Below are 1153433 nucleotides of genomic sequence, written 5' to 3'. Positions count from 1 at the left end.
TCTCAGCTTACTGCAACCTCTGCCTCCTGGGTTCAAGCAATTCTTTTGTGTCATCCTCCGAAATAGCTGGGATTACAGGCGCATGTTACCACGCCCAGCTAATCTGTTTGTTTCTTTGTTTTTTAAGTAGACAAGGGGTTTCACCATGTTGGGCAGGCTGGTCTCAAACTCCTGACCTCAGATGATCCACCTGCCTCAGCCTCCCAAAGTGCTGAGATTACAGGCAGGAGCCACCGCACCTGGCTGAAATTGTGCAATTTAAAAGTAATTTCTAGTTTCACGTTCTCTCTCTTTTAAAGAAAGGTTTTGCTTACTTTTGACATGGTCTGTGTGTGGGGTTGGCAGATTTAGCAAACAAAAATACAAGATGTCAAGTTGAATTTGAATTTTGGATAAAAACGAATATTTCTTCATACAGGCAAGTCACAATTATGGCATGGAACGTATCTATACTAAAAAATTATTCAGGCTGGTCATGGTGGCTCACGCCTGTAATCCCAGCACTTTTGGAGGCCGAGGTGAGCAGATCACCTGAAGTCAGGAGTTTGAGACCAACCTGGCCAACATGGTGAAACGCCATTTCTACTAAAAATACAAAAATTTAACCGGGTGTGGTGGCACATGCCTGTAATCCCAGCTACTCAGGAGGCTGAGACAAGAGAATTGCTTGAACCCAGGAGGCAGAGGTTGCAGTGAGCTGAGATCATGCCACTGCACTCAAGCCTGAGTGACAGTGAGACTCCGTCTCAAAAACAAACAAACAAACAAAAGTATTCATTAACTGAGTGTTTTATGTGACAATTCTGTTTGATAGATTGCAAAAATGGCCAGAATCCTTCCACTGCCTCTGGATCCACTCCTTTTGCAGTGTGGCTTTGCTGTCCCCCTATTAAGAAGTGGGTTTTATTTCCCTACCCCTTTAATTTAGGCTGGTCTTGTTACTTACTTTGGCCAATAGAATGTGTAAACGTAATGATGTGTGAATTCTGAGCCTATGCCTCAAGAGCCTGGCTCACTTCTGCTTTCTCTCTTAGAACCTTGTGCAGTCTCCACACCCAGTGTACCCATTTTCAGCATGACAGACCATGTGATTAGAAACAAGCTGTCGCATTGAGACTGTCCTGAGACTGTTCTATACCAGCCAGCCCCCAGTCAATCCAGCAACTGACTATAGAGCATGAATTAGCCCAGCTAAGACCAGAAGAACCACCAGACCAGAAGAACGAGCTCAAATTGGCAACCTATAGAATCTAATAAATAATTCAGGAGCTAATAAATGATTATTTTAATTCACCACATTTTAGTTAGCAAAAGCAAATTAATGTAGTTTGACAATGAAATTAGAGCTGGGCATTTTTAAGACCAGAGGACAGCTTATAGGTTGTGCTGAGTTTTGGGGGCCACAGATAAAAGTAAAATAGAAGGTGATATTGTACTCAATTTTGAGCAAATTACACTTGGGATGGCTTCAGTGAATCAGAGGAAATTACTTGTTGAAATAAACACTTGTGCCCACAGGGTGAAAAAATTACTTCTTATAGAGATATTGTTTTCCTTCTTTAACTATTTAATATTTAAAATATGGAACCTCTGCTGAGTGGCTTCTTCCTTCTTTCTCTGCAGATCTTATCATAATACATCTCTTTTAACCAGCCTATGCTGCACTGTATTTCTGGTGATTAATTGTTGAGGTCAGACCTGGGCAGCGAGGAAAGACCTGGTAGGGGAAGAACTTTCATATATGATAAGTCTTCTCTTGACATTAACCAATTTTACCATAGGCTAATTAGTATAAATAAGAGCTAAGTTACCATGGCATATTTCTGGTCATAAAAACATCACCAAACTTCAAAATAATGACCAAGACACCTATAATATTAAACATTGAAGTAAGTGTGAGCTGTACACACATTTAAGAAAGATTAATTAAAACAAGATAATTACTTACTCAATTATTCCAGTTCAGAGTCTCAGGTGACCTGAGAATATCCAAGCAGTGAAGGACATAGGTGAGAACTGACCCTGGAAAGGATGCCATCCATCATAGGGTACCTTCACACACACCCACACACTCACACCCACACCCACACACACCCACATTCACAAACACATACACACACCCACACACACTCCCACACTCACTCTGACTGGGACCATTTAGACACAGTAGCCCACCTAACAGGCACTTCTTTGGGATATAGGAGAAAACTGGAGAAACCCACACAGTCGTAAAAAGAACATGTAAAATCCATGTAGACAGTGGCTATAGAGAGGAATCTATTTTTTTCTCATTAATATTATAACAAAACAACATTGTATGTAATTACATTACTTGAGGACCTGCTCTATCTGTAAATCAATTAATTAGTCAAATGATTAATGAACATGGATTATAAGGAGTCCAGGGAAGAGATATATGTGGATTAGCAGTAGCAGGGGAAGAAAGAAGTAGGGAAAAGCACACCCTTTATCTCTGGGGACCCCTGGATGTCTGAATTCTGACTCTTGGCCAAGATAAGGGCGGTGAGAATAATGTGGTGTTTAAAGTGCTAAACTCTGGCGACTCCAAGAGTCAATTTCTTCACTAAAGGTTTTCTAGTGATCTAATTGGTTAGGCAGCGTGCCTTTGATACGTGGAGAGTGGGGTATGTGAAGCCCACTGTTGATTTTATAGCTTTGAGCTCTCTCAGAGCCTAGTTTCCATGCAAAGATCTTGGTGGTTCAATCCCTGAGAGAGTCTGGTCGGATCCTTGTGTAACCACCTTGGGGAACTTGCTCATGGGATGATTGTCAGACTCCCACTGCTTGCCTGTGCTCTTTTTCTCTTGCTGCATCGTTTCCATGGCCTTTACATAAAAGCTCCACATGTGTATGAGTATGCTCTGTGGAGTGTGGTGAGCCCTTTCCAATATCCGGACATGGGAAATCTTTGCATTCACAGTGCCTAGGGAAAGAGATGCCTCATTTTCCTCATTGGAAAAATGATGAGGATGATAAAAATAATAATTACCTTATGGGGCTATTATGAAGATTAAGTGAGCTAATAGAGGTACAACAATTAGAGCAGTATATGGTACACAGTAAATGCTGTATAAGTCCTAGTTATTATTATTTTGAGCCTGTCTAAACCTTAGTGATATGGTTTGGCTGTGTCCCCATCCAAATCTCATTTTGAATTGTAACTCCCACAATTCCCACATATCATGACAGGAACCTGGTTGGAGGTGATTGAATCATGGGGTGGGTTTTTTCATGCTGTTCTTATGATAGTAAGTCTCAGGAGATCTGATGGTTTTAAAAACGGGAGTTTCTCTGCACAAGCTCTCTCTTTGCCTGCTGCCATCCATGTAAAATGTGACTTGCTCCTCCTTGCCTTCTGCGGTGATTGTGAGGCCTCCCCAGCCATGCGGAATTGTAAGTCCATTAAATCTCTTTTTCTTTCTAGTCTCGGGTATGTCCTTATCAGCAGCATGAAAATGGACTAATACACTTAGCATGGGGGACTTCTTTTGCCTCAACTTTGTGTGTGTGCATGTGTGTATGTTTGATAATTGCTTCCTGTCTACTTACTTATTATTAAGAAAAACATTTCGTTTTAAAATAGCTGTTTTTTTGTTTGTTTGTTTGTTTGTTTGTTTGTTTGTTTGTTTGTTTGTTTTGATGGAGTCTCACTGTATCGCCCAGGCTGGAGTGCAGTGGCATGATCTTGGCTCACTGCAACCTCCACCTCCCGGGTTCAGCCTCCCAAGTAGCTGGGACTACAGGCGCCCACCACCATACCCAGCTAATTTTTGTATTTTTAGTAGAGGCAGGGTTTCACCATGTTTGCTAGGCTAGTCTCAAACTCCTGACCTCAGGTGATCTACCCGCCTCAACTTCCCAAAGTGCTGGGATTACAGGTGTGAGCCACCTCACCCAGTGCTGTTTGAAATCTTATCAGTAAGACTGAAACATTCCATTTTTGCCTGGAGGGTCTGAGTTATTTTGACACAGAAAAGCATCCAGGTACACAACTTCAAATAAGAGAGTTTTGGACACAACGTTCCATTTCAAGGAAACAGGGCCCTGCATTTGCTTCTTAGCTCAAGCCTGATGTTAAATACTGTCTTGCTTTAATTACAGCCTATCAAAATATTACTTCATTTAAACTCCACTTAACCTCTCCCCTTCCCCAATATCCTATAGTAACCTTGTCTTTTTCTGTGTTTGGTGGGACACTCAGATTTTCTCTGTTGAATAATGTCCCTTGTTGCATCATGTTAATAAACTTGGCTTTATTGTATCATACTATAGTTTTGTTCCTGGTGGTCTTTATCAGACAAGCTTTATAGAAATATACATGCATGGTATAACTGAAGATTTCATTCTTTTTTCTTTTAAAAAAACTATACTAGTATTTTTAAAATATCTATCCTTGTTGCTTTATGTAAATCTAATTCATTACTTCTAACTGCTAGATAGAACTTCATCTCACAAATACAACCATACTCTCACACACCATATTTTTTTCCCCATTCTCCTAGAGGTAGATATTAGAGTTGCCTCCAATTCCTTTGTACTATAAACAATGCTATATATCCTCATGGATTTCCTCTTATGGAAATCCTTAAGAATTTTCTGGCATATATACACTGAAATGGTACTGCTGAGTTCTAAGGTGTGCTGCCAAAATTTTGCTAAGATTGCTAGAATAGTAGATCCAGTGTACATACTTGCCAGCACTTGGTACTATTATCTGCTTTCAAGTATTTTCCAGTTAGATGGTATAAGGTGGTATTCCATTTTTGTTCTGATTTGTATTTCTTTGAGCACAAGTGAAGTCAAGCACCTTTTCTCTGTCAATTACTTATTTGTTTTTCTTCCACGTATTACTTACTCATATTCTCTCCCCCTTTAAAAAACTGGGCTTTTTGTCATTATGCAAAGAAAGCACAAGAGCTAGTCTTTGCTGTGTTATAATTTATAATTAAGCAGAAATAATTCATAATTAAGAGGAAATTAGAGGACATGCTGTACTCTGTGGCACTTCCTGAAAGTACAAAAGATAATCCCTTGAGATAGAACCATCATAGGATGATGTTTTTAGAGGCAGCTGGGAGAGAGAAAATGTGAGCAGAGTTGGAAGTATAGGACAGAGGTAAGTGGTGGAGGAGAGACAAACTTCCAGAGTATGGCAGGCAGCAGGAACAAAGGCTAGAGGAAGAAGGGTAGGTTTGTTCCAGAAAAAGCAAGGAGACCCACTTAAGTGGAGGATATGGTTAGGGTAGTGGAAATTAAATTTGTATACATAGGATTTAACTGGTAAGAGGACTAATAGGTTCCTGTGATGATAGGTTTTATGTGCCAATTTGACAGGGCCACAGGATGCCCAGATAGCTGGTAAAACATTATTTCTGGGTATGTTTGTGGATGAGATCAGCATTTGAATTGGTGGACAGAGTAAAGAAGGTTGCCCTCCCCAATGTAGGTGGGCATAATCCAGTTTGTTGAGGCCCTGAATAGAACAAAAAGATGGAGGAAGGGACAATTTGCTCTCTTGGCCTGGTTGCTCATGCTGGGACATTAGTCTTCTCCTGCCTCAAGCTGCAACCTTCGCCATTAGCTCTCCTAATTCTCAGTCCTTTGGATTCAGACTAGAGCTACACCACCAGCTCTCTTGGGTCTCCAGCTCACAGACTGCAGATGATGGAACATCTCAGCTTTCACAATTGTGTGAGCCAATTTCTAATAATAAATCATATATATGTAAAATATATAAATAAAAACATGATAAATATCTCTATATGATATATATTAAAATATATAATAAATCACTCTATATATTTATAATATATAATATATATTTAAATATATTTATTATAAAGAATTGGCTCATGAAATTATGAAGGAAAAGAAGTCTCATGATCTGCCTTCTACAAACTGGAGTCCCTGGAAAGCCAGTTGTATCATTTTAGTCTGAGTCTGAAGGCCTCAGAACCAGAAGAACCAATGGTCTAAGTTCCAGTCTGAATCCAATGGCCTGAGATAGATATATATCCCCTATTGTTTTTTTTTTTTTTCCTCTGGAGAACTCTAATACAGCCACTGAGCAGGGAAGTAACATGGTCAAAAGTAGGGTTTTAGAAAGATTTTATTTTCCAATAGCAAAGGGACTGAGAGGGCAGACCAGTGACCAGAGAAGACTATAGGTAAAAAGTGAATGTTTATTTGCATTGAACAGAAAATATGTACTGGGTGTTAGCAATGGGATTGAAAAACAAGGGATAATTAGAAAGATTTAAAAAGAAAAAGAATTTGGTGGCACTATATCAATAATAAAAGAGTTCTTGAATTTTCTAAGATTTTAGTCTGATGGATTGGAAATATATTGATATTATCTGAAACAGGATAGCTTGGGGGGGCGGAATAACTGCCAGGGGAAGAGCATACATTGCAATGGTGTTATATTTTAATATCATTTGAATAAATTACAGGGTTTAAGGGGAAAGCATATTGCTCACAAGTTGAGGACTTTTGTCCTTTTCTTTTCCTATTATCAGACTCTTCAGCCCTATTCTACCTTTTCTTTCTGGGTTTTGAAAACACCCTTTTTGTACACAATCACTCTTTCTGCATACAAACTCCCATTTATCAAATAAATGCTATTTAACAATTTGTCTGTATTCCCTTAAATCCTGAAAAAAATCAACCATTCTTTAGTAAAACTTGTTATATTTTGTGATATTCAAACACTACATTCAAAAATGGTGACTCTATCAAATGACACAGTTTATTATAGTGATTGATTTGTACATGGTTTGTTAAATGCATCTATGTTGTAGGCTTTTTGGCTAATACGATTTGTTAAAACCCTCTCAGCAAAGTGCTGTTACAATGACCATCTTTGGGGACTTGGAAATAGCCTCGTTACACAGAACTTGATGTTATACACTAATGGCATTTATTAGAATGGAATTCTATATGTATTATTACTTCCGACATCAGCCTGGCCTTTGTAGCCTCCTCACAGCATGCAACTTTGGTAATTATGCTAATGCTAGCTAATTCATGAGGACGACTTCCTAAAGTGCACTCAATTAACTTGGAGATTTTGTAAATAGCTATACATGTAGGTTCCGGAAATTGTGGGGATATGTCAATCTGACATGTGTAGAGTCTGCCTTCCTAACTGCATCACTTTGTTTTACTAAAGCTTAATTTTAAACAACAAGAAGTTACAATCTGATTTCCTTTCCAGCAAGTGCTTGAGGAAGATTCTGATAAGTGTCACTTTAGCCTGTATCCTCCAGTCCAAGTCCCTTGAGCCAGATGAGTTAGGTAGCTTGGTGTCTTTTAAGTTGGTTAGAAGAGAAAATATTGAAGTTTATTTCTTTAGCAAAGGGTACAATTTTTCCAATATGTTCCTGCAATGTGATTTTTGCCAGTTTGCTAATTCTGCCAACCAACATTGCTCTTCAGGGGACTGTTCCAAAAATTAGACTTCTCATTCAGAAGGCTTCATGATCTCTGCTTCCCTTCAGTCCCAGCTGCTGGGGATTTTTTGATATTACAGTGACTCATCAACCTCATTTGAATGAAAATAATCTGATTTTTGACCTATTACATTAAAGGCTTATATCCCTTACATGTAAGAGGTGAAATTTATAAACCTAGAACAATTAGCCAGGCTTAAGAGTGCCATACAAGAAATTAAACACAATAAAAATTAAGAGAAAAGGTTAGTGAATCACATCACAGCCAAGAGCAAGCTAATAAAACTGGGAGGAAGAAACATTATCGGGAAAGAACCAAAGGAAAAGGAAACTTACTACATACAATTAGAAGATATAGCAATTGCATAAAGTTAATGAAAACAGAGAATAGGGATGGCTTTTAATAATCTTCTTATTACCACTGCATGAAATCACACTCTCAGATAAGTCCTAGAAACTAAGCTAGGGATTTGCCTTTCATTTCTCAAGGGTCCCAGCAGGTCATTTCCCCTCATTAATTTAAGTTACAATCCTAGGTACAATCTCTTTGGGAACTAGCTATATCACATCTAAAGATAATCAAACATTTATTGCTTAGCCTTTTCTTTGACTTCAATAGTAAGAACCTCTTCTCCACCCTCAGCAGAAGGAGCCATGCTGATGATGAGTGATTGACGGGAAGTTCCTCTGGGTAAAACTGTCCTAACTGACTGGGTCTCTTCCTCCACTGCAATAGGACTTGCTGTACATTCAGGTCTGTCCAGTGGCTTCTCTTCTGGCTGTCTTCCTTTATCTTTATCTTCATTTTCTTTTTGTTTATCTTCATTTTCTTTTCCTTTATCTTCGTTTTCTTTTTGTTTATCTTCATTTTCTTTTCCTTCTTCCTCTCCTTCAGAATTTTCTTTTTTCTGGAAAGAGCAATTACAAGTAACTGGTGTTGAAATCATAATTAAAAACATTGGATTGGATTTTGATTAGCATGCAATGGCTAAGATCACCACCAAGACAGACTGTCTGAATTAAGTGAATCCAGGAATCATGTCTGCTTTGCTTCTAACTATCATTTGACTAAGTTTCTGGTGTGTTAGAGAATAGACCTGTTGCCTCTGACTCATGACGTTAGTCTGAATTGCATTTTTTTGGTCTCTGCTAAGGAATTCTCTTCCTATTGGTCCTTATACTCTCCAAATTATTAGACTCAGTGCTCAGGACTCTGTTTTTGCTTTTTAAATATTTACTTATTCTGTAGAGATAAAAGTTTAAATATTTATTTTTAATAAAAAAGTATTAACCACTACCATATAAAAGTACTGTAGAAAGTAGGGTTTCCTCTTGCCTAAGCTCATGGGAGAAACTCAGGGAGAAACTTATCCCTTTCCTAGTATAATCTTTTCCATTTGTCCCACAGGTGCTTGACCTGTCATGTTTGAACCTATTGTGTTTAGCACTAGCTATAGAAATTTCATAGCAAAGGTACACTATGCTCTTTATTGGTAATGGTTGGTTGGGATCAATTTGAGAAACGCTTGCCCGAGATATGAATGTGCACAGATAAAGTTGAGATTCTTAACACATTTACTTATATATTTCTTTACTCCCATACATTTTTTATGTAAATTACTATTTCTATGCCGATGCAAATGAAGCATTTGATTTATATTGGATCCCTAATTTTCACCACAGTGTTTTATGTGTAGAAAGGGAAAAGGCAAGTTTTCATCTTTTGTATGTGACTGAGTTTATAATATGTGCTTTACTCATTTTCTAAAAGGTCCACAGCTACCCATTTTCTACAGTTTTAGAGATAACATAATGACTAGGTTCAGAAAACCTGAATCCCTGGTCTGTTTCTCAGTATCTGCCCTCATAGACTAATTATGAGAATGAAATAAATACAGAAACCAAAAAAAAAAAAAAAAAGAACATTGAATATTTGTGAAAATGTTGATAAAATAGGTTATTTATTTATATATCCATATGTATGTCTGTATATATACAGTTGATTCTATTATTCATGTAGTTTTGTTCTATAAAGTTTCAACAGACAGCAAGTGAGAAAGTACTGAACCATTGCTCCTGGGGGAAATACAGCATTAGGTTCCTATGAGATATTATGGTTCAAACCATAATATTTTTGTCAACTGGTCAATATATAACTTTGTTTCATGTGTGTTTTTGTTTAGAGATACCCTGTTTAATTTGATCAATTGATTAATTTGAGGTATTATTGATTCATTATATTGAACTCGTGGAAGCAGCACTGTAATGCCTGAATGAAGTTTATCTAACACACATATTTTCTCTGGAAGGCACATCACAGCACTTTGGCACTTAGAAGCACTAGACAGTATTTCAGGACTATGCTTGGGGGCTATTTTTTTTTTTTTTTTTTTTTTTTTTTTGAGACGGAGTCTCGCTCTGTCGCCCGGGCTGGAGTGCAGTGGCCGGATCTCAGCTCACTGCAAGCTCCGCCTCCGGGGTTTACGCCATTCTCCGGCCTCAGCCTCCCGAGTAGCTGGGACTACAGGCGCCCGCCATCTCGCCCGGCTAGTTTTTTGTATTTTTTAGTAGAGACGGGGTTTCACTGTGTTCGCCAGGATGGTCTCGATCTCCTGACCTCGTGATCCGCCCGTCTTGGCCTCCCAAAGTGCTGGAATTACAGGCTTGAGCCACCGCGCCCGGCCGCTTGGGGGCTATTTTAAACAGCAAATCACACACATGCAAAAAGCACAAAAATGTGGAACCCATGGCCCCAAAAGGGTCACTCTTTGTTGTTGTTGTTTGTTTGTTTGTTTGTCTGTTTGTTTGTGTGTTGAGACAGATTCCTGCTCTGTCGCCAAGACTGGAGTGCAGTGGTGTGATCTCGGCTCACTACAACCTCTGCCTCCCAGGTTCAAGCGATTCTCTTGCCTCAGCCTCCCAAGTAGCTGGGACTACAGGTGCATGCCACCATGCCCAGCTAATTTTTTGTGTTTTCAGTAGAGACAGGGTTTCACCATGTTAGCCAGAATGGTCTCGATCTCCTGATCTCGTGATTCGCCTGCCTTGGCCTCCCAAAGTGCTGGGATTACAGGCGTAAGCCACCACGCCCAGCCAAGGGTCACTCATTTATACTATGAGAGCTGAAACAAGAAAGTAGAGTGCCTCTTTGTTCAACCTCAGCTGAAAATGTATGCATTAAGCAACTTAATTTTTTTGCCACCCTGCACATGTTCTTGTCCACAAATAACCACACAAGCACCATAAGTATTGATTTTAAGTTACTAATAAATTATAGTAGGTAGATGCACCAACATAGAATCTGCAAATAATCTATGAATAATGAGGGTATACTCTTTATAAATACATGTATATTAAGGCCGTCTATAAACATCCTGTGAGGGTTAAATGTGATGATATGTGGGAATTCAGCAGTTTAAATAATAATGTGCTATATATAAAGCAGGAATTATTAGTATTATATTAGTCCAAATCATCCCATTGTCTGAAATGGAATTAGAGTAGGCGTTTGTGTGGATATACTTAGACTGGAGCCTTCTCCATGACAGCCCTCCATTCACTCCACCTTATTACCTGAGCTGCTTGTTCTTGTTTCAATTTGAGTAGTCTTGCAAGACTCGCTTTTCCTTTGCCTCCTAGGAGAGTTTTAAACAGTTTGGGTGTCTCTTCTTTTGGTGGGAAGAGGAAGGCAAGATCTTTTCTTGGAGGGGTTGCTTCTGCGGTCTTAGCCTTCTGCTTTAAAAGCACTCTGGGGGTAGCAGAGAAAAGCTGTTTTAGGTAACTCTGTGAGAGTTCTGGCAAAATCTGCCAGAAAAACTGCAATTTATCCTAACCTGTGTAGTTTCAATTGGTACCTACATTAATAGTTGTTTATTAAGCCTATCTCACTGTGATCAAGTTTATCACAATCATAATATGGTTCTTCCTATTTCAGAGTTTACAAAGTAAAACCAACTCCATTCATCTCTAACGGGGTTTTAAAGGATGTACCTGGCTTTCTTCATGAGGATCCTTTCAGAATCTGGATAATGCACTAGAATTTCTTGAAGGGTCTTTTTGTCTAGAGTTAAAAGATTGGCAAACCCATGGGCCACCACATTGGCAGTTCGACGGTTTCCTCCTCCTGCTGCTAGAAGGCTGTAAGAGAGAAAAGTGAGTCTTTGCCACCAGTTTCACTTTTCCTTCACTGAAATCTGTTTAAAAAAATAGCAACTATTGTAAGTATTTATACTGCTTCAGAAATCATTCCCTAGAGGTGAGGGTCCAGGTGACTGTGTGGAGAGTGTCAGGATGTGGGAATATAAATGGCTCAGTTTCGGATATATTTTTTCTCTAACTCTCACCTCTAAGTCCCACAAATCACAGACTTGTGGCTGTCAGTATCCTGTCAGATCCTTCATCTCAGATTCCAGAAATGCAGAATCCTTTTTGACTGGGTATCCCTCATTTGCTCCTTCAGATACACTTTTCACCTCTCCCCAGGCTCCTTTGTTTCCCAGGAAGCTGACCTCTGTAGGCTTGCCCTCTGACTTCACTTGAGCTCAGTCATTGGAAAAGACTAACAGGAAATCAGAAAGCAGGAAGAGAGTGGGTTCAGAGCGTTTATCTCCCCTGTTATTTTCCTGCCGAACCTTAGGTTAGCAGTGGCTGCAGTTCTCTACCAAAATCTACAGCTCCTGACACATGGATGTTTTCTAGAAGTGCAATTCCCATCACTCTTGATGAGTTCTGGTAACTATACTCTCTTGTTTTCCTGTTCAGGCCTCACTATAGTAACAGTTCCTTTACTGCTGCTAAGTTTGAGATGCACTGCCACCTTTTGTTGGTGTAGTAGTCCATTTTCACTCTTCAATAAGATACTACCTGAGACTGGGTAATTTATAAACAAAGGATGTTTAATTAAGTCAATTCTGCATCACTGGGGAGGCCTCAGGAAACTTACGGTAATGGTGGAAGGCAAAGGGGAAGTATGGCACATCTTACATGGCAGTAGGAGAGAGAGCGAGAGCAAGGAAGTGCCACACTTTAAAACCCTCAGCTCTCCTGGGAACTCATTCATTGTCACAAGAATAGCATGGGGGAAAATGCCTTCATGATCCAGTCACCTCCCATCAGGTCCTTCCCTCAACACGTGGGGGTTACAATTTGAGATGAGATTTGGGTGGGGACACAGAGCCAAACCATGTCAGTTGGGTGCGCTTAGACTTTTCCTCACTTCTGTCAGTAATCCCTTTATTAAAGTTTACTCAATTGCCTCACTTGAGTGTGTCTGTTTCCCACCTGGGCTCTGGCTAATACAGCTCTCAACATCAAATGTGAAAGCCAGTCCTTCATGATGCCCTGGTCACCTGAGATGAATCCAATCTCATCTCCTACTGTACTCCAAAATCATCCTGTTTCTCAATGTCATAAGCTGCTCTGTAATAGAGTCATTCACATACATCTCCCCACCTGGAATGCCAGGGAATTGTGGGCTTTATGTCTTGGAGGGATAGAGAAGAGCATTTTGCATTTGAGAAATAAGCAACAAAGAGTGGGGGAATAAATGAACACAGAAATGAATAAGATAAGTGGATAAAAAGTCTATCATTACCAATGATCTGAGAAAGAAGGGTTGGTCTGTAAAAACGAACAAGAAAAACCGCATTTCAAATGTGTAAAAAAGACACCATATGTTCTGCATTAAGAGCATAACACAATGGACTGAACCCCTTGGAGTTAATCTGTTAGAAATTGAGAAAGAAGGATCACATTAACAAAAACAGCCTCTACAGGTGGAGAAGACAGAGAAAACAGTCCGACCTTTGGAAGCGATGAGATATGAGAAGCTGCATGGGCCCTGTGCCTGAAGATTTCTGTTATACAGTGTGAACAACTTCTGTTGTTGCAGAAAAGGGGGCATTCCAGTTGGCTGTTAATTGTTAAAAATACTAATGTAGGGTTTTAGCTCTGACAGGTTAAGAGCCTGGAAGTCATTACTCCTGTCCTTACAACAAGAAAAAGCTGCACAATTGAAAAATTAATGAGTTTTCTTAGATCCGTCAGAGAACTAAAGTCACGGGGCAAACGACCACCCTCAAATCTGGAGAGAGAGGTGAATCCATAAAACTACAGCCGTGTCTGCTTATTGCAGCAGAAACCCCTGGAGTAGGAACTGGTAGGAATGCTTAAACGTTAATGTTAATAGATTGTTGGAGGCTGAATGTGGACTAGCATGAGAGTGAGAAACTCTTGGGGGCCGGGGTTATAAAGTCACTCACACTTTGGTGGGATTTACCACCAGGAACCTCATCAGGTTCTTAGGGTGAAGAGCCAACGAAGATCCCCTCTTGGCTCTGGCAGGCGTGGGGGAAGATGAATCATCATGAAATATGCCCAGAGCATATTTGTTCTCCATACCGCAGGCCTACTATTTAGAGAAAAATCCTTTACCAGAGCTTTGTGCCACGTGAGGGAAGAACATTTTTCCCAGTGCAGCCCCTTTAAGCCTTCCTGTCTTATCTAAGGGAGATGGAAAGCTAAGAAACTCCTGTGAATGTCACAGCATTGGGACATACAAAAAACTGAAAATCACAGAATTATAAATTGTTTCTCCTTCTCCATGCCTTACCCCCACACCAAGTGTCCTACATAATACTAATGAATTACAGCTGAAACAGCGGCAAGATGCAAAACCTCTCTGAGAAGCCTCTCTTAGGCTGCCCTAAGCCCAGTCAACAGTGGAAACAAAGACAGGGAACTAGAAGGAATTTGAAGCCTCTGGCACCAACAGCTATACCAAATGTTAAACACAGCCCGATTCCTAGCCAAATTCGTATAAAATGTCACACTAGAGACCTGTTTACCTCAGTCCATATTATTTGTTACATAATTTTTAGCTTTGAACCACAAAAAAACAAAAAAATTACAAGGAATGATAAAAGGGAAGAAAAAACAGTCCCAAGAAACAAGCATCAGAAATAGATTGAAATATGACACAGATATTGAAGTTATTGGACAGGAAATGTTTTAAAACTATGATTAATATGTAATCCCAGCACTTTGGGAGGCTGAGATGGGTGGATCACTTGAGCTCAGAGTTCAAGACCAGCCTGGGTTACATGCTCAAACCCCATCTCCACTAAAAATATAAAAACTTAGCCGGGCATAGTGGCATGCCCTGTGGTCCCAGCTACTTGTGAGGCTGAGGAGGGAGCATCACTTGAGCTCAGGTGGTGCAGGTTACAGTGAGCCAAGATCGCACCGCTGCACTCCAGCCTGGGCTGGAGTCTCACTCAACAGAGTGAGACCCTATCTCAAAAAAAAAGAAAAAAAAAAAAAAAGGCCTAGAACTTTTCAAAATTAATGTCAGATACAAAACCATAGATCCAGGAAGTTAGGAGAACATTAAGCAAGATAAATACCAAAAGAAACAAAACAACTGAAAAACCCCCAACTTCTGGGCATATCATATTCCAACTGCAAAAAACCAAAGACAAAACCTCGGAAGAATCCAGAGGGGGGAAGTACCTAAGATAGAGAGAAACAAGGATAAGAGTTGTAGCAGATTGGCCGGGCGCGGTGGCTCAAGCCTGTAATCCTAGCACTTTGGGAGGCCGAGACGGGCGGATCACGAGGTCAGGAGATCGAGACCATCCTGGCTAACACGGTGAAACCCCGTCTCTACAAAAAATACAAAAAATTAGCCGGGCGAGGTGGCGGGTGCCTGTAGTCCCAGCTACACGGGAGGCTGAGGCAGGAGAATGGCGTAAACCCGGGAGGCGGAGTTTGCAGTGAGCTGAGATCCGGCCACTGCACTCCAGCCCGGGCGACAGAGCGAGACTCCGTCTCAACAACAACAACAACAACAAAAAAGAGTTGTAGCAGATTTTTAAATTAGAAGCCACACAAGAAAGACAGCAGAGTACAGTATTTAAAGTGTTGCAAGAATAACTACCAACTAGAATTCTATATTTAGGGAAATGACCCTTCAAAAGTAAAGGAGAAACAAAATCATTGTCAGAAAAACAAAAACAGAGGGAATCAATTGCTAGTGGCCTCGCCCTGCAAAAAATGTTTAGAGTTCTTCAGGGAGAAGGAAAATGATATAGATCAGAAACTCAGGTCTACACAAAGAAAGGAAGGACCTTTAAAAAGGCATAAATGAAAGTAAAATATTTTGTCATTCTTTTTCCTTTTCTTTTTTTTTTTTTTGAGACGGAGTTTCGCTGTTGTCACCCAGGCTGGAGTGCAGTGGTACAATCTCGACTCACTGCAACCTCTGCCTCCTGGGTTCAAGTGATTCTCCTGCTTCAGTCTCTTGAGTAGCTGGGATTACAGGTGTCCACCACCACGCCTGGCTAATTTTTGTATTTTTAGTAGAGATGGGGTTTCACCATATTGGCCAGGCTGGTCTCCAACTCTTGACCTCAGTTGATCTGTCCGCCTTGGCTTCCCAAAGTGCTGGGACTACAGGCATGAGCCACCATGCTCGACAATTTTTCTCATTCTTAGTTGTTCTAAAAGACAACTGTTTAATAAAGTGGTAATGTGTTTGGTAATTATAACCTATTGATAAGTGAAATGAATGACAGCAATGTCATAAGGGCTGAGAGGGAAGAACTGGAAACATTCTGTTGTAAGGCACCACATGTGAAGTGGCATAGTGTTATATGAAGGTAGGTTCAGATACGTTTAAAATGCATATTGAAAACTGTAGAGTAACCATTAAACTTTAAAAAAACAAGTATAATTATTATGCTAAGAAAGAAAAAGGAAATGGAATCATATAAAATGCCCAAAGTGAGAGAAGGAAGGAAAAAAGTGGGAGGAAACTGGTGTAAGGCCAGTCATGGCTTCAAACTTGGCCACTTACCTGCACCTAGCATTAATGACAGGGTCCAGGGCTCTCCAGGCCACTTAAGAATGGACTTAGCCCTGGAAAGGTGACTCACGCATGTAATCTCAGCACTTTGGGAGGTTGAGGCGGGCAGATTGCTGGAGCCCAGGAGTTCAAGACCAGGCTGGGCAACATGGCAAAATCCCATCTCTACAAAAAATACAAAAATTAGCTGGGCGTTGTGGCACACGCCTGTAGTCTCAGCTACTTGGGAGACTGAGGTAGAAGGATCACTTGAGCCTGGGAGGTCGAGGCTGCAGCAAGCGCCATGGTCACACCAATACACTCCAGACTGGGTGACAGAGGGAGACCTTGTCTCAAAAAACAAACAAACAAACAAACAAACAAACAAAAAACAGTGGAATTCCTCCTCTAAGGCAGAAAGAGTATATTTGGAATCTTTAAACATGTGCTCAATGATTTCACATTTCAAAGTTTTTTCCTTTGTGGAAAACCACTAACTTTAGTCTTTTCCTAAGGTACTCTTAAGCTCTGCCTTTATCAGAGAAGACAAGGGAAATAAATTTTACCCCATCTGTCTATGTATGTACATATCATTCTGTCTGTCATCTGCTGTCACAACCATATCTTCACTCATTCATCTAGTCAGCTTTCTTCTGTCTACCTTCTTCCCTTTCTATGAAATTGATGTTAATATTTGAAGGACAGTGATTGGATGAGTCTATTTCATTCACATTCCCGTTGTCATGGACACAGGGTAATCCAGTAGTTATGCAAGGCTGGATGGGATTGGGGAGGTTAATTTGAACCTGAGAATATCTGTATATGTATGTTAGACTACAAGAACAGAACGGAAATAACATATTTAAATGTCAGGTTATTTTGAGATTTCTCAAGTTTTAATTAAACTTGCCTACAGGTTACACGTTTGGAGTGCTTGATGAGTTTTTAAACGGAAGAAATAGTCTGTCTGCCAGATGGATTTTGCCCAAACTCTTTCAGCAACGTTTAAAATAGCATCTTTTTTTTTTTTATCTTGTCCACAAAATGCTTCTCCAGCATTCCAGCCATGGAAAGTTTCACTCATTAAATAGCCTAAATATTCCCAGCCCCACATAGAGTTTCCGAAAGAGCCCATGCTGGAGGACAAAGAGTTGAGGTTGCTATTGTGTCCCTAGGTAAAAATAGAGTGAGCAGAGCAATGGACGAGGAAACAAAGAAATGGTTCTAATCCTAGAGCCACCTCTATTTGCTGTGACCTTAGACAATAACTCAAAGACTTTTTTGATTTTCACTCTAATCATGTATTTATTAATACTTACAGTGAAGTAGGGAAAAAGGAGAATTATTAAAGCATGGTATGGTTTTGTGGAAAGAATACATGCTTTGGAACTAGATAATCCTACCATCTATTGTGTTTCTGAACAAATTACTAATCTCTCCTGTAGGAAGCAAGGCCATATTTAGTACCTACTATAGATATCTGATTATCTTTAAGAAGAAATAGTACTAGTGTGCCAAAGTTGGGTACTAGTGTGCCAAAGTTGGGTGAATGAACAAAAGCAGGTGTGAGAATGTCATGGAGAAATGGTGTACTCAGGGACTATGTAAGATAACTTGTATATGCAAAACTCAGTAAATGTGAGGAACAAGTATACACACACATACACACATACATTTTCACATACATACATAAATAGCATATATAACAGACATACATTTGTGTGTATGTGTGTATATATATTTATATATTTTTTTTCAGACAGAACTAGAATATTAAGATAGTCCCTGCTCAGTCATCCATTCCAAGCTTTGTGCAGGGCTGCCACATGTAGGATTACAAATTGTGTGTTACATACAAAATGTAATGTGATTGGATCCCTCTGGAGGTGTGCAGTGTACAACCTGCACAGCTCTTTTTAGTTGAGCTACTGTATCCAGAAAGTACATACAAGGAAAAGTAGAATACCAAAAAGCATAAATTGAATGTAGGAGCAAAAGAAAAACAAGAATGGGGACATAAAATGGAATTCATAAAAAAAATGAACACTTTGGCACCGTGGGGCTTCAAATTTAGGTATAATCCTCTGTACCATAAAAATGGATCCAGTGTTGGTTTAAAGACAGGCAGAAATATCTCCTGAAGGGCTTAGTAAAGGGGCCATTCTGCAAAGTGGTAGAAAACTTCATATTCTTGCAATAGACACAACAATAAGCTTGCTAGGAGCATTTGTAATAGAGCCCCCAGTAAAGGCTATGAATCACTTTCAAGTAAAGTTCAGTAAGAGTAAGTTTATGGATGGAAGGAGATAGGTCAGTACAATGCATTCCAGATATCCAGCTCTCTCTTTGTTGCTCAGACGTGATCAATGGCATACATTTAGAATATTCAGAGAAACAATCTGTTTTAAACATTGTCTTTCTCAGCAAGGCTTTGATAAGTACTTTTTTGGATACATCCAAGATTGTACGGATGATTGTGCTTTGAAGGTCAATCATGCAAGGGAAGATAAAGAATTCACTGTATAAATTGAAAAGAAAAGGAAAAAGATAAGTTAGGAGTACATAGAAATAGCATACTCTATAATAGGCTAGATACTCTGCCAACTTCTGGGGCTATAAAGATGACTAACACCTGCCCTCAAGCTGTTTGTAATCTAGGCATGGGGTAAGGGTGTGTGCAGATAGTCAATTAGCAAATATTATTACTACTAAGAATATTGTAATAGTGACATTAATAGATAATATTATTGAGTGCTTACTATGAGTGAGATATTTTCCCAAGTTCTTTTTTATGTTTTTTTTTTTTTTTTTTTTTTTTTTTTTTGAGACGGAGTCTCGGTCTGTCGCCCAGGCTGGAGTGCAGTGGCCGGATCTCAGCTCACTGCAAGCTCCGCCTCCCGGGTTCACGCCATTCTCCTGCCTCAGCCTCCCGAGTAGCTGGGACTACAGGCGCCCGCCGCCTCGCCCGGCTAGTTTTTTGTATTTTTTAGTAGAGACGGGGTTTCACTGGGTTAGCCAGGATGGTCTCGATCTCCTGACCTCGTGATCCGCCGGTCTCGGCCTCCCAAAGTGCTGGGATTACAGGCTTGAGCCACCGCGCCCGGCCTCTTTTTTATGTTTTAATACATATAATACTTTTCAATCTTTTTTTTTTTTTTTTTTTTTTTTTTTTTTTTGAGACGGAGTCTCGCTCTGTAGCCCAGGCTGGAGTGCAGTGGCCGGATCTCAGCTCACTGCAAGCTCCGCCTCCCGGGTTCACGCCATTCTCCGGCCTCAGCCTCCCGAGTAGCTGGGACTACAGGCGCCCGCCACCTCGCCCGGCTAGTTTTTTGTATTTCTTAGTAGAGACGGGGTTTCACCGTGTTATCCAGGATGGTCTCGATCTCCTGACCTCGTGATCCGCCCGTCTCGGCCTCCCAAAGTGCTGGGATTACAGGCTTGAGCCACCGCGCCCGGCCTATACTTTTCAATCTTATGAGGTGGTCATGTATTAGTGTTTCTCCATTTTGACTGATGAAGAAATGAAGTCTCAGTTGAGTAACTTGCCTGGAGATACATAGCTTATAAGTTGTGGCATATGGATGCAAACCTAGTCAGGCACCCTTCTCAAGCAGATGCAATTTAGAATGATTAATGCTTTAATAATTGTAAGAAATGAAAATGTTTCCTAAAATAAAGAAGGCTCTGGTCTAAATACATTTTCTCATGTAGAATTATTTCCGCCTATATATATAAAACGAACTCTACATGCTATCAATGGAAAGAACATCACATTCAATGCTGAGTAAGGGATTAAAACTCCAAATATTTGTTCTCATTAAGCAAATTTCCAACTGGGTTTTATTTGGGAAACATGAGGTTAGATAACCTGTGTAGACTTTTTCTGAGTTATCCTTTTATCTTTGTCAACATTATTAGGAAACACTTTATTCCTTGACAACTTTAAAATTTGACTAAGCCGGGCGCGGTGGCTCACGCTTGTAATCCCAGCACTTTGGGAGGCCGAGGCAGGTGGATCACCTGAGGTCGGGAGTTCAAGACCAGCCTGACCAACATGGAGAAACCCCGTCTTTACTAAAACTACAAAATTAGCCAGGGTGGTGGCACATGCCTGTAATCCCAGCTACTCGAGAGGCTGAGGCAGGAGAATCGCTTGAACCTGGGAGGCGGAAGTTGCGGTGAGCCGAGATCGCGCCATTGCACTCCAGCCTGGGCAAAAAGAGCGAAACTCTGTCTCAAAGAGAAAAAAAAAAAAAGAAAACTTGACTAAAAATAAATTCTAGCAAAACTTTTGTGACTGAGCAAATATCAAAGGATGTTCTAAGGCCACCTCTGCCTGGGCTTTTTGCTCTTTGCAGATACTTTGATATTCATAAAACTACTGAATGGCAAACACATGTTAGCCTAGATTTTTTTTCTGTAAAACATTTTGAGGAATGTCTGCATACATAGATTTTTAACAAAATTAAGGGTTTAGATATTACAGATATAAAATGTTTAGCCCCTTCTCCCCCTAGCAGGTCTTGATTTCAGAATCGAATTGGCCTTACAGAAGTGGATGAGCGATGAAGAATCTGGGTACAACTTCTAAGGAAGGAAAGAGGAGAAAAAGGATAATGTGGATCCTTTATTCCATGCTCCGTTTATCTTCCTTCAAGTGTGGGGAAGAATACTGAGCTATAGTACTTTGGCTGGAAAATACTGCATCAAATAAGCATATCCTAATACAGTAGCCTAACTAAATGTTTCTTTGGAGTAAAAACCGGGTAACTATGTCAAATATTTGTACAAAGTTTATAGTTTTAAAGTTTTTTTTTCTTTTTTTGGCCGGGCGCGGTGGCTCAAGCCTGTAATCCCAGCACTTTGGGAGGACGAGATGGGCGGATCACGAGGTCAGGAGATCGAGACCATCCTGGCTAACACGTTGAAACCCCGTCTCTACTAAAAAAAAAAATACAAAAAACTAGCCGGGCGACGTGGCGGGTGCCTGTAGTCCCAGCTACTCCGGAGGCTGAGGCAGGAGAATGGCTAAGCCCGGGAGGCAGAGCTTGCAGTGAGCTGAGATCCGGCCAGTGCACTCCAGCCTGGGCGACAGAGCCAGACTCCGTCTCAAAAAAAAAAATAAATAAATAAATAAAATAAAAATAAAGTTTTTTTTTTTTTTTTTTTTTTTAAGTAAATCCCTTTATTTTCTTATGTAATGACCATATCACTTTGGTGAGGTAGGTTTTTTTGTTTGCTTGTTTTGTTTTGTTTTCTCTCTCTCCTTCGAGGTCTTTATTGCCACTAGGCACAAGTGGCCATGAGAGGTGGTGGCTATAAGGGGTGAGTGGGGTTCCCCACTGAGGTAGACCCTGAAGGTGGCTGTATGCCCATGGCCAGACTTTGCTAGGCATGCTGAGGGCCAGGCCTGTGGTCCAGCAGTGGTGGGGGTGGCAGGAGGGGCACCAGCACAGGATGCCAGGGCAGTACTTATCAATGAGCCCCTGGTAGTAGGGCCACAGCTTGTCCATGTCTGGCAGGTCAGGGCAGTTGGTCAAATTGAACTCCTGCACCCAGGGCAGCATGGCCAGGTCCTGCTTGCTGCACCACTGCCAGTAGTCACTGCCTGTGTGCGAGGGGAAGAAGGAGTGGAATCGGATCTTGTAGGAAGCCTCCACTGGGAGCGAGAACTTGTTGAACGTCATCAACCGGTATGTCATGCGCGTCAGTGTGAAGAGACCGCCAAACAGGCTGTGTGTGAGCAACATGGCTGTTTATTTCACCTGGGTGCCGGCGGGCTGAGTCTGAAAAGAGAGTCAGCAAAGGGAGATAAGGGTGGGGCCGTTTTATAGGATTTGGGTAGGTAAAAGAAAATTACAGTCAAAGGGGGGTTGTTCTCTGGCGGGCAGGATTGGGGGTCACAAGGTGCTCAGTGGGGGAGCTTTTTGAGCCAGGATGAGCCAGGAAAAGGAATTTCACAAGATAATATCATCGCTTAAGGCAAGGACCGGCCATTTTCATTTCTTTTGTGGTGGAATGTCATCGGTTAAGGTGAGGCAGGGCATTTGCACTTCTTTTGTGATTCTTCAGTTACTTCAGGCCATCTGGGCGTATACGTGCAAGTCACAGGGGATGCGATGGCTTGGCTTGGGCTCAGAGGCCTGACATGGAACAAGTACTCATTATGGCCCTAGGACATGAGGACCCTGCCCAGCCCACAGTGGGGCTAATACACGCCCAGTTTTGTGCTGTATCGAGGATCTTGGAGGTCGGGATTGTCCTGGAAAGTGGAGTTACAAAACCACGGAGGCCTGAGGACAGAGGCCCCCAAACATGGCCAGGACCTTCCCTACGTCATAGAAGCCCAACAAGCTGGAATCAGTCCTTGCCTGGGTGAGCTTCTGGATACCCTCTGCCATCTGGAAGGCTTGGAAGGAGGGGGGAGGTCTACACCTGGGTCCGATTCGTCCACCAGCTCATGCAGCAGGTCCACGGCCTCCATGACCTTCATTTCCTTGTAGAAAAAGCCCCCAAACCAGGCGTGCTTGCTCCTGACGAAATCCACTATCTGGTACATGTACATGAGCTTGTACGTGGTAAAGACATGGTCCAGGAGGGGACCCAACACGTAGTTCTGGAAGCCGGCCTTGTCTTTGGCAGCCTCTGGGTCCACTTCAGGTAGGTAGACCAGGGAAAGGTCTGGGTCCACTGTCACCTTCACCCTGAGAGGGATCCAAAGCGCAGGGCGGCAAGTGTGCACCTGCTGAGGGATGTCTGCAGGCCCAGCCTCCGGCTTGCCCCTGGTTTTAGACAGTTTTTTTTGTTTGTTGGTTGGTTGGTTTGCTTGTTTTTGAGATGGAGTCTCACTCTGTCGCCAGTCTGGAGTGCAGTGGCACCATCTCAGCTCACTGCAACCTCGGACTCCCTGGTTTAAGCGATTCTCCTGCCTCAGCCTCCGGAGTAGCTGGGATTACCGGCACATGCCACCATACCCAGCTAATTTTTGTACTTTTTTTTTTTTTTTAGTAGAGACAGGGTTTCACCATGTTGGCCAGGATGGTCTCAGTTTCCTGACCTCATGATTCGCCCGCTTCAGCCTCCCAAAGTACTGCGATTACAGGCGTGAGCCACCGCACCCGGCCAGTGAGGTAGGTTCTTAACCTATACTTACAGACATGGGAACTGAGGTCTAGAATCAGTTAAGTGAATTGTTCAAGAACAAATACTTAAGAATTTCATCCCTGAAATTAAAATCTAAGACCAGACCTGACTTCACGTCAAGAGGTCTTTTCTTTAACCATAACTAGTGATGCCAACGAAGTTATTGCTGTTGTTTTAATGATACAGATTTGCCCATGGACATCAGGAAAAATAAGGGAGGAACCCAAGCAGGCTGGTGTGATAAGACATGTCAAGGTATGATTCTCAGAATCTTTACTTCCTCTCTGCTGTTCCAAATGGTGGCAAAAAGCCTTGATTTAGCACTGGATAAAGTTACTTTGGGAGGAATCCTGAGGATATTTCAATGAATATTTAAGCAATGACACTGATTGTATATTTGTTCAGCGGGATATTGTGGGACTTAGATGAGGTATGCTTTTTATGCTAAGCAAAAAGGTGCAATACAAAGAGACTATATTCAAAAGGATGTAGTGAAAATGTAAATGTGTATTCTTAACACAGGTAGTGCTCACAGGTTTGAGACAGGAAAAAAATGAAAATGAAGTTTTCTCTTTCAGTATTAATCAAGTCTTATCTCTGCTCATACTTTTAATCTCCTATTGCATTGACCATTTCTGCCTTTTAGGAAAGGGGAAAAAAGGAATAACTGCCTTATTCTGATGAAGAGTAAGAATATGGAATTAAAATAGTCCAAAGACCTAAAAGTCTCCTCTGGTACCCCCATTTTAATGAGTATTCAGCAGAAATAGACAATAATGGTTTAAAGGTTAAAAGGAGTTTTAGATGATTTGTCAAAATTTTGGCCATTTCACATTGATGTAAAGTAAATATCAAAAAGAAATTCTCAGATAGGTGATTTGACTAATGTAATAGGTGAAAAGACAGAATTTAAATGTTTTGAATGAAAACCAGATATCTAAAACATACAAGAATATATCAATGCCTGAATTCTACTCAATAACTTGTTATATATGATGAAAAAAGGATGGTGAACAATGAAAGAAATGCAGAAGGTAAATGATCACATTTATGAAAATAAATAGACCCATAGGAAATTAATTCATTTAGCAAATATATATGGAGGAACTATTATTTCCAGGCACTATTTAAAGAACTTAAAATTAAAATAACCTATTAAAATGCAACAGCAATGGGGATAATAAAGTCATATCAGTAATACTGAAGGACAATAGCTATACATTGTGCTTTGTAATGCAAATTGGTTCATTTTTTCTGGAAAATAATCTGCCCATATATTATAAGAGTTACAGAAATGCTTCTACCTTTTGGCCTACTTATTCCTATTTTTGGGAATTAAACCTCAAATAAATAAAAGAAAACAAGTAATTTTACAAAGATAAATATAGCAGTGTTATTCTTATAATGAAAACTGACAAAAAGGGCACAAGGCTGAATACGCATATTCATGACAAAAATGAATGTGCATTTGTACATTCACAAAGATAGAAAGATAATTACATTCACTTATTTATTCAATAACTATTTACTAGGCACTTATGTGGACCAGCCGCTGCCCTAAGGGCTGGGGATAGAGCACAGGACAAACCACATATGGTGTCTACCAGGATCCCTGGGGGCCTGTGTAAAGTGTCTTCACGCAAACTATAAAAATGTGGCTTTTCATGCACACGTATGTTTATCGTGGCTCTATTCACAATAGCAAAGACTTGGAATCAACCCAAATGTCCATCAATAATAGACTGGATAAAATGTGGCACATATACGCCATGGAATACTATGCAGCCATAAAAAAGGATGAGTTCATGTACTTTGCAGGGACATGGATGAAGCTGGGAACCATCATTCTCAGCAAACTATCACAAGGAGAGAAAACCAGACACTGCATGTTCTCACTCATAAGTGGAGTTGAACAATGAGAACACATGGACACGGGGAGGGGAACATCACATACTGGGGCCTGTCAGGGGGTGGGGATCTGGGGGAGGGATAGCATTAGGAGAAATACCTAACGTAAATGAGTTGATGGGTGCAGCAAGCTAACATGGCACATGTATACCTATGTCACAAACCTGCATGTTGTGCACATGTACCCCAGAACGTAAAGTATAATAAAAAACAATGTGGGTTTTCTGAGCATGTGCAGTCCTGTGCTTGGCTAGAAGAATGCCTCCTTTCACAAAGTGAAAGGTAACTGTGCATGAGAGGGAGCACAACAGCCAGGGCTCATGGCTCAGAAGTGGAGTGCAAACCAGGTCCCTGCCCCCCCAGTCCCTCAGTGGACATTCTGGTGCAGAGAACATTTGGCACCGCCATAGGTGGTAGTTCTGGTGCTTGCAATTTAGGAAAGAAGAAAAACATTGAAGAAATAAATGCACGAATGCATGTAGAGTTACAAAGATAAGTGCTCCAAAAGAAAGGAACATCATTGGATGAAAGTGTATGGCAAGGAGACCTGGGAGGCCCCTATAGTGGGGAATCCAGGAAGGCCTGAAAGAAGCTGAGATCTTGGTACAAGGGTGGGGAAATCATCCAGGTAGAGGTAACAGAATGTGCAAAAAACTCCCTGTGACTGGATAGAGTGTGGTGCATTCAAGGAACGGGAAGACAATGGGTGTTTGGATTAAAGAGAGTAAGGGCAGCTAGGCACAGTGGCTTGTACCTGAAATCCCAGCACTTTGAGAGGCTGAGGCAGGTGGATCACCTGAGGTCAAGGGTTCAAGACTAGCCTGGCCAACATGATGAAACCCTGTCTCTACAAAAATACAAAAATTTGCATGATGGCAAAAACCTGTAATCCCAGTTACTTGAGAGGCTGAGGTTGGAGAATCGCTTGAACACAGGAAGTAGAGATTGCAGTGAGTTGAGATGTGCCACTGCCCCAGCCTGGGTGACAGAGTGAGACTCCATCTCAAATAAATAAAATAAAATGAAATAAAATAAAATAAAGAGAGCAAGGCAAGTCAGGTGCAACCTGAAGTAGAGAGGTAGGCAGGGGCTAGACTCTACAGGATCTCATAGATAGGGAAAATCACTTTGTTCTTATTCCTAAAAATGGCATGAAAACATTGAATGGTTTTAAGTGGGAGGGCAGTGATATGATCAGATCTGTGTTTCCAAAAGATCCCTCTGGCTGCAGAGTGGAGACTGATTGTGGAGGATATGGTTATTGGATTTGAGTGACTTGAAGTAAGCCACTACAGTTGTCCAGTGAGAGATGGATGAACTGAAGTAGTGGCAGTGGAGAACGTAAGATACAAATGATTTGAGACCTTCTTAGATGGTAGGATTAACAGGTGTTGGAGGTGGAGTGGCCATGTAGGGTGAAGGGGAGTGTCAAGCATGTTTTTGTTTATCCCCAGTAAAATTTTGAAAGTGAACAATTTAAATAATTTGGTATTGTATTCATTTCCTAGGGCTGGTATAACAAATTAGCACAAAACAAGTGACCTACAACCACAAAAATTTATTATCTCACAGTTCTGGAGGCCAGAAGTCCAAAATCAAAATATCAGCAGGGCTGTATTTCCTCTAAAGACTCCAGTGAAAATCTTTTCTTGCCTCTTTCAGCTTGTAGTGTTGCCAGGCATTTCTTGGCTATGGCTGCATTACTCCAGTTTCTGCCCTCAGTCTTCACATGGCCTTCTCCTCTTATGTCTTTTATAAAGACACTTATAAAAAGTGTCTTTAGGAAAAAGAACCCTCTTTGTCATTGAACTTGGGGCCCTTCAAGATAATTCAGGATGAACTCATCCTGAGATCCTTAACTTAATTACATCTTCAAAGACCCTGACCCTTTTTTTCAAGGTGGGTCACATACACAAGTTCCTAGGATGAGGATGTCGACTTATCTTTGTGGGAGACGCCATTCAACTCACTACAGGCATCATGTCAATTATCCTTTACATACCCCTCAGTAGGGGTTTCTAGGACTGACCTGTGTGCACACATCATTTGAGGACCACTGAAGGTTCAGCTTTTGGTTCCCAAATAACCTCTAGTAATTGCCAGATCCAAAGGACACACTGGTCCTTGTGAAAACTTTGTCCCCCACAGCATCCTGTACACACTGTCTTCCTGGGACACAATCCATACATTTAATCACCGGGTATTGAAGTCTCCTCTAAAGCCCTTGAGGACAGCGATTGTTTCTTGTTCTCCTTTGTACCCTCATGACTAACACTGTGCCTGGCCAAGAAGGAATACACGGCCTTCTTTGAGTCACTTTCACACTATGCCATAAGGGGACCCAAATATAATTTTTTTTGTTTCTATCAAATCACAGTTAAATAATTAATTAAAAATTGCTGAAGAGCTGCTGCAAATTATTTTTGAATGGAGGTAGGATATAAGTAAAAATCACCACTTAGTATATAGTGTTTATGTAGCTGCTGGTGATCTGAAGATAAATTCTAGTTCTTTTTTTTTTTTTTTTTTTTTTGGCGACGGAGTCTCGCCCTGTTGCCCAGGTGGGAGTGCAGTGGTGCGATCTCGGCTCACTGCAAGCTCTGCCTCCTGGGTTCGTGCTATTCTCCTGCCTCAGCCTCCCGAGTAGCTGGGACTACAGGCGCCCACCACCATGACTGGCTAATTTTTTTTTTTGTATTTTTAGTAGAGATGGGGTTTCACAGTGTTAGCCAGGACGGTCTCGATCTCCTGGCCTCGTGATCCGCCCACCTCAGCATCTCAAAGTGCTGGGATTACAGGTGTGAGCCACCGTACCCGGCCTCTAGTTCTTATATTTCAGTAGCTCAGTCTGTTGGAGAGACCTGTCTGAACAAATTAATTATAAATCAGTAGTAATTACTGTAATAAAGGCACGAATGAAATGCTATGGAAGCATAGAATAAAGAGCAACTAGTTGTTTTAGGGGTTAAAGATAGCTTCAAAAAGGTGGCATTTGAAGGATGAATGAAAAATTTCCTGGGGGAGGATATTCTGAAGAGAGATGAAAGCAACAGAAAATCCTATTGAAATAATAATGGCAACACAAGAAATAAAAACTCAGATGTGTTTTAAGAAAAATGTCATTTTAACAGAAACAGAATGCAGACAGGAAGTGGTTAAATACATTCAGGGAATAGGACTTGGGACTAAATGCATGTGTAAGGAAAATGATGGAGTCGGAACCACCACAGGGCCATCCCTCAGCAGACCCTGGGTCTCTCTTTCAGAAATGGGGTATCTGCACTCTTCAGATGTTAATTGGAAATGTGGTCTGGGTTTTCTCTGTGACAGGCTGTAAATCTATATTTTAGTCAGGGTTTTGCTTTTTTGGATTAATATATAATGTCCTTGAAAGCCCTTAATTTTTTTCTTCATTTTTTTTCCTGAGGAAAAAGAACTCTTTTAAAGGCTACATGATAGTGCTGGATTGAGCTCATTTTAACAAAGGTCACAGCATTTTTGAGTAGTAAACACTATTACTAGATCTTTCCAGTATCTGGATGTTTGGCAGGCATGCCTCCAGCTCTGGAATAAATGACTAGAGCTTCAGGGGTGTATGACAGCTGTGGGCCTGTGAAGCCTGTGGGTATCTGGAAAGAGGCAGATGCATCCTGTTTTCCCATAACCACAGCCAAAAAGAGAATCAAGGCAAAAAGCTCCCTTTCACTTGAATCAACCAAACTACTGAGCAGGTTTAAAGCTTGTCCATTCTACCGGCTTCAATTTGGCCTTAGAAACCAAATGGGTAATAGGAGATTTATTTGAGAAGCTGCTGTCAGGAATCTAGGATTACTTTCAGTTGCAACTCAGCTACACCTGGAATCAATTCCTAGGGTAGTTCTTCCTGTGATGATAATATCAGCAATTAACATACTTGTATTTATAAGGCTTATTCTTCAGGGAGTACTCAACCCTTGGGAAAGGTCAGCTAATTAATTTCTGCAGTGTTTCAGATTAAACTGTTGCATGTTTTATGACCTTGAAGATTACAGTGATTATTAAGTCACAAAATATTAAATCACTTTTGCAAGGACTCCCAGGAAGGAAATGATAGAAAACAGGCAAAGAACTCAGGTCTTGTACATTCTGAGAAGTGTTTCCACCACTGCCTAGGAGCAAGATCCTCAGAGGATCACCTTAACAATAATCAGTCGTTAAACAAGGAGAAAAAATTAAAGAGAGAAGCCACATTTCCAACAGAGAAATAACATGCTTCAACATTCCAAAGAAACCCTAACGATGCTCCTATGAAGTCATCTAAAATTGTCCATATTTCTGGAACACGAAGATAACTTCTTAGCAGCTATGAAATTAGAGATTGGAAATTTCTTCTGTGACGTGGTATAAAGATCACTGGACCCCGATCCGTGGAGACCCAGGTTTGAACGTTGTCCCTATAATTCATTAGCTATGGTGTCCTGGGCAAGATATAGTACTTGGCATCTTGGGATAGATGAAATAAATATATTATGAAAATATGAAATATATATTATGAAATAAATATATTAATAACTGCCTGATAGGGTACTCTTCTTTTCATTGTATGAGCCAGTATCCCAGTTCCAGACACCATCATCTTGCACTTGCGCCACCACAGTTGACTTCTAATTGGTCTCTATTCATTCTCGCTCCTCTGCTGTATCTTTTCCACATAGCTGTTGAAGTCGTCTTTTAAAATAAGAATTCAGAGTGTGTCATTCTTTTGCCTAAAACCCTCTACTGGCATTCATTCATATTTAGAAAAAGACATAAATTCCTATCATGGCCTAAAAGACCATGTGTTATCTGAGCCTTGCTCACCTATTTGGCCTCATCTCCCCAGTGTTCTTACTCACTGTACTCCAGCCATATTCACCTTTCTGCCCCTTGACCAGACAAACTTGCTTTACCTCTAGGCCTTCAGTAATCAGAGAGGCTCTTCCCCCAATTCTGAATGGCTGATCCTTTACTCTTTCAAATCTCAGCTCAAATATTATCTCCCTAGAGAGGTCATTCCTGACCACTGCATCTAAGTAGTGTCCTGTTATGTTCTAACCATTTTTTCCTTCATAGCAGTTATTACAATGTGAATTCATCTTGTCTAGCTAATTAACGATTTATTATCAGTTTTCCCCAACTGTACTGTAAGCTCTTTCAGGGGCCATATCTTGTCTAATATTTTTTATATAGTTTATTCCTAGAGTTAAGAGCAATACCTGACAATCTAGCAAGTACTAGGCACTCAATGAATATTTTTTGGTTGAATAAATGTGATAATGCATATAGAAGTGTTTAGCCCACAAAATGCTTAAATTTGCTGTCTATATTTTTCCTCTTGGGGACTTTCTTTTTCTAGGATAAACTTTTCCGGGCCAATAAGAAACAATGGTAAAAATAAGTAATATTTATTGAGCTCTTAACAGATGCCAGGCAATGTTCTAAGTGCTTTTAATGAATTAACTCATTTACCAACACTTTAAGGTACGTTCTATTATTATCCTAATTATTAAGGTGAGGAAACTGAGGAACAGCGGGGACAAGTAACAGAGGAACAAAGCCAGTAGTGGTGAAACTGGAGTTTAAACTCGGGAAATTTGGTCCCACAGCTATGATCACATCACTAGCCTACTCAAGATCCCCTTGTTAGCAAGGCATTCAAGTCTTCCAACAATCTGGTAACAATGAACCCTCCAAACCTCTTCTCTCATTAACTAATTCATTTGCACATCCATTCAACATATACTGGGAACTTGCTTTATGCCAGGCACTGCTCTAGGTCCTGGACTAACGAGCTGAATGACCCAGTTCTTTTCCTCAGGTCTTTTTGGTGAAGGGATGAATAGAAATATGAAAATCCTTATTTTACCAATGCTATCAGCACAATCAAACCTTTTATAAATCTGAGCAGGAACTTTACTTACTTTACTACCTAAGATTTTTCTTTTATGACAAATGATGGGCTTCAATGTTTATGAAGTATCTTTCAGATACCTGATTTCTCCAAACACTGACCCAGCTTTCAGAGTAACCAGAACTTTAGTACCATCAGGGCCTCCGAGAACTTGGACTTCTCCATGCTTGATGATATACATTTCCTTGCCAATTTCTCCCTACATTTTAAATATAAAGAGGAAATGGTAGTTATTTTATTCTTGACAATTATGCTGTAAATTAAGAAATATAAACTCTTTTAGAGGAGTAAATATAAATGAAGGAAGCAAAGAACATTAGTGTGAAAGTAATTGTCTTAAGACCTAAAGTATTTACAGACATTGGTTAGACATATCATGTGAAAGGAAATGATTAGGAAGATGATACTTCTCAACATGTGAGTACTGTTTGCCTCCCTTGGATACATGAAGATATTTCAGTTAGCACATTGCTTTAGGAAGGACCCTGGGTAGAAGAAGTAATTGATTTTAAGCATGGTCAAGCCTTGCTTTGATGACCACCACTATGCTTGGTAGAAGTTGCTTGGTCTAGCCAAAGAGCATAGACTGCAGTCTTTCAAGGGTCAATTCTATTCTTCTACCCATGTCATCGAGGTCTGATTTGGGGAATTGGGGCATAGGAGATCTTTGAGTTATTATTAGTATTCCATGCTGAGATGAAGTATTAATGGAGTAGGTTGTTTTACTCAGTTCTTGCCTATCTTTGGGGACCCTTGGGACCAGGGGAATGATATTTGTTCAAGCCCTAAGAATTAAACTCCTGGAATGTTCACATAGCCACTGGTTAATGGGGTTATTCTATATTCCTGAGCCAGTGTAGCAGGATGTACCAGGCTGTCAACACTATTTAATATAATCACAAAGATTTACGATGTGTACATCCTACATATTTTGAAGTCTGAATCATGTCTGGTCATGCAGCTATATGCCCCAATTAAGAACATTGGACCCAAGACTAACATGAGCTTCCCTGGGTGGAGATATTTTGCTCATGTTTCTGTGGTCCACTGGAGAGAAAAATGCATCCATGTGACCCTCACAGAAATAGGACCTAGTAAGCCTGTGTCTGATTTCTCTCGTGTTTGCCCGTGTATATCTTTTTCTTGCTATTCCTGCATTTTATTCCTTGCTATAATAAATCTCAAGCCATAAATATAACTTTATGTTGAATTGTATGAGTTCTTGTAAGTAAATCACCAAACTAGTGGGTGGTTATGAGGCCCTTGGAACACATCTTCTCGCTCTAACTTCCAAAAAGAATAAATGTCGGCCGGGCGCGGTGGCTCACGCCTGTAATCCCAGCACTTTGGGAGGCCGAGGCGGGCGGATCACAAGGTCAGGAGATCGAGACCACGGTGAAACCCCGTCTCTACTAAAAATTACAAAAAATTAGCCGGGCGCGGTTGTGGGCGCCTGTAGTCCCAGCTACTCGGGAGGCTGAGGCAGGAGAATGGCGTGAACCCGGGAGGCGGAGCTTGCAGTGAGCCGAGATCGCGCCACTGCACTCCAGCCTGGGCTGGGCGACAGAGCGAGACTCCGTCTCAAAAAAAAAAAAAAAAAAAAAGAATAAATGTCTTACAAGAGATTTAATGGCACTTAGGTCAAGAAAGGCTATTAAACTTTAAATAGACCAGATTGCATAACACTAGGCAAACTATTTGGATAGCCTACATGTCTGAATGAGTAGTGCCTTGATCACCTTTAGCTATATAAAAAAAAATCATTAATAGATAAATTCACTTACTTGGCTTAGGAGGGGACTGGGTTATTTGAGTTATTCAAATATTCTCATTAACCATACTTTGAAAGAATTAGAATACACTAAAATCAACTCAAGATTAAAAGATTTTTTAAATTTTTATTTTAAAAAGTATTTAGCCTACATCATGCTTTGGAAGAAAAAAAATATTGACTGTAGTTTACTCCCCGAGATGGCTGAGAAAATGTCAACTTTGTTACAGTGCTGAACGCAGGCTTGACATGTAGAAGACACTCATTTATGAATAAGGAAAATATAACTTAGCTATTCTCTGGGAGATTTTAAAGTCCTTCCATACCTAGGTTTATTTTCCTGAACATCAACTATTGTTGCTTTATAATTGCCGGGTTGTGTTTAAAGTTATCAGAATCCACCTTTTAGTTAATATCCAGGAAGCTGAAATTCTTATTTTATCTCCCCATTACTCTTATAAGGAAGGTAAAGTAAGTACTATTATTTCCTTTTTACAGAAATTAAAACAAAGGCACAGATTGGCTTAGCTAATTAGCTAAAGTTGTATGACCCAGTAATTAGAAGCAAAGGAAGCCTAGAACCCACATCTCCTAACTGAGCAATGCAAGAAATATGTTTAAGTTTTGCATTGTGCAAAATATTTTTTTAATTAAAATTTTTTGGTTGTTTTTGCTCTGAGACAGGGTCTTGCTCTGTTGCCCAGGCTAGAGTCCAGTGGCACGATATCAGTTCACTGCAACCTCTGCCTCCCACATTCAAGTGATCCTCCCACCTCAGCCTCCTGAGTAGCTGGGACCACAGGCATAAGCCACCATGCCTGGCTAATTTTTGTATTTTTTGTAGAGACAGGGTTTTGCCATGTTGTCCAGGCTTGTCTCAAACTCTTGGACTCATGTGATCCTGCTGCCTTGGCCTCCCAAAGTGTTGGAATTACAGGCGTGAGCCACTGCACCTTGCCTGTGCAAAATATTAAGCATATATTTATACTCAAAAACATATAAAAGTAGAAATTCCAACATAAATGGATCTTATTATATTTATTTACATACTATTAATGCTAATAACAATATCATGTCTTTGCATATTACTTTAAAAAATCATTACATTACCTGACATTTACATAGCTCCTTATTTTAATTCCTATATTTGTTCTAAGAGAACATGCTACTTTATAACTGCAAAGCATTTCATAGATATTCATTCATCTAATTCTTGCAAAAATCCCAGTAAAGTCAAGTAGGAAAGGCATCATTACTCTTGTTTAAAAATTGGTAGTCGAGGTTTAAAAAATTAAGTGTCTTGAGCAAACGTATAAGGCTCGCAGGTGACAGCGCCAGAACTAGTGGCACCTATGTCATCTGACTCCATATAATACATGAAGACAGACCATATCTAACGGTGACTCCAGTATCGGGAATGATCTCTTAAAAACCAATAAAATAGCCATGAATAATTTAAAAAATAAGGCATGATGTCTGAAAATTAGTTTTCCAAGAGACACTTTAGGAAGTAATGATGAGGACGGGGTCATATTCCTTATTCTTTGCATGAAGTAATTCTCAAGGAACTGGAATGATTTTTCAAAGGCAGTTATTACAACTGACTGGAGGTAGAAGTACATAGTGAGTACTTAAATACAGTTCAGCTCTTTTAATTATTTTTTAATGCTCATTTCAATAATTTTCCAAGGAGATCTGGCATAATCAACGAACCAAAACTTCCACTATTTCTTGCATGTTTCTAGGCTAATTTAAGCCCTTTCTGCAGTTTAATTAGCATTCAAATTAAGTAGACATTCCTCAGAGAATAAGGGCTGACAGCATGTGCAAAATAAGATTGAACCAAGCTCTGGTTGTTAGTGTGTGGACTAATTTGGAGAAAGTATGAAAACACAAGAGCTTCATGTAGAGTGAGGTAACCCCTGGAGAGAGTGCACTTCAAAATTTCAGGGTTTCTGTGTAGGAAGCTATTTCTAAGGCTCATGAGGGCTTTGTGACACTCAAGGGCACCCCAGCAGAAAAGAGCAGTGCTACTTAAAGTGTGGTTCCTGGGTCAGCAGCGGCAGCATCACTAGGAGCTTGTGTAGAGGTGCACATTCTCAGTTTACTGAGAGTTCTCACTGCAGAAATATATATCAGAGTTTTGGGGAATGAGGTCCTAGAAACTGATGCTTTAACAAGAGCTCTAGGTGATTTCTGCCCTGCCCTAGAGCATCTGAAGAAAACTCCCACTCTTTCAAGCCGCCCAAGCTACCACTCAGTCAATTCCTGGGGATTAGGTAGGTCAGCAAACTTGGCCCCAAATGCCGTCATCTCTTAAATTCAGATAACCTCAAATTGAACATATATATTTCCTTCTCTTATTTTGGAGAAATATTTTGGAGATTTTGGAGAATATCTCACAAAATATTCCTTCAATATTTTGTGACAACGATAAGCAAAACAACGCTGAATTCAGTCACCTGAAGTCTTGTCAAGTAACAGCCTTTCTTCTCTGTCAATATCTACTATCATGCAAATCCCTTCTTAAAGAAATGTGAGGCCGGGCGCGGTGGCTCAAGCCTGTAATCCCAGCACTTTGGGAGGCCGAGACGGGCGGATCACGAGGTCAGGAGATCGAGATCATCTTGGCTAACACGGTGAAACCCCGTCTCTACTAAAAAATACAAAAAACTAGCCGGGCGAGGCGGTGGGCGCCTGTAGTCCCAGCTACTCGGGAGGCTGAGGCAGGAGAATGGCCTAAACCTGGGAGGCGGAGCTTGCAGTGAGCTGAGATCCGGCCACTGCACTCCAGCCTGGGCGACAGAGCGAGACTCAGTCTCAAAAAAAAAAAAAAAAAAAAAAAAGTGACCTGTCAGTCTAACGTCTCCTCATTTCTACTTTCCACCCATTTATTCCTTTTCCTGCCTCATTTGTCTCCACTGATGTTTTTGTTATTGAGTGATGAATGTGATGTGAAGAAGAAATTAGAAATGAGAAAGTTGCATCTACTCTGCATTTCATACTTTGTTAAACAAATTTGCACTGCTTGGGGCACAGGTGCTAAAGTTTATGTGAGTTATCACAATTTTCAATCTCTGTTGCTACTGGCCCCAAATGAAAGGACATTTTTTGGTGCATTAAAGTCATGTCATTCCAGTACACCACTGCCCCCAAGGGGTTCTTGGACTGCACTGTGAATTGTATTTCCCATTTTAATAAAACTGATTTCATATCACTAATCTGCCTTATTTTAACTTGGACTAATTTGTGTGGGATTGTATATTCTTGGTTCCCATTTTATCATAATCTGTCTTCCATTTCCCCCCTTCATCTATGAAAGCTCCTTCTCAGTTGCCCTCTCTGACTCTTCTTCATTGATCTCTTCCACGAACACTGGAGTTCTTCAAAGTTAGAGCCAAGGCCCTCTTCTCCGACCTTTCCTTGAGCTTTTCTTGAAGTCTGTTTCCTTTATATTCCAATTCCCAGTAACCCCCAGTTCCATCCTCTCTCATTAGACTGATTTTCACTGTGTACTTGGCATCTCCACCTGATGCCTTGAAGTACCTCATACTCCATCTGACTTCGTCTGTTTCACCACAGCCCATCACTCACTTGCTTCTGTTCCTAGGATATGCCAACCTCCATCTTGCCTCTTGGCTCATGGTTCCAAGTCTTCATAAAAAATACCATCCTGTCCACTTCTTTTTTTGAAACTAAAGAACTATTTATCTTTAGATTTTTCGAGGGTCACTCCTGACAACCTAATAACCTCCCCATCTCCCAACCCTGGATCTAAATTAAGTGTCGTTGTCACTACATACTCTTCTGGCAACTTCTATTTTCCCTTTATACAACTTAGCACATTTTGGAATTACGCATTGACTTAATTTCACTTGTTTATTGCTTGTCTCGCCCATGAAGCCAGTGGTTCTTAGTTTTGGCTGCATTTTAGAATCATATGGGAGCTTTTAAATAATACTGGTATATGGGCTCCATCTAGACCAAATCAATCACTGAGGGGTGGAGCCCAGACATCTTCATTCAGGTGATTCTGATGTGCACTGTGAATTGAATACCATGGCACTAGAAAGGTAGGACCCTAAAGGACAAGAACCATCTTTTTTTTTTTTGCTCAGTGCCCAGCACTGTTTCTGGCTCATTGTATTGAGAAACATTTCCTGAGTTTTGTAGAATAAATCATTCTAAAATTGTTCTAACATTTGCCTTATTATAGTTCTCTGTACTCCCTCTATAGACACAGTTCCTTCCTTTTTGCCTTAGCTCACACTTCTTTCCTCTACCCAGAACGCCTATTTCCTCTTTCACTTGGTTTACTCCAATTCATTTTTCAAGACTTAGCTCAGACCTTATCTTCTCTAGGAAATCTTACCAGTAACCAGGAAGGACAGATGCCCCTCCTTTATGTCCTACAACAGTTTGTGCTTTCTTTGACCATAGCATTTAACACATTATTTTGAAATGATAAAAGTGCCTCTCATCTTTATTTGCTTGTGAACTCACCGAGGTCTTGGATCATCTTGCATTTTTTTTAACTACTCATTTTTCTTTTAAAATTTTGATTATTGAGTTTATCTTTGATTTAGTTTCTCACTATATAAATCCCAGGGTCATCATTCCTTTTCTCCCCCTTCAAGTTAGTGATCAGAAATATGCAAAAATATTTATCTGAGGGGATGTTCGTTTTATTTATGATAGCAGACATTTGAAAATTGATCCTGATACATCCCTAGACTGAAATATCATGCAGCTTTTAAAAATCATATTGTAGATTACTTAATACATAAAATGTTCATATGATATATTGTTACATGACAAAACATGTTTCAAAACATATGTACAGTATGATGCCACTTTTATAGCACGAGCTCTATCCATCAGTCAATATAAAAAGATAGGCCAAAATATATGAAGAGTGGTTATTACTGGATGGTGGAATTTATGTCCTTATGTTTTTATGTGTTTTCTATCTTAAAATAATGAACATGTATTATTTTGTAATCATAAAAAGCACAGTACAGGTTTTTAAAATGTGGCATTGATTATTCACTACTTGGGAGAGCAAAATGAAGGTAACTGATATTTTGCCGAAGACATAAAAAAGGCTGAACCACCTATCGCTTCTAGAACTTTTTCCTCCACTTTAAATATTTGAGATTAATGAGCTGTGACAATTGATAATTAACATTTATACAAAGCAGTTTTTCAGGCTACCCACACTTCTATCCTATAATATGAGTAATGAAATCCATATTGTCTTGTTCCTTTGTGAACTCTGAGGGCGCATTATTGCTGTACAGAGCTATACATCATAATAATTTCTATACTATGGAATTCACCCTGAACAAATTTTGTTTAAACAATGCTCTTGACTTATGTCTGAAATCCTCAAATTCATTTATTAGTTGTGCATTTGAAAAATAGCATGCACTCACCTTTTTGCAGACAAAGTCACCAGGCAAATAGAGAATGGATTTCAATCTTAGCAACATGTCATAAATCATCTGTGTATCACAACCCTATATAAAAAGAAAAATAATTCTTATAGAAACAACTAAAAGGCCAATATTCCAAATGAATTCAAAACTCAATGAAAATAAACAGTAATATATATTGTTTGTATTAACATAAAAATATTAACTGCCAATGGCTATGGACTTGTCATGACCCAAAATTTAGAAAAAAATACCTATAGTATAATGGCAAGGATTTAGATCTTGCTCAGATAGACTTGGGTGTGAATCCTGTCTCTGCTACATATTGCTACATAACCTCTCATGCCTCAGTTTACTAATGTGTAAAATGGGGATAAAAATGGTACTTATAACAAAAACTTAATGTACTTAATGACAGCTATTAATGGTAATATACTAATAATAGATTGTTAGTATATCAGGACCAACATAGATCAAAATCTTTGCTGCATATTTTTCTTTCTTAAAACATGTTTCATACCATCGTTAGATATTATTATTTAACATTGCAGGCTTGTCTATCTTTCTTCTTCAACTCAATTATCTTCTTAAGGCCGGGGAAAATGTACACAATAGATACAAAAGCAGTATCTGTTGAGTGAATGTTCGTATTCACTTTAATAGTGTAAGAAACACTATTTGGCTATAGGTCTATATTTGTCTTCTGTTTAAATAATTATATCTATAAGAGCTAAAGAAAAATCTTTAGGTGCTGCAAAAACTCACATAGCAGTTTTGAATCTTTTGCTTTCCATAAATATATATTTTTTCATTTTCTTGCAGAGCTGCTAACATGTAACAACTTTCCTCTTGTGGGTGGTCCTGTCCACCCCTTGAGGGAATTATGATTTTGCTGTGAACTAATTATAGAGTCAGTGGCAGAGAAAGGAGAAGCTAAGGGTCTGCTCCCATTTGTGGATCGGATAATCGTTCCTTTAGCAATCACCAGTTTTCTGTAATAGCTTTGGTAACAGACACTTGACCTAGATCCATATGAAATTTAGACTTCAGGGTTGCTTGACTGATAAGGCAAGCTAATAATTTATGATTGAAGTATCTCCAAGTAGCCATTGGTGAGAGGCATTCAGATGCATGTAGTGTTAGAATTTTTAAAAATCACTTCAGAAAGTAAAGCTTTTGGTTCTTTAGGACAGAAAAAAAGGCCAAGGCCAGAAGATATATCTTCTTTTTTTTTTTTTAAATTATTTTTTATTATTATACTTTAAGTTCTAGGGTACATGTGCATAACGTGCAGGTTTGTTACATATGTATACTTGTGCCATGTTGCTGTGCTGCACCCATCAACTCGTCAGCACCCATCAACTCGTCATTTACATCAGGTATAACTCCCAATGCAATCCCTCCCCCGGCCCCCCTCCCCATGATAGGCCCCGGTGTGTGATGTTCCCCTTCCCGAGTCCAAGTGATCTCATTGTTCAGTTTCCACCTATGAGTGAGAACATGCGGTGTTTGGTTTTCTGTTCTTGTGATAGTTTGCTAAGAATGATGGTTTCCAGCTGCATCCATGTCCCTACAAAGGACACAAACTCATCCTTTTTGATGGCTGCATAGTATTCCATGGTGTATATGTGCCACATTTTCTTAATCCAGTCTGTCACTGATGGACATTTGGGTTGATTCCAAGTCTTTGCTATTGTGAATAGTGCCGCAATGAACATACGTGTGCATGTGTCTTTATAGCAGCATGATTTATAATCCTTTGGGTATATCCCCAGTAATGGGATGGCTGGGTCATATGGTACATCTAGTTCTAGATCCTTGAGGAATCGCCATACTGTTACCTGACTTCAAACTATACTACAAGGCTACAGTAACCAAAACAGCATGGTACTGGTACCAAAACAGAGATATAGACCAATGGAACAGAACAGAGTCCTCAGAAATAATACCACACATCTATAGCCATCTGATCTTTGACAAATCTGAGAGAAACAAGAAATGGGGAAAGGATTCCCTATTTAATAAATGGTGCTGGGAAAATTGGCTAGCCATAAATAGAAAGCTGAAACTGGATCCTTTCCTTACTCCTTATACGAAAATTAATTCAAGATGGATTAGAGACTTAAATGTTAGATCTAATACCATAAAAACCCTAGAGGAAAACCTAGGTAGTACCATTCAGGACATAGGCATGGGCAAAGACTTCATGTCTAAAACACCAAAAGCAACCGCAGCAAAAGCCAAAATTGACAAATGGGATCTCATTAAACTAAAGAGCTTCTGCACTGCAAAAGAAACTACCATCAGAGTGAACAGGCAACCTACAGAATGGGAGAAAATTTTTGCAATCTACTCATCTGACAAAGGGCTAATATCCAGAACCTACAAAGAACTCAAACAAATTTACAAGAAAAAAACAAACAACCCCATCAAAAAGTGGGCAAAGGATATGAACAGACATTTCTCAAAAGAAGACATTCATACAGCCAACAGACACATGAAAAAATGCTCATCATCACTGGCCATCAGAGAAATGCAAATCAAAACCACAATGAGATACCATCTCACACCAGTTAGAATGGCAATCATTAAAAAGTCAGGAAACAACAGGTGCTGGAGAGGATGTGGAGAAATAGGAACACTTTTACACTGTTGGTGGGATTGTAAACTAGTTCAACCATTATGGAAGATATATCTTCTTAATACAGTCTAACAAATACTGATGAGAAGCTGTTTTGAGCAAGGCTTTGTATGACAACCTTGGAGGAATTAAAGATGAAAGAAAATGCTGGGCGCGGTGGCTCAAGCCTGTAATCCCAGCACTTTGGGAGGCCCAGGCGGGCGGATCACAAGGTCAGGAGATCGAGACCATCCTGGCTAACACGGTGAAACCCCGTCTCTACTAAAAAAAAATACAAAAAACTAGCCGGGCGAGGTGGCGGGCGCCTGTGGTCCCAGCTACTCCGGAGGCTGAGGCAGGAGAATGGCGTAAACCTGGGAGGCGGAGCTTGCAGTGAGCTGAGATCCGGCCACTGCACTCCAGCCTGGGCGACAGAGCCAGACTCAGTCTCAAAAAAAAAAAAAAAAAAAAAAAAAAAAAAAAAAAAAAGATGAAAGAAAATAACTCTAGTTGGGGTGATCTTGTAAGTAAGCAGAAAAGCTGTAATTGATGGTAGAAGATAATCATGTCATAAAACATTCCACAAATATACATAAAACTTGTAAGATAAAGAGAGTTAATTTTGCTTGGGAGTGGGATGGGAGAGAGGGGAGGCACCAGAAAAGTTCTAATTTGGGTAATAAAATTTGAATCATTTGAGGATGAGGATGATTTGCATTTGTAAAGATGCACAAAGGCCCTTTTAGGCAGAGGGAAATTTACCTTTTCTTTGCTTGTTATGTATTTGCTTTGCACAAAGTATACACATTTTATTTATATTTGTTTTAGTCCTAGTATGTCTGATAGGTTAGCATATTTGCTAAAGCAAATTACAAACATAACTTTTTTTTTTTTCTCTAAAAGGCATGGTTCTTTTGTTTTCAGTAAAAATTAAATAAATGGCCCAAGTGCTTAATTCCTTTAAATGCTGTCATCATTTTGGAATAATTTCACTTCAGATACTGGTATTCTGATTCATTTAAAACTCACTTAGAAAAAAGACAAACAGACTTTGGATTGATTTTTGAATCTTCTCCACTAAAGAAAGTTTGTGTCTTTGATATGGTAAAGAAAATCCACGTGAAATATGCTTGGAAGTTCTTGAACATGTACGTGTCTGGAATATTTCTGCAATGAAGGTAACTCTCAGTCACTCGTATCCGTGGAGATTTACATTGTAAATGATCAGAAATAGAAGATCTCAAAAGATCCACTTATATTTGTTTTCATATAAATAATCTGAATTTTTGGCACTAATTTTTAAGGTTTTAATTATAATTTGTAAATCAAAAATGACATTTGTATTCCTTGAACAATTTCTATCAGAATGTATTTGATGAAAATTCCCAACTATATTAAGTTGTATTCATGGGAAATATTAATGATTTTAAATGCTGTTTTCCTGTGGCAGTAATTCTGATTTTATATAAGTATATCTATAATATATATAAATTATGTATGTATGTATTATGTACATATAATATATAATGTAAAATATATATTATAAATATTATATATAATTTAAATATAATCATATATAATACATATATTTTAGATGTATAAAATTATATATATAATCAGAATTACTGCCACAGTAATCAGAATATAAGTATATATACACAGATATATATATTCTTATAATTTTATGTTGCCTTGGCACCAATTTTGAATATAAGTTTAACTTTCTCATACTGGAAGCGGGATCAGTCACTCTTGGTACAGTTTCCAGTTCTCTGCCTCTTTCCAGTTCCTCAATATGGTTGATCCAGACACCTGCTTTATACCACTGCCTCCTGGTGACCACCATTCTATGGTACAGCTGGATGCAACTGACTAGAATTGCCCCACTGACCTTCAGAGCCCACATGGATGAGCAGATATTCCACAGTGACTACCTGTCAGTCACAGCAAGACCTCATGGAACTCATGTCTGCTGTAAACCAACCTGTCAGAACTTCCCCTGGGAAACCTCCCTGGGTAACACCCTGGATCCCAAAAAGGCTTTGGCCCATTCTCTCTCTCCCCACTGGTTGAGCACGAGTGTTCCCCCTTCCCATTGGCCCTGTGAGGCGTGCTGCCCTCTTCTCTCTGAGATCTGTAATTAATAAAAATGCTTCTATTATTTCATGGGTTTTGTTGTGCTGCTTCCCCTGTGTCTCGCCTGACTGACATATCCAAACCTAACTTTTTTTCCAGTACAGGGTTTTCCTAGGGAGTGGCTATCTTATAGGAATAAACTGGACACGGATCAGATAAAAGCCACAAGAGCATCAGTCAATATAAATAAATTCCCTGTGAGAGAAATGTCTGTTCATGGTCGACCACCTAGGCATGAGGTCGTCGACTGGGATCAAGAAGTATCCCATGAAAGGCACACTGTGAACAGCCACCACCCATCCTCTGGAGCCCCGTGAGGGCAAGGCTGGAGTGTATGGCCACTCTCCCAAGACAGACCCCAACTCCAAGACTAAATGAAAGGAAATATAACAGTGTGGCAGCACAGTCGGCCTCCGTATCCATGGACTCCACCTCCATGGATTCAAACAACTGTGGATGGAGAATATTCAGGGGAAAAAAAAAAAAACCAAAATAGCAGTACCACAGTAAAAAAATACAAACAAGAAATATGGTTTAATTATTATTTACATAGCATTTACATTGTATTTGGTACTATAAGTAATCTACAGATGAGTTAAAGTATACAGGAGGATGTGGGTAGGTTATTTGCAAATACTATGCCACAGATTTTGGTTTCCTTGGGGGCCCTGGAACCAATCCCCTGTGGATACCACGGGATAGACTGTATTGTTTTCAATACTGAAAAAATTGGAAACAACATACTGTCAACCTATGGGCAGATAAAATATTGAATATTTGTAGATTGCAATATCGTAAAATGGTTAAAATAAATCACAGATCGGCTGGGTGTGGTGGCTTACACCTGTAATCCCAGATTTTGGAGGCTGAGGAGGGCGGATTGCTCGAGCTCAGGAGTTTGAGACCAGCTTGGCCAACATGGCGAAACCCCATCTCTACTAAAAATACAAAAATCAGTTGGGCGTGGTGACACATGCCTGTAATCCCAGCTGCTTGAGAGGCTCAGGTGGGAAGATCGCTAGAACCTGGGAGGCGGGGTTGCAGTGAACCGAGATTGCACCACTGCTCTCCAGCCTGGGTGACAGAGTAAGACCTTGTCTTAAAAAAATCAATAAATTAATTGGAAAAATAAAGATAAAAATAAAATAAACTATATCTATTTAAATATATGATTAAATTCAACCAATAGTGTAGTCTGAATACAGAATATATTCCGTATGATTCCAACTACAAAAATCTAAACACACTACTGCCAGTTTACGTTCATATAACTATAAAGTAAAACGATAAAGATGAGGAGTGGAGGGACATCCTCAGATGAGGGTCTTCGTGGCCACCTCTAGGGAGGAAGAAAGGAGAATGGGTCTGGGGAGAAGAACTGATGAAACTTCAACTTTCTTTTTTTTTTTTTTTTTTTTTGAGGCGGAGTCTCGCTCTGTTGCCCAGGCTGGAGTGCAGTGGCCGGATCTCAGCTCACTGCAAGCTCTGCCTCCTGGGTTCACGCCATTCTCCTGCCTCAGCCTCCCGAGTAGCTGGGACTACAGGCGCCCGCCACCTTGCCCGGCTAGTTTTTTGTATTTTTAGTAGCGACAGAGTTTCACCGTGTTAGCCAGGATGGTCTCGATCTCCTGACCTCGTGATCCACCCGTCTCGGCCTCCCAAAGTGCTGGGATTACAGGCTTGAGCCACCGCACCCAGCCTATTAATTTTAAATTTTAATAAAATATCTCTCTTTGCAGAGAAATGTGTTCAGTCTTCTTTCCCCTTTTATTCTTTAGGTGGGCTCAGGGGCAGATAGCACCAGTGAAGGAAATCGGATCAATGGGAAGTGTGAGACCAACCTAGGAGATAAGCCCGAACATAGATAAACAGGGAGCACTTTTCTCGGCAGGAACACACACAAGCATCTACATCCATAGCTTTCAGCTGACGGCTTGGATTTCCTCAGACAAAAACATTTGAACCAATCTAAATATGACTTTTTATTAACATACTCGGATAGCACATGGATCAAGTCATGCAAACTGAATCTAGCAGCTGTATATAGTAACAACTTAGAATTTAAGTTCCACCAATTAAGTGATTCTGTCCCTCAATGATTACTTTATGAAAAGACGCCACTAGCTTTGGGGCAGCTTTTGTTTAGGACTAAATCCTTCTTATTTGGATTTAGGCCTAGTGAAATAAAGTTTGCATTGTGATGTCATTATATTTTATAATGTGTTTGAGAACTATTATTATTCTCTTTCTTTCTCCAGAAAATGATTATTTTCTTGAGATATACATTGCTTCATTATTGTGTGATTTAAAAAGAATTACATCCTGGGGCAACTTTTTCTCTCGGTAACCCAGCTCCATTTTGTTTAGTTAGGAAATTTTCTGATGTATGAAAAGACAGGATTGCTTTGTAAATGTCTCTTTTTTCTATAAAGTGAGAGTTCCTAAGAAAGTATCAACATTAGCATTATACTAGTATATAACATTTGTATTATGTTTTACTGTCATATCTTTACCTGTTTAATTCTTCCAGCCTCCCACTGATGCCTGGCATTAATGAATAGATGGTCATCACTCCTGGTTTTTAGATAAAAACTGGAGTCCCAGGAAGCCTGTTGACTTTCTCTAAGGTCACATGTACGATAGGTATTGGAGGAGGAGTATCACCAGAGTGTGTGTTTTTATCTACACTTGGAGCAACTTGAGATCAAAGTGTTTGTATTATTCACTCTTGTATTCTCAGTGTCTCACCAGGGTTTAGGGCATGTTGGATGCTAAATAAAAATGGCTGACATATAGAATGAAGCTGTTAGAAATTATTCCATTTGGGCAATGAGAAATTCAGTGCTGTACAGCTGTGTTACAGATTTGAATGAGGATATTGGAGATTTGAATGGAGTTGGGAGCAATGTTACTTTGATTCACAACAGAGCCATAGGTTAGATGGTGTTTCTCGTACCCAGGAAATTCCACTTTTAATAATGGCAAGCTCTGAATACAAGTGTAAGGTTGGTAAAATTTTTCCTTGGAATGTGTACTCTCTTAGTCCTATAGAATTTCTCAATTTCTAGGCTCATTTCTGCTTTCTTTGAAACAGAACTTAAGATATCATCACTATTTTATAACTCACTGTGAATTTAAGTCACTCTCAAGTATAAGCAATGGTCTTCAGGGCTTTTTCCATCTCAGCCTGTTTATTACAAAGGGACATGCTTTGTTCTATCTTAAACCCCTTTCTCATTAAACAAGTAAATTATAGGTGATATGACTAGGGCAGGGAATTCTGAATTCAGTTCTTCATGCCACTGACTATGTGAGGCAGGATACTGATTGGTAGCTGTTGGGACCAGCAAAGTCAAATGTGATAAAAAATTTGCAAAGTGCTGTGATGTCATAATTTATTAATATTACTTAGACCTAAACTTACAGTCAATATTTGCAACACTAGTAAAAATCATCTCCGTCAAACTTTCCCTGAAAATTGGCAATAGTTTTAATTTTCTAGGAGTTTGGGTCAAAGTGGGTAGTCATGAGTTAGACAGAATCCTGAAGATGAATCTAATCCAGCAGTCCCCAGTCTTTTTGGCGCCAGGGACCAGTTTTGTGGAAGGCAATTTTTTTTCACCGATGGGCAGTTGGGGGGATGGTTTCAGGATGATTCAAGCACATTACACTTATTGTGCATTTTCTTTCTATTATTATTACTTTGTAATATGTAACAAAATAATTATACAACTCACCATAATGTAGAATCAGTGGGAGCCCTGAGCTTGTTTACTTGCAACTAGACAGTCCCATCTGGGGGTGATGGGAGACAGTGACAGATCATCAGGCATAAGATTCTCATAAGGCACATGCAACCTAGATCCCTCGCATGCTCAGTTCACAATAGGGCTCCACTCCTATGAGAATCGAATGCCACTGCTGATCTGACAGGAGGCAGAGCTTGGGTGATAATACCAGCAATGAGCAGTGGTTGTAAATACAGATGAAGCTGCTCTCACTCACCCACCACTCACCTTCTTCTTTGCTGCCTGGTTCCCAACAGGCCACGGACTGGCACTTGTCTGTGACCCTGGGGTGGGTACGCCTGATCCAGTCAATTTTTCTATGATCAGGCAGGGCCACAGGAAGAATCTGATTTTACCTGTGTAGAAACTCCCACACAGTTGCATCAGTTTTATTTCTCCATTTAATAATGACTATGTAATTTACTATGTACCAGGTCCTGATATAAGTGCCTCATGTATTTTGAGTCCCTTACAGCCAAGTATATTATCTCATTTATTTAGTGTCTTCCCTCCTATCGAAGGGCTCCAGAGGGCAGAAACAACATGGTTGCAGTAGCTGGGCAGCAGCCCTCCATGTCTGGCTCAGTGCTTTAGACAGAGCAACTGCTGAGGATGTATAGTTGAATGGAGTTCATTTAGATTATAAACTCACTATTCAAAACATTTTAAAAAAATCTAGCGACAATACTTTATTGCTGATACCATTAGGGTAAAAATAAAGTTGGTAGAAACGAAACACAAATCTCACTGTAGTCTCCCTCTCACGTTCTGATTTCAGGCCCTGTGGAGTATATATGTGATGACATATCAGATAAGTAGGATGCCACTGCTGGGGATCTGCATGTGAGTGTTAGAAAGCATGCTGCCATTCCGGTTCTATTCCTGGCTCAGTCTGTCACTCACACACAAAACACTTCCTTCTCATCCTTTCTTCCTTGGAAGTCACAGCCTTTGCAGGTTCTCTTTGCCACATAATCGCAAACAATGAGTCAAAGATCCCAGTGAGGTGTCCTGTTGGGATGGGTTCTGCATAATTACCAGAGCAGCAAATAGACACATTGTGCCTTCCTTGTCAGACTGAAGTTACCTACGTTCCAATTTTGGTATCTCTGGGTCCCTGCTTTCCTACTGACTGCGGGCTGTTTCTAAAGTATGCGCTTCTAATACCAGCCACTAGGTGGCGCAACAGAACTTACATTAAAGTTTCTCCCATTTCTGGTAACGTAGTGGTAAAGGCAAAATGTGATTTCCCTAGCATTTAATTTGATAAAATATATTTAAAAATCGAGATCGAAATAATAAATCATCAGAAATGAGGGGAAATTGCCCAATCTCATAGAAATGAATCACTCCTTATTAGCTTAATACTTATGCTTGGGCCTGGAATAACGTGAAATCTGCAAGGAAGAGGAACCATTTTTGTGAAAAATTAAAATATATATATAATTTGACTATTCATCTCTAAGCTATTTCAAATCTCCGATCACCCATGTTGAAGCAGCAAATCTTACTAATTAACCACAATTTATTGAAGCAAAATTTTAGTGAAAATCTGTGACTCTAATTCCACCTGCTTTGATTAAGAGGAGAAAAATCCTGCATGAGATTCAGAGGCTTTTCTTAGCAGGAAAGTAGAAAAGTGTGTGTGACTGTAGATATCTATCTGATGTGCCAAGTCTTAGTCTGTGAATATCGCCAAAGGATTGCCTTGGTCTTGATCTTTTTTTTTTTTTTTTTGAGACAGTCTCGCTCTGTTGCTCAGCCTGGAGTATAGAGGCACAGTCATGGCTCACTGCAGCCTCAACCTCCTGGGCTCAGGTGATCTTCTTGCCTTGGCCTCCTGAGTAGTAGGGACTACAGGCACCTGGCTAAATTTTCTATTGTTTGTAAAGATGAGGTCTCACTATGTTGCCAGGCTGGTCTTGAACTCCTGGGCTCAGGCAATCCTCTTGCCTTGACCTCCCAAAGTGCTGGGATAACAGCCATGAGCTACTGCACTGGAGCAGCTTGACTTTTGACTCTAGTGAGACTTTTCCAGTTCCTCCCCACCTTATCAGTTATCCAGATAGGGCTGGCAGAGAACTGAAGGAAAGAATGATAGAGTGGTGTAAAGAAAGCCGTGCTCAAACTGTCCCAATGCTTAGAGCTCAATGACCTCAGTCAGGTAAGTTGTTTGCTCTCTGTAAAATGGGATAGTAACAAAGCTTTCATTGGAAGTGTATTAGTTTGTTAGGGCTGCCATAACACAGTTATACAGGGTGTGTGCTTTAAACAACAGAAATTATTTTCTCACAGTTCTGGAGGCTAAACGCTTAAGATCAAGGCATCAGCAGGTCTGGTTTCTTCTGTGGCCTCTCTGCTTGGCTTGCAGATGGCCACCTTCTCACTGTGTCCTTACATGGCTTTTCCTCTGTGCACTTGCACCTGTGGTGTCTCTGTGTGTCCAAATTTCCTCTTCTTATAAGGACACCAAATTGAATTAGGACCCATCCTCCTAGCCTCATTTTAACTTCAGTGAACAGGTTAATCCTTTTCCATGCTTAGGAGTTTTCACCCAGGTGCTTCTAGTTTCTCACTCCATAGGCTCCTCCGCATCCCACACGTGGGCCATTCTCTCCTTTGTGCGGTCAGCTCCCTGGGTGCGTAGTGGCTTCCAGTGAAGATGGGAGACTGGTTCAGAAGCAGTGCGAGGACCAGTCAGGTATAAATTATGAAATGTAGGGTGGAGGATCACTATTCATCCTATTTCCTTCGTAAGAAAATAAATTTGTGTAAACTGCTAAGACCATCTCTATGAAAATAAATTTAGAAAGATTCCATACCTACGTATTTTCTACTTCACTTGGCTTTACAAAAGAAAAAAAACCTTTTCATGTAACAGAAATATAAATGTAAATGGGTTCTTTCTGGAAAGAACTGTATCTTTAACAGAAATGTCAGGAAAAAATCAATCTAAGTTATATACAACATTAGCAAGATGTGAAGATTTAACCTTTTTTCTCAATCAGTTGTTGCTGATTTGGTGGAGTACCAAAAAGTACATATAGAAAGAAAAAAACTATGAGGCAAAAAACTGATATCTTCCCAAACAGGAGATAATCCCATAAAAGTCATTGGTGTCTAATTTAAAGCATTTGTTTTCCTTTAGAAAAGGGTTAGTTACTGTCACTTATTCTCAAGTTCGTCATTCAGGTATAAAAAGTTTTATAATATTTTAAAACACTGTTAAGATAATTTAGCTTAGTGGCTTTCATACATTTCTGACCATACCCATAATAAGACATATATTTTCATTGTGCCTAGTACACACATAAATATGTATATGTGATTTTAAAAATAAAACATACAAACTTTTATAATATCTACTCTTATGTATGAGGCACTCTGCTATTTTCTTTTTAAAAATTTTTATTTAATTTCAATAGTTTTTGGGGGAACAGGTGGTTTTTGATTACATAGATAAGTTCTTTAGTGGTGATTTCTGAGATTTTGGTGCACTGGTCAACCAAGCAGTGTACACTATACCCATTGTGTAGCCTTTTATCCTTCACCCCCCTTCCCACAGTTCCCCCTGAGTCTCCAAAGTCCATTATATTATTCTTATGCCCCTGCATCCTCATAGGTTAGCTCCCACTTATAGATAAGTATATACAATATTTGATTTTCTATTCCTGAGTTACTTCACTTAGAATAATGGTCTCCTTCCAGGCGAGGTGGCTCATGCCTGTAATCCCAGCACTTTGGGAGGCTGAGATGGGCAGATCATGAGGTCAAGAGATTAAGACCATCCTGGCCAACATGGTGAAACCCTGTCTCTACTAAAAATACAAAAATTAGCTGGGCGTGGTGGCACACACCTGTAGTCCCAGCTACTCAGGAGGCTGAGGCAGGAGAATGACTTGAACCCGGGAGGCGGAGGTTGCAGTGAGCTGAGATTGTGCCGCTGCACTCCAGCCTGGGTGACAGAGCGAGACATTGTTTAAAAAACAAAAAACAGTAAAAAAAGGAGTAATGGTCTCCAACTCCATCTAAGTTGCTGCAAATGCCATTATTTTGTTCTTTTTTATGGCTGACTGGTATTCCGTGGTATACGTGTGTGTATATACAAATACATCAATATGCAGTAGAGGTGTCTGCAACTTAGAAATGGAGTTTACAGTTGAGTGTTATTTTGCAGAACAATGTAGAGTAAGTCTCATTCCTTGTTCATATAACAGACTTTAGTATATGAAACTTCCACTGCCCTTGAATTTATTTATTTTTCTCACAACTGAACATCCTTAGCATCTACTCATTTTCTTTTGGGGCCATTCTTCTTTTTTTTTTTTTTGAAAATGGAGTAATAATTTACGTAAAATGAAATATACAGATCTTAAGGGACAGTTGGATCAATTTTGATAAATGTATACACTTATGTACCTTCCCTAGCAAGACAAAAAACATTTCCATCACCATACAAAGTTCCCTCATGCTTCTTCCTAATTAATCGCCTCATCTCCATTCACCACCAGAAGCATTCATTAATCTGACTTTCACCATTACAGAATAATTTTATAAGATTACCCTTTTACTATCCTTGGTCCATAGCTCAACCCCTCCTCTTAACCCCTTAGCTGGAATATACTCTAGTTTGTTAAAATCCTTCTTAAAACTGGTTATTTGCGGCCGGGCGCGGTGGCTCAAGCCTGTAATCCCAGCACTTTGGGAGGCCCAGGCGGGCGGATCACGAGCTCAGGAGATCGAGACCATCCTGGCTAACACGGTGAAACCCCGTCTCTACTAAAAAATACAAAAAAAAAAAACTAGCCGGGTGATGTAGCGGGCACCTGTAGTCCCAGCTACTCGGGAGGCTGAGGCAGGAGAATGGTATAAACCCGGGAGGCAGAGCTTGCAGTGAGCCGAGATCCGGCCACTGCACTCCAGCCTGGGCGACAGAGTAAGACTCCGTCTCAAAAAAAAAACAAAAAAACAAAAAAACTGGTTATTTGCAATTTGATATGCTAATCCAAATGTAGTTTAAATGATTAAGAAACCGATATTATGTGAAAATGTCCGAGAATCCCACATATGGTTCTACTGACTCATGTGGAGTTGGAGATCAAGTAAAACTTCTATCTAAAAAGAAGTGTTATAAACTATTGCACTTTTGCATTTGTTATATATAGATCTCTCGTTCTCTCTCTCTCTACACACACACACACACACACATACACACACACAGACATATATATATATTTCAGTCAGGGTCTTGCTCTGTTACCCAGGCTGGGTATAGTGGTGCAATCTTGGCCCACTGTGGCCTCGAACTCCTGGGCTCAAGCAATCCTCCTGCCTCAGCCTCCCAAGTAGCTGGGATAAAAGGTGTGTACCAACATGCTCAGCTAAGTTTTTTTTTTTTTAAAGAAATGGGGTCTTGCTATGTTGCCCAGGCTAATCTTGAGCTCCTGGGCTCAAGCTATCATCCTGCCTCTACCTCCCAAAGTCCTGGGATTACTGGCATAAGCCATGGTAGCTGGCCTGTAATATTTTCCTTTTGGACCTAAGTTTAGAATTTTACTTTTATGCTTGTTGATGTTCATCTTGTTAGCTTTGCTTGTTGTTTCAAAGTATTCAGTAATTTTAAATTTTGTAATTAATATATTTTATTCTATTCCTTCTTCCTTTGTGTCATCTGCCAATTTGAAAATCACATCTTTTATATGATCATCAAAATATTGATGGAAATCTAGCACAGGACATAGCTAGGAAAAGAGTCCTAGAATACTGACCTAACTCTAATAACTTACAAAGTCATGGGTTAACCTAATGCTGGGGGTGACCATGCCTAACCATTCTACTCTACAGCTTCTGCTTCTTCATCTTGTTCCTAATATTATTGATTATATAATTTTAAGACATATCCTTCTGTTTGGATAACATTTTTTCTTCTGTCCATACTTACATCTTAAGTGATCACATTGAGTACCTTGGCTTGAAATACACCAATAAGCTGACAGGTCCAAATGTATTGCTCCAGCTTGGACCTCTCCCCCGAACTCAGATTTATAAACCAAAGTGCCTACATGACATTTTCAACTGGAATCTAACAGTCACCTCATCAAACAAACACATCTGTTTTTGTGCTGATATTAAAAGAACACCACAGACTGGGTAATTTATAAATAACAGAAATGTATTTCTCACAGTTCTGAAGACTGAGAAGTCCAAGATTAAGGCATTAGCAGGTTTGGTCTCTGGTGAGGGCTGCTCTTTCTTCCAAGATGATACCTTGTTGCCGCATCCTCCAGATGGGAGGAACATTGTGTCCTTACATAGTGGAAGACCAGGAGGGCAAGAGAGTTCTTCCTTCCCCTTGAGACCTTTTATAATGGTGCTAAACCCATTCATGAGGGTCGAACCCTCAAGACTCAATCACTTCCCAAAAGGCTACACGTCTTCATGTTGTTGCATTAGGGATTGAGTTTCCACATGATTTTTGGGGAGGACACCGTTATCCAAACCATAGAAACATCCGAAAACAAAGAGTTGATTTCCAGCCCATCCAACCTACACTTATTTTAAAGTTTCCTATTTTGCAAATGATATCTTTGTTCTTCTTGTTCCTCAGATCTAAATGCTTGGAGTCATTTTTGGTCCTTTTCTGTTTCTTACCCTCTTCATGTAATCAAACAGGAAAAACTATGGGATTTTTGGGTTTGAATACACCCAATATTTGGCCACTTCTCAAAAACTCTGCTTCAATAACCCTGGGTCTGGTCACTATCATCTCTTCCACAGATGGTTATGATAACTTCCATTTGCTTCCCTGCCTTCCATATTTGCTTCCTAAGGCCTTTTCTCCACACAGCAGGAAAGATCCTGTTCAAACTGGTCTTGAATAGGTCATTTTCCTCTCAAGAGCCTCAGTGTCTTTGCAACTCAGAGTATAATTTAAAGTCTATAGAAGGCCGGGCACAGTGGCTTATGCCTGTAATTCCAGCACTTTGGGAGGCTGGCGGGGGGGGCAGACCACTTGAAGTCAGAAGTTCAAGACCAGCCTGGCCAACATCATGAAACCCCGTCTCTACTAAAAGTACAAAAATTAGTTGGGTGTGGTGGTGCATGCCTGTAATCCCAGCTACTTGGGAGGCTGAAGCAGGAGAATCATTTGAACCCGGGAGGCAGAGGTTGCAGTGGGCTGGGATTGTGTCACTGTACTCCAGCCTGGACAACAGAGTAAGACTCTGTCTCTAACTAAATAAATAAATAAAGTCTATAGATCCTCCAAGGCCCTCCATTAACTGCTGCCTGCCTCAGCCTCCCTTTTTTTTCTCATTCTTCCCTGACTGCTCTTGCTTCCACCACTGCCTTTGCTCCAGCCACTCTGGCTTCCTTGCAGTGTGCTTCCAGCTCAGGGCATCATGTCATCCATCCTCCTGTAATATTCCCTCCTGTCCTCATTCCTTTCTGTCCTCTTCCAATATCTGCATAGCTCACTCCCTTGCTTCTTGCCGTCCTCTGCTTGGGTGCTCAAATGCATTTAATCAGAGAGGCCTTTCCTGGCCAGTGCCACGCTCATCCTCCTTTACCTGTGACATGGCTGGGATCGGTGTCTCCACCAAATCTTTTGTCGAATTGCAATCCCCAATGTTGGACGTGGAGCCTGGTGGGAGGTGATTAAATCACAGGGGCGGATTTCCTATGAATGGTTTAGCACCATCCCCTTTGATACTGTCCTCATGATAGTGAGTGAGTTCTCATAATATCTGGTTGTTTAAAAGTGTGTGACACTGACCCCACCTGCCTTGGTCCTGCTCCTGCTGTATAAGATGCCTGCCCCTGCTTTGCCCTTTGCCGTGAATAAAAGCTCCCTGAAGCCTCCCCAGAGGCAGATGCCACCATGCTTCCTGTACAGCCTGCAGAACCATGACCAAATAAACATCTTTTCTTTATAATTTACCCAGTCTCAGGTATTTTTTTTAACAGCAATGCGAGAACAACCTATACAACCTGCTTAACTTTGTTCAAGGCGTTATCACCTCCACACATGTTATGTATTTATGTTTCATTCCCTTCTTCTGGAATTTAAGCTCCACTTGAGTAAGTATTTGTTTTCAACTGTTATATTCCCAGGGGCTAAAGTGGTGCCTGAAACATGGTGGGAATTTCATAAATACTTTTTGAATGAATTAATTGAATGGATAAGTCGGTGAATGCTATACCCAGAAGGAAATATTAGGTGAGAAAAATTTATATGTGACATAATGCATAAAAAGATTAGTAATACTTAAAACATTCAAAAAGTTAAAAATTTCTTTGTTATACTTTTTTTTCCTGAAACAAAAAGCTTCTAAATTAAAATTTGGCCATTTTAAGAGTCTAAATCCAACGTATTTGTAATAGAAGACATGATTAGGTATGATTCTCCGATTTCAGGCCATTACAGAGCTAAGCTGGAGCCTGATTTGTTGTGCATTGCCAAGGCACATTTATAGATGGGAGGTGATACATGTACTAGCAAAGACATAGAGCCATATAATTTAAATTATATTTAAATTAATGCAAGAAGTGTCTGAAAAACTCTTCTTTTTTGACACCAATTAGAAGAGAAAGAGGCTTTTAAAGAATAAGCCGTCTGCTGAAGAGAGACCTGTAATTTATTTGACTCTTTAATTCCACATACATTCTCTAGGTTATTTTGACTTTGTTAAAACATAAGGCAAAAAAACCCATAAATGCTGTATAAATCAAGAGCTTAGATTCCACAGAGAAATAGATACAGTGTCTTTCTATTAATTGTAAAAAGCACTTGCCTTGAACAAGTCGACTTTGCTGATGATGCTGAAGTTCACATCAATGGCGAGGGCTAACTGGACCGTAGTTGGCAGGGTCTTAAGCAAATCGGACTCATCTTTGTAAAGATAAACACATCAAACCCCGATGCAGAATAATTAATGAAATAAGTTGCCAAGGTACAAGTAGAAAATTTTTAAAAATAAAGGAAACAAAATGCAAACACTTTTTACACATAATTATATGCATCAGATTCTATATTTTCATTACTTCTATTGGACCTCCATACCTATTACAATAACACTATTATGCTTATGCAAGAAAAGAAGTATTTTTAAGTCTGGATGACGTACTAAATGATTCCTGAACATTATGCTTGCTGAAACTTTAGATATGAAACATAATTATCATAGCACAAAGGCTAGTGAACAAGCCAGCATGGGCAAAGGATCTAGTTCTTGTTTTCTGATTCTATTGATTCCAGCCTTAGCATTCAAGGGATGGCAAATAATAATGAGCACCATGTGGCATTGGAGAGCTTACAGAGCTCTGTCACACCCATTATCTTATTTGACCCTTGTGACAACCCCAAGGGTAAGTGTTCTCATTCCTACTTTGCAGAAAGAAGAAAAACAAAAGAACTGAAGCCCCGAGAAACTGTAAGTGACTTGCGCCATTGTGCATAATTAATAGGTGGCTCAGCTGGGATGAAATCTAAAGAAAAAATGTGCTAAGAGAGTAAATTCAAATTATTGTTATTTACTTGCTTATTATCAATGAAGAATGTGAATACATTACAGATTTTTCTACATGTGAATTGAATGATGGACTTTCAGGCTGATAAAATGTTCCATAAACAAAATTGCCTATTCTTTTTTTTCCCTTTCTTAAAATCTTGTATTTGAAGTTCAGGGGTTCATGTGCAAGTTTGTTATATAGGTAAACTCGTGTCATGGAGATTTGTTGTACAGATTATTTCGTCACCCAGGTATTAAGCTTAGTACCTATTCATTGTTTTTCCTGATCCTTTCCCTCCGCCCACCCTCCACCCTCCAGTAGGCCCAGGGTCTTTCTGTTCCCCTCCAGAAAATTCCCTGTTCTTAACGTTTAGAATGCCAAGAGTTTATGAGAGTTGATTTTTTTTTTATGTTTTCTTATATTATTTAGAAAAGAGAAGAATTGCTATACTACATTCCTATTTTGATTCAAATATAGATTCTAAACATAAAAATCCGTCACATATAAACAGTTTATTGTTTCCGAGGGCTGCCTCTAGTTGCCTCCTAAGCCAAGGAGTTGAGTCATTATCTACGCTCTCTAAGGGGTGTGAGGGAAGGAGCCTGGCACCACTCCTTTTGTTGCTCTTTCTGCCCACTTCAGATGCCTTCAAGTAGCTGCAGATGTTCTAGAGAGGCATGTTGTTTTGGTCATTCAGGAAGAGATTCTAAACACGAGGCTGGAGTCTCCTAAGAGTGTTAGAAAGGTGAAGAAAAGATCCTACCATAATAACCAGTGGTTTCTGTCTACTCTTAGGAACCTTTGTGATTTGAGAATTTCATTGTAATTTGCACTCTGGAGCATTTTTGGTTTCTTAGTGGCACTAATTCCTATTTTCATATGGTGAGAACAAACTAAAAGTTGAGTTTCATTATTGTCAACTAGCAGTGCATTATCCTGAACTTATTTTATGTCCCTCAGTAACTATTATTTTTAGCTGCAGTAATATAGTGGTATAGTGGTATAGTGGTATAGTGGTAGGCACCATTAATTATTTAGCATCTCGTGGAAGCAACTGTGTGCCCTGAGGCGGGGTGGGAGTGGCCTGAAAGGTTGCTGCTTTCCATTAGCACAGGTGACCCTTGAACAACAACAACACGTGTTTGAACTACACAGGTCCACTTATGCAAGGGTTTTCTTCCACCTCTGCTACACCTGAGAGCAAAGTCAACTCCTTTTTCTCCTCCTCCTCAGCCTACTCAACAGTGAAGATGAGGAGGATGAAGACCTTTATGATGATCTACTGTCACTAAATGACTAGTAAGTAGAGTTCTTTTCCTTATAATTTTCTTAATAACATTTTGTTTTCTCTAGTTTATTGTAAGAATATGGTATATAATAGAGATAACATACAAAATGTGTGTTAATCAACTGTGTATATTATCAGTAAGTCTTCTAGTTAATAGTAGGCTATTAGTATTTCAGTTTTGGGGGAGTCAAAAGTTATATGTGGATTTCTTTCTTTTATTTTGAGGCAGAGTCTGGCTCTGTTGCCTAGGCTGGAGGGTAGTGGTGCATCACCACACTCTGCTGATTTTTGTATTCTCAGTAGAGACAGAGTTTTGCCATGTTGGCCAGCCTGGTCTTGAACTCCTGATCTCAAGTGATCTCCCTGCCTTGGCCTCCCAAAATGCTGAGATTATAGGAGTGAGCCACCACACCTGGCCTCAAAAGTTATATGTGTATTTCTGACTGTGGAGTGAGGGTTGACATTGTTAACCCCCACTTGCACTGTGTTCTGGGTAAGAGAGTAACATTGCAGTAAGAGCAAGGGTTTGGAAGATGCAGGTCTGAGTTCTAATTAGACCATGTGCTGGCTCTGTGTCTTTGGCCAAATTTCTCAGTTAGGAGCCTCCATTCTCTTCCCTTAAAAGGGATAGACAATGCCTAATTTTCCCACCTCCTTTTTTGTATGTGTGACTATATGAGACAATGTGTGTAATAGCCAGCATCCAGAAGATGCTGATTAAAATTTAGCCTTTTCTCTTCCAAGGTTTTCAAAATCAGTAAGATATGGCTTTATATTTAAGGAAAAACAAAACAAAACAAAAAAACCAAAACAAAACCCTGTAGTATTAAACGAATGACTTGAGGATCATTTAGTTGTTTTTCAACCTTTTGTTCAAATCCAATTAGTCTCTGCTACCTTACAGAATTTTCATCATATGACAAGGTTTACAGGAATTTAATTAGTAATCTGCCATGCTTACCTAGCATTCGCTGAGAGTCCCATGTATATTCATACCAAGTCCGCACTCGCTTTTGCACAAGTTTAGGAATGGAGTAATTGTTCATGTAGGCAATGGTATCATCCATGCAGGTGCGGAAGTAGTTCTGATTGGCTGTAGCTGCCCCAATCACATCTCTCATCTAAAACCACAAATACGGTTACTCCACACCCAGCAGAGGAAATGAGTTCATAAAAGTCACATTACATGTTTTCCACATGATATACTCCCTTCTAATGCCCTGATTACTTGATTTTATTCATTCATTTACTTTTATTTATTCTTGCCCAGACTTAACTTTCCAGCAGTGGATTACTTGACTTTAAATACACTGATATTGGGTCCTAATATCACCCACTTCCATAAAATATTGGGCAAATTATATTCTGTCTCTGATCCAATAAGGACAACAATAAGACCTGTAGGACAAACCAAGTGAGAATTCAGCCATGTAATGCATAGGACTGCATATAATCTTCTCTGCAAACTTGTATTTCACTGCAGAAATGTTAGTGTACATTGAAAAAATTATACAGCTGTGCTTATGCAAGGAATGTGCAATAAAAGTTGAGCAATTGTCTGGCAGAATGGCTAGTCCATTTTGGTGAGTCTTACTTTGAATGCATCCTTCATAGATTATCCAGCGTAGCTGGTTATATAGACTCAATTCATCATGAAATTGCAACCTCTGTACTTCCCTTTGTGTTGTTTAGACAGATAAAATCAAATCTCATCATGCTTAAGGCATAGTATTCAGCAGAAGTTGAAATGTGCTGAAATTACTGTAGCATCATCTACTGCTGTGACAATTCTTAAGAAACTGTCAGGTTTTAGTTCTTGGATGTTTATAACTCACCCATAAAAACCCACTCTAGGTTAAAAGCTGATCTTTAAGGTCTCAGCACAGAAAAGATATATAGCTCAACTCTTCCTCTCACATAGAGGGAGGTGAGTGGCTGTAAATATGTTTTGACTGTGGGTTTATAATAGGCAGGAAAACCAGGGCCTCACTTTCACACTCCTAAGACTTTGCTCGTTCATTTTAGTAGCTGTTGAGCCTTTCCTGTTTATGGAAAAACGACTCATTCTTGGAAGTCTAGCTCAAATGCTTCTTTTTAATTGTGATGCCCTCCTCAGTTTCCATTTTTAGAGTCATTAAACTTCTACAAATTAAAACTATCTGTTGAGGAGCTATGCAGTAGTCCAACTGTATATATCTTTTTCAGTCTCTTACTCCTCAGGGGCTCTTCCAAATATTCCTCAACAATCTCAATTCCTAGATCTCGCTTATCCATGCCGTTCTTGACTGATAACTTACATTACCTAGTCACCAAAGGCTGGGGGACTTGGTATGTTAGGAGAGGGCTTGGAGATTTAATAGAGTGTTAAGTTGGGAAGCAAGGACTATTAAAAGCATTATTGATTGCTGTTGAGGCTCCAATAATTTGTAGTGACAGTAATTTGAATGGGTTGTGTGATATCCTTCAGCAATGTTGGGTTTTGTTGTTGTAGGAGTTGAGGAGGATGTATATTCTATGATGGATTCCAGGCTAGGGAAGTATGTGAGAGTATGAGAGGAAGAAAAATGTCCGTTTCTATGAGTTGTGTCAGAAAATAGAATATTGTAGTTAAAATGTGATGATTGGCTGGGTGCAGTGGCTTATGTCTGTAATGTCAGCATTTTGGGAGATGAGGTGGGAGAATCACTTGAGGCCAGGAGATCAAGACCAGCCTGGGCAACATAGTGAGACTCTGTTTCTACAAAAAATAAATGAAGAAAAGAATTAGCCAGGCATGATGCCATGCACCTGTAGTACCAGACACCTGGGAGGCTGAGGTGAGAGGATTGCTTGAGCCCAGGATTTTGAGGCTACAGTGAGCTATGATTAAGCCACTACACCTTAGCCTGGGCAACAGAGCCAGACCCTCTCTCTTAAAGAAAAAAAAAAGTGATGGTTAGCTCCAGGGTATAGTCTCCATGTGGGAATTTTGAGTGAGTGGAGGGTTTTGTTTTTGTTTTTGTTTGTCCCAGGCTTTTAAACTTTTATTTCTATCTGTTCCCCTGCTCAGCATCTTTTATTCACTATGACAGTTCGAGGCACACATCTGTATCTCTAGCCTCAATCTTTCTCTTGTGCTCTACGACCACATTTTTAGTGACTTGGTATTCCTTCTTGTTCCTATTGGAACCTCGAATCCAATTTAAAAGCAGATGTGGTGTGGTGTATAAAACAGCGCTTCTCAAACATTCGTGTGTATATGAATCACTTGACGATTTTGTTAAAATGCAAGTTCTGACTCATTAGTCTCAGGTGGGGCCTGAACTCTGAATTTCTCAAGTGCTGCTGCTGCTGCTTGTCCAAAGATTACACTTTGAGTGGCAAGATAATGGAACTGGTGCTAGAAATAGTATTTTAGTTTTGATGTGAAAATCGCCTTGCACACAGTAAGTGCTCAATACGTGTTAAATTTTACTGTTTCTATCAGTGTTGTTATATATGGTTCTACCATATGACCATATGAACTACATGTATGAATCAGGGATGCTTCTTAATCTCTTTAAACTGTAGTTTTCTCATCTGTAAAATAGAGAAAATATTGACTGTGATATGACACCTTCACATTGATTTTATGAGAAATTTTAAAAAAATGTGATTTTTGCGATTTATATTCAAATGGATTTGAATTTAGAATCTCTCAAACCAGCTTCCTATTTTAAACATTGTTAATATAATCTCCCCAGTCATGAAGACAATGATATTTTATACTTACAATTTTTAACTCTTAGTGTTCATCTTCCTAAACCTAAATATTTTCTACATAGAGTTTCCTTTACTACCCCTCTCTGTATTCCATTAACATGTTAAGGCTGGAGCTGCCATATCCCTGTATATCTGTATTAACCTGTTTTATTTTCTATGTTTTGATATGTTAATGTCAGGGAACTTGCTGGCCGAGGCCTTGCTTGTTTCTCCCAGGGTTAGGTAATTACTAGAGATAGTGGCCAAATCTCCTGAGAGTGTGTCTTCCATATGTAAACTAACTATCTGGAACCCATATCCCAACTGCCTTCTGCATCAGGTTCTTACATGGGCTCTTACATTCAGGCCACTATCCACCTGTCCTACAAAAAAATTAGCTGGGTGTGGTGGGGTGCAACTGTAGTTGCAGCTACTTGGGAGGCTCGGGTGGGTAGATCCCTTGAGCCCAGGAGGCTGAGGCTGCAGTGAGCCATGTTTGTGCCACTACTCCCCAGCTTGGGTGCAGAGCAAGACCCTGTCTCAAAAAAAAAAAAAAAAAAAAAAAGAAAAAAAAATGTGGGCTCTATCCTTTGTCAGTGCCAACTATCTTCAATATAATTTATGTATTTAATTTTTTCTAGACTGACTTTTTTGAGAATAAGTACAAGGAGATGCTATAGTAAACATTTGTGAAACAATAACTTATTATTTTATATGGCATTTTGTAGTCTCTGGTTTAAATGACCTCTGAAGTCAATTATAACCCAGTGATTTTATAAAAATAGTTGAAATTTAAGTAAATAAAAGAGATTTTAATGGTTTTCACTGGGGTCCAAGTAAAAAGTTAACTTAGAAACAACTTTCTCTGAGAGTTCAAACCAATGCTCTTTGCTGACAGTCTTTTGATAGATTTCATGGCTTAAAAATGGAAAAGCACTGTTGATCTAATTACATCCTCCTTCAACTCATTAAAATAGAAGAAAGTTAGTTCAAAAAAAAAGAAGAACCAGACAGATTTTAATTTTTCCTCCATAAAGTTTATAAAGACTTCTTAGTCTTTCAAAAATGACAGCACTGTGTATCCAGTGATTCATACTCAACTTACCTGACCAATTAAACTGCTGAACACAAAAACCCCAGAAAAAAAATTCAAGAGTTGAAAAACAATTTCAAATAAAGTTTGTGGTTCTGGAAGGCCACCAATGGTAATTAAAGTTCGAACTGCCCAATAATAACATCTCAGATACCTGTGAAAACAGAAGATACACATTTTGCTTTTTTTCTATATCGCTGAAAGACCACTATTCTTGGGAGAATATAGTACTATTAAATTATAATAACTTTCCTTATATATATAATATAATCAAGATTTTCTTTCTATAGACAGCACTGGCAAACACCATGTGTGCTAACGTAAACTTCTTAATAAACACTGTGAAATGATGAAACAATCCCACGGAGGGTGTTTACTAGCTGTTACCAAAATTTGGTGGTTTAAATAACCACCATTTTTATTAGGCTTATAGTTTTACGGGTCAGAATTTTGTGCAAAGCCCAACAGAGATGACTCATTTATGTTCCATGATGACTGGGCCCTCAGCTGGTATGACTTGAACGGCTGGAGATACCTGGAAAGATTCAATTGAGGTCAAATGTCTGAAACTTTGATTCTGACAGTTGGCAGGGTTCCTCTGTTCCTTTCCACATTATGTCCTTTTGGAATGCCCAAGGTAGCTCCTTACCTCACGTGTCTGAGCCTCAGCTGGTAATATTGGAACAGTTGGGGGTGACTGGGTATCTTTTATCATTCAGCCTCTCAATGTGACTAGCTTGGGCTTCCTCACAGCATGGACATCTCAAGGTAGACGGATTTTTACGTGAGAGCTGGTTTCCCCCAGAGCAATAGCAGCCCAAGTGGTAGCTGCCAGGTTTCCTATAACTCAGAAGCCCTATATCATCTTATAGTTGCCACATTATATTTGTCAGGCAAGTCACTAAGGCCAAACCAGGTTCAAGGGAAGAGACATTTGAATCCACCTCTCAATGAGAGAAGCAGCAAAAAATTTGAGGCTGTTTTTAAACTACCACGCTATTGATTTGTGGGAATATTTTACAGATCAAATGTATTTATGCAGATGGGAGAACCTTCTATAGTTTAGATCCAATTGTTTTTATGAATGGAAAACAGAACAGATGAATATCTCTTCTATTTTTCACCCACATATTATTATATTATTGAATATGTAAACCATGGCAGAGACAGAGGAGAACTGAAATCCATCTTAATAGGGAAATTACTGTTGATTGTAATGGGCAACTGAACTAGAAATTTGGTATTGAAGAAAATCAAGTATGCTCAGAAATGTACTTGATAAAAATTCCATACTTGAACAATTGCAAATGAAGAGGCTGGGGTCATTACAGACCAGATAGGAAGAGGACGATAAAAGAATATGATAAAGGTTAGTAAAGAATGTATAACGTTCACTTAGCTAGCCAGAGAGTCCTTAACCTATTATGGTTTGATTTTATGATGGCATAAAAGCAATATCCATTCAGTAGAAACCATACTTTGAATACTCATACAACTATTCTGTTTTTCACTTTTAGTATGGTATTCAATAAATTATGAGATATTCAATAATTTATTAGAAACCAGGCTTTGTAGTAGATGATTTTGCCAAACTGTAGACTAACTTAAGTGTTCTGAGCACATTTAAGTTAGGCTAGGCTAAGCTATGATGTTTGGTAGGTTAGGTGTATTAATTGCATTTTTGGCTTACAATATTTTCCCACTAGGCTTATTGTGATGTAACCCCATCAGAAGTTGAAGACATTTGTATATATATTTCAGAATTCTTGTGCAGCCAGAACTATTTGGTAATTCTACATAGCTCTGACAATGTGGTCTGTATCAGGCATTTCCAGTGAATCCGTTTAAAAAGTCATTTATATAGAGAACGTCTCCAGGTTTTGTTATAGAGGGACATTTAGATTTCGTATGTTCCAACTAGCTATTTCAACATCTTGTGCAGACACAGAAAAGGAGTACTTTTTACAGAATCCTGCCCTAGCCAAGCTTTTATTTCTTATCTAGGTATGCCACATATAACATTAGCACTTTGGGTAACTGGCATTCATCTTGGAACAAGGGTGGTCTTTTCTTGTAAAAATACTTTGAGATTTTAAGATCTTCAAATAGTAAGAAGTTGAAGTTTACAAAGGAAGAAACAAACTGCAGTTGAAGTTAATATTCAAACAAAAACAGATCTAGAAAGAAATCACTCATTTTGAAATTCAATACCTTTTGAAGGACATAGGACTCTTTTTTTTTTTTTAACCTAGTTCCTTATTACAGGAACAGAAAAAATAATTAACACTTTGGTAGTGCTTGAAAATCGCTATGCCAAGAGAATAAAAATGTTACCACTGTATAATTTTTTTCTAAAAGGCTTCCTTGGACTTACTAATATTATAGTGAACTTGATGTCAAAGAGAACCACCTGGAAGAAGTATGGAATTAATTTTATGGATTGCATTTTAACTTTTCAAATTTCAATTTATAATTTCCTATTACCTGATTTATTTTGGTCACAGGTTTTGAACCTGTGGGTCTCTTTAAATTAAGGAAATTTATTAAACCTGACATTACCCAAGAGTGAAGAGAAATAAGATTCTCTCCCAACATGGTCAATTCCATGATAAGTGTTGGGATTACTGTCCCCTCCAAAGTCACTCAAAAGTTTGTCCTACTTTAAGAGGAACAAACATAAGAATTACTTTCTCCCATTTTCTTTTTTATGATGTTAAAAAATAACAATCAAGTGTGAAATTTTGGCATGGATTTTCCAAATATCAAGGGTTTGGCTTGAACTAATTTTTTTGGTATATTAAATAGTCTGCTGTGTTAACTGGAAGTTTTCTGCCCTGATGCTTTGAGATTTATTTTAGGATTCTTTTCTCAGTCACATCTTACACCTAGATATGCATAACCAAAGGTAAGATTTGTAATTTAATTAGATGGCCTCTTATTGATTTCCTAAGATTAGCTTAATTAGTCAAGTGTGTCAATCTCTAATATGTACATCCCAGTCAGATAGATCTTTTCAAAGATATTCTATCTGGCTGGATTCATACATGAACTACCTAACTATTAACTATATAATGCATCAACTATATAACACTGATATATATATATATACACACATACTTAGGCATATTTCAAGTTAAAGCAGTAAGGCAGAATTTGACATAAAGCCATAAAAAATATTTAGTATGAAAATAGAAAGTCTTCCTATGTGAAACAAACATGACATGCAATTTCCCCCAATATTTTATTATGAAACACTTTAAACAAACAGAAAAATTAAAAGAATTTTACAGTGAACACTCATTTTACAGTCAACACTCATATGCCCACTACCTAGATTCTACCATTAACATTTTACTATACCTGCTTCATCACACATTTCTCCACTTATTTATCAATAAAATCTTCTTATTTTTTGGATGTATTTCAAAATAATTTCTAGACAGCCAGAAACTTTCTCCTAAAAACAGTACTTCAGAATATATATGTTAACTTGAGTTCAGTATTTGTTTAGAGTTATGTTTTATTTTGAATATACAGTTAAAGCACTAATGAGGCCGGGCATGGCCGCTCACGCCTTAATCTCAGCACTTTTGTAGGCTGAGGTGGGTGGGTCACCTGAGCTTGGGAGTTCGAGACCAGTCTGGCCAACATGGTGAAACCCCGTATCTACTAAAAATACAAAAATTAGCCGGATATGGTGGTGGGTGCCTGTAATCCCAGCTACTCAGGAAGGTTGAGGCAGGAGAATCACTTGAACCCGGAAGGCGGAGGTTGCAGTGAGCCAAGATTGTGCCACTGCACTCCAGCCTGGGCGACAGAGTGAGACCCTGTCTCAAAAAAAAAAAAAAAAAAAAAAAAAAAGGGAAAGAAAGAAAGAAAAGAAAAGAAAAAAGAAAAAAAAAGGCACTCATGTTAAGTAGGACCATTTGGTGAATTTAAAGAAAGTATAGTATTATCTATAGGCATTATGCCATACAGTAGATTTCTAGGACTTACTCATTTTGCATAATGGAAGTTTTGTACCCTTGACTTACACTTCCCCATTATCCCTTTCCTCCAGGCCCTGGTAACCCCCATCCTACTCTCTACTGCTATGAAGTTGAGTATTTTAGATTCCACATATAAGAGAGTTCATATGAGGTCATATAGTATTTCTCTTTCTGTGTCTTGTTTATTTTGCTAGGCATAATGTCCTCCAGCTCTATCTATATTGTCACAAATGGCAGTATTTCTTTCTTTTTAAGGGCTGAATAATATTCTATTATATATGTGCATATTTACCACATTATCTTTATCCTTTCATTAGTTGAGAGAAATTTAGGTTCCTTCCATGTTTTGGCTATTGCAAATAATGTTGCAATGCTGCAATAAACATGAGAGTGCAGGTATCTCTTTGAGATACAGATTTCAATACCTTTGGGTATATTCACAGAAGTGGCATTTCTGGGTCATATGGTAGTTATTTTGTTTTTATGTTTGTGGGTATCCAATTTTCCCAGTACAATTTATTGAAGAGACTATCTTTCCTCATTGCATATCCTTAGCACCCTTGGACAGACAGTTGACCATCTATGTATACATTTATTTCTGGGCCCTCTATTCTGTTTCATTGGACCATATGTGTGTTTTTATGCCAGTTTCATACTGTTTTTATTATGGTAGCTCTGTGATATATTTTGAAATCAGAAAGTGGCATGCCTTTAGCTTTGTCCTTTTTGCTCAAAATTACTTTAGCTATTCGGAGTCTTTTGTGGTTCCATATGAATTTTTACATTTTTTTTCTGTTCCTGTGAAAAATCATTGAGATTTTGATAGGGATTGCACTGAATCTGTAGATCATTGTGAGTAGTTGGGACATTTTAACAATATTAATTATTCTAGCCCTTGAATACAGATGTCTTTGATTTATTAGTTTCTACTTTAATTTTTTTCATCAACATTTTGCAGTTTTCAGTATACAAGTCTCACACCCCTTTGGTTAAGTTTTTTCCAAATATTTTATTCTTTTTGATGCTTAATTTCCTTTTCAGATAGTTTATTGTTAGTATGTAGAAATGCTACTGATTTTTGTATCATTTAATAAATTTTGACAAATGCATATACCTGTGTAACCAAAACACATATTAAGACATACAGCCTTGCCATCACTTTAGAAAGTTCTCTCAATTCTTTTCCATCAATCCTTACTCAAATGCGCCAGAAGCAATCACCTGTTCTAATTTTTTTCTACTATGGATAAGTCTGCCTGTTTTAGAATTTCACATAAATGAAATCATACAGTATATATGGTTCTGTATAAGATGTCTTTTACTCAATATGCTTTTGAGAGTTATTCATGTTGTGTATTGGTAATTTATACCTTTGTATTTGCTGCATAGTATTCATTGTATGTTTATACCACAGTTTGTTTATTTATCCACCTACAGATTAATACCTAGGCTGCCTCAAGTTTTTGGTCTTGATGAATAGAGCTTCTATGAAAATTCTCGAACAAGTTTCATTCTGTGAACATATATTTTCATTACTCTTGGGTAAAATACCTACGTTCAAATTTTTGAGTTGTAAGGTAGGTGTGTTTAGTTGTAAAATAAACTGTCAGATCTTTTTCCAATATGGTTTTGTCATTTCACATTCCCTCTAACAATATGTGAGAGTTCCAGTAACCCCATGTTACCCTGACACCTGGCATTGTCATTATCCCAGTCTTTGGTATTGTCAGTCTTTTAAATTTTAGCCATTGTGGTGAATCTGTAGTGGGACATACAACTTTTAAAAGTACCCCTTCTATACTTATCTTACTGTGTGGACCTTCCTAGCTACCTCAATCCATCTTAGTTCCTGGTTTCTGTAAACTTATTTCTGGAAGCACTGGCTATGAGGGAGAACGGTCTTGTTAGAATGTAAGTGCTAAAAAGGTAGGTATTTATGGGCCTAGTAGCACACAATAGGAATTCACTAGTATTTGTTGAATGACTGGAATGGATGAGTGAATGCATACCTAGACTTACTGAAATGAGAATGTAGGAAGACTGTATTTGAATCGCCTTCTGAACTCTCCCCTGTCATGCTGCTCACTGCCCTTCACTTCCTTCTGATCCCCCGATTCCTTGCTCTGGGTTTTTTTTGTTCTTGTTGTTATATCCCAAGGGTGACTCTCCAGGAATTGTAATATAAATATCCACCCCACCGCGCTCTCTCCCTCTTTCCTTCTCCCTCTCCCTCTTCCCCTCCCCTTTCTGCTCCCCTCCCCCTCCCTCTCCCTTTCCTTCTCTCTCTCTGCCATTGTCTGACCTCAGCTATGAGGTATCTAGGGCATCCTGAATAAATATTTTCATCTACCTAAGTCTTATAGTCTTCATCTGTAAAGTTAAGAAGGTAGATTACCTAAATTTTTCTAGCACTATAGTATAGTAATTCTGATTCCTTCCTTACCTCAGTTAAAGTCAATAATTCCCATGGCAGCCTTGTTTGCTTTTCTTTTTTTTCGTGGAAAAGATACATTAGGGATTAGGACCATGGGTTTGTTAAAAAAAATTTGTGCGCATTGGAAAATTTATGTCAGAAAATAAATAAAATTGGGATATATGTGGACAAAAGTACATTGGCAACATTTTTAAGTATCACATAACCGTAGGTACTCACTTGTGTTCTCCTTTTGAAATAACATTTGCATTCTTTGTCAAATTTTACAGTCTAAAGAAGGATGTCATTTGCTCAATATAAATAAAAATGCCTTCTATTGAAATGAATAGAAACTGCTGTTCTGATGAGAATTAATGGAATAATAATAAAGTTGACTTATTTTAAATGTTCACAGTGTTCCATTTTTGCCCCACAGTCTGCTGCGTAATTCTAACTAGGGCAAAATTTGCAAATCCAAAGGCCTAATAAGCAACCTTCAATTTATAGGTCACCAGGACCATCACAAGGGTTAAGTTAAAAAAATACTTTAGGTAATTATTGCAAAAACTTGGCTTACAAGATCAAAGGGTAATATGAAGCAATAGAAGGATAAGTTGATGTTAAAAAAAACTGTTAGGATTAGTATATGAATAACTGACATATGCAAATTATCTAAAAAGATAAGTAAAGAAGCTACTTTTAAAAGCATTTTCATTGCAAAGGTGGCAACCTGTGTCCCTGACGGTTGGTAATAGGATTACTGGAGCTTTGTTTTGAGTGAGAATGCTTCAGTCTAAATGAGCAGAGCAGACTTGATGGGTTAATATTTATAGTCAGAGAATGTGAGTTGTATGATAACAAGGCTGTGGAATTTATTGAAACTAGTTTTGGGCCTAGAAAATGATCACTTTTAGTAGTTTTTCTGTGAGTGATTAAGAAAAATGAGCAGTTTCTTATCCCTGGGTGCAAGATTCTATTTGTACCCATGAAATCAAGCTTGTTATTTGGGTTATCAAATCTTTTATATGTTTATTGTTTTTGGTTACTTGACCTGTCAATAGTTATGTTTGGTGTCTCACACTTTGATGATATATTGGCCAATTTCTCCTCCTCCTATCAATTTTTGCTTTATGATTTTCTTTGAATGATTGTAAGTATTTTATTGGGTGTATACACATTTAAAATTGGAATATCCTGATGGTAGTAAATAAAATTTATAGGAGGCCATTGGTTTGGACTAAACTCCTGCACTAGGCCAAACAGACCAAACCCAAATGGAATGACTCATGCTGAAGTTCTATGTCACCAAACTGAAACTAAGTTGTTTATCTGCCATTCTAAGAAATCAGGAGAGAGAGAAAGAGAGATAGCTAAATCCCCAAACAAGCCAGTTTTATCCAGCATGGTAAGGAAGTCCCCTCTACTTTAACCTTTACAAGGAAAGTAACTTTGAAATGACCAATCCATTTTTGTTCTTTGTTTATGCTTTCTTCAGCCCCTTTCTGCCTATGAAGCCAACTTCTTTTGCTCAGCTCATCAGAACATTCATTCTATTTTATAGAATTGAGGTGTTGCCGGATTCTAGAATTGCAAATAAAAGCCAATTAAAATAGTTAAAATAAATTTGTTGTAATTTTGTCTTTTGACAATCGTGAATCAAAATTTTATCATTAAATGGTGACCTTTTTCTCTAAAATGTCTTTTGTTTTAAAGCTTTTTCTGACTAATTTTAATTGACAATCTCTGTTAGCATGTGAGTTTAGTTCACATTAATTTACTGCACATATTTGTCAGAGGTATTTGAACCAGAGTGACTCCATCTTGAAAAGGGGCTGGGTAAAATAAGACTGTGACCTATTGGGCTGCCTTCCCAGGAGGTTAAGCATTCTAAGTCACAGGATGAAATAGGAGGTTGGCACACGATACAGGTAACAGAGACCTTGCTGATAAATTAGGTTTCAATAAAGAAGCTGGCCCAAATCCACCACAACCAAGATGGCGATGAAAGTGAACTCTTGTCACCCTCATTGCTCATTATATGCTAATTATAATTCATTAGCATGCTAAAAGACACTCCCACCAGTACCATGACAGTTTACAAATGCCATGGCAATGTCCAGAAGTTTCCCTGTATAGTCTGAAAAGGGGAAGAACCCTCAATTCTGGGAATTGCCCAGCCCTTTCCCTGAAAACTCATGAATAATCCACTTCTTGTTTAGCATATAATCAAGAAATAATTATAGGTATTCTTAGTCAAGCGGTCCATGCCACTCCTCTGCCTATGCAGTATTTATTTTTTTATTTCTTTACTTTCTTAATAAATTTGCTTTCACTTTATTCCATGGACTTGCCCCCAATTCTTTCTTGCACAAGGTCCAAGAACCCTCTCTTGGGGTCTGGATCAGGACCCATTTCTGGTAACATACTGATCTATTTTAAATTGTCCTTATTATCTTATGTTGTGTCTTCTATTGTCCTGCCTTTCCTATACTTCTCCCCAAAACTGCCACTCCTTATCTTTGTGTCTTTTTTTGGATTGGTTTGCTTTTTAAATTTCCATATTCATTTTTTCCGCTTACCAATTTAGAAGTTATTCTCTCCATTTCTGTTCTTTAGTGGTTACTCGCACTCATTTCCTACCGTACTCCAGGTTTGGTACATACGTTTGTGTTTTAGCCTTTGGAGATACTTCTTACTTTCTAGGGAACTCAGCAATCATTGAAAACTGTTGTAATTGTATTCATCTAGAAACTTATAATAAATAATTATAATAAGTAACAACAAAATTACAACAGGTAATTTATCTTGTATTTTAGAGAGAGTATTTTGGCTATCTGGTTTATAATGTAGCTGGAATTAGAAATCTAAAACACTAGCACACTTGAAGTTTCTTATGGGCTGAAGCTGAGATTTCTTTCTTCTTGTTACAATGCAGATTTGGCCGTTCCTTTCTTTTTTCCTTACTCTCCCTCTCTCTATCTGCCTTTATATACCTAATATATTTTCTACTATTATATACTTAACACTGAGCTTGACACTGGGAACAAGATATAGTCCCTAGAAACTCCACAGAGAGGCATCTAGGTATAAAAAGCGAAACAGCTTCACTTTCTTGAAGGCATTCTTATGCAATCCTGTATTATTTTGCTAATTTGAAAAAAACAGTTATCAGTCACAGTCATCTAATGATGTTGGATTACATACTCACTTTGAGGCAATTTTAATATAGTTGGTATTTTAGTCAATTTTTATACAAATTAGTTGTTTATATCAAAGTAAATCATTCACATTCTAAAGGGAATTATTTATTTAGTAAATTTTCTGGAAATAGAGTATCTGTATATGTGTGTTTCCCAATCAGTGGTCCTTCTGACTTTAAATTCTTTAAAATTGGTTCTGGTTGTTATAATCCCTTATGCACATCCAACTCACTCTAGGTAGTGTGTAATTTTGTAAGTTATTTTCCCTCTCTTTGCTCTATCCTATAATTGCTCTCCATCCCAAGGCTGCAGTGAGTTGCCCTTCAAAGTAATGCTGCGATCTGCTTTTTTTCCAATTTGGATATTGCCTTATTATATGTTCAATGTCATTTCACTGGAGCAGAAAGTTAGTGAAGTCAACTTTATGCCAGGTCTTTGTATCTTACCAAAAGGAAATTTCACTATTAAATAACCCAGTTGCCATTCCCAAGTCCTGATTCTACTGCTCTAAATTTTTCAGATGATCTTTTTTATTTCTGGGACACTTGCATACCTAATTATCAAGTTTAATTTATGATCCTTGTTAGTCTCTAAGTGTTTAATTGAGTTAGTGGTTATAGCTGACTCATAAACCCATAAAACCCTTCACTGGTAAACTAGCCACTGCACCTGCCCTCTAAATAATTAACATTGTTCATTACTAACAATCAGCATTGGAGTTATTAAAAGTTATCTTACTGCTCAGTTGTCTAATGTAGAGGCTTTCAAACTTTTTTGATCATGATCCAGAGTAAAAAATGCATTTCACAGGTTAACTCAGGATACACACACACACACACACACACACACACACTCCCTTACTATCAGACAGATTCTGATATGTTCTATTCTATTCTCCTCTATTCTCTTTCACTTAAAAACGAACTGACTTACTAAAGAGGTTTTTCAGCTTAAAAATTTTTTTATTTGGACAAATTCATGGGGTACTGGTCCAATTTTGTTACACGTATATAATGCATAGTGATCAAGTCAGGGTGTTTAGGGTGTTTGTTAGCCGAGTACAATACAGGTTTTGAAACTATAGTCACCCTACTCTGTTGCAAACATTGAATACATTCTTACTATATGTTTGTATCCTTTAATCCACTTTTTATGTGCTCCTCTCTCCACCACCCACCCTTCCCAGTCTCTGTTATCTTTCCACTCTCTGTCTCTATGTGATCAAAATTTTTAGCTCCCACATATATGTGAGAACATGTGATATTTATCGTTTTGGATCTGGCTTATTTCACTAAGATAGTGACCTTCAGTCCCATCCATTTTGGTGCAAATGACTTGGTTTTATCCTTTTTTATGGTCAAATAGTATTTACCAGTCATTGAATGGGTTATGACAGCTTCAAAAACACTGGCTCTCATAAATTCATGCAATGAAACAGAATGTTAAAAATAATCAATAAAGGTTTTTTTCAACATTAGAACTTACTTGTTTCCTTCCCCATCATACACCCATCTAGTAGTGCCAATTCCTTCATAGTTTGAAGCCCAGTAATAAACACAGGCATTAATGTGCAGAATAAACAGCAAGTATCCGGTTGTTCGAATAACTCTGTCAGAGAGAATAGATAGAAAGTAAGAATCCATGTTTTTTCTGGAATACAGGCTATTTTAACACTTTCTTTTCCTTAAAGTCTCCAGTGAACCCCTTGCTTTGGATTTGTGAACTGTTAACTCTCATTAGTACAGTATAAAGTGATGGTACCATTGCATGTTTTCCGATGGCAATGTCTTGACTGGGATTGACAGAGTGTAGGGAAAAACACAAATAACAACAACAACAACAAACCGAAAGACATGCCTCAAGGGTCACCTCTTCAGTTTAAGTCCCATAAAATACACTATGCTGATTTAACTAGATGTCTCTGAAAAGCTCATGAGACTTTATGCTATGATGAATGGCAACTAGAGGTTTTGGTGCAAGTCAAATCTAGAACAACAAACGAATGAAATTCAGATTAGGAATGAATTATCACGAGAAAGGTTTAAAGTCAACTTGCAAAAGATTATGTTTTTCTGTACTTGTTTTGACAGAAGCAGATAATAAGTCTTATTTTCTTAGTCCAGTACTCTTCTAAAATCTGATATGATTTTCATACTTTTATTTCACTTAAAATACCCACATCTGTTCTAGAACATAGTCCTATATTTTATGTAGCCAGAGCTGAAATTATACCCTTTTTTTTTTTGAAGAGGGAGGTCATATCCCTGCCAAATTCTGTCTAAAATGCTGCACCATTGCTTTTTCCCCTTCCCCCAAGTATACTGAGTTATACTTTACCTGTAAATATATGCTTTGTCCATTATAGACTCCAGGTGATGATTAAATTCAAAAAATGAAGTATACTGTATAGAAAAGCAAAAGAAATCCAAAAGCATGTTAGTCCTAAATATATATATTTAAATAAAACTATATGAAATAGATTTTATTCATTACTGAAAATAATTTTATTCATATGTCTTTAAAAAAAAAAAAAAAAAACAAGACCCTGTTCAGTGGTATTTTCCTCTGGGCAGTACATTTTATAGCATGATATCACACTTCCAGAGCTTCTTGCTTTATGTTATAGCTACCCTCTAGTTATAGTCTTACTTTTAATGTTTGTTGAAAATGAAACTTAAAAAACATTTTTTTCCTTTTCCTTTTGTAAGCATGTAGTAGAACTCTATATTTCCCAACAATTAAAATCACACTCTCCAAAAACATACATAAAAGAGGAAAAGTGTAATGTGTTACAGTTATAAATAGATGTTAAGTCTTATTGCTCAACACTAGCATTATTTTTCAGTGAATTGCATTAAATGTGTATTTGTTTAAAGAAAATTTAAACTTCAGTAAGTATTAGCATTGGCTGTTCTTGACAGTATTCAAAGATACAATGAGTTTATGTGCATCTAATACAAGCAGAGTTACTATTTCCCTCAAGGCTTTTTCCTGCTTACTTCTACTTTTATCTCAACCTTTTCTACCTGCATGCACTCCTTCCCCCTACTTCCTCTTTTATTTCTATAGGCAGTAAAGTATGGAATCCAGAGCCAAATGCCAGTCCTATCTCTGCCACTTACTACTGTGTAACCATGGAAAAGTCTCTTGCTATTTCTCTGCCTTGGTTTTCTCATCTGTAAAATGAGGTCAATAAGAAAAGATGCCCCCCAAAAGGGTGGTGTGCATATGTAAGTTAATATATTTAATATGCTTCAAATCATAGACTCTTACAGATAGGAGGGACCACAGAGATTACTTAGTTCAAAATTTTGCCCAACGTGGATATGACTGCAATAGAACATTTAGAATTAAAAATAGTGTAGGTAATAGTAATGACTATTTAATTAGAAATATACACAAAGGATTTGTTTTTCCAGAGTTCATAAGTAGGAAAAAACGTCTTCGAACACTCAGATTATGATACTTTATATGTGTGGTAATTTGTTTATTGTGCTCTTAAAACAATTTTGCACAAAGGCATGATTTCAAATTTAGCTTAAGTGTTCACTAAAAAGAAAATGTATATTCATTTGTTTTCTCTTTTATAATTTGGAGACAGATAGATAATAAATATTTATCCTAGAGAATTGTGCATTAAGATGACACCCTTATAAATAAGTGAAATGAGTGGACTACGGGGCTTTGAAAAGAAGATTAATGTTAACTGTCAGGATCTCCTATATTTAAATATCTAATGGATAGAGAGGGCTTTTGGACATTTTAGGGTTACAGAGATGGGGAATGAAGAGTTGGCACTTTATAAGCTTTTATCATAATGCCAGATAAACTCCTAAATCTATAGAAACCTGATTATTTCTGAAAATTGGTTATCTCCAAGCAGGTACCTTCTGAAATTTCCATGTGAGATATAAAATAAAAACCAGGAGCAACTTTCACCAGTAGACATTTTGTTCTTCTTTCATTAAAAAAAACATAGCATTGATGAGGGCAGAAAGATGGAGAAGAGTTTGGGAAAAATCAAGAATATTGGTAATTTCAAGATACTTTAAATTGTTTTGAGATTTCCATTATAAGGAAATGGAAATATTTCCATTATAAGGGAAAAGACAATTAAATATAGTTATCTTACCTTTAACATCCTGTTTGCTCTAAATATTGGATTAAACCCGAAGAAGAGGTAGCAAACATCAAATGGTATTATTGATGCGACATCCAACTGTTGAAAGAACACATTCAAAAATATGTAGTGTTTACATGCCTTTCTGGGAATGGATGGATTTACATTGATGTCTGTAAAAGTTGACCAGTCACAGTGCATTATTTGTTGTTTAATCCAAAACTGCTTTCAATTAACTATGCATGGGGCTTTTTAAGGCATATTAGCACCATGAAAACTATTCTGTAGCCTCCTTCCACTATATTTCATTTCCACCACCATGCATCTGATCTCTCCTTAGGCACTGCATTTACTGGGATTTTTATTGAGCTGTCACATATACAATGGGCATAGTTGCTAATGTTAAAATACGTTTGAATAGTGTTTCTAACATGGGGCTCTTGGACTAAAAATCAAGTCCATTCTTGATTTTATTTGAAAGCATTGAACTTTCATTGCAGCATTATATTTTTATGCTTCAGCCAATTCTCCAGTGTTCAGAGTTGATTATATTGTGGTTCATTTAGGCTCTTCAATGCTTTCTACTCTTGTCTACTTTGAACCATTTTGCTACCAATAAACTGCTTTAAAAGTATCTATCAGAGCCTGTGCAGGCTGAGAGAGGAGAGAAAAGAAATCAATAATGATTGCAATTAATCAGCAGCTCTGATGGGAGGAGGTGTTGAAAGTACTATTATAGCTAAGAAATTTTTAAAAATTGTCATGTATTAAAATTATTTTGATCTTCTGTTAAACTGGTCATTATGAAATGACAATGTCATACTTCATACTTTCTTGATGGCAACAACAATACGAAATTCTTTTATGTAAAATAATTATTCATTTTTAGTAAATTTTACATGGTCTTAATAGGGTATATTTAAAAACTTTAAGACATCTTAAGACAATTAAGAGCAGTTAAGAACATATTGTAAGGCCACACGTATAAAATAGAGAGTTGAGGAAGTCCTAGCCAGAGGATAATCAAGAAAGAGAAAGAAATAAAGGGCATTCACATCAAAAAAGAGGAAATCAAACTATCACTGTTCACTGATGATATGATCGTACACCTAGAAAACCCTAAAGACATCTCCAAAAGACTCCTAGATCTCATAAACAAGTTCAATAAAGTCTCAGATTATGAAATCAATGTACACAAACCAGTAACACTGCAATACACATACAAAAATGACCAAGCTGAGAAGCAAATCAGGAACTCAATCCCTTTACAACTGTAAAACAACAACAACAACAATAACAAATCCCTAGGAATATACTTAACCAAGGAGGTGAAAGATCCCTACGAAGAGAACTACAAAACACTGCTGAGAGAAATCATAGATGACACAAAAAAACAGAAACACATCTGATGCTTATGGATTGGGAGAATCAATATTGTAAAAATGTCCATACTGCCAAAAGCAATCTACAGATTCAATGCAATTCCCACCAAAATACCAACATTATTTTTCACAGAATCAGAGAAAACAATTCTAAAATTCACATGAAACTAAAAAAGAGCCCTTACAGCCTAGGCAACCCTAAGCAAAACGAACAAATCTGAAGGCATTACACTACCAGACTTCAAGTCTATAGTTAGCAAAACAGCATAGTACTGGTATAAAAGTAGGTACATAGACCAACGGAATGGAATACAGAACCCAGAAATAAAGCCAAATACTGATAGCCAACTGGTATTGAACAAAGCACACAAAAACATAAGTTGGGGAAAGGACATCTTGTTTTTTAAGTGGTGCTAGCAAAACTGGCAAGCCACATGTAGAAGAGTGAAACTAGATCCCTATCTCTCACTTTATACAGAAATCAACTCAAGATAAATCAAAGACTTAAATATAAGATCTGAAACCATAAAAATTGTAGAAGATAACCTTGGAAAAATTCTTCTGGACATTGGCCTAGGCAAAGAATTTATGACTAAAGCCCCAAAAGCAAATGCAACGAAAATAAATAAATGGGACCTGATTAAAAATGTTTCTTCACGTAAAAAGAAATAATCATCAGAATAAACAGACAACTCATAGAATGGGAGGAAATATTTGCAAACTATGCATCAGACAAAGGACTAGTATCCAGAATCTACAAGGAACTCAAATCAGCAAGAAAAAACAAATAATCTCATCAAAAAGTAGACAAATGCCATGAATAGACATTTTTCAAAAGAAGTTATACAAATAGCCAAAAAACATGAAAAAAATGCCACCCCCAATTGCATCATATCATCAAACCTCATTGATTTTATTGTACAGGTACTGATCTTTGTAACAAGTTAAGAAGTGTACAGAACAGTACTTAAAATAATGTATTTAAAATAAAAAAGCAGGCACACTGTAGACCTGTCTAGTGCTACTATAAAACCTATAGTTTTTGGCTCGAATGATGATTTTTTTACTTGCTTTCTATTCAGTTGCTCAACTCCCCTCTCAACTCCTCTATGATGACAGTCATTAGTCATTAGCCATTTTAATATTAACACATTGGCACAGATTTGTGTAGCTCTACCATTCGATCCAGCAATCCCAGTACTGGGTATCTACACAAAGGAAAAGGAGTCAGTACATGAAAAAGACACATGCATATATAGGTTTATTTCAGCCCAATTCATAATTGCAGAAAATATGGAACTAACTGATCTTTGTAACAAGATGTCTACAGAACAGTAATTAAAATAATGTATTAAAAATAAAAAAGCAGACACACTGTTGACCTGTCTAGTGACCTGTCTAGTCAATAAGGATATGCAAATTAAAACCACAATGAGATACCACCTTATTCCTGAAAGAATGGCCATTATTAAAAAGTCAAAAAACAATAGATGTTGGCATGGATGTGGTAAAAGGGGAGCGCATATACACTGCTGCTGGGAATGTAAATTAGTAAAACTTCTGTGGAAAACACTATGGACATTCCTTAAACAACTAAAAGTAGATCTACTATTCGATCCAGCAATCCCACTACTGGGAATCTACCCAAAGGAAAAGGAGTCAGTACATGAATAAGACACATGCACGTGTAGGTTTATTTCAGCCCAATTCATAATTTCAGAAATATGAAACTAACCTAAGTGGCCATTGAACAATGAGTGGATAAAGAAAATGTGGTATATGTACACCACGGAATAATATTTAGACATCGAAAGGAATCAATGTCTTTTGCAGCAACTTGGATGGAGCTGGAGGCCATTATTCTAAGTGAAGTAATTCAGGAATGGAAAACCCAACACTAAATGTTCTCACTTATAAGTGGGAGCTAAGCTCTCAGAATGCAAAGGCATACAGAGTGATATAATGGACTTTGAAGACCAGAAGTGGGGATGGGCTTGGAGTGGGACAAAAAAAACTGCATATTAGATACAACGTACACTACTCTGGTGATGGGTGCACTGAAATCTCATAATTTACCACTATATAATTAATCCATGTAACCAAAAACCACTTGTACCCCAAAAGCATAGAGTTGAGATAATTAATTGCCTAACAATTTCAAAGCCTGCTGCTACTGAACAAGAATAGAACTTCTGGTTTGATTTAACCAGATTAGCTATTAAAAACAAATTACTTACTAAAAGTATTAGTTTAGAAATTACATCATATCCTCAAACCTCATTGATTTTACTGTATAAGTATCGATCTTTGTAACAAGTTAGGTGTACAGAACAGTAATTAAAATAATGTATTTAAAATAAAAAAGCAGGCACACGATTGACCTATCTATTGCTACTCTAAAACCTATAGTTTTTGGCTCAAATCATAACGATCTTTTTGCTTGCTTTCTATTCAATTGCTCAACTCCCCTCTCAAATTCTCTCTGCAGACAGTCATTAATCATTAGCCATTTTAATATTAACACATTGGCACAGATTTGTGTAGCCAGAGATAATTTATTTCTCATTGAACTATAGAAAATTGATTGAAGTATTGACTAACACTAAACTCTGTGCAAGACAATTTGCAAAGCATGTTGGGGTTGAAATAGGAATAAGATATTGTTTCTATTCACAAGAAGTTAACAAGCTAATAGTGGAATGACCAACTTCAAAAATACAGTCATGTGTCACTTAACAACAGGGATATATTCTGAGAAATGCATTGTTAGGTGATTTCATCGTGTGAATATCATAGTATGTACTTACAGAAACCTAGATGTATTGTCTACTACACACATAGGTGGTATGGTATAGACATATAAGCCTAAGCTTCCAGGCTACAAGCCTAGGAGCATGTTACTGTACAGCATGCTCTGTATATTACAGTATATTATTGTATGTTATTGTACAGCATGTTACTGTACTGAGTACTGTAGGGAATTATAACACAATGGTAAATATCTTTGTATCTAAACACATCTAAACATTGAAAACGTACAGTTAAAAATGTGATATGAAAGATAAAAATGGTACACTTGTATAGGATACTTACCATGAATGGAGCTTGCAGGACTGGAACTTGCTCTGGCTGAGTCAATGAGTGAGTAGCGAGTGACTGAAGGCCTAGGACATTACCGTAGACTAGTGTATACTTTATGAACACTGTAGACTTAGGCTACACTAAATTTGTTTAACAGTTTGTTCTTTAATAATAAAGTAACCTTAGCTCACTATAGCTATTTTACTTCATAAGCTTTTGAATTTTTGAAAACTTTTTACTCTTTTGTAATAACACTTAACTTAAAACACTCATTGTACAGCTGTACAAAAGAATTTTCATTATATGTTTATTATATAAGCTTTTTTCTATTTTTAAATGTTTTTATTTTTACTTTTAAGCTTTTTTGTTAAAAACTAAGACCCGAGCACACAAATTAGCCTAGGCCTACACAGAGTCAGGATCACCAATATCACTGTCTTCCACATCCATATCTGGCCCCACTGGAAGGTCTTCAGGCTCCATAACATGGGTGGAGCTGTCATCTCCTATAATAACAATGCCTTCTTCTGGAATACCTCCTGAAAGACTTGCCTGAGTCTCTTTTACAATTAACTTTAAAACAATTCATAGGAGTACAATCTAAAATAACAATAAAGAGTATGGTATAGTAAATACATAAGCTAGTAACTTAGTTGTTTATTACCATTATCCCCAATATTATGTACCATACATATTTGTATGTACTATACTTTTGTGTGACTGGCAGCCCAGTAGTTTTGTTTACACCAGCATCGCCGCAAACAGGTGAATTGCACTGTAATGTTATGATGGCTATGATGTCACTAGGCAATAGGAATTTTTCAGCTCCCTTATAATCTTATGGGACCTTCACCATATACATGGTCTGTCATTGACCAAAATGTCATTATGCTAACACAAATTAAATACATAAATTAATTTAGCCCTTATTCAAACTCCGGAAAGTAAGAGTTTGGAATAAGCTTTATGGGATTACAAAAGTATTCATCCTCTTCGCAGAATTCATCAAAGCAGCACAGAGATCTTTTATGAATATGCCTAAGTATGTGGCAATTTTTAATAAAGAAAATTAGTTGGAGATTTTTTAAAAAGCCAATTGAAAGGGATGTTAATCATTGTAGATTTCCAACAGGGATAGTTTGAGACCTAAACCCAGATTTGTATTTTTAAACAAACTGTGAGGCCACTAAAGAATTGTCTTTGAAGTGGGGGGCTAGAGTTCACTCCAATTGGGTAAACCGAAATAACCCCGACCTCTGCCTATTTCTCAGAGTTAGAGAACAAAGTACTTAGAAAACAATTATGGGCAATAAAACGTATGTTTTAGAAAAGAAGGTTCCATGTTATCTAAACAATTGCCTCTCTTCTATTAATAATTTTTATTTTGAATACATGAGAACAAGAAAGAAGCAGGAGTAGAAACAATTTTGCAAACCTTTACAACATCATGCTACATGAATTGGGGGCTAGAATTTTGCAGACAAGGCAAAGTATACAACCAACCCATATTCCTTTATTGATGTGTAAATTAGAATTCAAATGTGGGCACTAACTTATTTTGGTCTGCTTAATAAGGACTTATATGTGGAATTACCCATTTGCACATACAAGGAAATATATCAGGTAATTATTGAGAGGCAGAAACTTCAGGCTTATCTTTGTCTAATAAAACTTCATATGTATAAACTTTGTTTATAGAAATCCATAGATGGGATTTAAAGTCAAAATGGTAAGAGATTACTTGAGCAATTTTGAAATTGTTTTTGAGTCACCTACCTGAAATTTTGTAGAAGTCCTGTAGTTTTTCCTTAGCTCATTTGGATCCACCTGAAACATATTTGTATTTTCATTAATTTTCGCCAATTTCATCAATTTTTTTTCTCACTTTTAAATTTATATTTAGAACATTTCTCTTGGCTGGTTCCTTTCAATCTCAGCCAATCAATATGCTCCGTATTCTCAGGTTTTAAAACAAATAATGTTTGGTTTTAGTTTTCTTCTTCTTGCTCTATTGTTTGCCACAGTCAAGCTTCTCAAAAGAGTTGCCTACCTGCTTTACTCTATATCCTTCCCTCATATTTATCCTTAACTCATGGCAATTTGGTGGTAATTTGGCTTCTTCCCACTTCTCTCACTTCTTCAAGGCTAACAGTACAAAACCATCAATGACCTCCTAATGATGACACCCGGGGTATCCTTTATGGCACTTAGCATCCTGTTATGGCACTCATCATAATTTGAAATGACACATATATTGCTTGGCTCATTTATTTAAAATTAGTCTACTCCATTAAATGGTAATCTATCTGAGGACAGGTTTGATTTTGCTTAGCAACTATATTTAACTAGTGCCTAGAATATACTAAAAGCCCAGTGAATATTTATTAAATGAATGAAGAAAGAAATGGAGAGATGAATAAAAACCTTTGAAGCATTAAAAATTTTTTTGGACAATTTTTTTCCTTGAAACTTTTTCTTTTCAAAGAATCTGTAATGCCACTCTTAGTTTACTTTATTTCTTCACTTCCTACTTTTCAATGTTCTTCTTGGATTCTTGGGCTAGTCATTTAAAAGTCAACATTCCCCAGGATTTAGCTCTCTTCTCTTTTCTCTTCATACTTGCTTCCTGGGAAATCTCACCCACTTTTATAGTTTCAGAGATTACCGTGTGGGTTGATGCTACCAAATCTCTGCTTCCACCTAATATCACTTTCTTGAGCTGTTGGGTAAGCAACTGCCCATTGTCTTCTTCACTTAGCAGATCCACTGCACCAAAACTGAATTCATCATCATTCTACATTGCCCTTGAGCCAAACTGTGCTCCTCCTCCTGCTTCCGAGTATCCTATGAGCACCCTCAACTACACTGCTTAGTGGTCCTACCCTGCGTGGTCTCCCTCAGCCCTCATACAACCAATAGCCAAGTTCTGCTCATTCTTCTTCCGAAAATTTTCTCATGTCCATTCTCTTCTTTCTGGCACTATCTCTGACTTTAGTCTTGTTCCCCTGGAACAATTCTACAGTGGCAGCCAGATGATCTCTAAATCAGATCACTTAAAATCCTCGTTTATGTCAAATCCTGCAACTCCACATGATTTTAAGAAAAAAAAAAAAATGAAAGCACCTTTTCAGGGTATACAAAGCTCTACTTTCTGTTTCCCACTCACTTCCTGGAGCATCCCAGGAACAGAACCCACTCTGTTCAGCAGTTCCTCAAATGCATCATAGTAATGCCTTCGCCCATGCTGTCCCACAGCTCAGAACATGTTTTTCCTTTTTTCTTGTGGAGGAAAAAGGTGCAGGTAACACCAACTCATCCATCAAGATTTGGACTAAGGGTCTTCTCTGTCAGATGGTTTTCTCTGAGCCTTATAGCACCCTGGCCATGCCTTTTCATGACTCACAACATAAAATTCTACCATTTTTCTTTTGCCAGTCTGTCCTAGACACTCTGAGCTATGTAAGAGAGTAGGGTCCAATCTTTTTCCTCTATTTCCTCAGTTCCTAACACAGTGTCTAACACATAGTAGGTGTTCAATAAATGTGTGACAAGTGATAGATGACTAGAATGGCATTTGTTAATATTCAGACCTAAAAGAATTAATGTGAATATTGGACTTATATATTTCACTTATATGTAGTAAGGGATTTTCTAAGGGCTCTTAATTAGTTGACCGAAGCATTATAACTTGGACACATGGAAGTAGCATCTTCTAACAATTATCATTCAGGCTGTCTGGAAGTTTTAAACTGCTGTTTGAGCAATGTTAAAGATTGGTTAGTCAACTCCCAAGTTACTCCCCACACTACTGCCTTTTTTGGCTTTAATTTTTACTCATATACACATACTAAATTTTACATAAATATATTAGAAAATATATGACATGCTCATTTAATGATTTTTACTGTGAAACAAAATGGCCTACATAGGTAGACATAGATACAGGTTCAAATAAATAGCCTTATAAATCATGTACCATGGCCGGGCGCGGTGGCTCAAGCCTGTAATCCCAGCACTTTGGGAGGCCGAGGCAGGCGGATCACAAGGTCAGGAGATCGAGACCACAGTGAAACCCCGTCTCTACTAAAAATACAAAAAATTAGCCGGGCGCGGTGGCGGGCGCCTGTAGTCCCAGCTACTCAGGAGGCTGAGGCAGGAGAATGGCGGGAACCCGGGAGGCGGAGCTTGCAGTGAGCCGAGATCGCGCCACTGCACTCCAGCCTGGGCAACAGCGTGAGACTCCGTCTCAAAAAAAAAAAAAATAATAATAAATCATGTACCACAAAAGTAAAATCAGTCACTTCCTTCAAAGCTTATATGGGACAGCCAGATAGATATCAAGTGCCAGACAGTTAAGTTAAAATACTACTTCCACCCTGCACCCAGGAAGAATGTTCTTAGCACATTTGTCTGTTTACTTTCAAGGTTGTCAATGATTCTATGATTGAGTAAATGTAAATGCAACTAAAACTTGCTAGATTAAATTAAATGCCATGTAGTGATTTTAAATTCTATCTTCTTTAGAGCAGTAAATCAACTTGGCATCATTAGCCTTACGAGGATCAGCATGCTTACCGGTAACAATTAGGTACTTATTTTTAAAATGTCACCCCACTTAATTCTCTCTCCCTCTTTTAAGCCTCATCATTATGCCACAGACATTTCTTCAGGGGAGGCTTACTTTAGGAAGGATATGCTAATTGCACCTAAATCCTTTTCCAATGGATTCTTTTTGAAGAAGATCTACTCAAGTGTTAGTATATTTATGCAGTATTCACCTCTTCTTCCCCCACACCATGGCTAAATCCGTTTATTCCAAAATAAAAAGCAAAATAAACAGAAATTGCATCACCAGGGCACCATGACCCCATCCCTGCCTCCTTTCTCTGTCCCATGCTATCAATAAAGAAGTTTCCGAGCCCCAAATAATTACTAGAACCTCCTCTCCATGTGCCAGCTTCAACCTCCTCTATGTATAGTGCAGGGGGTGGCCCTACCCCTGGAATTACAAAATGTTGTGCAGATACAATATGTCCACTGGGGAAGGGGAGTCACCCCCAGCAGCCTGTTCTCTCGCGTGTTCTACATTTAGCCCCATTGTCCTGCCTCAGCTGCCTCTCTAAATAAGAAGATGGGAGCCCCTGTGAGGGAAAAGTTGCTTTAGTGAGAGTAAGGCCATCAGGGAGGCCACCAGGCCTCCTCCAAATAAATCAACTCTATGAGCCTCTGGCTCTTAAATAACCACAATAATCATCCAGAAATTAAGGACTCAGCCCGGGCCAAGGTGGCAAAGGGTCTGCACTTGTTTGTCTCCCCACATCACACAGGGGTCTTACCTTGCTACTCTAAAGATAATGGGGTGACTGGGAAGGGGTGGTAAGGACCTGATGGGGACCAGCTTCTGGCCCCACTTCTCCAAGCTTTGCTGACAGTGGCCGGCTTTTAGATGACGGTGATCTTCACCTCATTTCTCGTCAGCACGATAGAAAAATGGAATGCAGGGGTTGCTGCCCAAGCCTGGGTGCTCCTGGGGGTTCTGCATCTCAGGAAGCAGCTGCATAACCTGCTGTGCAGTGGGATTGTCATGGTGAGAACCCTCCCCGGCCTCTCCTTGTGCAGGTTCCACCCTGTGGACGAGGCGCATCTTGCAAAGATCACCCTGCTTGTTGGTAGTCCCAAGCTCCTGGGGGAGCTGTGGTGCCTGGAGCGGGCTCATCAGCAGGGTTCTGGGCAGCTGCCAGGAATTTGCCATGCCACTTGTTGTGGTTGCCCACAAGCCGCAACACCAGCTCCTGCAGCTCCAGCAGCTTCACTTTCATCTTCTTCTTGTCCTGGGCCAGCCTGCTCATGTATTCCTTCTGTCGCCACATCTTCAACACTGCCCTCTGGCTCTGGTACAGTGTGATGTACTTTCCTGCCGGAGGATAGGGTTCAGACACTGGGACCCCTCCGACCACAGTGCAGCTCCCCCTGCCGTGTCCTGGCCTCCCGCTCACTGATGACGTCTGTCTCTCCAGACAGCTGGATACAGTGACGTTCCAGCTTTTCCATCTGCTCCTTCAGGTCCACCTTCTCCTGCATGAGCTCCATAAAGTGGCTCTGAGGCTTTTCCATGGCCCCCTGGAGGGCCTGGTGGGCCTTCCCACACACAGAATTGTCTCCAGTCCCTGGGGCTAGGGCTGCTGCCTCTGGCTCCTTCTGGACCGAGGCCACCAGGTGAGCCAGACACTTACAGCTCACCCTTTGCTCCTTCAGCTGCCCACGTGGCTGTGCCTGCTCCTCTTCGGCACTGGCTACAGCTGAGTGTAAAAGTGCCACCATGGCCTGCTGACTCTCCAGGTCCTCCAGGATGCTCAGCATGAGTGGAGGCATCTCCTCCTTACTGTCCAGTCCATCTCCTTCCCCATGGAGAGCCATGAAGGTCAGCTGGGCCTGTAGCTGCTGCTTCTGCTGGCTGGTGGCTTCCAGGTGCTCCTGGGTCTCCTGCAACTCTTGGCAGGCCATCTCAGCCACCACTTTGCCCTGAGCTTCCTCCTGCTGCAGCTGTTCTATGAGCTGGGTCTGCAGCAGTAACTGCTTGTGGAGCTCCTTCTCAGAGGGCACCTGCTGAAAGGTGGCCGCCTGCTGCTGATAGGCCTCCATGTACTGCTGCAGGTGACCCAGGTACTGATCTCACTACTGCTGCAGACTCTGAGCCTCTTGGCTTTTCAGTTCTACCATCTCCTTCAGCTCACCCAACTTCTTGCCTAGCTCCTTCTTGATGTACTGCTCTGACTGCAGTTTGCTGGTGATCTCCATGTTCTCATTTTTCAGCTTCATGAAGCCGCTCTGCAGCTTGGCCATCTGCTCCTTGAGCTCACCATTCTGGGAGACTGCATGATTGATGGTGGCGAGGTCATTCTGCATGGTCTCCAAGGTTTGGGCCTGCGCGCCTCTGCCTGCTCCTCCCAGAGCTCAGCCTTCTGCTCCAGCTCCAGCAGTCTCTCCTCCTGCTCTTGGTTCGGGGAACTCAAACCCTCATTGTCTGGCACCTGGGCTTGGAGCTGTCCTGCCAGACCCTCCAGCTCCTCCTGCAGGTGCTCGGCCTCCACTTGTAGCTGCTGCTCCACCTCAGAGGGCCCTGCTGGGGGCTCCAGGAGCAGGGGTTCAGCCATCTGGTTCCTCAGTTCGGCCAAGCTCATCTCCAGCTCCTGTACCTGACTCATGCTGTGCCCCTTCTCCTCCCTCAACCTGTGCACCTGCTCTGACATCAGCTGCATCCTCTGCTACCACATGGTGCTCCCTCCTTTCAGATTTTCAGTATATTGATCTTTCTCTATCTGTAGCTGTTTCAGCAACTCTGTAACCTGCCCCAGGTGTGCTTCCAGTGTGCCTGATCCTCCATGGCCTGCTGTAACTGCTAGTTAGCATTAGGGGGTTCACACTGGCTTGAGGACTGTTGAAGCAGGAGCTTGGCCCTCTCCAGCTTCTTTTGCAGCTCCTCTAAGTTGAGCTGGATCCCTGACTTCTCCGATACTAGGACTCAAGTTTCTCTTCTAGTTCTGAGTTCTGCTGCTTCAGATCCTCATATAACTCCAGCCGGAGGGCATCTCTCTTTTTGGTTAACTCTTTGTTGTACTTGCCCATCATCTTCTGCTGTGTAGAGACAGCAGAGAGAGCCTGCTCCAACTCTCCCACATGCTGCCAGGAATACTGCAGGCGGCTGGCCAGATCCTTTGACTCTCCTTCAAACTACCTGGTAGCACGCTGAGTGTAATACAGGGCTGTCCATAACTCTGCTTTCTTGGACATGAGTATCCCTGTGGTCTGAATTTGAACCTGTAACTACTCCCTTTGGGCTCCCTGCTTTCAATTCCTTGCTTTCTTTTCTTCTTCCAGTTGATCCAGAATTTCCTGGTTCTGTTATTTCTCCAGATCCTTCAGGTTAGCAGATGATGCAAGGCTCTCCCCATTGACAAAGGATGTAGACTCAGAGGCAAGACCATTGAGCTGTTGGGAGAGTTGCCCTGGGCTCCCGGTCAATGAGAAAGTCTTGGTTTCATCCATGAGGTTGGGACCAATGTTAGCATCATGATTCTGAGGTGCCGCCATGTTAGTGTGACTGGCACCAGGGGAAGAGACACCACCAGCTAACATGGTGTCATGAGCAGACAGTTGTAGGGGAGAAGCGTGGTCTTTGGATGTATCATCAGGTGAATGGCAACCAACAGAAGTGGTTGTCTCAGGGTTGCTGCCATTTTTAATTTTCTCCTTTTTTTGCTCTTGTACCTACACCAGGGTATTTTCTGTGCTGATATTCTCTCAATGTTTTCTTGGCCACAGCCAATTTGCTCTGTAGGGTTTCTTCCGACATCACAGGGCAGGGTGGGAGGCGGGGTTGGGGCCACATCAGCACGATCCTGGCAACCACTGCTAAACACATCGTCATCTACCAGGCAGATGTGCAACTGAGCCAGAGGAGAAGTAACCAGGGCCACACTAGAACGCAGAATGGGGCATGGCCTCAATGCTCCAAGCCCATTGGTCGATGAGAAAGATGAAAGGGAAAGGAAGCATGGCCAGGCAGCAGTGTGTCCAGAGGGACCATTTTTCTCATGCATCTGAACAATGGAATTATAGAATTGTTGGGCTCTTGCTAGATTATATTGATTCTTATTTGCTCCAAACTGCACTCTGGCTTTGCCTCTGACTAAGATGGCATTTATTTGCATGATGACCAATTCCATTGTGTAGGCACAGCTACAGCCCTGTTTTGTGAGAAGTTCCATATACAGTGCTCCCCCACCCAATACATACCCTCCTGAGAGAACAGGTAACACCACTCGAACAAATGGAGGATCAAATGGAAAATTATCCTGCTACCCTCCAAAGTCTGTGAATTCCAATACTAAAAACTTGGCAATTCAGTTTAAGGTCCTCTTCACAAGGCCAGTTAGCTCAAGGCAATAACATTCTTCCCAGGCCTCTTAAGAAATACTCCTACCCTAGAAAAGGCCCTTCTTTCTGGTATCAGGAGGCATGGTCCAGAAACACAAATCCAATAGAATTTCAGCCATTTACCTCTCAGATCGTCCCCTCCCTGAAGTTCTACTTTCCTGTTTTGTGTGTGTGTGTGTGTGTGTGTGTATTTTGTGTTTTGTTTTCGGCTTTGGTGCTTCATTCGTTCCCCCATATGAACCAGTAGAAATGTAGCCATTAGCAACTTCGGTCAATATATAACAGATTCATACTTTAGGATGACAACCCAGTTGACAACCACAACAGTTTCTTAAAAGATATGTTAAACAAAAAATATTCTATCTTCCTTTTTCTTTTCCGATCTGAAGATCATTGTGCAAAAGACTATCAGGGTCGACCTTCTGCAGTTTAACATGCCAGTCGTGTACTGTCATTTATGAGTTCCACTGAATAAATCCTTTCCAAGCAATATTACTCATGCTTTTGTCAGAAGATAAAAATCATGTAAGAGTTAATTCTCTTTCAGGAAGAAGACAAAAAGTTCCAACAGACCTGTTTTATAACTCCGTGATCTGTATACGTCCCTGAGCTCTTTCATAAGTCTATCTGAAGCTTGCACTGACCCAAACACCACACCACATTTAAATGGTCTTGCCTTTGAGTCTTCCTAATTTTCTGTAATGTTGCCAAATTTTCTTTTTCAATTCCTTCATCCTCCGACTTTTTCCCACTAGTAAGTTCTTCTTCCTTCATCTTATAGTGATTTAAGTATTTTATATCTCCAACCATCTATTCTTCTTCTGAAGTCACTTCTGTTTTCCCATTCTGACCCATGGGTAGTGGTTGATCTAGCATCTCAAACATGCAGGTCCTTAGGAAGGTTATATAATCTGCAGAGTTCACATATCAACTACTTCAATTACTGACGAAGGTGATTGTTGTTCTTAGTATCTTCTAGACATTCCAGAACTGATGTCAGATTTGGGTTATCAGAGTCCACAAACCGTATTGGTGAAAAAGATGGATAGGATTCTCGGAATCTCTAGGCACAAGAAGAGGCTCAACCCATCATGGGACAGTCTTGGCCTCGTGGTGGCTTGTCCACAGGAGATTCGGCAATGTGTAAATATTCAGGAGACTGGCCCAGGTGCAGGGCTGCGCGGGTGCGCTGCTGTCCCTGTCCTGCCGCCGCCAACTCAGTCCGTGAGGCTGAGCATGGGGTGCTACTGCAGCAATTTGTGAGCCTGTGCCAAGCCGCACACCGCGACCAGTATTCACTTCTTCTGAAAACAATTCATAGAAACTTCATAATTTTACACAGGACAGATGGAAGAAGTATTTTAAAATAATATTACCTGAAATAGTTATAATGCAGATTAATTATTCAAGGAAATAAAATCCTTGAACTGAGATTACCATTCATTCACTCCTTCAAACATTTCTTGAGTGTACTCTAAGTTCCTAGGTTAGATAAAGAAGTGAATCGAATACTGTCCCTACTCTCAAGAAACTTATCCTCAGGTAAGAAAGAGAGATACATAGACAAATAGGAGACAAGAGGGAAAAGTAAAGTGTGTGGACATCCATTCATTTAATTCATTTAACAATCAACTGTGTATTTTCTACATGCCAGACCCCGAGCTAGGTGTCTTATTCAATCTTCATAATAGGTTTATGAGGTGGGTGCTGAGATAGCCGGGTGGGAGGGGGTTGCTGCAGAAACTCCAGCCAGCCTGCCCACTGAGGTGGAGCCTTGGAAAGTTTGCTACATTTGCAGTAGGGAGGAGCCTAGCCCCTCCTCTTCCTGCGTGGAACCTGGAATTCGAACAGTGGGCAGGAAGCACTCTAGCAGGGGGCTCTGGCCTTGTGGAGGATCCCTGTTCCCCCCCTTTTTAAACCTTTCCACCTAATAAAACCCTGCTTCGCTCACCTTTCAAACCATCTCCGAGCCTACATTTTCATGGCCATGGGACAGACAAGGACCCTGTCTTTAACTAAACTAAGGAAAAGTCCTGCAACAGTACGACTATTCCTATTTTGGGAGATGAAAAAGATTGTATTCAATGAAAGGGTAAGTTTACTTTCTTCAAGTTAATGCTATTAGCAAATTTCAGAAGTGAAATTTGACCCCGGACTGTTTGTTTCTACTACTTCATAATTAGTCTAATCGATATTTAATACAATTAAATAATAGAATTATGAGTAAAGTGTAGGAAACACAGAGAAGGGAGTGGTTTTCTTCAGATTGGTTTATAAAGAGCAATTGAGAGGTTTAAGTACCAAAAGCAGTTGACTATAAAGGAAGGCCTAATTGACATTGTAACTAGATGACAGCGAGGATTTCTGTGAATTTTGCAAAGGGTTGCGGATGTGTCTCTTACCTAAATAATCTTCACTGTCATTTCCAACTCAATTTCTGCTATCTCTAAAGGAAATTACATACAACAGACTAATGGTTCGACTGCATTTCAAAATTCTGTTATCTTTGTAGCATCACTTTTAGGAGAAAGATTTTATAAATAAATGCTGTGAAAAACTTGTAAGTCCTCCTGGTTTCTATTGTAGCTGTTAGCACCTCAATCTGTTGTCTGTTACTTGTTTGTTTTCCTTCAAAGCCTTGGGGAATTAATATTTCCATCCTCCAGTTATGGTGCAGTTATTTAATAAATGAATTAAGTAGATGTATCTACGTAGCAACTGTAGGTATTTAATAAATGTTTCTTGAATGAATGAATGAATGAATGATTCAGTGGTGTATACCAATGGTAGCATAGATAGCTAAATATAGTGAGACCTTCAGGTTGGGTACTCAATGTACATAGTCTTCTTACGAAAATGTAATCAAGTTTCAAAGGCTGCAGCTACTTACTCTAAATTAAAGAAACCATTAGTTTGGTTTCTTTAATTGAACAAACAAAGCAATTATTTCCTGCTCTATATTTGTAGCTTATGATAATGCATTTTAAATAGAGCTCGTTGCGTGTGTTTTTTACCGGTTAGTTTTCTTGGTTTTAACACTCATTGTGTGCAAAGGCCTCTTAGAAAATTCAAAATAAAAGTCTCCCTTTATGGATTTTGTCATTTTCCATTTGTCAAATATTGATTTTCTCCCCCCTTGTAAGTCTAATGGAGGTTGAAATTAGTGTTCCTTTTTTTGTTGTTGTTTACTTCTTATTTGTACACTGTCATCACCATTCATCAAGCTGCCAGGTTGCTCTGGGGATGGGTGCTGGTGAGTTAACTAGTGTTCTAAAGTCTGCACAAGGAATATTTTGAATAGACTTTTGGTATAGCTTTTGCTTTTGCCTTTAGTATTTCTTTCTAGGAAAGATTTCAAATATAGAAAACACTTCCTAGAAAATGACAATTTTTTAAGGAAGAAAAAATATTCAAAACTATTCCTTTCAGCTTTTTGATAATTTAAGACCTTCTGAAGATCCAACAGAAAATATTAAGAAGATTAAGCAACCTAACTATCTTCTTGAAAATTCTACATGAACCTAAGGTGCCATATAGTCAGTCAGTCTGCTCTTCCTATCGTGACACTGGAGGACATGTTCTGTGCAGCCCTTGCTGAGCCTTGGGAGGAGGATGGCACATTGGCCACAGTTGGAAAGGAAGCATCCTTCTAGTTAGCTGGGGAAGGGGCTTGGGCTAGTGGCTATAACACTTGGATTTGTGCTTGTGAAAACACATTTGTCTATTTCTCAGATTGATTGGATTCACAATAAACTTCCCTTAACACCGAGAGTAAATCCAGGAGAAGATAATTTATCCTAAGGGTAAGAATGCTAATTTCTTAGGAAGGGCACTGCATTTGATCATGAGAAATAGGATGTGATGAATTTGGCAGGTAAAGAATAAAAAGACAGACCCATAGATGCCATATTCATTAAAAAACAAAACACCAGTGGAGGTGTTCTATGTACTTGTGATTTGCCCATATCTGTGAGGGGTGTGGCTACCTGTCTGTGGTTTGGCTATATTGATGGAGATATGGATGGCTCATTTCTCTTTCATTCTCTTACCACACTGAATAATAGTATATTTTGCAATGGTGGAAATCTTCTATGCTGTCCACTAGACATGTGGTTGTTGAGTTCTGGAAATATGAACAATGTGGCTGAGAAATCTGAATTTTTAATGTTATTTAATTGTAATTAATTCAAATTTAAATTTGAATGGACATATTTGCCTAGTGGTCACTGTATTGGACAGTGCGGTGAATCCACATTGATTCAAATGGTCATGACCATACAATGGCCAAAAAACAAGTGAAAAAATGCTCCACATCACTAATCATCAGAGAAATGCAAATCAAAACCACAATGAGATACCATCTCATAGAAGTTAGAATGGCTATTACTAAAAATTCAAAAAACAGCTGATGCTGGCAAAGGCTGCAGAGAGAAGGGAACACTTATAAACTGTTGGTGGGAGGGCAAATTAGTTCAGCCACTGTGGAAATCAACTTGGAGATTTTTCAAAAAACTTAAAACAGAACTACCATTTGACCCAGCAATCCCATTACTGGGTATATATCCAAAAGAAGACAAATCTTTCTAACAAAAAGACACATGCACCTGCATGTTCATCGCAGCATTATTCACAATAGCAAAGACATGAAATCATTCTAGGTACCCACTAATGGTGGACTGAATAAAGAGAATGTGGTACATATACACCATGGAACAAGATCATGTCCTTTACAGGAACATGGATGCAGCTGGAGGCCCTTATCCTAAGCAAATTAATGCAGGAACAGAAAACCAAATACAGCATGTTTTCACTTATAAGTGAAACATTGGGTACTTATGGACATAAAGATCCGAACAATAGAAATTGGGGATGACTAGAGGGAGGAGGACTGCAGGGAGGAAGCGGGGAAGGGTAGTAAACCTCGTTATTGGGTACTATGTCCAGTACCTGGGTCAATCATACCCCAAACCTCAGCATCACCCAAGATACCCAGGTAACAAACCTGTATGTGTATCCCCTGAATCTAAAATAAAAATTGGAAAAAAAAAAGGGTCATGAAAGCTTTGCTTTCTAAGTTAGGTTTTCCCAAAGTGTCCGGGCCTAAAACCCTGTGCTTGATTTATCTACTACATGCAGACGCTGCACTCGGTTCCAACTGTACAATGATAGACAAGGCACAGTCTGTGTCCTAAAATCTTACAGCCTAGTACTTTCTCACAACACCAGACTGTCTCCTAAGAAGGCTGAGTAGGTTCTAATGAGTGAAATCATACCTATCTTATTTATTAAAATATTGAGGTGAACGGTAGACTGTAACATGATAAAAAACAACTGCTTCACAGACTGTTTGAGGCTTGATTACCAGAGGAATATATAATAAACAGTTTCTTCTTTTGGCATTGATAATTGATCCATTTAAAAAACATTATTGAGGTAAAATATGTGTATAGTTTCAATATTTCAGACTTGGCACTCTCTTTATATGCTCAAGTATTGTCAAATTCTGAAAAACTTGCTGACCTGAACCAGCGTGATTGTAGAGGCAAGGCCTGGGTTAGAATCCTGGCCCCTCTACTCTCTCGCTTTGGGCTTTAAGCAAATAACCTCTCTCCCTGAACCTCAGTTTCCTCATTTGTAAATAGGGCTAATTACATCTTTTTCATAGTGTCATTGAAAGGATTAAATGCGGTCTTATAAGTAAATTAACTAGAACAATAATGCTAGCTGACATTTAATACTCATTCACTATGCACCAGATACAGTCTAGGCACTTCACAGGCCTCAATTTATTTAATCTTTCAATCAATATGATGGTGCTATTGTTATTTTCACTTTAAATATGAGGAAATTAAGGTACAGGGAGATGCATGTTTTCCAGCACATTGCGAACACTCAATGGCTGTTTTGTAATTGTTTTCTTATTGTTATTGCTCATGATTTCTTGCAGTTGTCCACGCAGATAGCCAGTCAAACATTAAATAAAACAATGCTGTTATTTTTTGTAGCCCAATTAGATGTTATTCACGTTTCAGTTTCTGCCTTTTCCGAACCCCACTTACTATTATGTCTCCTCCTCTTATAAACTGGAGTCTGGGCTGGATAAATAGCATATCATAAAGGTAGATGATATCACATATGATGTCCACAATAAGCCAGTAGTGTATGTTGTCTGGGGTTTGATATGGGAAGACGAGGCGCAGTGGTATAAACCAGCAGTTCCAGTTATAGGCAAGGCTGACAATCAAGAGCCACAGGAGATAGAGTCGATCTGGAAAAACAGCAAGTGGAGCAATCCAAATGACAGAGAACAAACACAGAAAGAATTCTTTTGCTTAGTTTGGGGAGGTTGGGATACTAACCTCTAGAGAGCCGTTTGCCATAGGAGGCTCTATTAAACATTCAACACAATTCTGCCTCTGGACTGTGAGGCACCAGGCTTTACAAGAGATGTTAAATGATCTTATCACCTCTTCTGAAAGTGGATAGTTTCCTTCCAGTCTCCTGAAGAAATGGCCACTCTGAGTCTGTCCACACAGGTAACTACTATTTGGATCAGGAAAGAATTTCACGAAAAGTCGGAAGGACTTTACACAGACATCACTGCAGCCGCAGATCTTTAGTTCCTCAGTAGTTAAGTTGCAGGATTGATTGCCCAGGGCAGGTGGCAGAAAGGCCACATCCTGCCAGAAGGAGGATGGCACTAAATGGGAGGGCAGAGGGTCAGCCCATTAACGTAGTCCATGTCCCTTCACACATAGCCCTTCTCTGCCTATGGGAGGCCGCAGGAAAGGATTTGTTCAATTAGAATAATCAACAATGTGAAGCCATGGAAGAAGACTGACACTTTATAATGAATTGCAAGTGTGTCAGTGCACATATTGTGGAGTGCTTTGGGCCTTCTTTTCCGAGGTAATTAGGGGCAGGAGAGGATCTGGACTGCCTTTTAAATATAGGCAGGAATATTATATTTCTTATCTTCACCAAAGATGGGCAAATGATCCTTTGCAGGTTATATAACTTCAATTCTGCTTGCTAGTTAGATTGAGATTATGAGGTAAGGAAAATAGAAGCTATCGGTGACTTCGAGTCACAGGGTTTCTTGGTGATAGCCAGCCCTCCCACTACAATAGTTCACCCTTTGTTAATACCTGTGTATGAATCTATGCTGCTTGGAAGTTTAAGTCGCTTTAAGTACTCTGTTAAAGGCATCTTCTTGACTTTAAAACACAACAGCCTGTAGTAATGTTCTTCTGTTGGCTTATCATCGCTTTCTTTTACTGGTGGTACAGCCGTGGGCTTTGCTTCGTAGGAAAAAAAAAAAAAAAGATGAAACATTTAAAGAGGTTAAGTTAGCTTAGTTAAAAACTTGAATTTCTTAACCAAACACCGAATGTTCTCACTCATAAGTGGGAGTTGAACAATGAGAACATATGGGCACAGGGAGGGGAACATCACACACTGGGGCCTATCAGGGGTGGGGGACAAGGGGAGGGATAGCATTAGGAGAAATACCTAATGTAGACCATGGGTTGATGGGTGCAGCAAACCACCACAGCGCATGTATACCTATGTAACAAACCTGCGTGTTCTGCACATATATCTCAGAACTGAAAGTATAAAAAAACCCAAAAAACTTGAATGTCTTAAAGTCAGAACATTTAGGAATCTTCCTCTTTTGATACAGACAGATGAAACAAAACCTTCATGACATTTAAAATAGTGACATTTATTTCACTGTGTGTGTGTGTATAAAGAAAAAATATGTCAATGTAACAAATTAAAGGAAACACAATTTTTAAAATAAATAAATGTTTTTAAATTTTTCCAAAATAAAAAAAGAACAGGAAAAACTACTAAATGATGACAAAATTCAGGATAGTGATTACCTTGGCAAGGGGGCTTTGTCACCTGGGGAGACTGTAAGTCTTCTCTAGTGAGGGAAATGTCCTTTATCTTGGAGGGTGGTGATGGTGATGCAACAGGACTATTCATGTGTAAAAACTATCCAAGCATGGCGACACAGGCCTGTAGTCCCAGCTCCTTTGAAGGCTGAGGCAAGAGGATCATTTGAGCCCAAGAGTTAGAGGTGGCAGTGAGTTGTGACTGTGCCACTACACTCCAGCCTGGGTGACAGAGCAAGACCCTGCCACTAAAAGAATAAAATAAGATTAAATAAATATATAAATAAAATGTTTGTCTACACTGAAATATTTATGGATGGAATATAGTGTCTGGAATTTGCTTTAAAAATTCATTGTAACTCCAATGTTGTGGAAAATAAAATTTTAAAAAATGAAAAAAGAATATGTTAAAATAATTGAACTGTACACTTAATTGTGGATTTTACCGTTTATGTCTCAAATAAAAATGTAAAGTATAAAATAAAGGCATTCTCTAAAAAAGAAAACAAATCATGTTGTATATCCTAAAGTATACAATAAAAACAAAATAAAATAGTAACATTTATGAAAATATACAGGTAAGGAAAACACTGGAATTTGGAAATATGTAACAGGTTTAAAGCTCACAAATAAGGTGTCACAAAGGTGTTACAAATAGAATATTTTAAATACAAGCTTGATTTTCACATACTTTGGAGCATCAATAAAGTCAGAGATCAGAAACACTGCAAATGTACGTCATTCTGCAGGTTTTGGTTTGGTGCTTCTTTACCCTCACATATGTCACACACAATATTCTTTTCAATATATCTTTATAAAAGCATAATGACTATGATTTCTTTTAGCCTCTTCTGTTTAAAAAGAAACTGTTATACAATACACAGTTTATTTTGAAAACCCACATTTTCTTATACAGAACTATGAGGAAGCTCAACTCCATCCCATGTAATTATCAACTTGATTTGCTTTTATATGTTAAACAACCAAGCTTTGTTCTATTCTTTTTCTGTATATATATGTAAATATTTTACATAGATGTAATCATAGTATATATTATTTTTGTGCTCTACATATTGATTTTTTTTTTTTGGAGTCTTGCTCTGTCACCAGGCTGGAGTGCAGTGGCGCGATCTTGGCTCACTGCAACCTCTGCCTCCTGGGTTCAAGCGATCCCCCTGCCTCAGCCTCCCGAGTACCTGGGACTACAGGCACGTGCCACCATGCCCAGCTAATTTTTTGTGTTTTAGTAGAGACGGGGTTTCACCATGTTGGCCAGGATGGTCTTGATCTCCTGACCTAGTAATCCACCCACTTCGGCATCCCAAAGTGCCAGGATTACAGGCATGAGCCACTGTGCCTGCCTGATTAATTTTCATAAACACATTTTTGTAATTATTAGGGTGGTTGATAATAGTCCCTCCCTTTACGTGATTGGTTTGTTGATGTCCTTTGCTCTGTTGGATACCCAGGTAATATTCCTGTATTTTTATAATATGTACTTTGCATAATATGGGTATTTTTAATATTTACAATAAAATTTGCTATAGAAGATACTGTTTGTGTCCTACACATATACCCTGAGCCTGGAGATCACCTGTAGGAGGGTTCCCTGTGTCTGTCGGAGGATTTCCTTGAGCAGGTTTACTTAAAGTGCTGGGGAGGTAACAGTATGAAGCTCCAGCACCAATCAGTTTCCTCCTCTTCCATTCAGATAATTCTCAAGTATGATCCACACAGCTTTTCAGCTGGATAAAGCCCCAATGGCACAGTAGGCCCTCACTATGTTGCCCAGGCTGGTTTCAAACTCCTAGGCTCAAGCAGTCCTCCTGTCTTGGTCTCCCAAAGTGCTTGGATTATAGGTGTGAGCCACTGCATCTGGCCAGTGATCCTCTTACTAACCCATCTGTACATCTTAACTTTCTTCTCTGTCTCACCACTTGTACCTTCCTGGATCACTCTCAAAATAAACTGTGTGTAAATAATTTTCTCAGGATCTGCTTTTGGGAGATCCAAACTGAAACATCTGCAAAACACAGGTACCCTCATTACTTCCTTCTTCCCAGTACTTGGAGGGAGCAATGCTTACCAGTTTGTGGGCTGGCTTCGGGTGAGGAGAGATCTCCCTCTACCAACTTTTTCTTGTAGAGGGCTGTTCTTTGACGCATTCTTTTCACCAGGTTGTGTAGCTGGGCATCAGCATACTCATTTATAACAGGAGCTGCAGGCGATTTGTTTTGTGGGCTAAATGAGAAAAAAATGGCAATAGAGATGGGCCCACGAAGAGATAGATACAAGGGAAGGATTAAACTTTTCACCTTCCTTATATATTCAAGATTATTAACTTCCCCTTCTTTTGCAATTGAATAGTACAATTCAAACATTAGGTTTAATGGAAATAGTGCTGGTGGAATACAGATTTGTTATTAAAAATATTAGAATCCTTAAATAGCAAGTGGTAACTCTTGACTATATTGGATCTTGATGACGGTGATTCTGTCATTACATTGTATCACTAGGACAAGTAAAGCTACAGATGGTGGGGCAGGCAGGCGCCTAAGATGACCCTAAGATTCCCTGCCCTTGGTATATGTGCCTGCATAATCCCGGGGACAATAAATATGGTGGTTTTATCCCCATCAATAGTCCATGTTATATGGCACAGTTGATAAGGAGATTATGTAGGTAGGCCTGATCTAATCATACCAGGCCTTTTAAAGTAGACTTCCTCCCACTGCTCACACAGCAAGAAGGCAGAGATTTGAAGCATAAGGGAGATTTTACTTGAGAGAAATTCACCATGGCTGATCGTGAAGAAGAGGGTCACCTGGTTAGAATTTCATGAGGCCTCTTGGAGGTTGAGAGTGATTCCTGGCTAGCTATTCATAAGAAAACAGGGACTTCAGAGGTACAACTGCAGGGAACTGATTTTGCCAAAAACCTGAGTGAGCTTGGAAGTAGATTCTTCACCAAAACCTCCCAATGGGAGCCTGGTCTGGCCTGGCCAACACCTTGATTTCAGCCTTGTGAGACCTGAAGCCAAGAACCCAGCTGAGCCCACCCAGACTTCTGATTCAGACCCATTTGCTAATGTGGGCTTTAATTTAATTTTATTTATTTGTTTTATCTTCAACTTTTATTTTTGGGTGTTGTTTTAAATCACTTAAGTATGTGGTAATTTGTTTTGTGGCAATAGAAAAATAATGTAGCTGCTGTGCTTCAATGAACTTCCTTTTGTTTTTTTGTTTTTGTTTTTGACTGAGTCTCACACTGTCACCCAGGCTAGAGTGCAGTGGTATGATCTTGGCTCACTGCAATCGCTGCCTCCCAGGTTCAAGCAATTCTCATGCCTCAGCCTCCCAAGTAGCTAGGACTGCAGGTGTGTGCCACCACACCCAGCTAATTTTTGTATTTTTAGTAGAGACTGGGTCTTACCATGTTGGCCAGGCTGGTCTCAAACTCCTGACCTCAGGTGATCTGCCCGCTCTGGCCTCCCACAGTGCTAGGATTACAGGCATGAGCCACCGTCCCTAACCAATGAACTTCCATTCTGAGAAAATATACAAACAGCCCAGCATGGAGCGTAGAGTAGACATTAGGATACTTCATCAAGACCTGAGTTTCCTCACAGATTTTCCTCAGAGCTCTCACTGTCTATCTTCCTTCCAATGTCTGACATTGGGTCTACATGAGCCCATGTAGGCTCCATCCATTCTCATCTCCTCATATCTGCCCCTCCTATCTCACCTCCAAGTGGCAGCCCATGGGGTTCACAGTGGATCTGGGTAACTTGTAGATTCCACTTAAGAAAATCTCAGTATGAGATTTTCCCCTCTCCATGAACCCCTTCCTTATGTGGCCCACAAATATATCACATCTATAACTGTTTATAGATTCCCAGACTATCAGTGTTTTTCTCTCTTCCCTCATTATCATAGTACGATTTATGCTTCTTTCAAAGGTAGATGGTCCTGTCTCAGAATCAAGATCTCCAAGTATGTCACATTAAGACATATATAAGCTTGCGTAAGGATGGTGGAGACCAAGAGGCAATGAAAATAGTTCAGATTCATCTTAAATGGTTCAGAAATAGGTGGACACTAGGTCTGTAAAGCCAGAATAACTTTTTTTCTGGTTAAGACTTGTTGTCATAGATATAATTTCACAGATTCCTTCTTAAAATCTTGGTGTGCTTAGAAGTTTATTCATCCATCAAGCAGTTATTGAGTTTCTACTTTATGTACTGCAAATAGAAATTCAAGTTAGACAGCGGCAGGTCCGATAGTTGTTCATAGTTTAATAGGGGAAACAAGGATGTCAATCCATAGCTAATGATAAATAATAAAAACATGTGCAAAGTACTTTGCTCCACACTGAACTTAGCCTGGGGTGTCAAGGCGGGGCTTTGTGGAGGAAGTGCACTGTCTTAAGGGACTAGCATATCTTTGACAGATAAATGATAGACTGGTCTTTTAGGCATGGAGAGTGATATGTTCAAAGGCATGAAAGAACATGGCATGTTCAGCAAATTTTGGTGTGATTGGAACAGAGTATAAGTGTGTGCGTAGGGGGCCAGGTGGCAGAGGGTGGCAGGAGTGATGGTGGTTGGGTCTGGAAAGGAAAGGTGAGTGAAGCCAGGTTATGATGGTCCCATGTGATCTAGTGAGGAGTTTAGACATTAAGCAGTGGGCAAAGAGACCCAATGCAGAGTATTAAGCAGACAAAAGGCCTGAGCAGACAGCATTGAACTTTGAAAAATTAGCAATAGTGAGAGGATAGGTTAATGAGCCACACATGGAGCTTTCGGATAATTCAAAGAAATCAAGAACGACTCGAGTTTCTATTACAAGAGACTAGACTCATGAGGATGACATCAATATAAATAGGAATTCAGGAAGCAGATGTTTGTATGTAGTAGCGGCATGAAAAAATTAGTTACTTTTTGTGTATCTTCAGTTCGAGGTGTTTGTAGGACCTTGTGTGATAAAACCTTGTTTGTAATATCCGGGAGACATTCAGAAATACAGTTCTGGCAATAAGAACTTGGTATTCATCAGTGAATATGGAATATTTGAAGTGATTTATGTGTATAACATCATCATAGACTGTAAGATTCTCAAAGCAAGGAACTATGTCTTTTCTTCATTCTCCATAAGACCAGCACAAAGTAGGTTTTAAATAAATGCTTATTGAGTAAATATACCCACTACTTCTAACTATTTGTTCGACCTTAGTTGATGTGCCTGAGTGCTTTAAAATATATGTAAAAAGCTAAGTTGAAGATTGGTGAATCATTAACTATAAAGTCAGGTATTCAAACTGCCAAACTCTCTAATGTCCCAAGATCTGAGGAGAATATTTTTTCTTTCCCTGAATTATCTATAAGCCCTAATTGACCATATAATTGCCATTTAGTTATATTACTTTGTAGTGTGCAAACCCACCTCATTGTTAAAATGCTGAAATTCATATGAAAAGAATGCAAGCATATCAAATACGTATCTATATTTTAACTACTATGCGTTTTTGTCTTTATGTTAGCTGGAGCATTATGATGTCATTTTATTTCATCTTCTTGTCTTTCTCCAGCTTCTTTTCTAGGATCCTTGCCCTTCTCCTCTGCATATATACATATAGAAGCTATGAATGTATTTTTCTTTGGGTAATTTTATGATGGGACAGGAAAGGCAAATAGAAAGGAAGAAACATACATCAAGAGATAAAATCCAAAAGAGATAAAAGAAAAAACCAGTGAATTTGCCTTATATAACTATGCTTCATGTGAGCTCTGTTTGCTATTTCTTATTTATATTACTAATTTTTATGTTTTGTAAAGCATTGTTTCTCGTAATTCCATGATGAAAGTTTTGGTAAACAGTAAAAATATCCTACAATTTAACTCTATATGTGTGTGTGTGTGTGTGTGTGTGTGTGTGTGTGTGTGTGTGTGTGTGAGAGATAGGATCTTGCTCTGCCGCCCAAGCCTGAGTGCAGTGGTACAATCATAGATTGCTGCAGCCTTGACTTCCCTGAGCTCAAGCCATTCTCCCACCTCAGCCTCCTGGGTTGCTGGGACTACAGGTGTGCAACACCACACCTGGTTATTTATTGATTTATTTTTTTGAGACAGGGTCTTCCTCTGTCACCCAGGCTGGAAAGCAGTGGCAGGATCTCGGCTCACTGAAACCTCCGCCTTCCAGGTTCAAGCAATTCTGCTGCCTCAGCCTCCCGAGTAGCTGGGGTTACAAGTACACACCACCACACCTGGCTAATTTTTGTATTTTTTGAAGTAGAGACAGGATTTCATCATGTTGGTTAGGCTAGTCTAGAACTCCTGACCTCACGTGATTCACCTACCTTGGCCTCCCAGAGTGCTGGCATTTCTTTTGTGTGTGAGTGTGTGTATTTTTTGTAGAAATGAGGTTTCACCAGGTTGCTCAAGCTGGTCTCAAACTCCTGGGCTCAAGCAATCTGCCTGCCTCAGCCTCCCAAAGTACTGGGATTACTGGTGTGAGCCACTGTCCCTGACCGATTCTATAAATGTTGATAAACATAGAAGGAAACTCATATTGGATAGTTGTTATTCTATTCTATTCTATTCTATTCTATTCTATTCTATTCTATTCTATTCTATGGTTGGTGTCTCACTCTGCCACCATCATAGCTCACTGAGGCCATAAACTCCTGAGCTCAAGCAATCTTCCCACCTCAGCCTCCTGAGTAGCTGGCAACAGATGTGTGCCATCATGCCTTACTAATTTATTTATTTTTTGTAGAGATGGGGTCTTGATTTGTTGCCCAGGCTGGTCTTTAAGCCAGGAGCTCCTGGTTTGAAGTAGGTTCCTCAGCCTCCCAAAGTACTGGGATTGCAGACGTGAGTCACCAAAGATGGTCAGTAACCATCTTTTATTGAGAAGAATGAGACTAAAAATTTATTTATATCTCTCTATGAAAGAATAAAGGATTTGTTATTGTTTGAATAAAATTTGTGACTTTTTTTGATATAGGTACAAGGGAAGCTCATTTTTTAAAAAGCTGATGAAAAAGAAAAGAACAATAGCAGTTTCCTTATTTCTTTAAATTCAGTCTGAGGCACAGGCCAAAAAATTGTATAATTAACAATTAGGGTTACAGAAGTTTTTACCCTCCAGGGCAATGCTAGTAAGATTGGAATGGGTGAGGCGAGTTAAGTTTTTTATTTTTGGGGGTAAAGTGGTGGGGTTGGAGGGAAGTCCATTGTGAAAGGGAAGATACGAAAGAAAAACACGTAGTCTGCAGCTGTACTCAATATTATTAGTCTTAAGAAAGAGAACATTTATAAGATGTGGATCTTGAAATTGGTTCTTTTAAAACTATCTGTGTTAGAACTCTAAGAAAGTTTTCACATGCATGCAGGGATAACATATTCTCTAGTTTAAGATTGCTGCTTTAGTATAACATGGAGAGATGACTAATTTTGATGGGCATGGTAACATGAGTGGGTGGTGATCAGCGGTGAGTTCACAGCAGAGGTGGTATCCTAGTTGAATCATGAAGGATGGACAGCACTTTGATAACATATAGGGAAAGTATTCAAAGCAAAGGAAACAGCTTTAGAAAAATGGTGTTCATTACTGCCTAATAGAATACAATAAAGGTTCAAACATTTTAACATACGATCCCAAGTGACCTAAAATTTGGCTTGCATGATCAGTTGAGATTGATGGGGAACCAAGGCAGAATTCTAAGCAGAAGAGGGACATGATTAGCTATGCTTTGGAAAAATAATTGAAAAAAGAAAGAAGATAATTAGGTGCAGTAAGAAGGAAGTGTGACTTGAAGAATGGAGAGAGTCAACTTAAAATATGTGGGTTAATGTCAGAGTAGGGAATTCCATGTTTGGTCATTGTACTACATTGAATAATATTCTGCCAACATTCATGTTCACCTGGAACCTCAGAATGTGACCTTATTTTAAAATCGAGTCTTTATAGATATAACTATTTAAGTTAAGATGAAACCATACTGGAGTAGGGTGGGCCCTCAATCCAGTGACTGAGGTCTTTATAAGAAGCCTAAGTTCTGGAGTGGCCTATTAACTGCAATCCAGTACCCTTACACTAATGGTGCCTTTCCTATTTTTGCATCTGCTCATGAATATAGTAATTTACATATAGTTAATTTATGTTTGCCAAGTCTCTTAGGTACACGGATGATGAATAAATCAGAACAGTATGAATTTTTTTAAAAAGCCTAGTTGAAGACAGAAAACAGACACAAGGAGAATGCCATGTGACAACAGTGGCAGAAATTGGAGCACTATATCCCTAAGTCAGAAAACACAAAGGATTGCTGGTGATCACCGAAAGTTAGGAGAGAGAGCATGGAACGAATTCTCCCTCAGCTCTTTCAGAAGGACCAACCTTGAATTCAGGCTTCTGGCCTCCAGAACTGCGAGAAAATAAGTATCTGTTGTTTTAAGCCACCCAGTTTGTGGTAATTTGTTATGGCAGTCCTAGGAAACTAACAGAGTTAGCAAAGCGGATAATTATGGTACCACATGGACAACTCATATGGAAGCATAAGTTGTAAGAGAAATAGCAATACATTCAGTTTAGCAGATGTTAAACTTGAGTCGTAAGAATCAAGGTCTCTTTCAATACATTTGGTACAGCAAGCAGTTGAGAATTTGGGTCTGGAAATTGGAAGGGAGGACTGAGTAGTAGATATTGAACTAGGCTGAAATCACCTGTCTAGAGGATATGGTGGGAATGATATAGTGGATGAGATTACCAGTAAAAGCCTGCATAGAACAAGAAAAAATTGGGAAGTTGCAACCTTGGAATTTACTGACATTTACAGCATAGCATAAGAAAAGGAACTGAGAAGTAGCAATTAGAGAGATAGATCTAAAAGAGACAAATGTCACAAACAAATCAGAGAAGGTAAGAGTTTGAAAAAGGAGGTCAGTGGCATCTTATGCTGCACACAAAGTGAGTAGGATGGGGGCTAGAGGAGGGGGCAAGTAGGAGTTCACTGGTCATCTTTAAGAACATTGGTTAGGGAGATGTGTAATGCCGTCACATTTTGTCATTTTATCCCCATTTGTCTTAACAAGTATTTTGTAAAAACAGGTATGTAGAATCTTGTGTTTGTTCTCTAAATAGTATTTTGAATTTCTATTCATTATTTTCTTTTGCAAACTTTGCTAGATTCCTTTCAATTCTTAATTAAGAATTAATTCATTTTTCAGTGACTTAACTCATTTCTCAAAAATCCCAGTTGGTTCAATTTTTTAAAACCTACTGTTTCTATCTTGTTGAATAACAGGCACGAATTAGGCAAAGAGTATTGCATTCTAATTTGGGAAGTTTTTAGGGGAGAAAGAAGCAGGTCCTTTTTCTTTTGCCATATTTAGGCAATAATTAATGATAAATTCAGACAGCTGCCCTCAGAAGTTATATCTGAAAAAAATCCCACTTTAAATACATGAGTATTTTTGGTGGGAATACATTTCTGAGTGAAAGTAGTAAAAAATTATGATTTTTGCTAAAGTATGTGGCAGTCTACCATAAAGCCTATACATTTTAGGCAAATTTGGGAAAGTATGGATATAACTCAACCGAGTCTTACTTCACTCCCTTTTCACATTCACCTCTAAATGCTGTGAAGATTTTGAGTTGTTTACCACATTTCACTTGTGCATTGTGGTATTGTTGGTACACATCAGTTTGTACATATGGTAATGTACATATGGATGTTGTGATGCACAATTTCCTAACCTGACTTATTCATGATCTGTGTAGAATATGCTGCAATGCATTTATGGTTCCAACACTTGTTTCCACACCCCCTGTTAGCAGTCTACTCTCTAGAGCATTTATTTTGTTAATCTGGAAGTGCTGGAGGTGTGTCTCTGTTGTTTATTTTTGTTACTAGTGAATCATATTCTTTTGGCCCAAAAATGTAATGGTACCTAACCCTGTTTGAAGTTAGGCGACTATTTTAAGGCTAAAGTAACAACAACAACAAAAATTCATAGATTGTGAATTTATCTTATACACCCATATGTACACATACCTGCCTATATACACAAAAATCAACACACACAACCAATGGCAATCCTTCCAAAATCTAAATGCAATTGGAAAAAGAATGAATAAACATATCAGCATAAACATAGTCATAATACTAATATATTTAATTTCAATAAGCATTTAAAATTCTCCAATGGCTTCAGGTATTTTTTTGAGAGTGGGAAAGTAACAAGTAGGGTGACTGTGTTTTTACCATTTTTTCTTGTTGAGTAGCAGCCTGAAAGAGTCAAAGAATGTTTGACACAATGTCCCTGCAAATTGGTGTCTTGGTGTCTTATGAGGTGCATTTTGAACATCTCATTCATTTATTCAACTAATATTTATTGTGCACTTACTTTGCACCAAGAAAGGTCATTATATTCTGTATTCACTTTGAAGATTTTTAGTTAACATTCCTCTCTTTCATTTTACACACACTTTTACATTTATTAGTTTATACTCTTCCTTATTAGTTTGTTTATTGATGTTTTCTTTATTTAAAACCTATTTCATTAGAATGAAATTTTGTGCATTCTAAATTTTGTTCTGGGCTAAATTTTGTTCCCCCAAAATTCATATGTTGTAGTCCTAACCCCTAATGTGACTGAATTTGGAGATGCAACCTGTGGGGAGGAATTAAGGTTACATGAAGTCATAAGGATAAGGCCCTAATCTGATAGGATTGATAGGATTGGTGTCATCTTTTCTTTTCTTTCTTTTTCTTTCTTTTTTTTTTTTTTTTAGGCAGAGTCTTGCTCTGTTGCCCAGGCTGGAGTGCAGTGGCACAATCTAGGCTCACTGCAACCTTCGCCTGCTGGGTTCAAGCAATTCTCCTGTCTCAGCCTCTCAAGTAGCTGGGATTAGAGGTGCCTGCCACCACGCCTGGCTAATTTTTATTTTTGGTACAGATGGGGTTTTGCCATGTTGGTCAGTCTGGTCTTGAACACCTGACCTCAGGTGATCCACCCACCTTCGCCTCCCAAATTGCTGGGATTACAGGCATGAGCCATTGCGCTGGGCCAGGATTCGTGTCCTTATAAGAAAAGGAAGAGACACCAAAGAGCACTTTCTTTCATCTCACGCACAGTGGAAAGTCCATGTGAAAATACAGCAAGACGGAAGCCATATACTAACCATCTACAAGGAAGAGAGGCGGCTTCACCAGAACTGAACCTGACAGCACCTTGATCTTGGACTCCTAGTCTCCAAAACTGTGAGAAAATACATTTCTGTTTGTTAAGCCTGTGATATTTCAGTCTGTGGTATTTTATTATGGAAGCTCAAGTGGACTAACCTGGAATACATACATATCAAGATAAAAGGGGTAAATCTATTTTAAGAAGCAGGTGAAAAATTAGATCAAGATATTAGGCCAAATGCCATAAATCCCAAGATGACTGAAAAAAATGTTGTGAAAACTCTACGGTACTAGAAAGCAAGACATTGCCACCAGTAAGCCAGAAAATTTGAGACATTTCTGAAAGATAGAAAGCATATGGGTTCATATGTTAGCTCATTTAATGCTCACAGTTGTAAAATGCTCAGAACAGCATTGATGTTAATGAAGAAAACCATCATTCAAAACAGTCACGGTAGATGTTCATTGCAAAGTGAGAGGGTTCTGGGAGAGTTTTACCCTTGGAGGAAGTGAATACAAGGGGCCAGAAGGGGCCATAGTCAACCACTGAGGTGATTCCACACCAATTGCATTCAGAGTAATGAAGTAGGTTGTTCTCCTTTTGACCAAACCTGCATTCAGTTGATAAGTGCAGAAGCATTTTCCTCTAGGCGGTGAGAGAGAATTTGAACTAGAGAAGCAGAGCTGTATCTTAGGAGGATGGCAACAATCAAAAGGAATGGGGAACTCTATGCCCAGACAGTGAGTTGGTCTTATACTACTCTTGACAGTGGTTTTCCCTCACAGTGTAGAAAGAATACGGTCAACTGAACATCATCTACAGCAATGGCATACCAAGTTGTGGGGTGACGAGGGGAGGTGAAGTGAGAGGAGGCTGTGGGACTCATCTTCCCCAGGTGTAGTCAATAAATGGGGGACATTGTCTGTAGGAAGTTTAAAAGAACTCCTAAAACACCTAAAAGTTGGTTTGATTTTTATTATTGCCATGTGCTAATAATTCTTAAAAACACTGATAAATGCTTCTACCCCCAAGGTAAACTGCTCCCACTGTTTGCTCTGTGTCCACTACAAATCTACACAAGTTATAGGCACAATTTCTAGTACAAAGATGATCACACAAACCCCAATTACCAAGTGATTGCATGAAATCACTACTATGAGAAGCACTGAAGAAAACAAATAAAGAAACCCCAGTATCTAAAGAAACAGAATAACAAAGCTGATGACATGTTTTAAAAGCTTGATATCTTCATAAAGGTAAGAAAATATATCTATTATATGTTGATTGGGATAGTTTATTGCAAAAGGGAATAGATAAGAGACTTGAAGACAAAAAATTGATTATCCAAAAAACAAACAAAAAACAACAACAACAACAACAACAAAAAGATACGAGATTAGCTAAACTACAGAATGAACACAACAGAAGAGAGAATAAGTGAGTTGAAGAATTTTCTCAGTGTAGAACAGGACAACGGGTGTAAAAGTATGCAAAGACAGGACTGAAGTTACATCAGGTAAGAAAGGCATATGGAGAATAGATCTAGAAGTTACAACACCTGTATAAATTCCCAAAGGAGTGAATAGAGGAAAAAGAAGATAAATCAAAGAAACTGTAGAGAAACATTATGCAGAGTTGAAGAAATGTACAAATCTTCAGATGCAAAGAGGTCATGAGCGGTGAGTGAGATGAATAAGAGAAAACTCAAACTTGGCACACTGTCAGAAATCTCAGAACACTAAAATTAAAAAGAAAAATTCTAAAAGCTTCCAGAGATGGAAAAAGACAACAACCTTATAAAAACATTAAATTGGCTTCAGATTTCTCATTGACAACACTGAACACTAGAAGCTAATGGAGCAATATCTCAAAATTTCCCAGGGAAAATAAATTTTCTTTGAACTCCATGTTGCCAAACCCTAGATAAGATTATCTCTTTGTTTTGCTCAGGAAGACTTCACCTTCTCCCAAGCACAACTCTTCCTTGCTAAGAAAGCAGCAAATTCCATTTTTGTGTCAGCTATTCAGTGGTGGCTTCTTCCTTTTGCACTAGGAATATCATGTAAAAGGTAAAAATGTTTAAAAAGAGAAAGCAAATGAAGAAGTTGAAATTTTTCTTGGTGTAGCGTGTAGAGCTCTGTAAAAGTTTTATTGAGAAATTTAGTGTAGGTCTTCAGGCTAAAGTAGATCTGCTGACCTTTTCCTGAATCTAAATTTTGGAACCACATAATGAAGAGAAATATGCTATTTCCACAGGTCAGACTGTGGGCCTACTTACCCACCTACCTATCTTGAGTGAGGACTTCCTCTAAGAAGTAATTCATGCCCAGGTGGACTTACTGAATGGCAGATGGAAACACCTAGAGAAAAGTAAGTCCTGATTTCTTGCCTTTGAGGCGAAGCAATCCCAACCACGACTAAACAGTGGTGGATGAATATCTTGGCTTCTGACCAATTAGGTCAGCAACTTCTCCAGCTATGAGTAAATTGGGAATGAAACAGGGGATAGCAAGAGGCCAGTTTGACAGGGGGATTGTAGAGGTACTTCAACTCCCCAAAACAAATATCAGTACTTCTGAGGTTGATTTGTCATTGCCTCGGTAGCAGGATGTGTGGCTGGAGTCTGGAGATAAAAGCAGAAGTACGTGATGCAGAGATTGTCTTCTTTCATCGCAATGCCAGGAGAGATGTGTGAAGAGCTCCTGGAAGGGAGGGATTCCATTCAAAACAATTCAATCATCTAAATGCAAACGGAGGACATTTGTAGAAACAGGAAAACCAAGAATGTCCGAGTCAATAACGCAAAATCGCGTGTGAGCCTTAGAGAAACCAGAATGAGCACAGACGGAAGGAAATCAGAGTAGGGAAGGGGGAAGAAGTCAGGGTGTCAATAAACAGAAATGTGGAGTAAGGTCCTGCTTCTGCACATTGGGATTCAGGACTGTAAGACAGAGGTCTAAACTCTGTTGACCTGTGTGTGGTTGAGGTCAGCTGTCAGAGCCCTGGAGCACCACGATCCCAGTTTTTGGCCATCTAGAAATTAGGAGGTTCAGTGCCTGACTGGGAAAGTTCTTGGGTCGATTCTTCTTTAAGAGTGAGTGGGTAGTAAATGGTTTTCAGAATTATACTTCCTTGACTGGAAAATATTTACACAGCTTCTTTCTCTGAAAGCATAGAGAGAGACATCATTTTTATTTCAGGTAGAGAATTAACAGCACCTAATAAAGAAAGAATGGAGAATGAATATTCAGTTTGATGTTAAAATAAAGGAGAGTACAGTGCATATATTTAAGAGATACTCTGAGTGCCAAATTAATGTCTGGTTCTTTTTCTTCTTCTTCTTCTAAACAAAAAGCCAGGAAGATACATTGAGTTGGTCTGAATGCACTAAAGAGCCAAACTAAGCATATCCAAGCAGGTCCTGGATATGTGGGTGAAATTTAAATGTTTTTTGACCTTCAAACCACTAAATGAAGGATGATGGAAATGTCTATTAGAAGTAGATTAACAAAAAAGAGTAAGGTAAAATTAAACAAATTGCTGATAACTGCCGAAACTCAGCCAGAGACCTGTACTGATAGTCTGACTCTATATTGAAACTTTCCTTGAGATGAAAACAGATGGTAATAACTTTTTTTCATTTTTTAGGAATTATATTTTCACGAAGACATTTATACTGACTAGGTCACTGTCATAAGTCTTGATTGGTGTCAGTTATCTGCTGCTGGGAACAGGCCTGCAGGATATTCATGTACCATTAAAAAGCTACCAAGTGATTTTTGACAAAGATAAAAAAGCAATTCAAAGGAGAAAAGATAGCCTTTTCAATAAATGGTGCTGGAGCAACTGGACCGCCAGAAGCAAGAAAAGTAAGCTTCAACCTAAGCCTACACCTTATACAAAAAATTAACTCAAAATGGATCGTGGACTTAAGTGGAGCACATAAAATTATATTTATGTTTTAGAAAACAATAGGGATAAGTTCTGGATCTATGGCTGGCAAAGAGTTCTTAAGTTGGACACTAAAAATACAGTCCATAAAAGCAAAAATCAATGAGATTGCACTTGGTCAAAATGGGAAACTTTTGCTTTGTGAAAGATATTATTATGTTAAAAGCATGAAAAGGCAAGCTACAAGCTACAGAGTGGGAGAAAATATTCGCAGACTACCTATCTGACAAAGGTCTAGTATCTAGAGTATAAAGAATTCTCAAAATTCAACAGCAAAATACCAAAACAATATAATTATGAAGTCGGTAAAAGACATGAACAGACATTTCACAGAAAATGATATTCAGATGGAAAATAAGTACATGAAAAGGTGTCTTGCATCATTAGCTACTGGGGAATGCAAATTATAATCACAATGAGCTATAACTACACATCCATCAGAATGGCTAAAATAAAAAATAGTGACAACACCAAATGCTGGCAAGCCTGGGAAGAAACTGGATCAATCAAACACTGCTGCTTGGAATGTAAAATGGTACAGTCACTCTGGGAAACAGTTTGACAGTTTCTTATAAAGCTAAACATGCAATTATCATATGATCTCTATAATTATACTCCTGGGCATTTATCCTGGAGAAATACAAACTTTGTGTTTGCAGAAAAACTTGTGCACACATATTCATAGATTTATTCGAAATAACCCCAAACTGGAAGTAACCTGGATGTCTTTCAATAAGTGAATGGTTAAACTCTGGTACATTCATGTCATGGAATACTTAGCCAAAAAAAAAAAAAAAAAAAAAGGAATAAACTCTTGATGCACACACAGTTTGAAAAGATCTCTGGAGAATTATATTGATTAAAAGCCAGTCTCAAAATATTATGTACTGTATGATTCAATTTATATAACATTCTTGAAATAACAAAATTGTAGAGATGGAGAATAGCGATTGTCAGGGATCAGGTTTGGGTGTGGTTATAACAGTGCAACATGAGGGATCTTTGCAGCACGGAATTTTGTGGTTTGGGGATACATGAGCTTGCACAAGAAATAAAATTGCACAAAACTAAATATGCCATACACAAACACACACGCATGGATGAGTACAAGTAAAACTGCAGAAATATGAATAAGATCAGTGGATTATCATTGTCAATATCCTGGTTGTGAATTTTCATTGTCAATATCCTGGTTGTGAGATTATGGTACTATAGCTTTGCAAGATGTTACCATTGGGGAAACTGGGTAAAGGGTATATGGGATATTTCTGTATTATTTCTTACAACTGCATGCAAATCTATCCCCAAATTAAATTTGTAATTCATAGAAAAGGCCTCATTAACCCGAGGGCAGGCTGTTTGCTTAGTTAATGCTGAGCATACTTAGGCAGAACCTGGAGTTCTATAACCTTGCCACTCAGAGTGGTCCACAGACCTGTCACATTGGCATCCCCTGAGAACTTGTCTGGGCCCCATCCTAGGCCTACTGAATCAGAATCTGCATTTTCACAAGCTCCTCAGTTAATTTATATGCACATCAAAGTTTGAGAAACATTGTTTCATAAGAGTAGTCTTGCAATTTTATATTGTAAAATGTTGGCAAGAGCCACACTTCCTCCCCCCGAAAGCTTAAATATCCTTTCTCTTTTCTTGAGAGAAGGGTAAAAAGTCCTGTGTTTTCTGGAATGCTAGCTGTGTCTAGATCACTAATGATTCTCGCAAAACTCAATGGCTTTGTTAGGTCCCTTTCAGATGAATGAACCAAAGCCCGGTCTATCTTACTGAAAAGTCATATGTGCAGATAGGTGATAGAAGGTATAAACAAATTATGACTGAGTTAACAGAAGAGAGAAGTGAAAATAATTAGAACTCAATGTTTATTGAGCTTTAAATAGTGAGTATTTTGATTTTAAGAGGCAGAACTAGTCTCATAATGAATATCTTCTCTTTAAAAAAATGGAGAACATTTAGAATATATGGAACACAACTAAATAAGAATATAGTTATTAGGGTTTTATGTTAGCAGTGTGTGCCGGAAGGTGAATTTGTTAATATTTAAACTGAATGACATAAACTTAGTTTGCTTATATGTAAAGTACAGCTAATATTTTACAGAGGAGAATAATGTATTAATAATAAACTATGGGAAAACACTTTGAATCTTCAAGAGGAAAATGTAGAAAAGAAGAACACCATATGGTACTATAACATAAATTTCGAAGGCTATTCAGAGAGGCAGGCTACTCTCCTGATGAACATTGTCATCAAATTTTACGGTCTAAATTACTTACCATGTCTTGTGCAAATAATTTGTATAGTCTGTCACATACTGTATTACACTGAATATTCAATTCAAATAGCCTAGTTTCTGAAGGGCATAACAGCACATAGCTGTAAAACTTACTCATAAATCATATGGGCATGGTTAATGGAGCTCACTGTTCGATCTATTTGTAGTCAGTACAGATCTTGGATGTGCATCATAGATTTTTTTTTTTTTTTTTTTTTTTTTTGAGATGGAGTCTCGCTGTGTCGCCCAGGCTGGAGTGCAGTGGCCGGATCTCAGCTCACTGCAAGCTCTGCCTCCCGGGTTTTTACGCCATTCTCCTGCCTCAGCCTCCCGAGTAGCCGGGACTACAGGCGCCCGCCACCTCGCCCGGCTAGTTTTTTGTATTTTTTAGTAGAGACGGGGTTTCACCGTGTTAGCCAGGATGGTCTCGAACTCCTGACCTCGTGATCCGCCCGTCTCGGCCTCCCAAAGTGCTGGGATTACAGGCTTGAGCCACCGCGCCCGGCCGCATCATAGATTTTTATATAAATTGAGGACATCAACAGTCATATAAATTTGCATTTGCAACTTGATTTCTCTTAGTGAATGTGACAGAATCATCCCATTGGCTACAAGCAAACTGCAAAAGCAGTGTAAAAGATATGACATCCTTAAAATATTGCAGACACCCTACAGATCTGTTCTTTTTAATTTGATATTTGAGAAGAAGAGACAATTGTAAGCAAAACTGTGTAAGAATCCTTTTGGAAACTGAAATCTGTACTTGGCTTTCTAGCAGTAACCTGAATGCAGGGTGTTCTGCAATTGATAAGAGGCTGGGATTACTATGGTTCCTGCCATGCTATCTGTGGTACTAGGTTCTTAAACTTTTTAATCAGGGGATAAGGTGTTTGTCATAAAGGCTTTAAGTGTGACTATGGTGACATTGGAAGTAAGAGATCACAGTACCACAGCTGGAGAAAGGTATATTGCTTTTACGCTCATGAACTAGATATTTGTATTTGCTTGTATGCGGGAAAATTCAAGTTTTGTAGTGCCAGGAACTTACATAATTTTTATGTCTCTTTTAAAGAAAAAGAATAGAAAATTATAAATTCTAATTTCAATGTAGAATCTTCATTGAAAGAATCTGAAGCTTAAGCTTTATTAACTTCATAGTAAAGTCATCTCTGAAGATGTTAAAGATTGTTCAAAACACCAGAGTGTTTTAAAACCTACCATCCAGAGGTACCACTTCACACTCACTAGGATGGGCATAATAAGAAAAATGGACAATAAGTGTTGGTGAGTTTGTGGAGTAACTGGAACCCTCGTACCTTGTTGGGAATATGAGATGGTTCAGTCACTAAAGTATAAAAACCAGTTTGGCAGTTTCTCAAAAAATTAACCATAGAACATTCATAATAGCACTATTCACAGTAGCTGAAAGGTGGCCAGCAGCCAAATGTCCATCATTAGATAAACATACAATATATACACAATGAAGCATTATTCAGCCATATAAAAGAGTGAAGTACTGATACATGCTCTAACATGGGTGAACCTCAAAAACATTATGCTAAGTGAAAGAAGCTGGACACAAAAGGCCATATATGGTATGATTTCATTCATATGAATAACCAGACAAGTTCATAGAGACAAAACGCAGACTGTTGAATACCAGGAACTGGGAGGAGCAGAGAATGGGGAAAAACTGTTTAATGGGTAAAATATCTTACTTTAGAGTGATAGAGACTTTTTGGAACTAGACAGAGGTGGCGGTTGCACAACACTGTGAATGTACTAAATGCTGTTGTGAATGTATCAGTGCACTTTGGTTAATTGTGTGTTATATGAATTTCCCCTCAATCAATTACTTTGTAAAAGTCCACCACTGTTCATTCGCTCAATAAACATTTATTGATGTATTAGGCCTTTGACTGGGAGCTGGAGATATAAAGACCTTGCCCCCATGAAGCATAGCACAGTATAGGATAACCTTGTAGTGTGCTGAGTTCCAACTAAAGTGTTTATAGAGTGCCTGTTATGAAATAGATATCCAAATATGTTAAGAAGATAAATCACATTACTTATTCTTAAATAATTTAATATCAAAATGAAAAATACAATTACAGAATTGTGTGACATTCACAATGAGTAACAAAAAAGGAATTATCAGGCAACCTTCAAAAACCAAACAGGGCTTCAGATGATTGCAAAAGGTGGATGAGTTTCAGAAATGGAGGGAACTATGGGATGAAAAAGGAGTTTAGATCTTATGGGAGCTCAGAGAGGACCAGGAGAGATATGTTTTGGGTGGCATTTGTTTTCTTCTTCTCTCAACTGGGAAGATTTTTATTGTGAACCCGTACTAAGATGATACTCAATAAATTTTGTATGTTGATCCTTAATTTGTTCTCTAAAACGACATAGCACAAATCTAACCCCTCTTCCATAAAATGGACAAATATTACCTGAAGATAATCATCATTTCCTTCCAATCATAAGCTTTAATTTTTTTAGGATGCCATGTTACTGAGGATATTTGTATGTGGCATGATATTAAGACCCCTTCATTATCACTGTGGGTGCCCTTCCTGGAATCACTCCTTTTGTCGAGTCCCTTTCAAGATGCCAAGTAGCAAACAGAATACCACAGGCCTGCCTTATTTTATTTTATTTTTTTGAGACAGTTTCTTTCTGGAATTTATCAATTTCTTCTAGATTTTCCAATTTATTGGCATGTAGTTCCTCATAGTAGCCTTTAATGATCCTTTGAATTTCTGCAGTATCAGTTGTAATGCCTCCTTTTTCATGTCTCATTTTATTTATTTGGGTATTTCTTTTTTTCTTAGTCTTGCTAAAAGTTTGTTGATTTTGTCTATCTTTTTAAAAAACCCAACTTTTCATTTCATTGATCTTTTTTTAAAAAAAATTATATCTCATTTATTTCTGCTCTGACTCATTATTTGTTTTCCTGTACTGATTTTGGGTTTTACTTTCTCTTGCTTTTCTAGTTCTTTACTTGGTTTTTCTACTTTTTTATGTAGGTGCTTATTGCTATACACTTTCCTCTCAGTACTGATGATTTCACCATATGCCACAAGCCTTGGTATGTTGTGTTTCCATTATCATTTGCTTCAAGCAATTTTTAAATTCTTTTCTTTTGTTTTTCATTAACCCATGGGTCATTCAGGAGCATTTTGTGTAATTTCGATGTGTGTGTATAGTTTCTAAATTTCCTCTTGTTACTGATTGTCAGTTTTATTCCATTGTGGTCAGAGAAGATAATTGATATAATTTCATTTTTTTTTTCAATTTTTAAGGGCTTGTTTTGTGGCCTAACATATGGTCTACCCTTGAGAATGATCCATTTGCTGAGGAGAAGAATGTGTACTCTATAGCCATTGGATGAACTGTTCCATAAAAATTCATTAGTTCCATTTGGTTTGTGGTGCAGATTAAGTCCAATGTTTCTTTGTTGATTTTCTGTCTGGAAGATATATCCAATGCTGAAAGTGGGGTGTTGAAGTCTCTAGGTATTACTGTATTGGGGCCTATCTTTCTCTTTAATAATATTTGCTGTATATATCTGGGTACTCCAGTGCTGTATGCATATATATACACACACACAAACCAATTTATATATATATATATTTACATATAATTTTTTTTAACTTTTTATTTTTATTATTTGTTTTTTAAATTTCTTTTTATTTTTTCTTTTTATTTTTTAATTATACTTTAAGTTCTAGGATACCTGTGCACGATGTGCAGGATTGTTACATATGTATACATGTGCCATGTTGGTGTGCTGCACCTGTTAACTCGTCATTTACATCAGGTATATTTCCTGATGCTATCCCTCCCCACTCCCCCCACCCCATGACAGGCCCCGGTGTGTGATGTTCCCCACCCTGTGTCCAAGTGTTCTCATTGTTCAGTTCCCACCTATGAGTGAGAACATGTGGTATTTGGTTTTCTGTCCTTGTGATAGTTTGCTTATAATGATAATTTCTGGCTTCATCCATGTCCCTACAAAGGACATGAACTCATCCTTTTTTATGGCTGCATAGTATTCCATGGTGTATATGTGCTACATTTTCTTAATCCAGTCTATCATTGATGGACATTTGGGAACCTTTTATTTTCTAAGTGCTCAAAAATCACATTTAGTCATTGATTCTGGTGTTCTGCCAAAGATCTGATAAAGCTGTGTGACCTATAGTTTCCAGATTCTATATCATAACCCTCTTTGAAAATGAATTCGTTTATTTGTATACAGCAGATTCAAGTTATTTGTAAATGAAGATTCTTCTAAATGTCATTTGTTATTTAGATATTCTTTGAAAACCAAATATAAGTATAATTTTCATCAGGGCCAAATAACAGATTTGAATCTACCTTTGTATGAACATTATTATGACTTTATAGTCTAGGGTAATTAATTCTCTTTAATGAGTGGAATAAAAAGCACATTTCAAGCTTGTACTTGGTGGAGGCTTTAATTGGGGCAAGGACGTTTTTATACAAAGAAAGAGAAAACAATAACCTATGGAATTCGATTCGTTGCTCCATTCCCTTGCTAGCACCTCTCCACATGCTTGATGATATTTAAATTTCTTCATAGGGAAAAAGCTTTCATCCCACAATTAGAATCAGTCTTAACTGCTTTTTGAAGAGGTAGTATGTAATTTGTGTTAAGATATAAATTACCAAGATTTTTATATCTTGAAACAGATTTGGATGATAGAGTGAGGTAGATGGTGGTGGTTAGTGGGAAGGGGTAGTTTGTTAGAGAGGGTATTAAGAGTTGGGATTTTCAATGTGAGAGACGTGAAGGTTTGAAAATAAGTAAGAAAAGCACTTAAAGAATGAAGTCAAGGGCCTCTGAGAGCCAGGATGATAGATTCTATTTCACGTTTAACACAGGATCACCATAGACCAAAGCAAGTTTATAACTAAGGCAATGAAGGTCATCTGTCTCCTCCCTTCCCCATTAATTGTGAACTTTAGTTTTGTAAGCTCCTAAGAGGCAGTAAACAAGTCAGAGACCTGTCATCTATATGGGAGTATATGGCAAGTATTTATTGTCCTAGGTGCTGGGTTTATTTTTTTTCAGCTAATGACAGCTTTTTTACAATTATTAATCAACGATGGAGGAAGTGATCATTGGAGTACACCTTTATATTTTGAAGGTTAGTAAAGTTACTCTCACAACTTGATTTTTCTTCTGAAAGCATGTTTTCAAGATCCTTACAATTTGAACCTCTTTTTTAAACTCCATCTATTGCATCTTAGTATCATATTGGAAATTAAAACAGAATTTTAAAATCTTCATTATAATCTTATGTAATAATTAATAATTTAGATATAAATTAATTGGCCATAATTTTATAAGTAAACAATAAAATCAAGACTACTGAATGTTGGCCAGGTGCAGTGGCTCATTCCTGTAATCCCAGCACTTTGGGAGGCCAAGATGGAAGATTGCTTGAGGTGAAGAGTTTGAGACCAGCCTGGGCAACATAGTGAGAACCCATCTGTCTCTCTCTCAAAAATAATAAATAAATAAGACTATTGAATGTTAATATATTGCATATAAGTACCATTTCCAATGAGCCATGTATTGGTACTTATGGATTCTTGTTGAATATGATATATGATGATGGCTCATGACAATGTTCTGACATCCACAACAATCAATACAAGGAAAAACTGCTGAAAGCTTTCAAGTTTTTCATTGTCTGAAAACGGCAGTTAGTTTGGATAGAAATTTAATTGCCCATACTTTCAATCTCATTGTATTAGATCCCTTTTGCTAAATGTATAGGGTTGTCCAAGTATTTTATTTGAACAATGCTTATAATTTCCAATCTTTGCAGGTGGTGAATTCTTTAATCTTTCTTCTTAGCCTCCCTAAGAGGAGAGACAATTGGAACCTAAAATACAGTTTATTTCCTTTCCTACTTTTTTTCTCCTTCCCATCCTCCCCTCTTCTCCTCCCTCTGTGATCCAATCTCTCTTTCTTTCTCCTTTTGCTTTCAATTCAAATCAAGCCAAATAAAATGGCAAGACCCCCACAAAATTTTGTTTAACATGTTCAATTTCTTTTTGAGTAATACAAAGATACTAACTTGCTATAATTTTTATTGTAACTTCAAAGAAATGAGACCTAAGCATTTCCAAAACTAATTACTGCAGATTAAGAGCAACATTGTATGAGATGCAATGTTTATTCTTAATTGGTTTAATTCAGTTAACTAATACATACATCTGAAGCTCTTTATGCTTTTTTTCCTATTTGTCAGTGATAAACTTACCTCTATCTGAGGCATTTGTGTGACATCTTAGGAATTACTAAAATATGTTGCCTGCCATTTTCAATTTTTTTAATACTAATAACCATTCAACTAAATGTATGAAAATTTACCACTAGGAAATTTCCCTGAATGAATACTTTCAACTAGTTGTATTTAAGTGATAGTCGTGGTAAAAATTCTGGAAATTTTTCTTAGAGTAAGACTTCTTTTTCTAATGTTATTTTCTATTTACAAAATGTCTCTTGGTTACAATTAACAAGATTAAATTGTTTAAATTCTACTTCCTTTTCTCCTCACATCTCCAATACCCTCAGGTTATGGTATGAATCAAAACCAGTGGACTGAACTGAAAGTAGATGGACTGGTAGACCAAGGGGAAGAAATTTTTTTTTTTTTTTTTTTTTTTTGAGACAGAGTCTTGCTCTGTCACCCAGGCTGGAGTGCAGTGGCATGATCTTGGCTCACTGCAACCTCTATCTCCCGGATTCAAGCAATTCTCATGCCTCAGCCTTGTGAGTAGCTGGGATTATAGACTGTGCTGCCACGCTTGGCTAATTTTTGTATTTTTAGTAGAGATGGAGTTTTGCCATGTTGGCCAGGCTGGTCTTGAGCTCCTGGCTTCAAATGATCTGCCAGCCTCAGCTTCCCGAAGTGCTGGGATAACAGGCGTAAGCCACTGTGCCCGGCGGGAAGGAATGTTTTTGAATCATTCCCAATCTTAATAGTTTCTGGATAATTATCATGGTCAATATAGTTTAAAATATAAATAATATTGCAAATATTGAATCCCAGCTCCACTAAAATCCCTGCCTCCACAGCCTAGAATAAATGCTTTAAGTTTTTATACTTTGGGAAGGTATGCAAATGAACCTGTTATTTTCTATTTTACTAGCTGTGATCTCATAATTCCTTCAATTAAAATTTATGCACATCGTTCCTATCCCTCTCATCTTTTAGATGCAGCTGTTCCTTGGCTATAGAAAAATCTCTGGCAAGCAGAAGGGTGGAGAGTATAAACTGGAACTTCAAATTTTTAAGTTTAAATTGGCAAAATATGTCAACATTGGTAATATTACAGAATGTATGGAATTTAATTTCTTTCAGTGTTGAAGTATTTCCTGAAATAAATATGGGGCTCTAACCCCAATAATAAGCCCTAAGTTTTGTGAAGTGGGGCACAAAAGACAAGCTTTGGAGGACATCTCAGAAATCTTCTAATTCAATTGCACTTAAACAAGAATCCTCTCTACATCATATCTAGATAAATAATTACTCAGTTTTTGAAGATAGGCTGTCTGTGGACTGCTTGAAGTAATTTAAAAGATTAGAAAAACAAAGATAACTGTGCAATAATGCATTGTTTATTATTTTTAAAATTCTCTCCCAGTGAAAGCCCGAACAGTGCAATAATATATTTAAAACATAGCTCTCTTACTGGACAGTCATTATAATACTATCTCATGGTAGATTTTACTTTGTAAATAATTCAGTAGGTAACTACTGCGAAACAGTCACTTCCCCTTCAGTATTTTTATACTCATTTGTTATGAATTTTACCATTTAGAACCTTAAAAATTAGTTTTTAATGGTCAAAAATGAGTAGTTATTATTGAGGACTCAGAAAATACCAAAAACGTGAAGGAAAAGAAAAATATGAGTTTTAAGTCTACTATTCAGGGGAAATTATTATTAAAAGTTTGGTGCATATTCTTTAAGTCTTTGTTTTATGTATCAGTTTGAAAATATATATTTGAGATTAGTTGATATGGACAGCCCTGTATTCTTCTTTTTGTTACTAACAATCGAACATGTTTTTGTTAATATAACTTTTTGTAAATATTTTAATGCTTGTGTAATAAACACATTGAATATATGCTATAAAAAGTTATTTGCCTTTTCCTCACATTATAGCACATTGGAAAGTAACTATTTTTAAGACATTAAGAGGTAAACAGATGAAGCTGTTTGAGACTAGATGCAACTGTCTTGTGGCACTGGCTGCACAGATAAATCTTCTTACCATTCTTGAGGGCTCGGAAGATCGATGAATCAGTAATCTGTTCTGCAGCATGGCAGAATCCACTAGGAGGACAATTCTTCTTAAGGCTATTCTGTATTGTTCTATCATTGGGCATTTAAGCTGAATACACATTTTATATTTTTATAGGTAATGAACATATTTTGTATTAATACAGATACTGCAACAAAGATGTTTTAATTATCATCTTTGACCATGAAGATTTTATACATTTGAGATTATTTCCCTGTAATAAATTCTCCCAAATAGTAGCACTGAATATTTTTGGATATAGATATTTATAAGAATTCTGATACCTGCTCATTGGTTTTCTGAAGAAGTATCATTAACATTTGAGAATGTTTATTTTATCTCCCCTTCTCTAGCATTGAGTAGTATTTTAAAAACATTTCTGCTAATTTGGTAGCCAAAAATTGGCATGTAATTTTAATGAGCATTTTCTAGGTTACTCTCAAGGTGCATGCTTGCACATTTACTTATAAGTCACTTTTTTCTAACTTGTAAATTGTTGGTTTTGGAGTCATATTCTTTTAAAAAAAATCTCTTTGGGTAAGCTTTTAATATATATGTTAAATATTTTCTCTGTTTTTCATGTCTTGCTCTATTTTTAAAAATAGGATAGTTTTTATTTTGATGAAGTCTAATTATTCATATTTGCCTTTGTCACTTCTTCCACCTTAGAAAGTTCTTCATATATTTGATGAAGATTAATTTTTATGTAATTTTTAAAAATTGATTTTACTTTTAACTTCATCCATATGAAATCTGTTAGGCTTTTTGGCATGCCATAAGGAGCTAAATACAATTTTCTTTCTTTTACATACAGTTGTTTACCATCTAACACAATTTTAAAAATAATGTTTTATTTTCTTGTGCTTCATAATGTCATCTTCATTTTTCTTTAGTATGTTGTTCTTTTTCTATTAATTAGATTCCTACTTAAAACAAGACTAATTAGTCTTCCACATATATCTAAATATTTATAACATGAAATTCTTTATTTATAGCTTTATTATAGGGACTCTTTTCCTTCCACTTACAGGCATGGTTAAAATGAAAAAAAGAGTTTGTGTATTGTGTTGGTAAAGAAAAATATAAGTGGAAGGAGGAGAGGAAAATAAGTGCTTTATGATAATTTATTTTTCCCAGAATAGGAATTCACTGAGTGCACACAATTTAATTGTTTTTCTCATCACTTCCGTCTACCCCTTAGCCATCATTATCCTTTGATCTTTTTTAAGCTTTGCAATTGTTCTGTGTGGCTGCATGATGTCTAGTGGACTGGCACTAGAGGGCAGTGTGAGTGCATGTTTATGGGTGGAAACCTCGACACTGCTCAAAGGCCGTTCGAAACCGAGTTCAAGCTTTGTTGTAACTGATTGCTACTGTGCCTCTTCTTAACTTAATCCATGCTTTGGTTCAGCAGCCTGTACAGTAGGAGCCAGTGCTGGGGAGACTACTGCTTGTTGCCAGGGAGCTTGTACAACCAAATAAAGCCCCATTCGGGTCTTATACTGTGAATTTATTCATTCAGTGATTTGTATTTTTCAACAAAGAATCAGTAGCTATGGTGTTATATCTGAGTGATTTTAAGTCATTTTTACCTTTATTTTGTGGTATTTTTCAAATTTCCTATTGTGGACGTGTAAATTACACTATGAGAAATAATAAATATTATAAAAACTAATATTTCTTATTATTTCTAGCAGCCAAAATTTATTGCAAATTACAGTTGGTCCATAAATGATGTAAAGGTTAGGGGCGCCTGACCTCCTGTGTAGCTGAAAATTGCATATGACTTTTGACTCCCCCCAAACTTAACTACTGATAGCCTACTGTTGGTCAGAAGCCTTACTTGTTCCTATCGATGGGCACGTATTTCATGTTATATGTATTACATACCGCATTCTTAAATAAAGCAAGCCAGAGAAGAGAAAACGTTATTAAAATCATAAAGAAGAGAACACATATTTACTATTCCCTAAGTGGAAGTGGATCATCAGAAAGGTCTACGTCCTGTTGTCCTCATGTTGAGTAGGCTGAGGAGGAGCAAGAAGAGGAAAGATCATGTTACTGTCTCACAGATGGCAGAGAAGGAAGAAAATCCAGGGATAAGTGTTACCACAGTTCAAATTCTTGTTGTCCTAGGGTCAACTGAATTAAAGATTGTGTTTATGATGGGAATAGAAGGAGAAGAAAAATTCATTAGGCTGTATTTTCCTATCCTGTTAACCAGGGATGATGAAAATATGGCTGTAATGGAAATGGAAAACCTTGTCGTTTTCCCCACTTCTCTTAAGGCAATGCTCTGAAGGACTTCTGCCCAGGCTTTGGGAGCTACGTCAGGGACTTGGAGGTTTCTCTCTAACTGATTGGCACTTGGTCCACCAAGGGACGCTGAGACAATGTCAGGGACACTATAGCAGTCATGTGTTTCAAGCTGGAAGTCGAGAGTACAATTTCTCACTGATTAGTTTCATAGTTCTTTTCATACAGCACTGGTCTTAAATAAATTATAATCTAAATTGAATTCTTGAGGCTATTTTGTCATCTGACTGTCAATTTTAACTTTGTTACAATGGAAAAATGCATTAGGAGTTTCAAACAACTAGTGACTTTTAAAATATCGTTTATTTTTTTCTTTTTTTTTTGAAGAAACATCTGTGTCATCAAATGACAGAATGGTAGAAGGTCTCTTTCATTCAGAGGTCACCAGCAACCCACAAACTAGAAATGTGGTATTCGAAGCTGTAGTTAAGGACTGATTGGCACTAAAAATTAGATTTAGAATTAATGTAAATTAGCATGTCTAAGCATTTAAAGCTGACAGTCAATAAACTCCTCCCCACACCTCTCAAAATACATCTTGGGAGAAGCAAATTGCCTAGGAATTCTAATTAACTGCTGAAGTCCTTTGCCAATATTTCACTTTAAGTTGAATTCTCATATGTATTTCTGTTAGTGAGTAGGCAGCTTTCTTCTTTAGCCAATTAAACCTAAGGTCTTGGAAGTTTTCATTTTCATCATTTAAGTTTTGTTTGGTCCTTCACTGTGTTTACCAGTCCAAATTATACTATGGACCAGTAAACTATTTAAATTCTCCAGAGCAAATAAACTTCAGGTGTGAGTAAAAACAAACGGTGCTGGCAGATGACCTCCCCCACCCCCCACCTACAAATGTCTGTGCTCCCATTCCTAGAACCTCTGAATATGTTACATTACATGGCAAAAGGAATGCTGCAGGTTACAGAGTTTAAAATGGGAAGATTATCCTGGATTATCTGGGTGTGCCTAATATACTCATGTAAGCCCCTAAAAACGGAAAATATTCTCTGGCTGCAAACAGAAGAGATGCTGCAGACAAAACATTGTCACACCAAATACCAAAGACAGGCTGGATATCAGAGACACGGCCGACATGAGCGCTGGGCGTTCAGAGAGGAGTTATAGCCTGAGTTACATCCTTCTGGGGTGGAACTGCAGGTGGTTTACATATAGCAGCACAGGCTTTGGCCTTAGGTGGACAGTGAGAGAGTAAGTTGCTGGGTTTTCTAAATTTGTATTTGCACCAACGCATGGAGTTAGTTTAAATGATGTGGATTATAGTATGACACAGACTAGGAATAGTGGGTGATGCAGAACCAGATGCTCATTTGAAGAAATCAAGACAAATTTTTTGCTGCTTCTGTTACACCTGGCTAACTTTTCACCTGGTCATTGATGAGGAAGACTTGTTAACTTCAGAACCTTCTTTACTGAGGCCCTGCACTGACAGTGAGCTAAATATGGTGATTTAATTATCTTTTCTTATATAAATTACCTGTTAATAAACAAAACACAATTCATCTCATATTGTAGTTTATATCCTTTAGTGAATCTTTTTAAAAATTATATTTATAAAGTAGGGAGTGAAGTACTTTTCCAGGTCTCGTTAAAACCCAATGTGCTGATGTAAGAAGAATAGATTGATGATTGAGTAAAGACTGCTGTACCTAAGGAGGCGAACTAGGCAAACAGCCCCTCTCTTCCCCTCAGATTAATGTCTGAACAAGACCTATTTAAGTCTACATGAACCATATGTTACATTTTCAGTTCCTTTCAAAACACATGTTGGTACGGTTTAAGCAAAACATTCATTACTTTAAAAAATACCCTCTGCTTCTAATTTTAAAAGCATGTGAGTAAATGCATTGCTCATTAGTGTGAGAAAAACACTGTATTGAGCTCCAAGTAGGTAAAAGTGCAACAGCCTTGAGAGCTCTTTCATGTGGCCACCGGTTGTATCTTAATCCTGGGGGAAGTAAAACCTTTCTCCAATTAGCTTTGCCCTGAATAGAAGGCTTGCTGTGTCCCTCAGCCTGGTACTTTTGTTACGTGGACTGATGCCTACTGAAGTCCAGACTTAAACCATTGTTTTCCTTTCATTTGAGTCTTAAATCACGTCCTAGACTCTGGAGGTGAACACTTAGGGCAATCAATCCCTGATTACAGTGCTTTCTCCAAATCTGGTTATCATATGAGTCATTAGAATAATTGCAGTTGAAACCAACAATTGTAGACAGGAAGTCAAATGCATAACTTCTACTTCTTGTACTTGTGGAATCAGTTAAAGCTTGAGGGTTCAATTTTGTTCTTGACCTCAAATAGCTTAAAAGTACATTAAATTATGAATTTTCTACGAACCATTCAAAAAGACTTGGTGGTATTTTGTGATAAAATATTATAAAATCAGACATGAAGTTTGATCAAATAAATGTATTCATGGAAGAGGCTCAGAGTTACTTAAGAGATATTAACTTGATAATATTTTACATTTAATAATTTAAGGATAAAGTCACACATTTATGGGAAGAAACATTATCTTCCCTCCAAAGTTACAAGGCTCTCAACCATCCATCCATTCATTCATACATTCATTCAGAATTTATTAATCATAGGCCTATTATATGCCAGAAAGTCTTTTAGGAATTGAGAATATAGAAATAAGCTTAACAAAGTCCTATCTTTATATTTGAAGATACCTCACTTTTTAATAAAGAGAGACAGATAATATAAACTTAAAAAATATAGAATATGTCAGGTGATGATAAATGCTATGAAGAAAAACAAAGTAAGGAAGACAAAGAGTGAAAGATACTGGTATTTTCTACAGAGTGGTCAGAAAAGGCCTCTCCCGTAAAATAACATTTGAGCAGAGACTTTGAAAGGAGTGAGGGTAGAATTATGCAGATACCTGGGGTAAGATTGTTCCAGAGTGGTTGGGTCAGAGTGAGACAATGAGAGTGGTAGGAACTGAGGTTAAGGAGGCAGTGGGGGGTTACCAGGTTGAAGGCAGATAATATGGGGCTCTGTGGACCATCATGAGGACTTCAGCTTTTACCTCGGCATGAGATAGGAAACCACTGAAGAATCTAGAGGAGAAAGGGATGATCCACCCTTCAACAGGATCATCCAGGCTACTCTGGTGAATATGGAACATACAAGGGCAAAGAGCAGAAGCTAGGTGACCAGTTAGAAGGCTACTGCAATAGCTATGTGTGAGGGAGTAGCAGTGGAGATCTGAGATATGGCAAAGTCTAGATATAACACAAAGGAATAGCCGACAGAATTTGCTTTTGGATTGGCTGTATTGTAGGAGAGAGAAAATAGGGTGGATTTTTGGGTTGAGAAAAGAGAAGAATGAAGATGCCCTACACTGAGATGGGGAAAACTGCAGGAGGAGTGGGTTTGAAAAAGGTAAGGGAAATTAAGAGTTGGTTTTGGACGCATGCATTTTGCCATGTCTGATTCCACCAAGAAGAAATTTTAACTTGGCGGTTGGTAATTCAACCCAGGGTTCTGCGCAGAAATACCAACTGAAGATACAAATTTGGGAACCATCAGGGTATCAATGTTGCTTACAGCCATGGGACTGAATAAAATCACTTACTAACAGAATCTAGGTAAAGGAGGGGTCTGAGGATTGTGCTTGTGCCCTTTCAAGTTTAGAGGTTGGGGAGGTGAAGAGGAGCCATTAACGAACGGTGAGGAAGAGTGGCCAGTGAGGGAGGGCAGCAGTCAAAGGAGTGGGCTCTGGGAAGCCGGATAAAGATAGAAGGGAGAGAGAGATCAACTTCGAATAGTTGCTGGTAGGTGGAATAAAGCAGAACTGAGCAATGGCCATCAGTATACACTTGATCTTAGCCAAAAGGCTGAGAAGCAGTAGTCATCAGAGTAGAGGGCATTATTGACCTTGGGAAAAGTGAACAGAAGCCAATAAAAGCTTTTTTCTTTAGTTTCTTTCTTTCTTTCTTTTTTCTTTTCTTTTCTTTCTTTTTTTTTTTTTTTTGAGACAGGGTCTCACTCCATCACTCAGGCTGGAGTTCAGTGGCATGATCATGGCTCACTGCAGCCTCGACCTCCTGGGCTCAAGTGATCCTCTTGCCTCAGACCTCCTAGTAGTTGGGACTGCAGGCATGTGCCACCATGCCTGAAGAATTTATTTATTTATTTTTGTAAAGATGGGATCTTGCCCTGATGCCCAGGCTAGTCTCAAACTCCTGGGCTTAAGTGATCCTCTTGCGTTGGCCAATAAATGCTTTCATAACAGTAGAAGCTGTGGAATGAAGGAATAAAACCCTGGCTGAAACAGATTCAGAAGAACATGGGAGTAGAGGAAGCGGAAAAAGTGAATATAGGTAACTGTTTCGAATAAATTTGCTGTAGTGGGGAATAGAGAAATAGGGTATGGCTGGTCACTCACGAGCAGCCCAGGGAGGCATTTTGTTGCTATTGTTTAAATGTGGAAAATGCTACACGTTTACATGTTTATGGAAATGATCCAACAAAGAGAACAAGCTAGGTGTTGTGGGAGAGAAAGGGTGCAATTGCTACAGTGGTGTCTATGACTAGGCTAGAGGGGATTAGCACACTAATAAAGGAGGTGGCCTTAGATGCAAGTATGTTAGGTTCATTCATTGTTACAGAAGTAGAAGTTGATAAACTGGGTACTGACACAGACACATGTTACATTTGCTGGTGGAAGCACATGGATTTTTTTCTTCTAATTGTACCTATTTTGTCAACTTGTCCCCTGGCTACAGTTTCCTCTAGCATAGAGTAACACAGTTGTTTCTCTATTGTCTGTCAATGTCTTACAATCCCCAGTGCTTGGCTGAGCTCAGACAGCCCTGTTTCTGTGAGCCTGCTGCCCACATAAAGGGCATTGGTGAACAGTTGCAATATGAACAGCTGCAATGAAATGAATCATTAGGCTAGGTAGAAGCAATTTACCTAGCTGATTGTTGGCACGAAAACGAGTTGCTGGACTGTTACTTGTCTCAGCAGAGTTAGGGTGAATATTTATTGCTATAGAATTATTAGACATTTAAGCTCTCAGTTTTATGTTTTACTGCATTGTACCACAAACTGTCCTGATACTGTGGGATGCTGGAAAAGTAACAACAAAAAAAATGAAAACATTACCTTTCATATAAAGGAAGAATGATCAAGACATTTTATGGCTAATGAAAACAGCCATATTTGAAAAAAAAATTCCTATGTTTAAAACAAGAACAATATTTAAAGCTAAAACTATACTCAAAAAATTTCCATCAGAAATTAAAAAATTTTGTATATGTTTTCACTTTGTGATTCCTCTTCTAGGAATCTACTAGAATAAAGCACATAATGTTTTATTCACAATGTGATTACCTTCAACTGTATGTATTAAGTGCCAGACCCTGTGCTAAACAGTTGAGATAAAATGGTCAGTCCCTCTGGGAATTGCCTCACTCTGGCAAATGAGTTAACCCGCATACCTTGGTTTGCTAACTCAAAAGTCTCTTCCTTCCTTGTAAAGGAAGGAGACAGTATGGGGGTTTCTTGTAAACTGCCATTCTCCACCCTGGCCGCCACAGATTAGCTTACTTTTAGGTGGCTTGTAAATGATTTTCTCAACTTATCTACATAGTATTTACGCTGCTTCTTGAAAATCTGTGCACTGTAAATCAATGTACTACTTTTACTATTTCCCATGCCTGAAGTTATCTCCCACTAGGTGGAAATCTGTTTTCTTTTTCAAATGACTCAAATTTTTTGTCTGCTATTGCCACCAGGTAGGGAGATATCCCCCACTCTCCACCCCCATCTCTACTCTTTTCCTCTCACCTTGTTCTTGTCTCCTGCTAATTGCCAGTCCTAGGCAGAGCAATCATTTTCCTCCTCCCAAGAGGATGAAGATCTTAAGAAACACAGTAGTCATCCATTTATTCTCTCACCATGGGGAGCTTCCATTTTACTTGTTAGCCAGCTCTTCCAGCCATCATCAACCAATTAACTTGCAAATAGAATCAACTAGACCTCTTTTCTAATTGATTCATATTTGGACTACTACGAATGAATTAAAGAGGTTGGCTACAAAAACATTCTATTACCATGGAAGACTGCTTGTTAAATACTGTTGGACAAAAAAATACCTAAGATACAAACATCTACAAAAATTATAGTATAAAACAAAACCCTAATAAAAGCAACACTTATAAAAATAAGCTGGAAGGAAATGCAATAAAGTTAATTAAAATATAAAAATGATTCTTCATCTAGTTTTGATTCTTTCTTCCATAACTGCTTTATATTGGAAACAACATTAATGAATGTTTTTCCTGTTGACCACATGCCAGATTTTATAATGAAATTACATGGTTTGACAATGAACTTGTTTAGAACATTCTTTCAAGGCAGAAATGGTAAACTGGTGACCTATAGCTGTGTTTTGTTGGATCTATCATTTGAAAGAATTGTAACTTATTTTGGTAGTATTGCAAAATATGTATTTCTAGATATTGGAGGTTTTTTTTAATAAAGAAGATGATATGGTATCACTAGGCCCCCTTTTCCATATGGCAACCCTCAGCTATATGGGTTCTTTGCAAAAGGAAGGACTTCTTAAGGTGCACTTAAGTTCACCTCCGCTTCTCTTTTCTACCTCCTGTCTCTTTTGTTATCAGGTTAACTCTGTTGTTTTAATATCCCCAATGTGCTTTATTCATGGATTTTTGCCTGCCTGCATCATAGAAATGAGATTGTTCACTCTTGTAATTTTCAAAAGCTTTCAATCAACCAACCAGTCAATCATCACATGGGTCTCCTCACTTTGCTAAGAACACAAGAAGACCCATTTTTTGAAAGTCTTAATTAAAGTGCCATAAAACAATATAGGAATTGTCAAATTTCCTTCTTTCTATGCCAAAAGAAAGGAAGGAGACTCAGGAGTTCTGTCAGCTCTGGTTTTCTATAGCAATAGGCAACCGAGCTGTCATCTCTCCATGATAAATAGTGAAGCAATTTTTGATAGGACCACAAACTGCCTGTAGGCTGGTTCCTCTCTCAGGGCCACTACACACACTCATAAAATGTTTGTCTTTTGTCTGCTGACTCATGTCCAACCACCTACCTGTAAAGCACTCTTGCCGTTTCTGATCCTGGCCTGCTTCATCTTGGTACATCTAGTTTTTGGCAGCATTATTAATGACTTTTAAGAATAGAAAGCACAGATGGAAGCTCTAGCAGGTAGTTCACCACTCTATAGATATATAAGACATGTAATACATAGTATATAAATATTATATATAATATATACTTTTATATGTACTATGAGTAATTACTTTTTTTGAGGTAAGGCCAGACTTTCAGATTGTACTTGTTTTGAGTACCAGGATCACTGTTTTACTTCTGGGATTACCTGACATATTGGTTACTTTAGGCTATTGGTTAAAGTATACTATGTTTCTGATATTGAAGTTTGAAAAAAGAAAAATGAAATTGTGGTAGTAACATATGAAGGATATCAAGTTAATTAAATCATTAGCAATTTTAAAGTACCTTAATAGCAAAACAAAATTTAAATATGTTATCAATCCCAAAATAAACTTATCAGTCATCGGAGAAAGTAGCAATGAGCATTTTCATATCTGGGTATTTTGCTGATTCTTTCTTTTTTATTTTGGTTGTGATTTGTTTTGTAATGCAAAGTCTTTTTTTATTTTTTAGGTAGTAAAATTTATTAAGCTTTCTTTTAATTGCTTCTGAATTTTGAACTTTAGGACATAATGTACATTTCTAGGCTGTAGAAGAATTAGCATTTTTCCTCTAGTATTTGTATAGTTTTATTATTTTACATTTAAATCTCTGGTTCATTGGGAATTTATTCTGGTGTGTGGCACAAGGGACAAATTCAAATTTAGATTTTTCCATATGGCTACTTAGTTACTCTAGCACTACGTACTTAAATCCACCTTTTTCCTACAGATTTTAGATGTTAACCTTAATATACTATATTTTTATGTGCAATTAGATCTATTTCTGTATTTTCTATTCTGTTCTATGGTTTGAGTCATGTGCCACTACCACACTTTTTCAATTATAGAAGTTTAAATAGGTTGTAATATCTGGTAGGAATAATATTACATCTATTAGTTTTATTTTTCAGGGTTTTCCTGGCTAACTTTTTTTTAGATGAGGTCTTGCTGTGTCGCCCAGGCTGGCCTTGAACTCCTCTGCTCCGGCAATTCTCCCTCTACAGACTCCCAAGTAGCTAGGATTACAGGCATGTGATACTGCACCTGTCTTTCTGGCTATTTTTGCTCATCTGTTTTTTTTTCAAATGAACTTTATAACCAACTTAACTAGTTTAAAAAAAAAAAAAGAAAAAAAAAGGAGAGAGGAAAAAACTCCTGAAACAGAAAGGCAAAAACAAATACCTGACAGTATATTTATTATTCCTCAAGTTCGATGTTCATTATTTTCATTGTTGTATTTCCAGTTTCCCTTTGATTTATGTTTTGACCTCGGAGTTACTTAAAGGTGTTTTAAATTTTAACTAATGGAGATGTTTTCTAAATTTTAGTTTTATAAAATTAACCTCTAACTTTATTGCATAGTGGTTAGAGAATATATTCAATATGATGGGCAATCTTTAAAATTTGCTGAGACCTACTTTATGTTCTAGAAAAATGGTTCTCTAGCCTCGATTTACATTAGAATCACCTGCGAAGCTTTATGATCTGCTCATGCCTAGAACCCATTCCAGACCAATTAAATCAGTATTGCTGGGGATAGAACTCAAGCATTTGCACTTTTAAAGAGTTCCTAGGAGATTTTACAGTGCACTTTGGGCATGGTATATAGTCAACTTTTATATATACTCTATGTAAACTTGAAACAACTGTGTTCTTTAGGAACTAGCTACTGTGATATTCAAATATACTGTATCCTAAATGAATTTTTAAATCCTTGATCCATTCATAAATGAAGATAAATATTTTAAAATCATCCACCCTAAGAGTGTGGAATTACCAATTTCATTTTGTAATTGACAGAATTGCATGCTCTCTCTGTCATCTCTGATCTTATAATATTAAAACCGTGAAAGTTTAGTATTTGGAGGTTAAAAATTCTGTTTTAATCTCGTATTTTTCAAAGATATTTAACATGCACGTTTACTTAAAAAATTCTAAAATTAATCAATCTTAATTTTTTTGAATGTCAGTCACTCCTCTTTAGAAGAGATATTTTAATTCTTTCACACTTAAAAAAATATACTTCATTGTTTAGAGCAGCTTTAGGTTTACAGCAAAATTAAGTTGAAGGTATACAGATTTCTCACATACCTTTGACTCCACACTTGCATAAACTTCCCCATTGTCAACATCCCCCAAGAGAATGGTACATTTGTGACAATTGATAAACCTGCACTGACATATCATTATCACTCAAATTCCATAGTTTACATTACGGTCCACTCTTGGTGGTGAACATTCTGTGAGTTAGGACAAATTTATAATGACATGTATCCATCATCTTAGTGTCACACTGAGTTGTTTCACTGCCCTAAAACCCTCTATTTTTTGCCTATTTGTCTTCCTAACCCCCCAGTCCCAGGCAACCACTGTTTTTTCTTCTTTTTTGTCTTCACAGTTTTGCCTTCTCCAGAATAGCTGTGATCATAGAGTGTGTACAGTGTGTAGCCTTTTCAGATTGGCTTCTTTTTCTTTTGAGATGGAGTCTCACTCTGTCACCCAGGCTGGAGTGTGGTGGTGCAATCTCAGCTCATTGCAACCTCTGCCTCCTGGGTTCAAGTGATTCTAGTATTTTAAATTATATTCACCCCAAATAATATTCTACATATAGTTTGCCATATTGCTAGAAATATGTTAGCAATAATGATTAAAAATGAATTGACAGGGATTGTGGAGAAGATGGGAGATAGGAGGCAGGACAAGTTTGTAGCTCCTCCTAGGACGGACAGAACAGCATGTGGAGACTCACATCATGATCTTTTGCACCAAGAACTGCCACAGGAACATATCAGGAAAGCTGAGAGAATCCACAGACCCTTGAAGGACATCTCAGGGAGATGCCGAAAAACTGAGTCTGTTGCTTTCTCAACGAGGAGACTAGTGGTCTGGGCGAGTTCTCAGTCCTGGTCACCGGCTGCCTGGAAATAGACTCAGTGCTATTGGTGGGGCACTGTGGGAGTGAGAACGGCCTTTAGGACTGCAGGCTGTGTGGGAGCAGGGTGAGGCCTGTGACTGCTTTCCCCCTCTTCCCTGGCCACATGTATGACTTAGCAGAGGCAGCCATAATCCCCCTGGAAATATAACTCCTTTGGCCTGGGAACCACACTCCCATCCCCTACAACAGCCACAGCAAACCCCACCCGAGGCAAGTCTGAGCTCAGACACACCTACCCCTACCCCTACCTGGTGGTCTTTCTTTACCCACTCCGTTCACTGAAGACAAAAGACGTAATCTCTTGGGAGCTCTATGGCCCTGCCCACCACCTAAAAAACCTGAATACTTAACCAGGCAACCCTAGGGCAAGTTTACATCCTCCCCATACCCTATAGTACTGCAGCTGATGTGCTCTTGAAAGCACCACCTCCTGACTGGAGGCCAACCAACACAAAATTGGCACAACTGAAAAAAATACAACCAAGGACCCACACAGAGTCCGCTTCACTCCCCTGCTACCTCCACTGGAGCAGGTGCTGGTATCCATGGCTGAGAGACCTGAAGAAGGATCACATCACAGGACTCTTTTCAGACACTCCCTAGTACCAGCCTGAAGTCCTGTAAGTCCACTGGGTGGCCAGACCCAGAAGGGCAAAAACAATCACAGCAGTTCAACTCTCAAGAAGCCCCACCCCTAGGGAAAGGGAGCAATCACCACATCATGCGAGTACCCCATGGTACAAAGTAATCTGGCAGCCCTTGGGTCCCAGATCTTCCATCTGAAATAGTCTACCCAAATGAAATGCAACCAGAAAAGATCACACCAGCTCACCAGCAATGGAGCTAAACCAAGATGAAATCTGAATTGCCAGGAAATAAATTAAGAAGGTTGCATATTAAGCTAATCAAGGAGGCACCAGAGAAAGGTGAAATCCAACTTAAAGAAAGAAAAAAACATGATATAGGATATAAAAGGAAAAATAATCGGTGAAATAGATAACATAAAGATAACACATATTTTAAAAAATCACAACTTCTGAAAATCAAGGACATAGCTAGAGAAAAGCAAAATACACTAGAAAGTCTCAGCAATAGAATCGAACAAGCAGGAGAAAGAACTTCAGAGCTCAAAGACAAGGCTTTCAAATTAACCCTTCTGACAAAGGAAAAATAATACAAAAATGAACACTGCCTCCAAGAAGTCTGAGACTATGTTAAGCATCCACACCAAAGAATAATTGGTGTTCCTCGGGAAGAAGAGAAATCTGAAAGCTTGGAGAACACACTTGAGGGAATACTTCCACACGTTTCCTGAACACATTGAGGTCAGGAAAACTTCCCTGGCCTTGCTAGAGATCTCGACGTCCAAATACAAGAAGGTCAAAGAACACCTGGGAAATTCATCACAAAAAGATCATCCCCTAGCATATAGTCATCAGTTAATCTAAAGTCGAGATGAAGGAAAAAATCTTAAGAGCTCTGCGGCAAAAACATCGAGTTACTTATAAAGGAAAACCTATTAGAGTAACAGTAGATTTCTCAGCAGGAACGCTTCAAGTTAGAAGGGATTGGAATCCAATTTTTAGCCTCCTTAAACAAAACAATTAGCAGCCAAAAATTTGTATCCAGTGAAACTAAGCATCATGAAAGAAGGAAAGAGGCAGTCTTTTCCAGACAAACAAATGCTGAGGGAATTTGCCACTACCAAGCCAGTACTAAAAGAACTGCTAAAAGGGGCTCTAAATTTTGAAATAAAACCTCAAAATACACCAAAATAGAACCTCCTTAAAGCATAAATCTCATAGGGTCTATATAACAATAACAATAAAAAAAGCCAATGTATTCAGGCAACAAATAGCATGATGAATGGAATAGTACCTCACATCTCAATACTAACATTGAATGTAAATGGCCCAAATGCTCCACTTAAAATATACAGAATGGCAGAATGGATAAAAATTCACCAACAAAGTGTCTGGTATCTTGAGGAGACTCACTTAACACATAAGGACTCACGTAAACTTAAGGTAAAGGAATGGAAAAAGATATTCCAGCAAATGGACACCAAAAGTGAGCAGTAATAGCTATTCTTGTATCAGACAAAACAAACTAAAGCAACAGCAGTTAAAAAAGACAAAGAGGGGCATTATATAATGGTAAAAGGACTAGTCCAAGAGGAGAATATCACAATCATAAATATATATGCACCTAACACTGGAGCTCCTACATTTATAAAAAAATTACTACTAGACCTAAGAAATGAGATAGACAGCAACACAATAATAGTGGGGGACTTTAGACTGGGCATGGTGGCTCATGCCTGTAATCCCAGCACTTTGAGAGGCCAAGGCAGGTGGATCACTTGAGGTCAGGAGTTTGAGACCAGCTTGGCCAATATAGTGAAACTTCATCTCTACTAAAAATACCAAAAATTAGCCAGGTATGGTGGCATGTGCCTGTAATCCCAGCTGCTGTGGAAACTGAGGCTGGAGAATTTTTTGAACCCGGGAGGTGGAGGTTGCCATGAGCCAAAATTGTGCAACTGTACTCCAGTTGCTCTGTCTCAAAAAAAAAAAAAAAAATAGTGGGGGACTTTAATACTCCACTGACAGAACTAGACAGGTCATCAAGACAGAAAACCAACAAAGAAGCAATGCAGTTAAACTATACCCTACAACAAATAGACCTAATAGATATTTATAGAACATTCTACCCAATAACTGCAGAATATACATTCTATTTATCAGCACCTGGAACATTCTTCAAGATAGACCATATGATAGACCACATAACAAGTCTCAGTAAGTTTAAGAAAATTGAAATTATATTAAGTACTCTCTCAGACCACAGTGGAATAAAATTGGAAATCAACTCCAAAAGGAATCCTTTAAACCATGCAAACACATGAAAATTAAATAACCTGTTCCTGAATGATCATTGGGTCAACAATGAAATCAAGACGAAAATTTAAAAAATTCTTTGAACTGAATGATAATAGTGATACAACCTATCAAAATCCCTGGGATACAGCAAAAGTGTTGCAAAGAGGAACATTCATAGCATTAAAGGCATACATCAAAAAGTCAGAAAGAGAACAAAATGATGATCTAAGGTCACACCTCATGGACCTGGAGAAACAAGAAAAAACCAACTCCAAACCCAGCAGAAAAAATAAATAGCCATGATCAGAACAGAACTAAATGAACTTGAAACAAACAAACAAACAAACAAACAAATACAAAAGAGATGACACAAAAAGCTGGTTCTTTGAAAAGATAAATAAAATCGATAGAACATTAGTGAGATGAACCAAGAAAAGATAAGAGAAAATTCAAATAAGCTCAGTTAGAAATAAAACAGGAGATATTACTACTGATACCACAGAAATACAAAAGGTTGTTCAAAGCTGCTATGAACACCTTTACAAACATAAACTAGAAAACTTAGAGAAGATGGATAAATTCCTGGAAATATACAACCCTCCTAGATTAAACCAGGAAGAAATAGAAACTCCGAATAGACCGATAACAAGCAGTGAGATTGAAATGGTAATTTTAAAAATTGCCAACAAAAAAAGTCCAGGATCTGATGGATTTACAGCTGAACCCTATCAGACATTCAAAGAAGAGTTGGTACCAATCCTATTGACACTATTCTACAGGACAGAGATAAAGGGAATTGTCCTTAAATCATTCTATGAAGCCAATAACACTCTAACACCCAAACCAGGGAAGGACATAACAACAACAACAAAAACTACAGATCAATATCCCTGATGAACACATATGCAAAAATCCTTAACAAAATACTAGCTAAAAAAACCTAACAGCATATCAAAAAGATAATCCACCATGATCAAATGGGATTTATACCAGGGATGCAGGGATGGTTTTTCATTCATAAGTCAATAAATGTGATACATCACACAACAGGATTAAAAACAAAATTACATGATCATCTCAGTAGATGCAGAAAAACCATTTGACAAAATTCAGAATCGCTTTATGATTAAAACCCTCAGCAAAACTGGCATAGAAGGTACATACCTTAAGGTAATAAAAGCCATCTATGATAAACCCACTGCCAACATTATGATAAATGGGGAAAAGTTGAAAGCATTCCCCTTGAGAAGTGGAACAAGATAAAAATGTTGACTTTCACCACTTCTATTTAACATGGTACTGAAAGTCCTAGCCAGAGCAATCAGACAAGAGAAAGAAATCAAGGGCATCCAAATCAGTAAAGAGGAAGTCAGACTGTCACTATTTGCTGATCATATAATCTTATATGAAGAAAATCCTAAAGACTCACCCATAAAGCTCCTAGAACTGGAAAATGAATTAAGCAAAGTTTCAGGATACAAAATTAATGTACACAAATCAGTAGCTCTGCTATATACCAACAGTGACCAGGCTGAGAATCAAATCAAGAACTGAATCCCCTTCACAGTAGCTGCAAAAAGTAAAATAAAATACTTAGGAATATACTTAATAAGGAGGTGAAAGACCTCTACATGGAAAACTACAAAACACTGCTGAAAGAAATCACAAACAACACAAACATGGAAACACATCCCATTGTGTAAATGACCACACTGCCAAAAGCAATCTACAAATTCAATGTGATTCCTGTCAAAAATACCACCATCATTCTTCACAGAACTAGAAAAAACAATTCTAAAATTCATATGGAACCAAAAAAGAGCCCGCATAGCAAAAGCAAGACTAAACAAAAGAAACAAATCTGGAGGCATCACATTACCCAACTTCAAGCTATGCTATAAGATCATAGTCACCAAAACAGCATGGTATTGGTATAAAAATAGGCATATAGACCAATTGGACTGAATAAAGAACCCAGAAATGAAGTCAAATACTTACAGCCAACTGATCTTTGACAAAGCAAACAAAAATGTAAAGTGGGGAAAGGACACCCTTTTCAACAAATGGTGCTGGGATAATTGGCAAGCTACATGTAGAAGAATGAAACTGGATCCTGATCTCTCACCTTATACAAAGATCAACTCAAGATGGATCAAAGACTGAAATCTAAGAGCTGAAACCATAAAAATTCTAGATGATAACATCAGAAAAACCCTTCTAGACATTGGCCTAGGAAAATACTTCATGACCAAGAACCCAAAAGCAAATGCAACAAAACCAAAGATAAATAGGCGGGACTTATTAAACTAAAAAGCTTTTGCACAGCAAAATAAATAATCAGCAGAGGTAACAGATAACCCACAGAGTGGGAGAAAATCTTCACAATCTATATATCTGACAAAGGACTAATATCCAGAATCTACAAGGAACTCAAGCAAATCAGCAAGAAAACACAAACAAACAAAACCCTGAAACAATCCAATTAAAAAGTGGGCTAAGGACATGAATAGACAATTCTCAAAAGAAGATATACAAATGGCCAACAAGCATACGGAAAAATTCTCAACATCACTAATTATCAGGGAAATGTAAATCAAAACCACAATGCAATACCACCTCACTCCTTCCATAATGGCCGTAATCAAAAAATGAAAAAAATAATAGATGTTGGCATGGGTGTGGTGAAAAAGGAACACTTACACTGTTGGTGGGAATGTAAACTAGTACAACCACTGTGGAAAACAGTTTGGAGATTCCTTAAAGAACTAAAAGTAGATCTACCATTTGATCCAATAATCCCACTACTAGGTATCTAACCAGAGGAAAATAAGTCATTATAGGACAAAGGTACTTGCACATACATGTTTATAGTAGCACAGTTTGCTATTGCAAAAATATGCAACCAACCCAGATGCTCATCAATCAAGTGAATAAAGTGTGATATGTATCACACTTTACATATATATATTCCATGGTATATATATATGTGTGTGATTCCTGTCACACACATATGTGATTCCTGTCAAAAAAAACATATATATACACACACACACTTACACTGTTGGTGGGAATGTAAACTAGTACAACCACTGTGGAAAACAGTTTGGAGATTCCTTGAAGAACTAAAAGTAGATCTACCATTTGATCCAGCAATCCCACTACTAGGTATCTACCCAGATACCTAGTATATATAAAAAAAACATATATATACACACACGCATATACATACACACACACACACATACACGCACACCATGGAATACTACTCAGCCATGAAAAGGAACAAAATAATGGCATTTGCAGCAATGTGGATGGAATTGTAGAGTAAAATAATAATAATAATAATAATAATAATAATAATAATAATAATTTTTTGAGACAGAGTCTTGCTCTGTTGCCCAGGCTGAAGTGCAGTGGCATGATCTCGGCTCACTGCAACCTCCATCTCCTGCGTTCAAGTGATTCTCATGCCTCAGCCTCCTGAGTAGCTGGGATTAGAGATGCAAGCCACCAGCCCAGCTAATTTTTGTAGTTTTAGTAGAGACGGAGTTTCACCATGTTGGCCAGGTTGGTCTCAAACTGCTGACTTCAAGTGATCCACCTGCCTTGGCCTCCCAAAGACCAATCTCCACTGGGATTACAGGCGTGAGCCACCACATCTGGTCAGAATTGGAGACTATTATTTGAAGTGAAGTGACTCAGGAATGAAAAACCAAACATCGTACATTCTCACTTATAAGTGGGAGCTAAGTATTCTCATGCAGAAGCATAAGAATGATACAATGGACTTTGGGGACTGTGGGAAAAGAGTGGAAGGGGGTGAAGGATAAAAGTTTACACATTGGGTACAGTGTACACTGTTCAGAATGATCTCAGAAATCATCACTAAAGGACTAATTCATGTAACCAAACACCACTGTTTTCCAAAAACCTATTGAAATAAAAAATAAATAAAAAATGATTTGATGATCTGTTGTTTAAAGTGTTTGCAATGTTTAATTATAAAAGTATTGCTTACTATAGAGGAAAATTTCAATATGGGGCTAAAAGTAATAGTGCATTATTTTTATTATGCATCCCACAAAACTGGCAAGTGTGTAGCTGGTTTCCTTTTTTTAAAAAAATGCTTATAAATTATTGAAGTGTAGATTGCTTTTTATTTTTGTAAACTTGACAACTGACATTCCTTTTCTATTTCAACTATAAAGTCACATATGGATTTTTAAGCATCTTTACTGCAGTGACTCTTGCTTTTTCTAGCTACAAGACAATAAACGTCAGTGTTTATGAGTGGTGATAAGATTCTGAATTCTATTCTGCTCTCATTGTTCCTGCTGTGAAATGATTGCCTATTTTAAAACCACCCAAATAGAGACTGATTGCTATTATGAACAAAGAAGACTATTCATAGAAATAACCTTCCTTCTCAGTATTATGAGTAACAATGGCGATAAAAAGCCATATACTATAGTGTAAAAGTCAGTCTTGCAGCACACCCTAGTCACAGGCACTGAACGTTTCATTCACTTGCTTGTTCATCATTTAACCACTTAACCTATAAGCCATTCAACTCTGTCTCCTTTTTCAGACGTAGCTATTTGACATTTCCAGGCAAAACACATCTTCTTTTGCTTGCTATTCATTAGTGTCCATCAAAATGTATTTTTATATTAAAAAATAAGACTGGACTGAGATAAAGTGCCAGAAATAAGCTGTTTTTCTTGGTAATGGACAAATGGCATCAGTGGAACTTCACAGGGGTGAACCCTGTGTCTTTCAGAAGCTAAGTGTTTCATTTGACAAGATAACGAATTGTTTGCTTTTGGGGGTGAAGAGTGGGACCAATACAGTTTCAATTCCTTTATGTACATAATGGAGATGGTGTGATGATTAATATTATGTGTCAACTTGACTGAGCCACAATGTGCCCAGATATTTTGTCGATCATTATTCTGGGTGTGTCTTTGAGGATATTTTGGATGATATTAACATTTGAATCAGTAGACTGAGCAAAGCAGATTGGTTTCCCTAATTTGGGTAAACCTCATTCAGTTAGTTGAAAGCCTACATAGAGCAAAGAAGCTGACTCTCCTGAGAGAAAGAGGGCACTCCTGCCTGATTGTTTAAGCTTGGACATTGGTCTTTTTCTGACTTCAGACTCAAACTGAAACATTGTTTCCTTTTGGGTCTTATGTTTGCTGGCTCTTTGAACTGGAACTTACACCATTGGCTCTTCTGGTCCTCAGGCTTTCAGACTTGTACTAGAACTATATCATTGGCTCTCCTGGGTCTCTAGCTTACTGACTGCGTATCTTGGGACACTCAGCCTCCATAATCGCATGAGTCAGTTCCTTATAATAAATTTATTTCCCTATATGTGCATACATCCTGTTGGTTCTATATTTCTGGAGAACCCTAACTGATACAGATGGTAATCTCTGTGTCTCTGCTCCTCTAGATGTTCACTTCTGCCCATCTTCCCAACAGGGCAGAAACTAAGGGTGTAATCAATAATATCACACTGTACTTCTCACACACTGACACCAAAATCCACACTATCCCTTCTCCCCAGTACCTATTGATCAGTCCAGACATAATAATCCCTATTCAGCTCAAGGCTTACATGAGAAGATAAAGTAATTGCACTTACAATAAGAAAACTTCTTTTAAATTTTCCAAATTTAAAAAATCGAGGTGAGAACAGGTCACTCACACAGCATCTATACTGAGTTCCTGTAATCAATCAAATACTTAATTTTTTTCTAGGAGAAAGAGCTTTTCAAACCTGACCTTGCCCAAGGTTAAAGATGCTGATATTTAACAACTGAAAATACAAAGGTGATCTTTTACTCATCAAAAGCATTATGAAGTAATAATTTCAATAATTATTTTATCATTGATATTTTATTATAATGTATAAAAACTCTGTCTCTAGAAGTCTAGATATGGTAACTGTTGTTGCCCATAAGATCAGAACAGAAAACTTTGGTCAGTTCTACATGGTATTGAACTTTAAGATTCCCATTAATTTTAGTCAAAGGTGATACTGGAGCTTATAATGCCCCTTTCAAGTTGTTCCTTCAGTGCAGCTGAAGGATTTCACCCAATCCTGAGAAAACATGTGAACAACCATCTAATGACAAAGCAAGAACTTCAAGCTAACTTGGGTCTACTCAGTTTGTTAATACTTCTCAAACCACTTTGCTATCTACATTGTAGCCAGGAAGACATTAAAAAGTGTTCTGACAAGATCATGTCCTTTGCAGCAACATGGATGGAGCTTGAGGCCATTATCCTAAGTGAACTAACACAGGTACAGAAAACCAGACACCACATGTTCTCACTTACAAATGGGAGCTAAACATTGAGCACACAAGGGCATATTGAAGGAAACAATAGACACCAGAGCCTACTTGAGGATAGAGGGAGGGAGGAGGCTGAGGGTCAAAAACTACCTATTGCGTACTGTGCTTATTACCTGGCTGATGAAATAATATATACATCAAACCCTTGCAACAAGCAATTTATCTATAGTATCAACCTGTGTGTGTACCCATGAAACTAAAGTAACACTTAAAAAAAAAGTCTTCTGGATTTAACAGTTTTGCCATCTCATGGTAGTGATAGTGATGAAAAGCCGTGTTAGATGAGAAGTAAGGAATTGAGAGCTTTACAGCCTCATGTTTTTTTCTCATTATCTTTGCTATCTGCTACTGATTATTCTTGCTTTTGTCGAGAATTCTGAGCAGAAAGGAATGGGAAGACTTCGAAAGCCATTTGTGTCTTGCTGTCTCCTCCTGAAGATGCTGTACAGTTTTGAAAATCTAGAAGTTCAAGCAAATCCAGTATGTTTGGATCAATCATTTCATTTGTTAAATATTTACTGAATATTTACCATGCGCCAGACATCGATGTGGGTATTGGGGATACTAATCATCAACAAAAACAGACATGGCCCCTGCCATCATGAAGCACACAATTTAGAGGATGAGACTGATGGATTTTTCTGGCAGATAATCATATAAAATGCATCAGCAATAAATGCTGTGAAAGAGATCTTTTAATAGGGGCACATGGCCTAGTTAGGAAGGCCAGGGAAAGCCTTACAAAGGAAGTAATGGTCATGCTGTTATCTGACGAATGAATAGAAGTTAATTAGGTGATCAGGGGAGGAAAGAATAGAACAAGCAGAGGAAGTAGTATGTGCAAAAGTCTGCGACAGGAGGGAACATGACAAATACAAGAGACTGAAATAGAACAGGTGCGACTGGAGCAGAGAGTTGGGAAGGTTGTGCGTTGGGAGAGGAGAAAGTAAAAACAGGTGAGAGACAGACCAGGCAGGGCCTTAGAGGTCATGTCAAGAAGTTTTGTGTTTTTGAGCTATGCTAATTTACCCCTGGGTAACTGAAAGGTTTCCACTTCCGCATTTCAGAAGAGTATAAAAAATACTAGGAAGGAATGAAGATTAAGAAGAATTTATCCCCCAAATTGTTAGTTATGGCTTCAACTTCAGTCCTTTGAAAATCTATCAATTGCCATGGGTTATTATAAAAAATAAACATATTGAAATTAATGCTAGAAAGGGAGATTAGTTTGGAAGGCTAGGAGTGTATTGGTATGAGGAAGGTGAAAGTTCTCTTTGGGAATTCAAATCTTTTGTGGTCTAATATTAGGAGAGCTGACTCTATTACTATAGGCAAATGAATTAACCTTTCAGTATCTTGGTTGCTTATCTGTTGAGTGAAGATAATGATGATCCACTAATAGGACTGAAAATCATCCTGTAAACAACAACAGTTATAGATAAAATATAAATAATTAGTTGTTCTGTTGTTAGATTCCAGTTCTTCCCTCAGAGTTTAAACATCTCTCTGCCAAAATACTATGTCAACTTTTATTTTTGTCAAATAACATTGTGTTTATGTGCACACGTGTGTATGCGTGTGCGTGTGTGTGGTAGAGTGAGCTTGTGTTTATTTTCATATAGCCAAATTTGTATTTATCGAAAAGGCATTCTCTCTTTCTGATGCCAAGTGTTCATTCAGCAATTCTCCGGGTCCCAGATAATCACGATGACTCCTACTGACAGCAGATGGTTTAACACAGTAGAGGCACTGCTAAGAGAGAAGGCGGGGTGGGGTGGAGTGGAATGGACGAATAGGTACTTTTAACTTCTTTATAAGTGACAACTCTTTTTGTCTATTAAATAAGAATATGCTTTTATTGTTTCATAAACATATTACAATTATATCAACTATAGTTAAGCCATTTAAGCTGGATCAGCGGGTGTGTAATACCATGCCAAGGAGTGGCAAAAGGAAGGACCTCCCTGTTGGGATTTATTGCAGATTTACTGATTCACATTTCAATTGTCATCTCTTTTGTAGTATTTCCAATAATCTTATGGGAAGTACTTGTAAAGCTGTGTTCCTTCAGTGGCATAAAGATGTTCCAGTTCTGTAATTATTCCTAGTTAGTGTGTCACACTTTCTTTAGTGGATGAAAGGAAATAATAATTAATCTTTTGAAACTATAAAATATTCACAGAATTAGAATAGCTATTTATGTGTGAGCTTGGAAAATTTTCATCATTTCTTTTTAAAATTCATGCCTAGTAAATATATAGGCTGTTTCCATAATGACACAATGACTCATATATGTAACAGAAATGTTTTTGTTCTGATTTGGCCTATAGCCAAATGGCTGCCTAGAGATATTGGTTAGTGGCCATGCCTGGCCAGTGAGGTACGATGAAGTGCACAGAACCAGCCTTTTAGTTCTGACACAGTTTTCTTGTGTTATGTGACTATTGAATTTTTTCTGCCCTTATATTCAACTAAAGGGGAGAGTGGATATTTGAGCTCTTTAGGGCAGGCTGAGCGATAGCTCTAACATGTGTTGTGAGCTTTATTAAATGCTCACCTGTTTGGACCTTCTTTCTCGGGGTCCATCTCCTTCTGCTCTGGCACTGTTCCGGTTGGTTCTGCTGCAGTTTGAGGGTCAGGGTTTGTGGTCAGATCTCCAGAGGAATTTTTCTTGGAGAGTTTGTCTATGAAAAAAAATTCACATAGACAGAAGAATGTACACCACTCTTGACCCAGTTATATTTGACAACATGAACTACAAAGATGTTCCTTGTGTTTTAGAATAGTCTTCTCAAGAACACCTCCCCTGAGATTTCTGCTAAACAAAGTAGGACTTTATGCAGGAAGAATTAACCTGTAGACACCTTCAGGCCAATGAAAAAATATAGTTATGTGCTATTTAATGACAGAGATATATTCTGAAAAATGCATTGTTAGGTGACTTAGTCATTGTGCAAGCATCATAGAGTGTACTTATACAAATCCTGATGTTACAGCCTACCACACACCAAGGCTATACAGTATACCCTATTGATCCTAGGCTACAAACCTGTGCAGCATGTTACTGTAATAAATACTGTAAACCATTCTAACACAATGGTCAGTCTGTGAATGTAAACATAGAAAAGATGCAGTTTGAAATATGTTATTATAATCTTATGAGACTATCTTCTTTTATGCAGTCCGTTATTGACTAAAGCATCTTTAGGCAGCACATGATTGTAATTGAAATTGGTGTATTATGTAATAAAGAGTTCATAAAATATATTTCTTTTGATATTGGCAAAGCTGAGGATAATAATTCATTATTCAGAGGGCATTTCCAGTTTTGCTAAAGTATTCATAATTTTGGGCTGAAATTGATGCATCATAAAATTCAGAAAAGTAAAATAGGAAAAAATGTGATTGGCATTATTTAGCACTTGCATTCTACATTTTTATGAAATCAAATTTTTGTTTTTAGCTTGACCATCTTTAAGCTGTGAAATATTTTCTGAAGAAATGATACAAACTAATATGTACCAGCTTTATTTTCAGTACAGAAATTAATTTTTTCCCTTCAAGCCTACAAATACAATTTCTAATTAATATAGTTTAAATTGTAATTTACCCAGAGAATAATCAACTTACTGGTAAATATTTGGATTATAGAGAAGATTTTAATGAAAGCAAATTACTTAATATTAAAAGATAATATAGAAGCAGAAAAGAAAAATAAGAATGAATACAATTTAATGATAATTCATTATCCACAGTTTCTAACTTATTTTTAATTGGATGTCTTGTGCTTAGGATATTAAAATAGAGTCCCAAATCATCATTCTTATTTTCTTGTAATATATATAGTTTAAAGATTTAAGCAAACCCAATATTGAAAATTTAGATTTACAAAAGTGATAAATCAGGGGATGTTTGGTTTACACAAGTTTTCACCATACCAGTCCTTTAATATGAACATTTCTAAGATCCATCTAAAAATCTTTCAATGTACTGAACTTTCCAGGAACAAGTTTCAGGAATAAAGGAAATCATAAAATTGAATCACTCCTTAAAGTTTTTAAAAGTTTAAGACTAAGAAAGCTTAAATTATTGATTTCCCAAGACACTTTTATTCATTATGCATCTATCTACTTTTGTTTTGGAATTATAGTATTTTTGGCTAGAAGATAGAAAACACAGTACTAGCTATGTTTTTGTTACGTTTAAATGGAAAAAACCCCAATTCCCAATTTACTTGGGATACAAAGGTCTCAGTATAATCACATCCTTGAAGCCTGTGTGTAAAGATTATGTTTAGGTGAAATATTGAAAATTGTAGGATAGGGACCCTTCTGTACAGGCACATGTGGTAGGCTAATGAGTTTATCAGTATCCAACAGATTTCAGAGTAAAAAAATAGCACTTTCAATATGTCATTCTGTACTAACAAGCTTTTGATAAAAATAAGAGAGAAGGATCTGTTTTCCTTACGTGTTTGGGTCAAGTCATGTTTTCCATTTCTCTTTACCCAATCAAAACAAAAATCATATAGATCAGATCTCTGACAAATTGCCATTTTGCATTGCTCTCTGTGAAAGTGGCAGCCTAATCCTTTTTTGTATCTACAAACACTTGGACCATTACTGTATAATATTTAGAAGCAAAATTCTTAATCGCTGGCCATGGATGTCTAGCGCATTTTTGGTTTGAAGTCCTTGAAGCCATATGTTGTATACACCTTTTATTACATGGAGGGGATCTAGAGTTATCATGGGCTTCTCAAAGGAGTCTGGACCAAGAAAAATGTTATGGATCATTGTGTTCACATATGTTTCTAGGAGCGCTTACCCTAAAAGAAAATTAGGATTGATAAAGAACATGAAATATGAGTAAAAATCAGAAAAAAAAATCCTGAATGTAAAACAAATAGAATCTGTACTGTAAAACATTTCTTAAAGGCTTTTATTGGCTATGGGTTTTTGTTTTTGTTTTTGTTTTGAGACATGGTCTCACTCTGTCACCCAGGCTGGAGTGCAGTGGCATGATCACAGCTCATTGTAGCCTTGACCTCCTGGGCTCAAGTGATTCTCCCACCTCAGCCTCACAGATCACTGGAACTACAGGCATGAACCATCACACCCAGTTAATTTTTGTATTTTTTGTAGAGATGGGGTTTTGCCATGTTGTGCAGGCTGGTTTCAAACTCCTGGGCTCAAGAAATGTGCCTGTCTCAGCCTCTCAGAGTGCTGGGATTATTGATGTGAGCCACTGCACCTGGTGGGCTATTTCTTATAAAGCCACATGGATATAAGCTGCATCATATATCTCCTCCATCTCTCATTCAAGCTACAGCATATGTATTGCATTTTCAGTATTAACTTTTCTGCTAGTACCAGTTAAATGACCAACTGTTCTGCAGTAGTCCTTTTTGTCCATTCCTAATAATAATTTTTATTTATCACCATAACATTCGGATAAAATTAATTCTAGGTAGATCTTAGCAACTTACCAGATCTTCTCTAGCTATTACCAAGCCTTTCTAAAATAACACTGCCCCTGTTTTGACAAGCCTGGGATATTTATAAATTAATTTCAGCCTGATTTGATTTGTGGATAAGCATTTAATTACAAAATAAATCCTCATTAATAGCTTATTGATGAACATGAGAAACCAGTTATTTCCTATTCTTGGCTTCAAAGCACAACAACAACTTAAAAAACCCATAAGGACTTAAAACAAAAGAATGCCTGTCAACTATAGTTCAGTGTGGGTGTCTTTTTATCCATGCAACATGTTATTTGTTTGTGGAAACAGATGGTCAGAGTGTTTGCATCATCCTCATCATGAAAGAGAAATCTGAAATACAAGGCAAGTGTTGCTCTGGCATCTGGGTGAAGTGTTGTCAACTGCACATTGTGCTTCTTCCCAGCTTCACACATGGACAGCAGGATTCCCGATTTCAATAGCTGCCCAAATGAATAGTGTAAGCCTTTCTGCCAGTGGTGCTCTTTGAACATTGTATAGCAATCGCCAGATCTCATCAGTACACTTGGTTAAATTCTGCCCTGGAATGTGTGCCTGTGGCAGATAGTGAAATCTGGAATCAAAGTGTTGTGATATGGTTGCCTTTATTGAATATGCAAAAATAAGTAGAGTTTGCTCTCCACACACCAGGCTGATTCCATCCTGAGCCTGGCAGCGTCTCACACTGAGCCTGTGTAATATGTTTCCAGTATCCTTGGCCCCTTGTAGCAGCACAACATGGAGACCCGAGCAGGTGTGAAACATCTGCTTCTCTCTTCAGGTGAGGAAATAAGTGATGTGGAAATCCATTAACCTTCCACATTTTATCAGTGACATTACATAAATGCTGGAAAGGAGGGATTCAAAGGAAGAACCTAATATGGGAATAAGGTTGTAAATTAAAAAGACACTCAATTGGCTTGTTTTGGATGGATATAAAAAGCACAAGACTTGACAATGCCTTCATTGGTTAGAATCTTTGGTGTGGGGGATGGTACTACTTTGGTCAAATTTCTAGTTCTTAAGACCTCAAAGACATGTGGATTCTATCTCAAAAATAAATCTTTTTTTATTAGCAGCCACCAGTACCTGAGTAACTGGATGTTAGATGCATTAATAAAGACTAAGTCTGGGTACTTCAATTAGATGCCTAAATGATACTATTATTTTCATCTAAATGAACATTTGGAGTTAAGGACTAACAGTTTTAAGAAGTGTATGATTAATGATTATTTTCCGGCACCCGAGGTTGTATTTTTGACTCAGCTTGTGGTTAATTTCAGAGTTGCTGGATTATCTAGTGTACTTACAATAATTTTAACTACAATACTTTAATCACACTTGAAATTTTATTACATCTTTGTAGATTGTCAAACAACATGGAGGAAGTTGACAACATTACAGCAGTGCACATAAAATGGAATCTGAAAGAGTGTTTTAAAATGGCATTCACAAGAACAGAAAAATGACACACTTTATATTAAAAACATGTAATCTGTAAAAAATCCAGAGAAGGACTCAAAAGGGATGAGAATTCTGGAAACCATCTCATATGAGAAATGGTTTGAGGAACTTAGGCTCTTTTAGTAAAGTATTTAAGATTAACTAGTGACATAATAGTTACTTCAAATTCATAGAAATGCTGCTACATAGAAAAGAAAATAGATTTATTTCATGTGGTCTAGAAGGCAGAAGAAGGACTTACCAATGAATTAACAAAACAAACATGCAAAACCCTCAAACATTCTAGCAACTTGTTTAACCACAAAATGCACTGCTTTGTGAGGTAGTGAATGCTCTGTTGGCTGGTGGTACTCAGGAGCCTCCAGCCAATCTAAGCCTGTGCTAAGGGAGCCTGTGCTGAGGGAGGACAGGATCTTTGCATAGGGTCAAAGCTTAGGTGTCCTCTAGGCAGCCTTAAAGTCCTATAATGTCCTGAAGAGATCTTCGTATTGAGGAAGATTTTTGACTTTTGGATACATCATCACAAGTAAAGAAATGTGCAAATCACCAAATGAAAAAGAACATGGATCCATCTAAGGTCGTTTTGTTACTGTGTCAGGATGGAGGAATCCAGTGCTCTCTCAATGTCATGCTAGGTTTCAGGGACTTTTTTAAAACTGAGATTAATTCATTTAGAAAATACATTTTATATATAGCTATTAAGGAATATGATGAGTTACCAGTGCTGGGTACTGAACAGAGACCTGTAATCCCTACATAACTAATTCTCTAGGTGACTCTGGATAAGTCTCTTCTTTATAACAGTTTCCTCATCCATAAAATGAAAAAATACTTTTGTACTAGGGATTTCTGTGAGGATTAAATACTCCATTTGAGAAAAATGCAATATAAACACAAAGTGTTCCATGAGCCAGACTGGAATAAATTGCTAAAAACAAAAACAAAAAAGGTATATTAACTCTTTCAGGTCTTCATAGCACTGATGTATGCGGGGCATGATGCAAGACCTTCCGTTTACTTAACAGAGCCCAGGAACCAGAAAATCGTAATGCAATTTTCCATAAGTCAGCTATATTCTTTGGCAGAAAGAAGCCTAAAAGCACAGGGTTTAATTGAATTATGCAAATGTATTTAAATCCTGCAAACTATAACATAAAAGGCATTTTAAAGGAAAAAAAATCCATCCTATCCACATTGGTTAGGGTCTCTTAAGTTTTTAGCCTATAAAACATGTTATGACAGTAATTTTATCAGTCAGAACCTGTTCTCTGTTCAATATTTAAAACGGTAGGTTTTCTAGGCCAAACTTCGCTCTTTTCAGCGAGGGAACTTTCAGCTGTATTACATGCAGGAATGGTTACCCATCATGCACATGCTGGGCACCTAATCTCAAGAGGGTGGCCTGTCCACAGCTGGCTGGCAACCTCGATGGTGGTCTGAAGGGCTCTGCTGAATGGGAAAAATGGTTGTTATCTAAGTCAGTCAGACTACTCCCTTTGGAATTTGGACTGGAAAATGAGTAAATGGAAATGAGAGCAGTCCAGAGTAGATATGCAGAGAAAACAGCGGTCACGAGAAATGAAGCCATATTCACTGAGGGAAAAGGAGAAAATGTAATTAGCTCCTAGGCTGCCTCAGTCTGAAAGCCTCCCCTGAATGGTTTTTCAGCTCTAGTTATCCATAAGTTTTCTTACAATGAGCCCCTGCCACTGAAGGTGTCCTGATTATGTCTCTGCCTCTTGCCAAACCAGCAGTTAGGAATTTTCTTTATCATCTCAGACTAGAAAGCAGATAATATTTATCTTTTCTCTAGACTAAATTTTCAGAAATGTCATACCAACTTTATTCATTTCTCAATTCTTTTGTTTATCATCCTATCAGGTATCATTTTAAAAGAATACTTCTGATTGTTTGCTACACAAGACTATTTCTATTTGGATGAAGGAAATAAATATGCTGGAGTCTTGTTTTTTAATTTCAGTTTTTATTTTAGATTCAGGGGATGCATGTGTGGGTTTGTTACATGGGTATACTGCATGATGCTGAGGTTTGGGATGTGAATGGTCCTTTCACACAGATAGTGAGCAGAGTACCCAACAGTTAACTTTAATTTTTTGGTTATTATTTTATTTTTTATATCTCCTCTAAGGTGAAATAGTTTTTCAACTCTTTCCCCCTCTCTCCCTCCTCCCTCCAGTAACCTGCAGAGTTGATTGTGCCCATCTTTATGTCCATGAGTACTCAGTGTTTAGCTCCCACGTATAAGTGAGAACATGTGGTGTTTGGCTTTCTGTTTTTGCGTCAATTTGCTTAGGATAATGGCCTCCATCTTCATCCATATTGCTGCAAAGGATATGATGTCATTCTTTTTTATGGCTGTGTGGTATTCCATGGTATATATGTGCCAGCTTTTCTTTATCCAATTCACTGTTGATGGGCACTTAGGTTGATCTCATGTCTTTGCTATTGTGAATAGTACAGTGATGAACATACAAGAGTGCATGTGTCTTTTGAGTAGAACAATTTATTTTCTTTTGGATATATACCCAGTAATGGGATTGCTGGTGCAGAATGGTAGTTCTGTTTTAAGTTCTTTGAGAAATCTGCTTAAGTAGTTTTGATAAAAAGTTGTATACATTTTTTAGGAGGGTGTCTCTATTCCCACCTTATCCTTTGGCTGGTGAATGGGACTGAAAGTTACAGGGAGTGGACTATAGAACTAAAATTAACCATAGTAGTACTTCTTATGCATGTCAATCAAACTGGTTGGTCTTATACAGCAAAGTCTTTACTGCTTTTTGTAAACTAAATTTCAGTAGATGGCCTAGTTATTTTTCTATTACACATAGGACACATTAAATTGTATACGATAATTGTTACTACCAAGGACTGAAGAGTGGTTTCCTATTTAAACATCCACTACCTTTTCTAAAAAACTGGACTTTATTTTATATTTTTGTTTATTTATGGTTTAAGAGACAGGGTTTCTTTCAGTCACTCAGGCTGGAATGCAGTGGCATGACTATAGCTCACTGTAACCGCAAACTCCTGGGCTCAAGTAATCCTCCCACCTCATTCTCCTGAGTAGCTGGGACTACAGGCACGTGCTACTATGCCCAGCTAATTAACACAATTTTAGGGGGTAGAGGTCAGGTCTCTCTATGTTGCCCAGGCTGGTCTCAAGAAATCCTCCTGTCTTGGGCTTCCAAAGCACTGGGATTATAGGTATGAGCCACCATGCCTGGCCAGTTTTATTTTTTTTTTTTAGAGCAGTTTTAGCTCCAGAGCAGTTTTTAGCTTTAGATTGCTGCCCAAAGTGAGAGTTGGCTGAGATGCAGTCTAGATCAGTTTGGAGAGATGATAGGGACCTGGGCAAGGCTGGGGACACCTCTGTAGATCCAGAATTGTGCTAGACTTGGAACTCAGGGGTCTTGGCTGTGGAAAGTTATTTGGCAAGCAGTTCCAGGGAGGCCACCCTACTTGTAATCTGTTTACAAAACAAAGACTGAGATGGAGATTATGAGTGAAGAGGAATGGAAAAGTAAGAGGATCACTAAAAGCATTGCCAGATTCAGAATTTTGTCTAGGGATTTCACTGTTCACAAATGTAGACAACATTACATATCTACCATGTGGTTGGTTAGAGGTCACAGAATGGTCTTGTGGACTAAATTTCATAAGAATTCAGTTATGTGTTCCCAGTGATTTAAGAAAGGGAATATTTAAACATCAAAAAATCAACACTTAAAAATTGAGATCTTTCAAATTAACATTTGTGTTTGTAGTTTGTCTTGACAAGGTGTAACACCTGGCAGAGCTTGACCTGCATCCCCATGTGACAGTGACTAGCAGAGCTGAGTAGCTTCTGACCTTTTCAGACAGGGCATGAATGCTCCTCATTTATGCTATCTGGCTTCTATCAGGGTTGGGATTTACTGACCTCCGTGCTAAATGCTTTACATATATTAACTAATATAATTCTCACTCACAACCCAACACTGATAACAGTGTTGTCCTTATTTTATACATGAGCAAAATGACACTCAAAGATGTTAAATGCCTCAACTAAAGAGCTAGAAAGTAGCAGAGTTATGATTTGAATTCGGGGATGTCAAATTCTCAAATGCTCTTTTTTTTTTTTTTTGTATAGTATACTGCCTGTACTATGAATTCACATGATTGTAGGAAAACTCAATTTCATTTTAAACATGGTTGCTTTTTTTTTTTTTTGAGACGGAGCCTCACTTTGTCACCCAGGCTGAAATGCAGTGGCACAATCTTGGCTCACTGCAAGCTCTGCCTCCTGGGTTCATGCCATTCTCCTGCCTCAGCCTCCCGAGTAGCTGGGACTACAGGTGCCCACCACCACGCCCGGCTGATTTTTTGTATTTTTAATAGAGACGGGGTTTCACCGTGTTAGCCAGGAGAAAAATGGTTGCATTTTATATTTCAAGTTGGAATTATCTTAAAACAGTATGTATTATAGTTTTCCATTGCTGCTGTAATCAATCACCATAAAGTTAATGGTTTAAAACAACACAGTCAGTTGTCTTACGGTTCTGAAAGTCAGAAGTCTAAAACATGTCTGAAAGGCTGTGTTCCTCCTGGAAGCTTCAGGAGACAATCCTTTCCTTGTCTTTTCCAGCTTCTAAAGGTCATAGCATTCCTTGGGTCCTGGTCCCTTCCTCCACCTCCAGAGAGCATCAATCCACCTCTGCTTTCATTGTCCCATCTCCTGCCTTTGACTCTCCTGCTTCAACTCTTATAAGGAGCCCTTGATTACACTGGGGTTAGCTGAATAATCTGGGATAATCTTCCTATTGCAAGATCCTTAGTAACATTAGCAATTTTCTTCAATGTAAGCTAACAAATTCATAGATTTTAGAGATGATGGTGTAGATGACTTTGGATAGCCATTCATCGGCTTACCACACCATACTAGCAATGGGAACTCAACTTTGACCCATTTCTACACAAATAATATATCACTTAAAAGTACCATAAACCACTAGGTAAATTACTTACATATCCTCTACTGGGACCGAGACATTTATTTAAAGAAGCATTTAATGTAATATAAGTGAAGTAGATGCCTAAGGAAGATGATTATAATCAAAAGATGACCTTAGCAAGTTATCTTTATTTGAATCCAAAATATGTTGCATTCTTCATTTCCATGGCAGATATAAATTAAACCATGCTCTGCAGAAGATAAGAGTTCTATAATCAGAAATCAACATCTGCAGATTTTATGACATTGCACCTGCATGTTTTGAAGTGAACACAAAAATACCAAGCACATATCAGAGGCTATCTTTAAACACTAATAATTTTGCTTTTCCAAGACAAAATATCTTAAATATAACTGTTATTCCTATTAAAGTCTTTGGAGACGTGCTAAGTCTGCAGATTTAAATGAAACTACTTTTTCCTTCTACTCAAATAGCTCCTCTGTTAAATGAAACTTCCACAAAAGAGTTTTTATTACCAGCTATGAAAAATTTAAGCTTACAAATACACTTTGAAAAAAGTACAACAAAGATAAGAATAAACTTGTCTTTTCAAAGGTGTAATCCTTGGTTTTATGCCAATTAAGGTTGTATTTTTCTGTGCAAAGAACTGTAGATTTAAACCATTATTATTACAAAGTAACTCAGAAAAAAAGAATTGTAGTTTGAATTATCAGAATGTTTTTCTCTTCCTTGGTACTTCCATTTCTTAATCACATTTTGGAGTATGCCTTCAAGATTGTTGTATAATCTACAAGAGTCTTCTCCTTTTAAACAAATTTGAAGATTCAATAATCGTCTTCAATTACTGATAAAAAAAGGCAAGATTACATTTTTTACAATATCCTCTTGGTTTATGATTCTTACTATTTGTGGAAGTTTTATATATGTGAGTTTGGGTCAGACAGAGTTTTAGGCTTATTAAGTGATTTCCTCTTTCAATGACACATTATCCTAAATATTTTAAATCAGATAATCTAGCAGTTGAACAGTCTAGCTTTAGTCATCAGCTAGGAAGTATGATTATATTGCTTTCATGTTGAAAAATGTATTGTAGAACATTTATTTGTTTCCCCCTCTCTCCTCGAATAAGTCAATGCTGATTTTCTATTTGGAAGATACTGTTTTCTTATCTTTGTGGCAGAGATAAAAGTACAGAAGAAAGATAGTGGCAAAAACACCTGGTCTGTGCAAGAACATGTATTCCCTGCATTCTAATCTGCATAGTGAAAACACAGAGGTGTTTTTCAAAATAAGTAAATAAAGTCAAGAAAACTAAAGTGAATTTTCTTCCCCTTTTTTAAAAAAAATTATTACTGTAAGGTAGAGAGTAGGCTGTAACAAGTATAAATATAAATTAATTTAAGAAAAAAAATCAATATCTTTATAATATCCTCCCAAGTGGACACATATTTCTCTCCAGTTATGTAAGTTTATTCTGCATATCTCTGTAAAATTCAGTTATTTTCTTCATATAGGTTCTTTCCTTTTCTCCTAAATAGAAACAAGTAAGTATGGGAGTGGGGCCATTTGTTTACAGCAGTCCTTTTTTTTAAAATTTTTCTTTATTACACAACAGGTTTAATGTAGCATTTCCAAATTAAAGTACGATGGTACTGGAATTTCGTATTATTTAAAAATTGAAAATGTAACAAATCCTTTTAGGTTCAGGAGTACATGTGCAGGTTTATTTTTTATTTATTTATTTATTTTATTTATTTATTTTTTTGAGATGGAGTCTCGCTCTGTCACCCAGGCTGGAGAGCAGTGGCACCATCTTGGCTCCCTGCAAGCTCCGCCTCACGGGTTCACACCATTCTTCTGCCTCAGCCTCCTGAGTAGCTGGGACTACAGGTTCCTGCCATCACACCCAGCTAATTTTTGTATTTTCAGTGGAGACGGGGTTTTACTGCATTAGCCAGGATGGTCTCGATCTCCTGACCTCTTGATCCGCCCACCTCAGCCTCCCAAAGTGCTGGGATTACAGGCGTGAGCCACTGCGCCCGGCCCATGTGCAGGTTTATTACATGGGTAAATTTTGTGTCATGGGGGTTTGGTATACAGATTATTTCATCATCCAGGGAATAAGCATGATACCGTATAGGTAGTTTTTCCATCCTCACCCTCCTCCAATCCACCTTCAAGTAGATCCTGGTGTCTGCTGTTCCCATCTTTACATGTGTACTCAATGTTTAGCTCCCAAAAGTGAAAACATGAGGTATTTAGTTTTCTATTCCTATGTTAGTTTGCTTAGGATAGTGGCCTCAGTACTTTGATTGTGGGGCTATTCCTTGACAGCGATTTGTGTATTTGAAACATTTCTTGTGATTTGTTTTTAAATTTATAATCTTGCTTGTAATTTTTGTGTATTTCTTATTTTTGTTCCTTAAAGATGAGACATTTGGGCTAGTAAAAGCTCAATTGTGCTTCAGTTCAAATATTTGTTTTAGTACAAATAGGAAGTCATTAACAATCATCACACACAGACTTTGTTGAACAGATGAAAAGCAAAACATTTGTGCTAGTTTTATGGCAAAAATTTTATTTTTATTATTTAACAAAATATATTCTGTTCTAGCGATTTCCCTTTCATTTTGTATTTTTTTGTATTTTTTGGTTAGGGGGTAGTGTTCCTACTGGAAGTAGGAGAGAAGTAGGAGAGGTCTAGAGAGGGGGGCTGGGAATAGATCACATTAAGTTCTACAAAGTCAGGTGGAGGAATTTAGATTTTGTCTTGCAGGCAATATGCAAACACTTAAGCTTCTTGAGCAAAAGTTGAGATCAAAGTGGTGGTTAATGGAAAATAATCTGCTAACAGTGTTTGGGCTGGGTAACAAGGGAGAGATGGGTGAAATAGAGTTCTAAACAAAAGTAGCCACTTAGCCTGGGGGTAGTGCATACATGACCTACTAATAAGGGCCCCAGCCAAGATGGTATTGCTGAGATTGGAAAGAAAGGAAGTGGGCCAGGCGCGGTGGCTCACGCCTGTAATCCCAGCACTTTGGGAGGCCAAGGCGGGAGGATCACGAGGTCAGGAGATCGAGACCATCCTGGCTAACGTGGTGAAACCCATCTCTACTAAAAAAAAAAAAAAAAAAAAAATTAGCCGGGCGTGGTGGCATGCACCTGTAGTCCCAGCTACTTGGGAGGCTGAGGCAGGAGAATGGCCTGAACCCAGGAGGCGGAGCTTGCAGTGAGCCGAGATTGCACCACTGCACTCCAGCCTGGGCGACAGAGTGAGACCCCATCTCAAAAAAAAAAAAAGAAAAGGAAGTGGGTTTCAGGGTCCTTATGAAAGGAGATTTGGTGACTAATTTTCTTTATAGGACATCCTAGATAAAGGAATAAAACCTGAGTGAGGTTTTGAGCTTAGGAGGCTGAAAGAATGATAGTACCAGGGGTAGAAGTAAATCAGGAGAGGGAGCGTATTTGCAAGAGAACATAAGGAATTTAGTTTTAGACATGTTTTCTTTGTGATGCAGCAGAAAATACTGTCGTGTACATCTAGTGGTGAGATGAAAAATATTGACAGTCTTAAAAAAGAAATTGACCTGATATGGATTTAGAAACAAGTGTGGCAGCCTTAGAAGTATATGAGCCTTCTATTGGAGAGAGTTTAGCAGGAGGGAGCAGAGGTGTGAATGCTAAACCTTTAAATGTATTCAATCCACATTCATTTTAATGTCTTTATATTGCTTATCAGTGTCTGAAATTGCATCGTTCACAATGTGCTTACTTATCTGTGACGTGTTTCTTTAGACTACAAGCTCTATGTAACCTCAGACTCTGCTCGTGTTGCTCATCACTGCACCTCCAGCCCAGGGAACAGTGGCTGGCACATGTCAGGTAATGAAAATGCATCTATTGCGTGGACAAATGAGTTACTGATTGAGAATATAAAGTTTTTGTAAATATTCAGATCTTCAAATAACTGCAGATAACCCTAGATAATTCACCTAGTCGAGGACAAATATTTCAACAGACAATACATTTCAGATAAATACGTATTTCACTTTTTTTTTTTTTTGCAGACTGCATTCTGACCTTGTATGTTGGTGTGTGGCTCTTCAGACATGACTGGAGTCGAGTTGGTTTTGAGAGATTTCTCTTCACCTTTGTTTTGTTCCTTTGAGAAAAAACATAGAGATTGTATGTGATGAATTTACATGAAAATGAAGTTGAATGTAAAATGTAACACCATTTTCCACTCAATTGTTAATTGGATCATTAAAATTGACTGTTTATGATGTACTAAAAATGATTCATGCATTTAAAATGGGCATTCGTGGCCTACTATTGAATAATCAACCTCAGCCTCCACAGCTTGTTAGTCACAGGAGCCCTCTGGTTTTTTCAGGGTGGATTTTGTGTTTCTCTTGCTCACAGTTCTTCAATTCTGGTCTTTACTTGCCACAGGCCTAGCATTGGTCTAGGTCTTTCATGGCAGAACTTAAAATAGTGGAGAGAAGGCAGTTTGGTCCCATTCACACAAAACTCCCTTTCTTCTCTCCATGATTTCATGTGCTTCTACCTCATCATTTGTCTGATCATCTAAGCTTTCCTTTGAAATGCCGTCATGTCGCATCGGACATGGCTAGTGTGTGCCTCAGGATGTTCCTACGGGGGCAGAGTGAAACAAGATATGAGGTTAGATCATAAAGATTGAATCCTAAGCTATTCACAGTCTAGAAGGGGAAACAAACACACAAAAATGTTAAGTGCAAGAAAATGCAGGTGACAAATCAATGTCTGTAGAGGATAAGGATAGGGCATAAACAGGAAGTGGTCAATTCTATTGGAGTAGAAAGGAAAGAAAGGAAGCTATTCCAAAGATAGTGACTCTTGACTTTATAAAGATAAGATTTTTGTTTTCCACATGGAGAGGTCTTAGAAAACATTCCAGGCAGATGATGCAGGTTTAGCAAAAGCCAAAGGCGTGACTGTACATAGGTGGGGGGAGAGACTACAGTGGGAGCAGTTGGATGGGACAAAGGGTGAGTAGATGAGGCTTGAGAGTAGGCAGGGACCAGGAGGACACTGAGAGTCTTGTGTGCCTGCTATGGAGTTCTGACATTATTTATAAGCCGTGTATGTCACAGAAGCATTTTAAACTAAAAAATGAATTAATTGGCTGATTTTCGCTTAAGCCTCACAATAACTGTATATGTTAATATGGTATAATAATAGCGAGGCAGCTATTATTAAATATTATTATGTTATTGAATATGAAATTGATTGAGTGGCCAGTTTATATGAACCTAGCTAGAAAGGTATAAGTCCAGAACAATTTATAAACGGTGAAGAAGCCTTCTGACTTTAATCAAGTCCTTTTGCATCATTATGTTGTTATTCATAAACATTTCCATCATAGTCTTTATGTGTGTACAAATGTAGATTTATGTGAACAGTGTCTTCTTCTGGGGTAAGAGAGAGTTTGGGTTAGACTGATTTGCAGTTCTTAAATTACTGTTTATTGATAGGTGGTAATTACCCATGACATTTTGGTTTGTAAATTCGCTCTTTAAATGACTCCTTAAAAAAATATACATTGATATATTTATTCCTAGATATTTTCTTAGAAGACTCTGATCATTTATTCATAGTTCAGAGGTTTATTGTTTAAATGCCATTTTGAAAGGTCAAATTCCATGAAAGAAAACAGGATTTTAACTTTCTGTCATTTTTAACATTTAGCATATTTGAAATCGGAGATAAATTATTTTTTCCCATACCCACATGTTCTTGGAAAGAACAGATGCAAATAATTCCCCAGACATGACTTTTAAGATAAAAGGTGGCCAAGCGCCATGGCTCACGCGTGTAATCCCAACACTTTGCGAGTCCAAGGTGGGCAGAATTCCTGATGTCAAGAGTTTGAGACCAACCTGGCCAACGTGGTGAAACCCCATCTCTACTAAAAATACAAAAAATGAGCTGGGTGTGGTGGTATGCGCCTGTAATCCCAGCCTCGGGAAGCTGAGGGAGGAGAATCATTTTAACCCAGGACACAGAGGTTGCAGTTAGTCAAGATCGCACCACTGCACTCCAGCCTGGTCAACAAAATGAGACTCTGTCTCAAAAAAAAAAAAAAAAATCTAATGTGATGCCAGTAGACTTCATGATTAATATCCACAAATTATGGCTGTTGGAATGGTGTGGGATATACCCAATGGGTGCTCTACCTCTGCCTAATCTAAGTACTTCTCCAGTATTTCTGTTTTGAAAGGAAGGACAACTCTTTCAGAAGTTTCTGTTCTTTTTTCCCCTTCTCTCTAACATCCCTTTATCATGCAAGCAAAGTATCTTAAAGGTTGACTCAACTAATATCCCTCCTGGTTTGAAGCAGTATAGCCTAGTGATTTAGCTCTCAGGTGCTCAAGTCAGATCTGACTTGGTTCCAATCCAGGCTCTGCCATTTGCTAGCTATGTGTAAGGAGCAAATTGTAATAGGACCTGTGACTGTTGTGAGGATTAAATACAGCAGCGCTAGAAAAGGGCTTAGCACCTTGCTTGGCACATAGTAATTGCTGTTAGCTACAATGTTCTCGAAGAGAATAATATATTAGCTATAGCTGCTTTTATGTGTTCCTTTGGAAAATAATCACAGTAGGCAAGGGTTAAAGATGAATGTAGTGACTTTCCCAGAGCAAAACACAGCAAGACTAGCTGAAGGGAAGTACCAGCTCAATATTTGTGACATTATACAAGTTCTTCAACATATAAATAACTTTTAGTATGACATAAGAATTTAGTTTGACATAAGAATTAGAAAGAAGTCAAGGGCACTCTCACAAAGCAATCCTAACACAATCCTCCTCATCTCCTCTCTACTGCAAAGCAGTCAACATTAATCAGAAAAGGAAGGCGGGTTTTCCACTGCCAATATTAAATAATCTCAGTGTTGTCTATCCTCTGGGCTCATTTAAACCCGAACCATTGGACCATGCTCCCCTAGTCCCTGAGGAGCACTCCTGCTTGTACTTGACATCTCTCATCCAGCCCTTTCAGACAGGAAAATACTGCTCTAAAAATCTTCTGTAGCTCTTTTAGATAATTCTAGTGAGTAATTCATGAAAATTATTCTCTAGATAGTTCTAAGCAAATATTGCTCTTGTAATGATCACTTTGGACTTAAACCTGTCACAGAAACACAAATTCTTATTAATAATGACCACTTGCAGAGTACCTACCATGTGCTTTATATATTACTGTCTCTAGTTCTCACAACAAAGCAGAAATTATCATATACATTTTGCAGATAAATATATTTAGAACTTGTGAAAAGACTTGTTTAAAGTCAAGTTCCTCCACCTTGGCAGTATTAAAATTGTGTAGTGTATAATTCTAAGTTGTGGAGGGCTGTCCTGTACATGATAGGATGTTTAGCAGCATCTGCAGACTTTACCCACTAGATGCCAGTAACATCCCCATCCCAGAGCTATGACAACTGAAAGTGTCCCCAGATTTGCCAAATGTCCTTTGAGTGGTAAAATCGTTTTCAACTGAGAGCCAGTAGATTTCCTGTTGCTCTAGAGAATTTATTGTTAACGTGTGGTTTATGAAGACCAGGATACTTGATGTTCTTTGTTGAAACTCAATCAAGTAGCCAATTTAATATTTGAGAAGTGATTTCATTTTGGATGATGGTAGAAGTGAAAATCAGCAATAAGAAGCCTCACTTGGCTTTTTCAAATCCTAGTATAGTCTCCTAAACATTTATTATTCTTTTTATGAACAAATACATACAGAATATATAAATTAATGAAGATAAGCCTGACACAGTACATCTACCAGATGGTGCCAGGTAAAACTACTAAGCAATCATATATCGTAGCAGTGATTAAATGCTATTACTAGATAAGAAATGATGAAAATCAAGGCTCACATAGGAATGTAGAGAACATACCTGTGCTGTGGTTTGCTGAGACTGATTACTTGGATGAGAGTCTTGTTCATTCTGATGAGAACTTTGTTCATTCTCATTGTTCTCTCCTATAGGCTTTACCTTGTTGACTTTTGTCAGCGATTTAAACATCTTCTCTGAGGTAGTTCTGAAAACCCTCTGTATTTATGACTGTGCCTTAAGGTAGAGAAATGTACTTTGTTTTCCTTTTCTTTTTCTTTAGTAGACAAGCCAATTAGTTGTTTAATCAGGATTTTGTTCTGGTTAATTCCTACAGGCAACTCCTTAGCTAGTCAGGGCTTTGGCTTAAAAGCAGCAAATTACTTCTGCTTGGGTGATTTGCACTGTGTTTATGAACTTTAGAGAGTCAAAATGATCTTGTGAATAATTTAGAAGTAGAGGATTAAACACAGCTTCATAGCTGATTTGAATGATTTAACTGTGATCACACAACACATTGGTTTCTTTCTTTTTTTTCCTTCTAATTACCCACTTACCTATCTTTATCTATCTAACTTTATGCAAAGTAATATGGAAATGATTAAAAAAAACATCCACGAGGGCTTATGATATGAAGCAAATCATTCACTCCTCAAAATCTCCTTCTCTGGTCCTTCAATGTTAGGTCACTATTTTTAAGTTCTCTTCCTCTGTTCTTCTGGTGGTTGATTTCCACATGGCTAAACAAACAAACAAAAAATCTGCTTATTCTACTCTCCCTCTGTGTGTGTGTGTGTGTGTGTGTGTAAATTTGACCCCAAACTTGTGTGAGATATAGGTACAAGACTAAGAATTGTTAAAGAGAACTTTTCTTCCCTTCTACCCAGAGCCCAGACAAACTTTGTTGATGTTCTATGCTGTTGGATGAGATTTTTAGTGCACCAAAGATGCACTTTTTTTTTAAAAGGGGTTCTGTTTTTGGTTTTGTTTTTAATGAAAGCACTTATCTTCTGCAGTTTCAAATTAAAACCAAAGCCTTTATGCAACAAAGCACATACCCACACCCAGGGCATCCTAAGTCAACCCATCAAATACTTCTTGCCCTCTGTATTTTTGCAATCTGGAAATTTCCTTGAGATGCTAGTTATGTATTTTAGGATACATTTATTACAGTTAATACAGAAAAAAACCTTTACGTATTTATGAAGAAAAAAAAAAAGAAAGTATTTATGTATTTATGAAGAAAGCATTTTAATTTAGATTTCGTATTACCAAAATTGTAGTTCCCTTATGGATTTTTAAAATAAATTAGAAGTTTTAATTTTAGATTTAACCATTTTATCAAAAATAAACTTACTTAATAAATAACATAATTGAATACATCATTTGACTTATATGGCCTGGAAACACAAAGCTATTTATTTTTGTTAAAAAATGGTGGGGGGTGTTTTTGTTCCATTATTGCTTCAGAAATACTTCTGAATAGATTATCAAATATGTATGGGGCCATTTTAGGAACTTTTCAGATAATCCTGTAATCCTATAATTGATTACATTTTGAACCTCGGATATAAGCATAGAAGCTGAGCCAAAAGAAGGGAAGGTATTAACAGCCAGCCTGTGACTAATTTTTTCCCTTCCTAAGACCCGCAGAGGAAAAAATGACCTCACCAGACTTTCTTATAAATCTCATAGTATTTATCAGTGGAAAGATACCAGGGAGTCCCTATTTATGAAATGTTTTTTTAGCAGGACATTTCTGGTCTGTCTAGATTGCTTGTTGTAAGTAAGCCTGGAATTTAGCAGGCTGACTGGAGAATGGAGAGAGAGGTGCCATGTGAGCTCTGTAAGAGAATGTGGAACGAAGATGGCCCCAAACCAAACTGCCTTCCTTTTGTGAGAAATGTTTTTGCAGACAATTCTCAAAAATTACTTGTAAATGCAAAACCAAAATGTGCCGACTACAGGAGAAAATGGTCTGTTTTGGATGCTGTGTCTGAAGATTTGGGGTTTTTCCCAAAATGAATGTTTTGTTTATTCCTGATGGTGGCTTGTATTAACAAAGTTTGGTACTAGGTAAGATCTGTGGTTCTGGGTAGTCTCTTTTGACAATTTAACCCTTTAGGTTTATCACAGGTCAGAATAAATGGGATAGAGATATTTTTAAATAATTCAAGCACCTTTAAATGATTTAAAATGCCTCCAACAACCTGATTTTTGACAATAGAGTGGCATTAACATGGGCATTAAAATTGTAAATGACTACTTTCATTTTGTCTAGATCAGAGGACTTAAAGTTTGGAAAATGGACAACTAGAAAGAATTCTGGACTGAAGGACATGCATTTTGTATCATTCTTTTTCACTTTAGTAACTCTGTTGACTAAGGTAAATCTCTTGCCTTAACCTGGAAATAACTAGGTTGGGAAAAAATAATGTTTGTTTTCTTCTGATTTTAAAATCTGTGATTTGTGGTCTTCCACAGAAGAGCGCTTCTAATCAGCAAGAAGACAAGGGAAGAAGGAGAGTTACTTATTCTGGGTGAAATGGCTTATTAGAATTTCATCAATAACAATTTAATTTTTTTTGTACCAAGTTGCCATGCTGGTGAGGTAGTGTATGTCCAGCCATGTCCAGGCCTGTTTTCTCTATTGGAGCATAAGCTCCTGCAGGCAGACACTATGCTTTGGCCACCCTCAGATTCCTGTGCCCAGTTCAGTGCTTGACATAGTCTAGGTACTCGGTGAAAGTTTGTTGAAAAAATAACAAGAAGAAGATGGTGTAGACCATCTCTTAGTTCTGGATTAATGGTAAGGAGATTCTCTGTGGTAGATGCAGTAGGTAAGAAGAAGGGGAAAAAATCTTTCTGGAAGAATGCAAATGTTATAGCCTCATTGTTTTTTATTAGTAGTCATTGCAGGCTGAGGTTGGGATAGGCTAAGAGAAGCATGCATAAAATAATGGTATATTTTACAACAAATGGTGTCTTAGATACCATAGATAGTATACAAATGGCACATAGGAATATAACATATAAAATATAAGTCAGATGGTAATAAAGCCATGCTAAGACAAGAAGATTATTATCATTAGCAAACAGTTCCATATTCTTATTGTGACTAGTAATTTTATTTTCAGCAGAGCATTAGCCATCATATAGACATTGTTTTAATGTTATGGATTTTTAAGTTTTATGTTAAAATTTCAAATAAGTTTTAGCTTTATGGTTCTATAAAATTATAAACAAATGAAGATTATATCTAGTTTCAGGTTTGAACATATTTAAGTATTATTCTTATGAATTATTCAGATAGGATCTGTAATAAAGTTTTCACTTAATAGGAGTCAGTTTTGGGAAATGCGATTTTTCTTTGAGGGAATCTTTAATGATGGAATTTCAGACATTCCCACTGTGGGTAATTTTGAAGGAGGAGGACTTTCTTCTGGTAATTCTCAAATCACAGTCTCCTCTGCTTCTGGATGGGTTCACAGGTTGAAGACTTGTTTTTATCTGGCAAATTACTGGAAACAAATTAAGGTTATAAAACCAACTAAGGTTATATTTTCCCCTATGCCTACTAGAAAGAAACATTGAGGCAATTTTCCAAGATCTTTCCAAATTAAGTTCTAACAGTCTGAATATTATTTCAATAAGGGAAGAGCAACCACTGAGTATAAGGAGAATAGCTGGTTTACAGTAGATGACCTAAAACAGTAATTGAAGGGAAGCTCCCAGAAGTCTTCTCCCATCTCAGGGTCGGGGCTGTGTATTTTTAGGAGAAGATAATAACCTGGTAAGAAACCTGAACACTGACCAAGTCCTGAAAAATTACACTGAATATACTTAATAAGGCAGGAAAACAGGTGAGTAAATTATGAGCTTTTTTAAAAAAAAATTATAAGACTTTAGAGAAGAAAGTTACTAGCAATGTCTGGTTACCTGCGAACAAGGTTTAGGTGCTCATCTGCAAAATGGAAGCTAGAATAACAAGCTAGATTACACAGGCCAATGAATAAGATGACAGACAAAAATTACCTGCTATAAGTTAAATTCTCAACAAATATTTGCCAATTAATTGAATAAAACAAATTGTGTTTTTGGAAGCACTAAAACTTAAAATACTTTGTATATTAAAGCATGTAATTTTATTGGGCGGTGAACATTTGGGTTCTTAGTGTGTGTTAGGTGCTTGGCTAGCTGCTGTGGGGTATACAGAGATGACCAAAATATGGCATCTGCCTGCACACACTCACCTTTTGAGACTGAAAGATGGAAGGTTTATAGACAATCGCAAGACAACTTCCATAATGGCAGTGTGTGAGCCATGCTACCTAAGCAGAGAAGAGCAGGTGACCAAGTCTACCTTTGTGTGAATGGACTGTAAAATGGAGAGTAGCTCCGCGGAGGAGCTAATGCTCATGACAGGTTTCAAAAGATGAGAGCTATTCCGGGCAGATGTTGAAAGGTCCAGACATTAGAAACAATATCCAGTGAATTAAGGTATTATAATAGTTAGCAGTTTATGTGGCCAGCACAGTGCGCTAAATATAATAGATACATAACAAAGACTTGTTAAACTACTGTTGAATATTAACAATAAACACGAAACATATACAATTTTCTTTATATATACGATGTAGACCACATCAGTTTCAAAAGAGACTGATAGCACTGATTTTATGTTCTTTTAATTATTGTAGGATTAGCAAAACATTAACTTTGCATTCAAAAAATAAATATTCAAAGAACATTTCTGAATATATTTATTTTTCTTGAGTTGATGACATTAACTAATGATCTTACAAAGTGGAATTATAGCAACTGATACTTAGAGGAAGTTTTCCCTCATAAAATATGTATGGCATTATTTAGAGATATTTGCCAGTGTGATTTTATGTGATGACAAATTTAGAGTATTTAGGATTTTTTTCAGTCATCTGCAGGTGTAATATGACTAGATGATGCAACTTAAAAATTTCTGAAACCAAAGTGATTTTAAATATGGTATTGCAATAGGTAGAAATGTTGTTTCTTTGATTATAATATTTGCATTGCTTTTAACTTATAATTAAAATTCACGAGCAGTGAATGTAACAGATATTAAGGGTAAAAATGCCTTCAGGAAATTGTTAATAACTAGTGGCATCTGTGTCTAATGAATGCTATATTGGTTTAGTCTGTGACTAATAGAATAAATGTTTTGAAAAAAATCCTTATGTTAGTATTTTATAAACAGTAATCAGGCCATGACGAATTTGTTCTGTGAATATGGATGGGGTAACTATGAAGTTTCCTCATTCTTTTACATTTTTTTTTTTTTAACAAAGTTGATTAGCCTATTTCAGTACTTGGTTCCAATTATGGACTATCATTGCTTATTTATTTATTTTTTATTACTTAGTGAACTAACTGAAAGCACTTCAGCTAATTGAACGTCATGATCTACTGTTATGTAAGGAGATTAATCGTGCCATTTGGAAAGAAGATTATCTATATACAATTAGCTTTCTAGCTAAGCTGCTTTTAACTGCATTTTTTTTCTGTATTCTAAATTTATCAATGATCTGAATCTAATGTTGTGGGAATTTTTGAGCTATACCAGAATATTCTTAGTTCTAACAAAAAATACATCCATCTGTTATTGAAAGTGGTTGTTGGTTTATGAATAATAGCTGTTGGTTACCTCAGTAATAAAAGCCAATATATGTTTTAAATATGTTAATCCTTGACCCAACACAAAGATGTTATTCCTTTTTGACAATTTGAAATTTCAAATTTACCAATGGTAAAACTTTATTGGTGCCTTAAATTTGAGAGATGAATATAATATTTAGCAATTTAAAGATTTTGAGGGTGATTATTAGTTTTTTATTTAGAAGTCAGAATCTATTTTATCCTTGAGTTTCAGCCTTATGGTTCCTACTGGAAATTTAATTCAGAATGTCTTGTAATCACTTTAAAATCAACCTGTTTAAAAATAAATGTATCTTCCTTACTACCAATCTAGCAGCTTCTTTTTTGTTCATGACATGATCATTTGTTTAATTCTCTCCCTTACCTTTATTATATGAATTTGGTACTTGTTTCTTTGATTCTTCCTTTACAAAACTTCAGCTCCTTATCCCTTCTTCTTTATACCCATTTTCACCACCATATTTAAACACCTAGAGAATGCTGCACTATTGTAATAACTTCTGGGTTGACCAGAGGAAGCCTGAGAAATGCATATGGAATCCAGATGGCTAGCCCATATGTGTGGGAAGAGGTAGAAGCCTACCCCTGAGAGGCAATGAGGAATCCAGCAGAGCACTTATTTGAGCAATGTTGTCCATATTTTTCTGTAATGGGAGGAAGTCACTGGTTTCATTGAGTACAAGTTCTGAAATTGATGTATAAATGTCAGGTTGAACCTACTGATGCACTTGTTAGAAATTTAAAAAAAAATTGCAAGCATACCTCAGAGATACTTCAAGTTCAGTTCCAGACCACCACAATAAAGAAAACATGGCAAAAAAGTGAGTCACATGAATTTTTTAGTCCCAGTGCATATCAAAGTTATGTTTACACTATACTATAGTCTAGTAAGTGTGCAATGGCATTATGTCTAAACAAAACCAATGTACATATCTTAGTTAAAAAATACTTGGTTGACCCCGTCTCTACTAAAAATACAAAAAATTAGCTGGGTATGGTGGCATGCGCCTGCAGTCCCAGCTACTCGGGAGGCTGCGGCAGGAGAATCACTTGAACCTGGGAGGTGGAGGTTGTAGTGAGCAGAGATCGCGCCACCGCAGTCCGGGATCGCGCCACTGTACTCCACCCTGGACGACAGAACAAGACTCCATCTCAAAACAAAACAAAACAAAACAAAACAAAACAAAACAAAAAACAAAAAACTGTTGATAAAAAATGGTACCAATCACTGAGCCTTCTGCAAGTCATAATCTTTTTGCTGGTAGAGAGCAGCCTTAATGTTCATGGCTGGGGACTGACCAGGGCAGCTGTTGTTGAAGGTTGGGGGACTGTGGCAATTTCTTAAAATAAGATAGCAATGGAGTTCTCCTCATCAACTGACTCTTCCTTCCACAAAAGATTTTTCTGTAGCATGCAATGCTGTTTGATGGCATTTTACTTCATATTAGAACTTCTTTCGAAATTGGAGACAATCCTTTCACACCCTGCTGCTGCTTTCTCAACTAAATTTGTATCATATTTTTAACCCTTTGTTGTCATTTCAACAATATCCACAGCATCTTCACCAGGAGTAGTTTCCATCTCAAGTAACCATTGTTGTTATTATTATTATTATTATTATTTTCTCATCTATAAGAAGCAATTCCTTATCTGTTCAAATGTTATCATGAGATTGCAGCAATTCAGTCACATCTTCAGGATCCACTTCTAATTCTAGTTCTCTTGCTAATTCCACCCATCTGCTGTTATTTCCTGCACTGTCTTGAATTTCTTAGTCATCCGTGAGGGCTGCGATCAACTTCTTTCAAATTCCTATTATGTTGATATTTTGACCTCTCATGTTCTGATTAGCATTCAGAATGGTGAATCCTTTCCAGAAGATTTCCAATTTACTTTGCTTAGATCCATCAGAGGAATCACTATCTATGGCAGCTATAGCCTTATAAATGTATTTCTTAAATAATGAGACTTGAATGTTGAAATTACGCCTTGATCTATGCATGGACTGCAGAATGACTGCTGTGTTAGGAGACATGAAAACAATATTCATCTCCTTGTATAGCTCTGTCAGAGCTCTTAAGCGACCAGGTGCATTGTCAATGAGCAGTAATATTTTGAAAGAGATCTTTTTTTTTTTTTTTTTCCTGATCAGTAGGTCTCAATGTAAGCTTCAAATATTCAGGAAACCATGCTGTAAACAGATGTGCTGTCATTCAGGCTTTGTTGTTCCATTTGTAGATCACAGGCATAGTAGATTTAACATCATTCTTAAGGGCCCTAGGATTTTTGGAGTGGTGAATGAGCACTGGTCTCAACATAAAGTTACCAGCAGCATTAGCCCTTAATAAGAGAGTCAGCCTGTTCTTTGAAACTTTGAAGCCAGGCATTGATTTCTGCTCTTTATCTATGAAAGTCCTAGATGGCATCTTCTTCCAGTAGAAGACTGTTTTGTCATCACTGAAAATCTGTTGTTTAGTGTGGCCAATTTAATCAGTGATCTCAACTAGATCTTCTAGATAACATGACACAGCTTCTACATCAGCAATTGCAGCTGCACCTTGCATTTTTGTGGTATGGAGATGGCTTTTTTCCCTTAAACCACATGAACCAAGTTCTGTTAGCTTCAAACTTTTCTTCTGCGGCTTCCTCACCTTTCTCAGCCTTGATAGCATTGTGGAGAGTTAGGGCTTTAATCTGTATTAGACTTGGTTTAAGGGAATACTGTGACTGGTTTGATATATTCAAACCACTGAAACTTTTTTCATATCAAGAGTAAGTCTGTTTTGCTTTCTTATCATTGTGTGTTCATTAGAGTGACACTTTTAATTTCCTTCCATAATTTTTCTTTTGCATTCAGAACTTGGCAAACTGATGCAAGACACCTAGCTTTCCTCCTTTCTTGGCTTTTGATATGCCTTCCTTACAGAGCTTAATCATTTCTAGCTTTTGATTTTAAGTGAGAGACATGTGACTTTGCATTCACTTGAATATGTAGAGGCCATCACAGGGTTATTAATTCACCAATATTGTTGGTGAATTAATAGGGAATAGGGAGGCGCGAGGAAAGGGAGAGAGATGGGAAATGGCAAGTTAGCGGAACAGTCAGAACACACACATTTAACAATTAAGTTCATCATCTTATATGGGCATAGTTTGTGGCAGCCTAAAATAATTAAATTAGTTACATCAAAGATTGCTTATCATGATTACCATCACAAATATAATAACAATGAAAGTTTGAAATATTGAGAGAATTACCAAAATGTGACACAGAGACACAAAGTTAGCACATACCGTTGGAAAAACAGTGCCCATAGACTTGCTCAACACATCTTCCATTTATACACGATGTCTGTGAAGCACAATAAAATGAAGTATGCCTATCCTTTGAAGTAGTTTAAAATTTATGAGAAAGTTGCAAGAGTACTACAATCAGTATCTGCTTCATCAGGATTTTCTAGTTTGATAACATTTTACATTTTACTGTATTTGTGCACTCCCTCTCACTCTCTTTTTATATACCAATTATCATCAATCTTTTCCTGAACCATCTGAGGGCAGGTTGCAAACATGATGTCCCATCACTCTCAAGTATTCCAGTGTGATATAATCATCATTCAACCCCCAAATCAGGAAATCAACATTGATATAACACTACCATGCAATCCACAGACTTTGTTTAGATTTTGCCAACTGTCTCAAAAATGTTCCCTTTTCCTTTCTGATCTAGGATCCAATATAAGATAAGTTCTTCTGTTCCTTGGTATCCACAGGGCACTGGTTCCAGGACCCCTGCAGATACTAAAATCATGAATGCTCAAGCTTCTTATAAAAAATGCTGTATTACTTGCGTATAACCTGTGTACACTCTTCCACATACTTTAAATCACCTTTTTTTTATTAAATCATCTTTAGATTGCTTATAATACCTGCTACAATGTAAATGCTATGTAAGTAGTTGTTATACTGCATTTAAAAATGTATTATTTTTATTGTTGTATTGTTATTTTTTATTTTTATTTGTTAGAATATTTTCAATCCATGGTTGGTTGAATCTGCAGATACAGAACCCATGGATATAGAAGCATTGTATCACAAATGAAATGGAATACTGACTCTATTTTATTTGACTGCTACGCCTCTTTAGTGTCTTTCAATCTGGAATGGATCCTCTGTCTTTTCCTGTCTTTCATGACAGTTTTAAAAAGTACCAGCCTCTCTTTCCACAGGATGACATCATCTATTTTATATATTGTGTCAAAGTAATATTTCTAAAAAGATGAATTACATTTTTGAAATAGTCTCAGGTAGGTCCCACACTGGCTTTCTAATACCTACAGTTTAGTTTGGAGGCCAATAAGTTTTAAACATTGCTTCTGTTACTCCTATGACATTTATTATGTATTGCCACATATTATTCTTGTGTTTATTTGTTGATTTATGGATGCATTTATTTAGTATTAAATGATTCAGTAAACATAATAATCAATTATATTGAAGGCCAGACACATTACATATGTTATTTCACTTAATACCTTCTCAGATTTTATTATTACCCTCAATATGCAGATATAAAAATTAAAACTTAAGGGAATTAAGTAATTTGCGCAGTTACACAACGAATAAACAGCAAAGCTGAAACTCTAATGTCAAAGCTCTATTGCTTTTGAAAACCTATCTATTGAGCATCAGAGATATAAAAATTGAGACAACCTGTTTTTCATTTTTTTAATTTTAAAATTTAATGGAACGTATAATAACTTTTCTCGTGGGTTTTCTGTAAATACAGGGAGAAATCAGAATTATATAAAGAAATTTACAAATTCACTTTTGCTTTACTTCTCCAAATTGATTATGTTGGGTAATACTTTTCTTTTCTTTTCTTTTTTTTTTTTTTTTACTTTAAGTTCCAGGATACATGTGCAGAACCCGTGCAGGTTTGTTACATAGGTATACATGTGCCATGGTGGTTTGCTACACCCATCAACCCTTCATCTAGGTTTTAAGCCTTGCATGCATTAGATATTTGTCCTGATGCTCTTCCTCCCCTATCCCGCCACTTGCACAACAGGCCCTGGTGTGTGATGCTCCGCTCCCTGTGTCCATGTGTTCTCATTGTTCATCTCCCACTTACGAAAGAGAATATGTGGTGTTTGGTTTTCTGTTCCTGTGTTAGTTTGCTTAGGATGATGGTTTCCAGCTTCATCCATGTCCTTACAAAGGACATGAACTCATCTTTTTTTTATGGCTGCATAGTATTCCATGGAGACACCCTGTTTTTCAAGAGGTCACAGTTTAGCGGAGGATATAGGCATGTTGATGAACAATATAAGCATCAAGATGGAGAGAATATCATCCGTCCATTTTCAGCCCTTGCAGTCAGTGCCTTTTAATATGTAGGCAAATGATATGTCCTGTTAAATAAGTGTATTAATGAAAAGGAGTTTAAAAGCATCCTAATTAGTTACTTAATTATACCTAACATTTGCAAATGTGTTTTAACCTGAAGCATACTTTAATCTGAATATTCAGTGAAAATAGCCTCCACTTGAAACTATGTATAATTCTAAAATAATTGACATTTTTCCTATTGGTTGTAGACTGAACCTACCTAAGGAGATAAATGCAGAGAATTTTGATGATTATAGTAAATCTTTATAACAAATTTTTAAGTTAATCTTCTTGTGGGGCCTATAATACCTGAGCTCAATTACTATAATTAATTTATAATATATTTTTTAAATTTATTTACCTCATACTTTTCATAGGGTATAACCAATTATGTAATTCAATTTATGCAACGTTTCTGTTATGTCTATTTGTGATTTTACAGGCTACTGGTAACTAAGGGTTTATGACTATCAACTCGTTCATCCCTTGATCTCTAGGTAATGTCCCAGGAAGAAACTTGTGTATGTTATTATGGAAATCTATAACAATGAGCTCACTTTCTCTTCTTAGCATTTTAATACTTAATATATTTTTTATTTGGATTAAAGTTGAAACATAATATGAGTCACTAGAAGGAGAAACTTGACCTAGCAGTGAAAATAGAGGACTTCATATTAGAGAATGTTTCATAAAGAGCCAGTCTAAGCATTAATTAACTGTAAATTTGGCAACTCACAACTTATATAAACTGTAGTCTTTTCCCCTACATAAAAGAGATAGGCATGTCTCCTTTATAGTATACTCCCTCTGTAATTAAATCTCTTGATACTTAATGAAATGCTATGTTTGTGATACTGATCTACAACTTTGAAAATGCTTGATAATAGAATTTTAATCATGATTATGAATAATAGGTTAAAAACAAAAATTAGCACATATTGAACACCTTATAGCAGGAACACTAAAAATAAATTATTGTGGTCCATTTGCATGTATATAACTAACTGATTAACAAGAAGGTTGTCTTGTTAAACTTTGTTGTTATGATACATCAGGATATTATTTTAACATCATTTTCATCAAGCATTTGCTTAGTATTTATTATAGAGGAACTCAAGCTTATTCTACAAACACATATTGAAACCACGAGATATCACTAACTACCCACCAGAATTGCTATACAAATGGGAATGTAAATCTTACAGCCACTTTCAGAGACTGGCAGTTTCTAATACAGTAAAACACACGGCTATTCTGTTGCTTAGCAATCCCACTCCTAGAAACATACCCAAGATAAATGAATGCTTAGGTCCACATAAAGATGTATGTTCAGAGTAGATTTTATAAATAATTAGTTCCAAAATGGAAATAATACAAATGTTCATCATCATGAAAATAGTTAAAATTGTGGTCTATTTATACAAAGAAGTATCTTGAAACAATCAAAAGGAACAGACAACAGATACATGCAACAACAGGAATACATCTTTAAGACATTTTATTGTGAGAAAGAAGCCAGACATGATATAATATACTCTTAATGATTTCATTATATGAAGTAAAAGAATAGATAAAACTCATCTTTGCTGATAAAAATGAGAATACAAGTTGCCTTTACATGATGGGATGGAGTTGAGGCTATGGGGGGAACACTGAGCAGAAAGAAGCAGGAATGAACTTCCTGGGGTGGCGGAAATGTTCTATATGTTGATCTGAGTGATGATAAAATGGGTGTATTATGTTTGTCAAAATTCAGTGAAGTCTACATTTAAGATTTATGCATTTTGTTGCATATTAATTACAATTCAATAAAGTAGTGTGAGCACTAAAGTATTTATTTTAATTGCTTTCTACTGCTAGACATTATTCTGTGTCTGAATTAATCAGATAGAGTCCTGGACTTGAGAAGTTCACATCCCCGTGGAGATGGGGAGTGAAAGAGTAGGTATAGATACATAATTATTTTAAAACTATAAGACAGATATGTATACTGCACATGGCTAGCACAAAATATGGCACAATTTATTTATTTGTTGCATGGTGTTTCAGAAGGCTTCCAGAAACTGATTCTTGAGTGCTGAGTAGAAACTTGGGTGGAAGTCTCATATTGACAAGGGAAGTAGAGAGAAACTCACTTGTGTAGGGCTATTGGGAGCACTGCAGGCAAGAGAAAGATGACTATAAATTCTAAGAGACTGAGTTGAATTTGTATAAATCTTAGTTTATCCTCCAGAATTTGTTTTTTTGTAGAGTAAATTTTGTTTGCTTTCTGTTTGGTCAAAAAGGGAAACAGCTTAAATCTCTGAGTTATTTATTTATTTTTTTATTTTAAAAAATCACCTTAACACTTAGTACCTCAAAAGCACCATCATTTAATTTATCTAACAATTCTGTGGATCAGCTTGGCTAATCTCTGGGTTCTCTTGTGCATTCGTGGCCAGCAGGCAGGTCAGCTGGGACTGGCAGCTGGTCAGTTTAGGGCAACACTGCTCACAGATGAGTCGTTGTCAGGCTTTGGACCTGGCTTTCTGATTCTCTTTCATGTGGCCTGGCACTCTCCAGCTGGCTTGGGTTCTTTTACATGGTGGGCTCAGGGTATCACATGCAGCAAGAAATCAAGCCTCTATATCCATGTTCTTTTCATGTCTTTTACAGCACTTTTGTTAATATTTCATTTTGCCAAAGCAAGTCATGTGCTCAAATCATGTTCAAAATTAGAAAGGTAGACTCTGTCTTTGGAGGGAAGGGAAACATTTAATAAATTTTTTTGGTAACCTATATAAACATTTCCATTGAAGGATTTACTTTATGTATTTACTTTCCTAAAGGTGTTATTTTTTTTCTGAAAACACTTTTTAATAGGAACTTCTAGGCAAGGTAATTTGTAAAGAGGTAGCTAAGTAATGGCATCAAACTGTGCTATAGAATTTGTAACGGTTTTAGCTTAAAAAAAGAGAAGACTAGCTGGATTGAGTAAGTTTTCAGAAAATTTTTGCAAACTGGAGATAAACCTATTTTGGGCATATTGGAAACTTCTCCCATTCTTACGTTAATTAAGGTTCTTTTTATTTCAGATAAGATAATCCCAGTTCAAACTAGATTAACCAAAAGGGGGAATGTATTAAAGGGATATAGGAGTGACTCATGGATCCCAGGGAGAGTGCTATCTTGCCACTGGGTGACTTAAAGGCTTCTATCTTCTCTAATTCTCATCTGGTAAATTTTTCTTTCTTTCGCTTCTCAATCTACATGACAGAAATGGCTGCCAACAATACCTAGCAGATAGCATGTGTATAATTCAGATTCCTAGAGAGAGAAAAAATGTAACATGAAAACTATAAAATGATGTTATAAGATTATACCTGTATCCCATCAATTAGAGCTTTATTTTATTATGATTGAATCAATATTTGAAAAATTCTTTATACATAGTAAATAATACTGCATTTAATTTTAGCTATGAACCAAGAGCCAGAAATTTTTCTTTTTTTATCAGCATTTTATTATTATTATTATTATTATACTGTAAGTTCTAGGGTACATGTGCACAACATGCAGGTTTGTTACATATGTATACATGTGCCATGTTGGTGTGCTGCACCCATTAACTTGTCATTTACATTAGGTATATCTCCGAATGCTATCCCTCCTCCCCCACAGTAGAAATTTCAAACAATATGGAAATATAGATTGTAGATACTGAAAAGCCTCCAGGTTCTATTCTCTTCCCATTTCAATCATTTGGCACATATTTTCTCAATTCATATATATATATGTTATACATGTTATATATGTTATATATATATAGTAGGAAGAGAGGGAAGAATAATGACAGCAATATTAAAAGAAACATAAGAACTATCATTGGACAAGGTTTGACAGATGTCTAGGAAATTTTTCTACATTAGCACTGATTCTTACAAAACAACCTGTGAAGGCAGTTATTATTGTCTTTATTTTGCCTTTGAGGAAACAGACTAGGAGTGAGCGAATAACTTATTTAAAATCACAGCAAAGGAAGAGAGCCAGGAACTGAAGTTAGGTCTGTCTGATTCAAAACTTGTGCCCTTTCCACAATGATAAGAGTAATAGTCATCATTAATGAACCCTTACTATGTATCCAAACTTTAAAAGATTCTTTTTTTTTTTTTTTACAAAAACTCAGTGAGATAACAATAATCCTTCCTCTTTTAAAGAGGAGGTAAGGTTTGCTAATGAATGACAGAGCCATGATTCATACCCAGGACTTTAAGTTTCCAAAGCTTCTGCTTTATTCTCTACATTCTTATAGTGTAGTATTTTAGTAAAGTAGCATTCTGTATCTCAACACATTATTATGCATTGCATATTCTTTAAGAAATGGTTTGAATAGTCATTTAGTGGGTTTCCACTCCTGTGCTCACTCTGATAGATGGATGGTGGTTAAGAAGGATTCTGGGACAGCTCTGGTTCAGAGCAATGAGATGTGATAGACCAGTGACATCTGTCCTGTGTATGGAAGGAGAGGAGTTGTGGCCTCAGTCTCCAGATTTGCCATCCCTGCATGATTAACTTAAGGTGACATAAGATTACTAATTATTAATTAATTATACTTCTACAATGATTGTTTTTTTTCAAATGACCTAATAAAAGAACATTTAAAACTCTAGTTATAATAAAAGAAAGAATCATCTACAAAGACAAAGGAAGAGAGCCAGGATTTGAATTTAATCATATAATAATTCTCAGATAGAATTCCATATATAGCCATTTTTAATATTATAGACAAAAATCATTCAGTATAATTAGACCAACAGCTTTATTCACACAACCTGCTTCATTTCATTGTAGTGTTATGCTTTATAGAAAGATAGAAAATTGTCACCTTCTGCTCTATTAATTTTCTGCCCCTCAGTCTGATTTTTGTGCTGCCAGATTATCTTAACTGTTTGTATGTCTTTAAGTTAGGAGTTAATTTGTAGTTAAAAGACTAACTTTAATCAGTATTTCAATTGGGTAGACTATTTGATCTTGTTTTAATTTGGTTTGATCATGTTTTAATTTGGTACTTTGGCTTTGTGAGTGTAGATAGGTCTGGGAAATAGAAGGAAGTTGGCATGAATACATGAGAGGGATGACAGTCCAGTATTAAAGGCCAGGTAATTGCCTTCACACGGTCCTCTCCTTGGTATCTAGGGGGAATTGCTTTACTTGTACTATGAATTTCAATAATTGCTTCAAGCAAAACAAGGGGAAGTTAACCATGTTTTCCACTTGACTACTTTGTGCAAAATAACTGACAGGGATTGCTAGAACAAGTTTGATTTTAGGGGGAAGAATTTAATGATTTGACTTTAGGAAAAAGCACAGGAAAGAGTTTGGGAATTAGAATGCGTAGGTTATGGTCTTAGTTCAATAAGTTAATGCCATTGATCTTTGTAAGTCATTTCTATTTTCTTAGCCTCGATCTTTCTTTGTCTTCTTTAATGTAAACTGTAATATATATGTGTGTAATATATTTAAATGCATAAAACAAATTTTCAACCTGACAAATAAGTTTAAAGATCTGAAACCACTAACAAGGTCAACAAATAAATGTCAACAGCACCCCAGAAGAACTTGCTCTTATTTGTCCCTTCCAGACAACCATTTACTCCCCCACCATTTCACCCCATTTCACCAGGAGTGACCACTGTCCTGACTTTTATCATAATCCCTGTCTGACTTTTCTTGGTAGTTTTACCACTCATACATGCATTTATAAATAAGAATTTTGCTGTGTTCGAACATTATGTAAATGGAATCATATGCACTATGTAAGCAGATGTTTATTTGTTGAATACAATTATATATATATATATATATATATATATATATATATATATATGAGATCAATTTTGTTAATCATGTTGTTCAAGTCCCCCATATTCTTAGATTCGGTTATCCTGCGATTTGTTGGGTTTTGTAAATCTGTGACTTGGTGTCTGTGACAGAGAGCCTCCAAATGGTTCCCAGTGATCCCTGCCTCTTGGAGTTCACACCTTTAGGCACTTCCCTCTGCCATTTGCAAGGACTGGTTTGGGCAATCAATAGAATATGGCAGAATCACTTCTGAGATTAGGTCTTGGCTCCTCTGTTTATCTTACTCCTGCTCTCTTGGATCATTTTCTCTGGGCAAGTTGGTTGCCATGTTGTGAGCAGCCCCCCTGAGAGGCCATGTGATGATGAATTGAAACCTCCTGTCAACAGCCATGCGAGTGACCTAGGAAGCAGATCCCGCAGCCCAGTCATGCTTCAGATGACTGCAGCCCCAGCCACTATCTTGCCTGAAACCTCATAACGGGCTCTGAGCTAGAACCACCCAGCTAAGTCACCTCTGGCTTCCTGATCTTGTCTTTCCAAAATAGTAAATGTTCACTGTTTTAGTCACTGTGTTTTGTTATGCAACAATGGATAACTCATACAGTATTTTTCATAATTTCCGGAAAATTTCCAACCATATCAATTCTAGTATTGCCCCTGCTCTGTTCTATTTTCTTTTTTGGTTCTTCTCATTAAAAAAAAAAGAAAAAAAATTCTAGGCTGGGCGCAGTGGCTCACGCCTGTAATCCCAGCACTTTGGGCGGCTGAGGCAGGGGAATCGCGAGGTCAGGAGATTGAGACCATCCTGGCTAACACGGTGAAACACTGTCTCTACTAAAAATACAAAAAAATTAGCCAGGCGTGGTGGCACATGCCTGTAGTCCCAGCTACTTGGGAGGCAGAGGCAGGAGAATCGCTTGAACCCGGGAGGCAGAGGTTGCCGTGAGCCGAGATCAAGCCACTGCACTCCAGCCTGGGTGACAGAGCGAGACTCCGTTTCAAAATAAATAAATAAATAAATAAAATAAAATAAAATAAAATTATAGGTTAGTTACTTTCCTTCTTTATTTTTCACTTTGTTTTGTCCCTTTGTGCTCCATTCTATTAGTTTGGTGCAAAAGTAATTGCTATTTTTGCCATATGTTTAATAGATAATTTCTTCTGACTTACTGAACTTCATCAAATCTAAGACATCATTGAGTGTAAGAAAAATAAACTAAGACAAAATGTTTTCTTATCACATTGATGTAAAATAAAATGTATACAATTTTAAAGATATTGAGATAAAAATATTTTTAAAATCAATTACTCTGTCATTCAGTTCATAAATTTCATCTCAGCTGTGTCTTCTCTGTTTTTAAACCAAGTGCAATTTTAGTTTTTAATTTTGTTTATTAAATTTTAATTTTAAAATACTAAATTTTAAAATTTAATATTATTAAAAGTTAATATTATTCTTTTTTTCAACAATCATTGGTCGCTTTTTACATTTCCCTTTTTCCTGGAGATTTCTTCAGTTTTGTATTTTTTAAATGTTATAATTATAAGTGTAGTTGTTTTATAGTCTGTGTTGGAGTGTCCCCAGGACCACCTCCAGGTTCAGTGATTTGCTAGGAGTCACAGCATTCATTATAGAGTCATACTCATGATTAAGACTTATTACAGTAAAAGAATACACCACAAAATCAGCAAAGGGGAAAAGGTACTTGAGTAGTCTGGAGGAAAACGAGAACAAGGTTCCAAGGGTTTTCTCCCAGTGGAGAAACATGGGACACATTTCTCATAGCAATGAGTCATGACCACACATATGAACGTTGAATGTTACTAACAAGGGAATTTCTTTAGAAACTCAGTGCTCAGGATTTTAACTGGGGGTGATCATATGGGCAACCTCTGCCTGGCACATATGTGACTCTCAGAAGGAGGACAGGAGTTCAGCATAAACTATACTGTTTGCACAAACAGTTTAGGCACAATGAGCTACTCTTACCAACGAGGGATGGTGGGAACCCTCCCAAAGTACAAGTTCCCATACACCAGCTAAGAGCTAGCCTTGTAAGTAGGCCTTTCAGAGAATAGCTGTAACTGTAATAGGTTTATCACTCCATGCACACAGCAAGTCAATATTCTGAGATTCCAGGTTGAAGCAGAGAAGCAGGTTTAATTGTAGGGTCACCATATGAGGAGATGGGAGGAAACCATAAATCCATCTCCCCAAGGAATTTGAGGTTAGAGTTTTTAAGGACTTTGGAGTGAGTGGAAGTACAGAAACCATTGACTGATTAAAGAACGCAGGATGAAAACATGGGACAGACAGGTGAAGAAGCTGTATTCTCATGCTGATCCTTCTGTGTAAGTTTTCTATCCTCCTGTGTAAGTTTTCAAACTGGACGCTGAAATTCAGGGTCTGAAAAACGTCTTAAGCAATCCTTAAACAAAGGCCTTGATGATTCTAATATCAGAGGTCCTGTCTATAGGAACAATGGGAATGTAAACCAATTTTTAAACAGTCTTGTGACCCTAATGTAAGAAATTCTATCTATAGGCACACACTGGGGATGCAATTGGTCAGAATCTAGTGTTAAGTGACTTTTAGCAGCAAAGAAGTCAGCCAAGGTGCAGCCTGATTAATGCTTAATCATATCTATATTTCTGTCCAGAACCTGGCATGTAATTCTTGTCAGTCTTGTGGGGATGGCTTCATAGCAGTCAGCCCTGTTACATTAATTATTTTTGCATGTAGTCCATGTCTGAAGTCTGTGTAAGTCTGATTTTGTATGTTGTTTCTTAAATTTTATGCTAATCTTGCCCACGCAATCTAGTTTTCTGGTTATCTGTGTGTTGCTCCTGGTTATCTGTATGCTGTTAATTGTATTTGAACAATAGTTTGAAGGAATAATTTTGAAGCACAGAATAAAGTTATTTTCCCTTAGAAGGAATTTGTTTTCACGTTATTTCTGTTTTGGATCATCTTAAACTAAGTTGAGAGCTTGAAAGTCTTTGGATAACTCTGGTGATTAGAAACTAAGCTGAAATCCTGGACAAGAGCAGCCTCACTTCTGGTTCATGCTTACACCCAGGGCAAATTCTTATTGTATCCCAGTTTATTGTGGCTCCTGCTTAACTAACAATCCTCTGTGGTCCCTGGGTTCATACCTTGATTCCCTACAGAAGTCATCCAAATGGAATTGCAAGTTTTCTTGGCTAGATAAATGCCTCCAAGGCAAAAGGATCTTCTGAGCTTGTTTACTTCTCTGGATTCCCATTTTCTCTTCAGCTTTGGCCTGGCAATTTCCCACAGTTTGTCAGTTGTTTTTCAACACTTCTAAGAAAGTACTTTTAATACTTTAATCGGCAGGATTTGGTAGGGCTTGCTTGCTTACCCTCATTGTTCTCTCCTATGAAATGGAAACAAGAATTTTTTTTTTTTTTTTGAGACGGAGTCTCGCTCTGTAGCCCAGGCTGGAGTGCAGTGGCCCACAGTCTCCACTCACTGCAAGCTCCACCTCCTGGGTTCACACCATTCTCCTGCCTCAGCCTCCCAAGTAGCTGGGACTACAGGAGCCCGCCACCACACCCAGCTAATTTTTTGTATTTTTTTTAGTAGAGACGGGGTTTCACCATGTTAGCCAGGATGGTCTTGATCTCCTGACCTCATGATCCACCCGCCTCGGCCTCCCAAAGTGCTGGGATTATAGGCGTGAGCCACCGTGCCCAGCCAGAGACAATAATATTAATGGCACTTTTGCAATGATGTAATGATAATGAGTTAACGTGATAACAAAAGAAAATATTTTACAGGCTCTTAAGCTAACTCTTACTAGTGTAGACAGCCTATCCACTTCTCCTCCCCTAACTGCACCACAGGGTATTTGTTAACTTGGCTTCTGTTCAGATGCATAAAAAGATGTATAAGAAGTTTTCTTTTTTCAAATGCATAAGGAGAGACTAGAATTGTGTGTAAGAGAGAGCTCTTCTGACTTCTCTCCTCCATGATAATAGAAGGACAAGAAAAAAGTGGGAATATGGGGGCAGATGTAGGAAAGTCTCCTGATCTCGCCCTATGGAGTGAAGGTGATCATCTGTGGTTGACTAGGAGAAACAGAATCTGCTCTGTGCAAGAGGCTCTGTCTGACACTAGCACAAAAGCTATGCTGAAGCCCAGGGAACAGCGTGCCTAACTCCATATGTGAATTTTCTTTCTTGAGAATCCAGAGTCCATTTGTATTGGAGGCATGGTCAGTGTAGTGGTTACCAATTGTAATGGTGGAAATTAGGTTTCTGTAAGCACTTTTTGTAGGCAATATTTTTTGTGTGGACAAGGGAGACTCAGAGCCTGGAGGGACTTACAAGAAGGAAGAAGGCAAATTACTTCTGCAGACAGTCTTGTGTATGCTTTGGGGACAATCAGTGATCAATGAAAGACACCTCAAGAGGGGCCGAGATCCTACTATAATACTAGAGGTGCCTCTTGAGTTTCCACAGTTGAGATGATGATAATAATACCAAGTGTTTACTTGGCATTGGCCAGATACTGCTGGCTGTTTCACCCCATTGTATGAGACAGGTGCTATTATTATTTTCGTTTTACAGATGAGGCATATCTGAGGCACAGAAAGGTTGAGTTGGGGACTGAAGGGTGACTCCAGAGTCTAAACTTCTAACTGCCATGCTATGGTGAGATTAGTAAGTGCATATGAGGAACTCATGAGCCTCAAAGTTATTTATCAATGCAGCATTCCATGATGGCTTACATCCAGGTGTTGAGGTAGGCTCATCACTTTTACCCAAACTCAAAAATACTGAGTTTTTATTAAGAAAGAAGAAAGCATGAAAGATGGGCACCACCCTTCATAAATGGTCATTTAATTGGTTTGGGGTGCATCCCAGGAAATCTAATTTCAAAAGCTCCCTAGGTGATTCCAATGTGCAGTTAGTGTTAACAAACACTGTCGTAAGACTTTTTCTTTTTATATTAATTTAAATATCCCTTGAAAGATAAGAACAGTTGAAACCGCCTTTTAAAAATGATTACAGTAAGAGAAATCTGATATAGTTGGCTCCATCTTGCTTCTGACCTCCTTTGGTCATTCCTGGATGTAGGCCAAGCTAACTTTGGGAGGAATTTAGTTTATAGTTTAACTTTGAAGCAAGGATGATAATCGTCTCTCCCTAAAACTACTCCCTTCCTTATTCAGGGGCTGAAAATGCCTTTATGAAACTAATAAAAGGCCATGAGATTAGGATTATGGGAGGGGCCTGAGTTCTGCTAAAATGTGGGCATAGTTTTCATAATCCCTTTCTGCTTAGGAGTCATGTGGTCAGAGGTCACAATATTTGTGACTACCCCAATTGCTTCTGTAGATAACATCACATTGTGGAACCTAAGATTGTTCTTTTGAGATGTTTTTCAGACTGACCCCACTGGACACATGACTCATGACTCAGCTGGTTCTGTGGCCCTACCCAGAGGTGGACTCAGCACATGAGGACCATTTTCCCCACTCCTGTGATTTTATCCCCAACCATTCAGCAGTACCCTTTCCATAGCCCCTTGCCCAACAAGTTGTCCATAAAAACCCTAACTTCTGAGCCTTTGGGGAGATGGATTTGAGTAATAATTCCATCTCTTGCATGGCTGGCCTAGTGTCAATTAAACTTTTTTCTTTACTGCAATAACATGGTCTCAGTGAACTGATTTTGTTCATGCAGGAGGCAGGAAGAACCCCTTGGGTGATTACACAGTGGTTCTCAAAGTATGGACCTCCAACCAGCAGCATCAGCAGCATCTGGATACTTGCTAGAAATGCAAATTCTCTGGTCCTATCTCAGGCCTTCCAAGTTGGAAACTTTGAGACGGGGCCCCGCACTCTGTGTTTTAACAAGCCCTCTAGATAATTCTGATGCGTGTTAAGGTTTGAGAACCACTGATTTTAGACAATTACCACAACTCACTTGTATATAAGAAAGTTTTATTTTGAAGTCATTTTGTTTAATATTAGATTGCTAGCACAATTTACAGTTGCAAAGACATGGACCCACCCAAGTACCCATCAACTGGAGAGTGGATAAAGAAAATGTGGTATATATACACCATGGAATACTACTCAGCTGTAAAAAATAGTTAAGTAATGTCTTTTGCAACAACCTGGATGGACCTGGAGGCTATTATTGTAAGTGAGGTAACTCAGGAATGAAAAACCAAATACCATATGTTCTCACTTACAAGTGGGAGCTAAGCTACGAGTGCACAAAGGCATACAGAATGATAAAATGAATTTTGGAGACTCAGAAGTGGGGATGGTGGGAGACAGGTGAGGGATAAAAAACTACCTATTGTGTACAACGTACACTACTTGGTTGATGGGTGCACTAAAATCTCAAAATTCACCACTATATAATTCATTCATGTCATCAAAACCACTTGTACTCCAAAAACAATTGAAATAAAAATTAGCAGGGAAGACCACACTCTGGGGCCTACTGGAGGGTGGAGGGTGGGAGGAGGGAGAGCATCAGGAAAAATAACTAATGGATACTAGGTTTCATACCTGGGTGATGAAATAATCTGTACAACAACCCCCCATGATACAATTTTATCTACATAACAAACCTTCACGTGTACCTTTGAACTTAAATAAAAGTTAAAAAAAAGAAAAAAAGTTTTAAAAATATATATATTAAACAATAAAAAATGAAACAAAACAAAACAATATTAGATTGTCTAAATGGTTATTTTCCACCTTTGAAAGCCAGTATTGGTGTGTTTATCTTTGGTATTTATTTCTTTATTTTACCCATCTAATTTGCCTCATTTTTAGTTAATTTCTCACTTTATCCCTGGTAAGTCCATACTGATGGATTTAGTCTAAATGAGATTGTGTAGTAAACTTTATGCTGCATTTTTGCTCTATGAGACTCAAATAGAAATTATGAATAATTTATCATCTACCAATGGACTGATAATATTTTGGTTAATAAGCCAGAAATGCAGGAAAACAGAGTAGCTTTTAATTAAGAAACTACATATGCCTCTGAGGAATAAATCAAGAGTTGGAAAGTGGTATATAAAACCTAGTCTGTAACTTTTCTGAATTTTTTTTGTTATGTGAATTGTAGTAATTGTTGCATTTAGGGAGGTACACACTTGGGAAGCCAGCTGGTGACTTAGACAAGGTCAGAATTATTATTTGATAAGGTCATCACATTCCTGGATCTGGTTCTCAGCTCTCTAGGCCCAGAAATTAGTTTTTCAAGCTTGCCTTGGGGTGACATCCTCTGGGCACTCTTACCAAACCAAATCCCTAAGAGGCTGATATATTCTCCAGAGTTCTAATTTATTGACTCATCATTTTAAATATTTAACTTTCAGGGAGAGTAGAATGTGTGTATTGTGATACATGAATTCTCTTCCTTCTCAGTAAAATTACATAAAAAGACAAATTATAATCAGACGTTTTCTTGGTGAGCATGGAGTCAATCCAGGGAGAATGAATTGGATGAACAAATGTCTATTACATCCATCTTCGCTTGGGGTACATTTGTAAGAGGGATTGGATACTTATTTCTGGGGTCGGGACATGTCCTTTCCTGGGCTGTCCTGGGTTCTTTCTTCTTAGAGACTCTTTACTCTCTTTCCTCTAGATCATTCCCTTTTAGTTAATATATTCTTTCTTTATAATGAAGACAATGCAATTTATTTGATTATATGTTCTAATAGTCCTTGTCTGTTGAGGCTGTGTCTTCATAAATATAATCTAAATATTACCAAACCCCCCAGTCAACAATTTACAGGATTTTTTTAGGGTAGATGATTTCTTTATTTTTTATAGAAAACCATTCTAAGTTGCTTCCTATTGATTTCCTATACTTTTATTTACTTTCAAAGTATAATTTAAATGCTGTGTGTGTGTGTGTGTGTGTGTGTGTGTGTGTGTTGCCTGTAGGAGTGGAGGTAAGATGTTTGGCTGTCATTCTGATGTATTTTTTCAAATCTAGGACACCATTACTCATGAGAAAAAGTGTATTTTGGAACTAAGAAAATAACCTCTTCTGGTTATGATACAATGCTTTAGTACTTGGACTCTTTATTTTACACTTATAGGAAGAGCACTTTTAGACTCTCCTGCATATAGATTTTTAAAAAATCACATATCGGGGGGGGCGGAGCAAGATGGCCGAATAGGAACAGCTCCAGTCTCCAACTCCCAGCGCGAGCGACACAGAAGACCGGTGATTTCTGCATTTTCAACTGAGGTACTGTGTTCATCTCACTGGGGAGTGCCGGACGATCGGTGCTGGTCAGCTGCTGCAGCCCGACCAGCGAGAGCTGAAGCAGGGCGAGGCATTGCCTCACCTGGGAAGCGCAAGGGGGAAGGGAATCCCTTTTCCTAGCCAGGGGAACTGAGACACACAACACCTGGAAAATCGGGTAACTCCCACCCCAATACTGCGCTTTAAGCAAACAGGCACACCAGGAGATCATATCCCACGCCTGGCCGGGAGGGTCCCACACCCACGGAGCCTCCCTCATTGCTAGCACAGCAGTCTGTGATCTACCGGCACGGCAGCAGCGAGGCTGGGGGAGGGGCGCCCGCCATTGCCGAGGCTTAAGTAGGTAAACATAGCCGCTGGGAAGCTCGAACTGGGTGGAGCTCACAGCAGCTCAAGGAAACCTGCCTGTCTCTGTAGACTCCACCTCTGGGGACAGGGCACAACTGTACAACAACAAAAGCAGCAGAAAACTCTGCAGACGCAAACGACTCTGTCTGACAGCTTTGAAGAGAGCAGTGGATCTCCCAACACGGAGGTTGAGATCTGAGAAGGGACAGACTCCCTGCTCAAGTGGGTCCCTGACCCCTGAGCAGCCTAACTGGGAGACATCCCCCACTAGGGGCAGTCTGATACCCCACACCTCACAGGGTGGAGTACACCCCTGAGAGGAAGCTTCCAAAGCAAGAATCAGACAGGTACACTCGCTGTTCAGAAATATTCTATCTTCTGCAGCCTCTGCTGCTGATACCCAGGCAAACAGGGTCTGGAGTGGACCTCAAGCAATCTCCAACAGACCTACAGCTGAGGGTCCTGACTGTTAGAAGGAAAACTATCAAACAGGAAGGACACCTACACCAAAACCCCATCAGTACATCACCATCATCAAAGACCAGAGGCAGATAAAACCACAAAGATGGGGAAAAAGCAGGGCAGAAAAGCTGGAAATTCAAAAAATAAGAGCACATCTCCCCCGGCAAAGGAGCGCAGCTCATCGCCAGCAACGGATCAAAGCTGGACGGAGAATGACTTTGACGAGATGAGAGAAGAAGGCTTCAGTCCATCAAATTTCTCAGAGCTAAAGGAGGAATTACGTACCCAGCGCAAAGAAACTAAAAATCTTGAAAAAAAAGTGGAAGAATTGATGGCTAGAGTAATTAATGCAGAGAAGGTCCTAAACGAAATGAAAGAGATGAAAACCATGACACGAGAAATACGTGACAAATGCACAAGCTTCAGTAACCGACTCGATCAACTGGAAGAAAGAGTATCAGCGATTGAGGATCAAATGAATGAAATGAAGCGAGAAGAGAAACCAAAAGAAAAAAGAAGAAAAAGAAATGAACAAAGCCTGCAAGAAGTATGGGATTATGTAAAAAGACCAAATCTACGTCTGATTGGGGTGCCTGAAAGTGAGGGGGAAAATGGAACCAAGTTGGAAAACACTCTTCAGGATATCATCCAGGAGAACTTCCCCAACCTAGTAGGGCAGGCCAACATTCAAATCCAGGAAATACAGAGAACGCCACAAAGATACTCCTCGAGAAGAGCAACTCCAAGACACATAATTGCCAGATTCACCAAAGTTGAAATGAAGGAAAAAATCTTAAGGGCAGCCAGAGAGAAAGGTCGGGTTACCCACAAAGGGAAGCCCATCAGACTAACAGCAGATCTCTCGGCAGAAACTCTACAAGCCAGAAGAGAGTGGGGGCCAATATTCAACATTCTTAAAGAAAAGAATTTTAAACCCAGAATTTCATATCCAGCCAAACTAAGTTTCATAAATGAAGGAGAAATAAAATCCTTTACAGATAAGCAAATGCTTAGAGATTTTGTCACCACTAGGCCTGCCTTACAAGAGATCCTGAAGGAAGCACTAAACATGGAAAGGAACAACCGGTACCAGCCATTGCAAAAACATGCCAAAATGTAAAGACCATCGAGGCTAGGAAGAAACTGCATCAACTAATGAGCAAAATAACCAGTTAATATCATAATGGCAGGATCAAGTTCACACATAACAATCTTAACCTTAAATGTAAATGGACTAAATGCTCCAATTAAAAGACACAGACTGGCAAACTGGATAAAGAGTCAAGACCCATCAGTCTGCTGTATTCAGGAGACCCATCTCACACGCAGAGACATACATAGGCTCAAAATAAAGGGATGGAGGAAGATTTACCAAGCAAATGGAGAACAAAAAAAAGCGGGGGTTGCAATACTAGTCTCTGATAAAACAGACTTTAAACCATCAAAGATCAAAAGAGACAAAGAAGGCCATTACATAATGGTAAAGGGATCAATTCAACAGGAAGAGCTAACTATCCTAAATATATATGCACCCAATACAGGAGCACCCAGATTCATAAAGCAAGTCCTTAGAGACTTACAAAGAGACTTAGACTCCCATACAATAATAATGGGAGACTTCAACACTCCACTGTCAATATTAGACAGATCAACGAGACAGAAAGTTAACAAGGATATCCAAGAATTGAACTCATCTCTGCAGCAAGCAGACCTAATAGACATCTACAGAACTCTCCACCCCAAATCAACAGAATATACATTCTTCTCAGCACCACATCGTACTTACTCCAAAATTGACCACGTAATTGGAAGTAAAGCACTCCTCAGCAAATGTACAAGAACAGAAATTATAACAAACTGTCTCTCAGACCACAGTGCAATCAAACTAGAACTCAGGACTAAGAAACTCAATCAAAACTACTCAACTACATGGAAACTGAACAACCTGCTCCTGAATGACTACTGGGTACATAACGAAATGAAGGCAGAAATAAAGATGTTCTTTGAAACCAATGAGAACAAAGATACAACATACCAGAATCTCTGGGACACATTTAAAGCAGTGTGTAGAGGGAAATTTATAGCACTAAATGCCCACAAGAGAAAGCAGGAAAGATCTAAAATTGACACTCTAACATCACAATTAAAAGAGTTAGAGAAGCAAGAGCAAACACATTCGAAAGATAGCAGAAGGCAAGAAATAACTAAGATCAGAGCAGAACTGAAGGAGATAGAGACACAAAAAACTCTCCAAAAAATCAATGAATCTAGGAGTTGGTTTTTTGAAAAGATCAACAAAATTGACAGACCACTAGCCAGACTAATAAAGAAGAAAAGAGAGAAGAATCAAATCGACGCAATTAAAAATGATAAAGGGGATATCACCACCGACCCCACAGAAATACAAACTACCATCAGAGAATACTATAAACACCTCTACGCAAACAAACTGGAAAATCTAGAAGAAATGGATAATTTCCTGGACACTTACACTCTTCCAAGACTAAACCAGGAAGAAGTTGAATCCCTGAATAGACCAATAGTAGGCTCTGAAATTGAGGCAATAATTAATAGCCTACCAACCAAAAAAAGTCCAGGACCAGATGGATTCACAGCTGAATTCTACCAGAGGTACAAGGAGGAGTTGGTACCATTCCTTCTGAAACTATTCCAATCAATAGAAAAAGAGGGAATCCTCCCTAACTCATTTTATGAGGCCAACATCATTCTGATACCAAAGCCTGGCAGAGACACAACAAAAAAAGAGAATTTTAGACCAATATCCCTGATGAACATCGATGCAAAAATCCTCAATAAAATACTGGCAAACCGGGTTCAGCAACACATCAAAAAGCTTATCCACCATGATCAAGTGGGCTTCATCCCTGGGATGCAAGGCTGGTTCAACATTCGCAAATCAATAAACATAATCCAGCATATAAACAGAACCAAAGACAAGAACCACATGATTATCTCAATAGATGCAGAAAAGGCTTTTGACAAAATTCAACAGCCCTTCATGCTAAAAACGCTCAATAAATTCGGTATTGATGGAACGTACCTCAAAATAATAAGAGCTATCTATGACAAACCCACAGCCAATATCATACTGAATGGGCAAAAACTGGAAAAATTCCCTTTGAAAACTGGCACAAGACAGGGATGCCCTCTCTCACCACTCCTATTCAACATAGTGTTGGAAGTTCTGGCTAGGGCAATTAGGCAAGAGAAAGAAATCAAGGGTATTCAGTTAGGAAAAGAAGAAGTCAAATTGTCCCTGTTTGCGGATGACATGATTGTATATTTAGATAACCCCATTGTCTCAGCCCAAAATCTCCTTAAGCTGATAAGCAATTTCAGCAAAGTCTCAGGATACAAAATTAATGTCCAAAAATCACAAGCATTCTTATACACCAGTAACAGACAAACAGAGAGCCAAATCAGGAATGAACTTCCATTCACAATTGCTTCAAAGAGAATAAAATACCTAGGAATCCAACTTACAAGGGATGTAAAGGACCTCTTCAAGGAGAACTACAAACCACTGCTCAGTGAAATAAAAGAGGACACAAACAAATGGAAGAACATACCATGCTCATGGATAGGAAGAATCAATATCGTGAAAATGGCCATACTGCCCAAGGTTATTTATAGATTCAATGCCATCCCCATCAAGCTACCAACGAGTTTCTTCACAGAATTGGAAAAAACTGCTTTAAAGTTCATATGGAACCAAAAAAGAGCCCGCATCTCCAAGACAATCCTAAGTCAAAAGAACAAAGCTGGAGGCATCACACTACCTGACTTCAAACTATACTACAAAGCTACAGTAACCAAAACAGCATGGTACTGGTACCAAAACAGAGATATAGACCAATGGAACAGAACAGAGTCCTCAGAAATAATACCACACATCTACAGCCATCTGATCTTTGACAAACCTGAGAGAAACAAGAAATGGGGAAAGGATTCCCTATTTAATAAATGGTGCTGGGAAAATTGGCTAGCCGTAAGTAGAAAGCTGAAACTGGATCCTTTCCTTACTCCTTATACGAAAATTAATTCAAGATGGATTAGAGACTTAAATGTTAGACCTAATACCATAAAAATCCTAGAGGAAAACCTAGGTAGTACCATTCAGGACATAGGCATGGGCAAAGACTTCATGTCTAAAACACCAAAAGCAACGGCAGCAAAAGCCAAAATTGACAAATGGGATCTCATTAAACTAAAGAGCTTCTGCACAGCAAAAGAAACTACCATCAGAGTGAACAGGCAACCTACAGAATGGGAGAAAATTTTTGCAATCTACTCATCTGACAAAGGGCTAATATCCAGAACCTACAAAGAACTCAAACAAATTTACAAGAAAAAAACAAACAACCCCATCAAAAAGTGGGCAAAGGATATGAACAGACATTTCTCAAAAGAAGACATTCAGACAGCCAACAGACACATGAAAAAATGCTCATCATCACTGGCCATCAGAGAAATGCAAATCAAAACCACAATGAGATACCATCTCACACCAGTTAGAATGGCGATCATTAAAAAGTCAGGAAACAACAGGTGCTGGAGAGGATGTGGAGAAATAGGAACACTTTTACACTGTTGGTGGGATTGTAAACTAGTTCAACCATTATGGAAAACAGTATGGCGATTCCTCAAGGATTTAGAACTAGATGTACCATATGACCCAGCCATCCCATTACTGGGTATATACCCAAAGGATTATAAATTATGCTGCTATAAAGACACATGCACACGTATGTTTATTGCGGCACTATTCACAATAGCAAAGACTTGGAATCAACCCAAATGTCCATCAGTGACAGATTGGATTAAGAAAATGTGGCACATATACACCATGGAATACTATGCAGCCATCAAAAAGGATGAGTTCGTGTCCTTTGTAGGGACATGGATGCAGCTGGAAACCATCATTCTTAGCAAACTATCACAAGAACAGAAAACCAAACACCGCATGTTCTCACTCATAGGTGGGAACTGAACAATGAGATCACTCGGACTCAGGAAGGGGAACATCACACACCGGGGCCTATCATGGGGAGGGGGAGGGGGGAGGGGGAGGGGGGGAGGGGGGAGGGGGGAGGGGGGGAGGGGGGAGGGGGGAGGGATTGCATTGGGAGTTATACCTGATGTAAATGACGAGTTGATGGGTGCAGCACACCAACAAGGCACAAGTATACATATGTAACAAACCTGCACGTTATGCACATGTACCCTACAACTTAAAGTATAATAATAATAAATAAATTAAAAAAAAAAAAAAAAAAAAAAAGAAAAAAAAAAAAAAAAATCACATATCACTCCTCTTCATTCTTAAAAAGGAAATAATAAGAAACATAAATTTATTGAAGTATTTCTTAAATGTCATTATGTACAGAATCCTATTCTTCTGAATCATTTCTCGACTTAGAGTTATTGACAGGCATGTTTTCAATACAATGTCACTGTTAGTGCCATTAAAAGCATTTATGAAGCTGTGTTTATTTAGAAGTGCTCTATCACTGATAACCATTTTACAAATTTTGATGACAGTCCATTTCGATTTGACCACTCATTTTTTTTCCTCCATTGAAGCAAAGGTAGCTGAGCAGTAAGAACTTATCTTTAAAGTCATCAGGAAGTTTCTGAGTAATGGTAGTCCTATGTAAAATCTGAATTGATCACACCAGACAATTAGAGCTTTGAAATTTTTTTCCCATTTATTTTGAAAAAAATTGGCAATTTATCTCACCCTTAGCTGCATTGTTTGATGTAGAGAGGTAATTCTTCAGTGCCTTATAACATTGGCATGACCTGGGAGCCCATTAGAAATGCAGAGTCTTTGGTTCCTCCTCAAATTTACTGAATCAGAATCTGCAAATTTAGCATGATCCCCAGGTGATTCAAGTTACAAAAGCATTACTGTGCATCATGGTTTTATCCACTTGTGGGATTTTTCCTTTACTAATTGCTATAATGTTCTTGGTTTCTCCTTTGCAGGAAAATTTGGATTTGTTGTTATTTCTCCAATAATTACTATTTAATCATTTCCAGCACCCTTCTATTTCTATGTTTTTCTGCATACATAATTACTTGATTTTGATGAATCACCGTCTATTTTTTAAGACATTGTAAAAGATCGTTACATTCCTTGTGCCAACAAGTGCACATAATTCAATTGAAGTGATATAATATAAACAGTATGAACAATAGCAGTTATGATCCCTGTTAATAGTGACTGTAAAATGACGTGACTCAATTTTAAAGCTATTAAAATATAAGCAAAATATGTATGCTTTAGAATTGATGAAATATATGCCAATCATTTTGTTAAGTACTGGGCTGTTTCCTACTCTTTGCTTCAGCCCTTTTGTCCTGCAAGGAAGGAAATGTCAGTGGGGTTGGGATTTTGTTTCTAGCCCTAAGTTTAAGGAATGAGAGCTTTCAGGCTGCAGAGATGGAAATAGTGAACAGAGCTGGGAGAATCATGCAGGAGGGCAGACCAAGGCTGTGTCTGCAGAGTCAGTCATCCCCTTTTGTGAAAATATTTATTTCTTTGAGTGTTCATCCTCAACACAACAATAACAGCTTTCCTCACTGTGTACAACAAAATAGGTCTCACTTCTCCAGAATCTACATGGCTCTCTGAGTGGTCTTCTTAAATTGGATATTTGCATTACTACAAATTTAATCAGGTATAGTCAGTTGCAAGTCCCACAGAGTGGCTCAGGTATAAGGACGGGGTAAAAATCTGGTCAAATTAACTTGGCTGGTGTAAAATAGGGATATATATTCACTTTAATCCAGAATTGCTGGATTGCTCACTCCATAATTTTTCCTTGGAATATTCTCAAATGGTTCAGGGCTGTTGTGTACTCAAAGCATTAAAAAGTTGGAATATTGAGCATAGAACAATCCAAGTTTATCCACAACAAAGCTTTCAGATCTTAAATGACTCCATATTTGATTTTCATAGAGTCTTTTTTTTTCTCTTTCTGTTACCAAACATCCTCTTCGGTGACTTATATATCATGCATTGATGGGAAATGTATTCTTCTGAACTTTAGTATGTCTTTCAAGATCTTTAGGATAATGTTCACACTGAAAGACAACCCATATGATAATTACTAGATTTACTTATTTTTTATTTTTATTTTTTAATTAAAAAATAGAATCAGAGCTTACACTATTTACTAGATTTAATTTTCCTAAATAGAATGTATGATCTTTATCTGTCTCTTTAGATATTTTTATACTTGGAGTAAGTGGTTACTTGTGAGTGGTGGGAGGAGGCACATCTATTTTGTGGACAAAGTCCTATAAGCCTCTTATACATCAAAGAAAGAAAAAGAAAGTTTTGTTTTATTTTCTTTTTCCAATAGGGAATAAAAATAAGAGACTAATTACTTGGGTCTGCCTTTAGTAACCTGTAGCTTCTTGGAAAGCTAAAATGTGCCATGATATCTGTATTAGTCAGGGTTCTCTAGAGGGACAGAACTAATAGGCTAGATGTATATATGAAGGGGAGTTTACTAAGGAGAATTAACTCACACCGTCACAAGATAAGGTCCCGTAATAGGCCACCTGCAAGCTGAGAAGCAAGGAAGTCAATCCAAGTCCCAAAACCTCAAATGTAGGGAAGCTGACAGTGCAGGCTTCAATCTGTGGCCGAAGACCAGAGAGCCCCTGACAAACCACTGGTGTAGGTCTAAGAGTCCAAAAGCTGAAGAACTTGGGGTCCGATGTTTGAGGTCAGGAAGCATCCAGTACGGGAGAAAGATGAAGGCTGGAAGATTCAGCAAGTCTGTTCTTTCCAACTTCTTCTGCCTGCTTTATTCTAACTGTGCTGGCAGCTGATTAGATGGTACCCACCCAGACCGAGGGTGGGTCTGCCTCTCCCAGTCCACTGACTCAAATGTTAACCTTCTTTGGCAACACCCTCATAGACACATCCTGGAACAATACTTTGCATCCTTCAGTCCAATCAAGTTGACACTCAATATTAACCATCACAATATCAAAGAGATATATTCCTTAAAGCCCTCTTACTTTCTGCACCCCTCCAATACTTCTTTATTCTGCATTGACACTGAGACTCCTGTTCTTTTTCCATGAATATTTAAAGCTTGCGATCATAAAAATCACATTAGCTAGTTCCAATTGGAACTTCAGAGGGCAGACCTCATTATACATAAAATTCAAACTTTGAGAAGGGTGAATTTATTGTTATTACATTCATTAGGAGTTATTTAGCTTTATTTTCCAAATCATTATTCTTTCATTTGAATGAAATCTTACTTATTATGAGGACTCTATTTTGATATTATTTGCTTACTTTAATGAGTGTCTTCTTCTACTGTATTCACCTGGTTCTATTGAAAGACGTCTGTAAACTCTTTCTGTTGTACAATTACAAGGTTATAAGACACCAGACCATTCTACGATGCTGGCATAAAGCGAAGAATATATTTGTATTTCTGTTTCATCACTGTACTTTGAAACTAAATTAACATGTAAAAAACTTGATAGCTGTTTACAAAATATAAAGTGGGTAGCTTTGCAATATGGCTTTTAAAATAAATATTTAAAGTGCATTCAAAAGCATGTTTAGTGCAGACATATGTGAGAAGTATTAGAAATACAGGCAAGTAGAAAGGACTATAACTGATTCAAACTTCTTCTGTTCAGAGAGAAGCATTGTGAAAACAAGTTTTCTTATCTTCTCTCTCTCTCTTCATATGGGTAGATATGAACATAAATATCTACTGATAAATACATATAATATTTAGAATTAACTGCACATGCCGTACTGCTTTTTTATTTAATAATAACATGTCATAAACCTAGTTTCATGTCAGTAAATATTATAACGTTACTTCCAAGGTGGTATTCATGGAGTGGATTTAACATCGTTAATTAAGCAAATTCCTTAATGTTGGACAATGGAACATGAAGTGGACACTTACTAAAAGAGGTTCTGGTCACCTTGAACTTTGAGTATGAGGTTGTGCTTATATACACATGTGATTAGAAAGTGCAAAGAAAAATAGGGTTCAGGAATGAATTATATGTTACATATATGCAAGATATGCAAGAAAATAAATTGTACTCAACTTTAAAGTTAAGGAGTGGGGACAATATGCATATAAAATATAATAGGATAGAATTTTCTTTGTCATTCCTATGGACTTAAGGAAAACAACTCTGAGGACTCTTGTCACAGACTTGAAATTCTCATCTGTGCTTGGACAAGACTCTGAAACATACCAACTGTGTATTTTCCTGCCTTTGGTAAATCTGGAGTTATTAACCGATTCTAAAGAACATTAGACTTAAAAAGACTATGTAAAGCCCAAAGAATAAAGGTAAAATTTTAAAAGTTGTTCAGCCTTGAATATAATAATAGGTGATTGTCAACAAACACTTAGTTCATACCATGGCAATTATGATGTGGCATAAGTAGATACTAAAATGCTTTTTTCTTCCTGGTGTCATAATGAACTTTCATATTTACTAAAGGATAATATTTTTCTCTGAATAATTTCAACTTTTACTCAATATCCTACATATGCTATTTTAATAACACATTTTAAAATGATTAGATTTAAATATACTCTACAGTATTTCCTGACCTAAAGATGTACAGATGCTTCTTGAAAGCTCTTCATGATGATTTCACACACACACATACACATACACACATATACATGCATGCTGTCTTATTTAATGTCATATAAGACTATGCTTTTAGAAAGCTGTACTATTCCATTCAATTATCTCTCCCCGCCCCCCCACTTATGTACACATTCTTCAATTTGTTGTACTACTATAATTATAAACAAGACATAATCGTTTTCCTTCAGGGCCTTATAATTTATGTCCTAGGGTTATACTCATGTAGACATAGAAAATACTAATAAAAAGACAGTTTATATAAGGAAAAATTATTTAAAAGTACTCTGGGAATATTGGGGTGATAAATTTAGTTTCGATTAGCCAAAGTTTCTTGAAGAAATCAAGATTCAAACTACATCTTAAAGGAAGAGCAGAACTTCAATAGGAAGAGAAGTATCAGGAGGAGAGGTCTTGTAAGTGCCCATGGCCACACTCCTGTGACACTATCTTCTGTCTCCCTGATGCACCTATGGTCTCACTGGCAGCTCCATATAATCAATTGACAAGGAAGAGGAGATGACTTGTTTACAGATGATTCTCTGTATGATATGCAGGCACCACCTGAAAGTGGACAGCTGCAGTACTACAGCCCTTCTCAGGGACAGCCCTGCAGGACAATGGTGAAGGGAAATCCTGTTACCTAGAGATTTTAGTTCCAGAAGAAGGAATACTTTCCCCCAGGAGTCACAATGATTCAGTTGAAATGGAAGTTAAGACTGGCACCCTGAGCTTTGGGCTTCTCATACCTCTGAATCAATAGACAAGGAAGGGAATTATGGTGTTTGCTGGGGTATTAGATCCTGACCACCACAGTGGAGGTAAGGAAGAGTATGCCTGGCATACAGGATATCCTTTAGTGCATCTCTTAGTATTGTCTTAGTAACTAAAATTAAAGGAAAATTACAACAATCCAATCCAGGCAAAAGTGTGAATGGCCTTGAGGAATAAAGTTTCATGTTACCCCACCAGGTAAAAAACCATGATCATCTGAGGTGCTTGCTAAAGGCCAAGGGAAATCAGAATTAGTAGTAGAACAAGGTAGTGATAAATACCAGCTATGATCAGTTACAGAAAGGAGTACTGTAATCATTATGTGTATTTCCACTTTATTAATTTATGAATTCATTTCTGAGTATATCTACCTAGATCAAGCATATATCTTTGTATTCTTTCCTCTCTTATCCCCTTATCATGTAATATAAGATGTGTTGACTTTATAACAGTATTTAAATATTGCTAATTTTACATCATAGTGTCAAATTATGGGCTATCAGGAGGAGAGTAAATACCACTCAAAGCTTTTATCTCCTCTTCTCGGGAAGGGGTTAGTGTGTTTTTCGTTATATGCAGGATATTTGTATTATGGTAGGTAGATTGTTACTGTCATCATCTGAAGATCAAGTATGGCTTAAAGAGCTGCGTATGGGTGCCAAGTTGACAGGCATGGATTTGTAATGGTTAATTTTATGTGTCAATTTGACTGGATTTAGGGATGTGCAGACGGCTGGTAAAACATTATTCCTGAGTGTGTTTGTGAGTATGTTTCTGGAGGAGATTGGCATTTGAATTAATAGACTGAGTAAAGAAGATACACTTTCACAATTTGATTGAGCATTATTTAATTGGTTGAGGGCCTGAATAAAACAAAAAGACAGAGGAACAGCAAATTTGCTCTCTATGCTTGATCTGGGACATCTATCTTCCCCTTTTCTCAGACCTTAACATTACTAGTTCTCAGGCCTTTGAGCTGAGACCAGGACACTACCTGCCCTCTTGGGTCTCAGGACTATGAATTTGGACTAGGATGACATAACTGGCTTTCCTGGGCTTCCAGTTTGCAGACAGCAGATTGTGGGACTTCTCAGCCTGTATGGCTGCATGAACCAATTCCTCATAAAAATTTCTTCTATGTCTATATCTATGTATATACCTATATCCCATTGGTTCTGTTTCTCTGAAAAACTCTGACTAATACAATAGGATTAAGCATGAGGATTTCGGATTCAGACAAAATAGGCTCAAATTTAGCTTTTCTCTGTTCTGACAATGGCCTAAAATCATATGCTCTTTAAATCTATTTCTTCACATAAAGAATAGAAAAATACAATGGATACTATCTAACTCATAGCCTTTTTGAGAAGATTAGTTGGGCAACATTTGTACCAAAATAAACATTCAATTTCAATCAATTTCAATGGTGACTTGTCAAATCGAAGCTCTAGCACCTGAGACACAGGGCTGACACATAATAGTGGCTCAACTAGTATTTCTTAAATGAATGAGTTATGCTAGAAAGATCAGCTGGAGCAAAAAAATAGAGGTATACATAGGGTAAGCTAGGGGAATGGTGACAAAATTTGTATGACTGACCGTAGGGAGAGCAGTGATGATGTGGATCAGGTGAGTTTTGTTTGTATGAATAGGTGGCCTTGAGGGAGGTACTGAGGGAATGGGCCAGGTCAATGTCAGTGGAGTCAGAAGGAATCAGATATGAGACTGAACTATTTAAAGAAATTTATGATTGTTTGGATGTGGTGTGAGAGAAAGGTATAAAATGACTCTGATATTCATATGAGAAAATTTCCAAAGGGTGGAGTTGATCCATTCTGTTTAGATACCACACATTTGACGTCTTTTGGGGCAGCTTATTTACCGTAGAATAAAGGCACAAATGCTGAGATTGGAGGCAGAAACCTTAATGCTTCTTACTTCGCTCTTCCACTTAATGTATGTGCTACTTTAGGGAAGTTAATACACCTCTTTAAGCCTCATTTTCTCAGTTTCTAAAATAGGAATTATTATTGTTATGAACTGAATATTTTCCTGTCTTAAAGTTTATATGTTGGAATCTAGCTCCCAATGTGATGGTATTTGAGGTGGGCCTTCGGGAGGTAACTAGGTAATGAGGATGGAGCCATACCACAAAAGGCATTAGTGCCCCTATAAGAAGGGGCCAAAGAGGTAGTAGCCCACTCTTTTTCTGACATATGAGGTAATAACAAAAAGTCATTAGTCTGCAACTCAGAAGAGGACCTTCACCATAACTTGACCAGGCTGGCACCCTGATCTCAGGCTTCTGTCCTCCAGAATTGTGAGAAATATATTTCTGTTGTTTATAAGCCACCCAGCCTGTACTTTGTTGTGGAAGCCCAAACTGACAGAAACAATAGTATTCATAGTTTTTGTTTGTAAAGAATGAAATGTTATACAGAATTAATTGCTCTTGCTTGATTTTGGTCCAGATATTTTGAAACAAGGTAAAATAAGAGGCAGACTTTAGAATATTAGAGATAATTGATTTGGCAATAGGAATTGTTAGGAAAAAAATTTAGGTAGTTATAGCTACATTTAAGTGAAGTTGTAAACCAAATGATTAGGAGAATGTAAGCTCTGCTAGGGCAGGGCCTTTATTTTCTTTGCTGCTGTGTTTCTAGCACCAAAAAGAGTGATAAACACACACAGGTTGAGTATACCTATTCAAAATCCAAAACATTTTTTCAACCAAATTTTTTGAATTTATTATAATCTTGCTTCTCTACAACTAATGATTCTCCTGGTTTGCAAACCATGTCTGCCTTTATTTACCTACACAAATACAGAATAGCATTTCCAATAGGGGAGGCTCACACAGAAAACAAAGTATAGAGTGTGTGACCTCAATAAGGCATTCAGGAAAGGTTTAAGCCTTCTTTCCCTCAGACCAGATTTCCTTAGGATGCTCTGATATTGGTGTTGCATTCTTCTAAAAGTAGAATCAAATCTCCAATCAGGCTGTGTTCTCTGCCATGTGTCACTCTCATAATATCAGAAGAGAGTCTTCGATTCTTTATTGCTTGGGGAAACATTCTTTGAGGTAACTGCAGTTTGCCAACTTGCACATCCAGAAGCGTTTTGGATTATTTTCAGATTTTGGAATACATGCATTACATTGACCAGTTGAGTATCCCTACTTCAAAAATCTCCAATGAGTGTTTTCTTTGAATGTCATGTCAGTGTTCAAAAAGCTTAAGATTTTGGAGCATTTCAGATTCTAGACATTTAGATTGGGATGCTCAACCTGTAGGAGGCTCTCAATAAAGATTAATTATAAGAATAAACAAACAATAGCCATGGAGCTGCAGTTCTGAGGAAGCCAGGAAAGAATACTTAGTTTGGATACTAAATAGAAGCTGGAGAGTGTAGTCAATAGAATTGGAGATAAAAAATATTGGTGAAGCTTAGATATATAAATTTTTTCAGACTAAGGTGGAGGAGAGCACAAGAAAGAAAAACAGAATAAATAAGAACTAACTACTCATGAATCAGGTTTGTAGGAAAATAAAGATTAGAACTGGAAATATAAAGTGGGGGATGCAGTTAATGTTGGCCCTGTGCTCTTCTCATCTGTACACATTGGATAATATTATCTATTCCATGCCTTTAAAGCACATCTATTGGAGCATGACTCTTGAATCTCATTCTAAATCTGAAATCTCTTTTAAGGTCTCAACCTATATAACCAATGACCTGTTACTAAATACCACCATTTGGATTCCACAAAAAAACCCAGGCTCAAGTGTAAAAACCTGTACTTGTTTTCCTTCCCCAAATCACTCCTTATATATTTTCTATCCTTATGACTGGCACCTTCATCTATCTACTACCCACATCAGAAAATTAGCATTTCCCATCACATTAAAAAATTCAACCATTCACTCAGGTTATAAAGGACAGAATCCCACTCAACGAATGTAGTTCTAAAATATATGGGGCTTAAGGATATAAAGAGAGTTTTTTTACCCAAGCACAGAAAAATTAATGATAATTCAAATGTTTTCTTACAAATAAGATGTTTAGGAAAGGCCAGGTGGTACACTAGATGAGATATTATAGATTTAACACTTTGAGATAAAAAACTCTGCTTATATTTGACACTATTATTTTCCCAGTGCTTAGCACAGTGCCTGGCATATAGGAAGGGCTCAATGAACTTAACTGGGACTCAGAAGATGCTTGGTGATCACAGAATGGTAGGAAAAGAAAATAGATAATAAGCTAATGAAACATGTACTAACAAGAGGAGTTATCTTTAAAGAGCAAGGGGGCCCTATTGACCAAAATCTTAATATCCTGAAGACAAAGTTGGTATCTATATTAGTCTGTTCTCACACTGCTATAAAGAAGTATCTGAAACTGGGTAATCCATAAAGAAAAGAGGTTTAATTGGCTCACGATTATGCAGGTTGTACAGGAAGCATGGCTTCTGAGGCCTCAGGAAACTTAAAATCATGGCAAAAGGTTAAGGGGAAGCAGGCACGTCTTATATGGCTGGAGCAGGAAGAAGAGAGAGATATTAATATTACATTAATATTTGACTGTTCATCATAAGGTATGGGAGATATCTTGCATATTTTCAGACTCTGACTGGCATATTCTCTGCCCAGAAGCAAGATCCACAGGAAGATACATTATACCATATTTTTTTTTTTTTTTTTGCCTTGTAAGAGGTAGTCACAGCAGTAGTACAAAGGAAGGTAGGTGACAGTGATTTATAGCTTTAAAAAATCTTATCAGAAAATGAGAAAGATTAAAAACAAACTGGCTACACATTCAATTCACAAAGTTAGGAACAGAGAATTGAACAGACCCAAATAAGCAGGCAAGAAATAAATAATAAAAGGCATAGATCTGTGAAATACAATACAAAATAATAAGGACATGTAACTAAACTCCAGACATATTCTTGAGATGATTAATGATATAATGAGATCTCTGACAAGACTGACAAACAGAAAAAAAGAAAAATGACATGCAAATAGGCAAAATAGAATGTAAAAAGAAAAATTATCATTCACAAGAGTAATAAATAATAGACTATTAAGATAATTATACTTTAATTAATTTAAAATTTAGTATGAAACATATGCCTACTTGAAAAAACATAAAAGACCACAAAATTAAAGGAAATCAAAAATTAAAGACTAATAAATGTGTAAATAATTTGAAATCATGTTCAAAGTCTCCCTTTCTGGAACTTCTGGGCCAAAATTCTAGCAAAGTTTGAAGAAGCTGTTATTCCAAACATAAAAATTCTTCTAGAAAATGAAAACTTAGCAAAATGTGCCAACTATTTTATGTCGTTAGATTAAGCCTGATTTCAAACTAGATGGAGAGAACACAAGAGAAAATCTCTACTTACAAACACAGATGTGAATCTCCTTAATAAAATATTAATCGACAGAATTCAAAAGTGTATAAAAAATAATACATCATGAGAAATAGTTTATCTATTACAGTAAATTGATACCAGTAGAGTGGGGTGCTGCTGAAAAGATACCCAAAACTGTGGAAGCGACTTTGGAACTGGGTAACAGGCAGAGGTTGGAATAGTTTGGAGGGCTCAGAAAAAGACAAGAAAATGTGGAAAAGTTTGAAACTCCCTAGAGGCTTGTTGAATGGCTTTGACCAAAATGCTGTTAATTATACCAACAATGAAATCCAGGCTGAGGCGGTCTCAGATGGAGATGAGGAACTTGTTGGGAACTGGAGCAAAGATGACTCTTACTATGTTTTAGCAAAGAGACTGGCGACATTTTGCTCCTGCCCTAGAAATTTGTGGAACTTTGAACTTGAAAGAGATGATTTAGGGTATCTAGTGGATAAAATATCTAAGCAGCAAAGCATTCAAGAAGTGACTTGGGTGCTGTTAAAGGCATTCAGTTTCGAAAGGGAAACAGCACAAAAGCTTGGAAAATTTGCAGCCTGACAATGCAATAGAAAAGAAAATCCCATTTTCTGAGGAGAAATTCTAGATGGCTGCAGAAATTTGCATTAAGTAATGAGCTGAATGTTAATCACAAGACCATGAGGAAAATATCACCAGGGCATGTCAGAGACCTTTGATGCAGCGCCTCCCATCACAGTCCCAGAGACCTAGGAGGAAAAAGTGGTTTTGTGGGCTGAGCCCAGGGTCCCTATGCTGTGTGCAGCCTAGGAACTTGGTGCCCTGAGTCCCAGTCGCTCCAGCCATGGCTGAAAGGGGCCAATGTAGAACTCGGGCCGTGGCTTAAGAGGATGCAACTCCTAAGCCTTGGCAACTTCCATGTGGTATTGAGCCTGCAAGTGCGCAAATGTCAATAATTGAGGTTTGGAAACCTCTGCCTAGATTTCAGAGGATGGATGGAAATGCCTGGATGCCCAGGCAGAAGTTTGCTGTGGGGGCAGGGCCCTCATGGAGAACCTCTGCTAGGACAGTGCAAAAGAGAAATATGGGGTCAGAGCCCCCACACTGTGGCACTGCCTAGTGGAGCTATGAGAAGAGGGCTACCATCCTCCAGACCCCAGAATGGTAGATCCACTGACAGCTTGTACTGTGCACCTGGAAAAGCCACAGACACTCTGTGTCAACTGTGAAAGTAGCTAGGAGAGGGGCTATACCCTGCAAAGCCACAGGGGTGGAGCTTCCCAAGACTATGGGAACCTACCTCTTGCATCAGCATAACCTGAATGTGAGACATGGAATCAAAGGAGGTCATTTTGGAGCTTTAAGATTTGACTGGCCTACTGGATTTCAGACTTGCATGGGGCCTGTAGCCCCTTTGTTTTGGCCAATTTCTCCCATTTGGAAGGGCTGTATTTATCCAATGCCTGTACCCGCTTTGCATCTAGGAAGCAACTAATTTGCTTTTGATTTTATAGGCTCATAGGTGGAAGGGACTTGCCTTGTCTCAGATGAAACTTTGGACTGTGGACTTTTGAGTTTTTGCTGAAATGAGTTGAGACTTTGGGGGACTGTTGGGAAGGCATGATTCATTTTGAAATGTGAAGATACGAGATTTGGAAGGGGCCAGGGTGGAATGATATGGTTTGGCTCTGTGTCCCCACCAAAACCTTGTCTTGTAGCTCCCATAATTCCCACATGTTGTGGTAGAGACTCGGTGGCAGATGACTGAATTATGGGGGTGGGTCTTTCTCATGCTGATCTCATGATAGCGAATGGGTCTCATGAGATCTGATGGTTTTAAAACTAGGAGTTGCCTTGCACAAGCTCTTTGCCTGCTGCCATCCGCATAAAACATGACTTGCTCCTTCTTGCCTTCTACCATGATTGTGAGGCCTCCCAGCCATGTGGAACTGTAAGTCCAATACACCTCTTTCTTTTGTAAATTGCCCAATCTCAGGTGTGTTTTTATCAGCAGTGTGAAAATGGACTAATACAACAGGTATACTTAATGTAAAAATGACATATTTTCTTCAAGATCAGAAATAAGACAAGAATTTCCCCTGTCAGTGTCGATGTTTTACACAATACTGGCTGTTTTGGCAAATACCATAAGTAAAGCAAAGAATAAAAGAGGTATAAGAATTAGTAGGAGAGAGAAGTATCTGTTATTTGCAGATATTGTGAATATCTACTACAGGCTGAGTACCTCTCATCCAAAATGGTTGAGACTAGAAGTGTGTCAGATTTTAATTTTTTTTGGAATATTTGCGTATACCTAATAAGGTATCTTGGGGATGGGACCCCAAATCAAGACAAGAAATTTATTTCAGGTACACTTCATACAGATAGCCTGAAGTTGATTTTATATAATATTTTAAATAACTTTGTGCACAATACAAAGTTTTGACTGTGACCTCTCACATGAGGTCAGGTGTGGAATTTTCCACTTGTTATGTCATATTTGTGCTCAAAAGGTTTTGGATTTGGGAGCATTTCAGATTTTGGATTTTTGGATTAGGGATTCTTAACCTGTATGTCAGTTTCCTAGGAATGACATAACAAATTCCACAAATTGAGTGACTTGAAACAATAGAAATTAATTCTGTCATATTTCATGAGACTGGAAGCCCAGTGTCAAGGTGTCAGCAGGGTTCCTTCAGGAGGTTCTGAGGGGGAATCTATTCTGTGCCTCTTTCCTAGTGTTGGTGGTTTCTGGGAATTCTTGACATTCTTGGCTTGTTGACACAGCATTCCAGTCACTGTCTTCATTACCACATGGCTGAATTCTTCATCTGTGTGTCTTTACATGGCCTTCTTATAAGGACACCAGTCATTGGATTTAAGGCCCATCTTAATCCACTATGACCTCATTTTCACTAATTACATTGGCAAAGACCCCATTTCAAAAAACAATGACTGTCTTAAAGACAGGGTGGATGTAAATTTTGGGGGGACACTATTCAACCCAGTACACCTACGTAGGAAAAAATATCCAACAGAATCAAGAGAAAAATTCATAATACATATGCAAAATTGCCAGACACAACATCAACGTTTAACAATCAATAACATTTCTACACACTATAACCATCTAGAAAATACAACCAGAAATAAAGTATTTACAATAACAAAATTCATGGAGCTTATAGGAATAAACATATTAAAAATATACAAAACATCTATGAAGAAAATTGAAAGCTATATTGAAGTATGTTTTAAAATTTGAATAAAATGAAAGAATAATAAATAAATAATAAATACATTTGAATAAAAAGAAAGAATAAGCCCCAATGGGATAGCTTAATATGATAAAGATTTATATGTACATTATCTTATTAATTATAAATTCTATGCAATTCCAATCAAAACTTATCTTTTATAAGGAGCATGATCAACTTATTCTAAAATTGATATGAAAGAATAGAGAGCAATAAGTAGGAAAGACAATTTTGAAAGAGAGTAGTAGGAGAGAAAAAGCTGCATTTTTAAAAGGACACATGTAAATAAAAAGATAAGCATCAGACATATTAGAATAGATGCCTATAGGAGGTGAGGGAAATGGGAATAGAGACCAAAGGTAATAAATACACACAAAAAGGAAGGCCTTTGCTCTGACCAATGGTAGAGAGTATGAATGAACTGAAGCTTAAAATAAGTTACTCAGTGAGCACAGAATCAGAAAAATGCCATTTCTTAAATGATTTCCATCTCAGTAGATGAGATAGAACACTTAACAGCATTTCCATATATTAGAGATCTGTGTGCCAGGTCTCCATATCTCTACAATGTTATCTAACTATTGTCTATGTAGTTCAGTTTTCTAGTGCTGCCATTAACAAATGACCACAAACTTGGTGGCTTAAAACCACAATTTTTTTTTTCTCCCAGTCTGGAGGCCAAAAGCCTGAAATGAAAGTGAGGTCAGGGTTGGTTCTTTCTTAAGGCTCTGAGGGCAAAACCATTTTACACCTCTCCTAGCTTCTGGTGGGTGCCAGGAATCCTTTGTGTTTCTTGAGTAATAGACACATCACTCCAATCTCTGTCTCCATCTTCAAATTACCTTCTTACCCATGTTCCCTCTATTCTAAGAACACTTGTCACTGGACTGAAGGCATATTCTAATTTAGGACAATGTTTTGAGATCTTTATAACTTAATTACATTTGCAAAGACCCAATTTCCAAGTAACTGGAACATCCCTAAGTTCCAGTTAAACATGACTTGTGGGAAGCAACCATTCAATTCATGGAACTATCTTTATATCTTATTTAAGCACTATATCATCCTTACATGTGGGGTATTCTCTGCTTTTTTTTTTTTTTGAGACGGAGTCTCGCTGTGTCGCCCAGGCTGGAGTGCAGTGGCCGGATCTCAGCTCACTGCAAGCTCTGCCTCCCGGGTTTACGCCATTCTCCTGCCTCAGTCTCCCGAGTAGCTGGGACTACAGATGCCCGCCACCTCGCCCGGCTAGTTTTTTGTATTTTTTAGTAGAGACGGGGTTTCACCCTGTTAGCCACGATGGTCTCGATCTCCTGACCTCGTGATCCGTCCGTCTCGGCCTCCAAAAGTGCTGGGATTACAGGCTTGAACCACCGCGCCTGTCCCCCTCTGCATTTAATGGATAATTAATTGATGCCCAAGGAAATCTGTATCAGCTTGTTTGCGTTTCTTCCTCACTCCTCACTTAAATCTGATATGATTTCTGCTTCCTTTTTTTTACTGCAACTGTTGGTTGTCTTGTCCAAGTAGACAAGATTATAAGATTTTTTAAAGAATCTTAAAAACAGATTTAAATCTTAAAGAAAAAGATTTAAATCTTAAGAAAAAAATCTTAAAAGATTCTTAAAGTATCTTTACTATTAAAATCGAACAAGCATTAATAAATGCCAAAAGGAAAACATATATCACTGTCACTGATTATAATTTAATAAAATTAGAAATTAATTTTAAGAAATTTTTTTTTTTTTTAAATATGGAACGCTTCACGAATTTGCATGTCATCCTTGCGCAGGGGCCATGCTAATCTTCTCTGTATCGTTCCAATTTTAGTATATGTGCTGCCGAAGCGAGCACAATTTTAAGAAATTTAAACAAAAAATGCCAAACCATTTTGAAATTTGTAAAAGGTATACTCCTAAAGTAATCTTAAATGGAAGAGATGTGTAACAGCTGTTGAATACAACTCCAAAAAAAGTTAACTCCAATAATACACACTCAAAGCTATATTCTTAGTAACATTCCTAGTTGAAAATAATTACAATTTTGAATGAAACAACAAGGAATGGAAGCATATGGAGAATTCAGCATCAGAAGATAGACAAATAAGACAAATCTCAATAAAGCAGAAACAAAATATAACAGATAAAAATAATGAATTATATTCCTAAGTACTTTATTATTATCATGCTACTGATTTGTGTACACTGATTTTGTATCCTGAAACTTTATTGAATTTATTTATCAGATCTAGGTGCTTTTTAGGGTCTTTATGGTTTTCTAGGTATATGATCATATCATTAGCAAACAGCAACAGTTTGAATTCCTCTTTTCCAATTTGGATGCCCTTTATTTCTTTCTCTTGCCTGATTGCTCTGGAAAGAGGAAAAAGATCTCTGTAAGAAAAACTACAAAACATTGCTGATCACAGGTGACCAAACAAAGAAAAACAGCTATCATGCTCTGGATGGGTAGAATCAATATTGTGTAAATGACCATGCTGCCAAAAACAATCTACAGATTCAGTGCAATTCCAATCAAAATACTATCATCATTCTTCACAGAACTAAAAAAAAAAAAAAAAAAAAAAAAAAAAATCCTGAAATTCATATGGAACCAAAAAAGAGCCTGCATAGCCAAAACAAGAGTAAGCAAAAAGAACAAATCTGGAAGCATCATATTACCTGGCTTTGAACTATAAACTACAAGGCTATAGTTACCAAAATAGCATGGTACTGGTATAAAAATAGGCATGTAGACCAATGGAATTGAATAGAGAACCCAGAAATAAAGCCAAAAACTTACAGCCAAGTGATCTTTGATGAAGCAAACAAAAACATAAAATGGGTAAAGGGCACTCTATTCAACAAACGTTGCTGGGATAATTGCCAAGCTACATGTAGAAGAATGAAACTGGAGCCCCATCTCTCACCTTATGTAAGAATCAACTCAAGATGGATCAAAGATTTAAATCTAAGACCTGAAACCTAGAAGATAACGTCAGAACAACTCTTCTAGACATTGGCTTAGGTAAAGATTTCATGACCAAGAACCCAAAAGAAATGCAACAAAACCAAAACTAAATAAATGGGACCTAATTAAACTAAAATGTTTCTGCTCAGCAAAAGAAATAATCAGCAGAATAAATAGGCAACCCACAGAGAAGGAGAAAATATGTGCAAACTATACATGAGACAAAGGGCTAATATCCAGAATCTACGAGGAACACAAATCAGCAAGAAAAAAGCAATCCCATCAAAAAGTGGGCAAAGGACATGAATAAGCAATTCTAAAAAGAAGATAGACAAACAGTCAACAAACATATGAAAAAATGCTTAGCATAACTAATTATCAGGGAAATGCAAATTAAAACCACAATGTGGTACAACCTTACTCATGCAAGAATGGCCATTACTAAAAAGTCAGAAACAACAGATGTTGGTGTGAATGTGGTGAAAAGGGAACACTTTTACGCTGCTGGTGGGAATGTAAACCAGTGTAACCACTATGGAAAACAGTATGGAAGTTCCTTAAATAACTAAAGGTAGAACTACTATTTGAGCTAGCAATCCCACTACTGGGTATCTACCCAAAGGAAAATGATTCATTATATGGGCCAGGCATGGTGGCTTCAAGAGTTCAAGACCAGCCTGCCAACATTGTGAAACCCTGTCTCTACTGAAAAAAATACAAAAATCAGCTGGGCATGATGGCAGGCACCTGTAATTCCCACTACTTGGGAGGCTGAGGCAGGAGAATCATTTGAACCCGGGTGGCTGAGGTTGCAGTGAGCCAAGATTGCTCCACTGCTGTCCAGCCTGGGTGACAGAGTGAGAATCCATATCAAAAAAAAAAAAAAAGAATTCATTGTATGAAAAATACACATGTGCATGCATGTTTATAGCAGCACAACTGTCAACTGCAAAAATATGGAACCCACCTAAATGCCCATCAACCAATGAGTAGATAAAGAAAATATGCTATATACATATCATGGAATACTACTCAGCAACAAAATGGAACAAAATAATGGCATTTGCAGCAACTTGGATGGAGTTGGAGATTATTTTTCTAAGTGAAGTAACTCAGGAATGGAAAACCAAGTATCATATATTCTCACTTATAAGTGAGAGCTAAGCTCTCAGTGTGATATAGCTAAGCATAAGTGTGATATAATGGACTTTGGGGACTTGCGGGGAAGGATGAGAGTGGGTGAAGGATAAAAGACTACATATTGGGTACATTGTACACTGATCATATGACAAGTGCACCAAAATCTCAGAAATCACCACTAAAGAACTTATCCATGTAACCAAAAGCCACCCGTTCCCCAAAAACTATTGAAATAAAAATTTTAAAAAATGAATTTAAAAATATTTGGCCAGGTGCAGAGGCTTATGCCTATAATCCCAGCACTTTGTGAGGCTGAGGCAAGAGGAACCCTTGAGCCCAGGCAACATAGTAAGACCCTGTCTCTATAAAATTTTTTAAAATGTTAAAAAGTCAATAACAATAGTAGTCTTTATAGATAAACCCAAGAGTAATTTCTTTCTTTTTTTAAATTTTTTTTTTTTTTTTTTTGAAATAGGGTCTCACTCTGTCACACAGGCTAGCGTGCTGTGGCATGATAATTACTCACTACAGCCTCAACCTCCTGGGTTCAACCAATCCTCTCACTTCAGTTTCCCAAGTACCTGGGACTATAGGCATGGGCCACCATGCTTGGCTAATTTAATTAATTTTCTTTTTTATTTTATTTTATTTTTGGTAGAGACACAGCCTCACTATGTTACCCAGGCTGGTCTCAAACTCCCAGTTTCCTGTTGTGGCCTCACAAAGTGCTGAGATTACAGGTGTGAGCCACCATGCCCAACCTGTTTATAAAAATTTATTCATGTCTTCTAGCTTACCCTATTTGTTGTTGTATAATTGTTTATAGTAGTATCTTGTGATCCTTTTTTATTGCTGTGGCATCCGTCTAATCTCTCTTCTTTCATATCAGATTTTTGTTATTTGAATCTTTTCTCTCTTTTTCTTGGTTAATCTAGTAGGTGGTTTGTTAATTTGTTGATCTTTTAAAAATACCAACACTCAGTTTCACCGACTTTTTCTATTCTCTGTTTTATTTATTTCTGCTTTGAACATTGCTATTTCCTTCCTTCCTTTAACGTTTGATTTAGCTTGTTCTATGCTTTTCTGGTTTCTCAAGGTGTAAATTAGGTTGTTTATTTGATATTTTTCCTTTTTAATATAGGTATAATACTGCTATAAATTGTCTCTTTGTATTGCTTTTACTGCATCCTACAAGTTTTAGTATGTTGTGTTTTCATTTTCATTTGTTTGAAATTATTTTCTAATTTTTCTTGTGACTTCTTTTTTGATTCATTGGTTGTTTAAAAGTGTGCTGACTTTCACATATTTTTGAATTTTCTAGTTTTCCTTTTGCTGTTGATTTATAATTTTATTCCATCATACTTAGAGAAGACACTTCATATGACTTTTAAAATTTGTTAAGACTTGTTTTGTGGCCCAACACATGAGCTATTCTGAAGAATTTCCCCTGTGTGCTTGAGAAGAATGTGTATTCTGCTGTTGTTGGGTGGAGTGTTCTGTATATTTTTGTTAGGTACATTTGGTGTATAATATTGTTCGAATCCTATGCTTCCTTATTGATCTCCTATGTGGTTGATCTATCTATTGTTGAAAGTGAGGTATTGAAACCTCTTACTATTATTGTGTTATTGCCTATTCTTTCCTTCACTTCTGTCAATGATACTTTATATCTTAGTGTGCTCTGTTATCACATGGATATATATTTATAATTGTTATAGCTTCTTAGTGAATTGATTCTTTCATCATTATATAATGTCCTTTTTTGTGACAGTTTTGGACAGAAAGTCTATTTTGACTAATATAAATATGGCTGTTCTTGCTCTCTTTTGTTTACCATTTGCTTGGAATGTATATATTCATTCTTTTACCTTTGGCTTATGCATGTCCTTATAGCTGCAGTAAGTCTCTTGTAGACAGCATATAGTTGGATCTTGTTTTTTTTTTAAATACATTTAGCCACTCTGTTTTGATTGGGGAGTTTAATCTATTTCCACTTAAAGTAATTACTTTAGGAAAGACTTACTGATGTCATTTTATATTTTATTTATTTCTTGGTGTTATCTCACTCATTTTCCTTTCTTACTGTCTTTCTTTGTGTTTTTACTGATTGTAGTAAATTGCATTGATTGCTTTCTCATTTTCTTTGGTGCATCTTGTATAGGTTTTTTTTTGTGGTTAACACAAAGATTACATAAAAAAACTTAGTTATAACACTATAGTTTAAACTGATAACTGAATTTCAACCATATACAAAACTCTACTCCTTTACATCTTTGCTTCCCATTTTATGTTATTGCTGTCACAATTACATTTTAAACTATTTCATATCAATTAAAAGCTTTATTGTTATACTCATTTTCATGCTTTGCCTTTTAAATTCTATACTAGAATTGAAAATGATTTATGCATCTATATTATAGCATTACAAGTTTCTGTATTTTTTTTATGTTTACCTTTACCAAAGTACATTTTTGTATTTTTATTTTTATTTTGTTTTGAAATGGAGTCTTGCTCTGTCACCCAGGCTGGAATGCAGTGGCACGATCTCGGCTCACTTCAAGCTCTGCCTCCTAGGTTCATGCCATTCTCCTGCCTCAGTCTCCCGAGGAGATGGGACTGCAGGCGCCTGCCACCACGCCTGGCTGATTATTTGTATTTTTGGTAGAGACGGGGTTTCACCGTGTTAGCCAAGATGGTTTTGATCTCCTGACCTCATAATCTGCCCACCTCGGCCTCCCAAAGTGCTGGGATTACAGGCATGAGCCACTGCACCCAACCCAAAGTGTATTATATTTTTAAATGTTTTTGTGTTGCTATCTAGCATACTTTCACTTCAACTTGAAGGATTCCCTTTAGTAATTCCTTTAAGTCAGGTCTAGTGGTGATGAACTTCCTCAGCTTTTATTTATCTAGGAATGTCTTTATTTCTTTTTCATTTTTAGAAGATAGTTTTGCCAAATATTTTGTTCTTGATAGGCACTTTTTTTTTTTTTTTTAGCACTTGAGTATATAACCTCACTGCCTTCTGGCACATAATGTTTCTGCTGAGAAATCTCATAAGATTATGGGCATCCTTTTGTACAGAATAAACTGCTTTTTATTATTTCTGCTCTCAATATTCTTTTTCTTTGACTTGTGACAGTTTGATTATAATGTGCCCTGATGTGGGTCCCTTTCAGTTCATCTTAGGTGGCATTTTTTAAGCATCTTGAATTTGAATATCCATTTCCTTCTTCAGATTTGGGGACATTTTGGCTATTACTTTTTCAAATATGCTTTCTGTTCTTTATTCTTCTTCCAGAACCCTCATAATGTGTATACCAGTCTGCTTGAGAGTGTCTCGTAAGTTTCATAGACTTTGTTCACTTTTTTCTTTCCTTTTTTCATGTTCCTCTGACTTGATAATTTAAAATAAACTGTCTTCAGGTTTCTTGATTCTTTCTTCTGCTTGATCAAGTCTTCTATTAATCCCCTCTAGTGAATTTTTTAAACCAACTGTTGTTTTATTCATATCCAGAATTTTTGTTTGGTTCTTTTTCTTCTTTTCTTTGTAGTTTCTATCTCTTTGTTGATGCTCTTTGTTGTTTATGCATTGCTCCAGCGATTTTTGTTTAGTTGCTTATCTGTATTCTCTTATAGTGCAATGATCTTTGAGACAATTATTTTAAATTTTTTGGTGGTTCGTAGATCTTTGTTTCTCTGGTGCTGGTTTCTTGAGATTTATTTTGTTTCTCTGATTGGGCAATGGTTTCCTGTTTCTTTCTAAGCCTTGTTAATTTTTCATTGTGATATTTGCATTTAAAAAATACCATGCCCTCCAGTCCTTATGAACTGGCTTTATACAGGGGAAGACCTTAGCCATTCAGCATGGCTAGAGATTCTGGGGGCCTCTCAATACTTTCATGAAGATGCTTCCTTGCTGGACTTGGGAAATAGGTAATTTCCCAATTAGAGAAGTTTTCTCAGTTCTTTTTCCAGAACTTGAGTCTCTTGCTTCCTATGTTGTCTGTCTATGGTACTAACAAGCTGATGAGCTCTCTTTTGTTTTCTGAGGTTCTAGGCATCTAAAATATGCCAGTTCTGTAAGTAATCTGAATCAGTCAAGACAGAAACCAGTTTGTTGAACAGCCCTTCAGAAAGCTGGAACACTGAATACTTGTTTCACTCTTCTCTTTTGTTCCCAAGGGAGAAGCTACTAGCTGGGTAATTTCTCCTGATCTCAGTGAGCTGTTCCAGCTTCTGTCTGTGGCATTACAATTTCTCTGGTAGTGCCATAAGCTGCTGAGCTCTGTATTGATTTCAGCAGCCCCAGGCATCCCAAGTAATAACAATTCCTTGTAATTGCTGAGTCAGGCGAGACAGAAACCCCGCACCTCAAGCACCCCCTTGAAAATTTCTACTCTTCCTTCCTCTCTCAAGGAGAAGTTTCAAATTGGGATTTTATTCCCATTGCCCTGTGCTAGCTTGGGGAAGGGGCTGGCATGGCTGAAATAAAATGACTCTTCTTACCCATGTTAATGCAGCTATTCTTGACTTTGGGCTTCTCTTGGGTACTGTGACTTCCTAACTGGTTTCTGCAGTTCTCATAGAGGTTTTTTGGAGCATATATTGTTGTTAATTTAGTGTCTGTACAAAGGAATGAGGGCTTGGGTTTCTTATTCTTTCACGTTACTCACTTTGTCCTTATATTTTTTTCAGCTCAAATCTTAGTAGATTTATTTGGCTCTCTTTATGTTTCTTTTCTGAGATTCTCATTTCCTTTCTTGCTTGACACTACAAACTCCTAGGTGTCACACTTCTCTAAGAAATACTTGTTTCCCTTGTAGAATTCCCTTATCTTTTAAAATCTTAACTGTTGGTATTGTCTAACTCTTTATACTCTTCTTCTTTTGGATTTGGACATTTATGCTTGAAATCTTAGTAGTTCAGCCAGATACAGAGATTTGGTGGTTATAATTCTTCTCATAGGCTTTGTTCTTTCTCGCCATCATGACACAGTTTATTCTATCTCAGCCTGAAATGCCATTTCCCTTCAAGTCTCTCTGCTTAGTGTTCCCTCTCTTCCCTACCATATGCACTTTCCCTTTTGCCACTAGCCAAATTCTTGGCTCAAAGTAGCATTTTATAAATATGAGTCAAACGAAGAAAGGAAAGAAAAACAAGGAAAAGAAAAGAGAGAAGAAAGAAAAGCAGAGAGCACAGGTAGCAAATGGCAGAGTTCAAGTTTAAATCTAGATCTTCCAAATACAAATATTGCTCTTTCCAATATGCTATTCATTTCCTAGCCCAAATATGCCTCCCTGGGGAGTGGGTGTTACTTTGTATATTTCTAATATCATTCAATGTATGTAGTTCATTATTGACTTTAGTTTTGCAGGGAGACATTTTCTAACCTCATCCTGAAGTCTGAGATTACATCTTACCTGAATTTTTAAAATCTATCAACTAAATAGACTGCCTTAACAAATTTTGTTGACTATACCCCTTAATTATAGTAAACATTTCTTAGTAATTCTAGCCAGATCAGTTACCATATTGTGCATCAGTATAGTCAGTTAGTTCTTCTTTCTTTCATTAATTAATTCGTTCAGCTGATATTGTGTACTTTCTAAGTGATAGGGAGATAATGAACACTGAGTGTCACAGGAAATGAAACAGATCCAATGTCAACATTTAAGGACTTAAGATTGGAGTTTAGTGGAAAGTCAGGCAAGCCATTTGTAAAAATATGATATATTACCAGATGGTGGTATCTGCTATGGAGCAAAAAGACTAGAACTTGGAAATAGAGTGTGAGGTTGGAAACAGGAGGCTGCTAACTGAGATGGGAAGGGCCGAAGACCTATCTGAAGCTAACATTTGAATGAGGGTTTGCGTGAAGTGAGGGAGGGAACTCTGTGGATTTCATCATGCAGGAGAAATAGTGAATGCAGTTCATTAGTATGCTTGTTATGCCTGAAGATCTGCAAGAGACAAGGTCTTGAATGAAGTAATAAAGGACAGTGGAAGTTGAGGGGTAACCAAGAGCAGGAGCAAGCAGTAAATGGTAAGCCTCTTAAGGGCTTTGGATATTTCCAACATATCAATTTTCCCTCCCTATTGGATGATTTTTATTGGCATACAAATATCTTCCTCTTGAACAAAGAAGCAAAACAAACAAATGACTTTCCATTGATCTCACAGTTTTCTTTCTGTTTTTTTCTCATATTTTAGTTACCATTTAGTACAACTTTGTTTAATATACTTGCCACCATCTCCACTAATACGCCAGAGGTCAAGCCACCACACGTCTTACCTAGTTGGACTACTACAATAGTTTCAGTCTGGTCTTCCTGACTCCATTCTTCCCAATACATTGGCCTGAACCATCACCTTCTCCTATTCTCTACAAAGCAGCCAGATTAATCATACGCATTTTCTAGTCCTGCGGTAACGAATCAACACAAACTTAGTAGCTTGAGACAATACAAGCTTATTATCTTATAGTTCAATATTTTAGAAGTCTAAAGTGGATCTCACCAAGATGGTGAAAAGACTGTTCAATTTCTCTGCATTTTCCAGCTTCTAGAGCCCACCTGCATTCCTTGGGTTCTGGCCCCCTTTCTCCGTCTTCAAGGCTACCAATGGTGAATGAAATCCTTCTCATGTCAAATTACTTTGACCTCCTTTTCTGCCTCCTTGCAGTTTCAGCGATCCTGTAATAACACTGGACATCCCTGGATAATCCAGGATAATTTCCCTATTTTGAAGTCATCTGATTAGCAGCTTTAATTCCTTTATACCATGTAAGATAACATATTCACAGGTTGTAGGAGTTAATGTGTGGACATCTTCAGAGGCCATATTCAGCCTACCACATTAATCATATTTATTTATTTATTTTTTGTGAGACAGGGTCTTGCTCTGTTGCCCAGGCTGGCATGCAGTGACATGATCTCAGTTTACTGCAGCCTCTACCTCCTGAGCTTAGGTTATCCTCCCACCTTTGCCTCTCAAGTAGCTGGGACTACAGGTGCTACACCAGCATGCCCAGATAATTTTTGGTATTTTTTATTGAGACAGGTTTCACCATGTTGCTCAGTCTGGTGTCCAACTCCTGGACTCAAGTGATTCACCTGCCTTGTCCTCCCGAAGTGTTAGGATTACAGGCATGAGCCACTGCACCTGGCCCACATTAATTCTTTGAAATATAAGATAGATCATAACACTTCCCTGCTCAAACCCCTGAGGACTTCGTATAAACTCACAAGTCTTACAATGGTTTAGAAGGTTCAACATGACCTGGCTTCCCTGGCTGCAGGGTAGGGACTAGGGTGAGGTGAAGGAGGTATGTAGGGCACAAATTTGCAGCCAGTTCCACAGATCACCTTATGTCAGACTGGCTTCTCACCTCATCTGCTGTGTTTTCCCTCGAGCTAACTCCACTCTATCCATAGTGGCCAGTATGTTGCCCCTTGAGCAACTAAGCACACTTTTGCTTCAGTGCCTTTACATTGCTATTTCTTCAGAGCTCTGGGACATTCTGCTCCTAGGCTTTGGGCATAACTTAATTTCTCACTTCATTTAAATCTCTTGTCAAATGTCACCTTCCCCGAAAGGCCTTTTTTGACAATTCCATTTGAAGTACAGCCACATCACTTTCTAACCCCTTTCATTTTTTTTCCCTCCTAGTGCTTATCACCCTGGGTAGCATATTATTCTTTATTTGTTTTTCATTTTTTCTACTAGAACAGAAGTGCCAGGAAGACAGTCTCTGCCCTACTTACTGTTTTAAAATTACCAGAGTCTGGGACAGTGTCTGGCATATAGAAGATGTTTACTAAATATTTGTTAAATGAAAACAAAGATATGACAAATTTATTTCTGTGAACGACAATGGAAACATTCAAGTGCTTTCTGTGAGCCAGGCACTGTTCTAAAAACTCTAAGTATATTAACTGATTTTATCCTCTTAAGGTTTTCAGATGAGAAAACGGGCGTGGAAAGACCAAATAACTTGACAAACTCACACAACTGGTAGTTATGGCTGCATCTGAATCTAGATAATGTGGCTCTAGCAGCCAACGCTTGTACATGTGTATGTTCTGATTGTATTTTTACTCTTTATGATTACGTAGGATGTTAAAAATGAATACGTACTGCAGTATACATTTTACAATTTGATGACTGCTCTAAACATGTTAACAACTTATTTACTTGAATAATCTTTAATATTATCGAAAGTTTTATTAGGAATTTCTGGGTAAAAGTATGGGAGAGGGAAAATTTATTAAGCATTTATTAATTTATCTAGCTCAGGTTGTTAACACAGATTAAAAATTGCTTTCATTTGGGTGCATTAATTGGAAATGTACTTTTAAACTGTCTATTCTTTTTTCCCAATAAGTTTAGAATTAGGGAATAGTAGGAGCCACTCATGTAGATAAGCTGTGTAAGGTGGCACAGGTGGCAAACCGGGCAAGGGCTAATTTTATAAATCCTTAAAAATATGAAATAAAATTATTCTCAATAAGTAAGAGTGTTGAATTTAAAGAGGTGTGTGCCAGATGGCCTGATGGAAATTCAACACCATTTTCCTTCTCTTGTATTTTCTTGTGAATTCTTGGTAATAACATTTTCCCAAATCTGTGCCAGTAGGGTTCTGGATTAGATTCCACCTAGGAGAGGCTCTTGAGCAAGATTTGGAAGGCAGAAGAGCACCAGAAGCCATGAATTCTCCTGCAGGCAGGTTCATGGGTCTCAGCAGATGGGATATGTGATGTTCTGCCAGCAGCTTCCCAGCATCCTCTGGTGCATCTCAAACTTGGAGGCTGCAGGCAGCTGAGCTCACTGGTGGTGGTGGTCTATGAGCCTGTACGTCCTCATTTCTGGAAAATCAGTGGAGGCTTTTTCTGACTTTTGCTGTCCCAAACCTGTAACGGATTTTGTAAACCTCTGACTTACTTTATTAAATTTATTTCTGCATGAACTACCTACAGTGGCTTCTGTTTTCCTGACCTGAATGCTGATTGCTACACACACATTTTCTTAGGAAAAATATGGTATTTGACATGTGTTTTATAATTTTTCTTCCATCAAATATTAATTTTTTTCAGAAAATGAGTGGAACCATTAGTGTCGATTATAGACTTAAAATATTTCACTGGGGCTGTTAAAACAGGTAAATCAAATCAGTTATTCAATAATTAATATTTATTATTAATATTTAAACTTGTTTAGTACTCTTAGCTTGTGAAATAAAGATGAGGGAGATTTCCTTAGCAGGTAAGCATTGGCAGATTTGCAACCCAAAGAAGTGGAAGGGTCTTTCAAGTACTCTTCAGAATTATTTGGATACAAATAATCCCTTCTTCAAACACAGGTATCTGCTCTGTCTCCCAATTCTTCTGGCCACTCCTATTTTCTACCATGTTCTATGCTAGTCAACTAAGGATAGAACCACATACAGACTCATCTCTGTATAGGGCTTCAGTTTACAAGGCATGCTCCATACATTGCATCATTGGATCCCCACAAATTTAAGCTCAATTCCTGTGGGTTTCCACAATTTCCTGTGCTTTCCCTTATTATAGCACTTATGCATTACATTTAACAATTTCATGTCTCTTCTACCACCCCTAGATTTCAAACTCTTTGAGAACAGGAATTGTGTCCTTTAAATCAATTTTTAGTTTTTTGTTGTTGGTATAGATCATGTCCTAATGATCATTGTTAGCCTTATCCTAGGGCCAAGCTCCTAGCAGATCGTCAGAAAGGATATATTTAATGGATGAATGTAAGTGGCTGAGACTGAGTTGATGTGAAACATTTTGGATTCTGAAACCTATGACTTTTTAATGATGCCACTTTACTTCTCATTCAAAATATATTTACGATACCCAAAAGAATGGATAAAATAATCGAAGAAAAAAATAAACTCCGTAATGTATTTTATGTAAACTACTTGGCATAACCAATAAAAGCAGAGAGAGAAATCTGGTTTTATTATTGTTTTTAACATGCATTAACCCTAGTATACCTTTTCTGCCACATGTTCCTTACCTCCCCAAGTATTCCATGCTATCCAATCACTTAATTATAGGCAAATGAGTAACAAAAATAATTCATGTTCTGTGCCTGGAAGACTTGACACAAGCTTTGTTTTAAATGGTTTGTCTGAAAAATTCAAGGAAGCATAGAAAAAGCGGTGGCAGATGGAGTGGTTTATTTTGAGCCGAATTTTAGGCAAACTTTGTGTTGATGAATAAGAGTTATTTATTCTGGAACACTACTATGTGAAAAGAGCTATACTAGTATTGAGGAGACGAATATGCATTAGATGTGGTTTTTATCCTCAAGGAGTGCACCCCCTTGTGGAATAGTCTGTTATTCAACAGGTACAAGAAGGTGTGAAAAGTGTTGAAGAGCGAACAAAGTAAATGATGGATTTTGATATTTAAAAATGCTCTTTATACTAAGATTGTTCTGGGAGAAATATCCCCTGGATATCAGGCCAACAGAGACAGAATCAAGGAATAGAAGGGAATGATGGTCCTTTTACTAATCACCTGCTTCTAGATATAAAGTGCAGTTTACTGCGGAGGTCATTGCCTTCAGAGTTAGGCATCAATTCTGAAAATTGAAGACTCAGAGGTGAAACGGTGAAGTGATAAGCGAAAAGTCAGATATAAGTAGCAGAAAAAAGATTAAAATCCCAGTTTCCAGAGTCCCAGTTTAATGTCATTTCTGATACTTTGCACTCTTTGGACTTTTTTAGACTTCGGCCGTTAAGAATTTCAATTCCCACATCTACGTTTCCCCCAAGCAAGATTAGCAAGATTATTCCATGTACAGAGAAATTCATTACTAAGTCATCTGCCCAACTTCTTTTTAAGGTAAAGATAAATTAATGTAAATCTTCCTGTCCTTCTTATTGCAGATAAGAATGAATGTATATGAAAAGTATGTTTATTCATTTAAATGTTTAGTTTGTAGGGAGAGTGTCCAAGAACGGGCATTGGAGTGGGTGGGAAATGTGTTAAAGTAAAGGTGACTTGGATTCAGGACTAAGATTCCTTCATGAATGCAAGGCAATTTGATATTTTTCTCTTATACTGAACTGAATTAATGCAGGTGTGTATGCTAATATTACATATTTTGGTTTATATATCTAAAGTATAGAAATTTTAAAAATTAGACATCTTAATTATACCATCAAAAATTTTTGCCTAATTTAAACCAGTATATATTTTTTCCAAAGCAGAGTGACTTTTTATTTTGGTAGACGTTTCTTACCAGATAAATCACACATTCATCAAGAATTGCTGTGATTGCCTCACAGAGATGAAAAAAAAACAAAAACAAAAAAACTTGTCCTAAATTAAAAATAAAATCCATCTACTTTAATTATAAAATGGGAATGATTACTACTATTTACTGATTACTTAAATATTCATGAGAAAGAGTCTCCAAATTTAGATGGCAGTATATTTAAAGATAAGGGTGTGCTCATATTTCTTATAAGGAGATAGAGTTAATTCTTATCCCCATGGTGGAGCTCCCAGAGAGCATGGCAGATGCCTTTGTTGATTTCTGTACATTTAAAAGGTAGTGAGTAGCAGTGAGGGAGTTTCTCTCTGAGTCAAATGAGTGAATCAGGATGATTTGCCTTGGATGCACAGAAATAATTTATTCTGTTACTCCTTTTCATCGGACATGACACCTCAAATATTGAATATATGAATTCTGAAAATTGATATATCTATTTGGGCTTTTAAAAATCTCCACATAGAGAAGAATTGAACACTGCCAGACACCTGGGGGAAATTCTGGTATTACTTGGAAAATATTGGAAGGAAGGGCAGAAAGATCTTCTTCTACCTGACACACTATGGATGGCTTGTATTTTCGATGCCTGAGTGTCAGAGCTGGAGTGAACTCTAGGGATAATCAAATCCAAGCCATAATTTTACTGATAATGAATTGAAGACTCAGAGAGGTGAAGTGGTGAAGTGATAAGCAAAAAGTCAGGCATAATTAGCAGAAATAAGATCAAAATCCAGGTGTCCAGAGTCCCAGTTTAATGTCATTTCTGATACTTTGCACTCTTTGGACCGTTTTCGACTTAAGGCTTACTAATTTCAGCTCCCACATCTAGCTTTCCCCCAAGCAAGATGAAAAGATGTGTCTCTGCTCACAGAATCGCCTCCTATAACCTTTATCCCAGTCTACTTTCTGATCCTGTTGGCTTATTCCTCTTTCCCTTGGAAAAACAAAACAAAACAAAACAAAAAATCCCTGCCACCTGACTATCAATTTGCCTTAGAGATTGCCACTTAGTTTATTTACAAATAAGATGGGATGGGATGAGAGGGATGGAAAGGTGAAAAGGAGAGAAGGCCACTCATCCTCTTACTGACATGGATATTTTGTCATTTTTTGGTCAGTATTTTTTTTCTGCATATTGCTCTCACTTCTCCTGCTAGGTTTTGTGCATTTGGAGGGCAATAGTGATGGCATTTTGTCTGCTTTCTGTTTATTTGGCAGAGCACCATGAATATAGTAAGTTTCGATACATTTTGGGGGAGTTCCTTCAATTGAGGCAGCAGGCAGAAGATATAACACTGCTAAGACAAGCTCAGTATGATTCTGTGGTCTAACCAAGTCATAAAGCAAAGGACACATTTTCATTAGTCTACCTTCCAGCTGATAAAATCTGCTAACAAGACATGTGCCATCTCAGAAAATTATAGCATATATGGTCCAAAATTTGATCAGGAACACAAAAAGGTCACTCAACATATATTAAACAGAAAAGGACTCAATACAGGTAACTAGATGCTTTCAAAACCATTGGCAGGGTTAGAGGCATGAAAGAGAATGTGACCACTTACTCTCAAGTGTTCTAGTTTCCAGAAAGTCTCTGGAATCATAAGAAACTATTGATTATGTTCTGAGCTGCCTCCACAATTGAGCTAGGTGATTCTTGAAAAACCACCTAGAGACCGATGCAAAATATCCCATTTGCTGAAGCCCACAAGTTTGTGGTTGTCTTTTCTGACAGAGAAACAACAATACAGTTTCTGTTTCTTTTGCCTCTCAAACTTCATGCAAGCGCTTCTGGCTGGCACATTCTAATCTGGAACACTGGTGATTAGAATTTTGAAAAATGCTGCTTCCAGGTTTCTAGCATCTAGAAATAGAGATGAGCATTGGGAAAGGTGGGTAGAAATGGTGTCATTTCTAAAGACTGTCCAATACATAAACATTTCTTCAGCTTTTTTTTTTTTTTTTTTTTTTTTTTTGAGACAGAGTCTCGCTCTGCCGCCCAGGCTGGAGTGCAGTGGCCGGATCTCAGCTCACTGCAAGCTCCGCCTCCCGGGTTCACGCCATTCTCCAGCCTCAGCCTCCCGAGTAGTTGGGACTACAGGCGCCCGCCACCGCGCCCGGCTAGTTTTTTGTATTTTTTAGTAGAGACGGGGTTTCACCGTGTTAGCCAGGATGGTCTCGATCTCCTGACCTCGTGATCCGCCCGTCTCGGCCTCCCAAAGTGCTGGGATTACAGGCTTGAGCCACCGCGCCCGGCCTTCTTCAGCTTTTAATTCGTTTGCTTTCACCAACTTTTTAATCTACTAATTAAAAAAAATCCTTCCATGTGTGTTACTTATTTATTCATCTGATGATTTCAGTATGTAACTGACATACACATGACATAGTTCTGTTTTTTTTTTCAAGAAGAGTAGTTTGAGAAATTATTTATCAGAATACTGTGTAAGAGTGAACATGGTATTTGGGTGATAGAACAAATTCTTCAAATAAAAAAATGTTATGACTATACTCTGACAAAAACTTACCTCAGGGATATATTTTGACTTGAGATAATTTTATTTTTAAAAGGAAAGTGTGAAGAATGCAAATCATTTTTTAAGCTATTGAATTTGCTTTGGGGAGAGACTGACTTTGGGGCCAGAGTTTTGGAATAACTTAGTAGTATGCTTATAGGTGTATGATCTTTCTTTGCCTATACCAATGATAATTACCTAAACACGATCCATACCTGAAACACTTACACAGTAATAAATAACTGCTGATACTTGAGGAAAAGCAAAAGTTCTTTTTTGTAGAAATAATACTCTTTTTCACTCACTGGTCATTACCTTCCTTTGCAAATATTTAGAAATATACGTATTTCAGTATTATCAACATATGAAAGTTAAACATGTTTTATTTCCTAGAGAATATATCATTTTGGACAGAGATGGTGGCTCATGTTTGTAGTCCCAGAAATTTGGGAGGCTGAAGCAGAAGGATTGCTTGAGCCCAAGAGTTTGAGACTAGCCTGTGCAATGTAGTGAGATCTTGTCTCTACAAAAAATAAAAAATTATCCAGATATGGTGGCACATGCCTGTGGTTTCAGCTACTCAGGAAGCTGAGGTGGCTGGATCACATGAGCCTACGAGGTCTAAGCTGCAGTGAGCCATGATTGCACCATGCACTCCAGCCTGGGTAACAGAGCGAGACTACGTCTCAAAAAAATTAAAAAAAAAAAAAAAAAAAAAAAAAAGAAGACAGAATATACCATTTCATAGTGGATTTAGGAAGAGAGTCACCAAAAAAGGTGAGACTACTTTTATGAATAACAATTATCTATAAATAGGGAGGGAAATAAAAAAAATGATATCCTTCTATCATTTGTTATTCTCGGAAAAATTTTACATTTATAGGTGTGATAGGATAAAATTTATTGATATTTTACTGATCACAGTACGTCACATTGGCCTCTAATTGTCAGTAACAGGTTAGGAAGATTATATCTGTAAATACTGCATAGAAGGTCTAGATACAAGTTCAATAAATGGTGCTGGGATAACAGGCTAGCTGTATGTAGAAGATTGAAGCCGGACCCCTTCTTTATACCACATACAAAAATAATCTCAAGATGAATTAAAGACTAAAATGTAAAGCCCAAAATGATAAAAACCCTAGAAGCGACCTAGGCAATACCATCCTAGACTTAGGAACAGGCAAAGATTTCATGACAAAGACGCCAACAGCAATCACAACAAATGCAAAAATTGAAAAGTGGGATCTAATTAAACTTAAAAGCTTCTGCACAGCAAGGGAAACTATCAACAGAGTAAACAGACAACCTATAGAAAGGGAGAGAAAATTTTTGCAAACTATGCATCTGATAAGGAACTTAATCATATTTACTAGAGAAAAACAAGGAACCTTATTAAAAAGTCGGAAAAGGACATGAACAGAGGCTTCTCAAAAGAAGACATACACGGCCGGGTGCAGTGGCTCACGCCTGTAATCCCAGCACTTTGGGAGGCCAAGCTGGAAGGATCACAAGGTCAAGAGATGGAGATAATCCTGGCCAACATGGTGAAACCCCATCTCTGTTAAAAATACAAAAATTAGCTGAGCGTGGTGGCACGCTCCTGTAGTCCCAGCTACTCAGGAGGCTGAGGCAGGAGAATCGCTTGAACCCGGGAGGCGAAGGTTGCAAAACAGAGCCAAACTCCGTCTCAACAACAATCATCATCACCATCATCATCATCATCATCATCATCATGATAATGATAAACATACATGCGACCAACAAGCATATGATAAAAAGCTCAATACCACTATCATCTTCAGAGAGAAGCAAATCAAAACGACAATGAGATGTCATCTCATATTAGCCAAGTTTGCAATTATTAAAAAGTAAAAAAAAAAAAAAAAAAAAAAAAAAAAAAAAAAAAAGAGATGCTAGCAAGGTTGCAGAGAAAAGGGAACACTTATGCACTGTTGGTGGGAATGTAAATGAATTCAGACATCATGGAAAGCAGTATGGCGATTCCTCAAAGAGCTAAAAGCAGAACTATCATTGGACTCAGCAATCCCATTAGTGGGTACATACCCAGAGGAATACACATCGTTCTACCATAAAGACACTTGCATGTGAATTTTCATTGCAGCACTGTTCACAATAGCAAAGATGTGGAATCAGCCTAAATGCTGATCAATGACAGATTGGATAAAGAAATATACACCATGTAATACTATGCAGCTATACAAAAGAACAAGATTATATCTTTTGTGGGAGCATGGATGGAGCAGGAGGCTATTATCCTTAGCAAACTAACACAGGAACAGAAAACTAAATAATTCATGTTCTCACTTATAAGTGGGAGATAAATGATAAGAACTTATGAACACAAAGAAGGAAACAACAGACACTGGGGTCTACTTGAGGGAGGAGTGTGGGAAGAGAGAGAGGATCAATAAAGATAACTATTTGGTACTGGGCTTGATACCTGAGTGATGAAACAATCTGTACATGAGTTTGCCTATATAAGAAACCTACACATGTACCCCTGAACCTAAAATAAAAGTTAAAAATAAATTTAAAAAGTAAAAAGATAGCCTGTGACTATTTTAAAGATAGCAATAGTAAGTGGTACTATACAGAGGAAATATATTTAAAAGAGAATTTTCCTGGAAAGAGGCAAGAATTACCAAATGGTTATTGGAATTGGTAGTTGCAATTAGCATCGATTTCTTCATCAGATAAAAGTTTCAGTCAGTTTTCTTTTGCAAAAGGCAAAATCCCCAGTTTCATTATCTATACATTTGTAATAATAATAGCTCCACCTAACCTGTGGAGCTACTGTGAGGATTAAATGCATGTGAAGTAATGGCACATAGTGAATAAAAGCCATCATGACAGACACAGAGAGAAACAAGAAGAAAGGAAAAAGTCTTATGTTTTAGTACTTTTGCTGACACATTTTTTTTCCTGCTCTTTGAACAAGTAGCCCCACATTTCCATTTTGCACTGAGACCCACCAGTCCCGCTCATACCCACTCTTTCTCTTCCATTGCCTTTGCCACTCTCCCTGCATCCAGGTCTTTGTAGCAGGTTTCCACCCGGCCTCTCTGCTACCACATTCTTCCCTATCTCCATGGTGTACGTCACTTGTCATTTGCCATTAATATAAGTGGATATTATTAATATAACTACTAATAGGACTTTCAATAATATAACAAAATAAGTAGCATTAATAGTGTGAGTTGCCACAAATAACTATGACTTATGTGAATGACCACTATAACAAAAATAAGTTAAATATTATGATGCTGATGTGTAAATGAAGGGTTTAGAATGAATTTCTGTGTGGATTTGTAAGCATATGTAATAATGTATGAGTGAGGAGTATTCAGAATAAAAGCACTGATATGAAAAACATGACATGTGCCCACAAAGTGCTTTGGATGTTGCTTGGTTGTTAGGCCTCTTAAATCAAGATACAAACCAAGAAGATAACTTGAGGTCCAAGGAGAGCCAGTGCAATATGGTAAGAAACAGACTTCAGGATAGGAAAGGTTAGTGCTTAAATCCCCTGCTCCACCAGTACCACATGATAACCTGGGAGGAATTGCTTAATCTCTGAATGTCAATTCTTTCTTAAATTGTTTTTCCAAAAAAAAAAAAAAAAAAAAACTTCCTAAAAATTCCTACCATCTCCCTCATAGAGCTATTTTAAGTGCTGTGTTAGATAACACATGCAAATTTACAAATATGTTGCCTGGGAAAGAGAAAATGCAATAAACTCTGGTTATTGCCACAGCAACAATGATGTAAAAAATAACTGGTAAAATTTTGACATTTTCCTGGACTTTGGGATATTAAACCATCCATATAAAATCATATTTTTAAAACAGCTAAGCAAAGAAAAGGTTTTTGCAAGATGATAGATCATCTTTACATGCAAGAAGGAATGTATGTCACATCTCTGGATTATGAACAAAGATCCTGGAAATGGAATTTGTTGAGAGCATGCTATTGAAACCATAAGTGGAATTTTCTTTCCTTTCCCTTTCTAAAATACCTAGTCATTTCAGTGAATCCACCAATCTGGACAACTTATGAGTTGAATGTAGCAATGGGTATATGTAAATGAGGAAGGGGTATATATAAGTTTATGTGCGTGTTTGTGAGCAATAGTATTTCTCCAATTGGCCTTTCCACCTTCCCCTGATGATTCTCCACTCTTCTCTGTCCCATTGGGGATGCCTGAATTCAGCTCCAAGTACCATATGCCTGAGCTTCTTTCCCTTTAGTTTTCATTTGGTTCAGTCAATGGTCTCCTGTGGCAGGAGGTGGAAGAGTGGGAGAAGAGTGAGGTTGAAGTACTGATTTTCTCCCACTGTTCTCTTCCTACAGACACTCTCTTTGGTCCGTTTGGCTGTGGCTACTTTCCTTTACTTATGGACACAACTCCCATTAGCCCTATTCCTACTCTAACATATATCACCAAGTTCAAATACCACAGATTCTCATTTTGCCCCTTCAGAACTAAGGTGGTTAATGACTTTCTTCTGTTGCTGGTCCCTGGGTTCCTTATAATCTGCACTGGTAATTTGCCCCTTTGAAGACTGTTTATACCCTAAATCTGTCATCTGTTTTCTACTAGGTCCCTAACTGTTAAAGTGTTTGTGTGTGTTTATTTGCATGTATTTCAGAAAGAAAGAGAGGGGAAAAGGATGATGATTAACTTATCTGTAACCAGTCGAAGTCTGTGGCCGTTTGAGACTTTCATTAATCACTTCTTACCAATATGTCACATTGCAAAGGCTATCAGTAAAGAACAGGGAAGAAAGAAGCAGAAATATAGAAAAGAGAAATAAAACAGAAAAAGGAAGAGAAAATGTCTTAAATTTTAATTAAATAAAAAAAACCACTCACTATTTGACTTTTTTTCTTGAGTTGCAGAAATTCTTTATATGTGTTTCAGATATGTACTGGATACAAAGTCTTGGTAAGATATATGTTATGTGAATATTTTCTCCAAGTGTATAGTTTGTCTAGTCATTTACTATTTTATTTTATTTTATTCTATTCAAGGGGTACATGTGCAGGTTTGTGACATGGGTGTATTTTGTGATGCTGAGGTTTGGGCTTCTGATGATCCTGTTATCCATGTAGTGAACATAGTACCTGACAGGTAGTTTTTCAATCCTTACCCCTGCCTTCTTCCCCACTTTTGGAATCCCCAGTGTTTATTATTCCCATCTTTGTGACCATGTATACCCAAAGTTTAGCTCCTACTTATAAATGAGAACATCTGATATTTAGTTTTCTGTTCCTGTGTTCACTTAGAATAATGGCCTCCAGCTGTATCCATGTTGTGCAAAGGACATGATTTCATATTTTTATGGCTGCGTAGCATTCCATGGCATATATGCACTACATTTCTTTTATCCAGTCCATTGTTGATGGTCACCTAGGTCCATATCTTTGCTATTGTGAATAGTAATGAACACGGAGTACCTGTGTCTTTTTGGGAGAACAATTTATTTTCCTTTGGGTATATATCCAGTAATCGGATTGCTGGATCAAATGGTAATTCTATTTTTAGGTTTATGAGAACTCTCCGACGAACTGCTTTTCACAGGAGCTGAACTAATTTTTATTCCCACCAACAATGCGTAAGTGTTCCTTTTTCTCCATAACCTTGCTAACATCTGTTATTTTTTGACAGATGTTAAAAAATAATAGCCATTCTGACTGATGTGAGATGATACCTCACTGCGGTTTTGATTTGCATCTCTCTGATGATTAATGATGCTGAGCATTTTTTCATGTTTGTTGACTGCTTGTATGCCTTCTCTTGAGAAGTGACATTTCATATTCTTTCCACAATTTTGATGGAGTTATTTGAAAAAAAATTACAATTCTAATAGTGGGATCATTAAGAGTTAAAGCAACAATATAAAGATGTTAGATTGGAAAAACACTAGATCTGTTCATTGTTAGAGAAGTCTCAAGAAGAAGTTGTGAATTGCTATCTTTTTCAAGAGATTTTTCAGTAGCAAACAGCATCTTTAAAAAAAAAGTTAATCTTTCCCATGATTTCCAATCTTTCCATGATTGAAGAGTCGTGAATGAGAACAGTAGTAATCTTTAGTCATTTAACTTCTGGAAACAGCAGGAAGAATCTGGATATAACTCTTCAGGTCAAGGTGGTCTCTATTTGTTTTGAAATACATTAACTGACATAACTGAGCTCAGATTAATAAGTGATTTCTAAATAGTAGAGGCTCCATTTGTTAGAGAATCATGGAAACAAAAATATCTTTAATACATTTCACCTCTACCCTGCTGCCAGAGGCTGATTAGAAAAACCTAAATGATAATATAAATACAAATGAAGAAGTAAGCATACCTTGCCTAGCCACGTCACATCTCATGAGGGAAAATGTATATTCTGTGTAGGAATACTTTCTGAGAAGAACAGACTAAGAAAATTTATGTAAACAGAATCAGATTTTCCTTTCAGCACACTATAAAAGATGGTTGATTTACATAAAATATTTTTAGTCCAAAATAAAAAAGATATTTTAGAATACAGACTTAGAATATAGCAACAAATGCTATGCAGAGATTATTTTTCCTTAAGTCTAGATGTTTTGTATGGGTAAATGGGACTGTGGGTATGTAAGATCTTTCATTACCAAACTTCAAGTCTTTCTCTGCTCCAAGGAAATGATCCCTAGCCTTAAAATATTTCTGCTTGAAATGTTCATTTTAAGCGATATTTTCTAAGATGTGAACCCTACTTAGTCCCGGATAAGGCTATACAGTGACTACTGATTTGTTTTTGTTTCATCTTTGATAAAGACTGTTTTAGAAAAGCGGAAAATATACCATTAAAAGGAGAGATAAGTTTGTTACAAAAGATGCTTTGTTGCATAGACTCAATCTCTCTCTCTCTCAAAATGAGTAGGAAGGTAAAATTTGGTTTCAAACACCTCTTTCTCTCCTTAATAGTCCACGACGATTTAGCCTTTAAATTTTTGTTGATCAAATTTTAGCTGTACAAAATTTTTTTGGAAATGGAGTCTTCAATATGGCACTTGATTAACTACTTTTCCCAAAACTTTATCTTTCAGTCTTGGTAGAGTTTGGAGGAGGAGAGTTTACCAGTGTTGGAGTACATTAGAATTTGGAAAGTCAACAGTCACGCTACCTATCTCCTTTATGATTTTATAGATTTCTATTACATTGCTTTTGACTTTCATTTGTCTAAATTGAAAGTACTCAATTTTTAAAAAATATAAATTTTGCAGAGTAATTTTTATCATTCACTTGAATATTTTATTTGATCTTCTCTTTATTCAATTTATTAATACCCTACTTATACAGTATTATAGGGTGTTTTATGTTTCTTTCTGATTATTACAGTTTTTGAAGGCTTAGATTTCTGCTTCGTTGTCTTTTGCTGATTAGAAGAATATTTACATATGAGATATTTTTCACCATGTGTTAATTGAACATTATGTGCTATGTATATTTTTAATATATTGAAAATCTCCATAATATAATAATATATGTTTTGTATTATAATCCATTAAAAGTCAGAAAGAATTCTTATTTAGCTCTAAATATACAATTTGTGCAAGTATATATTTTTACCTACATGTTTAATAGATTTTTTTGGATGGTAATATTGTATTGTAATGTGGATATGAAAGTATATTTCTACAACTGAAAGGAACAAATTTGAAGACATTTTCTACAATGACTCAGTTAAAATTTACCTCTAGTTAGATTGTTTTAAAAAGTCTCTTGCATATTTCTTCAGTTTTGTCTGTGTAAACATAGCTTCAGATTAAGAATTTGATTTTACTTTTCCTACGCTTTTCATAATGTATATAAAAGCAGCACTGCAAAGAAGTTACAAAAATATTTTCTTCTTATGAGCCTAATAAAAAAGTAGAAATAATCCCAAGAGTCTGATTTTCAGAGCCCGTGTTACAAGGTGTTTTTTCTTATTTGAACATAAATTAGATTGTGTGTGTAAAATATTTTCTAAACCTCTATTTCATTCCCTTTTTTTTTTCACCTTGAAAATGTTTGTTTTTACAATTTCAGGTACTTTAAGCCTAGTTACCAAACGATATGAGATTTTCCTAAAATTTATTATATTTACAAAGTGCATATCTTGAAGATGTAGAAAACAGACCTTATAGGTACTTTTAAGAAGAGTTGCTTTATCACATCCTTTAAAGAAGAAACTTCTCATTTTTAAAAGATCGAGAACATAGCAAACCCTTGAAATATTTCAGTTTAATTATCTTATTTTTCATTTAATTCACATAAAATTATAATTCTAAAATTATTTTAATTTGATGTTCAGTTATATTTAACCATCTGTAGTATGTTTTAATTCATATTGGATAAATCATGTAACCTTAATTTTATTTATCTTATAACATTTTCATTAAAAATAACACTCACTAATTGTAGAAAATTTGGAAATAAAGGATACTGGGAAAAATAGATAAAAGGTTGATAACATTTAAAAGTGATTAATAAAGTGAACATTTATTTTAAAGAAAAACCTTTATGCAATGGATGATAGATGGATGCAGATCTAGGCTTTTTAAGATAAATGGACATGACCGAGTTAAGAACATAGATGACCTTTTTGATTTTCCATTTTTCTAATGTGTCTTTTAATGGCAGTTACACAAACTAAAATGTTTTAGTCTTGGTTTAATGCAACCATAATTAAGTAAACTCGATTTAAGAAAGCTTATATAATTAAAGAAAAGATCTTTTAAAAACCTTTATTATGTTGGCAAATAAATCATGGGCTTTACTGGTTCAACACCTTTGATATTCTAACTCAAGGAAAATTCTAAATTATATCATTTATAGACCATTATGCAAATGAAAGTAAATCTTTTGTAGTAGGTTCTTAGAAAGTAGATGAGGACAAGTATTAAACAGGAAAATTAAAAAAAAAAACAAATCCATTCACTTATCTAATAAAGGAAATAATAAGGCTTCTCTTATGTTGTAGATTTTTGTGGGTTTGTGCTCAAGTTTAAAGCTTCATTCAAAAACCAAAAAACTAGAAGTCAATTCTGATATGATACATAAAAATAAGAATGGCACAATGGAAGACTGCTAGGAAGACTCCCATCTATTAATATTACAAGGATAAGTTCTAATTTCTGTATATAAAAATGTGTACATAGCTAACAAGATGACTAATAACTAATTATTTTTAGTTTGTTTATGAGAATTTGCTAGAAAAAAATTAAAGTTAAACTCCAACATAAGTTCAACAAATTTTCTCTGTAATAAAGATAGTGAGCCAAAGAATAAAGCTGTGGTCAGTAATGTATTAATTAGTGGGGTGATTGTTCAGTATGGTTGTAAATGTTCAATATAATACTAAAGACAAATATGAAGGTACTAGATTCTCTTAAAAACTCAAGAAAAGCTATATAGACAGAAAGTAGTTACATTGTTACTAGTGTTGATTTCCTCTTCAGTTGTCTTCACTAGAGAGGAAAGAAATAATTTCTTGAGGAACAAAAAATAACAAGTTAAAAGAATATCTTTGGTCATTCATAATTATGGTTATCTATAAGGAATGAATATTGAATTCTTAAAAAAATTAAAAATGAATCTTTAATAATTTCCAAATATATTTTGTTGGAACATTGGATGTTCCAACAATACTTTATGAATTTTCTGTACCAGTCTCATGACTACACTATGAAATGTCAAGCCAAAGAATTACACCATAATTGTGAACATTTTCAGTAACAGCCCATCTAAGATAAGACTTGGAATCAACCCAAATGTCCATCAGTGACAGACTGGATTAAGAAAATGTGGCACATATACACCATGGAATTCTATGCAGCCATCAAAAAGGATGAGTTTGTGTCCTTTGTAGGGACATGGATGCAGCTGGAAACCATCATTCTTAGCAAACTATCACAAGAACAGAAAACCAAACACCGCATGTTCTCACTCATAGGTGGGAACTGAACAATGAGATCACTTGGACTCGGGAAGGGGAACATCACACACCGGGGCCTATCATGGGGAGGGGAGAGGGGGGAGGGATTGCATTGGGAGTTATACCTGATGTAAATGACGAGTTGATGGGTGCTGACGAGTTGATGGGTGCAGCACACCAACATGGCACAAGTATACATATGTAACAAACCTGCACGTTATGCACATGTACCCTAGAGCTTAAAGTATAATAATAATAATAATAATAATAATAATAATAATAATTTAAAAAAAAAAGAAATCCTAATGATTTTCTTCTTTTACTCTCTTTGATTAGTTTGGAGTTGGGGGAGAAAGTGGCTCTTTCTCATTGCCAATTTTAAAAAGTAAAATTCCCTATTTTGCCAATGGAGAACATTAAGAATAATTGTGTGTTTTCTTATTTTTTCTTTCACATTGTGGCTGTGATATTTTTGTTTGCTTGTTTTGATCTGTTGGTGTACTTCCAAAAGATTGGTTTTGGTCATTTGTTCTCCAGAGATTCAGGAGAGGCAAAATAATTCTTTAAAAATCTTCATAGGAAATCATATATGCATAAACTTTTGAAGCTGGATACAAACGTATTACAAAGCTCGTCACCAAGTATTTAAGTCCTCTCCAAAAGTTTCCATTAATTCATATAGTTGTTGAAAAATACTGATTAAGTATTTCGGATGACATAGGTGCTGATGAGTCAGTTAAGATACCATCCCTATTCTAAATGAGGAGTTTCCAGTCCAGTGGAAGGACAGATAGTTACTGCAAATGTAAAGATGTGCAAAAATGATTAGAATTAGTTCCAGGGTATTATGATGGCATTAAGAAAATTACCTAATCCTGTTTGTCTGGTGATGGGAGGGCTTCTGCATTCAGTTTTCAATAGAAATATTTAAGGCTGTGAATCTTCCTCTTAGCATTACTTTAGCTTTATTACATAATTTCTAAAGCAAGTTATTTTCATTGTTATTTTCTAGATGGCTTGCAGTTTATTTTTTATGTACATTTTGACTCAACAGTTTTCAAGTGGTATGTTTTTCTTTTCTAGTTTTGTTATTAATTTCTAGTTTTATTGTTTTGTGATAAAGTGTATATTGTCTTTACTATTTCTACTTTTCAGAATTTGAGCTTTTGCCTAATAAATGAACAAATTTTATAGCTATTTCATAGCTATGTAATAAGTAGGCATTGTCTCTCTTCATGATATAAAGGTTGAACATACGGGGATTCCATACTACATTTTTAATGATGTTTTTTAGGATTCCTATATTTTTACTTATTTTTGTCCACTTGATATATCAAGAATGAGAGAGGTAAATTCATATTCCTTACTAATGAGGCATTTGGCTATTTCTCTTTATATATCTTATACTTATTGTGTGTATATTGTTGCTATGTTATTTAATCACAAATGTAATTCTGAGTTGTGGATTGCACACATTTTGTTATTGAACATACTTCTTTGTATAGTTTATGCTTTTTATGTTTGTGTTTCAAATAAAAATGATCATGATAACTTCTCTTTTTGTTTTCATTTGCCTTGTATGTATCTGTTCATCTTTTTAATTTTTACCTCTCTGATTCATTTTAGAAGTCTTTGTGAACCAAACTAATAAGTCGTCTTAGCCACTGGTATAAAAGATATATTTGGTGCTATGTATTTCATCATATTATTGTAATTAAAAAATATTTTTGTCTTTTTATTTATTTTTGTAACTGTTTTTATAATTCTTGCAGTATGGCTTGAATTTGTTCTTTGCTGCTTTCTTGTTTTATGTAATTTATAACTAGTTTATAATAATTTATTTGTAATTATTATAATTTTTCTCCTAATAGTTACATTTCTAACTGTACATTTATATAATGCAATTAGTTTGCTATTTCTTAGTAGTGTCTATTGACTCCTTTCTGTGATCAATAATAACATAATAATAAAATAATAAAATTATATTTCAACATTTTCCCACCTTAGCTCTTTCCTTTCCACATTGATTTTCAGTAATAATATTACTTTTCTTTGTTTTTATATTTGTATTCCTAATTATTTTCAAACTTCAGGTGTAAGTACTGGGTTTATCTGTTTTAAATGACTCTTTCTTTCCCCACCCCAGCTACAAAAGATATGAAGATCATCTTGATATTAGCTTGGTTAGTTTAAGAAATGCCTTGGTGTTGGATGTATTGTCTTTATTTTATTTCCCCTGGGACACCTTGTGTTGTGTGACTTCATAGATTTAAGCCTTTTTAAATTTTGGGGTAATTTTCTTAAATACATTTATTTTTTGTTGTTGTTATGTTGAGTTTCTTCTTCAGTATACATTTCTTTTCCACATCAATTTTGTGTATATTGGGATAGCATTTCTCTTTCATGTGTTATGATTTTCTGTCTAATCACTTAACTGTACTTACCTTCTCATTTCGCTTCCTTTTCCTGATCCTGTTTTCCATGTCCTTTAGCGTGTTTGTGGCAGCATTTACTGCTTTTGTCTGCTTCGCACGTGGACCTCATTTCTATGATGGAATTGCCTTTTCCCCTTTCTAAGTTCTGCCATATTGTGTTTTACCTTTTACTGTTTTTTTCACAATTTGTCCCCAGAGTTCATTTCTCTGTTTTGAGTTTTTATTTATTTTTATTTATTTATTTATTTATTTATTTATTTTTGAGACAAAATCTTGCTCTGTTACCAGGCTAGAGTGCGGTGGCGCGATTTTGGCTCACTGCAGACTCCGCCTCCCGGGTTTGAGCGATTCTCCTGCCTCAGCCTCCTCTGTAGCTGGGATTACAGGCACCTGCCACCACACCTGGCTAATTTTTGTATTTTTAGTGAAGACGGAGTTTCACATGTTGGCCAGGATGGTCTCGATCTCTTGACCTAGTGATCCACCCGCCTTGGCCTCCCAAAGAGCTGGGATTAAAAGGTGTGAGTCACCGCATCTGGCCATGTTTTGATTTTTTTGGAGCTATTTATTCATTGCATTAAGAAATTCATAGTGAAACTTACAATTTTCATTTTGTTCTCATCCATATTTTCTGGTACATTACTCATTTTTCTTGTTCTTTCAGTTTTTAAATTTTCTTTTGGTATGTTAGTAAAGATCTTGTACAAAGTCCTTGCATATGACTACTCATTTATTTATAGAGGTAGGTTCTACTTGGACTACATATTTTCCAAAGGTTCATATGAGAGAGACCAAGGTAATCTTGTAGGCTGGTAGAGCTTCTCATTATAACATCACATGTGTGTGAGCAAGGTATTTTATGGTCGACTTCTTCCCAGTCATCTAAGATTGGCAGCTTCAGAGTGACTTATGATTCAGTCTCTTTTCTTTCAACCTTTCTCAGCAGGTTTTTCAACCTTTCTTTTTCAGGCAGACTCTGCCTCCTGAAAATACAGTCTGCCTGTGCAATTCCTCACTCATCTCTGCTTCCAGCCTCTCTTCAATGACAAACCATTTTGGAGACACTTCCACAGTATTCTATGTGCTCTGTTTTTGTAGCCCCCAGATTTCTCTTGCTTTCAGACAGAAGGAGTTGTCTTTCAAGATTATTTTTCCTCTTTGTTTTTGAGTAATTTCTGAGAAGAGAAGGGGTCAGCATCATTTTAAAATCAAAGTCCCATGTTCACTGTGGACCTTCCTTATCTAAACCTCCTGCTTTACTTTTCGCAAATCTGATGCCATGATTACTTGTCTACACTTATTGATCCATCAATGTATGCAGAGTGTTGTATTGTGAAGCAGTTATTAGGTTGATGCATAAGTAAACGCTGTTTTTGCCATCACTTTTAATGGCAAAACGTAAACCTTTAGAGTGTTTACAACTGTGCCTGGAATATAGTAGATATTTGACAAATATAGCTATCATCATCATCATCGTCATCATTAACATCATCATTTCACTCTTGCTATGTGTGTTTGCTTCATTAATGAGTATAAATACTAATAGGAACCTCTGTGCACTGGGAAAGCTTTTGAAGACAGTTAAGACAGGGGTGATCAAATTATAAATTCATCAAATTCTAAAAGGTTAACATTTATGAATCTTTTTAACACTATTTAAAGACCTTCACAACTCCTGAAATAACAAGATCTATGCAGTGGTCTTTGTGCTTCAGTCTTAGTCTAGTTTTACCTGGGGCTTATATCTAACTGTCAATGCTTCCTTATTGTTTTCTGTTTTTCATTTTCATTTGGAGAAAGCATAGGTACATGTGGAAATCTGAGGCCAATTGTGAGAGGTTACTGATTACTTTGATTACTTAATCAAAAGAGGAAAACAAATATGAAAGTGTGTTGCTTGGAAGAACTATTTTATAATTGCTACAGAAGTGAAGTCTAAAGTTGTCATATTGCATTTTAAAATCTAATTCTTCCTCCTAACAACTTTAGTTCCTTTAAAATAGCTAACTCATAGGAATGGTGCAAGATATAATTGAGAGGTAATTAAAATCAAGTTTTAATGTAAGGTTTTGAAGAAATGATATTGAATACTGATTTGTTATAGAATATTCTGAGCATTTAAAAGATGCTTAAGAAAGCCAAATATTTCAGATTTACCCTTGATTTTACAATGTTGAAATGGAATATATCAACAAAGAAGATTTTTAAGTAAGGAGTGACAGGGAAATTTCAAAAATAAAATGATTACTATAAAGACAATCATATTAGATGAATATCCAAGCATTTTAGAGTAGAAGTTATATTATGTATTATTTTTGAAATGATTTTATTACACATCTCCTTGCACAGGGATCATCAATGTTTATTGTGAGTTCAGGAATCACATTACCTATTGAAGAAAGTCACGGATTAACTGACTCTTAAACTTGTAAAGATCCTTAAAATCATCCAGTACAATAATTCTCCTTACAATACTCCTAGCAGGCAGTAATTTAGCCTTTGTTTAAATTTCCATCTGCAAAGCAGACCAGTCTAATTTAAGGCATTTGTAATTGTTACAGAAATTCATTGGATTAAAGTTTGTGTCCCTATTACTTAAACCTTTGCAATCAATCTTTTCCTCTTCTGCCACATTAAGTACAGTCACTTTCCCGCTGACGCAAGAGACATTACTATGTAATGAACATGAGTTCTGGGTCACTCAGTCCTGAATTAACACGTTCTATGTTCTGTTCGCTAGTGGCATAACGGTTCATTAATTTTTCTCAGTCTTCTATGACTCTGTGGCTATCTTTGATTGGAGTATGTTGTTCTTATTATGCCACAGTGGAAACATGGCTATTTTTGCTCAGAGCTATATGCAGAGTGCTGAGCATAGTACTTGGCAAAATGTAGGGTACTAATGTAATGTCTGTCCGCAGTAGATGATCAATTGATTCACTATTAGTTCATGAGAATCATTTGAAGTTATTTGATGTACAACTTGACTTCAACCTGAAATCTTTATCTAGAAATATTTGCCATGATATGCAATACAGATTCATTATGAGACAACCTTATTTTTGCCACTTTCCTTACTTGTAATAACCATCTCCTTCTCTCTACCTTCTCAGATACTGTCTTTCTTCAAGGCCCAATTCAAATTCCATTATTTTCTCAGGCCCGTCTTTAGTGCTGTCATTCTTAGAGCTCTCTTTGATAGCACTTTTCTGGATTTGTTCTCTAATTCTTAATAAACTAGCTTTTTAAATTTAATATTCTAAGTGCATTTGTTTTCTTTCATCTTTCAAGTGAGAGATTTTGTGTGATACAGCATCTTAATCTTCAACACTGGAAGGTCCTGAAGTATCATCTTATTTATTAAAGAATATTTCAAGAATATTCAATTTAGTTTTCATTTAACTATGAGTAAAGATAGCAACACTAACCACATCTCACCTTAGCAGGCTCAAGCTTGTGCACCTGAGCCCCTTCTGATGCCTGTGTAGACTTGTCTAGGTTTACAGAACAGTTGCACCTTTGGGCTTAACAGTTTTTTAGGGCATTGTGGAGGCTGATCATATGGCATGATTAGACCAGGACCAAATGAAATCTTGTTATATACAGTGCCATGCTGATGGGCAGCCAGTAACTGAGGTGCTGCCTGGAGATAGAGTGAAGTCTTCTCCAGCACTGGTGGTTGGATCACCTGGTTTTGATCCTGAGGGTGCAGGTGGTAGGAGGTTTTGGGTGAGTGAATTCCCAACAGGCAACATGTAAGAACCGAGCAACTGAAATAGGGACTGTTTCTTGGCCCACAAACTAGACTCTTTCCTAGTAGTAGGCACTTTTCCTTTTTAGGCATCTTCTCTGGAGTGAATTCTGTGGTTTACATGGCTCCTTGTGGTGAATCCCAATACTTGCACTCTCCCTCCATTCCCATTCCCTGTCATCTCAATTTTTCTCTTCTTTTATTATTTCCCCAGTAGATAATGAAGTCCCCAGTAATTATTAGCAAATGAAAACTGGGTATCAAGAAGGGCAAAATCTTCAACCTTATCAGGAGGTGAGGGGAAATAATTATGCTCTATTATTATAATGCAGTAGACAGAAGAACAACTAAAGCAATTAAGTTTTCATCTTACTGCAAACTGAATAAGATACCACCATATTTTTATATGTTTATAAATTTTAAAAAATAAATTCATGAGTGTTATATACTTGTTATCTAACTATGTATCTATGTATCTCTCTATCATCTACCTATGTATCTAAACTATTGTCTTTTAGTATCTATCCTCTGATCATCCATCATAAGAGTGTACCCTATATATTTTTGGAATATAATTTTTAGATTATTTTCACTAGCATTATTAGCTTCTGCCTGTCAAGGAAACTGGGAATTTTGGAATAGAAAAATATCTTAGAAAGCACTTTGTAACTGTTTTACATACATAATCCATATTAGTAACAACTGTTCCCAATGGCCATCTAGAATAATTTGGGTCAGTTATTTATAATTTTAATGAAACAGATGTTATTTTTTAAAGAATACAGTCTGTTTAGATATCCTTGAATCATCTTGATTTCCTAAGATTGTATATATGGGATTCAAACAATTTTTTGTTTGAGTTACTTATCTGGAGCATATCTTCAACTTGTAAATATCAGTTACTGAAGACAACACAAACCTTTGTGTTTTGACCTGGTTAATGGTGGTGGCCCCAGACTCACATCTTAAGAACCTGAGAAGATAAACTTTCTGTGATCAGGCCACAGCTTTCAGACTTTCTCTGGCTTCAATAAACTATTTCTCTATGAACTTCTGGACATAAAGGAAGATACTATATATGATATGCATATATAATATTATATATTACTTGTATATATTATATATTACTTATATAATTATACTATTTATATAGTACTATTGGCTATATAATAGTATTAATATAGTATATAGTATACTAAATATATGCTAATGCTATTTATTATACAATTACGTATTACATGATATATAATATTTTATATATTATATATTTACTTTGGAATTCAGTCATGGTTGATTAAAATTGTGTTATTTTATTTGGGATTTAGATTTCTATTTCTTTTTATATTTTCTTAAGGCTTTCATCAGTGAACAATTTAAAATAAAATTTGTATTCAAGCTTAAGCAAAGACTGATACATACTTAAAAAATTTAAATATTGGATTTGAATGATCTAACCTAATTTTTCGTTTTCCAGAAAGAGTATATGTAAAAATATAACACATAGAATAACTAAAAAAAAAAAAAACAAGTGATACCTTTTCTGAGCTCAAAGAATCTGTTTCTTTGCAAATGGATAAAGGATTTATTGTGTAAGTTTGGTGGGTTTGGGGGCAGAGAACTCAAAAAGTTTTTTTTTTGTTTTTTTGTTGTTGTTGTTGTTTTTCTAATATCAGAAGGCAATACTGTTTCTGAAAACTGTAGGAAAAGAATTTATAATGCCTTGCCAGAAAGCCTTTTCCCTGAATGTGCACTTATGTGCTTTGTTGTACAGCAAATCTCCAAGAGTGTCTCTTAATGCTCATTGACCAGTTCTCAACAGCTCAGGCATATTTATCATGTTTTTTGAGTAAAACCTTGATTTTATATCTAAAACCAAATATATGTCCTCATGATGACTTGCAGTGGCTTATCTGTAGTGATTGCATTTTTTTCTTGTAAAAAATATCATTTTGGGCTGGGCGTGGTGCCTCATGTCTGTAATCCCAGCACTTTGGGAGGCCAAGGTGGGCTGATCACCTGAGGTCAGGAGTTCGAGACCAGCCTGGCCAACACAGCAAGACCCTGTCTCTACTAAAAATACAAAAATTAGCTGGGTGTCGTGGTGGGTGCCTGTAATTTCAGCTACTCAGGAGGCTGAGGTAGGAGAATCGCCTGAAACCCGGGCAGCAGAGGTTGCAGTGAGCTGAGATAGCGCCAGTGCACTCCAGCCTGGGTGACAAAGAGAGACTCCATCTCAAAAAAAAAAAAAAAAAAGAAAAAACCTTGTGAATCTTTAATATATTTATGCTACATGTTAGTTCTTGTTTTTGAAGTATAATGCACATTTGTGAGCAAATATATTTTAAAATGCCCTTAGAATGAATGGTAAGCTCATTCCCAAAATGCCTATTTGTAAAGTTTGGTATAGTCTTTAAACTTTGTATCTATAGAAATGTGAGGATAAAAATATATTTTAATACTCTTTTCTTTATTTTTGACCTTTCAAAATTCTCAATGAATAAGCTGATGAGACATAAATTAAAGGTTTTGTTGGCATATAGCAATGAATGAACAGATGTGTAACCTAAAATAGGGAGTGACATTGTTGGGTCCATTTAGTCACCATGGAAAAACAGATTTACATGTTTAACTTCCCCAAATAGAAGAAATTCCTTCTTCTCTCACTGTAACTTTTAATTATTAGATTCCAGCTCCATTTTCACTGACATTGGGCTTCGCTTAGGGCACTGTCCCTACAAATGCCTGAGAGGATTGGAAGCTTGGGAGTTATTATAGTCATTGATCAATGTAGTCAAGAGTTTTTCCATAAAAGAGCAGCTTTTGACTGGTTTCATTATTAAACTTTGTTTCTATGTAGGGGGCAATGCCTTAATCCTTTTCTTTCATTGTCACTTTGAAACACTCACATCAACTGAAAAAAATTTTTTGGAGTCCCTCCGTGTTATACAATTTATCTATGTGGATAAGGAGCAAGGAAGGGAATGATGATATGGGGAAACCCCAAGTTGAAAAGGGTGATTTTCCTCCTTTTTATGGATCTCACAGGATGCAGGGGAGACAAAGCTAAATGAATAGTTGCCATGCACTGCAACTGATAAGTGCTATAATAATAACTCGCTACAAGTGACCTCTGCCTGAGGGAGAGAAGACAGGATCCATAGGGGGAGTTTTTCCTGGAAAAGTTTTTTATTAATAGTAATTTAAAAGTGAGTCAAAAGCAAATTGAGTCCACGAGAGAAGACACAGAATCTTCTACATAATTTAACAAGAAATGTGTTGGCAACAGTTACTAATAATAGGTGAAAAATAATAGATTGGGATATGATCTATCTCTTTTTTAAACTTTACAATGTTTTACCCATTTAATATGGTGCTTGCCTATCCCTGTGTTTTATGATTTCTGTTTGTTTTCTTTCTCTTATAGATTATAGTGCCTTGAGGACAGAGACTTTATGTTTCTAACTACCCATTCCAGCATCATCTAGTTCATTCCTATGCTGAACAGCCCCTAACACATTGTCGCAATAAATACTAACATTATATGTGTGCAATGAAGTATTCTTTTGCTTAAAGCAAAACTTTAATATGGTCTTACAATAAGCCACTTGTAAGACCAGTTTTAAGTAATTACTGATACAAATGCTGCCACTGCCCCCAAAGAAACCTGAATAAAATTATGTTAGGCCACACTAATTTCAGTGTCAAGCCATATAACTCTGCTGATAATCATTTTTTAAAAAGTCTTTTGATCTTTAAATTGAGAGAGTTGAACTAAATAATCTTTTAGATATCTTCTAGTTTAATATTCTATGATTCTAGTAAATATATTGTATTTGGCCGGGTGTGGTGGCTCATGCCTGTAATTCCAACATTTCTGGAGGCCGAGGTGGGCAGATCACTTGAGGTCAGGAGTTCAAGGCCAGCCTGGCCACCATGGTGAAACTGCGTCTCTACTAAAAATACAAAATTAGCCGGGCATGATTGTGGACGCCTGTAATCACAGCTACTAGGGAAAGTGAGTCAGGAGAATCACTTGAACTTGGGAGGCAGAGGTTGTAGTGAGCCGAGATTATGACATTGCACTCCAGCCTGGGCGAGAGAGTGAAACTCCGTCTCAAAACAAAAAACAAAAAACAAAAAAACCCAAAACAAACGCATAAAAACAAAAAAACCTTCTCTCTCTCTCTCTCTCTCTCTCTCTCTCTCTCTCTCTCTCTATCTACATCCATATATATATATGGATCTATACAGGGAGATTTTCCTAGAAAAGTTTTGTATTAATAGTAACTTAAAAGTGAGACAAAAGCAAATTGCAAAAGGTGAGTCAAAAGCAAAATACTATATATTACATATAGTATTTGCTTTGTGAAATTTAAATTATAGCTTAAAAATATAATGTGAAAATAACATACAGATTTGTATTTTCTGGTGTTTATAAGAGAAGTGTGATTGAATCATCTTAGAAACCAGTATCTATAGTATTTTTATGAATTACTTTCACAAAAGTGACTTTATTTCTCATTGACGTAGACATTGTTATTAAGTGTGACTTCATATGTTAAGTAACTCATACAAACTTTCTCTGAGAAAGCAGACAGGTTTCTTTCTGTCAAACCAATGCTGGTGCCTCAGATGACTAAACCCTAAAGATACTGTAAGTCTGCCCTTACTGTCATTGAAAGCTCTTGTTTTCCCTTAGACTTCTTTTTTCTCTTATCCAAAGTGAATATATCTGTTGTGAAGAATGTTGTAGCTCCCATGGTGATTTCTAAATGCAGTGTCTGCTGCACTGATGTGGCTGGATGCACACAGGATAGAGGATGCTATCAAGAGCTGATAAAACTCTTTCTAGAAATAGAGAAGAAATATTTATAAGCTTCTGGGGATATCATCAGGAAATTCTTCTAGGGCAGGGAATTAGGTCATTGGTGAAGAACAGATTTTGCCAAGAAACAGTTTACTGCGGGGTGGGGCACTGATAACAATATTCTGAAAGATTATAAATTATTTTCCCTAGAAAAGAACTGTATAGTTTAACAGATTGCTGGAGCAGATGGAGATATGACATTCACTACTATAATTTACATTAACATGCTACAAGACAGATTTGCCTTAATCAAAAAAAGTCTAAACCACTTCAAAGATTCAGAAACAGCTTTTCATCAGTTCATTTCATCTCATTGAAACTTGATTTAATTTAGTCAATTTTGAAAAAAAAAACACACTATAAATTTACACCAGGTACAATGATATACTGTAGCAAAATCCTTTGAAACGTTTCATCTTCTAAAAATTTAATTCATAAAAATGATGATGTCTTGTTGCCAAATGTGTCTGTTTATTTCATGATGATGTTGCCTGCTTACTGAAATAGAACAGTGAATAATGTATTGCATCTGCTTCAGGAAACAGTAACATTTAAACATCTGTCTAGTATTGTCACATATGTTTACACCTGTACTAATTTTTTAATTTAATCCTGTGTCCTTAATTTAATGGAGTTAAAATGTTTGTTTTGTATATGCTCCATCAATTAAACACAGAACTTCTATGCTTGACTTTGATTATGTATGTCTCACCTCCGAAAACCCAATCTAATTCAAGCAAATTATTTGGCCAGCATTAGTAGTCTGTTTAGACCATAATTAGTTGTTCTATATAATTGTGTTTCTTATAATACATTCTCAATACATATTAGTTGATTTTAGTTTACTTCTTATTGATCGGGCATATCACCTAAAGTTTAGCTAAATGAAGTTTCTTGGACTTTAGAGTTAATGATGGGCTAGGAATACATTTCTCAGTTTAAACTTAGAATATAGTACACACAATATTTGGGGAGTCTCAGAAATATGTAGCTGTTTCATAGTGTAGTTTTAATTGCTGTTTCACAATGACGTTAAATTAATTTGCACAATAATGAACTCTGGAATTTATTAAGTTGAAATATGAAAATCCATTTGTAGTAGTTTATTACTATCAAAAGAAAATGTATATCCAAAAATCACATGCACTTTTATTCTGTATTGCATACAAACTTATTTTTATTCAATCAGTTGAATCTTGTATATGCATTATCTTTTCTAAAACAAAGCAAGATTTGTGAACTTTGATGCAAACAATGCCATGTGGTGAGTCAGAATAAGACTAAGTAAATTAGTGTGGCCAAGTCAATTTCACATATGGTCTGAGCTTTTATGAAGCTGTGTATAGCTCCAGGATAATATGTAAAAACTTCTAGCACTTTATGTAAGGAAGCTATTAATTATCACCAACCACAGGAAAATGTTTTCATGAAACAAAGAATTAACAAGATGACAAAACTCACAATTCTTTCAAGGAGTTGGATAGAAAATGAGGTATATTCTGGATAATCTTTAGGAGATAAAGAAACATGGTTTTTCTGCCTAGAGTCATGGAATATTTCTGCTTAAGAAGTCATATTTTAAATGAGTGAAAGAGAAAAATCCCTGAAATATCAATTAGGGTAGCAACATTACTTTTTATGGCATACGCTAATAAACTATTTTTTAAGTGCATTTTTTAAGTATAACCAGGACATCAAGGATTGGAGTCAAACAAAAATCTGTTTTTCTAAGCAGTGGAACCTAGAATATGATCAAAGAAAATATGGAAGGGGATTATTTGGGGCTTTATAAGGAAATATGGACCAGTGTAAGGATGATTAAAGAAAGCTGGAAGGCAGAATCCCCAATTAAATCCCTTAATTTAAAGCAGAAAAGTCTGAGTTAATGTTATAATGTGATTGTGGTGAGACCTCGCCCCACAGACAGTGAATTAAGAAAGTCTAGAGAAAGGAGCAAAAACAATTTAGTGAATTTAGTGGTACAACCTGGTGCTTCCATTGGCTAATCCTCTCCCATCGCATTTATTAAGCACAATACAAATTGTAGCCATTATTATTGTTAAATAAAAATAACACTTCATATAGGGATTGTATGATGATTACAGATAAATGGGTAAAATTTTTGCATCCACATGTAATGTGCGTCCATATGGGTACCTGCGGTGTATGTGGGAAACAGGTGGGTTGGAAAGAAAAAGGGGTGGAGGTTTGATATGGTTTGGCTGTGTCTCCACCCACATCTCATTAACAATTGTAATCGAACCCGTAATCCCTACGTGTGGAGGGAGGGGATTGGATTATGAGGCAGTTTCCTACATGCCGTTCTCGTAATATTAAGTTCTCACGAGATTTGACGGTTTTATAAGACGCCCTTTCTCTTTCGCTTCCTCCTCTCTCTCTTGCAACGTTGTGAAGAAGGCGCTTGCTTCTCCTTCACCTCCCACCATGATTGTAAGTTTCCTCAGGTCTCCCTAGCCGTGTGAAACTGTGAGTCAATTAAACCTCTTAGACCTAATTTTATAAACTACCCAGTCTCTGGTATTTCTTTGTAGCAGTGTGAGAAAGGACTAACACAAGTTAAAGGGTGAGTACCCTGGGGCTCTATCTGCTATAATATTTGGGGTGAATGAGAGCTATGGTGGATGTTATATGATAATCATTCTCTTCCCAATGCACAATTCCTTTCTGTACAGAGCCAGAGACTGAAGATACATTTATGCTGTTGCCTCCTTATTGGCATCTCTGCAACTTCTCCATTTTTTCATTGACTCTGATGTCGGACATGATAAAAATTTTTTGTAAAATGCTTACCATTTCTTCTTCTATACTCACTTTAATGTTTGGCTAAAGGTAGTTAATTTGTTATCCCCGAAAGAGTAATACATAACTCTGAACTGGGCATGTGTCACTTAGCCAAGAATTGTTTCCAACTCATAACAAAATACAGACTGATTTAGGTATACTGTTTCTTTAAAGTGTTTGTCACAGCACATAGACTATCTAAATTGTTACTTATTTTATTGCATAAATATTCTGAATTTTTAGTTTTTGGTCTGAAATATTTGGTTTAGTCCTTCATTGTCGATTTCTCCTCCAAAGCCACTAATGCTAACATTACAATAGTAGGGTATCTAAATGGTGATAGTGATCTATCTATCTATCTACTTATCACCTACCTAATACTTAATGTGAAGGAATCCACACAAATATCACTATAAATTAATGCATGAGCTGTCCATGATAAAGAATATTAATATTGATTAATAAGAAAGCAACAGTCAAACATCCTGCATTTAACTAGTTTGTAGCTTTGTGTTCTTGGGAAAATTGCTAACCCTTTGTGGGCTTTGGTTTTAAGAATCTAAGAAGGTACAAGACAGTAGAATTATGACGGTGTGGAAGTGGGAAAAAGATGACTTAAGGAAGGTTTGGTAAATTAGATTGAGTAGGATTTAAAGATGTTAGTTAAGGAATAGTTCACGGGAGGTGTGTGTTTGTGTGTGTGTGTGTATTTCCATGTGAACATGGATAGGGTTGGGATGGAGAGAGGGCTCATGGGAATGGACATAACTCTCTTCAAATATTTGAAAAACTGATACCTGGATGAGGGATTAGATTGTTCTGTGTAGTAGGAAAAAACAACAACAACTTTTCCCAGTAGGTAGAATTTACAGAGATAACTCATTTGTTTTGTTGTTGTTCAATATAAACACTGACAGACTTATTCTTATCCTAAGATGGAATGTTCAAATATAAGCTGGACAACCACTTGAATCATTGATAGTGGGGCACTTGTGAGTATGGACTTTGGTTTAGACAGACATCAATTTGAATACTAGCTCTAATACTCACTAGTTTTGTGACTTTTGGCAAATTCTTTAGTAAACTCTCAGGTTTATTTTCCAATTTTATTACATGGGGGATAACATATATTAACCACTGGACTTTTGTGAGATTTAAAAGAGGTAATTACTCAGCAAAGCAAGTACTCAATACGTTTTTATATTTAGGAATGAGTGACTTAAGGATGGCATGGGAGGGTGTTTGGATATCATGTAAATAAATAAGAATAAAACCCAAATATGGCCAATTTCATCACCCTAAGGACTCATATCAATATTAAAAAAAGTAATTTAATGCATATTGTTAGATAACTCAAACAATATGAAAAGGTATAAAATAAAAAATAAGTTTCCTACCTCTTCGATTCTTTTGCCTATGGTACCCACTAACATGAATCCTCCCAGAAAACTTTTAGGTTTTGCATAGGAAGTTTAGGATGCTTTTGGATGCCTTTGGTTACAAACAACAGAAAGCTCAGCTGAAACTGGCTTAAATAATAAAGAAACCTTACCAATGTTTAAAACTAAAATATTTAGAAGAAGGAGAAGTTTAAGGCAAGGGTTTAAAAGTAGAGCCCTGGGTCTGAGCTTTTGGGGTTCTCAACTCTCTTCTTCACATATTGGCCCTGTTTTGGCTTTGACTTCCCTTATGGTTAAAAATTCAAACAACTGCAGCAGCTCAGAATTGTTCAGACAGAGAAAACACCTTTTACAGAGAACTCTGAGCAAAGTTTTAATATTCACCCTGATTGCTAGAGTCTGTTTTAGTTCAGATGCCCCTACATGAACTAGTCTCTGTGGCCAGGGGATTGGCATTGCTCATTGGATGACACTATATTATCTATTGCACCCATGAAGTTGGCAGACAACGCAGCTTTTCCAGAACAACATGAGCCCCACATGAACTGGGGACATTTGGAAGGTGGAAAGTAGGATGTTGAAGATGGTAAGGTGTTCTAGTTATATATTACTGCATACAAAACCGCCCCAAATTTATGTGGTTTTAAACAACCGCCACTTAATCAGACTCACTGATTCTGTGTGTCAGGAATCTGGAAAAGTCACAGTGAGAATAGCTTTTCTTTCTAACGTCTGTGGTGTCATCTGGGAATATTTAAAAGGCTGGGGGATGAAATCTTTCAAAGGTTTCTTCACTTAATGTTTCTGGAACCTGGGCTGGAGAGAAAGAATTATGAGGAACCAAGTAAAAGCTTCATGACCTTTTCTGACTGAGTCACACAAGTCACAGTCACTTCCATTGCATCATTGCAATGACTTCTGTTGGTCACTAGCAAATCACTAAGGAGCTCAGATTTAAGGGGAAGGGGATTAGACTCCACTTCTTGATGAGAGATGGCAAGGTCGTATGTCAGAAGAATAAGTAGGATGGAAGGTATCGTGAAAAATTTAGAAAATAAATCTGCCACCAGAAACAACCAACTAATGAACATTACGTGCATATGCTATTCTTTAAGAAGCTTACCAAAGCAACAATGCTGTACATTGTGCTTTTTTCCCTCTTAATGTTTAATCTTAGAAATTTCTCCCGTATTTACTCTAGATCAACCTTATTCATTCTAATGGCTTCGGGGCATTCTATTATATAAAGCTATCTTTTTTTTTTTTTTTTTTTTTTTTGAGATGGAGTCTCGTTCTGTCACCCAGGCTGGAGTGCAATGGTGTAATCTCGGCTCACTTCAACTTCTGCCTCCCTGGTTCAAGCAATTCTTCAGCCTCAACCTCCCTAGTAGCTGGGATTACAGGCACATGTCACCCCTCCTGGCTAATTTTTGTACTTTTAGTAGAGACAGGGTTTGCTATGTAGGCCAGGCTTGTTTTGAACTCCTGACCTCAGGTCATCCACCTGCCTTGGCCTCCCAAAATGCTGGGATTACAGGTGTGAACCACCGTGCCTGGCCAAATCTATCTTTTTTTAAAAAACTACTTTCACACTGAACATTTAGATTATTGTAATATTTTGCTACTGGAAACAGTGCTGCAATGAATTTTTTAAATATACTTTTATATACAGATATTTTTATATACTTCTGCAAAATTAACCTTAAGATAAATTCTTAGAAATGTAATTGTTGAGTCAAAGCATATGTGCTTTTAAATTTGTGATAGATATTGCCAAATTGCCTTTCCAAAGGCTGTGTTAATTTACATTTTCATCAACAGTGAATGAAAGTGCCTTGTCCACTTTGATCTATATTTGGTATCATCCAACCTTAACATTTTTACCAATCTTATAGATGGAAAATAGTATCTTATTGTTGTTTTGATTTAAATTTCTCTATAGTTGAGTGAGGCTGAGAATTGTTCCCTGAGTTTATTGGCCTTTAAAGTTTTCTTTTTGTTGGGCAGTGGGGAGATGATTATCTGTTCATATTACATTTTCTTCTTATTAATGTAAGAACCTTTTTCAAAAGAAAAAGAATTTAACCTTTGGTCTGTTGTATATTTCACAGTTTCATCCATTTTGTCGTCTGCTTAAGGTATTTATTTGCCATAAAATACTTTTAATATCCTATAATTTAAGTGATTAATTTTATACATTTTAATGTATAGGTTGTGTTTTAGATGTTTCTCTTATTAAAATTATAAATATATATATACTTCCATTTCTTCTCTAGAACATTAATGACTTCATTTCTATGTTTAAATTTTGATACATCTACAGTTTGTTTCTACTACTAATTCATTGATGAGGAAAACATAGCCCAATGAAGATAATTGACTACCTTTAGTTACACGGTTAGTGAGTGGCAGAGCCAGAAGAAGAACCACACATATCTAGAGTCTAGATTTTCACTAACGGGAAAGACAGAGTCCATTTTGGACAGTTTAAGTGGCAAAGGAATTTATTAATGAAGCTTGCATAGCTCACAGAATCTCTAGAAGAGACATAGAGGTGCCATGGAAATCTGGTGGTCATGATTGCCCAACCATACCTTGGGGCTTCTGTAATAATGACAACATTGCTATTGCTGCTCTTTGCAGGTGACAACCCGGGGCTGGACACCATAGGCTCTTTTACTAATGCTCCTAGGAACCAAATGCTTTTGCTACATCACCATCCAGAAGATCTGTTCCTTAGAGTGCAGCCTCTGTCTTACCTTGCTTAATTGCAAATCTAACTCCATATGGTGCATTTGATTGGCAAAACCTAGGCCACATGGTAATACATTAGGTGCAGGAGAGCCTGAAAATGCAGAAAGTTGGACTTAAAATATGGGAAAATACCAAAATGCAACAAGGGTGTTAAAAGATTTTTGGCTGTTGCCTCTAGGATGCAGATGAGACAAATAGTCCTCATGATAGACTTTTTGAGCTGAATAACTTGTCTGAGGTTATGATTTTAGAATTCAGCATAAGGAGAGTTAATTCACATATGATTTAGTTATTTTTACCCAAAGCTAAATATTTGAAACTTAGATCCAATTTAATACACCCTTGGCAAACATCTGTTATGAAGCAAGCCCTGTGATGTTCTCCACATTCACTGGAGTTGAAAGAATTCTTTTAATCCTGTAACAAAATTTTCAAGTTATGTAGTTTAGTAGTCAGGGAGAGGATGAGAAAACACAATTGTTCATATTAAAAGCATCTAATTTTGTCAATTTCCTAATGGTCCTTGGAACCAAAGTATATTTACTTGCTGCCATAAAATGATTGAAAACAGCCATAAAGAGAGAAATTACACATATAAAATGAAATAGAAATGATGAATCTCTAAAAGCACGCTACCTGTATATTGAATTATTGAATGAAAAAATTACTGATAGTGTACATAACACCTTTAAATTATACTTTGTAGAGCTTTGTAGAACTACTGAACATGAAATATTTTTGAGAATTTTTAGCTCACAGGTCTTGCTTCAGACATTCAGTTGGCATATGAGGTTTTTAACCTTATATTTATTACTTTGATTACTTTCATTTGTTACTTTGAGTACTTTTCCGTAAACATAAACAGTTCTTAAAGGGCATCACATCCAGATACATGGAAATAGAAATAGTCTTAATGCAACAAGAAGCTCTAATCACCTTTGGCTTTCCTTAATCTTCATGAAAAGCTATTTCGGAATTGAATATCTTTTGATTAAAACGATTCTAATCAACTCTATTACCAACTCTAACATAGGAGTATTTCAAAGGAGGTGAAATAAAACAAAGTAAATCTTATCTCCTTAATTTCCAGTTGTATATATTTTTATGGGGAAAGTATGCAGATGTGGGTCTGTAATGATCAGATACACAGCTGGATGTAGAGGAAGGGGAGGAGGAGAGGAAACAGAATTAAGTTACAACATGTGACTATAAAAATCACATTCTACTTTTAACATTAAATCGTTATCTTAATAAGGATTCTGGCAGGGTTCAGTGACTCATGCCTACAATCCCAGGTCTTTGGGAGGCCAAAGTGGAAGGATTGCTTGAGGTCAGGAGTTTGAGACCAGCCTGGGCAACAAAGCGAGACCTTGTCTCTAAAAAATAATTTAAAAAATATTTTAAAGCTGTCAGAGTGTCCCAGGTAGGAAGTGGATGCCACATAAGCCAAGCAGGGCTGTGTATTCATCCAACCTTGTGACTTACATTCCGGAGAGATGTGTTAGGCAAAATGGTAACTAAGGGTCCAGAATTACTAGTAAGACTGCTGAAATGGTTTTGGACCTTGTCTATAGCACAACCATTGTGGTGGTATTCCCACATAATAGCCTGTGATGAAAGTATTCCAGACACTGAGAGCACCTATTTGAAATGACTAAGGTTGGAGAAAAGGGAGGAGTGAGTCTATATGCTCAAAATACATTAATCATTCAGAAGGATAGGCTAGAATTGTATAGTTCCAATTGCATTCCACTGCATAGCTCTCAGAAGAGTGATAATACATAGTTGTAGATAAAATGGATTGGTGCTCTTTGCATTCTAGATTCCGTGGCCCATTTTTAGGTCCATCTACTCATTCAGTTCTCATAGTGACCTTATGAGAATGGTGCTTTTATTATTCTTGTTAAAGAGATGGGGAAACACATTATTCAAGAGTTTAAAAACACATGATCTTAGTTCATTCCTTCTGCTGTGACAAAACACCACAGACTGGGTAATTTAGAAATACTAAATTTATTTCTCACAGTTCTGGATGCTGGGAAGTCCAAAATCAAGGTGCTGGCAGGTTGAGTGTCTGTTAAGGTCTAAGATGCTTATTATCTCTCCTTCCAAGATGGCGCCTTAAATGCTGTGTCTTCATATGGCAGAAGGTCGAAAAGACCTTAGGGTGGCCGGGTGCGGTGGCTTACTCCTGTAATCCCAGGACTCTGGGAGGCCGAGGCAGGCAGACCACAAGGTCAAGAGATCGAGACCATCCTTGCCAATATGGTGAAACCCCGTCTCTACTAAAAATACAAAAATTAGCTGGGCATGGTGGCATGCACCTGTAGTCCCAGCTACTTGGGAGGCTGAGGCAGGAGAATTGCTTGAACCTGGGAGGTGGAGGTTGCAGTGAGCTGAGATCACGCCACTGCACTCCAGCCTGGCAACAGAGGAGTGAGACTCTGTCTCAAAAAAAAAAAAAAAAAAAAAGAAAAAAAAAAAAAAAAAGCTTAGTGTGCTCCTTCAACCTATTTTACAAGGTTGCTATCCCATTCATTAGGGCTCTGCTGGGATTTAAATCCAGCTTTATAATACTGCAGAACCCTAGCTTCAAGCTACTGAACTTCACTGCTCTTTCAAAAGCATCCTTTTATGTAATAAATATATCATTACTCTAAATCCCAAAAAGTAGCACAGAAGGAAAAAAAAAGAAGAAATAAAGTATTTCCACTTGGAAAGCTAAAAATTCAGTCCCTGGAAAGAATAGACTACTCTAAATAAACTATCTTTGGTACTGAGTAGTTATTCATTCATTCATTCATTTAATTAATATTTGCTAAACATATGCTATATGCCAGACCCTCTGCATAAATTTGATCATATTTTTTTATGGCTTAAAAATCACTAGTGGCTCTTTTTATTATAAATATTAAGATCTAAAACTCTTGGTTTTCATTGCAGGTTTATCTTTCTGTAACTCTTTTCTGTTTTTTACCTTTTAAAACAACCAGTTCCTGGATATTACAGTTCCCATAAAATTTAGTGCTCTTCCATTCCTCCACACATTTTCAGATTCAGCTTCCTCTGCCCAGTCCCTTTTCTCAAAGAGATTATAGTCTAATAGACATAAAAACAAAAAACTATGATTGAATGTCATAGATAACATAATGCAGGTCTAATCAGAGAAAAATGAAACCAAAAGTAAAAAGTAGTCATGAGTATCAGAATACGAGTAATAAGGGCTGGGGATGAGGTTGGCATTTCCTGAAAAGAAAATCTTCATGAGATAGAAGCTTGAAATGAGTCTTCAAAGGCAAATAGATCGTTCTCAGGAAGACTGACGGTGGAGAATGTGTGGAGACACTAAGTAGTGCTTCTGTGGGATATGGACAGGGCTAGGGACAAGGTCCTGGGCAGAGGAAGCTAGATTTGAAAATGTGCAGAGGCATGAAAGATCACTCAATGTTATGGGAACTGTGAAATCAAGGAACTGGTCATTTTAAAAGGTTAAAAAAAAAAAAAAAAACCAAGGAAAGACTGAAAGATAAACCTATAAAGGAAACCAAGAGTTTGGAGCTTAATCTGTATGATAAAAAGAGCCACTGCTGAGTTTTAAGCCATGAAAAAATATGATTAAATTTATCTTCCAGGAATATCACTGATATATGAAGGATGAATTTGAATTGTTGGAGAAGTAGTATGGAAATTTAGCCTAGAAAGGAGAGGACAGATGGGAGAAATATTCACTAAGCATAAAAATAAATGGACAAACTCACTCTCCCCATGCTCTTCCCTGCCAAACCAAACCAAACCATGTGACTATTTCTCACCTAACTATAATTAATTAATGCAGCACAATGCCTGGCAAATAATATATGCTCAGTTTGGCTCAGAATTATGACCTTGGGGGTAATTTGAAGGAAAAAAAAATAATTGTTTGGTGGAATGAATTTTAAAATAATTTTGAGGCACAGTGAAAACCTTAACATATTATTCTGTACAATCTTTATTACTTATTCCTGAGAAGTATACTATCAAGATGAAAGAGAACAAAATAACAAATATATTATATTGGTTTTCCAAATGTCACTATAGGTGTCCAATAGGAAGAAATAGAAAGGAACTTAAAAGTAATCAATTTGTGACTTTGTTTGCAAAAATATCCCTTTGAAAATAGCTTTTGAGTAAATAACCTTTTATAGCTAACCACTTTGGGAAATATTGTTTTCTATTACAAAATCACTTTTGGACCTGAGAGAAATAAAAGATTTAACCTATCTTAGAATCATAGTTGTAAGTCTTCATGTGGTACTAGTTGTGTTCTCGAAATGTATCCCCCAGCTATATCGAAAATTGTATTTGTTTTAAAAGTGAAAAATGCTTCTGAATTACAATGGAAAATCTAATTCCAATTCTCACTTATAAATGCCTGCATGTCTGTTATTGTACTGTTGTTTATCAGTGAGAATGATATTGCATTGTGGGAAAATAGGTCAGGGTTTTTAGTGAGTACGTAACAGCTACAAAATAATAAAGTTTACTAATTGTTATCTACATTTAAGTTATGCTAGCAAATAATCATTGCTTGGAGTGAATACATGACTCCCTCTGGACTCAAAGGGGATAGCCTTTCAACAAGTGGGAACTTGAGCTCTTAGGTCTGCTTTCATATAATGCATAATGGAACCAAGAAACAGCAGTATTCCTGCCTCAGTCCTTCCTGAAATCACCTCAAAATTCTAATAATTCATGATTTGAAAATAATTGTCGGTTCAGGATGTGACCTTTTCCCTATGTTGCAAGCAGATAAAAAAGTTCATTGTAAGAAATTAGACATATTTCCATAACAAAAAAATAAACATATTTATATAGTCACCTGACCAGGCTAAAGACATTTTCTCAGTGCTTAACAAGGTCGGGATTTTCTCTTGCTTTTCCTTTAGGACTTTATGTTAACAGATTACATTTTGAATTTTCATCTTTAATCATTCTTTCTTACCTGACCCACAGATATACTCATGTTTTTCCTATCTCAGATTTCCTTCCCCAAAGATTTTTCTTCTATTACCTCAGTTACTATTGCCCCCTCTCTCTTTTTTCCTTTATTGCCACAATTTTTCCCTCTGACTCCTTATTTCTTGGAGAAATAAGAGTTATCTGTCTTTGAAACATCAAAACTGAGTAATTTCAACTTCTTCACTTTCAAGATTTACTTCCAATCAGTCACATAGTTTATACATTTTTACGTATCAATTTTTTCATGCCTGTCCCCTTATTTTTAATCTTGCCGTCCAAGAGGCAACATTCATAATGTCAGATCTGGATTATTGTAATTGTCTCCTAACTGGTTTCTTTTCAGAAACCTTTCCCTTTAATGCTTTCTAAACAGAGCTGCAGTAATAATCCTCCTAAAGGTCTGCTTTGAGAATGTAATCTCTATGTTAATAATACTGATACTCAACAACAAATTCTAATCGATTCTTATTTAGTAAGCATTCACAACCTTTCAAATTCTGACCCAAACTACACGCACTGCTGTTTCCCCGACTTTTCTACTTTCTACTCCTATGTGCTAGTTTTCTCATGTTATTCACTCCGTCCCACACCACAGGCTTTTCCATCTCTATGCTTTTCTGTATGTTCTTTTCTTTATCAGAAATCCTATCAACTCCAGTCTTTGCCAGTAGAAATCTCATCTATTATTTAAGGCTCAAACTAAATCCCATCTTCTCTATAATTCTTTCTTTAATTCCTTGATAAGTCACCTCTCTCCTATGAAGTGAGTTTTGAAAACTGTTTTTTTGTTTGTTTTTTGTAAAGACAAGGGTATCTGAACAAAAAATTTCTTCTGGTTCAGTTATTTTCTTATGTATAAGTTCATTAACTCTTAATGTTAATGCTCATTAAAGTTCATTGATATTTATTTGTAGAGACAGGCTGATTGCATTTGGTTGGACTAAAAACATTTAGTTGCAAATGGAATTTTTTGGATGTATTATAATCATTGATCTACATAAGGTCCTGACTTGTTTTCTTTATTACTCTTCATCCTCATTTCCTTTTGCCATTTTCCTCTTCTCCTGTAATGAGTGCAAAGTATATCTTTACAAACCTTCTTTGAAGATATGTACTACTACTCATGTGCAAGTATATTTAATTTTAATAGATTTTTGCTCTACTTCTTTTCTTATGTTTTCATCTATATTGCTCTGTGAACATATAGTTCATTTGTTCTAACTAATTATTAGTACTCCATGCAGGGTTGCTTTTCAGTTGTTATGCATGCGCATGGTCGTACAAGTTGCTCAACTGTATAACTGACTTCATATGGATTGGCAAATATCTCCGCTTAGGGTCTCCTAAAGCCTCCTCCAGGAGATCTCTGGATCTCTCCACAATCCAGCATCTACAGGGTTAACACTAAACCCTCCCCCACTTTTCTTTTTGGAAGGGAGGGTGAAAGGTGTCCAGGACCCTGCTTCAGTGCCAAGGCTGGTATTCATTTCGATTGCTTTGAGCATCATCACTGACTGCTGTGAATACATCACATTTTGATGATTTGTTCTTTTAGTGACAGACAGCTAGATTGCCTCCAGCTGTATGCCACCTCAACCTTCTGCCACCACCAACTTTCTGCCCGATGAACATCTTTGTGCATATCCCTCTGGACATGTGTGAGAATTTGGGATATATCATTAGATACAGAATTTCTGGGTCATATCTTATACTTATCCTTAATTTGATCAAATAATGTCAAGTACTATGGAGGTATAAGGATGTAGGAACCCTATGTGCTACTGATGGGGATGGAGTTTAAAAGTTTATTTCTCTCTCAGCTAGCAGTCTTGTAGCTCGGCTCCCCAAGGCTCTTCAGGAATACATTTTTATTTCATTTCAGTGCTCAGTCACCAACTAGGGACAGTGTAGTTGAAACGGGATTGCTGACCTATCTGTATTCTCATGAGAATAAGGAAACGAAGGCAGCCCAGGAAAAGCAGGTTTCTTTTTAGCAGTGCAGTGGAGTTTTTACATACATTCATGCATTGCTTAATGACAGGAATAGGTTCCGAGAAATGTGTTGTTAGGCAATTTTGTCACTGTGCAAACATCATAGAGAGGACTTACCTAAACCTATATAGTATAGCCTACCACACATCTAGCCTGTATGGTATAGCCCATGGCTCCTAGGCTACAAACCTGCACAACATGCTACTGTACCAAATAATGTGGGCAATTGTAACACAATGGTAAGTATTTGTGTATCTAAGGACATCGAAACATAGAAAAGATATGGTTACAATAAAAATACAGGTTAAATAATAAGAAAAAGGTACACCTGTAGATGGCACTTACCATGAATGGAGCTTGCAGGACTGAAGGTTGCTCTGGTGAGTCAGTGAGTGAGTGGTGAGTGAATGTGAAGCCCTAGAACATTACAGTATGCTACTGTAGACTATATAAATGCTGTACACTTAAGTTACACTCACTTATTAAATTTTTTCTATAATTAACCTTCTCTTACTGTAACTTTACAAACTTTTGAATTTTTTTTAACTTTTTCACTCTTTTGTAATAACCCCTAGCTTAAAACACAAACACATTGTGTAGCTGTACAAAAGTATTTTTTCTTTCTATCCTTATTCTGTAAGCTTTTTTTCCTACTTAAACACTTTAAAATTTACCATTTGCTTTTTAAACTCTTCATTAGAAACTAAGACACAAACACAGACATTAGCCTAGGTCTCTGCAGGACCAGGATCACCAGTGTCACTGTCTTCCAGCTCCGTGTCTTGTCCCACTGGAAGGTCTTCAGGGGCAATACCCATGGAGCTGTCATCTCCTATTATAACAATGCCTTCTTCTAGAATGCCTCCTGAAGGAACTGCTTGAGGCTGTTTTACGGTTAACTCTTCTTTTAATAAGCAGTTTGACAGTTAATTCTTCTTTTAATAAGTAGAAGGAGTACACTCTGAAATAATAATATAGTATAGTAAATACAAAAACCAGTAATATAGTCACTTATTATCATTACTCCATTTATTATATACTATGCATGATTGTATGTGCTATATTTTTATATGACTGGCAGCACTGTAGGTTCGTTAACACAAGCATTACCACAAACATGAGAGTAATCCATTGCACTACAATATTATGATGGCTACAACACCACCAAGTGATAAAAATTCTTCACCTCCATTATAATCTTATGGGACCACCGTCATATGTGTGGTGCCTCATTGCTCCAATTGTTTTGCAGCTCATGACTGTATATTCTAATGGAAAGAACTTAGTCACATTGTCACAATTAACTGCAAGAGAGGATAAGAAATGTAGTCTCTAATTGTCTTGCCATGTGCCCAGCTAAAACTATACTATATTTAAAAAGGAAGTAGATTTCATATATTAATTAGAAATCTGCATGCCAATTTAAAAATTGAAGTTTCTCTTTCTTGCTGATTTTCAGAAGTTATTTGTATATTAAGTGGGTGGATACTTTATAAGATAATGCTGAATGAGCTTTGGTTGTAGAAAGTTGGTAAGTCTCTTATGAAGAAATATAGTGCAGGAAAAAGCTAACTCAGCAGGCCAGAGTGGCTCACACCTTGCACATTCCCAAGAAAAGCTGGTTTCTAGGAAAAACCTTTGGTTAGCTCTAAGGAGATGAGTTCAGAGCCCTTGGAATAAACTGCTGGATATGAGTGTTTTTGTATTCCTGAGGCCTTGGGCCATGAGATACTAGTTTGATCAGATAATTTATGCAAAAATGTGATTTATGGTGAACATTTGTGGTCACTTTGTTGGGTACTACAGTCTGAGTAGCTGAGGTCAGTTATACAAGTATTGTGTGCCTGTGTTACTGACTCCCTCTAAAAATCCTGTACACTGGTGGGGTGCAGTGGCTCATGCCTGTAATCTCAGCACTTTGGGAGGCTGAGGTGGGTGGATCACCTGAGGTTGGGAGTTCGAGACCAGCCTGACCAACATGGAGAAACCCCATCTCTACTAAAAATACAAAATTAGCTGCGAGTGGTGGCGCATGCCTGTAATCCCAGCTACTCGGGAGGCTGAGGCAGTAGAATTGCTTGAACCCGGGAGGCGGAGGTTGTAGTGAGCCAAGATTGCACCATTGCACTCCAGCTTGGGTAACAAGAGTGAAACTCTGTCTCAAAAAAAAAAAAAAAAAAAAAAAATTACTGTACACCAAGGCTTGAGCGAGCTTCCCTGATTAGAAGCAGTGGATACATGTTGTCACACATTGCTGCCAGGAGAATTAAATGCATCTGTCAACTTCACTGAGAGAAGACACTTGTAAGCTTGTGTTTTGTTTCTCCTAGAGTTTGCTTCATAAGCCTTTTTCTTTTGTTGATTTCAACTGATGTCCTTTTGCTGTAATAAAGAATAACTGAGCATGACATCCTTTCTGAATCTAGTGATCTTCCTACTGAATCATCAAGCCTAAGGGCCATCTTGGGAACACCTGACACAGACCCAGATTTCATCCCTGAAATAAAAGAAGTTCCGTACTTTAAAATACTTACAACCAAATGCATCATAAATGTATACGTTTTCAGAAAAAAACTCCGCCCCTATCCTTTCAAAAAAGTTTCTGAGAATAAATTGGGTATCTGAGAAAGTTGCATTAAGTCTTTCAAGACACAAGAATACTCTGTAACTCAGTGAATCTGTCATTGAGTCACATTTAAAATATTTACAGCATTAAATATATCAATTGATCTTGTTTAGAGTCAACTTGGTCAAGATTCAGCAACTGAGGTTGTGGGAGTTGGGGGCGTACACTGTCAAGCACCACTTTGCCATACTTGATAAGGCCCACTGTTCCCTGCTTGAGAGGGCTACCTCAAGGAAAGAATTGGAAAAATAACACCCTTTTACTATGACAAGTATAGTTGGCATGGAAACATTGTTAAAATATGTTGGCATGGTAACCATCCTCTCCATGGTCCTGAAGGACCAGAGGAGTAGGGTTTGACATTTTGGCACATTGCTTAGGAGGTTGCCGATCCCTGATTCAACCCAATACTTTTATTTTGGATTCTTATTTATTTTTCTATTTATATTATCCTGAAAAAATTCTGCTTATGGATATTACTCTAACTTGATCATCTAGTATAATCATTTTTCCATGAAAATTGCCTTAGAAGCCATTGAATTCATTTATATAGTGGTCGTAAAAAGTTTTTCTCTTGAAATAATTCCCACTGGCCAAATAGTCTACTTTCTATTATCCATGTTTATGTTTACTCCATTAAAATGTACTCATTTTAATGATATCAGATATAAAGCACACCGCACAATTATTTTGTTTTTAACTTCCAGGTACCATTGAAATTTTATTATTTAGGTAGCAGAAATAAAGCTGAATGCTTGGGTAAATAGAGGCCCATACTGACAAATACTGCACACTCAGTTTATCATAACTATTATAAATTTGGGAGGAATGGAGGGAAATAAAAACAGAATATAAGCTGCCTATTAACCTTCAAGATGATAATTTAATGATTTATTAGCTGTTTAGTCTGTTTTAGATTGAGCCACATAAAATTGCCATTTTTTATAAGTAAAAAATGAGTGATTATTAGCAATTACAAACAGTTCAAGCCAATATTTTTCTGATCCTTTTTAAAGTATAGTGATACAGTGTGATTCTGAAGCAATTAATTCATCTGAATGACAGAAATTATATCTGAGTAATCTTTGATACCTATACTATGTCTTGAATATGATGTTGCATATAATACATATTTGTGGAAAATATTTGTGATTTATCTGGCTGTCAAACATCAGTTGCCCTTTCTAATGGCACCCTGTCTTGTTTTGCAAAATCACCTCTCTCTCATCATGGGCAATCTTGATGGGAGGTAATGCTGGTGATGACTGCACACCATGAAGCTGAAGTATTGAGAATCTCCTTCTCCTTGTTAGTTAATGGGCCCATGACATAAGCCAGGTCAAATGAATGCCTGGAAAACTAAAAATCTTGATAATAATGTAGCAGTTGGAAGAGTGGTCAGGTTAGCAACAAAGTAATCACCAGACTGTTTTTATGCTCTGACTGAACCTTTGGTTTCTGCCTCTTGTTCCTCTGTAGCACCTTGGCACCTGCCCACTTCTCGGCATGACCGTCTAGCAATTCTGTGAGCTTTCTAATATACTTCCTATGAGTTACTTTTATTTTAAATTCGAATTTGTTTCAGTTGCATGTAATAAACCATACTGATGGAACATTTATTGTTTTACTCATTGACTCATATGCATAAGTCGGAAATTAAAAATGCATAAATAAATAAATCACTATGAAATGCAAAGAAAATGCTGATTATCCAATAGCCCTCCCCAAATGCCAACTTTTCCTCTAAAGCAATCCTTACAGAAAAATCTCAGAGGAATAAGCTATTACTCAGTTATTTTGAAGAATATTTTTTCTTTAGAATGTTTGCGGTTCTTTTTTGCTATTTACTTCAATCAGCTAAAAATCGACAAGAGATAGATTACAAATAATTCAAAACAGCTGAATGATTAATTTTATTCCTACTTCTTAACATTCAGTTAATCATTTATTAGACATTTATTGAGTACTTAATATGTACCCAGCATTATACTTTGCCCTGTAGAAACAAGGTTAAATAAATAATAAATGATTATTACAGTGTACCTACGCTAAGGAGAAATCAGTCCAGTCATGGAGAGAGAAATACATAGGAGGAAATAGAGTAAGTTCTGTCTTTGAGTTTTGGCCAATGCAATGAGAGCCTAATGGAGGAAAACCTACATGTCTGTGAAAGAGGAAGTTACATATATCAAAGCAGAGAAAATGATACTTGGGTTCACTATTGAAAGAGAGGAAATTTTTACAAATGGGAGGAACAAAGGGCAGGAGGATAGAGTTGATAAGTCATAAGGGTATGATAAAGTTGATTAGTCATGAGGTTATGATAAAGTTGATTAGTCATTGCATATAATAGGTATAGCATCGACACAAAATTTAGTGACAATACAGAAACTTTTAAATGGATAAGAAGATTGATAAATAAGTTGTTCAGCTTACACTGACATCTTAAATTAACTATGGTTTTTAAGGAGGCTTACTCTCCCTTTTATTAATCTACTAATCAAATTGTGAATTTAAGTCAATACATTTCTTTGGCTATGTTATACAAGAATGATGCAAACATTCCTGTAATGAAAAGAAACCCTGCAGAGTAAATAAAACTCAGAAGCTTACTGAATCTGAAAATGGAATTATCTATTATGAACAATACCAAATTTGAATATGACACATTACCTTCCTTTTCTGTTTTTATCTCAGAAGACACAGTTCTTCCCATACTTCTATCCTTTAGGCTGGCTAAATTATCAATTTTACATGGTTTGTACATCTATCCCCAGCAAACTTGAGTCAAAGAGGAGTCTTAAAATGAAGTGTGGTTCATTTGCCTGAACTCAGACTTGACTATATGCAGTTCTCGAGCAAGAGGGAGGGCACTAGGAAGCATTGATTGACAGATGTTGCTATGCTGTCATCATGATGCTTCTAATGATCCAATGCAGTATTTACTGAGCAATCAGAAAATGTCTGTCTTTCCCCTTATTTAACGTACCTGGATCAAACATGTATAAGGACTCTAAGTTATTTATTATTAACAGATACAGTCTACACTCATTTACTTTACCCTGTTCCTTTCTGCCCTCTGTGATGTAAGAGTTTTGTCTAGCCAGAATCACTTATTAACTTCAGCCTTATTTAAACAGTTGCATAAAACACAAATTATATGAAGAGACTGTAAGACTTTTGTCAGTAAGAATGGAAAGCTTTAGTTACAATAACTATATTAAGTACAGCTGTTCACCTTGGGAAAGAGGAAATTAGATGAGGCAGTGGTGAGAAGGACAGCTCATGCGAAAATGTCTCAGATAATTTTTATTTATACTCTAGTAATACAGGAGAGCTCGCCTCTTAATTATGGGATACATTGGAATAAATCCTCAGGCTTGAGCATTATGGTTACTGTTGGGATGCCAATTGTCACCCCTACTCTTAAGAGTGTTGCAGATCCTGTGCAGAACATAGTTACTGAACTACAAACATCTAGCCATGAGGGAAGAGTGGGATGATTTACTCCAACGGTCACGAGTTAAGGGAGAGAAAACCACATCAATGAATGGCCACCCTGTGATTCGTTTATTGTCCAAGAAAGAACTGAAGTTTTTTATTACACCAGTTTTATTCAGTTGAGTTTGACACTAATTGTATTAGGCTGTCCCTCTGTTCAAATGATAGAAAAGCACTAGTGACTCTAGGAAAAGAGAATTATTAGTTTCTTAATGGGGACAGAAGAGGAAAAAAAGCATTGTGAGAAAGAATTAGTCACAGTAGGGTCTTTTTGGAACAAACCATCTAAAGGTATATTTCTTAGCTTCCACATTCACCTTCATGGGGGAGCTTCATGTGTGCAATATTTACCCAAGGTTGGTGTTTGGTGAGCATGCCCTAGTGAAAGGCAGTTAGACACAGGTATACATATGTAACAAACTTGCACGTTATGCACATGTACCCTACAACTTAAAGTATAATAATAATAAATAAATTAAAAAAAAAAAAAAGAAAGGCAGTTAGAGTTTCAGTTACCCAGAGAACCAAATCTTAGGCAGAGACAATCTGGATCTATGTTTAGATAGATGTTGATAACCCAGCCAATAACAAAGACGGAGGGGATTTCCAGAGAGAGGGATATAGTCTAGACTTGATCACATATTTGGGGAATAGGAGAGATATTGCAACCTTGCCATCTTCTAATAGAGATATCTCTTCCATTTCTTTTTCTTCTGGAGCCATGGAATATATTTTCACTGATCATCTAACAGGGTTAGGTAGAAAATCTCTAAAACAGATTTTCCAAACACTTCTCTGTGAAAACTTTCAATTTGTTCTGAAACTTAGACAACCTGTCTCAATTTGTTCTAAAGTTGTTAGTATCTTCCTTTTGAATGCAAAATCAAGACAAAACAAATCTAACATTTAGTTTTTTAAAATTTCTGGTCAACGCTAGCAAGACTAATAAAGAAGAAAAGAGAGAAGAATCAAATAGATGCAATAAAAAATGATAAAGGGGATATCACCACCGACCCCACAGAAATACAAACTACCATCAGAGAATACTATAAACACCTCTACACAAATAAACTAGAAAATCTAGAAGAAATGGATAATTTCCTGGACACTTACACTCTCCCAAGACTAAACCAGGAAGAAGTTGAATCCCTGAATAGACCAATAGCAGGCTCTGAAATTGAGGCAATTAATAGCCTACCAATCAAAAAAAGTCCAGGACCAGATGGATTCACAACTGAATTCTACCAGATGTACAAGGAGGAGCTGGTACCATTCCTTCTGAAACTATTCCAATCAACAGAAAAAGAGGGAATCCTCCCTAACTCATTTTATGAGGCCAACATCATCCTGATACCAAAGCCTGGCAGAGACACAACAAAAAAAAGAATTTTAGACCAATATCCCTGATGAACATCGATGCAAAAATCCTCAATAAAATACTGGCAAACCGAATCCAGCAGCACATCAAAAAGCTTATCCACCATGATCAAGTGGGCTTCATCCCTGGGATGCAAGGCTGGTTCAACATTTGCAAATCAATAAACGTAATCCAGCATATAAACAGTACCAAAGACAAAAACCACATGATTATCTCAATAGATGCAGAAAAGGCCTTTGACAAAATTCAACAGCCCTTTATGCTAAAAACTCTCAATAAATTCGGTATTGATGGAACGTACCTCAAAATAATAAGAGCTATTTATGACAAACCCACAGCCAATATCATACTGAATGGGCAAAAACTGGAAGCATTCCCTTTGAAAACTGGCACAGGACAGGGATGCCCTCTCTCACCACTCCTATTCAACATAGTGTTGGAAGTTCTGGCTAGGGCAATTAGGCAAGACAAAGAAATAAAGGGTATTTAGTTAGGAAAAGAAGAAGTCAAATTGTCCCTGTTTGCAGATGACATGATTGTATATTTAGAAAACCCCATCATCTCAGCCCAAAATCTCTTTAAGCTGATAAGAAACTTCAGCAAAGTCTCAGGATACAAAATCAATGTGCAAAAATCACAAGCATTCTTATACACCAGTAACAGACAAACAGAGAGCCAAATCATGAATGAACTTCCATTCATCATTGCTTCAAAGAGAATAAAATACCTAGGAATCCAACTTACAAAGGATGTAAAGGGCCTCTTCAAGGAGAACTACAAACCACTGCTCAGTGAAATAAAAGAAGACACAAACCAATGGAAGAACATACCATGCTCATGGATAGGAAGAATCAATATCATGAAAATGGCCATACTGCCCAAGGTAATTTATAGATTCAGTGCCATTCTCATGAAGCTACCAATAAGTTTCTTCACAGAATTGGAAAAAACTGCTTTAAAGTTCATATGGAACCATAAAAGGGCCCGTATTGCCAAGACAATCCTAAGTCAAAAGAACAAATCTGGAGGCATCACGCTACCTGACTTCAAACTATACTACAAGGCTACAGTAACCAAAGCAGCATGGTACTGGTACCAAAACAGAGATATAGACCAATGGAACAGAACAGAGTACTCAGAAATAATATCACACATCTACAGCCATCTGATGTTTGACAGACCTGAGAGAAACAAGAAATGGGGAAAGGATTCCCTATTTAATAAATGGTGCTGGGAAAATGGCTAGCCATAAGTAGAAAGCTGAAACTGGATCCTTTCCTTACTCTTTATACAAAAATTAATTGAAGATGGATTAGAGACTCAAATGTTATACCTAATACCTTAAAAACCCTAGAAGAAAACCTAGATAGTACCATTCAGGACATAGGCATAGGCAAGGACTTCATGTCTAAAACACCAAAAGCAACGGCAACAAAAGCCAAAATTGACAAATGGGATCTAATTAAACTAAAGAGCTTCTGCACAGAAAAAGAAACTACCATCAGAGTGAACAGGCAACCTACAGAATGGGAGAAAATTTTTGCAAACTACTCATCTGACAAAGGGCTAATATCCAGAACCTACAAAGAACTCAAACAAATTTACAAGAAAAAAACAACCCCATCAAAAAGTGGGCAAGGATATGAACAGACATTTCTCAAAAGAAGACATTCATACAGTCAACAGACACATGAAAAAATGCTCGTCATCACTGGACATCAGAGAAATGCAAATCAAAACCACAATGAGATACCATCTTATGCCAGTTAGAATGGCAATTATTAAAAAGTCAGGAAACAACAGGTGCTGGAGAGGATGTGGAGAATTAGGAACACTTTTACACTGTTGGTGGGTTTGTAAACTAGTTCAACCATTATGGAAAACAGTATGGCGATTCCTCAAGGATCTAGAACTAGAAGTACCATGTGACCCAGCCATCCCATTACTGGGTATATACCCAAAGGATTATAAATCATGCTGCTATAAAGAGACATGCACACGTATGTTCATTGTGGCACTATTCACAATAGCAAAGACTTGGTATCAACCCAAATGTTCATCAGTGACAGACTGGATTAAGAAAATGTGGCATATATATACCATGGAATTCTATGCAGCCATCAAAAAGGATGAGTTTGTGTCCTTTGTAGGGACATGGATGCAGCTGGAAACCATCATTCTCAGCAAACTATCACAAGAACAGAAAACCAAACACCGCATGTTCTCACTCATAGGTGGGAACTGAACAATGAGATCACTTGGACTCGGGAAGGGGAACATCACACACTGGGGCCTATCACGGGGAGGGTGGCGGGGGGAGGGATTGCATTGGGAGTTATACCTGATGTAAATGACGAGTTGATGGGTGCTGATGAGTTGATGGGTGCAGCACACCAACATGGCACAAGTATACATATGTAACAAACCTGCACGTTATGCACATGTACCCTAGAACTTAAAGTATAATAATAATAATAAAAATCATTAAAAAAAATTTCTGGCCAAAATTGTCTTTAAAATTTTACTTACAATTTATTTCTTTGAAATAGTTATTTTTATCATTCTACTTTTGTCATGTTGTAATAAAGAGTATAATAGCAGGAAATTGAAGAGTTTTTGACAAATAGAATTTCTGTACTTTGATTTAACAAATAAATGGTTTCTTGTTTTCTTCTCTTTCACTTATTTTTTTGGAAAACACGGTGTATTAGTCTGCTTGAGCTACTATAACAAAATATCATAGACTGAGTGGTTAAACAACAGAAATTTGCTTCTTTATAGTTTAGGAGGCTAAAAGTCCCAGATCAAGGTCCAGCAGAATTGTTTTATAATGAGGGCTCTCTTCCTGACTTCTCCTTGTTTCATCAAATCAGGGGGAAAGAGAGAGATAAAGAGAGAAAGAGAGAGCAACAGAGAGCAAGGAAGAGAACTCTCTCTAGAGTCTTCTTATAAAGGCACACTGGGAGTTAGGGCTTCAACATATAAATTCATGTAGGACACATTGAGTCCATGACACATAGTATACCTTCATATCTTATTTTTATCTTAGATGAAGTTCAGGCCTTTTCTGATCCTCTTTAAAACACCTTTTCTCTTTGAATCTTTTAGCAAATGCTTGTATTCATTTAACTTTGTGCTTTCTTTTGCTAGGCCTTTCTTGTTTGTGCTTTGCATTATACTCGATGTTGGTTGGAAGACATGGTCTCTGTTTGAGAAGAAGTTGCATCAGTTGAATGATGATTATAATTAACATTTACTTCAGAACTGCTATGAAGATAGAATAGGTTAATGTTGGTGGAAGCACTTTGTAAATTGTCAGGTGTTAGATGGTTCCCAGTTTATGATGGCTTGACTTTACATGGGTTTGTTTGATCATAACCCCATTATAAGTAAAGGAACATCTGCGCATGTAAAACAGTACTGCTATATTATTGAAAAAAGGCTTGTTGATGTGAACAATGATTTTTTGGATATAAGTTCAAAAGTATAGGCAAAAAAAGTAAAAGTAGACAAGTGGGATTACATTAAACTAAAAAGCTTCTGAGTAACGTAGGAAACAATCAACAGGGCAAAAAGACAACCTATGAAGTGGGAGAGTATGTTTACAAACCATACATCTGATAAGGAGTTTATAGTCAATAAATAAGGAGCTCAGACATTTCAATAGTAAGAAACAAACAAACAAACAAAAAACAACCAAAATATGGGCAGGATGGGCAGAGCAAGATAGCCAAGTGGAAGACTCCACTGATCATCCCCCTTGAAGAAACACCAAATTTAACAACTATTTACATGCAAAAAATTACCATCATAAGAACCAAAACTCAGGTGAGCTCTCACAGTATCTGGTTTTAACTTCATATTGTTAAAAGAGGCACTGAAGAAGGTAGGAAACACAGTCTTGAATCACAAATGTCATCTCTCTCCCATTCCTTGGCAGTGGATGTGTGGCATGGAGAGAGAATCTGTGTTTCGGAGAAGGAGAGTGCGGCAATTGTGAGATGTTGCATTGAACTCAGTGCTGCCCCATCACAACAGAAAGTGAAACTGAGCTGAACTCAGTTGATGCATGTCCACAGAGGGCATATTTAAAACAGCCCTACCCAGAAGAGAATCATCCATCCCAGTGGTCAGAATGTGAGTTCCAGCAAGCCTTGCCACTTCAAGCTAAAGTACTCTGGGGCCATAAATAAACTTGAAAGGTAGTCTAGGACACAAGGCCTACAACTCCTAGGTTAGTCCTAGTACTGAACTGGGCTCAGAGCCAGTGGACCTGGGGGTGTCACATGACCTACTGAGACACCAGCTAGGCTGGCTAAGGGAGTGCTTGCAACCGCCCTCTTCCAGCCTCAGGCTGCACAGCTTGTGACTCCAAAAGAGACCCCTTCTTCCGCTGAGCAGAGGAGAGGGAGAGTAAAGAGGACTTTGTCTTGCATCTTGGATACTGGCTCCACTAGAGTAGGATACAGCACCAGTCAGAGTTGTGACGTCCCCTTCCCAGGTTCTAGTTCCAAGATGACATTTCTAGACACTCCCTGAGCCAGAAGAGAACCTGCTGCCTTAAAGGGAAGGACCTGCTCCTTGCAGGACCCAAAATCTGCTGACTAAAGAGGCCTTGGGCCCTCAATAACCAGCAGTGATACTGAAGTAGTACTCAGTGGACATTGTATGAGTCTCTGAGACTCACTGGCTTCAGGTGAGACTCAGCTGTTGTGGCTATGAGGGACTTCTTCTGCTTGAGTAAAGTAGAAGGAAAAGTAAAAGGGGATTTTGTCTTGTACTTTAGGCACCAGCTTGGCCACAGAGGTGTACAGTATCAAGCAGGCTCTTGGGGTCCCTAATTCTAGGCCTTGGCTTGTGGATGGCATTTCTGGACCTGCCCTGGGCCAGAGGGGAGCCTACTTCCCTGAAGAGTGAGTCCCAGTCAAGGCACCATTCACTATAATCGGACTGAAAAGCCATTAGGCCTCAAGTAAACTTTGACAGTAGCCTGGCAGTGTGCCCTGTGGGCTTGTGGTGGTGGTGGCCATAGATGAGGCTCCTCTGCCTGTGGAAAGGGGGAGGGAAAGACTGCATGCATCTTGTGGTTTGAATGCCAGCTCAGCTGCAGTTCAATATAGAACATGAGGTAGACTTTTAAGATTTCGACTCCAGTCTCTGGCTTCTTGAGGGCACATCTGGACCTACCCAGGGTGTGGGGGAACTTGGCTCCCTGAAAAGTAGGACACAAGCATGGCTGGCTTCACCATCTACTGATTGTAGAGACATAGTGCCCTGAGCAAACATAGGCAGTAGCCCAAGTGGTGTTCACAGCAGGCCTTAGGTGAGACTTAGTGCCATACTGGCTCAGGTCTCACACAGTAAAGTCCCAGTGTTGATGACCACAAAGATACTTCTGTATCTCTCCCCAAGCTCCAGGCAGCTCAGCACAGAAAGAGAGACTCCATACGTTTTGTAGAAAGTAAAACAAGAGAACAAGAGACTCTGACTGGTAATCCAGAGAATTCTTCCAGATGTTGTCCAAGACCACAAAGGTGGTACCTCTATGAATCTGCAAGAACCACAGCAGTACTGGGCTTGGGGTGCCCCATAAGGCATATATGGCTTAGATCACAATACTCAAGTCCTTTTTGAATACATGGAAATCCTTCTCAAGATGGACAGGTATAAAGAAACCTAGACTATGAAGACTACAATAAATACCTAATTCTTCAATGCCCAGACACAGATGAACATCCACAAGCATCAGGACCATCCGGGACTACATAACCTCACTCAATGAAGTAAATAAGCCACCAGAGGCCAATTCTAGAGAAAGAAATATGTGACACTTCCGATAAAGAATTCAAATAGCTCTGTTGAGGAAACTCAAAGAAATTGAAGATAACACAGAGAAGGATTTCAGAATTCTATCAAATAAATGTAGCAAAGAGATTGAAATAATTAAAAAGACTTAAGTAGAAATTCTTGAGTTGAAAAATGCAGTTGACATAATAAAGAATGCATCAAGAGCTTTTTAACAGCAGAATGAATACGCAGAAGAAAGAATTAGTGAGTTTGATGACAGACTATTTGAAAACACAGAGGAGACAAAAAGAAAAAAAAACAATGAAGCACGCCTATAGAATCTAGATATATTCTCAAAGGGTAAATCATTTTTTATTATTATACTTTAAGTTCTAGGGTACATGTGCACAATGTGCAGGTTTGATACATAGGTATACATGTTCCATGTTGGTGTGCTGCACCCATCAACTCATCATTTACATTAAGTATTTCTCCTAATGCTATCCCTTTCCCAGCCCCCCACCCCCTGACAGGCCCCTGGGTGTGATGTTCCCCGCCCTGTGTCCAAGTGTTCTCATTGTTCAATTCCCACCTATGAGTGAGAACATGTGGTGTTTGGTTTTCTGTCCTTATGACAGTTTGCTGAGAATGATGGTTTCCAACTTCATCCATGTCCCTGCAAAGGACATGAACTCATCCTCTTAAAGGGTGAATCTAAGAGCTATTGGCCTTAAAGAGGAGATAGAGAAAGAGATAGGGGTAGGAACTTTATTCAAAGGTATAATAACAGATAACTTCCTAAACTTAGGGAGATATATCAATATCCAAGCTCAAGAGGTTATAGAACACTAGCAGATTTAACCCAAAGAAGAGTACCTCAAGGCATTAAATAATCAAACTCCCAAAGGTCAAGGTTAAAGAAAGGATCTTAAAAGTAGCAGAGAAAAATAGATGACACACAATGGCACCCCAATATGTCTGGCAGCAGAATTTTCAGTGGAAACCTTACAGGCTGGGAGAATGTGGCATGACATATTGAAAGTGCTGAAGGAAAAAAAAAAAAACAAAAAACCTTCACCCTAGAATAGTGTATCCAGTGAAAATATCCTTCAAATATGAGGGAGAAATCAGACTTTCCCAGACAAAAGCTGAAGGATTTCATCAATACCAGACCTACCCTACAAGAAATGCTAAAGGGAGCCATTCAGTCTGAAAGAAAAGGATGTTAATGAGTGATAAATCATCTGAAGGCACAAAACTCACTGGTGATAGTGAGCACACGGAAAAACACAGGATATTATATAATTGTAACTGTAGTGTGTAAAGTCCTCTTAAGTAGAAAGACAAAAAGATGAAGCAATCAAAAATAACTACAGCAACTCTTCAATATATGTACAGTACAATAAGATATAAATAGAAACAACAAAATGTTAAAAAGCTGGGGGACGAAGTTCAGATGTAGAGTTTTAATTAGTTTTCTTTTTGCTTGTTTATGCAAACAGTATTAAGCTGTTATCAGCCTAAAATAATGGGTTATAAGATAATAGCAAGTCTCATGGGAACCTCAAATCAAAAAGTATATAATGGATACACGAAAAACAAAAAGCAAGAAATTAAATTATACCACCAGAAAAAAATCATCTTCACTAAAAGGAAGACAGGAAGAAACAAAGGAAGAACGAGAAGACCAGAAAACAAATAAGAAAATGGCAGGAGTAAACTCTTACTTATCAATAATAACGATGTAGATTGACAAACTTTCCAATAAAAAGACATTGAGTAGCTGAACGAATTAGAAAACAAGGCCTGACAATCTGTTGCCTACAAGAAACACACTTCATCTCTAAAGTCACACAGAGACTGAAAATAAAGGAATGGAAAAAGATATTCTAAGCAAATGAAAACCAAAAGAGAACAGGAGTAGCTATACTTATATCAGACAGAATAGATTTCAAAACACAGAATTTTAGAAGAGATAAAGGTTGTTATATAATGATAAGCAGGTCAATTCAGCAAGAGAATATAATTGTGAATATACATGCACCCAACACTAGATCACCCAGATATATAAAGTAAGTATTATTAGAGCTAAAGAGAAAGATAGGCTGTAATACAGTAACAGCTGGAGACTTCAACATCCCACTTTCAGCATTGGAAAGATCTTCCAGACAGAAAATCAACAAAGAAACATCAGATTTAATTTGCACTGTAGATCAAATGGACCTAATAGATATTTACAGGACATTTCATCCAATGGCTGCAGAATACACAATCTTATCCTCAGCACATGGATTATTCTCAAGGACAGACTATATGTTACATTACAAACAAGCCTTAAAACATTCAAAACATTGAAATAATATCAAGTACCTTCTCTGTCCATAATGAAATACAACTGGAAATCAACAAGAGGAATTTAAATGAGAGGAATTTGGAAACAATAGAAACACATGGAAATTAAACAATATGCTCCAAGAATAGCCAGTCAGTCAATGCAGAAATTAAGAAGGAAATTGAACAATTTCTTGAAACGAAAGATAATAGAAGCACAGCATACCAAATCCTGTGGGATACAGTGAAAGCAGTACTAAGAGGGAAGTTTATAGCTGTAAGTGTCTACATCAACAAAGAGGGAAAACTTCAAATAAACAACCTAATGATGCATCTTAAAGAACCAGAAAAGCAAGAGCAAACCAAACTCAAAATTAGAATAAAGATCAGAACAGAAATAAATGAATTTTAAATGAAGAAAACTATACCAAAGATCAATGAAACAAAAAGCTGGTTTTTTTAGAAAGGTAAACAAAATTGATAAACCTTTAGCCAGACTAAGAAAGATAGAAGACCCAAATAAATAAAATCAGGGATGAAAAAGGAGACATTACAACTGATACTGCAGGCATTCAAAGGATCATTAGTAGCTACTATGAGCAACTATATGCCAATAAATAGAAAAATCTAAAAGAAATGGACAAATTCCTAGACACATGCAACCTAAGATTGTTTCATGAAGAAACCAAAAACCTGAATAGAACAGTAATAAGTAAAGAGATTGAAGCCATAATAAAAAGTCTCCCAGCAAAGAGAAGCCTGGGAACCGATGGCTTCACTGCTGAATTTTACCAAACATTTAAAGAAGAACTAATACAAATCCTACTCAAAGTATTATGAAAAATAGAGGAGGAGGAAATACCTTCAAACTCATTCTTGAGGCCAGTAGTCTCCTGATACCAAAATGAGGCAAAGACACATAGGAAGGAAGGAAGGAAGGAAGGAAGGAAGGAAGGAAAAGTGAAAGCAAGCAAGCTTAGGCTAATAATATCTGAGAGAGAGAGAGAAGAAAGAAAGAAGGAAGGAAGGAAGAAAAGGAAGGAAAAAGGAAGGAAAAAGGAAGAAAAAGGAAGAGGAAAGGGAGGGAGGGAGGGCTAATATCTCTGATGAATATTTATTCAAAGATCTGGCTGAGTGCGTTGGCTCACTCCTGTAATCCCAGCACTTTGGGAGGCTGAGGTGGGAGGATCACCTGAGGTCAAGAGTTCGAGATTAGTCTGGCCAACATAGCGAAACCCCATCTCTACTAAAAATACAAAAATTAGCTGGGCTTGGTGGTGGGCGCCTGTAATTCCAGCTCCTCAGGAGGCTGAGGCAGGAGAATCGCTTGGCCCCGGGAAGTGGAGATTGCAGTGAGTTGAGATCACTGCCACTGTGCTCCAGCCTTGGTGACAAGAGCGAAACTCTGTCTCAATTAAAAAAAAAAAAATTGATGCAAAGATCCCCAACAAAATACTATCAAATCACAATCAACTACAAAATAAAATCATGACCAAGTGGGATTTATCCCAAGGATGCAAGAATGATTCCACATATGCAAATCAATCAATGTGATACATTACATCAAGAGAATAAAGGACAAAAACCACATGATCATTTCAATTGATGCTGAAAAAGCATTTGATAAAATTCAACATCCCTTCATAATAAAAACCCTGAAAAAACTGGGTCTACAAGGAGTACACCTCAACATAATAAAAGCCATAAATGATAGAACTGCAGCTAATATACTGAATGGGAAAAAAAATGAAAGCCTTTCCTCTAAGATCTGGAACATGACAAGGATGCCCACTGTCAATGATGCTGTCATTCAAGGTAGTACTGGAGGTCCTAGCTAGAGCAATCAGACAAGAGAAAAATATAAAGGGCATCCAAATTGGAAAGGAAGAAGTCAGATTATCCTTGTTTGCAGGTTATATGATCTTGCATTTGGAAAAAACCTAAAGACTCCACCAAAAAACTACTAGAGCTGATAAACAAATTCAGTAAAGTTATAGGATAGAAAATCAAGATACAAAAATCAGTATCATTTCTATTTGCCGACAGGGAACGATCTGAGTAGGTGGATTGGGGAGATGCTGATAAAATGATTCAAAATTTTAGTTAGAAGAAATACATTCAAGGAATCTATTATATAGCATAACTAGAGTTAATAATTATCTGCATATTTGAAAATTCCTAAGAGAGTAGATTTTATCTTCTCACCGCAAATAAATGTAAGGTAGTACATAGGTTAACTAGTTTGATTCAGCCATTCTACAATGTATGCATATTTCAAAACATTTTGTGCACCATAAATATAGATAATTTTTATTTTTCAATTAAATGAATATATAATAACAAAAAGCCAATTTTGAATAAAATTTTACAATTTTGAACCCTTGGGAGCAAAGTTATCTCTGGTCTGTAGATGCATTCTAGATGGGTTGAGAATTTTTTTTTTCATTTTAGAGACAGGGTCTCACTCTGTTGCCCAGGCTGCAGTGAAGTGGTGCAATCATGGCTTACTGAAACCTCAAATTCCTGGGTTCAAGTGATACTCCCGCCTCAGCCTTCCAAAGTGCTGGGATTAAAGGCATGAGCCACCATGCCTGGCCAAGGGAAAATATTTTTAAAGTGTCCATTATGTGTCATGCTTTGTTTTATGGACTAGAGACATAATAAGAAATAAGAAATACTTTCAAATAGTTTTAGGCAAGATGATGTGGCCCTAATTGTCTGTAACGTATTGGAAGTGATTCTCTTGTCCCATAGGAGTCCTCCACAGAGAGGGATCAGTTCAATTAGGGCCTCTGAAAATAGCGATCATAGTCTATTCTCATCATTTCAGAACAGATATTCTCCCAGAGACAAGCTAACATCCTACATTTTCCTGTGGCCTTGTTTTGTACCTAATTTGGTCTTTGGGTAGCATTGAAATTGTTCTCCTGACTGCAATACTAGCCCTTTCTCTATGCCTTATCTGCTTTTGATTCTCTCTCATGTCAGTTGGATACTTTTGTCTGCTAATTATTTGGCTGTAATTAACAACTAAGTTATTTTTTCTGATTTATGCCACAACTGACTTTCACCACATGCCTCACCCCCATCATCCCAGAGACCTAACCTTGCTCCCAGTCTTACAATAATGAGTGGATTGCAAATTCGCTATCACTTTTTCCTTGGTAGTGCTTAGGTCAGCAGTTCAATTCTTGACCCAAAGCATCAGATCACCCAAAGAACAATTGTAACTGTGGGGATAATACATACTCAGGTATTTAGGTAGTGATGGTTCCTGGAATACTTAAGCACAATTTTATTTTCTTCACTTTACTGTGTCATAAGATTATAATTTAAATAGGTACAAATATTAACAGGTAGCCAGATTATATACAGAAAAGAGTGATATTGCATCTTTTATTTAATTACGTTATTCTGAAAGTTCAGATGCCTATTTGTGTTTTGTTATGTTTATATTCACTTATGAAAATAATCATATAGTAATTGGCATAAGAAATATATTTTTTAAGAAATATATTCTTTATCAAATTCTTTGAGGACATGCGTAACCAGCTCTGAATAATAGCATTTTTACCTTAAATTTATTCCAGCCTTCTACTCCTACAAGAAGAATATTGCTTAGAATTGGAGGAAGGCTGATCTGTCTTCCAGGATCAGAATCATACATTGAAAACATAAAAGAAGAAAGAGACATATTTAAAGTGATGGGCATTGTTGATACACTTAGTTAATTAGAGCTATCATTCTCTTGGATACTTTCAGTCACTCCAACAGTAGTCATAGATGACATCATAAAATCAAATATTTTCAATAGTCCATTACACAAATGATAGGGAGTATGTCAGTGTGTGAGTTGGCCTCATTTGGACTGGCGTGTAACTACTACACAGAGAGCAGCGTGAACTTGGTTATAAGAAGTTCCTTCAGAAGTCTTGGGTTCCATTGGTGGAAACTAGTGCTAGTAATAAATCTATTTGACTTCTTTTGAGTCCTTGTGGTGCAAACTCTTGTCTGGATACCCATTCCCTTATAGCCTGCTCATCATGTGAGTTTCCTTATCTTTCTACCTCAACCCATGGAAAGAACTTGTGATGACTATTCTCCTCATTTAACAACTTGCCTGCTATAATGCTCCCTGGATTGTACTGAGAAAAATGAGACAGACTTATCGTATTTAATGTTTTTTTCCATCTGTATAATTTCAATTCAAAATTAAGTACTTCTTAGGTACATCTTTGTTATGAAGATATTCCAGTGCTGAAGAGCGCTGCAATGCCTGTTAAATCAGTTTGTCCATAAGCAGTAATTCTAAAACCATTGTCTTATAATCTCTTTTAATCTAAAATTATACATTGGTTGGGTTTTCATTTGCCTCAGATATTTGTTCTCATGCTTTCAACCCATTCTGAACCTTGCTGTTATTGTAGTGAGTGTAATACTGACAATTCACTGAAATTGTAAATGCTCTTGGGAAAGAAAAAATACACAATGGCTTCTTTTTGATAAGAACTCAAATTCAATGACCTAAGTTTATCGGTAGCTTTTTGTTTTTTAACTCTTCATGAATAGACAGATATGGCTGGAACCTAACAGCAATTCCAGACAGTTTCGACAATTTACCAGGAGACTGTAGAATGACTTTGATGCTTTTGAAAATATAGCTAAGAACAGATATCTCAACTGGGGTCATCATCAGTCAGCTGTTCAGTTTGACAGTCTTTTTCAATGTTTAGTCAAGATAGTATTGAACTAGTTTTTTTTTTTTTGAAAAATTTTTTTATTTTCCCCAGAGCACCTGCTTTTAAAACTTAAAAATATATGTGGTATTCTAAATTTGGGGCTCAAAACATGTCTTAGATTTGATTTCAGTTCAATAAGTTTAATTTAATATGAAGTAAGTGAGTATAAAATTGAGAATCTGTTTAAGATTTTAAATGATTCATATAGTAATACATTCTTAGCAATGACTGGTGCTAATACAGGCTCACTTATTTTTTCTTTGCTATGTAGCTCTCTCAGAACACTTAGCCATCCTCATCATGATCATCATCATCATCATACCCAAGAAACTTTAAGATCTAACTACATGCAGCTGTATGTAAAACTTTTAGAAGCAAGTGAGGTCAGACACAGTGGCTCATACATGTAGTCCCAGCACTTTGGGAGGCTGGGGCAGACGGATCACTTGAGGCAATTTCGAGACCAGCCTGGGCAACATGGTAAAACCCTATCTCTCCTAAAAACACAAAAATTAGCTGGGCATGGTGGTGTGTCCCTGTAGTCCCAGATACTCAGGAGGTTGAAGCACGAGAATCACTTGAACTCAGGAGGTGGAGGTTGCTGTGAGCCAAGATCACACCACTGCACTCCAGCCTGGGTGACAAGAGTGAGACTCTGTATCCAAAAAAAAAAAATAGCAAGTGATTTCTCGTTTTTTGAGCAGTTAACAATCTAAGAAAAACATTGGTGTAGGTTATTTTAATGCATCTACATTGCAATAGGACAACAGTGATGGGTGCCTAGTGTCTTCCTCCATTTCATTGTGAAGCCACAGCATGGCTAAGTGGAAGACAGCAAGTTTCAGTACACAATTCATTTTCTTTCTTCAAGAAAGAAGTGCATTCAAGTTTAAATATAAATCTCATAACCTTAGTTACTCGTTAAAAAGGCATAATAGAATATTACTTACATCCTTTGAATTTGCTAAGAAGCACATGACACAAAAGCAAATTGTGATGAAAATACATACAAAAATCATAGTTACTGTCTTTGAAAAGATAGATTTCATCAAGTATGAGAAAATAACCGCAAGAGTTCTGGTGAGATTTTGGAATCCTTAGGAAAGCTTTCTTCTTAAACAACTAATCAACCATTTGGAATGATGATATGTCATATCTCACACACATATATATGATATACATACATACATATATCCATATACAGTAGTCCCCCCTAATTCATGGAGTGGGGGGGGACTACTGTGTATGGATTCCAAGATTCCCGGTGGATCAAACCACTGGTAGTAACCAGTATATACTAAGTTTTTCCTATACATACTTACCTATGATAAAGTTAAATTTATAAACTAGGTATAGTAAGAGATTAACAACAATAAGTAATACTTACAACAGTTATACTATAATGCAAAGTTATGTCAATGTGGTCTCTCTCCCAAAGTATCTTATTATATAGTACTTACCCTTCTTCTTTTTGTGACTGTCTATCTGATAACCAAGATGGCTACTAAATGACCATTGGGTAGGTAGTTCATACAGCAGAGATATGTTGGGCAAAGGGATGATTTATGTTCCAGATGGAATGGAGCGGGATGATGTGAGATTTCATCACTCTATGCAGAAAGATATGCAATTTAAAATATATAAAATATATAAATTGTTTATTTTAGAATTCTGGAATTTTCCATTTAATATTTTCATACCACAGTTGCCCATGGATAAATGAAACCATGAAAAGTGAAACTACAGATAAGGGTGGACCACTCTGTGTGTGTGTGTGTGCGCGTGCGCACATGTGTATGTGTGTGTGTCCGCATGTGTATATGTGTGTGTCATTGGACATAAGCTTCAGGAGGACAGTGTGCCCTTGGGAAAGGCAGCATTTTTTGTCACTAGACTAAACCTGTTGCTGGAGCAACAGGTCTTCCCTTGAAGGAGGACTGCGTTTGTGCATCTTCATGTTCACAAATATAATGCTAGTGAGACAATTTAACTGATTATCTTTGGACAGTGCTGATTAGAAGAAACAAATGAGAAGGGAAGAGTTGCCGCATTAATGATGCCATATAATCACTGACCAAATTTTTTTTTAAAATACTAAAATCAGAAAGAATTATCTCAAATTAAAGAATGAATCCATTTGATAAATTCTGACAGCTGTATACACCCTAAGAGCTTCCTAAGGTACTATTGTAGCCCTGTAGTATAATGTTCTTGACAATCCTAAATCAACAAGTCAAAAACATCTATTCAGCAGAACTCCCCTCAACTAATTGATTAATTAGGTAATATTTTAGAAAGACTACCATTTAAAATTGTGAAATATTTAAAAATGTTTTGGGGATTTTAAATGTAAGTTAAACTATCTAGATAAGTTTCATATTGGAGTCTTTCTATCTCCTTATGATACTATTTTCTGAACTAGGTGTCCCAGATTTGTGGTACACAGAATCAGTGGAGAAACACAAAGTAGCCTGTCCTTAAGAAGGGAGCAAGAACCCAGGGCTAGGGTAAGATTCCAGAGCTGAGCTACTTGTGAAAGCGTCAAATTCAGACTGAGTCTAGTAAGGGGGAAAAAATAGAGAAGGAGAGAGAGAGCCATCACACAGAACTGATGAAGAAAGGGATGGGTGCTCATAGGGGCCTGTGGTGCAGTTTGCATACCAAACTTGCATAGAGTGCAGAATACATTAACAAGAGCTGGATTAAGAACATATTATAAATTATGCTATGAAATGAAGCAAATGTAGTATATTAATGTTTTAGGGCTGCTCTAACCAAGTACCAAAAGCCAGAGGGCTTAAAACAAGAGATGCTGACTGTTTTATAGTTCTGGGGATTAAAAGTCTGAAATCAAGGTGTAGACAGTGCCATGCTCTCTCTGAGAGAGAGTCTCTTTTTGCTTCTTCTGGCTTCTGGTGCTTGCTAGCAATCCTTGATGTATCTTGGCATATAGTTACATCACTCTAGCCACATGGTTAATTTTCCCCCTGTGTATCTTTTTTTTTTTTTTTTTTTTTTTTTTTTTTTTTTTGAGACAGGGTCTCACTCTGTCATTCAGGCTGGAGTGCAGTGGTGTGATCATAACTTACTGCAACCTCACACTCCTGGGCTGAAGTGAGGACTGCAGGTGTGCATTACCTTGCTTGGCTAATTTTTAAAAAAAATTGTAGAGATGGGGTCTTGCCCAGACTGATCTCAAACTCCTGGCCTCAGGCGATCCTGCCACGTTGACCTCCCAAAGTGCTGGGATTATAGGCATGAGCCACCACACCTGGCCATCCCTGTGTGTCTTCACATCATCTTTCCTCTGTGACTGTCTCTATGTCTAAATTACCCCTTTTTTTATAATGACACCAGTCATATTAGATTAGGGACCACATGACAAACCTCATTTTAACTTGAATATCTCCTTAAATACCTTATTTACAAACAGGGAGGTCATATCCTGAAGTACTAGGGATTAGGACTCAATAGGATTCTCATCAGTCCTATGCCATATGCTTTACATTTTGCACAGAATTCTCTCAGATTTTGCCATTATGTTGTCTATCACTCTCAATTTTTGATACTAAACATTTTGTCTTTTAAAATATTTTTATGATTATTTTACTGAGAATTTGGAAGAAATATACAGGAGTTGGTATTCAGATACTATTTTGAATGGTGTTATTTTTCTATTTTCCTGAATGTGTCTTGGATGGTGATTTGGTAGTTTCCCCTAATATGTTTAGGGAGTCTATTTAGAAAAAAAGTGGAAATTGGATAAGTTAAAAGATCAGCAATGGGATGATGAGATGGATTTGTATTGTGTTACCGTATAAGCTCAAATCCCTATAATAAATCCCTTATTCCATGTATCTCTTAGTGGTTTTGCTTCTCTGATCAAACCCTGCCTAATGTGGATAGAGGAGGCAGCAGTTCAAGCTCTGAAAAACAGATAGATATTTTTTTCAGAATCATGCACAATTTTGAAGGCCAATTTGTGATATCTATATCACAGAAAATAGATAAAGCATCAGAGTTGATGTGTTCCTAAGCTATGTTTCAGCCAGATTTCTCTGGGTAGCTCTTCCTCTATTTGACCTAATAAAGTCAGAGATTTGCTTCAACTAAGCCATTTGCCATTGCCTATAAATCTGTCCTATGTTTGTTGCAGATACCATCTAACAAAATGATTAGCAAAAATATTCAGGCTGGGCGCGGTGGCTCATGCCTGTAATTCCAGCACTTTGGTAGTCCAAAGCGGGCAGATCACAAGGTCAGGAGATCGAGACCATCCTGGCTAATAAGGTGAAACCCCTGTCTCTACTAAAAAATACCAAAAATTAGCCAGGTATGGTGGCAGGTGCCTTTAGTCCCAGCTACTTGGGAGACTGAGGCAGGAGAATGGCATGAACCTGGGAGGCGGAGGTTGCAGTGAGCCGAGATCGCGCCACTGTACTCCAGAATGGGTGATAGAGCGAGACTCTGTCTAAAAAAAAAAAAAAAATTAAATGATCATTAGTGATCTTTTACCACTAGTATGTGACCTATGGTTTACTAACACATAAACGCATAGGCATTTTTTTTGTTCAAAGATACTGCATCTAACAAGTACTAAAATAGAGTTTCAAACAACAGCAGTAAACAACAACAAAAAACCTGGAAAAGTATAACTGGTAACAGGCTTTTCTTCTGAACCATAAAAATGTAACTAGTAGTTCTCTGGTGAAAAAATGCACTACAATGGATATTTACCTAAGTAACATTTTATGCCAAAACAGCACAATGATTTATAACATTATAGGCCATCTCTGAAGTTGTCACAGGACATCTCGTGCAGATAGTGTACTGTGTGGTTCAAATTATAGTGATTTGTGGAAGTGTAGAGAAGAAGACTAGAGCAATAAAGAAAGAAGAATAATGTTCTTCCTTGAATCATGGGAAAAGCACAGCTCAGCACTTGTCCCCAGGCAACTTTGAGTAATAGTACAGTGCATTGAAGTTCAAGTCTCTGAAATATTGCATCTAAATGACAATGGATTACATTAGAAAAAAAAAATCAAGCTCATTTAATGTTGTGAATGGTATCCTCATAAAAGTCGCTTATGGTGTAAACTGGGAAGCACTGGAAGTGGTTGGGTGAAGAGGGAAATAATATTCACTCATGAAATAAGTGAGGAAAAGGATACTAATCAAGAGGCAGAAAAAGGATTTGTGATCAGGGCTTCAATCATGACTCCTATACTAATTTACTATTTGACTTTCAGAAAATTGAACCTTGGTTGGATGAAGTAGTGAGTCCAGTTCTGTTTGTTGCACAGGAGAAAATGAGAATTATATTCAGAAAACAGAAGGCACACAGTAGTTTCACCCAAAGAAGGAGAAAATGCCTTATGCCATTTCCAAGCTCTGCGAATGCTGCCACGTCTGTATCTTACTTCTCTGGCTACATGCTCCCACAAACTACAAAGTGAGGATCCACAAAGTGAGGATATGTAAGGAATGGGTAGGATTGTACAAAAAAAGCACGTGTCATGCACACCTGTGTGATACTTCTAAGACACATCTTTAGGCAGTTGTGAATATAGTTAAGTGCATCTTTGAGAATGTCTGTCATACTAAAGAAAATGCAAGAAAGGGAGAAATGAAAGAGAAAGGGACATTAATTTTTGTCCTTGTATGGTTCACATCCTCCCAGTTATAAAGCAGATATTGTGCTTTTAAGTTTAAATGAATTTTAGGCACTTTCAGAGCAAAATGTTGTGAATTCAAAGTAATGTATCTGCAGAAATGTTGAGGGAGAAAATAGATTGTGAATCTAAAGAATGCATGCTAGTCAGTATTCACAGCATACAAGGGCAATCAGCTAATGTACTTCTTTGTAAGAACACATACTCGCTTAAATAGGGGCTCCCTTCTAACAAGAGACAGTGACATTTAAAGTAGGTCTGAGAAAATAATTGTTGAACATGTTTTCCATTGCTTGAACTAATGCTGAACCAACAGGCTGTGGAGTCAGCCCAAGTTTGAATGCTGAAACTGCATTTCAATGCAGCCGGAAGATCTGAGAAATTATTTTAACATCACCAAGACTTTATTTCCAAATTTATAAAATGGGAATAGTATCAATTTCTGCCTCATAGACTTTCGTGAAGATTAAATTAGAAGATAATGCATGGAAATCACTTGGCTTGGCAATTAGGTTATAGTCTACAGATGTTATTGATCATTTGGTTATTACTCTTGTGAGAAGGAAAATTTGAAGAGAAATGCTATGAATGAGCTTTCTCTCAGCATGTTCTTAAGGTTAATTTTGATCAAATATACTCAAGGAGCTTCGTTATAAGTAGAGCATGAATGGGTTCGTGACTTTCTGAGTGAATTTTGAACACACATTAAAATACTAGGACACTTCAGAATCTAGTAAAATGCGTGGCTTAGTGTATTGTCATGGTTAAAATTCTTGGTAATATAAACAGTTTGTACTCTTTATTTTGTTTAGGAAAAAGCCGACTTCAATAAGGAGACTCCATCTGTTTGTGAGTGTCTATAGAGGGAAAGAATTTTAAAAGTCGGGAAGAGACGATATTTTATAAGTTTTGTGATATATTGAATATGTTTCAAATAATTTTATCCAGAAACCAGCATGGGAACTGCTAATGCCATCAAATCTGACAAAGAGTTTTTAATCTCAGTAGTTACCTCAACTACATAATTGTTATAATGTTTGATTATTCCCTTGAACAGTAGATTTCATTTGGATGTTGTTTTCATTTACAAACATCTACAGTTGATAGCATCCTGAACATTTTGAACAGCCATCCTCTGGTATTAATATACTCTTCCTTTCCTGCTGAATACATTTCTCATAGAAAGAGCTTATCAAAAGTATTATTTTGATTCAGTTGGTTAAGACTACTAAGTCACTTGAGAAAGATCGTTTATTTGCATGCTGTAAGAAAGCATTTGGTATTATCACATCTTTTGGGAAATACCCTCAGTTTTAAAAAATCACATTGCATCTGGTTACATCTTCAGGCACTTTTTATATTAAAATGACACTCTTACTTATAAATGAGACTCCAAAATTCTGGGTACTTCCTAAAGGATATACACAGGGAAAACAATTGTTGGGATTCATGGGTAAAACACAGCTTAATTATTTTGAGGAAGGAGAGATGAGCAGATATCCTATTTCTTGTCCTTTCCTAATCTACTTTCGTGAACTCCCAAGAATCCCTTTTCACATCCTCTTTTGGTCCATTTGTTACAGGTTAAAAGTAAGACTTTCTCTGCCCTTTACGATATTTTCAAGTTAATTACCTCATTGTACCTCAATTTTCTTATCTATAAAATAGGAGTAATACATTGTATCTGCTTTATAGGATTGTGAGGGCTAAATACGCGTGGGGTATCTGAATCAGTGCCTTGCAAAAATCTACCCAATAAATACTGGCTGAATTCTCATCATCATTATCATCATCATCATTAGGGTCTCTGTTTTGGTTAGTGTACCTGCAGCTATTCCAACACAGGAGGCAGCACCCAAGGAATCTTGTAACTCGTTCTTCTCCCAGCCTCTACTGTTCATCAACCATTCTCTCTTGTTCTTTCCTATTACCCAGCCCTAGTTGAGACCGTCATCATAACACCCTTGAACTATTCTAACAGCCCCTGGAAGGGTCCACTTTCTTTCTTCAATTTATGCTTCACTTTGTCCCAGAGTTCCAGCTCTGAAACACACTATATGATCCCTTCATAAGATCTGGGCAGGCACTATCTCACTGGTCACCTTCCTTTACATACATATATAAATCTTTGCATACTTTAGATAATTATTTCCCAATTGCTTAACCTGGAGTCTTTAAAATGCAGACAAATGAATTAATGCAGCTCTGATCTTCCACATGTATTCGTTACTGGGAAGACCAGATCTCACCATCTTCTGAATGTTATTTTCATTCAGAGAATTTCTGTACTATAAGGCAGGGCACACAGTGTCATTTTCAGCAACATGAGTGGAACATGAGGAACATCATCTCAGTGAAACAACTCAGAAAGACAAATACTGTATATTTTCACTTATAAATGGTAGCTAAATAATGTATATACATGGACATAGAGTGCAAACTAATAGACACTGGATACTTGGAAGGGTGGAAGGGAAGTGGATGATGAGAAATTACTTAGTGAGTACAATGTTTATAATTCAGGTGATGGAATATATATAATTAAGGTGATAGATATGCTAAAAGACCTGACTTCATACTATGCAAAATATACATGTAACAATATTACACTAGTATTCCTTAAATTTGTACAAATAAAAATGAAGATGATTGCACATCTTTAAATCATGGAATCAGTGTGACCAGGACAAACTTTGGTTCAAATTCTAGTTTTACTGCATTCCAACTCTATAGTTTTCATTTTCAGAGCCTCATTTTCCTCATCTGTAAAGTGGGATCATATTAGCTATCTTCTAAATTATTGTGAAAAGTATCTGAAAGTTTGGAATTGCATAAGCCATTAGCAAATGCAAAAATGGATTGTTAAGCAGACAGTGTCTCAGAAAATAAAGACAAAACTCCTAAACAAATCAGGAGAATTTGTAATGAGGATTTCTGTAATTTTGTAATAAGAACAAGAGGATTTTTCTAAGTATGTAATAGAAGTCAGAAGGTATGAAAGGAAAAAGTTGATAAATGTAACTACAAAATAATTTTTTAAATAACCACAAATAAAAAAGCATAGATCCAGAGGTCAAATGCAGAACTTGGAAAAACTGTCAGCAACCTACAAAGGGTTCATTTCTTTACTGTGTAAAGGCTTTACCATCAGTAAGAAAAAACTAACAATTCAAGAAAAAGTGGGCAAAAGTTATGCATGATAGTAAACAGACAAAATAGAAATGGCTCTTAAACATTTAAGGCATTCATTCTTACTCCTAACAAGACAAAATACAAATTAAAGTCACAAGTTGCTTGGGTGCAGTGGCTCATGCCTATAATCCCAACACTTTGGGAGGCCGAGAGGATCACTTGAGCCTAGTTCGAGACAAGCCTGGCCAACATGGAAAAACCCTATTTTTATAAAAAATAGAAAAATTATCCAGGTGTGGTGGCATGCACTTGTAGTCCCAGCTACTCAGGAGGCTGAGGTAGGAGGATTGCTTAAGTCTAGGAGGTCGAGGCAGCAGTGATTTGAGATCATGCCCCTGCACTCCAGCCTGGGCAACAGTTGGATCCTGCCTCCAAAAAAAAAAAGGAATGTAAGTCACAAGTTGGATACCAAGGATTAATAAGGTGGCTATTGGTCTAGTGTTGAAGATGTAGATAAAAAAAGGCACTCTCACACAATTTAACCTTTGGGATAAATTGATACACCTTATAGAGAGAAATGTGGTAATATTGATCAAAATTTACAATGCACATTTACTTTGATCCAGCAATCTCACTGCTAGAAATATGACCTATAGATATATCTATACACATACAAAGTAAAATAAATACACGGATAAATATTAACTGTCACACTATTAACAATTTGTAAACAACTTGAATATCCCTCACAATGGGATTGATACCTCATGATAGAGATAAATGTAAGTATTTTATAATAGCACTTAACTAAGAAGAGCACAAAGATGAGCATAATAGCACTTAACTAAGAGGAGCACTTAACTAAGATGAGCACAAATAAGTATAATAGGACTTAACTAAGATGAGGCAGGCCTATACATACTGCTGTGAAAAAACTGTTCAAGATATATTAGCTGTGTGTGTGTGTGTGTGTTGTGTGTGTATATATATATATATATCAATGTGTGGAATTTGTAAAAAGAGAAGTATGCAGGTTTATGGTTCTATAAGCATAGATTATATCTGAGGAATGAATTTATATAGCAGAATAATAAGAATATAAAGACTTTTTACTATGTATAAATATCATTTTTAAACTCAGATTTGTATTATATGCATGTATTGCCTATTCGAAACATAAATAACAATAATTTAAAAGCAACTTAAATGTTACAAAAACTTGTCAGCAGTCCATCTGAGGAAATGTGTATCCTGCTAGTACTTTTTGGTAAAGTTTGCTGATATAATATGTCTGCTCGTGTCTTCTGGATACTTCATAGGATAATAACATACATGTCAAAATACTGTGGAGTCTGTTATGCTCAATTAATTGTATCACATCAGTTGTTGCTGAAACCCTTAGTCAAGAATATCTAATATATTTTCTATGTCCTGGTTATTATTTTTTTGTTCCTTTTTTCTAGTTTCTGAGTCATATGCTGAGCCACTTCAGTGTTCCAAGTGAGTAGTCATCTCATTTTGATGTACGCCAGTCCTCGTTGGACTGGCTGCTTTCTTGTACCTTAGCTTGACATGCCATTGCAGAAAGAAAGGAAAGGAACTGTAATTCTTTTTGGAATGTATATTATATGTCAAGCACTGTATTAAATGTTTTGCATGTTTAATATAATGTAACATTTATAATCATCATAATTAAGTAGTCACTTTGCTTATTTACAGTTCTCTCAATAATCCTATGAAGTTACTCTCAGTCTTATAATTTTACAAACAAACAAACAAACAAACAAAAAACCAGGGCTTAGTTAAATTAAATGACTTAACCAAGGGGTCACACCAAAGAGGTTTGGCTCAATATGGCTTCAAAGCCTGTCAGCTCTGTCCTGTACTGTGCTGTCTTAAGTACTGACATACTCGAAATTCCATTTTAAAAATACAGTGACTTTCTAGTATAATATTTCAGGCTTTTATCAAATATATTTTATATAGTTAATTCTATGTAAAATTTCATGACTTTATAAAAAGCAAGGATATCAAAAAATGTAATTTTCCTTGGATGTGAATATACTCTGAAATTATTCTTTCAAAATGCCTTCTGTGTGTGAATATCTTCTCCATTAACCTCAAAGTGACCAAAACCCTCTTGCTTTTGCTAGGACTTTTTGAAGCCAGTCTTAAAATGTTCTTGTACTTCCCCCAAAACTTAAATTTAACTAACACATAATTTTTACTGAAAAAAGTCTGTATTTTTAGAGTGATGGAGACTGATTTTTTTATATTGCAAAAATCGCTAAAAATCCTCTGTAAATAATTTCTATTTCTTCCCCTAAAAGCCTGTCTATGATTACTGCCCACTTTTCCTCTCACTGTCTTCTCCTACTCCTCTTATGCTCTAGGCTGACCTGTCTTTTATATTATTTCTAAAAAGTATCTCAATTTGTCTACCCTACTTCACAAACTAAAACTGTAGTGTGTACAACTTCAGCAAACTAAAAGCCCCCATTTTATACATTTTTTTTTCTCCTGCAGTTCCTGGAATGATCTAAATTTACCTTACTCCATATGTATTGATTATATTGTGAGATTGTTTTCTATTAATAGATTTCCACAGTTTTAGGATTCTAAAATATCTTTTGGGATATGTCTCTTGAGAGCCTATCTGCCAGCGCTCAGGAGCAGTTTTGGACTTTTGCTTGTTGCTTCTTTGGACTTTGCCATTTAATCGTTACATGCATCAGCTACAGGGTTATAAAAGCACTGGAAATATGCTTAGTTAAAATTTATCCAATGAAATGACTTGGGTATAACGTATATTATACTTGCATATCGTCAGCCCAACAGACATTGTTCTGGAAAATCTTTTGAGATCTCTTAATAAAATTATGCCAGTTATCTTAATTTGACATATCTTTTCTAATAAATAGAGTTAAAATATAATAACAGAATTAAACACTCAAAACCAAAATAGGGCATATTTGATATATTAAATATGTTAATAGTGTCTAGAAATGTTAATAGACACTAGAACAGTATCTAGAAACAGTGTCATGGTAAATTTGATTATTATTGGTTTTTGCAATACAGAATGAATACTTAAGGTACATCCTGAAAAATGAACCTGTAATATACTACTGCTGACTGTGTAGCAGGAATAAATGGAACCCATATTAAATGTACTTTTAAAAAAGTATTTAAAGTATTAAAAATATTTATGTTCTGGTTTCTCTTCAGAATGACTATATCTTTTTGCCTTTTACTGAAGTATTAAAAATATTTAATCCATATGAATTTTTCAAAGTTTACTTCAGCAATAGTAATATTACTAATAAAAATGGAGTTATTACTATATCTAGGTACTGTGCTAGGACCTTTCTGCATTATTTTATTTAATATTCATAATATTTGTATGAGGCATTATCATATCATTATCCCTGCATAGATCAGGATATTGAGGCCAAGGCAGATTAAGTGACTTGTCCAAGATAATTTTGTAAGTAAGTGGTTGGGAAACAATTAGACTTTACTGTCCAGGCATTGGTAAACAATGTAATACAGCTATCTCTCAAAGACAAATTGTGTGATTATGTTATTATTCTTTGAATGAATTTCAAAAGAATTCAGAATACATTGAAAAGACTAACAAGAAACATTTAGGGGAGCTGAATTTGTGATTTGATGGATTTTCTCTGGACATATATCAGCAGATACTATCAGATGCTCACCTACAATTATGAATATTACAGAGACTTAGATAAAATTCAGTAAGCTATTCTAGTTGTTTATTTTGCTATTTACTCCATAATGTTCTTGTTTACTTGCATTGTCACTTCTCATATTTTCTTTCTTTAAAATTGTTTTCAAGCAAGGTCCAGGTTGATGTGAACTATGATATTATATGACTTTCAGTATGTAAGGTTTATTACATATGAAATACAGAAAAGAGAAAGGGGAAAATATGGAAAGGAAGGAAAATAACTAGAAAATAAACAAAAATAAGAACTGCTCACTTGGAGTCAGAGAGGAAATTGGTCATCACAAATTTAGGACCTTAGAAAACTTCCTTTCCTACATTTGTTTGATTAGAACTGTGTGTCAGAGAAAAACAGCATTTTATATAGCCCCATCTGGTTAACATCGATGAAAAATTCACGTCCTCAGTTCTTTGGGTTTTAAATGTGAGACTGGGAAGAGAATGGATCTAGAAAACCTGTAGAATTATGGCAGTAGGGATTACCAATGAAGGGACAGTTGGAATGGCAAGGAACCATTCTGAAGTGGGAGCTAGGCAGGTGGCTAGCGTGGAAAGAATGCAAGATAAAGAAGAGTGATGAGGCTGGGTGCAGTGGCTCACGCCTGTAATCCCAGCACTTTGGGATGCCGAGGTGGGCAGATCACCAGAGGTTGGGAGTTCGAGATCAGCCTGGCTAACATGGTGAAACCCCATCTCCACTAAATATACAAAATTCGCTGGGTGTGGCGGCACCTGCCTGTAATCCCAGCTAACTTGGGAGGCTGAGGCAGGATACTTGCTTGAACCTGGGAGACGGAGGTTGGAGTGAGCTGGGATTGAGCCACTGCACTGCAGCCTGGGTGACAGAGTGAGACTTGGTCTCCAAAAAAAAAAAAAAAAAAAAGAATAGTGATGAGACTCAGTGACAAAATTGAGTCTATGGTGAGTTTGGACTTTGTAAAACTGGAAGTAGGAAAATACTCAATTGAAAAGTTATACCAAAATAAATTTGTTGTACAGATATAATTTAATAGAAACTGTTGCAAAATGGATTTGTTACTTTTGTAATATAATTAATGTTTTCTATTCTAGTTATTAATGTTATCTAGATGAAGTTGCTTAAGAAATGGTTGGTTAACACTCTACCAGTCCAGCTCAGGTGTCAGAGAGCCACAGTCCTTTTGTATATTACCTGATGAAATGGGAGAGTTCCCTGATTCCCCTCACAGGATGTGTGACAGGATTGTGGTTTGCCTGCTTGATTGATAGTCGCTGCTGCTCAAACCCTGCGGGGAGGGGGAGCACACAGACGGACAGGTGCAGGAGTCCAAGTGGGCATGTGTTGCAGTGTGCCCTTGTAGCCCTGCCCTCCATGGATGGCTTGATGTTAACAAGCTCAATAGACCCTCTGCCTTTTCACAAGGGTAGAGGGCCAGTGTGACAGCTTTCTGTATCCTGAATTCTTGCCCAGCATCCCAGAAGTACTGGGTCACACATGGGCTTGAAGGAAGAACTCAGGGTTTTATTGAGTGGTGGAGGTGGCTGTCAGCAGGATGGATGGGGAGCTGGAAAGTGGATGGAGTGGGAAAATGATCTTCCCCTGGAGTTTGATCGTCCAGCGGCTGAACTCCTCTCAGTGTTCGGATGTTCCTCCTCTTCTCACTTTCTCTACCATGGCATTCTGCCGTTCATCTATTTGTCTCATCTCTTCGTCTGCTTCTGGAGCCTGGGATTCAGGCTTTATATGGGTACAGGATAGGGTGTGTGGCGGGCAAAAGGCAACTTTTTAGGTGCAAAAACAGGAATGCCTGTCCCCATCTAAGGCTGCAGGTCTCCAGGCTTGAGGGTGGGGCCTTTACCAGGGAACTACCCTCTTCTACCCAGTGTTTCCCTGTCTCCTGTCCATATGACTGTAACAGTTATGAAACCAGGAACATATTTTTAAAGGCCTTGGAAGATAATACACAGCATCAAAAGATACATTAGTTAGGAATCTAAATCCTCGCCATTGTAACTATTCTTAATTATTGTGAAGCAGCAGAAAATAACACAAAAATGTACCACACTCTAGCAGAATATGGTTAAATGTAAGCAGGGGTGGGTTTATTGGTGTATGATAATTAGAAGGGATGGTTTACCCTATATATGTAGCCATGAAGAACAGTATAAATATGTTATCCCTGTTACTGCTGGTACAAAAAGGGCCTGTGATACCCAGTGTAAACATTTGGTAGGTAGGAAAAGGGCTCTGGACTATGGAAGACCAAGGAAGTGAACACTTTCATTTCACCTAGACTCATGAGTGCTGTTGATTCTGCTGTATCGGCCTTGTCTGCTACAGTTTCCTTCTTCATTACTGCTACTCTCTATAGCTCATAAAGTCCTACTCATGATTTCCACTGGACTGAAATATAGCATAGTTCTTCCTGGTCTAGATTCTACTCTTGGAAATGCACAAACAATGGATAAGAACTGTGAACAAGAAGATTCCATAGGATTCAGCCTATCAGAGAGGACCTTGAAGTTCTGCTTTATGAGCCTGCAGGCAAAGAGTGATCACTTACCTCTAAAGCAGCCTCTGGTCCTCTGCCTTTGAGCCATCAAGATGCCTATGTCTTCTCTTCCAGCAGCTATTTTGTCTCACATGACAGCTGTTAACAACGTGCCTCCTCCTCCACTTCACAGTATACCAAGTGAGTGGGAAATACTTTGGTGTTCTCATTCATCTACCGTTGTTTTCAGTGGTTCTTACCCCAGATATGACAACTGGGGTTATTTCAGGGTTGATAGCGACATTGGCAATCTTATTGACAGTGCTAAGGAATGGAAAGAGCATAGATGTGTAAATCCTGCTTGGTCTACTTGAAGTCATTTCAGTACTCTAGGTCTTAAGTACTTTTTCTTTGTAAAATGAGGATCTTTATGAACTCTTAGAGCTTCAGATACATCGAAAGGTTTCTAAAGATGAAAGAAAACAAAGGCTCAGAGAGGCCACATGTTCCACCAGCTATCATGTTCCTTTTTCTAGCAGATCTTCTACTCCCTACCAAGAGTTGGTCCTACTACCCTTAATGGGATAATTAATACTTAATATTCTCTAGGAGAATTCTCATTTCAATTTGACGAGGAAAAAAAGATAATTCCTACTATTCTGACTGTGAAATTTATTCCTATTTAACTTTTTAATTTTCTAGTCTTTTACTTATAAGAATTAAGTATAGAACTAGATATTTTAAAGTTTATACAATTGACAGTATTTTCTCATTTCATGTAATTGGTCTAAACCTATAACATTTTCTTAAGATTGTAAACACTTCTTATGGCCATAGAATTTATAGATCTATTATTTGAGCACCATCATTCTGACTTATGTATGAGTCCCAGTGTTAGTTAAGATTTTAAAAAAATACGTGGATAACAAAGGTAATACTTGTGACCCTTTTCAACTTCAATAAAGCATTAACTCTTATTTTGTTATTCATTGGGCAGATTTATAGTATTGATTTGAAGAAGCTAAGCCATGCATCCTTTTCCCTTCCTGTGAGAGTTAATTTCTCCAAATACATTTTAAAAAATTAATGCTCATAGTCTCCAGGTTAAAAAGGTATCACAGGTGGCAGTTGATACTCCTTGAACGGGTACACTGATGTCTTGAATCGTGTTAGATAAAATCCTTATGGTAAACAAAATTAATTCCATTTGTACATTTGTATTATCATAAAAACATTCTTGCATCTGGTCAAAGTTTTCTAGTTCTACTTGAGTGGAAATAAGAATTAAGTGCAATTTTGCTGAAGAAACACAGCTTCCACTATTCAGGTTTTATTTGTGAAAAAGAAAATAAAAGTCACCATAAAATAATATTTTTAAAAAGCCCAGGAAACTCAGTAGCTGGGAGTTAAAAGATCAAATTAATTTAGAATCAATGAGATGAGATTTGTGCTACCCTCTGTAGTGCCTCCCAAGGACACTTAACTTCTGTGAAGTGATTAAAAGATGAAAAATCAGCAGCAATTTAGATCTCAGAACTGAATCGAGCATAATGGAAAGTGGTGGAGCTCCCAGTGTTCTCTTTAGAGGCTCCCACTTGATGTTTCTATGTCTGAGACTTCTCTTTGAGGATGTGCCCGGCTTGCCTTAATAACTGTGTCTTTTTGCTAACTGTAGCAAGGCCACAATTTCCCTTAGCAAACACTGATTGTCTCGCTGCTGAAACAATGATCTCATGGAAGCCAATGTGTGGTGAATGCTTTCAATTTATGAAATGACTGAATCTGCATTACAAAGGATATATAAATGAGTTTAAAAGGCAATGGGCATAAATAGGAATGCATATTTACATACCTAAAGAGGAAATCCAGCCATTGTATACATCCTCGATACTTTGTATTTGTTGAGTTAGGTTGGATTTAGTGACTAATTCACCTTCTCTGTAAGTATTTATTTATTTATTTATTTTTATTTATTTTTTGAGACGAAGTCTTGCTGTCTTGCCCAGGCTGGAGTGCACTGGTGCGATCTCTGTTCACCACAACCTCTGCCTTCCAGGTTCAAGCAATTCTCCTGCCTCAGCCTCCTGAGCAGTTGGGACTACAGGCGTGCCTGGCTAATTTTTGTATTTTTAGTAGAGATCGGGTTTCACTATGTTGGCCAGGCTGGTCTCGATCTCCTGACCTTGCGATCTGCCTGCCTCAGCCTCCCAAAGTGCTGGGATTTACAGGCGTGAGCTACCATGCCCCAGCTCTCTGTATTTATATGTGAATATTGTTAATTGACTGCTTTCTATAGTTAGTATGTAAACATGTAGCATGCTATGTTATTTCATGTATTTCTTACAATAACTCTGTGTCTTTGGTGGATAGAATAGTGGTCCCAGTGATATCCATGCCTTAATTCACAAATGAATAGGTTATACTACATGTCAGGGAGAATTGAGGCTGCACATGCAATTAAAGCAGCTAATTGGCTCACCTTGAGATGGGAGAATATTCCGGATTGTCTGGGTGCCCGCCACAGTTGTGAGAGCCTTTATAAGTGAAAGAGGAAGGCAAGAGAGTCACTCAGAATGATATGTGAGAAAGATGAGAAAGACTCGACTGGCCATTGCTGGCTTTGAAGATGGAGGGGTGACAAAAGCCAAGGCATTCAGGCAGCCTCTAAAAGAGGGAAAAGCAAATAAATGGATTCTTCCCTAGCGCCTCCAGAAGAATTGCAGTCCTGCTGATGTGATTTTAGCCCAGTGAAATCAGTTTCAGAGTTCTCATTTCCAGAACTGTTAGATAATACATTTTTATTGTTTTAAGCCACTAAGGCAGTGGCAATCTTTTACAGCAGCAATAGAAAATTAATACGTGTTCCAGTTTACACTTAAGGATAATAAGGCTTAGGTTTCACTCTAAGGTTCACACAGATATTAAGTAGCTGAGGCTCCTCATAGCGTCCTCTGTGTAAACGAACTCTCTCTACTCACAACAACAAAGCTAGCAGCATTCTGGATTGCCCCTTACCTCCTGCCCTGAATTTCTTGCCCATTTGGCTTCTTAGATGCTATTAACGTATGGGAGGCAACATGTCACACATCTTCAAACACTCCTTCACTGCTATCTTGTTGACTCTGAAATTCAGACTTAGACACTTCAAGTAGTTAATCTTCTTGAGCTAGTTTACTGCTTATGGTTCTTTCTTCTTTGAAACTTTCCAGTCTTCTCCTTTTCTGGTCTCTTTGACTTCTGTCTCAGGATTCTTCACAGTTTGCTAACCTTAGGGGAAGAATGAACGCTCTCAAAAGCAAAAGAGTTGTTCCACTTTTCGTTCTGGATGAGATTTATTTTAAAAACATTATAGCTAGCAAACTGTACAATTTTACCACATAAGTGAAATGGCATCTGGTTTAAGTACATACATGACCCATTATTATTATAAGTTGTTTCCCTGAAGAGACAGAAAAAAAGGAAAAAATAAGTCTTATTTTAAAAAATTTTTAATGGAAGGCAAGAAGCTGTTCTTCACTATTTGGTTTATGGTCCAGTTAACTTTCTTTCTTTGGGTAAATTTGCTGCTACTCTATTTTCTTCACACTAATTAGGCTTATTCTTCTGAGGAAGAATGGGTTTAAAAATATGCTTTCCATTTTGACTACTGGTTGACTTGAAAAAAAATTTCTGTGCTTTTCCAGTTCCAAAAGTGTTTCAAGTTCACCAGACATTTCTAGATACCTTTCATTTGTTCCAACATATGAGTTGGAGAAAAAAAAAAAAAAGCATTCAAGATAAGACCAGAGACATGTCAAGAAATTTAGAAACAAGATAGTACTCTTAAGCGAATGTTTTTCTTTGCTCTTTTTCATTTTATGGCTTTACATTTACTGCAAATCTGAAAAGACTGTGTCATCGTTCCTAAGAGTTCAAAGGCATTTTCTATAATTTGAGAGTTTTTCCGTTCTTTGGTAGCCAAGGATTAAAGGTATATATTTGAAAAAGTGAATATTATACCATTTAAAAGTTTTAAACCATTCAAATCCTAGGAATGCAGGTAAGAAAAAAAGGAGGCTTGCCAGTGAAGAAGAAAAACAGGGAAGTGGATTGTGTAATGTGTAAAGAAACCAAGTTTAAGAAAAAGAAAGAACTAAAATAAATAAGAATGAAAATTCCAAGAAGGAATAAAAGGTGGGAAAAAGGTTGAATGTGTCCATTTCTGTATCTGTATAATCAATGATAGTCGCAATGGGATGTGCTATCACAAAATTCAGAAGTATTGAAAAATTTTTTTCCTTGCCTTAAATTTTTAGGATAAAAGCCAAATTTTTAATCCCAAGGAGAAAAGATGGGTGTTTTATTGTAAAGCAAATATTTAGTCTTTTTTTCCTATTACTGTTATAACTATTTTGATGTACTTTGTGTCAAACCATTTCGAGTGGCCTTTAGAAATTAAGCTGTGAGAACTTAAATGTGAGCTTGATGGTACCTGGGAGTTCAGGCAGGAAACAGGAAATGGTGAAGTCAATTGCAATGCCTTGCAAATCAAATCTCTCCACTAGATGTCAGGCTAGGTCTCCCCTGCGTCTCAGGCTACTGCTCTATCAGTCTATTTCAGAAATTAGTCCTGTTATTAGTTCCATGTTACCAATCCTTCAGCCAACTGAAGATGCTGGTCCTCCAGCATCTTTCACGGAACTGATCTCTGGTCTTCCTTCCAACATATATTGTGAACTAGATTTACTTGTCTGATAGGATGATTAAACTTTTTGATCACTTTAACTCTCCATCCAAAAGCTGTCAGGGTCCTACTCTCCTTTAAAACTTAGATTCTAATCTATTTTCCACAATCTGGCATTTAAATCTTTCATGATTAGGCTAAAATCTGTCTCTTGTGTTCTAGATCTTATTCTCCATTGATGTAACTCTCCTCTACAGCTAAAACACTTTGTTATTCCTTAAGCTTATCTGCCAATACTGATTAGAGGTATAGGAAGATTTCAAAGGTTAAATTAAACATTCAGATGGACACACTTGGCACATATGTGGAGTAAAGTTACAGCCTTCCATAAGGACACTGTTAGGGGTTCCCCTTCTGTGGAAAAAGTCCCCAGATGCCTAGGCTGCAGCCCACACAGCCAGCCCTCTTTGGCTACCTACATAGTAGCTCAGGTTTAAGGCAGTGAGAGTCACATAGGGCAGATGCTGAATTGCCCTGGCTTAAAACCCTCATAAACCATCGTTTTTAATAAAAATTCCAAAGGCACTGCTTCCAAGTTTCCTGTAAGAAAACTCTCAATTACAAGAGTTAAGGTACTCAAGGGTAGCTCATTTCAGTGACTGCTCATCAGGTATTCATACATCATCTGTAGTGCTTCCTAGTCCAAATGCAAGTCATCAATCCAAGATCATTGTTATCATAAGCAATGTTGCCCAGCAACACTGTTAACTGTACCTTAATCTGGCCTATAAGGAACAGAGCTGGAGAGTTCCCATGCTGATAGGAAAACCATTCCTTTAATTACACCATCATAATCTTCACCATACTGTCATGCCTTAGCTCATGTTTCCTGAGTTTGGGGTTCCCTTTGCTCTTCCTCTGTTTGTTCTTATTTCAGTTCTTCAGAGTTTTTGTAAATTACTTTAATCTCCACAAAGACTCTGCTGACTTTTCCAGTATGAAGAAACTGTATATACTATTTTAATATAATTGTATTTGTTAATTATAATCACATTTTATATAATCACATTTTATATAATCATATTTATATAATTTTTATGAGTCACTATAGAGCCAAGAAGTAGGATTATTGGATCATATGGTAATTCTATTTTTAATATTTTTGAGGAACTTTCATACTGCTTTCCAAAATGATTGTATTAATTTACGTTCTCACCAACAGTGTATCAGGGTTCCCTTTCCTCCACTTTCTCTCTAACACTTATCTTTCGTTTTTTTGATAGTAGCCATGCTAACAGGTGTGAGGTGGTATCTTGCTATGGATTTAATTAGTATTTCCCTGATGATTAGAGATATTGACCATTTTTTTGTTGGCCATTCATAGGTCTTATTTTGAAAAATGTCTATTCAGGCCCTTTGCCCATTTTTCTTTTTTTTTTCTTTTTTTTTTTTTTTTTTTTGAGACGGAGTCTCGCTCTGTAGCCCAGGCTGGAGTGCAGTGGCCGGATCTCAGCTCACTGCAAGCTCCGCCTCCCGGGTTCACGCCATTCTCCGGCCTCAGCCTCCAGAGTAGCTGGGACTACAGGTGCCCGCCACCTCGCCCGGCTAGTTTTTTGTATTTCTTAGTAGAGACAGGGTTTCACCGTGTTAGCCAGGATGGTCTCGATCTCCTGACCTCGTGATCCGCCCGTCTCGGCCTCCCAAAGTGCTGGGATTACAGGCTTGAGCCACCGCGCCCGGCCCCCTTTGCCCATTTTTCAAGTTGGACTATGTGTTTTCTTGTTATTGAATTGTTTGAGTTCCCTATATATTTTGGATATTACCCCTTTATCATAGGTTAGTTTGCAAATATGTTCTCCATTCTGTGGGTTGTCTCTTCACTCTGTTAATTATTTCCTTTTCTGTGCAGAGGCTTTGTAGAGTTATGTAATCTAATTTATCTACATTGACTTTTGTTGCCTGTGCGTTTGAGAAAGCTGAGGCAGGAGGATCGCTTGAGCCCAGGAATTTGAGGTTTCAGTGGGCTATGATCATGCCACTGCACTCCAGCCTGAGCAACATCACAAGACTCTGTCTTTTTTTTTTTTTTTTAGATGGAGTTTCGCTCTTGTTGCCCAGACTGGAGTGCAATGGCGTGATCGCGATTCACTGTAACCTCCGCCTCCTAGGTTCAAGTGATTCATCTGCCTCAGCCTCCCAGGTAACTGGGATTACAGGCATGTACCACCACGCCTGGCTAATTTTGTATTTTTAGTAGAGATGGGGTTTCTCCATGTTGATCAGGCTGGTCTCAAACTCCCAGCCTCAGGTGATCTGCCCACCTTGGCCTCCCAAATTGCTGGGATTACAGGTGTGAGCCACCACACCTGGCCAAGACCCTGTTTTTTTTTTTTTTTTTTTTTTTTAAAGGATGAATTTGTGGAGAATTGATATATTTATAATATTCAGTCATCCTACTCAATAACTGGTATCTTTACAATGCTCAGTCTACCTCCTTCTCAGGCTCAATGGCTCACACCTGTAATCCCAGCACTTTGGGAGGCTGAGATGGGAGGATCCCTGGAGGTGAGGAGTTTGAGACTACCCTTGGCAACGTAGTGAGACCCTGTGTCTACCAAACAATAAATGCATAAATAAATACATCTTCTGCTTCAAATTTATGTAAGTGTTCTTTTCTTGTATGCCACTAAATAAAATTTATTCCTGGGTATTTTATCTTTTTTCTATTATGAATGATATCTTTTTCTAATTGTAAAGTCAGTATGTGAGAAATACTAAATTTAAATTTTTAAAATCTTTTGAAATAATCACAATCTTACAGATGTTGGAAGTTCAGATTAAAGGAACTTATTTTTCTAGAGCAATTTGACATTCCATCATCCCCATATTTTAGTGTGTATTGTTAAAAAAACATTGTTACATAATTACAATACAACTATCAAGATCAGGAAAATTAACATTGACACATTACTGTAATCTAATCTTTGGACCCCATTCAAATTTGGTCAGTTGTTCTGATAATGTCCTTTCTAGTAAAACAATCCAATTCAAAATCTTATGTTTTTCTGGTCAGTGTGTCTGTTTTATGCCAGTACCATACTATTTTGATAGCTTTATATTTTGAAATCAGACAGTGTGATACTTTTAGCTTTGTTCTTTTTTCTTGAGATTGCTTTGACTCTTCAGGATCTTGCTGTCTTATCTCTTCAATTTCTTTCAGTCTGGAATAGTTTCTCAGTTTTCCGGGAGACTACAAAGTAGTTATTTTATAGAATATCTTTTAATTTGGTTTGTGTGATATTTCCTCATGATTAGATTTGAGGTAGACATCTTTGTCAGAAATATCACAGGAGCGATTTCATGTTCTCCTTCCATCTTATCAGGGACCATATGATCTCAGTTTGTCCCACTCTTGATGATACTCACTTTAGTAATGATTAAGGTGATATATGGAGAACTTTCCACCTGTAAATGTACTCTTTTCTCTTGTTAAATTAATATGTTTTGTGAAGATGTATTTTAAGGTGTATAAATATTCCATTTCTCATGAAATATTAAATTAACATTAAATAGATACATTGACCATTTTTTATTTGGGTTAAAAAAATAAAAATTAGATATATGAACTGTGAGGTTTCTATTTTATTCAAAGAGTTTTAAGGAGTTACTTTAATTATATATTTGGATCACATTGGTCACAGTTTGGACAGTGGGAGCCACTTTAAGTTGGTTTGAGCATTTCTTTGCTTCTGACACAGTGAGATTTTTCAAACTCTTTTCATACTTTCTTTGTCTGATCCCTGGAATCAGCTATTTTCCCTAAGAGCCCTGTCTTATTTTAATGAAAATTTAAGATTTGGGTGCTCTGTGTGTCTTGATCTTAGGATGCCGTTGCTCCCAGGCCCTCTCAGTGGACAGATCTAGGGAATACAAAGTCACATTTGTATTTGTTTGTATATCAGTTTATATGTATATATATATTAAAAATTGTGAGTTTACACTGATTTCTTTAATCCTAATGCAGCACCACAGGCTCATTCTTATCTTCTCCCTTTCTGTATTTCTAACTCCCATCTCCGAAGTGATAAAGCTTTCTCCTATTAGCTTTATCATAACACCTTTGAGCAGTTTCCTTGTTTGTAATCTATCTTCCATATTCACTGCCGTCCATTCTGACATTTAGCTCTGCGACACTCCCTCTGCCTCACACCTCACAACTGCTGTCCTTACCTGGTTGTTCTGAGACTCTGCACAGGCCCACCTTAACGTGGATGCCCTCCACACCCTGGTCTTGGATGCTGTGATACCTTACCTTTCACCTCACCTACTCCTGGCATAGATGTCTACCATCTGCTGCTGTCCCATTGGTCTTAGGACTCACTGTTCAAGGAAAAGGGTAAGCTGTTGAATTAGTTACTTCTGTAATAAGCCACTTCAGCAAGTACTCTAATGGGTTTCTGGCTTATGTACTTGTTTTCTATCTATATAATTATAATAATAGCAAAAACTGATTTGTATCTTTCTTTCTAATTTCTATATCTTATGCATTTCTTTTATTAAATTGTGTCCTTTGGTACTTTCAGAAATTTGTAGCACTAGTGTATATCTTTATCTCGTTCCTGAATTTAATGCTATTGCTTCTGGTGTTTCAACATTAAACATAATTCTATCTTTTGGTTTGATCTACCTACCAGCTTCAAAAAAATAAACTTTTTTCAATTTAAGCTGCTAAGAACTATGTTGAATTTTACTGAATACTTTGTCTGTATTTGGGGAGATAATAATTTTAAAAATTTCAACTTGTGGAAAATTATATTGCTATATTCACTAATTGAATTTTCTTTGATTACTTGCATAAATCTTACTTTGTTGTATGATCTTTGTTAATATGTTGCTGGGCACTATATCCTTATATATATTTTTGGAAAATATTCATGTGTATTTGTGAGATTAATCTCTGGTTTCCTTTTTCATGTTTTGTCATATTTGAATCTAATTGTTTTGCTTGCTTCATCAAATAAATTTAAAAACTTTTCTATGTTTTGAAATATTTAACAAGCAAAAGTATTGTCTCTTCTATGAAGATCTGATGGAATCCACTGTGATAATGCCTTGTTTGATGCCTCTGTATGTGTGTATGTGTGTGTGTGTGTGTGTTTGTGGTGGAGGAAAATTGCTTTGAGATTATTCCCAGCTTTTCAAGGCAATTAATTTACTTAGGCTTTTCGCTCTCTTCTAATGTCAAATATAAGATACATTTTCCTTAAAAAATCATTTTTGTTTAGTTTCAGTTTTTTTGACCTTACATCTTTGTGTAAAAAATTTTTTTTTAAATTTCTTTTTAATGATATATACTGTTAGTTAGTTCCCAATTTTCTTATGTTGGGTACTTATGCCATTCTTTTTTAGATATGCCTGTGATTTACTTTTTTCTTTCCAAAGAACCAGCTCTTGATTTTTACTTTTCTGTATTTTTTGTTTTATAAATGTATTAATTGCTTTTCTTTGTTTTCTCCTTTCCATTTTTCTTATGTATTTTAATTTTCTTGTATTAAATACTTGAGTTAAAAGCTAATTTTTTACTTTATTCTGTCTTTCTTCTTATAATATCAATCATTTTTTTCTCCAGAGAAATACTTTAACTATACTCTGTAGGTTCATGAAAGGATTCACTATTTTTACTTTATGTTTCATAGTTTTAGTTTTAATATCCTCTTTTGATTTAAGAATAAAATTTGGTACATGATTAATATATGTAAAAATCTCCTACATCCTTAGTGATTCATTTTCTATTTGATTTTTGTTGGATGACTAATGGGTTATTGGGGTTTATTTTGCCTCCATTTATACCTTCAATTTTTGCTTTATGAATTTTGATGGTATATAATTTGGAACAAAAATGTTTAGTAGTTTGATTCTATACCTATATCAAATCTCTGTTTCTTAATTTATGAACTTTAGACAATGCATATGTGTAACCTAGTATGAAATGAGAAAAATTTCCCTCTTCACATATTGATTTTGTTACAACAAATATTTATGTCCTTGGTTGGTTATATTCATATCTTTAAATATTAAACCTTTATTATTTTTAATATTTCTTAAACTGTAACTATTATCTACTTTGTAAGGGAATATGTACAGATATATATTACATGTTCTCCTCTGCTGAAACTTCACATTTGTTACTCATTATTTATACTATCTCCATTATAACCTGTGAATAATTTATTTATGTTAATGTTTACAAAATTTGCCTACACTTTATTAGTATAGTTTGCATCCTATTTAAGTCTTAGTTGAATGGGTATGTGATTTCTTCACCCAGTGCTTACTAGGCTAAATTTGATATCCAAATAATATCTCTTAGGTTTCATATTTATTAGTTGGGGAATAATATTCATGAGTCATATTTTTTTCTTCCCTGAGGTTGCCCTACTCTTTGCAGGACACTGCTGTGGAGAAGTCTGTGGCCAAAGTTTTTCACACTTGTAGAAGGCTTCCTCTTTTGGCTTGCTGCTAAAATAATTATTTCTTTATCTTTGAAATATGGTAACAATTAGTTGCTAATCGAGTAACACCTAGAACATCTAATCTTTTTTGTAAATCATGTATCATGATTTCTCTTTGCCTTTCTGGGTCATGGTATTATATTTAATTCTCCAGATTCAAGTGTTTATATAAGTATTCTTGCATTATATCTTTGAGCATTTTTTGTCTACTCTTATTTCTGTTTTCTTATTTGGAAATCATTTTTACATATAGTATCTGCTCCCTATTTTCATTTGTTATTTTCTCCTTTGTTTATATTTTTCCTATTTATTTGAGTGTATTAGTCTGTATCTATGACTATATTTTCTTAAATCTTTGTCATTTTTGCAGTTTCCCATGTGGATTTTATTTCTGCCATAATTTTATTTTATCTTCCTCTTATTTCCTGAATATTGCCTGCTTGTAATTTCTTTCTGTTTTCTTATTTATGGTTAATGCCTTATAATTTTGTTTTTCTTTCATCAAAGCTGTGTGTGTGTGTGTATGTGTGTGTGAGAGAGAGAGAGAGAGAGAGAGAGAGAGAGAGAGAGAGAGATGGAGAAGCATGGATTTTTACTTCCTGGCATAATTATTACTCTGGTGCATACTATTTGATTTTTATTTGCTATTATAAATTAATCATTTTTACCTTATCCCTTAGAGCATATTGTGCTTAGGTTCCAGGATTATTAAATAGTGGTTATTTTTTGAAGGTAGATTACTTGTTAGAAAATAAACGGTGGTGGAGAGTGCCCTGGTTCAGCAGACAGATTGAATTTTCTTGTATGTTAATGTTGAACACTTTTCATCAACTCTGTTCTTTCTTTTCCCTAAACAACATGCCCCTAATTCGTGCTGTCATCGTTTATATTCCAAAGGTTCTGTGTAGTTATTTGGCCATAATCTATTTCTTTTCAGTGACTGAGATCAGCTGCTTCTGTGTGGATTGCCACTTACATTGTCCTCTGTATTATCACAACAACTTTATTCTGAAAAAAAAATGACTGTTGTGTGGGACCCCTGTTTAACCCCGCCTTTCATGAATGTCATTGGTTCAAGGGTATCCCTTTAGTCTGTCCATGTCGGAACATCTTCCCATTTCCAGTAAGGTTTAATGACTGCATCCTTCAGAGCTATATCAGCTTCCCCTGAAAAACTCTTCCCTTTTTCCTCAAACAAGAGAAGTATGCGTTTTCTCTTGTACCTCTTTTACAGTTTATTGATGTTTCACTATTTGGTTGATATTCTTCAGAATTCATAGTTAGAAAATATGGCTAATCCTCAGTTTTACTGTAGACCAGGCTCCTTCCCCCTACTTCTATTTTTTACTCTTTATGTTATTGAGTGGGCTGTTTGTCATGATGAATAGATTTTTAATGCCGAAAAAAATGACATTGACTTGATGTTCAATCTCATGTAGATTGGAGATGAAATAATTAAATATGATCTTCTGCAAGAAACAGGGTGGTTCTGGAGTTTTGAAAGTATTCTTTTAATAACATTTTTATTTCCACTTACCTGCCTTTGTTATTTTTCCTTGATTTGATTTTCATTGCACGGAACTGACTCTTACCTGACAAATTAGAGTCACATTATTATTACTTATTCATTATAATTTACTAAATAGTATTTAAATCCAATCATTATGATAAGTTCTAGTGTTTTGGTTCAAGATGAATAGAAAATGGACCCTGTCTTCAGGGGATCGTCATAAATCTGAAGAAATATAGATATAAATTAAAAAGTCGTAAAGAAAGATATTCTTTCTTTACGTAAAGTGCAACTATTCTTGTGGTGCTATGAGAGCACAATGGAAAATACATTTACCTTTTTCTATGGAAGACGGGTTTCAAAAATTGTCACTGGTTAACTTCTGAGATGGATCTGAAAGTATGGATGAGTTTTTTAAGTTGAGTAATGATCCAAAGAGAATATAATATCAAAAGGACAAGATATGTTCATGGAGCACCCAGAACATGCGTTGTTGAAAGATGGCGAGAATGAGGCCGGGCGCGGTGGCTCACGCCTGTAATCCCAGCACTTTGGAAGGCCAAGGTGAGCGGATCACGAGGTCAGGAGAGTGAGACCATCCTGGCTAACACGGGGAAACCCCATCTCTACTAAAAATACAAAAAATTAGCCGGGCATGGTGGCGGGTGCCTGTAGTCCCAGCTACTCGGGAGGCTGAGGCAGGAGAATGGCATTAACCCAGGAGGCAGAGGTTGCAGTGAGCTGAGATTGTGCCACTGCACTCCAGCCTGGGAGACAGAGTGAGACTCCGAAACAAAAACAAAAACAAAAACAAAACGGAGAATTGGGGAGGAACTTAAAGGGTGGTCTTCAATGAAGTCACAGAATTTAATTTAGGTACAATTATAAAAAGCATGATTACATACAAAGGGATTTAAAGTAAGAAAGTTTAACAATCACATTAGAATTTTAGAAAGTACTGTGGGAGTAGCCTGGAGGATGTGTTGGGGAGGAAGAAGCTGAAGTCAGGGACATTAGTTAGGAGATTATTGCAGTATTACAGGTGAGATTCAAAAAGAACCTGAAATAAGATATTGAACTGTGGCAAGCATGTGAATAGTACTACTTCACAACGTACACATCACATGGCCCTACTTTGTGACTTCTGATTAACGACAATCCTTATTGTCATTGGGATAAGACGAGACACACGGTCAGTCCTTTGTATCTGAGGTTTCCCTATGCAGACTCAACTTGGGATCCAACATATTAGAAAAAATAAAAAAATAATAATACTACAATGAAAATAATATAAAATACAAAACAATGCAGTATAACACTATTTAAATAGGATTTATACTGTATTAGGTATTAAAAGTAATCTAGAGAAGATTTAAACTATATGGGAAGATGTGCATAGGTTATCTGAAAATATGCCATTTTACAAGAAAGACTTGAGCACTTATGGATTTTTGTGTTGGAGGGATGAAAGAGGTGTCCTAGAACCAACACCCTGTGGATATTGATGGACAACTGTATTTTGAAAATATTTAGGATATATTTAAAAAGAGGTAGAGTTGACAGTCTTTGTAACACTTTGGTCCTGAAGAGGAAAGGGCAGAATAAGGTCTCAAGATTGGTTATAGATACAACAACAAAAAAAGAAAACCTCAGGTCAATAACCTTAATGAACATCAATGAAAAAATCCTCAACAAAATATCAGCAAACCAAATTCAGCAGCACATCAAAAGCTTATCCACCATGATCAAGTAGGCTTCATCTCTGGGATGCAAGGTTGGTTCAACATATGCAAATCAAGAAATGTGATTCATCACATAAACAGAACTAAAGACAAAAATCACATGATTATCTCAATAGATGCAGAAAAGGTTTTTGATAAAATTCAACATTCCTTCATGTTAAAAACTCTCAATAAACTAGATATCGAAGGAACATACCTCAAAATAATAAGAACCATACATGAAAAACCCACAGTCAATATCATACTGAATGAATGGGCAAAAGCTGGCAGCATTCCTCTTGAATGCCAGCACAAGACAAGGATGCCATCTCTCACCACTCCTATTCAACACAGTTTTGGAAGTTCTGGCCAGGGCAATCAGGCAAGAGAAGGAAATAAAGGGTATTCAAATAGTAACAGAGGAAGTAAAACTATCCCTGTTTGCAGATGACATGATTCCATATCTAGAAAACCCCATTTTCTCAGTTCCAAAGCTTCTCAAGATGATAAGCAACTTCAGCAAAATCTCAGGATACAGAATCAATGTGCAAAAATCGCTAGCATTCCTATACGCCAACAACAGACAAGCAGAGAACCAAATCATGAGCGAATTCCCATTCACAATTGCCACAGAAAGAATAAAATACTTAGGAATACAGCTAACAAGGGAGGTGAAAAATCTCTACAATGAGAACTATAAATGACTGCTCAAATAAATCAGATATGACACAGACAAATGGAAAACCATTCCATGCTCATGGATAGGAAGGATCAATATCATTAAAATGGCCATCTGCCCAAAGCAATTTATAAATTCAATGCTATTGCCATTAAACTGTCATTCACATTCTTCACAGTATTAGAAAAAACTATTTTAAAATTCATATGGAATCAGAAAGAGCCTCAATAGCCAGGCAATCTTAAGCAAAAAGAAAAAAGCTGGAGCCATCACGCTGCATGACTTTTAAACTACACTGCAGGGCTACAGTAACCAAAACAGCATGGTACCAGCATAAGAATAGACACATAGAATGATGGAACAGAGTAGTGAACCCCAAAATCAGTCCGCATATCTACAATTATCTGATCTTCAACAAACCTGGCAAAAATAGGTAATGGGGAAAAGATTCCCTATTCAATAAATAGTACTGGGAAAACTGGCTAGCCATAAGCAGAAAATTGAAACTGGACCCCTTTTTTTACACCATATTCAAAACTTAAGATGGGTTAAAGATTTAAATGTAAAACTCCAAACTATAAAAATCCTGGAAGACAACCTAGGCAATACTATTCAGAGGCATGGACAAAGATTTCATGATGAAGATGCCAAAAGCAATTGCAACAAAAGCAAAATTGACAAATGAGATCCAATCAAACTAGAGTTTCTTCACAGCAAAAGAAACTATCAGCAGAGTAAACACACAACCTACAGAATGGGAAAAAAAATTTTGCAAATTATGCATCTGACATAGGTCTAAGATCTAGCATCTATAAGGAACTTAAAACAAATTTACAAGAAAAAAAAACCCATTAAAAAGTGGGCAAAGGACATGAATAAGCATTTCTCAACAGAAGACATCAACATGGCCAACAATCTTATGGAAAAAAGCTCAACATCCCTGATCATTAGAGAAATGCAAATCAAACCACTAAGACACCATCTCACACCAGTCAGAATAGCTGTTATCAAAAAGTCAAAAAAGTACAGATGCTAGTGAGATTGTGGAGAAAAAAGAACACTTACACCCTGTTGTTGGGACTGTAAATCAGTTCAACCGTTGTGGAAGACAGTGTGGCAATTCTTCAAAGACCTAAACACAGAAATACCACTGAACCCAGCAATCCCATTACTGGGTATATACCCAAATGAATATAAATCGTTCTATTATAAAGACACATGCACACTTATGTTCACTGCAGCACTATTCACAATAGCAAAGACATGGACTCAACCTAAACACCCACCAATGATAGACTGGGTAAAGAAAATGTGGTACATAACACATGCAGTACTATGCAGCCATAAAAACAGAATAAGATTATGTCCTTCGGAGGGACATGGATGGTGCTGGAGGCCATCTTCCTTAGCAAACAAACTCAAGAACAGAACACCAAATACCACGTGTTCTCACTTGTAAGTGGGAGCTAAGAGATGAGAACACATGGACACATAGAAGGGAACAACATACACTGAGGCCTACTGGAGGGTGGAAGGTGGGAGGAAGGAGAGAATCAGAAAAAAATAACTAATGGATACTAGGCTTAATACCTGAGTGATGAAATAATGCATATAACAAACCACCATGACACCCGTTTACCTATATAACAAACCTGCACACCCTGCACATTCCCTGGAACTTAAAAGTTAACAAAAAATAGATTGGTGATAAAGTTATTATAAGTGGTAGGGATTTTCTTAATCCAGACAAAATTCAGGCGAGGATCATGTTTTATGTGGCAAAATAAACATAGGAGAAATATTGAGTGAAGTTATCTTGAGTTTGATTTTCCTGGGCAACATTCACGTGAATATTTAGTGGAGCACCGGTTAGAGATCTGGTCTAGAGAGTTTGATTTGAGTATCTTAAAATCAATGTGATCATTGAAGACATGAATGCAGATAAGATTATGCAAAAAGAGGATCTAAGCTGAGAAGACAGGGGTAATGAGAATGGATTCTTGGCCAACATCAATGCTTGAGGGAAGAAGATAGCATTCAGTGGAGCAGTCTAATAAGGGGAAAGCAAGAAAGGAGAGAATGGTGTTGTGTCTGGAATTGGTGGGTTCTTGGTCTCACTGACTTCAAGAATGAAGCCACGGACCCTGGCGGTGAGCATTACAGTTCTTAAAGATAGTGTGTCCTGAGTTTGTTTCTTCAGACGTTCAGATGTGTCTGGAGCTTTTTCCTTCTGGTGGGTTCGTGGTCTCGCTGTCAGGAGTGAAGCTGCAGACCTTCATGGTGAGTGTTACAGTTTTTAAAAGCAGCCTGTCTGGAGTTGTTCGTTCTTCCCAGTGGATTCGTGGTCTCATTGGCTTCAGTAGTGAAGCTGCAGACTTTCGTGGTGAGTGTTACAGCTCATAAAAGCATGGTGGACCCAAAGAGTGAGCAGCAGCAAGATTTATTGCAAAGAGCAAAAGAACAAAGCTTCCACAAAGTGGAAGGAGACCAGAGCCAGTTGCTGCTAACTGACTTGGGCAACCTGCTTTTATTCCTTTATCTGACCCCACCCACACCCTGCTGATTGGTTCATTTTACAGAGAGCTGATTGGTCCACTTTACAGAGAGCTGATTGATCCGTTTTGACAGAGTGCTGATTGGTGCATTTTCAATCCTTGAGCCAGACACAGAGTGCTAGACAGAAAAGTTCTCCAAGTCCCCACCAGGTTAGCTAGATACAGAGTACCAATTGGTATACTTACAAACCTTGAGCTGGACACAGTACTGATTGATGTATTTACAAACCTTGAGCTAGACAGAGAGTACTGATTGGTGCGTTTACAATCCTTGAGCTAGACAGAGTGCTAGACAGAAAAGTTCTCCAAGTCCCCACTAGGTTAGCTAGACACAGAGTACTGATTGGTGTATTTACAAACCCTGAGCTGGACACAGAGTACTGATTGGTGTATTTAGGATCCTCTAGCTAGACATAAAAGTTCTCCTAGTCCCTACCAGATTAGCTAGATACAGAGCGCTGATTGGTGCACATACAATCTCTGGCTAGATATAAAAGTTCTCCAAGTCCCCATCCCCCTCAGGAGCCCAGCTGGCTTCACCTAGTGGATCCCGCACTGGGGCTGCAAGCGGAACTGCCCTCGCCAGTCTAGAGTCGCGCCTGCACTCCTCAGCCCTTGGGTGGTTGATGGGACCGGGCGCCACAAAGCAAGGGCGCCCCTGGGGAAGGCTGCCCCCTGCGGGGGCCCACCACAGTGGGGGAGCTCAGACATGGTGGGCTGCAGGTCCAGAGCCCTGCCCCGTGGGGAGGCAGCTAAGACCCGGCCAGAATTTGAGTGCAGCACAGGTCGGCGGGCACTGCTGGGGGACCCGGCGCAACCTCCGCAGCTGCTGGCATGGGTGCTAAGCCCCCCACTGTCCTGGGCCATCCGGCCGGCCCCTCAGTGTGTGGGGCCCGCGGAGGCCGCGCTCGTCTGCACTCGGACTGGCCCGTGAGCGCCGTGCAGGCGCAGCCCGGGTTCCTGCCGGCACCTCTACCTCCACACCTCCCGGCAAGCAGAGGGAGGCAGCTCCGGCCTTAGCCAGCCCAGAGAGGAATCCCACGGTGCCATGGCGGGCTGAAGTGCTCCTCAAGCGCCGCCAGAGTGGACACCGAGGCCGAGGAGGCGCTGAGAATGAGGGCTGCTAGCATATTGTCACCTCTCAGTGTCACAAAAACCTAGTAAGAAGAACCTTTAGTGTCAAACATCACACAGGGTAAGATGTAGACTGAAAAGAGGTTATTTGACTAGAATCTACAAGGTCTCTGATGATCTTAATGAAAACAATTTCGAAAAATAATGAAGGCAGACAATTAATTATAGTAGATGGAGGAGTGAATTTGGGTTGGGGAAATAGAAAAGATACATGCAGATTATTTTTTCCAAAAATGCTGGGTATAAAGAAAAGTTATTTTGATAATTTGTTGTAAAACATTGCCCCTTTCCCTTTTGTGTGTTCCCCACCACTCCCCTGCTGCCCCCATTTTCTCTTCTCGGGTAATACAGTTCTATTTTAACATCTTAACCCACCCAGTCAATGAACAGAGATAATCTAGGCACACTTGGGAATTGTCCCTGTCAGTGTACCAGCATTTATTAATAGAAGACTTTGATTCAGCATTATTCTTTGGCCGCTGAAGGTTTGTTTAGTCACCCTTTTTGGGTGCCTCATTCTTATCTAATATTATGTTATTTTAAAAAAAGTTAGCTTTGAGATTTTTGAAAACAAAAACTAGTTGAAAAATGAGTAGATACACTATGAACCGTTAACATACGTATGTTTAGTGACCTCACTAGATAGGTTTAGACTTATTTTAAACATACTCCTTCCCGTAATTAAATCACTAATCCAAGTATATATGAATACTTAGTTAAGCTTATTGTCTCTGAAGGATCCTTTTCTTTATTTTCTGCCATCCAGCTTCGTTTTCAGTACTTTGGTCCTATGCTAGAATTCACCTTCTGCTTATTATTGTGTAAGGGCTGCTATTCTTACTACAAAAAGTTTGTTGCCAGTATTTCTGTTGCTATGGCTGCTGAACTGCTGCTTTGTGCTCTAAAAATCATATTAAGCAAGGTTCCATTTATCGTTGGATTAATTATTAGAGTATGTACTCTAACTACTTTGAAGGCATTTGACGCTGTGCTTTCCCGCTAACTCTGCTCTGATATTTCCACAGGATCAATGTGGTATTTTTTTCTATGGCTATACTGTCCATCTCTTTCTTGCCTCCTAGCCACTCAGATAAGCCTGGTCTCTGAGTAAATTGTGGCTATTTACAGAATTTCTAAGGCTTCACTTATTCTATTGCTTCCTCTTAGCTTTTTGTAAAGGGTAGTTATATACCTCCTAAAGGAAAGCTTGTTGGGGAAAAATAGTTTAGTTACATTTAAAACAAAAACCATTTCTAACTTCCATCACATGCATACTTAATTTACCACATGCACACATATGAAGATATATCTACCTTAAATAATCATTAACACATATAAATGATCGCCAGTATAACACATAAGACATTGCAATTTAGCTTTTCTATTCCAATAATATACAGTGGGCCTTATATCAATAAAGATAATTGGTTTTTTAATTGCACAGTGGGTTTCTAGTTAAAGATTAATATTCTAACCCTCTTTCAAATATACTCTTGTCTAAACCCTTGATTTTAACCCTATTATAGGGTTAAGTCTTCTCTGCTTCTGTCAAAAGCCAGGCTAAGGCAAATTCATCAGGGAAAAACCAGGCTGGAAAACAAATGTAAACTTTGTACTCTTTGAACCTCTTTAAACTTTATCCCTGTATTAAATTTGATCGCAAGAAAAGCTCAACATCTGCTCTTTACAAAGTTACAATTTTGTGGTGAAGCCTTTGGCTTTTTTTCTTTTTAATGAAACTGCTTTCAAAGGCAAGATCCATTATGTTGCTCAACACCCTCCGCAGAAAGAGCCTTGCGACAAATACCTCTCAGAACTGAGGATCAGCAAAGAGATGTTTTGATGAATTAAAGTGTTCTTCTACTAGGCTGTGAGTGCTATCCAGCCCATTCTATTTTTGAGTTTACTTGGCTGTTCCAAGCCTACTATGAAGCCTTGACCTCTACTGCTATAGCTTTTCTCAGGCAATGTTACTGTTAGATAAAAAGCAAAGTAGTAGTTTAATCTTTCTATTCTTTGCTAGCAGTTCTTAATCTTATTTTCTCCGTTCTATAATTCTTATTTTTTTGGTCACCTGCTTTAAATGAAGAATAAAGAATATTTACCTTTTTAAAGCCTCCCATTTTTAGTTAGAATTTCTCAAACCCTGACCTTTTTCCAAATGTTTGTGGCATCATCTCCCTTTCCTGTCCTGACACTATTCTTGAACACCATTAGAAAAATAGGCTAAAAGAATATTGTATAGAAGTTCCTTCCTAATCTGTGTATATAAAAATCTATGATTAAGATTTTATGTATCAGAAATATTAGTAGACTAAAAGGTAGTTTAGATATATTTAAGCTGATAGCTTGGTTCATTTAAAATAAATTATTCCATATGATGCTAACACACAATTTGGTAATTTTTTTTTTGTTTTTCAAGGCTTTACCTGAGTAATGTGGGTAAGAAAATGCCTAAATCATGTAATCAGTATTTCCAAGTTTATTAAATGATATGATTTATATGGATAGCAATCAGTTGTCTGCTTAAATTTGCCTTATTTCAATTTTTAATTTAGAAAAGCAGTGTTTGTTATTGGTGATTAATAACCAATTTGTTATTGGTGATTAATTTAAAGGATCACAACATTTTTAAGCGAAGTCAAATTTTATGAGTCAGAAAACTAAAAGTTTTTAAAACAGATAAATGTGGATGTCAAATTCCAATTCTTCATAATTAGAATGTGGTCAATGAATGCATTTTTTAACGTTTGAGAAATGCATTAAACCACTGATTTTCTCAATAACTTTTCACTAAAGAAAGGAGTAATATGCCTAAGTGAGTATTTATTATTGCTTTTTTTTTTTTACAACAGTTCTAACAGCACTTATTCTTCTGCAGTAAACAGAAGGCCTGTAATGTGACTGCCCATCATTGTAAAGATGCTATAATACTCAATACTCTATCTTCCTTTCCATCTAATTTGAAGGATGTCAGCCCGTTCTGGCACTGAAGAAGAATGACAATTAGTTTGCTTTTTGAGTATGATTACTATCTTTCTGCTCTTAAAGACTTCTTTATGATTTGCTTACATTTGATCTTTAGAAGGAATTGCAAACTGAATCCAGACACTGGAAGGTGCTCTGAAGAGGGGGAACCAAAGATGGGGACCTGCATAGGATTGAATAGGCCGGCATATGTAGGATTGAATCAAAGGGCAAGAGTGAAAGTGAGAGACAAATTAAGAAAACTCTTACTCAAATTGTCATGTCTGAAGTTCTGGGACCAGTTCACCTTCTAACAGTATTGGATAGGGCTTCTGCATGGCTTGCTTTAAGAGAAGTGACATTATATGAACACAGACAAACTTCAGCATTTGCTGGAAATAAAAAAAATGCCAGACTAGATTTGACATCAATAAAAAACATTAAATTCTTTCCTCACTTGAATCACCCTATTCAGTTTGACTTGTGTATCAAACAAAGACTGTTAATACCTCACTTCCATAGTCACTGAATTCTTTCACTATGATGAATGTTTGCAGTTAAACTCTATTTATATACTTGCTTAATAAGATTATGGAAAATTACTCAATTTTTTAATTGATTTTTTTTCAGACTTGAAAAAGTCTAAGCACATTAATTATGGCCAGTTGAATGCATTATGCCACATTAGAGGACAACACAGGTAAGCTATTCATGCATTTCTTTTTCTGTCATTCAAATGAATATGAGTATTTTTGTTTTAGGGATAAAGTATAGTAATAAACCATTGCTGGCTCTCACAGGTACCTGATTTATCACACAGATAAAAACAGTTGAAAACCTGGAGGTTATTTCTTCAGATTGAAGGGGCAGAATATATATGTCATACCTTAAGGAAACAATTTAGTGTGAAACAAACATAACTCATCCCTAGCTGGCCCTTTCTAGTACTTAAAAAGCAGTCATAAGGGGAAAAGCCTTAAGTGGTTGAAAACACACATACTGAGTGAAGTAAGTACCTGAGCAGTGAATAGGGAATGCCTCGTTGAAATATACTGGAACCAGAGAACTAGGAAATACCACTGTTCAAAGCTCAGGATTCCTAAGATGTGTGATACTTGAAGATTTAGTTTTAAAAGATCTATTTCGTTGACAACTCTTTTCTCCAAGTGGGATTTTCAGAATTATAAAACTGGTTATTTCCTTCCATATCCATCAGTGTCCATCCTCCCTCTTACCTTCCTTCACTCATCCTTCATGGGACTGCTGAGGAATGCCTTAGGTTTGCAGAGTTTTTTCTCTCTACTTTAAAACATCTCCAAGTCACATCCTTGTACTTTGCAATCCATTTCAAATTATTTTTATATTGTTGTCTGTCTTCTTATTTCTTCTTTCTCAGAGAGAGAGAGAAGAAGGCATTCAACTTTGATCTTGCTTGGATTTCTGTCAAGAGGGATCATTTTCCCCTGTGCATTGCTGCCTCCTCCTCGCTCCCAGTGCTTTTCGACATGGAGTAAAGAATGAAGTCCACACACTCCCGAGACCTATTGCCTGGTGTGACTCCTGTGTCAGCCTCTTACCCTCTGTGTGACTTTATACTGCTTACTACATTTCTCTGCCTTGGTTTTTTCATTTGTAACGTGGAGATAACAATAGTACTCACTTTAAAGGGTTACTAGGATGATTAAATGAGCCTAATATATGTAAATAGTGTCTGGCACGTAGGGTTCCAGAAGTGTTACTTATTTTTATTATTATTGTTATTCAGAAAAGCTCATCCAATATTTTAAGTGTCTTGAAAAATGTTACCATCCAGGCTTTGAATCTATCTTATATGTTGGTCCCTTTTCTAATGCATGAGAAGCTAGTCAAGGCTTTTGGAACTAAATGGCCTTTTTGTTTTCATTTTCCTTTTGCTTTCTGGCCCAGACTCATTTCATTTTTCAAAATACTTCTAGATTTTTTTCTCTTGGGGGATCATAATAAGAGAGATTGAATCATCTAGATCTAGTTCTGTCAAAGTATCCCCTCTAAATAAATGTGATCAGCCTTCCTCTTCCTGGATTGAATCATTCCTCTTGGGCAGTGTCCTCTCATGAGACAATTATCTCATTCAGGTCCAGTCTGGCTGTACTGCCTGACTCCCTGTAGTAAGTCTTATGTTTACTGTGTCTTCTGTTAGAAACTCAAATCCTGAAATTGTTGGATGTGTTCTTTTGGAGCACTGGTACACACTAGGGGGCTGGGGGAACAGGTTTTAAGGTATGTGCATATAGGTTTTGCATCATTCTGTTAGAAATACAATATATAGTTACAAATATAAAATCAGATGTGAAGATGAATATTTACTTGGGGTGAGAATAAAATTACAACAAATTAATAAAAGCTTAGAAGTCCGGTCCTTTTTCTCCCTTGACATTTCTTTAGACAGTTTACCAGAAATACATTCACAGGAATTATTTAAAAACTTCAGAATTCAAGTGATTTCAACAAATTGAGAAGCAATTTAGGAAAAATGTATTTATCCATATTATTAGTTCTTTATGTATTATAGATGAAAAATGACCAATAAATTACACTTTTCCCCTATAATAAAAATAGGAAGGCTGAGAATTAAATAATTCAAGGTTTTACATTTTTGTACATGAAACTCACAAAAGGCATTAGTTTTGATTCTAAAAAAGTTTCTTCTATTAGAATAAAGGCAGTAGGTTGGTATATTATCCTAGGATTTTTTTATTGAAGATAAAATAAAATAATAATAACAAAGGGAGGATGATGTCACTTTGGATTTTTAAATTTTTGAGTGCAAGATTTTTCATCCTAGTAGACTACAAACTCCATGAAGGCAGATTTGTTTTATTTATTTTAGTGCTTCCAACTCCTTGACATTTGGCATAGAGTTCAATGTTTTGCATTGGATTTTATTTTGATGTTCAATAGAAATAAATATCTTCTGATGATTCAAAAAAATGTACAAGACTTTTCTGTGTTGATTATAAATAAGTTAGGATAGATTCAGACTTACAGTTTTTCTTTTTAGTATTGTCTGGAGAGCAGATTGTTTTTAAATATTACTTTTAATCAGGAAATCTTAATTATATGCATATCTGTGGTAAAATGTTTTTGTATATGTACACAATGTGAAATAATTAAATCAAGATGATTAACATATCCATCACTTCTCTTACTTTTTTGTGATGAGACATTTGAAATTTGCTCTCCTGGCTATTATATAAACAATATATTATTATTAACTGTAGTCACCTGTTGTGCAATACATCTTAAAAACCTTTTACTCTTGTCTAATTGAATCTTTATACCCTTTCATCAACATCTCCACATTCCTCCCCAGCAACCTAGCTCCTAGTAACCACCATTCTACTCTCTGCTTCCGTGACTTTCATGTTTTCAGATTCCACCTCTATGTGAGATCATATGGTATATGTGTTTCGGTGCCTGCTTTATCTTACTTAGCATAATATCCTTGATGTTATTCATGCTGTTGCAGAAGAATTTCCTTCTTTTTAAGACTGAACAGTATTCCACTGTGCATAAGTACTACATTTTTTTAAAGCCATTTATTCATTGATGGACGTTTAGGTTGATTTCACATTTTGGCTCTTGTGAAAAGTGCTGCAATAAACATGGGAATGTAGATATCTCTTCAACATATTGATTTCAGTTTCTTTGGATAGATACCCAGAAGTGAGGTTCCTACATCATATGTTAATTCTATTTTTAGTCTTTCTGAGGAAATGCCATACTGTTTTCCATAATGGCTGAACTAATTTACATTCCCACTAACAGTGTACCTGTATGAGGGTTCCTTTTAGTTCAGGTCCTCATCAGCACTTACCTTTCTTTTTGATAACAGTCATTCTAACAGATATGAGGTAATATCTCACTGTGGCTTTAGTTTTCATTTCCCCATTGATTACTGCTATTGAGCATTTGTTATTTTTTTTCATGAACACATTGGCTATACATATGTCTTCTTTGGCAAAGTACGTGTTCAAAAACTCTGTCCATTTTTAATCATTTTTTTTTCCTTGCTACTGAGTAGTTTGAGTTCCTTGTATATTTGGATATTAATTCCTTATTAGATATATAGTTTGCAAATATTTTTCCCATTCTGTAGGTTGTTTCTTCACTTCGTTGATTGTTTCCTTGATTGTGCAGAAGCTTTTAGTTTGATGTAATCTCATTTGATTGTTTTTTCTTTTATTGCCTATGCTTTCAGATCATACTCAATAAATCTTTGCTCAGACCAATGTCATGGAGATTTTCCCCTATGTTTTATCCTAGCAGTTCTATGTTTAAGTTTTAGATCTTTTGTATTTAATCCATTTTGAGTTTATTTTTGTATATGGTGAGAGGTAAGGGTCTAATTTCATTCTCTGCTGTGGATATCTGGTGTTTTAAAGCACCACTTGTTAGAGAGACTGTCCTTTTTCCATTGTGTGTTCTTGGCAATTTTGTCAATAATCAATTTATTATAACTGTGTGTATTTATTTCCGGGTTTTCTATCCTGTTCAATTGATCAATGTGTCTGTTTTTATGCCAGCACCATACTGTTTTGATTATACTAGCTTTATAATATATTTTGAATTCAGGGAGTGAGATGCCTTTGGCTTTGCTCTTTTTGCTCGAGACTCTTTGGTTGTTTGGGGTCTTTAGTGGTTCCGTACAAATTTTAGAATTGTTTTTTCTATTTTTGTGAAGGTGACATTGGAATTGTGATACAGTTTGCCTTGAATCTGTATATCACTTTTGGTAGTATGGACATTTTAACCATATTAATGGTTCTAATCAGTGAACGTGGATATCCTTCTATTTGTGTTTTCAATTTCTTTCATTAGTGTTTCAGTATACAGATCTTTAAACTTTTTTGGTTAAATTCACACTAAGTAGTCTATTTTGTTGTTGCTATCGTAAATAGAATTATTTTTCTAGGATTTTTTTGGGTGGTTTGTATATAGAAGCATGACTAACTTTTGTACATTGATTTTGTATATCCTGCAACTTTACTATATTTATTTATTCTAATAGCTTTTGGTGGAGTCTCTAGGCTTTCATACTTATCAGATTCATTTTGTCTGCAACTAGAGACAGTTTCCCTGCTTCCTTCCCCATTGGGCTGAATTTTTTTTTTCTTTCTTTTGCCTAATTGCTCTGGCTACGACTTTCGATACTATGTTGAAAAGAAGTAGTGAAAGTGGGCATACTTGTCTTGTTCTTGATCTTAGATGAAAAAATTTCAACTTTTCACCTTTGAGTATAGTGTTAGCTGTTGGTTTATCATATATGGCCTTTATTATGTTTATGTACATTCCTTCTATTGAGAGTTTTTATTATAAAAAAGGTCAAATGCTTACAAAAACTATAACCCATGAATACTTGAATACTTATAAAAATTATCACCCATGAACAGCTTTTAGTCCAAAGTTCATTTATAAATTTACTGTCAAGCATTCAGAATTTTCCAAAGACACAATATTATAGAATCACAGAATTGTAGAACAGGAAGTCAAATCAATCCTCTAGTGGAAACTCTTTAACCTAAATATGATTGTTAATCATTGTTCTTTAAAACAAAAAAGCTAACTAACAAAGTCATAGAGTACCCAATTTTCCTTAATTTGCTCAAAATATATCGAAATGTTATGCTTTTATAATAAAGAGGAAAATAACATTTTAAAATTTATAGTAATTAATGAAAAATTTAAAAATTGAGTGTTTCTTTCTCACTGTTTCAGTACCATTAACTAGAAAAGTATTAAGAGTTTGATACCGATAATTATGATAATTTTAAGGAGGTTCCTGGAAAACCATAAGGCCTTTAGAGTATATTCATTATTAATTTTTGTTTCAAAATATCTTACTTTCCTCTTTCTTCTCTTTTTTCACTCACAGGATGTTGGTGAGAACCTTTCTTTTTCTTAATGAGAATGTTTTGATAATTCTGTTGGCTTTCCAGACATAATTAGACATGTATTTTTGTCTTAAAAAATAAAGAAATAAAGAAATAGGGGACTTTTATTTTTATGGATATAAAGTTTGAAAGAGAAAGGAAAGGTAGGAGAGCTTTAAAAAGATGGTTTATGTACACATAAAAGAAATGATCTGAGCTTTGAGCCATTAAATATTGCTTTGTCTGGAATGAAGCCATTTTTTATTTTGAGGTTTCCTCTGATGACCACTAGCTGGCACTGTCAATCCAGAACAGTCCTGTCTTTTGGGATGGCTGAAAATGTGGGCAGAGATTGGTGGGATCTTACATTTATTCAATAGGTTGTTAACATTTATTCAATAGGTTGTTAATTCAAGGCATGCCTATTAATCATATTTTACCTAACATGTACACTCTTATAGCCAATTGTTTAGGCAAGGTTTTCTACCTCGGGCGGTACCTTCACTAGGGGGCATTTGAAATGTACACATATTTATAGTTATTACCATGACTCAAAGGAAGTAGGGATTTTAAACCTTTAGTAATGTACAGTAAAATCTTGCACATTGTCCCAACCAAAATGTCAGTAGTTCTCCTTCTGCCATCCTCCCTTCTTCTTAAGGAACACTGGTTTAGACGATATTATCTTAAACTTTCTCAAATTAGAGGAGTTGCTATAGATAATTGCTAAAGATTTCATTAACCTTCAGATTTCCCTAGATCTTGATTTCAGAAACAAACTCATTCTTTCCTGAAAACTCACTTTCTTTCTCTATTTCTATACGTATCACTACAGTTAGACTGTCAACTCCTGGGGAAAAAAAGCAACACTATTTGTTTGGTGCACCTGAGAATTTTTATTGCTTATTTCAGTGCATGATACATAGGTGACATTCAAAAAATACTTGTGGAAGGCCTGCATTTACCCAGTAATTAAAGCATGAAAATCTTGCAGGCATGTTTTGTTACCTTTTCTCTTTATTTCTCCATGTGTTATAATTAGATTCTACTGCTCCATTGTATCTCTACTGTTTATCACTCATTTTTTAATCTACTACTCCACTCTAGCTTTTATTACCTGAATCCAGGACTACCAAACTTCTAAGTGGAATTACATTCTCAAATCTCTTCTCATCTTAATTCCACATTTTGTACTAGAGCAAGTTAAATCTATTTTATTCACATGTTTAACAGATTAATTTTTGAATACTTTTGGCTTTATAAAAAATTTGAGTAGAAAGTATAACTTCCACATATACCTTGACCCCTCCTTCCTAGTTTCCCATATTATCAATATCTTGCAGAAGCATGGTAAGTGTGTTGCAATTTTTAGCCAGTGTTGATATATTACTATTAACTAAAACCCATTTACATTAGGGATTACTGCTTGTGTTGAACATTGTAGGGCTTTTGACAAGTATATAATGACGTGGGTCAACCATTCCATGTAATGATGTATGTTCAACATTACAGAATAGTTTTACTACTCTAAAAATCTTCTGCTCCATCCCTTCTCCCTCCCTTCTCCCTAGCCTCAACCCCTGACAACCACTGATTTTTTCCTATGTCTCCATAATTTTGCCTTTTTTAGAATGTCATATAGTTGGAATAATACTGTATATATTATTTTCAGATTGCCTTCTGTCTTAGTCTGTTTTCTGTTGCTGTAAAACAATATCAGAGATTGGATAATTTATAAAGAAAATAAATTTATTTCTCACACCTCTGGGGGCTGGGAAGTCAAAGGGCATGAGACTGGCATCTGTCAAGGGTCATCTTATGGTATAAGGGTGGAAAGCGAAAGCAAGCTTTTGAAAGATAGAGAAGATAGAGAAAGACACCAAGGACTAGACTTGCTTTGTATCAACTCTCATGATAATTAACCTGCTAATGTGATAATGGCATTAATTCATGAGTCGTACCCTCATGACTCAATCACCTTTATTAAGCCCCACCTTACAACACTGTGGCACTGGGGATTAAGTTTCAAAAGCGTGAATTTTGGGTGGCACATTTAAACCACAGCAGCTTCCTTCACTAAACAATATGTATTTAAGTTTTTTTCTCTGTGTGTGTGTGCGTGTGTGTATTTGGCTTGATAGCTCATTCCTTTTAATGCTGAATAATATTTATTGTATGGATATACTAATCTACATATATTTGTGTTTCATGCTTAATTTTTATTTCATGAATTTATTGTATGGATCTACATATATATTGTGTGTGTGTGTGTGTGTGTATGTGTGTGTATTTGGCTTGATAGCTCATTCCTTTTATTGCTGAATAGTATTTATTGTATGGATATACCACGAGTATACCACATATTGTATTCAAATACAATATGATATATCTTTTATATACAAAGACCACACACTTAAACATAAATCTATAAATTAAATATCTACTGGTTCACTGAAACGTATATAAAGACACAAAAAAGGCTAAAATAATATTCACTGATTTAATATGGGTTTTCTCTGAGGGTGATGAAAAAATTCAGTGTTAAGCGATGGTCAGAATAGTGGTCAAAATAAAATTCAAAGTAACTTATGTTGTTTTCAATTTTACAAGAGATTTTTCTGTTGCATGTGTACTCTTTGAATTACTAATTTAAAAAGAAATGAGTACACAAATTCAAGATTTACTATAAAGCTACAGCAATCAAGACTATGTGGTATTAGCAAAATAGACAAATGGATCAATTAAACAGAATACAGAGGTTATGAATAGACCCACACGAATATGTCAACTGATCTTTAACAGAGGAGCAAGCCAATTCAATAGAGAAAGTATGGATTTTCAATAAATGATACTAAAACAACTGGATATCCATATCTAAAAACAAAAAATTATGTGTCTAGACAGAGACCTTACATTATTCACAAAATTAACTAAAAATGGATCATAGACCTAAATTTAAAATGCAAAAGTATAAAACCATATAAGATAACAAAGGAAAAAATCTAGGTAACGTTGGGTTTGGTGATGACTTCTTAGGTAATACACCAAAAGCATGACTGATGAAAAATAAAATGATTAAGCTGAACTTCCTTAAAATTCAAATCTTCTCCTCTGCTGAAGACACTGTTAGAAGAATAAAAAGGCAATGCAATTTACTTATGTAACAAACCTGCACGTGTACCCCTGAACCTAAAATAAAAGTGAAAAATAAAAATAAAAAATCTGGTTTATATACCCAATGGAATACTATTCAGCCCTAAGGAAGAATGAGATCTTGCCATTTGCCACAACATAGATGAACCCAGAGGCCCTTACGTTAAGGTAAATAAGCCAGACACAGAAAGTAAAATACTTATTGATCTCACTTATATGTGAAATTAAAAAAATTGCAAATACAGAGATAGAGAACAGTGGTTACTAGGGGCAAGGGTGAAGGGAGGAAATGGGGAAATGTAGATCAGAGGACACAAAGTAGAATATATGTAGGATGAACAAGTGAAGATATCTAATACACAATATGAGGACTATAGGCAATAACATTGCACCGTATTTGGGATTCAAACTAAATGAGTAGATTTGAGCTGTTCTTGCCACACACAATAAAAATGGGTAACTATATGAAATGATGGATATGTTAATTTGCTTCCCTATAGAAATCTTTTTATTTTCTGTGTGTATTCTATAACATCATATTGTACACTTAAATTATACAGTAAAAATAAAATTTAAAGATACTAAAAATATATGTAATTTTCAATTTGAGATTTTCCACTTAGTTCTTCACGTTTGATTGGCTATTCTTGATAGTCTCTTGTTATTAATCATCACTGTGATTCCCTCCTTTATTTTCATAAAGATCTTATATATAACTCTTTTATATTTTATATCTAACATAGGGTAATTTATAGGCTTAGGGATATAAATCTGATGTTGTTGCTGCTGGCTTGCACTTATGGCAGCTTATCTTTCCAGGTGATCTTTCTGTGAAAGATTTGCTTATTAGCATGTAGTAGTAACATGTGGCCTAAATTATGAAAAATTCTTCAACAGAAAATTTATATCTATCTCTTCCTAGACTCAGTGTGCACCATCAAGCTAAGCTACTCCATTCTCCTTCAAGAGTCCTTCCACAAAGATGGCTGGGCTCCCCTCCTTGTTCCTCGGTCATGGCTCAATTCCTCCCACCCATGCTCCTTCGTATCAATGACTGCCTTTAGAACACCGTACCCCTCCTCTCTGCCCATTGCTCACATCTCAAGTATCCACTCACTTTCCCCCTTCTTTTCTTGCAATGTGGTGGGCCTTGGAGACCTAGGTCACCTTTCATAAGACCAGTAATGCATCAGAAATTTGTTATGCAGGATATGTGCAACAACAGGGCTCTTTAGAGAATCAAGACTGCCATGCTGCAAAAAGCTTGAAGACTTTTTTTCTTTTTTTGCATTTTGGCATGTGTGCATATAAGGTGTGTTCTAAGGTGTGTTAGAAGGTGTGTTCTTCTAAGGTGTAAGATAGGTTCTACCCTACCAGTATATGAGTGCCAGATATTTCCTTTTTAATAGTTCTGTTCTAATGATCAACGTTTTTCCTGAGTCTGTGTCTAGGTACTTTTTAACAAATCTTTCTCATAACTAGATTTTTCTAGTCTTAATAGCGTTTAACATGACAGGCACTGCATTTATATGTACTGCTACAGGAAGATTTAATGGTGACTCACATTCTTGTCCTTTTTTCCATTAAAAGTGAGGCTTCTAGCCCTGTGATTTTAATAAAAATTTAAAAACTGTCTGATATCTAAATGCTGTACATTCTGTACCTGGATTTACATTAACAGTTAACATTTTTACATGCCTAATATACTATTAACAGTGGGTCTGAAGTTTTACTTTTATTATTTCTAGCTACTATAACAATCCTAAAGATAGGAAGTCCTTTTCTAAAGATAAAAAAATAAATGAAAGGTTTAAATACTTCATATAAGGTTATAGGACTTCAGTTTTATGTGCAAATCGTATATTGATTCTCAAAATAGGGAGAACTTTAGTTAGTTATTTCAGGGGAAGTAAATTTTTATGACTGATCAATATCTCTCTTAAGAGGTTTACATTCAATCTTGCAGTTAATTTTGTCAAACAGATCTTTAAATTTTCCTTTAGTACTTTATGAAAATGAAAAGTTTGAGATTAATCTTAATGTTTAATTGCGATAGCATGTGGAACTTCTTTGAAAAAATATAATTTTGAAGGCATAAAGTCATTGGCTATGAGCTTTGTCCATGAATAAGGCTAGAAACTCACATTTCCAAAAAAAATTTTAAATAAGAACAGAAGACACTGAATAGTGTGAAACTTTGTAGTGGCCTAATGTTAAATACACTGACATTTTTAAGGAATGTTTATTTTTCAACTCATATTGTAATAAAAGAATGACATGCATTATGAAAATGTGTTTATATATGCAATATACATATCGTATATATAAAATATAGAATCAGCTTAATTCTTATCAAATGTACCTGCCTCCTTTATCAGGATATCACTTGTATTTCTTTTAATTTTCATCAAATATGTGTGTAGGTGCTATGATAGTTGTAAGACAAATTCAGGAGGAAACAATCTATAAGTGATTGAATATATTCAACTTTTATGACTTGCTTTAGTTAACTTAAAATGAAAAATGTGAATTGCCTTAGGGCAAACACATAAATATAATTAATCAATAAGCATCTTATTAAAAGCTTATTATGTTTTCAGACATATGAGCAAAACTGAGATGCAGAAGAAATATTGCATTAGGGTATTTCTGGTTGCTATAGATAAACACTAAATCTCAGTAGCTTTACACAATATAATTTTCTTTCTTTCCCACGTAATGCTATAAAGGGGTGCTTTTCATTGACAGTTTGTTCTTTTAGTTTAGAAACTCAGGCCTCTACTAAACATTTGCTCTTCAGTCTTTACTGTGTGGCTTCCAAGGCCACCTTGTTCCTCTGCATCAAGCTGGAAGGGAAAAGGACCTTGAGAATCTTCTGTGGAAGAATCTTTTTTGGCACATCCTTCTGCCTTCTCTTTTATATTCCACTGGGTAGAACTCAGCCATGAGAACACCAAGTAGATTAGCCTAGAACAGGGGAAGGGTGATCACTTAAAGCCCTCAGTAGTATTCCCTGACAGTACGACGTGTTCCTTCCTTCCTTCTCTACTGGATTGTGCCTATGATGAGAAATGGAAGACCCTTAATCTTAGAGCAAGATGATTGGAATGTGTTCACTTATTTTGCTAGTTTATATAAGCATAGGCAGGTAATTTAAACTTTATATGCATCATTTCCTTATCTGTAAAATGACAAACACATTTCTAAATAATATACATCCAAATCTAATATAGTCAGTGGTTTTATATCTACTTTAAAGGCTTCCGTATGCTCCTCCAAACTTTATCTTCTTTTTCGGCACAGGGCTAGACTACATTTACCAACCTCCCTTGTAGTTAGGGAGACTGCATTTATCTTCAAATATAGTCACACTGGGTGTTAGAGCTTTAACATACGCCTTTTTGGGAGAGGGGGAACCATACAATCCATAGCAGTTATTAACATTTAAAAATAAGACATTTTTACATGAGAGTACAGATTTCTGACTTCTGTAGAAAACTACAGGATCTGAACACATTGAACTTCTATTAATACATGTGGTCTTAAGGGCGAGGTCACAGGTCCCTCCATGTGGACATGGTCTTTTCAGTTTACCACAGTTCCCACCTTATGATACTTGCTTGGATATGATAAGCATTTAATTTTGTAATCCCTGTATATAGAGAATCCTGAGAGTGCTCTAGAGTTCTGCTGTGTAAACCTATATATTTTGAATGTATTTCCCTTTCATCTGCTTGAGGAAGTTGGAGTTATTTTCTTATAGATGAGTTCATTGCAGGTAAGCTTCAATGAAGTGGCAACTTCTTTGTCCATGGGTAGTATTTACTCATAGCCTGGTAAATCACAAAAAACATCTTCAGGACAGAGTTGAAGGGTGAAATAGGTATTTAGGTCCATGATCTACTGTCCAACTCTACCATAATTCTAAACATTTCTTTGTCTCTGGCATGCTAATTATTTTATGTTTCCCCTCAGCTACTTCTATATTCCATATTTAGATACATTTATTTACAGATTTCACATGGTTTTAGACAATAATACTTTTCTACTGAACACACAGACATATGTTGTTGTTTCAACAAGAGATTCAGAAGTAGGAATATGTTCTACATTACATTTTTGGAACATAGAATATACATTATAGCATTACAGGTCATTTAGGGGCTCAATCTGAAAATCATGTCATCTCCAGCTCTAGTATTTGACTCTTCCATTTCAACCTTCCACGTATTTCACTTTTTGGACATACTACTTTTGGAGACCCAGATCCTAAACACTGAATCCATGTACATTACCAACCACATCTTGGAAATTCTCAAGAATTAGGTGAAGGAGGCAGCTAACTAAGGTTATATACATAAAGTATGTAAGTATAACTAAGGTTATACACATAAAAAATGACTTGGGTAAAAGTCTTAGTATTTGGGAATAAATTTTTTAGCCACTCCAAAGATGATCTAACCAGATCACAGATTGGAATAGGATTCCAAGTTTTGTAGTATAGGCTGCATATGTCTACACTTTTGTACTCTTTGAACCTCAGCATCTTTTTGGGAACAAAATGGATAGGAGTATCTAGTTAATACAGTCAAGTAAGATACATATACATTACTTAGAAGAGTGCCTGGCACATAGCAAGAACTAATTATGTTTTATTAATTGGGGGGTAGAATATCCCAGCAGTTAAAATAATGGGTTTTGGAGTCAATTTAGTTTTCATTTGTACCCTGTGTCCTCCACTTCTTAGTTATATGAATTAGGCAAACTATTAAAGTTGCAGTTTCTTTTTGTGCAGAAGGGTCAATAAAGTAACTCAAATAAAACATGTTGTCAGGTTATATAAATGTGCAATAATACAAAACAATGTAAAAGATCTTAGTACAATGATTCAAATATAACAAGTATCCAGTGAAAAACAGGTAGATGTGTAAAATAGATGATTGTAGAATGTGAGTTCCAAACAACAAAAAATTTTTTTCTGGGAAGCCTCCAATAAATCAGTGGTCAGATTTTAAAAAGATTTGATGCTTGGTGAATGTATCTCTACACTGTGAGAAAATGAATAAAAATGCCTAATATAGAAAATCACATCATATTGTGTTATTTGAATCAATTAAGTTACATTAAATAAGATTTTTAAAGTATGTAGAATTTGTCTTGTGTAAAGCGTCAATATGGTGTTTTAGGAACATTATCCAAGAGAAGAAAAAGCTGTTATAAATATTTTAGAATGTGTTGTTATTATTTACAATAAAAATGAAAAAGACTTTTTAAAAAAGCCTTCTCTTGAGGATTTTTGTGTTCATTGTCATGTGGCAACTATTGGCTAAGATGTTTGTCAGTGTTCAATTTGAAGTACGATAATTTTTTTATACTTATTGAAATAAGCCCTCAAGATGAATGTTTAGCATTTTTTAAAAAATTGACAAACTTTTCATGGTGTTGTCAATTTAAAATTGAATGTGGTGGATTTTCCAGAAACAAATATCATTACCTAACATTTAATGACAATTTGCTATTCTCTGGATCTTGCTTATTGGCATTTTTGGTATTTGCCATAGATCAAGCTGTAGCTGCATATAAGAGTCATCCTGAGGAATATATTTAAAAAAGAGAAACCCACCCAGGGCTCTACCGTTGGAGTTTATGATTATCAATAAATGGATCAGAAATTTTTACTTACAAAAAGCATCTTAGGTAATTTCAGTGATCTGAATTTGGAAAATGCTGATCTTTTGTTGTAACACATCTTTACCCTAGACCTAAAAAATACTGCATGAGATTTTAATACAAGATGGCAAAGATTCAGATAAATATTCTCTCTAGTAATGTAGATGTAAACTATTTTAAATAATTTTAGAGGGATTTTAATTCTGTAGTACATTATATAAAACTTTAATCAATTATAGAAATATAAGTTTTAAAAAGACAACTTCAAAAATTAAATTTTTGACATTGATATTATCATATATTATCATACATTTTGTATTTCTTAAAATGTTTCTCACTGAGATTTGGATATTTTTAAAGCACAAAATATTGATATTTTATATTTTTGTTAGTTACTTCTTAGACTAAATATTCAGTATAGAATTGATATGTATATATTGAGTTAAAAATCTTTCTCTTGGAAGCTGTTATCCTACGACACTTACAATTTAATTTCTGTCTTCTTTTTAAGCCGGAGTATAAGCAATACCTTATCACCTCACGATACATTTATGAAGCAATATCCTAAAGTATTCCTGCACCAAAAAACCAGACTTCCTAAACTTTTCAAACAGGAGGAACAAAGGTAATGATACCTTCTTTTGAAAGCAAGGTTGATGAGTGTGTATGAGTGTGCTTGTGCTCACATAAGTGGAACTCAATACTGAAAATATTTGACCAGTTTCCAGCCCTCTACACTAGGGAGCAGCCAAGGAAACAGAAATTAGTTTGTAAGGGTAAATTCATTTTTTGTTCAGCAAAAATATGTGTCCACTGCTAAGGATCATATTTATTTAAACTTTTTGTCAAAGAATTGTTACCTTTTACTAATGAATAGCAGTTTTTATGAAAGGGATTAAAATATTCTACAAAATTTCATGAGAAACTTCCCAATGGAAAGGATTAGAGTGTTTGTGGGTGGAGGATATTCGGAGGTGTGTCGTGTATCAAGGTATAAATGACAAAGTCGTGGGGCACTAAAAGGCATTTGTGAAGCCTTTTTTACTTGGCTCCTGCTTCTAGGTGGACCTGTATTTAGATGTGCTTTATGTGTTTTTAAAGTCAAACAATGAGATTACTTAAGGGTGTTGCAGAAGGTGTAACTGCCCTCTCAGTAAAGGATGAAGATGGATTGCCAGATCACATTGTGATGCAGCTTCTCTCAAATTGTCCCTGGGCCCAGTGGAACTGTAAGGTTCTTATATCAGTGCAGTACCTAGAAAGGCATTCTCACTTCTCTTTGTTGTTCCTTAAGTATCTTACAGTGGATATGGAAACCTCCTACCCCATACTATTCAAGTAGAGTTGACCTCTTGACATCCTTGGCTACCCCACTGCCGTACTCTCTAATAACTTGTATTGCCGTATCTGTAAGACTGTATTTTGCTTGTGTGTTTACTAGTCAGTATTTTTATTTCTGATATTTAACAGAGGGACTGACCCATAATTGTGAGTAGTAGATGTGTGTTGCCCCATGGGCAAACTGCTTACTGGCTGTGTAAGGGAGTTGATCAAGAATATGTTTTCATTTATTTATATCAACAATACAAATGTAAAAATTCAAACAAAATTGTTGTAACAAATATGTTTCCAGGGGTTGGAAGATATCAGCATGAGAGACATAGATCTATTTCATTATCCCATACCTTTCTTTTCTTTATAGCCATAGGGCAGTATTATGTGAAACATATCATATTAGTTGACTGGGAAGAATCTCTGGGAGATGGAGTTGCTCTGCCTTTTCAAGAACAATTCTGTTAAATTAATAAAATCTTATAAAAACAGAAATTCAAATATAACTTTTTCCAACACTGTATCTGTCATGTAGATCAAACTACATCCCTAGATAGTAAGCCTGCCTGGAATGATCATACAATGCTTATACTGTGATTTATCAAATTAACATCACTCTAGAAATATCTAATAAAAATATTTTGTACTTTTTGATTCCAAGTATACTCAATTTCTATTCTAATCTCGTTGATTAGAAAGAGACCTGTAAATATAGCTCTGTCTATAGAATAAGGGACCAAGAGCCTTTATAGATAGCTGATATGTTCATCTTGCCCCCATATTTATTCATTAATCTACCAGCAGTGGTCTGCTTCTTTAGTTAAAACATTAAACTTTGAGAGGACTACAGGGAGGCACCCAGTGGCTGTCAACATACTTGGTAATGAAATACCATCTTTATATTTTTAAGAAAAGAGACAGACCCCAAATGTGTTTTAACAGTAAAACTGTGGTTTAAATGTGAAAATAAAGAGTGGACTGCCAAATACACAAGAACTAGGAAGATACAGTATACTAATTAAGATTTGTTTAAGTGTCTGAAAAGCCAATAAAATTAGCTTAAGAATCAAGGGGAATTTTAAGAATCACACTTTAGAAATGTTTTGCTGTAGAGCTAACTTCACCATTAAATGATGACATTGGGACTCAGTTTTCTCTGTATCTCTGCCTCCTCTTTGCTGGGTTGGTTTCATCTTCACATATCATGTAATAGGTCTGGGAAGACCACATTGATTTATTTTATTATTCAGGTGAGAACAGAGGTGTTCTGAAACAGGCCCAGCAGGAGACTCATTGAAACCTCTAATTAAATTATATCATATCCCTGGATTGTCACTGTGCTGAATTTGCCAATCTTGAATTGCATGTCCACCTGAAGAGTGGGGAATATTGTTGACACTATATGAAGCACATGGGATAAGATTAGAAGAGAGAAAGTGGAGGCTCAGAAGAAAATTAGGGGCTGGGCATGGTGGCTCACACTTGTAATCCCAGCACTTTGGTAGGCCAAGGCAGGCAGATCACCTGAGGTTGGGAGTTCGAGACCATCCTGGCCAACATGGTCAAACCCTGCCTCTACTAAAATACAAAAAATTAGCCAGGCATAGTGGTGCATACCTGTAATCCCAGTTACTTGGGAGGCTGAAGCAGGGGAATCGCTTGAACCTGGGAGGAGGAGGTTGCAGTGAGCCAAGATCGTACCACCGCACTCCAGCCTGGAGACAGAGCATGACTCTATTAAAAAAACAAACAAACAAAAAACTCCAAAAAACAAAACAAAATGAAACAAAACCACAACTTAAATTGAATTAAATAGAATCTCCTAAAATATATTAAGAAAATTGTGAATTTTCTTCTTAGCTTAGTATACATGGGTCCCTCATTCAATGTGATATATCTATAGATACCCTGATGATGGAAACTGAGCTTAGGTAAATCCAAGAATCTTTTAAAGGAATAAAACTGATGAGGAAACTTGCAAGTTAGCAGACACTAAATACCTACACTGTTAACATTTACACTATTACAATTATTCATCAACAATATTTACCTATTATCATTGTCATATTTAACACTATAATTCGTTTAACACAAATATTATGTGATAGCTACAATAGCAAATAAGGTACCTGCCTGGCTGTGGGTAGCTGGTGATGCCAGGTCATTTAGTAAATATTGAAGGAAGACAGCCATGTTCAAGGAGATTAGGAGAAATGCTACATAGAAACGTTAAGTCCATATGGAGCAAGGCACACAAATGAAAATAAGCAGAAGACCTGGCTGAGACATTGAGAAACAATTCTATTTGAACAAAACTTGAAGAATAGGATAAGAAGAGGAAGTACTGCTATTTTATTCATGGATTGATAAGAAGGTAAATTTTTGGCATATTCACATATGTAGGAAATCAAATAGAGAGGAAGCTGTGTTGTTTTAAAAAGAACACTCAGTTTTGACCCAAAAGACTTGGTTTTGTGTGTTTGTTTCACTCAATAGCAGAAACATGACTTTTAAGAAAGAAGTCTGTTAACTCACACTCAGTTTTCACTCAGAAAAGGAGGACAGACAATATTGATCCCCTAATTCAGAGTTATGCATTGAAAACACTTTTAAATTGTACTTGTTTTCATTATTATCATGCACTATTGATGGCAGTGATGTTTTATGTACATTATACCATCTGTCAAGAAATCGACCATTTTTCAAATAGATTAAACAACAGCAACAAAAAGATGGAAACTTCACCTTATATAAAGTACCAGTATGTTTAAAGGGGGCTGTGAAATGAAATGATTTACCATATTCCAATGGCTAGATGAAATGAACAATGTTGTGATTATCATCCTAAGAATTCTATTTTTTTTTTTTGAGAGGGAGTCTTGCACTGTTGCCCAGGCAGGAGTGCAGTGGCCGGATCTCAGCTCACTGCAACCTCTGCCTCCCAGGTTCAAGTAATTCTCCAGCCTCAGCCTCCCAGGACTACAGGCTCCCACCACCAGCTCTCACCACCACGCCCAACTAATTTGTATTTTTAGTAGAGACGAGATTTTACCATGCTGGCCAGGACCATCTGGATCTCTTGACCTTGTGATCCGCCCACCTTGACCTCTTAAAGTGCTGGGATTACAGGCATGAGCCACCGTGCAGGACCAATAATTCTTTTTGATGATACTGTACAATAATTGACTTACCTGTTCCCAATAAACATAATGGTCATCTTTTTTAAACAATAACAACAACAAAATGTGATTGCCATTTTGAGCCATCTTTACTCATTACAGAAAGATGGAGCATAATCTCAGATTTACATCTATATCTTATGTTTAGAATACATAATTATAAATGTACTAATTTAAAAAAAATGCTAGGGAGTCCTTTTGCTTTCAACCTATTCTATGCTTATTTTAGAACTTCCTTTTTCACAAAAATTATAACTTTACTGTTTTGATATTTTCATTTACTTTTTAATGACAGTCTTGGAAGTATTATAAAGCTAGATGGCTTCCTGAGAACAGTGCTGTTAAAGTGAATTTGGTAAATAGTTTACATTTTTTAAATGTAATTGTAACTTTCTACACTTGAAAAATTCCTAAATAAATATTGCAGTGATTTTTACCCAGAATATGTAAACTACAGCTCAATCTGTTTGCCTTTGAACATTTACTCAAATTTGTACTCTCCAAACTTTATTCTCAGTACTATGATGAGAAATATTTTTAAAATCTGAGAACCCTGGCTTAAGATAGAAAGTCATGATGTTTGTGATTTAAATACATAGAAGAGAAACATTCTGGCGTCAAGAAATCTTCCGATTTTGTGTTAAATTGGACAGTATAACCACCCTTTTCTATATTGACATTCAAACTCTTTCTTTTATTAATTAATCCAATTATTTACCAAGTAGCTATTATATAGCAGGCACTGTGGTAGTGTAGAGTAAGATGAATATGGTCCTTGCTCCTCTAGAGTTTATGAGTCAGATCTTCTCAAGGGAGATAGCCTTAAGCAATAATCCTGCTAATAATTATTTAAGCACAATTTATCTTTATGAATTCATCTTTCAGTTTTTAGATTAGATCATGAATTAGTCCAGACTTTGAATTGTAATAGAAATTGGACTCAAAGGAACATAAGTTCCCTTGAGGAACATTTAAAAAAGTTGCCTATTGATTCACCTAACCTACTGGAGGATGGGAAAAGCCAGCCTTAGAGAAAAGGGTTACAAGATCTGGAGTGCTTGTCAAACCTCTACTTCTCATCCCTGCTCATATTTGTAGATTATCCCAATTCTCTCTTGGTGATTGTGACCTTTCTCCGTGTGGCGGGGAACATCGTTACCAGGAGTTTTGAACTTGTAACACCTCTAACACTGGAGATAAAAAGGAATTTTTTTCAGCCAGAATAATCCTGAAAAAGGATTGAGATTGGCTGCCCAGTGGCATAGAACCTGTTAGCAAAAGAAATGGGGGAGGGGGAGCATCCTGCACAAAGAAGATAGCCACTGTAAATAATGAATGCTTTCCTAGGTGTAAGATACATTAATACATAAAGTCACAGTGATTTAAAAAATTGCTACATTGTTTACTTCAATAAATTTAATATCTACCCTTTAAGCAATAAGAAAAGACATAGATTTTTCATCAATGTGTGTTTAGGTCAATTTATGTCAGGAGTGAAAAAGAAATGAAGTGGTCTCATTGTCTGGGGTAATAACCAAGGTTTGTTGTTCCACGGCCACGGAAAACTAGGACGTGGACACAAGAGAGTGAGGTTAAGAGCAGAGGTTTAACAGACAAAAGAAAGGGAAAAGTTCTCTCCTGCAGAGAGAAGGGGTCTCAAGTGGGTCTTCTGGTCCCCAGTAATGTGCAGGGGGTTTTATAGATGAGCTTGAGGAGGTGGTGTTTGATTTACATAGGCCACAAAAAATTGGTCAGACCAGGTATGCCATTTGCATAGCGTAAAGAACTGGTTAGGATTAGGTGTGTTGTTTGCATAGCCCGCGAAGAATCTGGCTACCTCACCCTAATCTTTTATTATGCAGAAGGGTTCTCTACCTCACCATGTTGCCTGCTTTTCTACTTAGTGTACATGTGGTGACAAAGAAAAGGGAAGATGGAGCCTCCGTGTTGAACATACCTGGTTTCCAGGTAGCCCTTTTCCATTGGCACAGCTGTTGGCATTCACCTTGCAAGCTTTTAGCTTGCTTATCTATGTTTGCAGCTGGATTTTTCAGGCTGCTCTTTGTTAGAAAAGAAATTATTTGGGGGCCGCTTTTTGTTAAAAGGCAAGCCTTGCCGAGGACTCCTTCACCCTCACTATCTGCCTAAATAATTTATTTTTAGCTCCTATATCAAAAGTTTAAGGAAACATTTGTAATTGAGGAAACAAATAATAAGCATCCAAAGCATTATGGAAACCTTTGTTAAAAATATTTTTATTCAAATGTGACTTTTTATTGATACATAATAGATGTATGCATTTTTGGACATGTGATATTTTGATAAATTTATATTATGTATAATAATCAAATCATGGTAGTTGAAATTATCTTATTATTATTATCTTAAACATTGATCTATGCTGGGAATGTTTGAATAATTATCTACTAGCTATTTTGAAATATACAATAGACTATTGTTTACTGTAGTCACAAAGAAAGAAGTGACATTATCCTTGTTCATAAATGACATGAGCTTATATTTAGAAAACCTTAAAGATTCCACCAGAAACTGTTAGAAATGATAAAAAAATTCAGTAAAATTGCAGGATACAAGAGCCACATAAAAAATCAGTAGCATTTATATATGCCAACCGCAAACAATCTGAAAAAGAAATCAAGAAAGCAATCCCATTTACAATAGACACAAAAATTGTAAAATACCTAGGAAAAAAATTTAACCAAAGAACTTAAAGGTCTCTACAAGGAAAACTATAAATTTTAATGCTGATGAAAAAAATTAAAGAGGACACAAAAAAGTAAGAAGATATTCCATGCCCCAGACTGGAAGAATAATAATATTAAAATGTCAATATTACGCAAAATGTGACATTTTTACGGGGGTGGAAATTGAAGTATTTACAAAGAAGGCTGCTTACTTGTTATAATTTTGTTTGACTTTTATAAAAATGTTACCAGATTTTGACCATTTTAGTTCCAGAAGGGGTTAGTCAGCACTAAAATATCAAAACAATTTTTAAAAATTCTGATTAAGTTTAACAATTATAGTATTTGTATTAGATTGGTAGATATTAGGCAAAATGTTTATCAATGAGGGGTACATTTTTCTAGAAGGTGTAAACCAGAAATAATGTGGCAGAAGCTAAGGGGAAACCAATGATGTATTTGAATTATTAGCTATAATACTTCTTCCAATATGCAGTCATGCACTACATGCATTTCAGTCAACAATGGATCACATATACCATGGTGGTCCCATAAAATTAAAATGGGACTGAAAAATTACCTATCACTCAGGGACTTCATAGCTGCCTGTAATGTCATACTTTAACATATTACTTATGTTTTTATGATGATGTTGATGTAAACAAATCTATTGTGCTGCCAGTTATATAAAAACACAGCACATACAATTTATGTATAGTACATAATACTTGATGATGATGATAAATGACTATGTTATTGATTATGTATTTACTATAACTTTTATTGTGATTTTAGAGTGTATTTATTCTATTTATATATAAAAAAGGGTTAATTGTAAAACAACCTCAGGCAGTCCCTTCAGGAGGGATTCCAGAAGAAGGCATTTTTATCATAGGAAGTGACAGCTCCGTGTGTGTTATTGTCCCTGAAGACCTTCCAGGGGGACAAGACATGGGTGTGGAAGACAGTAATATCGATGATCCTGACCCTATATAGGCCTAGGCTAATGTTTGTAATTGTGTATTTGTAACAAAAAAAAAAATTAAAAAGTAAAAATAAAAATAAAAAATTGTAAAAATAGAAAAATGCTATAAGATAAATATAGAAACAGAGCATATTTTTGTACAGCTGTACAATGTGTTTGTGTTTTAAGCTTAGTGTTATTGCAAGAGTAAAGACATTGAAAACAATGAAAAATCTTATAAAGTCAAAATGTTACCATAATCAAAGTGTAATTTATTATTGAAGAAAGAAAAATATTTTACAAGTAAATCTAGTGTAGCCTAAGTATACAGTGTGTATAAAGTCTATATGTGTGTACAATAATGTCCTACTCACTCACTGACTCACCCAAAGCAACTTCCAGTCCTGCAGGCTCCATTCAAGGGAAGTGCCCTCTACAGGTATACCATTTTACATCTTTAATCCTGTATTTTAATTTAACTCTACCTTTTTTGTGTTTAGATATACTTAGATACATAAATACTTACCATGTATTACAATTGCTTATAATATTTGGTACAGTAACATGCTGTACAGGTTTGTAGCCTAGAAGTCATAGGCTATACCATATTAGCTTTTTTATGTAACAGGATATACCATTTATGTTTCGTTAAGCACACTCTATGGTGTTTACCCAATGACAGAATTTCCAAATGATGCATTTCTCAGAAAGTATCTCTATCATTAATCAACATATGACTGTATTCAGATTACTCAATTAATCAAAATGAAAGTTGGTTAATTTTGAAGAAAATGTTAAACTAAAAGTCAGATATATAATATTAAGTGAAGAAGTTTCTTCTTGTAAAGAGTTCAAATGAATAAAAATGAAAAAAAAACTTGGATGGTATCTACCTAATCTACACTTTCCTTAAACTATATACTTCACAAAATCAATATTATTTTATCTAAAGTGCACTCTCAGAAAAAGGAGCAGAATAGTTGATTCATATGAATTGAATGCTTGAGCAAATGTATCAAATGGAATAGTAAAGAAGAAAGATGCTTAACTCAAAATGGCACATGTCTAGTATAGAAAAAAGATTATAATTATAGCCATCCAATGGGTTCTTCTTGCCTGTTGCCCAGATAGAGCTGATTTATCAAGGCAGGGAAATTGCAGTAGAGAGTTTAATTCATGCAGAGCCACCTGAACAGGGAACCAGAATTTTATTATTACTCAAATCAGTTTCTCAGAGAATTTGGGGGCTGGGGTTTCTCAAAGGTAGTTTGGGGGAAGGGTTATGGGTAGTTAGGAAATGAGTGCTTGCTACTTATTAATTGTGGATGCAACCATAGGAATGTGGGAAATGGTCCTCCTGCGTGCTGAATGGCTTCTGGGTGGGGCCATAGGAGCAGTTGGTGGGTCCTGGTAGAGCCATAGTGTCATTAGACATGCAAAAAACCTGAAAAGACGTATCAAAAAGCCAACTTGAGATTCTACAATAGTGATGTTAACCTTCAGGTATAATTGGAGAAGTTACATGTCTTGTGACCTCCAGCATAATGGCTGGCAATTGTTTATGTCTACACCTTAGCTGAATTCAGGCTCCTCTATCCTCCTAGGCTTGTGGTCTTCCATTAGCTTTACAAATGCAGTTGAGTTTTGGGGGAGGGCTATTATCATTTAAACTATAAGCTAAATATCTCCCAAAGGTAGCTTGTCCCATGCCCAGGGACAATTAAGGGCAACTTGAAGGCCAAAGGCAAGATGAGGGTTGGCCAGATCAAACCTCCTTCATTGCCATAAATTTCTCACTGTTACAATTTTTGCAATGGTGGTTTCATAATGATATATTCATATACAATTAACTTTCCAGACAAGATGTATAAGAACTCTTTGGAAATTCAGATGAGTAGAATCCAGCTAATAATTAAGAGTACATTGGAGTGAATGTGCATTGCCTTGACATATAGTGTCTATTTTGCCACTCAGTAACTATATGACTTTGGAGAAGTCAGTCTATCTGGACGTTAGTTACCTTATATCTAAAATAAAATGCTCAGGTAGATGACAGTCAGTTCTCCTTTTAGCTCTATTAATCTAAGGTTCCATTTTCTAGTTGATGTTACAGATACTGTAGGGAGATAAATATATGTAATGAAGATAATATTTTTGTATTAACTTTTGGTATATATTCCCTTATGACTGTTTCCTTCCTTGTATCCCATGTGCCATAGAGAATAGAGCAGGAAAAATATTACTTTAAGTAAGAGGAAGATATAAAATGGAGGTGTTACTGGTGGCAAATCTGTCTGGGTCTGCAGCAACCTCAATGCTTGTCTCCTCAGGAGAGAGAATTTAACTAAGGGGCATAAGGCAGAAGGAGAAACTGAGGCAAGTTTTAGAGCGGGAGTGAAAGTTTATTAAAAAGTTTCAGAGCAGGAATGAAAAGACATAAAGTACACCTAGAAGAGGGCAAGTGGGCAACAGGAGAGATCAAGTGTGCTGTTTGACCTTTGACTTGGAGTTTTATACGCTGGCATACTTCTGGGGTCCTGCATTCCTTCTCCCCTGGTTCTTCCCTTGGGGTGGGCTGTCTGCATCCACAGTGGCCTGCTGACACTTGGGAGGTGAGCATGCACAGTGTGTTTACTAGAGTTGTATGCATGCTCACTTGAGGCTTCCCTTACCAGTTGAATGTCCCTAGAAAGTCATATACCTGTTAAACTCTGCCATTTTACCTCATAATGTGTACGTGTAAGTCCACTTCACTCAATTACTGGAATCTTATTAGAAAACTGCTGATTACTAGTTTCAGGTGTTTTCTGTCTTTTGGGAGCCTGCCTTTCTCTGGTGCTGGCTGCGACCATTATTATTATTATTATTTTTTAAATGGAATCTCACTCTGTCACCCAAGCTGGAGTGCAGTGGTGCAAACTTGGCTCACTGCAACCTCCGCCTCCTGGGTTCAAGCCATTCTCCTGCCTCATCCTCCTGAGTAGCTGGGATTACAGGCACCCACCACCATGCCCAGCTAACTTTATTTATTTATTTATTTATTTAGAGACAAGGTCTCACTCTGTCACCCAGGCTGGAGTGCAGTGGCACGATCTTGGCTCACTGCACCCTCCACCTCCTGGGTTCTAGCGATTCTCATGCCCCAGCCTCTCAAGTAGCTGGGACTACAGGCATGCACCACCATGCCCAGATGATTGTTTTTGTATTTTTAGTAGAGACAGGGTTTCACCATGTTGGCAAGACTGGTCTTGAACTCCTGACCTTAAGTGGTCCACCTGTCTCGGCCTCCCAAAGTGCTGGGATTACAGGTGTGAGCCACCATGCCCAGCCCCAATTACAATTTTAGAGAGATAGTTAACAACTGCCTATCACCTTATGGTTACCTGACATTCTTGGGTTGGGGAGGGTCTCCTGCCCTGTTCATGCCTTACTAGCTACCTACTGCAACAGAGGCATATGAGAAAGAGGAGAGCTATAGAGATAAAGTGAGATAAACTAAACAACTGCTTATCTTTATCCACTCCCATCCTTGGTATGAATCTCACAGTCAGGAGTGTAGAATATCTAGATAGTTGGGCCAGAGGTGGTGGCTCATGCCTGTAATCCCAGCACTTTGGGAGGCCGAGGCAGGCAGATCACGAGGTCAAGAGACCAAGACCAGCCTGGTCAACATGGTGAAACCCCGTCTCTATTAAAAAAATATAAAAATTAGCTGGGCGTGGTGGCACGCACCTGTAGTCCCAGCTACTCAGGAAGTTGATGCAGGAGGATCTCTTGAACCTGGGAGGTGGAGGTTGCAGTGAGCCAAGATCGTGCCACCGTACTTCAACCTGGTGACAGAGCGAGACTCTGTTTCAAAAAAGAAAAGAAAACAAGAAAGACTATCTAGATAGTTATTGAGGAAGCTGTATCTTCTAGGAAAATGATAATCAACTTGAACTACACATTAATATCACCTTAAGAGTTTTGAAAAATACTAATGCCAGATATGTCCACTGACATTATGTAAATTGGAGTCCCTGGCTTCAGGCTAGGACCTTAGTAATTAAAAAATAACTTGTAGTTGATTCTTGAAAATTACTGCTGTACAGGAAGACCTAAATTGGGCTCAACAGAACATTCAACAGGAAGAGAGAATAGTACAGAACTGGTGGAGACAGATGTCTTGTGATCTACCTCAAGTTAGTGCCATTAGATCCCCTTGGTCTGTGTCTAGCATGCAGGGAGGGGGTCCAGAATTTCCCATGAACACTGGTAAGAGTAGAATGACTTGCCAGTAGGACTGATGGGTGGTAAGACTCTGGGAAGGGGAAAACCAAGCTGCTGAGTCAGGAATCTGATGACACGAGGGGAAGATAGTTAAGAGTGGATGCAGAAGCAGAAAAAGCCAGTCATTCCTAAGTGGATACCAATCCAGAGCCAACCTGCCGGCCACTCTGCAACAGGAACATGATGATGATCAGCTGATAGCTTCCTCTCCCCAACCAGAATCGTGTAAGCAATCCAACCCACCCCCAACACACACCCAAATCAAGTCCAGAAAAAAATATGAAATTGACAGAAAATTGTTAAAACAGCCTTATTTACCTGACAGAGACAAAGTTCTTCTAATTATACTTCTTCAAATTAATGAGACTGAGATACCATAAAATGGTATTGGAGGAAGAGGGTTTGTCAGCTCATGAGAAAGGTTTAGCTTTTTTATAGAAAATAAATTATTTTCTTTGTACATCTTAGCATTTAAGTAAATTTTCAATACCACTAATCTATTTAGCTATTAAAATACTTATTTAAACTATATCCATATAAAGGGGAATCAGAATAAAATGCCTTTTAAATATGAGAAGTTGCAGAGGATCCTGTCTCTTTAAAACATGCAATCCTAATTACTCACCTCTCAGGATATATGATGGTTGTAGCATATTCAGCATGGACTCTGTCATGACTTAAAAAAAAATTATTTGTAAACATGCTTTCTTAAAGAGGCATCATACACTCTTCTTTTAGTGAATGGAAGTGTCTGACAGAAAAACACCTGTGTAAGTAAACCTTTAGAATATGTTATTAGAACATGTTTCTTTCCTCACTGGTTCATATTACACAGGTTTACATATGCTGCTACAAAAGGTAAGTATAAGCGTGCTGATATGATTTGGTTCTGTCCCCACCCAAATCTCATCTTGAATTGTAGCTCCCACAATTCCCATGTGTTGTGGGGAGGACCTGGTGGGAGATTATTGAATCATGGGAGCCATTTCCCCCATACTGTTCTCATGGTAATGAATAAGTCTCATGAGATCTGATGGTTTTATAAGGGGTTTCCCCTTTTGCTTGGCTCTAATTCTCTCTTGTGTGCTGCCACATAAGATAAGACTTTTGCCTTCTGCCATGATTGTGAGGCCTCCCCAGGCACATGGAACTGTGAGTCCATCAAATCTCTTCTTATTTATAAATTACCCAGTCTTGGGTATATCTTTATCAGCAGTGTGAAAACGAACTATTAGACATGTTTTCTTTCTTTAAAAAAAAAAAAAGATTTAGGGAGTAAAAGTGCAATTTTGTGTAGTCATAACCCAATTAGTGTACATTGTACCTATTAAGTAGTTTCTTTTTCCTAGCCCCAACATTCTGAGTCTCCAGTGACTATTATTTCACTCTGTGTTCATACGAAGACATTATTTAGCTTCCACTTGCAGGAAATGTGGTATGTGATTTTCTGTTTCTGAAAATATCATGTTTTTTTTTTTTTTAAAAAAAAGAGAAAGGCAATTGGAACTTTAATTATGCCCCTATAAAATGAAATGTCATGAATCAACAAGACTGAAAAATAAACAATCCTCTCAGGCCCTCAGCAGTTTACCCTAACTGTAGAAGACAAAACAATGTAAACAAAGAAATACACATAGGATTCATTCACATTGGGATCCAGAAATATATATTGTGGATGATAGTGGCATACACACTCCTTATGGTGTTAAAAGGAAATCTTTAGACAAATTAAATATGTAACAGTTTATCTGAGCAAAGAAGGATTCATGAATCAGGCAGTACTCAAAACTAGAAGAGGTTTGGAGAACTCCAACCAGCCATGTGAGCAGTGAGTTCTTATAGGCCAAACAAGGGAGCAAAGTATAGAAATTATGTGACTGACCAGTAAGGTATCTGCCTTATTTGCAAATGGTGTGATAAAACATCTGCCTTATTTGAGCAGGATTCAATCAGTTGACTACCTGTGATTGGCTGAAGCTTAGCTGTTTGTGATTGGCTAAAATCTGGCTATTTGTTACAAAACATATACTCCTGAGTTGGGTTTCTGTTTGTTTACATACTAAGTTAAGTTGTGGTTTGTTGATTAGGAACTCAAAGTACTGAGACAGCCTCAGGCTAGTGGCCTCCTGCTTGTTTAATTTAACAATGGGAATTTATTATTAAAAGGTAATTATGAACTATTTACAGAGGTAGAATTACTAGGCAGTGAATGACAGAAAGCTGACTTTGCTGTCAAAGTGACTTTCAATAAACTTCAGATTAGTGTTTTTCAAACTTTAATATGTGCACAGATCTCTTGGGGAGGTTATTAAAATGCAGATTCCAATTCAGAGGGTCTTGAGTGTGGCCTGAGATTCTGTGTTTCTAACAAGCTGCCAGTTGATGCTAATGCTGCTAGTTCATGGACCACAATTTGAACAGCAAGCTTACTATTTCATGTGTTTCTTCTTCTTTGAGAAAGTGAAAAAAAAAATCCCTAAACTGTAACTTTTCTATTGGGAAAAGTTTCTACTGGGAGAATTTAGCCCACATTTTAAAGCATGAATTCATTCATCTAGGGATTTATTTATTAGATAAACTACAAAGCTGTGTATCGTCTTTGGTCATAATATACTTGATTTATTAAATTTAGCAACCAGTCGCATGTTGCACTTAATGTGAACAGCATGTCTGTTTGGAATTTTTTTGGTATATTTTAACTTAGGATCTTTTAGTGAAGTCCAACCAGTATCTATTATCTTAAAAAGTTCCATTTTAATTAGGTACTAAATCAGGTAAGAAAAAGAGAGAAAGAGGTAGCTTGCTAAGTTTAGGAGTTGCCAGGCTTATAACTTATCCAGGTAATGGTAGTATTTTATAAAATCATTTTCTCTTAGTTTGTGTTATATAACTTACAGTAATTTGGAAGGCAGCTATGGTCACCACTATACCACCAAGACACAACTTAATAATTTGAACAGGGGAGAGCAAAATAATTTTGGTTGGCACTAGCCCCAGGACTCCACTGGCTACTCTCTAATGTGCCAAAGGCAGCCTGACCCAAGGAGGTCTGTTGGGAATGTTTCTCATGGACTCAGAATGTTTCTCATGGTCGGTATGCTTGGTCAGCCAAATTGCCAGTCACACCAAAAGCTGTCAAAGTACGTTTTATGCAAAGAATTGATACATGTTTGAATTTTAGATTCTAAAGAGGCTACGATATCCCAGCTGCTTGAATTAAAGAATTTTACTGAGAATTTTACTTCTAAATCTAAAAGCAGTAAACATGTAGCTTTAATCTGGGTTAAAATGATGAAGGGCTTCTCTGTAATACTCATTTTTTTTTTCCCAAACACATTTTAAGACAATCATTGGTATAGTGTATGTATAGTCTAGATGGATTATAAATTCTCTCTAAATGTATGAGAGCAGAAAATGTTCAAAAATAAAGATGAATATTTGGAGATGAAGAAACTGAAAACCTAGAGCAAATGGATTCTGATAGACTTAAAAAAAAGGTTTCTGCAAAATTGCATTTTGAACTTGTGAGTTCCTTTTGAGTTTTTGAGTTTTTGGACTTAATTTCTTTCTCTAGCATAGCTGAAATTACCCATATGATACAGCTACATCTAAGTGTACTTATTTCATGCTAGTGTAGATCTGGTCTCAGGTTAAATAATAAATGTTTGAACCATAGGCTATTTGAAAATATGTATTTAACATTAGAATAAATGAAGTTATTCTTGTTACGACTATGAAACCCATATTTTCTCTGAATTCCAAAATCTGTTGAATGAGGTACTCTTGTTTTTTTTTTTTAAGTCAGTCCTATAGTTATTCTGTTGTACCAATTTATTATAAAAATAAAAATAAAACTTACACTATCTGAAAATAAACCTCACAGTAATACTGTATTAGTCTGTTCTCACATTGCTAATAAAGACACAACTGAGACTAGGTAATTTTTAAAGCAAAGAGTTTCCATTGACTCACAGTTCCACATGGCTGAGGAGGCCTCATGATCATGGCAGATCAAGGGATGTCTTACATGGCAGGAGGCAAGAGAGAATGAGAGCAAAGTAAAAGGGGAAATGCCTTATAAAACCATCAGATCTCCTGACACTTATTCACTATCACAAGAACAGTATGGGGGAAACTACCCCCGTGATTCAATTATCTCCCACCAGGTCTCTCCTATAACATGTGGGAATTATGGGAGCTACAATTCAAGATGAGATTTGGGTGAGGATTCAGACTGACTATGTCAAATAACTTGTCATTTGTTTATTCAGTTAGACAATATATACTGAGCACCAACTGTGTGCTAAGTGCAAGTCAGAGAGGACCTCTGTGCTCAGAGCTTCGTGGTGCTGACAGGGTCTGAGTAAGAGGTGGTAAGTGCAGTGCAGGGGGTGTCAGAGGAAGACTTCAGGGCAGGGGCGGTTGCATTGAGAGTGCTTACATTGAGGACAGATTGTGTACTGGAAGATCAGAGAAGCAGAGGAGGCTTTCTTGAGGAAGAAATGTTTAAGTTGAAGGATAAGTTGTCCAGAAGAAGAGAAAGATTATCTGAGGCAAAGAGAATCACATCTGATAATTCTTCACATTATTGATTTCTAAATGCTGTCAAAGCCATCTTAGCTGATACTCTAAGTGCCCGAGTTGGTAGTTGTCACCAGAAACTTGTTGAGAAAATTCTTTTCAAAACCTTAAATGATCTCCCCCATGGGTGTCAAGATGGGAGTGATAGCTTGAAGTGGGAGAGGAGACAAAAAGGAAGAAAGGAAGAGAAAGAGAAGAAAGAGAAATAAAAAAGGCAAGGCAAGGGAGAAGTGGACATGCCAGGCCATAGGAGCAATAGTTGGAACTTTTGGAAGTTTTATGAAGGAAGGAAGAAGAAAGTTTATATTAATAGAAATCTAACATTGTCTCTGCCATGCTTTGGTCTTGTCCTTTGTACCCCAAATCAACCCCTCTACCATGACATAAAAGGAAAGCCTGGATGGCTTGGGGAATTATTGTAGCCAAGTGATGACAATTTGTACAAATTGGCTACATGCATAAGATTTGCTTGCAGTAAAGTAGAAAGTTACAAGAAAGTTTCAAGTCTGAGTTAAAAAAAAATCCATTTATGATGATAACTGCCACTGAGTAATGGCAGATTATGCTAAAAGGAAGGTCCTTTTGTTTTATGCTTCCTTCCTGATTGCTTTGGTTTGAAGCATCTGGGTATAGGTGCTGAGAAAGGGTGAATTGCTCTGCCTGGTAGAAATGTTCTAATTTAGAGTTATGGAGCAACCAGGAATGAAGAAATTCAGAGACAAAGGGGACAGGAAAGAAGCAAGAGGAGCCAGGAAATGATTGAAGGAAGGTATGCACTAAATAAGGAGAAACTACAATGCTGGGGATGGGGGTGAGGACATTTAAGAAAAGAAATAACTATTAATGTGTTTCAAGTAGAGTGTCATATGTGATACTGTTACTGGAAGGAGGGCCTTGAGAGTGAGTTGTCCAGGTCCTTGGCGTTTTTAACAAAGAATTGCTGGACAAAACACACAAATAAGGTAACAAAGGAACAAAACACAGGAACGAAGCAGGGATTTAATTAAACAGAGAAAACACTCCACAGGATGGGAGTGGGCCCAAGCAAGCGGCTTAAAGGCCCAGTTACAAAGTTTTCCAAGTTTTAAGTACTCCTTTTGAAGTCCCTATCAGTTAACCTTGTCTCAATGAAGGTCTTGGTCTGTGGCTAATTAAAGGCTGAGGTGAATTGGAGTCTTATGCAGATGAAGGGATAGTCCCCGCTTGGCCCACAGCCATTCCAGGGCACCTTCCCTTTCTATCTGAGATGTGGTGGAAGGGAGGGTTGTAGGGAGAGCAGCCTTTGATCCTTACTACTCGGGGAGATACGGTTTTTCCCTTTGGTTTAGCTTTTGGAAGTTGGTGTTAATTGGTCTTAGGGTCCCTGCCCCTAGACCCAGGTGTTTTCCTTTTGACCCAGCTTTGGGAAATCAGCACAAATTGGATTCAGATTCCCTACCCCCAGCCTTTGGTGTTTTCTCTTTTAAGAAGTCAGCACAAATAGGCCGTGGATTCCCTGCCTCCAGACCCTATTCTCCTGCCTCAATGCAACATCTCTTTAGGATATCCTCAGTATTTGGTAAGTTCTAATTTCAAGTGCTCTGCATGGTTGCTTTCATTTAGTTCAGTTTTGTTGAGAAAATATTAGGAAAAATTGGATTCATTTCTGGGTAAACAAGCCATAGAATAAAGAGAGCATTTAAAGAAGAATCATAGAAGGAGAGGTGACATCCGAACAGAATCTTCTGGGGAACTGCTGAAATCTTAGGGAGAGCTTTACACTTTCATGGATTTCCATGGGACTGTATGAAGACCCTAAGGGACCAATGGGTCCCAGTTGGCATGACCATATGCAACATAGGGAGAAAAGCCCAACTTTGATTTAAAAGGGGTATGTTCCATTCCATTCAATTCAAAAGGATATAGTTGAAAGTTTGGGGCATTTTTCAGGTTGTGTTACTATTAGTAGCAGGAAACGTACCTCCCTATGTCCTTAAATTGGAGTTTCTATTTTACCAATTAGATGCCGCATTCATTACTTAGCACTATGGGACTAAAATCTGCTTGAGAAGGTTACAATGAAAGGAAAAATAAATTCTGAAAATTCACAGGCCACATTTTCTGTAAGTCTTGCTTGAGTGACCGTATACCTGAATGGCTAGAACGATATTTTCTCATTATTTCTCAACAATTAGTAATAATTGTAGGTAGAGAGCATTTGAACCAAGACAAGTTGTCTACAGAATGTGAAAATGGGGTTGAAAAAGGAGTTAGATGAGAGTCATCGAGATGAAGGTGTAGGAACTCCACAAACAGCTAATTTAGGAATGCTAAACAAAATCAAAGATCCGTTAAAATTAGATAATGTAGATTTGTAATTATCCAGGTGTGTGACTAATTCAGCAATGTTCTGTGGGTGGAAAAAGTAGAGTGGTTACAGCAGAAAATGGAAATGATTCATACCTGGGAGCTGAGACAGTGAAGACAATATTGTTTTTGCCTGACAGGAGTTCAACAAATGTTTCTTGAATTATAAATAGAAGGAATTTAGGCTATGAGTGAAGATGGAACATGATATTTGATGATTATTTTATAAATGCATATTAATATATTGCTATATATTAAAGCTTGTCTTAAGGTATCCCAACTTTTTAATTTGCTTCTTTAATTTGAATTTGTACTTAGGAAATAAATCTGTATAATAATAATCTCTGAACAAATTGACTTTCTTGCATGTTTCTATAGCTTCTATATATTCTGGAAAATGTATTGCTACTTTAGCCTAAAGAATACATGTAAATCCAACTGTTGATTTGTAGCTGCATATTTTTCTATTGCATTTTTAGAAATGGAAAGAGAAGACCTTGAGTTTGGCACAGACATTACTTTAGTAGAAACCAGGGAAATATTGCTTACCTCTCTCTAACCTTAAAATATTCTTTCTTATATTATAAGACATGACAGGATTCCAATATTGACTGTCAAGAGTTTATGATGGAACTTGCCTTGGACTCCTCAATTTTAACTTTGGATATGTTTGGCAATGTGTGGAACAAAGTCAGCAGTCTTGGTTAGCACAAGACAAAGCCTGGAATTTGCCAACTTCTATCCTGGAGTGAGAATTTACCCATAGTTACTTCCCTCGTTTGGTACTAGTGATAATTAAGCTAAGCTTAACAGATGGAGTTAACTTAGTGTACTTAGTGTACTGAATTTAATTAGTATTTTTATGAGTGAGGCTGACTTCAGCTTTTATTTTAAAAAATGATGGAAGAATCTTATAGCAAAAATCTTAAGAAAGAGTCTGTATATTACTCTGGCTCTAATTACTACCTAGTAAAATATATATGGGCTCACCAAAAAGTGTGTGTATGTGTGTGTGTGTGTGTGTGTGTGTGTGTGTGTCTGTCTGTCTGTGTGTGATGATAGGACTGAGGGTAAAGGCAGTCAAGAAAGATTTTGGGAACTGATAAAGGAAAAAAGTTTGTAAAAGCTATAATACAAGAATATATGCACTTTAGGAGGCCAAGGTGGGTGGATCACTTGAGGTCATGAGTTTGTGACCAGCCTTGCTAACATGGTGAAACACCATCTCTACTGAAAATATTAAAAAAAAAAAAAAAAAAAAAAAAAAAAAAAAAAGAATTAGCCAGGTGTGGTAGAGGGTGCCTATAATCCTGTGTCTGGAGTTGGTTCCTGCTGGTAGGTTTGTAGTCTCGCTGACTTCAAGAATGGAGCTGCAGACCTTCATAGTGAGTGTTACAGCTCTTAAAGATGGCATGGTAGTAAGGTTTATTGTGAAGAGTGAAAGGACAAAGCTTCCACAGGGTGGAAGGGAACCCGAGTGGGTTGCCACTGCTGGCTGGGGTGGCCAGCTTTTAGTCCCTTATTGTCCCCTCCCATGTTCCATTTCTGTCTTATTAGAGTGCGCTTTTTTCATTCTTCCCCGTGATTGGCTACTTTTAGAATCCTGCTGATTGGTGCATTTCACAGAGTGCTCATTGGTGCATTTTACAATCCTCTTGTAAGACAGGAAAGTTCTCCAAGTCCCCACTTGACCTAGGAAGTCCAGCTGGCCTCACCTCTCAATCTCCCCTCTAAACAGGACGCCAACTGCTGTTGGGAACTGGGCAATGACCGTTCTAGCTACTTCCTGCTGGATAGGGGTTAAGAAGGGGCCCTGCAGTTGTAGTGTCCTCCAGAGGGGAACTCTCTAGGCCCAAGGGCTAGTGAGTTGGTCCAAGTGTCCTCAGTGGAAGTTGTGAGTTGAGCTCATTTGGGGATCCACTTGTAAGACCATCTGTAGCTTGATGGCCTTGATCCTGGAGGAAACAAATTTGACAAGGAGGTTAAAAATATAGGGCCTAAAGGCGAGTAATAGCAAGATGGCTGTCACAGGACCTAGAAAAGGGAGAAGCCATATTGCCCAACTCCAGAGGTTGGTATAAGAGTTTGAAAGGCATTGTCTGATTTCAGAAGCCTTTTCCTGTAAACACCGGGTGGCTTCTCATACTATCCCTGACTGGTTGGTGTAAAAACAACACTCTTCCCCTAAGAAGGTGCAGAGTACTCCCCTCTCAGCAGTGAGGAAGTCCAGGCCCCAGCAGTCTTGGAGAGTCACCGCTGCCAAAGAGTCCACCTGGGATTGCAGAGTAAGGACAGACCCTGTCATTTCCCACAAACTATCCGAGAAATCCTTTGAGAGTGTGTGGGTAGTAGGATAATGAAGTAGATAAACTGGCTATTCTGGCTCCTGTAGCAGTGGTCATTCATAACCCTATAAGAAAGGATATCAGTTGTATGGCCCTCTGCTGATAGACTTGAGCTTTGAGCAGCACTGATAAGGTCTGATTTCCTGGAGCAATGTCAGTGTTGGGACTTAGGAAGACTAAGGTTCAGGTGCCTGTCCAGTTGGTGGGGAGGAAGATATAGGCTGGAGTTCCACATAAGAAGAATATGCCTTGGCTGGGTAGACAGAACTGGTTGTGTATGTTAAAAAGGTGTGTGAGTTTGTTGTTTTCATTTTCCCATACTCCTAGAGTACTTGCCAAGGTAGCTCCGGTGAGCGATTGGAAAGGGGTGTTGGGAGCAAACTGAGTGGCTCCGTGTGTTCTATTTTCCCATTGGAGAAAAAACCATTTTGTATCTACTAGGAACCATTCAAGAGAGTAACTGAAAGAGGGGATAAGAAGGCATTCATTAGTGTTGGGGGCACTGCTGCAGGGGGTCCAGGGTTGAATGGTCATACAGGGAGTATGTTTGCCATTACAAAACCCAGACTGTTAAGCAGGGAGAAGGTGATGATTTTGGGGGGCCCTGAGAAGCAGACAAGCGGTTTGAATGGACCTGTTTAGGTGACTCAGAAGTTACTATGATCAGTTGGGGCTTGAAGTTGTAGGGTATAATTACACTGATGGGATAGTAGGTGCCCCAGGGGCAGGCCTGATAACAGGTTGTGTTGGATGCATAAAGGGGCTTGGAAAGTTAAGACAGTAAAAAAGGTTGATGTGATTAGGATTTTCATCCTGGCAGGAGCTACATTATATACTCCTACTGCAAAGAGTATGGTTAGTATACTGCTTAATAATGTGATGAAACAGTAAAAGGATTCCATTAAAGGGGCAAGGAGAGGTGTTAAAGATTAAATAGGTTTTCACTTGTCTTTTTTAAGTAGGAAGGGATTTTTCCTCAGGATCAGCTGTAGGAGCCTTTTTAGTCTGGGATATTTTCTTCTGAAATAGGAGATGCAAGTCCTCCGATAATTCAAAGCTGGTCTGGCTGATCTTGAGACTCCTGAGCTGACGGTCTCGCAGGTTCCTCACAGGTGTCCAAAGTTTAACTCTGGTATGGTGAATCCAAGATTCCACTCTTGCCACCTTCACTGCAGTGGGAGTAGGGAGGATTACTCAATATGGTCCTTCCCACTAGTAATCCATAGATGGGGAGGTAGAGGGAAGGGACTTGACCAACACTAGATCTCCTTGTTGGAACAACTCTGTCCCCTTGTCTCTGACATTCTTCAGGTACGTTTTTAAGGTTTTGTTGATATCTTGCCAAAGAAGTTATATCCTTGACCAAGTTGGCCTTTTCCTGATCAAGTAGGAAGTATTTGTGAGAAAAGGTCGTCCACACAGCATTTCATATGGACTGAGCCCCATTTTGTGAGGAGAATTTCGGATTCTCAGTGAGGCCCTGGGCAAGAGAGTAGGACATGGGAAATGAGTTTCTTGTCTTTTCGACCTTCCGTGAGGATTGTGGCCTCCAGGCACAGCGAAGGTTATATTGTATCCCTAGCACCCTGGAAATTCCCTGATTTACCGTGGCTTTAAAAGCCAGACCATTGTCACTTTGTAAGCTTTGGGGAAGCCCAAATCTAGGAATTATTTCATGAATTAGGACTTTAACCACTTCCTGAGCCTTCTCTGTTTGCAGGCTTCTATCCAATTTGTGAAGGTATCAACACAGACCAACAAGTATTGAAATCCCCTTGACTTAGGCATATGGGTGAAGTCTAACTGCCAGTCATCTCTGGGATAGTGCCTTATTTTTTGTTCCCTTAGAGGGGCCTTATGATGAACCAAGCAATTATTCTCTTGACACACATCACAGGCTTTGACTACTTGTCAGACGGTCTGTAGGAGATTTGGTCCTGTAAATAGGGATTTGGCCATTTGATGAGTGTTCTCAATACCCATATGAAAAGTTTGGTGGAGGGTCTTAAGTATTTTCTACTGGCTGGCTTTGGGTATGAGTACCTTTCCCTCTTCTGTCGTTCACCACCCCCAGGGGAGAAAACTATGCCCCTGCGAAAGTCCCCATTCTGTTTCAGTCGGGGAATACTGGGGCTTAATCTCTTGGAGAGAGTTGTTCCATACCAAAGGTCCTTTCATAGGCATTTCTAATGGGAGGTTCTGCTTGGCAGCAATTGTGGCCTCAGTGTCTGCCCAACCGTTTTCTTCTGCCTTTCTCCTTCACCTTTTTGATGGCTTCGGCAGTGTAAGACTGCCACCTCTCTGGGTTTTTGCATTGCATGCAATAACTCCATGATTTCTTTGTGGTATTTAATGGGGGTTCCCCCAGAGTTTAGGAACTCCCTTTTCGTATTGCAGCATGGACATGTAGGATTATATTAGCATACTTGCTATCTGTATACACATTTATTCTTTTTTCCCTTCCCAGTTCTAAGGCTCAGGTAAGCACCACTAGTTTTGCTAACTGGGTGCTGGTCCCTGGGGGAAGAGGCTTACTTTCAAGTACTGTTACATCACTAACTATGGCATAACCTGCCCTTCATATCCCATTCTCCACAAATAAACTTCCATTGGTACATAAGTTAAGGTCAGGATTAGCTAAGGGGACTTCTAAGAGATTCTCTCAGGCAGCATAGGTCTGGGCAACAATTTGTTGGCAGTCATGCTTGATTGGTTCCCCATCCTCTGGGAGAAGAATAGGAGGGTTGAGGGCTGCACACATGTGAATTTGAAGCCCCGGTCCCTCAAGGAGTAGTGCCTGGTATCTAAGCAGGCAGTTGTCTGATAGCCATAAATTTCCTTTGGCAACTAGTATGCCATTTACATCATGAGTAGTCTAAATGGTGAGATCCTTTCCTTGAATTATTTTGATAGCCTTTGATACTAAGATGGCCACTGCTGCAACTATCAGTAAACAATGAGGCCAGCCGTTTGCTACTATATCAATTTCCTTACTTAGGTATGCAACTGGTTGTGGGGTTGTCACACGAGTCTGAGTAAGGACTCCAAGAGCTATTCCTGCTCTCTCTGTGACATAAAGGGAGATTTTGTCCTCTGGGAAGGCTTAAGGCTGGAGCTTGTACTAGGGCCTGCTTTAAGGTTTTGAAGGCTGTTTCTACCTCTGGTTCCCATTCTGCTAGATGAGTATTTGCCCTCTGGGTCTCCTTGATTAGAGTATAGAGTGGCCTGGCCATCTTGCTGTATCCAGGGATCCATAGTCAGCAAAAACCGGTGATCCCAAGGAACCCCCGCAACTGTTTTAATGTCTTAGGGCAAGGACAAGCCAGTATAGGCTGTATTCGTTCTGTGCTGAGGGCCCTGCTTCCTCTGGCTAAGATTAGGCCTAGATATTTGACTTGTTGTAGGCAGAGCTGGGCCTTCGATTTAGATGCCTTGTACCTTTTGATTAGCTAGAAAGGTCAAGAAATCTAGAGTAGCCTGCTGGCAGGAGGCTTCTGAACTGGTAGCCAAAAGTAATTCATCCACATACTGAAGGACCAGAATGCCTGGACTTGAGAAATGGCCTAGATCTTGGGCCAGTGCATGACCAAACAGATGAGGGCTATCCCTGAACCCTTGGGACAAGACCATCCACATAAGTTGGGACATGTGGTCCGTGGGATCCTCAAAGGCAAAGGGAAACTGGGAATCAGAGTGCATTCACAGAAGAAAGCATCCTTGAGGTCCAGAACAGTGGACCATTCTGCTTCCTCTGGTATTTGAGAGAGCAGGGTATAGGGGTTGGTTACATCTGGATATAGAGGAATTACTGCCTCATTGATGAGTCTAAGATTTTGCACTAGTCTCCACTGACCGTTCAGTTTTTGTACCCCTAGAATTGGGGTGTTGCAGGGACTGCTGCATTTTCTTACTAAGCCTTAAACTTTTAAATGTCTAACAATATCCTGTAATCCTTTATGAGCTTCAGGCCTTAAGGGATATTGCCTTTGATAAGGAAAAGTGGTGGGGTCTTCTAATCTGATTTGGACTGGGTGGGCATTTTTTGCCCTTCTGAATTGTCCTTCCAAGGCCTAGACTTCAGGATTGTTTCCCTCCTCAAGTAGGGGACAACAGATGGGTAACGTGTTCCCTATATTCGTGTAGATAATAGCTCCAGCTTTGGCTAATATGTCCCTCCCTAATAAGGGTGTGGGGCTTTCAGGCATAACAAGAAAGGCATGTGAAAAGAGCAAAGTCTCCTTACAACTGAGGAGGTGGGAGAAATACCTGGTTACAGGCTGTCCCAGGATTCCTCGGATGGTAACTGACCTTGAGGACAGCTGTCCAGGGCAGGAGATTAATGTTGAGAATGCCACGCCAGTGTCTAGGAAGAAGTCAATTTCCTGGCCCTTAATGGTTAAACTTACCCGGGGCTCAGTGAGGGTGATGACGTGAGCTGGCGCTTGCCCTGGGGACCCTCAGTCCTGTTGTTGGATCATCTGGTTGGGGGCTTGTGGCCCAGAGAACCTTTGTCCTTTTGGGCTGTGCACCTTCCAGTGATTGCCTCAGCATAGTGGACATGGGCGAGGGGGTGGCTTGTTTCTCATTGCACAATTTTTTTTTTAAAGTGTCCTTGCAAACCACACTGACAACAAGCTCTACCGGGTGATTGGCCTACTCCGTTTTCTGTCCTTTCTGAACCACCAAGGTTTGTTTGTCTGAGGGCCATGACTGAGGCTGTGGCCTTTCTCTGATCTCGCTTTTCCTTTTCAGCCTGTTCCTTCCTCTTGGTCCCTATTATAGAACACCAAGGCTGCCAGGTTTAGTAATGCCTCCAAATTTTGTTCAGGGCCCAGGGCTAGCTTTTGGAGCTTTCTCCTGATATCTGTGGCTGATTGGGTAATAAAATTATCTTTTAGGATCAATTGGCCCTCAAGGGAGTCGGGTGACATGGTAGTATATTTTCTGAAGGCCTCGCATAGCTGCTTAAGGAAGGCGGTAAGATTTTCTTCCTTTCCCTGAGTTATGGTGGACATCATTGAATAATTCATGGGCTTTTTCCTAATTCTCCTTAGTCCTTCTAGAACACAGGTCAACAGATGTTTGAGACTCCAGTCCCTATGATCTGAGTCGAGGTCCTGGTGGGGATCCATACTGGGGACAGCTTGCTGACTGTTAGGGAATTTGTCCCTTTCTTCGACTGTCATTCTATCATTTACTTGAGTAAGATACCAGGTATCTCCAAACTCTCGGGCTGTGGCTAAAGTCGCATTCTTTTCATTAAAGGCCAGGGTTTGATCTAATAATAGCATGACACTTCTCCAAGTGAGGTCAAAGGTTTGCCCTAGACCTTGTAGGACATCTATATACCTATCAGGATCATCTGAAAACTTCCCCAGGTCTACCTTGATCTACTTTAAGTCAGAGAGGGAGAAAGGGACATGTAGCCGGGTTGGGCCAAATTCCCCTTCCCCTGAAGCTTGAAGGGGACGTAACTGATAGCCCGGGAGGGTTTGTGGTCCCTTGTAGATTTCTTTGCTTGTTTCCTTCTCGGTGGGGAAATTAGAGGAGGCTTATCACTAATAGGAAGGGGAACTGTAGGGAGGCTAGGATATGAAGGTAAGCTGACAGGTTCTCCTGTCAGGGACATAGATTGCAAGTTGTGCATAGTTGTGGATTATCCTTCAATGAAAGGAAAGCTTGGACATAAGGTATTTCAATCCATTTGCCTTCCCTCTTACAGAAAAGGTCAAGCTGCAGGATAGTATTGTAATTTATACTTCCCTCAGGTGGCCATTTTTCCCATCAGAGAGAATAATGGGGCCAGGCCATAGTGCAGAAAAAAATAAGCAGCTTCTTTTTCAGGGTTTGAGGGTCAAATTGGTTCCAATGGCTTCATTTCAAGGGAGAGCTTGTTGAGGCCTGAGTGTTTCCCATCTGAAAGAAAAAACCATCCACGGTTTTAGTCTGTTTTATTTTTCCCCCGCCCAATAACCTGCAATGGTCCTGGGACCCTGCTGTTCGGAATAGTTGCGCTCACCGAAGCAGCAGCGGAAACACTTGTTTTCCTCTTAGACCACAAAGAGGATGGAGGAAGGTCGTATTGAGTGGCCCTTACTGACACATTCTCGAAAACCTGCACCCTTGCCTTTCCTCTTAGACTACAAAGAGGAACGAGAGAGGTCGGAGTGGAGGGCCATACCCTGAGGGAGGGATGGGATCTCCAGCGTTGGAAGAGTGATGCCTTTTGTCCTCATTTCTCATCATATGAATAGGAAGAATATCCCCCCCAATTTTGGAGTCTGTAATTTCTGAGGATCCCCATATCCTAGCTTCAGAAATAGCCTTTTACTCTTGGGCATATCTCTTGGAGAAGTCTTACTTATATAAGACTGGTAATAGTAGCCATGCTTGTATACAAAACAAAACAAACAAACAAACTTAACAAAAATCCAGTTTCCTACAGACTAGAAAAATGAAAAAACAAAACACACAAACTCCCCCCAAAGCCTTTGTGGTACATACCTATAATGAAATCTCATAAAGCAGTAAAATGAATGAATTAGTCATTGAATCTCATGTACACAATGTTGAATACAACAAGAAAAGCAAGTTACAGAATCCATAAGAATCACTTCTTTTTGCAAAGTTTAAAATATAAAAAAATTAAAATGATCTTTTTAAGTGAATACATATATCTTTGATAAATCTATAATGAAAACCAACAGAATACTAGAAACAAAATTCAGGGTAGTGGTTACTTGTCTTAGAATGAGGGACATGTCACCTAGAGAAATAGTTGTACAGTAACTGGTAAGGTTCTGTTTTTAAAAACCTGGGTGGGTACATTAAGTTTCATTTCTGTTACTCTTTAACCTGTAATATATTATGAATATTCTTTTTTATTTGTTTAATAATTAATATAAACAATACCAAAAACCTTAAAATATCAACATCAGAGAAAGGAAAAAATTGCCTTTTTAATTACTAGTTCTATACTGTAAAAATCCAGTTGTGTACATTATTTTACATATCTCTATTATTTACCTGGAATAAAAATTAATCCACAAATAATTGGATGTGATGCCAAAATGCATGAACAGATTGATAGTCTGTTCATATATTGTACAGTGACTACTTGACATCATAAAAACATTTTTAAACAAAAATTTACTATCTATAGAAGCTTATTTTACAGGAGAATGCCTGATACCTTCTCCCTGGAATATTCTTTGTCTAGCTCCTTTTCATTTTTTTATGTCTCAGCTTAAATCCTTCTATCCCTGAGAGATAATGTCTTTTCCTGGCAAGCAAAGTAGGTCCCCCATTTTTATATTGTTATAGTACCTATGATTATTTTTCACAACACATATACATTTTCATATTATTTTTAACAGCTTTAAATTACATATTTATGGAACTGATTCTTCTATCAGTGCCTTCATGCATTCCTATGTAAGGATGGCTGATTTTTGTATATTGAACTTTCATCCCAATTTTATTGTCAGTTATAATATCTGTATGTTCTTTTGCATATTCCGTGTATAAGATCATGTCATCTGCAAAAAATAACAGCTTTGCCTGTCCTTTCCAATTCTTACATTTTGTAGTTATTTTAATTTTAATGCTTAGGACCTTTTCACTAGAATGTTGAATTGATTAGAGCAATATCCATGGCATTTCTGATTCCAGGGGCAAAGTTTTCAAAATTTCACCTTCAGTATAATATTTGCTGTATTTTGTGTAAATAAATAATTTTGCATATTGTTTCATTTCTGTTTCTAGTCTGCTAATAGTTTGTGTTACAAAAGATATTGAACCATATGAGGTGTTTTTTTAGATACACATTATTTTTTCCTCCTGTATTTTGTTAATGGGTTAAATAACACCCCTGGAATAGTATTCCTGATATATTCCCAAGTAGCCTAGGCTTTGTTATCTTTTAAAATTATCCCTGGATTTAGTGTTAATATTTTGTTTAGAAATTTTGCATCTATAATCAGTGACACTGGCTTGTAATCTTCCTTTATGGTAATTTCCTTGACTGCTATTGATATCAAGGCTAGGCCAGCCTCATAAAACTTGCTGGAAACTACATATGACTTTTGTATTTTTCTGGAAGCGTTGGGTTTATTTATTAAAAGTTTGTTAGATTTCACTGATAGGACCATTTTGGCCAGTTTTCTTTGTAGGAAGGTTCTTAGTTGTATTCTTTAAAATATTTGAACAATTAAAATTTTATATTTCTACTTGTGTCAGTTTGGTAATTTGTACTTTTATAAGTATTTGTTCATCTAAATTTTCAAATTGATTGGCATGAAGTTTTCATAATATAATCTTTCTGACTTTTTCTATCTGTGGGATCTGTGATGAAGTCTCCTTTTCCATTTCTGACATAATTTATGTCTGCCTTTTCTGTTTTTGTTCTCAAAAAATTTTTTGCCAAGTTTATTAGACGTTATTTTTGCAAGTTTATTAGATTTCTAAATAAGTTTTGGTTTTATTGCTCTAACAGTTTTTCTCCTTTATTATATATTTCCTTATACTTATTTTGAGTATAACTTGCTCTTTCTTTTTCTCATTTTTTGAGATCAAACCTTAGCTCATGAATTGTGAGTTTTTCTTTTTTAAAAAACATGCATTCGAGGTCTGAGCGTAGTGATTCATGCCTATAATCGTAGCACTTTGGGAGGTTGAGGCAGGAGTGCATCACTTTGAGCTCAAGAGTTTGAGACTAGCCTGGCCAACGTGGCAAAAACTATCTCTTAAAAAAAAAGTAGCTGGGCATTGGTTTGCACCTGTAGTACCAGCTACTTGAGAGGCTGAGGTGGGAGGATCACGTGAGCTGGGAGGCAGAGGTTGCAGTAAGCCAAGATCATGCCATTGTACTCCAGCCTGGGTAACAAAGATCCCTTCTCAAAAAAAAAAAAAAAAAAAAAAAAAAAAAAGAAAGTGCATTTAAAGCAATATATTTCTTTCTACTTTGTTTTATCTGTGCCTCTTTTTATTACTACCTGAAAAATCCTTAAGATAACCAACTGAAAAGGGTGAGCTAAGTAATGTAGCTGACTACTAAAGAAAAAGGGAAAAACAGTTTTACTCTACAACTACAGTGATCATTCAAATTATAAAATTAAAAACTCCTAATTACATTAGATACAGAAATATTATCACACATATACAGGTAATATGATAATACAAATGTTATGTATTTTGTAAAAATCTTATGGAACATGTAGAATTTGTTTGGAAAAAAAATATGTAGGGATTGAGGCCAAGCGCGGTGGCTCACACCTATAATCGAAGCACTTCAGGAGGCAGAGGCAGGTGGATCATGAGGTCAGGAGAACGAAACCATCCTGGCTAACACCATGAGTCCCTGTCTCTACATAAAAATACAAAAACATTAACCAGTTGTGGTGGTGGGCTCCTGTAGTCCCAGCTACTCAGGAGGATGAGGCAGGAGAATGATGTGAACCCAGGAAGAGGAGCTTGCAGTGAGCCGAGATTGCACCACCACACTCCAGCCTGGGCAACAGGGCAAGACTCTGTCTCAGAAAAAAAAAAAAAAAAAAAAAAAAAAAAAAAAGACTATAGGGATTGAGAATAATATAAAGAAGTAGGTTACCAAATTAGACTTCTAAGAATCAGATTTTACCCAGTATCAAGCTTTATTAAAAATTCAAAGGTACAGGTAATTGTGAAAAGCAGAAGGATGAAAAAAGTCTTTCCAACTCTACTAGCTGTGAGAGTTTAGAAAATTTATATAAACTCTTTTAGTTACAGTTTCCTTATTTTATAAACTGAGGCTAATATTGCCTACTCACATGGTATATTGTGTATTCATCTGTTCTCACACTGCTAATAAAGACATACCTGAGACTGAGTAATTTATAAAGGAAAGAGGTTTAGTTGACTAACAGTTCCACATGGCTGGGGTAGGCCTCACAGTCATGGTAGAAGGTGGAGGAGAGGCAAAGTCACATCTTACATGGCAGCAGGCAAAGAGAGAGCTTGTGTAGGGAAACTCTCCTTTATAAAACCATCAGATCTCATGAGACTTACTATTGTGAGAACAGCATGGGAAAGACCTACCCCCATGATTCAATTACCTCCCACTGGGTCCCTCCCACAACATGTGGGAATTAAGGAGCTACAATTCAAGATGGGATTTGGGTGGGGGACACAGCTAAACCATATCATTCTGACCCTGGCCCCTCCAAAATCTCATGTCCTCACATTTCAAAACTAATTGTGTCTTCCCAACAGTCCCCTAAAGTCTTAACTCATTTCAGCATTAACTCAAAAGTCCACAGTCCAAAGTGTTATCTGAGCCAAGGCAGGTCTCATCTGCCTATGAGACTCTGAAATCTAGGCAGAGGTTCCCAAACCTCAATTTTTGACTTCTGTGCACCTGCAGGCTCAACACCATGTGTAGACTTGTACTCTCTGAAGCAATGGCCTGACCTCTACGTTGGCCCCTTTTAGCCATGGCTGGGACATGGGGCACTGAGTCCTGAGACTGTACAAAGCAGCAAGGCTCTGGGTGAGACCCATGAAACCATTTTTTCCTCCTAGGCCATGTGGCTTGTGATGGTAGGGGCTGCCATGAAGGTCTCTGACATGGTCTGGAGACATTTTCCCCATTGTCTTGGAGATTACCATTTGGCTCTTTGTTACTTATGCAAATTTCTGCAACCAGCTTGAATTTCTCCTCAGAAAATAGGTTTTTCTTTTCTACTCCATTGTCAGGCTGCAAATTTTCTGAACTTTTATGCTCTGCTTCCCTTTTAAACATAAGTTCCAATTCCAAACTATATCTTTCTGAATACATAAAGCTGAATGCATTTTATAGCACCCAAGTCACCTCTTGAACACTTTGCAGCTTGGAAATTTCTTCTGCTAGATACTCTAAATCATCTCCCTCAAGTTCAAAGTGCCACAGATCACTAGGGCAGGTGCAAAAGGCTGCCAGTCTCTGCTAAAACATAGCAAGAGTCACCTTTATTTAAGTTTCCAACAAGTTCATCTCCATCTGAGACCAACTCAGCCTGGACTTTTTTGCTGACATCTCTATCAGCATTTTGGTCAAAGCCATTCATCAAGTCTATCGGAAGTTACAAAATTTCCCACATCTTCCTGTCTTCTTCTGAGCCTTCCAAACTGTTGCAATCTCTGCCTGTTGCCCAGTTCCAAAGTAACTTCCACACTTTACTGGTACCAATTTTCTGTATTCATCTGTTCTCACACGGCTAATAAAGACATACCCAACACTGGGTAATTTATCAAGGAAAGAGGTTTAATAGACTCACAGTTCCACTTGACTAGGGAGACCTCACAATCATGTCGGAAGGCAAATGAGGAGCAAAGTCATGTCTTACATGGGAGCAGGCAAATAGGGAGCTTGTGTAGGAGAACTCTCCTTTATAAAACCATCAGATCTTGTGAGACTTACTTGCTATCATAAGAACAGCCCGGGAAAGATCTGCCCCCATGATTCCATTATCTCCCACTGGGTCCCTCTAGTGAGACATGGGAATTATGGGAGCTACAATTCAAGATGAGATTTGGGTGGGGACACAGCCAAACGGTATCACATGGTTAGTGTTAATGAGATGATGTGCGCATAATGTTTAGCAGAGTAGCCAGCACATTTAAGAATGCAACAAGTTGTATGTTAATGTGATAATTTACTATTGCTATTATGATTCCACATAATATCTTATATTTAATTTTTAATCTTCCTATATATACAATTAAAGGTCTGTTATCAAGATGTAATCCAGATTCATTTCTGCAACCTAACTTACTATTTTTTTTCTTAAAGATAGGCAGCACTGGTTGGATTTCTTGCCTATAAGTTTTCAATGGCCTTTTAATAGAAATGCTTGATCCTAGAAATATGAATGGGAAATAGTCATTTATTTGTACATCGCTTAGGGACTTAGGTATAGAACATACCATAGCACAAGAATAAGATATGGTGGCTATCTTCCAAGATGTTTATAGATTACCAGGGGTAAATAAAAGTTAAATAATATAATTTTATCCTTGGTGCTAAAACAACACTGAAAAACAAGTGTGTGAGTATAAAGGATGTTAGCCATTGGCTTGAAATATTTTCCTAAATTACGTAAGCCTAATATATTATTAAAGGTGTTTCATTTGCTCAGGACAGTTATAATACATGTAATCAAATTCTATACATTGAAAATACTTCATATATTCTAAGTTCTACATTTAACAGAATGACATATATAACTGTGCTATCATGATTGAAACATTCTAATGCATTTAAAAAGAATATGTTCTTAAATTGACAAATTTTCTCAAAACAGTGCATTTATACTCCTGGTAATATAGTTAAAAGTCCCTGTAAATAATTTTTGTGCAGTATACAACAGCATAAAATACTCTATTTTCTTGTTCAGGGAACTCAGTGAAGGCAAAGAGGAAAGTCAACATCAACAACCTGATGATTCTCACAATGTAGCTGTCTATGTTGAGAGAGCACATGGTGGCCATAATTTATATAGACCAAAAAGAGCCACAGAGAACTTTGAAGAATTCCTAGCTATCTTAAAGAAATTGTAAGTATTTAAATTATACTCCTTCTTTTAGTTGAGTAATTCTTTGGAATGTCTTTGTTTATTGTTGTTGGATAAGTGTACTTTAGTTATGATATAGCACTTGTGGTTGATTCAGAAGAGATGGACACACTGGAGATTTTGTTTCTATATAAATACAATCTTCATGAATTCAGTCTTCATGGTGTGTCATGGATATAATGCTAAACCTGTGACCCATTATTTTAAAATTAAGCTGCAAGCATAATACATATTATTTACTGATATTTCACAATTATGTTAAGGATGTCCTTAGCTTATGGTTATCTGAAGGTTTTTCACAGAATTTAAGCTGTCTTCCTCATCCAGGAGTCTTTAAATAAACTTACCACACATTCCTTTTTTTTTTTTTTTTTTTGAGACTAAGTCTTGCTCTTGTGCCCCAGGCTGGAGTGCAATGGCATGATCTCGGCTTACTGCAACCTCTGCCTCAATGGCATGATCTGGGCTTATTGCAACCTCCTGGGTTCAAGTGATTCTCCTGCCTCAGCTGGGATTACAGGCACCTGCCACCATACCTGGCTAATTTTTGTGTTTTTAGTAGAGATGGGGTTTCACCATGTTGGCCAGGCTGGTCTCGAACTCCTGACCTCAGGTGATCCTCGGCCTCCCACGGCCTGGGATTACAGGCGTTAGTCACTGCACCTGTCCCCATTGCCTTTAATTTCCTAGAATACTTTGTGCTCTAATAGGGACACAACTGTCTGGAGAAGGATTGGTGTGTAAGAGAAGATTAAATCTGAATGGAGGCTGATTACCAAAGATGGTGTTGGATTTGTGAATAAAATTAAAGTTAAACGAGGACCATGAAAATTATAGAAGAAAATCTTTACCACCTGTCATAGGGGAGTAAAATTAAACTTGTAAGCTGAAAAAAAGAAATTCAACTAGAATATGTGATATTGGAATTGAGATTGATAATAGGAACAAAACCAAAAGTCTCAAGACTAGAATTGTCTTCATAAAAAATTCAATAGCAGGGAATGAGTAATTAAAAATTTGACATTTATGTTCTGAAGAATGAACTTTTTCTTTGTTTAGATACACAAATACCATTATGGTATAACTGCTACAGTATACAGTGCAGTAACATGCTGTACAGGTTTGTAGCCTAGGAGCAACAGGCTAGACCAGCTGGCCTATGTGTGTAGTAGACTACACTATCTAGGTTTGTTTAAGTGTACTCTGTGATGTTTACAGAATGACAAAATCGCATCGCATGATGACAGATTTCTCAGGTATCCCCGTTGTTAAGTGACACATGACTATGATTGCAAATTTGAGGAAATATGATCAGAGCTTCCAGGAAAGTTGAGAATGGTCAGATTTTTGATACTCTTAACTTATAATAACAAAAAGGAAACAACGAATACTAGTCACGTTTCAGTAAAGCAGGTACGAAGGAATTATAGAAGGAAATCTTAACCACCTGTCATAGAAGAATAAAATTAAACTTGTAAGCTGAAAAAATTAGAAAATTCAACTAGAATATGCACAGGAAATTTGTTAAAAATATTCTTTAACTGGTAGAAAATCAATAAAACACTGAAAGTGATTGAAGATATACTATGCTGCAATCACTTTAATTCCATTAAACTCTAATGTTGATTAATATTGCATTAGATTCCAAATTTTAGTTTCCAGAAACCCATGAATCACTCTGCTGATTTCAGATTGTGCTGGACTGTAAGAGTTTTAATGGCAATGGTGATTCCTATCTTTTTTACTATAATGAGATAGCAGTTTCCAGATAACAAAGTTTCTGATCTGAGATGCAGGAGGTCAGTAACAGGGACTTCCAAGCAGCTATGATTCTGCACTGCAATGTCAGAATACTGGGAGGTAAATCCAGGTCAATGTCAGAATGGAAACTGCAAATGGGTAAGAAGCCTAGTACCTTCTTAACAGTGGACTACTGCGAAAAGCAGGAACCATGGTAGAAGGCTATCCAAGTACAGTGAAGAATAGACAAGTTACTTTGCTGCATTCTTTTGTGGACCTCCATGGATGCTATTTAATGGCCTATTTCCAAATACCTAGGACAATAGATGTTGTATCAGTGTCAGTTTCCAGAACCCACTTCCTCACTTATGTGTGAGAAAATGGATGAGTAGAGAAGGTCCTGAAGTATATACATCCCCATTTTCAGTGGCTCAGAATTGGGCAGCCAGGACTTTGACATGGCAAAACTCACTGCTGTGACAGCCACCAAATTACCATAGGAGAGTAAATGAGAAGGAAACTCACTTTTATGAGATGTTTAATATTAACACAAAGCCTTAAGCTCTATATATAACATTTCTTATTTAATCCTCACATCGATGCTTTGAAGTAGCTATGACAAGCTATTAATAGTAAGTAAAAGGGCAATGTATGCACTAAATCCACAATTTATGTTCTATAGTACATGCCTTTTCTCTCCTCTTCTCCTTGGGACACTAATGTATTAGCTTCTTATTGTTCTGTAATTAATTAACATAAACTTAGTGGCTTACAAAAACATTTATTATTTCTCAGGGTGAAGTTTAGCTGGTCCTCTGCTCAGTGTCTCACAAATCTTCATCAGAGTGTCCACTGGGCTGTGACCATTTCTGCAGCATGGAATCCTCTTCCAAGCTCAAATGGTTGTTGGTAGGATTCAACTCCTTGTGGTTGTAGGACTGACATTCCCACTTTCATGATGACATTCAGCAGGGGCCCCTCTTTGTACTAGATACTCCCTAGATCCTTGCCACATGGCACTGTCTCAAGCTCTCTCACAACACAAAAGCTTAAATTTTCAAAGCTAGCAAGGGAGAGTCTGTTTTTCTCTCTGTTATTCTGCCTAGGTGAAGTATGATATAAGCTAATCAAGGGCCTATATATCCCATCGCTTTTGTAGTATTCCCAAACCACAGATTCTGTCCCCACCCCCAACATTTAAGGAAAGGGGATTGAGTGTTCCCTTAGTCACATTTAGTAACATCATCAATCTATTTGTGATTCTGTTAATCACATTCGCAATGAGGTTGTATGCTTTATAAACACAACACTAAAGTAATTCAATTAAAATCTATTTATTGATGGATAAGTTGTCAGGTCTGTAGCCTTTTGTTTATCTCTGACTAATTCAACCATGATCAGATTGATGGGCTGCTTCAGTGATGTTATCTAATGAAATTTTGAAAATGTTACCTTCTATACTTTAAAACTTTTCACTTTGTCATCCTGACTAAAATTAAAAAAAAAAATTTGACTCACAGTAGCTTTTTAAATAAATGCAGGCTGGGTGCAGTGGCTTACACCTGTAATCCCAGCACTTTGGGAGGCCAAGGCGGGTGAATAATGAGGTCAAGAGATGGAGACCATCCTGGTCAACCTGGTGAAACTCTATCTCTATTAAAAATACAAAAATTAGCTGGGTGTGGTGGCATGTGCCTGTAGTCCCAGCTACTTGGGAGGCTGAGGCAAGATAATTGCTTGAACCTGGAAGGTTAGCCAAGATCGGGCCACTGCACTCCAGCCTGGTGACAGAGCAAGACTCCATCTCAAAAAAAAAAAAAAAATGCAAATATGTCTGATGAGATTAAGATACTATTAATTATTAATAACTCAGTGTGGTATAGCTTAATCATGTTAATTAAATCTTAACTTCCACTTCATGTTTAGCAGCTCTGAGTAAATACTGATAGATGGGAAAAATAATAATTTTGAAACATTAAAGTCATGGTGGTGGTGCCACCATAAAGGAGAGATTTGAGCAACCAGAGGATTGTTGAACAGAGAGTCAGAGGGAGAGAAGAGACAGAGTGAGAAAAAGAGAGTTGGGAGGCCCCTTTTAAAAATTTTATATTTTAAGGCATATCAGATTGAATATAAGTTTATCATGCGTATTCATTAGGATTTTGGATCATAAGCAAAAGAAACTGACTCTGGTTCATTAAAACAATCACAACAAACAAAAAGGGAAGGCGGGGATTGATGGAAGAACATCAGGTAGCTCTCAGAATGGAAGAACAACAATAAGATGCTGGAGATGATACGAACTCTAAGGCAACTCTGGAAGTCTCTTCAAGGTACAACACTGGAATCAATCAGCTATAACTACTTGCATTTGGGAGTCACTAGGCTCACAGCTTAATTTCAGGGATAAAGAGTCAGATTGTTGTTTATTTTTGTACCCACTCTTAAATAAATGCTGAGGGAGTACACTTTGACAGGCAGTTTTACTGAGTTTACATGCAATTGGCAAAGGGGCAGCGTTTCAAAAGAGAAAGTATTTCAGAAGAAGGGGGAAATGATAATAAGTAAATAATATTAAAATCTAGGAGCTGAAACATGACTTAGAATTTTAGTTTCTAAATAATTTTGACTCATTTTAGTTTTCATCCATTAATTAATGAATCCAACATACACTTTTGAACTCTTCTGTGTTTCTGTCAGTATTCCTGGTATTGGGACTGTGGGAACACACAATACCTTTGCCCTCATGGAGCTTACGTTCTAATGTAAGAGATACTAAACACATATATATTCTGTCAGTTAGTGATAAGTGCTAGCAAGAAAAGCTAATGCAGAATAAGGGGTTAGAGAATGATGGAAATGATCAGAGAAGTCAGATTTTATGAAATAGGAGAAAGAGAAGAGAGAGAGAGAGACAATTAAATACCTTGAAGAAGTGCGTTCTAGGGAAAGAACACAAGTGCAAGAGCCCAGGTATTGCAACATGGTCTGCAAATAGAAAAACAAATTAACAAAAACCACAATAATTGGCAAGAAGGTCATTGTTGTGAAAGTGCATGAGTCAGATGGGAGACCTCGTGGAAATAGGGCTTCAGAAGTAGCCAGGGACCAGATTATCATTTAGGGTCTCATGGGCCATGAAGGGATTTCAACCTTGGTATGACTGGCACGTTATGATTTACATGGCAAAAGGTCACGTGTGGATGGTAGACTGTGGATGCCAAAAGGAGATTCAGGGTGACCTGTTAGAATGCTGTGAAATTTGTCTAGGTGTGAGATGAAAGTGGCCCATATTCTGTGTTAGGGATTTAGATTTGACATGATTTGATTTTCTCTCTCTGTTTAAGACATGAGCAGGGTTGAATAGATAGTCCTTGAAGCAAATCAGGTTCATTGCTCAATTTAACCACTCATATGATGGAGAATGCTGGGCAAATCATCTGATGCTCTCACATGTTGGTATTTGACTGCAGTGCCTATAACAACAGTGGCTTTTAAAATGCAATTATAAAATACTATGGTAAAAATAATTAGTTTCTTTATAAATGACTAATTTCTGGGGAAAAAAGTTATGTTTGTGTGTATTTGTGGGAGTTGTAGAAAGGGTAGGAGAAGAGAGGGACTTATAAATGAGCTGTGAAATGCAGATTAAGATCCTCTGAGAAAACTTGGCCCGATTGTTTTTTCTTCTACTGTCTCCAGTTAACGATGTTTCCTTTGAGGGAATGAGGCAGCTGAAGATCATTATGTTTCAGTAGAGCAGTGATGCAAAGCCACTTCTCAGGAATGACTCAGAGGAATTGCTCCCTGGAAGAACATCAGGATTTTTGCCTTTTAGATTCAGGCTGTTTAAAAGCCAAATGCAATATGGTTCTTACGCTGTCGTCCTCTGGTGAAATGGCACATAAGATGAGGAATTGCAGTCTCAAACTATATTTAAGGGCTGCATGCTGATCAAAGAAAAACACTTTGTGGGGCTATTAATTTGTGAAAAAATACAGTATTTTGGAGGAAAACTGCACTGCAATGGAGTGGAAGGGGGTTCACATCTAGAAAAGAAAATTTCTCTTTGAAGTTAAAAGGTAACATAGGTTAATAAAGAATGGTGTGGTACTGAAAGGAATTTAGATTTCTGACACAAATGGTGATCATTTATGACAGAAGAATGGGAAATAAAGGAAGAGAATTATTTGTGTTAAAATGAGTTAGCAAAGGACAGAAATTAAAAACTCATTGACAGTAGATTGGTATTCTAAAAGCGTGTCACACTGCATCTTGTTTTGTCTGTGGCAGCTAGATTGAAAGTTGCATTTGGGATGTACATGTTGCAAAATGCCTGGCCTGCAGAGTCAGAAAGAACTGTGTTCTCAACTGGACTCCCCTAATCATTAGTTGTATGATATTGAGCAAATTTCTCCCTCTAAAAATTTAATGCACTAATCTATAAAATGGGCACGATTATTAATCTCATAGAGTCATCATTTTTGTGAAGCCTAAACACAGAATGTAAAGCCCCAAACATTACTTGGTCCGTTTTAGGCCCTGTGTGAATGTCAATCTCCCCTTTCCCAAAGAATGTTACATATTGTGACTGCTTTTTAACAAAAGACTTGGCTATGTTCTTGCCATAGTTGAATTATAAAGGGGTTCCTGGTGTCTCTGAATAATAATGTATTTCATTTTTAATTTCTTCAAGAAAGAATATTCAAATTTCTCCTACAACTTATGAATAAATAACAGATATTACTTATTTATCATATATTTGCATTCATTTACAAAGTTGCTGGGAAAATTTTCATACAGGAGTTTAAGAAACTACTGTTTGATCATATATTAACTAGTATTCAAAAATAATTGTATCTTGATAGCTTTGTTCTATTGTTTGGACATAAGCAAACATCTATTATAATATTTCTTATAAAAAGTTATTTTTTCACTGTATAGATGTATTATTTCAGCATAGATGTGACTATTAAAGCTGAGGCTTCTTGTTTTGGGTAACATGGTTTTGCATTTTATTTTTCCATAGAAATGTCTTAGTAAGTGTTTAGTGTAAGTTCTTTCTTATTAATATTAGGTTTATAAGTGTAACAGAAAGTGCTTGTCATGCACTGAGACATGAGAATCTTATGACTTTATTGGGAATTTTTATCATGTGTTGTATTATAGATTTAATAACATAATGGAACACAAAGTCTTTTAAGAATATTTCTCGTAACAATTATCTGTTGAACTATCGCAAAAATCCATGATTTCATTAAAAGATTTAATGTCTGACTATGCAAAAATATTACTTGCCTTCCTCATGCAGTTATTCTTATTCTTACCATGCAGACTATTAAAATCATCTTGAATATTAGTCCTACATTTATCAAAATGACTTAGTTTCACATACATGCCATTGTACTTTATATGTATGAGTAGAATGCTTTTGTACTCGAGGAGTTACCTCATGGTATGAAGAACCATTTTAGGGAAACATAGATAATTAAGTCCAGGCTGAACTCATACAATATCTAGAAAATTTTGGCAAGATTTGGTTGTTTCTAGCAGAGTGTGGGTCTGCATGGTCGCTGTTGCCAGTCAAAACCTGGGTCTATCTGCGGAGAAGTAATAAACTACTTGGCAGTCTCTAAAAACCTGCAACATAATTCCTTATTTGTCTCTCCTCTTTCATCCACTGAACGTTTAGTCTAAGAAAATGGTGGTTTAATTAGTTTAATATTCAAAGGTGATATTATAATAGGCTTGGTTTGGCTACAGAGATGAAAAATGTGGTCAGATGTCCTTAGTACGTTTGCAGTATCCATTTGTGGTTCTAAGGAGATGTGTGTGTGACTCTACCTATTTGATGGCTTACATAAAATTTGGTTTCCAAATGAGCCACTAAATTGGGCTTGTTGTACAGCAAGGTCCATCAGTGTATGGTTAAATGTTCTTTCTTCTTCATTAGATATTTGTCAGCTAGACTGATGTGAAATCTACATTGGACAAAAATTCTTCCCTGGAGCATTCATGCTCCATTTCATTTTTTTTTTTTTTGTAATCTGATAATTATGACCATATTCTTGTTAAAAATTTCCAAGCACTACTTTTCACTTTTCATTTTTTTATTTTTGTGGGTACATAGTAGATGTGTATATTTATGGGGCACACAAGATGTTTTGATACAGGCGTGCTATGAATAATAATGACATCGTGGAGAATGGGGTGTTCCTGCCCTCAGGCATTTATCCTTTGTGTTACAAACATTCCAATTATACTATTTTATGTATTTTAAAATGCACAATTAAATTATTGACTATAGTCTTCCTGTCGTGCTATCAAATAGTGGATCTTATGTATTCTATTTTTTTGGTATCCTTTAGCCATCCCTACCTCCTCCCAACCACCCTACTACCCTTCACAGCCTCTGGTAACCATACTTCTACACTCTATGTTCATGAGTTCAATTGTTTTGATTTTTATATCCCACACATAAGTGAGACCATGTGATGTTTGTCTTTCTGTGCCTGATTTCATTTACTATAATGACCTTCAGTTCCATCCATGTTGTTACAAATGACAGGAGCTCGTATGGCTGAATGGTACTCCATTGTGTATATGTACCACATTTGTTTATCCATTCTTCTGTTGATGGACATTTAGGCTGCTTCCAAATCTTGGCTAATGTGAACAGTGCTACAATAAATGTGGGAGTGGAGATATCTCTTCAATATACTGATTTCCTTTCTTTTGGGCATATACACAGCAGTGGGATTGCTGGATAATATATTTCTAATATTAGTTTTTTCAGGAACCTTAAATTGTTATTCACAGTTCTTGTACTGATTTACATTCTCACCAACACTGTACAAGTGTTCCCTTTTCTCTGCATCCTCACCAGCATTTGTTATTGCCTGTCTTTTGGGTATAAACCACTTAAACTAGGGTGAGATGATACCTTATTGTAGTTTTGATTTGCATTTCTCTGAGGATCAATGATGTTGAGCATCTTTTCATATGCCTATTTGCCATTTTTATGTCATTTTTTTGAGAAACATCTATTCATATCTTTGGCCAATTTTAAATCAGATTATTAAATTCTTTCTTACAGAGTTTTTTGAGCTTCTTATCTATGCTGGTTATTAATCCCTTGTCAGAGGGGTAGTTTGCAAATATTTTCTCCCGTTCTGTTGACTGTCTCTTCATTTTGTTGATTGTTTCCTTCACTGTGCATAAACTTTACAACCTGATGTGATCTCATTTCTCCATTTTTGCTTTGGTTGCCTGTGCTTGCGGGTTATTACTCAAGAATTTTTTGCCCAAACCAATGTCCTAGAGATGTTTTCCAGTGTTTCATAGTAATTTCATAGTTTGTGTTCTTAGATTTAAGACTTTAATCCATTTTTATTTGATTTTTTTATATGGGGAGAAATAGGGGTCTAGTCGCTCTGCATGTGAATATCCAGTTTTCCCAGCACATTTTGTTGTAGAGATTGTCCTTTCAGCAATGTATTTCTTGGTTCCTTTGTCAAAAATGAGCTCACCGTATATATATGGATTTATTTGTGGGTTCTCTATTCTGTTCCATTGGTCTATGTTTCTGTTTTTATGCCAGTAACATGCCATTTTGGTTACTATAGCTCTGTAATATAATTTAAAGTCAAGTAATATGATTCCTCTGGTTTTGTTCTTTTTGCTTAGGGTAACTTTGGCTATGCTGGGTCTTTTGTGGTTCCATATACATTTTAGTATTATGTTTTCTATTTCTGTGAAGAATGCCATTGGAATTTTGATTGGGATTGCATTGAATCTGTAGATTGCTTTGGGTAGTAAGGACATCTTAACAATATTGATTCTGCTAATACATGAACATGGAATATCTTTCCATTTTTGGTGTCCTCTTCAATTTATTTCATCAGTGTTATATAGTTTTCTTTATAGGTATATTTCACATATTAGTTAATTCCTAGGCATTTAATTGTACTTGTGGCTATTGTAAATGGTATTACTTTTTTGATTTCTCTTTCAAATTGTTGATTTTTGTATTTGGTTTTGTATCCTGCAGTTTTACTGAATTTGTTTATCAGTTCTAATCATTTTAGGAGGAAGTCTTCAGGTTTTTCCAAATATAAGATCATATTGTCTACAAATAAAAATAATTTGACTTTTTCCTCTGCACGTTTGATGCTCTTTATTTTTTTTCTTTTGTGTGATTGCTCTTGCTAGGACTTCCAGTACTATGTTGAGTAACAGTGGTGAATGTGAAGATCTTTGTCATGTTTCAGATCTTAGAGAAAAAGCTTCAGTTTTTAATCCCATTCAGTATGATTCCAGTGTGGGTCTGTCATATATAGCTAATATTATGTTGAGATATGTTTCTTTTATACCTAGGTTTTTGAGGGTTTTTATTACAAACAGATGTTATATTTTATCAAATGCTTTTTTTTTTTTTTTTTTTTTTTGAGATGGAGTCTCACTCTGTTGCCCAGGCTGGAGTGCAGTGGTGTGAGCTCAGCTCACTGAAACCTCCGTCTCCTGAGTTTAAGCAGTTCTGTGCCTCAGCCTCCCGAGTAGCTGGGATTACAGGTGCGTGCCACCACGTCCTGCTAATTTTTGTATTTTTGGTAGAGACGGGTTTCACCATCTTGGCCAAGCTGGTCTTGATCTCCTGACCTCATGATCCACCTTCCTCAGCTTCCCAAAGTGCTGGGATTATAGGCATAAATCACCGTACCCAGCCTATCAACTGCTTTTTAGGTATCAATTAAAACAATTATGTGGTTTTTGCCCTTCATTCAGTTGATATGGTGTATCACATTGATTGATTTGCATATGTTGAACTATCCTTGCATCCCTGAGATAAGTCTCACTTGGTCATGATGAATGATATTTTTAATGCATTGTTGTGTTTAGTTTGCTAGTGTTTTGTTGAGGATTTTTACAGCAATATTAAACAGTGACATTGGCCTGTAGTTTTCTTTCCTTTTTTTTTTTTTTTGAGACGGAGTCTTGCTTTGTCGCCCAGGCTAGAGTACAGTGGCGCGATCTCAGCTCACTGCAAGCTCCACCCCCCAGGTTCATGCCATTCTCCTGCCTCAGCCTCCCGAGTAGCTGGGACTACAGGCGCCTTCCACCATGCCCAGCTAATATTTTATGTATTTTTTTTTTAGTAGAGATGGGGTTTCACTGTGTTAGCCAGGAGGATCTCGATCTCCTGACCTCGTGATCCACCTGCTTCAGCCTCCCAAAGTGCTGGGATTACAGGCATGAGCTGCCACACCCAGCCAGTTTTCTTTTTTTTAAATGTGTCTTTGTCTGGTTTTGGTGTCAGAGTACTACTGGCTTTGAGAATGAGTTTGAAAGTATGCCAGTGTCCCCTGTTTTTCAGAATAGTTTGAGTAGGATTGGTACTAGTGCTTCTTTAAATGTTTAATATAATTCAGCAGTTAAGTCTGTCCTGGGCTTTTCTTTCCTGGGTGACTTTTTATTACAGGTTCTATCTTTTTACTTATTATTGATCTGTTCAGTTTTTGGATTTCTTCTTGTTTCAATCTTGGTAAGTTTTATGTGTCTAGGAATGTGTTCATTTCTCCCAGATTTTCCGATGTATTTTATGTGTTAATTTATTCTGTGTTCGTTTATTCTATATATTCCAAAGGATCATAGTAGCTACTAATGATCCTTTGAATTTCTGCATTATCAGATGCAATGTCCACCTTTTCATCTCTGATTAAACATTACTTTTCTACTGTTTGCTTTTTGATATCACAAAGTTAATAACTTTACAGTCAATTCTTGCTTTTCAGTTTTCAGCACTTAGGATTCTTATTTGAAAGCAATAGAAGCTGATTCCTAAGCTAAAAGAAAAAATATTAAATTTCTTGTTATTTAGAATGATTTTCTTAAAACAGATTCAATATCAGGTAAAAGTACAGATAATGTAACTATTCCTGATCTTTTTAGCTACATTCACTTTTGGCAAGAATATAATAGAAAGGCAGGGCATGGTGGCTCACGCCTGTAATCCCAGCACTTTGGGAGGCTGAGGCAGGAAGATCACCTGCGGTTAGGAGTTTAAGACCAGCCTGGCCAACATGGTGAAATCCCATCTCTACTAAAATTAGCTGGGTGTGGTGGTGGGCACCTGTAATCCCAGCTATTTGGGAGGCTGAGGCAGGAGAATCACTTGAACCTGGGAGGCGGAGGTTGCAGTGAGCCAAGATCGTGCCACTGCACTCCAGCCTGGGTGACTGAGCGAGACTTTGTTGCAAAAACAAAAAACAAAACAAAAAAAATTGCCCCTAGCAGTAAATATTAGCTTTTAAATTATTTTTAATTTTATAGAACAAAAAAAGACATCTTGTTTAACTTACAGTTATTTTAATTTGCCTTTCTTTGTTTCCTTGTTAAGCTAAATTTTCTTTAATCATTTATTAGCCATTTGTATTTATTCATGTTGGTGTTGTGAAAAAAAGTAAATCTTGGAATTCCCAAATCACTAAGACAAAGGAAAAATGAAGCTAGGAACTGCGCAGGGCAAACCTGCCCCATTGTATTCCTAAAAAGATAGCTACTAAGATTAAAAAGCTGCATACCTCCCTCACAATTGTTCCACAAAGAAATTCCTTGCAGACAAAGGACAAACAGAACTCAGGAGAAACCCTTTGCTCACTGAGATAAATGCATATCTAATTGCTTCCTTTGGAAAGGAATCAGAAACTCAAAATAATATAACCGTTTGTCTTCTATCTACCTATGACCTGGAAGCCCCCCCTCCCCTCTTCGAGTTGTCCCACTTTTCTGCACCAAACCAATGTACATTTTTACACATATTGATGTCTCATATCTCCCTATAGCATATAAAACCAAGCTGTTCCCTGACCACCTTGGGCATATGTTGTCAATACTTCCTGAGACTGTGCCACAGGTGCATCCTTAACCTTGGCAAAATAAACTTTCTAAATTGACTGAGACCTGTCTCAGATATTTCGGGTTCACAGTGTGAATTATCTGATAATGGATTTTGCCCATATTTTCTACTGTGCTGATATAAAGAGCTATCTATATTTTATATAGATATATGACAGTATAGACATAATACCATTTATGGAATGGAGAATAAAATTTTTTAGAAAAATATTGTACCTAATATATTTATCCAATATATATTTGCTGGTCATGTGAAAATTTAACAAACATCAAATGAAAAAGAAAGAATATATGTGTGTGTGTACATATATATCATATATAGCATATGTTATTAAATATATAAGCATTTTTATTAAAGTCTAATTTACATATAATAAAAATGTATATTTTAAACTGTGCAATGTGGTAACTTTAGACAAATGTATAAAGCTGTGATATAAACCATCACCACAATTTAGATAATGAACATATTCATTGCTCCCAAGAGTTTCCTTGCAACTTTTGTCGTTCTTTCTTCTTGTGTGTCCTTGTGCCCACCCTCTGTTCCAAGCAACCACTTATCTGCTTTCTGTCAGTAAGTTTATTTTACAGTTTGGGGTGGGGGAGAAGTTAAATAGCACTAACTGATACATGGAATTAAATAGTATTATTATTTTTTAGTCTAGCGTTTTTCACTCAGCATAATTATTTGGAGCTTGATGCATGTTGTTTTTCATAACAATAGCTATTCCTTTTTCTTTCTGAATAGCAATCTGCTGTATGAATATACCATAGTTTATCTAAGTATATGTTGATGAACATTTGTGGCTACTATGAATGAGGCTGTCATGAACATTTATTTATAAGTCTTAGTGTGAGCATGTGCCTTCATTTCTCTTGAGTAAATACTTAGAAAAGAAACAACTTAATCATAGGGTAGGAATAATTTCATCATATGTTGAACTTCTTAAGTAACTGCCAAACTATTTTTCAAAATGGTCGTATCATTTGGTATAGATAATAATTTTCTATGAATGTCAAAATGTCCTATGGTAGTCACAGTGAAAAACACAATTGACAAAGAAATTTGGTCACCTCTGTGATTTACAATAACCGAACACAATAACCCTAATTATGATTGATAACACAGTCTCAGACATCAGAACTCTGGAAATCCCATACAATTCTGGAACACATGTTAACATTTTTCACTAAAATATGGCCTGAAGATCAAACACTACCTTATTCCAACAATCCTATGCAGACTGGGCACGGTGACTCATGCCTGTAATCCCAGCACTTTGGGAGGCCGAGGTGGGCAGATCGCCTGAGGTCCAGAGTTCAAGACTAGCCTGGCCAACATAGTGAGACCCCTGTCTCTACAAAAATACAAAAATTATCCAGGCATGATGTCGGGTGCCTGTAATCCCAGCTACTTGGGAGGTTGAGGCAGAAGAATCACTTGAACCCAGGAGAGGTGGAGGTTACAGTGAACCGACATCCTGCTACTGCACTCCATCCTAGGTGACAGAGTGATACTCTGTCTCAAAAAAAAAAAAAAAAAAATCCTGTGTAACTAAACATGTTAAATAATCCTGTTTATCACTCCTTTGGACACTCCAGGGGTTCTCTTTAGCATCGAAATGCTAGGGGTTAGGAAAGACAATTTTGAAGCTGTAAAGGCTTAACACACTTAATGGAATTTCAGGTTATTTTAAGTCATCCATTTAAATCATGACTCAAAGCGAAAAACTTTATTCACTAAGAGGGAAGACCTAGTATTCCAAACAATCTGTCTCTTGTCCTTCCCTTCTTTTGTCAGTATTTTATTCACAAAGCAAACAAAAATCTTTCATTGCATGAAAATCTTGTTAAAGAGAAAGCAAAATTTCACCTTGCATTAGTCTATTAATGTCAACCCCAATTCTTTAAAAAATAAAACCTTACAGACAAATCTATTTAATCTTAATCAGTTTGGCCATGAACTGAGAGTCTTATAAATCTTTTACAACACTTCATAAATTTTTGTTAAAGAGCATATTAGTGCCTCAGGAAAACCTTGTTGTGTTTTTATTTTAATGTTCAATTTACAGAAAAACCAAATAATACTCTTTTGAATTTAGTCAATATGTTCACAAACAGATTTTCTCTTTAAAAGATTAATTTTTACAAACCTTCCATAACTTGTTTTAGCTATTAGCTTTATCTTATCTAATTTAAAACAATCCTTTAATCCTCTGAACTAGATGAAAATTTACATTCCCATACGTTCTTATATTCTTTTACTAAAGATACGTTTTACTCTCCTTACACACATTGTATTTAAATCTATTTTCAGTAGACTCCACTACATGTTATAATGGTAGCTCTTAGCAATTTTTAATTTTCAAATACCTGGTAAGTTATTTTAGTTACATACCTAGGTGCAGATAAGGCCTGACTATTTCCAGTATAGCTAGGAGCATGGTATCTATCCCCAGGCCTTACCAAACTATAAAGCAGGAAAGTTAAACAATTTGCTTTTTTTTCTTTTTTTTCTTTAATTATACTTTAAGTTCTATGGTACATGTGCACAACGTGCAGGTTTGTTACATATGTATACATGTGCCATGTTGGTGTGCTGCACCCATTAACTCGTCATTTACAGTAGGTATATCTCCTAATGCTATCCCTCCCCACTCCCCCCAACCCACGACAGGCCCCGGTGTGTGATGTTCCCCACCGTGTCCAAGTGTTCTCATTGTTCAATTCCCACCTATGAGTGAGAACATGCCATGTTTGGTTTTCTGTCCTTGAAATAGTTTGCTGAGAATGATGGTTTCCAGCTTCATCCATGTCCCTACAAAGGACATGAGCTCATCCTTATTTTATGGCCACATAGTATTCCCTGGTGAATATGTGCCACATTTTCTTAATCCAGTCTATCATTGATGGACATTTGGGTTGGTTCCAAGTCTTTGCTATTGTGAATATTGCTGCAATAAACATATGTATACATCTGTCTTTATAGCAGCATGATTTATAATCCTTCAGGTATATACCCAGTAAAGTAATGGGATGACTGGGTCAAATGGTATTTCTAGTTCTAGATCTTTGAGGAATCGCCACACTGTCTTCCACAATGGTTGGACTAGTTTACAGTCCCACCAACGGTGTAAAAGTTTTCCTATTTCTCAACATCCTCTCCAGCACCTGTTGTTTCCTGACTTTTTAATGATCGCCATTCTAACTGGTGTGAGATGGTGTCTCACTGTGGTTTTGATTTGCATTTCTCTGATGGCCAGTGATGATGAGCATTTTTTCATGTGTCTGTTGGCTGCATAAATGTCTTCTTTTGAGAAGTGTCTGTTCATATGCTTTGCCCACTTTTTGATAGGGTTGTTTGATTTTTTTCTTGTACATTTGTTTAAGTTCTATGTAGATTCTGGATATTAGCCCTTTGTCAGATGGGTAGATTGTAAAAATATTCTCCTATTCTGTAGGTTACTGTTCACGCTGATGGTAGTTTCTTTTGCTGTGCAGAAGCTCTTTAGTTTAATTAGATCTCATTTGTCAATTTTGGCTTTTGTTGGCATTGCTTTTGGTGTTTTAGTCATGAAGTCCTTTCCCGTGCCTATGTCCTGGATGGTATTGCCTAGGTTTTCTTCTAGAGTTTTTATGGTTTTAGGTCTAACATTTAAGTCTTTAATCCATCTTGAATTAATATTCATATAAGGTGTAAGGAAAGGATCCAGTTTCAGCTTTCTACCTATGGCTAGCCAGTTTTCCCAGCACCATTTATTAAAAAGGGAATCCTTTCCCTATTTCTTGTTTTTGTCAGGTTTGTGAAAGATCAGATGGTTGTAGATGTGTGGTATTATTTCTGAGGGCTCTGTTCTGTTCCATTGGTCTGTATCTCTGTTTTGGTACCAGTACCGTACTATTTTGGTTATGGTAGCCTTGTAGTACAGTTTGAAGTCAGGTAGCATGACGCCTCCAGATTTGTTCTTTTGGCTTAGGAATGTCTTGGCAATGCGGGCTCTTTTTTTGGTTCCACATGGACTTTAAAGTAGTTTTTTTCCAATTCTGTGAAGAAAGTCATTGGTAGCTTGATGGGGATGGCACTGAATCTATAAATTACCTTGGGCAGTATGGCCATTTTCACGATATTGATTCTTCCTATCCATGAGCATGGAATGTTCTTACATTTGTTTGTATCCTCTTTTATTTCACTGAGCAGTGGTTTGTAGTTCTCCTTGAAGAGGTCCTTTGCATCCCTTGTAAGTTGTATTCCTAGGTATTTTATTCTCTTTGAAGCAATTGTGAATGGAAGTTCATTCCTGATTTGGCTCTCTGTTTGTCTGTTATTGGTGTATAGGAATGCCTCTGATTTTTGCACATTGATTTTGTATCCTGAGACTTTACTGAAGTTTCTTATCAGCTTAAGGAGATTTTGGGCTGAGATGATGGGGTTTTCTAAATATACAATCATGTCATCTGCATACAGGGACAATTTGACTTCCTCTTTTCCTAATTGAATACCCTTTATTTCTTTCTCCTGCCTGATTGCCCTAGCCAGAACTTCCAACACTTTATTGAATAGGAGAGGTGAGAGAGGACATCCCTGTCTTGTGCCAGTTTTCAAAGGGAATGGTTACAGTTTTTGCCCATTCAGTATGATGTTGACTGTGAGTTTGTCATAAATAGCTCTTATTATTTTGAGATACATCCCATCAATATCTAGTTTATTGAGAGTTTTTAGAATGAAGGGCTGTTGAATTTTGTCAAAGGCTTTTTCTGCATCTATTGAGATAATCATGTGGTTTTTGTCTTTGGTTCTGTTTATATGACAGATTATGTTTATTGATTTGTGTGTGTTGAACTAGCCTTGCATCCTGGTGATTAAGCCAACTTGATCGTGGTGGATAAGCTTTTTGATATTTTGCTGGATTCTGTTTGCCAGTATTTTATTGAGGATTTTTGCATCGATGTTCATCAGGGATATTGGTCTAAAATTCTCTTTTTTTGTTGTGTCTCTGCCAGGCTTTGGTATCAGGATGATGCTGTTCTCATAAAATGAGTTAGGGAGGGTTCCCTCTTTTTCTATTCATTGGGATAGTTTCAGAAGGAATGGGACCAGCTCCTCTTTGTACCTCTGGTAGAATTCGGCTGTGAATCTGTCTGGTCCTGGACTTTTTTTTCGTTGGTAGGCTATTAATTATTGCCTCAATTTCAGAGCCTGTTATTGGTCTATTCAGGAATTCAACTTCTTGCTGTTTTAGTCTTGGGAGGGTGTATGTGTCCAGGAATTTATCTCTTCTATATTTTCTAGTTTATTTGCGTAGAGGTGTTTATAGTATTCTCTGATGGTAGTTGTATTTCTGTGGGGTCAGTGGTGATATCCCCTTTATCATTTTTTATTGCATCTATTTGATTCTTCTCTCTTTTCTTCTTTATTAGTCTTGTTAGTGGTCTATCAATTTTGTTGATCTTTTAAAAAAAAACAGCTCCTAGATTCACTGATTTTTTGAAGGGTTTTTTGTGTCTGTATCTCCTTCAGTTCTGTTCTGATTTTAGTTATTTCTTGCCTTCTGCTAGCTTTTGAATGTGTTTGCTGTTGCTTCTCTAGTTCATTTAATTGTGATGTTAGGGTGTCACTTTTAGATCTTTCCTGCTTTCTCTTGTGGGCATTTAGTGCTATAAATTTCCCTCTACACACTGCTTTAAATGTGTCCTAGAGATTCTGGTATATTGCATCTTTGTTTTCATTAGTTTCAAAGAACGTCTTTATTTCTGCCTTCATTTCGTTATGTACCCAGTAGTCATTCAGGAGCAGGTTGTTCAGTTTCCATGTAGTTGAACAATTTTGAGTGGGTTCCTTAATCCTGAGTTCTAATTTGATTGCACTGTGGTCTGAGAGACAGTTTGTTATAATTTCTGTTCTTTTACATGTGCTGAGGAGTGCTTTACTTCCAACTATGTGGTCATTTTTGGAATAAGTCTGATGTGGTGCTGAGAACAATGTGTATTCTGTTGATTTGGCATGGAGAATTCTGTAGATGTCTATTAGATCCTCTTGGTGCAGAGCTGAGTTCAATTCCTGGATATCCTTGTTAACTTTCTGTCTTGTTGCTCTGTCTAATGTTGACAGTGGGGTGTTAAAGTCTCCCATTATTATTGTGTGGGAGTCTAAGTCTCTTTGTAGGTCTCTAAGGACTTGTTTTATGAATTTGAGTTCTCCTGTATTGGGTGCATATATATTTAGCATAGTTAGCTCTTCTTGTTGAATTGATCCCTTTACCATTATGTAATGGCCTTCTTTGTCTCTTTTGATATTTGTTGATTTGAAGTCAGTTTTATCAGAGCCTAGGACTGCAACCCCTGTTTTTTTTTGTTTTCTATTTCCTTGGTAAATCTTCCTCCATCCATTTATTTTGAGCCTATGTGTGTCTCTGTACATGAGATGGGTCTCGTGAATACAGCACACTGATGGGTCTTGACTCTTTATCCAATTTGCCAGTCTGTGTCTTTTAACTGGAGCATTTAGCCCATTTACATTTAAGATTAATATTGTTATGTATGAATTTGATCCTGTCATTATGATGTTAGCTGGTTATTTTGCTCGTTGGTTGATACAGTTTCTTCCTAGCATCAATGATCTTTATAGTTTGGCATGTTTTTGCAGTGGCTGGTACTGGTTGTTCCTTTCCAAGTTTAGTTCTTCCTTCAGGAGCTCTTGTAAGGCAGGCCTGCTGGGACAAAATCTCTCAGCATTTGCTTGTCTGCAAAGGATTTTATTTCTCCTTCCCTTATGAAGCTTAGTTTGGCTGGATATGAAATTCTGAACTGAAAATGCTTTTCTTTAAGAACGTTGAATATTGGCCCCCACTCTTTTCTGGTTTGTGCAGTTTCTGCTGAGAGATCCATTGTTAGTCTGATGGGCTCCCCTTTGTTGGTAACTCAACCTTTCTCTCTGGCTGCCCTTAACATTTTTTTCTTCATTTCAGCTTTGGTGAATCTGACAATAATGTGTCTTGGAGCTGCTCTTCTCAAGGAGTATCTTTGTGGTGTTCTCTGTATTTCCTGAATTTGAATGTTGGCCTGCCTTGCTAAGTTTGGGAAGTTCTCCTGGATAATATCCTGCAGAGTGTTTTCCAACTTGGTTCCATTCTCCCTGTTACTTTCACATACACCAATCAGACGTAGATTTGGTCTTTTTGCATAGTCCCATATTTCTTGGAGGCTTTATTCATTTCTTTTTACTCGTTTTTCTCTAAACTTCTCGCTTCATTTCATTCATTTGATCTTCAATCACTGATACCCTTTCTTCCACTTGATTGAATCAGCTGCTAAAGCTTGTACATGTGTCATGTAGTTCTCATGCCATGGTTTTCAGCTCCATCGGGTCATTTAAGGTCTTCTCTACGCTGTTTATTCTTGTTAGCCATTCATGTACTCTTTTTTCAAGGTTTTTACTTTCTTTGTGATGGGTTTGAACATCCTCCTTTAGCTAGGAGAAGTTTGTTATTGCCGATCGTCTGAAGCCTTCTTCTCTCAACTTGTCAAAGTCATTCTCCGTCCAGCTTTGTTCCGTTGTTGGCAAGGCGCTGTGTTCCTTTGGAGGAGAAGATGCGCTCTGATTTTCAGAATTTTCAACTTTTCTGCTCTGGTTTCTCCCCATCTTTGTGGTTTTATCTACCTTTGGTGTTTGATGATTGTGACCTACGATGTGGCCAAATAGGAACAGCACCAGTCTACAGCTACCAGTGTAACCAATGCACAAGATGGGTGATTTCTGCATTTCCAACTGAGGTACTGGGTTCATCTCACTGGGGCTTGTTGGACAGTGGGTGCAGCCCAGAGAATGTGAGCCAAAGCAGGGCATGGCATTACCTCACCCCGGAAGCCCAAAGGGTTGGGGAATTCTCTTTCCTAGCCAAGGGAAGCCATGACAGACAGCACCTGGAAAATCGGGACACTCCCACCCTAATACTGAGCTTTTCCAATGGTCTTAGCAATCGGCACACCAGGAGGTTATATCCCGCACCTGGCTTAGAGGATCCCACGCCCACAGAGTCTTGCTCACTGCTGGCACAGCAGTCTGAGATAGAACTGTAAGGTGGCAGCAAGGCTCGGGGAGGGGCGTCCGCCATTGCTGAGGCTTGCGTAGGTAAACAAAGTGGCCCGGGAAGCTCGAACTGGGTGGAGCTCACCGCAGCTCAAGGAGGCCTCCTGTCTCTGTAGACTCCACTGCTCAGGGCAGGGCATGGCTGAACAAAAGGCAGCAGAAACTTCTGCAGACTTAAACGTCCCTGTCTGACAGCTTTGAACAAAGTAGTGGTTCTCCTAGCACAGAGTTGGAGATATGAGAATGGATAGACTGCCTACTCCAGTGGGCTGCTGACCCCTGATAGCCTAACTGGGAGACAACTCACAGTAGGGCCGACTGACACCTCATACAGTTGGGTGCCCCTCTGAGATGAAGCTTCCAGAGGAAGTATCAGGCAGCAGCATTTTACTTACGTTCTGCAATATTTGCTGTTCTGCAGCCTCTGCTGGTGATACCCGGGCAAACAGGGTCTGGAGTGGGCCTCCAGCAAACTCCAACAGACCTGCAGCTGAGGGTCCTGATTATTAGAAGGAAAACTAACAAACAGAACAATTTTCAAAAGCCAAAGCAGTTTATGACCTTAAAGCCTTTAGTCAAGCTAGTTTCTGACTTGCATAATTTAGACCATGTCTATATTTTGAAGACATTTCTACTTTTATTTTACCAATAATTTTAAAGCTAGCCTGCCTACATATAGCAATATATGTTGTTATAACATGACAGTAAGTGTACAAATAAACACATCTAGACATGTATACATACACAAATGAAGATCCAGTAGCTTGGAACCCTAGTCATAAGATAGCACTATGAGCTTACCAGTTTTACTTTGTTTGCTCCAATAGGTAATCCAATGAAGGCTGTCAAAGAAAATTTCGGGTAAAGCGGTTTCTATGACAGTTTGATTTTTAAAGGCCAAACTTCCCCAGACTCCAAAGAACACTGGGACCAAACAGCACCAAAGGAGAACATCACAAGTTAAAACAGGCCCCTGCTTAGAACAGCAGCACAGAACCCTGGATACATGCAATGCAATCTTACTTTCCTATTCAACAGCAAAACTCCAGATTCCATACAATATTGGGGCCAAACAGTAGTGTAACTGTGAGAGAAAATTCTAAGGAGGGTTTAGTACTAGACCCCAGAACCTCTGCCAAGGGCATCCCGTTTGGAGAGGTGGAGGTCCAGAGGATCCCCTGGGGTGTCCCCCTGTGGAATTCAACCTTAGAGTGTCAGATGTCTCTGACCTTAGGTAGGCACTGGTGCTGCTTTGTGTTTTCCCTCCAGAGGCAATGGCCTACTACGAGCTTTGTAAGGCCATACTTTCTCATGCTTCCCGTTCACCAGAGTGATAGCCATGAATTAAAAGGCATTGCAGCTTTATTTTTGTTTCAAAATAGTTGATCTAAGTACTTCATTTTCTTTAAGCCAATCAGAGCTCTCTTATATAAACATCATACACATAACACATGTATAACTACACAGACAGAAGGAGAATCAGTAGTTGTAAGATTTTTTATGTGCCAATCTCCTATTTGCATTGCTGGCCCTGGGGTGGAGCACTTCAAGAACAAGGGCTAGGAAAACATGCAGTTTCTATGGCCTAATAAGTAGGGATAGCTGGAAGACAAAAACAGATTTTGAGAGGGATACATCCACCTCTAATCCCTGGTGCTCCATGAGGAAAGCAGAGGTTTTTTCAAAAATGAGTCAGTGGTGCCTCCTTTGTTTTCCCAAGAAGTCCCAGGACTTCAGGGGTTATTTTGGGGCCCTTCATGTGTGCAATAGGATTGGTAAGACAAAAATGGAGACCAGTTCAGTCGACTGATAAAACCTTTTTCCAGAAAAACAAGATCCATGATGAGAAAAGACATAAAGGCCTTTTAAATATACCTATAGCTTGGATAACCATAGACATCTACTTTTAAATAAGCTAACTTTTAACTGTAGCACACCTTTTTAAAGTTATTTTAAATCTCTTATTTCCTAACTTTAGCCATGCCAAATGGCTATTTGAATTCTTGAAGGGGCAGAGAATACAGTGATTTTTATCCTTCCTGCTACCAGTTTGCATGAAGAAAGAGAAGCCAGAGGCCTGGCGCAGTGGCTCACACCTGTAATCCCAGCACTTTGGGAGGCTGAGGCGGGCAGATCACGAAGTCAGGAGATCGAGACCATCCTGGCTAACACGGTGTAACCCCGTCTCTACAAAAAATACAAAAAAAAAAAAAAAAAAAATAGCTGGGCGTGGTGGCAGGCGCCTGCAGTCCCAGCTACTCAGGAGGCTGAGGCAGGAGAATGACATGAACCCAGGAGGCAGAGCTTGCAGTGAACTGAGATTGCAGCACTGCACTCCAGCCTGGGTGACAGAGCAAGACTCCATCTCAAAACAAACAAACAAACAAACAAACAAAAAACAGAAGCCAGAAATCTGACTGGCAAGGACCTTTGCCCTTTTGTCGGCATGTCAGGCTTCTGGGTTCCCTTCCCCTGAGACGTGGAGCCCTTTGACCCTGGAGTCTGTGAAGGGGAAAAAGTTATTTTCTTTCTTCAGAGCCTGAGGGTCAAACGAGTCCAGCGATTTAGGATACACTTGAGGAGTGCAGGCTGAAAATGACTTGTTGGTTACCCATCTGGAAAGAGGGATAAAAGTCTTCCCTTTGTTCCTCTGTCTTCCTAGCAAATACCCGGGGTACATGACAGAGAGAAGAAAAGGCATCCCTCTTAATTCTTTTGACCTTATATCCCCAAGTCCGGGTGATCTGCGCAGGTGCTGACCATGGGTGTAAGGGCAACCTTCACCCATGAAGTTGGAGGCATAACTGACAGGCACTTACCTGAGCAGAGCCTATGCCTCCCACTGTCAGTCACATTCGAGTTCCTAAACCCTATCCATGCCATGAAAGTGAGCATGATCTTCCCATCCATGAAGCAGGAGGGCCTAATTGGCAGGAATTAGTCATGCTCACTTGCACTGTGCCCTTTGACTCCCACTGTCATCTGCCTCAGGTCTATTATTCCATTCCAGGGCTTCAAACTGAAGCTTTAGACCAAAAGGTGCCTCAGGGGGGTGTATGAACCCATTAAATTAGTTCCAGATAGCCCTCACCAAATTGCGGCTAGTAACTGGCAGGGGCTGCTCCACCATTGCCTCCCTATCACAAGCAGGTGAAGCTGTGGGGCCAAGTACAAGGGAGAGAGAAAGGGAGTCCCAGTAAGTGAGGACCTGGCCTAAGAAGGTGACAACTAAGAGGTTGGGTTTTTCCTGAGATGCCCTTCACGGTCATGCTAAGAGATGAAGCAGAGGTTGGAGAGAACTTAAAGGCCCACTCAAGTCCAGGAGGAGATCCAACCTCCTTCCCTTGATCCCTAGAATCACCCGGGCTCCTGGATGGCAATGACAGTCTGAACCACCAGAGTCAGCGAAAGGAACCCTGGGACCAGTCAGTCTGGCTGCACCATTTGGGAGATGGCAAGCTAGACCTTGCAACCTATGTCTCAGGGACAGTCTGCCCTCCAGTGATGTACATTTGCAACAGTCGACAGGTGTATCATGAGGACTCTGGGGCTTGTGAGCCTGCAAGGTGGCTATTAGAGGTTCTGCCTTTTTCTTGTGTCTCCTTCCCTCTCTTGGGCCTCCTGATCCCTATTTTAAAAGGCCAAGGTGGCCATTTCAGGAGGTCCTCTAAAGTACTACCTAGTCCTATGGCCTGTTTCTGCAGCTTCCTCCTGCTATCAGGTGCAGCCTGAGTAATAAACTCATCCCCTAAAACCAGCTGTTCCTCTATTGTATCTGGAGATTGAGTGGTATGTTTCACCAAGTCCCCTCTTAGATTTCCCAGGAAGGCAGTGGGACTCTCATCCAATCCCTGGTCTACCATGCATAGCCCACTGCAATCAAGAGGTCTAGTCCCAGTCCCTTGCAAGCCATCCAATATGTACACCTGTAAGGGCTTTCTTTTCCATTCTCCCATTTCATCATTGGACTCTTATTTAGGGTCCTCCAATGGTATTGCTATTCTTCCAACTGGAAAAGGTTCCTCCCCTTCCCACATCCTATATAAGATGTAAAGCTCATCCTAAAAATTCTCTGCCACTTGCAGAGTGGCCTGCTTTTTAGCAGTGGTCGGAGTTTGATCCAAAAGTAACACGACACCCTTCCACAAGAGTTCAAATACTTAGGTTAAGTTCTGGAAGGCCCATATGTGCCTGTCAGGGCCATCTGAAAACCTGCTAGGATCCCTGTTAATTTGCTGTAAGCCCTGAAGATAAAGGGGCACCTGAATCTAAATGGGACCATATTTATTACGCGTCTGTTGTAGGAGCAGGAGGGAGACTGGGACCTTCCTAAAATGACTTCTAGGATGAGGCAAGCTTGGAGGAGAACCTGGATAGGGAGGAGTGGAGGGAGTTGATTCCCCTACTGGAGGTACCACTGGGGTTTGTTTCCCCAGTTCCCTGGGATTGACCCTTGCAGCCTCTCCTGAGATGGCCACTAGGAAGGCTGAATTGCAATCCTACAATGTTGGCAAAGGTCTGGGTTACCCTAGAAGGCAAAGAAGACCTTCACATAAGGGACCTTGGACTATTTGACCCGGTGTTTATGGAAAAGTTTTCTTCTTGAGGCAATGCTTCTTTTCTGTGCCTCATGGTGCTTGGCCCTAAGTTGGCAACCAAATAAATTACAAGAACATTTTTACCACAAATTTACATACAGATACCAAGATATACTTTTCTTTGTGCTACTCTTAACCTTATATCTTATACTTTCAATGACTACGCCAAATGCTCGTTCTACACAGTAGTATCTCTGTTTGGCAACATTCTTGACATTTTAATATTGTATATAAAAGAAGAACCATGACGGCATGAAAGAAACAATGATAGGAAAGACTAAGGTCCTAGCATGGACACCCTAATGGGCAGTCAGGGACTGGAATTAGTCCAGGAAACTTTGGATAACACCGAGGTGTAGCCTTAGCCAGATACCCTTAGTTGCTCCAGGACCTCTGTCCAGTCCCATGTGACTGCGAGATCTCCATGAAGTGAAACTGGGTTGGAACAAAACCAACATTCCCAACACCAGAGAATGATGGGGGATTGACAATGTCCTCCCCAGCAAGCCTGTCCTCTTTGTCTTCAGTCTGGCAGCCATGCTAGTCACTTTTAACTGGCTGAGAGTGTTTCTTCTTCATTTTGACTATTACGGAGTTTAGAGACTCCAAAAGAAAAGGACAGAAAGCAGATTCACTTTTACTCACCCTTCCTGCAGATCCCAGATGAGCCCCCAAAATGTTATGAGATCTTTGGGGGGTGGATTTTCTGGCCAGAAACCTCTGTGGCTGTGGGTGGTTTTGCCCGACTTCTTGTCCTGTATGCAGGAAGAATGAGGTATGCAGACAAGTGAAGGGTGAACAAGATGAAGATGAGCTTTATTGAGTGTTATAACAGCTCAGAGGAGACCCACAGTCGGTAGCTCCTCTCGGTAGTCCTCCTGTCTCCTCTCTGCCTTCTTTGTCCTCTGATTGTCTTCTGCCCTGCTCTGACTGATCCCAGGGCTTTTATGGACCTTAGAGGGGAGGAAGTGCCTGCCAATTGGTCCATGGGTGGCTATGGGTTGGCCCAGAAGAGATATAATGAGTCCCCTCTCCGGTCAGCGGGATTGGTAGCCTGGCCCCCAGCCTTCAGGACCTCCCTGGCCTGAAGGTGGGTATTCACTGGGAACCTGCCCCACTCTACCCAGGAATCAATCTGCCTCCTGGGGCCAGGCCAGGAATTAATCAGCCTCCTGCTGTCAATCATGGCCTGGGGGCTCTTCCCCAACTCCCGCTCCAAGATTGGAGCAGGTGCCAGGAGTGGAGAGAGGCCAGGCAGCCAGAGCAGACACCCTTGAGTCTGCAGAAAAACTATGTGTGTGGGGTCCTTCCTGGGTCTCTCAAGGGTATAGGCTGCAGAGACACCCTGGTCCTGTGCCTGGGAGGGTGGCTGAAGCAGCACCCAGGAAGACAGATCCTGCCTACTCCTGGCCTACCCAAAGAGCACAGAAAGGCTCAGATACACAGCTGCAGTTTGGATGGCTGTAGCCCTGCCTGGGAGGGCCAGGCTCCTGCCTGCTTCATAGAGCAGGAGACTTGGGTCTGCAGCTGTGGTTTGGGTGCAACCGGGGAACTCCTGTCCCAACCCAGAAGGGGTGGGGCTCCCACCGGCTCCATGGAGTGTGCAGGCCCAGCTGAGCCCCCCTCCTGCAGCCAGTGTGATGGCCTCTGCCATCAATATCTTCTATCTCAGAGATTCTTTCCTCAGCTGTCTACTAATGAGCCCATCAAAAGCATTCTTTATTTCTGTTAGTATTTCTAAAATTTTAAAATTATTTCTCAGAATTTTTATCTCTCTCTTCTTGTATTTTCCATCTGTTCTTGCATGTTGTCTACTCTTTTTATTGAAGCCATTAGCATGTTAATCATAGTTTAAAAAAATTCCTGGTCTGATAATTCCAACATTCCTGTCATATGTGACTCTGATTCTGTTGCTTGTTCAGTTTTTTTTAACCTGCAGTTTTGCTGTTATTTTTGCCTGCTAGTAGCTCTGTAATTTTTTGTTGAAAGGTAGATATTGATATACTGAGTAAAAGAAACTGCAGTAAATAGGCCTTTGGTAATAGTGGTAAGGTGTAGGGAGAAAGAAAGTGGTTTACAGCCCTATGATTAAGTCTCAGTCTTTGGTGAGCTTGTGGGCCTGGACTATGAATGTTACATGTGCTTCTGAGTATTTTTCCCCTCCCCTTAGGTGGGACAGAATGGCTGGAGTGGGTTGAGGTTGAGCATTTGCCTTCCTCCTGGTAGGTTTGGCTCTGACAAAACCCTAGTCTGTTAGTCTTTTGTAAAATAGTTTATTTTGAGGACACACCTTGTTAAGAAAATCATATTGCTCTGTCTTATTTCAAATCTTTTTTTTTGTTTTGGTTTTTACCACTCGCCCTGTTGGAAGCTTGAGACAATTTTTCTCCTATCTTCATCATGAGGACCTCGTAAGTTTCTGGGGAAAAAAATTCACAAAAGTGTGAATTGCCCCCACCCTTCCTCAAGCATGAGTGGGTCCTCTGGAGTTTCTAACACCTAAAGAAAGAGTAAACACAGAATAAAAATGTATTTTCTCTTTTAGAGACAAGACAATCAGAATCTGAATTTTACTTTGTAAATCAAAGAAAATGACTAAGGCAAGTCTCAATCATTGTAGGAGGTTTATTTGCCAAAGTTAAGGACATGCACCAGGGAGGCACGTCTATGCCTTTCCCCAAAGATGATTTTGACGGCTTCAATGTTTAAAGGAGAAGGGCAGATATTTGGGGAAGAGAAATATTTTTTACAAGATTCAGTAGATAAAAGGACAAAATGGTTGCGTCGTTTTGAGTCTTTGATCAGCCTTTCACTTAATATACAGTTTTCCTGTGAGAGGGTGGTAGAGGAAATAGTCACTCATAATTTAGTGTGGCTCAGTGAATCTGCATTTTTTTGTAGGACAACATAGACAATAGGGCAGAGGAAGCAATCAGATATGCATTTATCTCAGGTGAGTGGAGGAATGACTTTGAGTTCTATCTTTTGTCCTGCACCTGTGAAGATAAGCTATCAATTTACATTGCTAAGGTGAAATTCAGCAGAACTCTTTGAGGGTACAGATCTTGGCACCCAGAAGGAATTTTCTTGTGGGCAAATTGTGAGAGAAGTATGTAACTTTTAATTTTTTTAGCCATCTTATTTAGGAACAAAATGGGAGATAGGTTTGTGTGATCCAGTTCCCAGCTTGAATTTTCCCTTTGGTTTAAGTGAGCTTGGGGAAAATAAGATTTATTTTCCTTTCACAACTTACTGTTTTTTTTTTTTCTCTGCATTTTCTCATTTGCTTTTAAATGTTATGTTTGCTTTATGTTAACTGAATTTATTGAGTCTTATTGTGTTTTTAAAGAATCTAATTATAAAGCTCATTTAAAAACAACTTTTCCACAGGTAAATAATACGTTAAACAAATAAGAGCACAGATATTTTGATTAAAGAGATGGAATCTGTAAACTTTTCTATTCTGTTTTTTCCCCATTATTTGCAGTGTCTTTATAAACACTCCTTCAGAACCTTCTTTGAAAACCACTGCCACTGGCAAATCCATCAATACTTTTCTTTGGGATTTTGTCCCATGTTTTAATGTTTAGGAACTTTTACTTAACAGTGAACTAATTGGTACTACTGGTAAGCTTTTCCTTATACGTCTGAATGCTTGATACTTTGAGCCTATGAAATAAACTGAGAGTGGACAGATTACCAGTAGAAAAGGCACACATATTAATTATGAGCATACACATGGAATCTCACAAACTATAAGGCTCAATATTATAGTATAATATTACATATTACAGTATGTATTTTTGAGTTATTGTCTAATGCAAATTAATAATGTGGAATACAGTCATCTAAATTTTTTCTCCTATTCAAATAAGGACTAGTGTTTTATATATATATATAGTTATATATATACACACACATATATAGTGTTATATATGTATATGTAGTTATATATATAGTTATGTATATATAGTTATATATATAGTGTTTTTTATATATACATATACTGTGTGTGTGCATACATGTGTATAAATCCTACAATCAATATCACTAGTACTTTAAACAATGATTTTTAACTTAGATTTACTCCCATTTTAAACTTGCATTTCTTTTCATTTTTTTCTGCCTGAAATATATTAATGTTTTCATTATTGTGGTCTGCTGATGGCAAATTCTTTCAGGTTTTATTCAGAAAATGCCTTTATTTCCTTTTCATTCTTGAAGAATGTTTTTGCTGAATATAGAATTCTAGACTGGCAGTCATTTTTACTTACAACTATATGGCTTTGTTTCAACTACAAACTCAGTTATCAGTCTTACTGTTATTCCATTGAAAATAATAAGACTCTTTAACCTAGCTCATTTTTAACCCAGTTGTTTTGGAAAATTCTTAACCATTTACCTACTAAATATCCCTCTAATAAGCTATCTTAGCACTTCTAATTATGTCCTACGTGTCTTATTATTTTTTCTGTTCTTATGATTTTGTCTCATCATTGTTCAGTTTGTGTTTTCTTTTGTTCTAATTTCTTGTTCACCAATTCCTCGTTTAGCTGAGATTTATCTGGGGTGTTAATCTCATTCACAGAATTCTTTTTTTCAATTTTTAGTTTAGATTCGGGGTGCATGTGCAGGTTTGTTACATGGGTATATTGTGTAGTGCTCAGGTTTGAGGTATGAATGATCTGTCACCCAGTTTTACTAAGCATAATAATCAACAGGTTTTCTTTTTTTTTTTTTTTTTTAATTTATTTATTATTATTATACTTTAAGTTGTAGGGTACATGTGCATAACGTGCAGGTTTGTTACATATGTATACTTGTGCCATGTTGCTGTGCTGCACCCATCAACTCGTCATTTACATCAGGTATAACTCCCAATGCAATCCCTCCCCCCTCCCCCCTCCCCATGATAGGCCCCGGTGTGTGATGTTCCCCTTCCTGAGTCCAAGTGATCTCATTGTTCAGTTCCCACCTATGAGTGAGAACATGCGGTGTTTGGTTTTCTGTTCTTGCGATAGTTTGCTAAGAATGATGGTTTCCAGCTGCATCCATGTCCCTACAAAGGACACAAACTCATCCTTTTTTATGGCTGCATAGTATTCCATGGTGTATATGTGCCACATTTTCTTAATCCAATCTGTCACTGATGGACATTTGGGTTGATTCCAAGTCTTTGCTATTGTGAATAGTGCTGCAATAAACATACGTGTGCATGTGTCTTTATAGCAGCATAATTTATAATCCTTTGGGTATATACCCAGTAATGGGATGGCTGGGTCATATGGTACATCTAGTTCTAGATCCTTGAGGAATCGCCATACTGTTTTCCATAATGGTTGAACTAGTTTACAATCCCACCAACAGTGTAAAAGCGTTCCTATTTCTCCACATCCTCTCCAGCACCTGTTGTTTCCTGACTTTTGAATGATCGCCATTCTAACTGGTGTGAGATGGTATCTCATTGTGGTTTTGATTTGCATTTCTCTGATGGCCAGTGATGATGAGCATTTTTTCATGTGTCTGTTGGCTGTATGAATGTCTTCTTTTGAGAAATGTCTGTTCATATCCTTTGCCCACTTTTTGATGGGGTTGTTTGTTTTTTTCTTGTAAATTTGTTTGAGTTCTTTGTAGGTTCTGGATATTAGCCCTTTGTCAGATGAGTAGATTGCAAAAATTTTCTCCCATTCTGTAGGTTGCCTGTTCACTCTGATGGTAGTGTCTTTTGCTGTGCAGAAGCTCTTTAGTTTAATGAGATCCCATTTGTCAATTTTGGCTTTTGCTGCCGTTGCTTTTGGTGTTTTAGACATGAAGTCTTTGCCCATGCCTATGTCCTGAATGGTACTACCTAGGTTTTCCTCTAGGATTTTTATGGTATTAGGTCTAACATTTAAGTCTCTAATCCATCTTGAATTAATTTTCGTATAAGGAGTAAGGAAAGGATCCAGTTTCAGCTTTCTACTTATGGCTAGCCAATTTTCCCAGCCCCATTTATTAAATAGGGAATCCTTTCCCCATTTCTTGTTTCTCTCAGGTTTGTCAAAGATCAGATGGCTGTAGATGTGTGGTATTATTTCTGAGGACTCTGTTCTGTTCCATTGGTCTATATCTCTGTTTTGGTACCAGTACCATGCTGTTTTGGTTACTGTAGCCTTGTAGTATAGTTTGAAGTCAGGTAGCGTGATGCCTCCAGCTTTGTTCTTTTGACTTAGGATTGCCTTGGAGATGCGGGCTCTTTTTTGGTTCCATAGGAACTTTAAAGCAGTTTTTTCCAATTCTGTGAAGAAACTCATTGGTAGCTTGATGGGGATGGCATTGAACCTATAAATTACCTTGGGCAGTATGGCCATTTTCACGATATTGATTCTTCCTCTCCATGAGCATGGTATGTTCTTCCATTTGTTTGTGTCCTCTTTGATTTCACTGAGCAGTGGTTTGTAGTTCTCCTTGAAGAGGTCCTTTACATCCCTTGTAAGTTGGATTCCTAGGTATTTGATTCTCTTTGAAGCAATTGTGAATGGAAGTTCATTCCTGATTTGGCTCTCTGTTTGTCTGTTACTGGTGTATAAGAATGCTTGTGATTTTTGCACATTAATTTTGTATCCTGAGAATTTGCTGAAGTTGCTTATCAGCTTAAGGAGATTTTGGGCTGAGACAATGGGGTTTTCTAAATATACAATCATGTCATCTGCAAACAGGGACAATTTGACTTCTTCTTTTCCTAACTGAATACCCTTGATTTCTTTCTCTTGCCTGATTGCCCTAGCCAGAACTTCCAACACTATGTTGAATAGGAGTGGTGAGAGAGGGCATCCCTGTCTTGTGCCAGTTTTCAAAGGGAATTTTTCCAGTTTTTGCCCATTCAGTATGATATTGGCTGTGGGTTTGTCATAAATAGCTCTTATTATTTTGAGGTACGTTCCATCAATACCGAATTTATTGAGCGTTTTTAGCATGAAGGGCTGTTGAATTTTGTCAAAAGCCTTTTCTGCATCAATTGAGATAATCATGTGGTTCTTGTCTTTGGTTCTGTTTATATGCTGGATTATGTTTATTGATTTGCGAATGTTGAACCAGCCTTGCATCCCAGGGATGAAGCCCACTTGATCATGGTGGATAAGCTTTTTGATGTGTTGCTGAATCCGGTTTGCCAGTATTTTATTGAGGATTTTTGCATCGATGTTCATCAGGGATATTGGTCTAAAATTCTCTTTTTTTGTTGTGTCTCTGCCAGGCTTTGGTATCAGGATGATGTTGGCCTCATCAAATGAGTTAGGGAGGATTCCCTCTTTTTCTATTGATTGGAATAGTTTCAGAAGGAATGGTACCAACTCCTCCTTGTACCTCTGGTAGAATTCAGCTGTGAATCCATCTGGTCCTGGACTTTTTTTGGTTGGTAGGCTATTAATTGTTGCCTCAATTTCAGAGCCTGCTATTGGTCTATTCAGGGATTCAACTTCTTCCTGGTTTAGTCTTGGAAGAGTGTAAGTGTCCAGGAAATTATCCATTTCTTCTAGATTTTCCAGTTTATTTGCGTAGAGGTGTTTATAGTATTCTCTGATGGTAGTTTGTATTTCTGTGGGGTCGGTGGTGATATCCCCTTTATCATTTTTAATTGCATCGATTTGATTCTTCTCTCTTTTCTTCTTTATTAGTCTGGCTAGTGGTCTGTCAATTTTGTTGATCTTTTCAAAAAACCAACTCCTGGATTCATTGATTTTTTGGAGGGTTTTTTGTGTCTCTATCTCCTTCAGTTCTGCTCTGATCTTAGTTATTTCTTGCCTTCTGCTAGCTTTCGAATGTGTTTGCTCTTGCTTCTCTAGTTCTTTTAATTGCGATGTTAGAGTGTCAATTTTAGATATTTCCTGCTTTCTCTTGTGGGCATTTAGTGCTATAAATTTCCCTCTACACACTGTTTTAAATGTGTCCCAGAGATTCTGGTATGTTGTATCTTTGTTCTCATTGGTTTCAAAGAACATCTTTATTTCTGCCTTCATTTCGTTATGTACCCAGTAGTCATTCAGGAGCAGGTTGTTCAGTTTCCATGTAGTTGAGCGGTTTTGATTGAGTTTCTTAGTCCTGAGTTCTAGTTTGATTGCACTGTGGTCTGAGAGACAGTTTGTTATAATTTCTGTTCTTGTACATTTGCTGAGGAGTGCTTTACTTCCAATTACATGGTCAATTTTGGAATAAGTCTGATGTGGTGCTGAGAAGAATGTATATTCTGTTGATTTGGGGTGGAGAGTTCTATAGATGTCTATTAGGTCTGCTTGCTGCAGAGATAAGTTCAATTCCTGGATATCCTTGTTAACTTTCTGTCTCGTTGATCTGTCTAATATTGACAGTGGAGTGTTGAAGTCTCCCATTATTATTGTATGGGAGTCTAAGTCTCTTTCTAAGTCTCTAAGGACTTGCTTTATGAATCTGGGTGCTCCTGTATTGGGCGCATATATATTTAGGATAGTTAGCTCTTCCTGTTGAATTGATCCCTTTACCATTATGTAATGGCCTTCTTTGTCTCTTTTGATCTTTGATGGTTTAAAGTCTGTTTTATCAGAGACTAGTATTGCAACCCCCGCTTTTTTTTGTTCTCCATTTGCTTGGTAAATCTTCCTCCATGCCTTTATTTTGAGCCTATGTATGTCTCTGCGTGTGAGATGGGTCTCCTGAATACAGCAGACTGATGGGTCTTGACTCTTTATCCAGTTTGCCAGTCTGTGTCTTTTAATTGGAGCATTTAGTCCATTTACATTTAAGGTTAAGATTGTTATGTGTGAACTTGATCCTGCCATTATGATATTAACTGGTTATTTTGCTCGTTAGTTGATGCAGTTTCTTCCTAGCCTCAATGGTCTTTACATTTTGGCATGTTTTTGCAATGGCTGGTACCGGTTGTTCCTTTCCATGTTTAGTGCTTCCTTCAGGGTCTCTTGTAAGGCAGGCCTAGTGGTGACAAAATCTCTAAGCATTTGCTTATCTGTAAAGGATTTTATTTCTCCTTCACTTATGAAACTTAGTTTGGCTGGATATGAAATTCTGGGTTGAAAATTCTTTTCTTTAAGAATGTTGAACATTGGCCCCCACTCTCTTCTGGCTTGGAGAGTTTCTGCTGAGAGATCTGCTGTTAGTCTGATGGGCTTCCCTTTGTGGGTAACCCGACCTTTCTCTCTGGCTGCCCTTAAGATTTTTTCCTTCATTTCAACTTTGGTGAATCTGGCAATTATGTGTCTTGGAGTTGCTCTTCTCGAGGAGTATCTTTGTGGCGTTCTCTGTATTTCCTGGATTTGAATGTTGGCCTGCCCTACTAGGTTGGGGAAGTTCTCCTGGATGATATCCTGAAGAGTGTTTTCCAACTTGGTTCCATTTTCCCCCTCACTTTCAGGCACCCCAATCAGACGTAGATTTGGTCTTTTTACATAATCCCATACTTCTTGCAGGCTTTGTTCATTTCTTTTTCTTCTTTTTTCTTTTGGTTTCTCTTCTCGCTTCATTTCATTCATTTGATCCTCAATCGCTGATACTCTTTCTTCCAGTTGATCGAGTCGGTTACTGAAGCTTGTGCATTTGTCACGTATTTCTCGTGTCATGGTTTTCATCTCTTTCATTTCGTTTAGGACCTTCTCTGCATTAATTACTCTAGCCATCAATTCTTCCACTTTGTTTTCAAGATTTTTAGTTTCTTTGCGCTGGGTACGTAATTCCTCCTTTAGCTCTGAGAAATTTGATGGACTGAAGCCTTCTTCTCTCATCTCGTCAAAGTCATTCTCCGTCCAGCTTTGATCCGTTGCTGGCGATGAGCTGCGCTCCTTTGCCGGGGGAGATGCACTCTTATTTTTTTAATTTCCAGCCTTTCTGCCCTGCTTTTTCCCCATCTTTGTGGTTTTATCTCCCTCTGGTCTTTGATGATGGTGATGTACTGATGGGGTTTTGGTGTAGGTGTCCTTCCTGTTTGATAGTTTTCCTTCTAACAGTCAGGACCCTCAGCTGTAGGTCTGTTGGAGATTGCTTGAGGTCCACTCCAGACCCTGTTTGCCTGGGTATCAGCAGCAGAGGCTGCAGAAGATAGAATATTTCTGAACAGCGAGTGTACCTGTCTGATTCTTGCTTTGGAAGCTTCCTCTCAGGGGTGTACTCCTCCCTGTGAGGTGTGGGGTGTCAGACTGCCCCTAGTGGGGGATGTCTCCCAGTTAGGCTACTCAGGGGTCAGGGACCCACTTGAGCAGGGAGTCTGTCCCTTCTCAGATCTCAACTTCCGTGTTGGGAGATCCACTGCTCTCTTCAAAGCTGTCAGACAGAGTCGTTTGCGTCTGCAGAGGTGTCTGCTGAGTTTGTTTAGTTTACTGTGCCCTGTCCCCAGAGGTGGAGTCTACAGAGACAGGCAGGTTTCCTTGAGCTGCTGTGAGCTCCACCCAGTTCGAGCTTCCCAGCAGCTTTGTTTACCTACTTAAGCCTCAGCAATGGCGGGCGCCCCTCCCCCAGCCTCGCTGCTGCCTTGCCGGTAGATCACAGACTGCTGCGCTAGCAATGAGGGAGGCTCCGTGGGTGTGGGACCCTCCCGGCCAGGTGTGGGATATGATCTCCTGGTGTGCCTGTTTGCTTAAAGCGCAGTATTGGGGTGGGAGCTACCCGATTTTCCAGGTGTTGTGTGTCTCAGTTCCCCTGGCTAGGAAAAGGGACTCCCTTCCCCCTTGCGCTTCCCAGGCGAGGCAATGCCTCGCCCTGCTTCAGCTCTTGCTGGTCGGGCTGCAGCAGCTGACCAGCACCGACCGTCCGGCACTCCCCAGTGAGATGAACCCAGTACCTCAGTTGAAAATGCAGAAATCACCGGTCTTCTGTGTCGCTCGCGCTGGGAGTTGGAGACTGGAGCTGCTCCTATTCGGCCATCTTGCTCCGCCCTCTAATCAACAGGTTTTCAACCCTTCCCTTCTTCTCTCCCTCCCACCTCTAGTAGTCCACAGTGTCTATTGTTGCCATCTTTAAATTCCTACGTATGCAGTGTTTAGCGTCCACTTATAATTGAGAACATGCAGCATTTCATTTTCTGTTCCTGCCTTAATTCACTTAGAATGTATGACCTCCATCTGTATCCGTGTTGCTGCAAAGGACATGGTTTCATTCTTTTTTATGGCTGTGTGGCATTTCATTGTTTACACATACCACCTTTTCCTTATCCAATCCACCACTGAAGGGCACCTAGGTTGATTCTATGTCTTGGCTATTGTTGTGCACAGAATTATTAATTTCAGTTATACATTTATCATTTCACAAGGCTTTCTATGGATTCTTTTTTACAGATTATAGTTCTTTGCTAAAAAATCTTCATGTTATCTTTTATGTCCTTGGACATTTCAATTATAATTATCAATTTGTGATACAATTTTATCGCATTTTAAACTTATATATTTTATTCTGTGTATTAGTTTGTTTTCACACTGCTATAAAGAACTATCTGAGACTGGGCTATTTATAAAGAAAATAGGTTTAATTGTCTTACACTTCCACATGGCTGGGGAGGCATCGAGAAACTTATACTCATGGCAGAAGGCGAAGGGGAAGCAAGGCACATGTTACATGGCGGTGGGTAAGGGGCCAGGGAGTGGACTGCCAAACGTTTTTATGCCATCAGATCTTGTGAGAACTCACTCACTATTATGAGAAGAGTGTGGGGAAACCGTGCTCATGATTCAATTGCCTCCCACCAGGTGCCTCAACACGTGAGGATTACAATTTGAGATGAGATTTTGGTGGAGATGCAAAGCCAAATCATATCATTCTGTTTCATTGAATTTTGTTTAGTCTTATGCTGATTTCATATTGATTTAAAAATAGCTTTTGTTTTATGGTACGCTTTTTTTTTTGAGACAGGATTTCTCGTTCTGTTGCCCAGGCTGGAATGCAGTGGCGCAATCTCGGCTCACTACAACCTCTGCCTCCTGGCTTCAAGCAATTCTTTGCCTCAGCCTTTCAAGTAACTGGGATTACAGGTGCCCGCCACCATGCCTGGCTAATTTTTGTATTTTTAGTGGAGATGAGTTTTCACCATCTTGGCCAGACTGGTCTCGAACTCCTGACCTTGTGATCCACCCACCTCGGCCTCCCAAAGTGCTGGGATTACAGGCTTGAGCCACCGCGCCTGGCCTAAATAGAACATTTTTAAACATAATATTAAATATGACAAAAGTGAGCAGTTTTTAAATGTATTTTCTTTTAATAGTATACTTCTAGTCATTTACCATATTGTGTGATGTAGGCTCTTGGTTTAAGGAAAGAAAAATGTAAGAGTAGAAGCATACTTGTCAAAAAGTCTTGAGTTGAAAATCTAACTTGCAACTTTGTAGATATAGCATCATGAATAATTTATCTAACCTAGATTTATTCATTTTTGAAAAGGTGAAACATTTAGCTAGTTCTTAGGATGCTTATGAAACTTCAGGAGATAGTGCATATGAAGTACATAAATGTACAAAATTGTGCACGTAATAGGTAAGATACACACACACATACACACACACACACATCTTCACCATTTTTCACTCTGCTTTATGCCTCAACCAGGTGACTGTTATAAACAGCATTAGCTGTACTTTCTGACCATCTAGTTTCTGGTTGGATTTATTAATACAATGGAAGACACCAGAACATATTAAGGGGTGAAAGGAGGATGAGGTCTGAGTTATTATTCCCCGGTTCCTTTCTTGCCAGTTACACAAAGTTGGCTGTTATCCTATTGCAAATGCCATAGTAATCCCTCTTCTACAACTGTAGCTCTCTCAGGACATCAAGGACCCATCTTTTCCCTTGTACCTTCAGGCTTACAGACAACTTCTTGCTGTCCCCTTGTGCCCTGGTTGACTTCCCTCACCCCTGCCTATTTACTTTTTAAAATAATTTCTACATTAAACATCCACTTAATTGTCCCTTCTGACGGTGTAATCATCTTGTTTGATGAATCTATGAAAACATATATAACATTTCCAAACAACCTAGAGTGCTAAACCAGATCCCTACTATTTGGCTCCTACCTACTCTAGAATTATATTCTAACCACTGGCCTTGACAAATCATCTGTAATTTTCTGATTGGGCTGCTGTTTCATGTGCCTGTGCTGATGCTCTTTCCTTTGCTTTGAATGTCTCTTCTATCCACTTTTCAATTTCTTCTCTGAAGCCTTTTCTGATACACTAGGTAAAAGTCTACAGTTATCTTTTAAACATCTATCTATACATGGAATTTTATATAGACTTCTATCATAGTAGTGCAGGAATTTATTTTGTTTGCATGATGAAGAGTTGTAATTTTTGTTACTAAACTGGAATCTTTGTAAAGGATGGGGCCTTGTCTTTTTATTATTGTTTATACCATGGCTTACATATAATTCCTGGCACAGTAGATACTGAAGAAATATTTACATAATAAATGAATCTAGCTATTATTATTAGGAGTTAGCTCATACAATTTATGTTAGAATTGAAATATTGTAAGAAAGGTTGTAAGGTTCATGATGCAGAAGTTGTGTTTAGTGTGAAAGTAGGCCTTATGTATTTTCAATGCTCTGACATGTTTTTGTAGCAAGTTGACACATTGCTTTTGAACTACCAGGTGGAATTCCATAGAGCTTAAACCAGACAGGGCTTAACAACAGTTTGAGCAGTCTGAGAGAGCAATTGACTGCTTTTCCAGTAGCACTGAAACCGGAAAAGGAGGGGGTAGAAGAAAATTCAATTATTGCACTATTTTAAAAGCAGTCATCTGCTGATTTCTGAGAGTGACTTGATATCATGGAATTTTTATTTTCTCCAGTGCTCACCTAGAAAAGAGTAAGGCATTAATAAATATTTATTGACTATTGTACAAATAAAAACTTAATCCTCTAGGAGGACTTTTTAAACAGTGTACAATGAAAATGTACCCCAAACAGTTACTAAGAGGATGGGGAATGTTTTGTCCTGTAATTATGATAAATGTTCAAAGACATAATTACAGTTTTATTTTATGGAAGAGGAAATAATTATGACAAATGTATATATGAGTAAATATTCAACTTCATAAGTAGTCAAGGAAATACAAATTAAAACTATCATGAAATATGATTATATGACCACCAAGTTGAAAAAATTCAAAAGTTGGAAAATACCAATTTTTCTTAAGGATGTGGTGCTATGGGTGTTCTTACATGCTAATTTTGGGAGTATAAATCCATACAATTACTTTGAAAAACAACATTGCCTAATATAGACAAACATTCCCATAGTTATAATTCACTCCTAGGCATGTAGTACTACAGAGCAACTATGTATGTAGTTGCATATATGTGCTATACAATATTTGTGCATATATGTACCAAGAGAGACAAGATTATTCACAATAGCATTGTTTGTGATAAATGGCTATTCACAATAGAATGGTTATAAATTGTAGCCTATCCACACAATAGAATGCTATTATTATGGTGAATGTACTAAGACAATAATCCATACCTATCATCATGGTTGAACCTCAGAATATTACATCTTAAATGTTAAAAGTGAGAAGCAAATTATGGTTAATAATATACAACATTCCATTTGTATCAAATTTGAAAATAAGTAATACCAAATATAATGTTATTTAGGAATATAAATACACATGATGAAATATAAAGAAAATCAAATTTCTTGGAAATGTTCTATTCTTAAGCTGGATAATGAATGTTTATGTTCAGTTTCTTTTTAGTTTATTTAAAATTTGCATGTGCATTATGTTTTGTCCATATCTTTTACATGTCATATAGGATTTTAAAAAATTATGTAAACCACCTTAAAATAAATCTATTCCCATTTACAAATGCAAACACTAAAAATCCATTAAGGCAGGGCTAATATGTTTGGAAAAAATCTATTGGGAAAACTGTAGGCACAGATAAAATGAAAATATTTTCTGTGTTCAACAAAATTACTTTAGTGTATACAGCAGATTTTCTTGTTTACATTTTTAAAAGTATTTTATTTTATTTTTAATTGACAAATAATAGTTGTATTTTGTATGGCTTATGGCATGATGTTTTGAAGCATGTATACATTGTGGAATGATTGAATTGGGCAAATTAATATATCTATCATCTCACATACTTATCATTTCTTTGTGGTGAAACATTTAAAACCACTCTTTTTAGCAATTTTAAAATGTAAAATACATTATTATTAACTATAGTCAACATGCTATGCAATAGCCCACCAGAACTTACTCTTCCTGTCTAATGAAATTTTGTACGCTTTGATCAACATCTCTTCTTTTCCTGTCTACCACTGTTTTCATCCCCTCCTTCAGCTTCCAGTGACCATCATTCTACTGTCTACTTATATGTTTGACTTTTTTAGATTTTGCATGTAAGTGAGATCATTGAGTATTTAACTTTTTGTGCCTGGTTTATTTCACTTAGCACAATGCACTCTAGATTCATCTATGTTGTTACAAATGACAGAATTTTCTTCTTTTTTAAGGCATAATAGTATTCCATTTTGTATATATACCACTTAAAAAAAATTTTATCCATTGATGAACATTTTAGTTGTTTCTATATTTTGACTATCGTGAATAATGCTGCAATGAACATGGGAGTGCAGTTATCTCTTTGACGTGCTGATTTCAATTCCTTTGGAGATATACTCAAAAGTGGGATTGCTGGATCAAATAATAATTCTACTTTTAGTTTTTTTGGAAAACCCTCATCTGTTTTCCAAAATGACTGTCATAATATTACCACCAGCAGTGTAGAAGGAGTTCTCTTTTCTCCCCATTCTTACTGACACTTGGCTATCATTTTTCTTTTTGATAATAACCATTCTAACAGGTGTGATGTGATATTTCATTGTGGTTTTAATTTGCATTTTTCTGATGATTAGGGATGCTGAACATTTTTTTTGTACCTGTTGACCATGCATATTTTTTAAAAAAATGTCTATTCCACTCCTTTGTCTGTGTTTTTTTAAATGGGGATACTTGTTTTCTTATTGAGTAGTTTAAGTTTCTTATATATTTGAATATTAGCTCCTTATCTGATTTATAATTTGCAAATATTTTAGTTTGTGGGTTGTCCTTGATTTTTTTTTTTTTTCCTGTGGAGAAGCTTTTTAGTTTGATGCAAGCTCATTTGTGTATTTTTGCTTTTGTTGTTTAGACTTTTTGGGTCACATTAAGGAAATCACTATCCAGAACAATGTTATGGAGCTTTTCTCCTATATTTTTTTCTTATAATTTTATAGTCTTAGTTCTTACATTTAAGTCTTTAATCCACTTTGAGTTCATTTTTGTATAAAGGATGAGATAAGGGTTCAATTTTATTATTCTGCTATTAGGATATCCAGTTTTCTAAAGACCATTTATTAAGACCTACCCTTCTCTAAGATTGCTTTGGCTGTTGGAGATCTTTTGTAATTCTATATAAATATTAGAATAGTTTTTTTCTATCTCTGTGAAGAATGGCATTGGAATTTTGATAGGGATTGAATTTAATCACTAGATTGCTTTGGGTAGTAAGGATACTCTCACAATATTCTTCGCATTCCTGAACATAGAACATCTTTCCATTTATTTGTGTTTTCTTCATTTTCTTTCACCAATGTTCTATAGTTTTCAGTATATAGATCTTTCATATCCTTGGTTAAATTTACTTCCAAATATTTTGTTTTATTTTCTGATGCTTTTATAAATGCTATCGCTTTCTTAAGTTCTTTTATAAAGAGTTTGTTGTTAGCAAATAGAAATGATACTGATTGCTTTATGTTGGTTTTGTGACCTACTAATTTACTAAATTTGCTTATGAGTTTTAACAACTTTTTTGTTGGAATCCTTAGGATTATCGATAAGATCATTCCATCAGCAAACAGAAACAATTTTACTTTTTCCTTTCCTATTTCAATGTCTTTCATTTCTTTCTCTTGCAAAATTGCTCTGGCTAGAATTTCCATTACTACGCTGAACAGAAGTGGTGAGAGTGGATAACCTTTTTTTATTCCTGATCTTAGGGGAAAAGTCTTCAATTGTTCACCCTTGAGAATAATATTAGCTGTTGACTTGTCACCTATGGCCTTTATTTTGTTGGGGAACATTTCTTTAAAAATCCAACAAGTTCTTTGGGCTTCCTGGATCTGAATTTCTATTTCCTTCCCCAGGCTAGTGAAGTTTTCTGCCATTATTTCTTTCAATACAATTTTTGTGTCATCCAATCTTTCTTCTCCTTCTGATACACTAATTATGCATATGTCATTCCACTTGGTGGTTTCCCATAAGTTTCTTTCCCATTTTCACTCTTTTTATTCTTTTTCTCTTCTTTGCTCCTCATATTGGAAGATTTCCAGCGCCCTGTCTTTGAATTGACTGATTATTTCTTCTGCAACTGACAAACTTTTAACTGGGTTAGCTAAGAAGCAATGAGAGAAGACTCAAATAAGTAAAATCAGAAACCGAAGAGGCGACATTACAACTGATACACAGAAGCAAAGAGAATTAATTATGAGACTAGTATAAAATTATACAACAAAAATTGGATAACCTAGAACAAAATTCATAAGATAAATTCCTGAAAAATATATAACCTTTATAGACTGAATCATGAATAAACCAGAAAACTGAACAGACCAGTAATGAGTAAGCAGATTGAAACATGAATAAAAGGTCTCCTATCAAAGAAAAACTTAGGACCAGATGGCTTCATGGCTGAATTCTATCAAACATTTGAAGAGCTAATACCAATCATTCTCATAGTCTTTCGAAAACTAAAAAGAAGTTAATACTTCCAAACCATTTTAAGAGATGGGTATTACCATGATACCAAATCCAGACAAAAACACAATAATAAAAGAAAGCTACAGGCAAATATCTCTGATGAATATAGATGCAAAAATACTCAACAATATACTAGTAAACTAAACAGTACATTAAAGAGATAATTCACTATGGCCTCTTTATATTAAAGTAATCTGTACTGCTTATGAACAACATTTTTTTTTTTTTTTTTTGAGACAGAGTCTCGCTCTGTCGCCCAGGCTGGAGTGCAGTGGCTGGATCTCAGCTCACTGCAAGCTCCGCCTCCTGGGTTTACGCCATTCTCCTGCCTCAACCTCCGGAGTAGCTGAGACTACAGGCGCCCGCCACCACTACAGGCGCCCGCCACCATGCCCGGCTAGTTTTTTGTATTTTTTAGTAGAGACGGGGTTTCACCCTGTTAGCCAGGATGGTCTCGATCTCCTGACCTCGTGATCTGCCCGTCTCGGCCTCCCAAAGTGCTAGGATTACAGGCTTGAGCCACCGCGCCCGGCCTTATGAACAACATTTTAATGTCTATTTTCAAAAGATTGGAATGTACTGTATCGTTCTCCTTATTTTCTTGCTATTTGACCTATGCTTATCACTTATGTGCTTTTTCTTATAATTCAGTAAATAATTTATAGGAAAAAATTCACTTTTCACTAAAATCTACTTCAAACCATTAATCTCGTTTACAGAAAGCCAATTTCTACGTTGACTTTTATGTGTCAATGTCGGTGAGCTTTCCATTGAGAAAACAACAACAATATTATTCAGAATAAGGAGCACTCTTTAATCTTACCCTCTAAAAACAAAGATAAAATGAGATAATTTAGGCAGTCTGTTTGAAAAAAATTTTGTCTCTAAAGTTAAGATTGACCACAGCTTTTATGTGAAATTTGATTTATAAAATATTATGGATTTGATACTCCTAATTTTTTTTACATTTGTAAAGGACATGCTATACATAAATATATATATTTATATATCTATATTTTGTTTGTTTGTTTGTTTTGAGGCAGAGTTTCACTCTTGTTGTCCAGGCTGGAGTGTAGTGGCCTGATCTCAGTTCACTGCAACCTCCACCTCCCAGGTTCAAGCAATTCTCCTGCCTCAGCCTCCTGAGTAGCTGAGATACGGGCATGCGCCACCGCACCCGGCTAATTTTTGTATTTTTAGTAGAGACAGGGTTTCTCCATGTTGGTCAGGCTGGTCTCGAACTCCTGACCTCAGGTGACCTACCTGCCTCGGCCTCCCAGAGTGCTGGGATTACAGGTGTGAACAACTGTCTCTGGCCGGACATGCTTTATATTTTAATAACTGATTATAATACTCAATGTAGCAAATTAATGATTTTTTTCCTGGAAAACAGTATAATCTATGCCACAGTCTAGGCATATTTTGAAGTTGACTGTATACAGCTGAACGTTCTAAGTAATGAGTTATACAATGTAACTTTTCATTGTAGTAATGTTAACATTATGTTGTAATGTTAAGATTATGACTTGTAATGTTAAGACTAGTAATGTTAAGATTATGACTTCAAAAAATTTACATTTTGAGTCAATCAGGGAGTTAGTCACAAAATCAAATTTTTAAAAAAGGCTATATTTTCCCTTTGTAGTCTCCATTTTTCTTATTAGTCACTGAAGAACAAGAGTATTTGTCTTCTTGTGTAGATTTATTATGGGCAATATATTTTTCCTTTTTTAAAATTAGAAAAGTCAGAATAAAGACTATAATGAATAACACTGAGGGCTGGGTTTGGTGGCTTGTGCTTGTTATCCTAGCTGTTTGGGAGGCCCAAGTGGGCAGATCACTTGAGCCCAAGTGTTTGAGACTAGCCTGGGCAACATGGAGAAAAATCATCTCTACAAAAAAAATTTAGCCTGCCATGGTGGCACTCACCAGTAGTGCCAGCTACTTGAGAGGCTGAGGTGGGAGGATCAACTTAGCCTGACAAAGTCGAGATTGTAGTGAGCTGTGATCTACTTCAGCCTAAGTGGCAGAGTAAGACCCCATCTCCAAAAAATAAAAAAATTAAAACTCACACTGAGTATGTAATTCCAAATGATTACTCCCCAAGAAATATTTCTGGATAAATAAATATTACAGACAAATTAGCTGTTCAGTATAAAAAACAGATTTTTATGTAGACATAATTTGTCCCCATATAAGAAGTCCCATAAAATATGTTCTTCTGCAAAGATTATGTCAAAGGCTACCTGTGATCTCAAAACATCAGCTTGACCACTTACCTTTTGTTTCTCAGGTTAAATGCTGTTTTATGGAGAAATGATATAAGAGCAATATGATAACATCGGGGATCCTTTCAATGTTGTTGAAAAATGTGACAATTTATGGTGCCTGACAGAAAAAAATATTTTAGATTTAATTACTTTACTTATAATAAATAATTGAACTTCTACAAATGCATATTAATCAATTTTTGCTAATTTAAGTGATTTTGTTATTTTTAAGTTTTAAAAGGCAGATTTATCAACAGCTCTCAAATACTTGCTTTTTTCTGTTATGACTACATTCTTTTGGTCATCTTCATGCATGCTTGAAGTTTTTGGATTCATAACATTTGGAAATGTATCGCTTTAAAGAATGAGGGAAGTCACACCATGTACCGTAATTCTTTTTGGTGCTTCAGTGACTAATATGGTGAGTGTTTCCCAGACCTCCAAGGTGCTCATTTCCTTGACTGGGAGAAGTATTGCTTGCTGCTGGCTTTCAGCCACCAGCTCTGAGCAAGAGTACTATCCAGCCAAGCTTATTCCCTCTCTGGCATCTAATGACAGGGTCACAGGGTGAGTGGTATTTTATGCCATATTTACTATACACGTTTCTCCACTTCCTTAGTGAATATCTGGCTCACTGCTATATATTTACACCTCAATGTGGCTTTATTTCCAGATTTTAAACGTATTTTGAGAAAGCATACAAATACACAGTTTGGTAGAGTTTATTTTAGAGATAAAGTTTATTTTGATAGCTTTGAAAATGAGTTCACTAATATACTGTAGAATCATTAAGAGTCAAAGGGATTGCTTACATTTTTTTGGTTACACTTTGCTGTGTTTTAGGAAGCAAATTATTTGCTGTAGTGGCATTAAGGGATTTGCAAAAATCTCAGGATGTAGACTAATAATAAAAGCTGACATTTATTGAGCTTTACATTTATTGCATTTAATATTCATAATCATGTAATTAGGTAGACATTATTATTTTTCCCATTTTAACAGATGAGTAAACCAGAGTTTGCTAATATTTACTTGGGACTTAGATCTGGAGCACAAACTTAGGATATTCTGGTAGCAAACACTCTTCTCTCAACCACTGCTTCTTAAATAATAGTGATCTGCAAATATTTTCTATCAGTTTGTGGCTTGTCTTTTTGTTTTCTCGTGTCTTTCGAAAAGCAAAAGGTTTTAATATGTCACAAAATTTTCTCTTATATTTTTTTCTAGAGATTTTAGGGTTTTAGCTCTTCATGTAAGCCTGTGATCCATTTTAATTTGCTATTTAATTTTTGTGTATGGTGTGGATAAGTGTTGAGGTTCCTTTATTTCCATGCAAATAGGCAGTACGATTTGTTGCAAAATCTATTTTTCCCCATTGAATTATCTTTGTAAGTTTGTCAAAAATCAATTCATAAAAGAACTATGAGTCTATTTCTGAATTTTATTTTATGTAGATCCAAATGTTGATTCCTATGCCAATGTAACATTTTGTCATGATTACAGAGGCTTTTATTAAGCCTTAAAATCAGGGAGTGTGAGTTCTGCCACCTAACCTTCTTTTCAAAATTGTTTTGCCTTTTCTAAGTCCCCTCTGTCTATGTAAGTACTAGAATCATCTTGATGATTAGTACACAACAAGCCTGCTGAGGTTTTGATTGGGATTATGTAAAATTGGGATTAATTTTTGGAGAATTGACATTCTAACAAAACTAATCCATTGGCATATTATATTTCTCCATTTATTTAGATATTATTTAATTTTGTGTTTTACAACTTTAAAAGTATGAGTTTCCTTAAAAAGTAATTTTGACATTTATTTTAGATTCAGGGAGCACATGTTCAGGTTTGTTACATGGGCATATTATATTGTGTGATGTTGAGTGATATGGTTTGGCTGTGTCCACACCCAGATCTCATCTTGAATTCCCACATGTTATGAGAGGGAACCCGTAGGGAGGTAATTGTATCATGAGGGCAGGCTTTTCCTGTACTGTTCTAATGATAGTGTATAAGTCTTACAAGATCTGATGGTTTTAAAAAGGGGAGTTTTCCTGCACAAGCTTTCTTCTCTTGTGTGCTGCCATGTCAGATGTACCTTTCACCTTCTGCCATGATTGAGGCCATGTGGAAATTTAAGTCCATAAAACCTCTTTCTTTTGTAAATTGCCCAGTCTCAGATATGTCTTTATCAGCAGCATGATGCAGTAAATTGGTACCAGTAGAGTGGGGCACTGCTGAAAAGATACCCAAAAAAGGGAAAGCAACTTTGAAACTGGGTAACAGGCAGAGGTTGAAACAGTTTGGAGGACTCAGAAGAAGACAGAAAAATGTGAGAAAGTTTGGAACGTCCTAAAGACTTGTAGAATGGCTTTTCCCAAAATGCTGATAGTGATATGGACAATAAAGTCCAGGCTAAGGTGGTCTTAGACAGAAATGAGGAACTTTTTGGGAACTAGAGCAAAGACAACTCTTGTTATGTTTTAACAAAGAGACTGGTGACATTTTGCTCCTGCCGTAGAGATCTGTGGAACTTTGAACTTGAGAGAGATGATTTTGGGTATCTGGCAGAAGAATTTCTAAGCAGCAAAGCATTCAAGAGGTGAATTGGGTGCTGTTAAAAGCATTCAGTTTTATAAGGGAAGAAGAACATAAAAGTTTGAAAAATTTGCAGCCTGACAATTTGATAGAAAATAAAATCCCATTTTCTGAGGAGAAATTCAAGCCAGTTGCAGAAATGCGTATAGTAATGAGGTTTAACATTTGTTAATCACCAAAACAGTGGGGAGAATGTTTCCAGGGCCTGTCAGAGACTTGTGTGTCAGCCCCTCCCATCACAGGCCCAGAGGACTGAGAGAAAAACATGGTTTCATGGGCTGGGCCCAGGGTCCCTCTGCTGTGTTCAGTCTAGGATCTTGGCACCCTGCATCCCAGCCTCTCCAGTCATGACTAAAAGTGGCAAACATAGAGCTTGGGCTGTAGCTTCAGAGGGTAAAAGCCCCAAGCCTGGGCAGCTTCCACGTGATGTTGAGCCTGTGAGTGTACAGAAGTCAAGAATCGAGGTTTGGAAACCTCTGCCTAGATTTCAGAGGATGTGTAGAAACATCTAGATGCCCAGGCAGAAGTTTGCCACAGTGATGGGGCCCTTATGGAGAATCTCTGCTAGGGAAGTGGAAGGGAAATGTGGGGTTGTAGCCCCAACACAGAGTCCCTACTGGGGCATAACCTAGTGGAACTGTGAGAAGAGGGCCACCGTCTTGCAGGCCCCAGAATGGTAGATCCACCAGCATCTTGCACTGTGTGTCTGGAAAAGCTGCAGACACTCAATGCCAGCCTGTGAAAGCAGCTAGGAGGGGGATTATACCCTGCAAAGCCACAGAGATGGAGCTGCCCAAGGCTGTGGGAGCCCACCTCTTGCATCAGTGTGACCTGTATGTGAGACATGGAGTCAAAGAAGATCATTTTAAAGCTTTAGGATTTGACTGCCCCACTGGACTTTGGACTTGCATGGGGCCTGCAGCACCTTTATTTTGGCCAATTTCTCCTATTTGGAATGGGTGTATTTACCCAAGGCCCGTACCCCTATTGTATCTAGGATGTAACTAACTAGATTTTGATTTTACAGGCTCATAGGCAGAAGGGATTTTCCTTGTCTCAGGTGAGACTTTGGACTGTGAACTTTTGAGTTAAAGGTGAAACTAGTTAAGACTTTGGGGGACTGTTGGGAAGGCATGATTGACTTTGAAATCATTGGTGAGGACATTAGATTTGAGAGGGGTCAAGGGTGAAATGACATGGTTTGCCTGTGTCCCCATCCAAATCTCATCTTGAATTCCCATATGTTGTGGGAGGGACCCATTGGGAAGTAATTGAATCATGGGGGCAGGTCTTTCCTATGCTGTTCTTGTGATAGTGAATAAGTCTCACAAGATCTGATAATTTTAAAAAGCGGATTTTCCCTTCCCAAGCTGTCTTGTCTGCTGCCAAGTGAGACATGACTTTCACCTTCTGCCATGATTATGAGGCCTCCTCAGCCATGTGGAACTTTAAGTCCATTAAACCTTTCTTTTGTAAACTGCCCAGTCTTGGATATGTCTTTGTCAGCAGTCTGAAAGCAGGCTAATACACTAAGGTTTGGGTTATTGATCTCATCACACAGATAGTGAGCATATTACCCAATAGCCAGTTTTTCAACCCCTGGTCCCTTCCCTTCCTCCTGCCTAGTAGTTGATAGTTGTTTTCATCTTTATGTCCATATATACTCAGTGTGTAGTTTCCACTTATAAGTGAGAATATGCAGTATTTTATTTTCTGTTCTTGCATCAATTCACTTAGGATTATGGGCTCCAGCTGCATCCATGTTGCTACAAATGACATGGTTTTATTGTTTCTTTATGGATGCATAGTATTCCATGGTGTGTGTGTGTGTACTACATTTCCTTTATCCAGTACACCATTGAATAACTGCAATGAACGTGTAAGTGCATGTGTCTTTTTGGTAGAATAATTTGTTTTCTTTTGGGTATATACTCAGAAATGGGTTTGCTAGATTGAATGGTAGCTCTCTTTTAAGTTCTTTGAGATATCTTCAAACTGCATTCAACAGTGAGTGAACTGATTTGCATTCCCACCAACAATGGTTAAGCCTTCCCCTTTTTCCACAGCATCACCAGTATCTGTTATTTTGGTACTTTTATAATAGCCATTATGACTGGTGTAAGATATCACCTCATTGTTTTTTGTTTGTTTGTTTGTTTGTTTTTTCCTGAGATGGGAGTCTTGCTCTGTCGCCCAGGCTGGAGTGTTGTGGTGCTATATTGGCTCACTGCAACCTCCGCCTCCTGAGTTCAAGCAATTCTCCTGCCTCAGCCTCCCAAGTAGCTGGGATTACAGGTGCACACCAACACGCCCAGCTAATTTTCCTAATTTTAGTAGAGACAGGGTTTCACCATGTTGGCCAGCCTGGTCTCAAACTCCTGACTTAGCGATCTGCCTGCCTCGGTCTCCCAAAGTGCTGGGATTACAGGCATGATCCACCACGCCCAGCCCTCACTGTGGTTTTGATTTGTATTTCTCTGATAATTAGTGATGACGAGCAGTTTTACATGTTTATTGGCCATTTGTATGTCTTCTTTTGAGAAGTATCTGTTCATGTCCTCTGCCCATTTTCTAATGGGGTTGTTTTTTTGCTTTTGAATTGTTTACGTTCCTTGTAGATTCTGGATATTAGAACTTTGATGGATGCATAGTTTACAAATATTTTTTCCCATTCTGTAGGTTCTGTTTACTCTTTTAGTAGTTTCTTATACTGTGCAGAAGCTCTTTAATTAGGTCCCAGTTGACAAGTTTTGTTTTTGTCGTAATTGCTTTTGGGGAGCTTATTCAAAAACTCTTTGCCAAAGCTAGTATCGAAAGGGTATTTCCTAAATTTTCTGCTAGGATTTTTATAGTTTGAGGTATTACATTTAAATCTTTAATCCATCTTGAGTTTATTTTTGTATATGGTGATTGGTAGGGGTCCAACTTTGTTCTTCTGCTTATGGATAGAGAGTTACTCTAGCACCATGTGTTGAATAGGATGTCCTTACCCATTGCTTGTTTTTGTCCACTCTGTTGAAGATCACATGGTCATAGATGTACAACTATTTTCTGAGTTCTCTATTCTGTTCCATTGGTTGATGTTTCTGTTTTTGTGTAGTACCATGCTGTTTTGGTTACTTTAGCCTTATAGTATAGTTTGAAGTTGGGTAGTATGATACCTCCAGCTTTGTTCTTTTTGCTTAGGATTGCTTTGGCTATTCCACTTTATTTTTGGTTGCATATAAATTCTAGAATAGTGTTTTTCTATTTCTATGAAAAATGACATAGGTAGTTTAAAAGGAATAGCATTGAATCTGTAAATTACTCTGGGTAGTGTGGCCATTTTAATAACATTGTTTCTTCTAATCCATGAACATGGAATGTTTTTCCATTTATTTGCTTCACCTCTGATTTCTTTCATCAGTGTTTAGTTCTCCTTGTAGAGATCTTTTACATCCTTGGTTAGCTGCATTCCCACATATTTCATTTTCTTTGTGGTAACTGTAAATGAGATTTTTTTTTTATTTTGACTCTCGGCTTGAACCTTATTGGACATAGAAATGCTACTAATTTTTGCAAATTGATTTTGTATACTGAGACTACTGAAGTTGTTTATCAGTTCTAGGGGCCTTTTGGCAGTCTTTAGCATTTTCTAGGTATAGAATCATAATGTCAATAACGAGAGACAGTTGGGCTTACTTTCCTGTTTAGGTGTATATTATTTCTTTCTCTTGTCCAATTGCTTTGACTAGGACTTCCAGTACTATGTTGAATAGGAGTGGTGAGAGTGGGCTTCCTTGTCTTGTTCCAGTTCTCAAGAGAAATGGTTTCAGTTTTTGCCAGTTCTGTATGATGTTGGCTGTGGGTTTGTCATAGATGGCTCTTATTATTTTAAGTATGTGCCTTCAATTCTTCATCTGTTGAGAGTTTGTATCATAATGGAGAATTGGATTTTATCCAAAGATTTTCTGTGTCTATTGAGAATAATTTTTGCTTTTAATTCTGTTTATATTGTGAATCACATTTATTGATTTGTGTATGTTAAACTAGCACTGTATCCCAGAAATAAAGCCTACTTACTTGATCATGGTGTATTAACTTTCTCATTTACTACTGGATTTGGTTTGCTAATATTTTGTTCAGAATTTTTGTGTCTATGTTCACCAGAGATATTGACCTGAAGTTTCCATTTGTGTTGTCAGTCTTCCCAGTTTTGGTATCAGGCTGATGCTGGCTTCATATAATGAGCTAGGAAGGAATCTCTCCTCCATTTTTTGTAGTAGTCTCAAGAATACTGGTACCAATTATTCTTTGTACATCTGGTAGAATTTGGCTGTGAATCAATCTGGCCCATGGCATTTTTGGTTGATAGTTTTTTTTTTTTTTTTATTACTGATTCAATTTTGAAATTCACTATTGGTCTACTTAGGTTTTCACTTTCTTCCTTATTCAATCTCCAGAGGTTGTATGTTTCCAGGAACTTATCTATTTCCACTAGGTTTTCTAATTCATGTGTATTAAGTTGGTCATAATAGTCTCTGAGGATCTTTTGTGTTTTTTGGGATCAGTTATAATGTCACTTTTGTCATTTCTATTAAAAATTATTTTTATTTTTTGTGGGTACGGGGTGTATATATTTATGGGGTACATGAGATATTTTGATATAGGCACAAAATGCATAATAATCATATCAGAGGTATCCATCATGTGGGGAATGCATCACCTCAAGCATTTATTCTTTCTCTGTGTTACAGACAATCCATTCCAATTACACTGTTTTAATTATTTTAAAATGCACAATAAATTTTTGTTGACTGTGGCCACCCTGTTGTGCTATGAAATACTAAATCTTATTCATTCTATCTAACTATATTTTTGTATCCTTTAACCATCCCACATCCCCTCCTTTCCCAGCCTCTGATATTCATCATTCTGCTCTCTAACTCCATGGATGCAATTGTCTTAATTTTTAGCTTCCACAAATAAGTGAGAACATGTGACATTTGTTTTTCTGTGCCTGGCTTATTTCACTGAATATAATGACTTCCAGTTCCATCCAAGTTGCAAATGACAGGATCTCATCCTTTTTTGTGGTTGAATAGTACTCCATTGTGTCCAGGTATCACATTTTCTTTATCCATTTTTCTGTTGATGGATAATTAGGCTTCTTCAAAATCTTGACTATTGTGAATAGTGCTACAATAAACATGAGATCACAGGGAATGATGGCTCATACCTGTAATCCCAGCACTTTGGGAGGCTGAGGTGGGTGGGATTGCTTGAACTAAGAATTTGAGACAAGCCCAGGCAACATAGTGAGATCGTGACTCTACTAAACATTAAAAAAATTAGCTAGGCATGGCGATATGTGCCTGTAAGTGCCAACTACTCAGGAAGCTGAAGTGAGATGATCACTTGAGACTGGGAGATCAAAGCTACAGTGATCTCAGATCAAGGCTGCAGTGAACTGTGACCATGCGACTGCACCCCAGCCTGGGAGACAGAGCAAGACAGCATCTCAAAATAAATAAATAAATACATACATACATACATAGGTATGCAGATATCTCTCTGATAGACTGACTTCCTTTATTTTGGGTATATACCTAGGTGTGGGACTGCTAGAAATAGTATGGTAGTTTCTAGTTTTAGTTTTTATTTTATTTTATTTTTTAATTTTTTTCAGATGGAGTCTTGCTCTGTTACCCAGGCTGGAGTGCAGTGGCATGATCTCAGCTCACTGCAACCTCTGCCTCCCAGGTTCAAGTGATTCTCCTGTCTCAGCCTCCCAAGTAGCTGGGATTACAGGCACATGACACCATGCCCGGCTAATTTTTGTATTTTAGTACCGATGGGGTTTCACTGTGTTGTCCAGGCTGATCTCTAACTCCTGAGCTCAGGCAATCCACCCACCTCGGCCTCCCAAAGTGTTAGGAATATAGGCATGAGCCACCATACCTGGCTAGTTTTAGTTATTATACTGTTCTTTATAGTGCTTGTACTAATTTACAATTCCCATCAACAGTGTACGAGGGCTCCCTTTTCTCCACATCCTTGCCAGCATTCAGCATTTATTATTGCCTGTCCTTTGGATAAAAGCCATTTTAACTGGGATGATAGGATAGCTCATTGTAGTTTTGATTTGCATTTCTCTGATGACCAATGATGTTGAGCATTTTTTCATACACCTATTTGCTGGTTGTATGTCTTCTTATGATAAATGTCTAATCCAATCTTTTGCCAGTTTTAAAATCAGATTATTAGATTCTTTCCTATAGAATTATTTGAGCTTCTTATATATTTTGGTTATTAATCCCATGTCAGATGGACAGTTTGCAAATATTTTATTCCATTCTGTGGGTTGTCTTTTCACTTTGCTGATTGTTTCCTTTGCTGTGCAGAAGCTTTACAACTTGACATTATTTCATTTGTCCATTTTGCTTCAGTTGCCTGTGTTTGTGGAATATCACTCAAGAAATCTTTGCCTAGACCAGTGTCCTAGATAGTTTCTCCAATGCTTTCCTATAGTAGTTCCATGGTTTATATTCTTAGATTTATGTCTTTAATTCATTTTGATTTGGTTTTTGTTTATAGTGAGAAGAGTTCAGTTTCATTCTTTTGCATATGGACACCCAATTTTCCCAATACCTTTTATTGAAGAGATTGTCCTTTCCCCAATGTATGTTTTTGGCATCTGTATCAAAAATGAGTTCAGTGTAGGTATGTGGATTTGTTTCTCAGTTGTCGATTCTGTTCCATTGGTCTATGTGTCTGCTTTTATGCCAGTACCAGGCTGTTTTGGTTACTGCAGCTCTGTAGTATAATCTGAAGTCAGGTAATGTGATTCCTTCAGTTTTGTTCTTTTCACTCAGGATGTCTTTCACTATTCTGGGTCTTTTGTTGTTTCATATAAATTTTCTGATTGCTTCTTCTATTTTTGTGAATAATTCAATATGTGTTTTGATAGAAATTACATTGAATCTATAGATTGCTTTAGGTAGTATGATATTTTAACAATAATCGTTCTTCCAATCCATGAACATGGAATATCTTTTTCATTTTTGGTGTCCTCTTCAATTTCTTTCAGCACTGTTTTATAGTTTCCATTTTAGAGATCTTTCACTTCTTTGGTTAATTTCTAAGTATTTAGTTTTATGTGTGGCTATTGTACTTCAGATTACTTTTTTGATTTCTTTTTCAGATTGTTTACTGTTGTTATATAGAAATGCTACAAAATTTTGTTCATTTTGCATCCTGCAACTTTACTGAATTTATTAGTTCTAGTAATTTGGGTGGGGGTAGTCTTTAGGTTTTTCCAAATATAAGATTATATCATCTGCAAACAATGATAATTTGACTTCTTCCTTTGCAAATTGGATGCCCTTTATTTCTTTCTCTTATGTGATTGCTCTGTCTAGGATTCCTTGTATTATGTTGAATGACAGTGGTGAAAATGGGCATCCTTGCATATTCCAGATCTTAGAGGAAAGGCTTTCAGTTTTTCCTGATTCAATATGATACCAGCTGTATGTCTGTCATATATGGTTTTTATTTTTGTTATTTATGATTGTACTTATTCTGATATTCTCTCTCTGATACACACTCTCTCTGTTTCTCTCTGTCTCTCTCTGTCTCTCTCTCTGTCTCTCTCGGTAATCTAGTTAGTGCTCTGCCAATCTTATTTATTCTGTTGAAGAACCACCCTTGGTTTCATTGATATTTGTGTGGAATTGTGTGTCTCAATATTGTTCAGTTCTTTTCCAATTTTAGTTATTTCTTTTCTTCTGCTAGCTTTGGAATTGTTCTGCTCTTTTCCCACTCCAGTTCTTCTAGGTGCATAAAGTTAGATTGTTACTTTGAAATCTTTCTAACTTCTTGATGAAGGTGTTTAGTTCTGTAAACTTCTCTTAACACTGCTTGAGCTGCATCCCAAAGATTTGGTAAGTTGTGCCTCTACTTTCATTAGATTCAACGAATTTTTTTTTATTTTTGCCTTAGTTTTTTTGTTCAGCCAGAAGTTATTCAGGAGCAATCGTTCAAGTTCAATGCATTTGTGTAGTTTTGAGAGATCTTCTTCATATTGATTCTATTCTTATTGCCCTGTTGTTCAAGAGTGTGCTTAGTATGATTTCAATTTTCTTGAATTTATTGAGACTTGCTTTATGACTGAGCATGGAGTTGATCTTAGAATATGTTCTGTGTGCAGATGAGAAGAATGTATATTATGTGATTGTTGGTGAATTATTCTGTAGATATCTATTTGGTCCAATTGATTGAGTGTAAATTTTAAGTTTAGATGCTCTTTGTTAGTTTTCTGCCTCCATGTTCTGTGTAACAGTCAGTGGAGTGTTGAAGTCTCCCACTATTATTTTGTGGCTGCCTAAGTCTTTTCATAGGTCAAGTTATCCTTGTTTCATAAGCTTCATAAGCTCAAGTTATCCTTGACCTATGAAACTTGTTTTATTACTCTGGGTGTTCCAATGTTGGGTGCATATATGTTTAGTACAGTTAAGTCTTTTTTTTTTTTTTTTTAATTATACCCCTTATCGTTATGTAATGTCCTTTTTTGTCCTTTTAATTTTTGTTGGTTGAAGATCTGTTTTATCTGATATAATAATACCAACTCCTGCTATTTTTTTTTGTTTTTGCCTGTGGGTATCATTAAATATAATATGGGCCTTTTGAAGATAGCAAACAGTTGGGTCTTGTCTTTTTATCCAGGTTGCCACTCTGTCTTAAACGAAGCGTTTAGACCATTTTCATTCATAGTATTGATATATGAAATGTTGATCCTATCACCATGTTGTTGGTGGTTTTGTAAATTTGATTGTGTAGATTTTTTAAAGTGTCTGTGGCCTGTGCTTAAGTGTGTCCTTGTGGTAGCAAGTGTCATTCTTCTGAATCCATGCTTAATATTCCCTTAAGAGCTTCTCATAAGGCTGATCTAGTTGTTAGGAATTCTCTTAGACTTTGCTTGTCTGAGAAGGATTATCTCTCCTTTGCTTATGAAACTTACTTTGGCAGGATATGAAATTCCCATTTGGAATTTCTTTTCTTTAAGGATGCTGAAAATAGGGTCACAATTTCTGGCCTGTAAGGTCTGCTGCTAGTCTGATTGGGTCCCCTTTGTATGTGCCTTGACCCTTCTCTCTAGATGCATTTAGGATTTTTATTTTCACATTTACTTTGGTGAATCTGAAAGGCACTATATGCCTTGGTGATAGTCATCTTATATAGTACCTAGCAGAGGTTCTCTGTGTTTCTTGAATTTGCATGCCAACCTCTTTAGTGAGGTTATGGAAATTTTCATGGACCATGTCTTCAAATATATTTTCCAAGTAGCTTATTCTCTCTCCTTCTCTCTTTGGAATGCCAATGAGTTGTAGGTTTGGTTTCTTTATGTAAGCCAATATTTCTTGGAGATTTTATTCATTTTTTAAAGTTCTTTTTCTTTATTTTTGTCTGAGTGCACTGATTTGAAAAACCAGTTTCAAGCTGTCAGATTTTTTTTTTTCAGCTTGGTCTATTTTTCTGTTAATGCTTTTGAATATATTATGAACATTTTTATTGAATTTTTTCAGTTCCAGAAGAGCAATTTGGTTCTTCCTTAAAACGGCTTTCTTTCATCTCTTTCATCTCATGGATTGTTTTACTAGAGTCCTTGGATTGGCTTTCAGCTTTCTCTTGAATCTCAATGGGCTTCCTTTTCTTCCTGATTCTGAATTCTATTTTTGTCATTTCAGTCATTTCAGTCTGGTTAAGAACAATTGCTGGGGAGCTAGTGAGCTGATTGGGAGATAAGGGGACATTATAACTGTTTAAATTGCCAGAGTTCTTGTGCTGCTTATTTCTCATCTGAGAAGGCTGGTGTTCTTTACTGTGGTGTAATTTGAGTAGGGTGAATTGGCTTCATTTCTGGATGCTTTCAGAGGGTCAAGGCTCTGTATAGAATCTTTATTTGTGGCTGGATTCTAGCCTTTGGTATCACAGGGGTGTGTATTAAAAGATTATTTTTGGTGTTGCAGCTTGGGCTGTGATCCAGTGGATGCTGTTTTAGAGTAGTGACCAGCAGATAGGCTGTTACTCAGCCACATGGCTCTTATATATTTCCTTGCATTAACAGCCATGCTCTTTGGTGGAGGAAGAGAGAGAAGCCCTCATCACTATGTCTGCTCCTGGACCTTGAGGGATCCCTCTCTGATCACTGGTGCTGTACCTGTGCACTTCCTGTATTAGGTGTCCTGGGCTACAGGACTCTATTGGGTAGAGGCCATGGAAGGGAGGTAGGCCACACCTTTTCCAGCCCAGCCCTGTAGAGGGAGGCCCATCCTGCTCCTGCACCAGTCCATGATCCTGCATGTTTCATCCGTCTCAGTCCTCTGACAGTGGAGGCTCCTCTCCAACTCTGGTACCAGCCACAGATCTTTGCTCAGCATTCCCAAGATGCCTGTCACAGCCCTGGGGCAATGGGATCAGGCCATAGCTCCATCCTTCAGACCCTTGGAGTTGAGCTGCAACTGTGCTAAGGAATCTGAAGTGCTCCTAGGTCACTGGTCAACTACTTACAGGAAGCAAATCACCCAGGCTGGGCAACAAAGTCTGTGATGTGCACAAAAGGCCCTAGTAGGGACTGGTGGGCAGGAGGGCCTACAGAACAGACGTGCCACAGTCCTTGGGTAAGCCAGTCCCACTGTCTCCTGGCCAGGTGGATAGTTGGGGCTAGAGCTAATTGGAGAGCGATGTGGAATCCAGGAGGATGGGGTGTCTATGGGCACAAACGCCCCTGGCTCCATCTGTCTCTGCCTACTCTCTGGGCAGATTAGCCTGCTATTTCAAATGTCCGTGATGGACACTGGTTGCCTTGTAGCTAGCATCCCAGCGGTCCACAGCAAGAGTGGGTTCTTTCTCTGTCCCTTGACCCACTCTTTTCCCAGGATCCATTCAGGGCTGGAAACTAGCTCTAACATTTGAATACCCCAGCAGAGTCCCCAGCTTCCTTTTTTCAGCCTCGGTGTGTGTGTCGCTTCTCCATCAAGTCTCAGTGCTTTCTGTCTGAAGATCTGCTCAAAATAGGTTGGTTTTGTTTATATGTTGGTCACTCTCAGTGGGCGTGGCACTTCCTGGCTTTTGTTAAGTGCCATGAATAAAACAAGCCACATGCTTTGATAGAGAATAATGATAGGAGTGGAGGATATGGGTTGTGTGCTACGTATGGGTCAAGGAAGAGGCCTTTTTGGGGCTGTGATAATTAAGCTGAAATCTGAAGGGGGACAAAGAGCCCTCCTCATGAATAGCAAAATGAAGGAACAACTTGTATGAGGATCTTTAGATGAGAATGCTTTTAGAGGCATCAAATAACTGAGAAGAGGCTTATAAAGCTTGGTGGGGATGCAGGTGGAACAAAATAAGTTTGAAGAACTAGGCAGGATTTAGGTCAAGTAGGGATTTGCAGACAATTGTAGGAAACACAATTTCTGGCTTAATGGATGAGATAAGAATACATAAATAAATATTTATGAAACAAATGGGAAGTTCTACAATGGAGGCAGAAACCATGAACCGGGGGCAGGCATGCTTTTAATTTAAATGTTGAGATAGTAAATGTCTGTTGCAACTACTCAACTCTGCATTATACTGCAGAAACAGCCATGGTAAATAAACAAATGAGAGCGACTGTGTTCCCAACAAACTAGTTACAAAAACAGTCAGCAGCTGGATTTGGCCTGTAGGCCATAGATTCCCAACCCCTGACATAAACCAAGAGTTCTTGCCTCTAATTCTGACTCAGCATAAAAATCACAGAGTTGGAAGTTCAGGTAGAGTTTTGAAGGGTAAGAAACATTAAGGGGATTGTATACCAGATAGGGCAAAGCACAAGGACATTAAAGGGAATATACTATTGCTGGGGTAGCAAAACTGGAGCATATTTGCACAGCATTGTGTGTATGGGTGGTGTGTGTATGTGAGAGAGAGAGAGACAGAGTCAAAAACACAGTGGAATGATAAAAAATGAGACTGGTGAGGCTGGCGTTCTGAGAAACATGCAAAGGCCTTGGACTTAACTGAAAAGCAGATTCCTAAAGTATTTCATTGCCATGCTTACATTTGCTTACATTTAAATGTTGAGTGACATTCATGTGAAAGATGAATTGAAATTGGACAAAAGTAGAAGTATTTTTCTTGTCAAAAATCCCCAATGGCTTTCTATTTCTTGCCATATTACTCTAAATCCCTATCAGTATTAACATCTGCTATAATTTCCACTTATACTCCCAGTCTAATTTTGTTTGCTCTCATTTTCCCAAGAGAGTAAGCCCCTTCCTGGCTGATTTCTACCTGGTAATTTGGCTTCTGTTATCTAAAGGATCACCTTCCCCTGTTTTTTATTTTATTTTTTAAAATAAATTCAGAAAGCATTTCTGGATGTTTCCTAAGGCTATTTTTTCCCACTCTGGATCTCTTTTGTTGACTGTGACTCATGTTTTGGGCACCTTGCTATGCAAGGTCTTATTTGTGCTTCTGTTGTATGTTTCATATGTCTCACCAGGATTGTAAACTTCTTGAGCAAAGAAATCATTGCTTCCTATAAAAAGGGCTTGTTTTAATGCTGAGAATGCTGAGAATTCTCAAAAACACATTAATTGATGTAAACATCAATAATGTTGAAAATTCTATCTAAGCACAAACTAATGCAAAACTAGTTTATAAACCTGATCAATGTTTTCATTAGGATTTCTAAAACATTATTCACATTGCTATTTAATATTTATATATAAATTATTTGTACCTTACAACATTATAGCAGCAGACTGAGTATTAAGTTTTACACTTTCTGTTTTCAGTTTTTGAAATTAACATATTTTTTACCTTTGGGCAGAAAGTGTTCTGTCTTAAATAGTGATGAAGTTATAGTGGGAGAGGATATTAAACAGAATAGCAAGTGTCACAAAGTTGATACAATGAAAGCACAATGAGTTCAGAGTTTAAAAGATAATGTATTTACTACTTTAGCCCATTTGGGATGCTATAAAAAAGTACTATAGATTGGGTTGCAGATAAACAATGAAAATGTATTTATTATTACAGTTCTGGAAGCTGGGAAGTCCAAGACTAAAGCACTCGCAAATTTGGTGTCTGGTGAGGACCAGCTTTATAATTCATAGATGGTACCTTTTTGGTTGTGTCCTTACATGATATAAAGGGCAAGACAGTTCTTCTATAAGAACATTAATCCCATTTATAAAGACTCTGCCCTCTGACCTAATCATCTCTAGAAAGCCCTACCTTCTAATCCCGTCACCTTGAAGATTAGGTTTCAGATTATTAATTTGGAGGGAGTCACAAACATTCAGACCATAGCAAAATTTACAGCTGACATATTTGTTCTAGGACCCTAAATTACTTGCTACCTTTAGAATGGAGTACATACTGTGTAATTAAGAGACATGAACAGTGTTGTTTCTTTTTACCTTTGTGGGGATTGCAATGCCATATTTAGAGAAGACAGATTTAAGCAGAAAATTATGAAGACTCCTTTCAGAACACTTAAAAAATTCCAAAAGTACAAGTTGAACTTCTTGAGCATCATTGCTGTTTTCATCTTGCTCTTCAGTTCTCTAGGGTGTACACTAGGAGGAAGTTGTCTTCTATCATTGCCTTGGAAAGGTAATGAGATCAATTTGTCAGTATTCACAATCCTTTGGTTTGGTATTTCAGACTTTTAGTCCTTCTTGAAAAGGATTAAGCCATTAGTCACCAATGGGTCCTCATTTATCTGAGAAATAGTGTTCAGAGAAATATCACCTCTGAGGCTGTTTACCTACTCAACACGAAATAGAGCCTGTAAAAGTGGGGGACATTCACTGACTTGATTACCTTTCCCAAGGCCCAATGTGGCAGGGCTTGCAAAAGCCACAGGAGACAGCAGATGTCTTCTGATACGGACTTTGTTGCAGTAGCCTTGAGGTTCCTAAGGAGTTACCACTAGGAGGATTAACAGTATTTTCTCAGCTTATTTGACTTCCTGAGTCACAAATTTCCTTCAGACCCAGGGGGGTGGCTGTTCTCTTAGTAGGGCCTAATATTTCTTGGTAGAAAGGTTATGCTTTCCTTACAGTATGAATTCTCCACTATAAGAAGCTCCCACTATGTGCAGCTCAGAGTAGACTGGGACAATATAGTTTAATGTTCCTTGTTAAACACATTTCTGTCCTTTAAGTGCTGAGAGCGAGCCCATAGTGTACTCGGGATTCCTTTCTTACATGCCCATGTTGTAGCACAAAGGCAAATATATTTCATAAAATACCGGTCTGTTGCAGTTGATTCTTGCTACTTGCAACCATTCTGTTCTATAAAGTCATTGGTGATACTAACCATTGCCCCTAAGGAAAATACAGGGTTAGGTCCCTTGCAAACTTTTACTCACAATGTTCTCATAACTATATAACCAGTTTTGTGTGTATTTCTGTTTTATTTTATTTAACATACACACACAGACACACACACACACACACACACACACACACACACACACACATATATATATAGCTGATGTACTAACATTGAACTCGCAGCTGGCAGCACCATAATTCATGCCTGAATTAAGTTTATGTAATGCATGTACTTTCTCCATAAGGGACATCACTGCCTTCTTGTGCTAGGGAACACTAGGTAGGACTTCAGCCCTATGCTAGGGCCATTTTAACACAGTGAAATCACCAGCAAAAAGCACAAAAATGCAAAAAACATGGCAGCAAACAGACTATGAAAAAGACACTTGTTTATGAGAACTGAAGAAGTCACAATGTTTTATTTTCAGCCTCAGTTGGGGTCCTGTACATTGGGCAATTCAAAGTTTTTCCCTTCTACCTATGTCCACAAATCACTGTGAAAACACCTTGTGTATTGATTATGGGGCTACAAATAAATTTTAGAAAATAGGCGAATTCATGAATACAGAATCTGAAAATAATGAGGATCAACTGTATATCACTGGCCCCATGTTTGATTTTAAATTTGTACACTCTAAACCTTTTGAATGATTTGTAATTATGTGTTTTTAGAATTGCTCAACCCTGAAACAGATCAACCAGATCAACCAGTGGGTCTGTCCCATCTAGTTTTTATGCCCTTCCATCCACATTTTACAGCCAGGCAGATTTACATCCACAAATGAGTCTTGCCTTATGCTGGACCCTCAAAGCATCCCACAATCCACCTCTGTGTAACTGTGTTTTATTGGAATCCGATTCAATGAATTCATTATAAAATGGGAAACAAACTCCTCATCCCAGTTTTGACCTTTATGCCCACTATCTATGTGGACTTTGGTCAATTTTAATCACAAGAGCTATCTGCTATCAATATTTAAATGTCCATGCCATTGATAACATCAACTTTCTGAACTTTCTGAGTTAAAGTCAGCTTTTGGAAGAGTGACTGAAGGGCAGGGAAGGTTGACATTCAGGACTTATTTTTGCTTTGATTTTCCAGCCCTTTTGCCTCTTCTCTCTCACCCAGTAGCTAAGGTTCTTCCCCTCTTGGGGTCCAGGAGGAGAGTGGATTAAGAGAAAAGGCAGCCTTGGGCAGATAGGATCTAGTGACCTGGACTTGTCCTCTGGTTATGGCAGCTTTCTATGTTACTTGTTTTCTTCTAGGGCCTCTGTGGGTTTCTCAGATATTGCCCTACTGGGAACCTCCATGTACAGTTACAGTAATGTGATCTATGCATCTACTAGCTGCTGTTGTTGCTTGTAAACTTCAGTCAAATTTTCCTGCCTTGCCCATCCATTCCAGACAGTTTTCTTGGCTCCTGGCTGATTTTGTCCTGAAAGAACACCCACTCGTTGGGGGGGGGGGGGGGGAGGTTATTTCAAATAGCAGCTTACTTCCCAAAGCAGTTCAATCTCTTTCCTTCCGTCCTTCCCCTGGTTGAGAGCCTACCATTTTGCCTTTAGATTTCCTAAGCTTATAGCAGACACTAATCCCTTATTTCCTCAAACTTCAGAGGATACATATAAAACTCTAAAGTTTATCTTTTGAATTCCTTTTCATTTGGCTTGAGATAAAATTGGATATTTCTTTCCTCTTTCTGCAGGGGGGAGACAGCTGAAAATACTTCAGTGATGCCTTCAAAGCATCAGTGTTATGCCTTTATTGATTACAGAGGGACATTGTCCCATGGGGCAAAACCAGGGGCCCAGTTGCTTAGCATGTTGCACCTGCATATTCTGCAACCTTGTTTTGCAGTGTGGCAACCATTATTTTGCTGGCCTTAGACCGAATTTTATCAATATTCTTTTTTGTTTTTGTCTCCTGGGAAAAGGACATGGGTTCTGTATTTATCAGATATTCTTTAAGTTCTTAATTTTTGATTTTCCGTAAGTAAAGTAGTAAGGCATTGATATGGTTTGGCTCTGTGTCCCCACCCAAATCTTGTCTTGAATTGTAATCTAATAATCACCATGTGCTGAAATCACCTCCCACCAATCGCCAGGTGGGAGGTGATTGGATCATGGGGGCATTTTTTCCCCATGATGTTCTCATGATACTGAGTTTTTATAAGATCTGATGGTTTTAGAAGGCAATTTTCCCTGTTCTTGTACACTCTTTGTAGCCTGCCACCATGTAAGATGTGCCTTTTCCCCTTCTGCTATGATTATGTTACTTGAGGCCTCCCAGCCATGTGGGACTGTGAATCAATTAAACCTATTTTCTTTATAAATTACCCAGTCTTGGGTATTACTTTATAGCAGTATGAGAACAGACTAATACAAGTATGGTCTCTGGAACCAGATAGCCTAGATGCAAATGAGACTTAGAGCAAATTATATAATCTCATTGTACCTTAGTTTTCTCATATGTAAAGTTAAGTGGATAACAGAATCTTGCTTATATTATTGTTGTGAAGATAACACTTAAAAAATCACTTAGAATAGGTTTGGCCAATGATAGCATTAAATGTTAGATAATATGCCTGGGAATATATTATGGTTGTTTGCATAATTGAGTAGCATCTTAACTAGATATGAGTTAATTCTTGGATCTCACTTTCATTCTTTTAGAACTTTTTAATGTTGTTCCATCATCTTATGGAATTTATTGTTACATTATAGATTTGATGTCACCTTGACTATTTCTCTCCTTTGGGGGTAATTTGCTTTTGCTACCTATATACTTGAAGAATTTTTATCTTTGAAGTTTATCCATATAATAGGTCTCAATATTGAGCATTTTAAAATCAAATTTTCCTGTTATCTGGTGTTTTTTTAATGTGTTGTTTTCAATCTTCATAATTAACTCTTCACTTTAGAAAGTTTTCTACATTTTATCTTTGAATATTTTTCCTCTTTCATTTATTGAATTATCCCATTGTGAACAAACAATTATCATTATACTGAACAATCCTTGCCTTCTATTATTCTCTATCTTATGTCTTCATTCTTTTTCTTTTTCTCAAGCCTTTCATGTGTCATTATTCAATTTTTACTTATGTCTGTTCTGTTATTGCTTTTATTTTATTTATAGAGATGCTGATTTGGTGATTAATTTGTTTTCTTAGGTCTGCAGTGTCTCTATCTCATTCTCTTTTTTATGGAATCTGGTGTCTTAGGTTGTATTAAAGTGTAAGTTAATAAGTAGGACTCTTCTCCAGTTCTTGGTGTTATGTGTTCTTCCTGGTTGAATTATTCATATTTATTTAAGTTTTACTTATGCTTTATTTTTTGGAAGAGGATATGTGCCTCTCCACTCTCTGGATAACTTACTGTTTCTTTTCCTTTTGACCATATATGTGCATATCAGATAAGGTAGTGTATTTGTGTTCTAATGGAGCCTCTGTGACTTTTTTTGGTCTTTTTACACTGTATTTGAGGCCAGTTCTTTCTAATGAGCTAAAGTTGAATATGTGGTTATTTAATTAATTCAATCATTCATTTATGTACTAATTCATTTTTTTACTTTTACAATAGCCTTGGGATCATGAATAATTAAGGATGAACTCAACTGAGGGAATGCTCAGTTTTTTTCTTTGAATATTTCAATGTGTTTTACCTTCTGAGATTCTTTATTAATGTCTTTAACTGGGGTGCATTTCAATGCAGTTGGGAGGATATTTCCCATTGTGACATATCACAAATGTTTTTCCCTCTCTGTATGTTTCAATCTAATGAGTATCAGTGAAGTGTTCACTACTTTAGGAAGTCAGCTTGGTCTTTCATTTCTCTGTTTAAACTTTTTGTTCTCAGTAGTGATTTCAAAATGTTCTTTCTTTAATTTTTTCATTTGTTGATACCACTCTTGGAGGCTGAAGTCAGAGGTAGGAACCTCCTATATGTGCCATTGTACTTTGCTATAGAAATGTTATTTACTTTAATGGAAATTCACATACAGATTGTTTAGGCCCCAAGTCCTTGACTCTTTTCTCTCATACCTTATATCTAACCTATTAGGAATCCCAGCTGGGAAGACCTTCAAAACAGTGTGCCCAGAATCTAATCCAGTCACTTCTATTTACCTCCACTGACAAAAATTTGGGCAGGGTCACCAGCATCTCTCTCATAGTTCATTTTCATAGGCTCCTAATTGGTCCTGGCTTTTATCCTTTATCCTCTATAGATTGTTCTTAGCATAGTGGCCAGGGTGGTTTTTTACAACAATTAATCAGATTATTATCTGTCTTCTGTTCCAAAGCCTAGGAGAATAAAAGCCAGAGTCCTTTTGATATCCCACAATGCGGAACATGTTTTTCCCTCCTACATGACTTCACACCTAATACTCTAGCAATAACCCAACCCTTCATTCTATTCCAGGTATGTGGTCTTCTTGCTGTTTCTCAAAAATGCAAAATGTACCATCTCCTTTGCACTTATTCTTACTCATGCTGAAACCTTTTATTTTTATTCAGATATCCCATGCTAAGTCCTCAATAAAGGTTTTAAACAAACATCATCCTTTCAGTAAGGCCTATTAAACTTTCAACCTGTTCTTCCAACTCTGCTTTCTTCATCCCTCTTACCTTTATCATTGTTTTCTTTTTCCTTATCACTTATTAATAACATACTTACATAATTTATTTGATTATGTTTCTTGTTTATCTGTCTCCTTTATCTAAAATGTAAATTCTGTGAGCTCAAGTCTCTATGTCTTTCTTGTTGACTGTTATATTTCTGGTGACTAGAAAAGTTTCTGGCATGTATTATTTGTGTAAAAAAAAAATTATTGACTGTTTTAAGTAATTAGTCATTTCTTCCCTAGGAAAGATAAGAAAATTATACTCAAACACCTTTTCCCTTGAAGCAGTGACTACCAGTTCATGCCCATGAAACTTGGCAGAGGGCACAGTTCTCTTTTTCTGATTTTTATTTTGAAAGAAGTCCAGATCTGTTGGAATGCTTGAAAATAAAAGGAATGCTTTTACAGCAGAGATCTGAAAAACAATATTAAAAATCTCATTGATTAATATTATCTTTTGTAGATATGAAGGGATATATTAAAAAATATTTTGTGATTGTTTCATGTTTTATGGTTCTTGGTATTTTAAAATATTTGTCTCACAGGTTTTAAAAAGGAATGATAATAAATTGATTAAAAGGACAGAATGATTCCTGATTTTGCAATATCCTAAAATACCTAGATTATTAGAATCTGTGATTACTTGTTATTTCATCATGATGATAATAAAAGGGAGACAGGGTAGCATGGAAGGAACAGTTTAGGACTTGGATAGGTCTTAGCAAAAAATGTCATCTGCTACTTAATCACTATGTGTGTTACCCTTGGCATGTTACTTAAATATTGTGAATTTTGTCAGTCCTTCTTTGTCAAGTAGGAGATAACAAAACTTTGTTAGTCAAATAGAAAAGGAGAAACCACTTTATCAAGAAAAGAGAAATCCCTTTATTTTTTTTTAAAGAGGGAGTTTAACTTAGGGCATTGAGAACACAGGTACTAGAGGATATGAGAAGACAAATAACAAAAAGTTAGCTAACCCAGAAATTACAATAAGAAAGACAAAGGGAGAAGAGGAAATAGCACAGTCTGTGAACTAGGGTCACCTGCTGGCGGTGGGCTGGATCACACGGGACTAACATCAACTAGGAGACTAACCACTGCAGGAGATGGTGCCCAAGGAAAAGTGTGGGCAGAAATACTCTGGATTCTCCTTTCTCTTGTATTCTAGTCTCCTTCCAGGACGTTTGAAAGTCCAATCCTAGTCAGAAGTCTGCTGACAGCAAGAACCACAGGAGAAGAACAAGGAATGAATCTATTAACACACAGGTCAAGAATCAGCAAAAAAAAAAAAAAAAAAAAAGAATTAAATGCGGCATACTATATATATGAAGTCTATTACTGTGCTTTTTACATAGTAAATGATCAATAAACTATTAGTGCAATGATTTATAAATTACTGGAGACCACAAAATTTATAAACAAAAGAGGTTTATTTGGCTCACAGTTCTGTACAGAAAATAGTGCCAGCATCTGCTCAGCTTCTGGGGAAGCCTCAGGAAGCTTTTATTCATGGGGGACGCTGAAGTGGGAGCAGGCACTTCTCATGGTGAAGGCAGGAGTAATATGCACTCATAGTTATAGTTTGTTGATCACTTACTATGTGAAAACCACAGTAATGTGCATTGTCTTTTCCTTTGTGTTTGCATGCATCAATTTTAAACACAATTTTAAACTTTAAAAAAGTGTAACTTATTTATAAAATTTCTCATGTGTAAATATAAACATTTTATATTACTCATTATTGCTACTCACACCCTTACTTTGTCCTAATCAATTCCGTTTTGGCAAATTAGTATTTATCTGAAAACAAAACCCTGTAATTTTACGTTAAAATCACAGAGCACAAAAATCTAAGTGCTTATTTTACCAAATATAATTAAAGACAATACCAAGAACCAATCCATATACTCTACCAACACAAGCACAGGATAGATATGCTATCTAGGAGTTGTTTCTGGCAGAAAAAAAATACCATATGCTACATGAAGGGGTAAGAAGGAACCTAAAACTAAGACCATACCAGTTTTAATTCAAACAGTATAATGAATTGTCTTACATGTTATTTAAACAAGGCTGCTCTTTGTAATTCATACCACTCTCCAGACTGCGCCTTTTGAAATTCAAACCATTCATTGTTGAACTTTGATACTTTAAAATACAACTGAAGTTAAAAAACAAAAAATGGGTGCTGATAAAATAAAAATCTGTTTTATTTGGGCAGGCATCACAAAAATTGTCTTGGATAATTGAAACCCAAGACATATTCCAAAATGCAATAGTTTGCTGCATGATTTAATTCATGTAATATGAAATACATGTTGAAGATTTTTTTTTTAAATCGTTGTCTTAAATATTGAAAAAGAAAGCTTCAGGTCACCAAATCTATATTTTGTGATAAGGAGAAGCAAGATTTGAAATAATTTAACTTAGTATTTCTCCTAGTTAAAACACAGTAGAAATCATGGTTGATAGCATATTAACTGCTATCACTCACATCAGAAATGAAACATAATTTGTTTTCATGTTTTTGCACTTCTGCTTGCCTATTTATTAAGAAATATATATATTTCTTTTGACTGAGGAATTCAGTAGGATCACCATGCCAAAAATTGTGCCAGACATGTTAAACAGGCAAGGAAGACTTTACTCAAGATTATTGCAAAAAGGGAAAGAAATTGAACCCAACTCTATTGAAACAAAAAGTGGGAGAGTTTTTAAGTTCTGGGGTGAGCTACTGGAAAAGGACTAAAGATCATTAGGGAGAAGGCCCCATATGATTATGCTATCTGTGTTTACTAATTGGTACTTATGGAAGAGCCTGGGCGATGAGGGGGCTCTATCTTTCCTGATGGATATAATTCAAAGGGATCACTCCCAGGTGTTTGAAAAATACATTTCTGGGTTATAAAACTGAAAGAGACTGGGAGAAGATTTGTATCTCAGGGGGCAGAGAAAGGATATATGGTTGCAAGTTTTCTAGAGTAAATGCTCTAAGAAAAGGGAGGAAACCTGTCTAAAGTTCAGTCATGCTGAGGAACACTGAGGCCATCTTGGTCAACAGATTCTACAGGCACCATTTTGGAGTTGAGATGTACGTTAAAGGCAAGATTGAACAAGCATCTATTTTCCCTAAATTCTGTCTGGTTTCTGATTGACCATTTTTACTTTATCACTCTAAATCAGGGTGACAAATGTGTCCTCCTCTCCTAAGATCTCTGTCTTCTCTGTCCCTTCAGCCCTTACTTTAGTTCTAGGTGACCTTTATGGAAGGTGATAATATTTCCAAAACAGAAGGCATCACTTGTCCCATTTTCCTATAATTATAACAAGTATAAAATAAATTAACCAAGAAAAGGGTGTTTTAGGCCATTTTTGCATTACTATAAAGAAATTTCTGAGACTGGGTAATTTATAAAGAAAAGAGGTTTAATTGGCTCATAGTTCTGCAGGCTATACAGGAAACATAGTGCCAGCATCTGCTCAGCTTCTGGGGAGGCCTCAGGAAGCTTTTATTTATGGGGGAAGGTGAAGTAGGTGCAGACACTCCTCATGGTTAAAGCAGGAGTAAGAGAGAGACTAGGGGGTAAGAGGTAGGTGCCACACACTTTTAAAGACCAGATATCACAAGAATTCAGCGGTTATCATGAAGACAGCACCATACCAGGCCTCACTTCCGTCAGTAGGGATTACAATGCAACGAGATTTGGGCAGGGACAGTTATTCAAACTATATCGGATGACAGCTCCTCCTCTTTAATCTCCTCCTCTTCTTGCCTTGAATGTTTCTCTCCATAATGTAAGTTAATGTTTATCTAAGGTAAGATGAAGCTATTTAAACATTATGACTTTCTTATCTCAGTACCTAATTAAACATTGTACAATATGTCTTCTTGTTGGCCGGTTGCCGTGGCTCATGCCTGTAATCCCAGCACTTTGGGAGGCTGAGGCAGGTGGATCACCTGAGGTCAGGAGTTCAAGACCAGCCTGACCAATGTCAAAACTCCGTCCCTACTAAAAATACAAAAATTAGCTGGGTGTAGTGGTGGGCACCTGTAATCCTAGCTACTCAGGAGGCTGAGGCAGAAGAATCTCTTGAACCTGGGAGGCGGAGGTTGCAGTGAGCCAAGGTCATGTGATTGCATTCCAGCCTGGGCGACATGAGTGAAACTCCTTTTTGGGGGAAAAAAAAAAATTAAAACTTATTACCGATTTTCCTAAATGTATTTTCCCCATTTATTTTCATCTTTTCATACTGTAGAGAATGCCAAAATATTAATCTCATTGGAGATTTGATCCGCAACAAACTGGAAGGTATTTACAGTACTTAAAAAATCCATAAGCTCTTATTTTTATATTTTTTAACTAGTGCATACTTTTGTATTATGCGATCCAATTTTTCATTGTTTTATATTTTATCTTTCAGATGTAAAAAGTATATTTTGAGCCCTCAGTACTATGTTTTAGCAGTTGAAGTATGAACTTTGCCCTTTTTGAAGTGGTAATTCTGTTTTTTTTCCACTAAGTAAGTTTTCTTTGTGTCTTTTCTATGTTACTGATGGTATTTCATCACCTGAATAAACGCTTCCCATCTTGATTTTAATTTTTTTCAGCGGGTGAAATTAAGTCACTTACTATACTTCAGTGGAATTAGGACATGTTTATTACAGACAAATGTATTTTAGATAACATTCTTAGTTTTCCTTAAAAATTTACAAAATAATGTTTAGATTTCTGTTGAGACGTTTGTCATACATTAGTATTTTTTTTTTACTAAATTTACTGTGTATTTATTAAATTTTCAAACATCTAGATAAGATGTTGGGCAGATTGATTTACCATTTTTTTTTCCTGTATAGGACATTGCTCACAAGATCATTAAATGACTCCAAAAACATAATTCTTGTATGGGTAATTATAAATGATACTTGAGGTGAGGGATGAAAAAATAACTGGTCCTCACAAATTAATATTTTTGTCTGCACACTCATATTGTTTTCATACAGATTTTAAAATTACTCAGGTTTGACATTTTACATTGAGGTTTTGGAATTTTATCTATACTGACTACTTCTATGAAATTGAGATATTTCTCTTACCAAATACTGGTTTGAAATCTATATCATTAATTTATTGTTTTTTCAAATGCCAATTCACGGCTAATATAATGGGTGGCTATTAAGTCCAATATGTGCTCTGAGGTTCTCCCAGTGTTTTTAACGTAATCTTTATCTGAATCTATTTACAATAGTTTCTAAGCATACGCTTTAGTGTTCTCTAAGTTTGATGAGTTCCTTGTTATATGCTTAATTTAGTTTTAGAAACACTAAATATGGGAATCTGGAGGTGAACGTCACAGTACTGATTTTCTTAGATGTTTTACACGGTAATTACTGTTCTTAACTATAACCTTTGCGTTTTTTGGCTGGGGCAGGGGCGGGGTGGGTGTTCTAATTCCACTGAAGTATAGTAAGTGACTTAGAAGTCCTTTCTGTAGAACTTATCCAGTAAAAGTTAGTTTTTGGATAGGCTGGGGTTTACTTTAATGCATGTCTGAATGCTCAGTGTTGGTAAGTCAAATATATCCTTGTATCTAAGTCCCTGCTGAGTGAAAGGTTTTGCTACAGCTAAAAGTCTGAGAAGAAAAGCAGAAATGATCAGGGAGTTAGCTTTATGCATGAAAGACCCACAGGAAACAAAACTGAGTTGATGTTACCAATAGGAGCAATTAATAAAGAATGGTTTTGTGCCAAAATGTTCCTGTAAGCTTATTTGAGGAATCTGTATTTCTTTGCTTTACCAAACAACCTTTATTCATCTTCCTTATAAATAAAACTTCCTATTCATATTGCTAAAAAAATGGTTTGCTTGGATACAAAAAAGGAGTTTTTGCTCACATTTTGAATACACTTAGATACTTTCTTATTCAGTCTGATAAGCTTTGTCTTTTCATTGTGACATTTATTCAGTTTATTATTTAATATAATTTAAGTTGAAATTTTCCATATAACTATTGTTTTTCTATTTGAACTAGCCATTATTGTTCTTTTTTACTTTACCATTTTCTTGGTTTCTTTCCTGATCATTTTCTGGCTAGCTACATATTTTTTTTATTTCCCCAGAAATTCCTACGTATCTCTTTAATTTACTAGAGTCTATGATAAATTAGTGCTTTTATATTTCTAGAAAATTATAATAAGCTTAAAATAGTTTAATGCCATTCAATTCTCTTTGCCTTCTGCTCTTTTTCTGTCATTTAATTTAATTCTACATATATTTTCATACTCCCAAAACATTGTTTTTTATTTCATTTTATTTTATTTTATTTTTTTTTTTTTTGAGATGGAGTCTCGCTCTGTCACCCAGGCTGTGTCACCCAGGCTGGAGTGCAGTGGCCAGATCTCAGCTCACTGCAAGCTCCGCCTCCCGGGTTCACGCCATTCTCCTGCCTCAGCCTCCCGAGTAGCTGGGACTACAGGCGCCTGCCACCTCGCCCGGCTAAGAGACTGAATGTCACTCTGTCACTCAGGCCAGAGTACAGTAACGTGATCTCAGCTCACTGCAACCTCTGCCTCCCGGGTTCAAGGGATTCTGCTGCCTCAGCCTCCTGAGTGGCTGAGACTACAGGCACGTGCCACCACACCCAGCTAATTTTTTGTATTTTTAGTAGAGACAGGGTTTTACAGTGTTAACCAGGATGGTCTTGATCTCCTGACCTCGTGATCCGCCTACCTTGGCCTCCCAAAGTGTGCTGGGTTTACAGGCGTGAGCCACCACACCTGACCCCCCAAAACATTATGACTATTATTTTATACAGTTGATATTCATTTAAATTCACCTATACATTTACCCTTTCTGGTACTCTTCATTTCCTCCTGCATTTCTATGACGTAATATGGGGTCAGTTTTCTTCTGCAGGAAGAACTTTTAGTATTTCTTTATGGCTCACATCTTCTGGTGACAAATTCTCTTGGCTTTTGTTTATCTTAAGCATCTGCATTTTATCTTTATTTCTGTAGTATATTAGAGAATTCTAAGATGCAATAATTTTATTAAGTTCATTAAAGATGTCAGTCTACCATCTTCAGGTGGCCTTTGCTGCTGCTTCTCTTTCTTCTCTTCCTCCTGTTCCTCATCCTTCTTTTGTCTTCTTTTTTTGAAATGTCATCTAATAGTTTTATTTGTGTATTTGAAAGGAATATCCTCTCCTATCTCTGTGGCTACTTTTAGGTTTTTCTCCTTATCTTTAATTTTTGGAATTTTTTTTTTCTAAAATTTGTTGTTTTTTGATACTTCAGGTTAATAAAATTCAATGAAGTTACAGCTTGTGGTCTTTCATTAGTTTTGCGGAAGAAAACGAGACATAGGCTGCTCTAATATTCTTCCTACCTTTCCCCCCACTTCTCTTAGTACTAGAAATGCATGAGTTAGATGTATAGACAATGGTTCATGCGTTCCTGACACAATTTTTTTTCTTATTCTTTCATCTCTCGAGCTTCAGTCTGACATTGATCTGTCTTCCAATTCTCTAATGCTCTGTTTTATATCTAATCTGTGGTTAAATCCATCTACTAGGTTCTTTTTTACTGTGCCTGTATTTTTATTTCAAGAATTTACGTTTTGCTCTTTAAAAAAATGAAATCCAGGCCAGGCGCGGTGGCTCATGCCTGTAATGCCAGCACTTTGGGAGTTCCAGGCGGGTGGATCACCTGAGGTCAGGAGTTTGAGACTAGACTAGCCAACATGGCGAAATCCTATCTCCACTAAAAATACAAAAATCCAGGCATGGTGGTACGTGCCTGTAATTCCAGCTACTTGGGAGGCTGAGGCAGGAGAATTGCTTGAACCCAGGAGGCAGAGGTTACAGTGAGCCATGATCATGCCACTGTACTGCAGCCTGGGCAGCAGAGCGAGACTCTGCTCAAAAACAAAAACAAAAAAACTCCCATTCTGTGGTGAAATTCTCCATGTTTTCACTTGTTTTCTTGAACACTGAAAACATTATTTTTTTTAATTGATGTCTGAAACTTCCAATGTCTAATTTCCTCGTAGGTGCGTTTCTAGTCTGGGTTTTTTTCTTTATATTTGATGACTTGTTTTGTTCTCCTACTAGAATTTATTTGTAAACTGGACATTGAGTGTGAAATGTTGTAGAGACTCTCGATGATGGTATCTTCTTTTGGAGAGGATTTAATTCTTTTCTGGCAAAGAGAATAGAAATGTGTCATCTTGTTGCAATCATAGTTGGAGAATCTATGGCTCATTGAGTCTTTCTAGGGGCTTGCTCTGTTTATTTTGTCTCTAAAGTGTAGTTTTGTAGGGTTTTCAGTTTAAAAACATGGATGTTTATTAGAGTCTTTTTTTTTTTTTTTGTAGTCCCTGAATTCCAATATTTATTGTTGCAGCAGTGTGCAACTAAAGAATTCTCTGCTTAGATTGTATCCTCTTAGGTTTATTTTCTGCTTGACTCTTTGGCCTCTGCCCTTGTATATAGCTTATTAATCATCAAATAGGGCTTGAGGGGAAAAGTGGCAAAGATCACTGGGGTTGCCTCTGTCAGTTTCCACTTGGCAGAATTTTGACCCATTGTCTATCTTGGTTGTGTTTGATACATTCAAAATATTGTCTTTTGTTTATTTGTTCTTGTTAAAAAATCATAAAAGTTGGATAATTTTATTTTTTCTTCATTTGGAGGTAGGGATATGGGGCTGTTACCTGAGACAGGTTACTTTATCATAACCAGGAACGGAAATACTTATTAAAATCTTCATCTAAACATTTTGTAAATAAAAATCTTTATAGATGAATTAAATCTTTATTTTATTCTCATTTGAATAATAAAAAGCATTTTAATTTAAGAAAAATGTTATGTAGCAAGAACACATTTTCTTCTTTTCTATTTTAGGAGTTTTAAGATTAGATATTGTCAGTTTGTTCCAGTACACTAATTTAAAAAACAAACATGAGACTCATTTTGTTTTTATGGAAGACTAATTGAAACTCTGGATAAGATAAACAAAAATATTAGAAGAATAGCTCAGGTAATTGACACTAAGAATAATTTTAGATGGAATAATTTGTGCTTGAAGGGGGAAAACAGATTAATTTGAAATTCAAGAGCTAAAGAACATCTGGGAACTTTGTTTTGTATTTATACAAAAGAATTTACATTATTCTACAGAACACAGCAATTCCTACTATAAATAAAGTGATGAAGGTGAAATTCTCTAGGGGACATGTAGCTCTGTTGTAGGACAGGTTCATTGTGGTCTGAATTTACAAGTTAGAAAGGACTAGAAAGTCACTAAATTAACTTTGAAATATGGCTTCTTTAAGAGCAGATAAATGAGTAGGAAATTTTTGTCCATTTGATAGTAGAGGTCATTGGTTGCAGAAATGTTGGCAATTGTGTGGGTCATTCTTGTGGTTGTTGATTTTTGTGGGAGCAGGGTTGTGACTAATACATATAACATGTTGAAGACTAAGCTCTGATTTTTTATCTTATCCAAATTCCTGCCTAAGTGGTCTAGGGAGTCATGCCTACAAACCACAAATTCTCATCAGATGGGTTTTATTTAACCATATATATTGTGACTTACTTTTCAACCTAACTCTGGCATAACATTATGAGACAAGGAAAAAATATTTAATCCAAAATATATTTCCTTACCATACCTTACATTGCCCTGGAAAGTCTCTTGTGGGAAGAATCCACATTCTATAGAGAATCCCCTATCCCTTTTGTTTTCCTTCCTTCCTTTGCAGATCCAGGAGATAACCAACTAAGAGCCAGGCGCCCTTTTAAGTCCTACAAAAAAACAATTTACGACCTGCTCTTTCTAAAGTCTGCTATCTAAGAACTTTCTCTGAACAATAAAACTTGGTCTCCACAGTCCTTTACCTTTAACCTGAACATTCATTTCTATCAATCCAAGGTCTTCAGACAACTTCAACCAATTATCAACCAGAAAATATTCAAATTTACCTATAGCCTGGAAGCCCCCACTTTGAGTTGTCTTGCCTTTCCAAACCAAACCAGTGTATTTCTTAAATGTATTTGATTGATGTCTCATGCATCCTAAAATACATAAAACCAAGGTGTACCCCAATCACCTTGGGCACATGTTCTCAGGACCTTCTGAGGGCTATGTCATAGGCCATGGACACTCATATATGGCTCAGAATAAATTCCTTCAAGTATTTTACAGAGTTTGACTATTTTTGTCAACAATATAAAGAGAGACTGGCACCCAATATGGGGCCTCAGAGAAGACCCAAGACCCCAAAAAACTTGCCTTGAAAGTGGAGCTAAGGTACCAGCAGGGGCACATTGAAGTCCCACTGAATTCAATCTCCTCCAGTAGAACTGGTAAGTCCTCCTGAGCCTAGGACCTCCCTTAGGTTAATTGTCCTTGATTTATTCTAAACTGGTTTTTCCCAGAAGTTGTTGTTAAAGGATCCTAATGCAAGTTTGGAGGTGCATTTCTAAAGGGTCTTCTCAATTGTTTTTCTCTCAGAATTAACTAAGAATAAGGACAAAACAAGTAGAATGACCCCCTTTTGAGCACTTCTCAAAAGGGGTTCTCAAAAGAGGTTTTATGGCACCTCTACTTGAAGTAATACAGTTTTTGTGCACAGTTTACTTTAAGAATAAAAAGTCCTAGGGATGACCTGCAAACTATAGAGTTTCTATTCTAAGTTCTCTTTCTCTGTTTTCTTTTCTGCTTGCTTTACATCTGCTGTTACTTTTCTATTGAGATAAAAATAACTGCTGTTTGGATCTAACAGGTTTTTTTTTTTTTTTTTTTTTTGCCAGAAAATTTATATTCATCTCATGGCTAAAGTACTAAAGTAAAGCTGTAGGATATTTGTGTTTGTATGTATATGCATGTGTATATTTAAAGGCCTTTATAAATTCTATAATGTTATGTTTAATTGGCAGTTAAATGTTTTAATTTCCTTCTGGCACACCAAACTTTTCCTCCCTATACCTTATAATGTAAATTTTGCTATCTAATCTTCACCTGAGTTATTTCCTTTAATATGCAAATTTAGGGCTATTTAGCTAACTACTGCCTAGGGTGATGCAACATATTACCAAAAATATAAAAGTCTAAAATAGAAAAAAAAAGGAAAACGAAAGTCTTTTATAAATCTATAAAATACTTGTATCAGAATGCCTAACTACATCTACATATTAAGTGTGTGTATACAATATTTTCACTACTAAAAATGTATATAGAGCTCTAATCCATTGGCTTAAAAATAGCACTCAAAATATTAAAAAAAAAAAAGACAAAAAAACAAAAACAGAAGAGCAGTCAAATGCTTTTTCAAGTTCATGTGATTTAAGTAAAATCTTTACTAAATAAGCTAGCATTAAAATTATCAGTATATAATATCAGCAATGTCTTTGGAATTGTTAGCAGTTTTTTTTTTTTTTTTGCATCTGTTGATCAAGTAGTTTCATGTTTACTCCTGTAGAATACTATAAGATTTGCCATAAGGGTTATAAACTATAAAACCCAACCCAAGACAGAATGATCTTTGCTTGTATATACTTATAAAATATTGTTGGCTTCAATGAAAACAGCTAAATACTGAGTTATTGGTACAAATATCCTAAAAACTAACCATAAGCTTTATTACTAAAGTAAATATCTGAAATTCACCACTATAAAAATGGTTTATAGAAAAATAACATAAATATTTTTGCTATCACAGTTTTGTAAATAATCTAGGTAAACTACAAGATTAATCGGGTAAGTGTAATGAAATAAATGCTTGTAAACAAACTTGTCATAATTTAGGATCTAAGGTTATTATCTGATATAAGTATCTGGGTAATTTATAATTTAAAAATTATAGGAAAACATTTTTAAACATTCTTATTACAGGTAAAATATCTTTGTCTAATCCAGACCTTATTTAAGTGTTAGGTTTAAAACAAGTTAAAAAAAAGCAGGAAATAATAGATGTAAAGAAAGTTAAAGATGTAAAAAGCTATTTTTGGTAAAGATTGTAAAAAAAAATTATTTTATATAAAAAAGAATCTCATATGGTGAATTTTTGCCCTAAAATAAAATAGCTCTGTTGTTCAAAGAAGAAAGATATTTAGGGTAAAACGAAAAGTCTAACCATCGTGAATGATCTATGTAAGTCATAATAAGGTTAGTAAAATGAATTTATAAGGGGGTTGTATAATTCAGCTGGCTATAATTAAAAATAAATCATAATCTTTCTAGAAATAAGTATTTAATACTAAAAAACATACACTAATACAAAACTAAATAATTGGTTAAAACAAGATTTTATTACAAATACTGACCTTTTTTTTTTTTTTTTTTTTTTTGAGATGGAGTCTTGCTCTGTTGCCCAGGCTTGGAGGTTGGAGTGCAGTGGCACAATCTTGGCTCACTGCAAGCTCCACCTCCCAGGTTCATGCCATTCTCTTCCATCAGCCTTCCAAGTAGCTGGGACTATAGGCACCTGCCACTACGCCCAGCTAATTTTTTTCTATTTTTAGTAGAGACAGGGTTTCATCATGTTAGCCAGGATGGTCTCCATCTCCTGACCTGGTGATCCGCCTGCCTCAGCCTCCCAAAGTGCTGGAATTACAGGCATGAGCCACCATGTGCAGTCAAATATTGACTTATTTTTAATACAAAAAGTTTTTAAGTTTTTAAATTCTATAATTTGTTTATTTGCTATTCTTCAAATTGGTATCTTTAAAATACCACTCTTTCTCTTTTAAAAAGGCCTTAAATGATGACTTTCTCCTTTACCTTTTGTTGGCTCCTGTAACTTTTACTAATCTAAGGGAAAAAAATTGTTTTTGAAAACAGGCAAATATAGCATCTTTTAAACATGCTTTTTAGCTCACGCCTATAATCCCAGCACTTTGGGAGGCTGAGGCGGGTGGATCACTTGAGGTCAAGAGTTTGTGACCAGCCTAACCAACATGGTGAAACCCCATCTCTACTAAAAGTACAAAAATTAGCCTGGTGTGGTGGCAGGCACCTATAATCCCAGCTACTTGAAAGGCTGAGGCAGGAGAATTGCTTAAACCCAGGAGGCAGAGGTTGCAGCAAGGTGAGATTGCACCACTGCACTTAGCCTGAGCAATAGAGTGAGACTCCATCTCAAAAACAAAAAACAAAAAACAAAAAAAACCGCCTTTTATTCTGTATAGCTGTTATACCTCTATTCTATCTTATATGTGATGTGTCATGTGGAAGTAATATTTCACTTTCCAACTACATAAAATAGCTCTAATCGAATAACTTAAAAATGTAAGTGATTATCAGATTGGTAAAAGCTAGCTCAGAAGCCTTGTAATTTAAATAACCTTAGTAGTCTTTAATAAAAATTAATTTGGTACATTTAATCTCAAAACTCTCTGGTAATTTAAAATTCTTAAAGTCATGTTTAAACCCTCAGGATTTTCCCCACCACTGGAAATTTGGGTTACTAAAAAGTTAAAATAGTAAAAGCATAAAAGCATAAAATAAGGTTTTGTTAAAATTTTATAAAATACAAGGATGTCAATTTTCAATAAATGTAAAGTTTTTGGTTAAGAAAACTGTTTAAAACTTGCTTTAAAATAAAGAAAATTATACAGATAAGATTAAAAAAAATATCTAGGACAACAAAACCCTAAGTCCTATGGTTACCAAGAAAATAGTCGATATAGGGAAAGGGCAAAACCAAGTAACTATTTAAAAACCAAAGGGTGTAATGTTAAGGAATTGTTTCATTTTGTAGATTAGTATCATTCAGCTTCTTTAAAAAAAAACAAACAGTGGCCGGGCGCGGTGGCTCACGCCTGTAATCCCAGCACTTTGGGAGGCCGAGGCGGGCGGATCACAAGGTCAGGAGATCGAGACCACGGTGAAACCCCGTCTCTACTAAAAATACAAAAAATTAGCCGGGCGTGGTTGTGGGCGCCTGTAGTCCCAGCTACTCGGGAGGCTGAGGCAGGAGAATGGCGTGAACCTGGGAGGCGGAGCTTGCAGTGAGCCGAGATCGCGCCACTGCACTCCAGCCTGGGCGACGGAGCAAGACTCCGTCTCAAAACAAACAAACAAACAAACAAAACAAAACAAAAAAAACCTTAGTGTGTTATAGAAATAACTACTTTAAAAACAAACTTCTTAATTTTAAATGGTACAAAATGTAAGCGCTTTGTTTAAATTAATGCAGGACCCACAGCTCATTACTAAACAATCACTGATGCACAGGGAGCTATTCCTAAAAAAGCAATCAGCCTAGTAGGCCAGATAGTGCCATTATAAGGTCTGTTTGCCCTGAGAAGGGGACTGCCCAACTCTCCCTATAAAATACCAAGTAAAGTACCCCAGATGAAGCCATTAATATGTTTCATATGCAAGCCATATTGGACTAGCTTTATGATAACTGGGATATCCTCCCACCTAATATGTCTATTACTCAGGTCATGGTAAATGTGGGGACTAAAGGGGCCCCTTTTACATAGGTACCCCTCCCACAGAATCATAGGTTTATTTAAGAAGCCTTATCAAATCTGCTATTCCTCATATGTCATGCAGATGCAACCTCCTGCTGGGAACCCAGAACCTTTTCACCAGAAAAGGTAAAACGGTCTGGAGGTAAAACGGCTTTCTGGAACCAGAACACAAAAACATACAGGTTAATAGAATTATAAAATGTAAGATGTTTAAACAAGCTTTATGTAAGCTAGCCATAACCACTTTTACTTAAATGCCTTATAAAAATAGGTACTCTATCTAGCTGGGAATGTTTTCCCTTTCTAACACTATAAAACCGAAGACATGTAAATCTGCTCATATAAATTCTCCACTGCATAGCCTTTTGTGTGGAGCATTTATTGGGGCTAATGGTAAAAACTGTAAGTATTTTTCAGTAACAATGACTGAGCTAGAGAATTTCTACTTGATGGGGCATTTACCGCTTTGCTATGGAATATTAACTAAAGCTATCCCTATATTAATGGAAGTAATGTTTCTTAAAAAGTTCCATAATAAAATCAAAATGGTTTACATGAAATCTTGAAACCTAATAAGCAAAAAGCCTCTTTTCTAAAACTAATTGTAAGGAGTTGCTAAATTCCACAGTTCCTAATAGTTCCTAGTGAGCTGTTTGGTCTGTAAATGGCATTTCCAAGGTAAACAAACATCTTGTTTCAAAAGCTGCTGCTCTGGTTAAAGAAGGACATATATATATGTGTGTGTGTGTGTGTGTGTGTGTATATATATATGTATATATATGTGTATGTGTATATATATATATTTTCTCTTTTACTTGGGGAAATATCTTTTTATAGGCAAATTTACCTAAGTCCTCCAGAATTCAGATTATAGTTTTATGGCAATATAGTTGTCTGCATAAGTTCAATAATAATTTTTTAAAAAACAAAGACACTGGTTATTTTACCAAGACTGAAACTAAAATAACCTATTTTTAGGTAAAGTTTGAGTAAAACCAACTTTAAAAAAATTCTGGCCAGGCACAGTGGCTCACACCTATAATCCCAGCACTTTGGGAGACCGAGGCAGGCAGATCACCTGAGGTCAGGAGTTCGAGACCAGCCTGACCAACATGGAGAAACCCCATCTCTACTAAAAATACAAAATTAGCCCAGTGTGGTGGCGCATGCCTGTAATCCAAGCTACTCAGGAGGCTGAGGCAGGAGAATCTCTTGAACCCGGGAAGCAGAGTTTGCAGTGAGCCAAGATAGCACCATTGCACTCTAGCCTGGGCACCAAGAGCAAAACTCTGTCTCAAAAAAAAAAAAAAAAAAAAAAAATTCTATATTGCCAATCAATTTCTGACTCCATTTTATGCAAATAATCAGGCAAACATAATAAGCCTAAAACTTACCTTGCACAAATTGGCCTTGCTATAATATTCTCTTTAATAAAAAAGGTGGCCAAAAAAAATTGTTTCAAAGGCAAAGCATAACATTTAATACTGGATTTCAATTGTTTCAAAGGCAAAGTATAACATTTAATACTGGATTTCAGCCCTGACTTTTTAAGTACAAATTAAATCATTATTTCTTGGCTATAATAATCCTCTAAAAAGTACTAAATTATAATTCTTTTTCATATTTTTATTTGGTACCCTAAAGGAGTAGCTTCCTTTTTCTTGTCTAACATACAAATTACTGTTATGTCAAACTATAAATGTTATTTGTGTCTTTTTGTTTTACTTCCACAAAAACCCCAAATCATGGTATTTTAAAGACCAGAGATATAAATCTCCCTCATTTGGCATCCCACTGGGCCCAGATCTGTTTCACTGCTAATGCTCTGCTGCTAAAACTATACAAGCTGCCTCCCTCTAGGCCCAGGGACTATTGCGGAAGAGGTAGGCACGTAAGATTTGTAAGGGCCAGTTTTAAGGGATAAAATTAAAATAAAATCAAACCCTCCAAATCAAAAAGGGGGTAGAAAAAATGCCTAAACAGCTGGAAAACAATTTGGTTGCCTTCTAAACTATTATGTGTCACTTTTGCATCCACCCTAACCATAAAAATTTTCTGCTTACTATAAAATTAAAGGAAAATATTTACTAACAGAATAAAATACCTTGTAACAAAGTCTCCTGGGTATAATACTCCCAATTATGAGTTGTAAAAATAAATCTATCTATACATATTTAATTTTTCAGAACAATGCTTATGTTTGTATGGCTAATTGCTGTAAGTCTGTAACAAAAACCAAGCTCACAAAAGCTCAACACATAAAAGTTAAAATAAGTCTGTCTCATAGCTTTTCCTTTTGGTTTTTCTATCTACCTTTTTACTTAAAACAATCATTTTAAAAAGTAACAGATGCCTGTCCATATCCGTTTTTATCTGGCCTAAAACAATTAATTGGCTGTAAGTCTTTTAACTCTTAAGGCCTCAGCTATAAGAAGTCCTTCCAAGAAAAAAATACACTGTAGATTTGTATAACTTTCCCTGTAACATAACCTTTTCTCTCCCAAATACCAGTATATGGTGAATACAAATATGGGGAGAAAAATAGATTTGTCTACTGTTAACACGTCTACAACTACAACAATTTAAACACTAAGAACCAGGCATTTCTTGCATTTAATTTATACCTTCCTCAGGATCCTATATCTATAAAGATAAATTAGCCAGAAAAAAGATTAAATTTGGCCCGGTGCAGTGGCTCACACTTGTAATCCCAGCACTTTGGGAGGCCAAGGTGGGTGGGCCACCTAACATCGAGAGTTCCAGACCAGCCTGGCCAGCATAGTGAAACCCTGTCTCTACTAAAAATACAAAATTAGCCAGACATGGTGGCAGGTGCCTGTAATCCCAGCTACTGGGGAAGCTGAAGCAGGAGAATCGCTTGAACCCAGGAGGCAGAGGTTGCAGTGAGCCAAGATTGTGCCACTGTGCTCCAGTCTGGGCAATAGAGCGAGACTCCATCTCAAAAAAAAAAAAAAGATTCTAATTTAATGTTGGTCCTACAATTCTCAAGTAAGATTTATCACAAGGTTCAAATAACCCTTAATAAGGAAGGGAAACATATTGTAAGTCTAATCAAAAATATAATAATGCATATGGGTTTTTTTTCTGGCTAATTAGTTTGTTTACTGCCCTCTATTTCTACTTGTAACCTTGGATGCCCAAACCTTCACTATCTTTATCATATTTATTACTATATTAACATGAAACATTTTCTTGTAAATGTTATGCCAAATATAGCAGAAGAAAAGGCATAATTAAAGACTCGAATCATAATAGCTCAAAAAATCTGATCTAGGATTTTTTTTTTTAAACAAACCCTAGGCCTAACTCCATCTCACCCCTTAAACAATTAGCTGTTATATCAGGTCAAACCATGTCCTCCCCCATTATCCAAATCATTAATATTTAAAACTATTGCCACCAATCAGACTACACTGGGAATAAGCATTCCTAGTGCTGTGAAACCTCGCTAAATGACCAAATCAAACACCCCTAGGAATAAGCCTCTTAGTGCTGTGGGAACTGATGATGTTTTGTTGGCCTGTAGGTGCATTCTGTGGAATGCTTTTTGGCCAAGAGTGGGGACTAAGGACTAAGCTCTGATTTTTTTATCTTACCCAAATGCCTACCTAAGGGGTCTAGGGAGTCATGTCCTACAAACTATAAATTCTCATCAAATGGGCTTTATTTAACCCTATATATTGTGACTTACTTTTTAATCTAACTCTGGCATAACATGAGACAAGGAAAAAAAGGTTTAACCCCAAAATATATTTCCTTGCCATACCTTAAAATTGCCCTGTAAAGTCTCTTGTGGGAAGAATCCATAATCTATAGAGAATCCTCTTGCCCCTTTGTTTTTTTCCCTTCCTTCCCAGATCCAGGAGGTAGTCAACTAAGATCCAGACAGGCTTTTAAGTCCAACAAAAAATCATTTACAACCTGCTCTCTCTAAAGTCTGCTCTCTAAAAAGCTTCCTCTGCACAATAAAACCTGGCCTCCACAATCCTTTATCTTGAACCTGAACATTCCTCTCTGTCAATCACAGGTCTTCAGACAACCTCAACCAATTGTCAACCAGAAAATGTTCAAATTTCCCTATAGCCTGGAAGCCCCTGCTTTGAGTTGTCCTGCCTTTCTAAACCCGTGCATTTCTTAAATGTATTTGATTGATGTCTTATGCATCCTAAAATACATAAAACCAAACTGTACCCCAATCACCTCAGGCACATGTCTCAGAACCTCCTGAGGGCTGTGTCACTGGCCATGGTCACTCATATTTGGTTCAGAATAAATCTCTTCAAATATTTTAGAGTTTCACTCTTTTCATCAACAGTGTTAATTTTTTTTTTTCTGTCCAAGTACTTGTATAAATGTTTGTTCAGTAAATTTTCTTATTGTCTGGGAATACTTTTGCATCAATTGTATTATTATCCTATTTCAGTGCATTGTTCATATTATATAGATATAAGAAATGTGTATGAATAATAAGATGTTATTTGGGAGCAATCTTTCTTCCAAATTTGAACTAATTTGAATTACCGACATACCTTTTAGTTATTTAGTATTCTGTTGGCTACATTTGCTTATCAAAGGTTAAAATTTAGATTTATTGATTTAAACCAGTAGTTCTCAGCTATTGACCAAGTGCCTCCAGGGCACATTTCACCATAAGCTGAGACACTTTTCCTTGTTTGCACAAAAGAGAAGGTCCCATTGACACCTGTAGGGTAGAGGCCAGATGCTGTTTTGTACTTCAAAGCACACAGGGGGGCCCATTACAACAAAGCTTTATCCTGCTCAGAATATCAGTTATGTCAGGGTTGAGAAACTAATCTAAAGATAAAGATAATATGAATAAAAATGTAAAGAAAATACACATAAATGCACTGTTACTCAAATTAGTAAGCATTGTATCTAATATTTACCAGATTTGTGCTTATTCAAAAGCAAATGTAGATCTATGTGAGAGATAAAACACACAAAAATACATTTTTAATAGATGAGAGTCAGTAGTTTTGTATGAAGAATAATTTATTTATATCAGAAATGACAGTAACAGGCAAGGAATTTGTACATGTAAATGGCATACCCATGTTTGAACTTACAGATTAAGCATAAAATGCATCTCATGGAATGTCATGAATGGAGATGGATAGAGGCCTGCATCATGGGTAGTAAAAGAATTTACTTAAACAGCAGTGAGTTAAACAAAACAAGTTTATTAGAAAGTACTTTGCAAGGAAGCAACCAGCAACACAGCGGAGAAGGAGATGTCTGCAAAGAGGCAGGGGCTGGAGGAAAGTTTTACAGGGTCATGGTGCTAGGACTACTTGCATGAAGTGAGGCATTTGGGAACAGGATATTGTGCCTCTTGGTTTTTTGTGGTTAGCTGTCTCAGAATAATTGTTCTCCCCGACCTGGGGTCCCTTCCTCTTTGTTGTTAACTTATCAGGACTCCACATGAAATATTTAGCAGTCATTAGTAATACAATTTACTGTGGAGAGCTGTGAAATGGGAAAGTTATATTTTTCTGTTGGTGAAAAGAGAAATAGGAGATTGCTTCAAAATGAGGTAGCCTACCATAAAGAAATGAAAATACTGGAAGCTTTATGCTTTCAAGTGTGTGCTTGACACTTCAGATGACCTTGATTACATTTTGTTTACTCTGCCCTTAAATTTATTAAATCTACAAATTTCCAATTGAGTATGCATTTATACTCTAGCTTTTCTGTAACCACTAATTCTGAAACCATGGTAATGAAATCATCTTTGTTAGAATTCTGTAGATTGTCAAATAAACTTCAGAAAAAGTGAGTTTAATTGCAAGTTGATTCTCAAAGATCACCTGACAATGGTTGCTGGAAGCCTTTTAATATTTTATTAGATGGAGACAGTTTGAAATGTAAAGACAACTTGAACTTGCTTGCTTGAAGTCACAAAATTTGCATTCCAAATTTGAAAGAATGGAGGTAAGGAAGGAGGCAGTTTAGGAAGAGAATACTATCATGAACCCAGGTGCTTTCTAATATTTATTTAAACCTTACTGTAACTATTTTAAGTGAATATTATTATCATTATGTAAAAGGAAATGAGACTAATTGTTCTCAATGTCCTTCAGCTCCTAATTAAGGAGGTAGCTTGAATTCAGTTCCTTTGAAATAAAAGGTACTGGTCTTTCCTCATATGCTCCTTCTTTTTGACAGAATTTATACTAATGTTCATGACTTCATTGAATCTATTTTGCATGAGCGATTTTGCTGAAGGTAACAGATGAAAAATACACACACATTGCTGATGAGGGGCTCCTAAAGCAAACTTGATGATTGCAGAAGATGGAACACAGTGACATATTAAGAATAAATGTAGAATACTCCATTAAAATATACCTTTAAATTTGAAATATGTAAAATAATATCCTAGTGTAATTAGATAATTTAAAATCTTTATTTTTATTTTATTTACCTTGGTGAAGCTTTTGGAATCTGAAAAATGTATCACATCCAAATAGTATTTTACATTTTGACTTTTTGCATTATTTCCTTATCTGTAGAGACCCTCAATACTATTTTTTCCAAATGTATAATTATGTCATATATTTCTTTAGGTCAAATTTTAATTCAAGTATCAAATTATCATTTTAACCAACTCTTCCTTGTGTTCCTGGATACCCATCAGGCTTAATCACACTGAGTTAGAATCCCTAACCACTGTCTTAATGAGTGAACCTGCTTTGTTCGTGTGACTGGATATCTTGGCTTGCCAGAAAACATTGGCTTTTTCATTTTAAAAGTTTGTTCTGACTTCTTAGAAAGTGTTATTTGAGTTATGTGGTTTGATTGTTCATTAAAACAGTATTATAAATGCAGTTTAGCTTCAAATTATACATTTTCTTTGTGTTAAACACCAGAATACCTCTGACTCATTTCGTATAAAAAGTGAGCTGAGCTATCCGGCCAGGCGAGGTGGCTCATGCATGTAATCCCAGCACATTGGGAGGCCAAGGTGGGTGGATCACAAGGTCTGGAGATCGAGACCATCCTAACTAACACAGTGAAACCCCATCTCTACTAAAAATAGAAAAATTAGTCGGGCGTGGTGGCAGGCGCCTGTAATCCCAGATACTCAGGAGGCTGAGGCAGGAGAATGGTGTGAACCCAGGAGGCGGTGCTTGCAGTGAGCCTAGATTGTGTCACTGCACTCCACCTGAGTGACAGAGCAAGACTCTGTCTCAAAAATAAAAAAAATAAAATAAAAAACTATCCAGGAATCATTAAAGTATACAAAATATAGGGATTTTTAAAATTTATTTTATTTATTTATGTTTTGAGAGGGAGTCTCACTCCGTCTCCCAGGCTGGAGTGCAGTGGCATGATCTTGGCTCACTGCAACCTTTGCCTCCCAGGTTCAAGCAATTCTCATGCCTCAGCCTCCTGAGTAGCTGGGATTACAGGTGTGTGCCACCATGCCCAGCTAATTTTTTATATTTTTGGTAGAGACTGGGTTTCACCATATTGGCCAGGGTGGTCTCGAACTCCTGACCTCAAATGATCCACCCACCTCGGCCTCCCAAACTGCTAGGATTATAGGCATGAGCCACCATGCCCAGCCAGGAATAACTTTTTAGAGTAAAAAAAAGTAATTTATTATTTTTGGTTTTTGTAGAAGTAATAAGACATTTTGATACTTTAAAGTTCATTTATTTTCTGTGTTGTTGTAAAGACTTATTCTCCTAGATAACAATGAGAGATAATTTTGTAACTTTGCTGATTCTGCATCAATTGCCGTGGTTTTTGAATGGTGGCTTACTACCTAAGACTGTACAAATAAGAATAATCCCAAAAAACTGTTTTATGAGAATAAAGTTTTATGAAATCCAAGTTAAAGCATTTAAAAATGATAACTTTCCTGAGTGCATAGACAATGACTGAGAAATACAAAGAGGCTAACATCTTTCTATGTTTATTAAGCCAAATTGTTGGGTGAAATGAATGAAGTTCAGAATAAAGATGATTGAGAGGTGAAGCCAGCTGGCCTTCTGGGTCGGTGGGGACTTGGAGAACTTTTGTGTCTAGCTAAAGGCTTGTATATGCACCAATCAGCATTCTGTGTTGAGCTAAAGGATTGTAAATGCACCAATCAGCACTCTGTAAAAATGCACCAATCAGCGCTCTGTAAAATGGACCAATCAACACTCTGAAAAATGGACCAATCAGCGCTCTGTAAACTGGACCAATCAGCAGGATGTGGGTGGGGCCAAATAAGGAATTAAAAGCTGGCCATGCCCAGTCAGCAGTAGCAACCCACTTTGGCCCCCTTCCCTGCTGTGGGAGGTTGCTTGTTTTGCATTTTGCAGTAAGTCTTGCTGCTCACTCATTGGATCTGCCTGACTCTTTTGAGCTGTAATACTCACTGCGAAAGTCTGTGGCTTCACTCCTGAAGTCAGTGAGACCACAAATCCACCAGAAGGAACTCTGGACACCATCTTTAAGAACTGTAATACTAGCCACTGCACTCCAGCCTGGGTGACAGAGCGAGACTCCGTCTCAAAAAACAAACAAAAAACTGTAATACTCATTGGAAGAGTCCATAGCTTCATTGTTGAACCCACCAGAAGGAACCAATTCCGGACACCGGATGAATTCATGAGGATGGAGGGAAGAAAAATAGTTAAACTCTGTGACCTCATGTTATAACTGATATGTGTTATTCCACAGGAAACATTTTCTACATTCTCTAAGAGGAATGCCCTTATGGTTTAAAATAGATTTATGGGATGTTAACTTTTTTCTTCCAAATCACTGTGTATTTAAGGTCAAATGTTTTGCTTGTCTTTTAAATTAGAGGAAATAAATGCCACAAAAGCATTCTTTTAAAAGGGTCTTTTCAGTAGCATACAAATCAAAGAGATCTACACATACTGTATAATGGAAGGACCAAATTCTGTCTTTATACTTACGACTACCTTATAATCAATAGAGCTAAAATGGTTATAACTGAAGAGTTTTTTTTCTTTTCTTCTCTCTCCCTTTCTCCCCCTTTCCTCCCTGCTCCTGTCTTCCTTCCGTTGTTGCTTCCTTCCCTTCTCCCTCCCTCCTCCTCTCCCTCCTCCTCTCCCTCCCTCCTTTCTTCCCTTTCTTTCCTATTGCTAAGAATACAAAGAACCCCTACTTGTTAACAGTTACTTTGAGGGAAAAATGCGATATTTCTATTCTTAAAAAAAGTAGGTAAGCAAAATGTATTCTAAATTCTGCCTAATCTCCAGATTATTGCTTTATATTTCAAAATAAAATATGGGACTATTTTATGATTTTTTCTTTTAAAAAAAACAATTTTACTTTAGAATAAAAAATCAAACAAGATCCTTTCTCATAAAAAAATTTCTTTTCTTTATAACCTTCCTTATCAAAAAGACATCTTCATTTTCATAACTTCCTTCAAATCTCTCTCCCCTACTTACTGGTTCCTCACTATCTTGTTTCATGAATAACCTTTTCAAGCTGATAATTTGAATTATACACAGGTATTTTTCCAGATAACTCAAGAAATTCAGCAAACAAATTAGTCTCATTTGTCAAAGAAGACACACAAACCAGGATCATTTCATTTTGGCTGGGTTTCTATGCCAAACCTTGATACCTCAAAATATCCAGCAGAGACAAACATAAAACCCAGACAAAAAAAGTATGCTGACAGTTCTGAAGAAGTTTCTATTTTTATTGTATCAATAATTTTAAAGCCAACTTGTTTGTTAAAAATTTCTTTAAGTCATGTGAACTTCAAAAATACTTTGGGCTTAACTTATGAGTGCTTTTTTTTTTTAATAAGCCAATTTGGTAGACACAATATATAACTTAATGTACATACATAAATACTTCTAGACGTGTACATACACTTAAACAAAGATCCAATAGTTTTACCCCAGAACTCTAGCCATGTGATAGTAATACAAACTCACCAGTTTAGAGGCTACATTTTGTTTGGTCAAATAGGTAATGCAATGAAGACTGTGAACCAACATTTTGAGTAAAACAGTTCCCATGGCAGTTTTATTTTTATTTTTATTTATTCATTTTTTTGAGATGGAGTCTTGCTCTGTCACCAGGCTGGAGTGCAGTGGCGTGATCTTGGCTCACTGCAACCACTGTTTCCTGGGTTCAAGCGATTTTCCTGCCTCAGTCTCCTGAGTAGCTGGGACTACAGGCAGGCTCCACCATGCCCAGTTTATATATATATATATACACATATATATATACACACACACACACACACACACACAGAGAGAGAGAGAGAGAGAAGGAGGGAGGGAGAAAGGAAGGAAGCAAGAAGGGAAGGAAGAAAGGAGCCAGGAGGAAAGGGGGAGAAAGGGAGAGAGAAGAAAAGAAAATCTATTACCAAAACACCAGGAGTTCAGTATAGGTCCTGCTGCTCACTGCACAGAAGGCCAATCACTGAGACAACGAGTATTGGCAAGGAGAAAGGCTTTAATCAGGTGCTGCAGCTGCAAAGATGGGAGAACAGTCTCAAATCCACCTCCCTAAGTGACTAAAAATAGGGGTTTATATAGCAAGTGAGAAATATAAATATAAGTATATATAAGTAAAATATATAAATATATAAACGTGAATATATATATATAATCTATACAATATGTAAATACTATATATATATATTTTTTTGAGATGGAGTCTCGCTCTATTGCCCAGGCTGGAGTGCAGTGGTGTGATCTCGGCTTACTGCAAGCTCTGCCTCCTGGGTTCCCACCATTCTCCTGCCTCAGCCTCCCGAGTAGCTGAGACTACAGGTGCCTGCCACCTTGCCTGGCTAATTTTTTGTATTTTCTTTTTTTTATAGTAGAGATGGGGTTTCACCATGTTCACCAGGTTGGTCTTGATCTCTTGACCTCATGATCCATCCACCGTGGCCTCCCAAAGTGCTGAGATTACAGGTGTGGGCCACTGTGCCTGGCCTGGCAGTTTGATTTTTAAAGGCCAAACCTCCTGAGACTCCAAAGACCACTGGGTCCAAAAAGTACCATAGAAGAACATCACCTGGAATCTATTAACCAGGCCCAACCCTGTTTAGTATAGCAACATAAAAGCCTAAATACGCAGGACTCCATCCCACTTTCTCATTCAACAGCAATCTCCAGATTCCAAAGAATATTGGTACCAAACAGTATTGCAAAGAACATCAGTTTACCAAATTCTAATTTCCCATGACCATGTCAAACATAAACAGTCATCAAAACATCCAACTGCTGCAGCAACAAACAAGCTCCAGGTGCATCCAAACTGAAACTAGTCAGTATGCTTCCTCTATCAGTTGGGCTTGATCAACTGCAAACAAAAATTCCTTAGGAATTTCTCAATTGAGAGGAGCCCATCCCAGTGTCTGGTACCCACAAAAGACATTCACTTCCCTGGACACACACACAACGCACAATTGCAAGCATGTCCCCAAGTGTATCCATACTGAAACAGCCAGGGTGCTTTCCTCTCTCAGTCAGTTAGGCTTGTTCAACTTGCAAATGGAAATTCCTTTAAAAATTTCCCAAATTGAGAGAAGCAGATCCTGCTATCTGGGGCCACAAAGGACACACAGCTATCCAGATGCAGGTGCCAAATTTTAAAGGCAGCTCTTCTGAGGCAATCAGGAATGTGGTTGGGGCCACATGCAATGGGGCCGGAGAGAGACAGAAACTTGCCTCCAGCCAAAATTGGGCAGGCATCTAGTTAGGAGGTCTTCTGAGACTCCCAGTCCATGGCAGCTGAACCATGAGCAATGCTTTTCAAGTCAGGGAATGAAAATCTATTACCAAAACACCAGGAGTTCAGTATAGGTCCTGCTGCTCACTGCACAGAAGGCCAATCACTGAGACAACGAGTATTGGCAAGGAGAAAGGCTTTAATCAGGTGCTGTAGCTGCAAAGATGGGAGAACAGTCTCAAATCCATCTCCCTAAGTGACTAAAAATAGGGGTTTATATAGCAAGTGAGAGATGTAACAATATATAAGAAAAAAGGAACTAGGGAGGGGTAAGAAAGTAATTATGATAAATGGGGGGCCTGGTATCTCATTGTCTGGAGGTGGTGATCTGATGAGTTTCAATTATTTGATACTTTTTTTTTTTTTTTGAAAAGCCAAGGGTTATTTCCTAAGGAAGGAACTCAGATAAAATGAATGTAAGTTTCAAGCTTTAAGACCAGAAGGGTCAATTTCTGTTCATCTACAAAAACTATTTATAGGACCATTGACTTGATTTCACCAATTTATTTTCTCTGCAATAAGATGTACAAGGGTTCCCTTTTCTCTACATTCTTTCTAACACTTGTTGCATTTGACTTTGATATTAGCCATCCTAACAAATGTGAGGTGATACCTCATTGCTTTGGATTGACACATTTAAAAAGAAGGCTTTTAGCATTATTTAGACTTATATTTATTCTAACTTACTACATTAGCAAAACATTTAGTCTTCAATAGAATTCTTTGTCCCGAAATTGTTTTCTTGATAATGTGTTTCTACTCCAATTTCACAATCTCCCTCATTTTTTCTCTCCATTTGAAATCTATGTGTGTTCCAATTAAAAGTATTCTTTCAGACCAATATGCATGAAAAGTGGAGCATAGTGCAGTATTATGTAGGAGAAGCCAAACAAGTAAACGACAAAGGAATCAGTCATGGTAATTTTCAACACTTAGTTGTAAGTTATATTTTTAAAGGCATGCTAATTTAAATACTGAATATAGAGTCAACCAAACTTATTCCAATTTTTATGTGGTTATTTTGTGTAGTTATGTCACATAGACACATTGGGAAATGGGGAGGTAAAGCAGTGTAGAAAAGACAAAATCCCTCATGTGCTCTCACAGAAAGGTAATAAAATCTAAAATTGAAAAATTGTAAGATAATAAATTATGTATATAATTTAGATAATTTCTGATAATGCCAGAAACCAAAGCAGATAAAACAGTAAAAAGTGGTTGCCCTATATGAGAGAGACCAGAGGAGTGAGAAAGGGCCTCACACTGTTTTGTTGAAAGACTTTAATACTATTTGAGGAAAAAATATGGATCACTGGGAGAAAAGATATTTATGGGAAATAATTTTTATGCTATTGTTTTACATCTTTATTTGTTAGATTTTTGGTGCAATTATCAATATTTATAAGCTTCTGAGGTTTTGCTTTTAATATGTATTTGTATTTTGAGGGATTCATTTCCTAAAATGCAAAGTCTAGACCCACGTTTTAAAAGCCAAATAGTTATAATCTATTGAAATATAAAGATCTTGTCTATTACATGTCCACTATTCTGTGTGCCTGTGACAGGCACATATATGTGTGTTCAGCATTTTATATAGTAATGAAGTCACAAATATAGTCAATTGAAAATAAAAATGAAATAAATTTAGATATGCTTTTTAAAAGTGAATTCTGTACTCTGTTCATTGAGTTTAATACATCTGCTGAGTTTTCAAAATTATTGTAATCACACAACATAAATGATTAGTAAAGATAAACATTTCAAAAATTTTATTTTAAAATGCTTAATGGCACTAATTTTTTTTTTTTAAAGCAGCTTGGTAAATGTTTTATGGCTGCTGGATTTAATAGGAGTCACCATGGAAACTATCTCACAATGCTTTGCAGTTGAATGAGATATAAAATATCCATTTAAAAACACAAACACTTTGACAGCTGTAAGAATATTTACATTTTCTCAAATTATGATGTAATGGTATTGCTAGGGGAATGGGAGAAATAAGCATTAAAACAAGATATTCTTGGAATTCTTATGAACTACTCAGGAACTTTGGTTTATCTTTATATGTTTTCCTTCTTTTTGAAAGATAGTAAAAGATTAGGAAAAATCATAAAATTCAAGACATCCTGTCCAAGTATATAGAAATCACTTGCTACTTTTCACTCCTTTATCTCCATACTACATATCCTTTTGCTCTTTTTAAATCTTTTCTTCCTAATCTACCTGACACTTTATATCTTCTAAAATTTTTTTAAATTAAAAATAGTGTATTTTAATGCTCTTCAGGATTTATTCGGGGATGCACTATATTATTACTGTTCTTAGTAAAAATTGACATGTTTGCTTCATTATTTGAAGCAGGATGTGCAGTGATTCAGCTAGACCTCAGGATAAGATGGAGGGAAACACAGCTCCAGCCATAACATCTGTGTTCAAGGTAGAAAGGGAAAGGGTGATGACAGCCATGCCTCCTCCTCCTCTTTCCCCTCCCCTCCCCTCTCCCCCCTCCTAACCCCCTCCTCCCCCTTCTCCCCCTCTTCTTCTCCCCTCCTTCTTTCTCCTTTTTTTGTAATCTGGAAAAAAACCATAATTTTTCCAGACGCCCTCTTCACCAAACAGATTTCCGATTATGTTCCACAGTTGGGTTTTATAGATGCTCCCAAATTAAAGAAGTTAAAAAAATTAAACATCCCCTTTTCAGCATCAATATATAATAAAAAATGACAAGGGAATAGGGAGTTAGAAATGACATTTCTATAGTCAATCCGAAGTATCTTTCTCAGGGAATTAAGGATGGAAAAGTGGTGAAGGCAGTGTGTCTTAAGCACACGTTGTAACATTTTCACAAAAAGCACTTAATTATTGCCTTGGAATATACCACATCATGGAAATGTTGCACATAACTGGTACGTGCAACATTGCCTTCATAGTAAGGCAAGTAGAGCATCAGACTGAGCTTCAGAGATATCAGTGGAGTTGTTGCTACACTTCAGCCTGTTTATCATGCCTCCTTATCAGTAGGGCTCATTTTGATTATTGGCTAGAATTGAGAAAGCCTATGCAAGCATTTTCCACTATTTTTCAGAATTATGATTTAATTCTGGATGATCTCATCTATTCCCATTGCTTTAAATTTAGCATCTGTATTTTGCAATTAAACCTGTTCCTTTTCTGGGGTTCTCTGTCTCAGTGAATGACAACATTCCTGCTCACTGGTCCCAGACAGAAAAGTTAATACACTCTTAAACTCATTCCTCCATGAATATTGACATCCAGTTAGTCACTAAACCCTTCCTTTATGTTTTTATTATTTATTTATTTATTTATTTTTGAGATGCAGTCTCGCTGTATCACCCAGGCTGGAGTTCAGTGGCGCCATCTTGGTTCACCATAGCCTCCACCTCCTGGGTTCAAGCCATTCTCTAGACTTAGCCTCCTGAGTAGCTGGAATTACAGGCATGCACCACCACATCCAGCTAATTTTTGTATTTTTAATAGAGATAGGGTTTCATCATGTTGGCCAGACTGGTCTTGATCTCCTGAAGTAAGGTGATCTTCCCCCCTCAGCCTCCCGCAGTACTGGGATTATAGGCATGAGCCACAGTGCCCAGTCTAAATCCTTCCTTTAAATATCTCTAAACAAAATTTGTTTTCAACATTGTTTGAAGGCAACATCTTTCTCTTTGAAAGAAGGTTCTTAATGGCTGCATACGTTTAATGGTATGGATCTTGCCTAATCTAATCAGTTTTTTAAAGTTTTGTTGGAATCCAAAATTATATGCCATTCACCCTTGAACAAAGTGGGGGATAGGGGCATTGACCATCTGTGCACTTGAAAATCTGCATATAACTTTTAACTTCCCTCAAACTTAATTACTAAGAGCCTATTGTTGATCAGAAGCCTTACTAATTATATAAACAGTCAACGAACACATATTTTTATGTTACATGTGTTATATTCTATATTCTTACCATAAAGTAAGCTAGAGAAAAGAAAATGCTATTAAGAAGATCATAAGGAAGAAAAAAATATATTTACTATTAAGTGGAAGTGGATCATCATAAAAGTCTTCATTCCTACTGTTTTCACACTGAATGTACTGAGGAAGAGGAGAAAGAGGAGAAAGAGGAGGGGTTTATTTTGCTGTCTCGGGTGGCACAGGCAGAAAAGGTGGAGGATGTGGAAGGGGAGGCAGAAGAGGCAGGGATGCTCTGTAACTTCACAGAAATACATTGTAATTTTTGTCTTCCTGTTTTCTCTAAAAATGTTTCTATATGGTACCAATTGTTCTTCCACCATTTGCTTTAGTTTCATCGCCCATATTGTAGAAAGATCAACGTCATAAAAGAGTAAAAATCAGTCTTGAGTAAATCAGAATCCTTCTGCCAGATTGTCTCATGTTAACTTGTTTTCTGGCACTGCTGCTTTTACATCTTCCTCATTGTCTGTCACTGATTTGGAAGCACTTATTTCCCTCTAGTCATCTTCCATTAATTCCTCTGGTGTGGTGTCTACTAGCTCTTTGTTTTCTTCAGGATTCATATCTTGAAACCCTTTATCTCACCCCCCTTTTTGCCATATTGACAATCTCTTTCACAATTTCCTTGATTGACTCTGTCATAAACCTGTGAAGTCATGCACAACATCTGTACACAGTTTTTTCCAGCAGGAATTTATTGTTTCAGCTTGATGGCCTTTGCAGGTTTTTATATAACAATGATGGCATCTTCAGTAGTGTAATTTCCCCAGACTTTCCAACATTCTTTACATCAGGGTTTTCTTCCACAGTATTGACAATTTCTTATGTAGAGTACCATGTGTAATAAGCCTTAAAGGTCCTGATGAAACCCTTGGTCTAAAGGCTGAATTAGAGACATTGTGTTTGGGGGAAGTAGACCACTTCAGTGCCTTTGGTATAGAACTCATGAAGTTCTGGGTCACCAAGGTCATTGTTCATTAAAAAAAAAAGAGCTTTAAAAAGCAATTTCTTACTGACAAAGTAATTCTTGACAAGGTATTGATGAAATCAATCCAGAAAAAGTGTTCTTGTTGTCCAGGCCTTCTTTTTGTACACCCACAACTGGTAGCTGGTGTTTATCTTTTCCCATCAGGGATCAGAGATTAGCAGCTTTATAGATAAAGGCAGTACTGATTATAAACCTAAATGCATTTGCACAAAACTGTAGAGTTAGCCTGCCCCTTTCTGCCTTAAATCATGCTGCTTGTTTATCTTCCTTACTAATAAATATCCTTTGTGACATTTTCTTCCAGCATAGGGCACTTTTGTCTTAAAACTTTTTTCAGGTATATATATCATTTCTCCTCAATGCTTTTTTAAATGGCTTCTGGGAATTTGTCTGTTGTCTCTTGGTCAACAGAAGCTGTTTCTCCTGTTATTTTGACTTTTTTAAGCCAAACCTCTTTCTAAAATATCAAACCATCCTTTGCTGGCATTACATTTATTAGTTTTTTCCTTCATCTTTCTTTTGCTTTAGGTTGTCATATAGTGACTTAGCTTTTTATTGAAGCGTATTAGAGCCTATTGGTATACTTTTCTTATGGCTGTCCTGCATCCACAAAAAAAAAAAAGCTGTGTTTTTAATATGATATAAAAACGTATTTCGTAAAAAGGGCAAGGTTTTCATGTTGTGTGGCTGCAGTGAGAGCTTCAGTAATTTTCTTTTTCCCATTTATTTTTGTATTTATTTACAATGATCCTTATGCTGTATTCATTTATCTTGAAATGTCAGGCAACTGCAGCTATAGACCTCATTTTGATTACACATTGAGCAATTCAACTTTTTATTGTAATAATTTAACTTTTCTCTGCTTCTTGGGAGTGCTCCCAAGGTATCATAATATCATTCAAGGTTTACAGTATTGCACCAAACATGAACAATGTGCAAGAACTATGAGAGATCACTTTTTACTGCGATAAGTAGCCTACTGCAGGGAACTGCTCATGAGGAGATGGTTAGCATCACCTGGTGTTTTAAGCTAATACTGGCAATTCTTGAGCTCATCTCAACAGCAACAGGAGGCAGCTACACAATTGTTACAGTAGCATGGTATGTACTACAGTTAATTTTATACAGTTAAAATTTAATACTGAATCTTTATATTTATTTACATGTCTATTAACTGTGATGGTGCCAATGTAGGTATGGTCTGTTCATGTGTGTGAATAAGTTTTGGTAAATTTCAACATTTTATAATTTGTATATATTTTGTGGTAGTAAATGACAACATAGACTAGTATCTAATATCTACATATATTATTTGCATTCGTGACATACTTAAACTTTCTTAAATTTTTTATGTTCCTAGGCTACATAGTTCAACTGCTTTTTGATTTATCACAAATCTCCAGACAAATTTAGTATATTTGTGTTTTAAAACTCATATACAAGTGGATCTGCACAGTTTAAATTCATGTTGTTCAAGGATCAACTGCATACATATGTACAGATTTGGATGTGACCTTTTTATTCAGATATGTACAATTCAAGTTCTTAGATGGTCAATGTACATCTCTGGATAATTTTTTTTTCTGGAATTTATGTGGATGGTTTAGTTTTGTTTTTTTTTTTTTTTTTTTTTTTTTTTTTTTACTTTTTTTGCTGTTGTGTTTACATTTGAACAACTTGACTGGAACAGAATTTGGGAGGGGAGTTGTAACAGTGTTTAACCAAATGTTCATTTTTTTATAGATAGTATTTTATTGTCTTTTGGCAAATTATGTTTGAAACCAGACTAATTTTTTTAAAGTTTGTGCCATCTTTATTACCTTAATTAAGTGAATTATTTAATGTTTATGTTTTTATTTTAAATGCAGGGGGTGCACATGCATGTTTGTTACATGGGTATATTGTGTAATAATGGAGATTGGGCTTCTAGTGTAACTGTAACCCAAATATTAAATGTTGGATACAGTGTTCAGTTGGATAGTTTTACATTTCCTTTCTCATTGGATACAATGTTCAATATTAGATTGGATATTTTTGGAGTCCCCAGTGATGTTAGCCTTATAAAATAAATTAGGAAGATTTTAATCATTTGCAATGCTTTAGAATAGTTTAAATAACAAACTTTCTTAAATTTTATTACATATACTTTAATTTTTATTAAAGTATACATATGCATAGCTTAAAATGAAAATAGTAGTATATGGTTCAAAGCAGATACAATCTTTTGATCATATTCCCAAGGGCAACTTCTCAGATGCCAACTCTTTTAATGCTGTCTTCTTTATATTCTGTGTTTCTAAATAAAATACTTGAATGTGTTTGTGGCAGTTATGATGAGGTTTGGCTTTAATACAGATCACAAATGACAGTAGCTTATATAAAACAGAACTTTGCTTCTCTCTCATATAAATGTCTGGAGGGTAGATAGTCCAGGTAATGTATAGCAGCCTGGCTCCACAGAGTTCTTCATGGATGTTTCTATATTGTGGCTCAGATAGAACATGTCCTTCATTGCTAATGTTACCTTATAGACCAAGTAGCTGCTTCAGCTCCAGATGTTGCATTCCAGCTAGCAGAAAGAAGAATGCGATAATTCCCTGACTGCGTTTTAAGGAAGATGCTGGGAAACTAACACCTGACATATCTACTGACCAGAACTCAGTCATGTGACTGTAAATACCTAGGAGCAAGAGCAGTAGGGAAACGCAACCATGCACCTCCATAGCCCATTACTGTGGGGAAGGGGAGAAAGCGATTAGAAGGGAGGGAGTGGTTTTTCCATTTTTATTTCTTGATTTTTCTATTCTAGATATTTTCTTTTAACATGTTATGAAAATGTAGGATTGGGATCTCTTACATCCATTAAATCCCAAGTCTTGATCTTTCTCCTCACCATTTATGTTTCTTCCTCATATTTTTAAAAATTAAATTATTGTTCACTATTATTTTTACAGAGTAAAGATTGGTCACAGATGTTCCATATAGTTTTAAATTTCCTTTCTCATACAATTTTTGTTTTTCCTGGAGATAATAAAGTACTTTTCATTTATTCACTTGTTTCTATATCTATCATTGATTTGTCTTTCAATTGTTAAATAAATTAAAACTCTAATAATAAAGTCCAGTATATCAGATAATATATCATTTTTTTTCCCTAGAAGCCACTTGGAGGCCTCAGCCTTCTTGCTTTATTTTACACTAGATGTTCTCTAGGCCTGTTACACAGCTGTCATCCTAAGATTTTATTTGCTTTCATCCTGTGAAGTCCTTTCCAGTTTTACTTGTGAAGGCAAACCTTTTCAGCAAATGCTGTCTCTTCTGGTTTCATTTACCTCTTAATATTGAGGGCAGCATTTCTCTATAAACTTCTAGGAATTTGTAAATTTTTTGAGACCTTGAATATAAAAATATGTCTTTATTTTACCTCTCACATTTAATTATTAGCTTGGCTGGTCATAGAATTCTAGAGTTCAAAATAATTTTATCTTGAAATTTTGTTTCCTTATTTTTTAGGTTTCAGTTTGCTTTTCTGGAGTTTGATGTCATTGTGACTGACAATTCTTTAAAAGTGACTATTTTTTAAAAAACAGTATTTATTCTGGAAGCTTTTAGGATTTATTTTCTAGAGTTCTGAAACTTTGCAGTGATATACTTCTATATAAACTTCTCCGTTCATTTTCTTGAACATTTGATTGTCTTCATCAGTGTTTAAGTCATATCCATGGGTATAAAAACATTATTATGTTATTTCAGTGATAATCACCTTGCTTTCCATTTTTCAGAAACTCATATTAATTACATATTAGCACTCTTCTTCTGGAACACATAATAGTTAAACATTGGCTCTCCTAAATTATCTGATTTTTTTCTTATATTTTCCAGTTTATCCTTTTCTGGTTTTCCTTTTTAAGAAGATAATTTTTTCAGCTTTGTCTTCCAACTCCTTTACTGAATTTACACTTCTTTTACCGAAATTTTAAGTTCCAATAACTTTTTGTTATTAAAGTATTTATTAGTGTCCTTTTATTATTTTAAGAATTTAATATTTTGGTTTTATCCTTTTTTGGTTTTCCTTTTTAAGATGATAATTTTTTCAGCTTTGTCTTCCAACTCCTCTACTGAATTTACACTTTTTTTTACCAAAATTTTAAGTTCCAATAACTTTTTGTTATTAAAGTATTTATTAATGTCCTTTTATTATTTTAAGAATTTAATATTTTGGTTTTTTGGGAGCTACTGATAATTAAAACTTTGTATCCTAACCCTTTATGTAACATTTCTGATTCTTCAAAAACTTTGTTTTGATGTTTGTGTTTTTGTTGCTGTCTTTCACAGTGGAAACTTTTCCAGACTGTATGCTGTCTTCATATTTAAGAGTGAGACAATAAAATGTTCATTCAAAATTGTGTTTTTAGGCCTCATATAGGATGAAATAGGTGGTTACTGAGGAATTTCAGTGTCTGTGTCATTTTCTAAAGCTTAGTATAAACTTTCAGTCTCCCATCTGATGGTGGAATGGGTCAAAGTCTCATAGCCAGCGTTCGTGGGGACTCATGATAGAGAGGTGAATGATGATCTCACAGTTTGACTTGCACTTAAATCTCTGTCTTCAGTAACATGCCTCACTTTGTCTTCTGCCATCCAGAGCCTCCACAAATTGTAAATATCATAGTGTCATCTACGATTGAAAAGGAGGTAGCCATGTTGATATGTGGGTTTGGAGAGGGACTTTAGAGATCTTATATTTAGGCTCAAGTTAATCAATATCTTTTTTATTCAGCAGACTGTAACCGCCTGGTGGCTTCTTCCTGCCCTGCACAGACAAAGCCAAATCACTGAGTTTAATTGATGCAAGACTGGCTACATTATATGGGAGACAGAGTTATTACACAAATCAATTTTTCCAAAAATTCAGAGGCTAGGGTTTTTCAAGGACACTTTGGTGAGCAAAGGGATGATGATGTGGAAAAATGATCCTCTTCTGGGTAGGGCCACAGGACAGTTGGTGGGTCTGGGTGGAGCCATCTCTCCAGACATGCAAAAACCTGCAAAAGACAGCTCAAGAGACCGATTTTAGGTTCTACAATAGTGATGTTATCTGCAGGAGTAATTGTTGGAGTTACAAATCTTGCAACCTCCAGAATCGTGGCTGGTAATTGTATTCAGGCTCCTCACATCCTCCTAATGTATTGGCCATTCATTAGCTTTATAAAGGTAGTTTAGTTTTGAGGAAGGGCTATTATTATTTAAACTATAAACTAAATGTCTTCCCAAGTTAGCTTGGCCCAAGCCCTATAGTAATTAAGAAGAGTTTGGAGGTTAAAGGCAAGATGGGGGTTGGTCAGATCAGATCTCTTTCAGTATCATAATTTTCTCACTGTTGTAATTGTTTCAAAGGTGTTTTCAAGGCCATTCCACTTTCCATTGTTGCCTTCAGTGATACCCATTGCTGCCTTCAGTGATACCCATTGTTGCCTCTGATTCTTAAGCTTCCCCGGCCCTTTGAGTTGCAAATCTCTTACTCTTGCAGGCTTCATCCCCACTACAGGCCCTTAGCAGAACTCCGAAAGCTGAAGCATTCAATTATTATTATCCATCAAAAGATGGATAATGGATAATTATCAATTTTCCAAAACTATATTGACCTATTTTGTCTGCTATTAATGTCTCTTCTATTATCTCTGTGTGTTTGGCTTAATATATATTTAAAATTTTTTGCCTTTTATTTTAGTAAATTTCAGGAGGAGTGAAGATAACACATTTCTTCAACCTATGTTTAATTGGAAATTGATTATACCTTAAATATGCAAACTTTAATACTCTGTGGTTTTTATGGGTATAAAATATTTTAGAATTTAGAAGTATATTTTCTATTCAGGTTTACTACCTCTTCCTATATTTGCCATCCTAATTTACTCAGTGGATCACATATTTATTCAATACGTTTCTACTCAAAAGTTTTGATCTTTTCCTTAGCTATCATTATAGCCTTTTTTCATTACTGTTTCTGATGATATATTATTTCTCCATGGTTTTTGGGGGGGTTGGATTTACTAGAGGTTTATCTATTTTTTTGTCCTTTTCTAAGAAACTGCTTTTTGGTTTTATTTCTCACTTCCAGTTTCTTTTGTTAGAAAAATGTACGTGTAGCCACCCAACAGTTCACCTTGCCAGCTGCTTAGATAGAGCCAATTTATTGAGATAGGGTAATTGCAATAGAGAATGAGTTATTCATGCCGGGCTGGCTGTTCTGGAGACCAGAGTTTTATAATTACTCAAATTAGTCTCCAGGAGAATTTGGGGACTGAGATTTTTAAGGACAATTTGGTGGATAGGGGCCAGTGAATTGGGAGTACTGACTGGTTGGGTTGGAAATGCCTCCCTATGGAGATGACTGGTTGGGTTGGAGATAACTCCCTATGGATATCAATCCCTATGATTTCACAGGAAGTCAATGCTGACTTCTTGCACTGAGTCAGTTCTTGGGTGGGGAGCCACAAGACCAGATAAGCCAGTTTACTGATCTGGGTGGTGACAGCTGATCCATCAAATGCATGGTCTGCAAAATATCTCAGACACTGATCTTTGGTTGCAAAATACCGATGTTATCTCCAGGAGCAATTTGGGGAAGGTCAAAATCTTGTAACTTCCAAATGCATGACTCCTAAACCATAATGTCTAATCTTGTGGGTAATTTGTTAGTTCTACAAAGGCAGTCTAGTCCCCAGGAAGAAGGGGGTTTGTTTGAGATAGACTTTTATTGTCTTTGTTTCAAGCTGTAAACTAAGTTCCTCCCGTAGTTAATTTGGGCTATGCCCAGGCATGGATGAGGACAGCTTGGAGGTTAAAAGTAAGATGGAGTTGGTTAGGTCAGATTTCTTTCACTGTAATAATTTTTTCAGTTATAATTTTGCAACGGTGAATTAATATGTATTTACAAATGCATTTACTTTTTTCTTTGTTGTAATGAATTTTTTTTTTTTTGAGATAGAGTCTTGCTCTGTTGCCCAGTCTGGAGTGCAGTGGCATAATCTTGGCTCACTGCAATCTCCGCCTCCCAGATTAATGCCATTCTCCTGCCTCAGCCTTCTTAGTAGCTGGGATTACAGGCACCTGCCACCATGCCCGGCTAATTTTTTTGTATTTTTAGTATAGATGAGGTTTTGCCATGTTATCCAGGATGGTCTCAATCTCCTGACCTCGTGATCCACCTTCCTCAGCCTCCCAAAGTGCTGGGATTACAGGCGTGAGCCACTGCATCTGGCCTGTAATGAATTCTTAACATGAATTTTCTTACGTTTATTTTGTGTGTTTTTTTAAAATTATTGAGTTGAATATTTATTTTTAATATTTATTACACAATAATAAATAATAAAACCTTTAAATTTTCTACTAGGATATGATACAATAAGTGTTTCATTAGGAAGCATTCCTCCCATTACTAATTTATATATTGTATATCATTATACTTTCTAGTTAAAATAATTGATTGCCTCAGATTACAAAAGTAATGCAAACTTGTTTTTAAAATACTTAGAGAAATGATTATATTAGTTTGGTGCAATAGTAATTGCAGTTTTTGCCATTTAAAAGTAATCGCAATAACTGCAATTACTTTTCACCAGCCTAATATATTTTTAGGGAGGTTCCAAGCAATAAAAGGTATATAAATAGAAAATAGTATAGCCTGAAGCTGTAAGAACTACTATGAAGCCAGATAAAGAAAGATAAAGGGTTAGGGAATGACAGGAGGGGTAGGGAAGATATATTTAGCTATGGTGTTCAGAAAAGACCCAGGAATGTGACATTTGAAAAGATAACTTATGGATATCCCTGAGCAATGTGAGCATTTGGGTGTAGGGGGTTGTGGGGCAGAACTAGGAATGGCTGGTGTCAAAGTCTCAGGCAGAAATTAGGTTATTTGCACAAAAGCAACCACGTCGGTGTGAAATAAGTACAGTGAGGAAAGAGAAAAATGTTCTTAGATGAGCGATAAAAGATGATTAGGGGGCAGATTATTTGACAATCCATAGAAAGCTGAACTTGAAAACCATCTATGGATATTGAGCAGGAGAGGGAATGCTCTGACCTAAGTATAGTAAGTACTGTGTTTCTTACTAGATATCATGCTGGAGGAATAAAGAAAGCAGGGACACCAGGTAGGAGAATATTCCAGTAATCTAGGAGAGTGACAACGGTGACTTTATCAAATTTGAACCTACAGTAGAGATGATGAGAAGTAGTCAGGTTTACCATCTGATTTGTAGGTAGAGAGGATTTGCTAATAAATTGAATTTGGGGCCTATGCGAAAGAGAGTTGAAGTTACTGCTCAACTTTTCGGCCTGTGCTATGGTGCTTTTGTTTACTAAGAGGAAGATGGGTTGGCCAAAGGCAGAGTTTTGGGTGTCAGATAAATCAATAAATCTGTCTTAGATACTAACTTTGAATTTGTCTGTTAAATATATCCCAGTGGAGAAATTGCTTTGACGGTGGAATATAAGCATCTGGAGCTCAGGTGAGGGCCTGAGGCAAAGATACAAATGAGCCATCAGCCCAGGGATAGTGTTTAAAACCACGGTCTTGAATAGAACTCCCTGCAGGTATTTTGTAGTGGTGTCTGCCTTTCTGTAGGTAAAAAAGGCAGAACCGGGCTAAGTAATAAACCATATACAGTGATGCTGTGAGTGTGAATTGATTGCCATTTGGGGGTTGATAATTATATTTGGAAAGATGAAGTAGTTGGTTATTTCAACAAAAGTTAAATGATGGGGAAGAAATATTGACCAGAATAGATTATAGAGAGACTGGACAATCATGAGCCAGCAAGACCCCTTTTGGAGAGTTTTCGGTGAAATCATACTTATAAATATTTTGTGGTCAACAGAGTGTGTTGTATTCATCTGTTTTAGAGCAAACAGTTGGAAGTAGATAATTGGTTATATGTTTTCACTAACAATTATGTGTTATAAATAATTATACAATAAACATGTAAATATATAAATTCAATAATGTGTAAAATAGAATGGATTGGATTATTAATATGCTTGTTATATTTTTATAAATTCCCCTAAATTTTATAGATACAATTTTAATCTTAGAAATTATATCTATATACAGAGATATAATACACATAAATACACCTATGGACACATGTGCATGTGTGCTGTGTGTGTTATTGTGGGTGGAACTAGCTGGGGCTGATGTTATGGGCAATAAAGGAATTTGCCAAGACAACTGTAGGTAAGGAAAGGCAGATTTGTTAGAGAAAGTATGAAGATATGTTGCATGTTGCAACAGGCAGCACAGCAGAGAAGGGGCTGTCTGCAGAAGCAGGGGCCAGTGGGAAATTGTACAGGGTCATGCTGGAGGGGGTTATGTGTGGAACAGGTTATTGTGCCAGTGGAATAAGGTGGTTGTACCTGTAGGTTGTTTGCAATTAGCCTTCTCTCAGAGCAATTGTTCATTGTTTTCCCCAACCTAGGACCCTCCGTGACCTGGGCTTCCTTCCTCATAGTTGCTTACTCATCAGGACTCCATGTGTGTATAACACATATCTATAAAGTCTGATATAATGAGAGAGATTAATTACAATTATTCACAATAATTTTGGTTATATTAATTTATCCTTATGTTTTGCTATATATATAGAATTCTTGATTCAACACATTTTGTCTGCAAACCATATATATGTTCCACTAATGTTTCCTAATTTTTGATATTTTAGTTCTGATATCAAATATCAGTCTCACTCCCTTTACTCAGTGGCCTTTGGGCTCTGATATTAGGTCAGTCCCCTGGAACTCAGAGCTCCTCTGTTTCCCTCAGCAGGGTGGGAAACAGCTCTGCTACATGTTCATCACATAGGAGCTGTAGCTAACCAGCAGTATCCAGAGTCGGAAGACTCATCACTGTCTCTGCCCAATCATTCCTTAATCACCCGGATAACCCAGTTGTCTGCATTCTTCCCTACTCTCTGCCAGTCCCCGGTTAATGTTCTCAGGCTCCCTCTTACCTCTCTGATGTTTCTAAAAACTCCTTATCTCTTTTGCATAGCAGCAGCGAGAAATCTGGCATTTCAGTTCTTTGCTATTTCATCCCTGCCCTGGTCATATTTCCTCCCCATCCCACTGTCAGAAAGAAGTTGGTTTCAGACTTTCCCCTTCTACTCTGTGTTATTTTACTTGTACCTTGGACACAAAATTTATTGCTTCAATGTCTTTGGTAGAAAGAGCCACACATGGTGAAATAATCTCTATGATCTGAGTCATTATTTGTGTCCTTTATATGTTAATGCAAGGTAGATAGCTTTAGAAAGGACTTTAGTTTTATTTTCAAGACTTAATATTTCTTCAAAATTTTATTTTGGTTTTCTACAAAAGCATATTTACATTGAAGCTAATGAAAATTGAGCTTCAGGGTCACTCACTTGAATGGACCTGGATAGAGCTCTAACAATCTGTTCACATGATCATATGTTTTTGTGGGTTTTTTTTCTTTTTAAGTGCATTATTTTTGTATTATTTTTATTAAAGAGAGATAATGTCATATAAGTGTCAGATTCAACAAAATCTGGATATATCCTTGAATAACTTAAATGGTTGTTTTTTCCCTCCCTCCCTCCCTCCCTCTCTTTCTCCCTCTCTTCCTCCTTTCCTTCCTTCCTTCCTTTTGAAACAGTTTAGTGTCATTGGTCATGTTGTCTGGGGTGTTATCTGAGTTCGTGGTCTCATGACTGAGAATATGAAGGAGCATGGACACTAGAGTGAGGTTAGAGCAAAAGTTTAATAAGCGAAAGTAGAGAGCTCTCCACAGCAGGGGGGTCCTGGACAAGTTGACATTTTACAGTCGAATGCAAACTTTTATAAGAAACTCCACTCATCTCTGTAGCTGTTTGAGTAACTTTTCTTATGTGAAAAGCTGTCTGTACAACTCTCCCCATCTTTACAGCCGTGGGATGTCTCTAGGTAAGCACAAGCATAACTTTTCTTGTTTATGTAATTGTGGGTTTGTTTTAGGTCACTCCCCCTCCCCTTCCTGTGCAAGCTACTACGAAGCCTGCCATATTCATGTCTGAAAAAGGGAGGAACCTTTTTCCTGGGAGCCCACTAATCACAAAAAGAACAAAAGGATTCTATGCTGGACCTTACCTGCCTGGCCTACTTATCTGTACAGCTGCAGCCTGAGTTTTCTTCAGGCTGCTGTATTTTTGCCTGTAATTGTGATTTTTCAGAACTGCTTCTCCGACTAGCCTTAGTTGTCTGCCTATCTGATTTTTCCTTTTCTTCTCCCTCATTACCCCCCTTTAGGAGAAGAGACCCTAACTGCGTTAGGAAGGTTAGGCAGTGGTCTTTCTAGATAATTCCTGATGGAGAGGGGTGATGTGTTGGGAACACCAGCTAGGGTTTCTTCTGGGCCTAGTTCAAAGGTCCGTGGAAGAATGGCATGTCCATGTGGGTTCCATTTGCAGCACCACTTGGAGTTTACTAGCCTCTAGGTGAGAGGAAACAATTCGGGTTATAGCATTGAGTATACAGGGTCCAAACTTAACACAAGACATACAAGAAAAAGAGGTCCCAGTAAAGGAGCCAACCAGGTCCAAAAAGAAGACTGGAATCTTTCAAGAAGGGATTGTAGCCACCTGGGACTGAAGCCTGCTCTTTCTCTTAATGTGTCAATGATTCTAATTTGATTCTTAAGCACCTGTAAGTTTTCTTCCAATTGGCTAGAGGTGTTGATCCAAAAGGAACATGCTTTATTTAAGAGTACACAGGTGCTGGCCAGGCATGGTGGCTCACGTGCGTCATGAGGTCAGGAGATTGAGACCATTCTGGCTAACATGGTGAAACCCTGTCTCTACTAAAAATACAAAAAATTAGCCGGGTGTGGTGGTGCATGCCTGTAGTCCCAGCTATTCTGGAAGCTCAGGCAGGGGAATCACTTGAATCCGGGAGCTGGAGGTTGCAGTGAGCCGAGGTCATGCCATTGCACTCCAGCCCGGGTGACAGAACAAGATTCCCTCTCAATAAATAAATAAATAAATAAATAAAAAAAAATAAGTGCACAGATGCCCTCTTACTTTAGGCTGTAGAAACATCTAGGACTCATCTATTTTGCCTTAGCATAGCCACTGAGGCTACAGAGTTTATGGATTGTTGTTGTGCCTCTTTGGCTCCTACTGTTGCCTTCCACCCTTGTGGCATCATAATAAATATATTAAGTACTGATCTCTCAAAAAGAGAAATACTAGCAAATCAAAATAGGCCTTTGGCTATAGCGTGTCCCATTCCTAGTTTTTCTAGTATAGGATTATTGTGTGCATGTCCTCCCCAGTCCTTTCTCTCAGTTAGATATCCATATGATGGCATGGACATAATAGACCTATGTGTTTAGTGTGCCTGATAGAGGGCACTTTCTAGAAAGGAGCCCAGATTGTGAATTCCACCAGATTATGTTGCCATGTCAGTGGAGTTTGAAAATAATAGGTCGAGGACCACAGCCACTATAGTGCATATTCCACTCCAGTGCCTAGGGAGAATTAGGTGTAACCAGGAACTACAGAGAAAATAAATCCCTGTCCCTTGAAGGGAGGATTCTAGGTTGTGATGTATGAGAGATGCAACTCGTCTGTGCCTTGGCCTCATAAAGAGGTTCCCCTTATATCTAATGGGAGCATCTTTGATATAGAGATAAAAATACAAAGTATAGTCATTTTAGGTGCCATTTGGGACTATATACACTAGGTGGGAAGGATCCTGTTGACAGATGGAACTTTGGAAGATAATATGTCCTGACCAGTATCTCAGTTGATTCTTACTGCAGGGGCTGTCAGTCCAGACATCTCCTTTTCGCCCACAAATGTGTAGGTTATTCCTAGTATCAAATATCTTACAGGGGTCTGGGATTCCCTGAGATGGCATAGTTGGGAAGGACCATGTGTTATTTGTTATTCTGATGTAATACTGGTAGGAGGAGTTACCCAGGGGCTGCCACTCAAATTTAGAATTACAGTTAGGAGGTGTGGATGGGTTTTTTAAGTTTTTCAACCTTTTATCTCACATGTTAGATTAGCTTTCTCCTTTTTTTACCCTCCATACCTCCTCACTTTTAGAGATTGTAAGTGTAATGTTGCAATATTTGAGATTTCCCAGGTATAGAACTTTTCCTCTGCTTTCAAAGCAGAGGGAGGCATTTGCTATTATTCTATCAACTCTACCTAGTCTAAGGATGTGTCTTACCCTAGGGGGATGTGTCTTCCTGGGTAGAATTAAAAGTGCTCCCATATCAAGTTCCATTTATACCTGACAAGTTCTTGATGGTTAAGGGCAAAGCTATCAAAGGGAACCCCAGGACTATGAGTTAAGGATCATCAAGAAGCCTCCAAGTTTCAGTGTTATTAAACTGAGCAAATTGCTCAGGGAAAACCCAGCAATTAGTCTTGCTGTATAGATGAGCAATGGCTGATACGGTTGGGGTCAAGGGCTAAGAAGCATTCCTGCCTCTAAAAGTGAATGCTACTAAGCTTGACAGAAACAAATTTGTCTCTTATCTGTTACTGCCATCCCTGCAATGAGGATAATAACTAAGAAAAATATTACAGCAAGTGAGACTCTCTGTCTGCTATTCCACTCAGGAGGTGCCACAGTGTGTAGCCCTGCTGCAAAAGCAAAGTAAGCAAGATAATTCCTGCAAGTATGGTGTAGTTAATGATTTCTATCTGAATTTCTACCTGTCAAAATATTGGATTTTCCTCTGTGGGGTCTATGGAGTTATGAATTTGGTCCCATGGATAATCAAAGTCCCCCTATAAATTTGCATCAAAAAAAGCTGCAACACCTGACAGCAGATCTCAAAAGGAAAAGTGGAAATAACTGAAAGAATCTGATAGGGTAAAGGTGAGATTGAGTTAGATGGGCAGTCCTCACTCATTTACTTATCTTTTGTAATCTTCACTTTAAGGTCCCTGACTTCTTCATGTTGGTACCTGGGATGCTCTTCTGGGATGTCAGAGGCTGCTTTCTCTGCTTTCCAGGCTTTGACTTGGGTGTGATAAATCCAAGAGTTGATACCTGCAACCTTAACCTTTGAGAGGGTAGAGAAGAGGACAGTGTAAGGTCTTTGCAATTGGGGTCTAGAGAAGGGGAAAGAGAGGGAAGAGCCTTCACCAACACCAAGTCTTCTGGGTTAAATAAGTGTGGTTGTATTTCTTGGGGTTTGGCTTCCAATGGTTGTTTTCATTCCTATTGGAAGTGGGCAAGGGAGGTTATATGTTTAGCTAATTCAGAAGTTTCCTTGTCGAATAGAAAATCATTGGTAAGAAAAGGTCAACCATACATTATTTCAAAAGGGCTTAAACCCAATTTGGAGGCAGGGTTTCTCACCCATAGTAAAGCCATGGGAAGAAGAGTAACCTAAGGGAGGTGAGTTTCTTGAGATAGCTTCCTCAGGTACCTCTTAATGACATCATTTGTTTTTTCTACTTTTCATAAAGACTGTGGTCTCGTATTATATGCCTGGTGCTTTTGGGTAACAGACACATTAAATGAGGGGGCCATTGTCACTTTGGAGGTACTTGAGGAGTCCAAAGCAAGAAGTTATCTCATTAATTAATACTCTTACCACCTGAGGGGACTTTTCTGTTTGACATGGAAATGTCTCCACCGTTAGTCAAGGTATCTATCTATACTAAAAGATATGGAATGCCCGTTACTTTTGGCACATGGGTGAAGTCTATCCACTAGTCTTCTGCCAGATAACTTCCTATCCTTTGAATTTGGTGGGGAAGGAGCTGCCTGTTGAGGGGATTATTTTTAAGGCAAGTTTCACAAGCATTAAGAAGCTGTTTGACCATTTTAGTAGGTTTTCCCCCCAAAACAATCTTTGAGTGCATAGATAAGTCTTATCCCTACCTAGGTGAAAGGAGTTTAAGAACTTTTCACTGACTAGAGGCTCGCAAGTGGACTTTACTGTGCTCTGAGTGTAACCATCCCGAGGGCTGAAAAGTGTATCCTCGAGAGGTGGCTTATTCTATTTCTGTAGAAGAATACTTCTTTCTTCTCTTATGGAGCTCTCCCAGATTAGAGGGGTCTGAAGTGTGTCAGATATCTTGGGTATTTTTGCTGCTGATTTGGCTGTTTGATCTGAAGCCTATTTCCCTCAGTTATGTCATCCATACCCTTCTCATGTACTCTGCAATGCATTACTGCCACTTCCTACAGAAGGAAAACTGAGGATAAAGTCCGCCTATTTCCTGATGGTATTTAATGGAGGATCCATTAGCAGTGAGGAAGTGTCTTTCCTTCCAGATAGCAGCATGGACATGGAGAACTGGGAAAGCATATTTAGAGTTAGTACAAATATTAACTGCCTTTCCTTTGCTTAATATTTGAGCATCCTTGTGAGAGCAACTAGCTCAGCTAGTTGAACAATGATGCCCAGTGAGAGATGTGTGCTCTCAATAATGACATTCAGGGTGACTACTGAATACCCTGCCTTCTGGATTTCTTGTTCTACAAAGGAACTTCCATCTGTAAAGAGAGTCCAGTCTGGATTTTCTAGGGGAGTTTCTCTGAGATCCTCCCTGATTGCATAGGTTTGTACCACTATAATTTCACAATCATGTTCAGGTTCTCTGATTTCCTCTGAGAGGAAAGTGCAGGGTTTAGGCAAGGGCAGGTTTTTAACTGAACCACAGAGCCCTCTAGCAGCAAGGCTTGATATTTGAGGAGGTGACTTTTTGTTAGCCAGAAACTCCCTTTAGAGTATAGCAGTCCTGCTGTATTATGGGGAGTATAAAGAGTTAAATTATTCTCCATGGTTAACTTGATGGCCTCTGTTACCAGCAAAGCCACTGTGGCAACTGCTGGAAGACAGGCTAGCCATCCTTTAGCCACCAAATCAAGCCCCTTGCTTAGGTAACTGACAGACTGCTGGGATAGACCTTGGGCCTGAGTTAAAACTCCCAAGGCTATTTCTTTCTTTCTGAGACATAAAGATTGAATGTTTTTCCTATGGGAAGACTATGGGTCAGTGCTTTACATAAGGCTTGCTTTAGCTGGTTAAAGGATTTTGGGGCCTCAGATTCCCAGAAAAGACAGTGACTTTTAGCGCTTGAGCATCTTTCATAAGGTGATATAAAGGATGAGCAATTTCACCATACCTGGGTATCCACAATCTTCAAAGGCTTGTAGTACCCAAAAACATTCTTAGCTGTTTGAGACTTTGGGAAAGAGTGAAGGATGTAATGGGCTTAATCTTCTCTTTGCCCAGTGTTCTGGTTCCCTCTGACAGGACGAAACCTAGGTATTTCACTGACGTTTGACAAAGCTGAGCCTTAGATTTTGAAACCTTATATCTTCTGTTAGCTAGGAAATTAAGAAGAGCTTCAGTGCCTTCCTGAGAAGTCTTCTCAGATGAGGTACAGTGGAGAATGCCATCAGCATTGTAAAATGTTAATGTGAGGATGAGATAACTAAGAGATCTCTCAAAAACTCCTTCCCAAACAAGTGAGGGCTGTTCCAGAATCCTTGAGGCAGCACTGTCCAGGTTAGCTGGGTAGTCTGGCCAGAGGGATCTTTGAAGGCAAACAGGTATTGAGAGTCAAGGTGCAACTGAATGCAGAAGAAGGCATTCTTTAGGTCTAAAGCCATGAACCATTTAGTTCCCTCAGATATTTGGGTTAGCAGAGTATAGAGATTAAGAACCACTCAATTAATTGGGACCACAGCCTCATTAATGAGATGGAAGTCCTGAACTAGCTTACATTCCCAATTGGGTTTCTGCACTCCTAATATTGCATGTTGCAGGGGCTGTTGCAGGGCCCAAGGAGGCCTTGTGCTTTTAAGTTATCAATAATGATGTCTGATCCTTTTATAGCTATGGCTGTAGGGGATATTATTTCTGCTTAGGAAAAGAAGTGGCATCCTTAAGTTGAATCTAGACTGGTATAGTGATTGTTCAGCCAATCATTCCCTGAATTGCCCATACCTCTAAGTTAATATTGGTTTCCACTAAGAGGAGATAAAGAGTTTGTTCTGAAGGCATTAGGATGGTGGCTCCCAGATGGGCTAGAATATCCCTGCCTAGCAAAAGAGTGAGACTTTCAGGCATAATTAAAAAGGCATGGATAAAAGCAGTTTCCCCCAACTACAGCTGAGGGTCTGAGAAAAATTTCAAGTTAAGGGCTTTCCTGAGATGTCCATCACAGTCATGCTATGGGAGGAGGGAATGCCTGGATTGGAGAGGAGAACCAAAACACTGGCTCCAGTGTCCAGAAGGAAGTCTACTTTCTTCCCTTCCACCTCCAGAACCACCCAGGATTCCTGGATAGTGAGGCCAATTTGAGCTTCTGGAGTCCAGGATATGTGCCAAGACCAGCTCAGTCAGGGAGACCCTAACCCAGTGGCGCTAGAGGAATTAAAGACACACACACAGAAATATAGAGGTGTGGAGTGGGAAATCAGGGGTCTCACAGCCTTCAGAGCTGAGAGCCTTGAACAGAGATTTACCCACGTACTTACTGACAGCAAGCCAGTGATAAGCATTGTTTCTATAGAACACAGATTAAAAGTATTCCTTACAGGAAACAAAGGGATGGGCCGAAATAAAGGGATGGGTTTGGCTAGTTATCTGCAGCAGGAGCATGTCCTTAAGGCACAGATCACTCATGCTATTGTTTGTGGTTTAAGAATGCCTTTCACGAAGGCCCGCGGCGGGTGTTGACGCGATGTGATTTCTGCCCAGTGCTCTGAATGTCAAAGTGAAGAAATTCAATGAAGTGCGGGTAAACGGCGGGAGTAACTATGACTCTCTTAAGGTAGCCAAATGCCTCGTCATCTAATTAGTGACGCGCATGAATGGATGAACGAGATTCCCACTGTCCCTACCTACTATCCAGCGAAACCACTGCCAAGGGAACGGGCTTGGTGGAATCAGCGGGGAAAGAAGACCCTGTTGAGCTTGACTCTAGTCTGGCACGGTGAAGAGACATGAGAGGTGTAGAATAAGTGGGAGGCCCCCGGCGCCCCTCCGTCCCCACGAGGGGGCGGGGCGGGGTCCGCCGGCCTTGCAAAGAGCTTCTGCACAGCAAAAGAAACTACCATCAGAGTGAACAGGCAACCTACAGAATGGGAGAAAATTTTTGCAATCTACTCATCTGACAAAGGGCTAATATCCAGAACCTACAAAGAACTCAAACAAATTTACAAGAAAAAAACAAACAACCCCATCAAAAAGTGGGCAAAGGATATGAACAGACATTTCTCAAAAGAAGACATTCATACAGCCAACAGACACATGAAAAAATGCTCATCATCACTGGCCATCAGAGAAATGCAAATCAAAACCACAATGAGATACCATCTCACACCAGTTAGAATGGCGATCATTAAAAAGTCAGGAAACAACAGGTGCTGGAGAGGATGTGGAGAAATAGGAACACTTTTACACTGTTGGTGGGATTGTAAACTAGTTCAACCATTATGGAAAACAGTATGGCGATTCCTCAAGGATCTAGAACTAGATGTACCATATGACCCAGCCATCCCATTACTGGGTATATACCCAAAGGATTATAAATTATGCTGCTATAAAGACACATGCACACGTATGTTTATTGCAGCACTATTCACAATAGCAAAGACTTGGAATCAACCCAAATGTCCATCAGTGACAGATTGGATTAAGAAAATGTGGCACATATACACCATGGAATACTATGCAGCCATAAAAAAGGATGAGTTTGCGTCCTTTGTAGGGACATGGATGCAGCTGGAAACCATCATTCTTAGCAAACTATCGCAAGAACAGAAAACCAAACACCGCATGTTCTCACTCATAGGTGGGAACTGAACAATGAGATCACTTGGACTCAGGAAGGGGAACATCACACACCGGGGCCTATCATGGGGAGGGGGGAGGGGGGAGGGATTGCATTGGGAGTTATACCTGATGTAAATGACGGGTTGATGGGTGCAGCACACCAACATGGCACAAGTATACATATGTAACAAACCTGCACGTTATGCACATGTACCCTACAACTTAAAGTATAATAATAATAAATAAATAGATAAATAAATAAAAATAAAAAATAAAATGGTTAAAATGAAAAAAAAAAAAAAAAAAAAGAATGCCTTTAAGTAGTTTTCCGCCCTGGGTGGACCAGGTGTTCCTTGCCCTCATTCTGGTAAACACACAGTCTTCCAGTATGGGCGTTATGGCCATCACAAACGTGTCACAGTGCTGCAGAGATTTTGTTTATGATCAGTCTTGGGGCCAGTTTATGGCCAGATTTTGGGGGCCCTGTTCCCAACAGATCTGAGCCCCAGGATCCATCAGTCCTGCTGGACCATCTGTGAGACTGGCCTTGGACCTGGTGACTTGTGCCTCCAGGGACAGTCCAATCTCCAGTAGTCCCCACCACAAACTAGATAGGGTCAAGGTGGCTTCTTTTTGTTGCCTGGGCACTCCTGTTTGAAATGTCCTGGCTTACCACACTGGTAATAATTTGCAGGCCTACCATGGGGATCCTAGACTTTATAGACCTGTAAAGCAAATGCTAGTGCCTCTGTCCCTCTCTTGTACTTCCTGTCTTTTTCCTGGGCCTCCTCCTGGTCCTTGTTGTAAAAGACCAAGGTGGCCATGCTCAGGAGATTTTCTGAGGTACTACTCAGTCCTATAGCCTGCTTCTATAGCTTCCTTCTAATATCAGGGGTTGTCTGAGCAATAAACTTGTCTTTTAAGATTAGCTACCCCTCAATTGAATCAGGAGATGGAGAGGTCTGTTTCAGTGAAGCGTACCTCATCCTTTCCATAAAGGCCAAGGAATTTTCATCTGGTTTTTGATCTATCATAGATAGCTTAGAGTGATTAAGAGGTTTGTCCCTGATCCTTTATAAGCTTTCCAGTATGCACGTTAGAAAGTGTTTTCTTTCCCACTCATGTATAGGTTCACTGGGGTTCCAATTAGTATTCTCAAGGGGTACTGCCTTACTCCCTATTGGAAATGGAGTTTCTTGTTCCTATTCTTCTTCTCTAATCCCCTCTCCAGTTTCTTCCTTCTAAGTTATTTAGTTCCCCTTCTTGGATGAGGAGGTTTTCTTTGGCTACAGGAGACATGTTTATCCCCAAACTTTTCTGCTGCCTGTAAGGTTACCTGTTTCTCCATAGCAGTCAGGGTTTGGGTTAGAAGAACATAACGTCTCTCCATGTATGATCAAATACTTGGGTTACATTTTGGAAAGCCTCTATATATCTATCAGGGTCATCAGAGAAGCTTCCCAGGTATCCTTTATTTGCCTCAGGTCTTGTAGTAAAAGGGAACTTGAACCCTAGTGGCATCACATCCACTGGACATTTCTTGCAGGCGTAATCGTGAAGTCAAGGGAGTTGGAGGCTTTGGAGTGGATGGAGCTGGAGTGGCTGATGTTGTGGCTGGAGAGGGCCCAAGATAAGGGGTCGGGGGTGAGAGGGGCTGAGGCACTCAGAAGTTTTCTTTGATGGTTTTCCAGAAATTCGTTTCTCTGATTTTGGAGAATCATTCTCTATGTGCCTGCCTGATATGACTGCTAAAAGAGCTGGATCAATTGTGCGATACTTACAAAGATTTGAGTTGTGTCACAGGACAAAGAAAGCTGGTACATAGGGAACCTCGAATCATTTGCCTTCCTGTCTGCAGACAAAATCTAATTGTTTGATAGTATTAAAATTAACAGTTCCCTCAAGAGGCCAGGCCTGTATGCTCTGTAGTTGGTAATAAGGCCACGCTCTTGTACAAAAGAATATGTGCCACTTTTTCTTCAGGGTCTGCAGATCAAAGAAATCCTAATGTCTCTGGCTGCACTTGAGAGGCATGTAGGCTGAGGATGGTTTTTTACCCATCTAGAAAGAGAAAAGAGAAGGCATCCCTTAGTCTCTTTCCTTTCTTTTGGAATGACTCAGCGTGGATAAACAGACAGAAGGGGTGTCACTCCTCTCCTCTTCTCTCCTTTGCTGTCTAGGTCCTGGTGACCTTTGTAGATGCTGCCCCTGAATGCAAGTGTGACCTTTACCCATGGATCGTGAGGAGCTAGTCAGCATGAATAGTCATGCTTATCTGCTGAAGTCCCTAGCTCTCTGCTGGTGCTTCCCCCTTAACTCCCTTGCGTGACGGGTATGGATCCCAGGTCTCCCAGCTATATGGATCCTGGGAAAAAACTGTGTAATAGTTGTACTTGGGCAAAGCCCCCTAATGGAGGGAATGTTCTGGCTCTAAATACCTATATTCAGGTATTTTGGCCCAGGCTAAAGTATTCATTCCAAGACAATGGGTCCAATTGACTTCCAAACATAAAACCCTTCTTTCTTTTAGATGCCATTGCAATTGGATGCAGAATGGATGCCTTAAAAGAATGTAGGAATTGAATGGCTGTCTTCCTTCAGATGGAGACAGCATGGAGGCTAAAATCTGCCTTTCAAGGGCAATTTCCTCCACACTGTCAAAGACAGAGTTTCTCCATTCACAGATAAGACGTGGAGCCTGATGTCTGATAGAAAAGTGCAGATGAGAGAAGAGTTGGGAAATTGTAGATTTTGGACAAAGGACCAGTAAGTCTCCCCAGGGAAAAATCCCATCCAACTAGTTGGTGTGACAGAGATTGGAACTCTGACTTCAATTACTCTCCAGACAAAAGTTAGAAAGGGAAGTTTGGGGCTGTCCCCACATCATGCCTCCCCATAAGAAAAAAATAGTCCATCTCATAGAGAGACTGTCTAGTTATGCTGCACAGTGCTGGCTTCTCACTTGGAAAAAGAGACAGCTTGATCAATAATCCCCACATCCAACCCCATTGAGTGCTACCATTGAGAGATAAATAGGACTTCAGATCCAAGTCTTGGAATCTCCCTGTTTCAAGAAAATCACAGAGACAGCAATTCCTTGAAATACATTCTTGATTACTAAGGCACCAGCTGACTTTACCCAACAGGATTATATGCCCAGATTGTAAAAACACTTGCAACATTGCATTCAAAGAAGGAATAGGAGACATGATAGCCACAAAACGAAAGGAAGAAAATGCAGCAGAAAAGTCTGGAAGTCCTGGTGCTGATACCAACAGGCTGCCGGGGACTGGAGTTAGTCCAAGAGTCTCCAGGTAACACCAAAGTGTAGCGTTGGCCAAAAACCTTTGGTTGCCCCAGGACCTCCTTCCAGCCTCATGAGATGTCTAGATCCTCCACAAAAGAGAACTAGATTGGAACACAGACAACATTCCCAACAACCAAGGGTGAGCGGGATTGATAAAGTCCTCTTAAGAAAGCCTGTCCCCTGAGTCTTGTAAGGCTGGATGCTACCCTATTGGCTTTTAACTGACTGATGGGCCCAGTGTGTTTTGTTCACTCTTGAGAGAACAAAACTGAGAATGAGAAGCCTCAAAAATGAAAGTAAAGTGTTAAGAATTTGCTCCTACTCACGCTTTTGATGGATCTCAGGCAAGCCCACACTAATAAAAAGTATAGGGTCACTGGTCACATTGTCTGGGATGTTATTCAAGCTCATGATCTCATGACTAAGAAAATTAAGAAGTGTAGACATGAACAACAGGGTGAGGTTAGAACAAAACTTTAATAAGTAAAAAAAGAAAGCTCTCCACAGCAGAGAGGGGTCCTGGACGGGTTGCCATTTTACAGTTGAATACTAAAGTTTTTATAAGAAACTTCTCTCATCTCTGTTGCTGTTTGAGTAACTTCTGTTATCTGAAAAGCTGTCTGTACAACCCTCCCTATCTGTGAAGCTGTGGGACATTCCTAGGTAAGCACAAAGCATAACTTCTCTTGTTTGTATAATTGTGGGTTTGCTTTAGGTAAGTCCCTCCCTTCCTTCCCTGTGCAAGCTCCCATGAAACTCATCGTGTTAATGTCTGAAAAGGGGAGGAAACATTTTCCTGGGAGCCCACTAATAACACAAAGAAAAAAAGGCTTCTATGCTGGACCTTGCCTGCCTGGGCTGCTTATCTGTACAGCTGCAGTCTGAGTTTTCCTCAGGCTGCTCTATTTTTGCCTGTAGCTGTGATTTTTCAGGCAAGCTGCTTCTCCGAGGACTAGCCTTAGTTGTCTACCTAACTGTTTTTTTCTTTTCTCCTCCCTCACTTCCTTCCTTCCTTCTTCTTTCTTTTCTTCCTTCCTTTTCTCCTTCCTTCTATCCTACCTTTCTCTTTTACTCTCTACTTCCCTTTCTTTTCAGCCATCCATCCCTCCCTTCCTTCCTTCCCTCCCTCCTTCCTTCCTCCCTCCCTCGCTCCTTCCTTCCTTCCCTCCTTCCCTCCTTCTCTCCTTCCCTCCTTCCCTCCTTCTCTCCTCCCCCCTTCCCCCTTCCCCCCTCCCTCCCTCCCTCCCTCCCTCCCTCCCTCCCTTCCTTCCTTCCTTCCTTCCTTCCTTCCTTCCTTCCTTCCTTCCTTCCTTCCTTCCTTCCTTCCTTCCTTCCTTCCTTTCCTTCCTTTCCTTCCTTCCTTCCTTCCTCCTGAAAACCAGGATAATAAAACAATGACAATGAGAACAACTAATAGCTAATATTTTTGGAGCACTTACTAGGAGCCAGGAACTGCTAGTTTGCAAAAATTAACAATGAATGTAGTAAGTCCTACTATTATCCCCACTTTACAGATAAAGAGTCCTAGGCACAGAGAGGTCTAACAGCTTGCCCAATAGGTCATAGAATAGGTAGATATAATGGAAGCATTGCTACCTATATAGAACATTTGGGCAGTTTACATAAAAGCATTTCTACCTCTAAGTGCAGGAATGACAAAAGGCACTCCTTTCCATGGTCACATGGCCCCACATCAGGGCACACTGCTGGGCTGGGAGATCAGGAATGGCTGCCAGGCTCCTACTACATTTTTGTCCTGGTTCCATGGGGGCAACACACAGCTGTACAGCCTTGCATTCCCTAGACTTAAGTACAAGGAATATTAAAGGGAAATTAATGTTAATGTTAATAGCATTGACACTCATATTAAAAATGTTATCTTAGAAATTCATTAGTTCACTAAAGCTATTAGAATAAAACATTTCAGGAAGGTGTAGATGATCAATATAAATACAGGTTATAAACCAACTGTATTTTCATATATGAGCAATAAATAATCACAAAATTTAATAAATACAAATCTATTTTTACTAACCATTATCATCCAGAAATAGTCTTGACCAAAAAAGTCCCTCAACTAGAATATATGTGAACTACGTGAAGATAATTATAGTATTTTAAACAGGTAAAGTTAGAATTTGATTATATTGACTGATTATATATTAATTCTAATTAGAAAGATTATATATTTTAGAGGTAGCATTTTTTCCAAATTAAAATATATAAAATTCAAACAGACTCACATCACAACTAGAAGACTTAATTTATAAAACAGCAAAAAAAAGTTTGCAAAAATATTTTAAAATTTTAAGACAAATATTTGATAGGTGGAATTCTAAGATAGCCCTCGCGATCTGTGCTTTGTGTTACGTCTGTATAACTTTCTCCCTTTGTGTGTGGATGGAACCTGTGACTTGCTTCCAACCAAAAGAATATGGCAAAGGTGATGCAATGTTACTTCTATTATTATATTTTGTAAGACTTAATCTTACCTGACTGGGGAGGAAGACCATCCACCTTGAAGTAGCAACCTGCCATGTTATAGAAAGGGCCGTGTATTAGTTCATTCTCATGCTTCTATGAAGAAATACCTGAGACTAAGTAATTTAAAAAGCAAAGAGGTTTAATTGACTTCGTTCTACAGGGCTGGGGAGGCCTCAGGAAACTTAAAATCATGGTGGAAACGGAAGCAAACATATTCTTCACATGGCAGCAGGAAGAAAAAATGCAGAATGAAGGCAGGAAAGGTCCCTTATGTTGATAAAACCATCAGATCTTGTAAGAACTCCATCACTGTCAAAAGAACAGCATGGGGGTCACCACTCCTATGATTCAATTACTTCCCACTGGGCCCCTCCCATGATATATGGAATTATACGAACTACAATTCAAGATATTTCAGTGGGACACAGCCAAACCATACCATTCTGCCCTGGCCCCTCCCAAATGTCATGTCCTCACATTTCAAAACACAATCATGGTCAGGCACGGTGGCTCATCCCTGTAATCCCAACACTTTGGGAGGCCAAAGTGGGTGGATCACTTGAGGTCAGAAGTTTGAGTCCAGCCTGGCCAACATGGTGAAACCCTATCTCTACTAATAATACAAAAATTAGCTGGGTGTGGTGGTACATACCTGTAATCCCAGCTACTCTGGAGTCTGAGGCAGGAGACTCACTTAAACCTTGGAGGCAGAGGTCGCAGTGAGCCAAGATCATGTCACTTCACTCCAGCCTGGGCAACAGCATGAGACTCCATCTAAAAAACAAACAAACACACAAACACACACACAATCATGCTTTCCCAAAAGTACCCCTAATGTCTTAACTCATTCCAGCATTAACTCAAAAGTCTAAGTCCAAAGTCTTATTTAAGACAAAGCAAATCCCTTCTGCTTATGAGCCTGTAAAACCAAAATCAAATTAGTTACTTCCTAGATATAAAGGGGATACAGGCATTGAGGAAATACACCCATTCCAAATGGGAGAAATTGACCAAAACAAAAAGGCTACAGGTCCCATGCAAGTCCAGAATCCAATAGGAAAGTCGTTAAACAATAAATTTCCAAAATGATTTCCTTTGACTCCATGTGTCACAGCCAGGTCATGCTGAGGCAATAGGTGGGCTCCCACAGCCTTGGGCAGCTCCACCCCTGTTGCTTTGCAGGCTACAGTCCTTAGCCCTAGCTGCTTTCACAGCTTGTGTTGAGTGTCTTCAGCTTTTCCAGGCATACGGTGCAAGCTGGCAGTGGATCTACCATTCTGCACTCTGGAGGACAGTGGCCCTCTTCTCACAGCTCCATTAGGCAGTGCTCCAGTTGGGACTCTGTGTGGGCATTCCAACCCCACATTTCCCTTCTGCACTGCCCCAGCAGAGGTTTTCCATGAGGGCTCATCCCCTGCAGCATACTTCTGCCTGGACCTCCAGGCATTTTCACACATCCTCTGAAATCTAGGAAGAGGTTCCCAAACCTCAATTCTTGTTTTCTGCACACCTGCAGGACCAATACTACATGAATTCTGCCAAGACTGGGGACTTGCATTCTCTGAAGCAATATCCTGAACTGTACCTTGGTCCCTTTAGCCATGGCTGGAGTGGCTGATATGCAGTCCCAAGGTTGCACACAGTAGGAGGGCCCTGGACTCAGCCCATGAAACCATTTTTCCTTCCCGGGTCTGTGATGGAAAGGACTTCTCTGTGAAGGGAAGCTCTCTGACATGCCCTGCAAACATTTTCCCTATTGTTTTGGAGATTAATATTTGACTTCTTGTTACTTATGCAAATTTCTGCAACAGGCTTGAATTTCTCCCCAGAAAATGGGGTTTTCTTTTCTATTGCATCATCAGGCTGCAAATTTTTTGATACTTTTATGTTCTATCACCTCTTGAACACTTTACTGCTTAGAAATTTCTTCCACCAGATATCCCAAATCATCTCTCTCAAGCTCAGCGTCTCTAGGGCAGGGGCAAAAAGCTGCCAGTCTCTTTGCTAAGCACAGCAAGAGTCACCTTTGCTCTAGCGCCCAACAAGTTTCTCATCTCCATCTGAGACCACCAAAGCCTTGACCTTATTGTCCATATCACTGTCAGCAGTTTGGTCAAAGTCATTTAATAAGTCTCTAGGACATTCCAAACTTCCCCACATCTTCCTGTCTTCTGAGTTTTCAAAGCCCCTAGGAAATTCCAAACATTCCAACATTTTCCTGTTTTCTTCTGAGCCCTCTAAACTATTTCAATCTCTGCCTGTTACCTATTTCCAAAGTTTATTCACATTTTCAAGCTCCTTATAGCAGCACCCTATTTCTGGTACAAATTTACTGTATTAGTTTGTTCTCATGCTGTTATGAAGAAATACCTGAAACTGGGTAATTTATAAAGGAAAGAGGATAACTGGACTCACAGTTCCGCAGAGCTGGGGAGGCCTCAGGAAACTTACAATCAAGGTGGAAGGGGAAGCAAACATCCGTCTTCACATGGTGGTAGCAAGGAGAAGTACAGAGTGAAGGAGGTGGGGGAAGCACCTTATAAAACCATCAGATCTTGTGATAACTCACTCATTTTCACAAGAATAGCATGGAGGTAGCCATTCCCATGATTCAGTTATCTCCCACTGGGTTCCTCCCATAATATGTGGCAATCATGGGAACTACAATTCAAAATTAGATTTTGGTGGGAGCATAGCCAGACTATATCGGGCCACATGGCAGTGCACTGTTGGTGACCTCTAGGTTCTGAGTACAGCCTTTACCTGAGAGCCAGTGGGAAACTGGCTTAGTTAAGGGAAGGTACCCCTTGTTCTGACCCCTATGGCCTCATTAGTTTGGCAGCCTGTGCTAACAAAGCTGAAAGCTGCTAAGAGGTCAGGACAATTCCCAGGCCTTAGAAGCCTGCCTTAGGGGGACACAGCATCTGGACCCTCTGCCCTGGGGTGACTCCTCCCAAGAACAGTTCCTGGGAAGTTGCCCAGCCCTTCACTGGCCACACAGATGCAAGAAAACAAATTTTGCTGACAACTTGAATGAATCTGGAAGTGTAGTCCTCCCTAGTTAAGCCTCCAGGTGAGAATGTAGCCCAACTGATACCTTGATGTTAGCTTTGTGAAACCATGAGCAGAGTATCCAGTTAAGCAATGCCTGGACTCTTGATTTATAGAAACTGGGGCATAATAAATACGTTATTTTAAGCTGCTATGTTTGTGGCAATTCATTATACAGCATTAGAAAAAGAATACAGAAATTATAGAAACATTAAAGTCCTATATTACAGCAACTCTTACTGAAAATAAAAGTGTTGGTGCATGGACAGATAGATCAATGGAAGAGATAATTTCAACTTTAATCTTATTATAGGTGAGAACCTAATATATTACAAAACATCACAAATTACATTTAAGAATCTACTCATGCCTGGTGTACTATTTACTCCTTTTCTCCATTTGGGAATCACGGATACATCACTGAAATAAATAACAGGCAGATTCGGTCCATTGTATTGTGAAAGATCTAATCACAGGAAAGCTAAAAGCGTTTTTCAAATCTTAGTCCATTCTAGGCTTGAGAATGATAAAAATAGGTCAGAGAGAAAAAGCGTACATGAATATTTAAAAACTAATCATCACAATTTTACACCTAAAATTTTTTTAAAATTAAGAGAATGTTTTCATTAAATATGAAAACGTTTAGTATATCTATTATGTAGGGAGCAAATCCAATAGGTAAATGAAAGTGGGTGCACACCATAACTTACAAATGATAAAATGCAACTAGTAATTTTTTTTTTTTTTTTTTTTTAGCATTTTTGCTTATGGAGGAAGAAGCTGGTCACCAATAGATATTCCTTACTTTGGTCAAAGCGTGAGGAGTATGAGTAGTGGGCAACTCAGGGCTGACCCTGAGAAAGTTAGAGTCTCTCTATCTCTTGACCCTGGCTCATCATGACAGTCCAGATTTCAATGGTAGTGAAAGTCAAATTCTTCTTTTAATATGAAATTCCTTTTAAAAAAGCCAAGTGCATGATTGTCAAGCTGGTAATCAAACTTTCTGTGGCTGTTTGCAATGAGCAATGTCCTTGCTTCTCTTGTACGATTGGAAAAAATTATTCTGCTCAACACTCACCAATCGGTGCTGGCTTGCTTGAACTATGTGTCATGCAAGTGACAAGCAGGATTCTGTGAGATAAGAAGTAACTAAATAGGATTAGTGTCCTTAATCAGGGCTAATCAATCATTTCAAGTGGAAAGTTTATTTGGAATTCGCTGACCTGAAGTGCATTGACAGCAGATTCCATAATAATACTGCAAATGGTTATATTTTTACAATGCTCTATGATCCCCATAAGGAGCTAATTTATTTTTTTCCTTCTGAATTTTTCTAATCATAAAGATTCAATCATCTGTCCCCACTGACTTCCCAGAATGGCTTTCATATTTATTTACATTCATGAAAAATGTGTGATTTGTTTTATGGCACTTCTTTTACACCTTGAAATAATTATTTTGGTTGAATTCACCATGCTTCATTATGTTGTGCTTGCCCCATTCTCAGTTTTGTTTAAGAGTATAGGGTAAGCTGATGACATTTCAAATAACTTAATTTGTCTTTGTATACTGTATGTTCCAATCAAAGATATTTCAAAGAATATGAAAATTCTGTCAGAAAATATGTTATCAATGTTAAGTGTAGAGGCACATTTCCCCCCAATATTAATAATTAATTAATAAAAGGATCTCTGGCAGAGGGTCACATGATTCTCCTAATAGCTTTCTCTGCAGGCATCTCCATAATTATTGCACCCTGTGGTATGCCCTGTCAGTACAGCTAAGTATGACAGAGCAAATGGAAGTGGTCAATGCTTTTCAAGATCTATTTTCAACTGAGCAATGAATGACTGCTAAGTGCAGATAGTTGTCCATTGGTGAGTACTCTCATTAATGACATTAAGGCTGTGACACCAGTGAATGAAAAGTGAACTGAGGTTGTTGCTAGTCAGCAAGTCAGCTCCTGGCAAGTGATATATTCTTTCAGAATTATTAGCCAACTACTGAGGTCTGCAATGACAACTAGAGTTGCTTTCAATTCCTATATAGGTTTATATTTTATTGTTCAAGGCAAAGTTAATTTCAATGAATAATTCTTGACAGTGGCAGCTTCTTTCAGTACTGTCATTTTAGGCTTGAAAAAACAAAAGGACAAATCATGCCTGAGTGCGTATGTGAGTTTGTTGTATGTTTGCATGTAAGTGAGCTTTGTCATCTTCCTAGGAGGTACCTACATTATTAAGAAAAAAATGGACATTTTTTAACAGCTAATATTTTGATTGCTACTATAAACCATGCACCCTATTAAAATGCTGTGTATGGTCAGGTGTGATGGCTCACACCTGTAATCCCAGCACTTTGGGAGGCTGGGGCAGGTGGATCACCTGAGGTCAAGAGTTTGAGACCAGCCTGACCAACATGGAGAAACCCTGTCTCTACTGAAAATACAAAATTAGCTGGGCATGGTGGCTCATGTTATACCTGTAATCCCAGCTATTAGGAAGGCTGAGGCAGGAGAATCGCTTGAACTCAGGAGGCAGCGGTTGCGATGAGCCAAGATCACATCATTGCACTCCAGCCTGGGCCACGAGAGCGAAACTCTGTCTCAAAAAAATTAAAAAAATGCTTTGTACATTATACTTTATTTTCTCCTTAAATTTAATAGGATTTAATGTGAGCCATGGGGCTTAGGTTAAAAGTATATTGAAATTCCACAATTCAAAATGGAGAAGATAGGTCTTAATAGTAATACCTATTTTTTTAAAAAGTTAGGATTTTAGCTAAATATAATCATAGTACAAGCCATCTACTGGTGTGGTTGTCAAGAAAATTAACATATACCTGCATTATTAGTATAACAACTGAAAAATAAGAACTATAGTGCAGATCAGACCCCTTCAAAGCAAGTATTCACTTTTGGTTGTGCATTTTTAATGGTACTGAGGTCTGCAGTGAAAACTACTACTGTAGCCCACTCGGATGAAAGTAACTATACGGTGAGTACTCAAGAAACCCTATCATATGATGAACAGTTCAAGTAACTTTAGAACTTAGCTACAGAAAACATATATAATTCCCAGGATAGTTATCTTCAAACACATTCACACCTGTTCAACACAGGGACTGTGTTCCTGGAAAGGAGTGTGGATTTAATCAGCATTATAAGAACTGGAACAGTATGGTCCATATGGATATCTATGGATATCCAATTGCCTCAGCACCACTTATTGAAAAGACCTTGAATTTTTCAATGCTCTGAAGTACCAACTTTGCCCTAGATAAAGCAGCGATATATTCAAGTGTTTAGTTCTGGGCTCTATTTTCTTGCCTGGTCTAGTTGTGTAGTTTTATGTTGACATTGTATCACCTCAATTACTTAACTTTTTAATTAGGCTTGATATCTGATAATGTTGTGAAACCTTGTTCTTTGACTCTTGAGAGTCATAGCTGTTCTGGACCCTTGAATCACTATATAAAGGTTAGAATGAGATAATTTTCAGAGGGGAATATTTGGGATTTTAATCAGGGTTCTATTATCTATATATTGATTTGAGGAAAATTGACATATTTTCAGTACTGAGTCTTCCATTCCAAGTTTCTTCGTCCATTTATTTAAAACTTCAAAAACTTATCTCAATACAGTTTATAATTTTCTGAAAGGAGGATGTACATATATCTTTTGTTGAATTATTTCTAGCAGTTTTATATTTTGATGCCATTATAAATGATATCTTGACAAATTTTTATTTTTTATTTACTTATTGCTACTTTATAGAAATGCAGTTGATTTTTGTATACTGACCTTATGTCTAACACTTTGCTAAACTCACTTGTTAAATCAAAATTTATCTGTCATTTTGTAGGTTTCTCTTATATGCAATCATATTATCTGTGAAACGTTAAAAGCTGTATTCCTTCTTTCCAATCTTCATACCCCTTTTCCCCTAGCGTTGTTACTACACTGGCTTCTACCTTCAGTAAAATGTTACTCTTGGCAATCAGCATAGAGCTGCGGTTCTCCCCACAACCTGAAAACAACCTTTATTACAGACGTTAGTCCACTGACATTTACCAATATTGCTAACATATCTGATTTAAATAAATTACCTCACTTGCTTTCTTTTTATATTTTGTGTATTAGATTTTTCTTCCATCTTGTTATCTTTTGCATATTTTTATTATATGATTATCCAATTTTCAGCTTAAAAATTATAGATTATTTTACTATCATTTTGTTTGTTTCTGTAGAATTCTTCTCAATTTATCAAAGTATAATGCTAACTGATACTTTTATTTTCTTTCTGAGTAAGGAAGGGCCTTAGAACACATTAAATCCATTGTCTTCTTTCTTGAATTACATGTTATTTTTCTATGCCTTTTAATTTTTTATATTTTAAAATTTAAAGGATGTTATTGTTTTATAAAGTCAGTATTACATTTTTTGTTGACCTTTGTTTCTATTCATCTCTCCAATTTTATTCGTCTGAAGGAGCACCTTTTTAATATTTCTCTTAACTCAGGTATTCTAGTAACAAACCACCCTAGTTTTTGTTTGTCTGAAACGTTATTAGTTACTTTTACGTTTAAAGGATACTTTCTCTGGCTGTAGAATTCTAGATTGTGTCCTGGTGGAGGCTTCACATTATTTATCTTATTTTGAATTTAATTGGCTTTTAAGATCTGTGACTTATTGTCTTTCATCACTTTAGTGCAACAGGCATTAATTTAAAATTCGCTTCTGTTCCATTCACTCTCTTTTCTTCTTTTAGAACAAAATTACATGTATGTTAGACCTTCTCAACTTATACCCTGTGTCTCTTATCCTCTAGATGTTTCAACAATTGTCTCTCCATATTGCAATATGGCAATATTTTTAAAAATAAGTTTTGGCTCAGAAATTTTCCATCTATGTTTATTCTGTTGTTACTTCAATCTGTTTGGTTCTTAATTTGGTGGTGTCTTTCAATCTTGTAATTTCATCTCTTCCATATGTTTCTTATAGATTTTCTAGTTCTCTGCAGAAGCTCTAATTTTGTCTTTTATATCCTTGAAACATGGTAGGTATAGTTTATTTTACAGCATATGTCTGTTTAATATTTAGAATTCTTATGAATTTGTTTCTATTGTCTGTTTTTCTGTTGTTTTGTTTATAATGTCTTTCTTCTCTTGGGCCTCATTATGTATTTATGTGACAAGTCAATGTATTTGAAAAATTCTGGAAATATTTTGAAGGCGGTGATGTTATCTTTCTCCAGAGAGGATTTTCATTGCTTCTGATGCATTTCAAATAGCACCAGGAATTTGGATTTCTTAATACAGTTTAAGGAATTGATATTATCTAATGTTGGATGTAGTCCCTCTGTGGCATTATTTCTAGTTCACCCTTGTTAGGAGAATGCAGTTCTTTGAGGAACCAAACCAATTTGTGGAAATCTTTACTAGGCACACTCTTAGCAGGCATGATTTCCAATCCTTGTTCTCCATTTTCCATTTAAAAACTTCAGAAACTGACAGATTTATAAGGGAAAGGTAACTGAATACTGGGTTTACTTTTCTTCATGGCATAGTTAGCCCTCTAATGCCTTTATGTAAATATTTTTATCTTGTTTCCAAGCCTTGAAGTTGTCCTCCAAATTTTCCACCAGTGTTAGGAGAAACTGGGACTTGCCCAAAGACACACACCTATAAATAGAGTTGGCGCTCAAGACCCAGTTCACTGTAGCCATGAAGTCCATCTTCTTAACCTATATGTGATTCTTTCCCACTCCACCGTTGTTGATAAGTTTCAAAGAACAATGCACAATGATTCCTAGATGTCACCAGAGAAGTACAGATGATTGGAGACTATGAACACCAATATTGTCTTGTAGCAACCTTTGACAGTTAATAGTAGCCAGAGTTAGACTTCATTCTTTTATGTTTAGTGACCCAGTGTTGTCAGCATGAGAGTGATTTAAATTCTCAGACATAGTCACAATACTAGGTTCATGAAAGGTATGTGCAAACCAGAATGCCTGTGTATTAATGTATAATTTTAAAAATTAAGCTATCCTGAACATAGGAAGGTTTATGTCAGTCAACTAGTGATTTCTATTACTGTTGATAAGTGATTGAAAAAAAGATGAACTGGAATCAGAAGGTTGTATATAATCAGAATTGTTAAATCAGAATAAGAATTATTCAGATGTTACATAGTTACACTACCCCAGTCTCCAGTCATGAGTTCTTAAATCCATGGACCAGACATCTTCTCCTCCACATGAGTGAGTGCTGCCACCTTATTAATTTTGAAGTTTCCCTTTTCAGTGTGCTAAGATAGCCAACCCCTTTTTAAATCAGTCTTGCCTCTATGAAGAAATATACAGAACAATTTGGAGATTTGGATATTATAAAACTTTTCAATTAAATAATGAATTACACTCTTGTTTTAGTTTTGGAGTAGTCAATTATATTGATTGTGTGGGAAGACTTTTTTTTAAACAATTATTCAGTGTGCATCTTTATATAATTCCAGATAGATGTTATACACATTGTTTTTGTCTGATATACTGAGGAAATCAAATATTTAGAATTTTCCAAATTCTGTAAAAAATGCTTCAATTAGAATATAACTTAATATTTTGAAAACTAATAGTTTCAAAAATTGTGATTAATGTCATATAGATGTATATCCTTGTGTAAGTTAAAATTATCATTAAATATTTATTTTATTTTTACTTCCTATAATCTACTAATTATTACAATCACCAATGTAATTACTTCTTTACATATTCAAGTTAGACATTTGGCCTTTCAGCATTTTGTTTGTTAAGAAGCAGCTTTGGAGTAGATGATATTGAAGATATGTTCCTGATCTAAAATTTCACAACTACTTCATTAATATAGATTAGGAAGAAAGTCATTCTACTGGCTGCGTTTTAAATTTAGGTACAATGCACATGTGTGCTGCCATCATTAGTTAAGGCTGGGTATAGAAGCATCACCTCTTCCATATCATGATGCACTTGAGAGTTGAGTTCAATTGTTTAGAGATAGAATGTTAAATATGTCTACATCTGGTGCTTATCGATTAACAAAGTTTTAAAATATTGACAATTTGACCATATTTTTTTCCAGCAAATAAGCTTGGAAAAAAGTTGGAGAAAGAATACAAAGATAAAGAACACAGATTTTTCTCATGCCTTAAAAATGCAATTCCACCCTTACAATTGTGCAGTTATTATTGTGGGATTACTTATTCTCATTGCAGCCTTTTGACTTTCCTCTTGAAATTTTAAATCCCCTGTTGCTACCAGGAAGCATTTATTATACGCAAGTATAACATTTTTCCTTTGATTTTTGAAGATGTTGTTTATAAAAATTTCATGATATACAGTGTTTCTATACACATTTTAATATTTGAAAACTTTTTAATGAACCAAATAAGGTTTCAGGGCAAAAGCCAGTTATCGTGGTCATAAATATTTCAATCTTTTTTTCACCATTTTCCAGTGTAAGTATAGGCATTTCTTTTAGAGATTTTAGAACATTCTTTGTAGTTTTCAGTCTTCACAAATTAAAATGATTGAACAATGGCCATCGGCTTTTACTCAGTACTTAATTTGTACTCTTGTATTTTAAAAACTTGCCTCTTTAAAGTGTGATTGATCTCCATTAATGTATTATTTCTCTGTGTATTTTTTTCATGTTTCATAATATACTTAGTGTTTTCACCTGAGAAGACCAAAGACTATCCTTTGATTTTCATGTGCCTCTTCAACAGGTGAAACGAGTTTGACCTAAGAGTAGTTAGCACTTGAGTTTTTCTTGAAAATAATTATCTAAAACACAATAGTCAACTTATATTCTAAAGAGGAACACTTAATCTCCTTTACAACTCTAGCAAATCAGATTTAGAAAATATGTTAAGCATTCTGAGGTGTGGGCAAGTAATCATCTGTTCTTTCAGTATTTAATTGCTTTTTTAATTGCAACTGTGATTTTGACCTCCAATATAAAGCAAGCATGACTTATTGGGTTACTCAGACAGCAGCAGAAGCGCTTGTAAATGAATGCTATCTTACCCATCAAATTCTGACAAAGTGCTTAGTTAATTTACAAACCACTTGCACAGAGACACTTAAAAATGTGTTTTCAATGAATGGATCCAATAAAATTTTAGGTAATATATAATTACAGTGGTAAAAATACTTTTGTTTTTTAATTTTGGAAGTTTTAAGGGGTAATGAAAGGAAATACCAATTGCTTTTCCACTTTAACCCAATTTAATCTTTACAACAAATCTTTGAGTTGGGTTTTATGTAAAGAAACAATACCAAGGCTCCAGGTGATTAAATAAGTCACCAGTATGTAAATGTTTCTCAGTTTGTATGTGTTTAGGCCAAGATTTGAGCCTGGGCCTGTCTTGTTAATCTTGCTTGTGTTTTGGTAAGCTAATTTTAAATATTTTCTAGAAGCAAGGGATATATAATAAATAAGCACATCAATAAAATTAACAAATCAGAGGAAAGAGAATTTGTCAGAATCTGTTTAGGATATAACTTGTTTAGGTGAGCATTATTAAAGTGCATTTGAAGAATCTACAGATAGAGTTCCTATTTTCTCTTTCCTTTCTCAACCAAGTCACCTGCCCTATATCATTCCTTTCTCCTAAAGCCTCTCTCAGCCAAGAGGGAAGGGCTCTGGAACTCTGTTGTGCCTTTGAAGGAGGTAAAGCCTCAGAGCTCTTAAGCTAATCCAAGACACTCTCATACAGAAAGAAAAATAGTAAGTACCTTTTGGTACTTCAGTGCCTATGAATACAGCAAGTTCAGAAACTATCTTGAACAAAACTGCATGCTGCATGTGACACAGGAACTAACAGAGATGTGGTTGAGGTGAGGAAAAGGGACAAGTCTTTGTTTCTATAAACTACACCTGCTAATTTGGTGCTACGATGAGGCCTTTTTTTAGGATGAATAAACAAGTCTCTGCTTTGTAAATGTACCCGTTTATACATTTTTTTTTTTGTATTACTTGATAGCTTTGGTGTTATTTCATCATTTATCTGTTGTTCTTACCCTGGCTGCCTCTGCTGTTGTTACTGTATTGAAAAGTAATTTTAATAATTATGACCAGGAAATTTTGGCAATGCCTGTGTCAAGCAGTGACAGATATAGTCACAGCTACATAACTGCATTTTGATCAATGACAGGCTGCATATATGATAGTTGTCCCATAAGATTATAACACTGTATTTTTACTGTAAACTTTCCTATGTTTAGATATGTTTAGCTACACAAATGCTAACCATTACATTACATTTGCCTACAGTATTTAGTACAGTAACATGATATACAGGTTTATAGCCCAGGAGCAATAGGCTATACCATATAGCCTAGGTGTATGGTAGGATATTCCATCTAGATTGTGTAAGGATATTCTATGATGTTCACACAATGACAAAATTGCCTAACAAGGAATTTCTCGGAAGCTATTTCCATCATTAAGCAGTGCATGACTGTATAGTGAAGAGTGAAAATTTGGAATATAAAAATGTTAGGAATCTACTGGAGTTGCCATTCTTGCTCCACCTTGTCTTTTTCTTGTAAATCTTTAGTGCTTCTGTAATTTAGCATTTTAGCTGTGGATAAATTTCATACGGGCATATAATACATTTACCTTTCTACAGTTTAATTTTTGATTTAAGTTTGTACACTGTGCTCAGATGTTCTAAATTCCTTTGTTCATGAATCCAGTTACTCATTCGGAATAGCGTGATACATACACAGCTACCCAAATCCCAATTCCCATGCGGTTCTGTTCAGTTTTATTTTGGTTGAAGGCTGAGGTTTTCATCTGGTGTCTAAACAAATGAATAAGCCTCCACTCTCATGTCAGAGAGTGTCAGATAGCTGGATAATCAAAGGTTTAATAAATGGGTGGGTATCCACATTTCTGGACATTTGGGCACAGTATCTCCTTTACTTAGTCCTGGTGAGCAAAGATCCATCTTCTGTTGTCACTTCATGGATCCTGCTCCGTTCACTTGTTCCTGTCTGGCTGAATTGTCATTCAGACAATTCTCTTCCTTTTACAACTCTAGTCCTACCCTGCATATATCTAAAATATTCTCTCTTGACTAGCATTAGTATTTTCTGAGTCTTATTTTTGTGTGGGATGGGGAAGAGGAAAAACCACCTTTGAAATTGTTGAAGGAAAAAGTGGAAGTAAGAGAAACAAACATAAAATACATTGTTAATTGCAGATAAGATCCTACACATATTTGTTCAACAAATATTTATCAAATGCCTGTTACTACTAAAAAAATCTACTTAAATGCTGAGAATGGCACACTTTTAAAAGAGACAAGCTCTCTGCTCTCTCAAAAATACTATGTATGGCTTTGAGGGAAATTATGAGAAAAAATTTTTTTTCCTAATTGTAATGGGACATTATTATAGATTTTTAAGCCACGGAATTATATGGCTTATAGTATGTTTTTGGAGGATTATTTTATGCTCTGAGGAGCAGAACTGATAGCTAGATTAGATTGGGAGGGGTGATTAAGGGAAATACAATGAAAGACAATTACTTTGCTTTTGGCATTTATTAACTCAAGCAGTAAATATTTATTAAGTAGCTACTATGTACCCCTAGGCACCAGCAGTAAATACTTATTTTAGTGGTGACCTCATTACCCAGAGCCTTGATGTTTTCACCATATTAATAATGAAGAGCACATCCCTATCTTTTGTTATGATTCCAAGGTATTAGAGAATATTATATTAAATATGTGAAATGGGATAGGATAATGTTTACTGTTCTCCTTTGAATATTGATTTTCTTCAATTGTCGATTAGTTAATTATTCTTTGGAAGACAAATTTAGGCTGATGATTAAAAAATGATTTTCTAAAAAAGGCGAAGAACTTCTGTGGAACGAAAGTGACTCTTTTCTGCGGTGGTTTTTGAATGAAAATACAGTGGTCTGAATGTTTTAGTGAATGTTTAACCTATTTTATGTATTTTTTCATATTTTCATGGTTATTCAATGTATACATTTCTCAAGGTTTATAAAATGAAAACTCAATTTTTCACCACTTTCTAAGATTTTCAAATTTTTATAGTATTTTTAATTCACACACTACTGCATACTATAGTTCTAAATGTGGCAATAGAGCCTCAACTTTGTTCATTGCGGTGATTCAGACATTTCTGAGAATCCTTAACACACTCTTGAAAAGGCTCCATTCACTAGCAGACTTTGTGTGAGACACTGAGAAATTTTCTGGTAAAAGTCAAACATACCCACACAAACACTAATTCTAAAAGTAGCGACAATTAGGCAAGACAGTCTTAATAATTGATTTCTGGTAATGGCAAAATGCATATTGTTCATTTGTGTTTTCTCATTCAGACCTTTAAAAACTCATGTAACAGATTTCAATCGAGGTGATTAGAGGTAGAGTGGTGGTAGTGGAGTGAATATATTAATCTTGAGTTCTAATTTGATTGCACTGTGGTCTGAGAGACTATTATTATTTCAGTTCTTTTGAATTTGCTGAGGAGTGTTTTACTTCTGATTACGTGATCAATTTTAGAGTAAGTGTCATGTGGCGATAACATATATTGTGTTGTTTTGGGGTGGAGAGTTATGTAGATATGTATCAAGTCCATTTGAGCTAGAGCTGAGTTCAGGTCCTGAATATCTTTGTTAATTTTCTGTCTCAATGATCTGTCTAATATTGTCAGTGGGGTATTAAAATCTCCCACTATTATTGTGTGGGAGTCTATGTCTCTTTATAGGTCTCTGAGAACTTGCTTTATGAATCTGGGTGCTCCTGTATTGGGGGCATATATATTTAGGATACTTAGTTCTTATTGTTGAATTGAAACTTTTACCATTATGTAATGCCCTTCTTTGTCTTTTTTGACCTTTATTGGTTTAAAATCTGTTTTGTCAGAAATTAGAATTGCAACCCCTGCTTTTTTGTTTTCTATTTGCTTGTTAAATTTTCCTCCATTCCTTTATTTTGAGCCTATGTGTGTCTTTGCATGTAAGATGCGTCTCTTGAAGACAGCATACTGATGTGTCTTGGCTCTTCATCCAGCTTGCCATTATGTTTCTTTTAACCAGTTAGCTTATTTACATGTAATTTTAGTATTATTATGTGTGAATTTGATTGTGTCATCATGATGATAGCTGTTTATTTTGCAGACTTGTTTATGTGGTTGCTTCATAGTGTCACTAGTTTGTTTATTTCAGTGTGTTTTGTAGTGACTGGTAACAGTTTTTCCCTTCCACTTTTAGTGCTTCCTTTAGGAGCTCTTGCAAGGCAGGCCTGGTAGTGAAGAATTTCCTTAGCATTTGCTTGACTGAAAAGTATCTTACTTCTTCTTCACTTATGAAGCTTAGTTTGGCCGGATATGAAATTTTGGATTGGAAATTCTTTTTTTCAAGAATGTTGAATACTGGCTCCCAATCTCTTCTGGCTTGTAGGGTTTCTGCTGAGAGGTCTTCCGTTAGTCTGATGGCATTCTATTTGTAGGTGATCTGGCCTTTGTTTTTGGTTGCCCTTAACATTTTTTTCATTTGACCTTGGGGAACCTGATGATTATGTGTCTTGGGGTTGATTTTCTCGTGGAGGATCTTACTGGGATTCTCTGCATTTCCTGAATTTAAATGTTGGCCTGTCTTTCTAGGTTGAGGAAGTTCTCCTGGATGATATCCTATAGTATGTTTTCCAACTTGGTTCCACTCTCTCTGTCTCTTTCAGGCACCCCAATCAGTCATAGGTTTGGTCTCTTTACATAATTCCATATTTATCAGAGGTTTTGTTCTTTTCTTTCTATTCTTTTTTTCTTTTTTATTTCTATTCTTGTCTGTGTGTCCTATTCCAGAAAGACAGTCTTCAAGTTCTGAGAGTCTTTCCTCTGCTTCTTCTACTCTGCTACTCATACTTGTGATTGAATTGTGAAGTTCTCAGGTCTGTCAGGTCAGTTATCTTCCTCTCTAAACTGGCTATTCTGGCTGTCAGCTCCTGTTTTTTTTTTAATCATGATTCTTAGCTCCTTTGCATTGGGTTACAACATGCCGCTTTAGCTCAACAAAGTTTGTTATTACCCACCTTGTGGAGCCTACTTCTGTCAATTCAGCCATCTTAGCCTTAGTCCACTTCTGTGCCCTTGCTGGAGAGGTATGGTAGTCATCTGGAGGAGAAGAGGCATTCTGGCTTTTTGAGTTTTTACATTTTTACATTGATTCTTTATCATGTGAGCTTATCCACTTTTGATCTTTGAGGTTGCTGACCTTTGAATAAGGTTTTCGTGAGATCTTTGTTATTGATGTTGTGTTGTTGTAGTTTTCTGTTTGTTTTTCTTTTAACAGGCCATTGTTCCATAGGGCTGCTGCTCTATGCTGCTGTTTCCACTCCAGACCCTAGTTGCCTTAGTTTTTCTCATACTGGATGTATCACTAGAGAAGGCTGCAAAGTAGGAAAGATGGCAGCCTGCTCCTTCCTCTGGAAGCTCTGTCCCAGTGGGGTACTAACAGTTGCCAGCCTGAACATTCCTGTAGGAGGTATCCGGAGGCCCCCATTGAGAGGGCTCACCTATTCAAGAGGAACAGGATCAGGGACCTTCCTAAAGAAGCAGTCTGGCTGCTTTTTGGTAGAGTAGGTGTGCTGCACTGGGTGGGGGAATTATTTGCTGTTGATACATTTGGGCTCTCCAAAGCTGGCAGGCTAGAACAGCTGAGTTGACCAAACCATGGAGATGGTGGCTGCCCATCCCCTCAGGAACTTCATCTCAGGGAGAGACCAGAACTCTGTCTGTATAACCCTGAAGCCCCCACAGGGATGCCCCCTCCAGTGAGGAGGAATGAATCAGGGTCTCACTTAAAGAAGCAGTCTGGCTATGATCTAGCAAAGCAGCAGTGCTGCATTGTAGGGTATCCTTCCTCATCTGGATCGTTTGGATTCTCCAAAGCTGGCAGGCTGGAATGATTGAGTTGACCAAACCACACAGATGGTGGATACTCCTTCCCCCTGGGAACTTGGTCCCATCTCAGGCAGACCCCAGTCTATTGCCATTGACTGGCTGAAATTCCAAGCCAGTGGGTCTTAACTTGTGGGGTGCTGTGGAACTGGGGCCTGCAGAATGATGCTGCTTGGCTCTCTGGATTCATCCCCATTCCTAGGAATATGTACAGACAGATCTCCCATTGTTTGGGGGATCCTGGGGCTGGAGTATGTAAAACTCCTGGATCTCTGTGTGTGCCTGAACAACTGCTCTGCTGAGACTCCACACAGCTCTATGTATTGAATCCAAGGCCCTGGTGACATGGGCTCATGAGGGGATCTCCTGATCTATGGGTTGCAAAGATTGGTGGGAGAAGTGTGGTTTCCTGGGTGAGGTTGTACAATCACCCGCTGCTTCCCTTGGCTGGGAGTCGGGGCTCTTTTGGCTCCGTTCCACTCCTGGGTGGACTATCACCCCACCCTGCTTTTCTTCATTCTCTGTCGTTCAACTTGTTTGCCTAGTCAGTCCCAAGGTGAGAATCTGGATATTTCAGGGCACTGAATTCAGTCGTCTCTTTCATTCCTCTCCATGAGTGCCACAGACTGAAGCTGCTTCTAATGAGCCATCTTGCAGAAACCACTAGTTTCATTTCTTTAGCATTAGGTATTGAACTTCAGTATAATTTAGTGGTTAGAAGCAGGGATCTTGGCTCTTTCAATTATTTAATCTGTCTTTTTGGAAAAAGCACATAGCTTCTGTCTGTTTTAGTTTGCTCATCCATATATGGGGTTAATAATACTACTTATCTCTTAGGCATATTATGAATATCAAATAAGTTATTATTTGTAAAACTCCTGGAGCACTATGGCACTTAGTGAGCATACATGAAGTTAATCACTCATTTAAAAATATTTTTTCTATGAGAAGAAAAGTCTCTTTTATTTGTATATCCTCAGTTACTAGTGAGGTAAAACATATATGATGCCCGTGCAGTTCTTTCTTAATTGCATGTATGAAACCAACCCAATAGTCCCATAGGTAGTTTTTTTCTAAACAAAGAAATTGATCCTTCTGGTCTTAAACCTTGAAACTTGCATTTGTTTTATCTGAGTTCCTTCCTTAGGAAACAACCTTCAGGTCTTTCACCAAAAAAAGTATTAAAGAATTGAAATTCTACTGATTACCACATCCAGACAGTGAGATGCTGGACTCCTCATTCATCATGATTGCTTCTTTGCCCCTCCCTAGTTCCTATCTTTTGTTTTTCCACACATTGTTAAATTTTTTTCCCCCTATATAAATCCCTAGCTTTAGTTAGTCAGGGAAGTTGATTTGAAATTGAGCTTTATCTCCTTGACCGTAGCACCTGGTTAAAGCCTTCTTCCTTGGCAATAATCATTGTGCCCCTGATTGGTTTTCTATGAGATGGGCAGCAGGACCTAGACTAAACCCCTGGTGTCTTGGTAAAATGTACATGGATATTTGGGGAGTGTTTTCTTCTTTTTATTTTTATTTTTAACAGCTCTCTGAGCTTTCTGTGAGGTGAGCAATGGGGCCTAGACTGAACCCCTGGGCTTTTGGTAAAATGTACATGGGAGTCTGGAAAATATTATTATCTTTTTATTTTTGTCTTTAATAGCTCTCTGAGGGACAGAAACTACTTTAGCCCTTGCATCTAACTTCTGTTTTCAAATTTCCATTGGCACACTAAAGAAAAATATTATACATATACTAGTTGTGTAAATCAGGATACGTTACATATGAAGCAATTTCAATATGTTTCTGAAAGAGTGCAGATGGGATAAGAGTGAGGAAGGCAGATTTACCACCTATGTAAGAAAAACTATAATATATCCAGCATGAAGTGGGTAAGAACTACAGAGGAGGTTGAGTGATAAGGCAGGAAGTAGATTTTATTAAACTTCAGAGGAATGCCCTGATTTCTAGAGTCCACACAGGGTGGTGATACTGTAATGGTAATCACAACCTATATCTGAATGATATGGTAATAGGTCCTGATATAATATAGTCTTAGGATATGGTCACTCTACAAATAGGACTTTTGACTGGTGCTACTGGTGGCCTATTTTTTTTATTACTTAAATTATTTAGGTCTCCTAATTGCAATAAAATATTATATAGTATAATGGAACTCTTAAAATTTTATTTATTTTTTATTTTTTTATTTCGAGACAGAGTCTTGCACTGTTACCCAGGCTGGAGTGCAGCGGCACGATCTTGGCTCATTGCAGCCTCTGCCTCCTAGGTTCAAGCGATTCTCCTGCCTCAGCCTCCCAGGTAGCTGGGACTACAGGTGCACACCACCACATCTGGCTAATTTTTTGTATTTTTAGTAGAGATGGGGTTTCACAGTGTTAGCCAGGATAGTCTCGATCTCCTGACCTTGTGATTCACCTGCCTTAGCCTCCCAAAGTGCTGGGATTACAGGTGTGAGCCACTGCACCCAGCTGGAACTACTACTTACATTAGTTAACCACTATCCTATTTAAACACAATAAAGCTCTCTGTGTCATATGTCAGGAAAATGTAACTGAGAGATTTGAGAAATTCAAAGGACAAGCATTCATGATAAATAATACAGAAATATGAATTGACTTCTTTGAGACAGTCTTGAATCATTGTACATGATTTAAATGAGGAATTAAACATTCTGAAATTTTTGGCTTTGTTGACATCAAAAGGCTATTTAATATGTGCTTGTTGAAAATACCACCAAAATAATCTGTTGACAAAGCAAATCCGAGTTTATTGCTTACCATGGAAAGGGAAACATTTACTTTGATAGAGTTTTAGTAGTGTTTCAGAAGAGGGAGGGCAAAGGAAGGATATTTTTGAGGCCTTGAGGGACCTGGCTTAAAGAAGGTCTTTTCAATGTTGGAACTTGCCTTAATCAGTTTGGGCTGCTATAACAAATTACCATAGATGGAGTGACTTAAACAACAAACGTGTATTGCTCACTGTTCTGAGATTTAAAGCCCTAGGTTGGGCTGTCAGCAGGGTGGGATTCTTAGTGAGGGTTCTCTTCCTGGTTTATGAATGGCTATCTTCTTGCTGTGTCCTCACATGCCAGAAAGACAGCTAACTAGCTCTTAGGCCTCTTCTTAAAAGGACCCATTCATAAGGGCTTCAATCTAATGACTTAATCACCTCCCAAAGATCTCACTTCCAAATATCATCACATTAAAATTAGACCTTCAATGTGTACATTTTTGGAGAACACAAATATCCAGTCTATTATAAGGGTTTATTAGAATTGGGCAATCTTCAGGATATAATATTTTAAAAGTGATAGACCCAGAGAGTCAATGATTTTGAGGCAAGAGTTCCTAAGTGAGCTTTGGCCAGTCCATGAGATTAGTTGGGCTATCTAGTGTTTTTAGATGAGAACTTTCAAGAGGTTCCTGAAAGAACAATTGAATATTTCTGCAATTTTAGTTTCCTGGGAAGTGGTTGCTCAAGTAATAAAATAATGTTAATGTCAGTGGAAAGCTGTATGAATGTTGCTAGTTTTATTTCTCAAAGCAGTACAGTTGTAGAAAAAATATCTATTCCAAGCAGTGTAACAAGGAACAAATGCTACGAATCTAACAGATCTAGGAGTCAATGCGGAGAACAGACTCTGGTTTTAATGTTTCCTCTACAAAAACAAATTATGATTTGTTTGAGGGGAATCATTGCATTGGATCCATTACTTCCTTATCAAAGATACTCATATGCTTGAGTTTCTCCATTTATCAGGAGTTTGCTGTAGTTGGAAATAGAGGACGAAAAGGAACTAATAGAGTCTTGATGACTTTAGCTCTTTTGTTTGTGTTTAAGAGCATCGCGGGAAAAGAAAATTAGGGAGATCTTAGTATAAAAAAGAGCTGTAACTTTTAGAAAGCTATTCAGGCATGATTTAGAGTTAATCCAGAATGTAAATAAAGTGATATCCAATGACAGCAGTCAAATAATATAATCTATAGATATATATAGTGTTTGTTCTCAGTAATTTATTAAGAATTATTTTTAATATTAACTTTATGCATAATTTATTTACAATAATTTCTTCCAATTAAAGTGAATAAATTGATACACCACCACCGTTAGACAAAACTCTGTTGCTCCCAGAAAGTTCCATTATGCCCATAGGCAGTCTATCCCCTCGCTTTTTTCTAGACCCAGGAAACTACCATTTTTTTTGGGGGGGGGCCAGTATGATTAGTTTCCAATTTTAAGGCATTTTCTATAAATTGAGTCATACACAAGAATTTCACAGTGTCTAGTTTTTTTTTCACTCAGCCTGCTGATTTTAAGATCATCCAAGTTTTGTCGTTATCTGTTACTTTTTAATAATGAGTAGTTTTTTATTGTTATAATACCACATTTTGTTCATTCATTGTGCATTTGGTTTGATTTCAATTTTGGATAGTGAATAAAGGTGCTATGAAGATTTATGTAAATGTTTTCATAGATCCATAGGGATAGAATGACTACATTGTATAGAAGAGTAATTTTTATAGATATTTTAAGAAATAATCAAATTGTTTTCTAATATGGCCATACCATTTTACATTTTCATTATCAGTATATGAGAGTCTCAGTTACCTTCATATTTTCACCAACACTTAGTATTGTCAGTCTTTTTTAATATAGTATTCTAATAAATGTGTGGTGGCATCACTTTAAAAATTTAATTTGCAGTTCCCTGATAATCCTTGATATTGAGAATCTTTTCATGGACATACTGACTTTTTTTTATTATTATTGATTTATCTTTTGTGTATCTGTACAAAACTTTGGCCCACTTTTTATATAGTTGTTTCTTTTCTTATTGGGTTAGGAGGACTTCTTATTGAACACACATATTTTGTCTGACAAATGTACTGCAAATATTTTTCCAATTCTGTGGCTTGCATTTTAATTTTTTAAAAAAGATCTTTTAAGCAGTGGGATGCTTTTATTGTAATAAAATTTAATTTTTCAGGGTCTTCTGTTATGCTTTGTGATATTTGTGTTGTAATTAAGAAATATTTGGCTAACAATAGATGCAAAGGTTTTTCTCATTTTTTCTTCAAGTTTTAAGTTTTAAATTTAGATTTCTGTTCCATTTTGGGTTAATTTTTGGATACAATATGAAGTCAATGTCAGTGTTCTTTGTTTCCATATGGATATTGATTTGTTCCAAAAATATTTGTTAAAAACTATATTCCTTTCCCTATTAACTTTTCTTGTCATCCTTGTCAAAAATCAATTGAGCCTACATTTCAGGGTCTACTTCATTTATATGTGTATCTGTCCTTTCATGAGTACCACATTGTCTTGATTGCTGTAGTTTTATAATAAGTCTGGCAATTAGATATGGTAAGTCTTCCACTTTTGTTCTTTTTCAAAATTACTTTGAATTTTCTAGGTCAGTATAATTCTTAAAAGTTGAACTTTAGTTCTGGGTATGGTGTCTCATGCCTGTAATTCCCAGCACTTTGGGAGGCTAAGGCAGGTGGATCACAAGGTCAGGAGTTTGAGACCAGCTTGGCTAACATGGAGAAACCCCATCTCTACTAATAATACAAAAATTAACTGGGTGTGGTGACCCACACCTGTAATCCCAGCTGAGGGATAGAGAATCACTTGAACCTGGGAGGCGAAGGTTGCATTGAGCCGAGATTGTGCCATTGCACTCCAGTGTGGGTGAAAGAGTGAAACTCTATCTCCAAAAAAAAAAAAAAAAAAAATTGATTTTTTATTTCCCTTTTTACTTTCTGCAAATGATTATTTAGGATTTGAATCATTTTTTAGTTAACTATGTTGTAGACTTTGCCAGTGTTGTGAAATTGTTCTGTAGTCTTCTTTGTGGGAAGATTTTGAATTATAATTTATTTCTCTTAATAGATATTGGACTATATTCTTCTCTGAGCTAAGTTAGTTTGAGTCTTTCATTAAGTTTGTCCATTTCACTAAATCTTCCAAATGTTTGTTGGTCAATGTTAATAATATTCACTTAATATTATTGTTAATATCTGTAGGATGTGTAGTGACTAATTTTTTTCTGTCTTTCTTGATATCAGTAATTTGCATCTTTTTTCCACTTGTCATTGTGTCTAAAAGTTTGCCAATTTTTAAATCTTTCACTCTTTTTTTTTTTGCTTTCATATATTTTCTCTTTTCAGTTACATTTATTTTCTTCTTTCCTCTTGTTTTGTGTTTAATTTTCTCTTCATTATTTCTTAAGGTGGAGGTTTACATTATTGATTTGAAACTTTTATTGTTTTCTAAAATAAACATTTAGTGTTCTAAATGTTTCTCTAAATGCTTATTTAGCTTCATCCTGTTGTTTTTGATATGTTGTGTTACCATTTTCATTTTTTCCATAATATTTTCTAATCTTTTCTTATTGATTCTTCTTGGGAAATGGGTTATTTAGGAGTGTTTAATTTTTACATATATGAGAATTTTCTGGCTATCTTTCTGTTATGTATTTCTAGTTGAATATCCTTGAGATAAGAGAACATACTTCAAATGATGTGTTTTTTCAGAATTTTTTTAGGCTTGTTTCATGCCTACAATATAGATTATCCTAGTAAATGTACCATGTGCATTCAAAAAAAAAAGTGCATTCTGCTGTTATTGGGTGGACTATTTTTTTTTTTTTTTTTTTTTGAGATGGAGTCTCGCTCTGTCTCCAGGCTGGAGTGCAGTGGTACGACTTCGGCTCACTGAGAACTTTGCCTCCTGGGTTCAAGCAATTCTCCTGCCTCAGCCTCCTGAGTAGCTGGGACTGCAGGTGCATACCACCACACCCAGCTATTTTTTTTGTATTTTTAGTAAAGACCAGGTTTTACTATGTTGACCGGATTGTCTCGATCTCTTGACCTTGTGATCCACCCACCTCAGCCTTTCAAAGTGCTGGGATTACAGGCATGAGCCACCACGCCTGGCCTGGGTGGACTATTTTATAAATGAAAATTAATTCAAATAGGCTGATAATGTTGTTCACGTGTCAATTTAGTCTCTAACTTTCTGTCTATGCATTACTTAGATTATTGATAGAGGAGTAATTGTAGTTTGTTTATTCCTCTTACAGTTCTATCAGTTTTTGCTTCGTGCATTTTAAAACTCTGCTTTTAGATGAATATACACGTAACATAGCAATGTCTTCTTGGTGAATTGATTGTCAGGGCTCTGAGCTCAAGCTAAGCCCTCATAACCCCTGTGACCTGCACATATACATCCAGATGACCCGGAGCAACTGAAAAACCACAAAAGATGACATTCCACCATGTGTTTTGTTCCTGCCCCACCCCAACTAATCAATCAACCTTGTGACATTTCCCCCCCCCCCACCGCCCGCCGCCCCGGACAATGAGTCACATGATCTCCCCACCCTGCACCTTGTGACCCACACCCCTGCCCACAAGAGATAACCACCTTTAACTGTAATTTTCCATTACCTACCCAAATCCTATAAAACTACTCCGCCCCATCTCCCTTTGCTGATTCTCTTTTCAGACTCAGCCCACTTGCACCCAAGTGAAATAATCAGCCTTGCTGCTCACACGAAGCCTGTTGGTGGACTCTCTTCACATGGACGCACATGACATTGATCACTTTATAGTCATGTAATGTCCTTTATCTTGATAATATTCCTTGTTTTGTTGTCTACTTCACATGCATTAACATCTACCCTAGTTTACTTTTTATTAATGTTTGAATGGTATAGTTGTTTTCTTTTCATTTTATTTTTAAGCTATTTGTGTCTTTATATTTAAGTGGGTTTCTTATACACTGCATACAACTGAACTGTGTGTGTGTGTGTGTGTGTGTGTGTGTGTGTGTGTGTGTTTTAATTCAATCAGATAATCTCCGTACTTTAATTTAGGTGTTTAGACCATATACATTTAATGTATCACTGTGGTTGAATTTAAATCTACCATCTTTTTGGTTGTTTTCTAAATGTTCCATCTGTTTATTCTTTGGTTTTCTTTTTCTCAATTTAGGTCTTCTTTTGGACTGATATTAAAATGATTCCATTTTAAATGATTCTATTGCCTCACTGGTTTATTAACTCTTTTAAAAAAATTTTTAGTGGCTACTTAGAATTGACCATATACGACTTTAATTTATTACACTCTACCTTCAAATAATATCACCTCACATGTTGTGTTTGAAAACAAAGCTCTGGCTGGGCGCAGTGGTCACGCTTGTAATCCCAGCACTTTGGGAGGCCGAGATGGGTAGATCACAAGGTCGGGAGATCGAGACCATCCTGGCTAACATGGTGAAACCCTGTCTCTACTAAAAAAATACAAAAAACTAGCCAGGTGTGGTGGCGTAGTAGCATGTAGTACCAGCTACTCGGGAGGCTGAGGCAGGAGAATGGCGTAAACCCGGAAGGTGGAGCTTGCAGTGAGTTGAGATCCGGCCACTGCACTTCAGCCTGGGTGACAGAGCGAGACTCTGTCTCAAAAAAAAAAAAAAAAAAAAAAAAAGAAAACTAAGCTCTGATTTTTTCTTACCTTGCCCAAATTCCTATCTAACCAGTCTGGGGAGTCATGCCCTATAAACCGTAAATTCTCATCAGATGGGTTTTATTTAACCCTATATATCATGACTTAATTTCCAGTCTCACCCTGGCATAACATTATGTGACAAAGAAGAAAATCAAAATATTTTATTCCCAAACATGTTTCCTTGCCATATTTTAAAATGGCCCTACAAAGCCGTCCTTCATGGGAAAAAATTTGCATCTGTATATAATCTCTATTAACATAACTACATCTTTTTCTTCCAGGCCCTCCTAATCCTGAAGAGATTAACTGAGAGTCTAGCACCTTTTAAAGGTCTGAACAGGAAATATTTGTCATCTGTTATCTCTAAGGGCAGCCACCATAAGACTTCAAAAGAGCCTTGGTCTCCACAATCTTTTATCTTAACCTGAATATTTCCTTTCTGTTGATCCCAGGTCTTTAGACAAACTCAACCAATTGTCAACCAAAAATTGTTTAAATTTACCTATAGCCTGGACGCCCCACCCCCTTCACTTGCTTTGACTTCTGGACCAAACCAATGTATTTCTTAAATGTATTTGATTGGTGTCTCATGCCACCCTAAAATGTATAAAACCAACCTGCACCCTGACCACCTTGGGCACATGTTCTCAGAACCTCCTGAGGGCTATGTCATGGCCCATCGTCATTCATATTTTGCTCAGAATGAATCTCTTCAAATATTTTACAGAATTTGACTCTTTTCATTGACATGTTAAAGGATTACAACAGTATATTTCTACTTATCTATAATTTATACCACTGTTTTAATGTTTCATTTTATATATGTTGTAAAACCCAAAATACTTTAATATTGTTTTTGCTTTAAATAGTAGTGTCATATAAAGACATTTTTAAAAAGTTTTAAAATCTGTATCTTTATTATTTTTATCATTTCCAGAACTCCTCATTTCTTTATTTAGATTCAGTTTCTGTCTGGTATTATAATCCTTCTACTGGAAAAAATTGAGTTAATATTTCTTGTAGCACAGGCATGCTGACAATGGATTCTCTCAGCCTTTATCTGAAATTATGTTTAACCTTTGTTTCTTCTTTGCTTTGAGAGATGTTCTCACTAATAAAGAAATCTGGATCAACAGGTTTTTTTCCTTCTGCACTTGAAATATGTCATCCCATTGTGTTTTGATTTGCATAATTTTTGATGAAAAGATTACTGTATTGTATGTAAAATATTCCTGTATTGTATGAAATGGGTCATTTTTTTCTGTCTACTTTCAAGATTTTCACTTTTAAAACATTTTCTTTAGTCTTCATAGTCTTCATATGATGTATTTAGTTTTCTTTTCTTTTTCTTTTTTTTTTTTTTTATGAGACAGAGTTTCACTCTTGTTGTCCAGGCTGGAGTGCAATGATGCAATCTCAGCTCACTGCAACCTCCACCTCCTGGGTTCAAGCAATTCTCCTACCTCATCCTCCCGAGTAGCTGGGATTATAGGCATGCATCACCATGCCCAGCTAATTTTGTATTTTTAGTAGAGGCGGGGTTTCTTCATGTTAGTCAGGCTGGTCTCAAACTCCCAACCTCAGGTGATCCACCTGCCTCAGCCTCCCAAAGTGCTGGGATTATAGGTGTGAGTCACCGCGCTTGGCCGTATTTAGGTTTCTTTTTAAAAAATACTTAACGTTGTTTTTTTCTAAGCCTTTTAAGTTTGTACTTTGATTCCTTTATTTTTGAAGAATTCCCAGTCATTATCTTTTCAAGTATTTCTTCTGTCCCATTCTCTTTCTCTTCCCCTTTTGAGATTTCAATTACATGTATATTTGATATGTTGCAATTCATCTACAGATCCTGCATGCCGTTGATCCCATCAAAGGCATTCTTCTTATCTGTTACCATGCTTTTTATTTCTATCATCACCGCATTTTCTATGGATCATATGTGGGCCTGGTTCTTCCTATTGCCTTGTAGCCTACTAGTGTGTTGTTTTTCCTAGCTTTGTTATGTTTCTCAAATTTTGTACTTGATAAGCTGATGGTTATGTATAAGATAAGAGAGTAAATTATATTTGTGTCTAGAAGTGGGGCTAATTTCTCTCTTTGTTCAGTTTTTATCATGAGGAATTGAGCTATTATAGTCAGAAGTTGAGCTAGTTTGATTTATTTATTTTTATTCTTATGTTTACCCCAGTGCACTGCTGATTTTCAAATTACTCTAGTGTTGTCTTTTACTTAGAGTGGCAGCTGAGCAGCAAGTTTTTCCTCAGTATTGATCTTAAAACCTCAACTTGAGGGTTTCCCCATGAGTCTGTGCCTGTGAGAGGTTCTTTTCTTTTCCCATGTTCTTGTACTTCCCTCAGCAGGAGACTTCTGTTACTTGCTTCCTGTTGCTTCTAGCCTTGTGTTGGTGGGTGCAGGGTCATTCTCTGCTACCTTGGTTCAGCCTCAGTCTTGGGCAGGTCCCTGGGCTTCAGAGATGGTACTTTCTCAGTGATTCTGGCCCTAATACAGCTAGGGTGAGGTTTTATTTGTCTCCTTGCCTTAGTTTGCAGTTGTAATGTGTCCCCACCTACACGCCTTTACCCTTGGTTGCTTAAGGTTTTGTTTCATAGTATGGATAGGGCAAAGGGATCATGCTTTCCCTCAGTGTCTGTTCCTTCCCTTTTTCAGGACTTTTAGTGAGGGAGCTTTTGTAAATTTTCTGCAACAGGTCTCTTCTAGGTTCCTGGTGAGATCCCTAGAGGAGAGTTTGTGAACTGGTGTGAACTCTTGAATCTGAAGCTCTAAAGGGTTTTGTAATCTCATTCTAGCCCACACTCATCCCCTTTTAGAAATTCAACCATACTTTTTAGCTAGGTTTTTCTTACTGGGTTATAAAGCACCCAGTGCCTCTTCCTCCCATGCTCTGCCTCAGCTTATGCTCCTCTCTCCTTGGAGACACCTGACTTTTCTTAGATATCAGACAAGATTTTTGCTGAGTAACCCCAGTCCTCTGATTTATGCAAGAAGAGATATGCTTTTGAACACTAGCTTTTTCTGATTGTTAGAGGGTGGGAGAGGCATTCTTTCCAGATTTTTACTTGCTAAGCCAAATGCAAGTAAGATTTTGAGAAGTAGAAAAAGAAAGTATATTGGCAAAAGTCTACAGGCTCAGAAAAGACATTCTATTGTAATAAATATATGAAGATATTGCTGAAGCAATGATTACTTTGTTAAGATTTTCAGATGTTTTCCCTAGAGCAATGTGAATATTATAAACCTGCTGTTAAAGGTCAAAGTACTATTTATTTTCAAAATGATAATTTTGTGAAAAATGAAAAAAACTTTAAATTATGAGATTATTTACTGAAAATACAAATGATAAAATTGATTTTAATCGATAAAACAAAATATTACGATGCTATATTTCTTATAGTAGGTATTTAATTTTTGAGTGATCCTTAAGGGATGGCTAGGTAGATCCTTTACAAGTTCATTAATTATTGCCTTCATTTGAAAGCTTCAGTTGCATATAACAGAAAATCCAACTTAAACTACCTTAAATAGAAAAGTGAATGTGCTTTCTTATAAACACAGAAACTAAAGACAGTAAGATTTTATGCAAAGATTGAACCAGAGGTTTATAATGTTTAATAGGACTCCTGTGACATTCCTCTGAAACAGTTATTGTCCCCAAGAAGATGCAGTGTACTTCTTGGATTTATTTAAATTACAGGACTCTTTCCTGGAAGTGGCAGTTAATTCAACTTCCTGAGAATAAAATATATTGTAAATGATTATCAGGAATATGTGTGAGGCAAAAAAAAAAAAATATATATATATATATATATTATAAAAATATATAAAAAAATATATATATATGATGTTAGTGAGGCACTCCCCAATATCTCTTCTACATATGTGTGTGTGTGTATATATTTATTTATTTATTTATTTATTGCCCAATAGGTATAAAGCACCAAACTAGACATATAGACATTTTGGGTGTTTGACGGGGATGAAGATAAATCACTGTTTACTTTTAAAAACTAGAGCAAAATATTAAGAACGCATTTTGTTGAAGAATGTTGTAAGAAAAAAGAATCAGAGATTCCTCTATTGGAGTACATTCTTGAGAGTCTCAGGATTTTAGAGCTTGGAATTACCTGAGAGATCACTGAGTTTACCGTTCGCATTTTACAGATGAGGTAATGGAGACCACAGATGCTAAATGACTTTCAAAGGTCATGCAGTCAGCAGGTGGTGAATCCTAGGCAAGAACACATTTTTGGCTTTGAGACTGCAGCTCTTTCCATTACTCTATATTTATTTTGAAAGAGAGAAAAAATTCTGATCACCTTATATGCACATAAAGTCATTTGTCACCATAGAATAGTCTTATTAAATACATTGATGGCAAAAGTTCCATCCTCCTTTTCAAAGGCCTAGTTTGGATGTGTGTCTGCTTATGAATGTACCTTTAGATTAAAGGGCTTATTAGTTTTTTTCCCCTTTGTTTCAAAGACATTTTTCAAATGTTTTACCTTTGACACTGCCACCTACCCACACTTATGAATATTAAATAATGTTAGAGGTTAATGCACTACTAATGATAGGTTGTTGTAACTCAATTGGCCCCTCTTGGCAAGAAATGCTTAATAAAATGCTCTTTATATAGCAAAACTAAGTAGTCCTGGTTATAACCTGTGTGATTGAGGAAAATAGGATTTTATTTTGGTATATCTGTGTGGCATATCTGTCTTTCAGGATAATATAAAAAGAGAATGTATGACTTTTATAAATGATTTATGAGTTTACCACTTTTCATAGTTATTACTCTTTTAGTAGTGCTTGTTTTTAAATATCATGCCAAGTAATTTAACTTTTAATATTTTTAAATTGAACAATTTTAAAATCACAATGAAATTAGTTTATATGTTAATTATAGTAATAGCTATATTATGATAAAGATTATTAGGGAGGATCTAAATTTTGACAGTGGTTTTACTAGTTTTCTGTTACTAAAAGATTTCATTAATCCTACTTCTCTTTATAATAAAGGTAAAAGTGTATTTTAAAAAGAATGGCCTAATAACTAAGTCTTTTTGAAAATATATCAAAATGCATAATGTAATATAACAATAGAAATTGAGCACTATTATTGCTCTTGGAATTTTGGTGTGTGAAAGTACAATTGAAAGAGAATCTCTATCTTTAAAAAACTGACAATCTGTTAGAAGAAATATGGCATGAACATATAAGTAACTATATACAGACAAATGTGATATGGGCTGTGTGAGTAATACCCACTAACTTCAGAACACAAAGGAGAAGAGATGACTTTGACTAAGAAGATTTACGGGAAGCTTCATAAAGAATAAAATAGTTGGGCTATGCTTTACAAATGCTTACTTGATAAAAAAGAGAAACAAAAGATATAAAGGCAAGAAAGATCATAGCATTTCAGGGAAAGGCAGAAAATATCGTTTGGTAGAGAGATGGATCTATGAAGTGAAGTCAATGGAATAAGAGATTTAAAAAAAGGGTACTTTGACTAGGAATAGTGGATCGCTGACGTGATTCTGTAGCTAATGGTGGTTACTAAAGTGTGAGCTTGAGAGCTCATAGTCATATAATCTAAATATACTTAAAGAATATTTTTTGCAACTAGATATAGGATGGACTTGAATATGTGTGTTAGTATAGAAGGGCATAGAAAAAAGTCTAATGATGTTATCACATATTCCAAGCAAGAGATGATAAATTTAGTTCTGGCACTAGAAAATGGAAAAGAGGTTAAATATAATTAGCTTTATAGAAATTGACTTGGCAAGACATAGTGACTAACTAATGGTTTGTCTGGATTTGTTGGGGATTAAGAGACATATTTGAGAAAAGGTGTCAGTTACTTTAAGGTTGGAAGAAGGAGGACTAAAAAAGATATTGAGTTAGTGATTTCAAGACCCTTCTTTCAATAAAGAAATTTTATCTCAATTGTATAGAGTCATAGGGGTGAGACTATATTATAAAGAATTGAGGGGTAACTGAAAGGTGAGAAAATGGCTTTGGAATTATACTTTACTATTTTCTCAAAGAATTTAATTTTTTATTTCCTTCTATTTAAATTTTTATGCTATTGAATTATTAGTATTGAAATACTACTTGTTCATACGAAATGTATTTTATTAGTGACATATAGATATTTGATAATACAGCTAATAAATTCCTGAAAGATTAGACATTCAGATACCCAGCCTTAGCTTACATATGTGAATAGGGAATTCAGGTTGGACAATATTTCTGTTTCTCCTATTTTATTGTATTTCCATGAATACAAAGGTAAAAAGAGTACAGCTTTATACCATTTTTATTTTTACTTTTTATTTATTTATTCATTTTTTGGAGACAGAGTCTCGCTCAGTCGCCCAGACTGGAGTGCAGCAGCGCCATCTCGGCTCACTGCAAGCTCTGCCTCCCAGGTTCACACCATTGTCCTGCCTCAGTCTCCCGAGTAGCTGGGACTACAGGCGCCTGCCACCACGCCCTGCTAATTTTTTGTATTTTTAGTAGAGATGGGGTTTACCATTTTTCTTTTTAATCACATGGTTCTTCTGGCACACCCTTTCAAAGAATGTAATGTTTCTATTTCACTTCATTGCTGTTTAAGTAATATGCAGTTCATAAGTGAGGATAAATATACTAATTCACAAAAGATAAGTAAGCCAAACACTGTTTGTTCATTCCTTCTGGGCTATGATTTGAGAATGTGCAGGACAATACACGTTTTATAAAGATTCAAATGAGATTATTTCCTTTGGTGATTCTCTAATATATCATCTCTTAAGAATGCTAACTTGTTTTGAATTACTGTCTTGTGTGGCAAAAATAACCTTCTAAGTTAAGAATATATAATAATTGATGACTTAATAGTACAGTGTTCACCAATATCCTATGAAGATGAGGAAGTGATTGGAAAGATATTAATCCATCTGGATATAGTTATTTTCAATATCTTACTGAATTAACAGCTGACACATTTTTAATGGAACACATTTATATTTGGATGTAGTGGATGTAAATGTCTACAGCAGCATTCTTAACTTTCTGATCTTCAAAATTAATTTTAATAGAAGACTTGGTTTTTCCAAAAGCTATCTTCATTTGTATGTAAAATCTATAGTGAATGAACTCGTGTAATAAATTTACTGATTGAATTTGATTAATTTATTTAATTTTTCTCTTCAGAAATTTTATTCTAAATCAGATAATTTAAACAATTAGATTGAGTTTGTTACATATTTTTAAAAATATTTAAATGGAAACCATAATATTATCACAATTAGTTTAATATTTAAATGATAGCTTATGACACATTAAACTTTTACTAGTACTGGAATTCTTTTTAGAAAGTTAGGCTGTGCACGGTGGCTCACACCTCTAATCCTAGCGCTTTGGGAGGCCAAGACAGGCGGATCACCTGAGGTCAAGAGTTCGAGACAAGCCTGGCCAACATGGTGAACCCCTGTCTCTACGAAAAATATAAAAATTAGCCAGGCATGGTGCCAGTCACCTTTAATCCCAACTACTCAGGAGGCTGAGGCAGGAGAATCGTTTGAACCCAGGAGGTAGAGGTTGCAGTGAGCCATGGTAGCGCCACTGCACTCCAGCCTGGGTGACAGAGTGAGACTCCATCTCAAAAAAAAAAAAAAAAAAAAAAAAGAAAGTTAATCTAGCCTCATAGAGTCTTGTGAAACCTATCTGGCTTATAATTACTTGGCAGATGTATTTTCTTTAAGCCAGTATGCCCAGTCCTGTAGTTAATTTAGACATACACCTTATGGCCTAATTCTTACATAGGTTACAACAAATTCCTTTCCTTAGGACAATTCTATAAAGTCTTCTACCACTGTCATCTCCCTTTTAATATGGCATAACTGCACACATCATGTAGCATAGCTATGGAGGAATATACTCAGTATGGTGAGAATCAGTCATCTAGTTGCTTCCATCTCTAACATCAACTCCAGAATATACACTAAACTCTTCTTGTGAATCCTTGTCATTTAACAGCCTGTGCTCATTTTGTCTCAGGAAACTGGGCTTTTTAAGTTATCTTGACTCTTGAGTCTTTTTCTATAATCCATGTTCAATAGGTCAGCAAATAAATTCTCAGAATTCCATGGATCTTAAATGTCAACCAAGACAAAAAATAAAGGGAGCTCCATTTTCTCAGGGACTGGGTGACTAAATGTAAATGATCAGAAAATACAGTCTTGAGTGTTGTTTTACTGTTTACTCTCAGAATAGTTATGACTCCAGATCCTGTATCCTTCATGCATAAAGGAGGTAGAACAATTTTACATAAAATTATTATTTTTTGCATTAAAGGTGACATTTTCTGTAAAAGCACACACATACACGTTCAGCAAGTATGAAATATATAGGACATATGTGTGTCTATAAGTATACCTATAAATATGTGTAGGAAAAAGTCCCCCCAAAATGATAATACTGGTAGAGGATTTATAGTTCATGAAGTGCTTTTCTAAATACTATGTTGTTATTATGCATCATATTAATTTAGTTCTTACATATAACAAATGCAGATGGTTATGTTTATTTCATATTAATCTGAAGAAAAAACTATGACAAAGAAAATTTAAATATGCAGGAGCAAAGACATAGCAAGAGAAATAGTCAGGATAGTAATTTAGATCTACTGATTTCACCTCTAACTCTAGTCTGCCTTCTTTCTGGGAAGAACAACTTGACTTTATCTATTCCCAGTAATAGGGAAGTTCTTGCTTGTCCCATGTCTTTAGTTCAGTTTTAGTATTTATTTCTGTGATTACTTTGTGGCTGCTGATTCCATTTACAGTAGGACATTGATGAACCCAGGGGATTCCATAATACAGGCTCAATATGTGTGTGTGTGTGTGTGTGTGTGTGTGTGTATGTGTGTATGTATGTGTGTATATATATATACACACACACACACACATATATATACACACATATGTATTTCCCCTCTCCTGTCTATTTTGCTGTTCATTTTTATCTTCGCTGCTGGCTCCTCTTCCTGTATCTGAGTGCTAAATATTGGTACTTTTCAAAGCTAATGATTTTGCTTTTTTAAAAAAAAAATTCTCTTCAGTTTTTGCTAGGCCACCAATGATTTAGATAAGAATCTACATGTCGTCACCTCACAGATTTGTAACGCCAGCTGGTACTTCTCTTCTGAATTCCAAATCCATCTATTAATTCTGAAATTGGATGTCTCACAGCCTCCCACATTCAACATCTCCAAAACTTAGCTCATGAACTCTCCAAAACCCCTTTGAATTTGAAATTGCTTCTCCCACAGTTGCAAAAGCCAGAAACCTGGGCGTTACCACTATTTCTTCTCCTTTGATATCTGCTCCTTCCAATTTATCACTAAGTTTTTGGCTTTTTCCTCCTGATTGTCTGTATCAGGGACTAAGGATTTTTAATGTATGAATAAACACAGTATTTTCTTCTCCCTCTGACTTCTAGAATAGATGTATGCTTATTTCTTTCGTGAACTCTTGGCAACTTATTTGCTGTATAGAATTTAGGAAAATGTCTAATTCCTGCAGGAAATGCATTAAAGGATCCCTGAGTCTTTCCATTCATGGGAAACTTGGGTGGTTGTTGGGAGCTAATTTTTCGGCCACCTTTGAGCAGCAACGGGGCAGATGAAAATGGAAATGCTGATGAACATTTCTTGCTAGGGGGCAATGAATAAGTAGCATGGCATTGTGTGGTGGTTAGGGAGTGGGCCGTATGACTGTGAGAGAGCTGTGGGTTGAGAGGAAAATCTGGCTGCCAATGTTGAAACTTGAGTTATAAGGCAGTTTACTGGCAGAATTTGTTCCTACCCAGAGTACCTCAATCTTTTTTTTCACTTGAGGCCTTCAGCTGATTGGATGAGGCCTACTCACATTATAGAGTATGATCTACTTTTCTCAAAGTCTACTGATATAAAAGTTAATCATATCTAAGAAATACCTTCACAGTAACATTGAGATTGCCATTTGACCAAATTACTGGTTACGTAAAATTAACCATGACGGAGGGGATCTATTCTATTTTCACCTGATTCAGTTCCAGTAATTCTTTTTTTGTATCTTATATCCTAGAGATCTCTCAGGAATTTTTCCCTCAGCCCCAGATTTTCTCCCATACTTGTAATAAGAAACCTTTTCCATTTCCTTTGTCTCAGTTTGAATGTAACTTTATCAAGGGAGCCTCTACTTTTCCAAGGATTAATTAGGTCACTTCCTCTGTTAGATGCTTCCATAGCACCCTCTGCTAATCATTTGTTTAAAATCTCTGTTCCTTTCTTTCTTTCTTTCTTTTTTTTTTTTTTTGAGACGGAGTCTTGCTCTGTCACCCAGGCTGGAGTGCAGTGGCGAGATCTCGGCTCACTGCAAGCTCCACCTCCAAGGTTCATGCCATTTTCCTGCCTCAACCTCCCGAGTAGCTGGGACCGCAGGCGCCCGCCACCATGCCCGCTTTTTTTTGTATTTTTAGTAGAGACGGGATTTCATCGTGTTAGCCAGGATGATCTCTATCTCCTGACCTTGTGATCAGCCCACCTCGGGCCTCCCAAAGTGCTGGGATTACGGATGTGAGCCACCGCGCCGGGCCAAATCTCTGTTCCTTTCTAGGAACAGAGAACACAACAGGCATGCAGTAACTATTAAAGTAATGGCTGGATGTACCTTAGAACACACTTAACCTGCACTGTTGGTTCCATAGCTTTCTGCTTTGCTGAGAGTGACATCTATGGCAGTTTTCTCTACCCTCCTCACCCCTTTATTACAATTTGAGAAGCTATGTTTGTGAATGGGGCAGGTCCACTGAATGACTGTGTTGGATATTGAGATAAGCAAACAGACTAAAGGCTTAGGTTGCCCACAACGCTAACTATATCACTTTTTAGCTTTTTCTTCTCTCTTTCCCATAGCAGCTGGTACAGTTAGAAGGAATAGAGGCTATGCCAGGTAGGAGGGGCCCAAGCTTGGCATAAATATTTGACATAAGCTCTTCCGTGAAGCTCTTCTCAGGCTTTAGGGCATGTGGTATTTTTTAATGTTTTTATTTTTGTGTTTTTTTTTTTTTTTAACTCTTACTTTCCTTGATGTTTTTTTCTTTAATACTTTTTTTTTTTTTTTTTTTTCCTGTCCAGGTTCGTGTTGGTATATAAGCTAAAAAATATCAAAAAGAAAGAAGGACTGCCGTATTGTCATGTTGGCAGATTTATTCATTTCATATTGACAATGCTAATTTGTTATACTTTTCAAACCCATCTTGCCCTCTGGGATGTTAGATGATCTAGTTCCATTGTTATCAGTATTAAATGCTTGCTCCTGTAAACTTTGTGGACATAGAGGCTGAGGGACCCCAATAATTTAATCCAGAAGTCAAATTATCATGAGCCTTGGCCCAGTGGTGTTTCTGTTAAATTCACAAAAATAATTTATGGACCAGGCACAGTGGCTCACACCTGTAATTGCAGCACTTTGGGAGGCCGAGACAGGTGGATCACCTGAGGTCAGGAGTTCAAGACCAGCCTGGCCAACATGGTGAAACCTCATCTCTACTAAAAATACAAAAAATTAGCTTGGCGTGGTGGCAGGCGCCTGTAATCCCAGCTATTTGGGAGGCTGAGGCAGGAGACTCACTTGAACCCGGGAGGTAGAGGTTGCAGTGAGCCGAGATCACGCCATGGCACCCCAGCCTGAGCAACAAGGGCAAAACTGTCTCAAAAAAAAAAAAAAAAAAAAAAGTAATAATTTATGCATTGTGAGGAGATGCCTATAACCTACTAAACATCATATTCACAATAGCATGGCCTCTTCACCTAAACCGTGAAACCTTCAGATTAAACCAAGATTAATTATGCTTTCCATGGTATCATGTTTCTACAAAGTATAAAATGCAAAGCAAAATAACCCAGAAGCTAGGAAGGATAATTAGTTATTTTTAATTCTCTTTTAGGACTAAGGCATTGTTTAGTTCTGATTTGAATTCCTGGAAAACCTAGTGCTTTCTTAAGATAATTCACTTGACAGCCTTTATTAAACTTACTAAATAGATTAGAAGATAAGTCTGTGCTTGTTTTAGATAGTTTCCTGTTTGAGTATTGTCTTTTTTCTACTATTCCTTCACTCTGACTAGATTAGATGTCTCTCTTCTCTGCTATTATAACAATCAATAAATAGCTGAGTTTTTTTACTTATGATTTTTTCCATCATATTTACGAAAGTATTTGTCTATGTCCTCTTTTAACTGCCTGTTGGCAATTGCCTGTTGCATCTTACTCACTGAGTAACTAGGCCTATGGCAAACAATCAATTATTAGCATCTGAATAATTATATATATATATATATCTGTTCTTGTCTTTTTTTTTCTTTTTTGAGACGGAGTCTCGCTCTGTTGCCCAGACTGGAGTGCAGTGGCACGATCTCGGCTCACTGTAAGCTCCGCCTCCTAGGTTCACGCCGTCTCCTGCCTCAGCCTCCTGAGTAGCTGGGACTACAAGCACGTGCCACCATGCCCAGCTAATTTTTGTTTTCTTTTTTTTTGGATTTTTAGTAGAGACGGGATTTCACCTTGTTAGCCAGGATGGTCTCGATCTCCTGACCTCGTGATCTGCCCACCTCAGCCTCCCAAAGTGCTGGGATTACAGGCGTGAGTCACTGCACCTGGTCCTGTTCTTGTCTTTAAAATATCCTGTACTTCCTTCCTTAATTGAATGTAACCTCAGAGGATGTTAGGTAACAGATGTTAGGTAGTTGGGCATTCTCTGCTCCTGGAATCACCCTTATATTCTGAGGCAGTCAGGCCTTTCCATTTTCAGGGACATTTTGTGGGAAATGAAACACGGGGGCTGTATTAGCTTGGGCTGCCACAACAAATACCATAGACTGGGCAACTTACTAGAAATTTATTTTTTTCACAATTCTGGAGACTGGAAGTTTAAGTTCAATGTGCCATCTGATTAGATGAAGGCCCTATCTGTGGCTTATAGCTGGCCTTCTCCCTATGTCATCACATAGGGGAGAGAGAAAGAAGAGTAGCTCTCTGGTGTCTTTTTTTAATAATAACACTAATTTTATCAGATTAGCACTACCCCCAACCTTATGACCTAATTTAACCTTAATTACCATGTTACTCCAAATACAGTCACATTGGTTGTTAAAAGTTTTGACCTGAATTTTAGGGTAAACGATTAGATCCATAATGGGGGAATTGAAGAATTTTTGATATAATTTCAATTTTTAATGCTGGAAAGCATGATTACATATGAAGCAAACTCAGCAAAATGGCCAGTTCATACCAGGCCACTTTCCTTCCACACATTGCCTACCTTTTAGCTGAGAAGAGGATAGGTAAAACAAAATAGGTGTTCCATCCAGTTCTACAAGTTAGATGTTGAGTTTCAGAATACAAACCAGAAAGTAGGCTCAGGGTGGGAGAAATGTTCACGGAACGGAGATGAAAGGCTTTGCTGCTTCTGACTCTGCTCATTTTTTTTTTTTTTTCCTTTTTTACCGTTTCCTCTCCATACCTTTAGTCTGCAAAGCTCTACATGGTAATATTAGCAGATTAAAAGGAAATTTGAGAGAAGACAAGTTTAAATGCCAGAAAACAGTGAAGCACTGGATGAAGTGGAAATCAAAGCAAGCAAGAAGAGGAGGCTCAGGGTATACTTGGAAGCAGACACAGCTTCCTTAACTACATAGCTTTCTCTTCATTTGACATTTTTATTTCCAGAGTATTACTTGAGCCTCAAAAGCTTGCTTTTTAGTGAGGAAAAAAAATTAAAAACTTTATTCAACTTTTTAGGGTGGAGGAAAATGTTGAGTTCTCTGAGTATTTCCTTGTGCAATGAGCCTTGCCTATCTAACCACTTTGGTTTCCTGTTTTAATCTTGGCTTTGATATCACATGGTCCTTTTTAAAAAATATATTTATATTGTTTAAAACTAATTTTTGAATTTTAATTTGGTTTCAAAAATGAATCGAAGGAGTGGAAAATTTTCTGCAATTTACCAAAGAAGAAACTGAGGTTCATAGTTTATGTAGTGTGCATGAGATCACGTGTCTCTAAGTGGTTAAAGCAATGATTCATACCCAAGAGTGACTGACTCCAAAGACTGTGTTGTCTTTTCATATGAAATACTTCGATGTGTACCAAGAAAAACATTTATGTTTCTTCACTTGACAAGCACAAGCCCTGTCTTTATAAACCATTAGAAATAATTATAGCCTTCACAGCGGGGCAGAAAGCAGTTTTCTGCTTTGATGTATGTCTTGTAGGGAAGAATAACATTTTAACTATGATTTTGACTTTGTTCTTCATTAGTCTACCTCATGTTGAGCATTTTGTCATACTGATTCCCTCTGAAGATTTTTAATGCAATGCATGCTGCCACAAATTTGATTAGAGTAACTGGCATTTGATTGTGCCTTGGCTCAAACTTTCCTCCTTAGTGCCCCAGGTGCTAGTTTTTCAGATTCCTGCAGTAATCAGGAACTCAGGAGATTTGCACTCTTGACATCCTAACAGGTAAATTAACTTCATGATCTGTCAGATTCCACTGGAGTCATCATAATTCTGACTGTTGTGACATACAACCACTTAATGTTTTTTAAGTGGTTTGAAGATGGATGGCACATAAATATGTATGTCTAAAGATGAGTATAACATTGTTATGCTTCCCTTTGCATATTGCAAAATGAAAAAACACTCATTTTGTCAAAAATTCTCAAGAATGATCAACAACTTATACTGAAAAAATAGTGTAATATTCTATATAAGTGTTACTTAAGAATTTCTAAAACAAAGTTACGTAACTCATGAATATTTTACGTGGAAGGCATATGATGCTGGAAAGACTTGGGGGCAAATACTGGCTTTTCCACATATTGGCTCTCTAGGCAAAAGTAAGTCTGAGTTTACTCACTTTTAGAAAGTTTAGGATAAAGTTTTAGGGTTTATTTTTAACAAATATTAATAGACTGCTAACTGTACCAGGCACTGTGCCAAATATTTTAAATAAAATAGTGAACAAAATAGAGAGGTAGCCCCACTATGATATGGCTTACAGTTGTAAGTTTTAGTTGAATAAACAAATAAATGTCACACACTGTGACAAGTTCTATGATGTGTAGTATGAGGTGTCCTGGAATCAAGTGAAATTAATCCCAACTGGGGTTGAAACTTAAAACATGAGCATAAATTAGCTATGGAGGGAGAGAGAGTGTATTACCAAAGACATGAAGCTCTTTAGAGGTAGTAATAAGCAAGATTATGTGGAAATTAGAATACATATTAGGAGTTTGCACTATATCCAAAGATCAAACAGAAGCCACATAGAGTTTGATTTATTCATTTATTAATTCAACAACTATTCATCAACAAATGTATTAGACACTATTTTTGTTTCTAGGAATATAGTAATAAAAAAACAAAACTCCTGGGCCAGGCACAGTGGCTCATGCTTGTAATCCCAGCATTTTGGGAGGTTGAGGCAGGTGGATCATGAGGTCAGGAGTTTGAGACCAGATTGGCCAACATGGTGAAACCCCATCTCTACTAAAAATACAAAAATTAGCTGGGTGTGGTGGCGGGTGCCTGTAATCCCAGCTACCCAGGAAGCTGAGGCAGGAGAATAGCTTGAATATGGGAGGAGGCTGCAGTGAGCTAAGATCATGCCATTGCACTCCAGCCTGGGACAGAGCAAGACTCCATGTCAAAAAAACAAAACAAAACAAAAAACCCTCCAAATTTTGAACCTTGTGCTTATATGCCAGTGTGAAAAAGACAACCTCAATATAAAAAATACATGATTATATTTGAAGGAAGAATATCAGTGCTATTGTAGAAAATGTTGTTTTAAAAATGGAGAAAGGCTAGGGGTTTGTCCAGTTTAGAAAAAAAAAAAAAAAATCCAGAATGGCTGCAGCACAGTGAGCAGGTAGGAGAGTTATAACAAAAGAGCCTGAGCTGTCACCAGAGGCCCCTGTGGGACAGATCACTATAAAGACTTATACTATAACTGTAAGTGAAGTGGAAAGTCATTGAACAATTTTTGGCAGGTAAATAATATTATCTGATTTATACTTCAAAGGAATCACTTGGCTATTGATTTAGGAACAGTAGTAGGGTGGCAATGGTAGATGTTGAAAATCAGTTAGAGGGCCGTTGTCAATGCTGAGATGAATGATGATGACCAGGATGAATTTGACTGCCTTCAAAGGCAAGTAGTGGAAATATTCTTGGATATATTTTTAGGTTAAATTATTTAATTATTTCCTAACGTGTTGAATGTGAGTGACAAAATAGAACATGCAAGGAAGATACTCCCAATTTTTATTTATCTGACAACTGCAAGTTTGAAATTCTCAATAAGATAAGAAAGAAAACAGTTTAAATATGTTTGTATGATATAAGGTTAAGAGTTCAGATTTTGACATAATCATATTTGAGATGTGTAACAGACTCTCAAGTGGAGAATTTAAATAGGCAGTTGGGTAAAGTATTCGGAATTCAGAGAAAGTAGTTATAAATTTGGAAATTTTTAAAGCAACTAGATTAGATGGCATTGCCAAGGATCATTCTGTGTCTATATGCTTGTGGATAGAGAATAGAAATGGCAAACCCTATTTGTGCCAAACTCTTAATGTTAAGAAGTCTGCAGGAAGAGGAAGAGCCAGAAAAACAGCCTAAAAAGAAGTGTCCATTTAGGTAAGAGAATACCAGGAGAGGATATTTTCTTGGAAGGCAAGTGTGATCTTAAGCAGAGTGAATATCACACTCTTCTGAAAATCTGGGTAACTTGAAGACTGAAAATTAATCACAGCGTCTAGAAATCTGGGGCCGTTGGTGATGCTAACAAAAGAAGTTTCAGTGGAGTTAGGGAGATGGCTTCTGATTCCAGAGCATTGTTGTCATGCTAGCTTATTTGTGGGTAACAAGAATAATATCTAGATAAAATATTTTACATATTTTAAAAGAAAATATTTGAAGAAACTGAATAATGACCAGAAACAGGCAAAAACTAAAGGGCAATTAACCCTTGAAAAATGAAACTATTTCAGATGAGGTGTGTGTGTTTGCTTGTGTGTGTATGTGTGTGTATTGTCTCATAGTACTTCTCAATCTGAATGGGGATAACAGAAAGCCAAGGTTTTATTTGTTTGTTTGTTTTTGGAGATGGAGTCACACGCCATTGCCAGGGCTGGAGTGCAGTGGTGCAATCTTGGCTAACTGCAGCCTCCACCTCCCAAGTTCAAGCAATTCTGTCTCAGCCTTCTGAGTAGCTGGGATTACAGGCACCTGCTACCACGCCTGGCTAATTTCTGTATTTTCAACAGAGACAGGGTTTCACCATGTTGGCCAGGCTGGTCTTGAATTCTTGACCTCAAATGATCTGCCTGCCTTGGCCTCCCAACGTGCTGGGATTACAGGTGTGAGCCACCATGCCTGGCCAGAAAGCCAAATTTTAAAGCCTTATTTTATTAGAGGACTAAGTTCAGAGCTGACAGAGTGGCTGGAAAAATTAAATGGGAAGTTTACAGAGGGAACAGTCTCTAAAATCTATATAAAAACTACCAAAATCCTTGTCTTCCTATTGAACCACCCATTTAGGGAAGATTCTAGTTTTAGTAAAACCAGCATCCAGAAAGAGAAATAAATGAAACAAAACAAAACAAAATAAAACAAAAAACTTCAGTTCCTGGCCACTGTGGGAGAAAGATTTTAGTTTGAATCTAACTGCCTGCTAGGCAAAATCTCAACACCTTTCAGATAAAAGTTTACTAAATCCAGGGAATCTACAATATTTCTAACACAATTTCAAGGATAAAATAAAGTTTATTAGGTGTAAAGTAGCTGGGAAAAGTTACTAAACAAAAATATCAGTCAGTAGAAACTCTAAGATGATCCAGATGTTGTAAGTAGTAGACAAGACCTTTTTATCAGGTATTATTAATATCTTCAAAAACTAAAAGAAAAACATAATTATAGTGAATGAACGGCTGGGAAATCTTACTTGAGAAAGTATGGGAAAGAACCAAATGGAAATTCTAGAATTAAAAACAAATATTATAGAGTAAAAACAGGCATTTCATAAAAGAGCCAATATCTGAGGAGGATACAACTATAAATATATATCTAATAATTATATACCTAATAACACAACTTGAAAATACATGAAGAAAAACTGACAGAACTAAAAGGGAGAAATAGACAAAACCATAATTGGAGACTTTACACATTTCTCAGTAAATTATGTAACAACTTGACAAAATGTCAATAATAATGTTGAAGACATGAATGGTTTTATCTACCACATTTATCATATTAACATTTATAGAACATGACAATTGCAGAATCGACAGTCTTTTAAAGTATATATAGAATTTTGTAGACATAGAATGTGTGCTAGAATATTAAGAAATCTCAGTAAAAATTCATGTTCCTTGTCCGTAATGAAATTAAATAAGAAATCAAGGTAATAATAGAAGAAGTATAAGGTAGTGCGTTGAGGGGACAATTTGCTGTTATGATGCAGCTGGAAGGTGAAGTGGGGTCAGTAGATTGAATTTTTTTTCTTGTCTTTTGAGACAGAGTCTTGCTCTGTCACCCAGGCTGGAGTGCAGTAGTGCAATCTCGGCTCACTGCAACCTCCACCTCCTTGGTTCAAGTGATTCTCCTGCCTCAGCCTCCTGAGTAGCTAGAATTACAGGCGCCCGCCACCATACCCAGCTAATTTTTGTATTTTTAGTAGAGATGGGATTTCACCATGTTAACCACGATGGTCTCAATCTCCTGACCTCGTGATCTGCCCGCCTCGGCCTTCCAAAGTGCTGGGATTACAGGCGTGAGCCACTGCGCCCAGCCCAGAATTTTTTATGTTGATGGACATAACTGATTGGTGAGAGTAAACTTGGTGTAAGAAAGAGGAGACTTGGAGGTCTTTGAGTGGGCATGGGTATAGGAGCAGACATAGTTTACTTACAGTAACATGAGAAGGAAGGCAGTTTACATGTGTAAAGATACTGGAATATAGATAGCATGGCGAGAATTTGTACGAATTCACATTTTATGTCTGCCAGATAAGTGATCCAACCATATTTGTGGTTTTAGAAGGCCATTGTAATTATAGTTTGGAGCAATTATTGTGTGGGCAAGATTGCAGGTAGCCATACCCATTAGGAGATGGCTATAAGCCAAGTAAGACAGGATGATGGCATGAAATAGGTAACAGTGTGTAAACAACTCTTACATTTGAAAGACATTTGGAATGTGGCGGCAACAGGACTTGTTTTTGTTGTTGTTGTTGTTTGTTTGTTTTTGAGACAGAGTCTCACTCTCTTGCCCAGGCTGGAGCACAGTGGCGCGATCTCAGCTCACTACGAGCTCTGCCTCCTGGGTTCATGCCATTCTCTTGCCTCAGCCTCCCGAGAAGCTGGGACTACAGGCACCTGCCACCACGCCTGGCTAATTTTTTTGTATTTTTAGTAGAGACGAGGTTTCACCGTATTAGCTAGGATGGTCTCAGTCTCCTGATCTCGTGATCCGCCCACCTCAGCCTCCCAAAGTGCTGGGATTACAGGCGTGAGCCACAGCACTCGGCCACAGGACTTGTTAAATGATAAAAGAGACAATATAGGGAGAAAGGGATTCAGATGAACTGCAGAAAATTCCCAGGAGTTTGATTCAGGCAATTAGTTTTAAGGTGGTAGCGTTTGCTAAGATAGAATGCTTAAGAAAGAGCAAAGTTGGAAAGAAGATGATGGGTCTAGTCTTGGAAATGATTGGGTAAATAGATTTCACCAATGGATCTGGGCTGAAGGTAGCATTTGCCAAACATCATCATACAGATGATAATTGCCACCAGCTATATGGTTGTTGAGACCTCCAAGAAAAGGTATTGTGAGTAGGATGGAAAGAAATGAAAAAAGAAGGGAAAGGAAGGTCCACAAAAAGCCTTGATTTATTAAATAATTATTCTGGGCCATGCACTCTTTGATAAATAGTTTTTGCATCTTAATATATTTCATCCTCACAAAAATGCTATAAGACATGTATCCTTATTCCATTTTACAAGTCAGTAAACAGAGAAAGATGATTGTATTAGTCTGTTCTCATGGTGCTAATAAAGACATACCTGGTACTTGGTAATTTATAAGGAAAGGTTTAATATGACTCACAGTTCTGCAGGGATGGAGAGGCCTCAGAAAACTTACAATCATAGCAGAAGGGGAAGCAAATATGTCCTTCCTCACATGGCAGCAGCAAGGAAAAGTTCAGCGTGAAGTTGGGGAAAAGCCCTTTATAAACCCATCAGCTCTTGTTAGAACTCACGTACTATCATGAGAATAGCATGGAGGTAACCACCCCATGATTCAGTTACCTCCTGCTGGTTCCCACCCATGACACACGGGGATTATGGGAACTACAGTTCAAAATGAGTTTTGGGTGGGGACATGGTCAAACCATAGCAATGATCTTTAAAAATGTAGACAAAATGGATCTGAAAGTAAAAGGAACATTACAAGAGTATGATGACCCTGAAGTCACAGAGAGTCTGAAGGAGACCAGGTCCTCTGCTGAGAGTAAGAGGAAATTGCTGTGATACAAGAGTCAAGGGAAATGAGATTTTAAATGTGCACTTTAATTGCTATGGGTACTAGAAGTTGAGACAGATTGATGAGACATATTATAGGCCCTGCTTATTATAGAGACCATGATGGTCATGGTCAGCCATGATCGATGTTTTCCTAAGCATGTAACCAAATGAAAAAGACACAGTGGGAATATGGACTTTGGCAAAGAATTGGATGAGGTAATAAACTATGTTGAAAGGTAAAAATAGAAAAAGCTAATAGGAATATAAAAATGTTGTCATGGACTGGAGGTCCTAGCGAGATTAAAAGGCAAGTTTAATGGCAGTTGTTGAACAAAAGAGTCAAAAATATTTGGAAGTTGGTATCTGAAGCAGGGTCTTTGCATTTAATATTTTAAAACTGGAGCACTTCTGAATGATGGCAAATTCCAAGAATGGCTATGAGAATACATGGAGGTAAAAGCAACAGGAAGTGAGGATGTCAAAGACATGTGCAGATAGTCTACTGAATTACTTGCTTCCAGGGATCAGAAATACCAGATTCTGGCAGGACTTGGTATGCAGAGAAAACTGGGAGGAGGAGAAAAATATTCAGTGATTGAGGTGGAGGCAGAATAAGCTGGTTGATGAGACCATTGAGGTGGAATAAAGATCTGTGTCCCATTTCCAAAGAAAAGAGGCTTTTATGAGAAAGTAAAGGACTGATGGTCTAGAAGTGTTAGTGTGGAGAGTACTAAGCCCACCTCCACACGTTAGTATCTGGTCCATAGTAAGAACTGAAGAAAATTGAACTATTGTTTCAGTCTGGTCTTTTCTTTGTATATATTTGTATGACTTTTCATTTATCTTGTTATAAATACAGACACTATTGTGTGCCATAAAGTGAAACAGAACTTTCTCCCAAGGGAACTAATATATGCTTGATTTACAAAATAGAAATCATTATGAATTGTATGCCTTACTAAATAATTCTGTAATTATATGTTATGAAACAACTTAAAGGTGTGATGCAAAGGAAAGAATTATCATCCCATAAATGTAGTTTAATAATTTTTAGTTCACTGTATGAAATTTTATATAGTTTTTTGTTAAAGATACAGCAGGTGAATGTAGGTTTTATTTTATTTTAAGGATGTAAACAGTTTTAATTATACAACAGAATGTCTCAGAAAACATGGCCATTTTCAAATACTTTTGATGAGGAGATTTTGTTTTTAATTTAAAGGCAAATGCACAGGGTTTTGGCTATATCAAAATTGTGAAATACCAGTTAGCGTAGGATAACTATCTTCTTTGAAAATGATGAAAGTAATTAATACACTTCTTTTTAAAACCACATGTAATTTTTGAGAATAGATGACTATTTCAAATAGTCATGTGAAACTTCTCTTAAAATAGATATTAGTGAAAGAGTCATAAATGCAGCCTTTCACTTTATTGGACAAAAAATATAGAAGACATGGAAATGAATTGGGATAATGGTATGATCTTAGGGTAGGTAGCAATGCTATAAATATGAAATTATCCCATATCTTTGTCCAAGCTTCGTAGCACTTTCTTCCATACCCTGGATGTCATACTTTTCCACCAGGGTCTTCACAGCTTTTTTAGCCCTTGATAAACCCTTCTGTTTGAAAGCAGGTGGTTGCCTCTCTGTCACCTGGAAAAGACATGGGCTTTCTCAGTCTGAAGATGCTGTTCACTGGGAAAAAAGCATGGCCTCCCACCTGACAAAGAGTGTGTGTGCTGTGCCTTCATTCTACAGATTATGTATTTAAGCTTAGTCTTTTTTTGGGATTGGATCTTGGACATTATAGATTAAGTTTCTTGGACTTATTTTAGGTGTCAGTTCTAACTCTAATGATGCTCAGGCCCAGTTTGCTTCCCGTTTTTTCCTGACCCTGAGAGGAGGTCTCAGTATCTTCACGGCCGAGCAGTCATTGTCAGTGCACATTTTGTGATTTTTGTCATTTGGGGAATTTCTTTGCCACATAGTTACAGAATTTGATTTACCAATTGGGACCACACGCAAACCATATCTTTGATAACGCTGACCCTTGACAACTCATCATCCTACAAAATCAATTACAGGGACAACAGTGCTTACTCCAGTGTTTCCTTATCAAACTCGACATCAGAGTTAGCTGTGAGTGATTTCTGCTTTTAGTATTGGAGATGAATATTAAATGTTTTTTGCTTTCTTTCCTTTCTTTTCCTCTTTCTTTTTTCTTTCTTCCTTTCCTTTCCTTTCCTTTCCTTTTTCTTTTCTTTTCTTTCTTTTCTTTCTTTGATAGTCTTACTCTGTCGCCCAGACTGGAGTGCATTGGTGTCATATCATCTCACTGCAACCTCTGCCTCCTGGGTTCAAGCGATTCTCATGTCTCAGCCACTGGGATAGCTGGTTACAGGCACCTGCCACCATGCCTGGCTAATTTTTGTATTTTTGTAGAGCTGGGATTTCACCAAGTAGGCCAGGCTGGTCTGGAACTCCTGGCTTCAAGTGATCCACCTGCCTCAGCCTCCTCAAGTGCAGGAATTACAGGCATGAGCCACTGCACTCAGCCAATATTCGATGTTTCTATAGATAATTCAGTTACTTTATAATCAAATAATTATTATTAATTTTTCTGATATTCTAGAGCCATCTTGAACTTTTCACTATTTTAATTAAGTTCTGTATCCATGTGCTTCTCTACCCTTTTTTAGTTCCCTCCTTCCTATCTTTGAGCTTTCATGATAAGGATTCAAACCACACTTAACTGTGTTTTCCCCAACCTCACTGGATGTCCTCCTCATTTTCATTGTTGGCTTTTATCTTAAACCCATACTTTTAATATAGATGTTCTCCACTACTCCATCCTGGGCTGCTTCTGTTTGTTTGTTTCTTTGTTTGTTTATTTATTTATTTTGAGACCAGGTTTCTCTCTCTCGCCCAGGCTGGAGTGCAGTGGCGTGATCTCGGCTCACTGCAACCTCCGCCTTCTGAATTCAAGCAATTCTCTGCCTCAGTCTCCCGAGTAGCTGGGATTACAGGCAACCACCACCGTGCCCGGCTAACTTTTTGTATTTTTAGTAGAGACAGAGTTTCAACATCTTGGCCAGGTTGATCTTGAACTCCTGACCTCATGATCCACCTGCCTCGGCCTCCCAGAGTGCTGGGATTACAGATGTGAGCCACTGCACCTGGCCTGTTTTAATGTTTTTAAATACTTTTCACTGATGTCTTAGGAGTAGCATGTCCAGATATAAACTCTTGGTTTTATTCCCCAAATCTAGATTGCGATTGTGCTTAGAGAGTAACACCTGCCTACCAGAAGGCACATAATGTCTCTGCTGCCACCTCTCCTGTTTCCTTCCAACCTTTCACTTGCTCTGTAGGTTCTAGTAACATTAACCTTTGCTCATTTCTTGAACATAGAAAGCACATCAATGCTTCAGGACACTGTCCATCCTGAACTCTTTGCTCACCATGCTCTTTCTTTAGGCCTCATCATAAATAAGACATCCTCAGAGAGCATATTCCAACTACTCATCTACATTTATCAACTCACACACCCATTAGTCTCTATTTCAACATCCTGTGTTTGTTAACAGTACTAATGACTGTAGTTTGCAATTATTTTGTTTTATCTATGAGAATATAAGTTTTAGAAAGGTAGAATCACATTGCTGTAGTATATCCTTGTATCCCTATTACCTAATTTAGTGCCTGGTGAATATACAATAAATATTTGAATGACTGCATCTTAAGAATTTATTTTGTTGAAATCAATTCCTTTTAGTTGTCTATATATACTGTGGCATTAGCCTCAGTGAAGTATCTGACCAATGGCACTAGTCTAGATTTAGAGCTGATCTCCTGGGAAGGCCCAAAACTCTGACTGGCAACAGCATATTTCAACCTATAACCTGCAGCATACCCATAGGGCCTAATCTGTTTGAATCTCCTTAAAGTCTGCCTGTTATCAATTCATTTTAAACTGCATGTATATCTATCTCTTCAAATAGTATACTGACCTATCCCTCTATTTGTTTGTTTCATTTAGAAATGAAATACAATCATAATCTTTATAATATTATGTACTACTCATAAATAATTAGTTTCCTAATTGGCAGAGGGATTCTCCTTCTCTTCATTAATGACATGATAGTTTTGAAAATAGATAGTTCCTGACAGCTGCATATCAAGAGTTTATTTGTGGGTAGAGTGACATTACACTCATACTTTCCCATAAAAGTTATATATTGTATGTGGTTATTAGGCTTCTCATCTAGTCCTCAAGCTAGTTCTTAAAGCCTATTGAATATTTTTAAAGTGAAATCCTAATGCTGCAATTTCAAACAATATATTATTTATAATGTCTGGTATTCTATAAAAAATAGGGATCTGAAGTCAAATTTGGATGTACAACATATTGCATTCATTCCAGCAATCAGTAGATCTCAGACAGGTATATAACAGAATCATTCATGGAACTTTTAAAGTATACAAGTTACTAGGTCCAATGTGGGAGTTTATAAATTAGTGGGTCTGCACTGTGACATGATATTTATGCATTGTTTAAAAGCTTCACAGGTGACTCTAATACACATCTCTTAAGAACCAACATTCAGGGAATTTGCTCTTGAAATTTTCCAAATCCATGTATTAAAAGGTGTGTTGGAGGAAGGGGTTAAGGCTTTTCACTATGTGAATGTCAAGGAAGTCTTAATTTAGGAAATGAGGTAGTTTTATTTTCCTATCCTACATTACATATCTGGAATTTTCAGGTTACTTAACTTTTTTTTACCTGGAATCTAGACGTATAGTCATGATAGTAGTGGCTTTCTTGTTTGTAGGAGAATGCTTTATAACTCATCTTGGTTTATAGTGGAGTGTTCTTCTTGTATTCCAGTTCCTTTAATCTCTTGGTGTATATTATGGCCAAAAAACTCTCATGGCCTCTAGTAGAACAAAATGTAGTCCTTTGTGAATAAGAAAAACAGCATTTGGTAAAAGTTATTTATACAGCTGATAAAATGTTATTCTAATTTGCCCTTTACTTTGTTCTGCTTCTATACTATTGTTTTTAACTGACTGAGAAAATTAATATATTCTGTTTATCCAAATACATAATCAGAACTAGATTTAATTGCAGCAAAATTTGGAATCTAGGAAAATATCAAAGAGGTTAAGATGAATTTTATGACATCTCACCTCCTGGAAATAATTTTATATTGTTTCTTATTGAGGGAAAAAAATAAAGGCTGAGATTAAACCCCAAGTGTATCCAGCCGGTAGGGGGCAGTTCTTCTAACTCACAGGACTATTTTGTCTTTAAATTTAGCACGTGGAGGGTCCTTTCCTTGACCTTTGACATCAGTATTTATGCACCAGATGGATAATATTTTTATGTGAGGCAGCTTTGGCACACTATATGGCTCAGATATAGAAATAATACATTATATTTATTAATACCTGATGGCATAAAAATAGTTACCATAATTCAACTCATATAACTATCATCATTATATAGAACTCTGTACTTGGAAAATTTAAAAGTCAGGGTTTTTTTTTTCTTCTTCTTCTTTCTTTCTTTCCTTTTTTTAACTTTTTAATTTTTTATTTATTTATTTTTTTGAGGCAGAGTCTTGCTCTGTCACCCAGGCTGGAGTGCAGTGGTGTGATCTCAGCTCACTGCAAGCTCTGCCTCCTGGGTTCACGTCATTCTCCTGCCTCAGCCTCCTGAGTAGCTGGGACCACAGGCATCCACCACCACGCCTGGCTAATTTTTTGTATTTTTAGTAGAGAGGGGGTTTCACCGTGTTAGCCAAGATGGTCTTGATCTCCTGACCTCGTGATCTGTCCACCTCGGCCTCCCAAAGTTGTGGGATTACAGGCGTGAGCCACCATGCCTGGACAAGTCAGGGGTTTTTTTCTACACAGAATCCTGAGTTACATAGGCTTGAAGATGATTGGTAATGGAAATGAACAAAAATATCACTGTCCTGCAATTTGTTTATAGTTTGCCTCTTCCCCAGGCCTTCTTTTTCCTGATGTTCCAATTATGCTTCTTTCAGGCATCTGAGCAAACACTCAAACCATTTGCCACTGCCAGTGAGTCTGTGCATATTCTTATCTTGGCCACTTTTCTTTCCACACACAGTGAATGACCTGATGGACTGAAGCTCAGCCCATTGGGAGGATTATCCCTCACAATTGTCCTCAGGGGCACCCTGAGTGAGGCTATGATGCAGGAACGGTGCTTTCAAAAGGTGTATCATTTCTGCTACAAATGGTATGCACTTGCTTTATAATGCTAAGTTTCCTCCCTTTGAGTGTCCTACTGGGGCTTGCAAAGATTCCACACTGAATGATACATAAGTGACCTCTACACATTGAATCTGCTGCCTAAGCATATTGGCAGCCTGGGCCTGCTACCCTACCCGTTCTTGCTCCGGACCCTACCCAAAAATGAGCTTCTGCATCACCTAATGAATGGGTCAGAGCAATAATATATGCTGCCTCCAACATCTGAAGAGGCCTACAAGATGCTGAGCTTCTTTGTGATGGGTGGCATGGGTGTAATAGCTTGTCCTTTACATTGAAGGAATTGTCTCAGCAAGCCTGAGGCCAGTGAACCTCTGAAAACTTTATGCATATGGTAAATATCCCCTGCCCTCTGGAGCATGTGACTGACCAAGGGCATCCAGAGTACATGCCACTTCTGTTCATCAAGTATAATTTACAAAATATCATCAACATAATGGACTTATTTGATGTTCTTTGGAGTATTAAGATCCTTTTAGACTATCTTGTGATAGAAGGTTAGACTGAGCCCTGGGGAAAATCAACAAATGTATTTATTATCCACCACATGTGAATGTAAACTGTTTTTTATTCCCCTTCCTAATAGATATGGAAAAGGATACATTTGTCAGATCAATAGCTTCATGTAACATACCGGAGATGATGGGAATCCATTCTAGTAAAGATACCACATCTAGTAGCTTCATATAACATACCGGAGATGATGGGAATCCATCCTAGTAAAGATATCACATCTGGTAGCTTCATGTAACATACTGGAGATGATGGGAATCCATTCTAGTAAAGATCTGGTATGTCAGCTGCATTAGGGCTACCACGTGGTTGGGTTTTCAATGGCCCATTTTCACTTGCCATGACCTATCTGTGTTTTATATATATTTTTGCAGGTGACAGACTGGTAAAATAAATTGAGATATAATGAAGACTATCACTTCTGCACCTCTGAGGCTAAAACTAATCTCTTCAATTAATCCTAGGATTTTATACTTTTTTGATTTACCAACTTGGTCTGTTTCAGGGACTTCCACTTGGCTTTTCTTGTAACAGTAACCTTTATACCACTGGACAAAGAATCAATGTGAGGGTTCTGACAGCTGTTAAGTATGTCCATCCCATCTATACATTCAGGGACTGGGGAAATGACAACCGAGTAGGCCCATGTACCCAGCAGAAAATTTAGAAAACCTCAGAACTGAGAAAAACCTAATGGAAAACCATGGCCAGCACTCTGGTTATTATCTGATCTCATAATGTCATTATCTGCTCAAATCCTGTATCCTATCCACAACCTTTAAAATATGTAGGTATTCCCCTTTTCTCAGTGTGTACTTACCTTGTTGCACAGCCTCTTTGGAAATGGACTTGGGGGGTCACTTCTGTATATACCTACCAGGGAATTGCAGAGTTACTCCTCAAATAGATCTGACCTCTCTCAGTTGGTGCAGCCTTGGTCTGAGAACTGGCTCAGGATTGAGAACTGGGAAACAGATTGACTTTCCATTGAGGAAGCTGGTCACCCTGTTGTTTATTTATTCATGATCTCTTTGGGTTATATAGTAAGCAGTACTCTCATTCAGTGCTCATGTATCCTCTCTCTAGGAACACCATAGTCTATGAGCATTTCCATGGATCCCTGTGGGTTAGGATCCCCCAGCAGGCTGCCATTAAGAACTTTGTGCTTGTTACAGTAATTACTTCCACGTTGCTGCTGACAGTTAAGTTCTGTCACATGTCTCTGATATTCAGGGAAGCCATTATCTCCATTACTACCAGGGAGCTCAGTTCTGCAACTTTATCTCCTACCTACAGAGCACATACAACTACAGAGTTTTCAAAAATGTTGGTACCTCCATCACCAAGACCTCCCTTATTGTTTTGGTAAACAGATTGTAAACATATTGTCTCTTGGACACTCCTGCAGAACTCAGTCAGGTGGAGGGTCTTTCATTCTCCTGTAATGGATTGACTCTAGCATGTCCACTTCTCTGCACTTTTGATTCTTTCTTCCATCACCTGCCTGCTCACTCTTGAATCTCTCCCATATTTAATGTGGGCCATTATCTTCTCAGCTTCTTATGGAGCATCATTTTTAGTGCATCTCTAAGCATCATTACCAGGGCATTCAATTTTGAGTCATGGGATAGTGCCCTGTTTTTGCCAACCTTTCACCTATCCAGTTCCCCTATCTAATAAGGCCTTGATTTTATCATGTGAGCATTGTCTAGGCTGTGAATACTGCCTTCTCTAATGTTCTGTAACTTTCACAATTAAGTCCCAGTCTTGGTCTTCAGCTTGATTATCCCTTCAAGTGTGGTAGATGAAGGTTTCTCTAAACCCTGATAGAGAGGCCCTCTGATTTCCACACTTTGCTTCAAATGGTTGATTAGTGATTGATTGGAGCCTGTCATTTCTCTCTCTAAAGCGTAAGTTGCTCTGAGGAATAGTCACTCAATTGCACACTAATTTTGCAGTTCCTATTTTTTCCCCTTATCTTTCAAACACCAACGATAACACATACACTGGTGCATCTGTAACCTGTATCTTGTCTCATCCATCACAGGTGAACATTTCAGCAATTGTCCTGCTACATCATGCCAGGGACTATCACATGACACCTGTGTACAGTGGTAGGGACTTTATTGCATCTGGCTACTGAGAAATTCAGTTTTAGAATCCCATCCTTAAAGAGTCTACTTCCTAAGGTACTCCTGGCACTAGCTGTCTTATGTCAGGTTTCCCAGCACTGGGGCTTGATGAAGGGATTCCTTTGTGAGGCAGGGTTCTCAGAAAACAACCTGTAAAGAAGTAAGGGAAGATCAGGATGGGGGAAGAAGCTAGGAAATGATATGGCTTCAAGAGAAGTACAGTTCAACCTGATCCCATAGGGAGTTCTGAAGTATAAATTACATTATAGAGACTGTCCTCTCCAGAAGCAAAAGGTCTGTGCATCAGTCAGTCATCAGTCAAGGGTAGTCCCCAGGTAGAGGGTGGATGCAGGATCACCTGGGCATCCCTGGGCAAGGGGCTAATGCCAGTCCAGGACAATTCTTCAGAGAAGAGTTCCAGTGTGAGCCAGTAGGTAGGGGATGCATAAACAGCCGTTAAGGGGAATTGGATGGGGATACCTATAGCATCTGCTACACGTCACCTCATGTTAGAATACTGAAAAATAAAGTACTATTAATAGCTCAGCTTTTGGAGTTTTACAGACCTTCATTGATTTGGGTAAGACAATTAACCTTTCTGTTTCCTCTACTGTAAAATAGAAATTATAGCAGTTTAAATTTAAAAGGGTTTAAGCGAGGATGAATTTGTGAAGTCTCCAGTAGAGTACTTGTTTTATAATAGGTGCTAAATTAATGTTATTATGTTGACAAAGAAAGTAGAACTTGGCTATGTACCAAGAAAATAATATGTATGTTTATCTAATTCTACTTAACACAGAAAGCTAATTGATAATATTTTACTTAACTCAAAAAGAAACGATGGGCCAGATGCAGTGGCTCACACCTGTAATCCCAGCACTTTGGGAGGCTGAGGCGGGCAGATCACGAGGACAGGAGATTGAGACCATCCTGGCTAACACGGTGAAACCACATCTCTACTGAAAATACAAAAAAAAATTAGCCAGGCATGGTGGTGGGTGCCTGTAGTCCCAGCTGCTCAGAAGGCTGAGGCAGAGAAAGGGCCTGAACCTGGGAGGTGGAGCTTGCAGTGAGCTGAGATTGCGCCACTGTACTCCAACCCGGGAGACAGCGAGACTCTGCATCAAAAAAAAATAAAAAATAAAATAAAAGAAATAGAAATGATGGCACTATGCCTCTTAGTTCATTTGCAAAATAAGTTAATAAGTCATAATAATGCAGTATTAATCTCACATGTAAGAATAAAAGAGTATAATATTTAAGATAAAGAGGTATTATATATGCATTAATCAATCTGATTAATATTCAGAGAAAGTGAGCTACTATTAGAATTTCCTTTCAACATACTACTCAGTACTTTTTGAAAAGGTTATCGATGAAATGCTATATGTGCATTAAATGAAATTGCTCACACACAAATTCTCTATACATTCAGATGTATATTGACCCAGCATTTGCTGAACATAAGTGATTCATTAAATTACATTAGCGTATACAATGATTGCTTCTTGACTATTTTTCTCTTCCTTTGTTTTCATTTCATCTCCTGAAGATTGACTTTTCTTTTTTTTTTTGAGATGGAGTCTCACTCCATTGCCCAAGCTAGAGTGTAGTGGTGCTATCTTGTCTCACTGCAACCTCTGTCTCCTGGGTTCCACTAATTCTCCTGCCTCAGCTTTCCAGGTAGCTGGGTTTATAGGCACATGCCACCACAACTGGCTAATTTTTGTATTTTTAGTAGAGATGGGGTTTTACCATGTTGGCCAGGCTGGTCTTCAACTCCTGACCTCAGGTGATCCACCCTCCGTGGCCTCCCAAATTGCTGGGATTATAGGCATGAGCCACTGCTCCCACCCACCAATGATTGACATTTTTCTGTTGATTCTTATTTACCTAGTTCCTTTTAGAAGATGAAACTTTGCAGGTACTGTATCTGCTGTCCTTGGGTTTCTTCATTTAATTCTGAGGGCGTTAGTGAATGACACTGATTTACTCAAGAGCTTTGGTATACCCTTTATAACTACTACTTGTGTCTCTTCAACACAGGAACATACATGTTCACATTCATCAGGGGCATGATTCCTATTGTTAACCACTTCCCTTTAGGAGGAGGTTGCCTTCTAGGTAAGCATATTTCTTTTATGCTTGTCAAATAGGAAATAAATATACAACCAACTCAATAGAATGTCATAGGCTAATATGGTACCACAGAACAAAGCAGTTATAAAGTTCAGCTGCAAAATTAGATTACTTTTGGAGAATATTGGTCCTTAATAGTAATTTAATCAACTTAACTTGCTTTACCAGAGATGAATGCGACAGCTAATATATTGAGCCATCAACAAACTGAATCTGTAAACATTTGCTTTGCAAAACCACATTCATCTCAGGCAAATAAACTTTTTATACTTAAACAATTACTTTAGACAATAGCAACAATTTAAACTGAGATACATGCAGTACTTATCACAACAAAATTAGTATCTATTTTTAAAACCATTTGGAATACTGTGAATTTTTTGGGAATATATGTCTAAGCTTGTCTCCATTTGCTGTATAGATTAAGGTATTTACCATATTTTATGTTAATATTAATCATTTTGCAATCATTTTCATCATGTTTGTCCTATAATTACATAAATAAGAATGAAAATGGGCAGATTTTCAAATTGCTCACTATTTATATTTTCATCCAAAAGAATAGTGCAATGAGGAGTCCATACCTGATAGAGATGTGGAAATGTAGCTGGACACATTTATGGAGTGACGATCAATGACAAGACACAAGTGGGAAATAGTTCTTAAGGTTGAAGTTCCCACTAGAGAGTTTATGTTGTAGACACTCAGAATGTAGAGTCTAATAAAGATGGTATGATAACAGCAGGTTCCACCTACTGAGTACTATCTTTTCTCACGTTTTTTGTACCTCATATCTCTCATATCTCTAAAAGGTCAAAGATACTGCAAAAGCCCTCTGGAAGCTGCCTCTTCCTAAGTCTACATATTCACACTGCTTTTGATTAATTGATTCCTTTACCTTCTCACTGTGCATCAGGCCTTCTGTCATTGTTTCCCTTTATATCCAGCTCATCATTACAAATACCTTCAATGCCAGTACAATCCTTACATCATCCTAACCTATGAAACTCAAACTCTGAGAGAATCCACCATCTCTTCTCTTGGAACACTCTCTTCACTTGCTTCTGTGCATTTTCCTAACTCACTGACCATTTCTTAAATTTTAGCCTCTTAATGACTTTGTTTTTCCTCTATTAAATCTACAGATTTTGTCCTGGTCTCCTTCTCTTCTCTCTCTATCTGTCTATATTCCTTTGCTATTTTATTCTATTCTCATGGTTTTTCTTTTTTTCTTTTTTTTTTTTTTTTTTGGAGACAGAGTCTTCCTTTGTCACCTAGGCTGGAGTGAAGGGGCATAAACATGGTTCACTGCAGCTCGACATCCTGGGTTCAAGTGATCCTTTCAGCTCATGCTCTCGACTAGCTGGGACTACAGGCATGCACCACCACACCTGGCTAATTTTTTTTTTTTTAATCTTTTTGGTAGAGATGGAGTCTTGCTGTGTTGCCCAGGCTGGTCTTGAACTCCCGGGCTCAAGTGATTCTCCTGCCTCAGCCTCCCATAGTGTTGGGATTACAGGCATAAGCCACTGCACCTGGCGCTCATGTCTTATATAATCTTTTTTTTTGGTTACCAGGGTTATGTATTTAATTGCTTTTTATTGTCACGTTGATTTGGATATCTCCCATATTTCAGAATTAACAGGTTCAATTTTATCCTCTGCCACCCAAATCTGTGTTCCTCATTTCCTTCCCACTTAGTCCTCCAGTTTCAGTAAATGACATTAATCTGAAGGCCTGAAATAGAAAACAAAGGATCATATTTGAGATTTACTTTTCTTCATGTCTAAGCTGGTTAGGCCTGAGGTCAACTGCATGTGCCAGGAGAGTTCTACTTTAACACTACTCAAAATAAGACTCTTTCAACATCTCCCACCTCAGAACAATACACACACATTCCCTTTTACCTCTTCAGGGCCCCTATTGTCTTAACAGTTCTTATAAGTCTATTATTATGTTTCTTATTTACTTACTCTTTCTGTCTTTCTTACCAGAACTTTAGAGGGCAGTCAATCTGTCTTTTGGCTGTCTTCATCCGCTACCACAGTGTGTGGCACATAGAAATCACTAAATAATAGCTTTGAATGAATGGCGAATTAACCATCTTATATCTACTTGGACATCATTTATAAGAACCAGTGGGGCCAGGCGTGGTGGCTCATGCCTGTAATCCCAGCACTTTGGGAGGCCAAAGCGGGTGGATCACGAGGTCAGGAGTTTGAGACCAGCCTGGCCAACATGGGGAAACCCCGCCTCTACTAAAAAAATACAAAAAGTTTGCTGGGTGTGGTGGCAGGTGCCTGTAATCCCAGCTACTTGGGAAGCTGAGGCAGGAGAATTGCTTAAATCCAGGAGGCAGAGATTGCAGTGAGCCAAGACTGCGCCACTGTACTCCAGCCTGGGCAACAGAGCGAGACTCCGTCTCAAAAAAAAAAAAAAAAAAAAAGAAAGAAAAGAAAAGAAAAAAGATAAAAAGAACCAGTAGAATAACTGAGAACATATCAGATATGGATAATGAACCTAGGATAGTTGGACATGATGAGAGACACTTATTAGTTATTGACTACAAAAGAGTAGCCAAGAGAAACTGAGAACAGCATCAGTCTACAGACATCTTATTTCCAAAAAGACAAGCATGACTGATCAGTTTCCTCTTTTTATTTATGGCTGGTCTTTCATTATATGCTTCACAAAGTACAGAGAAGAACAATGTTTTACTGGCAGAGTTAGAAAACAAGATAAGGAGTGAGAACTAAGATAAATTGCAAAGACTCAACTATTAGTGTAGACCTTGGACAGCTAGCTAAAAGAATACAGCCTGGTGAATTGGAGACAAAAGGTACTCCAAATATTTGGCTAAAATTTTGCAAATATATTTGGGTTACTTAATTCATTTGACGTATTTAAGTCAAATTATAAATCACATTCTATTTATTTAAAAATATTTATTGAGGACCTACCATATAATAGGAACTTAGGATATGTCATCAATGAACAAAACAAAGTGTTCTGCCCTAGTGGTATTTATATTCTGGGGTAAAGGCAATAATAAACCATAAAATGTGTTAGAATATGTTAAGCATAATTTTAAAAATAGAGCAGTACATCTGGGCACAGTGGCTCACACCTGTAATCCCAGCACTTTGGGAGGCTGAAGTGGGCGGATCATGAGGTCAGGAGATTGAGACTAGCCTGGGCAACATGGTGAAACCCCATCTCTACTAAAAATACAACAAATTAGCCAGGCATGGTGGCACGCACCTGTTGTCCCATCTACTCAGGAGGCTGAGACAGGAGAATTGCTTGAACTCAGGAGGCAGAGGTTGCAGTGAGCCAAAATCACACAACTGCCCTCCAGCCTGGGTGACATGGCGAGACTCTGTCTCAAAAAAAAATAAATAATATGGCGATTCCTCAAGGATCTAGAACTAGATGTACCATATGACCCAGCCATCCCATTACTGGGTATATACCCAAAGGATTATAAATCATGCTGCTATAAAGACACATGCACACGTATGTTTATTGCGGCACTATTCACAATAGCAAAGACTTGGAATCAACCCAAATGTCCATCAGTGACAGACTGGATTAAGAAAATGTGGCACATATACACCATGGAATACTATGCAGCCATAAAAAAGGATGAGTCTGTGTCCTTTGTAGGGACATGGATGCAGCTGGAAACCATCATTCTTAGCAAACCATCACAAGAACAGAAAACCAAACACCGCATGTTCTCACTCATAGGTGGGAACTGAATGATGAGATCACTTGGACTCGGGAAGGGGAACATCACACACTGGGGCCTATCATGGGGAGGGGGTAGGGGGGACGGATTGCACTGGGAGTTATACCTGATGTAAATGACGAGTTGATGGTTGCAGCACACCAACATGGCACAAGTATACATATGTAACAAACCTGCACGTTATGCACATGTACCCTAGAACTCAAAGTATAATAAAAAAAAAAAAACCCAAAAAACAAACAAACAAAAAAACAAAACAAAACAAAAAAGAAAAATAGAGCAGTACAACGGTATATGAGAATGCCACTGGTATTGTAGGTGGAGGTGCATGGTTCATGTATGTAAATAGGAGGGTCCGGGTGAGTTTCACTGAGAAAATATTATTTGAAAAAATTTGAAGGAGTGAACTCTGCTGATACCTGAGAAATTAATCCACCTGGCAGAAGGCACAATCAGTACAGAAGCTCAAAGGCAAGAGCAGGTTTAGTCAGTTTCTAGCAAGAGCAAAGAGGGTAGTAGGTAGCTGGAATAGAGTGAACAGCACATAGGATCATAGAGATCAGGTATTAAGTACCTTGCTTTTTATGCTGAGTGAAAGTACCTTGGCATGATTTGGGATCAAATGAACATTCGTTATATATTCTCCTCTTAGTGGTTCCACTGGATAATATTGGAAAGATCTCCTGTCACTTTTGCCTTCACATTTACACTTTATAATTTAACATACCTGGGAAAGGCACAATTACATGCTTCATTAATTTCCTGACCTTCTGTTTGGCAGAAGGCCCTATATATTTTTCTTTATGCTTTCTTTTCATCGAAATGTCTTTGAAACTTTATTCAGAGAAATAGATAAAAGCCTCATGTCTAGACTTATACACAGTTTCATTTTTATCTTTTATATCTATACTTACACAATTATCCTTAAGATCTATTATGCATTTTCATTTAACATGTATTCAGCACCTCTTGTGTGCCAAGTACTGTTAAATAGATGTGTGAGAACACAGGCATTTTTTTGGTTCCATATGAATTTTAAGATTTTTTTTTTCTAATTTCATGAAAAATGACATTGGTATTTTGATAGAGATTGAATCAAATCTGTAGATTTCTTTGAGAAATATGGTCATATTCTTCTGATCCATGAGCATGGGATATTTTTCCATTTCTTTGTGTCATCTTCAATTTCTTTCATCACTTTTCTGTAGTTTTTCTTGTAGAGATTTTTTACTCCTTGGGTTTAATTCATTCTTAGGTTTTTTTTTTTTTTTTTTTTTTTTTTTTTTTTTTTTGTAGCTATTGTAAGTGAGATAGCTTCCTTCATTTTTTCTTGTCTAGATAATTATTGGTGTGTAGAAATGGTACTGAGTTTTGTACATTTATTTTGTATACTGTAACTTTACTCAATTCACTTATCAAATCTAAGAGTTTTTTTTGGTGGGGTCTTTGGATTTTGGTAGATATAAGGTCATATCATCAGCAAAGTGGGACAATTTGATGTCCTCTTCTCCAAATTAGGATGCCTTTTATTTTTTTCTCTTGCCTGATTGCTCTTGCTAGGACTCCCAGAATTACGTCAAATAGGAATGGTGAAGGTAGACATTGTTGTCTTGTTCCAGTTCTTAGAGGAAATAATTTCAGCCCTTCTCCATTAAGCTATAGGTTTGTCATATATGACCTTTATTATTTCAAGGTATGTTCCTTCTATGTCTAGTTTGTTGAGAGTTTTTATAGTGAAAGGATGTTGAAATTTTTTGAATGCTTTTTCTGTATCTGTTGAGATCATCATATGGTTTTTGTCCATTTTGTTGATGTGATATATTTATTTATTTGAATATGTTGAACTATCCTTGCATTGCTGGCATAAATACCACCTGATTATGGTGTGTTGTATTTTTGATGTGCTGTTAGTGGTTTGCTGGTATTTCGTTGAGAATGTTTGTGTTTAAGTTCATCAGGAATATTGTCCTATAGTTTTCTTTTTTGTTGTTGTGTTCTCATCTGAATTTGGTATCAGGATAATTCTGGCCTCATAGAATGAGTTAGGAAAAATTACCTCCTTTTTGATAATTTTATAATAGTTTCAGGAGAATTAGTATTAGTTCTTTGTATATTTGTTAGAATTTGTCTGTGATTCCATCTGGTTCTGGGCTTTTCTTTTTTGAGAGGCTATTACTGATTCAATCTTCTTACTCTTTATTGGTCTGTTCAGGTTTTCTATTACTTCCTGATTCATTCATGGTAGGCTGTGTGGCTGTGTGTTTCAAGGAATCTATCCATTTCCTCAAGGTTTTCCATTTTGTCAGTGTATAGTTGTTCATGACAGTCTCTGATGATCTTTTGTATTTCGGTGGTATCAGTTGAAATGCCTCCTTTTTCCTTTCTGATATTGTTCTGATATTGTTTATTTGCATCATCTCTCTTCTCTCTTTGTTAATCTAGCTAGTGTTAATCAATGTGGTACATCTTGTTGAAGAAATAATTTTTTATTTTCTTGAATATTGACTTGTAGTCTATTTTGTTCAGTTTTGCCCTGATTTCTTTCTTTCTTTATTTCTTTTTTTTGAGACGGAGTCTGGCTCTGTCGCATAGGCTGGAGTGCAGTGGCCAGATCTCAGCTCACTGCAAGCTCCGCCTCCCGGGTTGACGCCATTCTCCTGCCTCAGCCTCCCATGTAGCTGGGACTACAGGCGCCCGCCACCTCGCCCGGCTAGTTTTTTTGTATTTTTTTGGTAGAGACGGGGTTTCACCGTGTTAGCCAGGATGGTCTCGATCTCCTGACCTCGTGATCCACCCGTCTTGGTGTCCCAAAGTGCTGGGATTACAGGCTTGAGCCACCGCGCCAGGCCACTCTGATTTCTATTATTTCTTTCCTTCTGCTAATTTTGGGTTTGGTTTGTTCTTGCTTTTCTAGTTCCTTGTGGTGCAGTGTTAGATTGTTCATTTGCCCCAATCTTTCTGCTTTTTGATATAGGTAATTATTTTTATAAACTTCCCTCTTAGCACTATTTTTCTGTATCTTACAGGTTTTGTTGTGTTGTTTTCATTTTCATTTGTTTAAAGTAATTTCTTATGTTGAATAACATTTGATGATTATTAGGAATTTGTCTGTCTATGTTAATGAGCGCTATTAGTCTCTATTTTTGTTTTTGTTTTCTAGATATTTTGTCAGGTTTTAGCATCAGATTTGTGCTGGGCACATAAATGAGTTGGCAAGTGTTTCCTCTAATTTTCTGAAAGTGCTTGTATAAGATTTCTGTTCATTGTTTCCCTTAAGTGTTGGTAATATTTTACTATCTGGGCATGTACTTTCATTGTGGGGAGGTTTTTACATAAAGAGTTATTCAGATTTTTTATTTAATCTAGTTTCAGGTTTTATTTTCCTTCAAATATTATAGTAATCTAACTGGTTGTAAAAGGCTCAACAGTTAAAAGACCAAACTTGATAGGCTAAATATTAAAAACCCAAACTGTAAGTTATTTCCATGAAATCAGTCAAATCATAAAATAAATTTTGTGTAAATACTAAGGAAATATATACATCTATATAAATATTAGAAAAAATAAAATTAGACTGCAAAATTGTATTAGGAATTAAGAATGTATGGCATAAAAGATATATTTATCATTAAAAATACTTTTATTAACATGTCATACATTTATGAAGTACAATGTGATGTTTTGATATATGTATGCAGTGTAGGATAATTAGTTCAAGCCAATTTACGTACTGATCAACTTGCAGACCTATCCTTTTTTATGGGGCAATTAAACTTGAAATTTACTCTCATAGTTATCTTGAAATATACATTATTATTGACTATTGTCACCCTGCTGTGCAGTATATCACAACCCCCCTGTGCATATAAAACTTTGTGCCCTTTGATCAGCAATTCCCCATTTGTTCCCTCCCTGTACCCTCAATCAGCCCTTGGTAACTACCATTCGATTCTCTACTTCTATGAGTTCAACTTTCTTAGATTTCACATATAAGTAAGATAATGTGGTATTTGTCTTTCTGTGCCTGGCATATTTCATTTATAATAATGTCTTCCAGATTAATTCATGTTGTCACAAATAACAGGGCCCCCCCACCCTTTTTAAGGCTGTATAGTATTTTTTTTGTGTGTGTGTATGTGTGTGTGTATATATATGATGACATATACTTTGTTGTCATATATATATGAAAATAAAGTATTTGTCATATACTTTATTTTCATATATATATGACAGATACCTTATCCTTTCATCTGCTGATGAATGCTTAGGTTCTTCCTATATCTTGGCTATTGTGAATCATTTTGCAATGAATATGGGAATGCAGGTATCTCTTTAATGTATTGATTTTGGTTCCTTTGGGTATATACTCAGAAGTAGAATTACTGGGTCATATGGTAGCCCTGTTTTTAGTTTTTTGGGGAAACTCCATACCATTTTTCATAACATTTCTACTAATTTACATTCCCACCAACAATGTTCAAGAGTTGCCTTTTCTCTGTATTCTCACCAAACCTTCTTTCACCTTATTGATAAAAGCCATTCTAAAGGTGTGAGATAATATCTCATTGTTTTTAATTTGCATTTTTCTATAGTGATGGTGAACATTTTTTCATGCATCTGGTGGACATTTGTATGTCTTCTTTGAGAAATTTCTGTTCAGGAGCTTTGCCCATTTTAAAATTGGCTTGTGTATTGATATTACGTCAAGGTTATTACATACTTTGGATATTAACTTACAAGGTATATGGTTTATAAATATTTTCTCTAATTCTGTGGGTTGTCTCTTCAGCCTGTTAATTATTTTTATTTTGTGCAGAATCTTTTTAGTTTGATGCCATCACTTTTGTCCATTTGTGCTTTCATTGCCTGTGTTTTTGGTCATATCCAGAAAAATTTTTGCCCAGATCAGTGTCATTTAGCATTCCAGACCGATGTAGTTTAGCATTCCCCCATTTTATTCTAGTAGTTTTACAATTTCAGGACCTATATTTAAGTCATTAATCCATTTTGAGTTGATTTTTATATAAGAGGTGAGATAAAGGTCCAATTTTATTCCTTTGCTTGTAGATATCCAGCTTTCCCAAGAGCATATACTGAAAACACTGTTTTTCCCCATTTTGTACTCTTGGCACCTTTGTTGAAAATCAATTAACCATAGATGTGTAGGCTTATTTCTAGGCTCACTGTCCTATTTGATTGATGATGTATCTGTGTTATGCTGTTTTGATTACTATAGCTTTGTAATTTGTTTTCAAATCCAGTAATGTGATGTTTCTAGCTTTGTTCTTTTGGGTCAAGATTGCTTTGACTTCAGGATCTTTTGTGATTCCATACAAACTTTAGGATTGCATTTTCTATTTCTATGAAGAAATACATTGAAATTTTCACAGAGAATGCATTGAATTTGTAGATCACTTTGGACAGTATGAACTTGAATTACACTTTAAACCAAATATAGCTAACCCACATATAAAGAATATTCCACTCAACAGTAGCATATTATACTTTCTTCTCAAGCTCACACAGAAAATTCTCCAGGCATATATATGTTAGGTCACAAGACAAATTTTAACAAATTTAAAAAGATTTAAATTATGTCAAGTATCCCTGTGTGTGGCAATGGTATGAAACTAGAAATCAATAACAATAAAAATCTTGGAAAATACACAAATACGTGGAAATTAAACACCATGCTCCTAAACAACCTGTATGTCACAGAAGTAATCAAAAAGGAAATAAATATCTTGAGACAAATGGAAACATAAACATGGCACACCCCAAAATTATGGAATGCAGCAAAAGCAGTCCTAATAAGGACATTTATAGCATTAAATGCTTATATCAAAAAAAGAAATATCTCAGATAAATAATCTAATGTTAAGCCTCAGGAAACTAGAAAAAGATGAAAAAACTAAGCCCATAATTAGCAAAAACAATTAAATACAAAAAAGGAAACAGTAAAAACCAGAACAGATTTAAATGAAATAGAGACTACGAAACAATAGAAAAATCAACAAAATGAAGAGTTGGTTTTTCAAAAAGATAAACAATATGGACAAATTGTTAGATTAAGTAGGGAAGAAAGATGACTCAAATAAATAAAATTAGAAATATAAGAGCACACATTATAACTGATACTACAGAAACATTTATGAACAATCATATAATAACGAATTGGATAATCTAGAAGAAAATGATAAATTTCTAGACACATGGAACCTACCAAGACTGAATCCTGAAGAAATGGAAAATCTAAGAACAAAATAAAATAAGATTGAATCAATAATAAGAAGTCTTCAATTTAAAAAAACAACAACAACAACAAAAAAACACACCCTTGACTGGATGGCTTCACTGCTAAATTCACTCAAACATTCAAAGAAGATCTGGTGCCAATTGTTGAACTTTTCCAAAAAAATGAAATGGAAGGAATACTTCTAAACTCTTTTTATGAGGCTGGAATTATGCTGACAACAAAGTCAGACAAGGACACTGCGAGAAAAATATTTACAGGTAATTATTTCTGATGAACACAGATGCAGATTTCATCAAGAAAATATTAGCAAACTGAACTGAAACACATTACTTCAAAGACTCATTTTCAAGTGCATGCAGCACATTCTCCAGGCATATGTTAGATCACAAGACAAATCTGAATACATTTAACAAGATTTAAATTCTATCAAGTATCTCTATGTGTGGCAATGATATGAAACTAGAAATTGATAACAAGAAAAATCTTGGCAAATACATAAATATGTGGAAATTAATAATTACCACCATAAAGCAGTGTTTGTCATTGGAATACAAAGATGGCTCAACATATGCAAATCAGTCAATGTGATACACAGCATTAATAAAATGAAAGATGAAAATTGTATGACCATTTAATCGTCATAGAAAAACCATTTGACAAAATTCAGCATCATTTTATGGAAAAAGTTTTCAACAGCTTAGATATAGAGGGAGTGTACCTCAACACAATAAAGGCCACATATGACAAACTTGTAGCTAGCATCATTCTCAATGGTGAGAAGTTAAAAGCTTTTCCTTCAATGTCAGAAATAAGATAAGGATGCCCACTCTCACCACCTGTGTTCATTATAGTACTGGAAGTCCTAGCCAGAGCAATTAGGAAATAGAAAGAAATACAGGCATTCTAGTAGGGAAGAAAGAAGTAAAATTGTCTGTATTTGTTGATGACATGATCTTATACATAGAAAACCCTAAAGATGCCACTAAAGAATCTGTTAGAATTAAAATTGAATTAAGTAAAGTTAAAGGATACAATATTAATATACAAATTAATAGTATTTTTATGTACTAATAACAAATTATCTGAAAAGGAAGTTAGAAAAACAGTTCCATTTACAATAGCAACAAAGATTAAATACTTAGTTCTAAATTCAACAAAGGAAGTAAAAGTCCTGTACACCAAAAACGCTGATGAAAAAGTTAAAGAAGACACAAATAAATGGAAAGATATCCTGTGTTCATGATATATAAAAATTAATATTGTGAAAATGTCTATACTACCCAAAGTGATTTATAAATTTGATACAATCTCTATCAAAATGCCAATATCATTTTTCACAGTAATAAAATCAATCTTACATTTGTATGGAATCACAAAAGACCACAAATACCCAAAACAACCTTGAGTAAAAAGAACAAAGTGGAGGCATCACACTTCTTGATTTCAAACCATATTATAAAGGACTTATAATCAAAATAGCATGGTGCCTGCATATAAACAGGCATATTGACCATAAAACAATATCCAAAACCCATAAATATGCCTATGCATTTATAGTCAAAATATTTTTGTGTCAGTTCTGATGGCTACATTTTTATTAATTTATCCATTCCATCTGAATAGTCAAACTCACTGCAAAAATGCTATTCACAAATTTCGTTTTTTAATTACTGAAGTCCCTATTTCCTGATTATTAAAAATTTGTGTTGTCTCTCATTCTTTCTTTTTAAAATAGCCTGTTGAGGTATAATAAGCAAACAATAGACTGTTCATATATTAAAAATATACAGTTTAATAAGTGTCAAGATGTATGATAAATGAACACTACAACCACATAATGAACATTCCCATCACTTCCTAATTTCCTCATATCTCTTTTTAATCCCTCCGTCCTAACTGTCCCAATACCACTCTTTTTTCTGGACAAAGCCTAATCTCATTTCTGTTGCTATAGATCAGTTTCCATTTTCTAAAATTTGTATAAAGGAATCATATATTATTATCTTATGTTTGATTTCTTTTACTCAGCAAAGTTATTATGAGATTTATATATGTTGCTGAATGTATCAATTGTTCCTTTCTTTTTATTTCTGAGTAGTATTCTATTGTATGAATACACCATCATTTGTCTATCTAACATATTGTGGGTGGGCATTTCAATTGTTTATAGTTTCTGGCTATTACATGTAACATGTTCTGAACATTCATGAACAAGTCTATTTAAAGACATGTGCTTTCATTTCTCTAGAGTAAATACCTAGTAGTGGAATAGTTTCTCATATGGCAAGTGTATGTTTAACTGTTTAAGAATTTGCCAAAGGGCTTTCCAAAGTGGTTGTACCACTTTGCATTCCCGAAGGCAGTATATAAAAGCTCTGGTTTCTCCACATCCTTAGTCTTTTAAAATATAACCATTCTTGTGATATCCCTTTGTGGTTTGAATTTGTGTTTTCCCAGTGATAACTGGTGTTGAGCATCTTTCAGTGTATTCATTTCCCATCTGAACCTTTCACTTGTACAGATCTTTGTCGGTTCAAATCTTATATCCATTTGTTTTCTAAACTTTTTTTTATTACTGAGTTCTGAGAAATTTTTATGTATTATAGCTATATCTCCTTTATCAAATATGTGATTTGCAAATATTTTCTCCCAGTACGGCCTATATGTTCATTCTCTAAATACAATCATCTTTGAAGAATAGAAGTTTTACATTTTGATGAAGTTTAACAGTTTTTTCTATGGATTGTACATTTGCATTTTATCATAGCAATTTTTGCCTAACTCAAAGACACAAGGAATTTCTCCAATGTATTATTCTAGAAATTTTATAGTTTTAGGCATTCCAGTTAGGTTTAGAATCTATTTTGAGTTAATTTTTATATTGTGTGAGCTGTGGGTTGGAGTTTATTATTTTGTGTATGGATAGCCAATGGTTCCAGCACTATTTGTTGAAAAACTATTCTTTTCTCTACTGAATTACCTTTGCATCTTGTAGAAAATTTGTTGTTCATAAATGATTGAGTCAATTTTGCAGGTCTTGTTGTGAAGACAGGGTAATAGATGAGTGAACCAAATAGTGAAGCAAACTCATCTATTCCCCTGTCTTTACAACAAGACTACACTGGCTTGCTTACCATAGCTTTATAATAAGTAAGTAGTGTTTGTCCTCCAAAATTGCTCTTATTTTTCAAAATCATTTTAGATATTCTAGGTCCTTTGAATTTCCATATGTATGTTAGAATTAGGTTGTCAATTGCCAGAAATCCTGCTGGGATTTTGATTGGAGGTGCATTCAATTTGTAGATCAATTTTGGGAGAATTAAGATATTAATACTGTGAAGGTTTCCAACATATGAACAAAATATAGCTCTCTGTTTATTTTAGGTCCTCTCTAATTTCTGCCAGCAATGTTTTTAGTTTTTAATATTTAAGTCTTGTACATCTTTTGTCAGATTTATCCATAAGTATTTCATAAATTTTATACTACTTTAAATTGTATTAAAAATTTCATTATCTGGATGTTTGTTGTCAGAGTATAGAAATAAAATAGATTTCTGTGTATTAATCTTGAATTATACAACCTTACCAAAATCACATATTAATTCCAGTGAATTTTTTTTGTAGATTTCTTTGGATTTTCTCCATGGACAATTGTGTTGTCTGTGAATAAAGACAATTGTATTTCTTCATTACCATCTCTTTATCACTTTTTCTTGACTTTATGTCTTAGCTAGAACCTCCATTGCAATGTTTAATAAGAGTGATGAGAACAGACATTTTTTTCCTATTTCCTGATATTAAGGGAAAAACACACAATCTTTTATCATTAAGTATTTCAGCTGTAGGTGATACAGAGAGGAGGCAGAGAAATACTGGGTAGAAGAGGTTGGTTCCCCAGCAAAGGCCCCACCCTGAATCCTGGAAACCCTTGGCCCTAAATGGGAACAGGCATTTGTCTTTTCATGCCCCAAAGTTGCCTTTTGGCCTGCCATGCCCCCCATCCTGTACCCATATAAACCCCAAACCCCCGGCTCCACGAGGAGACAAACAGAAGAGGAGAAAAATGGCAGAATGGCACGATAGAGAGAAGGACCGTCCGAATGTCGAGAGGAGTTTGGCTGGGGATAGTCAGGGGAAGATAATCTTCCCACTCCATTACATTTCCAGCTCCCTATCCATCCCGCTGAGAGCCACCTCCACCACTCAGTAAAACCCCTGCGTTCATCCTTCAAGTACGTGTGCGACCTGATTCTTCCTGGAAGCCGAACAAGTACCTGGGTACCAAGAAGGCACTGAGCTGGTTAACACTTAAGCCATCCCGGATGGCAAGGCTAAAACAACGTACTGTAACACAGGCCCACTTGGGTTCTGGGAGTTGCAGACACCCAACCCTGGATGCTGCCATGGGGACGGAGCTCAGGGGCACTCACCTTGGCTCCAGCACCTGCCCGATTGCATGCTCCCTCTCCTGTAGGGAGTTTGAGCAGGGCATGGTGGCTGAGCAGATGAGCCACACCCCTGTTGCAAGTTCTGTGAGGGACGTCAGGGAACTCTCCTATTTCATAGGTTTTTCACAGATCCCCTTTATCAAGTTAAGGTAGAATTTTCTTCTTTTGCTAGTTTGAGTTTGAACAGTAATGGATAATGGATTTGACAAATACCTTTTCTGTTTCTATGAAGATAATCATATAGTCTCTATTCTTTAGTTTGTTAATATGGTGAATTACACTGATTGATTTTCAAATATTAAACCACTTTGTATCCTTGGGAAAAACCCCACTTGGTCACAGTATATTGTCATGTTACATATTGTTGGATTTGCTTTCCTAATATGGTGTTAAGAATTTTGCTATGTTCAGCCAGGTGCAGTGGCTCATTCCTATGATCCTAACACTTTGGGAGGCTAAGGTGGGTGGATCATGAGGTCAGGAGATCGAGACCATCCTGGCCAAGATGGTGAAACCCCGTTTCTAACTAAAAAAACCAAAAAACAAAAAATCAAAAATTAACCAGGCTTGGTGGCGTGCACCTGTAGTCCCAGCTACTCAGGAGGCTGAAGCAGGAGAATTGCTTGAGCCTGGGATGCAGAGGTTGCAGTGAACCGAGATCGCACCACTGCACTCCAGCCTGGGCCACAGAGCAAGACTCTGCCTCAAAAAAAAAAAAAAAAAAAAAAAAAAAAAAGAATTTTGCTATCTTCAGAAGGATATGAATCTGTAATTTTCCTTTTTGGTAATATCTTTGTGGAGGTATCAGAATAATTCTGGCTTCATAGAATGTGTTGAAAATATTCCCTCCTTTTCAATTTCCTGAAATAATTTTAGTAAAATTAATACTACTTCTTCCTAAAATGTTGGTAGTGTTTACCAGAAAGCCATCTGGGCCAAAAGTCGTTTTTGTGGGAAGATTTTTAACTACAAGTTACATTTCATCTATATATCTATGTGTAGCTATCTACCTATTTATCTATCTGTCTGTTATCAATCATTATGCAGGTTATTGATTTTTTCTGGATTGAATTTTGGTACTTTGTGTCTTTTAAGAAGTTGTCTTTTTTGCTCAGTTGTCTCATTTGTTCTTGATCAGTCTGCTGAGAGATTTATTAAATTTGTTGGTCTTTTCTAAGACTCAATTTGTGGTTTTCTTAATTTTCTTTATAGGTTATCTGTTTTCTATTCTATTAGTCTTTCCTCTGATCATTTTTTTTTTCCTTTTTGTTTTTCAAGATGGAGCTTTAGGTCATTGGATTTATACTTTACTCTTTTAATGTAAGCATTTAAAGATATCTGTTTCTTTCTAAGCACTGTTTTAGCTCTATCCATAATTTAGGTTATGTTGTTATTTTTGTTCAGTCTCACATATTTAACATTTCTCTCTCTCTCTCTTTTTCTTATTTATTTATTTATTTTTTTGACCCATGGATATTTTGTGAAGGTGTGATTGTATTAGTCCATTCTCATGCTGCTGATAAAGACATACCCAAGACTGGGGAAATTTAGAAAAGAAAGAAGTTTAATTGGCCTACAGCTTCATGTGGTTAGGGAAGCCTCACACTCATGGTGGAAGGCAAGGAGGAGCAAGTCACGTCGTAAATGGTTGGTAGCAGGCAAAGACAGAGCTTGTGCAGGGGAGCTCCCCCTTATATAATCATCAGATCTCATGAGACCTATTTACTATCATGAGAACAGCAAAGGAAAGGCCTGCCCCCATGATTCAATTACCTCCCACCAGTTCCCTACCACAACACATGGGAATTCAAGATGAGATTTGGTGGGGACACAGCCAACCCATATCAGTGGTTTTTAAAAAATTGCTAAATATTTGATTTTTACCTTAGCTACATTATTATTCTTGATTTCTCAATAATCCCATTATGGTTAGAGCACGTTTTGTGCAATTCCAGTATTTCAAAATATACTGAGACTTATTTTATGGTTCATTATACAATGCATCTTGACAAATTTTCCATCTGCTCTTGAAAAGAATGTGTACTCTGAAGGCTTTGAGTATAGTGTTGTATAATTTTCAGCCAAGTCATAGTGGATAATAATGTTATTTGGCTGTTCTTTGTTCTTTCTCATTTTTTTCTGGTTGTCTTTTAAAAAATTCCTGAGAGGCTGGATGTGGTGGTTCAGACCTATAATTCTAGCACTTTGGGAGGCCAAAGTAGGTGTACTGATTGAGCCCAGGAGGTCAAGACCAACTTGGGCAACATGGTGAGACACCATCTTTACAAAAAATACAACAAAATGGCTGGGTATGGTGGTACGTACCTGTGGTCCCAGCTACTTGGGAGGCTGAGGTGGGAGGATTGCTTGAGCCTGGGAGGCAGAGGTTGAAATGAGCCAAGATGGCCTTATTGCACTGTAGCCCAAGCCACAGAGCAAGACCCTGTCTCAAAAAAAAAAAAAAAAAAAAAAAAAAAAATTCCCGAGAAAGGATAATTCAACTATCCAAATATGATTGTAAATTTGTCTAGCTCTCATTTTATTAATTTTGTCAATTTCTTGTTTATGTATTTTGGGGCTCTGTTAGATATGTGCATGTATATGATTTTATGTCTTGTGAAATCACTATTTTTTCATTATGAAATGTTCTTCCTTGCCTTGAAGTGGCTATATATTATTAATATAACCACTCTAACCTTCTTACCTGGTTTACATAATATATATCTGTCCATTCTTTTCCTTTTAATCTATCTGTATTTTAAAATTTAAAGTATACCTCTTGCAGAATAGTTATGTCTTGCTTTTCCAAATATTAAAAAAAAACCCGGCATTCCTAATTGGAATCCTTAGTTCATTTGCATTCAATGAAATTTTCACATGCTTGGATTTTTGTCTGCCACTTCACTACTTGTTTTATACTTTTACGATTTTTTTTCTTTTTTGATTTCTCTGGTATTTTGTTATCTGACTTTTTTGGGTTAATTGCATTTTTAAAAAATATTTTACTCTGATTTATCTATTCATTTTAAAATTATACTACTTTGGAACATTTAAAATGGTTGCTCCAAGGCATAAAATACACATTTCTAACTTTTCACGCTCCACTGGGAAATGTAAAACCCTTGCAATCATATAGGTCTTTTTTTCTCACTCTGCTTTGGCTATCATTGTCATATATAGTACATCTATGTATGATATAATTGTATCTGTCAGATTTACATGTTTTTACTTTTCTCATTAAGCATTTAAAGCTATTTCCTTATAAACATTGCTGTAGCTGCGTCTCATTTATAATATGCTTTTTTAAAATAATTCAATATAAAACATTTTACATCTCTCTTGAGAGTTTCTTTGATTTGTGCATCTTTTTGATCCATAGCTTTTTGTTTTTGTTTTAAAACATTGGAACACACACACACACACTATAATTTTTGTTGTAAATAGTGATGTGATATCAAATTATAAAAAAAAAGTTGTGTTTAACCACCTCCACTCAACTTCTGATGCTCTTATTTTCTCTATAAGACCTGAGATTTCATTTGGTATCACCTCTCTTCATTGAAAAAGACTTTCTTCATGATTTCTTACAGTGTTAGTCTGCTGAGGATGAATATTCTTAGTGGTAGTTTGTTTCAAGACTGACTTTGTTTCCCTTCATTCTTGTAGGGTATTTTCACTGGATTTATAATTCTTAGTTCTCAGTTTTACGTTGTAGCACTGTAAATATTTGCTACAGTTTCTTCTGACCTCTATTTTTTGTTTGCCTTGTTTTTATATGTAGGTAATGTGTCTTGGCGCACTGCTTTTAAGATTTTTATGCCATTTTGGAAGTTCAGTGGTTTAACTCTGATATGCTTGGACATAATTTTTTTTATTTACCCTGTTTGGGGCTTGCTGAGATTCTTAAAACTGTGAATTATGCCTTCCACAAAATTTTGGAAGTTTCTCACCAATATTTCTTATATATCAAGATATATATTTATGTATAATATATAATGTAATATATATAAGATATATATCTAATATATGATATATCGTTTAATTTATATATATTTGCATATTATGGAATTATATATAGATCAATTTGCATATATATGGAGAGAGAGAGAGAGAGACCCATTTCCTTTCTTCTCTCGTTTTGGGACTCAAATTACGTGCAAGATATGGTTTTGATAAAGTCCTACAAGTCACTCAGGTTCTACGAAATCATTCTCAATCTTTTTTCTGTTTTCTCTAAATTGAACAATATTTATTGAGCTCTCTTCAAGCCCACTGTTATTTTCTTCTGTAAATCTAATCGACTTCTAATCCCTAAAGGAAGTATATTTTTAAAAATAATCTTATGCTTTTTAGTTCTATAATTTTTATTTGTTTTTTATATTTTCCATTTTTCTGCTGAGATTCCTTTTTTCTTCATTAATTATAAACATGTTTTTAAATAGTTTTTGACAATGGTCATACTCGCTACTTTAAAATTCCTTTCTGCCAGTTCCATCTTCTGTGACATCTTAGTATCAATGTACATTGTCTTTTCTCTTGTGTATGAGTCATTTTTTTCTCTCTCTCACATATCTAATAACTTTGAATTGTATCCTCAACATTGTGACGTCTCTGAAGTCATTTGTCTTTCTTTTTAAAACATTAAGCTTTGTTTTAAGCCATCTGGACTCAAACTCTAAACTCCATCTTCCCTGCAGTAGCAGAAACTGAAAGCTTTGATTGATGTTTTAGTCTTAGCTATGTGTATCGGTCAGTTTGAGCTGCTACAATAAATTACCATGAGGTAGGTGTAATTATCCCCAATCATGGAAAAGTCAAAGCATGGACCACTCTCCCTGGGTTGTTCCCTTCTCTCAAGTTTTCTCTTCACTTCAGTCCCTTCTGTGGGTTCATGTTCATTTTCTACTAGGTGGGGTGCTTGCACTGATTAATAGCCTGAAATATTTGCCTTCTTATTGATTGTTATAGAACCTCTTTTAAAGTAAAAAAAAAAAAATGCATATTCCACAGAGGAGTGGATTTAATTTTTTTTTTTTTTTATGAACGAGCTATATAATTATGTTGATTCAGGCAATCAAAACTCATTGGACTTTAATTCTGATAATCAGGAAATGTTTGGTCTTGTATATTGAGAGAACGGGGAAGCTATTTGTTGTGTGTAATGTAACCTTTTGACTCATATTTTCCCTGGAGGCTTTAATGGTAGAGCACTCAGAAGTATTTGGTTTAGTTCTTATCTCAAATATGCTATCTAACAAAACACTTCAGTTTCTGCTTTATACTTCCATTGGTTGGTGTTAAAATTGGCTTAGGAATACCAAACATTAGAGTGTTTGAATTCGAAATGTATATAAACATGTTACTGGAAAGAGTATATTTACTTTTAAATGTTTTCATAAAATGTATTGGAAAAGGGCTACTAACTGTGTAGTTTAGTGTGAACTGTGTGACTAATTTGTTTAAAATGTAAATGCAAAGTATTTGAATGTAATTATTGACTGTCAAATTGATGATTACTGATTAATATTATTCATCAATGCTGCGATGGTTAACATGGATGCCAAATTAGTAATAAAATCAGGAAGCTGTGACTTTGGAAAGGGGATGAAATCAGTATAGATTGATGTTTTAGAAAAAAAATTTCCAGTTTCATAAAATGTCATTAGCAACACAAAAGAGTAAATAGTGTACACCAATACATGTTCTTTCAGCTGCTTTGTTTCTTAATATAACTTTTATTGTTAAATTCTGCATTTCTAATCTGACAGTATTCTTCAGGGAAAGAATTGAAAGGAAATTCTAAAAGAATTTCAGAAAACTTTTTTAATTGTTCAGAACTTATTGTAAATGCCTTTTAAAATTCAGATTCACCTTTGTTAATTGGATTCCTCTGTGTGTGTGTGTGTGTGTGTGTGTGTGTGTGTGTGTGTGTGATGGAATCTCGCTCTGTCGCCCAGTCGCCCAGGCTGGAGTGCAGTATCTGGGCTCACTGCAAGCTCTGCCTCCTGGGTTCACGCCATTCTCCAGCCTCCCGAGTAGCTGGGACTATAGGCACCTACCACCACGCCCCGCTAACTCTTTTTGTATTTTGTTTTAGTAGAGACAAGGTTTCACCATGCTAGCCAGGATGGTCTCCATCTCCTGACTTCGGTCTCCCAAAGTGCTGGGATTACAGGCGTGAGTCACCACGCCCGACCAGATTCCGTTTTTAATCTTGAAAACAAACTTAAAAAATTCTGCGCTATTGTTAACAGGAAATTTTGAGGCTTGTAGTGTTTATTAATGTTCACACTTAGAGTTACATCATTAAAAATACTTGATTTATACCTTCCTAAATAATTTATTTTGATGTTTATTCCAATATGTACATTTCCCATTTATAAAGAGAAACACAAAATTGAGTCTGATTTCCAGATCATTTTGGTTATTAAAACAACTCTTATACCACATGTAAATGGAAGTTACAGTATAAGGTACATCGTGAATAGGGCAATCATAAATATATTACTGTCTATTAGAACATTTAATAAAGATGGCAATGAATATATATATATATGAGATATATAAAATCAAATATACTAAGATGGAAAAGCAAATGTATTTAACAAATCAAATATATACCACTGATGTTCTATAAAATGACTACCTAGTGAAAATCTTCAAAAAAAAATCTTAAAATAATCTTTTCCTTGCTTTAGCAAATTTCATGTAGATATTGCTTTAACAAATTTCATGGTGGATATACTAAATAAGTATTAAACATGTGTTGCTAGTGTGTATTTTGATGATGCTCATCTTTACCTAATAAAGCAATACATTTAAGGAGAAAAATGTTTGTCATCCTAGATCCAAGGCATCTAATATATATAATATATATGTGCCATATATAACATATTGTATAAAAACATATATATGTGATATATATAATATATCCTATATAATATGCATATAATATATATGCAATTTAAAATGATTAGCATCCTAAAACTATGATCCAGATCTGATCCAACATATATATATAATATAATGCATATAATATATATGCAATTTAAAATGATTAGCATCCTAAAAATATTTATGATCCAGATCTGATCCAACCTTTCAGTTAAAAGTTACATAATCTTACACCTCCTATTTAGTACTAATGCATTGTATAGCTACATGTTAGTGGGTTAAGACAAGGAACACATAGCAAAGCAATTAACTAACAATCAATTAAAGTCAGTGGTATGTATGGATAAAGTTGGGAAGTGCCTGGATGGTTAGTTGTTCAAAACCTATAATAGAGTATAGACTGTTAGCTTCCAACATCTTGATGACATAGGTTTTATCTCTCACTTAAAATCTAACTTTTTTGCTTGGAGAGGATAAAATAGTTGAGAAGGTAACAATTATTACCCAAAAACAAAATCTGAAGAAGCAACTCAAAAGCAATGGAAGTATTCATAAGGGGGATACTTGATTCTTACTGAGTTATTGGTTCTCTGCTTTCCATGTCTGTCTAGGCCAGTACTTATTTTCATGGTTAATTTACATCTTAGCGACTTCATATTTTTAGAAGTAATGATAATTTAATTCCAAAGGTAAAATACTAATATGAAATGTGGTATGATTACTTGAATAACACATGCAATTACTTTTAACATCTCAATTAATGTGGAAGATGCAGCTAGTTTTTTATGGGAAATTTGTAGGCTTAGAAAACTATAATTCATTATATTAATAGAATATGTGAGCAAGAAGCATACATTTTTATTATTGATTTTTTTTACTTCCTTATTTAACAAGAAATATGAAATTAAAGCTTTATAGTGAATTGGAATGGGAAAGCATATGAATAGGAAAAGTTTGATTCAAAACAGTTATAAGGATGGGATGTAGAAGGATCTCTGCTCCAGATAGAAGCTATGAAATAGTAAGAGGGAAAACTGCCTAGGACCTGTGTGTCTTCCATGAGGGAGTGGAATGAAGAACTTTTCAGAGATTCTGCCATAATTATGGTTCTATGCTAATGAACTTATTGTTCATTTTGTTCTTGAAGCCCTTGGGGGGGAAAAAAAGGAGAAACATCTCTATTTTATTTAAAACTTAACCTCATTACAGAAAACCCCAAAATATCTAATTCAGATTATTTCCTAAAACATCAATTCTTTTCCCCTGTAGTCACCAGATTGGTTAGTTGACCCAGACAATGAGGAAAGGCACAAAAGGTCCTGTTTTTCTTGGTCTCACACCAATCCAAGAACATAGAGGGAGCAGTTGTTTTTTCTTCCTATTTATTCAATTTTTGAATCGACAACTTTAATTTAGAACTGGAGTTCCTACTATTATACTGAATATAGTGAAGGAGGTTACCAATCGAGTGCAGTACAATTTGAGAATTTTGATGCACAAGAATTCAGGAATGTGGCAGTCTAGTTGTGATCTAAGCCCTCTCCCCAGATGCCTCATTCAGTGGGCAATAGTGACCATTCGCTCTCCTCCTGCTGAATGCCTGTCAAAGACCCTCGTCAGCAACCCAGAAGAAATGGCAAATTCATTTATGGGTAACTGTGCTGTTTGTAAGCATCACTTCTTACCATCCCTGTGGTGCAGATAAACTTACTGCACAAACGCAGTGGTCTTTATCTGCTCCTGCTGTTTAGTGGAAATAGCGTTTTCTCAATCTCTTCTGAGTTAACCACTGCTCCTCCTTTAACATTTAGCAAGATGGCACATCTTTCAGGAAATCTTCCCTGACTCCTTGGTTTTGGTTAGGTGCTCCTTTCGGGTGTTCCCATGGAAACACTAACATAATGTGTTTATAACTATCTGTTACGGGGACTGTTGTCCAGTGAATTATAAATTGCATAAGGTCAGCGAATATGTCTTCACTTTTGGATTTCCATGGTCCAGGATTGATCCTGGGCAACAAAGGATTCACGATAAAGCCCTGGTGAATGAATCAACAAATGAATTCCAATAAATAATTTACTTAAAAGGCAAATTAGTGATGATATATTTTAGGAGGTTTTACTGAGTAAAAGAGATTGAACTTTCCCATGAATGCGTCATTTGAATAATAATTTTTAAATTAACAGGTTAGAGGAGATAATTTAGCAGCTATTGGTTGGCACAGTGTCCTCTTTTATCATAATTTTTCATTCAAATTCTTGTTCTTTTTGTGAAAGGATGATATTGTGAAGGTGTACACCCTTTATTTTTATAATCCCTGCAATTCCTTTATTTCTTAGTTCTTTTCAAACTAGGCCTTGGCTTTAAAGCCCTGCCATGGGAAAAGAAAGTGATAGCAGAAATTCAAAGTAAAACAGAAAAAGTCGTAGGTTTTATTATTCTTATTACATCACAAAGATAAACTCTCTCATAGGACTGGTTGAAGAAAAGATAACTAACTAGAGTAGGTGTTGTGAAAGAATCGTGTCTCAGGAAGGAATCTGTTTCTATTTCTATTACATTGAGTTCTAACCACACAAACAAATCTTCAGACTTATTTAGGGATCTGAGGGCAGGAAGAGAACCCAGGAAGCCAATGCAGTCCTCGTTTCATGTTTCCCTGTGCCATGTGAGTAAGGTTTGATAGCAGAGGAATACTGACTAATTGGCATGTATGGGCATAGAGAAGTTGGGAACAGCCACCTAGATTGCTGCTGCTTAGAGTGGTGTCAGGGAGCAGGTGAGGTTTTTAGCTGAGTTGGAAGGCTTGGCTTGAAGGTGTCTGGTGGTAGATGGAAAAGGCAGCCACAAATGATAGCACAACCAAGCTGAAGGACCAGAAGAAATGGGAAGAAAAATTAATGCCGGCAAAGACTAGGGGTCAAAGGCCTCCTCCACAAGTTGTTGATGTTGTAAGACAGCCTCTCCTCTGTAGACAGTAAATGTCAAAGCTTCGCCTGAGAAAAGATCAAGGGAACTGTGCAGCTTTAACTTGTACCTCAACTGACTGTGATGAACAGAAATACTTGATGCTATCTACCTTTATTTGGAATGGGGGCTTGAATTACAGAATAATTTTCAGAGAGATCAAAAGTTACATTTGCAGTTCTGAGTTCTTGGTGTGACATTATCTTACTTTATATTAGTTTCACTAAGATCCAGTTCTCTAAAATGAAAAGGAAAAAAAAAATTTAATAACTTCAAGATTGGGATCCATTAGTCTCACACAGAATAGTCCGTTAATGCTGACAAACATATTTCCCCATTTATTGCCAACAGCATGTTATTTCAGCACTTTCTCTATACTGTCTATATTAAATTTCTGTGTCTGCCTCTCTTTCTCTCCCTCTCCCCCGCTCTCTCTCATACTCACACACCCTATACAATATAGCTCACCTTACTGAAATAACAAACAATCTGAAGATGTTATGTATTCTATCAAATCCACAAAATAAGTTGCAGAGATAGGATATAGATTGAGGTCTGTCTCTCTTCAGTGATTTTGTACTTTTCATTTATTATTGTGACCTGCAAGAATTGATACTTCCTCAAACATAACCTTGTTACTTTTTCTTACTAATAGTTGGCAAATGATAAAACCTTCAGCTTACAGATGACTGTTCTACAAAATGTTGAATGGAAAAGTGCCTTGATGGCTTAAGTAATCTGTTAACAGTAAAAAGATTGATTTATTGTAATATTGTTATTTATTGAAGTTATGAGATGGCAGGAGAGAGTACAATAGGGTATTGAATTTTTATCTAGAGAAAGAAGGCATTGTGTTATAAATTTTTTAAGTTCAATTTTTTAAATTACAATAACATATCGATTCATGTTAGAAGTATTAAAAATTCAAAGATTCAGCCATTTCAATTGTCAAGATACCATAACATGTACAATCACAAATTTTAAAAAGAAAAAGAGTTTGTCAAAAGATGAAATGGCAAGAAACCTTAGAGTAGGTGTAACAGTATGACAGTATGTGTGGTGGTCGTTATCACATTCCTCTGCAGGATGCCACACATCCCTGTGCCTTGTCTTCCTGTCATTAAATAATACAAAGTGACTTTTTTGGGTCTCCTAAATCTTTGTTTTCTTTAACAAATATTCAGTTGTAAAAAAAGACCATAAAAGGAACATGTTTCCTAAAGTCTTTACTTCTGAACATTAATAAAATATTCTGTCAACATTGTTAATTATTTTTATTTTTAAACATGTAAAGGTTGTGTAGTTCACACATGGTATTTACTACTGGATTTTGTAGAATCAATTTACTTAGTAGAAATACCCTTAGTTTGTAAACAACTCATCTAATTTTCATTTAACTATGTAACTACCACATAAAAATTGATTATTCTATTATAAAATCCTACTGTTACTGATTTCAGCATTCTATATTTCCAGTGATATATAAATGATGGAGAAATCAATGCTGTTGTAACTAAGTTAATGGAAGTATAAGAGTCGCATTTGATGTTGATTTCTGTGTTCCATGAAGAGGAAGAGACTGTGTAAATATATATATTCGTACACTGTCAATATATATGCTGACAGAATATTATAAAATGTTAGTTCAATAACTGTGCAGACCTATATTCTAAATTATCAGCAAATCATGGCACACAGCCAATTCTCCTAACTATAGTCAATGTCCATTTAAGACAGCCGGTTTTCCAACCATTTTTAATATTTTCTAGGTTTAGAAGTTGTCCAAGTCCTCATAAGTACAGTTTATTTCAGTGGTTGATTTTTTATTGGTCTCTATGTATAATATTTTTGAATAACAATAACTCCAAAAGGTGAAGATATAAAAGATTTGTAATGATATTAAGCAAATGAAGAGCAGCAGATGTATAATTAACATAACATAGAAAATGGACAGGATCGATTAGAAAAGGTCCTATAGGGAGCACTCATAAAAGTTTTCATCTGACCTTTTGTCCAATTATATTTTATATTCTGAAAGAATGGAAACAATCTCTTTTAAAATTTTATGGCACTCAGGTCCTACACTAAATCTTTCATATGTTTTCATATTATTCATGTGCATAAATTAAATTTATACTGTAATTATTTCTTTAAAATTGGGTAGACTCCTCCAGCGGCAGTGGTTTTAAAAAGACTCCTTAACTGTGAAACAGAATTCATTGCATAAAATACACTGGAACATTCACATTCAGCTATTACACCACTAGTCTTTCACTTGAATGTGTCTATTTATTAATTTATTTATCAAGAAATTTTTGAAATCTATTTGGTGAAAGTAGAGAAGAGAGAAAAAGGATAACAAATGAGGTTATCAGGGAATGTTCTGAAAAGAAGGTTGTGTTTGAGAGAGGTGTGAAAATTTGGAAGAGTGATTATGGCAAATAAGAAAGAATGCTGTTTAGAGATGAGTAAAATTCTGTGAAGAAAAGTGAGGTTGGGAATAATCAGTAATGAAGTCCTTTGCCACAATTTTATGCATTTTTCCAAAAGCTTCAAGTAAGATCAGATAACATGAACTGCAGGTTTTCCCACAGATAACCTGTGAACGGGAGGATTGGGGACCATTTGGTTGAAATATTTAGTTATGAGATTTAAGGTGGGTATAGAATTACATGAAGACAGACTTGTTTTAACATTACAATATATAACTAAACTGTAGTGTAATTAGGCTACATACGTTTAACTCTTCATAAGTTTATGAAAATGTTTAGAAATAAAACATAAAACTTAAAAATTACATTAAATTTGTACTAAATCTTACATAGTGCCATATTTATCTACATATGTAAAAAGGTACATTGTGTCTCTCTCCTACATTCATAATTATACAGAATTAATCAGTTTGTGATATCTTACTTTTTGCTTCAGATCAATCATTAATTTTGAAGAACTTTGGACTAAAAATGAATGGGCTTCTGTAGATACACTAAAATGTCGGATTCTGGTGAACATTTTCACAATCTTGGCTGTTTGGTCAATCAGGTTTTAAAAAACCTGGAGTTTTTTTGTTGTGTTTGTTGTTCATGAAATTTTCGTGTGTCTGTATATGCATTCATTCAACAAATGTTTATTGAGCTTCTGTTAGCAGGCGTAGTTCTAGACATCCTGAATATAGTTGTGAACAAAACAAACCTAATATCTGTTCTCAATCTTAGAAGCTGATTCTAAATTAGGGGCTCTGTAACTAATTAATCACTTACAAGTCAAACCATTTTAATTATTTGGGTATCTTGCTTATTATAGTTAATAGCTGTTACTTGGCCTTTGCATCTGGAGTCATCCTAGCTCCACTAGAAACAGGCAACTCGATTGAATTACAGCATGTTCACCTGCTTTTGTAACAATGGTATAGCTAACCTTTAATTCCTAACATTAAGTCTTCGTATTCTTTTCTCTACAATATGCCAATGGATGTCTGGAACCTCAATTCTTTGAAGTGGGCATGGCATTGGTTTTAAGTTGGGGGTAACTAACCTAGCATACCATTATGAATGTAGTGAGCTTTTCAAGCCTGTAGATTGTCTGCTAAGGGCACCTACATCAACATTTAGCTCACTCAAGTCCCCTCAAACTCAATATGTACAAATATACTCTAGTGTTTGTTATTAAATGTGCACACATTTCCATTTCTATCAGTCTGATCAAAATAATTATATGTGGTTATTTTAAACATTATTTAAAGAATGTAAAGTAATCCTGAAAATGTCAAATGAGTATTACAATAACTTCAGAAGGCCATTGATTCTTTTTGATAAACATACTTATTTGTCTTATAAAATTTATATTTATTATCAAGGAATCAGAGTGCATTTAAGAAATAGATTTTTAATTATTGTACAAAGCAATTAAATATCCAAACCTGTGTTGAATCAGGACTATGAGTCATCTTAGTATGTGAAATAGTAGTGTTTTCTGATGGCCAGAACTACATCATCTCTACTGTGAGTTCACTATCTTGTTTGTTACATGGAGAATAAAGTCTTTTATATGTAATTAAAAAAAAATTATTTTAAGACAAAACTTTAGTTTTATTTTTTGTAGTGCTGCAGAATCAATTCTCCTGATAAAATAACTGTTATAGGGTCCCTGTGATGAAATAACATGCATCCTGGGTAAATTATGACAAATATAAAGTTTATTGCACTTCAAGAATTGCTAAAATAAGTTAAATCTTAAAGGTGCCTAAAATAAAATGAAATGATAAAACAAAGCAGTTTGCCCTGAAGGAAAGTGTGTACTTCAGTGGCATGATGGAAAGATAAATCCATGGGAGTCCAGCAATGTAGAGAAGCTGACATTGAAATTCCTATATTAAGCTTGGAACCTTGAAGGGACAAGAGTGTTCTCCAGTTGATAAAACCTTCTAAAACCAGAAAAGGCAAATGCAAATTCAAATTCAAGAGAAAGCATCTTTCATTTAACTCCAAATCAATCTCACAGATTATATTTTAAAGTGAGTTTACTTTAGGAAACAAAATTACTAAGCATGGCAGAGAATAAGTCACCATGGTTGAGATATAGGGAAATAACAATAGATTTATTTCCCCCAATGACTTCAGATATTAAAATGATCAAATTTAAGATATAAATTACTTTGACTGAAGCATATAAAGGGATAAAAATAAAATGGAACTGATATAATTACAGGAAACAGTCAATAATGTCTTGGTAGATTTAAAAACTATCCCAATAGAAATTTTAGATACAAAAAAAAGTAATTGTAGAATCCCAGCACTTTGGGAGGCTGAGGCAGGCAGATCACCTGAGGTCGGGATTTCAAGACCAGTTTGACCAACGTGGAGAATCACCATCTCTACTAAAAATACAAAATTAGCTGGGCGTGATGGCATGCACCTGTAATCCCAGCTACTTGGGAGGCTGAGGAAGGAGAATCGCTTGAACCCAGGAGGCAGGGGTTGCAGTGAGCTGAGATTGTGCCATTGCACTCTAGCCTGGGCAAGGAGAGCGAAACTCCATCTCAAAAACAACAACAACAACAACAACAACAACAACAAAAAACAAAAAACAAAAAAAAAACTTGAGTGAAAAAGATAGAAAAAGTTTAGTAGAGCGATACGAAACTGGATGGATAGAGTTTCGGGAGCTAACCAGAATGTAATACAAAATATAAAAGGATGTAGAGTATAAAAGAGTAGTTAAGAAATATGTATGCTAAAAGAACAGTAAAAATATCTAACTGGAGTTCTAGAGGACAGATTAAAGAAAATGGTAGAATGGCAATATTTGAAAATATAATGGGTGATGATATTCCAGAAGTAACAAAAAATTTATAGCATACACTATTAAGGTGTTGAAAGAAATTTTTATTTAGGCACTTTTTAGTGAGTTTGAAGAACAAATACAGAATGAAAATTGTCAAAGCAGCCAGTGAGAAAATACACATCAATTACAAAAGAATGACAAATAGATTGGGAGTGGATAGCTCAAGAGTAAAATGAAAACCAAAGAACAATAGATTAATGATCTTTCAAGTGTGAAGAAAAATTAATGTCAACTTTAGAATTTGTATCTGTCAAAAATATCTTCCATGGATGAAGGCAAAATAAATATATTTTTAGATATGCGATATTTAACACATGTTCACCAAAGAAACTTTTAAAATACATATTTTGGGAAGAAATGAAATGACCCCAGATCCCAGGTTTGAGATACGAAACAAAAATCATAGGCAAATAACCTAGATAAAATAATGTAAATAAAATGCTGTTTGTATAAAGTAATAATGATAAGCATGAGAACAATTATTTTTAATTAAATACAAAAGGAAAGAGAATAATGAAAAACCATAGTATATAAGATGGGGTGGATTAGATTTCAAGCGTTGGAAAATCCTTTTACTATTTGTGAGAGGGTTTATAATACTTCTTGACTTTAAACGTGATAAACCAAAATATTAACATATCTGCAACAAGAAAGAACAGAACACTATAGAGAAGGGTTGAGGATTTCTGGGTTGTCGACCTTTGGGGATCCTTTTATCCCCATTTCGGTTCTTGGTGTACCAGACTTTCCCATGTAACAGTCCCAATTTATACTTAACTGGTGAGTTCAACAGAAGTTAACAATCTTCAGGATCATATTTTACTTTCTACTTTTGGCTACCTCAGCTATATTATCATTAGTATAGAAAAATATTTGGTTGTATTTTATATCTCGGGATAAAAATTTAGAGATTTGGACTTATTTTCATTCCTTTTTTGCCTCTGCATTGGAAGGTGAAGTCCTGTCTCCAAATATTTTCAAATTCTTTTTCACAATAAATGGTGTTTAGATTCTATGTTGCTAAAACTTAATAGTGCCCAGTATCCTCTGTTCATTTTAGAATTATGTATTTTACAATTATAATTATATACTTTTCTTTCTTACAAGTGAGATAAAATGTCTTGCTAGTGCTTACTCTCCTAAAATTCTAATATATTTGCATACAAATAAAATTGTTTTAACTGTTGGAATTATTTTAAAAATATTAATCAAATTATCTATACTAGAACTGGTAACCCAGTTACATATTTATGTCTATACCTTTACTTTTTCAACTGCATGGTATGTGTTATGACACTTGCCTTGAGGACATGAATGAAATGGATATTTCTAAGTCGTTTCTCCAAAGTCTTTAGTTGTAAGTGTCAAATTATGCTCTCAACTTAATTTATTTTGTTTAGTAATTCATTGAGCCCTATGGCTTTAAATATCATCTTTAAGCTGGTAAACGTAAAAGGCTTAAACTTGAATTCTCCTCCCCTACCCATCCTGCAATCCTGACCTCTCCATTTGGTGAGCAGTGCTGAGCCATTTTCCTAATTATTCCAGCCACAGCACAAGAGTTTTCCATGGTTCCTCTTTTTCTCTTACTCCTGTCCACATTAGCAAGTCCTATTAAGTATGCATTCAAACAATGTCCTGAATCTTTTACTTTTTCCATCTTATTATGACTACCTTAGTGCAAAACACTATCATCTGTCACCTAGCTCACTGTAAAAACCTCTTGCTGATTTCTCCACTTCTACTCAGGCTTTCCTCAATCATTTATTTTTTAAACAGGGTAGCGCTCTCTCTATATATATATAATTTAAAAATACATTAAAAACACAAATCAAATTATGTTTATTATCTGCTTTAAGTCTGCTAGTGGCTTTCTATGACACTTAAAATAAAATTGGAATCAGTTGCTTGTCTGCAAAATCCTCCCTTCCATACCATTTCCTCCATCAACACTATGCCCTCAGTGCTGGCTGTTCCTTCTTGAAATTCTCTCCCTCATCTTTTTAAGACTGACCTGCTTGTCATTAAGATCTCAGACTAACGTAATTTATTAGAGGCTTTTCTGACTACTAAAGTTACCTAGTTACTCTGTACTAAATGCCTTATTTTTTTCTCTATGTGATATGTTATTAGTTATTTTTATCTCTGTATATCTCTCTATCATCTATGTAATACCCCCTAATTCCCAGAACATAACATCCATGGGAGCAGCAGCAACCTCATCACTACTTTTCACACAGGCCATTGGAATACTACCTGGGCCTTTGATGGTGCTTATTAGGTATCTGTTGTATACATGAAGGAGATACTTTTCTGCTGTTTTGAATTAATACTTTTTTTTATTTGTGTGGCAAATTTTGTTAATGTGATTGCTTATTGATAATGGCTAGTGGTCTTATCATCCAAGAATTTAAAATATATATTTCTGACTACATTTGTAAATGTCTTATTCAATATTTAAATTAACTTAAACCTCCTTGAAATAATGCTCAGAGTAATTTCTACTAAATTGGTTGAACTTTGAGAGCTTCTAAAACCTGCACATGAATAGTGATTTATTTCTGTCTAGTCCAAAATTGTTTGAATATGACATGATTTAGCCTATTTTTTAGTACATCGGATGCTTCATAACTTCAAGAATAATAAATGTTAATTTTGAGCATCCTAGCTGAAAAAAGGAAACTGTCAGCACTGATGTAATTTTTAGTGAATTCCCCTGCAATGAAGGACTGATTGGGTTGTGGTTTTAAAGTTACATTAATTCTGAGTTTCTAACTCTTTTACTTTCTATTTTTTGTGGAGTATTTCTTACAAGTTTTCATATCTTTAGTATAAATTATCTTTCTTTATGCAGAATACCTTTCTGAAAAGGGTCTCTTTAAAATTTCTAGGCAATGTATTTTTAGCATGTTAAATTAGGATTTTTTTAAAAAGTTTATGTGTTGAAGAAAATACCTCGTCAAATAGGAGATATTCATATAGGTATTCCAATAGCAATCAGTTGAACTTTTGAATAAGTACTGTAGAAAAATATTTTATTAATCTGAATGGTGCTTTTACAAATTAAATTCATATAAATGATTCAGATTTTTTACCTCCAACCTTGTCAGGATTTCAAGTATTCTCTTTTTCTGTTTCCTTTTGGTCTTATTTTAGGTAGTCGTCTTTATAGAGGCATTTACATTTTTTCAAAAACTTTCTTGCCTTAGAGATGGTGTGATTTGTCATTAAATTAATTGGAACTGCTGTATGTTGAACTTGATCATAAACATGTATACAAAACTATACTTTTAAATTTGGTAATTTCCCATGGCAAATCCTATGAAGTAGAGTTATTAATATTATTGTCATTATTTATTTTACAGAACAGAGATTCAAATGGGTTAATGACTTTTCTAACAAGATATAACTATGAAGAGGCAGAATTAGATTTGAATTCAGGCTGTTCTGTGGCAGAGAAAGGGAATACTAATCTAGAAACAGGCATAGACTAACATGCTGTGATGTTTAATTTAACTATGGAACACAGAGCTCCTGTGGAGAGCACTGACAGGCAACCCACCAAGCTTTTGTGAGTCATGTGCTGCCAAAATTCCCCAGCCCTGAAGAAGAGGGATCTGGATCTGACTCAAAATAATATGGTAGGAGCCTTAGTCACATAGGCAATATTCAGACCTGAGGATAAAGGATTAAAAACAAATAAATTTGAGCCTATATTTTCAGAAGTCTCTGCATGCTAGGTGATCCCACCCTGAAGTGGACTGTTAGGATATTACAGCTGTTACTACTCATAGGGGATTTGTTGCCAAGGGGAAAAAACAAAAAACTCAGGCAATCTCACTATCTGATGAATCTATTCATTTCACTGCAAAAGGAATGAGGTCCCAGTGTTCTCAACATTCTCACCACAGTCATGAGAATTCATATCACAGAGGTGGTGGTCTTCAGATTCTCTTACATGCTTTGAATCAATAGGGCACACAGCCTGAATACCTATGCTGAGAAATTTAGAGGTTGAAATTTCTTTTTGTTCTTTCTATACTTACGTAGGATATGTTATTTCTTTGTTATTACTACTAAATATATAGTGCGTATTGATGGTGATCACGTTTCACATTGAGTCTACTGATTTCAGAAAGGAGAAAAAGAATACCTGGGTGGTTTGTCACTGTACGAGAGGAGAGATGGGCCTCCCCTGGATTCAGGATTATAGTAGGACTATTGGCAAGATTTTTTTGAAATGGCATTATGACATTTTTTTCGAGATGAAGGGTTGCATAATTTTGTGTTGTCACTTGATTGGAAGTGGTGAAGATGCATTTATAGTGAATCCAAACAGGAGGGTGATGTTAAATAAGGGGCATCCTTGGCACTCTGTGCACAGGAAGAAATGTATATGTGTTGGAAATCCAAGGTAGAATATCCATCACAATGTCTGCCATTTTCACATGCTGCCCCCTATCCTGATTCAGTTGGTGGCTACAGATAAACAGGTTTAAATTTCATGTGTCTTGACTCCCTTGAACATATGTAATTGGACTTGGGGATGAGACCCTGCTCTAAGGTAGGCAGTTCATAGACTGACCTACGGAGCATGATGTGGACTCTTGTAAAGGGATATGATGTCTCTTTCTCTTAGCAACTCAAACTAGAAAAACAAGAAATAGTTTAAATCAGGCTGTAATGGGAATAGAAGGTGAAATGATGGAGCAGATTTATGCAATAAGGATCATTGGCCATTGGTCATCCCAAATCATGAGGAAATAGAAGATAATTAATAAGGAAAAATCATCAGGTAGAGGCCGGGCGTGGTGGCTCACGCCTGTAATCCCAGCACTTTTGGGAGGTGGAGGAGGGCAGATCATGAGGTCAGGAGATCAAGACAATCCTGGCTAACACAGTGAAACCCCGTCTCTACTAAAAATATACAAAAAATTAGCCAGGCGTGGTGGCCGGTGCCTGTAGTCCCAGCTACTTGGGAAGCTGAGGCAGGAGAATGGCGTGAACTGGGAAGGTGGAGTTTGCAGTGAGCCGAGATGGTGCCACTGCACTCCAGCCTGGGTGACAGAGCGAGACTCCATCTCAAAAAAAACAAAAAACAAAAAATAACCACAACAACAAAAATCAGGTAAAAACAGCTATGTTGAATGGAAAAGAACAAGGCAGGTATTTGGTTTACAAAGCCCATATTAATAGGAATAGAGAAACATTTAGTTATAAAAAATTACCATGAAATAGAGTGAAGGTCTATATGGTTTTTCAACGCTGTTGAAGTCTATAGAGTTCATTGAATCCTAAATAGTGTTTCAGTACCAGTTCCTGTGAAGCTAAACCATATTAGATTAATATTCTTTGTTTCTTTTCTTTTTTTTCTTTTTCTTTTTTTTTTTTTTGAGAGGGAGTCTTGCTCTGTTGCCCAGGCTGGAGTGCAGTGGCCGGATCTTGGCTCACTGCAAGCTCCGCCTTCCGGGTTCACGCCATTCTCCCGCCTCAGCCTCCAGAGTACCCGGGACTACAGGCGCCCGCCACCAATTCTGGCTAATTTTTTCTATTTTTAGTAGAGACGGGGTTTCACCATGTTAGCCAGGATGGTCTCGGTCTCCTGACCTTGTGATCAGCCTGTCTCGGCCTCCCAAAGTGCTGGGATTACAGGCGTGAGCCACCGCACCCAGCGTCTTTGTTTATTTTTGAATGAGTTAATATTCTTTTCCTCTCAAGAAAGAGAACTAAATCTGAATTGCTTAATTTAAACCCACAATTTATTTAAATATTTTGTCAAAGAAAAAAGTGCATTGGATAGACTGAAACAGGCAAGGAAGGTTTTATTCAATTGTAGTAGAGGTCAAAATTATTGCAGTAAGGGAGATTGAACTCAACTCCCTTGAAACAAAAGGCAGGTGAGTTTTTAAGCTCTGAGCTGAGCTGATGGAAAAGTACCAGAGAATGTTGTGGGAAGGTTGTCAGTGTGATTAGCCCATTCGTGTTTGCTAATTGATACTTTTTAAATTTAGGCCCCTACTCCGAAACAGAGACGAGCAGATAGGGGCTCTATCTTTCTTGATGATTATATTTCAAAGAGATAGCTCTTGGGTGCTGGAGAAGGACATTTCTGGGTTGTAAAATAGCAAAGAGACTGGGGAAAAATTACATCTCTAGAAGCGGAGAAAGAATTTACAGTTGTAAGTATTCTAAAGTGAATGCTTTAGGAAAAAGAAGGATGGGGCCTATCTTCAGGAAGAAGCCTATCCAAAGTTTGGCTAAGCCGAGGTAACTTTAAGGTTAATGCTGTCTTGTTCAATTACCAGAGTAATTCACAGATCTAAAAGGTGTTGCCAACCAAACTTCAGAATGGCAGGAAGCAGAAAGACTGTAGGTACCTTGGCAGCCAGAAGTCTGTATCTTTTCCCCAATACACAGTCATTAAGATGTTACAGTTTTCTGTCCTTTGAAAATTACCAGGAGCATCCTTTGACCCAGTTTAGATGGGGTGCACACATATTCATTCATTCATTTGACAAGTATCAAGTATCTACAGTCTACCAGATACTATTCTAAGCGCTAAGGATATGTTTGTCAGTGAACAAAATGTTCAAAGTTCTCCACACTAATGAAACTCACATTTTAGTGGGAAAGCAAGAAATAGTAACGAAAATAAGTAATACAAGTATGTAGTATGTAGATGGTGTTAAGTTTTGCAAGTAATACAAGTATATAGTATGTAGATGGTGTTAAGTTTTGCAAAGAAAATTAAAGCAAGGAAGAGGAATATACCATACCTACAACAGTTACAGTCCAATGTATGGAGCCCTAGCCACTCTGGGGCTATTCCATGCACATTCTCTGGGCAATTACTAGGTATGAGACAACACTTATGACATGGGGAAATAACCAAATTGGTGTATGTTACACCCTTTTGACGTCTATTTCTATACTATACAGTCTCATTATTTACCATAAATTTGCAAATTTACTGTCTTAATTTAGGATATTTAAATGCATATTAAAATATTTTGAAAGGCTATATTACAACCTATTAGTATTGGTTTACTAATTTAGTGTTGATTGGAAGGTTATGGGTCATATTTTGGTCTATACTTTTTCATATTTTGTACATTTTGATCAATGGGCATATTATTTTTACCTTGATAATTAGAAAATTTTTTATGCTTTAAAATTGTAGCTTCTTATATAACTTATCATCATTATTATGATAATAATCCTATTTAGTACTGAGCACTTTCTTTTTTATCATCTTATTTAAACCCTCAAAAATGAGTCTAGGGAAGTTGAGCCTAGAATATAAAAGACCTACTGTGCACATTAAAGTTTTGACAATAAGAGAAAATTGAAAGTGTTTAATGTGAAGACTGGCATCATAATATTTATTAAAAAAAAAAAAAGAAAAAAAACCTGTAAGTTACACCCAGGGTGGAATGATTTGGGGAGGACCTGGAGTTGACCATGGTGTTGATGGAGGGAGACATAACTATAGTTACAGAGGGAAAGAATATTAGGACTTTGCTAAAGAGAAAGGCTAAGGAGACCTTTTGGAAAGAGTGATAACCAATATTTCATTTAACTCACACTTTTGTAACAGGGGTGTCCAATCTTCTGGCTTCCGTGGGTCACATTGGAAGAATTGGCTTGGGCCACACATAAAATACATTAACAATAACGATAGTTGATGAGCTAAAAAAACAAAACAAAACAAAACAAAAACTCAAAAAAACTCATAACATTTTAAGAAAGTTTACAGATTTGTGTTGGGCCATAGTCAAAGTCGTCCTGGGCTGCATGTGGCCCACAGGCTGTGGGCTGGACAAGCTTGGTACAGAGCCAAACTTATATTCCTGAGTGATAAGGCTGCAGATTGAAAACTCCCAAGCCCTCTTGATACTGAGCTATCATTGCCAAATTCCAAATGCCTATATGGATGAACTCCATCATGTGTTTCACATTTTTACAGTGGGATTTCTATTATTTTTATATATTTATTTTGCAAATTATAGTAAAAATTTATGAGTTTTAAAAACAAAAGAAATGACTGAAAAACCAAGGTCTGCAAGTTGATTGAAATAGTATACATTTTTCTGTAGGGGAGCCATTGTAGTTTTAGGAAGTTGTGTTCTATTAGTTTCACCTCCGTTAAGCCTTTAACCCAGAAATATTCCTCTTTTTAAATAATATTGAAACAATTTCCAGTAAATAAACATTAAGTGCAAGGAAAATAATTAGTATGATTTCCTTCAAATTTGTTGAGAAAGGAGGCTCCATAGCCCTCCTTCTACAAATGATCAACTTTGAAAAACAGTGGTAATATGGCTGCATGCTCGCATATGTCTTTTAATTGACTAGTTAGCTATTTACTTTTCTGCTTGTTGATGACTTTCCTAATTGAATAGAAAAGCTATAGTTACCAACCACAATATAAAATATCGAAAGGTGATGGAGAAAAAGCACTTTACTAGTCTCTTGGGAAAGAAAATTGCATATTGTATCTGTAATTGTTTTGCTCTCTGAAGAAATATATCAGACTGCCATTTCTACGTTAATTTTCTGGATATCGTATGACCCGTTATTTTAATGTCAACAGAAACAAGCTCTTGTAGAGTTTCTCTGCCTTTTCTATGCTCTAGTTAACCTGAAGGACCTTTAAGCTATAATTTGTAGAGAAAGACAACAGCATGACACAAATGAGTTAGAGATTGATTTGTAAGTCATGTAAGGCATGCAGAGTAACAAATCGTGGACCAGGGCAATGCAGATCAGAAAAGAAAAGAAAAATAAAATCCACACTCATCACACTACCTCAAAATGGTCATGTAATGGGACTTTGATTTAATAAATGTCACGAAATTTCAAATAGACCAATACTTAAAGCCTGGATGAGAAACATAACGAATTGTTTATCCATTCAATGGCTACTTATTGCTCAACTATAATGGGGTCAAACCCTGTGCTGTACAGTGGAGATACATGAGTGAGCAGAGTAGATGTGGCTTCTGCACTATCCTAGGATGGAAAATGAAATAATCAATGCTGATAACATTTGTAGACTATTCTTTGAGAGCTGTGCAAGAGCATCTAATTTCCTTTTGGGAGACCCTAGAACAAACTGCATGAAAAATGGGTAAGGTGGTTAAGTAAGCAGAAGGTTTAGGGAGCATTAGAAAGAGGTAAAATTATATAGGAAGGCTAGAGAGACAAGTAGTAGCACGGAACTGAAGGAAGTTCAGGATGGCTAGAATATGGCAAGTGTTGAGACGAGTGGAGAGCCAGGCAGGTGGCAGGTGGCAGGCGGCAGGCTTTGTACGACCTGTTAAATTACAACTGACACCCAAATAAGTCCAAGTGCATTCTTCTATGATTATTTATCAAATACCTACATTTTTTCAAGCTGTTTAAGATACAAAAATAAAAAAGGACGATTTCTTAACCTATAGCAACTCCAATTTGGTGTAATAGAAAGTGAAATAAAAGAATGACAGTAATACAGAGTGAAAAGTGATATGAATGTACAAGCCAGAAGCTGCTAAAGAAACAGAAGAAGGAAAGTCAGGAGAAAGGTCTAGAGCCTGAGAAAGACTTCAGAGGTGAATCTTGGGTTGAGTCTTAAAGGCCATCGGAAGCTGGTGAAGCAGAGGAGGGAAGGACGGTTAAGGCAGTAGTACCGACATGTCCAGTGGCTTAGAAGCATGCGGAAGAAGATTTGTTCAGAACTGCAAGGGGAATGCTTTTACTACAGTAGCATTTTTCAAAGTATGCCTCAGTAAACAATCTGCAATAGGATCTGGAGACTCTACGTACTTCTTGGAAAGTTACAATGCCTATTAGCGCTGTAAGGGATTTGAAAATACCCACAGTGAGGAGTGCTGTTTCACTTTATTTCATATGGTGTTTTTCAGAACAATTTGACCACAGAATTTCCTCTACTGTCTTCTTTTAGTTTAAAACCTGTTAATATCCATTAAACACACTTTGAAATTGCTATTAGAACCTAGAGTGGGTAGTAGAGGAGGTCAGAGGATGGGGCTACAGAAGGTCAGATCATGAAGACCTTGGTCTGCCAGGCAGAGCGTTAGAGTAGAACGCACCTGTTTCCTTCCAGGTGAAAGGTACTCCATTGATGTGGCACATCCAGCCTTACTCACCTCCACACTAATGGGGTTGTGGGGGGTGACTCATATGAAAGGTAAATTTAGGAGAAGTTAAATGAGAGTATCATAGCTGTACCATTTCTCCTCTTGGAGTGTGCTGCCAGCTGGGAGCACCTGCTCCAGGTGGAGAGATTTGCTCTAGTTCAACACCACCTGGGTCTGGGAGGGCAATTTTCCTCTTTTGGGATTCAATATTAAGAGGTGCACTTGACTGCAAGAATAAACAATATTTCCAACATAGCTTCATTGGCAATAAGGGAGATGTCTTAGTTATCCATTCCTCATTCATTGTTTTATTTCTCAGTCTCTTCAAAATTTTTTATAGGCAAGGAGGTGATGTGTGTTGACCTTCATGAGATCCAGATATTGAGGATTTTGTCTTTATCCTATAGATAATTGGGAACCACTAAAATATTTTAACAGAGGAGTGACATTGCCAGATTTGCATTTGACAGCTTAGGTAGAAGTGTAGAAGATATATGAAGGAGGAATAAACAGAGTCTGAGAAACCAATCTAAAGGGACAGCAGTAATCCAGACAAGAATTAATCAGATCTTGAGCTACATCAATGGCAGTAATTCACTGGAGAAGGGGATGAATATGGAATACATATTGGAGGTTGAATGAACAGAATTAGGAGACTGATTAGTTGTATGATATTTGAGAGAGACAGCCTAGGACAACTCTCAGATTTCTGAATAGAGTTGGTTTGCTTTCATTTTGGTGGAAATGAAAAACTGCAGTTCTAGCAGACTGAGTGGGCATGGCTTAGGAATTCAACTGGTGATGTCTAGGTGTTCATTGTATATATTTGTCTGCATTCCAGAGACATTTATAGTCTAGAAATACAGACATGGCGGTTGTTCATTAATTCGTGGTACTTGAGGAACCTGATTATGTGTGGAACAATAATACTACCCAGTATCAACACTGAATACTTATTACATGCCCACTATGTACCAGCATTCCATTAAACACTTTACTCACATGGCGTCATTTAATTCTCATGAAAACTCTTTAAGGTGAGCACTATTACACTATTATCATCACTTTACAAATGAAACTTGGGAAAACAGAAGGACTAGAAATGGCATCCTAGAAAAAGTAACATTTAAGGGCCAGTTGGAGGGAAGAAATAACAATGAGAAAAGAAAAAGTGGTTGAAGAGAAAAGAACTTTTAACACAAAGCATGGTGCTGAAATAAAAAAAAAAAAACTGGTCAACAATTTCAAATACTTCCTAGAAGTGAAATAGGAGCTGAATAATTTCCACTTGATTTGGCAACTAGGAATCATATTTATTGTGTTCATAAACCTTCCCATTATATTTATATGTGTATATATACGTATATATGCATATATATGTATATATACATATATGTACATATATATGTGTTTATGTATATATGCACATATATTATACATATATGTATATACATATATATCATACACATATATGTATATACATATATATCATACACATATATGTATATACATATATATCATACACATATATGTATATATATATTTTTATTATTATTATTTTTTTGAGACAGAGTTTCACTCTGTCACCCAGGCTGGAGTGCGGTGCTGTGATCTCCACTCACTGCAACCTCTGCCTCCTGAGTTCAAATGATTCTTGTGCCTCAGCCTTCCATGTAGCTGGAAGTACAGTCACGTACCACCACACCAGGCTAATTTTTTTTATTTTTAGTAGAGACGAGTTTTGCCATGTTGGCCAGGCTGGTCTCAACCCCTGACCTCAAGTGATTCACCCACCTTGGCCTCCCAAAGTGATGGATTTACAGGCATGAGCCACCGCACTTGGCCTCCCATGATATTTTTAAAATACTTGATAAAATATACTTGTATTCAGTAACATACACAGACGGTCTTTGTGATTTGCAATTTTAATTATTTTTCACAGGGGATGTATATTCAGAGAGTTTTGCTATGCAATGCTCCTGGACAAATTTAACTTTATTCAGGGTTGGGGGTTAAGCCTGCTATGGGAATAAAGAACAGAAAACCGCAGGGCTCTCATTCTCTTATTGTTTCTTCTATTAAGGGTCAAATTCAGGAGCACAGTGCACAATAGCAGTTATTCGTCAGAAACTCAGTTTCCTGTTAGAATTCTACTCAGAAAGTAAATAGAAAGAAAGGAGAATTCTATATGCATTTAGGTGAAGAGACATAGTCGATGACCTAGAATTTGATGATAATCACCTACCTTAAAGTCAGATTGATTATTAAAGAAGTTAACACCAATCAAAACTTCTAAGGCACAGAGCTAAATGAGCTTATGACCCTGTGCATAGGGGGACTTATTAGGATGCTAAATCTTAGAACAAGTCTCTGCATGCATGAGTTTTAATGAAGCAGATGTACAAGCAGATGAGCATTATTTTAAGAAACAATTCTCTCTAAAAAACAAGATAATATTGTAGTTTTATCAGCAATTGTTTACATACCATTTGATTTCTAGATTTAAAGTTGATTAACAGTGAACTTTCTTTTATAATCCACTTTTTTATCATTGGTCTGGCTGACTGAATAATTTATGCTACAATGATTTTATGTCTGTATATTCCTTCTGAAAATAGTAGAAAAATGATATTGTTACACAAATATAGAGCTTACACAATGGGAAACAAGGAAGAGAAATCTTGAGTTAATGTAGAATTGCAGAATGTAGGCCAAAAGTAAGAGGGATAAGGTGACCATCTTGATCAGGTTAAGACATATATAGTTCCTTGCATTATGACTGTCCTGTTACTTGGAGTTGTTGACAACTGACTATACATAGGGACACATTTGGTATTCTTTTGGATTCAGCAGAATGTAGCAGAGTAAGTTTGGCAGATATAAAAATCATTTATGTTCCTCCCTCTGGCCTTCTCCATCCCCTTTTGAAGTACCTAATCTCCAGGGCTTTGCCTGGAGATTTCCCAGGGCTCCTCCTGCCAAACAAGCTCAGGCAGGAACGAGGGGTCTCAAAATCCTGAGGACTGGGTTGTGAATTTGGAGTCTGAATAATTTATCTGTTTTCATTCCTAGCATATTTGCCTTTTTTTTCTTTTATTGTTCAAAACAGTCTATTTAATTTCTGAAATGCAAAAGAATGTTTGGCATGAATAAATAGCTGTGATTTCTCTCTCTGATATATCTTACAATGTTAGAGTATAGCAAAAATAACTCATATATTCTTGCCAGTAACATGGGCTTTGGAGTCATGCTTACTAATTCTGGATCTACTGCTTATTGCTCATATGAGTATGAGCAAGTTACTGTACTACTGATTCTCTTTTTACTTTCTAAAATTAGGTTAATAATGTTTAGTATATTTTCATGAAAAATATAAGGAGTTATTGTGTACAAAGTGCATAAGACAGTGTCTAATCCTCAGAAGACACTCAATAAAGGGAGTCTGCTTTAGAGTTGAGCTGTCTTGAGTCCAACTGCCTGGAATAAAGTCTGGACTCCATACTTAGCAGCTGTGACTTTTGCTAAGTTATATAATATCTCTCTGACTCCATTTCCTTGTTTGCTAAGAGGGATTCATAATAGGGTCTACTGTGTAAGTTCATAAGAAGATTAGTGAAATAATACATAAAGCTCTTAGAACAGTGCGAGACATAGTAAAATCTTCAATGTTTTTGGTGAAATTGATTATATAAAAATTACTATCAGTATGTAGTGCTGTCAAAGATATAATGGAAAACTATAATGAAAACTTGATTTCTATTCAAGGAAGCTTGTGCTAAACAGCAAATGTGTTCATTATTGAGAGTTCACTTTCCTTTCCTCATTACTTTTGAACTCTGTTCATTACATTCGAACTTTGTCTAGTGAGTGCTTTGAAACGTGAAGATCAACATAATTTTAATGATCTCATCAACTTCATGCAGTAGATCCCCCTCTGAGCCTGGGGGAGATGGGGGTTTAAATCCAGAGGCAGACATTTCTATGGTCTTACAGCAAAGAAATGGATGCTCTGATACTGTGTTTATGGACTTTTTATACTGAGACCACTGCTTAGTTTAATTAGTTCACAGTCCTACATAAAGAATGTGAGCATGCTATCCATCCAAGGGTTTATATAAACTACAAAGAGAGCGAGCAAGAACTAAAACAGAACCATTTTTAATGCACACTTTTTATTGTTATGCAAGTGACAGCATGCAGAAAATAACATATCTCATTTTCCAAGCAATTTAATGGTCTTCCAGTTATCATTTGGCAGATCAAGCTATAAATCTGTTTTTATACAATTTTAGGAAGGCTTATGGAATCCATTATTTATTTCATTTTTTGTAAGATCTAAGTAATATTTTTTGTAGTTAATGAGCTGCCAAACATTTAATTTTCTTAGTAGAATCTGAGTATATCATTTTACTTGTTGAATTTTGATGGGTGCTTATTTGCATTAGATTATAAAAGGTTAATATTGAATTTCAAATCAGTGCAGAGTCAGTTTCTATTAGTACCTGCCATAATCCTTGCTAGTGCATAATCCTTCAGGCTATATCTTATAAACACCAGTGGCCTTTCTTGATTTAAATGAAGCAGAGAAACATTGTTTTAGTTCAGCCCTAAAACTGAATCCCTCATATAATTTCTAGGAGTTTTCATGGGATATAAAAAGAGAATGGGGCTGATTCAGAGATTCTTCTTCTAGCTCTTATGGAAAGTAGAATTAAAACAATGAAGTTATAATTATGAAATACAACATTGTGCAGTGGTGAGTAGAGCTCTTGCGATAGCTCCTTTGTCTTGGAGGGCTCTCCGTGCCTGGGGTGGGATAGGATGGGAGGGGAAGGCTCTTCCACTTGGATGTCTTTCTTTACCTTTGGGGCATGATAAATCCGTGTTCCACCTTTTAAGGTAGTGATGCTGGATGACCAGTATCTCATCTGCTATAGTTGAACTGCTGGTGTGGAAACTGCTCTTTTGGACTCAGTTTCTGATGTAATCTGAGTAGCACCTCTGCAGCCAACCTAAGGCAAGAGGTCTACCCCTGGAAAGCCTCCTGGCTGTGTCAGGGCTGCCAGATCTTGGGTCTGCATTTCTACTTCCAAAATTACTTGTGCACTTATTCCTGACTGTTGGTAGCTGCTTCTCATTAGACCACTACACTAGGTGTCATTTCAACTAATGATGTAATAGCATTTATATTTAAAGGGGGTGGATATATTTTTAATATTTTGATAGATACATACCTTTTTTTTTTTTTTTCCAAAAACAACTATACACACCAACCAATACAAACAATGACGACAAGACAGTGGTGCGGCTCTCCATTAGGATGAAGCCCCATATCTGATGTTTAAGTCCAGAAAATGTCATTCTTAGATATACACACACACACACACACACACACACACACACACACACACACACAGAGACAGATGTGTTTTTGTATGAGTAAATTATCAAGTAAGCTCTAATTTTTAAATAAATATTTGGAAGATGATTATCATATTTTGAAGTGCTTTTCACTGTAAGTTACTTTTATGGAAATAGTATTGTGAAAAAACTTACTTCTAAGTGCAACTTATAAGAACAAATTCTTATGTATTTTAATTTTATTTTAAAAAACTATGTTTTTCTGAAATATGTTATAAAATGTGTTAAAATATTATGTCTGTCACAGGTATAGATTATTAAAAAATGGAAAAACCACAGAGCTTTTATCTGCTTTTTACAATACATTTTTCTTTGGCTGTAGCCAAAGAATATCATTTTATCATAAAACAAAGCCCATCAACACTATGTAAAACTAGTACTGAAAAAGAAAAACCAGTATACAGATATCCTCTATGACTTCTTTTGTTTCAGAGTAGCACTTGACATAAAGGTCAACATTGACTAAGCTCTTGCATTATCAATATATTCTTCCAGAAAAGTATTGGCAACAACATAAAACAATAGGATGTTTTAAAATTATTAATAATTTTATGCTCTATTTTAAAGATAGTCTTTGAGGAAGACTTTCTCTAAGGAAGTACCTTTTAAAGTCAAAATAAAAATCTGTGATGCTATCTGCATGGTGGAATCAAGACACTGAGCCTGAACAAATAAGAGGGAGGGGGAGGATTCTTGAAGTAAATGAAACTTCATTTATACTAATTTTTTTAAGCAGAAAATACTGTAACCAGACACAGTACCCCATGCCAGTTACAAACTCCAGGATGTATTATAGTGGAGAACACTATTTGATGATTGGCAATGTAAAGGTGAAAATGGATTACACATTTTGGAACTACAACAGGGTGTATTTTCTGTAACACAAACATCTTGTGTTAAGGAATTGGCTTAACTGTTCTAACAAAAAGATCTTAAAATGAAGTGACATCATCAATGTTGTCTTCATTGTCGTCATCATCATCATCATTTAGATTTCATTTTTCTCTTGTGTGACAGATCAGAGAAAAGAGGTTCGGGCTGGAGGGAGCCAATTCTTCATGAGGATATTTAAGGACTAAATTTGCTTCCATTATGTTGCTCTGTCATTTCCTGGGATATAATCCTGGAGTCAAGGGAGAATGACAGGTTACCGTCACATACATTTTCTAGCCTGCAAGCAAAAGAGAAAGAGTAGAAATGAAAGGAAAACAGTTGACCATTTGTGTGTATAATATGAAAGCTACCCACATCACCTTCATTTAGTGCTTTGGCAAGAACTTACAATCATAGATGCAACCAGGTGGAAAGGAAGCAGCTATAGCACAGCTAACACTTGTAGATAGCTCTACCACAAAAGTTATGAAAGGAAGACTGATACTTTGCAATCTGTCGCACACTTCTTAATAACAAAGCAGGGTTGAAGAATATCAAAAAGGACTATCAAAATTATGAAATGTAGATAACCTGTTTAATAAAATAGAGAATATGGACAGCAAAATTATTAAACAGAACAATTAAGTGCACATAAAATCAGTCTAAAGTTTTAAAAATAGGAAAGATAGAGATCTTGAATTGTTAGAAATAATAAATTTGATGAGTTTTAGGTTGACTGAAGAATTCCCTGTGGATTTTAAACCAATTTCTACAGTACTCAGTATAACTTATTCAGACAATGTGTTTTGTCAGATATGCCTTACAAAAGTAATTCAGCTTATATAAGCACATATCCACATCTAAGTACTGAAGAAAATAATGTCATATTGTTAAAACAGAATAAACATTTCACTAGTTTATTCAACATGGTAAAGCTCTTGAACAAACAAGGTCTTTCTAAAACACAATCTTAGATTCTTATTTTTTTGCCTACTCCTCCTTTTGCATGAATTAGAAATTTAAAATCAAGAGTAAAACTAAAGATAAAAATATGATGACAGTACGATTTCATTAGATTATGAAACAATTTCAAACTTAGGTCTTGGTGTGGGAGAATTACTGTGAACAGGGGCTCTTCATGGAGTCAGAGATACTGGGAGTGTTCAAACACATGCAAAGTCTTTCTAAAACACAATCTTAGATTAATATTTTTTGCCTACTACTCCTTTTGCATGAATTAGAAATTTAAAATCAAGAAAAAACTAAATCAAGAGAGCATAGAAGAATTTTTCTAAATTTGGATAATAATGCTTAGATATAATTAATACTCGGAATATGTTGAAACAGAAAATGATAAATCATTATAAATTGCAGCTAATGGTGTTTCACCATTTAATTATTCAATTTATTAAAGCTTTGTGATGATAAAATTGTATTTAATCACTAAGGTTTATTTTCTTGCTGCTGTCACCATTTTAAATATTTGAAAATGTCTGCTTTAAGTATCTGCTTAAATTGGAGAAATATTAACTAGCATAAAGTTTACTTTTTAATTTTAAAATAATCCTGATGATAATTTTGTGGCAGTTGTTTTCCCTGTTGATCATAAATTGATAAAAGCAGAGAGATTTTGGATTTAATAAGAGACAGATGTTGTCTGGATCAATTTATGCTGTTATAACAAAATACCATAACTGGATAATTTGTAAAAAACAGAAATTAATTTTTCCACAGCTATGTAGACTGGAAAGCCCAGATTAAGGTGCTGCCTGGTGAAGGCCTGATCTCTCTGCTCCCAAAATTGTATGCCTTGATGCTGCTTCCTCTGAACAAGAGGAATGCTGTCTTCATGTAACAGAAGGCAGAAGGGCAAAAGGCAGGGAAGTGCTATGGTTTGAATGCATCCCCTCCAAAATTCAGGTGTTGCCAATGTGATGGTGGTAAGAAGTGAGATCTTTAAGATGTAATTAGGTCCCAAGGACTCTTTCCCTCCTGAATTGGATTAGGTCCCCTTATAAAAAGACTTGATAGAAAGAGTTTGTCTCATTTTTTCTTTCTGCTTTCTGCACCATGTGGGGCCCAGCATTCCTGTCCTCCAAAAGATGTAGCTTTCGAAGCACCATTTTGGGGGCGGAGAGAGCAGCCTTCGCCACACACCAAATTACGCAGTCTTGAGTATTAATTTTTTGTTATAGCAGCACAAATAAGCTAAGACAGATGTTTTCTTGATTAGAAAGATGAAAAAGTAGATTGAACTAACAAATGTATAATATTTTGGTATTAATAACATCTCATTTCTGAGATAAGCTTTGTAATATAATTTGAAATCAGGAAGTGTGATGCCCCCAGCTTTGTTTTTCTTGCTCAAGACTGCTTTGCCTATTCAGGATATTTTCTGCTTCCATATGAATTTTAGAATTGTTTTTTCCATTTCTGTAAAAAACAATACCATTAGAATTTTGATAGAGATTGCATTGAATCTGCAGATCACTTCAGGTCATATGAACAATTTAATATTAATTTCTTCAACCCATGAATACAAGGTATCTTTCCTTTTATTTGTGTCTTCTTCAATTTCCTATTCAATGTGTACAGTTTTCAGTGTACAAGCATCTCACCTCCTTGGTTAAATTTATTCCTAAGTATTTAAAATATTAAATGTTTTTTGTTGCGGTCATACATGATTTTTTTTCTTAATTTCTTTTTTCATATATTTTGTTAGTGAATGAAAATGCAACTGATATTTGTAGGTTGATTTTGTTTCCTGCAAATTTATTGCATTTGCTTATTAGTTCTAACAGTTTTTTTGTCGGAGTCTTTATGGTTTTTTAAAAATATAAGATTATGTCATCTGCAAAAAGATAATTTTACTTTTTTATTTGGATGTCTTTAATTTATTTTTCTTGTATAATTGCTCTCATTAAAACTTTTAATATTATGTTGAAGACAAGTAAGCATCCTTGTATCGTTTTTGATCTTAGAGGAAAATATTTCCACATTTTACTGCTGAGTCTAAAGTTAGCAGTGGACTTGTGATATATGACCTTTGTTGTATTGAGATACTTTCCTTCTATACCTAATTTTTTGAGAATTTTTATTTTTGAAAGAATGCTTAGTTTTGTAAAATGCTTTTGCAGCATCTATTGAGATGATCATATTATTTTTATCCTTTATTCTGTTACTGTAGTATATTACATTATTGATTTGCATATATTGAATCATCTTTGCACCTCAGGGATAAATCCCAATTATGTTTTATGATCTTTTTAATATGCTGTTGAATATGGTTTGCTGATATTTCATTGAGTTTTTTTTACATCCATGTTTATTAGTGATAATGGCCTGTAATTTTATTTTTTTATAAAGTCTTTGTCTGTCTTTGCTGTCGGGGTAATGCTGGCCTCCTCAAATAAGTTTGGAAGTGTTCTCTCTTCTTAGTTGTTTGAAAGCCGTTTACAAAGATTGGTATTAATTTTTTTTAATGGTTGGTAAAATTCACCAGTGAAGTCATTTGATCCTAGGTTTTTTTTCCTTTTTGTTTGGAGGTGTTTAATTACTGAGTCAATTTCTTTACTCGTTGATTGATCTCCTTAGATTTTCTATTTCTGCATGAATCAGTTCTGATAGGTTCTATTTTTCTAGAAATGTATTTATTCTTGTAGCTTGTACAATTTGTTGGTATATAATTGTTTACAGTAGTTTTTTATGATCATTTGTATTTCTGTGGTATCAGTTGTAATGTCTCCTCTTTAATTTATAATTTTATTTGAATCTTTTTTTTTTTTCAGTCCAGCTAAGGTTTCATGAATTTTGTTTATCTTGTTAAAAAATCTCCTACTTTCATTGCTTTTTTCTGTTGTTTTGCTAGTCTCTGTGTCACTTACATATGCTCTAATATTTATTACTTTCTTCCTTCTGCTAACTTTGGGCTCAGTTTGTTCCTTTCCACATTCCTTGAGGTAGGAAGGTAGTTTTTTTATTTGAGATCTTTTGTTTTTCTTAATGTATGCATTTATAGCTATGATTCTTTCTCTTAGAAATACTTTTGCTGCATAAGTTTGATATTTTGTGTTTCCATTGTCATATGTCACAAGATTTTTTTTGACTTCTCTTTTTTGATATTTTCTTTTACCCATTGGTTGTTCAGAAGTGTCCTGTTTATTTCCACATATTGTGAATTTTCCATTTTTTCCTATTTTCATACTATCGTGACCTGAAAAGATACTTGATTAACTTCACTCTCCTTGAATTTGTTCATAATTGTTTGTGGCCTAACATATGATTTATTCTGAACAATGCTCTATGTGCACTTAAGAAAAATGTGTATTCTGCTGCTATTAAATGGAATGTTCTGTGTATGTCTGTGACGTCCATTTGGTCTGTAATGTTCAAATCTACTGTTTCTTTATTGATTTTCTGCCTGAAAGATCTATCTAATAGTGAAAGTGGGGTATTATAGTCCCCTACTGTTGTTATATTGCTGTCTAATTCTTCTTTCAGTTGTTAATATTTGCTTTATATACTTAGGTGTTCTGATGTTGGGTGAATGTATATTTACAATTATGTCTTCTTAATGGATCGACCCTTTTGTTATTATATAATGACCTTGCTTGTCTCTTGTAACAGTTTCTGACTTAAAATCTATCTTGTCTGATACAAGCGCAGCCACCCTTGCTTTCTTTTGGTTAAGATTTGCATGGAGTAGGTTTTTCCATCCCTTCACTTTCAGCCTGTGTGTGCTTAAAGCTAAGTGATTTTCTAGTAGGCACATATAGTTAGATCTCGTGTTTTATGCATTAGCCACTCTGTGTACCAAGACTCATTCATCACTCCTTCTTTTCCCTAGCACTCACAAAGAACAAGTCACTAAATTCTGTCTAACCTTACTTTTTTTTTTTTTTTTTTTTTTGCATTACCACTTGGTTTTTATTTATGGACTTTCACCTATTGTTTATTTGCTGTTATATATAAAGCATTATTATAAACAATTTTTTTGTCTATGTCTGTGTTTTTATATCCTAAATATATCTCTCTAGAAGTAAAATTTAAAAGTCAGAGGATATGAACTTGTGGTGCAAAATACAGTTTCTCGGCATTGTGAAATTATAAAAATGAATAAACTATGACTTCTGAGATCTACATTCATGTATTGAATTGTCATTTTGAAGGCCTTATAAAGGCATCTTCTACCATATCTGAAATAAAACTCTTGGTTTCCTCTGCCAATCTGTCCCATTCATAAAGACTCTTAAACTGTTCCTTTTCCATTCCTCTCTCTCAATAAATGAGACTAGGAACTATCCAGGTGAGTAAGTGACAAACCTAAGCATCATACTTGATGCTCATACATTCTGTCCCTTTTACACCACTGTGTCAGTAACTCTTTCCAGCTCCATCTCCAGTACATATCTTGGATCTGTCTGCTTGGTTCCATCTTACTGATGTCGCTTGTCTCCAGGTCACCATAGCTTCTCACCTTGATACTGCAATAGCCTCCTGGGCAGGTTTGTATCTTCCACTACTTCTGCATGCCAGCCTAGTATTTACAAAGCTGCTGAAATGCTCTTTTCAAAACACAAACTGATTTCATTTGTTGCCCCGTTAATCTGTTTATTGACTTAGCATTGCTCTTCAAATAGAATCTAAACTCCTTAACAATGTTACATATGGCCTCAAGGATCTGGCCCAGCTCAGTTTCTCAGTGTTCATTATTTCCAAAGTCCAGCCCTTCTCACAGTTCTCTGGCTATTTCACTTTCTTGTCAGTTCCTCTTTGTTCCTTGGGTTTTCTGATATTTGCACATGTTTGTTTCTATTTGGACAGTTCTTTCCTAACTAGGCTTGTTACAAAATTTTATGACAGCCTCCTTTGCATACTTTTGTTTACCCTTGCATTTTTCTGGGAGAAGCCTGCTATGAACACCCTCTGTCAGGCATTCTGCAACCCCACCACAAACTCATAATTGTTCCATTTTCTAGTATAGTAGGTAACTATATATTTAATTTTTTTTCATTACAAAGGGAATTATATCCTATACACATTCTGTCATTTTGAACAGAGTTCTCAAAGTTATTGCTGAAGCTTAACCAACATGAATGTAGATAGCAATGTGACCATATAAAATATTTTACATTTTTGATTGTAGAAATAATATGCTTATTGCAAAAGGAAGTCAAAAATACATGGAAATATTAGGATAAAGTAATATTTACCTTAAATCCCACACCTTTGATATTATAACCATTAACACTTTTGTGCCTACCCTTTCAAATTTTTATTTTTAAATTCAATCAAGCACATTTATACTTACATAATTGAGGTTATAACAAACATTCTTTGTTTCGATAGACATTTCTTTGACACATGTATATAATGTGCAATGATCAAATCAGGGTAGTTAGTATATTGACTACCTCAAACATTCATCATTTTTTGTGTCAGAAACTTTCAAAATCTGCTTTCTAGCTATTTGAAATTATACAATAAATTGTTGTTATGATCATCCTTCAGTGCTATAGAACACTAGAACTTCTTTTTTTTTTTTTTTTTGTCTGAGCTGGAGTCTCGCTCTGTCACCCAGGCTGGAGTGCACCAAGTATCAAAATTTTAAATAGAATTTTTATGACCCTGCATTGTTTTCAGTGGGTATTATTTCCTAGCATCCCATGCTTTCTGAGCCGCCTGGTGGTCTGGTTCTCGCGAGGTGGATTTATAAAAGTTGACAGTGGTATGTGAACCAATTGGACAATGCAGGGCTTTATATATACTCATGTTTTTTTATTGTATAATTTTTATTAAAAAGTTTTATTTTCCACTTGGATCAAAATATGGGAGGATATTCGGTAAGTAAGTATAGTCATGTGTCACTTAACAGGAATAATTCTGAGAAATGCATTATTAGGTGCATTTTTATTGTACCATTTTATTGGCATTATTATTGTACCAATGTCACAGGGTATACCTTATACAAACCTGATAATATAGCCTAATACATACCTAGGCTATATAACATAGCTATTGCTCCTAGATTTCAAATCTCTCCAGTATGTTACTATAGGTTATTGTAACACGATGGTAAGTATTTATGTATCTAAACACAGAAAAGATACAGTAAAATATGGTATTATAAACTCATGGGGCCACTGCTATATGTATATCCCATCATTGACCAAAATGTTGTTATGCAGTGCATATGCACAGTTTTATTTTTGTTTCAGGTTGCCGTATGGGTCCACACTGGCACTGCTATGGATCCACATGGCACTGCTGTGTGAATAAATACATGAATGCATTTAAACATCCAGAAAGTATGATTGTGTATCTATTTAAATTAGTTTTTTATTCTTATTTTATTGGTACATAGTAAAAGTATGTATTTTGGGTTAAATGAGATATTTTGACACAGGCATGTAACGCATAATAGTCACATCAGGGTAAATAACGTATCTATCACCTCAAGCATTTATCCTTTGTGTTACGAACAATCCAACATACTCTTTTATTTTTAAATGTACCATTAAATTATTTTTGACTATAGTCACCCTGTTGTGTTATCAAATACTATGTCTTATTTATCCTTTCTATTTTTTTATACCCATTAACCATCCATACTTCCCCACCCCTGACTCCCTCTACTCCCCTTCCCAGCCTTTGGTAACCATCGTTCTATTCTCTATCTCCATAAGTTCAACTGTTTTCATTTTTAGCTCCCACAAATAAGTGATAACACGCAGCTTGTCTTTCTGTGCCTCCCTTATTCCACTTAACATAATGACCGCTAGTTCCATCCATGTTGTTGAAAATGACAGGATCTCATTCTTTTTTTATGGATAAATAGTACTCCACTGTGTATATGTGCCACATTTTAAAAATTCATCTGTTGATGGACACTTCAGTTGCTCCCTATTCTTGGCTATTGTAAATAGTACTGCAGTAAACATGGGCATGCAGATATCTGTTCAACATACTGATTTTCTTTCTTTTACGTATACACCCAGGAGTAGGATTGCTGGATTGTGTAGTAGCACCCTTTTTAGCTTTTTGAAAAACCTCCAAACTGCTCTCCGTAGTGGTTGCACTACTTTAAATTCCCATTAACAGCATACCAGGGTTCCCTTTTCTCCATGTCCTCGCCAGCATTTCTTATTGCTTTTGGATTAAAACCATTTTAACTGGGGTGAGGTGATATATCATTGTAGTTTTGATTTGCATTTCTCTGATGATCACTGATGTTGAAGGCCTTTTCATACACATTTTCCATTTGTATGTGTTCAGACGTTGAGAAATATCTATTCAGATCTTTGGCCCATTTTTATTGAGATTATTAGGTTTTTACTTACAGAGTTGTTTGAACTTATATATTCTGGTTATTGATCCTCTGCAGATATTTTCTTCCATTCTTTGGGTTGATACTTCTTTTTGTTGGTTGTTTCCTTTGCTTTGCAAAAGCTTTTTAACTTGACGTGATCCCATTTGTCCACTTTTGCTTGGTTGACTGTCCTTGTGGGGTATTACTCAATAAATCTTTGCCCACCCTAACCTTCTTGAGATTTTTCACCAATGTTTTCTTGTAGTAGTTTCATAGCTTGAGGTCTTAGAGTTAAGTCTTCAATCTATTTTGATTTTATTTTTGTATACAGTGAGATTTAGGAGTCTAGTTTCTTTCTTCTGCATATGGATATCCAGTTTTCCCAGCACCATTTATTGAAGAGACTGTCCTTTCCCTAATGTATGTTCTTGACACCTTTGTCAAATATGAGTTTACTGTAGATGCGTGGATTTCTTTTTGGGTTCTCTACTCTGTTACATTGGTCTCTGTGTCTGATTTTATGCCAGTACCATGCCATTTTGGTTACTATAACTCTATAGTATAATTTGAAATCAAGTAATGTGATTCTTCCAGTTTTTTCTTTTTGCTTAGGATAGCTTTGGCTATTGTAGGTTTTTTGTGGTTCCATATAAATTTTAGAATTATTTTTCCTGTTTCTGTGAATAATGTCATTAGTATTTTGATAGGGAATGTATTGAGTTTGTAGATGTACATTGCCTTGTGTATTTATGGATGTTTTAACAATTTTGATTCTTCTAATCCAACATGGAATATATTTCATGTTTTTGGTCCTCTTAAATTTCTTTTATCAATGTTTTATAGTTTTCATTGTAGAGAACTTTCACTTCTTTAGTTAATTCCTAGGTATATTTTAACTTTATTTGTAGCTATTGTAAATATGATTACTTACTGGATTTCTTTTTCAGATTGTTCTCTGTTAGCATATAGAAATGCTACTGATTTGTGTGTGTTGACTTTGTAACCTGAAACTTTATTAAATTTGTTTATCAGTTCTAATAGTTTTTTGGCAGAGTCTTTATATAAGATTATATATTCTAAATATAAGATTATATCATCTGCAAACAAAGATAATTTGACTTCTTCCTTTTTAATTTGGATACCCTTAATAAATTTTCTCTGATCTGATTGCTCTAGCTAGGACTTCCACAACTATATTGAAAAACAGTGGTGAAAGTGGGGATTCTTGTTGTGTTCCCAATCTTGGAGGAAAGGCTTTCAGTTTTTCCCCATTCAGTTGATACTATCTATGGGTCTGTCATACATGGCTTTCGTTATGTTGAGGCATGTTCCTTCTATACCTAGTTATTTTGTTTTTGTTATGTTGAGGCATGTTCTTTCTATACTCAGTTTCCTTGTATGCCCAGTTTTTTGAGTATACCTATCTTGAAGGGATGTTGAATTTTTTCAAATGCTTTTTCAGCATCGATTGAAATGATCATATGTTTTTTTCCCATCATTCTGTTGATATGATATATCACATTGATTTATTTGCATATGTTCAACCATCCTTGCATCCCTGGATAAATACCACTTGGTCGTGATGAATGATCTTCTTAAGGTGTTGTTGAATTTGGTTTGCTAGTATTTACTTGAGAATTTTGCACCAATATTCATCAGAGATATTGGTCTGTAGGTTTTTATGTGTATGTGATGTGTCTTTGTCTGGTTTTGGTATCTGGGTGATCCTGGCTTCACAGAATGAGTTTAGAAGTATTCCATCCTCCTCTATTTTTTGTAATAGTTTGAGTAGGATTGGTATTAGTGCTTCTTTAATTGTTTAGTATTATTAGAATTCAGCAGTGAAGATATCAGGTCTCAGGCTTTTCTTTGCTGGGAGACATTTTAACATGGCTTTGATTTCATTACTTGTTCTGCACAGCTTTTGGATTTCTTCCTGGTTCAGTCTTGGTAGGTTGTGTGTCTCTAGCAATTTTTCCATATCTTCTAGATTTTGCAATATGCTGGTGGCATATAGTTCCTCAGAGTAGCCACTACTGATGCTTTGAATTTCTGTGGTGTTGGTTGTAATATCTCCTTTTTCATCTTTGATTTTATTTGGGTCTTCTCTCTTTTTTCTTAGTCTGACCATTTTATCTTTTCAAAAAAACAGCTTTTTGTTTTGTTTATCTTTTATATTTTTCCTTGGTTCAATTTTATTTATCTCTGCTCCAATTATTTTTTTTTCTATTAATTTTGGGTTTTGTTTGTTCTTGCTTTTCTAGTTTTTTTAAGATACATCATTAGGTTATTTATTTGAAGTTTTTTTTTTTTTTTTTTTTGAGACAGAGTCTTGCTCTGTCCCCTAGGCTGGAGTGCAGTTGCATGATCTCAGCTCACTGCATCCTTCGCCTCCTGGGTTCAAGCAATTCTGTGCCTCAGCCTCCCAAGTAGCTGGGATTACAGGTGCCCGCCACCACGCCTGGCTAATTTTTGTATTTTTAGTAGAAACGGGGTTTCACCATCTTGGCCAGGCTGATCTTGAATTCCTGACCTCGTGATCCACCTGCTTTGGCCTCCCAAAGTGCTGGGATTACAGGCATGAGCCACTGTGCCCAGCCTGAAGATTTTCTTCATTTTTGACTTACAGCTGTACACTTCCCTCTTGGTACTACTTTCACTGTATCCCAAAGGTTTTGTATGTTGTGTTTCCATTATCATTTGTTTCATGAAACTCTTCAATTTTCTTCTTAATTTCTTCAATGATTCAATGGACATTAAGGAATATGTTGTTTAATTTCCATGTGTTTGTATAGTTTCCAAAATTCTTCTTGTTATTAATGTCTAGCTTTCTATCATTGCGGTCAGAGAAGATGCTTGAAATTATTTCAATTTCTCTGAATGTTTTAAGACTGGTTTTGTGACCTATATATGGTCATACATCAAGAATGATCAATGTCTTGAGGTAAAGAATGTTTATTCTATCGCCATTGGATGAAATGCTCTGTAAATATCTACTGGGTCTATTTGGTCTATAAAGCAGATTAAATCTGATCTTTCTTTGTTGATTTTCTGTCTGGAAGATCAGTTCAGTGCTGAAAGTGGGGTGTTGAAGTCTCCAAGTATTGTTGTTTGAGGTCACTCTCTTTAGCACTAATAATATTTGCTTTATATATCTTGGTGCTCCGGTGTTAGGTGTGTATATATTTACAATTATTATATATTCTTGCTGAACTCATCTGTTTATCGTTATGTAATGATCTTCTTTTTCTCTTGTATTTTTTGTCTTGAAATTTATTTTGTCTCATATAAGTATAACTACTCCTGTTCTTTTTTACATTTCCATTGGCATGGAATATCTTTTTCCATTCCTTTATTTTCAGTCTATGTATGTCTCTATAATTGAAGTGTGTTTCTTGTAGGCAACAGATTGGGCTTTTCTTTTTATTATCCATTCATACATTCTATGCATTTTTATTGGAGTATATAGTTCATTTACATTCAGTGTTATTACTGATAAGTAAGGATTTAATTCCTGCCATTTTATTATTTGTTTTCTGGTTATTTTGTGGACTTTCTCTTCCTTCTTTCTTTTCTCCCTTTTAGTGAAGGTGATTTTTCTTTGGTCATATGATTTAATTTTTTGCCTTATATTTTTGTTTATTTGTTGTATATTTTTTACTTGAGGTTACCATCAGGATTGTAAATACTGCCTTATAACCATTATTTTAAAGTGATAACATTGCTTGGATAAACATACAAATTAACTATGAAGCAAAACGAAAACTAAAAAAACACTACATTTATCTTTGTCTTCCCACTTTTTAACTTTTTGTTGTTTCTATTTATATCTCATTGTACTGTCTATGTCTTGAGAAGTTGTAGTTGTTTTTGATTGGTTCATCATTTGGTCTTACTACTTAAGATAAGAGGAGTTTACACCCCACAATTACCGTGTTATAATATTCTGTGTTTTTCTGTGTACTTACTATTGCCAGTGAGTTTTGTACCTTCAAAACTCGTATTTCTCATTGTTCATTAACATTCTTTTCTTTCTGATTGAAGTACTCCCTTTAGCATTTCTTGTAGCATAGGTCTAGCGTTGATGAAATCTCTCAGCTTTTGTTTGCGTGAGAAAGTCTTTATTTTTCTGTCATGTTTGAAGGATATTTTCGCTGAATATACTATACTAGGGTAAAAAGTTTTTTTTCCTTTGGTAGTTTCAATATGTCATACCTGTTAGATTTCCACTGAAATGTCTGCTGCCAGACCTATTGGAGCTCTATTATATGTTACTTTTTTTTTTCTCTTGTTGATTTTAGTATCCTTACTTTATCTTTGGGAGTTTGATTATTAAATGCCTTGAATTTATCTTCTTTGGGTAAAATCTGCTTGGTGTTCTATAACCTTCTTGTACCTGGATATTGATAACTTTCTCGAGGTTTGGAAAGTTTCTGTTATTATTTCTTTGAGTAAGCTTTCTGTCATTATCTCTCTCTACCTTCTCTTCAAGGCCAATAACTCTTAGATTTGTTCTTTTGATTCTATCTTATAAATCTTGTAGGCGTGCTTCTTTCGTTTTATTTATTTATTTATTTATTTATTTATTTATTTATTATTATTATTATTGACAGAGTCTCACTCTGTCACCAGGCTGGAGTGCAGTGGCATGATCTCGGCTCACTGCAACCTTTGCCTCCCAGGTTCAAGAAATTTTCCTGCCTCAGCCTCCCGAGTAGCTGGGACTACAGGTGCGCACCACCAGGCCCAGCTAATTTTTGTATTATTTAGTAGAGACGGAGTTTCACCATGCTGGCCTGGATGATCTCAATCTCTTGACCTTGTGATCTGCGTGCCTTAGCCTCCCAAAGTGTTGGGATTACAGGCGTGCCTGGCCTCTTTTTTATTCTTTTTTTTTTTTTTGTCTCCTCTGTGTATTTTCAAATAGCCTATGCTCAAGCTCACTTTCTTTCTTTGGCTTGGTCAATTCTGTTATTAATAGATTCTGATGAATTCTTCAGTATGCCAGTTGTATTGTTTAACTCTAAAATTTCTTCTTGATTCTCTTTAATTATTTCATTCTCCTTTAAATTTATCTGATAGAATTCTGAATTCCTTCTCTGTGTATCTTTAATTTCTTTAAGTTTCCTCAAATCAGCTATTTTGAATTCTTTGTCTAAAAGGTCACATATCTCTGTATTTATGAGATTGGTCCCTGTTGCCTTTTTTAGTTCTGTCAGGTCATCTTACCCTGGATGGTCTTGATGCCTGTTGATGTTTGTTGGTGTCTGGGCATTGAAAATTTGGTTGGGTATTTATTGTAGTCTTTGCAATCTAGGCTTTTTTTTTTGTTGTTGTCCTTATTGGGAAGCCTTTTCAGGTATTCAGAAGGACTTGGGTGTTATGATCTAAACCATGTCTGCATTAGGGGGAACCGAAGCCCAGTAATGCTGTGGTTCTTGCAGACTCATAAAGGTACTGCCTTGGTGGTCGTGGATAAGTTCTGGAAGAATTCTCTGGATTCCCAGGCAGAGACTCCTGTTCTCTTCCCTAATTTCTCCCAAATCAGTGAAGTCTTCCTCTCTGTGCTGAGCTGCCTGGTGCTGAGACTAGAGTGACACAAGCAACCCTGTGGCCACTAACACTAGGATTGCACTGGGTCAGGCCTGAAGCTAGCACAGTACTAGGTCTCACTCAAGAACCTCTGTAAACACACCCTGGTTACTGCCTATATTTGCTCAAGGCCCCATGTCTCTATAATCTCAGGTGGTGAAACCAACCAGGCTTGTTTCCTTCCCTTCAGAGTGTTGAGTTTTCCCAGGACTTTGGCAGGTCCAGAGATGCCATCTAGGAGCTAGGTACTGGAGTTAAAAACCTTAAAAAACTACCTAGTGTTTCATTCTATGGTGGCTGAGCTTGCCCTCAAACTATAAGACACAATCCTTCCAACTTTTCCCTCTCCTTCCACACGCAGAAGAGCCTCACCCCCTAGTCACCAGGACCACAGGTCCATGAGGAGTACATCTAGGCTACCACCAGTTCTCACATAGGGCCCAAGTGCTCTTTAATCAGCTTGTAGTGAATGCTGCCAGGCCTGGGGCTCACCCTTCAGGGCAGTGGGCTTCCCACTGTCTCAGGGCAGGTCAAGAAATGCTGTCTAAAAGCCAAGGCCTCGAACTGGGGACCACAAGTGCCTGCGTGGTGCTCTATCTCACTGTGGCCAAGCTGGTATCTAAGGTGCAAGCAAAGTCTCCTTTACGTTATCTTCTGCTTTTCTTAAGCAGAAGGAATCTCTCTTCAGCGTCACCACAGCTGGGAATATGCTGGGTCTCATCTGAAGCCAGCACATCTCAGAGTCTCACCTAAGACCCATACTTTTTGTTTATTCTTATTCTTTCTGGCTTCATATTTTATGAAAGTAAATTAAGATAACTATAAACAATAGTCATTTAATAGAATACTTAAAAAATACATTACCTTTTGTAATCTTCCTTAGAGAGAATGACAGGATTAGGAAGAAAATGATATCTAGAACCAGGTTTAACCCATGTGTGACACTCTTGGTACTATCTTGAAATCTGAGGCCCATGTTCTTTAACTAAATAATAAGAAAATACTGACTATATAGATTTACAGAGTTGTTACTAAGGTTAAATGAGGCAATATAAGTAAACTTGCACTGAAACATTTAAAGGTTATTCAAATGTTAATTATTTTTATTGTTTTATATATTCATTTTTTTCCCTTGGAGCAAATAGAGAAAATTAAAGGGATATAAAGTGGAAGAAAAATGTAAAAGGCAATATTTAGGGACCAATTGCAATTGTGTAGCTAGTTTTGCCACTTCCCAAGAATGGACTCTTGCTATATCAATGATTTTATTCCTAAGAAATCTCACAGTGTTGAAAACTAATTTATAAAATAATTATTTCAATATGGAAAAAAAATTGGGAGATGGAGAATTTCATCCTCTAAGTAATGAAAGTATTTCTCTTCAGGAATTTTAATACTGAAGATTTTTTTATTAGCACAATTGCATAGTTCTAAATTCTACACATTACTGAACAAATCCAGCATTGATAATGCGTATCAGCATCTGCTCAAAAATGTATTTTATTTTCCTAAAACCACTGACACAGAGATTAGAACAGTGCTGCTTATGAATTCTTATCTTTTTCACACATTTTTATGATAAATAAAACACAGAGCACTCAAGATAAATTTTATTTTTACCCAGAAGTTCTAACTTTTTGTTTTAATTGCATTTTTATCAGTACTTATGAGATAAATGCAATTAATAGTTCTTATTAATTGATAATGTTATATTAAATATTTTTTAAATGTTGTAGAAGATTGCATGAATTATAAAATAATCATAGTTTTCTAACATATTAGGAAGAAGAAAGCTATGAGGAGAATTTTAACAAATAGTAGGTTTGGCTTTGCCTGGAATGAGTGTGGATAGTTGTGGAAAGGTACATAGGGAAGATATATAATGTAATGTTGTATGAACAGACATTAAAGTACAATTTACTTGCTTTGAGCAAATTGTCATGAAGCTTAAAAGCAATGTGGAGGAACTTACTAGCAAGTGGAACTATCTTAAGAAAAAAGGTGAAATAATAATTCCTTCAATAAAAATTTATTGAGCACGTTCTAAATGCCAGACACTCTTCATAGTACAGAACTTAATACAGACCATCTTCATTCTGCATATATTCTAGTGGGAGGTAACTGACAATAACAAAGAGGAAAATACATAATGTATTTGAATGTGATTAGTGTTATGAATGAGTTCAGGTATGAGTCTTGATAAGAGTAGAGGTGGATAATTCAGTTGTATTTAGAAGTACTCTGAGAAAGCCTCAATGAGAAGTTGACATTTGAGCAGAAACATGAAGGAAGAGACGGGGCATGCAATGCAGATATCTGGAGAAACAACATTTGAAGGAGATGAAATTAGAACTGCAAAAATCCCAAGATGAGAGTTTGCTTGGTATATGTGAGGCACAGAAAGAAGGCCAACATGATGATTAAATGGAAATGGAAAAGTGGGAAAGCTTTAGTGAAGTCAGAGAGATAGTTTGGCCCATTGTAAAACCTTGGGCATTTTTACTTGGAGTCTGATGGAATCTAGCGACAAGCCTGACTTACATTACCTGGCATAGTACAGTATTGAGCAAAAGTATAAACGGGGAATATTTAAGGGAGTACTACATTAATACGGGTAAGCAGTGAGGATTGAACTAGGCTTGTAATAGTAGTAGGATGAAAAGTAGTCACATTCCTTTGATGCTACCTTCAAAACACCTCCAGAATACGCAGGGCTTTCACAGAACCCAAAGGCAGAGTTTCACCTTGATGGCAATAGATACCTAGAACCAAGATCTTGAACATTTCTTCTACAGAAAAGTAACTGAATCCCTGAATAGTTTTTGTTTGTTTGTTGTTTGAGACGGCGTCTCGCTTTTGTTGCCCAGGCTGGAGTGCGATGGCATGATCTTGGCTCACCACGACCTCTGCCTCCTGGGTTCAAACAATTCTCCTGCCTCAACCTCCCAAGTGGCAGCTGGGACTACAGGCACACATCACCATGCCTAGCTAATTTTTTTATTTTTAGTACAGACGGGTTTTCACCATGTTGACCAGGATAGTCTCGATCTCTTGACCTGGTGATCTACCTGCCTTGGCCTCCCCAAATAGTTTTTATAAAACAGAAGGATTTAAAGACTTCAATTGAACAGTTGAGTAAAAATATGCAGGAAACTGAAGAAACATTTTTTATCACATTTGGAGTTAATTGGAGATATAGGATATCCATAAAATAATGTACAGAATTTGCCTTAAAAACTGCAGTTTTAAAACATTAGATATTAGTATAAGTACTGTTTAAATATGATTATGACTTTAAAGAGAGAATTCTTTTGAAAACATTATTTAAAATGGCTTTTTCTCTCTTAAAGAACAGTCTAAATGTAGATCTTTTATTCAATATAAATAAAAGGAAAACATGGTTATATGCCCTCTAAAAGAAGGAATTCAGAGTATTGACTGAAATTAAGGCTGTTGAAGCAGAAATAACTTGATAAATGTTTATTGGAAGCCAAATGTAAGGATTGATCCAGGAAGGCATGGCAACAAATTTTGGCACAGCCCAGAGTTGGCTACAAGTTGGAAGGGTTTTATTAAAGTTTAAGAGAAGGAGCAGGACTCCTTATATCAGAGTTGTCCTTTTTCATTGAGGGTGCAATATAGAGTTTATAATCATTTGCTAAATATAGGCTAAAATGTCTACATACAAGACAATCAATAAAACTTCATGATGCAAAAAATCAAATCAGCATCCTTTTTAATGTCAGTATTTCATACATTAATCAGTATGTCAAAAACCTGAGGAACTCAGATAAGATTATTTACTAAGAAACAGGATGTCACCATGAATCACAAGACATTTCCTAGGAGGGCTAATTTGGAAGCTTGCCAGATGTGATCTGTAGGTTGTCAGCAGTAAATATAAAGGATTTTTTGTGTGTGTGAAGAGTGAGACATGTAAATAGAAAACTGTATAAAAGAGTTCAAAGAAGTATGAAGTGAAAACTTCAATTTCTGAATTGCTTGTCTGCAAATAGAAGTCAAGATACACATGAGACTGCCCCGGAAATGCATGTAGAAAAAAAATACCCCACGCCATGATTACTATATTTCTTGCAAATATTAGAAAAGTTAGTGTGCAGAAAAACTGAAATTATTCATTGTATTTTAAGCATGAATTGGTTGGTTGTAGAAATCATGAATAAATATATTCTATAGACACATTTTCCATGTATTTTGGAAAATATATATTGTACATTTTTATCACCTTTTACTCAATTATGATTTTGTATCATTTCTGAAAGTAGTTCCACCAAAATAAGCCTAATATGTTAATGTGAGTTGCCTTGTATTATTTTCTTACCTATTATTTGCATACTCCAGTTTTAACTTTAGGTAAAAGAATGTATCATGGCATTTCATGCTTTCACCTGTACAATGACTAAGATAAATATTTGGATGTGTCAAAAAGTAACTCCAGAGGTGATGTGAACCTGGAATTTACATAGTTTTATTATATATTAAAGAATATATAATTTAAAACAATACCTATAATTTAGCCACATATTTGATAATGTAAAGATGAACCTGTACCAATTAAAACTTAGCATTGTTTAAGCAAAGAAACTTACCCCTTATTTCACCTGGACTGAAAAAAAGAAGGAAGAAATGGGAATGAGGGAAGAGTGTGAGTTTGACTCTCAGGCAGTCCATATTTTATGTACTAGGGAATGGGGAAGGAAGTTAGGATGTAATTTTGCAGAATAGTGCACTTCAACTAGCAATATTGTTTGCAGCTCCACTCCTATTTTTTATTCATTTTATTTGCTATAAACAAGTGTCGAGGCTCTTTGGGGTTCCACAAAGCAGATGGGCCACCACTTCTGCTGCAGCTGCCTCTCCTAATCCTGCTCTGGGCTTTGAATTTCTCCACTCTGCAATCTGTCTGTGCTCTTCTATTCACTTTCATCCCCCAGAAATGTGATGCACTATTCATCAACTGATAACGTTCTCCCTTATCTCCTTGATGTTTCATCATTATTTTTATATTTCTGTCATCATTTTAAAGAGTCATTTTGAGAGGAGAGTGATTAACAGATCTATGTCTGCAGGTTGACTCAAAAGCATCTATTCCTTTTTAAAAATATATTTTCTTAACTTATGAATCTATAATAACTGCACATATATACAGTATACAACTTGATACATTTGACATGTGTACACATCTGTGAAACTGTAGTTAAAATTGAGATAGTATATAATATGCAAATAATACCTCCATCTCCTCACAAGGATTCCTTGTGCATCTCTACAATTTCAAAATTAATTTCTTTATTAGAAATATAGCCCTGAAAATTATCTGTCTTCATGGGTGAGACTCAGAAGTTTGTCAATAATTATGTCCATTTCATTCAATTTATTGAATTTATTGGTATAAAGTTGTTCACAATATTCACTGGTTAATATTTTAATATCCAAATAGTCTGTAAAGCTGTCACCTCTCTCACTCCTAATGTTAGTAATTTTGTGTTTACTACTGTATTTCTTCTTGGTGTGGCTACAGATTTTTCAAAATTATTGATCTTCAAAAAACCACCTTATGCTTTCATTATAATCTGTTGATTTTCTGAGGTTTTTTTCCTTGATTTCCACTCTGATACTTAACATTCTGTTTATTCTGTTTAATTTAGATTTAATGTTTCTTCTTTTTCTAGGGTTACAGGTGAAAACTGAGGTCCTTGATTCTTAGAACTTTCTTCTTTCTAATACAGGCATTTTGTGGTATATTTTTCCTTTTCATCTATAAATTGGCTTACATGGTATTTATTTTTTCTCAACATTTATTTCAGATTCAGGGAGTACATGTGCAGGTTTTTTCCATGGGTACATTGTGTGTTACTAGGGTTTGTTGTACACATGATTTTGTCACACAGGTAGGGAGCATAGTGTGTGCTAGGTAGTTTTTTGACCCTCACCCTGCTCCTAACATCTCACTTGAAGTACGCCCCAGTGTCTATTTTTCTCATCTTTGTGTTCATGACTACTCAATGTTTCATTCCCATTTATAAGTGAGAACATGTGGTATTTGGTTTTCTGATCCTATATTAGTTCACTTAGGATAATGGCCTTCACCTATATCCACGTTGCTGCAAAGGACATGATCTCATTCTTTTTTATGGCTGCATGGTATTCCATGGTGTATATATACCATATTTTCTTTATCCAGTTTACCATTGATGGGTATTTAGGTTGATTCCATGTCTTTGCTACTGTAAATAGCACTGTGATAGACAGATGTGTGCATGTCTTTATGGTAGAACTATTTATATTCCTTTGGGTATATATCTAATAATGGAATTACTGCGTTGAATGATAATTCTGTTTTTGTTTCTTTGAGATATTGCCAAACCATTTTACACAATAGCTGAAATAATTATATTCCCACCAACAGTGTGCAAGAATTCCCTTTTCTCCACAACCTTGCCAGCATCTGTTATTTTTTGACTTTTTAATGATAGCCATTCTGACTGATATGAGATGGTATCTCATGGTGGTTTTGATTTGTATTTCTCTAATGACTAGTGATGTTGAACATTTTTTCATATGTTTGCTGCCTGCTTATGTGCCTTCTTTTGAGAAGTGTCTGTTCATGTCCTTTGCCCATTTTTAAATGACGTTGTTTGTTTTGCTTGTTGATTGTTTAAGTACCTAATAGTTTCTGAGTATTAGACCTTTGTCTGAAGTATAGTTTGCAAATATTTTCTCCCATTTAATAGGTTTTCTGCCTATTCAGCTGATAATTTCTTTCTTTCTTTGTCCTGTGCAGAACCTCCTTAGTTTAATTAGGTCACGTTTGTGTATTTTTGTTTTGTTACAATTGCTTTTGGAGACTTTGTCATGAAATTTTTGCTAAGTCCTATGTTCAAAATGTCATTTCCTAGTTTTTGCCAGGATTCTTATAATTTGGGGTCTTACATTTAAGTCTTTAATTCATTTTGAGTTGATTTTTGAATATGGTGAAAGGACAGGGTCCAGTTTTAGTCTAACATATGGCTAGACTATTATCCCAGCACTATTTATTGAATATTGAGTCTTTTCCCTACTGCTTATTTTTGTTGACTTTGTCAAAGAGCAGATGGTTGTAGGTATACAGCTTTATGTCTGGGTTTTCTAGTCTCTTTTATAGCTATATGTATCTGTTTTTGTATCAGTAACATGCTATTTTGGTTGCTGTAGCCTTGTAGTATAGTTTGAAATCAGGTAGTGTGATACCTTCAGCTTTGTTTGTTTTTCTGTTGTTTTTTTTATTTTTTATTTTTTACTAGCGATGACTATATTATTTTTCCACTTTTGTATTGTTTTACTGCTTTCCTCGGATTGAGTTTCAGCCTCCTCTTGTATCTTGATGGATTTTCCTGCCATCCCGATTCTGAATTCTATGTCTGTTGTTCCAGCCATTTCAGTCTGATTTAGGATCATTTCTGGAGAGCTAATGTGGTCAGCTAGAGGTAAGAAGACGCTGGCTTTTAGAGTTGCTAGAATTCTTGCACTAGCTCTTTTTCATCTGTGTGGATTGATAGTCCTTTAATCTTTGAAGTTGCTGTGCTTAGGTAGGACTTTTTGCTTTTATATTCCATGATACCCTTGAGGGTTTGATTGTGGTATATGTTGAGTTTAGTTGATTGGTTTCATTTCTGGATGCTTTCAGGGGGCCAAAGCTCAGTTCAGCATTGCTGGGCTATGTGCTCTAACCCTGGGAGCACTGGGACCAGGCCTATCACTTTGTTCTCTGGCCCTTTGGGGTCAAACACTTGCTACACTAGAGAGCCTGGGGTGTTCCCAGTTCACTGGCAACAACACTCCAATAAGGGCTGCCAGCAAAACACTGCAGTAGAATGGCAGGGAGAGCCATACATGTGTGCACAGCAGCAGAAGTAATGGGTCTGTGCTCACCACTGTGGTGACAGGGGGCCACAGATGAGTGTTGCCAGGGAGGTGGCAGACGGGGCTGCACACATGTGCTCACAGACTGGAAATGCTCACAGCATTTGCAGTGTGCACCAGTGGGAGAATGCTGCAGGAAGCTTTGTGCCAGCAGGGGTTCATCTGCAAAAGTGCTCTGATAGGAGTGTAATAGTCTGTGAGCAAAAGAGCTAGCACCATGGCTGACAGCAATCTTTTCAGTGGGGCAGCTGAGGCTGCGTGGCAAATGGGTTTGGCCAGGCAGGACCTTGGGAGATACCAGCAGACAGAGGAGCATTCAGATCAGACTGACCCCTTGGGAAAGACAGCCCTGCTCTCTCCAGGCCTGGCTGGTAATAAAGGCTAAAGCCACCTAGAGGAGGAGTATGGCAAGTCTTAGAGGTGGACACCCATGACAGTGCTCCCCTGCAGCCTTTCCCATGCCAAACCCTCTAGGCTTCATGCAGACTGGAGTTCTATCTCTTCCATCTCTCCTGGCAGTTTTCCCTTCCAACTCAAATGTCCATGTGGGGGGGTCATGGGGTCACCTGCAGCTAGGATCCTGGAGGTCTACGGCTAGAGTGGATTGCTCCATGATTATTTCACTCACCCCTTCCCTAGAAACCAATGGGGGCCAGGGATGAGTCTGGTGCTTGGCAACCTGACTTTCTCCTCTTTCAGCTTCTGGGTCTACAGCCTCCCTATATCCACTCCCAACACCTTCTTTCTGAAGATCTGTTCAGAGTCTGCTGATGTACTTAATGGTATGGTCTCTCTCAGTGGCCTCTCAGTGGTAGAAGCTCTTCCCAGCTGCATCTATCAGCCATCTTGGCTATTTCCTTGTATATTTTTTTATAGCTACTATTTTAGTTGCATCTCCAAGTTTTAATATGTTGCATTTTCATTTTAATTTATTTTAAAGTATTTTAAAATTATATTTTGAGTTTTTTATTTGACTTCTGGATTTTCTTAAATATGTTATTTTTTTAATACATTTGGGGATTTTTCAGAGAACTTTCTGTTATTGATTTCTAAATTAATTATATTGTGGTCTAAGGATATACTTTGTATGATTTTTACAAATATACTGAGATTTGTTTTATGGTATATAATACAGTCTTGATAAATGTTCCACATACAATTGAAAAGAATGTATATTCTGCTCTTTTTTGAGGTGATTGTTTTATAAACATCAATGAGGTTAAATTCAAGATTTCTATAACCTTACTGTTTTTCTGTTTTTCTATCAATTCTTGAAATATGATGTGGAAATTTGACTACATTTGCATATTTTTTTTCTATTAATCTCTGCAGTTCTATTAGTATTTACTTCTTTGTATGCCTAGTAATTTTTTATTTGGTGCTAGTTATTTTAATTTTACCTTGGTGGCTGCTGAACATGTTTATATCATCATACATAGTTTGAACTTTGTTCCAAAATTAGTTAAGTTTATTGGAAACACATCGATACTTTAGAATCTTGCTTTTAGATATTGTTAGGCAGGATCAGCACAGCATTTTGTATATGGCACATTTTTTCCTAATGCATAGGCAAAACTCTCATATGTGGTCTATCCTATATCCTGTGAATTATAAGGTTTCTACTCTGCTTTTTAGAAACAAGAACTATTCCCAGGCCTATGTGAGCTCCAGACATTGTTCCCTCTAATCTTTTTAGGTGCTTCATTTTCCGGTCCATGATAGTTTTTTCACATGTGAGCAGTGATAAATACTCATTAATAATTCAACAGATTCTTTTTGAAAATCTCTGGTGCTCTCTCTCCCTCTCTGCATTTTTCTCCTCTACAATAATTTTCTCTGAGAACTCTGACCCATGTAACTTCCTTTGACTGTCTCCTCAGATATATCTCCTCAATTAAGGAAACTGTCTGGATTCCCTCATCTCATTCTCTATCATAGAAATTTTCTCTCTTCTGTATACTAGATAAATCATAAACTTTACCTTTATTTGTTCCTTGTTTCCAAGGTTTACTGTTTGTCTTTGCCTGATGTTCAATATCTGCAAAACAATTATTTTGCATATGTTGTCTCTTTTATAGATGTTTCCAGCAGGTGTTTAAATTAGTACTTGTTTATCCATATTTAACAGAAACCTACGTCAAAATGTATTTATTCTGACTTTAATTTTTTTCTGTAGTAATTTGGATTTACTTATAATTAAATACCTATTTCATATTCTTATGTGGTATGTCTCACTTTCCATATCTAAAACTGAACTAAAGTTTTTCTTCTGCAGCCTTCCTCATCTCAATAAATTCTACATAATATTTATAATTTCATAAACCATAAATTGGCAGTTTTCAAAGGTTTCTTCTCTCTTTAGCCAATCTAATCAAGTACCAAAAATATTTCTTGACCATTTTCTAAATTTACAACCATCATTCCAGTTCCATTTTCTGCCCTATTCCTAGTTATTATCCTTTTCCATATCTACTTCAGACTTCTCCAAAGTTAAAAGAAACAATAAACAAACAAACAACAAAAATAAATGAGAGAATTCTTCTAAAGACAATTGTATACACTGCTGGGAGAAACTAAATATAGGCAGTTCTTTATATCTTATTTTAATCAGTGAACCACAATATAATGTGCCTACTTCTAATTTATTAAAAAATTTAATTCCTATTTTAAATTTATTTTTGAATTTTTATTTTTATTTATTTAAATAAAAATTCCCATTTTAAATTTATTATTAAATATATAGTGTAAGTAATTTTTAAAAAATAGTTTGAGTGACTTCTACCAACATATGCATATGGCAAGGTTGTTAAAATGCAAACAAGGAAACAAAAGTTATGGAGAAGAGGAGGGGAGATATACTAATCACCTTAGCTGACCTAGCTGATCTGTCTTAGCATTAAATTTAGCTTAGAGATTTTTGGGCATCCCAAAAGCAATAGAAATGGATTAATTATCATTGATTTGATAAATCTGTGCTTCAAGTGTCAATTTTTCCTGCCAAGTAGAAAATATTCAAGTACATAATTGACAATATTATGCAACATATTTGTTTTTCTCTTTTACTCAATATCTAAGGAATTTTCCCTATATTGCCATTTTAAAAATCAATATTCAAAAAGGCAACATTTTTATATTTAAATATTAAAAGATTTATATAGCGATATCTCAATATATATCTGTACATATCTATCTATATACCAAATATTAAAACATCACTATATAAATATTTAAATTATGTATATATTTATTCCTATAACTACCTATATATCTGTCTGATCCATGTGATTTTTTGTGTGTGTTTGCTATGCAGATATTATCCCATAAATGATGGAAGAGTAAGAGTTATTGAAGTTTATCTTTGTAAATTACCATGGTTCTAACTTTATATGAGGATAGAGCATATCTTAAAAGATATGCTAAAGAGGGAATAATATATTTCTTATATCCTTCTCTTTTTTTTTGGCTAGCATTTTGACAGTAACTAAATATAGGCACCAGTTTAAGACACCAAACATAACAGATTATTTTGGACTGGAAAAATTTCAAACCAGCATTACCAGTCAGCAATCCTGACAAAGCCCCTCAAGTCATCATTGTTGGCAATAGCAATGACACCAGTGTTAACTCCTATGGAAGGACAAATTGCTTGCCTCATCTTGAATTGTACCATCTTTTTCTTGACCCTTAATTTCACTAAATATATTGCAAACTAATTTTAATAACTTGATCTGGAATTGCTAATTACATAATTCATTGTACTATCTCTCTAACTGATCCCAGAACATTAGTTTTACAATACCCTAATCTATCCAGTCTCCATAGCCAGACTGAACTTTCAAAATGTAAATCTTCCCAGTTATTCCTCTTAATAAAGTCCTTGGATGACTTTACTTTTCCTAATGACAATGTCTAAAATTCTTAACAAGGGTTATAATGCTTTCTGGGATTTCGCCCTGCCTATCATTTTAGCTTCAATTTATGCCCAGTTTCCTCATTACTCTCTCTGCTCCAACCACACTGAACTTTCTTTCCCAAGTGTTTCTTGAATACTTGACTCTGCATGTTTGTACAAGGAATTTTTTATTCCTGAAACATTGATATATCCTCTCTTTCTCCACTGCCAACTTACTCTTCACATGTCGGTTTATACACCATGATCACTGGGAAACATTTGCGAATGTCCCTGCTCCCCTAGACTAGGTTATGTCTCTCCACTACTTTCCATGACACACAGTACTCTGCCTTTTATATCACTTTCACATGCATAAGTTGTATTTAATGTCTGATTTTAAGTTGTGTGAGGCAAGGACAAGATCTGTCTTTACTTTTGTTATATGCCAGTGTTTGGATTATTACCTGAAAATTAACCATTGCACAAAACTATTGGATGAATAAATAAATGAAGGAGGCTGGGTGCAGTGGCTCACACCAGTAATCCCAGCACTTTCGGAGGCCAGGGTGGGTGGATCACCTGAGGTCAGGAATTTGAGACCAGCCTGGCCATCTCTACTAAAAATACAAAAATTAGATAGGCGTGATGGCATACACCTGTAATCCCAGCTATTTTGGAGGCCGAGGTAAGAGAATCACTTAAACTCGGGAGGTGGAGGTTGCAGTGAGCTGAGATCATGCCACTGCACTCCAGCCTGGGCAACAGAGAGAATCCATCTCAAAAAAAAGAATAATGAATATAAACAAACAAACAGACAGTAAATGGTCTTTTTTGGTTGACTTAAAAAGTCTAACATGTAGGTAGAAGCTGTTGCTTGATTTCTGAACCTGACATGTAGTTATTGTATACTTTTGAACACAAGAAAAAGATAAATAGTGTGATTATATGAAGAATAATTAAGATTTCCAACAGAATGGTGTTCATTTTTTTTCCACAGAAAAATTCATCTCATCAATTTTTTGTGTGTGGTAGAAGCAACTTCTTCAAATGTCTAAGCACAAAAGATGTAGAAAACCTTCAACAACATTAGTTCAAAGCATCTGTGTATTTCAGTAATCTGTGATTATTGTGTTTACGGCTGCTAGGTGTGTTCAGGAAGTGAGATTACAGGCAACGTTTGAAGTGTTCTGAGAACTTATGCTCTCTTTTGTGTGACTATTGTTAGCCACTCAGATCGTCTGAACTGAGTTTGTGATTGATGCTAAGGAAGTGCTCTTTGATGAGGTAACTTGCCTGAGGATTTTCATAATTTTCAAGCTTGGCATTGGAACTATAAACATGTAGATAAAGTAAGCGTGTTTTATGACCCATCCCTCCTTTAAAAAATGTGCAGTTGGCAGACAAGCTTATTATTTACTTCAATTTTCTCCTGGTGAAATGAAAGGAAATATGCTACTGTAGTATTCTGGAGGGTATACCATGTCCTTTAATTCCTCTTTCTCTACAAGAAAAAGCCCAGCCATCCTCCCCAAACAAGAAAAGGAAGCATGTAAAAAAATTAGTAATCTATTTTCTAATTATAAGAGGTTTTTTAAGCTTGAAGAGTTAAATTTGTTGGCATTAATCTTTCAATTTTCAGTGGTGTATAAGAATAGCAGAGAGAACCAAAAGCGTGCTGTGCCTCTGATGTGTGCACTCCACAAATGACCAAACCCAATTTCTGGAAAAACTGATAATGATAAGCATTTGTCATATGAATTTGGATGATCAAATAAAATCAATTGTTATTCTGTTCATTCATCCTTGACTGATTAGGGAATTCAAATGGAAAGTCAGACAGAAAGTGATGTGCATATTAATGATTAATGATTCAAGAAATACTTCAAGTACACCCTATATTCTAGGAAAAGAATTTTACAGTAGTTTGCTTGAAAACATGCAGGAAAAAGGGATATATAGAAAAAAGGGACATTTGAGGAGAAAGTCACATTTTTAATAGTTTTAAATAATTTTATAACAGCCACGGTGCTACTTCTAAAACTATTATGAAGGTCCAAGAGCTTGCCTGTGTGCGTCCTGTAATTAAAATGAACATTTTTGGTGGATTTTTCTATTCCATTAATCTGTGGCTCATAGAACATTTGGTCAAATGTTATATACTTGCTAAGGCCCAGGGTTTTAGCTGTACAATTTCTGAATATGTTCATGTACCCCCAAACATATGCCATCAAATTTCAGCAAGCTTTTTGGATCCTTGAGGAACTCACGTGGCTGGGTGTGCAGGATACATTTTCTAGGGACATATATATCCAAATGTAGGAGACTCCCAGGTATTCTGTTTCCAGCTGATGACCTAAGTTTTCATTTCTACCATTATTTTTCCAGGTTGTAAATCTGAGCTGATTCCTCCATGCCCTCTGATTCAAGCTCATAATTTTATTGTTCTCTGTGTGCCTTATTCCATGTTATTTTTTTTTCCATTACTACCCTCTTTCACTCCAGATTCAAAGTCTTGTATGTTTTTAATCCAGCTTCATTAATGGGTCTATTTTCTTACTGTTTCTTTTGTGTAATAATTTGATCTTAACTCAGAGGTAGATTTACCCTTTCCCTAAATGTAATAAAGCTTAAACTTTAGGCTTGTCATTTAATTTTCATGGGTCGCTTCAAAGGCCCTTAAAGAGGCTCTAGAAATATATTCACATGCTCATAAGTTTCTGTAATATTTGTAAAAGTAAGACATTTTCACTGTAATCATGTATTTTTCCTTTGCCTGCTGTATTAGTCAGGATTCTCCAGAAGGACAGAACCAATAGGAGATATATATTTAGATATAGATACATATAGATACATATATCTATATCTATTTAGATATAGATATAGATACACATATCTATATTTATAGATATAATAGAGTTTATTAAGGAGAATTAGCTTTCATGATTATACAGCAAAGCCCTACCATATGCCGTCTGTAAGCTGGGGAAAGAAAAAGCCAGTAGTGGCTCAGTCTAAGTCTGAAAGCCTCAAAACTAGGAAAGCCAACAGCGTAGGCGTCAGTCTATAGAAGAAGGCCCAAGCGTCCCCAGGAAGACGCTGGTGCAAGTCCCAGAGTCCAAAGGCCAAAGACAGGGAATCTGAGGTTCAAGAGCAGGAGAAGTGGAAGGAAGCATCAGGCATGGGAAGATAGAGAGAATTAGGGGAATCAGCAAGCAAACTTATCCCCATTCTTCCACCAGCTTTGTTCTAGCTGCACTGGCAGCAGATAGGATGGTGCCCACCCAAATTGAGGGTGGGTCTTCCTCTCCCATTCCACCAACTCAAATGTCAGTCTTCTCTGGTAACACCTTCACAGACACACCCAGAAACAATATGTTGCCAGCCATCTAGGCATCCCTTGATGCATTCAAGTTGACACCTAATATTAACCATCACACCTGCCAACTTTTTTTCTTACACTCACTTTTCATGGCACCTGGTGTTGGAGTTGGCTTGACCATTTTGAGAATCCAGTTTAGGGAAAGTTAAGTTAGAGATACATTTCATTTGAGTCTAGTGGGATATAATTTTTGGTTCTTAGTCATTGATGTGTGTGCAATTATTGCTAGCTGTGCTAGTGTAGAAATGCCTGTCAAGAAACACCCTGACTGCCCACTGTGTGGACCCAGCAGTTTAACATGAAGCAACAGGGTTTATAGCTACCTGGCACCAAAAGCATGTGGGCACAGAAGTGGCATATACTTTTAAAAGTGGAGAGAGAATCAAAATCTGTGGAAAACCTTTCTAAATCTCCTAGCCCATATATGAAAGAAATTCAGATAGAGATTTTCCTAAAATTGACAAGAATTCTAAAAATTTTATATAATATTACCAATAATTGGTTGTGAAGCTAAAGGAAATATTTCTATGTTATTGAGAATAATTTTTAAAATTATATCAACCAAGCTAGAGGGAAGAGTCTATTCTATCAAAATGATAAAAAATTGTTGTCATACAAAGGTGTGAAAATATTTTTAAGTGTAATTTAAGAAGTAAGAAAAATAAGTAAAATGGAGTGACACAGACAACTAATTAATAAAATTTTATATTTTTTCTAGATTTGATGATGTTTTAAATTATCCAGCTTTTCAAACTTTGTGATTTGTTGTACTTTCTTCTTTTTCTAAACAATTATTCACATTTGCACCAAATTTTTAATTTATACATTTGTATTCTTTTTAGTTTATTGTATGTCAGATGTGATAAACCTGGAACATCTCCTACCCTGATTCATTTAGCCCTAGTAACTCAAAATAAGTGAAAATCACTATAATAAAAATTTGATATAATGTAGGGGCTAAAGTGGGTGGAAATCTAGGCTCTGTAATGAGACTCCCTGAGATAAAAATCCTTGTTTCCACAAGTTATTATTCATGTGACCTTGGGCAAGTTACTTAGCATATCTAAACCTCAGCTTTCTCATTTAAAAAGCAGGAGATTGGATTAGAAAGCGTAATTCCTTGATGCTCTAACTGTGTGATAGTAACATGAAACATAGTGAGCAACCAACTAATTAAAATTAGTATGCATGTTGAGAACCTTGGATCCCCTATAATTTCACATCAGACCTATGAATTCCTAATTGTTCTTTCAGGTATGTGTAGGGTAAGAAGAGGTCTAGTGTGGCAACTGACCTACCTGTCCATTCTTTTAACTAGCATAGTGCCACTTTTATTAACTTCATTTACACTCTAAGCTTTAGTTTGAACAAGGTGCTCTGTGTCTGTATATGTGTGTTCATGTGTGTAATTGAATACAACTGCTCTTGCCCAATCCTTCTATCACAAGAATCATGTGATAACATTAGTGAAAATATTACAAATGGAAAATAAGTGGTAATCTCTTCTCTATTTGACTTCAATCTTATATGTAGGAAGGATATGTTTTTTATTTAAAATAAAACAAAATAAACTAACCACAGAAAATTCTGACTTCCAGAACAGAGATTAAGCATTCAATGAAAATAGAAAATTAACAAGAATTGATTGAGAGAAATATAAGCTTCCCCCAAATTCTCGGGGATATTAAAGGATTATCAAGTTTCCATAGCATATGGGACTGAGCCTCATGTTAATATTTGGTTATTTATATTTGACTAATATTAAAGAATGTGTAAACTCAAAACAGCAGGAGGACTTGGATAAAGAGCTAACGCTGGCATTTTATGTATAGCTCCCCAAAGACTTGCTTTATTGATTTAGTATTTTTAATTGTACTTTTTAATTAGAAAAAAATCACATTTTAATAATTTCTACTCATAATTGCCAGAAAGAATAATCTTAATCCCTCTTTAATTTGACAGCTTTTCAAATACATGAATCAGTTCTATCCCCAAATAAATTCACTTCCAATTAAAAGTTGATTGTTTTATGACAGGACATAGGGATATTTTCTTTGATTCTTTCATATCATTGAGACGTAACAATAATCAGCATCTCTGAAATTTCCTTTCACTTTTAGAGACCACAAGCCTTCTGGCAATTCTCCATGAATGAAGTCTTTTTTGTAATCAGAATATTCCTGTTTTATTAACTTTTTTCTTTTATATTTGTCTATAAAAGAACAGGGAAGTGTCTTAACAGCATTTCTAATACCTAGGTAGTCAGATATTCCTTCAAATTAAACAAATTTGATATCTTAAAGGTAAGTGTAAGTAAATAAATAATAAAGAGAATGTCCAACTCCTTTGCTAAGGTATACCAGTAATTTAGAATAAGAGTTTAACGGATAAAATAAAATAAGCAATAGTTACTATTTCATGTATATACTAGTACAGGGGTCCCTAACCCTGGGCCATTGACTGATATGGTGTCTCCTAAGGAACAGGGCCACACAGTAGGAGATAAGTACCAGCAAGGGAGGGAAGCTGAACTCCACTTCCTGTCAGATCAGTGCATTAGATTTTCATGGGAGCATGAACCTTATTGTAAACTGTTTACATAAGGGATCTAGGTTGTGCGCTCCCTATGAGAATTTAATGATAAATGTAATGTGCTTGAATCATCCCAAAAAATGGTCTCCACTAAACCAGTCGCTGGTACCAAAAAGGTTGTGGAACCATGGCCTAGTGTACAGTTATCTTGTTTTGAAGGAAAAAGAAACCAGGCAATAGAAATAAGTGGTATGATAAATTGACAGTTGAAAAACACATAGTTAAGGGGAACAATGTTTAAGAAGGTAGTGAGTTTTGAATCATTAATACTCTTAAAACTAGTGTCTAAAGTAAACATTTTAATTATGGCGTTTTTCAATTATAAAAATAGATCATTAAGAATCACTTATAATCTTGTCCCTAGGATAGGTATTTTGGATATATTCTTAATTATGTAACCAAATGCCTAATAATGTGTCACCAATATTGTAGATTTCTGTTGCCACCTAAAATTCTGCATTATATGCCTGATTCTACAATAAGCTAGCTAATATCCCCTTTGAAAAATGTAAGGCTTTAACCATTCCTTTATTACTGAATACTTATTTTTAATGTTTAATATTTTGACTAATGTTAATATGTGTATCTTTCTACATAGAATATTTTGATTCCATTTTAAATGAGTAAATTGTATGTTTCCCCTAGTTCCGTAGTTTATTAATTTATCCTGAGAGACTAGAGTTATTTTATTTACATTCAGGTTTTGTGTATGTGTGTTTTGTGTGTATATGTATGTGTGTGCATTTGTAACATGATTTGTTCTTCATGTAGTTTTTTTTTTTTTTTGAGACAGAGTCTCACCCTGTCATCCAGGCTGGAGTGCAATAGCGTGATCTCGACTCACGGCAACCTCCGCCTCCTGGGTTCAAGCAATTCTTTTGTCTCAGCCTCCTGAGTAGCTGGGATTACAGGCACCCACCACCATGCCCAGCTGATTTTTTATATCTTTAGTAGAGACGGGGGTTTCACCATGTTGGCTGGGTTGGTTTCGAACTCCTGAACTCATGATCCATCCACCTCAGCATCCCAAAGTGCTGGGATTACAGGCGTGAGCCACCATGCCCACCCCATTTAGTAATTTTTTAGTGTTTTAATTTCTTTGAGAAAATTGACTTTTTTTTTTTTTTTTTTTTTTTTTTCCCTGAGATGGAGTCTCGCTCTGTCACACAGGCTGGAGGGCAGTGGCACAATCTTGACTCTCTGCAACCTCTACCTCCCACATTCGAGTGATTCTTCTGCCTCAGCCTCCCAAATAATGGATTACAGGTGCATGCCATCACATCCGGTTAATTTTAGTAGAGACACGGTTTCACCATGTTGGCCAGGCTGGTCTTGAACTCCTGACTTCAAGTGATCCACCCGCCTTGGCCTCCCAAAGTGCTGGGATTACAGGTGTTAGTCACCATGCCCGGCCGAAAATTGACTTTTTGATCCTCAGTTTATATATTGCTTCTTTTTTAAAAATTTTTATTTTTGAGACAGAATCTTGCTCTGCTGCCCAGGCTAGAGCGCAATGGTGCAATCTTGGCTCACTGCGACCTCTGCCTCCTGGGTTCCAGTAATTCTCCTCCCTTAGCCTCCTGAGTAGCTGGGACTACAGGTATGCACCACCACACCTGCTAATTTTTGTATTTTTAGTAGTGATGGGGTTTCACCATGTTGGCCACACTGGTCTTGAACTGCTGACCTCAGGTGATCTGCCTACTTCAGCCTCCCAAAATGCTGGGATTACCGCATGAGCTACCATGCCTGATTTAAATATTGCTTCTTATAGCATATTTCTTCACTGATTTCTTCCCTTGCTTGTACCTGAGTGTTCTGATTTACTGTTTTGTTTTTTGTTTGTTTGTTTGTTTTTGGCAAGCATCCTATCTAAGTTAATGGCTTTTTTTATGTGTTCAGTAATATAAGTTGACTATGTTACTTCAGAATTTCGAGCATATTCAAATCAGTTATTCCTCTACCCACAGCCACAGGACAGAATCAATGCTTTTGAACACTTATACTCCCTCACAGGTAGAAAAATTTGGGGTGGAGTAACGCTGGAAGGCTAAGCATCTTTACTAAGAGTCTAAGCCCTCTAAGGAAGGCCGTGTAAATCAGCTAGGAGGGGGACTTAAACTTTGTGTTAGTCTCAACATTTAAATTGAACAGAAATTGTTTATATCAGAAGATGTGATATTTTTAAGAGACAAGTGCAAGGCTTTTTTGGTTTTGTTTTGGGTTACTCTTCAACTGAGCAGATTTGAGATTGTTAGAAAGATTAGATAAGTTGCAGACAAATGCAAAAGCTCCTTTTCCTTTGTACAACTGAGTAAATATAATTAGTATTAGGAGTATAGAAACCTTAAGAGAGTCCTAAGCAATTTTTCATGGCCTCACAGATGTTCACAAAAGTAGTCAAAGTCTCTTCTTATCAGCAAGAAGTGCGAAGAATTGCCTGAGAGTGAAAAGTCAACAGATTTGCAAGAGCTTTAGAACACCAAGGTCATAAGTACCTACAACTGGGAACACTGAGCGATTCAGTGGATGTCAGCACGGATGCCGAAGGCTATACATGATAATTACAGCTCAGCAGATGCCACCCCACATGAATACTAATGATCAGAAGCCAGATACCCATGACTATAAGCCCCTAGGTTTGAGGTGATCACTGAGAGAGGAAAGAGAAGAAACAACAACATGAAATTATTTGTTTCCCACTGAAATGCCTGAAATCTCTGAAATACACTAAAATTTTGCTTTTGGCCCTCAGCTGGAATTGGGTCTAGAAGTATATAGAAAGTTGAATTAATGAAAATATAAGGGAATAGTATTTTTTATACACCACTCTATGTGGTCTGATAACTAATAATGATAATAACAACACAATTAAAGAGCTACTACTAATAATACTTTGGGGATTTCAGTTTATGAAACACCTCTCAATGTATGACTTTTTGTTAATCTAGTTTTATTCACCGAAGTATTTCCTATTAAGAATGTGCCAGGAAGCACTGGCAAGAAAGGAATGGGTACAATGTGTGTAAAAGGTGTTCCTGACAATTTAGAAGACTAGAGGTTAAGAGAGAGACGTGAAGGCCAAATTTAGAGAAGTGAAAGCCAACTTTTCATACCTGAATGTCTTTATTTATCCTCGCAAGGATGATACACACAGGGGTGTATGTTAGATTCAAGAGGTTTAATTTCAGAGTTGCAGAGTATGCTGCTGATCATTTGCCAGAGTGTAGCCTGGGAAGGCCTTAAGACCAGTGCAAAAATAGGTTAATACAAACAAGGAAGAAAGGTGGTAACAGGAGGTGAAATGGGTGTTTCTAGCACTTCTGTTTCTCCATGGCCCAAATCAAGTATTCTAAATACATTCTTGGATACTCATGTAGAAGGTCAGAAGGAAGGTGAAAAATAGAAATTGATCAGGAATGATATTTCCAGAAAAAGATTATAGTAGTTATATAAAATCATATTTTTAATTTTTGAGTTAGAATATGTAAATTACAAGGACATTCATTTAGCAAAATGATAAAAAGCTGTAACTTTTGAGTGACTTTAATCTTTTCTGTTAGTCAACAGTGTTTATCAAATATTTTTATTTTCCCTCCCTCAGGTTTCATGTGCACTCCCCTAACCCTTGTCATTAGGTGCTTGCAATACAGGTCGGCCTTCATCTGTGGGAGGAAATTGTAGGTATTGCTGTAGATTAGAGAGATTCAAGAGTCAATGTTGAGTGTAGGACTTTGAGAATGGTGGAGTGAAAACCTCTGTGAAACTGTTCCTTTATGAAAACAATGAAATGCTAGAAAAAAACTGTCAAAATAAGCTTTTCAAAAACCTGGAAATTAGTCAAATGTTTGCAACAATATACATTTATTCAACAAAAATAGTAGAGCCTAGGTAAGAAAAGCAGAGTTTGTAGCATTTTTATATTGACTTGTTTTAATCTTCCTTTTTCCAATTATGTGATAACCTTGAATCACAGCAGCTATGAAAACCAGCAGGCTTGCAGCCACTGGAGGAGACAGCTGGTGAGGAACTCCTCACAAAGCTCCGCTCCCAGAAGATACCACAATGTGACTTGTCTACCAACTCCATGGAAAAACCCCATTCACAGGGCATTGTTGTTATTTGACCCTGGGAAGGAGGGAAGAGCTTATTTCCAGAGTTCCCATATTGTGTTATTCAAAATGTTTAGTTTTCAACAAAAATTATGAGACATGCAAAGAAACAGCAAAGGTATCCCATATACAGGAATGAAAAATGCAGTTAACAGCAAAAGATATCCTGAGGGCATTCAAATGCTAAACTTAGCAGACAAAGATTTTAAATCAACTATTATGATTAGAATAAAGTAAATAAAGGAAACCAAATCCAAAGAGTTCAAGAAAATCATGACAACATACAACTTTTGCCTATCAGCAAACGTTTTTTAGAAAGATTTGAAGGATTTACAGAAATAGTTGAACAATTGTGAGATGACAAGTGAGATAAATTAGTAGATATTTCTGTGGCGATACACGGCAGGGAATATAGACTTTACAGAATCAGAGGAAACTATGACTGTATTAGGCCATTCTTGCGTTGCCATAAATAAATACCTGAGACTGGATAATTTATAAAGAAAAGGGGTTTAATTGGCTCACAGTTGTGCAGGCTTTACAGGAAGCCTGGTGCTGGCATCTGCTCAGCTGCTAGGGAAGCCTCAGAAAGGTTACAATCATCGTGGAAGATGAAAGGTCAATAGGCATGTCACAGGGTGAAAGCAGGAGCAAGCGAAAATGTAGTGGGGGGAGGTGCCACACACTCTTAAATGACCAGATCTCATGTGAACTCAGAAGGAAAGCTCACTTATCACTGAGAGCATGGCCCAAGCCATTTGTGAGGAATCCACGCCCAGGATCCAAACACCTCATGGGGATGACATTTCAACATGAGATTTGGGCAGGGACAAATATCCAAACTACATCAATGGCAATGGAGTCTCAACACATACAGAATGAGAGAAAGTGCCACAAAATTAAAAAGCGACAAACAGAGATTCTGGAATTGAAAAGTAAGTAACTAAAATTAAAAAACAAAACAAAACAAAACAAAAAAACTGCTAGTGGAGTTCAACAACAGATTTGAGCTGCCAAAAGGAAGATTCAGTAAGCTCGAAGATACATCTTCACTGATTATCTAGTCAGAAGAATAGAAAGAAAAACAATACAAAATGTGAATACAACCTCAGAGACCTGTGGGCTACCATCCACTGTACCAGCACAAAGATAAAGGGAATCCCAGAAGAATAGGAGAGAAAAAGAGCAGAGAATATTTAAAGAAAGAATGGCTCAAAACCTCCCAACCTGAGGGAAAATGTTAATCTACTCACAGAAGAAGTCAACGAACTCTGAGTAGTAGAAACACAAAAAGCTCCACACCTAAAAACATCACAGTCAGTGTTCAAATTAGAAGAAACAGAATACTGGAAGCAGTGAGAGAAAATAATTTATGCTGTGAAATGAATGCTCACAAAAATGGAATGAATTTTCATAACGTATTTGAAGTGCTAAAAGAAATAAATGAAATAGAGAATAAAAAATGAATACGAAAAAACAATTAGTTCTTTAGAAAGATCAACAAAATAGAAAATTTTACCTAGGCTAACTAAGAAAAAACAAAGAGAAGACTCAAATGACTAAAATGATTAATGAAAGAGAGGACATCTCTACTGATACTGCAGAAATAAAAAAGATGATACAGGAATCCTGTCATAAACTGTATGCTAACAATGATGTAACTTAGAATTAAAGGAAACATTTCTAGAAATAAACAAATTGCCAAAATTGACTCAAGAATAAAAATGAACTCCAAAGTCACCTATAACAAAGACTAAATTGCTAGGTAAAGAACACTTCTCACAAAGCAAATGCCAGTCCTAGATGGTTTTACTGGTAATTTCTGCCAAACTCTTAAGGAACTAAAAACAATTCTTCACAAAATCTTTCAAAAAATAGAAAAGGGAGAAACACATCCCAACTTGTTCTATGAAGCTAGCCTGATACCAAAACCAAATAAAGGGATCACAAGAAAACAAAACTACAAACCAATGTCCCTTATGAATGTTGATGCAAATATTCTCAACAAAATAGTAGCAAACTAAATCCAGCAACATATAAAAAACATTCCATCAGGACCAAATTGCATTTATTCCAGTAATGCAAGATCACTCTAACATCTAATAATCAACAAATGTAATATACCATATTATTAGAATAAAAAAAAAACCCATGATTTTCTTTATTAGCATGAAAAAATTGACAAAATCCAACACCCATTCATGATGAAAAAAGTACTCAACATAATAAGAACAGAAGAGAACTTCTTTAATCTAATAAACAGCATCAGTGGAACTCACAGCTAACCTGAAGAAAGACTAAATGATTTCTCTCGAATATCAGGAAAAGACAAAGATACCTACTCTGGCCACTTTTATATAACATTATAGTGAACATTCTAGTTAAGATAGTCATTCATGAGAAAGAAATAAAAGTCATCAGATTGGAAAAGAAAACTAAAACTATCTCTGTTTGCAAATGATATGATCTTGCATATAGAAAATCCGAAGGAATCTAGTGGATTCAATTTAAATAATAAATACATTCAGCAATGTTTCAGGATACAAGATCAATATACAAATATCAAATCTACACACCATCAGTGAAAAATCCAAAAATGAAATGTAGAAAACAAAACCATTTAGAATACCCTCAAAGACCTAAAATACTTAGAAATGAATTTAAGAAAAAACGTGCAAGACTTGTACACTAATAAAACATTGTTGAAGGTAAAGATGGTCTAAGTAAATGAAAAGATATGTTCAGAGATTGAAAAACTTAATTAAAAAATTATTTATTTATTGTTTGAGATGGAGTCTTATTGTGTTGCCCAGGCTGTAGTGCAGTGACACAATCTTGGCTCACAGCAACCCCTGTCTCCCAGGTTCAAGCCATTCTCCTGCCTTAGCCTCCTGAGTAGCTGGGTTTACAGGAGCCTGCCACCACACCTAGCTAGCTTTTGTATTTTTAATAGAGAAGGGGAAAAAACTTAATATTGGTAACAGATATCCCACATAGTTTGTTTGACAGAAGTTCAGTGTTTAAAATACAAAATATACATCATCTTGAAAATGAAATAACAAATATATGTAGGCAAATATATAGGCCAAGAGAAGCTGAAATATGCAAACCCTGTAGCTGACAAGATAAAATTGAAGGAAAAATTTCAAAAGGAATAAAGACAGACTTTATGTACTGATAAAAGCAATGATTGTTTTCATCAAATAACATCAGTTTAAAATACGTTAACACAGTGACTGAATTCTGGGGAGCAACAGATAAATCCATAATTGCAGTATTAACCCAAATACCTCAGAAATATATAGACCAAATTGATAGAAAACATATAATACAAGGAAAGATACAGAAGATTAGAATAATAACCAGTAATAAGTTATAATGTAGATCGTGGTTAAAAACATTTTCAGGAACTCAGAAGAGCTGGAGAGAGAGAATGTGAAACAGCAAGTATCAGAATAGCTGATAAAACAACAAGCCCAAATGCAAGTAATAGTCAAGTCTTTAATCACTAACTGTGAAGGAATAAGCAAGAATCTCAAACTGGAGGTAGCACTGACCTCATGTTAAATCCACCGTGCCCCGTGAGCATATGCACCAATTACGGGTCAGGTAGATTATTACTAACGTAATGGCTATCTCACTGTTGAGGAAGCTCTGAGCAAAGACTTTTGCAGTTTTATAGACCTGAGGGTTGGGGTGATGTCTGGGGAAAGGTTAGAAGTGGAAAATGCCTGAGTGCTGAATGAGTCCGAATGCAGAAAAGTGTCTTCAAGATCCTCCAACAAGGAGAATTCCAAATGGAGGGCCTGGACTAGGAATGCAGATGAGCATGAGAGCATGGCTGGCCAGGGAGCCGAGTTCTTGAATGCAACTCCCTTCAGAGACTGCAGTGCACTGACCCTGAAGCCAGTCTGGTGTGGGGAGGGCAGCTTTCCCTCAGGAGGCCTGCCAGCTAAAGCCTTTATAATGGCTTGTGGTTGTTCCTGAAAAATCACAAAAAATTTTTGACCATGGGCTGAAACTCTTGAACATACAATTCAAGGCCAAACTGAACCCTGCCACTTAGTTCTGTCACTGACTAGACATGAGACCTTGAGCAAGTTATTTAACAATTCTATGCATGAGTTTTTCTGTTTGTTGAATGGCAATACGCTTGGTAAAGGAAGTATACTGATATATTTTATCTACAGAAAGAATATCAGACACATAGTGTTATAAATTTGTTAGCACTTGTTTAGATGTATACATAAGCACAAACACACATGTATCCATGCATATATATATTATGAATATATCTGATGTACATATATATTATTATACATTTTTATTGTATATGTGTTTTTATATATACACTCTTACACAAACAAATGATTTCTGTACCCAACAAATGCACATATACATTCTTTCAGATTTAAATGAAATATTTACAAAATTTGGCCCTTTGATATGCTGCACTTCATCTCTGTGTCAGTTCACTTCCTATTGGCTAGAATTCAGTCACATGGTGACAACAGAATGATTTTGAAGTGCATTCTAGCTGTGTAACTAGAGATAGAAGGAACCCATTTTTGAACAGCTAGCATCTCTTCTGTAGTCTGCCTCTTTCTAGTTACCAACTACTATGCATACCTTTTTTCAACACATACATTTACTCTTTCACCAAAAGAAAAAATAGAAAGTTTCACTAGTTACGCGTTTCAAAGTCCAGAATTTTAGAGGACATACCCTCCTCCCCATCAAGAATGAGTATGTATATTTCTGGTCTGCTAACATAAAAACCAGAAATATGGTTATTTGTTGCTATCCTCTTACACGATACACAATAGCAGAGCCAGGAATAGGCTATTACAATAAAAACTCATACTAAGAAAAAAGGAAGAAATGGAAACATTATAGCCATTGATTAAGAGCAACACTGCTGTTTTGCTGGGCTAGTATTATAAAAACCTCCACCCTAACAGTACTGGAAGTTTTAAAAATTAGATCTTAGATCTGTTTTTTGGGAGGAACACCTGGCTCCACTATCTGGGAGGTTTTCTCTTATCTTTTGACCTGGTGGACAAATGTAAGAACACTGGAGATTATATTCCCTTTGAAGGGTGAGGAGTGTGGCACAATTTCTTTTGGTTTGAGAGTTCAATAAGCCAAAACTGTTTTTAGAGCATAGTATTAGGTATTTCAGTGGTATAGATGCTTCAAAAACATAACAGAATTTTTATCTATTTGTTTTCAGTGTCTTCTATGAGGCAGCAACCAAAGCCAAGGTTATGTTGTAGACGTTGTTTTTAAGTCATTTATTATTTCTGTGCTTATTCCTTGTGCCCATCTCTCTCTTCATGGAGGCTACTTTAAGGCCTTCTAAAAAAGTAGGCTTGGATGAGGAGGCCAAACTTTTCATCAGACCTTTGCCATAGGGTTAAGCGCCTTTATTTACTGAGATGACTTTCAAGTCCTTTCTTGCTATATGGGATGAGGAAGTACTGGGCTTTTTATAACCATGTCCCACTTTTCTAGAGCCTCTCTATTCCCTTTCTTTTATACTTGAAAACTGATCAACCTGAATCAGTTAATAATATATTGCTACAAACAAGCAGCACTAAGCAAACAAAACACAATAACGTTCTGGCTCTTTCCAGCTACTTTCTATGAAGTAGCAAGTTTTCTAGGCACTTGATCTGCCTTATAAATTATTGCAGGCAACTAATAAATGTATTACCACTAAAATAAACAAAAAAAGAAAACCCTCTATCTTTACAGCCTGTGATAGTATTTCCTTGCCACCTCCTGTTTGGCTGCTAAGTCAATGGCACATATTTTAGGTTTTGGTTATGATATCATGCCATTTCTAATACGAATTATTTGTTATTGCATCTGAAGAACAAATTTGTAAATGACATTGTGTAGGGAGCCAGTTTTCTCAAAACTATTTCTCAAGACTGTATACTAAGCTAGTATTTTTAAACTTTTTTTTTGCTACAACCCAAAACAAAAAACACAATTTATATCATTCAATAAACAGATACAGACATAAACCTGTATGCATACAAATGGATACCAGATGGGCCAACACTATGTCATATCTAAACTGGGACTATTACTGTCAAACCCATATGTGTGGTATGGGTATCTGAAATTCCCTTTATGAGGCTAAATTGATTTTTCACATGAATTTTTAAAAATTTGCTTGAAAACTGCTGAGTATTTTGTATTTTGGTATTTTTAGTAGAGACAGGGTTTCACCATGTTGGCCAGGATGGTCTTGATCTCCTGACCTCTTGATCCACCTGCCTCAGCCTCCCAAAGTGCTGGGATTACAGGCGTGAGCCACCACGCCCAGCTAACTGCTGAGTATTTTGAAATGGTATTTATGACAGCTAGGTTAGTCCTTTGAGACATTAGATTGATAGGAATTTTTATATCCTGATTTAGTGTTACATTTATTAAAGAGTTTTAACGATTAAAAATAAATAATAAATACCATGTATTATATGATAATCATGTTTCATTTAAAAGTACATATGTATCTTTTCACTTATGATTTATCCCCTTTAGTGTTAAAGTATATTTCCATTTGATCTAACTTTAATAGTACTTAAAAGAATTAAGAATAAACAGTGAAAACAACATTAATCTTTTTAATATCTGAAAGAGGTCTTTATTATTATAATAATAACTACTGATAAGAGATGCAACTTTACAATTGGAGTACTGAGTTTTCTTTTTAAAAAGAATGATAAAGGCATTGTGTAATTTCCTAAAGTTTAAAGTACTGTGAAAGTGCATCTTAATGTTGGAAGGGTAACAAATCCTGAAGTTGATTAGTAAGACAAAATATAATAGCATCACAGTTCTTTTTTAAAAACCCCTAACTACAAAGAAAATACAAATTTGGAAATTTAAAAAATAAGAATCTGTTTGTTTCTTTGCATTTCTGCCATACTCTCTGAATTTGTAATTTTTTTTTTTTTTGAGGCCCATTCACAGGACGCCATATGAACATAAAACTGTGTGGAAGTACCTGAAAACAATTCCAAATTTAACCTCTCAGCTAAATGAGAAGCATCTGAAAACACTTAGTAAGACCGTCTTTTCCGAAACCTGGTTGAAAGGCAGCACAGGTAATAGACTAATGTGGGAAAAATTTGTCGAGATAAAATGCAGGCCACTATTTTGAGTTCTTTATCATTATTATGCTTAAAATTTCACTTGACAATTTCAGTTGACGTGGTAAAAATATACTATTTGGGTGTATTTCATTTGTAAGTTTATAAGTAGTGAAATGAATAACATCTCACATTTTAGTACTTAGAGTTTAAGATATACACTAGTGTTTCTCTGCCTGGAGAATGAATCAGAATTACTCAGTGATCACACTGAGACCCATATTGTTAGGTTTAAACATCAGAATTTCTGGTTCAGTAGGTATAGGATGAGACCTCAATTTCGTTTATAATACCTCAGGTAATGCCACTAGTGCAGGCACCACACTTTTGGAACCAATATCTGAGATACACATTTAGTAACAATATAGTGTTGATTTTCATAGGTGAGACAGCAGACAGTCAATATGATTATTTGACTGAGTCAGGTACTAATCCAGATATAGAGAAAAAAGCCTCTCTGGATAGATTTTCATTTCCCAATTTTAGTTTTTGGTCCCTTCACGAAGGACTTAGTGGATATATTAATAGACTTGTTATATTTTAATTATGGGGGTAGGCATATAATTTAATACATTCTTTGTGTCAGAAGCATCCCTTTTTGTTCCTCAGAAAAACAAATGAAGGAAGATATTGCTATTATTATTCTCCACAGATGAGGACCCCTGAGGCACAACACAAATATCACACAGAGTATTCTTGCTTAGAATCGAGTTTCAGACACACTTCAACCAATTCTAAACTTGTTCTCTGTGTATTATGTCACTGTTAGTACAACCTGGTTTATCAAGATCATGACATTTAAAACCTAACTGGAATTTTAAAGAATATATGTCTATTGAAATAATTTACATATTTCTAGCATTTTCCCTCAATGATCTTCTCTCATAATTAGTTCTATTTAATCTGTGATTAAGCAATGAAAAATAAATCAAAGGAATTTTAAAGGGGATGAAATAATTTTGAAAGGGAATAAAGGACAAACATTCAACATCACTTTGCCATTAGATTGAGGATAGTAATTAAAAATTAATTTGTTTTATAAATCACTGAAAACATACTTATAATGGTAAAAAATATGGGAACAACCTAAATGTCCTTGAATAGAAGATTGGCTACACATATTTTGATATATCTATTCTATAGAATTCTAAACAGTGATTAAAAAGAATAAGCTAGATTTATATATATTGCTATAGAAACATTAAAGACAGTAAATAGAATAATTGCAAATTATATATATATATATATATATATATATATATATATATTTTTTTTTTTTTTTTTTTTTTTTTTTTTTTTGAGACGGAGTCTCGCTCTGTCGCCCAGCCCAGGCTGGAGTGCAGTGGCGCGATCTCGGCTCACTGCAAGCTCCACCTCCCGGGTTCACGCCATTCTCCTGCCTCAGCCTCCCGAGTAGCTGGGACTACAGGCGCCCACAACCGCGCCCGGCTAATTTTTTGTATTTTTAGTAGAGACGGGGTTTCACCGTGGTCTCGATCTCCTGACCTTGTGATCCGCCTGCCTCGGCCTCCCAAAGTGCTGGGATTACAGGCGTGAGCCACCGCGCCCGGCCGCAAATTATATTAACACATTTATGAAAAAGTCTAAATTTATACACACACACACATATATACATATATCTTTTTTAAACTATACAAGTGGGTCCAGAAGGACATTCCAAAAATACATATTTTTAAAAATTGTTGCCTTAGTAGAGGGGAGTGAAATTGAGGGGTGATAAAGGGCTAAAATTAACTTTCTCCTACATATATTTGAGTTCGTTTTATTCTCTCACAGTAAATGTTCATTTGTTAATATTTGTAATTATACATTTTTTTCAAACATTTTCTAAAATTAAAATTAGAAACGTTTAATTCTGATGACACCTTAACTCAGGTGATTGATGATTAAAATATGAATTTTCAATCTTTCACAAGTGTCAGGCATTCCAACTTGCATTTCAATAGGGTGTACTTTCAACACTTAAAAATTAGGAGTCTCTGTGTTTACACCTACCTGTGTCAAAATCCCTCTCAAGTTTTTAAAGCATTTAGTTCCGACAGCTCAGATCTGTTTCACTACCAAAGAAGTCAACTCATTAAATATCTGCCCTTTGTAGATTTCTTTGTTCATCCAATTTAATAAAAAGGCCCAACTAGGTGTCTGTCTCTCTCCTTTTTCTTTATTCATGTATGTGTTTCCCTCCCTCTGCTGTTATTTAAACTATTCCCTCTAGTAGCCCCTCATCACCAGGCTGCTGACTTTCAATCTGCTACTGGGGCTTCCATTTCTCTGGTGCAATTCCACACAGCTGTTTGTACCTTCTGGTCTCTTTTCTGGCCACTAGTTCTTAAAGCCTCATTAAGAAAGCTTCCTAAACTTACCATTATTCACTAAACCTCTTGCTCATTCAGTTTTTATAAACAATCAAACAGTAACAGGAAAACAATATTATACTTCTAAGTAGTGAATAAAACACATTATGTGTCTCTAAGTTAAAATGCTACAAAAACATGATTACTATATTATTATTTACTGACTATATTAATATTACTATATATGAGTACTTATATTAAAATTACTGCATGTAATATATTTTACAGATAGTCATCTCTCCATATACATGTGTAGGTAGATATAGTTTACTGAAGTCAAATGGAAGAATTTTTCATTAGATTACATTTTTATGGCCTGAACTAGGGACATTTTTATGATTGATAACCTAAAGCTCATGAAAACTAAAAGAACTGCCTGTTTAGTTACAACCTGTAACAATATCCCAGATCAAACTTTTATTATCTAGCTTTATGTTAATATTAAAACACATTTCTATAAAATATGTTTTTCTCTTTTATATCTATGTCACCTTTACTGTTTTCTTTGTGTAGTCCTTTGTCTTACAGTATTATTTCCCTTCTATTTCTTTCATTTTATTTCATTCTGAACCCACTTTGGTGAGGTTGTATCTCAAAAACTCCAAAAGTCCTCATTTTCATTAAGTTTTATATTTATTTTTAATGCTGAAAATATTTTTATGTTACTAAACTTCTAACATTTCTTTAACCTGCATATATTTTATTTTCTGTTGTGGTTTATATTTTATTTAACAACTAAAAATATGGTAGCTAAATCTCATGAAATATGTAGTGGGCGTCTTTTCTAGACATAAATTAACCATAATTCAAATAATTTATTCTTATAATAGAAGAAATAAAATCTTTAGCTGAGATTTAGTATAAATCTAGTCTTTATGTAGACTGATCAAGAAAAAAAGGAGATCCAAGAGAAACCCAGGAAAGGAAGGCTTCACTGCTGAATTTTACCAAACATTTTAAAAAGAATTAATATCGATTATTCTTACATTCTTCCAAAAATTGAATAGGAGGGTATACTCCCAGACTAATTTTATGAGGCCAGCATTACCCTGACACTAAAGGCAGACAAGATAAATGAATTCAGTAAAATTGCAGGATACAAAATCAACATACAAAAATTAGTAGTGTTTCTCTAGTAATAAAATATTCAAAGAGGAAAATAAGCAAACAATTCCATTTACCAATAACAACAAAAAATCTAACCAAGGAAGTGAAAGACCTGCAAACTGTAAAGTAGAAAATATTGATAAAAGAAATTGAGAAAAATAGTAATAAATAGAAAGCTGTCCTTTCTATGCTCATGGGTTGAAAAAATTAATATTGTTAAAATGCTCATACTATTCAAAGCGATCTATAGATTCAATGCATTCCCTATCAAAATTTCATGACATTTTTCACAGAAATAGAAAAACAATTCTTAAATTCATATGGAACCACAAAAAAACCCAAATGGCCAAAACAATTTTGAGCAAAAAGAACAAAGCTAGAGGCATCACACTCTCTGATTTCAAAATACATTGAAAAGTGATTATAATAAAAACGCAAGGCAATGGCATAAAAACAAATATGTTGATATGGTTAGGCTTTGTGTCCCCATCCAAATCTTATCTTGAATTGTATTGCCCATAATCCCCCCAAAACCCACATGCTCAGGGAGAAACCGAGTGGAAGTAGCTGAATCATGAGGGCAGTCACTCCCATGCAGTTCTCATGATACTGAGTGAGTTCTCATAGGATCTGATGGTTTTATAAGGCACTGTTCCCACTTTGCTTGATTTTTGACAAAGGTGCTAAAAACACTCAGTGGAGAAAGGACAGTCTCTTTAATAAGTGGTGTGGTGTAGGAGATAAATGGTGTTTGAATTTATAAGTGATGACTTACAGTATCTGTAGAAGAAATTTCTAAGCAACAAAGTGATCAAGACATGGCCTGGCTATTTCTAACAACCTCGCTAGACTTCAGATTTGCTTGAGGCCTGCAGCCTCTTTCTTTTGGTCAATTTCTCCCTTTTGGAATGGGAATGTTTTTCCAATGCCTTTTTCCCCATTGTATCTTGGAAGTAAATAGTATGTTTTGATTTTATAGGCTCATAGGTGGGAGGAATATGGATTCAAACTCAGATAAGACCTTGGACTTGGGACTTTTGAGTTAATGCTGGAGCAAGTTAAGACTTTTGGGAATTATTGAGATGGGATAATTGTATTTTAGAATGTGAGAAGGATATGAGATTTGGGGGCCAGGGGCAGAATGATATAATTTGGACATCCCCTCCAAATCTCATGTTGAGATATAATTCCTAGTGTTGGAGATGTGGCCTGGTGCAAGGTTTCTGGTTCTTGGGGGTGGATCCCTTGTAACTTGGTACTGTCCTCATGATAGTGAGTGAATTCTCACAAGATCTGGTTGTTTAAATGTGTATGACACCCTCCCTTATTCTCTCTCCTGCTCCTTCTCTCTCCATGTGATACGTCTGCTTCCATTTTACCTTCTACTATGAGTAAAAGCTCCTTGAGGCTTTCCCTGAAGCTGAGAGGATGCCAGCACCCACCATGCTCATGCAGCCTTTTTTTTTTTTTTTTTTTTTTTTTTGAGACGGAGTCTCGCTCTGTCGCCCAGGCTGGAGTGGTGCAGTGGCACGATCTCGGCTCACTGCAAGCTCCGCCTCCTGGGTTCCCGCCATTTTCCTGCCTCAGCCTCCCTAGTAGCTGGGACTACAGGTGCCCGCCACCTCGCCCGGCTAATTTTTTTGTATTTTTTTAGTAGAGACGGGGTTTCACCGTGTTAGCCAGGATGGTCTTGATCTCCTGACCTCATGATCCACCCGTCTCGGCCTCCCAAAGTGCTGGGATTACAGGCTTGAGCCACCGCGCCCGGCCTAAACATCTTTTCTTTACAAATGACCCAGTATCATGTGTTTCTTTATAGCAATGCATGAATGACCTAACACATGCTGCATTATAGAAACTCATAACTTAGATATAATGAACAAGTTCAGATACAAACTATCATAGTTGACTCAAAAGAAGGATAACTTGAAGGATAACTAAAATAATGTATTAAATTGGTAATTTAAATTATTCTCACAAAGAAAATCCCTGACCCACATGGATTCATAATGAAGTCTGTCAAGTATTTAAAGGAGACTCTATAGCACACGTATTGAACAGTTAAGAATAAAAGTTAATTTATAAAAATACAATTAAGAAATTCAATTCAATTTGCCAGTAACATCAAAAATATAACCTGCTTAGGAATAAATTTTATAAATGAAGTGCAAGACTTGTACATTGAAAAGTATAAAACTGTTGAAATAAATTAGTAAATAAATAGAAGGTAATTCAATGTTCATAGATCTACATAATTAATATTGATAAGATAATACTATTTATATTGATCTACAGATTCAACACAATCCCTAACAAAATACCAATTGCCTTTTTTTTTTGCAGAAATTAATAAGCTGATCTTAAAATTCATATAGAAATTTAGGGGATGCAAAACAGTCAAAACTTTTTTGAAAACAAATGATAAAGTTGAAGGACTCACACTTCTCTATTTCAAAACTACTACAAACCTATAGTAACATAACAGTGTGATATTGGCATAGATATATATAGAGAGAGATAGATCAATGGAACAGACTGAGTCCAGAAATAATGTTTTAACTTGATGGTCTATTGGTTTTAGACAAGGTTGCCAAGATGGAAAGAAAACTCTTTTCAACAAATTATGCTTGAGGAACTAAGATGCTAGATAATGAAGATAGACCATACACACTTATTTACTTACACCATACACAAATATTTACCAAACGTGAATCGAGAATATAAATGTAATAATTAAAACTATAAAACTTTTAGAAGAAAAGAATCTTCATAATCACAGGTTAAGCCATGCGTTTTTACACATAACACTGACAGTACAAGACACAAAGAAAATATTGAATAATTTGGACCTTATAAAAATTAAAATATTTTGAGCTTCAAAGAATAGAATCAACAAGGTAAAAATGCAGCCCTTGAAATGGAACACAGTACTTGCAAATCATATATCTAATAAGGGTCTCATGTCCAGAATGTGAAGAACTTGTAAACCTCAATAACAAGAAGACAATTAACCGAATTTAAAAATGAGTATATTAGCTGAATAGATACATTTTCAGAGAAGATATAGCCAATAAGCATGTGAAAATGTCCAATGTTATTGTCATTAAGCAATTCCAAATAAAAACCACAATGGCATACTACTCCATCTCCACTATCATGATTAAAATATAAAAGAAAGTATTAAGTGTTGGTATGGATGTAGAGAAGTTGAAGCTCATACATTTCTCTTGGGATTGTAAGTTGAAGCCACTTTGTAAAACAGTTTGGCAGTTCCTCAAATATTAACCATAATGTTACATTTGCCCCGTGTAGTAGTTTGTTCTCACGTTGCTAATAAAGACATACCTAAGACTGGATAATTTATAAAGGAAAGAAGTTTAATGGACTCACAATTCCACAGGGTCAGGGAAGCCTCAAAATCATGGCAGAGGGTGAAGGGGAAGCAAGACACATCTTACATAGTGGCAGACAAGAGACGATGAGAGCCAAGTGAAAGGGGAAACCCCTTATGAAACCATCAGATCTCATGAGACTTATTCACTACCATGCAATAGTATGGAGGAAACCGCCCCACAATTCAATTATCTCACACTGGCTCCCTCCTATAGCACATGGGAATTATGGGAGCTACAGTTCAAGACGTGATATAGGTGGGGACACAGCCAAACCATTTCACTTCTGGCCCCTCCCAAATCTCATGTCCTCACTTTTCAAAACCAATCATGTCTTCCCAACTATCTCCCAAAGTCTTAATTCATTTTAGCATTAACTGAAAAGTCCACAGTCCAAAGTCTAATCTGAGACAAGGCAAGTCCCATCTACTTGTGAGCCTGTAAAATCAAAAGCAAATTCCTTACTTACTAGATACAATCAGGGTACAGGCATTGGGTAAATACAGCTGTTCCAAATGGGAGAAATTGGCCAAAACCAAGGCGCTAAAGGCCCCATGCAAGTCCAAAATGCAGCTGGGCAGTCAAATCTTAAAGCTTCAAAATGATCTCCTTTAACTCCATGTCTCACATCCAGGTCACACTGATACAAGAGATGGGTTCCCATATGTTGGGCGGCTCCACCCCTGTGGCTTTGCAGGATATAGCCTCACTCCCAGCTACTTTCATGGGCTAGTGCTGAGGGTCTGCAGTTGTTCTTTTCTATCACATCATCAGGCTGCAAATTTTTTGAATTGTTATACTGTTTTCCTTTTAAAACTGAATGCTTTTAACAGCACCCAAGTCACCTCTTGAATGCTTTGCTGATACCCTAAATCATCTTCCTCAAGTTCAAAGTTCCACAGTCCTCTAGGGCAGGGGCAAAATGCTACCAGTCTCTTTGCTAAAACATAGCAGCAGTCACCTTTTCTCCAGTTCCCAACAAGTTCTTTATCTCCATCTGAGACCACCTTAGCCTGGATTTTACTGTCCATATCACTCTGAACATTTTGGTCAAAGCCATTCAACTAGTCTCTAGGAAGTTCCAAACTTTTCCACATTTTCCTGTCTTCTTCTGAGCCCTCCAAACTGTTCCAACCTCTGCCTGTTACCCAGTTTCCAAATCATTTCCACATTTTTGGGTATGTTTACAGCAGCACCTCACTCTACCAGTATCAATTGACCTTATTAGCCTGTTTTCAAGCTGCTAATAAAGACATGATTGAGACTGGGTAATTTATAAAAGAAAGAGATTTAATAAACTTACAGTTCCGTGTGACTAGGGAGGCCTCACAATCATGGCAGAGGGCAAGGGGGAAGCAAGACACATCATACATGACAGCGGGCAAGAGAGAATGAGAGCCAAGAGAAAGTGGAAACCCCTTCCAAAACCATCAGCTCTTGAGAGACTTATTCACTACCCCAAGAACAGTATGGGGGAAACTGCCCCCATGATTCAGTTGTCTCCCACCAGGTCCCTCCCACAACATGTGGGAATTATGGGAGCTACAATTCAAGATGAGATTTGGGTGAGGACACAGTTAAACCATATCACCCCAGAATTCCACTCCTAAATACACACCTAAGAAATGAAAATGTACATTAATGCAAAACTTATATACAAATGTTTATAGCAGTATTATTCACAGTAGCCATAATGTGGAAAAAGACCGAATTTCCATCAATGAGTGAAGGAACTTTTAAAAAGTATGTACATATCATTATAATAGAAAACTTTTTGGTGAAAAAAGTGGTGAAGTACTGATATATGCCACAATTTGTGTAAACCTTGAAACCATTATGATAAATAAAAGAAGCCAGTCACAAAAGGCCACATGTTTATGATTGCTTTTATATGAAATCTCCAGAATAGGCCAATTCATCTGGACATCAAGTAACATAATGGTTGCCACCTTTGGGACGTGGGGTAAGGGACATTATTGCTGATGCGTAAGAGTTTCTTTTGGGAATGATAAAAATATTCTACTATTAGATTGTGATGAGATTCAACATATCTTTACATATACTAAAAATCAACAGAATTGTACATTTTAAAAGGGTGAATTTCATTGAATTGCATCTTAATAAGCCTTTTTAAAAATTGAGGTAAAATTCATATAATGGGAATCTTTTAGAGTGTACAACACAGTGACATTTAACACATTCAAAATATTTTGGAACCATCACAGCATCCAGTTCCCCCAAATTTCTACCATCCCAAAACGGAACCCCTTGCCCATTAAGCAATCACTCACCATTCCCCTAGACCCTGGTAGCCACTAGCCTGTTCTCTGTTTCTATGGTTTTATTTATTCTGAACATTTTGTATGAATGGAATCATACAATATGTGACCTTTTGTGTTGAGTTCTTTCACTTAACGTAGTGTTTTCATGGTTTATCTGCATTGCATTATGTACTTCATTGTACCTTATAAGCTGTTAATTGTTCCTTTAATAGCTGAATAATATTCTCTTATGTAAGCTATTTTTAAAAATGCTTTCAAAAACTCAATAGGAGTCCAATGGACACCACTAATGCAAGCCAGCTCCTAGAGATCTCTGTGACTGAAGTCAATTTCTTTTAATAAATTTGTTTAATATGAAAAGAGAAATACAAAAGATATTTTAAAAGTCCACTAGCAATGGGTTAGCTGAGACAAACCCTTTTATGAATTGATTTAAACAAAGTTAAGTAAAATGAAAAATTAGCATATCAGAGATATCAGTATGCCACCATTGAATATATCATACACGTACACTAAACTACTTCAGAAATATGATTTACCTGTGTTTTCCCACTCCCTTCAGAAAGCACCTTTGCATAATATACTGTGTGGAATTCTGTCATATGAGAAATAAATTTATTTCTTATAGATTTTCTATAATCTCTTATATTAGAGTAACAGTATTTTATGATGTATACATTCCTTTTATTACCATTAATCCTTTGATAGACAGTCCTCTCAGCTGTGCAGGACAGAGCTCACTGTCCCTTTCTTATGTTTGAGGACTCCAAGTTTCAAAATCTTACTAGTTCTACATAGTGAAGGGTAGGACCAAGCCTTTTGAGTCTGGGTCTTCTGAAGCCAACCTTCAGCTTTATTTTACCCTTTTCCATGAATAACATTTTCCAATGAATAAAATTTAACTACAATGTCAAGGAACCATGTTTATTAACATGCATCATCAAACAGCCTTCACTAGAATAATACGTGATGTTAATTGATACAGGTTTTGATAGGTAATCTAAAATATCTTTGCTGAAATGCTGGTTTATGGAAATCAGTGCTATTACTTTTATGATCTTTTCTACTGTGAGAACAGTCTTGCATGGTGATGCTAATTCTCTCCCTGTTATCTGTTATCAGTAGAATGGCTCTTGATGTAATATGTCCTTTTTATGGCACTGGTCTGAATTTAATGTTCAATGTATATTTTAATCTTTTAAATATCTGCAAAATATACTCTTTTTATAAAAGTGGAACCAATAAGAGAGTTAAGATTTTTTTTTAATGACAAAGGAAAATAATAAATATGTGTTTATTTTAAAACTTAAAATAGAGCATTGAAAAATGTGACTTATATGGCACATTATAAATAGACCAAAAGTCAAAAGAAGATGTAAAATAAACTAATAAGATGTATTGGCTAAAAATCTTGTATTTTATGGGAAAATGAATCAAATCATCACTCAGTTTTACACCCATAAGGTGATACAGTTTTATCCCCATGAAATTGGAGATTTAGTAAAATTGATACATTTAGGATTAAACTGTGGTATGACTTAATATTACAATCACAGCAAGATTTCAGAAAAATATTTTGAGTACATTTATTATGTACTTCAATCAAAATCTAAGCTAGACAACAAACATGGAAGAAATAAGATTGCATAAAATGTGTTGGTGTATTTTAAGGCAGATATTTTTTAACAAGTTTTTTTTTTTCTAAGTAGCCACAGGGACTGTTAAATGTTAATGTCTGAAGTAAGTTAAAATAACCTTTTCACTGGAGAGAACAAAAGGTTTGACTTTAATAGTCAATGATTCATATTTATTATCAGAAAGAATGACTGAAGTAACCAACAATTTGAAACCTCATATTATTGTTTGTGTAGATTATTATAAAGATTAACTGGCTTATACTAGAAATCTTGAAAAGCCAATTCATCTGGTTATCCAGGTATATATTTTATTTTATTTATTTATTTATTTATTTTTTTTTTGAGACGGAGTTTTGCTCTGTAGCCCGGGCTGGAGTGCAGTGGCCGGATCTCAGCTCACTGCAAGCTCCGCCTCCCGGGTTCCCGCCATTCTCCTGCCTCAGCCTCCGGAGTAGCTGGGACTACAGGCGCCCGCCACCTCGCCCGGCTAGTTTTTTGTATTTTTAGTAGAGACGGGGTTTCACCGTGTTAGCCAGGATGGTCTCGATCTCCTGACCTCGTGATCCACCCGTCTCGGCCTCCCAAAGTGCTGGGATTACAGGCTTGAGCCACTGCGCCCGGCCCCAGGTATATATTTTAAAATCAGTAAAAAGTGCAGAAACTACCTGGACTTTATGTGTCTTAAGAATTGATATTTTAAAAAAAATTTTAAAGACCTCTCTGAGATTTTTGTTTGTTTTAGTAGAAGGGCTTTTCATAGCAAATTTTAAAAGCTTAATGGTATACAACTTGGAGCCAGAAAAAACACCTTCTTTTGGTGTTGTAAGTGCTTCGATTTATTTTCAGAGGTAAAAAATTCTTAGCTCTTCCACCCGAATACCTATGAGTGTAAGAACCATAATGCTTTTTTCAGGCATATGGGGACTTCTTCAACATCCCAAAGCTGTTTGTTCCTCCCCGCTCCTAGCAGGGCTAACTCTAACACACACATGCTCTTGATCTGAAACATAACTTAATCTGCAGTGGTCAGACATAATAGTTACTCAAAAAATAATTGATACATGAATCTATGCATTAACTAGTATTGGAAGTAATTTCCAACAATGTAACCTTTAATACCCAGTACTGATCTAAAGTTCGTTCAAGAACAATGTATTTATTGCTAGATGATAATCTGAAATAGATGTAGTTCTTGCATTCTTCCAGATAAACTAATGATTATCATTCAATTATAATGCTGAATTCTAAGGCCATATATCAAGGTGCCATTCTTTTGATCTTCCCATGTAAAAGTGATTTTTAAATTCTTAGAAATAGTCTATTATGCTTGGTAAAGGGTATTCTATTAATTAGTTTTGTGAAAATCCTAGTTATGTTTATATTAAAGTGTAAACTTTTGGGAGAAATATATTCAGTATTATTGAGCCTTTTTGTAGTTACTAAATCCTGTAACTGATCATATTTCCTCCCTTTAAAAACTGTTTGATTTAAAATATATATGACATTGTTTTGATAAATGATTTTTGATAAAATGGAGCTGAAATTGTCCCCATATCCAGTATTACCTCTTTGCAAAGATATAGAATTTCACACAATATATTTTGTAATTTAATGTTATTCTTGTCTTTATCAGTTTTTCCTATAATATTTATCTTCATTATATTTCATTAATTTTTTGAACAATATTGTCTGTATTTTTGAATGCTCACAAAATAAATCCTTGTAGATAACAAATGAGATCCTTCACTGAAAAAATTCAAAGGCTTTGATTTTATGTATTATTACACATAATAAGAAACTGTTTTCCTTCTCTGGAAATTTTTAATATAAATGTAAAATATTTGAAGAAATTATAAAAAATAAATAAATTTGTATATATTTTTGAATCTGACTTCAAAATCATACACGAGGCTTAGACATACACGTGTCATTTGATAACTGTCTTAAGTAAATATAAATAAAAAAGCATTTTCATTATTACTTCAACTATAAAAACACAAATTCAGTAAGTACTTCAAATCTTGGAAGAATAACTTGAAAACTACAATAAGTATTGCAAAAGGTGAGGATGAATGTGACTGAACTTGAAGAAACTGTGGGACATAAATGAAAACAGATTCTTATCAGCACATAGGTCCTCTACATGTGGACATGATTACACAGAGATGTGTAAAGTCTTAGTGATATCAGTGTGGTCTTGAAATACTTAAATACCCTTCAAGACAAATTATACCTTCAACTTAACCACAAATCAATGAATACATCCTATGATGGGATGTCTAAAGACCATATATATGTATATATAGCCAGAATATATATGCATATATATAGCCAGAATACTCCCATAGTAACTCTTAAGTACACAGTGATGGTCAGCAAGTGATAAAATACTAAATACTGACTTGGAGCCTAGCCGAACAGTTGGATGGACAAGTCATGAACAACTGAAATTCATAATCATATTAAATAAGAAACACAGTTTCAAAACTGTTCAATATTTATTATTCATGCATACTGTTTGGAATCAGGCATATCTACATTAGTTTTGAACCAAACAATGTTAAAATAGTCACATGCTTATACAATTACTTACAGGAATAACAAGAGTTAACTATATTTTAGGTACCTTCATATACTTCTTTAATATTTTGACTAACTAGTACCTTAATAGATGTCCATTCACTAGGTCATATATTTTACAAGTCTAAAAAATTCATATTATTATCCTAAAAACAACAGGCAATAAAAAGGTTTAATTATCATAAATTCCTATAAACTTTGGGAATAAACTTTTAAAGTTAAGCTCAACATTCACCTAATTGAACTGCTAATATTTCTGTAAACACCACTTTTTTTTGGTCATACAGATATGTTATACTTGATCAATCTTTTTAAAAAGGTAGTACATATTTTCCTATCATGAATACTGTGGTCCTGAATATATATTTACAGTAACTTTTACTTGCATTTTGGATTATTTATTTGTGACAGATTTCTAAAGGTAAAAGTAGTGAATAAAAATGTGGGAATATTTTAATATCTCTTGATACTTGTCTACAAATGATAGGAAATGTATCATCCCACTGTTAACATGAGAATGTTAACATGTTAACATGAGAATGCCATTATTGCTGCATTATAAATTTTAAGGCTTTGGTAATTCAAATGTTGAAAATCACCCTCTCCCTATATTTGAGAGTCACTGCTGGCTCTGACTGTCCCTGCCAAGCAGGCTGCCCCTTTTCTTTCTCTGTCCTTATTTTTGGTGTTTCCTGCCACTTTTCTCTTGAACTCCAGTGTTCTCTCTTGGATAATGTATTTGAGGTATGGTTTTCTGATACATTATTTTTGTTCTCATAAGTGGATAAGGTATCTATGAGATGCCTCTAGTCAGTCATTTTGAACCAGTCATACCTCATTTTAAAAATTAGTATTCCTTTTATTCTAATTGAACACTCTGTAATTGGTTATTTAAAAGATAATTCCAATTTTAAGTGCTCTCCTAAGTATGTCCTAGCCTGCTTTTAAGTGAATTCTTTAAGATACTTTTTCCTGTACTCTGCTTCTGGCAAACTGGGTAATTCACTGTTCTTTATCAACCTTCCCAGCTTGACTGAAGACCATGAAGTACTCCATGTTACCTGCTTCTGTGTCTTGTTCATTTGATTTCCTATTATACAAATATTTTTCCTTCCATTGTCTGTCAATCAAAATTGTATCTACATTTCAAGATCCATCATAAATGCTTCTTTTTCATGAAGTCATTCCATATCTTTCCCATCAGGCACAATTTATTTCTTCTTCAGACCTTCATATCATTTTAGGTACTCATTTAGGGATGTTTGCCTTGTGATGCTTCTTATAATTATATACTTTGTAATTTCCACAGTACCAGAAGAGTATTTGTTTTTATTTTGGAACAAAGAGTATCAATATTTGAAGGCAGTTTCAATAGAAACTCTGAGCTCGAAATAGAATAAAATAAATTTCTTTACATCCCTTCCAGTTAGCTGTATAATATTTACATATTTGCTTTTTTATTCTCAAAATAAATACCCACTTTTATTTGCATATTGTCTTCTACAAGTTATTGCATTATTCTAAGCAAGGTTATTGGACTTGTGTCTTAAAATAACTACTCCTGGTACCTTAGAAGAGGAAAAATTGGACCTATGTGAAATAATCCCATTTCCAAAGATTATTTAATATAATAAAAGCTATGAAGAGGCCATTTATTGCTTTGTTATCTTATCTCTGCAATCATTTAGACCTTATAAAGAGATTCCATAAATTAATCCATCTGGCTTAAAATTTATATAACTTTCCTATATTTTTCCTAGGCTTCCATATAAGGGCCTGAGAAGAAAATTGACTATCAAAGAGTTTTATCTTATTCCTCAGTAGACAGAATTCTAAGGGAAAAAAAAAAAAAAGAGTTGATCTTCAAATATTTTATAAAATTCTTTGGAGAGAAATACTATAGGGGATCATTAATTAAACTTTCATTTATTCGACGAGTGTTTTTGCTAAATGTTTAAAATTATCCAGGCTGTGTGATATGAGCTGGAGATACAGAGAGCAGTCAGAGTTTCTTCTCTCAAGAGGTTACAGTCTATTGACAGAGACTGAAAACAAAGAGTGCCATGGCAAAAATTCTGTGAAGAAAGATAGCAGAGGAGGCCTGTTAATTAGACTGGAGGAGGGCAGGGCTGAGGTCAGAAAAGGCTACCCTGGTAGATAGATAACACTTAAACTCAATTTTATAGGGCAAGGAGGGATTTGCTGCTGACAATATGACCTTATTCATCCAATTACAGTTCCTTGAAACTTTTAAGTCCTTCTAGAATGGCTGATTTTAGCTGAAGGTCTTTGTACCAGAGAGTGGGAAATCTTTAGCAAGATTCACAATCATGCTTGCTTTAATCAAACTTTGTAATTGGCCTTTAACTTTTCAAAAAGTCACTATCAAAATGATTAAAGTTTCCCTAGTATTTTTAATTCTTTTGTAATGCCTTTTGTTCATTAATAAAAGTATAGTTAAGAGCTATTTTCAAATATGGGGTCCTGCACTAGGAGATTTCTCAAGTCCTTATGAGAATAGTTCTTTGACTTTTCATGTAATAGAAGCTAGGTATATAAATACTTTTATGAAACTTATTCCTAACCAACTTGATTTTGATAAATTCCTTTACTTTTGCAGAGTCTGGGAATCATTATTTAATGGGCTGGAAATCAGTATTATTTCCTTATTGTCTGATTTTTCTTAAATGCTTGTATTTTTCTTAAAAAATACATGAAATCATTTTATGTATTTTGAATATTTGAATAAGGAATCCATGCTGTTTGTTTCTTCTCACTGGTTAAAAATTTCGAATGCTTATATTTATCTTGCATTATTAACAAATGTCTTTTTTCTCACAGTTCCTACAGTTAACATCACTTTGTGCTCTGTTAGTAATATTTTAATTGTTCTTTGAGAGCTTAACTAGATAGTAATCTTTTTTAGACAGTTTTTATAGTATTTAAATAATTTTTCTATAAATTTGAGGATTTATGACAAATATTCTTTGAATTCTATTTTGAGAAGCTTTTGTAAATTCAGTTTCTGCTAAATTTTGTACTTTTATCTGAACTCTTCATTTTAACTCCATTTATATTGTTAAATTTTTTGTTTGAATAAGGATCCTTTTCCTTTTTTATTCTCCTCTAGTACATCTATACAGAACTCACCTAAAATTTCATCTCACTCTGCATATATGTCTGAAATAAAAAAAAAACTTTTATTTTCAAATTCTAAAATAATTTTGATAGATTTATGAATACACCAACTATGTTAATTTAAGGAAATAATTGAGGGTCAGTTTCTGAACTCTGTTACAAATAATGTATGAGTCCATTTTCACACTGCTATAAAGGAATACCTGAGACTGGGTAATTATTTATAAAGAAAAGAGGTTTAATTGGCTCATGGTTCCACAGTCTGTATAGAAGCCATGATGCTGGCATCTGCTCAACTTATGGGGAGGCCTCAGGAAACTAACAATCATGGCAGAAGTGAAATGGGAGCCAGCACTTTATATAGCTGAGAGCAGGAGGAACAGAGAGAGGAGGGAGATGCCACAGAGTTTTAACAACGGGATTTCATGAGAAATCTATCGCTAGAACCGCATCGAGAGGATGGTGCTAAACCATTCATGAACAATTCACCCCCATGATCCAGTCACTTCCCACCAAGGCCCCATCTCCAACATTAGGGATTACAATTCAACACGAGATTTGGGCAGGGACACAGATCCAAACCATATCGAATGGTAAGAATTCTTTTAATTCTCATTGAGGTTGTTTATAAGATCTATAAAACTAACATGCATTTGTACATATATATTTATATATACATTTTATATCTAGACATAACTACATAAATACACACGCGCAAATTACACACACAGAGCACTCCTATGTGTGTATGTATGTTTGTATGTATGTGTGTATCCTTCAGATGTTAGAATACATTTGAAAACTTCCAGAAATTAACGTACTTTGTAACTTTTGATGAGTTACTTTATCATTCTGAGCCTTGGTTTCTTCATCTGAAATATGCAGTAACAATGTATGATTTTCTGAGTTATTGGAAGAATTAGTGTTAGAACACGTAGCACAGTGCATGACAAACATTTCATGCTTGGTATGTGATATTTACTCTTCATGGCATGTTTGGTATATATGAATAACAGTAATAGCTGTTTCTAGATTTAAGAAATCCAGATTAAAATGTTGCTTCTTAATGAGTCATTTATTTAGGAATAGCCCATCAACCCATTTGTCATTAAGATCTGAAAACATTAACCTCTATTTTATGGAGACCATCTAGTGAAAGGTATACTTACAGTTCTAATCAAGCACTATTATTTTGCTCAATAATTAACAATGTCTTTTTTACAAGTCTCTTTAAAAAGAGACTTATTTTTAACGTCTCAGAAAACTTACAATCATGGAAGAAGGCAAAATGGGAGCCAGTACTTCATATGGTTGAGAGCTGAAGGAAGAGAGAGTATGGGAGGGTGACACATAAGTTGTTCTCTTAGGAACAAGTAACTCATACTACCAAATCTCTTTCTAGACTTGTTTTTGTATTATAATGTTTGTATCTTAAACATGCATTCATAGGCAGACATATATTTACTTTTATTTTAAACTGTTTAAATGAACATATATTACTTTGTAATATATTTTTTAACTGAAAATGACACATACTAAATAACACATTGTAGTCTTATTTTATCATAATTGAAACAATATCCCTAAGCAATATATTTCAAGAATGAGACAGAGAGGGGAGGGGAGGGGAAGAAAGAGAGAATCTATGTCAAATTACAAAGACTAGTATCGTCATGTGGAACTGCCACTGGTTGTCTTCAAATACTGGCTCAACCACTACTGGCTCATAAAGCCTGGGAAGGATGTTTTATTTTTCACTGCTTTCAGTTTCTGCAGTTGTAAAGTTGAAGCAATTATAGTGCCTGATTCATAGGGTTATAATATGTTTAGTGTAGTGTCTGGCATATAATAAAGTGTTCAAAACCAAGAAAGAGTCAAACAATATTTGCTGTCATCTTGTGAACACTAATTTTTTTTCTCTAGTTTTTTTTTCTCTGTTATATTTGCATAAGCTTCCATTTAATTGATATATCATAGCATCAGGACATTTCACCCCTAAACACTTCAGAGTGTATCTAGGATTCAATATTTGTTTCTGACACTTTATTTTTTAAGGCAAAATTTATATGCAGTGATGTGCATATATATATATATATACCTTAAATATATCACTTGATGAGTTTAGACAAATACTGTATCCCAGATCCGTAGCAAGCTATCAAACTTTACCATCACCTCAAAAGTTCTGTTTATACTTCTTCCCAGTCAGTCTCTTGTCTATCCCATAGGGGCAATGGCTCTCTTTTTTTTTTTTTTTTAATTCTCACTATGAATTAGATTCACATGAATAATTTAAAACTTTATAATGAAATCAGACAGCATGTACCCTTTTGTGAAAACTTTATTCCAATTAACATAATGCTTCTGAGATTTATCAATGTTGTATGAATCAATAGTTCATTCCTTTTCATGGCTGAGTAGTATTCCATTGCAGGGACATACCAAAACTTCTTTACATATTTTCTTCCAGATGGACACCTGAGCTTTTTATAGCATTCAACTATTATGATAAAGCTGCTAGTAACATCCTTGTACCAGTCCTTTTTGGACATCTACTTTTATTCCCCCTGAGCAAATACCTAAGAGCTGAATTACTGGGACATAGTTTAGAAGTATGTTTCATTTAAAAAAAAAAAAAACTACCAGATATTTTTGCAGAGTAATTGTATAATTTATACTCCCACCAACAATGTGTGAGAATTCTAGATGTCTCACATCCATGCCAATATCTGATTCTTTCAGTTTTCAAACCTTTGGTTATTGCAGTCTCCCTCTTCTGTTTCCAAATAAATGCACTTGTTCAAAAATTCTGATTTGTATAAGTATGGGTGATTCTTATTTTTTCTTGTGCCTTTTCAGTAAGTTTAATTTTGTAAAAGCATTTTTAGCAATAAATTCAGCATTTTACAAAATTAAAAAATCAATTTAGCTAAAACCAGTTATGTATGTACTTGTTGTGCAAGTCATTACAGTACTTGTAGCTTGCGATACAATTTCAGGGACTTCTTTACATTGAAATGCAAATATACTGTATCCCAAACCAACTGGAGTAGAGATAATGGTTTCAGAGAAATGTGTTGGATGATGAAATAAATAATCTGAATTATGCTGAATAAACTACAAAAGAGATTCATGTGAGATATTTGAATATTTATGCTTTTCATATTAAACACAGTTTTTTCTGAAGTGATATTATGTAATATGAGGTTTTTAACATTATTGTTAACTAATTTAATTACTATTATTAGATACAGTCTTTTCATCTACATCTTTAACATTTCACTAATTTAAATTGGCCAAAACTTTTAAGATAATCTTTGCATTGGTAAAATTTGGTTATGTATATTAGTTTCAAAATTCATTTAAACCCTATAGTAGTAACTACAACAACATAAAATTATTACATTCAGTGAATAATTGACAAAATAACACATTTAAAATACATGTAGATAACTTAGCATGACAATCTTTGATCTGGACATTGATTCTAGGAATATATTACACAATGAATGCAACACTGGGACTAAAAATCAGTCCTCCTCCTGCCTCCTAGACTAGCACTTGATCCATTTATACAGGCATTCCTCAGAGAAATTTCAGGTTTAGTTCCAAAGCACTGCAACACAATGAATATCATGATAACATGAGTCACACACATTTTTTGGTTTCCCAGTGCATATAAAAGTTATGTTTGCATTATCATGTAGTCTATTAAGCATGTGATTGCATTATGTTTAAAAATATATATACCTTAATTTATAATACTTCATTGCTTAAAAAAATAGTAATGACCATGTGAACCTTCAGTGAGTCCTAATCTTTTTCTGGTGGAGGGTCTTGCCTCAATGTTGATGGCTACTGGCTGTTCAGGCTGGAGGTTGCTGAAGATTGGGGTGGCTGCAGCAATTTCTCTCTCTCTCTCTCTCTCTCTCTCTCTCTCTCTCTCTCAATGGAGTCTTGTTGTTTTCGCCAAGGTTGAACTTGAACTCCTGGGCTCAAGTGATTCACCCACCTCAGTCTCCCAAGTAGCTGGGACTTCAGGCATGCAGCACCATGCCCAGTTTGACTGTGGTAATGTCCTAAGAATATGGCAATGAAGTTTTCTGCATCAATTGACTCTTCCTTTTACAAAAGATTTATCTGTAGCATGTAATGCTGTTTGATAGCATTTTACCCATAAAACATTTCAAAATTTGAGTCAATTCTCTCAAACCCTGCCCAACTGCTTTATCAACTAAGTTTATGTTACATTCTAAATCTTTTTTAACATTCACTGTTCACAACCTACTCATCAGAAGTAGATTTCATCTAAAGAAACTGCTTTCTTTGTTCACTCATAAGAAGCAACTCCTTGTTTTGTTTAAGTTTTATCATGAGAGTGCAGCAATTCAGTCACATCCGTAAGTAAGCTCCACTTTTAATTCTAGTCATCTTGCTGTTTCCACCACATCTGCAGTTTCCTCCTCCACCAAAGCCTTGAACCTATCAAAGTCATCCTTGAGGGTTGGAATCAACTTTTCCAAACTCCTGTTAGTGTTGATATTTTGACCCCTTCTCATGAATCACAAATATTCTTAATGGCATCTAGAATAATGAATCTTTTCCAGAAGGTTTTCAGTTTGCTTTGCCCAGATCCATCAGAATAATTATGTCCATGGTAGCTATAGACTTATGAAATGCATTTCTTAAATAATAAAACTTAGAAGTTGAAATTACCTCTTGATTGATAGGTTGCAGAATGAATGTTGTGTTAGCAGGCAGGTAAACAATATTCAACTACTTACACAATTCCATCAGAGTTCTTGGGTAACCAGATGCACTGTCAATGAGCAGTAGTATTTTGAAAGGAGTCTTTTTCTGAGTAGTTGATCTCAACAGTGGGCTTCAAATATTCATTATAGAATGCTATAAAAAGATATGCTGTCATCTAGGCTTGGTTGTTCCATTTATAGAACACAGGCAGAGTAGATTTAGCATAATTGTTCAGGGCCCTAGAATTTTTGGAATGGTAAATGAGTAGTGGCTTCAGCTTAATGTCACCAGCTGCATGTCACAGTCAGCTGACCTATGTGTCACCATCACCAGCTGTATGTCATCATCAACCTCTCCTTTGAAACTCTGAAGCCAGGATTTGACTTCTTCTCTCTTTTAACTATAAAGTACTAGATAGCATCTTCTTACAATAGAAGGCTGTTTCATCTACATTGAAAATCTGTTTAGTGTAGCCATCTTTATCAGTGACCTCAGCTCATCTTCTGGATAACTTGATGCAACTTCTGCATCAGCACTTGCTGTTTCACCTTGCACTTCTATGTTATACATATGGCTTCTGTCTTTAAACCTCATGAACCAAACTCTGCCAGCTCTCAGCTTTTCGTCTGGAGCTTCCTCACCCTCTCTTAGCTTACCTGAAATTGAATGAAAATAGGGCCTTGCTCTGGATTAGGTTTGGTTTAAGAGAATGCCGTGGCTGGTTTCATCTATCCAGACCCCTTAAACTTTCTCAGTATTGCAGTGAGGCTGTTTTGCTTCCTTATCATTCGTGTGTTCACTGTCATAGCACTTTTAAACTTCTACAAGAACTATTCCTTTGCATTCACAGCGTGGCTTACTATATAGTGTAAAAGGCCTAGTATTCAGCATATCTCATCTTCCAACAAGCGTCCCTTACTGAGGTTAATCATTTCTAGCTGTTGATTCAAAGTAAGAGACACATGACTCTTCCTTTCACTTGAACACTTAGAGGCCATTTTAGAGCTATTAATTGGCCTAATTTTAACATTGTTGTGTTTCATGGAGTATAAAGGCCTGAGGAGAGGGAGAGAGATGGGGAAACAGTCATTGAGTAGGGCAGTCCAAACATGCATAACATTTACTAATTAAGTTCATTGTCTTATATGTGCATAGTTTGCCGTGCCCAAAACAATTACATCAATGGTAACGTCAATGATCACTGATCACAGACCACCACAACAGATACAGTAATAATGAAAAAGTTTGAAATATTGTGAGAATTACCAAAATGTGACACAGAAACACAAAGTGATCACATGCTATTGGAAAAATGGTGCTGATAAACTTGCTAGATGCAAGGTTGCACAAATCTTTGATGTGTAAAAAAATGCCGTATCTGTGAAGCACTGAAAAGCAAAGCACAGTAAAATGAGATATGCTTGTATTGTGTTGCCTGGAAGGAGGTCTAGTTTAACCTCAGACATCCAAGCAAGAACAACCTTTGCTTTAAAGAAGCATGTGAATCACTCCCCCATGGTCCCTGTGTATGAATTGTGACTAAGAAAGTCACACTAATTAGCACTCAGGTTAGAAAAAAAGCAGACATGGCAAGCATTTGATGACTTTTGGGACATTTTAAAAAAATGATTGTCCCTGAAAATGAAATTTGTAAAGTTTCTATTTCTAGCAAGTTAATAAGCAAAGTGTACGAAAATATCTCCTGACAGCACTTGAGTAATTTGCTTCAATCTTAGGAAGTAATGTAAATAAGAAATGGAGAAAGACACCATCCTATTCTTACCCCCTTCCAGGCTTCAGAAGAACTGGAATTAATTTAAGGTACATTAGAAATATTCACAAATGAGTATGTCTTTCAGACCTACAGGCATACAGTTTAACTTTAGGAATTGGGGTTAGATGACAGACTTTAGAGATTTATGTTATGGAGTAGGATATATTTGGGAAAACTCTTCTTTCTAGTAATAATCAGCCACCTTCTCCAGACTCTCTCCATTATTAAGTTCTATAAGTGATTGTCATCATGTCCAGAGCAAAGATAAATTAAAATTAAGGGTAGATATATATTGTTATTTATATAAAATAGGAAAAATGGCATTTTGTGTATTGGAGGGTTATAAACATTAAAAAGCATTCAATGGCTTTTCTGGTCCCATTTTTCTCACAATGTCTCAAATCTATTAATATTTATATGTTATGTTTTCTTCCCCTAGAACCTATCAGGCTTTTCTGGACCCATTTTTCTCACAGTGTCTCACCTCTATTAATAATTATATGTAATCATGTTTTATTCCCCTAGAACCCATCAGTTCTATGAGAGGATAGCAACTATATGTAATTGTCTGAAAAGAATAATCCAATGTACAAACATGCTTTTGTTATTCTTGTTATTTGAATACACTATTTGAAAATGCCTATTACATTAAATTCATTGTTATAGAATACACTGAAAGAAATGTGTTGAAAGTACCGTAAGTGCAATATATGTATTAGTCATATCTATATCAAGGAGCCTGAGCAATGGTATACATTTTTTGGCTTTATTTTTTTCAGTGATTGCAAATGATGGATTTTATGTAATACTGAAAGGCCTAGCTCGACCTCAAACAAATGTGTATAAAAATCTGATTGAAGGAAGTGATTCACCAGTCTCGTTCATACCTCAGAGTTTCCACAGCTTCATTTTGAGTGAAAAATTCAAAAACTCTACACTTGCTAAGATGTACCTACATTCACATGACTCAATGGTGAGAGATGAGTATTTGCTTTTTCTACAAGTAACAAGATAACATGCTTTTGTAAAACTTTATCTCTTCCAGACATTAAGATCCAGTATCTTTAGAGTCCTGAAATATTTAAGATAATATAGCCTTTAAAATATAAATGATATTATTAATATTGACATTTGACTAAACATTTTTGATAAAGGATGCCTTCAACAGCATCGTGACAACTGGCAAGGTTTATATGGTATATTTGATAACAGACAAGGTTGATGTGGCTGGATCCCTGAAAGAAGGATAATAGTAGTTTCAGATAAGGGAGAGAGAATAGGTGATTTGAGGAGAGACAGGAAGACTAATTGATTATGAAGGACCTTTAATTCAAGTCAAGAAATGTGTGTTTATTATGTTTGTCACAAGAGCAATGCTACGATAGTCAAGTAGTTAATTTCATTACATTCAGAAATTCTTAATTGAGGAAAATATTTTGCCTCTATATAATATTTCAAGACTATTAGCTGGTCAAAATTGAAAAGTTCCATATCTTTGTAAATCTCTGGATACTCCACATAGGATAGAGGTCTGAATTGACTAGAATTGTGGCTGATAGTCAGTTCTCAATTTAGGGTAATCAAGATGTCCACAGTAGAAAAGAGTCAAATAACCAATTAAAACCAAATTATTTGGCATTATGGGGTACAATCAGAAAAATCCAGAACTAATATCACATTCAAGAGAAATAAGCATGGATCATACCCAGAAAGAAAGACAAGGATAAAAATAAACAAGCCTATAAAAGTGTATTATTCATTTCACATGAATGAATGATGTTTCTTCTTGTTAGAGATGGAAAAAAAATGCATTTGCCATGTCAGTGGCCACATATAACGGATCTAATGCTATTTTAATCTGCTCTAGCAAATATGCCACGTTTAGCACAACAGCTATAATTAGGGCTGTTTCCTGATTTAATTTCTAGTAGTTGAATTCAGACTTCAAAGACCCTTTTTTTTTTTTAATGTTCAAACTCATATATTAAATGGGGATATGATGGGAATCACCAGATCTGTATTCTGCTTTAGGTCTTTAGGAGCAGTACTAATTTCTGGCATTCCACCTGAGATGTGATATTGTTTTCAATTTCCTATCTTGACCAGAGTGAAGAAAAGGGTAGAGAGAAGTTTCAGAGGCTTCCACTTAATCTTTACTGTGATAGCTCTTACTGCACAGGCCAAGAAACCAATGTGGAAACTCTACCCACTACCATGTATCCATTTAAATTATGCTTTTAGGGACCACGGATATTGCCCATGGGGTAGGCTTATGGACCCAGTGAAGCCACTGGGAACCAGACCTGAACCAAAACTCTACTTTTTAGAAATTCTGCCTATTTATTCTCTGTAACAGGTGACCATGATCACATTTTATGTATCAAGGCTTTAATGTCACTATCTCAAATTTTAGAGCTCCACTTCTCCATCTGGGCCCCAGCCTTAGAATAAAATAATTTAAAAAAAAAAGCTTGCCAAGGTTGAGACTGCTATAGCGGAGCTCCAGAGAGCATAGATATGAATATATTTCTATCTATGTGCATATCTATCTAGCTCTCTATCATCTATGTATCTGTCTACCTACCTACCTACCAATTATCTATCTACCTACCTGTCTATTTATATTCCAAGTCAGATTCTCAGATTTTTCTGCCCTCTAACTGTTGAAAATGAGATTTTCTTTATATGCAGTCAAAGAACCCTTGGATTAGATAATTCATCTTAAATGGGTGATTAATTTTCCTCTTCCTTTTATTGTATTCCTTTAGTGCACTGAGAGCTCCAGGCAGCAATCATCCTATGCCATGGTCCTTATAAATACTCATTCTACAATAATCTCAAACATCTGAGATATTGTACCTTCCAGTGCATTCCCTTCTATTAGTACCTAATGCCTGCTTAACATCATTAAAATTTTATCGGTGGTACTGATACAGCGTGTCAGAGACTAGCAGTACTCCAGTGATAGATTTGTATTGCTACCTGGCTGGCAGGCAGTTAAGCTCTACAATATTTTTTCTACTTTAGTAAAATATTTTGAAACAAATGAAAAGATAGAAATCAAGGCAGACAATTTTAACTTGCATCAGCTCTGTGGTTTTTGTTGTTAAGTTTGCAGAAGGACAAGTGTATGACTATTGATAAATTTATTTCACATTGCTAAAAACTTAAAAGTATCCTTGCTAACCCTGTCCCCTGTAGAAATTATGAGTTTAGCTGGTGTTATGAACCATGCTGCTCTTTCCCTATTTTAAAAATTTCCCTTTTTATCTATTTACTTAGCGGTCCTTTTTCAAATAAAAATATTACTATTTCCAAAGATTTGTGTCTAGAAGAGTTTTGTAGTTTTGCACACGTAAAGGGCTATATTTTTCTTTCTCCCTATTTTTGGCTTTTTTTTTAAAAACCATTATTTGCTTTTTTATTGCATTGTAACAGAGAACCAAACAACTAAGAAGAAGAAAAAAGTTATAACATTTTCATGCTTCAATTTCACCCTCCAACAGTTTGATATACAAATGGGGATCATTTAAGTATAACAAACATAAGGTGAAATACATCTAATCCAAGGATCAAATTTATTTCTCATGAGATAATATATAGTTCTGAATAAAAATTGTTAAAGCTCCAAGCATCTGCTGTTCTTCCTCTTTACTACACACTGGATGAAAAATGAGTGTGGTATAAATGTACAGTGAAACAATTTTTTTGCTTTTCTCAACGTAGATTTACACATTGAAGCTGAAAACTTTTTCATTAGAGTTAATTATGTAAGGAAAGAGATAAAAAATTACACAAAATCTTTCATTAATTTTATTTTTTCTAATTAGTCTTACAACTTTTAAAATTATAATAATAAATGCATTCAAATTTCTTAGAGACATCTCAGCATAGATATAGTATGGTCTGTGCCAAAACACACACACACATACACACACACAGGCACTTCTATATTTTATATTTATATACTTCTATATTTAACATATGTTGCTATCTGCAATAAAACATATTTTACTAAAATCTATTTTTGCTGTGATTAAATTCAGCAAAATTATAAAAGCAAATTATTAAGTTGAAGATTCTCAATAATTATTAAAATAACTTTCTAGTTTGTTAGTAGTAATTTTCTTTGAAATACATTTGGAACTATGTGGAAAAAACTGATAAAAATATTTAATATATTCAACAAGCAGGGCCCAGTAAGGGTAAAATTATAAAATAGTAATTTGTTTTTTTTTTTTTTATACCAAAGTTTTCAAACAAGTGGTGTAGTATTACTCTTCCATGATACCTGGATCCTAGCACCTCAGTCAGATCCTAGGTATTAATGAATAACCTCACTCTTTTTGGTCTTACAAATTCCAATCCTGTTTTTATATCAAATTTTCAAACTTTCATGTTTGATACTCAGCTTGTGCCTTATTGTGCCATAGAATCCAGCAGCAGAAAGCATAAGTTAAATTGGTCCATCCCCGCTTCTTACTTCTCATGCTCTTTACTCACTAGCTTGGCTTTCTGGTTCTTTCCAGTGAGGAAGGGAAGGAGGCTGGGAATTAAAGGCAAAATGGTAACAGGACCTTCTGTGATTGGATGTCCAAATGTAGGCTGGTTTTCTCAGGGTGTTGCTCCTCCTGCAGTCCCCTGGAGCAGGTGTTGCCTCCCAGAGGGCTTTTTAATACCGTACCCTTGATCCCTGGCTTCAGGCCGTGACCCCTTTGAATCTCTTTTTAGGGTCAATTCTTCCCTCCAGGAGGTTCTCCAGGGTTCTTCCCTTTTCATACAGTTTAGCTAGATACTTTTTGTGTGTCCCCTCAGTTGATGGGCTAGGGAAAGTTTCAAGTTTACTCCACTACATTTCTGTGTCCTCAATCTGAGCCCAGAGGTCACTGGGAATAGAGGAGAAAGAAAACTTCAGTACTCTAAAAATTGTCATGAAGCAGGTATCTTTCGATCTTTGCTGTCAACTTCCTGATCTCATTTCTCAAGAGGATCTGGAATTTACAGTTGAAGGAGTTTGTGCTCATTTGAGACACTACTTGAAATTATGGACTTTGAATCTTATACTTACAATAGCATTCAGCACAAACATCTGTACATGGAAGTTTTTTTTATTTTTTATTTTTATTACTTATTTATTTTTTTGAGACGCACTCTCGCTCTGTTGCCCAGGCTGGAGTGCAGTGGCACGATCTCAGCTCACTGCAAGCTCCGCCTCCTGGGTTCACGCCATTCTCCTGCCTCAGTCTCCCGAGTAGCGGGACTACAGGTGCCCGCCACTACGCTGGGCAATTTTTTTTTTTTTTTTTTTTTGTATTTTTAGTAGAGACGGGGTTTCACCATGTTAACCAGGATGGTCTTGATCTCCTAACCTCGTGATCCACCCTCCGCGGCCTCCGAAAGTGCTGGGATTACAGGCGTGAGCCACAGCGCCCGGCCCATGGAAGATTTTTGAATGGATAACAATGAAAGTGTCTAGCAGGGTGTCTCATACTAAGCCTGGAAAAATAATTACAGGCTCGGTACTTTGGTCTAGGAATGAGATTACAAGGGCATGAAATACACAGTGATTCAATTCTTAGTTTTTGCCTATGTAAAAAAATAGTTTAAGCAATAGCGTATCAATACCAGTGCATTAAAAAAAACAAAGTGATACTTATTTGTGATCATTTTGGAAGCTATAATAACACCATTTATTTTCTTGGTAAGATAGGAAAAGGCAATGGTTCTACCTCTCTTTGCAACTGTGTAAGTTGGGGAACCAGAGATAATAAGCATATGTAGAGAATGTAAGTCAAAAATAAAATTCTAAGGCCCCAGCCAACTGAATAGACCCCTCCTCGCAGCCAAGAACATTACAAAGTTAACCTGAAAAAGTAGTTGAGGACATAATTGCCAGGGGGGTCAGACATTCCTCATTATACCCTCTTGCTTTTGGTATTCAGGCACAACTGACCAGCATTAATGTTAAAACAGAGACCTTAAGACTGACAAAACACTCTTTGTAGCGGTAAAATACCAACATGACAGATGGCAGGCCCTGGAAGATATTGAAGTATTTTACCCCAAAATATATTTCTCTGACATATTGTGAAATGGCCCTGCAAAGCTGACTCCTGTGGGGAAAATCTACATTCTGTAGAAAATTGCCTTCCCTTTCCAGGTCTTTTTCCTGATACAAGAGAAAATTAGCTAAGAATCTGGCCCCTTTTTAAGTCTGATAAGAAACATTTATAATCTATTATGTCTGAAGCCTGCTGCCTGGAGGCTTCATCTGCATAATAAGAACCTTGGTAGCTACAACCCTTTATATTAATGCAGATGCTTTATATTAACCCTTTATATTAATTAACCCTCTTCTATTGATTCAAGGTCTTTAAATAATAGCTTAACTCTTTCAACCGATTGCCACTCAGAATGTCTTTGAATCCACCTGTGACCTAGAAGGCCCCTCTTGGAGTTGTCCTGCCTTTTCAGATAGAACCAATGCACATCTTACATGTATTGATTGAGGTTTTATGTCTCCTTAAAATGTATAAAACCAAGCTGGAGTTCAACCACCTTGGGCACATGTTCTTAAGACCTCTTGAGACTTTGCCTTGTGCCACAGTCACTTACATTTGGCTCAGAATAAATCTCTTCAAATATCTCAGAGTTTAACTTTTTTCATAGACAATAATTTAATTGCTCATGGCATAAACTTAATTGTTGATATTTATATTAATCTTAATGGGAATAAATCCCAACTCAAAAGTATTCCTTATTTTCTTGTATCAATTACTAGCTAGTGAGTCAATAACAAAAAATCTGAAAAAGGACAGGGTGGAGGGAGGAAATGTGGTGAAATCAACCTTCTGCCAGTATGTATATTTCCTTAATTTACAATAAAGATATTTTGAGCAAATTAATCATTAAACCATCAAATCCTAACTTTTCCATTTCCCAAATACAAAATATTTCTAACCTGTGTTATCAGCACAACCTGTATTATTCAAGCTGAGGATAATGGAGCCATGAGTATTTTATGCATACTGCCCAGTACATCTGAGGTTTTATCAGGTATCTAGAGTAAATTCAGAAGGCATTGATAAATGGTGGATCCAACTAAAGAAAGAATATCTCATTTCATAAAGCAGTTGAATAGCAATTTCATCTTCACATCCCGGATAAAACTCAACCAATTATTTTCAAACAAGACCATATTCCAATTAATTTTAAGTTCTGTGTCAAGCAGACTATTGGGATATCTTGGAAGAGTAAAGGCAAAGTCATGTTGGATAAGGACAAGGAATTTAAGATATTTAATTCTGCTGCCTCCAGATTTCTGATAATGGGTGCTGCCTGACCTTCTGTGTACACCATTCCCTGTGGTCAGTGCTCCATATTCTTTTACTTGCCTCTTCATTATCCAACATTCTTCACAGATTCATTCCCAGTGTGGTCTTACCTTGGTTCCCTACATCTTTTACCTCATTTATTCATGGGCATTTTTAAAAATGGTGTTTTATACAGCGTATTTTTCATATGCAACACAACTCCATTAAAAACCAAAATGAAAGGCAACTAGAAAAAGAAACTAAAGTTTCCAATTTAAGAAACACGTATATATTATTCATGACGCAAAACAGGAGTCACAATAAAAAATCAAAACTATTTCAATTAAACAAAAACATAAATATCACATATCAAAACAAAAATACCATGAATCAAAACTTGTAACATATATATGCAGTGAAAAAAGATACAGAATGTGATTTGCTATTTAGTATTGATCTACATGTGATCAGAGTATAAAGTTTACATTTTGTTTTTTAATTTAAAAAAAAATTGAACAAATTTATGGGGAATATGAAACCCAAAAATCTGAGGCAGGTCTCAGTTAATTTAGAAAGTTTATTTTGCCAAGGTTAAACACACATGCCCATGACACAGCCTCAGAAGGTCCTGATGACATCTGCCCAAGGTGTTCAGGGCATAGATTGGTTTTATACATTTTAGGGAGAGATGAGACATCAATCAATATATGTAAGAAGTACATTGGTTCCATCCAGAAAGGTGGGGACAACCTGAAGTAGGGAGGGGGCTTCCAGGTCAGGGGTAGGTGAAGGACAAATGGTTGCATCCTGTTTCTGATAAACCTTTCCAAAGGAGGCAATCAGATATGCATCTATCTCAGTGAGCAGAAGGATGACTTTGAATAGAATGGAAGGCAGGTTTGGCCCTGACAAGTTGCCTGCTTGACTTTTTCCTTTAGCTTAGCAATTCTGGGGCCCCAAGACTTTCCTTTCACAGTCCCATGTGCAATTTTGTTGTAAGTATATAATTGATAGTGATCAAGTCAGGGTATTTAGGGTGCCTAGCTCCTGAGTGTAATACATTTTTGTTTAACAATATCACCCTCCTTGCTTATCAGACGTTGAATTTATTCCTTGTAACTGTTTTTATACCCTTTAACCCAATTCTCTTCATCTGCCCCTCCTCCACTTACTCATAGCCATTTAAATGGTTCTTTGCTGCTTCTAGGTGTCCCCTGACTCATATCCCAGCTCCCAGTGTTAAGATGACTTCCTTTAAGTCAGGGATCTTATTTTTCTCTAATGCGTAGTATAGTACGCTAGGAGCTTTTAAGGTGTTCAATAAGAATAAATTAAATTAAATCCAGTTAAATTTAATTAGACAGAGCCTTCAAAATGTCAAAGATGATCTGTGAAATGAGCTTTGATTCAACTAAATTGCAACTGATAGAGGATTTAATCTATATTGATTAAAGTTCAGTTATATTACATTTATTTTATCTAAATTGATGTTTAAAATATATATGATTATTTTATTCTTAAAATGAAATGTAAATGTTAGAATATTCAGATGTTCAAAACTAAAATGTCAATCAGGAAATATTTTTACTATAATAATGGCATTGGAACTTAACATCTAATTATCTCTCTGATCATTAAAATATTTAATACAGATAGCTTGTAATATATTTATAACATGAATATATTTCTTAATCATCCCAACATATAGTTGCCTTTTGTTTTCATCAAGAGTTAAAATGTGTGGTGTAACTAAAAATAAACATTAGATCATAGTAAATTTACTACTGTTTAAAAATAAATAAGAGAAAAAGTAAAAATTATACTTTGTATAAGATTTTTACAACTCTTCTATTATAAAAGCAATAAAAGGGTTATGTTTATTGGTACATATTAAGTCTGTTTACCAATGCTTTTTTAATAACATCATAAAATAAGAAGACTTCACATATAAACATTAACTCAGATATTTCATTTCAAATACATACACTTAAATAAAATTAAAGTTTTCATTTCTTTAATCTTCCCCCCATTTTTTTTAATACAATTGTTTGTTATTTGACTACATTTATGAAGACATCAAAATATAATCAAGCTTGCTGTTGTTTATCTCATTATATTAAGTATTGTATTCAAAGATTAAATAATTTCAACTTTATGTAAATTAAAAATAAGTATTAAATTTGAAGGTAGGAAAATAAGTATAGTTTCTGGTTTATGGATGTTTTCATGCCTTCTGTGAAATGCCAGATATTGTGTACTCATTTTACTTTTGTCTTCTTTGTCTTTTTATCTATTAATTTATAAGCCTTTTGAGTATAGTAGTGATATAAGTTTTTAATATACATGTGTTACAAATATGATTTTTTAAATATATTGTTGATATTCTCACTTTATTGTTCTTTTATTATTATGGATATATTAATCGTTTTTTTCTTTGTTAATGTTTGCTTTCCCATTATTGGCAGTATTTATGATAAGAAAACTAATAATAATTGAGTACTTACTATATGCCCATTTCATTTAAAGGTACCACAGGTTCTTGAACTAATATCTCATATCCATTGGTTTATTTTGCTTTAGTGCCTATTTTATCTTCATACAATTTTGCAGAACTACTGCCTTAAGCCCAGTGTTTTCAGTTTTCTGTTTTGTTGTTTTTTTGTAATTGCCTTGGGATTCTTTGCTCCTCTAATTTTTAAATTTTTCTGGCAAACACAAAATGATGAAAAGATGAGGCAAGCTTGGTCTATAATTTTTATTCTGGCAAACCTGTTCTGTAATTTTTCCATTACTTCTGAAAAAAGCTTATTTATATTCATTTTCCATGTCATAATTTCCATTATCTCTTTCTGTCATTAATTAGACTGGGAATGAGAAGCTTTTGGGTTTGCAGAACCCATAATGGATGATGCCAGTAACTATCAGAATTGTTGACAACAACATAAGCTTTGAGTATAGTCTGTAACTTTTAAATATAGATTTTATTTCTTTTTGAGGCTGAAAATCATTTCATGAAAGTTGTTTGAGAATTTGGTCTTAATCTCTGTATCAGTTAAGAGAGGTTTGGTTTATGTTATCTAAATTATTACTAATGACTTAAACAATAAGAATATTTTTTATCTCATAGAAAGTCTTCGAGATAGATGACTTTAGGGATTAGTTAATTTAGAACCACAACAAAGTCACCTGGACACAGAGGCTCCCCTATCTTTCCATCCTGTCATTTTTAGAATGCTGAATTTCTTCCTCAGATTTGCACCTTAATTGTTAGCACTCCTCCAGGCATGGGAGAGCAGCATTCCCCGATCTTTTTGGTACCAGGGATCAGTTTTATAGAAGACAATTTTTTACGGACTGGGGGTGGGGGATGGTTTTGGGATGATTCAAGAGCATTACACTTATTGTGAACCTTATTTCTATTATTATTATATTGTAATATATAAATAAATAATTATACAACTTCTTATAATGTAGAATCTGTGGGAGCCCTGAGCCTGTTTTCCTGGAAGTAGATGGTCCCATCTGGGGGTAATTGGAGACAGTGACACCGGAATTATGTTGCCTATGTCCAGTCTACTCCATAATCTTGTTTTGGTTACTGTCACTACAAAGAAAACCCTGCTTCACAAAGATAAGATATTGGAAACAGGAGCAGGCTTTTCACTGCTTTTGTGGCAATCTCAGGATAATCTCCAGCTTGACTTTAATCCAGAACATATGGAGATTTGAAATTGTCTCAAACATACTTTTAAGGCCACCATCATTTGTGATCTCAAGCAGTTGATTCTCTTCTAGCATGGACAAAGTCCATTCATCTGACTTATTCTCAAATGAGTTGCAGATCCATTCCTTCCCAGTTCAGTGCTCTTTTCTAGTTTGGAAGTAATGGTGAAACTCTTTTGAAAGTTGAGAGAGGTGATCATGGACCAGCTCGGAGTAAGAAGGCCCTGGCTGAGTCTCTTTCAAAATCTCTACTAATGTTTGAAACATGTCAGAAATTCCAGTCTTCCCTCATTGCCCCATAATTCCAGTTTGGCTTTGAATGCAACTACTTTATCTGATGGCTTGAACACAGTTGTCAGTCTTCCCTGAAGTGACAGATTGAGTTCCTTGACCAGGTTGAATGTGCCACACAAGTAAGCAAGTTTTGCGATCCATTCTGCCTCACTGAAGTATGCTGCCAGGGGTGACTTTTTCTATAAGAAGTCTCTGGAGTGGCTCTCATAACTCAAAAACTCTGACTAGTGATCTACCTTTAGAAAGCCCTCTCATTTCTGAGTATAAGAGAAGACGTGTTTGCTCTGCATCCATCTCCTCATAGAGTTGCGCAAACAGATGTGAGTTAAGGGTATTTAATGTGGTTGATAATTTTAATCACATCCTGCAAAATGTTGTTAAGTTCAGGTGACATTTTCAGTTGTGAAGTTCAGGTGACATGGCATTTTTCAGCTAGCCATCATTTCTCTATGGGTGACATGGTGCATAGACTCATATTCAGAAGTGACCTCGTTGACCAGAGTGGTGAAACCAGAAAACTGTACAGTCATGGCAACCACTTCATCCATGCATACTTACACAAAATGAACAATTTTCCTGATATGTAATCATTCAAAGACTTGAATAGTTCTGCAGCTGTGGTGTTGTTGGTTGGCCAAAAATTTGCCCATAACATATTCTCATGTACATCCTCCTGAAAAATATATCACACAAAACCAAGAATTGTAGCCCTGTTGTCAACATTGGTAGACTCATCAATCTGGGTTGTGTACCATGGTGACTCATTAATCCTCTCTAACAATTGTGCTTCAATATCTTCTGCTGTTTCATCAATTCATCTAGTTATAGTGCTAACTGAAAAGGGAACACATGTCACCTTTTAAACTGCAGCCTTTCCTAAATGTTCACAATGGATGTTTTCAGTAGCAGGTAGGATCAACCTTCACCAGCAGTAAAAGACTTCTTAGCATTAGCAATGCAGTTAGCCACTAAGGGTGATGCTGTCAGTGCAGACACATTTGTTAAAGTGGTGTCCTTCAATAATTGCTTCTATTCTTTGTGTTCACATTTTTTTTCTTTTGAAAAACTGCATAGCTTGTCTTTTAATACAGGGTACTTGATCGCCATGTGGAGAAGCAGCTTTGAAGATTTCATAGCTTCGTTGAATAGCCTGTTGCCATGTGTTATATAAAGCAGGATTGGAGTATGTGAATCACCTGTTGCAGTGAATCTGCAATTTAAATAGGACTCTTGGTATTTTCTTTTGAATACAATTTTCTTTTGTTGGCAGTCATAGAGTCTTCTGTTGGCCCCTCATTGAGTCTTTACCCCTTTTCAAAGAAATATTCCAGTGACATTTGGTTTTTACTATTTTGGCTAGGGTTAGCTTGTGGACTTACCAAAACTGTGACTGAGACAAGTATACAGTGCAGGAAAGAGGGGTAAACAGAAGTGGTAAATAAAATAATGAGTGGGCCTCGTGTGGACTAAAATAAGTGTCAGATTCTGACTTAAAGCCTGCCACCAGAAGCAACTATACAGTTGAAATATATCAACTCACTTACTACTATAATGCCTGCCACCAGGTGCAGCTTATTTGTCACTTGCCACTCACTGATAGGGTTTTGTTATGAGTCTGCAAGCAATTGATTTATTATGGTCTCTGTGCATTCAAGCCTCTCTGCTAATGTTAATCTGTATTTGCAGCTGCTCCCCAGTACTAGCATCACTACCTCAGCTCCAAGTCAGATCATCAGGCATTAGATTCTCATAAGGAGCACACAACCTAGATCCCTCCCATGCCCAGTTCACAATAGGGTTCATGCTCCTATGAGAATCTAATGACACTGCTGATCTGACAGGAGGCAGACCTCGGAAGGTAATACAAGTGATGGGGAATGGCTGTAAACATAGATGAAGCTTTTCTTGCTTGCCCATTACTGTGTGGCCTGATTCTTAACAGGCTACAGACCAGTATAAATCTGTAGCCCAGGAGTCATGGACCTCTAGGGTAGAGGATGTTTCTTCATTGTGTTTGTACCCCTTTATCTGTGAAGAAAACATTTCCATAAAATGCACAGAAGGCACAGACTCACATTTCCATCCCATTGGCCAGACTAGGTTATAGGTCTACCTTTCAATCCCAAATTGATAAAAGTGAATATAACCACCATTATTAGTTTAGAGCAGTTAATTAAGACTCAGTCCCAATAACTAGGTTCTTGATCTATGTGCACTTTGCAGCCTAATGCCTAACCAAATCAGGCTTCTGTTAGCAAGCAAAACAGGAGTGAAGTGCTATTGACTAGATGAATATGTTTCTGATGCAAAATTATCAGGAGTTAGTTTGACAGTATGCAAGATAACTTAATCATCCAGTAGATTAGAAAGGTTCATAAAAACAGGACCGTTGAACTTAAATATAAAACTTCAAACTATTAGAATAAATCATTGGAGAAACTCTTTGGGACATTGATCTGAGCAAAGATTTCTTGAGTAATATCCCAAAAGGATAGGCAACCAAAGCATAAATAGAGAAACGGGATCACATCTAACTGAAAAGTTTCTGCCCAGCAAATGAAACAATCAACAAAGTGGATAGAAAACCCACCAAATGAGAGAAAATATTTGCAAACCACCCATTTTAAAAGGGATTAATAACCAGAATTTATAAGGAGCTTAAACAACTCAATAGCAAAAAATGAAATAATCTAATTACAAAATAGACAAAAGATCTGAATAGCCATTTCCAAAACAAGGCATACTAATGGCCAACAGATATATGAAAGAATGCTCAACATAATTAATCATCAAAGAAATGCAAATCAAAACTACAATGAGATATTATCTCACTCCAATTAAAATGGCTGTTATCCAAGACAGGTAATCACAAATGTTGGCCAGGATATGGAAAAAGGGGAACCCTTCTACACTGTTGGTTGGAATGCAAATTAGTATAGGCACTATGGAGAACAGTATGGGGATTCCTTAAAAATCTAAAAACAGAACTACCATGTGATCCAGAAGTCTCACTACAGAGTATATATCCAAAAGGAAGGAAATCAGTATATCAAAGATATATCTGCACTCCTATGTTTATCGCAGCACCATTCACAATAGCCAAGATATGGAAGCAATATAAGTGTCCATAAACCAGTGAATGAATAAAGAAATGTGTTATATATACATAGTGGGATATTATTTAGCCATAAAAAGAATAAAATCCTATCATTTGCAACAACATAGATTGAACTGGAGGACATTATGTCGAGTGAAATAAGCCAGGCACAGAAAGAGAAATATTACATGTTAGCACTCAAATGTGGGAGCTTAAGGAAAAAACTGAACTCATGGACATAGAGAGTGGAATGATGTTTGTCAGAGGCAGAGTGTTGCGGAAGTCAGGGACCCCAAATAGAGGGACCAGCTGGAGCCATGGCAGAGGAATATAAATTTTGAAGATTTCATGGGCATTTATCAGTTCCCATATAATACTTTTATAATTTCTTATACCTGTCTTTAATCTCTTAATCCTGTTATCTTCATAAGCTGAGGATGTACTTCACCTCAAGACCACTGTGATAATTGTGTTAACTATACAAATTGATTGTAAAACATGTGTGTTTGAATAATATGAAATCAGTGCACCTTGAAAAAGAACCAAATAACAGCAATTTTTAGGGAACAAGGGAAGACAACCATAAGGTCTGCCTGCCTACAGGGTTGGGCAAAAAGAGCCATATTTTTCTTCTTGCAGAGAGCCTATAAATGGATGTGCAAGTAGGAGAGATATCGCTAAATTCTTTTCCTAGCAAGGAATATTAATATTAATACCCTGAGAAAGGAATGCATTACTGGGGAGAAGTCTATAAATGGCCGCTCTGGGAATGTCTGTCTTATGTGGTTGAGATAAGGACTGAGATATGCCCCTGGTCTCCTGCAGTACCCTCAGGCTTACTAGGGTGGGAGAAATACTCCACCCTGGTAAATTTGTGATCAGGCCTTGTATAAATTTGTGGTTCTCTGCTCTCAAACTCTGTTTTCTGTTGTTTAAAATGTTATCAAGACAATACATGCACCGCTGAACACAGACCCTTATCAGTAGTTCTGCTTTTGCCGTTTGCCTTGTGATTTTTGTTGGACCCTTATTAGTAGTTCTGCTTTTGCCCTTTGTCCTGTTCCCTCAGAAGCATGTGATCTTTGCTCTGCTTTTTGCCCTTTGAAACATGTGATCTTTGTACCTGCTCTCTGTTATTACACCCCCTCTCCTTTTGAAACCCTTAATAAAAAACTTTCTGGTTTGAGGCTCAGGTGGGCATCACAGTCCTACCGATATGTGATGCCACCCCCAGCAGCCCAGCTGTAAAATTCCTCTCTTTGTACTCTTTCTCTTTATTTCTCAGTTGTCCAGTACTTATGGAAAATAGAAACAGCCTACATTGAAATATTGGGAGTGGGTTTCCCTGATAGAAGAGAAAGGTAGCAGGGGCTGGGGGATGAAGTGGGAGGGCTAATGGTTACAAAATTACAATTGGATAGAGGAAGTAAGGTGTTGTATTTGGTAGCACAATAGGGTGACTATAATCAGTAATAGTTTATTGCATATTTTCAGATAACCAAAATAATGGAATTTCAATGTTCCTAACACAAAAAATGATAAAAGCTTGAGGTGATAGATACCCCAATTACCCTTATTTGATCTCTGTACATTGTATTCTCCTATCAAAACATCACATGCACCCATAAATATATGTTACTGTTATGTACTCTTAATCATTAAAATATTAAAATTAGAAAAATAAAAATTATAAATTATAAATACATATAGAACCCTTGAGATCATTAGTAAAATTTCAGGGCCCTAGTTCTTGTGATGTTTTAGGGCCCTAGTTCTTCCTAATGTTCTGAATGTTGGGCATGACTGATATGTTAGTAATACAACAGTCTTTCTTAGAAATTGGATTGAGGCCTGGGCGCATTGGCTCATGCCTATAATATCAACACTTTGGGAGGTCAAGCCAAGTGGATTGCCTCAGGTCAGGAGCTTGAGACCAGTCTGGCCAACAAAGTGAAACCCCGCCTTTACTAAAAATACAAAAAATTAGCTGGGCCTGGTGGCAGGCACCTGTAATCTTAGCTACTCGAGAGGTTGAGGCAGGAGAATCCCTTGAACCCAGGAGGTGGAGTTTGCAGTGAGCCAAGATTGCACCATTGCACTCCAGCCAGGGCAATAAGAGCAAAACTCTGTCTCAAAAAAGAAAAAAAAATTGGATTGACTACTTTTGTCTAGATAACATTTAGGATTTATTCCTTCCAAATGCTGTGGTACCATTCAGAGTCACATGACCATAAATATATTTCATCACACTATTTTTCTAATTGTATTCTTTATTCGTTTTAGGGCCATAACGGACAATAGGAAGTTTAGGTAGAACATTTCATTCTTCTTACACTGGCTGGGTCTCAGACACTCATCTGTTATATGAAGAATTCTTCTGTATTTATCTTTTTTTAAAAAAAATACATATATACTTCCAAGCAAACTTTCTTTGAAGAAAGTATTTTTTTTCTGACATGATGGATATAGGTAGATTTGAAACCCATCATTGTGGAATCCATCTTGATTACTGTATCTGATGGGCAGACTCATGTATTCCCACATAAATTGATAAGAATTTGAGTGTTTTTGAAGAAACAACAAACACATAAAAACATTTAAATTAGATTTAGTCCCTGGTGACATTTCTGACATTCATTTTTATTTTTCCATTCTGTTATAATCAGAATTATATTCATTATTATGATAAATATGGTTTGACAGTGGTCCAAGATATACTAAATCTTTTCCATTTTTAGGTTTACTTAAATGAGAAACAAAGTGCACTTTCCCTTCATATCTAAGTATATAAAATTTGTTGACTATTGAATATCAAACAATGATAATTGACTTTCAATATTTTCTTATTGCAGTGAGAGTTTTAACATTCAAAATAAATTATGTTTTTAATTCAATAATTACTTTTGCATGAAGAAAGACAATTTCATATCTACACTCTGTAAACTTCTGTATAATCAGAGGAGCAATTAGTTATTTTACTTAGGGAATAAATTAATTAAAAGACATAATTTATTTTTCCACTGGTATTTTAGTATGGTTAACTTAACCTTAAGTAAGCACTTGAGCTTACTTAATTGACTGCTGAGTACTGGAAAAGCGAAAATGAATGCAACCTTTTTCCTGTTTTCAAATTTAAAATCTAGTATGCATTGTTAGTAAAGCTCTGATAGATGTCATGGAGAATCCAAAACTCAGAGGGATTTTTTTCTTGCTTCTAAAGAGTTTACAGTCTAGTTGGGGGTTTAAAACATGAAAACATACACAGTAAGTAGCAAGATGAGTTAGTCTCAGTTGAGGGATAGATGCTACAGGATGTCAGGTGTGAGATGAGCTGTGTGGCCAAATAATGCCTACTGAGAATGGGAAGCTTGTGATGCACTGTAAAGGAAAAGTAGGACTTGGCTAAGTAGAAAGGAGAAAGGGCACATACGTTTACTGCAAAGAATCATGTTTTAAACAATGATTTAGAAATGAGCAAATGCGTGGTACGTGAAAAGTTTGGACAATTCAGTGGACGATGAATAATAGGCAGGTCCAGAGAGGAAGGAGAAGAGAGAAAGCAGAGGTCAGGCTAGGCCAGATTCCCAAGGGTAGTTTAAAAAATAAGCTAAACAGCTAAGCCAATGTAAAGTTTGAATATCTTCTCTTTTTCCCTTTACTCACTTATCAGGGCCACTCCCTACCCTTCTCTGCCTTGCCCTTTACCCCAAGACTGGCCTGCAGGATTACATCTAAGGGCTCTTCTGACTTCTGGCTTGTAGTTAGAGTCAGCCTTGGGAGAGAAGCAGCAGCAGACCAGAAAGAAGTAGCAGAGTGGAGATCATAGTGTTTCTTCCCTAGAATCCTCTGCAGAATTTCTGGCTGAATCTAAGGCTGAAGGTTGCAGCTCCTGTCAGATGGCCCTCTCCACACAGTCCTCTAAGTTGTCAGGTTCTAGAAAACACATCCACCTCTCATTATTTAGGCCTACAGGAGGTGCCTGTGCCCTGCCCTTTGCCGCAGGATATTCCATCTGATTTGCCTACATCCTTAATAGCTAGTTTCTTCATTTCGTTCTCATAGTAACCAAATGCCATGTGGTATCTCTTTTCTGGTAGGTTCCTGACTGGTAGAGAGGGAAATAATGAAGGAATTGTTTTAAGAATGTTAATATTGTGGCAGAAATAGACAGATTGACAAATTAGAACTAGGGAGAAAATTAACAAATAGAAATGAGCATTTAAGGGCCAAATCAAGGTAAAGAAGGTACAATTGCCATTGAGAGATTAGTGACCAAAAGTGAACAACAAAAACAGCAACAAAACATTAAACATAAACTAAATAGTCATGAGGATATCAAGAATATGAGAATTGGATGGGAATTGGAATTTATTACATAAAAATATCAACAAGTAAAGGACGAAGTTTGAGTCACTAGTAAAATTCTAGTATCATACACAAAATAGAGGATAAAGATCTCTAAATTAGAGGAGAGAAACAGAATTTTAGATTACAAGTTTTAGATTACATTCCTATGTTCATGGAGAAATGTCCAGTAGAACTTTGAGATGTGACTGGCATTATAGAAATAGGTCAGAAATGGAGAACAGTTTAGGAATATTCCAAATGGTAGTGACACCAGGTCATCAGAGTTGATGAGTTCTCAGGCAACGCAGCCACCTACAGTGAAGAACAGAGACCTGAAGACGAAATCCTTGGAAGAGACTCCCACTAAGCAAGCCTGAGAAGAAAAAGAGGGCAGTAAGAGAAACTGAGAAAAAAATTCCAGAGAGATGGTTGAAAAAGGACTCATAGGGTAACGATTAATAAAGAGCCTATTTCAGTGCTGTGTAGCTTATCATGTGGTTCAATTGAAGTATTTCTGTTTGATTAATAGTCAATAATTTGTGATATAATTTTTGTCATCATAAATATTACAACATGATTAAAATAGGAAAAGGAATATTATTTCTTTGGATGTCCCAATACATCCAAATGGTGTCAACTGCTCTTCCCTCTCTGGGTTTTGGTTTCAATGTAGAGGATTCACATCAACTAAATATTTTTCTCAGTATAGATATGCATGTAGAGGGATGATGCTAATGACTTCACTGTAACAAAGATATAGATAATTTGGAACCCTCATCCTTTATTGTTTTTCAAGTTCTTCTGGGGAAATTAAGTCAGGTGGGTTTCCAAGCATCACCTGTTCAAGCAATATGTGAAGTACAATAGCACCCAGATCCCCGCCCCATCCTTAACTGACACTGGACCTTTTAAAAGTATTTTTCAGCGCTCCCTTTATTTAGCATCAGGTCAGTTCCTTGCTTTTATTCTGTTTTGAGGCTACTGTAATAGAAAATGGGGCAAGAAGAATGTCATTGAAATATTTAGCTTGCTAAATTAAAAAGAAAGTAAAAGCAAAATGCTTTTTTTTTTTTCCTGGTTGTATTTCAGTGACTAGTTTTAAAGAAAAACTCTATTGCATTGATTTTTTTTTTTTTATTTTACTACCTGATCTTTAATGCATTCAGTATGGCTATGTGCCAAAGAAGGGGTTTGATTATGGAATAAAATGATGTAATGATATTCTGTAGAGGACAAATCTGTCTACATGCAAAATTACTTAATGCAAAGTTACTTAAGACCCTTTGCATTTCACTTGGATTATGTTATCTACCTCATGGATTTGCAAAAATGTCGATAGAGACAACTTGTGGAAACTTGTGGAATCAAGGGATAATTGGTGCTCAGGGAAGGGAGTGGCATGGAAGATTGAGAAAGAACCACAGGAAACAAGATGTAGATGGTCCAGTAAATAAATTCTCTGCATGTAAAAAATGTACTGAGTAGTTATAATTTATACTTACTGTTAATAGCCTGATAAAATAATGCCTGTGCAAGAAAGTAGAGCTAAGGTGTCAAAGGAGAAGAAATGATTATAGTTTTTTGAGAAAAGAGATCAGAGAAATAACAATATAACAATTTAATCTATACCTGCCATTTAATATACAGATTTGATAATCTTAAATATTTGAAAAATCTATATAAATATAATGTTTTTAAAAAATAATACCAAAAATAAATATCTGTTGTTATAGCTTTTTAGCATTTAATAGCTATCTTTTCCTCAGTGATTCTGTATGTGACTCTAAGCACACACAGTTAGCAAAGGGCAGGAATTGAGTCAGCTGACAAATTAGAGCCAAACTGAGTGATTCTGTATGTGACTCTAAGCACACACAGTTAGCAAAGGGCAGGAATTGAGTCAGCTGACAAATTAGAGCCAAACTGCCTGACTTCCAACATTGACCCTGCCACTTACCATCTGTGTGGCATTAAGAACGTGCCTTAGCCTTCTGGGTCTCGTTTTTCTCATTTTCTAAAATGACTATTTTAACAAACAACTTCATAGGGTAATTATGAGAATTCAGTGAGTCTTGAGCATGGCACCTAATACATAGGAAGCATTTTATGCCTTAAATAAATAAAATAAGACAAAAAAGACTGATGTTGCAAGATTCATGTATATATAAAATACTCATATGATTTTTAGCTATATATATATATATATATATATATATATATATATATATATATATTTTTTTTTTTTTTTTTTTTTTTTTTTTTGAGACAGGGTCTCACTCTGTCACCCAGGCTGGAGTGCAGTGGTGTGACTTCAGCTCACTACAACCTCCACCTCCTGGGTTCAAGGGATTCTCCTGCCTCAGCCTCCCCAGTAGCTGGGATTACAGGCACACACCACCATGCCCAGCAAAATTTTGTATTTTTAGTAGAGACGGGGTTTCACCATGTTGGCCAGGCTGGTCTTGAGCTCTTGGCCTCAGTGATCCACCTGCCTCAGCCTCCCAGAGTGCTGGTATTACAGGCGCGAGCCATTGTGCTCGGCCCAAAAATATACATTTAAATTAAGAGAACTGTACTCATATCAAGGTGAAAAAAAAATAAACAATTATTTGAACAGTTACATTATTTTTTAGAATGTATTTTAGAAGTATTGAATCCAGGTGTCCTGGTTGGCTCTCCTATTGCCTAGCTATGGGAACTTGAGCAGTGAAGAGCTTCACTCAGTCCCAGGTTGCTGTGAAGACTGTTACAGATGAAGTGCTTGGCTGCAGAAGGTTTTGCACAATTGCCAGTAGTTTATTTCTTCTTCAACAAATCCATCCCTCTCTGCTCTCTTGGGCCATGAGTTCTGAGTACCAAAATTCTCTCTCCCCATATCTAAAGATCAGTGATTTGGGGGAATTTTTTAAAAAATTTGATTCTATACAGCTTTTTTTTCTTTGCTAGTGCCATAAATATTTAAAGATTTCTTCTGAAATTCTTTACAGCTTCTGAAAATACACGATAATAAATGCTTTGAAGGTAGCTTAATCTTTACTAGTGGTTCCTCTATCAACATGCCTTTCACATTGTGTTGTTTTCCTTTGGAGTTGTTTGGTTTGTTCTACTTGTTCAGGCAACAAACAACCTCAATGTTTTATTCGAATGCACTCTGACATTTCAATTTGTCCCCAAGTTCTGTGGAGTAATGCTTTCTGACCATACCATTTCTTACTTTAGAAGCATTTGGAATTACACTACCAATTATTTGAGATATGTACTGATATACTCTGTGAATATCTGTGTATAGATTTACTATATTCAGACACAGAGTATCTCTCTGAGTATAGATATTCTATGAATAGGTCTATAATCTGTATAGATATTCAACAAAGACCAAATGCCTAGGTTTGACTATGAAAAAAGTTCCCTGGATTACTGAAGTGTTCCTTATGGATTAATCACTGCTAGTGAAGTGTTCCTTATGGATTAGTTACTGCTACAGGTTTGAAGTTAATCACAGGGGCCTATGCTTCTTCCTGACTTGTTGATGGCAGAAAATCTAAGTACATTTAGCAATAGTTCAAGAACCATGGTTTGTTCTGATAAAAGAAAAACTTCAGCCGAATTAAATTTAAAAGAGTTAAACTGAGTGATGAACCATTGATGAATCAGGCAGCCCCCAGAATCACAGCAGATTCACAGAGACTCCGGCGCAGCCACATGGTGACAGAAGATTTATAGACCATAAAAGGGAAGTGATGTACAGAAATCAGCAGTGAGGTAAAGAAACAGCTGGATTGGTTACAGATTGGCATTTGCCTTATTTGACACAGTTTGAACACTTAGCAGTCTATGAGTGGTTAAAGTATGGCTACTGGGATTGGCCAAGGCTCAGTTATCATTAGAAGCACATACTACTATGTTAGGTTTTCAGTCCAGTCTGAACGTTAAGCTAGGTTAAAGTTCATTCACAGGACCCAAACATAGAAGTACAGAGTCCTTCTCAGGCCATATTTAGTCTGCTTTAACAATTCCCCTCTTTGGTCATTTTCTCAATTTTGAGAGCTTGACCCAAACTTTAGTCATTGATGTCACCATCACCATCATAAACATACCTATATGGTCTTGAAACCCACTGACAAACAGTAAAACAGTAGGTTTTGCAAGCAGGGAACAAGAACTGAGTAGAGGGTATCTCTTTATGCTAGATCATTCTGTTTACAGGAGAAAAAACCTGGCCTATTCTAGGATCTATGTGTTTCCTTAAAGTCTTAGTTTGATTATGTCACATTTAGTATGAGTGACTCCATTTTAATTTGATTTGGTCTGTTGGGGCCTAGTGCATGAGCTCAGTCCAAAATTATAGTCTCCCATCATTTTGTTTAAAAAAAAAAAAAAATTCCCCCTTTTGGCCAGGTTCTCACTTAGTTGAGAGTGTGACCAAAACTTAGGGCCTTAGCACCACTCTCAGTTACCATCATTTTGGGTTTCCTTTTTTCAGCACATTATCTATTGTTTACGGTGTCCTCATGGTTGCACATTTCTTTCAGCTTTTGTGATTCCAGTTGAAGAGAGACCATTTGACTTTCTAGAGATGGCTGCATGCAAACATTTAAAACCTATGAGAGAATACAGTGCACCAGGGAGACCATTATTATGACTATTGGGAGGATAATACCAAGAGTGTGGAGTGTCCTCCTTATACAGGGTTCCCATAAACCAAACCACCTAAAATTAAATAGATTAAAGAATGAGCTACATGAAGAGTCTACTTGCTTAACTAAGTGATCTTTTCATTAATCCCCTACAAGTGAAATTTTATAATCTACATTTGATGTATTTCTCCATAGGCCACAAGTGTCAGCAGCTGCACAGGTATATTTGTGTTTAGACAATTGTATTATTTAGCATAACTTTCACAAACAAATTTAAAGTCCGTTATGTAACCATAGCCTTTACCGTAGAATCTGCTATGGAGCCTATCATGAAGGATACATTTCTAATTATTGCCTCTTTTCTTCTAAACCATGGAAACGGACCTAACAAATGATGTTAGAAGAGTTAAGGCCTTCTGGCAATGTTCTCTTTAACCCATAATTTGGGTTAAGAGGAGTTTTGACCGATGATGAGGCAATGTATGTACCATTAAAATTTCTCACTTACATTGGGCCTTCATGTTTTATCTATCAAAGTATAAGGTAATTAATGTATGAGATTGGCTGCAAAATCCTTCGCAAATAAAAGTATTCCCTATAAGTGCACATTTTCAACTCCCATTGTTCATAGAAGATAAACAAGAAAAAAATATTCAAAGATAAGGGTCTCATGATAATAGAAGTCTTGATCCATGATCTTGGGAAAAGCTGTTCACATCAAGGATGCCATCTTTTCTAGGGAGAAGCCTTCCTGGTTAGTTTAACCTTAAGGGTTCCAGTGGGTGTATAGTTCCAAGACTGTAAAGAGACCCTTGTCAGTTGTGAGATTGTAAACCCAAGGTTCAAGGTTCTAAAGTTTTGCTGTAGTGTGAATAGCAAGGACAGTCTTTCTATGATGTCCTCATAAGATCCAGTCTTTGGGTTCTAGATTGTGAAGGGGTTGTCCTCAGTGAACCATATAAAGCTTTCTTTACCTGGTGAAAATATACTGCAGTATAATAATCTACTGTTATAACATCAACCCTCTTTCATGGGAAAGTTTTTATGCAATCAGAAAACATTCATTGAAAATGACAATTGGGCTGGGCATAGTGGCTCATGCCTGTAATCCCAGCACTTTGGGAGACTGAGGTGGGTGGATCACCTGAGGTCAGGAGTTTGAGACCAGCCTGGCCAACATGGTGAAACCCATCTCTACTGAAAATACAAATTAGCCAGGTGGTGGCAGGCACCTGTAATCCCAGCCACTGGGGAGGCTGATACAGGAGAATTTTCATGAACCTAGGAGGCGGAGGTTGCAGGGAGCTGAGATTGTGCCATTGCACTCCAACCTGGGCAACAAGAACAAAACTCTATCTCAAAAAAAAAAAAAAAAAAAAAAAAGGGAAATGACAATTGAACGAAATTTCTTTGTAAATGTTTAAGTGGCCCATCAGGTAGCTAAATGTACCTGAAGCTTTGATTGTCTTCTCAGGAATATGGAATCAAACATTGGTTTTAAACTATTTCTGCAATTTATAAGTCACCTCATCAATATATTCAAATTGGATCATTTTATATTTTCCATGATAAGTCATGGAATGCAGAACCTTTAATAGCAGAAGCTTTAAGGACTCAGGAAGGACAAGGCAGCCATCCTGGTTCTCCATGAGTCCATGCTTAACATTAGACTTATATCCTCTTGAATACTAGTTGATTTTCCAATTTAGTTGATTTTCCAGCACTGATAACTAAAGGGTTATCACAAGTAATTTGACTTAGACTGTGGAGTTCAAATTGTGTACCTAAACAATTTCAGTATCGGCTAGTTTAACATGAATGTCTGGAAAAGCATTTTCTCCATATTTAATTTTTTTTGTTCTACTTGGGTTAGCAGTTTTATACAAAGAAATTTGGTTACTTCTGTGGTATACAATAACTTAGCATAATAACCTTAATTATGATTGACAACATATACTCAGACATATTCAAATTTTAGAAATCCCATACAATTTTGAAACATGTATTAATAACATTTGCTAAAATATAACCTGAAGATTAAACATTATTTTCATTTTGACAGTGATTCCCATGTAACTTAGCATGTTAAAGAATTCTGTTTACCTGTCTTTTGGATGCTTTAAACGCCCTCTATAGCCTCCCAAAGTTAGAGATCAGAAAAGACCATTTTGAAGCTTAAATTTGATTTTGGGAAGCCTATTAAATATCTTAAATGTTTAAAACACTTGATATTATAAACTAGAATTCCAGGTCACCATAAGTCATTCATTTAGCCAAAATGATGACTCAAACAATTTTTAAAAGGCAAAAACCTTTACTCATTGATAAAGGGAAGACTTATGTTTCCAAAGAATCTGTCTTTTGTCTTCCCTAAAGAAATTGTTTGTATAGTATATTTAAAAGGCAAACAAAAATTTTTCTTTTATTTATTTATTTATTTATTTATTTATTTATTTATTTTTAGATGGAGTCTTGTTCTCTTGCCCAGGCTGGAATGCAAAAGCATGATCTTGACTTACCGCAACCACTGCAACTCCTAATCTCAAGTGATATGCCCTCCTCAGCCTCCCAAAGTGCTGGGATTACAGGCATGAACCACCATGCCAGGCCAACATTTTTCATTATCTTTTAATATTACATGAAAATTTTGTTCAAGAGAGAAAGCCAAATTTCACCCTTGCACTAGTGGACTATTAAGGTCAACCCCAATTTTCAATAAAACCTTATATACAAATCTATCCAATCTTAAGTCAGTTTGACCACAAGGCAAGATTTTTATAAACCTTTTATAACCCTTTACAAATTTTTGTTAAAGAGAAAATTAGTGCTTTAAGAAAACCCTGTTGCACTTTTATTTTGATGTTCAATTTACCAAAAAACAAATAACATCCCTTTAAATGTAGTGAATATTTTCACACATAGAGTTTTTTTATGAGGTTAATTTTTATATACCTTCCACAACTTGTTTAAACCTTTAGCTTTATTTAATTTAAAACAATCCTTTAACCTTCTAAACTAGGTAAAAATTTACATTCCCATACCTTCTTATAATGTCTTACCAAAAACATATTTCATTCTCCTTACATCCTTTGTATGTAAACCTATTTTTTTCAGTAGTCTCAATTACATGTTATAGTGGTAATTTTTAACAATTTCACTTTTGGTGCATAAATTTTCTTTTATAAAGCCTTTCACAACTTATGTAGGCTATCTATGACATCCTTGGACTTTCTGACTTGTCCTAAACATCCCTGTTTTTAAACAACCAGTCACTTTACTTTGGGACAAGAATTTACCATGAATTATGTGAATTATCTTTCTTTATAACTTTCTTTGCATAGCAAGGAACCATGGCTAATTCCACATATCCCTAGGCCTTATTTAGAATTTAATGTTTCCAAAATAAATTGAACAATTTTCAAAAGTCAAAGCAGTTTATGACCTTAAAGCACTTAGCAAACCTAATATCTGACCTGCATAAGTTAGATGAAATGTTTTTATTTTGCTAATACTCTTTAAAGCTGTTCTTATTTCCCAAAGATTACTAAAGTTATGTGAACTAAAAGGCATTACTGTTTTTATTTCACTTTCAAAATATTTAAGTGCTTATTTTTGTTTAAGCCAATTAGCGCTTTTTTATATAAACATCACACACACAAGACATATATAACTACACAGACAGAAAGAGAAGATTACTACAGTAGTTGTAAGATTTTTCATTTGCCTTTTTTTAGGTTTCTTAATTGGTTACTGGCTTTGGGGTGGAGTCCTTGGAAGAACAGAGGCAGGAAAGGCTCTCTGGTGCCTCCTGTTTTTCCGAAGGAGTCCAGACTGTTAGAGTTTGAATAACTGCTTTTAATTAAGCTGAGTTTTAACTATAGGACTGTTTAATAAAGTCATTTTAAATTTAATATTACCTGACTTTAGATAGGCCAAATGGCTGATATTTCTCACTTTTGAACTTTACCAAAGGTAACCTTCCAGATACTCAGATAAAGGAAAATTTAAGACAGTCCATGGAGAAAAAGAGAATTGACAAGGTTACACACACATCAAACCAGAAGAGACTCATTTCTTAAGCTGAGAATCAAACCTGGACTGCCACTGTGAAAGGGCAAAACTCGTAGCTACTGAGCTACAGCAGAGGCTCCAGTATGGTCTCCATTGCCATTGCCAGTAGGAGTCTATAGCAGTTAATTTTGAGATTGCAAAGGCTTTTAACTACTCAAAATAATTTTTAGAGCTAATTATGACCTGAACCCTAAAATTCCTGTATCCTGGAAGGCAGAGACCAAGAGAAAGCACCCCCCTGTGGTTATAAGGTTAAGCTCTCAAATACATAAAACAAGATAGAGACCTCATCCAGTTTTTTTGTTTATTTCAGGGACCTGCAGCAATGTTTGTTACTGACCATCTTGCTGGGTCATCTTGAGCAGCGAGCTTATGGGGGCCTAAGCCCATGTTTTATCCTAAGGCACTTTTTGACACAGAAAAACAAATTCATAGCACAAAATGCACCAGATTTACTATAGCTTAAGACTAGCCTCAGAATTCTTTTTTTGCATTAATCAAAACTTTACAGGGGAGATAAAGTGATTTTTACCATTCATTCAACTGGTTTGCACAGAGAGAGAAAAGCCAGAAATCTGACTGGTAAGAAACCCTTACCCTTTTGCCAGCATGCCAGGTTTCTGGGTTTTATTTCCTTGAGCAACCCTAGTGACAAAGCTTATCATACCATAGCCATGGAGGCCAACCCCAACACAGAAGAAAATCTTTTTCTTTTTTTTTCACTGTATTGTTGTTCATTTGGAACGTTCTACTGTAAGTTATCTTTAGTAAGATTTTGCCATTTCTGTAAGACTTTACTGCCTCCCAGGCCTAATGTATAAGTCAGAAGGAACTCAGTTTTCCAAAAATTAAGGATCCAATTTTTTTACCTAAAATTGGCTTTACTCTCAGGTTCTCTTGATTAACTTAGTCAATGATTTTTCCTACCTAAGCGTGCAAGAAAAATGACACAAAGGGATAGAACACAAAAATCCCTGTGAATTTTTTAAAGCCAAATTGTATAACCCCTGCAATGTTACTGCTTACTACCAGTCCCTTTCTGACCCAGTCAGATGTAAGAGGCCTCGAACTAAATTCAAGACAGTTAATTCCCAGATACAGTTTGTTCCCGGACCCATTCCTATTTCTGTAATGACTTGCACACCCAGTTTGGATCAGAAATGTGCTCAAAGAATCTCAGAGAGCTCAAAACACAAATCTGTGGAGCTCCGAAATCCGAAAGGGAGCTTACCCACGATCCCCAGCTGCTCTGAGAGATCAATGGACACAATCTGGTCCTGCAGGTACCTTCCGGTTCAGTGCTCCTGGGGATTGCTAGAAGCTCTACTTTGGATCCCACTTCTGACAACATCTGATAAAAGAAAAACTTCAGCTGAATTAAATTTAAAGGAGTTTAATTGAGCAATGAACCATTCACGAATCAGACAGCCCCAGAGTCACAGTAGATTCACAGAGACTCCAGCACAGCCACATGGTGGAAAAAGTTTTATTTATAGACCAAAAAAAAAAAAAAAAAAAAAGGGAAATGACATACATAAATTGGCAATGAGGTGCAGAAACAGCTGGATTGGTTACAGGTTGGCATTTGCCTTATTTAAACAAAATTTGAACACTTAGCAGTCTATGGATGGTTAAAGTATGGCCGTTGGGATTGGCCAAGACTCAGTTATTGTTACAGGCATCTACTTCTGAGTTAGGTTTTCAGTCTTGTCTGACTATTAAGCTAGGTTACAGTTCATCCACAGGGACTCAAATTTAGGAGTACAGAGTCCTTCACGGGTCATATTTAGTTTGCTTTAACGGTTTCCAGTAAGTTTCTTATTAAAATGCAACATAGGCCAGGTGCAGTGGCTCACACCTATAATCCTAGCACTTTGGGAGGCTGAAGTAGGGAGATCGCTTGAGCTCAGAAGTTCAAGACTAGTCTTGCCAACATGGCAGAACTCTGTCTTTACACACACACACACAATACAAAAATTAGCCCCACGTCATGGTGCATGCCTGTAGTCCCAGCTACTTTGAGGGCTGAGGCAGGAGGATCACTTGAACCCAGGAAGTTGGGGCTGCAGTGAGCCTGGATTATGCCACTGCACTCTAGCCTTGGTGACAGACTGAGACCCTGTCTCAAACACAAACAAAACAAAACAAAAAACACAATATAAGTAATGGCTGAATGCTATGTTTTTATTAGATGTCATAGTGTAAAAACTAGAAGCAGAATGTCAAAAACATAAGATTAAGTTTCAGGATAAGCTTTCCTCCTTTGGTAGAATTACTTTTTAATTACATGTTTGTTTTTCTTTTCTGATATGATGGTTAATTTTACGTGTCAGTTTGACTGAACTAAGGGATGCAGAGATAGCTGGTGAATTGTTCTTTCTAGGTGTGTCTGTAAGGGTGATTTCAGAAGAGATTAGCATTTAAATAAATAGACTGAGTAAAGAAGATCGCCTTCACTAATGTGGGCAACCAACATCCAATCTACTGATAATCTGAATAAAACAAAAAGATAGAGAGAGAAAAGGTAAATTTACTCTCTCTGTTTGAGCTAAGACATACATCTCCCACACTTCAGACATCGGTGCTCCTGGTTCTGTTTCTCTGGGGGATCCCTGACTAATATGCCTGCTTTGAAGAATTCCTAGTCTAAGGCAGGAATTATAAACTTTTAGCTTGGTTCTGCTACTTGAGATAAATTATTATGAAAATTTACCACTTAGGCATCCAGAACATGTAAACACTTTAAAAGATCCTTATCTGTTCTATTAAGTGATTGTATTCTGGCATCTTCCTTATGATCAGTTCACTTTTATAGACAGTTTGAACATCTAGTATGTGTTCATTCTTTGATTAATACAAAATAGTCTTGGAGATAATGATGATGGAGTTGGAATGGGTGGAAATGCATCTGATAGCTTCAGTTTAATGCTGTGCATAGAGTGACTAAAGTAAGCACAGTTCATTGTGGGAGCAAGAAGTCGGAGCAGCAGACCCAGATTAGAGAGCTGGGGAGAGACTTCGTAGGGTTAGTGGAGCTCCTTTTGTGTGTGTTCCTTGTAAGACATCAACTGGAAAAACTGATCAAAATCATGATGATATTATATATAGCAGTTTCAACCTTGATGATCATTCTTCCAATTAAAAATAATATTTATATTTACTTTAGTGTCCTTGTCAACTATGATGACTACAATTTATTTCTCCTTATAAGCTTGTCATTTGTGTGAAAACCATGCATGTTTGTGTATAATAACACTGACAATTGAAACATTTTTTCAATTTTTAAGCTTTTTTTCAGATAATTTTTAAAGGAATTGTTTTTGCCCATCTTTAGAAGTCACTATGCATAATTTGAACTGGGCAACATGTACAGCTAGTTGAATACATTATTGAAAATCAGTACATACTGGCTGACTTTGGTTGTTTAAAGAGGTGACTAAGATGTTGCTCAGCCAACATAGAAATAAATACACACAATCACAAACAAAATTGTTTTCAGTAAACTTAGGTAAGTAATAATTTTTTAAAGCATTTATATTATATTCATGTAGAGTAGTATGTCATCCAACAAACAAAGGTCTGTTATTCTTCTATTATTAGTAGAGCAATAAACCAAAAATTATTTAGAGCAGGACCATGAAATTTTACCAAGGCAAACAAAATTCCTAACCTTTGGTACTTTACTCCTAAAAGAGCTTAATGGATAATATATTTTACTCATACTCAACATATAAATATAACAATCCTGGAAATGGAATTTCCAAGGCCAACGAAAATTAAGTGTAAAACATTAGCAGGAAACAGAGACAATACAACAAGAGGAAATTAATCACATTTAAAAAATCTAATACTATAATTTTTAAGGTACTTTACACTTCACAAATATGAAATCTTAGTGTACTCTTTTATACCACATATTACATAAAATATCACTGTTATTTTATGATAAGTGTTAAAAGGTATTTTTCACACAAGATAATGGCATAATAATTTTATGCTTTTAAAAAATTAAAGTAAATATAAGGAATAATCTGGGGACTTGATCAAATGAATGAAGCTCTAGATTCAAGGGTGGCAGTTCTAATCTTTGAGCTAAATCTAGGCTACAGTCTCTTTTTCTTAATAAAGTTTTTATGGAACACAGCCATCCCCGTTTATTATACATCATTTATGAGTGCTTTCTGCTAAAACTGCAGAGTAGAGTAATTGTGACAGAAACTATATGGTCTGCAAAATTGAAAATATGTACTATATTGTCTATTACAATAAAAGTTTGCCAGTCACCTCTCTAAATGGAAACAACTGAAGAAATGAGTAAAATATTAGAAAACACACTTGTAAACACATTGTTGATTTGGCAGTAAAACAAAAAATTCACAGAAACATAGGTAATAATCAGTTGGATACTATCAATAATTAAAAGAGTCTATTTAAATAGCTATATAAAAGATTGAACACTTAAGAAAAATATAGTAAACCATATGCCAATACTTTTGGAAGAACATTACACATTTTCTTTGAAAGATATTACAGAAGGCTTAAATTTAGGTAAATTACATTCATGGACAGAAACATTCAATATCGTAAAAATCAGTGTCCCCTAATTATTTATAAGTTTCATGCAATTCCAGTGGAAAAAAAAAATCCAAACAGACTCCTTGCGGAACTTGAAAAGGTAATTTTAAAAAACTATACCAAAGAGTAAAAGGCTAAAAATACACTAGATATTCCTAAAGAAGATACTTTGGGAAGAGGAACTTTTCCTATTAGGTGTGAAAACATAAAATAAAGCTACAACAATTAATATAGGGCACTAGCGACTGACAGGTTAGCAGACTGACATCTAAGCAATTCCAAAAATGAGGTCCACATACAAAAAACTCTTTTTTTTTTTTTTTTTTTTTTTTTGAGACGGAGTTTCCCTCTTGTTGCCCAGGCTGGAGTGCAATGACACGATCTCAGCTCACTGCAACCTCCACCTCCCGAGTTCAAGTCATTCTCCTGCCTCAGCCTCCTGAGTAGCTGGGATTTCAGGCATGCGCCACCATACCAGCTAATTTGTATTTTTAGTAGAGACGGGGTTTCTCCATGTTGGTGAGGCTGGTCTTGCCTCAGATGATCCACCCGCCTTGGCCTCCCAAAGTGCTGGGATTACAGGTGTGAGCCACCATGCCCCACCACAAAAGAACTCTTGATGTAAAACAACGAGGTGAAGAGCAGTGAGGAATGTGGCTTCATTCACTTGGGTAAGGGCAGTTGGTTATTTACATGGACAGAAAAGATAAAACTGCATGCCTATTTTACACCATTCATAAAACTTAATTTGGGATCACAAGCCTAATGGCAAAAGGAAAGAGTTCGAATATAATAGGTGCTCTTTTCTTCATGGTATAACAGAAAAACACCTTTTAAATAAGAGACTTATAGAAGGAAACTATATTTGATACTTGTTTAAAATCAGCAGCCATTTGTTCATCCAGAGATATTCTAAGTAAATGAAAAGTCAAGGCATACACTGGGCGAAGATATTTGTAACATACACAAATGGCAAAGGATTAATACCTGGAATGTGTAATGATCAACAAATCAAAAAGGACAATATGATGAAAATTACAAAATATATTAATACATCAAAGAAATGTCCATACTCCTATGCTTATTGCATCTTGGCTACTATTCACAGTAGCCAAAATATAGACGCAACCTAAGTGTCCATCAATGGATGAATGCATAAAGAAAATGTGGTACATATACACAATGGAATGTTGATCAGCCATAAAAAAATGAAATCGTGTCAAGTACATCATTATGGTTGGAAATGGAGGTGATTGTGTAATGTAAAGTAATCCAAGCACAGAAACACAAGTATCACATGTTCTTATTCACATGTGGGAGCTGAAAGAGTGAATCTCATAAAGATAAAATGTAGGCTGGTGGTTACCAGAGGCCAAGAAGGGTGGAGGTGATGTGTGGTGAAGAGAGGTTGATTAATGGGTACAAATACACACTTAGAAGAAATAAGACCTGGTGTTTGATCAGTAAGATGATTATAGTTAACATTAATAGATTGCACATTTCAAAATAGTTAGCAGGGAATAATTAGAATGATTCTAGATAAAAAATATTTAAAGTGATGGATATCCCAATTACTCTGATTTGATTATATAAATGTATGAAATCATCACATGTATCTGAAAAATATGTACATCTAATATGTATCAATAAATAAATAAATGTCACGTTGAAAAATTTAAAATTTTTCACATTGAAGTTAGGCTGACACAGTTATTTCAATTTATATCTCAGCTTACTCAACTGAGTCTTCTTTATAAGACTATATTAAATTCAGAGTAAATGAAAATATGAGCAATTTAATTTAGTGTTATGTGGGGGAAATGTTTTCTTTTGAATAAGACAGGAGCAATGTTTCTAGTTTATTATTATAAGAAAAAGTCTGTGATATTAAGTTCCCAAAATGTATCATGTTTTATATAAAATTCAGATCATATCAGAGCAGTCAATTTATACATGGATAAAACACATAACAAATGAATGATGGTAATCCATTAAGCCAAAGGGTTTTATAACTTCAATAGCTAGTGAACATGTGGTGAGCACTTGTGTATGAATACATATAAAGTATGTATTTAAATGTACACTCCATTAATTTTTTAATAAACCTTATGTGCTAACTTAAAAAAATTTATGATTATTTAAATTAGACACTAACAACTTCTTTAATTAACACTAAATTTCACATTATAACGCAGGAATATTTTTAGCTCTTAGTGCTCACTCTTCCAAAAATTGTTAATATGCTTATATTTTTTCCAGTGTAACATCCAAATATGGAGGGACAATTCTACTAAATGGTATGCTGAAATAATTCTTTCTAGTGACTGAATGATGTTACTCTTATATATCAGACAGATCAATTTTCCCTAATAATAGGAAAATTTTAAAATATCAAATAACAGTAGTACTAAAAATCAGTTTCTCATATATTAGTCAGCAATACTGAGAACCAATAATGTTTAGAAAATTATGAAATACAGCTCAAATTATTATATTATTAATTGGTTTAATTTGTAAAATATGTATCTGGTTGAATTAAGTATTCAATAATTCCTACTTACATTCATGAAAGTGCTGAATCATGATGGGTGACTATGTTAGAGTTTAGTTAATAACTAACTGGGCACATAGGAAAAAGAAAGGCTGTGCCTCTTTATAATAAAATAAGAAGAAGCCCAAATCTACCTGAACAGAAAAGGGAGACTGTTGTTCCAGTCAATGCTGAAGATTTTGTTTCTCTGAAACAAATTCAAAATAACAACAAACCAATGCAAATGGGAGTACATGAGATCCACTTGAGATTCAGTTCATGGTTATCAGCCAAGCTGTGCTCATGGACTAATAGGATGCAGTCTGGGCTGTTCAGGAGATTTTATGTTGTCAGTAATGTGACACTCATTCCAGTAACTTGTTTTCTATAAGTTCTCCAGTTACTTTACCATGAATATCGTTATTCTTTGCTGATCCACCCCTTTTCTTGCGCTCTCATATTTTTATAAAGTAGTAAGTGTGTATCTCTTTAAAAAACTTTTGAAATAATGTAATTGACAAATAAATTTTAAAAATGACACACACATATGACAAATAAAACCTACAAAGTAGGAATCAGTGGTAAATACATTACTCTCATTGCTATCTAATATGTGTAAATAATATAGGCATTGGAGAGTCTGTTACTAATACATTGATATTAGTTGGCTTACTTATCACCTACAATTAATGTCTACATATCTATATGTAGAAATTCTTTTTCCTAGGATGTTACTAATGCCTTCCTTCTATTAAGATGCTGTAATCTTGATCCCTCTTTCAGGTTTTATTTATTTTTTTAAGGGAGAAAATATCAAAATGAGAATCAGGCTCTTCGGAACATTGTTTCCTATTACAAGCAGTAATTTATGTAGAAATTTTTGGTTTACTTTACCAGAATTTCCACCTTTATAAGAAAAGACTTGGATGTCATGGTCTGATTGCTTGTTCCGAATAATTTTGTTACTCACTTCATAATGGGTTGATAAGGGCAAGCAAGAAAAAAAAAGAGTCCAAACAACAGAAATGGAGAAACAGAAGTAGATCTTGTTTAAAAGAAGGTCAGTTGCTTCAATCTACTGAATGTCAGTCTGCTTTATACCATGGTGAAGTAGCTTGCATCAGACCGATCCCCTTGCTGAGAACAACTAAAAAAGCTGAATAACACCAAATTAATAACAGTTTGAAGGTTTTGGAGAGCAATCAAGGGAACCAAGATTAGAATGGCTATAATTCAAGAAAGAAGGGAAATATGTTATTTTGAGTCAGACATTTCCTGCTGCTTTTCCTTAGAGACATCCAACAACTTGCAAGGATCATAAGGATGAACAAATGAGCAGAAAATTGTGAATAGAACTTACAGGAACCTTAGAATGCCAGAGCACCATGAATCTGAGTTTAGTCTACCCAGGCAGTCAGGCTTTGAGGGGTCAGGATACTGAGAAAAGGGAACCAGAGAAAAGGGAGCTTGAATAATATTATTTTTTTTTTTTGGAAATACACATCTGGTTGAATTAACTATTCAATAATTCCTTCTTGCATTTATGAAAATGCTGAATCATGATGAGTCATTTATATATATACACATATGTATATGTATATGTATAGATGTATTATAAGGAATTCGCTCATGTAATTATGGAGGCTGGCAAGTCCAAAATCTGCAGAGGTGATGTCCAAGTTTGAGTATGATGGCTGAAAACTGCTATAGAGTCAAAAAGAGCTAATGTCCCTGTTCTCAAGTTGTCAAGGAGGATAATTCTGTCTTATTTAGGGGAAGGTCAGCCTTTCATTCTACACAGGCCTTTAATTTTTTGGATAAGACCCACCCACATTATGGAGGGCAATCTGATTTACTCAGTCTAGTATCTAAATGTTAATCTTTACCAATTTAAATCAGAACTCATCCAAAGACATCTCCAGAGAAACACCCGGAAATATGTTTGACCAAATATCTGGACACCCCATGATCCAGTCAAATTGAAACATAAAATGAACCATCACAGAATTTGAGTAATATGTACCTACAAATTTAAGAAGTAGAACTTTCACCAGTCTCATGTATTTTATAGACAGAAATTAGGAGTCCTGGGTCTGTCAAATATAAGAGATTCTGAAAAATGTATCAGTCTATCAGTTGAAACCCAGAACCAAAACACTGCCCTAAAGATTGAAAACCAGTCTCAAAAGACCTCAATTATTGATTGGGGCCATTTAGTCTGCTCCTATACTAATTGACTGTGAGGAAAATAAAGCACCTCAGAGAAAGACGACATATCTAGAACAACCATGTGTTTTCATACACAATGTCCAACATTGACTAAAAAGTTACCAGGAATGTCAAAATACAAGAAGACATTTTTAACAAACAATAAAAAATCAGTAGAAACACACACACAAGGTAATTTAGATATTGGAGTTACTAGTTCATGATAACAATAATAATATTTTCAAAATCTGACAATGAAATAAACTAGAATTGTGAGCAATAAATTAAAAAATGGAAGCTTCATAACTTAAAAATATAAAATGAAATTAATAACTCAATAAATGTAGTTATTAGCAGATTAGACACTGCAGAAGAGAGTTACTGAAATGGAAAATTGATTAATAGAACATATCATAACTATGAAGAAGAAAAAAGATGAATGATAGAAAAGACTATAAGTTAGATATGAGAAATGAAAAATTCTGATAAGTATGCAATTAAAAATCCAACAAAAGGATAAATAAGAAATAGAGTAGAAACAATATTTAGTCCTGCCTGAAGCAGTACTGATTGAAATTTTTTTCTATGGAAAGACATCTAATAACAGATTTAAGTTGCTGTATGAATTACAAGTGAGACAACCACAACTAGACTAATGTAAACCAAATATAAAGTCATAGTAGGAAAAAAAAGAAACACACTCCAAGGTAAGTTTTAATGAACTCTTAACAAATAATGAATGCCAGAGAACAATAACATATATTTTTAAAGCATTCAGGAAAAAAATACCTTCCAACCTAGACTTTTATGACCAGTAAAACCATCTTTTTAAATGTAGGCAAGATAATGTTGTATTCAGACAAATAGTAAAGAGAGATGTCATTGCAAGCAAAGTTACAGTAAAAGGAATGGCAAGGGGACAAACTCTGGCAAAAACAAAGTTATCCAAAATTGAAGTACAGAAATGTAGAAAGAACTGAAGAACAAAGAAACTTCTTGGTGAATATGTGGATTAATCTAAATATTAGCTGACTGTATAAATCAATATTATTCCTTGTGAAGTTTCTACACATATGTAGAAATAAAATGCATCAGAAGTAGCAATAACAGTAAGAGAATAGTGTAAAATAATTTTTTCAATCCTTGTCTTTCTGAAAAGTGGAAAAGGTAAGATAGCACTTCCTTCTTCTCTGTGGTTTCACTTTCCAGTTTCAGTATCCCAAGGTCAACTTTGCTCTGAAAATTCAATTATTATGTTAATTTTTTTTCCTAAATTTATAATTTTTCTATTTAATTAATAGTTGTTTTTGTTAATATCTTATTGTGCCTAATTTCTAAAGTAAACTTTATCATATACACATATGTAAAGAAAAAAACACATAGGATTTGATATTATCTGCAATTTCTGTATGCAATAACGGTCTGGAAAGTATCTTCCATGCATAATGGGAGACACTGTTATTTAGGATACACTTTAATAAGATAAGGATGCATTAGTAATAACTAGATCAACAAAATGATAATAAAAGAATATATAAGTTAAAAGAACATAAAATATAGGAAAAAATATTTGATTAGTTCAGAATTTAGCAATAAGTAAGAAATGACACAAAAAATAGAAAAATAGCAAATATTGAGATGACAGATTTAAAAGCAAATATACATTAAATATAAACAGACTAAATACTTTCATTAAAAAACAAAGATTGTCATATTGCATAAAGCAATACCCTGTATGATTACCGACCTTATTGGAAGGATACAGAAAGTTGCAAAGTGAAATAACAGATAAACCAGATTATACTAACCAAAAGAAGGCCAAAGTAGCTGTAGAAGAAGCTGTAGCCAAAGAAGGCAAAGTAGATTTTATTGCAAGAGCATCATTAAAAATAAAGATATTTCATAATGAGTATGAAATGTATATGCACTAAAAATTATTACCTCAAAATATATAAGTAAATATGTTTGTTTTATATATATTTTATATATATTTATATAAATATATTTATATACACTATATAATATATAAATATATATTTATAAATATATAATATATAACTAATTTATAAATGTATAACTATATCTGTGTAGTGAAACCACAGATAAAGAGGAAATGCCTTATATTACCTTTTCCACTTTTCAGAAAGGCAAGGATTGAAAAATAATATATATATATATGTATAAATATATGTATGAGGGACATACTAGGAAGCCATGATTAGCCAACTTTTAAAGAGAAATGTATTCGCTCCATTTGCAAACTGATTTGATTTGTAGGTTTTACTTAGAAAGTGCATATTCATATTATCCTAAAATATTTTTTTCTATAATTGAAAAGGTATTCCTCTTTGATTCAACATACAGGTTTAGAATAAATTTATTCAGAAAATTTCTATTTAAGCATACAAATCCATCCCTCAGTCAATAGAATGCATAAGGTCCCAATCAGATTGTCCTCACATCAAGTTAGTTCCTGTTTTACCTTCCAGATATCAATATATAGTCCTATTATGGCCCATATTCTTGGAGAATATAATTAAAGCTATAGAAACTCATTCAAGAAAAATTGATGTACAAATAATCACAAACTGTGGGATAATATATTAGAAGTTCAAGAAGAAGTTCATCTATTGACTAGATTATGAATGCCTGATCTTTGTGTGTGTTTTTTTTAATCCATTTCTTCAGCCCCTTAGGAAAGAAAAAACATGTTATGCAAAGTTTAGAGCAAGACCTTTCCTTGGTTTAAAAATAGTAGCCCTAATTTTACTTACAAATCTTATTTAATGTGTAAATGCCTGGAAGCTAAAAGCAATGGAAAAAAATAAGAACAAAAATTATACCTATGAAATACTTCTGTTTTTCAGGAAATTTTATTTTTATAAAATGCAGTTTAGAACAGATCTCAACATTATGACTTTATTCAAAAGAAAAATTAATAAATTTACCAATTCTTATTCAGAGGGAGATTGTTCGGGTTATGTATTATTATAAAAGTTAAAAAAAAATAAGCATGGGAATACATAACTTCTCAATAAAGTTAGTTATCAATTAATTTTTCAGTAAAATAACATGAGCATTTACAAGTACAAGAAACTGTTCCTTCTGTGCAACTTGGCCAACTATCCTCATCAGAATAAGATTATCTATATAGCCTTAAAAAAATGATATTTTCAAAAAAGTTGAGAGAGACTGAGCTATGAAGTAAATAGCTTTACAGTGTTGTCTGATTTAAAAATTGCAATATTTATTAAAAATTCAGAAATACAGAATTAAAGTAGACCATAATTAATATCTGCAGTTTTCAGATATAACAACTGTAATCATCTGTTGTATATCATTTAGATGTTTTATGTATATTTTTAAAGATATCAAAACAAATAACACATGTATGGAAGATAGCTCAGCATTCTGTTTCAAAGTCACATTTTACACTTTAAATTTCTTTAATAAGTGTCTAAAATTTACAAATGTACTACATAGTTTTTATGGCCACTGAAACAAATACAAGGAAGTTGGAGGAAATGTTAATAAATATTCTGCCATTTCAGCTCCATCACTATCCCCTGGACATATGAATAATATCAGCCTGACAGGTACGCTTGCACATCTTCCTCTGAATTGACACTGGCATTTAAATAGTTACATACACATATGAATTACTGTTTTTGTAACTGTTCATTTTGTAAAAAACCTTTTTAATATACTATCTATTATTTGTTTTTTTCCATCAGAATTCTTCCAGGCTAAGATATATAGACATAACTAATTTTTACCAGTATATTAAAACTTAGACTTGGTTCAATTCCTTAAAATGTATTTATTTCTACAAGGTAGATTCTTAGGAGATGGGTTTCTGGGTAAGACATTGCATACATTTTTTGGTTTATTTTAATAGATATTGCCAGATAATTTCTCATTTTTGAAGGTTTTTACAGTTTTCAGAGTTATAAATGAAAGTTATCTTCCTAAACCCATAGGTTAGAGGACTTTAATTTTTTCAATCTGGTGGATAAAAACCATGTGGCATTATGACATTAATTACAATTTTCTGTCTCCTACTGAGATTGAGCAGGTTTCTTTTGTGTGTGAGTCATTTGGTTCATCTCTTCTAGGAATAGTTTTTCTTCTAAAAATATTTTTGCTATTTTTCAATAACTGTTTGTTTTGGTTATTTTCTCTTCTTTAAGTCAAATTATAGATGTATATTAGATATTTGAGGTATTATTCTTTATATTTACCATTGTTATAGGAAATATCCCATACTTCATCACTTTACTTTTTTGTCATTGTACTTTTTTTAACTTGTATATAATTAAATTTGTAATTTGAAAGAAACCTATACAATATTTTTCTTTCCTAGCCCAAGAATATAAAGATTCTCAAATATTTTAATTCTAACTTTCTGCTTGTCTCTTCTGAGTTAGTATTTGAAAGCAGTTTAAATCTCTCTTATTTTAAAAGCATACCATATTAGTCATTTTAAAATTATTATATATCAATAATGCTATTTACATTTACCAATGTTTTTAGCTAATTATTTGTGCTCCATTTTGGATTCAGTATTGTTCTAGCTGAAATTCGTCTTGTAGTCATTTGTTTCATATAATGTCTAAAATTATTATCTTGTTTCTTTACTCTTACTCTAAATTGCTATTTCAAGTAAATAAAAAATTCTAGGTTGAAAGTTATTTTTTCCTGAGCACTTTAAGATAACCATATTTACAGAACAAAATTGAAAATTATAAATATTAATTATTTTAATATTTGAAATTTTAAAATTTAAGCTTTGAAGAAAGTAGTGGTTCTCCCAGCGAGGAGTTTGAGATCTGAGAATGGACAGACTGCCTGCTCAAGTTGGTCCCTGACTCCCACGTAGCCTAACTGGGAGACATCCCCCACTAGGGGCAGACTGACACCGCACACCTCACATGGCCGGGTGCACCTCTGAAATGAAGCTTACAGAGGAATGATCAGACAGCAACATTTGCTGTTCAGCAATATTCACTCTTCTGAAGCCCTGGCTGCTGATACCCAGGCAAACAGGGTCTGGAGTGGACCTCAAGAAAATTCCAACAGACCTGCAGCTGAGGGTCGTGACCGTTAGAAGGAAAACTAACAAACAGAAAGGACATCCACACCAAAACCCCATCTGTACATCACCATCATCAAAGACTAAAGGTAGATAAAACCACAAAGATGGGGAAAAAGCAGTGCAAAAAAGTTAGAAATTCTAAAAATCAGAGTGCCTCTCCCCCTCCAAAGAAACGCAAATCCTCGCCATCAAAGGAACAAAGCTGGATGGAGAATGACTATGACGAGTCAAGAGAAGAAGGCGTCAGACAATCAAACTTTTCCGAGCTAGAGGAGGAAGTACGAACCCAGCGCAAAGAAGCTAAAAACCTTGAACAAAGATTTCACAAATGGCTAACTAGAATAACCAATGTAGAGAAGTCCTTAAATGACCTGATAGAGATTAAAACCATGACATGAGAACAATGTGAGAAATGCACAAGCTTCAGTGAGTGACTCAATCAACTGGAAGAAAGGGTATCAGTGATTGAAGATCCAATGAATGAAATGAAGCAAGAAGAAAAGTTTAGAGAACAAAGAGCAAAAAGAAATGAACAAAGCCTCCAAGAAATATGGGACTATATGGAAAGACCAAATCTACGTCTGATTGGTGTGCCTGAAAGTGACGGGGAGACTGGAACCAAGTAGGAAAACACTTTTCAGGATATTATCCAGGAGAACTTCCCCAACCTAGCAAGGCAGGCCAACATTCAAATTCAGGAAATACAGAGAATGCCACAAAGATACTCCTCGAGAAGAGCAACTCCAAGACACATAATGGTCAGATTCACCAAAGTTGAAGTGAAGGAAAAAATGTTAAGGGCAGCCAGAGAGAAAGGTCAGGTTGCCCACAAAGGGAAGCCCATCAGACTAACAGTGAATCTCCCAGCAGAAACTCTCCAAGCCAGAAGAGAGTGGGGGCCAATATTCAACATTCTTAAAGAAAAGAATTTTCAACCCAGAATTTTATATCCAGCCAAACTATGTTTCATAAGTGAAGGAGAAATAAAACCATTTACAGACAAGCAAAAGTTGAGAGATTTTGTCACCACCAGGCCTGCCCTACAAGAGCTGCTGCAGGAATCACTAAACATAGAAAGGAACAACCAGTACCAGCCACTGCAAAAACATGCCAAAATGTAAAGATCATCGATGCTAGGAAGAAACTGCATTGACTAATGAGCAAAATAACCAGCTAACATCATAATGACAGGATCAAATTCACACATAACAATATTAACCTTGAATGCAAATGTAAATGGGCTAAATGCTCCAGTTAAAAGCCACAGACTGGCAAATTGGATGAAGAGTCAAGACCTATCAGTTTGCTGTATTCAGGAGACCCATCTCACGTACAGAGATACACATAGGCTCAAAATAAAGGGATGGAGGAAGACCTACCAAGTAAATGGAAAACAAAAAAGGCAGGGGTTGCAATCCTGGTCTCTGATAAAACAGACTTTAAACCAACAAAGATCAAAAGAGACAAAGAAGGCCATTACATAATGGTAAAGGGATCAATCCAACAAGAAGAGCTAACTATTCTAAATGTATATGCACCCAATACAGGAGCACCCAGATTCATAAAGCAAGTCCTTAGAGACTTACAAAGAGACTTAGACTCCCATACAATAATAATGGGAGACTCTAATACCCAACTGTCAACATTAGATCAACGATACAGAAAGTTCACAAGTATATCCAGGGATTGAACTCAACTCTGTACCAAGTGGACCTAATAGACATCTACAGAACTCTCCACCCCAAATCAACAAAATATACATTCTTTTCAGCACCACATCACACTTATTCCAAAATTGATCACATAGTTGGAAGTAAAGCACTCCTCAGCAAATATAAAACAACAGAAATTATAACAAACTGTCTCTCAGACCACAGTGCAATCACACTAGAACTCAGGGTTAAGAAACTCACTCAAAACCACTCAACTACATGGAAACTGAACAACCTGCTCCTGAATGACGACTGGGTACATAATGAAATGAAGGCAGAAATAAAGATGTTCTTTGAAACAATGAGAACAAAGACACAACATACCAGAATCTCTGGGATACATTTAAAGCAGTGTGTAGAGGGAAATTTATAGCACTAAATGCCCACAAGAGAAAGCAGGAAAGATATAAAAGTGACACCCTAACATCACAATTAAAGGAACTAGGGAAGCAACAGCAAACACATCCAAAAGCTAGCAGAAGGCAAGAAATAACTAAGATCAGAGCAGAACTGAAGGAGATACAGACACAAAAACCCTTCAAAAAAATCAATGAATCCAGGAGCTGGTTTTTTTGAAAAGATCAACAAAATTGATAGACCGCTAGCAAGACTAATAAAGAAGAAAAGAGAGAAGAATCAAATAGATGCAATAAAAAATGATAAAGGTGATATCATCACTGACCCCACAAAATACAAACTACCATCAGAGAATACTATAAACATCTCTATGCAAATAAACTAGAAAATCTAGAAGAAATGGATAAATTCCTGGAAACATACACTCTCCCAAGATGAAACCAGGAAGAAGTTGAATCCCTGAAAAGACCAATAACAGGCTATGAAATTGAGGCAATAATTAATAGCCTACCAACGAAAAAAAAAGTCCAGGACCAGATGGATTCACAGCCAAATTCTTCCAGAGGTACAAGGAGGAACTGGTACCATACCTTCTGAAATTATTCCAATCAATAGAAAAACAGGGAAGCCTCCCTAACTCATTTTATGAGGCCAACATCATCCTGATACTAAAACCTGGCAGAAACACAACAATAAGAGAATTTTAGACCAATATCCCTGATGAACATTGATGCAAAAATTCTCAATAAAATATTGGCAAACCAAATCCAGCAACACATCAAAAAGCTTATCCATCATAATCAAGTGGGCTTTATCCCTGGGATTCAAGGCTGGTTCAACATATACAAATCAATAAATGTAATCCAGCATATAAACAGAACCACAGACAAAAACCACATGATTATCTCAATAGATGCAGAAAAGACCTTTGACAAAATTCAACAGCCCTTCATGCTAAAAACTCTCAATAAATTCAGTATTGATGGAACATATCTCAAAATAATAAGAGCTATTTATGACAAACCCACAGCCAATATCATACTGAATGGGCAAAAACTGGAAGCATTCCCCTTGAAAACTGGCACAAGACAGGGATGCCCTCTCTCACCACTCCAATTCAACATAGTGTTGGAAGTTCTGGCTAGGGCAATCAGGCAAGAGAAAGGAATAAAGGGTATTCAGTTAGGAAAAGAGGAAGTCAAATTGTCCCTGTTTGCAGATGACGTGATTATATATTTAGAAAACCCCATTATCTCAGCCCAAAATCTCCTTAAGCTGATAAGCAACTTCAGCAAAGTCTCAGGATACAAAATCAATGTGCAAAAATCACAACCATTCTTATACACCAATAACAGACAAACAGAGAGCCAAGTCATGAGTGAAATCCCATTCACAATAGCTTCGAAGAGAATAAAATACCTAGGAATACAACTTACAAGGGATGTGAAGGACCTCTTCAAGGAGAACTACAAACCACTGCTCAGTGAAATAAGAGGACAAAAACAAATGGAAGAACATTCCATGCTCATGGATATGCTACAAGGCTACAGTAACCAAAACAGCATGGTACTGGTACCAAAACAGAGATATAGAACAATGGAACAGAACAGAGCCCTCAGAAATAGTACCATACATCTACAACCATCTGATCTTTGACAAACCTGACAAAAACAAGAAATGGTGCAAGGATTCCATATTTAATAAATGGTGCTAAAAAAACTGACTAGTCATATGTAGTAAGCTGAAACTGGATCCCTTCCTTACACCTTATACAAAAATTAATTCAAGATGGATTAGAGACTTAAATGTTAGACCTAAAACCATAAAAACCCTAGGCAATACCATTCAGGTCATAGGCATGGGCAAGGGCTTCATGACTGAAACATCAAAAGCAATGGCAACAAAAGCCAAAATTGACAAATGGGATCCAATTAAACTGAAGAGCTTCTGCACAGCAAAAGAAACTACCATCAGAGTGAACAGGCAGTCTACAAAATGGGAGAAAATTTTTGCAATCTACTCATCTTACAAAGGGCTAATATCCAGAACCTACAAAGAACTTAAACAAATTTACAAGAAAAAGACAACCCCATCAAAAAGTGGGCAAAGGGTATGAACAGACACTTCTCAAAAGAAGACATTTATGTAGCCAACAGACACATGAAAAATTGCTCATCATCACTGGCCATCAGAGAAATGCAAATCAAAACCACAATGAGATACCATCTCACACCAGTTAGAATGGCGATCATTAAAAAGTCAGCAAACAACCAGTGCTGGAGAGGATGTGGAGAAATAGGAACACTTTTCCACTGTTGGTGGGACTGTAAACTAGTTCAACCATTGTGGAAGACATTGTGGCGATTCCTCAAGGATCTAGAACTAGAAATACCATTTGACCCAGCCATCCCATTACTACGTATATACCCAAAGGATTATAAATCATGCTGCTGTAAAGACACATGCACATGTATGTTTATTGTGGCACTATTCACAATAGCAAAGACTTGGAACCAACCCAAATGTCCATCAATGACAGACTGGATTAAGAAAATGTGGCACATATACACCATGGAATACAATGCAGCCTTAAAAAAGGATAAGTTCATGTCCTTTGTAGGGACATGGATGCAGCTGAAAACCATCATTCTCAGCAAACTATCGCAAGAACAGAAAACTGAACACCGCATGTTGTCACTCATAGGTGGGAATTGAACAATGAGAACACTTGGACACAGAAAGGGGAACATCACACACTGGGGCCTGTTGTGGGGTTGGGGGAGGGGGGAGGGATAGCATTAGGAGATATACCTAATGTAATTGACATATTTATGGGTGCAGCACACCAACATGGCACAGGTATACATATGTAAAAAACCTGCACATTGTTCACATGTACCCTAGAACTTAAAGTATAATAAAAAATAAATAAAATAAAATATTGAAATCATAAAACAATTATAAGTATTAATACTTTAAAAAATAATTTGACTAAAATAAGTGGGTATGTAAGGGGCATTGGAAGTTTTATAATTTCCTAATTATTAATATTAGGGACTCTGATGATATATTTTAATTAATTGAGAAAGAAATCCTTAAGAATATTGTTCAAAGTCATGGAATAGTTTTGCTTTTATAATGATTTATTAGGTAATTCCAACCAATGCCCTAAAACAATAGATAAATTGAAAAATATGTAAGTGGACAATATCTGCTTGAAATTATTGAGAGCTAATGTGATTGTAACTAGGAGATCAAGTAGAGGAGAAAGATTAGGAGAATATGCCAAATCCTCAGCAGGAATACAAAAGCAAATTCATCTTTCAGTTTTGTGTGTTGCTTGCTTTGGACGACTCACTTATTCTCTCAGCTCTGGAAAACTTGCAGCCATTATCACTTATGCATCACCGTTTTCCCATTCTTTTCAGTTTCTTCTAGAATTTCTATTAGATATATGCTAAATGGTCTCCATCTATCTTCTATAGCTATTACAACCCCCTTCTTATTTCCATTTCTTCTATATTTTATTCCAGATTATTTTCTTATATATTATCTATGTAATGAATTCTTTTGAAAATTATCTTTAATCTACAAATTTTTGTGACCATTATTTACAGAAGTTTTATTTTGTTCTTTTCCAAAATACCTCTTTTTGCTTCCATCATGTCATGTTCTGATTTTTATAGTTTACATAATTTTAAATGTTTGTAGTTTCTTTTAGGTTGTTCAACTTTTTTCTCCTTCATGGACTTCCCTTTTTAGGGGTTTATTTATTTGTGTGTCTTGTAATTATTTTTATTATGATTTTGTCATCAGCAAGTCTTGCTCTCTGTGGGAGTTCCTTTCTCTCTGAATTTGTACATAAGGCTAAGTTTTTATAATACCTTCCTGGATCCTAGGAGTTTTACTAGTTGTGTACTAGGCGTTTTATTCATTTTTCAGCTTTGGGTCTTCTACTGTGCATAAGTGTATGCTCTGTACTCATTCAAGCTGCAAACCTAGGTTCTTGATTTTCTAACAATTCTGTCCAGTTTCACGGCTAGATAGCCAGCTTTTATGTGACTTTCATAAAATACTGGATGTAGTTCTTCCTGTCCCCACTTCACAACTGGGGTAATCCTCCAAGTTCCTAGACTTTAGGCAAGAAGGCACAATTCCAGTCTCTCGCCTTTCATGGATCTGAGTCCCATCTCCTGTTCCTACATGTACAACAAGCCTCAGAACTCAGTTCTTTGGGACCTTATTCTGGTTTGATAGGACTGTGGCCCACTTTGGCCTCAGCTGTGACTGTTTGACATTTTAAATTTCCTCTATGAATTTGGACTTGCAGATTCAAGCTCAGATATGCATTTAGTTAAAAAGAAAAATAGTCTATGGTTTTGAAGTAGAAAAATGGAAGTTTTCCCATATCATCTTAGATAGGCATATTGACGTGATGTTTTCCCTAAGAAGCTCCTTAGCCTCTCATAAAAAATATGCTCCTTATCCTTTACATGCCCTCCACTTTTCCTGGGTAAATATAAATATAGGTTCTCTATGTAACTATATGTAATATCATTATAACCTAATAACTCATGACATGTATTCTAGTAGTAACATTTTTCCATGCCTAATATTTATCATTTACATATTAAATTAAGCAATCATCCATAAATATATATTAATGGTTTATATACTGTTTAACATTTTATTCATTTTTGTTATTACTGAATACTACCAACATGTGATAATAAAACAAACAGAAGATCATATATATAAGTGTACAATATTTCTTCATTCTTTCAACTACTATGAATGGCTGCTATATTCCAAGCACTGTAATAGGCACTTTAAATCACTGAATAAAACAGAAGATTTTTAATGTTATTTTCTTCATATCGGTGAAAAGAATGACCATTTCTCTTGCCTTGGGAAGTGACATTGAGCAGAAGTAGTAGGGGCCATCCATGCAAAGACAGTTTAGAATCTCCTCTTTCATTGAATGAAAGCTTGACCTACAATCCAGTCCTTCACTGGCATTTTTATGTTGGTGAGTGGTAATAAACATTAAATTGTCTCTGGTATTTTTACAGCTTAGCAAATGGAGTACCTTTGGAACTCTGGAAGTTATACCTCAGACTGAATCGGGAACACAGATGTTCTCAGTGGTGACAGAAGACGATTGTGAAATTCTTAAAATCCCAGCAAAGGGATATGCAAAGATAAAGGAGGTATGATATCTAATATTATATATAAACAGAAATTGGGCATAAACTCAAGCTGTATTTTGCTTCTGTAGACAAAGATATCCATTATCTGTTTTATTTTTAACTTTAACTTAAGCTAGAGACATTAAAAAGGTGGTTTATTTGACGAAAATCACTTAAGAGTGCTGGTGATAGGTAAAGTGTAAACAAAGGTCTCAATGAATATATTTTAGGTAATTTTAGAATACCCTTTGGCTTTTCATTAATTTCAAACGCATTCATTCAGTCAACAAATATGTGTTTTGCATGTTCACAACATGTCATATGCTAAGAATACTAGAATAATAAGATGGATAATAGTACTGCTGCTTTCCCAGTCTCTATAGTCTACTTAAGGAGGAAAAATACTTGAATGGGATTGGCATGATATTTCATAATTATACAACAAACATCAAACTCAGAGCTGGATGAATAAGTGATAACAACTTATTCTGATTCCTTAATTCTGCAGCTTTAAGATACTCATTTACCTAAAGTTTAATAATTTATTCTCTTCTAATCAAATACAAATTTTTTCTTGACTCCTATTTCTCCTACTTTGGATAGCAGAGGAAGTTTGTATAAATAATGGAATTGAGGCTGGGGGCGGTGGCTCACGCCTGTAATCCCAGTACTTTGGGAGGCCGAGGCAGGTAGATCACCTGAGGTAGAGAGCTCGAGACCAGCCTGACTGACATGGAGAAACCCCATCTCTACTAAAAAGACAAAATTAGCTGGGTGTGGTGGCACATCCCTGTAATCCCAGCACTTCAGGAGACCAAGGCAGGCAGATCACCTGAGGTAGGGATTGGAGACCAGCCTGACCAACATGGGGAAACCCTGTCTCTACTAAAAATACAAAATTAGCCGGATGTGGTGGTGCATGCCTGTAATACCAGCAACTGAGGAGGCTGAGGCAGAAGAATTGCTTGAATCCGGGAAGTGGAGTTTGCGGTGAGGTGAGATCGCACCATTGCACTCCAGCCTGGGCAACAAGAGTGAAACTCCATCTCAAAAATAAATAAACAAAAAATAATGGGATTGAAAGGTTTCCATGATCCTGCTGTTTCATCTTTTTAAAAATGAGCTTAAGCCAGATGCAGGTCCTGCAGAAAGCTGGTGTAAGCCATGGTTCAGTGCTCATGTGGAGTGGAGTTGAGAAGACACCCATCTTCTTGGGTCTCCAATGGTGGGGATTTCTTGTGATTTAGTGGTCCCAGTGTCAGTAGTACAGGTAATTCTCTCAGAATTCAACATTATTCTAAATCCTTAATGTTCATTTGTTTTGATTTTCAGAGTGGCTGGCTTTAACAAAAAATTCTGTATGTTTTGTTTTTATTTCCCAAATATCAGTACCAGTTACTTGATTTTATCAAACACAACTTTTCAGTTTAATCTTGACTATGACAGGGTTTTAAAAAACTCCTAAAACATTTATAGAAGTATAATATATAATGAAAGGTGAGCAAATATAATTTTAGTAAGTAGATCTGAAGATTAACATTTTAATATGTCTATATGGCCACAGAGTGATGCTCTGATAAAATTCAAATGTATCTTATACTAACTTTTATTCATATGGCCTTTATTTTACTTCTCTCACCATTTATCTATTTGCTATTTCTTTGATTTTAAATGGCCTATTATTAAAAATTTGATAATGACATTCTATTTCAGGAAAAAATAAAAATTGAAAATATGCAAAAGTTGAAATTAATCCATATGTGTCCTTATTATGAGGAATGGCCTACTTTATCCATATATGAGCTAATTGCACTCCTTAAATGGAAAAAATTTCCTCCAGGTCATGGTGAGTTTAATGCAATTTTGGATCATTTTGTTTGCATTCTGTTATATTATTGGAATTGAAATTCTTCATAGTTGTAACATTTTATACAATATTTCTTCATATAAATATTCTCTAATTTATTTGATAATAACATTTGAATTGGACATTTAGATTATTTCTTGCTTTTCATTAAAAGTGATACTGTACTGGCTTGAAGAGTGGCCTCAGGACTAACCTTACTTTAACATCTCTCTCTACTCCCTATAACTGTTCCCCTCTTGCCCCACCCTGACGGTTACTATAAGGGCCAAACTGAAAAGGAGAAATACTAGAGGGTATAGCCACTCACACGAGAGAAAAGGGAAAAAAAACCATTTTTTCTTTTCCTTTTTCCTGGGTGGATAACTATTTAAGCAGCAAGTTTGCTAATCTGTACTTGTGCTACACATATTAGCCATGGAAAAAAATAATTATGGAGAATGAGTGAGGCCTAGATAAGAGAAAGTAGCAGTGAAGCACCTACATTTTCAACATTCAGCCTAGCAAGGATGCACGGATTTCCTGCATTATGTGTACACAAAAAGTGTAGGTGGTATTGAGCCATTTTGCATGATTTGTCCATCTATGAAAGCCAATTTAACAAGGGTTGCCAACCCAAGAGGAGCTGTGGTAGGATGGGCCAGAGCTTTAGGTCTCTTTTGGTAACGAAACACAATTGCTTCATGAGAGACAGCCACAGATAACAGAGAGAGGATGGTAACCTCGCCTCTCTTTCCTCACAGCCAGTGAAGGAGCCAGAACTTAACATTATAATGGAAGAAGAAGTGTTTGAAAGAAATATTTCTACCCCAAGTCTGCAAAGCCACAATTATAGTGAGGGACATTTTTAATTTAAGTTTGAGATTAAAATTCTAAAACAAATGAATCTAATTGGTAAATTCTGGGCAGCAACTATAAAAACATGGCAGAGTATTTATGAAATCTGGCTAAGGTATCCTTTGAAGGAAACACTGTAACATAGGAAAATGAGGTTCAGCACACCAGGAGTTCTTTTATTGAAAAAAAGTAAATATAATTAGGGGAAGTTTATCCTTCAAAAACAGGAATACTCTAATAAACCACTTAAATTTGGTGAGAATCTAAAACATTTCTCATATTTGTTCCAAATTTCCTTCTACTGCTTGCATTTATATTTTATTTATCATGTTTTTGAGATGTAGCATTTAATCCATGTTTAGTCAAATAACTATTTTTGCTCATAAATTTGAATATTTGTAATATGATGCTTTTGTTTATGACGTATTTTTCCTGATTAGTTATAAATGGCATTTTTTTTAACCAAAAGTACAAATGGAAGGCAAGTAGTAAACTGACTTGTAAAAAATCGAGAATTGAATATTTCTAAATTCCCCATGTTCATTACATAGAAACAGATGAGCATCTCAGAACCAGTTTGATACCTCGAGGTGCCAGTGATTCAAGTACCTGTGATGGTGATGCCTTTTTGTTCCTTCATTCATCCTTCACTGCTCTCTTTTGTTTTGGACAATATTTTCTAACGTAGCATATTAATTCTGTTAATATTTTTTCACCATATTTGTTATTTTTCATGGTTGCTTTATTTTTTATGGTTGTTTTGGATTTGTCACGGTTTTGTCACAGGTTTTCCACTTTGTATCAGAAATATCAAATTTTGATCCTTGCCTCTCTTCCAGGCTTTTAATAAAAATATAATATCCAATCCTTGCCAATCTATCATTATATTAATATTTTTGAGTTGATTAAAAAGGAGGAAAGAGACCATCATAAAGATATTTTAAATTAGGTGATCCAAAAGAATATGAAATTTGGAAAGGGGAGAATGATTATGTGTTTTAATATATTTGATTACTAATGATAATAATCTCTCTTTTGATCTAAAATATCAATCAAAAATACTAAAATTTTGCATCAAAGAGCTAAAAAGATACTGAGAAAGTTAACATACTGTTTCTTAGACTAATATTGAATTCAAGTTCTTTTTGGTAAGTATCTTGAAAAATAAATGGTGGTGTTTGTTAAACTACCAATTGCATTGGACAGTCTGTGAGTCTATTGAATAAGTCAAAATAATATTGTTTTCTCACCTATTCCCAAACATATAAATGTGTGGTACTTTCATAGTTTTAGAAAATATTTATCTTCCTTAGAGAAGATTGACAGTTTCATCTGATAATCATCAAAGCCCTATGGGTTCTGAAAGACTGTAGTTTTTATAAATAAATATACCTATGTGAAGAATAAACCCTGTCAAATTCATCTAATTTTCTTTTATGGTAGTGACAAACTTGATATATCAAAGAGAAGAATTGGATTATAATACTTCCTGACTGTTTACTCAAGATTTAGTTTGAATTTTTATCAGAGAATGTAGAGAATGTAGCTCAAATTACACTTTTATTATCTGGGTTGAAAATTAGCAGTAGTATGATTTCCAAAGCATAATTATGTGTGTTTTGATCTTATTTTAAATATGTATAGTAGATAGAGTTTCAGAGGGATTTAGTTAATTATTCGAAAGCTTGACAGAGTTTAGGATTAATCCTTGGCAATCAATGAAATAAGTAAAGCTTGTATCTGACTCTATTTGCTTTGTTAACTTCTTAAGTCTTCCTACTTTTGCTTCATATGCTAAGGGAACCTTATTGTAGTGAATATGTACAGTGTTGCTTATCATTTGGGTGTGTCTAGTTTATAACAAGTCTTCCCAGTTGTTATTCTTTCAAGATGTGGCTGACTTGAAAGTGACAACCAGCTTAGGTCACTAATCAGCTCGTTCCCACGTGTATCATGAATATAATAAAAAATGGTAAACTGACTTGGCAAACATTTAACTATTTATGCATATTTTGTTGTTTTCTTGCTAATGTCAGTATGCCCCCATCTTTCTCCAGGTAGGATTTGATATAGCAAACATGATAATTGGAAAAACTAAAAAAATTACATCAACAAATTTAGTGCAGAAAGATAAAACATGTGAAAATCATAATAGTAACAATAATAATAGTCAAAATTATATCTAGTTATCTGAAACCAAAAGTGGAGTATTTCAGTCACAAAATACATAGGCTCTACATCCCTTCAACCTTTTGACATCAGTCTCTTCCAGTTTAATTTACTCTACAGGGAATCAAAAGTCTTAGTCCCATGAGGCACTCTTTGAGCATCCCAGAACCAGTTTGATACCTGGAGGTGCCAGTGATTCAAGTACGTGTGATGCTGATGCCTTTTTGTTCCTTCATTCATCCTTCACTGGTCTCTTTTCTGTTGGACAATATTTTCTAGTGTAGCATTCTTTTAATAATTTTTCACCATATTTGTTATTTTTTATGGTTGCTTTAGGGCTTACCATATACATTTCAATTCAGCAGAATCTACTTCAGATTTTTACTAACTTTATTCCAGTTTTAAATATGACTCTTATATAGCTCTATTTCCATTTCCTCCTTTATATGTTATTGTTATTATACAGATTGCAGCTATGTATGTTACAAATTCAACAATATATAAAGTTATGTCTCAAAAACAGAGAAAAAAGAAATCAAATATATATTTATAGTGTTCATTATATTAGACATCTTATTTACCATTTCTAGTCCTTTTTATTTGTTCCTGTGGACTCAAGTTGCCATCTGATATGCTTTCCTTAGTTCAGTATCAGTTTTCTCCCACCTGCTTTCTTATGCTGCTATTGGCAAATATATAATATTTCTATATGTTATATATCCAACAACATTATACACATATTATTTCACACAGTCACTCTTTATGAGTAAGGGAAGAATGGATAAGAACTATGTATTTATCTTACCTTTTATAATTGCACATTTACCTTTAGTGGTATGTTTTGATTTTTCATGTGGATTCAAATTTTATGTGAGGATGCTTGTTTGCAGACTGAAGAACTTTTTTTAGTATTTCTTTGAGGGAGTATATGCTAGTAACAAATACTGCCAGGTTTTCTTTTACTGAGAATTTCTTCATTTCTCCTTTACTTTTGAAAGACAGCTTTGCAGGGTATAGGATTTGAAGTTGAAATTGGGTTATTTTGTATATTTTAAAAATGCAATCCCACTTTATTCTGGCTTCTATTATTGTTTCTGATGAGAAGACAGCTGTTAATCTTTTTGGGATTCACTTATAAGTGACAAGGCTTTTGCTTGCTGGTTTCAATATTTTCTCCTTGTCTTTCGCTTAAAGAAGTTTTAGTATAATGTGTCTGTTTGCTTATTTTCTTACCTAATACTAGAATTTTCTGTCACATACTTTAAAGCCCTGTTTGCTACTAATCTCTTCTGTTTCTGACTCCCTTTCTCTGATATTGTTAGCTATGATAATCAGTTTTAAAGTTTTTCTTGTTATTCACCCACTTAGAAATAGTTAATGTCCTCTCATTGTTATTCAGGTAAAATGCAAAATCCTTAATATAGTTTGAAAGGCCATTTATATCTAGGTCATACCTATATCTCAAAGTTTTAATTTTAATAATTCTTCTCCTTTTTCGTTCGTGTTTCTGCCAACCTGGACTTTTATTAGTTCTTCTATGTCACTATCGCCATTGAGGCCTTTTACATATATTGTTCCCTCTTCCTGGAGAAGTTACTTGCCCCTCATTTCAGGACATTTACTATTGTTAAGATAATGTTTTCTGGACCAGTTGAGATTCTATTGCTCTTTGTTTGCTTGCAGAGATGCCTCTTTGTCTCTATGAGGGTCAATGAACTTTTTCTGCTAAAGAGCAGATACTAAATATGAGCTTTGTAGGTCATATAGTGCCTCTGTTACATATCCACCCGCTTCTTCTTTTTAAAGCCTTTAACAATGTAAGAATCATCCTTAGTTGTAGTGTTATTAAAAAAAAAAAAAAAATGGGCCTTGGGTCAGATTTGGTCCATGGTGTAAAGTTTTCTAACTCCTGCCCTATCTTATTTTGTTAATCACCTTTTTTTTTTTTGGTGGGGGACGGGGGGCGGGGGGACAAGGTCTTATTATATTGCCCAGGCTGGACTCAAACTCGTGGGCTCAAGTGATCATTCCACCTCAGCCATTCGAGTAGCTGAGACTAAAGGCACATGCCACCATGCCTGGCTTTCCTTGTACTATCTTAACACTCATTGTGCTATGTCATAATTAATAGTTTAAGGGTCAGTTTTTCCACTAGACTTACAGTTTCTTTGGAATAAGACCATCTTATTTTTTAGTACCCAACAAGTATCTAGAATTTACAAGCCCTTGAAAATATTGTTGATGAGTTAATGAATATTTTGATGTCAGTGTTTACCCTTAGACCAAAGTTATGACTTTTTTCTTCCAAAAGAAAATTTAACTCTTTGCTGGTCAGTACATATGGGTTGTATTAACACTTAGCATTAATTTTCTCTGTTTGAGGAAAATGCTATCATTAATTCAATCTTAAAATATCTTAATACATTTATTGATAAATCTCCTGATTAAAACACAGTGTGTTGCTTTGCTTTGCTATCTTTGAGACATTTTACAGAATTGCATCATTGCAATAAATCAACCATTGATAATGCTGAAAGGTTATACTGTCTTAAACTCACAATCCAGGAAGAATAAAGGCAATTTGGATTTAAGGTGAGGTTAAATAAGGAAAACATTAGCACGGCATTAAGGACAACAATAGTTAAAGGAAGTCTATTCTCTTCAGTGAATCACCAGGAGTAAAATATTTGTAGAATCTATCAACTAATTTTCATTTTTGGTCATCATGTTTAATTCTCACTATGCATGCAGCAAGCTTTCTACTACATGGGGTATGAGAAATGGAATGATCACTGATAAATGTAATTGAAGTATAATCTCCCTCCTTCTTAAGTTTTTCATCATGCATATTGTTCTTATTAATACAACTGTAAGAAAAAATTTTGGCGAATGATGAATACTGTACATTATATGGCTGAATGCCCCTTCCAAACACTTCTAACCAACCTGTGAAAGCTAAAAACAACTAAAGACTACATATTCTAGAATCCTTTGTAAAAGTTTTAATTTTGATTGTGGCCTCCATTCTGCCCAGTGTGTATTTCTCTACAGTATTTGGAAGAAGTCAGGAGCCACTCTCCTTGCAAGCATGGTGATGAGCATGGTGGTTCCAAAGTTCATCCCCTGTATCACACATGATGAGTGACACACAGCCGCAGGAGTGAGGTTTCCTTTAGAAGAGCTCTGTGTTGTGAGTGGGCATTTCTGCTAGCTACTGTATTTTCTTGCCCTATATTATTGAATTCTAGTTTTATGGCCCTACTAGAGTTTCCTAACACCCTCTGATAAACCATTTTTTATTGAAATTAGATAGCAAGAGTCTGCTGTCTGTACCTAGGAACAAAGGACTGTGCACTGGGTGTTCATTCTACCAATGATCTCCTTTGTGAATAACTACTTTTTTCAAAAATTTTTCATTTGAGAAAATAATTTTTTTCATAAGAAATATGAAGTTTGTCTCTTCATATTTTTAACATCTGTGTACAGAACACCTTGCTAATTGCTTTTGTCATGGCAATGAAAAGAAATACATTTTAAAATCACTTAAAGTCATGCCGGGCACAGTGGCTCACACCCATAATCCCAGCACTTTGGGAGGCCAAGGCGGGCGGACCACCTGAGGTCAGGAGCTCGAGACTAGCCTGGACAACATGGCAAAACCCTGTCTCTACTAAAAGTACAAAAATTAGCCTGGCCCTGTGGCAGGAGCCTGTAATCCCAGCTACTTAGGAGGTTGAGGCAGGAGAATCTCTTGAACCAGGAGGCGGAGATTGCAGTGAGCTGAGATCATGCTGCAGCACTCCAGCCTGGGTGACAGAGCAAGATTCCGTCTCAAAAATAAAATAAAATAAAATAAAATCACTTAAATGCTTGAGTAGCTACACTGTAGTCCTTACTATGTAGGACAGTTTGAGCTTTCCTTTTTTATCTCAAAGATTTAATAATTAGAAAAATACAAAAAGTGTGATTGTTAAACAAGTGAGATAGATCAAAATATCATGTCTTAAAATGATTTTCACTACCTCATGGACATATATATTATATAACATAATAAATATCACAGACACAGTAGAAACTGAATGGGAGAGAGGATTTTTTGGATGTGGTTGAACTGAAAGTAGGAGTGATAATGCTAGGCAGGAAAAATAGCATAAGCCAATATATGTTTTTTGCAGATCTTGCTTTAGAAAAGTTGATCAAACAGTCCAATTTAATCAGATGAATATTCATGAGCATTGGGAGATCAGTAAGACTTTCTGTAGTCTCAGGCATTTTAAATACCATATTCATATTCTTGGGCTTTAACTTACAGATAATTTGACATCATTAAAGGTTTTGAATAACAGAAGAGACCTGAAAAAGTCAAAGTTTAGGGGAACAGCAGAGCAATATGAGTGATAGTTGAAAGGAGAGAGGTACTAGAAAACCAGAACAATTAGGAGTCAATTTTGGTAGTACCAGAGGCAAAGAGATGAGAGGCAATGGAGATAAGAGGCAGTAGTGACAGTAATAATGGAAATAAATTAATATGAGGAATATTTTCATTATTCAGGAGTATTGTACAGAATAGATCTTTTCAAATACATTTCCTCTTCTTCTTTGCAATGCTGACAGTCTATGCATGTTGGGGATGTTTTGTTTTTTCAGATCTCTACCAGAGTACTCTGTTGCTGCACAGATGCATATGTCTGTGGATATCAGTTTAAACACACATCTGACACTGAGAAGGGATTCTCAAGCATGGGTTTAAATGAACCTGTGCTCTCACCCACCACCTGCAGCATTAGAATACACATTTCCTGGTATTTCTCACTGTCTCCAAAGTCTTTTGTGAGTACAGGCCACTATTTATCAATGTTCAGAAGAGAGTTGCTTTTATTTTCCTACCCAAAGCCCAAGGATAAAGATAGTTTCCTGAATGACTCACTTCATGTGTAGAAAGATATTTATATTCATGTTTTCATTGACAGTCTTAATTAACGTTATTTTCCCTTTACTCTTACTTTTATCATTAAAACTCAAGCACTTTGGCTATTGCCATTTTGCAAATGCTCCCAAGGCTTCTTATGAGCCTGTTTACCATTTTTTCAGCTTTATCTGTAATATATATATATTTTTACTATGAAAGGATTTATGGTGATATTGATCATCTAAAGGTACAAATTCAGCATATATGGATTTTTTTGTTTTCTAAATAATATTTATCAAGATTAATTAAATATAATCCAGTATCTCAACATTGACTTTTCTGTTAGATTTTTTTTTTTTTAACAATTCAAGAACCTTCAATTTATTTTCCATGAAGCTTCTTTTTTAAATAACTGTTTTCTTATGATTTCGTAGTATACCTTTTTGGTAGAGTAATAATTAGTAATAGAAATGTGTAATGACTATGTAAAATTTAATAATTTCATTAACATTCTCTGGAAAGAGCTTCTACTATTATTACCATAGAAGCTTTAATAATTTACCTCAAAAGTATTATGTCTAGAAATATCATTAAAATATAATGTTATAGTACAACAATGCACAACAGAATCACTGATTTTGTTTTCAATCAGTTTTGAATTTGGCAAACATATTTATATCTATAGAATACTTCAAACATACTTTGTAGAAAGTATATAGTTTAATTTCTTACTCAGAATTTAGCCTTCTGATTTTATTAATAATATGATAAAGGTGAACAGTATATTAGTTATGTAAAGTTAAAAAAGTACTGCTTATTTAAATAATTATCCAGCTGCTATGTAATAATTAAATTAAAATAAATTAAAAATTTATTTAATTAATTCAAATCCCTCAGAAGTAGATAAGATAAAATTAAACACCTTTTAATAATGGAACACTCATCTATTCAAATTCCCCATGAGCAGATAGAGCTTTTCATCAGTAACCCAGGCAACTCCTGAAGCTCTTTATAGAGCTCTTTTTTCGACCTCTTTCTACTTCCGGCAATTGACCATTGCTTCTTTATTTTGTCATGACATAAACTATATTTCCTATTATTACAATTAACTTTTAGTACTGTATCTTCTGACATTTAGAAGGAAAGCTGCATTTCTCTTCACCTAAAAAATAAAACTGCATAATTTCATTTTCTCACATTTGAAGCAAACTATTTAAAAATAAATTTGAAACTTTTTTTCTCTAAGCAAAACAAATATGTGAACATTTAAATCTAGAGAAATGCTAAATTACAAATACCATTCATTTTAATAAAAGTGATTTCTACTAAAATTTCCAAAGTAGAACTTTTTAAAATGTGAACTCTTATGTTTCACTATGAATATTGTGTATAAGCAAACTGTTAACAATGATTATTGCTGCTTGGTGCTATTGATTGCCTTTTTTCCTGCTTTCCTGTATATTCTAGACATTCTATAATAAGTATATATGTTTATAATGAAATAAATAAATAGGTACAATTATAATACAATTTGATTTCTAAAAACCTAAAACAATCTTTTTAATAAAGAAGCAATTCGTATTGGATGTTGTGATCCACCATTCCTGTCTTCTGCCCATTGGAGTGCATTAGCATAAGTCTTTGCCATCTTAGGTTTGACCGTTTTTATGAACTTTGGCAATACAAGTGTTGGGGAATGCCTTCTGCATGGAAAATTTCTTAACATTTGGAGGAATAAAAATGAATAAAGATAGAGCCCCAGATAATAGAAGTAGTCAGTTAGGTATGTAGAGGAGGGAGAAAGGGGGAAGAAGTGAAAATGGAAAAGAAGTTCTTACTTGCTTCCAAATTCTAAGGACAGGTCATTAGGGTGTAAAAGTAAATAAGGCTAAAAGGTGTCTTTGTGAATGGTGACATCCTGAGTATGTTTAACAAGAGGACATAAAGAAGCAAGATTGACTGTTGCAAAAGTAATTAGTGTCTATATATATATATATATATATATGTCTATATAATTTGGTGTGTGTGTATATATATGTCTATATACTTTGGTAATGCTGTCATGACCAATGATCACTGAATTCATTTCCTTTGTATATCTGATGTCTATAAAAAGAGAAATAAGGCTTTAAATCATAAAACAGGCTACAATTCATAAAGTATCATAATGTAATAATATATGGTTTGAGGAAGTATCTTAGGCCAATAAGTACAGAAATATAATGCAAGCCACATATATCATTTTAAATTTTCTAGCAGCTACATTTAAAAAGTAAAAAAGTCGGCTGGCGCAGTGGCTCACGCCTGTAATCCCAGCACTTTGGGTGGCCGAGGTGGGCTAATCACGAGGTCAGGAGATCAAGACCATCCTGGCTAACATGGTGAAACCCTGTCTCTACTAAAAATACACACACACTCACACACAAAAATATTAGCCAGGAGTGGTGGTGGCCACCTGTAGTCCCAGCTACTTGGGAGGCTGAGGCAGGAGAATGGCCTGAACCCAGGAGGCAGAGCTTGCAGTGAGCTGAGATCATGCCGCTGCACTCCAGCCCGGGTGACTGAGGAAGACTCCGTCTCAAAAAAAAAAAAAAAAAAGTAAAAAATTAAATAATATATTTTATGTAACACATACACATATCTAATATGTGACCAACATAAAAATTACTAATTAGACACTTTGTACATTTTTCATATTTTGTTTTCATATTAAGTCTTCAAAATCCAGTGTTATTTTACACTTACAGTGTATCTCTATTTGACCTTGCCACATTTTAAATGCTCAATAGCTACATGTGGCTAGCAGCTACCATATGGGATAGCACAGTCTTAGAATATACAATACTCTTTCTGAAACTGTAAAACAGAAAAAGAGGCAAAAATATTGGCATAACAGATACATAGATATCAATTTTTAAATATATCAGTAAAGATTAACTATGATTTCTTTTTAAAAAATCTTATAAATCATTTTAATAATAACTTCCTAAAAAGTAACTAGAGCTAAGAGAGTGAACCATGTCAATATAGGTTTTTTTTCTTACTCTGATATTTGAATGTCCCTAATTTGTTTGTAATCACACATTTAAGGATGCATTTGTGAGAATGTGGGGTGTGTGTGTGTGAAGATTATCTCAAGAAAATGAAAACATATTTACCTATAATATTTTAATTTTCATTTTAAAATAAACTATGTTGTACTAATAAATCTGTCAAGATACCAGGATTATGAATTAAATATCTTAGATCTTTATGGATGCTAATGGGCTTCATGAAGTTATGTTTATATCTCTATATTCTATCTAGAATTCTTTATTTTATCTAGAATTATATATTCTATATATTCTCTCTACATTATCTATATTAATAAGAGCCCTATTAATATAGACATTATTAACATATTAATAAGAGCTTTATTATTAATATAAATTTGTATGAGCTGAACTGTATTTTAAATACATTGGGAAACAATATTTACAGGCATCTTATAACAATTATTTGAGAAAGCAATTTTCAAATTTTTTGTAAATCTGCTTTTATTATTGTTATTGTAACTACATTGCTATATTTTTTATTATAAAGGTAATTTTATATTCCACAAAGTTTTACCCTACTTGCAAATAGATTATGCATGTTTATAGTTTAAAAATTATATAGATTTGTGGTGTCATAAATTTGAAATCTATAGTATTCCCCTCCCCTCAAGAAAATAGTATTGACTGCTTAGGTTCCCAGGACAAGGCACAAGACCTTGTTAAATCACGGTACCTGTAAGCGCAGTGGAGGACTTAAAGTATCCTTCTCTGCTTCTGAAAATGAGGGGCTACTCCTCTCCCCATGACCACTACACCTTGATCCATTGAACAACATAAATGGATATTCCTTTGGCTTCAAATGTGCCGTGGTTTCTTTTCTCTTTTTCTTTTCTTTTTTCTTTTCTTTTCTTTTTTTTTTCTTTTTGAGACAGAGCCTCTCATTGTCGCTCGGACTGGAGTACAGTGGCACAATCTTGGCTTACTGCAACTTTCCCCTCCAGGATTCAAGTGATTCTCCTGCTTCAGCCTCCTGAGTAGCCAGGATTACAGGTGCCTGCCATGAGGCCCAGCTAACTTTTTGTAGTTTTAGTAGAGATGAGGTTTCACCATGTTGGCCAGGCTGGTCTCGAACTCCTGACCTTTTGATTCACCCACCTCGGCCGCCCAAAGTGCTGGGATTACAGATGTGAGCCATCATGCCTGGCCCAAATGTGCCTTGGTTTCTTTGCTTTGTCCAAAAGATTGGGTATGGGAAAAATCAGCCATTTATTGAACATCTACTCTGTGTCAGCTACTTTCTAGTTACTTTCACACACATTGTCTCATTTACTTCTCAAAACCGCTATCAGAAAAGTATATTTGCTTTATTAATAGAGAAACTCAATCTCAAACGTTTACCATTCCAAGGTTAGACTTTTGGTAAATGTCATGTTTGAAATCCAGAACTGATAAATGTGAAAATAAATCTTCTTTCTGTTACATTATGTGATTTCTTCAAGAGGTTTTCTAGTGTTTGGAAAAGTCTGAAGCAACTGCCTATGGGTTTGCAGAGGTAAGAGTATCACGACTCCAGTCAGTACAAAAATCTGGGGTTTATTTATGCATTTGTAAACTCAAGCCAGTTCTCTATTCCACTTTTTCCAAATATTTGCTTTTGTGAGTCTCAGGATTAACCTTCCTTCCTCTCCTTCAACATTTTCTCCCCTGTCCCGTCTCCTGGCCGTGTTTCTCTAGTCCCGATGGTCGTGTTTGATCACAATACAGTTTGTAGATTTTCCTTCACTCTCTCTTTCAGAAAGAAATGCCAAAGTAGTGTTTTAAGAAGCTTTTATTGCTATAATAAACAGAAAGAAATAGCCATATGGTTAAAAAGCACCTCACAGCATTCCATCTTCTCCTACTGTTCACATAGACTTTCCTTAGTTTTCATGTAAATGAAATACGTCTTTGGGAACTTGCAGTCCTGAATTAGATCCAAATGCATTTCCCAGAAAATCATAGATTAAAAGGATTTTGGATTGTTAATTTGATAAGTTAATTGCGTTCCTCGTTTGTTGGAGAAGACCAGAATGAGGGCTGAAAATTCAGTCCAAATATGAGACAAAGTAAGCAATAGCTATAAAAATTGTCCCAGATCATTTGTCACCTGGGTGTATGTTAGAAAAAGGTACTACTTTCTTGTGGCAGATGTGGCCCTATGCTAGGGAACACATAGTGGTAAGATCATCAGCTGGATTTCAGCCACACCACACCCTGCAGCCAGGTGTCCTTGTGCAGTGAACAACCAGCAAAACTATGTATATGCAGTGATCGTCCATCTCTCTGTTCCCTTCTCCATCCACATATAACATTCTGAAATCATATACTCGAGCTTGGATTATAAATAGGGCCAATGGCCTAGAAATATGGAGAAAAAAATGAAAAATATAGTGAAAGGGAAACAGGAAGAGTTTTCTTAGCCCATGGGACACTTGGTTTAACCAGGCAAATGTTAATATGTGGAGAACATATGCAAATCAGTTATCCATGAGTCAGCATTACTTGCAGTTTAAAAAATGTAAATATGATATCAAAAATCAATATTACAGTTTTATGAATTATAAAGTATTTTTAAATATTTTCAAATTGATTTTATTAATGTTATTCTCAGAAATGGAAATTTTTTAACAAAGTATTTATTTTGTGTCCATATATATAGCCACAGATATTAGACATGGACACAGCATGTTATAATGACAATGAATTATATCTACATCAATAAGTATTTACAATATATAAAACCCCAAAACTCTAGAGAATCACCAAAATGAGTGCCTGTTATCACTGAGTTTAAAATCCATATTGAAAAACTTAAAAAAAAAATCTAAAGTTATACATTGTTCCGTTGGAAACTAGACACATTAACTTCTAAGAAGCTAAAATTTTGTAGCTATACTGGTATGTTAGGGCCACTAGTTGGTCACTTAATTGATGGCATTACAAAATCATATAAAATGACATATATAGCTTAAGCGTTTTATTTTAATTAAAAGTGTTTATCATGGAGTCAAACACAATGGATAGTGATCATAGTCCCAGCTACTCAAGAGGACAAGGTGGAAGATTGTTAGATGTATATGTGTGTGTGTGTATATTATGTATTTACATGTATATATTTCCATATATATATGTACACACACACACACACACACACATTCTATTTCTAATGTTTGGAGTGTGAAGTCCTCTTATTTTAGTATGGTTCCACTGATTGGAGATCTGAATTTTTTTGTGTCCTTAGAATTTTAGCATCAATTCATTTAAAGAGGGTCAACAAATAAAATCTTTTGTGAAGACTAAAAATTTCTTTTGTACAATGCAAAAGATGAAACAAAATGTTGGTTATTTGAAAAAATAAATAAAATTGATAGACTATTGGCATGATTAACCAAGAGAAGAAGAGAGAACATCCAAATAACCTTACTAAGAAACAAAACAGGAAATATTACAACTGACACCACTGAAATACAGAAGATCACTCAAGGCTACTGTGAGCACCTTTACATACATAAACTAGAAGACCTAGAAGAGATGGATAAATTCCTGGAAAAAATACAACCCTCCTAGCTTAAATCAGGAAGAATTAGATAACCTGAACAGACTAATAACAAGCAGCAAGATTGAAATGATAAGTTAAAAATTACCAACAAAAAAAGTCTAGCACCAGATGGATTCACAGCAGAATTCTACCAAACATTCAAAGAATTGGTACTAATCCTTTTGAAACTATTCCTCAAGATAGAGAAAGAAAGAAACCTTCTTAATTTATTTTATGAAGCCAGCATCCCCCTAATACCAAAGCCAGGAAAGAACATAACCAAAAAAGAAAACTACAGACCAATATCCTTGATGAACACAGATGCTAAAATCCTTAATAAAATACTTGCTAACTAAATCCAACAACATATCAAAAACATAATCCATCATGATCACGTGGGTTTCATACCAGGGATGCAGGGATAGTTTAACATATGTAAGTCAATAAATGTGATACACCACATAAACAGAATTAAAAACAAAAATCACATAATCATTTCAATAGATGCAGAAAAAGCATTCAACAAAATCCAGCATCACTTTATGATTAAAACTCTCAGCAATATCGGCATACAAGGGACAGACCTTAATGTAATAAAAGCCATGTATGACAAACCCACAGCCAACAAAATACTGAATGGGAAAAAGTTGAAAACATTCCTTCTGAGAACTGGAACAAGACAAGGATGCCCACTCTCACCACTCCTCTTCAACATAGTACTGGAAATCCTAACCAGAGCAATCAAACAATAGAAAGAAATAAAAGACATCCAAATTGGTAAAGAGGAAGTCAAACTGCCACTGTTTGCTGACGAGATGATCGTTTACCTTGCAAACCCTAAGGATTCCTCCAGAAATCTCCTAGAACTGATATAAGAATTCATCAAAGTTTCTGAATGCAAGATTGATGTGCACAAATCAGTAGCTCTTCTATACACCAACAATGAATAAATGAAGAATCAAATCAAGAACTCAACCCCTTTTACAACAGCTTCAAAAAATATATATATGATGGAATACTACACAGCCATTAAAAGGAATGAGTTAACAGCATTTGTAGTGACCTGGATGAGACTGAAGACTGTTATTCTAAGTGAGGTAACACAGGATGGAAAACCAAACATCATATGTTCTCACTGATATGTGGGAACTAAGCTATGAGGACACAAAGGCATAAGAATGATGCAATGAACTTTGGGGACATGGGGGAAGAGTGGGAGTGGGGTGAGGGATGGAAGACTACAAATATGGTGCAGTATTTACTGCTTGGATCATGGGTGTACCAAAATCTCACAAATCACCACTAAAGAACTTAATCATATAACCAAATACCACCTGTACCTAAATAACTTACATAAAATAAAATAAAAGTCAATTTACCCCAGGATATGGGGGAACAGAAAAAAATGTACTCAATAACTGTATCTGGAATAAATAAATGACCTAACCTCAAAAATAAAATGATAGAAAAAAATAAAATAAGATAAACATAAAAATTTGTTTTGTTTTACTCAGACTCTTATCTACATCTAAATAGAAGATATTATTTTGCAACTCAATGTTTAGGTCTTTCTAACAGATTCGCCCTAGATTTCATAAAAACATGAGCTCTCTTGAACATAAAATAATCGTTGGTTTAACATTTGATTAAATATATACTTACAATGCAAATGAAAATTGTATAAACAGAATTTGGAACAAACACAACTATTGTGAAGAATACAATTTAACTGGCATTAATTGAAGTACATGAGGATATTAAAGTGTAGTACACTAGCTGCAGGTATTTAATGGGACATAGGTATGGGTCATGCTTTGTAAAGTCAGGTTATTTGGTAGATTTGTAAAATGGAATCTGGTTAGGAAATTTTTGCTGAAAACTTAAGTGATCGGAACTTAGCAAGGGCCGGGTGCAGTGACTCATGCCTATAATCCCAGCATGTAATCCCAGGAGGCTGAGGCAGGTGGATCAGCTGAGCCCAGGACTTCAAGACCAGCCTGGCCAACATGGCCAAGTCTCATCTCTACTAAAAATACAAAAATTAGCTGGGCATGGGGGCACATGCCTGTAATCTCAGCTACTTGGGAAGCTGAGGCAGGAGAATTGCTTGAACCTGGGAGGCGGAGGTTACAGTGAGCCAAGATTGTGCCATTGCATTCCGGCCTGGGCAAAAGAATGAAACTCCATCTCAAAAAAAAAAAAAAAAAAAAAAAAAAAAAGAACTTAGCAAGGATATTGCAAGAAGGCTTCATGGATTCTAAACTAATATCTTTCCATTTTAAGTGATGGCAGTCAAACTCAATGAAGCAAGAGAAAATAACAATAAACACAATAATTTATTGGTTTATACAACTAGGAAGTTCAGGCATTTATCTTTCACTAATGCCTGTATCCACAAGTTAAACTAATTTCACTAGGATTGTATTTTCCAATCCTTTGTTCTTTTTTCACTTTGCATTATCTTCCTTCTCCAGGAAGTTTCCCCACGTTATGGCAAAAGTAGCTGCATTGTCTTTACAGCCAACAAGCGACATTGTCATTTTTTTTTTTTTTAATTTATTTATTATTATTATACTTTAAGTTGTAGGGTACATGTGCATAACGTGCAGGTTTGTTACATATGTATACTTGTGCCTTGTTGGTGTGTTGCACCCATCAACTCGTCATTTACATCAGGTATAACTCCCAATGCAATCCCTCCCCCCTCCCCCCTCCCCATGATAGGCCCCGGTGTGTGATGTTCCCCTTCCTGAGTCCGAGTGATCTCATTGTTCAGTTCCCACCTATGAGTGAGAACATGCGGTGTTTGGTTTTCTGTTCTTGTGAGGACATTGTCTTTATAGCCCTGTGAAAAAGTCCCTTTTCCTGATTGTTCTAGGAAAAATCTGTTATGACTTACTGGCTGGAGTTGGGTCACATGCACACAGTGAACAATTTACTTGGGCCAGGGGATGGAATCTGTTGTTCAGTTATTGCTTGGCAACAGACCTGCCCCCAGGAATTGGTGAAGTCCTTCTTGAAACCCTAGATTACCAAGGGGATGGGTGTGTCTCTTGCAATTTTTACAAAAAAAAAAAAAAAAATCATGTTTCATCCAGCTGGGAGTCAGACATTTCATAATCTTTAAAATATTCCTGCAGTAGTCAGAATTAGTTAATAGGATTGTCTCCTTTTGAGCTTGGATATGCTTTGTCTTTTTTTGTATGATTCTATTTCTTCTTTCTTGTAATAATTGTACATATTTACGGGGTAAATGTGATATTTTGACAATGAATATAATGTGTCATGATCAAATCAGGGTATTTAAATATCCATAATCTCAAACTTTTGTTATTTCTTTGTGTTAGAAACATTTCAAATCTTTTCTTACAGCTATTTTGAAATATCCAGTATATTGTTGTTAACTATAGTCCCCCTACTGTGATTTGGAACACTAGAATTTGTTCCTTTTATGTAACTATAATTTCGTACCCATTAACCAATCTCTCTTCAACCTCTCCCCAACCCTTCCTAGCCTCTCATATTGATCATTCTACTCTGTACCTCCGTGAGATCCACCTTTTTAGCTCCCACAAATGAGTGAGAACATGCAATATTTGTCTTTATGTGCCTGGCTTATTTCATTTAATATAATGATTTCTAATTTTATCCACATTGCTGCATATGACAGCATTTAGTTATTTTTTTTTATAGCTCAATAGTATTCTATTATGTATGCATACCACGTTTTCTTTATCCATTTATTTCTTGATGGGCACTTACATTGATTCCAGAACTTGACTATTGTGAATAGTGCTGTCTTAAGTACCAGGGTGTAGGTATCCCTTCGAAATGCTGATTCTCTTTCTTTTGGGTAAATAGTAGTGGGGTTGCTGGATCATGTGATAGTTCTAATTTCAGTTTTGAGGAACCTCCATATATTTGTAAATAATGGCTTTATTTATATTCCTACCAACAATGTATAAGACTTCTCCTTTTTCTGCATTCTCATCAGTATTTGTTAATTATTGTCTTTTTGTAATAGCCATTAAAACTGGGATAATATAATCGATTTCCTCTTATTACCAAATCATCTCTGCTTCTCTTTGCTACTGTATCCCCAATTATACCTGTCATTTCTTGCATTTCTTGGTACTTAACATTTTAGCTGTCTTCTATTAGGGTCAGCATTTAAATTACAGATTTTCCTCCAAATTTCTCAGAGGCAGTAATGTTTCTAGTGCTATTGCTTTGTGTATTTCTATTTATAACTGCCTTCATATGATTTCAGGAAATATAATTCCCTGTGTGAATTTTCTAGAATTCCTAAATTGACTCCTGCTGAAGACTGACATGATGAGAAAAGTTTTTGTAGACTTCCATAAACAAAACTCATATCTGCATAATTATATCTGTATCGGTGTGTCTGTATCTATATCTTTGTCACTTATACCTATGAATAACTATATCTACATATAAATCTGTATTTATGTCTACATATAAATCAATCATCTCCTGGATAGAGTGATACCTGTAAGTCATCTCCATTTTTCAAAAGCAAGTCATACTTTTGTTACCCTCTTTCTTCTAAAAGCACCATATTGGAAGTCCTAGCCAGGGCAATCAGGCAAGAAATAAATAAATAAATAAAAGGTGTCCAAATAGGAAAGAAGAAGTCAAAGCGTTTCTCTTCATGGATGAAATGATTCTGTACCTAGAAACCCTTAACAACTTTGCCACAAGCCCCTGATAAACGACTTAGTGTTTCAAGATACAAAATCAGTGTACAAAAATCAGTAGCATTTCCATATACCAGTAATGTTCAAACTGAGAATCAAATCAAGAATGCAATCCCAGATAGATATGGTGGCTCATGCCTATAATTCCAGCATTTTGGGAGGCCAAAGTGGGAGGATCACTTGAGCCCAGGAGTTTATGACAAGTCCTGGCAACATAGTGAGATTTCATCTCCACAAAAAAGTTTAAAAAGCTGGCTTGGTGTGATGGCACATGCTATAGTCCCAGCACTCAGGAAATGGAGGAGGGAAGCTCATTTGACCCCAGGAGGTAGAGGGCGCAGTGAGTTGTGATCATGCCACTGTACTCCAGCCTAGGTGATAGAGTACAACACTGTCTATAAAAAATGCAATCCCATTTATAATATCCACACAAAAAAATAAATATGTAGGAAGACATCTAGCCAAGGAGGTGAAAGAAAGACATCTATACAGAAAACTAGAAAACACTGCTTCAGAAAATCACAAATGACACAAACAAATGGAAAAACACTCCATCCTCATAGATTGGAAGAATCAATATTGTTAAAAATGGTCACATTGCCCAAAACAATCTTCAGTTTCAACACTATTTCTATCAAATGACCAATGTCATTTTCCCCAGAATTTGAAATAACCGATTCTAAAATGTATAGGGAGCAAAAAAAAAGGGGCCAAATAGCCAATGCAATTTTAAGCAAAAAGAACAAGGCCAGAGGCATCACACTACCAGACTTCAAACTATACTATAAGGCTATAGAAACTAAAACAGCATAAAACTTTACAAAAACAGACACATGGACCAATGCAACAGAATAGGGAACCTAGAAAATAAGCTGCACATCTGCAACTGTCAGTCTTTGACAAAGTTGACAAAAATAAGCAATGATATTGGAATAGCTGGCTAGTCATAAGCAGACAAAACTGGACCCCTTCTTTTCACCATATATAAAAATTAAGTTGAGATGCAGAGAAGACTTAAGCCTAAGACCTCAAACTATAAGAACCCTAGGAGAAAACCTAGGAAACAATGTTCTGGACATTGGCCTTGGGAAATAATTTATGGGTAAGTCCTCAAAAGCAATTGCAACAAAAACAAAAATTGACAAGTGGGACCTAATTAAACTAAAAAGCTTCTGCACAACAAAAGAAACTATCAACAGAATAAGCAGACAACCTACAGAATGGGAGAAAATGTTCACAAACAATATATCCAACAAAGGTCTGATACCTAGAATCGATAAGAAAATTCAACAAGCAAAAAACAAAAAACTCACCTAAAAAGTAGACAAAAGACATAAACAGAGGCTTCTTAAAGAAGACATAAATGAAGCTAACAAACATGTAAAAATGTTCAACATCACTAATTATCAGAGAAATGCAAATCAAAACAACTATGAGATACCATCTCCCACTAGTCAGAATGGCTATTATTAAAAAGTCAAAAAACAATAGATGCTGGTGAGGCTTCAGAGAAAAGGAAATGCCTGTCCACAGTTGATGGGGATGCAAATTAGTTCAGCCACTGTGGAAAGCAGTTTGCAGAATTTTCAAAGAAAAAATGGAACTACTAATAAATCCAACAATCCCATTCTTGAGTATATATCTAAAATAAAATAAATCTTTCTACCAAAATGACTCATGCACTTGTATGTTCATTGCGGTACTATTCACAATAGCAAAGACATGAAATCAACGTAGTTACCCATCAACAATGTATTCGATAAAGAAAATGTGACACATATATACCATGAAATAGTATGCAGCTATATAAAAGAGCAAAATCATGTCCTTTGCAACAATATGAATGCAGCAGGGGGCCATTACCCTATGCAAATTAACACAGGAACTGAAAACAAAATACTGCATGTACTTACTTATAAGTGGAAGCTAAACATTGGATACTCATGGACATAAAGGTGCCAACAGTAGACATTGGGGACTACCAGAGTGGGGAGGGAGAGAAGGGAACAAGGACTGAAAAACTAACTATTGGATAGTATGCTCGTTACCTAGCTGACAGGATCAATTGTACCCCAAACCACAGCTTCATGCAATATACCTTTGTAACAAACCTGCATATAGTACCCCTGAATCTAAAATGAGAGTTGAAATTATGAAAAAGAAAATCTCCAATTTAGGCATTTTTCCTCTGAAAGGTGCAAATTGTAATTTTCCCAATAACACATATATTCCCCTCCCTCCCAAAATAAAACTACTGTATCAGTATTTTGACATAAACTATTTTTAACAAAATGAGTCCTTATTGCAAGGTTGCAATGCTTTCATTTTAACCATTTCTAAGTATTGTGTGTGACTTACATGTGCACACATTCTCTGTTCTCTTGGGGCAATAGCTGCATGATTAGTTTGATCACTGAATATTGCCACTCTTGAATTTATGTCAGTGGCATTTCTATACATTTTGGATCCCAAACACATGTTAATTCAAGGCTTCCCAGGCTACGAGTTAATGATAAAAATGAGCTAATCTTCAGATCCTGTGAAATATAGTAGGGTTTGACATTGCTTTTATAAAGAGAGAAAACTAAGACTCTGCTAGAGACAATCTATCTTTTCTGACTACAGCATTCTTATTTCCTATTTTAACTTTTTTGAACTTCTATATGTAAGTAAGAAACATATGAGGAATTAATTTTCCATAATGTCATATATGATTTTTTTTAGCTTTAATGAAAGTAGTGTTTGGGGGTGTTTTCTGGAAAAACAAATCTAGCATTTTAGAAGACTCAGAAATTTCACCTAGGAATATTTCATAAAAGTTTTTTTCTAAAAGCAAGACAAATATTGGGTCAGTAGAGGGCAGCCATGTCAAAGACCTGCGTTTCCCTTTTGGTCTTCTTAGATTGCCAAACTTTACAGGAGTTTTTAGGAAGATAGAGCTATGAGATGTGTATTTGCTCCCAGAAAAGTTGGGCATTTACATGCAGTTAGTATTCAATAATATATTGTTCTGCCTAAAATTTCTCAAACGACATACTTTAAGTGTTTTGAATTATTTTCATCATGTAATTTTGGCTGCTTTGTGAGGGTAGTAACATTTTCTGATGTTATTTAACATTAATCCACTCTTCACTCAGAAAGATGGGCAAGGCTTTTTACTAAAATACCATGTCTCCAACTTCTACTTTAGAAAGGACAAAGTGATAATGAACTTGAAAAGGCTTGATGCTTTTTGCACATACTACATTAATATTTATCCATTTGTGTTTGTTGGACAAATGTTGTTTTAGAAAATATTGCAGGGACTTATTTGGAGAAAATATTTGTCATAGAATGTAAAATGTAAATCAAATTTGAATTATTATCCAAGAAGAAACGACATGTGTCTGAATAATGTAATGAGAGTTATTCAAGTATTTTACACAGAACAATTTTATGTACTTAAGCAGTTATACTCAAGAAGTACTGTGGTCCCATATTTATTCATACCATTTCTCAAATATTTAAGATAGTTTCAAAGAGAAGAAATATAATGTATGTTGCTTGAACAAATTCTTCAATAATGAAGGAACTATCAGTAGTTTTTAATGCATGGAACCATAGAATATCACTTAGCAAACTGTCTCAGCCACTCATTCACTGTCCTGCATAACAAGGGAAGTCTTTGAGAAGAAAGTGATGTTTTTTCTTCTTCTCAGGAAGATCAGCTATGTTACACTGTGTTCTTATGTTCACTTTACTAGATAGAAAAGTAACATGCAGCCTTTTACAATTACTTGTTCTTAAATAGAAAGATATAGAAAATAAGATTAAATGGTTATATACATTTAATGTTTTTAACATTTTACCTATTCTTTTTATATAATGACAGTAGGGAAAACATGTCAGCAACAAAAATAATTTTAATAATAGTATACCAAGGCAAAAAATTGTGTTTACCCCAATTTTGTACCTTTCATTTTCTAGTCTAAACTATTTTTACTTTGTGTGTTCATCTTAGAAGACTGTTCATAGCAGCCTCTTCTGGAATATTGGAGAGATCCTTCCTGAGTACCAAAGCACATGTAATAATAGCATGAATGTTTTAATATGCATAAGTTAGTTGATTTGATCACATTTTCAAGAAGTAGATGATACCAATGCATTTTTTTCTAATTCAGTATAATATGGGAGCTAAAACTGACAAAGATAATATTTAAAAAGATTATTTATGGATCTAAAATGTGAATATACATATAAAAATCTTAAAAATTCTATTTGGAAATATAATCTAGCAGCACTTTAAAGAATAACACACCCAAAACAAAGTTCATTTATTCTAGGAATTCACTAAAACATCTCATTTTTTTAAAAAAGATATTACTATATTTCACTTAAATATAAGTCAAGGGAGGAAAATCATATCCTTATCTTTATAACAGCTAAAAAGGATTTGAGGATAGTTTCATCAATTTTTTGACACATATTCCTAATAAAATAAGAAGAGATGAAAACTTTCATGATATGATAAAATGATCTAAGAAGTCAGCTACATTCTTATAGTAAACACCAGAACCATTGCCATGAAAGTGATGAGCGTGCTAACATTTTTAACTAAAATAGTAAGTATGAAATTGTTAAAAGGGGAGGCAGTATTACTATTTTTTCTCATGATATTATCAGATTTGAATATCTATAGAAAGTCAATGAGAAAATTTTTAAGAAATATAAAATTAAGTGAGGTAAAGTCTTGCAAGATGAATATGTACACATTTATTTTATAATAGCTGTTTGTCAAATTTAAAGGAAGAAGAGGTTGCATATATGATAGCACCCCAAATACTAAATATCTAGAAAAAAGTTACCAAGAAATGTAAAGGTGCTATATGAAACAAACAAGCAAAAAACCCTCAAATAATGTAAAATAAGACAACAATTCAGACAGAAGTTGTTCTTGGATAGGAATATGCTTTGATGCAAAGATGTCTTTTATCAGTAAATTTGTTAGCCCAATGTAAACGTTAAAAAATAGTAGGATTTTTTGGTTGTTATATTGATTCTGATGTCTACACGGAAAATTTAACAAGCAAAAGTACTTAGAGAATACCTTTAAAGTACTGAAAGAATGGAACATAAATTAAATATTTTAATGGACAGATTAATTGAAGGACTAAGGAAGAAAGAAAAAATGAGAATTTGGCATAAAATAAAAGTATTATTTAAAGAGAGTAGGGAAAAATAGTTTAACAAATATTCTGTTTTGGACAAATAGTGAATAGAGGTGAATACATTCCAGCTGGATCACAAAGCTCTATACAAGCTATGATAACATAGCTATAAAAAATTGATAGATTTATTTTCTTACCTCTGGTATCTTAGTTTGTTTGTGTTGCTAAAAAAGAATAATTGAAGCTAGGTAATTTATTTTAAAAATAGAGATTTTTTTGGCTTATGGTTCTTCAGGCCATACAAGAAGCATGGTGCAGGCATCTATTTGGCTTCTGGTGAGGACCTCAGATTGTTTCCACTCATGACTGAAGGCAAAAGGGAACCAGAGATCACATGGTAAGAGACAAAGCCAAAGAGTAGGGAGGTGCCAAGCTCATGTGGAAAGTAACAGAGTGAGAACTCACGCCTTACCCCCAGGGATGGCATTAATCTATTCATGAGGGATCAGCCCTCATGACCCAAAAACTTCCCATTAGGCTCAACCTTCAACATTGGAGATCAAATTTTAACATGAGTTTTGGAGGGGTAAAATATCCATAGCATCTGGGAAGTGTAGTTTGGTTAATGGTTTCAAAATATAGTTAGATTGAAGGAATATCTCAGCGTTTGATAGCACAGTAGGGTGATAATAATTTATAATTTACTGTATATTTTAAAGTAGGTAGAAGAGAAGATTTAGAATGTTCCAATCACACACACACACAAATTAAATGTTTGAGGTGATGGATTTCCTAATTACCTCGATTTCATCATTACACAATTTATGTATGTATCTTATCACATGATGTGCCCCATAAATATATACAATTATGTATTCATAAAACATTTAAAAACTATAAAATAGGTAAAAACCATAAATTGAAATATTCATCTCAGAGTAATATACTTGGTCTTAGCCAAAAGGCTGAGAAGTGATTCATCTCAGAATAATAAAAAATTAGTATTCTACATGGCAAAAGGTTTAATAAAGTCATAATCCACAACAGCAAGCTGATAATATTGTTGCATACATAAGAAAGAAACTTTTTCTTTATATACAAATGACTCTTACTAACAAATAGTAAAATCTCAAGGAGGTGAAGAGAAATAGAGAAGAGAATGAAAAGATGGTTTCTAAAAGGAACAAAAATCCCTGCCTAAGTCAATTTAACTTATAATTTTGAAAATATTTAGTTACCATTTTTCACTTATCAAAATGGCAATTTTTTTGTATTTAAATATTTTAATATATTTGCTGATTATCTTAAGAAGGTACATATGTCAAATTTTAATACATTATATCTTATTTGGAAATAACAGGAATCTTGGCCTTGCAGTATTGCTAGACCTATAAAATAAAGTATGATCTCATGAGAAATGGGGGCAAGTGTAGATGGCAATTTTTTGTAATTTTATTAATGTATGAAATTTTCCTACAAGTTGGAAAACAAGAATCTTATGTAATTTAGGTAGGTGCGTCAATTGATGCAACATGTTTCAGGACTGAGTTAACCAAACCTATAAAAAGTAAAAAATTTGAATACTAAAAAAGTGTGTGTCTAAAAGTTTATACTACCAATATAACCACACTTGTTTTTCAAAGGTTCAAAGATAGAAGTACAATAATTTTTATTACACTTTTTTTTTGTAGTAGGAAACAAGAGGCCATCAAGGCACAGGTTAAATAACTTATGAAACATTCACACAGTGGGAGATTGTAGTCAATAAAGAAGAATGAGGAAGATCAGATGCAAACGTACAAGGATTTCCAATATATACTGAAAAATAAAAAAGTGCCAGAATGTTTGTAGAGATTGATTTTAGTTGTGTTATCTACCTTGTATCTATTTATAACTCCTATTTATATACAAGTATTAATCTATATGAATTTATTATATAAATGTTCATTATATGATGGAATGCATTTTAGAATGTGACTTAAGAAGTCACAAGTGCTTAAGTTTGAAGTCTAGTTGTATTATGTCCTATTTGTGAGGCCTTAGATGAATTACATAACTTCTCTAGGCCTCATTTTTCTTCTTTGTAAAATGGGGATAATAATGGTACTTACCTCAGAAGGTTATTATAAGAAATTTGGTGGGGGGGTGAACTGTCTAGCTAGAAAATATCAATTGTATTTATCTTCTCAAAGAAATAGCCTTGGTTTCATTAATTTTCTCCATTGATTTCTCTTTTCTCTTTCATTGATTTCTCCTGTTTTTTTTTATTATTTAAATTCCTCTGTTTGGGGTTTAATTCACTCTTATAGTAGCTTAAGGAAGTAGCTCAAGTTGTTGATTTGAGACCTTTTTTAATTTTTTAATCTAGCCATTTAACACTGTTCTAAGTACTGCTTTTGATGATACACACATTTTGATATATTATCTTTTTGTTTTCATCTCACTCAAAATGCCTTCTAATTTTCCTGTAGATTTCTCCTTGGCCCATGGTTTACTTGAAAATATTAATTTTCAAGTAAATTTTTAAATTTTATTGTTATTTGAAAATATTTAGTTATCATTTTTTTGCTATGTTATTATAAATTTTGTAAGTATTTTGTATTTTTACACATATTTTTTCATTTAATGGCTTTGAACTTAATGCCATTTTGGTGGAAGATCATGTTTTGTATTATTTGAATTGCCTTATTTAGACTTGTTTTATGGCTCAGAATAGGGTTTGTGTTGATAAGGGTTCCATTACACTTATAAAAGTGTGTATTCTGGTACTATTGGATGAAGTATTAGTTTTTATCAAATACTGGGTGGAAAAATTTTGGAAATTACATCTTCAAATGCCTACTTCCTCTTTTCTGGGTATACTCTAAATACGTAAGATTAGGTCCACTGAATTTGTTCCATGTTTCACTATTTCTCTGTTCTAATATGTATATGTGCATGTGTATATACTTGATTTTTTTAATTCTCTTTGTCTTATTTTAGGTGAATTTGTATTGGTATGTCTTAAAGGTCACCAATATTTTCTTCTGCAGTGTCTAATCTACTATACATCAGAGCCATTATATTTTTTAATCAGACATTTTAGTTTCCATCTCTAGAAATTTAATTTGAATCTTTATTATGTTTTTACTTAAAATGCTATTTTTTCACTAACTTCATAAACATTATGGGCTATGTGTTCGGTAATGATTTTAATGCAATTGTCTTCTGATTCTAATCTCTCTCTTATTTCTGGTTTTGTTTCCGTTAATTAATTTTTCTCTTTATTATGGGTTATATACTCATGTTTCTTTGCATGCTTTGTAATTTTGCATTGGATTCCAAGCATTTAAATTTTACTTTGTTAGGTGCTGGATTAAATATGTGTAAGTTTTCTTGAGCTTTGTTCTGGGACACTGTTAAGTACTCAGCAACAATTTTATATGTTCTTGTCTTGCTTTTAATCTTTCTCAGGCAGGATCAGAACAGTGTTTAGTTTAGGTCTAATTTTCCCCACTACTGAGGAAAAACTGTTCTCCTAACTCTGTCCAATACACCATACATTTTGAAGGAGCCCTGTGTGCACATCAGAGGTTGTTCCCTCTAATAACGCTGGATGACTATTCTCAGTTTTGGGTGCTTTCCTCACATGTAAGGATGCTCACTCAATACAGCTTCCCGGAAACGCTGGAGGCAGTCAGTAAAGGAATTAGATAGAATTAAAGAGAATGATACTGAAATAAAACCTGGAAGACTCTCAGAGGAAGGAAGGAGAATGGGCAGAGGGGACATTGGAAAATTGCAATAAATATAGAAATTGACACGATTTCAAAAATATATATTGTACCAGGCTGATGAGGCAGACCCCCAGTCAGCTTTCACAGAGAAGAAGGATATTCATGGTAAGTGATCTGAATCACACCTTAGCATACTCTTTCTTTGGAAGTAGCACCTTCACACTACATTTCATGTAAGACTGACAGCCAAACTTGTAAGAGTTTTGGGAGAGCTAAGGCTCATCAGAGAAAAGAATGAGCATAATGAAATAAACTTGGAGCAAGAAATTTTTAAGCAACTAAAAGAACAGTAAATAAAATCATGGGTTCATTAAAATGAGATCAACATAATAGTGTGTGTTTAATGCAATACTAGTATAAATCAAGGAAGAAGAGGATATTAGGAGAGAGGTGGCCCCTCAATGCTGAGAGAACATGGAGGATATTGATAATGTAGCACTTGATTTCCCATTTAGAATGAAGCTAGTTACCTTCACCAGAGAAGTTTCATGAGGATAGTATTAGAGCAGGAAGCAAGGCAGGGGTAATAATTCAATGCTTGATGTGGAAGTAGAGCTGGCCAATATGGACGATAAAACTGGGGCCCAATAAAAGGCAATGAGCCTGATGTTCCCATAGGTATTTTTACATTGTTCTAAATGCCTTGCCTATAGCAGTAATAAAACCAACAGGTAATGAATACAATTCTCTTCTCCTTTGGCAATACTTGCAGAAATTTTACCTCACATAAGTGGAGTTTAGATGAGTACTCATAGAATAACCTATATGAACTTTGAAGAATAAAAAATGAGCAAGCAAAAGGTAATTTTACCTCATTGGAAAATTTCTACTCTACAAAAAGGTTACAGGATAAAAGAACAAAACTATTACTAGAATTGTGTAGCGACAGGGGAAATATACTTTCAGTAACTAAATGCAATGCTACAGAAAAGTAACATATTTTTACCTCAATTTAATTTTTTCCTCTTTAACATATGTTGATTGAAAAATAATAATGCTCTATAAGAATAAAATTAACAGTGAAAGTAGTAGGGTTTGAGTTAAACATTCAAAAAAAGAGTTTCCATATAGCTCATAAATGTTCATTTTATGCTTAGATAAGTGATAAAAGTAATGTGTATGAGCCTACATCATTTATTTGATACCCTTGCATTGGATTTTGTCTTAAGTTCTTGATCTCTTAACAACAAAATTTTATCTTTTCCCTTCTCTTTTTGAGAATGGCACTATTTTAAAATGATCTGAATTTCAAAAAGTATGTCCCCTAGCTTGGAAACTTCTCAGAATAATGAATTCCAAAATCAAGTCCAGACTTCACACCATCTGAACAAAAATATATTGAGTGTCTGCTGTTTGCATTGCATGACATTGTGATAGATGTTCTTTTAACTCCAAAAGAGAAAAATTAAAAACTGACTTGAAATGAGTACCTTTTAACTCTCTTATACTAGCTTAACTTTTTATTGTTTGTCTTGTCAAGTTCACTATATTTCAGGCTTTGTTAAGGACGTGATAGGAGGTTCATCCTAGTCACTTAATTACATTAAGTGATTTACTTTTGTTTCTACAGTTTAGTTAAAAAGAACAATAAGATACAATCTTTAAGCTTGAAAAATAACTTATATTTTCATTACCTTTATAAAAATTGGCTGAAAACTTTACTGAGACTATCTTCAATGATTTCTGGAAACACATTTTATGTGATCATAATTCTGGAGTTTCTGACAGAGGGAAATTATTTTGCCAAGAGTTAAAATTATGTGCCACCTCCGTTAGGTCAGTCACTGATTAACAGGATTTCTTGTAATTCAGTGGTCTTATTTTTCAAAAGAGAGAGAGTGTGTGTGTGTATGCATGTGTGTGTGTGTGTATGTATGTGTGACTGAGGGTACATTTAGATGAAGAAGACATCAAAAGTTATACCTTAAAACCTATGTTTATTTTTCACCATGATAAAAAAACTTGAGATCTATCCTAACAAATTTTATGTGCACATTACAGTATTATTAACTGCAATCACAATGTTGTTCAGCATATCTCTCTAATATTTTCACCTTGCATAACTGAAATTTTATATTCATTGCACAACAATTTCCCATTTCACCTTCCCCACAGCCCCTGGCAAACACCATTCTATTTTCTGCTATCAGTATGGTTACTTTAGGGACCTCATAGTAGTGAAATCATGCAGTATTTGTCCTTCTGTGACTGACTTATTTCACTTAGAATAATGTTCTCAAACTTCATCCATGTTGTAGAATATGAGAGTATTTCCTTCTTATTTATAGATGAATTACTACATTTTATTTACCCATTCTTTTGTCAATATCACTTAGTTTTCAACACCTGGCCATTGTGAATAATGCTGCAACAGACATAGTAGTGCAAATATATATTTTTTGAGATCCTGATTTCAATTCTTTTGAATAAATATCCAGAAGTAAGATTGCTGAATCACATGATAGTTCTATTTTTAATTTTTTGAAGAATCTTCATACTATTTTCCATAATAGCTGCAACATTTCGCATTATCACCAACAGTATACAAGAGTTTCACTTTCAACATGTCCTTACCGATTTGAAGTTTTCTGGTTTGCATTTGTTTGCTTGTTTGTTTGATTGGGGCCATCCCAACATCTGTAATGCAGTATCTCTTTGTGATTTTGATTTGTGTTTCTGTAATAATTAGTGATATTGAACATCTTTTCTTATACCTGTTCTACATTTGGATTTCTTTGGAGAAATAAATTCAAATCCCTTGCCCATTTTTTTAAAGGATTGTTTGATTTTTGCTATTGAGTTATAGATGTTCCTTATATATTTTGGATATTAACCCTTTATCAGGTATAAAGTTTGCAAATATTTTCTCTCATTCCATAGGCTGCCTTTTTCTCTGTTGATTATTTCCTTTGCTACACAACAACTTTTTAATTTGATATAATCTCATTTGTCTATTTTTGCCTTTTTGTTACCTGTGCTTTTGGTGTCGTATCCAAGAAATCATTGCTAAGACCAATGTCATTGGGCTTTTTTCTTGTGTTTTCTTCTAGGAGTTTTGCAGTTTAAAGTTTTATGTTACTATCTTTAATCCATTTTTGAGTTTATTTTTGTGTATTGTATAAGAATCCATGTGATTTTTTTTGCATGTTGATATCCAGTTTTTCTTTTCTATTTTTTAGATTTTACTTTAATTTATGGGATACATGTGCAGAAAATGCAGGTTTGTTCCATAGGTATGTATATACCATAGTGGTTTGCTGTACCTATCAACCCATCATCTAGGTTTTAAGCCTCGCATGCATTAGGTGTTTGGCCTGATGCTCTCCCTCCCCTTGCTTCCAAACCCCCAACAGGCCCTGGTGTGTGATGCTCTCTCCCTGTGTCCATGTGTTCTCATTGTTCGATATCCAGTTTTTCTAAAACCATTTACTGAAGAGGTTATCTTTCCCTCATTGTTTATTTTTGGCACCCTTGTCAAGATCAGTTGACAACATATGTGTGAATTTTTTCTGGGCTTTTTATGTTTAATATTTTAAATATAATTATTATGTTTAATATTTTAACTAATTATTTAATATTTAATACTTTATGTTTAATTTTTAAAATTATGTTTATTTTTTTCATAATTTGTTTTTTTTTATGCTTCATTTTTTTTCTGGGCTTTTCATTATATTTAATTGGTCTTTGTGCTAGTAACATACTGCTTTGATTACTGTAGTTCTGCAATATGTTTTGAATCAGAAACTATGAGGCCTTGTTCTTCTTTATCAAGATTGTTTTGACTACTTGGAGTCCTTTGTGATTCGATATCAATTTTAGGATTATTTTGTCTATTTATCTATAAAATGCCATTGGGTTTTATATACAAATTGCATCAAATCTTTAGATCACTTTGGGTATTGTGGACATTTTAACAAGACTAAGTCTTCTATTTCATAAACATAGTTTATCTTTTTATTTATTTATGCCCTCTTTAATTTTTTAACAATGTATTATATTTTTCAGCATGCAAGCCTTTCACTTTCATGGTAACTTTATTCATAAATATTTTATTCTTTTTGATGCTACTGTAGGTTAGAACATTTTCTTAATTCCCTTTATTAATTAATTAAAATCTTATCAATTATTTCTTGCATGGATCATGCTTTTGTTTTTGTATAGTCATTACCAAACCCAAGGCCATCTAGATTTTCTATCTTCTAGGAGTTAATCCTTCCTAGGAGTTTTGTAGTTTCCTCATAAGAGTTTTATATATTTTTTATTTTAAATTTAGGTCTGTTATCTATTTTGATTTAATTTTTTTGAAAAGTGTATGGTCTTTATCTAGATTTGCTCTTTTGCATGTGGATGTGCAGTGCTCAGCACTGTTCTTTGGAAAGACTATCTACTGTACTGCCTTTGTTCCTTTTTCAAGGATCAGCTGACTATTTTTATGTGAGTTCATTTCTGGGCTCACATTGATCTATTTGTCTATATCTTTTTGTTACTATCACATTGTCTCTATTATTGCAGCTCTGTCATAACTCTTAAAGTTGGCTGTGTCAGTCCTTCAACTTTGTTCTTCAATATTATGTTGGCTATTCTAGGTATTTTACCTCTCCATGTACAGTTTTGAATTAGTTTTTCTATGTCTACAACGTAGCTTATGGGAATTTTAATTGATATTGCATATCATCTGTATATTATTTTGGGAGTCTAACATCTTAAAATATTGAAGCTTTGTATTCATGAAATGTAATATCTCTCCAGTTATTTAGTACTTCTTTGATATATTTTATCAGAACTTTGTAGTTTTATTCATACAGAAATACATTTTGTTAGATTTGTAACTATTTCATTGGTGGGAAGTGCTAATTTATAATTAAATAATATGTTTTTAATTTGAAATTCCATTTGTTTGTTGCTAGTATATAGGAAAGAATTGACTTGTGTATATTAACCTTGTATCTGCAACCCTATGTATTATCCCTTATTAGTTCCAGGAATTTTCTCTCTATTATTTTAGATTTTCTATGTAGCTGATTATGTCATCAGCAAAGACAGTTTTAGTTCTTACTTCCAAATCCATATATATTTTTCTCCTTTCTTGTTTTACTGTATTAGCTAGGACTTCCAGTATAATATTAAAAGGAGTAGTGAGAAGAGATATCCTTACCTTGTTCTTTATTTTAGTAGAAATACTCCTAGTTTCTTACCATTAAATATTATTTTAACTCTTGGGGTTTTGTAGATACTCTGTATCAAGTTGACGAAGGTCTACTGAGAGTTTTTAATGTAGGCTTTTAGTCTAGTTTTTAATTTAGGTTGTCATATTTGTGGGCATAATTATTCATAGTATCCCATTATTTATTATTTTAATGTTCATAAGATCTGTAGTGATGTCCCCTATTTTATTTCCCATACTGGTAATTTGTGTTCCCTCTCTCTTTTTTTTAGTTAGCCTGGCTAGAGGCTTATCAATTGTATTGATCTTTTTGGAAACCAGATTTTAGTTTTGTAGAGTTTCTCTATTGATTTTCTGGTTTCAATTTTATTAATTTTGGCTCTGATTTTGCTAGTTCTTTTCTTTTCTTTTTTTTTTCTGAGACGGAGCTCACCTCCCGGGTTCACACCATTCTCCTGCCTCAGTCTCCCGAGTAGCTAGGACTAGAGGCACCCGCTACCATGCCCGGCTAATTTTTTTGTATTTTTAGTAAAGACAGGGTTTCACCATGTTAGCCAGGATGGTCTTGATCTCCTGACCTCGTGATCCACCTACCTCAGCCTCCCAAAGTGCTGGGATCACAGGCGTGAGCCACCATGCCCAGTCTACTAGTTCCATTTTTTTTATGTTTACTTGGATTAATTTCTTCTTCCTTTCCTGATTTCTTTTTTTTTTTTTTTTTTTTGAGGCGGAGTCTCACTCTGTCGCCCAGGCTGGAGTGCAGTGGCGCGATCTCGGCTCACTGCAAGCTCCGCCTCCCGGGTTCCCGCCATTCTCCTGCCTCAGCCTCCCGAGTAGCTGGGACTACAGGCGCCGCCACCACGCCCGGCTAATTTTTTTGTATTTTTAGTGGAGACGGGGTTTCATTGTGTTAGCCAGGATGGTCTCGATCTCCTGACCTCGTGATCCGCCCGTCTCGGCCTCCCAAAGTGCTGGGATTACAGGCTTGAGCCACCACGCCCGGCCAACCTTTCCTGATTTCTTAATGTGATTCCCCTCTAAGCATGGATTTTGCTGCATCTCATAAATTTTCATAAGTTGTTTTCCTTTCAGTTAGTTCAACATATTTGAAAATTTCTCTTGAGAGTTTATCTTTGACCCATGTGTTGTTTAGCAGTGTGTTGTTTAAATGTCAAGATATTTTCAGTTGTTCTGGCTATCTCTTAGCTACAGAAGTCTAGATTAATTCCATTCTATTCAGAGAGAAGAAATTGTATGATTTCTTTTCTTTCACATTTTTAAGCTTCGTTTTATGGACCCAGATGTGATGTATCTTTGTGAATGTTCTATGTTTGCATAAGAATATATATGCTGTTGTTAATGGATTAAGTCGTTCATAAATGTCAATTATACCAAATAATTGATGGTGATGTTGACTTAAAATATGAATTAGAATTTAACTATGAAATACATATATATAAAATGTACATAATAGATTTATATTAAACATAAATTAGGTTTCTCATAGACAACGTATAATTGGGTCTTGATTCTTTGATTCAGTCTGACAATGTCTGTCTTTTAATTGGTGCATTTAGATCATTGATATTCAAAGTGATTATTGATATAGTTGGGCTAATATTTACCATATTTGTTAGTTTTCTTTTTTTATTCTTTATTTTTTTACTTTAAGTTTGAGGATACATGTGCAGAACATGCAGGTTTGTTACACAGGTATACATGTGTCACTGTGGTTTGCTGCACCTATCAACCCCTCATTTAGGTTTTAAGTCCTGCATGCATTAGCTGTATGTCCTGAGACTTTCCCACCCCTTGCACCCCACTGACAGGCCCAGGTGTGTGTTGTTCCCCTACCTGTGTCCATGTGTTCTAATTGTTCAACTTCCACTTATGAGTGAGAATATGCAGTGTTTGGTTTTCTGTACTTGTGTGAGTTTGCTGAGGATGATGTCTTCCAGTTTCATTGAAGTCCCTGCAAAGGACATGATCTCATTCCTTTCTGTAGCTGCATATTATTCCATGGTGTATACATACCACATTTTCTTTATTCAGTCCATCATTGATGGGCATTTGGGTTGGTTCCATTTGTTTGCTATTGTGAATAATGCTGCATTAAACATGCATATGTGTGTATCTTTATAATAGAATGATTTATGTTCCTCTGGTTATATACCCAATAATGGGATTACTGGGTCAAATGTTATTTCTAGTTCTATATCCTTGAGGAATCACCACACTGTCTTCCACAATTGTTGAATTAATTTACATTCCTACCAACAATGTAAAAGCATTTCTTTTTCTCCACAGCCTCACCAGTATCTGTTGTTTCTTGACATTTTAATAATCACCATTCTGACTGGCATGAAATGGTATCTCATTGTAGTTTTGATTTGCATTTCTCTAATGATCAGTAATATCGAACTTTTTTTCATATGTCTGTTGGTAGCATAAATGTCTTGAGAAGTGTCTGTTCATATCATTTACCCACTTTTTGATGGGATTGCTTTATTCTTGTAAATTTGTTTAAATTCCCTGTAAATTCTGGATATTAGACATTTGTCAGATGGGTAGATTGCAAAAATTTTCTCCCATTCTGTAGGTTGCATGTTCACTCTGATTATAGTTTCTTTTGCTGTACAGAAGCTCTTTAGTTTAAGGCCAGGCATTGTGGCTCATACCTGTAATCCCAGCACTTTGGAAGTCTGAGGCAGGTGGATTGCTTGAAGTTAGGAGTTCAAGTTCAGCCCAGCCAATATGGTGAAACCCTGTCTCTACTAAAAATACAAAAATTAGCTGGGCATGGTTGTGGGCACCTGTCATCCCACTTATTTGGGAGGCTGAGGCAGGAGAATTGCTTGAACCCAGGAGGCGGAGGTTGCACCAAGCTGAGATTGTGCCACTGCCCTCCAGCTGGGAGGACAAGGGAAACTCTGTCTAAAGAGAAAAAAAAAAAAAAAAAGGAAACTCTTTAGTTTAATTAGATCTCATTTGTCAGTTTTAGCTTCTGTTGTAATTGCTTTTGGTAATTTCATAATAAAATATTTACCCTGCCTATTTCCTGAATGGTACTGCCTAGGTTTTCTCCTAGGGTTTTTATGGTTTGAAGTTTTACATTTAAGTCTTTAATCCATCTTGAGTTAATTTTTGTATAAGGTGTAAGGAAGGGATCCAGTTTCAGTTTTCTGCATATGCCTAGCCAGTTTTTGCAGCACTGTTTATTATAGGGAATCCTTTCTGCTTTGCTTGGTTTTATTAGGTTTGTTGAAGATCAGATGGTTGTAGATGTGTGGTCTTATTTCTGAGGTCTCTGTTTCATTGGTCTATATGTCTGTTTTGGTACATGTACCATGCTGTTTTGGTTACTGTAGATTTGTGGTGTAGTTTGACGTCAGGAGATGCCTTCAGCTTTGTTCTTTTTGCTTAGGATTGTCTTTGCAAAGAGGGCCCTTTTTTGGTTCCACTTGAATTTTAAAGTAGTTTTTTCTAATTATTGAAGAATGTAAATGGTAGTTTGCTGGGAATAATATTGAATGTATAAATTACTTTGGGCAGTATGACCATTTTCACGATCTTGATTCTTCCCGTCCATGAGGATGGAATGTTTTTCCATTTGTTTGTGTCCTCTCTTATTTCCTTGAGCAGTGGTTTGCGGTTCTCCTTGAAGAGGTCCTTCACATCCCTTGTTAGCTGTATTTCTAGATATTTTATTCTCTTCATAGCAATTGTGAATGGAGTTCATTCATGATTTGGCTCTCTGCTTGTCGATTGTTGGTGTATAGGAATGCTTGTCATTTTTGCACGTCAATTTTTTTATCCTGAGACTTTACTGAAGTTGCTTATCAACTTAAGGAGTTTTGGGGATGAGACGATTGGGTTTTTTCTAAATATACTATAATGTCATCTGCAAATACAGATGATTTTACTTCATCTCTTTCTATTTGAATACCCTTTATTTCTTTCTCTTGCCTAATTACCGTAGCCAGAACTACCAATACTATGTTGAATAAGAGTGGTGAGAGAGGGCATCCTTGTCTTGTGCCAGTTTTCAGTGGAAATACTACAAACTTTTGTCCACTCAGTATGATATTGGCTGTGGGTTTGTCATAAATAGCTCTTATTATTTTAGGATATGTTCCATCAATAAATAGTTTATTGAGAGTTTTTAACTTGAAGGATGGTGAATTTTATTGAAGGCTTTTTCTGCACCTATTGAGATAATCAAGTGGTTTTTGTTATTGGTTATGTTTATGTGATGGATTATGTTTATTGATGTTAAAGAAGCCTTACATCTCAGGGATGAAACCAACTTGATCATGGTGGATAAGCTTTTGATGTGCTTCTGGATTTGGTTTGCCAGCATTTTATTGAGGATTTTTGTATTGATGTTCATCAGGGATGTTGGTCTGAAGTTTTCTTTTTTTTTGTCATGTTCTGCCAGGTTTTGGTATCAGGATGATCCTGGCCTCATAAAATGTGTTAGGGAGGAGTCCCTCCTTTTCAATTGTTTGGAATAGTTACTGAAAGAATGGTACCAGCTCCTCTTTCTACGTCTGGTTGAATTTGGCTGTGAATCTATCTGGTCCTTGGCTTTTTTTTTTTTTTTTTTTTTTTGGTTGGTAGTCTATTTATTACTGCCTCAAATTCAGTAACAAATTAGGAGGGTATATGTGTCCAGGAATATATTAATTTCTTCTAGATTTTCTAGATTATTTGCATAGAGGTGTTTATACTATTCTCTGATGGTAGCTTGTACTTCTGTGGGGTCAGTGTTGATATCCCCTTTATCAGTTTTTATTGTGTCTATTTGATTCTTCTTTCTTTTCTTCTTTATTAGTCTAGCTAGCAGTCTATTTTCTAATTTTTTCAAAAAACCAGCTCCTGGATTCATTGATTTCTTTGAAGATTTTTCATATCTCTATCTCCTTCAGTTCCACTCTCATCTCAGTGATTTCTTGTCTCCTGCTAGCTTTTGGATGTGTTTGCTCTTGCTTCTCTAGTTCTTTTCATTATGATGTTAGGGTGTTGATTTGAGATATTTCCAGTTTTCCAATGTGGGCATTTAGTGCTATAAATTTCCCCCTTAATAGTGCATTAGCTGCATCTCAGAGATTCTGGTATGTTTTTCTTTTTTTTTTTCTTTTTTTTTTTTGAATGCTAAAGACTTTTTATTCTCAAAATTCAATTGCCATAGTTTTAAGAATCAAAAATATACTGAATTAGTTTAAAACGAATGATGTCTGCTTTGCAAATTATCAAAGGTAAAATTCAATAAAACAAATTCCAAATATTAAAGGATAAATAAAAAATTGAAGAAATAAAAATTGAAAGATAAAAAGTTAAAGGATTAACAAATACATATAAGAAGATGTATAAACTATATATTAATATAAAAAAGTAAGAGTGGCTAGAGAAATACTGGGCAAGATGGAATTTACAAGGAAAAATATTAAGTGGGATAAATAAGATCATTTTATAGTGGCAAAATGCACAAAAGAGTTTCAAAGGCAATACAAAATTAATGAAATGGAATTGCTTAACATTTGACTCAATCTTATTAGTCAGCTTATGATAGAATAAGAGGTGACATAAATGACTTAATAAAGATATAGAAAATCTTTAAAACTTATGTACTCCAACATTAATATAAAATATGTATCAAACATTATAAATTGAAAAAAGAAAGTATACTATCTTCCTCACTATTGCTTTAACATTTACAATCAAGCTCGTATTTTGAGCAACCAAAAAATAATTCCTAAAAGGGAGAAATTTGTACTCTATATTTTCTCTTTTTCTTTCCTTCCAACTTTTATTTTCGGTTCATGTGGTACATATGCAGGTTGTTACATGGGTAAATTGCGTGTCACATGGGTTTGGTGTACAGGTTATTTTGTCACCCAAGTAATGCACATAGTACTTGATAGGTAGTTTTTTATCCTCACCCTCCTCCTGCCCTCTACTCTCAAGTAGGCCCTAGTGTCTACCGTTCCCTTGTGTGCTCCCACTTATGAGAACTTACACTTAGTTCTCCATTCCTATATTAATTCACTTAGAATAATGGCCTCCAGCTGTATCCATATTGCTGCAAAGGACAAGATTTCACTGTTTATTATGGCTGCGTGATAGTTATACCTGATGTAAATGACGAGTTGATGGGTGCTGACGAGTTGATGGGTCCAGCATGCCAACATGGCACAGGTATACATATGTAACAAACCTGCACGTTATCCACATGTACCCTAGAACTTAAAGTATAATAATAATTAAAAAAAAAGAAAAGAAAAGAAAATGTGGTACATATACAATCTGGTATGTTTTTCTTTCTTTTCATTGGTTTCAAAGAACTTCTTGATTTCTGCCTTAATTTTGTTATTTACCCAGTAGTCATTCAGGAGCAGGTTGTTCAATTTCCATGTAGTTGTATGGTTTTGGGTGAGTTTCTTTCTTTCTTTCTTTCTTCTTTTTTTTTTTTTTTTTTTTTTTTTTTTGAGATGGAGTCTTTTTCTGTTGCCAGGCTGGAGTGCAGTGCAGTGGCACAACATCGGATCACTGCAACCTCCGCCTCCTGGGTTCAAGTGATTCTCCTTCCTCAGCATCTCGAGTAGCTGGGACTACAGGTGCCCACCACCATGCCCAGCTATTTTTTTTGTATTTTTAGTAGAGAGGGGGTTTCACCATTTTGGTCAGGATGGTCTTGGTCCCTTGACCTCATGATCCACCCACCTTGGCCTCCCAAAGTGCTGGGATTACAGGCGTGAGCCACTGCACCTGGCCAAGTTTCTTGATCCTGAGTTCTAATTTGATTGCACTGTGGTATGAGAGACTGTTATTATTTCAGTTCTTTTGCATTTGCTGAGGAGTATTTTACTTCCAATTATGTGGTAGTTTTGAGAGTAGTGCCATGTGGCACTGAGAAGAATGTATATTCTGTTGTTTTGAGATGGAGAATTCTGTAGGTATCTATTAGGTTCACTTGATACAGAGCTGAGTTTGAATCCTGATTATCCTTGTTAATTTTCTGTCTTGTTGATCTGTCTAATATTGACAGTGGAGTGTTAAAGTTTCCCACTGTTATTGCATGGGAGACTAAGTCTCTTTGTAGTTCTCTAAGAACTTGTTTTATGAATCTTGGTGCTCCTGTATTGGGTGTATATATATTTAGAATACTTAGGTCTTCTTGTTGAATTGATCCCTTTACCATTATGTAATGCCCTTCTTTGTCTTTTTTTATCTTTATTGATTAAAAGTCTGTTTTATCAGAGACTAGGATTGCCACCTTTGCTTTTTTCTGCTTTCCATTTGTTTGGTAAATTTTCCTCCATCCCTTTATTTTTAGCCTATGTGTGTCTTTGCACGTAAGAGGGGTCTTTTGAATACAGCACACCAATGGGTCTTGACTCTTTATCCAATTTGTCAGTCTGTGTCTTTTAATTGAGGCATTTAGCTTATTTACATTTAAGGTTACTATTGTTGTGTGTGAATTTGATCCTGTCATCATGATGCTGGCTGGTTATATTGCACACTAGTTAATGCAGTTTGTTCATAGTGTCATTGATGTTTATATTTTTGTGTGTTTTACAGTGACTAGTACTGGTTTTTCCTTTCCATATTTAGTGCTTCCTTCAGGATGTCTTGCAAGGCAGGTCTGGTGGTGATGAATTCCCTCAGCATTTGCTTGTCTGAAAAGGATTTTATTTCTCCTTTGCTTCTGAAGTTTAGTTTGATTGGATATGAAATTCTGGGTTGAAAATTCTTTTGTTTAAGAATGTTGAATATTAGCCCCACTCTCTTCTGACTTGTAGGGTTTTTGCTGATAAATCCACTATTAGTCTGATGGCCTTCCCTTTGTAGGTGACCTGACCTTTCTCTCTGGCTACCCTTAACATTTTTTCATTCATTTCAACCTTGGAGAATCTGATGATTATGTGTCTTGGGGTTGATCTTCTCATGGAGTATCTTAGTGGGATTCTGTTTATTTCCTGAATTTGAATGTTGGCTTGTCTTCCTGGGTTGGGGAAGCTCTCCTGGATGATAACCCAAAGTGTGCTTTACAACTTGGTTCCATTCTCCTTGTCCCTTTCAGGTACTCTAATCAGTTGTAGGTATTCAGTCTTTTGACATAGTTTCATGTTTCTCGGAGGTGTTGTTCATTTCTTTTTCCCTTTTTTTCTCTAATCTTGTCTGCCTGCCTTATTTCAGCAATATGGTCTTACATCTCTGATATTCTTTCTTCCGATTGATTGATTCGGCTATTGATCCTTGTGTACGCTTCACGAAGTTGTGCTGTGGTTTTCAGCTCCATCAGGTCATTTATGTTTCTCTCTAAACTGGTAATTCCAGTTAGGAGCTCCTCTAACGTTTTGTCAAGGTTCTCAGCTTTTTTGCATAGGGTTAGAACATGCTCCTTTACCTCAGTGAAGTTTGTTTTTACCCACCTTCTGAAACCTACTTCTATCAATTCAACCATCTCATCCTCTGTCCAGTTCTGCACCCTTGCTTGAGAGGTGTTATGATCATTTAAAGGAGAAGAGCCATTCTGGCCTTTTGGATTTTCAGCGTTTTTCATTGATTCTTTCTCATCTTTATGAGTTTCTCTAGTTTCAATCTTTGAAGCTACTAACCCTTGGATGAGGTGTTTTTGGTGACTTTTTTGTTGATGCTATTGTCATTGCTTTCTGATTGATTGTTTTTCTTTCAATAGTCAGGTCCCTATTCTGTAGGGCTGCTGCAGTTTGCTGGGGGTTCACTTCAGGCCCTATTCATCTGGTTTACTCCCACACCTGGAGATGTCACTCAGGGAGGCTGGAGAACAGAAAAGATGGGTGCCTGCTCCTTCCTCTGAGAACTCTGACCTTGAAGGGTACTAACCTGATGCCAGTAGGAGTGCTCCTGTTTAGGATGTCTGACAATCCCTGTTGTGGGATTTCACCCAGCTTGGTGGCATGGGAAGCAAGACCCATTTAACGAGGCACTTTGACTGTCCCTTGGTGGAGGGTGTTTGCTCTGCTAGAGGGAAACACAGTCATCTGAGCTCCTCGGAGTTATCAGAGCTAGAAGGAGGAAAGATTAAGTCTGCTGGTTTGTGGGGACTTCTGCTACCCCTCCAACTAGGGCCCCAGGCCCAGGGACATCAGAGGTCTGTCCCTGAGCTTCTGGCTGGAGTTGGAGTTCCCGCAGGGAGGCCCTGCAGCCACAGTGTTGGCTGCCACCCCTCCCCAAAGGAACTCAGATGGCTTAGACTGCAGGCAGCTTCAGCAGTGGTGATGGCCATTCCCTCCCCCTGGCTTAGGTTGATTCTAGCTGAGTGGCTGTTGAGAATCTGTGTGGCTCCATGTTTGTGACTCAAGGCCCCAGGAGCATGGGCTCCTGAATGTGATCTTCCAATCTGTGGGTTGCACACTTTTGTGGAAAAATTACAGTTTTCCAGGATGGGCAGCACACTCACTCACTACCTCCCTTGGCTGGGGGTGGCGGCTCCCCTGCCCCGTGTGGCTTTCAGGTAGGCCACTGCACCACAGTGCTCTTTCTTCCTCTTCCTGGGTCATGCCAGCCACCTAGTCAGTTCTAATGCCAGAACCTGAATACCTCCGTTGCTGGGTGCAGGATTTGCCTGCTGCTTTGTATCTTTCTGATGGGAGCCTTTGATTGTTGCTGCTTCTAGTCAGTCATCTTGGCCCCACCCCCCAATATTTGTTAGTTTTCTATCTGTCACCCTTGTTTTTCTATTTTTGTCTTCCACACTGTCTTTGGCTTTCCTAATTTTATTATTTTATATGATTCTATTTTTTATGTCCTCATTGAACATATCAGGTGTACTTAAAAGAAATTGGAGGTTGCCTTAAAGTTTGCAACATATACTTAAACCTAATCTGATTCTAATTTCAGATAACACTACCACTTGACAGGAAGTGGGAGTACCTTCCAGTAACCTTATAAGAACAAAATAATCTATTTATTCCCTCTCTTCCTTTACATCATTGCCATAGCTAATTTTACTTATACATAAGCATAAATATCTGTTTTCTGATGCTCTTCCTTTCATTATGTAGATATGAGTTTCTGTTTTATATCTTTTCTCTAAACATTTCTTTTAATATTTCTTGCAAGGCAGGTCTTCTGGCAACAAATTCTCTCATTTGTTGAAAAATTATTGTTTCTTCTTTACTTTTGAACAATAATTTTTCAGGTTACAGAATTCAAGGTTGGTGGGGTTTTTTGTTGTTGTTTTGTTTTGTTTTGCAACATGTTAAATATTTTACTCCAACCTCTTCTTGTTTGCGTGATTTCTGAGAAGTCAGATGTAATTTTCCTCTGTAGGTATTTTTTATTCTCTGCTCTCTTTTATATTTTTCTTTGATTTTTTTTCTAGTTTAAAAAGTATATAGCTAGATATGTTTTGTTGTTGTTTGGTGGGTTGGGTTTTCATTTTTGTAGCTATCTTGTTTGGTGTTTTTTGAGCTTCCTGGATATGTGGTTTGATCTTTGACATTCATTTGGAGAAATTTTCAGTCATGTTAATATGTCTTGTAATTTTTCTTCAGAGCCTGACATGATGTACTGGATAGAAGACACTAGTATAAATAGACCTTTAGTAATGTGGTGATAAGGTGTGTGGGTGAGGGAAAGTGCTCTTAATCCTATACTTAGACCTCAGTGTTTTAGTAAGCCCATGTCTCTGAACTGTGAACTTCACATGTGCTTCACAGTTTTCTCTTCCTTTAGGTGGGACCAGACGCCTAAAATGGGCTATAGTTTGGTATTTCCTTTCCTCCAAGTAAGAAGCTAGAGTTAGAGTTGAATATTTTTCTTCCCTCAGGTCAAGCAGATTAGACTTTGATTAAACCATTTCTCTTAAGAGAAGATCTTGTTAAGGAGAATGAAATGCTCTGAAGTATTTCAAATTGTTCTTCCCCTCCCCTCACTGGAAGAACCAAGTGATTAGTATCTGATATTTACTATAAGTACATGGTAAAAGTCCAGGATGTAAAACCTCATAAAAATGTGAGCATCATAGTGATGGGGTCTCCCTGGAGTTTTTATGTCTCAGGCTGGCCCACACCAAGCTCCAACAATTGGTCAGTTACAATTCAGATTTCCCTATCCTCACATAGTTTCCCATGGAAATTTCAGCTTATGGGTTTCTGCTCTGTTAAGTTTTGATTCTCCGTTTTGTCTATCAGTCTCTCCAATTTCTTGGGCAATGGTTTGCTCTATGACCTCACTTCTTTAAAGGATGTATGGATAGTTGCCAATATTTCAGTTGGTTCAGCATTTTGCTTGTTATTAAGATAAAGTGGTGACTTCCAAGCTTCTTATACACTGGGTCAGAAACCATAAATCTCATTTTGTTAATTTTTTTAAAGTGATGTGCTTTGATTTCTTTCTAGTTTTCTTTTCTATATTTTTAATATATATTTCTTTTTTCCCTTTGGTTACTGTGGTGCTTATATAAAACACCTTATAGTTATAACTGTCTATTTAAAACTGACAACAAATTAAGTGCCATTACGTACAATGAGTCTACACTCTTACTCCTCTCCCTTCTCATATTTTATGTTACTGATACTGTTTATTTATTAACATATTTATATAATTATAATTTTTATTCATTTTGCTTTTAACTTCTTTATCAAAATTAATAGTGATTTATGCATCAGTGTTATAGTATTACAGTATTCTATTTTTGTCTTTATATTAATCTTTACTTGTGACTTTTATAATTTCATATGCTTTCATGTTGTGGTTTAGCATCTTTTCAGTTTAACTTGAAGGACTCCCTTTAGCATATTTTTGCTAAGGCAGGTCTGGTTATAATGAACTCGCTCAGCTTTGTCTGGAAACATCCCTCTCTGTTTCATTTTTGAAGAATAGTTTTGCTGCATCTAATAATCTTTGTTGACAGCACTTTTCTTTCAACACTGAATATGTTATATCTTCTTCTGACCTTCAATGTTTCTGCTGAGAAATCTGCTGATGGTCATATGGAGGTTTCCTAGTCCGTGATAATTCACATTTCTCTTGCTGCTTTCAAAATTAACTCTGTCTTTGACTTTTGACAATTTGCCTATCAAAATCAAATTGTCTTTGATTCTGTATCTGTCTGGCTGTGGACTTCTTTTGATTTATTTTATTTGGGAGGCATTGGGCTTCCTGAATCTGGATGTCCACTTCTTTCCTCAGGTTCAGAAAGTTTTCAACCTTTATGTCTTTAGATAAACTTTCTGTTTCTTTCTCTCTCTTCTCCTTCGAGAACTCTCATAATGCAAATGTTGGTCACCTTGATGACATCCATAAATCATTTTATTTTTCTTCAGTCTTTTACTCTTTTTCTGTGTTTTTTTGTTTTGTTTTGTTTTGTTTTGTTTTCTATTGCTTTTTTTTACCTTTTGCTTATTATTAAGCTCTTCTGTCAGGACAATTTCCAATTAACTATCTTCCAGTTCACTGATTACTTTGCTTGATAGAGTCTGCAGTTAATCCCCTCTAGTGAATTTTTAATTCAGTTATTCTATTCCTGAGTTATAATGTTTGATTCTTTTTTATATTTTCTCTTTATCAAAATTTTTATTTTGTTCACATATTGTTTTTCTTAAGTTGCTTATGATTATTTTGAATTTTTTGTTGGGTAACTCCTATACCTCCATTTCTTTAGCCTCAGCTTCTGAAGTTTTATTTATTAATTTATATTTTGATTCATTGGTTTTCCCATTTTTTTTCATGTTTCTTATAAATATATGTTACTGTCTGCATATTTGAAAATACAATTATCTCTCTCTTTAATTTTTCATACATATGTTCATACGGGAAAGGACTTTTTATCACTTAGCCTGGCAAGAGATTCTTTGGGCTTCTCAAGCCTTTTCTGTAGATGTGTCTTCTTGGACTTGTGCTTGTAAATTTCTAATTTGAGATATTTTCTATTTTTGGTTTTTCCTCTTAGGCACTCATAACCTCTTGCTCTCCCTAGTGTCTGCTTGTTGTCTCACTGGTCCTCTAGAGAAGCAGAATGCTTCCCAGCTCTTTTTTTCTCAGTGACACCCAGATATCTAGAGTATGCTGAATCTCAACAGTGCTCTGAGAGAGATAAGACCATGTCTGTTCTTCTGGCAGCTCCTATCTTCTTTAAAAGTGTGAACATTGAATGTATGTTCCAGTCTTTTTTTCCATCCCTAGGGAGAAATTGGTTGCTGGGAGTTTTCTCTTAATCACATAGGGCTGTGCTGGGGGTAGAAGCACTATGGCAAGAGGGTAGGGTAAACTCTTCTAACAGTCTTCTGCTATGGTTTGAATCTTTGCATTCTACAAAACTCATGTTAAAATTTTATTGCCATTGTAATAGTATTAAGAGGTGGAATCTTTAAGAAGTAATTGAATCAAGAGGGGCTCCAACCTCTTGGATGGGATCGGTGCAATTATAAAAGGGCAAGTCCAATCCCTCTTGTTCTCTTCCTTTTGCTCTAATCTCTTGTGAAGAAAAGTGTTTCCTGTCCTCTGGAGGATGTAGCAACAAGACATAATCTTGGAAGTAGAGAGCAAGCCCTTACCAGACAAAATATCTTCTGGTGCATTGATATTGGTCTTATCAGCTTCCAGAATTGTGAAAAAAAAATATGTATCTGCTCTTTGTCAATTAGCCAGTCTTAGATATTCTATTATAGTAGCATGAAACAGACTAAGACAGAATCTACGTGGTGGTTTCATGCTCACCCAGGTACAGAAGCCTCTTAATTGGTTTTTGGGTTTCTTACAAAGAAAACTCATCTGGGCTGAGTGTGGTGACTCATGCCTCTAATCCCAGCATTTTGGGAGACCGAGGCAGGCAGATCACAAGGTCAGGAGATCCAGACCATCCTGGCTAACACAGTGAAACCCCGTCTCTACTAAAAATACAAAAAATTAGCCTGGAGAGGTGGTGGGTGCCTGTAGTCCCAGCTACTCAGGAGGCTGAGGCAGGAGAATGGCCAGAACCCAGGAGGCAGAGCTTGCAGTGAGCTGAGATCATGCCACTGCACTGCAGCCTAAGCAACAGAGTGAGACTCCATCTCAAAAAAAAAAAAAAAAAAAGAAAGATAGAAAGAAAAAAAGAAAGCTCATCTGTGTACTCTTGTTGAATTAGTGTCTCCATGGGAAGAGTAAGAGTCTGGGGCTTCCTATTCCACTGTCTTGTTCACAACCAATTTATTTGTATTCTTTAATTAGAATGTATTTCTCTCAGATACTACATTATGAATCAGTTATTTTAAAATTATTTTAGAAAATGTAATTATGTTATCCAATTATGAAAATAATGTAAATTTTATGTATACATTTGAGAAAAACAGAAGATTATAAAACATATGTAACTTATACTCTTGTCAATATCTCCTGTCAACCTTTCCTATGTGTTGTTTAGGTTTTCAATTAAGAAGCAGAGAGCTTTTGTACATTTTAACAAAACTGAATACTATAAAGTTACTGGAACACATTTTCATTGCACGTTGAAAAGTGAGCATATTTCTATCAGTAATTGTTTTAAAAATTATTAATTTATTGGCAGTATAATATATTCTATGGGCTTTCATAACTTAATAATTTACATTTTGATTACCATTTACATTTCCTAAAATGGCTGAAATACAGTTTTGTATATTTAATATATAAATATGTAGATATTTACCTGATTTTTTTCTTAAGAAAATTTTGTAGAATTAGTGGTATTTCCTCAATGTGTATAAATATATCATTCTTGACACATATTATAAATTACTTCTGGGATGGTTCCAAGATGGCCAAATAGGAACAGCTCCAGTCTACAACTCCCAGCGTGAGTGACACAGAAGACAGGTGATTTCTGCATTTATAACTGAGGTACCAGGTTCATCTCACAGGGGCTTGTCTGACAGTGCATGCAGGATAGTGGGTGCAGCGCACTAAGCATGAGCTGAAGCACGGCGAAGCATCGCCTCACCCGGGAAGCACAAGGGGTCAGGGAATTCCCTTTCCTAGCCAAGGGAAGCTGTGACAGACAGCACCTGGAAAATCAGGTCACTCCCACCCTAATACTATGCTTTTCCAAGGGTCTTAGCAAATGGCACACCAGGAGATTATATCCCGCGCCTGTCTTGGAGGGTCCCACACGCTCATTGCTAGCACAGCAGTCTGAGATCGAACTGCAAGGCAGCAGCGAGGCTGGGGGAGGGGTGCCCACCATTACTGAGGCTTGAGTAGGTAAACAAAGTAGCTAGGAAGCTCAAACTGGGTAGAGCCCACCACAGCTCAAGGAGGCCTGCCTGCCTCTGTAGACTCCACCTCTGGGGGCAGGGCATAGCCAAACAAAAGGCAGGGAAACCTCTGCAGACTTAAATGTACCTGTCTGACAGCTTTGAAGAGTAGTGGTTCTCCCAGGATGGAGTTTAAGATCTGAGAACAAACAGAGTGCCTCCTCAAATGGGCCCCTGACCACCGAGTAGCCTAACTGGGAGACACCCTCCAGTAGGGGCAGACTGACACCTCACATGGCCGGGTACCTCTCTGAGATGAAACTTTCAGAGGAACAATCAGGCAGCGACATTTGCTGTTCAGCAATATTCATTGTTCTGCAGCCTCTGCTGCTGATATCCAGGCAAACAGGGTCTGGAGTGGACCTCCAGCAAACTCCAACAGTTCTGTAGCTGAGGGTCCTGACTATTAGAAGGAAAACTAACAAACAGAAAAGACATCCACACCAAAACCCCATCTGTATGTGACCATCATCAAAGATCGAAGGTAGGTAAAACCACAAAGATGGGAAAGAAACAGCAGAAAAGCTGAAAATTCTAAAAATCAGAGTGCCTCTCCCCCTCCAAAGGAACGCAGCTCCTCGCCAGCAATGGGACAAAGCTGGACAGAGAATGACTTTGGTGAGTTGAGAGAAGAAGACTTCAAATGATCAAACTACGCCAAGCTAAAGGAGGAAGTTCGAACCCATCACAAAGAAGCTAAAAACCTTGAAAAAAGATTAAACAAATGGCTAACTAGAATGACCAGGGTAGAGAAGTCCTTAAATGACCTGATGGAGCTGAAAACCATGGTACAAGAACTACGTGACAAACGCACAAGCTTCAGTAGCTGATTAGAACAACTGGAAGAAAGGGTTTCAGTGATTGAAGATCAAATGAATGAAATGAAGTGAGAAGAGAAGTTTAGAGAAAAAAGTGTAAAAGGGAACAAACAAAGCCAACAGGAAACATGGGACTATGTGAAAAGACCAAATCTACATCTGATTGGTGTCCCTGAAAGTGACAGGGAGAATGGAACCAATTTGGAAAACACTCTGCAGGATATTGTCCAGGAGAAATTTCCCAACCTAGGAAGGCAGGCCAACATTCAAATTCAGGAAATACAGAGAACGCCACAAAGATACTCCTTGAGAAGAACAACTCCAAGACACATAACTGTCAGATTCACCAAACTTGAAATGAAGGAAAAAATGTTAAGGGCAACAAGAGAGAAAGGTTGGGTTGCCCACAAAGGGAAGCGCATCAGACTAACAATGGATCTCTCAGCAGAAACTTACAAGCCAGAAGAGAGTGGGGACTAATATTCAATGTTCTTAAAGAACAGAATTTTCAACCCAGAATTTTATATCCAGCCAAACTAAGCTTCATAAGTGAAGGAGAAATAAAATCCTTTACAGACAAGCAAATGCTGAGAGATTTTGTCACCACCAGGCCTGACATACAAGAGTTCCTGAAGGAAGCATTAAACATAGAAAGGAACAACCAGTACCAGCCACTGAAAAAACATGTTAAATTGTAAAGATCATTGATGCTAGGAAGAAACTGCACCAACTAATGAGCAAAATAACCAATTAATATCATAACGACAGGATCAAAATCACACATAACAATATAAACCTTAAATGTAAATGGGCTAAATGCTCCAATTAAAAGACACAACCAGCAAATTGGATAAAGAGTCAAGACCCATCAGTTACTGTATTCAGCATACCATCTCAAGTGCAGAGACACACATAAGCTCAAAATAAAGGGACAGAGGAAGATCTACCAAGCAAATGGAAAACAAAAAAAGCAGGGATTGCAATCCTAGTCTCTGATAAAACAGACTTTAAACCAACAAATATCAAAAGAGACAAAGAAGGCCATTACTTAATGGTAAAGGAATCGATTCCACAAGAAGAGCTAACTATCCTAAATATATATGCACCCAATACAGCAGCATCCAAATTCATAAAGCAAGTCCTTAGAGACCTACAGATAGACATAGACTCCCAAACAATAAAAATGGGAGATTTTAACACCCCACTGTCAACATTAGACAGATCAACAAGACAGAGAGTTAACAAGGATATCCAAGAATTGAACTCACCTCTGCACCAAGCAGACCTAATAGACATTTAAAGAACTCTCCACGCCAAATCAACAGAATATACATTCTTCTCAGCACCACATCACACTTATTCCAAAATTGATCACATAGTTGGAAGTAAAGTGCTCCTCAGCAAATGTACAAGAACAGAAATTATAACAAACTGTCTCTTAGACCACAGTGCAATCAAAGTAGAACTCAGGAATAAGAAACTCACTCAAAACCACTCAACTACATGGAGACTGAACAACCTGCTCCTGAAGGACTACTGGGTACATAACGAAATGAAGGCAGAGATAAAGATGTTCTTTGAAACCAATGAGAACAAAGACACAACATACCAGAATCTCCGGGACATATTTAAAGCAGTGTGTAGAGGGAAATTTATAGCACTGAATACCCACAAGAGAAAGCAGGAAAGATCTAAAATTGACAACTTAACATCACAATTAAAAGAACTAGAGAAGCAAGAGTAAACACTTCCAAAAGCTAGCAGAAGGCAAGAAATAACTAAGATCAGAGCAGAACTGAAGGAGATAGAGACACAAAAAGCCCTTCAAAAACTCAATGAATCCAGGAGCTGGTTTTTTGAAATGATCAACAAAATTGATAGACCACTAGCAAGACTAATAAAGAAATAAAGAGAGAAGAATCAAATAGATGCAATAAAAAAAGATAAAGATATCACCATTGGTCCCACAGAAATTCAAACTCCCATCAAAGAATACTATAAACAGCTCTATGAAAATAAACTCGAAAATCTAGAAGAAATGGAAAAATTCCTGGACACATACAGCCTCCCAAGACTAAACCAGGAAGAAGTTGAATCTCTGAATAGACCAATAACAGGCTCTGAAATTGAGGCAATAATTAATAGCTTACAACCAAAAGAAGTCCAGGACCAGATGGATTCACAGCCAAATTCTACCAGAGGTACAAGGAGGAGCTGGTTCCATTCCTTCTGAAACTATTCCAATCAGTAGAAAAAGAGCGAATCCTTCCTAACTCATTTTATGAGCATCATCCTGATACCAAAGCCTGGCAGAGACACAACAACAAAAAAAGAGAATTTTAGACCAATATCCCTGATGAACATCGATGCAAAAATCCTCAATAAAATATTGACAAATGGAATCCAGCAGCACATCAAAAAGCTTATCCACCATGATCAAGTGGGCTTCCTCCCTGGGATGCAAGGCTGTTTCAACAAATGGAAATCAATAAATGTAATCCAGCATATAAACAGAACCAAAGACAAAAACCACATGATTATCTCAATAAATGCAGAAAAGGTCTTTGACAAAATTCAACAGCCCTTCATGCTAAAAACTCTCAAAAGTTAGGTATTGATGGGATGTATCTCAAAATAATAAGTGCTATTGATAACAAACCTGCAGCCAATATCATACTGAATGGAAAAAACTGGAAGCATTCCCCTTGAAAACTGGCACAAGTCAGGGATGCCCTCTCTCACCACTCCTATTCAACATAGTGTTGGAAGTTCCGACCAGGGCAATCAGGCAGGAGAAAGAAATAAAGGTATTCAAGTAGGAAAAGAGTAAGTCAAATCATCCCTGTTTGCACATGACATGATTGTATATTTAGAATACCCTATTGTCTCAGCCCAAAATCTCCTTAAGCTGATAAACAACTTCAGCAAAGTCTCAGTACACAAAATCAATGTGCAAAAATCACAAGCATTCTTATACACCAATAACAGACAGAGAGCCAAATCCTGATTGAACTTCCCATTCACAATTGCTTCAAAGAGAATAAAATATCTAGGAATCCAACTTACAAGGGATGTAAAGGACCTCTTCAAGGAGAACTACAAACCACTGCTCAATGAAATCAAAGAGGACACAAACAAATGGAAGAACATTCCATGCCCATGGATAGGAAGAATCAATATTGTGAAAATGGCCATACTGCCCAAGGTAATTTATAGATTCAATGCCATCCCCATCAAGCAACCAATGACTTTCTTCACAGAATTAGAAAAACTACTTTAAACTTCATATGGAACCAAAAGAGAGCCCACATTGCCAAGTCAATCATAAGCCAAAAGAACAAATCTGCAGGCATCACGCTACCTGACTTCAAACTATACTACAAGGCTACAGTAACCAAAACAGCATGGTACTGCTACCAAAACAGAGATATAGACCAGTGGAACAGAACAGAGCCCTCAGAAATAATACCACACATCTACAACCATCTGATCTTTGACAAACCTGACAAAAACAAGAAATGGGGCAAGGATTCCCTATTTAATAAATGGTGCTGGGAAAACTCACTAGCCATATGTAGTAAGCTGAAACTGGATCCCTTCCTTACACCTTATACAAAAATTGTTTCAAGATGGATTAAAGACTTAAATGTTAGACCTAAAACCATAAAAACCCTAGAAAAAAACCTGGGCAATACCTTTCAGGACATAGGCATGGTCAAGTTCTTCATGTCTAAAGCACCAAATCAATGGCAACAAAAGCCAATATTGACAAATGGGATCTAATTAAACTGAAGAGCTTCTGCACAGCAAAAGAAACTACCATCAGAGTGAACAGGCAACCTACAGAATGGGAGAAAATGTTTGCAATCTACTCATCTGACAAAGGGCTAATATCCAGAATCTACAAAGAACTCAAACAAATTTACAAGAAAAAGACAACCCCATCAAAAAATGGGCAAAGGATATGAACAGACACTTCTCAAAAGAAGACATTTATGCAGCCAACAGACACATGAAAAAATGCTCATCATCACTGGCCATCAGAGAAATGCAAATCAAAACCACAATGAGATACCATCTCACACCAGTTAGAATGGCAACCATTAAAAAGTCAGGAAACAACAGGTGCTGGAGAGGATGTGGAGAAATAGGAACACTTTTACACTGTTGGTGGGACTGTAAACTAGTTCAACCATTGTGGAAGACTGTGTGGCGATTCCTCAAGGATCTAGAACTAGAAATACCATTTGACCCAGCCATCCCATTACTGGGTATATACCCAAAGGATTATAAATCATGCTGCTATAAAGACACATGCACATGTATGTTTATTGTGGCACTATTCACAATAGTAAAGACTTGGAACCAACCCAAATGTCCATCAGTGACAGACTGGATTAAGAAAATGTGGCACATATACACTATGGAATACTATGCAGTCATAAAAAAGGATGAGTTCATGTCCTTTGTAGGGACATGGATGAAGGAGGAAACCATCATTCTCAGCAAACCATTGCAAGGACAAAAAACCAAATATCGCATGTTCTCACTCATAGGTGGGGATTGAACAATGAGATCACTTGGACACAGGAAGGGGAACGTCGCACACCAGGGCCTGTTGTGAGGTGTGAGGAGGGGAGGGGGATAGAATTAGGAGATATACCTAATGTAAATGACCAGTTAATGGGTGCAGCACACCAACATGGCACATGTATACATATGTAACAAACCTGCACTTTGTCCACATGTAGCCCAGAACTTTAAGTATAATAAAAAAAAAAAATACAATCAACAAAATAAATAAATAAATTACTTCCTATAAAGGCTCTAACAACTTTTTCATGCTCTTTGCTTAGGTTTTGATTTGAGTGCTAGATATTCAATATTCTAATGTATAGAGTGGTATGCAGTTTGTAACAGAGGAAGTGTCACAAATCAGTGGGAAAAGGCTAGTAATTTTTAAAATAAAATGTGTTAGAAAATTATCTATAGAAACAGGGAAAATAATCAAGTTATTTAACCCAACATAATGTTGTCAAAAATTATTTCAAATGAACTAGTTATTAATGAAATATCAATAAGAAGAAAATATGGGTAAGAAATTTTTACTGAGTTGTTCTACATACAAAATAATGAGATTAACGGGAAAATAATAGTTTCAGAATAATCAAAAATACTATTACAAGAGAGATGTATTAAGAAGTTTATGAAGCCTAATAAGAGAAACATGAATATTTCAATTTTAAAATAGAAATGGGTTTTATCGTATCATTTTGAGATTTTGAAAAATAGTTTTTTAAAAATTTCACTTTTTTTTATTTTTTATTTTTATTTATTTTATTTTATTTTTTATTTTTTTAAAATTTATTTATTATTATTATACTTTAAGTTGTAGGGTACATGTGCATAACGTGCAGGTTTGTTACATATGTATACTTGTGCCATGTTGGTGTGCTGCACCCATCAACTCGTCATTTACATCAGGTATAACTCCCAATGCAATCCCTCCCCCCTCCCCCCTTCCCCCTCCCCATGATAGGCCCCGGTGTGTGATGTTCCCCTTCCTGAGTCCAAGTGATCTCATTGTTCAGTTCCCACCTATGAGTGAGAACATGCGGTGTTTGGTTTTCTGTTCTTGTGATAGTTTGCTAAGAATGATGGTTTCCAGCTGCATCAATGTCCCTACAAAGGACGCAAACTCATCCTTTTTGATGGCTGCATAGTATTCCATGGTGTAGATGTGCCACATTTTCTTAATCCAATCTGTCACTGATGGACATTTGGGTTGATTCCAACTCTTTCCTATTGTGAATAGTGCTGCAATAAACATACATGTGCATGTGTCTTTATAGCAGCATAATTTATAATCCTTTGGGTATATCCCCAGTAATGGGATGGCTGGGTCATATGGTACATCTAGTTCTAGATCCTTGAGGAATCGCCATACTGTTTTCCATAATGGTTGAACTAGTTTACAATCCCACCAACAGTGTAAAAGTGTTCCTATTTCTCCACATCCTCTCCAGCACCTGTTGTTTCCTGACTTTTGAATGATCGCCATTCTAACTGGTGTGAGATGGTATCTCATTGTGGTTTTGATTTGCATTTCTCTGATGGCCAGTGATGACGAGCATTTTTTCATGTGTCTGTTGGCTGTATGAATGTCTTCTTTTGAGAAATGTCTGTTCATATCCTTTGCCCACTTTTTGATGGGGTTGTTTGTTTTTTTCTTGTAAATTTGTTTGAGTTCTTTGTAGGTTCTGGATATTAGCCCTTTGTCAGATGAGTAGATTGCAAAAATTTTCTCCCATTCTGTAGGTTGTCTGTTTACTCTGATGGTAGTTTCTTTTGCTGTGCAGAAGCTCTTTAGTTTAATGAGATCCCATTTGTCAATTTTGGCTTTTGCTGCCGTTGCTTTTGGTGTTTTAGACAGGAAGTCTTTGCCCATGCCTATGTCCTGAATGGTACTACCTAGGTTTTCCTCTAGGATTTTTATGGTATTAGGTCTAACATTTAAGTCTCTAATCCATCTTGAATTAATTTTCGTATAAGGAGTAAGGAAAGGATCCAGTTCCAGCTTTCTACTTATGGCTAGCCAATTTTCCCAGCACCATTTATTAAATAGGGAATCCTTTCCCCATTTCTTGTTTCTCTCAGGTTTGTCAAATATCAGATGGCTGTAGATGTGTGGTATTATTTCTGAGGACTCTGTTCTGTTCCATTGGTCTATATCTCTGTTTTGGTACCAGTACCATGCTGTTTTGGTTACTGTAGCCTTGTAGTATAGTTTGAAGTCAGGTAGCGTGATGCCTCCAGCTTTGTTCTTTTGACTTAGGATTGTCTTGGAGATGCGGGCTCTTTTTTGATTCCATATGAACTTTAAAGCAGTTTTTTCCAATTCTGTGAAGAAACTCATTGGTAGCTTGATGGGGATGGCATTGAATCTATAAATTACCTTGGGCAGTATGGCCATTTTCACGATATTGATTCTTCCTATCCATGAGTGTGGTATGTTCTTCCATTTGTTTGTGTCCTCTTTTATTTCACTGAACAGTGGTTTGTAGTTCTCCTTGAAGAGGTCCTTTACATCCCTTGTAAGTTGGATTCCTAGGTATTTTATTCTCTTTGAAGCAATTGTGAATGGAAGTTCATTCCTGATTTGGCTCTCTGTTTGTCTGTTACTGGTGTATAAGAATGCTTGTGATTTTTGCACATTAATTTTGTATCCTGAGACTTTGCTGAAGTTGCTTATCAGCTTAAGGAGATTTTGGGCTGAGACAATGGGGTTTTCTAAATATACAATCATGTCATCTGCAAACAGGGACAATTTGACTTCTTCTTTTCCTAACTGAATACCCTTGATTTCTTTCTCTTGCCTAATTGCCCTAGCCAGAACTTCCAACACTATGTTGAATAGGAGTGGTGAGAGAAGGCATCCCTGTCTTGTGCCAGTTTTCAAAGGGAATTTTTCCAGTTTTTGCCCATTCAGTATGATATTGGCTGTGGGTTTGTCATAAATAGCTCTTATTATTTTGAGGTACGTTCCATCAATACCGAATTTATTGAGCGTTTTTAGCATGAAGGGCTGTTGAATTTTGTCAAAAGCCTTTTCTGCATCTATTGAGATAATCATGTGGTTCTTGTCTTTGGTTCTGTTTATATGCTGGATTACGTTTATTGATTTGCGAATGTTGAACCAGCCTTGCATCCCAGGGATGAAGCCCACTTGATCATGGTGGATAAGCTTTTTGATGTGTTGCTGAATCCGGTTTGCCAGTATTTTATTGAGGATTTTTGCATCGATGTTCATCAGGGATATTGGTCTAAAATTCTCTTTTTTTGTTGTGTCTCTGCCAGGCTTTGGTATCAGGATGATGTTGGCCTCATAAAATGAGTTCGGGAGTATTCCCTCTTTTTCTATTGATTAGAATAGTTTCAGAAGGAATGGTACCAACTCCTCCTTATACCTCTGGTAGAATTCACCTGTGAATCCATCTGGTCCTGGACTTTTTTTGGTTGGTAGGCTATTAATTATTGCCTCAATTTCAGAGCCTGCTATTGGTCTATTCAGGGATTCAACTTCTTCCTGGTTTAGTCTTGGAAGAGTGTAAGTGTCCAGGAAATTATCCATTTCTTCTAGATTTTCCAGTTTATTTGCGTAGAGGTGTTTATAGTATTCTCTGATGGTAGTTTGTATTTCTGTGGGGTCGGTGGTGATATCCCCTTTATCATTTTTAATTGCGTCGATTTGATTCTTCTCTCTTTTCTTCTTTATTAGTCTTGCTAGTGGTCTGTCAATTTTGTTGATCTTTTCAAAAACCAACTCCTGGATTCATTGATTTTTTTGGAGAGTTTTTTGTGTCTCTATCTCCTTCAGTTCTGCTCTGATCTTAGTTATTTCTAGCCTTCTGCTAGCTTTCGAATGTGTTTGCTCTTGCTTCTCTAGTTCTTTTAATTGCGATGCTAGAGTGTCAATTTTAGATCTTTCCTGCTTTCTCTTGTGGGCATTTAGTGCTATAAATTTCCCTCTACACACTGCTTTAAATGTGTCCCAGAGATTCTGGTATGTTGTATCTTTGTTCTCATTGGTTTCAAAGAACATCTTTATTTCTGCCTTCATTTCGTTATGTACCCTGTAGTCATTCAGGAGCAGGTTGTTCAGTTTCCATGTAGTTGAGCGGTTTGGATTGAGTTTCTTAGTCCTGAGTTCTAGTTTGATTGCACTGTGGTCTGAGAGACAGTTTGTTATAATTTCTGTTCTTGTACATTTGCTGAGGAGTGCTTTACTTCCAATTACGTGGTCGATTTTGGAGTAAGTACGATGTGGTGCTGAGAAGAATGTATATTCTGTTGATTTGGGGTGGAGAGTTCTATAGATGTCTATTAGGTCTGCTTGCTGCAGAGATGAGTTCAATTCCTGGATATCCTTGTTAACTTTCTGTCTCGTTGATCTGTCTAATGTTGACAGTGGAGTGTTGAAGTCTCCCATTATTATTGTATGGGAGTCTAAGTCTCTTTGTAAGTCTCTAAGGACTTGCTTTATGAATCTGGGTGCTCCTGTATTGGGTGCATATATATTTAGGATAGTTAGCTCTTCCTGTTGAATTGATCCCTTTACCATTATGTAATGGCCTTCTTTGTCTCTTTTGATCTTTGATGGTTTAAAGTCTGTTTTATCAGAGACTAGTATTGCAACCCCTGCTTTTTTTTGTTCTCCATTTGCTTGGTAAATCTTCCTCCATCCCTTTATTTTGAGCCTGTGTATGTCACTGCGTGTGAGATGGGTCTCCTGAATACAGCAGACTGATGGGTCTTGACTCTTTATCCAGTTTGCCAATCTGTGTCTTTTAATTGGAGCATTTAGTCCATTTACATTTAAGGTTAAGATTGTTATGTGTGAACTTGATCCTGCCATTATGATATTAACTGGTTATTTTGCTCATTAGTTGATGCAGTTTCTTCCTAGCCTCGATGGTCTTTACATTTTGGCATGTTTTTGCAATGGCTGGTACCGGTTGTTCCTTTCCATGTTTAGTGCTTCCTTCAGGGTCTCTTGTAAGGCAGGTCTAGTGGTGACAAAATCTCTAAGCATTTGCTTATCTGTAAAGGATTTTATTTCTCCTTCACTTATGAAACTTAGTTTGGCTGGATATGAAATTCTGGGTTTAAAATTCTTTTCTTTAAGAATGTTGAATATTGGCCCCCACTCTCTTCTGGCTTGGAGAGTTTCTGCCGAGAGATCTGCTGTTAGTCTGATGGGCTTCCCTTTGTGGGTAACCCGACCTTTCTCTCTGGCTGCCCTTAAGATATTTTCCTTCATTTCAACTTTGGTGAATCTGGCAATTATGTGTCTTGGAGTTGCTCTTCTCGAGGAGTATCTTTGTGGCGTTCTCTGTATTTCCTGGATTTGAATGTTGGCCTGCCCTACTAGGTTGGGGAAGTTCTCCTGGATGATATCCTGAAGAGTGTTTTCCAACTTGGTTCCATTTTCCCCCTCACTTTCAGGCACCCCAATCAGACGTAGATTTGGTCTTTTTACATAATCCCATACTTCTTGCAGGCTTTGTTCATTTCTCTTTCTTCTGTTTTCTTTTGGTTTCTCTTCTTGCTTCATTTCATTCATTTGATCCTCAATTGCAGATACTCTTTCTCCCAGTTGATCGAGTGGGTTACTGAAGCTTGTGCATTTGTCATGTATTTCTCGTGTCATGGTTTTCATCTCTTTCATTTCGTTTATGACCTTCTCTGCATTAATTACTCTAGCCATCAATTCTTCCACTTTTTTTTCAAGATTTTTAATTTCTTTGCACTGGGTACGTAATTCCTCCTTTAGCTCTAAGAAATTTGATGGACTGAAGCCTTCTTCTCTCATCTCGTCAAAGTCATTCTCCGTCCAGCTTTGATCCGTTGCAGGCGATGAGCTGCACTCCTTTGCCGGGGGAGATGCGCTCTTATTTTTTGAATTTCCAGCTTTTCTGCCCTGCTTTTTCCCCATCTTTGTGGTTTTATCTGCCTCTGGTCTTTGATGATGGTGATGTACTCATGGGGTTTTGGTGTAGGTGTCCTTCCTGTTTGATAGTTTTCCTTCTAACAGTCAGGACCCTCAGCTGTAGGTCTGTTGGAGATTGCTTGAGGTCCACTCCAGATCCTGTTTGCCTGGGTATCAGCCGCAGAGGCTGCAGAAGATAGAATATTTCTGAACAGCGAGTGTACCTGTCTGATTCTTGCTTTGGAAGCTTCCTCTCAGGGGTGTACTCCACCCTGTGAGGTGTGGGGTGTCAGACTGCCCCTAGTGGGGGATGTCTCCCAGTTAGGCTACTCAGGGGTCAGGGACCCACTTGAGCAGGGAGTCTGTCCCTTCTCAGATCTCAACCTCTGTGTTGGGAGATCCACTGCTCTCTTCAAAGCTGTCAGACAGAGTCGTTTTCGTCTGCAGAGGTTTTGGCTGCGTTTGTTATTGCCCTGTCCCCAGAGGTGGAGTCTACAGAGACAGGCAGGTTTCCTTGAGCTGCTGTGAGCTCCACCCACTTCGAGCTTCCCAGCAGCTTTGTTTACCTACTTAAGCCTCAGCAATGGGCACCGTTCCCCCAGCCTCGCTGTTGCCTTGCAGGTAGATCACAGACTGCTGTGCTAGCAATGAGGGAGGCTCCGTGGGTGTGGCACCCTCCCGGCCAGGTGTGGGATATGATCTCCTGGTGTGCCTGTTTGCTTAAAGCGCAGTATTGGGGTGGGAGTTACCCGATTTTCCAGGTGTTGTGTGTCTCAGTTCCCCTGGCTAGGAAAAGGGATTCCCTTTCCCCTTGCACTTCCCAGGTGAGGCAATGCCTCGCCCTGCTTCAGCTCTCGCTGGTCGGGCTGCAGCAGCTGACCAGCACCGATCATCCGGCACTCCCCAGTGAGATGAACCCAGTACCTCAGTTGAAAATGCAGAAATCACAGGTCTTCTGTGTCGCTCGCTCTGGGAGTTGGAGACTGGAGCTGTTCCTATTCGGCCATCTTCCTCTGCCCCTGTTCTTCTTTCTTTTTTTACTGTCACTTTTTTTTTTACTGTCACTGTTGTATACAAAAATGAAGGTTAGATGACGACTATCTGTATGAAATATGATTTTACATATAGTGATCGAATTCATTTGAGTTTAACTAAGGTGTAATAAAATAAATCTCTTTACTACAAATGGTTTCCCTGCCCCTGTATAGACTACTTTAATATAAACCAAGCAGAATATTTCTTGAATCTAAATTAATTATTGTGAAATTAATCAGGTAAGTCATTATTTCGCATAACAAAAAAAAAATCATATTGTACACTTGGTACAAATGAGTGAATGTATTGTATAGTACCATCATGTACTTCCTTTGACCAGTTCAATTAATAGTGGTTATTCATTTCTGAAACAATGCTGCTTAAATAATTAAACTGAAATTACTATAGGTAGTTAGGCAGTGCTAGGATGAGGTAACTAATCAGTGTATAATATTTACATGGACAGTTACCCTGATTAACTAGAATGTATGACTAAATATGATTACCAAAACTGAAAACTTAGAAACTTCTTTTTTTGACACAAATGTGAAAATATTTTCCTTCTATTGATTTTGCACTAGTTATAATGCACTGGGCCTTACACATTAAGTTAGATCATCTCTTTTGATACTCTAACAAACCCTGTGACACAAAGTCATTTAACTACTTCAGCTAAAATAGAATTTTGATTCACAGTGTCAGGATTAACATACTCACTTTCCCTAACACACAATATCTTATTGAAATGAAGTCAGGCTTAACATACTCACTTTCCCTAACACACAATATCTTATTGAAATGAAGTATATACACTTATCTATTTAAGTACATCATTCCATGTGTATTTAGATTCAACATAGTGCTAGAAAAACTGAAGGGTTATATTAGTGAATCAGACATATTTTTGGAACTTGGTAATCATACAATTCTTATGTTATTTGAAACATTTCCCTTTTAATTTTCTATTTGCTTAGCATCTAATCAGTCATTTGTTACTGCCATCTAAATTCTTTTTTAATGCTCTACCCCTTCTGCATAGCCAGAAGTCCCGCATGTATCTGTCACTTGACTTCATTTATTTTGACTGTGGTACCTAATGTAAATGACTTTGGGTCAAATATCAGTCTTTTCCTCAAAACCTTCCCTCTGACTACATCAACAAGAATCAGTTTTCATTTCAGGCAATCAATAAGTCATAATTTATATAATCAACAATAATTGTTCAAAATAATGAGAAATATCATTTAAATAGTATCAGAATTTTAGAGATTCGAAACTGAACTAAGCAAGAAAAGTAATGAAAGTACAAGCCTGTTATGAAGCAAACATAAAAAAGACTTACAAATAAAAATTAAATTGGAATATCAAAAACATAAAATTCCACCAAAACTAGTGATTTCAACAGAGTATCAATAAAAATCTTGATGAGTATACCCAGAGTAATTAAGTCTCTTGGCTACTGAAAATAAAAAGCAGTTAAGGAGTATTTCTACCTTGCATAAAGAGGTGACTATTTAATTTCTAAATTTTGATTAAAATAAACTGATATTCAAATGCATAGTGCTTTGAAATAGAAATGTATTCGTTGTGTTACAGTTTCATGGCCCCGATTATAATATAAAAAGTCATATTATACTTAATTTTCTTTCTTTTTTTTTTTCCTTCTTTTATTTGTTGGGGGACGGAGTTTCACTCTTGTTGCCCAGGCTGGAGTGCAATGGCGAGATCTCGGCTCACCACAACCTCTGCCTCCTGGTTTAAGTGATTCTCCTGCCTGAGCCTCTCAAGTAGCTGGGATTACAGGCATGAGCCACCAGGCTTGGAAAATTTTGTGTTTTTAGTGGAGATGGTGTTTCTCCATGTTGGCTGGTCTTGAACTCCTGACCTCCAGGTGATCCGTCCGCCCAGCTTCCCAAAGTGCTGGGATTACAGGCGTGAGTCACCGTGTCCGCCGTTATGCTTGATTTTCTTCGTAAAATTTGAGAATCTAGGTTTGATATTTCTGTTTAATATTTAATTCATTTAATATTTTTATTAATTATATATTTTTTTTAAAATTTCTATACAGTTATTTTTTGTAATCCAGTTGGCCAATTATGAGTCTCTTTTTCTTCCATAAGTATAGTCTTATATTTGCTATTTGATCATTGTGATGTCTTTATATATGTGTATATTTGCTACACATAGAAAGTATACATATATACACACACAAACATGTATAATAGTGTGTCTGCATATATGTGTGTGTGTGTATATATATATGTAGACAAGTTTTTAAGAGTGTAGTGACTATGTGTTGATATACTAGTATATTTGCTATACAGCATCTATTTCATTGAGAGTTTATATTCCCTAAAATAGCATCTTATATATAGAGAGTCTTTGAAGCTTGGGATAAGGTTAATTCATTCAGAAAGAATTTATTTTCCTTTATTCCAAGCATTTAGAGTCACTAAAACCCAGTATGGTTTGAAAATAAATGTTTAATTAAAGGATTTTATTGCCTCACAGGTGGCATGGATTCTAGCCCCAATATCATGAGTGAGAATTACAGAGACTTGTTACCTTTTTCTTCTTTCATTTAATTCAGAGCCAGGACCAAGAGAGGAAAATATCTCCAGGAGCTCTTTTTCTGAGGTGGGCTTTTTCTAGTTCACCCACTGAGAGTATTGCTCTTTGGGAGTTTCCGTAGGAGGATTTCCACATTTGATCTTTCACACATACTTTACCATTGCCTCCAGGGCTTTTTTACCCACCCCCAGACAGATCTAACTGTACACTTTCTTTTTATTCATGTTTTTTGATAAATTCTGTTGCTGTTCTGCTACCTCATATAGTTTTAAATATATTATTCAGAAGTTTTAGTAGGGCTACTTGAGGAAGGATTTCAGAAATATCTAAACCATCATATTCTGAGCTTTCTCTTATGCTCAAGAAAACCTTTGTTTAATATTGATATTCTTGAGAATATGCATTCATCCAACAAATGTTTGTTGAGTGACTATATGTAGATACATGAGTGAACAAAAGATAAATATCTTTGCCTTGATGGAGCTTGCATCCCAATGGATAGAAAACATAATATACAATAAGTGCAATAAACAAATCAATAACTTAGATGGCAACACAAACCTTGGAGATAGCTACAGAGAAGGATGAAAAAGCTAGAAGGAGCAGATTAAACCATTGCATAGAGTAGTCACGGTGATCTCATTAGGATTGTGAGATTTGGGCAAAGATTTAAAGTTAGTAAGAAAGATGAGATAAATGTATGGTTTCCTTGGTTATTGGGCTGGACATGAAATCTGGATAATCTCTTCTTCCTTGATCTGTGGATGGCTTCATAGCCCTAGCATTTGTCCTATGTTGCCTGCAGAGAAGGGGAGGATGGGGTAAATGTGGGAGCAATAGATAGTAAGAGGGGATCTCTGACACCAAATATTGCCCTCCTTCATCTTCCCTGTTTTGCAGTGAGTAACCATATTCTGATAATTTCCATGACTAATTTTATAAATATATTATTTTAGTAAGTTCTTTGATTGGAAGTCTCTGAGGCATATTCAAAATGTAATTTTTTAATTCATATTTCTCTAGATTTCCTCAGATTTGTCTATAACTATTTTCCAAATCACATATTTGTAACATTAGAATAAATGTGGCCGGGCGCGGTGGCTCAAGCCTGTAATCCCAGCACTTTGGGAGGCCGAGACGGGTGGATCACGAGGTCAGGAGATCAAGACCATTCTGGCTAACACGGTGAAACCCCGTCTCTACTAAAAAATACAAAACAACAACAACAACAACAACAACAAAAAACTAGCCGGGCGAGGTGGCGGGCGCCTGTAGTCCCAGCTACTCGGGAGGCTGAGGCAGGAGAATGGCGTGAACCCGGGAGGCCGAGCTTGCAGTGAGCTAAGATCCGGCCACTGCACTCCAGCCTGGGTGACAGAGCGAGACTCTGTCTCAAAAAAAATAAAATAAAATGAAATAAAATAAAATAGAATACATTTACATTTATTTTTTCTTATGCCAAGTGACAGGTAGTTAATATACAGAGGGTATTTTATGTATAGTATTCATTCTTTAGGAGAACAACCTCTTTAAATGTGCCATAGAATTCAGAAGGCATTGTATAATTGGAAATTAATCAAACTTGATTCTTCTCAGATGCCCTTATATTTAAGAATTTGCTTTACAGGGCTATAAATGCTATCTATATTTATCTGCGAATAAATATACATTTTTACTAATAAAGAGATAGTGTTTAATATTGGGTAAAGTATTGATGTTTACACAGTATTCGCACTGGTATGGACCATTACAGAGATAGTAAATGTAAAGCCCTTTCTAACCAAGTTCTTTCTTAACATTTTTAAAGCAAAATATATATATTTGGAAGGAGAATATATTCAGAAAAAATTCTCAAAAGGGAAAATAAAGTTCAAACATAAAATTAATTGGTACTATTATTTTATACTTTTCTTCCTCTAGTAGTCTATCTTTACAAGGAGAGGCATTCACTCAGCTAATGGATGTCATGCTCAAAGCTGCCTCACGTTTGTCCATCCTGAGATATATTCCTGTTCCAAACCTGTTTTGGTATGTTAGGCTAGTAGACTGAGGTTTATCTTAAAATAAGAGAACGTCCTTTAATAACCTCTCTAATCATTAGTTTCTATTTAAACTGAGACCTTCACTATCCCAGTGCTGATGCTAATAGCCAGTAGGGAATTATTATTCTTTTCATAACTTCTTCTGTCTGACTTTAGAATTAGAACAAAATGGTTTTATTAGACTTGGGACTATTTCTGGGCATATGATAAACAATAGAAAGAAAAGGAACAATGCCTGATTGTTTAATTTCTGTGAATCCTTCTGATGTTCTTCTTTTCATTTGCCTTAATATAATATCAAGTTTGTTCTTTTCATAATGATCTAATGCTTTCAGGTCTTTCGAGTCTGAGTCTTGATAAGGGTCTTTAAAATATTACTTTTAACTACAAATTCCACTACATTTTGTAAACATAAATGAATATGACTTTGAGATAATAATAAATAAAATTTGGTCTATGTAGTTCATGATTAAATCTTTTCGTTTAAAAATGTGTTATAATTCTGCAGATCATCGTAGGTTATTTGTCATTTTCTATATAAGGGAGGAGGAAAGGGTATGCAAATAACATTTATCTTGACAGCATAAGTTCTTCAAAATGGAAAACATGATCAGAGGCTGAATGAGTAAAATTAGGAACAACAATGAGGGTGGCGAGTAATTGCATGATTCTGTTTCTAGTCCAAAATAGTAATATTAATATTTAAATGTTCTTATTTAAGTGTGAAGATACAATTTTTTTTGAGGCAGAGTCTCGTTGTGTCGCTCAGGTGGGAGTGCAGTGGCACGAGCTCAGCTCACTGCAACCTCCGCCTCCTGGGTTCAAGCTATTCTGCCTCAGCCTGCCAATTAGCTGGGATTGCAGGTGCCCACCGTCAAGCCCAACTAGTTTTTGTACTTTTAGTAGAGACGGGGTTTCGCCATGTTGGCCAGGTGGTCTCAAACTCCTGACGCAGGTGATCCGCCCGCCTGGGCCTCCCAAAGTGCTGGGATTACAGGCGTGAGCCACTGTGCCTGACCAGAAGATACAATTTTTATATGTATTTAAATTCAACCTCTTTACCTAGGTCAGAAAGGTTTGCTTTATTGTCTTCATTGAGATAAACATTTGCTATGATTATCATAAAGACCAGAGACAATGATTCAAGTAGCCAATTCCCCCTCTAGGGAATGAGACTGCGTCATAGATGTTGCAGCAATGGTTTGGCTTTTCCAATTTTGGCTTGACTTCAACACAAAGAAAAATTCCTGGGGCCTTCTTCCTCTTTGTTGTTATATATACATCTCTGTGATCTACAAAGGGTTTGACTTTCAAGAATTAGAGTAGTACAGGTCTGATAGTTAAAAATAATGGATTTCTTTAGTACATGTTTAAGTGCATTATTTCCTTATCTATAACAATTGCTAGCAGCTTCTATGCCTTTCTTTATATCCTTGAGGATTGACTAAAAGAAGTTACATAGTTTCTACTATCATATGTTTTGATAGAGGAGTTCCTCTTACTTTTAAGAGAAAAATCTGTGAGAAAATGTTTCACATAATTCTACACATACATTATACTTTTACATTGTAAGATAATTTTAATATCATTTTCTGCTGTAAAAAAAGAATTACCATAAATTTTTATTTCAACAAAATAAATGATTGACAACAGTAGAATAACCTTTAAATTTTTTACTATAAACTTCGAAGTACCTATGACATGAGGAGAAAAAAATAGGCTATCCTCATAATTATGCCAGCAAAATTATTGAATCCCACTTCATTTATCTTGAAGTACTTTTTCCATTGTATGTTGATGTTTATTTTTTGCTAGTGGTAAATTATATTTAACAATTGTTACCATGTTCTTATTTTAGCCATAATTTTAAAGAATTATGCTATGCTCTAGTTTCTTTATTATTTTGGTAACATCAGTAATCTTTATTATGTTGATATATGGTCTTTTATGCCAGAAAACAAACAGGAATGCCTTCAAGTGATCTAAAAACTTGTTTTTAATAGTTTATATACTTTATAAAATTATGAGAAAGTTATATATGTGTCTTTATATTTAGGTTACTACTGCTGTGTTTAAAGTTTTCAGAATTAAATATTGATATGTTTCAGAATTCGTACAGTAGAAAATAATTTGAAATACTAATTTTAATTTATATATTGCCAATTGATTTAAGTATTTACATCATGTTGATAATTTAAAATGTTATGTAGATCAAGGGATTTTTATTTTAATACATCGATAGTTATAAAGTTATAATAGAGTTCACCTTCAAATGTATCTCGGCCTTAGAGTGACTTTACAAGTTTGAAAGACTAATGATAGTAACATTGTTTATTGTAATAATATGATATTGTGTTGTACTATGTACCAGGCAACATGCTAAATACTTTATATGCCCCATGTGGTTTATATAAGGCTTAAAGTAAGGACTCTTAATTAATTTTTCCATTTTAAAGATGAAAAATTTGAAGCTCAGAGGGATTATGTCATTTATCTAAGGTGGCATAGAAAGTAGTGGACTAGGTTCAAAGTGGGCCAATGTGTCCTCAAAGCCCTTGCTTTTAACTCCTACTGTAATTGTAATCAGTAGAGTGTTGGTACAGCCCAAGATACAGGTTCTGGAGAGCCAATTTTCAAATATTTATCAATATTGTGAGTTTGTTATTAAACTGTCAGAAATTTGAAATGAGCTATGGTGGAAATATTTAAACCTTGGAACTCAGCAAATGCTACAGACCAAGGTTTCTTCCATATTCCCCTTTCCTTCCTGCCTCGTATAGTATGCTAGCATATCAGTGCCTTTACTGCCAAAGTCTTGTGTTTGCAATGTTACATGTATTATGTTAAAGATATAAATAATGGGCGTAATTTTTTAAATATTGTGTTAAGTACTGTCTATAAACTGGAATCTATTAAGAAACTTACCATTAATAGTTATTGAATTAAATAACATTAACTTTTGTTGATAAAATATCTAAGATAATTTATTAAAGACAAGAATGTGTGAAATGAACTATCTCTCTTCTTTTCAGTGATAGTGGAAAGTGGAAATATAATTTCTTTTGTGGGTTATATTAATTCTGGATGTTGTAACATTTATAGAAGTATTATAGGATTTGTGAAACTACAATCAAATAAAGTGGTAAGTTTTCAACTTATATATTCTTTTTAATCAATTAATCTACTCTAAAGAATAAAGAGTGTTGGACACCTTTTCATGTACTTACTAGACATTTATTTGTGTTAGTTTGTGAAATTTCTGTTCAATTTTTTGAAATTGTTTACTTTTGGTTTATTTAGTCTTAAGATATAAGAATATAAGTTGTAAGATATATTGATTTGTAAGATATACAAATGATCAATGAACACGGTAAAATATGCTTTACATTCTTATTCATCAGAGAAATGCAAATTAAAACCACAGCCAAGTACTATGACAAACATATCAGATTAGCTAAGATGCACTTAATCATTTGACTTAATTCCACTCTAGATAGTTTCTCCAGAAAAGTGAAAACATATGTCTACACAAAGACTTACATGAATTCTAGGGCTGGGCATAGTGGCTCACACCTGTAATCCCAGCACTTTGGGAGGCCGAGGTGGGTAGATTAAGAGGTCAAGACATCGAGATCATCCTGGTCAACATGGTAAAACCCCATCTTTACTTAAAAATACAAAAATTATCTGGGCATGGTGATGCATGCCTGTAGTCCCAGCTGCTCGGAAGGCTGAGGCAGGAGAATCACTGAACCTGGGAGGTGGAGGTTGCAGTGAGCTGAGATTGTGCCACTACATTCCAGCCTGGCAACAGAGCAAGACTGTGTCTCAAAACAACAACAACAACAACAACAACAACAACAACAAACTTGTATGAATTCTTACAAACTAAAAACTGGAAGTAATCCACATGTCCACTGACAGTTGAATGAATAGAGATGTTACACTGTATTTATACTATAAAATGCCACATAGCAGTAAAAATAATCATGGATACTTGTAAGAATCTCAAACATTACGTTGGGCCAAAATGCCAAACCTGAATGAGTACATTCTATATAATTTCATTTTTATGAAGTTCTAGAAGAGGCACAAATATGTAATGTGTGATAGAAAAATCAGAACTAATCATTAGTTGTTCAGGGAGTCTTCAAAGGAATTCAATTAAATATGTAAACTAACTTGGATTCTGCTGCACTGGTCATATTCAGTGTAAAGATTTGCCATGTATATAGGTGTAAATATTCAAGTTATATTGGATTTGAGTCCAGGATACTTAGTAAAGGCTTTTGCCTCTTCCAAGTTCTTGTCACTCTTCTACCTGAGGACGACATTCTCTTTTATATATCTTAGTGGTCATCAACTCCTAGCAAATCTCCCGGCAAAGGTAATTTGAGGTCTCAACATTTTCTCCAGAACCATTCATATTGAACATCCTGTAGGCCCTTCTCCACAAGGTCTCTTATTTGAATCAAAATTCTAGTTCCCTGAGTCAAACTCATTTTCCATGTTTCTTTTGTACTTAAACAGAAAAGACAGGGAATAATCCCTCCTTTTTCACTTAATACCATCAGTTCTGGCCCTGAAATTTTCTGCTTATTTTACTTCTCCCCTGTGGGTTCAACAAGAGTGCCTTGTGACTAGGGCTGATGTAACAAATGGTAGTTAACAAAACATCTTAAATGAAACTATGAAACATCTTAAATGAAACTATCATAAAATGATATCCTAGATCCTTGAAAAGTGGAATTAGTTCATTATTTCCTAAACATCTTTGTGGATTCTAAATGACAGTGCTTTCAATTACCTTAGATATGCCTACGTTATCTATGAGTTTACTATTTCTCTAATATAATTGAAACACCTATGTAAGTAAATTTTTATCTAATTTGAATACAGTTGCTAATTTATTTTAAATATCATATCGTTAAATGGTTTAGAGTGAGTTTCTGATAAAACCAATACTGATTCATTGTATGGTTAAGCATCAATAATATATTTTTTTTTAACAGAAAAGATCTCACAAACTTGTTTATATGGGTCAACTTAAGGAGAAGGAGTCCTTTGGTGAGATTAGCGTCCTTCTTCAAGTTCCTTTCACATGCACAATCATTACTGAAAAAGAGGTGGAGATGGCAATCATTGAAGATAAGGACCTATTTGGTAAGTGCATAAATATCTTTTAACTGTTATACCATTTTATTGGATGAGTTTTTTAAAAGAGTAGAGATATTTCACAGACAAATTGGGATACTCAAGTCTGTGTGTTTTTATGTTATGTATAAAGACAACATACAGTAGCTATACTATAATATATTCTGAATTAATTGTGTGGTGTTAGAATATATTAGCAATATTTCAAAAGACTTTGTTTTTAAATTACTAAAATCTCTCTGCCAATTCCCAGGTTATCATTAATAGCAACGCTCCCTTTTCTGGGACATCTTCTGGCTTTCGTCTCTAAGGTTATTGCTTTTATGTTTTTGGTTCAGGTCAAGTCTGTAACATCCTCAATGTTTAATTAAGATCAAGCATATATGAAAATCTAAGACTGTTAGTGTATAAGACTTTATCTAAAATTTTAGAGTTCTACTAATAATAACAGAATAATAATGAAGCCACCTGTGTTCGGCCCTCCAAATACTATAAATACTCAAATTGGAAATGCAATTGAATATGAAGGAGAAATTAATAGAAGCTAATAAGTTATAACATAATAGAATATTAAAGAAAATTGTAGGTATGTACAATAAAACTGGGAATAAAGGATGAAGAAGAGAAATGTGTAGACATTACCATGGGTGAGAGATAAGCTTCAACAAGCTAAATTGAAAGATGTTCATGATAAACCATATAAGATTTGACTGAATACTGCTATCCTGAATTTCAATTATGTTTTATGTCTCTGACATGATTTGGATGTTTGTCCTTTCCAAATTTCATGTTGAAACGTCATCCTCAATGTTGGAGCTGCAGCCTAATGGGAGGTTTTTGTATCACGGGGATGGATCCCTTATGAATGGCTTAATGTCCTCCCTGGGTAATGAGTTAGTTCATGAAAGAGCTGCCTCTTTAAAAGAGTCTGGCATCTTTCTCTTGCTCATTCTCTCACCATGTGACACACCTGCTCCTCTTCCATCTTCCACCATGAATAAAATCTTCCTGAGTCCTCACCAGAAGCCAAGCAGATGTTGTTGCCATACTTGTAGACCCTGTCAAATTTTGAGCCAAATAAACGTATTTTCTTTATAAATTACCAGACTCAGGTATTCATTAACAATGACACAAAACTGACTAATGCAGACATGGGACATTGCTATAAAGATACATGAAAATGGGAAGCAGCTTTGGAACTGGGTAGCAAGCAGAGATTAGAAGAGTTTGAAAGTCTCAGAAGAAGACAGCAGATGAATGAAAGTTTAAAACTTCTTAGCACTTGCTAAATGGTTGTGAACAAAATACTGATAGAAATCTGGATGGTGAAGGCCAGGCTTATGAGGCCTTAGATGGAAATGAGGAATCTATTGGAAAATGGAATAAAGTGTATCTTTGTTATGCCCTAGCAAAAATCTTGGCTGCATTGTGTCCATGCCCTAAAGATTTGTGGCAGGTTAAACTTAAGAGTGGTGACCTAGGGTATCTGGTGAAAGAAATATCTAAGCAGCAAAACATTCAAGAAGTAGTGTGGCTGCATCCAACAACCTGCAATCATATACGAGCATAAAAGATGACTTAACGTTGGAACTTATAATTAAAAAGGAAACAGAGCATAAAAATTGAAAAATTCACACCCTAGCTATGTGGAAGAGAAGGAAAGTGCATTTTCTAGAGAGGAATTTAAATGCACTATGGAGCAGCAACTTGCTAGAGAGATTAGCTGGACTAAAAGGGAGAGAAGTGCCAATAGTCAAGATAATGGGAGAAAGTCATCAAAGGCATTTCAGAAATCTTGAAGACAGCTCCTCCCATCACAGTAGTAGGAAAGAATGGTTTGGGGAGCCAGGCCAAGGATACTGCTGCCCTATGCCACCTCAGGATACTGCTCTCAGAATTCAAGCAGATCCAGCCTGGGCTCTTTGTCCTAGATACAGCATGGGCTACTGCTCCAGAGAGTGTAAGCTGTAAGCCTTTTGTGGCTTCCACATGGAGTTGGGTCTGCAGGTATACAAAATGCAAGAGTGAAGGATGCTTGCTATATTCTACCTAGATTACAGAGAATGTATCAGAAAGCCTACGTACCCAGAGAGAACGTCCCTGCAGGGGCAGAGGCCTCACAGAGAGCCTCTACAAGAGAAGTGCCAAAAGGAAATTTGGGATTGGAGCTACCACACAAAGTCCCCCATCAGGGCACTGCCTAGTGAGTTGTAAGCAGTGGGCTGCCACCCTCCAGACCTGAGAATGGTAGAGCCATGGGCAGCTTGCACTGTGAGCCTGGAAAAGCTACAGGCATTTAACTCCAACCCATGAAAGAAGCCACGTGGGCTGCATCCAGCAAAGCTGCAGGGGTGGAGCTGCCCAAGGCCTTGGAAACTCACCCCTTGCACCAGTGTACCCAGAATTAGAGTCAACAGAGATGATTTTGGAGGTTTAAAATTTTAATACCTGCTTTTCTGGGTTTCAGACATGCATGGGGAATGTTCCCTCTATCTTTTGTCTTATTTCTGTCTTGGAATAGGAATGTTTACCTGATTCCTTTAGCACCATTGTATCTTGGAAATTAATAACTTGTTTTCAGTCTTACAGGCTCATAGGTGGAAAGAATGTGTCTTGAGTCTCACATGGAACTTTGGACTTTGGACTTTTGAGCTGATGCTAGAATGAGTTAAGACCAGGGGACTGTTGGGAAAGGGTGATTTTATATTGCAAAGTGAGAAGAACATGAGATATTGGAGGCCAGGAACAGAATGATATAGTTTAGATGTCTGTCCCCTCCAAATCTCAGGTTGAAGGGTGATCCTCAATGTTAGAGATGGGGACTGGTGACGGGTGTTTTTGTTATTGGAGCAGATCCCTAATAAAGGGCTTGGCATCATCTTCATGGTAAAGAGTGAATTGTTGTTCTATGAGTTCACATGAGAGCTGGTTGTTTAAAGAGGACTAGCAGCTCCTTTTCTCTCTCTTGCTCCCTCTCTTGCCCTGTAACATGCCTGCTCCTTCTCTACCTTCCGCCATGAACAAGATTCCTGAGGCCTCATCAGTAGCCAAGAAGATACTGGTGCTGCCATGCTTGTATAACTTGCAGAACTATCAGCCAAATAAACCTCTTTCCTCATTCCATTATAGCAATGCAAAGGAATACCCAGCCTTGGGTATTCCTTTATAGCAGTGCAAAACTTACTAATACAGTCTCTTACAGAATGTGTTACCAGTACTTGCATAACACTAACTCAAAATGAAAAAAAAAATTCAAATTCATATATCTAATTTTAAAAGTTGTAAATCTGAAGTGGCGTTTGTTAATTTTATTTTCTTCTGTGGCATTCAAATACAACCTCCCTCAAGATAAACATTGCTTAAAAATAATTACTAACCATCAATTAAAATTATAATATTCTCACTTAATATAAGCTGTTTTTCTTTTCCTATATTAATGATGTTAACTGGTGCAAGGCAAATACACTGTGGACTCTTATGTAAATCAACATTTCACACATTGTATTTTTCAAATTTCTTCAGAAAAACAGAGCCAATAGGATATATATAAATATACAAGAGGAAATCTATTATGGGGATTGGGTAATATGATTGTAGAGGACACAAAGTCCTATGATATGCTTTCAGCAAGCTGGAGAATCAGGAAAGCCAGTGTTATAATTTGGGTTGTGTCTGAAAGTCTGAGAACCAAGGGAACTGAGGGTGTGAGGCTTGAAAACTGGAGAGGGCAGACAGGAGGCAGTTGTATTAAGTCCTGGACTCTGAAGGCCAGAGAACCAGGAATGCTAGTATTCAAGAACTGGAGAAGATGGCCATCTTAGCTCAAGAAGAGATAGACAGAATTCCTCTGCCTTTTTAAACTGTTCAGGCTCGCAATGGATTAGGTGTTATCTGTCTGCATTGGTGTTGGTGGATTTTCCTTACTTCGTCTCTACTGATTCAAATGCTAATCTGTCTAAAAAACACCCTCAAAAACACATCTGGAAATGTTTTACCAGCTATCTGGGCATCCCTTATCCCAGTCAAGGTGGCACATAAAATTAATTGTCACATACAAAAGTGTTTCAGTCACTTAATAGAATCTCCTTTGTCATCTGGCAGCCTAACATTCAAACACTTGGTATTGTATGGAATTTAGTAATGTTTGTGTGTGTACTATTTATATTTTAAATTCATTCCATAGTCTGTTCATTTGAGAGTGATGTTCTAAAGCTGCTGACATGGTGGGTACCTAATTAAACATTCTCTAAATAGAAATGTGCTTGAGGACTAGATTTTGCTTTCTTTTCAAAATTTACAAGGAAATAAAATACTGTGTTTATTTCAAAAAACATTTTATTTCTACATTCTAATATTTCATATTCTATTTCAAGATAGTTAAAGGTATGCTTTAAGGGCTAGATAATTCTAATGAAAAATTAATGGTTAATTTTGCTGAAATAATTTTCACACATGAAGAACAATGATATTAATATGCATTTAATCTGCTATATCCTGTCTGCATCTGCTTTGTTTATTTTTTGACATATAGATCCACCTCTATGAAATAGCATAGGATAGGACTCAAGAAAAAGTAAAATGAGTGTTAAAAATATCAAGTTGAAGACAAATGAAAATGCTGTGCTAGAAAACTCAGCGTGAGCAAACTCCATGTTACGTCATCTTGCTATCAAGTGTCATTATTAGCTGTTATATTACATAGGTGTTAGGAATAATCTAAATTTGAGAAGGTCCACTAAAAATAAACAAAAATAAATAAAATCATTATGTTCCAATAGAATCCTGCATTATAAGTTGGTTATGTTGCCTTCACTTTCTAATTTTTCAAGAATTATTAATTATAGCATGTGTTTAGAACTATAAAGGTATTACTGTCCGTTGGGTTTCCGTACTGAAAAAATAAATTAATGCTATCTTTCTCTAGGCATATGGGTCATACTCTCTATTTGATCTCATATAAATCATGTAAAGATCCAGTTCCCCTAGAATGAATCAACAATATTTCGTAAATACCCAAAGAGAACAATTCGCTCACTATACCTGTACTTCAGGATAGGTAGAATAGAATCTAGAGAATATTAAAGACTTCATAAATGTTAAATGCTCTACCAAGGAATTACATATGTAACTGTCTATATATAAAATACAGTAAGACGTATGCAGTAGTTAGTTTTGTAATATTTACAAGGACTTGAGGAGTGATATCAAAATTATATCAAAATTTTAAAATTTTGTTCATTTTGGTGGTTAACTTTTGGAAGTTAGGAAATATCTTTTTTTAATCTATATGCATACTTCTCAGACATTGCCTTGAACATCTAAATAAGAATGAGAATAGCATTATTAAGCTTAAGAAAATATAAATTTACTCTGTTTTTCACATGCTACTGAGAATGTAGTTTTTATCTGATTGTTATTTTTATAAAGTTAACATATCTTTGTCCAGATGCAGAGCTTATTACTCAAGTCATTCAAGGTAAAGATAATTGCAAGGCAATATAACTATTTTAATTTTACTGATGTCTGAAATTCTCATTCCACCATTAAAACAAGTGTACTACTTTTGTAACGAGAAAAAATTGCTTTTTATCTATAAAATGAATTACTGCTGTTTTTCATTATATCTCATTCAACAACTTATGATTGAAAAATATGGGATAGCTAATGTACTTAACTTGCCGTACCCAAAAGGAAAATTTCAATTCCAAGGTGTTATTGGTATAAACTATCTGAAAGTTTCTGCTTGTTTTTAAAAAGGAAGAATGCCCAAAGACTATCTCTCATAATGCTTAATACAAAGCATAGGAGGTCAGATTTTTTACTGCAGATATATCTGTTAAGCATTTCAGGGGCAATAAATATATTCGGATTCAAAAACTTCTTCCCAACACATCAGTGTTTCACCTTAATGACAAGAAAAGTTATAGCCAAGATTCTCCTTGTTAAATTAACAAAGCTAATCAAAAGGATTTAAGCTCTTGAACATTTTGCCACAGGGAATACACTACTCTTTCCCCTTTTGCATTTTTGCATTGTGATTTAAAATTTTGATATATGCAATTCCAAGTTCAAAATAAGATGGGACACTTATTTTTAAATCAGATAAAAATACTTAAAAGTATCTACTCCTCTTATACTTTTATTAATTACTAATACATATTAAATTTTAAAAGTGCAAGTTACAAATTTGAGTGAAATGTTTTTTAGGAAAAAAAATAATATTTTATTTGCAAAGCAGAATGAAATGTTAATATCTTTAATGATACTTGAGCTCTTAGAAATCAGTAACAAGGAGACTAACATTACAAGGGAAGTGAAAATAAAATCAGAGGAAAATGAAATAATGCAAATGATTTACAAGGCTATGTGAAGATAATATAGCTTACCAGTAATAGATGAAAAAACAATTTCACTATAAATTACATTATCAATGCTTACAAATATTGATATCTAATGTTCGTATAGTTTTGGGAAGTGGGAAATCCTCAAATACTGGGAAAATTTACTCCAAATGCTCCAAAATTCTCATTCACTACATAGGAAATCTTTAGCTAATATGTCATCCCCCAAGAAACTACTTATGTATCAATTGGTTTATAAAGTAATAGATGGCAGGGGGGTAGAATTAGAAAGAAAAAAAAAGACACAAGTAAAAATACAAGATTTCACAAAATTCTGTGTTCCTTGAATTCTTGAAAAAGAACATTATTTAAATGAATCAGTTTTATATTTACCCTGTGATAAGTGAACATTATAAATGTATGCACTTCATACTTGTGGAAGCACTGAGATGAAACCCTTTTAATTCCACTATCCTGGCTTCTTTGTTTAAGAATGTCTCTCATTCCATTTCCTGAGATTGAGTCCAGTGACAACCATGAAAACAATTATATGCTTACTTAAAATCTACTTCAATGACACTCTTTAGGTTGCTTTTCAAAAATGAGCTTTCTCAGTCAGGGTTTTCTGATCTACAAGGAATGTTCACTGCAATGCATGTGAGGAGTCTCCACACATCATGAAGACCATATTTTGGTTTTGGTGAAGATGATGGTAGAAACAGTGGCACAGGCTCCCTCTTTCAGTCATTACAATCATATTGCCAAGGGACTGAAGAATGCTTGAATGAGAATACTGCAAGAGGTCATTCAGTGACAATGAGGTTTTGCAATACCAGATGTGTTTATCCAAGTTCAGGAAGAAGTGTTAGCTATTGTACACACTGCCCCTTGTTCATCCAACAGGCAGTCCAAGGCAACTTGATTATCTACAAAAAAAATTAGCAAGCGAGTTTAGAAAAGTTTGTTGGGCACCTATAGCCTTTGCAGTAAACTTAGCTATAGTAGCTAATGCTTGAGATAGAGTTTTAATCATAACCTTATTTCCATTTGTGCCAAGCCAATAAAGTTACATTCTACCAAAGATGCCCATTTAGAGGAATTTACACCATTTTGTCTACTCCATGGTATGTCATGGATGGCAGTTTTTAGTAAAGGAATCTTTAAGGACTCAGAAAAGACCAGGCAGCCATCCAAACCCTCTGTGAGTCCATGCCTAACATTAAATTTGTATCCTTTTAGATACCAATTTTGTTTTTCCAAGTCAGATACACATAACATTGCTTATTAAATAGGTTATTATAGGTGATTTGACTTGCATCAATCTTATGGAGTTCATTCAAATTGCATGTTCTAACATTTTCTTTTTTTATTGTACTTTAAGTTCTGGGGTACATATACAGAACGTGCACGTTTGTTACATACATAGACACGTCCCATGGTGGTGTGCTGCACCCATCAACCCATCATTTATATTAGGTATTTCTCCTAATGCTATCCCTCCTCTATCTCCCAACCCCGCAACAGGCCCTGGTGTGTGATGTGCCCCTCCCTGTGTCCATGTGTTCTCATTGTTCAACTCCCACTTCTGAGTGAGAACATGAAGTGTCTGGTTTTCTGTTCTTGTGTTAGTTTACTGAGAATGATGGTTTCCAGCGTCATCCATGTCCCTGCAAAGGACATGAACTCATCTTTTTTATGGCCACATAGTATTCCATGGTGTATGTGCCACATTTTCTTTATCAAGTCTATCAATTGGGTTGGTTCCCAGTCTTTGCTATTGTGAACCGTGCCACAATAAACATACACATGCATGTGTCTTTATAGTAGAATGATTTATCATCCTTTGGGTATATACCCAGTAATGGAATTGCTGGGTCAAATGGTATTTCTGGTTACAGATCCTTGAGGAATCACCACACTGTCTCCCACAATGGTTGAACTAATTTACACTCCCACCTACAGTGTAAAAGTGTTCGTATTTCTCCAGATCCTCTCCAGCATCTGTTGCTTCCTAACTTTTTAATGATCACCATTCTAACTGGAATGAGATGGTATCTTATTGTGCTTTTGATTTGCATTTCTCTAATGACCAGTGATGATGAGATTTTTTTCATATGTTTGTTGGCTGCATAAATGTCTTCTTTTGTGAAGTGTCTGTTCATACTTTTCACCCACTTTTTGATGGGGTTGTTTTTTTTTTTTTTTTTTTCTTGTGAATTTGTTTAAGTTCCTTGTGGATTTCTGTATATTAGCCCTTTGTCAGATGGATAGATTGCAAAAATTTTTTCCCATTCTGTAGGTTGCCTGTTCACTCTGATGATAGTTTGTTTTGCTGTTCAGAAGCTCTTTAATTTAATTAGATCCCATTTGTCAATTTTGGCTTTTGTTGCCATTGCTTTTCATGTTTTATTCATGAAGTCTTTGCCCATGCCTATGTCCTGAATGGTATTGCCTAGGAAATTTGGGGGTTGTGTGTTTTTTTAAACAAATGAAAAGTTTTGGACAAATCTTTGACAACCATTTGCTGGCTCAAATGCTTTTGTTGTTTTCTAAGCTGTTTCTCAACATATTGTTTTATTCCATTAGTTATTTTATAGATGTATTAGACTCTTTTGTTAATGAGAAAACTAGCTAAACACTTTGAATGTCTTGCTGACATTTAAAATTAATTTTTACTTGGAGAGATTATCTCATAAAATATTGTATATCACATATATTTATAAGTTTCTATATGTGTGTGTTATATATATGTATATACACACACACCTAATGTGTGGAAAAGATAACATTACTCAGAATATAATGTTGACCTTGATATTTTAGCCTGACGGTATGTATTTGACCACTCATAAACTTTGTAAAGTTTTTGTTTGTTTTGTAAGAAGAAGTTAATGTTTTTGCTTGAGTTAGGCTTTTAGATATTTTTTTTCTCTAACAAAGGTATTAAACTGTTTTACTTTTTAATTCTTTCAAATCAAATTATCTTTTTATTTTAATTTTTAAAATATTTTAGCTTTTATGTTCAGGAGTACATATGCAAGTTTGTTTTATAGGTAAACAAATGACTCAGGTGTTTGGTGTACAGATTATTTTGTCACCTAGGTATCAAGCCTAGTTCCCATTAGTTATTTTTCCTGATCCTCTCTCCCTTCCCACCCTCCTCCTCTCTGATAGGTCCCAGTGTGTGTTGTTCTCCCTTAAGTGTTCATGTGTTCTTATTATTTAGCTCCCATTTACAAGTGAAAACATGCTGTATTTGGTTTTCTGTTCCTGCATTAGTTTGTAAGGATAATGTCCTCTAGTTCCATCCACATTCCTGCAAAGGACATGAGCTCATTCTCTTTTATGGCTCCATAGTATTCCATGGTATATATGTATCACATTTTCTTTATCCAGTCTATTGTTGATGGGCATTTAGGTTGATTCCATGTCTTTGCTACTATGAACACTGTTGCAATGAACATCGCTGTGCATGTGTCTGTATAATAGAACTATTTATATTCTTCTCGGTATATACCCAGTGTTGAGATTGCTGGATCAAATGGTAGTTCTTGTTTTAAGTCTTTGAGGGATTGCCACACTGCTTTCTATAATGGTTGAACCTAATTTATACTTGCACCAACAGTGTAAAAGTGTTCCTTTTTCTCCACAACCTCACCAGCATCTGTTATTTTTTTACTTTCTAGTAATTCAGTCAAAATGCTATTCTGACTGGTGTGAGATGACATCTTATTGAGGTTTTGATTTTCTTTTCTCTAATTATTAGTGATATTGTGCTTTTTATCGTATTCTTGTTGACCGTGTGTATGTTAAAGTGTCTGTTTATGTCTTTTGCTCAGTTTTTGATGGTGTTGTTTGTTTTTTGCTTGTACATTTGTTTAAGTTACTTATAGATTCTAGATATTAGACCTTTGTCAGATGTGTAGTTAAACCATTTTAACTTGAAGATGGCAGAGTTGATTTTAGCCCATAAAAAAATCAGTAAAATGTTGAATATCATGTTTTCATTTTCAGATTTGCTATACTTGAAACCACTTGTTCCACTGTAAAATGTGATCCTTTGTGAATTTTATATTCATTGATTCAAAGGTTCTATGTTTACATTGCCATGCCATGTCTAACAATAAGGTCCACTTGTAAGTAGGGTTATTTGTTATTGGTAACAATAATCTCACACAATTTTGATGTATTTAGATTAAAAATTTCAATATAGTAACTTTGTTTTCCTGTCGTAGATTTTAAAATTAACATTAATATGGGTTTGTGCATGCCTCTATTAAAATATAACCAGAAGCAATTATTAGATTTCCAATAAATAATTGGTTTGCTGAACAATTACAACTCACAGGAAGCATTTACAAAGGAATTTTATAATGTCTCCCACATTCTTTATTATTTGTTCAGTTGGAGAAGTTCTTTTCCTGCCCTTTGAAAACTCGATGTAATGATTTTATGATCACTCTTAAGTTATAAAATGCCCTATAAATCATTTTTAGTTGCCAAATATTCTCAGTTGGGATAATAATAAATCTAGCCTGGTAAGAAGCCAGTATCCAGACTTCATTGTAGGTTGATAGGCCAGCTATATGTGTGTATTAATTTCCTTTTGCTACATAACAAATTACCATAAATTTAGCAGCTTTAAACAATACTCATTTATCATCTCACAGTTTTGTAGGTCAGATGTCTGGGCTGGTTCAACTGGGTTCTATTCTTAGAGTTTCACATGGCTAAAATCAAAGTGTTGGCCAAGCTGTGATCTAATTTTAGGGCTGTGGAGAAGAGTTCACCTCCAAGTCCATTCAAATTGGTAGATTTCATTTCCTTGCAGCTGCAGAACTGAAATCCCTGTTTTCTTGCTGGTTGTTACTTGAGGGTCACTCTCAGCCATCAGAGGCTGCTCCATCCATCTGGCCCTCTGCATCTCAGCAATGAAGAATTCCTTCTGTTCACCTTCTCTCTCATTTTGAATCTTTCTCTTCCCTGCCAGCTGAAGAAAACTCTTTGTGTTTAAAGAATTCATGTGATTGGGCTAGGCCCACCCAGATAACCTGCCCATTGTAAGGTTAACTGGTTAGAATCCTTAATTGCATCTGCAAAATCCCTGTACTGTATAATATAACATAATCACAAGAATAACACCATGGGCTGAAGGTCATGGGGGCCACTTTAGAACTCTGCTACCACAGTGCTGGAGGTCAGCAGTGGGTACGGAGAGCATGACAGGTATCTCTGCTTTCCACTGCCTTTCTATTTATGGTTCTGATTTCTGATTTCTCTGCTATGAGGCAGCATGGGATACTGGGGAGAAGAGAATGGCAAACAAATAAGAAAGGAAGGGAAAATGTTCTTATCGTTACTGTTATAAACTGTTTTTTCACTATGTATTTGACAGTTGTTTCAAGCTAAGCCTTTTTAGTGAGCACCTTCAAAGAGTTTTGGATATCCCTTAATGTTGGGGAATATTCGCCTGTAATTCCTTAATAAGGTAGTACATTTTCCTCCCTGGGAATCCAGAGATAATTTCAGATTTCCTCTGCTGAGGGCACTTCACTCTCAGCCTCCTCTCTCACGAATATAATACCAGTGGGACTTTATCCTGGCTGTATTTTACACATGAGATTATATGTGGCCTACATCGGAAAGTCTACATAGGAAGACACTCCTATATTCTTTGTCTTCACAAACTTTGAGAGGACAGTCCAATTTCTGGGCAGCCACTTATGTAGCTTGTTTGTCAACTGTCAACTAGCTTGTCTCTTACCTTTACAAGGTCTAGTCAGACAATAGTGTACTCTACCGTGGTTTTTAACTTCTCAGAATGTATATAAAGCTCTTCAGGTGGGCTTTTTGAAGATCCCCTCTTTCAGTTGAGGTGATGAAAAGATATTTCTCATTATATCCCCTTGCAGATGGTAGACTTAGAACAGACTCTTCAGAGAAATCTGCTTCAAAAATCTTCTATTAATCTCTATTCTCAACATTTTTATACCTTCAATGTGCATTTCTGCTTCTCCACATCTGTTAAAAAAAATTGGTACCTTGTTATGAGATGTACTGCCTTGGATTCTGAGCTGATTCTCCCACTTTTTAATTACCTTGGAGTATTCACTGTGTTCCACACATTATTCTACATACTTTATATGTTTTATCTAATCAAATGTTCACAACAACCCATTGAGAAATGTGCATTTAATGGCCCTACTTTGTAGATCAGGAGAATAAAGTATAGAAAGGTTAAGTGATATCAATGCTGTCTATCCAAAGGTCATGAGGGATACTTCTGTGGTTGACTGAATTGGGTTTGTTACTCACTGGGATGAGAGAGAACATACACTATGGGGAACCATAGATTGTCTCAGCAAAAGGACATTAAAAGAATATGTTGGCCGGACGTGGTGGCTCACACCTATAACCCCGCACTTTGGGAGGCAGAGGCAGGCAGATCATGAGGTCAGGAGTTTGATTGCCAACATAGTGAAACCCCATCTCAACTAAAAAGACAAAAATTAGCTGGGCATGGTGGCATGCACCTGTAGTCCCGGCTACTCAGGAGGCTGAGGCAGGAGAATCACTTGAACCCAGGAGGCGGAGGTTGCAGTGAGCCTAGATTACACCATTGCACCCCAGCCTGGGTGACAGAGCGAGACTCCATCTAAAAAAACAAAAAACAAAAAAACAAAAACAAGAGCATGTTATAGAATTTGGGTTTTAGTTGGGTGACTTGGGGAGTAGTCTAAGAAAGTAGAAATTTGTTCTCGATTGAATGCTGTCAAAAAGCAATATATCTCAATAAATCTTAAGTTTTGAAAGGGCAGACTAGAGTGAAGATAAGTATGTAATTAATAAAGAAGTAGATTGGGCATGGCAGCTCATACCTGTAATTCCAACATTTTAGGAGGCTGAGGTGAGAATTGTTTGAGGCCACGAGATGGAGAGCAGACTGGGCAACATAGTGAGACCCTGTCTCTAAAAAAATAGTAAAAAGTTAGCTGGGCATGCTGCCTCACACCTGCAGTCCCGGCTACTTGGTGGACTAAGGCAGGAGGATCCCTTGAACCAGGAGTTTGAGGCTGCACTGAGCTATGATTCAGCCACTTCACTCCAGCCTGGGTGACAGAACATAAACCTATCTCAAAAAGAGAGGGAGACAGAGACAGAGAGATAGAGAGAGCGAGAGAGAGAGAGAGATAGCACCTCTATATTAGCCAAAAGATGGATATTTAGTATTTTTGTAGGTGTCAAGCTGACTTTGCTTTTGTCTGTGCTTAGACAAAATTATGAAATGACTTGCTTGTCTCATTTTGTGCTTATGGACAACATATCGGAGGGTTACATTCTGTGCAAATCTGCCATAGGAGAATTATGTGGCCAACTGAACATGCCAGGCCAGCTTCCAAATGACAGATTCGGCTTCCCTCCCCTCCCTCTTTTCCTTCTCATGACTTGCTTAATATTACAGGGCTATTAAGAGTTGCAACCAGGAATCAAACCCTAACACTCTGTCTCCAGGATCCATATTACAATGGCTATACTTTACTAATAGTTTAGCTGATAACTCAATCATCTTTCTAATCCATTACCCTCAGGTAGTTATTTTATTCCATATATTTTAGCCATAATTGTATAAATTTTGGCTAGATTTTTGGCTAAATAATATTTAATAATGGGCTTCAATGTTCACATGTATTTAGGAAGGAACCATATTTTTCTTTGACTAGGATTCATTACATTGATATAGCTAAGAATCCTTGAACTCAAGTGTAAGATTTGGTTTCCTAGGTCAATTCTACCATTCCCCACATGCTGTTGGAGTCACCTATGTTCTTTCTTGAGATTGAAAAGAGTTACAATATACAGTTATACTGTGTTTTATACTTACCCATGTAATTACCTCTGCTCATGCTCTTTATTTTTCATGTGGAACTGAATTACCACATACTGTCCTTCAGTTTCAGTCTGAAGATCTTATTTCTCGTACAGCAACTCTGCAGGTGACAAGTTCTCTCAGTCTTTATTAATGTGGAAACTTCTTTATTTCTTTTTCATGTTTGAAGATTAGTTTTGTTAGATTTAGAATTCTTGGCTGATAGTCTTTTTCTTTCAGCACTTTGAGCATGTTATTCCTCCTCCTTCTGGCCACTATAGTTTCTAATGAGAAATTGCTGTTAATACCATTGAGTATCATTTGTGGATGATTTGTCACTTTTCTAGTGCTGCTTTCAAGATTTTGTTTTTGTTTTTTGACAATTTGTGATGGGACCTGTTGTAGATATCTTTTAGTTTATCCTACTTGTCATTTTTCTGAGGTTCTTAAATCTATACGCTGATGTTTCCCATCAAATGCTAGTTTTCTGTCATTATTTCTGGTTCCTCACTTGATAAATAGTAAATATTTTATAATATTTGTTCACAATCCACTGATTTCCAAATTTCTTCAGAAACTCTGGGTTGATTTTCTGTTTTAGAGTCACCATAAACACTGTCTTCAAGATTGAGTTCTTAGAAGATTATGATAGGTAGAAAAGAATCTATGCTATTATAAACAATGATGACATTGAAAATCAGTCAATCTAGTAATAGCTTTTTTGTTACATAGTACTTTATTTGTCCACAAATAAGTGATCTTTTTTCTTTTTTTTAATTTATTTTTTATTATTATTATACTTTAAGTTCTAGGGTACATGTGCATAACGTGCAGGTTTGTTACATATGTATACTTGTGCCATGTTGCTGTGCTGCACCCATCAACTCGTCAGCACCCATCAACTCGTCATTTACATCAGGTATAACTCCCAATGCAATCCCTCCCCCCTCCCCCCTCCCCCCTCCCCATGATAGGCCCCGGTGTGTGATGTTCCCCTTCCCGAGTCCAAGTGATCTCATTGTTCAGTTTCCACCTATGAGTGAGAACATGCAGTGTTTGGTTTTCTGTTCTTGTGATAGTTTGCTAAGAATGATGGTTTCCAGCTGCATCCATATCCCTACAAAGGACACAAACTCATCCTTTTTTATAGCTGCATAGTATTCCATGGTGTATATGTGCCACATTTTCTTAATCCAATCTGTCACTGATGGACATTTGGGTTGATTCCAAGTCTTTGCTATTGTGAATAGAATAGTGCTGCAATAAACATACGTGTGCATGTGTCTTTAAGTGACCTTTTTTCTGATGCTCTTACCTATCAATGATTATTAAAATTCTCAAACTTTTATGTGGCAAAATTATTAATAATTTAGGTTCAATCACCTCATATATGCCAAATTTTCACTAGATATCTAGAACAAATTTATTTCTGTATGTAAATTATGTTTCCTTTTTATAGATGGTATAAGCCATGGTATTTTCCACTTTTTTTGGGTCCCAGGATGAGCAATGTCAACTTTGCATATAACTGTGGTAGCTTCCTTTACCTGAGTAAACTCATGTGATTATTTTCTTCCTTTTTCTGCCTACCTTACATTTGTTACTTTAATTAGTTTTAATTAATACTTAAGTGATATTGTTTATTACAGTAGTTAGATTATAACTTTTTATTCTACATACTTTATGTGTACTTTTAAAAATTACGACTGTATCAAGTATTCGGATGGATGAATTCTTCCAGTAATAAATAAAGGCTGAACTTACATATTTTTAAATTGGAAGTTGTGGGTTTAATTATTGGCTCATATTTTTCTCTCAAGAAAAAAAGCAAATGTTATTGAAAAGTGGACTTTTCTGAAAATGATGTTTAATGACCAATGATACTTCAACTGACCCAGAATTATAGAAGTATTAGTTTAATGGTGATGCCACTGATCACTTAGGCAATATTGAAATGTGTTGTTGACCCTAACTGCAAGTAACATGTTTTGGAGTGCTGCTAGGCAGAATTTTTTTAAGGCATTATCACAAGCCCTTGATGCATCTCTCACTTACCTAAACATGAAACATTTTGAGACCAATAATTAGTTCGGTTTTAATTCTTAACATTCACAGATTTTGATTTTACACTCTTGTAATTATGATGCCTTAAATGTAATTGGTTTTTCAGCAAGAACTTTAGATGACAGCTATATAAAGTTATAGGTTGTGTATCTTCACTTAGCAAATACTTTGTATGCTCCAAAATTCTAATTATCTGTAGATGAAAGAAAATTACAATAAATGTTAGCTTATAGGAAATTGCCAATTCAGGCCAGAAAGCCTAACTGGTTTAGCAAACAATATTAGTCAGATATCAAGTTCAAAACAACCAAATGTTATATTTAAAAAATATGTGTATTTTTAGGATACGTTTATATGAAATTTCCGGCCAACTTTCTGTGTAAACCTTAAACTTCAATATTTTTAGATAGAACCCAAGTCTATGCCTATACAAATGTAATTTTATAAACTTGTTATCACATATTTCCTGATGAATTTTCATATTTGTATTGCAAAACGTTGCTTAATTGTTAGAAACTACAACAGTTTGCATCTGATGAATTCAGTGTTGCAGCTACTGGTAATTCCAACTAGGCTTTTATAGTATATACATTTCTCTCTTTTGGTTGATTATATTATTTGGCAAAACTAATCCCCTAAAAAATTCCTTACAAAATAATTCATAAAAAAAGAAAATCAGAATGTAGGCAATAATGTGCCCCGTCAACATGTACATGACAGCTATTTCCAATATGAAGCATAACCACTGGAATATAATCATAACGGTGAATATTTACTGTGCACTTCATCTGTCTGTTACTGTGCAATAGTGTTTTTCTTGGGTATTTCTGATATCAAATCGTGGTGGATTGCTAAATTTTGATTTTTACTCAATTTTTAGGATGGCTGTAATAAAATAAAATGTGTTTCCTAAGAAATTTGATAAAATTCACAGAGTTATGCACAAATGATAAAAAAATACCACATTTAAGATACAGTTCCTTAAACCAAGATCCTAATAAGGATAACTTTAGTATAACAAACTATTACTGAGGATTTTCATTTTCATTGCCAATTTTTACATGCTCAAAAGGGTTCTAGACTGGTACACCTTGTATGGAAAAGATTAGGGACTGAACAACTCCCACTTTTGTCTTCATCAGTACCGAGGCACGTTAAACTTCCCAGCCTCTCTTGCAGTTAGATTGGAGCCATGTAACTGGCTCTGGTTAACAGAATAGAGGGAACATATTATTGCCTGGCCATGAAATATATGATTTTTCTATGATCTCACTCACTGTCTGGAAATGAAGTACTCCAAAATAGCAGAATCATATGATGATGACAACCTAGACCTTGGAATTCTTTTCTTGGATTGAATTGCTCAGAAAAATAGCTTAGCTAGAAACATCTGTATTGGACTTTGTGTAAGTGACAAATAAACATTTGTTGAATTAAGCAACCAAGATTTTAGTTTGTTATAGCAACTACCAAGTGCTACACTGAGTCATAAAACTGGCACAAACTCAAGGTTTTCTGAGGAGTTCTCAAAAAAAGTAATGATTTCTGGATTAGAACATAAAATAAATATGCTTTTTGTGATTATTCGTTTGTTCTTAACATTTAGAAATCTTCCACTCAAAAATAATTATACAGTACATTTAGAAATGAAAATATATGTGCATAAAGAAGGTATATACTATTGCATCTAAGTTTTAATATGGTTTTTGAATGGTATTATAAGGACATATGTACATGAATTCAGCTCTTAGTTTTTTAATTAATGCACTTTCACAATCCTCTGACAACGTTGTTTTTAAAAACAGCTGATAGTTTAGTTACAAATTTCCAGGAACTTAACAAATGTCATAGGGTAAGCTGTGTGCTGTCTGTTAACACATAGGGAGGTAAGTAGAATTTAGCACATTTCAAAGATAAAGCAAAAAGTTAGACAAACCGATAATCAAAATTAACTTTTGTAAACTATATTAGATAAATGCCCACCAAGACTTAATAGAACAAGGCTTAGAAATATCTGTAGATAAATGTATCAGTGAATTTACTGAGAAACTTTACAATGACCATCTTTTCCAAAAGCATAGCATTCCTTATAAGTTTGTATATCTAGTTTGGGTATCACACAGATTCTATTTTCTTAGGCTATCATAGGAACTGAATCAAAGTTATTAGATTGGAATATTGGTATAGAAACCATTCCAAAGCTTCAAAGAAATGAATGAAATTCCTTATGTCTTGCAAGATAAAACTTTCATCTATTATTTTTAAAATGTCTGCATAAATGAAATCCTCAAAAATTACTTATAGTTACATTATATGAGAAGTTAAATTTGAGTTGAAGTTTTCAATTTCTCTTGCAAAGGAACACTGAATTCTGTCACTAAATACTTTCCTGATATGCTTTTGGAAAATATATTCAAGATCCCATGTCTGTATTTTTTCAGGCCTTGGATTTACTCAGACTATGTTGATAAAAGAGAAATAGATTTCTTGCAGGAAGAATTGTACTTTCTGTGATAAAAATTTAATAGGCTAATATTTAATTATGTTGATTAGCAAATTTAAAAATTATGCAATATGAAGGATTATAACATCAAATAAAAGCAGAGATGAACTTTTTAGTTCAAAGATTCAGCAGCGTGTTCTATCACTTACTGTAGATTGTGACTATAAAGGAAATATAGTTTAGATGAGCTCTCAGTTCACACTGCTTCAGTGCATTACCATGGGCTGGGTGGCTTAAACAACAAACGTTTATTTTCCCATAGTTTTGGAGGGTAAGAAGTCCAAGATCAAGTCCCTGGCTGATCTGGTGTCTAGTGAGGGTACATCCCTGGTTTGCAAAAATAGCTGTCTTCTCCTTGTATTCTCACATGGCTGAGAATAGAGAGCAAGCTCTTATAAGGGTACTAATTTGTGAGAGCTCGACCTTCAGCACCTAATTACTTGCCAAAAGAAACCTACTAATACCGTCACATTGGAGGTTAGGATTTCAACCTATGAATTTTTGAGGGACATAATCATTCAGCCCATGACACATACTAACTTTTTAGACAGTAAAAACTGGCCTAAAATTAATTATCTTCTAAAAATATCCTGACAGATGTGAAACCACATAGTAATATGCTTGGAACACATTTGGACATATGTATTCATAGAGTTCTATATTTGGGTACTTTCATAGAAATCTTTACCTTAATTTAATAGCTAAAGCAGCGATTATTTACTATATTAAAGTGTTTTTCTGCATCATTTCATTTCATCTTAATGAAAATTTTAGTTAAGTTTACTAAACCCATTTTATAGGTAAGGCAACAAAAGCTTATAAAGCATAAGTAACTTGCACAAATACATAGAAATTTGTAAGTGTCGGAGCCAGAATTCAGACCCAATTCTGCCAAGATCCCATGCTGTTACTCAAGCTTCCTATTTTATAGATTAAAAATCAGAACCTTAGAAAGAAGAAATAATTTACTTGAGGACACATGTCTAACCACTATTAGAGCACATCTTGTAACCCAACTATTCTGGCTCATATGCAATACTAAGTGTTGATTTTTGTATGTTTAATTTACATAAAAATATCCATGAGAAATAGATATTGATGACTAGAGAATTGCATTCATTTTTGATGAAAAAATAAAAGAGAAACATTAGTAAATAATATAATGGTCATAAAAGTGCAAATTAAATTAATAATGAAACATTATTGCACTGTCAGATACCAACAAAGTTTTTTTTAAAGAAGCACATTTATAATATTTGTAAAATTACATTGATTGAATCTGTTTTATATATAAAGAATGAAATAATTTTCTAAAAAAATAATGGAGGTGAAGTAGAATTATAGAAACACAGGTGTAATACATTATCTAGAGCTTAGTAGCAAATCCTCAGAAAAATTCTGAGTAAAAGGAAAATACACAAAAAATACTTAAATGTGACCAAATGATTTACCAGAAACAAATTAGAAACATCTACTAAGTGGTAAAATCTAGATTAGGACAAAAATGTCTGACCTCATCCACTGGTACCACTTGGGAGATTTTAGATAATGCAAGACAATAATATAAACTAGTAAGGATAAACTTAGAAAAAAGAACCAAATATCTGTATTTGCTTATTATAATTACATACACAAACAAGAATATTTATTACTAGCTAAATGATTAATATAATTTAATAACTTGTACTAATAATATTAAAATGTCAAATGTCAAGATAGAAATGCAAAATGTAATAGCTTCTCTAGCTCAATAGTATTACAGTTGGAAATGTATATCTAATTACAGTTAGAAATGTATGTAGAAATAGTATATACAGTTAGAAATGGAAATGATAATAGTTGAAAATAAGAGTGTTCATGGCACCTTTGTTGAATATCAGTTGATCATATATACATGGATTTATTTCTGTATTTTATATTGTGTTCTATTAGTCTGTATGATTGCCTTTATGCAATACCATACTGTTTTGATTACTGTAGCTTTGTAAGGTATTTTGAAAGCAGGTGGTATGATGTTTCCAACTTCATCCTTCTTTCTCCAGATTGATTTGGTTATTTGTAATCTTTTATGGTTCCATATGAAATATAAAATTGTTTTGTCTATTTCTGAAAAAAAAAAAACCTTTAGGATTTTAATAGAAATTTTATTGACTCTATAGGTCTCATTGGGTAATAGGGACATTTTTATAATATTATCTTCCAATCTGTGAACATGAGATGTCTTTGCATTTGTTTGTGTTCTTTAATTTCTTTATTTGGTGTTTTGTAGTTTTCAGTAAACAAGTCTTTTACCTTCTTAGATATGTTTATTCTAAGTATTTTATTTTATTTTATTTTATTTTATTTTAGTGCTGTTGTAGATGGAGTTGTTTTACTAATTTAATCTCTACAAAAATAGCATTGAAAAATTGGATATCCACATTCAAGAATAAAATTGGACCCTTATCTTGCACTGCACTTAATAATCAACTAAAAATGGACTAAAGAAATAAATGTAAGAATTGTAATGTAAAACTCTTAGAAGAATACATACAGAAAAATATTTTCGCATTTGTCTTGGCAATGACTTCATAGATGTGACACCAAAAGCACAGGCAACAAAAACAAAAATAAACCAGTGGGACTACATCAAACTAGAAAACGTTTGCACAGCAAAGGAACCAATCACCAGTGCAAAGGCAACCTATAGAATGGGAGAAAATATTGGAAACTGTGCATCTGATAAAAGGTTAATCTCCAAAATATATAAAAAAATATTCCAATTCAATAGCTAAAAATAATAGCCCAATTTAAAAATAGGATAAAGACTTGAATATACATTTCTCTAAAAAAGACATACAAATGGCCAACACGTGTATTTTTAAAATGTCCAATGCCACTAATCATCAGGAAAATGCAAATCAAAACCACAATGAAATATTACCTCATACCTATTAGCATTGCTTATATTTAAAAAACACAAAAGAAAAGTGTTGACAAGGATGTGGAGAAACTGGACTTTTTGCACCCTGTTGTTGGGAGCACAAATTGGTGTAGCCACTATGGAAAACAGTATGGACGTCCCTTAAACAATTAACAGTAGACCATTTGATCTAGCGTCCCACTTCTAGATATTTTCTACAGGAATTTTAATTGGGATCTCAAAGAGATATTAGCAGTACCATGTTAATTGCAGCATTATGCATAATAGCTAATATCTGGGAAATTATTTATAGATAAATAAATTAAAATATGTACATAAAATGGAATGCTATTCAGCCTTAAAAAGGAAATTCTGCAATGTGTAATAGGATAGATGAGCCTTAGAACATTATGCTACATGAAATAAGCCTGTCACAGAATACCCAAACCTGACCACTCATACGAGGTATCTAAAATGGTCAAATTTATAGAATTCAAAAGTGGAATGGTGGTTACAAGGGGTTGAGGCATGGGAAATGGGAACCTACTAATCCATGGGCATAAAGTTTCAGTTATACAAGATAAATAAGTTCTATAGATCTGCTGTACAACATTCTACCTATAGTCATCAATATTGTATTGTATACTTAAAAATTTGTGTTGAGGGTATATCTCATGTTAAGTGTTCTTATCATGATAATATAACATTTTAAAAAATAAGTAGAAGAGTGACTCAACCACAGTCAGTCTATATTAAAACAACTATAAAAATTGTATTAAATAATATAAAACAAATAAATATAGACATATAATTTATCCTTTGATTAACAAAATGTCACCTTTTCCAAAATGTTCGTGGAATTTAATACAGCTCTGTTCAGCATTTTGGCACTTCCTATAGACTTCCAGCTAACTGGTTAGATACAAAATAGGTAAGATGATTTTGCATTCATATGAAACAATGAATACCAGCAATTTAGAAAAAATAATTACCAATTTAAAATATCAGCAAGAAACATAATATTACTACAAAAAAACATAATTTGATTAGAAGAAAGGATCAAATCAATCCATATAATTATAGGATTTTCCTTGTGGACAAATGATCACTCTTACATGTCATTAGAGGGGGTGTAAAGTGTTACATTCTTTCTAGAATAAGCTCTGACAATATTATTTTTTTATTGTAAAGCATAATACCCTCTGATTCAGCAATGTAATTTTAGGGTTCTATTCTGTAGGAAAATAATTACCAAAAAATGAGTATTTATTTCATAACTTCTTTTGTTTGCCTTTTGAAGTGGCCTAGATCTAGAAACAACCTCAGTGAGCATCAGTTAAGAAAGTATTGACTAAATAATGGAATAATTGCATTCTGGAAAGCTATCAAACTACCATCAATGAGTTTGGTCTATTGTGACTACATATCCTGGATTCCCTGGGAAAGTCCCAGTTTAGAATTTCCTTTCAAACACAATTTTTATTAGCAGTCTTTCTTGGTTTGGATACTAAAATATAGTTATCATTGTTAGATTCACCTCTGTTGATACGAAGGTTTTTTTCCAAGTGTTTCCATACATATATAAAGTAGTTGTAAACAAAAAATTAAAAGTTATATGTAAATGTTTATATGACCATGGACGAAAGGATGGAAACATACTCCTCGGTTTGTCATTTTTGATTGTCAGGATTTGGATTGAGGACCACATATGTCTTTGGGATTTAAAAATAATCTATAAAGAATATGTAAAGGGCAAAAAGATATTGAATAGCTGTCTTGGTTCTAAATTTATTTGAGACCTTCAAAGACCTTGTGCTTTTTTCATCTTTCAAAATATTCCATTTTGTAATAAAGTCTTCATTTCCTTGATGTAATTATATTATGGAGAATATCAGTTAATTTAAAAAATAACAATGGAAATGCTACTAATTTCAGAATTTAGAACACATGCTTCATATTGTAACATAGTTTCAGCGTATCTTTTCGTTAGACCCATGATCTTATACCTGTTGCCATGCCCATTTGATAGTCCTTAGTAAGGGGAAAAAACACATTTATTCAATACCTACCATGTGTCTGACACAGTATTAGGTGCTCTAAAAATGTTCGATATTATTTTACAGATAAAGAACTAAGGCTTTATGCAGTTTAATTTTTCTATCATTCCTACATGGAGGAAATATAGAGTCAATGTTAAAACTGAGGTCTGTCTGCTTTCCAATCATGTCCACTTTAACATACTGCTGCCCGTGCATTTACATATCTGTTAGTTTTCATTCTTACACTATTAATGTGTTTCTTTCTACTAGCATTGAAAGCTTTCCCCCCACAGGAATTGTTTTCATTGGAGTGGCAATTCTCAAGTAAAAAATGAACCTGTGTTTAGAATTATGTCACCTTTCCCAACACTGCCAAATGCACAAGAAACTATACATAGCACCAAGTTGTATTAGCTTTGTTTTAAGGAAACACAACCTAAGGTTAGAAAAGATAAATGACTTGTCCAGCGGCACGTTCCACATCACTCAGAGTTAAAAATAGAATTGTGAACAAGTTAAATCCTTTTTGGCTTTTTAGTTTAAAATGCTATTTATAAGATGTCAGTGATTATCTCATTTTAGATCATGGCTATCTAAATTTTATTGCTTGCCAGGACTGGTAATGATTACAAGACATTAGTATTTTTGACTTGTTGAAAATAAGATTTTAAAAAGGGTCATTCAATTAAGAATGAGTTATGTTAGTCTGCCTCCAAAATCATTTGGCATGTCCTTTATAGTATACATACTGATTGAATAATATGAAATATTGAACATAAAAGGACAAGAAAAGTTTTAATTATGTGTTATTTGCATGTACCATTATCTAATGGATAATTTGGCTAAATTTGGCCATTTTATCTGTAGCCATTAGATATTTTAAGATATATGCTTAATCTTTCAACAGACATTTATTGAATATTTCATATGTGACAGGCACTCTTCTAAGAACTGAGAATAAAATACTGAACATAACCAAATTCTTGTTTTCATGAAACTTACATTATATTGGGAGAAGATTATACTTAGAAAATATATATAATATTATATGGTATATATGATACATTAGGCAGTGGTAAGTGCTCTGAAGAGAAAGATCAGAAATTAAAGTTGATGGAGAAATTATCTTTTAAATTAGGAGATCAAGGCAGATCTCAGTTTGAATGTTCACTCTATATTTCCTCCATGTAGGAATGACAGAAAAATTAAATTGCATAAAGCCTTAATTATTTATCTCTGAAAGATTAACAAACACTTTTAGAGTACCTAACATTGTATCAGACACATGGTAGGTATTAAGTAAATGTATGGTTTTTTCCACTTACTAAGGACTATCAAATGGGTATGCCTCTATGTATAAGATCATGGGTCCAATAATATGACATTATACCTGAGACCTGGAGGAAGTGAAAGGTCTATAGATAGAACAATATAGGTAGAGTGAACAAAGAGAGTATAACATTATCTGAAGTGGATCATGCATGGGATGATTGATGATAAGTTATGTGTAGTTGAAATGAGTGAGTGAAAGGGGACATTGTAAAATATGGAATCAGAGTAATAGCAGGGGAAAAGTAAATGTGAGACCATAGAACCTTGGTAAGGACTTTAGATTTAATTCTGAATGAAACAGAAAGGCATTGGAGATTTGTAAGCAGAGGAGTGAGATGATGAGATGATCTGACTTAAGTTTTCAAATAATCACTTGGGTTCTATGTGCAAAAGAGATTTGGGGGACAAGGACTGAAGTGAGATCATTTGGGAGGGCATTAAAAAGTCCATGTAAAAGATAATGATGGCAGATCCCAAATTGACCCACAGATTCAATGCAGTCCCTATAAAAACCCCAGCTTGATTATTTTCAGAAAGCCACAGGCTAATCCTAAAATTCGTATGGAAACACAAGAGTTTCAAAGTTGCCAGAATAATCTTGAAAGAAAACAAAGCAGACAGACCTACACTTCCCCATTTCAAAACTTACTAAAAAAGCTGTATGGTATTGGCAAAAAAAGGGTAGACATATGTAACAATGGAATGTAATTGAATGTCCAGAAGTAAAACTTATTTTTATGGCTAGTTGATTTTTTTTGACATGTTGCTGAGATAATTCAATGGGGGAAAGAATAATCTTTTCAACAAACGATGCTGAGATAATGGGATAGTTGAATCCCATTTTGAAGGATCCAACTTTGTATCCACACTTTGCACAAAAATTAACTCTAAATGGGTCATAGAGATTATAGACTTAATTGTAAGAACTAAAACTGTACAACTCTTAGAAGAAAATTTAGAAGTAAATCTTCGTGACCTTGGGTGAAGCAAACCCTTTACAGACAGAAAAGCCCAACCAAAAAATGAAACGAAATAAAATAATTTGGCCTCCATAAAAATAAAAAACTTTTGTGCTGCAAATGGCACTGTCAAGAAAGTGATGTGAATCCACAGAATGTAAGAAAATTGCAGATAATTTCTTTGACAAAGACTTTATACCCAGCATGTAAAAAGAAAAACAACCGTGTAATTAAAAATTAATGAAGGACTGGAACAGGCCTTTCTCCAAAGAAGAATGGCTGATAAGCACAGAAAAAGGTACTCACTATCACTAGTTATTAGGAAGATGAAAATCAGAACAGCAGTGAGATAAGATTTCATACCTGCTATGGTGAAAAAAATATAAAATATAGACAATAATAAGTGTTGTCAAAGATGTGAAAAAAATGGTGCTCTCATACATAGCTTATGGAAATGTGAAGTGGTACAGCCACTTTGAAAACAACGTGGCAGTTTCCCAATAAGTTCAACATATATTTACTATGTTACTGAGCATTTCTACCCCTAGGTCTATATCCAAGACAAATGAAAATATATGTACATGCAAAATCTTGTACATGAATTAAAGTTTGTACGAACATTACTCATAATAGCCAAAAGGCAGAAACAACTAAAAAGTTCATTAACCAATGAAGGGATAAATTAAAATGGTATATGCATATTCTTGAATATTCAGCAATAAAAAGGAATGAAGTTCTGATACATGAAATAACCTAGATGAACCTTGAAAACTTTTTGCTAAGTGAAAGAAGCTAGAAACAAAAGATCACATATTGTATGATTTCATTGATATGAAGTGCACAGAATAGGCAAATCTGTAGCAGAAAGTAGATTAGTGGTTGCTAGGCATGAGGAAGAGGGTGGAGAGGAATGAAGAGTGACCAGTAAATTGTATGTGTTTCTTTTGGGGGTGACAAAAACATTCCAAATTAGATTCCAGTGATGATTGCCCAACTCTGTGAATATAATGAAAAACAATAAATTGTTTACTTCCAAATGGGTAAACAGTGTTGTACATGAATTATATCCCAATAAAGCAGTTAATATTTTTTTCTAAGAGATGATGATGTCTGGGACTATCTTGGGAATATTGAAGGTGATGGGAAGTCTGATTCTAGATGCATCAGGGTAAACCATGACATGGCTAGCATTTAACTATTTTTTATTTATAAAAAGAGAATTTCAAGTGGTTCTACTTAACATTTTGAAGATTTATTTAGAGGTTTTTGATGTTAGGACTGTGTGATGACTCCTAAGGCTTAGGACCGAGGAATTATAAATATGAGCATGTCATTTACTGGAATCTAAAAGATTGAAAGTGGAGTAATTTGTGACTGGGATCAAGAGATTATTTTTAGGCATGTTAGCTCTACAGAGAGTAGAATATTACCAAGTGGATGTTCCAGTAAGCAGGGAGACAGCAGTTCCCTATTTAGGAGAAAGCGAGGGAAATAATTTGCTCTGACTGGACTCAAACATAGGTCATACTGTGACTAGGTAATGTTTTTTGCTCTTTTGGTAATGTTCTTCCTCCAGAAACAGTCCATCTGTGCTGCCAATTAGATAAGATGTGACCAAGTCATCTTAATTCCTTACTAGAGAAATAAAGATCACGATTTGAAAGTAGACATATGCCCTAAATTATTATTAGTCATTATATTTTATTCAACATGAGTATACTTTTTTTAATAAAGCACCTACTCCGTAATCAGGAGTAGGCTTTGGGAATTGCAAAACAACTATAAACCATGGTTGATTTCCCCAAAGAAATTGTGGTTTGGACAGAATAATAGTCTGGCCAGTGACAACCAAATGACAGAAATATAAAAGTACTAAGGGACCAATATAGGATGTGCAATAGACTAGTGAAACTTATATGCCAAGATGAGTGGTTAAAATCTTAAGAACTATGCCTGAGAAGAGAGAGAGAAAACCACCCTGAACAGGCACAGTCAGAGAATGTTTATGAAATGACACTTCTTCTAGGCTTCAAAACAGAGCAGATTTGAATACATTAGTGGAAAAGAGGCAGATAATCAAAATTGGAGAAAACAAATGTGAATATTAGTGGAAAGACTGAATTGCACATTGGCTATTTAGAAAACAGTGAATAAAAAAAACACTATCCAAAGGCCAGTATCCCAGGAGCACAATATGTAATACACTTGCTTGCGTAAATGACCAGTCTGAATGGAGAAGAGAGTCCAATCAACTTCTAGTTTAAAAATAAAATAATAGTAACAATAATTTATAAGGTACATGCTTGTTTTTATGGACATGATCACAGGCTATATTTTACCATTTGTTGATAGGGCGTAACAATCATCCACATTGAATATTTTATGAGCACGCTATACTACGGACTATTTAAAATCAGAATTACCTTAAAGCATTACAAACTGCTTAGTGAAATAAAATAAGATTCCTGACAATACAAAACATTGCTAAATATCAAGTAATTGGCTTCAGTTCTTATCATAATACATGTATAGATGAGGGGACTGGGGAATAAAAAGAGGCAGGATAGTTCAACTTGACATATAGTCAGGTCTATCCGCAATTTAAATTCAGAAATTTGAATCCCAAACGTAAACCATCTTATCCTGACACTTTTCTATTTTTATCTTGTTTGTCATGATTTGCATTCTACCCTTATTCTCTCTCTCTGCCTTCCTCAAATATACCACACGCAACCCTTCCCCCACATAAAAGAATAAGGGGTGAGAAAAGTTAGCACAATTATTACTGTTCTTTTATCTGCTTTTAACTGTACAGTCAATGCCTTGATGATAAACATCTACCTTCTTCATAGATGTGTGTTTTGTTTTCAGAATAGTTAAGATTGCAAAATACCTGTGTTTTATTTTTCTAGTTAGAGGGCAATTATCCATACACAAAAAGAAAACATGAATTCTTATTTTTTAACAAATCGTTTTAAGATAATTAAACTCATCTGTTTGGTTAAGTTTTATAAATTTTTAAATTTTATGTCTCTTTTTCTGCTGGTTTTTAAAAGAAAATGGGTATTTTACACTATTTTTCACTCTGGACAAAGAAAAGTCTCTGTTATTTTTATTACTACCAAAATAAAGCAAAGCAAGGTGAGACATTATTTCCATTAAGTAAAGTCACTAAAGCACCAAATTAAGTAATTGAATTAAAGTAAAATGATATTGTTTTAACATTGTGTCCCCACTTTGCCTGCTAAGCATAGATTGACAGCTCAAAAGCACTTTGCTTAATGTTTTTTTACTCAAAATACAAAAACATAAAATTAAATATATGCTTTGAACTAGGCAAATATGACTATAGAGTCCTTTTAACATGATAATAAGTAATCTTAGGTGAGCACCATTCTGCTCTCTACTTTCATTAGTACAACTTTTGCATTATGTATTTTAAAGTTGAAAAAACAAGTAATCATAGATGAATTGAAATGTTACGCAGATACATAGCTGCCTGTATGCTTGTGATATTGGCACAGTATATATTTTTTGCCAGTAGTGAAAATAATAGTCTTGCTGCTACTCTGGATTTTAGAACACAAGTTCTGGAGAAGAGGAAAGGGAACAATATTTGAGGAATATGCCATATGTAATATAATATATTGAAATGTTCATTTAAGAAACATGCCAAGTAATGTGAAAATGCTATAATAAAGGTTTTATAAAGTTATTTCTGAGTATAATAGAAGTATAAAAATATTAAAAGTATTGCTATCTTTAAAACAGTGGTACTTTGTGTTAACTCTTCTGAGAATATTAGGAAGGCTAATGATCATTCTCTCTAAAAGCAGTAGAGGGGGTGGTATCATAGGCATAAAAACACAGTATTTCCCATGCATTTTAGAAGTTCATAGAGGTTAATGCAACACAGAAGATATGATTTGGTATCCCCACCCAAATCTCATCTTGAATCATAGTTCCCCTAATCCCCACGTGTCTTGGGAGGGACCTGGTGAGAGATAATTGAATCATGGGGGTGGTTACCTTCATACTGTCCTCATTATAGTGAGTGAGTTCTCACAGGATCTGATGGTTTTATAAGGGACGTTGCACCTCCTTCACTCAGCACCTCTCCTTACTGCCACCATGTGAAGAAGGACATGTTTACTTCCCCTTCTGCCATAATTGTAAGTTTCCTGGGGCCTCCCCAGCCCTGAAGAACTGTGAGTCAATTAAGCCTCATTCTTTTATAAATTACTCAGGCTCAGGTATGTCTTTATGAGCAGAATGAGAAATGACTAATACAACAGATAAAGATACCACTACCTAATGAATGACTATGTATAGAAGAGGAAATATTTGTGGAGCTTTGAATATAGCCCTTTAATGTGTTTTCCTCAATCTCATTCCTTCCTTAGGACCATTTTGACATATGAGATACAACAATCTTCTTCAGATCTTTGGGGGTGTTTGTCTATAGTTTCATATAACAATCTATGCAGTTATAGCAATTAACTTTTCCCCAAACACCTTTTCATTGTTATTTAGGACTATAGAATTGCCCTTAAATCATTCTCACTTAAAATGTTACCTCCTTTTACTGCAATATACATGCCTAACTTAGAATCAGCTGCTTTTGCTGGTGGTTCCTTAAACATGTGTTATTTATAATACTATGTATGCCTGTGTTCCTTACTTCATTGTTAAGTCTTCCATGGCTTAGATATTTACCAGGAATAAGAAGAATTGACTTTTATATTTGTGTTTATATATCATTTTAATTTGCATTTTCTTATTATTGTTGAATATCTCATATATTTATTTGATATTTTCATTTCCAATTCTACTATGACCTATTATAGCTCTTATCTATTTGTTTTCATTTATTTGTCCTTTTTTAATCAATTCATATTAATTTTATCATGTCAGTTGTATTAAAAGTTTTCCTTTTATATATATTGGAAATAATTTCTTCAGTCCATCTATTGTCTGTTTTGTAATATTTTCAAATACCACACCCTCGTTTAAAGTATTTAGAGCTGGCTGGGCGCAGTGGCTCAAGCCTGTAATCCCAGCACTTTGGGAGGCCAAGATGGGTGGATCACGAGGTCAGGAGATCGAGACCATCCTGGCTAACGCGGTGAAACCCCGTCTCTACTAAAAAATACAAAAAAAAGAAAAAACTAGCCGGGCGAGGTGGCAGGTGCCTGTAGTCCCAGCTACTCGGGAGGCTGAGGCAGGAGAATGGCGTGAACCCGGGAGGCGGAGCTTGCAGTGAGCTGAGATCCGGCCACTGCACTCCAGCCTGGGTGACAGAGCGAGACTCCGTCTCAAAAAAATAAATAAATAAAAAAATAAAGTGTTTAGAGCTATCATTCTCCTTTCCTCTTTGTGACTTCTTGGTTTTCTTTATAATGTGTTATAGTTTGTTTTCTTTTTTTTCTTTTTTTTTTTTTTTTTTTTTTTTTTTGAGACGGAGTCTTGCTCTGCCGCCCAGGCTGGGGTGCAGTGGCCGGATCTCAGCTCATTGCAAGCTCCACCTCCCAGGTTTACGCCATTCTCCTGCCTCAGCCTCCCGAGTAGCTGGGACTACAGGCGCCCGCCACCTCACCCGGCTAGTTTTTTGTATTTTTTAGTAGAGACGGGGTTTCACCGTGTTAGCCAGGATGGTCTCGATCTCCTGACCTCGTGATCCGCCCGTCTCGGCCTCCCAAAGTGCTGGGATTACAGGCTTGAGCCACCGCGCCCGGCCTCTTTTTTTTCAAGTAGTTATTTAAATCATCTGAAACTTCTCTTCATATAATTCATGGATTAATCCCTCCTTCAACAAATCATGTATAACTAATTTCCCAAATATTATGTATTTTAAAATCTATTATTTAACCTTTGGTTTTAGATGCAAGCTTCTAAAATACAATTTTTGGTCTGTCTCTAGACTCTTGATGATTTGACTGTTGCTCATTTTACAGTGCCAGCTTTGTATTCGTTAGAGCCACTCTTGCCTTATTTATTTATTTTCCATATATTTGGGTTATTTTATGCACTATTTCTTTCAGAGCTGCAAAGTTTATTTACACTGGAATTAGGCAAGTGATAATATTATTTATATTATTAGGAGAAATGAACAGCCTCCCATGACTAGAAATGTTTGCATCACTTGTTCAGAATACCCACTTTCCTAGTTAGTGTGCTTCATCCATCATCTTGAGCCAGTCCTCTAATAAGGCAATATTGATAAACCAAATTATCATTTGTTTTGTAAGAGTGAAATCAGTGCAAGACATGATATTCAAGCATGTTTTGCCTAAGTGCTGGGAAATATTGATGAAATATAACTTTGCCACAAAACTAAATTTACCTCTACTAATGCCAGATAGTTCATGACAAGAGACAGACATTATATCTTTCTTGGAGAGTGCTAGAAATATAGTGAAATATATATATTTTTAATTCACAGTATTCAGAATTCAGGTAGATTATCTTTCTTTTAGTGCAGGATAAAATAACCACATATATGCAATTGTGGTCATGGCTTTAATTTTGCTGTTATCACAAATTGATTATTAAGTTATTATCATCCGATATAGTCTGCTCTTGTTCCCACCCAAATCTCATTTTTTAGCTCCCATAATTCCCTTGTGTTGTGGGAGGGAACCAGTAGGAGATGACTGAATCATGGGGGCGGGTCTTTCCCATGCTGTTCTCATGATAGTGAATGGGTCTCACAAGATCTGACGCATTCAAAAACGAGAGTTTCTCTGCACAAACTCTCTCTTTGCCTGCTGCCGTCCATGTAAGATGTGACTTGCTCCTCCTTGCCTTCTGCCATGATTATGAGGCCTCCCCAGCCATGTGGAACCATAAGTCCAATAAACCTCTTTCTTTTGTAAATTGCTGAGTCTCGGGTATATCTTTATCAGTGAAACACTTTTCTCTAAGTTTTTAGATATCAGCATATTTATAATATGGGCTGGTTTATACTGGTGTTATCAGCAAACACTACATTTTTGCAAGGATTCTCATGTTATATTAATGGATTTGAAATATTTTCTTATTTTCTTATAAATCTATTTTCTGGAGATATTTAAGCATTCATGTATAGATTTTGGTAAGCTTTAAAAATTAGACATTTTTCCATTTCTGGAACCATCCAATTGTATTCCTATTTGTTGCCAAATACAGGGCCCTCTTTTTCAGAGAAAATGGACTTCCAGAGAAAATAGAAATTCTGTAGTTCTACATGAGCCTATATGTGAACCAGTTTGTTGATATGTACTAAAAAATATAATAAACATTTTCTGTGTGTGCCTGTTTGAGTGGCATATGTTTAACCTGCATAAAAATATACATTCTGGTGATCCCTCTCAATTTTTCCAAATGCTTTTCAGCATATTTTGACTCTCAGTTGCCTACATTTCTATAAAACCTTGGATTGCTTTACATAATCCTTCTTTGAAAAACCTGATTCATCCTCCTTTTATTATATTCCATGCATGCCTTTCATCACCCCAAGTCTCAGGGAGGCCTATATGGTTGGATATAATTCCTCTGTCTTAGAAGTTTAAATTCACCATGTCTCCTATGCTCAGTACATTAAGAAGTAAACATATTTTGCCTTAAGCTTCTACATGCCATTTTTAAAGTTTCTCCTATGACGTATTGGGCTTTAACTCTATTGTTAATATTCTTTTCAGACCAAGGGAGGCAGTAAATCTAAAACAACTATCAGACCCACCTATTCTCCTGTGAAGAAAATTATCCCGTTAGTGGGATACTTTTTCTGCTTGTCAGAGAGATTGTTATTCTTCACTGCTAATTCTTTATTTGAATCAAGGAGATCCCCTCCCTACCCTACCCAACTCCTAGAAATTAAAGATGCAAAAAGAAAACTATTTATTTTATTTATTGATTTCATTATAATGGAACAGTATATTTCTGTTTTATTTTCATGTCTTAATTTGCAGGTACTCCACTAGTTTAAACTGAGATGATTCAATAACTGATGGTTATTTTTGTTACTATTGATTTGTTTCTTTTATATTCAAATATGAAACATGGAACTCAATAAGTAAGAATTTTAAAACAGCTGCCAAATGTGTGCTTGTCCTGAGGATACCCAGTCGTGGCAGGGTCAGCCTTGGACACTGCATGTGCACAATAGGATTGATTTAGGGTCACTAGGACCCTTCCTGAGTCCTTTCTCTGTTCTCCCCAACACCACCCACCTCTTCATTTGGGAACATTATGAAGGAAATCACTTAATTGGAGGTAAACTTGTCTGAAATAAATCAAAACAATTTTAAGGGCTTTGCCTCTGGAATGAGACTGCTAGATTTCAAATCCTGGGCCAGCACTTACAGTCTGAGTTATCCTGGATAATTTATGAACCTAATATAAAGCCCTTAATGCCAAAAGTTCAATCAAATGAGAGCAGGAGTATTATTCAAAATATTTATCCCTTGGTAAAGCCTAAGCTCTGATCCTTTCAAAGGAATGCTTTTCAGAACAGGATCCTAAGGATCCCTGACCAGTGAACCATCATGTATTTAGCAGTGGGGCGTTATGGGATCTGGAGCAGCTTAGGCGCTGGTAGGATAGTTAGGGTGCTTGGACAGTGATTATTTAACTCAACTGGTGAAAAAGTATTTCAATGTTTTAACTGGTACAGCTGAAGTAGAGTAACCCAGAACCATCACTGCAATTAATTATTTACAGCAGATCTTTCCCAGACACTTTTTTTTTTTTCCTAAGGAGAAAGAAGGGCAATGACATCAGAAAATGTTAAAGGCAGGACATAACCGGGACCACTGGAAAGGGAAACAAGAATTGGAAACCCCCAAATACATGTTGCCTAATTCACAGATAATCAGTGGTCATGGCACCAGCAATATCACATTCCATAGGTTGTTCCAGGGGCAAGATCCTTCTTGAGCCTCGCCTTCTTTTGTGCCTGTCTGACGGCAACTCCCCAGGATTCTCATACATTTTGTGAACTACCAATTATCCATCTACTAAAAACCTTTTCTACCTAAGTTAACCAGATTTATGTTTGGTGCAAAGGTAATTGCATTTTTCCCATTACTTTTAATGGCAATTACTTTTGCACCAAACTAATAATTTTTCTGATTTACAACTGAGAGGATTATTTAAAAATCTCGTACCAGGACTGGATTCTGGTGTTGATACACCTTAATGTGTAGAGTTGAATTCCTGAAAGGCTACCGTTCTTGGGTAGAAAACTGAAAAGAAAAAAATCAATATTTGGTTAAATTATGACATTCTACATTTGAAATAAGAGCAATATCTTAAAGAACTTGTTAGAAAAATATCAGCATGTAGCAGTGTGTTGATTAATTCTAATGGCCGTCAATAAAATTTTTCAAGATAGACCCAAGTTCAGGACACAAGGAACCAACAAAAGGATGGTTTTAATAATAGATGACATTTCTCCCTGTCACTGCTATCCAAATTGACTACAAGATTGATAATTTGATTGTTTGCATTGTGGAAAATAGTCTGTAATACACATTTAAGATCTGATAATTCTGAGGTGGAAATATAGAAGAATTCTCAAAGGAAAAATTACTTATCCTCTGAGATAAGTAAAAGATAAATCTAAACTCTTAAACCGCTTGCAATACCTCTGGTTAACACAGTGATTTCAACTTTGGCTGCTTATTGCTTTTTAAAGTATAATTATGCTTTGTTGCCAGCCCCTGAAATTCTTTTTTATTTATTTATTTATTTATTTATTTTAATTTATTTATTATTATTGTACTTTAAGTTGTAGGGTACATGTGCATAACGTGCAGGTTTGTTACATATGTATACTTGTGCCATGTTGCTGTGCTGCACCCATCAACTCATCATTTACATCAGGTATAACTCCCAATGCAATCCCTCCCCCCTCCCCCCTCCCCATGATAGGCCCCTGTGTGTGATGTTCCCCTTCCTGAGTCCAAGTGATCTCATTGTTCAGTTCCCACCTATGAGTGAGAACATGCGGTGTTTGGTTTTCTGTCCTTGTGATAGTTTGCTAAGAATGATGGTTTCCAGCTGCATCCATGTCCCTACAAAGGACGCAAACTCATCCTTTTTGATGGCTGCATAGTATTCCATGGTGTATATGTGCCACATTTTCTTAATCCAATCTGTCACTGATGGACATTTGGGTTGATTCCAAGTCTTTGCTATTGTGAATAGTGCTGCAATAAACATACGTGTGTATGTGTCTTTATAGCAGCATAATTTATAATCCTTTGGGTATATCCCCAGTAATGGGATGGCTGGGTCATATGGTACATCTAGTTCTAGATGCTTGAAGAATCGCCATACTGTTTTCCATAATGGTTGAACTAGTTTACAATCCCACCAACAGTGTAAAAGTGTTCCTATTTCTCCACATCCTCTCCAGCACCTGTTGTTTCCTGACTTTTGAATGATCGCCATTCTAACTGGTGTGAGATGGTATCTCATTGTGGTTTTGATTTGCATTTCTCTGATGGCCAGTGATGATGAGCATTTTTTCATGTGTCTGTTGGCTGTATGAATGTCTTCTTTTGAGAAATGTCTGTTCATATCCTTTGCCCACTTTTTGATGGGGTTGTTTGTTTTTTTCTTGTAAATTTGTTTGAGTTCTTTGTAGGTTCTGGATATTAGCCCTTTGTCAGATGAGTAGATTGCAAAAATTTTCTCCCACTCTGTAGGTTGCCTGTTCACTCTGATGGTAGTTTCTTTTGCTGTGCAGAAGCTCTTTAATTTAATGAGATCCCATTTGTCAATTTTGGCTTTTGCTGCCATTGCTTTTGGTGTTTTAGACATGAAGTCTTTGCCCATGACTATGTCCTGAATGGTACTACCTAGGTTTTCCTCTAGGATTTTTATGGTATTAGGTCTAACATTTAAGTCTCTGATCCATCTTGAATTAATTTTCATATAAGGAGTAAGGAAAGGATCCAGTTTCAGCTTTCTACTTATGGCTAGCCAATTTTCCCAGCACCATTTATTAAATAGGGAATCCTTTCCCCATTTCTTGTTTCTCTCAGGTTTGTCAAAGATCAGATGGCTGTAGATGTGTGGTATTATTTCTGAGGACTCTGTTCTGTTCCATTGGTCTATATCTCTGTTTTGGTACCAGTACCATGCTGTTTTGGTTACTGTAGCCTTGTAGTATAGTTTGAAGTCAGGTAGCGTGATGCCTCCAGCTTTGTTCTTTTGACTTAGGATTGTCTTGGAGATGCGGGCTCTTTTTTGGTTCCATATGAACTTTAAAGCAGTTTTTTCCAATTCTGTGAAGAAACTCATTGGTAGCTTGATGGGGATGGCATTGAATCTATAAATTACCTTTGGCAGTATGGCCATTTTCACGATATTGATTCTTCCTATCCATGAGCATGGTATGTTCTTCCATTTGTTTGTGTCCTCTTTGATTTCACTGAGCAGTGGTTTGTAGTTCTCCTTGAAGAGGTCCTTTACATCCCTTGTAAGTTGGATTCCTAGGTCTTTTATTCTCTTTGAAGCAATTGTGAATGGAAGTTCATTCCTGATTTGGCTCTTTGTTTGTCTGTTACTGGTGTATAAGAATGCTTGTGATTTTTGCACATTAATTTTGTATCCTGAGACTTTGCTGAAGTTTCTTATCAGCTTAAGGAGATTTTGGGCTGAGACAATGGGGTTTTCTAAATATACAATCATGTCATCTGCAAACAGGGACAATTTGACTTCTTCTTTTCCTAACTGAATACCCTTGATTTCTTTCTCTTGCCTAATTGCCCTAGCCAGAACTTCCAACACTATGTTGAATAGGAGTGGTGAGAGAGGGCATCCCTGTCTTGTGCCAGTTTTCAAAGGGAATTTTTCCAGTTTTTGCCCATTCAGTATGATATTGGCTGTGGGTTTGTCATAAATAGCTCTTATTATTTTGAGGTACGTTCCATCAATACCGAATTTATTGAGCGTTTTTAGCATGAAGGGCTGTTGAATTTTGTCAAAAGCCTTTTCTGCATCTATTGAGATAATCATGTGGTTCTTGTCTTTGGTTCTGTTTATATGCTGGATTATGTTTATTGATTTGCGAATGTTGAACCAGCCTTGCATCCCAGCGATGAAGCCCACTTGATCATGGTGGATAAGCTTTTTGATGTGTTGCTGAATCCGGTTTGCCAGTATTTTATTGAGGATTTTTGCATCGATGTTCATCAGAGATATTGGTCTAAAATGCTCTTTTTTTGTTGTGTCTCTGCCAGGCTTTGGTATCAGGATGATGTTGGCCTCATAAAATGAGTTAGGGAGGATTCCCTCTTTTTCTATTGATTGGAATAGTTTCAGAAGGAATGGTACCAACTCCTCTTTGTACCTCTGGTAGAATTCAGCTGTGAATCCATCTGGTCCTGGACTTTTTTTGGTTGGTAGGCTATTAATTATTGCCTCAATTTCAGAGCCTGCTATTGGTCTATTCAGGGATTCAACTTCTTCCTGGTTTAGTCTTGGAAGAGTGTAAGTGTCCAGGAAATTATCCATTTCTTCTAGATTTTCTAGTTTATTTGTGTAGAGGTGTTTATAGTATTCTCTGATGGTAGTTTGTATTTCTGTGGGGTCGGTGGTGATATCCCCTTTATCATTTTTAATTGCGTCGATTTGATTCTTCTCTCTTTTCTTCTTTATTAGTCTTGCTAGTGGTCTGTCAATTTTGTTGATCTTTTCAAAAAACCAACTCCTGGATTCATTGATTTTTTGGAGAGTTTTTTGTGTCTCTATCTCCTTCAGTTCTGCTCTGATCTTAGTTATTTCTAGCCTTCTGCTAGCTTTCGAATGTGTTTGCTCTTGCTTCTCTAGTTCTTTTAATTGTGATGTTAGAGTGTCAATTTTAGATCTTTCCTGCTTTCTCTTGTGGGCATTTAGTGCTATAAATTTCCCTCTACACACTGCTTTAAATGTGTCCCAGAGATTCTGGTATGTTGTAGCTTTGTTCTCATTGGTTTCAAAGAACATCTTTATTTCTGCCTTCATTTCGTTATGTACCCTGTAGTAATTCAGGAGCAGGTTGTTCAGTTTCCATGTAGTTGAGCGGTTTTGATTGAGTTTCTTAGTCCTGAGTTCTAGTTTGATTGCACTGTGGTCTGAGAGACAGTTTGTTATAATTTCTGTTCTTGTACATTTGCTGAGGAGTGCTTTACTTCCAATTACGTGGTCGATTTTGGAGTAAGTACGATGTGGTGCTGAGAAGAATGTATATTCTGTTGATTTGGGGTGGAGAGTTCTATAGATGTCTATTAGGTCTGCTTGCTGCAGAGATGAGTTCAATTCCTGGATATCCTTGTTAACTTTCTGTCTCGTTGATCTGTCTAATGTTGACAGTGGAGTGTTGAAGTCTCCCATTATTATTGTATGGGAGTCTAAGTCTCTTTGTAAGTCTCTAAAGACTTGCTTTATGAATCTGGGTGCTCCTGTATTGGGTGCATATATATTTAGGATAGTTAGCTCTTCCTGTTGAATTGATCCCTTTACCATTATGTAATGGCCTTCTTTATCTCTTTTGATCTTTGATGGTTTAAAGTCTGTTTTATCAGAGACTAGTATTGCAACCCCTGCTTTTTTTTGTTCTCCATTTTCTTGGTAAATCTTCCTCCATCCCTTTATTTTGAGCCTATGTATGTCTCTGCGTGTGAGATGGGTCTCGTGAATACAGCAGACTGATGGGTCTTGACTCTTTATCCAGTTTGCCAGTCTGTGTCTTTTAATTGGAGCATTTAGTCCATTTACATTTAAGGTTAAGATTGTTATGTGTGAACTTGATCCTGCCATTATGATATTAACTGGTTATTTTGCTCGTTAGTTGATGCAGTTTCTTCCTAGCCTCGATGGTCTTTACATTTTGGCATGTTTTTGCAATGGCTGGTACCGGTTGTTCCTTTCCATGTTTAGTGCTTCCTTCAGGGTCTCTTGTAAGGCAGGCCTAGTGGTGACAAAATCTCTAAGCATTTGCTTATCTGTAAAGGATTTTATTTCCCCTTCACTTATGAAACTTAGTTTGGCTGGATATGAAATTCTGGGTTGAAAATTCTTTTCTTTAAGAATGTTGAATATTGGCCCCCACTCTCTTCTGGCTTGGAGAGTTTCTGCCGAGAGATCTGCTGTTAGCCTGATGGGCTTCCCTTTGTGGGTAACCCGACCTTTCTCTCTGGCTGCCCTTAAGATTTTTTCCTTCTTTTCAACTTTGGTGAATCTGGCAATTATGTGTCTTGGAGTTGCTCTTCTCGAGGAGTATCTTTGTGGCGTTCTCTGTATTTCCTGGATTTGAATGTTGGCCTGCCCTACTAGGTTGGGGAAGTTCTCCTGGATGATATCCTGTAGAGTGTTTTCCAACTTGGTTCCATTTTCCCCCTCACTTTCAGGCACCCCAATCAGACGTAGATTTGGTCTTTTTACATAATCCCATACTTCTTGCAGGCTTTGTTCATTTCTTTTTCTTCTTTTTTCTTTTGATTTCTCTTCTCGCTTCATTTCATTCATTTGATCCTCAATCGCAGATACTCTTTCTTCCAGTTGATCGAGTTGGTTACTGAAGCTTGTGCATTTGTCACGTATTTCTCGTGTCATGGTTTTCATCTCTTTCATTTCGTTTAGGACCTTCTCTGCATTAATTACTCTAGCCATCAATTCTTCCACTTTTTTTTCAAGATTTTTAGTTTCTTTGCGCTGGGTACGTAATTCCTCCTTTAGCTCTGAGAAATTTGATGGACTGAAGCCTTCTTCTCTCATCTCGTCAAAGTCATTCTCCGTCCAGCTTTGATCCGTTGCTGGTGATGAGCTGCGCTCCTTTGCCGGGGGAGATGCGCTCTTATTTTTTGAATTTCCAGCTTTTCTGCCCTGCTTTTTCCCCATCTTTGTGGTTTTATCTGCCTCTGGTCTTTGATGATGGTGATGTACTGATGGGGTTTTGGTGTAGGTGTCCTTCCTGTTTGATAGTTTTCCTTCTAACAGTCAGGACCCTCAGCTGTAGGTCTGTTGGAGATTGCTTGAGGTCCACTCCAGACCCTGTTTGCCTGGGTATCAGCAGCAGAGGCTGCAGAAGATAGAATATTTCTGAACAGCGAGTGTACCTGTCTGATTCTTGCTTTGGAAGCTTCCTCTCAGGGGTGTACTCCACCCTGTGAGGTGTGGGGTGTCAGACTGCCCCTAGTGGGGGATGTCTCCCAGTTAGGCTACTCGGGGGTCAGGGACCCACTTGAGCAGGGAGTCTGTCCCTTCTCAGATCTCAACCTCCGTGTTGGGAGATCCACTGCTCTCTTCAAAGCTGTCAGACAGAGTCGTTTGCGTCTGCAGAGGTTTCGGCTATGTTTGTTATTGCCCTGTCCCCAGAGGTGGAGTCTACAGAGACAGGCAGGTTTCCTTGAGCTGCTGTGAGCTCCACCCAGTTCGAGCTTCCCAGCAGCTTTGTTTACCTACTTAAGCCTCAGCAATGGCGGGCCCCCCTCCCCCAGCCTCGCTGCTGCCTTGCCGGTAGATCACAGACTGCTGTGCTAGCAATGAGGGAGGCTCCGTGGGTGTGGGACCCTCCCGGCCAGGTGTGGGATATGATCTCCTGGTGTGCCTGTTTGCTTAAAGCGCAGTATTGGGGTGGGAGTTACCCGATTTTCCAGGTGTTGTGTGTCTCAGTTCCCCTGGCTAGGAAAAGGGATTCCCTTTCCCCTTGGGCTTCCCAGGTGAGGCAATGCCTCGCCCTGCTTCAGCTCTGGCTGGTCGGGCTGCAGCAGCTGACCAGCACCGATCGTCCGGCACTCCCCAGTGAGATGAACCCAGTACCTCAGTTGAAAATGCATAAATCACCGGTCTTCTGTGTCGCTTGCACTGGGAGTTGGAGACTGGAGCTGTTCCTATTCGGCCATCTTGCTCCGCCCTCTGAAATTCTTATTTAATTAATTTATTTCGGAAAGTGGATTAGGCATTGTTTCTTAAAAACATCTCTAGGTAATTTTTGAGAAATGATTTCTACTGAAGAAGTCTCTGGGATTCAGGCTAAAGGACAGAATCATATTCCAGGTTTTAATTTATCTCAGTTTAAAGCCATCGCTTTGTGAACTAGAGAGTGATTAGTGTACAAAAGCTTGCTGTGAGGCAACAGAAATTCCTACACTTCAAAGCTACATATAAATATAATCTTTGGATGGATTTCTAGCCAACCAAATAAACCCAAAGCAAATATATTGGAAGCCTATTGAGGTTTTTAAGATAACCACATTGAAATGAATAAATCTAAATATCACAGACTAGAACCTGAGATATTTAATTCCTAAGGCAATCTCCTATTCCCTAAATTTACCTCAAAATCAAAGAGAATGCTAACACTTTGATTCCTTTGGAAGGGGAAGGTGTCATAATGCCCCTCCCAGATATGGCCACAAAGGAAAAATGGACCAAAGTTAACCACAGATGCTAGAAGCTTGGACTGCTCTATTGGGTGACCAAGGAACCCCCTTCAGTGCTGAGAGAGACTTTTCACTGTGCCTTTGGATCCAACAGGATATGTGTTCTATACTACTGAACATTATGCATTGTTTCTCATTCTTGTTTTTTATTTATGTTATTTTTTGTTGTTGTTGACCCTTTTATCAATGATGCATATTTCAGTCAGAGGTTGCTGGGCCATGAGGATCTGCATCCATGCTTAACAGAAATGTCAAAACAATATCTACCTAACCTTTGAGCTAGATGCAAATCTCAATTAGTTTTATTTGTTAAGATGTTAATGATTTTCATAGAGGAATGGATTTAAAAAAAATTTTAAACAAGTAAAGCTATGCATAAATATTGAGTTCCTGATATCAATTATGCTTTTCCACATTAAAGAACACCAATATCATTTGATAATTAAACACAGAGTAACAGGTAGGCCTGAATGATGTAAGGGCCCTGTCTTCCTTGTGAACAATTGGCTTAGAAGAGGACATGTAACCTAATTCTGACTAAATAATTTCAAGGAAAGTGTATTAGTTCATTTTCATACTGTTATGAAGAAATATCCAAGACCTGGTAATTGATAAAGAAAAAGAGGTATAAAGTACTTACAGTTCCACATGGCTAGGGAGGACTCACAATCATGATGGAAGGTGAAGGAGGAACAAAGGCACATCTTACATGGTGGCAGGCAGGAGAGCATGTGCAGGGGAACTGCCCTTTATAAAACCGTCAGATCTCATGAGATGTTTCCACTATCATGAGAATAGCACAGGAAAAAACCACCTCCATGATTCAGTTACCTCCCACTGGGTCCCCCCTAGAACATGTGGGGATTATGGGAACTAAAATTCAAGATGAGATTTGGGTGGGGATACAGTCAAACCATATCAGAAGGTTTGCATGAGCCTTTCAGGAAGCATTCTTTTTCACTCTCACAAAAGAGCAGTCATGAGCAATCAACTTAAGAAAGTGCTCTGCCTCTGGATTAATGTACATAAATTAATTTCCTATTATTTAAAGCATAAATATTAATAATTTAGATTAGACAATTTGGGCTTGGTGTTTTTGAATAGGTTTTCTTTTAACTGTAGCTGAGATGGACATAAGGACCGAACATGAGCAAAGGAACAGAAGCAAAATATCAATTGTGTGGGAGTCCAAACTTTATCCATTGTTTCCTCTTATAGTCTCTGATATGTATTATATCATGGTGCATGAAACTGGAAAAGCTGGCCAGGGCCTAATCTCAGGGGATTTTTTATGCTATGTTAAGGAGTTGTAATCATCCAGTTGGAAATCCAGTGCCATTAAAGTGTTTTAGGGAAGTGAAATGGAAAGACTGGTACTCAGATATATGTGGAGTAGAACAAAAGGTGAAAATGAGAGCAGAAAATAGAATGGAAGCAAAGTCGTCTAATGAAGACTATTGCAATAGTTAAATGTAGTTTGGGGAATAAATACTGAAGAATGGAGTTATTGCTGTACAAGCACACAAGCATACTTGGTGATATAATGTTTATATCATGCAATTGTGTTGTCTCTCCAAGGAAAGTATTTATTTATACATTTTATCAAATTCAATTAAGGAGGAATTCAAATTGACTAGTTAAATTGAATTTATTGCTTTCTTAATAAATGACTTTTCAGGTTTCCTCATAAAGATGCTTAAAAATGATGTAATTAGAAGCACTAACATAGAAAATTAAAAAAAATGATTTAACTTTTTAAAACATCACTACAGCTGATGTTTTGTCAATGTGCCTTTCAAAAATATAGTTTGAGACCCATTATTAAACACTTCTGCTGGTGAGCAAGAGGTTGGGCTGTACATCTTGTTTGCATCAGCAGTTAGTTTAATCTATTTTGGGGCACAGCATCAAGCACTACAGGGAATGGCAAGAGCATTCTCCTGAAATATATGGCACTTGCTGTAGATAGACCGAAAATGGAATATGGTCAATAGAGAGAAGAGTTACCTCCACCTATTACTTAGTTACCCTGGTTTCAATTACCCTAGTTTCAATTTCCACCCATTACTCCATCCCTTAACTATTTGTTCATTATCATCATAGAATAATTAAGACAGTTTATGAACCAGATACATTTAGGCTTTCTTTGAGATTTTCTGAATGTTGCTTTACTTCTCTCACACTGGGTTTTCTCATATACAAAATGTGGCTTAATTATCTGTATTCTTATTCTTGCACAAGGTAGGCACTCATTAAAGGGAAGTAGCTTTTTAAAAAAAATTACCATTATTATTATATTTATGTTTACATCAACAATTACTACTACTACCGAGAGCTAGAGATCAGGTATTTTCTAAGCAAATCAATAAATGACCAAAATTTCAAGATTGTTTCTTATATGCTTCAACACAAATAATTTGAGTTTTAGCAATTCTTTTGGATTCCTGGATGCATTTCACGTAAGGAAAAATTATGATCAGGGCACCAGACCCAATCTATGAAAGCCACTCTCCCCCGTGATGTGATTTACTTACAAATAGTGCTATCTGAGCAGTAAATAACCATGATTTATTGGTAAGATGTTTCTTTTAATTTACACGAGGGCACTATTAGAGAGAGGTTTGCTGCATGCATACTGGTGAGGAATCCAGCTGAGAACTATCTGACAAAAGGCCGGATTCAGGGAAGGTATTAGATCAAGAGGGAAGAAGGAGACAGCAGGGGAGCAACTCAGATGGAAGGTTTTATGTCAGCAAGTATAAGAGATCCAGTGTGGGCAGTGGCAGGGTTAGGGAAGCAGGGGTTTGTTCAAAAGTTGGAACAGCTTGTTTATGGCTCATACAATATTGAATTAGTAGTTTTGTGATATCTAACAAACGAACAATTCCAAAAGTGATTGGTCATCACTTTTCATCATTGCCATGTTACCTCAGTTGGTGAAATTGTTATGTACATTTAAGTGGCAATATCCTGCCCTTTTTCTTATTCTTGACAAAATTTGATACTGAGTTTCATTTCCCGAACTTTCCCTCTAATTTTCACAGAACAAGATTTATGGTGTCAAAATCATTTGCAAGGACTGGTTATTTTCTTGCTGCAAGTTCCTTGAGTTAATTAATACAACAAATGCTGATCAAATTAGTGCTAAATTTCTTGCATATAAAAGTGGTTCTTCTTGTTCGTTTATGTCCTGTTTGGAAAAATGGATCTGTATACCCACAATATATACATCTGTGTTTAAATTTGAGTTTAGCTGCTTATATATTTGATTGAAAGTGGAAATCCTCATGTCCTCTTCCCAGTATGTAAGAATATTAGCAAATAACTATCATTTAATTTACTATCCGCATCCTCTGTTACTAGTCTAGTCATTCATCCTTCTTATTTAATGCTTTTCTGTAGGCAACAATGTTTTTGCAAAACTTTCTGAAAATTGATGGAGCTGCATTTTAAAATGGCATCTTTGCTTCTGTATATGTATTTCTCTATATGTACGTACCTAAGCCTCCACCAACTCACTTTTGGCAATTGCTTTGATTATAACCGGATTGAGTTTTAACTGGGAAGCAGCAAGAAATATTTTTGAGTCATAAAACTGCTATCTTACATATCAGTACTGAGTTGAAGAAAAAGTAAATCATTTTCATTCATTTGGAAAGAAAAGAAATGATTCTGTTGAAAGTTGTACTTGCAGGACTTAATATACTCAACCATTGTTACAAAAAGGTGAGGGAATAGATGTAATAAAATAAATTTAGGCTTTGGACTGAGAGATTTGAATGTAATTCCAATCTCAAGCACTTAGAAGTTATATAATTTTTTAAGGCCAGTACTTAATTTATATACTTTTAAAAATCAATAATATGGTAAACTTTAATATTTCATCCTGTGGATTAGAAATGATGCATGTAAAGTGTTTGGCAAATAGTGGCCTTATTATTGTAAGTATTATTTACAAACAGATGATTAAGTAAGAAAATAATGCTCCTTAGAGAGTAATATTCCTAAGAGAAACACTACTATAAGATTATGTAATGCAAGCATATTTTTTTATTTTGTTACAAAATCACACATGTTTACAGCATATACTTAGCAATAATTCATAAGTGGTTTATTATTGCCTAAGACAAAGTTACCACTTTTCTTAATCTTTGAGTTTTTGAAGTATTCAGATGAGTAAAAGACTACAAGTGTGATGGTCTGCAAGAGTAACACGTGGAAGGAATAAAGTATGCTATAGGCATTATCATATTATGTGCTCTTGAAAATTCCTTGCCTAGGATATGAGCATTTCTTTGGCATGAAATGTGACTAACAATGCCAATAGCACAAGGAAAGGCTATATTCAGTATTCTGTGGCTAATACACCCTGGTCACTATTTCAGAGATTCTGAAACCAGCACAGATTCTATTGTGAGCCACATAAGAAATATTAGAATTATTGATATCTATTTCACCAGTTAACAATTTAGCTCTGTCAAACACTAAACATCTGTTATCTGATAACACTTAAATAGTATTCAGGGAGATTGATCATCCAGTGACAAGTTGAAATCCCTGCACTTTTGCATCTTATTCTCAATATATTTCTCTGTGGATATTGAAGCAGAGCCTGTTTTTAAAGATTTATCAACCTAAAACATGTTGATTGCTTATGTCATTTGAAATATGTATTTTCTTAATTAGATAATCATACAAACAAAAGGAAATTTAAAAGATCATTAGTTTAGAGATCTATATCCAAATACATTATCTAAGCCATTGATTCCAATCTTTGTTCATGTATGGGGAAACTTTTTTAAAGTGAAAATCATTCATAAACATCTGTAGTATGATATTATTTTTGGTAACTATTGATTGACAAAATACGTAATAGAAAAAAGCTACTATAAATTTAAACATTTTAAGTAAGTTTACATTAATCGCAGTAAATTCTCAATGCATTAAAAAATAACATGAATTAAATATATTCATTCACTAGAGGTAATACTCCGTATACATTTTTTTTTTTTTTTTGAGGTGGAATCTGGCTCTGTCACCTAGGCTGGAGTGCAGTGGCACGATCTCAGCTTACTGCAACTTCTGCCTCCCGGGTTCAAGTGATTCTCCCGCCTCAGCCTCCCAAGTAGCTGAGACTACAAGCACACGCCACCACGCCCAGCTAATTTTTGTATTTTTAGTAGAGATGGGGTTTCGCCATGTTAGTCAGGCTGGTCTCAAACTGCTGACCTCGTGATCCGCCCGCCTCGGCCTCCCAAAGTGCTGGGATTACAGGGGTGAGCCACCGTGCCCTCCATTTACATATTAATTCACATGTCACAGGTATTAATATCTCCATGACTGCCCATAACCCACAGCCCCAGATTGAGAACTAGGGTATAAACCAGACTTTTAAAATGAGTATCAGTAGAGTTTGAATAATCTTGTTATTTCAAAATATTTTGTAATTTACTCTGGAGGAAGTTATCCTTTATGGTTCTAATTATGAAATCAAGGAATAACATTTTTTTCTCATAATAAACTTTGTTTTTACCTGAAGGCTATCATACATACATACATACAAAAGTACACAGCTCATAAATAAATTTTAATAAAATGAACCCATCAGTTAATCACCATACTGATCACAAATTAGCAACACCCTAGAAGCCCTTCCTTAACCTCTTTCAGTTACTTAATTACTGCACCTATCTGTATCTTCAAAGTTAATCACCTTTCTCACTGGTAATATTATGAGTAAGTTTTACTTGTTTTAAAATTAGTATAAGAAACACAGTATATCATTTAGTATATGACCTCCTTTGTTCACTTTTGTGTTTTCAAGATTCATCCATGTTGCTATGTCAGTAGTCAGTACTTAGTTTATTATTGTATAATATACTTTTGTATGAATGTACTATATGATATTATTGATGGATATTGGTTGTTTCTAGTTTGTGTCTATTATGAATAAATACTGTGACGCACATTCTTGCATTCTAGTTAATACTTTTATTGCATATATTTCAAGTAGGTCTGTATCTCAGAATGGAATTTCTAGATTATAGTTATTATATATGTTCAGCTTTAGTATATACTGAGAAACAATTTTTCAAATTGATTTGTATGGACTTTCACTTCAACCAACTGTCTATAAAAATTCCTGTTGCTTTCAATCCTTGTCAACTATTGGTTTTTTCCTTTTTCTTTTATTTTAGTAATTTGGATAAGTAGATAACCCTATCTCACAGTTTCAATTTGTATTACCTTGCAGAATAATAAGGCTAAACAATTTAAAAATACATGTATTTGTAATATGGATATCCTCTTGAATAAGGGCCTACTTAAGTTATTTACTCATTTGAATAATGACTGCTTTCTATTTTTTATTGATTTGTAGATCTTTAATTATTTATACACACGAGTTAGATTGAGCAAATATCCTCTCCCTTTTGAATTGGCTTTTCTGTTGTCTTCATGTTGTCATTAGGTGAGATATTCTTAATTTTAATACAGTCCAACTTACAATTCTTTTTGTTTTATGAATAACATCTGTTTTGTCCCTTTAGAAATTTCTGTTCACTCCATTGTTTTCAAGATAACTTTCTGTATTATCTTCTAGATACTCTTCTTCGTTGATTATCTTTCCCCTTTAGTTCCATAATCTGCCTTAACATTACTTTCTATGGTTTGAATTCTTGGTAATTACCTTCTCAAACATTGCTTCTGCTTCATTATCTCCTTTCTTCATGGGACTATGCTTCTATGTTTGTCAGACCTTTTCTTACATTGTTTTCTCAGTGTTTTTCAACCTATTTTCTTCCTATGCTTCAAACTGAGCATTTTCTCATGTGCTATCTCCATTTCACCTTCTTGTTAATCCCACCTATCAAGTTCTTCATTTCTGTTGCTTTATTTTTAAATACATGTATATGTGTGTGTGAGGATGGATAGATAGATAGATAATATTTAATTTTTTAAACTAACAAGTGAAATAACAGAATTCCAACTCACATTACTTAAACTTGATATTCTATTTAATTAAGTCATCTTTATGAATTATTTTCAAGGACTTTGGGCTGCTTTTCTCTTTGCATCTCTCAGTATGAATGATAGTGTAGGCATACCTGTACTCATTCCTCCTTTTATTGTGCTTCACCATATCATGTTTCACAGATGTTGCATTTTTAAAACAGATTAGAGGTTGGTGACAGCCCTGCATCAAGGAAGTCTATCAGTGCAAGTTTTCCAAAGTATGTGCTAATTTTGTGTCTCTGTGTCACATTTTAGTAATTCTCTCAATAGCTCAAACTTCTCATTATTATTACATCTTTTATTGTGATCTGGGATTAGTGATCTTTGATGTTACTATTGTAATTGCTTTGGGGTGCAATGACCTGCATCCATATAAGACTGCAAACCTGATCAATAAATGTATGTGTTTTGACTCTTTCACCAATTTGTCATTCGCCCATCTCCGTCTCTCTCTCCTCAGACTTACCTGTACCCTAAGGCCCAAGAAAATTCAAATTAGGCCAATTAATAACCATACAGTGGCCTCTAAGTGTTCAAGTGAAAGGAAGGGTTGCATTGCTTTTACTTTAAATCAAACTGTAGAAATGATTAAGCTTAATGAGGAAGGCATGTCGAAAGCTGAGAAAGGCTGGAAGTTTTTAGCTAAATAGTAGCCATGTTTTGAATGCAAAGGAAAAGTTCTTGAAGAAAATTAAAAAGTTTTACTCTGGTAAACATGCAAATGATAAGAAAGCAACAGTCTTACTGCTGATACAGAGAAAGCTTTAATGATCTGAATAGAAGATCAAATCAGCCACAACATTCCCTTAAGTCACAGCATGTAGAGCAAGGTCCTAACTGTTCAATTCTATAAAGACTGAAAGAGGTGAGGAAGCTGCAGAAATTTGAAAGCCAACAGAGGTTTGTTCATGAGGTTTAAGGAAAGAAGTCATGTTCATAACATAAAAGTTTAAGGTGAAGCAGCAAGAGCTGATGTAGAAACTCCTGCAAATTATCCAGTTTACTATTATTATACAGTAAACAATAGACAAAACAGTCCAATTTTGGAAGCATATGCCATCTTCAACTTTCATAGCAGGTGAAGAGAAGTCAATGCCTGGTTTGAAAACTTCAAATAATAGACTGATTCTCCTGTTAGGGCCTAATAAAGCTGATGACTTCAAGTTGAAGCCAATCCTCATTTGCCAGTCTGAAAACCCAGGGGCTTAAGAATTAAGCTAAGGAATTAAGTTGTCTGGGCGTGGTGGCTCATGCCTGTAATCCTAGTACTTAGGGAGACTGAAGCAGGAGGATTGCCAGAGCTCAGGAGTTTGAGACCAGCCTGCGCAACACAGTGAAACCCCGTCTCTACTAAAATAGAAAAAATTAGCTGGGTGTGGTGGTATGCACCTGTAGTCCCAGCTACTCAGGAGGCTGAGGTAGGAGAATCATTTGAACCCAGGAGAGGGAGGTTGCAGTGAGCCGATATCATGCCACCACACTCCAGCCTGGGTGACAGAGTGAGACTCTGTCTCAAAAAAAAAAAAAAAAAAGAATTAAGTTAAATTTACTCTTTTACTCTTCCTGTACTACATAAATGAAACATAAAAGTCTGGATGACAGCCCATCTGTTTACAGCATGGTTCACTGAATATTTTAAGCCCAGAATTGAGACCTACTAGTCAGAAGAAAAGATTCATTTAAAATGCACATAATCAACCAAGAGCGCTGATGGAGGTCTACATGCCTGCTACCACAACATTTATTCTACAGCCCAAGGATCAAAAAGTAATTTTGACTTTCAAGTCATATTATTTAAAAAATACATTTCATTATGCTATAGCTCCCATAGATAGTGATTTCTCTGATGGTTCTGGGCAAAGCAAATGAAAATCTTCTGTAAAGAATTTACTATTCTAGATGCTGTTAAGAATGTGGTGATTCATGGGAGGAGGCCAATACATCAATATTAACATGAATAACTAAATTGCTGCAATCTCATAATAAAATTTGAATACATGAGGTGATGCTTATAAATAAGCAAGGAAAGTGGTTTCTTGAGATAGATCAACTCCTAGTGAAGATGATGTGAACATTGTTGAAATCACAATGAAAAATTTAGAATATTACATAAACTTAGTTAGTGAAGCAATGACAGGATTTGAGAGGATTGACTGCAGTTTTGAAAGAAGTTCTACTGTGAGTAAAATGCCAGGAAAGAGCATTGCTGCTACAGAGGAATCTTTTGTGAAAGGAAGAGTCAACTGATGAGCAAATTGCATTGTTTCATTGTCGTGTTTTGAGAAACTGCCACAGCCACCTCAACTATTAGCAACTACCACCCTGATCAATCTGCAGCTGTCCACATCAAGAAAAGACCCTCCATCTGCAAAAAGATTATGACTTACTGAAAGCTCAGATGATTGTTAAGCTTTTTTTAAGCAAGAAAGTATTTTTAAATTGGTGTATGCACATTTTTTAGACATACTGCTATTGCACTTAATAGACTATACACTACAGTATGGTTTAAACAAAACTTTTATATGCTCTGGGAAACCAAAATTTGTGTGACTCATTTTATTATGATAGTTGGTGGTCTGGAACAAAACCTGCAATAACTCCGGAAATACAGGTATGCTTGCATTTGTCATATTTTATTTCATTATTGCTTTACTTACTTGTCTCTACCAATAGAGTGTATAGCCATCCAAGGTCAGAGGCTATGTTTTATTTATCCTCATTTCTGGCATATGGTTGAGGCTGAACACATTTACAGAGTGAATAAACAACAGAATTTCTTACAACCCTATGTTTAACTTGTGATTCAATACAAAATTCCACTTTTTTCCTTTCTATAGCTTTGCCCAAGCATTTCACAGGCAGGATTAGCCTAGCTATGTCATATATATATATATACACACACACATACACACACACACACAGTTAATATGTTAATATATAGTTAATATATAGTTTATAGTTTATATATATACAGTTAATAATGTCACTTATTAAAATTAAATGTACTGAAGTTTTATGTATATCCACTTATTGACAGTTTTTTAGCCTTTCCTGACATAAGACATGCATTGGGCTTTTGTAGATTTTTTTTTTTACATCCATTACTATAATAATTGTATTACACCCATTGATGTTTTCTAAATTTTCACCACCAAGTTATGTACTGAAAAGGTTCCTGTAAGTTAGTTGTATTTTTTCATTAGGGCAACAATAATAGTGATATGATAAATGCCATCTTAGTGATATTCTAATATCATTTTTCAATAATAATATAATGAGTGACCATGAAGGGCATAGAAACCTAAACAATATTATTGTTTAAACATGAGCAATTTTTTAAAAATAGTTTTGCTTGTATAGGAGAAGTGTTTGACATAACATTTTTTGTTGTTCTTATAATTACAACTGAATGAAATTTTCTGGGGATTCCCTTGACATTCATTAGTGCTTCTGGGGCACAAATACCCTTTTATGATAATCAGGAATTACTTAGTATCTTAGATTTATAATGCTAAAATGTTTTAAAAAAATTAAGGAACCTAAGTTTTTTTCATTTTTTACTTCAAATTAAGATACTGTTCTCCTTCATTTTGTCTGCTTAAGGCAAACTTGGAAAATGCTGTTTGTTTGTATATAATCGCCATCATCATCTAACATCCAAATCCTTGATATATCATGTGTTTTGGTATGTGTGTTCCTTCTAAATATTGAAACTAAGATGAAATGACATCTGTATTCAAAGCAAAATATAAAATTAACAAAAACAGATCAGTAATACTATGTCAATATATCACTTCTGGTTACTCAATATGGCCAGGATTTGCTTCTCAAATGTCAGAATAAAAGTAATGTGCCTATCATGCGCAAGTGATTTCATGAAAACATGCCTATGTGTTCATGCTTTGAAAGACACTCACCCACATGGTCCCTGTTCTAATAATTACTTCCCGAGTGCACATGAGGCTAGACTTCACCAAGAAAAATCACCAAGAGAAATAGGAACTTCAGTGTGCTAATAGACACCATGTTTTCACATTTGTGTTTCTTGTGTTAAGCGAAGAGTGACTGAGACAGGTGTCTCAATTGATAGACGTTTATTTAGCCAAAGTTTGAGGACTCATCCAGGAAAAACACAGTCACAGGAGTGTCTGTGACATGTGCTTTTCCGAAGAAGATTTGGGGGAACTTCAGTATTTAAAAGGGAAACAAGAAGAAGAAGAAGAGAAAAGAGGGAGGTAGGTTAGGCAGTGACACAAATTGTTACATTTTTGTGAGGCTCTTAGATAAGGTAAAAATGCAAAAAGAAGGAATAGAGAAAAAGTCAATTATGAATTTGTCTCAGGGTAGGTGGAGGGATGATTTCTGGTCCTGTCCTTGTCCTGTACCTGTGAAGATAAGCTAGTAATGGTGAGATACAACAGAACTCCGGTTTATGTCTAGTTTATAGGGGGGTATGTATTCTAAAAGATTTAGGGGCTCACAAGGGGCTCTCAATTATTCCTAGTGAATGATTTGTGAGAGAGACTATGTGGGGAGATACGTGGCCTTATATCCTTGTGGGAACCCGGCTTGTGGATGAGGCTATGACACAGGGTTGTGAAATTACAGCTGTCTGGGAACAAAAGGAAGGCAGTATTGTGTGACTCATTTTCCAAGCTTAACTTTCCCTTTTATATGGTGAGTTTTGGGGCCCCAAGGTTCTATTTTTTTCACACTCACTACTTATAAATTTCTGTAGCTGTGTTTTAAAATGATTCAAGTCTTCATCCACTTAAAAGATTGTTTAACTTTTAACACCTAGTGTCATTTTGTTTCAGGTATTTACCTTGGTAGATTTTATACTGTGATTCAATTAAAACCCTTCAATTATTGGTGACTCCAAACAGCTTAGCCACTGAAAGCATAAATGCTTAAGATATTATTATATTTGCCAAGTGGTCAGAATTCTTCTGTTTTGTTTGTTTGCTTTTGTTTTTGCTGTTCTATCTTAATGCATCTACAATGTACACACTTAGAAATTAATATGTACTGTGGTGGAAGGTTAAGAAGGTAGGGGTTGGTTGGCATATGCTAATACTACAACTTATATAATGTAACTCATATAATAATAATATATCTTCTTGTACTATTACCACAACTGTTCATTAATTAAACATTACTCATTATCATTGTTATGCATTTTTCTTTATAACTTTAGCTTGTTTCAAAATTACTAGTGTGACTTGAAAACTAAAGTAAAAAATGTGTTATTTAAAAAGGATTTTTTTTACAATTTAGTATACATTATTTTTATCCTATTTTGCAAGCTGCTTGAGGTATGTTTTTTGAATGGAGAATCCATCATATGATAAACACAGAGCTTCACAGGCAGAATTTCCTTAAATGACTTATAGGTCTGACCTGGAACTGTTATTCCCCTTCGCCCTCAGAGAAGTGGGTGGCTGGATGCTGGCAGATATGTTTCTTCTGGCAGCAAGATAAACAAAATGAAGAGGGACCTTCTCAGTGCCATTTCTGCAGATGGCAAGAAATGTGAGCAATAGCTGGAACTCATTGCTATATTACAAGGATCTGAGTGTAGCCTCAAAGGTGCTCTCCCACATGGACATTGATTTCCACAGTCTGCACCTGCTTTGGTGTATGTGGCATTAGTTTTCCCTGTAGTCGTTGTTCTCTCCAGGAGCACTAAAGGAATTCTGTGAGAATATCAATTACTGGTACCCATACTCAGACTGTCTAATTCAGTAAGTCTAGGTTGAGTTCCAAGAATCTGTATTATTAACAGAGTCCTAAGGTACTGCTGCTGCTGGTCTGAGCACATTAGAACCACTGCCTCACAGAATGTTTTGAGGTCATAGGTTATTTCTGAAGATTGTCATAAATTGCTCTGTGTTAGGCTCCTGAAATTTTATGTACTGGTGAAATTTCAAGTGTTCCTATCAAAGGAGCACTCTCACAACACATATATGCATCCTTGCAATACTTTGAGTCTCACCGTGACACTACAGTATTGTTTACTCTTCTCTGTATTGAATGACTAGTTGCGATTCCTGAAACTTTTCCTAGAAATCTAACTACACACTGGTTAAGCTTTCTTCTTGTCTTTCTATTTACTTCTTTTCAAGACAGCATTAATGAGCATTCTAGATTCCTGTCCAAACTTCAAGAAATGAGAATTGTTTCCTTTCATAAAGAGCTATGTTATTTAGAATAACCTCCTGCTTAAAAAGCTGTAAAAAGCTATATAAATTACCGAATGGAATAATAAAAAGATGCAATATAAGACAAATAGGGAAAATAGAAGTATATAACCTAAAGTGGAAAAATTGAAACCAAATAAGAAGCAAAACAAATTTCAACCATATATCATATGGACAGTGACAAAAAATTACGTCCACACACACATACAAACCCAAAAATAGATTTCAAGGGGGGAAAAATGCTTTACTATAAATAAGTTGGAACACTTTCTCAATATAACAATGTTCTCAGAATTATATAACAATTTCATATTTGTATATTTTAAACAATATGTCTTCAAACCACATAAAGCAAAATTTGACCAAAAAACCCCACAATTCTAATCAGGAATGTAATAAACCTCTTGCAATATATAATAGAATAAGAAGATAAAAATAAGTAGGAAGCTACCATCCCCAAAAGTGACAAAATAAGAACCTTCAAACATTCTATTTTCTATGAAAGTGTGGTAAGAACCAATGTTTTCAGTTATTTGCAAATTAACCAAGGCTTGCAGCAATCTGGAGAGCATTTATCAAGAAGAATGGATGAATGTCAATGAGACCAATGAACTTTGTGGCATTTTAGCTTGTCCTATAACCACATTCCCTATCTAGCTCTGGGGAAGCCTTGAAAAGCAACAGCCCCCAGTAAATGGAGAAAACTAGAAGTATGACAGTCACTGAAGAGACGAGAACAGGTTGGGAACCTTTCAATGCCTCACTCCAAAACAAGCATCGTTCTCTGACATGTGTGGTCATTCTCTGGAAGACTCAACTTGAAAGGTTGTTGTTATATGACTCAGTCCACCCAGTACAAAGCCTTTTTCCCAGGGGTGTTTGTTGAAAACAGTGAGAGGCAATTGTTTACACTGGGAGCTCCTGAAGGCTGTGGATACAAATTGAGGCAGATAATAGGCTAACTAAAAAAGTGAACATTTTCCAATGCATTCTATGAGTATTACCAAAAACAGATGAAGATGTCACAAGATAAGAAAACTACAGATCAACATTTTATAAATACAGATGTAAAAATTCTCAACAAACTTAATTCTGCACCATGTAAAAAAAGATTATAAACCATGTTCATATAGAATTTAAGCCAGAAATGCAGTCTGTATCTGAAATTCAACATAATACATGAATGTAATATCAACTATTATCTCATTGTAATATGAATCATTGTAATACACTATACTCATGGGATAAAGAACAAAACCCACTGTATTAGTCAGTTCTCATGCTTCTAATAAAGACGTATCCAAGACATAATTTATAAAGAAAAAGAAGTTTAATGGACTCACAGTTCCACATGGCTAGGGAGTTCTCGTAATCATGGTGGAAGGTGAAGGAAGAGCAAAGGCACATCTTACATAGCTGCAGGCAAGAGTGAATGTGGAGGGTAACTGCCCTTCAGAAAACCATCAGATTTCATGAGGCTCATTCACTATTACAAGAACAGCATGGGAAAAGCCAGCCTCCACTGGATCCCTCTCATGACATGCAGGGATTATGGGAGCTACAATTCAAGATGAGATTTGGGTGGGGACACAGCCAAACCATATTACCCACATGATCTCTTTGATAATAAAAAGTACTGAAAGAACTGGCAATAAAGAGAATTTCCTCAACCTGGTAAAAATCGCCTCCTGGGAAATTCAGCAAGTAAATGGAAGAAAAGATATCCAGATTGGAATAGAAGTAACATTACCTCTCACCTCTCTTTGCTGACGATATAATTGTGTTTATAGAAAAATCCTAAAAAATTTACACACACACACAAAGCCAGCTAATGAGTTTGCCAATATTGCAGTATTCATGATCAACATATAATAATTCTATTTCTATACACTAGCAAAGAACAGTCTAAAAATGAAATTAATAAAATTAATAGTATCAAAATGACAATATACTTAGAAATATATTTAAAAATAAATGTTTAACTTGGATATGGAAAACTACAGAATATTATTGAAATAAATTAGAGAAAACCTAAATAAATAGAAAGACATTGTGTGTTTATGAATTGGAAGATTTACTATTGTTAAGATGGCAATATTTCCTAAATTGATCTACAGATTTGCCATAATTCCTATTAAAATTTCTGCTCTCCTTTTTTGCAGAAATTGATAAACTGATCTAAAAATCAATATGGAAATACTAAGGACCCAGAACAGTCAACCATCTTGCAAAAGAATATGAAACTAAGAGCACACACACTTTCAGGGTGTGAGTTTGCATTAGTCAAATTTGTGTGGTGCTGGTATAAGGATAGACATATAGACTAATAGAATATAACTGAGAGTCCAGAAATAAACCCACAAATTTATGGTCAATTGACTTTCAACAAGAACACCAAGACAATTTCAACAAATGGTGCTGAGACAACCGAATATTTACATGCAAAAAATGAATTAGGACCCCAATCTTATATGATGTAAAAATTTAAATAAAATGCATCAAAACTGTAAATTTAACAAGTCTATAAAACTCTTAGAAGGAAGCATAGATGTAAATGTTTATAACTTTGCACTAGGCAATGGTTTCCAGGATATAACACTTAAAGCACAAGCAACCAAAGAAATATTAGATAAACTGGACTTTATACAAATGAAAAACTTTTATGTTTCAAAGGACACTATCAAGAAAGTGAAAAGACAACCTACAAAATAGGAAAAAATATTCACAAATCACATATATGAATAGGATCTAGTTTCTGGAATATACTCGAAACTATTATACTTCAATAATAAAACAAAAATACCTTATTTAAAAATAGGCAAATGATTTAAATACAAAGTTCTTCAAATTGCGAGAAAAGCAAATCATAAAACATTGTGATACGACTTTACATCCAATAGGATATCAAAATATAAAATACAGACAGTAATAAAAGTTGTGCGTATGTGAAGAAATTGAAACCCTTATACATAGCTGATGAAAATGTAAAATGATGCAGCTGTTTTGGAAAATACTTTGGCAGTCCTCGAAAAGCAAACCATTGACTTTTTATATGACCCAGCAATTCCACTTCTATGTATACACCAAAGAGAATTGAAAACATACGTTTGCATAAAAACTTTTACATGAATATTCATAGCAGCATTATTCATAACAGTGCCAAAGTGTAAACAACCTGAATGTTCACCAACCTTTGAATGAAGAAAATATGACATGTCCATATTATATGTATATATATAATTATTCATTCATAAAAATTAATGAAGTACTGATATATGCTACAAACCATAGATGAATCTTAACAAAGTCAGACACAAAAAGCTACATATTATATGACTGCATTTATATAACATGTCTAGAATAGGCAAATCATAGACACAGAAAGATTAGTGTTTGCTAGGATCTAAAGAGAAGTAGGGATGGACAGTGAATGATAATAGATACAGTATTTTTCTTCAGTATGAAAATGATCTGGAATTAGATATGGTTCTACAGTTGTATGAATACACTGAAAACCACTAAATTGTACTGTTTAAAGGTGTAAATTTTATTATGTGTATATCTTTTTTTTGGGGGGGGGATGGAGTCTCGCTCTGTCACACAGGCTGGGGTGCAGTGGCCAGATCTCAGCTCACTGCAAGCTCCGCCTCCCGGGTTTACGCCATTCTCCTGCCTCAGCCTCCCGAGTAGCTGGGACTACAGGCGCCCGCCACCTCACCCGGCTAGTTTTTTGTATTTTTTAGTAGAGACGGGGTTTCACCGTGTTAGCCAGGATGGTCTCGATCTCCTGACCTCGTGATCCGCCCATCTCGGCCTCCCATATTGTATGTATATCTTAATAAACAATAAGAACGCATAAGATTTGGACATGTTGTCCATGTTGTTACATATTTACAGAAATTGATCCTATGCCATAAAACTCATTTCAAAAAATTCAGAATGTGTTATATAGACCAACAGTGGAGATCATCAGCAAAATCACAAGATAGCTCTGAAAAGAGTAGTGAAATTGATACAGTAATCCCAGGAAGTCTTCACAATATGAAACAGACTATGCGACTAAGTTTGTCTATTAAATAGACTGAATATGTAATTTAAAATATTCCCACAAATGCCCATTCACCTTAAAAGTATGAATTCCTGTGAATTCTATGAAAAATTTAAGGAAGACATGTCAACTCTACACAAACCCTTCTAAAGGACAAGGGAGAAAATGGTCCTAAATTATTTAATTCACCCATGATAAACTTTATATTGAAACCTGATAAGGGCTTTACAAAATAAGAAATTATTGGCCAACCTCATTAATTAAAAATATATATAATATATTATTTTTAATATATAATATATTTAATATATATTAATAAAAATATATATTTTATTATATGTAATATAGCAATATGTAAGTATATTGAATCCAGAAATATATAGAAAACACTATACATCATGACCGAGTTTGATTTATTACAAAATTTAAGATTCATTTAACAATAACAAAGTGTTAATATATTTTACCATTTTTACAGAATAAATGATAGACATCATTTGATCATCACTTTTCAGACTCTTAGTTTTACATTTTTTTGCTCAATGAACTCAGATACAGTGTTATTTCTATCGCTATAATTGAGGTTTCACAGCTTTCTGTAAGTATTGTAATGAAAATATGTCAACTCTTGAGGGCATTCTTCTTTAGGAAAACCTGGTAACAGCAGGATCTTTTAAATTACATCCTGTAGATCAATTTGACATTAGTTTTTCAGCTGTCCCTCCTGAGGTCTCTCTGAAGGTACAAAGAAAAGGAAACAGTCATTCTTTTATGGCTATCATAATTGCTGAAATGGAATCACATGGTATTTCTGCACCCTCTTTGCTAAAGTATGCCTCTTTGTTTGTTGAAATGTTGTGAGAAAAAAAGAGAAAAGTTTTATTATGTGTCAAAGTTTGCTGATAATCGGAGATGACATCTTCCCACTTTGGATTCCTGTCTCTTACAGTTACTTGAGATAGAGAGAGACAACCCCATTTCAAATAAAATCTACCTACTTAATGACCACTCTCTTTCATGCTGCTATTATGGTTTTGCTATTTAAATATAATGTTATAATAATGCTTTAGGCACAACTGATTCCTAATTTTGTTTTACCTACATATTACTTTCCCTACTATAAATTGTTTGCTTGATTTTCTAAATTATTAAATGCAACATCATGATCTGAGTAAGGTAAGGTTGATATAAAAACTTGAATAATAATGCTAACATTTATTATGACAAAATGATGTTCCTATAGTTTCACATCCATAAAATTGAGAGAAGTTTTGCACAATTCTGGGTTGTGCCCTATGTCAATTAAAACCAATACCCGAAACTTATAATGAGATAATTATCCGCTTTTACTTTTTTATCAAGCTAGACAGAACTTAGCTAAAATCCTAGCAATGCCAATTGCTTAATTTTCCTGAGACATCAATTTCTCATTTGTAAAATTGTTGCAAGGCTACCTATCTGGTACCAATTTCTGTGAGGACTGCATGAAATGATGGCAATTGCAGATTCTGTGATCTGGCACCTAGCACTTAGTATGGATAATCAAATTTGAGTTTCCTTGGCTCACTTCTTGTACCAAAAAAATTCATTTATGTATCCCACTGACAGACCCAAAGGGTACAGTTCCTTAATTGATTTAATTTGGCCAGGGATATACCCTTAATCTAATACAAACAAATTTATAGGTGTGGAAAACCAATCATCCTTTCTCAATAAATAATATAAACTTTGTCAACTAATGGAGCCAACTGTTAGCTTCTTGAATAAAATCATGTAAACTTGGACTTGGGGCTCCCATATTTACTAGGCGTTATACAAGATGAGATTATGGAAGCATTGAGCAGATAATGGAAGGGAAAACAAAGTCAACAGCATGACAAGGACCTCACAGTTCCCCCTGTAAAGAGCGAACACCCTTCGTTCCTGATACATGTGGTTTCAGACTCAATTCCCATTACGCCATACCCTGAGAGTCTACTACCTTATTTTGTATGTCCTTTGGAACACACATCTTTTGTATGTTAGCTGGCTTGAATGTGTTCTACTCATTACAATCAAATGAGTTTGGACTATAAAGTTGTTCCACTGCTTTTAAAGTTATGTCATTTAGAGCAGCATATATTAGTTTTCAAAATATTAAGTTGCACCATGGCTTTTTATGAATATTGATTATTCGGTAGACTGTGTAAGATTGGCTAATAGGGTTACCGATACGTAGTCTGGCTTAAAACTACATCTTTACCTTAAAAGTGTTAGTGCTTTCATCTATGTCTTGAATATTGAAGAAAAAAAATGTAACATGGAGATTACATAAGCCTAGGGAAGAAAAATGACCAAAACAGTTTGCCCAACTGTTTGAGTTGTGCACAAAACACCATGGTCCTAAATTGTGTTACATGTTAATATTTATGTTTATATATATAATTTAAAATGTTTTTATCACAAGTAAAAAGTGAAGTAAAGAATAAAGTTATTTTTGATTTCATGTAAGAATAAACAAACTCTTCATTATGTCAGCAAAGATTTTGGCTCTTTCTGTATTTTCACTCGTCTGTCTTCTGTGTGTTGGCTGTAGTCCTTGGTCTTGTTTTTCATGCTTTCAAGATGCTGCTGCATGCTTTAAAATTTAACACAACCTTGTCCAAAACATAAAGGGCAGTTGATCATCATAGGTTGTTTTTGTCTCCTGGATCACTGACCTTCCCCAAAGCACCCCCCCCCCAACATACTTCCTCCTAAATCCTATTGGTTTGATTTGGGTAGGGTAGCCAGGTATACTCTGTTGTGCAAGCAGAATTATGAATGCTTCATTTTTATTCTCAAACATGCCCATACTTCAATAAGAAATTATCCACCTGCTCTTGGTTTGGGTAACATGCCTATATCTTAGGAGCATAAGATCCCCCTGCAAAAAAGGCGCCCCCCAAAAAGAAACCTTCAAAAAACAAAAACAAAAAACCTCAGATATCTAGTGTTTCAACCTCTGTCATGGAAAGTGAATCTGCCAGCGGATAAATGAATGGCTTTGAGGTAGACAACCACTAATGTCTGCCACATGTTAGGTACTAAACAATTTCCAATTTCTAAATAAAAAGTGGGACATTGTGTAAATTAGTCTAAATTATTGATACTAAAATTTTATGGGAAGATCTTGTTGTATGTGAATGTGAACTTAGAAAGAAGTACTAATGAATCAATTTAATTATTAGGGGAAATTTAATTTTGTCTACTATTTTGAAATATTGATTAAAATAGGATTAGCAGCTGCTCTTTTTATTTATAAAAATTATCTTTTGATGGTATTCTAAGTGTTTTCTTTTGTTTTCATCTAGAATTAGATCCAGTGACCAAGCAACTTATGCTCCAAACAGCGAAACCAACTTTTGGCCATCTGACAGATGTAAGTAAAATGTTCAAGTTATAATAAATGTCACTCTTCATAGTAATTAAATGCAAACATTTATTATTTATTGTTTTTTAATGTCTAGTAGCCTTCATATTAAGATAAGTGTAATGTTATCTGCTCTAGAAAATAATGACATAAGACATTTGTAAAAGTTCTTATAATGAACCATCCACCTACTTATGTGTTTTAATTTTACTCTAAGATACTATTTTTGGTAAAATATTTATAACATCCTTAAAAAACTTTCAGTCTGTCTCAACAAAATTATTCTTGTAATAATCCTTACCTCAAAGAGTTTTACATTTTTAGAGAGGAATATAAACATTTAAATAGATATTTCAAAGGTCAGGGGTCACTCTTTTTTTTTTTTTTGGTTTTATTGTGTCCATTTTATGTGAATAAAATATTGTAGTTTGAACAAATACACCTCATGCCAATCTCTATAAAATTAATATTATAATATGCCCATAGAATGCATAAAGAACCACTATGCATTAGTTCATTCTAGAATATTTAATAACCTATACAAGAAATGTGATTAAAACTTTGAACAAGTTGTTAATATAATGAATATGAACAACATTCAAGACAATAGCTTCCGTAGGAGTCTGGAGAAGTCCAGATGGCCTGATGGTATTGCTCCTCATGAAAAGACTGCAAAACCCAAATGACCTCAGCCCTCACGGCCATATATATAGAGTGGTTGTCTGTAAAAGGTGGCAGACTGTGATGTGTGATATAAGGATGTTAAAAGAAGCCAAAGGGAGAAGGAAATGGATTGGCAGTTTACCCAAGTAAGATCTGGGAGGAACAGAAATACCTAAAGGAGTTTTTAAAAGATTAAATTGTTTATAGTGTGGTGCTAAATGTCTCTGTCTCCTAACAAAATCCTTAGTGAAATCCATCTGACTCATTCTGATGTTTTCAGTGTTTCCTTATGGTTGAATTTGAACACATGCTGTGTCTTCCTTTTTGACTAAAGTATAATGAGAACAGTAGTTCCCCCAAAGAGGGCAACATTGGGGTTAAAATTTGAGAGCTCATCTGCTATTTGTGAATTAGGGTGCAACTTTCAGTTGTCTTTTGGATTAAATCATGTTGATGAAAGTGCAATGAGTGTTTCCTTGCCATGGTTACCAAATGACTCAAATGATGGTAGTTGGTGTGTGACCACAAGGAGAAGGACATTATGAGGTGAGCATTTGCTAGTTTGTACCAACAAAAATTGCATATTCCCTGAATTTAAGTTCTAACTACTGACTCTGCTGATACAAGTGGAGCTTTGCCTGAGTCAGCTAAGCAGGACAAGTTTGGAGTTGAGGGAAGATACTTTCTTTATAGCTAAGCCTTCAGACTGGGATAGGAAACAATAGTCCAAAAAGTATGTAGAAAAGAGTCTCCTCAATTCCTTAGTTGGGACAGGAGCTTAAATCTTTGTAAATCTTGGATGTTGTCTTCCCCTTAAGATTTTTTTTTTTTTTTTTTTTTTTCCTGGTAGGGAGGAAAAGAGAGGAAAACATCTTTTTCTGTAGGAAATACAGCAGTGATAGATGTTACTCAGCAGGATTAGTGGGGATAGGAAATGCTGAAAAGGACTGACTAACTGGCCAGAACTGCCACCCTCCTAAGAAACCTGGATTATGCCTTCCAGGGATCCAGGCATAGTGAGAGTGTGATGTATCAGGATAGCAGACATTTGAAAGGCAGTGGGAAAAGCAAAATGAAGCAAGGAGAAACTCCTAGGTTGGAAGTGTGTCTAGAGATATGTAGAAGAAAACAGACATTTCTAATTAAATTCTTTTAAGCAGTTTGAAGTGTCAGTTTTACAGTAAACCTTCTGTCTTCCTTCAGAGTCTTCAATTGCTCACTAATGATTTTGATGTAAATAGATTTATTTTTAAATTCTGAGTAGAAAAATGTGCCAACTGAAATTTTCAGTTTCCTGGAGGCAAGAACAGATGCCACATATTAAGCCAGCCACATCTGTTAAACCATGTAGCACAGGAAAAATAAAAGGAAACTTACTTTATTCTGGCAATATGTTAGTGATTGTTCAAGTGTTCAATTTTAATTGTGCATTTGTCACTATGTGGCTTGTGACAGTTCTCAGGCTACTTTGAACTTTGCTTTTTTTCCCAGCAGGAGCATCTATTTCAGTACTTTGCACAAGCTAGCATTATTTTAACTAATTCCAGCAGGGTCAAAATTAAATGAGTAGGTTATATATCTCTATAAAACACCCACCTGCATATGTTATGCACTTGCTTCATACTGATCAGCATTTTTCCACAGACATGGTGATATGGTTTGGCTGTGTCCCCACCCAAATTTCATCCTCAATTCCCACATGTTGTGGGAGGGACTCAGTGGGAGGTAATTATTCAATTACCATGGAGGCAGATCTTTCCCTTGCTGCTCTTGTGATAGCTAATAAGTCTCACAAGATCTGATGGTTTTAAAAAAGGGAGTTTTCCTGCACAAGCGCTCTTCTCTTGTCTGCTGCTATGTGAAACGTGCCTTTCACCTTCTGCCATGATTGTGAGGCCTCCCCACCCACATGGAACTGTGAGTCTAATAAACCTCTTTCTTTTGTATATTGCCCAGTCTTGGGTATGTCTTCATCAGCAGCATGAAAACAGACTAATATACATGGAATTACTTTGACTAGTTTATTAAATGGGGAGTTTCAGACATAGCTCAGTTTTGTCTGAATAATGATTGGATGATTAAACAAAGTCAAATTTTTATGTATGGTGCCACAAAGAGAACCTTTCCCAATAGGACCTCACTCCTGCCCACCTGTTCAAATAATATTTAATTCTCCTGTGTTTACTTCTAAAAACATCATTATTTACATTTTACAGTTAACCTACAATTAATCTGGAATTGACAATTGTCTATAGAGTGAATTTAAGTTGAAGAGTTTTATTATCCATATGAATATTCAGTTTTCTCAGTCACATGTGTAAAAAAGACCATTATCTACTCACTAAACTACATTGTCACCATTGTTATAAATTAGGTGACTGTATATATGTTATTATATTCTATATTTTACAAAATAGTTGCATTTGTCCATCCCCATCTCGATGCCACAGTTATTTAATTTGGGGGTTTTTATATAAATTTTGATATATTTAGTGGAGTAAATCCTCCTACTTTGTTCTTTCTCATGGCTGTCTTATCAATTCCCCTCTCTTTTGGATTTACATTTAAGTTTTGGAAACAAATTGGCTTGTCAATATCTACAAAAATAACCTACTGTAATTTTAAGGTTTTATTTTTATCTTTGCTTTTCACTGGTTTTACTTTGGTGTGCTTACATATGGTTTTGGTTTTATTCCTACTTCTTCTGTTTAGGTTTTACAGGTTTTACAGGTTTTTTGAATGTATGCATTTGTCTTTCATTAGCTTGAGAAAATTTTCAGCCAGAATTTTATCAAATAATTCTCTGCCTCATTCTTTTTTCTCTCCTTTTGGGGCTCCATTTAAACATACATGAGAAATTTTGCCTGTATGTGTCTTTCCTCCTACATATTTTTTGGGTATTTCTTAATCTTTTAATCTCTATTTCAGTTCTCATATTTTAATTGCTCTTCCTTCCTGTTTATTAATTCTATTTTCTGCTCTTTTTAATTTGGGGTTGATCTATCTATTGAATTCTTCATTTCCAATTATATAGATCCCAATTATCAGGTGATATTCTATATTTTTTATCCTTTTAGTCCAACTTTTCTACTATTTCTTGAACATATCAAAGTTATTTTAAACTTCTTGTCTGCTAATGTTAATATCTGAATCTTTGGTGCATCAAGATATCTAATTGTATTTTTTTTCCTGGTTCTCTGTCACATAGTCTTGCTCTTCTTATACTTGGTAATTTTCAGTGGAATGCTGGATATTTTGTACAAAACTTTTATAGACTTCAAATAATAACTTCTTCATGATAGGATTATTAATTTCTTTGTAGGCAATTGGAATGGAGGATTGATCACTTTAAGCAATCAGGGAAAATTGAGCCCACGTCCCAAGAGTGGCAAGCCTCAGTCTACTTCTTCATCCCTGTTACTCTTCAGGGTTTTCAATGGGATTGGAAAATATCACTTGGGCCTCACCCCTGTCAGGTCCTAAACTCTAATTTTGTTTCTTTAAGGAAGACTGATGAAATCTCAGCATTTTTCCAACAGCTTTTGGCTTAGCTTTTGAGCCTCTTGTCCTGCACAGACATCTTGATGGAATAATCATGTGTTTGAGTCCCTTAAAGTCCCTTAAAGTCTCTAATTTTGTCATTGTGGACACGCGAGACTACCCAAAGCTCAGCTGGTTTCTCTGTTCTCTAGCAATGTACCTCCTCTGCCGAGGCAAATTCCTTGAGCAGCATCAGTAACAGACCCCAAAATAGTAGTCAGTTCCACGTTGATACTTCAGCTTCTCTAGATTACCATACCTTTATGACTTCATGAAATTAGCACATCTCTGAAGACTTTAGGGACATAATTATTCCCCCAGCTCAGCAGGAGCATAATTGGTGCTCAGCGGGAGCAATGGTCTATCACAAACTAACCTACTCTGTACAGAAGCAGAAATTCTGAATACATTTTACTGAAAAAGATCAAGTGAAACCTGATCTCTAGGTTAGTTTTAATATTCTCTTTGGTCCTACCACTTCATTATGGATTTTTATCTGAAGGATGTGCCTAATTCAAAGTACATTTTGAAGAAAATGGTTGACATTGTTTTTCCCCAAAAATGATCCAAGACTACCTGTTAGCTCACCAGTATCTGAAACATTGAAATAGAATCTCCTCTGCACCCACATGTCTTTCACCACAGGAATAATTTTATGTAAGACAATTAGTTTAACTATTCTGTCTTTTAAACTTGTATATTCTAAGATTTTGCCAGGGGCAAGAAGTAGCAAAACTGTTTTCTCTCAATTGATACTGTGTAGAATAAATTGAGTTATTTCAAGGAAGGTAATTGGTGCCCATGATTTGGTAAATAAATGAGGTTCAGGGAAAGCAACAGAAATAACATAAGAGTAATTGTTGACAGAATGTGGAAAAAAAAGTTATAGAGAGATTAAAGACCACACGTTGAATTAGGGATGACTCACTAAGTTGAAAAAAGGAGCAGAGTGAATAAGAAAAAAGCATTTAAAACATAGTAAGTCAAGTTTAATATAATTGTCTACCAAAATAATAATGAATTTTACCCTAGGCATAGAATAAAACTTATTGGAAGAATAGTAATTTTAAAAGTGTGAAAAGATAGTTGGGACACTTTGTAGCTGGTGAAAAGTCATTCTGTGATTACTCTTGAACTAAATCAGATTTGTAATAGAGCAGAACAATTTGATTTAGTTTTTAAAGATAAATGTCAAAAGTTTACCCTAGTTATTTAAGAAATATGTAGTAAATGGGAAGGCAGATGGAAAATTAAGAAGTTTCTTCTTATTCGGGCCTTCCCTAGTCCTGAGTTTCATCTGCCAGTGAATATGTTGCTTGCTGAAATTTTCTGAAAAGTCTCCATTAAAACATATGTGTTGCATACAAAAAAAGGAATGGTTAAATTCTCTCTGAAAAAGTCTGTTTATGATAAATGTTCCAATGTCTCCCATTTCACATGACAGAAGTCAGGAGCACAGCAATAGTGAAGAGGGCAACACACAGCTAGGAGAACACATGCAGCCTGGAGACTGTGCTCTTGGCATTTCCCGCTTACTTGAGTTGTTGACATTTAAAGACAGAAAAGAACATGGGCTAGCAAAACGGAAGAAGCTTGTAGGCGTAATGTTTCTTCACCCCACAATGCCTGTGGTATGTGTATCTTTTCCAGCTTCTTTTTTGGCACATGATGGGTGACAAGTTACAGAGCAGACTGAACTTTCAAAATAAAGAAAGGGATTATTTTTGTTTTCTCATATTTTTTCCTATTTAGCTTATTCAAAACAAATTCATGAGTTTCAACATGGAATACATGACAGGCTCCCCTCTGGGGCTTTCTGAGGTTATATTTTTTCTCCCATGACCCTCTGAAGTTTCTAACCCAGGATATTTCAAATGGATGTCAGACACTTACATTTTTAAAAATTTCATAAGAGATTATGTGAAAACTGCTTTCAAACTTGGGAACATTTTCCTGGCATCAATTCTAAACTTAAATAAATAAACTCTTGTTGTTTGGTCCTGAAATAAAAGCCAAACTAATTTTTAAGACCCTTAGACAAATCCAGGTTGCCCGTTTAAGTCTGTATACTTTTCTTATTGTAGCCCTTATCTTTCAAAAGATGAAGATAATCCTATTTTAGTTCCACTAGCTCTTAAAACAGTTGGTTTTGTACTGGATAAGAAAAAATAAAAGAGTAATGTTAGAAAAAGTCAGGAAGGATAACCCAGAAATAACTGTCACTTATTTTCACTCGGTTAAGAATCGGTGGTTGAAAAGTTTTGAAAACATGCCATTTAGCCCTTTGCTTAGATATAAAACTTTTAAAATTCTCCTTTAAAAAACCCTTTTAAAATGTACATATTATGGAAAATATACAAAAATAAAGATGGATATAATAAATGACTAAATTTTTGTTGAAAGTGATATTGTATCTCCTTTTATCGAGGTATCCATATCAACACATGAGCACACATGCATGCAGACAAACAGCCTCTAAGACAAGATGAAAATATGCACACCACAGTGTATTGCTTGGTGAAGCCATGTTATCTGATGGCTCTGTCCATCCATATTAGATTGCTTTGGCTTTTGCCGAATTGTGTTCTGTGTGATAGCACAGCCTAATGTGAGGACATTATTACCAGAAATGTCAGAGCTCTTCTGACAGTACTATAAGGATGTAGGTGCAGATGAAATTTCCAATATTCTTTTTATTAAGAAATATGGGACATGTTTTTCTGGTTTTAGTGCCAGGAATAGGTCTTCTCCTGAATGACTACTTTGTTTTTATTTCAAGGATACTATGACCCATTAAATGAATCACTGATCCTTCTAGATCAATCCTACTAGAAAGCTTTGGCCTAAATTTGTGACCCATCTCCATCAGATGTACAGGAACACTAGTAATGTGCTCAGTATACTCATCTCACTTCTGACATCAGCTCATTTTCCTATCCTCATTTTCCCTCTGTCCCAATTTTTTTCAGTCAGCATATATTTTATTTTGAAGTTGTATATATATATGTAATGTGTTGCTATATATATACACACATATATGTATATATACAATAAGAAGCTCTTTTTTTAAAATTTATTTATTATTATTATACTTTAAGTTGTAGGGTACATGTGCATAACGTGCAGGTTTGTTACATATGTATACTTGTGCCATGTTGGTGTGCTGCACCCATCAACTCGTCATTTACATCAGGTATAACTCCCAATGCAATCCCTCCCCCCTCCCCCCTCCCCATGATAGGCCCCGGTGTGTGATGTTCCCCTTCCTGAGTCCAAGTGATCTCATTGTTCAGTTCCCACCTATGAGTGAGAACATGCGGTGTTTGGTTTTCTGTTCTTGTGATAGTTTGCTAAGAATGATGGTTTCCAGCTGCATCCATGTCCCTACAAAGGACACAAACTCATCCTTTTTTATGGCTGCATAGTATTCCATGGTGTATATGTGCCACATTTTCTTAATCCAATCTGTCACTGATGGACATTTGGGTTGATTCCAAGTCTTTGCTATTGTGAATAGTGCTGCAATAAACATACGTGTGCATGTGTCTTTATAGCAGCATAATTTATAATCCTTTGGGTATATACCCAGTAATGGGATGGCTGGGTCATATGGTACATCTAGTTCTAGATCCTTAAGGAATTGCCATACTGTTTTCCATAATGGTTGAACTAGTTTACAATCCCACCAACAGTGTAAAAGTGTTCCTATTTCTCCACATCCTCTCCAGCACCTGTTGTTTCTTGACTTTTTAATGATCGCCATTCTAACTGGTGTGAGATGGTATCTCATTGTGGTTTTGATTTGCATTTCTCTGATGGCCAGTGATGATGAGCATTTTTTCATGTGTCTGTTGGCTGTATGAATGTCTTCTTTTGAGAAATGTCTGTTCATATCCTTTGCCCACTTTTTGATGGGGTTGTTTGTTTTTTTCTTGTAAATTTGTTTGAGTTCTTTGTAGGTTCTGGATATTAGCCCTTTGTCAGATGAGTAGATTGCAAAAATTTTCTCCCATTCTGTAGGTTGCCTGTTCACTCTGATGGTAGTTTCTTTTGCTGTGCAGAAGCTCTTTAGTTTAATGAGATCCCATTTGTCAATTTTGGCTTTTGCTGCCGGAACGTGCCTCAAAATAATAAGAGCTATTTATGACAAACCCACAGCCAATATCATACTGAATGGGCAAAAACTGGAAAAATTCCCTTTGAAAACTGGCACAAGACAGGGATGCCCTCTCTCACCACTCCTATTCAACATGGTGTTGGAAGTTCTGGCTAGGGCAATTAGGCAAGAGAAAGAAATCAAGGGTATTCAGTTAGGAAAAGAAGAAGTCAAATTGTCCCTGTTTGCAGATGACATGATTGTATATTTAGAAAACCCCATTGTCTCAGCCCAAAATCTCCTTAAGCTGATAAGAAACTTCAGCAAAGTCTCAGGATACAAAATTAATGTGCAAAAATCACAAGCATTCTTATACACCAGTAACAGACAAACAGAGAGCCAAATCAGGAATGAGCTTCCATTCACAATTGCTTCAAAGAGAATAAAAGACCTAGGAATCCAACTTACAAGGGATGTAAAGGACCTCTTCAAGGAGAACTACAAACCACTGCTCAGTGAAATAAGAGGACACAAACAAATGGAAGAACATAACATGCTCATGGATGGGAAGAATCAATATCGTGAAAATGGCCATACTGCCCAAGGTAATTTATAGATTCAATGCCATCCCCATCAAGCTACCAATGAGTTTCTTCACAGAATTGGAAAAAACTGCTTTAAAGTTCATATAGAACCAAAAAAGAGCCCGCATCTCCAAGACAATCCTAAGTCAAAAGAACAAAGCTGGAGGCATCACGCTACCTGACTTCAAACTATACTACAAGGCTACAGTAACCAAAACAGCATGGTACTGGTACCAAAACAGAGATATAGACCAATGGAACAGAACAGAGTCCTCAGAAATAATACCACACATCTACAGCCATCTGATCTTTGACAAACCTGAGAGAAACAAGAAATGGGGAAAGGATTCCCTATTTAATAAATGGTGCTGGGAAAATTGGCTAGCCATAAGTAGAAAGCTGAAACTGGATCCTTTCCTTACTCCTTACACGAAAATTAATTCAAGATGGATTAGAGACTTAAATGTTAGACCTAATACCATAAAAATCCTAGAGGAAAACCTAGGTAGTACCATTCAGGACATAGGCATGGGCAAATAAGAAGCTCTTTAAAGATACATCTTTTAACACAAACAATAAATAAACTGAATCCAGATTTATTACCTAGTGCCAACTATCTAATTTAAATCATTTTAATTGTAATCAAGATAACCAAAATGATATAATTTTGTGATAATATTCTTTTGATTACTAGTGGTTTATTTAATTTATGGTTTCTATAATAAATAAAGAAATATAAAAATAAGATTATTACCAGATAATTTTAGAAACAGTATTTTTTTTGTTCATTTGCTTAATAATAATGTATAATAAAGGAGAATGGACTGAAGAAATAATTATACTATTAATATAATTCATAAAATATTTTAATTAAGTAGATAAAATAGACTGTTATTTTTAGGTATCTTTTAAATAATCTCAATAGACCAGCACTTAATTTTTTAATATAGTCAATTTATTCTATTACATATCCAGTCATAAACATTATAATTACAATAGATTGTTCAAACTGTATGATACATGATTTTTAAATTGCAAACTGAAGTTTTCTTCAAGAGAAATGTAGATAAAAGCTAGAAACACAGAAGAATTTTCCAACACTCTAGCATGACTGTGTTACTTTATATTTCTACCATATCAATTATAAAGTTTAAGAAGTGAAAAACAAGTATTAAGTTCCATTTGAAAAGTACTCTGATTCTAATTTGAACAAATATCTTTTAAAAGTATTCTTGATTTAATATTCTTTTCATGCATAATTATTGTGAGAAATTATCTTTTAATTACAGTTTTCCAGAAGACAAAATAATCTAAAGCAAATTTCCAGAATGTGGCAATGATTTATGCTTTTAAAAACAGGTTTTCAAGACATTTCCCTTATTGGAACAATCATTTTTGCATAAATAATTTAAAAACAATAAAAAGATTCTCTATTGTTTTAACAGAAGTTGTAGTTTTGAAAAAAAACAAGGCAGCCATGCTTTTGAATTTACAATGAAACTATCATTTTTGCCATTTACTTGTGTATGTAGGATACAATATATTATTACTCACGAAATGCACAAAGTATAGATAGTGAACGCAAATTGGTGAATTTATGCCTGTTATTCGATGTATAATTAATGTTGTTAGGCTTTTCTTATTGTAAATTTATAAGAAATACTGATAAATGTATTTATCCATAAATAAATCATGTCATATGATAAAATCTGTATTTAACAAAATGACAGAGGAGTTTACCAAAGCTCTACTACTTAACTGTGTTGACAACCCCCAGAGACCTAATGACCCAAAAGTTTCCATCGTAATTGTCTAAACTCAATTTCGTAGGAAATTCAGGTCACCATATGAAATATTTATTTTTTATTCCATAGACAAATATTGACAGTCTAATATAGGACAGGTTCTATTGTTAGTCACACTGACTTAATTCAGCGCTTATCACTTCCACATATGTAGTGACTTTCTAATGGCCATGAATTTATTCTCAGGACCAAAGGCTGCAATTCTAAGGAAAAATATAATTTCCTACTTTAGAATTGGATTTTTTTTTCATATCTTAGAAGATTAGTGTTCTTCACATTTAGAGGGTTTACTAAAAATCTAAAGTCACTTATTCATGTTTTTTTCCACATACTTTCACATAGTGATAAATATTTAGCTATGTTTAGATCTGTCTTTAAAATGATTCAGGATTTAATTGCCTAAGAACTCTACGTATATGTATATGAGAGAGAAAAAAGGTGAGAATGGAAAAGACAGGAAGTAAAGAGAATTTGAGTGATGGGCTGGTAGACATAGAAATTTGCAAAATTGAACTTATAACAATGATATACATGAACTGAATAGCAATTACAGTAATCCTGGAAATTTGTAACATAAAAATCAAAATATCAATGTGATATGACCAGTGTTTGTGGCATTCCATTCTTAAAATATACTTGTAAACTTTTAGATTAAATTATCATATGCATATAATAAAATCATACAGTTCTTAAGTGTACTGGACAATGAATTTGTATTAAGTGGCAGCACTCACGTAACCACTTCAAAGTTCCTAATATAGAATACTACTAGCACTCAAAAAAACCTCCTTCATTTCTACTCCCAATCATTCATCTTCCCCAAAGTTAACAATCTGTCTAATTTTCTGATAAGATTAGTTTTACCTGTTCTTGAACTTTATATAAATGGTACTACGTACTGTGCATTATTTTGCCACTGGCTTTGCCTTGCTAGTGCTGTCTATGTAATCTATCAATCAGCACTGATGTGTATAGCAGCTGTTGGTTCTTTTACACTGACAAATTATAATTCATGATGTAAACATGCTACTATTTCATGGTACAATTATATACAATTGATTCCACCATTTATAAGCAGTTTTTTTTTTTTAAGTTTTTAGTTATTAAGAATACTGCTGTGAATTCTAGTTCCAGGAAAGAACTACCTGGACTCTTCCCTAACTCTCTTTCTAAATGCAGCTATAGAATCTGAACAGAAAGCATATCATAACTATTGACCATTCTGAAAGGTAAACAATGACGTTTAAATTGGGGAAGAAGATCAGAATTCAAAATTATACCAAACCGGCATGAGTTTACCGTTTTTCTCCTTTGTTATTCACGTTGCTTGGCCCAGTAGGTGGGCACAGCCTCAGAATTACAAAGCAGAGTGAGGTAACTAATGCCTAAGCTTTCTGGCCAAAGACATGGGAAGAAGAACCACAGGGAACTGGAAAATAACAGAGAGATAAATGAAAGCACTCATGAAAGTGACCCCATAAATTTGAGAATTCCTAAGCTCACACTAGAGCCACACATGCAAAGATTTGTTCTTCATAGGCATTAAAAAAGACTGAAGCTGAGTCAGCAGATAGACCACCACCCTTGCTGGCCACTGGATTGCCACACATCAAGGAGCACGTCAAAGACTGAAAACTGAACAGACTATGAACCATAGCCCACACAGGGCGTGTTGGAACTTGCAACGTAAATCTAATCAGGCTATTGCCCGTTTAAACACAATGTCATCATTCTCAAAGGGATTGAAATAAGACCTATATATTACAATTATATAAAATACAGAATAAGTTTTACTATAAAATATAAAATTAACTACACATATCCAAAATAAAATATATGTATATGGGTATATGTGTGTATGTGTTTATATAAATGTGTGTGTATTTGTGTTGGTGAATACAATCATGCCTTATTTGGATATGTAAAATGACATATTTATTCATTCTTTTTATCCCTTATGTTTTAAAATGTATTTTTCTGACTCATTACACTGGTTTGTACATCCAAACAAACCGGTGATAAATGAATGAAGTGATGACAAAAGAGTTTCAATCTTTCACTATGTTTGCTACATGTTTGTATGTATGTACCCTGTCAGATCAAGAGAATTCTCTAAATTTTTGGTTTGCTGAGGGCTTTTATTAAATGAATGTTAAATTATAGAAACTGTTCTGCATTTATTATTCTGAAAGAATAATAAAATTTATCTTTGTTATTTTAAAATAAGATTCTGATGCCTTTTCACATGTTAAAGTAACATTAGCTTATGTAATAAAATCAATTTGGTATTGTTTTATTATAAATCTGAATTGAATATAATAATTCCTTATTTAAAATTTTGGGATCTAAATAAGTGTGATGGCGGTGTAATTTTTCTTTCCTTAAATATTTTCAATTTTTATTTTTAGAGATAGGGTCTCACTGTCACCCAGGCTAAAGTACAGTGGCATAATCACAGCTCACTACAGACTCAAACTTCTGTACTCAAGCAATCCTTCTGCCTCAGCATCCTGAGCAGCTAGGACTACTAGTGTGTACCACCATGACTGGCTAATTTTATTTTTGTTGAGACAAGGGTCTTGCTATATTGCCCAGGCTAGCCTCTAACTCCTGGGCTCAAGCAATGATCCTTTCTTGGCTTCCTAAAGTGCTGGTATTTCAGGTAGGAGCCAGCATGCCCGGCCTCTTTCTTTTAACATATTTGTCCATTTTGTACAAATGTTATGCTGGGTTTTTAAAATATTTTCAGAAGCTTTTAAACAATTCTATGAAAGAGTTATTCTAAAATGGCATTATTTCTTTTTTAGATTTTTATAAAATTTAATTGAGTAGCCAAGTGGGCCCTGGGTCATAGATTAAATCCTTTAATATAAAGTTATTTATATTTTAAAATGTCTTTTAATGTTGCTTCTAGTAAATTGTATTTTTCAAGAAATCTGTCCATTTACTTTCATTATTTTGTGCCTTCTACATTGTAGTTGAGAAGACAGTGTAAGTCTTGTTCCTTTTTGAAGGTAATGTTTATTCTTTGACTAGTTGTAGATATTTTATTTATTTTAATTGATTTATTATACTTGTACATATTTTGGGAGTACATATGATATTTTGATACCTGTTTACAATGAGTAATGATAAAATCAGGTAATTTGGAGTATTCATTACCCTAAATGTTTATCTTTTCTTTGTGTTGGCAACATTGCAATTTTTCTCTTCTAGTTGTTTTTAAACCGACGATCTTTAGTCACTATTATTTCTCTACTATACTACCAAATACTAGAACTCATAGCTTCTATTTATCTGTATTTTTGTACCCCTTAACCAACTTCTGTTTATCCCTTTCTTTCCACTTCCCTTCCCAGCCTCAGGTAGTCACCTTTCTACTCTCCACCACCATGAGATCCACTGTTTTAGCTCCCACACATGAGGGAAAACATATCATATTTGTCTTTCTGTTTCTGGCTTATTTTATTTAACATTATGGAACCTCCCCTTCCATCCAGGTTGCTGCAAATGACAGGATTTAATTTTGTATGATGGAATAATATTCCATTGGGTGGATATAGCACATTTTCTTTATCCATTCATCTGCTGATGGACACAAGTTGCTTGCATATGTTGTATTATAAATAGTGCTGCAGGAAACATGGGAGTTCAGATAGTTCTTCAAAATATATATATTTTTTCTTTTGGATATATACTCGTCAGTGGAATTGCTGGATTACACGGTAGATACACTTTTAGATTTTTTAGGAACTTCCATAATATTTTCTGTAGTGTCTGTACTAATTTACATTTCTACCAACAGTGTACTAGCATTCTCCTCTCTCTCCATCCTCTTCAGCACTTGTTATCTTCACTGATAAACGTCATTCTACCAAATGTGAGGTGATATCACATTGTTGTTTTGATCTGAATTTCCCTGATGATTACTGATGTTAAGCTTTTTTTTTTTCATATGCTTGTTGGCTGTTTGTATGTCTTTGCTTGATAAATACCTATTCATTTCCTTTTACCATTTTAAAACGTGATTATTTATTTATTTATTTATTTATTTATTTATTTGCTGTTGGGTTGTTTGAGTTCCTTGTATATTCTGGATATTAGTCCCTTATTGGATGAATGGTTTACAAATATTTTCTCCCATTCTGTAAGCTGTCTCTTCACTGTATTGACCGTTTTCTTTGTTAGGCAGAGGATTTTTAGCTTGATATAATCAAATTTCTCCATTTCTGCTTCTGTTGCCTATACTTTTGAAGTCTTACCCAAAAGAGTTTTGACCAGATCAATGTCCTGTAGTGTTTCCCCAGTGTTTTCTTTTCATAGTTTCAGTCATACATTTAAGTCTTCAATCCATTTTGAGTTGGTTTTTATACATGATGAAAGATTGGGCACTAGTTTTATTCTTGTGCATATGAATATTCAGTTTTCCCAGCACTATTATTAGAGTCTGTCATTTCCCCAATGTATGCTCTTGGTGTCTTTGTCAATAATGAATTGGCTGTAAGTACATGGGTTTGTTTCTGAGTTCTTTATTCTGTTCCATTGATCTATGTGTCTGTTTTTAATGACAGTGTCATGCTGTTTTGGTTATAAAAGCTTTGTAGTATAATTTGTAGTATAATCAGGTAATGTGATACGTCTAGCTTTGCTCTTTTTGTTCAAAGTTGCTTTAACAATTTGGGGTTGTCTGTAGTTCCATATGAATTTAAGGATTTTTTTTCTGTCTCTGTGAAGAATGGTTCTTGGTATTTTGATAGGAAATGCATTGAATCTCACTTTAGGTAGTATAGACTTTTTTATAATATTCTTACAATCTATAAGCATGGGATATCTTTCATTTCCTTGTGTCCTCTTTAATTGCTTTCATCAGTGTTTTTTTTGTTTTCCTTGTAGAGATCTTTTGCTTCTTTGGTTAAATCTATTTCTAGGTAGGGCTTTTTGTAGCTATGGTAAATGGTGTTTTTTTTGACATTTTTTTCAGATTGATTGCTGTTAGTGTATATAAACACTACTGATTTTTGTATGTTTATTTTGTATTCTGTAAATTTACTTAATTCGTTTATTCCTTCTAACAGTTTTCTGTGGAGTAATTAGGTTTTTCTAAATATAAAATTATGTCACCTCCAAACAAGGATAATTTGACTTCTTCCTTTACAATATGGATGCCCTTTTTTTCTCATGCCTAATTGATCTGGCTAGGGTTCCAGTACTACGTTGAATAGAAGTGGTGAAAATGGATGTTCTTGTCTTGTTCCAGAGTTTAGTGGAAAGGCTTTCATTTTTTCCCCATTCAATGTGATATTAGCTGTGAGTTTGTCATATATGACCTTTATTGTGTTGAGGTATGTTCTTCTATACCTAATTTGTTAAGAGTTTTTGTCATAAAGGAATGTTGAATTTTTTTTCATTTCTTTTTCAGCATCTATTAAAATGATCACATGGTTATAGTTCTTGATTCCTTTGATGTGATATATCTTGTTTATTAATTTGCATATGTTAAAATCATCTTTGCATCTCTGAATGAATCCACTTGATCATGGTGAATGATGTTTTTAATGTGTGTTCAATTCAGTCTTCTAGTATTTTGTTGAGGATTTCTGCATCTATGTTCATCAAGGATATTGCCCAGCAGTCTTCTGTTTTTAAATGTCCTTATCTGGATTTGGTGACAGTGTAATGCTATGTTAGTAGTATAAATTAGGAAGAATTTCCTCCTTTTAAATTTTTTGATATAGTTTGCATAGAATTGGTGTTATTTCTTCTTTAAATGTTTGGTAGAATTCAGCAGTGAAGCCATCAAGTCCTTGGCTTTTCTTTGATGGGAGACTTATTACTACTCCAGTTTTGGTTCTCATCATTTTTCTGCTCAGATTTTCTATTTCTTTATGGTTCAATTTTGGTAGATTTTAGTCTTAGGTTTTCAAACTATTATGTATCTAGATGTGAATTTCTTTAGATATCTATCTATCTATCTATCTATCTATCTATCTATCTATCTATAATCAGTCTTTCTTTATCCGTAGATGTATCTATCTAGAGATAGATCTTTATTAAGGTTAAGAGAGATTTTTGAGCCCATAACTTAATATTATTGTTAGTTTTTGGAAATCTCTACCAATAATTCTTCAAATACTTCTTCTGCTTTAGTATTTTTCTTTTCTATTCCTGGGACTTTGATGTCAAGTACATTAGGCCTATTTAATATGTTTCTATAATGTATATCCTCTTTTGTGTATTTTTTATGCTAGTTTTTCTATCTGTGGTAACTTAGATGTTTTCTGTTGATACATCTTCCAGTTTACTAATCTATACTTTTTCTAATTTTCTTTTAAATTTATATATTTATTTCTATGATATTTATTTTTATAATTCCAGTTTTCTGGAGTATTCATTATATTTTTATCTATTAATATCATAGTTATTTAAAAATTCATTCCATTATCTGGACCTTCCAGTGGGCCCTGTGTATGCAGTGTATACTTATAAGAGGATAAAGGGAGATTTGAAGACAGAAGAGGAAATGAAAGATGATGATGTGGTGATGCAAGGAGAGGGAGAAAAGGCAATGTGATGTGGGGCCACAAACTAAGGAAATAGTAGAGCTTCCAGAATCTGGAAAAAGTAAGTACATGGATGCGCTCCTAGAGCCTCTGGAGAGAGTTCATCCCTACTGACAACATGATTTCAGTCCAATGAAACTTATTTTAAGAGAATAATTTACCAGTAAGTTAGTGGTTATTTGTTACAGCAATAATAGGAAATTAATATGGATACATTTAGATGAATGTTGGACTTTGTATATAAAATACTTACAAAACCTCTGAATAATGTTATTTTGTTTCAGAGAGAGTATCATCTTTTTTTTCTAGTTGGCAGAAAAGTGATGGGAAGATTACTTTGATTTAATCAAGACTAGTCTATTTTCAGATCTCCCTCTTCTAGTATATAGCCCTCTAGTGTCTCATTCAAAGCCAGGGGTTTTAACAAGGACATCTTCTCCTTCTTGGCACTATCAATTTATGAAACAGAGTTTGAAAATGCTCTTGACATCAGGGATGAAATTATTAAAGTAATGGCCCTTTTCTTCAAGGGACTCGAAATTAGACACAGACTCTAACACACCTGTGATCCAATAGCAAAGCTGTTCAATTTTATGGCAGTTTGGGAGATAGTTTGAAGTCCCTCACATCCCCATGTTTTCAGTCTTTTCTCCAGATTCTGAAATTTAAAAATATTTATATTCTCAGACTCTTTTGCTGGTAGTGATGATCATGTGGCCTAGTTCCAACCAATGAAGTATTTAAAGGTATTCTCTGTAGAGGGCTTGGCTTTTACAGAAATAGACAATATCTCGGTAGAAAAAGGTTTTTGGCTCTTCCCATTCTTTCTGCTAGAACACAGGCTGTAACTATATTGTGACCATGTAGCACAAAAAGAGATGTTGTACCATAAAGACAGCAAGAGCCCATTTCTTAACTACATTGATGAATTGGACCAGTTACCTACAGACTTTATATACATATATTGAATGAACCTTGAATTTCTTTAAGCCATGAACGTATAAGCCTTCAATGCATTATTTCCCAGAACAGGGGGCTAGGAGGAAGGAACAAATAGTTTTGGTGGTGGAAATTATAAGGAAGTGTAGAGGGAGTGAATCTACATGAAAAATGTAGTATATTATCTAAGTATAGAAGAATAAGCAGGCCTTTTTATATGGTGATGGTAGGAAGTGGGGTGATAATCTAAATTTGGAGCACCACATTGAAGCATTAACTTAGTAACGAAAACACAAGGTTGAAATGGAGAGAATGTGATAGATTTATATGAGACAGGAGGCTGGGAAGTTATCTGGTGTCACATTTTGCAAGAGGCTTGATTTTTATTCATCAGAATCTCCTCCTAGCATCACTAGAATGCCATAGGGATTTTTAAGTAGGAATTTATATAGTCCATGTTTCACGCAAATAACTTGTGAAAATGGATTGGTGGTACGAGTATAGGAAGGGTTTGATGTTGGTGACTTATGCCAGGTATGCTTAGTTCAGTGGCTTCAGAACTTGTATATTGAAATGATATAACATAAATGTAACTCTTCAGTAATACAATTTTAATATATTCTATAAACTTCCATATGGCATGAGCCTTTGATATTTTTAGAGGGATATCTATATCTATGTACAAGCACAGAGGGTAAAATCAACAAGAGTCCTCCTGTTTAGAGTCTCAAGGCCTTTAGTCAGTTGCACTGTTTCATTTTTCTCTTGACCTTATAGAACTCCAGTTCATTGAACTTCTGGGCACAAAACTAGAGACATCTGTTCTGTTGAACTTTTCACAATTGATATGTTAATGAAAAATGATTTTTGGCTTTTAACATTTTGTTTATTTTTCATAATATATATACCCTATGGCATTTCACAATGGGTGTTGTCTTATAAATATCAAATATAAATAAACAAAGCAAGCAATTCATTATTACTTCCGGACTAAAATTTGTACATGATGTAACTCTAAGCTTTTTCTTTCACCTCTATCTGGCCAGAATATTCTGGGATTTCCTCCAGAATAAAGATCAGCTCAGTGGGATTCATGCATCTGTCACATCTGGACTATCTCAATGCAGCCTAGTCAGTGTGCACAGAGGCCACGTGAAGGTTGTAGATTGCATAAAGTGTGACAGCCTGCCTATATTTTGCAGCCAAAAGCACAAGCATATTATCCAATTTCCTACTTTCGAATGCAGGATTCTTTTTATTACACCAACACCAACCACAAAACAATCAGGACAAATTTAGGCCAAGCTAGAAACCATTCAACAACCCTGTGGAAGGCAGGAGAAAGTAGACACCTAGCTCTTCCTTTGGAATCATGGCTTTTAAACAAAGATGATACATAGCTTGTGAGAAAAAATAGTAGCGCTATACATAATAATAGAATAACATTGCAGAACAACAAAAACTATAATGAACTTGCCTGAGTATGTGGATGACCTGCTCGGAGGTTTTCTTCTATTTTTTTTTTCATATCTAGACTCTGAAAGGGGCTATCCCGTTCTAAAAATGCTGAAGTTGGAGGAAGGGAGATCTGAGAAATAGTTGCTGTATATATAATAGAATATTGGAAAAATGAGGGTTGGTTATATTTTATAGACATAGATAGATATAGATGTAGATACAGATATATAGCGTGTTCCTAAAGAGCCACTTTTCAGACCTCAAGATTAAACATGATGCTTTATATTTCAAGATAGACACATATATACTACAGACTGTCTGATAATACGTATTTATAGATAACATTGTATATCAAGCTGAAAAATAATAAAATTTAACATTATTAGGGGAACCAAAATGATGTTTTATGCATACTTCTGTCATAATTCTGACAATGAAAGAAAGCAAATCTGAATTTACTGATTCATTTATTCTCACCACAATAGCAAAACTACTGAATTACAAAAGTAACTTGTTACAAAATAAATGATGCTTATGAGATTTAATTATTCTAAATTTAATAAAACATAATAAAAGGATATTTGTAAAAAGGTTATAGTTTACAAAAGATGAATATCAAGCAAATATGACAAGTTACTTGTTCGTAAATGTTAGATTAAAATGTCAAAAGTAGCCATTTATGTGTCTAAGATTTTATCTGTAGTCTTTAACAGACTTTTATAGAACACTTACATTTAGAAAAGCTTTTTTTAAATTCTTGGGAATACGAGAATTAAATAAGAAAATCCCATCGCTTTAGCGGATTTCATAATCTATTTGAGGATAAAGTTATGTAATACCTTAATGGAGGTAAAATTTGGGCCACACTGATGTATACTTTAGTTGTTTTCTTACGTGTGGGAGTAATGTTCTTTATCATCCACAAAACTGCTAGAAAGTGTACTAAACGGTTTACATCTATTTTTTTTTAACTCCATGACTATCCTATGAAACACAGAGAATTATGATTCCCATTTTGAAGATGATGAAACTGAGACTCAGAAAGATGAAGGATTTATCCAAAGCTGCACAGCTGACAGGGCTGGAAATGACACTTAAAGCGATGCTTGTCTGTCTGATTTTAGACACAATGCTTTTAACCTCTACTAATTATTCTCTGTACTGTTTCCAGAGAAAACTGTCTAAATAAACACCTCTGATTATGACACGTTATATGTTTTACATTTTTTCCAGTGACTGCTCTTTACTTATAGAACCAAAACTAAATTTCTTAACATGGTATAAAAACAGATAAGCTCCTGCCCATTTCTCTTGCCCCTTATCTCTCTTTATTGAGCACTTTGAAACTCTTTTATCCTACCACACTGAATTCCTTTTGGTTGTAAGTGTGCCGACTTGTGTATCTGTGTCTGTACTTACGCTGCTTGCTCTGCCTTCAATATCCTTTTTTTCTTTTTGTGTTTTTTTTTCTTTTTGAAAAAAATCTTGCTCTTTCATCCAGACTGGAGTGCAGTGGCATGATCTTGGCTCACTCCAGCCTCCACTTCCCAGGCTCAAGTGATTTTTCCCACCTCAGCCTCCCAACTAGTTAGGATGAAAGTTGTGCACCCCCATGCCCTGCTAAATATTTTTTTGTATTTTTTATAAAGATGGGGTTTCATCACCTTGCCCAGGCTGGTTTCAAATTCTTGGGCTCAAGCAATCCACCCACCTCATCCTCCCAAAGTGCTGGGACCATCAGCCACTGCCCTTGGCCATGAATATTCTTTTTTTAATTTCATAACTTGTGAGATAGACTTATCCTTCAGAATAAGCTCCAGTGTCACTTGCATTCATGAAACTTTGCTGATCCTTGAAGTTACTGACCACTGATCACCTTCCCCATTTGCTTCTACATCATCTACATCATATGATGTAAATATTTATTGGGATGTTTTAATTTGTATATTTTCCCCTACAATCACCAGACTTTAAACTCTCTGAGAGGATGGTTTTACATGTTTAGTTATGTTACTCTTGTATATGGCACATAATAAAATACATAGTAAACATTTCTAAATGAATAAATTAATGATTTACTTTATAGATGAAAAAATTATTACCCATGGGTCTGGGTTACATATAGTGAGATATGTAAGAGAAGCTCATATTGCTTACACAGCACATTCAATACATGATTATAGATGATTTAGAAAGTCTTATATAGACTTGCATATTATTAAATGCCTATCACGTCTAAAACCCATTCATTCATATCCATAGCTCATATGTGAAAGTCCAAGTGACTTAGTTACTAAAAGCCCCTGCCGATTTCTCCAGCATTTTCTCCTGCTATTTATTCTTTATGTTTGTATTAGTCTGTTTTCACACTGATATAAAGAAATGCCCAAGACTGGATAATCTTTAAAGGAAAGAGATTTAATTGACTCACAGTTCCACATGGCTGGGGAGGCCTCAGGAAAATTACAATCATGGCGGAAAGGGAAGCAAAGGTATTCTTCACAAAGCAGCAGGAGAGAGAAGTGCAGAGAAAAGGGGAAACAGCCCTTTATAAAACCATCAGAGCTCATGAGAACTCACTCACTATCATGAGAGCAGCATGGGGAAACTGCCCCCATGATCCAATTACCTCCTACAAGGTCCCTCCCCTAACACATGGGGCTTACCATTCAGATTACAATTCAAGATGAGATTTGGGTGGGGACACAGAGCCAGACCATATCAATGCTCTACTCATGCTAAATTGCTTGAAATTTCCTAAATACACCATCTTATTTCACACGTCTGTGCCTTGTCTATGTTGCATTCTCTCATTAGCCTAAGTTCACCTTTGAAATCCTGCCTATATGAAACTTTCTCTCTGAAGTCTTTCTTTTCCAATGTCCTCAGCACTCTTTGCACCATGACAGCCACTTGCTGTGAAGGTTTTGCTGTCTCTTACGTGTTATATTCTGCTTTTGTCCCTGACATATAATTTAAATTTATGTATAACTTGTATGTAACCATTTCTTTCTACTAAAATATAAGCTGCTTGGAGAAATATCTTAAGACATTGTTCTGGGCAATGGATTTTCGGGCAAGACCTCAAAAACACAGGCAACAAAAGCAAAAATAGACCGATAGGATGACTTCAAACTAAAAAGCTTCTGGACAGCAAAGAAAATACTCAACAGAGTGAAGAGACAACCTATAGTATGGGAGAAATTATTAGCAAGCTACTCAACAGGGAATTAATAATCAGAATATATAAGGAACTCAAATAACTCCATGGCAAAAAACAAAACAAAACAAAACAAACAAAAAAAACCAAATAATTAAAAAAACCGCAGATGATCTGAATGGATATTTCATGAAAGAAGACATATGAATGGCTAACAAGTACATGAAAAAATTATCACCATCACTAATAATCAGTGAAATGCAAATAAAAATCACAATGAGGCATCGTCTTCTATTTGGTAGGTTAGCCTTTATCAAAAAGTCAAAGGAGACTGAGCACCGTGACACACAACTGTAGCCTCATGACTTGGGAGACTGAGGCAGGAGGATGATGTGAGCCCAGGAGTTAGAGTCCAGCCGGGCTAATATGAGACACCATTTCTTAATTTAAAAAAGTCAGATGATAACAAGTAGTGTTGGAGAGAATGCAGAGAAAGGGGAATGCTAATATACTGTTAATGGAAATATAAATTAGTACAACCACTATGGAAAACAGTGGTTTCATCACTGTTTAGTAGTGGTTGTACTACTTTAAAAAAAAAATTAAAAATAGATCCACTATGTAATCCAGCAATCTCACTACTGGATGTATAATCAAAGGAAAGGGACTCAGTATGTCAAACATATACCTGGGCTGCCATGTTTATAGCAGCAATATTCATAATAGCTATGATATGGAAGAAAACTAAGTGTCTATTAGTGGATGAATGGATAAAGAAACTATTATATATAAAATTTTATTTTATTCCTTTTTATATCTGAATAATATTCTATTGTATATTATTCTATTGTATATTATTCAGATATAAAAAGGAATACAATCCTGTCATTTGCAGCAACATAGATGGAACTGGAGGTCATTATGTTAAGTGAGATAAGCCTGGCATAAAAAGACAAATATTCGCTATTTTCATTCATGTGTGGGAGCTAAAGTAGTTGCACTCATGGAGCTAGAAAGTAGAATAGTGGTTACCAAAGGCTGGGAAGGGTGGAGGGAGAATGAAGAGAGATTGGTTAACAGGTATAAAAATATACTTAGATAGAAAGAATAAGTTCTAGTGTTTCACAGCACAGTAGGGTGACAACAGTTAAGAATAATTTACTGTATATTTCAAAATAGCTAGGAGAGAAGATTTAGAATGTTCCCAACACAAAGAAATTGTAAGTATAATCTTTGAAATTGTGGCTTTGAAATATTTAAATTAAGAAATTATTGATAAAAGGGAGTCAAGATTGAAGAAATTACTAGTAGGTAATTGCCCTGATTGGATCATTACACATTGTATGCATGTATTAAAATACTACATGTACCCCATAAATATGAACAATTCTTACGCATCAATAAAATTTTTTAAAAATGAAAAAACATAAACTGCTTAAGTACAGGAAAAGTATCTTCCTCTTTATATCTCTAACTTCTACTAATGTGTTAGCATGAGGTAAATGTAAAAGTCAACCTGGTACACCTGTCATATTTTGTAAGTAGGGATAATTGCTATAAATTTAAGACTGTTATTTTAACATAGAAACTAAGTTGATTTCATTTAGAATTATCAAAGTACAAACCAGCAACATTTCTTCTAGTAATGCATTTATGTATCAGTTATGCATTAGACAATTAAACCTCATCTCTACTAAAAATACAAAAATTAGCTGTGCATGGTGGCACATGCATGTAGTCCCAGCCACTTGGGAGGCTGAGGCAGGAGATGTTGCAGTGAGGAGAGGTTGCAGTGAGCCAAGATTGTGCCACTGCACTCCAGCCTGGAGACAGAGCGAGATTCTGTCTCAAATAAAAATAAAATAAAATAAAAAGTACACAATCTGAGGATACATGTTCTCAGCACAATTAGCATTGAGTTGGTTTGGTTTCCTGTCTTGAACAAGAAAATCACATAATTCGCTCAAGAAATCTTTTTGGTGTCCTTATGAGCAATTTATTTGACAGTATGTCTTTAGGAAACTGTATTTTCGTTATCAAACTTTCAAGTTGCATGTTCCTAGAACTTGTCAAGTCTGTCAACTGGTCCTTATAAAGTGGAAGTGGGACTGGAAGGTGTTAGAAGGTAGGAATTTTTATTTTAATTGCATTTATTTTTATATTTTTGAAACCATTATAATAATATATACTTTTATTATTTTGGTAAATATAGAAAATAAATAGTATATCTGACTGAACATGGTTCAATAGCTGTTTTCAAAGTGAATCCCTTAAAAACTATTTTGTTACAAAAAAATATGTTTTGACATAATTTGGGGTTGAAAAAAGTTTTCTTTGTAGATTGTCCTTAATACTCTTGTCTATAGAGATACAGTAACTTTTTCCAAAACCATGACTTTTATGTTTCAATGATAAAATACACAGACACAACTTAATTAAAATCTAAGGCCCTCCTGGCTCCCTAATATTTCCCCTCCAATGCAAAATAAAGTAAAATGTTTCTACTAGAAACATCTGTGTACAGAAATCACAATAAGCATATAGTTCAATGGTTCAGACATATATTTCTTTTTCCACATTCACAATGAATGTTGAAATATTAACAGATATTATCTGAATAAAGTACATTACTGTTTTGCCTACCATTTCGTGTATGGTTCTTATTTAAGTTATGTGGAAAATTAGTACAGGAATACTAGTAATTTCTTCAATCCTGACTCTCTTTTATCAGTAATTTCTTAATTTAAATATTTCAAAGCCACATTTCCAATGATTGATAATTATTTATTTATTAGTAATAAATAATATTTATTTTTAGCCTTGAATTTATTTCTTATACCTCTATTTCTTAGGTCTTTCAACGTTCTATTTTCTCACTTTGATTTTTTTAATGGTTTTCTTTTTTTACAGTTTTTATGTGCCTAAATTTTTTATTTTCAATTTATAATGCCAGTTAAGTTGGGTAAATAGCCTTCAATATTACATTAATGCATCATTGCTCATTGTTACAGATAAATGATCTGAAGCCAGATTGATTTTATTTCTTATATTTTATTTGTCTATTTTCTGTTTTTTCCGTCCTTTAGTATTGAGGTAATTGGTTTAACAAAATAAATATATATATTTGAGATGGAGTTTTGCTCTTGTTGCCCAGACTGGAGCAGAATGGAACAATCTCGGCTCACTGCAACCTCCACCTCCCGGGTTCAATCAATTCTCCTGCCTCAGCCTCCTGAGTAGCTAGGATTACACCATGCCCAACTAATTGTTTGTATTTTTAGTAGAGACAGGTTTTCTCCATGTTGATCAGGCATTGTGGGTTCTTTGATGATAAAAGTTGAACTGTTTTTTCTCATCACTAAGATGTGTTCCAAATCCATAGTTCCACAGTTCCATCCTAAGTTTCAAAGCTTGGGAACATTTCTTTGGTGCCTATCATTAATTCATTTATTTAACAAATAAGTTCCTACTGTGTTCCAGTCAATGCTCTGATTACAGAGAACATAGTAGGTAGCAAAACAGAGGAAGTGCCTGCAGTCTGGTGAAGGAAACTGACAATAAACACTTAACTAAATGGTTTGGTTATTTATGCATTTCCCATTGTGGGGATAAATATAGTGGAGACCCAGGATGGAGTGCCCAGCACTGGAGGGTGTTTGTTTATAAAATGTAGGTGGGGAAGGTCTTATGGATATGCTGACATTGAATAGAATCCTGAAGGAATTGAGTGAATGAGCCAAACATTTTAGGGAAAAGTGTTTCAGAAAGAGGGAACAGCCACATGCAAAGATTCACCTTTTGTGTGACTTGAGAACATGGTAAACAAGTTTAAAGAAGAGAATAAGCCAGTGTGGCTGGCATAGAATGAGCATAGATTAAAACGGAAGGAGATTAATTCAGAAACGTAGTGGTGGCATGTGAACACTTAGTCGTCATACTTTAACGGCTCTAATCTCTCTGTTATCTCTGTTTGGCACATGTGAAATGAATCTTGAAAATCCCTGATTTACTCTTCACATTTCTAACTTTACTCTCATTCTTTTCATTTTGTTTTCTTTGCACTTTTTAATGTGTTGAGGTAAAACTTCAGTTCAATCTTACAGTTTACCAGGGTGAATCATCAATAATATCAATTCTACTAATCATCCAGTGTATAACATTGAAAATTTACCTAGTTGTGTTTTTAATATCTAAGAATAATATGTTGTGAAGTATATCTATCATGCTCATGGTTTTTTTTTTTTTTATTTTTGGTTCCTGAATTTATATCCATCATTGTAGATAAGACTCCAGCTTGGTAGCTGAAGTGCTTATTTTCAACTCGATGTTAACTTTGTAGAAAATCAAGAAATGCCAATTCTGCTTATGGGAGCCTTAGCCCTGCTGGCATGTATAAAAAGTGGGTGACAGGGGGATTTTGCAGAGTTTACCCTTGTCATATAGCCTGGTTCTTGAGATTTCTGGGAGACATTTATGCAGAGTGGTGGTGACATGGTGGTTTAAGTTCTGATATGCTACACTGTGTCTCTGACACAAAACCTATTCTGGGCTTATTCTGAATTAAAACTCATTTATAATTCCAATTGTGGAATTATTTAACTTTATTCTGAAGATTCATACTGAAGTCAGCACTTGGAGCATGAAGAAATATTTGCAGATGCCACCTAATGTATTCATTAACTAGCTGATCTCCCAAGCAAATATTTCTTCTCTAGGAAAAGTATTATTTTTCCTATCTAAAATTACAAAATGAAATTATCATTATCTTTATCATATTTCATGTGTTTTCTGTCTTATACAACATCTTACTGGTCTGTTCTCCCCTCCTTACCAACATGCTATCATTTTGATCTTATATTAGTACGCTTTCATCCATTTCAATGAAATATGGTCATTGTATTCTGCTAGCCATGTCAAATTGGAGGTATCTCAATGAATGTTTTCCCTCAATGAATGGAGGGAATCTCAATGAATGTTCATAAGAATTATGAACCCTCTCCAGCTTAGGGTTCATGAACAATAGATGTCAAGGACTAATTAAGCAGGAACACTTACATACTTGAGGAAGCTTTCCTCTGGATATGGTTCTGAGTGGAAATGTACACTTGGCATTTCTTTAAGAGTAAGTAGGTGTATCAATTCAAATGGCAAAGGTTGACATCTAACTTTTTCTTTGTTGTTCACAGGTACTCACTTTTCCCATTTTCATTCAGAGTTTCTAATATAAATAAGCAAATCAATTTATTTTTATTCACAGCAACAAAACATTGGTTAAACATGTTAGTCTGAATACTGATGGAATTTAATACTAGGTTTTGCAAATACATACAATGATTTACTTAAAATGGTATGTTTTTTTGAAACTACAAGAATGTTTTCCAAAGTTTATTCCACATCATCAAATGATAAGTAGGAACAGTTTTTAGAGAAGCAAAGTTCTTGGATCATAGAACTTAGAGAATTTTATCTATTACTTTCACTATCTTTACTGTGAAAAAGAAGTTTAAAATAATTTACTGCACATAAAATGCCTGGTAATCCAAATCCTAATAACTCTATGTCATATATATATATATGTGTGTGTGTGTGTGTGTACATGTATATATTACTGAGAAACTAAGGTTGCCAAATTCCATGAGATAACAATGTCATCATTCTTTCGAAAAATATATGTAATGAATATGAACAAAAGATATGTTTATTCAGAATTCTATGAGAGATCTGAGGTTCACAGATTTCAGTATTGTTGTATGTTATTTTTACTGCATTATTTCTATGTTAAACATGATATCATAAATGCCAAGTAGGTAGTTTCTCATTCCACATGTATTTTTCTGGTTAGAAATAGCACAAGCATTTTAGAGGGATGAACCAGTAATTTAATTGGAAATATCAGAGTATTGATTGAAACATAGAAAGATGCTCAGAATAGAGAAAATAAGATGGATTACATTATATCCAACATTCATATTTTAAAATCTCTCATGCAGAAAGTATCAATGTATTCATTTTCCTAGATCACAGAATAAGGACTAATGGTTAAAAGTTCTGTGATGTTTGATTTCAAGTAACTATAGACAGCATTTTATAGAACCTATCTATCCAGGACTGGCCCATACTCACCTGTGAAGTAGTAATACCCTATCCTTTGGAAGTGTTCAAGCAGGCACCGTAATGCCATATGTCAGGACTATTATAGAGGGAATTCAAATAATGTAGAGCTAGAGTTAGTGGTATCTAAGAGTTGGTTTCAAATATTCTATTTTCCTACATTTTTCTTCTGTACAAATACTGGGGTCAAAAGTCATGTTTCTTTGTTTCAGATTAGAGTAATTATTTTAAAAGCTACTTGATGTTTCGCTTTTGCTGAATGAAAGATTCTACTGTATTTTTTTTTAAGTAACTTCTCTCTTTTTCGTCTCTGTGTGTCTGCCTTTTTGTCTGTCTTATTCATTAATTATACTCTAAATGGAGATTCTTTATAAAATCAAAGAAACAGTACAATACAATTTTATTATTATTTATGACTTTTTAATCTGTCAGATAATGCAACAGCTTTGTTAGAACATGAATGCTATGCTTAGATGATCAGAATCTATCCTTTCGTTATTATATTTCACTCACAATTACTGTATATTTTTTAAAGTGTATATGCAATTACCATTTTATTTATTTTCCTCCAGGTGCTTCATGTTTTTCAGAGACCATATTTTGTGAGAGACTTGGAATTATAGGTGATGATTGGGCTACTTTAAATAGGAATAAAATTATTTAACTAACATTTGCTACCTGAGAGTAGAATCAATATCATCAGTTCTAGATTATTTTATAGTTCCTGTATTTATAACTGTACTAAAATCATCTAATTTTATTTAAATAAGAATTGGAGAAAAAGCATTTTGTATGAAAATGCCTTATGTAGAGAACTTCATATAACAAAATTTGAACAAAGCTATTACAACATGTCATCTGCCAAAAAAAGACATTTGTTACTTTAAAATATCAATGTTGATTAGAATTTCCCCATTTTTTAATGACTTTTTGTTTTTGTTTTGTAAAAACAACCCATTGTTTAACATGAACTTGGCAAAAATTTATTTATCTCTACTTTTATATGATCAACCATAAACTATTATTGTGTGGGAGTCTAAGTCTCTTTGTATGTCTCTAAGAACTTGCTTTATGAATCTGGGTTCTCCTGTATTGGTTGGATAGTTAGCTCCTCTGTTGCATTGATCCCTTTACCATTATGCAATGTCCTTGTTTGTGTTTTTTGATCTTTGCTTGTTTAAAGTCTGTTTTATCAGAGACTAGGATTGCAACCCCTGCTTGCTTGCTTGCTTGCTTTTCTTTTCTTTCTTTCTTTCTTTTTTTTTTTTTTTTTTGCTTTCCATTTGCTTGGTAAATATTCCTCCATCCCTTTATTTTGAGCCTATGTGTGTCTTTGCATGTGAGATGGGTCTCCTGAATACAGCACACCACAGCCAAAAAACATATGAAAAATTCTCATCATTGCTGGTCAATAGAGAAATGCAAATCAAAACCACAATGAGATACCATCTCACACCAGTTAGAATGATGATCATTGAAAAGTCAAGAAGCAACAGATGCTGGAGAGGATGTGGAGAAATAGGAACGCCTTTACACTGTTGGTGGGAGTGTAAATTAGTTCAACCATTGTGGAAGACAGTGTGGCAATTCTTCAAGGATCTAGAATCAGAAATACCATTTGACCCAGCAATCCCATTACTGGGTATATGCCTAAACGATTATAAATCATTCTACTATAAAGACATATGCACATGTATGTTTATTGCAGCACTGTTCACAATACCAAAGACTTGGAACCAACCCAAACACTCATCAATGATAAACTGGACAAAAATGTGGCATATATACACCATGGAATACTATGCAGCCATAAAAAGGATGAGTTAATATCTTTTGCAGGGACATGGATAAAGGTGGAAACCATCATTCTCAGCAAACTAACACAGGAACAAAAACCAAACACCGCATATTCTCACTCATAAGTGGGAGTTGAACAATGAGAACACATGGACACAGGGAGGGGCATATCACACACCAGGGCCTGTCTGAGGGTGGAAGGCTAGGGGAGGGATAGCATTAGGAGAAATACCTAATGTAGATGACGGGTTGATGGATGCAGCAAACCACTATGGCATGTGTATACCTATGTAACAAAACTGCACATTCTGCATATGTATCCCAGAACTTAAAGTATAATGAAAAAATGTTATATTAAAAAAAGAGCTAATTATACCCAAAACCAGACAAAAAATCCTAAGTGATATTACATCTATTATAGAAATTAAACTTGTAATAATAATAATAAAAAACTTTCCCACAATGTAAACTATAGGCCCAGATGTCTTCAATAATGAATTTCATCACATATTCAAAGAAAACATAATATCAGTAATGTACACTCTTTCAGAAAATATAGTGTATGGGGATATATCACACACTTCATGAAGTTAGCATTACCCTTATTCATACCTAACAATAGCATTACAAGAAAAGAAAATTAGAAATGTCCCTCTTGAAGATACATAAAAACATTTAACAAGATATTAGCAAGTCAAATCTAGCCATGTATAAAAAGGATGATATATAATTAACGTGTCATTTTATCAGAAGTACAAGGTTGTTGTAACATTTAAAACAATCAATATAATTCACTACACTAACAGAATACAAGATAAAAACATATGAACATCTCAGTAGATTGCAGAAAAAATAAGCAATCTTTAGACAAAAACTCTCAGGAAACTTAGAAGTGAAAGGAACTTTTCAATCCAATAAATGTTAGTAGAAACTTTAACCTAACATTACACTTAATGTTGAAACTCATTTCACCTAAGAGAAGGCAAGACTGTTACCATTTCTATTCAACATTGCACTGGAAGCCAATACAGCACAAAAAGACAAGAAAAAAATAAATTAAAAACATAAAGTTGGGAAAGGAAGAAGTAAAACTGCCTGTTTCCAGACAACACAATTGTATATGTAGAATACCCTACTCAAATGATACTATGACATCCATATACAAAAAGCAGTTGTATTTTGATGTAATAACAAAGAACAATTGGGAAAAAAGATAACATTTAGAGTAGTATCAGAAAACGTAAAACATTTAGGATTAAATCTAAAACAATATGTGCAAAACTTCACAATAAATATAAAGAAAAGGTATATAATTGCTACACTGACAACTAGAAAACATTATTACATGAACTTAAAGGCACTGAAGTAAATGAAAATTAATACCATGTTCATGGATTAACAGACTTAATATGTTTAAGATGTTCATTCTTCCAAGTTTATTTATGAACACAAAGGAATCGCTCTCTATGTTTATTTTGAAGAAACCATCAAGCTGTTCTAAAATTCAAGGGAAAAGACAAATGATGCATAATAATCAAATAAATAATGAAAAAGAACAAAACTGGAGGAATCGCCCTTTATTTCAAGACTTACAATAAAGTTGCAGTGATCAACAAAATTTCATATTGACATACACAGAGACAAGTAAAATAATGGAACAAATATAGTACGACACTAGACTCACTTGTGTTCTTAATAGATTTTTTACAAAACTCCAGTCAATTCAAAGAGAAAAAGATAATCTTTATAACAAAACATTTCTATGGAAAATAAATGGACTTAAACCTCTATCTTTATAAAAAGGAAGAAAAATTCAAGACTTATCAAACAAGCATAAATCCCAGAAACTTAAAGATTCTAGAATAAAACATAGGAGAATATATTTATGAATTTGGTGTGGGGAAATATGCCTTTGGCAGGGCAAAAAAAAGCCACTGATATAAAATTTTCTTAAGTTATAATGTGGGCTTCATCAATATCTACTCATAAGAAGACAGGATTAATATAATCAGCAGAAAGGTCTTAGAAAATATTCACAGTACATAAATATGAATAAGGATGTGTATGCAGAATGTGTAAAGTACTATTATGCACCAACAGTAGTAAGAAAAATACCCAATTATAAAATGGGCAAAACACCTGACTGACACTTTGCAGAAGAAGATATGAAAATGTCCAGTAAACACATAAAGTAGTGTACAACAACATTAATTATTAGGGAAATTTGATTTAAAACCACAGGTAGATATTATTTTATATTTTCCAATATGGCTAAAATTTAAATATGGTAGAGGTAAGATACAAATAAATATTTTTGCATGGGAAAAATGAACAATAATCATTAGCTTCACTTTAAGAAAAAAAGAATAATATAATAGTAATTCAAGACAGATCAAACACATTGCACATAAAGTGCAGACCCATAAAGATTCCAGAACTAAACATAGGCAATTATAACTTTGGTGTCATAAGTTGGCATGTGACAGGGTGAGGTGATGAGCAATTGGAACTACTCTACATTGCTGATGTTAGTGTAAAATTACACAAGTTTGGAGAAATCTTTGACTATTTCCTTTAAAGTTAGACCTACATCTACCCTATGGCTCAGCATCTCCATTCCTAAGTATTTAACGGAAGTGTCAAAAAGAAACACAAAAGATTTTTACAAGAATGTTCATAGCAGTCTAAGTCTTAATAATAGAACAATTGAAAAACAGAAATATTCCTCAACAGAAAAATGAATCAACAAAGTGAAGTTCATGAGGATACTGGAATACTACTCATTTGTAAAAAATAACAAACTGTTACATGTAAGAACATGGAAAAACCTTAGAGACATTATTTAAAGTACTGTGGCACTGATTGGTGAGGAATGACCTCCCATAAACTCCCAAAATAAAGTAATAGAAAAAGGGAGGAGGCAATAATGACTGTTTATATCTTCTTCCAAATAATCAACAAGTAATTTGTTGAGTATCTACCACCTCCTCTATTCTAGGCACTGGAAATAGAATCATAAATCAGATGACTCCTTGCCTTCACAAAGCTTCCAGTGGGGAGAAAAATAGATAGTTCAATTCAGAGATTCTGCCTGAATTGAACAAGGGAAGTCTACACTGAGAAGATGGCATTTGAGTAGGCTCAAAGTGAATAATGGTGGAAGCCACTTGGAATTTAAGGAAAATAGATAAATTTAAGAATTTATTTTGATAGTGCAGAAAAATTATTTTTGTATATTATAGTTCTTTGCTTATTTTGTTCTTTTATGTAGACATAATACAAAAATAAGAAAACTGTGGTCTAAAATTTCTAGTAGATCATTACACTTTGTTGAAAAAAATAGATTTGGCACATGAAAGACATTGGAATGTGGGAGCATCTCATTATCTAATACATGAATGAAATTCTATTCTTACAAAACCAAGCGATGGTGCTTGGAAATCCTCCATGCACTGGTCAGCATTTCTCACACATGTGAGTGGAGCTAGGATTTCCACTCCCTGCATATGTTTAGTGTGTCACCCTGGACATCTGCTAATGTTGAACATCTGTTTTTTGTTTTCATTGAAAGATGTTTAATTTGGAGTGCCAAAAAGAGATGGGGTCATTAGTTATTCTACAATGTGAAGCTATCCAGTAAATTGTCCTTGTTTGAGGAATAATAATGTCAAAAAAGCTATTTCCACTATAATTAATCCTAAAGTTTCCTTCACATTGAGAATTATTACAGACATAATTTTAAAAGAAAATGCCAACCTATGATGAGTCTCTGAGAAAAAACAAAAGTGATTTCATTCAGTATTTATCATACAGGAATTACTGTAAACTGGTTTTCAAACACTAAAAAACATATGTAAGTTGTGAACACAGGCAGATACTTATGTATCTGTAGAATTAGCTAATATTTAAATTATGCATAGTGTTGTTTGAATTCATTCATATTTTGTTGAAATGAATAGTCCGTGTTGCTTACCCTCTATTAATTTGTTTGATTTTTAAAAAATTAACTGTGACAAGTTATTGTCATGTTGAGCTGAAAACTTACCATGTTAAGTGACAGACCATATTCAAGAAGAGAAATAAGCTGTTGTACATTGTATGCCTTTTATATTTGTATTATATGTGACAGTGTATGAAATCAGATTCACTATCATTTGACTTATTTTGATCATCAATAGGCCATAAGGTACTATTGCAGGTTTTTATATGAATAGTTGGAATGTTAAGTAGTGTACTCCTTTTTCTGCTTAAGAAATCTGTTTTTACATTTATATATTTAATTGAGTCCTTCTAAAATATGTAAAATGTAGTAGAAGCATAATCACATCCTTCTAAAATGTAAAAATGCCCTTTTTCATTTGAGAACTAAAGCTCTGTGTTAGATTATTGGTAAGAAAGTTGTGGGTTTGAAATTTTGTATGTATAGTATATAAACATTTATTCAACTTATGTGTAGATTTATATTCACTCATGTTTGCAATTTGAATTTTAAAACAGCAAAACAAAAAGGATGATATACACAGAAGAAATGGAATAATGATCTTAGTGTCACATAGCAATATAGAGACCATGTTGGTCAAATCTTTAATTTTAAAATGGGAAACAAATCTTAAAAAATCTCACTTCTCTGTTTTTTACTTGTTTCCATTTTATAAAATGGTAGTGTTATTAAGATGCAAGAATACCTGGGAAAACTTGTATGTACTTGGAGTGGGGAGGGTATGGGTGTGTCTTGCTTTATATAAACATAGCTAAATTCTTTATATATGATAATTTGTCATATAAGTACCAATACAGCTATTTTTTTATATTGTTTTTCTGAAAGTTTCACTTTATTCTTCACATTTTTGGGTTGTTCCAATAAGTTATCCTATTTCTTTTTACTATGTGCCTATTCAATGCCTCTGCTGTTATTTTCCAGCTGCCCACAATTAAACATGTCAAGGTTTGCTTTAATTATAAATTTAGTGGAAGAATCCATGGTATAGAATACTAAATAATTGGAAAAAGGGCTCATTTATTCAATCTAATCTTGTATTCCTTTGTAGGAGGATGTCAAAAATGAATATTTGAAAAAGGAACAACAAAAAGAATGGAAAGATTACAAGGTATAATAATATATACCAACAAAATAAATAGTATAATTAATTATTCTTATAACAGAATATATTAAATTAGTGATAAATATAAATATTAAGGGAAATTAAACTTTTATAATGAATGAATGTTAAAGAATATATTTCTACTGAAAACATATTCTTTAGTCCTTTATATCTGAAAAGAGCATGTAAAATAAATTTGTAGTAAGTCCACATTTTTTCCTCCAAATTTAGAGGGAAGAAAATGCATTAAGTACCTACAATATGCTAAGCAGTTTATGTATGTTGTCTCATTCAGCGCCTTTAACTATAGTTGTTCCTTTTCTTGTTTTATGGGAGAGGCTGCTAAGGACTGGAGAAATTAAGGAACTTGTCTGAGTAACATAAGTAGTTACTAAAACTGCCAGTAATCTGACTCAGGTTTACCCAATTGAAAGTATGAGCTCTTCACAATTTTATAGTGCTTTCTGCTATAGAATGCAGTTGGCAAGCGAGAATAATGAACTATTTTGTAATGTGCATGTCAAGGGAAAAAAATAGTGACTATGGTGATTTTAATACTGATATGGGATTAATCCACATTTTTTGCACTTTGAAAATTTGACTACCAGAATCATCATCACCACTGTCATTATGTCTCATGTCTTCATTGCTTATCCAACACCTTCTGTAAGATACACACGGTGGGTGGAACTCTTTAAAGATCTCAGTTAAGTACATCTTTGAATATATTGAGAAAAAAAATAAAGATAACTTGGAGAGTTTTAAGCAGCTGAGAAATACAGTCTCTCATGTAGTAGAAAATACAAAAGGAATACAACATAAAGAGCTAAGATAATATGTTGTCTTTTAAAGAAACAGCTTCTCTTTAATTTTTTGGCTAACACAGTAGCTTAATATCTATGAGATACCACACCATCAACCGAAATTAAAAATGGCAGGCAGAGATTTTAAGTAGGGCATTCTTTTAAACAAATATCCTCCAGTGGACTCCTCAGATAAATAGAAGGGTAATCGTTTTTCAAACAGCTCCACCTTGGGCTCTGAGCCTGGAACACTATAGGTAAGTGCTGCACATCTTCAATGTGGCTTTAAGTTTCTTCCTCTCTTTGTGTCATGGGCGTGCAGAAAAGTGTAGGGACACTCACCGACTTAGTATGAAAAAGTAGGGCAGGAAAACTTTCCAGATATTTGTTTCTGTTAAGAGGCAGACAATGAAGCAAAAAGTGGGATGAATTCCCATGTTAAAACACCACCTTACATAACCATCTGCAATGATGCAATCTTTGGCAGAAGGGCAGTTTGCTCTTGCCTTGACAAATTTCTAATTTTCTGTTCCTGGTAAGCTAATTCTTATGAGTTTACACATATTATTGTCAGTCTAGAGGACTTATTTAGTTCCCATCAGGGATCTGCATTTTTCCAAATATATTAATTTACTAAAATATGAAGCCTAAGCCTATTGTTGAAATATACACATATTGTTCCTTTTACATTCTAGTTCCTTCTAAAATAAAATGTCATTTCTTTACTCCTATATGTCATATTAAATAAAGAAAACATTTTATACTTTCCTATTTTTCTTAAGAAAACATACCAATTTCCTTTTTTGAATTACATGCAGTTTGGTAATTAATTGTGCCCCTAACAACATCTCCTGCCCTACTGAATTTCTTTCAATTCCCTAAAAGGACATTCTCTCTCTTGTCTGAAACACCTTTACCTTGAACTGATTTGTAACTGCTAATTGTCTTTTTCACTAATAGACTATAATTTCAATAGGCGACAGATAGTGACAGGTGCATTCCCTGCCACATAATAAGAACTTAATTTGTATGTTGAGTAAATGAATGAATGATATGCCTATCATCTGTAGATGCTATTACTTCTGAAGTGGCACAGAAAAAAATGGGCAATAACTTTGTTGCTGTCACCCCCAATCTATATGGAAGTAAGTTTCCTGGCAAATCTGGGAGCTCAAGTTTCTTCCTTTATTCAAGCAGTTGTTTCTTTAATGATACCCTGCTGTCAGTCACAGTGTCATCATATGTTTACAGAAGGATTCAGTGATCTCCTAGCTGGATATATCAGCATCTCAGATTTATTAAAGTTATTGTGAAAGCAATTTATGAAGAGTGATTTGCAGAGATTTGTCTGAAGATTGTTGCTCTTATCCCAAGTCCTAAAATCTGGATGATTTGCCCACTGTGTAAATTTACCTGAAACAGGAATTCTTGTTAAAGATGTATTGTTACCTGGTATTTGATGATTGCTTCTTGCAGGATATCCGTTCTAGCACCAGAGATTTATCATGGAAGTCAATCTTGATTTTTTTTCTTCACATAGTGTATCCATCAGGGAATATTGGAAAAACTAGGCATTTAGAAAACATTTTTATGAGAGTAACTCCATCAGATTTCATAGTCTGTGGACATTACATTCCACTAACAAGAATAGATTATGAGCTTTCATGTTCATGTTTTCTAGTCTACTAGCCTTAAGCAGTATAAATATTCTATAACCATTTTTCTTATTGGTTCGTAAAAACTAAGAAGCTGAGAACCAAAATTGTAACTAAGAAAAAATTGAAAAGAATATGGTAAAATACATAGTTGTGCACAGTGGTGTGTTAATCAATGTTTTCAAAACTGTTTCCCTTTACTCTGCCAAAACTCTTGATTTGTAGCATTTTCCAGTTTTCATGTTGTAAATAATCCCGTTATAGCCACTTACATGCAGCTGGGAAGAGATGCAAGGTGTCAGCCCTAACAGTACTGCGAGCCCACTCCAACCCACCAGGGCTTCCTGTGAGATTGTGCACCTGTGGTGGGGGTGGAGTTAGGAGAGGTGGGGCAACCACTTAGACCTACTGTGGAAGATTAAGTAAAAGGTAGAAATTTGGAGAAAAAAATATCATTAATGAGATTAGTATTACTAGCAACAATATCTTCTGTATTGCTAACAGCAACACAAACATATCTTGGATTTGCCAGTATAATCTTTCTATATTTTCTTGCTGGTTCTCCTAAATTAACTTTTCCAGTGAACAGTATTTGATGCCTATGCTTCTTGTTTATTTTTTCATTTAGAGAATATATACCATGCAGTCTTGCTACCCGATGTCCCTGCATTCGTGTCTGTAATCAACTCTTTGGCTCTTCTGAGCAAGTTTGAACTCTTCAATGAACCATTCAGGTTTTTGCACTTAATTTTCCCAAAGTTTTGCCTTTATGACCATCCTATTGAGTTTAGTTTTCTCTTGTTTTGAGACGGAGTCTCGCTCTGTCACCAGGCTGGAGTGCAGTGGCGCGATCTCAGCTCACTGCATCCTCCGCCTCCCAGCTTCAAGCGATTCTCCTGCCTCAGCCTCCCAAGTAGAGTAGGTGGGATTACAGGCACGCGCCACCACACCCAGCTAATTTTGGTACTTTTAGTAGAGACAAGTTTCACCATGTTGGCCAGGCTAGTCTTGAACTCCTGACCTTGTAATCCACCTGCCTTGGCCCTCCCAAAGTTCTGGGATTACAGGCGTGAGCCACCCACACCCAGCCTTGAGTTTAGTTTTCTTACTCTTTCAGCACAAATTCTGAGTCTGTTATTTGTATTTTCCTTGACTTCTCTGAACCAATTTCAGTCTTTCTTCAACCAATTCCAGTCTTCTTTCAAGCTACAATATCCTCCATATTTTATAAAACATTCCCTGATTGCCCCTCACTAGCACTAATAGTCCTCTCTTAGTGAACAAATATAGTCTATAATATACAATTAGGCACTTGGTTATGTATTGAACTAATATTGCCTAATGTTTTATATAGATGCCTCCCATTATCTTTTAAAATATACTTTAAGGTACTTGTGAACAGAGACCATAGAATATCAAATAACCATGAACACACAGGGAAACCTAATAACGACTCATCGTTGACTATAGAACTGGAAAAAAATTACTTTGAGAAATAAATTGTTTAATGCTTTTATCACGTTTTGGTTTCATAATCTTAAAATAGTTGAGTCATTTTAGCAGGTTGAACTAAAATTGATAGGATGATAACAGTAACATCTATCTATTTTACTCATTTGTATTCAGAATAAGTTTTTTTGTTTTTTTGTTAATCTAATCATCTTTGAATGAAATATTAAAGTAGTATGAATCAGAGTAGAATTGTGAGTCAGAGAATAAATCGTTTTAGTGTTAAGAAACTAAAGCATATAAAACCACTAGAAAAAAATGAGCATGAAATTACTTTTCAAAATATCTGAAGTAATCACTCCGCGTTAGCTTACAAACTGTATTCAGAAATTTTTAATGTAAATATTCAATAGGTTGCAGAAATAAAAGTACAAATCATGGACTCAGCTCTGGTATTTAGCTATGAATTTTTCATGCATTAAATGGTTTTGTGAATTTAGGAAAAGGAGTCCAGTGAGAAAAATTGGTAGTCTAATTTTTAGTGGGCATACTAAATGATTAATGGTGTCTGTTGCAGTTTATTAGGCTTATTTTAACCTATTTAAAGTATTTATGGATACTTCTTTTCAAGAAGAGACAGCATGGTCACGATTTATTGCACATCTCCAATCTGTGCTACAAAAGCACAACTCAAGTAACCCCACAAAAATACCCTCACAACCAGGTGGTGGAGCACCCCAGAGTCCTAACTCCTTGGGAGGCTGAGATAGGAGGATCACATGACCAGGATTCAAGACTGTAATGAGCTGTGAGCATGCCACTGCACTCCAGCCTAGGTGACAGAGTAGACTCCATCTCTGTAAAATAAATAAATAAATAAATACTAATCACAGAGAAAACAAAGCACTTTCTATTCATTTATGTTATAGCCTATGGTTAATTATTTCTTGTCCATAACTCCAGAGCAAAAATCACATAATATTATGGAAAAAATGTCAATAAATATAAAATACCCAAATTCCCTAGTTGCACATTTTTTATTAGCACACTTGTATTAACATTCATACCAGTTATTTGGCCCTAATATCATACCTCTTCTATATTCTTTCAAGTGTTAGAAAAAAATGAAATTAAACATCTCTTAGCCTTCCTTTTCTGGGCTATATTGCAGTAGTTCCTTCAGTTAACCTCATAAATTCTATTTTCCTTTTCTTTAATTATGTTGTTGCTGTCTTCTGAACCCTTGATGATTAGCATGAGACCACTAAATTAAATTTTACTTGTTATGGCTAAGTCTCTATGTACCAAGTTATTACATTAATTGACCTGATGCCTCAGGCTAGTCTTCATGACTGAAATGAAATATATTACTGTACAGTGAAAATTTTGTTTTGCTTATTGTACCAACTATTGGTTGATCTTTTTATCATAAAATTTACATTTGCTTATTCCCATTGAGAATATTATGAAAAGAAATATTCATCATTAATTACTTAAGCTATATCTATAGCTTTTAAATTGAGAATTGATGCTTTTTTTTTCATTCCTCTCATCTTTTTGTGAACGTTGTCTCAGGGCCAAACTTGTCCTTCAGTTTGTCTCTTCCTCTGAATGTTAGGAATTTAGGCTCCTTGAAGAGAAGGTATCTTGTTTATAGAGGCAGGTACAGTATAAAAAACAGAAATGATACATAGGCAGGCCTTCAGTAAACATGAGTTAAATGATGAAAATGAATAAATCCTTGGATAATTCAAAACACATAGAAAATAGAAGAGTCCATGGGTGGGGCTAGGGGTATAGCAAACAGAGATTTGGCCAAGGACACAAAGTAGCAGATACGTAGAATGAACAAGTCTATAAAGCTAATGTATAACAGGAGGACTATAGGCAAAAAAATTGGGAGATACTTGAGATTTTTGTTAAATAGTGGACTTTAGCTGCTCTTGTCACAAAAGTAAAAGTAACTATGTGATATGATAGATATTTTAATTTGCTTCCATATAGTAACCACTTTATTGTCTATATGTATTTTATAACATCATGTTGTTAAACCTTAAATATACACAACAACATTTATTTAAAAACAGATGAGTTATTATTTCCTGAAATGTAAAAAAGAAGAAAAACTTTCATACAATTTACTGGTATTTTTTGAGCACTACTCTGTGTCTGGCTAAGTAATCAGCAGTAAATAAAAATGAAACACTTCCTGTTTATATAGATTTTCAGGGTCTATCTAATGGGGAACATAAAAATTACAAAAATTATGTATCCCCAAATAAGTGTATATATAGCATTGTGAGATGTGCTCTAAAGGGTGCTGTAAAGGAAAAGAACTAGGAATATGAGGCAAAATAATGGGTTCATCTGACAGTTTTTCCTTTGAATTATCTGAGTTTCCTTCACTATCTTAAGAATAAACCTATAGTCAATGGCTATTTTAAAATAACTTATTTTTTTTATTCTATTTGCTTAACACTTCTGATAATCCTTTTTCCCCTCTTTTCTTTCATGTATGTGAATAGACATATATATCAGACCCACTAAATTATTTGTAGAGATATTTGGGCATATAAGCTCTACACAGACACAGATAATTCTAAATTCTCACATTCACCACTTTTCTATCAGATTAAAATGTGTTTCAATTCAATACTACATTTAAGATATGCCCACTAAAAGCAAACTATATATGAGGTGTTTTATTTTTGTAGCTTTATTGCTTCTTGTTTTATACCACAACCCATCTTAAATGTGGACGTTTCTATTGTACAGCTTTTTCTTTCAGAGCTTAGAATTTTTTAGATTTTAATATATGATGTGGAAGTTGTAGAGTGGTAACATTATATAATCAAGGAACTGCATTCTACGGGGAGAATTTGTAATTCCCTTATTTTTCTGTTTGTGAAAGAAACCTTAATGTTGATGTTGTGCATTATGAATAGTACTGTCTTATCTTGAATATATATAGTTCTGTGATTCTTCCTTCAATGTAAAACCCCAAACAACTTTCATGATTCCTAATATAAGGATGTAAGTATTTCCTCAGTTCAACTGTAATTCAAGAGTTATTTAACACAGTGTTTAATGATATAACACATCTGTCTGCATTGTACATAGGCCAATTCATTATATGCAAAGGGCTTGTTTTGGTTTATCACTGGTAGGAGGATGAAAAATTCAGGGATATAAATCAGGGCACTGAGGAAGAACAGCTTAATCAGTGATAGTTAGAAAGTCACTTCATATGAAATAGAGAGTGCATTATTACCACAAATATTGAGGAGAGAAGCCAGGATATTAAGCCCCAGTGGAAGAAAAGGCTTAAAGGCCTTGTAAGGAGACAATGCTCTAGGGTTTATTGTTTGTCTGGTTGAATATTTTGAACTTAGAAAATCAAGTCTGACATACATATGAAGGAAAAAAATGACAAATGGTTTTATATAGCATGATTCAGCATGGAAAAGGCAAAGCCAGGCCACAAATGAAATATTTTGATAGGCACAAATTGCAATTTAGAAGTCACCACGTACACCCCAAGCAAAGGGTGGCAATGCTGTTTGGCCCCTGAGACTCAATGTAATTTCTTAAGTATCAAAACAGGCAGGTGGGTTTACAAAACAGCAATCACAGGGTAGGCTCATCAACAAGAAAAAGGCTTTCTGATCTCATCCTCATGGTGGGACGAGATACCTATGTAGCCAATAAAAATTATGAAGTTGACAAGTGCTGCTTTCCAGAGTTAGGGCTGCATGGACTGGTCATTGCAGCAGGGGGCTACATCTGCTGGGTAATCTTTAAATTTCCAATAAGTTTATCTGTATATGCAAGAAAGTTATAAGAAGGATTCACAAATACCTATTAAAATATATATATATTATGGGCCTATAGGTAGAGACACATCTATAGCTATACCAATATTATGCACACATTTAGAGTACTTTATTTTTGTCCTGAGTACTATGCATTTATTGATACATTTGCCTTATATATTTTAAAGACAAAAAACATAAACTAAGATTGCAAATACGCTGTTTATTTCCAGAATAAGAAAATCATTTGTGATCTGATAAGCACTGCCTTTTCCCATCTTTGAGCACCCAAACCCAGCAACTGCCTTGCTCTCTAGCCCTTACCATTACTGGCCTGCAGGTGAAACTCGTCCTCAGGGCTGGACTACTTTTCTGATGCTGAGCTTTCCTGTTCTTCAACTTCTGCTTTTGATAAAAGCCATAATCATCTGGGAAATATGAATGCAGTTTCTGGAGAGAGCTGAGCCCTTCTGAGGATGAACTGCCTGGTGGGCCAAGTTTTGTCATAAGAAACTCACAGGCAATTCACACTGGAATAAGTGTCTAAGGGTGTGGGAACATGTGGACAGATTTTTCACCCTTTGTGTTTAACTTGGCAGTCTTTGTCCTCACCACTCACTATATTGTTTTATAACAATGACATCTTCTTACAGGATTCACATGACTAGGTTTTTAATAGAAAAACCTGCTGGTTTTCACAAGATTTGGAAAAGAGAGGATGGATAGGGAGGCTGTTATAAAGTTTTTGTCCATTTTCAAACCAAGCAATAAATCTAAAAAGCTCTGTGTCCAATGTAAACCACGAATGAAGAAGTGCTGAAAAGTGTTCAAATTAATTTTCCAGTGCAATGGAAAAAAATACAAGTACTATAATATCAGCTTCTGCAGTTTCCCTGTCTGCTCCCCAGGCCATTTCTCTTTCTCTCCCTCTCTGTCTCTCTCAAAAGATATGCTTTAATTTGCTGTTCACTAAGCTCATTAATTCTAATTCCTTTCTTAACTTTGTTTCCAAACAAACATAGTTATATTGTCTAGCTAAATAAATAAGCTGAATACAACTGAGTGATTGAGGTCCTGATACACGCTCTAACGTGGATCAACCATCAAGACATTATGCTAAGTGAGATAAGTCAGAAACAAAAGGACAAATATGTACGATTCCACTTATATGAAGTATTTGGAAGAGTCAAATCTTTCTCAGATTCACAGAGACAGGAGGAAAAATGGTGGTTATCTGTGATTGAGGGGAGAGCAGAATGAGGAATTATTATTTAGTGGATAGAGAGTTTCAGATTGGAACTATGACAAGTTTAGAGGTAGACTGTGATGACGGTTACCCCACAATGTTGATACCACTGAACTACACACTTAAAAAGAATGAAAATGGTCAGTTTTATGTTATGTATATTTTACCACATTGAGAGAAAAAAAGAGAATGGATGGTGGTATAAGACAAGTTAATATGTTTCGGACCATTTTCTAGCACCTTATTTTTGGGAGAAGAATAATTTTCTTTTAATTTTTCCATTTTCTCTGTCTTCGATAATTAAAACTTACTGGTGTAAACAGAATAAATAGTAAAATGCTATAATTACAAGTCTGACATAACACCAGCAACAAATCAGTAAAACTTAACTCTGACTATCCTTAAGACTTAACCTTTTTTTAAAAAAAGTGTATATGACAAAATAAATTAGTAAGCATAAAAAGAATAAACTGAATACCACATCCAATTTTCCGACTCCCAAAAGCATTGTCTTTATAATGGGACTTTAGTGGGAGAATATTTACAATCAATTCAGGGAAGGAGAGGATATAGGAAAGCGTGTATGTAGTTGGTGGAAGATGAAGAAAAAGAAGGTTATCTCAAGAGCTTCTCACAAAATTTCAAGAGGAATTGAGATCTCATATGTTCTACAAGAGAGAGGCCCTGTGCCAGCTCCCTCATAGTACCCACTGAGGCAGCACACTTCTGAGAAAATTACTTCGTGGTGCACCTGGAGAGGGTGGACTGCAGACAATGACATCTTATGAGGATGGCCACCCGCAGTTAAGAGATGAGTGGTCTCAAAGCAAAGCATTTCATTGACCATGCAGAGAAACCAGGCAAGCCTTCTCAAAGGCTTAAATTACATCAGGCTCATAACATTGACACTATTGTGAATAGAATGTTAGTGATATCTAAGAGTGACTAAATTCAATTTCCTACAAGTCCAGAGAGTGAATTTTTGGAGTAGATTAAATTTAATTGAGAAAAATAAAAGTAATGTTACTTTTTTGTATTCAATAGTAGGGTAAATTCTGGAACCACTGAATAATTTTACTTTCCCTGAAACACTATTATTATGCTATCTATATCTTATCAATGGTGTCTAACTTTAATAAATAGATTAATTTTATTAAGAAATGGGAGGTATAAAATTCACAGAATATCATTTTAATTTGACTATGAAGTCAGAATTATGTTTTGTGCTAAAGTACAGTAACTTCTGTCAAACTAGTGTTCTTATTTTATTGTTATTTTTCTTCTGTCCTTTTATCTGGCTTTACTGGTCTTTCTTATTTTTATTGTTTCTTTTACTGTATGTTATTGCCAATCATTTTTACAAGTATAGGAATATAAATAAAAGATATGGAAATATAAATGAGTTTGACATTAATTCTCAAAAAAACCTGTTACTTCTATTGGTGTCTGCTTCTGAATCTGTGATTTATATTCTCCATATTGATATATTTCTCTGACATTCTGCTATTCTTTTGGTCAACACAGTTCTTCCTGTTTTCAGTTATTATTATTAGATTATAAGTTTTGTGGGCTTTTTGAGCTATTTACTTAAACAGGATCATGCTATAGTCAGAGCTTTTAATTTTATGGGAACATGAAAAGAAGACTCAATCGGATTCAAATCTGGGCTTCACAACACTGTTGAGCTGTATGACTCAACAGGCTACTTAACACTGTTTTCATAGGTTCCGTATGTTCAGATTTCAAGAAACCACTGTATCTGTATGATATCATATATCTCTTTATTGTAAATCTATATATTAAGACTGCTTGTCACTTTCAATGTTTACAGAAAAGTAATGTAAATGTATCCTAAACTATTTGGATTACCACTTTTAAGTATCCACTTACTTCAGAGAGTCATTGTCTCTGTTTTTAAATAGTACTGTTTTAATTACTTAAGTTTTATGGGGAAAAAGTTAAGAAATTTCATATGTAACTTTCTCCTTTGGACCAATTGGATGGAAAAACACTCCAATGGTAGGATGTTAAGTCCAAAAAATAGTGTATCAATCCTTCAAAAGGAGAAATGTGGTATAATAAGTAAATTAACATACTACATACAACAGTGTAAGCTTACTGAACTAGAAGCAGTAATAAACACAAAACTGTGCTCTAATAATAGGTACCATATTCTTTATGAGGCTGGATACAGTTTCAGCTTAACTATATTATCCATCAATTAAATTCATATTAACATGAATATAATTGATTTCATAGTTGTTGATGGGGCATTCGTTGCAAAATATTTCTGTTCCAAAAATTAAAATCTAATTTTATATATATTACATATTACATATGTATTAATTATATATACATACATTTGACATTGTAATTATTATTATCCCAGGAGTCAGCTAGAGTTTTTTTTAAATTAAAAACTGCCTTAGCGTCCTCATCTAAAAATCAGTCAGACACTCCCCATGTTTCAGGGTGGTTATGAGGTTGAGACAGTAGGCAATCAATACAAATTCATTTCTTCTGCTTATTTATAAATGTGTTTTACTCCCTATGGCTTTTATTTTATTATCTGTTTTTACAAATAAAGTAAATATGAACAAAATCAAGTATAGAACAAGATATGTTTCAAAAATATTAATGTAATTCTTCAGATTAAGCTAAATTTTGCAATAGTACAAATGATTGCCAAAACCTCAGTTACTTTCAACAACAAAGATTCACTTCTCATTCACTTGTCACTTGCACGATGGTTGACTGCATCGTGCTTGGATGCAGAGTATTACATTAATGGGGAGAAAAGACAGACAGTGCAGGAAAGGCTTGATGGCTGCTTCATATAAATGGCACACCACGTGTCTCCTCTCATTGCATCGACCAAAGCAAGTTACACAGCTACCCTTGGCATCAGTGTTGCAGAGAAGTCTAAGCCTCTTCTATGCAGGGGCACCATAGAGATGTACCCATATGGCAGTCCCAAAGAGAAGGCATCAAATATTAAATTGATTATGCAAGCTAGTCCAGTAATTGAAAGAATTTATTATCTTGGCAAAATATAAAAATAAGGCAAATAATTTCTTGTTATCTGTTCAGTATCAATAACAGGAAGATAAACCAAATACCACATGTAGAGTTTAAGGATCTCAGAAAAAAAGCATGCTTTATTAACATAAAATTATATTCATATTTCTCCATATATTTGTTTTTAAAACTTAAAAATTAGCCTCATACAGAAATAATTTATAGATATAAACATTGAAATAGTTTCTTAAATAAAAAATTATATAAAAATTATATTTTCTATATATTTTGCTAAGGTAAAAATTCTATCCTTAGAAGTTCTGTGAATTTTTGTTTTTTTTTTTCAGGATAAGACTGTGAAAAACTCCTTGTATTATAATGGAATTATTCCAGGCTTTGGAAAATGGGATCATTACTGGACCAGCATTCCTAGGAACCTCAAGGACACCTTAGTCAGTTATTAAAAATACCAGCTCGTAAGAAGCTGGGGATTTCAGCATGCATTATTGAATCTTTTTAGTTTTTTATTTGAAATTACTATAACCATCTACCAAATTGCCTTAACCTTTGTTTTTTCCTGTATATTAACTTCCTACTAATTTATTTATATAAATTAATTTTACGTATATTTTAGACAACTAAATTTTTCTTCTATTAATTTTTCAAGTTCCTTTATTAAGGCCTTGTATCATAAAAGGAGATAAAAATATCTTCAATAACAAGTTTTAAAGGGCCAAAGATTTTTAAGTAAAATGATTTCTGATGCGTACATCCTAACTAGAGATATTAAAATAAAATAACATGCATTGGCTTATTAGAGGAAGTATAAAATTTAAACATTTTTGTTTCAATTTTTGTTTCAAACTATTTTTAGTTTGTTTTTGCTTTTCAAAACTATGAAACAAAACAGTTTTTCTTATGTTAGACTTGTTCACAAAGCAAAATTTATTTGCCATGCACTTCACGCTATATGTAAGCAGGGAGAATGTCTACCTAATATACTACCCAAAAAAAGTGTTATTTCATGAATTCAAACTTACTCATGATTCTAAATTAGACTATTTTAAAATTAATGCTACTATAACTCTTCAATCATTATCATCACCATTTTGATACGTTTTCTTTGATGTCATGAGTCCTTCCAATTCCTATAACATGTCCTTCTATTAAAGGGCCTATAATATCTCATATTGTTTAACCATTTGATGTTCAAAATTATTATTTCTGGTTAGACTTGATTTAATGCTTCACAGTAATAACTTATCCATACACTCTCTGGAAAACTTCTAATATAAGAATAAGTAATGATAGAGATGGTAGAGATGAAAACATCAATAGAAACATAAAAATCTAATATGGTTCATCATCCCTTGCTAGAGGCAGAAAATTTTTCTAATTTCTCAATTTAATTAGGGTGGGTTTCAAACTGAGTTTCACACTACATGCTTTCTATGTAATAAAACATTTTAATAACACCATTTGACCATTTTAACTATCTTCAAATACAAAATTGTTTCAAATTCTTTTAACATTTGTAACCTAAACAAATATAATTTGATCTAAAATCATACTAAGTTATGACACATAGAACTTTCATAAGCAGTATAAACACGTATGAAAGTGACACATGATTGTCAGCAATTCCTACACCAGAGGCTACTTCTCAGGAAATTTTAAAAGATTATGTGGTAAGTGGTGAGATCAAGACCAGCTTCATGGTTATGATACCATGTTTGATAGCACAGGGTTTTGTGCTTGGAAAACCTCATGCTAGGTTGAATGATTTTCTGTCACCACCTTGAAATTCTGAATTTATTAATAATGTCACCCCCCACGTTTTCTTTCTTTTTTTTTTTTTTTTTTTTTTTGTCTTTTGAGACGGAGTTTCGCTCAGTCGCCCAGGCTGGAGGGCAGTGGCACAATGTTGGCTCACTGCAAGCTCCACCTCAGCCTCCTGAGTAGCTGGGCCTACAGGCGCCCGCCACCATGCCCGGCTAATTTTTTGTATTTTTTGGTGGAGACGGGGTTTCACCATGTTAGCCAGGATGGTATCCATCTCCTGACCTCATGATCCGCCCGCCTTGGCCTCCCAAAGTGCTAGGATTACAGGCATGAGCCACCGCGCCCGGCCCACATTTTCATATATAATTTTCATTGCTTTGGGAAAATTATATAGCTTGTCCTGAGTGAGACCTACATCATGGTTAGCCATATATGCCATATTGGGGTCTTGGGTTTTGTCCTGTGAGGCCTACATGTCACAGAGTCACAAAATGGTTTTAGATAGGCAAATGATGCCATTATATTTATGTTTTCAGAAGATCACAAGAGTGGAGACACTAGAAGCAAGAACACAGTCAGAAAACCACACCAATCACCCAAGTGAGATAAAATGAGAGCTTGAACTAAGCCATGCTAGTGCAGTTAGATAAGTAAATACAGATTTGGAGATATTTAGAAGAAAACATTGAAAGGGCTTGGGCCAATCATAGGTAGAGAGGAAGCAAGAGGATTCAATTGTTTCTACTGAGTTGCTTTCACATATACTGACCATTTAACCACTTATGATGAGAAAATATGATTAGTTCAAATATCCTTAGATCTTCTGATAATATGTGTCAAACTTATCTCTAACTCTGTTCATCCATATGTAATTCTGACAAAGGACACTCCAAAATGTGGAGAACTATGGAAACTAGATCTATTTGGAATCTTGTAGGAATTCAAATTTCATCCAGTTGCAGATTTTAATTGTTTTCAAATTAGTTAGAGCTGGAGCTCCAGATGGAGCTGGAGATAGAAACCAAAAATTGTGTTATTTATAAATAACGTGTGTGTGTGTAGATAGAGACACAGATAGATAGGTTTCTGGGAATTTTGTTTTTACATTTCTTGTTAAAGCAAAGAGTATCCTTCTTCTATCAAAGTCAAATAATACACAATCCACTTTTGTTCTGCAACCCAATCACACTAACTTAGCCAAATATTTTCTTCCCTTAGTTATTCTCTCTTCTCTGTTATTAATGTCTTCCTCCGTACTAGATAATCTACATCAGCATACAAACTTTCAGCACTCTGAGTCTTCTGATCTACAGCCATAAAAACCCCCAAATCCCTCTTTGCCAATCATAAACCCTCAGCTAACTTCACTGTTCATAGAATCCTCTCCTTTAGCACTGTCTCCATTCCCCTGTCTCCCATTCACACATACATATTATGAAATATTCAAATACATGAATGCAGGAGAAAATAATGATATAAAGGAAATTCATATGCTTTTTACTCCAATTTAAGAAAGAAAACTTTGTAAGCCCTCTTTCAAACAGAATTGAAATCAGTAATTAATTAGCTAATGCAAAATGTTAGCTAAATTAAAAATTAAAAATTATGGAAAATTATATGTACATATACCTTAAACATGATAATCTTAAAACATATAATGCATGTTAATTTACCAGATGTTAATGTATCAGATGAGTCCCACAATTAGGAAAATTGACATTCTGTGTCTTCTTTCTGGCATGAACTACAATCAGAAGCACTGTGCACAATGTCCAAGGCTTTTTTAAAAACTCAAGTAGAATAAGAACTTAAAGAAATTTTCAATGTGATCTAAAAGCAGAAAGCATCTTTATTTTTAAAGAATTTTTTCATCTAAATCATCTAAATGTATTCTCTGGTTTAAGCAACAATATTTTAGAATATCACAATTCATTTTTGTAAAAATATCAAAGATATTCAGCAAAATTTCCAAGTAAATAGCATTCTCTTTATTGATAATATTAATTTATTTATTAAGTATTTAAATTATTTATTTGCAAATGTATTACATGCATTACAAAGTTTGCACTTTTGTTCTGCAACCTAATCACGCTAACTTAGCCAAATATTTTCTTTCCTTGGTTATTCTCTGCTTTCTTTGTTATTAATATCTTCCTCTATACTAGATAATGTACATCAGCATACTATCAGCTAATGCAAAAAGTTAAATTTAAAAATTATGGGAAATTATATATACATGTATCTTAAACATTATAGTCTTAAAACATATACTGCATATTAATTTGTCAGATGTTAATGTATCAGATTGGGAACTTGACATTGTGTGTCTTCTTTCTGGCATGAACTACAGTCAAAAGCACTGTGTACAACACTTAAGCTTTTTTCAAAATCAAATAAAAAAAGAAGTCTACTTGATTTTTCTAATGAGTGTAATGGGAGCCTTCTATCTACATACACTTTAGTTTGCTTTGGTTTATTAAATTGGTTTAATTTAGTCATAGTATTAATTACTATGTTTTACATAGGATGTGGAGAACATTGGTTAATTTTGTTAATATATTATGAGTGATCGGTTAAGAAAGTCTTTGCTATAGTAATAATTAACGTAAATAAGCACTTATGAGCCTTCAAATGGATCAACTCATTTCATTCTCTCAACAACCTCATACAGTAAGTTCCATTATTATTCCCTACTTTACAGATAAGGAAATGGAGACACACATAGGTTAGTATTTTAGTAAATGTTAAAGTTCTTTTTTTGCTGCTTAATTTGTTTCTCAATTTGTTGTTAACAGGAAGCATAAGGAAAAGGCTAGGCCATAGTAAACCAACCAATTGATGTTTACTTTGCCAAGGCCTCAGTATGTCCCTACATGAAAATAAAGCAAAGTTTTTGGGTATATCATGTGATCTTTTTCATTATGATAACAAAGGAATTTTCTTAGTGGTTGCTGGAAGTTCATATGATCCTTCATCACCATCTCCAAGTTTAGATTTGGTTTTTGTCTGAAAATACAGTAAAAATGGAGACTTTTACTAGCATTCTACTGCTTCTCTGTTTTAATTTCTTTTACAACATGCTGTTTCGTACCTTCCCTTTATAAATAATGCAGCCCTTGGTACAGTTCTTTTAAATCTTTCATGCTTACAAAACCGTAAAAATATATCAGATCATGTACAAATTGCTGTCTGAAGGTGCTTTTCAAGCTCTTGTATTATAAATGAAATAAGATACAGGAGTTGATGCCTGTTCACATAAATAGAGAATAGTGACAGTATAAAGTGGTTTGAACTACCATGAAATTATAGAATTATAAGATAAAATATAAGGGCGTTGAGAAATTTTCTGTTCAAGCTGCCCGCCTTTAGGCAGGTAAACATCTGAAATACTTTGTAAAAATATTTTCTTAGTTTCTTTATGAATATCTTCAAGCAGAAAAACTCCAGAACCCACCAGAGTGCCCCATTTGAATGATTTTTGGCTTAAAAATGGGGGAAAACCCCTTTACTTATATACAACCTCCATTGCTCTTCATTTCTTATTTATTATTGTTATACTTTAAGTTCTGGGATACATGTGCAGAACATGCAGGTTTGCTACATAGGTATACATATGCCATGGTGGTTTCCTGCACCCGTCAACCTGTCACCTACATTAGGTATTTCTCCTAATGCTATCCCTCCTCTAGCCTCCCACTCCCCAATAGGCCCCATTGTGTGATGTTCCCCTCCCTGTGTCCACATGTTCTCATTTTCAGCTCCCGCTTATGAGTGAGATTGCTCTTCATTTCTAATAAACTATTATTTCTTCTTTTTTTCCTGTCCTCTTTTCATCTTTCTTTTTAGGAACTCATTGTTTTTTCTCTTTATATTTTTTTAGGATATCATTTTTTAAAACTTATTTCTTGTCTCTGTCTATAAGATTTTAGATAGTTTTAAAAATAGAATAACCAAAATAGAAAATTTTACAAATCAGTTATTATAGAATAATGTCACACAGTAATGTTGAGCTCAATCATTGTGGATTCTGGTGATTTTTAACAAAATATAATTGAATTTTACTTTCTTTCATATATTCTCTCCCATTTTCTTCGGAACTTAGTTTTTCTACTATATTACCTATAATTTTAGGATCTCTTATTCAGAGATCAGGGAGGCATTTTTTTTATTTGACCTGGCTTTAATTAATGTTTTCCTTTCATAAAAGGTCAACAATAATAGAAATAATTTCGTTATTTTTTTTCAACAATTCAGTTTTAGTCTGTACTCCTGGTAACACTGATTGTAATAACAGGACTTCCCCTGAGAGCCTCAGTCGTTAGAGGAGTGTATACAAGAGGTTTGCCATGAAATCCTTGCTCTTATTTTTTCTTTCTCTCTTGTATTATTCACTCTGGAAAGCTAGATGTTATGTTGTAAGCAGCCCTATGGAGAGTCCTGGGGCCTCTGGGCAACAGCCACCAAGGAACTAAAAGCCTAGCAACAACCAAGTGAGTGATCTGCCAAGTGCACTTTCCAGCCTCCACTGAGCCTTGAGACAGCGGTAGCCCTGGCAGACAATTTGACAGCAACCTCATGAGAGACCTTGAACTAGAACCACCCAACCCACTCCCAATTTCTTACCCTAGGAAGTGTTGAAACAGTATATGTTTGTTGTTTTGAGACACTAATTGTGGGGGGTAATTTGTTACAAGGCAATGATACCTAATACAGAGGTAGTTAATTCTATTTGTTTTTATATAAGCCTTTTGTTTTATGTTTCTTTTTAAAAATATCATAAACATGTGAAAGTATCCATAGCTAATAGTATAAGCACTTTATAATATACTTCTATTACCTGAAAATGAATCCCCATTTTTCTCTAGAGGATTTCTGACTAAAAAAAAAAAAAAAAAAAAAAAACAACAGTACTTTTATATGTTCAATTTCCATTCTTGTTTCCAGGAACACCATATGTATAAATACAAAAATTACATGCAGCCCAGATGAATTAGGGCAGTGTCAAAGAGTTGCATAGAAGCAAGGAAAATAATTTACAGAACAATAATTATGGAAAATATTGAATCAGTAGGTTAACTGAGATACAGGTAGTCACTTCTAGAAATGCTGACAAAATAAGATTCCAATAGAACAGCTATAAAACAGAATTTTTTTTTTCAATATTCTTAATTCAACAAATATTTGCTTAATGCCTATTAAGATGCCAGATAGTTATCTAGGATATAGAAATAGAAGACCAAAAAACAAATTTCCTCTCTGGAATTTATATTATACTACCTCTGAAAGAAAATATATAAGATGGTAAAAATGATGGACTGTAGGCTTGGAGTACATGAATTTGGGATTTACTGTTAGTATGGTAGGAAATCACTAGAGGGCTTTGAACAAGAGGTTTTCATCAACATTATTTATATGTATGTATTTATATTTATTGATACATTGTTTTATAAAATTTCTAAAAGCTCAGTATTTTTACTTACTTTTTAAATACTCTGTTTTTTTAGAGAAGTTTTAGGCTCACAGCAAACTTGACAGGAAGGTACGAAATGTGTCCATCTATCTCTTGCTCCTGCACATGAATAGCCTCCCACTTTATGAACATCCTCCATCAGAGTGGTGCATTTGATACAAGTGAACAACTACATTGACAAATCATTTTTACTCAAAACCTATAGTTTAGCATTAAGGTTTATTCTTGGTGATGTAGCTTCTGCGAGTTTGGACAAATGTATAATGGCATGAATCCACCATTATAATGTCATATAGACTATTTCCACTACCCTGAAAACCTATTGTGATTTGCCTTTTCATACCCCCTTTTCCCATAACCCCTGGCAATCGTTGTTCTTTTACTGTCTCTATAGCTTTGCCTTTGCTAGAATGTCACATAGTTAAAATCATACCATATTTAGCTTTTCTTCATTTAGTGAAAGGCATTTAAATTTCCTTTATTCCTTTTCCTGACTTGATAAATTCTCATTTTTTTTTTTTTAGTATTCCATTGTTTAGATATAACAGTTTACATATCCATTTACCTTGAGAAGGACATTTTGATGGCTTCCAAGATTTAGTAATTAGAAATAGGCCGGGCGCGGTGGCTCAAGCCTGTAATCCCAGCACTTTGGGAGGCCGAGACGGGCGGATCACAAGGTCAGGAGATCGAGACCATCCTGGCTAACATGGTGAAACCCCGTCTCTACTAAAAATACAAAAAACTAGCCGGGCGAGGTGGCGGGCGCCTGTAGTCCCAGCTACTCTGGAGGCTGAGGCAGGAGAATGGCGTGAACCCGGGAGGCGGAGCTTGCAGTGAGCTGAGACCTGGCCACTGCACTCCAGCCTGGGTGACAGAGCGAGACTCCATCTCAAAAAAAAAAAAAAAAAAAAAAAAAAAAAAAAAAAAAAAAGAAATAAAGCTGCTATAAGTATCTGTGTGCAAGTTTTTATATGGATATAAGTTTACAAGTCTTTTGGATAAATACCAAATCACAACTACTGGATCATATGGCAAGAATGTTTAATTGTAGAAGAAAACGCCAAACAATCTTTCAAAGAAGTGATTTTACCATTTTGTACTTCTACCAGCAATGAATGCGGGTTTCTGCTGCTCCACATCCTTGCCAGCATTTGGTCTTTTCAGTATTCTGAATTTTCAGCATTCTAAGTGTTATATAATAATATTTCAGTGTTGTTTTAGTTTGCATTTATCTGATGAATTATGATGTGGAGCAGGTTTTATATGCTTCCTTTCCATCTATATATCTTTTGTGGCAAGGCATTAGTGAAGGACTTTAGCCCATTTTTTAAATTGGGTTGTTTATTTTCTTACTGTTGAGCTTTGAGCTTTAAGGCTTATTTGTAGATTTTGGATACTAGTCCTTTATCAGATATATCTTTTTCAAATTTTCTCCAGTCTGTTATGTCTTGACAATGTCTCTCACAGAGCAGAACTTTTTCATTTTAAAGAAGTACGACTTATTCTTTCTTTCATGGATCATGCCTTTTAACTTATAATTAGAAAGTCGTCACCAAACTCAAGGTCATCTAGATTTCTTTCTCTGTTATATTCTAAGAGTATTATAGTTTTTATTTTATATTTTTGTTTGTAGTACATTTTGAGTTAATACTGGTTAGTAAATTTGAAAGATATGTCAATTTTTTTTTGGTATGTTGGTGTCCTGTTGTCCCAGTACAATTTGTTGAAAAGATTACCTTTTCTCAATTGCATTTTCTTTGCTCTTTTGTCAAAGATCAGTTGACTGTATTTATGTGAGTCTATTTCTGGGCTCTTTCTTCTGTCCCATTGATATATCATCTTTCTTTCTTTCTTTTTTTTTTTTTTTTTTTTTTTTTTTGAGATGCAGTTTCACTCTTGTTGCCCAGGCTGGAGTGCAGTGGCACGATCTTGACTCACTGCAACCTCTACCTCCCAGGTTCAAACAATTCTCCTGCGTCAGCCTCCCAAGTAGCTGGGATTACAGGTGCATGCCACCACACCCAGCTAATGTTTGTATTTTTAGTAGAGACAGAGTTTTGCCATGTTGACCAGGCTGGTCTCAAACTCCTGATCTCAGGCAAACTGCCTGCCTCAGCTTCCCAAAGTGCTGGAATTACAGGCGTGAGTCACCGCACCCTGCCATGTCGTCTATTCTTTTGCCAGTACCACACTGTCTTGATTACCGTAGCTTTATAGTAAGTCTTGAAGTCAGTAGATTCAGTCCTCCAACTTTTTTCTTCTCCAACTTTGTGTTGGCTGTTGCACATTTAGACTCTATATAAACTTCAGAATCAGTTTGTCAGTATCCATAAAACAACTTGCTGGGATGTTCATTGTGATTGCTTTGAATCCATAATTCAATTTGCAAAGAATGAATAGATTGATACCATTGAGTCTTTCTATCCATAAACATAGAATATCTCTTCATTTATTTAGTTCAACTTTGATTTTTTAAATCAGAGTTTTGTAGTTTTCCTCAAATAGATTATATATATATATATATATATATATATATAGTATGTGTGTGTGTGTGTGTGTATATATATATATAGAGAGAGAGAGAGACAGAGAGAGAGAGACTTAGATTCATACCTAGAAATTTCTTTTGTGGGAGATGCTAATATGGATGGTATTGTGTTTTTAATTTCAAATTCCTCTTGTTCATTGCTGGCATGTACAAAATTGATTGTGTATTATTATTCTTGTATCCTGCAACCTTGTTATAGTAGCTTATTAGTTTTAGGATGTTCTTGTTGATTCTTTCAGATTTTTTTCACTGACTGTCACATCACTGTGAACAAAGGCAGTTTTATTTCTTCCTTCAAATAAGTATGCTTTTTTCTTGCTCAGTAAAATGTGGAAAAAAGGTGATGAGAGAGGACACTCTTGCCTTGTTCACAATCTTAGTGCAAAAGATTCTAGCTTCTCCCTATTATGTTAGCTGTAAGTTTTTTAAATATGTTCTTTATCAAGTTGAGGAAGATTCTTTCTATTTCTAGTTTCCTGAGCATTTTTATGATAAATTGATATTGCATTTTGTCAGACACCGTTTCTGCATCTATTGATATGATCATATGATTTTTCTTCTTTATTCCATTGATGAGATGGGTTGCATCAATTGATTTCTGAATGCTGAATCGTCATTGCATGCCTGGTCATGCAATGATAATAAATACCACTCAGTCATGGTGTATAATTCTTTTTATACATTGTTGGATTTGATGTGTTAGCATTTCGTTCAGAATTATTGCATGCAATGAATTTATATTTTTAAAGTATTTTTGGAGAAAAGCTATGGAAAGAATTAAAGCAAGGCAGTCAGAAAGGAAGCAGTTTCAATGATCAAGGTGAGATGATATTGACCTAACTAGGGTTTTTGGATGGAGCTGATGATAATTCATTAGATTAAGGATGCATTTTGATGATAGAGCTGATAGAATTTGAGGGTGGACAGATTGTGAAGTTTGAGGGATTAAAGTAGACAAGAAGGACTCCCTAGCAAAGATTGCTCAGGATTTGGTGAGATTCAAAGCTTAAATAGTTTCAATGGCCCTCTTAACCAAATAATACAACATTACAAATATAAACTAGACCCTTATTATTGGAATGAGGTTTTGCAAACATAAGACCTTGAAACTTAGATTTCATTGGTTTCACAGTAAAACTGTTTCTTTTAGGGTTTTGAATGAATAAGAGTGAATGGGGATGTACTTTTCTGATGTATGAAAAACTGAGGGAATAAGGAGATGTGGGTGAGAAATCAACAGTTCTGATTATGATATATTAAATTCAAGATGCCTATCTTGAGGTAGGTATCAGTTTTGCTGTTGGAAATAGATATAAGATGGGGAGAGACATTTGAAGGTCATTAGTTTGCAACTGCTTTTTAAATGCATGCAACTTGTGATTACTTAAGAAGAATGGAGATAGAGAGAAGATTAGGACTGTGAATGGAGCCCTGTGGAATCTGAATAGAAATAGGTAATCGGAGGAGGAGCCATCCAGTGGACTGCAAAGGAAGATTCATTGAAGAAAGAGGAAAAGAGGACAGTGAACTGTCTACTCTGGTAGCCAAATGAAAATAAATTGGGCAAGGAGGGATTTTCTTTTACTTATGTCAAACACTACTATTAACGAACTAACAAAAAAAAAATTCATTTAAATGATTTTTCCTTGTTTTTATTTTTCCGCTTGAAAAAAAATGCATGTTTGTACTGGAAGACTCAACACATTGTACATAAACTTATGTTTTTTAAGGAGTTTTACATTCAGTACTGACAATTCTCTCCTGTCTTCTTGTCCCACTTCTTTCATCTCTAAATCTAGTTTGTTTTCTTATCACAATGAATGGCCTCTATTCTGTCACTCGAGTATACAAAAATATTCTATTTGTGAAGATTTTCAGGAAGAGTTATTTTCATTTCATTCACCTTTGTATTTCTATTTTTATGACATCAAACACCAGAGTTTGAAAAGCCTATGTAATTCTTCTCCCTCTTTGACATCTTTTTAACATTCTTATTTTTCAGAGTTTCTCATGATTCAAAACTTGTTCTCTCTGTTTCTTAATCCCATAAAATTCTTTCTTGGTACTTTTCCTATATCCATTAAATTTATTTATTTAAGAATCTTACTCTTCCTGAAAATTTCCCAAATAGAATAATTTTGCATACTCAACTGACAGAATACAGTCCATTCATTGAGAAAAGAAAACAAACTAAATTTAGAGATGAAATGGGTAAAATTCTTTTATTTCCTCGAATATATGATTATAGAAACAAATGAAGAGCTTAATTTATACTTATTTTGGATTTTTAACTATTCTGTAGTTTTGTGCCTATTTTTTAACTATTTGTGGTAAGTGGCTTTTCTAATTATGAAATATTTACACAGATGAAGTATAGTAGTATTCTTTTGAACTTAGAAGAGTGAAGTAACTTCATAGGAAACCTTTGAAGTACATTATCAAATCTTTAACCCAGCAAGGTAGTAAATTGATAGTCAATTTTCAGCAACATATTGAAGTAGGCAATCAAAATTTGAGGGCCTTAAAGTTGTTCTTTGAAGTCTAAGTAGATTACAGGAAGCAAATAAAGATCAGAAGATCTCTGTCCATCTTAAAACAGCCTACAAATAGGCTCAACTTCAGAAGTGCTACTCTGAATACCTGCCTCTTAAGTTCTAGTTCAGTTTCTTAAATATTCCCTCTATTTTCAGTTATATGTTCCTTTACATTTTGCCATGTTTCCATATCTGTATCTACCCTAATATGGTATTTTAGCTTCAACATTCCTGGCTTGGCAGAGTGAAAGCATGAGCTTCTATTTCCTTGCCCTCTCCCCAGACAGCTGCAAGAGGTCATTGTTCTCAGGAATTAAGTGACATTCAGGAGCTTCTAAAAGTTCCTGCCAATGAAGGGCTGTAGATAAATGTACTGCATGAGATGTGTTACATGGGAAACAGCATATGCAGTCTATGTTTCCAAACATTAAGAAGCAGCATCTTGTTCAACAAATATGAGCCACCCATTAGGCTGAGCTGAAACACTCTCTCAGGAAAAGTAGACCTAAGTTACAATAAAAGTTATTTTTATCAAAACACAAAATTATTTGTCTATTTATCTTTATGTACTTTGAATTTTAACTGTTCTTAGGATGCCCATCTATGAATTTACTGGAGCATCACATTGAAAAGATTAAAATCTGCACTTGGAAAACTAATTAAAAGGAAGCTGTTACTGAAAGTGATATTGCTCAATTAGACATCACTCTAACTCCTGCCAATGAATTAAATACCACTCTTACATCTGTTTTACATTTTTTTGTTGTTGTTTGCGCCTCCTCCCTGATAAATATTTTCTTGTTGTTTGCCCTCCCCCATAAATATTTCCTCATAGTTATTACACAAATGCCTAAACACAATGAATTCAAAGCTAATTTCAAAATTTTCTTCTGGAAATTTTTTCTTCATCAGCCATTCAAATGGACTATCTTAGAAGAACTGCCTCATTTTGTTGATGTGGTTCCCACATTAAAAATTCCAGAAAAAAAGAAAACCACTACGTCAAATTTAAATCAGACTTACCTGGGCCCAATGAAATGTGACTAAAACATGGACTATGAAAATATGATACCTCCTACAAATGTGGAATAGGAAGAACAGTAACAAATGCTCTTCCTGGAAATGGAGAATAGTATCAGGATGATAAATCAGTTCATGCTGTCTACTACTGGAGTCCTGATAAAGGTAATTCCGCAAAGATGAGGAAGAAAGGAAGAGAAGCGAGTTTAAGACCCAATGGGAGAATGGCAGGAATACAACTATGCTTCATGAGCAACCAGCATCCAAAACACAAATGCAATAGGGCTCTCCATATCCCTATTTCATCTCTTTTTCTCTTTGTATTGAAATCATTCTGTGAAAGCTTTCTGTGGCAGATTGTATTTTTCAAAGGTAACCATATCGATATAACTTTCAACCCACGTGGTCTTATAATGTGAAGTTGAGACTCTTCCATCAAAAGGTCAAGTCTATGTTCCTATTTTAGTATAGGTGGTCCTTTGCAGCTGCTTTGACCAATAGAATGCAGCAAACGTGACACTCAGTTATTACAGAGGGTAGATCATAAGTGATCATAAGACTTTCATGTGCTATTCTCTCTTTCTCTTTCTTTTGCTTTTTCTCTTTCTCTTTCTTTCTCATCATGTACCTTAGGAACTCTGAGCCAACATGTAAAAAGTCTTGCTACCCTGAAACAGCAATGCTTGAAACATTTGGCATGCTAGAGAGAGATCCAAGGATATCCAGCTGTTCAAATCTTCACAGACCAGGCCCAAGAAATGTACATGATAAATCTTAAAAATGCACCTAGCCATGGTGAAAATTGTACTCCACCTCATGAAAGATCCTGAGACGTCACTTTGTTTTTTCACTTACTTGGAAGTGAAGCAGGTTCCAGTCATTGCCAGTTGCTGCTTCTTGTGAAGCACCTCATTGCCTCCCTCTTATATATCATCTATTAAGGTGCCAAGCAGTATTCATTCTTCTCATATTGAGGCAGGTATACAGGGTGGTGAGAATGCCTTAGAAGTTGAGCAATACAAAATTCTTCTTTAACAAGCATGGTGATTATCTGGAAATGCAACTCTATTAAAAGCTTACTAGGTTGTTGAATTAATTTTCTTTGGATAATTCTATTGGACAATTAAAATCAGAAATTACATTGATATATAAATTTGGATTCTGTTCCTCTTCTGGCATTGAGCAACAATGATGGAAGTTCTATTTATTTTTTAATACTCTAGTTTAAAATTAGTTTATTTTATCTTGGAGTATTGGAAAATTAGATACTTCAATATAAAATAGAGCTGATTTTTCATGGAAGTCTGCCCATGACTGTAACCAGGTAGGAGTGTAAAGTTGAGGTGCTTAGTTGGAATATGAAAAACAGAAGACATCCTCAATTCCTCTGACTTTTCCAAGACAGTCACATTGCATTTTCTAATGTGGCATAGTTCAACAAACTTACCTTTCATAACTCAGCAAACATTATTTCTTTCGACCTTCAACAGTCATGGATTCCCAGCCATAGACAGATCTCTCAACAAAGGTATATGCCCACTGAAGCTGCTCTTTTCTGTCTTCTTTCAGATGGGTTAGCTTATGTCATTTTTTATTATTTTGTTGAACTCTATTAAAACTCACACAAAGTAGCCATTTGGCATATAGCTTCAATCTCAGTGTGTATGATATATATCAAAAATGCCCAGTTTACCAACTGTTTAACTTGCACAACAGGAAATACTATGTTCTACCCATGAAAATAAGGATAAATATTTATAATGATAACTTAGCTAACATTTAGACTGCCAGACTTGATACTGAATTATATATTTATATACATATGAACATATATTTAAAGCACTCAGCTGTATATATTAAGTATACATAACATTGTTTCAAGTAATTTAGTTTCTCTTATATCTATGGGACATAGGAACTATTACTATGCCAATTTACAAGGAAGGGAACTTAGGCTTATCCAAAACTAGTGTGGCCAACCATCTTGGTTTGTGCAGGATTGAGGAGTTTCCCTGTACAGGAGACTTTCAGTGCTAAAACTGAGACCTTCCTGGGCAACCTGGGATGATTTGTTGCTATATTTTCAGTAAAACAGAGTTAAGCCCAGATTTACTGAATGCAAAGGCCAAGAATAAGACTACTACCCTATTTCTTATGGGATAGAAGGTATTCACTCCTTTCCACTTATACTGACTTAATCATTTCCATAATCTTGAGCCTCTCACTTGAAATGTTCTAATTCTAGAAATCAATTTCTTTTTCAGTCAGGATTTGCTTTTGCCAGTAATCAAAACTCAACATTAGCTAGTGTAATTCAAAGAGAAAGTTTTAAGAAAGCAATAAACAGCACTAAAGGCTAAAAAAAGATAATATCTAAGATTAATTTTTAATTAAGTAGTTTTAAAAAACAGTTTTATAACCTTCTTGGTTCAATACTTTTTCTAAAGTAAAAACTTCAAATCTCCACATTAGTAATGACTAAATCTGCAACCCCCTTGCTTAACATTTTTAAATTTCTCTAAGAAGTAGTTTAAATCTCCCAATTATTTTTCATCCAAGCTCAGAATCTTACTCTGAGATTTTCTACTTTGCCTTGAAATGCCACATTTGCTTCTATGTTTCTCTAGAGAACAGATGGGAGTGGGGCTAGGTACTACTAGATACCCCAATTCAAGCCTTAACAGATTGATAACTGAAGCTTGGAGAGAAGTTGTGAAGGGGAATTATAAAACAAGACAATTAGATCTCAGACATAATTTCTCTTAAAATCTATAGGACAAGTCTAGTTCAACAGAGCTCCCAACTATCTATCAAACTTTGCCTTCGGATACTGAGCCCTTTGCCTTTGGACACTGAGGCCCGCTCCCTCTCAGTTCAGAACCTCTCCCTCACCTTCCCCCTTCCCTGAGACCAGGTTGCCAAATACCAGGTAAAACTAGGAATCAGTTATCACCTTAACAGTGACACACCCAGGAGAAATACCCCTTTATTGTTATGGTTACTTGATGGTTTCTATGTTACTTATGGTTATACAGTTATATATAGTTACTTATGGTTACTAGAATTATCAGCTTGACCTTCACATATACAAAAAAGTTCAATGATGTATTTTTCAAATTAAGATCAGTCATCACTCAAAGTTAAACTCTGCTTCTCATCATTAGGAAAAACTGCTACAAGGAGCATATATATATAATTTACATGTTGTATGTACATATATACATATGAAGCATTTGTATTTCATATATTAAATATAAATTAATATATATTTTACTATGTACATCTATAATATACATATATAATATATTCCTATATATTATATATATTATATATATATATTTTTTTTTAATTCCTGTAACAGGAAGAAGATAAATTGCTGTGATTTCAGTGAAAGCATCTGGAGAAAGTAAAAAATAAAAATAAAAACTAATTGCATTATATTTCCAGGAAGCTTGACTTAGAAAATACATAGATTTAGCAGCAGCTCTTAGGGAAAGGTTTTTATTCAAGGCTATTTTGTTGTTTTTGTTGTTGTTGTTGTTGCTGCTGCTGCTGCTGCTTTGCTTTGAGGATATGAGAAACTTGAAAATATTACATAGATTAAAGGAAGACAGTAGTATTAGAGAGCAAAAGAAAGAAAGAAGGGCTTTTTGAGAGACAGGACTCACTATTTCTATTTAGAAGTCACTAGTTAGCTTTCTCTTAAATGTAACAGTTCAAGGATAGGAGCAGAGAAAAGAAAATTTGATTATTTAGACTACAGAATTTATAGAGTACATTCAGCACAATTATATAGGAATTAAGGCGATTTGGAAAGGAATAAATAATTATGGGCTCACCTAAAAGGTACGTGTAGAATAAAAAAGAAAGCAAGGCCAACTAAGGAACTCCTAAGCTGAAAGAAAATGAAGAACAGTGAGAACTGAAATTTTGATGTAGTCAAAGAGTATATCTAATGAGAATAAGAAAAATCAAAAGGCCTTGAAGAAGAATAGACAATCAACAGATAATCCAATATCCAAGTTTAAGATTCAGAAGTTAGGACCCCTAAGAATCAAAGATTAAATTTTATTTATGTATTATATTTTATTCACATGTCTATAAGTACTAGAAGAGTGATGTGATCAATGCATGTTTATTGAATGAAAGTAATTCAATTTATTAGATTATAAAAATATAAGAATTCATTTTTGGTCATAGAATAAAATTTTGGAATGCTGCTTTGGGGACCTTTTAATATCAAGAAACTCCAAAATTATATTAATCCTACTTGAATCAAATGTTTTCCACCAATGGTATAGTTTTACAAATTAAAAAATAAAATAAAATAACAACTGCACAAGGTAAAATTTACTGTGACAGAAAATAATGACCCTGGGTTTGATATAACTCTAGAGTAAGAACCCCATCAAAATTCACATCTACCCTCTCAATATAGAGTATGTAGGCCATAAATTTCATCAGTTTATAAAGTTTATTTTCAGGAATGAATGTCAGTTTTAAATCAATTTTTTTTTTTTTTGCTTTTAATAATCACTGGATTGACTAAAAATATTCTCCCTTGAGATTATGGATTTTAATGTAATAATTTGAATAGGCAAATACAATTAAGTATTTTATTAGGATGTGTTGACCTGCAAGTAAGAAAAACCTCCTACTAAACTGTTTATTAATAATGATATTTATTTTCTCACACAGCAGTAAATCCTTGGGTAGAAAAACCAGAGTTTATAAATTCAATGGCCCCAAAACATACTATCTGTCCTTTCTGCCATTCTCAGCAGATCAACTCTGTCTTCAAAAGCTAAATTCCTTTAACATATTTTTCCTCCTGTTAGGCCTACCAGGTTTTGTCCCCTGGATAAGGAAATGTGACCAGCCCCTCATAAAATGTAAGTTCATACGGAAAAAGGTAGTCATTTTGTGTTCCTGTCCTCCCCTCATCTTATAGTTTGGATTGAATAAATTTATATATATATATAATATATAGTATATATAATATATATAAATATATATAATTATAAAATTTGCAATTAAATTATAATTATAGTTAAAATCATTATTTATATATAAAAATATAATTATTTTTATTTAATTATATTTATAGATCTCTTTTTTCTCAGGTTCTTATGAAATAATTGAATCACACTAATTTAGTTGATCCAATTTTTCCTAAATATTCTCAGCCAAGAACATACATTTTATTCTCAAATAAATTTGGAAAACAAACACTGCACAGAGCACCTCATTTTTAGATGTTTTTAATTTCTTAGAGAAATTGAGGACTCTGTGGAGCTGTGGTTAACATCATCTGTTGCAAAAATTCCCTATTAACTAATATTAACAAAAGCATATTCCTTGGAACACACCGTGGCTAGTTTAGCTCATTCCTAATATTCATTCACTGAACTTTTATATATTTGTTTAATTTCTTTCATTATGTCTTTGTAACTGAAACAGTATTCAGTTAGAAAAATTGGTCAAGTGATCTCAATTTTGCACCAAAAGTATTGATTAATTACTTCTAACTTCAGAAATAAAGGGCATTTTTAGGCAAACTAAAATAATTTATTGGAAAATAATAGGTTTTTAAACTTACATAACTGGTTTGTAATAGTTACCAGACAAAGAAATAACAATGTGGAGCAATCTTTTTTTTTTTTTTTATTAAATTTAAAACATATGCTGAAAACAGCCGGGATTTGCTTTCTAGTGCTCTCTCAAAACAAATCTGCTTTCTCTTGGATATATAAGCCAACAGAATGAAATGCTTTTCTTGGTCGAAAGCCTTATGTAATATTTCAAATTTATCCCCTGTTATACACTAAGCCATGTTACAACACAACTGCCCTCTTTTATTCAAAGTCTAGATCCTAGAGTTCTTACTCAGGGAACAAGCCTCAAAACAACCTCCGACAGCTCCAAGGCCTTTGATTGCAGATGAATTTAGACTTCTTTGACTTTTTAAGACTGAACTTGATGTTGCATTGTATAAAAGTTGTGAATACCAGCTTATTTCTCTGCTTCCTGTCTGCAGTAATTACGCACAAAATGAAACAGCTAAAGAAACTTCCTTATGAGTGTTACTCGTGGAATGACCCAGGACAGAGAAAGAGAGAGAGAGAGAGAGTGAGTCTGTGTGTGTGTGTGTGTGTGTGTGTGTGTGTGTGTGTGTGTGTGTGTCTTTACACATAGCCTCCAATCTAGGTCCTATTCCTTGGTCTTTCTCCATAATTAAAATAGAAAAGGGTAGGAAAAAATGATAGAAAATCAGTCTGATGCAATGACTGGTTGGTCAATCCATTGACATCTATCTTCCATTCTCATCCAGGTCATCTCTATTCTTCTGACAACCAGCAATATACTGTAAGGTTGTGCCTACTAACTTCCCAATTTTTACAAAGCAATATGCATTTTTAATTTCTCTGATTTAGACCTTTCATATTTCAGCATAATATCAGGTAGGGTTCCTTCGCAATTGAACATAATTCTTTTTTGTTAATTTTAAAGGAGCTAAAACGCTCCTAAATAATTAGATATAGTGTTTGTGTGAAGTATATGTTAGTTTTAGAAAACAACTAATTAGTGTACTCTTGTGCACAATGTAACTTTTTACATTTAGTTTTTATAAATTGGAATATGTGTTGAATTATGATATCAATAATTTTCTTTTCTGGAGGAAAAATCCACTAAGAATTAACATAGTTGTAGAGCTACTGGGGAAGGCATACACCATACATACTTTAAGAAACAGAGGAAATTTGAAAAGTTTCCATAAACAATCCTAATAACTCAGAGACCTCAAACTGTATCAAGCTTTTAAATATCAGAGAGTGGATGGCTAATTTTACTATATACTCTAGTTTGTACAGGCTTAGTATAATTTAAATATGGTTTTTTCCCTACTGTTTATTTACTATTTCTAGAGCAACATAAAACTAAGTTTTGTTCCCGAGGAATTTACTGGTTTTCTTGCCCTACAAAATGGATAACTGAATAATCTGCCAAACTCTTTCGTTTCAAAACAGCTTGTTCTGCTGCAAAACACTTCAGTGCCTCCTCCCCTTCCATGTCATCATTTAAAAAATTTATTTTATATATACTATGTGTATTTCCCACAGTCATCTTAATAATTATATCAGTGACTATATATATATTGTTTTACATAATTTTACCTGCTAAAAGATAAAGGCTTTAATTTGGTCCTAGATATTTACTAGTCCTTTTATATGCTGCCTCTATTCTTCTGACTAGAAGGAAAGCAAATACCAAAGGCATGTATTTCTGCTGACCAGATGTTAGGATGTGGTGAAGATAAGCTTGTTGGTGGTAAGGATTTTCATTATTTTTTCATTCAGACTTTGGCTCATCCAGGTGCTGGAAGTGCTAACACACACACACACACACACGTACAGCCTAATTCCTGATTTTTTTTTGTTCATATGTGAATGCTATTTATGTTAGACAGTGGTTCTCAAAGTGCAGCACTATAAACATCAATATAATATGGAATTTGCTGAAATACAAATTCTGAAGTAGCACCTCAAACCTACTAAATCAGTGAACTGGGAGTGGGGCCCAAAAATATATATATATATATATATTTTTTTTTTTTTAATTTATTTATTATTATTATACTTTAAGTTGGAGGGTACATGTGCATAACGTGCAGGTTTGTTACATATGTATACTTGTGCCATGTTGCTGTGCTGCACCCATCAACTCGTCATTTACATCAGGTATAACTCCCAGTGCAATCCCTCCCCCCTCCCCCCTCCCCATGATAGGCCCCGGTGTGTGATGTTCCCCTTCCTGAGTCCGAGTGATCTCATTGTTCAGTTCCCACCTATGAGTGAGAACATGCGGTGTTTGGTTTTCTGTTCTTGTGATAGTTTGCTAAGAATGATGGATTCCAGCTGCATCCAAGTCCCTACAAAGGACACAAACTCATCCTTTTTTATGGCTGCATAGTATTCCATGGTGTATATGTGCCACATTTTCTTAATCCAATCTGTCACTGATGGACATTTGGGTTGATTCCAAGTCTTTGCTATTGTGAATAGTGCCGCAATAAACATACGTGTGCATGTGTCTTTATAGCAGCATAATTTATAATCCTTTGGGTATATACCCAGTAATGGGATGGCTGGGTCATATGGTACATCTAGTTCTAGATCCTTGAGGAATCGCCATACTGTTTTCCATAATGGTTGAACTAGTTTACAATCCCACCAACAGTGTAAAAGTGTTCCTATTTCTCCACATCCTCTCCAGCACCTGTTGTTTCCTGACTTTTTAATGATTGCCATTCTAACTGGTGTGAGATGGTATCTCATTGTGGTTTTGATTTGCATTTCTCTGATGGCCAGTGATGATGAGCATTTTTTCATGTGTCTGTTGGCTGTATGAATGTCTTCTTTTGAGAAATGTCTGTTCATATCCTTTGCCCACTTTTTGATGGGGTTGTTTGTTTTTTTCTTGTAAATTTGTTTGAGTTCTTTGTAGGTTCTGGATATTAGCCCTTTGTCAGATGAGTAGATTGCAAAAATTTTCTCCCATTCTGTAGGTTGCCTGTTCACTCTGATGGTAGTTTCTTTTGCTGTGCAGAAGCTCTTTAGTTTAATGAGATCCCATTTGTCAATTTTGGCTTTTGCTGCCGTTGCTTTTGGTGTTTTAGACATGAAGTCTTTGCCCATGCCTATGTCCTGAATGGTAATACCTAGGTTTTCCTCTAGGATTTTTATGGTATTAGGTCTAAAATTTAAGTCTCTAATCCATCTTGAATTAATTTTCATATAAGGAGTAAGGAAAGGATCCAGTTTCAGCTTTCTACTTATGGCTAGCCAATTTTCCCAGCACCATTTATTAAATAGGGAATCCTTTCCCCATTTCTTGTTTCTCTCAGGTTTGTCAAAGATCAAATGGCTGTAGATGTGTGGTATTATTTCTGATGACTCTGTTCTGTTCCATTGGTCTATATCTCTGTTTTGGTACCAGTACCATGCTGTTTTGGTTACTGTAGCCTTGTAGTATAGTTTGAAGTCAGGTAGCGTGATGCCTCCAGCTTTGTTCTTTTGACTTAGGATTGTCTTGGAGATGCGGGCTCTTTTTTGGTTCCATATGAACGTTAAAGCAGTTTTTTCCAATTCTGTGAAGAAACTCATTGGTAGCTTGATGGGGATGGCATTGAATCTATAAATTACTTTGGGCAGTATGGCCATTTTCACGATATTGATTCTTCCTATCCATGAGCATGGTATGTTCTTCCATTTGTTTGTGTCCTCTTTGATTTCACTGAGCAGTGGTTTGTAGTTCTCCTTGAAGAGGTCCTTTACATCCCTTGTCAGTTGGATTCCTAGGTATTTGATTCTCTTTGAAGCAATTGTGAATGGAAGTTCATTCCTGATTTGGCTCTCTGTTTGTCTGTTACTGGTGTATAAGAATGCTTGTGATTTTTGCACATTAATTTTGTATCCTGAGACTTTGCTGAAGTTGCTTATCAGCTTAAGGAGATTTTGGGCTGAGATGATGGGGTTTTCTAAATATACAATCATGTCATCTGCAAACAGGGACAATTTGACTTCTTCTTTTCCTAAATGAATACCCTTGATTTCTTTCTCTTACCTAATTGCCCTAGCCAGAACTTCCAACACTATGTTGAATAGGAGTGGTGAGAGAGGGCATCCCTGTCTTGTGCCAGTTTTCAAAGGGAATTTTTCCAGTTTTTGCCCATTCAGTATGATATTGGCTGTGGGTTTGTCATAAATAGCTCTTATTATTTTGAGGTACGTTCCATCAATACCGAATTTATTGAGCGTTATTAGCATGAAGGGCTGTTGAATTTTGTCAAAAGCCTTTTCTGCATCAATTGAGATAATCATGTGGTTCTTGTCTTTGGTTCTGTTTATATGCTGGATTATGTTTATTGATTTGCGAATGTTGAACCAGCCTTGCATCCCAGGGATGAAGCCCACTTGATCATGGTGGATAAGCTTTTTGATGTGTTGCTGAATCCGGTTTGCCAGTATTTTATTGAGGATTTTTGCATCGATGTTCATCAGGGATATTGGTCTAAAATTCTCTTTTTTTGTTGTGTCTCTGCCAGGCTTTGGTATCAGGATGATGTTGGCCTCATAAAATGAGTTAGGGAGGATTCCCTCTTTTTCTATTGATTGGAATAGTTTCAGAAGGAATGGTACCAACTCCTCCTTGTACCTCTGGTAGAATTCAGCTGTGAATCCATCTGGTCCTGGACTTTTTTTGGTTGGTAGACTATTAATTGTTGCCTCAATTTCAGAGCCTGCTATTGGTCTATTCAGGGATTCAACTTCTTCCTGGTTTAGTCTTGGAAGAGTGTAAGTGTCCAGGAAATTATCCATTTCTTCTAGATTTTCCAGTTTATTTGCATAGAGGTGTTTATAGTATTCTCTGATGGTAGTTTGTATTTCTGTGGGGTTGGTGGTGATATCCCCTTTATCATTTTTAATTGCGTCGATTTGATTCTTCTCTCTTTTCTTCTTTATTAGTCTGGCTAGTGGTCTGTCAATTTTGTTGATCTTTTCAAAAAACCAACTCCTGGATTCATTGATTTTTTGGAGGGTTTTTTGTGTCTCTATCTCCTTCAGTTCTGCTCTGATCTTAGTTATTTCTTGCCTTCTGCTAGCTTTCGAATGTGTTTGCTCTTGCTTCTCTAGTTCTTTTAATTGCGATGTTAGAGTGTCAATTTTAGATCTTTCCTGCTTTCTCTTGTGGGCATTTAGTGCTATAAATTTCCCTCTACACACTGCTTTAAATGTGTCCCAGAGATTCTGGTATGTTGTATCTTTGTACTCATTGGTTTCAAAGAACATCTTTATTTCTGCCTTCATTTCGTTATGTACCCAGTAGTCATTCAGGAGCAGGTTGTTCAGTTTCCTTGTAGTTGAGCGGTTTTGATTGAGTTTCTTAGTCCTGAGTTCTAGTTTGATTGCACTGTGGTCTGAGAGACAGTTTGTTATAATTTCTGTTCTTGTACATTTGCTGAGGAGTGCTTTACTTCCAATTACGTGGTCAATTTTGGAGTAAGTATGATGTGGTGCTGAGAAGAATGTATATTCTGTTGATTTGGGGTGGAGAGTTCTATAGATGTCTATTAGGTCTGCTTGCTGCAGAGATGAGTTCAATTCCTGGATATCCTTGTTAACTTTCTGTCTCGTTGATCTGTCTAATGTTGACAGTGGAGTGTTGAAGTCTCCCATTATTATTGTATGGGAGTCTAAGTCTCTTTGTAAGTCTCTAAGGACTGGCTTGATGAATCTGGGTGCTCCTGTATTGGGTGCATATATATTTAGGATAGTTAGCTCTTCCTGTTGAATTGATCCCTTTACCATTATGTAATGGCCTTCTTTGTCTCTTTTGATCTTTGATGGTTTAAAGTCTGTTTTATCAGAGACTAGTATTGCAACCCCCGCTTTTTTTTGTTCTCCATTTGCTTGGTAAATCTTCCTCCATCCCTTTATTTTGAGCCTATGTATGTCTCTGCGTGTGAGATGGGTCTCCTGAATACAGCAGACTGATGGGTCTTGACTCTTGATCCAGTTTGCCAGTCTGTGTCTTTTAATTGGAGCATTTAGTCCATTTACATTTAAGGTTAAGATTGTTATGTGTGAACTTGATCCTGCCATTATGATATTAACTGGTTATTTTGCTCGTTAGTTGATGCAGTTTCTTCCTAGCCTCGATGGTCTTTACATTTTGGCATATTTTTGCAATGGCTGGTACCGGTTTTTCCTTTCCATGTTTAGTGCTTCCTTCAGGGTCTCTTGTAAGGCAGGCCTAGTGGTGACAAAATCTCTAAGCATTTGCTTATCTGTAAAGGATTTTATTTCTCCTTCACTTATGAAACTTAGTTTGGCTGGATATGAAATTCTGGGTTGAAAATTCTTTTCTTTAAGAATGTTGAATATTGGCCCCCACTCTCTTCTGGCTTGGAGAGTTTCTGCCGAGAGATCTGCTGTTAGTCTGATGGGCTTCCCTTTGTGGGTAACCCGACCTTTCTCTCTGGCTGCCCTTAAGATTTTTTCCTTCATTTCAACTTTGGTGAATCTGGCAATTATGTGTCTTGGAGTTGCTCTTCTCGAGGAGTATCTTTGTGGCGTTCTCTGTATTTCCTGGATTTGAATGTTGGCCTGCCCTACTAGGTTGGGGAAGTTCTCCTGGATGATATCCTGAAGAGTGTTTTCCAACTTGGTTCCATTTTCCCCCTCACTTTCAGGCACCCCAATCAGACGTAGATTTGGTCTTTTTACATAATCCCATACTTCTTGCAGGCTTTGTTCATTTCTTTTTCTTCTGTTTTCTTTTGGTTTCTCTTCTCGCTTCATTTCATTCATTTGATCCTCCATCGCTGATACTCTTTCTTCCAGTTGATCGAGTCGGTTACTGAAGCTTGTGCATTTGTCACGTATTTCTCGTGTCATGGTTTTCATCTCTTTCATTTCGTTTAGGACCTTCTCTGCATTAATTACTCTAGCCATCAATTCTTCCACTTTTTTTTCAAGATTTTTAGTTTCTTTGCGCTGGGTACGTAATTCCTCCTTTAGCTCTGAGAAATTTGATGGACTGAAGCCTTCTTCTCTCATCTCGTCAAAGTCATTCTCCGTCCAGCTTTGATCCGTTGCTGGCGATGAGCTGCACTCCTTTGCCGGGGGAGATGCGCTCTTATTTTTTGAATTTCCAGCTTTTCTGCCCTGCTTTTTCCCCATCTTTGTGGTTTTATCTGCCTCTGGTCTTTGTTGATGGTGATGTACTGATGGGGTTTTGGTGTAGGTGTCCTTCCTGTTTGATAGTTTTCCTTCTAACAGTCAGGACCCTCAGCTGTAGGTCTGTTGGAGATTGCTTGAGGTCCACTCCAGACCCTGTTTGCCTGGGTATCAGCAGCAGAGGCTGCAGAAGATAGAATATTTCTGAACAGCGAGTGTACCTGTCTGATTCTTGCTTTGGAAGCTTCCTCTCAGGGGTGTACTCCTCCCTGTGAGGTGTGGGGTGTCAGACTGCCCCTAGTGGGGGATGTCTCCCAGTTAGGCTACTCAGGGGTCAGGGACCCACTTGAGCAGGGAGTCTGTCCCTTCTCAGATCTCAGCCTCCGTGCTGGGAGATCCACTGCTCTCTTCAAAGCTGTCAGACAGAGTTCTTTGCGTCTGCAGAGGTGTCTGCTGCGTTTGTTTAGTTTACTCTGCCAGGTCCCCAGAGGTGGAGTCTACAGAGACAGGCAGGTTTCCTTCAGCTGCTGTGAGCTCCACCCAGTTCGAGCTTCCCAGCAGCTTTGTTTACCTACTTAAGCCTCAGCAATGGCGGGCGCCCCTCCCCCAGCCTCGCTGCTGCCTTGCTGGTAGATCACAGACTGCTGTGCTAGCAATGAGGGAGTCTCCGTGGGTGTGGGACCCTCCCGGCCAGGTGTGGGATATGATCTCCTGGTGTGCCTGTTGCTTAAAGCGCAGTATTGGGGTGGGAGTTACCCGATTTTCCAGGTGTTGTGTGTCTCAGTTCCCCTGGCTAGGAAAAGGGACTCCCTTCTCTCTTGTGCTTCCCAGGTGAGGCAATGCCTCGCCCTGCTTCAGCTCTCGCTGGTCGGGCTGCAGCCGCTGACCAGCACCGATCGTCCGGCACTCCCCAGTGAGATGAACCCAGTACCTCAGTTGAAAATGCAGAAATCACTGGTCTTCTGTGTCGCTCGCGCTGGGAGTTGGAGACTGGAGCTGCTCCTATTCGGCCATCTTGCTCCGCCCCCAAAAATATATATATTTTAGAGAGCCCTTTAGGTGATCCTGATGCACAATCAAGATTGAGAAACACAATTGTAATAGATTTTTTTTAAATTCTGGGTTTAAAAATATTTATTGTAAAGCTTACTGCAAGAGATGTACCAAGGGGATACAGTGTCACAAAACTAAATTGATAGGTGGCTTTGTCATAGAAAATATTCTATTACCACCACTGAAATTCCCCAGAAGACAGGAGGAATATCTATTATTTCAGATATTTTATTTATAGTTCTCAACTGATTCATTGAAATAGACATTTTGAGGCTTTGGGGCCATTATAAGTAAAAGAATTATGATGATAAATGATTAACTTGTAATTTTTAGATATTTCAAAATGCAGATTGCACTTTTCGTGCATTCTGCTCATCAATTTTCCCCAAAGTGATAGAGAGATTAAAAAAGCATTACCAGTTTCAGGCATCCTTATACATTTTCACACTAGAATTTATTAGCTACAAGATGTTTTGGTTCTAAAATATATTTCATATCAAAAAGAACATGGGAGCTAAATTCTCTACTCAGATTTTTCAAAAGCTTGTTTCTTTCCTTCTATATATATGTCATATATACACCACAATCTACATAAGCAAAGAGTCTTTTGCTCTTAAACCATTTGTGTCCTTTTTGGGAAAATCAGCTGTTGAAAAAATGGATTTTCAATATATTAAGATTATTCCATGTGGATTTTTAATCTTATTAGACAATGAACTGCCAGATTGAGCTGTACCTTTCTCTAGCTATCTCATTTAATTCTCCAGGAACAGATATAGGAAATCATTTATGTAAATCTGTATCTAAAAATTGATATCACAGGGTAGTAATGTTTTTACTAATATACCACTACAAGTTTTTAGTGATCAGTGATTAATGTAAATTAGTTTAATGCATATTCTTGCCCCAAACATTGAACAAATGTTCAAATAATATTTCATGTTTGATAAAAATAGCTACAAATCTTGAACCTAAAGTTGACATAACATATACTGCCAGGATTGTTGTGAAGATTGGTTGAGAACACAGCATTCAGTCAATATGGCTCATGTAAGTATATTTAAAAAGCTTGAGCAGATCACATAATTTTTATATAATAAAATATTGATAAGTGGAAGCATGCAAATGAAAAAATAATGGGATAATCTGGTAAACGTGTCAAAAACATACCCATCAATAAATAATATATTTGAGAAGGGCAAAAGATGCAAGGCTGAATGTGTAGAATTAAAAAGGAAGTCAATGAAGGAACTTCCTTCATTGAAGGAAGAAGGAAGTCAATGAAGTTTGGAGGGGAAAACCCAAAAATAAATATGAAAAACATAAATTAAAGGAATAAAATATAGGTTTGAATAACTATAGACTAATCAATATTAATTTATATTAGTAAGTGCTTTAAAAGTATTTGATGAATGATGCATGGTTAACAAGATACGAGATCCTATTGATGTTATGTCTCAATGGAAAAAGGAAACCACTAAAGGCAACTCAAAGTATTTACTGTTTGAGGATGAAAGGCTCTCCCAGCCCTCTGTTGTTTGTAGGTCTCTATTTTTAAGCCTCTCCCTTATGTTCTTAAAATTTTCAGGTTGATGTATTTCCTTCTTTTTCCTCCTTTTGGATTTTTTAAAGTAAATGAAACAATCCCACAGAGCCAACTTTAAAAACAAGAGACTTATTAGGATGATCAAAATAGAATATCACAATATCAAATATACAGTGTACTAGTTAAAATCATAGTATTCTAATTATTCCTGTCTATTTTTCTGAATATCTATTTTTCATTACTTTTGAATACTAAGGTCTGCATTTGTCTCATTATCCCTGTTGTGGTCAATCAATTGAAAATGAGACATCATGTGTCTTTTGGTTGAAGAACAACTGGATTTCAGTTCTCTTCATAGTTGATTCAGAAAGTATTTTTATGAATTCTACATTTCAGCAGTGTTGCTTTGAGCAAAATTCGGCCTACCATTCATGCACTAGGTGATTTGAGCATGTCATAAAGATGTTCTTCTGATGACTAACAAATAAGGTATGATGTTTAATTGTATGTGTCAACTTGACTGGATCATAGGGTACCCAGTTATCTAACTTAAACATTATTTCTGGGTCTGTCTGTGAGAGTGTTTCCAGAAGAGATTCATGCTTGAACTGAAGGACTGAGTAAAGAGGATTGCCCTTCTCAATGTGGGTAGGCATTATTCAAATTCGTTGAGAACCTGAATAGAACAGAAAGGTGGAAGAAGGAAGGATTTGCTGTTACTCCACGTGACTGTCTGACCGAAGACATCAATCTTCTTCTGGCTTTGGTGTTCTTGGTTCTCAAGCATTCAGACTCAGAATGGAAAGTACAGTCTTCCAGCTCTTAGGCCTTCAAACTACACCATAAGTTTTCTGAAGTCTCCAGTTTGCAGATGGTAAAATGTGGGACTTCTCTACCAACAAAACTGCTTGAGCCAATACCTTATAAAAACATCTAGACACACACGCAAACACACACACACCCTGTGGGTTCTGTTTCTCTCAAGAATCCTGACTAATACACAAGGAGTAGAAAGTAAAGTCATCTTTCCTGACTACAAAACAGGCATCAACTAATATTATTGGCTGCCTGATCTTAATCTATAGCACGTAGTCCTGGGAATGTCCAGCGAGCAGAGAAACTACGGGAAAATGGTTGCTTGTATTGAATCTTAGGTCTGCCCCTTTGTCTTTTATAGATAGCATAAGAGCAATGTTTGTTCTGGGGCATCTAAATACTTTCTTATTAGAATGGCCTACATATTAAGTAAGGGAAAGGCCATTGCTGACAAGATCTCCAAGACAAAGTCCAAAGGGGAGGCAGGGGTGGTATGAGGAAGCTGAAGTGAGGAAGAGGGAAAATGAGCAGAAGTAAGCTTGGAAGTAATACTTTTTTACCATTAAAGAAGACCTTGGATTAATTAATTTTTTGTTTAATTTTCTCCATTTTAATTTTATGAAGGAGAAGAATAGAAACAATTGTAAAAAAGGCTTTAAATCCTTCATAGCCTTTAAAATGGGTGGGGAAACAATGCATAACTGAGGAAAAACGCCTTCTGTAACTTATGTACAGTGCTGAGCAAGTTATTTAATTTCTCTAATCCTTCATTTCTTCTATTATAAAATAGAGAAAACAATGTATTTGGCTTTATAGGATTGTTGTGGGATCAAATAATATATAAAGAACTTAAATACATTTTAATGTTAGCTAATTAATTTACTCACATATTCACTTTTTATTCAACACATATAATGGCATGCTCTACTGATACACCAAGTCCTGTTAGGCCTAGGACAGGTTTTCCAGAAAACAGACTTAGATAAAAATTTGCATGCAGGAAGTTTAATGGGAAGTGTACTTAAGTATTAAGCTACATGGGAGTAAAGAAGTAGAATTGGACAGTGGGAGCCAAATATATTGCCTGCCTAAATATTACATGTATGTAACAGGATCATGTAATTGATTTGATAATTATAGTTAATTTCCTCATCAAGATGGTGACTCCGTTTCTTTCCTGCTGGTCTCTTAACACAAGGACGCAGAAGTGAGCAGTAGCAGCCGTAGTTGAAGTTTAGTAAGATTCTTGCTGTGCTCCCTAATGGACGTGTTCTGCTTCTGAGGATCAGGAGCTCTACACCAAAACAGCTCTACACCAAAGGAAGCCCAAGTTTCCTAATTGGGTCACTGTGAGTCATTAAGTGGTGCCATTCCTAATTCTAACCCTTAGTTGCCAGCAATATGTATTCCACCCACAGGAACAACACACAAAATAATATCTTTCAAATTACAATTAATATTATTTCCTAGAGAATGGTGTCCCATCCGTATAGGATGTCATCTCCAAGCTGAAGTCCAAGCTGAGCCTGCAAATGACTGTTCCATTTATCTACCAGGCAGGCAGTTTCTGAACTAAAGGGTCTCAATGGAACTAGAGATTCTTTTGGCCATATGTCCACAGTAGCATCTCTGTTGTTTTAAAGTGAGGCTCCTGGTCTCTTCTGATATTGGATGACACATTTTGTCAGATCAAGCAAGCTGAGATATTGCATGAAGAAAAAGCAAAAAGTTATTTGAAAAATATATTTGATTCCACTCAAGATGCATTTCTGCCTTTTTCAGGGAGAAAGGGACCCAGTGTAATGAACCAAATACTGTCTTACAGGGATAGGGCCAAATTAGGGACTCAGCACAGAGTTTTTCTTAACTGATAGTTGGACTTTAAGCTTTGGGAGCCTTGGGAAGCAGGAACTCATAAAGATGTCGCCCAAAATAACTTCCATCCTTGCCACCTTAGCTACTCTATTAATCGGACTGTTTACCACACTGCAGCTAGCTCATGTCAACTAGCAAAGTCATTCTATCTACTTGATTTTTCAGTGCCTCTCCATGGAGTAATCTCACACTTCATAACCAAACCCATATATTTATCTAGACTTTCCTACTCTGGTCTTTGACTCTAATCTCACAACATTTTTCCTTCCAGGCCAGTGAACAACCAGTCAAGCCATTTGCTCTTGCTCATGGAATTATACATTCTTATTTCAAGCCAATTATCTTTCATACCAAATAACTGATGAGATGTGCTTTATGAAGAAGATTTCCCTTTTATCTTTAACCTCTTCCTGTGGAGAGCTTAAAGATACCCACTATCTTTAAGCTCTTCCTGTGGAGCTCAAGTGAAACAGCAGTTGGTTTTTGGCCTGAAGACATATACCATATTGAACCTTTGTGAACCAAGATTTGTATTTGTATTTTCTGTTGGCTGATCATAAAAAATCCCCCATGCAACCATAGGTATAAGTTGAGTGAAAGATGCTGGTATGATAGTAGTAGATGACATTAGAATCCAGTCCGCCTCTTCATGTAATTTACTTGTGCTATGACCCTGCTCATGTCAAGTAATATATGTACCAATTCAATTTTAAATATGTTGCTGCAGGGCTTGCCTAACCTCATGACTTAATGGTTCTGACAGAACCTAGCACAGGATTGGCACATGATGGCCTGAGGTTACAAGAGCTCTTTCTATGAGATCCAGTAGCATTCTAGAACCAGTTCCGCATTACCTTCCTGATTTAAACTCAGATTGGTTGTCCTTACTGCGTATCACTGAATTTTGCATTTGGATTTGCAAAAATTGGCCGGCAGTTTTGTTTTCTATTTTAATCGCTACGTGGTGATATCTAACTTTAATTCTAAAAGAATTCTAAAGACATCCTTAGAATTTAATTCTAAAAGAATTCTAAAGAAATCTTTAGAATTTAATTCTAAAAGAAATCTTTAGAATTTAATTCTAAAAGAATTCTAAAGACATCCTTAAAATTTAATTCTAAAAGAATTCTAAAGACATCCTTAAAATTTAATTCTAAAAGAATTCTAAAGACATCCTTAGAATTTGATTCTAAAAGAATTCTAAAGACATCATTAGAATTTAATTCTAAAAGAATTCTAAAGACATCCTTAGAATTTAATTCTAAAAGAATTCTAAAGAAATCTTTAGAATTTAATTCTCAAAAAATTAAAGTTAGATATCACCATGTAAGCCGTTAAAATGTCCAATTTATATTTCCCATTTTTTGCAGTCCTTGAAACTAGTTTTCAAAATCATGGTCAATGTTCTGAAGTGATTCAAAATCAACCATTGAACTATTTGCTTGTAAAGCACTATAATTTATAAATACAAGCTATTTTTAATTTGTCTAATTAAAATTATGGTGCCCATCTCTCCCATTTAATTACCAATTTGTTTATTTTTTTTTTATTATTATACTTTAAGTTCTAGGGTACATGTGCATAACGTGCAGGTTTGTTACATATGTATACTTGTGCCATGTTGCTGTGCTGCACCCATCAACTCGTCAGCACCCATCAACTCGTCATTTACATCAGGTATAACTCCCAATGCAATCCCTCCCCCCTCCCCTCTCCCTCCTCCCCATGATAGGCCCCGGTGTGTGATGTTCCCCTTCCTGAGTCCAAGTAATCTCATTGTTCAGTTCCCACCTATGAGTGAGAACATGCGGTGTTTGGTTTTCTGTTCTTGTGATAGTTTGCTAAGAATGATGGTTTCCAGCTGCATCCATGTCCCAAAGGAAAAAGGACAAAAACTCATCCTTTTTTATGGCTGCATAGTATTCCATGGTGTATATGTGCCACATTTTCTTAATCCAGTCTATCACTGATGGACATTTGGGTTGATATCAAGTCTTTGCTATTGTGAATAGTGCCGCAATAAACATACGTGTGCATGTGTCTTTATAGCAGCATGATTTATAATCCTTTGGGTATATACCAAGAAATGGGATGGCTGGGTCATATGGTACATCTAGTTCTAGATCCTTGAGGAATCGCCATACTGTTTTCCATAATGGTTGAACTAGTTTACAATCCCACCAACGGTGGAAAAGTGTTCCTGTTTCTCCACATCCTCTCCAGCACCTGTTGTTTCCTGACTTTTTAATGATTGCCATTCTAACTGGTGTGAGATGGTATCTCATTGTGGTTTTGATTTGCATTTCTCTGATGGCCAGTGATGATGAGCATTTTTTCATGTGTCTGTTGGCTGTATGAATGTCTTCTTTTGAGAAATGTCTGTTCATATCCTTTGCCCACTTTTTGATGGGGCTGTTTGTTTTTTTCTTGTAAATTTGTTTGAGTTCTTTGTAGGTTCTGGATATTAGCCCTTTGTCAGATGAGTAGATTGCAAAAATTTTCTCCCATTCTGTAGGTTGCCTGTTCACTCTGATGGTAGTTTCTTTTGCTGTGCAGAAGCTCTCTAGTTTAATGAGATCCCATTTGTCAATTTTGACTTTTGTTGCCGTTGCTTTTGGTGTTTTAGACATGAAGTCTTTGCCCATGCCTATGTCCTGAATGGTAATACCTAGGTTTTCCTCTAGGGTTTTTATGGTATTAGGTCTAACACTTAAGTCTCTAATCCATCTTGAATTAATTTTCATATAAGGAGTAAGGAAAGGATCCAGTTTCAGCTTTCTACTTATGGCTAGCCAATTTTCGCAGCACCACTTATTAAATAGGGAATCCTTTCCCCATTTCTTGTTTCTCTCAGGTTTGTCAAAGATCAGATGGCTGTAGATGTGTGGTATTATTTCTGAGGACTCTGTTCTGTTCCATTGGTCTATATCTCTGTTTTGGTACCAGTACCATGCTGTTTTGGTTACTGTAGCCTTGTAGTATAGTTTGAAGTCAGGTAGCGTGATGCCTCCAGCTTTGTTCTTTTGACTTAGTGTTGTCTTGGAGATGCGGGCTCTTTTTTGGTTCCATATGAACGTTAAAGCAGTTTTTTCCAATTCTGTGAAGAAACTCATTGGTAGCTTGATGGGTATGGCATTGAATCTATAAATTACCTTGGGCAGTATGGCCATTTTCACGATATTGATTCTTCCTATCCATGAGCATGGTATGTTCTTCCATTTGTTTGTGTCCTCTTTGATTTCACTGAGCAGTGGTTTGTAGTTCTCCTTGAAGAGGTCCTTTACATCCCTTGTAAGTTGGATTCCTAGGTATTTGATTCTCTTTGAAGCAATTGTGAATGGAAGTTCATTCCTGATTTGGCTCTCTGTTTGTCTGTTACTGGTGTATAAGAATGCTTGTGATTTTTGCACATTAATTTTGTATCCTGAGACTTTGCTGAAGTTGCTTATCAGCTTAAGGAGATTTTGGGCTGAGACAATGGGGTTTTCTAAATATACAATCATGTCATCTGCAAACAGGGACAATTTGACTTCTTCTTTTCCTAACTGAATACCCTTGATTTCTTTCTCTTGCCTAATTGCCCTAGCCAGAACTTCCAACACTATGTTGAATAGGAGTGGTGAGAGAGGGCATCCCTGTCTTGTGCCAGTTTTCAAAGGGAATTTTTCCAGTTTTTGCCCATTCAGTATGATATTGGCTGTGGGTTTGTCATAAATAGCTCTTATTATTTTGAGGTACGTTCCATCAATACCGAATTTATTGAGCGTTTTTAGCATGAAGGGCTGTTGAATTTTGTCAAAAGCCTTTTCTGCATCTATTGAGACAATCATGTGGTTCTTGTCCTTGGTTCTGTTTATATGCTGGATTATGTTTATTGATTTGTGAATGTTGAACCAGCCTTGCATCCCAGGGATGAAGCCCACTTGATCATGGTGGATAAGCTTTTTGATGTGATGCTGAATCCAGTTTGCCAGTATTTTATTGAGGATTTTTGCATCGATGTTCATCAGGGATATTGGTCTAAAATGCTCTTTTTTTGTTGTGTCTCTGCCAGGCTTTGGTATCAGGATGATGTTGGCCTCATAAAATGAGTTAGGGAGGATTCCCTCTTTTTCTATTGATTGGAATAGGTTCAGAAGGAATGGTACCAACTCCTCCATGTACCTCTGGTAGAATTCAGCTGTGAATCCATCTGGTCCTGGACTTTTTTTGGTTGGTAGGCTATTAATTATTGCCTCAATTTCAGAGCCTGCTATTGGTCTATTCAGGGATTCAACTTCTTCCTGGTTTAGTCTTGGAAGAGTGTAAGTGTCCAGGAAATTATCCATTTCTTCTAGATTTTCCAGTTTATTTGCGTAGAGGTGTTTATAGTATTCTCTGATGGTAGTTTGTATTTCTGTGGGGTCGGTGGTGATATCCCTTTTATCATTTTTAATTGCGTCGATTTGACTCCTCTCTCTTTTCTTCTTTAGTAGTCTTGCTAGCGGTCTGTCAATTTTGTTGATCTTTTCAAGAAACCAACTCCTGGATTCATTGATTTTTTGGAGAGATTTTTGTGTCTCTATCTCCTTCAGTTCTGCTCTGATCTTAGTTATTTCTTGCCTTCTGCTAGCTTTCGAATGTGTTTGCTCTTGCTTCTCTAGTTCTTTTAATTGCGATGTTAGAGTGTCAATTTTAGATCTTTCCTGCTTTCTCTTGTGGGCATTTAGTGCTATAAATTTCCCTCTACACACTGCTTTAAATGTGTCCCAGAGATTCTGGTATGTTGTATCTTTGTTCTCATTGGTTTCAAAGAACATCTTTATTTCTGCCTTCATTTCGTTATGTACCCAGTAGTCATTCAGGAGCAGGTTGTTCCGTTTCCATGTAATTGAGCGGTTTTGATTGAGTTTCTTAGTCCTGAGTTCTAGTTTGATTGCACTGTGGTCTGAGAGACAGTTTGTTATAATTTCTGTTCTTGTACATTTGCTGAGGAGTGCTTTACTTCCAATTACGTGGTCGATTTTGGAGTAAGTACGATGTGGTGCTGAGAAGAATGTATGTTCTTTTGATTTGGGGTGGAGAGTTCTATAGATGTCTATTAGGTCTGCTTGCTGCAGAGATGAGTTCAATTCCTGGATATCCTTGTTAACTTTCTGTCTCGTTGATCTGTCTAATGTTGACAGTGGAGTGTTGAAGTCTCCCATTATTATTGTATGGGAGTCTAAGTCTCTTTGTAAGTCTCTAAGGACTTGCTTTATGAATCTGGGTGCTCCTGTATTGGGTGCATATATATTTAGGATAGTTAGCTCTTCCTGTTGAATTGATCCCTTTACCATTATGTAATGGCCTTCTTTGTCTCTTTTGATCTTTGATGGTTTAAAGTCTGTTTTATCAGAGACTAGTATTGCAACCCCCGCTTTTTTTTGTTCTCCATTTGCTTGGTAAATCTTCCTCCATCCCTTTATTTTGAGCCTATGTATGTCTCTGCGTGTGAGATGGGTCTCCTGAATACAGCAGACTGATGGGTCTTGACTCTTGATCCAGTTTGCCAGTCTGTGTCTTTTAATTGGAGCATTTAGTCCATTTACATTTAAGGTTAAGATTGTTATGTGTGAACTTGATCCTGCCATTATGATATTAACTGGTTATTTTGCTCGTTAGTTGATGCAGTTTCTTCCTAGCCTCGATGGTCTTTACATTTTGGCATGTTTTTGCAATGGCTGGTACCGGTTTTTCCTTTCCATGTTTAGTGCTTCCTTCAGGGTCTCTTGTAAGGCAGGCCTAGTGGTGACAAAATCTCTAAGCATTTGCTTATCTGTAAAGGATTTTATTTCTCCTTCACTTATGAAACTTAGTTTGGCTGGATATGAAATTCTGGGTTGAAAATTCTTTTCTTTAAGAATGTTGAATATTGGCCCCCACTCTCTTCTGGCTTGGAGAGTTTCTGCCGAGAGATCTGCTGTTAGTCTGATGGGCTTCCCTTTGTGGGTAACCCGACCTTTCTCTCTGGCTGCCCTTAAGATTTTTTCCTTCATTTCAACTTTGGTGAATCTGGCAATTATGTGTCTTGGAGTTGCTCTTCTCGAGGAGTATCTTTGTGGCGTTCTCTGTATTTCCTGGATTTGAATGTTGGCCTGCCCTACTAGGTTGGGGAAGTTCTCCTGGATGATATCCTGAAGAGTGTTTTCCAACTTGGTTCCATTTTCCCCCTCACTTTCAGGCACCCCAATCAGACGTAGATTTGGTCTTTTTACATAATCCCATACTTCTTGCAGGCTTTGTTCATTTCTTTTTCTTCTTTTTTTCTTTTGGTTTCTCTTCTCGCTTCATTTCATTCATTTGATCCTCCATCGCTGATACTCTTTCTTCCAGTTGATCGAGTCGGTTACTGAAGCTTGTGCATTTGTCACGTATTTCTCGTGTCATGGTTTTCATCTCTTTCATTTCGTTTAGGACCTTCTCTGCATTAATTACTCTAGCCATCAATTCTTCCACTTTTTTTTCAAGATTTTTAGTTTCTTTGCGCTGGGTACGTAATTCCTCCTTTAGCTCTGAGAAATTTGATGGACTGAAGCCTTCTTCTCTCATCTCGTCAAAGTCATTCTCCGTCCAGCTTTGATCCGTTGCTGGCGATGAGCTGCACTCCTTTGCCGGGGGAGATGCGCTCTTATTTTTTGAATTTCCAGCTTTTCTGCACTGCTTTTTCCCCATCTTTGTGGTTTTATCTGCCTCTGGTCTTTGATGATGGTGACGTACTGATGGGGTTTTGGTGTAGGTGTCCTTCCTGTTTGATAGTTTTCCTTCTAACAGTCAGGACCCTCAGCTGTAGGTCTGTTGGAGATTGCTTGAGGTCCACTCCAGACCCTGTTTGCCTGGGTATCAGCAGCAGAGGCTGCAGAAGATAGAATATTTCTGAACAGCGAGTGTACCTGTCTGATTCTTGCTTTGGAAGCTTCCTCTCAGGGGTGTACTCCACCCTGTGAGGTGTGGGGTGTCAGACTGCCCCTAGTGGGGGATGTCTCCCAGTTAGGCTACTCAGGGGTCAGGGACCCACTTGAGCAGGGAGTCTGTCCCTTCTCAGATCTCAACCTCCGTGTTGGGAGATCCACTGCTCTCTTCAAAGCTGTCAGACAGAGTCGTTTGCGTCTGCAGAGGTTTTGGCTGCGTTTGTTATTGCCCTGTCCCCAGAGGTGGAGTCTACAGAGACAGGCAGGTTTCCTTGAGCTGCTGTGAGCTCCACCCAGTTCGAGCTTCCCAGCAGCTTTGTTTACCTACTTAAGCCTCAGCAATGGCGGGCCCCCCTCCCCCAGCCTCGCTGCTGCCTTGCTGGTAGATCACAGACTGCTGTGCTAGCAATGAGGGAGGCTCCGTGGGTGTGGGACCCTCCTGGCCAGGTGTGGGATATGATCTCCTGCTGTGCCTGTTTGCTTAAAGCGCAGTATTGGGGTGGGAGTTACCCGATTTTCCAGGTGTTGTGTGTCTCAGTTCCCCTGGCTAGGAAAAGGGATTCCCTTTCCCCTTGTGCTTCCCAGGTGAGGCAATGCCTCGCCCTGCTTCAGCTCTCGCTGGTCGGGCTGCAGCAGCTGACCAGCACCGATCGTCCGGCACTCCCCAGTGAGATGAACCCAGTACCTCAGTTGAAAATGCATAAATCACCGGTCTTCTGTGTCGCTCGCGCTGGGAGTTGGAGACTGGAGCTGTTCCTATTCGGCCATCTTGCTCCGCCCCCCTAAGGGATACTTTTAGGTCCAGGTTTACTTTTATAAATCAGAGCTCCCCATATGCTATTATTGTTGTATGTCACTGAGCTTTCAAAAATATGAATAGGACATAACATAACTTCATCTCTTTAATAGCCTTTGTTAAGCCTTTGCAAGACATTCTGGCCAGTATGTACATATAAAAGGAAATGGATAAATTGAGAAATTCTACTAGTAAATTTGCTGTACAATATACAGAAATCCCACAGAAGTTTTCATATTTACTCTTCCTGAGAAAACCACCCACTATTTCTATGTTGTACATGGGGAAGACATTTTTAAATAAATGACTTCTTAACTTCAGTAAGTCAAAATTCATTTATAAACTTTTATTTTGAAAAACAATAAGTTCTTATTTTATACTTTTCTGTATATGTGTTATACTTCGATAAAAATTTTGTTTAACTCAAATAGAGTAAGGGTAATTCTAGAAAAAATATTTAATTCTGACTTGAAAATATAACTCTGCTTTGGAAAATTTGAGTTCTAGCCACAAAGTAGCTGATGGAAGAGGGGGCTTGTGATATGGTTTGGCTCTGTGCCCCCACCCAAATCTCATCTGGAATTGTAATTCTCACATGTCTTCAAGGGAGGGAAGTGATTGGATTACAGATGTTGTTTCCCCCATGCTGTTCTCATGAGAGTGAGTGAATTCTCACAAGACCTGATGGTTTTATAAATAGTTTTTCTAGCGCTCTCTCACACACTCTCTCTGGCCTGCCACTATGTAATACATGCCTGCTTCCCCTTCTATCGTGATTATAAGTTTGCTAAGGCCCTCTAGCCATATGGAACTGTGAGTCAATTAAACCACCTTTATTTGTAAAATACCCAGTCGATGATAGTATCTTTATAGCAGTGTAAGAACACACTAATACAGTAAATTGGTACTGCAGAGAGTGTAGTACTGCTATAAAGATATCCAAAAATGTGGAAACAACTTTAGAACTGGGTAACAAGCAGAGGTTGGAAGAGCTTGTCAGGCTTAGAAGAAGGCAGGAAGATGTGGGAAAGTTTGGACCTTACTAGAGACTTGCTGAATGGTTTTGACCAAAATGCTGATAATGATGTGGACAATGAAGTCCAGGCTGAGGTGGTCTCAGATGGAGATGAGGAACTTCTTGGGAAATGGAGCAAAAGTGATTCTTGCTATGCTTTAGCAAAGCGACTAGCAGCATTTTGCTCCTACCATAGAGATCTGTGGAACTTTGAACTTGAGAGAGATGATCTGAAATTGGAACTTATGTTTAAAAGGGGAGCAGAACATAAAAGTTTGGAAAATTAGCAGCCTGATGATGGAATAGAAAAGAAGCATCAATTTTCTGGGGAGAAATTCAAGCCAGCTGTGAAAATTTGCATAAGTAATGAGAAGCCAAATGTTAATTACTGTGACAATGAGAAAAATGTCTCCAGGGCATGTCAGAGGTCTTCATGGCAGCCCCTCTCATCACAGACCCCAGGACCTAGGAGGGAAAAATGATTTAATGTGCCAGGCCCAGGCCCCCCTGCTCTGTGCAGCCTTGAGACTTAGTGCTCTGTGTTCCAGCTGCTTCAGTTCCAGCCTTGACTTAAAGGGGCCAAGGTACAGCTCTGGCTGTTGCTTCAGAGGGTGCAAGCCCCAAGCCTTGGTGGCTTCCGCATGCTGTTGGCCCTGCAGGTGCACAGAAGTCAATAACTGAAGTTTGGGAACCTCTGCCTAGATTTCAGAGGATGTATGGAAATTCATGGATGTCCAGGCAGAAGTCTGCTTCAGGGATGGGGTCCTCCTGGAGAATCTATGCTAGGACAGTGTGGAAGGGAAATGTGGAGTTGGAGCGCCCACACAGAGTCCCCACTGGAGCATAGCCTAGTGGAGCTGTGACAAGAGAGTCACAGTCCTCTAGACCCCAGAATGGTAGATCCACCAGCAGCTTACACCATGCATCTGGAAAAGCCACAGGCACTTGATGACAGCCCGCAAAGGAGCTGTCCAAGGCCATGAAGCCCACTCCTTGTGTCAACATGCCCTGGATGTGAGACATGGAGTTAGAGGAGATCATTTTGGAACTTTAAGATTCAATGACTGCCCTGTTGTATTTTGGACTTACACAGGGCCTGTAGCCTCTTTGTTTTGGCCAATTTCTCCCACTTGAAATGGGAACATTGACCCAATGCCTATACCCCATTGTATCTTGGAAGTAACTAACTTGCTTTTTGGTTTTATAGGCTCGTAGGCAGAAGGAACTTGACGTATCTCAGATGAGACTTTGGACTTGGACTTTTAAATTAATTCTGGAATGAGGAGTTTGGTGGATTGTTGGGAAGCCATAATTGGTTATAAAATGGTTATAAATTGGTTATAAAATGTATAAAGGACATGAGATTTGGGAGAGGTTGGGGCAGATGATATGGTTTGGCTCTGTGTCCCCACCCAAATCTCATCTCAAATTGTAATCTCCACATGTCAAGAGAGGGAACTGTAATCCCCACATGTCTAGGGAGGGAAGTGATTGTATTATGGGGACAGTCCCACCATGCTGTTCTCATGATACTGAATGAATTCTCAGGGGATCTAATGGTTTTATATATGGTAGCTTTTCTACACTCTCACACATGCTCCATCTGGCCTACTGCTTTTATTGGTGGAAGAGATTCAAGTTACATCAAGGTACAGGTAGAAAATTCATATATATCTGCAGCAACTTTAGTTCTTGCCTTCTCAGAAGAAAGTATTCGACCAAGGGACATAAAGCAGAAAAAGAGACCAAAGCACATTTCAGAGCAGTAGTGGAAGTTTATTTAAAAGAGTTTATAACAGGAAAGAAAGGAATGAACCCTTGGAAGAGATCCAAGTGGGCACCTGAAGGTCAAATAGAGAAAAAGCAGGGCATTTAACCTTGAACCTGGGACGTTACAGGCTTGCCTCATTCCCATGATTCTTCCTTTAGGGTGTGCTTTCAGCATGCCTGGTGCCCTTTTTACCCTTGGGAATTGAGCACAGGCAGTGTGCTTAGGGTGTTGTATGCGTGCCTCTCTGAGGCTTTCTTCCTTTTCTGGTGGAGTGTACCCAGAAGATCATACTTTGCCATTTTTGTCTCTTAAAGTTCATGCACAGGAAGTTGCTTCTCCCTGGGGCCTGCCTTCAATTAACACCTTGATGTTAACATTTGTGGATCATCAGGAAATGACTTATCCCTGGCACTGGCTGCCAATTTTTCACTTTTAGAGAGGCAATGCGATAATTGCCAAACCATCGCCTGACATTTCTAGTGAGTGGTGAGGAGAGCCCTCTCCTGTCCTGTTCATACCTAACTACCTGTAACACTGGCATGTAAGGTGTGCCTGCTTCCCCCTTCTGCCATGATTGTAAGTTTGCTGAGACCTCTCAGCATGTGGAACCTTGAGACAATTAAACCTTCTTTGTTTATAAATTCCCCAGTCTCAAGCATTATCTTTATAGCAGAGTGAGAATGGACTAATACAGCTTGTTTTCAAATACAGATGTGTTGGCTTAGCACAAGTCTTGTATTGTCTAAAATATTACCATTAAACAATATTGTTTCACAAAACCAAATTTCACCAAAGCATTCTAATCAGGTAAAAATTGTATGATTAAAAACTTAGATATTGCCTGTTACTTGATATTTTCCAGTGAATTTTAGCCCTTTTTTAAAAAAAGAAAATTCATTTAAGAAGTCAAGTTCTATCAATTTAGAAGTTTGAATGTTTCTATTTGTGCTTCTGAATTCTGTAGGATTCAGTAGTTTCTATAGAATTCTTCTTTCTCCTTTATCCCCATTGCTATCGTATTAGCTCATTTCTCTCCAGTGTCTCTAGTAATTGCTCATAAGATTCTTACCTTCATTTTATGTCTCTTGCAATCCAGACTTCAGTTTTGTTTTAGGTCTTTTAGTTGTCTGTTTTTTGGACACAAGTCTGATTTTGTGATGTAAATAGGTCTTCCAGTTATTTACCACATAAGATAAAGCCAAAATTCATTTATGGGTTTACATGTTCTTTGCAATGTAATCCCAATTTTTATCTTTCCCATAACTCCCCCTCTCTCCCTGCACTACCTACACCATAGACTTAGACTACAATCAAGAAAAACTTATGGTATTCATTTGAATACCGAATAAGGTATTCATTTTGAATACCTTGTGCTGATTTACACCTACATACATACATAAAAAACTCTGTATTTCACCTTGAATTCGTTTTTTTTTTTTTTTTTTTTCTGATGTATAAGGTACTATAAAACCTATCTCAAATGTGATCTCTTTGTTTAATTTCTCTCTGGCTAAACCAAGCAAAAATGAATACTTTCTCTTGCTTTATTCCCGTTGTATCCTGCTGATGTCTATTATATACCATCAACATGTTTTCACTGTTTCTGCATCATTTTTTTTTCTCGTCTATCATATGACTTTTCAAGGACTATAACCAGAAATATTTTATCTCTGCATGTGCAGTGACCAACTCATGATAAACCCTAAAACAAGGGATCATTAACTGTTGTATCATTCATATCAGTTTCCAGTAAGCGGTTCAGCAATGTAAAACTCAGGATTTCAAGTATATATATATTTTTGTTTTCTTTGTATTCAGCTGAAAAAACATTTCTCTACCCAGAGCTTACACAATACAGACTTCTGATACTAGCCCTACTGTATTGCTACTAGGTGACAAACAATACATATCCTAAAATTGCTCCTAAATCAAGATCTGACTCTGATTTCTGAGTAAACACATTCATCCTGTCAAATACTATGTGGTTAGTTACTCTAAAAATGAGCTTTGCTTTACTTTTCTTATTGATGAAATTGTCTTTCATTCAGATTAAGTATTTTGAATATGAATAGCAATTTTTGGTATATTTTTCACAGCACTGTGATACATATTCCTACAACAATAAACACTCACTTCTTACCTCTGTCTTCCCACTCATTATCACTGCAAATCATAACACTTTAAATGATTAGCTACGTTATATTTTTGCTAAGACAATTTTCATAAATATTATGATTTTAAACTTCTTTCATTAAGAGTGAAAGTTTAAAATCCCAAACTTTAGATGTCTAATTCTTCACAGAATGTTTACATCAAAACTATGTCATAACACCTCTTGACTGTATCAAAATTAACACAAACCATCAGTGAATTTAGACTCACAAATGGCTTTGAGTGGAAGATATTTCTAATTTAAGCTTTCTTTCAATAAATATATATATTTCTTGCCATCCTTCTTTGTTATTAAAATTGCACTTGTAATCCAAGGACGTGATGTTTGATGACGTTTTGATGGTATCTGAACAAACCATGTAAATTCAGGCTATGAATCAAACCAATTTAATCATATCTTCCAGTTATTGTGACACCTATTTTTAGTTTGAAAGGGATTCATGGCTTTTGTAATAGAAGGTTTAAAAAATTCCCAGTACTTTTAAACTTTTAAGACTTGCTGAAAGACTTTCAAGGCCGAACATGCATTTAGTTACCTAATGGACCCTTTGCTTTTATTTATTCTCTCAACATAGATTTAGTACCAACTATGTGTTAGGAACTTAGTATGATGAGGCCAGCAAAGCATATGCGGTACCTGACCCAGTCTAAAAGGTAGTTGTAGACATTACACGAGAAAATATGTAATTATAAATTTTAATTTGGCATCAATAGCCAACATGGAACACCTTGGAAAACACTAGAGATGGTTTTCACATTCAAAATTAATTTTACAGCAATAGTAAATTTTGAAGACATTCTACCATGTGAGGATTTTGTTTTGAAATTACATCAGATTATGAACATAGGTAAATTTTCCATGTATCCTGCATAATATCAAACTGATTATTATATAAGATAAAATCAAGTTATTTTTATAATTCAAGAAACTTTCCAGATGTCATTATCTGATTTTATTTAATTTTAAGGAATTTATCATTTTACAGAATTTTAGGTTCACAGCAAAATTAAAAGATACAGAGATTTCCAATATGCCCCTGTGACCACACATGCATAGCCTCCCCTCATTATCAATATTTCCCACCAGAGTGGCATATTTGTTACAACTGATGAACATGCATTGGCAGATTATTATCACCCAAAGTGCACAGTTTATATTAGACTTCACTCTTAGTGTTGCACATTCCATGGGTTTGGACAAATGTATAATAACATGTATTCACCACTGTAGTATTATACAGAGTATTTCACTGCACTAAAAGACACTCCCTCTCCTTAACCCCTGGCAACCACTGATTTCTTTCCTACAGTTTTGTCTTTTCCAAAATTTCGTATAACTGGAATCATACAGTGTGATCAATGTAACAGTAACATCATACTGTATGATTCCAATTATATAAAATTCTAGAAAAGACAAAATTATACAGTATGGTGTATAATTATATAGTATGATATATGATGTATGATGTAGTCTTTTCAGATTGTCTTATTTAACTTAGTAAAATGCATTTAAATTTCCTCCATATCTTTTACATGGCTTGATAGTTGCTTTTTTTTAAGCACTGGATAATATTCTATTATATACCAGTTTATTTATCAGTTTACCTACTGAAGGACATCTTGGTTTCTTGCAAGTTTTGTCAATCACGAATAAAGCTGTTATAAACATCCATGTGCAGATTTTTGTGTGGACAAAACTTTTCAACTCCTTTGGGTAGATACCAAGGAACTCAACTGCTGGATTGTACAGTAGGAGTATGTTTAGTTCTGTAAAAATCAAATGATCTTCCAAAGTGGCTATGCCATTTGCATTCTCACCAGCAATAAATTAGAGTTTTGATTGCTCCAAACTGTTGAAAGCGTTTGGTATTGTCAGTATTCTGAATTGAACCATTTATATTGAAGTGTAGTGGTATGTCACTGTTGTAACTTAGGCATAGGCCTAAGAACATTTTGCATTTCCCTTATGACATATAATGCAGAGCATCTTTTCTTTTTTTTTTTTTTTTTTTTTTTTTGAGACGGAGTCTCACTCTGTCCCCCTTGCTGGAGTGCAGTGGCCGGATCTCAGCTCACTGCAAGCTCCGCCTCCCGGGTTCAGGCCATTCTCCTGCCTCAGCCTCCCGAGTAGCTGGGACTACAGGCACCCGCCACCTCGCCCGGCTAGTTTTTTTGTATTTTTTAGTAGAGACGGGGTTTCACTGTGTTAGCCAGGATGGTCTCGATCTCCTGACCTCGTGATCCACCCGTCTCGGCCTCCCAAAGTGCTGGGATTACAGGCTTGAGCCACCGTGCCCGGCCATAATATATCACTCCCCACCAACTCAGGCACCGCTGGGATTCGAACCCAGGATCTCCTGTTTACTAGACAGGCGCTTTAACCAGCTAAGCCACAGCGCCGGGTTGCATCTTTTCATATGTTTATTTGCCATCAGCATCTCTTCTGTATATCTGAAGTGCCTGTTAAGGTCTTCACCCTATTTTTTATCAGGTTTTTTTTTTTTTTTTTTTCTCATTATTGTTGAGCTTTGAGAGTTCTCTACAGACTTTGGGTACAAGTCCCTTATTACATTATGTCTTTTGCAAATATGTCCTCCTAGTCTGTAGCTCATTTTCCTATTCTCTTGACAATGTCTTTCACAGAGTAGAAAATTTTAACTCTAACAAAGTCTAGCTTGTCAATTCTTTCTTTTATGGATCATCATTTTGTTGTCATACCTAAAAAGTCATCACCAAACCCAAGTCATCTAAATTTTCTCCTATCTTTTCTTCTAAGAGTTTTATAGTTTTACATTTTACATCTAGATGTGTGATCCATTTTGAGTTAATCTTTGTGAAGGGTGTATGGTCTGTGTCTACCTTCATTTTTTTTTTTTTTTTTTTTTTGCATGTGAAGTCCAATTTTTCCAGTAACATTTGTTGAAGAGACTATCTTTTCCGCATTGTATTTCCTTTGCTCCTTTGTTGAAGATCAGTTGACTACACTTACATGGGTCCATTTGTGTGCTCTCTGTAGTTTTCCATTGAACTATTTGTCTACTCTTTCATTAATACACTGTGTTGATTACTATATACATAGTAAAAACTAAATAAATGATAGATATTTCTTGTTCATGTATAGGAAAACTCAATATTTTCAAGGTACTAGTTCTTTCCATCGATGCTTGCAATCCTAATCAAAATCCCAGCAATTTACTCACTGTATAAACTGAGTCCGAAGTTTATACAGTGAAGCAAAAGACCCAGAATAGTAAACTCAACATTGAGTGGAAAGAACAAAATTGGAGGACTGATACTTCTTGACTTCAAGACTTACTATGTTTTTCTTAATAATTTCTTTCAACTTTTTTTACTACTTAGTGCCATGGACCTGAGCTATAGGGAATGGCTTTAATACTGTTCCTTCAAAAGAGGCACTAATAATGGTCTACTCTAGAGATCAGGTTCATTCAATTACTGCACACGTACTGAGTGGTTACTATGTGCTAAGCAGTGAAAAGCATCTCTGGAAAACTTTTAACGGTTCCTGGAATTTTATAACTGCATAGGCATAAGAACATTTTAAGTGGTATTTATGAGGACGTTAGGGAATCCCCTAATGATTCTCAGAATTAAATAGAATTAAATAGAGTACAGCACAAGAGGGTTTGTGTGATCTAAAACTATAGGTGAATGCCAGAATAAATATTCATTGTAATTATACTGGTGAGATGTTGATCTAGAATCAGTATTTATGAAAACAAAAAAGAAAGGATAGAATGAGAAGAACACTTTGATATAAGAAGTTATTAGAAATCATTAAGACTAATTATAACAAGAATATAAATAAATAATAATGTTGTGAATTCAAGGAGAAACAGTGAAAACCACAATGAGAAAACACAATGGAAACCATGAGCTATACAATGGCCCCACATTTCGATTGCATTTTATTTTATTTAACATATAATCCTCTTGAAGACATAGTTCAGATTTTCTTTGTCTGTGTCAAATTGTGAGTTGAAATTCTAACACATTTTCAAAAGGAAGAGAACACTTCCGTTATATACATTCATGTATATAGAAATGATTCTCAGAAACAATGCATTTCCAGACAAAGCTCAGTGCCAAGAAGAGAAAAGACTTAGTGGTTTGAAAACAGCTGGTTATATTTATCAAGCCTGGAATTCCTCTTGTGTGGTGATTTTGCCTGAATTTTCAGTTATGTAGTTAGCTAATAATATTAAAACACAATATAATGGAAAAGCCAAAAAATGTTCAATTCTATAGCCAACAAATGCTATATTTGTGCCAAAAGATACAAACTTTTTTCACATTGTACATTATAAAACTATGATATCATTTAAAATAAATAGTGTGAAATAAAATGAAACTATTAGCATATTTTGCTGACACAAGAAATTATTGTTATTAAAGACAGCTTGTACTTAAAAAAAGAATAAACCATCCATTATTTTTAGTCACTAGTATTAAGTCACAGAGAAAAACAAATTGGTTTTCTCTCTACGCATGCATTTCCCATTACAATCATGGAGCATACATTTTATTCACTGGCAATTTGATTGCATTCAGTGCTCACAAAGTGGCTTAGAATAATTTTTGAGCTATTTCCAACAAAACGAATGTATTTCAAAGTGAATGCATGTGATGAATAGTCATCTTGGAGTATATAAGCAGGAGAGACAAGAAGAGGTCGATTATACAATGCTAGTCTTTATTTTAATCAATAAATTTGATTTCATAAAAGTTACACTCTAAGAAGTCAAATGTTAATGCATAATTGATGACTCACACCCACTTTTTATCTTCCAACGTTCAAACATTGTGCAAGGGTGTCCTGGACATTCTCTGTTGGCACTTACAACCTTTACAACCCATCAGTGATTTCCTCAGTATTAGGGGCTGAATGTCTGTAACACTAGGGTTGCACATGCAGTTTTGGTCACACCAGTGAGATACATTCACAGGAGTTTGTGGAAAGCTGAAAAAATAGTCTTTTAAGGCAATAGGCTGACTGTGGAAAATCTTTGAAGCATCAAATCTCTGATTCTTTTACAGTCAATCTGAAGCTGGTGGCAGACCTAACTTTTATAATGTGGATTTCTCCAGCCTTTACATGCATTTTGTAAATGTCTAATTCCTTGCATTGTATTCTCTTCCTGTGGAAAAATCAGAGATAATTTCTGTAATACATATCAAAACCTGAGTCATAATATGATACTGTGTGGAGCCGATATTTTACAAAAAATTTATAAGAAGTCATTGTAGTGTCGAAAGTAACAAATCCTTTGATCTGGAGTATGAGATACATTTATGAAGTAAGGTTCAGTTGAAAGTTGAAAATCCACAAATAATTTCTAACATATTAAAAATGTTTAAATAATTTTGACAAATTGTGAGTTGAAATTGTAATATATTTTTTAATGTATTTTCACATGGAAAAATCACTGTTACTGTAGATAATATGTTCTCAATTGGGAGACATATCTTAAATTGCTTATTATAAATTATTTTTTATTTTTTAATAAATTAAAACTAAAATATATGTTATTATTAAGGCATCTTATGCTTTCTTAATTTTATCTGTTTTGTTCTTAATTAGGTGACTGAAAGCAAACAATTGTATATTCAGTAATAGTGAATTCACTAATGTATTGAGCACATTGATATCTTTACTATTTTGTGTTATCCATCTTTATTCCTATGAGGCATTTGTCGTAAAGGCTATTTTCTCTAATATTAAGATAGCTGTGCAGCTTTTTCTTTTTATTAACAGGTGATTGATAAATATCATTGAAATATGATTTTATACTCCAGGTTAAAACAAGAAATGTTGGGCAGTTTACCTCCATTTATTCCCATCCTAACTTGTGTTATTGTTCTATATTATTTTAATTCTATTTTTCCTCCACATTATTAGTTTTACGTGGTAAGTGTTCTTTAAATTGTGCCTACATATTTACACTTTTATTCCTAGTAATTCCTACTTGCAGCCCAGGCATTCTGTTCTGAATCGCTTTCCTTTTTCCTAAAGGCATTCCTTAGAATTACTTTTAATGAGATTCTCCTTGTAACAAAATGTGTGTTTTTGTTTGGCTGAAAACATTTTTATTTTGCCTCACCTTTTGAGGGACAATTTTGTTGAGTATAAAACTATAAATTGGTAGTTTTTTTTTTTTGGGGTTTTTTTTTTTTTTTTTTTTGGCATATTGAACTCTAAACTGTAAACTATTGAACTCCGATTTCCTGTATTCCTCCTCAGTCCTCCCTCACTGTGAGAAAATCAGTTACCACTTTTACTACCATGTATTTGAAAGGAAGGTATCTTTTTCCTCAGAGTTCTTTTGAGATTTTTCTGTTTGTATTTTTCTTTCTGGGGTTCTTACATAGAATGCTTGATTTTGATTTCTTCTTCTGTATCTGGTCTTGAATGTATGGAATGGTATCTTTCATCAATTCAGGAAAATTCTCAGCCACTATCTTGTCAAATATTTCCTCTGCACCACTAATCTCTTTCCTTCATCTGGAACATCAACTAGGCATATATTAAATCATTTTATTCTATTTTGTCTAAAATGCTTACTGTTTTTCATTTTTGCTTATTCTAAATCCTGGATTATTTTATTTTCTTTTTCCATAATTTATTAATTTAATTTTGTATATTAAAGTTACATCTCATTCTTTTTAAAGCTTGCTGTGCTCCTTATTAAGTTTCTATTTCCTGTTGATATTTGAGAATGTATCAACTAATTCTTCAAACATATTAAACAAAATTATTTGATAGTCTGTGACTGATGATCCCCATACATAAAGCCTTTGCTGCTCTGTTTATGCTGTCTGTGGTTTCCACTAGTTATAATCTATTCTATGTTTCTTTGTTGTTCCGATTACCTTCACCAGGCATTGTCATGCAAGATTGGCTTTCAAATTAATTTGACACCTGAGATAAAATCCTTTCTCAGGAGAGGATTTGTGTTACCTTCTTCCAGAACACCTTTAAAACATGGAAGACCTAGGGGTTTCAGACCATGTGAGAACTGATCCATTTCTCATTCATCCTTGTCCTCAGGGTGTAGGATTTTGGATACAGTTTTTATGGAAGGACCTCCTGCTATACTCCTTAGCTTTTGTGAACATTTGGTTTTGATTTCTTGATCCCTCTCACGTCAGGACATTATAAAAATAAAAATTCGAGTTTTCCAGAATAGCAAATAGGTTATAAGAAGAGTGAATTTTTTACCTCATTTATATCTTTAGATTCTCATTTCTACCTCAGGATTGGTTTGGTACTTTCTTATAACAGTCTTGTCGGCATTTAGAGGCTTTTAAGGACTCAGAAAGAGAAATCATCCATACTTTTGTTTTTCTCCTGATTGTTGACTAATCTCCAATTTTAAGATACAGAAATCCCCCAATTAATTATTTTTAATTGACAGTTTAATTCTGAGGTAGGATCTGTGGAAATTGTTACAATCAAAATAACACTCTTTGTGCAGGAATTATGAATGTATGCATGTGCTTTGTAATAGTTATCTATATTTAGACTGTCTATCTGATGCCTGATTTTACAGTGGAGAAAATTCTTTGTCTTATGTATTTTATACTCATCTTTTTAATGATACTTTTCATTCAGTAATTTAAGTATTTACTTGCATGACATACAAAGCACTATAGCCCTGCTGGCAGAACTTAAGTCTTATTCTTATACATAATATAGCATAGTGGCTAAATGCACAACCCTGGAACTAGAACCCTTGAATTCCGACTCTTCCACTAGCTGCACTGTGACCACTACAGCTGTCTGGGACACTGTTTTCTCAGTTGTAAAATGAGGGTACTATTTATCCTATAGTTTGAAGACTAATTGAGCTAACATAAATGAAGCAATGAAAAATTGCCTGTCACATAATAAATATTAATCATTATTTTAAATACCTGCCCCAGTTACAAGTACTGTACTTTTGGCAAAGTCATCAATAAGCACTTGATTGGTGATATAACAGCCATAGTTTTCCTCAGACTGACCAATAATTGCGCAATGGTACCCCATATGTACTTTCTGAGTAATACAGATTCATCCCTGCAAATTATAACAGTTCCCAAAGGCTAGTATTAAAAGCCATGAATTTCATTTTTAAAGTTAACAAATGAGTAAACAAGTTAGAATTTGAGTCACAGTTTAAGAATGTAGTAAAGCCAGTGACACAGCTATAAGTTTTCTTTAAATTACTTATGCATATAATAGATGTCATGCTTTTGGACTGCATTTAAAAAGCTTATTAAAATGTCTCTCACCCGTCTTTTGTGTATTATGAAAAAAATTCACACAGTGCCAGAAAATCTGTTATATTTAGGATTGTGCAGAAAGTATGACTTCACACAGCTAAAGTCCACATCTGATAAGTAAAATTCATTTCAGGCAACATCATCCAAAAACGTTTAAGTGGTCATTTTGTAATTCTCTTAACCTAGTACGGATATGTCTCAGAGAACACAAAGAGAAGGCCTTTATCAGCACAGTTTGTCAGTACTCACCCATAGTCATCTGTCCCATCCCAAGCCCAAGCTGTTGTTTTCTCAAGTAATATATATTTTTTCAAATATGGAAGTTTAAATAAAAGTACATAAAAGAAAATAGCCATCATTCATGAACAAGGTCCCAGATAGAAATCTTATCATTGTTTACTTTTTTGCAGAGAGAGACACCATAAGGAGGCAAAGAAAGATACTTTGGCCCATTTTCTTTCTGTTATATAATAATATTCTAAACTGATAGCACATTTTAACTGTGCTGAAATATAATTTTGGTTGCAGTTTTTAATTCCACTTAATATTACATTCCTAAGGAAGGAATGCATAAATTACATTTCTCAAAAATATTTTAATGTGGAACTTCTTTGTCCCAATATAATCTTGCTTAAACGCTTATTAGGAAACTCCCATATAGAGGTTCACTATTATTTGTTTAAAACAGATATTCACTTTTATGGTAAAGTTATATTGTCATTCCCATTTTTTCTGAGGTTTTCTAAAGGTTTGGTCATACGGTATGATTATTATATAGATTGCCTTATATGACCTGCTGCCGTTATACATTTGGCTAATAGATTACTTATTTTACATCTTCATTGGGTTGGTTTTGGGTCAATTTGTCTTTTGTCATGGTAAATTATCTTAATATTCTGATAAATTTAATGTAATGTATATTCTTAAGGAAAAATGGTCAATATATTTAATTGGGGACTGATTTTAATATTTTGATATCAAGAGACTTATTAGAAAATGTATATGGACATTTAAAAATTGTATCTGCGGGCGGGCGCGGTGGCTCACTCCTGTAATCACAGCACTTTGGGAGGCCGAGGCAGGTGGATCACGAGGTCAGGAGATTGAGACCATCCTGGCTAATAAGGTGAAACCCCGTCTCTACTAAAAATACAAAAAATTAGCTGGGCGTGGTGGCGGGCACCTGTAGTCCCAGCTACTTGGGAGGCTGAGGCAGGAGAGTGGCATGAACCCGGGAGGCACAGCTTGCAGTGAGCCAAGATAGTTCCACTGCACTCCAGCCTAAGCAACAGAGCAAGACTCTGTCTCAATAAAAATAAATAAATAAATAAATAAATAATAAAAATTGTATCTGCATTCTGAATTGTATCCAAGGTTTTTAGTAGTTTCTTACAAAAGTGATTTTCAAGCTATCAGATCTGCTGTATATGAATGGAGGCAGAATAATTTTTATTTTTCTGTGACAAGTGAGAAAATCTGAAATCAACTATTGAGTATTCACTATCGAAATTATGACTCATCAGTTTCTACATGTTCTTATTTTATATTAGTAGTTTTAAGTAAAATAGGTATTACTGAGAACTATGAAAGGTCTGAGGTTTTGCCCTGTTCATAAGCTAAAAAGTTAATGTCTGAAAGAGTCAGTAAGCTTAAAGGGTAAGTTTCATGGAAGCTGGAAGAAGACATAAGACACCTGGGTCAGAGACACAGGATTATGCTACTCATGATATAGCAGGCAGCATGAACTCATGTTTTCATTCTTTTCCCCTTGCTCTTAAAATCCCATAGGAAAAACATGGAATAGCCCGGGTAGGTGTACACATTCAGTGGGTTAATGTCACGGCTGATTAAACCTAGAGCTTAGAAAACACCAGGCTATTAAATAGCTTCTTACAGACCTGCCCCATCTTTGCCTTAGAGGGTGACATTATCTTTACTTTTCTGGACAGCAAACAAATCTACCTTCTACCTCAGAGGGAGACACTGTCTTTATCTTCATATTGTTCACTATTTAAAATATCCTTGAAAAGCTGTCAGTTCTGTGACTCAGAGCATCTCAAAAGATGCTCAGAGGATAGGCAGAAACACCTGGGGCAAATTGTCTCTCAACAGTTGAGGGATCACCTTTTTACCCTAATATATTTTAAAACTGTTTCTGCAGTATGTAACCTGCCCTTTATTTGTGTTATATCCCATTTTTATATTTAGAATGTTTTCCTTATTCCTTTCTATTTTTGTGATTACATTCAATTTAATTTTGCTTATTTGTACAAAGAGCATAATCCTGGATGTAAATGCTCTTCATGCTACTGTCATATGCATGTGTATTCTCTGTGCATGAGAAAGTTCTTCCTGTTTTTTAAAAAATACAGTTTTACCTCTAAAATCTTTTGTTTTTTTCTTAAGACATTTACAATTAATGACAATTAATGATGATTGAGTTTTCCTACATTACTAACTGATAGAAAAATTTGTGACCCACTGAGAATGAAATGGAGGCCTTTGAATAGTGCTTTTTTAGATGTATATACAACTTTACTTCAGCCTTAACTTTGATGTCCTTTTCCTTTCTCCCCAACATGGTTGAATATAAATAAATTAATAGACACTGATATCTTGTGCACTACGGCCAGATAGTGTACTACAATAGAAATACTCCAAGCACTGAGCTAAGCAGTGGGGTAGAATGATAAACCAGAAAAACAGGTTATTTGCCCTTGAAAAGCTTGTACAATGGTACATAGCCTCCATAACATTTTCTACAATTGTAATTTTGCAATATTCTGTGTGAACATTATTTATTACTTATTTTTTAGTATCTTTCTTCCTCACTGGACTGTAAGCTCCATGATAGCTTTAACTATACTGTCCGTTAATAATATTTGTCTACCCACACTTTGCGACACTGTCATTCTCCAACCCTATACAAGCATACTTTGGAGATATTGCAGGTTTGGTTCTAAACTACTGCAATAAAGTGAGTCACACAATGTTTTTGGTTACCCCATGCATATAAAAATTATGTTTACACTGTATTGTAGTCTATGAAGTGTGTAATAACATTATGTCTAAAAAATGCTCATGGTTTAATTAAAAGTATTTTATTGCAAAAAAAATGCTGACACAGAGACACAAAGTGAACACGTTATTGAAAAATTTTTACTGATAGATGCTAGGTACAGTGTTACTCACAAACCTTCAATTACTAAAAACTGCAATACCTACCAAGTGCAATAAAGCAAAGCTCAATAAACTGAGATATCCTTGTAACTCATCAGAAAGTAGATATCTTTCTCACTGTTTTAAAATGTTTAATTATCTTACATATTTTAAAAATTTAAAATGAGATGGCCTTGTTGCCTTAGTTTTGTACCATATATTTAATGTTACATCTCATTTATTTGGCAAGATTTTTCCATTTTTGCAAAAAGGAAGTCTTGAAGGACTTCTATCAGATTTATCTGAGGCTGAATCAGATGGCAAAACAAATTATTACAAATATAAATATACAGCTAATCAACATTCAGTAGTTTTCCAAGACTAAGTTAAGTGCCTTTTCTTTTTCTTAATCTCAGCACACTTGGATTATTTCTAAGAGATCTCTGTTAACATTTATTACATGTTAACCAGAATTATGTTTTTCTAAAAAGTAATATCACTTGCCTGTTTTAAAAACCTTGACTCCCTTTTCACTATAATCTATTAAATTACGAGCATGGAGTTCTAGGCTTTTCATATTAAACATCATAAAATGTCCTGGACTTGAGACAAACTACCACAACAATTAAACATGTGTCCTATACCCTAGCCAAGAAAGGTCACCTTTACTTTTTTAACCTTATTTAATGCTTCCATATCTTTAGCTAGCCCTATATATAGGCCTCAATCAAATATTTAATAGTTAAAATAGATGACTGATGGGGAACGGAAATGAACAAAAATAATATAATTACAAATTGAAGAGAACAGATAGATTGAGTATAAAGAAGAATTAAAGGAATATACATCTATAGTCTTTGTAAATAAGTTGGGATAAAATAAATGAAGTAGAGAATTGAATTCACAGGAACAGGAGATTCCCCAAAATACTGAGTTTCCAGAACTGTTCCAAAACAAAAGAACTAAAGCAGTAACAAGAAAGAAAGGCTAAAACCATTTAAGTAACAATTATGGAGTTTTAAAAGATGTCATTCCCAAGAACAATTATGAAAACAGTAATTTGAAATTGGGCACAAAGCCAAGAGTCTATAAGCAAGAGTCCCTTAGGTCATTAGAAGAAATCACTATCAATTTACGGGATTGCTACTGTATAAGTTATAATTTTTGGAAAATGCTATAGTAATATATTTGCCTTAAAAGGAGAAAAAAGTGGGTGCCCGGTTGTGGTTGTCTACATATAGATATTAACTCCAAGCAATTTAACTCAGCAAATGCTAGTTCAAATCAAAAGAATATGATTATAATGTGATCAAAGTATACTCGTTTGAAATGCTTTTAGCCACAGTATATTTATTGAATAATTATAACATTAAAGAATTAAAGTAGAGACAATGAACCTTACATTATCTTCAGTTCATTTACCTTGGATAATATCCCAAATGTGTTGTGTTTAATTTAATTAATTTTAGTAATTAAAATTATAATTATCTTTTTAAAAGATAAATAAGGTATGATGGCAAGGATATAAAAGGTATTCAGTGCGTGAAGCAATGGGTTCGCTAAGGATTGGCTAAAATGTTAATTTTAATGATGATCTTCATTAACATTTGGAAAGGAAAATAATTGATTGAAAGATGGATGTGTTACAAATTTAGAGTATGTTTCAAAAAGCAGTCAGATTAAAATAGGATCACATCTCATTAAGTTTTCTGGAGCTAGACGCTAGAGCCTAAACACAGATTCTGTCAATTAATAAGTGATTAGTAACACCCAGATGAATGATGACTGAGTATATAGAACTCAGGTTCATACTCAAGATGTATAAGCTATTTGTTGGAGTTTGTTCATTGAGTGTTATTTTTGTGTAATAAATTAGTTAATGGCTGGTAATAACTGTTGTTTATGTGCATTTTTTGGCAATTAACTAGAAATATTATTTACAATGATTTGCAAAGGAGAAAACAGGGAGTTTTGCAGAAGTAGATAGTCACAGAGATTTCTGACGTAAACCTTCATTACTACATACCTTAATATAACATCCACCCCACCCTATGATGTTAACACTGTATGTAATTACCTAAGGCTTTATGTCATTTACAAACCAGGAGTAAAATTAACATTCAGAATTTTAGTAGCCTGTGCGTGCACACATTAATATATATTATATATTTAAATATTATGTATATTTAAATAATCTTTTGTTATCAAGTTTGTAAAATATTGCCTGATTTTGATTAAAAAGACAGAGCATTGTTGTCTTCAATTTCGTCTTTGTAGAAACACTGAATTAGAGATTTTCAATAAATTGGGATATTAAATTCCTTTGATAGAGCAAACATTGCACAAAAAATTTTACATTTTACTGGAGTCTTATTCTTTGCAGACCCTCCAATAGTTCTGTTTAAACAGATGTACCACAGATGTGGAAACATCTGGCAGGTCAACACTACTCTGCCATGACTGTACTCAGGTTAGGATTGTGCATTTTTTGACATCTAACTGTTAAGCAAGGATCTATGCATGGAGGAAGGCATTGCTTCAAATGACGTATTTCTACTTGCTTCTCCTTTCTAAAAAATATTTTCACATGTGCTCACTGGAAATATACTTTGTGTCCACAGTTACTTTGTGTGTGTTTTAGAAATGGCTATATGATTTTCAGTGTTTTTTTTTTTTTTTTTAAGTAATCACCTACTCAAGTGTAAGGAACAGGTTGAATTAAAATTAATAATGTATTGGTTTCAGTCACTTTCATTTTTTTTCTTGTCCTAAGAGTTTTGCAGGTCCATTCAAATTATAAGAAAATTATTTCAGTTGTACACATTAAATATACCAAGTCATCAAGTTCTTGGATCTTATTTCTTCACTTAAGTTTCATATGTCTCAGAGAAGAATGAAGCTTTTTTCAACATTATATATAACCATAGAAGAGCCTTCAATTGGCTTCTTTCTGTCATTAGCATAAATGTATAGGACAAGATATACATATAATATATGCTGTGAATGAGTATATTTTGGTGTTCGTAATTTTAGTTAATGTTTTTGTAAAGGAGGGGATAGAATACTGGAAAATTAAAAAATTATAGATTTTGAAATTATATTTTACATTATACATTTATAAACCTAACATTAGAAATGTGCAATTTTACTTTAAAGCAACTCTCCCACTTTTTATGAGGCAAGAAACATTTATGAGACAAAGAAAATATTTTACAAAGCTCAGAGTCTGAATATCTATAACATTTACCCAAATCAGAGCAAATTAGTAAGATTTACAGCACTTTACAGAGAGTGTTAGAAAGCCCTGAGGGAAAAAGCAGATTGTACCATTTCACTCAGTACTGAGAATTTGGGTGATATGTAGTGACAATAAGAGACTTCTCACTCCTAAAGAGACTGAGGCTGTGTGACCCCAGGGATCACTGTGCACTGTGGGAAGCTGTAAAGCCCATCTAATATTTATCAAGATGTGCATTGTAATGAAAACAGTCTGAAATCATACACCACACACACAACCTCAGCCTGAATAGAATAGCAAGCCAAGGAAATGTAATGATAAGCTAGGTTCTTATGCTACATTTCTCAGCCCCATTTCTTCAGTTTCATCAGCTATTTGCTTATATTTTCTAGCCACTTTAGCATTAATCGCTGAATTAGATTTATTTTCAAATGTATCATGAAATACCCACGTTTTCGAGTTTCTGTTTGTTTGTTTGCTTGCTCTCCTTTAAAACATGCAGTTTTCCTGAAAAGTCAACTTTTGTTTGTGTTTAAAATAATCCACACATCTAAATTTTAATCAGGTTTCAGTAATATTAAATATTAACTCCGGTTCAGAAATGTATGGCTACTCCCCCAACTTCTGCTTGGAATCAACAAATGTGAACTGTGGGTTTCCACTGTATTACCACAGGACAAAAGCACCCCAGATTTTCCATTACAACTATTAGTTGAAAAGAGATTTTTTTCACAAAAAGATTTTTACAATGTTGCACTGAAGAGGTCTAGAAACTCACAAAATGGTCTGCATGGCAATCAGCCCACAATGGGCTTCTAATTCCTTCGCCATGGAGGCCAAGGCTACTTCCAAGTTTCCAACAAGGATCTTTGCAATGTGCTTTTTCCTTTGACAGCTGTTAATTGCCATAATGTCTACAATAGCAGATGCTGGGAGTACTCCAGATGTCTTAACACAGTGGTAGGTCCATTTCTAACAATATCCATGGAGAGAGCTAAAGGCTGACCGAATATCTATAGGAATTTCTTAATCTCTAGTGTATTGTCGATGTTTATGGTTCTAGGTGGGGCATCTGGCTGCTACCAAATGTGTATTTTTCACCTCTGGGTTTAAGTATCAGGCTCTATTTAAATTTTTCTATTCCCATTAATTCTGTCTTTATATCTCTGTCTCAAGTCTTACTCAAATTCTCTCCTCTCTCTCTCTCTCTGTCTCTCCACAAAATTTACTAAGAATTTTTTTTCTCCAGGTGCACTTAACTCATTCCTGCTTATCTCAGAAAATAAAAGAGTTTCCATTCTGTGTCCCTGTCTATATGCCAAAAATGCTCTGGACTGATGCAATCCAACATGGGCATGTTTAAAAAAAATATATTAGGCCATATGGAAAGATGTCTTATTGAAATACTGAAGCAATTTACTGTTTAAAGAGTAGTTTTCCTTTGGACCTATTTGATTTTGACTGTAAGCTTTGTGCGCAGAAATGTTCCTTTGGTCATTCTTTCCTCAAAAGTTATGAGAGAGGGATGAAGAAAAGACCACTTTAACCGAATTGTTGAATTCGAAAACAGCCAAGGAAGATAATTAGTAAAAGATGCTGCAGAAAACATCATAAATTGTGATATTGGGCTGGTTACAAACTTTTTTGAGGGTGTGGGGAGTGGAGGTCTCCCGTTTTTATGAAAGAAAGGAGATTCTTAAATGTTCTGTTTGTGCTTTCTTCCCATCCTAATATTTACTAATATATGGTCCAAATTTTTTGGGTTCTCTGGATTTCTACAGCTCTCATGAACATGCCTACCTTGACACTTGATGTCACGTTTCATTGATGTTTAGAAGTCATTCTTAATTTATCGAACTCCCTTGCCTTCAACCATATCAGAAGATGAAAGAAAAAAAAAAACATGGTAAAAAGAGAAGTGTTGACTCATTATTCTCCTTTCCAAAGTGAAAATAATGAAGAACAAGGAGTATACTTTTTGATCGTGTGTGTGTGTGTGTGTGTGTGTGTGTGTGTGTGGACCTGCAATATTGTCTTAATTTCTTGAGGGCAGAAAAGCAACTATACGGAAATAAGCAAATTGATTTTGGCAACCAAGTCTAATTAAAACAACTGTAGAAAAAAAAAAAACCTTTAATAGACAAAGTAAGATCAATAACAATAGATTCTACTAATTTATGTTTATTTTGTTTAATATTAACATGCAAATTAGTGAATGGGTAGCATCATTTACTTAATGAAACCTATTTTATTTTGAATTTGGAGATACAGTTCAGATTCTTCCCTGCTGTGCTCATTTGTACACTACTAATCCAGATTTTTCAATTCAGAATAGCTCTAGAATGACGTCTCAGCCACTATTTAATCATTAAGATTTTTAAAAATTTGTATTCTAAGCAAATCATCAATAAAAGGTTTTACTTCCTAAATGTTCTTTTTCTACCACTTATTTTGATACTAGCATTGGCCTTATGAATAGTATATCTGTCCATAGGTAACCTAGGAATATAATTAAACTGTCAGGTTATGACATTTGAGATAAATGTGTATTCAAATAAAAACTACAATTATTATTTAAAGACATTTAAGATGGGAGTTGGACTAGTTGACCAGACATTAGAGAAATGTTTTATATCAGAATTATCGGGACCACTGTTTTTCGTTGTTGTTGTTTGCTTTTTTAAAAAGACACCTGCGCCAACCCTAGGACTCCTATTCAGAGTCAAATAAGGAACTTTGAATTTAAACAAGCTTTCCGAATGGTTCTTTGGCACTGCTCATGCAGTGAGCAGCCAGTGATCTAACTGGCCTACCCTTTTTTGGGTCCAGGATAGGAATGCTCAAATTGCCAAAAGGTATCCAGTGGGTCCCATGATGAAAGCTTCTGGCTTCCCTACCATTGTCAGCTACCTTTGCCTTCCCTCCACTTCAAATAAGAAAATAGTCCAAAGAAGATGGTGAACTCACCCCAACCTTCCCTTCCCTAGTTGTAGTAATAATCTGAGACACTACTTGAATATTCAGCAAGAGCTGTATCACATGGTGAATGCACTACTAACAACTTCCAAGGTACCGCCTAACATGGAAATTCAGAAAGGAAAATCAGACTCTCTGTCAATGAAAACGAACTTCCAGCCTCCCACAGCAGGCATAAAATTGTAGACCTGATTTTCTACCACTATAATTTATTAAAGTTTTACGTAGTTTAGCTAATATAAGGGGTACACTCTAGTAATGTGGATCCTTAATACTTAAGATTTATCAACTGAGTCGCATAAATTAAGGTTTGGACTTATTTAAGTGCAAGGTCTGAGATCCTAATTTTTAAGTAAATATGACTTACAACTTACATTCCTAACACATTTCATAGTGAAGGTTCTATTACTTTACTCTAATTAGGTCTTGAGAGAACAAACACTAGAGTCATAAAGATAAATAATTGGTATTAATTTTAAGTTGAAGTTCCATCGCATTAACTGAGTGAATATTTTTTGACCATTATAATACTCCATTAAAATTCTAGGCCCTTGAGTTCTTCTGGTTGTCAATTTTTGAGTAAAGTTTATGTTTTCTGATTATTCTTGCTTCTGACTTATGACAAGATTGGATTTAATGTTTAACTTTTTTAGTTTGGAAGGCCAGTAGAATTATATGAAAGTGCTCTCTCTGTCTTTAATGTATAATTATTTGTATTTCTGCTTATCTTGTGACTTTTTTATTGTGTGATTTTTTTATGATTTTTAAAAACTTTTATTATACAAACATAAAAAGTAGTGAGAATCATTACCTGTATCTAGATCTATATTTTGAGATAGGATCTTGCTGTCACCAAGGCTGGGGTGCAGTGGCACTAACATAGCTCACTGCAAACTTGACCTCCAGGGTTAAAGTAATTCTCTCACCTCAGCCTCTGGAATAGCTGGAACTACAGGTGTGCACCACTATGCCCAGCTAATTTTTGTATTTCTATAGAGATGGGGTCTCACTGTGTTGGCCAGGCTGGTATATTTTCTAATTTAATGAGGAGCTCAACCTTTTACCTGCTTTCTACCACATTCCTTTCTCCACTTTCTAAGAGCAGGAATTCTTTTTTTTTTTTTTTTTTTTTTTTTTTTTTGAGGCAGAGTCTCGCTCTGTCGCCCAGGCTGGAGTGCAGTGGCGCGATCTCGGCTCACTGCAAGCTCCGCCTCCCGGGTTCCCGCCATTCTCCTGCCTCAGCCTCCCGAGTAGCTGGGACTACAGGCGCCGCCACCACGCCCGGCTAATTTTTTTGTATTTTTAGTGGAGACGGGGTTTCATTGTGTTAGCCAGGATGGTCTCGATCTCCTGACCTCGTGGCCCGTCTCGGCCTCCCAAAGTGCTGGGATTACAGGCTTGAGCCACCGCGCCCGGCCAAGAGCAGGAATTCTAACACAGGTTAAGGACAAGATGAAATACTGGAAACTGGAATGAGATCATGGCTCAAACAAAGGTGGAGAACTAGTGGGAAGAGAGAGAGGTTAAAAGTCATTTTCCATATGGATCCTTTTGTTGGATCTCTTTCTTTTGTGTGTGTGTGTGTGTGTGTGTGTGTTTTATAAACTTTTATTTTAAAATGACTAATGCTCGGTGCTCACATATTTAATTTGTATTTTAGAGAGGACCTCCCTTGCCTCAATATTTGCAGGATTTGTCAGCATTTGAGGATTTTGAGATTTGGGGCATTTTGCATTTTCTTTTTTTTTTTTTTTATTATACTTCAAGTTCTAGGGTACAGATACCATCTCACACTAGTTAGAATGGCAATCATTAAAAAGTCAGGAAACAACAGGTGTTGGAGAGGATGTGGAGAAATAGGAACACTTTTACACTGTTGGTGGGATTGTAAACTAGTTCAGCCATTATGGAAAACAGTATGGCGATTCCTCAAGGATCTAGAACTAGAAGTACCATATGACCCAGCCATCCCATTACTGGGTATATACCCAAAGGATTACAAATCATGCTGCTATAAAGACACATGCACACATATGTTTATTGCAGCACTATTCACAATAGCAAAGACTTGGAATCAACCCAAATGTTCATCAGTGACAGACTGGATTAAGAAAATGTGGCACATATACACCATGGAATACTATGCAGCCATAAAAACGGATGAGTTTGTGTCCTTTGTAGGGACATGGATGCAGCTGGAAACCATCATTCTCAGCAAACTATCGCAAGAACAGAAAACCAAACACCGCATGTTCTCGCTCATAGGTGGGAACTGAACAATGAGATCACTTGGACTCGGGAAGGGGAGCATCACACACTGGGATCTCTTTCAAACTGATTTTTTTTTCTTTCTCTCCTTTGGGTCATATACTACTGTGGACAGGACATGACATGACATGTATATATTCAACAATATCTCTTCAAAGAAAGATGGGCTTTGATATTTATCTATATTATCTGAATTAGTTTTTTACAAAACCCTGTTTGGAATGGGGTTTATTCCATATTTCAATTAATTTATCATAATTTGTATTTAATAATCCAAAATGAGTTGTATTGTAGCTGTTGCTTTGCAGATCCTGTTGATACCCACCCCTGCAATACAACAGGAAAAAAGTTAATTGAAAGATGGGGATTTAGTGTAGCAGGCACCAGTAGGAACAACAGTTGGATATTTCTCTTCGATGTTAAAATAGCTGGTCAATGGAAGGACCAGACATTTAACATGGAATATAGGAGCTGAAAAAGACTTTAGAAATTATCTGGTTCAGTGTCTTTACTTTATAAAATATTATCTGCCAATAGTAGGTAATTTTCTTTAAACCTAGATCAGATAATTGCTTTCTGCAAACAATTTCATTTCTAATGCTGGAGTTCATTGAATAGAATGGATGGTCTGGTTTAGCATTAACATTTCATCTGCTAAGTTAAGTTATTTATCTGAGGAAACTCAAGTTTCTTCATTTCTAAAACAGGGACTAAAACAATTCTTACTTTGTAGATTTGAGATAAGATGTGTAAAGAATTAGAAAGTGTAGTACATGGTAAAACTCAATATGGGTTGATTGTAAACAATTATTTCAAAGTACAATAATTAGGATAAACATTCTAATACAATTATTAATTGTATTAATTGCATTAGAATGTTTATCCTAATTATTGTACTTTGAAATAATTGTTTTTAATTTAATTTAGGTTTAGTTTACATACTAATATTACATAAACAATAATGTAATGTTTATAAATGTCAATGTTATTGTAGTTTAATTAACAAAATTCTCTAGCGCTTACACTGGCAGAAGATGTAAGGTAGATATGCACAATGGTGAAGAGATAGAGAATTATTTTCATTCTGTTTATTTCAAAGAAAAAACCCTCTTTATTTAAGTGTCATATTTTAAAAATGTATATTTATTTTAAATGAGAAATTTTGTTTCTATATTTGATTTTAATACAAATCGAATCATTATCAAACTGCATTGATCATTACAAGCTATCATCTTTGCAGTGAATTTTTCATAAATTGCTTTATTTTAATGAAGCTTTTTCAGCTCTTCAATGTGCTTTCAAGTTTTGGAGTGTTGTTTTAAACAATTTGGTAATATGCTAATTATATTTAAGCCATTTTTCAAATTAAAAACAAAACATGAAAATCATTGTTTTCCAAATCTGTACTCTTTTTCCATTTCTGTATTAAACACGGATAGTACTAGTACTCTAAATGTAATTTAATATACGTTATTCAGTAGCTTGTTTATGAGGATCTACATTTTTACCTTTAAAGTACATTTACTTTGTTTTTAAATCATTTTTATGTAGAAATAGTTGTGTTAGTTTGATCCTAACGCTGTCTTAAAATTGACCCTATAATAAATACACTCTGAAATATCTAATCTGTTTCTACATTTTAGATAATTTCAATTTTTAAAATTTGGAGGAAGTTTTCATAGTATGTTAATGAGCCTATATATCACTTTCAATTCATTTTATCTCATTCATTCTGCTGCACACAGATGATAAACCTCCCTTTCTTTCTACCATGCTGTTTTCTGCTATTTCCACCTCTTTGGAGATTATGATGCTGAGTACAATGAAATACATTATGTTACTAGTATGTTAAATACTTCATTACACTTTAACTGTTTTCTATCAATTGACATTTTGGTGGATTTCATAAGATATATTTCCTTAGAAATTATATTTGATTGATGTCCAAAATAATTCAAATTTAATGGTTTCTGTTAATCCAATAAAGATTCATTTTCTTGGCACACAGTTTTCTCTATATCATGTTTATAAAGAATTAAAGAATTCTGACTAAAAGGAGTCTTCAAATGAATAGTTTTGGTAAATGAAGAAACATTTTGAGTCACTAAATTTTACAATAAAAAACAGGTTAAAACTAAAATATGGTCTACATTAAAACTAAACCTTAGTTTTGTTTTCTGAATTCAGGCAGGTTTTACAAGGATAGACTTAAGGGACTCATTAATACTTAAGGATTGAACAGCATTCTCAATGATCCACTTTGGTTCAAGTCACTATTTCAGAACTAACCTTCTGTGGCCTAAGAGGCCAAGGACCATGTGAATATGAGTGGAGTTGCAGTTCACTGAATATGAGTGGAGTTGCAGTTCACTGAATAGGGGTGGTGATGTTTCCAAAGAAGGGGTCAGTGTTAAACAAAAATAAATTGGGATCTATTGCAGTTCTTGGTTGACTGCCCAGCCAGCACATGCATTCACACCATCCCCACCACACACATACATACAAAGTATCCATAACATTGACAAAAATTATTGCATGACATGATACCATGTGCATCATTTCCCTGAAAAGAGACAATTCAAATTCAGTTCAGACTTGAATATCCACAGGCCAGTGATCTGATAGCTCACACATTCTGACATTTATTTTGCTTTATTTTGTTTTGTTGTTGGCTGTTAAATCTTGAGCCCTGCTTGTGTTATAGCTCTTTCAGTCCCACCATTTGATCCTGAGTTCTTGTCCCATGTCCAGGAAGTATGCAGATAATTGGAGGGTGAGCAAGATAGACACTAGCTTCATTGAGCAACAGAACAGCCCTCTGGAGACCCAAAGTGGGCAGCTCCTTTCTGCAGCCAGGTCATCCCAATGAGTATCCAGCTCTCAGCAGAGAAGAGACCTGCAGTGGGTAACTCCTTCCGCAGGCAGGTCATCCTGACAAGTCGAAGAGAATGGAAGTGGATTACTCCTTCCCACAGTTGGTAGTCCTACTATCCAAGTCTGGCTGAGTTGGGGATTTTATGGGCTCAGAAGGGAGGAAATGCATGTTGATTGTTTCATGGGTGGCCATGGCCAGGCCCAGAAAAGCACCGTAAGTTCCCAGTGGGTCAGAACTGGCAGCCCAATCCCCAGGCTTCAGGCCATCCCTGGCTTAAAGATAAGGCTTCACCGGGGACTGGCCCCTTTCTACCTAGGAGCCTGTTTACCTCCTGCCACTGACAACATGTGATCCATGGCACCCAGGCTGTTTCTGCCAAGGGGTACCTGCAGGCCCACACAAAGTCACCCTCAGCCCCACCCTGGTCTCCCTCCTTGTCAGTGCCCAAAGTCTGAAGGGGGCCAAGGCAGCAGAGAGCTAGTGTGTCACTGCTGCCCTGAATGCAAATGCACTTACACCTGGCTGGGTCATGACAAGCCTGGAACTGACTACAACTTTGCTCTCAGGTGCCAGGAGTGGAGAGAGGCCAGGGAGCAAGAGCAGGCAATTCTGAGCCTTCGGGGGCAGAGGGGGCTTCCCAGGTACCTGAGAGAGCCGGGATGCTTGGGTCCAGAGCCAGGGCTAGGTTGCTGCAGCGGCACTTGGGAGCATGGGGCTCCCACCCCATTAACTTGGTAGGGGACAGGATTCCTGACTGTTCCTGGCACCTACCAGCTCTGTGGAAGGCACAGCCCCAGCCATGCCTCCCCATCTGCAGCTGGCATCCCTGCAGTAGCTGCTCCAGACAGGCCACCTCCGCTATCAATAACACCATAACAATGCCTATTTTCATACCACAAGTGATTATTTAACTTCATTTTTTTAACCACTTCTTGAGTTCTATTTTGGCATGTGAGGCTATTTAGAGTGCGTGAGAAAAGTTAACTCCCTTTAACTAAAATGAATATAGCAGTTGATCCATGTATGAATTCCATCTGTAATCATAACTGCAAAGAAAATTAGAGTACAGATAATTACTTGAATAATCTAAAATTACATTTTTATATTCAGTGTCTAGATAATTGATTAAAAAATTTTGAACTTCAACTACATCAAAAACTAACTCCTTATTTGGAGGTTTTAAATACGACCTTTGCATCTGAGGCATTTTATATTTTTATTCTTTTTTTGAATGTCATCTTTTATAAGCTTTTTGTCTTTTGTGCTTTGAAATTTTAAAATGAGTATATAAAAATAAGTCTATTTGTTGTAAGGAACTTCAGATTTTTAAATGCATTTACTTTTTCTTTTCTTAGACTTTCTGCAATCATTTTTAGTCCCTACTCTGACATTTTTTTGAAGTTTCTCTTTTTCAAGTATCTCATATTTACCCTGATGAGGCAGAAGAATAGTCAAAGAAAATTACCCATAAAGGAGCTTTAACAAAAAGAGAAAGAAACCAAAACCCAAGGAGAAAATAAGGCTTACATCAAGACTCAATCTGTATGGATCGGTCAACAAAGATGAGAAATCCAAAAGACTATGAATATTTGGTTTTTTGGCATATTTTAAAATCTCATTTCAAGTGCTCATTAGTACCAAATGATGAAAAGGAAATGACTTTGAAATATATTCCTTTCAACAAAAGGAAAGGTGGGGAACATATATTTCTTTGAGGACAAGAGGATTCCATTTTGCAGGGGTGTAAGTAACTTCCATTTCAGCTTCTGGGTCTGACACCAACTTCCCTCCACTGACACTAAATAGTGAAGGTGATAGCAGCAGGCAATACTGAAAATACATCTGCTTCAAAATGCTCTTTTCTTCAAATAAATGGCACAAAGAGGCAATGGAAAGTGGTGAGTGTTCAAATCACCTCTGCACCTCTCAGAGGACCATTTTGTTACAGTGGCAGGACTACTGCTAATGCCTCAAAGCTCTCAGGAAATATGTCTTCATATTGGCTAAGCATGCAAAATTCCAAGGGTAGTTTTATTAACTCACATGAGTAGGTGTAAGGCATCATTTTTTCCTCTAGCTCTTTACTTAGTAAAAGCAGTTAAGACCATTGTTTGAATAATGAACAAAATCTCTCCTTAGCAACAGTATAGTTTTCATTTATTTTTTCTTAATAGAAATCAAATGGTGTCCTACTTTTAATAATATGGGTTTTTTTCTTCTTCTTCTGTTTTCTTTTTAGTCTGGCCAGACTGGAAAATGTTGGTTCACTATTGAGATTTATAAGAAACTAATTGTCTTTTTTCCTGCATTAACTTATCAAGAATTACAATATAACTGTAATAGGATTCCAAATATCGTTACCCCAGTAAATTGGGTAATGCCTTATATAAATACTTCAATTTCCCATGACAAAAATTCCAGAACCTAAACTAAATAAGAAAACATTACTACTAGTATTAATGACCTCTAAATTTACAGCTTTATATTTTTATTTATCCCTTTTGTTTTTTGTTTTGACTGTGTTTCAGTGTTCTTTTAGGGAGCAGATTTCTATCAATAAAGCACTGATGATATTTGCTTTAGTTGTATGGTTCTCTAATGGGCTGTTATCCATTTATTGCTTTTAGTGAGAAACTATAAAAGGTGGATAAACTGCAATAACATAAACTTGAAATATGTAAGTATCCCATAAAATTACAAAGATAAACACACTGATTATGAAAAATGTAAGCTATCACATGAGGCATAATCTAGTATTTCTGAGGTCATTTAATCATTTTGCTTTATATCAGACATCAAGATTTTTATTAATGGAAAAGTTCTTAAAATTGATAGCTTTCTACTTGCTTCATAAAAATTTTAGAAAACAAACTTGCATTTAATTTTAATAATGAAACACCTTTATTCAGTTAATATAATATCAATCTTCTACAAGTTTATAAGGTGAGGCCACTATTAATGTTTTAGGTAGCATTAAAAGGAGTAATAAAAGTATTTGACAAGAGATGAAATTTCAAGATTTAGATTGGGCCAAAGTGAATCAAGACAAATGCTAATGTTTAACCATATTTTGAACAGCCTGCAAGATGACAAAATATCACAAAATCTGTAACTGCAATAGAAGATCTGTAAATTTCAGATGAAAGTTACTATTATTTACAATTAAGTTTTCCAAAGCCTATTTATTGTAGGATGTAGATATAGGAACATATAAATCTAAGTAAATAGATGAATTAGAAAACCTTTTTAAATACATTTAAGAAGTATTATTTTATCAACATCACAATTTGCCTATCAGTCATTTCCCATTTCAACTCCCTCTTGTCATGCAGGCCAAGTTTCATGGGAATTGGCAGATTCCAAATCCAGAGGATATATCTAATCCTTCTAGGCCATTCACGGAAATTCCATTTTCTCACATGTATCTGGTTTAGGGTTAAACATGAACTCCAACTGTGGTCAGTGAGATGAGATGAGAATTCTCCTTGGAGTCTTTGAAGACATGTTTCTCTTTTCTTTTTTTTTCCAAGAGACTAAAAGAAGCCAAACTCTCTTTCTCCTTCGGAGGCTGCTGTCCTGGGAAATGATACCTTGAAGTACTGCAGCTATTTTGTAACTCTTAGAAGAATAAATATCCAAGGCACATATTTGACAATAAGGATGGAAGGGTAGACAGAGGGGGGAAAAACTGGGATTCTTGATGGGATCAATAAACTTCAGATAACACCAGGACTAGAACCTCCCTTACTTCTGACCTTTTTCTTCAGTGACGAAAATAATGATGATGGTAGTGATGATGTTCTCATTTTTCCAAGACAGTTTTAATTAAGTTTTCTGTTTTTTAATGTCAAAATATTTCTAAAAGACAATATCCTATATGCACCAACAAACTTATTTTCATTAACATGAAACCAAATTAAACAGGCTAAGAGCTCACAAAGTAAAAAGAAAATAAAAGATACTCAAACATTCACTCATGATTCTTTGGTGACACCATAAATAACCCAACATTCAAACATACTCCCATCTCATACACACAACCCTGAAAGAAAATAGGTCTAATTTTAGAATCTTCCCAAAAGCATTTAGTAATGCCAAATAATCAGTTACTTGGATGGCTTTGACATAGCAGCATTTGTATTAATGTTTTGGTATTATGTAGACAATACAATCAGCTGATTGATTTCACTTTTTCACCAAGTGTTTTGGCATAATGAGGAATTATCTATGATAATTATGAAGTTGGTGTTGGGACCAGATTTTCAGTCTCAGTACCCAGTAGAAAACATTGATTGGGCTTATTTACTATATCTCATGTACTCCGTTAGGTGCTAAAATCAGAGAAGTGATTAAAACACAGCCCCAACCCTAACAACCCAATGCACAATTAAAAGTGTCAACACCAAGAAATTCTCAAGTCTTTCTCCAAGATATGAAAAAAAGGACATCAAGTAAATATCATGCACCTACTTCAAATATAACCTGTGTTTATAGAGCAACAATCAAAGTGGAAGAAGATTGTTTAATACAAGCAAATTAATGAATTAGATTTTCATGGCTATTATATTAGATTAAAAAGATCTAGGAAGCAAAATTATATAATTCTCTATGAAGTACATTTAGAACACAAATTATTTGAGGACGTAGTAGAGATCGGTCAACAGTGTTCTACTGTGAATGATCTGGTTCATAGTGAATTATATAATTTTGCTTCATAGATCTTTTTAATCTAATATAATAGCCATGAAAATCTAATTCAATAATTTGCTTGTATTAAAAAGCGCACTGTCAAAAAAGCTTATATTTTAACATTATCCTATAACATATGAGGCTCCATTCTGGCTCACATGCTTTTAGTTAAAAAAGCATGAAATGCACTTTCAAATGATGTGTCTATAATGTGTTGGAGTTAGAAGTGTTAGGCTATTTATTGTTGTGCTGTGCTGGAATTTGAAAGGGACAGCTGATAGAGATGTAATTAAACCTTGCCTGTTAAGTAATCTTATGAATTATTAAAATCCAGATCCTATTATTCCTTCTTAAATTGTTCTTTTAAACTTCTTGTTGCCACATGTGCCACCCCCCTCAAATGTTAAGCAATTACCCTTTATATGGTCAAAGAAGCACCTAAAGGGTCCATCTGGAAAGCTGAGATAAGGCACTATGGTTCAGCTTAAATAGTTGTTGAACTGAGACATTAAGATTGGGTTGGGGAAGAAGCCATTACCTTGGGGCTTTCTGAGTACCTAAAGAGATTTATTCTAGTACACTGTACATCAATTCTTGGACTCCTTTCTGTATTTTTATAAAGGTGAAGCTTTTATAAAGCTTCATTTTCATCTAACTTCAAAGTGTTTACTTGTCTTAATATGAAATGCTGGATTGAAAATTGAATACAATTTTGCAGAAGGAAATATATATGTTTGTATATATTATGCATATTTATATATATATAAAATACATACACCCAACTATCTATCATCTATCTGTCATTTATCTATACTTCTTGAAAAATGACTTAACAGCCTGTGAATTTCATTAAAATAGGATGAGTAGAAATGATTTTTTTAATTCAAGCAGTCTCATACTTGAGGGTTATTCTGAAGTAAAGTTTATTTTATATATTATTTGTTCTGAGTTTTCTGGGAAAATCTCTGTATCTCCAGAGGAGAGAAAGATTTGTTTAATCAATGCTGATTTTAAAAATAATCATACAAATATTGCGTGTTTTTACTCATACATAGGAGCTAAAATATTTGAACAGGCCTAGTGCAGTAGTGCATACCTGTAGTTCCAGATACTCAGGAGGCTGAGGTGGGAGGATTGCTTGTGCCCAGGAGTTTGAGGATACAGTGAGCTATTATTATGTCACTGAACTTAAACTGGGGTGAAGGCACGACACCATGTCTCAAAACAATTATTTTCCTTTGAACACATGGAGGTAGAGAATGGAAAAATAGAAAACAGATTGGGAAAAGTAAGTGGAGGAGAGATGAGAGAATGAACAGAAGTGGGTTAAAGGGTGCACACATACAGTAAAATAGAAGAAATAAATTCAATTTGATAGCAGAGTGGGATGACCATACTTTAACAAAATATATTAGACTTGAGTGATGGACAACCTAAGTGTCCTGACTTGATCTACACATTACATACTTGTAAAAAAATTCTTATGTAAGTCAGACATTTGCACAAATAAAAAATCATAAATATTTCATCAAAGGAATTTGCTAGGTGAATGCTATGATTGGGCTTTCATAGAACCACTGGCCCATTATTGATTTCATAATTTTGACCTATCCTTATATCTATGACATTGAATGTTTTCAAGGATAAGTTAAACATTGGCTTGTGACCTGCTTACACAGAGACAGTTATGCAAACACCTTCACTCATGCTGGATTCTTAGATACTGACAATAGATCCTCCACCAAGGATGAGGTGGGAGATTGACAGTGCCACTGTATGAATACAGCAGCAGTTTATGAAAGTAAATTTGCTCTGAAAACAGTCTCCCATAAAAATAATTATCAATACATTAATTAAAAGCAATTTTCATTTTATTTAAGTATGGATAGTAGCAGAAACATTTCTAGGTATTCCAGAGTATATGCAGATATAGGCTAATACTCATCACTATGACTGCAGCTGGATCTAAGCACTAAAAGATCATCGATGGTTTTTATATGATCACTGAAAGCAGGAAATATGTTTACCCTGTCACCTAGGCACAGATCTCACAAATATAAATATAACAGAGTTGATTAATTTTTAAACTAAAAAACTGAATTTTTACAAGTATTCTGTAATACCTGTAGGTATTAGGCTAGAAGTCTTCAGGAATATACTACTAAATTTTCATCAATGCATACTTTTTTTCTTTTCTTTTTTTTTTAATTGAGATGGACTCTCGCTCTGTCACCCGGGCTGGAGTGCAGTGGCACGATCTTGGCTCACTGCCAGCTCCGCCTCCTGGGTTCGTGCCATTCTCCTGCCTCAGCCTCCTGAGTAGCTGGGACTACAGGCACCCACCACCATGCCCGGCTACTTTTTTTGTATTTTGTTTATTAGAGATGGACTTTCACAGTGTTAGCCAGGATGGTCTCGATCTCCTGACCTCGTGATCCACCCACCTCAGCCTCCCAAAGTGCTGCAATTACAGTCGTGAGCCACTGCACCCGGCCAATGTGTACCATTTTTTTATGACAACATCTGTCACATGGGACATTCTTTTAGTGAGTTATGCACTGCAGTGGAAAGCAAGATTAAAATTTTCCACTATGTGTACATATATATGTGTGTGTATATATGTTATATATACATTATATATATATAAAAACACACACACTAACACACACATATATTAAACATTTGCTATATGGTGCAGGACACTGAGCTAAGCATTGTCATGTATTATCCAATTTAATACTAACAAAAATGTCTAGGATATATACAATATTATTACTATTTTTTAAATTTTTGTATTTCAAAAGCTTTAGGGATACAAGTGGTTTTTGGTTACATAGATGAATTGTGTAGTAGTAAAGTCTTGGATTTTAGTGTACCTTTCACACAAGTAGTGTAATTGTACCCCAATAGGTAATTTTTTATTTCTCATTCCTCTCCTTCTCATCCCCCTTCTGAGTGTCTATCATCCATTATTCCACTCTGTATGCCTTTACACACCAACAGCTTACGCCCCCACTTATAAGTGCAAACATGTGATGTTTAGTTTTCCATTCCGGAGTGATTTCACTTAGAATAACAGCCTCCAGTTGCATCCAAGTTGCAGTAGAATATATGATATAATTCCTTTTTATGGCTGAGTAAAATATATTGTTTCATTCTTTTTTATGGCTGAGTAGTATTTTATGGTATACATATACCACATTTTCTTTATGGACTCCTCAGTTAATGGTCACTTAGTGTGGTTCTGTATCTTTGCAATTATGAATTGTGCTGCAATAAACATAGGCATAAAGGTGTGTTTTTGATATGATTTTTTTTTTCCTTTGGGTTGATACCAGTAGGATTGCTGGACCAAATGGTAGATCTATTTTTAGTTCTTTGAGAAATCTCTATACTGTTTTCCACAGAGGTTATACTAATTTACATTCCCACCAGCAGTGTATAAACATTCCCTTTTCACCACATCCATGCCAACATCTATTGGTTTTTGACTTTTTAAAAATGGACAGTCTGGGCTGGGCACAGTGGCTTACAGCTGTAATCCCAGCACTTTGGGTGGCTGAAGCAGGCAGATCACCTGAGGTCAGGAGTCTGAGACCAGCCTAGCCAACATGGTGAAACCCCGTCTCTACTGAAAATACAGAAATTAACTGGGCGTGGTGACACTCACCTGTAATCCCAGCTACTAGGGAGGCTGAAGCTGGAGGATTGCTTGAGCCCAGGAGGCAGAGGTTGCACAGAGCCAAGACTGTGCCACTTCACTCCAGTCTGGGCAACAGTGTGAGAATCCATCTCAAAAAAAAAAAAAAAAAAAGGCCATTCTGACTTGGGTAAGGTGGTATCTCATTATGTTTTTAATTTGCATTTCTCTAATGATGAGTGGTGTTGAGCATTTTTTCATGTATTTGCTGACCTATATGTCTATTCATGTCATTTGCCCACCTTTTAGTGAGATTATTTGTTTTTTCTTGCTGATTTGTTTGAGATCCTTGGGGATTTTGGATATCAGTCCTTCGTCAGATGCATAGTTTGTAAATATTCTCTCATTCTGTAGCTTGTCTGTGTGCTCTCATGATTATTTCTTTTCCTGTTCAGAAGCATGTGGTTTAATTAGGTCTTATTTATTTATTTTTATTTTTGTTGCATTTGCTTTGGGGATCTTTATCATAAACACTTTACCTAGGCCAATGCTCGGAAGAATTTTTTCTAAATTATCTCCTAGAATTCTTATGATTTAAGGTTTTAGACTTAAGTCTTTATTGCATTTTGAGTTAATTTTTTTTTGTGTGGTGAGAGATATGTATCCAGTTTCATTTTTCTGCATGTGGCTATCCAATTTTCCCAACACCATTTATTGAATAGGGTGTCCCTTCCCCAATTTATGTTTTTGTTTGCTTTGTCAAAGATCAGTTGGTTGTAAGTGTATGGTTTTATTTCTGCGTGCTCTATTATATTCCATTGGTCTATTTGTCTACTTTTATGCCAGTAACATGCTGTTTTGTTTACTGTAGTCTCATAGTATAAGCAAAATTGGGTAAGGTAATGCCTCCAGGTTTGTTCTTTTTGCTTAGGATTGCTTTGGTTATTCAGGCACTTTTGGAGTTCCATGTAAATTTTAGGAATGTTTTGGCTAATTCCATGGAGAATAGCATTGGTATTTTCATAGGAATTGCATTTAATCTGTAGATTGCTTTGGGCTATATGATCATTTTCACACTATTGATTTTTCCAATCCACGAACATAGGATGTATCTCCATTTGTCTGTCTCATCTACAATTTATTTCAGGAGTATTTTGTAGTTTTCCTTGTAGACATCTTTCACCTCCTTGGTTAAGTATATTTCTAAGTACTTTATTATTTTTTTTTTTTTTGTAGCTGTTTAAGAAAAGATATCGAGTTCTTGATTGGATTCTTAGATGGGTCATTGTTGGTGCATAGCAGTGCTACTGATTTCTGTACCTTAATTTTGTAACCTTAGACTACTAAATGCATGAATCAAATCTAGAAGCCTTTTGGAAGAGACTTTGGGGTTTTCTAGGTATAAGATTATATCAAAGACAAACACAGATAGTTTCACTTTCTCTTTTCCAATTTGGATGCTCTGGATTTCTTTCTCTTGCCTGATTGCTCTGGCTAGGATTTCATTATATTATTATTTTTGCAGATGAGAAATCTGGAGTCTAGATAGTTTTAAGTAGTTTTTTTTTTCTGTTTTTTGTTGTTTTTTGAGACAGAGTCTCACTGTGTTGCCTAGGCTGGAGGGCAGCTCACTGCAACCTCCACCTCTTGGGTTCAAACAATTCTCCTGCCTCAGCCTCCTGAGTAGCTGCGACTACAGGCACACACACCCGGCTAATTTTTGTATTTTTAGTAGAGACAGGGTTTCACCATATTGGCCAGACTTGTCTTGAACTCCTGACCTCATGAACCACCCACCTTGGCCTCCCAAAGTGTTGGGATTACAGGCGTAAGCCACCGCATCAAGCCTTTAGTAGTTTTTACCTTACACAGCTAGTAAGTTATGGGATTATAACTCCAGGCCTACCGTTAGAGAATGTTGTGTGTTTGCTGGAATATGTGAAAATTTTGTTTTCTGAGTACATGTGAGGTCAATGGTAAAAGACAATCATGTGATTATGTGATAATTGTTAAAAAAGCTGTAGACATTTGATGAAGTATTTGTGATTATAATTATTTACTTACTTTTTTCAGTATTTTAATTTTTTTAATTGTGCTGCCACAATTTCAAAACTAAGGTGGTCTCTCTTAGTTCTACTATCTTGTATCAGTACTTAGAAGATCTATGCTTACTTATTTTAAATTCCTGTGTGTAACTAGTCCTCATTAACATAGTATTCTCCTCACTTGTCATTCAAGTAGAAAGTCAAGCAACCTTGGTCAAGGAAAGCAAACGCTTGTGAAGTCCAACTATCTTTATGTAGTTGAAATCATGCTGGAATAGGTCAAGTTTGAAATTGAAATTCTCAGCGTTGTATTCACTACCCAAACTGCCTCTTTTTCACCCTCATATCCCATCTTTTTTGAGAGGAAAACAGAAGATTTGTGACTCAAAGACTGATGAAAGTATAATGGCCACAAAATTTGGTCTTTAAGATACAGACAGAAAGAAAGGAAGGAAGAAAATGAGGAAGAACAAAGGAAGAAAGGAAAGAAAAGCGGAAAGAAGAAGGAAGGAAGAGACGAGGCTTCATACAGTATTTTTTTGAGTGAGTTTTCTAATAGTAAATAAGATGTGCCTTTTGAATGAACAGACTTAGATTTTGTGGGGCCTGAAAGTCATAAAGTGTGGGTCATTTAAAAGAAAGCATGTACAGATTAAAGAGTAACTTTCCCACTGCCGCTTTAGCACAACTTGGCAGGAGAGATTACTAATACAAAATGACCTGTCACTAGGAGTTGGGCACTTCTGAGTAAAGCGCCCTGACATTTAAGTTCCTAAAGCTTTTGCTGAGTCTATCTCTGACTGAGGGTTAAATCCTGCCTTGAGTTTATTTAATCTCTTCTTCAAGCAAAGGAGAGAGGAAATTGAAGCCTGGAAAAGTCGAATAATTTGCCCAAATGTATACAGTTATGAAGGGATGGAGCTAAGATACCAACTTGTGTCCTTTAGACTCTAGCACCAAGGTGTTCAGCTCCTCTAGGTTCTGTCTGAAGATTTCATTACTGTTTGCAAAGGAATGTTATACACTCAGCAAGGAAAGAAAAATTACACCTAGTTAACACTGCAACTTTTAAGAAATCTTAAAAATTGATGGACCAGAAATGGTCCAGATGATAATAAGATAATATGATGAATGAAGAAAATTTCTTGTTGAGGAGAAACTAAAATCTCAGTATTTATAATTATATTCATCATTCAATGTGAAAGGATAAGAAGAACTCATAAATAGCTTAAGCTTTTAAATGAAAGGATTTGGTAAACAGGGAACTATTCATACAACTGTAGATAAGTAGAACAAAGGGGAAAGTCTTGATGCCTTGAAGAGATGAGTTCAGAACAAGGAAAATGAGTACCCCTTTACTCTTTGAAATAGTGAGAGGTAAAATAATGCAGTATGTTATCCTTAGAAAGAGGTTTTTAAAATGTTTTCATTGGAGGTTTAGGAATTTCAAGACATTCCTGGACACTGCCTCCCCACCTTAGACACATCTCCACCTATATCATATATTCTAGACAGAAAATTTTAAAAGGAAATATAGAAGTAAAAGCAGATTATGTTTATAGAGCAGCCCCAGGAATTGTGTCCTACAGGTACAAGTAAGGAAAAATAATAACAATCTGGTGCTAGGGATTTATTGATACATGTGGAACTAACTAAAATCAAATCAACAAAGGTTTTTCTTACACAAATAAATCCCCTGCCTGGGTACATATGTAATGGACTCATGGTGCTCTTAGAAAATCTATCTTCAAATCAATCAGAATCAACAATAGTTCATGAGTCAGAAATTCTATGATGGGACACATGTTTTGAGTTTAGAATTTAGATGATTGGAAAAATTTTAGAAATTGTTATTATTTTTCTAATACCTTATCAAGTTTGAAAGACATGTTCCAACACTCGGTGTTTTGGATCAACTGCAATAATTCAAATGAATGTCATTATTTCATTCTTTCAAACAAATCTGGAAGTTATATTTTGTGAATAAAGAATAAGACAATTTTTGTTTGTTCTTCAGTTTGCTCTGGGCTAACATTAGAGAAAGAGACATTAAGTTGTCACTGGTCATAATAAAAACAGAAATGCTAGTACAGAGGATGGATGTAATACAAGCTCAAAAAATGTTAACCAAACAAGTAAGTGAATGGGTGAATTGAATAAATCCTACAAATAGAGAAAAAGTATGGGTCCTGCCTTGAAATTATCTGTGAACTTTTCGCTACTGTGCCATGCATCGCTTCATCAACCCTAATTCTTGAACTACGAACTTTCTATTATGAGACGTGGAGTGGTTTTTAGGCTGCTTTGAAGACGCCTAGGGCTCCTGAGAAAATTTTTAAGGGGTTTCATATACAATTATTCTGAATGAAGATTTAAACTTTCCAAGGAATTCATAATTGTTTTTTAATGTTTTATATATTTGTTATTCTAAATAAAATTTCAACATAAAGTATTTCTATTGTTTTTAAAAATGACAGTCACTACAAGATCCTTGAATACATGAAACTGCTTGAGTATCTTTTTAAGGGGTCACAGAAAGAGTTTGCAAGGAGAATAAAAGTAAGATGTTAACAAGTAGGAGCTTAACTAGTTTAACCAACACAAGTGCTAAGGAGATCGCATTTATCTTCATTTTTATTGAACTTTTATTTTAAATTCAAGGGTACACAGGATTGAAGCATGGTGGAACTGCAAGGATTTACAATGATAATATAGATTACCTCCAATTAAGTGTATTCAACAGTTTCATCATGATGCAGCTCAGTTTTCTATGAACACCCTGTAAGCATGGCAACACAGAATGCTGACAATACCTTCTTAACAATTGCAAATTGAAGAAGATTATGAAGGAAAATAGTACTTTGAGAACTCCAAATGCTCCATTATCTCCCAAAATATCCCGGTCATTGAGTTAAACTGCATGTTTTTATCTCTTGCAATCATTTGTTTGATAATTGCCATGGTCCTTAATATTCTCAAAAATTATTCATCCATAACCCAATTTCCTGAGCCTTTGACTATAAAAAATCCTGACACAGAATTAGGCACAGGACAACTGGTATACCAGAACCAAAACATTGTATTTACTTAATGCCAAATACTGATTCCAAAATCAGAAAGTTTTCCTGAGAAATTGAAAACTAAAATCATGAGATTGCATAATTTTGATGACTGTAAGCTTAATACTCTGATTTTTTTATGTTATGAAAAAAATTAAAAATATGAATTTTCATTACATTGGGAGGAAGGGGAAAGAAATCTCCCCTTTCTTTGTTCTTTAACTTTTGTTTTAATTTCAGAGATACATGTGCAGTTTTGTTACATAGGTAAACTTGTGTCATGGGAGTTTGTTGTACAGATTATTTCATTACCCAGGTATTAAGCCTAATACCCATTAGTTATTTTTCCTGATCCTCTTTCTCCTCTGACACTCTACCCTCAAGTAGGCCTCAGTGTGTGTTGTTCCCCTCTATGTATCCATGTGTTCTCATAATTTAGCTCCCACTTATAAGTGAGAACATGAGGTATTTGATTTTCTGTGCCTGTGTTAATTTGCTAAGAATAATGGCCTCCAGCTTCATCCATGTCCCTGCAAAGGACATGATCTTGTTCTTTTTTATGGTTGCATAGTATTCTGTGGTGTAAATATACCATATTTTCTTTATACAGTCTATCATTGATGAGCATTTAGGTTGATTCCATGTCTTTACTATTTTGAATAGTGTTGTAATGAATGTACACATGTATGTGTCTTTACAAGAGAATGATTTACATTCCTTTGGGTACATACCCAGGAATGGGATTCCTGGGTCAAATGGTATTTCTATCTTTAGGTCTTTGAGGAATCACCATACAGTCTTTCACAATGGCTGAACTAATTTACACTTCTACAAACAGTGTATAAGTGTTGCTTTTTCTCCTCCATCTGGCCAGCATCTGTTATTTTGTAACTTTTTATAATAGGCAGTCTGACTGGTGTGAGATGGTATCTCATTGTGGTTTTGATTTGCATTTCTCTAATGATCAGTGACGTTGAGCTTTTTTTCATATGATTGTTGTTTGTCTGCATGTCTTCTTTTGAGAAGTATCTGTTCATGTCCTTTGCCCACTTTTTAATGTTTTTTTTTTCTTGTAAATTTCTTTAAATTCCCTATGGATGTTGAATATTAGACCTTTGTCATATGCATAATTTGAAAATTTTTTCTCCCATTCTGTCGGTTATCTGTTCACACATTTGTTATTTCCTATACTGTGCAGAAGTTCTTTAGCTTGATTAGATCCCATTTGTCAATTTTTGCTTTTGTTGCAGTTGCTTTTGGTGTCTTTGTCATAAAATCTTCACCAACTCCTACATCCAGAATGGTATTGCCTGGGTAGAAGACCCTATTTTTATGCAAGACTGAAAGGCCTGAAGAATTTAGATTGGCAAAAAAAAAAAAAAAAAAAAAAAAAAAAACTTTTCATTTTATCTTCCAAATTCATGGATTTTGAGTGCTATACACTGATGTTCTGAAGCCTGAAGTAGTAACTAAAGATTATTGGGATAGGTTTGAGTATGATGTGTCCAATCAAACTAGAATAACTATTTCTGAAGAGAGAGAGAAAGGGAGACAGAGACAGTCACAGAGGCACAGAGAGAAAGAAAGAAAGAAAGAGATAAAGATACTAAAGGTTTCATATTATGACTCTATTATCATAACCATGTGTGAATATAAATTGCCTTTTGAATAGTGAGGGGCCTGCCGAGAATTAGGTTGAGGAGTGAGAGGCATTTTTCCCTCACACATGCCATGGTTCTGATAACATTCAGCTTTTAGTAAAGCAAGACAAATTAATTCACATTATGAGTAAATCCTCTGTAGAATTTTTGTTTCAAAAAATGTAATCATATTTTCATTTTTATAGAAAACAATGCTAGTTAATGCCTTATGGATTCCATGAGATTATAGACAGAATACTGTGAAGAACATTATAATAACTTGTAATTTAAGATTTATTGGGCACAGAAAATATGTTTCACACTGCCAACTGGCAGAATTAGATGAACCTTTTGCTTAGAGGAGTTACAAAATAAGAGCAGTGCACATTGTTAGAGAAAGGACCTAAATCTTCATAGCTTAGTACGTTAATTGTCCAAGTGGAAAATATCTCACATTATTCCTTGAGTTCTGTGTTTTAAATTTAAAAAAATCTATTAGGAATGTTATGTTAATCTTAGCAACAGCACATGTTAGATAATTATGAAATAAGACTTACATTAGTTAAGAATTGACAAACTGCCTCAGATGAGTAGTAGTAAGTATTCAGTAACCACTGATTAAATACATGTTTAAATTAAATAATACAATTTTGATTACTTATTTTTGCTTAGCATTCTACTTAGACAGTTAATCTACCACACAAAATTTCAAAATTAAAAATGACCCAATTTACATAGCTTTATAAATGTCTTATTGACTGCCCCCTAGTGGTTGTAAAACAAAACTTAATTATCTTATTAAGAGAAAGATGACCCCACCTTTTAACTAAAGTTATCGTTTTTTTCATCGAGGTTATTTTGTAACCCTTCTAAGCACATTTTGCTGAAATGTACAAAAGTTTTCTGGCCAATACTTCTATGTGGAGAATATACTGCATACAATATGAGTGTGTACAGAAAGTGAAGGTAGAGAATATGTGAGCAATTAATGAAAGTGAATGGCTGTTTAAATTCCATGTTAAATACAAAGTTTATTAAGAAAATACTATAAACTGAGAATCATATTACACACTGAAGATCCACGCTGTCGTGAAATACAAATCAATGGCAGTAAAACAATGAGCAAACTAAGTCGCTCTGGAAAGAGGATACTTAAGCTCTCCAAATATTATGGTTTTGAGGTTAGAGAATGTGAGAAAGAGATAAGGTTACTTGCCTCCCCTGTTACTGGTATAAAAATTAATAATTTTAAAAAAAGATTTACTTTATAATTATGTATACTTTCACTAATCTGTATGAAGCCTTCTAGCTTCATTGTTTATTGTCAGAATTCTTTCCAACATTGTAAAATATTTAAAACAAAAAGAAAAATGGAAAGACCTTTATAAATACCTTATACCCACCACCTGGATTCTATTTGACTTACTTTATCTTATACCTATCAAAGTATTCATTTTTCTATACATTTACTCATCAGCTTTTAAAAAGGCAGTTGAAAGTAAATTGAAAACAACACTACAGTTTCTCATAAATACTTAACATTTATGTCATTAAATAGACACTTCATTTGTTCGTAGTATTTTTATGCAAAGCAAAATAGATTGAAATGCATGAGTACATATTTTCTGAGTTTAGCCAATCTTTCTAAAGATAGAGAACATCAAGATCACCTCCAAAAATGTTCCCTTCCTTTCCCAATAAATTCCTGCACTCATACTCAGAGAAAATGGATGATTCTGATTTTTTTCCAGCATAGATTAGTATTGCCTGTTTTAGCTTATCATTAAAACTGAATTACAGATATACATTTTTTGGATGTATGGCATGATTCCATAAAGGTAATACTGTCAAGACTCATTAATGTCATCATTGCTCGTATCAGTAGGTACTACCTTTTCTTATTGCTAAGAAACTTTTCTGGCCAGCGCAGTGGCTCAAACCTGTAATCCCAGCACTTTGGGAGGCTGAGTCAGGTGGATGATGAGGTCAGGAGATCAAGACAATCCTGGCCAACGTGGTGAAACCCTGTCTTTACTAAAATACAAAAAATTAGCTGGGTGTGATGGTGTGTGCCTGTAGTCCCAGCTACTGGGAAAGTGAGGCAGGGGAATCACTTGAACCAGGAGGCGGAGATGGCAGTGAGCCGAGATCACACCACTGCACTCTAACCCGGCAACAGAGCGAGACTCCGTCTCAAACAAAACAAAACAAAACAAAACAAAAGTTTCCATTTTATGAGTATACCAAAGCTAGTTGTGATGTTGACAGACAAATGTCTGTGGGTCTCTTGGATTTCTGCACAAATACAGCAAGTGAGGCATTAACTGCTCTTTGATCCAGGCTATTTTTACAAGATGTTTGTATAGCGCACAGCCTTGGAACATAGAGGTAATGTTTTTCTCCAGAGCAAAGAGCAAGCTTACTGTCAATTATAAAAGATCCAAGCTCCCTAAGCTCAGGGTTCCTATCCCATATACAACCCATTGTCTGTGCACATATCATTTAGTCCTGTTCACATCACCTTCTGAGAAGCCGTGGGAAAATGTTGCCACTCCAGCTGCTGCTATTGCTGTGAGTAAAAACACATTATTGTTCTATGACCCAGAGTCTACTGTCTCCTACCAGCATCCATGAAACCTTTGCAGACTACTTTGTTATTTGTAAGTAAAGTAAGATCTCAGACCTTTCAAAGATTTTGACAAGTGGTAGACTTCAAAAGATTTTGACAAGTGGTAGACTTTGATTCCCACCAACAACACATGAAAGCTCCAGTTGTGCCACAAGCTGGCCAATATTCAATGTTTTCAGTTTTTAGATTTTATCTATCCTAATGAGTATCTAGTGGTATTTGACTTTGATTTCCATTTGTATTTATTCAATAAATGATGAGGATAAAGACTCTTATGTATTTTTTGGGCATTCATAAATTTTAATAAAGCTTCTGTCCAGTTATTTTGCCCATCTTTTATTGTTTTATTTTTATTTATGAAAAACAAAAAATGAAGTATAGGTATAGACATAGATTGTGGATATATGTTTTGTTCAATATATGTTTTGTTGATTTGTTTTCTACAAATTGTGCCTTGCCTATTCACTTTCTTAAGGGTATATTTTGATCAACAAAAGGTATTAATTTTGATATTTAGTGTATCTTTTTTCTTTATAAACTATATTAAGAAAAAAGAAACTTTTGCCTGCCACCAGTACAAAAGATAACCTCTGATTCTTGCATTTAAAAGATGCTGTCTATTTAATTGAAACTTTTACTTTGAGATAATTGAAAATTCACATGCCCTTGTAAGAAATAAAACAGTGTGACCCCCTGTACCCTTTACCCAGTTTTCTTCGATGACAACATTTTGTAATACTATAGTAAAATATCACAATCGGGACATTGATAATGGCACAGTCAAGATACAAAACATTTCCATCATCACAAGGATTCCTTATGTTGTTCTTTTATAGTCGCCCTCACCTCTCTCCCACCTCCACTCCTTCCTAAACCCCAGACAACCAGTAATCTATTTTCCATTTTTATAACTTTGCATTTTAAAGAGTATCATATAAATGAAATCATATAGTAAGCCACCTTTTGGGATTGGCTTTTTCAACTTACGTAATTCTCTGGAGATACCTGGGTGTATTGTTTTTTCTTTCTTATTGCAGAGTAGTATTTCGTGATATGGTAGGACCATATTTGTTTAACCATTCACTCTGAAAAACATCTGGGTTGTTGCCAGTTTTAGACATGACTAGTAAATCTACAAGTTTTTGTGAGGACATAAGTTTTTATTTCCCTGGGTTACATACCCTAGAGTATAATTGTTGAGTCATATAGTAGTTGCATGTTGAGTTTTCTTTAAAAAACAAGCAAACTACTTTTCCAGAATGGCTGAACCATTTCGCATTCCCACCAACAATGCATGAGTGGTCCAGTTTCTCTACGTCCTCTCGGGCATTTGCGTTGATGCTATTTAAAGAAAAAAAAATAGTCATTCTGAATGCTGTGCAAGTGTTCTTTCTAAAAGGTAATCTGATTTTTCACACTGCTCAATTCTGTTGACATGTGCTGTTTTTAATTGTATATTTGGGGTATATAACATGAGGTTTTGATATATATAGTGAAATAATTGCTACAGTCAAGCAAATTAACATTTATTTACCATAGTTACTTATTTTATGGTAAAAGCCCCTCAAATCTACTTTCTTGGCAAATTTTCATTAAGCAGTATTGTTAACTACAGTCCTCAGAGTCCACAAATTGCATGTTTGTACCCTTTGACCTTTATCTCCCCATTTCCTTCCCCTCCTTGTGCCTAGTAACCAAAATTCTACTCTCTGTTTTTATGTATTTGACTTTTTAAATATACTTTCAGCCATGAGCTTGCGTATGTGTCAATTTTGTCATATTAACATGATATGTGGGAGAATTCAAAAAAAGAGAAAGTTATATGAAAAATTAAAATCCATCATAAAACTTAAACTTCCCAAGTGTACTCCATTTTTCCTCTGTAGCATTTTCTGTTTGTAATTATATATTTATTACGTGACTGTGTGAAATTAGGTCATTTATTTTCTTCCCTTTTATATTGAACTTCCCCACTAGAGAGCAAGAATCCTGGTTCCTGCCTTGTGCCCTGCTGTATGGCTTGTGTCTAGTATATAAGAACACCTGATAGAAATTAATAAACAATTACTGAATGTTAATATGCTTCCTAAATATGTTCATTTCTTGAATATACAATTATTCCATAGATTATCTTAAATAGTCGTTATGTAAATAATTGTTTAAAAACTGTGTCAGTGAGCATTATATAATGTTTAAACTTTGCAAATTGCATTAGCTTAATTCATTTTTATTACATATACAACAATTGGAAAGGCCTGAGTTAACTCCTACTAGTTTTTACGTATCAGAGAAAATTCTATTCTTATTCAAAGTGGAGCTTTTTCCTTTAAAACATTTCTAAATTTTAAAACTTAAAAAATCTGACCTGTAATACAAATAAAAATGTCTCCTTTTTATAATTATATGCAATAGCTCTGATAGAAACATATAGGACTTGTTCAATATTCTTTGCTTCAGACACATTACACATAAAGCTTCCCAAGAGAGAACTTAAATTTATTCTTAAAATTCCCCAATAGAAAAGATGGAGCTATCTTTGTTTTACTCTCCCATCTTAATATATGATCCGTGGTACATACTTGATTTTGTCAGTTCCCTGTTTACATTTTCTTGCCCTATTGCACTGCAGCTCTTGCCAGAATGCATATATTTTGCCTGAGAGCTATCCTTGGCTGGCAGTGTCTTCTTGCCATCTATATTGCAGTCTAGAAGTGCCAGAGAATGAATGCCTCTCCAAGTGTAGATCTCTAACAAAGACTAACAGCAGTTGATTTAGGAACGTCACAGTTCCCTTATGTCTTCACTGGGATAACTCTGAAGCATGTGCCCTATCCTGACTTCCAGAGTTCTTCCAGTGGTGTTGAGCTCTACTAACCAACCATACCACTTGCTTTAAAGTGAGTGCTTTGTTAGCTGCCTTCATTCCACACTCCTCTGCTGCTGTTTTTGAGAATCACACCCCAAATAAATTGCATCTTAATCTTTGTCTCAGCCTGTTTTGGAGGAACCCAAACTAACATACAAATACACATTTGAAGAAATAAAACTGAATTGGAGTTATTACTTTCACTCCAAATATCCCTAATTCTAAGGAATGTAATGCAGTGACTTTAATAAGGGAGCCAGTACAAATAGAAAGCAGTTGTTTCCATCCCCTTCCCTGCTATCCTATTAAAACCACTTTGTCAATTCATCCCTCTCTCTGCATTAAAGCTTATGAGATTCCCATATCTTTTCTCTTCACCTTGACGTTTAATAAATAGTTTCATATTCAACTATTAAAGGCTACAATTTTTGTAGCCCCACATACAGGCTGATCAGTCTCAGAAATCTGCACTGGAGAAAGAGATAGGGTTTCTTTCTTTCCTATTTATCTACTTTACTCATCTTCTGTTCCTCCCACTCTTCCACTCTCTCTGCTATCTCCAACTCTTCAAGGTTGAAGCAGGGAAAGAGAAAAAAGAATCAAATGGGATGTTAGACTGGAATGTTATAATCTGAAATATTGGCCACAGGGCCAATTATTCCGCTCCTTGGAGTACGATGGGCTCCTCAGAAATCCAACTGCACCTCCTGCTTCAGACCTTACTCAGCACTCTTGCTTATGGTGACAATACAGTCTCCCACTGGCAGCTTAAAAGTTTTGCTCATTCCATCCTTTACCTTTCCTTCTGCATCCGACAGTACAGACCAGCCTCTTTCAACCAGGTTCATCTTTCCTCACCAGGAAGCCCTTTGGGGTGTGATCATTTTCCAAACAATCGAAGGCCAGATAGCTTCTGGAGTTCCAAGAGACCTCTGGAAATAGTACCCTTGGTTTGGGATGAGCAGAAATAGAATTCACTTTCATCAAAAGCCTCCTGGCTCTTCTTTCTATAAGGTCCATTACAGGCAGCCCAGCCTATTGGCATGGGACTTTTTTTTTTTTTTTTTTTGGACAGAGTCTCACTCTGTAGCCCAGGTTGGAGCGCGGTGGAGCAATCTCGGCTCACTGCAAGCTCCGCCTCCCGGGTTCACGCCATTCTCCTGCCTCAGCCTCCCAAGTAGCTGGAACTACAGGCACCGCCATCGAGCCTGGCTAATTTTTTGTATTTTTTTTTAGTAGAGACGGGGTTTCACGGTGTTAGCCAGGATGGTCTCTGTCTCCTGACTTCGTGATCCTCCCGCCTCGGCCCCTCAAAGTGCTAGGATTACAGGCGTGAGCCACCGCGCCCCCCTGGCATCAGACTTCTACAAGTGCAAGTCAACACAAAATCCTATGCCCCCGACTGTAGGGGGGGGGCAAATTCTCTGAAGTTCTCTGCCCACCCGCTTGCTCCAGGTTAGTCTTCCTGCTGGCAGGAAGCACACCCACGCTCTGTCAGAAAATTTTTATAGCCTAACTTGACTCAAGGTATGGAGAAGAAAGGAGAAATCTACAGCTCTTCTCATAGAAACCCATCCTCATGGTCTTTCCTTGATTGCTCTTCTTTTTTCTCCTTGTATTGACTTGAGGCAGGTCATAGACAAATGCTTATCTGTCTTTTGGGGTTACCCCTTAGCATGTTCTGCACAGCTGTCCTGGCAACTCGCTTTCAAATTAATGGGTATTTAACATCCTCTCTTTGATCTCTGTAGCTCCAGGTGAAATTCTGAGACAGCAGGAAGAGTTCTACTTTGACATTCTGCAACAATTCGAATTCACATACTAAATTAAAAAAAAAAAAAAAAAAAAAAAAAAACTTTTATTTATTAGGTTTTACTACATTCCAAACTTTGGGCTATATCTTGACCGACCATACATTATCAAATTAGAATTGTCTTTTTAGATACATCATCGGATAGCTTTATATCATTGACACAAGTTAGGAACTCAGTTTACATGTATTTTCCATGAAACTATTATTTTTTAAGCATTGGGACCAACCTATAAGAATATACTGGTAACGTATGTCTAAGGAAATGCCTGGGCATTTTCTGATTTTTTTTTTTTAAAGTTAGAAACGTCTTATTATAAAATATATTGTGAGCCCTAAAATGACAAAAAGAAATATTCATGTCATATTCTGAAGCTCACATTACTCACATTAGATTTATAAATTCAACACTAAATATTATTTTAAGTCTCCCACTACTTTTATATATTTTCCATTTTTAATTATGAATAAATATTAAAGGCATACACAATTTATTTTTAGATATAAAATTAGCTAGATCAGAATATGGCAGCTGTGTTTTAAGAAATCTTCAAAGGGCTAATATTCTCAGAGCTAATTTTGCATTAGACAGATTAGTAACACCTGTTAATTGATTTGGCAGCTATTTAATAATTACTCCAAAAACTGGGTAAAAACTGTGGGCTAGCTCACTGCTAGTTCACTTTGTGGTTTCTAGTATCAATAATACATCTTCAAAAATGTTCACATTTTGTTTAAAGCTGAAAGATTGATCTGAGTTGTGGTTGCAAAGGTACTGAATCCAGAGGTATGGTGCTTATGTGCTGATATTAAGAATAATGATTTTTATAGAAACTCATAAATAAGGATACATGCATTGTCTCTTTTTCTCTCATCTCAAGTTGTGAAGCAGAGCCCTTCTTAAATCAGAAGGCTATTTAGGACATTCATCTTACTGAAAGTCAAAATGATTATTTGCCTATATAGGATATTGCTTTCTGATAAATTAACATGGGCTTCAGAGATTTGTAGAATTAGATATGGCTCTTGGTAGTGTAATTTTCCCCCATTTCTCTTTAAATTTATAATTCCTTGAGCTGTTAAAAAATCATCAATTAATTTTAACTAGTAATTTGCAGGAATATGGAAATTTATGGCATTTTTCTATAGCAAAGGCTAAAACTGGCCTTTCAATTGTAGATGTTAAATAGTTCTTTAAAATTTCATATTTATATATTATTATTTTAGTCAATAAAAATGGTTAAATGAATTTGCTTGAAAATAAATTTTATGTATTCTCTGTCAATGGCTTTTCTGTGTTTACAAATAGAAAGTTGCCTTTTCTCAAAGTCAGGTGGTATACTGAACCTGAATTCTAAGAGTCACGCTGTGTTCTTTCTCACTTCTATCATCAGCAGTAAGGATCTGCAATTAGAACTTATCTGACCATCTGGGTAGCGGATGCGGCACACAAACACTTCTGATTGCTCTTAACTACATTATCAACTTTGCATGATATCAGCAACATTATTTTGTTTCTAGCAAAACCTTACAAAAATCAGTGAAATAGCTTACATTATTATTGTCTCACATTTAAGGTGCTCTAGCATTCTCAGGCCAATACATAATGAGCAAGAAGAGAAAATGAAAAATCAGTAGTATGGTTTGGCTGTGTACCCATCTAAATTTCATCTTAAACTGTAGTTCCCATAGTCCGCACATGTTGTAGGAGGGACCCAGTGGGAGGTAATTGAATCATGGGGGCAGTTACCCCCATGGTGTTCTCATGATAGTGAGTTCTCACAACATCTGATGGTTTCATAAGGGGTTTTTGCCACTTTGCTCGGTACTTCTCCTTCCTGTCGCATGTGAAGAAGGTGCCTTGTTTCCTCTTTGCCTTCTGCCATGATTGTAAGTTTTGAGGCCTCCCCAGGCCTGGGGAACTGTGAGTCAATTAAATAACTTTCCTTTATAATTTACCCATTCTCAGGTATGTCTTTATTAGGAGGGTGAGAACAGACTAATACAGTAAATTGGCACTGGGTAGTACAGTGCTGCTTTAAAGATACCCAAAAATGTGGAAGTAACTTTAGAACTGGGAAATAGGCAGAGAGGTTGGAACAGTTTGGGGGGCTTAGAGGAAGACAGGAAGATGTGGGGACATTTGGAACTTCCTAAACTTGTTTAATGGCTTTGACCAAAATGCTGATAGTGATGTGGACAATGAAGTCCAGGCTGAGGTGGTCTAAGATGTACATGAGGAACTTCTTGGAAATGAGCAAAGATGACTTGTTATGCTTTACCAAAGAGACTGGTGGCATTTTACCTTGCCCTAGAGATCTGTGGAATTTTGAACTTGAGAGAGGTAATTTAGCATATCTGGCAGAAGAATTTTCTAAGTGGCAAATCATTCAAGAGGAAACAGAGCATAAAAGTTTGGAAAAATTGCAGCCTGATGATGCAATAGAAAAGAAAAATCCATTATCTGGGGAGAAATTCAAGCCCACTGCAGAAACTTGCATAAGTAATGAGGAGCCAAATGTTAATCACCAAGACAATGGAAAAAATGTCTCTGGACGTGTCTGAGACCTTTGCGGCAGCCCCTCCCCTTATAGGCCTAGAGATGTAGGAGGAAAAAATGGTTTTGTGCGTCAAGTGCAGGGCCTTGGTGTTTTGTGCCCTGCATCTCAGCTGTGGCTAAAAAGGGCCGACATACAGCTCAGGCTGTTGCTTCAGAGGGTGCAAGTCCCAAACCTTGGTGGCTTGCATGTGGTGTTGGGCCCGAGGGTACACAGAGGTCAAGAATTGAGATTTGGGAACCTCTGTCTAGATTTCAGAGGATGTATGGAAATGCATGGATGTCCAGGCAGAAGTGTGCGCTGAAGTGGAGCCCTCATGGAGAATCTCTGCTAGATCAATACAGAAAGGAAATGTGGGATCAGAACCCCCACACTGGGTCCCCACTGAGGTACTGAATAATGAAGCTGTGAAGAGAGGGCCGCCATGCTCCAGGCCTCAGAATGGTAGATCCACCAACAGTTTGCACCATGCACCTGTAAAAGCCACAGACTCAATGCCAGTCTGTGACACCAGCCAGGAGAGGGTATGTACCCTGTAAAAGCACAGGGGTGGAGCTGCTCAAAACCATAGGAAACTACCTCTTGCATCAACCTCACCTGGATGTGAGACATGGAGTCAAAGGGGATCATTTTAGAACTTTAAGGTTTAATGACTGCACTGTTGGATTTTAGACTTGCATGGTACCTGTAGCCCCTTTGTTTTGGCCAATTACTCCCATTTGGAATGGGTATCTTTACCCAGTGCCTGTACCCCCATTGTATGTAGGAAGTAACTAACTTGCTTTTCATTTTACAGGCTCATAGGTGGAAGGGACTTGTCTTGTCTCAGATGTATCTTTGGACTTGGACTTTTGGGTTAATGCTGGAATGAGTTAAGGCTTTGAGGGACTGCTAGAAGGGCATGATTGTGTTTTGAAATGTGAGGACATGAGATTTGGGAGGGTCTGGGGAAGAATGATTTGGTTTTCCTGTGTCCCCACCCAAATCTCATCTTGAATTGTAGTTCACATAATCCGTATGTGTTGGGGTGGGGGCTGGTGAGAGGTAATTGAATCATGGGGCAGTTATCCTCTTGCTGTTCTTGTGATAGTGAGTTCTCACAAGATCTGATGGTTTCATAAGGGGCTTTCCCCCTTTGCTCAGCAATTCTCTTTCTTGCCTCCTTGTGAAGAAGGTGCTTTGCATCCCTTTTGCCTCCTGCCATGATTGTAAGCTTCCTGAGGACTCCCTACCCATGCTGAAATGTGAGTCAATTAAACCTCTTTTCTTTATATGTTACTCAGTCTCAGATATGTCTTTATTAGCAGCATGAGAACAGACTAATACAATTAGTAAGTGAAAAAGGAAAATCAACAAGGTTTCTCTGCAGGGACTGTAAAAGGAGGATCAATTTAGCCTTTGGTAGCCTGGGTCTGAGCAGCATGGCAAGAGAAGGAGGAGGAGTATGAAGAGTAGCATCTGATGTTAGGCATCTACTTCACTGTCTTTTTAAAAAATAAAGTAAAAATTTAAAAGAAGACTTCAGTAAGGCTTATATTAATTTTTTAAGACTTTTGTCGTTTAAAAAATTTTTTTTATGAGGCAAGGTCTTACTATGTTGCCTAGACTGGTCTCAAACTCCTGGGCTCAAGCAATCCTTCTGTCTCAGCCTTCCAAAGTGCTGGGATTACAGGCATGATCTACCATGCCCAGTGAAGATTTTTGTAATATAATTGATATTTTATTTGGATGTGTCAGGCATTAGTGACAGTCAAACCATGTGCAGGATGCATATTAAATTCTAATAGAATTAAAGTTTCTGCTCTTATTTTCTGGTATACAGCTTAGAGAACTATCAGAAGGGGCCAAGCCCATTTTTGTCTTACGTATAATTAACATTTTTTTGACGTTTGTAAAGGTGCCATTCAAGGAAAGTTGCTTGCCTACTTGGCTTCTTCATATTTAGGGTTCATGTTTACAGTTATTTCTCATCACACACTCACACTGGATTTTGTGCTATTTTGCTTAGTAACATATATTTACTTTCTATTTGGCAATACAGAGTACCATAAATTTACTGGCTTAACCTTGCCATCCCCCACAATCCACACACAAATTTATTATCTTACAGTATTAGAGGTCAGAAGTTCAACAGAGATTTTGCCAGGCTAAAATCAAGTTATTTGCTGGGCAGACTTCCTTTCAGGAGGCTCTAAGGGAAAGTTTTTTCTTTCCTTTTCCAGCTTCTACAGGCTGCCCTTATTTCTTGGCTCATGGCCTTTCCTTCATATGCAAAGCCAGCAATGTTTGGCTAAGTCATTATGTCACATCTCCCTGAACTACTCTTCTGCCCTCCTCTTTTTCCACTTTTAAATTTATGTGATCATATTGGACCCACCTGGTAATTCAGTGTAATCTGACCATCTCAAGTTTAGCCCATTAGAAATGTTTATTGCATGTGCAATCTTAATTTTCTTTTGCCATGTAGGGTAACATAATTCACAGGTTCTGTGGATTAGAGTGTGGATACCTTTGGAGGGTCATTATTCTGCCTACCAACTCCTATACCTGCCTACTGATTAGGTTTCACTGTGAATAATAGAAACTAAAAATAATAATGACTTAAATAAAACAAGTTTATTTTTCTATCACATAAATGTCCTAATACAATGATTAGCATGTTTGTATTATAGATGTTGAAACTAACACTAATAACTTCAATGAATCATATGAATTATTAATATTATTAAAAGATGAGTTTATTTTCATTTTAGCATCAGTGCAAAATTCTAAAATAGGTTTATTTTATGTATATATGAAGTTATTACAACCAGTCATTTTATTAAGTTTGTAAAAAAAAAAAAAAAAACCCAGTAACAACAAAAACTGAGTTCTAAAGGGAGACAGGAAGAGCAAAAGCAAAGATCACTTTTCAATCATTTGCATGAACATCACATAGCAACTTGCAGTGATACCAATGACAAAAACGTGTTTATTAGAAGGTTTTAAAAAGGTAATGAGATTTCTTGGCTATTTAAAATGTTTATGAGAAACTGAAGCCCTGAAAATACCTTAGTGGACAGGAATAATAAACTAATTATTGGAAGGTGACATTTAATAGGGACAATGCGATTTTTAAAATATGAAGGGACAGTATAAGGACATAGTATTTTAATAGAAACATCTATTTAATTTTCTTAAGCTGGTAGGGAACACAGGCTGTGGTAGTAGTGTAATAGCCAGATGCTAATTACAACCTAATTTGAATGAATAGCATCATATAGAGAATATTCCTTAAAAAATGTGGGGAGTGTGGCACTCTGAGCTGTTCCTTCCATACCTGAAAATAAAGTATAATTCTGGACACAGTTACAAGAAGGGCACATTTAAGCTGAAACATTTCCAGAAGAGAATAAACCTGAGAATGAAAAGTCTGACACTGTGCCAGTTCTGAAATCAGAACTGTGTGTCTTGTGGAGATAAACATATAGGGAATGTGATAGCCGTCTTAAAATATCTACAGAATATCAGATAAAGAACATTTAGACCTGATCCATGTAGTCTCAAGGGACAGTTCTCAGACCAAAGTGAAAATTTTTGGTTCAATTTAAACTCAATACTTTTCTAATAACTAGAGATTTGGGGAAATAGAATAGACTACATCAATGGGAAGTGGATGATCCATCACAAGATTGTACCTGCACAAACTAAGAATTTATTTCCAGAAACACTTTCAGAGAAGACTTAGGGCTAATCCTCAGATGTCCTCTAAGCTTCCTTGACCAATCCCTCCTATGTTAGTACTGAGTAAAGCACGAATGCCACACTATCATATGGCATTCTTATTCTTTCTTTTTCTTTTTGATATTCTATTTCTTAGAGTTTGTTACATTATTTTAACTAGTATACTAGAAATAGAATTTTGCACATTTTATTTAGCCAATAAAAACTGAAGTATATTTTGTTTATTACTGGTGTTAGGGCGTATGGTAAAGAACATATAGCATTGAACTCAGGACTTCAAATACAATTCTGTAAGCATGATAACAAGAATTATCTTCACAATTATCTGAAGGATTTCCTTCTTTATCTGATATGAGAGTAACTAAGGCTGACAATTTGGATAACCCACGGACACCCCCAAAATTATGGAAAAAAAGAAGCCCTAAAAATTAGGAATACATTTTGGGATCAGTAGGATGGGGGTTTATATCTATTTTGTTTGAGTAGGTACAGCTATAAAACACTAGCTTATATTAGGTCAATGCTTCCACCAAGAAAAAAATTTGAAAGCTAGAAAACATGCATACAACCCTCACAACATCTCAAGCAACAACAACAAACAACATATAAGCTGTTTTAAGGCAGTGAAAAGAAACAATGATATTTAAGTGGCCAGGACCCCAGGAAGAAGGGAAATACATCATGGCAAATCCCAAATTGTCTGACGCTTTCCCATCCAGACATTTTCAACCAAGCAGAAAAACAGCGGCTCAGTGATTTCTGCAGTCTCATAAGGCTGAGTAGGCAAAAATTGAAGTTTAGGGTTACCAAGGCAGCCATCACATTAAAAGTCAAGATCCAACAGAAAGTAATCTGTAGAAGTATAAGTCTGATATTTTGTGCATTTTGTTTTCCCTCAAGGCATTCAACTGATCCCTAAAGTGTGCACCAGATGTTAAGAACTTAAGCAGAAATTGATGTATAAAAGTCTAAAAAATAAATCAGGGACTTCAGTAGTCCCAAATGGATGAAGAGACAAAAATTGGAGCTTATTGCCTTTCAAAGAAAATAGGCACTGGTAATCAAACCTAGACTTTCAATTGATTGGTACTCTAAGGACCACACTCTATAAGTAAGAAAAAACAAAAATAGAGAAGCCTTAAAAAATAAACGACAACCAAACTGAAGCATAGTCTTTAATCAACTCAATCTCTGACTGAATTAAGGTGATTTTTTTAAATCAATGTAACTGTTTTCCAAAGAAACCTAAATCTCCTCTAAATAAGATTGGCATCACTCAAAGGCTAAATTGCTTTTTTTAAATGCACAATGTCTGAAATTTTATTTTAAAACACACAAGCTGTGCTAAGAGATAAGACCAAATAGCTGAAAATCAAGATAAAAAAAAAACAAAAATCGTAAAACCAAAATCGATCTGCAGGCTATTCAGATACTAGGATATTAGACACTATGCAAATGTGATATCAATATATTAATGGCTAAAATGGTAAAGGTACAGTGAAAAGTATGATTCAAGAATTATAAAAATAGAAGACAAGGTGGAAAGTTATACCTGAAAAGTATAATCCACAAAGAAGAATTAAATAGGAATATTAGAACTGAAAAACATCATAAATGAAGTTAAGAAATCAATAAAATGTTTAACAGCATTCTAATTAGATGGCAGTTGGAAAAATCCAAACTAAATCAGGGGGAGTAAAAAGGGTACAAATACAGAACTGTGCATCAGAACCAAGTAAAACAAAATTATTTTTACCATGTGTGTAATTTGTATTCAGAAAAATCAAAACAATATTTGAAAATATAGTGACCACAACTTTTCCAAGCTAAAAAACATTAAACCACAGATAAAAGAAGCTCTATGTCCTGCATAAAAAGATAAATAAAATTAAAATCACACATAATGATATCATTCAAAAGCTTCTAAAAGATAAACAATTGAAAGGAAGAAAGAAAATAAAGATAAGAAAGGAAAGGGTCACATTCTATAAGTAAGAACAAACAAAAATATAGAAGCCTTAAAAAATAAACAACAACAGAACTGAAGCACAGTCTTTAAGCAACTCAATCTCTGACTGGATTAAGGTGATTTTACCTTCAAAGGAGAAACAACACTGACAGTGGACTTTTAAACAAAAATGATTGTGGCCAGAAGAAAATGGAATGATATATCTAAAGAGGTGAAGACAAATAAAATAACCCAGAAAAAATACTTGTCATAAGAAAAGCTAAATAAAGACATTTTCAAGTGAATAAAAACTGTGCTAATTCATTATCTGCAATACGCCATGTGAAACTTGTGAGATTCAGGTAAAATAATGTCTACAGGAAATTTTATACCTTAAATGCATATGTTAGAAAGTAAAAACAATTTTTTAAAACTCTGTTTTTACACTTGTTTATCTATTTCCAGAAGTTTTTATTCACAGAACAAGTGACACCTTCACATGACAAGGCACTGCCAGCCTAATTGCTGTATTTCTGATCACTAACAAAGTCCTCTCGTGTTAGATGGATATCCCTTTGGGAAACTACTAAAAATGTGGGCTCAATTGCTGAATTGTCTTTGGAGTAGATTAGATTTGTTACAACTGTATTGTGATGTGCTTCTACTGATGTATTAGCTGGAGTGTGTGCACTGGGAGGAATCTGTATTCTAATATAGCTTCTTTGTGGCATGTGGCTTGGGTCATAAGTTGAAGATGGTGGCTGACATGGCTCAGTGGACAGATAGGTTGATTCAGCATCTTCATTTTCTGCAATATTGTTGTCTTCCTCAATTCCAACAGATACTAGTTGAGACAGCTTCCTATTCTTTAAATTAATATGAGTATATTTTGCCTTTCACCTTACATAATTTCTGTGTTTCACATTTTCATCAATGAGTTGTCCAAATATTATTATGACATCTATTTAAAACTGTGGAGTATGAAAGGGACTTGATCATCTTGTGAAATCACCCAGCATGATCTTCATTGTCTGAATATAAAAACATTTTCTAAGTACAATTCTCCAAATGGGCAGGACCAAGTATTTTCTTGCCTAATAGGTTCATTATCACCCAGCTGTTTCATAAGCATTTCTAACTGATCCTTTAGCTTTGATAAAAATGTACAACACTCAGGAGTTTTACTATCAGTCTTCATTTTGGTTTGCATTGCATAGAAACAACAGCAATAGAGCACCACAGGGTCCTGCTTGTCATGCTCCTGAGCTGTTCTCATATGATGCTGTATGCTCTTAAACTGGGGAGGGAGTGGGGAAAGTAGAGCAATCATGAAGATCTCTATTCCAGAAGTCACCATTTCCTCTGCAGATCACATTTTTATGAATAAAAATAAAAGTAAGTTATTGGAATGAATAAGTGATATAGCAAAGATTCTGAATTCAGCCAATATAAAGATCCATTTTACTTTTATATACTGACAGTTAGAAAATAATTCTAATTAAGAAAAGATACCTTTACTATGACATGATACATGAAATTTAAGATATGTAGTCCAAAAATTACAAAATGTTTTTGAAGCATTAGAAATAAATGTAAGACCTTAAACTATATTATCAACATGGATGGGAAATAATATATTAAAGGCATTACTTTTCCTCAAATTGTTCTATTGATCGATGGAAATCATAGGGGAAATTTGATAGGTTGATCCTACAATGTATATGGAAGTGAATGCTCTAAGAGTAGCCAAGATGATTTGAAGACAAAGAATCAGATTAGAAACACTGCACATCTAAACATCAAGAAGTACCAGTGACTGATACAAGCTGATATTATGAAAAGATAGACAAATACACTAATGGAGGTGACTAGAGCAATAGTTGGCAAACCGGAGCTGTGATCTGGATTCTGCTTTTGTAAATAAAGTTTTATTGGAATGGAACTATAACCATTCATTGACATACTGTCTATGGTTGCTTTCTCATTACAATGGATAAGTTGAGTAGTTGTGACAGAGAACATACGATGCACACTGCTTGAAATATTTAATATATGTTCCTTCAGAAAGTTTGCTTGCCATGGGCTAGAGAGTTTAAAAACATACTTGAGTGCATTTTTCCACTTGGCCTATGACAAACGTAACACTGCCAGTGAGGAAAGTAAGATCTTTTCAATAAATTGTACCAGGTCATACAGAAATGCTTAGAGAAAATGTAACTCTTGACTCACTCTTCACATCACATTCAAAAACTAATTCCAAGATTAGTTCAGATACAAATGTAAAAGGTCAAATTTATGTAATAAATTTATGAATTAATGAGATCATAATATATTTACAACCTTGAGGTAAACAAAGGGTTCTTAAAAAAGGAAACACTAAGAAGGAGCTATGAGTTTCTCTAACGCAATAGTAGGCATCATTTTCAGACAAAAAAGACACTAGATCGTTTTTCAAACAACCTTGAGCCTGATCTGCCTGAAAACTGATAGCATTTAGAACAACTTTTAAATGTGAATGAAGAAGATATCCTCTTCCCTTCCATATCCCTTTCCCTTCCATTCTACTCAAAAGGTATAAGTTCAGGAAGGATGAAAAGGGCTCCTAATCACTATTATCAGTGATAAAAAATTTGTTCAATAATATGCCTGAGTTATACTATCTTGGGTGTTCTTTATTATAGGCTATATATTCTGAGCGAAGAAAAGACTGGAAATAATTTTGGCAAATCACTTGAAAGAATACACACTTCATTTCACTCCAAACAACAGAGCCCATTTGGGGTATTTAATGGAACTGTTTACAGCCTACCTGAAAATCTTAAATTTGATTTTTCAGCATCCCCATTTAGTTTTATCACACCATTTGCACTGCCTACTAATTCTAAGCTGTGTCGAAGATTGTGCAAAATCCCAGTTTGTCCCTCCCTGTTGGTAACACCTTTATTCAACTATTTTAAAGCTGAGTAGCAAGTGCTGGTATTTTTTACATCACTTAGAGCCAGTATTTTCTGAAGGCAGGTGGAAAACCGTTTAAATGATATGAATATAGGGATTATTTGAAGGCTACCTAAAACAAATCTTTAAACTTCTATCAGGTGTCAGCAAACTGTTTTCTGTAAACAGCTAGATAGTAAACACTTTAGGCTTTTCAGGCCGTATAATATTTGTAGCAGCCATTCGACAAAGCTGTATTCGTGTAAAAGCAGCCATAGTAGTCATAAGTAAACAAATGGGCATTACCATGTTCCTTTATTCACAAAGGTGGGTGTCTGGCACATTTTGGGCAGTGGTCCGTAGTTGCCCAATGCCTTTACTAGGTCAATCCTGAAATTCTATCCTTCCCTTATTTTAAGATAGTGACCCTTCTTATAATATAAGGGCAACTCTATATACTACCAACTAACATGTATAATTTTGTAGAAATTATCTTTCAAATACAAAATGGGTTTCAAAAAGAACAAAAGTAAAAAGCATTGAGAGACCTAGGCATAAATGAAGCCAATGCCAATATTTAGCACAAATTATCAGGAAAATGTATTTTTAAAAATATTGACCAGGAACAGAAGGCAAAGCTTAGTGAAGTAAGAATTTTTCTGGCATCCATGTTAACTCATTCATTAAGTCACTCACTATTCAACAAAACATTATTGACCACTTACTATGTCAAGGGACACTTTATGCTTGGTGCTAAGGATAGGGCACTAAATACATGTCAGCTATGATGCAGGCCTTAATGAAGTTTTCAGTCTAGTAGGAAATACAGGCACCAGGTAGCTAATTAAAAGTGTAATTAAAGCTGCCCAAGAGAAGTAGAAATACTGTGAAAGCATATGATAGAAAATCTTATATAGAAGGCAGGAATAGGATGAGGTGGAGGTGCTGAGAAAATATTTCTGAGTGAGTAATGCTTAAGCCATAATATTAAGTCAGATTTGGCCAGGAGTGAACTGAGTTTGAGAGGGGTAAGAGTTTTCAGGGCTTCAGTCTTGGACTTGCTGTCCATATTCTAAGGTCATACCTTTCACATTTGTATTTAATTATGACACTGAGGATAGCCTTATTTCACTTAGTGAAACAGAACAAGTATTTTCTGACTGTGGCTACTAGGTGAGCATCTCAGATGCCTTAGAACAGAAATAAGGATTTATCCAACCTCCTTGGATGAGTTCTCCTGAGCTCTTGGCCAAAATTTAACCTAGCTTCATCTTTGACCTTCATCTATTTATCAAATATAATTATTTCACTGATATTAAATCAAAGACCATGAAAAAATTTTAGCCAGGAAAAAATTTATATTTACAGATGAACACCCATTTGACGAAAGAGAGAGAGAGAGAGGAGGGAGGGTGGGAGGAAGAAAGGAAGGAAGAAATAAGAAAACAAATGGTCTTGGTATAGAGAGATCCTGACAAGTGACTAATAGCAGAAAAATATCTTCAAGTTTATTTCTAAAGAGGTTTAAACTGAAAATGCCACCCAAAAGGCATTTGGAGAATTGTTTTGTGAGTAAATGTCACATCTGTAAGAAAAAAAAAAGACTAATAGACTCTCAGAACTGTAACAGCTTGACCGCAGTAAAATATACAGTCAATTTTTATAAGACTTATTCATAGTGCAATGGGTAAAGCTTTTTTCACTAAACCAAAGTGTCCCTGATAAAAACTGTACTTGTTTTTGATGTTACAATATTTAATACTCTGTACACTGTGGGTGATACACCACAGGTTTACAAGACTTGGGTCAAGAGAATTGGTACAACCCTGAGGCTTGCTTTATGATTCTCTCTGACATTTTCATTCAAGAGCTATGCCTGCAACTTCAGCAAACGGTGTAACATAAAAGAGCAGATATATTCATACAATGGTCATCTCTTTAATCCCAAATCTTTATGGCTGTGAGGGTCACAGAGGACTAGTGGTCCTAAGGTACCAGATATGATATCTAACCTCTTGGAAAACAGTCTCCTGGAGGAATTTCCACCTTTCAGATCCAATAGACTGGACCCTAATACATCAGGGCAATTATTTTCTAAACAGAATATTAGCACATCACTCGTAGGGGAAAACCATTGATGAGTTAATGCAGATAATTAATGTAGTTTTGATATCATAAGTAAGAAACGTACATTGAAGAACTGTTTATTTGTAGAAGCCAAGACACTGAGGTGAGTATTTCAAATTAAGTTATTTTTGTGCATGGACCACACAAACAGCAATAAGCACTCAGAGAGATGGTTGACTCCTATTACTCGGATGTCAGCTCAGTGGTCACTTACGTAGAGGAGCCTTTTCTCACCTTTCAAACAAATGTGAATCTCCCACTTAAAACTTAGCATAGCTTAAGGTCCTTCTCCATTCTGTAGTATTTATTATGTCAGGATCTTACTAGTATTTGAATGGTTATTTGGTGAATATCAGTGTTCCACAAAATAACATCAGTGATATAAGCATGGGCATAATGTGTAGTTTTGTCCACCTTTGTGTTCAAAAGCATTGTCTACAACAGTACGTGATGGATATAGGAAACTATTTTTATTGAATGAGTGAGTCAATGAATGGGAGATAATAATATAATAGCTGATAGATTTATAGAGGGCAAAACATATATAGATTTAATTTGTCTTAATTTGGGGAGCAGAGTCAAAATAATCATGTTAATAAAATTATATCCACAATCAGCTTGACTAAATTCAGTTAATTCAACATATTGGAAACTAAATCTTTGCTTAGGAACTTTCTGGTAAAATGCAATACTCCATAAGCAAAGATACTACATTAAGTAATTAATCCTACAACTAAGTTTGCTAGATTCAGTCCTTTTCTGGATCGGTTAATGAGTGGAAAAAGTTTCACAGATCCTCTTTATCAGATTAGTCCTTAGGGCCCAGTAAATAAAGAGAGTGAGTAAATGAGGTACGGAGGTAGGGACAGAGGAAGGAAGAGAATTTAGAGCTATAATGTTGTGGTGGTTTAGAGCTTGAGTTCTAGCATCGGATTGTCTGGATTCATAAACCTCTCTGCAATGAACACCAGCTGTATGTCTTATGCAACTTATTTAATCTCATTGGGGCTTCACTTTCCCCATCTCTAAAGTGGGCATGTTAATGTGCTTGCACCATTAGGCAGTTTAGAGTATTAATTACGGTAACGTGTGTAACGTGCTTAGAAGGCTTAGAAGAGTGTCAGTCACATTGTGTATGCACTATGCAAGGGTTAACCCTTAATATTCTCCCCTCTTTGAAAATTTGGTATACTTCAGGCCTATAATCATGCTGTCGCTGCCCTTTTCGGAACAAAATCCCTTTAGAACTTGACAATCTTAGAAAGAATTGAAAGTTGTGGTTCAACATTTTGAAAATACTGCAATAAGCAAGTTTTTTCACATAGGTCCTGTTGAGTTTTAAGCATCTGCATTTTTTTGTGGTAAACATTACAAATTGTTAGGATGAATAGCAAAAGTAAGAAAGTTCTTATAATTAAAATATTTCTTGGCACACCATCTATTTCTACATTCCAAGTTCTCTATATCTATATTTGTAATTTACAGATGATGAGAAAACAATGAGCATTACTTTTTAAAATATACATACTATACATATATATGTGTATGTGTGTATATATATGTGTGTGTGTATATATATGTGTGTATATATATTTATATGAAGATGGGGTCCTCTTAGGAGGCCTTATCTGTCTCATCACGCCTCAGGGGGTCAGGATGACCACTAGGTGGCACTCAGATTTCAAATTGCAATGCAAATTAGATAAGGTATCTAATTTCCACAAATGTGTATTGTCCCCAAAACTTTGCTATACTGCAGAATAGCTCTTTCTTCCCCTTTAGCTGTCTAAATATGTGGAGGTTCCACAAGATAAAGTTGAATCTTCACTGTGCAATCGAATTAATGCTCTCCATTTTAATTACAGGTTCAATAATATATACATATGGATTCTATTGCAACACAAATACACATAATTATTTCATTCTTATTCTGTAGCCAAAATGCTTTAAGTTAAGAAAGCCCCTTCAAGATATTTCAAAGATATAAGCCTTAATATCAGTGCTTCCGTACTGAAACTGTAGGAAAATGTCAATTAGATTATGCATTGAAAAGTCATTTATAAAACTTTCTGCATTTGTGTCCTGTTTTCCACATACATGGATTTGTAACATTAATGGAAGTGTTTTAAACATCGAACAATGCTTACTATAATTTTCTAAAATATATGTTTACCTCTCTAAAACTGTCTTATTGAAAAACCAAGCCTGATATAAAAGAAATATGGATCTGTGAATAAGAAAGAGATTGTGGAATCATAAAGCAAATACATTGGATTTTCTGTCTAACGATTGAACGAATTTGAAGAAATTGAAAAGGAATTTTCAAATGTCAGAAAATGCCAGTATATTAAAAATTTTAGGCAAGCCATAAGCATTAAAATGGATGCTTCAATCTCAGTAAATCCTCCATACCAAACCACAATGCGTATAACATTCAAGGTTTAAACTTCTTAAAATCGAGGTGCATTTGAAATGAGATAACTGTATTTGTAGTTTATTTATTATCTTCAAACTTTATTAAGAACTTACTCTGTGGTAATCCCTGTTCTGTACACTGGAGATACAAAGGTTAAAATAAGATCACAGAACACAGGTAACTTAGCTTATATTGGGTTCCATGGACTCTTGTCAAGTAAAGACTTAAAATAATTTTTAAAAATAATAAGTGATATAAGAAAACCAACAAACCGGTCACAGGAGAGACTTTGAAAGGCTTATTTTAGGTTAAAGTATGCATGTCAAAGAGGAAAAGATCAGATCAAGTTTTGTAGGGAATAGTCACCCAGCAGAAAAAATATCATCCAGTGCAAAGGCCTTGGTGAGGTGTATCAGGGTAAAATTTATTAAGGAAACTCTGGAAGAAAAGTACACTTGGGGGAAAATCAAGACACTGATTTTGGTCATGTTACATTTCAGATCCCTATTAGACCTCCAAATGGAGTTGTCAATTAAATAGTTGGGTGTGAAGCTGTAGGGAAAAATTGAGAGTAGAGATTTGCAAAAGTTTAGAGTGGAGATTTGTAAAGGGAAATTACCTGTTCAAAGAAAAAAAGATAAAACTTTAGGAGCAATCTTGTGATCATGCCAACATTTGCTGCTTGGACAGATGATAAGAACTCCGTAAAAGGAATTTGTGAATATATATGGATTGAAATGTACATGGGATTTGTTTTAATTATATAAGACACATAGACACAGAAATGACTGTCATGAAGAAAGAGGTTTTTGTACTCACAGATCCCTAGAAACAGGAGGCATAGCCTGCGATGCTGGGCCACACACCAGGGTTGGTCAGAAGGCAAAAGGAGTAGAAGAAAACATAGGCAAACATCTTTGTATGGTTTTAACAGGAAGAAATGGGCAAAGCAGGGTAAATAGGTATAAAATTGGTAAGTCTGAAAATTTTTTGTGAGCACAGGGTTGTCCCTAGCTGTCTGGTACTTGACCCTAAGTGATTAGGGAAGGGGAATATAAATCTGAAATGTTAGAGCCTCGTGGGAACCCAATAAAGGAGGTGGTTGTGGTTTGGGGCTTCGGATTCTAAGAATTTGCTAATCCTGGTAGGGGCAGTCTCTCCCAGATCAGCAAAGGTCAACAATGTCAAAGTATCAGGAAAAACAAAAAACAAAAAACAAATAACGGACAATAGAAAACATGATTAATACATATCGGCTATAAAGTTAGAAGAAAATAAAATATGATTTTACAGCAAACAAGATAAGAAAGTTATAAAAAAGAAGAAATGGTTCCCCATGTCGAAAATGGCTTTGAGTAGTGAAAGTTGAGAGGAGGAGAGGGGCCACTGATTTTGACAACACAAATGTCCCAGTGACCTTCGAGAAAATTTTAAAGGAGTTGTGAGACTGAAGCCTATCAAAATGAGTTGAGAACCCAGTGGGCTGGGGAGTGGTGGCGAATACTTTGAGACAGAATTTTGGTAAGAGGAGAACAAAGAAGTGGTGTATAAGATCACTCAGTTTTACTTTACTGTTTAGGCCTCAGATTTTGCCTAGTGATTTCCATTTCAGAGACTCTTGGTTTTGCCAAAAAAAAAATGCTGAATGCTAAACCCACACCCAGCCCTCTTTGCTCTCTCAGAACATTGAGAGCCAGAGTTGTACGTACAGCTGAGGTAGTATATTACAGTCTTCTAGCCCAATAAAGATATTGGCATTTGGGGTTTCCAACAAATGACCCTCTCAGATGATGTTCCAGTGAAGGGTAAATTGACAAGTCACACTGCACATCCACAGCTTCCAAACAGGATTTGGTTCTCCACCTTTATGAGTACACAGCCAAGTACTACCTGTCATCAAAGAAACAATATTATCATAGTTAAGACGGTAGATTTTAGATCTAGACTGCCTGGATTGAAATCACAGCTTTAGGCTGGGCGCTGTGACTGACGCCTATAATCCCAGCACTTTGGGAGGCCAAGGCAGGCGGATCACGAGGTCAGGAGATAGAGACTATCCTGGCTAACACAGTAACCCCATCTCTATTAAAAAAAAAAAAAAATTACCTGGGTGTCGTAGCGAGCACCTGTAGTCTCAGCTACTTGGGAAGCTGAGGCAGGAGAATGGCATGAACCCGGGAGGCAGAGCTTGCAGTGAGCCAGGATTTGCCACTGCACTCCAGCCTGGGCGACAGAGCGAGACTCCGTCTCATAAAAGAAGAAGAAGAAGAAGAAGAAGAAGAAGGAGAAGAAGAAGAAAGAAGAAGGAAGAAGAAGGAAGAAGAAGGAAGAAGGAGGAAGAAGGAGGAAGAAGGAGGAAGAAGGAGGAAGAAGGAGGAAGAAGGAGGAAGAAGGAGGAAGAAGGAGGAAGAAGGAGGAAGAAGGAGGAAGAAGAAGGAAGAAGAAGAAGAAGAAGAAGAAGAAGAAGAAGAAGAAGAAAAGAAATCACAGCTTTACAACTTACTATATGGGTACCTTAGGCAAGTTAATCTGTTTACACCTAATTGTTCTCATCTCTAAAATAAAGACAATAAAACTTCCTACCTCATAAAGTTGTGTGAAGTTATTGAACAAATAGAAAAGAAGTTCTTGGTAAGCCTTAGATCAACATCAACAATTAATATTGTTACCGTTTTATTAGTAAGATAGGAAGGAAACAGAAAGAAATAGAAGAAATTTAGGGAAAAAATGAGAAAAAATAAAAGACATGCTGAAGGAGAAAATTTTGAAAACAAGGAGGGAAGGAAATCATCAATGAAAACTATGAGAGTTGTCAGAATCAAAATGGAGTCACTAGTGTTAAAACAACAACAACAAAATCTTGACAAATAGAGCCAGGGAAAGCTATGAAGAGAAGATTATTATGCTTGCTTGCCTGATAAGAAAAACGATCACAAACTGCATGGCAAATACTACAACTTTGCACAAAGGCCATCACAATGTTACACAAATATAGTTCTGCAAGAACATTTATCTACCCAGCAACTGCCTGTCCAAACTCAGACTGCCATCACCTTTATTATTGATTTTTGAAAATTGAATAACTGAGACCTGGAGCAAGATGGAGGAATAGAAGACCCCACCACTTATCACCCGACAAGGACACTGATTTAACAACTATCTACACACTAAAAAGGATCTTCCAATGAAGTTCTAGGTGGCTCAGAGCAAAGAGAGAGAGAGAGACTTTGTTTGGGAGAAAGTAGGGAAAGAGAACAACAGTCTCTGCCTGGTAATCCAGATAATTTTTCCAAGGCTTGTTCAAGACCATCAAAGCAGTACCTCTATGAGTCTGCAAGAACCACAATGATACTAGGCTTGCGGTTCCCCCTAAAGCAGATACAGCTTATCTCACAACACCCAAGTCCTTTAGAATACTGGAATGCCTTCCCATGAAGGATAGGTACAAAAAAGCACCTTTGTTATTGATTTTTGTAACCAAGGATAATTACTTCAAAACAATTATCCTCATTTTTTTCTTTAAAAATTTTTTGTCTTCATTTCTCTGGCTGAGTACTTGCATAGTTTACTATAGCATATATATTCCAATTGCAATGCTCTATTCCCAAATAAGTGTCTTTTTCTTTCAGACAACCTCTTTCTGTTATTTAGGTTGACAGAACATACCAAATAATTTCCTGGATACAGAGGGCTTGAATTTCCAGAAGGAAAAAAGTCTGAGTTCCCAGCACAAAGGACAAAATAGACTCACATATTATAGTATTTTAGCAGAAGAATTTTCATATACACGTGAAAAACTAAATTTTAAAGTGTACATTTTATAAAGGAAACTTCACAAACGAGAGAGGACATTAAGCAAAAGAAGCAGTAGCTTCATACCAAGGCTGTAATGAGTACCAATAGTTAGTAGGGAGCAAATGAAGGTGGACCCCAGATTTCTACACTTATTGTTTATTCCAGAAGGAGGGGGCTCACCTTGAATGGTTGCTTTTACAAGCAAGATAGTGATGACCAGGATGCAAGTTTACAGGTGAAGAAGTATGTGCCAAAAGTACAAAAAGGAGGGCACTGATAAAATTTAACCATGAGGAAAATCTGCAGATGGACAAGCAACTTTTTATGCACACAGCATAAACAGATATTTTTGTCGAGCAGAGTGCTACTAAGGGTTCTCCAGAGTAGTGAGGACAAGGAGCAGTAGCCACTTTCCAGGCACATCACATGTGCTCCACAACCCTTCCCACTCCTTTGCACTCTTTTCCAGGTTACTCACTTCTTCATGGGCATCTGAGATTGTGATTCCCGCGAAACACATACATGTGCTGTGAAACACAAAGGGTTGTCTTTTAGAACCTAGTCTCATACTCAAGTTCCATGAGCCCAGGGAATAGGAGAAACTTTGGAGTGACTCCTAGATTTCATTCTGAGACTCCTGGTCTTTCTTTTCCCTCTTCTTATAGACCACAGTGGGAAAATCATTAGATAAGAAAACTAACATTTTTTGTTATCCTCCTAGAAACGAGAAACTAAATTATTTATATGTACAATCACAAAATTTCGATTGACTTGAATTAGACTAAAATTGCATTTGCAACTAAAGTAGCAAAGATTTAGTTGAAAGTTGAGCAGAGTCTTAGTTGCAAAGACTGAGAAGTTACCAGTATCAAAGAAATAGGAAATCTTTTGAGACATAAGCCTACCCAGTCAGTCAACTGAGAACTCACATAAACAAATTCTTTGTGGGCAATGACTAGACATGATTTTTGCAGCTAGTATGGAGCTGCGTGCAGTTTATGTTCAAAGAATGCTTGTTTAATGAGTAACATTTTGAAACATCTCTTGAAATAATTTGTAGGGTTTGTTTGTTTGTTTGTTTTGTTCCATCTTGTTTGCTTAAATTGTTTATCTGTTTGTATTACAGAGACAAAAAAGAGCCTTTTTGTGATCCATTGAATCCCTGAGAGGAAAAATTATCCATATTCAGACACTTAAGAGGAAAGAGGAGAATAAATACTAGCTTGTTATATATGACTTTATCCAGGAAGGATACTAACACTCTAAGTTTCGCACTTAATTTTGCTGCAGATCAGGCAGCCACATAATTCTCCTAATCTAAGATATTTCCAAATCAGACAGTACAATGTACATGTTCTTTTCCAATACCATTATGCACAACAGAGACAGAAGAATCCATTGCGGGGCCATTAAACTTAAATTAAAATTACACCTCAGAGTAAAATTTTGCACTAATGTACATTACGCTACTTTAGGGTGGCTTCCTTTCTTTGAGCTAAATATGCACTTGGTTTCATGCTGAAATCTTCTGAGGGGAAAAAAACAAATCACAGCATTCCCATTTTCATCTACTTTGTACGGGATAATAGCCTTGAGATAGAAACATTTTGTGAAGGTACCCCCTGGGTCTCCTGACCCTGCCCCAACTGTTCAGGCTCTAAGAGGCAAGAAAAGGATTTATGATTTTCCGTTTAGTCCTTCCTATAAAGGAAAAATTATAATGTGATATATTTGAAAAAACATTTTCTCCCATGATGCCTAATTACAAAGAGGGCTACATTGCTGTAAACTTTAAAAAGTTTTATGGAAGTATGTGGATTATTTAAAGTTTCTAAGCATATGTTCCAGATTTTCTTTCTGTATGATTCAAACTGGAAGCTTGTATGCTTAGTTTCTTTTGAGCCATATTTTATAATGAGATTTAAAATGGTGACTGCAATGTACATAGAACTGCCATATATATATTTACTTGCATAAATAGTATGAATAATTAATATTCCACATGTTTTGGAGGATTCAGTCTTTACCTATAGTTATCTAGCATTTCTTCCTCATTTGTCTTTTGTCTACATATGTACATGGAATGAATAATTTTGTCGGCACAATTTAATGTGACTTCATTTCACAGGAAGTAGACTGTCCATTTGCATGTAGCTTATTTGCAAATAAATGTTCTATTGTCCTAGACAAAAATCATCTGAAATAATTTTAGAATTTAACTAAACTTTTCTATAAAAATGATTAAAATCTGACTTTGTCAGTTCCTCTGCTAAAATCATCACTGAAAAATTTACTTGTATTAAGAGAACTGAAATGATGACTGCTTTCTTACAAAAATTTTTTCATGTTTTTCTCTCCTCAGTTAGCTTCTAAAAAATTAATTCTATGTGATGAACTGAAAGTGAGAAATAATCAGAATCAATGTTCTTTTGTCTAATAGAAGTATCCCAAATCACAATGCTATATTCAAAAAAAAAGTGTTCAACACATGTATAACTTTTTGTGAGATAGTAATTTTAAAAAGCGAGCATCCAACCATGACTTTCTCCTTACTGCAATTGGTTTTCCACGCTGCCTGCAGAACTAATTTTTAAAAGATGAATATAATATGTCATCCCTCTGCTTTATGACATCAGTGTATCCTCAGATTGTGGTAAGACAACTTTATGGCAAACCTCAGGGTTTATCAGAAAAGTTTTTGTGCCTCACTTCCTGTGACTAGATAGGCTTGAAATCATGGACGATATATTATCCAATGAGGACACTTTCGAGAGAGAAAGAGGAAATAGTTAATCCCCATACTGGAACAACAGGCATAAAGTGGAAATGTTTGTTGAAAGTTTACTAGTCCATTAAATAAAAAATATGAAAAGCAGAAGCTTATTACTTATTTAGTTTTCAACTAATTGCGTATACATATGCTTAACACGAATTTGTGACTATTTACTCTCTTTGAACCACTCCGCTAGGAGGTGAGACTACAAAGATAAATCATTTTCAATCCCTGCCTTTGAGAGGCAAGGACAAGTACTTGTATACTTGCTGCATTAATGCAATGGGCCACTCACTTTCTTGATACAAGTCTCTCAGGAAGCACCATCACATTTCCGCTCTGTCTAGCTACCTTCCTCCTTCTCTGGTCTTGCTAAATTATTAGCCTATGTCTGCAGTTTATTTTAAGAATACTCTCACATAGTAGGTGTTAAAAATAAATTTCATTTTAGACACAGAATAAAATTAAGAAAACATTCAATTATATTTTGTAAGACAATAAGTAAAATGAAATCACATATGAATATTCCTTGAGGCACAGGGAATTAGAAAATATTAAAAGAAGTATTTTCTCTTATTTAAACTTGATGCAAGAAATGGGCATCTTATTAAAACTCATCCTATGTGGAATGCTTATAATTCATTTTCAATAATTTTTAAGGAATTTATATAAAAGTAATGTGGTGTTACAGTTGTAAGGAAAACATTATATTATGTACACAAAGAGTATTAGAATTTTTTGCCTTACTTCCCCCCAACGTGTTTTTACTTATTTATTTTTACCTAATTACAGTTATAATTTTATAAAGCATTTATTGTGTAATTTTTTAAAAAAATCTTTCCTTATATCATAACAGATATTTATTTTTCTACATGCTGGTTTATTACCACAGGGCTTTCATTTTATTCCAGACAGTCAATATGCTTTATGTTATATTTTATATAGTTATTTCTCTCTTTTAGGTCACCTAAATCATTTCTATTTTGCTTTCATGTTATAAACATCAATATGGTGAACTTCTCAGTCACGATTTTATATTAACATTTTGGATGAGTTCCTTATGATAGCTTAAGTTATTATTAACCTTTAGAGTTCTAAACTTTTTTCCCAAAATGATGACACTAAGTTTCATAGTGGTAAGCAACGCATAGAACACCAGTTTCAATAGCTCAAGTCATAGACATATTATTTTATAATTTTTCTAGTATCATGGGGATAATGGCACTATATTACTTTACCTTCATTTAATGTTTTCTGAAATGAAATATTTTTCCATACTTTTGGTCCTTTGAATTTTCTCTTTTGAGATTCCTTAATAAATGTTCTTGATTTAAAATAAGTCAAGTATAATTTCCCTGTTATCTTTTTCATTTACTGGACAGGGAGATATCACTAAGGTTGATCAGGGAATATAAAACATTTTTAAGATGATTATTAATTTATTACAATGTGAAAGTATATGTATATTTTTCACTATAGTGTGAAAACATTCAATATTTCCCTGAAGATTTTTTTATGAGTAAGTTGATTTTTTTTCCACTTCCCAGTAGTAAGATAATACCATTTGTGAGAAAGTTGATTTTTAAATAATTAATTTTGCATTTAACTGTTTATTGGGTCTTTTAAAGAAGTTAACTAAAAAGACGTTATTTCATATAGGTGGGTCTTACTGAAAAGGTAAATGACCAGGAGGCCTCTTCCAATGGAGAACTTGGAAAAATTCTGGTTTGGTTAAAGTGGTAATAACACAGGTCTATGGGACACACTGCTAAAAGCTCTCCTATGGTAGGAAAATGAGTACCAATAGTGGGAGAGAAATTAAAAAAGCCCTACCAAATTTCTGCATAACAGGCTGCACTAGCGTTTTGATTTTAAATATTACAAAACCATGACTTCATATTATAAAGCTAATGTGCGCCATTCTGACCTGTCTTTGCCTATCTGGCCTACAGTCATCTAAATTCAGATAATTAACAGCAGCTACCTTAAGGAACACACTGCTATCAGGTTTCTCACCCATTAAACAAGCAGTCTAGTAGTGGAGTAAGCATTGTTACCAACATGATAAATGACTTTGTTAAGTTCTGCAGTGGTGCTGGTGAGTTTGTCTTCCCATATAATGCTCAGGGAGACTGACAGGAAGTGAAGTGACATAGCTCTCAGATGGTGAGTGTAAGAGTTTCCTCATGGCCATACAGAAGGTTCAATTACTTACTTTTTTCTATTTTAGAACAGATATAAAATAATATTTATAAAATATTTGTTTAATTTGTAAAAAACAGCATCACTTATCACCTGTGTGCCAACCATCCAGTTTAAAACACTGAGCAATGTCATTATTATTTTTAAGGACTATTTTTTATTGCAGTTTTAGGTTCACATCAAAATTGAAAGGAAGATACACAAATTTATCATTTATACTCTGCCCCCACATATGAATACCTCTCCCATTATAAACATGGTCCACCAATGTGGCACATTTGTAACGACTGATGTACCTACATTTACACAAAAATATCACACAAAGCCCACATTTTACATTACGGTTCATTCTTGGTGTTGTGTATTCTGTGGGCTTGAATGAATGTATAATGACACATATCTACCATTTAAGTATCATATGGACTATTATCACTACTCTAAAAATCTTCTGTTCTTTGCCTATTCATCCCTCCCTTCCCCTCTGACCTCCAGCAACCACTGATCTTTTTTCTACCACTATAGTTTTATCTTTTCCAGAATATCATATAGTTGTAATCACACAGCCTTTTCAGACTGACTTCTTTCATTTTATAACATGCATTTAAGTTTCCTCCTCTTTTCATGGTTTCATAGCTCATTTCTTTGTAGCACTGAATAATACAAGGGAATTTCTAAAAGTTTGTGGCAAAATTAAATTATAAGTTTTCTGAAAAGTAAAAACTTTAATTCTCACCATAAGTTCCATCATGTTCATCTCTAAAGAACTGAGAGTCCTAGCAGTTAACCATGTTAATGGAGTCCTTTTTGCATTATTAAAGGAAGAAATATGAGGGCCCTTTAAAGATTTTTGTTTAAGATTAGGAAACAAAAAGAAGTCAGAAGGAGTCAAATAAGGACTGTAAGGTAAATGCCTAATGATTTCCCATAGAAACTCTTGTAAAATTGTCCTTGCTTGATGGGAAGAATGAGCGGGAAGGTTGTAGTGAAGAAGAACTTTCTGCTGAAGCTTTTCAGGGTTTTTTCTGCTAAAGCTTTGGCTTTCTCAAAACGCTCTCATAATAACAAGATGTTACCATTCTTTGGCATCCTAGAAAGTCATCAAGCAAAATGCCTTGAACATCCCCAAATACTGTTGCCATGACCTTTGCTCTTTACTGGTCAGCTTTTGCTTTGACTGGACCACTTCCACCTCTTGGTAACCATTGCTTTGATTACATTGTGTCTTCAAGATTGCACAAGTCAAGCCGTGTTTTATCACCTGTTACAACTCTTTGAAGAAATACTTCAGGATCTTGATCCCACTAGTTTAATATTTCCATTGAAAGCTCTGCTCTTGTTTGCAGCTGATCTGCATACAATGGTTTCGGCACCTATCAAGTGAAATTTGCTCAACTTTTTCAGTCACAATTGGGTAAGCTGGACCGATTGAGATGTCTATGGTGCTGGCTATTGTTTCTGCTATTAGTCATTGGTCCTCTTTAATTATAGCATAAACAGGATGAATTTTTTTCCTTACAAATTGATGTGGATGGTCTGCTGCTGCAGGCTCCATTCTCAACATTATCCTGTCCCTTCTTAAAGCAAGTTGTCCATTTGTAAACCACTAATTTCTTTGGGGTATTTTCTCAACTTTTTGTAAAGCATCAATGATTTCAACATTCTTCCACCCAAGCTTCACCATAAACTTGATGTTCGTTCTTGCTTCAATTTTAGCAGAATTCATGTTGCTATGGTATGAGCTCTTTTCAAACTGTATTAACATTTCTTAGTGCCTCAAACTAAATTCTATTTGGACACATTATAACAAATCACTATAAGTTTATTTAGGTGTAAAAAATTAAAAATCCATTCAAAGTTTTTTGTAACATTCATTTTCCTTAAACTTTTTGAATTCTCCAGATGTGCCAAATTTATTTATTCATTCACTTACTGAAGGACATCTTTGTTGCTTTTAAGTTTTGGAAATTAAGAATAAAGCTGCTGTAAGCATCTATGTGCAGGTGTATGTGTACACATAAGTTTTAAAGTCCTTTGGGCTGAAGGAGTATGATTGCTAGATCATGATGAGAATATATTTAGTTTTGTAAAAATCGGCCAAAGTGTCTTCCAAAGTGTCTGTACCATTCTGTATTCTCACCAGCAATAAATGAGAGTTCCTGTTGCTCCACAGCCTCACCAGCATTTGGTGGTGTCAGTGTTCTGGATTTTGGCCCTTCTAATAGGTGTAAAGTGGTATCTCATTCGTTGTTTATACTATTAATGAAGTTCTCATTTGGCCTTTCCTATTCTAACTCTTCCTCTCCCTGTCTTTTTCAAGATAAACAAAATTCTGCAATCAAATGCTCTATCACTGAGCTGTATCCCCACACCAAAATTCCGTATTTTACATTTATCATACTTGTGTTTTTCTTAAAAGTTTTAGCATGTATATTTCTATTACTAAGCAATACATTGTTAGTTTTGCTTGCTGTTTTCAAACTTTCAACACGAAATATTTGATACAGGAAAAGTCATATTTATTTATTTACACATTATACATGCATTTTCCTTTACAGTGGAAAAACACCAGTGAACCCACCACTTAACAGCAGAATTAGAATATCTTCAAAACCCTTGCCTTTCTACCTGTATACTCTTTATGCCACCCTCCTAATTTTCTTTTATCAAGATAACAACTAGCCTAAATTTTGCACTCATTAGGTTTGTTCTTTAGTTTCTATTTGTTTGTTTGTTTTTGAGACAGACTCGCTCTGTTGCCCAGGTTGAAATGCAGTGGCACAATCATGGCTCACTCCAACCTCCACCTCCTGGGTTCAAGTGTTTCTGGTGCCTCAGCCTCCTGAGTAGCTGGGATTACAGGCGTGTGCCACCACGTCAGCTAATTTTTGTATTTTTAATAGAGACGGGGTTTCACCATGTTGGTCAGGCTGGTCTCAAACTCCTGACCTCAGGTGATCCGTCTGCCCTGACCTCCCAAAGTGCTGGGATTACAGGCATCAACCACTGTGCCCAGCTAGGTTTGTCTTTTAGTTTTATGACATATAAATGTGTATGTATATCAGTATGTGCCTTATTGTGTCCGGGACATTGTGTAGTTTTGCTTACTAGTTGTATGAAATAATGTTTGGTTGTTTGTAATTTTATGCAACTTGCTTTTTCCATTCCCTATTATTCTTCTAAGATTCATCCATGTTATTTACAAGGGAAGTTAATCATTTTCACTAGTTTAATATCCTACTGGGTAATTATACTATAAACAAATATATATTTGTAATATAGAAATATGTGACATAATATATAATTTATTATATTATAAATTATTGTATAATATATAGTAACTGTCCCAGGAATATGACACAAAGGATATCACAAATAGCAGAAACACTTTATTTCTGGGTAAAACTTGCTGTGTACCACTAACTGAACACTTCCCTAGCTGAGAGGGACTGGGCAGTATGGAAACATAATACTCTACTTTTCTTAGACTAGCATTGGACTAAATGATCTTTCCTGGTACACTATTTGTGGGCTCTACTGTCTTCCCATTTAACTTCATTTTTAACCTTTTATTTTCCAATTGTGTTGAAAAAATATATATCTATATACAGCTTATTATTTACAGTGAAAATCCATGTAATCATCACCCAGGTCAATCAATAGAATAATGTCTCCATCTTATAAACCCTCTTTGTTTCTTAGCAATCATACTTCCAATTACACTAATATACAAAATTAATCACTATTCTAGCTTTTATGATAGTCACTTCCTTGCTTTTGTTTAACATGTAACCACTTAAACATGCATAGCAAACATTTTGGGTAGGTTTGCTATAAATGTGCTCATAGTTTATGTCTGGATTTTTCACTCAAAACTACTTTTGCGAGTTTCACCCATATTGCTGCATGTAGTTATAATTTATATACATGCATTGCTTAATAGTATTCCCAAAGGTCAGGAAGATATTATTTAATATTATCTTATCACTTTATAATTTTACTTTTTGCACTTGGATTCTGAAATGTACTTGTAATGAATATTTGTGCATGTTGTGAGATAACAGTCAAAATCATTTTTTTTTCATGTTTTATGCCATATAGGTATTCACATTGTATATTCAATATGGCAACACCATTTATTGAAAGGATTTTTGTTTTCTTTTGGGACAGGGTCTCAATCTGTCACCCAGACTGGAGTGCAGTGGCAAAATTTCGGCTCACTACAGCCCCAACCTCCCAGGTTCAAGCAATCTTCCTGCCTCAGCCTCCAGAATAGCTGGGTCTACAGGCCCACACCACCACACTTGGCTAATTTTTGTATTGTTTTGTAGAGACAGGATTTCACCATGTTGCCCAGGCTGATCTAAAACTCCTGAGCTCAAGTGATCCACCTACCTCAGCCTCCCAAACTCCTGGAATTACAGGCGTGAGCCACTTCACCATCCCTAAAAAGATTTTTCTTTCCTCATTGTTCTGGAGAGCTACTTTTGTCATAAATCAAGTGCTCCTATATGCTTGGTTAGGTAGGAATCTCTATTGTGTTCCATTTACTTATTTATTCATCCTTGCACACAAGCTACACAACTGCTTACAGATTTTTATTGTATATACATCTAAATGCATGTGTATATATGTAGGTGTATATTGTTTTTCCAGTTCAGGAAATACTTTTGTTCTTCTTTTCTTACTTCTTTTGTAAATAGGATTTGACCTTTATCCTCCACCATTTTCTCTTCCACCTAAATCTTGGATTTCTTTCCAATGCTATGAATAATCTGTTTAAAAGGCCAGTCAGTATTGTCAAGGGAATTCTTTCTCAGAGAGGCATTAACACCAGAGTGAAGTACTACTTTTGACCAGCAACTTCTGGACAAGGTGTTTTGGAAGACTAAGCTGTACATTTATAATAAGGGCATTTTTCTTTGGTAGCTGGAATGACAATTAATTTATATTACCACTAATAAAAATATTACCACCTCCTAAATTAAGTAGGAATGTCCCTTTAAGCTCAGTTACATCTGCAGATACCTCTTATGGTTCTTGGAGGAGTAAAGTTGTCCAGGAAGCCATCATTAATTCATTCAACTGAGAGGTACTGGATGTCTCTTCACTTTGTAGCATTTCTTTGGTTCTTTAACTATTCTTTTGTTTTTAAATATAAAGTATGTGCTGGAATACACATTTAGCCATGTGAGGAAGAACAAAAGCAAAACAATGAAGTATTGCCTCCAAAATTTTGGCTAATGAGGTCTGATGAGAGTCATTTGAGATCATTTTCATTTTCACAGTGAAATCTATCTTTGATTATACTGAAATAAAAGTTAGAGTATTCTGTGCTATAAAATGTTCATAATAGCTAACAACTTTTCCATGATCATATTGTTTACCTGACTCAGTGTTTGCAAAATCCTACAGTTATGTTTAGTATATACTGATCTATGATATACCTAGCCTCTATCCTTAGCAGGGAGGAAATCTCCTTCTGGATTAGAACCCTGCCCCAACAACAACAACTGAAAAAAAGCAGGGTGTATTCCTAAATTTGCTCTTGCCAATGTCATCTCTGGCAGCATATAATTGAACCAACTTTCACTTCAGTGCAGACATTGGACTCAGCTGCCTACCTAAAAAGGACATCAACACTATGGAGATGTTCTTTGCTTTGATCTTGTTCTCTGCTGATGACATCAGGCTTAGCAACATTCCTGTGTGTCTAGAATATCTGCTCTCCCTTTGCTCCAAGGGTAAGTCCATGAACAACCACTGTCTCACAAAGTGAGGTTTTTCTTGTTGCTATATTTGTTAGTCAGAGAAGACTAAAACCACCCCTTAAGCAGGTCTTTTTTCTTCCAAGTACAAATCTACTGTTTGGGCAGTATTCAGAAGAAAATGAAGGCATAAAAATCTACCATCAAACCAGATGCCCAAAATATTATTTTTTTGGTTTTATTTATTTATTTTTATTTTATTCTTTTATTTATTTTTTTTTATGAGGGGGTCTCACCTCTGTTACCCAGGTTGGAGTGCAGTGGTGCGATCTCGGCTCACTGCAACCTCTGCCTCTGGGGCTCAAGCAATCCTCCCACCTCAGCCTCCCAAGTGACTGGGACCACAGGTGTGTGCCACCATGCCCGAAAGATTTTTTGCATTTCTTGTAAAGATGGGATTTCACCATGTTTCCCAGGCTGGTCTCAAACTCCTGGGCTCAAGTGATCTACCCGCTTTGGCCTCCCAAAGTGCTGGGATGACAGGTGTGAGCCACCATGCCCAGTCCAAAATATCTCATATTTCAAGGCATCAGGGTCCATTAATCTGAGATAAAACTTATTTTTGGCAGATATTGCTCCAGGGGTAGAATATACCAGATATCATTGCCTTGTTGTTCCACCAGTTTAACAATATGCTCAATGGTTTGACTCTTGGTCAAGGATTCATATTTTGTATTATAGTGAAATAAAATAATTGAAGCACTCAGAACTCTTTGCATTTTTGTACAACAATATATTTGTCTGTCCATAATTTTGACCTTGACATTCAGTGCTGATATAGGAGTAAATTTTACCTTTTTAGACAATTTTTTGACTGTGATTTTAGTATCCATCATGTTTATAAGCCACTACTGGCTGGTACAAATAATCTCTTTTCTTAGCCCTGCCATCATAGGGATAGTTATGTACTGATATTTTCTGCTTCAACAAATTCTCTGCAGCTGAAAGCATCTTTAAAACCACAACAGTTCCCTCTTCAAATTTGGTCTTAAAGCTCATAACCGGAAACATTCGTGAAAATTCTGTCTTCATCCACTAAGCAATCAATTGACAGATTGTTTGAGAAGCCCACTGTTATCTTCCACAACATGAGCTGGGACTGTGTGAATCAATTCTTTCCCTTTTGTCATGGTTATACAATTTGCAGGTAAAAGAGGGGAGATTTTATCAGGAATCATAGGATGAGTACAAGTACCATTTTCAAAACTACACCTGAAAATGCTGAAATAACTTCAAATGTTTCCAAATTAGAGGTGACAGATTTTACTTTATCTGCAGCAAGTACTGTATGTAGATGTCTCCAAAATTGAAATACTTCACAACAGCATACTTTGATTCTGGAATACAGTAAACAGCATGATAAATGGAATTGTCCAGGGTTGTGTGGTAAAGACTAAAAATACTAACAGAAGAAGAATTGTCTTTAAGAGGTATCAATGCAGAAGAAATCTTTGAGAGAGATAAATTTACATATATAGAATGACTGATTTTTAAATTCAAATCCTGCTTTAGCCAATGCAGTCCTTGATGAGGGCAATCAAAACACAGGTTTGTATGATCAATAAGCCAAGTCATTATAATATTTGATGGGAAATTATCAATATTTGGCTTCACATTTTCCATCATAGTATAGCAGCAATTATTCCATTCCTCTGTTATTCTCCAATGAATAAAGGTTGATTTCTGCTTCTCGATGGCTGCTTTAACAAATGAACTGACTTTTCTCCCTAACTTCCACAGCTGAAAGATTCTGAGCTTTTTCATAAAGTTCTGATAATACTTTTTGCTTGTTTTGTTTTTTTTTTCAATGGGTAACCCCATAACAACTCCAGCCTGGCATAAAATGTATTTGAGAACTTTTCATCACCTGCTATTGGTTGGTTATATCTTTCAAAATGTTATATTAGACATATCTAACAGGAGGCCTATCTCTTGTAGAAGAATATCTATCATGAAGATTAAACTCTGTCTTTCCTTTCTCTTTGTCATTACTAAGGTTCTGCAGAGCCACGTTTTTAGAGGGTGCTTCAATTATGTTTTCAGCCAATAAACCGCACTGGATCTTTATCTCCATGCGGGGCTGCTGGTGGCCCAAAAACTTCTTGAAGAAGCTAGTCTGCGGCTCCGTGTCCGCATATTTGTCACTATTCAGGTTCAGCAGTTGGTTCCTAGCCCTGGTGACTGAACTCAGCAGAAGCCTCACCATCATCCCTTGCCATCCTGGGTGACCGGGAAGGTGAGGCGGCTCTCACAGATTGCAGGCAGCAGCTGGTCATCGATGGGACAGCTCCAAGGCATGGCTGGGTGCCCTCAATTTCAACTCAATCACTTGGTCCTCAGCTCCTGCCCTGTCCCTAGGGGGCTGGGACCCCAGAGGATCTCCACAAGCCCTGCCTAGAGTGCATGCACTCACACAAGGGATAGAAGGAACTTCCAGTGAATTTTCCATTTCAGATATTTTATTTTTCCTCACTAAAAAAATCCTATAGATTATGTTTATAGCTTTCTTTTTAAGAACTATTTTGTTAATTTTTTTCTAGGGTTTTATGTATACTTCTAATAGCTATTTTAAATCTTTGCTCTTAACATCATCTCTTTTATTGTGGTGTTTCCATCAATTACTGGTTGCTTCAATATAGATGGAAATGAAAATGCATGTCTTATGCATTGAAATTTTAGTTTCAACAATTACACTTTTCATACCATTAAATTCTATTTCTTTCTTTTAAAAATGTGTCTTTCCTATTATTGTTTCCTGTCATGTTTTATGTCTTTTAAAAATGATTATTTTATACAATGTAAATAACTAAATAACTCTACTTATTAGTTTTACATTTTTTGTTTCTGCTATTGTGCTCACATTGGTTTGTTTCTTTTATGCTTTTTTTTTTGTTTAAATGAATGAACTCAGTACCAAAAATGGTAAGTTGAGCTTAGCTAAAGTAATTCATACAACACTCTACGTCAATCTGATATTTCCAAAATGGGTTTAGTAACTTATTAATTCAAACTCATGTTTAAATATTACATAACTAATTTGCTTGTTTAATATTAGGTTAAGGAATATTATTTCTCAGAGGTAGAAGGAGGTAGAGGAAAGTTTTAAAAAATCTTCTTTTGAGATTTAATTTGGTCAAATGCAGACATGGTACCTTTTAAAAATAGATTATCTTTGGTATCTTCTCTTTCTTTCTCCCCTCATCTACTTTTTCCTCACCACTTACATAATATTACCATATCTACAATGTAGCTCTTAGTAGACTATCATCCCAAGCAATGTTATAGTATGATTTTCATCCATAACAAAGGTACAGTGCTTTGCAATTTTAAATATACATTCATATACATTATCTTTTAAAAAATCTCATTATAACTTATTAAAACAAAAATTATTAATTCAGTATTGAAAATGATAAAACTCAGTTTAAGAGAAGTAAAATGACTTATTCATGGTCACACTCTGAGGAACCCTTAGGACTTAGGACTTAAATTAACGTTCTCTAACCTCCAGTTCCATGTACAATAATTTGATATTTCATTTTGGAAAACTTACCTATCACTTATACATCAGATATCATCTAGTTTCAATTCTAAGACTAGTCATGAATATTTTAATCTTTGATAGTATTAATGAGAGATTAAAATAAAATAGATCATACAAATAATAATCTTAAATGAACCTTTACTTAATAAATATTATGTCCCTACTATGTGTAAGACACTGTACTGGATGATACAAAATATATGTAATAAAGACATACATGTCAAATCAGCAAGAATTAATTTCTTAACTCTAGTCCAGATAACTAGTGAATAATTCCTTCTCTTTTGAGCAATATCTGATGGAATCCTATACTATAATCAAACTCAGAGAAAACGAACTGTGGATTACAATGGCAGTCAGTTGACTGTGAAGTACTCTTCTAGTTAGTAAACTCACCGTAAGCCTTACTCACCATATGCTTTACTGTGGTCCAGAAACCATACTTACCATAATTAGTATCTATATTAAAAACCAAGTCAATATTGTATAGTTCTTGAGCACAGAGTAACAAAAGATTGGATAACTTTGTGTAACTATATAAGGACACGCAAGTTAATAATTTACTAGCTTAGCTAAATAATTTTATGCCAAATTGTATTTTAGTTACATCTACAAAGCACAGTTTTCAGAGATTAGACTCGAGGATAAACAATGAAACAACACTTCTAAATATTAAATATTTTCATGTTCCAAATACTGTGGAACAATTAGTATTGTTTTCCCTCATTTCCTGTATACAAAATTTTCAAACTTATTTATTATTGATACAACTACAACTTTGTGTATATCTCTCTCACTGGATTTATCACATTATATTATGCTTGTTTATGTGCCTTATTTCCCCACTACAAAGACTATCATATTAATCTTTGTATTTATAGTGGTTATCACAGGCCCAAGCACACAGCTGACATTCAATATTCTTGAATAAATGATAACTAAATGCGTAAAGAAAGAAAGCCATAAATGTTTTCCAAATATTATAGAATTCAAAAATGAAGCAAACTAAATTTGTAATTAAGGTGATATGTATTTTGGGGGCTTCTCTATCTCTTTTATTCCTAAATTATTAAACTGTTCCCTAAATCCCTCTACACACACACACACACACACACACACACACACACAGGCAAGTACATACACATACTCAGTAAAATCAAGATTAGAAACAGCAGAAACATTGATTTTAAAACTATCTCTAAACTATCTTAAAAATAAAAAAGAAAACATTTTAAAAAATAAAATTTATTAATCTCTTCTAATTAGAAATGCAGTATATACAGGTTGTAGGAATCTCATATGTCTCAGAGACATAATAATGGTAGATGTTTTCATATATTTTCTCTTTTTTTCTATCTGTAGGACATTTTAAGAGAGATTATTAAGAGAGGCTAGCAATGGGTTCATCATAGGATTGAACATGTTCTTGAATGAGCTTGAAGTGGATATCATTAAGCTAATAGTCTTGCAACAGAAAATTGTATTTCATGATACATGAAAATCAGTACAGTGATGCCGTTTATAAAGTTATAATGAATTAATATTAACCTCACCTGTGTCCTGCACATCAATTATTAATAATCAGACCAGCAATGATCTTGTGTGTAGCTCGTAACATACTAGTGAAATTGGCAAAAGTAGGCTTTTATATTGAGTACCTCCACACCAACCTTTCTGTATGGTGGTACCCTGACAATGATGTAGCCATGTCTATGAACTGCCCTTATATAATGATGAGAGCAAATCCTTATTATTTATTTATTTATTTATTTATTGAGATGGAGTCTTGTTGTCTCACCAGGCTGGAATGCAGTGGTGCAATCTCAGCTTACTGCAACCTCTGCCTCCCGGGTTCAAGTAATTCTCCTGCTTCAGCCTCCCTAGTAGCTGGGACTACAGGCACACGCCACCACGCTCAGCTAATTTTTGTATTTTTAGTAGAGACGGGGGTTTCACCATGTTGGCTAAGATGGTCTATATCTCCTGACTTTGTGATCCACCCGCCTTGGCCTCCCAGAGTGCTGGGATTACAGGCCTGAGCCACCGCACTGGCCTGAGAGCACATCCTTATAAACAGAAAAAGTTTCAAGACTTTTCAATGGCTCTTTTGGCACACAGCAGTCAACAAATTAAGTTGAATTAAGTCCTTATAAATAGCATTTACAGTAGCTAATAATGACTCAGTGAAAGTTGGCATGATCCTATGTGCCTAGAGTTCAAATCAGTGATTGGTGGGGCTTCAGGAAAGATGACAGCATGAGTTAACTTTTATGAATTTCCTTTTCACTCTACATGAAAATGAATTGTAGTACAATACTTCAACTTTAAAGAATATCAGCAAAATATGCACAGTTTTGGTAAGGTGAGAGGAGGTTTTATCAGCTAACAAAGAATTGCCCACATCATCAGTCTTATGAGTTGTAAGTATACAATATTGTATTTCCTCTGACATCCCCTGAGCTACTGAGATGACACTTGGTGAGCATAAACAGCCTAAAGCAGGAGTGGGGAGTATATCCCCGGAGGCGGTGGTTGGGGGTGCGGGGCGTATATTCTTAAAACAACAACAAAACCCAATAATGCTATTTAGTAAAACAAAAAAAAACAAAAAATAAGAGCTATACTACAAAACTTGCCTAGTTGAATGATTAATTTCTCATTTTTAATTGTTGTGGATTTGATTTGTGAGTTTCTCAGTAGAGCTGTTATAAGAATCATAGGCTGTAGTATTTGACTTTAGTCTTATTTTTCTTTTACTGTAACGTTTTCCATCCCAAAGCAGTAAAAACGGTATGCCCTTGTTTACCTCTGTCACAGACAGGGAGAATGGAAAAGTCTACAAACAAGAGTCTTAGTTCCTCTTTGTAGCTATGGAGTAATGTGATTCTTTAAAAAGCCACATCATAGATTTTTAACCCTATTTTATCCGCTTTTAAAATTTTTATTGATTTCAAAAAACAATCTGAAAAATTTTAAACCAATTAACTGGAGCAGAGCTCTCCGATAACAACAGAGTGTCTTTATCACTCCTTTGTCTTTCATGGTCAATTGTAGGAAATCCAACTATAAATCACCTTTGCTATTCCTCTCTTTTATAGTTGGCAACCCCCATGACTTCCATTGATATTGTATGGCGTTTTCCAAATTTGTTTCCTGAGAAAAACAGTTCCATGAAATGTCAATAAATACTTGTTTCCTGTTTTTATTTTCTTTCATTTCTATGATTAAGTTTAGAAAACATTAAGCTATAGAAAAGGAATGATGCTTCTTCACTGAAAGACTTTTTATAGCCTTTAGATGCTTTGCAAGCCTCCAGGAGGTTGATAGAGCATGCACTATTTCCTAAAAGAATGTGATCAAGAACTCATTTTTTTGTTTGGGCAGGAGTCTGGGTGATTAGGTAAGGGACAGTATCTCAGGGGACAATGGTATCATGGAATTTTACTTTGGGAAAAAAAAAAACTTATCTGGGAATCAAATAATATACCTAGAACAATCATATTATGAATAGTTACATTTTTACTTGGATTTAGTGGCCAAAATATTTAAAAGTATCTCAAGAACAAAGAACATTTTTTGGATAAATATGATTGTGGAATGTTCCCTTGATTATTTTGCGATATTTTGGAAATGTTTAAAAGGTTCCTATATTTCTTAATGTTGGAAAATGGCTTCCAGTATTTCTAATATTCACAAAGTCATGTAGTCTATATATCCTTTCCTTTGAAATTACAAAAGTCTTCAATTGCAGGTAAAGTCAGTAAACACATCAATCTATATCAGTGCATTTAAATGTTTTATTTTAATTTTTTGGCAAGTTAAAGTACATATATCCATGCAGGGTTTAATGGTATATACCTAGTAAATAAGAACACATTATAAAATTTTAAATATACATATCTAGGACAGTTATTCTGCATGACAGCAGAGAAATGTCAAAGTAGTAAGAGTGCTAGAATTCAATCCGCTGTAATAAAAGCTCAAGAACAGGAAATAGTTGTATTTAATAATTGCACTAATTTTACTTAGATAATTTACCTTTCATACTAGTCAAATCTGTGTCATTGCAAATGTCCATGAATAGACAGTTGGTTTTTATTTTCTTCTTTTATTTTATTCTGATAGGATAAAAGTGGTGGTATAAGTTAAAACATATATGACAAGATAATATATGTAACAAACAGTTGAACAGTTAACTTCAGTAAAATGACAGAGACATATGACTGTGACACAAAGTTATTGTTTTACATACTCAAAACATATAATTGTACAATTTCTAAAAAATTAACTGAGGCCTAATTACTATGCTACTTTATCTTCTTTCTACCACATTTAATTCATGTTCCTTTGCAGATCCATGGTATTGTAGGAAATGTCTTTGTTCAGATTGGTCTAAAGATAATGACAATTATACTACCCACACCGTAAAACTATAATTTCTAAGCTATCATTTCCTGGCAAGAAGACCCTTTTTAGGAACGAGTTTGTGGGTTTTTTTTTTTGTTTTTTTGTTTTTTTTTTTTCATTTTTCTTTTTTAAAATCAGCCACGTACTGTATTTATTGTGAAAGCAAGTCTCTTCTTTTTGATTAGTTAAGAGTTTGGAATTCTAATTAAGTGCTCAAGGTAAATAAAGGAACAAGTTATTCTAGAAAGTAATAATAAAAAAACAAAAATCGTAAGAAAATATCTATATTACTTAAAAGAGAGAAGGGGAGAAATGTAGTGTTGAATCCACTTCAAAAATCATTCTGACAAAATGACCTTTAAATAATCTACCAGTTTACAATTGATCTCTTTTGTTCAGGAGGCCCCAGGGGCTTTCCTTGATAAGATTCCACTTCAAAGCATGCAGCTTTAATTGCAAACAAAGGGAGCTTACACTTCTTTAGCTTACCGTGCAAGCTGGTTTTAAAATGTCCTGATCTGTATTGAACTTTACTAAATTTCTGCTCTGGTTACATCCAGCACAGCAGTCAACACATCAAGATTCAGAAAAGAATGAACTACTAAAAACTTAATATCAAAAACATTGCAGGCAGTCAAAGTAGAACAGTAATTAATTACATGTCTTGCCCATCAAATAGGTATAAATAGTACATCAAAGCTTACATTGTTTGAATACAAGTGAAATTTGGGTTGCACTGGGGGAAGATCCTGGGTGTCTGTCAGAGAACATACAATTACAAAAAAAAATCAAAGGTTTCCCAAACTTATATGTAGAATCATTCAAGAGTCACCCAAAATACTTACCCACTCTGATCTTGAATGAAGGTGGTTTATTTTTCACTGCTCTTAATTTTTGCTAAATTATATTGATTGCTCTCAACAATGCACCTAGCTAGGATGTTGTACTTTGGGGGAAAAAAATGACATTTTCTTGATTTAATCTCAGAAACAAGGGCATTTGGATTTTAACAAAATGTCCTCGTTTCAACAGTATTTGCCAACCCCAAAGTCAACCATGCTAAAACAGCAAGCTGTTACAAATAATTGCAATGGCACAGAGTACATTTATTTCTCTTTCAGTACAATTCTCTTTCAGTAAACAACTTTAACTAACAAACAACTATCTTTGAGAGTAACATACAACTTATATAACTTAGCTTAGGCAAATTGTCTGTATATCTTGTACAGTTTCTATAAAAGGTGTAAGTAAAGATTTACAGTCATTCTTATTGAGTTGCTAAGTTGCCAAGACCTGACATGTATTTTCATAAAAGTTTCTTTTTTGTTGTCAAGAAGTTAGTCAAACTATTAGCTTCCAAAATTCTGAAAAGAAATAAAAGCTATCATATGTACAAGTGTTAAAACATATTTTCAACATGTGAGCAATAAAGTGAGTATGAAAACACCAGCTGGTCCTGTGTACCGTGGCACTTCAATATATCATTTCACCCTGAATTTGTTAGGTAAAAAGGAAGTTATGCTTTTTTTTTTTTTTCAGCATAGGGTCAAGTTATTGCTATTAGACTTTAACTCTAGACCCTGAATTTCTAAAAATAAAATCGAATATTCAAACTATTGGTACATTTAAATACTCTTTCTACAACTATTATACAGATTTCACAGAAAACAAATACAATGTTTTTATACATTTTATTAGTTTATTTTTGCAGAGACAGAGTCTCACTATGTTGCCCAGGCTAGTTTCAAACTCTTGGCCTCAAGTGATCCTCCTGACTCAGCCTCCAAAAGTGCCAGGATTACAGGCAAGAGTCACCATCCCTGGCCTTATGCCTTTTATTAGTCTATATACTTGCATAAAAAACTTATAACTCACAAAGTCTTTATTCTTAAAGATTTCTTTTTCAGAAGTTTTAAAAATCTAATATTTCTGCAGTTAGTTTGGCTTTAAGGACAGTGAGTGTACATAAATACAAAGATTGTTAGAAATAGGAATGAACTATTATTATAACCCTTAGTTTTCCTTTACGTGAGGCCCCTGTATTGCAGGGTTAGACATGTAACGCTAGCCTGGCCAATCAACTTTAACCATTCTTGTTGCAACATAGATGGTTAAAAACTGGATATATGGCACACATTAGTTTAAAACACACAAGCCCTACACTTTTTCTACAACTGTTGGGAAAGAGATTCTCTCCTCTAGGGTCACAAAGGAGGCTAGCCGAATATAAATCCATTTTTGCAGCACTATGAAGGAATACCTGAGGCTGGGTAGTTTATAAAGAAAAGAGGTTTAATTGGCTTACCATTCTGAAGGCTGTACAGAAGCACGACACTAGCATCTGATTGGCTTCTAGCGAGGCCTCAGGGAGCTTTTACTTAGTCAGAAGGTGAAGCTGGAACAGGTACATCATATGGCAAGAGCAGGAGTGAGAGATAGAGGGGATAGGTGCCACACTCTAAACAACCAGAGCTCCTGTGAACTCTGAGCAAGAATTCACTCATTATCAGGAGGATAGCACAAAGCCATTCATAAGGAACCCACCCCCCATGACCCAAACACCTCCCACCAGGTGCCACCTTTAACATTGGGGATTACATTTCAGCATGAGATTTGGAGGGAACAGACATCCAAACTATATCACTGATATAATAATAGATGACAACAAGAGAGAAAAAGTGGGTCTACTTTATATAGAGTTTCCAGCAGTTTCTTCTCAAGAGTATGTTATAGTGAAGATCAGAATAGAAAAACTAGCCAGGAAATTTCTGAGAAAATACAAAAGTAAGTGAAATATTTTAAATTCAATTACAATGGAAAGATGTACTATTTGGCATGAATAAGAAAATAACTTTGAGGAATTATCTTGTATGTGTCAATCAGCAAATCATCTCTAAATGTCAATCAATATTAAATTCTGATTTTGGTTGTAATAATTGCAAAACAAATTGGAGATTTCATAATTTACTTTGTCTATTCCATTCTTGGAATATTAGGATATTCCAAGATTAGGTTGAAGGGAGAAGAATTTATTACCTTTGCCGTCAAATCAGTGCAGTTACTTTTGGCAAGTTGTGTATCATTGATGCCAGCAAGAAAAGAATTTTAAATTTTCCTGACCGATAACCCTTAAAGAACTTTAGGTATTTGTCGGTTTCTCCCTGCAGGAAAATTAACCAGACTTTATAATTCTCATCATTTTCATGAGGAGATATTGTCTTCAGCACTGAAAATTCTAATGTATCTCATCTTCATTCTTTAAGATTACAGCATGGACAAAAAGAAATAACAGATTTCATTTGTCTCTAGGATGAGTATAGACATTTGTTTGTAAGTACACCTCACTTTTTCAGCTGAAAATGATGAGTAAATCAAATAATGAGTGATGACTTCCCTCTTACTACTTTTTTTTCCTTAATAAAAACAACAAGAAACAAGATAGGGTTACAGGAAAGTAGGGGATTTTCATTGTTCACTCAAAATACTTAAAATAATTACCCTTGGGGAAATCAGTTTAATTTCTGTGTAAAGAGAGGACATCAAGTTCTGTTTTCTTTCATGTAACTGTACAGCTGAGGTAAAAATGGCAATTCAAGGCCCTCATAATCATGCAGTCTCTTTCAGTAATAAGTGAAGTCTTTGGATAAGTGCATATAGAAAAACGAATGAGTCACTATGGCATACTAGAATGAATGTTTTTACCAAATGCAGTATAAAGCATCTCAAATTCTACCTCTATGTGCAGAGTAGAAATTAGTAGATTTTTTGTTCTAGCTAAAATTTTGTTTGGCAAGAAAATAGTTCCAACATTTCATGAATTTCGGAAGCCTTTGAAATTTTACAGCTTAGGAATTATACCTTGATGACATTGGCATGCGTATAATGAATAAAATTGAAGAACTTTCTGCATTGAAAGACGTTACTAATTTCATCCAACTGCATGATGAAAGTAAATGAATTAACTGCCAATCCTCATTGCCTTTTTTCAAAATTCTAGAAAAACATCAAGATAATTTTACCTTACCAAAAACTGTGCAGTATCATATTTTCCTCAATATTTTCTCAAAATATAATAATAGTTAACAATACAGTTTTCAAAAAAAATATTTTTCACAAATTAAATTTCAGAGTAATGGAAATAGAAATTAAATAGTTCCCCTAAGACATTTGTAAACAGTTGTAAGATTATACCACATTATATTGCATTTCTTTCCAAAATTATATTCTATAGAATATATATATAGCCTTTGTATTGACTATACAAATAACACTATACAACAAATTCTCACTGAGTGCCTTTCAAGTGACTAGCACCAAGGTAACTACTAGACTCAGAGCACAAAATAGATAAAAATTTTAGTTAGGGAGGTAGAGGAAAGTGAAATTGTAGATGACCAGCATTGCATACATGGGACAAAATAACACTCAAACAGAAGAACTTGTAATATCTAAAACTCATACATTCATTTTGTAAGGTAGGAAATCATGGCTCAAATTCCACAAGTGATAGCACATTTTGATTCTATTTTCTAATTTCTTTTTAATCTCCTCACTTAAAAGGGAAAAAATAATAGAAATTGTTCAAAGAAATTTCCTTGAGTCTTTTCTTTCTATTTGGAGATTTTTCATCTGCACTGAAAATGCTAATGTGTTTCATTTGGAGATCATCTCTCACTCCATTGAAAACTAATATGTTTCCAGCAACGCAGAGAAGAAAACTCAGCGTTGAGTTTCATAGTCCTTCCCTATGTCACTATTCACAGGAGGGGTGAAAAGCGCAGTTGTATTGTACTGAGGAGAGAATTATCACATTTTGTTGCATATTCAAATAGACTTGCTATATTTGGTCCAAAGGCTCAAATATTACCCTGAAATGAAATTCAGGGTCCCTGCTGATTTTTCAAAATGTGTTTTTCAAAAATTCACTTTAAAGTACACAAAAAATTAATACCACTTTCAAATATAGCTTTCTCTAGGGAAGAGCTGTAACCATGACTCCTACAGAATAAATACCCTCAACTTAACTGGTCATTAGATGTCACTCCTCTTTCAAATGGATAGAGCTGAAAGAGGGTTTCTGTTTTTCTTGGCAGCAAAACCAAAATTCATCCAACAAGGAATAAAAAGACATTCAAATGGGAACTACAGATGTGTGAACCATTTGGAAGAATAACTTGCACTGAGTTAAGTGAAATTTATGAAAGTCTTTTGAACTAGACTCGGAACCATTTTTAAAGTTTATATCATATTGGAAGTATCTTATATTTATCTTTTACCAAATAGTTGTATATTGCCCTTAGTGGTAGCTTTTTGGTTTTCATGAATAAATTTAGCTCCTGTGAAACTGCCAGAAAGTCACTCCTGGAGATGAAAGTCTACTTGAACTATTCGAAACACAAACAATAACATGAAAAAACTTCCTCATTCTGTCCTGCTCTTATATTTTTTAATTCTCAGTTTAGAGAGAATCAGCAAAAGAATTAAGAATAACAGCATCCTTACTCACTTGGAATGAGCAAGAAAATTCACTGGTCTAGTAACAAAAGGTACCGATACCTTTGTTAGGCATGTCAGTATTCCAAATTCTTTCTAATGATTCTATTTCTCTCTCTCTCTCTTTTTTTTTTTTTAACTCCCAGTGTGAGTCCTAATTTGGCCTTTGGACAAAATTGAACGTTACCATTCAAAACAGTCAATCAAATAAGCCAGTTAGGGAAACCTCTGAAGTCAACAAGCTTTCTCCATATGTGTTTTGTGGTAATTATATGTTTTAAAAATTAGTAGAACAGGTACAGGTCAGCACTATAATACAGTAATGACTGCTTTGTTAAGACAAATCAATGACATCAGGAAGGAAAAAAGATTAATTTTTTGTTTGTTTTAGATGTGGTACAACACACTAGTTAATAAGGAAATAAAACTGCCACTGTTTCTTTTGTTCTTGATGCTTATAATCTTCGTAGGTTTATCGTATTATGGGTTATGCTTCACTCTGAGTATTCTCTTCATTGACTAGATCTGATATATTTCAGTTTACATAACTTAAAAAAAATAAACAAGTCATGTTATTAATTTGAAAAATCTAGGCTTCCCTCAAATAAAAAATATATTTGCCATAGTATAATATAAATATTGTCTTATACTGCTAAAAATGAGTAAATGGCAGTGAAAAGTTTGTAAAAGATTGCTTTATATGCAGATTGAAAGGTCATCAGAAACTGAAAAGTGGCATTCTAATAGACAAGCATAACATTTTCAAACAGGTCTTAAATTATATGTTTGTTTTGTATGTGCTTTCATCTTTAATCCAGGAAAATTGTTCTGTGTTTCTAATTTATATTGCTTAGCAGTAGGAAACTTAAAAAAAATCATAGGTTCAGTAGGCAAAGAGCAATAAGTATCCTAGCTTAAAATGAGGATCATTCAGTCACTATAGGTTTGAATATGTTTTTGAAGCTCATACACTTTTTTACAACCCAGTATGTATGGCATTAAATTTGGGGCTTCATGCATTTTAAAATACTTATGTTAAGATTAATGTCACAATAGTAATTTTAAGAAAAATTACCAATAAAATCTCCCAGTGGGAAAAATATAATCTGTCATCTCATTCTTTCTTATAATGAGGATTCAATATAAAACAGAGTGGAAGGGATTTTAGTCTACCAGAGTTTTCAGTCACTTATTTACCTGGTGTTTATCATAGCTACATAGGTGCTTACTTCTCTTTTATATGGGGTAAAGAAGCATTTTTCACCTTCCTTGGGAAAGTAGAAAAAGGGTTTGGAGATTCACAGTGACTATTTCTTAAAGGCCACCAAGGGTTAGGTGCACTTTGCTGCACTCTGCATGATTTGTTAGGTTTTGTTTCACCTGCTGCTTTGCTGTTTCATTTGCCAGGCAAAAGAAAGAAATTCCTTTTGGAATTTCTGCCTTAATTCTTGGTCCTCAATTTTCATTTATTTGAGAATTTATCAAGTTTTTTTTTGAAACATTTTAACTCAAGCAAAACCAGAAGACCATTGATTTATCAGTTATATGAAAAAAAGAAGGTAAAAACTCTAAAGGTAGGGTTTTTGATAAAAATCTACCAATAGAAGCAATGATAACAATAGATACACTGACGGTAGCTAACATTTAATTAAAATGTATTATATACTTGGCAATTTATGAATGCTCTGTTTAATTTTCCCAACCAAATTATAAGAACAATTTCCTTCAGAAAACTGGGGCATTGAAAGGCTAAATGAGTCCAGTTGCAGTGGCTCATGTCTGTAATCCCAACACTTTGGGAGGCTGAGGCAGGGGGATCACTTGACCTCAGCAGTTTGAGACCAATCTGGCCATCATAGTGAGACCCATCTGTACAAAAAATTTAGATTTTCTAAAATTGGCCAGGCATGGTGGCACACGACTGTAATCCCAGCTACTCAAGAGGCTATGGCAGGAGGATTGCTTGGGCCAGAGAGGTCAAAGCTTCAGTGAGCCGTGATCATGCCACTGCATGCTAACCTGGTCTCAAAAAACAACACACACAAAAAAAATTTTTAAAAAAGGCTGAACAGTTTATCCACAATCACCATTAAATACTTTTTATATACAAAAAAAAATGGTTTTAGATGCAAAGAATATTAAGGTGGAATTTTTATATCTGTAGTTAAATATTAGGCAGATATGATACATAAAGCACTGTTTTAGGCACAGGAACTTATAGAAATTCCTTATATTACAAAAAATTCACAATCAGGTAGTGAGAATACATATATAAAGAGTTAATGAGATAGAGTCCAATGGGCAAAAATGCAGGGATATATACAGCAAGTAAACATGGTCAGATAGAACTTATATATGAACAACATTAAGAATATTGGCTCTAATAATTAAAGAGAACATTCTAGGTATCATTATTGTATGTGGGAGAGAGTAAAAAGGAGCAATCAGTATTTGTGAGAAAGATAGTGAGGTCCATGTTTATTTGCTGGCGGTTGGTCAGAGTTGATCCAGCTCTAAGTGGTTACTATCAAGTCTTTGCCACGAGGCTTCCTCCATCTTCAGTGCTAGCAATGGAGAGTATCTCTCACATCGAATCACTCTCAGGATTCAAATATATCTGACTTCATGAAGAGCCCAGTTCTTTTCTAAAGCTCACCTGATTAGGTCAAGTCCTTTAAGAAGGAGGATCATCAACTGTGCCTTATAAGATAAACCAATCATGGAGTAAAATCCATTATATTCACAGTCCTCAGGGTTACACAGAGTGCGTATATCCCCAGGGGCTGGGGATCTTGGACATTGTTGTGGAGTGTATGTTTGCAGTCCCCAAAATTCATATGTTGAAACCCTAATCCCCAGTGGGATGGTATTAGGAGGTGGACCCTTTGGGAAGTAATTATGTCATAAAGGTGGAGCCCTCATGATGGGATTTGTGCTCTTATAAGAAGAGACAAAAAATAGTTTCCTCTCTCTTTACCCTTCACCGTCAAAGGGTACATCAAGAAGACAAAAATCTACGAGCTAAGAAGACAGCCCTCACCAGAACCTGACCATGCTGTCAACTTGATTTCAGGCTTCCCAGCCTCCAGAACTGTGAGAACAAAAAAAAAATCTGTTGTTTAGGCCATCCGCTTTATGGTCATTTGTTATGACAGCTGAAAACAGGGATCATTTTAAAACTCTGCCTACCACAAAGACCACTCTATAAATAATGGGTGTTGATCTTTACGTACCTGTATATCTATGTGAACTTTCTATAAATAGACATGTCTCATTAGCTAATTTTCTTTTGAGAGTTTCACTCTTGTTGCCCAGGCTGGAGTGCAATGGCACGGTCTTGGCTCACTGCAACCTCCACTTCCTGGACTCAAGCAATTCTCCTGCCTCAACTTCCCGAGTAGCTGGGATTACAGGCATGCACCACCATGCCCGGCTAATTTTCATATTTTTAGTAAAGACGGGGTTTCACCATGTTGGTCAGGCTTGTCTCAAACTCCTGACCTCAGGTGATCTACCCATCTCAGCCTCCCAAAGTGCTGGGATTACAGGGGTGAGCCACCTCACCTGGCCGCTACATTTTAGAAAATATAACACCTTACTTTTTAAAAATTGTAGACATAGTTGCTAGTTCAATATTAATGCCAATGTAGTATATTCACTTTTTAAGTTAGTGTTTCTCATAAGGAATTCTCAGTTCTGTGGTATGGCCATTCCCTGAGGATAATTCTTTAAAAAATAGATAAAATAAAATGGATGCAGGTATAGACATTTATTCAACCTAGGAGCAGGTCTAATGGACACATGGTCCTTCTGTCCATAACCAGCTATAAAAAGGATTCTAGGAAGCTTTCATCCTCCAATTACTCTTTACTATTTGTACCAAATATACCCTGCATTGCTGTCCACTGTCAATATCAGTTACATTATTATTTAAAAAGGAATTTGCAATGGAAACTTTAAATCAGATAATAACCAGATTATAATAATAACAGAATGTTACTTGACAGGTAAATATGCGTAAAGTCTGGTCTTGTCCTGGGTAAATAACATTAAAGTAAAAAGTCCTTCGTAAAGACAGTGCATGGGAGGAAATAGGTAACATCCCAAAATTCCAGTGAACACATATTTTTAAAAAGGCAGTATGTGTTGGATAACCATTAAAAACAAATAGATCAAATGATAAGGAATCATGGAATAACCAGTCAGTTTAATGCGGATTCCTCATCTCTCTCAACCCAAATGAGCAACTGATCGTCTCCTGACTCTTCTTCACCTATGTTGTCAAAAGTGTAATATCCTGAGATGATTTTGTTCCAAGTCGCACATGGAGAATAGCAGCAGAGGGAATCACTGATCAAACCGGAGGCCTCTGACTGAATGTCAATACTGTCATGACAACTAGGTTATGACCATCCGCCCAAGGACTCTTGTCAATGGAACTTTGCTTCTGGTAATTAAGAAAATCACTCTCCCCATTCACCTACCCTAATTAGTTTACTTTGGAAACTAATACAAATAATAATGTACAAACATAGGCATTCTATTGATGCTTTGATTTTTTTATTGATTTTTATTTTGACCTATGTGAGTTGATTCACATTTTATTTCCAGCAAAATTTTCCATGTGATATACAAAGCAGAACTTTGGAGGCTTAAGAGCTTTTTTTAAAAAAACATAGAAACAGGGTCTCTCTCTCTGTCACCGAGGCTGAGCTCACTGTAGCCCCCAACTTCTGGCCTCAAGCAATCCGCCTGCCTCAGCCCATCCATAATAGCCTTTTGTATAAATAAGTCGATTTCTGAATGTTCCTATAATGAGAATTTTGAGTCTGCACATAAGTGCAAAGTCAGCTTACCTCCTTCCAACTACATATATTTGTTTGATATGTTTTCATAATAAATTAAACTTTACACACTGTTAAGTGACACAAAATTTATTTCCCATTACACTTTGTAAATGTAGCTGATGCAGAGCTATAAGACTGATTTTTGTACATTAATTTGATGTCTAGCTATATTGCTAGATATTTATGTTCATTCTATTAATTAGAGGATTCTTCAGGTTTTCTATGTACAATCTGTAAATAATTGTATCTTTCTTCTTTGTAAATTAATATTTTAATTTTAATTTTATTATTTATTATTATTTGGTGTTACATGGTGACTTGGGTTTCATTTCAACGTACAATGGAAGTGATGATAATGAGAACTTTGTGTTATTTCCTAATATTAAAGGAACGCATTTAAAATTTAATAGACACTCTTTGTTAAGATAAGAATATCTCCCTCCTTTTCTAACTTGCTAAGAATTATATTATAAAGGTTGCTGCATTTTATATTTAAAAAATTCTGCATCTACAAAGCAGAGTGCATGTGTTTCCCCTTTTAATATGTTCCTGTGATGTAGTACACTTACTTTTTCTCCAATATTAACCTTCTGAGATATATCCAAGTTGGACATAATGTCTTTTTTCTTTCTTTTGAGAACCTTAATAATTCTGGTTTGACTCTTTTTTTTTTTTTTTTCCCTTCCTCTATTGACTTTGATATCAGCTTTGGTAAAATTCTACTGCTTTCACAGATGTGTTGAGGAACAGTCACCATTTTTGTATTCTCTGAAAAGGAGTTTGTAGAAGATTGGAGTATGTTTTCCTGTAAAACATTAGTAGAATTCATTTATAAAACCAGCTGGACCTGTCACTTTCTTTGTGGGGAGATTTTTACCTACACAACTACTTTCATGGTCGTAGAATGTTTAAACAATTTCTCTATTTCTTTTTTAACCTGTTTTGTTAAAATACATTGTAATAAGAGTTTAACAGTTCTATTAATTTTTAAAATCTATTGCAAATATTTTAATGCATTATTCTGTCTTTAATATTTCAGTATCATTTATACATATAAATAATCCCAGTTTTCATTTATAATATTTACTTTTGCCTTCTCTCCTTTTTTGATCACTGTTTGCCTACTTTAAAGATCTTTTCAAAGTATAAACATTTGCTTTTTAAAAGTCTTCCTACTGTGTCTTTGTTTTCTGCAATGTTCATTTTTGTATTCATTTTATTATCTTTATACTTCTTATTTAATTCATTTTTATTTTTTAATTTCTGGATATAGATTCGTGGCTCATTAATTTTCTTCCTGCCATTTTTTCTGATATATATGTATTTAAGCTATGATTTCTTTCTGATGTGTTCTTCCTGGTCACTCCTTTATACAATTCTCACTTGGTCCTCGGTGCTATCATCATATGTAATCTGTGCCCTTAGAAAATTTATATGAACTTGTATTTTCTTGATATGTCTGCCCTTTTATTGAACTATGAATTTTTTAATAAGAGTCATACTTAGTTCAACTATGTACTCCTTATGCCTACGCAATTCTTGGAATATGCAAATTTTCACTGACTATTTGTTTAATAAATTAATTAACAAAATGAATATTTATACGTCAAGGAATTTAAGTTGTTTGGACATTGCAGTATTAACACTGAAATTAAAAGTGGATTAATAAAATATAGAAAAAAGACCTTAAAATTAAGCCTTTGATGTAGCAACTTGATACATGGCAAATCAGGTAGTACAGAGCAATGAGGAAAGAAGAACTTGTATGTACAGTAGCGTTGGAAAATCTGGATAATAAAAGTAGGAAGACACATTATACTCTAACAAACACAAATCTTCTAGTAGATTTCAGACCTAACTATAAAGGTAAGAGAAAACAATATGAGAGAATGCCTTAATGAAAGAAAATATAGGAAAATATCTTCATGGTAGAGAAATCATCAAAATTTCAGAAACAAAAACCATGAGGTGAAAATGTAGTGGATTAAGTTATGTCAAATTTAAGACTTTTTTGACAGAGATAAGGATTGCTATCCTACATAACTATAAAAAAAAGTTTTGCCTCTCATGTAGCTAGATTGGGAAACTATGTCATTCTGGCCAGTGGACTACAAGCAAAAATAATAGAGTTACTTCTCATCAAAGATACTTAGGTAAGATTCTAAGGTCAAACCATGCTCTTTATTTTCCCTTCCTCTGAAACAGTAAAAGCCATATTTAGATGGTAGATTCAACAGATGGAAGACTTTCAGATCCTTAAGTCCCCATTCTGAAGAGATTGTTCTGGAGACCAACCAGAATTGCAAAAAACATGGGTCACTTGTTACTGCAGCATAGCTTGTTCCATCCTGACTATTACACATATCAATAAAGGATACTCATATGTAACCAAAGACTAGATAAAGATGACCTCCTATGTAAAACCAAAATAACTACATAAACAATAACTGAAAAAAAAATTAACTCCTACTAGTCAACAAGAAAAATAAGGGAAAACTAATAAAAACTATGGGCAATGACAGGAATGTGTAATTCAAAACAGAGGATCACCAAATGATTAATATTTGGTACTCTAATCCTATAGGAAGTTTGTCAATGTAAATTTTGGAAATAAGAATGCTAAAAATAGAAAAATACCATACGTTGGTGAGAATTTGAAAATATTGAATGTCAAATATACTTCTATTGAGAGTTAAAGTTATTATTGCCATTCTAAAAAGTGCTCTTGCAGAACTCAGTAAATCTATGTATATAACTTTGTACTCAGAAATTCCACTGCTAGGGATATATGCACACTCAATTCCATACAATAATTGCTTCTCATTTATTTGTAGTAGATGTCCACTCTAATTGAAACATAATTAAAATGTAGTGGACTAAATTATAGAATATTATGCAGCAATTAGATGCTATACATATGTATGTAGATGTATATATAATATATACACACACACTAACATAGATTATAAAAACAATATTGTGTGAAAAAAGAGAAGAAATGATTTATGTGTACAAAGATGAATAACATTTATGGAAGTAAAAAATATAGACACGCAATACAAAACAATGTTTTATACCAAAGCACGTGAGAATTTAAAGACATAGCAGACACAATAGAGTGATACCCATGAGACAGCGAGCAAAGGAAGTATGACATCACATGGGAATGAAGGAGAAGAAAATGAAAAAAAGAGGAACTTCTAGATATAGGTAACTATGATAATGTAATATTAATTGGAATGTATGGTTAACTCAACAGGCTACGTGTGAGGGCAAAGAAGAAACTAAATAAAATGATAAAATATTGAGCAAACAAGAGTACTAAGAGGCTGCTGGGTGTGGTGGCTCATGCCTGTAATCCCAGCTTTGAGAGGCCGAGGTGAGCAGATCATGAGGTCAGGAGTTCTAGACAGGCCTGGCCAACATGGTGAAACCCTATCACTACTAAAAACATAAAAATTAACTAGGCATGGTGGCAGGCACCTGTGATCCCAGCTACTCAGGAGGCTGAGGCAGGAGAATGGCTTGAACCTGGGAGGCGGAGGTTGCAGTGAGCCACGATTGCACCACTGTACTCCAGCCTGGGTGACAGAGTGAGACTCCATCTCAAAAAAAAAAAAAAGTCAAGAAATTCCCAACTGTGGTCTTCATTTGCTTCTGATTTTTAGGCTTATGGAAATAATATGAAAAAAGAGCTCCTTAAAACAAAAGGGAAGATGATAAACAAAAAACTTTATTTGACCCAAATTTTTATTTTAATATTGGAAGCAACAAAGAAAGTCACTTTTTATGCTCTGCAATTCTATGTTCAATATCTTTATTGAATCACACTCCCACATTATTAAAAGTCATAAACAAATATTTCCGTATCTTAAAATTTTTCTCTTTATTCTTGTATAATCAAAAAGTAATGGGAGGTAAAAATGGTTTTTTATTGCACTACAAGGTAGGTGTATTAAATACAGCTTTCTTTGGTGGGGCTCATTTGTAGATTTTCCTTTCCTAAATATGTTTATTAAAATAAAAGTGAAATAATAAGCAAATTCTAGTGAGTCATCTAGGCAAAATAAACTAGCTTGCCTGGTGACACAAAGAAATACTAGGCAGTATGTGGTTATAATTTTGCACCAATATTCAGATAAATAATCACTGCAGGAAGCACAGCTGGAGTTGGCATTCAAATTCATAAATCTTCAGGTTTTCTAATGGTATCTAATAATTCAAATTCTTAAATAGATTGCATACTAAGTGAAAATAATGGGACAAGGCCATATTTTCTAACTTCTTGTGGATATAAGTTCGCTTGTCCGTTGCAGTAAATTTATGCCAATTTTTTGGACAATACACTGTGTGATTTGTGACAATGGCCACTAACAAAAACTTTTATTCTAAAGAGTTTGCTAATTTTCAAAAGGGCTTTTTGAACATGAAACTACATACCACTATTTCTTTTCAGCTTTGTGTCAAGAAAAGGTCACTTTATGGGGGTTATTGTTGATGATATGTTAACATTCACAGGAAAGAGACTATGGTTATTTTAGGATCAAGATGACAGTTATATGAAATGATAATGTAGCTATATTGGGAAATGTAATTAAACTGCCTCTGTGTGTTGAATGATAATTGCAATAAGACTGCTCAGTGAAAATCTGATGATGAGACATGAAGAAATTTAAAGCCCTACTGACTCCAATCTTATTTAGAAATACAAAATTCCACCCAGATTGGTGAAAAGCATTTGGTTCTATGTAAGTGTTAAGGGAACAACCAGCTAAAAATGGTTCTTTTCTCTTAAGTCAGCAAACTGTACTTTTGACAATTGCCTTTCCCCAAACTACAGAAGTCATTCTCCTTGTATAGTTTTGAGCAAACAACACTTCAACCTTTTGCCCATATATCTCTCAATTGTTAGGCACAATACAGGAAACAAGAACCCTGCTGGTAAGTGCTGCTCCAAGAGGGGCTTAGCCTGATTCCAGCAGACTCTCAAGGCCATTTACAAAGTCCAGGTGGCCCTGCAGTCAGAAGAGCCTCAAAAAGTACTGCTCTTGCCATGAGATTTGTTTCCATTGACTTAGAGATACTACAATTTACTTCAGTGGGTTTTCTAGAGTTTAGCTACCCTTGCATTCCTGGAAGAAACCACCTTGTAAATGCATATTATCCAGTTGGTAACATACATTTTAAAATAATGTGTTACTTTTAATTGAATGCATACCACATGTAATAGGACTATGGTTTATTTTTAAGCTTACTTTCCTGAAGAACTATTTTTATTCTCATAAACCAAAAATTTTAGCAAGCAGCTTTAAAAAATTGTCATTGCATCAAAGTGGATGGTTTTGCTATAAAGTTTTGGGTGTTATCAGTTTATTCTACATGTTTGTTTATTACTTTGGCAGTTTGGTTCTGGTTCTTTCTCAATTCTTATAATCTATAAATTGGATCATCTCTCTTCTCTCCACAGTTACCATCTTCTTTCTGATCATTTTGTCCTGTGTGTTTTTTCTCTTTTACTCTTAAAGAGATTCTCTATTCCCCCATATCACTGATATAATTGTATACGATATAATGATATGCTTTCTCTTCTTGGTACCTCTAAAGCACATTTTAATTTGCTGTTGTTGGCTGGTGGCTCACGCCTGTAATCCCAGCACTTTGGGAGGCTGAGGCGGCAGATCACCTGATGTTGGGAGTTTGAGACCAGCCTGGCCAACATGATGAAACCCTGCCTCAACTAAAAATACAAAAATTAGCTGGGCGTAGTGGCATACACCAGTAATCCCAACTACTCGGGAGGATGAGGCAGGAGAATTGCTTGAACCCGGGAGTCAGAGGTGCCCTGAGTGGGGATCATGCCACTGCCCTCCAGACTGGGCAACAGAGCGAGACTTCATCTCAAAAAAAAATAATTAAAAAAAATTTGCTATTATGCTTTTAGTTACTGTTACTCTTACTATCTCTGCTAACTTTTAAAAATTTTATTCTGTATCTCAAAAAGACAGCTCTATTTTCATATTGTTTTTCTTCATTATATAATATTTATTGAAGACACGTGCATATGTATTTAAAATATTGTTTTGTTTTTGTAGAAAGCCTTTTACATACTTACAATTTATTCTGCACCTATATTAAAGTCAATCACTTACACTTTGTTATGGTTGCCACCTAAATAGTTTTCCTCCATTTTATTCATCCTTGAAAGAATGACGACCTATACATGTCCAATTTTTGTCAATGAGTGTGAATCATCTCTTTGATCTACATCACAATCAAACTGGATGCTGCCCTGAGATACCCTCACACATATTTTGGTTCTATAATACATCTGTTAATGTGGCTCTCCTGGTCTGGACAGATATTGCCTTCTGCTCCCATTTCTAAGTCTTCAGAGTTTAAATATGTTTCTCCATAGTTAATGTGGAGTTAAGTTATAGCTCCTCTCTAGAAATAGTGCATTACATAATGTAATTCCCAGATTATACAACTACTGTAACTCTTTCTGTAAGTCTCTGCTTGGTCTCACATCCTGGATATTCCAGCTACATTTATTTTTACCCATGGGCATATTCCTGAATTTTTAGGAAGGGATTTCGGAGTTTTTTTCTTTTAATTTAATATTTTATCAGTGGAGATTTTTAATAGAATGAAATATTTAATTTTTAAAATGATGCCAGTTCCTTCATAGTCTCTGAAACTAAAGACAGAGGCCACTTTATCAACTAAGGCCTGGTATCATAAAATGTGACAGACAAATTTCTATAAGCTAAAATTGGAATTAATTCATCCTTGAAGTTTCTCAAAGTCATTCTTTGATTTTTAAACAATGAATAGTTCTTTGTCTAAGCAAAACAGCATTATTAAATTACCTTCAGTAATTGAAAAGGAAGAATATTTGAGTTGCAGGAAGTCCAAAGTAAAATAAAATCATATGAAGTAAACCAAACTTATCTTATAAATACCATATGTGTGGACTCTTTAGACAATGGCTTTTGCTGGTTTTATATGAAAGTAGTAGAACAGCAGTTTGTATCATTGTCTTAAGCAGAAAAAGTCTGTAACAATTTGCAGAATTAGACAATATTTTTTTTTCAATAAGGTACTCCCCCTTTTTATATTTTAGTAACAACACGGTTTGAATAATAAGGGAGCTGGCTAAGGTTTTTGTTGTTGTTATGTTGTTTGAAAGCCGTTGAAGATCCTGTCAGCCGAACTTGGAACTTGGTCCTTGGTATACCACAGAGCCAACCAACAGCAGCAAGCAGCAGTGAATGTGAGACACAGTAACAAGTTCTCTTTTTTTCTTCCCTGTGTAAGTTAACAAATCATTGTGGTCTCCAGTATACAAAACCTCAGCATGGACAGTCTAGAGGTAAAATGTATTCCACATTTTGAAAAGGACCAACCCTAAGACAGTTGGTAAAGTTAAAAAAACTGTCTCTGAAGTCCTTCATTGACTTTCTGAGTTTTTATTTTACTTCAGCCATAGTCCAGAGACTCAGTGCTTTAAGATGGACACTTCTCCAATTCTTCCTGCCAGATGAGAATATACAAAATTGAATTGATTCAATGATAATTTTCCACATTCCCCACAGTCATTCTCTAGGAATCTTGGTAAAACTTACACATGTCATACAAGAGGGAGCAGGGAACACAAGAGATGTGAGTTAAGATTTTACCTTTCATTTTTATTGGGGAAGATTTACAAATTACTTAAATTTATTCATATTCTCAATATCTTAATTGAAGAATTTCTGTCTTTATTATGAAAATTAAGCAATAAAACAACATAGGGGAAAGTATTTGCCACTTAATAGGCACTAAAATCATTTATTTATTTATTTTAAAATGATTTGTGATTTTAGAACTAGAAATCCTGGATAAGAGAATATTTGAGGTAAGTAGGTAATTATACAATCTGCTTATGGACAGAGGCATCCGCACTTTTAAAGATTGGGAATCTTAAGCAATTATTTTAGGGAAAAGCTTTTCTCTACTCTCTTGCTAGTACCAAAAAAAAAAAAAAAAAAATCTATCATCTTAGGAAGCATTTGGGAAGCAGATTCTTCTCTCTTTACTTCATTCACTCTTCCTCATGGAAATAAGTGACATGTATTTGCAGAAATTGAAAGAATGCAATTCTTTCAATATGTACACATAGCTCAGCCTCTTCTGCATTTCTTTTTGGCCTAGCCTGCCTGTAATCCAGGTTTAACTGCTGTTTCCATGTGGAAATATTCCTGGGTCAGTGTTCAGCGCCTGATTTCTAAGAAGCTGACCTAACAGCCATCTCTCTTTGTTTCTTCTCTTGAAGCTTAATAAATGTGCGAGAGTCATTCCTCTTGGAGGTGACTAGGGATGCATCTGTCTAGCAAATGCAGTCTCTTCATGGAAACATCTCACTGCCTAGTCTCAAGGAGAAGTATTTTGTCATAGGACTACATTTTAACTTACTCCTTTTTTTTTTTTTTTTTTTTTTTTTTTTTTTAGACAGAGTCCCCACTCTGTTGCCCAGGCTGGAGTTCAGTGAGGAGATCTCAGCTCACTGCAACCTCTGCCTTCCCAGCTCAAGCAATTCTCCTACCTCAGCCTCCTGAGTAGCTGGGGCTGCAGGAGCAACACCATGCTGAGCTATTTGTGTGTATGTGTGTGTGTGTACATACACACATATATATTTATGTATATATGTATCTATGTATATGTACACATACACATATGTACACAGAATGGGTACATATATATGTACACAGAAATGGTACATATATATGTACACAGAAATATATACAGATTTCCTTTCTCTTTTATTTTCTTTCATTTTTTGGGGGGAGGATGGAGTCTAGCTCTCTCATCCAGACTGAAGTGCAGTGGCCCGATCTCGGCTTACTGCAAACTCCATTGCCAAGGTTCTCCAAGTAATTTTCCTGCCTCAATCCCCTGAGTAGCTGGGACTACAGGCACACACCACCACCATGACCAGCTAATTTTTGTATTTTTAGTAGAGACAGGGTTTCACCATGTTGGCCAGGCTGGTCTCGAACTCCTGACCTCTAGTGATTAGCCTGCCTCGGCCTTCCAAAGTGCTAGGATTACAGGTGTGAGCCACTGCACCCCGCCTATTTTTCCATATTTCATAGAGATGGGGTTTCACCCCGTTGCACAGGCTGGTCTCCAACTCCTGGGCTCAAAGGATTCCTCCTCCTCGGCTTCCCAAAGTGCTGAGATTAGAGGCGTGAGCTACCCACCAGGCCCATTTTAACTTTACTGTTGAATCGCCATCTGACTAGTGTCTATAATCTGAATAGGTTTTGAGCACATGGAGAGAAAGGGAGGCTATGATTGGTAAATGAAAACATGTTGTTTATGTCGGGAAAGAAACAATTTTTTCTAAGGGTAACTCATCCAACTGGTACTATTTTATGGGCTTTTTACATCCAAGATGGATATTAAAAGGTCAGGCAATTCTTTTGGAGTCATGTTTCATCAATCCATGATTATAGAGAAGATATATCCAAGCCCAGATATCACATAGCTTAGTGGTTTTCTCACTTTCTATGACCTCTGAATGCATTCCAAAGAGCCAAGTCATTGTGATGGAGATATCTAGAGCTCACAAGCACATGGGCAAATGAGTGCATTCCAATTTTCTGAGTTTGAGAATGTATTTTGATCAAATGAGTTACAAATGGCATCATTATATTGGAAAGATAAGAATTTCTTGGCCGGGCACTGTGGCTCACGTCTGTAATCCCAGCACTTTGAGAGGCCGAGGCGAGTGTTTCACAAGGTCAGGAGTTCGAGACCAGCCTGACCAACATGGTGAAACCCCTTCTCTACTAAAAATACAAAAAATTAGCCTGGCGTGGTGGTGCATGCCTATAATCCCAGCTACTCAGGAGGCTGAAGCAGGAGAATCTATTGAACCTAAGAGGCGGAGATTGCAGTGAGCAGAAATTATGCCACTACACTCCAGCCTGGGCGACAGAGTGAGACTCTGTCTAAAAAAAAAAAAAAAAGAATTTCTTGGGAATAGTTTTAATTTAAAAAATGTAAAAACTGAAGAAACAAAAATTTAATAAAGAAAATAAAATTTATAAGTTTAGTAGGTATGATGTCATTTTTTCTTAATTAGATATTTATAGTAAAACAATGACATTGCAATTTCTTCAGGAGTAGATGCTGAATTTGACTACATGAGTAGTTTTAAAATATTTTAGCTGCAAAGTGTTTTTTAAAAAAATATATTAAATGTCATGGATAATCTATACAAACCAATGAGAAAGTGGCTAACTAAGCCTAGGTAGTTTGTGGTGTTATGCTATTACCTCACCTTAGGGCCCATGAGTTCCTTCTGTGAAACATACTTCCAACATTCCATATAGCATAGTAGAAAATGGCAGTCGTGGATGGTACACAGGAAAAAACACACATAATTATACATTCTACCTATTTTGGATCTTATTTTCTCAGATCATCACCTTCCTCTTCAATCATCATGACAATTATAAACAATTAAAAACAACAAGACCCATAATGTACCAAGCACTAGGCCTTATGTACTTTATACTTCTGATACAAAATCTGTAAAGTAATAATGTAACCTTTATTAATTATTACTATTAATGGGAAAATGAGTTCACAGCAAATTTTATACAAGCCTGAATTCACAAATCGTTACAATAAGTGTACGTTTTTTGATCTATATTACATTTTATGTAGTGGGATAATTTTAAAATTATAAATATTTTTAAAAGTCAAATAATTATTCAGCATATCCTCCCTAAACATAACATCAATAATGCTTATATTGCTACATTACTACATTTTGATTTTTCAGTTCTGAGCATTTTATACCCCAAGTGTCCTCAAACATTTTCATCTCAGGACCCCCTTGCATTTTAAAAATTAAGAAGGACCTCCAAAGAACTTTTCTTTAAATGGGTTATATATATTCATGTTTTTCTAGATACCAAATGCTATTGTTTATTAAGTATCTGCAATGTGCTGGGCATACTATGTCATATGTTTACATATGTCATATTTACATTAGATATTATCTCTAAACCTCACAACAACCCTTCAAGACAGGTAATATTAAGTCTATATTTCAAATGGGAAATGAACTCAGAGAGGACAAATAAGTTGCTCAGGTTTCTCAGTTTCCATGGAAGTGGCACAGCTAGAATCTGAACACTGCTTGTAACTACTTGGTCAATGGAAGAGAGAAGTATATGTATAGGTATATATTCACCATACTACAAATTAAAACTTAGAAATTTTACAAGTTGTTTATTAAATTTTAGTGTAATAACAACATATGCAAATTACACAAATAACATCTTTCTATGAAAAATAACAGCATTTTCTGAAACAAAAATCTTTAGTAAAAAGAGTGGCTTGCTTTATATTTTTGCAAATATCTTTAATATCCACTTAATAGAGAATAACTGGATTCTCACATCTACTTCTGTATTGTCTGTCACAAAACATCATTTTGGCTGAAGTATATGCAGAAAATCCAGCTTCACAACACATAGACTTGAGAAAGAGAAATTCTATCAAACAATTGTGGATATTTTTATTTGATATTACATAAAAACTAAACAATACCACTTTCTTAACATTTAGCTGCAATGTAAAATCTGAAACTACATTAATAAACTCTTACATTAAAGTCCACTGGTCTCTCTTGTACCTTGAGGATCTTCTACCCAAGTTTAGATGATTTGATAACATGCATACATTGAACATTTGGAAAACATTGGCTACGATGCAGGTCATCCAGTGTTAACACACTTCCCTTTTTAATATCAAAAATTCATGTTCATTAGTACCACTAGTGACCACATGTGAAAAGTCTTTAAGTATTTGGAGGCTGTCAAGTCATTAAAAACTGTTGCAAAAATTCTCATCTTTATTTGAAAATTCAAATTTTATCACTGACAATAAATACTGTCTATTGAAGTGACAGGCTCACTTTGTTTATTTTTGAGAAAATATCTATCAAATGTTCAAATATGAATACTCATATTTGTACAGCAGTTTTTCTCTTTAATAAAAACAGTATTCCATGTAAAATCTTTAGATCACAACTCAATTACATAAGAACACTTTTTCAAAACAACCATTGCACTCGGTGTCTGGGGGAAGTGTTGTATGTGGACTTAACATTTCATCACACAGAATATTTTAAAAATGTGTACCAAATGGTTACAAGGTAATAAAATTAATATTTTTACCTCATCAAGTAAATTCTTCAGTAATACTCTAAAAAAGTTCTTCGAAGTATACAATGACAAGGACATCTTGGAGTCGTCTGCTTTCTTTTTGTTGATGCACTGTTGATCAGCAGTTTTAACACCGCTGTGTAATGGAACAGGCAAATAACACTAAGCATTATTCTAAAAATAGTTTTGAGTCCATAGACCACCTAAGAATGTCTTTAGGATTCCCCAGGGGTCTGTGGACCAAACTCAGAGAATTATCACTCTATTCTTCTATTAAGGAGAAACGCCTAGATCTGTTTTATATGCCGATACATGCACAACTCTGCCTGTAACCTTCACTTTTCATTTCCCCTATCCTCCAGAAACAAAGTATGAATATTAAAATTGTTGCTTTCACAGGAATTAAAACTTATTTAGTTTTCTTGCACTTTTTGTACAGTTTTCATGAACTATTAGCTGCACACTTTGTGTCAAATATGTAGATCTTGCTGTATTTGAAGGTAATAGGAATTGTATCAGGTTCATCCTTCAGGAAGTCTCTGTAGAACTTCCTGGCCTGCTCTAAATTTTATTTGTTAAAGCCTAGACTTCCCATAGAATTTATTACCCTCTAATTGCCATTCACCATAATCTTGAAACTAACCTTCCCCATTCTCTTCTTGATCTTTCCATTTTCCATATCCTACAGCTCTTTCTTAGATTGCTCCTTTATTTTAATGGAGTTACCTGTTCCAATCACTTCCAAAGAATAGAATCATGTGATATAAATGTCTTAGACCTTGCTAGTCTACAAATTCTGAGGTACATTCACAGTCAAATGTTAGTTTTCCTGGGTATGGAATACTAGATTGAAAATATATGCCCTCAGGATCTAGAAAGCATTTCTCTGCCACCACCTACTTCTCAGACTTGGGTTGACAAACTCTAGTGCCATTTTCATTCTTGGTTCTTTTCTCTCTGAACCATGTTTAAATTTTTATTTTATTTGCTCCAACAATGAGAAATATTACAATAATGTGTCTTGGTGAAAGTCTTCTATTTTCTATTTTGTTGAGAGCTCAGTAGGTGTTTGGTCCTGTTAGATATGAATTCTAAACTTCTCTTCAAAGAATCAATATGTCAGTATGTTCAATTCTTTGCCTTCTACTTTTAAACTTAATTGTAAAGTAACCCTTTTCGATCACCTGCTCCACCCTGACTCATTCTAATTTTCTGCTCTGCTCTAACCATTTTTCCCACCAAACCATTCACCCCATCAATCTCTTTAAATTAGCCAATCGGAATTAATTTAGCCTGTGAAGTCTAACCCTAGCAAACAGGGAAATGACACAGCAGCAGGGGCCATGGGCGTCAGGAATAAGAACCACTTCCCCTCCCTTGTCCAGGTATAACTCACCATTACTCCATCTGTGAAGGTGCACCCTTCTGCAGAAGTAAATTGCCTTGCTGAGAAGAAAAAAAGAAAATTTGATATTTAAAAGTTATTTCTTTTGTGGCACCAAAACTTTGTAACAGTCCCAGGAAATATTCTTGAATCACATTGTCACTAATGTGTTTGACTCCATTTTCTCCATTTGATTGTCTTGAAACTAGTAGGATTTTGACATTGAACAACATGGACTAGTCCTGTAATGTTGCTATATTTTTCTTTCTGATCTGTTCATATATTTCTTTCTCCTTTTGCTTAATTTTGCTCAAATTTGACTTCAACACTTCTATTAGTATTTTTGTGTCTAGCAGCATGGTTTTCATATCCAAGTGCTCTTCTGAATTCTTTATAAATTCTCATTTTAAATACAATGATCTATTTAAAAGTATCCTCTTCTTATCATATGAAAACAAATTCTGCCTTACTGATCAGGATATTCTTTAATTTTATAAATTATCCTTTCATATTATTTCCTCCAAGTAGCTGGGTTTTTGTTTTTGTTTTAGCTTTCTGTCTCTGTATTTTATTAGATATTATCTATAGTCACTTTATTTTTTTTATTATTTTTTTGTTTTTTTATTTTTTATTATTATTATACTTTAAGTTTTAGGGTACATGTGCATAACGTGCAGGTTTGTTACATATGTATACTTGTGTCATGTTGCTGTGCTGCACCCATCAACTCGTCAGCACCCATCAACTCGTCATTTACATCAGGTATAACTCCCAATGCAATCCCTCCCCCCTCCCCCCTCCCCATGATAGGCCCCGGTGTGTGATGTTCCCCTTCCCGAGTCCAAGTGATCTCATTGTTCAGTTCCCACCTATGAGTGAGAACATGCGGTGTCTGGTTTTCTGTTCTTGTGATAGTTTGCTAAGAATGATGGTTTCCAGCTGCATCCATGTCCCTACAAAGGACACAAACTCATCCTTTTTTATGGCTGCATAGTATTCCATGGTGTATATGTGCCACATTTTCTTAATCCAGTCTGTCACTGATGGACATTTGGGTTGATTCCAAGTCTTTGCTATTGTGAATAGTGCTGCAATAAACATACGTGTGCATGTGTCATTATAGCAGCATGCTTTATAATCCTTTGGGTATATACCCAGTAATGGGATGGCTGGGTCATATGGTACATCTAGTTCTAGATCCTTGAGGAATCGCCATACTGTTTTCCATAATGGTTGAACTAGTTTACAATCCCACCAACAGTGTAAAAGTGTTCCTATTTCTCCACATCCTCTCCAGCACCTGTTGTTTCCTGACTTTTGAATGATCGCCATTCTAACTGGTGTGAGATGGTATCTCATTGTGGTTTTGATTTGCATTTCTCTGATGGCCAGTGATGATGAGCATTTTTTCATGTGTCTATAGTCACTTTCTTATTATATCAGGGGCTACAAAATTATTAGTAGCTCTTTGTGTGTGAGAGGGCTTCATTGGCTATCACCTTTAGAGTAAGAATAACTTAGTTAAGTCATTTTTTAAAATTTAGAACTGATATTGTGAGTATCTTTAGTTCCCATGTTTTGGGCTTGTCAGGTATCCCAAAGATGTCTTCTCCAATTTTCTGCCTGCAAGGTAAAATTTTGGCTGATAGTAATCTTTGAACCAGATGCAGTAAGAAAGATAAAGATTTCAGTGTTTAGTGTGTAAACAGTCACTTAATGTCACTATTTTCAACATAATACATCCAGCCTCAACGGTACTTGTTATCCTTCAATGAATAGATTTTTCTCTTTGACAATGTCCTGAGAATTACCTGCATGCTGCATTCCTGGAGAGGTTGAAATAGGCCACCCATCCAAATGTACAGAATGTAAGGGAACACAGGAGATACAACTGCTGCCAGGTTGATGGGCCTTTGGTATCAACTCGCTTTTTAGTTTACTACAACTGTTTTTGATTTATAGCTTTGAAAATCTGATGAGTTACTTATCCTTCATTGATCTGTTTTCCATCTTCTAAAAGTGGATTGCTACTATCAGACTTTTCTCTTCATCATTATGGTTTTATATATTTTGTAAAAAAATATCTTATAAGGGCTTCTGGTGGGAATGGAGGTCAATGTTTGCATTAAAACTGCCATTTTATACAGTAGCCAGCTAATACAGCCTTACGTGCAAATGATTTTTGAATACATAAACTTTTATTGTAACATACATATAGATAAGTGCATAAACCATCATAAGTATACATGACTATAACCAGAAAAAGAGCCTGACCATTATTCAGTTACCAGTAGCCTCCTTCACATCCTGAGCCCAAAGGTAAGTATTATTTTGATATCTATCACCACAAATTATTTATTTAGTTATATTGACTATTTTTGAACCTTATGTAAATGGATTAAAATAGTGTGTACTCTATGCCGCCCTTTTTATTCAAATTTATTTTTGTGGAAATCTTTCATACTGTAGGATATAACAATATTTGCACACTTTCATTGCTTTATATAGTTTTCCATTTATAAACCTAATAATGGGATTTTTACTTGTTTCCACTTGTGGAGTAATATACATAATGCTGCTATTAAAATTCTTTCCCATGACTTTTGTCGTACATGAAATTAATTTTCTTTGGCTATATATCCAGAAGTGAAATATCTTCCTCATAGGTGATGTGTATTTTAAATAAAACCCTACAATCTCAAACATTTGGAACTTTTAAAATTATTGAAATATTAAGTAAAGAATTCCGAAAGTCCTCATAGAGTAATTCATCATTTCTTACACAAGGAAAATAGAGTACTTTTGTTTTGTATGGAGAAATTTTTAATACACAAGGTTTCCAAATAAAGTTACAGTGGGATGGGTAGGAGTTAAGAAATAAAAAGTAACATTCATATGTCACTAATATGAAACGCAAATAAATTAGCATAGGAAAGCTCCTCTGAAAGATGGACAAATACTAATCATATTCCAGGATATTGACTGGAATATATTTAGCATCAGGAAACACAAGCAGTTCAAATGTTTCATAAGCTCAGGGTCTATTCCTAATAAACCAAATTCAAAGTGTAAGGAGCATAGATTCTCTTTCCAATCTTGCTCATATGCAGTCTTTTGATGAATGGTAACTCCTGGAATTTAGGGTCACAGCCTACACTCTAATTTTGCTTCCTTTGCCATTGTTCCTTCTGCTTATATTCTGCACCCCCCAAAAAAGTTATTATCACAGTATCATCCAAACTTTCACTCTCATTTTTTACAAGTTTTATTACTCAATATCTAGGAGGAGGATATTGTATTCCAGAATACTATATCTAAATTGATAATTAAAGAAAAGAATGTAAATTTCCACATTGTCCATAAATTTTTATCACTTTGATTTTTGTTAAAAGTATACCTCCTCTAATTTGCTCCATTCTCTTATTAGCTAAAACTTAAATTTCTCATGCATCTTGCTTTTCTCTTATAAGAAGGCCACTCATTTCCTCAATCTTTCCATCATCATAATGTTCAGAAGGTTCTAACATTCCTCAGGTTCCACACCATCTTCCAACTATCACTCCTCCCATGAAACTCCAAGCACACTATATTCTTATCCTTGTCACAATTATCCATTAATTTTAGAGTTATAAGATGCTGTTTTGAAAAGACTATTGCACCTGACTCACTTTCTTCTCACCTTCATATTCTACCATCATGAGTATATCAATATGCATGATTATCACCAACATACATCATTTAAAGTTAAGCTCCTGTAATGTAATGTTTGTTTTAATTCAACCACCTTTGTACTTTGGTATAATTTTTATATGACCACAAACTAAACTTCATGTCTTTTCCCCCATAATATCTCCCACATATTGATATGTGAAATTTCTCTTTTCACATCCTTCTTTTACCACTATTTCAATCATTCCACTGAATTCACACTTCAACTACAGGAAATCTATCCATTTGTTAAATCTTCATAAGTATCATGGTCTTCCAGTTCCTTCAGAGCTTTTTCAGTTTCTGTATTTTTTTCAGATAGTTCAGCTCTACTTTCACTCGAACCTCATATCCCCACAACCTTCCACTATACTTGATCTTGATTCCCAACCATGGTTCAAACCAATGGTCTATTTGTATTATCTGAATAAAACCATATAATCTGGAAAAACCAATAATTCCCAACTTCAAATAGACCCTCAACTGTTGCTTGATGGTTTTTGCACAAATTTCTAGTTGTTTAACTTTTCTGTTTTCTTTTGTGGCTAGTCTTAACCACATCCTTTCACTCAGCCAAACCAAGCTAAACTAAACAAATAACATAAACTATCCCGTTAAAAAAATGAATACTTGAAATATGCTCAACTATAACCACAAGGCCACATTTCCTGGCATCTTTCCTATAGTCTCCATCTCAAGCCAAGGTAATCTTGCCCACTTGTGTCACTACCAAGAAACCTTTCCATTCTTCTCTGAACTTGCAACATTATTATCTTCTCCCTTATTCACCTTCATCATTTTTTCCTGTCAATCATCCTAGAAATATGTTAAGTATCCCCCATTCAAAATAAAATATTAATATTTAAAATTCTCCCTTAAAGAGGGAGTAACTTTACAACTGAGAAACGTATAAACCTTACTTCAGTTAGGTGACCAAGGTCAGCACCAACAGTCATAAATCATGTTGATGGTATGTAACTTTGATATGATATAGTGAAATACCACTTTACTTCTTCAGTCTTCCTTCCCCAAGCCCATGCCTTTTTAAACTATGAGAAACGGTGCTCTCCTAAACTTGCAAGGTAAACCAAAACAAGGAAAGTCTGAAAAGTTGTCACAGTCAAGAGTAGCTAAAGAGACATGATGACTAAACATAAGGTGGTGTCCTGGATGAAATCTTGGACCAGAAAGGGGGCATTAGGCAAAAATTAAGATAATCTGAATAAACTATGGTCTTTAGTTAATAATAATGTCTCAGTATAGGTAACATATACACCATAAAAAAGTAAGATCTTAATAACAGGTTAAACTGTGTGTATCGGGGGAGCAAGACATGGGAACTCTCTTTACTATCTGCTCAATTTTTATGTGAATCCAAAATTATTCTAAAAATTAAAGTCTTTTAAGAAAATTAAAACAATAAAGGTAGGTCAAGAGTTAGACAGATGGACACGAAACAATTACCTGTATTAATAAAGCTTATATTTATATTAACAATTGAAGCTTAAGTCTGTGACTATAATCTATTTTCTGATTCTAAATTCCATAATTTGTCAGAATGATGAACAAAGTACAGCTTAAAATGGAAAAAGCTAGGCTTCTCCTTGTTAAGATACTTCTTTAAAACTTACAAGTGTGCGGGACAAAACTGAGCCGACCAGAGCTGCATACTCTGGGCAGTCAGTTCTCAAGAGATAGGAAAAAGGAAACAGTCTTATCTGCAAATGCTAATTTGTAGCCCCCAAAATGCCATTGGAATTTTTTGGGAGAGGATAGTGTGTGTGTACAGCTAATCAAGGCCTCTTGACACAGAAAAAAACAGCAGAATGGGATTTCCCTCCGAGACAGAAGACTAATTCCAAGAAAAATTCTCATAACATTTCCCAGTTACAAAAAAAAAAAAAAAAAGGAAGGAAGAAAAAGAAAAATCCCCCCTGAGGTTTCCTGATGTGAGTTCAGCTGATAGAATCTGAACAAGTCTAGAAGAGCATCCCCCTGGAGGGGGAACCAGCGTGAGGTATCAGAACCCAAGTGTGATGAGGAGAGTATTCACATAGACAAAAGGGTAGCAGTAGCAATGGAAAACTGGTAACATGTTAGGGGTATTTGATTTTAAAAAGTAACTATATAAAAGATAATAAGAGCCATATATCTTACTATCTTACTGCAAGAGAAGAGTAACACAAAGTAGGACCATCAAACTGTTGTGGATAGTTGACAATGGAAATATCTATGTGAAGTGAACTTATAGTTTTCATCATGTATACAGACAACATATAAATACATATATTGAGCATAACTAGGTACCAAATTTTAGCTTATAAATACAATTTTGCATTAAAAGCAACTGAGACTTTTTGAAGAGATGACTACTTTGAGGTCAGCAAGAGGGAAAGTACAATAAGTCTGCAATATCTCGCACCACTAAGTGGAGACATTATCAAGAATGATGAGGAGATGGCAAAAGGGCACAGGTGCCAGAATGAAGAGGATCTCACACCCCATTTCTGGAACTAGTTGAGCGTCAAAATAAACAATAGAAGTAGTAAATTATAACTCATCAAAGAAGAGGAATTTGTAGAGATATAAATCAATTAATTAATTGCAAGTTTAATGATGAATACAGTTTTATATAGATTCAAAATATCTTCCTACAAAAATGTTATGCATATAAAGAAAAAATACCTCCATATCATAGATGTAGACAACACTGCTTGAATCTAGTCATCAAAGTGGACATCATAAATAATGGGAAAAATTACAAGAGTGCCCACCTAATAGAATGAGAATACAGCATAACGTCTATTCTACCAAAGATGTAGCACTTGACCCTAACCATGGGAAAACTGAGAGACATACTACAGAATATTTTAACTGTAATCCTCAATAAAGAAAAGATAATAAAATCAAGGAACGACTGAGAAACTGTTTCAGAGTGAATGAAAGTAAAGTTTTCTGAAAACTAAAAGGAATGCATGATTTCAAACTGAATATGTTTGCTATATTGAAGGTTATTGTGACATTTTGTAAAAGTTAAATGGGATTAGAGTTAAATGGCAATCGTGTCAATATTAATTATGTGGTTTGATGGTTAAATTGTTACCATAAAGGAGAATGTTCTTGTTTGTAAGAAAAACCTACTAAGGAATTCAGAGTTGATGTGGCATCAGGTTGACAATTTACTTTCAAACAGTTCAGAAAAATAAGTGTTTTGCATTGTACTCACAAGTTTCCTTTAAGTCTGAGATTGTCTAGAAGATTTACCCCCGAAGAATCTGCCTCATTCTCAGGTAAATAGTCCATTTTAATCTTATGGTTGTTAAACTTCTTAGAAGATGTGTCTCTTCCACATCCCCATTTTTATCAATCGTAGCTTGAAATTCTTCCAACACCAATCTAACAAATTACTGTTATCTTAGAAGTAACTGGTAGCATTCCTTTTTATTTTGTAAACGATTTATTTTCCTAAACCTAAAATAATATATATTCATTAAAGATAATTTGCCATTTATAGGAAAAAATAAAAGTGAAAAAAAAAACTGTATTCTGATCACCAAGGGATGACTATAACTAAAATTTAGGCCTTTTGCCTTCTGATCATTTTATTTTGCGGAAATATACTTGCCCTCCAATCATCCTTTCCAATCATAGATATATATCTGAAGTGGGTTTATGAGCATGGTCTCCAATTGCACTCTTTTCGTTAATTCATGGCCTTAATTTATCTTGTTTTATTATCTATCATTTTGTCAAAACTGCCTTTATCAACATCCTCAACAATATTTACATAACCAAATTCATTGAATAGTTGTCATGTCTTCTAACATTTTAATTTAACCAATATTTACACAGTTGAAAATTAACCCTTCCTTGAAATAACTTGAAATTACACCTTGTTTGGAGTGAAGTCACTCCTGTTTTTCTTTTTTGTGAACTGGCTGCTCCTTGGTTGCCCTTTCCCAGGTGCTTTTGTTGGTTCCTTCTCATAGCTCCACATTCCAAAGGTCTGAGTGTCCCAGACTTTCATGCTTGGACCTTTTCTATATTTACGTATGGATCCGTAAATGAATTATACATGAAGTCATTATGTTCTCATCCTATATAATGTATTTATGTATAATTAGTTATTTTCCATTGATTTATATGTGTATTCTTACAATATTACCCTTCATTACTGCAGCTTTCTAATAAGTCTTGAAATCAAGTAATATAAGTGACACAGCATGCTTCTTTATTTTTCAAATTACTTATCTTATTGGAGATCCTTGTATTACCATATAAATTTTAGAATCAACTTATTAAATTTATTAAAGAGCCTACTATCATTTGAAATTTAATTTTATTGAAATTGTAAACCAATTTGGAGAAAATTAATGTTTAACAATATTAGATTTTCTGATCAAAGACAACATGTAGTGTCATTTATTAAGGTCTTTAACTGCAAAGTTTTGCAGATTTCAGTTTTGAATTTTCTAGTATTACACAGTTTGGGATGATATTATAAATGTTATTAGTTTATTAATTTCAATATTCAGTCATTTGGTTTTAGTGTTTTGGAAATGCCAAACATCTTTATTGTCCTTGTATTCAATGAACTTAGTAACACCCTTAACCTATTTAATAGCTATTTGTGTATTTGTTTATTTTTTATGTTTACAATCATGTCATCTGTGAATAGTGTTTTTCTTTTTTCTTTCTAATCCACATGATTCTCTTTATTTTTCTTGTTATATATTAGTGTCTAGGTTCTGCTGTATAATGAAAATGCTTAGAGTATGTATTCTTTTTTTTTGTAGTGGCAACTCCTGTTTATTCATATAACTGATAATTCCTAAAATATCAGAAGAGAATAGTAAACAGAAAATATACCAATCCATGAGGAATCAAAAGAAGAAAGGAAAAAAATGATGACAGAAATAGGCCTAACTTTATGTGTAATCCCAACTAAAGTGAATAAAATTTTCCATTATAAGATATATTATCAGACTGAATTTTAAAAATCCAGTGACTGTATTACATATATTTTTTATTATACTTTTATTATACTTTATGTTCTAGGGTACATGTGCACAACGTGCAGGTTTGTACATATGTACACATGTGCCATGTTGGTGTGCTGCACCCATTAACTCGTCATTTACATTACATATATCTCCTAATGCTATCCCTCCCCCCACCTCACAACAGGCCCCGTTGTGTGATGTTCCCTTTCCTGTGTACAAGTGTTCTCATGGTTCAATTCCCACCTATGAGTGAGAACATGCGGTGTTTGGTTTTTTGTGCTTGCAATAGTTTGCTGAGAATGATGGTTTCCAGCTGCATTCATGTCCCTACAAAGGACATGAACTCATCATTTTTTATGGCTACATAGTATTCCATGGTGTATATGGGCCACATTTTCTTAATCCAGTGTATCATTGATGGACATTTGGGTTGGTTCAAAGTCTTTGCTATTTTGAATAGTGCCACAATAAACATATGTGTGCATGTGTCTTTATACCAGCATGATTTATAATCCTTTGGATATATACCCAGTAATGGGATGTCTGGAGCAAATGATATTTCTAGTTCTAGATCCTTGAGGAATCACCCCGCTGTGTTGCACAATGGTTGAACTAGTTGACACTTCCACCAACAGTGTAAAAGTGTTCCTATTTCTCCACATCCTCTCCAGCACCTGTTGTTTCCTGACTTTTTAATGATTGCCATTCTAACTGGTGTGAGAAGGTACCTCATTGTGGTTTTGATTTGCATTTCTCTGATGGGTAGTGATGATGAGCATTTTTTCATGTGTCTGTTGCCTGTATGAATGTCTTCTTTTGAGAAGTGTCTGTTCATATCCTTTGCCCACTTTTTTATGGGGTTGTTTGTTTTTTTCTTGTAAATTTGTTTGAGTTCTTTGTAGGTTCTGGATATTAGCCCTTTGCCAGATGAGTAGATTGTAAAATTTTCTCCCACTCTGTAGGTTTCCTGTTCACTCTGATGGTAGTTTCTTTTGCTGTGCAGAAGTTCTTCAGTGTTATTAGATCCCATTTGTCAATTTTGGCTTTTGTTGCCATTGCTTTTGGTATTTTAGACATGAAGTCTTTGTCCATGCCTATGTCCTGAATGGTATTGCCTAGGTTTTCTTCTAGGGTTTCTATGATTTTAGGTCTAACATTTAAGTCTCTAATCCATCTTGAATTAATTTTTGTATAAGGTGTAAGGAAGGGATCCGGTTTCAGGTTTCTACTTAGGGCTAGCCAATTTTCCCAGCACCATTTATTAAATAGAGAATCCTTTCCCCATTTCTTGTTTTTGTCAGGTTTGTCAAAGATCAGATGACTGTAGATGTGTGGTATTATTTCTGAGGGCTCTGTTCTGTTCCATCGGTCTATATCTCTGTTTTGGTACCAGTACCATGCTGTTTTGGTAACTGTAGCCTTGCAGTATAGTTTGAGGTCAGGTAGCGTGATGCCTCCAGCTTTGTTTTTTTGGCTTAGGATTGTGTTGGCAATGCGGGCTCTTTTTTGGTCCCATATGAACTAAAGTAGTTTTTTCCAATTCTGTGAAGAAAGTCATTGGTAGCTTAATGGGTACGGCATTGACTCTATAAATTACCCTGGGCAGTAAGGTCATTTTCACAATATTGATTCTTCCTATCCATGAGAATGGAATGTTCTTCCATTTTTTTGTGTCCTCTTTTATTTCACTGAGCAGTGGTTTTTAGTTCTCCTTGAAAAGGTCCTTCACATCCCTTGTAAGTTGGACTCCTAGGTATTTTATTCTCTTTGAAGCAATTGTGAATGGGAGTTCACTCATGATTTGCCTCTCTGTTTGTCTGTTATTGGTGTATAAGAATGCTTGTGATTTTTGCACACTGATTTTGTATCCCGAGACTGCTGAAGTTGCTTATCAGCTTAAGGAGATTTGGGGCTGACACAATGGGGTTTTCTAAACATACAATCATGTCATGTGCAAACAGGGACAATATGACTTCCTCATTTCCTAATTGAATAATATTTCTTTCTTTCTCCTGCTTGATTGCCCTGACCAGAACTTCCAACACTATGTTGAATAGGAGTGGTGAGAGAGGGCATCCCTGTCTTGTGCCAGTTTTCAAAGGGAATGCTTCCAGTTTTTTCCCATTCAGTAAGATATTGGCTGTGGGTTTTACATTAATAGCTGTTATTATGTGGAGCTATGTTCCATCAATAACGAATTTATTGAGAGTTTTTACCATGAAGGGCTGTTGAATTTTGTCAAAGGCCTTTTCTGCATCTATTGAGATAATCATGTGGTTTTTGTCTTTGGTTCTGTTTATATGCTGGTTTATGTTTATTGATTTGCATATATTGGACCAGCCTTGCATCCCAGGGATGAAGCCCACTTGATCATGGTGGATAAGCTTTTTGATATGCTGCTGGATTCAGTTTGCCAGTATTTTATTGAGGATTTTTGCATCTATGTTCATCAGGAATTTTGGTCTAAAATTCTCTTTTTTTGTTGTTGTGTCTCTGCCTCAGCAAATGTAAAAGAACAGAAATTATAACAAACTGTCTCTCAGACCACAGTGCAATCAAACTAGAACTCAGGATTAAGAAACTCACTCAAAACTACTCAACTACATGGAAACTGAACAACATGCTCCTGAATGACTACTGGGTACATAACGAAATGAAGGCAGAAATAAAGATGTTCATTGAAACCAATGAGAACAAAGATATAACACACCAGAATCTCTGGGACACATTTAAAGTAGTGTGTAGAGGGAAATTTATAGCCCACAAGAGAAAGCAGGAAAGATCTAAAATTGACACCCTAACATCACAATTAAAAGAACTAGAGAAGCAAGAGCAAACACATTCAAAAGCTGGCAGAAGACAAGAAATAACTAGGATCAGAGCAGAACTGAAGGAGATACAGGCACAAAAAATCCTTAAAAAAAAATCAATGAATCCAGGAGCTAGTTTTTTCAACAAAATTGATAGACCACTAGCAAGACTAATAAAGAAGAAAAGAGAGAAGAATCAAATAGACGCAATAAAAAAAAAATGACAAAGGGGATATTACTGCTGACCCCACAGAAATACAAACTACCATCAGAGAATGCTATAAACACCTCTACGCAAATAAACTAGAAAACCTAGAAGAAATGGATAAATTCCTGGACACACACTCTCTCAAGACTAAACCAGGAAGAAATTGAATCCCTGAATAGACCAATAACAGGCTCTGAAATTGAGGCAATAATTAATAGCCTACCAACCAAAAAAACTCCAGGACCAGACACATTCACAGCTGAATTCTACCAGAGGGACAAGGAGGAGCTGGTACCATTCTCTTTGCAACTATTGCAATCAACAGAAAAAGAGGGAATCCTCCCTAACTCATTTTATGAGGCCAACATCATTCTGATAGAGCATGTATTCTTGTCTTGTTTGCAATCTTAGGGGAAAAAATCTCAGTCTTTTAGCATTAAGTAGGACTTCAGTATAAGCCTTACTTACTTGATGGTTAAAAGAATTGGTAACTTTCCTTCCATTCCTACTTGGCTGAGTGATTTTATCATAAGTGTCGAATTTTTGACATATTTTAGACCATAAGATTTTGTTCTCCTTTATTTTGACTAAATGGTAAAGTATAATGATTTACTCCTAAATATTAATCCAATATTTCATTCTGTGGGGTTGAGGTGGCAGTGTGGGGGCAGGGGTGTGAAGACATTTGTTCATGATATCTTACATATTGCTGTATTTGATTTATGATTGTTTTAATAGTTTTTACAGCTATGTTCATGAGGGATACTGTTACTGTCTGGTTTAAAGTTCAAGATTATTCTTGTTTCATACAATGAGTAATGGGGTATTTTAATCTTTTCTATTTTTTTGAAAAATTTTATGTTAATTTTGCTATTATTTTTTATTGACTATTTTATAGCATTCACCAGTGGAGACCAGTTGGCCTGGCATTTTCTTTACTAATAGGCTTTTAATTAAGTTTGCATTTTTAAAACAGATATAAGGATTTTTAAATTTTACTTCTTGATTCAATTTTGGTAAATTGTATCTTTCAAAAAAAGCTCTATTTTATCTTGGTGTTAGACTTATTGATGTAAAGTCATTGAATGATTCCTTACTGTCATTAACATCTATAGAATTTATAGCATCATCTCCCTTTCATCCTGATATTGGTCATTTGTCTCCTCTGTTTTACTCAATTGGTCAGATGGAGATATTTACAAATAACTAGGTTTTGCCTTCAAAGATTTTTTTAAATTATTTGTTTTTCTTGCACTGCTTTCTGTCTTTGTTATTATAATTTCCTTCTTTCAACTTATTTTGGGCTTAATTTAGTCTTCATTAACTAGCTTCTTGTGGTGTAAATTTAAGTCATTTGCTTTTGACATTTCCTGATTTTTAAAATAAGCAATACATTATAAATTTATTTCTAACTGCTGTTTAAGTTGCACTACACATTTTTCATGTGTGGTTGTTTCATTTTTCACTAGTTTCAGAATACTTTGAAATGCTTGTGTTGTTTTTTTCTCTCCATGGATTATTTTGAATTGTACTGTTTAATTTCCAAAAATTTGTGATTTTTTTCAGTTAACCCTGTTATTGATCTGTAGTTATGATAAAAGAACATACTCTATATGATTTTAACTCTATTAAATTATTAACTGCATATCCCAGTTTGCATTGGCCAGAATTCTAGATCACTTTAAAAAATGACATATTCTGCTGTTGTTGAGTGGGTATATTATATTCTGATTACTTATTTATCAATAACTGAGAGATGAGTATCTAAATCTCCAATTATAATTGTAAACTGATCAATTTCTCCTGTTAGTTCTGTCCATTTTACTTAATGTATTTTAAGTTCTATTGTTAGTTGCATCCTCATTTATAGCTTCTTAATAAATGCAACCCAGCTCTTTAAATTATCCCTATATATGCTGGTAATATTTCTTTTAATCTTATATTTATGTGGTCATTACAGCTTTATTATTCTTAGTGTTTGCATGGTACACTTTTTATTCATCTTTTATTGTGAATCCATCTGTGCATTTATATATAAGTAGGTTTTTTGTGACACCATATAGCTGGATCTCACTTTTAAAGATTTAGTCTGCCAAAATTAGCCTTCAGATTGGTGTTTTTAGACTACTTACATTTAATGAAAATTTGACAAGATTTAGTTAAAATATACTTGTAATTTATTTTTTCCATATATTATTTCTGTATTTTTTTCTATTTTTCTTTCCTTCTTTTAGAAGGAAATTTGAATCACTTTTTTTTGTTTTTATTATAAGTGCTTCATTTAATGCCACTATTGGTTTATTAACTATACTTCTTTAATTATCTTAGTAGTCATTCTATGGTTTACAATATGTATGTTTAGAACAAAAATGAAAATGTTACAGAACACGGATAGATTCTGGATATATTTTGAAAGTAAAGAGGTGATGATCTCCTAATGAATTGGATATTGTGTGTTAGAGCAATGGAGAAGACAAAGCTGATTCCAAAGTTATTTGTGTGAGGATAGAGTTTCCAAATGAATGAAAAGAATAAACGTATAGTAGGTTTGGGTTTGGATGTAGAAACCAGGAATTCTCTCAGTTTTTGATATATTGTTTAAAAGAGACATCCAAGTGAAGAAATTAAGTACTCAAATATTAAGTTAAAAGTTTGGGAAACACATCTAATCTGAATTTGGGTATTATAACATAAGAGTGTTATTTAAAGTCAGAAGACTAAATGAAGTTATCAAGATTGTGAGTGTAGGTAGAGAAGAAAAGAGGAAGAAGGACTAAGCTGAAGGACTCAAGTATGCGTTAAACTTAAGACAGGTAAGAAGAAACTAGTAAAGAAGACTGAGAAGAAAGTAACAGTGAGAAAAACGAAAAGAGAATATGTTGCCCTAGAAAGTATTATCTCCTTTCATTGCAGGTTTCTCCTACATGCAATGAAACTCTGCATTTATGTCCCACATTAATCAGATAGAAAGTTATATCTGATCTACCAGTAAATATTTCTGAATGATACCTCATTTCCACTGCCTTGCTTAAAATTTCCTTTGTGTGTCACTTGCAGCTCTTGAGGAGTTCCCCCTTGGCCTACATGTTCCCAGTCTCTTATGTTATCCGTCATCCATACTGTAGCCACAGTAGCAAGCAGTTTAAAGAAAAAAATGCAATCAACTGTTTACAAGTCTTTGGAGTGTCTTATTATCCAAAAGATAAATTTCTAAGTCCTTAGTATGATTTTCAATTTCCCTCACAATCTACCTCCTAGTTATCTCAAAAATCTCAACCCCCTCACTTCATCTATATCCCAACAGTATAGCCATACCATGTATTTATCATATTTATCAATACTTCTGCCTGGAGCAATTGTTTTCACACAGTCAATCTGCATTTATTCTCTCTAGTCCAATCCAACTGACATGTCTACTAGAAAGTTTTTCTTATTATCCCTAGGCAAAGATTCCCAAGAATTTTATTCATAACTCCATTACAAGATAGTTATGGGTTAAATTGTGTCCTCCTTCAAAAAAAAAAAAAAAGTACATTGAAATCCTAACTTTCGTTACGTCAGATTTTGAACTTATTTGAACTTTTTGAACTTATTTGGAGGCAAAGTCAGCAAAGAGGTCATCAAGTCAAAATGAGGTCCTTAGGATGGGCCCTAATACAATATATTTTGGAGATAGACACACACAGGTAGATACCATGTGAAATGAAGATAGAGATTGGAGTGATGCCTCTGCGTGGAACATTAAAGATTGCCAGCAAACTACCAGAAACCAGGCAAGAGGCTTAGAGTATCTTTTCTCTCATAGCCCTCAAAAGGAACTAACTCTGCCAACACCTTGATTTTAAACTTCTAGCCTCTAGAATGTGAGACAATATATTCTGGTGTTTAAACCATACAGTTTGTGGTGTTTTGTTACAGTAACCCTAGCAAATTAATACAAGAATATAAATCCACTTTTAGTTGTTTTTGTACCTATTTCAATGTATACTAACAGAATAATTTTTTTCATCACAGATCCACCAGCATTTGGTGAATATAGTAGTTTTTAAAATGGGTATCTATCTACCTTAATAATACAAAAGTATTTGTGTGTATAAACACAGGGTCCTAAAGATATTTCTATTGGTCTTCGATGAAATGAAATACGTTCTCGGAAAAATACAATTAATTATACTTGTGTGTATTATATGATTCTGTTATGTTTTAAACATTAAAACTTCATTTTGCAGTTAGTTTAACCATTTCCTGCAGAGACTTCATCTTTAATAGCAATGTTCTCCTCCTATTCAGGTACCATGTATATATAAATTAGCCTTTCAGCTACTATAAGGAAAAGACTATAAGCTCTTCCGAAAACATTAAGAAAGAAACTATAAAGTAACCTAACAAAGGGACTGGGAAGCAGAGTTAAACAAAAATCAACTAGCCAAACAATGTACTTTAAATATCAAGAAGACTACAACAAATAAACACGATTAACATAAAATCCCAAGGCCTCAATGCTTCAGTTTTATTAACCAGCAAGTAGAGAGGTGAGATACAGACAAGGGAAGGCAGAGCCTGATCTGAATCCTACTCAGTTCTGTTCTCCCGACATACAGACCTCCTAGACAGAAATAAAGTTAAAAGGCCCCGTTTTTGACTGGAAGAAGTTGAAAGAAATCTCCAATATGTGACGATTTCCCTATCTCATTGTCAACCAAATACTTTCAGAAAAAATTCCAGTATCTAATATGTACCAAACACTTTCTAGACACTAGGAAAGTACCCAAGCCTCATGTAGCTTTTATTCTCATGGGGGAAATGTGCAAACAAGTTCAGTAAGTTAAAGACATAGTAAATTTTCTCCTTTGCTACATGCAATGGAGAAAAATAAAGCTGGGTTGTCAGATACAGAATATGCTGGGAATGAATGATTGAATTTGTAGGTAAGGTAACCAGGGAGAAGCCTTCGGTAAGATTATACTTGTGTAGAGACATAAAAGAGTTGAAAAACAGTGCCATGTTTAATCCCTCTAGGAGAAGAACATTCCAGCTACAAGGGAAAATAAGTGCAACAGTGAGAGAAGGCTTCACCTTGCATGACTAAGGAAGGATAGGAGACCTTGAGAGAATGGGTAAGGTCAGAGAGGCAATGGGAGAAAAATAAATTACGTAGACCTTGAAGCCATTGACTTCTTGCTGTTGGTATTGAAAATAAATTGAAATAGGTCAAGGATGGATATAGGCAGGTAAGTTTAGAGTACCGCAATAATGCAGGTAAAAGACAATGATGATAAATGTTTTCCAGTTCTTTTCCTGCATGAACAATGAAGGGTGACGCATGGATTGAATTTAAACTGTATCTGCAAGCAGGCAAGAACTCACTTGAGGCCAATGCTGGTAATTTTTATTCTATTTGCAAGGTCAAGAACAAAAGTACAAGTTGATCACAATAATTTTTAGCTGCTGTTTTCAGGGATAATTCACTTGAGATTTGAGAGCCACTTGGAGCTGAATATGGTGCTCCACAGACTTAAAAACTGATAAGACCACACAGGTCCTTAGAATACATTTTGGCCTAGGCTCCACAGGCTATTCTCTACTCAAGGAGTTTAGACAGTTTATTTTCCTCTTTGTGATTTGTGGTTCCATTTTGTATTTGCCTTAGCAAAAAGGCTATTTATAAAATATGGAACTAAATAAATTATATTAAAGAATTATCATTGATAGAAGAAACTTCTGAGTGACTTCTTAAATTGTTTCATTTGGCCAGTAGCAATTTTTTATAAAACCTGTAACATCTTTCTTAATTAATAATTTTTCTGAACATTACTATGAAAAATAAATAAGAAAATACTAGGCACTTATAATCTTTTCAAAATTCCAATTAGTCATGTAAATATAGTGTTTTTTTAATTTGACCTATACTTTTCTCTTATTTGACCTTAGAAATTTAACAATGTTCTATTATCTTTTGAATTTATTTCCTGAAATGTCATGTCTTCCTATACTATCACATTCTATAATGTCTACCTTTATATAGGCTCAAACACTATTTCTGCCACATTTTTGTTTTCAAAAAGAGAAAGTTAATACAGTTTTATGACTGCACCTTTAAATTCTGAGGTCTGCTTTTCTATAGGAAATATTTCATTAATTTATACTAACCCTAAATTTATGCAAAAATATAAACCTGTTGTATTTTTACCCTTCCCATTCCCATTCATCAGTCACCTCAAAAGCCTTTTTTATATATAAATCTCATTACCACTTGAGTAGATTCTTATTTTCCACAAAAGAAAATAAACTCAAGGTACAAGCAAAGAAGAGCCTAAGAAAGTGGTTCATGACAGAACAAAGCTGCTAATAACACCCTCAGTGTTACTGCTGAAACAGCATTCTTTGAATGTTGGAGATGTCCGGGAATGCAGGATTACATACCGTGAAGGTTCTTTGGTCAGCATAGTGAATGCAGTGGTTCTGCACTGATTAATGCATTATTTGCCATGTCATTATCCATTGCTTATCACAAAATGTGCATTTCTTGGTGCTGGTAAACATGTTGCATGTCTTACAGAAATTTTTGCTACATAGAAATGGATAAAAATACTAGCTAACATTTATTGAGAAATAAATATGTGCTAACACAAACCTGATTTTGCCATTCCTCTGCTTCAGGTACTGCATCATTTTGAGATTGTCAAAAATGCTACAAAGTTCTGCCTAATTTGACCCTTACTACATTCTCCAACATTAATTCTCTTTCCAATTCCCTTGTTCTCTATGCACCAAGGCCACCTCTCAGTTGTTTAGCCATCTCATTCCATCTGGTCTGACAAGACTTGCCTATGCTGTTCCCAGCACTATAGTTTATAGAAGTGCCTTGTTTTCCCCCAAATCATACAGTTAGTAATGACATATTTGACCCCAGGTCTGTTTGATTCCAAATATCCACCTTTCAAACACACACAAAAGTAGATAAGTAGTGAAAGCCATAGAAATGAGTATGTGATAAAATATACATGAACTCGGTCTTCTAGAATCCTTAGAAAAAGATGCCTGACCTCTTCTTTACATATTGATGCTATTGCTTAGAGTACTGATACAACTAACACACAAGTCAACAACGTGAAAATTATCATCAAGACATTATCAACTGTAGACTAAAAAGAACTAGGATGAATAAAATAATAAATTTCCTTAAATGGACTCTTAAACAATTTCTCATTATACCTAATTAACTTTTAGAAGCTATTAATTGACTGATCAATGAAAACCAATTGTTCTCACTTACCAGTGAAAATTCTTTGACAGATTACTTAATTTAATTCTTTAATGAAATAGTTTTGTTATATGCCTGACAGTATTGGCAAGTCATCTTTTCTTCCAGGAATTCCTTTGGCTTTCCATTGTCGTTAAAATCTAACTTAAACTACTTTTCATTCAGTATACTTCAGTGATTTCTACATCTTTAACTAATTCTTATTGGCTGATTTTTTACCTTTTTTGTTGCCAGAGTCTATGTCTATAGGATACGAAAAATCAATCCGAATAAATGTGTTATTTATCATCATTCAGGCAGAAAATAATAGTACCCTGAATACATTTTTTTTCTACTGATCTTAGTGTATTTGTGATAAAACAGCCTAAAGCTCATCCTGTTCATTTATAGGTCGCCCACTTTATGTCAAGTTATTTATCCAACCAGACTTCTTCTCAGTGTCTAGTCTTCAGAATCTAAATATGGTGTCCCACATGTCAAATGAGTTCTTTTTCTCGTTAATACTGTGACCTACATTATGCATAGTCCTGTTACTAAAATTCCACTTCTTTGACCAGATCACCTGTCAATTATAGGGTTGAAATATTTTCCACATCAAATACATCACTTAAAGTAAGATAAAGTAAATAAATGCAGAACTTCTTAAAAATATATCAGTGTACCTAATATTCTGTAACTGTTGATTCCTAGGGAATTACTTTCTCAGTAAAACTAAATGAATTAAATCCAGACTTGTACTCTATGTCTATACCCTGAGGTTACAAATATCTTTGAAATATGTAAGCAGAACATAATTAGAAAGGCAGACTTCTTCTCTCCCCAAAATGTTCCAGCTTCAATACAAGCGTCTCTGACTAATTTCGCAATGTCTACCTCTGCTCCCCTTCACCTTCCAAATTGGAGTAATCATTTTGAAACACAAATGTGAACAACTTCTGATCTCTTCACTCTTCTCACCTTCAAAATATTAGAATAGTTTATCATTGTTTTTAGCTGAAACCCAGTGTATTTCACATCTCACACCATACTCTCTCATGCAGTCTCTGGCGTCTATCACACAGGCCTTTACTTTCTGAACATCAGTAACTCCCTGCCAGCGGGACATTGTACATGATGTGTCCTCTTCCTGGGAAGTTTTTCTCTTACCACTAACTCTTTTGAAAGAGCACCTTCTTCTTTTAGATCTAGTTCAAACTTCAGTTCAAATTTGTTTGAACTAGGTATTCAAATACCTAAATTTGAAAATATAAGTTTTATTACCCCATTACATGTTCTTACATGATCTCAAAGCACTGTGTCTATTTTCTCCCACAGAGATAATCATCCATAATTAATTCTCATTAATTAATTCTCTAAAATCAAGAATTGTATGTGGCTAATGAATAAATGAATGAATTAATTAATGGATAAATTTGGTTGTAATGACCTTTCTATCAAGAGAAAGTGAACCATTGATCAGTGGTAGTCACAATAGATAACAGATATGAGAAAAAGAAAAAGCAAGGACGTGGAAACTCCATACAATACTCTGTTTTTTCCACTTTGGATACTTACCTATCTCTTTTTGGTAGCTAAGATATGCTCTCAATAGCCAGAGCATAACAAAGAGAATCCATTTCACTCCAATGCTTATGATTATGACTAAGATTATAAATTATATGCTTTTAAGATTGCTTTCATTCATGCAGTGTATAGTGAGAATTTAATTTGTAGCAAATATCTGACAGTGGATGGGAAGAAAAATGGCTTCATGCACAAGAAGCTGCATGCTATAATAAAAAGAATTGTAGAGTATGAAGCAAGGCCAACCTAAATTTGAATCTCTGACTTCCAGGTTGAAAATATATAAAGTCTTAGTTGAGAAACCTTTAATGAGTCATATCACCTGGTTTATTTCTATTAAATAAGGATAATATCTATCTTCCAAAGTTATTGTAATAAAATAACAAAAAAAAAATAACTTTTGAGGCAATTAAAGACCTTCCAGTCATGCAAGGTACTTGCAGCTGTTTCTGTTGTGGGCTATAGATGTTAATTATGGTATGATTTTGATAATGATGATCATATTAGAGCAGAGCTGGGTGAAACTGATTCATCTTATCTATAGAATAAGAATGTTTCAAGTTTTTATGTTACAAAAAATAAAGAAGGAGTCATAATTTTTTTAAACAAATTATTTTTTTAAAATACATTTTCTCCTTGGATTTACTTCTTTATAACCGTCATGGTTGATTCGTATAACAGATAAAGATTTCCATTTCTTTTATCCTACAAAGACATTTTCTCTAGATTATGCAATTATGCAATCTCATCAGTTTTCTGATTATCCAGGAAAAACAAGTGATCAATACTGAGTAGCCTGAAGAAAACCAATTGAGGTAATTTAAATCGATATGTTTAACTTGCAATCATTTATACTACACATTTGCAAAAACACAAAGCTTTGTTCACTGAAGCTTCATTTAGAGTCAGCAGAAATTTTGTCTAGGGATTATACTCGTATTTCATTTTAAATTGGTAAAACAGAAGCTTAAATGATTTTTTGTATCTACAATGAATAATTTGTTCCACTTTCAGTTGCAAATGCATTAAAATACTTCTTTGAACATGATGGCAAATATTCATATATTAAAAGAATTCTAAACTTGTGAACATTAGGATAGATGACATTGTCCTTGAAGATAATAGAGCAATTGGGTATTTTTTATTTTTATATTTTTAATTTGAAATTGGGTAAATATTATTTTTCACTTCAGTAATTCTTTTCTGAAAATCTGATAACCCCTTTTTGATGGAAAAGATTAGTGGTTAACAGTGTCAAAACCAATATAATAATATAGAAAAATTTAGGTGAAAATCATCTTTATAAACTCTAATTCAGCAAAGATTTCCCAACTAAAGAGAATGTGAGGGGATCTTTTGAAAATTTCCCCCAAATCAGCTCTGAGGCCAAAAAGAAATTCTCTTATTTCTTATATGTCATAATACTCTCATATATTTATACAGCACATTAGATACAGAATGCTTTTACATATGTTACATAATTTGATCTCTACGATGACCCTGTGAGGCAATTAAAAGAGGCTGATATTACTTCAAAGTGGTCAAGTACAATTTTAAAATTGCTCACCTGGTAAGTGGCAGAAACTCTTCTCACTTTTTTTTCTTTTTTTTAACAGTTAATTCAGTGATCTTTCCACAATACAACAAGTCATTTTTTCCTCCATTGGCATTTTTAAATATATGCAAATTGAAGGAGAAAGATAAGCACAGCATTTTTATGTGAGAAAAAATACTGTGAAAAGTGACTTCAAAATGATCATTAAGGAGATACAGGGAAATATACTAAAAAATGCAAATGTAATTTAAGCATATGGCCCCAAAACAAATGCAAACCTGTAATATATGCAGTCTGATGATACTACCAAAATATTACAAAAAGTGCTTCAGAAAACCAGCATGCCAATCATAAATCTCATAATTAATAATAAATCCCTTAATTCAAGTTTCTCATCATCCCTGTTAAGCAAGAAAAAAACTGCAGTGGATATAAATAGCCATCTTGGGGCACAGTAGACCCAGTACTGGTGACAGCATGGCATTCAATTATTTTTCACAACCTGCATATTTCAGTTGGCTGACATCAAGTAATCATTTGAGTTGATTAAGAAGCCCGCAATGAGTTAGTGTGAGACACCATTTTGCTTATCTGATTGTGCCTATTCTGGTCGTAAGATGCCTATGCATGGCAATAAATGGAGGGGCTCTTTAATTCTCATCTTTAGAAAGATAGCAAGCCAATTTGCTGAAAATGACTAAATCTAACTTCTTTGGTAAAAAAAAATACAAATAATTTAAGCAACACTATATACAACTCAAATATATTTTTCAATGTTTCTAATTTTCAGTTCCCTTTCTCTCTGTATTGAAGATAACCACCGATTAGTATGATTAATGGAATTATTCCTGTAGAAATTTGAGTTGGGACTTCTCATGACCTAGATTGTTCTAGACTAGTTGTTAATCTTCATTGTGTCCCACAATCTTTTACGACAGTCTTCAATGGAACATTGCTTCTTCGTTTTAGGGTTCTTGTTTTTATTTACAGATGATAACCTTTGGATGCTCAGTTTGTCTTAACAGTGACCTAATTAAAAGTTTACTTCCTGGAAATTCATGCATCAAAATGGTGGCAACCAGCCTTATTACTTAATCTGGTGACAACTTTTGTTAGTTGACTTAGGCACGCACACACATTCTTCTGTTTCTCAGCATATTGCCCTGCTGATAGTATCTCTAACCATTCTTACTTAGCAGTAATAATATCAAGCTGGTGGAGTATTTCTCTGGTTTCCAGAGGAGGCTGGTGTATGAGTCCCTGAACTGAGAGAGGAAGGTACACACTCAATGTAGGTGGGCTCCATCCAATCAGATGGGGACCCAAATAGAACAAAAAGGCAAAGGAAAAGTGAATTAGTACGCTCTCTCTCGCTCGCTCTCTCTGTTCTCTCTCTCTCTCTCATCTCCTGCCGGAGCAGAGACATCTGTTTTTCCAGTCACCAGTCTCCCAAATTCTCCAGTTCATAGATGGCCTGTCATGGAGCTCCTCAGCCTCCATAATTGTATGAGCCAATTCCCCTAATAAATTCTGTCTCTTGGCTGGGCACAGTGGCTCATGCCTGTAATGCTACCACTTTGAGAGGCTGAGGCGGGCGGATTACCTGAGGTCAGGAGTTTAAGACCAGCCTGAAAACATGGAGAAACTCCTTCTCTACTAAAAATACAAAACTAAGTGGGCATGGTGGCACTGTAATCCCTGCTACTCAGGAGGCTGAGGCAAGAGAATCTCTTGAACTCGGGCGGCAGAGGTTGTGGTGAGCCAAGATCATGCCATTTCACTCCAGCCTAGGCAACAAGAGCAAAACTCTATCACAAAAAAAAAAAAAAAAAAAAAAATCTCTCTCTCTTTAGATATATGTGATATATTGTGATATATGGGTGCTAACAAAAGACACAAGGTTCTTGAGCCATTGACAAAAATGGTTAGCTCAAGGAGCAATGGAAGTAGCAAGAGTATCAGTATCTTTTCATGCCAGTTTCTCAAGCCACGATTTCTACATGGTCACCTAGAGAGGGCAAGGTGACACATGTTAAAGGAGAAAAACCCTTATCTTAGGGTATCCCAGCATTTTTATAGCAGGCAGTAAGCAAGTTATTCTTGGTTCCAGAGGGGAATTATCTGTACCTTCTAAGGCTGTCAGCAAATCAGCTCTTTGCTCCAGAGGAAGCACTATCTTATTTTCCAATGCTGTTCACTATAAAAACATCCTTAGAAAGAGAGTCAGGAATAACAGGTGTCAGTGCCTCTGCTCACAACAGAAGCAAAAATGTTAAAGATTTGTGTAAAATATCCATTTCCCAATAATATCCACCTCTCATCTTTACATCATCTTCTATATACCATCCTAGCTTCCTACTCCATCGGGCACTCGATTAATATGACTGATAGAGTGTAAGATCAAATTTGTGCGTTTTTTTCATGTAACTTTTAATTAAAGATGTGATCAATAGGACTCCAAGCAACAGGATGAGGTCAACCTGCAGCAGTGACATCAAATATGCCCCTAGCATTCCATACTCAACCAGGTGAACACATTTCATAAACCATCAGGGCCTATTTAGGAAGCCAGACTGCTTTCTCCTAAAGTTGCTATATTTACTTTTTCACTTTTCCTGAGGCATTAATCCAAGGACAGCAGTTTGTATTAGTAATTACACTGACTGCCTGGGCATGCAAGAATGCCTAGGGAAATTTTATCATCCATAAACCATTCTAGGACAGTAAGTTGACACTGACTTGAATGTCTTTCATGGCCAAGGTGGTATCACCTCAACTAAAGTCAGAGACAAATTTTATACCCTCATTTCTAATTGGATGACTGCCGTTATTGGCATGACTTCTCTAATAGATATCAAGTTAGTTATCTGTCTGAAAGCTCCTGTGGGTAATCGAGTGTAGCTTCATTTTGGAGAGACCTCTGTTGTCATCTGAAGGTTCCATAATCTACTGATATTTCTTTAACATATTAAAGTCTTTTGTAACCTCCCTAATGTATACATCACCATGATTTGGGAAGGAAGTCAAGTCAATGTCTGACTTCTGCATAAGAAGTGCAGTATTAGGGCTGTAAGTGATGTCCTTAGAAATAAAGGTGCTTTTGCAATTATTAGAACCCCAAGTGTGACATATGTCAATAGGGGACTCAGGTTGACAGTACCTTTATTATGGTCTCCCAGGCAGCTGGTAGATCTTAGAGTTCCATTTATGTTCAAGTAATTCTGACTAAATCTTGTTTTGGATGGAACTTCCTAGGTAGAACCAGTCTCCCTTTTTTGTTGTTGTCCATGCCGCCATCTAGGAAAGATTTGCTCACCCAAGGAATGAATTAGCAACCATTATGGGAATGGGGTTTGGAAAGATATCTGAAGATACTGACAGTAGTTATTACATGGAAGACAGAAGAGGCCATACTCTTCAGTTTCTGATAGCCCTTTAGGTAAGATTAGGGAGAAAGATAATCAAATTACTATCAGAGCTGTCTGACAGAAGATGAGAGCAGTCATCTACATTACGGTACTTGATTCAGCAGTTTAGGGGAGCCACATCAGAGTGTTTTCCTTAATGAGAAAGTCCAGTTTCTGAGAGACAAGGATCATTAATGTCCCTCCCATCATCATACCTTCTGGGGTCTAAGGTTCTTCCTCCTCAAGTACCATCATGATATTTTTCTCCTTCTGTCTCCCCCCAAAATTGTTATGGCTCATTCCAACATCTGTAACTTAACGTTTTCTTCAAAATTCTCTTACTTGAACTCAGAATTTTGTTCAGAAATGTCATGTAGAAAAAGGACAAAGTTTATATAAAACTTACAGAGACACATTATGCCCACCACTTTGGCCTGCACAAATCACTATTGGGAGACTTGGTGTGCAGTATATTCAACCAACGGATCATTATCATGATCTAGAATCATGTCAGTTTAAAAAGAGAATCCAGGTGGTTGAACCAGAATTACTATGAATACCCTAGGTTTGTTTTGGCTGTACTCAGTCTAGTAATCAGACTGGCCTAGAGCTGCCATTAGGGGAAAAAATATTACCCCCAGAAATTTGATCTAGAATCTCCAAAATTTTAAATAGGCCTATGAAACACTTCACTTGCTTCTGAGGACAGTTGTATTCAATGAAAAATTAAAAGTGCCTTACTAAAGTATGTGGACCAGAAAGAGGTAACGAAAATAGATTTAAATTTTATCTTTTATCATCTTTTATTTTTGAATAAAGTTTTTCAACACTAGATGAAGCCCAATGCCTATGGATGGTAGGAGGTATGAAAGGTCAATCAAATACTTTGACTATCAACTTATTGTTGAGTATCTTTTGCAATAAATAGCACACAACTGTCAGAATACAAATAATTTAGAAAGCCAAAAACATGACATAGGTTAGTTTCAAAGACTACAATGTAGTTTAGGAGTTGGCTTATATGACTGGAACAGTAAATTATAACCTGAAAGTTGACAGTGGAAAGGTATCATCAATAGCATTGAGAGGGTGTCAAAGATCTCAAGCGGTCAATACGCCAGGAGTGGGCAGAGGCCATGAGCCATGCAATGTGACTTCCCTCACAGTGAGAACGAATGCTCAGCTTCTGTCAGGAGATATGAGTCTGGCATACAGTGGTCTCCTGTACCTCAAAAACTTTGAGTCTTTTATTGAAGAAGGTCTTTCCAGCCTATGACGGAGCATGTGTTGCCAACTGCAAGAAGATGACGAATTCAGGAAGCAATGGTGGCAATCTTAGTGAGGCAGGCTCGTTGAGCAGCTTAACTTTAGTTGGGCTCATCAGAGAACGAGCCATTACTGTGGGCGTCTAAATGAATGATTCAAATGGTTTGATTAGTTTCCACTATTTGTTCCCACAGTTTGCAGACCAAAGAAAAGTATCTTTAATCTGCTAGTCTTTCATTATCCAAGTGGCAGACCAAACAGCGAGGCCATTGGCAAGAGTTCAAAGGTCATTACAAATGTAATAAGGTTCTCCAAGAAGGACGCTGGCCAGAGCTGTAAGAACAGTTGAGGTCCACCCACTGAGTGGAACAACCATGTTCAATTTTGGTTCAGCCTAGCTGGCACTAAGGATGACAGGGTATACCAAGCCAGTTTATACTCCAGTTTCAAGGTAGCCAAACTATCAGTGAAATAAGCCCAAGTATTCATGAAATCTCTGTGAATCAAAAAATGAACTTATAAGTATGCTTGTTCAAACCCTTATGTTGTTCATGGACTACCAATGAATAACAAAATGCTATTTTGAAAGTACTACTATAAAATGTGCCGTCTTTTCAGAGTCTTATTTCAACAACTCTAAAATTCTACCATGTTTTTTCTCTTTATTTAATCTGAAAATAATTCTATGTGAATGTAAATATAAAAACTGGTTCTAAAATGTAAAATGCTACACAAACTAAACATCGATGGAAGGCACATTATTGAGGGAGGCATTTTAATGAAGTAGAAAAAAACATAGACTTCACAACTTAAAGTTCAAGTTAAATCTCTACAAGTTAGAAAATAGAGGTCTTGGGAATATTATGCAACTTAAATTTCTTACCTTAAAAAATGAGTATAACAACTATTTAACTAATTACAATTGACAAGTATACTAAATCAACATATGTAACACACCCAGAAGAGAATCTTGAAGACAGTAGTAACATATTAATTTCTTCTTCATTCTATGTTGATGTCATGCTAACAGAATACCTCATCCATCATCGTAAATAGAATAACATTTTTCTTCTTCCAAGTAATTCTCTGAGAAGCCCATGTAGGTTCCTGGGGTTTTACCATCTCTCCAAGAAGTATTGGCCTCAAAATATTTCCTAGAACAACAATCAAAGCATTCAAACTCCACTATCAAAAGAAAGAAAGGGTCTTTCCTGGAGATGAACCTAGGTTCAACTACAACAGCAAATAATTACAATGCATTATGATATCTTACATTTTCACAAATCTTCATAAATCATTTCTCATACTCAAAAAACACAGAAATCCTTGGAGAATAGAATATGGCAGAGAACATACATTTGAAGTGGAAGAAGTGTTTTAAAGTAAGTCATATTTATTTATTTTCTGAATTTACAAATTACATTGTCTATGTGTCCACACCAAAAAGGAAATAAAACATGCCCTCTTCTTAAAATAAGAGCTTTATTGAAAATGTAGTCTTCTCGAATATCTCAGAATAACCCAGGCCTCTTTGAGAGAGCTTTCTGTGAAGGGGTCAGGAGAGATTCTATTGGCCAATAGGATGCAATTATAAAAAACAAGGGCATCATGTACTGAGAACTAAATTAAGTCATTCATTTAACATGTACTAACCAAAGTAGCATTTTATATCTGTTTTAGATATAATTTTGTATATGTTTATTTTGAAAATAATTTCACAGAATACTTGCTCAGTTTGGCTAGATTTTGGAGTTGCATTCTTGCTTAAGTGGCCCAATGAATCCATTCAATTTATCCCAAAAGCTGGTTTAACCCCATTTTATATTCTCTCACATTGACTGGTTCATTTGTCTGGATATAAATCTCAGTTCAAAAATATTTCTGCTGAATCATCATCACCACTTCCTGCATCTAGCCATGACGCCAATTTCAGCAGAGGTTTGAAATTAGGCAAGATAATGAAATGGACTGACAATGTGGCCCAGACCCTAATTTATAGTCTTGTTTAAAATTAAGGCTAGCTTTGTCCTTGGCCCTGAGACCAGAGAAACATGGCATGTTTAGACCTATCATTAGGCCAACCAAAATAATGTAGCAACTGTATTTGTCCTTGGTATCATTTATTTTCTTTCCTTCTCCTTACTGGCTCTGCCTTGAAAAATCCTAGTTATGGTCTCCCTGTCCACGTGTCAAATCCACGTGGGGTGCACCTCCCCATGCTGCCACTCGAACACTGCCTCTGCCCTGAGCTTGTCTTCTCCTCCCACCTCTCACAAAGATATATTTTTCCAAAGAAAATTGCTTTAATGCATTTTTAAAAACTTCTGCTTTCCATCTATCACGGTTCTCAATAAACAGATGCTGGGATGTAGTCTGATGTGCAAGATGTGGGATTAGCCCTTAAGAAAAGAAGGGGCAGGAAGTAGGACTGAAAAACCCTTGTCCAATCCAGCAGGAAACTCTGAAGCAAATCCTGTTCATCAGAGCTGTACTACATTAGACCTAAATGACTAGATCCTTATACCCCCTGTTGCTCAGTTGCCACATGATGGCTCCCCTCCGTGTTGTGAACTCTAGGACAGCTGCTCTCAGAACTGTCAGCTGGAAGCAATATGCTGACTGCATTTTCCACAGCTGGGCAGAAATTCTTCTTTGAGGGTGGATCTAGACGGAGCATCTCTGCGTCATTCTGACTCATATGATCAAGTAGATCATACCACAGTCCTGAGTGTTAATAATTTAATTCAATGCTTTCTCAAATATATTCCCTTGAATAGATGTTAGGAGGCATTCTGAGGAAAAAATATTTTGTGCCCAAGGAATTTTATGAAACACTGTCTCACATGAAGTTAACGGGGTTCCTTTGCTACAGGAGTTATCCTTGTTAATTTTAACATATTAGCTACTATATAGTGAGACACCAAGGGAAAAGCTACAGTGGACATTCCCCAAATATATTTATATGCAGAAGCCTTAATTTGCTCCTAAAATAAATTTAATATCTTTTAAAACACTAATAACCTACACTGCACAACTTTAGGAAATTTTCTTATGCGACACAGGTTAAAAAAATATAAAATTTGCATTTCTCAGACTTCTGAAAATAGAAGTCTTCCTTTTTTCGAGACATGATCTCACTCTGTTGCCCAGGCTAGAGTGAAATAGCACTTCAAGTGATTCTCCCGCCTGGGCCTCCCAAAGGGCTGGAATTGCAGTCATAAACCACTGTACCCAACCTGAAAACAGAAAGTCTTAACACAGGAAGATTATTTACGTAAATACTGTGAATGTAAGTGCCACAAAGGCGAGTGTTAAAAGTGATCCTTAAGGATATAGTCTTTTTGAAGCCATTGAAAGAAGGCTACTGTCTGCTCTATTTACAGAAAAACAAACAAGGATGAAATGAGATTTTTGCTCCAGGAAAACAGAGTAAAGTTAATACATCAGGAAAATCTAATCAATGTCTTTTGTGCTTTAGCCTTTTCCTTCAAAGAGAGTGGTCATTATACCAAAAAGTTTAGCAGAAACACCACAAATAGAAAATTGGAATACCAGGACAGGTGAGAATATATTTACTAAATCTACTAATTATTGTTAGCACAGTTAAAATTGCTGATAAATCAAAATTTTGTCAGTAAATGTTGAAGAAGAGACGAACATTTCATTTTAGAAATTGCAAATTTGTAAGCAATCTGTTGAGAGAAAAATCTGTAATACCGTATCAAATAGATGGTTTGTAAACATTAAAAACATTAAAATTCTGCCACTTATTGATCATGACAAAATAACTTGATTTTATTTTTAAATTATTATTTTATTGGCAGATTAATATAAGCATTGCTAAAGTTCTGTTGAACACAAGCTATTCTAGGTGGTTTATGATCTTCTAGTGAATTATATGATAAAATATTGACTGGTATTAATGTTATTTTATGGATTCCTCTCTGGTAAAATAGTTTCCTAAAGAATATTGATAATTTGTTGATATTTACTTAAAGGAAATGCTATATTTATATGCCACTGAACTCTGCCATGATTTTGTTTTTATCAACTTTATCTTTCCTGTTTGGTATTTCTATCAGCAACATAAATGAAAATATAGGTAGCAGGCTTATCATATTCTCAAGCAACACAAAATTACATGTAAGATCTTATGCACTGGTATTCAAAATACAAATTAGAAAAGATTAGTGTAGCTAAAAATAAAGCCTCAAACTGAGATCAATTTCACAGGAACATATGTTAATCTATTTATTGGTCCAATAAATCCCTGGCACAAGCGTATGCTAGATATGGTCAGACACTGATAAAGTTTATAGGACAAAGATTTAGAAATTTTAGTAGGTTATAATTGTAATATGTTTTAATGCTGTAAAGATGCTGTTTAAAAGCATAATGTTAGATAGAAATATATACTTTTTCTGTTCAGTGATTAAAATCAGACATATTTTACTTTGCCTTGGAAGTCCCACATCTGTAGTATATTCAGTCTTGGATGTGATATTTTAATAAGGGGTTGACAAACTACAAATCTTTGAGGTGTAGAAACCAGGATGTAATGGTGCTACATCAAAAAATGTTTGAAGGAACTGTTTATTTTAGCTTGGGAAGGCCAGACTAAAACATTAATATTGGTATTGGATAGGCTGTCATAAGTAAAAGAGAATAAACTTGTACTGTGATGCTTCAGAGTAAAAGATAAATAAGGTGTTTGTATGCTTGTATATTAGTCTCCTAGGGCTGCCATAACAAATTATCGCAAGCTGAATGGCTTAAAGCAACAGAAATTTATTCTCTTACTGTTCTGGAGGTTGGAAGTTCAAAACTGAGGTGTGAGCAAGCCATGCTCCTTCTGAAGGCTCTGGAGAAGAATGCTTCCTTGACTATTCCTAGTTTTTGTAGTTGCCAGAAATCTTTGGCATTCATTGGCTTGCAGTTGCATCTCTCGGATCTCTGCCTCTGTTGTCACATGGCATTCCCCTCTCTGTGTCTTCACATGGCCTTCTTATAAGGACATGAATCACTGGATTTAGGACCCATCCTAATCCAGTGTGACCTCATTTTAACTAGTTACATCTGCAACCCTTGTAAACACAACTCTTGTTGTCTACAGTGATGATGGAGCATCTCATGCAACAGTGAGCTTCCAGTCATGGAGTCAATTCAAACATAAGATGAAATTCCTAAAAGCGTCTCTAGCATGTAGGGCTGAATAACTGAACTTGACATTATGGGAGAAGTAGAACTATATTAGGTCTTTTATGAGGCTAGAGAAGTAGATTTCACCTTTCAAATATTCAGCTGAGATTCTATGATACATAAAGATGATAAGATGGGCAAGTGAAATACAAAAAGTAAAAGTTTAGTTATTTGGCTCTTTGTAAGAAAATTTACTATAAAAAAAATGTAGACTTCTTGGGGATGCTGTGACAGACAGCCTCTAGGGTCATCACTATCTTCTCCACCCATGCATTTATGCTTTATGTAATTTCCTCCCTTTAAGCATGGGTAGAAATGGTGACTTGCACCTAACTCATAAAAGGTGACACAAGTGAAGGGATTTTTCAGGTTAATACTCCATTATTACTCCATTTCAGCTGATTTTCACTTAATCCTGAATGAGTGTGAGTTAATCTGATGAATGGCTGTAAAAGGAATTGGGCCTTTGGACACCTTGGTTTCAGACTTCTAGCCTCCAGAATTGTAAGAAAATACATTTCTGTTGTTTTAAGATACCCAGTTTATGGTAACTTGTTACAGCAATCACAGGAAACACACAAGATGGATTTTGCCAACCACTCAATGAGTTTGGAATAAGGTTTTTCCCTAGTGGAGTATCCAGGAGAAAATCCCAGCCTGGCTCACATTTCGAGTGTAGCCTGTGGGATCCTGAGCAGGGGACCCAACTGAGCTGTACCCAGACTTCTGACTAGGAAATAAATGTTTGTTTTAAGCCTCTGTTTGTGATAATTTTCTATAGAGCCATTGGAAACTAATTCAAATGTGATTTGTAGTTTTGTCACATATCTATGTTGATTTCTTGGAATCCAGTGGTAATAAAAGAGTTAATTGAGGCTTCCACCTCTGCCAGCTCCCAATACTATGAAAAGCACGTATCTTGTCCTTTACAGGGACATGAATAGAGGTGGAAGCCATTATCCTCAGTGAACTAAAACAGGAACAGAAAACCAAACACCTCATGTTCTCACTTATAAGCAGGAGCTGAACAATGAAAACACATAGACACAGGGAGGGGAACAACACACACTGGGGCCTGTCAGTGGGTCGTGGGGAGGGAGAGCATCAGGATAAATAGCTAATGCATGCAGTACTTAATTCCTATGTGATGGGTTAATAAGTGTAGCAAACCACCATGACGCATGTTTACTTATGTAACAAACCTACACATCCTGCACATGTATCCCCAAACTTAAAATTAAATTAAATTACATTTTAGTAAAAAGGAAGGCACATATCTAGCAATTGTTTTAAGGCTAATTGACCAATCATAATATATAGAATAGAGTCACATATATGACCTTTTGTCTAATTAGTGCAAAGCTCTAACAAGGTACAAAATGTATGGTCAATCCCTTATCCACAGTGGATGTGTTCCAAGATCCCCAATTGGATGCCTAAAATAATGGATAATACTAAATCCTACATATGCTGTTTTTTCCTATACATACATACCTATGTTAAAATTTAATTTATAAACAAGGCACAGTAAAAGATTAATAACAAATAAAATAAAACAATGATAACAATATGTTGTAATAAAAGTTACATGAGTATGAATATCCTCCATCTCTGCCTCAAAATATCTTATTGTACTGTACCACAGGTAACTAAAACCAAAGAAACCAAAACCATAGATAAGGGAAACCACTGTAACTAAATTACTATGGCTTTACTATGTATTAAATGGAGCAGGGTGGTTTCTTATCCTTTGCTATCCTAACAGAAAGATGACTGTTATAAAGTTGCCACAGCTGATTTTTAAATTTTTTGAAATATACCATAATTGACCATGTTTTTCTAATACATCTCAAAAATATTGAAGGACCCCCAAAATTTATTGGGAATGACCAAAAACTAGTAAGGGACATTTTATTTTTTAGTACATGTTACTTTTTAAAGATTCTTATCCAAATCACTAAGTAGAGAGAGAAAATCATAGAAGACGAAATGATAGTACTAAGGTTTACAACCATTTTCTCTTCGCTTTGTTTTTGTTTTTGTTTTTCAATTTAATATTGACAGTTTCCAGATTTGCTGGTGGTGGCTGTTATCTTATTTTCAAAGTTATTTCACTGAGATGTTCATGAATTTTTGATAATGAAATTGCAAGCTGCTAGAATATGGCTTAGTGTCACTTAACTGCATTTTCCTGAACTCTGAATTACTATTAAGATTAGGGAAAAAAGGTTGACAGCACTTTTAATGAAGTCCACCTCAGTGCAGTCAGTATTCACTGAGGGCCCAGCAAGAGCAGTGAATTGTCATTAACATAATTTAGTCACAGAGTCTTTGTGGAGAATTGATAATTCCAAAAACAAAGAAATGAAAAAATTAAATCTTTACAATACCTTTTTATACTTTTAAAAAAATGCTTTGATCTCAGACTTTCATTAAACCCTCAATCAAACGTGTTTCCGTATTTCTGACCAGAAATCCAACTTATTTCATTAGTTGTCATTTCAAGGTGACTTTAGTCTGTGTAGTTGCTGCATACCTACACCTCTCACATTTCAATACAGCCATCTGCAGGGCTCAGGTTAAGTTTAGATAAGCAGTGACTTCAGAAGAAAATGAAGTCATTGGCAGAAAAGTGTTCCCAACACAATTGAGTGTATGTATTCCTCAAAGATATTGACCCCTTTCATTAAATATCAAGACTACCCACAAATATATTTGAAGAAATTCACTAAGACTTGATAGGACTTTTACCTAATATAGTTTTTTTTTTTGTTTTGTTTTGTTTTGTTTTTTTTTTTTGAGACGGAGTCTTGCTCTGTAGCCCGGGCTGGAGTACAGTGGCCGGATCTCAGCTCACTGCAAGCTCCGCCTCCCAGGTTTATGCCATTCTCCTGCCTCAGCCTCCGGAGTAGCTGGGACTACAGGCGCCCGCCACCTCGCCCGGCTAGTTTTTTTGTATTTTTAGTAGAGACGGGGTTTCACGGTGTTAGCGATGGTCTCGATCTCCTGACCTCGTGATCCACCCGTCTCGGCCTCCCAAAGTGCTGGGATTACAGGCTTGAGCCACCGCGCCCGGCCACCATACAGTTGAATAATTCTGGGGGAAATAACTTATAGGCAGAAGGATAAGGAGAATGGAAAGTAATTATGAATAAATTCCACCCAGCCAGGAATATATTAATAAAATAAATAAATTAATAAAAGAAACATGTCCTAGCTAGGGAATTCTTTGGGATCCAAGAAATCACCAAAGCCATCAATGCTTAAAAGCTGACTTATTTGTCTAAGAAGTCATCTGAAACCCAAACAGTTCACTTTGATTACAGATTTTTCTGGATTAAGCATATCAATATTCTATCTTACTTTGCCATTCTGATACATCCCTTTTGTGCTACTCTGAGGAATATTTAGCTTCCAGAGGTTGTTAAATACTGTACCAAGGTTTTAAAATATATTTCACAAATATTCCTTTAACTAACAGAGAACACTTGTCTTAGGGGGAAAAAAAAGGCCAAAGATGTACATAAAACATATCTTTCAACATCTGAAAGATGAACAAGACAAAAAGAATGTAAATATATTAATTACAGTCTAATTTAGTAAAAAGCAAAGGATCTCACAAATTCTGGGATCTTTGTTTTGATCACTTGACTTATCCTCAGTACCTAAAGCAGTGATGGGCATTTCATAAAAAATAAGTATTTGTTTCATAAATGAATAAAGCCATAAGGTGACATTTTATTTTAACATTAAGATTTTTTAATAGGCATGTTCAAAGTTAGAGGTAAGCTATCTGCTGTAGTAAGATTTAAATATTAGAATAGCTGACCATTTGACTAACAAATATTTAAGTATTAAATGAGTAGTTAACCAAAATATTCTTTAAGGTAACTTCAGACAATTGTGGAACTCTTCAACTTTTAAATGCTATGCCTCCAGCATTGACTTAGATGCTGACAGTTGTTATTATACAGTAGAGGTAGAGAATTGTGACTTCCCTGTGTGGACAACATGTTAAGGGAAAGAAACAGATAGTTTAAGCCCTCTGAGTAAGACAGCATTGAATCTAAAACTTCAGGCACAAGAAACAGAAAAAGACAGGGGACAGGGGGTGTGGGGTAGGGGAGAGTTGCTGAGACAACATGGTATAAGGGAAAGTGTGCAGTTTCTGATCCATACAGGTTTAAGTTCATTCTGATATATTCAATTATTTTCTGTAGCCTAGAGGAAACTACATTTTTCCCAGTTTACTTACCTGTATGATGGGAATCATAATTAGGAATATCTTAGAAGGTACTAACATGCATTAAATGGGATAATCTACATAAAGCACTTCAAAGAGTCCCAGCTGCAGAGTATAATCTGTAAATATTAGCATTCGATATCAGCATTGTAATATGCTTGATTCGAGTAATGGTATATGCATACTGCTTTCAGCTCTCATACCAAAATAGCAGAAGGTTGAGTGGTTTCCATGACCATCTTTGAAAATTCTTTTCTCTCTTGGTTTTGGGAAAGCCTTGTCTTGATGAACCAGTGGAATAAATCTCTCTTAAATATTACACATTATGATTTTAATGTATTGACCATAATTATGGGTCAATGTTTCAGTAACTTGTTTTGTTGAGTTGAAATAATAATGGAATTTATAGAAATTACAGACTACACAGGATGGAACTTTTGGTCAAAGTCAAAACTTTAAATGGATAACTTCATTCTCTTCTTCCCCACTATACCATTTAGTGTTTTTTCTTTTCTTTTTCTTTTTCTTTTTTTTTTTTTTTTTTTTGAGACAGAGTTTCGCTCTGTCGCCCAGGCTAGAGTGCAGTGGCGGGATCTCGGCTCACTGCAAGCTCCGCCTCCCAGGTTTACGCCATTCTCCTGCCTCAGCCTCCCGAGTAGCTGGGACTACAGGCGCCCGCCACCTCGCCAGGCTAGTTTTTTGTATTTTTTAGTAGAGACGGGGTTTCACCGGGTTAGCCAGGATGGTCTCGATCTTCTGACCTCGTGATCCACCCGTCTCGGCCTCCCAAAGTGCTGGGATTACAGGCTTGAGCCACCGCGCCCGGCTTGTTTTTTATTTTCTTCTGTGCTACTGTGAATATTGAGAGATAAGCCTTTTCGTGTGTTGCATCATCCAAGCATATAAAATTGGTTTTCCCCAAATATTTGATGTTCTACAAAATTCACATTAGCATTTTATATAGTACTTTCCTTTTAATTAAACACCCAAGTATATGCTATAGAAAATTTATTTCACATGTAAATGACTCATTTGTACTCAACTAAATTGTCATTTAGTACAATTTTGATATTCAAAAACTTTCTTTAATTTTATGGTGACTTTTATTTTTAAATAAGTTATTTCTTTTGTTAGCCAGAAATTAATCTGAATCCTCAACGTTCAATTTCAGATGTAAATGTCAAATCCCAATGTTTGACATCAACCTTTCAAATTTCTTCCTTCAGTCTCTACCTGCTTAAAACATTTATACTACATAATATCAGATTCCATACCAATCAAGATTATTGGACCCAAGTTATTAAAGAATATACTCAACAAAGTTTGCTTGTGATGCTAGCATATTATGTTATAATAACAGCCATGGTACTCCATTGCTTTTTACCTTGATCAGTCTGAAACACATCTTGTATATCTTATGTCTCCATCAAACACACACACACACACACACGCACACATACACAACACACTGACAAATAACCAAAATAAATTTATAAGGAAATGATTCCTAAAGTTATCATAGGCAAATGTTCCCTGATGTTTTTTTCTTTTCTCTTTTATCTATTTTATTCTACTTCTTTCTCTTCTGTTTTATGTAAAATATAATGCTTGTTGAGAATCACCAAATTGGATTCAAGATCTACTCATTGGTCACAATAGGCATTTTAAAGTGAATGAAAAGAGAGACCAATACCAGACCCTTGCTTAACACATATTGCTAAGCAGTAACCAATCCAGTTCTTTCCATGCAGATAGACAGCTGCTGTTCCAGAAACAGGAAAGCCTCATTCAGAACAATGGCACTCAACAGCATGTCAGAATGTCTGTGGCTACCAGTGGTATATTTCTGTCCTAAAGACCAGACTGTCTTAGAACTCTGCACTCTTCCAGCTGTAAGTAAGGATAGTTCTAGTTTATGCCTGCTGTCCCAACGTTCTATCCAGTTTAGCCCTTGTTCCATATTTTTCATTTCAAATATTTATAATTAGTAGGCATTTATGTTATTGTTACTAGTTCCAATAGAGTGGTCTGTGATGAATAATACAAAGAATAAGATTCTCCAATAAGACTCACATCAATCTGAGATTTTTATATAGCATACAGATATTCGCAATTTTAAGGACACAAGCAATTGCAAATCACTGGCACAGCAGGAATGGTCCAGGTCCTCCAAGGCAACTTCCCAGGTCCTTTCTTGCTATATAGCAGAATGCACTCTGGGGTCAAATATACAGTCAGTCTCTAAGTGATATGTAAGGTCATATCACGCAGAAGGAACCATTTTGGTCAGGAAACACCTTCCATTCATCCTTATATAATTACATATCTTCTGTAACATTTCTCAGGAAGTCATATCCCATAAATCAATAGTTTCCAGGTTTGCTTACCATAAGCAATTCTAGATAGATAAGACACATCCTGCTAAAAGCATTCCAAAGATAAGGACTTTCCAGCAAAAAACATTATTTTGTTTGCTAGTAGGACTACATTACCATGTTTACAAGGAAATGGTTCAGGGTCAACCTCTTTCTCTCTTGGGAATGCCTGCCCCTGCTTAAGAGAAAATATAAATTGCAGACCAAAATATTAACCATTTACTTCCCAGATGTCCTTGTTGGGCTTCCATTTTTTATATCCAGGTTTTTCCAGAGTCTTGTCTAATGACCTGTGAGATGTGTACGTGGTAACAGAGCTCTCAGTTTAAGACTATGTTAAATAGGAAAGCCTGCAAATGAAATAAGTGGACTCTCTTTTCTTGATGTTTTCTAGGTTTAGGATTACTAATACTTCTCTTTCAAGAATGGCTGATAAAGTGCTCTGCAACCGAAAAGGCTAGGAAAAGCTAAAACCTTCTGGTCTTCAGTGGGGGTGGAAAAGTGTTCAATACTGCTACACCTTCTAGCTATTTGGTGTAGTTGTGCTGTGGCCCATGCCAACTCTGTGATATGCACAAAACTGCCATTTGTCTTGTTTGTGGTGTCAGTGGGAAATGTGTCATATTATAAGGAATAAATGCTGAGCAGACCTGCTTTAGATTGTATACAACACAAACTGTACATCTTGTGCAGACGGTTGGTCATGTATTCCATGGTCACAATCTAAAATTTATTTCATTTTTCACTAACATTTATTTTGAAATTAATTTTTGATGGCACTAGGAGCCTAAAAAGTATGTATTTAATTTTTAACAAATATAAACTTTTTACTTCTGAAGAAAGTTGATACATAATTTGCCCCAATTTTTTGTCATCATTTAATACACTTAACATGCACTAAAAGATAGGGGGTTGGAGTGGCAGGACATACTGACATCACCGAACGTATGAAGACAAGATTAACTGAAGAAGCATAAGTGTCTAATTGAAAAGTTAGTGAATATTTTGAGAAGATTATATTTTAAGGTGAGAATTTAAGTACTGCTGAAGAATTCATATTTAATAATACTCTGTGAAGCAGAACTTTTCACTTAGATCAAATGATAGCTTTTTAAATTAATTTTGCTCATTTACTTATGCATGCACAAATTAAAAAGCAATTGCTATTAATGTGATGGCTTCATTAGCAAAAAAATGAACAAAAACATTTAGATGATACAAATTTTATAATACTTTCAATAGATATTTCAAATGGAAAATCTAATTCCAAAAATTGGCATTTTTTCATTCAATTAATTAAACCTTTTAGAATTTCATTTCATTTAAAGTAAATGTCTAATATTATTGTAAATATGTTTCTGTAATAGTTACAAAGTTTATCATTGAAGATAAAATTATTTTTCAATGATAATATAAACATAAAACTTGGTAAATTCAGCTTCATTTGTAAAGAATATTATTAATAAATGATATGTACATGAAGATCCTAATTACATGTTAAAAATCTGTAATATTCCACCAATATAAATAGAAACTATGGTATCAAAATTGTACATATTTTTTATCTATATACTCACAGTAACTAAACCACAGAACTAAACTAAAAAATGAAGCTGATACTGAATACAAAAAAAATCAGAAAGAGTATTCTGCTAGAATTTTCTCTCTGCAGTTTTGTCAACAATTAGAACATACACATAGCTAAGACTTTGAGATGTTATTTTATAAGGCAAAAGTGCCCTATGAATTTTTACATTTTTTATGAGTCTTCTAAATTTTAGTTGCATTTGTTCAAATTAAGTTGGAAATTTGTAATCAAACTATCTGCAAAGAGGGTGGCAAAAATTTTAAAACATTCCATTTTTGAAGATTTGGGCAAACTTTCTTGAAAACAGATTTGAAAATAGACTTTTAGAAAACTTTTTCAAAAATATTAAAATTCCAGATTTATCAAGAAGAAAGCAAGAAATTTAATAAATTGAATACGTTCTGAAATAGTATAAATTAATCATGAAATTCTATAATCACTTTGGAATAGTTTGATTCTTAGGAAGAAAATTTGGGGCAACACCTATTTTTAAATGTATAAATTGATCATCTATACTAAAAATGTGTAAAATTGATGAAATCTGTAATTTTTCAGCATATACTTTTGACAAAACATTCAAGAGTCATAAATAGAGAAAGCATACATAATGATTTTTTTAAAACCGGTCAAAAACAAGTACTGAAAATGGTGACAAAAAGAGTACCTAGAAAAACATTTGATCTAATATTCAATATATTCAATATAAAACAAAACTACAATTGTGATATGTTAATATGTTATATTGGGCAGAATTTGTTGAGTTGACAAGGTACCTATGAAGAATTATTTTCTCAATTAGAAATGTTATAGTTTACAAGGTAGGATCAATTGAAAATTCAACAATTTCAAATATATTTATCATTTTGGCAATTTTATTAAAATACTAAAAAATCATGAGGTCAAATTGAAAAAAAAATATTTATTATAAAAACTAATTAGAGAAAAATACAACCATGCAGTTGATCAAATAATATGAATATGTTTGAAAAATAAGTATTCTACTTGTGTTAATTTTTCACTTTTATTTTTTATTTTTATTTTTATTTTTTATACTAGAGTTCTAGGGAACTTATACTAAGTTCTAGGGTACATATGCACAACGTGCAGGTATAGTACATATGTATATATGCGCCATGTTGGTGTGCTGCACCCATTAACTCGTCATTTACATTACGTATATCTCCTAATGCTATCCATCCTCCCTCCCACTACCCCACAACAGGCCCCGGTGTGTGATGTTCCCTTTCCTGTGTCCAAGTGATCTCATTGTTCAAATCCCACCTATGAGTGAGAACATGCGGTGTTTGGTTTTTTGTCCTAGCGATACTTTGCTGAGAATGATGGTTTCCAGCTGCATCCATGTCCCTACAAAGGACATGGACTCACCCTTTTTTATGGCTACATAGTATTCCATGGTGTATATGTGCCACATTTTCTTAATCCAGTCTATCATTGATGGACATTTGGGTTGGTTCCAAGTCTTTGCTATTGTGAATAGTGCTGCAATAAACATACGTGTGCATGTGTCTTTATAGCAGCATGATTTATAATCCTTTGGATATATACCCAGTAATGGGATGTCTGGATCAAGTGGTATTTCTAGTTCTAGATCCTTGAGGAATTGCCACACTGTATTCCACAATGTTTGAACTAGTTTACAGTCCCACCAACAGTGGAAAAGTGTTCCTATTTCTCCATATCCTCTCCAGCACCTGCTGTTTCCTGACTTTTTAATGATTGCCATTCTAACTGGTGTGAGATGGTACCTCATTGTGGTTTTGATTTGCATTCCTCTAATGGGTAGTGACGATGACCATTCTTTCATGTGTCTGTTGGCTGCATAAATGTCTTCTTTTGAGAAGTGTCTGTTCATATCCTTTGCCCACTTTTTGATGGGTTTGTTTGTTTGTTTGTTTTTTGTAAATTTGTTTGAGTTCTTTGTAGGTTCTGTATATTAGCCCTTTGTCAGATGAGTAGATTGCAAAAATCTTTGTAGATTCTGGAAATTAGCTCTTTGTCAGATGAGAAGTGTCTGTTCATATCCTTTGCCCACTTTTTGACGGGGTTGTTTGATTTTTTTTTTTCTAGTAAATTTGTTTAACTTCTTTGTAGAATCTGGGTATTAGCCCTTTGTCAGATGGGTAGATTGCAAACATTTTCTCCCATTCTGTAGGTTGCCTGTTCACTCAAGGTAGTTTGTTTTGTTGCACAGAAGCTCTTCAGGTTAACTAGGTCCCATTTGTCAATTTTGGCTTTTGTTGCCATTGCTTTTGGCATTTTAGTCATGAAGTCCTTGTCCATGCCTATGTCCTGAATGGTATTGCCTAGGTTTTCTTCTAGGGTTTTTACGGTTTTAGGTCTAACATTTAAATCTCTAATCCATCTTGAATGAATTTTTGTATAAGCTGTAAGGAAGGGATCCAGTTTCAGCTTTCTACTTATAGCTAGCCACATTTCCCAGCACCATTTATTAAATAGGGAATCCTTTCCCCATTTCTTGTTTTTTCAGGTTTATCAAAGATCAGATAGTTGTAGATGTGTGCTATTATTTCTGAGGGCTCTGTTCTGTTCCATTGTTCTATATCTCTGTTTTGGTACCAGTACCATGATGTTTTGGTTACTGTAGACTTGTAGTGTAGTTTGAAGTCAGGTAGCGTGATGCCTCCAGCTTTGTTCTTTTGGCTTAGGATTGTCTTGGCAATGTGGGGTCTTTCTTGGTTCCGTATGAACTTTAAAGTAGTTATTTCCAATTCTGTGAAGAAAGTCATTGGTACCTTGATGGGGATAGCAATGAATCTATAAATTACCTTGGGCAGTAAGGCCATTTTCACGATATTGATTCTTCCTATCCATGAGCATGGAATGTTCTTCCATTTGTTTGTGTCCTCTTTTATTTCGTTGAGCAGTGGTTTGTAGTTCTCCTTGAAGAGGTCCTTCACATCCCTTATAAGTTGGATTCCTAGGTATTTTGTTCTCTTTGAAGCAATTGTGAATGGGATTTCACTCATGATTTAGCACTCTGTTTGTCTGTTATTGGAGTATAGGAATGCTTGTGATTTTGGCACATTGATTTTGTATCCTGAAACTTTGCTGAAGTTGCTTATCAGCTTAAGGAGATTTTGGGCTGAGACAATGGGGTTTTCTAAATATACAATCATGTCATTTGCAAACAGGGACAACTTGACTTCCTCTTTTCCTAATTGAATACCCTTTATTTCTTTCTCCTGCCTGATTGCCCTGGCCAGAACTTCCAACACTATGTTGAATAGGAGTGGTGAGAGAGGGTATCCCTGTCTTCTGCCAGTTTTCAAAGGAATTTTTCAAGTTTTTACCCTTTCAATATGATATTGGCTGGGGGTTTGAGATAATAACTCTTATTATTTTGAGATATGTCCCATCAGTACCTAATTTATTGAGAGTTTTTAGCATGAAGCCCTGTTGAATTATGTCAAAGGCCTTTTCTGTATCTATTGAGATAATCATGTGTTTTTTGTCTTTGGTTCTATTTATATGCTGGATTACATTCATTGATTTGTGTATGTTGAACCAGCCTTGCATCCCAGGGTTGAAGCCCACTTGATCATGGTGGATAAGCTTTTTGATGTGCTGCTGGATTCGGGTTGTCAGTATTTTTTTGAGGATTTTTGCATCGATGTTCATCAGGGATATTGGTCTAAAATTCTTTTTTTGTGTCTCTGCAGGCTTTGGTATCAGGATGATGCTGGTCTCATAAAATGAGTTAGTGAGGATTCCCTCTTTTTCTATTGATTGGAATAGTTTCAGAAGGAATGGTACCAACTCCTCCTTGTACCTCTGGTAGAATTCGGCTGTGAATCCATCTGGTCCTGGACTATTTTTGTTGGTAGGCTATTAACTATTGCCTCAATTTCAGAGCCTGTTATTGGTCTATTCAGGGATTCAACTTCTTGTTGGTTTAGTCTTGGGAAGGTGTATGTGTCCAATAATTTATCCATTTCTTCTAGATTTTCTAGTTCATTTGTGTAGAGGTGTTTATAGTATTCTTTGATGATAGTTTGTATTTCTGTGGGATCAGTGGTGGTATCCCCTTTATCATTTTTTATTGAGTCTATTTGATTCTTCTCTCTTTTCTTCTTTATTAGTCTTGCTAGCGGTCTATCAATTTTGTTGATCTTTTCAAAAAACCAGCTCCTAGACTCATTGATTTTTTGAAGGGAATTTTGTGTTCTATCTCCTTCAGTTCTGCTCTGATCTTAGTTATTTCTTGCCTTCTGCTAGCTTTTGAATGTGTTTGCTCTTGCTTCTCTAGTTCTTTTAATTGTGATGTTAGGGTGTCACTTTTAGATCTTTTCTGCTTTCTCTTGTGGGCATTTAGTGCTATAAATTCCCCTCTACACACTGCTTTAAATTTGTCCTAGAGATTCTGGTATGTTGTGTCTGTGTTCTCATTGGTTTCAAAGAACATCTTTATTTCTGCCTTCATTTTGTTATATACCCAGTAGTCATTCAGGAGCACATTGTTCAGTTTCCATGTAGTTGAGCAGTTTTGAGTGAGTTTCTTAATCCTGAGTTCTAGTTTGATTGCACTGTGGTCTGAGAGACAGTTTGCTATAATATCTGTTCTTTTACATTTGCTGAGGAGTGCTTTACTTCAAACTATGTGGTCAATTTTGTAATAAGTGCAATGTGGTGCTAAGAAGAATGTATATTCTGTTGATTTGGGGTGGAGAGTTCTGTAGATGTCTATTAGGTCCTCTTGGTGCAGAGCTGAGTTCAATTCATGGGTATCCTTTTTAACTTTGTGTCTTGTTGATCTGTCTAATGTTGACAGTGGGGAGTTAAACTCTCCTATTAATATTGTGTGGGAGTGTAAGTCTCTTTGTAGGTCTCTAAGGACTTGCTTTATGAATCTGGCTGCTCCTGTATTGGGTTCATATATATTTAGGATAGTTAGCTCTTCTCGTTGAATCGATCCCTTTACCATTATTTAATGGCCTTCTTTGTCTCTTTTGATCTTTGTTGGTTTGAAGTCTGTTTTATCAGAGACTAGGATTGCAACCCCTGACTTTTTGGTTTCTATTTTCTTGGTATTATTTTGAGCCTCTGTGTGTCTCTGTACCTGATACGAGTCTCCTGAATACCACACACTGATGGTTCTCAACTCTTTATCCAACTTGCCCATCTGTGTCTTTTAATTGGAGCATTTAGCCCATTTACATTTAAGGTAAATATTGTTATGTGTGAATTTGATCCTGTCATTATGACGTTCGCTGGTTATTTTGTTCATTAGTTGAGGCAATTTCTTCCTAGCATCGACGGTCTTTACGATTTGGCATGTTTTTTCAGTGGCTGGTACTGGTTGTTCCTTTCCATTAGTTTAGTGCTTTCCATTCCTTTAGTGCTTCCTTCAGGAGCTCTTGCAGGGCAGGCGTGGTGGTGACAAAATCTTGTCTGCAAAGGGTTTTATTTCTTGTCTGTAAAGGATTTTATTTCTCCTTCACTTATGAAACTTAGTTTGGCTGGATATGAAATTCTGGGTTGAAAATTCTTTCTTTTAAGAATGTTGAATATTCACCCCCACTCTCTTCTGGCTTGTAGAGTTTCTGTCAAGAGATCTGCTGTTAGTCTGATGGGCTTCCCTTTGTGGGTAACCCGACCTTTCTCTCTGGCTGCCCTTAACATTTTTCCTTCATTTCAACTTTGGTGAATCTGATAATAATGTGTCTTGGAGTTGCTCTTCTCGAGGAGTATCTTAGTGGTGTTCTCTGTATTTCCTGAATTTGAATGTTAACCTGCCTTGCTAGGTTGGGGAAGTTCTCCTGGATAATATCCTGCAGAGTGTTTTCCAACTTGGTTCCATTCTCCCCATCACTTTCAGGTACACCAATAAGATGCCATGGTTTTCAGCTCCATCAGGTTATTTAAGGACTTCTTTACACTGGTTATTCTAGTTAACCATTCGTCTAATCTTTTTTCAAGGTTTTTAGCTTCTTTGTGATGGGTTCAAACTTTCTCCTTTAGCTCGGAGAAGTTTGATTGTCTGAAGCCCTATTCTCTCAACTAGTCAAAGCCATACTCCATCCAGCTTTGTTCCATTGCTGGCAAGGAGCTGTGTTCCTTTGGAGGGGGAGAGGCACTATGATTTTTAGAATTTTCAGCTTTTCTGCTCTGTTTTTTCCCCATCCTTGTGGTTTTATCTACCTTTGGTCTTTGATGATGGTAATGTACAGATGGCGTTTTGGTGTGGATGTCCTTTCTGTTTATTAGTTTTCCTTCTAACGGTCAGGACCCTCAGCTGCAGAACTGTTGGAGTTTGCTGGAGGTCCACTCCAGACCCTGTTTGCCTGGGTATCAGCAGCGAAGGCTGCAGAACAGTGAATATTGCTGAATAGCAAATGTTGCTGCCCGATGATTCCTCTGGAAGGTTCGTCTTAGAGGAGTACCCAGCTGTGTGAGGTGTCAGTCTGCCCCTAGTAGGGAGTACTTCCCAGTTAGGCTACTCAGGGGTCAGGGACCCACTTGAGGAGGCAGTCTGTCCATTCTCAGATCTCCACCTCCGTGCTGGGAGAACCACTACTCTCTTCAAAGCTGTCAGACAGGGACATTTGAGTCTGCAAAGGTTTCTGCTGCTTTTTGTTTGGCTATGCCATGCCCCCAGAGGTGGAGTCTACAGAGGCAGGTAGGCCTCCTTGAGCTGTGGTGGGCTCCATCCAGTTCAAGCTTCCTGGTGGCTTTGTTTACCTACTCAAGCCTCAGCAATGGCAGGTGCCACTCCCCCAGCCTCACTGCCGCCTTGCAGCTGGATCTCAGACTGCTGTGCTAGCGATGAAAGAGGCTCCATGGGCATAGGACCCTCTGAACCAGGCATGGGATATAATCTCCTGGTATGCCATTTGGTAAGACCATTGGAAAAGCGCAGTATTAGGCTGGGAGTGACCAGATTTTCCAGGTGCAGTCTGTCACAGCTTCCCTTGGCTAGGAAAGGGAATTCCCTGACCCCTTGAGCTTCCCAGGTGAGGCAATGCTTCACCCTGCTTCAGCTCACACTCGGTGGGCTGCACTCTCTGTCCTGCACCCACTGTCCAACAAGCCCCAGTGAGATGAACCCGGTACCTCAGTTGGAAATGCAGAAATCACCCGTTTTCTGTGTCGCTTACGCTGGGAGCTGTAGACTAGAGCTGTTCCTATTCAGCCATCTTGGAACCACCCCTACTTGTGTTAATTTTTAAAGTTCCAAAATCTGTAAAGAGGAAGGGTTTGGGCTGTAATGTATGTGAATATGCAATCTTTTAAATCTTTATTAATAACTGTATTTTAAAAAATCAATTTAAATAGAATGATTTAATAAGCCTAACAATAAGGAACAATTTGTTGGTTAGCTAATATTTCAAAACAGTAGTATTTTTTTTGTATATATATATATTTGAGACAGAGTCTCGCTCTGTCATCCAGGCTGGAGTGCAGGGGCACAATCTCAGCTCACTGCAAACTCCTCCTCCCGGGTTCACTCCATTCTCCTGCCTCAGCCTTCTGAGTAGCTGGGACTACAGGTTCCCGCCACCACGCCCGGCTAATTTTTTTTTTTTTTTTTTTTTTTTGTATTTTTAGTAGAGACAGGGTTTCACCATGTTAGCCAGGATGGTCTCGATCTCCTGACCTCATGATCTGCCCGCCTCAGTCTCCTGGAGTGCTGGAGTTACAGATATGAGCCACTGCACCCAGCCAGTATTTAATATTTTTAAAGCCCTTGTTCACTCTCAAAATTTACCAGTTGGAATATATATAGAATGTTCTTAAATGTGTTCCTGCAGACTATTCTGTGAAAAACATGTCCAATTTGTTTGTTATTCTCTTACTTCTGACTTCTCTTGTGTGGCTGCTTTGTCTTCAGATCATTGCCAGCAGCAATCCTTTTTCACATTCAGTGAGATAGGGAACCCAGGTCTTCATGCCTCTTCCTTGAAAATAATACAATTTATTTCTAAGCAGTCCCCAAGGAAATCTTTACTCAGTTTCAAAAGTCCCAAAATTCTTAGGCCAGTCTTTCCCTGGAAAAAAGAGAAAGACTTTTATTTGGTGGCTTAGACCAATCAGGAGCCTCTCATTAATCTGTATCAATTCCCTTAATCACATTACTGCTGCACAAAGAGGAGAATTTGGAGGTCCACTCCTAGGTGCTATAATGGAACTTTCCACTGGGTATAAGAGGTGTACCAAAAAGGGAATGCTAGTAGTGGTGTCCCTTGTCAATGAAAATAACTAATCCTTTAAGGAGAAGTCTGAAGTGGATTAGGAAGGCGTGGGGATGTAAGTATGTGCCAGACGAGGTAGGAAAAGGGACTTCAAGGATTATGGCAAGTAATGCAGGCAAACTTCACACTGTGTTTGTAGATTTGCAAGTGGTCTGGAATACAGTACATGGTGGCATTTTTCACAGGCATCATAGCAATTGAGGAGCCAGCAGTTTGACTGGATTAAATCATGAAGAGCCACAGTTTGACTCTGGTCTGCAGAGTCATGGAGGATTTTCAGGGAAATAGTAAGCACATTCATATTTTATATTCATTTCTGGTGGCTCCATGGAGAATGCATTAGAGGTTGCTATGGGTATGGATGTTTGTGTGTCCCTTCAAATTTATATGTTGAAACCTAATCACTAATGAGATGGCATTAGGAGGTGGGGCCTTTAGGAAGTGATTAGGTCATGAGAGTAGCGCTCTCATAAATGGAATCGATACCCTTATATAAGAGACCCGAGGGACCTTATTTGCCCCTCCCACTATGTATGGACACAATGCAAGGTGCCACCTGTGAATCAGAGAGTAGGTCCTCACCAGACACCAAATCTGCTTGCACCTTGATTTTGAACTTCCTAGCCTCCAAACTGTGAAAAGTAAATTTTATATCAAGTGCAATAAAATAAATAAGAGTTAATAAAGTTCTGAACCAAGGCAACAGGTGCAGGGATAAAGATGCTCATAGTGTAGAACGTCAGGACATGGCAGCCTATGTGATGTAGGAGGTAAGAGAAGAAAAGATCAAAGAAACCTGGAGATAAGGAGTGACATTATTCAATAGCATTTTGGGATCTGGAGACAAAAAGAGATTTAAGAGACCCTTAATATTAGAGCAGGTGGAGTTTGGAGTGGCTGCTGCACATTTGGTAGAGCTAACCAGAAAGCCACTGAATTTAAGCATTTGAAAGTGAGAGGAAGGGGTCTGGGATGTACCTGAGCCATTTGCCTATAGGTATTAGTTAATGGTATTAAGGACAGAGTGTTTTAAAATGCTGACATGTAAAGAGTGGAGAAAGGGAGAGGGGTCTACTAAGAAAACTGGGAAGCATTTTCAGAGATATAAATACAATTAATAAAAGTAAAAGTGACCAACATTAATTTGGTAGTTAATGAAATTTCCATCAATATTTTCTTAATTGTATACGTCAGATAATTCAAGCTCAGAGGAAGATTATGCAAGCTCTCCCACTGTTAAACAATTCATTAGGGTAGTTTAGCATTTTTTAAAAATAAGTTAAATGTGTTATGTCTGTTTTAGAAGGTTGTATGAATCAACGTAACTAGTTTTTGTATTGTAGCCTACACAATGAAGAGCACAAAACTAAGTATTGTTTCATTTACTTTGCAGTCCTTTAAGTATGCAAGGCAAGAGATGGGTAAAACCATCAGAATGGCCGGGCGTGGTGGCTCACGCCTGTAATCCCAGTACTTTAGGAGGCCTAGACGGGTGGATTATGAGGTCAAGAGATCGAGACCATCCTGGCCAACGTGTTGAAACCTCATCTCTACTAAAGTACAAAAAATTAGCCAGGTGTGGTGGCACACACCTGTAGACCCAGCTACTCAGGAGGCTGAGGGAGGAGAATCGCTTGAACCTGGGAGGTGGAGGTTGCAGTGAGCCAAGATTGCACCACCGCACTGCAGCCTGGCAACAGAACGAGACTGTCTCAAAAAAAAAAATAAATTAATTAAAAAAAATAAAAACTCAGAAAATCTAGATACTTTAGTTCTTACAAAATTGTCAGAAGGTACTCTTTGAACTCACTTGTTGGAAAATAATTGTTGGACAATAATTGTTGGACAATACACTCTAACTTCTAGGGGAAAATTGAATCTTTCTTTCTAGTTCCACTATTCCTCTACCTTTAAGGAGAATATTTTTTTACTACAGGACTATGCTGATTGGAAAAAGAATTTTAATGGAAATTTAAAAAGGGGGCTACAAATGGAATGGGTCTTTGGCAATTGTCTCCTCTATGGTGGTGTGTTCTCTTTGTTCTTCATGAATCTTTCTTTGCAGTGTGTTCTTTTTCTGCCATTGTGTCTGGTGAAATTAGAGCAAGTTATATCACAAGTAGAACTAGTTATGTTGTGCAGAGGAAGGGAGGTTGGATGTGAGATATTTTAACTATTTTTCTTTAAGCTTTCTTATCCTGTGCTATCTTTGTTTTGTTCATTTTATTTTATCTTATTATATTTTGTAGTATTAACTGAAGTTTCTCACATATTACCTTTGATGTTCTGCAACATGACGAAAACATTCAGTGCTTACTGCTTCGAGTAACATACAATGCAAAGGAGAAATGAATCAATAACTGTCATGTTGAGTTTCAAAAAGCTATACTTCAAAACAGTGGGCAGAATTTGGGGATGAAGAGCAGAAAAACTCCTGCTTCCTTCTGAAGGATCTTTGATAAGAAGCCCTGTGCTCTGTCTTCTTCAAAGAATGAAATCCTGGGGGTAAGGAGCAGACAAAAATAAAACCCTAAAAAACTTAGGAAGAGTGAGGCAAACTTGTGCACACATCTCTTACCTGTTCAGGGCCTGAAGGAAGAATATAAAGGAGAAATGACTCATCATGACATCTACCTAGATAAGAACAGAGACAGAGCTCTGTCCCATGGGCTTCTCTGCCCCATGTGGCCCCTCTCCCCCATGTGTCCCGTGTTGTAGAAACAATAGAAGGACACACATGAGGGGCATGGAAGAGGCGAGAGGTTTTGGGCATTAGCACTCAGCCTCCTTCATGCAAGTGCTGCAGTAGAACAAGAGACGGATACCCCCCATGTACACTAAAGTGGCATGAAGTGGCAACTGAGAATAAATCCATGGATCTAAAAGTCCTACGCAGTTAGCCATGACCAGAGAGAATCAGCCAGACACTAGGCTCAATCTATAAAGGTATATTATGATCTTAAGGATAAATTACCTCATTCCATGACTGGCATTACATAAGTTCATTGGAAATTTATTTTTTTTCCTTTGAACAAATTTCATTATTTATTTTATTTTATTTTCCATAGGTTATTGGGGAACAGGTGAAGTTTGTTAACTTACATGAGTAAATTCTTCAGTGGTGATTTGTGAGATTTTGGTGCACCCATCACCTGAGCAGTATTTACTGTACCCTACTTGTAGTCTTTTATCCCTTATCCCCTTTGCACCCTTTCCCCTGGATCCACAAACTCCATTGTGTCATTCTTATGCCTTTGCATCCTCATAGCTTAGCTCCCACTTATGAGTGAGAACATACAATGTTTGGTTTTCCATTCCTGAGTTACTTCACTTAGAATAATAGTCTCCAGTCTCATCCAGGTGCCATTAATTCATTCCTTTTTATGACTGTTTTATATATAAAACAATTTCTTTACTCATTCATTGATTGATGGGCATTTGGGTTGGTTCCACGTTTTTGCATTTGCAAATTGTGCTGCTATAAACATGCATGTGCAAGTATCTTTTTCATATAATGACTTCTTTTTTTCTTGGTAGATACCCCAGTAGTGGGACTGCTGGATCAAATGGTAGTTCTACTTCTAGTTAGCAGAGGGGGAGGGGAAGGTTGAGTGTATTTATCAGATTCTTTGGACCTTTAGATGCCACCTAGGTGACACAACATTGTCAGTAAGATTGGGTTTTCAACATCCAGGAAAATAGGAGCACAAGATCAAATGTAAGTTTAGGTATAGTAAAATATATTTATGATTTCTTCATAATTGAGTTTATAAACTGAATTTCACAGCAGCTGCTGCTTTTGCCTTTCACAATTAGAGAATTAAAGTCCTGAAGGTAACACTAAATTAGGAGACAAGAAGCATTAGGTTGAATCCTCCCTCTAATTTCAGTCAGACACGGAAGAGACAAAAGGTATCTCCACTGCACACACACAGACCAGCTTATCTCATCAGGCAGAAGTCCTTGCAGAGACATGCTGCCGAAACTCTCTTTTTAACAAACAGTGTACAATTTTCCTGGAGGGTTGTTCATGTGTCATCCTCAGAACCCAGTTGGGAATAGATGGCTGGTGGGACATTAGGAATTCCTGACTCTGAGTATGGCTCATCACCAGGGAGGGAGCCGATATTACACACTGAAATGGAATACGATCTACTTGGTCTAACAGTCACTTTGTATCTTATAAAGGGTAAATAAAAAATTATTTTTAAAAGCAATAGGTAAATACCATCCTAGGTGCCAGTGTCAGCAATGTCTGTACTCCTGTTAACATCAAAACACTTGCCAAAAACTGAAAGATAGATAAGGTTGTTAAAAATTTATTTACATGTCTACATTGGCACCAGCTTCTTAAGAGGTATGTTCCTATGAATAAGTTTAATGCAAATATGTGTGTGAACATGTCAATATGTGTGATCTTAATGTGGAAAAATATAATACCTAATGCAAATGTTGAGTGTGAAATTATCATTCAGTATATAAAATTATTGATAATTTAGAATCACGTTGCAAAAAGATGAAAGATTTGAAGTCAAAATCCACTAATTATAATTTAACTCACTGAGAATATAGTGCATTAAAGATAACTTCTGAATTATAGTAATTTTAGTGACAAATGCTGGCCAAAAAAACTATTTTTTACATATACTTTTGCCACAGACAAAGATTAAATATCATATGATATTCCTCTTGAACTATCAAAATGTTTCTGACTATATTCCTGAGGATTTGAAATTGTATTCTTGATTTGAGGTTTTCCATATCTGCTTGTCCCTTACAAATGTAGCTCAGGTTGAAGAGCAGTAAAAACGGAAACAGAATGCAATATAAAACTAAGAAAGCATCCCAAATACAGGGCCAACAGTAATCTAGTACAGCTTGGTGGAGTCCTGACCATATTCCGCCCTTTCAATTTAGTTCAAATAATATTTGACTAATACAGTCAGGAGACATGGTTTAGCTGAGACAAAAAGATAGATATTATCTCTGCCTAAAAACAATTTATAGGTAGTAGTGGTAACAAATGCACAAACTCCCACATACTAGAGCAAGGGCCAATATTGAGATGTGCTTAAACTCTGTAGTAGCCCTGTAGAATATACTGTATCTTCTCCTAAATCAGCAATCCCTAACCTTTTCCACAGATGGGGGTTGAGGGATGGTCTGGGGATGAAACTGTTCCACCTCAGAATATTCAGCATTAGTTAGATTCTCATAAGGAGCATGCAACCTAGATCCCTTGCATGCATAGTTCACAATAGGGTTCATGCTCCTTTGAGAATCTAGTGCCTCAGCTGAACTGACAGGAGGCAGAGCTCAGGCTATAATGTTCACTCGCCCACTGCTCACCTCCTGTTGTGCAGCCCAGTTCCTAACTGGCCACAGAACAGTACCAGTCCACGGCCCAGGGGTTGGGGACCCCTGTCTTAAATCATGCCCTGAAACTCTCCAGGCAAGTGTGCCTCAGCATGGGTGTCCTCCCAGATTGGTTCCATCACCCTATGCCCCACTGCCCTTCCCTGTTCCTACTCTCATGATCCAACTAGTCATATGTTATAGATAAATGTTTATGTCTTCCCAAAATTCATATGTTGAAGCCCTAACCCCAAGGTAATGGTATTTGGAGGTGGAAACTTGTGAGGTAATTAGAGTTTGATGGCATAATGAGGATGGGGCACTCATGATGGGATTAGTACCTTTATAAGACTGGAATACTTGAATTACCGCTTTCCCTTTCTCTCCCTCTCTCTGTCTGCCTGTCTCTGTCTTGCTCTCTCCATGCTTGCAGAAAGAAGAGGTCATGTGAGTACAGCAAGACAGTGGCCATCTGTAACCCAAGGAGAGAACTCTCTTTAGAAACCAACTTTCAGACTTAGAACAGACTTCCAGTTGAGATTAGGGTGTCAGCACCCTGGTTGTTTAAGTCACCCAATCTGTGGTATTTTGTAATGGCAGCTCAAGCTAACACATGATCCAGGCACATTTGGGTACCTCACCTTGTCCTCTTTCTCTCAGATTTCCAAGCATCCTTGAAATTTATAAATGCTTCAAACAGTTGACATTTCAAACCTTCTCTCAACATTGAAGTTTTCTCAGACTGATATTTGCATCATATTAGCTGTATAACCTAGTTGTGGTTCAAAAGCCTTTTACCTGATGCCAGGGAAGTACTTAATGTTAATTCTCGTATAGGATACATACTTGCCCTGTGGGTATGCCCTAGTGATGCAGAACTAATTTTTCCAAGAGAAAATCCTAGTCCTGAGGACCACTCTCCAGAAGACATTGAACAGCCACCCTTCCCTTCCATGAAAAATGTAAAGTAAGCCAAGCCCAGGAGTTCTCTGCCAAGTTATCAGGACATTTTGGGAAACATTTAAATCTATGGAAAGGAGTGTTAGGTTGTAGCTTACTTTCCATGATCCTCTTTTTTGTTTGAGAAATCCTATTTGGGTCAATTCCTTGGCTGACTTACATAGACTGTGTGTGAGTCAGTCTGCTGTTGGCAGGTATTTCTCCCACCCACACCACATGGGATGGCTCAATCTCTATTGACTCAACAGTATTTTGTTCCCTTGTTTGTTTTCTAGAAATTTATTGGCATTATTGAATGGTACTAACTTGTAAAGAAATATTCCTAACTCCAGTATGGAGGGGTTACTATGTCAAATAGTGGTGCCTAGGTTGCACTAACATTTACAAGTTAATAGCATTCTGGACAAGCATCCATGTATTACAGAGGTGAGCGTATATTGTCTCCTAAGGGAGATTTACTGTTTGTTTTATTTGGCTCCCCACCAAGTGCAAATGCCATAGATGGTCTTTACCACCCTCCTCTACCACCACCACCAGCCCACTTGTTATTCAGGGCCCACCCTCTTGTCTTTGTAAAAGACATTGTGTATATGAAGTAAGAAAAGCAGGGACTGATGAAAGTCTCAGGTTAGTCAAGGGACAAAGCACTCGTTTATGACCAAATGAAATAGTGACTGCCACCCAAGCCTTCCCATATAAGTCCCACTAATCTCCATGCTTATATGATCACCCATTTTCTCATCTCCCCTCCCAATTCTGCTCAGAGGAATATTTTCTAGGCTGGTGAGTTTCTTTCATTTCTGCTTATTCCTATTATTCCCTTCACCACTGAATACGGAATAGCCTGGTTTCTTAAATGGGGTATGTATATGGAGTGGAAGAAGCAAAGCAAACAAGAGAGGTAAAAGTGTACCACCTGGACAAAAATGTACACATGATTTTATGTTTTTATGTCATTATGCTAGACTTAAGAAAAGGAAGAAATGATGCTCCAGAGAAACAAGACAATGAGATAAAAGGCATCTTGGAACAGAAGGCCTGTTCTATTCAGAGTTCTATAATATATATCACTTTTGAGTATTTTAGGTTAGGGCAAAATATTTGTATTTTATTCTAAGAATATCAGTATACCAGTAAGGTGTTTCAAGTAGACAAGCGATTTATATTCTAGAAATATCACTCTGGCTGCTGAATTGAGAAGAGATTTTAGAAATTAAGGGTGGAGGCAGGGTAGGAGGCTATTGCAATAGCCTATGTCATAGATAATGGTGCTTGTCTTTGCACTGTAACAATGGATATTAAGATATACAGTCACATTTGAGCTGCATATTGATAACAGAATCTAAAAGGGCTTGCCTGATGAACTGGATATGAGCTATAAGGAAAAGTCAGGAAGGTAGACGAATTCTTAAATATATACGTTTTTTTCCTGAGGAACAGGATGGAATATGGAAACGAGGTTACATGGGAGAAAGCAGATTGGGTGTTGGAAATCATGTGTTCCATTTTGGAAATATAATATTTGAGATTCACTTCAACATCCAAACCAAGACGTCAAGATAAAAAGGCCAGTATTCAAGCATAAGATACAAATATGAGGTCCATTGGCAGATAGATACTATTTGATGTCATAAAACTCAGTGAATCACCTAAAGAGAAAACATAAATACAGAAAATAAGAGGACCAAGAACAAAGCCCTGGGAAATGCCAAAATTTAAAGTTCAGATAGAAAAGTAGCCAGTGAAAGCACTAGCAAAGTAGAAAGCAGACCAGATGAGCCTAGAAATGAAATTAAACGTTTCAAGAAGTAAAGGATAAAGGATAGTCAAACTGTCAAAACTGCAGAAAGGCCAGGTAAGAAGAGGACAAGTGATTGGCAATTTCTTTTGGCAAGATGTGGGCCATTTGTGAGAACTTTCAGTGGGAGAGGAGGGAAGAACAGACTGATTTAAATAGGTCGAGAAAAAAATGAGATGTGAAGAAATGTGGAAAGGCAATTCCTTCAAGGAGTTTCTCTGAAGGGGAACAGAGAAATGGAGCAGTAATTATAATAAAATGTGAGGTCAAGGGAAGGTTTAGTGTTTTGAAATTTTAAAGATCAACAATGTTAAGGAAGAATTTTATGGTGATGAGAATGATCTGACATATGGAGAAATTGCTATGACAGGGGAGCAAAATGTGTTACTCTTTTCAGTTTCTAAACAGTAGACTTCCAAAACAAATTAATTCAGACATTTGAAATAAAATATTTTGGAGAATAAAATTTTTAGATGTCCCTTAGTGAATGTTCTTGGTGTTTAAAAAGAGTCTTCATTACATTCTGGCTAAGTATTAATTCATGTGATATTTTGTAGCATTTTATAACTGAAGAGATGTGACGGAAGGAGAAGACCTAGGGGTACACTTGGTACTCTAAATATTGCTTGATCAATTCTTTAAAAATCCAATCTTATAAAGAGCCTCTAAGCTAATAAAAGATTACAACCATTTCAGAAAGGTGAGGTTAATTTAATTTCTATTGCCTTAAAAGAAATGTAGATGATGAGAGTATTTGAAAATTCACAAAAATGAATGTCACAAAATTGGATAGTGAAATATGAAAATCTTACTATTGACTAAGGTAAGACTAAGACCTTGGGAAGTAAGAAAAACTTTCCTCAGATGGTAGACTGTTAGTGTGTGGAACAGGCCACTGAAAAAACCAATAAAATCCTTAACTATGAACACAATGAAAATGATTTAAGCTTTTTGACTATAGAGTTTACAGCTTTTAAACATTGGCTGTGTAAGTGGAGAGACTATTAACCACCATATGGGCTCTTTCTTTGACAAAGCATCATTTTAGCAGAGTGGAGGGTGAAAGGGAATCAGGATTTTTATTTTAAATCCAAATTGCTTTATATTTTCAAAGATGTAATTAAAATATTAAACAAGTAAAATCTATCATTGTAATAATCAAGATAATAGTAGAGCCGGGCGTGGTGGCTCACGCCTGTAATCCCAGCACTTTGGGAGGCCGAGGTGGGCGGATCACAAGGTCAGGATATCGAGACCATGGTGAAACCCCGTCTCTACTAAAAATAGAAAAAATTAGCCGGGCGCAGGGGCGGGCGCCTGTAGTCCCAGCTACTCGGGAGGCTGAGGCAGGAGAATGGCGTGAACCCGGGAGGCGGAGCTTGCAGTGAGCCGAGATTGCGCCACTGCACTCCAGCCTGGGCGACAGAGCGAGACTCCGTCTAAAAAAAAAAAAAAAAAAAAAAAAAAAAAAAGATAATAGTAGAAACAAGTTAGCCTGGAGAACTTTTATAGTATCTTGGATTAGTAAAACAATACTTGTCTATGGTTATCAAGGCCAAGGAAGAAAAAAAATAGTCAGAGTTATAACCGAGACTAAAGCATTGTGGAGCTGCAAGGATTTACAATGATAATATAGATTAGCTCCGATTAAGTGTATTCAACAATTTGATCATGACGCAGCCCTGTTTTCTATGAACACCTGTAAGCATGACAACACAGAATGCTAACAATACCTTCTTCTGCATTTGCAAATTGAAGAAGCTCATGAAGGAAAATATTTCAGTACTTCAAAAACCCTAAACACTCCATTATCTCCAAAAATATTTAAGTCATTGAGTTAAACTACATTTCTTTACCTCTTGCAATCATTTGGTTGATAAATGTCATGGTCCTTAATAAACTCCAGAATTATTCCTCCATAACTCCATTTCCTGACCCTTTGACTATAAAAGTTCCTGACACAATATTAGGCACAGGACCATGGGTATGCCAGAACCAAAACATACTGTGTTTACTTAACGGCAAATATTGATTCCAAAATCAGAAATTTTTCCTCATGAATCGAAAGCTAAAATCAAGAGACTGCATAATTTTGATGACTCTGTAGGCTTGTTAATACTCTGATTTTTTTTATGCTATGAAAAATGTTAAACATACTAATTTTCATTACATGGGGAGGAAGGGGAAAGAAATCTCCCCTTGCTTTTCTTTTATTTTTGACTTTTATTAAGTTCAGAAGTACAAGTGCAGGTTTGTTACATAGGTTAACTTGTGTCATGGAAGTTTGTTGTACAGATCATTTCATCACCCAGTTATTAAGCCTAGTACCCATTAGTTATCTTTCCTGATTCTCTTCCTCCTCCTACACTCCACCCTCAGGTAGGTACCTGTGTGTTGTTCCCTTCTATGTGTCCATGTGTTCTCACCATTTAGCTCCCACTTGTGAGAATATATACTGTATTTGGTTTTCTGTTTCTATGTTAGTTTGCTACAGATAATGGCCTCCAGCTCCACTCATGTTCCGGCAAAGGACATGATCTTGTTCTTTTTTATGACTGCATAGTATTCCATGGTCTATATGTACCATATTTGCTCTATCCAGTCTATTATTGATGGGCATTTAGGTTGATGCCATGTCTTTGCTATGTGAATCTTATAATGAAAATATGTATGCATGTGTCTTTATGAAAGAATGATTTATATTCCTTTGGGTATATACCCAGTAATGGGATTGTTGGGTGAAATGGTATCTCTGCCTTTAGGTCTCTGAGGAATTTTCACACCATCTTTCACAATCGCTGAACTAATTTACATTCCCACCAACAGTGAATAATTGTTCCTTTTTCTCCATAACCTCACCAGCATCTTTCATTTTTTGACTTAAGTGAAATAGAATTACCAGCCTTAAGAAAGGGCTTACAACCCAGTTTCTAAAGAGTTATCTGATTTAAACACAGACCACAATCTCACTTACAATGGTCAATATCTCCAAAAAGGAAGTGGACAAGAAGTGGGCAGGATCAGATTGCTAGGAAATATTCAAGATCTATCAAGACCTGTAAAAAGCAAAGTGAAAAGGGTCTGTGTAACTTAAATGTCCCCACAAGAGAAATAGTGCAATAGTAAACTTTTCAGTACAAGAGTTTTTGATTGCAAATCAGCTCACCTGCCCTGATATATCTGAGATGAATAGTTAAATTAATTAAGGCTGAAGTTGCATTGGTTCAAATGTATTATTTTTCCACTTACGGTTTTGTCCCATAAATAATGACAATTGAACAGAATATATTCAAATCGAAGTGAACATAACAGGTCATGAATGTGCAATATGTCCCCAGATGCCCATTCACCTCCAATCTTCTGGGTTCAATTCAGTCATGTGCTCTGTCCAGGGAATTTTTATTGTATGGCGTTTTGCAATTTGGAAGAATTTTTTTCTCTGTTTCTATAGCTCAGCAGCTTCAACTCTTCCTTACCTTTCTTTCCAATGAGCTACTGTCACTTATTTTTTCAAGACACAGTCCTGCCTTTATTGTTATAATTATCTACTTTTAAGAGATTAAAAATGTCTTCTTAACTGTGCTAGTATTTTTATTGGGGTTAGTATTATGTTCATTGGGGCTCTGGTTACAACACTCCATAGGTTCTGAGTTGTCTGTTCTTAACTATTTTTCCCTCAAGTTTTAACATTTTTAGTATGTAATTTTGTAGCATACAAGGTTTTAAAGAAAGTATATATTGCAACAAAGTGAAAATGCCTGTATAATTGAAGCTCATAAGCTGAAACATGGTAGAGCCCAAAAAGTGAAAATGCCAGAGAGAGAGAAAAAAGTTACAGTTTTCCTTTAACACTCCCTCCTCTCTGAGTTTATTTCTCCTGTCCAGAACACAGGACAATGTTCTGAAACTCCTAGATTTCCATGACCCTCTGATAGGTCTTTGATTTTCTTTTTTTTTTTTTTCTGGTGTGTGTGTGTGTGTGTGTGTGTGTGTGTGTGTGTGTGTGTGTGAGAGAGAGAGAGAGAGAGAGAGAGAGAGAGAGAGAGAATGGTGTTTGAAAGAACCAGGGGATAAAATAGAAGATGGCATTAGACAGCCCTTGCTATTTTACCCAACCACACTCTGTTTGGTCAACATTTAAAGGCTGCAAATATTCACAAAGGAACTAAGGTTGTGAAAATTGGGAAATAAGACCACATTTAGACATTAAAATGTAATCTCATATTCAACACACTTTTTCACCCGACGTAAGTGAATCATGACAATTTATTTTTATAAATATGTTTGTATATGCTTTTTAACAACATGAACATGCTGTTCAATGACACAAGAACCAAGAAAGGTGCTTTGTCTCATATGGTTACAACCATTAACTGTTCTTTTCCCCACCTTTCTTGTCTAATTATGTGACTGCCATTAACATTAACATCATATAATAGGCATCTTCATACTGTCTGCGTCACACAGAAAACTCTGAACTATTTCAGAATAGAACGTCTTATATATCTCTATAACACAATCTTGATATCTCTAATACAATGCTGACACAAATGTTTGTTAAATGAATCAATAATATGAATAAATAAACATGCAAATATTTTTGATGCAATTACTGATCATTTTCCAATCTGTCAAGAGCTAGTATCTTACATATTGGGATCTAATATACTGCCCTCGAAGGACATCCACATCCCATAGTACTTCATGACGACCTCTATTCCAGTGCTTACTATGGTTTGTATTATATTGCCTGTTTCTCTGCATATGTCCATTATCACGACTAGATGGGGAGCTTCCAAACATACTCTCACGTGCCTTCTAGAAATTATCATAATGTTTTATACTTAGTAGATGTCCAATAAATATTCTCTGAACTTAGTGTCTTAATGGTATTAGAGGCAATAATTTATTTTAAAATTTATCAGAAATGAAAATGTCATTAACTTTAGAATCTAGAAATCATTTTTGAATATTTGGAATGATTTCTAGATAAATGATTATTCTGGTAAAGAATTTTAATGGGCAAAATAAACTTTAAAGCATTTTTTAAATGGTTTAAATCATAGAGTACTCATTAATTTATATTATTGGTCATCATTTATAAAACTAATACCTAATTTTAATTTTTCATAATTAAGAAAGGCAGCAATACTTTTCTTAAGACAGCCTTTTAAGGTCTTCTTAAAATATGAGAAATAAGATGTCAGACACGTCATTTTTATAGTATCTAAATTCCCAGAGATTATAATTAGTTAATCTTGCTTGGGAAAACAGTATCTAATGGAAATATAGAGATGAGGAGCAATTTCTGCACAGAATAATGTTTATTCCATGCATTCTGAGATGCTGTGATTCAACATGATGCAATGTTTGTGTTGGTTTTCCCTTTGTGCTCCTGTCTTTTCTTCTCTCTTCATTTCTTCATTCCTGTAATTACGTGCTTCAGTGATTTACGATGGCAGTATCAAATCATAGATTCTGAAGCAATAAAAGTACCGCATTAGAAAGTTCTACTAATCTCCAACATCCTCTGGCAATGGATAAGTGACATTGTTGAAAAAAAAAGAAAGCTTTTCAACAGCTCTCTCAAAGCAAATGACTAAGCAACTGACACATTCTATGTCCTGGAAAAAAATAGACCCTAACATTAAAATGACGTTTTGCAGCATATTGACAAATTTGAAGCCAGTCTTTCCGTTTCCTGTGAGATTCATTTGCTAAAATGCTTTCACTCTGTTGAAGCAAACCAAATAGAAGACTCCACAAAGAAATATGTTGAGCTTCTGGCCATCTGTGGAATGCAAACAAATGTGATCATCCATTTTGTTACCACGTAAGCATCAATTTCATTTAAGACTGTTACTGATGGCATTAGTCAACTTAGAGATTGGCCAGTTTACAGAGTCAAATATATAAAATAGAAACACCATTCAGGTGAGATATTGGTCTTATATTGAAGAGACAATCTGGTGTGAAAAGTGAATAATACATAGGTCTCAATCACCACCATGCATTAGAATCAACTGGGGAAATTTTTAAGAAAATATATATTCCCGAACTGCACTCCTATGATTCCGTTTCAATTGGTTGAACCTGCGACACAGCTATGCATACCTTCTAAAATGTGTCGCAGGGTTTTGGAAGTATAGCCAGAACTGAGAATCAGTCCAACAGTGTAATTGAAAGAAATGTGTACAGGGACCTGAGTCACAAAAACTGAGTTCAGTAGCCATTTCAGATTTTCACCAGTTAGAACTTTGAGAAAAGTTGTATAATTAATATATTTTAATAAAATTTTTAATAAAAGACTTAAGATTTCTGACAACAGTAATGACCCTATTGCTGTACTGTAACATTAAACAAACTACCTTAACACTGCAAAGATGCTTATGAGTCAATAAAATTTGCTATTATTAATGGCCCATCCATGTATTTGCAACTTCAAATGTAAATGCTATCTATATCTGTAACAGAGCGAACTGCTTCTAAGATTATTTAAGAAAGCACCATAAAGACCTATGCCACAATATCTACATGTCAACTCAGAGGGGGTAAATGTTGAGGAAATCCTTGTTAGATGGGCGTCATTAGGTTTTTAGTGATTAAACAGTCTTATTTAGTGTGTATTCTGAAAAATACTATGTCACTTTTCTGCAAAAGCTAACTAGGAATAAATTAACTCTTAATACTAAATATAACTGAATGCTTATGGGGAAAAATAAATTTCTGCACCTGATCACCATATTAATCATACACAATGATATTTTAACTTTTGTTTAACATAAAAACTATAGGAGAATGCAATGAAACACTGCTTCTCAAATGTGTTACAGATACTTTATTAGCTGTAATAATTATACTCCATCAGGAATCTGGAACTCTGATAAATAAGGGATTGTAGAAAATATAAGAGAAGTACCTCCAGCAGCAGCCATTATCCAGAACCAAAGTCATCCAGGGTTATCGGGAGGAAAAGTGTGTTAAAACTTAATTTTGGCCAATAATACCAATATATGGCCCTCACTGATGCTCTTACTTAATCAATTACTATTGGAGGATCCAGAAATCAACACCATTGGTTGAACTGTTGGTTCATAATATCTTTACAACTGGAATTTTCCACAGCATTACTACTCTACTTTAAAATGCTAATATCGCCTACTGTGTACCCACAAACATTAATTTTTTTAAGATGCCATTATCAAACGAAAATGAATACTCAAAAAGCCTTCAGAAAAACTCTGCATAGATTCTGTATATCAAGAGTGAGCTTTTAAAAAAGAAAATGAACTTTTTAAGTTTTACGGGTTATTGCATCAGTTTCATAGGGATCCAATTCTATAGGTATGTTGAGGCACACACTAACTCTAAAATATAAATAAGCTTCAAGCCACCTAGGGTTGCACAATTTGTATCCATTGCTTTTTCAACAACAAAAAAAGCAATCATTTGCAAAGCAATTTTGTCACCAACTAGATACAAATGTTCCATAAATTTAGATTTACCAGGGTGACTACGTAATGGAAAAAACCAAGCCATTATTGGAAGTTTATGTTACTTCCAATTCTGTACTGATGCACTTCAATGAATATAAGCCACTTTTTATTATTCAAATAGTTTATTTAAGTTATTGGATCTATTTAAAAACATAATTCTGAGAGACATTGAAAATCCAACATTTTTTACTACAGAAAGACATAAAGAACTATCCACAAAGAGGCTATAAACAGAATAGAATGGAAGAAATGCTATTAAAGAAAAAAACAGGAATTTTTAGACCTACCAAACACTGGTTTGTGCTTTCATGGATTATACTTATTTCTGGTCTTCTTTCCTTAAAGTAGACCTTCCAATTTTAATTACATGTTAGAATTATCTGGGATTTTTTTTTAAATTAAAATTTCCTTCTAATTTTAATTACATGTTAGAATTATCTGGGAATTTTTTTAAGTAACAATTTCTAAGCCTTACCCTCAGAGATGCAGACTTAATTAGTCTAGGGTGGGCATTGGCATACATAAAAAGTGTCCCAGGAGATTGTACTGTGAGGTTAAGATTAGAGACCATTGACTTATAGTACTGTGTATCATTTACAGTATTTTCTACAAATCTGAAAGAGCAATATTAACCCAATAACCCAAGTGACCTGCAATAAAAATACCAAACAGGCCATCAAATGCTGTAAGATGTTTTGGTATAAGAGCTCCTTGATCTATTTTTTTTAAGACTCATTAAATCCTACAATTATCCACATGGCAAGGTAGGTTGCTGATTTAATGCCACGACATCTGTGGTCTCCATGAGGTCTCATCTAATCAAGAGACTTTTAGACGATACATATGTAGCAGGGAGGAAGGAAATTTAATTCTAAGAAGATACCAACTGACTTATATATGACACATCAAGCCTTTTCCTCTAGAAAAAAAAAAAAAAAGGAATCTGAGGAACTCAAATCATGTCCATCTTATGTAACAGGATATGACTAAAGAGTATTCAAATTTTTAAATCAAAGTTTTGTGAAAATGTCACAGATTTGTACTATTCTCTATTACTGGCGTAAGATTAAGTCTCATTAGATAACAAGAAAGCTCTATGTAATATCTTGAAAGTGCTATTGTTCAATATCACTGGGATGTTTTGAGTTCTGTTTCTTCCTTTTGCTTCTCACTTTATCATACTTGTAGGTGCATGATGCCTACAAAATGATGAAGGAGGAAGGGAGGATGAGAAGAAGGATGGGAAAGATAAGGGAAAGGACCACACTGTTGTTCCAGAATAGTTTCATAGCAACCACAGAGCTGAAGGATTTCTTTTCTGTTTTTGTTTTTGTTTGTTTGGGGCTAAAAACAAAATAACAACATCACAGGGAAGGTAGTTTCCTACATGGTAAGTTTGGTCAACATGAAATTTTAAAGTACTTTGCAAATGTAAATAAGGAAGTTTCTTTAGTGGTATTTGAGATGTATAAAGCACCCCTATCAATCATTGCCCAAATTATTTTTTTCAGTCATGTTAAGAATTACATCAACTTATCACTTCCCCTCTCCTTTTCAAACCCCCTTCTCCCCAGCTAGACTCCTATTCTTGTGCCAAGAAAGAGAGCTAGTTTTTTTTGTTTGTTTGTTTTTGTTTTTGTTTTTGTTTTTTTGAGACGGAGTCTTGCTCTGTCGCCCAGGCTGGAGTCCAGTGGCACGATCTCAGCTCACTGCAACCTGCGCCCCTCCAGGTTTAAGCAATTCTCTGCCTCAGCCTCCAGAGTAGCTGGGATTACAGGAGCATGCCACCACACCTGGCTAATTGTTTTTTGTATTTTTAGTAGAGACGGGGTTTCACCATCTTGGCCCGGCTGGTCTTGAACTCCTGACCTCGTGATCCACCCGCCTCGGCCTCCCAAAGTGCTGGGATTAGAGGCATGAGCCACCACGCCCGGCCCGAGCTAGTTTTAATTAACATTACCTATCCACTCCCCTTTTCCACCCACCAACATGTTTATAAATGGAGGATCAATCACAATGTCAAGATAGCATTTACCCTTGGTTATTCCTTGAGTTTCTGCTTGACATAGACTAACTAGATCCTCTCCAAGGGTCCACAACTTGCTTAAAATTCTGAAATGCAAGACTTCTTCCCATTACTAATCTGTGAAGCCACAAAAACTATTATTTTCAGGCCTTTAAATGTGTTATTGTTATTGTAAGAAAGAATGGTTAAAATATAATTTGATCCAAATGTAGGGTTAAATTTTTAACTTATTTAACCTAAGATTTGTTGTAGGGGTTCAGTCAGGATGGTGGGGAAAATTATAAAATAAAACACAAACCTTCTTGGAAAGCCAAAAGGTTTTTGCAAAAACCTCAGGATAGAGTTATGGATGAAGGCAGCCTAATCCTCTTTGAGCTATAGCAAGGGTAATTAACATAGGAATGTAGCGGAGTCTATCTAAACAGCTTGTTTACTCCTGTGGTCCTAAGACTAACCTTTGCCTATCTGCGGGTGCATAATGGCTCTCTTGGAGGGGAGGAGGGAGTGCGGAGGAAGGCGACCAAGTTGATTACCCTCTAATGGTGTTGACTCAAAGACTTTGCCATTTAATGTGTGCCGAATAAAGGCCAGGAGAGCCAGAGAGTGGAGGCTCCTTACAGCACTCTCCTAGGAGTCTGTAAGCGGCCCGGACTCTCAGCTGGACTGACAAGCATAATATCTGTGTCAGTGTACATTACTCATCCGTCATTGGGTCAGGGTCTGCAGGATGGAACCCCACAATTTGTGTTAGTAGGACTTATAAAGTAACTTCAAATAATCTAGGCTAGTCAAATTTTCATGCTAAATATCTCTGTATTATTTTAAAATATTGGCTAAAAATTAAACAGATAGGGTTTCAGAACACCGAAAATATTCCAGTTTCTCAAACCCACCAAAACAAACAATGTCCGGCATGATTCTTTCTGGATTTAGTTTTCCAGAATTATGTATTTATAATTTTACAATGAGCAGATCTTCTAAAGACGGTGGTTGTGACACAGTAGAAATTTGATGGATTAAATACAGAGAAGTAAGAAGAAATTTACATTTACATGATGTTCAGACAGGGGAACTGTGGATGTCAATAAACTAACATTTGGTTTTAACACTGGTAAATGAAGGGGAAAAAACCAAGCAGTTAATATGCATTTTTATCTTAACTGCACTATTGAGCAAAAAAAAAGGAAAGTTTCACAGAAATATGATAGTTAATAAATGAAAGGCTGATCAAATATAATCATTTTACTATAATGGATTTAAGCAAATGATTATAAGTAGTGAACTAATGGATTTAAACATTGAATATCACTAAAAGAGAAGCAGCCAGACACTTACAGTCCTCTGGCTGGAAGAATATATCATCTGTAATGCAGTCTTACCAAAACGTCAAACCTAAAGTGAGAATTTCAGTATTCAATATAGTTCAAAATACAGAACAATAAGGCTATGTTAAATGGTGATAGAATCAGCTATCCCAAAGTGGGGGGAAATTTACAGAATAAATAATATGTTTTATTTAACAAATATATTAGGAGAAAAGAGAAAGTCAGTAAATACGTAGGATAAAAAACATAGGCCAGGCGCGGTGGCTCACAGCTGTAATTCCAGCATTTGGGAAGGCTGAGGCAGGAGAATCACTTGAAGCCAGGAGTTCAAGACCAGCCTGGCCAACATGGCGAAAACCCGTCTCTACTAAAAATATAAAAAATTAGCTGGGCATGATGGTGCATGCCGGTAGTCCCAGCTACTTGGGAGGCTGAGGTGAGAGAATCACTTGAATCTGTGAGGCAGAGGTTGCAGTGAGCTGAGATCATCATGCCACTGCACCCAGCCTGGGCAACAGAGCAAGACCCTGTCTCAAAAAACAAAACAAAACAATACAATACAAAAAGACACAGTTACAAGTTGTAATGTGTAGTTCTCATTTGGATTCTGATTCAAACAAACTGCAATAAATTAATTAATTTAATTAAGTACAATTATAAAGCATTTAGAAATTTCAAGACTGACGATAGTTGAGAATATTAAGGAAATATTGCTAATTTTTAAAGATGTGATAATTTCACAGCGGTTATTTGTAAAAGAAAGGCCTTATTTTTAGAGATATATATTGACAAAAGAGATGCAATGATCTCATGTCTGAAATTCACTTCAAATTAATATGGGTTAGGTAAGTAGGTAGAATGTAAATTAAAAATGATTAATCTTCTTTGTCCATTCACCTATGGTTAGACACTAAGGGTGATTCCATGTCTTGTCTATTATGAATAGTACCGGAATGAACATGGGGTTGCAGACATCTTTTCAATATACTGATTTTCTTTCTTTTGGATAAATATCTAGCAGTGAAATTGCTAGCTCATATGGTAGTTCTATTTTTGTTTTTTGAAGAACCTGCATGGTTTTTTGTTTTCCATAGTGGATGTACTAATTCACATTCCCACCAACAGTGTACAAACATTCCTTTTTCTCTACATCCTCATCAGCATGCATTCCTTTTTGTCTTTTTCATAAAAACCATTTTAACTATGGTGAGATGATATCTCAATGTGGTTTTGTTTTTTGTTTTTTTTTTTTTAAATTTATTTATTATTATTATACTTTAAGTTGTAGGGTACATGTGCATAACGTGCAGGTTTGTTACATATGTATACTTGTGCCATGTTGGTGTGCTGCACCCATCAACTTGTCGTTTACATCAGGTATAACTCCCAATGCAATCCCTCCCCCCTCCCCCCTCCCCATGACAGGCCCCTGTGTGTGATGTTCCCCTTCCTGAGTCCAAGTGATCTCATTGTTCAGTTCCCACCTATGAGTGAGAACATGCGGTGTTTGGTTTTCTGTTCTTGTGATAGATTGCTAAGAATGATGGTTTCCAGCTGCATCCATGTCCCTACAAAGGACACAAACTCATCCTTTTTTATGGCTGCATAGTATTCCATGGTGTATATGTGCCACATTTTCTTAATCCAATCTGTCACTGATGGACATTTGGGTTGATTCCAAGTCTTTGCTATTGTGAATAGTGCTGCAATAAACATACGAGTGCATGTGTCTTTATAGCAGCATAATTTATAATCCTTTGGGTATATACCCAGTAATGGGATGGCTGGGTCATATGGTACATCTAGTTCTAGATCCTTGAGGAATCGCCATACTGTTTTCCATAATGGTTGAACTAGTTTACAATCCCACCAACAGTGTAAAAGTGTTCCTATTTCTCCACATCCTCTCCAGCACCTGTTGTTTCCTGACTTTTGAATGATCGCCATTCTAACTGGTGTGAGATGGTATCTCATTGTGGTTTTGATTTGCATTTCTCTGATGGCCAGTGATGATGAGCAGTTTTTCATGTGTGTGTTGGCTGTATGAATGTCTTCTTTTGAGAAATGTCTGTTCATATCCTTTGCCCACTTTTTGATGGGGTTGTTTGTTTTTTTCTTGTAAATTTGTTTGAGTTCTTTGTAGGTTCTGGATATTAGCCCTTTGTCAGATGAGTAGATTGCAACAATTTTCTCCCATTCTGTAGGTTGCCTGTTCACTCTGATGGTAGTTTCTTTTGCTGTGCAGAAGCTCTTTAGTTTAATGAGATCCCATTTGTCAATTTTGGCTTTTGCTGCCGTTGCTTTTGGTGTTTTAGACATGAAGTCTTTGCCCATGCCTATGTCCTGAATGGTACTACCTAGGTTTTCCTCTAGGATTTTTATGGTATTAGGTCTAACATTTAAGTCTCTAATCCATCTTGAATTAATTTTCGTATAAGGAGTAAGGAAAGGATCCAGTTTCAGCTTTCTACTTATGGCTAGCCAATTTTCCCAGCACCATTTATTAAATCGGGAATCCTTTCCCCATTTCTTGTTTCTCTCAGGTTTGTCAAAGATCAGATGGCTGTAGATGTGTGGTATTATTTCTGAGGACTCTGTTCTGTTCCATTGGTCTATATCTCTGTTTTGGTACCAGTACCATGCTGTTTTGGTTACTGTAACCTTGTAGTATAGTTTGAAGTCAGGTAGCGTGATGCCTCCAGCTTTGTTCTTTTGACTTAGGATTGTCTTGGAGATGCGGGCTCTTTTTTGGTTCCATATGAACTTTAAAGCAGTTTTTTCCAATTCTGTGAAGAAATTCATTGGTAGCTTGATTGGGATGGCATTGAATCTATAAATTACCTTGGGCAGTATGGCCATTTTCACGATATTGATTCTTCCTATCCATGAGCATGGTATGTTCTTCCATTTGTTTGTGTCCTCTTTTATTTCACTGAGCAGTGGTTTGTAGTTCTCCTTGAAGAGGTCCTTTACATCCCTTGTAAGTTGGATTCCTAGGTATTTGATTCTCTTTGAAGCAATTGTGAATGGAAGTTCATTCCTGATTTGGCTCTCTGTTTGTCTGTTACTGGTGTATAAGAATGCTTGTGATTTTTGCACATTAATTTTGTATCCTGAGACTTTGCTGAAGTTTCTTATCAGCTTAAGGAGATTTTGGGCTGAGACAATGGGGTTTTCTAAATATACAATCATGTCATCTGCAAACAGGGACAGTTTGACTTCTTCTTTTCCTAACTGAATACCCTTGATTTCTTTCTCTTGCCTAATTGCCCTAGCCAGAACTTCCAACACTATGTTGAATAGGAGTGGTGAGAGAGGGCATCCCTGTCTTGTGCCAGTTTTCAAAGGGAATTTTTCCAGTTTTTGCCCATTCAGTATGATATTGGCTGTGGGTTTGTCATAAATAGCTGTTATTATTTTGAGGTACGTTCCATCAATACCGAATTTATTGAGCGTTTTTAGCATGAAGGGCTGTTGAATTTTGTCAAAAGCCTTTTCTGCATCTATTGAGATAATCATGTGGTTCTTGTCTTTGGTTCTGTTTATATGCTGGATTATATTTATTGATTTGCGAATGTTGAACCAGCCTTGCATCCCAGGGATGAAGCCCACTTGATCATGGTGGATAAGCTTTTTGATGTGTTGCTGAATCCGGTTTGCCAGTATTTTATTGAGGATTTTTGCATCGATGTTCATCAGGGATATTGGTCTAAAATTCTCTTTTTTTGTTGTGTCTCTGCCAGGCTTTGGTATCAGGATGATGTTGGCCTCATAAAATGAGTTAGGGAGGATTCCCTCTTTTTCTATTGATTGGAATAGTTTCAGAAGGAATGGTACCAACTCCTCCTTGTACCTCTGGTAGAATTCAGCTGTGAATCCATCTGGTCCTGGACTTTTTTTGGTTGGTAGGCTATTAATTATTGCCTCAATTTCAGAGCCTGCTATTGGTCTATTCAGGGATTCAACTTCTTCCTGGTTTAGTCTTGGAAGAGTGTAAGTGTCCAGGAAATTATCCATTTCTTCTAGATTTTCCAGTTTATTTGCGTAGAGGTGTTTATAGTATTCTCTGATGGTAGTTTGTATTTCTGTGGGGTCGGTGGTGATATCCCCTTTATCATTTTTAATTGCGTCGATTTGATTCTTCTCTCTTTTCTTCTTTATTAGTCTTGCTAGTGGTCTGTCAATTTTGTTGATCTTTTCAAAAAACCAACTCCTGGATTCATTGATTTTTTGGAGAGTTTTTTGTGTCTCTATCTCCTTCAGTTCTGCTCTGATCTTAGTTATTTCTAGCCTTCTGCTAGCTTTCAAATGTGTTTGCTCTTGCTTCTCTAGTTCTTTTAATTGCGATGCTAGAGTGTCAATTTTAGATCTTTCCTGCTTTCTCTTGTGGGCATTTAGTGCTATAAATTTCCCTCTACACACTGCTTTAAATGTGTCCCAGAGATTCTGGTATGTTGTATCTTTGTTCTCATTGGTTTCAAAGAACATCTTTATTTCTGCCTTCATTTCGTTATGTACCCAGTAGTCATTCAGGAGCAGGTTGTTCAGTTTCCATGTAGTTGAGCAGTTTTGATTGAGTTTCTTAGTCCTGAGTTCTAGTTTGATTGCACTGTGGTCTGAGAGACAGTTTGTTATAATTTCTGTTCTTGTACATTTGCTGAGGAGTGCTTTACTTCCAATTACGTGGTCAATTTTGGAGTAAGTACGATGTGGTGCTGAGAAGAATGTATATTCTGTTGATTTCGGGTGGAGAGTTCTATAGATGTCTATTAGGTCTGCTTGCTGCAGAGATGAGTTCAATTCCTGGATATCCTTGTTAACTTTCTGTCTCGTTGATCTGTCTAATGTTGACAGCGGAGTGTTGAAGTCTCCCATTATTATTGTATGGGAGTCTAAGTCTCTTTGTAAGTCTCTAAGGACTTGCTTTATGAATCTGGGTGCTCCCGTATTGGGTGCATATATATTTAGGATAGTTAGCTCTTCCTGTTGAATTGATCCCTTAACCATTATGTAATGGCCTTCTTTGTCTCTTTTGATCTTTGATGGTTTAAAGTCTGTTTTATCAGAGACTAGTATTGCAACCCCCGCTTTTTTTTGTTCTCCATTTGCTTGGTAAATCTTCCTCCATCCCTTTATTTGGAGCCTATGTATGTCTCTGCGTGTGAGATGGGTCTCCTGAATACAGCAGACTGATGGGTCTTGACTCTTTATCCAGTTTGCCAGTCTGTGTCTTTTAATTGGAGCATTTAGTCCATTTACATTTAAGGTTAAGATTGTTATGTGTGAACTTGATCCTGCCATTATGATATTAACTGGTTATTTTGCTCGTTAGTTGATGCAGTTTCTTCCTAGCCTCGATGGTCTTTACATTTTGGCATGTTTTTGCAATGGCTGGTACCGGTTGTTCCTTTCCATATTTAGTGCTTCCTTCAGGGTCTCTTGTAAGGCAGGCCTAGTGGTGACAAAATCTCTAAGCATTTGCTTATCTGTAAAGGATTTTATTTCTCCTTCACTTATGAAACTTAGTTTGGCTGGATATGAAATTCTGGGTTTAAAATTCTTTTCTTTAAGAATGTTGAATATTGGCCCCCACTCTCTTCTGGCTTGGAGAGTTTCTGCCGAGAGATCTGCTGTTAGTCTGATGGGCTTCCCTTTGTGGGTAACCCGACCTTTCTCTCTGGCTGCCCTTAAGATTTTTTCCTTCATTTCAACTTTGGTGAATCTGGCAATTATGTGCCTTGGGGTTGCTCTTCTCGAGGAGTATCTTTGTGGCGTTCTCTGTATTTCCTGGATTTGAATGTTGGCCTGCCCTACTAGGTTGGGGAAGTTCTCCTGGATCATATCCTGAAGAGTGTTTTCCAACTTGGTTCCATTTTCCCCCTCACTTTCAGGCACCCCGATCAGACGTAGATTTGGTCTTTTTACATAATCCCATACTTCTTGCAGGCTTTGTTCATTTCTTTTTCTTCTTTTTTCTTTTGGTTTCTCTTCTCGCTTCATTTCATTCATTTGATCCTCAATCGCAGATACTCTTTCTTCCAGTTGATCAAGTCAGTTACTGAAGCTTGTGCATTTGTCACGTATTTCTCGTGTCATGGTTTTCATCTCTTTCATTTCGTTTAGGACCTTCTCTGCATTAATTACTCTAGCCATCAATTCTTCCACTTTTTTTTCAAGATTTTTAGTTTCTTTGCGCTGGGTACATAATTCCTCCTTTAGCTCTGAGAAATTTGATGGACTGAAGCCTTCTTCTCTCATCTCCGTCAAAGTCATTCTCCGTCCAGCTTTGATCCGTTGCTGGCGATGAGCTGCGCTCCTTTGCCGGGGGAGATGCGCTCTTATTTTTTGAATTTCCAGCTTTTCTGCCCTGCTTTTTCCCCATCTTTGTGGTTTTATCTGCCTCTGGTCTTTGATGACGGTGATGTACTGATGGGGTTTTGGTGTAGGTGTCCTTCCTGTTTGATAGTTTTCCTTCTAACAGTCAGGACCCTCAGCTGTAAGTCTGTTGGAGATTGCTTGAGGTCCACTCCAGACCCTGTTTGCCTGGGTATCAGCAGCAGAGGCTGCAGAAGATAGAATATTTCTGAACAGCGAGTGTACCTGTCTGATTCTTGCTTTGGAAGCTTCCTCTCAGGGGTGTACTCCACCCTGTGAGGTGTGGGGTGTCAGACTGCCCCTAATGGGGGATGTCTCCCTGTTAGGCTACTCAGGGGTCAGGGACCCACTTGAGCAGGGAGTCTGTCCCTTCTCAGATCTCAACCTCCGTGTTGGGAGATCCACTGCTCTCTTCAAAGCTGTCAGACAGAGTCGTTTGCATCTGCAGAGGTTTTGGCTGTGTTTGTTATTGCCCTGTCCCCAGAGGTGGAGTCTACAGAGACAGGCAGGTTTCCTTGAGCTGCTGTGAGCTCCACCCAGTTCGAGCTTCCCAGCAGCTTTGTTTACCTACTTAAGCCTCAGCAATGGCGGGCGCCCCTCCCCCAGCCTCGCTGCTGCCTTGCCGGTAGATCACAGACTGCTGTGCTAGCAATGAGGGAGGCTCCGTGGGTGTGGGACCCTCCCGGCCAGGTGTGGGATATGATCTCCTGGTGTGCCTCTTTGCTTAAAGCGCAGTATTGGGGTGGGAGTTACCCGATTTTCCAGGTGTTGTGTGTCCCAGTTCCCCTGGCTAGGAAAAGGGATTCCCTTCCCTCTTGCGCTTCCCAGGTGAGGCAATGCCTCGCCCTGCTTCAGCTCTCGCTGGTCGGGCTGCAGCAGCTGACCAGCACCGATCGTCCGGCACTCCCCAGTGAGATGAACCCAGTACCTCAGTTGAAAATGCAGAAATCACCGGTCTTCTGTGTCGCTCGCGCTGGGAGTTGGAGACTGGAGCTGTTCCTATTCGGCCATCTTGCTCCGCCCTCCTCACTGTGGTTTTGATTTGCAGTTTCTTATCATTAATGATCTTGAGTATATACAAAATGGAATATTATTCGGCCATAAAAAATGAGATTCTGTCATTTTCAACAACATGAACAACAAGCAGAAGTGACTATGTTAAGTGAAGTAAGCCATGCATAGAAAGATATCACCTGTTCTCACACATATGTGGGAACTAAAAATATTGACTCATGAAGATAGAGTAAAATTATGGTAACCAGAAGCAGGGAAAGGTAGTAAGGAAGGTTTGGTTAGTGGGTACAATTATACAGTTAGATAGAAAGAATACAATCTGGTGTTTGATAGCACAATAGGGTGACTATAGTTAACAATAATTTGGGAGACACAGCAAGATGACTGAAAAGAAGCCTCCACTGATTGACCTCTCTGCAGGAATACAATAATGAACAACTATCCACACACAAAAAGCACCATATAAAACAAAAATATCAGATGAATGATTACAATACCTGGTTTAACTTCATATCTTGGAAAGAGGCCCTGAAGAGCATAGGAAAGATAGCCTTGAATCACTAATGCCATCCAATGCCCATCCTCTGGGCAGTGCCTTTGTGGCAGGAAGAAAGAATCTTTGCCCTTGGGGATGGGAGAGTGCAGAAATTGTGGAACTTTGTGTTGGAACTCGGGGCTATCCTGTCACAGCAGAAAGCAACACAAGGCAGAACTCAGCCAGCACCCACAGAAGGAGCATTTAGACAAGCCCTAGCCAGAAGGGAATCACCCATCCAAGTGGTTGGAACCTGAGTTCTGGCAAGCATTGTCACTGTGGGCTAAAGTGCTCTGGTGTTCTGAATAAATCTGAAAGGCAGTCTAGGCCACAAGTACTGTAATTTCTTGGCAAGTCCTGGTGCAGTGCTGAGCTCAGAACCAGGGACTTGGTGGTCATATGACCCAGTGAGATGCCAGCCAGGGAAACCAAGGAAGTGTGTGCATCACCTTTCCCCAAACCAAGGCAGAAAATGTTGCAGCTTTGAAAGAGGCTCCTTCCTGGCCAGGTGCGGTTGGAAGGCTGAGGCGGGTGGATCACGAGATCAGGAGATCAAGACCATCTTGGCTAACACGATGAAACTCCGTCTCCACTGAAAATACAAAAAAAAAAAAAAAAGATTTAACCAGGTGTGGTGGTGTGCACTTGCAGTCCCAGCTACTCAGGAGGCTGAGGTAGGAGAATTGCTTGAACCTGGGAGGTGAAGGTTGTAGTGAGCCAAGATCGTGCCACTGCACTCCAGCCTGGGCGACAGAGAAAGACTTCATCTCAAAAAAAAAAAAAAAAAAAAAAAAAAAAAAAATAGAAATAGACTCCTTCCTTCCACTTGAGAAGAAGGCAAAAAGAGTAAAGAGGACTTTGTCTTACAACTTGGATACAGCTCAGTCACAGTAGTATAGTGTACTGGGTAGAGTACTGAGGTCCCATTCCTGGTCCTAGCTCCCAAATGGCACATCCTGGGCCAGAAGGGAACTTGCTGCTGTGAAGGAAGAGACCAAGTCTGCAGGACTCATCATCTGCTGACTAAAGGGCCCTTGGGCCTTGAATAGTCAGCAGTGATAGCCAGGCAGTACTGTCTGTGGGCCTTGGGGAAAACTCAGAGATGTGCTGGCTTCAGGTGCAACCCAGCACATTCCCAGCTGTGCTGGCTATTGAGAGAGAATACTTCTATTTGAGAAAAGGAGATGGAAGAGTAAGGGAACTTTGTCTTGCAGCTTAGGTACCAGCTCGGCCACAGTTGAGTAGAGCACCAAGCAGGCTCTTAGGGTCTCCAGTGTTACGCTTTGGTTCTTGCATGGCATTTCTGGACCTGTTTTTGGCCAGAGAGAAGCCCAGTGCCCTGTAGGGAGAGAATCTGGCCAGGCAACATTTACCACAAGCTGACTGAAGAGCCCTTGGACCTTGAGTGAACATCAGTGGTAGCCTGATAGTACTCACCATGGTTCCCATGCCGTAGTGGCCATGGAAAAAGACTACTCAGCCTGTGGAAAGATGAGGGAAGAGTGGGAAGGGCTTTGTCTTGTGGCTTGGGTGCCAGCCAGCTCCAGGCCTGTGATGGGAGGGACTGCTGTGAAGACTTCTGACATGCCCTGGAGACATTTTCCCCATTGTTTTGGTGATTAATGTTTGGCTCCTTATTACTTATGCAAATTTCTGCGGCCAGATTGAATTTCTTCTCAGAAAATGGGTTTTTCTTTTCAATCACATCATCAGACTGCAAATTATTCGAACTTTTATGCTCTGCTTCCCTTTTAAATGGAAGTTACAATTCCAAACCATCTATTTGTGAATGTATAAAACTGAATGCTTTTAAGAGTACCCAGGCCACCTCTTATAAGCTTTGTTGCTTAAAAATTTCTTCCTCCAGATACCCTAAATCATCTCTCTCAAGTTCAAAGTTTCATAAATCTAAAAGTAAGGGGCAAAAATGCAACCAGTCTCTTTGCTAAAGCATAGCAAGAATCACCTTTATTCCAGATCCCAACAAGTTCTGCATCTCTGTCTGAGACCACCTTAGCCTGGACTTCATTGGCCATATCACTATCAGCATTTTGGTCAAAGCCATTCAACAAGTCTCTAGGAAGATGCAAACTTTCCCACATCTTCCTGTCTTCTTCTGAGCCCTCCAAACTGTTCCAACCTCTGCCTGTTCCCCAGTTCCAAAGTTGCTTTCACATTTTTTGGGTATTTTTAGAGTAGTATCTCACTCTCTGTGGTACCAATTCACTGCATTGGTCCATTTTCATAGTGCTACAAAGAACTAACCGAGGCTGGGGAATTTATAAAGGAAAGAGGTTTAATTGATTCACAGTTCAGCATGGCTGGGGATGCCTCAGGAATCTTACAATCATGATAGAAGGTGAAGGGGAAGCAAGGCACCTTCTTCACAAGGTGACCCGAAGGAAAAGTGTTGAGTGAAGGAGGAAAAGCCCCTTATAAAACCATCAGATTAGCCAGGAGTGGTGGCTCATGCCTGTAATCCCAGCACTTTGGGAGGCCGAGGTAGGTGAATCACAATGTCAGGAGTTCGAAACCAGTCTGGCCAATATGGTGAAACCCCATATCTACTAAATATATAAAAATTAGCTGGGTATGGTGGTGGGCACCTGTAGTCCCAGCTACTTGGGAGGCTGAGGCATGAGAATCACTTGAACCCAGGAGGCGGAGGTTGCAGTGAGCCAAGATTGTGCCAGTGTACTCCAGCCTGGGTGACAAAGTGAGACTCTGTCTCAAAAAACAAACAAACAAACAAAAAACCAAAACAACAAAAACCATCGGATCTCGTGAGAGCTCATTCACTATCACAAGAACAGCATGGAGAAAACTGCCCTTATGATTCATTTACCTCCTCCAGTCTCTCCCTTGACATGTGAAGATTATGGGCATTATGGGGATTATAATACAACATGAGATTTGGGTGGGGATGCAAAGCCTAAGTATAAAAATAGTCGAACACCCAAAGATTCAGGATAAAGAAAGGATCCTAAAAGTGTGAGAGAAAAAATAAAACAAACAACTACCATACAATGGAGCTCCAATATTTCTTGCAGCAGACTTTTCAGTGGAAATCTTATGGCCAGAGGAGAGTGACCTGAGATACTGAAAGTGCCAAAGGAAAAAAACTTTTATCCTACAGTAGTATATCCAGCAAAAATATCCTTCAAACAAGAAGAAGAAGTAAAGACTTTCCCCACTAACAAAAGCTGGGGGATTTCATCAACACCAGAGCTATCTAACATGAAATGCTAAAATTAGTTCTCCAATCTGAAAGAAAAGGACTTTAATTGGAACAAGAAATCATCTGAAGGTGGAAAATTCACTGATAATAGTAAGTACACAGAAAAGCAGAATATTATAACAATGTAATTGTGGTATGTAAACTACTCATTTGTTGAATAGAAAGACTAGAAGATAAACTAACCAAAAATAATAACTACAACAATTTTTTGAAACATAGACAGTATAATAACAACTAAATAGAAACAACATAAAGTGAAAAAGTAGTGGGACAAAGTTGGCATGTAGAATCTTTATCAGTTTTATTTTTGCTTCTTTGTTATTTTGTTTATGCAATCTGTGTTGTCATCATTTTAAAATACGAGGTTATAAGATATTATTTGCAAGCTTCATGGAAACGTCAAATCAAAACACATAAAACAGATGTACAAAAAGCTTAAAAGGGAGAAATTAAAACATATCACCAAAGAAAATCATCTTCACTAAAAGGAAGACAGGAGGGAAGGAAAAAAGGAACAGAAGACCACAAAACAACCACAAAGCAAATAACAAAATGACAAGAGTAAGTACTTACTTATCAATAATAACATTGAATGTTAAATGGACCAATTCTCAAATCAAAAGACATAGAGATGTTGAATGGATAAGAAAAGAAAAATACCCAATGATCTACGGCCTACAAGACACGCACTTCATCGATAAAGATGGAAAATAAAGGGATGGAAAAGATATTTGATGTAAATGAAAACCACGAAAGAACAGGAACAGCTATTCTTATACCCTACAACATTGATGTCAAGGCAAAAACTATAATGAGAAACAAAGAAGGCCATTATGTAATGATAAAGGGGTAAACTCAGCAAGATAATACAACAATTTTAAATATATATGCCCAACACTGGAGCACCCATATATGTAAAGCAAATATTATCAGTGCTAAAGAGAGTGAGAGAGAAAAAGAGAGAGAGAGAGAAAGAGAGAGATCCCAGTACAATAATAGCTGAAGACTTTGACAGCCCCCTATCAGCACTGGACAGATCATCCAGAGAAAAAAATCCACATAATTATTGTACTTATCTGCACTATAGACCAAATGGAACTAATCGAAATTTACAGAATATTTTGTCTAACGGTTGCAAAATACACATTATTCTCCTCACATGGGTCATTTTCAAGGATAGACCAGTTGTTACACCAAAAATAAGTCTTAAGAAATTTTAAAAAATGAAATTATATCAAGTATACTCTCGACCATAGTGAAATAAAACTAGAAATCCATAACAAGAGGAATTTTGGAAACTAAATAAACTTGAGGACATTAAATAACATGCTCTTGAATGACCACTGGGTCAACAGAGAAATTGATTTAAAACTTTCTTGAAACAAATGATAATGAAGCACACCATACCCAGACTTATGGGATACAGTGAAAGCAGTACTAAGCAGAAAGTTTGTAGCTATAAGTGCCTACATCAAAAAAGTAGAAAAACTTCAAATAAACAACCTAATAATGTACCCTGAAGAACTAGAAAAACAAGAGCAAACCAAACCCAAAATTAATAGAAGAAATAATCAATATGACAGCAGAAATAAATGAAAATGAAATGAAGAAAACAGTGCAAAAAATAAAACAAAAGATTAGTTTTTTGAAAAGATAAACAAAATTGGCAAACCTTTAGCCAAACTTAAGAAAAAGAGAAAACCTCCCCCAAAAAAATCAGAGATGAGAAATGAGACATTACAACTGATAATGCAGAAATTCAAAGGATCATTAGAGACTACTATAACCATCTATCTGCCAATAAACTGGAAAACCTAGAAAAAAATGGATAAATTTCTAGACACATCAAACCTACCAAGATTGAACCAGGAGAAAATCCAAAACCTAAACAGATCAATAACAAGTAACAAGATTTAAACTGTATTAAAAAGTCTTCCAAGCAAATAAAGTCCAACTTTCTTGCTGAATTTTACCAAACATTTATAGAAGAAATAATACCAATCCTAATCAAATTATTCTGAAAAATTGAAAAGGAAAAAATACTACCAAAATCATTCTACAGAACCAGCACTACCCTGATACCAAAAGCAGACAAAGACAAGTAGAAAGAGAGAGAGATAGAGAGAGAGATAGAGAGATAGAGAGAGAGAGAAAGAGAGAAAGAGAGGAAAGAAGGAAGGAAGGAAAGAAGGAAGGAAGGAAGGAAAGAAGGAAGGAAAGAAGGAAGGAAAGAAGGAAGGAAGGAAGGAAGGAAGGAAGGAAGGAAGGAAGGAAGGAAGGAAGGAAGGAAGAAAGAAAGGAAGGAAACTACAGGCCAACATCCCTGATGAACATTCATGGAAAACTCCTCAATAAAATACTAGCAATCTGAATTCAACAACACATTAAAAAGATAATTCATCATGACCAAGTGGGATGACCAAGTGAAAAAAAGAACAAAACTAGAGGAATCACATTACCTGACTTCAAATTATACTGCAAGGCTATAGTAACCAGAAAGCATAAGACTGGCATAAAATCAGACACATAAACCAGTGCAACAAAATAGAGAACCCAGAAACAAATCCATCCATCTACAGTGAACTAATTGTAGACAAAGTTGCAAAGATGATACATTGGGGAAAGCACAATCTCTTCAATAAACAGTACTGGGAAAACTGGACATCCATATACAGAAGAATGAAACTAGACCCCTCTCTCTCATTATGTTCAAAAATCAAACTGAAATGAATCAAAGACTTAAATCCAATACTTCATACTATGAGGCTAATAAAATAAAACATTGGGGAAACTCTCTAGGACATTGGACTGGGCAAAGAGTTCTTAATTAATACCCCATAAGCACAGGAAACCAAAGCAGAAATGGACAAACGGGATCACATCAAGTTAAAAGGCTTCTGCACAGCAAAGGAAATAATCAACAAAATGAAAGGACAACCCACAGAATGGGAGAAAATTTTTGCAAACTATCCATCTGACAAGGGATTAATAACCAGAATATATAAGGTGATCTAACAATGCTATAGGAAAATACCTAATAATCTGATTTTAAAACAGGCAAAAGACGTGACTAGACATTTCTCAAAAGAAAAAATACAAAAGGCAAACACGTATATGAAAATATTCCCAACTCATTGACCATCAGAGAAATGCAAATTGAGACCACAGTGAGATACCATAAAACCATACAACACCATAAAAGTTAAAATGACTTTTATCCAAAAGACAGGCAATAACAGAGGGTGGAGAGGATATAGAGAAAAGAGAACCCTAATACAGTGTTGGTGGGAATATAAATCAGTACGATCACTATGGCAAACCATTTGGATAGTCCTCAAAAAAACTAAATTTTGAACTACCAAATGATCTAGCAATCCCACTCTTAGTTATATACCCAAAAGAAAGGAAACCAGGATATCGAGAAGATATCTGTACTTCCATGTTTATTGCAGCACTATTCACAAAAGTCAAGGTTTGGAAGTATATAAAGTGTCCATCCATAGACAAATGGATAAAGAAAATTTGGTACATATACACAATGGATTTCTTTTCAGACACTAAAAAACAGTGAGATCTTGTCATTTGCAACAACATGGATGGAACTAGAGTTCATTATGTTAGGTGAAATAAGCCAGGTACAGAAAAACAAACTTCACGTGTTCTCACTCATTTGTGGAAGCTAAAAATTAAAGCAATTGAACTCACAGAGATAGAGAATATAATGATGGTACTGGAGGTTGGGAAGGGAATTGCGGCTGGGGGAGGTGAGGTTGGCTAATGGTTGATAACACAACAAGGTGACTACAGTCAAAAATAATTTATTGTACATTTCAAAATAAGAGTATAACTGGATTGTTGAAACACAAAGAAAGGACAAATGCTTGAGGTAATGGATATTCCATTTACCTGATACGATTATGCACTGAATGCCTGTATCAAAATATATCATGTACCCCATAAATATATACACCTACCATGTATCCACAAAAATAAATAATAACAATAATAATTTATCGTATATTTTAAAATAACTACAGGCATAGAATTGGAATTTTCTTTCCACAAGGAAACAATAAATGTTTAAGGGGATGGATGTCCCATGTACACAGATTTGATCATTGCACATTGTATGCTTATATCAAAATATCACATGTGCACCATAAATATGTAAAAATATTATACATCAATAAAAATTAAAAATGAAAAAAATGATTGGTCTTGGATTGATTTTTGTTGAACTGCCTGACTGCTACATGGATTTTTATTACCTTATTTTTCCTACTTGTTAAACATTTCATTTAAAAAAAATATTAAAAATATTGAGCAAATTGTTCTGGGTGTAATAATATAGTCATTCATATACTAAGTATAGCTGTATTATTTGATATTGCTTTAGTATTCTATAATTAAAAATAACTTCCCCACTATTAAAAATTATCATTAATGCCACCATTGTATATGTGGCCACTGAAGCTTCTCCTAAATAATTTACCCAAAGTTACGAATTTGGAGTCAATTTTCTTATCTATGTTACTCAACATTGTAAGTTTTATAGGTCCTTTCCTGATATCATATTTGCAATTTTTTTACTAATTTGCTTACATATAAAATAGTTGTTGTGTACATTTAATATACTAAATACTATGCTAGTTGTTAAGGATTCAATGATATGAGTCAAATCTCCAGTTCAGGGAGAGAGAGTCAATGGAGAAACCAAAAATCCCAAAGTAATGTAGTAAGTGTTGTGACAACGGTTAGCACACAGGGTAATAATGACAGCATTTAGAAATCTGCAGAGTGTGAAGCTAGAGGAAAGCTTTTTATAAGGTGTGACATCTCATCGGAATCACAAATGATTGAGTGTTTTGAGGGGTAAATACCAATAAGATGTTCCAAAGACAACAGCTTGCATGAGCTTTTGGCCATGGGAGAAAAGTGCCTTGTCTTTCTAGACACACCCAGTGGAGCAGTTTGACTGGAGCACAGTGAGTAAGAAGGAAGCAGTGACAAAGAGGTGACAGAAAAGTCACAGCACAGGTCATGAAAGATAAGTATATCTCCCAATATAAGGAAACAGAAAACAGAAAAAGGAACAGGTTGGACTGAAGGATAATCAGGTTGTCACGTCATATGTCAAGTCTAAGTTTCTTAAGGACATCCATGGGAGAAGTTAGTTGGGTCAGAAAACCAGAAGAAAGATCTAATGTAAAGACATGTTAAGATAGTTGCTGGTATATAAATGGAAGTTGAGGTTTTGGATTTAATAACAGAGTGATTTAAGATTAAATTTGGACACCTGGGAGCAGAGAAGTGTGATTAATAAGGGGAAACAGAGCAGGAAGAGGAATGAGCTAAAGGCATATTTGGCTAGCTTTGAGATTAGAATTTAGCTGATCCTGCTATGAGCACTGTATTCTGTGTCTACAATGGAACTCTGCAATCGTGCATGTTCTTACAAACCTCTGCCGGATAGAGATCAAAGGAGATTGTAATGTTGGTCCAAAGCAACTGGAGATATATCATTGCTTCCTCAGACTAACACTTACCTTCTCATGCATAAGACATTACTGCTTGGTTCTGGGTGATATGGCTTTGATTTGTCTGAGTCTGGAGAAACTGGCATTTGATTAACACATAATATTAATACAATGAAAACATTGTATCATATTATGCTGACTTTAAATGTACTTTGAATAACTGTTTTTTAATTGCATTATTTCTCTGTGAATTTTAAGAATTATTGTAAAAGATGTTTTGTGAAAGATGTTTGGATATATTCAGGTCTCCATGCTTGTCAAATTCCATTTTATATTTGATTATTAATGACTCATTTCACAATGGTTCCTAAATTTGGAATTAATCACATTGAAAAATCAGATGTTTTTACTATGCACAAGGCAATAGTTACAAAATGGAGAAGTATTACATGCTCAGCCATTTTCTCTCCTCCCCTCCTGAATCCTCATGGAAGGGGATTCTTTTAGCATAACATTCATTAAGAAAAATAATCAGTAATTAGCAGGAGAAAATTTGCTTCACTCTGAAGGATCCAAACTATGCAAGCCAACTTCTAAGGAAGATGTCTAATATAAATGGACTGGAAGAGTTGATCGTTGTCTTAACAGAATGGTATAAACCAGCTAAGCTCTTCGAGAATTTGTAAGAACAAAAGTGAAAATTGCAGATATAAACTCATCGTCACTCCAGTACATTACAGACATTCCAAAACTGAGGAAAAGGATTGCGGAAATACGGGGTTGCCCCTCTCTACCTCCTATTGCCTAATAAGCGCTTTCCTCAATCTGACTAATGAAAGTCTCTATGACAAGACAAAAATGAAAGTTCTGCCTCTTATGAAAATGAAAAGATAGGTACTAAGTAATAAGCAATTACCAAAAGTGTATATTTTGATGCAAATTTCCAGAATCTATAAGTTGTTACAGACTTTAATCTTAAATTTTACCTCTGAAATTATGACATCATTGATCAGTCAAAACTACCTGAGATGAAATGTGTAGAGTAAGAGATGCAATATAACCATCTGATGTTTGCTCTACATCTATAACACTCCTGTAAAGACATAGCTCAATTTCCTCATCAGAAAAATTGAGCATCCAAGAGCACTTTTTGACCTTAGATCAGAAGTAATAGAAAGTTGTCCTTTGTTGAACAAAAGCCTTCCTCCACATCAGGGGTCCCCAACTCCCAGGCCACAGACCGGTACCCACCCTTGGCCTGTTACGAACCAGGGATCTAGGTTGCATGTACTTTATGAGAATGTAATGCCAGTGATGGGGTCACTGTCTCTCATCACCCCCAGGATGGGACCATCTAGTTGCAGGAAAACAAGCTCGGGGCTCCCACTGATTCTACATTATGGTGAGTTGTATAATTATTTCATTATATATTACAATGTAATGATAATAGAAATAAAGTGCACAATAAATGTAATGCACTTGAATCATCCCAAAACCACCCCCTGCCAATCCCCAGCCATGAAAAAACTGTCTTTCATGAAACCAGTCCCTGGTGCGAAAAGTTTGGGGACTGCTGCTCTATACACTCTTACTTAATAGTACTTGTTTGTGATAGATTTGAAACTTGATACACAAACCAATATAATGTGGAAATCATTTTTACATGGCAGCCATTTGAATAATTGAAGACATCTACCATATGCCCTGCTCAAGACAACTATTTTCTAACCCATACAACTTTGTTACTTCATATATTAACTAATTGTGTGACAGTTATTGTATCAGCATCAAGAATTTTGGCCCAGAAGTTTTTTGTTCAGTTTTAATATTTCTTCTGTAGCATCAGTTTCTATAGTAAAAAATTCATCTCAAAATAGATTCATGTAGGAAACCCCCCCCCACAAATTTTAGCTCCCTAATAAGGGTAGAGAAGCCATGGCATAGAAAGCCTAGAGGAAATCGGCCAGGCGCGGTGGCTCACGCCTGTAATCACAACACTCTGGGAGGTCCAGGTGGGTGGATCACGTGTGCTCAGGAGTTCAAGACCAGCCTGACCAACATGGAGAAATCCTGTCTCCACTAAACCTACAAAAACATTAGCCAGGTGTGGTGGTGCATGCCTGTAATCCCAGCTACTCGTGAGGCTGAGGCAGGAGAAGTGCTTGAACACAGGAGGCAGAGGTTGCAGTGAGCCGAGATCGCCATTGCACTCCAGCCTGGGGGGCAAGAGCAAAATTCCATCTCAAAAAAAAAAAAAAAAAAAAAAAAAAAGCCTAGAGGAAACCAATAGATCTCAAATTTAAGTCATTCTTGGATATCAAGATTCAAAACTATACATAAATATTTGAAGTTATTCTCAAAGGGGAAGATGCATAATTAAAAAGTTAAAATGAAAAGCAAACCTATGTTAACATCTCAAATTATTTTTAAAACACTAAGACATAGTGAGAGGGAAGAAATACAAATTTTTGCTAAATTGAAATCAAGAGGGACAATTTAATTTTTAACTTTCATAATAGCTAATGTATACAGAGTGTTTGAAAGAATAAATGTATTCATTATTCATATTTAAACCAGGTTGTGTTTTTTGTTCAAAGCATGGGAGAAGAGTAAAGTAAACATAACTTGGAAAAGGAGAGGTTTAAAAAGAGGCATTCAGTGAAAGTTTGTTTTAAAAAAAACCCAGATAAATACAAAAATAAGCTAAAGCATAAAGAGATGGCTTCTTTGAAAATAGTTGGGAAACAAACAAATATAAATGGTTTAAATTATTCTTTGAAGAAATATTTTTGGAGGTTAAAAGCAATTATCTAAATATTTATTGCTTTGAAGGAGCACAATATCACTAATACATAACATTTTCATTTATTTGTTTTGCTTTCATATTTTGTGTTAAACACTAGAAAAAAGATAGCATTGAATATATTAATGTCAGTAAAAAGAGTGCAATAGAAAAATAATACTAAACTGGGTCAAGAAATCATTTTATAATTTTATTAGCTGGATGACATACTCAAATGAGCCTATCTGAAGAAAAATAATGAAAAAAAAAACTTATTTAAAAGGCAGTGAGCAGGAATAAGGGAACCAAACAACAAAGCTGGTGAAGCCTCCAGGGACTAGCTAATGAAGGAAATTACCACCACTCTTAGTCCTAAAGAACAGTTGGTATTACAGAACCTTCTCAAACCAGAAAGAATTTCAGCCATTGCCTTCATCTGAGCTAGGCAGGAAGGTAGCAGGAGGAATAAATATTTGCATTCACTCTCCTCCTACCTCGGACCCTTTGTAAGTGCCTTTCATTGGTCAAAACCAAAGGTCAGAGGCGAGATTGTAGAGAAGAATCTCTGAAGTGCTCAGAACACAGCGAGGGGAGAAAAATATAAAGGGACAGATGCAGGGGCTAGGGAATAGAGAGGTGGAACTTTCATTTCTTTATGTCATTCAACATCCCATCTAGCACTGTACGTGTGTGTTTGTGTGTGTGTGTGTATGGTCTTGTGCATGTATGTAGATACAACCTCCTTTCCTAACTTTTGGAAAACATAAGGAACCATCAGATAATGTATTGTGGCAGTGAGATTTCTGTCCCCAACTCAGGGAAAATGTGAAGTGCTGTCAGACAATGTATCATGGCATTGTAATCTCAATTCAGCCATGTTCTTGCCTGGAACAGAAACTGTAATGTTAGCTATTATCAGTAGATTTCTACTCTGTAATTAACACAGTGAAATAACATAAAACAGAGTTGCTACAGTTTTGACCTCTGTAGATGATCATAAGGGATAACTGAAATCACAGTATCTTTTTACTACCATAGATTCCATATTTTCCTTCTTCCAGCAAGCATCTCAGCTAGGTGTTTTTTCATTATTGTTTAAACTGATAGGTGAATCGAATCTTTATTCCCGTAGAATCATCCAAGACTTGTTGTCCATTCTTTATCATATTGCTGTAGATTCCAATTAACTATTACTATTGAAAGTGGAAGTAGTAAGAAACAATCCAGTAAAATCTTTGTGTTCCCCACTGAGAAACAGCAATCTGATTTCTTCAAGCAAGTTAGAATCAATCACTTTCCAGTATAGTTCCTTATATTTTCCTGCTGGCTCTTTGGTAGGAAGAATCCAATGGGGTCAAAAGTAAGCTCAATTTCTAATTAAATGAAAATCTTATTCTGTTCACTAGCAGAAGTGTACTTTTCTCGACACCATGGCATCCAAATCTATATGGCTTTTGGCCAAGGAGATGGGAGGTAAAAATTGTGCTAATGAGTTGTTTTATATAATAATGGAGGTTCACTCACACCTCCTCCCCTTGATTTTCAGAATCTCATATTTTGGTCTTTAGAAAAATAACACTGTATATTGGTTTAAATATAATATTTTCAAGCATGGGCCATATTTGTCAGGAAAACAAATAACCACATAGGATGTATTTCCTCTACAGTGAAAACAGACAAGGCAAGCCCATAAATGGTCATGCTGATAGAAGCAATGCAGGCAGAGATGGAAGCTTTATTTTGAAACATGCATCTATTCTTATAAGGACAATTTTCTGCCTCTCATCAATCTGCCATTAGGTGACTCATTGGTCCCTGCCTGGAGAGTGATGATTGGATGCCCCATTGACATTTTCAGTTGGCAAGTTTAACACTCAGTGGTAACAGCCATGTTTATATAGAAAGGACATAACAAGGAAGTCAGGAGTGCTCAGGGGCAGAAGATAAATATCCTGCCCTCTGATCTCCTTGTTATTGGCCAAAGTCAACTAGAATCTAAAGAATACAGGAGATTAAATTATATAGTCAGCAATGGTCAACCCTCTAGGGCAAAGGAAGGGCCTGGAGATAGGAAGACAAATAGAAAACAATTTACAATATTCAAATAACATTATAATTGTTTCCACATCAACTGTATGATTGCCATAAGCTTTTATATTATGAATCAGAACATATAAGCATAAGCATTAAAATCTGAAAACATAGGATATATTCTTTCAGGCCTCTTCTCTATTCTCCATACATGCATAACAAATCTGATAGAAAATATTGCAAATATTCATTCTTGCTACCTTTGGATGGTGTGATTATGAGTGACATTTTTCTAGGATATTGATTTATTTCTATTAGTTTTGCTGATTTTATATGATTACTCATGCTCAGGAAGTCTTGATGTTGTTTTGTTTTGTTTTAAATAATTTTAGATCATGTCATGACATTGTTTCCATTCCAAGTTCAGATTTCTCACTTGAGAAAAAATATGTTTTTAGGTTGAGCATATATAATCTGTACTGCATATGTTTCATAATCTCTCTCACCATTTCAATATCAGTTTGAAAGTTGTAGTGAAGATATGGGGCTCTTTTCACTGATGCTGTCACTGACTCAGCCACAAAGTTCAACTTTCTCTACTTGATCTACACTGTGGTGGTAATATGGTTTGGCTCAGTGTCCCCACTCAAATCTCATATTGAATTGTAATCCCCATAATCCCCACAGGGGATGGCAGGACCTAGTGGGAGGTGACTGGATCATGAGCATGGTTCCCCCATGCTGCTCTCATCATAGTGAGTTCTCTAGAGATCTGATGGCTTTATAAGGGGCTCTTCCCCCTTTGCCTGGTGCCATGTAAGATGTGCCTTTGCTTCTCTCTTGCCTTCTGCCATGATTGTAAGAGACAAATCTCTTTGGAAGTCTTCCAAATAATCCCAATATTTCTCATTTTACAGATAAGGAAACAAGTTTAGGAAACCTTGATAATGTGTCAAAAGTTTCCCATCTAGTAAGTGACAAATATACCTGACTCCCAAGCTTACAATGTTTCTTATGACTCATGTGGCCTTTGGACATACAAAATTTATCTCTTCCTTTTTTTTTAACAAAGAAGAGAAGACACTAGTAATATATAAACTACCGCATAATATGAATACCATATAAATGCATAAAGTTTGAACATATAAACTGAATATTTTCTTTCTCTGTATCCTCATGGAGTTTTTGAGCATCTTCTCAGAAATAAAGCTATTTACTCATCAATGTATTGGTCCACAAATATTCTATCTTAAAATCAAATCCTAACAAGGATTTCTTTTCATCATTGATATTTGTTTATACTTAGCAGTCAACAAAGTAACTCATGAGTGAAAATCAGTTTACAAATCTTCACTTTAAAATGACCATCTTATGAATTATCATTGGATTTGTAAAAGTTACTGACTTTAAGATAAGAGGATAATGCTGTGAGAATGATGGAAAAACTATTTTTGACTCATGTTGTATTTTAGCAGTTTAGATAAAAATAAAATAAATCATTTTTAGATGCAGTCCTCCTATACTTGGAAAAGCATAAATTTGAATAAGTATATAAAACTGAAGGCATGAGTGTTTCAGTTTGGGTTTCCCAGAAAGCAATTCTAAGCTAAAAAATAATATATAAGAAGTATTCTAGTCTTCTTTGGATCAAAACCTGTTGTAGGAATAAAAGGAAAAGGATTGGCTAGAGGGAGAAAATGAACTTCTGCTGACCCCATGGGGAGCTCTGAAGTTAGGATGGCTGTTTAGAGTCACACCCTTTTGCTGTGATGGGGCTGGGCTTTTATACTCCCAGGGCAAACATTCATCAGGTGAGACTCATTCAGTAGACAGTCTTGTCTTTGGAAAAGGCAGCTCTTTTTAGCTGAAACAATTCCCAAAGAGGAGTGAATACTAAAGAGCTGGAAGCATAAATCCTTCAGTCTTGACGGATGAATTTGAGCAGCATGGCACAGCAGTCACAGCAGTCCACCTGGTGTGCTATCTAGATCCACCTGCTTCCAGTGAATTCTGGGAAAAGCACCATATAATGTCATAGACTTAGAGTGCAAACTGCATCCTGGGAGATGGTGCCTCATACTTTAAAATATCATCTTTAAGATACAGACAGGTGGGCGGGGTGCAGTGGCTCATGCCTGTAATCCCAGCACTTTGGGAGGCTGAGGCAGGCGGATCATGAGGTCAAGAGATCGAGACCATCCTGGTCAACATGGTGAAACCCCATCTCTACTAAAAATACAAAAATTAGCTGGGCATGGTAGTACATGCCTGTAGTCCCAGCTACTCAGGAGGCTGAGGCAGGAGATTCACTTGAACCTGGGAGGCCGAGGTTGCAGTGAGCCCCAATTACACCACTGCACTCCACCTTTGTGACACAGTGAGACTCTGTCTCAAAAAAACAAAAGAAGATATAGACAAGTGGCCTTTCAGCAAAAATCCTACAATTCTATCAGACTCTCAGCTTCTATTAAGTGTAATACAAGATAAGGGATCCCATGGTCTTGTGTCCACGACTGCATTTTTTTTTTTTTCTGTAAAGTAGGTCTTTCAGTTCAAGGTCATTTTATGTAGGATGCCATGTCAGTGACTCAAAAATTCTACAAGATCTTGGACAGTGGTGTTATTTGATACCCTGTGACCAAGGAGGGCAAACCTGTAGTGAGAAGTATCAATTTCCAACAAAATGAATCACTGCACCCCCAGTATGAAAAAAGTCTAAGGTAGTCAACTTGCACTAAGTAGTTTATTGTTCTCCTTCAGAGATGAGCCTACATCAGGGACTCTGGCATTTGTTTCTGATGTTAACAAGTATAATATGAAGCACCAGCAGTAGCTAAATCAGTCTTATTGAGTGAGAATCTGTGTTGCTGGTCCCATATAGAGTATCCATCCCAACCACTATGACTACTCTACTGAAGAGTTGTATCAATAACACAAAGAAGAGAACAATAGACATTGGGGCCTTCTAGAGGGTGGACGGTGGAAGGAGAGTGAGGATCAAAAAACCATCTATCAGGTACTATGCTTATTACCTGGATGACTAAATTGTCTGTACACCAAACTTCCATGACACACAAAGTACCCATGTAACAAACCTGCACATGTATCCCCTGAACCTAAAATAAGAATTGGAAAGGAAAAAAAAAGTGTTGCACCAATACTTAAGTGACTTTTAAGGAAAACTATTGATATTGTCTGATTCATTCTAATATTGATACTCACTAAAAACAATTAGGGCTACCTGGCTTATAATATTTGAGACCCATCATATGGCCTCCTGTTTTGCGATCCTATAATCCTCATTGCTGTTAGTTAAGTCCAGATCTTTAGTAGGATCACCTAGAACAAATCTTAGGCAAAAGAAATCCAACAAAAGAAAGTAGTACTGCTTTCATTGCATTGTTTTGGTAAATGTAATGTCCTATGCAATGTCTCATGAAGCATAGTCATGTGGTAGGTTTTCTCACCTTGTCTGTAATAGAAGTCCAATGAATTCTGGGAAAAGCACCATATAATGTCATAGACTTAGAGTGCAAACTGCATCCTGGGAGATGGTGCCTCATACTTTAAGGCACTACATTAATCCTGTTGTTTTCTTCTTTGGAAACTCACAGTTCATGCATTTCAGTTCCGTATAGCCTAGGCCATCCCTTTCTCCAAGTGAAATATAGTGGGATTGGGAGAATACAAAACTCAAAGTATATAAAGGAATCTTTTTTTTACTATACTTTAAGTTGTGGGATACATGTGCAGAGTGTGCAGGTTTGTTACATAGGTATACATGTGCCATGTGGATTGCTACATCCATCAACCTGTCATCTACATTAGGTATTTCTCCTAATGCTATCCCCTCCCAGGCCCCCACCCCTGCAACAGGCCCTGGTGTGTGATGTTCCCCTCCCTGTGTCCATGTGTTCTCATTGTTCAGCTACCACTTATGATTGAGAACATGTGGTGTTTGGTTTTCTGTTCCTGTGTTAGTTTGCTGAGAAAGGTGGTTTCCAGCTTCATCTATGTCCCTGCAAAGGACATGAACTCATCCTTTTTTATGGCTGCTTAGTATTCCATGGTGTGTATGTACCACATTTTCTTTATCCAGTCTATCATTGATGGCATTTGGTTTGGTTCCAAGTCTTTGCTATTGTGAACAATGCTGCAATAAACATATGTATGCATGTGTCTTTATAGTAGAATGATTTATAATCATTTGAGTATAAATCCCATAATGTGATTGCTTGGTCAAATGGAATTTCTGGTTCTAGATCCTTGAGGAAACACCACATTGTCTTCCACAAAGGTTGAACTAATTTACACTCCCACCACCGGTGTAAAAGTGTTCCTATTTCTCCACATCCTCTCCAGCATCTGTTGTTTCCTGAATTTTTAATGATTGCCATTCTAACTGGCATGAGATGGTATATCATTGTGGTTTTGATTTGCATTTCTCTAATGACCAATGATGATGAGCTTTTTTTCATATTTTTTTTGGATGCATAAATGTCTTCTTTTGAGAAGAACAGCAAAGATTGCTGCCTGTTCCTTCCTCTGGAAGCTTTGTTCCAGGGGGCACCTGCCAGATGCCTGCTGGAGCTCTCCTGTATGAGGTGTCTGTCAACCCCTGCTGGGGAGTATTTCCCCATCAGGAGGCACGGGGATTAGGGACCTACTTGAGGAGGCAGTCTGTCCCTTAGCAGAGCTCGAGCACTGTGCTTGGAGATATTCTGCTCTCTTCAGAGCTGGCAGGCAGGAATGTCTAAGTCTGCTGAAGCTGCCCCTGAAGCTTTGCCCACAGTCCCCCAGGTGTTCTGTCCCAGGAAGATGGGAGTTTTATTTACAAGTCCCTGACTGAGGCTGCTGCCTTTCTTTCAGAGATGCCCTGGCTACAGCCTCTTTGCCGTGCTGCAGTGGGTTTTGCACCCAGTCTGAACTTCCCAGCAGCCTTGTTTATGCTATGAGGTGATAACTGCCTACTTAAGCCTGAGTAATAGAGGACAACCCTCCCCCTCACCAAGCTCAAGCATCCCAGGTCAACTTCAGACTGCTGTTCTGGCAGCAAGAATTTTAAGCCAGTGGATCTTAGCTTGTTGGGCTCCATGGGGGTGGGATCTGCTGAGCTAGATCACTTGGTTCCCTGGCTTCAGCGCCCTTTCCATGGGAGTGAACGATTCTGTCTTGCTGGTGTTCCAGGCACTACTGGTGTATGAAAAAGAACTCCTGCAGCTAGCTCAGTGTGTGCCAAAATGGCCACCCAGTTTTGTGGTTGAAATGCAGGGCCCTGGTGGTGTAGACACCCAAGGGAATCTCCTGGTCTGGGGGTTGCGAAGACCATGGGAAAAGCACAGTATCTGGGCCAGATAGCACTGTCCCTTGTGGCACAGTCCCTCAAGGCTTCCCTTGGCTAGGGGAGGGAGTTCCCCAACCCCTTAGGTGTCCCGGGTGAGGCAACACCCCACCCTGCTTCAGCTCACCCTCCATGGGCTGCACCCCTGTCTAACCAGTCACAATGAGATGAACCATGTAGCTCAGTTGGGGATGCAGAAATCACCTGCCTTCTGTGTTCATCTCGCTGGAAGCTGTATATCAGAGCTGTTCCTATTTGGCCATCTTGCCTAGGAATCTTGGAATCATAATTGTTAAATCATAGACTACAAATATAATTTGGACACAGGGGCTCCAATATCTAAGCCAAAACAAAAAAGATTGAAGGATTTTGACTAGTATTCTTGGAAAGTGCAATGCTGTTATAAACAAAATTTTAAAAAGTCAAATGAGAAAAAATTATAAATTACATGACAGATAAAGTGTCAATATTTTTACATCTTCATAGATATTTTAAATTAATTATATAAAGCCAAATAATGCAGTGAAAATATAAAACAAAGAACAAGCAGTTAATGCATAAAAAAAAGACTAATGATATAAAAATATTTAATAGTGATAAATAAATCATTCAAATCATGGCAACAGTTTATATTAACCATGTTACCTTAAACAATATCCATTAACTTTCTAAGCTTCATTTTGCCAATCTATGAGATTAGAATTAGAAGTACTAGTTAATTTACAAAGTTTTGGTAAATAGTATATATGATTAATATGTAAAGGACATACAAAAAGTATTCAATAAACATTGACTATAATTAATGATAATTTTACAAGTTTTGCTCTTCAAATATACACATTCTTTTAAAAAATCCATTTATTATAAGGATATACAGAAAAGGGCATTTATATATTGCTTGTCAGTATACAAATTCAAATACATTTCCTAGAGTAAGTTAGAAATTACACATTAGAATGTTTCAGATAATATCATTTACAATACTGTAATTGTGGAAGTAACTGAGTCCAAGAAGGTTATTGGCTAAAAAAATGTTTATTCATATAATTATTTTTTTTTCAGTCATCAAAATGATATTTTAAAATATTATATAACAACATTTTAAGACACTTGTGTTATGTTCCTATTTGATAATGTAGGCTATAAGAGAGTGGGTACAGATATAGATATATATTAGCATATATAATATATAGTGAAAAACTGAAAGATATATATTTAAATTTTGACAGTGTTGTCCTCAGAGTGATGATATGGCTAAATTTAGTTTCTTATTTTAATTGAAATACATGTTTAAAACACAGTTTTAAACAGCAATTTTTTAAAAGTTGGCAGGAACAAGCATTTAGGAATCAAGGCAATTCAGATCAATGAAAGCCTGCTTATACACGTTTTCAGCTACATCATGAAGCTGTAAAAATGACTGCTTGAGGGGCTGTGTATGACAACATATTGTGTCTGGAATTGATTCCTTCCAGCAGGTTCTTGGTCTCGCTGACTTCAAGAATGAAGACACAGACTCTCACGGTGAGTGTTACAGTTCTTAAAGATGGTGTGTCCAGAGTTTGTTCCTTCAGATGTTCAGATGTGTCCAGAGTTTCTTCCTTCCGGTGGGTTTGTGGTCTTGCTGACTTCAGGAGTGAAGCCACAGACCTTCACAGTGAGTGTTACAGCTCTTAAAGGCGGTGCATCTGGAGTTGTTTGTTCCTCCTGGTGGGTTCGTGGTCTCACTGACTTCAGGAGTGAAGCTGCAGACTTTTGCAGTGAGTGTAACAGTTCTGAAAGGTGGCGTGTCCAGAGTTGTTTGTTCCTCCCGGTGGGTTCATGGTCTTGCTGGCTTCAGGAGTGAGAAGCCACAGACCTTTGCAGTGAGAGTTATAGCTCTTAAAGGTAGTGCAGACCCAAAGACTGAGCAGCAGCAAGATTTATTATGAAGAGCAAAAGAACAAACCTTCCACACTGTGAAAGAGGACCTAAGCAGGTTGCTGCTGCTGGCTGGGGTGTCCCGCTTTTATTCCCATATTTGGCCCCACCCACATCCTGCTGATTGCTCCATTTTGCAGACCACTGATTGGTCCATTTTACAGAGTGTTGATTGGTGCATTTACAATCCTTTAACTAGACACAGAGTGCTGATTGCTGCATTTACAATCCTTTAGCTAGACACAGAGCACTGATTGGTGCATTTTTGGAGTGCTGATTGGTGCATTTACAATTCTTTAGGTAGACATAGAGTGCTGATTGGTGCATTTACAATCCTTTAGTTAGATACAGAGTGCTGATTGATGCATTTACAATCCTTTAGCTAGACACAGAGCACTGATTGGTGGGTTTACAATCCTCTAGCTAGACAGAAAAGTTCTCCAACTTGACCCAGGAAGTCCAGCTGGCTTCACCTCTCAATTCCCCCTCTAAACAGGACACCCCAACTGCTGTTGGGAATTGGGTGATGACCACTTTAGCTACTTCCTGCTGGATAGGGGTGAAGAAGGGGCCCTGCAGTTACAGTGTCCTCCAGAGGGGAACTCTTTAGGCCAGTGAAAGGGTCAGTGGGTCAGTCCAGGGGTCCTCGGTAGAAGTTGTTAGTTGAACTTATTTGGGGTTCCATTTGTGAGACCATCTGTAGCTTGATGGCCTCGATCCTAAAGGAAACAAATTTGACAAGGAGGTTAAAAATACAGGGCACGAAGGCAAGTAATAGCAAGATGGCTGTCACGGGACCTAGAAAGCGGAGAAGTCATGCCGCCTAACTCCAGAGGTTGGTATAAGAGTTTGAAAGGCTGAAAGGCATTGTCTGATTTCAGAAGCCTTTTCCTGTAAATGCCACATGGCATCTTGTACCATCCCTGACTGGTTAGTGTAAAAACAACACTCTTCCCCTAAGAAGGTGCAGAGTCCTCCTTTCTAAACAGTGAGGAGGTCTAGGCCTCAGCGGTTTTGGAGAGTCACTGCTGCCAAAAAGTCTATTTGGGATTGTAGAGTAAGGATAGATTTCGTTATTTGTTGCAAACTGTCTGAGAAATCCTTTGAGAGTGTGTGGTAGTAGGATAATACATGTTACACTGTTAGCTTTTAGCAAACTTTACTTTTGTTGAAAACCTTGTAAGTTTGGGATTTAATTTTTCTTTTCAATTAATAAAATCTCATTCAGTCCATATTAACTTAGAATTTTTATAGATGGCTCCTACCTGATTCTGTAAGTACTTTAAGATTTAGTTGAGTGCAAACAGCTCGCTGGTTTGAGCAGACCAATTATTAGGCAATTTTCCTAACTCTGCTTCTACAAGAGTTTCCTTATCACTTACTGAGTTCCCATTGTGTCCTTTTTCCTTAATCACCTGGGAGGAACCATCTATGGTCCTGTCCTGAAGGGAGTTGTTCCTAGATCTGTCAGACCTTTGTATGGTAATTAAATAAGATTTAGATCCCCTGTTAGGAAACCTGCTGGGTTAAGGATTTTTGATAGGAAGTCTACGGGTTGTCAATGGCCTCAGTGCTTTCGGGTTATGCCCTTTTTTACACTGACAACAAGGTAGTATTGGAGTGTTATAGGGTTATAGAGAAGAGCTTCAATTATCAATTACAGGTTTTAAATTTACCCTGGCTTTTAAAGGAATAAGGTACACTGTTTTTGCTTTACTACTTCCATCTCTCTTTCTTCCTCTTTGATTTCTTTGTCTCTCTCTTTCTGATTCCCTCTTTGTCTGTCTCTTCCTCTCTCTGACTCCTCTTTCTCTGTCTCTTCCTCTCTCTCTCCCTGACTCACTCTTTATCTCTGTCTCTTTCTCTCTCTCTCTCTCTCTGATTTTCTGTCTCTTTCTCTCTTTCCTTTCTGCTGGTCTTTCCCTGCCTCTGCCAGCCACTTATGCTGCTGTTCTCCCCTCTCCTTCCCCTTTTTGATGGCTTCAGCAGTGTAAGACTGCCACCTCCTTGGGTTTTTGCACTGCATGCAAAAACTCCATGATTTCCTTGTGGTATTTAATGGGGGTTCCTCAAGAGATTAGGAACTCCCTTTGCTTCCATATTGTAGCATGGGCATGTAGGATTAGATAAGCATACTATCTGTAGCAAAGTCTTTCAATTACAACTGAGGAGGTGGGAGAAATACCTGGTTACAGGTTGTCCCAGGATTCCTTGGATGGTAATGGACCTTGAGGACAGCTGTCCAGGACAGGAGATTAATACTGAGAAAGTTGTGCCAGTGTCCAGGAGGAAGTCAATTTTCTGGCGCTCAATGGTTAAACATATCCAACTCTTAGTGAGGGTGATGACTTGAGCTGGTGCTTGCCCGGGGCACCCTCAGTCTTGTTGTTGGATCATCTGGTTGGGGGTTTCTGTCCCAGAGAACCTTTGTCCTCTGGGGCAGTGTGCCTTCCAGTGATTTCCTTGGCATAGTGGACATGGGTGAGGGGGCAGCTTGTTTCTTGTTGGACAGTCTTTTTTAAGGTGTCCTTGCAAACCACACTGGCAACAAGCATTACCGGGCGATTAGTCTGCTCCATTTTCTGTCCTCTCTGAACCACCACGGTTTGTTTGTCTGAGGGCTATGACTAAGGCTATGGCCTTTCTCTGATCTCACTTTTCTTTTTGGGCCTGTTCCTCTTGGTCTCTATTGTAGAACACTGAGGTTGCCAGGTTTAATAATGCCTCCAGATTTTGTTCAGGGCCCAGGGCTCACTTTTGGAGCTTTCTCCTGATATCTGTGGCTGATTGGGTAATAAACTTATCTTTTAGAATCAATTGGCCCTCGAGTGAGTTGGGTGACAGGGGAATGTATTTTCTTAAGGCCTCCCATAGCCGCTCAAGGAAGGCAGAAGGATTTTCTTCCTTTCCCTGAGTTATGGTAGACATAATTGAATAATTCATGGGTTTTTTCCTAATTCTCCTTAGTCCTTCTAGAACCCAGGTCAGCAGATGATTACAACTCCAGTTCCCATGATCTGAGTTGAGATTCCAGTGGGGACCCATATAGGGGATGGCTTGCTGACCAGTAAGGAATTTGTCCCTTTCTTCAGCTGTCATTCTATCATTTACTTGACTCAGAAACCAGGTATCTCCAAATTCTTGGGCTGCAGCTAAGCCTACATTCTTTTCATTAAAGGCCAGGGTTTGATCTAATAGCATGACATCTCTCCAAGTGAGGTCAAAGGTTTGCCCTAGACCCTGTAGGACATCTATGTACCTATCAGGATCATCTGAAAACTTCCCCAGGTCTGCCTTGATCTGCTTTAAATCAGAGAGGGAGAAGGGGACACATACCGAGGTTGGGCCAAATTCCCCTCCCCCTACAGCTTGAAGGGGACATAACCAATAGCCTGGGGTTTTTTGTGGTCCTTCGGATGTTTCTTTCGCTTGTTTCCTTCTGGGTGGGGGAGATGAAAGGAGGCTTAGCGTTAATAGGAAGGGGAGCTATCGGGAGACTAGGATATGGGGGTAAGCTGAAAAGTCCTCCTGTGGGATGTAAATTGCAAGTTTTGCATAGTTGTGTATTCTCCTTCAATGAAAATAAAGCTTGGACATAAGGTATTTCAATCCATTTGCCTTCCCTCTTACAGAAAAGGTCAAGCTGCAGGATAGTATTGTAATTTATACTTCCCTCAGGTGGCCAATTTTTCCAATCAGAGAGAGAACATTGGGGCCAGGTCATAGTGCAGAAAAAAATGAGCTGTCTCTTTTGCAGGGTTTGTGGGTCAAATTGGTCCCAATGGCTTAGGATGCATTTCAAGGGTTAGCCTGTTGATGCCTGAGTGTTTCCCATCTGAAAGACAAAATTGCCCACAGTTTTGGTTTGTTTGTTTCTCCCCCTGCCCAAGAACCTGCAACAGTCCCTGGACTCTGCTGACTGGAATAGTTGTGCTCAGTGATGCAGCAGCAGATATACGTCTTGCCCAAGAATCCGCAATGGTCCCTGGACCCTGCTGATCAGAATAGTTGTACTCACCAATGAAGCAGCAGAAACACTAGTCTTCCTCCTAGACCATGAGGAGGACCAAGGAAGGTCAGATTTAGTGACCCTTACTGATGCATTCTTGAAAATATCCACCCTTGCCTGTCCTCCTAGACCACAAAGAGGATCGAGAAAAATCAGATTTAGTGGCCCTTGCCGATGCATTCTCTAAAACCTGTTACAGTCCTAAGCATTTTCCTATTAGTATTGGGACTTTACCCCTGTCCTGTGAAGATGTTACACCCCAAAAATAAAGTGGAGGGCCATACCCTGAGGGAGGGAAGGGATCTTTGGGGTTGGAAGACTGATGCCTTTTGTCCTCACTTGAACAGGAAGGATATCTTTTCTGAGGCTTCCAGTATCCTAGCTTCAGGAATAGCTTTTGTTAGGCCTGTTAGTCTGAGGAGAGATTCTAAAATTCCAGATAGTCCCCGCTATAATGAGGCTTTGGGCAAAAATTACATCTTTCTGATTGGTGAGCCCAGGTGCCTAAAGAAGGGAATAGAGTCCTGGAGTTTATACTAGAATTCATTCTTATAGGAGAAACTAGAAAAGCACCAGAGACAGGGATTGATTTTTAGAAGCAGGACTAGCCTTGGAGAAGAGAGGCAAGAGGAAGTTTGCCTGATGGGCATTAGGACCCAGGAGGCAAGGGTCAGGGTAGATAGGATAGATGGGCGAGCCTTGCTTGGGCAATGTAACTTTGAGAGTTCTGCTCATGGCCACAGGGTCAACCAACTTGTTGTCGGGACCTTGGAGCTGAATGGCTTTCCTCTCTGTCAACCCTTGGTTCAGCCCAGAAGTACAGAAAAATGGAAACTGATTCCAGGCAAACCAACACTCCCAACTCTGAAGAGTCGGGGGTTGTTAGAGAGCCCTTTCCCAGAAAGCCTGACACCTGTGTCTTTAGTCCAGCAGCCACGCTAGTCGCTTTCAACTGACCTACAGGTGCCTGGTATTTAGCCCTCAAATTCTAAAGAAAAATAGGACAGAATAGCAAGCAAAAGTGGTTTGATGGTACTCATCGCTTGGTGATTGTCCCTTCGTGGTCACCAAAATGTGTCCGGAATTGGTTCCCTCTGGTGGGTTCTTGGTCTCACTGACTTCAAGAATGAAGCCGCAGACCCTTGTGGTGAGTGTTGTAGTTCTTAAAGATGGTGTGTCTGGAGTTTGTTCCTTCAGATGTTCAGATGTGTCCAGAGTTTCCTTCTTCTGGTGGGTTCGTGGTCATGCTGACTTCAGGCGTGAAGCCACAGACCTTCACAGTGAGTGTTACAGCTCTTAAAGGTGGTGCATCCAGAGTTGTTTGTTCTTCCCGGTGGGTTCGTGGTCTCACTGACTTCAGGAGTGAAGCCACAGACCTTCTCAGCGAGTGTTACAGCTGTTAAAGGTAGTGCAGACCCAAAGAGTGAGCAGCAGCAAGATTTATTATGAAGAGCAAAAGAACAAAGCTTCCACAGTGTGGAAAGGGACCTGAGCAGGTTGCCACTGCTGGCTGGGGTGGCCAGCTTTTATTCCCTTATTTGGCCCCACCCATGTCCTGCTGATTGGTCCATTTTATGGAGCACTGATTGGTCCATTTTACAGAGTGCTGATTGGTGCATTTTTACAGAGTGCTGATTTGTGCATTCACAATCCTTTAGCTAGACACAGAGCGCTGATTGGTGCATTTACAATCTTTTAGCTAGACACAGAGCGCTGACTGGTGTGGTTTTACAGAGTGCTGATTAGTGCATTTACAATCCTTTAGCTAGACACAGAGCGCTAATTGGTGCATTTTTACAGAGTGCTGATTGGTGCATTTACAATCCCTTAGCTAGACACAGAGCACTGATTGGTGCATTTTTACAGAGTGCTGATTGGTGCATTTACAATCCTTTAGCTAGACACAGAGCACTGATTGGTGTGTTTTTACAGAGTGCTGATAGGTGCATTTACAACCCTTTAGCTAGACACAGAGCGCTGATTGGTGCATTTTTACAGAGTGCCGATTGGTGCATTTAAAATCTTTTAGTGGCCGGGCGCGGTGGCTCAAGCCTGTAATCCCAGCACTTTGGGAGGCCGAGGCGGGCGGATCACAAGGTCAGGAGATCGAGACCACAGTGAAACCCCGTCTCTACTAAAAATACAAAAAAAAAAATTAGCCGGGCGCGGTGGCAGGTGCCTGTAGTCCCAGCTACTCAGGAGGCTGAGGCAGGAGAATGGCGGGAACCTGGGAGGCGGAGCTTGCAGTGAGCCGAGATCGCGCCACTGCACTCCAGCCTGGGCAACAGCGTGAGACTCCGTCTCAAAAAAAAAAATAAAAATAAATAAATAAATAAATAAAATAAATAAATAAAATCTTTTAGCTAGACACAGAGCACTGATTGGTGGGTTTACAATCCTCTAGTTAGACAGAAAAGTTCTCCAAGTCCCCACTTGACCCAGGAAGTTCAGCTGGCTTCACCTCTCAATATTAATAATGTCAAATGTTACAAATACTAAAAAGAAATAAGGATATTTTAGTCCCTTAAAATTCATTGGTCATTTTTGCAGAGCAGTTTTCATGCCATAGCAGAAGATTTCAGGTTGCAGTGAGGAAACAGTTGGATTCATGATGAAAAGGGAGAAAGTGTACCTAACATTCAAGCGTACCAATTCAAGAAACTGAATTGTGAAGAAAAGGAGAAAAACAGGATAACTAGTGAGAGACACTGAATCAAAGGAGTGTTGCTTATTTTCATTTTTGTTTAAATGTTGGATTCAGTGGGTACACAGGCAGGTCTGTTACATGGGCATATTGTGTGATGCTGAGGTTTGGAGTTATGAATGATCCCATCACAAGGTAGTGTGTATAATACCCAATTATTTTTTTTTCAGATTTTACAGATTTATTTTTAAAAAACAAAAACAAAGGTTAAAAAAGTCTTTCATTTCCAACCCCGCCATGGCATGTGGGTGGAGAAGAGAAAGGTGCCTACCCCCTTCCTGCAAAGGACACCCCCAGGAGACTGTGAAGGACACAGCAGGTCAGAGGCAGGCCCTCACCCTTCCTGCCCTGCCTCCTCCTCAGGTAGCGCAAATTGGTGCTAGGAAGTTTTATCGGCAAAGAAGTGTGAGGGTGGGAGGCCAAGAGCTTACTTCTTCACATCAACAGAAACTCCAGCTGTTCTCCTCCCTTAGCGGGCTCCACCACTGGGACTCCCAGGGTGGGTGGACAGGCAGGCCAGGAAGCTCAGCCCTCTGGGCTATGTGGCCCAGCCCACCACAGCTTTCTATAATGCTCTTTGTGAACCAGGAGTTCAGTCAGGGGAACTTCACAGCATGGGGAGGGATACTGGAAAGGCAACTCTGAAGCACTGCCTCTTTCTGACCTTGCCTCTGCACTGAGGCTGCCAGTCTTGATATTCCCTATCCTGAGGCTGAGTGGAGTCCAGGACAATGGGCTTTTTAGCCAATGCTCCACTCCCTCCTCGCTTTAGTAGTCCCCAGAGTCTATTGGTCCCATCTTTATATCCATGCGTATTCTGTAAGGTTAGCCAAGAGAAAGGATGAGACAGCGAGAGACCCAAGGTCAGGTGAGTAAGTTGATTAAACTGCTGAGCTGCTCCACCACAGTCAGAGGAGGCAGCCCTGAGCTTACAAAATGAGGGATTTATATGGGGGAGAGAGACCCTGGGGTTGTTTGTTGGTTAACTTTACCACATATCATCTCGTGACCAGAGGAATTTACAAGAGGGTATAACTTAGGTTTATCCACGTTTCTTGTGACCTCCCCCATGCTGCCCCGGGGGCTGTAATCAGGGTTTTGCTCAGCAAGTCTGGTGACCTTGCCATGGTGCCTAGATAAGGGTTCAGGAATACAGCTGCAGAGTATTCAGGGTAAAGGTCAGCTGCATTGGGGGAGGAGGGTCCTAGGGCAGCTTGTTCCTAACATATTCAATGTTTAGCTCCCACTTATAAGTGAGACGTGTTTGGTTTTCTGTTACCGCATTAATTTGTTTAGGATAATAGCCTCCAGCTGCAACCATATTGCTGCAAAGGACATGGTTTCACTCTTTCTAAGGCTGCATGGTATTCCATGATGTACATGGACCCATGTTTTCTTTATCCAGCCCACTGTTGAGGGACATCTAAATTGATTCCAGGTCTTTGCTAGTGTTTTTTGTTTTTAATATACAAAAGAATTTAATGTGTTTGGGAAGGGAATCAGAGGAGAAAGGGAAGTTGAAGAAATTGATAGCTTCAGTGGGGCAGGCAATGAATGAGAGACCCAGAAGAGAAGGAAATGAGGGAGATCTAGAGTAAACTCTTTGAATTGTAAATGAGATGAAAATAGCTGTAGTCTTGTTAAAATGTATCCCATAGGTCTGGAATGCAACCTGAGGTGCCACGTTTCTCACAAACTCCCAAGTGGTGCTGATGCTGCTGTTTCACAGATCACAGATGAGCAAGACACTAGACCACTGGTTCTCAAACATAGCTGTAAAAGTCCCTGGGTTCTTCCCACAGAAATTATTATTATTATTATTATTGAGACAAGGTCTCACTCTGTCACTGAGGCTGGAGTGCAATGGCACAATTTTGGCTCACTGCAACCTCTTCCCCCCAGGCTCAAGTGATTCTCCTGTGTCAGCTTCCCGAGTAGCGGAACTACAGGCACACACCACTGCGCCTGGCTAATTTTTGTATTTTTAGTAGAGATGGGCTTTCACCATATTTCACAGCCTGGTCTCGAACTCTTGACCTCAGGTAATCCACTCCTCTCAGCCTCCCAAAGTGCTGAGATTACAGACATAAGCCACTGCACCCAGCCTTCCCACAGAAATTCTGATTTCATTACTGTGGGTGATTTTTACAATCCACCCTAATGAGTATAATGTGCAGCAGTGTTTGAGAACCACTAATCACTTTCTCTGTGTGGAAAAAAAGAAAAAGACTGGTCTAGATGTGAATGCCGGTGAGCAGGTAAAGGGAGAGGGGGAGGAAGTACAAATTTTCATCAAAGTAATAGTATATGTATGTCTTTTGAGACAAGGTCTCACTCTGTTGCCCAGGATGGAGTGCAATGGCACAATCACAGCTCACTGCAGCCTTGGTCTCCCAGGCTCAAGCAATCCTCCTACCTCAGTCTCTCAGATAGCTGGGACTGTAGGCGTGTACCACCATACCTGGCTAACTTTTTTATTTTTATTTTTGTAGAGGTGAGGTCTCACTATGTACCTCAGGCTGGCCTTGAACTTGTGGCCTCAAGCAATCCTCCTGCCTAGGCCTCCCAAAGTGTTGAGATTACAGGTGTAAGCCACCGCACCTGGCCATATATGCAATTGTTAGTAGTCCATTTTCACACTGCTATAAAGAACTACCTGAAACTAAGTGATTTAAGAAGAAAAAAGTTTTAATTGACTCACAGTTTCACAGGTTTAACAGGAAGCATGACTGGGAGGCTTCAGGAAACTTACAATCATGGTGGAAGGTGAAGAGGAAGCAAGGACCTTCTTCACATGGTGGCAGGAGAGAGAGGGAGTGTGAAAGGGGAGGTGCTACACACTTTTAAACCATCAGGTCTCATGAGAACTCCCTCACTATCAGGAGAAGAGCAAGGTGAAAATCTGCCCCCATGATCTAATCATCTCCCACCAGGCCCTCCTCTAATTTGACATGAGATTTAAGCAGGGACACAAAAACCAAACCATATCCTATTCTGTGTTCTATATAATAAGAAACAGCAGTGCAGGGTCTTGACACTCCATTTTCCAACCCTAAATCTTTCTCCTCAGAAGCATCAATTTTCAAATCTTTTAGATGTTACTTCTGATTATTATCTTTATATATCTAAAGAAGTCTTTTTCTTACTATTTATTGATATTTTTTAACTTATCTATATTTTCCACATTATCTGGTGATTTTTCTCAAATGTCTGGTGATCACTGGATGTTCTTGCATATTAATGTAGAAGCACTGCAAAATACATTAGAAGCTTGTGTGGAGGTATGGATGATAAATTGGTGGGCCTTACTAGCAGGATTCCTGATCAAATGCTTGGCCCTTTTCTTGGGAGATACCAAATATCAGTATCTGTAAATACTGTCTTTCAGATGGTCAGTTTCCCCAGAAAGCTGTTTCTGCAATTTCTATCCCTACTCCCTAGTCAGCATAGATAGGGCTGGTTGTCAGCATTCTGGGACCCAACTGGGTAGAGAAGTCTCAGGGTAGGGGAAGGGATCATTGCTATTGTGTGAGAGGGAGACAATTATTCTGATTTCATTATGGTCATAACATTCCATGAGTCTGGTGACCACAGGTTCAGTCTCCTCATTCTACCTTTCCAGAATGTAAACATCCACTTCCTGCCAGAGTAAGGGAAGTGAGGGTGGTTACCTAGTTATATGGCGGAATGGTGTGTATGAGTTCAACTGCACCTTGCACAGACTGTCATCTACTCTTCCTATTTCAGCCATGCTTAAATCCCTCTTTTGTGATTCTACTTCTGAATTCTGCTGTGTGAATTTGCTTGTAAGCAATTGCTTTTGTGTTTACTCTTGGTTCCCCTTCTTTCTTCTTCAATTTGTCACATAGTTGTTGCCAGTTGGCTAAGTCAATGACTACTCTCACTTCTACGTTCTACCTTACAACTTTTTGGTGTCGTATTTCATTCATCGTCACCTCCTCTGCTCATTCTATCTGTGTGGTTATGTCATGTTTATACTTTCACTCAAATTTTAGAGAGGCTACTGAGGTAGCAGAGATGAATCCTTTGTTTAATTAAAAGTCTTCTAGATATTTCAATTAAATAAATTAATTAACAAACATCTATTGGGTTAGGAACATAAACAACGTAGAGGCGTGGCATACCTGCTGCAAGGAATTTGATATAAATTTTGCCAGTAAGCTTATAAATGATCATTTTTTTTTAAACAAAAGCACTAAATTACAAATTAAAGTTCCAATATAGAATTAAGCAATTATTTTCTTTGTCAGCATTCAAGAGCAGTGAGGTTCTAGAAAGCAGCATTTTCATGGAGTGGAAGGAGCAGTTTTGGAAAGAAACAATCCTGGGTTTGGATTTCTGACTCATTTGCAGCTATGTTCCAAAAAGCAAATTATTTGAATTCTTGAAGGCCTAATTTCCTCCTCTGTAAAATCATATAAACAAAATCTATTTTATAAAACAATAGTACAGATTAGAAAAATCCTTACCATAGTGTCTAGCACATAACTTTTCAACACATATGTCGACATGGTTTGGCTGTGTGTCCCCACCCAAATCTCATCTGGAATTATCATCCCCATGTGTTGAGGGAGGGAGGTGACTGGATCAAGGGGGTAGTTTTCCCCATGTTGTTCTCATGACAGTAAATGAGCTCTCATGAGATCTGATGGTTTTATAAGTGTTTGGAAGTTCCTCCTTCATTCTTCCTCTCTCTCCTGCCACCTTGTGAAGAAGATGTCTGCTTCCCCTTCTGCCATTATTGTAAGTTTCTTGAGGCCTCCCCTGCTATGTGGAACTGTGAGTCAATTATACTTATTTCATTTGTAAATTACCCAGTCTCAGGGAAGTTCTTTCTAACAGTGTGAAAATAAACTGAGTTGGTGCAAAAGTAATTGCTGTTTTGTCATTGAAAGTAATGGCAGAAACAGGCCAGACATGGTGGCTCACACCTGTAATCCCTGCACTTTGGGAGGCCAAGGTGGGTGGATCACCTGAGGTCGGGAGTTTGAAACCAGCCTGACCAACGAGGAGAAACCCTGGGTCTACTAAAAATACAAAATTAGCTGGGCATGGTGACGCATACCTGTAATCCCAATTACTTGGGAGCCTGAAGTAGGAAAATTGCTTGAACCCGGGAGGCGGAGGTTGCAGTGAGCTGAGATCGTGCCATTGGACTCCAGCCTGGGCAACAACAGCAAACAAAAGCAAAACAAAAAACAAAACAACAACAACAACAACAAAAGAAAGTGATGGCAAAAACAGGAATTACTTTTGCACGAATCTAAA

At 36.2% G+C, this 1153433-nt stretch overlaps 2 protein-coding genes, 1 long non-coding RNA gene, 2 other non-coding genes and 3 pseudogenes across 11 annotated transcripts; 2 read left to right on the top strand and 6 right to left on the bottom strand.

Annotated features, from left to right (window-relative positions):
- Positions 1–6342: 6342 nt before the first annotated feature.
- LOC105477158 (cyclic nucleotide gated channel subunit beta 3) lies at positions 6343–165318 on the bottom strand. The gene is made up of 18 exons (XM_011733534.3): positions 165072–165318; positions 161210–161291; positions 147747–147873; positions 99765–99919; positions 96926–97078; positions 95837–96045; positions 82617–82667; positions 76390–76476; positions 74595–74659; positions 73743–73865; positions 62668–62809; positions 58804–58963; positions 55837–55934; positions 38501–38584; positions 31375–31493; positions 11463–11609; positions 11046–11220; positions 6343–8380 (listed from the first exon to the last, which is right to left on the bottom strand). Exons 1-18 carry the CDS (start codon positions 165198–165200, stop codon positions 8060–8062), a joined length of 2427 nt encoding a protein of 808 aa, XP_011731836.2. The 5' UTR covers positions 165201–165318; the 3' UTR covers positions 6343–8059.
- Positions 21486–25546, bottom strand: LOC105495914 (inositol oxygenase-like; annotated as a pseudogene).
- Positions 57721–162678, top strand: LOC105477156 (uncharacterized). 3 transcript variants are annotated; one of them, XR_011606912.1, is made up of 7 exons: positions 57721–57853; positions 108818–110125; positions 110820–110938; positions 111126–111239; positions 112518–112738; positions 160925–161011; positions 161197–162678. It is a non-coding gene; the product is annotated as an uncharacterized lncRNA (long non-coding RNA). The 3 variants fall into 3 exon arrangements; XR_011606911.1 differs by having other exon boundaries at positions 108818–110548; XR_011606910.1 differs by having other exon boundaries at positions 108818–110938.
- Positions 86283–89229, bottom strand: LOC105477157 (golgin subfamily A member 2-like; annotated as a pseudogene). The gene is made up of 2 exons (XR_003016996.2): positions 86837–89229; positions 86283–86754 (listed from the first exon to the last, which is right to left on the bottom strand). The product of XR_003016996.2 is annotated as a golgin subfamily A member 2-like (transcript).
- LOC139355771 (ubiquitin-conjugating enzyme E2 Q2-like) lies at positions 89269–90668 on the bottom strand (annotated as a pseudogene).
- Positions 165319–211869: 46551 nt separating the features above from the next.
- On the bottom strand, positions 211870–211976 carry LOC112425862 (U6 spliceosomal RNA). Its single transcript, XR_003017013.2, has one exon. It is a non-coding gene; the product is annotated as a U6 spliceosomal RNA (small nuclear RNA).
- An 86469-nt stretch (positions 211977–298445) lies between these two features.
- Positions 298446–894545, top strand: LOC105497295 (cyclic nucleotide binding domain containing 1). Of its 4 annotated transcripts, XM_071068020.1 has the most exons (14): positions 298470–298610; positions 320781–320850; positions 335397–335510; positions 369017–369175; positions 638138–638283; positions 662145–662338; positions 710397–710534; positions 712227–712359; positions 743725–743778; positions 780957–781066; positions 782937–783087; positions 846092–846159; positions 881912–881971; positions 894296–894545. In XM_071068020.1, exons 1-14 carry the CDS (start codon positions 298523–298525, stop codon positions 894410–894412), a joined length of 1602 nt encoding a protein of 533 aa, XP_070924121.1. In that variant the 5' UTR covers positions 298470–298522; the 3' UTR covers positions 894413–894545. The 4 variants fall into 4 exon arrangements, with proteins under 4 accessions (XP_070924122.1, XP_070924124.1, XP_070924121.1 ...); XM_071068021.1 differs by lacking the exon at positions 743725–743778 and having other exon boundaries at positions 298446–298610; positions 894296–894542; XM_071068022.1 differs by lacking the exons at positions 881912–881971; positions 894296–894545 and adding an exon at positions 863294–863430.
- A 45799-nt stretch (positions 894546–940344) lies between these two features.
- TRNAT-AGU (transfer RNA threonine (anticodon AGU)) lies at positions 940345–940418 on the bottom strand. Its single transcript has one exon. It is a non-coding gene; the product is annotated as a tRNA-Thr (tRNA).
- Positions 940419–1153433: the final 213015 nt, after the last annotated feature.

This window comes from Macaca nemestrina, chromosome 8 (assembly GCF_043159975.1).
Source record: "Macaca nemestrina isolate mMacNem1 chromosome 8, mMacNem.hap1, whole genome shotgun sequence".
Lineage (NCBI taxonomy): Eukaryota > Metazoa > Chordata > Mammalia > Primates > Cercopithecidae > Macaca > Macaca nemestrina.
This window is presented reverse-complemented; position numbering and strand designations above follow the sequence as displayed.

Bases quoted from the DNA above. Each gene is read 5' to 3' on its own strand.
- LOC105477158 (XM_011733534.3), bottom strand. From the start codon at position 165,200: ATGTTTAAATCGCTGACAAAAGTCAACAAGGTAAAGCCTATAGGAGAG. The intron at 161,292-165,071 runs GTATGTTCTCTA...TTTTTCTCAAAG, and splicing joins CTCAGCAAACCACAGCACAG to GAACAAAACAAAGGTGAAGA. The intron at 38,585-55,836 runs GCAAGTGCTTTT...CTTTTTATATAG, and splicing joins GCAAAGTCGACTTGTTCAAG to GGTTGTGATACACAGATGAT.
- LOC105497295 (XM_071068020.1), top strand. From the start codon at position 298,523: ATGCCTATGTCTTCTCTTCCAGCAGCTATTTTGTCTCACATGACAGCT. The intron at 710,535-712,226 runs GTATGATATCTA...ATTCTATTTCAG, and splicing joins GATATGCAAAGATAAAGGAG to GAAAAAATAAAAATTGAAAA. The intron at 712,360-743,724 runs GTGAGTTTAATG...TCTATTTTTTAG, and splicing joins AAAATTTCCTCCAGGTCATG to ATTTTACTTTAATTTATGGG.